We start from the raw sequence: 1038349 nt of genomic DNA on the forward strand, positions 1-1038349 counted from the left end.
CCCCGCTCTTGGATGGTGTGTAGACCACGGGTTAGGACTGATCAGTACTAAGACCTCTGTCACTCCTATGGTTTACTAGTGTCTTTGTGCCATCCTTGCAGAGCTCCAGAGTTCCACCATTTTTTACACTGATGGTTCTAAGACAATCATTAAGGTGGGATATACTTTCACGTTTCCTACTGGCTTAAAACACCATTTATTGCTAGGATCATGTAGTTTCTTCACAGCAGAGCGTCTAGCCACTCACAGGGTCTGCCTCTGTTTCTCAGGCCTCCATCCACAGTGTTTTAATTTGTTCAGACTCCATTTATGCATTCATCATACCTGGCTCACCCATTGTTACCTCCTACGCAACAACCCACCCCCACAATCTGGTGGTGGAATGTCCCATTCTTTTGGCCCTTCATGTTAAGTATAACCTTCCCAATTATTTAAATTTAATATTAGCATCTGGTGGTTGAGCTAGTCCTCAGTTCTTTTTGTGAAAGTGATTTTTATTTTCACGTACAAGGTTCTACTTTAGTCCTGGAGCAGGGGCGGGTTGGTTGTAGTTAGGACTTCTTTTCCAGTCTTCTCGGTCTGTGACCCCATGACCGCCCCCTTTTTTCCAGTTTTTTTGGCTTGGTCTCACCTTTTATACATTTACTGTGTGTGTTTAATGATCATTATTTTATAATTTGATTCCTCTGACTGGGTCTGACCACTTTTAACAGGCCCTCTTTCTTCTGTGACTCACTTTGGAATCACAGAGATGATGACCTCACCGTTTGGTCCCAGCATCCCAGGGAATGAGCTTTCTGACAGTTTGGCAAGAGAAGCATATACTTATCCCCAATTTCCTTTCATGATTCCAGCTGTGCAGATCTACATCAAATCTCTCTTTGCCCAAAAATCGAATGTGCTACACTTCACAGTAGTAAACTCTGCACAATCAGTCTACTGCAATTTGGCATTCTTTCTTCCTCTCCTCTCAGAAGGAGTTCCTCTTTTATGCTGTCTACACATTCGTAATACCAGGCTCACCTACTGTTTCCTCCTATGTCATGACCCACCCCCACAATGTTGTTGTGGAGCCAGACTGACAGTATCTCATTATTGGTGGTGTCCCCTTCCCTTGAACCTTTGTGCCATGTTTCGTTTTCCCAATTGCTTAAATTTAATATCAGCAGATGATTCATGGATGGTTGAACTGGTCCGCAGTTTCCTCTATGAAAGTAGTTTTTATTTCCAGGTATAAGGTTCTACATCAGTCTTGGAGCAGGGGCAGGTTTGTTCTGGTTGGGCCCTTTTTCCAGTCTTCTTGGTCTTTGACCCCATGACTGCCAATTTCTTCCAGTTTTTAGATTTGGTCTCACCTTGTATGCCTTTTACTGTGTGTGTTTAATGGTTATTTTTAATAATTTGATCCCACTGTGTGGATCCGTCCACTTTTAGCAGACCGTCTTTCTTCTGTGACTAACTTTGGAATCACAGGACTGATGATGATGATAGCTGCTTGGTCCCATAACCCCTCTCAGTTAATCAATCAGTCACTTAACCATTAGCATCCAGCCTCTTTTTTGTAATGTATTTTCCAATTTTAATTTAGGATTTTATTGTTTTTTACTTCTGTTATCAGACAGCTTTCTGTTCCTAATATTGTGTGGGCATTAGTAATTTTCACAAGCGAGATTAATTCTGGGACATTACTATGGATGTTCCGATAGTTATAACACCACAGTAAAATTTTCTCAAACTAATCAAATAGGATGAAAGTTCCCAGAATGAGATTCTCACTCTGCAGCTGAGTGTGCGCTGATATGAAACTTCCTGGCAGATTAAAACTGTGTGCCGAACCAAGACTCGAACTCAGGACCTTTGCTTTTCACGGGCAAGTGCTCTACCATCTGAGCTACCCAAGCAGGAGAAGAGCTACTGGCAGAAGTAAAGCTGTGAGGACGGGGCATGAGTCGTGCTTCGGTAGCTCAGATGGTAGAGCACTTGCCTGCGAAAGGCAAAGGTCCCGAGTTCGAGTCTCAGTCCGGCACACGGTTTTAATCTGCCAGGAAGTTTCATATCAGCACACACTGCGCTGCAGAGTGAAAATCTCATTCTGGAAACATCCCCCAGGCTGTGGCTAAGCCATGTCTCTGCAATATCCTTTCTTCCAGGAGTGCCAGTTCTGCAAGGTTTCCAGGAGAGCTTCTGTGAAGTTTGGAAAGTAGGAGACAAGGTACTGGCAGAAGTAAAGCTGTGAGGACGGGGAATGAGTCTTGCCTGGGTAGCTCAGATGGTAGAGAAATTGCCTGCGAAAGGCAAAGGTCCCAAGTTCAAGTCTCAGTCCAGCACACAGTTTTAATCTGTCAGGAAGTTTCAAGAACGAAGTTCTCTTCCAAGAATAATTTGGCTGATCTTTCTCCAATTACAATGGGTAATTCATAATTGATTCTGTGGAGGGATTCCTCTAACCTAAATAACTGCTCCCCTGTCCTACTGAGGGCAGCACTAAAATTTTCCACCCAATAAGGGAAATGGAGAAATCTGGTATCAACATGGGTCTGGATGTGAATGGGGCAAAATCTTTGATTTCCTAGAAGAGGGTCTGTCATTCCGTGATTCTCATGCAGGATATGATGCAGTCACAGTGACACATGTTGTAATGTTACTTCCCTCCTTTCAGTGTTGATTTTTGAAATTTATACGAAAAAGTAAATTGTTGATGGAAGGAGGTCGCATTATGTTGCCAACAAGAAGAGGGATAAAACATTTAATTAAATATGAAAAGTTCTGCAAAGTACCATTTCTTTTATCCAGTAATCAAAGCCAACACAATACTACTAAATAAATTCGAAGTATTGTGTTTTGAAAGATGTGTGTTACAGTTTTCGCATATATAACATTTTCCAGTAGCTACCTTTGAGAAAGACACAAGTAGTGAGACCAGTCAATAATTGTCTTTCTCATAAAGAAGTCAAACAGTGCCATGTTTTAGCCGCTTTGGCACTGTACCTCCTGTGGTACAACCAAGTCTGCATGGCTTGCAAGCCAGTGCCCCACAAATTGACTTAGATTCTGAGAAGAGTAAAGTGATTATTAGTTGAATTGTGGGTTTTACTTGAATACTCATCATAAGAGTTAAAACTGTTTCTACCATTCTTGTAGTAAACATGCTGACTTTGATTCAGTTCTGTCTCTTATAAGGGAACATTCTCAAGTCTCTATAAATGATCTTGATGAAACTTGTTGGGTGTGTAGAGGGGGAGAAATAGTACAATATATATTTTTTTGTTTGTTCACAGTTTCATTTTGAGGGGTAAAACACATCCTGAAAGGGAATTTGACATTTTAGTTTTAGAAATGATGATACATAAAAAATGATTTCACATAAAAGTTGATAAGTAAGTAATGTTCTTGAAAACTGTATAATCAGCTATTGCAATAATCTAACAACAAAAACAATCCATTATTGACAAAATTTTAATTGGATAGATAAAAGGATCTATTCACCAAGTGACAGCAGAACACCCACACATAAAACACGGTTGTAAATGAATGGATTTTCACATACGGTAAAAAAACAGTAATAATAAGTGTAATAATTTGAAATTTTGGGAAATGCCACACCACCATTAATTAATTCTGAAAAATGAAAATTCTTTTTAGAACATATATTAAAGAAGCTTTCAAGCCATATACATTCTCGTGTAATAAAGCTGATTTCTAATTTTTGGCTGTGTGGGGTCGCCGCGCGGTCTGAGACACCTTGTTATGCTTCAAGCGGCTCCCCCCGTCAGAGGTTTGGGTCCTCCCTCGGGCATGGGTGTGTGTGCTGACCTTAGCGTAAGTTAGTTTAAGTTATGTTAAGTAGTGTGTAAGCTTAGGGACCGGTGACCTCAACAATCGGGTCCCATAGAACTTACCACAAATTTCCATTTTTTTCTGATTTTTGGGAAAATAAGCTGTACACAATGTGCTGCCAGAGTATTTTCAACATTTAAAATATCGGAATACTCGTTGCTATTCTAATTACTTGTTTTACTTATAGTTCTTTTAAGTTTTAAATTCTTACTTTACATTTTACATTCATCATATTTTAGTTTACCATTTTACATGTGTATTTTCTTAACTGAAAATAATAATTAACTCATTAATGTGACAGGAAATAATTGCAATAATGATAATCTGTAAGGAAATGCTTAAAACATAACCTTTTTTGACCTCATGCACATAAAATGAGCGAAATTTCTTCATAATATACACGACGGAGAAGACAATGTAAAAGTTATCATGGGTGATCCTCTAAATATCCAGATTTGCATCAGGCATATTTCAGTACATTGTCAAGCTCTGGTGAAGAGAATTGATTACATACGAGTGACTGTCACTTGATTGTATTGTTTCTCAATTGGAGATTGACATCATAATCATTCAACAGAACTCAATTTGAAAATCTCACAACGTTCTTCCAACATCGAAAGCCATAAATGTTCCAAGTTCACAAGTGAACTAGTGTGAACAATTGATATGAAGTGATGAACCATGCTATACCCTGTAGCAATCCAGTGGAATGGTTTGGGTTTGATGAATGGCTGGAAAATGTTCCCTGCCATCTTGTGTTGTGCTAACATTGAAGTACTGAGGAGGTGGTATTGTGGTATGGGATCGTGGTTAGGGTGTGGCCTCCTTACTGCACTTACGAAAACACTACATGCAGAAGTGTATGAATACATTTTACGGCATTGTGTACTGTGTAAACTAGAGGAAGAGTCTGGAGATGATGATTGATTGTAGCTGCATGACAATGCACCCTGTCATATAAAACAGCATCACACCTCATCATAAATCAGCATCTGTGAGGCAAAAACATCCCTCAAATGGACAAGACTTCCAGGGTCCCAACTTAAATGTAATGGGACAACTTTGGGATGGATTTAAAATGTCTACTTCACTCCAGGCTCATTATCCAGAATCACTACCTTCTCTGTTTTTGACATCCGCAGCTCATGGTCTGGTGGGTAGCGTTGCTACCTCAGTATCACGAGTTCCCGGGTTTGATTCCCAGCCAGGTTGGGGGTTTTCTCTGCCCGGAGACTGGGTGTTTGTGTTGCCCTCATCATTTTATCATCATCATCATCATCATCATCATTTGTGACAGTGGCTAGATTGGACTGTGTACAAAAAATTGAGCTGTGTAAAAATTGGGACTTTGTATGGGTACTGATGCCCGCGCAGTTGAGCATCCACAAACCAAACATCATCATCATCTCATTTTGACTCATGAGGAAGAATGGGCTGCCATTCCTCCACAGACATTTAGGCTCCTCATTGAAAGAGCCCCCACCAGATTTCAAGCCTTCAAAAAGGTGAAGGGTGGACAAATTCGGTATTAATGACCAATAATAAATATTTGGATACTTTTGATCAGATAATGTAGTAGCATCACAATTATTATTTTCCTTAGATATGTACTGTTTGTTATTTATTATTAATTGGCCATATAGATCATCAGTGTTCAGTACAAGTTCAGCTTGTTTTACTAGTAGACTTTGTCTGACTCATAGTCCCTTATGATCAACTTAAGCTTAGTATGACCAAGTGAAATTGTATTTTATTTTGATGAAAATTGCATATTGACGGTTGGCAATGAAAGCCTCATTACCCCATCTGTCTATAAGAACTCGTAATTCCAATGACCAGTAAGTCAGTAATCAAAGAGAGAGTCAAAAGTGTATGGGTTTCTCTAATTTGTCAATAAGTAGGTGTCTACTATACAGTTACATATGTAGCAGCTTTCTGTATCACTTTATATTATTTTTTAAGAAACTATTTTTGCTCCACCTGCAAAATGTAACAAAATGGAGGTGCAAGGTTCTCACTTCCTGCCATCGATATGATGCTGTGTATGCCTGCTTTGAGAGCCTGTTATTTAAGCAGCAAAAGTTAAGAGGTTTTACTGTAATTAGCATATATTTAATATTTGTATTCTCAGACTGTCTGTATTGATATCAAACATCAGTGTAATCCAGTCTTTAAGTTGGAAGAGTATCAGGGGTTGGGAAGAGGGAGGCTATACCAGGTATAATTTCCAGCTTCAGGAACATTAACCCTCACAGCACCAAGGTGGGGGTAGGATACTTTGTGCCCATCTTTTGCAAACATCATTACTTCATATTTTAAAATTTTGAAAAAAATATTTATTGTTTTGAATGATTTCTTATACCAAATTACGTAATTGTTTTGAATTTTTAAGTAATATGTAATATGTAGCTGGAGATGTGACTTTTCACAACAAATGTCATAGTCATATTTTCAAGTTCGGTACCCTACTTACCATCTAGATATGTTTAAAAGGTATGTTGTGAATAAAATTCAATGACAGTTAGTGAAATTGGTAATGTGTTTTAATTTTTGGTGGTGGTCATAAAGTACCCCTTTTCTCAGAACATTATGGAAAATACTAAAAGATATTTTCTAGTTCTGGACCCTACTTATACATCAGTACTTATGTAAAAAGTGTGTTGTTAATGAAAGTTAAAAAACATAACTTTCTTTTTCTTTAGTGGGCCAAAGTGCTGCTTCCTCCCCCCCTCCTTTGGTAGTACACATTGATATTGCTAAGGTTAAGCCACAGCAGCCCACTACACAGAGCTGCACAAAATTGCACAGACAGGAGCAATGTGCTCATAGGTGTGCAGCAATATTCCTTTGTTTGCTTGTGTGTGTGGGGTGGGGGATAGGCAGATGATTGTACATGCCTGGCTGCTCACCAATGATAATGGAAAACTAGAAATGCTGCCCGAACAGAGCCACGAGTGAACCAACCATTTCCTTTGCTGTACCAACACTAAGGAAATCATTTGTTGTTGCACAGAGCAGTGCAGTTTGACATCCACACCAGCAGTGCCCCGCTGCGCAGAACCTCTTATTGGTCTTACGCAGCACAGCTAGTTTGGATGCGCTTTTATGTCTGCAACTTCAGATATTGCCTTTTCCTGTAGCCCACTTGCATTCATTACTTCAAAGTTGTTCACATCATTTTTAACATACAAAAGATACAGTATTATACTTAACACTTGTTCTGTAGTAACTAGTTGCCAATATATACACATATTGGATTCTTAATTTTAAACCTTCATGTCTAAGACTGTGTTAATCAACCCTCAAAGGAAGTTCTCAGACTTGAATTAGTACGCTGTGCCCAAAAAAATACCATAAGTACGTAACTGTTTCAAAACAGTTTCTAGATTAGTCTATGCAGCATCTTTCAGGACTAAATTTAAATTGTGGCTTGATTCTTTTTTGCACAACATTGTATATGGCAACTGTAACAGTTGCTCACATCTAGTGCCCTTCGTTGTAAAGATTCAACAGTTGTTCAAGATCTATGGTTAGTTGACCTCCAACCTGGATAAATTTGCTTGTGTCTGAAGGGCCACCAGAACCATTATTGACCATTTTAACGTCAAGAAGACTTCACTTGACTGGATTTTATTAATATATCCACTTTCTCTCCTTTTTCATTTTTCGTTTCTCTTCCTTCGCTTTCTTTGAGTGCTATAGCCCCTTGGCATGAGGGAGTACTGGGCACTGTCTCGGTTATCCCAGCCTGTGATATTATTCTGCAGTGTTACTCCCAAGCATCGCCGTGCAAAATCTAGCACCAGTAAACAAGAGACCTCTTTCCTTGCTTTAAATGTTGCCTCTCAGTTTCCTTAAACCTCACAGTCTGTCCAGATCCAATTTTCCCTTCCACATTCCATAAAATTCACAAATTAGATTCCTTTAGTGTCCAAAAACAAGGTAGCAATTATTTTCTGATTGACAAGACTACAGTGTCCTTTTTTGACTTGAGAAAAATGGAGTGTGTCCACACTACTGACTGCTGTTTTTTTCTTCAACTTAGCATAGGGAACGTATGTATTGCCACCAGTCATTATTCTGTTTGGTAGGTTTTTTACTTCCACACAGCAACAAAATAGAAAGGTTAGAGAAGCATCCATCCATTATGTTCTGTGATTCTCAGAAAGGTGTTCTGAAATCTGAGTATGTTTAGTGAACTGTCAACAATATCCTCAGCACTATAAATGTGAGAAGATTTAAGGCACCAGTGTAAATACCTGGCAGTGTTAACACCCAAACAAATATTTAAAAGAGCCGCTAATTGAATTATCTACTTAACAGCATTTTTTAAAAGCATATTATTTAACATCAAAATTATTTGAAAGTGCCAGTAACTGGAACGGAAGTCACTATTAACAAAGTAGTTTACAGACACTAATAAGCAGAACAAACACAGACAGAATTTCAGTAACACAGGTCGAATGAAACAAGTCAGAAACCTCTGGCTAGTAATCGACGATAGAAATCAAGGTCTCCTCAGGAAAACTTAGTCCAATAGATAATATAAGCATATTTGCATTTGGCACAGGTCCCAGCAGGTTTAAAGGTACACCACCACCACCCCCTCCCCCCCCCCCCCAAAAAACACATTATTACCATACCATTACATCCAAAAATGACATAAAATTTAAGAGAAGGTATTAGTTTTGCATCCCTAGCATGTTTTGTCAACATAAATGCAATTATCCAAATCAGTATGGTCCATACTTAACCACAAGGGCACTATGGCTGAGACACAACGTTTAAACTCCATGTCAGCTCAGGCAGCTTAACACAAAAGCCATTTAGGGAAAGATACCACCCAGGTGGTGCAAGAGATACAGATAAATTTAAATTGCCCAAACACAAACACCAGTACAGTGTTCACTAGCCTTTGGGCCAACTAAGTAGTACAACAGATGGGAGCTCACTATTAATGGCCATTGTACGACGAAATTTTGGTTCTTGCAGCCGACACTTCTCAGTAAAGTACTCTTATGGCAATATTCCTCCTGGAAATGATCCAAACCAGCTATGGATATGCCATGAAGGAACTGACGACTTTATACATGGCCATTCAGCATACAGCCACCTCAGAAGAGGAAAACCCGCCGCCTTCCCGCTGTAGCACTCACCACGCCATGGACAATCTCCATGTACTTGCGGCTGCTAGGAGTCACTTTGGTCCAATCTACTGGTTACAACCCTCTTCCCTCATACTGCACTTTCACGTGGTCTTCAAAGGTGGCACATGCAGAAATCACATCCATTGGCAGTGTACTGTCGAAGCTCCAACTCAAAGAACCGCCACTAGCTTAACTCAAAACATTGATACAACCATACTGATGATGATTTCACTGCAGTTAATAATTTTTATGAAGAGTGATGGTGTGTAAGTAAGTTACTGTATGCGCAATAACATCAGCTGCCCTCACATTTTTGCCTGTTCGGGTAAGCATAGCTCGTGACGAGTGCCCCACTTTCCCTCCTACATAGGATGCTCCAACGCAAAGTGCGTTGCTTGCACAGTGTCGCTGCTGAGCAGTGCCTACAGAGGGGCATGGGCAGGAGCCTGCGTCTATGCATCATGCTACTGAAGTAACCATACATTATGCAGTCTGTACATTGTGCAACAAATAAAGTAGGGGTTAAACACAATGAAGATTGTATAAGCATTGTATTTATTATTTTGAATCTTACCACAAAGCAGCTTATCAACCAATAAAAGCATTTTCACAAATCTGACAAAAATTGAAAAGTAAATGTGTTTCCCTAATTCTCACAAAAATATTTTCAAATGAATAAGTATCTTGTACATTGCACTTTTGAAAGTAGTCTGTGTTCTTTCTCTGGGCACAAGCTATCTCTATGCCAAATTTCATCAAAATTGATTCTGCGGGTTAGTTGTGAAAATGTAACTGATAGAGTTAGTTCCAGATTTATAATATTACTACTTATAGTATGGATAAAACTTTCATTTACATTATCGTTTATTCTGTGATCCGATTTTGATGAAATAAAGTCTATACGATGCCCCCACACTATGCTGAATTTACCTGCAAAAACCCTATGGAAATTCGTCCAGTGGTTTGGAGAAGCGTGTTCAGAGAAACAGATAGACATGGTACTCTTATTACAAGGAGCGTTTAGTAAGTAATGCTACGTTTTTTTTTTCCTACAAGCAGGGTAGTTTTTATTCTGTATTCCATACTCTTTTTGGCTACAAAATCTATTTCTCAACAAAATCTCCGTTCAATGTGGTGGCCTTAAGTCACCTTACCAGGAGGGCCTGTATACCTGCATGGTACTATTCTACTGGTGGACATCATAGCCAATGCCTTGCTACATCAGTAACCTCCCCATCATCAACGTACTGCTTGCTGTAGACTGCATCATTCAGTGGGCCAAATAGATGGAATTCAGTAGACGCGAGATCTGGGCTGTAGGATGAATGAGGAATAACAGTACAATGAAGTTTTGTGAGCTCCTCTCGGTTGCACAGTCTAGTGTGAGGCCTTGTGTTGTGAAGGAGAAAGAGAGGTTCGTTTGCATTTTTGTGGTGATGAACACACTGAAGTCGTTTCTTCAATTTCCTGAGGATATCATAATACATTTCAGAGTTGATTATTTCTGCACCATGAGAGAGGACATCAAACAAAATAACCCCTTTAGAGTCCCAGAAGAATGCCTGGTGGTGAGGAACCCAGTGGGCACTTCTGAGCATCCCTACTGGTAGATGAGGATGTCAGCATTACCAACAGAGACATGCAGTTGTGCAGCTATGTGTTTGATTGTGAGCCTTCGATCACCTCGAATAGGAGAGTCCGCTCGTTCCAAAAGTGCAGGAGTGACAGCAGTGTGCGGCTGGCTGAGACATGGGAGATCAGACAGGTTTGTGTGACATTGTTGTGATGATGAGAAACGCCTCGCCCAACGATTCTACATGCTTCTGTTCATTGCCAAGTCTCTGTGTACATTCTGCAAACACTTATGAATGTCTGCAGTGGCCTGGTTTTCCTCCAAAAGAAACTCAATGGTGGCACTCTGCTTGGAACACATCTCCGTTACAGGTGCCATTTTGAAGGCTATGTATAGCACCGCCACCTGCAGGATCTGCAAGAAACTATAGGGGCTGAAGCAGGAATATTACACGATGTCCCACAACAAATACTACAGTTTTTTCAATTGAAATTGGCCGAGAAAAAAAAGCGTTGCTTTACTTATTGAACACCCTTCATACTGGCGTAGAAGAAGATGTAGGGTTGGTGACAACTTTAATCCTGTCTTACAGGTCAAAGCATGGATGACGACCCTTATTTAGTTTGATTAACTGTGTGAAAATGATGAGATTAATCTGGACGCGCCAGTAATTGTTTCTGTGTAAATCTTGCGGAGCAATACGTCGCGTAATTTGCCTCGCGCGCCGCATATCACCGGACAATACACGGTTTCTGATCGCCGCTGCGACAGGGGACTTTGCGCGGTGCTACGGAAGCTCCGACTACGAGAAGGAAGGAAAATCTTCAATAGTGGTGAGGTGGAAATCTGCTGCTGACTAACATTCAATACTCTACGAGAATCAAAAACTTTCTCGATGAATTTCATGTCTTTTTCTCGGGCTAGCAGCAGAGTGACAGTCTCACGAAGTAGCAACATTTCAACGAGTTTCCTACTCGTCATCTTCGCCTGAAGGTTACGAGAAGGAAATCCATGTAAAATGTTTCTACAAGATGAAGTTGTCCCTTGGCTGATATCCCGAGGAGGTCATCGGTTCAATATGTAGCTCCACTCTGTGCACATCTACTTCTACATGTACATCATATTCCGCAAGCCCTTTTGGTCCCACTGAATGAGCCCTCTCTGCCTTTTGAACTCGCGAGTAGCACATGGGAGGATTGGTTGTCAGTAAGGTCTGCATTAGTTCGAATTTCTTGAATTTTCTGAAAATGGTCATTATTCGATAAATATGTTGGTGGAAGCAATATTCTCGAAATTTAGATAGTAAACCACTCTGTGATGCACAACGGCTCTCTTGTAACATCTGGGGCACTGGAGTCTGTTGAGCATCTCTGTAACTATCTCGCGGCGACTAAACGAAATCATTCCTACCTGGTAAGGATCCCATATCGATGAACAATTCTCAAGACCCAGTCTAACAATCTCTTTGTGAGACACCTTTGTGGATGAGTAGTTACATTTCTATAAGAGTTTTCCTTAGAATCTCGATCTGGCATTTGCTTTTCCTACTGTTTGAATGGTCATTCCACTTAAGGTCGCTCTGGATAGTTACTCCTAGATGCTTTACGATAGCTACTGTTTCCAGAAATTTGTCATCAATAGTCTAGTTGTACAGTAGTAGATTTCCTTTTATATATATATGGACAATATGTTACATTTATTTACGTTCATGGTCAACTGCCAGAGCATGCACCATTCAGCTATCCTTTGGAGGTCATTCTGCGACTCGATATTGTCTTCTGGCGTTGCTGCTTTCTTATACAGAACCACATCATCTTCGAACAGTCTTAAAGGGCTTCCGATGTCTTCTACTAGATCACTTATATATAGTAGTACCGGTCATAAGCATACAACAATGAGTCGCAAATAAAATGTACCTTTTACTACCAGAAATAAATACAGCCGCTTGGCACAAGTGCTTCCCCGTGGAATCAAACCTAAGTAATGGTCCTATCATACTTCCTTGCTGTGCTCCAGATTAAGAACAACGTGTCGAGTTCAGTCTCCAAGGATGTCTTGAACCCAGTCGCAAATCCGTTCTGATACTTGGTAAGCTCATATTTCTTTTTACTAAACGGCAGTACAAGACGGTGTCAAATGCCTTCCTGAAGTCAAAGAACACGCCTTCAACGTGAGCGCCGTTGTCTACAGCGCTGTGAAACTCTTGGAGTAACAGAGCAAGTTGAGTTTTGCGGGTTCTGTGTTTGCGAAATCCATATTGATTTTTATGGAAGAGATTTTCCGTAAACGTTCATAAGGTGGCTGAGATGCTGCTGCTCTCCTACTCTGCGACTAGGGTCCTCCTGAGGCCACCTAGTGTGTGAGGAGGATTCCTGCAATGGCAGGGATTTGTACTATTGTTTGTGATGGACTCTTGGTGGCCAAGTTGATGGCATGGCCTGGAGACGGTTGCTCACTGCATAGTCGACACAGTTCCCTTAGTTGCCTCCAAAAAGAGAACCTGTATTTCTGCTGCAGTCTCCTTGGGACACATACGACACACAGTCTGCAGTTAGCATCAGTCAGCTGGTGTTGTTGAAATGATCATAGGACCTTATTGACTGGGAGACCACATGCGGGGTTGTTTGGTCGCCTGGTGCAAACCTTCCTAACTGACGTCACTCTGTCGAATTGCGCGTCGATTAAGATGAGATGTAATGATGTGAACGACGCGAACACCCAGTCCCACAAGTGAAGAAAATCTCCTAACTGGCAGACAATCGAACTGGGGACCCTGTGATCAAAAGGCAGTCGCGATAACCACTAGAGCTCGAGCTGTGGGCAGCTTGTGTTGTTGACCTCGGGCGACCACTACAATGTTGATCTTCAGTGCCTTGTGCCTCGTGATAGAAGGCGAATGTCTCAGGTATGTCATTTCAGCAGGTAGCTGTCTGATTTGAGGAGTGTAACTCGTTTAAAATCGAGAAATACTTCGAGAAAATTATTTGGAGGATTAATATTCCACACCTCCTTACTTTTACGATTTGTCTGTAACATAACAAATATAAAATATGGTTTATCAAATTCTGCAGAGTTATAGTAATTTGTGATATCAAGTTCACAATTTTGCTTAACACTCAATCCTGCAACTTATACAGTTTGTAATTCATAAAAAGATATCAGGATTTTTGGATTTTTCAGCATATGTTCTCATTGTTTTATTTCGTAATTTGGTTCGTATTTAACAACTGATACACAAATTTCCATCGATTCTACTACAATTTTTCCTTCCTTAGGAAGTGTGTCTTTTTTAAACTTAGGCATCATTTTTATCTGACCATCTAAGAATAGTATCCCCAGAACTTAGAAGACCTTGTAAAAATTACTGTTAAATCACCTTCCCACATAATTTCTTTATAATCTTTAAAAAATCCACCAAGTAGTCCAAGTGGATAAAGTACCTCATCTTTCTCACTCCATATTTTTTCCATTATTAAGAATATGTCCTTCCAAGTTCATTTAATTATCAAGACATGATGTCAAATTCAACAGAACTGATGAAGAAGTAAAAAGCTATTAAATTCTAGATAACATATTATTTCCCTTCTTTATGATTATAAAACCAAACAGTTTTGCCACATAATTATCCATTAATTTTTTATTGTATTTTCCATCATACATTGCATAGTATGATTCTGAACCATCAGGATTAGTAGCAGTAGTTCTAAAGTTCATGTATAACTGTGCATGATTATGATGAAGACATCTGTCGCCGATATGTATCATATTTCAATCTCTGTACCCCTGGTGGGTGCATTTAAATTATTTGTTGTTTTGTCATTCAAAGTGAATGAGTAAACCTAATAACTTCCGATATTCTTCATGATTTATTAAGGATAAAATTTATTACGACATTTTTAAAGCAACTGCCACACAAGCACCATTAAAGTCAATCAGACTGTCGTTTTCATCGGTTATAGTAATTTCTAAATTTTGAATAGGATGAAAAATAGGCATATTTACAAGATAATGTGGTTCATGAATTATTGGTTCACCAAATTCTGCATCATTCAATCAGTCTCTTTATTCATCCTTTAACAATAGTCAATAGTCAGTTACAATATAATTTCTTATAATTGATTTGTTTCAAAAATTTGGGTAATAAATACAAATATTTCATATCAGTGTATGTAGATAATATTACTTTTCCATATTCAGATATTCTTCAATGTTATGAAAACTATGTGTTAGTAAAAATTGTTTAAAGTCTAACTTGAAATTATGAAATTCTTCACTTTTCTTTACTGTAGCAGGCAATGCACTAAAAAGTATTTTGGGCTGGTAGTTTACACTTTTTTGGAAGAGCGCTGCTTTGTGGGTGTCTCTGTAAAAATCATCTCTGTTCCATGTTTCATGCTTATGAACCTGATTATTTATTGTTGAAAATTCCAGGTGAGTTTTCAGATAGTAGACACATTCATAGATGTATAAGCTAGGGAGAATCATTATTTTATATTATTTAAATATTTCCCTGCATGACACTCTACAGGGAACCCCTTTAATTATTCTAATAGACCTTTTTTGAAGTTTGAAAGCTTGTTTTGTCATATCTGTATTTCCCCAGAACATCTAAGCAAACTGTTGATGTAAGCATAATAAGAACACAGCAATGATTCATTGTTGCAAATTATTCTTAGCACATAGCAGCATTTACTTAGCTTTTTACTCAAAACTTCTAGATCCTTTCCCCATATCAAGTGCTCATCCACCCATATACCTAGGAATTTTGTGTATGGAGCTTGTGCAATAACATAGTTCTCTAACTCAGCTTTTACACTTCTTCTAGCTTTACTTTTAATATTACTGAAATTCATCAATACTGTTGTATCCTTATTTATGATCAAAGCATTATTGTTAAACCATTTTCCTGTCTCATTTATTATCCTAGAGACACTCTGCTGTAGATTATCCTTAGTGCTTCATTTTATGAAAATTCTAGTGTCATCAGCGTACACCACCATTTCTGCAACTATCAGATTGTTTGGCAAATCGTTTATATGCACCAAGAACAACAGAGGGCCTTACACGCAACCCCGGGGCACTTCATAGCCACTTTTTTGAAATCTGAAGGATACTCTTTGCCTTCAAGACATGTTTGTATTTTCTGTTGTCTATTAGAGAGATAAGACTTGAACCATATGAAGGCAAGTCCCTGGACACCATAAAATTTTAGTTTCATAAGCAATAAGTCATGGCTGATTAGATCAAATGCTTTAGATAAATCTAAGAATATCCTGCAGCTTAATTCATTCTTGTCAAAGGCATTTAGGACCATTTTCATGAATTGGAAGACTGCTGTTTCTGTGGATCTGTTCTTTCTAAACCCATTTTGAGCATTAGTATATATTTTATTTTGATTTAGGAAGTCAGCTAGCCTGTCATACGTTATCCTTTGAATTACTGTAAATAATCATTAGGCTTGAATGAAGCAATAATATTAGTTTCTCGATGAAAATGATTGGTATGCTTTACAAACATTCAGCCAGTAGATTAAAATTTATATTAATTAATTTGAATGCAATAATTTTAGGAACATTGTTACCAACAGTCTTTTTTTTGTCTTCAACAATTTATCCACTAAGTCCAAGCACGCTTCCAATGCTATCTTTTATAACCATATACAATTTTAGATCACTTTAAATAGTAATTCTATTTAAAATTTCGTTGGTTAAAATGTGAATATTTGGATTTTTCTTGTGAATAAATTTTTCTAAGTTTTTTAAGGTATGCTGATCAACAGGAATAGTTATTGTTTCTCCAGCACAATACAGTTTATTATTTTTTGATGTAATGATTGGCGTTAAAAAAGTACTGTAAAACCAATGAAAGTAATATTTTTATAAGTTTCTCTTATTGGATCAATTAACCTTTTTTAAAAGTAGATGAGTTATCACTTACCTGAAATAGACAAACTATTTGTGCTAATAAAGATTTATTTAAGTAAATGACTTATTGGGAATGAAAAATAAGAATTCAAGAGACTAAATAAAAATTAAACATGGTAAATTGTTACCAAATTCTACTCGATATGCAATAATTAGACCAAGTGGTAGTGGTAAAACTACATTAAAGATTGACAATTATATTTGAGCTGCAGGGTGGTTGGATTGGAATAAAATTAATCATCTGCATGTTTATTCAAACGGCAGCCAAAATACTCAGAAATTATAAAAAGCGGTAAAAAATTGAATATAAGCATAACAAAAAATTGGTACTTTTATTGAAAATAATGATGAAATTATTCTATCAGATCAATGTATAGGTAATTCGGTAGTAGTATTTGATAATTTCATTCTCGAAAATCAAGATGTAGTTAGAGAATATTTTAGTAGAAGTAGACATAAAGGAATAGGTTTTTTATTTTTCACAAACATATTCAAAAATACTAAAATAATTAATTTAAAATCTCTTCAGACAAGATGACACAAATTTAAATCATATTTATCATTAGTTTGTTGGTGGTGATTTAAAATTTGATGATTGTTAAAGAAATATGTAGTAAATATTGCATTGATCAATTTGGATTTTGTATATTAGACAACCAACGTTAGAAAACCAAATGAAGGTAGTTCAGAAATAGAATGTAACATTTCATAAATGTTAAACAAGAAGGTTAAATATAACTCAAACGTCAAACAAGGACGTTAAACATAACATAACCATTAATCACGAATGTTAAACGTGAACATTAAATGTTAAAATATTTAATTAATGTTTTTCATCTCTAATAAATGTTTGCAAAATAGCCAGAAGTTGTTAAAAAAGCTAAACAAAATAGGAAAGATGGTGAAGAATTGAAAGAACAATTCAGGCTTTGGACAAAACAAGAACAGAATATGAAAAACATAAAAAAGAAGATAAACCAGTTATCAGTGTTATTGAACAAGTAATACAAGGAATCGAAGGATTAGGTGATAATGTATTAAAAGCTCTGAAGAAAATAGAGAAGTTGGAAAGCAAATGATTCAATATCACCACCATACAGCAGATTTTGGAGATCTATCACCAATTAGACAACTACATGATTGGTCTCAAAATGATATTAGTAAATATGGCTATACATTAAGTGAATCAGAAATACAAGATGCAATTAATAAATATGAAGAAGGGAGAAAGGTGCTGCTAAAAAAGTAAAAGATGATGATGTTAAAAATAAAGACAAGTAAAGTATATCAACATTTGTGAAGATACTACTCCTAGATTACGACCTATTGGTCAGTTTAAATTTCTTGGTAGTTTACCAGTTAATTTCAGTTATGATAAAAAGCAATTGGTCATAAACTATATGAAGCTACAGATTGATTAACAAATCTTTTAACTAATTTCTGTAGATGATATGGATAAAAAATTTGATGTTGATTTATCTAATTATACAGATGTAATGTACCATTCAGGTGCATTATATTCTGATAAGAATCCACATAAAATAACATCAAGTAGAGGTAAAAGCCACATAAAAGTTTGATAAAACAAATTCTGGATGACAAATTCTGAAACTTAAGAAGAGAAAAAATAGCTGATACAGATTCAAGTGCAGACGAAAAAATGGGTGAATGTTTATTAAAGAAACAAAGAAAAATCAGCATGTTTTGATGAATGATGTTAGAGATTTAATCAATAGATTGACACTAACTAGCCCTCTTCCATTCACGCTCCATCATCCTCGTGCGCGTCTCGAATGGGGCCATCAGAGGATTGCTTGGAAGATGGAATGGCACGCCATGGTCTTCAGCGATGAAAGCAGATTCTACCTGCAAGCATGTATGGTCTTTTCTGCATGTGACACAGCACTGTCTCGTAGAATGCATTCGTCCAAACACACTGGCCTCTACCCTGGCCTTATGGTCTGGGTATGATAAGCTATAAATCTCGTTCACCTTTGGTGTTTGTGAAGAGGACGCTAACTAGCACTCTGTTAGCGCAAAATGTTGCCATTATTCCACGGAAGATGATGTTTTGTTCCAGCAGGATAATGCTCACCCACACACTGCCCATGAAACTCAATGTGCTCTGTAAGACCTGCAGCAACTTCCCTCCCCAGCATGATTACCGGATTTGTCTCCATTCGAGCACGTGTGGGACATGATGGGACGAGAAGTGACTCGTGTACTCGTCAAACAACAACTATTACAGAACTACGTGAACAGGTTGAACAGGCATGGCGTAACGTATCCCAGGACAGCATTCACCATTTGTACGATCGACTGGATGATAGAATCACAGCGCCTGCATTGCTGCAGACGGGGGCTACACCATGTTCTAATAAGGATTTCTCACCATGGGTCGAGACTTGGTATCTCAGAACCGCTTGCACTATTGATCTGAAAATTAATGATATCATCTTCTCCTTATGCATAATAAATCTTGAATGAAATGGAAACGTCTAACAGGGTATACTAATTTATTCTGGCAGTGTATAAGTACAGTTATTGTTATTAATCAATTAATTATCTGGTCATATGGACAAAATAACGCCAGTTCGTCAGACAATTATAGGGGTGGCAGCAATCAAAAAGAGAACAGTTGAAACGGTACGTTCCAAATGGTGCTGGCATTTAACGATCAGTACTTGGGGGCTCGCGTCAGCTTATCACGCCATTACAACAGCTAGTCTGTTGGGGCTCATAACATACTAATTTATGTAGTTTACTAATCAACAAATAAGATTGGCACAGTACTCATGTGAATCGAGGTGCTGCCACACTTAGTAAGTATTGTCTCTGGAACAGCAAAGTTTGACGACCAGTAGTGTAAAGTATATGATACAGTTAGGCAGAACGAGTGTAGCTTAATCCATGAGACAGAAAAAAAAATTGTTGGTTTGTTCGGGGAAGGGGATCAAACAGCAAGGTCATCGGTCCCATCAGATTAGGGAAGGATGGGGAAGGAAGTCGGCGATGCCCTTTCAAAGGAACCATCCTAGCATTTGTCTGATGCACTTTAGGGAAACCACGGAAAACCTAAATCAGGATGGCCAGACATGGGTTTGGACCGTCGTGCTCCCAAATGCGAGTCCACTGTGTTAACCACTGCTCCACCTCGCTCGGTAGGAAAAAAAATGTGTTTTGGGTGGAGCATATACAGGGTATTTGGAAACCCCCATTACAAACTTCTAGTGCTTGTAAAGGAGAGTGAGTACATGGTTTGAATAGAAACTCATGTCAAAAAGAAACTTTCATTTGTCACTTAATCAAACATGTTTTTGTTAACACTTAAACATTACGTGTTTACATTACCCCAAAACAAAAAGCGCCCAGCATACTGTACGTACAGAACAGTACAGATTCATTACAAAAGCCGGTCGATGTGGCGATCGGCCAGAAATCGTGCATACAAATCTTCCTATGTCACTACAGACAAACGTTAAGTGACATCAGATGACCGTTTGATATAGTACATGTCATACTGTGTATCCTATTGCAGACCAGGACAAGCAACTCTGAGAATTTTCTTTTTCCCTCAGCAAATACGGACGCGTTACGCAACTGCACTGAAACCGGCATAGAATAGAAACGGTACGTTTCCGGACATAGATTCCTATTCAAAACATTATGTACTCTCTCCCCTCTACATATAACCGATTTCCGAACGCCCTTTATGCTTGATGAAAACTGAGGAGCTTAATACTACTTAAAGCGAAAAAGAAACCAGATTAGGCGTAATTCCACCTACATTTTGCACTGATTATGCTGCAGAATATGTTGATTTTCCGTCTCTTATTGGGAATCTCTTACGCAGTGAACAGTCCTGTGGGGCAGTAATAGATTGCTGGTCATTCCTATTTACAAAAAGAATGAAAGAGATAAAAGATAAGATGCACAAATTTTCAGACCGTATCGCTGGAGTCGGTCTGTTGCAGGTGCTTATAGTCGAGTAGGCGGAAGTTGATGCTGCAGCAGGCTGGGCTTGGCAGCTTCACAGGACTACCTCAACCAATAACGTACCACGGTTTTGTAAACGTCTCTGTGGCAGTGCTTCAGTGTTGCGACAGATGAAAGCTCGCAACAGCACTGCGAGTTCTCAGGGATCTTCTTCACCTTCTTAACTACACAGAGGTGACAAAAGTCGTAGGGTACCCCCTAATATCATATCGGAGCTCCTTTCGCCCGGTGTAGTGCGGCAACTCGGCGGGGCATCGACTTAACAAGTCGTTGGGATTCCTCTGCTGAAATATTGAGTCGTGCTCCCTCGATAGCCGTCCATAATTGCGTAAGTGGTCCCGGTGCACGATTTTGTGCACGAACCAACCTCTGGACTACATCCATAAATGTTTGGTAAGATTCATGTTGGAGAATCTGGGTGGCCAAATCATTCGCTTGAATTGTGCAGGATGTTCTTCAGATCAGTTGCGAGCAATTGTGGCATAGTGACACGGCGCAGTGTCATCCATAAGAATTCCATCATCGTGAAGGAACATGAAGTCCATGAATGGTTGCAAATGGTCTCCAAGTAGTCGAACATAACCATGTCCAGTCAACGACTGGTTCAGTTGGACCAGAGGACCCAGTTCATTACATGTAAATACAGCCCACACCATAACGGAGCCACCAACAGCTTGCACAGTGCCTCGTTGGGAACTTGGATCTGTGGCTTCGTGGGTCTGCATCACTCTAGAATGCTATCATCAGCTCCTACCCACTTAAATCAGAACTCGTCTGACAAGGCCACGCTTTTCCAGTCGCCTAGGGTCCAACCGATATGGTCATGAGCCCAGGAGCAGCACTGTTAGCAAAGATACTCACGTCAGTCACCTGGTGCCATAGCCCATCAACGCCAAATTTCGCCGCACTGTCTTAACAAATACGCTCGTCCTGCGTCCCACATTGATTTCTGTGGTTATTCCACGCAGTGTTGCTTGTCTGTTAGCACTGACTATGCAAATGCCGCTGCTCTCGATCGTTAAGTGAAGGCTATTGGCCACTGCGTTGTCTGTGGTGAGAGCTAACGCCTGAAATTTGGTATACTCAGCACCCTCTTGACACTATGGGGCTCAGAATAATGCATTTCCTAACGATTTCCGAAATGGAATGTCCTATGCATTTAGCTCCAAGTATCATTTCGCGTTGAAAGTCTGCTAACTCCTGTTGCGTGGCCATAAACATGTCGGAAACCTTGCCACATGACTCGCCTGAGTGCAAATGAGAGCTGCACCAGTGTACTGCCCTTCTATGCCTTGTACATGCGATACAACAGCCATCTGTATATTAGCATATCAGTGTCCCGTGACCTTTGTTGTCTCAGTGTAGAGTATATTCTAGTTGTAAGAGCAAATATTATGACATTGCCGGTGAAAAACAAGGTTCTGTCAAAGAAGCAGCGAGGTTTAAGGGAAAAGCACTCATGTGAAATATAGCTTGCTCTGTTCGTACGCGACATCTCTCATAGACAGAGGCAGCTGAAGAGGTAGATTCCGTCTTCCTAGACTTCCGCATTCTTGACTACTGACTATATGACCATACGGAGCATCCCCGCTAATATGTGATTTGCTCGAGGAACAGTTTTTTGATAATTCCCAGTACCTTGTACTCTTCCAAAGAAAGGAAAGTGATACCAGGCACGCCTCTAAGATGCGTTATATGATCTTCATTGTTCTCAATGTATTATAATAACAATGAAGGTATTCCGAGTGTGCAGTGGAGGGGGGGAGGGGGCGTAGTAAACATCGCAGGCACTGAAATATCGTAAGTACGTTCGTTAATCGTTGAGCTTGCGGAGTATCCTGAAAAAATAATAGTTCCAGTTTCCGCCACCGTCTGGAAATATGGTTCTTTAAGCTGTCAGAACGTGGTGTGAGTGCAGGAAAAGGGGAGAAACGATCAAACACACAATAGCGGTGGTTCTGGCACGTTTATTAGGTTATGGTTACAACTTAAAACATGTGCTTTGTATTGTCTTCCAAATCAGCAGCATACTTCATACATCATACGGCATGGTCGACAGTTGCTTGCAGCATATCTGGTGTGAACAAAGCTATATCTCATTGTGCGCTTTCCTTCAAATCCGATACTTCATTGATAGACACGTTCTTTTAGATATCTCGACAACCAGAAGTAACATACGCTTAGGTCTAGGCATCTGAAAGGCCACACATCCTGAAACTGCCTAGAAACAGTGCGGACATTACCGAAAGTTTCTCGAAGCAAATCTTTCACCTGGCAAGCGACATCTGATATCGTTCCATCTTGCATGAAAATAGTGCTGTGGACACAATTGCATTCTTGCAATGCTAGAACAACTTGCTGGACGAGGAGATCCTATTAACGTGCAGATATCACTGTACACCTAACAGGCCCATGAGGTGTCATCTCCTCGGGAAAAATACTAGACCGAGAATGAAGGAGCTTGTGGAACCACACCACACCACATAAGATGAGTGCAGTGGGCGTTCCTAAACAATATGTGAAGCAGTAGAACCCCACATGTGACAGTTCTCCGCATTCACGGCACCATATAGAATAAAATGTTCCTCGTCCATAGAAGGAATATTCCTCGTCACATGTCATGCTAAAAAAAGAAAAGTCGCAGTGTAGTAACCTAACTTGTGGCTTCACCTGGGGCACATTCTGAATCTTGTAGGGATAGCAATGTAAAATGCTTCGTAAAACCTTTTGGACTGCAGACTGGGGGAGAAACAATTACCATGACACAGCCCCATCACTGGCTGCAGAATTTGAAGCATGTGCTGAACGATCGGCTATAGTTACAGCAACTTCAACAACTGCCATGGGAATGGACCACCTCCTTCCCCTGCTGCATCACCTAACTCAACTGTTTCTTTAAATTCCTTGATCATATTCTTCAGCTCGTTTATTGACATGGAGCCTCTTTGGTGCTGTTTCTGTTGGTGATATTCCCGCAGTGCAGCACTGCTATTTGTTGCCGTTCTGATAAAGCAACGTTACGAGCAGTGCACGGTCTTTCTTCTCAATAACCGTTGCGCTTCGTACCGAAAACTTCAACCTTCTTAATCCTTTATACCAACAGTCACTTCACAAAAGAAATCAATATGCGCCATGAAGCAACGAACATCACACTGAAGTCAAAACAGGAAACAGTTCACATTCTGACTGCTGACAGCGTTATATTTTCACCTGGTGGCAGTAAGTGCAATAATTTTTTTTCTGTATGCTCTGTAGTGCATCGATTAATGAACATACATATGATCTTTCAGTGTCCCGTGGTGTATACAGTCCGCACTGAAGCTCTCGGAACACCGTTAGTTAAATTATTACCACCCGATTCTTGAACGAATAGTCAGACAGGATCACTAGCAGTATAAGATTGGTGGATGACTATACTGTTGTGTAAGGAGAACGAACCCAATGGCATCTGAGTGTAAGACGAGCAGTGGATACCTTGAGCACTTCGCATCGTGTAAGTACATAGTAGCAATAACACTAACAAGCGGTACGAAATGGGACAATCATGTGAACTCAGCCTTAGGGCAGGGAAATAAAAGAATCAGAATGACACTGGAAAAATTAAATGCAGCTGTAATGAAAATCGCATACAAGTCCCTATAGCGATCAGTACTACTGCAATGCTCCAGTGTTTGTAGTCCTTATCAAGTAGACATGGCAATAGACATCAAACGAATTCGGAGACGTGCTACTAGAATCGAAACAGGCTGGTGTAGCTCATGCGTAAACGTTAAGTGTTGCAGAAAAGATCGGGGGACTTAAGGAGGACCACTATCCTGCCACAAACGCGCAGGGACCAGGAGAACCAGGTGAGAGCGATTACCGAAAATACAAAGGCATACAGAAAATCATGTGTCCTTCGCTCTGTAAGTGACCGGAATATGAAAGAACATCTGTAACATTTTTACAGTGTATCCTCTGCCATACATTGTGTAGCGTCTTGCAATTTATGTAGTGTGGAAAAGTCACTAATAATACATAAGGAAACCGTAATGGAGTATCTGAGTATAATGACCTCCTCCACGCCAACGCATCTGGATTCCGAGAAATTCAATTCTCACTTTTCTCACTTGACCTCTTGCAAACCATGTATCAAGGCAGCTAAATGTAATATTTCCTGACGTCCAAAAAAAATCTGACTCATTATCACACCTGCTCACGTTATTGAAACTACGATTGTATGGGATATCAAGCGAAATTTGGGACTGGATTCATTACTTGGAGAAGCGGATGAAGCATGTCAGCTTAGATGGAGAATCGTCGAAAGATGTAGAAGTAACGTCAGGTGTGTTCCAGGGATGTGTATTGGGATCCTTGCTGTTCATGTTGTCAATTATTGGCCATCTTGCTATATTAATAACAACTTGAGACTTTTCATATCTAATGCACTTATCTACAGGGTGTTTCAAAATTCGTGTTACACACTTCTAGAGGTTGTAGAGGGTACTTAGTATATCAAGTTTTACTTAGGAATCCACATCCAGAAACGGTTCGTTTCAGTGTTAAGAGGAAAACATGAGCTACTCAATTGCGTGATAGATGTTTCTTACACAGTGCGCCTGCTTTAGTAGGCTATCCACACTAGTGAATGGAACGATGACGCGATGTCATGTGATGTCCACTGTTTCCATCCGTCTTCTTTTCATCCTTCCTGGTGATGCGTTAGTGGACATTATGGTGACTAGTACTTCAGTAACAGGGTGTCTGAGTACAAGTTCGCAGAGTACACCCATATGTTGTTAAATTTTTGGTGAAGCTCGTCGTAATGGAAAGAAAGAGTACTTTCCAAATGCTGTGACTCCATTTCATCCAATGTTTGCCAGAGCTGAACAACAGCTGAGGGAAAGTGTGAAATTCACAAACAATAGACTAAAACGTGGTGTTCCAAGAAGGCGTCGCACTGTCGTATTGGAAAAAAAAGTGCTTCATGAAGCTGAAGAGAACCCATCGACGAAAGCTCGAGCCAATGTACATGTCTCACTCCTCTGTCTGGCATGTTGTGCACAAACTACAATTCCACCCATGTCGCCCTCAGGAGCTAAAAGCCAAGCTCCTGATGGATTTTGTGCCATGTGTCAATTTCTGTACTTGATTTTTACAGTGATGTGTGGATTTTCCTCAGTTTCCAAGGTGAAATTTGCTCACCGACAAAGTGAATTCACAAGGGAAGGTGTTCTGAACGTACTAAATATTCATATTTCGGATCAAGAAAACCCCAAAGCCAGGTGGACACGAACGTACGAATATCAGTATCTTGTCATCAATGTCTGGGCAGGTATTTGCATTGGTCGTGTGATTGGGCCATACATCCTTCCTCCGCATCTGATGGGCGCCAGGTGCTTGATATTCCTGAAATAAGTGCTGGCGCAGTTTTTGTGGGGAAACAAGAAAAGTCTTGTTTCCGAGACCCCTGTCGAATCGGAGGAAGATATGATTCTACGGATCATAGCTTTGGCAGAAGTGATTAACCGTACACCATGCATGTTGGACAGAGTTTATGCAAACTTACTGCACTGACACACTGTGTGCACTGAACTCGGTGGTCATCACATCGAGTGCGACTGCTACGGTCGCAGGTTCGAATCCTGCCTCGGGCATGGATGTGTGTGATGTCCTTAGGTTAGTTAGGTTTAAGTAGTTCTAAGTTCTAGGGGACTAATGACCACAGCAGTTGAGTCCCATAGTGCTCAGAGCCATTTGAACCATCATCACATCGAACAGATGTTGTAATATCACAGTAAATAAGAGTGAAATATGTACGTCTTTGAGTGCAGGCTTTCTTAGCAGATTTCATATATGAAGTCTGGTCAGCCGAGTAGCGTCGTCGTCTCGTAGCAACATTTCCATGGAATGCGTCTTCATCATCTTCAGGCGAAGTGTCGGGATATCTTCTGCTCTCATCTTTTACTTTCCCCTCTTTGGGGAAGTGTGAAGGGGGAGTTTGTAGCCTTTCGGCTTTTACTCGCCTGTGCACTTGTGTGTGTGATTATTTCTGCAGTTTTTTGGTGTCTGTGATATGTGATGATTGTTCTGTATGTGTCTGGTATTTGCCTGGGGTTGGCGAGATGTTTGGTGTTATATGGGAAGGAGCAGGATTGAGTATTGGGATTTTCTCTTCGACTTAATCGTCGAAGATCGTCATGGGGCGCTTGTGCTTGTCACGGGACATGTCATACCGACCTAGGGAGTGGATGAGGGTGTTTCCTGATTTGGAAGACCCCTCATAGAAGGCCCTTGCCAGATCTTGGAAACGTTCTCTCAGGAGTGGGATTTCAGTTGCGGTGTGCAGATCATCTATGGGGAATCCAAGGGGTAGATGCAATGCCCTCCTGAGGGCGCAGTTCTGCAGCCTCTGGAGTTTGTCCAGGTGCTGCTTCACCGTGTATCCTCAGACAGGGCATGCATATTCCATTACCAGCCGGATCAGGGTCTGGTACACATTTACTGCTACTGGGCAGGGAAGGGAGCTGGTTGAGTTCAGGATAGGGTATAGGATGGACATTCTGGCGCAGACCTTCCTGTGGACCTCTGAGGTTTCCACGTAAGACGAGAGTCCAAGGTTACGCCAAGGTACTTGGCAATTCTGCGCCAGGGGAGTTGGGTTCCATTTAGGTGAAGGTGGACGGGGGGACGTTGAGGAGGTTCGCGCCTTCTGAGCCTGTGGATAATCAGCATAGCTTGCGTCTTTTCAGCGTTGATGGTGTTGCACCAGCGACGGGCCCAGGTTTCTGTGTCGTCTAAAACCTTTTGTAACCTACGAATTACCAGGTCCTTGTTCGCATTTCTCATGTAGAAGGCTGTGTCGTCTGCGTTCTGTGCAGTGTGCACCAGGGGAGCCATTGGAGTGTCCGCAGTGTATAGGCTGTACTAAACTGGCCCCAGAACCGATCCCTGTGGCACCCCAGCACGAGTACGCCTTTTGGTGGAGGTGGCAGTTTCTACTTTGATGGAGAAAGTTCTATTCGTGTGATAGCTTTTGATCAGCTGAACTATGCTCCCGGGAAACCCTTGTGTGCACAACTTGTAGAGTAGCCCTCTATGCCATACTGAATCAAAAGCTTTGGCTACGTCTAGTAGCACTATCATGCAGTAGCCTCTGTGGTTGAAGCCCTCTGTGGCTGCTTCAACCATTCTCATGACCTGTTGTGAGACAGAGTGGTTCTGCCGGAACCCGAATTGGAAATCCCTCAGAATTTGCTCTCTGGTAAGATGTTCTTGTATGGGTCTTAGCAGGAGGCGCTCATAGATCTTGCTGAGAGTTGGCAAGAAGCCAATCGGCCTGTAGTGCTGTGGGAATAGAGGGTCTTTCCCTGGTTTGTGTATCGCGACCACTTCTGCATGTTTCCAGCAAGCTGGGAACTCGCGGGAACAAGTAATCTTGTTGAGGACGTTCACAAGGTGTGTGATTGCTGTGGGTGGGAGATTTTTGACTAACTGGTTAGTGACACTGTCGTGCCCTGGCGCCTTTTTTGTAAGGAGGGACCTGATTACTCTTGGCACGTCCTCGGGGGCAAAAAGTTTGGGTTCGTCCTCTGGGTCCTCCTCAGTATTGAGGAAGACAGCCAGTTGACGACTGACTACCTCTTCATGCTCCTCATCCTGGGGTTCTGCCGCATGAAACTGCTTCTCGAAGGAGTCGGCGAGGGCGTTGGCCTTCCCAGCATGGCTATAGACCAGTTCCCGCTCGCTGTGCAGTGGCAGCATCCTAGAGCGTCTCTTTGTGAACTGTTTGGTTGCTTGCCATAGTGTATGATCGTCTACTTTGAGAACTGTGAGGAGGTTTTGCCATTGCTGGTTTCTGTGCTCATTGAGCGCTACCTTCAGTTCTCTCTGTAGACGATTGAGCAGCCCCCCGGTGGCCTGGTTTCTGGTGATCTTCCACTCTTTTGCCACTCTGTTCTTATGTCGAATTTGAGCTAGCAAATGTTCCGGGAGCTGTATTTGCGGCAGTGGGCCATCCCCTTGTGGAGGAGTGGCCTCTTCCGCTGCCTGCAAGATGGTGCCTGTTAAGTCTTGTAGCGCTTGTTCTACTGTTTCGGCAGTAGGTGGCGGAGCGCGAGCAATATCAGAGGTGACAGTTTCTCGGGAACGCTCCCAGTCTGTACGTTTGTAAGACGTCTGGTACCGTGGAAGTGCTGCCCATTCTCCCACATAGACCTCTAGCATCACTGGGTTGTGGTCGGAGGACATTCTGTTGATTGTCCTTGCGGCCACAAACGCTGTGATCGTCCTAGTGAGAGCTGTGTCTAACACATCGGACCTGCCTCCGTTTTTCGGAAAATGTGTGGGATCAACTGAACCCTATGTTTCGAAGTGGTGGGTGTGCGCTAGTTGTTGTTGCAGTTTGGCGCCTGCTCTGGAGATTACTCTAGAATTCCAATCAGGGTGTTTGCAATTGAAGTCTCCCCCTATTACGAGTTTGCCTTCAATTTGCCCTAGAGCAGCTATGTCTCCCTCATCTATCTGGTCATGTGGGGGTCGGTAGACTGCTTCGCCACTGCTTCGACTTTATTGGTAGCTGGTAAGAATACCTGGTGGTGGGGGATCCCTCTTTTTATGTATATGGCCACTCCTCCGCCTTGGGTTGGCCTGTCTTTGCGATAGCTAACATAGTCGGGGACTGTCGCTTTTATTCCTGGTTTTAGGTGGGTTTCCCCTATCATGAATATGTCAATGGAGAACTCTGAACTCGACCTATTGATTAACAATGCCGTCTGCAATAAAGACGCACATTGTCAGGCCTTGGATGTTTGGTCGTCTATTCATGATAGGGTTTTGAAACTACTGAGGAAGTCGCAGAGGGGAGCAACTGCTGGACTGCTGCCTGAAAGGCAACGAGGATCTGTATGTTCTGCCTCTGGGCTTCCCTGAATTCCTTTATCATTTCCATGACGAGGTTCATGGTCTCCACCATAATGCCTAATAGCTGATCCGAAGGTGCGGGCTGCGTGTGGGGTTCCCTAGAGCTTTCTCTGTCATGGTGGACCTGGTCGTTGTTGCTGTGTGTTTCCTGGTGTTGTTCTTGTGATGGTGTACGGTGTTGTGGTGATGGGGCTACGTTTGCGTGGCTTCTCGAAGGAGAGACCACTTCTGCGTAAGTTGCCCTTGGTGTGTCCGACCTTGATTTTACCCAGGCCTTGTCCATGTGTGTTGTCATGTTTTGTTTTCTTGTGTGGCTGGATGGGATCGTGGTGTTTTGTTTGCAGATGTGGGGGACGGCCTTTGCGCCCATTGCCTGCTCTGTGTGTCGTTTATGGACCTCACAACCTTGGTAACCCGCAGCGTGGTTTTTGCCACACAGTGCGCACCTTATTTATGGTCCGTGTGTTGTAGTGTGCATGTCCTTGTATCGTGGGCCTCGGCGCACTTTCTGCATCTTATTGACATGGTGCAGTAGGCGGCGATGTGGTTTAGGCCCTGACACCTGAAGCACTGCACCTTCTTGTTTTTGGGGCGCAGTGGTCAGTGGCCACAGGGACAGCCAGGATCATCTTTATTTCCCTTTTGTTTTGCGGGATATCTGGCAGTGTGACCTGATACAGGGGCCATTTGCTCCCTATGTTGCCCATCTGCTAGACCGCCTTGACGACATACCCCTGGACTGTCAAGTCTGTTTTGATCGCCTGGGGGGACATTCGTCTCGGTAGGTCTCGGATGTCAATGTTCTTGTTTCGTGTCTTTGTTGTGGGGAATGTGTAGTGGGGTATGTTTTTGTTGTTTCCTCACAGGGAGGGGTTGGGGCGGGGGTGGTGGAGTATTTCTTTCCCTTGGTGTGCTTCTTCTTCCTGTCCTGCCTCTGTTTGATTGCGGTGTAGTGCTCGAGTGTGTGTACTGTTATTTTGATTTTACCACCACCAGCAGGTTTTGCCTGGAAACTGCCTCCCCCAATTTCTGTTTTTAGCATCTCGAAGAGCTCCTCATAATTCTGGGTAAACTCTGCGACAATCGAAGGGAGGTGGTGGGTGACCTGATTTTGTGTTTGTGTTGTGTTATGTGATGTCTCTGGCTCAGCGGCCGCCGCCTGAAACCTGTTCAGGGTGGGTTCCACTCCCCGAGCAGCCGGAAGCCTCGGCTGGTGAAAGGTTTTCTTCGCCAGCACGAAACCATCCGAGTCTTGCCCGGTTATGTGGTTCCCTTCCAGTGCAGTTGTTTACTGGTCCCCTCTCAGGGCGACGACAGGAGCTGTGGGGTGCGCAGTTTCCTCACAGGGAGTGGTTGGGGTGGGGGTGGTGGAGTATTTCTTTCCCTTGGTGTGCTTCTCCTTCCTGTCCTTCCTTGCACGCCGCTGTTTGGATGAGATGGACTTGAATAGGAGGGAATTTGAGGAACTGTGATCAGGTAGGGGGTTCAGCAGCAGTTGCTGGTTTGGGAAGGATTTTGATCCGTTGACGGGACTTCTGTTTGCCACTTAGGTTGAAGATGTGTTCGGCGAGGCGATTACGGCCGTTGGCAAGCAGGAGCAGGCTGAGGAGAGGAGAGGGAGGGGGATCGCAAATACTGACAATGTATTTGTTTGTTTGTGGTTGGAGTGTGTTTGCCATGTCAGGAGCGGAAAGTGGGCTTGCTGCCAGGTGATTGTCAGTTGCAACTTTTGTTGTCACCGTTGGGTTTTTCCTGTTACGTTGCTGACCCTAAGAGAACGATGGCAGACGCGGAATTCTGGACGGATGCGGCGGACAACCTGTCTGTGGTTCCGCGGCCCGCTTCCAGGTCCTGGCCTACTTTTTCCCTATTCTTGGGGGGGGGGGGGGGGGGGGGACAGAGACTAACTCTGCGGCACCCGAAGTGCTCGAAACGGCCGGCCGCGCTACCCGTGGCAACAAGAAAACGCGCTTCGTGTCGTCAGCGGAAAGAAACCGCCGCGACCCCAAGGCACCACCCAAGCTCGACATACCACCTCGATGAGAAGACATAACAATTCTGCTGTCAGGCGACGCCATGCAAAATTTCCAAAGTGCCGTTTTTGCTAAGACCTCAGTGCAAGTGCCCGTCAGTATTTTAATGAAAACAGAGCCGGAAAACGCTTCTGTTTGTACTCCCGTGCAAGCGGGGGCCTATGGCTGACAGTGCGCTAGTTAGAGGAGCGATGCTCAACCCTTGACTGCCACTCAGCGAGTGTCGGGATATCGTCGGTCGCGGGCTGATATCCTACAACCTCTAGTTCTTTCATTTTATACAGGTCCCATCTCCTTAAATTCCCACCTTTTTGCAGTTTCTTCAGTTTTAATCTACATTTCATAACCAACAGATTGTGGTCAGAGTCCACATCTGCACCTGGAAATGTCTTACAATTTAAAACATGTGTTGCGTCAGAATAATCAATATGCCGAATGTTTGCGCTAGACAATTATTTCCCTTCATGTATAATGATTGGTTGATGGCTCTGCGGCCACACTAGTACTCTCTCTGGCCCCTGAGCATCTGGTACGGCAGGCATTCGAATTTTTGATTACCTGCCAGTGCGGTCACCACTGGAGGCACAGCTGTTTCTCCGCAGTGTGCTCTGGTCGTGGCGGTAGATGACATGCTCTTCGTGATCGCAAGTGCGTGTGATTCATAGGATTTTTTCACCATATATGCTAAGTGGAAGCATTTTGGTGGAGAAGAGTGCTTCTGTTGTCAAATGTCGGTTTCCCGTTCTACAATTTTAAATTTCTGGAAATGGAAAGCTTGAAGGCCAATTGGAAAAATAAATGTACTTTGCAAATGTGATTAATGTTCAAAACTGGTGGCCTTCAGCATCAATACATTTCTGAGTACGAGTCACCACTGCTTCTGTACATCGTACCAAAATGTCCAATGAGATTTCTGCACACACTGCTTGCATCTCATTCCAAAGTGTGTCCAGGTTACGTGGTTTACGTTTGTACGCCTCATCTTTTACTGTGCCCCATAAGAAGAAATACAGAGGCGTGAGGTCTGGAGAGCGTGCAGGAAACTCGATTGGTCCCCTGTGTCCTATCCACTGGCTTGGCACATTGTGATCCAGGTATGCTCATACGTTCCTATGATAGTGCGGCAGGGCACCATCTTGTTGGAAATAAAACTCATCATTACCGTATAATGCACGAATGGCAGGGAATATGGAGTCAGCAAGCACTGTTAGGTACGTTTCTCCAGTAAAAGTACCTTCAAAGCGGAAAGGCCCAATGAGTCCCCTTGCAGACAAACCACACCACACATTTACACCAGGCAAATTCACAGCCTTTTCAACTGTAATGTGAGGATTATCTTCAGCCCAGTACACACAGTTGTGCCTATTGATAGTTCCATTGAGTTTGAATTGGGCTTATGCTACCCATAAATCCCGGTTCACGCCTCACCATCTCCTGAACCCATTCACAAAATTCTAACCTTCAATCTGGATCATCATCACTTAGCTGTTGCACCAGCCTTGGAATGTACACACGAAACTTGCCTTTCTTCAGAATTCGTAGCACACTACTAGCACTTACATTACTCTCACGTGCCTCTTGCCTTGAAGATTTTTGAGGCGAACGCTGAAAAGAGTTCCGAGACCGCAGTTGTGGAATCATCACTTGTAGCTGTCGCCCTGATCGACATCACACACTGTTCCACGAATTTCGAATTGGTCTCGTAGACGCATAGTTGTTAATCTTGAAGGTGGTTCTGTACCATACTCACTTCTCCACTGTCTTCGAACCGCAGCTACATTCTCAAACTTCCAGTACCTGCCACTTAATTATCTGCTTCCGCGCTTCAGAGCTCGAACGCACGTCCGCCACGTTGCAGTTAGTTCCTTGACACTGCTGCCACCTGTTGAAGAAACATAATATTATTTTCTCACAGATATTTAACCTTGTAGAATGGGAAATAAATGGTCTATGACAGTTGAAAGTGTGTATACATTTTTTTAACGCACCCTGTATTTAGCACTACGATCTATTTGTGGCGGAAATTTAATTACTTGTTTTGCAAAATGTTTGTATGTGATTCTCAGACGTTGAAAATATGTGTTAACTATAAAGAAATATCATCCTAATGTGGTGGTGAGTCTTTTAAGTGGTCTATTTGACTCCTGTAAATAGTTAAGTAATTAATTTGAAAGGGTAGTGCAAATGGACTATTTCCCTCTATTTTTGATATCGAAATTGCATCAGCTCTCTCTTTGTCCCCAGGATTAGCCAGTAGGAACGCAGTATTCTGAGGAGAGATGAAAACCTCCGTCTGCCTATTTGGAGACATTGGTTCACCCACACAAACAGGAAGTAACCTCTTGAAAGAGACAGAAACAGGTAGCGAGTCTGGAATTTCCCAATCAACAGAAGGCCGCCACGTGATTCTTATAATTAGGACATTGGGCGGTCTTTGGCCTCCGTGGCAGCAACCGAACGATCGACACACGAGCGGGAGACTCCAAATGGCGGATATATACTGCACTTCATTCCATTTCTCGGTGCTTACAGTTATTATGTCATGGAAAGAAGGGCTGGGGGGAGCAGAAGTGAGTTCTACCCAGGTGGGGGAGCCCTGTATCCTGCAAACTGATTAAATAAAGAATATGCAATTATTGACATTGATTTGAATTTCACGTCGTGAAGGCCTTCCTCTCCAACACAGAGTGAGTGTTTTTCTCGCCACTTTACAGATGGGAGAGCAGAGGTGGAGTGGGGGAGGGGAGGGGAGTTCAAATGGTTCAAATGGCTCTGAGCACTATGGGACTTAACATCTGAGGTCATCAGTCCCCTAGAACTTAGAACTACCTAAACCTAACTAACCTAAGGACATCACACACAACCATGCGCTAGGCGGGATTAGAACCCGCAGCAGTCGCGCGGTTCCAGACAGAAGCGCCTAGAACCGCTCGGCCGCCGCGGCCGGCGGGGCAGGGTATGGAGTGCTGGGCGATTTTCCCAGAGGGTGAGGTGGGGAAGGGGAGAATGGTTGGGGATTTCCCAGGGGGGTGGGTATGAGGATGGAGAAAGGGAGGGACAGAGGTTTCTCAGAAAGATGAATTATTCCCAGGGGTTCATAAATTAACCCCCAGGGATTCATATGTCAGTCAGCATAAAAATAGGTTATGCGGGGAGGATGGGGGTCATAAATAAATCAAACTTGCTCCTGAATAACTGCTTGCCTTTGAATGTATGTAATACATAATGTGAGCTGACACCCTTGTTGACCCACTACTACCAGTCACTGTTTAATTTATTTCCACTATGCATTTCAAAGGTGTACACGTTCAGCATCAGGCGTTTTTATGTGTATCGAAATGATGTGTGTGTTGTATTACGATTTTGGGGTAACCTATGGCACTGTCTTGTAGAGAAACAAAACGCTTCTTCAGAACATGGCTCTGTGAAGGTTTCTGAATAAAAACGGAACATAAATGTAAATGTGCAAATTAAACAACTGAACAACTTCAGTGGTCACAGTCTCCTTTCTCTGTCATAATACTTCACATGTAGACGGTGTGTAGAAGCTGATAGCTGCAGAGAACATACATCAAAAACAGAAACATTGGTTTGAAGTGCAAAGAAACATAGAACAATGCAAAACTATTGTTTCAGAGTTAGTCTTAAAAAAACAGATGAACAGATATTTTGGGATAAGTATTTCAAGTGGTAACGAAATCTTTTCTGTCAAGTTTATATCGCTTAATCTTTGTACTCATTTATATAATCAGGTGACATGTTGTAAACATTAAGTGCAATAATTGTGTTTCCAACAGTGGTAAAATTATACATAAATAAGTTATGTAATGGGATTCAGAGATAGAGGATGAAAGGGGTGACAGAAGGAGAGCAAAGTTTTTGTTATCCCAGAGCTGTGGATTTGTTAAGCTTATATCTGTTACATGTTGTAACTGCGTAAATGTTGAGGGTACAAACTATTGGTTTGTTGGGCGGATCTACTGAGTTTTTTGAGTTAGAAAAGTCAACTGTTCATTTATGAAATATCAAAGAAACATGCGAATAACTAAAATAATTCATGGTGAATATGAAGGGAGGATAGAGGCAGTATGTGTGTGTGTGTGTGTGTGTGTGTGTGTGTGTGTGTGTGTGTGTGTGTGAGTGTGTGTGTGTGTGCGCTTCCAGAAGCACTAATCTTGCAAGTTTCACAGGAGAACTTCTGTAGAGTTTGGAAGGTAGGAGATCTGTACCAGATCGGATTAAAGGAAGGCACCGAAGCAATTGAGAGGAGGACTGTTAGATGTATTACTGATAGGTTTGAACAACACGCAACTGTCACAGTCGGAAACTCAAATGGGAATCCCTGGAGGGATGGCGAAATTCTTTTCGAGGAACACTACCGAGAAAATTTATAGAACTGGCATTTGAAGCTGGCTGAAGGACGGTTCTGTTGTCTCCAGCATATATTTTGCCTAACGACCACGAATATAAGATACGAGAAATTAGGGCTCATACGAAAGCACATACACAGCCGTTTTTCCCTCGTTCTATTTGAGAAAGAAAATGAGAAGTTGAGGTACGGGGTACAATCCCCCACGCACCGTAGGGTCGATTGTGGAGTACCGAAGTAGATATATCTGTGGATAGTGGTGGAAGTAAAGCTGTGAGGACAGCTCGTGAGTCGTGCTGGGGTTGGGGTTGGATTGTTTGGGGAAGAGACCAAACAGCGATGTCATTGGTCTCATCGGATTAGGGAAGGACGGGGAAGGAAGTCAACCATGCTGCCCTTTCGAAGGAACCATCCCGGCATTTTCCTAAATCAGGATGGCTGGACGCGGGATAGAACGGTCGTCCTCCCGAATGCGAGTTCAGTGTGCTAACCACTCCGCCACCTCGCTCGGTAGTCGTGCTTGGGTAGCTCAGTCGGTAGAGAACTTACCTTGCCCCCGAAAGGTAAAGGTCCTGAGCTACAATCTCGGTCCGGTGTACAGTTTTCATCTGCCAGGAAGTAGAGTGACTGAACGCGTGAAAGCTGTAAAAACCAGCATTCAGCTTCATGTCGTCTTACTTGACTTCCTCGTATCAGACCAACCGTGTGAGCGAATCTTCGAAATGTAAAAGTAACCCGAGGGAGTAAGGTGAAAAGTTTGCGGATAATATTTGAGAGAACAAGGATCCAGAAATTACTGCAAGGGATACAGCTAATATTAAACCCCCATCAAATCTTCTGAAAGCAGCGTCAACACTTCATGTAACTGTGAAAACTTCCTGCAATGCTCACCTGTGTAAACTCTTCTTAAAGGAAGGAGTGATATTCACCTGTGTGTAGATATATCCCTGCTTGTGATAAATCTGAACCTTCTCTTTCCTGTTGTGTCTTTTGCCAGAGACCTGTTCCAGCTAGAGTAACAGGAGTTTTGTAGGCATCACCAATCACCATTATTTTATTATATATATTGTGAGAAAGTAGACATATGCCCAGAGAAACAGTAACAAACACATATTATATTACACTACTGACCATTAAAATTGCTACACCAAGAAGAAATGCAGATGTCAAACGGGTATTCATTGGACAAATATATTATACTAGAACTGACATGCGATTACATTTTCACGCAATTTGCGTGCATAGATCCTGGCAAATCAGTACCCAGAACAACCACATCTGGCCGTAATAACGGCCTTGATGCGCCTGGGCATTGAGTCAAACAGAGCTTGGATGGTATGTACAGGTACAGCTGCCAATGCAGCTTTAACACAGTACCACAGTTCATCAAGAGTAGTGACTGGGGTATTGTGACGAGCCAGTTGCTCGACCACCATTGACCAGACGTTTTCAGTTGATGAGAGATCTGGACAATGTGCTGGCCAGGGCAGCAGTCGAGCATTTTCTGTATCCAGAAAGGCCCGTACAAGACCTGCAATATGCGGTCGTGCATCATCCTGCTGAAATGTAGGGTTTCGCAGGGATCGAATGAAGGGTAGAGCCACGGGTCGTAACACATCGGAAATGTAACGTCCACTGTTCAAAGTGCCGACAATGCGAACAAGAGGTGACTGAGGCGTGTAACCAATGGCACCCCATACCATCACACCGGGTGATACGCCAGTATGGCGCTTCCAATGTGCGTTCACCACGATGTCGCCAAACACGGATGCGACCATGATGAGCAGGAGATCCCAGGTTCGAGTCCCGGTCGGAGCACACATTTTCTGCTGTTCCCGTCGAGGTATATCAACAACACCTGTCGGTAGCTGACGTTTTCAATTAATTATCGTTCATTACATATAATATTTTATTACATATTACAACTTGTAGAAAGAAATATTTATTTATTACAGCTTCATAATGCAGGAATCTCATGTCAGTAACACATTTAGGCTACTCTCCTCAGAGTTAAACTTGTACAACCGATATTCCGTAGTTACAAGTCGCAGCTTAAAATGTATGTTCTTTTTAATGAAGGAAATTATACAGGTACTGTAACTTCTAAAAAAAAGATGGTAATTTATTACATTTTTTTCACGTATAAGGGCTTTTTTAACACATGCTTATTTTTCCTCCGTTAAAACCATCTGCCACATGGCAGTATTTACCAAACAGTTATTTTTATATACACTAAATTCAACATGTATGGAATCCTGTCAAGCAATTTTATGAAACCAACCAACACATAGGCGATGTTGCACAATGTATCGAACATATTCTTTACATCTTCACTTAATGGTTGCATCTGATAGGGAGCAATACATATCGCACCCCATAACAACCAAATGCTTAAAACACTTCGCTGTTTTAACAATACTATATACATTGTCACACAATCCAGTAGTTCAAGTGCTTTGGTGAACAGCAGCATTGCTCTGGTGACTAGATGAGATGGTGGGTTTATATGTTTACGTGTAGACCCATCCCTACACCAGCAGCTGTTGTCTCCCAGTCACCCCCTTCCAGCCCCCCCCCCCCCCCCCCCCCACACACACACACACCTACATCACGGATGTTTTACCGTGTGAAACAAGCCTAGGATTGTTCTTCATGACAAACGATTTTTTCTGTACACAAAAATAAATTTAAAAAAATCAATACTGTACTAATAGGTGTAACACCAAATTATTACAGTGTATGTGTGTGTGTGTGTGTGTGTGTGTGTGTGTGTGTGTTTGCGTGCGTGCGTACGTGCGTGAGTGTGTTCCTTGACTTGTGTGTATGCACCATATCTACCCTCGACATTAGGCTCATAGGTCTTCAGTTGTCTATAGGATGACAGCACAATATGCTCAGCACTATCGCTGTGAACGATGGTAGAGAGCGGACTGAGAGGTATTTTTTGAATGCAGGACTTTGTTCCACAGACTGGTTGTTGTAATATTTCGTGTCGTGTGCTGCAGACCTTACTGTGTGTAGCGTTTTGCACACTAGATGTGGCAGCAGAGTAGGGTTTGTGCGAGGAATATGATGTTGAGGGTAGAATTATCGCGAGAATTGCTTTGACCTCCTTCCATGGATAACCAGAAACAAACATATACATTGATCAGACAGAACATTGTGACCACTGACCTACTATCGACATAAACCCGTCCAGGTGATAACAGCTTCACCTGGCGAAGAATGACTGCTGGTCAGACACACACGCGGTTCATGAAGTACCAGAGACTGTGCTGTCTGCAATCTGTCTGAGTTTGACTGAGGACAGACTGTGATGGCCCAGAGGCTCAGCACGAGCATTTCAGAAACTACATGACTTGTTGTGTGTTTAAGGAGTGCTGTGGTGAGTGTCTTCAACACGTGGCGACACCAAGGTGAAACCATGTCCAGATATCGTGGGGTTGGGCGGCCACCCCTCATTACAGATGTCAGATGTCGTAGGCTGGGCGGATTGGTGAAACAGAATAGGAAGAAAACTGTAGCGGAACTAACGTCACACTTTAATGCTCGGCAGAGTACACGTATGTCGGAACAAGCAGTGCACCGAACACTCCTAAAGATGAGCCTCGACAGCCGACGACCCATGCATCTGCCAATGTTAACATCACAACATCAGCAACTGCAACTGAAATGAGCACGTGACCGTCGGCACTGGATGTTGCGTAGTGGGAGAGCTTTGCATAATCTGATGAATTCTGATACCTTCCTCATCTAGCTGATAGGAGGGCGCGAATCCATTGTCTCCCAGGGAAGGAGTTTCTTGACACCCGTACTGCGGGCTGGAGAGAAGCTAACGTCGGTTCCATTATGCTCTGGGGAACATTCACGTGGGCATCCATGGGTACAGTGAAGCTCGTGCAAGGCACCAGGATGGCCAAGGAGTATCATCCACTGGTTGTAGACCACGTATATCCCTCCATGTCGATCGTGTTTCGCAACTGCAGTGCCATTTTTCAACAAGTTATTGCGCCATGTCACAAGGCCAGGTGTGTGATGGAATGGTCTGAGGAACACAGTGGCGAGTTCCAATTGATGTACTGGTTCCCCACATTCCCAGAGCTGAACCATATCGAAAACATTTGGGATGTGATTGTACGTGGCGTCAGAACTCATTGCCGCCCTCCACGGAATTTAGTGCAAATAGGTGACTTGCGTGTGCAGGTTTGATGCCAGCACTGTCCAGCGACTTAACCAGGCCTCCCATTGCTTCCATGCCATGTTGTGTCGCCTCTGCTATCTGTAACAAAGGTGGACATTCCAACTATTAGGTAAATGGTCATAATGTTCTGGCTGACTAGACTATGTTGGTAGTCATAATATACTAGTGTGGTTATAAATCTCCTTTCACTATGACATTATTAGCATTACGGAATTTAAACGAGGAGAAAACGGATCAAATGTGAATGAGCTTTTTTATTTTAGGTGATTGGCTTACACTTATGACACAAAAAGTAACGTCTCATTGGTGAGAGAATCACGAGCAATTAAGAAACTACATACAGGTCACCGTTGTCTATGCATGTGTGGCCTTTCCGCACTAGATCACATGTAGGGCAATGCCTTCTGTTAAGAAATCTCATATTAATGTCAAGATCATGTATTGTTTATTGGATAGGGTTTGCATTCTATTACTGATGGTTATTCCTTCCGTTGAACACACATTATGTTGTAAGCATCACGAAAGCAGAAGAAGATGAATTGTGATATTCTGTATAATGCTGTAGAAATAAATCTGAAAACTCTTAATATTGGAAGCCTGCTGGCTACAGCTTCTGTTGTTTGATACAAGAGGAAATCATTTCTCATAGGGGTTTATACCTTGATGCAAAGGTACTGGGTAGTAGTTGCTATTCATACTGCAGTGTGCTTTGACTAAGTTAACGCCACAACACAGGAAATGTTTAATCAACGAGGAGGGGGGAGACTATGTATAACATGACCACCTCTTTTGTTAATGTCCACTAGTAGAATTTTCTCTTTGTACTGCATGAAGTGGAACAAGAGAAGAGCGGTGGCCTTATCACTCCAGCAGATGGATCAGGTATCAGAATATGCTGCCGCATGTGTTGTGTGTGTTGCTTCACAGACACACACGCACTTTGTGTGGTGTGTATGTAAATATGATGATGGACAGTTATCATAGCAATTACATAAAAAAATTACGACGGTATTCCACCGCAGTACATTATTTAAAACAAACAGTTCTAATACTTTGACAGTTTATGCTGAATGATTTTATTTTCACATTGGCGAACAGCAGTGAGTCTGGTGGAAGACAGCTGTTGACACACTCGTCTACATGCACTGGGTATATCAGAGGTTCTGCGACACATGTGTATGGTACCTCACCAAACCCACTGTGGTGACGATCATAGGCAATCTCTAAGATGTCTGCTAGGAGGAGAGATGAACACACAACATGCGACATTGTAGCAGAGCCAGAGCAAGTTGCAGAAAGCTTGTGATGTCACTTGAGAGCTGGTACATAGCCTCTTTTTTGGTAAAAGTTATATTTACAATCATTTTATTAAACAGTCACAAGTTCGAACCCATATTATAAACTGATTGTGCTGCGTACACTTCTTTTCTTGTAGCATTCAAATCTACGGATGGATGAAGGTGAATACATTCTGTATTAACGTGATACAGCTAGAAAAGCTGTGATGTCCCACAGCCAGAAGCTGATAGAATTCTCTGATGTTGCGCAGCCTCTCGTTTCAAATTCAACAAGTTATTATTGCTGGCACACACAGGTTCGTATTTGAAAGGACAATGTATATTGGCAGGTGTTTATCATATCTGTTTGCTTCATATTTTAATTTCATTAACGTACATAGATCGATTGCAGCAACAATTAAACCGGGATTTTCTGTCCATTTTTCCTTACAAAGTTATTTTTATTGGACATCATCACAAGTTCAGTTGGGTGGGGGTTTGATCTAAAATTGATTGGACTGTGTGTGTCGTCTTCTAGAATTCAAATTTATTAGTGATTCTAGCCATTCTATTGAACGATATTGATCCTGATTGCTTGGGAGTTCAAATAAATTCTCATGTTCTGGTGCAAAAGACCGTAAATACTCACTTACGGACTGTTGCTGCTGCTGTGATGTGTACATTAGATGTGGAACACCTTTGTGTCTTGCTAGCACTGTAATAACAACAAAGCCATAAGTGTAACAGCCTACACACTTAGTAATGAAAATGGACGAATAATTTTTGACAGGTATTGGAATTAATTGTCTTGGAGGGCTCAAGACTGATGTGTTATATTGACGACAGACGAAACAAATTTGCATTTCGGTCTATTCCAACAATTTTATAGCCAGTTAAAGTATGGTTACCTTTACGCCGTTCTGATTCTGTCTCTAGACTCATGCGATCACTCTGTTTCATAGATATACATACAAGGAGTTCGGAAATTTCCGTTTCAAATTTCTGGGACTTGTAGAGAGGAGTGAGCACATAAAATTTTGAATTGGAAACCATGTCCGGAAATGCACTTTTTCCGTCAACCATTTGTAAACATGTTGGTAACACGACCATTTCACAAGTAATTGGTTAGGCGTGACCCTATACATCACTTGTTTTACAGTCCTACTCATTAATATCCAAATAAATTGCTCGTGTACTCGTTGACGGATTCTCTCCAATGTGCCACAGTACGGTCTCTTTCAATCCGGTGTGCAGCGTCTTCTTGGAGCACCACAGTCACGCCTGCTGACAGTGAAGGTATCCTTTCTTGAAGCTGTTGTGTAATTATGGGGAAGAGTATATGCGATGGAGTTGGGCGTTGTGAAGAACGATCTTAATGAAGACGACGAGCAGCTCCTCCATTACCGTGAGCTTCGCCGTTCAGGAGAATCATGTCGATGTATTCTGCAAACGTATACTCCACCACGCTGCCCTAACACTAGCGATACGTGAATGATGTTCAAACTAGTTCAGGGAGGTGGAATAAATGTCGAATGGCATCAAATGATCCGACGTAACCGCCCCAACAATGACTACCCTGTTGCGTACCTATCTAGCAAAAATGTTTTCAAACAGCTGTAGCACCGATACGGCGCGTCTCTGGACATGGGTTTCAATCCAAAATATTACATACTCACTCTCCTCTACAAGTCTTAGACGTTTGTAACGGGAATTACCGAACACCCCGTATGTCAGCTGTTTGCTAAGGATAGTTAATGAATGACTAATTATTTTATTATTATACTTCCTTTACAGAGCTACTGTCTACAGGATGGGGTTGAAGGAAATAATACAATTTTGTACAAAAATACTATTTATTATTAATGTTATTTGATACACTTGTAACAACCATATACTGGTTGCAGTAACTCATCATCTCTAAAATACATCCACTGACTTATTTTCACTGACAAATGGTAATGGTGAGAACAGTTGTTCCACTGCATGTCCTGGTTCTGTAGTTTCGCTGCTGGGGAAGAAAACAATAACATAAGTACGAGGGTCGGTCAAAAAGTAATGCCTCCCATTTTTTTTCTACTTAAAAAAATTAAGTTAAGTGAAAAATTTGAATTTGGCGCCATTCCTCAAACCTTCCTCTGCAATCCACTGCAGTAGTAACTTCCTGTGTCAACAGGTGGCAGCACAGCAGAAGTTTGTAAGATGGCCGACATCGATGTTCGTTTGAGACAGCGTTGTGTGATTGAATTCTTGAATGCAGAAGGTGAAACGCCCATACGCATTCATGAAAGACTGAAGAAGGTGTATGGTGTTGTGACAGTGGATGTCAGCACTGTTAGACGATGGGTTCGTCGTTGTAAGGAAGCTGATGGGCAAACACCGTTGACTGACGAAAAGCGGAGCGGCAGGCCGGTGAGTGCAGTGACTCCACACAACATTCAGCAAGTTGATGACATCATTCGTGGTGACCGTCGGGTGACTGCAGATGAAGTGTGTCGCATTATTTCTCTTAGTAAAGGCAGTGTGATCACGATTATTAAACAATTGGGATACTCAAAAGTTTGTGCACGGTGGGTTCCAAGAATGTTAACCGATCAGAATAAAGAGGCAAGGAAAACAATAGCCTCCCAACACTTGCAGCGCTTCCGTTTGGAGGGAGATGAGTTTCTGAAAAAAATTGTGACCGGGGACGAAACATGGGTGCATTTTTTTGAACCCGAATCAAAGAGGCAGTCAATGGAGTGGTGTCACACAAGCTCGCCAAGGAAGAAAAAATTCAAAACTGTGCGATCGGCAGGGAAAGTTATGGCAACAGTTTTCTGGGATACAGAGGGTGTGATTCTGGTTGATTTTTTGGAGCAGGGATGCACAATAAATTCTGTTCAATACGTCACAACCCTCAAAAAACTTAAAGCACGTCTTCAGCGAGTTCGCCCAACAAAATCAATGGCAGATGTTCTTCTTTTGCATGACAATGCAAGACCACACACCAGTCGTCACATCTCTGACGAGATTGTCAAAATTGGATGGGAAGTTTTGCCTCATCCCCCATACAGCCCTGACCTGGCACCATCAGACTTCCATCTGTTCGGGCCACTAAAAGAAGCTCATCGTGGGATTCATTTTGAAGATGAGGAGGCCGTCAAAACATCCGTGCGTCAATGGCTTAGGAAGCAGAGCTGTGATTTTTACCGTGCTGGGATACATGCCCTTGTTCAAAGATGGACCAAAACTGTACAGATGGGCGGAGATTACATTGAAAAATGACAAAATGATCCTCAATGTTGTGGTTTTCAACCTATGTAATTGCATTTAAATTTCCTGACAATTAAATGTAGAAAAAAAAATAGGAGGCATTACTTTTTGACTGACCCTCGTATAAGCAAATATATTATTAATAATAGTAGTAACAATAATAATGGATGGGGGGAGCTACTTACTTTTCAGATGGGAGAAGGAGCCACTGTCTGTGTTCTAAAATTCACTCATTTCAAAAGGCAGAGGTAGCTTCAGCAAATGCAACTCATTGTCTTTGATGATCCATACATCTTCACTTCCAGGTAATCCGAATAAACAGTCACAATCGTGTCTTTCTCTTCTGAGTGTACTCACTATCACTTCTTGCATGGTGGAAGAGGTAGATTCGGTGGAGATTTCAAACGTAGGCGATTCCAGCAAATGTAACTCATTGTCTAGCAAAGCCTAATTAGGTAATGCAAAGTCATACCGGAATGGGGCATTGCAATTATTTGCTGAACAACGTTCCTGGTTGTACATCTCTTGAATGCTGCGTAATCTAATAACCTATCATATAAGTAGTAGGGCAAAGTTCGTTTCAGCGCATATAGTTAGTGCGGGTTGCAAACATCAGGGACAGGTATCCACTCAGGGGCAAACCTATTGTTCTTCTTTGATTGACAGGTACTTAACCTATTGTTCTCTTTTGACTAACAGGTACTTAACCTATTGTTCTCCTTCCATTGACAGGTCCTTAACCTTTTGTTCTGCTAAAAGGATACTTCCTTTTGATTGACAGGTCCTTGACCTGCACCTTCCCATCCCCTTCCCCAGGAAACATCCAACCCACCCACCCACCCATTCCCTCCCTCTCGCTGCTACATGTACACTTTCATGTCTGAGTTATTGGAATAGCCCCTCTCACTCTTATCAGTTTGAATATCTAATTAATGAAATCTATCAATTAATTAACCCCTCCTCTCTAGTAACTCCACCCACTTCTCACCCATCTCTCTCCCCACCCCTACCTGGAAATTGGCTGCTCTGTGGTGGAGAGGAAGGATCTCATGATAGGAAATTCAAGGGCATATTGTTTATTTACAAAACCTCAGTTTGCAGGGGTTCGATTTCTGTCACTCATTATTCTCTGCTGTTTATAGAGATGTTGGTCTTGTAAGAAGTAACTACATCGATGGCAATTTTTTTTATTCCGATCGTGGAAGGTATGCCATCATGAAACACCTGTCACACGTAATTACACTGCAAATATTTTGATCGCAAAGCACGCACCACCCGCCATCCCCTGACCACTAGACTGCACGGAACACCACCGCACATGCTGCTAAGAGTCAGGATGCACCAGCGGCCCCCAGGGATTGAAGATCCGTCTGTCAGCTGCCGAACCACTTGCAGGTGTCAGTTCGGGTCCCGCGAGCATGAGGCAGCGGCATCCCTTTCATACTTGACATCTGAGAAATTCCTTTCGAAACATGTGTCCACATAGAAACCGTTGCTAGCGCGATGACACATGTCCTTTGTACCTGCGGTCCAGCAAGACGTTTGCATAGCGGATCACCCTCAGCAAATTGTTCCATAGTGCACACGTACCGATGCCGCAAGCCACCGCCAGACAGATGAATACAGGGATGCAAGCTATTGCTCTCAGGCTGTTGCCAATGGCAGCCAGCAGGTGATAGTCGCATCTGTTTTTGGGTATACAGTTAGAGGCCTCTGAGTGTTATACTGACATCTCATGTCTATGTAAATAAGAGCTGAGTCACCATGTGGGCCAAGTGCACGTGTTTACCATTGCTGTCACTTGCCTCTCCACCTGTGGATACTGAAGTCACAGGTTGTGCTGTAGAAATCTGTTACAATGCTTCCCAGAATACCACAAGGTGCATTATTCCTAGCGATCCTAATGGGACATGCGAGCTGCATCTAGCTGTGCATGCGTGTTTACCCACCCAGCATGGCTGGCACATCACTTCGAATTGTTCGGGTAGTGACTCACCATCACAAGCACATCTAAAAGGTTCTCAATGTTATATGGACGTCATATGGCTATGTAAATAACAGCCAAGTCGACCTCTCGGAAAAAATAAAGTTTCACAGAAATAGTTAACAATCGCTTTTGTAGGAGCTTTCGTGATGTCTCTGCTTGTCTGCATTGGAAGGTCCTGTCCTAACAGGACCTGTTTATGAAAATAGCTCACAATAACACTGAATACATTCTTCCTGATGATCCTAACGAGACATCACATGTTCGCTTCCTAGAAATTGTGATGTCCTGCTTTCAACATACATCTCAGAAGCAGTAACGTTGTCACCACTAAAAGCCCTCATCATGTCTGTGCACACTCGCGAAATCACTGTTAATCATAAAAGCATTCTTGTTGTTTGGAAAGAGAGCACTGTCTAAGCACAGATGGGAAACTATTACGCAAACATAATTCGAAGCACTGTCCTATAGAGGAGAAAAAAGGTCTTGGATTTTTGGTGTCCTACAGCTTATGGTCTAGAGATGTTCTAATTCCACAGAGGCAGATGAGTGATGGCATCCCCACCAGAGATAAATGGTCTGCTTCAACATGTCCTTGAACACTTGCTTTCTCATAACTTTCCATGAGATACCTTGCCCCATCTTGTTTGAGTCAGCTTGTAGACACTCCTATGCCCCAGCATGAAGGATGTCTTGTGAATGAATGGAGCATTCTGATTGGATCTTACTTAATTTACCTTCCAAATTCTTATGCTGCAGTTGTGGAAGCACTGCCTACCTTTTTTTCTGCAGACGAAACTCTCAGCGGCAAGAAACTATTTTTTACAGATCTCCATATTGCACTGACAATTAAACCCTGCAAAGTGACCTACAGATCGTCAAATATGGAAAGACTCTGACTTAATTGCACAGCTCTGCCACTGAGGACAGAAGATTGAATATTAGAGGGTGAAACCGATCTGCAACCCGACAATTTATCACCAAATACCATGTCGATGTAGTAAACGCACAGTTCATATCCTGCACCATTCACAATAACCCTTTTTGCATCATGCATATAGCTATAGACCACCAGACACTCGTACATATACCGCCATGACAGGCAGCATATGCACATGCCCTGTAGGTATACTCCTTGCTGCACTAGATACTTCCCGCATGTGACTAATCTCTCAATAAAATTGTGTCTCACATATAATCTTTCAATAGTTAACTGACTGTGAACCTAAACTGGTAAATCTGGACGTCAGCAATGCTGCGTCATGGCCCTGAAAATTCATTCAGAATAAATTGAAAAGTCTTACCTCAATGAAGTCACCAGATAACGCATATATATCTGCTCCAATAAGAAATTTTTCTGGCACAGCCCAGTGCAATGCTGGCCAGTAGATCTGTTATGTATAAAAAGAAACAACTGATTTTTCTTTACGACAGTATGGATGACCATGGATTGGAGAAAATAGTAAATTCCTTATACTCAGATGAATGATTGTCAAAACGTTAATTTTATAAAAAAGATTATTATTAAAAGATTTTTTAAAACATTTACATGGTACTTGATATAGCAATAGTAGAAATTTATTTGTAACAAATTAGATATGCACGCAGCGGTTGTACTACATCGCCTTGTACTACATCGCTCAGGCACGACCAGCCCAACTATCCAACTGCGAGCTACCACCACTACTGCCAACACTGCTCCTACTGCAGCCGACACTGCTCTCTGGTCTGCAATTCTATTATAGCTTAAATACCGTGGGCAGTGCGTGAGCAATCCCTCGAAATTACATCTGCTCAAGTGCGCCAGCAATAAATTCCTTAGTCGTGGACCTCTTACATAACCCTTCACTGGTGGGGTAAAAATTTGGCAGTGATGGTGAGCCAATTGGACTTGCCATGAGCAACAAATTTTTCTATAATCTATCTTGTTTACTGAGTCTACAGTCACAGAGTATATATCAATATATTATCAATGATGTTATATATATATATATATATATATATATATATATATATATATATATATATATATACACACAACATCATTGATAAATAATATAAGTACAGAAAGTATTAAGAAATGACAAAGTGTATACACAATGAGTACAGAACATACTAAGAAAATGAATAAGTCTTTACCATTTTACAGGAATTTAAACATGTTGAGAAATGAAATGAAGTGCACACACACACTGTATAAGTCTTTAACATTTTATAAGAACTAGAAAAGAAATGGGACAGATAGCATCATGGTTGTAGCACAGTGGGTTGCACATAGCTGCACTGTAAGTCCATATCTTTCTACAGAAGCACAACACCAAGTGAGACTATCTGAAGTTCTCTGCCCTGAAGTATATATCAGTTTAGCCAAGACACTGAAATGTATTAATATTGGATGTTATTATTCTGGCAGTACATTATGTGCACCAAACAGTAGTTCCATAATGATATCTCCTTTGGTCAGAGTGGTGGACATCTTGATGTCAACACCACATTCTTGTAGAATCCATACTCTTACATCAACGTAGAATTAGTGCAAAAACCAAATCTAGTGCTCCATGATCATGAGGATGGACATACAGATATTTGCAGTAATTGCTGGTAATTAGGTCAGAAGGTTAAGGATACATTAAGTCTTATGCTAGTCATCATTCAGAACTACACTAATGTATCATCCAATTTGAATAATTATTGGCACTCATTGACTAGTTAATAGCATTTGTGTAGTAGTATAAAACATTAATCATAAGTCATGTCATTACAGTAATTATTGGCATCACAAGTCATCTCATTACAGTCATTGGCACTCGTTGGCTAGTTACAAAGCATTTCTGTAGTATTATAGAACATTACTCATAAGTCATCTCATTACAATAATTATTGGCATCATATGTCATCTCATTACAGTAATTATTGGCAATTGTTGGCCAGTTACAAAGCATTTATTATGTATTATTCAGAAGTCATCATTCGAAACAGGAGTTAATGCTTGTAGCATCAAGCTGCTAGTGATTATATTTGATATCATTCAAGTGACATAAGACATATATAAAATGTAAGACATTGGAACTAGTATTCAAATTGTTTAGTCCAATAATACATTGACATAATGGAATCAATACATCAGAAAAATTTACATTATATTTATCACTAGAAATATATCTTAAACTGGTAGCATTATTTAGTTGTATACTGGTAATATTTGGGACTGGTAATAATAATTCTGTTTTGGGCAAGCAATGCATTGCATTGGGATCGATAGTCAATTGCAGGGGCCTGAAAAAATTTGCTTCTGACTTAGTGCTGGAAATAAGGATTACTAATGTCATTCGTCATGAGTCAGCTGTAGCAAAGTTATGAAACAAGTAGAGTATATGTGATCACATTCATGAATGATACATACAAGTGGGTAAAAAAATGCAAGTACTAGAACATGTTTAATAACTAACTGCTTGTAGCATATTAATATCATGAAAAGCTTCTCCTGGAAAAATACAAAGTGGATTATTGAGCCGAAGGAAGAAATGTATATTATGCTGAAAAGTAGTAAACTTGGATTTAACAGGTAATGAAACGTGTACTTAATAAGTATATACCCTAGCTGTCTTTTCCAAAACATTCAGTCATTATACTGTGCAACATATGACATACTATCAAAAAGAACTGCAACAAATACTTAAACAACTACATTATATCTCTTAACTAATAGAAAATATATAAAATTCATCATTATCATCATCTGCAAAGAAAAACTTCATTATTCATATTACCATATTCTTCATACAACTATTCAGCATCATTTATTATCATCTGCAAAAAATAGACACTTCATTATTCATATGCATATCACTATTTTCCTCATACAACTATTCATTATGATTAATTATTTCATACATTATAGAGTTTCTTACTCATAGCATATTTTATCACTAAAATTAACAAGTGTTGTTTTGTCTGACAGCCTGACACAATGGCTCTTAAGCTGAAAGAAAAATAATTAGTCAAGACTGCTATCATATGGTATGTACAGTATATTCTTGTTAATTCTGATCCATTTACTTTTCATGACAAGGTATTGTGTTTTCTTTCGTTCATTCCGATGGTGAAATTTCCATTTCATAGTAAATCACTGTGGTTTGTTTAATTTATTTCTTTTACACATTATTGCTTTCTGAAAATGATGAATATGGATTAATATCTTGCATTTAATTCATATACCCATTAAATGAAAACTTGTTTCTAGTGATATGACTAAGCATACAGCATAGCATGACAGGAAACGTATTAGGTCAAAACCATAGACAATTTTCAAGTGCAAAAATGTACACACACTATCATAATGTGGTAGCAAAGATAAAATTGTAGAACAGTCAAGATATTGAGATATCAAAGGCAAAATGTCAAAGTCAACTGATGTTTGTTGTTTCTTGAATATTTCATAGTGCATACAGAAAAAATTCTTCTTTCGATAGGAAAACCATCATATATACATAAGAAGAATGGAAAATGTGCACGGTCTGATATATAACGACAAGAAAAGCGACCTGCTAACCTCATCTTGCTGGGCACTTGCTAAGAAAAATATGATCATCTTCAGTAAGTGTTCATGTAAATATCTGCAAATGGCATTACAGGGTGATAAATCATAAAGTATGTTTATTCAATAAAGGGTTTAATATTAGAAATATGGTGATTGCCCTTGGTTTTTCTGTTTCTCAGAGTTTCGGCAAGTACTACATTGGGGTGAGGAATGCTGCGAATTCTGTATGGACCTGCGTATAGAAGCTCAAATTTACTGCATCTACTCTTTCCTCTGTTGGATAAATAGTGTGTGCGCACTAGTACCTTCTGTCCAATGTGAAAGTCACAGCGTGTACAAACTTGTTTTTGCTGTCTTCTCCGGCGCTCTGCGGCACGTTTGATGTTGTTGAGCGCAATGTCAATTATTTCATGGTGGTGTAATCGACGAGATATGGGAAAAGATACTAATTCTTTAATTTTGCTGGATGGTTCAACATTTTTCAATATAACAGTCAGAGATAGCATAGTAGATTCATTTGGTATGGAGTTAATTAGGAATGAGAGTATGTGTGGGTCCCAATGAATATGTCTTTTATGGCAGTACATTCTACATAATTTACCAATTTCTTTCATTAGTCGTTCAGAAGGGTAGGCACAAAATCAAACAAAGACAAAGCAAAAACTGAACAAATACAATAACAACAAGGATAAATAAATTGCCGATGATCTGTGAAAGAAGGGATGACAAATTATTAAATGCGTTGCTCCAGATGCAAACTACATTTAACATTAAGTAGATAAGAGCAGATATATAACTGACTACTTCTCACAAATTCACAAAAAAATACGACCCTGGCCGGCTGCCGCCAAGTGTAGCCTCCCAACAGATAAATTCCGTAACATACCAATAATAAAATGTGACTAATCTCTCAATAAAATTGTGGCTCACATATAACCTTTCAATAATTAACTGACTGTGAACCTAAACTGGTAAATCTGGACGTCAGCAATGCTGTGTCATGGCCCTGGAAATTCATTCTGAATAAATGTAAAATCTTACCTCTATGAAGTCGCCAGATAACGCGTATATATCTGCTCCTATAAGGTGTTTTTCTGGCACAGGCCAATGCAATGCTGGCCAGTAGATCTGTTATGTATAAAAAGAAACAACTGATTTTTCTTTACGACAACAGCATGACCATGAATTGGAGAAATTAGTAAATTCTTTATGTTCAGATGAATGATTGCCAAAAAGTTAACTTTGTAAAAAAGATTATTACTAAACACATTTCCATGGGACTTGATAGAAGATAGGACAAATTTTGCTGTTACAAATTAGATCTGCACGCGGCTGTTTTTACCTTTTACTACATCGCTCAGGCACGACCAGGCGAACCGCCCGATTGCGAGCTACTATACTACTACTGCCTACACAGCTCCTACTGCAGCCGACATTGATGTCTGGTCTGCGATTCTGTTATAGCTTACATATCGCAGGCAGCGCGTGAGCAATCCATCGAAATTACATCTGCTCGAGTGCGCCAGCAATAAATTCCTTAGTCATGGACCTCTTACAACCGCGAAGACAGGCAGCATAAGCACATGCACTGTTGGTATACTCCTTGCTGCACTAGATAGACGTTTGGAGAGTCTCTGCAGTGTTGTTCGAGTTTATGAGGAACACATAGTGGGTTGAAGTGTGAATGGGAATTCGGTTTGAGGAGGGAAACGTGGTAGGGTAGTCCGTGCAATTGTGGAGAGCCACTGTGCCAAGGTTGTGTAGTGGTTAGTGTATCTACCTCGTGAGAAGGGGACCTGAGTTCGATTCCCCACCTTGGTACAAATTTTCATTCGTTGCTTCAGTCTGCATAAACACATTATAAATTTAAATGTTAGCAAGGAAGCACAGGTCACAACCGTTTACAAGAAGGGTAGTAGAAGGGATCGAAAAAACTACTGCCAGTGATTTGTTTTACAATCTTAGAACATAAGCCTATTTGTCTGCAGTGTAGCCTTGTATGGAAGTGAAACGTGGACAATAAGCCTGTTGTTCAGACAAGAAGAGAATAGAAGCTTTTGTAATGTGATGCTACATAAGAATGCTGAAGATTAGATGGGTACTTAATGGAACTGGGGAAAAAAGAACGTTATGGTGCAACTTCACTGAAAGACGGGATCGGTAGACAGAACACATTCTGAGGCATCAAGCATTTGCCTGTTTGATAGTGGAAGGCAGCGTGGTGGGTAAACATTTAAAAGGAGACCTGCAGTTCAGTCGGCATAAGTTGATCCGTGACAGTTGCAGTGGACTCGGCACGGCAGCTTCGCGGGCCCACCTCAGAAAGTAACTTAACGTGATTTTGTAAACGTCTCAGCGCCTCAGTGTTTCACAGCTCTGTAGATGGCAACTGTTTTCATCTGCAGCCGTTAGCGCTTGAAAGCGGCAACAGAATTACGAACTGCCAGGGTTCTATCTACGCCGTCTCGACTGCGAGCTTGAATTCAGTAAGCTCGTTCACACAAGCCCAGGTTGCGGTAGGTGTGCACAGATGAATAGGCTTGCACAGGATAAAAAAACTAGCGTGGAGAAAAATACCAAACCAGTCTTCGGACTGAACATCACAATACCTAGTAGCTGCTAGGTATCACTCCGGTAAGGACCACAAGCACACAGAGGCTTTTAAACAATCATGAGTGGAACGGGAAAAAGTCCTGACAACTGGCACTTTCTTCCATACGCTTCACAAACGTTTTCCTAAGTATGGATGTACGGATGTAGTTGTTGATGTAAAAAGTAATGGCTCTAAGAAAGAACCGTGTGGGATACGACAATAATTAGCTCCATGTTGGAGGATAACTAACACATGATTCTTTCCTATTGACGCCCTTTGTTTCGTGTTGAAGTGAAACGATATGAAAAGTAGATAGATATATATGTTCCGCACACTAGCTAAACTGCTATAACATATCTCGACGAGGAACTTGAAACTCCCGGCGCAAAAGAGCATGTAGAGGAATTATGGCTCATGTTTAAAAGAGTAGTTGACCTTGCACTGTACAGATTTGTACCCAGTCGAACCGTTCGTGACGGGAAGGACCTTCAGTGGTATACAGTCACTCCAAAGAAACTTCTTAAGAAACATGGACTACTGCATAACAGGTGTAAAACAAACCAAAGAGCTACAGATAAATACCGCAACTGAGTGAAGCGCGTTTGGCTGTGAAGAAAGCAATGAGTAAAGTCTACCAATGACTACTATAGCAGAATTTATCAAATGATCTTCCACCAAACTCAACGAAGTCCTGATAATAGTATGTGAAGGCTGTTAGTGACACTATAGGTAATGTCCACTCACTAGCGAATGAGACAGGAACTGAAATTGAGGGTAGCAGAGTAAAAGCTGAATTGTTAACTCCTTGTTCAAATATTCCTTTACAACGGAAAACCCAGGAGAACTGTCTCAATTTAATCCTCGCACTACTTAAAAGATGAGTGAAATAAGTGTTAGGGTCAAAGATATTGAGAAAACCTGAAATCTTAAAAGTAAACAAAGCTCCAGGGCTCGATGTAATCACTGTTAGATTACATCTATAATCTATTGTAGATCCCTCGGGAAATAAAGTTATGCCCAGTAGTTGGAAGGAAGTACAGATCACAACCGTTTACAAAAAAAATAGTAGAAAGGATTGACAAACCTACTGACACAGATTTGTTGCAGAATTTCAAAAAAATGGTTCAAATGGCTCTGAGCATATGGGACTCAACTGCTGTGGTCATTAGTCCCCTAGAACTTAGAACTACTTAAACCTAACTAACCCAAGGACATCACACACACCCATGCCCGAGGCAGGATTCGAACCTGCGACCGTAGCAGTCGCACGGTTCCGGACTGCGCGCCTAGAACCGCGAGACCACCGCGGCCGGCGCAGAATTTCAAAACATATTTTGAGCTGGAACATAATTAAACATTTCGAACAGAATGACCTCATCTACGCCAACCGGCATGAATTCTGAAAACATTGTTCATGCGAAATGAACTCATACTTTTCTCATTGTACTTACCGAAGGATTTGGGTCTGGCAGTTAGGTAAACGCAGTATTACTTAGTTTTCCAGAAAGCATTTGACTAAGTATCATACATACGTTTATTGTCAAAATGGCGATCATGTGTGATATCAAGCGAAATTTGTGACTGGGTTGAGGATTTTTTATATGGAGGATGCAGCAAGTTTTCTTGGATGGAAACTCATCGACAGATATAGAAATAACTTCGGGTGTGCCCAGGGAAGTGTGTTGGGACACCTTGTGGTTGGTAGTAACCTCAGACTTTTTGCAGATGATGCAGTTCTCTATAATGAAATACTGTCTGAAGGTAGCTGCATAGATATCCAGTCAGGTCTTGATTCGATTTGGTTAGTGCTGCAACGGCATTGCTCTTTAATCGAGGTGTTTAACCTTTTTGTTTACCTGGGCCACATTGGAAGAAGACTAGTATTTTTGAACCGCACACAATATGCGTAACATTAAGAAAAGCCTCTGAGAGAGAAAAGGAAAGAAAAGAAAAAGAAGATGGGCCCGTGAGGGAATAGCATCGCGTGGAAGGAGTTTCAAATTGAAAACATTCAGTATATCGTAACTTTACGTAAACGCAGTTTTATGGAACTATTTTTTACCGATGGTGTGATAGATGTTCACTTCTTGGTCCGCATGTCTAGTTGATTTGGCAGCATGCGGCCCACGGGCCATTGCTCTAAATGTTCAGAAATGTAAAATTATGCACTAGACAAAACGAAAAGTCATAGTAACCTATGATTATAATATCAATGAGTTAATGTTGGAATCGGCTAGCTCATAGAAATACCTTGGTGTAAGACTTCATAGGCTCAGTTATGGATAAAGGTCACAAGTTTGTTTGATCTGTGGGAGAGTGTCACCGAGATGCTGAAGAAACTGAACTGGCAGAGTTTTGAAGATAATCCATCCCGAGAAAGTCAACTACCATAGTTTCAAGAACCGGCTTTAAATGATGACGCTAGGAGTATACTACAATCCCTTACGTATCGCTTACATAGGGGCCGTGAGGACTGCACTAGATCAATTACAGCATGCACAAAGGAATTTGAACAATCCTTCTTCCCACGCTCAAAGCATGGATGGAACGGGCAGAATTGGTACAGTGGGACGCACTCTCTGCCATGCACTTCACAGTGGCTTGCAGAGTACAATGGATATTAGAAAGCTTATGTCATGTTTGCTGTTAAAGGAATTGCTTTGTGGTCAACGCTGGTGGAGTACGGATAGCTGTTATCGCTGAAACAACCGGTTTTCGGTTGCGTTGGTTTATTTCATTGGAGTTCAAACCTTTCAAAATGGCAGTTTCTGAAATAACCGATTTTCGATTTTTTATTCCTGTTATTTCCTGTAATAAACGTAGAAATCTTATAAGAATTGAAAAATTCTGACTACTGTAGTTTCAGGATACACAGAACCAAAATATTAAATTAAATAAGCAAATAAAAGAAAACTTAGACTGTCCACTGGTTCTGCTTTTCTCGAAAAGTGATAAGTGGTTGAGTACTACAAAAAATCACCAGTATTCTCTTATTGATTCAAATTTTTTGGAAGTTACTAAAAAACCATGTTGTAATTGAGGACCGTACCAGTATTTGGCCATTACGAATAGCGAGTGCTAAATGGTGAAAACTGAGATTGCAGGACTATATTTTTCTGTTAATTTGTCCGTAGTCAAGGGCTACAAGTAGATAAAGGCATATTATGTAGACACAGGCAACTGATCAGCTGCTTTCTATTTTCATTGTGAACTATAATGTATTGTTGAATTTTAAGTTATCTCCTTATATGGCGTCGCAAGTTTGTCGTGGCTCCTCTCATTCTTGATCTGTTTAAGCAAATGGAGCATTGTACTTTACTGATACTGCACTTTATATAATACTTACAGGCAAGGGTGATACCATTCTATAATGTCCGTCGACGACGGCGAGAAAATATCATATAGACAAGATGGGGCAAGTCTTGCACACTGGATGTACACATGTTACACGTACCATCCAACAGGCCACATAATTGTCTCATCCGAGCTGTACCAATTTTTATGCCAGGTGTGTGTTACTTCTTTGTGTTCGGTATTGTTATTAAAATAGCTCTGATCATTTTATCCATTTTCTATATAGCGCAGCGCTTCAAATCAATGAAAATTTTATGAATAAAAATTACTTGTTTTTTTTTTTCAAAATGTTTACTTAAAAACCAAAAATCTCAGCACTGCCGCTATGGCTAGTTGGTATTTCGGATTTTTGGCCAGTTATTAGGAAAAAAGAACAAAAAAAACGCCTGTTATAATCGAGACCAAAACGAATAACGAAAAATACCGCTTGCTCAGAATTGGAATGCAGGTGTCGGTTGTAAGCGATCGGTTTTTCCCCTCCGTACACTAGAGCGACTGCTTCCGGGGAACAATGCTAATTTTACGAATAAAAATTACTTGTTTTTTTTTCTTTCTTTCAAGAACGTATACTTAAAAACGAAGAATCTAGGCACTGCTGCTGTGACTATCAATATTTCGGCTTTTTTGCCGATTATTATAAAAAACAAAAACACCTGTTATAATCGAGACGCAACGAATACCGAAAAATACCAGTTAGTAAGAACTAAAATACCAGTATCGGTTTTAACCGATCGGTTTTTCCCGCCCCGACGCTTGACTGTCTTCTTCCGTGGCGCAATGAAAATTATGCAAGTATAAATTACTTTTTTTTCCTAAAAAGGCTGAGTTAAAAACGAAAAATCTTAGCAACGCTGTTATGGATAATCGATATTTCGGTTTTTTAGCCGGTAATTAAAAAAACAACAGAAAATACCTCTTACAATCGAGACCACATAAGTACCGAAAAATACGGTATTCAGTACTGCAATACCGGTATCTGTTTTAACCGATCGATTTTTCCCCTCCCTTTAGTAGAGTGACTGCTTCCGTGGAGAAAGGCTAATTTTACGAATAAAAATTACTTTTTTTTTCAAGCAGGTTTACTTAAAAACGGAAAATCTTAGCACTGCTGCTGTGGCTAATCAGTATTTCGGTTTAGTTAGGCGGTTATTAGTGAAAAAAAAGGTCGCCGTTATAACCGAGACCAAATGAATACCGAAAAATACGGCAATTTAGAAGTACAATACCAGTATCGGTTTCAACAGGTCCGTTTTTCCTCTCCCTACACTGGAGTGACTGCTTCCATGGAATTGCTTTTCCTCAAAACTTTTACATTTATTTAGCCTGTTGCCGCACGGGTAGCGCGCGAGATCTGAAGCATCTTGTCACCGATCGCGCGGCTGCCCCCCCGTCGGAGGTTGGGGTCCTCCCTCGGGCATGGGTGTGTGTGTTGCCCTTAGCGTAAGTTAGATTAAGTAGGATCCTTTATTGTATGATTATATGATAGCGGAACAAACCCTGGTAGCAGTTACTTCTGTAAAATATCTGTGAGTGTGTGTGCGGAACGATTTGAAGTGGAATGATCATATAAAATTAATTGTTGGTAAGGCGGGTTGAGATTCATTGGGAGAGTCCTTAGAAAATGTAGTCCATCAACAAAGGAGGTGGCTTACAAAACACTCGTTCGAACTATACTTGAGTAGTGCTCATCAGTGTGGGATCCGTACCAGATCGGGTTGACGGAGGAGATAGAGAAGATCCAAAGAAGAGCGGCGCGTTTCGTCAAAGGGTTGTTTGGTAAGCGTGATAGCGTTACGGAGATGTTTAGAAAACTCAAGTGGCAGACTCTGCAAGAGATGCGCTCTGCATCGCGATGTAGCTTGCTGTCCAGGTTTCAAGAGGGTGCGTTTCTGGATGAGGTATCGAATATATTTCTTCCCCCTACTTATACCTCCTGAGGAGATCACGAATGTAAAATTAGAGAGATTCGAGCGCGCACGGAGGCTTTCCGGCAGTCGTTCTTCCCGCGAACCATACGGGACTGGAACAGGAAAGGGAGGTAATGACAGTGGCACGTAAAGTGCCATCCGCCACACACCCTTGGGTGGCTTGCGGAGTATAATTGTATATGTAGATGTAGATGTAGTGTGTAAGTCTAGGGATCGATAACCTCAGCCGTTTGGTCCCATTGAAGATTACCACAAATTTCCAAAATTTAGCCTGTTATTAGAAAAAAAAAATGAAACCCCTGTTACAACCGAGATCAAAGGTAAAACGGAAAATACCGGTTATTCAGAACTACGATACAAGTATCGATTTTAACCGATTGGTTTCTCCCCTCCCTGCGCTAAATTGCCTGCTTCCATGGAACGACGCTAATTTTACGAATAATTATTTGTTTTTCAAAAAGGTTTACTTGTAAACGAAGACTCTGGACTGCAGCTATGGCTAGTCTATATTTCGTTTTTTTAGTAGGTTATTAGAAAAAAACACCTTTTTAATCGAGACCAAACGAATACCGAAAAGTACCAGTTATTGATGACTGCAGTACAGGTATTGGTTGTTTCATCGCTAAGCTAGAGTGACTGCTTCCGCGGAGTGACTAGCCGACGGCCGGTGCGAGCGCCGAGGAGTCGGCCGGCGCACTGACCAGGCGCGCGTGTCCCGTGTGCCGTGGTCGCGGAGCGCCGAGCGCTGCCGCAGTATCGAGCGGCGGCCGCCGGGCTGGCGAGGCGAGGCGAGGCGAGGCGCAGGCGGCGGGCCGGCCAGCCGGCAGTCGCCCGCCTGCCATGTGAGCGGCCGCCGGCAGCGCGCGCACCGCCCCCGCCGCCGCCGCCGCCACCATGGGGAACGGCATGAACAAAGTGAGTCCGCCGCCGCTGCAGCCGCTGGGGGGCGTGCACTGCCGGCGCCTCTGCCGGACCCTCGCCGCGCTCGCTGCTGCGAAATACCGAGTTGGCAATGGCTTTGTTTCACATATTCGTCGAATGTACGCGACCTGTCTGGTGGTGATGTGCTGATAATGCCTTTTGTGACGGTACGATGTACATAGAGGGTCAAGTGATTTGGGAGGCGGACATTCGCTGGGCGTTGTCGTGTTGACAATGCGAGCTTGTCAGGATGAGCACCAGTGCGATTTCAAGTAAGAAAATAGTAAAGAGAGGAGTGTAGGACAGGGAACCGAAGAGTCGGGTGTAGGACAGGGAGCCAGTAGGGGTCTCGAGAGCGAATGTATGCAGTACCGTGACTGGAACGAAGTTGTCTCCTAACCCACCAGGTGTGGTCTTCAGTCCGAAGAGTGTTTTGATGCAGCTCCCCACGCTGCTTTATCCTGTGCGGGCCTCTTCGTCTCTGAATAACTACTGCAACCTAAATCCTTCTGAATCTGCTTACTGTGTTCATCTCTTGGCCTTCCTGTACAATCTCCCCCTCCACACACACACACTTCCCTCCAATACCAACTGGTAATCCCTGGTTGCCTCAGAATCTGTCCCCTATCAACTAATCGCTTCTTTTTGTCAAGTTCTCTCCTCAGCTCTATTCAGTACCTTCGCATTAGTTACGCGGTCTATCTCAACTAATCTTCAACATTCTTCTGTGTTACCACATTTCGAAAGCTTTTGCTCTCTTCGTGTCTAAGCTGTTTATCGTCCATGTTTCACTTCCATACATGGATGGCTACAGTCCAGACAAATACAATCAGAAAAGACTTCCTACCACTCAAATCTACATTCTATGTCAACAAATTTTATCGCACATGTTTCACTTCCATACAGTCCAGAAAAATACCATCATAAAAGACTTCCTACCACTCAAATCTACATTAGATGTTAACAAATTCCTCTCCTTGAGAAATGCTTTTGTTGCCATTGCCAGTCTACATTTTGTATTCTCTCTACTTCGGACATCATCAGTTATTTTGCTGCCCGCATAACAACACTCATTCAGTAAGTGTCTCGTTTTCCAATTTAATTCCCTCAGCACCACCTGATTTAATTTGGCTACATGCCATTATCATTGTTTTATTTTTGTCTCTTAGGCGGTGCGAAAATTTTCGAACTCGTTCTCCATTTTTCTGGCGGAAAGCTTCTATAACCCCCTCCCCCCCTTTCCTCCCTTAAGCCACCAACCCTGTAATGTCTTTTTTCGGCTGCGTTATCGCCTTCCTTCTTTGTTGTTGTCACTTGTTACTGGCACGTGTTTGTGGCCTCTTACACCGCGCCTCGTGAAGTACGTACCTGTTTTCTTCGGTATACTACAAAATGTGCCGCAGCAATATGTCGGTTTTAATAATCCTGAGCATGTCGAAATTGTTAGTCGTTGGATGGAGGTAGGTAGTGATAAAGATCAAGAAATAGGCGGAAAAGACAGTTATTTTACAATAGTCCTGCGAGCGCAATATTATTCAGAGGAAAACTTCAGTACAACTGTATGGGACCTTTCTATTTCTCCAATAAAATACTTAAAGTGTTAGCTACAATCAGACGTGGTCTGAGAGGTGATAAAGGATAATGTAAATCCCCGCGTTTACTGACAGTTTTGCAGACTTTCTTTTTGTATCAACTTTAAGCTTGGAAATTAGTTTTATGTGTAAATTTAGTTGCTACAAATATAATATTTCAGAATGTAAAATTCAGCTCTCTGACAGTTTGTTTATGTGTACTATTTAAAAAACCATACAAAAGTATGTGATTTCATGTGATGAAAAGTAAAATACTGCGGCTTCAGCTGGTGCAGTAAAACCAACACGGAGAATTTAAATAACACTTATACGATTGCGAAAATAAATGTTACAGGTTTAAACATAGGAGTACCAGAGACCGACCACAGCACATTGCGTACATCACCGAAACGGCACCAAGTGAGTTAAGTGCTAAATTAAATACTAGTAATATCAAAGCGAGGTAAACATCGACGGAAGATAAAAAATTGGAACTACGGTAAGAGGAATAAGTCTGGAGAAAAAGAGAGCAATAAGAAGTTATTACGATAGTTCATTTATATCCAAGTGCCTTATGTGTTTAACTATCGCATGTACACGAGTAGAAACAGTAATTAAGCTATACGATATTTCAGCTGAAATTTGGCAATTTCCCTGCGGTATTTTCCAGAATGACACTAACAAGGGGCATACAGTACTGCAACAGAAATGGCTAGTTCGAGTACGGACTGGAATATTGCTACACCAAAATTGTTGTCTAATAAACAGTGGCTATCATCAAAATAAATGAATGTGAACTATCTACATCATACCATTTATGAACCTGCAATATAATCGGGCAGCGTTAGAATCGAAACATAGACGTGGGATTGTTACTCGCGACAGCGTCACAGAGCTTGAACTTCCGTTGTTTGCCTGTATGTCGGGTCTCCGCCCCAACCAAATAGAACCTGATTACCTTTAATTAAATTTCCAGACCGCTAATAAGGATAGAAATTTAGCGAAAGGGATGCATTTCTGCTTGTTATTGTTTTGTTAACTGTGAGAATATTAGAAATTATTATTGCTAATGTTTGAATCATTCGTACCGACATTTTAGAAGTCTGTGGCTCGTAAACACGCGATTAAAACTCTGGGGAGCTGAATATTGTTTCGCTAATAAAGGACGGCGTCTTGAAGACTACGACTGGTAATTACATCGAAATAAAATAGTTATCTGCGACAGTCACTCGCTTAATGTACCTCTACGCGCTTCGAATGCTTTCAAAGATAATGACGGTAAAAAAAAAGACCCCTTGTATTTATACCAGGAGTAATCTCCTAGTGAAATAACTTCACTAAATGTTGCCCACAGTTTGTAGATATTTACTGTCAGCAGCTTCAATTGGCATTAATCACTGTCGGACACAGGAAGTTTTTCAGTCACAGTAATTGTGTGGATACCGACATGGCGTTCAGCCCCACTGCACGTAACGCCACAAATGCAAACTGAACACCAGAATCTAATACAGAAAAGCAAATATAGGACCTTAAGATTTTTTGTTTATGTAGCTTTGATCTTCAGTTTGCGTTTCAGACGGTATGTAAACCAGGGCTGAACGACATAAAGGGTGTCCTAGAAGCAATGGCCAATATTGAGGGACACAACAGGGACGATCATTGTGCGACGTCAGCCAATAGCACGGTGACCAGGACGTCACCACAGCAGGAGCGGCCTCTAGAAGAGAATAAAAGCGCCGCTCCTGCCACCCTTGGCCGGACAGTTAGAAGATGGAGAGTAGCAGACGGGCACTAGCAGACCTGGACTACAAACCACATTGTGTATAGCGAAAGACATTTATTATTTGCGTGACACACATCGCTTGCGACACAATCTTGCAAACCAAAGTTAACAATATGTGCTCCAAAATGCGTACTTTTCAAGCTATCAGCACTTGTTCAGCAGAAGAGATGTGTTTCACCGTAGGAAGACGAACAAGCTCATGCATTTTAGAGCCCATGTTCAGTAGCTTTTTATGCTTCGAATACTGACTCTTCCCCCTGTACAGGAATGCACACAAGTACATTTGTTGCAGTTGCTCGCCATGAACGAGAAATTCCCCAGTAAGCGCGATTCATTAAGCTTCCTCTGCATGATGACGATTTGTGATAATCCAAAACCGTAGCATCGCGAAGCTTTTTAGTAGCAGCTGATGGCAGTAACAATACGATTTTCGAAGTCATTTATAGCTGAAATCACGCGAATGTATTGGTCTTGAGTCACAGATTTTTGCAAACCGGAACCTTCTCTGCGACTGCGTATTTGCCAATCGCGTTTGAAGCGTATAGGTAAGCACCTCGCTTCAAGTAACAATATAATTTTGAGTATTTTTGACATAAAAGAATTTTTCGGTAGGCACATTTTACTACGGTTGAAATACCTCCCAGAGGAGTTGAGTCTCAAGATTTTTATTACGTCTTAGTTACAAATTTCTGTGTCGAAATTGAACTGTTTGTTGTTGGTGTGTACAAGTTTGCTTTTCTATACAAAACAACCGGAAGCGAAAAAAGAATTGTAAAAAAGGCCGTAAACAGACAAAAATTTAAAAATTCGACAGGAACCTGCTTATAACCGACAAAAAAACGGATTGTCTGGGGGACGGTGGCCATATAAAAACGAAAGACTTAGGAACGGACAACAGACGCACACATTATTTTGGACTTATCTCACTTATTTTTGAATTCTGGACACATTCCTAGACCTCTGTGTAATGCATGACTAATTAAAAGCTTGGTTTAATTCTCACACTGTTTGAATGTGTTGAGCGCCACATTTATGTCAGAAGAAAAAAAAAAACATTTTGACGTACTGGCCTTTCTGTTTCTTCGTTGATGGTAAAGGCAAAGTGCTATGTTTGTAGTACCCGTCTTTTATCCAGCGGTAAATTAATACTAACCCTCGGATTTATGATCAGTGGCGATATGTGTTGCTCCTGGTTAGAGCTTTTCACTGACACCGAATATATCGCACCATCATAAGTGAAAGTTTTGAATTAGATAGGTCGCGCTACACTTAACGACGCCAGCTACGCATCAATTAATTTGCGCTTTCATCTGAGTTCTTAAATTTCTTGACTCGTTTGTGTATGTTTCAGAACCCAGACTGCATCAAAACATCAAAGCCTGTGGAATTTTTTGTAGGCAAATAAACTGCAGCATACTGCTACCGCCTGTAAGCTTATAGCCTGTAGCGCAGCCAGAGTGAAGTGAAATGTGGGGTGGGTGGGACACAGATCATGACTGGAACGCTTTCACAGTACAACGCGAAATGCTTTTGGCGCAATCGTATGTGCTTTCTTAGTTGCACAAATGGCAATCTTTTAAAGGTAACAGTGTATTAAAGACAGAAATATTTATGTATCCACATTTGCAGAGATCTATAAATTTACTCAGAACACAACTTATGAATAAATTCGAGGTGTAAAGAAACACGTGAGTCCCACTTTGCAGTAAGATCCCTCGGCAAAATTTTACATGTGGCTAATTCCTTTTTATTTTAGTACAAAACATCTCCACATGAAACTTCAACGAACGTGATTGCCAGACGCCTACCTTAACGAGAGGATATACGAGTGTTGGAACTTTAGTATAGTGGCAACTATTTATTTACCGCTCCTACAAAATAGACAAGTGGTGGTGGTGGTGGTGGTTAGTGTTTAACGTCCCGTCGACAACGAGGTCATTAGAGACGGAGCGCAAGCTCGGGTTAGGGAAGGACTGGGAAGGAAATCGGCCGTGCCCTTTCAAAGGAACCGTCCCGGCATTTGCCTGGAACGATTTAGAGAAATCACGGAAAACCTAAACCAGGATGGCTGGTGACGGGATTGAACCGTCGTCCTCCCGAATGCGAGTCCAGTGTGCTAACCACTGCGCCACCTCGCTCGGTAGACACGTGTTTCAAAGTTTTACTGACCTTCAAAGTAGTCACCAGCATTATGTACAACCTGTTGCCAGCGATGTGGAAGTCGTAGGACACTCTTAGCAGTGGCAGTTGTGTTGACAGTTCGAGCGGTGCGGTCTATTACCCGACGAATTTGCAGCAGTTCTGAAGCGGATACAGTGAAGTGTTTCCTTCAGTTTAGAAATCGAGTTGAACTCAACGAGGGCTTAAGTCAGGGGAGTGCAGTAGGTGGTATAGCACATAGCAGCCCCATCAGTCAAACAAATCAGTAACAGCTCGCACTGTACGGGCTTGAGCATTGTCCTGCAAAATGATGGGCAGGTCCTGCAGAAAGTGTCGTCACTTCTGTCTCTAAGCTGGTCGTAGGTTGTGTTCCAAAAATGAACGGCAGAGAGACAGAAGTGATGACCCTTTCTGCAGGACCTGACCATCATTTTGCAGGACAATGCTTAAGCACGTACAGTGCAAGCTGTTGCTGATTTGTTTGGCTGATGTGGCTGCTAAGTGCTGTACCACCTACTGCACTCTCCTGACTTAAGCCCTCATACGTTCTACTCGATTTCTAAAGTGAAGGAGCCGGCTGGTAACTTTCGCATGATGTATTACTGCCAAGTAACATAGCTCGATGAAACTTTGAATACACGTACAAAGAACTACTGCAGTATAGTGCCGAAAGTAACTAAAAGAAATACGCAATGACGCGAATAGAAGTGAGTCTTATTCAAAGACATCGATTGCACTCAAGTCACCGCGTTTTATAATGGTTCCCTGGACACTGCAAAAGGTGGGACTTGGTTCTTAAGGAGCTGCGTGATCATTACAGACAACAGTGCATGTTCTGCATCGAGATCCCGTACTGGGCAGAGGGTCGGTGAGGAGTCCTTACGATCGCGCGTTCCATTCCTCCGCTAGTGCGGTTGTTTGATGCTGTATGGTCGTTGGTGCATGTGGACGCGCTGCTGTACGTCTCTCCAACGCATCGCACACGTGCTCGGTGGGACTTAAGTTAGAGAAACTGGCAGGCCAATCCGCTCGCTGAACATCTTATTATACCAACAGCGCCTCCATCTGCGATGTTCGGTGAGGTCACGCACTGTCATCCATAAAAATGAAGCCAGGACAGGATGTACTGCTGAAAAGACGCTCATGTGAAAGGAGTACAGTGTCACAATAATTCTGATCGGTGAGTGTACCCTGTTGAAGGATTTGGAAGTCAGTACATCGATGCAAAATTGTACCTCCCCACACCGTAACACCTGAACCACCAGAAACGGTCATGGTCGACAATGGTCTTGGCTGTATTACGTGTTCCTGCCTCTCGTCATATGACAGTGCGTCCAGAATCACAATTTAGACTGAATCTGATCTCATCCGAGAAGAACACGTAGCTCCAATCGCCGTTGGTCCAGGTGTTATGCTCTTGGCCCCATCGGAAATGGTGCCGCCGATGCGTGTGTGTCACGGAACACAACGTGTTGGTCACCGGCAAAGAGACTACCTTCATGCAGTTGCCGTACCACTGCGGGGCGTGAAATTGCATGACTTGAAATCTTGTTAATGATAGACGTGGGTCCCTTCTTGCTTGTCACACAATGTTGCGGTCATCTACTGCTGTCGATGACCGAGGTCGACCGCCTCCTCTCCTTCGGGCAGCAGTGCCTGTGGTTCGGAGCACTCTCTATGCACGTGTAACAATGCTGTGAGTAATACCAAATTCCTGAACTGTAATAGTGACACGTTGTCCTTTTTCCAGTTTCCCGATGATTCTCTCCCGTATGAAATCATCCAAATACTATCTCCGATCCATGTCATAATGAAGAAAACACCATAGTGTACCGTAACTGCTCGCGCACAGTGCGAGGCAATGTACTCCGTCTTCAGGCCACGAGTAGCCTACCGGGACAATCCGACTGCCGTGTCATGCTCAGTGGAGGATGCGGATAGGAGGGGCGTGGGGTCAGCACACCGCTCTCCCGGTCCTTATGATGGTATTCTTGAGCGAAGCCGCTGCTATTCGGTCGAGTAGCTCCTCAATTGGCATCACGAGGCTGAGTGCACCCCGAAAAATGTCAACAGCGCATGGCGGCCTGGATGGTCACCATCCAAGTGCCGACCACGCCCGACAGCGCTGAACTTTGGTGACCTCACGGGAACCGGCGTATCCACTACGGCAAGGCCGTTGGCAAGGCAGTGTAACCCCTATGATTTATCTTACAAGGTAGACTGTAGAAAGACGAACCATATATACGCAGTTTATAGATATAGAAAAAAATGCGTTTGAGAATGCTGACTGGAACACAGTCTTTGTAATTTGAGGAAAGCAGAGTTAAAATACAGGGGGTAACTATTGTCTCAGACGGCAGTTATAAGAATAGGAGGCAGCAATTGAGAAGGGAATGAGACAGGGTTGAAATCTATCCCCAGCGTTATTCAGTCTGTGCACTGAGTCAGGAGCAAGGAAACTAACTTGAAATTTGGAGAGGGAATTGAAGTTTAGGACAAAGAAATAAGACCTTTAAGAACTGACATGGCACTTGCGTCGATGACAACATCAAATTCACAGTGGTGGTAGAGTCAGATGGTGCCTTGCCGTACCCTGACGTCCTCGTCCTTGGTAAACTAAATGCGTGTCTCAGCCACAGTGTTCACTGGAAACCCACCCACACGGACCGAGTACTGCACACAGTTATCACCACCTGACGTAGAAACGTTCTGTTCTGAGGACCTTGGCGCACCAGGCGGAAGCCGTTTCAGACACTGAAAACCTGCCGAAAGAATCGAGCCACTTACGGAAAGTATTCAAGGAAATCGGCTGTAATGACCGCCAGACTTCGCAAGACATCTTTTCGAAAACATGTAAGCAGAAGGTCCCCGAGAAGGACAAGTAGAATTTTCCATTATTGCCGCTCTGTGACTCAATAATAGGAAAGATTACCCGGCTTCTAAAGACGCTTAAAATCGACTCGGTCTTCAGGGGTCCACCAAAAATTCGACAACCCACGGGGACTGTGAAAAACGATGTAGGCCTCAGAACGCCAGGAGTGTATGAAATACTGTGTCACTATGGACAGTTTTCTGCCGGACAGACTGTGAGTATTTGCTGAACAGCGCTGTGTAGAACGCAAGAGATGTTTTCGCCTTTGGTACCCCGAGAAATCAGCTATTGTAGAGTATGCTTTAGAAAATGGATATCGTATTGTATTCGACGAGGCATCTGTTGTAACACGGACTAGTAGTTTCTCGGATAGCGTCGTAAAAAAATCGATTGTGTTTAAAATTTGTGACAACACACTCAATAAAGAGGGTGGCCTGCAGCTAAGCGCAGCTTGGGACCGGCCATCGGAAGGCTGAAGCGGGCGCGCAACGTATACACATTGTAAACATTGCCAGCGAGGATCAGTGACGTCACAGAAGGCAGTGCACTGGCCTCGAGGCAGTGCGGCTATACAAGAAAAGTAGCAGCAAACCATAAGACAAACACGACTTGACAATGGCCGAAAAGTAGTCGACCGCAAGCTCGTGATTTTAAACGACTTGAAGCGGCTAGAAGATTGAGAGAATTTTATCAGTGTGTATCGCCGTGAAACCATTCATTTGCATAGGGCTAACTCCAATACTTGACTGTAGTGGCAGACACTTCAGAGAAAACCGACGAATATCGCTGGTAAGTTTCCTTATCGTGGTGTTGCCTGGGTAGATTTCAGCTTGTCACTAATAGAAGAACTGTGGTGTACTGCTACAAACATCTCGTATGAAAATTATTTCTAGCTGTTAGTTCGAAAACCGATCAGTGAGGGCAGCATCTGAGAACTCTAACGACTAACTGACCCGAACTTTTTGAATGACCTAATGTAGATGAGGGAATCAGTGATCATGACACTGTTGTAGAGTGATTAACTTCGGGATTTAAGAGAATGTTAAGAAAGTAGGAAATTTTTTTTTTTGCTCCGAAAATGTGACAGGAAACAGATTACACATTATCTGAGGAGTAAACATCAAATATTCGTTTTTGTGGTTGAAAATACGATCAACGCCTATTATTCAAAAGTGATATGACGGATCGGAAATACCTGTCTTTGTTACGCAGCTGGGTTAAGCACTGCTACGAGTGCAAAGAAACCTTCTTCACATATTTAATAGAAGTCAAAGCCTTCCTAACAAACAAAAGCTAAAAGAAGCCAAAATGAGCCTAACAAGAACAATGCGAGAAGCATTCAATGAATTCAACAGTAAAATTTTTCCGACTAAACAAAAAATCATTGCACTCACATTTAGTAAACAGATCAAACCATCTGTTGTATCGCTCATACTGGTACCGAAACATTAAACTATTCGGACCTTGGGAATTGTTTCATTGCCAAAGAACCAAAACGGTTCCTCATTTCAATTATCGCATAAACGCAAAATACAGATACTGAGATTAATAGTGGCAGAGCGAAAAACATCTAATGGCGCTCAACGGAAGAAAGGCATTGAACATGATGGGAAATCTGTGATTCTACATAGCTTTGCGAAAAACCTCTTCAACTTCTGGCAACGGTTTATTGCACGTTTCTGTTGCAACGAAGGATTCCAACAGATTGGAGCAGGGACGGGTCATTTCCATTTTTAAACAGGGTGATATGTCAGATGCGCATAGTGGCAGGCCTATGTTGCTGGCGTTGGTCCCACGAATAATTATGAAGACGTTTTATCCAAGCGTACTGTGATCTTGTTAGAGAGTGCAGTCTTTTCTATAGGAGTCAGCATGCATTCTGTAAACAGACATCTTGTGAAAATTCTGAGATCTAGAAACCCAATACAACGGCGTCCAGGTTGATAACGTGTTTCTTGATTCGTGAAAGACAATCGATTTGTGAACTACTGTAACTTAGTGAACAAAATACGTGCTTATGGATATCGGACCAGCTCCGTGACTGGTTTCAGACTTCCAAACAAATAGACTGACACGTCTTTCGTAACGGATAAAATTGTCTGATGTACATGTAACTTTGGAAAGTATCACATGGAAGTGTTACACGACCATTACTTTTCATGGAGTAAATGAACTGATGGATAATGTCAGAAGCTCCGTGATGCTATTCGATAGTGATACTGTTACACACTGCTTTCTGTGAAAATTGTAACACCGAGACCGGCACCAGACCGGCACACAGTTTTAATCTGCCAGGAAGTTTCATATTAGCGCACACTCCGCTGCAGAGTGGAAATATCGTTCTGGATCATATCCCATGTCCGTTTCTTGGATGCTATATCTGGCGAATGTGTGGGCCAGAGAAGCAGGGGTAGCCATCGTTCTTTCGGTTAGCATAGTCCTCGCCACATGTGGCCGGGAATGTGGGGCTGAAACGTGGCATGTGGAGTTGTCTGCAGGAGGGGCACTACCTCGGGTCTAAGATGTACCTGATGTAGCGGTCGATGTTCAGATTGCCGTCAATACGTCGGGGGCGAATCGCGTGCTGTAGCCAGTGATGCCGAAGATAATCACACTTACCGTTTATCAGCTCAACAACGCAGTCTACCCGATAGCTGTCAACGCTGTTGTGTCTAACAAGTACGCTGCCATCATTGTTAGACAAGCTGAAGCGGAACAAAGACACCAAATTTCGCCACTCAGAACGCCAGTGAAGGCATTTCCGTGCCCATGACAGTCTGAGACATTGATGGTTTGTGGTCAGTGGTAGCCGAAGCAGTGGCATACGTGTCACTTGTACAATAATCAGCAGAAGCCTTTAGACTTTCGACGCACACATGCGCACACCTTTTCAGTGCTCCAAAGTCGAGTCAACGCTGTGGACGACGCTGTTCCATCGGTATCGGACACGTGGACAAAACGGTAAATATTTCGCGCTGAGGTCACATTCTGTGGACCGGTGTCTACTGGTCGCCGTGTACAACCTCAACTGCATGCGGCTTCCACATACGCATCACTGTCTTTGTAACGTGCCCCGTACGAACAGGAAAGTCACAGTACCACAAATTCGTTTCCCAGAGACCAGTCACCTGTCCCGTTACAACGTACTCAGGTGCTGACATTCCGCCCTTTGACGTCGACGAGGCGCTTTGTTGGGAAAGTACAGGGTGCACCATAAAGAATCATCCGATTTGGAACGTCTACATTTTTGAAACTAATAAACATATAAAATGATTTTTTTTTTTTTTTTTTGATGAACGGGAAACTCAAGAAGATTTTTTCATACCTGTTCATAGGTGTTCAATATGCCCCCCTTGAGATACATGGCATACGTCAATGCGGTATTCAAATTGTTCCCACACTGCAGCGAACCTGTCTTGAGTTACAGTTTCCACAGCTGCTGTTATGCGATGTCGCAGTTCATTCAATGCTGTTGGTAACGGAGGCAAATAAACAGAGCCATTTATAAACCCTCATAAGAAATAATCATATACAGTCAGGTCTGGTGACCTTGGAGGCCAGTAACGTAAGGCTGAATCATTTGGTCCAGTGCGACCGATCCATCGTGCAGTAATCCTTTTATTTAAAAATTCCTGCACTTCCAGATGCCAGTGTGGCGGTGCTCCATCCTGTTGGTAAATGAAGTTGGTCGAATAAGTCTCCAACTGTGGGAAAGGAGTTATCAAACATATCGAGAAATGCGCTTCCTGTAACAGTGTTCTCGGGAAAGAAAAATGAACCATACACCTTTTCCCGTGAAACTGCACAAATCACATTAAATTTTGGAGAGATATGTACCGAGTTTGGTTGAAATCGGTCCGGTGGTTTAGGAGGAGATGTAGAACTTACACACATACACGAACGGCACATATTTCCATTTTTATAATGTGTGTGGCTTACCGTTATGATTATTTCGTAGGCGGGGTAGCCTCGCGTTCTAGGGCACCTTGTCACGTTTTCGCGCGGCTGCCCCCGTTGGAAGTTCGAGTCCTCCCTCGGGTATGGGTGTGTGTGTTGTCCTTAGAGTAAGTTAGTTTAAGTTAGATTAAGTAGTGTATAAACGGACGACCTCAGCAGTTTGATCCCATAGGATCTTAACACAAATTTCCAAATTTTCTTTATTTCGTAAGAATGTAATACTGATTACGTAACTTAACAATCAATGCTTTTTTGTTTTTCAACTACTACCATTAATGTGTGACACGATGTGGTGGAGGATATAGCTTGTGAAATAAATGTATGAAGAACATCTTCCCCATATGGTGCACCAGCTACACACGTACGTAGTACTTTGTACCATGCATCTATGATAGTAAAATTGAGATATATCCTTCAATATGAAATTATCTTCTCCGATTTGTAGGTAGTTCCTGCAGTAGGTCAGATATTGTTTCATTGTTCATTCCGTTACAATAAATGAACCAACTGACAGCACATCATAACAGAAACCGTATAATATACTACACTGCTGTTGGTTCCACGCTGTATTATTATCATTACTATTATTAGCAATGGTCAGACACAAAGCATGGCAGACGGAAGTCTTCCAGTTTCTACCAGTTTAGATGTAAGGAGCCCAGTAATCACGAGATTTACAAACATAGCCTCAAAAATAATGCAAAGCATTTTAATATCGTTGATTTTAAATGGATGTGCATGATGGTGGGCGAAGCAGTGGTGCGGAAGAAGTATATTTTGTAACAAGTGTCTGCCGTCAATGCGGATAGCTAGCTTTCTTCCCTGACAAGGAGTTGAAAGTAGCAGCTGTGATGCATTGAGAATTGCTTCACCACTCTATGAAAAATAGCTGAAAATGACTAGTAGCAATTGTCTTAGTGGGTCATTAGTTCGAGGTTTAATAAAACACTTACAAAATTATATGCCATTTACCTTACATAATTTTAAAAGTGGAAATATTCAAAGAAAATTCTTTTTGATTTTAAAATTTAGTTATGTGCTCATGTTGATGATAGTGGGTTGGGGGGGGGGGGGGGGAGGAGAGGGTAGTAGCTAATAATTGATTGCATTTTGGGTAATGGTCTCAGAAAGGTTAGGAATCACTGTAGTGGGAGAATTAAATGAGGCACTTGGGGAAGAGGTTTTCAGAACACTCGATCGACCTATTCTTAAGTATTGTTCGTCAGTCTGACACCATCACAAAGCAGGGTTAATAGAGAAGATCCAAAGAAGGGCGGCGCGTTTCATCACGGTTTCATTAGGCAATCGCGAGGGTTTAACGGAAATATTCTTCAAATTATAGTGGCAGACTCCACAAGACAGGCGTTATGAATCACGGAGACGTTTGCTATTAAAAATACGAGAGCGCACGTCCTTAGAAGAGTAAGGGCACATATTAGTTAATGCTACATACGTCTCATGAAATAACCATCACTATTAAATCAAATAATTTCGAGCTCATAAGAAGTTTACCGATTGAAACTCCCTAGAAAATTAAAATTATGTGCCGGACCGAGATTCGAACTCGCGACTTTTGGCTTTCTTATGCACGTACTCTACTGACCTTTTCTTTTTGATCTCATTATGTTCGTTGCATTTGTTCGTGGCGGACGTCTCATGACACCTGTTCAAGTTCTTCGTTCATCCGTTCACTCAGTTTTTTAAAATTATTGTTAGAGAGGGCAGCTAACCCTCTGACTGAACACGCTGAACTACCGTGCCGGGGACCAGATGAGCTACCCGCGCATGACTCACGACCCCTTCTCGCAGCTTTGCTTCTGCCAATACCTCATCTGCCTTCCACACTTCACAGAACACTTGCCTACAACAGGCAAATGTCCCGGGTTCAAATCTAGGTCCGGTATACAGTTTTAAACTGCCAGGAAGTTTCGTATCAGCGCACACTCCGCTTCAGAGTGAAAATTCGTTCCGGAGATTACCGATTTACGTACTCCCCATGTACTTTTCGAGAATGGGACAGCAAAGGTGGGAAATTAACTTGACACCACAAGTACCCTTCGCCACATATTGTAAAGTAAATAGAAACTGACTGCTAGCTAACAACGGTGATGACAGTTAGGGAAACTAGTCTTTTCGTTTTAAAATAGTCGCTCCTCATTCCCTTTAATGTAAGACTCCTACTGGAACCCCGAACTGCTATGGCAGACGGGGATTTAACTGCACTTTCCCCGACTGGCAGCGTAGAAGATTGCGATGGCGCGAGATGAGATATGTTGGTTACATCTTCAGAAACTTTATTCTCTTTTGAGTGTAATTAACAAGGAGCCCATCAGAACTGTTAATCACCGATTTCGATGACTCGTTAGGTACATTGTAGAGTGACCTGTCCTGAGTACCTGGACAGAGGATTTTCGTGCGAGGACCCCTAGTTCCCAAGAGAATCGATGTTGAACTTGTATGCATACCTTCTATACCTGTAACGTTAGTAATGTCTCGACCAAGCGAGAGTAGCGCAGTGGCTCAGGATCGCAGCTACCACGCTGGCAGTGCGCGTTCAAATCCTCCCCATATCCTGTTTCTTCACATTCATGATACAAAATATCATTAAATAGTATGTCATGCAAATTATTCAAAAGGAGTCATTTTCATTGTAGTGACTTCGTTCATGAATCGACCGCTACAGCAAACTTTCTTCAAATGTGTAATTCGCTTGTTACAGAATAGACTAAGGAATCGTCTCACTCACTATCGCTTACAGTGCTAGAACAGAATTACAGACAGTATTTGTCGTAGATGCAACCGAAATACAAATTCGTTGAGCACTATGCAATTTAATGAGCGCTTTTGCCTTGCAGGCAAAGGTTTTTATTAAAAGCGATACTGGAAAGCACAGTTTGTTGAAATAAAAAAAAGTTCTATATTTGAGCAACTTCGATGCGAACCACGAGTATTTGATCATTCCTGGGAAAACAGGTGGACAAAAGTCACGTAAAAATTAAAGAATGCATTTTTATGGAATCTTCCATCGAAGCGACTTCTCTGGTAGTCTTTATCAAGTCAGGAGCATTTTGAATTCTTTTGTAAAAATTTTAACCTTTCTGTAAAAACATGAGGAAATGCTTCATCCTTAAGTACACTACTGGCCATTAAAATTGCTATACCAGGAAGAAATGAAGATGATAAACAGGTATTAACGGGACAAATATGTTATACTACAACTGACATGTGATTAATTTTCACGCAATTTGGGTGCATAGATCCTGAGAAATCAGTACCCAGAACAACCACCTCTGGCCGTAATAACGGACTTGATACGCCTGGCCATTGAGTCAAACAGAGCTTGGATGGTATGTACAGGCACAGCTGCCAATGCAGCTTTAACACAATAGCACAGTTCATCAAGAGTGGTGACTGGCGTATTGTGACGAGCCAGTTGCTCGGCCACCATAGACCAGACATTTTCAATTGCTGAGAGATCTGAAGAATGTGCTGGCCAGGGCAGCAGTCGGACAATTTCTGTATCCAGAAAGGACCTGTAACTTGCGGTCGCGCATTATCCAGCTGAAATGTAGGGATTCACAGGGATCGAATGAAGGGTAGAGCCACGGGTCGTAACACATCTTAAATGTAACGTCCTCTGTTCAAAGTGCCGTCAATGCGAACAAGAGGTGACTGAGACGTGTAACCAATGGCACCCCATACCATCACGCCGGGTGATACGCCAGTATGGCGATGACGAATACACGCTTCCAATGTGCGTTCACCGCGACGTCGCCATACACGGACGCGACCATGATGATGCTGTAAACAGAACCTGGATTCATCCGAAAAAATGACGTTTTGCCATTCGTGCTCCCAGGTTCCTCGTTCAGTACACCATCGCAGGCGCTCCTGTCTGCGATGCAGCGTCAAGGGTAGCCGCAGCCATGGTCTCCGAGCTGATAGTCCATGCTGCTGCAGACGTCGAACTGTTCGTGCAGATGGTTGTTGTCTTGCAAACGTCCCCATCTGTTGACTCAGGGATAGAGACGTGGCTGCACGATCCGTTTCAACCATGCAGATAAGATGCCTGTCATCTCGAGTGGTAGTGATACGAGTCCGTTGGGATCCAGTACGGCGTTCCGTAGTACTCTCCTAAAGCCACCGATTCCATATTCTGCTAACAGTCATTGGATCTCGACGAAAGCGTGCAGCAATTTCGCGATACGATAAACCGCAATCGCGATAGGCTTCAATCCGCAATCGCGATAGGCTACAATCCTGCCTTTATCAAAGTCGAAAACGTGATGAACGCATTTCTCCTCCTTACACGAGGTGTCATACCAACGTTTCACCAGGCAACGCCGGACAACTACTGTTTGTGTATGAGAGATCGGTTGGAAACTTTCCTCATGTCAGCACGTTGTAGTATCACCACTGGCGCCAACCTTGTGTGAATGCTCTGAAAAGCTAATCATTTGCATATCACATCATCTTCTTCCTGTCGGTTAAATTTCGCGTCTGTAGCACGTCATCTTCGTGTATTACAGGTTTGGGAAAGTGGAGTATATTTGGCTGGGATAATTTTTACTGTGCAGGCACATGATTTTCTTTCATCTACAAAGATTTGATCGTAAAGTGTTTGATCAGTCTGCCCTTCCCACGAACCAATAAGAGAGAGAAATTTTTCTTGTCCCGCGTTCAGAAGAATCGCTCATTTTATAAACTCTTCGTACGATACTTTCGTGAACTTGGCTGCCATCGTGCATATATTTTAACAATCCGATCAAATTTCGTGAGTGGTTCTAGCGTAAGAAACAGTAAAGGCATATCTCCCCTGGCGCAGCTATACTATATTATGCTGTGAAGGAATGAATAATTTTGTTCAATTTTTTTTCTGCACAGGAACGGTTATCGCCTTTTTTTTTCTGCAAGTGGTCTGTTGTATGTCAAGTGACACTGACAGCCAGTTTGGTCGGTATTAATTACATAATTCAGATCAAAATTGGGAATGAGTACTTTCGTCTGTATCTGCAATGACATATTTTATTTAATGACATTTTGACGATGAAACTGAGAAATAGGTACACAGGCAGGATTTGAACACGTATTCCCTGTGTGGTAGCCGTAAATATTAGCCGCTGCGCCACTCTCGATTTGGTAGGAGTAATTTTAACATTACTGTCCATTAAACTTCAACACTGATGTTCTCGGAAACTAGGGGCTGAGGTATAAAAAAGCAGCTACCCAGATACTATGGACAGGTTCCTTTATAACATACCTAAGACTTTTCAAAATCCCTTTGTAAGAGGAAACCGCGGTATGGAAAAACGATAGCTACAGTTTCTACGACTAACAATTCTGTAATTAAATGTAATTTACTTTTCGTGATTGGGGGCGTTTAGTCACTCACTGATACACACTATCCTTCAGCATTCTCTGCTGCGAATGTCAAAGTTTCAAATGTGCTGCTTCAGCTGTAATATTTTGCCTCTGTTTGCGTCTGTCTCCTTGTTTCGGTACGAAATTGGCTTTTGGACTCCTTCCAGTCAGTACTGCTGCCAACACGATCCGCATTTATCGCGCTTGTTGCAGCTTTTGCCGTCCATGTCGCCATTGTGAAGCGTCCACTGGGGACTATTCTTCAAAGCCGTTGTTAACACACGAAACTGGGACGGCTAACGAATGCTTGTCTCCATGATGTGTAAATAGGGCTCGCCGCACTGAACTGTTCCCATTCCTTCGCAATAATCTCGCAGAAACGTATTTAGAAACTTCGTGAACGAAATCTACGAACGTTACAATACTCGTTATTATCATTCCCTTAGAGACTGCGAAGATAAAATAAGGCAAATAATACATCGTATAGACTCGGGAAAGAAATGATTCTTCTCGTGCTTCATATGTAAAAGGAATCGAAAGGAATTTTAATATACCCATATTAATATTATAAACGCGAAAGTAACTCACACTTTCACGAGTAATCCGCTGAACCAATTTGCTATGGAGACACACTATGTGATCAAAAGTATCCGGGACCTGGCTAAAAATGACTTACAAGTTCGTGGCGCCCTCCAGCGGTAACTTCGGAATTCAGTGTGGCATTGGACCACCCTTAGGCTTGATGATAGCTTCCATACTCTGAGGCATACGTTCAATCAGGTGCTGAAACGTTTCTTGGGGAACAACCCATTCTTCACGGAGTGCTGCACAGAGGAGAGGTAAAACATCAGCGTAGGCCTGTGCTGTAATAGTGCCACTCAAACAAGAAGGAGTGCAAGCCCTCTCCGCGGAAAACAGGACCACACCGTAACACCACCGCCTCCGAATTTTACTGTTGGTACTACACATGCTGGCAGATGACATTCACCGGGCATTCACCATACCGACACCCTGCCATCGGATCGCCACATTGTGTACCGTGATTCGTCACTCCACACAACGTTTTTCCACTGTTCAATCGTCCAATCGTCAATCGCTCCTTACACCAAGCGAGGCGTCGTTTGGCATTTACCGGCGTGATGTGTGGCTTATGAGCAGCCGCTCGATCATAAAATCCACGTTTTCTCACCTCCTGCCTAGCTGTCATAGTACTTGCATAGGATCCTGATGCCGTTTGGTATTCCTGTGTGATCGTGTGATTAGATGTCTGCTTATTAAACATTACAACCATCTTCAACTGTCGGCAATCTCTGTCAGTCAACAGACGAGGTCGGCCTGTACGCTTTTGTGCTGTACGTGTCCTTTCACGTTTCCACTTCCCTGTCACATCGGAAACAGTGGACCTTTTGATGTTTAGGATTGTGGAAATCTCTCGAAAAGACGTACACACATCTGACACCCAGTCACCTGCCCACGTTCGAAGTCCGTGAGTTCCGCGGAGCGCCCTATTCTGCTCTCTCACGATGTCTAATGACTACTGAGGTCGCTGATATGGAGTACCTGGCAGTAGATGGCAACACAATGCACGTAATATGAAAAACGTACTTTTTTGGGGAGGTGTCCGGATACTTTTGATCACATAGTGTAGCTTCACCGCTGAGTAAGAACACTGGCTACTTCACAGACTGTCTAGTACATGATATCTATTGATTTGATCGATATTACGCGAAGTAGAGAAGCATATTTTACCCTTTGAAAAAGCAATTTACTCTTTGACTTTCGAACTTATCGTATTTGTGGAAATGTTTTTATTGGGTGATACCTGTATGTTCTACGCACACGGCGAGGTTTTCTACTGCTTGTCTTCGTCCTTGCGAAACCCTACCTTGGCCAGCATGGTCGCCGAATCTCTCTCCCCCCCTCCCCCCGCCACCCATTGAAAACGTTAGTAGCATTTTGGGCAGGGGCCTACAGCCAGTTCTCAATTTTGACGATCTAATGCGCCAGTTGCGCAGAATTTGGCGTGATGTCCCTCAGAAGTGCATCCAGCAACTCTGTCAAACAATGCCAAGCCGAATAACTGCATGCATAAGAGCCAGAGGTGGGCTAACGCGTTATTTACTTGGTCAGTTTGTGAAGCTCTTTCTCTTGAATAAATCAACCACTTTTTGCTGAAACTATAATCATGTTCTGTCTGTAGATGTACGCCACATTTACTGATTTCGATCCAATTCCGATAATTCCTTCGCGGTGCATCTTTTTTTCTCTTGGAATGTATTATTAAATGCAACAGCAACTCCGTTTGTTACGTTTTCACGAGTAAACGGCTGAACCGTTTTCGTTGAAATTTGGTATGGAGATAGATTGAACTCAGAAGATGGACATGGGATAAAACATGAACAAATAGGCACCTAAGTGTGTGAAGTTGGGGTGGAACACCTTTTTTCCTTTACATCAGTGAACATGAGCCATATAAAAAGGATTATATTAGTACAGCCACTGCAACAGTAAACTCCATAGATGCATGTTTCTGCCCACGCCTCTTTGCACGCACTTCTCACCAGCGACACTGAGCGTGTCGCCAAGTCGTGCGTTGTGGCACATGGGGGAGGGGGGGGGGGGTGAAGGGGGGGTGGGCTGCGCTCATCACGAGCTATGCTTACCCAAACAGACAGACACGTGAGGGCAACTGACGTTATTGCAAGTGCAATTGCTTACTCACCATCATTCATCATAACGAATCTACTGATATGTGAGCACAGCCGCAGTTAATGGCTAGTGGTTCAACAAAATCTACTCCCCGTCATGCACTTTATAGTGATTGCTGAATATGAGGTAGATACAGGTGTTGAACGAAATCTTAGAGCTATGCGGATATATTGCTGATATTTGGTCAAGTAATGATAGAACTTTCACATTTTTAATACGAGCAGTCGTATTCCATCAGCCTTAGTATAGATACGCCCTGATATGTTTCTATGTATGTTTCTTTGATTCGTATCAGCTTCCTATAACAGATGTTGCAACGTTTGGACGACTGAGTGTGCATAGAAGTGTTTCTGGACTTGCTATTTTATTTATGACTACTGTAAGTTTTCTCATTTCATCTGATTTTCTCATGTATTCGCCAGGCTCACAAAGGCAGTGTACACAACACTCGCATAAACTAGCACGGCTGAAAACCAATACCCAGTTTATCAGAGGTTAACACGGAGGAGCAATATTCCGACACATGGTTTCAATCCTGTTCGGTTTTTCACCCTGTCGGAGGTATGATCCATTGCAGATGTCAGTTCTTTTCAGCCAAATGTCAGCGAGGTGAGATCGGAGCAGAGGGCTTCCAACAGGGAATATGTGGGAGGGGTTTCCCAGCTGTAATTCCTCCTTCTATTTCATAAGTTAGCAGTCGACCTGTAATGCGTCTGACTCTGGCCAGGATGCCTTCTATTCGTGAAATAAAACAAGAGGAAGATCTTTCTTTTGTTTTGCAATGGAATTGCGGTGGAAACTTTTAGGTGGTGAAATATGGTTACCCTGCAGAATATAGTTTCAACATAGATTCGTTACATGCACCCAAATTAACTCTCCAGAAATGTAGTTTATGTTGATCGAAATTTTTACGATATTTTTCTCCACACGAATAAAGAAGAATTAAAAAAATAAAGTATTTCAGAAGTGTGTGGGTGTGCTGTTTTCCTTGGAATTTACTCACTTATCTCAGTGGGCTGCTTAGAATCATTGCCTGCCCTGAAGCGACGTGTAATGTGGTTCAATCAGAAAAAGTTGTTTAAAAGAAAGGCTGCACTATACGTGTGAGCTGCTTGGATAAAAAATATTTCATAACTGAAAAGAAGTTTCTTTATGTTAGGCCCGACTAAAGCTACAAAATAAAACAAGTTTTTGGCTAAAATTGCCGTGCTGTGTTATTACTTTAACGATACTCAAGCCACTACTAAGTTCACCCTGACATAAAATCATACCTACTCATAGTTAGTAATTTCCACCCACAACTGCTGTCTAAAGAACCACAACTTTAAACATTTTGGAAGTCAGATTACGTTTATCAGTTTAGAATCCTCAGCGATAGGTAATTCCAGTTGTCATTAATTTCAACATCAGCTTGCTCACTAGCATCTTTCATATTTTCCTGTGCGTCTTCAACAGCAGAGACTATTGCAATGATGTATTTATCAAATGTTGAGGGTGGAGCAAGGAGAGTCATCACACAACATAACATCTCCAGCACAGCCCCTACATATAGACCGTGATCCATAGACCAATCTAATGTTATATCATGCAGTTTATCTGTATCGCACTAACATGTGGGGAACTGAAAAAAACTCTGTTTTTGCAACACTTGCATGTGAACTCTAATTCATAAGCAAGTCCTTGATGTACGTTTATTTTCAGTGAAAACCCACATTTTCCACATTGTTTGCAGCACACATTGTTCTCCAAAATATTTGTTAATAAAGACATTAATTATCTCACGTTTTGTAGTCATTGTGTATATGCTTAATGGTTATTTTTTGTCTTCCCCTGTGGTTTCTGACATCTACAGCTTTCTCTAGTACCATAGAAGTTATTCCCTGATATCCCGTCATCCTGTCCCTTCTTTTAGTCAGTGTTATTCACGTTTACCTTTCCACACAGACTCTGCGGACAACCGCCTATCTTATTAGATTATCAATGAACTTAGATTTCAGCATTCTTATGTAACACAACACTTCAAGCTCTTCAATTCTTTCAATTTAATATTTTTCCATAGTCCATGATTCACTTCCATACAATGCTGTGCTCCACACTTACTTTCTCAGAAATTTCTTGTTCAAATTAAATAGTAATCTTCTTTTAACGAGAACTGCTCTCTCTGTCTGTGCCAGTCTGCTGTTTGTATACTCCTTGCTTCGTTCGTCATTTTATTTTGCTTCAGTTCGTCTGTTTGGTCGTCTCCAATTGAAATTTTAAGTTGATCATTAATATCGTTGGGCTAATCCTCATCACTTTTTCCTTTCTTTGGTTTACTCTCGATTCACATTGTTTGCTCTTAAGACTGTTTATTCCATTTCACAGGTCTTGTAATTATTCATCGCTTTTACGGGGTAGCAATGACATCAGCGAACCTGGATAAGGGCTTCCAGGCCCTCTCTTACATAGAACTTATCACAAATATCCTTCTACGCTTTTGTCTGCGTATAGAGAGCGTAAGTGCGTGGCATTGTGTTTGTGACGACGATGAGAGAAGAGAGAACAGTCTGCACCTTTCGTTTAGCTTGATGGTTTCTAGACATTCACTGAATGACGTAAGTCATGCGATACCTCCTAATACCGCGGTGGGCGTCCTTTTGCTCGGCGTAGTGCAGCGACTCGATGTGGCATGGATTCCACATGTCGTTGGAAGTCCCCTTCAGAAATAGTAAGCAATGCTGCCTCTATAGCCGTCCATAACTGCGAAAGTGTTGGCTTTGTAGGATTTTGTGTACCAACCGACCTCTTGATTACGCCCCATAAATGTTCGATGGGATTCATGTCGGGCCATGTAGGTGCCAAAACCATTCACCTGAATTGTCCGGAATGTTCTTCAGACCAGTCGCGAAAGATGTGGCCCAGTGACATGGCGCATGGTCATCCATAAAAATGAAGGGGCTGCAAAAGGTCTCAAAATAAAATAGCCGAACATAAACATTTCTAGTTCGTGATCGGTTCAGTTTGACCAGAAGACCCAGTCTATTCCATGTAAACACAGCCCACACCAATATCGAACCACTATCTGCTCGCACAGTGACTTGTTTACATGTTGGGTCCATGGCTTCGTGGGGCTGTGCCACATTCGAATCCTACCATCAGCTCTTACGAACTGGAATCGGTACTCATCTGACCAGTCCGGGGTTTCCAGTCGTATAGGGCCGAACCAAAATGGTCACGAGCCCAAGAAAGGTGGTGCAGGCGATGTCGTGCTACTATCAAAGGCGTCGATCGTCTGCTGCCCATAGCCCATTAACGCCAAATTTTGCCACACTGTCCTAACGGATACGTTCGTCGTACGTCCCACATATATTTCTGCGGCTATGTCAGACAGTGGAGCTTCTCTGTTACCATCGACGACTCCACGCCAACGCTGCTCTCAGTCGTAAAGTGAAGGTCGTTGGCCACTGCGTTGTTCGTGGTGAGAGGTAGTGCCTGCAGTTTACTGTTCCGACACATTCTTCACACTGTGGATCTCGGAATACTAAATTACGTAACGATTTCCGAAATGGAATGTCCCGTGCGTCTCCAGCTACCATTCCGCGTTCAAAGCCTGTTAATTCCCATCGTGTGGCCATAATCACGTTTGAAACCTTTTCTCGTGAATCAACTGAGTACAAATGAAAGCACTGCCCCTTTATACCTCGTGTACGCGATACTACCGCCATTTGTATGTGTGCGTATCTCTATCCCATAGCTTTTGTCACCTCAGTGTAAATTCTCCTTCCCAGTGACATTTAATCGTCACTATATTAACTCAATGTGTGAAGCATTTCGAAATGTTTCTGTTTTATTCTAGAACTTCGTAGTCTGTTGAGGTCGAACTAACCAAATACCGTTAAGAAAAACTTCTTACAGAACTGGACTTCCAAGAGGAAACCTGTGAGTCGAGCATCACCACACTAACGTGGCTTATATTTTCAGCTGGATTATTAAAACTGTTCAAATTTTAAATTTCTGTTACCGTGAGATGTCACGCGTGTGCGTATCGCCCTGTGAACGTCGCAATAAATGTGCTCATGTTGGAAAAGCAGTCTCTTTGTAAGAAACCTGACGCGGGCACTGATCGTTGGATGTGCTTCTAGCACTAAATACTCCTTGAATCAAACTGATGAAAACGTCATAGCGCTGTGAAATAAAAGGCCGCTTTCGTTAAGCCAGAGCGCCTGTGAATCTGGACTGGACGGCGACGCGTTTGCGTTGGTGGTGCTTGTCTTCTGTCACGTTGCGAAAAAAACATCATTTCATCAGCAAAAGCTCTGGAACCTAGACGTTTAGTCTCTGAGAACGTTCTGAACCACAAGCAAATCAAAAGAAGTCAGACCCTGCAGTTTCTATGGCACCTACACTGCAGGTCATAAGTTTTCGATCACCCATTATAAAAGCTACGGTGTATACTTCATTTTAGTGTATAAACACATGTACAAATTAAACAGACCAACAGAATAAATATTTTCTCTCACTATCATTAAGGAGAATATAATATGGTTTAGATTTTAGCTTCTACAAAGTATCCAGCCTTTGTCCTTAGAACAACTACACAAACTCTTGGCATTCTGGAGATTAGCTTATGCAGTGTTTTTGCAGTCCAACCAGTGGCGGATTTACATATAGGCCCACTAGGCACGGGCCTAGGGGCGGCGCCTTCAGCTGGTGGCATTTTTTGCTCTGTACTCATTTTAACCTTTTAAATTTTAAAATAACTGCGCTTACAAACGACAAATATTTTTTCATATTATTAAACAACTTGCTAATTTAAATAAGTCTTAAGAACGAAATTCGACAAAACAAGCTTGGAAGTGTACATAGTTTACTTGGTGACTGAATGGAAATGTAACATTGGTTTTGTGCCTGGTATCGTCTTCATGAATGCTCAAAATATTTTGAAGTAAGCTGTCAGGACGGCAATCTACAAGACAATGTTTGAAACGTTATTATTCCGAGAAAGTTGTCGGCTTCTATTTACCCCTACTATATTTTTCCTGTGAAAATACCGGGATCCCTGAAAATCTGTGATAAACTGATCAGCAGTTTCTTAAATACTGTGACATGTGTGGGCCACAGTATGTAAAACCCGACTCTACTTAAATTTCTTGTAGAATTTACGTGAAGTATCAAGTCAACCCTCCACTATGCACGCATTAAAGAACGAAATCCGAAAGCGTATTATGTGCCTTGTGCAGCACATTATTTTAATTTAGTCGGAACTACTGCGACAAGTTGTTGTCGGGAAGCATATTTATTTTTAAATGTAGTCCAAAACCTTTATAATTTTTTCTCTGCTTCCACACAGCGCTGGGATAAACTTATTTCTTTCATGACATCAGGAAGCAAAACGGTAAAAACTTTATCAAAAGCCCGTTGGTCAGCAAGAGAGGAAGCGTGTGTAAATCTATATAAAAACTGGGAGGGCGTAATCAGTGCCCTCACCCATATTGCCAATAATACATTTGAAAAACCACTTGTGTGAAATGAGGCTTCAGCTTTATTGAATCAACTCAGCAGACTAGAAACAGTATTCATGATGGTAGTTTGGAAGGACATACTCCAGAGATTTCATAGTGTAGATCTGAAATTGCAAAGTGTAAATATTGATAATAAAAGTGCATGAATTATATGAATCACTTGTAAGATTTATTGCATCTATTCGTGGCATGTTCGACTATTATGAAAATAAATCTATGGAGACTGTGACAGATATAGACTATGAATGCACCTATAAAAGATCACGAAAACGCAAACTTCATGATGACGAAGAAGTGGACTCTGAAGAAGTTTTTCTGACTGGAAGGGGAAAATTTAGATTCGTAACATTTCTCCCAGTACGCGACAACTTGTACGCCGAAATAGTGAGAAGGAAGGAAAGCTATAGAACACTGTTGGACTTTCTTCACAGTTTTCAGTAACCTTAAGAACAGTTCACGTGACGATATTGCTGAACGTGCTGCAAAACTCCAAGCGTCATATGACACAGATGTAGACCCTTCCTTCCCTAGTGAATGTGTACATTTCGCGGAACGCTTGAAATCTTCTGAGATGAGTGATATACCAGTCGAAATGAGTAATTTTTTACGAAAAGAGAGGTTGCAGTCCGTGTTTCCGAACGTTGACCTTTTTTCATAGAATATTTCTATGTATGGCACTTACAAATTGTTCAGCAGAACGCTCGTTTTCGGCTCTTAAAAGACTGAAATCGTACCTATGTTCTACGTTGTCTGAGGAGAGCTTGAACGTCGTGTCCAGTCTTCACATCGAAGCAGACCACCTAACTGATAACCGTCTGAACTATGAAGATACGATCAACGAGTTTTCTGCTGTCCAAGTCAGACCCAAACTATGCTGACGGTGAGTTTGTTTATTTATTCATATTAGTTCTGAAAACGTAAGATCATAATATGATTTTTATTATAACTAAGAGCACATTCATTGGATTTACAAACTACATATTACCTGTTTATTTTACCATTGCCAATGGCAGAACGCGGAACTAAACCTCGTCACGTGCAGACGTGACCGAAGGCGCCCGACAATACTAAACAATACCCGAATGACCCAGGCCGCTCGGCGCTGTAAAATCAAGTCATACTAATACTGTAGTATATTACAACTAATGTGTATACTTAGCGCCTGCTGAAATGTATAGTTGTCGCCGCAATATACGTCATCGGAGAGTACGCTCAGTCGAAAAAGTGTTAATAAATAACGTAGTTCAGTTCTGTCGATAAATATGTAAACGCTTTGCTAATATCGTTAAAAAGAGCTATGGTGAGAGCAGTAGCTGCAGTACGAAACTGTTCAGCCGCTACATGGGTTAAAGATATTGTGTACACTTACTATGCAGCATCTAGCTACACAGACCCTAATGCTTTACAAGTTAACTATTAGATTATAAAACAAATTTGACTTTTTCACACTCGTCGTAAATGTATGTAATAGCAAATCCAGTTCTGTGTGATTCGTCTGTATTTAGTTGTTAGCTCGTGCTCCGAAATCTCTACTTTATTTTCATTTTTTTCATTTCTTACGCTTTCCTACAGATTCATGTATTAATACCGAACGTGTATTTTCATCTGCTATACATTAAAGTTATTAGATAGTAAAACGACAGTTTAATTTTAATTTTGACCACATCTTTGTAAAAGGACGTATTAATTTCTAATGTACGACATGTTCGCTTCAATTTTTAGATCGTAACACAACATTTTTATTTTCATTTTCAGTCTCCTGCTTCCTTCCCATAGGAGGTAATATGGTATGAAACTGATATGCACACAATGTACTGTCAATTAATGCGAGCTGATTGCTACATAGACAGTAACTTAGGTAAAGACACGTCAGTGTTATTGTAGACATTCGTCAGTACCCTCTATGCGAACAATCAAATACACAACACAGGAGTCGGCCAGAGTGACCGAGCGGTTCTATGCGCTACAGTCTGGAACCGCGAGACCACAACAGTCGCAGGTTCGAATCCTGCCTCGGGCATGGATGTGTGTGATGTTCCTAGGTTAGTTAGGTTTAAGTAGTTCTAAGTTCTAGGGGACTGATGACCTCAGAGGTTAAGTCCCATGGTGGTCAGAGCCAACACAACACAGGCGCTTAGTCTTTGCATGTTTATGCTTGTTTCATTATCAGAATGGGAATATGATAGAATATTCAAAACGAAATCCACGTTTTAACCACAAATCCATAGTTGTGATAGGTCGAAAGCTTCTGATCTGCAGTGTATTTTTTTCACCAATGCGGAATGAAACGGGTGACGCCATACTACCTGCGTCTCACGCCGTCCGTACCTGTCCGGGGATTCACAACTTCCGCGACAGACGACAGTGCTACCACTTCCGATGATTTTCGTGATTCTGTACGAACTGCTTGGCGAACGACAGTGGAAGTGCTGCATATATAACTGAGAACAGGCAATGTAAAGTAACAATTTTTCTAGCGCCAAATGTATATGGCAAACAGTTTGAGAACTCTAGTATTCAACATTCAGTACTAGGATAGCTGAAAAGGACCCGGTACACTTGGTCTTTTTCTTCTTTTGTATTCTGATTTGTAAAAAAGGATGTGCAGGCAATCATTTCATTTGTGCAGCATCCAACTTATTGAAAGTGTATTGTCACATACTTCAGTTGATGTTTCGTTTTCAGGTGCAAAGGCGAATAAGTTTCGTGGTGGCCAACACGCTACAGAGAGAACCACATTTCTTTTAAATTTACTCCGCAACATTGGAATATTTACCTTTGTGCTTTAATGATAGTCATACAGTACGATAACATTACCGTAAACTGGAGCCTTTTTAAAACTGAAAGGTATGTTAGTTGAAATGAATGGAATTCGTTGTGTGAATACTACCTTGCCTTTTTTTTTCACGTGTGATATTTCCACGTTTGTGATCTTGATTCGAGCTATACGAGGAACAGTGAGTGAATTTAAGAATGCTGTTAGGATGTTATGCTTTCGTCTTGGATATCATTATATCAATTGATTTAAATAATTTTTTCTTAAGCGTTTCAGAAGTTCCTTTATCAAAGTGGCCTGATTGCGAATGACGTCCTCTTTCACCAACCATAAGTAATTGCGTCCACTAACCGTAACATTAGCGGGGGAAACAGAACCTTTCACACTTCTTCTATACGTAATTCGCCATTGCATATGTCAAATGGCATACCTCATTTGTAAAATATTTGCTACAGACTTCAAGTCTAAGAGATGGTCAAAACAATGACGTGTCTCAGTGACGTGTCTAGTGTAACAAACGCTGCACGCAGTTCGCGAGTTTCTGCTGTTGGAAACGGGGAACGTAAAGAACCCCGTTCTAACACCAAGAAGTCACCATACAGTGGAACTTGCCTCGCTTGCTGAGGAGCAGACGTAAAACGGAATAAACGACCGTTAGTCACCGGCGCTGCGAACGTTAGGCTGTGGAAAATCCTCTTAAGGAAAGAGGGTCACTGAACAGGAAAGGTCAAATCTGCACTCTGTGTTTGTCCTAGGTGTTTTGTTACAAAATACTTCATTAAACAAGAAAAACAAACGTATTCGAAGTAGTACGAAATCAAATGGTTGGGCGCAACTGTTCTGCAGTTCCGGAACTCGGAATCAAATTGAAATAGGCCATGAGCTCGTCATTTTTCTTTAACCGTCTGGATTGATTTTACTCAGCTGTAACATTCCCTTTGCCATCGAAAACAAATTGGTCCGTGATAGTCCACTTTATCAATAGGCAGCGCATTTGTTTTGTTTCCTCTAGTGGCGTGCTTTGGTACTGTGGCGCGAGGATTTCAGCAAGTACTGGGATTGCAGGCATGTACCTACAAGAACATAGTCACGTTGTTATATTTTTTTTGAGGTGGCAATTAAAAAAATGTCTACCCACGTATAGTACGACACACACACACACACACACACACACACAGAGAGAGAGAGAGAGAGAGAGAGAGAGAGAGAGAGAGAGAGAGGGAGAGAGAGAGAGAGAGAGAGAGAGAGAGAGAGAGAGAGAGAGTTAGTTTTGTCATCTGCTAAGTTCTTGTTATCGCTCGCTAGATCATCGAAGATTGTAATGACTGAAACCTCGCTGCTTTCTGTCCTGCACTAAGTATGAGTACTCCCCTTCTAGAAGTACTTTAGCATAGGTAACTGGAGCAACAAGAATACCTAGCGACTGTAAAACGCACTGGTCATTTCCGTTTTGAAGAAGGGTCGTAGGATGGATGCTCACAATTATAGGCCGAGATGATGTCTGATGTCAGTTTGTTCCTCCATGAAATCGAAAGCGCCTTAGATATTGATGCCAAGGTTGATGCTGCGTATCTTAACTCCAGGAAGGCATTTCATACATTTCTGGACCGTCGTTTAATAAAAAAGGTACTTGCTTACCGAATGTCAGAGCACATTTGTGACAAGATTCAGGACTTCGTAGAGGCTGTAGTTTTCAAATTATTCTAGAAAAACACACGAATGTTACCTTCAAAAGCGTTTTTTATTATTATTCTAAAACCATGGCCTCCAGCGAAGACGTTACCCAGTACTAAATATAGCTCTATTAAATTTACTACAGGAATTCCCTATTTATTTTTTTCTGTGGGGCTAGTAGTTTGCACGTAGTGAATGGGAGAATATGTAAATCTCGCACGTGGTTTATGAAGGCATTGCGGGTTGCATAATGCCCCATGGTAGGGTCAGCTGAGACACCCTATATAACAAAGATCTAGTGGATAACTTTGACAGCTCCACTAGTCTGTTCGCAGATGATACGCTGGCGCAAAGACTGCCGGTTAAGCTTCAACATAAATAAACGTAACGTACTGCGCATAAGTAGGCGGAGAAATCCATTGTTATATGGTGAAAAATTATTGGAAACAGCAACTAACTGAAGTGGAATGATAACACGAAGCAAAAAGTAGGTAAATCAGATGCCAATCTGAGATTCATAGGAAGAATGTTAAGGAAACGTAATTCATGCACGAAGTAAGTAGCTTATAAACTACTTGTTCTACTGATTCTTGACTTTTGCTCATCAGTCTGGACTCATTACTACGCGCTATTCGTAAATAGTACAGGAGAGGTGAGACTAATAAATGGTACCAGAAGTACCCTCGGCCACACGGTAAGGTGGATTGCGGATTGTAGATTTGGCGGTACCACATCGCGGCACGACTTTATGGACTGGCAGTTCACAATACAACTTTTACTGATTGACAGCTAGCATTCCTTTCGACTTTGCGTTTCAGCAGCCACAACTCTACTGGCTGTACTGGCTTGGCACGCAGTCACTTTATGACGTCCATCTTTTACTTTGGCGCTTTTGCCCCTACCTGACGCAGGGACACTTCCCCGTAGTCTTCCTTTCTTGACGTTATAATGCTTACACAGTCTATAAACTATGCTGAGAGAAGTAAATTTACATTAATGGCTAAAAAATCATAAAAAACGCGTACTCTCGTACAATAATCAATACAAAAAATATTTTTACAAAATCCCTTTACAAGCTATAATCAAGAGAATAAAATAAAAAAAAACCTGTACGTGCGTGAAGAACATGTGATACTCGTGGTTGTATACATTTTTGAGAGAAGTACGACATGATCTAACGTAAACAATATACATATATCACGCAATGAAACGTGGCTTACGATCATATCACAATATTCTGCTTAACAGTCGTACTTTACACATAACGTTTTTGTTTACAAGCAAATATTTTCTACCTAGCAGAGATATCACTAATCCCTGATAAGTAAACTACCTTGTGGTGAGCATAGAATATGTTTGGAAAGTGTCATAAATAAAATGTTAAAGGAATGATTTTATCTATAGGAGTAGCGGCTTTAACTAATAATCAAAACGCCCTGGTTCCCGAATTCAAAGTTCGCTACTGCTAATATGAATAAAAACCATCAGGAATGGCAGACGAAGACTTCTGGGGTAAAAAGTCACCCTAGTTCTGCCAACGGTCTTGTCAGAGAAGACAACGGAGCGGCCAGAGGTTCAGGCCACACTCTCGTCCTTCGAGTCGGAAACTGGCACTACAAAGAGGAAGACTCAGCAACGATCGACGGAATGAGGATGCAGAAGATAATGGAAACCAATACATAGCGTGTATCCACGGCATATGTGGCCTATAATTGAAAAAGTGTCATGACGATCTCGCCATTGGTAAAAGTTTCCAAACTAGTTGTCATTTCGGATCTCTGGGAGGGGACTGCTAAGATGGAGGTGACCATGAGAAAAATATTGAATTACCATGAAAGAGTTATTTTCTACGGTAAGGGTTTGGGCGTGTAGTGTCAGAAGTTTGAACGTGGTAGGGGAGCTAGAAAATGGGAAAAAGGAAATACTATGGCTCAGTCAAGATATGGTGGAGGACAGTGAAGTCAGGTGTAAAGAAGACAACGATTTCTGTCAGGCGAGTGCAGGCTAATATCAACAGCAGCAGAAAATGGCATAACTGGAGTAGGATTCATCATGAATAAGAAGGTAGGGCATAGAGTGAGTTACTGTGAACATCAGAATCGACAGCAAACCAACATCGACAACATTTCAGGTGTATATGTTTACGACGCTAGCAGAAGATGAAGAGATAGAGAAAGTATGTGGGGATACTGAATGGGCAATTCAATAATAATGGGAGATGAAAATTTAATAGTCATGGGGAGTTAGAATGCGCTTGTGGGAAAAGGAGTGCAAGAAAGGGTACCGGGAGAATATGGACTTGATACCCGGAATGAGAAAGAAGAAATGCTAATTGAGTTCTGCAGTAAAGTTCAGTTAGTAAAAGCGAATACTCTGTTCAAGAATCATTTGAGGAGGATGTATACTTGTAAAATACTGAGAGATACAAGAAGACTCAAATTAGATTAAATAATGGTCAGGCAGAGATTCCGAAGTTAGATATTGGCTTGTAAAATGTACTCAGGTGAAGATATAGTGTCAAATCACAATTTAGCAATGTTGAAGAGTAGATTGAAGTTTAAGAGATTTGTGAGGAAGAATCGGTGTGCAAAGAAGTAGGACACGAAAGTACTAAGGAATGAAGAGAAACGCTTGAAGTTCTCTGAGGCTATAGACACTGCGATAGTAAATAGCTCAGTAGGCAGTTCAGCTGAAGAGGAATCGACATCTCTAAAAAGGACAATCACAGAAATTAGAAAGAAAAACATAGCTACAAAGAAGGTAACTGCGAACTAACCATGCGTAACAGAAGAAATATTTCAGTTGATCGACGAAACAAGCTCGCAAAAAAAGTTCTGGGAACTTTAAGAACACAGGAATACAAGTCAGTTAGGAATGAAATGCGTAAATAGGAAGCGCAGGAAGCTAAGGCGAAATGGCTGCATGAAAAAGTAAAGAAATCTAAAAAGAAATGATTGTCGCAAGGACTGATGCGGCACGTAGAAAAGTCAAAACAACTTTTTCTGCAACTAAAGCCAGGCCAGTAACGTGAAGAGTGCTATGGAAATCCAGCTGTTAAATGCGGAGGAAAGAGTACACTGAAGGCCTCTTTAATGGGCATGACTTGCCTGGTGACGTGATACAAGAAGAAACAGTAGTCGACAGGAATGAGGTAGGGAATCCAGTGTTAGAATAAAAATTTAGAACTGCTTTAGACGACTTAAGATCAGTTAAGGCAGAAGCAATGGATAAAATTGTGGTATCATAGATTGATACCACCTTCACCAGCACCTCCGGTTTGCGATGAAAATCCACGTTTCTGACAGACGGCGATAGCGGTCGAGTGGGTACCCGGAAGATCCAATGATCCGCACCTGCTGGGCCAGACCTACAGTGACTCAGACTTCAAACGCCCTCTGCCGCCGCGATGAAGATGGCCAGCAGCATATACACGGTCCGTCTCAATCACAGTCTTCGACAGTCTTCAGTCAAACTAACTTACGCTAAGGACGACATACACACCTATGCCAGAGGGAGGACTCGAACCTCCGACGGTGAGAGCCGCCCGAACCGTGGCAAGGCGCCATGGACCGCGCGGCTACCCCGAGCAGCGAAAGATGGGTAACATTCAGTATGTGCGAGAACCAAGAGGGAACAATAAGAGTGGTGGACCAGGAGCGAAGACCTCAGCTTAAAAAGGGTGTAAAACAGCGCTGTAATCTTTCGTTCCTACTGTTCAACCTATACATCAATGAAGCAATGACGGAAATAAAAGAAAGGTACAAGTGAAGGATTAAAATTCAGGGTGAAAGGCTATGAATTATAAGATTTGCTAATGATTTTGCTTTCCTGAGTGAAGGATTACGGGATGTGTTGAATGTAATGATCACTGTAACGAGTACAGAATAATGATTGAGAGCAAATCGAAGAAAGACGAAAGTAATAAGAAGCAGCAGAAATGAGAACAACGTGAAACTTAACATCGGAATTTGGGGATCACGAAGTAAATGAAGTTAACGAATTCTGCTACCTAGGCAGGAAAATAATCCATGATGCTCAGAGGAATGAGGACATGAAAATCACATTAGCACTGGGAAAAAGGGCATTCCTGGGCAAGAGAGGTCTACTACTATCAAAGATAGGCATTACTTTGAGGAAGAAATTTATAAGAATGTACATTTAGAGCACAGCATTGTATGACAGTGAAACATGGACTGTTGGAAACTGGAACAGAAGAGAATCGAAGCATTTGAGAGTCAGTTCTACAGAAGAATGTTGAAAATAAGGTGGACTGATAAGGTAAGGAATGAGGAGGTTCTGCGCAAAATCAGCGAGGAAAGGAAGATATGGAAAACATTGACAAGAAGAAGGCACTGGATGGTAGGATATCTGTAAAGACGTCATGGAACGCTTCCATGTTTATAGGGGCAGCTGTAGTGGGTAAAAACTATTGAGGAAGACAGAGATTGGAATACATTCAATAAATAATTGTGGACATAGGTTGCAATTGTTATTGTGAGATGAGGAGGTTGGCACAGGAGATAAATTCGTGGCATGTCGCGTCAAACCAGTCAGCAGACTGATGACTCAATAAAAAATGCAGATCTCTGGAGATAAACTTCGTGACCATCATAGCTCCTTGAGCCATGCACGAGTCATATCTGAGCCGCGTGCGTGCAAAATTGACAACAGCCGCTCTGTGGGAACGTGTTTGGCCAGTTGCTCGGTAATGGGTGGTTGCCGCTTCTGCGCGGGGTCAGCGATGTGGCGCTGTGTGGTGCTATATGGGCGCGCATGGCATACGTTAATAGAGGTGGCTTATTGGAGACAGTGTTTGAGGTTTGCTGTTGCTGCAGATGTGTTTACGTTTCAGGCGGATTGATCGCTGGGGCAGAAGCGGCAGCCTGGCCTCAGGACTATATCGGCGCTCACACCCAGACCTCCAGATGTCAGACACTCAAATCGGCACCAAACGTTGTGTGTAGATAGAGTGTCAAACAAAGCACCGATTTAGCTCGTGCTGTGTGCTGTCGTCCAGTAGAATATGTGTAAATGATAATTAAAAGTAACACCAGAACCACGGAATATTGCAAAAGTGCATCTGCGAGGTGAAAATGTCAATATTTGTGGTAGGTCAGTTGGTCCGCCGGCACGGTAGCTCAGCATGTTCGGTCAGAGACTTAGCTGGTATCTGTAACAAAAAACTGAATGAAGAGATCAACGACGAACTTCTGTTTTTGTTACATTTTGCTTTGGAAACGAAATATATAAATTAATTCAACTTGATACACAACAGACTATTATATTTGATGAAGTAATTGCAGTAGAGAAAAGTGCTTCTAGCACAACTACCTGCCACAAACTAAAAGTGTTTTAAGTTATTATTACAAATTTTCAGATCAAGAATAAATGATTTGGAAAAAGAAACTATCAAAAATCTGTTTAAAATAAGTGATTTACTATTTTCTTTGTGATTATATATTTTGTAAGTGTATGGGTAATAGAGGTGATCAATTGACAGAAGAGGAACATGACACCGACAACACACTGCTATAACTTGTCTGGAGGAGGGGGGAAGCGGTAGGGAGATTTTTATGGTGAATGATAAGGTACTGTACCAATAAAAGCGTATAAAATTTTAACGATAATTGTGCCAGTAAAAGCGTATGAAATGTTAAGGTTAGTTTATTGACATTAAGAGTCACCACATAGATAAATAGTAAATGTTTCATTTGCAAGCTCTTACAGTTCTCGAGAAAGCGCCTTGCAAAGCAGAAAAAATGAATATTGCAATTCTCCACCGAGAACGTAATTCAGAAAAACAATTGGTTACTCTTCTTTTCGCATCACAGACAAACACAAGCTTAGTAACAAACTGAACGCCTCAAGGAATTACTCAGATCAAAAAAAGTTTTGCATCACCCCAGTTCCCAGAACTCCTAAGATAGACGTTGACTGTGGATATTGTATCACAGACACAGTCCCTTTGAATGTTCAGAGATGTTACTAAACCTGCACAAAGATGTAAACAACCATTCATAAGCAGAGCCAATTAGACCGAGGGGTCCGACAGCCGATCAGTTCCAGAGGTATACGGCTCGCATTAATACCGCGGTTCTATCGCGTCCGCATTGTTACTGTGTGCCCGAAGGCCTCTCAACAAGGGAAGTGTCCAGGCGTCTCGGAGTGAACCAAAGCGATGTTGTTCGGATATGGAGGAGGTTGTGATGTGAGGTGCGCTACGACCAGATACAACGAACAAAATAAAAAAAAGGTTGGTAGAATGTCAGATCGTCGTACGAAAGGTCCCGCGTTCAACACCCGTTGACGCCGACCTATCTTTTTATTGTTAACAGATTACGTGTGAAATTGTTACATGGGAGAACATTTTTCTGACGTGAAAAGGACGTTTCGGAGTCTGTAGCAATGTTCTTTTGGTAGTCTGCTTTCACTTCGTTAGTTGAAAGTAGCAAACCTATAGCGTATATTTGTATAGGTAACACCAGACCTATCTATACAGATGTACTCCATAGGTATTCTTACTTTCACCTAAAGAAGCGAAAGCCAAAAGAATATTGATACAAACACCGAAAGGTCCTTTTTACATGTCAGAAAAATGTTCTGCCATGTAACAGTTTCACGAGTAAGTTGTTAAAAAAAACATAAAAAAATACGGCGTCGACGGTGTTTCAACGCGGAACCTTTAGTACGACGAATTGACGCTCTACCAACTTACGTACCACAGATATTGATAGTTGAACCACACACATGCATTTTTGCAATACTACGTGGCTATGGTGTTATTTTAAATTACCATTTACAAATGTTCTACTGTACAACTGCACAAAGCGCGAAGTGAATATGACTTTTGGTTGATACTCTATCGACACACAACATTTGGAACCGATCTGAGTGTCTGACATCTGGAGGTTTGCGTGTGAGACGTCTCTCTGAACTCGAGCCGCCAGCCACTCAATAGTTTGATGGACGAGAATCTGGCCTGGAATTCCTTCTTACCTGAAGCCTGTTGGAGTCCTTGTGGTGAGCATCTACCTCTTTCATCGGGCAGCGATTTGAATTTGATAAACAATTGTCCTGAGCTCCCCATCATCCTGACTAATGTTGCACGTCACAAGTGTGTTTTATGTGCATTGCATATAACCAGGAGAATGCGCTCTTAGTCTGTTTGTGGGCGTTTTTAGCATGCTTCGCAAATTAACGCATTTTTCTGTTAATTGCACCAAGAAAATTGTTGCCGTATTTATTGAAGGTACGTAGTTTTTCTGTTATGTAGTTATTCTTTTAGAGGGCTGTGCTCTTAAGAGATTTGTTTAAAAATTTCCTTGCTGGGTTTACATCTTATGTCCTTTCCTGTACTGTAAAGGTGATTTGTCCGTGTGTACTTGTGTCAGTAGGAACTTCATTAATATAACAGCATATGCTGCAGGGGAGCGTAGGATTATTACCAATATTGTTATTGTGCGTAGATGGTAGAGAAGGCTGAAAGGGGGCTTCGCTTTATAGTCCTACGAGGCTGATTTCAGTCGACTCAATTGACAACTTACTCAAATTGACGTATTGTTTAATTTCTAAATACAGTGTCTAATACAGGTATGGGTATCCTTTCATTAAAACAACTGGCCAGCAAGTTAAATTTGTGCGCTTCTATCGTAATTTCTGAACGCTTGAGACACAATTCTTGTGAACTCGACCCTTTGTGACACTACCGCCATTTTCTGCTGTCATCTGTAGTTCTGACACCGACTGCTGCCCAGTGCACGAAAGTTAATGTCAGGAATTTCTTATTTACTGCTTCTGGCCGTTCAGCGCCGTTAAGTGTTAAGCTTTTTGGTATGAATTTATTACCAAGGACGTATTTTTATTTTTAAAAATTATAATTTGCTTCTTGCCGCAAGGCGTTTTACCTGATTTATTAATTTGGTGCCAGAAGGCGTTTAACTTAAATATTTCTCTGTAAGGTCCCATTAGCGGCTCGTATTTGCTACTCCATTTTTGCTTATTATTGCTCTAAGGCGCTTTTTCTAAGCCTGATTGTTCGTAGCCGTTGATGGTGGTACCCTCTGGTTAAACAAACTGAGATAAATATTTGCTAGTTTCGTCGCGGGACGCTTACCACTCTCTGACTTCTAACTGGCCGTAGTCACCGAATTTTGACTTAAAAATTATTTTTCTTATCCTCAGTGTGTCCCGCCTACATTCCGGCCTGGCATTCTGTGTATGTTAAGTAATTACAGTAAACTTATAATTGGCTGTCGGCTTTAAATACTGTTTTTTTCCTTAAGGTCTTGACCATTTTTAAAATTTTGGAATTCCTTGTTTTTTTTATATTTTTTAATACACACATCAAAAAAAGTTTTGCATCACCTCGGTTCCGAGTGTTCCAGAACCTGTACAAAAAATTGGAATAGAGATCAACATGAACATCATTTCCGCGCTTTTTATTGCTCATGAAAACCACACATTGCATGTTGTACCACCATACAGCGAGACATTCAGATGTGGTGGTCCAGGTTGCTGTACACATGGGTACCTCTAATACCCAGTAGCAAGTCCTCTTGCATTGGTGCACGTCTGCTATCGTTAAAATTTTTTACGCTTTTATTGGTACAGTACCTTGTTACTCACCATAAGAAGCTCCCTGCCGCTCACTCCTCCTCCAGACAAGTTATAGCAATGTGTTGTCGGTGTCATGTTCCTCTTCTGTCCATTGACCTCCTCTACTACGCATACACTTACAAAATAGATGATCGCAAAGAAACTAGTAAATCACTTATTTTAAACAGATTTTTGATAGTTTCTTTTTCCAAATGGTTTATTCTAGATCTGAAAATTTGTAATATCTTAAAACAAATTTAGTTTGTCGCAGGTGGTTTGCTACAAGTGCTTTTCTTTACCGCAATTACTTTATCAAATATAATAGTTTGCAGTGTATCAAATAGGTTGAAGACGTCACTGCAACACCACACTTAGATGTATTGGAATTAATTTACATATTTCGTTTCCAAAGCAAAATGTAGCAAAAATGGATTTAAGTATAGTGCTATTGCATTACACCCTTCAGTAATGATTATTGGAAATAATGAATCAGATATCCTAGATCGTAAAGAAAAGAAAACCATCTTATCATTGCTTTCAAACCATATGGAATGAGGAACTTCCCGGTACATTAAAATTGTGTGCCCGACCGAGACTTGATCTCGCAACATTCGCCTTTCGCGGGTAAGTGCTCACCAAGCACGACTCATGGCCCCTCCCCACACCTTCACTTCTGCCAGTACCTCGTCTCCTACCTTTCAAACTTCACAGAAACTCTCCTGCGAAACTTGCAGGGGGAAGCGCTCCTGGAAGAAAGGACATTGCGGAGACATGGCTTAGCCACGTCTGGGGAATATTTCTAGAACGAAATATTCACTCTGCAGCAGAGTGTGCGCTGATATTTTCGTATGGAGTGAAGTTCCACAGCTTTATTCGGGTTGTACAATTCCGAAATATAATCATCTGTGCCGGCCGTATTGCCCGAGCGGTTCTAGGCGCTACAGTCTGGAGCCACGCGGCCGCTACGGTCGCAAGTTCGAATCCTGCCTCGGGCATGGATGTGTGCGATGTCCTTAGGTTAGTTAGATTTAAGTAGTTCTAACTTCTAGGGGACTGATGACCTCAGAAGTTAAGTCCCATAGTGCTCAGAGCCATTTGAACCATTTTATAATCATGTGTTTGTTGTTTTGTACATCATTTATGTAATAAAGCTCTTTTCAGTGACGCGTAATCTTTCTGGTAAGACCGTTTTCAGAAACGATTGGTACATCTCGTCTGAAGTTCTAGGACAGTGGTGATTAAGACTTATGTTTTCATTCATACACAGGATTTAGACAGGAATGGCTTATCAAAAGCCAATATCTATTTACACGCGAGATTCGAATTCACGGCTTTCCGAGACAACGGAAGATGAAGGTAATGACGTCGTCTGAAGCAGATAATATCCCGCATTGTTAATTGCGGCCGACACAGTGGTTGCCTTTTGTTAAAAACGGATGGTCAAGCTATTCTTCCGGCCGCAGTTTAACGAAATAACAAAGACGGTCCTACATGGTATCACAAGTCCTATATCATTAATATTTCAGAATTCTAGTAAAAGCAATTAAGGGAACTCATTCTAAATCGACGTTATCCTCTCCACTTAGCAACCAGACAGTGTTCGCCTCCGTGCAACGATGTCGCAGGCTTACGGCTGAATTGATTTCCTGTGCCCTTGTCTTGTATCGGATCTGTCAACAGCCCTTGAAGAGTACTCAAAAGTAAGAAAAGGTCCTTTGTTCCTGCTATGAAAAAACGACAGAACCCGTGAAGCTGATGATAAATCCGATAACAATGAGTCGGAATTTGATGGTGTCTCGTTTAACTGTCAGTTTCGCACGTTTAACTCAGCCGTAAAATACTGAATCCAGCATTAGGAGGAAACACTTGTACATATCCGATTATGGTTAAATATATGTATGAAAATATTTGTAGATATACCAACGTTATTAAGTGAATATAGTAATACAAATTCGGGATAATCTGACATCTGCTTGCTAAGTTGTGTGCACAGAAGTCAAATATGAAATTGGGCTTACGGTGATAGCTATCATACTTTCTGTTTCTAGTAGCTTGCTCAAGAATGTAATAATTTAAAGCAGTTTATCCTTTTAGTACAGTAGTGATTACGTTTTACAAGTAAAGCTTCTGCTGTTGGCCATCAAACTGATTCGTGACGAGTGAAGAATGAAGAGGACAACTCAGAACATACGTTAGCAACTTTCGTATTGTCAGTTTTGGAAACTGTGACATTTCACGCACCACTTGTTAGCACGCCCACGTAATGGCTTTGAGCACTATGGGACTTAACATCTATGGTCATCAGTCCCCTAGAACTTAGAACTAGTTAAATCTAACTAACCTAAGGACATCACACAACACCCAGTCATCACGAGGCAGAGAACCCATGTAATGGTTTCTCTTCATTTTCCCATAAACATTTCTCGTATTTACTTGAAATGGAAGGCTTAAGATGTTTACTTCTAAATGAGGTTTTGTCGTGAGTGCGACATAGTAATTTCATAACAAAGATCAGTTTGGCAGGTCAGCTTGAAGCATATGACGAAATGGGAGAAGACACAAGTGTACGCTGTGACTTTTTGCTAGGCGATAACTTTTATTATGCGAGAATGTCTTGAAAATTTTGATAGCTGGTTTTTCCTCGACACCAGATATTTTCAAAATAGACAGGCAATTCACATCTTTTGTAATTTTCTGACGCTGACAAACAGAAGAAAACATGCATTGTGAGAAAGTCCTTCCTACGGCTAGTCTTCTGACTAACAGGAAAAAAATAACCTCCTAATGCAGACACTTAAGGGAAGTGGCCTTGAATGGCTCATAATAGCGCCTTTTTTAGGCGCATCTCTTTTCACATTTACAGTAACAATTACTGTAGAATTAAGTCAGAAAACTGATTTGATGCATCTCTCCAAGGTAGTCCATCCGGTGCAAGTCACTTCATTTCTGCAACCTACATCAAGTCTGCTTGATGTAACCTCCCTTTACAGGTGTTACGCATCATACCCGCTCCGCTTACTTGGTGCCTTAGGATATGTCCTGTCAACCTATCCCTTCTTCTAGTCAAGTGCCGGCCGCGGTGGTCTAGCGGTACTAGGCACGCAGTCCGGAACCGCGCGACTGCTACGGTCGCAGGTTCGAATCCTGCCTCGGGCATGGATGTGTGTGATGTCCTTAGGTTAGTTAGGTTTAAGTAGTTCTAAGTTCTAGGGGACTGATGACCAGAGTAGTTAAGTCCCATAGTGCTCAGAGCCATTTGAACCATTTCTAGTCAAGTCGCGCCATACATTACCGATTCGATACAGTAAAAGGAGCCAGAAAGGTTTGTATGATATAGTTGGCTGTGAGACAGTGATGTATTGATTCAGCCGCCTAAACGAAAAGGGTTTTCTTCCTTCGCACACAATGGTCCCTTTCCTCAGTGTATAAGAGTTGCGTAAATATATCCGTTGAATGTAGGTGACTGTAATAGGTTTGTGTATAATATGGTGTCATATTTGTGTTGTATGATGGCGTTGACAGAAGGAAGTGGCTGACGAATAGCAATAAGGGGACCACGAGCTTACTTAATGTCTCTGTGCGACGGACGGTTCTCCATCAACATTGTCAAATATCCTCGCTCCTTAAGACATTGCGGAGAGTATTGGAATTAATTCAGAACATTAACTCGAAGTGTGATGAGCAAAACGTTTCGCTATTCCTGTCAGATACTGGTGTTGTAAGATTTTTCTAGCATCAGTAATCGAACAGGCTACCTTCGAGTCGAACGCCACCACACAAGCGTCCATTAGCAACATCAGTTAAGGGGCCTTCGCACGTTCAATAATATTGTCAAACTGTCAGTATTTTAACCGTCTGAGAGCGCGTATTGACGCATTGTCAATACTAGAAATATTTACGAGCAGTGTTGATGGACCTCAAAATGTTCTGTGTCGTCAATAGGTACTGAACGTGTGAGGTCAAATACTGACGGGCTGACAGTATTCAAATGTTGACAGAGCTTCAGCAACCAGACACGCGGCGTTAGTGTGCACTGTTTATTTATCAATATGCCGTCGTGTAGATACATCATACTTCAGCTTCAATTTTTAAGGACTCTTTTAACACAAAAGAATTTTAATAGGCCTATGCAGGGTATTCATTGTGTATCCCACTTTAACGGAGGACTGCCGATTACTCTGCTTACTTCATTAATTTGAAAATATAGCATAGACTGGTGTATCAGATAGCAGCTTAAAAAAAAACACTCCCATTTCGAAAAATACATCATATATCTGCAGTGACTTATAAGAGATCTGTCAGTTTCACAAAACCATCACAAACAGTTAAAAAAAATTTGACATTAATTGCCAGAACAGGTCCTTGCCAGGCATATATAATTGCTTCATAGGTTCCCACAGAATTTTACTAATATTGTGCTAGCTGATATTACAGAACGCAACTTCGATCATTAGAATGACCTACCTGTCGCCAGAAATATCTAAGTTACTCCTAATCTCAAGTCGACTGCAATTGCCTCTCTAATTAAGATAATTCGTTTCTCTGTTTTACTTCATATCAGGGATAATAACTTGATGTACGGTGCAGGACGCATCGCAAAATAATTTATGAAACTTTTTGGGTCCATGGTTCGGACTTCAGTCAGTAAATTAACACACACCAGTTGCTCCTTTTTTTCAACGACTCTCAGACCCATTTCGTCTTTTTTGCTCTTGTTTGTAAGCTATATCTAATGTAAATGCAGCACACGCCTTTAACTTTGAAAAATCACGTTGTCAACTGCTAATTTTTGTCAATGTTGTTGACGGTGTGAGGTCGCTTCAATATATTAAAGGTTTGACAAACTAGAATTGTCAATAAGTACTGCAGGCTCCTTTACGGATGTGAGCTTGAAACGATATCTTATCAGTAGCTATCCGATCTGCCCACCCAACCTCTGACATTATTCTGTAGTACGACGCTTCACAAGCTACTATGTATTCTCTTCTTGGCTGTAAAGTTTCACTTCCGTACAGGGTTACATTACAAACAAATGCTTTCAGAAATGACTTTTGAAGCCTTATATTAATATTCTGTTTTAGCATATTTACCTTTTTCAGAAACACTTTTCTTGTTTTTACAAGCCTGTAGCTTATAACGTGCTTACATAGGACATCGACATTTACTTTGCTGCCCAAACAGCGAAAATCACCTGCTACTTTTAGTTTTACATTACGGATTCTAATTCTCTCAGTTTCGCGTTACTTAAGTAGACTACATTCCGTTACCCTTGTTTTACTTTTGTTGATGTTCATCCTATAATCTATTTTCGAAACACTCTCCATTCCATTCAACTGATCCTACATTTCCTTTGCGATTCTAACAGAATTACAATGTCATCGGCAAAACTTTGTATCTTCCTCCTGAACTTTAATTCCCTTTCGAAATTTCTTTTTAGTTTCCTTTAATGCTTGCCCAGTGTACAGATGGTGAAACATCAGGGAAACGTTACTGCTTCCCTTCCATGTCTTTCGACTTTTGTAATTGTAGTCTGCTTTCTCTCATCATTCTCACCTTCTACAGTTGCCAGCCCCTGGCTGGAGCTGCATGGAACATACCTGTAAGTATCTCCATCGTTTCCTGTTCTCCCACCATGTTCCAGTCTTCTCTTCTTCAAACATTCCTTCACCCAAACGGTTCATCCGTCTGCCTGTTTTCCTTTAAGTATCTTGTCTCCTATTGTCATTTCATGCACCTGTCTTGGTATCTCGCCAGTTCCCATTCTTGTAACATGTCCATATCGCCTTTATATTGTCTTTTCTAAGGTCTGTTGTATGGGTTTGTCTTTCACTATTCCTCTCACAGTCTCATTCCTCACCCTAGCAATTCTAGTTAGTCCTATCCTGCTTCTTTGAAATTGCATATCGCAAGCTGTATCCTGCTCACCTGCCTTTTCTTCATTACCCGCGTTTCCGATGCATACGTGACTACTGGAGCATGATAATATTTGCCTGTTTTTTAGTGGAGCGTCCTTGCTCCGCACCAGTCTCCTCAAAATCTGCAGCAATCCATGTGCTTGCCTCACCCTTTCACTGGTCTCCTCATCTTCTTCCACGGTCTTCTATTACGCCCCTTATGTTCTTCATTCAGTACCTCTCCTCTAATATTATATCTATTGTTATCCTTTTTGTTGTCAACAGCACTTCACACTTATTTGCCTTAAACTTCAATCTATGGTGTCCCACCAGTTCCTGGTTTCGGTACACGTCGTAATTAAACTTTCGCTCCCGGTATTTTATCCCTGCTACCTTCAGAATTTCAAATGCCGTATTCCAGCCATCATCATTGGCAAAAGATCTTCTTAAATCTGCAATTGATATGCACGCAAGTTTGACTTTCCTTAGTCGATAGTCTATCTTCTAAGATAAGATACTCTGAAGAAAATAATTTATTAACAATTATTTTAGCTCTCCTAAAATAAGATCTTTTATAAAATTTAAATATACACTGGTGTGCAAAACGTAAGGACGAAAGTAACTTTCGCGTGATGTGTCACTGTCAAGTAACACAGCTAGATGAAACTTGGACTATACATAGAAAGAACTGCTACACTCGTATATTACAAAAGGCAACTGAAAGAAGTATGCTGCGAGATGAGCAGTATTATTCAAAGACAATAATTAAAATATCGTCACCGCGACTTATGATAGTCTCCTGGAAATGACAAAATGCGGCACATGGTTCTTAGTAGAGTGAACTATCACCAGGGAGAACTACGCTTGCTCCCATGTTGGCCACAAGATTGACAAGGATTTCTGGTAGCAGAGCTTCCCATTGTTCTCCCAGCGTGATTGACAACCGCTAGATAGACGTTGGCGTATATGAACTTGCTGCAGTTTGTGCCCTCACGCCACCGCACACGTACTCTATAGGATTTAGGAGCAGGCAGCCCTTTCACCGAATATCCTCTTGATCCAAGAGCTCGTCACCTGCGCTATTCGATGCGACCGCGCAATGCCATCCATAAAAATAGGGACAGTGCCGAATGCACCTCTGGAAAGATGCAGGTGGGAACCTGTTACAGAGTCACAGCGCCATTACGCCGATGCAACAGTATGTTCTTCCACACCGCAACACCTAGAGCAACGAAAGAATCATTTTCAAATATATTCCTGGGTGCATCGTATGTTACCACCTCATGCCACAGGAGGGTACGTCCAACATTGTCAAACATGGTCTTTTTGGTTGATCCATCACAAGAAATCCTTACCAACTGTGGTGGATCTTTATGTATTGGTATTAATATGTTATGAAAAGTTGGATTTAGTGTATTGTATTGAATGTTAACCGGAGGCCTAGAAACGACGGAGAGGCTCCGTCCCCGCCGCAGCCGCAGTGTTCCACAACCCCACGACGACTACCGCAGTCCACTTCACCCCTCCGCCGCCCCACGCTGAACCACTCTTTCAGGATTATTGTGCGGTTCGGCCTCTAGGGAAAGTCTCACACCAGTCGAGTGTAATCCCTATGTTTGAATGGTAATGGTGGTGTACGCGTACGTGGAGAACTTGTTTGAGCAGCAATCGCCAACGTAGTGTAGATGAGGCGGAATAAGGGGAACCAGCCCGCATTCGCCGAGGCAGATGGAAAACCGCCGGGCGGACTCGTGCCTGGGACAGGGTGCTCCTTTCCAATCTGGAAGGCCGTGCGTTAGACCTCACGGCTAACCGTGCGGGCTGGAGTTAGTGTTATTATTTATTTACGTCAGTGACTCAGTTGTGGCACTTCTCGCAGTTAGTTTGCCAACACGATGTTTTTATATTAAGAGACAGCACTGAACTTTTTTAGAAAATGCGACGTTAAGGGAATTCTCGTGATTTCGTTAAGCGGGGATTGAAAAAATTTACTGAAGTCACTTTACTGGAAAATGTTTTAATATTGGATAAACTGATTACTTTTATTGTTTCAAAGGAAGATCTGCTAATCAAGAGAATTCTACTTTTGCATCTATTTTTACTTGTCAAAACTGGTGAATACTAAGATTTATTACGACTCTGGGCCGTTATCATTTAGAACAATGGCGCTGACCTCTGCAACAATGTTCCCATATAAAATATGGATAAAGTATTGAAATCTATCACTTGGGGATGAATATAGGAGCTGTTACAGAAAAACTTTAGCGACACTTTTAAGTAATATTTGATTATATTTACGCTAAACATGACAAGAAACTTACACGTTTTCGTGCCTCGTCACAAAATGGCTTAACGCAGAAACAAAAGGGAAGAAACCGCGATCTTTTTGCAAGAGAACGGAGATTGCAGTTACATTCGCAGATCATATTAATTTTGAGTACAGAGTGTTAGTTTTCCTGCGATAATATTTATTTCGTTACGATGTCAGTTTTGGTAAATTTGCCCAGTTATTCAATATCATTTTTATCACATTATGTGGCGTACCGCCACACAACCTTGTGGTCAGCATGAGAGCACGCTGCAGAGCATATCCTGCAGTCCGTGGTGATCTCCTTCCCTATCAAGAACCACGTCCCGGTTTTTATGATGCGCCAAGAATCGCGGTGGTTTCAATGTAATAAAATTATTGTGTTTGAACAAAAGTGTCATTTCTTTTTGTTCGAATCATTGCATGTTCCTTTCAGCTATCGTTTTTACTAAACTGTAACAGTTTTTTTCTTCGTGTGTTCCGGGTTTCATCAAAAATGTGTGTGAAATATTGTGTGACTTAACTGCTAAGGTCATCAGTCCCTAAGCTTACACACTACTTAAGCTACATTATCCTAAGGACAAACATACACACCCATGTCCGAGGCAGGACTCGAACCTCCGCCGGGTTTCATCGAGCTATGGTATTTGGCAATGACAAATCATGCAAAAGTTCCTTTCGCCTTTAAGTTTTGCGCACCAGTGTATATAAGGGCACCTGCTGTTGTGGTGGCTGGAGCAAGCGCAGCGCTACGGGTTGGTATGTTTCAGACCTACATTTCTTGTGTGTGATCACGGGACGCTGCAATTAAGCCGCACGGCAATTTCTGCCACTTTACTCCACTCTAACGGGCGCCGTGACGCCGCCTGGCATTCGCCCAGAGCTCTCCTGCGTGTGACCCCCGCCCACGCACTTCCAGCAGCTCTTTGTTCTGCCTGCAGCACTCCCAGCTCTTGTGACCGACATTTTACACTTATCCAAAGAACATAGTACAAACCGAGGTGGCGCAACACTGTGATTGCAGTCCGTTGAAATCCATGTCCGACGATATACATTAACGGCCTGCCGCAGTGGTCGATCAGTTCTAAGCCCTTCAGTCTGGAACCGCGCGAACGCTACGGTCGCAGGTTCGAGTACTGCCTTGGGCATGGATGTGTGTGATGTCCGTAGGTTACTTAGGTTTAAGTAGTTCTAAGTTCTAGGGGACTGATGACCTCCGAAGTTAAGTCCCATAGTGCTCAGAGCCATTTGAACCATTTTGAACACATTTAAGCTCCTGGCCAATAGTATTGCAGCAGCAGGAAACATAGAAAATACCAAAGTTTTTCTGATTGTACATATAGAGTATATTGCGAAGAGCATATTATTAAATTTGTAGGTAATTTCGGGACGAACATGGTATGAAATTTAGTACACAGAGCAACAACAGTAGTTCCAACCCTTTTGGCCATCGAGTCGAACTGAGAGTGAATGAGAAATGTGGGTACGTCATTACATGCTGCTTCTCCTCAGAGCCAGAAATCATCCATCGTAGTGACTGTGGAGTGCTGTGTCGCCAGTCTCTAAAGAACTCACTATCAGATGTAATCAGTAGATGAGACATCTGGAGAACGATCTGGGCAGGGCAACAGACGAGCACCCTCTGTGTCGAGGTAGGTGAGGACGACACGGGCACCATGCGGCACTGCGCTACGGAAGATAACGTCTTGGAGACCTCGAGGATGGGTCACAGTTCCGACCTTTACATGTCAGAAAGGTAACAGCTGCTTCAAAATTATCGACTATGCGAGCCAGAGGAGGTCGTATTGTGTACTCAATGTAGCCCCACACCATCACGGCAGATGCTAGCCCATATGACGATGATGAACGCAATTCATACACTTAACATGTCTATTGTAATGCTATATCAAGAACCGGGGCTCGCCTGAAAAGTCGACAAGATGCTAACGCTGTGGCCATTGTTATCGCTGGGCGTTCCGCTGTCAGTGCTCCTCTCTCTGCTGTCGCCTCAAAGGAAGCTGACAGTCCGTGGTACTCCTAACCTGTCATCGTCCCACTGTCTGTCTTGATACTTGTGTTTCTGCGAACCATAGTTCTGTCCTCTCACGCTCTAGTCGCATGGGGCCTTTGAGATCCTTCATGGCATTCAGCATGGCCCTCCTTAGCCCATCGCATGTGGATATTCATATAGACGTCTTCATAACCCAAGCAATGCGAGTAGCAGTATCACGGAACAATCCTGTTACAGTCGAATTACATGTGGTGGCACACTTCTTTCCTTCTTACATAACGCACACCACTATCTTTACACATAAATGTAATTTAAAAAATTAAAAAAAAGTTCAAATACAGTTTCCAATACACTGCTGGAAAAAAATTAGTACATCCTCTTGAAGGCTTCCAATTCACTCAAGATTTATTGTTGCAATAGTGAGTGAGTGATTACATTTACACATCCATAGAACAAACGTTTCTCGGGTACCAGGTGTCTGCCAGTGATGAAACACTCATATTATTACGTGTAGCCTCCAACGTCTGGTAATGCAAGCGCTGACTCCGGCATTCAGTCGATCGTACGGATAGCGAATACTCTCTTGGGATGCCATCTCTGATAGACATGTTCAAATAGTTCTGAAAGAGTTATTGGCTGACGAGTCGCACGAGTTGCAACGTAGCAGATTATTACGAGGTGTCACCTCGCATAGAAAGCGTAGCTTGTCGTGGAGGCTGGAGGAGAGCGGATTTGGTTCTCACCTTGGCACAGCTGGCGCTGGCCACTGCGCCGCGAGAGCCCTATATTTGCTTAACGCGACGTGCAGTACGTTAGATATACTCTCTATCAATCTGAAAAGTACTATTAAACATTAATCGATCTTTTTCATATTTTGTGTACCAAAGTCTATGGATAACTTCAATACTTTTGGAGACACACAGATTTTTACAATAAACACATAATAATCGTGCTGTCAATGTGAAATTTGAGTTAGGGACTAAAATGTACTCATCTATAGCTTCAATTGAAACACAATCAAGCGAATAAGTTCACTTAATCTAATTTACTGGAATTTTCTTTAGTTTCATTAGCACATATGTCTGACGTAATTAACTATACATTGGAAAATTATTATTTCATTGTGTTTTGCTTGCGTGAGTGTTTCGAAAAGACTGAGAGAGTGAATGCAGGATATGCGTAAAGTGAGAATGTGATATTGAATTAAAACTGTGTAAATGTATGCGTGAGAAAGTTGTTGCGACGTATGTCCGTGTGAGCTTGATTTTGTAAAAGGAAGCCAGAAGGGGCGTTGAGTATAAAATGTATTAGTAACGTATTTTGTGGAGAGGAGTCGTATTTTGTTTTCATTAAGTTTTATTTAGTTTCGGAATTACAAGATTTCTAGTTTAAATTACTTTTGGTAATCTGCCTGGCTGACAGTACAAATATCGCGAATATAGAAGTGATTACCTGATCGGCTGCTTAACATATTAGCCAATAAGAATTCAGCGTTTCCCGCGATTTTGAGTAAGGCTTTGGGCCTCAGATCTATAAGTCGAGAGAGTCACTCGGGAACCATCTTGTGGTTAGCATTACGTTAAACCGCGCTGACCAAATTTGTACGAAAATGAAGCAAGTTTATTTTATGACATATTCGCTTGTGAGCCTTTCATATTGTATATAGGGTGAAAAGTATTTAAACCGACAAACTCTGGGAGGTTGTAGGGGACATCAAAACAAATATTTTTCCCTAATGTCATTTTTTCCTATGAGGAGTTTTTAAACCGGTAGTGGAAGATTTCGCAGGCGGCAAATTAATTAAACCAACAAACACTTTCCTATTGTTTTATGTAAAGAGACAACACAACACAACCCAATTTCAATTACAGTAGATTTTCAAAAATGCCTCAATTGACACGTAAACAAAGGCTACATTGTCGATCATGTTCTGTCTGACACAGGCAAAAACCGCAGGAGTATCATGAATTGTTCCTGCTGTTGCTACTATCCGGGCAACCAGGTGCTCTTCTGAGGCGACAGGAGTTGCGTAAACAAGGTTGCGCATCTCTCCCCACACAAAAACGTCCAGAGGGGACTGGGGATCGAGCAGGCCATGCTACAGGACCATTTCTGCGAGTCCACGTTTCTGGGAACCGTAGGTCCAGGAATCGACGCACACGACGACTGAAATGTGCCGGCGCCCCGTCATGTTGGAACTACATGCGGTGTCTTGTAGGGAGCGGGACGTCTTCCAGCAATTCTGGCAATGCTCTGGCGAGAAAATTGTAAGAGTGCCTGCCATTTAATGGGGTAGGTAGCAGATACGGCCCAATTAAACAGTTCCCAACAACACCGACCCACACATTAACAAAGAACCGCACTTGATGAGCGCTAGTAACTGTGGGATGTGGGTTATCCTCACTCCAAACATGCGAATTGTGCGTGTTGAAGACTCCATAACACCCGAACATAGCTTCATCGATAAACAACAAAGAGGATGGAAATGGAGGTTGCAGTTCACACTCTTTCAGGAACCACTGCGAAAACTCTGCTCTGGGTGGATAATCAACTGGTCCCAGGTTGTGGACACGCTGTAAGTGAAATTGACGTAACAGTTGCTCTCGAAGGACTGTTCTTACATTCGTCTGATTTGTCCCCATGTTAGTGCAATTCCACGAGTGCTGCTGATTGAAGGATCCCACTCCACACGTTGCAAGACAGCTTCCTCAAATTGCAACGTTCTTACCGTGCTACGGCGTCCCTGTCCAGGTAATCTGCTAAATGACCCGGTCTCACGAAGACGTTGGTACACAGCACCAAAGGTCGTATGATGCGGGATACGGCGATTAGGACATTGTTGTTGATAAATCCGCTGTGCAGCTCGTCCTTCGTGGTGCACTACGTATTACGCACGAACCATATCGACGTACTCACGCCTGGTGCATCGCTCCATTAGTAAACAAAGACAGTGCACTTCTACACTGGCGGACAGCAGTTGCCAACAACTGAAGAGCGTAATCCGCCCTCTAACAACTGGAGACCGTAACACGGCCTCTAACAACTGAAGTGCGTAATACGGCGTCCACCGGTTTAAATAATCCTCATAGGAAAAAAATGACATTAGGGAAATATATTCGTTTTGATGTCTCTACAACCTCCCAGAGTTTGTCGGTTTAAATACTTTTCACCCTGTACAAACTCCGTGTGAACGGCTTTGTACAAATTACGAGACATTATGCTGAGCACTTCTTTACAAGAAGCCTACTGAACGACTGAATGTGTTAACTCGTAATTAGTCTTGGATCAATGACTATTTAGGACGTCAAAATGTTGGGTCGGACCAAATATCTTCAGCTGCTTTTGGGTGTGAACTGACAAGTTCACTTGTCAGTCAGTAACATTGCGTAATTGATGTCGGGGTATTAAATATAGACTTAACAGACTTTTTATTTGGTTTAAAGACAATAAACCAACCACAAGAAAGTTTTTGACGTTTTCCCAAACGACTCATGCAAGAATTCCGAACGCTCGATAGTTTAACTAACTTTCAGCTTTGGTCGAATTTTCGTCAACGCTGCTTTTATCGGCGAAACCAGTATCAACCATCACAGAGTGAAAGGGCAGACAACATGATGCCTATCCATAATAGGTGGACTGATTAAAGGATAGTGAGAGACCAACCCGTCCTGCCGAAGTCGCTTCTCGTCCCATCATATCTCACGCGTGCTCGTTTAGAGACAAATTCGGAGATTGTGCTGGCCACGGAACTTGCTACATATCATGCGGAGAACATTGAGTTTCACGGGAATTGTGTGGGCGAGCATTGTCCTGCTGGAACAACACATCACCTTCCTGTTGCAAGAACGGCATAGGAACTGGCTTACTACATTCTGCACGTTCCGAGCGCTGGCGAATGAGAGTTGCAGCTTATCGAACCCCAGACCATGAAGGCCTGCGGTGGGGCCAGGATGCCTTGAAAGAATGCACTCTACGAGAAAGCGCTCACCAGGCCTACGTCGTTCGCGCAAACGACCGTCACGTGCGTACAGGCAGACTCTGCGTTCATCGCTGAAGACCAAGGTGCGCCATTGCATTTTCGAAGTGATTCTCTAACGGCACCAGTCGAACCGTGCACGTCGATGCGGTGGCGTGAGAGGAAGACGGACTAGAGGTGCCCATGCTCGTAGTCGCGCTGCTAGTAACCGGTTCCCAAGGGTTCCTGTTGACACACGTGGGCTCACAAGCCGTCCTGTCTGGCTGTGGTAGCCGTACGATCTACACTGCTGCCTTTACAATACGGCAATCCTGGCCGGGTCTGTGCTGCGTAGACGTCCGTTCCAGGTGTACTTATTTCTTTTTGCAGCGTTGTACTATCTTACATGCAAAATGTATATGGAGTTGCGAATACTTACTTTGTGCGGTTCCGCTGAAATACTAATAATTTGCATGCCTCATCATGTAGATTTGACATTGTTGCGTGCACGCTTTAGGCCAGCAGAACAGGTTTTTCATGATTTTCCTGCGTCTTCTAGCATTTATTCTGCTATTGCGACTTCGAGTTTTAATTCTTCTTCTGACGATCTGTTGCTCTTTACCTCTGTCGTCGGCACGTTTGACAGCGTGAGCTACCGAATACGTTCCAAAACGCCGTGCATAGAAATGGGATTCTTCTGGTTTTCATGCCCCGGGTTCCATTCGTGATGGAAAGGTAAGGCCAATCGTTTTGGATAGCTCTGGGCTATTACGCGCACCCTCCGCTAATAAGTTGAAGAGTTATTCACCGTTGCCGTAACAGTCGACAGAAAACTTCCAGACTCTTATTTCATCTCATTAGCAGACTGTTCAAAAACGTTTGATGCTGCTCAGCTGCACGCGACGGCTCCGCGAGAACGCGAACAATGTCTCGCTATGTCACTTTTCTGGCGCATGACCGGTAGCGCTCCGGCACTGCGGAACGTAACAGCAAGACAGTGCCCGTTCTGGAAAAGGCACGGTCAGCTCCTAAAGTTCCAGACAGCCAGCGATGCGTTAGGACTACGATTTACTAAGCCATACCACTATCCATAGTATTATTTACAGTCGAGCTCTACCAAAACTACGTTTCTATAGTTTTGGTACAGTACATAAATGACGAGTAAACTGTAGGATTACCGGTAGTATTGGTAGGGAGAGAAAGACATATGAATGTATGAGAGAGAAACCGGGAGCCGACGGCTTTTCTTTGTGCGTTTTGCACATAATTAGAAGAGCACATCGTTCAGTATTAGTCCGTTGTGTATTTTATATTCTTACAAAATATAATTTGCATTTTACAAGTAAAAACAAATTAGCTGCTCTCCAAAATTCTGCTCTTTTATGTAACGAAAACAACCATTTTTGATGCAAGTGCGGTTTACATTCAAAAGCATAAAAAATCCGTAAATTATTGTTGTTATTTTGCACATGATAAAACGTCCTACATAATGATCAAAGGCAAGAGTTTCCTGTTATAATTAATAAGTGCGAAAATAGTTTTGCAGTAACAGAAACATGTTTTATATAAGCTTGACGATGTACTGAAGCGATGTTTTACATGTTTTTATTTTGGATTACTTTTTTAAATTTTACCTTCTTTTGAGGAAATTGCGTTTTCTAGTACTATATCATAAATCTGTGTTTTAATTTTTATTTTTACTACTACATTTCTCTGTTTCACGTTACAAACCAACAATTTTCGAATTAAGTAATAACAGTTTCCATTTTGTTATAAATAGTTTATTTTTAAGTAACAGACAGGAGCATAACTATATAGAACAAAAATGTTGCGTAGGTTATGCAGCCTTTATATCCACATTCGGTTTCTAGATGCTTCACCGCTTCCAGTTTCTAGGGGATCTAATAAGACAAAGTTCGCTTATGCAAACAAAGCGATCGAAATGAGGTAACGCCCGATAGGCATGCAACACACCTAACGTATAGGTAGCGTGAGTACGATCTTAACTGACCAAAGCTACTAGAGAAGCTACTGTAGTCTACGCTTACTGATGCTAGTGTACCATAGTTTTACAACCTTAATAGTATCCCTCTGTACTTCATACCGAGGACACGGTATGGGTAGTCAGCCGTTGTTGTCCGGCAGTGAATCTGATTTGTTTCATTGTGGCTCATCTACATGCTGTTCGAATCCTTGACTTTTGTCGTCAACTCGTTGTTGCCCGGAAGAGGAGGGACCAGAGGCAGAAGTTTTCGCCAAATGGAGTTGCTGACATGAAACCCCACCGCGGTTGCTACCTCGGAAATGGAGTGTCCCTCGCGCCAGGCACCGCCGATACGGCCGCCATCCAATGCGCCGATATCCCGCGCCTCGCCATTCCTGCGCCCGAACGCCACACTGACGACAGGCACGAGGTCTGACGATATCCCAGCCACGTGGCACGTCGAAATGATCCATTCACGGTGGCCATGGGAGGGCGCTCTCACCAGGCTACATCCACCTGTAATTCAGTTGAGCACGAGAGTGTCTCCCCGAAGGCGGAGCAGAACTCTTCCTGGAGTGAGTCACTTTTGGAAACGGTAAATTTACAAATCAAGATTGGAGTCACTGTCCTCCCTTGTAATTACACATTTCAACAGACGTTAAAAATGAGACAAATAAAAGTAACAGGGATTTTAGATTATAGACTAAGTAAAGTCTTATAAAGAAGAGGAAAGGAGTTAAGAACAACGCTTCTCAAAGATCGTTGTGCGCAGCTGGGCCTCTGATAACCGTTTTTCTACCAATAAAAATGGCACTATCTGAAAGAATAGAGGTATAAAGACATGAGGAAAAATTTTCACTTGATGTGATTCAGTGGAGCTGTTTTTAAATGAAGATAAATAGAAGCTAATTGCTATGTAATCTCGACAGTGTAAATAAAAGATTGATCATACGTGGTATGACGATGAAGTAATGAGACTGATTTCTTTGCAAGATGTGGCAACCCTGCAGGCTTGCGTAGACACAATATCTTTGATCTTGGTCTGTAAGCTGCTTCTTGTCCAAGCGGCACATCGATGCAAGTGCTCAGTCATGAGTTGTGCTGTAATAAGTTAACACATGTTTGCATATTGCGCAACGAATGCCATTTCTTATTACGTTAAATTGAGTGAAAACGCGACGACAACTTACGGTAAGCTTCAGAAGGCTTTTGGAGAGGATGTTATGTAACGAGGTCAAGTTTTTCGTTGGCGTAACATGTTTAGTGAAGGCAGAACAAATGTTGAAGATGAAGACCGCAGTGGACGACCATCAACCTCACAGACGGATGTCAACTTGGCCAGGGTGTGCGAACTCTTACGATATGATCGAAGATTATCCATGAAAATGATTGCAGAAGAACTGAACATCAATCGATAAACTGTTCCTGTAATAATAACTGAAGATCTTGATATGATATGTGCAAAAATGGTCCCCAAAAATCTCACACCGCAACAGCGAGAAACGCGGAAAAATGTGGCAGCCGATCTGTTAGAGCAAGCGGAAATCAATCCAGAATTATTGGGCCGTGTTATCACTGGTGATGAAAGTTGGTTTTTTCAGTACGATCAACAGGCAAAACGCCAAAGTTCGCAATGGTGCTCAAAGGGACCACCAAGACAAAAAAAAAGCTCTCATGTCAAAGTCAAAAGTGAAATGCATGCTTGTGTGCTTCTTTGATTCCAAGGGAATTGTTCATAAAGAGTCGGTGCCTCAGTTAACCAATATTACTACAAAGAAATTTTAGAAAGACTTCGTAAAAGAGTTCTCCGTGTCCGTGCTAACATTGCTGATAATTGGATTCTGCGTCACGGTAATGTGCCATCCTATACTGTTCTGTCAGTACAGCAATTTTTAACCTCAAAACAAATTTCAGTACTACCACAGCCACCTTTTTCACCAGCTATCGCTCCGTGTGACTTTTTTCTATTTCCGAGAGTCAAAACGGCGGTCAAGGGACACCATTTTCAAACAACACAAGATGTCCTAAAAGATGTGACGAGGATCATGGAGGATATTACAGAAGATGAGATCCAGAAATGTTACCATCAATGGTAGAAGCGCTGGAAAAACTGTGTACAGTCAGAAGGGAACTACTTTGAAGGAGACAACACTAAAATTGACTAAAACGGTAAGCAACATTTTTTTCCACATCAGTCTCATTACTTTATTGTCGCACCTCGTATCTTCACTATAGGGCAAATAATGAAAAAGTGTTATGAATATAATATGGATGTACATCAGCTCTTTGTAAATTTCAAATAGGTTTATAATACCGCTAAAAGACAGAAGAGGAGTCCATGACAAGATGGAAGAGGAAAATATTAAGGCGTTTTGGAGTAGTGAATGGTGCAGGGCAGTGGAGAACGTGGAAAAAGAAGGAATTGGAAGAACTGTATAGCTACGTGGACCTAGTTTTGGAAATCAAATACAACAGATGAAGGAGGTTGGCCCATGTAGACCGAATGTCAAGACTGTAGGTCTGTCATGAAGGTCTACAGAGGAAATCCGGGTGACAGAAGGTGCAAAGGGAGGCGACGGAATGGGTGGATGGATGGTGTGGAGGACGACCTGAGAAAGATGGACGTGAGAAGATGGAGGAAACTGGGCTACGATCGTAATAGAGCCCTACAAAGGCTGTAGCGCAAGGGAGTAAATAATGGCTTTGCTACTATATAAAGACAAGACGCTGTTAAATGTTGTTACAAAAAATCTCTAAAAGTGGTTAAGTAGCTTACTTCGGATTTTTACACTATATATTAATGAACGTTCGGACGAACGTAAGCTATATATTTTTTAAATATTTGTGGAATATATATATATATATATATATATATATATATATATATATATATATATGTTGTTGTCTTCAGTCTTGAGACTGGTTTGATGCAGCTCTCCATGCTACTCTATCCTGTGCAAGCTGCTTCATCTCCCAGTACCTACTGCAACCTACATCCTTCTGAATCTGCTTAGTGTATTCATCTCTTGGTCTCCCTCTACGATTTTTACCCTCCACGCTGCCCTCCAATGCTAAATTTGTGATCCCTTGATATATATATATATATATATATATATATATATATATATATATATATATATATATCCTCAATATGGTCTTCAATGTTTTTTCCTTTGATCTCCGGATAGAGCGGAGAGTTGTAAAAGCGCCTTTGTTGATGCGACTGTTAATGTTCTCTTTTGCACTTTCTTCGCTCCAGATTTCAGATCTTCTAGCTTCTCTTTCATGTCTTTGAGGATGCGGGATAGAAGGCAAAAATCATCTGCAAAGTCTAGGTCTTTTGGATGCGTTCCATTGCTCAATTTGATTCCTCGCACTTTATCCACTGCTTGCGTCATTACAAGATTCAGTACTATGTTAAATAGGTCCGTGAAAGCTTGTACCCTTGGATAACTCCTGTTTTCACTGCTAATGGATCTGAAAGCAGACCTTGATGTTGAACTGGCACGTGTTGTTTTCATACATGCACTTGGCAAGAGCAATTATTTTCTTGGGAATTCCAAAAGTTTGCAGTGAGCTCCATATTTTTGTTGTAACTGTACTGTCCAAGATCTCTTCAAAGTCTACCAACAGCATGTAAAGCGACTGCTGGTATTAATATGTCAAATGTTAAGGCTCATAGTGCTCGCAGCCATTTGAACCATTTAAGACAGGAGCTAGACACCTCGATACGCAACTATCTCAGTATGCAGACAGGTAATATAAGTCTTATAGCTGACTTCCTGTAAGGTTACTCTTGCTTGCTAAAATACTTCAACTTGGAGTAGCACTGAATCAAGCGGTTGGAAGGTACTAGCACTGAATCAAGCGGTTGGAAGGTACTAGACGAAATGTGCACCAGTAGCTGGCCAAGGTTCGCTAGTATTTTAAGAGGAACGTACCTTTGCATCAGTACCAATTTGCTACACTACGTTGGTACTGGACCTCGCTGTTATCTCGTTCAGTATCTAAAATTCCTCTCAACGCTCGTCAAACCTAGGTTGTTAATTAATTGTTTTGACAGCAGGTGTATTATACACTGAGGTGACATATGTTAAGGGATACCTCCCAACATCTTGCCGGATCCAGTTTTCGCCCGGCGTAGTGCAGCAACTTCACGTGGCATGGACTCAAGTCGTTGGAGGTCCGCTGCCGAAATATTGAGCCGTGCTGCCTCTATAGCCATCCTTAATAGCGAAATTGTTGTGGTGCAGGATTGTATGCGTGAACTGAGCTGTCGATTATGTCCCAAAAATGTTCGATGGGATTCATGTCGGGCGATCTGGGTGGCCAGGTTCTTCAAACCAGTCTTGAACATTTGTGGCCTGGCGACATGTTTGGGAACATGAAGTCCACGAATGGAAGCAAATGGGCTCCAAATGAGAATCCCAATCAATGATCAGTTCAGTTGGACCAGAGGACCCAGCCCCTTCTCTGTAAACACACCCCACACCACTATAAAACAACCACCAGGTTGCACAGTGCCTTGTTGACAACCTGGGTGCATGGTCTCGTGGGGTTTGCGCCACACTCGAACCCTATCATCAGCTCTTGCCAACCGAAATCTGGACTCACCTGCCAAGCCACGATTTTCTAACGGTTTCCCAATTCTCAAGGGTCCATCCGATAAGGTTACAAGCCCAAGAAAGGCTCTGCAGGTGACGTCGAACTGCTAACAAAGGCACTCGTGTCGCTCGTCTGCTGTCATAGCCCATTAACGCCAAATTTCGCCACACTGTCCTAACGGATGCGTTTGTCGTACGTCCCACACTGATTTCTGGGGATCTTCCACGCAGTGTTGCTTGTCTGTTGGCACTGTACGTAAACGTTGCTGCTCTTGGTCGTTTAGCGAAGGCCGTTGGCCACTGCGTTGTCTGAAAGTTGATATTATCGGCACCATCTTGATAGAGTAGATCTCGGAATATTGAATTTCCTGAAGATCTCTGAAACGGGATATCCCATGCCTCTAGCTACTACTATCATTCCGCTTTCAAATTCTGTTAATTCCCATCGTGCGGTCATAATCATGTGGGAACTTTATCACATGAGTCACTTGAGTATAGATGACAGCTCCGCCAATGGACTGACCTTTTACTCCTTATGTACGTGATACTACGTCCATCTGTACATGTGCATATCGCTCTCCCGTGACTTTTGTGACCTCTATGTATAAGCTCGTTTATTTAGGTCTGGCCACATACAGCGATCAGTCAGTCACTAACCGCTTTGTATTCTTTTTCCGGAGGACCCCTTCTCTAAGTGAAAGTAAGGTTAGACTGTAACGACATGTCAGTGTTGCGGCGATTAGAGACAGAGTGGAAGTTCTGCTTGGAATAGAATGCGGAAGGAAATCGGTCGTGAGGTTGTTTCCGAAAACGATCCGGCATTTATGTCAAGTGATATGGGAAATTACGAAGTAGGTACCGAGGTCAGGATGGCTAGACGGGGATATGAAGGTCCCCCCTTCCCCCCCCCCCCCCCCCCCGGCTCAAAAAATTATTGAATAAAAGTATTGAAGGAAATAAATATCACTGCAGATAAGCAGTAGTCAGATTAAAGATAGAGCTTCACGAGAAACTTGACTGCAGTATGTATCCTGTGAGCGGATGGTAAAAAAGTTGTGGACTATAGTAAATTTCTGTTGGGTTAAGTGTTGGTGAAAAGTGATTATAGCAAAAACACTTTTTGCCACTGTTTCACCGATTATTTGTTATCTTTGAGACCTAGCATTCGAGTGACTAGCTAGTCGCACGTAAAACAGACTCCAACCTTGGGCGGCATTGGCTGGAAATCATACTCAGTTATCGTTATATATTAGTATATTGTTATATTACATTAACATACACAGAAATATTGCACTCTGAGCAGTAGGGCAGGAAACTGTCTCTGCATGATATACTATAGATCAATTTGCGCCACAACGACTATCCTGAACAGCTAATAAATGAACAAACAAATTACGGTTTGTGATTCTGTCGATATTGCAAATAAGAAATATTTTTTACTTGCGGTGAGTAGTTACGGACAGGACTTCCATTATTAAACCAGCGCCTTCATCGTAGCATGATCTGGTAATGGACGTCGTGTTCGAAAGTAGTCATCCCTAATGAAGGCTATTTCTCATCGCGACTTCGACAGAATTACAAATAGTAGTTGTAATAAAAATAAGTTGCTGACACGTTTTTCCTGTAACATGCTGGAGCAAATTACTTTCCATTCCGCGGTACTGTTGAAATAGCTAGGCAAAAACCTAACTGGTTTCCCAGTCCAAGTTGATAAAGTTGTTCTCAATCGTAAAAAGAATTTCCAGTAGTTTATTTTAGTATTTTACAACAGTGGATGTATTATTGTTGTATTTTCCGTATTATATTTTGTAAAGTGTTTACTTTGTTTATGTTTGTACCGATGTCGAAAATAACGTATTAACATATTTGTCAGTAACGCTAGTCAGTGGGCTAGTATTAACCCGAAACATATGTCGTAAAAATAATAAATAATCAGTGAAAAAAGTGTGACTTCCCCACGTAATTTTCCTGTAATTGTACATCGAGTAGGGAAACAGTCCAAATACTTGGAGGATTTGATCACCTCTATGTTTGGAGGGATATTTGAGTACGTCAGCTGCAGTATTTAACAGATGTGTTCAAAAGTGCAGTGGGAAGAAGTGCAGAAGGAATGCCGGCTTGCTTAACAGGCGACATTCCTTTCGGGCACGCGATGCATCACTTACTTACACGCGATGCAGCTGCATTGTGCTCCGATAATTTTCCTCGAAGAATTTAGGCGCAGTTATTTTAATTGTCTTCTAAAAAAAGACAACGTACGCAGTCGGTTCAATAATCTCCTGGACTTCCTCAAAATTAAATACAAAAAGATGTTGCAAATATTATTACCCGTTTAGTTCTCATCATTAACATACATTCGCAGCAATTATCGTGGGTGAGGCTTTAACCTTAGCAAATTTCAAAATCGCCGTCTCTTTCCTCTGAGATAAATAGAAGTCTGCAAATTACACCCCTTCAAGGGAAGATTTGAATTTGGGGAAGAGCATAAATTCCGTTGGGACCAAATCACGTAAATTTAGAACGGTTTTCAAGGACTGTGAACCCTCTTGTAGGGAAAATTGAACGCACTGCGGGCCGGAAAACAATGACAGCAAGTAATTCAGTATAAACACATGCTGGCTAATCACGATGTCTTTGAAATAGACACACAGCAGCATGGTTATTAGGTGTTCCACTAGAATATTGGGCAGCAATTGTAGGTAGAGTCTGTAAAGATACTACCTGAGAAGATAGAAGCATAATTAAAACCTCCTTGTTCTCTCCACTGCCATTCAAATGTTTCCCACATGTCATCTCAGAAGCACAAAAGCTAATTTTATTAATGTTTTCATTGTGTAACATATGCTGTTAAGATACGATAAAAATAATGGAAAAGAAAGAAAGTTCTGGAAACCTGTTAGAGAACGTCCAGAACACAAAATAAAAAATAAAAAATGGGGAAAGACTATTGGAACTATGCACAGGTTTCACCTTCAGATTAATTAGAAATTTTAAGAAATTACCGAGGGGAGAGAAAACTTGGAAATCATCTAATACAAACCTTAGAGAATTTCAGATCGGCCTTTAGCTATAGCTTACAACAACCAAAAAGAAATCATGAACACAGAAATTAGAAATGATCAAATATAAAAAGAACCACTATCACAATAAAAATGAAATTTATTACAATAACAAGGATTTTAAGATAAGGGCATAGGATTCAAAAATTGATACTGAATCGCTGAAAGCAAAGAAACAAGAATTTCAGGAACGGTTAAATCAGGCTCAGAAGGGGAGGAGATTAAAACAAAAGTAGTCAAAACTGCCCTTGAAATAGCACCACTCAAAAGGGACAAAAAGCACAGATTGTGGAATGAACAGTGTGAAAAAGCATTACTAATAAGAAAACAGGCCTGGCAGAAATGGTACCAAAAGAAGTGAAGACTGCGTCAGCTTTAAACAACAAAGGTACCAAACATAAAAATACGGCAAGAGCAAGCAAATGTAAGTTTGAAAGGAACCAGCTCTCACTGAGGAAGACTTCCAAAAGAACAGTATCAGAAACTGCCATAAAGCTTTTAAATAAAGCCTTTAAACTTACCAGCCATCTAACATGTGCTCCCGAAATGAAGATGGCTAATCAGCCCTAAACAACCAAGGTAACTGTGAAATACTAGTAAGCTATTTGAAAAAGTGGTTACACTGTGAGGAAGCAACGGTAAAATTTCGAGAACAAAATCCAGGATGCACTTGCACAGACTCAGAACCCCTCCCCCCCTCCCCCAGGGTGGATGAAATACAAAATATCATTAAAAGTTTGAAGGATGATAATGCCCCTGGAGAAGATTCAGTAAGTGCTGAAATTTGCAAAACTGCAGGTGCTGGGTCGAGATCTACACGTAGTCTCTCAAAATGTCGGGAAAACGGAACTTATACCAGAAGATTGGAAAACAGCGTTAATTCATCCAGCCCATGAAGAGGAGGTAAAACTGACCCCAACAACTATAAAAGAATTACCCTCTTTCCAGTGACTTTAAAATGCTTTCAAAAGGATTATAAAACAGGATGGAAAGCCAACTGGATCAGCAATGAGGAGAAAAAGACGATCCTATATGTGGAAAAAATTCTAAACCTCAAATTTATAATTGAGTATAGAAGAACAAGAACCAAAAAGATTCGTAGACATCAACAAAGCATATGATTCGATTGACAGGGAAACATTATTCAACACGTTAAGCTGACAATGTATCAGTGGCAATCATGAAGGACACACTATGAATAGAAAATCCAAAATTAAACTTTTAGAGATTGTCCCCACTGCTGTTCTATCGTTTACTAGAAAATATAATGTGGGAATGGAGGAAAAGAACACAATAAGAAAAAATTTAAAAATACGATTGGGAGAAAAAGGGGTAATCTGAGTGTTGATTTTTGCAGACGATTTTGCCATCTTAGCTGATCCAACAATGCAGACAAATCTCCTACAAGAGACAGCTTCAAAAGCAGTCCTATGTATATGTTTTGAAAAACAAAGGAGTGTGACAGAATACAGCCAAGCATATAGGTGAAATACTGAAGAAAGAAAGGATAATATCCTTGGGATCGAAATATGACAATGGCAAATGGAAATTAAGAAGTAATAAAGAGGTTTATGAAAAGAAAGAAGGAATAATAGACACAGTGAGGAAGAGAGCAGTAGAATTCTATGGACACCTAAAAAGAACTGGGGCATAAAAGACTTTTAAACTTTTTGGACAGATCAATAACGTGGATCAAAGAAAAAGCGTACCTGATGGAAATTGAAATAACTGTGTGGGAGGAATGGGGTGGCGGGTGCGGTGGCGGGAAGGGAGGGGGATAGAAGAAAGAGAAAAGTTCAGAGGGCATCCAGCAGAAAATAAAGAAAAAGACAAGTGCAACATGGATATAAGTCAAAGACGAAATCATAGGGAAAGATTGGTTCAAATGGCTCTGAGCACTATGGGACTTAACATCGGTGTCATCAGTCCCCTAGAACTTGGAACTACTTAAACCTAACTAACCTAAGGACATCACACACATCCATGCCCGAGGCAGGATTCGAACCTGCGACCGCAACGGTCACGCGGCATAGGGAAACAATGAAAAACTGTTGGAAAGAACGAAAGGAGGAAACAAAGAAGAAGAGTTATTTTGTATTGTTCATAGTAGGCCCAGCAATTTTTTAAAAAAATGCGATGCTGACTAAAATACTGAATCAGGAATCTGTAACTGACCAACCGCTATAAACCGATGAGCCATCCCTGAAAGTCGCTAAAATACCGACCCCCACTCAAACATCTTAAGCCGAAGATCAAAGTCTCCACACAATCTTAAAAAGTTCTCACTCGAAAATTTAATTTTGCCACATACTTTCCACTTTGTCGTTTTATATCCGAAAATGTAGCAAATTTACTTTCAACAAGCTGTTGATAAACAGGTAAGAATTCTAAACGGTTCATTTTTAAGCGATAGGACGTTAAATCCTAATCTTTCACTCGTTCTTCAAAAACTCCAAGTCATACGCGGCATTCAACACTAAGCTGAAATACACGGTCCAGTCACATTAGTGTGACCATCGCCTTCGTTCAACGTCAACGTGCAATAACCAGTCACAGACGGCAGACGGTAGCACTATCAGTTGAGGGTATATAAAGCGTGTCTAGGGAATGCGGAAAACAGTACACACGCTGTCGTACTGCGGAAACAGAGCGATTTATCTGACGTCCAAAACGCCATGATCATTGATTTTCGGCACATGGTTGGAAGCGTACGCGAAACGGGTAAGTTTGTGAACTGTTCATGTGCCGCCGTGGTTGAAGTATACCGTGCGTGGCAAAATGGCTCTATCCAATATCGGCGCCGACCAACTGTGCTGTACCACGGGCCATAGATGGCAGGGGTGAACGGCGGCTACAGAGATGTGTACGGGCGAATAGGCGCGTAACTGTTGAGCAACTGACCACTCATATGAGCGAAGGGGCTACCAACAGGGTCCGCTCGATGAGACGTTAGCAAACATTGCTGCGTATGGGCCTCCGCAACAGGCGCCTGGCTCATGCACCCGTGCTGATTGTTGTTCACTAGTAACGAAGGGTGAAATTTGCATACAAGTACCCTAATTGGACGTCCACTGAGTGGCGGAGGGTGACCTATTCAGCTGACATATGGTCTTTGCCTTGTATGGCACGAAACGTATGAAAACGAAAAACCGTGCAACAGTCGTCGGAAGGTTTCAGGCCAGAGGAGGGAGAATTATGATCTGAGGAATGTTTTCGTGGCATTCTTTGGTTGATCTCATCCTTGTGAAAATCACGGTGGGTCAGTGCACTTATCCTTGGGGGACTATGTACACCCCGACATGCACTTTGTTTTTCATCGGCAGGATGGCATCTGCCAGCAGGACAGGGCAACATGTCGCAACTCACAGTGTATGTGTGTGGTTGGAAGACTATTAGGATGAGTTTACTGTACCCCTTGGCCACCAACCCTCAGATAAACACCCAGTCGAGAATCTGTGGAATCTCTCTTGGGCTGTTCGCGTCATGGATCCTCAAAACGAGAAACCTGGCGCAGCTGGCCACGGCACTTGGAGCCGGGATGGCTCAACATGTCTGTCGGTACCTTGCAGAACTTCATTGGTTCTTTTCCTGCACGTCGCGCAGCGGCCCGCACTGCAAATGTGGTCACATTAATCTGATTGGATAGTGTAATGTCGTATATGATTTCTCCCCAAAGTGTTATAAGACTACTAAAATGTCGAAGTTTCCATAACGTGGTCATTTAAATTCCTTTCCAATTCAATGCTGTAACCATGTTTTGAATAATATGAAGACAGCACCGAGGGCAGTCTTGGTTAGCAATCACAGACCCTTCTTCACTTTGTCGTTCTGTGGTAGGTTCGCATTGGTACACTACTAGCCATTAAAATTGCTACACCGCGAAGATGACGTGCTACAGACGCCAACTTTAACCGACAGGAAGAAGATGCTGTGATATGCAAATGATTAGCTTTTCAGAGCATTCACACAAGGTTGGCGCCGGTGGCGACACCTACAACGTGCTGACATGAGGAAAGTTTCCAACCGATTTTTCATACAAAAACCGTTGACCGGCGTTGCCTGGTGAAACGTGTAACGAGGAGAAATGCGTACCAACACGCTTCCGACTTTGATAAAGGGTTGTAGCCTATCGCGATTGCAGTTTATCGTATCGCGACTTTGCTGCTCGCGTTGGTCGAGATCCAATGACTGTTAGCAGAGTATGGAATCGGTAGGTTCAGGAGGGTAATACGGAACGTCGTGCTGGATCCCAACGCCCGCGTATCACTATCAGTCGAGATGATAGGCATCTTATCCGCATGACTGTAACGGATCGTGCAGCCACGTCGCGAGCCCTGAGTCAACAGATGGGGACGTTTGAAAGACAACAACCACCTGCACGAACAGTTCGACGACGTTTGCAGCAGCATGGACTATCAGCTGGGATACCATGGCTGCGGTTACCCTTGACGCTGCATCATAGACAGGAGCGCTTGCGATGGTGTACTCAACGACAAACCTGGGTGCACTAATGGCAAAAGGCCATTTTTTCGGATGAATCCAGGTTCTGTTTACAGCATCATGATGGTCACACCCGTGTTTGGCGACCTCACGGTGAACGCACATTGGAAGCGTGTATTCGTCATCGCCATACTGGCGTATCACCCTGCGTGATGGTATGGGGTGCCATTGGTTACACGTCTCGGTCACCTCTTGTTCGCATTGACGGCACTTTGAACAGTGGACGCTACATTTCAGATGTGTTACGACCTGTGGCTCTACCCTTCATGCGATCCCTGCGAAACCCTACATTTCAGCAGGATAATACACAACCGCATGCTGCAGGTCCTGTACGGGCCTTTCTGGATAGAGAAAATGTTCGACTGCTGCCCTGGCCAGCACATTCTCCGTATCTATCACCAATTGAAAATGTCTGGTCAATGTTGGCCGAGTAACTGGCTCGTAACAATACGCCAGGCACTACTCTTGATGAACTGTGGTATCGTGTTAAAGCTGCATGGGCAGCTGTACCTGTACACGCCATCCACGCTCTGTTTGACTCAATGCCCAGGCGTATCAAGGCCGTTATTACGGCCAGAGGTGGTTGTTCTGGGTACTGATTTCTCAGGATCTATGCACCCAAATTGCGCGAAAATGTAATCACATGTCAGTTCTAGTATAATATATTTCTCCAATGAATACCCGTTTATCATCTGCATTTCTTCTTGGTGTAGCAGTTTCAATGGCTAGTAGTGTAATAACAACTCGTGTCTCCTGTGAAGATTTTTTCCAGAAACGTATTGTCATCGTTTTTCGTTTCAATCAAGTCACAGCAGGCATTGTTGTTCGAGAGTAAAGTTTCAGGACGTGCTGAAGAATGTCTGGAACACTTGAGTTAGAGATATTAAGTTCGTTGCTATAGGCTTATTGTGATTTGTTAAATAACAAGGTTGACACAGTACGGCCGCACGTCCACTGCTTAACACTGCCTGCTCAGAGATGACTGGTCGAATGCACATCTGATGTTTATAGTTGCTAGTTCAAGCTGCCACCGAATTACTGCGCTGACGTCGCTTGTACGCCAGGAGGTTAGTGATGACGCGATGCCTTTTCACCTTCGTGATGCATCGCCGCCGCTGCAGTGCTCTGCTGGGCCTGCGTGAGAACGTGCCGGGCGCTAAATTTATCACCACGTCACAGGTCATTTTTAGTCACTCTTTCGCCGATTAACAGTGGCGTCTCTCCCCTACACTTTTATCTCGTTCCGCACTTCATGATGACGTTTTTAAAATAGCTCGAAACATAACGCTTAAGAGAGCAACAGCCCCTATTTTCCAGACATAAAACAACCCACAAAATTGAAACTGCCTGGAGCAGCAGCCGTTAAAACGAGCCACAGTTCCCTCGATTTTCATCTTTATAAACTAAGCAATGTTGCGATTTCTGCACATAATCTTTAATTTATTTAATATAGAAAGGCTATCATTTCGTAGCGCCCATATATATATATATATATATCCTTCAGTTTCTTAAAGTGATCAGAACTTTTTTAAAAGTATTTTTTCAACGGCCAACTTGAAATTATTAAAAGCAAATTTATTTATAAGACAAAACGTAATACACATATATTATGGACCACTGTTTTGGGATATTAAGATTGAGTCACGCATTAATTTCAACTAGACTTCTAATGTATGATAACTCATAAATGAGTTTATATTTGTGCATGATAATATGCTTTACAGCCCCTGATGCCAATAAACTTTTCTACGATGTACAACACACGTTGTCGTTTATATGACGTTTATTGACAAATACGAGTACGTTATTGTTGTGACAGTCAGACAGACTGTTCCAAGGATAATACGAATAAGATATTTCACAGTGGAACATCGTTCCTGTGGTACAACTTGAAGACATGATATATAGCCGTCCCACCATAGAGTAAATATCTCTGGAGTGAGCATTGCGTTCTGCGCATGTTGTCAACATTAAACCAGGATTGTCACGTGTTTTCGGGACTTCGCTGTGCGTGTGTGCTTTCTGCAGCGTTTTAAGTTTATAATATCAAGAGTTTTTGTTGTGTTTCACCGTTTGTTGATAGTGTAATAGCGAGAGTGATTTACTGTTGTTGCTACGGATGCAAAGAAAAATATGTGAAAGGAGGGATAGTAACTTTCCATGGATACATACCATGTAGCTCTAATTATAGTTATCATATTAGTAAGAGACACTGTATATGTTTAAAATTTTCGAGACGCCTTATAATTAAGGCTTGATTCTGTAGACCTATTTTTCTACGATTTTATGACTATGTAACAAATATTACGGCTCGTACAAAAGCTTACAAGCAATCGCTTCCTCTCGTAAATTTGCTAGTGGAATAGGAAAGGGAATGGTTAGTTGTTTCAGTAAATACTATCCTCCATGCATGTATCAGTGACTTGTCGATTATGTATATAGTTTACTCAGTCTACTATTTATTTAATAAACTGGGAGCAAGTACTTAAAATACGTTAAATAAATACCTCAAAGTGCCACCAGTAAGAAAAATTGTGCTTTAGGTCGCAAAAACGAGAGAATAGATACGCAGAAATATAAGAAAAAAGGACGAATTAGCAGGGATATAAACGCTAATGTGTGGCAAATTCGGTGTTTTTCGGGCACTTGCAAAAGTACTAGCGTACTGTCAAGTCGTTTTGCATAACCATCACTCCAAAAATGTACGTCAGGCTCTGTAATACTATAAAGTGCCGTATCATACCGAAAACTACCAAAAATCGAGTGCATCTGAACTATGACACCTATCGCAAAGAAGCAGATGTAATATCACTTGCCCGTAAAAGTTACGTAGCTGGTTTAATCCCGGTATCAAATGGATACTGTTAAAATGTCTGTGCAACATATATAAATAATCCACGACACGTACGAAAAGAATCCGTCTGTGCAGGGCGCTATACGGACAAACACACGACGTCCCGAGATCACGTGACCAGGTCGGCAATGTATGTTCACAACACAAAATCCGTTCTGCGCATGTGAATGCTCACTCCTCACTCCAGAGATGTTTACTCTATGCGTCCCACAAGTGAGCCATTTTTATGCACAGATACATAGTGCAAAATGACGATCGCTAGCAGACTTCCAATATAAACATTACTTCTAGTGCCGGAAGTCTCCGAAGAGTGTGCGACTTGCCTTCGATTTCATATAAGCAGGCAGGCTGCATCCTTAAGGGAGTAGAATTTGTCAGGAATGAAAGGAACTCGGGTGGAATCGGCTGTGGCCTGCAGTAAGGGACAAATCCCAGCATTTGCCTAAATTAAAAATGGGAAACCTTAGAAAACGATTTTTAAGATTGCCGGCGGATGGATTAGAAACACCTCGCTTCCCGAAGCCGGGGATTCCTACCTCAGTGCCTCAAGGGGAAGAACTACCCCGCTCGTTGGAGAATTTGGAAAAATTGGTTGTTGTACATTGTTTCCAAATAAAATAAAATGGATTACAAGAAATGATGGGATTTTGATATTGTATATTTTAACATTTAATTGTGCAGGTAATTCGTAACTTCAGTTATTATAGTGTTAGAAAAGCGTAAATAGATTTTGGACGAAAAAGGGGGGGGGGGATGTAAGGTGCAGTCATCTCGGACGAATTGAAGCAGTCTGCTGGAAATATCTTTTAGCAACGGACGTACCATAGAATGTGCTGTTTATCACATACGCCCAATCCGCTCTCCCCAAACTGTTCCCCATGGTTCCATATCGGAACCAGTATTCATAACTGAGAACCGCCCAGGTGGCCAGATTAGGAGATATTTTGCCATTTGGGCAAATAATTATACAATTTTGAGATTTTTTTAAAGTACTGCAACCATGGCCGTTCGGCGGTATTTTTGTTATCAACGCGATTTTTGGAGTATAAAGGAAATCGAAGGTGTTTTTATGCACTGATTTTAATTTAATGTTATTTATAATGTTGTTTGTCGGTCCGCTGCATTGTGAAATACTAAAATATTGCAACGTTAAATTTCTACCCATCTCCAAATAACGACTGAAGTGCTAACAATAAACTACTATAGAAAGACAATTAGGCAATGATAGCAGTGAGCCGTTTACGGCTCAAATTACACAGCTACTCAAGGAAACAGGAAGCTAGGGATCTTTGCTGATGGACAAAAATTGTGGTGGTACATAATTTTAATTTTGACTAGAGAGCCAATTTCATTATTGCAACATTACAGAATCCACAACAAAGTCAATATAAAACTTTAATTCGGACCTTTGTCCTCTTAAAGAAATTACAGCTGGCTTAATCGTCTGCCCTTTTCCCCCTTTTTTTTTTTTTTACATACAAATTTATTTTTCACAAACGGAATTACATTAAACACAATTAAGAATTTAATTAATCAATTTGATTCAAGCCAAATTTATACATCCATATTATCACCAAAATTTCATGGGCACAAGAGAAAAATAAAAATGTAATAAAACTGAACCGGCTACATAATAATCCACAGTCCAAAAATTCTTATACTAAAACACAAGGTGGCCAAAGAAGGAGAACACGGAGTTGAAAACCTCACCAAACAAAAATGATAGCCTGGGTTACAGTGTTCCGCAACAATATGCAAATAATTAAAATTTACATTAAATAAGAATGACGGTTGTTAGCTCAACCACTAGTATAATGTTTAAATAACTTCCAGAAGCTGTAAGGTTATAAAAAGGCAGCCTCTCTTAATAAATAAATGGAATGACTCAAAATCGTTCTAAAATCGCAAATTAACTTTAAACAGCAGCATTAAAGGCCATAACGGCGCTTGGAAAAAAATAACACTGCGAAAGACAGACAGCGTGAGCTTTCGCTGCCCGAAACTTGCGTACAGGACCGCATAAACTGGCGGATGTATAATTCGACTGGGCCCAACATAAGTAGCCGTGACAAGGATCGTAAACAGCACCGACCCCGGAGCACAAGTAGTCTTCACAAAATTCCCTGCAGCACAGATAAATTCCAATAAGTGCAAGCTCCAGTCACAACCAAGATTATAATCAATAACAATTACGCCCCCAAGAGTTAATGCAAATTCTTACGGAGCGATCCTGGAAAATTAACAGTCTTTTAAGAAGCTAGCAAAAATTTAAGACACCACTTACAGTCGGCTTAAGGAAATTCCCGCATTAAACATTTATACCAAACGCTGCTGGATCAAGTGAGTAAACCAACCCCGAGCCAATTGTGTTAATTCTACGGCTGCTGGACACGTACGCAGTCCCAGCCAAGTTCAGGCCGGACAGTGTGTCCTAAATCAGACAAAAATTTCCAGATAAGCCAATTAAAATAACACACACTGTGCATGCCCTAAAGCAGAATAAGTGGCATATTAGCCTCAATGAATAAGCCATTGTGGAACCTAGTTCAAAACCATGCTTAACTGATCTGCGGCAGATACCTCATGCCACCATAGCTCTCACACATCTTCACCGGTTAACGTCAGAATGTGAATCATACGTAACTTAATGCTTCCAGTTGCGCGATGAGAAGATGTCCAGCATGAGACGACGGACCCGCCTCCGTTTCGCACGCAAAGGCCCCGATTGTCAACACCGTACACCCGGCGCGCGGCCAAACGACGAGGACGGCGAGGCCCAGGCACAGCTGGTGGAGACGAGGGCTTCCTTTCAAAACAATGTTGCGTCGTCGAACGGTGGCCAGCTAGAGACACGCCAAGCCGGAAAACCAAAGGCGGAACAGTCAGAGATACCAGACCAGACGAGTATCGACATCAGCGACGCAAGTGGAACATAACTAGCGCCAAGCGCCACGGTGTACATAGTTTTAAGTTACCATAACGCTACTGGACGAATCAAAATAGGTTTTCGTCTTCTTTCTTGTTACTAACTTATCCATAATCAGAAACTATCAGAACAGCACACAGCACAAACATTGACGGCAGCACTTACAGTAAATTCAGCTTTACTCATTAACAAAACAACTGAAATCAAGTAAGGCCAAAATTGTACAATAGCTGGTCTTGGCTAAGATATGAAAAGGCGATAGCCGATAGCACTATCGATATATTGAGAGTTTAAGTCTGCGTGAAGAGTTTGACAGAGCACTGAAAGATCTGAGTCGAAACAAGGCCTCGGGAGTAGACATCATTCCATTAGAACTACTGACGGTCTTGGGAGAGCCAGTCCTGACAAAAGATGTATGAGACAGGCGAAATACCCTCAGACTTCAAGAAGAATATAATAATTCCAATACCAAAGAAAACAGGTGTTGACAGATGTCGAAATTTACCGAACAATCAGTTTAATAAGCCACAGCTGCAAAATACTAACACAAATTCTTTAAAGACGAATGGAAAAACTGGTAGAAGCTGACCTAGGGGAAGATCAGTTTGGATTAAGTAGAAATATTGGAACACGTAAGGCAATACTGACCCTACGACGTATCTTAGAAGAAAGATTAAGGGAAGGTAAACCTACGTTTCTAGCATTTGTAGACTTAGAGAAAGCTTTTGACAATGTTGACTGGAATACTCTCTTTCAAATTCTGAAGATGGCAGGGGTAAAATACAGGGAGCGACAGGCTATTTACAATTTGTACAGAAACCAGATGGCAGTTATAAGAGTCGAGGGACATGAAAGGGGAGCAGTGGTTGGGAAGGGAGTGAGACAGGGTTGTAGTCTGTCCCTGATGTTATTCAATCTGTATATTGAGCAAGCAGTAAAGAAAACAAAAGAAAAATTCGGAGTAGGTATTAAAATCCAAGTGTTAAAAACTTTGAGGTTCGCCGATGACATTGTAATTCTGTCAGAGACAGCAAAGGACTTGGAAGAGCAGTTGAACGGAATGGATAGTGTATTGAAAGGAGAATGTAAGATGAACATCAACAGAAGCAAAACGAGAATAATGGAATGTAGTCGAATTAAGTTGGGTGATGCTGAGGGAATTAGATTAGGTAATGAGACACTTAAAGTAGTAAAGGAGGTTTGCTATTTGGGGAGCAAAATAATTGATGATGGTCGAAGTAGATAAGATATAAAATGTAGACAGGTAATGGCAAGGAAAGAGTTTCTGAAGAAGAGAAATTTGTTAACATCGAATATAGATTTAAGTGTCAGGAAGTCATTTCTGAAAGTATTTGTACGGAGTGTGGCCATGTATGGAAGTGAAACATGGACTATAAATAGTTTAGACAAGAAGAGAGTAGAAGCTTTCGAAATGTGGTGCTACAGAAGAATGCTGAAGATTAGATGGGTAGATCACATAACTAATGAGAAGATATTGAATAGAATTGGGGAGAAATTTGTGGCACAACTTGACTAGAAGAAAGGATCGGTTGGTAGGACATTTTTTGAGGCATCAAGGGATCACCAATTTAGTATTGGAGGGCAGCGTGGAGGGTGAAAATCGCAGAGGGAGACCAAGAGATGAATACACTAAGCAGATTCGAAATGATGTAGGTTGCAGTAGGTACTGGGAGATGAAGAAGCTTACACAGGATAGAGTAGCATGGAGAGCTGCATCAAACCAGTCTCTGGACTGAAGATCACAACAACAACAACAACAGGTTTGTCGATGGAGTTGTTCACTATTGATGGTACGTATTCCCTTTTCGTCGTATGATCGAAAATCAAAGGGCGATCAAAAAGTTACCGTTCGCAGACCATGCAATCCAGAATCGGTATGCCAGTCAGGCCAAATCTCCATGAGCATTGATGCAATCATCCGACCGTCGCTTCAGGTTGAAGGTGCCCGTTTGGTAAAACTCCATGTCCCAGTGCGTGAAGAAGTCTGTAACTGCCTGCTGAAACCCTTCTCAGACGGGATACGTCGACTCTTCAAGCCCTTCTTTTTAGGGCCCTGAAGGCGTGATAATCGCATGGTGATAGACCAGAATTGAAGGGCGGGTCCTGGAGATTCTCAAACTCAAGTTGACCTAATTTCTGCAAAACTACATTCGCGGTGTGGGAACGCGTGTTAACATTCTCCGACGGATGTCTACCGATGTTTGTTCTTTGACGGAAAAGAAAAAAATAACAGCTCATTAGTCCTATTTGGACGCATTTGGTAATAACGTCGCCATAGTTCATGTTTCCCCATTTACTGCATGTATGTCGGAGAGACACGAATGCCACATTAATCCCTTGCCCACATGTCGGTGCTTATATACGCGCATTGGAACTGCCTTGTATTTCATGTACGTTGCAGGAACGCTCTGAAACGAAAACTTTTGATTGCCTTTCGGATCTTTCAATTTCACTATATGGCAACTAGGTCGTGTGTACTTTCATGCCTCGGGCATGGATGTGTGTGATGTCCTTAGGTTAGTTAGGTTTAAGTAGTTCTAAGTTATAGGGGGCTGATGACCTCAGATGTTAAGTCCCATAGTGCTCAGAGCCATTTGAACCATTTGTAATTTCATGTAGATGATAGGATGCGGGTTTGCTAGTCCCCCATCGGGCGCCTCCCCAGGTGGCGGATAGGGGAAAGCCTCTCAGATATGGGTGGCACCGGGGAAATGAAATACCCGGGGTGGACCAAAACTAATAACGTGGGTGCGTTGTACTGTAGCTGAGCGGCCTACCAAAGGCGTCAACACCCCACGTCAGGGGCGGCCTGGAAATTATATCGCCAATCAGTTCTGAAGCAACTGTGGCGATTATGCTTCTCACCGTTGAGTCTTGATGTGTGACATTAATGTTAAATTTTCCAGAGTAATAGACCCACAGTCGGATCTCCGGGTGGGAGCAACTTTGATGTCCCAAACACCAAGATGTGTTGAGAAGAAGATGCAGATTTTTCAAATCTGTACATATTACTGTCGCTCTCTAATAGGTAACGACAGACTAGAAGAGATCGAGAAAGAGCTTACGATAATCAACTGGAGTATTGTTGGTTTAAGCCAAGTACTCAGGCAACTTGTTCTGCTTTTCTGGCGACCCGGAAGGAAGACTCAATGGATTTGGGTTCTTAATCAACAAGAATATCGCTGATAGGGTATCTGTCTTTTAAAAAAAAAAACTTCCAGCAGGATAGCTAGAATGGTCCTTAAGGTGTCGAATAGGAATAAAATACAGATTGTTCAGGTGTAGGCTTCCACCTCAAGCCATCCTGACGAAGAAATTGAATCTTTTTATGAAAGCCTGGCTAGCACCTGTAAAAAAAAAAGGTAGCGATTGTCACTTCCAGATTGTTATTGGCGATTTTAATGCAAAAGCTGGCACCAAGAAACAAGAGGTCATCAGTCCCCTAGAACTTAGAACTACTTAAACCTAACTAACCTAAGGACATCACACACATCCATGCCCAAGGCAGGATTCGAACCTGCGGTTCTAGCGGTCGCGCGGTTCCAGACTGTAGCGCCAAAAACCTGGAAGAACATTCGCCGAAATTCCAAGAAGTCCTCCAAAGCAAGTTCCACGTAACTAAATATGGAGATTTGGCGGAAATGATTGTTTCAAGTGCACAAGAAGTTGGCGGCCTATGCCAAAAGAATATTCAGTGTCAAAACTGAAAACCTTTTACAACAGAGGAGAGAAATGAAAACCAAACCGATTGTGACATGGTGGCGTATTCCGAACTATGTAAGGCGGTGCCAAGAGAAATGAAAAATGACATACAGAAATTGAGTAAAGACACCTTACGAGCAAGCTTAGAGAACAAGACAAGTTTAAAGTCAGCCAAACGCAAACTCAAAATCGGTGAAAAGCAGATTACAGCACTTGATGGAAATGACAGTCGAATCACCGAAAAGGAGGAGGGTTTGAAGTTCATCAGAGACTTTTATAGCAATTTTTGTAGAAAACTAAGGGAAAATTTGAGTGTATCTAAATTGCATGATGTACCTAGTGTTCCAGACATACTGCTGTCCGAAGTCAAGTGTGCTCTAGACAGCATGAAGAAGGGAACAGTGCCTGGTGATGATGAGTTGAGTGTTGACATCCTGATACCAGCAGGAAAGCTAACAATAAATCACTTGGCAAAAACATTTACTTCCTGCCTACACTATGCTTCAGTCCCACTATCGTGGAACAGTGCAAAGATTATATTGATACACAAGAAAAGGAGTATACACGATTTCAAAAACTATCGTCCTATCAGCTTGCTCTCAATTTTGTACAAATTTTTCTCAAAGATTCTGTTATATCAAATTAGTATCACCCTAGAATCATCCCAACCTGTAGAACAAGCAGGATTCCGAAGCAATTGACCACATTCTAACCGTTAGTGAAGTGATAAGCAGAGCAAATGATTACCAACTGCCTCTCTGCATTGTCTTTGTTGATTTTGAAAAGCTGTCTGACTTCGTTAGCCATGTTAGCCTTCCTCCAAGCTTTGAGTGAGCATGGAGTGGAAGCAGCGTACATTGAAGTGCTCAGCAATATCTACGAGACTTCTTCAGCTTATGTTAATATCGGCGAATCAACTCAAGAATTTCGCACCATGAGGGGTGTCAAGCAAGGCGATCCCGTCTCCCCAAAACTGTTCTCGGCTGTACTGGAAATGGCTATGTCAAAGATGAGCTGGGAACGTAAGGGAATTAGAATTAAATGGAAGAAGTCTTACGAACTTGAGATTTGCTGATGATATTGGCAACGACTTAGCAGAGCTCCAGAACTTAGTAATAGATCTTGCATCGGAATGTCAGTTGGTTGGCTTGAACATGAACCTTTCCAAAACAAAAGTAATGTCCAACAAATGGGTCCCAGCTGGAGATGTGAAAGTCAAGGAGAGTCCATTAGAAGAGGTCAGTGAATATATCTACCTTGGGCAGATTATAAATATGAAGGGATATGTAAGGCCAGAAATCTATCGGCACATCAAGCTTGGCTGGCAAGTATTTAGGAGGAACTCAACAGTACTCAGATCAAAAATGCCAGTAAAACGGAAGAAAACAGTATTTGATTAGTGCATTCTTCCTGTGCTGACGTATGGTTTCGAGACATGGACACTGAACTCGTTTACAAAACGGAAACTTAAGACAGCACAGAGAGTCAGGGTAAGATCACTGCTGGGCTATAGAAGAAAGGATAGGACATGGGCAGATGACGTCCGCTCTGTGACGGAGGTTGAGGACATCTTAGAGGCAGTAGGCTCCTTGAAATGGCAGTGGGCTGGCCACGTCGCGAGAAGAAAACACAGCAGATGTACGAAGCTAGTACTGGAGTGGAGTCCGAGAGAGCATCGGAGGCCTAGAGGAAGACTGCCGGACAGATGGGACAAAAATATCAAGAAGATCGCTGGCAGCACCAGGCAGAGAACTGCCCAAGACCGTACCGTTCCACTTGGAGAAGACTGCTGAAAGCCTGCGTGAATCCACGACTCGAAGAGGCCACATCTTTTAATGATTGAATTGGCTGATGATGATGGTGTTGACGATGATGATGATGACGACGATAGGGTGGGTTCGTACTCCCTGCCCCCCCTCCCCCCCTCCCTTTGGCTACGTACTAGCACTGTAAATTTTTAAATTCGTTGACTACCTGTATGAAATATTTAAAATAAAATTTTTGTTGGCCCTGGAAGTCGTTAGATAGACAACTTGTACTGGGACCTTTCCCCGGTTTAGCCATTTACTCATAAGGGGCGACCAAACAGATTCTGTTTGATGCAGTTACTGCAGCGTATATGCAAAGTAGTGGGTATATACGCACCGACATATAAACAAGAGTGTGGCATTGGTGTCCATCTGACGTCTGTGCGGTAAATACGGAAATGCGAGCTATGGCGACGTTATTACCAAATGCGTCTAAACGGGACCAACACACTGATATCTTTTTTTTTTGGGTTGGCAATGGATAAAAGTCGGTAGGCATCCATCGGAGAATGAAGAATATGTATGGGCAGCTTGTCTGTCGAAAACAGCCGTTGTGGAATGGGTACTGTTGCTTCATGATAACGCACATCCCCATATGGCATATGTCGTAACGCAGAAGTTACGCCAACTGAAGTGGGAGACACTCAAATACCCGCCCTGTAGTCATGATGCCTCGCCCTGCGGATATCACGCCTTCAGTCGCTTAAAAAAGCCTTGAAGGGTCAACGAACCCTTTCGAACGAGGCTGTGCAGCTAGCAGTTACGGAATCCTTCACGCAGAGGCACAAGGGGTTTTACCGAACGGGGATCTTCAACCTGACGTATCGGTGGCATGCTTGCTACAATGCTTACGGCTATTTCGCTTGATTGACTTACCAATTCTGGACTGTACGGACTTCGAACGGAAACTTTTGGATCATTTCTTATAGAGTCTACTTGAATGACATCTCCTGAGTACAATAGTCATGCAAATCAACCTATCGGCGACATCTTATAGTCCCTGCAGTCTTTCGTTAAATCTACGGAGTGTACATGTTATTGTTATTCTCTGTGAACATAAGCAGGAAAACCATTCAAGAACCTTGCTATCTCAAAATTAATACGACCATCGGCCAATTGCCCTGCATCACAGCTTGTTCGGCGTCTCAAAGTTTACTTATTTTAACTGTTATCTACTTTGGCCGAGCGGTGCTAGGCGCTACCGTCTGGAACCGCGCGACCGCTACGGTCGGAGGTTCGAATCCTGCCTCGGCCATGGATGTGTGTGATGTCCTTAGGTTAGTTAGGTTTAAGTAGTTCTAAGTTCTAGGGGGCTGATGATCTCAGCAGTTGAGTCCCATAGTGCTCAGAGCCATTTGTTATCTACTTTCCTCACACCACAAACAGCTCACGCCTAAAGTATTACGCCATTTTCTTCGTTCAGCGGAAGCAAATGGATTGCGTTACGTAATTCTTTTCCTCGCCATTGTGATAATACCTTCCTATCTTTTTTTTCAAGTTTCTAGTTTCTGTAGATATCGCTGTTATAGTGATTATTTACTGAAGTAGGAAAACAATTGTCTTACGTGCTTTAGGATCTTCGTAGCATATAACAGATAGCAATCCCTGATAGTAGAGTGCGTTTCTGCTGCGAAACAGTGAATACAAATAAACGAAAGTTCAAGTTTATTAGCTAATTAGAGGGTCAAGACGTGGCCTTTTTTTTATATTAACTCGTCGTTCGATAACTTGATGTAACTGTTCGCGAAGTGCGTCACTCATTGGCCTAGGCGAGACCCTGACGGACTGCCTACGGCCAAACAAAGATAAGATCACTATGTTGCGGAACTTATCTTCACACGCGCAGTCGGTCGACGTGAGTAATACGTAGGTAGATAAATTCTTAGATTGTAAAACACACCTACGTAGACAGCGCGAGAGAGAGTATTTGAACTTTGTCCAACTCATAGTTACATGGAAATTCTTTATTTCTTGTGGAAAGTGTTTCAGTACGCTCCATCGCTCCATTACCGAGAAACTTTTCTCTCTGAAAGCCGCGAGTAACTCCTACACAACTGTAGTGATGCATTTATTGAGTGTCATTGATATGATAGATGTGTTGGAAGATTGCTGTGGCTTGGCTTCTAAGCATTTCGAATGTTGGTTTCCTTCCCTGTACAGTCTCCTGTTAGGGGAGTAATATTTGTTTGTTCATTCAAAATCAAAATTTACAAATGTGTAGAAAATTCCCACGATTTGTTTGTGTAATGGATCGCGTCAAGTGCTGACTTGGGGGAATGGGCGGTGAAGTGCGGGTGCAGACTGACTGCTGTCCGGTAACGTAAATTTCAAATAGATATGTCTACCCGTTGCTGAGAGATGGACAACAAAGCGAGGGTTCAGTGTTTCCTGACTGAGGTGCGGAATCTTAAAATCGGAATACGTCGTACCTCTGGAATTTTTAAATTTACATTTTACTAGTCCCAGAATCACTAATTTTAAGGTATAATTTCCTGAGGCTTTTTACTTATGCACACAGAATGTCTCATGCATAAAATTTCGAAGGAAAGCGGCGTAGCGATGTATGTTCGCAGAGAGTAAGGCAACGACGTAATTCTTCCTTGCGTAACGAAAGCTTCTCACCAACATACTTAAAAGGAATACTTTGGTCGTTGATCACCTTTTCCTTATCTAAGAAGCTCAAGTTATTTATGATAACGCAAACCTTAAAAGTTTTCTTGGAATCTAATAGCCTGTGATATCTACGCACCGTTGAAAATTTTGCACTCGCCAGACAAGTGTTTTGGAGGTTATTGGAATGCTTTGTTCTTGACTGTAGCGTGGAGGTATTTAGCTCTATCATCTAGAACAGCAGAAATGGAATATGGTCTACGACATCGCCTGGATGGGACTATGAGTAGTAGCTGCAGTTAGAAAAGGCGACTATGGGATCTGTGTCTGGTCACTCTGCACTAAGCTTGGGTTGATGGACATGTGTTTATTAATTTCCATTATTTCAAGATAATTCATCTTCCTTGCTTTATGGAGTGATGAAACCTTCGTTTTTCACCTTGTAACTATGGTCTTCTTTAACGAGGTCGTCTGCAAAAATGGGGTCTCCTTTTCCAACTTTTCAACTTCTATGGTGTCCTTCAACGGGTACCTGTTGCCCTGCTGGACTAGCTTATATAGACTTCGCCACAATTACAAGTAATTTTATATGTCCCACTCTTTTCCAAACTTGAAGTGCTGTCTTTACCATTTCTGCCTGCATCCAATGAGACATTTCCTAAGTATGGAATTGTGCACAGTTTATTGCGTTCTTGAGAGGTTGGGTAAAGGACGGGGTAGAAGGGGAGTACATCTGTTGTTTGTGCTTTTTGCGCAGTATGGTGTCCACTAAGATAGATGGTTAGCCATTGTTTAATGCTGTTTGCTTGATTGCATTTAATTCCATTTGGTAACTGTCCTCACCCATGGGAATGGAGATTAGGCGATGTATCATTGAATGAATGGCTGGGTATTTATGGACAATGGTTGTTGAGAACTGGCCGGATAAGTTTCTGTAGCTAACCTTGTATCACCTGTAACAATCAGTTTAACTCCTGATTTATCTAGTAATTCTGTAAGAATGTTTAGGCTCTCCTGAACAGGTATATTAGTAAGTTGCTAACATCGAAAGAAACCAGACTGACACTAAGAGGGGTTTGCATGTCTTTTAACTTACTCACTAACTCAACTGAATTAAGGATACCATGACAAGGTTTGAACTTGGTTTTGAACTTGGTCAGGTCATTAGCCAGAGAGTTAACCCGGTTGCCACAAATGACGTAAGGTTAGCTACAGAAATACAAAATTATTTCCGTTTCAATGGCAGGATGTAGAAACAGTTGGATGGTATAGCTATGGGATCCCCTCTCAGTCCAATCTTTGCTCAAATCTTCACGGACAATTCTGGAACTCAGTTTTTGGAAAATAATCCACTCTCTTCCAAGGTTGGATACTGGTTTAGGTACATCGATGATGTGTTGTGATTATGAACAGGTACTACCATACATCCTCAGAAATTCGTCAAGCAACTATATTCTAAACACAACAGTATAAAATTCACAAAGGAGTTTGGGCACAACTGCATAAATTATTTATATCTAACCACAGAAATCAGTGGCCGCATTCAATATTGCAGCCTACCACAACAGATATGGTAATACCGGCCAATTCTCAATACCTGGTGTCTCATAAACATGCAGCCTTTCATTCAATGATACATCGCCTAATATCCATCCCCATGAGAGAAGACAACTTCCAAATGGAATTAAATGCAGTCAAGCAAATAGCATCAAACAATGGCCAATTCTCTTACCTCAGTGAACTCTATAATACACAAAAAGCAGAAACAACAGGTGCACTTTCTTCTTTGCCCTCTCCGTGACTCAACACCTCATGAACGCAATAAATGATGCACAGTTCTATACTTAGGAAAAGTTTCACTGGACGTAGCCAGTAAGCTTAAATCCAGGAACGTAGAAACATCATTTGACGTGCACAACACTGTTGGATACTTCTTGCCCATTGTTAGGGGAAGACAGCACTTCAGTTTTGGTGAAGAGTGGGTGGTATAAAATTACTTTTAACTGTGGCAAATTCTGTATAGGTTAGTCTAGCAGGGCAATATGTATCCGCGTGAAGGAGTGTCATAGAAATTGGAAAGATGGAAAAGGAGACTCCACTTCTGCAGACCACATGCTTAAAGAAGGTCATAGTTACAAGATGAAACATGAAGTATTGCATCATATAGATAAAGCAAGGGAGATGAACTGTCTTGAAATAATAGAAATGAATTTACGCATGTTCACCAACCCAAACTTAGTACCGAATGACCAGACACAGCTCCCTCACACGCCACTACCTCTCTTACGCAAATGTCCCACTTTCCTTTGTTTTAGTTGCTATAATTTATCTCGTCGTGTTAAAAAATTATCACAGCTGCTTCACTCATCTGCATAATGTCACTATTATATCTTAACTGTTTGTAATTTATGACCTATTAAATACAAGATTAAGTAGTTGAGCCACAACTTTGGAATATGTCACTAAAGTTTATTGTTCAATTATTTTCTCCTATGTACAAATGTTTTATTTTTTCTCGAGTTCGTTAGTTAATGTGTCACATATTTTTTCTTAGTTACATAATCTTACATCGTATTTACACTGAAATAATCCCTCTCGTTTTATTCCTAATTCTAAAATTAACATTTTCAACTCCGGAAATGGAGATACTCTGTAGATTCCATAGAGATCTATGATAGATGCACTACATTAAATTCTTTGATCCAACAAAATTTCACTTAACCACATTCACATCTTTCTACCTGACGATGGTGTAACAGCCGAAAAACGGTTCGTGTAACAAATGATAAATATTGTGGAATGTTACACTAGTGTTGTGGATGAAATGATGACCTTTAGATTTGTATGATTTATTGTGTAAATGAAATCTAAGTAATTCGTTTTAGTACTCTTGTGGATGACCTAACACTTTCCATAATTTGGGGTCAAGAGCCACATTTCGCAGTATATAGATTTCTTGTCTAAATAATTTTGCAACTGGTTTTCACTTTCTAATGGCTTTACTAGAGGGTAATCAAAGGGGGCTACTCAGCTTATCTCCTAAATCAGTTATATAGATTAGGAACTTTAGAGGGCCTATGACACTTCCTTGGAGAACACCAGCTATCACTTTTAATCAATGATTTTCTATCGAGTACTACAAAGTGCGATCTTATTGACAGGAAGTGGCGTATGCAGTCGCATAATTGGGACTATACTCCATAGGTGAGTCATTTAATTAGATGCCACTTGTGAGGAACGGCATCAAAAGCCTTTGGAAATCTAGAAATCTGGAATCAGTTTGAGATTCCCTGTCGGTAGCACTCATTACTTCATGATAATAAAGAGCTAGCTGTGGTGCACACAAGCGATATTTTCTGAATCCGTGCTGATTGTGTTAATAGATCGTTTTCTTCGAGGAAATTCAATCACGTTTTTATCTGCTTTATCAACTACAGGGGGAAGGGCTAGGCGTCGGGGATAATGCTCTCCACATTCGTCGCAGTCACCAACATGGAGACAATAATATAAATAATATAATATTATTATGAGGACACGAAATAATGAAATACTTAATGCTAACTATCCCCGAGGCTGTGGCTAAGCCATATTTCCGCGATATTCTTTCATCGAGGAGTGTTAGGACCGCAACTTTCTCAGGGAAACTTCTGTGAAGCTTGGTATGTAGGAGATGTGATACTGGTGGAAGTAAAGCTGTGAGGCCGGGTCGTGAGTCGTTCTTGAGTAGCTCAGTTTTAGCCGGTACGGTAGTTCAGCGTGTTCGCTCAGACGGTTCGCTGCCCTCTGTAATAAAAAACTCAGTGAACGGATCAACGATGAACCTGAACGTGTCTCACCGTACGTCCGCCCCGAAAAAATTTAACGAACAATACAGACCACAACAAGATCAGAAAAAAAGTTGGAGAGCACTGGGCCATGAAAAGCAAGGTATCGAGTTCGAATCTCGGTCCGGAGCACAGTTTTAATCTGAAAGGACGTTTATACACTCCTGGAAATTGAAATAAGAACACAGTGAATTCATTGTCCCAGGAAGGGGAAACTTTATTGACACATTCCTGGGGTCAGATACATCACATGACCACACTGACAGAACCACAGGCACATAGACACAGGCAACAGAGCATGCACAATGTCGGCACTAGTACAGTGTATATCCACCTTTCGCAGCAATGCAGGCTGCTATTCTCCCATGGAGACGATCGTAGAGATGCTGGATGTAGTCCTGTGGAACGGCTTGCCATGCCATTTCCACCTGGCGCCTCAGTTGGACCAGCGTTCGTGCTGGACGTGCAGACCGCGTGAGACGACGCTTCATCCAGTCCCAAACATGCTCAATGGGGGACAGATCCGGAGATCTTGCTGGCCAGGGTAGTTGACTTACACCTTCTAGAGCACGTTGGGTGGCACGGGATACATGCGGACGTGCATTGTCCTGTTGGAACAGCAAGTTCCCTTGCCGGTCTAGGAATGGTAGAACGATGGGTTCGATGACGGTTTGGATGTACCGTGCACTATTCAGTGTCCCCTCGACGATCACCAGAGGTGTACGGCCAGTGTAGGAGATCGCTCCCCACACCATGATGCCGGGTGTTGGCCCTGTGTGCCTCGGTCGTATGCAGTCCTGATTGTGGCGCTCACCTGCACGGCGCCAAACACGCATACTACCATCATTGACACCAAGGCAGAAGCGACTCTCATCGCTGAAGACGACACGTCTCCATTCGTCCCTCCATTCACGCCTGTCGCGACACCACTGGAGGCGGCTGCACGATGTTGGGGCGTGAGCGGAAGACGGCCTAACGGTGTGCGGGACCGTAGCCCAGCTTCATGGAGACGGTTGAGAATGGTCCTCGCCGATACCCCAGGAGCAACAGTGTCCCTAATTTGCTGGGAAGTGGCGGTGCGGTCCCCTACGGCACTGCGTAGGATCCTACGGTCTTGGCGTGCATCCGTGCGTCGCTGCGGTCCGGTCCCAGCTCGACGGGCACGTGCACCTTCCGCCGACCACTGGCGACAACAGCGATGTACTGTGGAGACCTCACGCCCCACGTGTTGAGCAATTCGGCGGTACGTCCACCCGGCCTCCCGCATGCCCACTATACGCCCTCGCTCAAAGTCCGTCAACTGCACATACGGTTCACGTCCACGCTGTCGCGGCATGCTACCAGTGTTAAAGACTGCGATGGAGCTCCGTATGCCACGGCAAACTGGCTGACAGTGACGGCGGCGGTGCACAAATGCTGCGCAGCTAGCGCCATTCGACGGCCAACACCGCGGTTCCTGGTGTGTCCGCTGTGCCGTGCGTGTGATCATTGCTTGTACAGCCCTCTCGCAGTGTCCGGAGCAAGTATGGGGGGTCTGACAAACCGGTGTCAATGTGTTCTTTTTTCCATTTCCAGGAGTGTATAATTATTAGCGTTCAGCTACACAGACATAATGTGAAAAACATTTATGTGTGGCTGAATGCTAATTAAGTGTAATTTATTAACAACCACAACCTCGCATCCCGTAGAACAGATGATATTAAAAAATAATGTTGTTTGATATAATCGGGAAGCAAGCCCCAGGGCTATCCAGGATAGTAATATGAACCTGAAAATTTTTGCATGAGACGAATGGCGCTTTTCATAACCAACTTATTTCCAGATCAGTCGGTATTTGCGTGCTGAGATCACAACCACTGATCGATCCTATCACCTTGGACACGCCCGCTTTTGCACGCATCCTCCGTCATCGATCACTCCAAACAGCCCGCAAGTGTGCCTTCGCTCAGTAGCTCTCAGGGTAATGCACTCTTATAAATCATATAGTCCTGCAGAATTATTCGAAGAAGTTCCAACGATGACCTTCTAAAAAAACACGAGCAAGTCTTTGCGTGAAATCTGTCTCAACACGAACAGTTCATGAATATGGCACTCTCACGAAAGTTATTGAATGCTCATTTTCACGTTAATAGAGAAAAATATACGAGGTGTGAGAAAAATGGTAATGATGCACCTACTCTCGAGTGCGTGTTACAGAATATTTTATTGTAAAGACGTTAAAACAACGACTCAAAAGCGAACTTCAAGTAATTTTTGTAAAAGGGGACAGTTTTCTCAAATAATGACAAAGCTTTAAATGAAATAAACAGGTCAATAAACTATAGAACGAAACATTTCATGATTGTTGCACGTATTGAAATAATCATCCTATTTCTTCAGTGACTGTCATTACTTTTTACGTTTATGGTTTTAGGTACGCTACTAAGATTTTAAAGCTGTAAATATAAGCTGCGGAAGCGACAGGAAACTCAGTATCGTGCAGGTGTAAACATTGCCCTTGCTGCTCATTTTTCAGCGCTCTTCTTTATGCAGTATGCAGCCTGCTGTGTCAGTTTTTCCCCGCGAACTAAAACACGAACGTAGCAGAATGCCTAAAGGTAAAGTTACGGCGTAACCAGAGCTGACGTAAGCTAAATGTTATACTGGGCTTCCTCTCGTCCAAGCAATGCTAGTACCTGCATCGGATGTTTCATAGAATCGGTGATGAGAATGATAACGGTAGTGATGGTATCTAGGTAGAAAGGGACTTGAACAAGGTATCGTTACCATCCTTAACACAGTATTTAGATACTAATGTAGTTAAAAGAGTTAAAAACCTTGATACGGAATCTCCCTCATTTTCACCTTAATACAGAAAAATATACGAGTTGTGAGAAAAATATTGAGACTGATTTTTAATGTACCAAAGTTTTTATTTTTTTTTCAAACAGCAGTATCGCTCTCTTCAAAGTAGTTCCCTTCGGTAGGTATACGTCGGCGCTGTCGTTGTTCCCAATCTTGGTGGCAGCGCTGAAAGGCGTCAACTGTAGGGCCTATACACCACCGGTACATTTTTTTAAATGTCCTCTAAAGTCTCAAAATGACGTCCCTTCGAGGTATTTATCAATTTCTGGAAAAGAAAAACGTAACCAATACTCAGATCACTTGAATATGGGGGCTGTGGAAAAACAGGAATGCCTTATGAGGTCAAAACTCCCGTGACGCAAGTGGCCGTGTGACATGGGGCATTGTCATGACGCAGCATCCACTTGCCAGCCATATCCAGTTTCACTAAATCCACTCTTTTCTTCAGCATTTAAAAGACAACCTTTGTAAAACATTTGTTTGACAGTCTGTCTTGGATTGAAAAATTCTTTAAGCACGATACCCCTAATGTCAAAAAAACAGATCATCATTGTTTTGATCTTCGGTTTGTTCATTCGAGAGACGCTCATCTTCAACGTTTTCTCAGCCTTCCAAAAATTATTTGTTCCGACGGAAAGTTTATGCTCTTGATGAGGAATGCTCCCCATTGGCCTGTTAAGACTTTTCGAAGGTCGCATTCGCCGATTCCCTAAGTTTAACACAAAACTTGATTGCATAACTATGCTCTAAATTCTGCTGTTCCATTTTCGTAACAGGCAACAAAAATACAACTTTACTGATGGCGCTGTCAAAATTCACATAATGGATGTACGGACCTAAAACTCGGACAGAGCATCTGGAAAGGATGAACACCGGTCTACACAAGGAGAACAACGCGGCCTTGCCACATCGCCCGCAGTGTCGTCACTCTCAATGCTTTTCTCGCACACCTTGTACATTTGTATCAAATGCAATTTAAATACTAAAAACTGGAAGTCACGTTACCTCTTAACCTTTCAAAAGTTGATTAACCAAGCAAAGTGAAAACACACTAATGTTTCCTTCCCACCAATGTCGGGGTGAACTGAGACGTGCTTCAGGGACAGAACAAAATTTTCACGTAGTCATCTGAGTAACAAGGGATATCATGAAATAAACTGTCATCCGCAGTCTGTCAGAGTGCAACACACACACACACACACACACACACACACACACACACACACACACACACTCACACACACACACACACACATACACATACATCTGCACGTGTCACTGTGTAGGATTTTCAGAGTGCTGCCGAAGCATCAGTGTCAGCACAAGGAAGAACTAAAGTTGTGACTTCGGCGAACAGCAACTCAGTGAGACCACTAGTTTAGTTGTCGGAATGTTCAAAGAAAAATGGAATCGTTAACTCGGTTACCATCAATCACTTCTGAAATTACGTGATAGAAACGTTTATCGCCATGGTTGCCTTTTTTTATTTCGTCTCCGAAATTCCGTTGATAGACTCATCAGCCACGAAATCTATCCACACTTTTCATTGTGGTATATTCACTCCCCAGTTGCACACGGAAGGTAGCGAAAGATCATTGTGTTTCATGTTTATAGAGTGCTGTAAAACACTATTTATTTGGCGCTTGCCATCATTTCATCATCATTCGAATTTAACATTATTATGTTTTAGAGTTCATATGTTTTGAATTACATTTAATTGCACTTCACGGAGGAGCTGCAGGACAAGTAGGGGGAATGGCATTCACAGTATTTACATGTGTAGTGTACCGGTTCATCATATGATGGGCGTATTCCAGACGTCAGCTGGCAGAAGAAATCTAGTTCTGATGAAACGATTAGACGCCAACGTCAGCTGTCACACCCAGTTGATATCATCCGACTGAAAAGAACCGCCTGATCGGGAGAGGCAACCTTTCGGAATCGTCATGTACATATACTCTCATCCTACTTTTAGAAGCTAACTTGATCATTATGATGTACTTAGTATCTCATGCCGGGCTCTGCGACTAAGCAAAAGCCTTTTTTTTTGTCTACCGTACATTTTTCACATTTTTATTATTGAAGCGACTTTAGCGGAGAGTTTTGGTGGTGCTTTTCCACATGGGATAACTAAATATAAGTTGAAACTTCCTGGCAGATTAATACTGTGTGGCCGACCGAGACTCGAACTCGGAACCTTTGCCTTTCGCGGGCAAAAGGCAAAGGTCACGTTTTCGAGTCTCGGTCGGGCACACAGTTTTAATCTGCCAGGAAGTTTCATATCAGCGCACACTCCGCTGCAAAGTGAAAATCTCATTCTGGTAAATATAACTTCACCGCGGTACAGTTGTAAAGAAATGAGCACACAAAAAGCTCCTCTAAGCACGCACGTTCAGAAGAGAAAGGACCTGTTAGTTAGCAACAAACAGGCCGTAGTAAATAATAATAAAGTCGTATGTTATCACTTTAGAAAATGATCTGCTACGCCTGTTCTAGTACGTCATTCATTTTAGACTAGACGCTACAGTCTGGAACCGCGCGACCGCTACGGGCGAATCCTTCCTCGGGCATGGATGTGTGTGATGTCCTTAGGTTAGTTAGGTTTAAGTAGTTCTAAGTTCTAGGGGACATATGACCTCAGAAGTTAAGTCCCATAGTGCTCAGATCCATTCATGTTAGACTGTGTTTGAAATATGTAGTTTTCATGCCTCGGAGAACTAGCCTACAAGAAACCCATCTACGGCTGTCACAGTCGCTAGACTCAAAACGTATTACAGTCACAAATGTCTTCATACGTGAGAATGGGTGGAATTCAGGATGTGCCACGCTTAATGCATTCGGTGAATTTTCAAAGAATTCACACTTCAAATACCTCGATTTTCACTTCGCCAAAAGATATTTTGTTGACAAAATCTTCTCGGGTTGACAGCCGAGCGAATCTCCAGCTGGAGAACAACACATTGACTCGGCTGTCAACTCGAGAAGATTTTATCATCGAGATTCGCCGAGAAAGCCTGCATTCTCAGATATTTTGTTGTCATTGTGTCCAGTTGATCCAGTAGACCTTGCATTATTGACTGCTATTGCACCATAAACAATCATTTGGTCATGGAAAACAAAGAATTTTATAAGGCAGGAAATCCAGTTTCTCCGTATGAACAACACAAAAGTACTTCAAAAACTGTTTGAAGAAATCAGCATCATTTGTAAAGAGAAGGTATCGTTTCTCTTTGCATTTGTATTTCCGTTATTCACACGTATTGAAACGTCCAATACCTCGTTGATGATCCCATGGCTGAGTGACATGATAGACAATTAACACCCTCCCACCGGAGGTTCGGGTCCTCCCTCGGGCATGTGTCTGTGTGTATATATATATATATATATATATATATATATATATATATATATATATATATATGTGTGTGTGTGTGTGTGTGTGTGTGTGTTGTTCTTAGCATAAGTTAGGTTAAGTTAGTTTAACTATTGTGTAAGTCTAGGGGCCGATGACCTCAGCAGTTTGGTCCCTTAGGATAAAAAAAAAAAGACAGTTAACAAAAACAATCGTCAGTTCTGTTCTTGTACTGTCTTTAATCCGATTTCCAAAATGCGTGTAGATCAATATTGGCAGTGTATTGGAAAGAAAGATGTGTACAAACGTTTCCAGTTATTTGTTTATCTGTTCATTTATTCAATGTGATCTATTAAGGGCTGTCAGACCCTCTCTTGTATCTGACCAGGATTCCACACATTTAGTGCTTACTTACATCATAGGCTCCTAAAATTATTGTCAAGGTGATTCGATGAACCCTCTGTCAGGCAATTAAGTGTGATTGTCAGAGTATCCATGTAGATGTATATGTAGAAAATAACCATTTTAATATGACAAATAGTATTAAAATGATTTGAGTGTCTGAAGTGGCACTGTGACTACATTATACTGACTGTGAACTGATAGAGTTAATACTGGCAGTACTTGTGTTACTGCAGCTGTACCCACTAATTGTAATACTAATACTAATACTAATAATAATAATAATAATAATAATAATAATAATAATCCCCGTGGAGGCCCGGGAAAAGAATAGGCCTCCGGTATGTTCTGCCAGTCGTAAAAGGCGACGAAAAGAACAAACCACTAATAGGGCTAACCCCCATTTTAGGGTGATTAGTTGGTTCAGGACACAACTAAAGAAGCCTCGGACAAGCGCCGTCATGGTCGGGGACGACGCTTGATCCCTATGCCCGCCCACAATGGTAACGACACTCTTAGCCAACTGGAAAATGATTTAAATCCAAATAGAGGTGTTTTGCAGGATATGCGTCCTGCAACCACCCTAGAAGGAAAACAAAGACAGAGGATGAGATGGTCAGATGAAGTTAATCGACACCTCATGTTCTGTTATTACCAAGCAACAAACCTAGGAACCAACACAACTGGATACAGATCACAAGTATACACAACATTTATTACTAGATACCCAGAATTAAAATTTTTAGCAGAACAACGACTAGCTGATCAGATCTGTGTAATAATCAAAAATAACTGGATACCCCAGTCAGAATTAGAAAACATCAAACAACAAGTACAACAAATACTGGAACAAAATAATGTGCAATCAGAAGAAGAAGAAGAAAATACAGTAATGGACTCACACATTCCAGAGCAAACAAACAAAGAACAACACGCATCAATTAAACAATCAGAGGAGAAAGAAATCTTACGACTGCCACCAGAACAAGGACAAATAGAACACGAAGTGACACACATGTTAGATATAGAAGAAAAATTTCAGATGACATATATAGAATACAAAGACACAAATACAGGCATTAGACCATTCTTGCATAGACCGCCAAATAACCCACAAATCGAAACAACAATAAAAACTATCAACACAATCACACACAACAAAATAAATGAAAACACAGCTATGGAAGAGTTACAACTACTGGTTTTTATAGGAGCACTCACTACACTAATTATACACAGTAGGCAGAGATCAGAACCAACCAACACACAGAAGAAACCCACAAAACCAGCATGGCAACACGGGCTACAGATCAGAATAGAAAAACTGAGAAAAGACATTGGACAGCTAACACAATTTATAAGAAAAGAAATATCAGACAAAAAACGAAAAAGGTTAGGTAAAATCTCACAACAAGAAGCGATAGAGCAATTAGATGAAAAGAAGCAGAAATTACAAGCATTGGCCAAACGACTTAGAAGATACAAAAAAAGTGAAAATAGAAGGAAACAAAACCAAACATTCAATGCAAACCAAAAGAAATTTTACAAGACAATAGATAACACACATTAAAACAGACAATCCAGCAAACATAACAGACATGGAACACTTTTGGAGCAACATATAGTCAAACCCGGTACAACATAACAGACATGCATGGTGGATAGAAGCAGAAACAGACACATATAAGATAATACCACTAATGCCTGAAGTGATAATTTTGCAACATGAAGTCACCAAAGCAATTAATTCTACTCACAATTGGAAAACCCCTGGAAAAGATAAAATAGCAAATTTCTAGCTAAAGAAGTTCACCTCAACACATTCACATCTAACTAAATTATTTAACAGTTACATTGCAGACCCATACACATTCCCTGATACACTTACACATGGAATAACTTATATGAAACCTAAAGATCAAGCAAACACAGCAAACCCAGCTAAATACCGCCCCATAACATGCCTACCAGCAATATACAAAATATTAACTCCAGTCATTACACAGAAATTAATAACACATACAACACAGAACAAAATTATAAATGAAGAACAAAAAGGCCGCTGCAAAGGAGCACGAGGATGTAAAGAGCAACTGATAATAGATGCAGAGGTAACATATCAAGCTAAAACTAAACAAAGGTCGCTACACTACGCATACAGTGATTACCGAAAAACTTTTGATAGTGTACCCCACTCATGGCTACCACAAATATTGGAAATATACAAAGTAGATCCTAAATTGATACAGTTCCTAAACATAGTAATGAAAAATTCGAAAACCACACTTAATATCCAAACAAATTCAAATAATATCACATCACAGCCAATACAGATTAAGAGTGCAATATACCAAGGAGACTCATTAAGTCCTTTCTGGTTCTGCCTTGCTCTGAACCCACTATCCAACATGCTAAATAATACAAATTATGGATACAATATTACTGGAACATACCCACAAAAAAACACACATTTGCTATAGAGATTAGATTAGATTAGATTAATACTTGTTCCATAGATCATGAATACGACACTTCGTAATGATGTGGAACGTGTCAGGTTAATAAAAGATGTCTGTGCAAGAAATTACATTACACAAAATATTGCATGACACTAATGATTAAGTTTTTTTTTCTTAGTTTATATCTAAAAATTCAGCCAATGAGTAGAAGGAGTTGTCATCTAGAAATTCTTTTAATTTATTTTTAAATGTTAGTTGGCTATCTGTCAGGCTTTTGATGCTGTTTGGTAGGTGACCAAAGACTTTTGTGGCAGCATAATTTACCCCTTTCTGTGCCAAAGTCAGATTTAACCCTGCATAGTGAAGATCATCCTTTCTCCTGGTGTTATAGGTATGCACACTGCTATTACTTTTGAATTGGGTTGGATTATTATCAACAAATTTCATAAGGGAATATATATACTGTGAGGTTACTGTGAGGATCCCTAGATCCTTAAATAGATGTCTGCAGGATGACCATGGGTGGGCTCCAGCAATTATTCTGATTACACGTTTTTGTGCAATGAATACTTTTCTAGTCAACGATGAATTACCCCAGAATATGATGCCATACGAAAGCAGTGAATGAAAGTAGGCATAGTAAGCTATTTACTGAGATTCTTATCACCAAAATTTGCAATAACCCTAATAGCATACGTAGCTGAACTCAGACGTTTCAGCAGACCATCATTGTGTTGCTTCCAGTTTAACCTCTCATCAATGGACACACCTAAAAATTTTGAAAATTCTACCTTAGCTACAGACTTCTGTTCAAATTCTATATTTATTACTCGAGTTGTGCCATTTACTGTACGGAACTGTATATACTGTGTTTTATCAAAATTTAAAGAGAGTCCGTTTGCTGAGAACCACTTAATAATTTTGTGAAAAACATCATTTACAATTACATCACTTAGTTCTTGGTTTTTGGATGTTATTACTATACTTGTATCATCAGCAGAAAGAACTAACTTTGGATCTTCATCAATGTGGAATGGTAAGTCATTAATGTATATCAAGAACAGTAAAGGACCTAAGACCGAACCCTGTGGGACCCCGTGCTTGATAGCACCCCAGTTTGAGGAATCAGCTGTTGTTTTAACATTACATGAACCACTTACTTCAACTTTCTGCATTCTTCCAGTTAAGTATGAATTAAACCATTTGTGCACTGCCCCACTCAAACCATAATGATTTAGCTTATCTAAATGAATTCCATGATTTACACAATCAAAGGCCTTTGAGAGATCACAAAAAATACCAATGGGTGATGTCCGGTTATTCAGAGCATTTAATATTTGATCAGTGAAAGCATATATAGCATTTTCTGTTGAAAAGCCTTTCTGAAGACCAAACTGACATTTTGTTAGTACTTTATTTTTACAAACATGGGAGGCTACTCTTGAATACATATCTTTCTCAAAAATTTTTGATAGAGCTGTCAGAAGAGGTGATCTAAAACTACTGGCAGCAACAAATCAACAACTCAACCAATTACTAAAGATAACAGAAGTATTCAGCAATGATATAAATATGGCTTTTGGAACAGACAAATGCAAGAAAAATAGCATAGTCAAGGGAAAACACACTAAACAAGAAGATTACATATTGGATAACCACAGCGACTGCCTAGAAGCGATGGAAAAAACAGATGCCTATAAATATCTAGGATACAGACAAAAAATAGGAATAGATAATTCAAATATTAAAGAAGAACTAAAAGAAAAATATAGACAAAGACTAACAAAAATACTGAAAACAGAATTGACAGCAAGAAACAAAACAAAAGCTATAAATACTTATGCTATACCAATATTGATCTACTCATTTGGAATAGTGAAATGGAGTAACACAGACCTAGAAGCACTCAATACACCTACACGATTACAATGCCACAAATATAGAATACATCAATTACATTCAGCAACAGAAAGATTCACATTAAGCAGAAAGGAAGGAGGAAGGGGATTTATCGACATAAAAAATCTACATTATGGACAGGTAGACAATTTAAGAAAATTCTTTCTAGAACGAGCAGAAACTAGCAAAATACACAAATCAATCACTCATATAAATACATCGGCTACACCACTGCAATTTCATAACCACTTCTACAACCCTTTAGATCACATGACATCAACAGATACGAAGAAAGTAAATTGGAAAAAGAAAACACTACATGGCAAGCACCTGTATCATCTAACACAGCCACACATCGATCAAGACGCATCCAACACATGGCTGAGAAAAGGCAATATATACAGTGAGACAGAAGGATTCATGATTGCAATACAGGATCAAACAATAAACACCAGATATTACAGCAAGCATATTATTAAAGATCCCAATACCACAACAGATAAATGCAGACTTTACAAACAACAAATAGAAACAGTAGATCACATCACAAGCGGATGTACAATACTAGCAAATACAGAATATCCCAGAAGACATGACAATGTAGCAAAAATAATACATCAACAGCTTGCCTTACAACATAAACTTATAAAACAACAAGTTCCCACATACAAGTATGCACCACAAAATGTACTGGAGAATGATGAATACAAATTATACTGGAACAGAACCATTATAACAGATAAAACAATACCACATAACAAACCTGACATCATACTCGCCAATAAAAATAAGAAATTAACACAACTAATCGAAATATCCATACCCAATACAACAAATATACAAAAGAAAACAGGAGAAAAAATTGAAAAATACATCCAACTGGCTGAGGAAGTCAAGGATATGTGGCATCAGGATAAAGTTGACATTATACCAATTATACTATCAACTACAGGAGTCATACCACACAATATCCACCAGTACATCAATGCAGTACAGCTACATCCAAACTTATATATACAACTACAGAAATCCGTAATTATTGATACGTGTTCAATTACCAGAAAGTTCCTAAATGCAATATAACATATACCGTACAGTTAAAAAGAAGTCACGCTTGATCAAGGTCCCCGTCACTTTCTACTTTTAACCAGACATAACGTCTGAGATAAGAAAGAAATAATAATAATAATAATAATAATAATAATAATAATAATAATACTGATAGTGGCAGATATAAAAGGAATTTATAGATATTTTGTGATATAGGGAGTTCGGCGGAAAGGAAATTTAAGGAGAGTGCACCAGCTTAGAATAATGGGAAGAGAGATAGTGTATCAACGATGACTTTAAAACAAGGCTGCTGATTGTAGGTGAAAGAGTTAACTGTAGGGTTCTTGGAAGCAAACAGCAAACTAATCGTACAAGCGGTCGCTTCTGTTCATTGATGAGCGCAGAGTCCTGTTCAGATATACTCGTATGCCAGCTCTTGTGAAATAAGAAACAGTAGTTTTCACATGACAAGGGAGCGACAAGAAAGAGGCAACGACTACTACGGAGTATTTTTTCTTTCTTATTCTGTGAAATAAAAGAAAATCACGTCAGCTTTTAAATAGAAAAGATAGCGAAATGAAGCAAGCGTTGTTAATGAACGGAATGTAGTCTCTTCTTGAGAAAAGTCCATTGTACATAAGGTTGCCATATCTAGCTGGGACCTCATCGTGACACTGTGAGATGTGGGTGTAGAAATAAAGTAAAAAATTTATTGAACATAATAACTTTTTATTTAGAACACAATTACATGGAACTTGTTGTGGCAAAAATAGTTGGTACACTATATTTTTCGAAAAATTTCATCTTTTTCAGTAAGTATTTTCCCATTTATGTATTCTAAAACTCCCTAAAAGCCAGCTTGTAGTTAAACTAGCATTGTAAGATTGATACCATAGTCTCTGGCAGCAGTCAGTTTCTTTCATTAGTTCACTGTGCCGACATCAGCGAAAACACTCTTTCCACAGTGGCGCTATGTGCGGGAATAAAGAACGAACACTCGCACTATTTTAGCAGTTGGCATTTGCGTTCAGGATATTCGATTTCTTTAAGAAAGGAAATCTGCCTTTCTTCCACGGAGTGTTTAGACTTGCAGTTTTCTGAGGCAGGATTCGTTTCTAAAAAAACTCTTCTGATACATATATTCCTGAAAACAATTGTCAGGCTCTCCTGAAATCTTCATACCATTTTTAGTCAACTCTATAATAGTGTTTACAATCATCACCCAATCAGGAGTTTCAGATAGCGTCATCTAATCAAATACTTTGACTTCGCCAAAAGATGATGGGTACGAAACTCATCGAAACGTTGCGACAAGAACGACGCCAAAATTCGGCTGATAACCCGAGAACAGTTCATCAGTCAAATACTTGATATTTATTAAAAGAAATAGCCCATTTCTCTAAGTAATCAAATGCTGTGGTATAGAAATTCATTGTCTCTTCCTCAAATTTCGCAATCAAATTAATTATTTCTTGGTTTGGGTTCTCATTTTTTAATTTGTTCATAATCATCCTGGTTTGCATGCCAATAAAACTGGCAGTCTACCTTGCATTCCGGCACCTTTGAGTGTCAATTAATGTATTTCTTATTTCAGTTATCGGGACTTTAATGTTCTGCATGTCTTTTTTATATTTTCTTCAAACAGAGCCAAGTTTGACTGCAGGAACATATAGTAAATTTCAATTATTGCTCTAGTGAAAAAAATTTTAAATTATTTTAGGTGGCCTGTCTTAGGCATCCAAATATTATTTTAATGGAACCCAAAGCTTTAGAATTCTCTCAACTGCGGGCATTAACGATAGCTATCTTGCTATTGAGTGAAATAGAAGAGTCTGATGATTGACTTCAGCGTAAAGTATAAGTAGAGCTCTTTCAGCTTCTCTGTCCTTACTGTGTATGTTGAAAAATAGTTAATTTTCATGACGATTATTTCAATGTCGAGAGTTAAGACTCCAGCAGCGCTTAATACACTACTGTGGAGATTATGCGCAGTGCATCTAATTCCTTCTACAATTTGTCCTAGTTCTTCTTTAAGTTGGTGAAACACATTCCGCTGGCCGCGTCGATGAAGCCCTCCTAAATAAGTATTGGCACTGTCTCCACAAAAAGCGATTAATTTATCTAACGAGATATACAGTTGTCTCAAAGTGTCTAAACAAAACTTTACAATTGTCTCCAATGTTTTATTACCCAGCGAATCGAACTTCAACAGCTTCTGTTGGATTCTGTCAGTTTTAGTAAAGTATCGAACAACTAAAGGAAACATATTTTCAGTCTTGTGGTTCGCAGCGTCGGTGCCTATGTCGTAACATAAAACTTATTGCAAGTGTTTTATGCATTCGAACACGGAGTGTGGTGCGAGAATATTTTTAACAATCGCTGTAGCTTTGGTCCTGGCTGTTGATGGTTTCGCGGCGACTTTGGAGTCAGAATACACTGCGCATTTAGTTTTACGGTACAGGCAAGAGAACTGAACAACTGATGGTGCGTCACAATTTAAAGCTGTTGTTAGTTCTGCAGCAGTAACTAGGAATTCCTACTTGGCACTTCCTTTAATCATGAATATAAAAATAGGCTTTGATGTCGACGCTATCTCGAATCTAGTTTTATTCTTCTTCGTCGAAATGTAATACGTCACATCTGCCTTACCTCCGTGAATAACTGAGACGAAACAGCTACAAATCTCCCATAAAACTTCCTGATCCGTCCGTCCGCTGTTTCTTAACGAAAGATCGCTCTTTTGTTTAATCATCCGGAAAATGACACTTACTCTTTCTACTCTTAGGCAGTTTCGTAAGCTATGATAAGTTAATTATACGGTGAACAGCCGACAATAACACTTTCGTCATCGAAGTACACCTCGCTATACACTTTACGCCCTACATACCCGCACTAAACAGTTCAAAAATTATTAACTTGCACTCGTCGTTCGTATTACATTTAGAAACAATCGTCTTATCAGATCCCTATTCAAATGGCAACTGTCCGATTCTTCCGCGTGGCGCGGCTGAAATAGTTCCAGCCCTGTACTGCTAGAAAAGTCTCGTATTTTTTCCAATGATCTCGTTAGATCTAGAAGGTGCTTGCATCGGTGATACAGATTCGCAACATGCAACGCCATCTGTCAACATGAACGTGTTGACACAAATAAAACTAACCGAGGCTGCATTTACATGTTGCGCTAGCAGATGTGTTACTTCAGTACTTGAGCGAAGCTCGTAACAGAATTTTGCAAAATCCGGACAAAATAGGGTCTCGTTTGTATTCCGGGCCAAGAAGGTTCATAACGGTGGCGGTCCATGTATATCGAGACGGATGGTAACCTTAATTGTACGCAATTCGCATTGCGGCAAGACTACTATCAGCAACGATTTTCAGAGGCTATAAGAGATGATTCTGTGGTGTATGTTCATCGTTTACTTTCCAGGGATTCACTGATGAACTAAAACATTATAACTACCTATTGGTATGTCCGACAGAACAGACACTACTCGAGATGAAGCAACAAGGACACATACATTTGGGTGAAAGGAATGGAAAGGAAACGGGAGGGGAAAGAAGTAGGAAGGAAATAATGACCTTCAGCCACATAGGGCATTGCGAGAATACACCGGAGAGTTGAAAATTTCTCCTGGACTGGGAGTCGAACCCGGATGCTCTGTTTCTCTAGAACAGTGGCCTTAGCCGCCTCGGCCTTCCGTACCCGCTTTCTACCAGACCCAAATTCCCAACTTCCCGCGCGGCGCACCGCAACGTCCCCTGTCCATTAACGCCCCCCCCCCCCCCCCCCCCCCCCCACACACACACTCGAGATTTCTGATTCCCGTAGGAGTTCGGACGTTGGTCGTGCATCGGAACAGAATCGTTTTTCATCGAAAGCCATGGCGCCCATAGAATTATACATGTGAGTGGTGTCAAAATCTGCGAGTAGGGGGTTAATGGGCGGGATCATGCGGTGCGGCGAGCGATTAAGTTGGAAATCTGCATCTACCGTAAAACGGGTCCGTGGGTCCGTATGGCCGAGGGGGCTAAGAAGACCTTTCTAAAGATGCGAAGCATCCGCGCTAGAGTCCCGGTCCGGCACAAATTCTCGCTCTCTTTGTCTCATTACCGCAATGCTCTGTGCGGATGGCAGTCATTATTCCCTTCCCATCTCTTTCATGTCCTATTTCCTTTCCGTACCTTTCACCCGAGTTATTCATGTAAAGATTATGTCCACTGCCCACAGCCAGATTAAATGCGGGCTCGTGACGAGGCAAGAAAACTGTGGAAGGGGAGCGGAGGCAAATGGGTAATCATTTTAGCGGAGACACGGGCCCAAAATAAATCCACTGACGTCAGCGCCACTTGGCGCAGGGCAGACTGTTGCCTGGGGCTCGGGAACTATCACCTCAGAAATCGCGAAGTCGGTCGGCTGTTCGCGTGCTACGTTCGTGAAGATCTGTGGAAAGTGGTCGAAGGAGAGTGAAACCTGAAGTAAGTGACAAGGTGTTCGATTTCCACGACTCATCACAGAACGTTGAGGTCGGAGGTTTGCCCATTCTGTAAAGCAAGATAATAGTCCATCTGAACCAGATCTGGCCGCAGAGTACACTGTTGTTGCAGGCACAAGCGTTTCGGAACGCACAATTCAGTACACATTCTTAAACATAGGACTCCTCAGCAGACGACATCTACGGGTTCCCATGTTGATCCAACGTCACCGTCAGTTACGACTGCAGTGTATACGGGATCATCGAGACTGGATCGTGGATGAATGCAAACGTTTCGCTTGGTGGAACGAATCACCATGCCGATGGCCGTATCCAGATACACCACCATCCAGCAGAAAGGCAGGTGGAAACATGCAACACGCCACGGACGCCGGCCGATGGGGGCAGTGTCATGCTATGAGGGACATTCATCTGGGCTTCCATGGGACCTGTGGTAGTAATCGAAGGCATCATGACAGTGATGGGTTACGTGAACCCTCTAGGGGACCGCCTGCATCCCTTCGTACATGATGTCTTCCACAATGGCGATGGTATCTTCCAGTAGGACAACTGTTAGTGTCACAAAGTCTGAATCGGCCTACAGTCGGTTTAGGAGCGTCCTGTCTTGGCCACAAAATTTGACTTATCTTTACCTCATGGACGACATCTAAAAGGCTACCGGGAGCCAAATCCGCATCCACAAACCACCGACCACGGGCACTGCATGACTTGCGTGTTGACATTTGGTGAAGTTTTCGTCTCAAGATAACGTATGCAAACCTCATCGGAACGTTGCGACAATACGACGTCACCACTCGGCTGATCACCCGAGAATTGGAAGACGCCGAGAAAGCCTGCAGTCACATATTTGGTGCCAGTATCTCCGGAAACCTACCAAGGACTTGTCGAATCCGTTAGACGTACAATCGCCGCTGTATTCAATACTGAAGGCGAACCCACATGCTCTGAAGTAGGTGGTCATCGGTATATTCCTGTCAGGGATTTCTAAGAGCTAGACATCAACCAACTGTGAAGTATACAGACTGAAATTATAATTATGCTTCCATTTGCTGCTAACTGGTTGCTTAATATGGAAGATGACATCGTTTTCAAATCTTGAGTTGCAACTTTGAGACGAAACGGTAGAAGTTGTGTGCAAAGATATCACACTACTTCTGCCAGCTCTGTGCGACAAGAACAGGTTGTTTACACGCGATACAGAAATCAGATTGTGATGAGTGAAAAATGTGGGATTAGGTTGATTAAGTAAAAATTCAATGAGGTTGTATTGCTTCCAGATTATCAATCGTTGGCATGTAAGCCTACGTCTTAAAAGCGAGTAGTAGTATCCAAATGATTTCCCACTTCTGATCAAAACAGCTTTATTTCATCCAAATCTTTTGCAGCAAGTTTTATTGGACACAGTGCCTTGACACAATTTTTTAAAATTTGTTTAGTTTTTGTGATTGCATGGTGAGCTGTAAATTTTGTGCAATGTTATTCTCGGAGGCATGTCAGCCTGTAACATTAATCTGTTGACGTTAGTTACTGCTAAGTGAGGGACACCAACTGCTTCAGGCGAATTTTCTGCGTTGCTGGTTTAGCGCGTAAATCTACCTGATTGATCCATTTGGAATACGTTTAACGCGATTTTTAGTTTCATTTAAGTTCAACATTTCACTAATCAACGACGCAGTAAATTTCGCATAGACTTCACTGGCAGTTACCGGGATACTAAGTTGGTAAACGGGAAGCAGATCGCACAGCCGAAACTGTGTTCCTTGTAAACACCTTCTATAACACTGAAGAGCCAAAGAAACTGGTACAACTGCCTAATATCGTGTAGGGCCCTCACGAGCACGCAGATGTGCCGCAACACGACGTGGAACAGACTCGACTAATGTCTGAAGTAGTGCTGGAGGGAACAGACACTACGAATCCTGCAGGGCTGTCCACAAATTCGTAAGAGTACGAGGGGGTGGAGATATCTTCTGAACAGCATGTTGCAAGGCATCCCAGATACGCTCAATACTGTTCAAGTCTGGGGAGTTAGGTGTCCAGCGAAAGTGTTTAAACGCAGAACAGTGTTCCTGGAGTCACTCTGCAGCAATTCTGAAGGTGTGGGGCGTCGCATGGTCTTGCTAGAATTGTCCAAGTCCGTGGGAATGCACAATGAACATGAATGGATGCAGGTGACCAGACAGGATGCTTACGTGCGTGTCACCTGTCAGGGTCGTATCTAGACGTATCACGGGTCCAATATCACTCCAACTGCACAATCCCTACACCATTACAGAGCCTCCACCAGCTTGAACAGTCCCCTGCTGACATGCAGGTTCCATGGATTCGTGAGGTTGCCTCCATGCTCGTACCCGTCCATCCTCCATGCGAGGCGTAAAGCTTTATGTCGTGCAATCATCAACGATACACGAGTGGGCCTCCGGCTCCGAAAACCAATATCGATGATGCTTCGTTGAATTGTTCGCACGCTGACGTTTGTTGATGGCCCAGCATTGAAATCTGCATCAATTTGCGGAAGGATTGCACCTATGTCACGTTAAACGATTCTCTTCAGTCGTCGTTGGTCCCGTTCTTGCAGGATCTTTTTCCGGCTGCAGCGATATTGGAGATTTGATGTTTTACCAGATTCCTGATATTCACAATACACTCGTGAAATGATCGCACGGGAAAATCCCCACTTCATCGCTATCTCGGAGATGCTGTGTCCCATCGCTCGTGCACCGAGTATAACACCATGTACACACACTTAAACATTGCTAACTTGCCATTGTAGCAGCAGTAATCGATCTAACAACCACGCCACACACTTGTCTTATATAGGCATTGCCGATCGCAGCAACCTATTCTGCCTGTTTACATATCTCTGTATTTGAATACGCATGCCCATACCAGTTTCTTTGGCGCCTCAGTGTAGGTTACGTCGCTAGTTAAACAACCGAACCCTTCACTTCCACTATTTTTGTTTGGAAGTTGCATAGCAAGGCTTAGAAGGAAGAAAGTCAAAGTATACTGGCCGTTGTGAAGGACCCATTTACATAAAGCAGTACAGAATACGTCATCCGTTCTACAAGTGTATGGGATATATATCTGGGGAAATAATGAGCTTCATCGTTTCGAAAAGTGCTGACTGCCTTTTAGTTTTCAGTCCTTGCAGGATATTCAGCGAGCACAAATACCTCCACATATGCCTACTTGCAGTCATACGTGGCTAGTGTGACGACCAGGTGCTGATATCCTTGAAAATGTAAATAATAGCATTCAGCTATCAGTCGTCCTTTTGAAATTTTATTGGCAGATCTAGATTTCAGCTAGAAACTAGCCATTCTCAGTGCTAAGAATACAACAGGTACATAGTTAGATGATGTCATAAAAAAGTTGCAATTAATGGGTTAACTCATATAGTTTGTATATTACATACCACTATCATTTTTGATCAATGCATGTAATGCCTCTAGGTCATGCTTCATCCACAGTTCATTGAATACTAATGTTTGCGGAAGGCGGGCTGTGTGGAGAACACATCGGTTGGTTACATGGCCCCATCTATGTGAACTATGTATAAACCTCAAGGGAAGCAAACCACTTAATTACATAAAATGGAACATAAGTCAAATTCTTACATTGTCGTCCGACTTATTTCATATTTATCATCAAGTAATAAAATTTCCATGTTCACTCCTTGTGAGTTCATTATTCTCTTTAAAGCATTTAAATTGCGTCAGATGGGTAAAACTTCTTTAATTTTTAAAAACATTTTTAGATTTATAAAACACTGGAAGACACGCTCTTATACATCTACTAGTTGATATGGCTTAAATATATTTGTTTTTATATTATAACTTCCTTTATTAAAACATAAAAAATATATTGTTCGCCATGTTTGCTAAATAGTTCATAGATGGCACCAAACATCAGTCAGATGCATGGTTATTACAATTTGGCTACTCCGGTATAGATATAGAAGATGCTAAGAGGTTAGAAAAAAATTTGTAAAGGTTTGAAATTATGTGTAATGTTTGTTGCAAGTCACCAAGTGCTCTCATTCTCAAATACTGAAAGAATAAAGTCTGTAAATTCACGCGTCGCAGACTACTCTTCTTTTCCACCCCCAGCTCCACCCCTTTGATTGGTAGGTTGTCCTTAATGCCACATCAATTGTCGCTTGACAGTAACGTATATGTGTACCAAGTTTGGTTGAAATCGGTCCATTGGTTTAGGGGGATATTTGGCGACACACACACACACACACACACACACACACACACACACACACACACACACACACACACATCCGTCCACTTTTATGATGTTACATAATATACTAAACAAGACGTCAAATAGGAATTTGAGTAAGGGTAAAAAGCCTCTCATCAGTGTATTTATTAGAACGCACTTATAAAAATAGTCTAACATTTGAAAACCAACAAAAGTTATTAATATCCCTGATCACTTTGTAGAGTGTCCGATTGGCATAGAACATTGCAAAAAAGAAAGTGATCCGCCCCGGAAGCAATCGTAAGGTGTGAGCCTTGCTAGCAGCTAGTGAAGTTGCGTGATGGTGGGGTCTGCGAGCAACGAAGAAAAACTACATATCTGGAATTTTTATTCATTATCAATTTGTACATGAAAAGCATATCTGAAACATTGCAGACTGCGTTTGAACTGAGCACATGACTTTGACCACAGTGGTTTTATTATTTGGCCAACGCCAGCGTTGTGAGTAAAATAACTCTCATCCTCTTGAGCTCGGCTACGTCACTACCTGATACCTGGATATCTTAAGTCACGTATAATAGCAGTTCATTTCTGCCAACATTGCCTAATCAAGGTCAGTCTCCTCGCCTTTCGTTACGTTAGACCAGCCACTTGGAGTGAAAAAGCCAATTGAGTGCAGTTTACAGAGTTTTTGCTTTTTATTCCAGTGCGTTAAGACCCAGGTGCGACCTCCAGTCTCAGTACGAATGAGGTCAGTGCCGTGGGTACAGTGGCAACACCTGGAGGAGGAAGGTTATTATAACACATTATAAAACGCCCTATATTCCTTAGAAAAAGGAGCGTCGATTTCCTTTCTCATCATTGCCTTGTCCGAGCTTGTACTCCGTCTCATATGGTGTTTCCCTCGATGGGGCGTTAAATCTTAATCTTCCTTCTTTTGCTTCTAACGTGTGTGAATATCTTCAGGTACTATGCCACTTGCTACTAAAACAACTGTAGCAGAACTGTGGCAGATTTTTCTGCTCCTCTGTCCCAAAGACGTCAATCAGTTACTAACGACCACGTCGGCTACACGTTTAAATTAATGTCATGTTTTGATAAGTGACTTGACGTTGATGGCTGGTAATGCTTGAAAGATATCGCTTGTCGTCAAGATGTAGCTGTATCAATCACTGCGATACGCGCAATATATCTTAATGCCGTCATAGTATGACGCGATTTTAATGAGGCGCCAAGGTTAGAATGTTCGAGTGGCCTCAGAAGGGCAAATAAAGTGTGCAAGTTTATGAAACGTGCGAAATCGCGTCATCGTATGACGCGCTTTTAATGAGGCGCGAAAGTTAGAATGCTTGAGAGGCCTAAAAGGGCAAATAAAGGTTGCAAGTATTCGGAATGTGTGAAATCGGTTGACCAGATCATTGCAAACGGATTGCAAGTTTGGGTTGGTGAAGCATGGGGAAGGAAATCAGCTGTGCCCTTTGAAAGAAACCATCTCAGCGTTTGCTTCTCTTTGATTTGGAGAAACTATGGAAAACTTTACATCTACATCTGCATGACTACTCTGCAAATTACACCCAAGTGGCTGCCAGAAGTGCATCGAACCACCTTCAGGTTATTTCTCTACCGTTCCATTCTGGACCAGCGCGCGGGCAAAATGAACACTTAAATCTTTCTCTGATTTCCCTTATTCTATTATAATGATTCTTTCTCCCCACGTAGGTAGGCATTTAAAAATATTGTCATATTCGGAGGAGACAATTGGTGATTGAAATTTCATGAAAAGATTTCGTCGAGCGAAAAACGCCTTCGTTTTAATGATTGCCACCCCAAATTACGTATCATGTACGTGATGCTATTTCCCCTACTTCTCGATAATAAAAACGATCTGCCCTTCTCTAAAGTTTTTCGATGTTCGCCGCAATACCATCTGGTAAGAAACCAATACCCTGCAGCAGAACACCAGAGGAGGACGGACAAGCTTAGTACAGGCAGTCTCTTTAGCAGATCTGTTGCATCTTCTACGTGTTCTGCCAATAAAACGCCGCCAATAAAACGCTTTCCCCACTATATAATTTATATGATCGTTCCAATTTAAGTTGTTCGTAATAGCCATAAGTAGGTATTTAGTTGAATTGACAGCCTTTAGATTTGTGTGATTTATCGTGGGTGATCCTACGCTTTTAATTATTCAATCAATTGCTACTTTTCGCACCACACAGATATCTTGACTAATTCATTTTGGAATATGTGTTAATCTTCTTATGACCTTACGACGCGGTACACCAGCATCATCCACAGACAGTCTAAGAGTGCTGCTCAGATTGTCTCCTAAATCGTTTATGTAGTTTTGGAACAGCGATTTAGAAAAGATTGCTGTATGGTGTGTCAGGTGGCAGTTGACGCTAAATAACGAAAAGTGTGAGATGATCCACATGAGTTCCAAAAGAAATCCGTTGGAATTCGATTACTCGATAAATAGTACAATTCTCAAGGCTGTCAATTCAACTAAGTACCTGGGTGTTAAAATTACAAACAACTTCAGTTGGAAGGACCACATAGATAATATTGTCGGGAAGGCGAGCCAAAGGTTGCGTTTCATTGGCAGGACACTTAGAAGATGCAACAAGTCCACTAAAGAGACAGCTTACACTACACTCGTTCGTCCTCTGTTAGAATATTGCTGCGCGGTGTGGGATCCTTACCAGGTGGGATTGACGGAGGACATCGAGAGGGTGCAAAGAAGGGCAGCTCGTTTTGTATTATCGCGTTATAGGGGAGAGAGTGTGGCAGATATGATACACGAGTTGGGATGGAAATCATTACAGCATAGACGTTTTTCGTCGCGGCGAGACCTTTTTACGAAATTTCAGTCACCAACTTTCTCTTCCGAATGCGAAAATATTTTGTTGAGCCCAACCTACATAGGTAGGAATGATCATCAAAATAAAATAAGAGAAATCAGAGCTCGAACAGAAAGGTTTAGGTGTTCGTTTTTCCCGCTCGCTGTTCGGGAGTGGAATAGTAGAGAGATAGTATGATTGTGGTTCGATGAACCCTCTGCCAAGCACTTAAATGTGAATTGCAGAGTAGTCATGTAGATGTAGATGTAGATGGCCTATAACGCTTCCTTGGGGAATGTCTGTTATCGTTTCTGTTTTACTCGATAGCTTTCCGTCAGTTACTACAAACTGTGGCCTTTCTGACAGGAAACAATGAATTCAGTCGCACAATTTGGACTTTACCTCATAGGCACCAAACCTGATTATAAGTCCCCTTTAGAAAGCTAGAAACATGGAATCAGTTTTGAGATCCCCTGTCGCTAGCGCTCATAATGTCGTGTAAATACAGAGCTAGTTGTGTTTCACAAGAACACTTCCGGAATCCACTCTTACTATATATCAATAGTCGTTTTCTTCGAGGTAATTCGTAATGTTTGAACACAGCAAATGTACCAAAATCCAGCTGCGAGTAGACGTTAGTGATATGGGTCTGTAATAAACGGATTATTCTTATATCTTTTCTTGATTAGTAAACTGCGCAACTTTTCAGTCTCATGGTACAGATTTTTCGTCGAGCGAGAGGTTGTATACGACTGCTAAGTGCGGAGCTATTGTATCAGCATACTCTGAAAGAAACCTGACTGGTATACTTTGTGGACCGGAAGACTTGCCTTTATTAAGTGATCTGAGCTGCTTCGCCACACCGAGAATATCTGATTCTAAATTAATCATGCTGACCGTAGTTCTTTATTCGTATTCTGGAGTATTTACTTAGTTTTCTTCGGCGAAGAAATTTTGAAACTTCGCTCTAGTGACATCGGCAGGTGAAGCCAGTGGTGGCTAGTGCTCGTGTCAGACAGAAAGTCAACAAACTTTATAACGGAATTGCTCCGTACTGTTTCTTATATAACCTTCATTTAAGTGATACTGCTTAAACTAGCAAAATAGTTAATATGGTAATTATACAGTTATAAATACAGGCCTAATCCACGTAGCTAATAATAAAGTCTATACAGAAGTGAACTCATCTTTTTCTGTGCATGTTTTGTGTGTGTAACCGCACGATTTTCTAGCTTCTCTTCCATACATAATAAATTATAGGCCGTATTTTTGCAAACATCTTTATTCAGTTTAAGATCACTGTAAGAATACTCGAGTTTAAATCACACAGATCCAGAATACGGAATACTACTAAGAGAAGCCTCTACTTGCTGTCTGCATTATTCCCGGTTAAAATAATGTAAATGTCGTGTGACTAGAGCCTCCCGTCGGGTAGACCGTTCGCCTGGCGCAAGTCTTTCGATATGACGCCACTTCGGCGACTTGCGCGTCGATGGGGATGAAATGATGACGATTAGGACAACACAACACCCAGTCCCTGAGCGGAGAAAATCTCCGACCCACCCGGGAATCGACCCGGGTGCTTAGGATCGACAGTCTGTCGCGCTGACCACTCAGCTACCGGGGGCGGACTGTTCCCGGTCAGTGAATGGCAGTGGGGAAGGGCGTGGGCTGAGGGCGGGGAGGGGGGAGGAGGGGAGAGGGGAAAAGCAGTAAGACTCGAGACAGCGGCCACGAGTAGGTTCGTAAAATGATTTGAGTGAAAATTGAAAATTGAAGCTAGTGAAGTGGAGTGGGAAATCAGATCTCACATATTCTGCAACACACCATTTCATCTCATTTTAATTTCCTGCCAGGAAAGCGTTAAATAAGAGCTCTGTATCTTAATCTGAAAAATATTTAGGAGGTTTTGATGCCATGTATAACCGAAATATCGATAAAGCAGAGCTAATTAACAAAACAGGTCCTTTCAAATTCCAGTAAAAGGAGTTGATGAAGAGCACTGACACAGGTCCTTATTTGGATATTTTGATTTTTATCCTTTTCTTTTCTTCAAAGTATGGCTTATGAGGTGCTTATACGAACACCGAAATAACTTCGAGGATACTGATGACATTTTCAATGCAGTTTGAGCAAATAAAAGATGATAAAAAAACTACTTAACGACGAGTACAGGTGAAACAGACTGTCAAAATGACCTATCTTGCTATCTTGTCGGTAGAAAAGATACAGCTGCCAAATTTGACTTCAGTGACATTGTCAATGAGTTTGCTGCACTCAAAACAACAAAATGGATAATAAACTTATATTAAGGATACTATACTTCGAAAGGAATGTGTTCTCAGCACTTCTTATGATCTTTTTTCTTTTATATGCTACTAGCTTAGTGCCCGCTTTGGCGCTCACGTAAACTGTATGGTCTGTATGGATATTTTTTGTTTTTCTTTAATCAAATTTTTACATTGTTAGCAAACTGTAACATCTTCTAAGCTTTTCACGCTAATTAACGTCATAGAAGTATGGTCTTTTCCGAATGTACTTCTGACGAAAAAGCGATTCTGATAGCTGGAATCTGAGGTCTTTGATAATCCTGCCTCGTGAGTTCTTGTGGTGATGTTTCCATAAAATCTTTCGTTCCCTAACAAGTAGTTTTTAGAAGTCAAATACCAATTTTCAGAGATTTACCTTTAAATATGTTTTAATATAAAGAAAGATTTTTATAAAATATTTTGCTCCCTGTTCCACTCCCTTAGGAGTTGAATTTCAAAAAAACACTGAGGCACGTAGTTTTTACCTCTAACCGAGTAGCCAAATATAATTTTTTTTAGATTTAACTTTAAAAATGTTTTCACAATGAAATAATCATAAAAATTTTGATACCTAATTTCACCCCCTTAGGGTTGGAATTTCCATAAACACTGAAACGTTTTTTATTTCTAAACGAGAAGTCAAATAGCAATTTTCATAGCTGTAGCTTTGAAAATGCGTTAGTGATACTTTGATAATGATTTATTTTCCAAATAAACATTCGCCCATTATTTTACGCCCTCAGTGGCTGAATTTATAAAAATGTTGAAGCACGTATTTTTTAATTTCTGAGCAAGAAACCAAATATGAACTTTCGTAGTTCTAAGTTCAAAATTGCCGTAACAGTGATATATTTCCAAAAAGCTTTACATCACACGTTTTACTCCTGTAGTAACAAAAACGCTGAAAAATGTAATTTTTTATTTCCAACCGGAAAGTCAAATATCCATCAGCATATATATAGCTTTAAAATGCTTTAGTAGTTCTTTAATAACGATCTACTTTAAAAAAAAATTCACCCACTATTTAACCCCCATAGGGGTTCAATTTGCAAATATGGTGAAACACATATTTCTCTATTTCTCATCAATAAACCAAAATCCAATTTTCGAGTTCTATCTTGAGAATTGCCTTAATGGCGACATATTTTCAAAAAATCTTTCATCCCCTATTTCACCACTTTAGGGTGGCATTTTAAGAAATGTTTCCTTATACGACGCTTATAGTACAAGATCAACAACCTCTGCCAATCAGAAGTTTCTATCATTTGCGATTAGGGCTGGACGATGATAACTCAGTCAGTCAGGACATTTCCTTTTATATGTAGAAATTAATAATTTATTCACTGTGAATAGTGTAGTAAGAACAAATAAAACTGCTCTTTATTATACATCATCATAAAGTCAATGTGGAATAATCCACAAACAACAAGACATAGATTTTGTTTTACTTTCAATTCTGTTAGAAAGTCTGTACAATTTGTAATTTACTTAGTACAATTATATATTTAATTTTTTGTATGTATTTTTTTCGTATATATTGCTTATTTAATTGATTTTTTCAGTAACGTTTCAGTTTAATTAAACCCAAGTTACAAATTACAAAATTTTCTGTGTATGTGAGTAGAAAAATGATCGCAGAAAATTAATTTTTCTTCACTGGACTTGTGGCAGGGGGGGGGGGGGGAGGAGGGGGGTTCAGCTTTGGCAGTTCTGGCAGGGGCACAGAATCACCTCGGTACAGTAGTTCTGGCTATAGGTCCCAAACATTTTGTAGACGAGCAAAGAGGCAAAGAGGGGAGAGAGGCAGCAGGGTGCAAGGTGAGGGGTAAGTGTCAGCTGGTCCGTCCGGCAGGCACTCCTGAGTTTGCCCTAAGCTATGCTGTCGCGACGAACGAAGCGGAGAAAGGAAAACAGCTTGGTCATGTCACTGTGACTGCAATTTTAAGAGACTGGGGTATGGAGGGAGTACGGATTACCTAGGAGTTGGATATATAAGATAGGGACAGGAAAACAGGTCCATCAGTGCAGATGGATACGATGAGTTGTGTGTGTGTGTGTATGTGAGGGGTAGTGGCAGGGCCTGGCCCGGCTACAGGCAGCTCAGAGTAACATCGTATCTCTGCAATGGAGCTGTGCGAACTGAGACTAATTATCTATGGCCGTTATCAGTCGTACTACACCAAAATTATGCCATACTCAAACTGATATAACATCGAAAAAATTCCTAAAAGTACAATTATATCACAAAATTTCTAATGGGACTGAGGCCCCTGGACGCCCAAGAAAGAGCTGCTCCATGCCAGAATCTCTGGATTTTCTGCCAGATTCTGAGTGTCATTGTAGAAACTATTATAAGCGTTTTGCATTGAAGTCCTCGCTAAGTTTCTAGCTCCTCTATAGAATTTCCAATCTAGGAGATTTTGAATTCTTATAAATCTGGTGCGCTTTTTTCATTGCTTCTGCAACAGTGTTCTTATCTGTTTTGTGTACCATGGGAGCTCATTCAGTCTCTCATTAATTTATTTGATACACATCTCTTAATTAACGTCGATACTATTTCTTTGAATTTAAAGCACATCTGGTGAACGCTTGTATAGTTAGTTTGGAAGAAGTGGAAAGTGTCTCTTAGAAAGGCATGTAGCGAATATTTATCTACATTTCTAAACAGATATATTTTGCATTTAGTTTGCCTGGATATGATTGTTACGGTTTTCAGTGTCGCTATGACACTGTAGCCATCATGATGCTCCAGATTTATTGAGGATGATTTGTTGCTGTCAACTACGTTTTTGCAGCCATTTATACTTCAAGTGGCTTGAATTAATTGCTCAAATAATTTTCGGAGAAAGCATTTAGCACGACTTAGGAAGATGTTTTATGCCATCTCTGACTTTAAAAATGTAGTTTCGCCAACATATCCTGGGTATAAGTTTTACGTACATGCAGCAAAACCTTACGATTACGTTCAGTGTCAATTACATTTACCTTTCACAAATGTTCAGTGTGCTTTTCACCAAATGTACAATGACACTTAGACTCATACTTTTGCCAGCATCTCTGGAGTTATAGTATTCATTGTTAATGTTATGTGGATACACATTCATGCCAAAGTCATTGGAGCGGAGATACATAGGCGGAAGGTTTCACAAACCACATAAAAAAAGTCGCACGACATGAGATCAGACGATCTTGGAGGCCTGTTTTGGAATGCGAGATCCCTACGGCATTTATGGTAAGACCACCCTTCAGACTGTGCGAAATTTCGTAGAAAATCACGCCGCACGGTCGTGACTGAGTTCAACTTGTTGAAACGGGGAATACAATACAGTTTCAGTTGTTATGTTGTAACCACGTCGGGAAGTCACGTGCCATGCACACATTAGTTACATCATATATATTGCTTGCTTCAACAAACTTTGAATATCTTATGCCGGAATACCTTAATATTCGGTATGTCTTATATAACAAAGAGAAATCACCTATACTATCCGATTACAAGATTTTACGTATACATCTTGAGTGTGTCACATCGCATAACTGCAATACGCACCACAATTATAGGGACACTTTTTAGAAATCCCGTAATTATCTACCATCACATAAGTAATTTAAGGAGGTATTGAATAGAATTGGGAGAAGAGGAATTTGTGGCGCAACTTGACTAGAAGAAGGGATCGGTTGGTAGGACACGTTCCGAGGCCTCAAGGGACCTCCGGTTTAGTACTGGAGGGAAGCATGAGGGTAAAAATCGTAGAGGGTGACCAAGAGATGGACACACTGAGCAGATTCAAAAGGATATATATTGCAGTAGTTACTGGGACATGAAGAGGCTTGCACTGGATAGGGTAGCAAGGAGAGCTGCATCAAACCAGTCTCTCGACTGAAGACCATAACAACAACATCTTCCATATTGCAACCAGATGCGTGACACTCTTGCTGGGTGGCAACCATTTAGACACCACTGAACTGAGTGGCGTTATGTTGCTGAACTAGCAGCACAGGCTGACCGCAGGCGACATATAAAGGATGTCGAAAGGGATGTTTGCGTGGCCCACGAGAAAGACAGGTCGCAGCACGTGGCACTTCCGGTCTTACGAGTGCCAGCAACCGTCTCCGGCGGGGAGCGAGTAACCGTTTCAGACGAGTTTAATAATTCTTAGCTGCGCGTTTCAATGCGTGCAACTTCTCGAGAGTACAAGACAAAGTTAAGGTCTACGTGGGTACCTTTTCATTGACCTATTGATTTCCCATTGCTACTGCACGGAGGCGAGCGTTCACGAAGTATGGCGGGCAAGCAGACTAGTGCAATGTCACAAGTTTGTTGCGGAGCCCATTTTTTCTCGTGGGGCCCGGATGTTTGTCACACTGAGGCCTAGTAGTCAGTGACTGTCTCTGTACAGGTACGTTTTTAAAAGGTGTTTGGATGGCACAAAGCGTGTTGCTGAACTTGGATGATCTTGGAGGGACCATTTGCCGTTTTATCCATGCTTGTGTCAATGTCGCATCCTCTCGGTGCCTTCCCCCTCCCCCCAGCCCCCCCCCCCCGCCCCCACGGCTCCCATCACCCCGTCGCTCTCCGTGGTCACACCACAGGAGGGCTCAAAAAGCATGAACACCCTTTGCTGTGCGACACTGCAAAGGGGCACGGTGACGTTCAGTGAGGGTGCAGACCCACGATGTCCTTAGAGGAGGACTGCATCGTCTAGAGGGTGTCAGCAGCGTCAAATAAGGTCAACAACGACGTCCTATTGCTCATCACACAGCAAGCTGTCGTTTTTGACTACGAAATGTGTCGGAATCAACACCCCAAAGAAAAGAGGTCTTTCTTGGCGCCGTTTATGTGACTCCAAGCGGCCTTTTCGTGTCGATTCTGAGCGGCGATGTGTCTCAAACGTTTTCCTCGGCCACACATAAGAAAAACGCGCGATTTTAACGCTGGCTGTTGCTGTTCTGATTTCCATCGCAGAGGCATCAAAAGAAGGGGTGCAAAGTGGGTAAGAGGAGTCTGACGACCCTTCCATCGTGTGACACGGCCACGGAGGCGTTGGGCAAAAGTGTAGAAAAATTTGGTGCCGATGAGACATCGTTAACTCCTTTTACATATCACGCGAACCTTTGAGCTCTGGCTTTGTATCGCGTGTGTCGATACCTTGCATTGCCGAGGCCGAGGTGGACGTCGCAGGGCGCACCGCTTTTGCACCATCACAAAGCAAGCAAAGCAAGGTTATAGGCACCTTTGAGCCAAATTTCAAACTTCTGCCTCGCAATACGGGAGACAATTACTGAATTTCAAGAAAGTGATCCTTTCATTGTCTTGCGCAAAGTAACGTAAGAAGCAATACGAAATGGGGTGACTATGTGAAGCAGATGAAAGACTTATATTTGTTGCAAGGGCTGTTGGAAAGTGCAGTACCAGAATCTCGCTGGTAGTGCTTAATAGATTATGGGCAGAGAATCCACAACCTTCAGTGTGGATGCAAATTTACGCTCGACTACCAGCGCGAATTTAAAATTAGCGAGCATGGAGGACATGGACTGGGACCTCGGGTAGGTGGTGCCAGATGGGAACGTGAGTGAACCTGGGAGTGTGCCGAGGTAGTCGCCGCGTTTTCGATAAACAGTGTGTGCTGGTGTAGGGGTTTACGCAACTGCCTAGTACGCAGGAGGTCCTAGGTTAGAGTCCCGGTCTGGAACACATTTTCACTCGTCGCCGCTGATTGTGCATAAAGTTCCCACGTCATTAACACCTTCCCATTCCGTCTTTTCTTCACCTCCCCCTCCCCATCTCCATCCCCGCCTCCACCTTCAGTTTATAAAAAAGTGCTTAATAAAATACACCTAAGCGCCTGCTGGAAATTGCGTGTTCTTTGAATTAATGTCCAGTCAAACTGCGGAACCACACGAGTAAATGCTTCGTCCTTAAGTAGCACACAGTATTGCAAATACAGACAGAGAAAACACTACGTTGTATCATTACACGACTGAAGAACAATCAATGAAAACAGTTACTTCCGTAAAATGTTTAGGAGTGTGCGTATGGAGCAATTTGAGGAAAACGACCCCATAAAAGTAATTGCACTTAAGGAAGATGCCAGATTCACTCGAAGAATCCTCAGGAAATTTAGTGGAACAACAAAGAAAGTAAGTTACAATACACTCTTTCGACCAGTACTTCAATAATGCTCATCAATCTGGAATCCGCTCCAGAAGGACTAATAGAGGAACTGGAGAAGATCCAAAGAGGAACGTTTCGCTACAGGTTCATTAGGTAAGCACGAAAGCATCACGAAAATGCTTAGTCAAGACCGTCCGCCCCGATAGCTGAGTGGTCAGAGTGACGGCTTGCCGTCCTGCGGCCCCGGTTCGATTCCCGACTGGGTCGGTGATTTTCTCCGCTAAGCGACTGGGTGTTGTGTTGCCTTCGTCATCAGTTCACCCCCATCTGGCGCGCAGGACGCGCAATGTGGCGTCGAATGTAATGAGATTTGCCCCACTAGGGGCCTCCCGGCCAATGACGCCAAACGCTCATTTCCATTTCCAGTCAACAGCAGCGGCAGACGCTGCAGGAGAGGCGTTCTGCATCACGGTATGGTCTACCGTCAAAACGACGAGAGTGTACATTCCTAGAACAGTCAAGTAATATATCTCTTCCTCATACGTATATCTTGAGAATAGAACATCAAGATAAAATTGGAGAGATTCAAGCCCACTCGAAGCCTACCAACAAGCGTTCCTCTCGCGAACCGAACCCTAAGAAGGTGAAGACACACTGCTACACAATGTACACTCCACTACCCACCGAAAAGTGGCTTCCCTGGAAATACTAGAGAAACTTAAATGCGTATCCTCGGAAGAAATACACTGTAGTTGTCTTGAAAAGATGTATTGTAAATAAGAGAATTTAGGACACACACACTGAGGCGAAAAAAGCCATAGGATGTCTCCTAATGCTTCAAATGGCTCTGACCACTGCGGGACTTAACATCTGAGGTCATCAGTCCCCTAGACTTAGAACTACTTAAAGACATCACACACATACATGCCCGAGGCAGGACTCCAACCTGCGACCGTAGCAGCAGCGCGGTTACGGACGAGCGCCTAGAACCGCTCGGCCACAGCGGCTGGCGATGTCTCCTAATATCGTAGACACAAACTCCATGTGCCATGCACTCAAAAAGACTTTGGGTGTCCACTGCAGGAGTATTCAGCCATGCTACCGCTGTAACAGTCCATAACTGTGCGAAAGTGTTGCCGGTCCTGGATTTTCGTGCGAACTGACCTCTCGCGATTGTGTCCCATAAATATTCGATGGGATTCAAGTCGGGCAATGTGCGTGGCTGAATTATTCGCTCGAATTATCCAGAATGTTTCTGAAACCAAGCTTAAACAGTTGTGCCAGGTGACAATTCCATCGTTTTTTGGGAACATGAAGTCCATGAATGGCTGCAAATGGTCTCCAAGTAGTCGAACATATTTTCAGTTAACGATCGGCTCGGTTGTACCAGAGGATCAGTCCATATCATGTAAACACAACCCCCTCCATTACGGAGCCACGATCAGTTTGCACAATGCCTTGTTGAAAAGCTGAAGTTCCATGGCTCTTATCAAATGAAATCCACGATTTTACAGTCGTCTACGACCAACGGATATGGTCACGAGCCCAGGAGATGCGCTGTAGGCGATATCGTGCTGTTAGCAAAGGCACTCGTGACGCTCGTCTGCTGCCGTAGCACATTGATGGTAAATTTCGCCACACTGTCCTAACGGATACGTTCATTCTACGTCCCACCTTGATTTCTGCTTGTCTGTTAGAACTGACAACTCTACGCAAACGCCACTGCTCTCTGTCGTAAAGTAAATGCAGTCTGCCACTGCGCTGTCCGTGGTGAGAGGTAATGCCCAATATTTGGTATTCTCGGGAAACTCTTTTTTTTATCTATTTTTTATTTACACGTCACGATCAGTAGGACCAAATTGAGGAGCTAATCTCCAAGGTCATGGAACTTGTCATTACATGAAATTACAACATAAAAGTAATAACAGATAAGAATAAATGTTTAGGAACCCGAAAAAAGTCAGTCCATAAGTTCCAGTAAACGCAATCAACAATACTACAAGAATCAGCTTAATTTTTCAAGGAACTCCTCGACAGAATAGGAGGCGTGAGCCATGAGGAAACTCTTCAGTTTCGATTTGAAAGCGTGTGCATTACTGCTAAGATTTTTTTAAATTCTAGTGGTAGCTTATTGAAAATGGATACAGCAGTACGCTGCACACGTTTCTGCACAGGAGTTAAGGAAATCCGATCCAAGTTCAGGTTTGGTTTCTGACGAGTATTAACTGAGTGAAAGCTGCTTATTCTTGGAAATAAGCTAACATTGTTAATAAGAAATGACAATAAGGAACATATATATTGAGAGACGAATGTCAAAATACCCAGACTCGTGAACAGGGGTCGACAAGAGGTTCGTGGACTTACACCATTTATTACCTAAACCGCCCGTTTCTGAGCCAAAAATATCCTTTTAGAATGGGAAGAGTTACCCCAAATATAATACCATACGACATAAACGAATGAAAATCAGCAACGTAGACAAATTTTCGTGTAAAATGATCACTCATTTCAGATACCGTTCGAGTAGTGAAAATGGCAGCATTAACTCTCTGAACAAGATGCTGAACGTGGGCTTTCCACGACAAATTACTGTCTATCTGATCACCTTGAAAATTGAACTGCTCAGTTTCACTAATCATATGCTCATTCTGTGAAATTAAAACGTCAGGTTTTGTTGAAATGTGTGTTAGAATCTGTAAAAACTGAGACTTACTGTGATTTAGCGTTAGTTTATCTTCTACAAGCCATGAACTTAGGTCATGAACTACACTATTTGAAACCGAGCCAATGTTGCACACAACATTCTTTACTACCAAGCTAGTGTCATCAGCAAACAGAAATATTTTAGTCTGTTATCAAAGTTAGAGATGAACCAATTGTGATCTACTCCCCGTATTCTGTAATGGTCCAACTTCTAGAACAATATTTTGTGATCAATACAATCAAACCCCTTAGTTAAATAGAAAAATATGCCTAGCGTTGGAAATCTTTTACTTAACCCATCCAGTACCTCAGAGAGAAAAGAGATATTGCATTTTCAGTTCTTAGACGACTTCTAAAGCCGAACAGTATATTTGAGAGCAAATCGTGTGATATAAAATTATCAATTATCCTTACATACACAGCCTTCTCAATAATTTTAGCAAACACTGATAGTATAGAAATAGGTCTAAAATTATCTACATCATCCCTTTCTGAAAACGGCTTTACTATTAAGTACTTAAATCGCTCAGGAAATTGACCATTCCTAAATGAAAAATTACAAATGTGGCTAAATACAGGGCTAACATGTGCAACACAGTACTTTAATATTCTGCTAGGCACTCCATCATAACCATGAGAGTCCTTAGCCTTCAGTTATTTAATTACTGACTCAATCTCCCTCTTGTCTGTATCAGAGAGGAGTATTTCAGACGTCAATCTCGGAAAGGCATTTGCTAAGAAATTTATATGATTTCCTGTAGAAACTAAATTTTTATTTAATCCGTACTTGAGACAGTGGATCTCTCTATATTGAATTCTCTAACGATTTCCGAAATTGAATGTCCCCTATATCCAACTGTATCAGGCATTATGCAGTCAAAGTCTGTTAATTCACCTCACTGTGTAGGGACATATAGACGGTCATGCTTCTCCCGCTTAACAAGGGTACGGAAAATGGCAAAATATCGATAATATTGATACAAAGCGCCCTCCGCCATGCAATGTACAATGGTTTGGGGTTATATACAAGGTGGTTGTAAATAAACTTCCGCTATTTGAAAGAACCGCTGTGAAAAAACCAGTGTGCGTAGCACAATGAAACTTCTTGGAAACGTTTGTAGGGACATGCGGAAGAGAAATAACGAATCAACCATTTAAAGAAACACATGAGGGGTAACGTTTATTAACTGCGTACCATGTTCACGTTCCATGTTACCAACGTTACTCTATGTGCCAGCCACCGGTTCGATTCCCTGCCGAGTTGGGGATTTTCTCTGTCAGGGGACTGGGTGTTCGTGTTGTCCTCATCATTTCATCATCATTCGTGACAGTGGCTATGTTGGACTATGTATAAATTGGACTGTGTAGAAACTGGGACTTTGTACGGGCGCTGATGGCCGTGGAATTGGGCGCCCCACAAACCAAACATATGTGACAGCGACGTGCATCCACGACAGCCTGGAGTGGCACTAGACATACCACTTCAAAAATGTTCGCAGCACAGTTTCGAACGCTGGACCATGGAATGCTCGGCTGCCAGGAGACAACTCGTCTTCTGCTTGGGGATCGCGTATTGCTCCCAGCGTTTTTGGTGTTACTGGCCGTTGACCTCTTCCAGAAGCAATTCACAAATCACCAGTTAATTAAAACTCAACACTGGTGCGGAGTCACTGTTCGTGTCCCTTTAATGCGTCAATACTCGCGAAGAGGAGCAACACTATTCCTGTTGTTTCGGTACAACAGCTTTGAAGGTAAACCCAGTTCACCTTGTCCAGACCCAAGTTGACTATCTGCAGTTACACTCCTGGAAATTGAAATAAGAACACCGTGAATTCATTGTCCCAGGAAGGGGAAACTTTATTGACACATTCCTGGGGTCAGATACATCACATGATCACACTGACAGAACCACAGGCACATAGACACAGGCAACAGAGCATGCACAATGTCGGCACTAGTACAGTGTATATCCACCTTTCGCAGCAATGCAGGCTGCTATTCTCCCATGGAGACGATCGTAGAGATGCTGGATGTAGTCCTGTGGAACGGCTTGCCATGCCATTTCCACCTGGCGCCTCAGTTGGACCAGCGTTCGTGCTGGACGTGCAGACCGCGTGAGACGACGCTTCATCCAGTCCCAAACATGCTCAATGGGGGACAGATCCGGAGATCTTGCTGGCCACGGTAGTTGACTTACACCTTCTAGAGCACGTTGGGTGGCACGGGATACATGCGGACGTGCATTGTCCTGTTGGAACAGAAAGTTCCCTTGCCGGTCTAGGAATGGTAGAACGATGGGTTCGATGACGGTTTGGATGTACCGTGCACTATTCAGTGTCCCCTCGACGATCACCAGAGGTGTACGGCCAGTGTAGGAGATCGCTCCCCACACCATAATGCCGGGTGTTGGCCCTGTGTGCCTCGGTCGTATGCAGTCCTGATTGTGGCGCTCACCTGCACGGCGCCAAACACGGATACGACCATCATTGGCACCAAGGCAGAAGCGACTCTCATCGCTGAAGACGACACGTCTCCATTCGTCCCTCCATTCACGCCTGTCGCGACACCACTGGAGGCGGGCTGCACGATGTTGGGGCGTGAGCGGAAGACGGCCTAACGGTGTGCGGGACCGTAGCCCAGCTTCATGGAGACGGTTGCGAATGGTCCTCGCCGATACCCCAGGAGCAACAGTGTCCCTAATTTGCTGGGAAGTGGCGGTGCGGTCCCCTACGGCACTGCGTAGGATCCTACGGTCTTGGCGTGCATCCGTGCGTCGCTGCGGTCCGGTCCCAGGTCGACGGGCACGTGCACCTTCCGCCGACCACTGGCGACAACATCGATGTACTGTGGAGACCTCACGCCCCACGTGTTGAGCAATTCGGCGGTACGTCCATCCGGCCTCCCGCATGCCCACTATACGCCCTCGCTCAAAGTCCGTCAACTGCACATACGGTTCACGTCCACGCTGTCGCGACATGCTTCCAGTGTTAAAGACTGCGATGGAGCTCCGTATGCCACGGCAAACTGGCTGACACTGACGGCGGCGGTGCACAAATGCTGAGCAGCTAGCGCCATTCGACGGCCAACACCGCGGTTCCTGGTGTGTCCGCTGTGCTGTGCGTGTGATCATTGCTTGTACAGCCCTCTCGCAGTGTCCGGAGCAAGTATGGTGGGTCTGACACACCGGCGTCAATGTGTTCTTTTTTCCATTTCCAGGAGTGTATAATGCACACGAATGCTAGTGTTTCAACCCAATGTCGTCGTAGCAGTGCCAGCGCCTAGCGGCGAGTCATACAGTAACGCTACTCACAACGCAATTCCTTCAGCTCACAGTCAGTATTTCATCTCTGTAAATTGGTACCCATACGGTAAATAATTTTGTGTCTACAGTGGTACAAGTAACAAAAGCTTAATTATAACCACCCTGTATGAAGATATAACGCTGGCCGCTGTGGCCGAGCGATTCTAGCGCTTCAGTCCGGAACTGCGCTGCTGCTGCTACGGTCGCAGGTTCGAATCCTGCCTCGGGCATGGATGTGTGTGATGTCCTTAGATTAGTTGGGTTTAAGTAGTTTAAAGTCTAGGGGACTACTGACCTCAGATGTTAAGTCCCATCGTGCTCAGAGCCATTTGAACTTTTCTTTTTAAGACATAAAATACAAAAGGATCTACTTCTATATTATGTAGTACAACAGATAAATCAGGAAAAGAGGTATGAAAAAGTTAACTTCAATGTTTATAAGGCGTTCGTATTTTACGTATGAACTTGAAAAGACCTGTACTGTCTTAGATTAATACTGATGGCCGTAAAGGGTTAGTCGTTTACGAGGGTCAAGCTTGTATTTGCGCAAATGGTGGCGCCCGACGTAACTACGTAACTGGGTGTGTGATGCCGCTCCCATGGACCTCAGTGATACGTGCAGGTCTCACATGCTGTGTTTCCTACACAGCTGAAGTTAATGGGGTGTCCCATGCATGGTCCATCGATCAACACCTGTCACAACCTCTTGTATCACGGAGCCATCCAGTGTTGGCGTCAAAGCTGATTGTATACGCGAATCACTCGCTGCTACCCAGTATAAAGCTGGAAAGGTAACAACTAAATTTTTTATCACATGTATTCGGTACTGTCGAGATACATACGCGTTACAAAGTATTCGTTACTTGTTATTTCCGTAACCGAACGTAATTTTGTATAAATGTCTTTTTTTTTAATTTGTTGTGAACCCTTGTCTGTCTGAGCATTTTGCTTTATTTCTTGACTGCTCAACAAAGAAATGTTACAAATTTTGCTTCTTTTTCGCTGCGTGATGATTGCACTACGCAGTGTGAAAATGTATTACATTATCGTTAAAGTGAACTCATAGTGTAATGAGTTGTAAAGTAGAACTAATTCTTCCATTCAGCTCAGATCAGATGGAATATTACAATCAAACTGAACAATTTGTAAGAGACGTTGTGAGATCACACTAACTGATGTCGGGGACATTCAGTTCTCGCACGAGGCATTCACGCCATCTGTTGCTGGCACACAGCACTTATACTCACGAGATTAGGACGGTTTCGCCGTACGGCGGACTGCTTTTATAATGGAAATTGAATGTGGATCGGGGGGAAAGAAAAGGAAACGAAAGGGAAGGAACGATTGATACAACTGCGTCGGGACTTCATGCACAATTAGCGGCGACGAGTAAAAATATGTGGCAGAATGTTATTCGAATCTGGGGTCCGCTGCTTACTAGGCACTTACGTTAATCATTGCGTCATACGGACACAGTGTTTATCGCAGTTGCGCGGACTATCTGGGCACACCTTCCTGCTAATCCTTAGTCCCACCCAGCGCCACGTATCCATGCTTGCTACGTATCCATGCTTGCTACTTTGAGATTTCCGCAGGAGGTCGGACGTAATTGTGCATTCGCACTGTAGGTGGTGTATTCATTGCCCAGCGAGGTGAATCAATTGTATGAATGCGCATGTCCGAGAAAACATACACCGCGCATTCATGCAGGACTGATTTGTGCTGTGAGCACTGTTGACGTGTCACACGCTCCGGCAAAGTACCGGAACTAGCAGTCAGAAGTGTGCTTTAATTTAGTTCTATTAATCTACTTTCTTTAACTATACTATAACTTGAATGATTGTTCTTGCATTAGGGACAAAACAAACAGAAATGTGATTTCGGAATCATTCTAATATGTGCATGTTTCCATTGGGAAGGTACAGTTTTCTGAGTTAAAGCTGCATTAAATAAAGGTCTTAGTGTTTGAGCAAGTCCCTACAGTAGAAGTAGTTTGATATGAAATCATCCAATGTCGTCATTTCCAGGAGCTGCACTTTTGCCACTTGGTATGGCTGAGGCTATCTCATATTCTGTTATTTCTTCCAATAATGGATTATCGGCTGTTTTGGTGTTTCTATACAGAAGTGAATGCAGTTCCCTAGTATAATTTCTCCGCGATTGTCATCAGATTTTGGGTCCTGTGCGTGATCTTGTGTTTTTTCGAATAAATCGCGGAATATTTCAGTCTTCTGCCTTTCGTCCGCTGTGAAGTGGTCATCGATTCGGTGACGGGTTTGCCCGTTACCCTCTTGAATTAATTCTTAAAGAGAGTAAGATTACGTGGGTCAAGTCCTTGTGATTAACGTTCCCAGCTGTTTGTTCTGAATTGACGAATGCTGATCTAACTTGATTATGCAGATGGTTCCATTCCTATTTTGCACTTTCATTACGTTGTCGTTTGATTTGTCTACATAATTTTCTTTTTTATTTTATTTAGGTTAAGAATACGTTTAGGTAGTCTGTCCTTATGTTGTATGATGTTTTTATTTGGTACATTGTTAGTGACAGCTGATTGTATCGTTTGGATGATTAGCTCATTATTGTTTTCAAGGTATTAATGGCAGTCGTGCTGGGCTTTTTGCCTAAAAATTCTGTTCTGAAGTTTTCTATTTTAAAGTTTTTGGAGTCGATGAAAGTTTTCCTATTGTGTTTCTCATTTTTGACGTGGGTAATAGCCGTTTTCTATATGATGGGGTGGCTGTCGCTGGAAATACTGCTATATATTTCCACTTCACTGCAGTGACTAGCATTTTTCGGTGTACAAATAATGTGATCGACAACGAAGGTTCAGTGTGTTTGATGAAAATAGATGAATTATTTTCTACGTGGAACAGACTATCGTTTAGAGCTGCAATGCGGTGATCGCCGGTTTTATTGCTTGTAAGAACAGTGGATCTGGCATTAAAGTCTCCTGTGTGAATTTCTGGGCCAAGTGTAGAGATTTAATCAAAGAGATCTATTGTTAGATCCTCACTGGGGTGTACAGTACATATGCAGTTGCGAAGAAGATCGGTTTCCTGTATTTTGTTACTATTTCTAGGACAACTGCTTGGTGGATGTTAAGTTTTCCTGGTAAATCAAGTCCTACAGCGGCCAGCAGATTCGTGTTCGTGTGTAATATGGCGACTCCTCCTTGTGAACATCTTCCTCTGCCTGTTTAGGGTTTGTCTGACCTGTGGCATACATAATCGAGAAGCCTATGTCTTTACCGAATGATTTGATTCCTGCATTTCCAATAATTGTAATGTTTTGTTTTTCTAGGGGCTTCTTTTTAGCCCAGAAACCATTTGCATTGGCAAAGCATATAGCTGCAGTGTCTTTTCTGGACGTAAATATGAAAAGATTACCGCATTTGTAGAGTGTAGCACTAGGTATGACTTGGGCAGATGAGTTTCTCGGGTTGCTTATGTAGATGTGTATATTGTTCCAGGCGTGCGTAATTTCCATATCCCGCCGGAGAAACTCTCTGGAAATCGTTTTTATCGTTTCAGTAATGAGAGACCCACGTTCCGGAAGAATGCTGAGTAGTTCAGTGGTGAATGCACCCAAAATGTTTTAAATTTGTGAACATTGCTGAACATGGTAAGTTGGTTCATCAATGCGCTCAGTCCTCTCTGTTCTGTCGGCCAAGAAGGGTTGCTTCTATCTTTCTGAGCAGTTTGTATCGGTAGCGAGGTGAGTAAGATTGTAACTGCTGCATTTAGGTGTTTCCTTTTCAGAATCTAATTTGCACTTGAAAATCAGGTGAGGTCCACTACATTTCCCACATCTGGGTTCGTTAGAACAGTTTTTGGAGGTTTGCCGAAAACTGTTGTATTTTTTGCATTGTGTGGGTTGCGGAGGTGGTGGTTGGATGGTTCCACCTTATTGTAGTATGCACTGCATCCTGAAGTGGTGTGTGAGAAGTTTGTCAATGGTTTCCTTGAGACCAGATGACATATATTTTTGATGGGTCGTTTTGTGAGTCGTGAGTAGATGCGCGTTGCTTCTTTAATTGGTATCCCTGCATCTTTAGTTCCTCTCCTATTTCCTCGTCGGTGACATCGTGATTGACAATAGTGATGACACCTAGGAAGGGTCCCTGTCGTTTCCAATCAGGATGTGGTGTATTGAGTGGGTTTATTGTCTTGACAGTTCGTTCCGGTATGTAAGCGGTGCCAGCGTTTTTTTTTTTTTTTTTAATTTGGTTTCAAAGTCAGTCTGGTAGTTGATAAGCTTGACACTCCTTCTGAAATTTATGTCAATCCCAAAATGTGCAATGTTGAATTGCTTTAGTGCGGTTTCCTTGGTGTCCAGTTTTTCAATGATAACAATTCTAACTTGAATGGTGAGATCAAACTTTACTGGATTGTAATCGGATTCTGTGGTCGCAGTACAAGTTTCGTCTCGAGTTCCTGCTGGAGCGTACCTTTTGAGAACCTCCGTCATCATGTACCTCAAGAGATTCCGTTTCGTGAAGAGAATCGTTGGTTTGACAATGAGTACCGGGCTGTGGGTCGGACTAAGATTATTGGTTGTCGGTTGGTGACTTGGTGACTGTTGAGATTCGGTCGGTGTGGTTGGGTCAGATTTGTTGTTTCTTCTCAGGTTTTTTGTTTGGCATGTAGAACGTTAATTTTGCATAGTGGAGATAGAATGATTCAGTAGCCTGCAAATTCTACTCGCGTTTTCTGGTTCTGGCCCTGATCTGTGTGCCTTAGCCCCAGCCTCGGCAGACGCTGGCTGACTATCCTCGGACAGGGCGCTCGTCTACAGCCTACCCTAACTGTCCGTCCCTGAAACGGCTGTCCAGGCTACTAAGCCTAGATCTAATTCGCTCTGGCAGAGAGCACAACAATTTTGCTTACTGAAGCACGGTACCTGAGCTTAACTAATGGTATGCACACAACACCCATATATCAAATATCTGCGAGATAGGTCACTGTTGCTATATACACACTGACAGACGGAATGAGCATTGATGACCCGAGTTTGTTTTCATAGCTTCTGAAAAACAAAAAAGTTTCACTTTTATATTTTAATTTCTTATTGTTCGGGTGTTCGAAATGCATCGCCGCACTGGAAACTTTTGAGTCGGCACAACCTGTACGGCCATATGTCTTCTGAATCGCGATCGCTAATGACCGAACAAACTGCGATTTTTTACTACACGTTACGGATCGGATGACAGTGGCTTCAGTGCGCCGTTTATCAAAGAAACTGGTCGATACGGAAGCTATACCTCCACAGAATTCAAGATGAAGATATTTTATCGAAGGCTATACGTCTCCTAAGAGGTCTTATAACAGCCTGCCTTATGTCTTTTTGTGTTAATGCATTCACTACTGACGCCCATACTCGAAAGTTCCTTTAAGTGTCCCTCACATGCTCAAGAATCTTAAGATATGGAACATAATTCCACCCTGAATGCAGATCCAATTTAAGTTTTCATCTAATTATCGTTTTCGTAAACGTTTAGAACTGTGTTGTCAGAGCCCTCCTCAGTGAGGCCATGTTGCTGAATTAACAATTAAGACTTCTCGTTCGAGCGCGGTTACGCAATAGCTTCCGGGGTGTGCCATAATGTCTGAAGTATCGGCTGTCTGTCTGTTCGTCGTTCTAAATGCTACACGGCGTATTTGCCCGATTTGACTTGGCTTAGCCCTGGTTGGAGAAAACATTAAGAAAATTTTGCATTTGCCCATGCCGCCTTTTGAGGCGCAACGAAACAATCATGCCACTTATTATAGAGGAATATTCAGAAAAAACAGCGTGGCATTCAGATTCAGAAGAAGAAGATTTCATCTTTTTAATCACGAAACTAGAAGCACATATTGTTGTTTCGATAAATTTAAATCACGGGTGAGATGGATACCCTTGAGAGGAAAAGTGCTGCGCATTTGATTCACGGTGGCCTTCAAACGTTGGGTAACCAAGCATATCTCCTTCGCTCTTTTCTCTCTCTCTCCCTCCCTCTCTCTCTCTCTCTCTCTCTCTCTCTCTCTCTCTCTCTCTCTGTGTGTGTGTGTGTGTGTATTCGTCTTCACTCACTGTCACGTTTTCAGGAGGCACTTGTATCAGCAATCCTTCACTTTGGCGTAAAGGCCTTATGACAGATGTAAGTTGGCATATTGCACAGTTTTCAATGTTATTGCACTCTTTTTGTCGGACAAGAATTACTCTCTACTGTGTGGGCCGTTGGCTCTGTCTAGATCATGCAATGTGATTCTTTTATCCAGCCTGTCAGCACACAACTTATATGAGGTGTTCCAGCTCTTGTCCTGGTCGCCAACCTCGCACCCGAAGTGAAATTTGCAAGGGATTCTTGCAAGGGGATCAAGTTTCCGTTTTTGCAGTTTTATAGTTAACTGTCACAGATATAATAAAAAGGATTTGCTTTATTCACTCAATTACGGGACAGTGCTTCTACTGAATTAACACAAAACACAAACCACAAACTTTATGTAGTTGGAACAACAAGCAGGTACTTCCAACGATTGTCAGAACTCTCAAAGTAGAGACGCTTCACAACAAACGCAACATGATTCTATGTGTTTGAGAATGACTCATCGACAGTGCTGCCAAGACACCTTCATTTCCTGGGGGTAGATTTCTGAACTGAGGGTCATGTTAGTTAATTTCTTGTGTATATCTGGATCATTTTTCAACAATTAAATATCTGAATTTTCGTCAATCAACAGAAGACTAACCAATACACTGTGATTTCAAGGATTGTGATAGATTTTTTAAAACAAATTTGTTGTTGGCCAGTGTCAACTGATGACTGAATTTTATTCTGTAGTTGTAGCTGTCTGTTCAACAACTTCCTCCGTATTGTTTTACTCCTGCCCTGAATAGCTCCATCACCACAATCACCCTATTTTCGACCCTCCCTTTCCTTGGCAATATCTCACCCTACCTAATGTGAGCTTTCCAGTTGGCTCATTAGGCTCTTTTTAGTGCTTGTTTTAGTTCAGACTATTGTTTAGTACTCGCATTAAGTGTCTTGCGGCGGGGGAATGCAGAATACCGCCAGCGGCTTGATGTTCGGCTCACGAGCTCCCTTCACTTCAAAATGAACAATTTTGTGGAAGAACTTTATTTTCAATCATGGGCTTGGAATATATAGTTCTTTTTGATACCTCGCAAGTATCCCTTTTATGTGAGTTTTTTAAATGTTTTGCATTGGCGTGTGACCATCGGTCGACACGTGGTTTTCTTTTCATTTCAAGAAGAATAATAATTGCAGATGTTATCCTTTTCATCAGATTTAAGGAAGGAAGAACTTTTGGTGGAGAAACAGAGACTTTTTTTACTAAAGAATATCACTGTTTGAGGAGAGAGGAAATTTCCTTTCATAGGAGTAGAAGATTAATTTCAAAAATACCAAACTTGCAAATACATAAGATACTGGCAAACGAGACCATGATGAGAGGGAAAAAAATAATGAGTCCGATAGAGGCTGTAAGGTAAGTGGCTCTCCCATAGAAAAAACCGCAGTGAAATTCGTCAGGCACCACTAGTCAAAGGCGAGAACTTGTATTTCTCGATGTTCGACTTTCATGTCCGAACTAGTTGACTTCTGGCGTTACCCCGGTTTTCTATTTAGTCAAATCTTTTGTTAGTCCATTTCCACCTTCCCTGTCTCTATGTGTCATCTCCTTCGTCCACTTTTCTGCCGCTCTATCTACTCCCCCCCCCCCCCCCCAATTCTCCATGTCCGTCACCTCCAACCCAGTAGGAGATTCTTGCTTCTTTCTCCCACAGTATTTCTTTCCAAATAGTAAGTAACATTTGTACCAAGTTTGGCTGAAATCGAGCCAGGGGCTTAGGAGGAGCTTTTTATCCACGGCTTCGCCCGTGCACGCAAGTGTCGGATGTATTTCACAATGTTTAACATATGTTTTTACACATATTTCATCTGTATGTTTACCAAATTTCGCCCTGAAGTTTCATTTTCACGTAGCTTAATGCTTTTGTCATCTAATCTCCTGAATTAGGTTTCGTACAATGATGAAATTTTGCAGGCACATTCAGCTGAATATGTGGATATTGTCTGAAAAATGTATTAGTAATTAAGAAGTAAGCGTGATGCGGTAGTTGTAGTCCATGAACATCGAAAATGTAGTAAGTGATATATACTTTCCCTTTCATCATTTTGTAGAAGTGGGGAGGTGGGTGTACGCCAGAAAAAAAAAAAAAAAAAGTTTCGTAAAGGTTTGAAATTATGTGTAAAGTTCGTTGCAAGAGACTAATGAGTGCTCTCATTTTCAAGTACTGGGTGAAAAAAGTCTGCGTTTTGCGGGTAATGGGCTACACTTCTTTTTCCTCGCCACCCCAACTTCTGTGATAGGCAGGAGGTTTTTATCCCCACAACGTTTTTTCCCAGACAGTAAGTGAAATGTGTACCAAGTCTGGTTCAAATCGATCAAGTAGTTTAGGAGGAGATGTGGGAAAACATACGTACAGGCATACATTTTTGTAATATTCGTGTGTGAGGATACTAACAGTGCAAGCCACATAGCAACTGAAAAATGACAAGAAGGGAGCCACTAGTTGCGATCAGTACTAGTTAGCAATCAGTGCCTGTTTCGCCCGCCAGCTTGGCAGTAAGGCGAATTTCGACGAGAGGTATGCAGTGGCGCGGCACCCGGTGTCTAGCTACGGCCGCTACGCCTTGAAAGATTCAGCGGCGCTAAATCCGGCTCGTAGCCGTACATTAAACCCGGCACCGCAGCCGCGCCCTCCTCTGCCGTCCGCGGGGAAATTACCGGCTCTCCTAAAGGGAGCCGCGTCCGCTGTCTCCGCTTCACAGCTTACGACACCTCGCGGGACAGACGCACCTGCGGTTAATATTATCAAGTGGGCCGCACACTGCAGCAAAGTGGCGCTTTCAGCTCTAATTAGCTCTGTGATAAACTGGAAATGTAGCAGAAATATGCAAGGAATCCAATCTGTACTTTGAAACTTGGCAAGAGAGGAAGAAGAAAGTCGCTGATCGAAAGACCATTGATCGTTTCACAACAAAGCTTTTAGATACACAGTCCTGTCACACCAATGTGGCCACCTGTCACAAGCCTGAATAACCACCCTCTGCAGTGCGGACCACTGTATGATGTGCAGGAAGAGTCAGTGACGTTCTGGACGGTACCAACTGGGATGTGGAGCCATACCTTCTCCAGGCGCGTGGCCAGCTATGCTAGGTTTCTCGGTTGAGGATCCGTGGCTCGAACAGCTCGATCAAGGTGGTCCAGCAATCCTAGATTGGATTTAAATCCGGGACATTTGGTGGCAGGACAGTACGGTACACTCATTCTGGTGTTCTTTGAACCACGCTCGTAAAATGCGAGCTGTGTGCCACGTTGCATTTTCGTGCTGGTAGATGCCATCGTGTAGAGGAAAAATAAACTAAATGTTAATCGCATCAGAACCAACTGTGGGAGATGCGCCGACTCCTTACACAGATGGGGTAAACTTCCTTCGGCCGCTTGCGACTGTGGCGCTGAGAGACAGACGGTCAAACACATCGTCCAGGAATGCCCACTAAGGGCATACGAGGGTGACCCACAGGATTTCCTAATGGCGACCCAAGATGCAATCGACTATTAATTATCTAAGCTGGACATATGCTTGTGATTGCTCTTCTGTGAGTGTAAATTTACAATTGGCTGTGTCCTTATATACAAACTGTTATTTATTTCTCCGTTTATACATATGTGATATTTTTAATCGTGTTGTTTCTGTAATTTTTACTGTGATGTTATGAGCCATACGCTAAATAAATAAATAAACTGCATGTTCAGTGTATACCTGTATTAATCCATAGTGCCTTTCAAGGATACCACGGAAAGGCTCCCTCCTCCGGCCTGAACATTTCCAGCGGTTGTTGCAGAGTGTGTGGTTTCAGACATTTCACGTCCAGTGGAGCATAAAACGTGATTGACCTGTAAATGGGGAATGTTTCTGTCGCGCTTTGCATACCCTTCACTGCTAGTGCTGCCACGTGCTGTCTGTGAAAGGTTATTCCATTTTGACGTCGAACAAGGCGGTGGTCGCATTAATGTGACTTGACAGTGTACATAATTCCCAGCCATGCTTTACGACCAGAGCAAAGATGCCTCATTTTCAAGCTTGGGACGCGTGGTGGAAGTCAACGCCTATGCGGCGGACTTTCCTCTCTCTAGCGCTGTACAAAGTTCATATTGTTGATACTGTTTCAACGCACTGCTGTACACTGATGCAAATGACTCGTGTTTCACGATGGACACCTTAAGCGAAATGGTACTTCATTATTTCCATACCTGTGGGATATTTTTTAAAAACATTTCATACTGATACGAGCTTATTTAGTATTTTCAGTACATCCCTTCATATGAAGAACGGTATTAGTACATAATGGCTATTGGTTATGTAACGTTATTCGAAATTTTCAAGTGGAAATCGCAACACGACACACCCACAGAATGTGCACGTGCAGACTATCGCTAGCTTTCGGAAACTGAGAACGCTCTGCCGGTTGGTCATGTCATGGGGCAGTCATGAGGCACAGAAAGCTGGCTAAACTGCAATGGCGGCAGACCGACTGGTGGTGAGATGGGCGCAGCACAACTGTGCGGCAGGAAGAGTAGGCACAGGTCCTTCCACGAGGACTGCACCAGGTAGGGATCGTAGGAAAGTTTATCTGTCTTTGACAAAAACACGGATCTCAACAGCTGAAATTCGGGCAGTGGGTACGGGGAGAGCCATCGGGAACAAATTGCTGCAAGCTGAGTTGAGATCTCGCTATGCGTCGTTTACCGCTGACCGGGTAACACGAACAACAGAGACTTGAATTGTGTAGGGCGAGAGTCAACTGCAACATTGAAAGATTTTCTGTCGTATTGAACGACACCAACGTGTCCGTAGATGACCCAGAGAAAGGTCCAAGAAAGTAGTGATTCTCGAGGTACACACGAGGGAACTATAATTTTTTTTGGGTCGCCAGTCTTCTGACTGATTTGATGCGGCTCGCCACGAATTCCTCTCCTGTGTCAATGGACCATTTCTTTTGATAAGTCTGGTAAATTTCCATGAAAGAATGGAAGATTTTTGCTGTGGCTCATATACTGAAGAGCCAAAGAAACTGGTACACCTGCCTAAATCGTGTGGGGCCCTCACGAAACGCAGAAATGCCGCAATACGACGTGGAATGGGCTCGACTAATGTCTCAAGTAGTGCTGGAGGGAACTGACACCATGACTCCTGCGGGGCTGTCCATAAATCCATAGGAGTACGAGTGGGTGGAAATCTCTGAACAGCACGTTGCAATGCATCGAAGAAATACTCAACAGTGTTCATGTCTGGGGAGTTTGGTGGCCAGCGGAAGTGTTTAAACTAGTGTTCCTAGAACCACTCTGTAACAGTTCTGGACGCGTCTCTACGTATTGTCCTGCTGTAATTGCCTAAGTCCGCCGGAATGCTCAATGGACATAAATGGAATCAGACATGATGCTTACGTACGTTTCACCAGTCAGAATCGTATCTAGACGTACAAGGCTCTCATATCACTCCAACTGCACACGCCCCACACCATTACAAAGCGTCCACCAGCTTGATCAGTCCACTGCTTATGTGCAGGGTTCGTGGATTCATGAGAGTTTCTCCATATCCGTGCACGTTCATCCGCTCGATACAATTTGGAACGAGACTCGTCCGATCAGGTAACATGCTTCCACTCATCAACAGTCCAATATTGGTTTTCACGGGCCTTGGGAAGACGTAAGGCTTTGTGTCGTGCAGTTATTAAGGGTTCACGAGTGGGCCTTCGGCTCCGAAAGCTCATATCGATGATTTTTCCTTGTATGCCTCTCACGTTGACACTTGTTAATGGCCCAGCATGGGAATCTGCAGCAATTTGCGGAAGGGTCGCACTTCTGTCACGTTGAAAGATTCTCTTCAGTCTTCGTTGGTCCCATTGTTGCAGGATCTTTTCTGTATTCCTGATTTTCACGGTAAACTCGTGAAATAGTCATACGGATATTATCGTCACTTCATCGCTACCTCGGCGACGCCGTGTCCCACCGCTCGTGTGCCGACTATAACACCACGTTAAAAATCATTTAAATTCTGTTAACCTGCCACTTTAACAGCAGTAACTGATCTAATATTTGCATCAGATGCTGGTTTTCTTACATGCCGTACTCTGCCTGTTTACGTATCTCTGTATTTGATTATGCATGCCTATACCTGTTTATTTGGCGCTTCAGTGAAATTGGTAAGCTTAATTATTCCAAGGATCGTATAAAGAATTTAATCAGTGAACAGCTTACGTTTTATTGTTGACATCCTTCTGAAATGGTCAGTGGAAATGGAAGTTTGGTGTCAATGGCCGGGAGGCCCCTCACGGTGCAGGTCCGACAGCCTTGGTGCAGGTCTTATTACATTCGACGCCACATTGGGTGACCTGCGCGCCGGATGGGGATGAAATGATGGTGAAGACAGCACAACACCCAGTCCCTGAGCAGAGAAAATCCCCGACCATGCCGGGAATCGAACGCGGGCTCGTAGGACGGCAACCCGTCACACTGGGCCGGCCGGAGTGGCCGAGCGGTTCTAGGCGTTTCAGTCTTGAACCTCGTGACCGCTACGGTCGCAGGTTCGAATCCTGCTTCGGGTATGGATGTGTGTCGTGTCCTTAGGTTAGTTAGGTTTAAGTAGTTCTAAGTTCTAGGGGACTGATGACAACAGCTGTTAAGTTCCATAGTGCTCAGAGCCATTTTGAACCGTCACGCTGGCCACTCAGCTATCGGGGCGGACAATTGGTCAGTGTACTACAGCAACTGAAAATTGAGAAAACCAAGTTTCGAGCAGTTATTGCACATTTGCATCTGAATCGTTGGACTGCACACAAATCGAAACAGAACCGGGTGATGTTTACACGGACTCTGCATCATCTGTGAAGACCATTTACTTTTGGATTAATGAGATTAAACTTGATCGGACAATGACTGAAGACGAAGCGCGCTCTGGCCGTCCAGATGAGGTCACTACAAAGGAAACGATTGACAAAACGTATGATATGGTAACACAAGAAAACCGCCGAATAAAAGTTCGTGAATTTCTGAGACTGTAGGCATATCAAATGAGCGAGTGCATAATATCGTGCACGGGGAATTGGGTATGAAGAAGCTTTGTGCGAGGTGGTTGCTGTGGTTGCTCAGTTAGTCGACCAAAAACGCATCCACCATAATATTACAACAAAATGTGGGGTGATGTTTAATCGCAAACCGCAAGATTTTTTGTGCCGATTTGTGACTGTTGAGGAAACCTGGATCCGACATTACACATAAGATTCAAAACGGCAGTCAAAACAATGGTCAAAGGCTGGCAAAAATGAACCGAAGAGAGCAAAGACCATTTTGTCAGCTGGTAAGGTGAAGCCACTGGTTTTTGGGGTTCTCAAGGAATAATCCTTATATATTGCATGGAAAAGGCAGAAACATAACTGGACCCTATTATGCTTCATTGTTGGCTGGTGTGAAATTTGCGTTGCCTGAAAAAAGACCAAAGTTGGCATGAAAAAAATAGTGCTCTTTCACCAGGAAAATGCATCGTCCCACACATCAGAGTTAACAATGGCGAAAGTGCACAAATTGGGCTTTGAATTGATTCCTCGTCCATTCTATTAAAAAAACTTAACCCCAAGTAAATTCTTTCTGTTCCCTAACGTGAAGCTTTGGCTTGCTGGGAATAAATTTTCACCAAATGAGGAAGTGATAGTTGCAGTGAACAAGTATCTTGCACAGTTTGACAGAACCTATTTTACCGATGGTATGAAAAAGCTGGATGATCGCTAGACCAAGTGCATATACCTTAAATAAGAGTATGTCGAGAAGTAAGGTGAGTTATTTTCGAAACAAACATTTTTTTCTTGCTTTTTGACCAGACTTACCGAGCTACTCTCGTATATCTCCAACTATTGGAGTCATGGTGTGGGAAGGTATTGGATATACCAGGGTTGATTTGGTAACTATTGAAGAGAGGCTAAATGCTCAGCAGTATGTAGCCAAAATGGTAAATTCGTTTGTCATACACTTCTAGATGCTAGTAAGGCCTGACGTATTCCAACAGAATAATGCAACACCTTACTTTAATAGACATACCGATGATGAATCGAAAGGAATGAAAGTTTAGCGATTTGATACACATTATGTGATAACCAATGCACACAATTTAGTAAACGTCGGGCTGGTGCTTCAGGGCACCAATTGTGCAGTTCTCATCAGTGTATTTACGACTCTTATTCTTACCTCTGTGTGTGTGTGTGTGTGTGTGTGTGTGTGTGTGTGTGTGTGTGTGTGTGTGTGTGTGTACGTGTACGCACGGCCCCCCTGTCTACCTGTAGCACCAACAAGACTGTACTTGAAGTTCATCACTTCTTTTGATAACAATGGATTGGTCGCCGTGGTCCTGTTCAAGCCAGCTCTGTCACCTTACCACCGGAATTCTTCTTGGATTTCGTGAAACGCGTAGACCTGGTTGGTAGGATGGTTGTAGCTACGGGATTAGTATGTCGACCTCGTGAGATTCTCGAGCATGTAAGAGAGTCAACGTACACTTTGCCATAATCCTGTTGGTCGACACTTTGAACAATATGTGTGAGGGAACAATTTTGCAATTGTTGCGTTGGCCCTACTGTACCACATACTGAAAGAACAGAGTAAACACATTGTGACAAAGTGTGTGTGTTTCGTCTGAGGGTTTTTACATTACTCTGTGCGTCACGTCCGGGGAGCAGTCTAGACACTCAGTGACACTGGACACTGAAGGACATCGACACAGTCAGCTAACGTGGAGGCGGCTAAATGAAAGTTCGAAAGAATTATGGAACTCGGTCAGGAAATAATCGAACAAATAGGTTAGACTTGAATAACTACTTGACTAACTACAGCCTTGCTCGTCTGAGCAAGAATTGGATAGTGACTTGAATGAAATTACACTACTCCTGATTGCAAAATCCCGTGGAGGGAGATACATAGCTAAGTATGAGCGTGAGCAGAGCCGAAGTGAATAATCCAGATCCAGGTCCCGGGCCTAACCTACATAGATATGTTCCTTGGCCTGCTGTCTGTACTGATGCCGGCCGTGGTGACCGAGCGGTTCTAGGCGCTTCAGTCCGGAACCGCGCGACTGCTCCGGTCGCAGGTTCGAATCCTGCCTCGGGCATGGATGTGTGTGTTGTCCTGAGGTTAGTTAGGTTTAAGTAGTTCTAAGTTCTAGGGGACTTATGACCTCAGCTGTTGAGTCCCATAGTGCTCAGAAACATTTGAACCATTTTTTTGTCTGTACCGAACTGTCTTGCGGGTTACGTCACCTAAGCCTTTTATCTGTGCGGTAGGGTGCGTCGCCCCTTCCACGTTGGCGCTTCCGGCCACTGTCCTTCGAGGCATTCAATGTGATCCTTTCCTTTCCCACCCCTCCCCAATACCTTGCTGTGCATAGTGGCTTCTCCACGTGAGCTCACATGATATCTCGTCAGACCACCTAAAATTGCCGGCCAACGCCCAAGCCACTGCCCTTCCTGTGGCGTCGCCTTTCTAATTCGAGTACTTTCTAGAAAAAATTATTCTTGCTGGCTTCTATTCGTTGCATTTTCTAAGTATGTAAGAGCTGCCTTCAGCGACAATAATGTTCAAAAAGACACATATAAGTGCTTTATAAACGAAAAAGAAAAGGAAAACACAAACAGTGCATATGTACAAAGTCATAACCACTACTTAACTTCAATATAACTGCTTTACAATCGCCCATAACAGAATACATATAGATCAATTTTTTCCTGGAAGAGAAACATTTACATTTTGAAATTTTACACTTAATATTAATCTGCCTAATGGCGGTTCACCTATATTCTTCCTCTCATTATTCACTACGCAGCAGTCTGTTTCCATACTTTTAAGTTAGGCACAATATCACTACTGGGGACATTTGTTCATATTACACGTTATCGTCTGAGCCGTATAGAAACGACATTTACCTAAAAAATTTATCTTCCCTATGCCTCGGAGTATGGTGTCTGTGGGGCTTCTGTCATTACAGATGTTAGCAACCCCTTCATCTATCTGGGCAACAAACAGCCATTCATTATTACTTAGTGGTGTCCACAGACTTTCCTTTAACACTAATAGTTTCTGCGCGCAATCCTTCGGGACTTCTAGCACTGGTTGCAGCATCTTGTCTCACACTTCTCAGGATAACACGTGAACAAAGGTTTTAGCACCTACTGCATATTATGAAGCTCTGATCTATCGCCTTACACTGTAATCGCTCGTTATTGAACTTCGCATACTGACGTTTCATGTTATCAACTAGCAGTAGCTCTTTCTCTGGGGTAATACAGGTAAATGGCTGTCTCGTTCAGTCCACCTCGACGGTAATGGTAGTATTTGTATAGATTATACACATCGTTCTCGACTAGCGGGACATTTAACACATATTCAGTAAAGCCAACCTGTCCTTACAATAACCGATTGCTCACCTTGGAGGAACCTCAGTGCACTCGAATTTCTCTCTCAGTTCCATTAAACTACATTAACTCATAGTTTTCCACGCTACACTGTAAATTTTCAAGCGACCCATATTGTCATATTACGGTTCAGGTGATGACTGCAACTTCGTTACTTGAATGTAAGGTTTTTGTCTAGTATGCTCGACACCAATGAGCAATAGGATAACACCGACTAAGCAGTCTCACGCCGACATCTGGAAATAGAAAAGTTCCTTCAGTCTGTCTGCATGAACTGTGAGATTTTTATTTCGTTTCAGACAGACTGCAACAAAGGCCCATTTTTTCATACAATCAAGTACGGATCTCGCCTTTGTGTGTCTGACTTATTTGATCTGCCTCATCATATGCTCTCGTCAAACAACAGAACCTTATCCTCACAATGGAATTCCTTTGGATTCTATGTCCTATCGTAGTACTCTTTATTTTTTATCTTACATTGACATTATGTGTTCTTGCACATCAGTGCTTTTTTTGCTTGCCCGACCTTAGCTCTGCCACATAATCATCAAAATTATACCTCACTCCAGCCGAATCTTTCTATAGTATCCCTGGAATGTTACATGTTCTTTCAAAGAACATTTCATGTGGCATATAACCTGACGCACTATGCGGTGCTGAGTTATACAAAAACAGTGCGAATTGCACCCAAGTGTCCCAATTTGCCTAAGCTCTATTTATGTAGTGTCGCAACATCTCCGTTAATGTTCGATGCATCCTCTCTAACACGCCGTTTGTTTGAGGGTGGTAACTTCTTGTCTGTTTCTTCTCTGTAGACAGTAATTTACATACTCTTCTCATAGTCTCACTCATGAAATTACTTCCCACGTCACTTGACAATACTGACGGTATTCCTAACCCCGCTATAATGTTGTGCACTAGCACCCTAGCTACTGTATCGGCAACTTGCCTTTCAATGGGTTCAGGTACCATATACTTGTGCATCCTGAAACGTGAGGATACGCCTGTTCCATCTTGTTTAATGGACCTACTATATCAATGTCACACTTTTCGAAAACATGATCAGGCCTCTTCGTGGTCTCTAGAGGCATCTTTATGTGTTTCCTAGTGGGCTTATTCTTTTAATAAGTTTCGCATTTCCGGATACATTCTTCTGTTTCTTCATACTGTTACATACTCCGAAATTTTTTATTCATTCGTAGGTTTCTCCTATGCCTGCTGTCCTCCTGTGGTAGAATGGTGGAACTGTTTTAATATTGTGGCGTTCTTCCTATTTCTGGTGTCTTTCAGTAGGAGAATCGTGAAACTGTTTTAATATTGTGGCTTTTTAAATGGCACTTATTTCTTCCATCTTTCCCAACTCAGCTTTCTCTTGGTTCCGGACATACTTTTCTATATACTTGATGCAGTTTTCACATTCCTGAATAATATCTTACTGTTCTCGGATCAGATGTTTTGTATGCTGTGTCCTTCCCGGCAGCGCCTGCTGCCTGGTCGCGTGCGCTAACAACCTCGCTGTTGGTCGCCTGCCGCTGGGTCCCCGACCCGCGCCACGACTTCCGTTTCCGCCGTGTCCTGACCTAGGTTACTACCACCTTCCGGTCGAGCACCAGCTGCTCTGACCTCTCTCACTCACTAGTGTGTGTCGGTCACTTGATTTTGTTTGCCACGCTTGTACAGGATCTGACAGTCATATTCCTTCAGGTTTAAACTAAATTTCATCAATCTGGATGACGTATCTGATATACTACCTACCCATGTTAGAGGTTTACGGACTGTACATATCAGGGACTTTTTCCAAATAAATACAGTCTAAAATATTTCACTGCCCAACAAATGGCCAATCGTACTGTATACTCTTTCGACCTTCTTCAGCATACTCGAGGCGTACACGATAGGTACGTTGCTTCATATTTTTCTGTGAATTAAAACCGCCCCAATACTTCACTAGCTAGTGCCCGTGGTAATTATGCAGCCCTTTTCAAAGTCCAGGTACTGTAATAAAGGCAGACTGATCACTTCTCTTTCAAATTCTGAACAGCGTTTTCTTGCTCGACACCCAAGGTGTAAAGCACTTCTTTCTTCAATAACTCATGTAACGGCATTGTAATTTTGTTGAAGTTGCTTACAAAGTGCCGGTAGTATCCTACAGGGCCTAAATACGCCTTTAATTGCTTCGTTGTTTTGGGCTGTGGATACTCCTTTATCACCTTGATCTTCCGTGGATCTCAAGCACTGGGCTCATAGAATATGACCCAAATACCACACTTACTTTCGAAAAAACTCGCACTTGTCCACTTGTAGCTTTAATTTGTGGAGCCTAATCCTTTCAAATATCTCCATCAGCCACACATTATGTTCCTCTAAGGAGGAGCCAAATATTACTACGTCATCCAAATAGGTGAACAATTTGTCACCTTTTAGCCCTGTCAAAATGGAGTTCATTAACTTCTGAAATTCATTAGCAGCTAAGATTCGTCGGTATTCGTTTGTACTTGCGGTGCCCATAAGGCGTACTGGAACTCGTCATTTCTCTAGCCTGTTAGTCTAACAAGACTTGATAATACCCCTTCGCTAGGTCTAAGGTCGAGAAGTACTTTGCCTTTCATAGACTGTCAAGAATTTCGTTTATTCTTGGCAATGGATACACTGATTTTAGGAAGATCTCATTAAGACCCCTACGGTCCGCGATTATTCGTCATTTTAGGTTTCCGCTGGCATCCATCTTTTTCGGAATTAAAATCAAGGGAAAATTCCAGCCACTTTTATTTGGTATTTTAATGTCACCTCCTAACATCTTTCCCATTTTCAGCTGATACACCTCCTTTTGTGCTTGCGCTACTGTGTTGGGTCGCGAACATATCATTCTGCTTACGGTAACAGTTTAATTTCGTGCCTATCCATGTAAGATAATATGTCTCTATGCAAATGGAAAACATCGCTGTTCATGGAGCGTAACTCTGTGATTGTTACCTTCTCTTCCACATTCAAGGACCCATGACGGTGTTCTCCTTTAGTACACTTACACTTGATTTCAGTTGTGGCTTATTTTTACTGACACGGTTCACACTGAATGACTGCCGAAAGAACGTCTTCTTTGGAACTGCTTCTGCTATCACCCGTGGGAAGTCTACTGACACACTCGTCTATAGTGTTCAGTACGTTCTTTAGGCTTTCTCCTGAGTCTACTTACACTAATGCCTCAGTAAATACATGCCCTTGGTGATTTTTTGTTTTGGAATGATATCCCGACTCGTTCCATTCGACCCTATTTTTAGTCGAACACCCGTTGCTCCCGGAGTCCTATTGTTAATGCTGAAACAGTTTGTTTGTTCTCTTTTTTGCTTCTCTCTGAAATTACCTGTTGCCTGCCTCTGTTGCGTTCCGACAGATAATTAGTTTCTGGCACTATTCGCTCTTACCTTTCTACACGTATTAGCAAGTTTCCGACTTCTAATACCAATGTCGCTCCGTCTTCATTCTGATACGTTCCCTGCGGATCCAAAGGCTTCCAGTGGCATAACTGATTACGATTCGATGTTCTTTGAAAAAGTCTCGGTCCAACGGCCAGTCAAATGGAAAATCCACATCTTCCACAGTTAGGTGGAAACGATGCCTCACTTGCACCCCGTTTCTCGTCAGTAATTCGAGGGTCAGAGTTCCGTCTGTCTTTGCAACCGTATTAGCGATTCCCCGAATCATAATACATTTGGCTGCATTATGCTTTCCGCCGTTTCTAAAACTACTACTCCTAACTAGGCTTATCAGCGCACCGCTATCCAAAAGAAACCTCAGGAAATTGGTAATGCCGTGCTGACACTCCAGCTGTATAAACTCACTTTTTATTTCGCAAACGACTGTTAATATATTTCCAGGTAAGGCTTAAGGCGTCTGCTTTCTTACGCAGTTACCTATTTTTCCTGGATTTTACTCGTCCTGTGTACATTCTGTGCATGGCGAACGCTTTCTGGACAGTGTCTTGCGTAATGACCGGTTGCATTTAAAACACGTTACGGACTTCAGATGGACAAACGGATCTCTATGACTTGTCGAATTACATTGTGAGCGCCTCGCTACTCGTCCGCTTCCGTGCCTTTTCTTGACACAACCGGGCCCACCTTTCTTACTCTTTTATCTGCACGACACTCTCGCGCCATATGGCCTGGCTTCCCACACGTGGAACACTTGGTGGCTTTCTGCTCGGTCCGCAGCGCTACACCAGCACCTCGAGCGATCATCTTTTCTCGGGCAGAGGCTACCGCGCTCTCCTCTGTCAGAGCTATCTCTATAGCTTCTCCTAACGTTAGTTGCTCACCTCGTGCATCCACTATTATCTTTATCCTGTCGTCGTAAATCCCTTGGGTGAACATCGTTCAGCCTAATTTCCAAAGGAGAGCAAGGCTGCCTTCTAGCTCCGATTCTCACATGGTACAATTATTTCCCTGAAATGGTGGTGCATGGTATCCAACCTCGAGCCCCACTGAGCTACACTTTCCTCACATTCTTACCAACTTGCAAACATGTGACATGCGTAGAAGTTTCTTTTTACTAGCATAGTTTTCTACTAATATGGAATGCACGTCTCGTCAAGTGGCCCTTTGATCTTAGACTAATAACTTGCTTCGTGTTGAGCCAACTATTTTAGTTTAAACAAATTTCAAAAGGGTATCATGCTGCTCTGAGTCTATAAGCTCATACGCAACATCAAAATTGTCAAGGAACTCATTTAGAGTGTTCTTAGTGCATCAAACCATGCTGGTATTAATTTTAGCACATGTGACAAAGTAATGTATCGCATATTTCGTGTCTCAGGTGCATCAGGGCCTGTGCTGGAAACGTTATCGCCATCTCGTGACATGCCAGCTAGTCTTTTAAGACGCCGTTGAGAGTGGCTCGAAGACTTCTTAGATAATAGAACCCAGTACGTTGTCCTCGACGGTGAGTGTTCATCGGAGGTGAGGGTATCATCTGGAGTGCCCCAGGTTAGTGTGGTAGGTCCGCTGTTGTTTTCTATCTACATAAATGATCTTTTGGATAGGGTGGATAGCAATGTGCGGCTGTTTGCTGATGATGCTGTGGTGTACGGGAAGGTGTCGTCGTTGAGTGCCTGTAGGAGGATACAAGATGACTTGGACAGGATTTGTGATTGGTGTAAAGAATGGCAGCTAACTCTAAATATAGATAAATGTAAATTAATGCAGATGAATACGAAAAAGAATCCTGTAATGTTTGAATACTCCATTAGTAGTGTAGCGCTTGACACAGTCACGTCGCTTAAATATTTGGGCGTAACATTGCAGAGCGATATGAAGTGGGACAAGAATGTAATGGCAGTTGTGGGGAAGGCGGATAGTCGTCTTCGGTTCATTGGTAGAATTTTAGGAAGATGTGGTTCTTCTGTACAGGAGACCGCTTATAAAACAGTAATACGACCTATTCTTGAGTACTGCTCGAGCGTTTGGGATCCCTATCAGGTCGGATTGAGGGAGGACATAGAAGCAATTCCGAAGCGGGCTGCTAGATTTGTTACTGCTAGGTTTGATCATCACGCGAGTGTTACGGAAATGCTTCTGGAACTCGAGTGGGAGTCTCTGGAGGAAAGGAGGCGTTCTTTTCGTGAATCGCTACTGAGGAAATTTAGAGAACCAGTATTTGAGGCTGACTGCTGTACAATTTTACTGCCGCCAACTTACGTTTCGCGTAAAGACCACAAAGATAAGATAAGAGAGATTAGGGCTCGTACAGAGGCATACAGGCAGTCATTTTTCCCTGGTTCTGTTTGGGAGTGGAATAGGGAGAGAAGATGCTAGTTGTGGTACAAGGTACCCTCCGCCGCGCACCGTATTGTGGATTGCGGAGTATGTATGTATGTAGAGGTAGATGTAGAATCTGACTGCTGCAGTTACTTTTGTGTGCCGTCTGGTGTGAAGCGTTGCCCTCGCACTGCCGTCCGCCGCCGCCGCCGTAGCCGCCTGTCACCTGGTCCGGCTGTCCGCGCTGCGGCCGCTGCTGGCTGCCGCCACGCCGCGTGTTACCCGCGCCGCTGACTGTCGTTGCCGGTGCCGCTGCTCCGCCTCTGGGGCGTCTGCGACCGAACGCTGCCCGCCGTGGCTGTCGGCTCCACTCGCGCCGTCGTCCGTGCCCTCCCGCTGCCGTCGCCGGCCCCTGGCCGCTTTCCAGCACCTCGTCCTCGACTCTGGCTGCCGTCCGCCCGCTGCTACTGAGGCTGCACCGTCGCTGGACGCCTTCCGGGATGTCTGCCTTGTCCCCAGGCACCGTCTGTTGCTAGGCTAGTCCCAGCCTTTTCTTCTTTCTTTGTGTGTCTTCTGCTTCTTCTCAAAAGCGAGAGAGGAACCTTCTTTCTTTTCTGTCCTGGCTCCTGACTCTGCTGCTGGCCTGCGTACCAGTTATTCGAGTAATGCAAAAGGTTCTCAAAACCGTTCCATCATTTTACGTGACATCGGGCTGAGCAGGTTCGATATTCCAGAGAGAAGGGACCTGTTCATATATCTCGTTGTAGTGTTGTGTGTGCCTCACTGGTTTTCTTTTTTAACTAATTTGTGCCTGATTTTATTGTGAGAAGCTCAATAATGTATGTTGTTGTTGTCTTCAGTCCTGAGACTGGTTTGATGCAGCTCTCCATGCTACTCTATCCTGTGCAAGCTGCTTCATCTCCCAGTACCTACTGCAACCTACATCCTTCTGAATCTGCTTAGTGTATTCATCTCTTGGTCTCCCTCTACGGTTTTTACCCTCCACGCTGCCCTCCAATGCTAAATTTGTGATCCCTTGATGCCTCAAAACATGTCCTACCAACCGATATGTAAATATCGTAAATGCAAATTTGATTCAAAAAGTACTTGAAGTGAAGTGAAGCGCAGCTGGACAGCAGCAAACTCTTTAGCGCGCAATCCTCGCAACGATGTTGTGAATCTTTGAGTATGGACTCACACACACACACACACACACACACACACACACACACACACACACACACACACAAAACTTGGTTTATTAAAAAACGAGAAAATTGTTTATCTATTGTTAGTTGTAATGAAAATTGATATTTTAGTGATAAAACCGAAGAAAGTATGTGTAAGAGTTGCCAAACATTTACGTATACAAATTTTCTGGAAGTGAAGAATAGAAATATCTTGTTTTTGGAAAAGGAGGTGAACTTTATTGTCGTCGCCCTCTACCAATCGACAGAAGTGTAAGTGTACGAAGTTCACTAAAATACAGGAAAAGAAATGCATTCTCTATACTTTTCATTTAATAAGTAACAACCTCTCATAATTTCTTAATTAGAGTAATGTTCTAGTACAATAATATGGTGCTGAACTCCACTGACCAGCCGGCGGCGGTAGCCCATCGGTTCTAGGTGCTTCAGTCCGGAACCGCGTGACCGCCACGGTTGCAGGTTCGAATCCTGCCTCGGGCATGGACGTGTGTGATGTCCTTAGGTTACTTAGGTTTACGTACTTCTAAGTATAAGGGACTGATGACCTCAGCTGTCAAGTCCCATAGTGCTCAGAGCCATTTGAACCATTTGAATCCACTGACCAATTTTGATGTAGCAGGACCCGCTAAGCAATCTCCTTTTCTGACGAAAAGCAGACTTCTGTTTGATCTTATTAACTTAGAACTTGGTCCCTTAGGTATGAAAAGCTACGAAAACTTGCGCTCAAAGCTATCCGCAATACGGCCACGTAACTAACAGAGTCGTATTTTAAACCTTAAAGAACAATAACTTCCTCCAAATTGTAATACGTCACCAACTGGTGCGGAAGCTGATCATACAATGAGGCAGCTACCAAAATTCAGGTACCACATACGACTTAAAGTAAAAATTCAATCAAAAATCAATCTCTCTCTGTGATGTATAACATCTGTGATGGAACAATCTGTCTCTCTCTCTCTCTCTCTCTCTCTCTCTCTGTCTCTCTCACCAAACACATATATAGATATTCATACTATATCAGTTTATATTGCCGCCCGAACAGGGACAGGTGGCGGGGGTGGCCGGGCGGTTCTAGGAGCTACAGTCCGGAACCGCGCTGCTGCTGTGATCGCAGGTTCGAATCCTGCCTCGGCATGGATGTCTGAGATGTCCTTAGGTTAGTTAGGTGTAAGTAGTTCTAAGTTGTAGGGGACTAATGACCTCAGAAGTTAAGTCCCATAGTGCTCAGAGCCTTTTTTTGAACCGAACAGGGACAAATTGTCAGGTATCGCCTAGCATGAAAACTACATGCTGTGCGTGCTAATCCATGACCAATCCCGCATCTGACACACAAAAAAGAAAACTTTGTGTCGCGTCCAGTGACGATCTAGATGCCCAATGGCATTCGAGACTGGAAGAGATCCGTCCAGTCTGCTAACGTGTAGGTGACTAACTGAAACTTCGAAAGAGTTATGAGGCTCAGTGGGGAAATAATGGAACAAATAGGCAACTTGAATAACTATAATCTTGCTCGTTTGAGCAAGAATTGCATAATGACTTGAATGAAAGTACACTGCTCCTGATTGCAAAATCCCATGGAGGGAGGTTCGCGGCTAAGTATGAGAGCGAATGGAGCCCCAACGAATACTGCAAGTCCAGGACTTGGGACTGACCTACATAGTTGTCCTTCCTGGACCGCTGTTTGTACCGAACTCTCTTGTCTGCTATGTTGCCCCCGCCTTTTACCTGTGTGGCAGGCAGTATCGCCTCTTCAACTTTGGCGTTTATGGCCACCGTCCTTTCGGACTTCGTATGTGCCCATTTTTGGTCCCCACCAACACCTTGCCGCGCCTTGTGGCTTCTCTCACCTGGTAACTCCTCAGTCCACGTAACATTGACGGCCAGCGCCCAAGGCATTACCATTCCTGTGGCGTAGCCTTTGTACTCCGAGTACTTTCTAGAAAAAATTATTATTTCTGGTTTATGTTCATTGCATTTTTTAAGCATGCGACATGTTTTCTGTGTTGTATACATTTTGGTGATAGCATATTACAGGCTTTTTACTATTGTGAAAGTATTTTCACAGAAACGAAGGTAGGAATCTAACAAACCCAGTAAATCATAATCACATTATTATTGCGTAATGTGTCACTGGAGACCGTGGTTACTTTACAGCAAAATACTAAAAAATTACACGTGTGTTCAGGAGGAGTTCGGGTTTACTATGTGTATGTATGCCCTTGCAGCCGATCTTAGGAGACTGCGGAAGTTACTTCTCTACACTTATTTCCAGAGGACGAGTGAGCCATTTAGGCATTCCTCATATTTATCTACATCGACACGTATATTTATACGCCAATAGCTCTCATTCGGCGTGCACTGAAGTGTACATCACATCTCATAATTATTTTACCCCTTCCTATGCGAATCGTGGATGGAAAGTGAGCCGCGCGGGATTAGCCGAGCGGTCTTAGGAGCTGCAGTCATGGATTGTGCGGCTGGTCCCGGCGGAGGTTCGAGTCCTCCCTCGGGCATGGGTGTATGTATTTGTCCTTAGGATAATTTAGGTTAAGTAGCGTGTAAGCTTAGTGACTGATGACCTCAGCAGTTAAGTCCCATAAGATTTCACACACATTTGAACATTTTTTTGATGGAAAGTGGGAAGAATTATGGAAGTTCTCTATATGAGCTCAGATGTATCTAATTTTGTCCTAGTGGCGAGTGTACGTTGGAAGAATCAGTGCTGCTTGACTCTTTGAGGGAGGTAATGGACTCCCTTTTGGGAGGAGTAGGATTCAAATCCCAGACGTCCCGGATATCTGGATTTAGGTTTTCCTTCGTTGTCAGAACAGTTCTTTAGAAAACTACAAATCACGTTTCCTTCCTCATACTTGTGTTATCCATGTTAGTGCCCCGTCTCTAATGTGCCTTGTCGATAGGACTCTTAACGCCAACCTTCCTTCCCTTGGATCGTCTTCCCTCGGAAATTTAGACAAAAAAAAAAAAAAAAGAAATCTTCGCATGCCATTATTGGCTGGGAGTCCCCTAACCCGGAATGGAAAATATCACCGACCGAGCTGGGAATCGAACCCATGGGCCTGTGATAGAGATTCAGCAAAACTAAACACAAGACCATGACCTGTTGACTCCGTAGTTCGCAGTACTTTCCTTGCATCGTCTCCAAGTGTAATTTGTTGAGGGAATGCGGATTCCAAGGGGAAATCTAACGACTCGCTTAGTTTTTTTGACCTTCTTAACGTTTACAATTTCATATTCTGTATACAGGGTGAACTTTAATAAAACCGTAAAACTGCGGGGACGGATGCCTGATTGGAAACGAAGGAAAAAGTGTCCTGTGAACATGTGTCCGGAAATGGACGGTGTGCGTGCAGCGACAACAAATCGTCCCAGAACACGGTACAGAGCTCCGTCGCATCCACGTCACAACAGATGTTCAATGTGGCCTCCATGGGATCCAATGCACGCATTCACTCGTCGCGTCAAGGATTGCTGATGACAGAATCCCATAATTCTGACTTTTGTGCAAAAGTCATCGACAGAATCCTTCCCGTAAGGGAAATCCACTGCAGATAATCCTTGCACTCGTTGTGGGTGATAGGGATAGCGGTTGTCATGAAGAATGCGCGTAGTTGTACTTTGGCCTATACCATATTGGCGAGCCACTTGCATGGAGCTTGTACTAGGGTCGTCTCAACATCCTGTAGATTACGGTCCTCCAAATCTGGTGTACACACAGTCTGCCGCCTCCCTGCATATTCTGAAATAACCCATGATCATACACACGCCTAAATAGGGCTTGAAATGTTGTGTGATGCGGCTGGTGTCTGTGAGGGTGTTGCTGTCTGTGTAGCCGTATACAAACACCATCTGGAGTTGTTCCCGCCATGAATACCGGACCGTTCTATTGCTTATAGTACGCTGGGGTTACGCAGCCAGCAACACACAAGGAGCACACGGCACGATGTCAGAAGAACTTCCATTCGGCAATGCCGTAGTAAGGATGCATTGCCGGATACATGTTCAAAGGGCCTTTTTTCCTCCATTTCCAGTCAGGAATCCGTCCCTGCAGTTTGTCGGTTTTATTACTGTCCAGCTTGCATATTATTTGCTTTCACTAGTACAGACCTCTTGTCATTTTCTTATCCAAACTGTTCACATTAATTACGAAGAACTAACTTTAATCTGAAACAAAAACAAAACAATTACGAAAATAAAGGAAACCTTTCTGCAAGTCAACTTCCTTGCTCATCTGTGAAACTAAAAGTCTGCTGGAGTGTAACGTTCAGTAGCGTAGAATGAAGGCTTTCACGACCGGGTGACATGGCTGTTGATATACTTTCCGGGATGTGAGGTCGTGGTCCAAGAACTTTTTCTGCTCCTTACGTCGGCAAGACTCAGCGGAGCAGCGCCTCTGAGGAAGTCCAGCGCAGTCCTGGACGAAACGTAACGAGCAGAAAAAGTTCTTGGACCACGACCTCACATCCCGGAAAGTATATCAACAGCGTTCAGTAGCGTGTTGCTCCAACTCGTGCACTGTAAAATGTGTGTTATCCACAAGGTGGTCAAGACGTTTCTCCTCGAGCCTGTCCCACTTTTCGACTGCCAGCGTCCCGCGATCATCCAGTGCCTGAGGAGCGTTCCTGCGACAAGTTTCAACTGGCACCAAGCACGCACAATCGGGCTCATGTCAGCTTGAGTCGCCTGTCCGGCGAGCACTTCTTGCCCGGCATGTATGCAGGTTAAACATAAAGTGTTATTGCTGCTAAACCTATTGCTGTGGTGTTATGATTACCTGACTTGTTGGATTGGGCTCGGTTAATGTGGAGATGCTTCTGTCCTCCGGCCGCAGCGGCCCAGCGGTCCTAGGCGCTTCAGTCTGGAACCCCGCGACCGCTACGGTTGCAGGTTCGAATCCTGCCTCGGGCACTGATGTGTGTGATGTCTTTACGTTAGTTAGGTTTAAGTAGTTCTGCGTTCTAGGGGACTGATGACCTCAGATGTTAAGTCCCATAATGCTCAGAGCCATTTGAACCCTTTGATTTTGTCCTCAAGCTGTTGCGGAGAAAACATTCTCGCACAATGACTGACCTCAAATGATGTAAGGGTGAGTTGTCCTCAAGATGCCGCAGAGAAAATTATCCTCGCAGCAGATTTGGCCAACGTGTTGTCGGCCTGCGGTGTTGTTGGTTGTCCAGTTCCAGGACTTGCCGACTGCGGTATTGACGCGCCTTCTCGCAGAATGCCGAACAGTCTGTCGGAAGCTCTCCCGCAGCAGCGGGATACCTGTCTATTAGTGCAGCAGACGAGTTGAATATAGCCTGGGAAGGCGCAGATCCAGCTTAAGAGCCCGATTCTGCATTCTCTACAGTAGTACGACGTGAGTGTTGGCGGCCTTTCTCCACACCATGATCACGTCCTCTAACACTAATCTGACCGGGGTTAGGGTAATAATTTGGCGCGGAGGCAGCGATAACGAGGGATTAAGCAGAGGAGATAAGACGTGGAGGCGCCCCACTGCTCTGCTTCTGACGTCACGTATATGCGGCGCGTATCTGAGGCTGTGATCGGCGACCACCCCGAGGTATTTCGCGGTCTTCGTCCATAGGATGGGGCCTACCAGGACGTTGACAGGCAGCATTCTGGCAGCAGCATCCTTCGGGTACGACTAATGCCTGCCTCTTGGCGACTTTGAGTTTAAGGCGCCACTTCGTCGACCATGAAGCCAGTGAGTCGCACCAGGTCTGGAGGTCGCGTCTCATCGTTATGCTGGGGGTGAGCAGCGCTGTATTGTCGGCGTAGAGCGCCGGCTCTACTCGCGCCACCCGCGATGCGTCGGCGATGTACAGGGAGTACAGCAAGTGGCGGGGCATAGACCCCTGCGGCACCCCTGCACGTATCTGGCGCTCGCTGGATGACCCGTCGTCTATCCTCACTTGGAAGGTCGTCCAAGCAAGGTAGGATGGAAGAAGGACCACGTGTGACGTTGGAATCACGTACACAAAGCGTTTGTACGTGACGCAATGTTACATGGAGTCGAAGGCCATGGACACGTCGAGAAGCACCGCCGCAAGGTATTCCCTTGTTTCCAGTGTACTCATCGCAACAGCTGTTGAGAGGTGGAGTAGCTGCTCCGAAATCCAAACTGTTCGTCTCTTATGGCAGTCTCTTGAGTGATGTGTTTCATCAGCCTTTTTCTGTATAGCCTCTCAAACACTTTCGTGAGGGGTGGGAGCATGCTCATGTCAGTAGATACCACAGGTCATTCCTGGAAGTAGAAGTTCACATAGACTGCATGGTCTGTCTTGAAATTACATAACTCTCAAACTTCCTTCAATAACAATGAAACGTGTCGGACATCCGTATTCGACACCTGCCGAAAACATCACCAGAGAGACAGCTTGCCCGAGCCGTGGATTGGTACCTGACTGCCTTCACACTCTTTTACGATCATCACCAGTCGTCAGACAAACCCTGCACTCGTCGACGAAGAGAACCTGACGCCACTCATCGAACTTTTCCTCGCAATCCACCGTGCTGAGAAGTCGATATTGTACTCCATTACACGCCAGGTCGTACATAGTGACTACCATTGGTCAGAATTTTTTTTTTTTAGTCCGCCCTGTGGACAAGACCGCTGCCCTGGGAGAAGCTGACAGTGACAAATAGTCATCAACCCTGCCAACCTGAGACGCTGCACCCAGAAACAACCCTCATTGAGCTCAAGGAGCCGGCCGCGGTGGCCGTCCGGTTCTGGCGCTGTAGTCCTGAACCGCGGGACTGCTACGGTCGCAGGTTCGAATCCTGCCTCGGGCATGGATGTTTGTGATGTCCTTAGGTTAGTTAGGTTTAAGTAGTTCTAAGTTCTAGGGGACTTATGACCTAAGATGTTGAGTCCCATAGTGCTCAGAGCCATTTGAACCATTTTTTTTTTTGAGCTCAAGGGAGGATCTATTTTGATCAGCGAACACACCTGTTATCCACTCACTTGGCTCTTTTACTAGATCTGTAGCGGGAAGCAGAGTGATGAGGTTGAGGAAGAAGCCTGGTGAGCAAATTTCCGACAAATGATTCAGGATGGCTAACTGACATAGATCGCAATTTGTCTTTGCTTACTGTGCAGTCAATAACGGTGTGTGATTTGGCAGCACAGGCGTGAATATGCCATTCAAAGCGAGCAAATGCACCCCTCTTATACGATAATTAATTTGAACTTGTGGCCATCTACAGGTTACGGCGGAGCGTATGAGAATCCCGCTTGGATCGACTGCGCAATGAATTTGTAAGAATGGAGATGCGGTGGAAGCAGTCATAGATAGAACTGATGCCCAAGCACTGTGGAGGTACGGTCATGTCCGACAGATGGAGGAACAACGATGATCTCAGTGTTTGGTCAACTGGTCTCCGCCAGGGAGAAGCAGCTGAGGGAGGCCGAGGGCAACATGGGACTATAGCCATTGAAAGAAGAGGTCTATCGGGAGAAGACTGGAAGGACAGAAGTTTGTGACAGCTGAGTACAGACAGCTGCTGATAAATGGAAAAGCCTGCTAAAGTAAAGTAAGCAAGAAAAGTAAGAACTGAAGTTCCCACCTGATCTTTCTGATGTCTATGTTTTAGTGAGACAGATATGGAAGGGGACAGGCAGATGGAGTATATGGAGAAAGGAGAAGGAGTGTTTGGAGGAGGAAAAGCCACAAGGGGTAAAAGGAATGTGAAGGAGGATGCGAAGAAGACGAAGTGGAAGAAGGGAGGATGGACACAGGAAGAGTTGAGGTGGATTATGTGTTTTGAAGGCTGTGGGTGAGAAAGGTGGAGAGAATGGGAGAAATGGAAAGGGGAGGAATTAGATAGGATTGGTGATGGAGAGAGGGATGTTGGAGATGTTGTCAAGAAGAAAATGGAGCCAAAGCTGGGGACAGAAAGAGTAATTGACTGAGAGGGAGGGAGATAACGAGGGTTGAAGGAGTGAAGCACACAGGGAGAGGGAGAGGAAGAGGAAGAGGATTAGGAAAAGAGAGAGAGAGAGAGAGAGAGAGAGAGAGAGAGAGAGGGGGGGGGGGGGAGAGAGCGAGAGAGGGAGGGAGGTAGAGAGAGGGGGGAGGGGCAGAGAGGAGGGGATATAGCGAGGGAAAACAATCAAAACGATGCAGTAGAGACTTATAGAGATGTCATAACATATCTAGTGTATGAAATTTGTCGTAAACAACGTTTAGCTTGTAGAAAATATCATTTGTGCTGCACCAACTTTGAAACGTTGTGAATCGTTATAGGTCGGTTTTTCTCTTATTCGCTAGGGACGCCGCGAAGTGGACGCACACAAAGGGTTTCTCATTAGGAAGCGTTTCGGCCGAGAGTGGCGCACCACCGTCGAGATTGCAGTGCGCGCTGCGCCGGAGGCTGCGCCCGCGCAACAGATTGCGCTGTGACCGTTCCGACCGCGAATAATTAGCGAGGTCCGCCGGCCGCGCCGCGCCGCGCCGCGACCATCGATCGCCGCGTCTCGCTGTGCCCGAGCAGCAGGTGTGTGCGCCAGTCACGCACGCTCACTCACGACGTACGTCCCGTGTGTATCCTTTTAATCCGACAGTCAACAGCTGCAGATAAAAAGCTTTGCTCAAATGAAAGCGAGTCCTTCTGATAAACGACAGAGCACGCCTGCAAACCCACGTACACCCAAACTCTGCCGATGCTGAAATCCTCAAGTGAACAGTCAGAATTCCACCATAAAGCCGCGTGTAGATAACAAATATTTTAGAGCAGTTTCTGAATTTAAATGTTATTCGTACGAAGTGTTCTGATGCGCAAAGCTCATCAACAAACATTCATAGGGATACAATTAGTATTTAACATAAAAATTATTCCATTCGATCTCAGCATGGTGGTACAGCAACCTATTGCTACTATTTAAAAAACAGTCGTAGGTTGCGCAATGTTCTTTAAGGGGACGAATATATTTCAATAAATCCGGCGTGGTCCTATAATGGACTACTATGAAAGCAAACTGAGCTTCAAAAACCGAATGAATAAATTTATATAGAGAAACGTAATGTAACTCACGTTAAAAAAGCAGGAATTCCCTGCCAAAAAGCATCCGTGAAGGGCATGATAAAACGTATTAAAAGGCAACCTGTAAAAAAAATATTGAAAATCAGTTAAATAAAATCACTGGTATCAGGCATGAGTGAAGAACGAAGGAGAAGCCGAACAACACATATTACCTCCTGGAAGCGACGACAGGCGTCGGAGCAGTCGGCCGGTGTGGCCGAGCGGTTCTAGGCGCTTCAGTCCGGAACCGTGCTGCTGCTACGGTCGCGGCAGCCGACTGTACTGTAGGAAGACCATATTCAAAAGATTTTTTTTTTTTTTTTTTTTTTTTTTTTTTTTTTTTTTTGTAGCTGTAATACGTCCAAGCAGTGTATGACTACAGCTTTGTATACCACCATACAGTTTGTTTTTCTACCATGATTTTGAAGTCTGTGTCAGGTGATAAACCGATATTAACGCATTTCGATCCATTGACTCTCATAGAAAGCTGAAAATCTCATAGTGTAAACTATGCAGCTCCTACAGCACACAGGTTGGTAGAAATAAAAAAAAAAAAAAAACAGATGCGATTTTCCTCATTAACAAAAATGTGGAAGACATCACAACATATGGAAAGTAGAAGAGGTTATGGCGCTGTAGAGCGTTTCCAACAGCTATCTGAAGGTGATGAACTCTACAGTTAATCTCATTTTCCACAGTGACGGGTTAGCGCATGTCTCTGTGTTCGATTTCGAGGAGCATTATTTCTTCATTTTTCAGTCACGTACATCATTACTGTTCTGGTGTTGACCATCGTTGGAAGGTGCTGTTCACAACACGTGCGAGGTAGTAGAAATAAGAAGAGGTATTGTTATCTTACTGGTAAAAAAAAGGATATGTGGAGGGCACTACAGCATATGGAAATAGAACGAGTCTACAGCATTGAGGAACACTTCCAAATAATTGTCTGAAGGTGATGACCTCTACATTCAATACCATGATCTAGAGTGACAAGTAGCAGGTATCCAGTGTTCCATCAAGGCTCTCTCCATCTCCACCAAGTGGTGTCAGTCAATCATTACGCGGTAATCAACAGTGTGCCAGTGGACAGATGGTATGGGAAAGACACTGCTGATATGGGATGATGTACTGCAATATGCACCACAGTTAACAGTGCTATCAATTTTAGCAATTTTACCAGTTGTTCCGTAATTTCAATGTCAACCAGTGACACAGTAGATTGCTTCCCAATTTCAGTATCATTGCTGAATCAGCCCTCCACTCCTTTGCAAGTACCATATACTAAATTGCAAATGCACATAGATGGCTGTGCAGTACATCCATTTGTCCATATAAACCAAAGTATACCAGACAGTGTCCTATACTGATATAATTATCTATATACTTCCAGCACATCAATCATAGTGCAGAATTTACGGTTACGACTCGCCACCTTTCTCTGTGGGGGTCCATAACTGCTGTTCAGTGAAGACTGTTCTGTACCAATCTTACCCATGGCACCCATTCAGAAGCACAAAATCCCTCCAGATGTGTGAATGTGTTGCTGTGATATAACAGACAGTTAAGAAGAAGCATATGGTTTATACTTGATAGAGCTCCAAATGGTTGGAGTTTGAAACATTTCACGTAAATCAACTGTGCTATCAATTCTCAAGTATTATTCCACTGTCTGGAGTTAGTACCAGGATGGTACTGGCATGAGAGAAATGATAGTAGAGTATAAACACATACTCCTATGGTTACATGGTTCTACACCTAAAAATGCTATATTCTTAAAGCCATATGGTTTCTGAAGTATGTAAGTAGGCTGTTTAGGTTTTCTTATTGGTACGCCACTTAGCGCTCTGTATGAAAAATCACTGGCTGTGCTGTGTGCAGTCTGTGGCTAGTTTGCATTGTTGTCTTCCATTGTAGTGTTGGGCAGCTGGATGTTAACAGCGCGTAGCGTTGCGCAGTTGGAGGTGAGCCGCCAGCGGTGGTGGATGTGGGGAAGTGAGATGGCGGATTTTTGAGAATGGATAATCTGGAGGTGTGTCCATCAGAAACAGTACATTTGTAAGACTGGATGTCATGAACTGCTATATATATTATGACTTTTGATGATATTAAGGTAAATACATTGTTTGTTCTCTATTATAATCTTTCATTTGCTAACGATCCCTATCAGTAGTTAGTGCCTTCCGTAGTTTGAATCTTTTATTTAGCTGGCAGTAGTGGCGCTCGCTGTATTGCAGTAGTTCGAGTAACCAAGATTTTTGTGAGGTAAGTGATTTGTGAAACGTATAGGTTAATGTTAGTCAGGGCCATTCTTTTGTAGGGATTTTTGAAAGTCAGATTGCGTTGCGCTAAAAAATATTGCGTGTCAGTTTAAGCACAGTAATTCATTAATTTTTCTAAGAGGACGTTTCAAGTATTAGTCATGCAGAATGAAACGCTCTTAATACTCTAATGCAGGATATATTTGTCCAACATCAGACATACAACCACACCACAAGCATCCTACATCAATCACTACAGTGAAAAACTTATTATTTTAAACTACTTCTTTGTACACTATTTTCATGCCCCAGGAAGGCATCGTCAGTGTATTTCCGCTGTTCGAGCTGCTTATAAACAAACTAGAATGAAGTCAGGAGACTGCTGTTCTGTGTCTTAGGAACTTAATGGATTTTATATGTCTTTTTAAGTCAGGAATGTTCATACCCCCAAACGCACTCCCTGCAACAGACATGCTTATCATTAGTAGTAGTATAAGTTTTGACAATGCATGGCAGTGTACACAGCTGTGGTGATACACTGCTTGGATCTGTTACAGCTTACAAAACAATGTATTAAACTGCTTATGAAGGAATAATACAGGAACCCTCTCTTGTGATTGATAGTCTGTTGGGTATGGTCTTGCTTCAGTAAACAGTTGACAAAACGTAACGCAGGTCCGTGCAAGCTAGCTCAACCACTGGCCACCTACTCCAAATGAGTGATATGTGTATGTGTAATATGCTCGTTGTCAACACGATGTATTAGAACACTTTCAATGTATTAGAACAGTGAGACACAGTACAATCTTATAGGAGGCTATATTACAAACACCCTCTCATGACATGCTTCATAAATTCTAATTTGATATAGCATGGTAAAACGGGATCTGCCATAGTGTACAGAATGGCAACGTCCTCTTGAGTTATAGCTTGTTGTAGTCTAATGTAAAATGATGGTGTTTTTTCGAAAATGCGACCAAATGACGTGAAAGGCTGTATTATGCAACGTTATTTCACTTGCCTGTAATGTTCGTAATACGAACGTACATGACAGTTTATTTACAGACATTGTTTTTGACACAAGAGTCGCTCTCAGGTCGTGTAACTTGTCCATCAAGTGATTGGTAGTTACAGCAGCAAAATATTGGAAGCTTTTCCATTATTTTATGTAGGGTGGGCATCTATAGGCCTCTGCAGTCAATCATTTGCAATCAGTGGCAGTTCAGTTCTGCAGTTTTTCTTTTCACTTTGTTTGATGTTATAAAATAATGAGATGTGAATCATACCCTGTATGTAAAAACTATACCGATTTTGCTCATAAAAATAAAAGATAATGGGCTGCGTCTCTTTTAATGGAAATATAACATTTTTTTATCATGGTAATTGTGTTTTTCTTTTAAATAGATGCTCGATTATAGGAGATACATTGACATTAAATACTATTTTTACAGTGACGTGTTTTCACATTCAGAACAGTGGGGGCCATGTGGGAATGGTTCATTGTGTGAGGTGGCCGACGTAGCTGTGCCCCGACCAAGGGAGCAGTGTGTGGGGCGCTACATTTTAGACGAATGAACTAGCTGCATTTGGGGCAGCCCTCATTTATCTCATGTTGTTTAGTAGGCTTTACATCGTTTTGTGTTGGTGAAGGACCGACGATTGGACTGTCTGTCAAGGTAGGCTGGGTGCTGTTTGTCGGCCAGCAGAAGGATGGTAGGTTGCAGAAAAACTGTTGGTGGAGGGAGGGAGGGAGGGAGGGAGGGAGGGAGGAAGAAGGATGAGAGGAGGTAGGAGTGGCTATAGTTTTGGTAGTTCCTGGCTGTACATTGAGGAGAAAGTGTGTTCAACTACTGCCCTCTCTGCAGTCTTCTGGGATGATGATTTTCCCCAGTACATTTGTTGCATTATGTCCTGTTGATTAAGAATACTGGTTTATTTCATGATAATTATATTGTGTAATCAGAACAGTGAAGCATTTTCCATCAGTGGTGGTAGCATGTATCGGCTTCGGTTACCTGGGCTGCAGGGTGATTGTGGACCTGGCGTATGTAGTGAATTCTGATGTGAAATAGCTATACAAACAGTCCTCAGCTTTATATTTAAAGATATGATTATTAAACTGCTCTCTCTCCAACAACAGCATTTCATCAGCTGAACATATTTACCACCAAAAAAATAAAGATAGTACCTCCCACTCCAGCCTCTTTTCCCGCCAGCTTGTTGGTGAAGTGAAAGTTTGCGCACATGTGTCACTAGTTTCGAGGGCTATTGTGAATTTTTTCTCAGCAGGATAACACCAGTTGCATGGTATCAACAATTTTAAGCTGTATTGCGATTTTAGGCACCCTTGTGTAGCGCTTGCGTATAGTTGTGTTATTAGGACCGACTCTTACGATTAATTACATAGCTAGAACCGATCTTTACTTCAGTTTCCCAACCAAGAATAAACAAAGTACACTAACCTAACTTTCCTTCCTTCATCTGAACAGTTTACATGTGTTGGAGGGTGCACTTGGGCTTTCTGTCCAGAAGGACCATGGTTCAAGTCCCAGAAAGGTCATCAACATTTTGAATTCCCCATCAGTTCCCAGGTGGAGATGCGTGGGACGTCATCACTGGCCTGGGACAATGAACTTCCTACTAAATTGAAATTCCCCAAAATTAGAAATTTCTGCCAATAGGGTAGGTGGGGGTGGGGGAGGGGGAGGGGGAGGGTGTGGGGTGGGGAGCCATGTGCAGGCTGAGGAAAACACACGAGGGTGGAAGTGTTTAGGGGTAGGTGTGGTTGTGGTTGGGGTAGATGTAATTTATGGATCATTTTAATTAATTTGCATAGCAATTTGATGTTAAAGTTATGCTCGTGCTGCCCTTATCCTACTACTTGTATCATATTAATATTGGCGATGGGTGGTTACATCCTGGCAACTGTATGTGACTTTCAGTATTAGTCACGCAGAGACGGCATATTATCAGGCATAGGAAGCAAAATCCAATGAATTGTTGACTGATATTTACCTTTAAATTCCTTTTTAATTTAAAATTGGGAAGAAATGAGTAATATTCTTCCTGTAAATGGATATCTCTATTTCATCATCAGTTCTGATGCAATTAACTTCCCCTTTTCAAAAATAGACATAATGTCTTATGGGATAACAGCAATCAGTGATTTTATAATGTTACTTAAAAACCGTTTGATTGCGATTTTTTTTATTCATATGACCAGTTTCGGTTCATTCAGAACCATCTTCTGATCTGTAAAAATAATGATACTAACTTACCATTTCACGGAAGCAAATCTTTTTCATCCTATCTAATCAACATCAAATGTACCAGAGCGTACCTGATATTTCAGTTACAGGAGTAACCCGTCCAAATCCAGCAATTTTCACATGCTACGTCACATGAAATTTGTTGGCAGAGTGCACGTCATTTATATTAATTATAACACTATTACCGTCTGGTACATTTGTTACATTCCATTTGCACATACTGTATTCAGTAGATCTTTTTTTAATTAAAATATGTAGATGTCAAGGTTAAAATCTCTACTTGTCAGCATTAAAAAACAGTAAAATTATCATTTTTTACGATCTAAAAAACATAGGGCGATTTATATATCTATGGTGATGGTGTGAACTTGTTTTCCTCTACGGTCTGCTTCCGTATTTCCCGCCATTTCGGTGTTGTGCCGCGGTCCGCTCAGTCGTCTGATGTCCATCGCCGCGGGCAAGAGGGCCGCACAGGAGGGCCCCGTCAACGACGCCAGGCACTGCACGCGTCTTCCGGCTTCTCCACCGCGCACCATCTCTCATCCCTCGGCCTGGATCTCCACACGCAACAGTTGTCATCTTAGTAGGTCGTCATAAATGCTAAAATAGGCGTTATGATTGAATTCGCTTTGCTCGTTGAGGATTAAATCCGGATCTTTATTATTGTGGGTGTATATTTCAATTTCTTCCAAAATGTTAAGAAACCGTCCCTTATGAGCTCTATGCAGGATGTCTAAATTGTGTTCAATGTTCGTGACTGAGTGCTTTGTCGCAGCCATATACGCCCCAAAAGCTGTTTTGTTTTGAGAGTAGGTGTGCTCCCTGAATCTGGTTTCAAAGCTCCTACCAGTCTGCCCTATATATTGTTTACAGCAGTCATTACATTTGATCTTATATACACCTGAATCCTGAAATTTATTCCTACTATTACCTATTCTATGCCGGAGCTTCAATTTTAACGTGTTATTTGTTCGGAACCCTATTTTAACGTCGGATTTTCTTTCAATTTTATCTGTAATTCTTCCATTGTAAGTGAGAGATACATATTTTTTCTTGTTGTTCCTCTTAACTGCTACTTGACTTCCTTTTATTTGTTCCATTTGCCTCTTCTTTATCTTCCTATAAATATTCATCACCTGCTTACACGTATATCCGTTCACTACGAACACAATTTAGATTCTACTGAATACAGTATGTGCAAATTGAATGCAACAAATGTACCAGACGCCACCTGTCGGTAATAGTGTTATAATTAATATAAATGACGTGCACTCTGCCAACCAGTTTTGTGACGTAGCATGTGAAAATTGCTGGATTTGGACGGGTTACTCCTGTAACTGAAATATCAGCTACGCTCTGGTACATTTCATGTTGATTAGATAGGATGAAAAAGATTTGCTTCCGTGAAATGGTAAATTAGTATCATTATTTTTACAGATCTGAAGATGGTTCTGATGAACCGAAACCGGTCATATGAATAAAAAAAATTGGCAATCAAGACGGTTTTTAAGTAACTTCCCCTTTTGATCATAGAAACCGGTATACTAAAACATGTTGTAAACAATGATAAGAAGAATGGAGCGGATGATCGTGTAGACTTGTTTGGAGCATTCTTTGAAGGTTCCGAAGAAATTTTGTAGCAAAGTGATCAGCTACAAGTTTCTCTTCGAATTAAACAGCTGGAAGTTTCTTGCATAAATGGACAGATATGAATAATGGCGGGGAAGCTTCAGCAACAAGCGAAAGGTACATTGTGCCAATATTGTCGATTTTATCTCCTATTTCATTCGCGTTTTAAGCGAGGATTTAATGAGCGATGCCGCCCTATTCTCTGTATCTTATTCTCATGATCCCCGCGCGTGAGTTGTACGATGGTGGTAGCATGATTGTAAAAGGAAAAGGTCGCACAACCTTCTTCGAATACAGCTTCTATAAATGTACCCAACAGGATTCCATGAAAACTATGTGGTCTCTCTTCTAAGGTTCAAAAATGGTTCAAATGGCTCTGAGCACTATGGGACTTAACATCTGAGGTCTCTCATACGTTTCACATATATTTGTACGTATATTTTAGCTGTATCGGCCGTAGTGCACGAAGTTTAATGATCCACCTTATTAAGGCGGTTGCTACACGCCCCCATATGGAACCACTGGATTTTTTAATTTCTTATCAGCTAGCTTTTATTTGCGACTGTTCTCAAAAAATGCCTCTGAGCACTATGGGACTCAACTTCTGAGGTCATCAGTCCCCTAGAACTGAGAACTACTTAAACCTAACTAACCTAAGGACATCACACACATCCATGCCCGAGGCAGGATTCGAACCTGCGACCGTAGCAGTCGCGCAGTTCCAGACTAAATCGCCTAGAACCGCTCGGCCACACTGGCCGGCTCTCTTCTAAGGATTCCAGTTTGTTATCCTAGGATTTCTGTTACACTTTGACATGCCCTATACGAACTGTTACGATTGTTTCAACACGTGTCTGAATTTGTTCATGCGTGTGGTCATGCTTTCTAGTTAATGAATCCAAACAGTGGGACAGTATTCTAGAATCACTTGCACTGGTGTCTTGTATGCGAGTTACTTTACGGATGTACCGCACTTCCCCAGTTCCTTTCTAAAAAACCTAAGTCTTCCTAGTACTAGTTTTACATGATAGTCATATTTCATAATCGTCTCGTTTCAAGCCACTTCATATTATCACAAAAAACTTATTCAGTGTTATGTCCTCAAAATACTCACCACTGATCCGATGGTAATGAGATACCATCGGGTTCTTTCTGTTTGTTATAGTCACTATCTTGCACTTGTCCTTATTTAAAGAGAACAGCCATTAACTACTCCTGCTTGGAATTTTGTCCAAGCCTTTCTGCAATTTCTTACGATCGTTCAACGACGGTATTTTGCTACAGACAACGGTATCATCAACGAACCATTTTGCTATTGGCCCTATCTGGTAAACGATTTATGCGTGTTGAGGGTGTCAGAGGTATTATTACGCTTCTTGAGGGGCACCCGGTGTCATATTCACCTCTCTGGAATATTTTCTGCTCGCTAAAATTTACTGGGTTCCATTAGTCAAGTATTTATCGAGGCAGTCACTTAATTGCAAAAATACTTCGTATGACCGTATCTTTGTTCATCTAAAACTTCACCCTTCCAGTGCTTCTGAACAGATATATCTGCTTGTGAGTGAACTATCATCCTACCTTACTTACTATTTCAACATTTGAGTAGGGTGCCAGTAGTTCGAACTGAGTCATTTTCGCCGGACGTGCAACCGTAGCGAGTCAGTGGCAGTAACGGAATGTGAATCACGTTTATGAGGGATGTCGTAAAGCTTCTGCTGATGCTGTACGTCTTTTCGGAATGTGGGTTGTATTTTGTGCGGAAGTATTTCCATACAAGTTTGCTTTATCCAACAATAAATGAAAAGAGCTGTCATTGATAGTATATATGTGCACACAATCATGATTTATTATCAAGATACTTGTGACTATATCACGGAGAAACTTCAGTAACATTAGAAGACTTAACTGCCTCTCCTATTTATAAACGTGTTAATTGACAGTACGTCACTAGCATTTGTAATCCGTGTTGCGGAACTAGGTCGTAAAACGTTCTTAACAGAGCGACCAAGAATTAATTCTGGTCACACACGTGTGATTAACAGTTTTCAAATGTGCAGTAAAATTGATTATTTCATAGAAAGATTTTCAGAACGTACGTGAATATTTTCCTGAGCTTGTGGCGTGTTGTTCGAATGTCGCATTGCTACCTACGTAGTTGACACTTCCAGGTACGACCTGTTGCAGTGTGGACAAGGAGTAATTGTGATCTATCTACCAGCGAAAGGCGAGTGATCGATGTAAACTGTGTCGTGCTGTGGTCGGACATTAACGAACATACAAATACTCCAAGCAATTTCATTTCGTTATGTGCCATGTACAGGTGGAGGCAGCTTGGTAAAATATTCTAACCAGGCAACACTGTTATAGAGCAAAAGATGCTTACAAGCTGTCAATGACTACACTTATCGTACGAATCATTCCATTAGCGCGACGCCGACATCAAACCATAAGTGATACAGCCGTTATTTTGTGGTACATCGTATACAATGAGATGGCAAAAGTTATGGGATACGTTCTAATATCGTGTCGGACCTCCTTTTACCCGGTTTAGTCCAGCAACATGATGTAGAATGGACTCAAAGTCGTTGCGAGTCCTCTGCAGGAATACTGAGTCATGCTGCCTATATAGCCGTCCACAATTACGGAAGTGTTGGTGGTGTAAGATGTGCACGGACTGACCTCTCGATTGTCACATAGATGTTCGATGGGATTCATATCGGGCGATCTGGGTGGCCAAACGGTGCCCTCGAATTGTCTAGAATTATCTTCAAGCCAATCGTCTACAAGTGTAGCCTGGTGACATGGCATCGTTGTTTGATAACATTAAGTCCCTGAATGGCTGCCAATGGTCTTCAAGTAGCCAAACATAACCATTTCCAGCCAATGATCGGTTCAGCTGGACCAGTGGACGCAATCCATTGCATTTAAACACAGCTCACACCATTATGGTGCTACCACCAGCCTGCACAGTGCCTGGTTGACATCAAAGATCCATGGCCTCGTAGAGTATGCGCCATACTCGAACCATATCATCAGCTCTTAGCCGGGCGCTGTGGCCGAGCGGTTCTAGGCGCTGCAGTCCGGAACCGCGCTGCTGCTACGATAGCACGTTCGAATCCTGCCCCGGGCATGGATGTGTGTGATGTCCTTAGGTGAGTTAGGTTTAAGTAGTTCTAAGGTCTAGTGGACTGATGACCTAAGATGTTAAGTCCCATAGTCCTCAGAGCCATTTGAACCATCATCCACATGACTACCATCAGAAATACTTTAAATTTCGATTTCACAATAAATCACGCAAATTTAAAGCCCGACCATTCAATTCTATGGGGAAGACAACCCAAAGATTACGTTCTATTGGCAGAAAGAAAATGCGACATGTTTAGTAACATACTACCTACATTAAGTCTGTTCGTCTTCTGCTAGAGTATTGATGTCCAATGTGGGATTCTTACCTAAAGGAACATTTAAAAAGTGCAAAGAAGGGTAGCTAGTTTTGTATTATCGCGAAGTAGGGGAGAGAGTATCACGTATTTGATAAGCGAGTCTGGGTGCAAATCAATAAAACAAATGCGTTTTTCGTTGTGACGAGATCTTTCAGCCACCAACTTTCTCCTCTGAAAGTGAACACGCTTTACTGTCGACAAACTACTTAGGGAGAAATGATCATGGTTATAAAATAAAAGAAATCGGAGCTCGTATAAAAGATTTAAGTGTTCATTTTTCACAAGCACTTGCAGAGAGTAAAAAGGCTGAAAAAAATTGCTTCAAAAGGCTTTGAGCACTCTGGAATTTAAAATCTGAGGTCATCAGTCCCATAGAACTTAGAACTACGTAAATCTAACTATCCTAAGGACATCACACACATCCATGCCCGAGGCAGGATTCGAAATTGCGACCGCAGCAGTCGCGCGGTTCCGGACTGAAGCGTCTAGAGCCGCTCGGTCACCGGGGCCTGCGTGGAAAGGCTGAGAAATTGTCTGAAGGTGGTTCGAAGCACCCACTACCAGGCACTTAGCTCAGAGTGGCAGAAGTGTGTTTTAGATGTAAATGTAGATTAACCTATAAATTTACAATTACTTCTTTTCCGGGACATCTAACAACAAACATTTGTTGCAAAGGCGCCGCGGTGATTGCTGGCTGCCACGTGCTACCGAACGTGGTCCGCGCCGAGTCCCGGCGTAGAACCTACCGGTGCGGGAGGAAAGCGTCCGTAATCCCGTGAGGCGAAGTCCGTCATGCGGAAAATGCCATCCCGGGACCAATAGAGTGCACGCGCTGAAGGCAGTTGCAGATCGTACTTGTGCCGGCCGCTGTAGCCGAGCGGTTTAAGACGCTTCAGTCCGGAACCACGCTGATGCTACGGTCGCATGTTCGAATCCTGCCTCGGGCATAGATAAGTGTGATGTCCTTAGGTTAGTTAGGTTTAAGTAGTTCTAAGTTCTAGGGGACTGATGACCCCAGATGTTAAGTCCCATTGTGCTCAGAGCCATTTGAACCATTTTCGTAGCTCGTACCAGCGCCAACTATGTCTGTCGCCTGGGATATGGGACTATTCTAGACTCCTGTCGTGACTGGCGGTAGTTGGGGAGGAGCTAGCCTCACTCGCTATTGATCTCAGCATATTTCTGAGGTCTGATCAGAACTGTGTGAGCAGGATCCGAGGGTCTAAGACAGGTTATGTCATCACGAGTTTGGCTGTAGATTCCTTGACATACGCTACAAAGTGCATACTTCTTGTTTATTGTAGACTGTTATAGTAAATAGCAACTATCTGTAGATGTGCATAAACGCATGATAACGCGCATTACGAAGAGAAGGAACTCTATGATATCCTATTTGTAAGGTCTACATCTACATCCATACACTGCAAGCCACCTGACGGTGTGTGGCGGAGGGTGCCCTGAGTACCTCTGTCGGTTCTCCCTTCTATTCCAGTCTCGTATTGTTCGTGGAAAGAAGGATTGTCGGCATGCTTCTGTGTGGGCTCTAATCTCTCTGATTTTATCCGCATGGTCTCTTCGCGAGATATACGTAGGAAGGAGCAATATACTGCTTCACTCTTCGGTGAAGGTATGTTCTCGAAACTTTAACAAAAGCCCGTACCGAGCTACTGAGCGTCTCTCCTGCAGAGTCTTCCACTGGAGTTTATCAATCATCTCCGTAACGCTTTCGCGATTACTAAATTATCCTGTAACGAAGCGCGCTGCTCTCCGTTGGATCTTCTCTATCTCTTCTATCAACCCTATCTGGTACGGATCCCACACTGCTGAGCAGTATTCAAGCAGTGGGCGAACAAGTGTACTGTAACCTACTTCCTTTGTTTTCGGATTGCATTTCCTTAGGATTCTTCCAATGAATCTGTCTGGCATCTGCTTTACCGGCGATGAACTTTATATGATCATTCCATTTTAAATCACTCCTAATGCGTACTCCCAGATAATTTATGGAATTAACTGCTTCCAGTTGCTGAGCTGCTGTTTTGTAGCTAAATGATAAGGGATCTATCTTTCTATTATTCGCAGCACATTACACTTGTCTACATTGAGATTCAATTGTCATTCCCTGCACCATGCGTCAATTCGCTGCAGATCCTCCTGCATTTCAGTGCAATTTTCCATTGTTACAACCTCTCGATACACCACAGCATCATCTGCAAAAAGTCTCAGTGAACTTCCGATGTCAACCAACAGGTCATTTATGTATATTGTGAATAGCAACGGTCCTATGACACTCCCCTGCGGCACACCTGAAATCACTCTTTCTTCGGAAGACTTCTCTCCATTGAGAATGACATGCTGCGTTCTGTTATCTAGGAACTCCTCAATCCAATCACACAATTGATCTGGTAGTCCATATGCTCTTACTTTGTTCATTAAACGACTGTGGGGAACTGTATCGAACGCCTTGCGGAAGTCAACAAACACGGCATCTGCCTGTGAACCCGTGTCTATGGCCCTCTGTCTCGTGGACAAATAGCGCGAGCTGGGTTTCACACGACCGTCTTTTTCGAAACCCATGCTGATTCCTACAGAGTAGATTTCTAGTCTCCAGAAAAGTCATTATACTCGAACATAATACGTGTTCCAAAATTCTACAACTGATCGACGTTAGAGATATATGTCTATAGTTCCGCACATCTGTTCGACGTCCCTTCATGAAAACGGGGATGACCTGTGCCCTTTTCTAATCCTTTGGAACGCTTCGCTCTTCTAGAGACCTACGGTACACCGCTGCAAGAAAGGAGGGGGGGGGGGGGGGGGGGAAGTTCCTTCGCGTAGTCTGTGTAAAATCGAACTGGTATCCCATCAGGTCCAGCGGCCTTTCCTCTTTTGAGCGATTTTAATTGTTTCTCTGTCCCTCTGTCGTCTATTTCGATATCTACCATTTAGTCATCTGTGCAACAATCTAGAGAAGTAACTGCAATGCAGTCTTCCTCTGTGAAACAGCTTTGGAAAAAGACATTTAGTATTTCGGCCTTTAGTCTGAGCTAGTGATAACCTTCCTGAGCACTTTTTCTAGCGCTTTATTTTTTTTTACAAACAAAAAAACTGTCATCCAGAGCACGCCACATCGTTTCAATAATTCCGCTACTGCTAAAAAGCGATAGTAATGGGACTAATGGGTAAAATCTGTTAAGGCGTGTTACAGAAAAAGCAAATGAAGGACACGGATTTGTTGTACTGGTTGAGGGAAAGTGCACTGGATAAATAAAGGAAATCGCTTACAACATGCTAGTGCGATGAATTCTATGGAATACCTCCAGCACATTGACTCATTATTTAGTACACATAAAAACGTACAACAAACAAAATCAAAGATGCTCTGCTAGCATCGTAACAAGATGCGGTCTCTCTTAGAAGGTGTAAAAGATATTTGCTGGAAACAGTGTAACTTAACTACTTGTCTGCTTCTCTCTTTCTGAGTGAATTTTCCTAGAACTGTCTACCAAAACTTCTCAAAAATGATTACCAAACAAACTATTTCGTAACCTAAAGTCGTATACTGTGCAAAACTGACTATACTGAACTACACAACGGCTTTAAGATGATTTGCTCAACACTGTCTGCAAAAAGAATGTAACTCTTTCAACAAAAATACAATGGTATTCTGAACGTAACATGAACTCTGAAGTAAATGCGCAAATGAACTTATAAAGAAATTCCTGGCTCTAAACTGTGTCTTGGTCACCTCGTGTCTTGACAAATATGTTTGCAGGTTTGTCGAAAGCAGCGCACAGCACATGTAACGTTACGCGTATTTATGCGCGCTAATAGGCTGCCCAGTATTGGTAAGAGGTGAACTTGCATGTACGGCTGAGCGCTGATGGACAGCCCCCGGGGCTGTCAAGGCGCCGCAGTCGTTCCAGAGGCAGCGACAATTGCTGGTCGAAGCATGTGCGGGCACAAAGGCTTCGCCGGGAATGGGGAAAATCGGAGGGCCAGCTATGCTCCCAGCAATGGCGGGCCTTGAGACAAACTGAAACATGGCTTCTTACAATTCTTTGAGAATCTATAATAATTTGCAATCAAATATTAATCAAATCTGAGTACATTGGCAATCGCAGAAAAATGAAGTGCATCCATTGACACAACAGTACTTTCAATATCTTTAAAACAACAAAGTTAATATTTCACAATGAATAAACATTTGCACAGTGAAACTCTGCATTAACAACTTTTGAGCGCTTCGTGCGATTTCAACAAGATGACAGCGTTGCACTGTAGCTACCACCTTGAAAGCCACGTATCTGTATCTATTTTATTTATTGATTTATGACTTCTTTTATGTCTGTTTATTTATGCAAATGTTCGTCAGAGTTTCGTTTCCGCCACAATTACACAGTAAATGAACACAGAATCAGTACCTCATATTGTCATACTTGTGTAGTTATTTAATGAACAGTCTACTATTTTGCCAGTAACTTTTCTTAAATGTTGACTGCATGTGCTATTGAAAACAGTGTTAATTTATATACTGTCAGTATTATGTGTTAGCGGACATCACGACTGAAAAGAGAACCAAAAGACGCTTCTGTCAAGAAGGCATAAATACAATACTTAAGGATAATCGAAAGTTATTTATTATAAGCACACTTGTGCAAGAATGCTTGCTTATTTATTTATGAACCATCTATTACTTATATTTATTGGAAATGATCTGAGTGTAACCGAATATTTATATGATTTCTTTATTTAAATATTGTTGTAATATATTAGTTTAGTCTGGGAAGTGATCAGCTTGAATCAAATCATGTCAGTAGAGCTTAAGGATGATGTATTTTTTGGGGGAATGGCCTTCAGCAAATGGAAAACCAGGTGGTAGCGGAGCACTGTGGGAGCAAAGTGCAGACTGCGCGACTTCTCGAGTGAAGAGTTCAAGGGAACGATTCTGGACACTTTTACACGAGTTTTGAAAGAAGGCAGACCTATCTAGAGCAATAGCTCCGATTATGTCGTCGAAGTTATTGATTCTGGGAGGTGAACTGCGGCTACAATACCTTAACTTTTGAAGAGACTTCATATTTCGAGAGGTCTGCATGTGCTACAGAATTGGAGCTTGTATTACGGAACTGGGAATAGACAGAGTACGAGTTACTGTTCTGTGCCCTGGGCGTGTTAATTTGTGAATCATCACGATGAACTCTGAAGTGTTTCGAGCTGGTGAATATTGCGTGTATTGTGATTAAGAAATGGACTTAATCTTCACGTGTCTTCGATAACTATTTAATTTTGGGATTTTGCTGTCATTCGCTTAAAGCTCTCAACATGACTTAATTGCATTCGATTCTGTCTGTATTTTACCTGTATATCATAGGGCCACTTCCTGTGTATTTGAGATGTTCTTTTTCGAACAAACATTATTCAGTATAATTCTCTGTCGTCTTCATCAATTACAGACGTTAGAATAGAACCCTTGTTGTTAAATTATGCTTTTATTTTGCATTTTTGTGTATTGTATTAACTCGCAATTGTGGTGAATGCATAGACTATTTGACTGCTGGATCAAATATACAGGTTATTATTCACGGCGAATTAGCTGCAGGGCATGAAACACGTGCGTGGCTCGACCCTATGACTGAGTCGAGCTACACTTTTTAACGAGAGCCGTGCACAGTCAAAGTACCTGAAGTACGAGTAACCACAGGTAGACACGCAACTGGTTTGTTCATATGGGATGCTGTTTAGGAAGAGCAATTACTCAGCAGTAACCATTAGGCACCGTCACACAAACAGCAGCGAAGCAACATTAAAAATTACCACTGAAAATTCCACACCACAAAGTGCAATATGCGTATGCTCATAATGAACTGAATGAAGGGTGGCTATTTTAACTGGTAAGAAATGACTTCTGACAAAATGAAAACGAAACTCTATATCCGAAAGTATCGCTTTAAAAATTAACTGAATGTTTAAAATAGTATTCACATAACATGACTTTAAGAAATAATTTTAAGCAAAGGCGAATCTCATCTACCTACCAGAGCAATCCATATAACAATCCTACTGTCTGAGCTTCATTACTACAGTCTCAGTAACACAACAATGCTACACACTTGCATGTTTACCAACGTCTCTCAACATTCCAGAAAAGCCCACAAATAATCCCCTTAACTTTTCTCCCATAGTTGCATAAAAAATATTCATACAATTCCACCAGCCTCATACCACATTTGTACAGAAAATTTCCTGACCATTCTTCCACATATGTCTGCTACTCAACACTGCCCACCTTACAATGCGTGTACTTCGCTAGTGCTCTCGGGTAGAAAGTGTTTAGCAGCGCAAAGATATTACAGCAATAGTCAAAGATTACTCAGCTGGATGCTTTTGCCTTGTGTGAGCCACAATCGATGTTTACGTAAGAAACAGAATTTACAGAGTGACTAAAGCAATATACATACCTCACAACAGTATCTACCGAAAAGTAATTAGGAGTAACTACCCAGAGCGACCTTAAGTGGAACTACCACATAAAAAACAAATAGAAGGAAAGGCATACGTCAGGCAGACTCATAGGAAAAACCTTAAGGAAATGTAACTTACCAACGAAGAAAGTGGCTTACAAGGCTCTTGCTCGATCGATTCTTGAGTGTTGTTCACTTGGCTCCCTCTGATTTTTATCTCTGAGAGCGTTACAGGGATGCTTAACACTCTCAAGGGGCAGACGTTACAAGAAAGGCGTTGAGCATTACAGAGAAGCTTGATACTTAAATTTCGAGGGAGCACTTTCTGGGAAGAATTTGACAACATATTACTTTCTCCAGTGTACATCTCACGAAATGACCACAGCGAGTAAATTCTGGAAATTAGAGCTAATACAGAGGCTTACCGACAGTCATTCTTCCCACGCACCATCCACAAGTAGAACAGGGAAAGGAGAATCAGTTAATGGTATCAGAAATCAAAAGTATCCTCTGCCACATACCATTAGGTGGCTTGTGGAGAATGATGTAGATGTAGATGTAGATGTCGTCACCGAAATTTGTTGAGAAAATTTATAGAGGCGGTATTCGAGGGAGAAAGAACGACTTTATCTGCGGCAACTGTCATACGTGTATGTCTAGGTATGATGAGAATATGAAGATTAGCATACAGTGCACACATATACAGACAGGCATTTCCCCCCTCGCTCAATTAGCTATCGGAATGGGGCATAAGACTGCCAGTAGGTGTATGACGTACTGTTTGGCATCAGCAGTATTGGCCTGTATGTAGATGTAGAGCTAGTCACAGTCATAACAATAGGTGTACATGCCAATAAGTAGTTCGTGGCAAACATGGAGCCCATATTTACTAAGAGGGCGTGCTGAAAAGTAATGCTTCCGAATTTTGTGTGTGAAATCTCTTTAAGCTTTTTAAATACAAGAGCTGTTACGAAAGTAACGTACGATCGGTCGTGAAATGGAAACCACAATAAAAATCCGATGCAACATTGCACACATGTGTTGGGCAGTGTCTCTAGTAAGCCTGTAGATAGCTTCATGTCGGTCTTCTCAGCTCTAAGTGCACAGTGAACGCTTAAAGATGCCTAGGACACAGGGTCTGCCACCAAGTATGGGTGCCTGCCGAGAGATTTCGCCTGATTTCATGCAACGCCACATAACGTAAACGTCATGAAGTTTCTTCTCCATGACAGTTCTCTGCCGCACACTGCAGGGGCAATGAGCATGCTCCTGGAGAGTTTTCAATGGGATGTGTTTCATTGACAACCATTCCACCTGGACTTGGCTCCCACTGGTTTTCATCTCTGCTCAAATAAACCACTGGCTGCGACGATATTGTGGAACAGACAACGAGCTGGAGTCCAGTGTAAAAAATTGTTTGAAAGCATAGGAGGCTGCCTTCTATGACGACAGTATTGGAAAGTTGATACAACGCTACAACAGATGTCTAAGTCGGAGCGTAGACTATGTAGAGAAGTAGCTGGAAGATGTGGCTAGCTCTTGCAAATAAAATGGTTTTGATTTTCAATGTGGTTTCTATTTCGCGACTATTCGTTCCTTACTTTCCGAATCTCCCCTGTAAATCAAGCGTTATCAACATTGTACATCCTTATTCTTCATGTCTACATATATATTACTCAACATAGTCACCCTGGCGACGAACATATTTCTCTCAATGAAAGACCACTTTATTGATATCGTCATTTTGAATGTTTGACTTCGTTGATGGAGCCACAGATTAGAGATTAGATTCAATTTTCGTTCCATAGACACGAAAATGAGATGATTCTATTATATAACATCTCAGAAAGTATAACATAAAAAACATAAAACATTTTAATATAAAACTTGCTACCCTGGTCATTCGTTAGGAGATTGTCAAAATAGGTGAATGCATTACAGTAAACTGTAACCGCTAATATTTACAGAATTAATATGCTGTCAGAATGAAACATTGTTACGCACTTTTAATAAATTTATCATACATAAAATACCTAATCTTACCTGTTGTAACCAAGTGCTGTCAAAACTGAAATCTGACAGACATGTTTATTTAAGCTGGTCTAGCAGCCCCCATTAAGATGTTCATCTATAGAGTAGAAGGAGTTGCCTATCAAATAGTCTTTCAGACTCTGCTTAAACCGTGCTGTATCTGAAACCAGATTTTTAATTATTGCTGGCAATTTATTGAAAATTGTGTTCCTGAATATTGGGCCCCTATTTGGACAGTATAAGTGGTATTAGGTCTTAATGTAGATTGTTCTTATTCGTAGTGTTGATATGATCTATTGAGCTATTGGTTGAAAATAGAGATATATTACTTGCAACAAAATTCATTAAGGAATAAATATACTGAGATGCAGTGGTTAGAATACAAAGTTCCTTGAACAGGTTTCTACGTGACCTTAAATTTACACCACAGATGATTCTTAGTACACGCTTTTTGAACACTAAAAACTTTTGCTCGGTTTAGTGATTTACAACACATTATGATCCCGTATGACATAATAAACTGAAAGTAAGCAAAGGATGGAAATTTGTTTATGTTTGTATCTCCTACATCTAACATCATTCTCACTGCAAATATAGACTTAATTAAGCTCTTAGACAATTCTGTGATATGCCCTCCCCAACTGAATTTATTATTGAGTTGTAAGCCCAGAAATTTAACACTGTCAACCTCTTTGTTCTGCATGTCTTAATATGTTATGCACATGCTGGAAGAAAATCTCTTACAGGTTCTGAACTGCATATAGTGGGCCTTTTCAAAGTTTAATGACAGTGAATAAGCTATAAACCATTTCTTAACGTCAGTGAAAATTTGATTAGCAGCTGTTTCAAAATCTGTACTTGACTTGCTACTTATTGAAATCATTGTAGCATCGACAAACAAAACAAACTTAGCATCTGGCACTGTAACAGGCGAGAGATCATTAATCTCCATAAGAAAAAGCAATGGACCCAAGACGGAACCTTCAGAAACACCACATGTAATTAATTCCCAATCAGATGAAGACTGAGTGCTTACTGCACAAGTATTTTGCTGTGACAGCCTTTGTTTCCTGTTAGATAAGACAAACCATTTTGCAGTATTGCCAGTGCCATCGCAATATTCTAATTTACTTAAGAGAATGCTGTGGTTCACACAGTTGAAGGCTTTTGGCAGCTCACAGGAAATGCCAGTAGCCTGTAATTTATTATCTAATGAATTAAGTACATTCTTACTATAAATGTAAATAGCTTTCTCTATTTCGGAACCCTTAAGAAACCCGAACTGTATCTTGGACAATTTATTATTTGTAGTCAGATGCTTAACGAGATGCTGAACACAACCTTTACAAATATTTCTCAGAAAGCTGAAAAAAGTGAAATTGGTCGATAGTTTGATGGTATCTCTTTATCCACCTTCTTGTAAAGAGGCTTAACTTCAACATATTTTAGCCACTCTGGAAATGTTATGCTGATAAGAGATAACATAAGGCAGCACTCAACTCTCATGACAACTCTTTGATTAACTTCATTGATATGTTATCATACTCACTACAATACTTAGATTTAAGGATTTTATTATGAATGCTACTTCTTTGGGAGACGTGAGTCTCATTTCCATTTTACTGAAGTTACTTTTTAAAGACTGGTCTCAGATACTCCATTGCGTTGTTCACCAAACCTGATAACCCCAAGCTGTCAATAACAGAAATGAAGTACTGGTTTAAGAGGTTTGCAACCCTACATGCACTTGTTACTGAAGTCTCATTTATTTTTAAAGCTATCTGTTCCTCTTCCTTTTTGGCCTCACCTCTCTCTGTCTTCACGGTATCCCATATAGGTTTTGTTTTGTTGCCAAATGTAATTATCTTTTCTCTCAATAAAGATACTTTGATTTATGAAGTACTTGCTTCAATATTTTGCAGTATTCTTTGTAATGTATTACAATGGTAACATCAGAGCTTGTCCTAGATAGTACATACATTCTCCTTTTTGTCTCACGTGATATCTTTATTCTTTGTGTAATCCATGGTTTATTTTTTGACTTCTGTGTGATTTGAGTTACCTTTAGGGGAAAACAATTTTCAAAAGTGGAAGTAACCTTATGAGTTTTTTTGTATTTTTCATTTGAGTCAGAAGTATTGATGTCCAGTTTCCCGAATTTCTCAATTTTTAACTGATTTATACCCCTCCTGTACTCAGATTTAATAGAGTTTTAATCCTGAAAAGTTTCAACATTTAACACAAGATGCTGCATATCATGATGAAATAGCCCATTTAATATTGGTTTTGTGATACGACTTTTCTTTGCTAGATTTGTCTGCAAAGATATTATCAATAGCAGACTCAGAGCATTTACATATCCCAGTTGCAAAGTTCATTGTAGGAACTAAATAGAATGATAGTGTCGCTGATAGCAGTAATAGTTCACTGTCATTTTCACTAAATCCACATTAAAATAACCAGCAGCCACTACTACCTTGCCTTGTACTGTGAGATGGGACAACAGAGATTTCAATTTTTTTTTATGAAGAGGTTAGTTTTTTGAAGGTGATCTGTATATACTTATCATTATAAAGGACTTATTATGAAATACTGCTTCTGTTGCACAAGCTTCTAAGTGCTGCTCTGGGAAAAATTTCTTAATATCTGTATTCTTGAAATCAAAACAGTTTCTGAAAAAGGCTGCAACTCCTTCTTATTTTCTCTACAGAAGTACGAAGCTAACTTGAATCCTATAACATGTAACACATCTATACCAGTGGTCACATGATGTTCAGAGAGGCAGATTATATCAACTGGTTTACCCAACTCTAATTCTTCAACAGAAATAAGCAGCTTATTAATATGCCCCTTAGTGCTCGGATATTCTAATTCAATAAGGGCAACTGACTTTTTTGCAGTGGCTGAATTACAACTGTCATTTTTTGAGTATCTCTAGTTTCAATCAGAGGCTGTCTGCATGAACTACGTGCATTAAAATTTGCTTTCTGGTTGCCTGTTTTATCAGTGCGAATGTCATTTTCAACCCGTTTCTGAACATCTTTTGTTTATGCCCTCCCTGCCGTGAAAAACCTGCTGTTCTGTCACTTGTAGGCACTGGTACTTTACCACCTGTGATAGTGCCCCACGTTAAGTTATTTGCTATTAGCCCAGACAGCTTTCCCATACCTTTCCTGTTGAGGTGTAGGCCATGCCTAGTATAGTCCCACCTGCTGATAGACCAACATAAACCACACTGATATGAGACCTCATACCTTATCCAAGCAGCCATTCGACCTCTAAATAAACTGTCCTAACAGAAGAGTTTAAATGAGGCCAGTCATGGCGCCTCAGAACAGCCACAAGTCCAAGACCAGTATGTCTCGTTGCTGACGCTATCTATCTTTACTAGATCACCCTCAATTGAATAATTAGGGTTCCTGTGTCTGCTGTTGCCCGCCCCACCCACTATTACCACAGTGCCTTCCTTTGTATAAATCTTTGCAAAGTGAACCTACATCCTGTATCACATGACATAGACTTGCACTAGGTTTAAAAAAAAATGTGACCGGGTAACCTGACCCTAGTCCATCCTGCAACAGTTGGCCAGCACCTCCACCATGTGAACTGCCTAACAACAAAATTTTCTTCTTCTTCTTCACAACTTTTTCTGATTCCTTACTTTTCAAACAGTTTTTGAAATTTTTTTGTGTCCTGTCTACTCCTATATCCACTTGTGGCTATCAGTTTCCAAATGTGACAATAGATCAAACTTGATTTCCACATTCACAACAACACTGTCTGAGAAAATCATATTCCTATTTCTTCTATAACCTGTTGTCACTTCCCGCCTGTCTTTTCCCTTATCCCCCTTAACCTTACCAAATCTTGTTTCCCTTTATCAAGTTCTGCCTGAAGGGCAGCAGTCTTCTTCTCCTGTTCCACTGTCTTCCTGTCTCTACAGAAAATCCTACATAACCAATGAGTTCCCACGCCACTACAGTCACCCACAGAAAGAAACTGCAACAGCCCTCACACCACACCCCAGAACTAAGAATCTTATGGCGAGTCATACACTTCTCACTTATGGCAAACAAATTTTAGCTTTAGTCTAAGTTAAACAAGAATAAATTCCTGGAGTACTCAATTTATATACGGGTATTACATTTCTTAGAAAGTTTAGGCCTAAAGTTCGGATACTAAGTCAAAACTTCCTGAGAAACAAAAACAGTTTAACCTGTATTGTTTACATGAACAAAAAGTAAACAAAGAACTGAACCTACGCTATACTTTTCACTTCTGCTATTTACTAGAGAATCAAATGGATAGCGTGTAAGAATACACTAACAAACAAACTTTACATCACTGAAACAATCACGTACCTTACAGTGTACGATAACGTAAACAAATCCTAGTTCAAAATTCGCGCCTATGAAATGTTTCCTTTTTCCGTGAAATACGCAAAAAATGCGAAACTTTCAATTGATAGCTGAAATTAGGTATTAATTAATTTATTTATAATGTAATATTGCCTTTATTCGTTATTATTACTCAGCTAAATACTTACGCTTACAATAGCTCTGAATGTGCGCCACTCGTCAACCAAAGATGCTAGACCTCTGGTTACATCGTTTCGTAACTATCAGACTGAACTCCTAGAAGATGTTCCTTAAGTTTTAGGAATAGATAAAAGTCGCATGGGGCCAAGTTGGGACTGCATAGAGGATGGTCGATGACAGTGACCTCATGACGACGGTTGTTGCAGATGTTGCAACGCTGGCATTATCATGCTCAAGGAGAGGGTGCTACATGTGTGGACGAATTCTTCGGATTCGATACTCGATCACAGCAGACTGTATCTCACGCACCAACATAGTTACGTTATACAGCATCGTATTACACACTATAATTTGGAGCCCTCTAGCGGCAGAGGGCTGTAAATAATCACGTAGAAATGAAGAATAAAGGTACAAAATTTTAATAATGTTCGTGTTATATAAAAAGCTTTAAGAGTTTTCACAAAAATCGGAGATATTACTTTTCAGCAGTTGCAAAAGTACTACCATCAGTAACTAAACCCTGCATTCTAGTTTCGTTTCAGCGCACAGTTTTAATATCTTAGGAAATAATAATTTATTGGTGAGATATTCTCAGTTCTACTGTCATAGTATTGAGGAATAAGGCAGTAACATAATGTAAAGGAACTATTTTGCTAAAGCGAATGGTAAGGACAGTATTATGTAAAATCGTGAACTGAACTTCGCGGATATTTCTTCTGATACGTAATGTTGTAGTGCCATTTACGCTGACATATGGCTTTATTTACTATTTTAAGACAATGTCAACATAAAAATAAGTTCCAGGAAAAATATGCTCCCTTGCTTAAGTGAGGTGGAGGGTTTTGTATTTTTATGTAACGATATTAAATAAGTTGTCCCCATGTGAGTATAAAAAAGAAAATAAAGAGGCAGACTTACCAGCTGCCTCGTTTCAGGCATCTGTGACCGTAGATTTAGCTTTTGTGTGTGCGTCTATAATGATTCTAGAAGTAATTTTTTGTTCCTAGTCGAAAAGAACGTAACGTGGAACCCAATTACGGATTAATTCTTCTGAAATGTGTAGAATGGAAGTGTGTGTTTACCAAAGACAGTTTTTCCTGATTCTAGAATATGATAAGGATTACATGTCGAACATTATCGACCTCACTTTCTGATGTTTAGTTTATTCTGAATTAGATGTTTCATAATCTAGTTTTGACACGTTCCAGGAAAATACTATTCCCAAGACCGAGCAAGGTACTGCTGTGGTTACGAAACTGAACCCCTATGCAGGAAGAGTGGTGTTCACTCACGCGTAAGGAGATCCAGCCTCAGACTCTCCAAGATTTCCCTAAATCACCTGAGATAAATACCGACGTCATTCCTCTGCGAGACAAGACCATTTATATCCTTGTCTAATCCGTCCTCTTTGTTCATAGTGATCACCTCGCCGGCAGGACGTTAAGACCTGCTCTTCCCTCTTCTTTTTTTCGTATCAAAGCACCTACGGTGCCGTGTCTTCACATGGTCGTGTCCTTCTGTTATACGAACTCGTTGGCTATCAAAAAATTCCAAACAAGCTCGTACATAATATGCAAGAGTTTTAATATTTTTTGATTGTCGGACAGTATCTGAATATAAATCTGATGATGAATGCAAGTGACAACGCAGCGAAACTGACTTTGAAGACTACTACAGACCGATCACGTAGTTACTAGTAGTCGCAGTAGTGGTTTTTTTTAAGGGGTCCTTTCTCTGGGAGCAAAACCAACTTTGTGCTTTCTCATATTTACTCCTACATGATGGATCTGACATGCCATATTCATTTTCACGTCTGAGAGAAGCGATTTATTTCCCAGTGGGAGCCCTTTTTGCGCGACCGCATGTTTTTGTGGTGGAGCAGAGGCAACTGATTGATGTACCGGGGACGTCCGTGCCGATAGATCGATCATTACGTACGTGGTGCGAACCTAGGCGCTGGCACGCTTTGCCACCCCGGGATCTGTGACTCATCCTTCATACGCCAAACACTACGTCAAAGTTGTTAAAGGAAATGAAACTGTCACTATTGACTTAAGTAAAAACGGGTGGAAACTTCGATCTTTTCCATAGTTTTGTACGGATGTGAATCGTGGACAACGAAAAAAATGGACCGCAAGAAAATCGATGCTTCTAGACAAGGGTTCCGAGGATTTTATGACCTAAATAGTAAAAACAAAAATAAAAGAGTGCCTCATAAAATAGTAGCCAAACTATATTTGGAGGCCAAAATACTCCAGATGAAATTGACGTACTTTGGGCGTATCATCAGACCAAAAGACTCACTCGAAAAAGTTGTCCGGAAGAAAGGAGCGTGAAAGACGTAGAGCACAAACAAGGAGAAGGTGGTTAGAGGACATCAAATAAAGCACCAGAATGACATCGGAAGAACTGAGGACCGAAACAGCATCCATAAGTGCATCGTACATAGTGTCACCATGCGTCGGAGACAACTTAATTGATAACAAAAATAAAAAACTCGACATAAAGATGCCATTTAACATAGATTCTAGTTTAAATTGTGGCGTGCGCTAAGATTTTGAAGCAGTACTCTCCCATTTGGTAGGAGAAATGTATCTATGTTCTCGACACAAGACGGGACAAGAAAAAGTGTTCTTCTTCATAAGACTTTGTTATTAGCACGGCGAGTAATTGGATCCTGACAAAATGTCTTAGAAAAGCCTCATAGAAATGTGTAAGAATATAATGTATAGAACAGTGGACCTTTAGAAAGTTCGACTACTTCCGTTAAATGGTTTTCAGCTACTAGCAGGAACACTAATGTTAAAAGATGTTAGGAGAATGAGTTGATAAAATAAAAACTGAACTTGTCGTTGACTTTTTCCCAGTCGGGTTGTTAAATATGAAATGTATGCTTCAGACAACTGTAGCAAGGACTAAGGACCTGCGATTAAACAGAATACGAACCATTGCGTGCTATAGATTTGTTTTAACGAGATAAATGTAGTGAAAATATAGTCATTAATTCTGGAAATTTTCGAACATCGTTACTGTAGCCCACACTAGAACTACCGTAGGCACAAATAACTGCTAGTCGTGTCTCAATGAACTGTTAATTTTCGTTTAAGTTTCGAATCGTTACAGGCAGAGTCGGCTTATACAAGCGTGAAACCCGTAGCACTAAGGTAGTCCGGGGCTCTTTTTATATGTATTCGTGTTATTTACAAATACAGTAAAACTTCGTTAACACGAATCCGAAGGGACCAAAAATCAGGAGTTCGTGTTAAAAAAATTCGTGTTAAGTGAAAAACACAGGTTTTAATAAGTATACATTTGCAGCAGTACACTAATGTGTAATACACTACACTATCAATCACGTTATTGTAGACTTATAACACTATAAAGTGATTGTAAAATCCAAGTACTCACAAATTATGTACGTTACTTCCTTGGGAAAAATTTGGTCACAGTTCGATGACGCTCATGGGAACGATAATATTTTGTAATTTCACAACCAACTGTAATGATAGGTCCGTAAACCCAGCAGTGACGTCGGATGTTGAAGAGAACCGTTCTAAACAGTCCAAAGCTGTAACATCTCCTGACGGGTAGGTGGAATGGTGTCTGTATTCTCTTCCTCTTCACTTTCGTGTGGTGGCTCTTCTTGCACCTCGTTCACAGCTTTTGGCACATCCGATTCGACAACATCGCCGTCTACACTAACGAATTCTTCGAAACTAATCCCAGGGTTCGCAACGTCCTGCACAGCTGTCCATTCATCAGGTGAAGTGGCATCTTTTAACTCGTGGACATCTTTAGTGTTCCTGTACCTCCAAGCTCTGTTAAAGCCATACCCTATATGATGTGGCGATACTGAGTTCCAGGCTGCTGTCATTGCTTTTATTGCGTCAAGCAGATTCCAATTTGGGATTGCGCTGTTGTTTTCAGCAGCACGAATTGCAGCTCTTACAAGTCGCTTACAATAAGCTCTCTTTATGAGAGAGATTATGCCTTGGTCAAAAGACTGAAGGCGGCTTGTGGCGTTGGGTCGAAAAAACTGAACCTTTATGTTGGATAGGTTCAGATCATGAATGTTATGGGCAGTACATCGGTCCAATGTAAGAACAACATTATTTTGAACAAGCATTCGACTGTTGAAACGAAGAAGCCACTTGTGAAATGATGTGCCATCGATCCAAGCTTTTTTATGGTGGGAGTAGATGCAAGGTAAGTGTCCATATTCATGTTTTTAAAACAGTGTGGTTCCTCGGATTAACTGATAACCCAGGAACGAAACTTCACAGTGCTGTCAGCATTACAGCGCAGTACAACAGTCACACGTTCTTTGCTTCGTTTTCCACCGTGACACTTATCACCTTTTATCCCCAGGGTGTGATTTGGAAAAAGATTGTAGAAAAATCCAGTTTCATTCATGTTAAAGACATCACGCGAGGCACTCGGTTGAATTCATGCAACCACCTGTTTGCACTTTCTTCATCAACTTTATTTGCTTCACCACAAATTTGTACAGATAAAATTGAATGTCTCTTTTGGAACCGATACAACCAACCAACGGAAGTCTTCGATGGCCATATCTTTAGCAATATCATTTGCTTTTGAATGAATCACATGGCCAGTTAAAGGTATGTTAGATGCATGCATATGATTGAACCATATTAGCAGTAACGTCTCGATGTCTTCATACTTGGCGGTACGAAGTCTTTTAGGTTTGTTTCCAGAATCGGTTGCCGCAGCATTAATAATTTTTTCTCGATTCTTAATAATCGCAGAAAAAGTAGATTTAGGTATTCCAAACTGCTCTGAAATTGCTGTTTTCTTGGTACCACGATCTACTTCATCTAGAATGTAAAGCTTTAACTGTACATTTAGAGCTGTCTGTTTCCTCTTTGTCATTTTCGCGTGCTAGGGTACCGGTTGTAACTGTAGTTTTTATTCGATATTCCAACTCGATACGGCTACGACTAACAGAACACCTGTCAAATCTGGCACTGAGTACATTCCTAAATGGTGCTGCACACATTATTGAATGTCTTACAATGTACAGCATACACTGATTGTTGAGGTGATAATCGCGGCTTCCGACCTACAATACGTTAAAAAGATCAACAATAAGTATTATTAGCTTTGTAGCTATATTTCTTACATTCATTTCGCAAACAAAATTACGCTTTAGAATATTCTAAGGGTAAGTTTGTGTTAAAGCGAAATTTAATTACGCTAGGAACTGAAACATAGATCGTAATTCGCGTTAACCGAAATTCGTGTTAACTGGTAAAACGTACCAAAAGAACTAATGTATTTCTGGCGTGACAAATATTTTTTTCGCGTTAAGCGCGAGTTCGTCTTATGCGAGTTCGCGCTAACGAGATTATATTGTATTATTTTTACGTGTAATATATAAAAGTAATGTATAATGACATGGAACTAATTTATACGTTAAGGGCTGCTATATGTACCACGTTTATGATTTTACTGAATGCCGTAGAAGAACGTGTTGTTCCCGTAAATATGGCGACCACAGCACAGTACTTTTGCGACGGCTGATAATTGCTGAATTACTCAGTTCTTTGTGCGTACGTTTCGTTGATCGCATATTATGGACTTTTTCCCTGGTTTGAACCCATTTTTACAAAAACAAAGGTAATTAGGGTAAGAAACCAAATAAATCATAATGTTACGATTACTGTATTTCTTTGCGTGCCACTGAAGACCACGGGTCACTTTTACCCTGAGCAACCTCCGAAATTTTGTCGTAGAGTTCACTGACACACACACACACACACACACACACACACACTCCAATACCACATTATGTTAACAGTCTGAAATGTCTACGTAACTTCCAAGACCTACCAACTCAAACCTCTCAGTCCTGAACTGCATAAACACGTCTGTTAAAAAGGCTGTTATTTTTTGACGACATTTTAAGTGTGATATAAGTCTTGTTGAAATCTGAGTCATAAATAGAAATAAATGACTGGTTCCAGCAATTTATTACAATAACTGAAATAATGACGTGGTTTGCTTTTGTAGAAATGCAATATTCTGAGCAGAATAGATTCCTCAGACAGCAAACCATTTACATTTTAGTGAATGGGTGAAATACTATCGAGAACACATTTCATAGAGTGAATAGGGAGCCTCGGAGCCTTAAGGTGCACTCTGTGTGATATTTTTAAACTTGTTATATGGCTTTAACCGTCGTTGCCGCTGCCACGTGTAGGTCCACGAAAATATTCTTTATGTATGTTTCAACAGCAGGGTACTGCTTTTCAGAACATTTAGTCACAACTTTTCTAGGATAGGAACCAAAGACCGAATAGTGGCACAGATGAAATTTCTGCATCGTCAGTTAATGATCAAGACAGATGCTTGTATTTAATTTTATCGGGCAAACATTCTGTGAGTGAATCAGATATTTGCGAAGACAATACGTACGATCGTATCTTTGTTCTCCATCGAGTCCGTAGTAGGGTTTCGAATTTTTGAATGCGTTTCAGAAATCTGAGGATAATTATCTGCCTGCGACAATGATATACGATAATAACGTGGCAGGACGTGCTGGAAACATCTTAATCATGCGTTGCTCATCTCTTCAGTTTTTAACGCTGCTTTAACATTATTATTATTTGCAGCTGCTGAACAGTGACTCCCAGTCTTTAGAGGATAAACTATTTCCTAGGGCGAGAGGCATGTTACCGAGCACAACACTCTATCTTTCTATTAAAAGCAGTAGCGGTAGCTCGTTTGACGTCATCGCCACATCGATTACCTCAATGTTATTAGAGCCTTATCAGTATCCAAGACGCTGTGAAGTACAGGGTCTGCTTTCACCAACTACGTGTCAACTGGAACTCTTACCCAGTGAACTTTCATAGAATAAAAAGTTTGCCTATTAAAAAACTGCTGCTCGAAACAAGAGCAAATTTCTTCTTTTTTATGCATGAAGTATCTTTATTGCATCGGGAAAACAAATTTCAAAGTTGCGAATTAACATTACACGTGGAACAGTACTGATATTAGGTTATGCATGTCAGTCTACCTTGTTACTCAAGAATCCGAATCATGATGTAAGACAAAGATAAAGTAGCTCTGGGAAGTCTCTTACAGTAATGAATGTAGCCACTTGCAATTAGCGCCGTTCTGAAAAACATATTGTGCGGCGTAAATGTGATGTTCTTTGGCTTTTTCCTTTGTCAAGTGTTTGATGCATTTAGATAATGGATTATATGATGGAGAAGAAACACAGAGGGTCTTACTTCTTCAACTCGAGCAGAATGTCGTTAGCTGTCTCTAAGTAACGTTTTTTAATTCTTGACATTCAGGTGCGATGAAAGGTAATGCTTCCTTGACGCACTTAATTATGTTAATGGCCTTCTCGAAACGTAACTCCTGAAAGACAGGCGTCGGTTATGCGTGTTCTAAGAAGTGCGTACCATATTTCCAAACTGACTGTTGCTTGTTAATTGATCGCCAGGCGACCACTATTGGTAATGGCATCGCAATTATCGTTTGTGTACATCACGCAGATACATGTCACTCTGTAGACCATATGAAGTATTTAAACACAAAAAGTAATAGAAATCAATGTCAGCAGCACCGTAGTTGCTTAACATTACGGGAAGAAGTTACTTCATAAGAGCCGTCTAGGTGTCTCGTTACAATTACAGTTTCCTCTCATGTGTGGTTTGTTTGTCATCCAACATTATTTCACATTTTTACAGTGGCACTTATTTTCATTTGCTGTTATTTAATCGTTTATACGTTGAAGTTATTCTTATTTAACATTTACTCTCCGAGAATGTCTCTTTCTATACCATGTCCACCATGTATATTTATTTTGCTATAAATCGTTAAAATCTGTTTCGATAGCCTGCTTTACAGATGAAAAACTTCATATTAATTACTTCCAAAAGCTTCACTCTCTTTTGCTTTAGACTGTTGACACTTTTCAATTTGTGCTTGTTGGCGACCCAAATATTTTCTTTGAATGGGAGACCTCAATAAGCTCTATTTGTGTTTGAGTCTGGTCATCTTGGACCTCTAGACATGACATTTGTTGAGCCCTGTAAATTATAATTGTAATAACAAACTCTCTGTTTACCCCTCAGCAGCTAGCGTAAGAAGGAACAATGAAAAATGTGTGTTTTAAAGAACTGCCTTAACCAAACAAAGATGATACAATCCAGCGTGTATTGTAAACCTTGAACAGCAAGGTGGGCAACGCTTCCAGGAGCAGAACAGTATCACATGTTGGAACGTTTCAGTCACTGAGACATCTGCCTCAGTGCAGTTGTCCCAAACGTGCAGCTGGCAGCATTATCACTCAACTGTCGGGCAGACCTGTGATGCATAATCCTCCTGAGAAACCAGCTGGAGCACATTCATTCATGCCAAAACAGTGCACACATTTTTCGGATAATAGAGGAGATAGAGAAGATAGTCCCAAATAATGGGCGCCAGTCTTTTCAGAAGTTGCAGGATGCAATCTGTTACAGCTAACAAGTAGCACATTATAAATTAAAAAGTTTACTTTTAAAAAATTGGCACAAAATAACAGAAAGTTACAACAAAATTGCTCCTAGACTAGATCTTCTTTGACTAATTCTTCCTCAGAGAATGGGCGGCTATACAACTTCCTCCAGGTCGACTGGGAGTTGCTTAGTGACAAAGGCTGTGAGGCGAGACCTGTTCCCGGGCGATGTCGGTGACCGGGAGCAGGGCAATGGAATCACGAAGAAGCGATGTTCACTAAGAGAGCACTGTGTAGAGAGCCAGTGAAGGCGGTGATCGGGTCTGTGGAGCGCTGATTGGTTCGTCACGTACCGCGGTCTGAAGGCTTTGCTGTTTTTGATCTTTGGGCTACTTATATAGTAGGCCATTGGTATTTTGTCTGGTGGCCAACCGATGTGACTGACTTCAGTCTTCTACTTTTAGTGCCACCTGTGGCGAACAAGTGAAACACATGCTTGCAATCAATCGACAGCATAGATATTAAATTCCTCGTACCCCGAGTCATCTTCCTGTAGTGGCAGTAAACTGGTGCTGAGGTGAGACTCTGTCTGTGGCAATGGTGATGGTACCCAGTCATAGCAGTAGCTGTAGCTTTGTATAGACGGCGGCACATTGGATTTATTTGCTTCTAGATGACTCCCATTTGGTATCGACAGTGGTCATACCTGTCCCTTGAAGAGGCGTTCGTGCCCAAATCCACAGACAAGGAATGCATACCACGGATGGATGTACATACGCTGGGCTCTCAATAATAGCAGCTGCTTATCAGGCTGTCCTGTACTGTCCTGGGTTGTTGCTCATGAAGCAGATCTGGTGACAGCATTTTCAGAGATTGCCTTCTGAGGTGTGGAGTCGTATTGCATTGTGAAAGTCCACACCAATCATACTGCAAGGTCACTGATGATGAAAAGAACAGCGCTGCTAGAAGATGCCGAATACCATTCATAGGACAGAATTTCTAGAACTCGTGCGTTGTTCACTGAGGCCTGTTGTCAGGTACAATAAATTTTGTCATGCTTTCAATTGCTCATATACTCCCCAATACCTTAATGCTTGCCTCTGCTTATGTGGAGGACATCTGAATGACACTCGGGAAATATGTCACGTTGGTGTCACCACCATCCGCATTCATTTCTAGGATGGGCCCTTGAAGTCAACGTACAGGCGTCTTGGCTATATCTGGAACTGTTGGTGCCTACCATATCGTAGATGTAGTTGATGCCATGCCAATATGCGTAACAGCGTGCTAACTGCTTGTTTCTTGTCCTAGCCGGAAGAATGTAATAGCAAAGGGCCAGAGATCCTGCCTGATGACCATGTGGCGCTTTATAAATGCAGTTCTGTTGACAGGAACTGGCGCCCAAGTGTTCAGCCCCTTTATCTATTCGTATACCACAGCAATACTTGCAATCATAACTGTGCTATACTGCACTCTTCACCCACTGCCCCATGATGCCTTCAGTCTCTTGACACAACACAACTCCTGTGTTGCCCTCACAAGAGTCGTAACATGTGAAGTGTAAAGCACTATCCCTTCAATCCCACAAACCAACCAACCTGTAATGCACTCAAGTTATCAGCACCATTCACATCTCATGATGTCGACAGGGTTAAGAAACTACACTGTTGGCCATCACAATTTCAACAAGAAGAAGAATAGCGAAGAACGAAATTTTACTGATTGTACGTAGATGGTATAGTAGGCAGAATACCTGATGAAATTTGTATGTGATTGGTGAGTGCACAGGGTGCAAAACTTAGCAGCCGGAGCTGCCACCTCTAGCAGCACCAATGGGTCTAACAATGCCGAGCACAGAGTCGAAATGAACTTCACCTCTGTACCAGAGATAAGCAACTGCAGTGGCTGGTGTGTGGTGACACACCAGTCACAGCAAGTCATGACCAGATGAATTAATGAGGTACTGGCTGACAGTTATTGAACTATATGAAATGAAATCGTCATAACTTCTTAACGGTTTGCGTTAGAACGTTCAAAGTGTACGGTTGGTCGCAGGGCATGACGGTAATTAATATGGTTTGGTTTAGCGACGAAGCCCACTTTCATTTGGTAGGGTTCGTCAATAAGCAAAACTGGCGCATTTGCGGTACTGAGAATCTACATTTCGCCATTGAAAAGTCTCTTCACCCCGAACGGGTGACTCTGTGGTGCCCAATGTCCAGTCACGGAATAATCGGTGCGACATTTCTTGATGGCACAGTTACTACCGAACGGTACATGAAGGTTTTGGTAGACGATTTCATCCCTGTTATCCAAAGTGACCCTAATATCAGCAAGATGTGGTTCATGCAAGACAGAGCTCGACCAGATCGAAGGAGGAGAGTGTTTGATGTCCTGGGGGAGCACTTTGGGTACCGCATTCTGACTCTAGGGTACCCAGAGGCCACTGGCATGGACCTCGATTGGTCGCCATATTCCCCGGATCTGAACACAAGTGACATCTTTTTGTGGAGCTTTATTAAACACAATACGGACAACAATAACGCTAAAACCAATACTGAGCTGAAAACAGCCATTCTGGAGGTCATCGACAGCATCGATGTTCAGACACTTCAGAGAGTAATGCAGGATTTCGCTATTCGTATAATTCGATACTTGTCACACTGTATGTGTGTGTGTGTGTGTGTGTGTGTGTGTGTGTGTGTGAATTCCTAACGGATAAAACAGCTGAGGTCGTTGGTCCCTAGACTTACACACTCTTTAAACCAAATTATGCTAAGAGTAACATACACACCCATGCCTGAGGGAGGACTCGAACCTCCGGCGGGAGAGGTCGCGCAATCCGTGAGGCCACTCCGCGCGGCAATTGTCACCCTGTAGGTACAGCACAGGAACACGTGGTCTTTCATTATCTTATTGAAAGATAACAGCATTGAGACCTCGAGGATAGGGCATAACCACTGACCTTAACACATCAGAAATGTAACCCCTTCTGCCCAGATTATCGGCTATTTGGAGCAGCGGCAACCATGTTGTGTATCCAGGAGGGTCAGGCCAGGTGCTGGACCCGTATGACGAATGTCTTCTAACAGTGGTCGAACTCCTCGGAGCCGCCACACGTGGATTTGTCCATTACGATTTTCAGCGTTCGTCTGAAAAGACGACAGAGTTTAAGTCCTGTATTCAGTGTTGTCTTTAGACACACCACTTGGAGTTTTTCACCTGTTTACAAAGGTTGACTGAAAGGTACTAGTACAGCGCCTCTTTATAAAAGGGTCTTCTGAAGTGGTAGATCGACAAGCTGCAGTCACGTACCTTAACACTCTGACTCATACCCACCTCTTTTGCTGGACGAGTCTGAGATTTTAATGACCTGCATCTTGAAAAACTCAACTACTTCACTTTCATTGCCTCCTCTCTCTTTGCACTCTTTCTGGCTGAAGTATTCTGATACTTCAAATTCAATATTAGGCCAGTTAATAGCTTGGTTGGCCAGCAAATAAATACTAAGCGTGTCTATTACAAAATATTATATTGTGCAGGCCCTGTGTAAGTTGGTACACATAAGTAGGGTAGATTGGGACACATTAAAGCGGATTTCTTTTCGGAATTTTGTTGGCCAGATTTATCGTGTTTATATTTGTTTCATCTTACAACATGGTTATTAAATTATATCTTGGTATATATGCTCCTAACTTAACTTACATTTAAGAGTGAAAAATAGTTCTTTGTAGTTTCAAGTCAAGGGCGTAAACGGACCCTGCGTATGGGGCAGTTTTACACAAGTGCGGGGCACGTTTGTATGCATACCACAGAACACAATAGTGATTAAAGAAAACACAATAGCAAACTTTTCAAACCATGTTTCATTGGCTGTGAACAAAATTACATTCTTCCTTATACCAATTTATAACTACCATTACTTGATGCAGAAATACATCCATGGTAGAGACAGGAGACCATTCAGGTTTGGGACAACTGTGGAATATGCAAAGGTCTTTATCGCACAGTTCTGTATGAAGCGTTATGCGTTTCAAAATTTCATTATCAGACAGAAGCTGTGGGATGAAACGTACGAAGTATTGAACGACAGCAAATGTATACATACGAGCATAATTTGCATATCAATGATCCATACAGTGAACATCATACTTAAATTTAAATTAAACTTTAGTAAAATGTTCACGAAAACAGCACACAGACTGAATATAATACGGATCTCATCTCATAAGGCATGTTTGACAGTGTCGTTGTCTATTTGAAGAGAACAAGTGGCAAACTAACTGTGGTGTCTAAGCTATCTAAGAAGTAAACGACGGCCAGAAGGTGTCGCTAGCATTCGCCAGAGAAATGAAATCAGAAATCACACATGGTGACGAATTACGTGTCAGTACATTGTGGACAACTTGACAAAGATACATTTATGCTACTTATATAGAGGAGAAAATCATTTGCCTTAAGATAATATTTTTATACATAGACTGTAACGTGCGTCATAGGTAACATCGTGAACGACGTAACAGAGATACTCTTTAGTCAACACTTGAAACAGAAAATGTTATTGCTACCATTAACTGGTGTAGTATAATATTAACATAAAACCTATATCTATCACAAAATAGTACACAAGTTGTGAGAGAATACATTCAGAATAATCAAAAGCTAAAATGTTGCTTGAGTATGACCAAATTTAGTCGTATTACAGTAGTCGAACCTGAAATAATTGACATACAACACAATCCTTTAGGAATGCCTAGGTGAGTGGCAACCTCTCGAAATAAAATAGAAGCCAATATTCAATTAAAAGGATTTCATTTTTCTTAAAAAAAGGATAATGGTATAATGTTGAACTGTAGTGGTTGCAAATATGTTTTCTGTTTCGATTATTGACTAATGAGTATCTCTGTTACATCGTTCAGGATGTTATCTTATAACGCACATTTCATGCTATGTAAAAAAATATATTTAATATCAGTATGAGTTTCTTCTCTGTATAAGTAGCATAAACGTATCTTTTTCAAGTTGTCCACAATGTACTGACAAATAGTTCGTCGCCATGTATGGTTTCTGTGTAAAGTTACTTTCTGATTTCATTTCTATGGTGAATGCTAGCGCCACCTCCGGCCGCCGTTTACTGCTTAGATAGCTTAGGCAACACAGTTAGTTTGCCACTTGTTCTCTTCAAATAGACAAAGGCACTGTCAAATGTGCCTGCATGAGAAGAGATCTATATGATATTCAGTCTATGTACTCATTTTCGTGAGCCTTTCACTAAAGTTTGATTTAAATGGAAGTATGATGTTAGTTGAAAAGTCTGTATATGTATCACTAGTATGTGTACTTGTGTTAGTACGCATATATTTGCTGTCGTTAATTTCTTTGTACACTTCATCCCACACCTTCTCTCTACTAATGAAGTTTTCAAACACTTAACGCTTAGTAAGAACTGTGCGATCAACATCTTTCCATATTTCAAAGTTGTACCAATTTTTAACATGGTAAAATACAGAAATTTTATTAGCAGTAAACAAATATTTTGTCGAACTTCCACCTGTTAGCATAAGCTACATTTAATGTCACCCCCAAAAAAATGTGTTACCGGTGGCACAGTCATCCTGAGCCCACATTCTACTTCTAAGGCGCTGGACCCAATCTTGATTTCTTTTTGATTGGTTTCAAAAAGTTTCATCAGATTCCTGCAGGCTATAAGAGAAAGGTAGAAGAATTAGATGGTACATTCATTGAGAAGGAAGTGCTTGCTAACAAACGCTTTGGAAGGATTAGTTTGTGAAAGGAGATTGAAAGGAAGGATGAGATACAAGATGATAGGCGACATAAAGTGGAGCGGAAATTACGGGGACCTGAAGAGGATGGGAAGATAACCGAGTCAACACCTGTATTTCGGCAAAACACTAATTTTTTCGTGTTCTTGCATTGAGCAATTTCTTGTCCTTGACAGTCTTTGCTACCATCGAATTAATTCTTTATGCTTAAGGTTCATTAAGTTCAAATAGTTTTTATAGTAACTGCTACCTTTTATTCTCCAGTGCCGTAATTTTTTTAGACTGTCTTCCCAACTGGTGTTAGGACTGCAACGCAAATAGAGCGTAAACGTGCCTCACCGCCATGTTTAAGTTATACAAATACACATAGTAAAGTAGAATAATCTCCTGCAAAGAACAAATATTTATCTATTTTCAATTCTAAAAGGTATGCCCCTAGGAGCTTCGATATTTGTGTAACGAAATTTATTCACTTTGCACAGAAACATAAATACATGTAAGTTCTTCGTACTAAGACGTACACTCAAATGGTGCCGTGATGGTCTTGAGAATCCTAAGTAAGTGACAGTACTACTCGTTCATTGTCGATAACTTCTGTCAAGAACGATTCCAGAGAAAAGTGCTCTTTGTAAGCGTGCCTCGTGTGTAAACGTGTCCGCCGGTCGTTGTGGCCAAGCGGTTCTAGGCACTTCAGTCTGGAACCGCGCGACCGCTATGGTCGCAGGTTCCAATCCTGCCTCAGGCATGGATGTGTGTGATGTCCTTAGGTTAGGTTTAAGTAGTTCTAAGTTCTAGGGGACTGATGACCTCAGCTGTTAAGTCCCCATACTGCTCAGAGCCATTTGAACATTTTTTTTTTATTTTTATTTTTTTTTTTTTTTGTAAACGTGTCCCTCCGGTCTTCCTACCATATTTCGAATCAAAGCGATGTGTTTGTAACATAAGAATTCAAGGAACATTCACGGGAGCCGCTAATTCATAATAATCACCTCAACGTACTCTCTACGAACTCGCGATATCCATGGGAAATAAAACACATGAGAGAGAGAGCATTATTTTCACACATTTACCAAAGCCACTTAAAATATTTTGGCATGCAGGATCATACTAATTAAACTTCAGGATAATGAAATAATGTCTGGCACTGCCCACCAAAGGATTCTCTACTTCTATCACGTTATCCACTCAATCGCGATTTTCTAAACAGTGAGAATATGCCGCAGCAAAACAGTTAGCGTAACCCTTGTTACCATTTTCAGTGGCTTGTAACGATTCAGTGGAGCGGCATAAATTTCGCTCGTTATTATCTGATCACATGTGTAGGTGCTGCGTCCGCCCATTAGCTGAGTGCTGCCGGCACTGTAGCTCAGCGTGTTAGGTCAGAGGGTTAGCTGCCCTCTGTTATCAAAACGCTGGCAGAATGGATCAACGATGAACTTTGAACGCGTGTCATGGGGCGTCCGCCTCGAACAAATGTAACGAACAACATGAGATTAAAAAAAAAAAAAGTGGTCAGCACATCTGACTGCCATGCAGCGCGCCCGGGTTCGATTTCTGGGTGGGTCTCGCTTCATAAATCGTCCATTGCTAGTGCTGTCATCTGCCGTGTATGAGTGTTTATTGCACGTAGTCGTCGAACATAGGCAGTGATCACATTAATGTGCAATGACGTTGGTCAGCAATGTCTTTAGAGATGCAGACGTGCTCATCTTTTTTTATCCAGTTACCTCTCCTTCAAAACTCTGACATAGCTCACGGATACTAAGTGCAGGCAGTGAACATCAACGTTTCTGCTAGTACGGATGAGAGTGGCTAGGTCTCCAGATTTACGTTGCGCATACCGCCAGTGTAGCTGCTGTGCGCAGCTGTATTTGCGTCGGCGGCGGCGCGCCGAGGGAGAGGCGGCTGGTGGCTGGCGGGTGTTTAGCGCCGCAAGGTCGAGGGCTGCTCACCGCGGCAGGAGGGCCGTGCTTGAGGTGCACCTCACCCTCACCGCGCCACTGCTGCCGCCTCTGCCGCTGCAGCGCGCCGCGCCACCCTGCACCTGTGGAAGACAAACTACACTGTCTTCTTTCCGTTAAGTATTCTTGTGCACTAGCAATTGTTCAGATATCGCAACGAACTTACTTACTTACAATTCTTGCTTTCAAAACGACCGATACTACAAATATCGATTAGAAGGAAGGTCAGCGTTGGCCGTAATTTTGATGGTTTATTGACAGCAAAATCGATTTTCAATCACATAATGATCATTTTCAGCGCTGTAGTAGACAAACTAAAACTGACAGGCTCTGGTGTCAAGTTATTATCAGTGATCATTATGTGATTGAAAATCAATTTTGCTGTCAATAAACCATCAAAATTACGGCCAACGCTGACATTCCTCCTAATTTCACGTATATGGTCGTTGTGTACACAGCACTCTATGGAGTCGCCAATCAACGAATATCGATGTTGGAATCTCAATTCATAACCTTATCCGCTCCATTATGCAATGGATGTGTCAAAAACTATGGCTCTGCGAATACAAAAATACTACAGAGTAAAAGTTTTTTCACTTTTTATTTTACTGTGCTATCCGTTTCGAGAGGAGAATCATAGTTCCTTATGTTTTCGATTTAATAGTCTTCTGTTTCATAGTTGGACTACGGCCATAAAATTTATTAACTCTATCCGGCCTTTGTCTTTTTACGCCGCATTTACTCAAACTTATTCTTCATTCCACAGTAAGTTCCCTCATTTTATGCCATTATCGAATATTGGCTAGAAAAAGGGGTATCTTAACGTACAAAAATGGCAGTGTATTCGTATTGCATGCTTCCGTTCGTTTTAACTTGCAAATTCTACTCTTTCTGACGGTTTGACAACTTGTCAAAAAAAAAAAAAAATGGTTCAAATGGCTCTGAGCACTATGGGACTTTACTTCTGAGGTCATCAGTCCCCTAGAACTTAGAACTACTTAAACCTAACCTTACTTGAGCAGTGGGGAGTGTCCTTCAGGAACCTCTGATATACTGTATTGCTGGGACGCTTACTAGGCCCAGCGGCAGCGTCTAGGGCACTGGTACAGTCGGAATTGTACAGATTTGCTAGTATCGCAGGCGCCACGCTGTGAGAACATGTTGTGGTGGTCTTCAGTCCACCTCTCCATGCTGCTCTATCCTGTGCAAGCTTCTTAACCTCCCAGTACCTACTGCAACCTACATCCTTCTGAATCTGCTTAGTGTATTCATCTCTTGGTCTCCCTCTACGATTTTTACCCTTCACGCTGCCCTCCAATACTAAATTGGTGATCCCTTGATGCCTCAGAACATGTCCTACCAACCGGTCCCTTCTTCTGGTCAAGTTGTGCCACAAACTTCTCTTCTCCCCAATCCTATTCAATACCTCCTCATTAGTTACGTGATCTATCCACCTTATCTTCAGTATTCTTCTGTAGCACCACATTTCGAAAGCTTCTATTCTCTTCTTGTCCAAACTAGTTATCGTCCATGTTTCACTTCCATACATGGCTACACTCCACACAAATACTTTCAGAAACGACATCCTGACGCTTAAATCTATTCTCTATGTTAACAAATTTCTCTTCTTCAGAAATGCCTTTCTACATTTTGTGTCATCTCTACTTCGACCATCATCAGTTATTTTGCTCCACAAATACCAGACCTCATCTACTACTTGAAGTGTCTCATTTCCTAATCTGATTCCCTCAGCATCACGCGACTTAATTAGACTACATTCCATTATCATCGTTTTTCTTTTGTTAATGCTCATCTTATATCCTCCTTTCAAGACACTGTCCATTCTGTTCAACTGCTCTTCCAGGTCCTTTGCTGTCTCTGACAGAATCAGAGTGTCATCGACGAACCTCGAAGCTTTCATTTCTTCTCCATGGATATTAATCCCTACTCCAAAGTTTTCTTTTGTTTCCTTTACTGCTTGCTCAATATACAGATTGAATAACATCGGGGAGAGGCTTCAACCTTGTCTCACTCCCTTCCCAACCACTGCTTCCCTTTCATGCCCCTCAACTCTTATAACTGCCATTTGGTTTCTATACAAATGCCGGCCGCGGTGGTCTCGCGGTTCTAGGCGCGGAGTCCGGAACCGTGCGACTGCTATGGTCGCAGGTTCGAATCCTGACTCGGGCATGGATGTGTGTGATGTCCTTAGGTCAGTTACTTTAAATAGTTCTAAGTTCTAGGGGACTGATGACCACAGCAGTTGACCCCATAGTGCTCAGAACCATTTGAACCATCTATACAAATTGTAAATAGCCTTTCGCTCCCTGTATTTTATCCCTGTCACCTTTAGAATTTGAAAGAGAGTATTCCAGTCAACATTGTCAAAAGCTTTCTCTAAGTCTACAAATTCTGAAACGTACGTTTGCCTTTCCTTAGTTTATCTTCTAGGGTCAGAATTTCCTCACGTAATCCAAAATGTTTACGGAATCCAAACTGATCTGCCCCGAGGTCGGCTTCTACCACTTTTTCCATTCGTCTGTATAAAATTCGCGTTAGTATTTTGCAGCCGTGACTTATTAAACTGATAGTTCGGTAATTTTCAGATCTGTTAATACCTGCTGTCTTTGGGATTGGAATCATTATATTCTTCTTGACGTCTGAGGGTGTTTCGCCTGTGTCTTACATCTTGCTCACCAGATGGTAGAGTTTTGTCAGGGCTGGCTCTCCCTAGGCTGTCAGTAGTTCTAATGGAATGTTGTCGACTCCCAGGGCCTTGTTTCGACTTAGCCCTTTCAGTGCTCAGTCAAACTCTTCACGCAGTATCATATCTAACATTTCATCTTCATCTATGTCCTCTTGCATTTCCGTAATATTGCCCTCAAGTACATCGCCCTTGTATACACCCTCTATATACTTCTTCCACCTTTCTGCTTTCCCTTCATTGCTTAGAACTGGGTTTCCATATGAGCTCTTGATATTCGTATAAGTGGCTCTCTTTTCTACAAAGGTCTCTTTAATTTTCCTGTAGGCAGCATCTATCTTACCCGTAGTGAGATATGCCTCTACATCCTTACATTTGTCCTGTAGACATCCCAGCCATTTTGCACTTCCTGTCGATCTCATTTTTGAGACGTTTCTATTCCTTTTTGCCTGCTTCATTTACTGCATTTTTATATTTTCTCCTTTCATCAATTAAATTCAATATATCTTTTGTTACCCAAGGATTTCTACTAGCCCTCGTCTTTCTACCTACTTGATTCTCTGCTGCCTTCACTATTTCATCCCTTAAAGCTACCAATTCTTCTTCTATTGTATTTCTTTTCCCCATTCCTGTCAGTTTTTCGATAATGCTCTCCCTGAAACTCCTTACAGCCTCTGGTTCTGTCAGTTTATCCAGGTTCCATCTCCTTAAATTCCTATCTTTTTGCAGTTCATTCAGTTTTAATCTACAGTTCATAACCACTAGATAGTGGTCAGAATCCATATCTGCCCCTGGAAATGTCTTACAATTTAAAAACTGATTCCTAAATCTCTGTCTTACCATATACAATCTATCTGAAACCTTCTAGTATCTCCAGGCCTCTTCCATGTATACAACCTTCTTTCATGATTCTTGAACCAAGTGACAGCTGTGATTAAGTTATGGTCTGTACAAAATTCTACCAGGTGGCGTCCTTTTTCATTTCTTACCCACATTCCATATTCATCTACTACTTCTCCTTCTCTTCCTTTTCCTACTATCGAATTTCAGTCAGCCATGACTATTAAATTTTCGTCTCCCTTCATTATTTTAATAATTTCTTTTATGTCATCATACCTTTCAGCAATCTCTTGGTCATCTGCGGAGCTAGTTGGCATATAAACTTGTACTACTGTGTTAGCCGTGGGCTTAGTGTCTATCTTGGCCACAATAATGCGTTCACTGTGCTGTTTGTAGTAGCTTACCCGCATTCCTATTTTCCTATTCATTATTAAACCTACTGCTGCATTACCCCTATTTGATTTTGTGTTTATAACCCTGTAGTCACCTGACCAAAAGTCTTGTTCTTCCTGCCACCGAACTTCACTAATTCCCACTATATCTAACTTCAACCTATCCATTTCCCTTTTTAAATTTTATAATCTACCTGCCCGATTAAGGGATCTGACATTCCACGCTCCGATTCGTAGAACGCCAGTTTTCTTTCTCCTGGTAACGACATCCTCTTGAGTAGTCCCCGCCCGGAGATCCGAATGGGGGACTATTTTACCTCCGGAATATTTTACCCAAGAGGACGCAATCATCATTTATCATACAGTAAAGCTGCATGCCCTGTAGTTTCCCCTTGGTTTCAGCCGTTCGCAGTACCAGCACAGCAAGGCCATTGTGGTTAATGTTACAAGGCCAGATCAGTCAATCATCCAGACTGTTGCCCTTGCAACTACTGAAAAGGCTGCTGCCCCTCTTCAGGAACCACACGTTTGTCTGGGCTCTCAACAGATACCCCTCCGTTGTGGTTGCACCTACGGTACGGCTGTGTGTATCGCTGAGGCACACATGCGAACGATTGTACAAGATAAACGCAACACTTACTCTGAATTTCATTACAACTCGATAATGTTCTACCATTACCAGAATATGCATACTATTCCTACTGCTGTTTCGTCATTTGTTTCTTAGAAAAACAGGTTATAAAAAAATAATCACATTTTCATTGGACTCGGATATACATCGAAAGAAAAATGACGCAAGAGTACTCTTTGAAACTGAATTTTCAGAAATAAATTAACGCTGGAGTGTTTGTAACAACAATATTATAAACAGAAATGGTTTACCGAGCGTTCTGAAATGTCGCAATAGCCAGGAGCTAGGTGGTGGAGTGGTGAAGAGCTGGATTAGCTAACAAACACATAATACTTTAAAACATCTTCATTACAGATAAAATTTCCCAGAGGATAAACAGGATCTTAATTACATCTTTAATTGATCACTTCGACAATGGAATTAAACAAGCAAGCATTACAGAAGAAAACCCAATTGCAACTTCTCATTTAAACCTTGAAACGCATATTTAACTTTAAACTCCAGACAATTACTGCAGCTAGAAGCCAAAGAGTTCTTATTGTGACAAAATTTGCTAGTGGCCAAAGTAAAATTGCAAGACACTAACGAAGGTAAAAACCAGTTAAACCTTACACAGCATTCTGTTAAATGAATTACTTTCTGAGCCACTCAAAGAATTAAATTTCACACACCAGTAAGGCTGCACATTGTCTCAAGAATTAGAGTAATAACATACTTAGGCATCACTCTCAGAGCAAACTGGCGTAACTGCTAGCATTGGGTAGCGGTAACGAGAGATCACTAAGCCGTAGCATACATAGCGTTCGACAACCATCAGTACAAGCTCTAGGATTTACAAGTACAATTATTAAACTACCTTGAACACGTGAAAAAATTATAAGCACAGGGTCACAACAAACGAAAAAACACTGTTTAAAAAGAACCCATTCGGATTTCCACAAATAAACCAAATTTAACTACCTAGCTAAGGTACTGATTAAAGAACCGATGCAAAATAACCATTTCAATGTAACAACGGCTCCGACCAGTGTCTAGCACAATTAGGTAATTATTTAACCAGTGTGACAGTCTAAGTCTCCAACTCACACGCGCTCAGCACACTTCAATTGCTTCACAAGTATCAGGAAAAAATTTACCACAGCCCGGATCACCGAACCATGCTTGTTCCTGGAGTTTATTCGCCCCCCCCCTCCATCCCCCTCTGCGTTGTGGCAAACAACGAGATTTCGATAAGGCTGGTAGGTATCCCTATAAGATTAACAGTTTCCCAAAGAAATTTATCAGACCTCACTATTAAACAGAGGAAGTCTTCGCAACAAGCTGACAAGTCAAGTCGGATCCATAGAATATTCACTATCCCAGTGAGAAGTCAACATCCCTCTGCCGCATCACAACGGCCATGGCTCATCCCAAGGCGTGCAGTGGAGGTTTTTTCCGTCCGCTATGCCCCAGGTAGAGGCTTACCTCACTAGGGGTAAGATAGATACTGCCTACAGGAAAATTAAAGAGGCCTTTGGAGAAAAGAGAACCACTTGTATTAATATCAAGAGCTCAGATGGAAACCCAGTTCTAAGCAAAGAAGGGAAACCAGAAAGGTGGAGGGAGTATATACAGGGCCTATACAAGGGCAATGTACTTAAGGTCAATATTATGAAAATGGAAGGGGATATAGATGAAGATGAAATGGGAGATTCGATAGTGCGTGAACAGTTTGACAGAGCGCTGAAAGGCCTGAGTCGAAACAAGGCCCTGGGAGTAGGCAACATTCCATTAGAGCTACTGACGGCCTTGGGAGAGCCAGTCCTGACAAAACTCTACCATTTGGTGAGCAAGATGTATGACACTGGCGAAATACCCTCAGACTTCAAGAAGAATATAATAATTCCGATCCCAAAGAAAGCAGGTGCTGACAGATGTGAAAATTACCGAACAATCAGTCTAATAAGTCACGGATGCAAAATACTAACGCGTATTCTCTACAGACGAATGGAAAAACTGGTAGAAGCTGACCTCGGGGAAGATCAATTTGGATTTCGTAGAAATGTTGGAACGCGGGAGGCTATACTGACCCTACGACTTACGTTAGAGGCTAGATTAAGGAAAGGCAAACCTACGTTTCTAGCATTTGTAGACTTGGAGAAAGCTTTTGAAAATGTTGACTGGAACTCTCTCTTTCAAATTCTGAAGGTAGCAGGGGTAAAATACAGGGAGCGAAAGGCTATTTACAATTTGTACAGAAACCAGATGGCAGTTATAAGACTCGAGGGGCACGGAAGGGAAGCAGTGGTTGGGAAGGGAGTGAGACAGGGTAGTAGCCTATCCCCGATGTTATTCAATCTGTATATTGAGCAAGCAGTAAAGAAAACAAAAGAAAAATTCGGAGTAGGTATTAAAATCCATGGAGAAGAAGTAAAAATGTTGAGGTTCGCCGATGACATCGTAATTCTCTCAGAGACAGCAAAGGACTTGGAAGAGCAGTTGAACGGAATGGACAGTGTCATGAAAGGAGGGTATAAGATGAACATCAACAAAAGCAAAACGAGGACAATGGAATGTAGTCGAATTAAGTCGGGTGATGCTGAGGGAATTAGATTAGGAAATGAGACACTTAAAGTAGTGAAGGAGTTTTGCTACTTGGGGAGCAAAATAACTGATGATGGTCGAAGTAGAGAGTGCAGTGTGGAGGGTAAAAATCGTAGAGGGAAACCAAGAGATGAATACACCAAGCAGTTTCAGAAGGATGTAGGTTGCAGTAGGTACTTGGAGATGAAGAAGCTTGCACAGGATAGAGTAGCATGGAGAGCTGCATCAAACCAGTCTCAGGACTGAAGACCACAACAACAACAACAATGCCCCAGGTCAGCGAACTCTCTTGCCGCGACGCACTTCGGAACGCCAAGGCAGTGCAGGTGTGCTCCATCCACTCGCAGCAAGTGCACTGCCACCACACAAGGAACGCACTGGAGCTCATGCTATCTCAACGAACGCCATCCAGTCTTGTTTTTTTTCTGCTGGACGAGCTCTATTGAGCATTCGATCCCATCCATCATATCCTCTGATAGAACGGTAGGTCGCAACCAAAGAGTTGACCACTATCAATATATGAGGCAAAGAGAATATTCGCGCAAAGGTAAATCGAACTGCCGCGCCACGGCTCACACCCTTGAAATTAGTTTCCTGAAACAATGCTTTGTCTAGTCATACTTTTTCTGTACCCGTATCAGACTCTATTACCAAAGTAAATATCTTGCGATAGAAAATAATTTGTGAAAAAATAAGACGCGGAGGCATCATTGAATGGCAGGAATAAGTTAATGTGTTAGGCATGTCCACGACCATCCTTAATGACGCTATACTCCTTTTTGGTGCATCAATGCGGGATGTTCAACTTATTTGCAAAGGATGATTTACCATTCACAGCTCTGTGACGCAGCGTGAGGGCAGTGTTCGCAAAAAGACCTTGACAGACGGGCGTCACGAATTGTCAATGACAGTCGGTTTCGTACACGATAGGGATCGCTGCTGCCAGTGAGTGCAGACCCATTTCAACCAATTTCCGAGCGAACGTTACGAACGGAAGAACATGCAATCGACAGTAAGAGGGAGTATTCGCAAAAGGCGATGACTTACAGCCTCATATAAACTGCCCATCTTGAATAGGCCGACCACTGGTAGCTGACTGTAGGAGGGTAGCGTACTCCGAAGATTCGCCATTTTGAAACTTTTCGAATCGTGTACACAAGGCTGCATGCATCTCATTCTGGAGCCTCAGGCTGTGGCTAAGCCATGTCTCCGCAGTATCCTTGCTTCCAGGAGTGCTAGTTCTGCAAGGTGTGCAGGAGAGCTTCTGTGAAGTTTGGAAGGTAGGAGACGAGGTACTGGCGGAATTACAGCTGAGAGGATGGGTCGTGAGTCATGCTTGGGTAGCTCAGTTGGTAGAGCACTTGCCCGCGAAAGGCAAAGGTCCCGAGTTTGAGTCTCAATCCGGCACACAATTTTAATCTGCCAGGAAGGTGCATGCGTATTTTCCAGGCTCGTACAGTATTCTAGAACTTTATCATACCAGGATTGAACGGCTCAATCACCCGCTCCTTATTCCACAGAAATCGTCTGGGACTATTGGGAGCAGCGGAAGAAACACAGTAATCATACGACCTGGATAGCCGTGCATGCTAAGCGCCACTCCTGGGACGTGGAGATGCGCCGGTCCCAGAGCGAATCCTCCCGACGGATTAACGAAGAGGACCTGTGTGCCTACCTGCCTCGTTGTGGTCTTTAGGCGTTTTCCCACCTCCGACTAAGTGAATGCCTGTCTGGTAGCCAAGTTACGCCTCAGTAACACGATTCGCAAACAGAAAACTTTCTCTTAGTTTCACATGAATGACTCTCCTCGCAGACAGTCGCGGTACACATATTCCGTCGCAGGGGGTAACAGGATGGTAAAAAGAAGGGCACGCTGCTACCCCTTAAGCTGAACATGCATTCCGTTAACACCCACGCTGAACCTGTGTCGATGAGGGACAAAGGCACAATTTGGTAGCAAGGGATCTAATAACCATAGAATTGCATCAGATGGGTACAGCAGACCTGAAGAGCCTTTTAGCCTTCTTTTTTCTCGCTGAACTGTGGCCTTTATCAAAGACGCGAAGTCTCTGCTGGGGTGACTAATTATTTCCTACGATGGGCTTTCAATTAGTATTACCTGTATTTCTTCTACGTACAGTTACAGTTACACGCTCAGACTGGTCAGCACTTTCCGTCATACGTCTATTACCTTTAGAAACCTTATGGTACTAGGTTTGCAATAGCAGAAGATGCCCAAAGTCTTTCGATTAATTACGTCTCGAAGAGATAAAAATAATTGCATAATAAGAGAAGATCATGCTGTTTCTGGAACATAATATGCCATTTCAGTCTTCCGCAGAAATCTCGACGCGACATTTGTTACACTTAATGCAGTTCGACCGCATTTCAACGAAGCACTAATGAATTCCACGCGCTCTCAGGTGGGGTGAACGAACACAGTCACGAACGCCCCGTGAGTCACGCTTATCGAGTGATGTCAGGGCAGTCGTGCTGCCGAGACTGGAACGCCTCAGGCAGCCGAGTAAACGGCCGCGGCGCATAGGCTCATTTCGCAGTCCATTGGCCCGGGGGAGATATCGTTTTCGCAATAAATTTTTACAGTCTCAACTCTCCCAGGAATTTCTTAGAGCACTGGCACCAAGAACTTCATCTACGGGTCGTCGATGCAGTTACAAGATTCTTCCGTCGAGAAACAATAGCTGAAGCAGTTCTAACCTGTGAAACTCGTTGTAGCAGTGAAACACGCTGATGACGTATTCGTAGCAGGGCTTAAAACGTACCTTACCCACATGCTGGTGAATATTCTACAAGTTGTAATACAGGATGCGTGATGTGGCACTGTTGCTTTAAATTTATCCTAAGAAACTGGCACTGCCAAGAGCTGACATTTATTTTCAGCTACTTTAATTGCAACATTTATTTTGAGCTACTTTAATTGCAAACTCTCGCATTCTCTTTCCGCACGTGACGTATCTCCTCCAGCTTCGAACTAAATCATTCCGTTTAGCAACTTCATCTTTATTATCTTTACTTTTGCTCGTATATTTTTTCTCTTACCGGATAGATTACAGTGCTCATTTGCGTCTTAAACTCTGTTCAAAAATGATTCAAATGGCTCTGAGTACTATGGGACTTAAAATCTATGGTCATCAGTCCCCTAGAACTTAGAACTACTTAAACCTAACTAAGCTAAGGACATCACACAACACCCAGTCATCACGACGCAGATAAAATCCTTGACCCCGCCGGGAATCGAACCCTGGCGCTGTAAGCGAGAACGCTACCGCATGACCACGAGCTGCGGACTCTTAAACTCTGTCATCAAACTCATTCTCAAGTGTCAGGCTAAATGAAGACAATGGAATTACACTGCTTCTGTTTCGACTTGGATGCGGACAGATGGGCTTTACATAATTTAATTACAGACGGCGTTTTTGTCAAGGCAATGCTGTATGACCAAAGAATTTGGAAAATACACACAAACAGCAAAACTGATGAGTCCAAAGTGGACTACTTCATTTAGATTTAAATCCTTATAAGTATTGCAAAAGCTAGAGAGATCAAATAAAAACCCCCGTCTGACTCACAACTCCCAGGGTGAATAAATTGGTTGTGTCTGAATTGACGAGTGAAAGGGAAGAAAACAAATGTGGAATCTACATCTACATCTATACACCGCAATTCGCCAATTTATTGTTGATTAAAGGTAGCTGAGTTGTCCCAAAGAGCTAGATAGGCCTCGTCCACAGAAGTTTACACCGCGTCCTTTTGGATGTGACAAAGCTATCCTCTCGATGGATGTCAAGGCATTTAACGATGGATAGGAAACGTATACAGGGTGTTTCTGTAAGAGCGTGCAAAAATTTAACAGGTCATGCTCCACGAACAATTTGAGGTAAGGAACCTGGGGTCAGAGAGGCCAGCTTAAGGAGATAATAGGAATAAAATCACATTACTGTGTGCTTTTTTTTTATTTGCATAAGTTACAGTTAACTGTCAATACCATCACTGGCACAGTGAACGTACATTTGTACTGCATCTTACAAACTACGCTGAAACTGGCGACCATCAACCTCAATGCAGTCATAACATTGGCGAACAAGATTCTGACGCATCTTGACAAATATCCCTGGTGTGTTTCGAATCATGTCATAGGCAGCTACAGTTCTGGCAACTAATTCCATCTCCGTATCCACTGGGATCTCGTACACGTCTTTAGATACCCCCTAGGAAATAATCAAGGGGTTCAGATCTGGTAACCTTTCAGGCCATGGAATAGACAATCCAGCCACCAGGAAATACAGCATTGAGATGGTTGCGGACATCCACACTGAAGTGAGGCGGTGCACCGTCATATTGCATCCCCATTCTCTCACGAACAGCCAAGGGTGCGTTCTCCAACAACTCTTTGCACGAACCTCAAGTATAGAAGATATGAAGGTTCGTCCCCTTTGTTTACTTGCAGGAAATAAAGAATGTACAAGTAAATAAACAGCACAGTACGTGTAAACTTGTACACATGTTAGTTGTAAATAAACTGGAGGACAGTGATGCTAGACAAAGCGGTTGACAAGTTTACTTCCATACCTGCTGGCTTCCCCAATCCCAGGCCCCCTACCTCACATTGTTCAATGGAGCCTTCTCTATGTCCTGTTACATTTTTGCACGCTCTAGTGGAATCACCCTGTATAAACAAATGTTATTAGAAGGAGATTAGGCTTGTTTGCACAAAATTCCAGTGAGGTTGTTCGATATTTCGTAACAGCACAGGAAAAATGTATTAATATTATTACTCTCTGCAGACGAACCAACAGTCGAAACAGTGAGCGGCAAACGTTGAACGTGTACTAAAGCAGAAACGTCTGCGGCGGAAGAAAAGGTCGTCATAATTGTATTACGGGGTTCCCACGTTCAGTGTTCACAGACTGCCTCCACGAGGTGAAAGAAAAAGTTGTTTTGCATCACGACAACGTGCTTACACACGTCTTGGATCGTTGCTTCAAAAGTGCACGATGTTCACTTCAATGGGATCTCTAAATTTCGCTTCGAGCCATTACTTTTTGTTCCTAGCACTGTAGAAATGGCTGGAGAGAAAAAATTTACATCATAGAATGAGGATGAAGTGGTGACTGAGCCTCATTTTGAACAATGGGACATTTTCGCTTTCCATTGGGGTATTAACAAGATTGGAAAATTGTTGTACTGAATCTATTGTTCACAAGGTGCGTATGTTGAAAAATAAATAAACATTATAGCTCATATCTGTCAGGTCGACAACGATAAGAAATTCATCGTTTTTTAATCTCTTCTCTATCTTTACCGTCGTTCTTTTCTAATAAGTTTTGAGAGCTAGCTGCCAAATACACGAGTGTATAACAGCTCACCAGATTGTGTGTGTGTGTGTGTGTGTGTGTGTGTGTGTGTGTGTGTGTGTGTGTGTGTGGGTGGGTGGGTGGGTGGGTGGGTGGGTGGGTGGGTGGGTGTGCGTGCATGCTTGCGTGTATGTACGTATGTATGTGTGTGTGTGTATGTATGCGCAAGCGCTCGCATTTTCGTACTCGCATTTAAGGAAGATTTTTTTTACATTTTGTAAAAAATGATGAGTGACGCTGTTGCGTTCTGTGGAAAGTGAACATCTGTTTTCTTGAAAAGCTGGTCAAAAAGCTCGGCAAGGGGTATGTGAGGCATGTAAGTGGAAGTACGTGTGCCGAAAGCGTCTGGTTCTTCGGTTTGACTTTGAATGACCGAACGCACTGAATTGTCCTCCCCTAGAAATTTAACATTTCTGGTCTCATCGATTTATTTGGTCATCTTTTGCCTTTGCTATATCTGCGTCACAAAATGTGTGCACTGAACGTCGCTGCACTAAAGCAATGATCTGAACTTTGTAAGCTAGAAGTAGTTACTTTACATTCCACAACTTTCATGATGTCAGACGTTTGAACAACCAGTAACTTTTTTATATTTTGTGTTTTTTATTTGTTGTATTTTCGTGTTTACATTAGGTGATTGATATGCCAACAGGCAAGCAGTGGAGACGAACAGGACGCAGAGGAATACCCCTACCCATCAACAACCATTCTCTTTACAATACACTTGAACGTAATCTATATGAAGCAGATGTTCGAAATAAGGTTGCTGTCTGAAGAGTATATGTGCTATCAATCACTAAGTGGGACACGAAGGGCGAATGAAGGGAGGGAAGGAAGGAGAATAAGAAATAATGATCTCGAATTTACCTGATCGTCGGAGTCGGAGTGGCTTATGAGATAAACTTGGAGGTGGAAGGAAATAGGCGATGGACTGTTTCGAGGAACAGTAACGATCAACAAGAGTGACGAATATTTTGCTGTTCTTGTTATTGTTTATTGACACAATTTGTTTTTGTTCTCCATATGTTTCCCTAAAGTAGGCCATAGTGTATTACTTTTGAATATTTATAGGTAGAACAACGCATGTTCAATTATCAATACTTAATGCAGAATGTTGTACAGCACAGCTTCCCAAGAAACTACTGAACGAAATATAACTATTAGAAAAAAATACTGATAAAGTAAATCGCAGTCAAAATAACATTGTAAAAAATTCTAAACAATATTGTTGCCATATTTTAAAATGTGTGCGTAATACGCTGGTGTAGTGTGTCTCGTGGAATACGTAACTTTAGCTTTTTCCCTAGCCGTAAGAAGCCAACAAATATTTTTTTTTTTTAGTTTGAAACTTCACTCCACCGGCCTAATCTTTCTCCTGTAAGCAGATTTCATGCTACACGAATAGTTATTAGACAGTCATATCTAACGTCAGGTGCAGTTTAAACCCATGTTAATACGGATGTATAAGCGTAAATGTCATTTTCGCGATACAGTAGGCTGTATCTTATTGGCAGCCGAATTGCACTGATAAGGATGCCGTCGATGATTATACAGATGCTGTCCCGTCATACTACACGCGATAGGTGGCGGCTGGGGGTTGGGGGGGGGGGGGGGAGGGAGAGGGGGGGGGGGAAGAGGTCGGGGGTGGAACGAATACTTTTGCAGCTGACAACATGCTATGCATTTGTGTACATAGTACATCACCACTCGTGATATTGAATAGGTCTGTTTCAGACGCACTAACACTTTCATGTTAACACTCAATTATTGGGGCTTCTGAATGACTCTGCAGTCTTGGCATAATCCCTCAGAACAGGGTTGCTATAAAATTTTCCCGGAGAATGTGTAGATCATCTTTAGTTCTAAATATATAGTATTTTCGATACTGAAACGCAGTATGTTACGGGGACCCAAATTTGCCACAGTTGCATTTTCCTTTCTGACATCACTGAGTTATATATAGGAGATTCGGACAGGGCAGTGTCCAGTCAGAAATTACATCACATCCCAATTGGGAGAGAACAACGTTTCGGATGGATTTTCTGTCAAACTCTATTGTCGTCCTTTTAACTCTATATGGGTATCGGTCTGTGTGAAGCGGCAGGTGTAACCCGGCGTGACGCAGTTATCGATCGAGAGCCCGTCTCGCGATATACACAGTGGCGGCAGCAGATGAGCGGGGCAGGGCACGGCGCGGCCCGTCGCGACCCGGTGTCCGTGTTCCGCTGGTCGATGCTCGGGGGTTCCCCGCTGCACCACGCCGAACTCGATCGATCTTGGCGGCGAAAACACAGCCGTGCTGTTTCTTCCTCTTTGCTATCCGTACAGGTAACTGCGTCAGGCCCTCTTGTACTACCGGAAGCTCTGTTAACAAAGTCGTTGGTTATTGGGACTGGTTCCATAATTTTAAAATCTGCGAAAATCCCCATGTTTCCGGAACACTCACGACGCGAATCGAGCACATTCCTAGTGTTTACGTTTAACTGCCCTCCTTTCGACTGATTTTCAGTACTGCAATTACTTTTAATAGTAATCTATTGTTAGGCCTCCTCTAAGCGTATTGAATATTGAATACTCATCATAGTGGTATCTTCGCATCCCAATTACGCGACTGTGGTGAAAAAGGTGATGTTAGCCGCATCTGTTTTTGGCTGCACGAATAGATACAGTGCGACTAGCCAACTCCTACGAAGTCTGGTCACCATCGGTTGCTGTTTGCCGACATGTGTCACAGTGCTGCTCTGCTTGGAAGATTTGAGATAATATCGCATTTTATACACCTTTCTGTTTGAGGAGCAGGTCAGCTTTTAATATGTTTCTACTATAATTTGATCTTTATCGTCATGCGTAATGCATTAAGTTCAATGTGTAGGTTGCTCCTCATTGTGTTGAACATTATATGCTGACTGTAAGCGCCCTGATTAGTTGCCAAAATAATAAAAAAAAGAGCTTCATATGCTCATTGAGCAGAGTTTGTAGTGTAATCGGGATACACGTTTGCTTTTTGTTTGGAAACCACAAATTCTTTGTTACAGAAATATGTTCCGTTTTAAATTGCTCTAAGTGGGTCTCTCTGCAGAACAGAGATATGTGGTTCGCACACCGGAGGCGGAGAGATGATTCTTACTCGTTTGATACACATACTAAGCTAGGCCGCCCCGTTGGTACTTTTAAAGAGGATGGAAGATTAGAGTTTAACTTGTCATCGACGACGATGTCATTAGAGACAAAGCAGAAGCTGGCGGTAATGAGGGGTGCGGAAGGTCATCGGGTGTGAGTATTCAAAGAAACCATCCCGAAATTCGACTTACGCGATTTAGGAAGATGTAAATTCGGATGGCCGGACGGATATCTGACCAGCTGTCTTCCTGGATTCGGGTTTCGTGCCTTACCTCTGCAGTACTGTTAAAGGAGGTCCTGCGAACAGTGCTCATCATGTTTTATTCTCTGCTTTCTCTCAACAAAGGGACAAGAATCGCCGCGTGGAGTGGCAACGTGGTTCGAGGCGCCATGTTACGGATTACGCGGCCGGTTCCGCCGGAGGTTCGAGTCCTCCCTCGGGCATAAGTTAGTTCAAGTAGTGCGTAAGTCTAGAGACCGATGACCTCAGCAGTTTGGTCCCTTAGGAATTCACACACATTTGAACATTTAGAACAGGACTTGACTGTTTATGTACTCTTCACCATCAGAAAGACTTAGGGCACGACAATTCATTTCTTGGTGTTGAGGGACCAATGCCTGGAACGACAGAAATCTGTCCCAAGCAGATGCCAGGAGACGTTCTTAGGGACTGACGGACATCAGTGCCATACTACTTTGGTTTTTATATTTTTCTGAAGCCTTGTGGAGAATACTCATAAATAAAATGACAGCATTACGCAAATACTTTGTGATTATTGAACACAGAACAGCTATAATCTGGCTTTTAAAGAAGAAAACCCTTATCTGTAATTGAGTCTGGTAGGCAACGCTGCAGTCTCTAAGTCCCCAGCGGAAGTTCACATTATAGTTTGTTTTCATTACCTTGCTAGGAAAACTGAAGTATCGCAATACATTTCACAACGATTGCACCGGAGAAACAGTGTTATGCTGTGCTCAGTGCGCGAAAATAGAGAAGGGAAAAGAGAAAACATGTTCCATGATAAGATCAGTTCCTCTTAAAGGCACCAAAGGATCAAAGAACTTAAATAGCTCCATTATTGAGAATGTCAATTCCCTCAGTACGTGCAACACTGTATCGCAGTTTTGAAATTGTCGCTGGCTGGAGTGGCCGAGCGGTTCTAGGTGCTCCAGTTTGGAACCGTGCGACAGCTATGGTCGCAGGTTCGAATCCTGCCTTAGGCCTGGATGAGTGTGATATCCTTAGGTTAGTTAGGTTTAAGTAGTTCTAAGTCCTAGGGGACTGATGACCTCAGATGTTAAGTCCCATAGTGCTCAGAGCCATTTGAAATTGTCCCAGGACTTGACCACCAACTCACAGTCACACCAGTAAGCGGCGACGGTAGAGAAATAGCCTGAATACCCCTCGTAGATATGTATGAGATTAATATGAATACCCGTTATCGCCCGGTTTTTCTGTATTGTATTCGGGTGTCTCATTACAATCATAATTTAGGCCTTTACTGTGGCTTTCAGATATTTGTTCGAGAATGCTACTCACAATGGAACTCTCTAAGGATGAAAATATTTTCTGCCCTCCGCCACAGTGTAGTGCTTGAAACGTCCCCTTAGTTTAAACACATTCTTGTATAATTTTTCTGACACACAATATTTTTAGCGCAACGCAATCTGACTTTCAAAAATCCCTACAAAAAAAAAAAATGGCCCTGACTAATATTAACCTATACGTTTCACAAATCGCTTACCTCACAAAAATCTTGGTTACTCGAACTACTGCAATATAGCGAGCGCCACTACTGCCAGCTAAATAAAAGATTCAAACTACGGAAGGCACTAACTACTGATAGGCACAGTTAGCAAATGAAAGATTTTAATAGAGAACAAACAATGTATTTACCTTAATAGTCATAATATATATATATCAGTTCATGACACCAATTCTTACAAATTTCAAAACTCCGCCATCTCTCTCCCCACGTCCACCACTACTGGCGGCTCACCTCCAACTGCGCAACGCTACGCGCTGTTATCATCCAGCTGCCGCTGCCCAACACTACAATGGCAGACAACAATGCAAACCAGCCCCAGACTGCACACGGCACAGCCAGTGATTTTCATACAGAGCGTTACGTGGCGGCGGCGTTACCAATAAAGAAACCTAAACATCCTACTTACATAGCCCCCATGCTCCATACAAAAAAATTTACAAATAGTTTTGGGCAGTGGCCAATACAGATTTGAAATTTTTTTTCATAATTACAATAACAAAGAAATGAAATACACACACTTATCGATACAATGTTGGTCAAAAGCTAAAATTTTCTCACAGTCCATAAAGACAGTCCTGATCATTCATCAAAGTAAAATTGCAGTGTTTTTCTCAAAGTCTGAGTAGTAAAAGAAAATGCACACAGAAGTAGTGGATTTCCATGCAGTCTTGAAGAAGTGGTGTTGTCCTTCCAACGGAAAGACAGTGCTGATTCTTGACATGCAGACAGGTAATGGGCCACAACAGAGCAAACCCACAGCAGAGTCAGTCGAAGTTTTAAAGAATATTGGTAGGTAGGTCGTCACAGAGTAGACCCATTGTAGTCCTGGTAGAGATTACGGTATTGGTGGGCCACCAGAGGTGCAGATCCACTGCAGTCCTTGAAGAAATAATGGTATTGATGGGTCATCCTTGTAGAGATGGCCAGCAGCCATCTGTTTGACTGTGCAGGCGCACAATCACCATTGAAGAGTCTTACGGATAATATAGCAAGTCCATAACCACCACTTGTGCACTCACAAAAATTGTTTTTGAAATGTCCTTAGAACCAGCAATGCTGATATCCAGTCCCTTACTGAATTATTAACACACGTGCAAACACTATCAGTCCCTACTTCTCACATATTGTCCATATACTATGACCAACAGAAACATGTGCAGTGAAACGTAATTTACAAGTTACTTAATTTGATGAACTGGTGTCAATTACAATTTTATAACATAAGAATACAATAAAGAAGGTACAAAATACATCTTTAAAGAACATAACAATACAGATAACATTTGCAGTAGTACAGGCTTTACAAAAGAATCGAAATAGCAAATACATCAGTGTTACAAAAATTATGACATAAGTACATACATAAAAGATCAGAATAACTTTTGAAACATCAACACGAGCATTAGAACAAAACAGAATAAATAATGTGTAAACATCTTTACAAAGTAAATAACATGTTATTAATGCAAATTATATTTGAGGATAACAGTATTCCTCATCATAGTGAATGTAGCTCAGTAATAGAAAAATTCTGCAACATAAGTCTTATCAGATAAACATATAAAGACCGGTAAAACATAAATACACAAGGGTACACAAACACATAGTGGGATAACAGAAGGAAAGGGCAGGGTTTGTTTTCAGTGTAACATTTGGTACTGCAGTCCAATCCAAAACTTCATTCTGTAGGTCTTTCTTTGTATCTCAACATTTGTTTCCACCAAAAATATCCTATCCAAGCATGCTTTCTGTATTTTGTTCACATCCTCTTTCAAAAATAGCTTTTATCCACTGTACACTACCTTTTGTTGGCCAAATCATTTCTTATAGATTCTCAATGCATTTCTTCCAATTCATCACAACTCGTTCTCTTTTATAACCTACCCCATCTTAAGCTAACTTAAAGCTACTGAGCTCAGATGCTAAACTAAGGGACGAGGCAATGCAGCAGCACAAAACAATTAATACAAACAGCAATAACAAAAAAAAATGGAAATTGGCAAAGCAAGCAGCAGTAAATGTAATAACTTATATCTAAACATGACAAACCCACAAGCATAAAAAATAGTACACTAAAGACAACAATGCAGATAAGGGAAATGTATATTCACATCTTAATGTCTATGAAATTAAAGTGGCGCACTACAAAAACTAATTCTAAAAAAAATAACCAAGTACTGGAAAAGAAAATTATATATGCAGTTACTGTTACTAGTCCCTTCTTATTGTTCTTTCCTTTCCAAGTGCTTTTTTTTTTTTTTTTTTTTTTTTTTTTTTGAAGAATATGGATCATAAAATTATTATTTAACATACCTGTTGACAGAAAGTTTTCACATTAGCAAATGCATTTAATTTTATTTTATAAAACCAATGCTGTAACACAGCTGGAAAACAGATATCAAATGAAACAAGGAACTATGAAAGGCAAAGCATAAAAATATCATTCAAGAGTCATGTGACATTTCATAAGTTAGTACAAATTCTCTCAACTCTCGTAGAAAGACGCATGTCATTATCAGGTGTGCAGATGTAAGAAAGTATCTTTCCAAGTAATGAGCGTGTCCTTTTTGCGATGCTTTCTACAAAGAAATGTCAATAGCGAGGATAGTGGCCTCTTTATTTTTGCTCCACCTGTGCCTCTGAAAGGCACACACTAATGGCTTGTTTCCAGGTGGCTGTCGCCCAGCTGGGTGCCCACGACGCATTACGTGCAGGTGGTCACTTAACTTTCTTACCGAAATATTTACGACAGCAGTTTCCGCTACAGTGGCAGTCTCATATAAAATATTTCACAGGTCAACAATTTGCGTTACAAATGTGTAGAAAATAAAATCCTATCCATATAATAGTGTCCAAAAAATGTTCGTCGGCATTGTAATACATTCACGCATTTACATACATTTCATAAATCTTAAAGTACGATTCTCGGTTTCCAACATCTTTTTTCACAAACCAGAGTCCCTAACCACTACTCATTATTCCTTACCTTATTATACATATACATATTCGTAGAGACTTCTTCAATATTTCATCATAATAAATACATAGCATAATCAGATTCCTCATATAGCATCAGCTTATTGATCATAAACATACCTCAGCAGCATAATACACATAGTCATCGTAATAATATCGTAACACCTCAGTCAACTCTCAAAATAGTCGTACCTTCCTCCAATAATTTCAAAACCTAAAAAAATTCTCTGCTCATGTCAAAAGTGTCATCTGCCTCAAACGTACTTTAAAAATCACGATCCCATACCAAATACATCATTCAAAGCTCTTATAGTATCACAATGGTTCCGAAAAAATATGAAAATTTCACAAAGTACAGACAAAATACAATTTCATAAGTGTGAATTTATCCAACTGTGTAATTATGTAAACATCTGTCACTGACGTAGCCAGTGATTTTCATACAGAGCGCTACGTGGCGGCGGCGTTACCAATAAAAAAAACCTTTCCGTTCCACTGCATCGCTCAGTCACCTTCTCCAAAGTCCTTTACAGTACCGGGAACCCGACTCTGGAATAACCTCCCTCGTTATGTTAGAGAACTTAAAAACAAGTCCAGCTTCAAAAAACAGTTAATGACGTATCTACTTAAGCAACAGTAATGCCTTCCTCTGTACATGAATGCACTTCACCTCATTACTTCCCTCTTTCCCCCTCCTTAAATCCCCATTCCCCAAAACACGCTAAACTAGTAAACATCTACTTTACACGCCACGATATTATGTACATCTGCACAAACCTTCGTTACTATTGCCAATCCTTCTCATGTTTGCCATTATTATTTGATTTTTTTACTGTTATTATTATTGCTTATTATTGCTTTTATCATAATCTGTATGTATAGCACCTGCTGTAAAAATACTGCCAGCATTTAATTTATTAAGTCTTAGTCATGTTTATCATTACATTTTATTATTGCTTTTATCATAATCTGTATGTATAGCGCCTGTTGTAAAAATACTGCCGCATTTACTTAATTAGGCCTTAGTCACTACTCTCTATTCATATTGTCACTAGAGTAAGCTAACATTCTCATTTAAACTATTGTCATGATGTAACTCTGATGTGTGAAATGCTGCAAGTGTGGAACACTGGTCCGATGTAAGAGAGGGCCTGATGGCCCTAATCTGATGAGGTTAAATAAATAAATAAATAAAATAAATAAATAAATAAAATAAATAAACATCCTACTTACATGCTCTACACACAGACGTGGGTAACGTAATCGTACCAAGTCCGGCTGTACACCAAGAATAAGCAACTTATCACTTTAATAGTAATGACATATTTATACTTTAGTAGCCCCGCTCAATATCTGTATAGGCTTTGACAACGGGGCAATCGAAACAGCTACGACGGCACCTCTCGCGAAAAATAGCCGTCTGCACTGCCGACACCTTACGAGGCGTAGAGCGCTCTTGTCTAATCGGGCTTAAGTGGGCGCATCGGCTCTCCAGACACCTGTGCTGTGTTCACTCATCTGGCTTTCGTCACCTCCTACAGTGATAATGTATTTCTTGGATTTCTAATTCTGTTTCGTTAGGCTTGTTCTCGGAACTCTTGCTCATCTACGTAAAAGGGCCGAGCGGTTCTGGGCACTACCGTCTGGAACCGCGGGTCCGCTACGGTCGAAGGTTCGAATCCTGCCTCGGGAATGGATGTGTGTAATGTCCTTAGGTTAGTTAGGTTTAAGTAGTTTTAAGTTTTAGGGGACTGATGACCTTAGAAGTTAAGTCCCATAGTGCTCAGCGTCATTTGAACCACTTGAACCTTACAGAATCATCTTGAATGACTGTGTAATAACTGGCTTATGACTGCTTGGCACGGACCATTTATTCTTATCACATTGTAATAGTATCCAGCCGATCGCTGTAACTAGTTTATCTAAAATGTTACTGTAAACAACATTAAATGTTCCACTATGGGAAACATACTGACATCATGTCATGATACTGAATTTGCATTGGGTTTTTACACATTTACGAAATATTTCCTGTGCATTGCAGAGAAAATTCTTTAGCTGTTACGTTGGTTAGTGTATAGGGTTACAAAACGGCAAGAAATGACCATGCAAACTGAAGTGAATAGCAGAATGTGCATCCTACAAAGAGAGTTGGCGCTGCTTATGTCTGCAGATTTCATACGGCATTCATTCCTCTGTGTACTCCAGGTAAACTTTGTAAGCTGCCCACATGTTCGGTGGAGACGTTTTGTGAGTATTCTTTTAAAAATGACTGCCCGACAGGAAGTGTTATTTCTTCGACTTCTGCTTGGCAGCCGTCTTTCTGCCTTTACACGTGAAAGAGTTGAATAACATAGAACTAGTCAAAATGACTTCATTGTCTATGTTTGAGGGCAACAATGTGTCGTGTTGCACTTCAGAAGGAAGCAGATTCGCACAAATGAAAAATAGTTCCCTACCTCAAATGTGCACATCATGCAGGGAATAAATCTTTAAACCGCCAGAGCTGTTACGGTATTAATTTAATTGTTTTAGACCACCTTCGATACCAAATCATTTTCAAGTCAATAAAAAATTATCAGTATAACATGTGAAGATGGCTTGTTATATTAACAGCACAGGCGGGACATCTGCGTTCACTGTAGCAAGCATCAAGGAATTACATTTAAGTTCAGTTTGTTGACATCTAATGAATGGGCAACCACTTGCATTGTAAAGCGGCAAAGTGGCTCTGAATAAACGTCGGGAAACCATAAACCCACAAAGCCTCAAATACGTTCGCACGGCGAAGTGCCGTTCAAGACTTTTTAAGAGTGCTAGTTACATGTGAGCGAAGTGAAATGAACTGAAGGTAAATGAAGATAACACCACCCCAGAGGGCGTACTGTCAGTGCTGAAAATAGTAAAAGGTATTGATACAAAAGCTTTTGACGGTTTTAAGATGTCTTTTTCTGAAGAGCTCTAGAGTACTGCGTGCAGATATTACCTATTATTCTCCCCTTCGGAGACCACAAGTAAAGAACAGAGAGTACAGACACTAAGTCATGACACACTGCATCTCAAGTAGATCCATAATGCATCGCTGTCCATTCTGGCAACACACTTCATTTCTTAGGGATCTGAAACGAAAAACTATTTAATGACAACAGCAAAACTTCAGCAATCCACTTTTGCAAAGAAACATAACTGCTGCCAGTTATTGTAATTTTTTGTTTTATGTTTAGTTTAACGTATTGAAAACCGATTCAAGCGTATTTTGGTCATCATCAAGCGTTTATATCCACCAACAATTGGTACTTAAAAATAAAATATCTTAAACTAAATTAACATAGGACTTTTTGTTTACAGTTCGCTGCGGGTGTGGCTGTTGGGGCATTTGAAGGAGGGGGTAGGGGGCATTGGTTGTCCAGAAATAGATGTCCAGTGGTGTTTTCCTTATTTGTACTATGGGCTACGAAGCCGTTTCTCTTGTTGCCGACGTGTGACAATGAAAAACTGTGTAGCTGATTACTAATTATACTGAGACTCCAAATCCCTAACCTATCTTCCACAGATCTCTTACTTGCGCTACGATACCCCCCCCCCCCCCCCTATTCAGAGATAATTAGTTGCAGTCCTGGTGATGGGAGTAATGACGTAAGATTCCTGGGCACCAGACTGGACGTCAACGACTTGTGCTAGATTGCAGATATTTCTATTGTGTCCCATGCGGATGCGGTGAGAGCATGTGACACTTTTGATGGTTATCCGTCCGTCTAATGAGGACATTAATCTAGATGGTCCTTGATTTGCTCTCCTAGACGACTACGCTACGAGCATGTTCGACACCGCATTCCATCATCTCTACACACACATATCTGAATCTACATCTACATCGTTACTCTGCAATTCAGTCTTGAGTTGTTGGAAGAAGGATCATAAAACCACTTTCAGACTATTTCTCGACCTTTCCACTCTCGAACAACATATGGGAAAAATGAACACGTAAATCTTTCCGTGCGAGCTCTGCTTTTTCTTTAAAATAGCAATATTCTTTTCTCTCTATGTAGATGGAAGTCGACAAAATATTTTCGCGTTTTGAAGAGAAAGATGGTGATTTAAAATTCGTGAAAAGATCTGGAGCAACATAAAACGGCATTGTTTTAGTGATTGCAACTCCAACTCGAACTATCACATTCCTGACACTCTCCCTCCTATTTCGCGTAATTCAAACATAGCTGCCTTTCTCTGAACTTTTACTATGTCCAACTATCCTATCTAATGGGGATCTCCTACTGTACAGCAATACACCAGACGAAGAAGGACTGACTTAGTGAAGGCAATGTCGTTAGTAGATTTGTAGCATCTTTCCTCAACATCATATGATCGACAATGACGTTAGCAGAACATTGCGCTGTATCTGAACTTATCAGAATCAACTGCACTAAAAGTTAGATTCGACACACAAGATGGAGAAATGATGTCAGCTAGAAGAGTTTGGCCCGAGATGACGTACATACCGTTCGCTCGCACGTGAAGGCTCGTAGAGTCGCGTCACATACCTTGAGTCAAGAAGTGGGCTCGTTTGGACCAAGTCGTAGTGTCCGTACGGACAGTTCAAGACGTCTGGAACGCGACGGACAGTCAGCAAAGTGGCGATTGTTGCGCAACTACGAGAGACGCGTCGACAGTTGTGCGCCTAACCACAGTGGATATATAAGTGGCATAAAATTGTCGCTTCATACGATTTCCGGTTGTGACTAAAGCATTGTGATGGATGTATCCGTGTGTGGATGCTCCGACGAGAATGAACTTAGCAAATTGCATTTTTCACCGTCATAGGGGGCCAACACTTTGCATGTTGGTATGGGATACCACTGGGTAGACAACTCGAACACCTGTGCATAGCCAGTAATTTGACCAGCAGGTGCTACGTTTCTAACGTGTTAAAACCGGTGGTGCGCCCTAATTTCGAGGTCTCCATAATGTTAACTTTCAACAAAATAACGCAAGACCACATGTTTCCCGTCCTTTCCTGATATTCTTCGCTGCAAAGTGTGTTCGTTTGTTGCCCTGATCAGCTCGTCCTCCAGATTTCTCGCCCACTGGTAACAGTTTGCCATGGGTTGCCAAGACACTGGCGCGCCTTTATTCACCAGCCACTACTATTGATGAACTGTGACATGGAATGACGTATCCGTATATCGGTGCGCATGCGATAGAATGCGCTACCTAACGTTCCCAAACACCGCTCATAAAAACGAGATATTTCCGAGGCTCATACATCAGGTTCTACTGGTGATAGAGAGGCAAGGTCAAGTGTTTTGGATAGCCTTTGGGTTAGAGATCAGTTGTACACACAACTCAGGATCATCTTACCGTAAGTATCCTACAGTTCAAAGTTTAATATTATACAATTATCCTACCTTAGTCAAATGGAGAAAATCGGTTGGTTAGATGTGATCTACGGTGTGCCGTAAGGGGCTTACGGATGTACCGTTTGGTACATGGGCGGTTACTGGGAAAACCAGAAAACATGATTTTTGGGTACCACAACCGAGATGCGGATTCCAAGACGGCTACGCACAGAAAATGGCTCATCTCGAACAACCTTGAAAATTTCTATATATCTTTGTTCTTTGTGGAGGTCCTGAGTTTTAAATTTGTCCTATTTGTACACTTAAAATGCGCACGTAAAATCCGGTGTGAGGCGTAAACGTAAGTGACATAGTAAGGAGAAATGTGCTGTAAAGTTGTCATCAGAGGGGTTCTGGGAACCGTATGTTGTTGCAGTACTGAAGCACGTTCAAAAACATTTTGTGCATAAAATCCGGTCTAGGATGTAAAATTTTTATAGTTTTCATGTAAGTAAACGACGAGTGACATCGCCTCCTGTGGCAAGGAAAAGAAGGAAATCAATAGAAAAATGCTCCTATCTAAGAATAAAAACGGTGAATTTACTCCTGTTTATTGAAAGGCTGACTGAAAAGTGGAGTGCCAGCTGCCTCATTCTACCTTCCTCAACATCTTTAAAAATGTACCAGAAACTTTAGCATGCGAACGTATTAGCGTTTTTTGTGCTCATAGAGAAGGAAAGAGAGGGAAGAGTGAAAACTGCTGGAAGATTGTAGGCAGTGGTTGTCGTATAGAAATAGCGAAGGAGGCAATGACTGTGTGAGAGAGAGGGACACAGTGACAGCGGAACAAAGTTGACAGTGAAAGAACATTGCTAGGGAAAGAGTGAAGGAGATAGTGGCAGTGGGAGAGGACTGCAGGGAAGAAGAACATGGAATCGGGTGAGAGGCAGTTATAATGACAATGACAGTGACAACGAGGAAGAGAGAGATAGTGACAGAAAAGACGGTGGCAGTTGGAAGGAATGAATGAGTTGGTAACAGAGAGAAAGAGCAAGAGGGAGACAGTGACAGTGAGAGAAGAAAGTATTAGCAGGGCAGAATGAAGAAGGCTGTGGCTGTGAGACGGAAGGGAGTGACAGAGAGACATAGAGAGATAATGATAATGAGTTGGGATGAATGAGTGTAAGAGAATGTGAAAATGGGAGTGGATGGGTACGAGTGACTTGTGGGTGTGTGCGAGTTACAGTAAGAAGAGCTTTCCGGTGTGAACGGTGAGTTGCACGTTAGAAAGAGCGCGAATATGTTCGCGTGGCGCAATTCTTGGGAAAATTTTTTGAAGGTGCTGAGGAAAGTGGAATGAAGCAGCAAGTACGCCACTTTTCAGTCAGGATAATAAACAGTAGCAGTTCGCCATTTTTTGCTCCGACAGGAGCGTTTTTCCGCGAATGCATGAAACTGATGGAAGCGGCATAACGCTGAGGGCCCGCAGGTTGGCTCGCGGTATGGTGGCGCGGCGCGGTCACTGAACGGTACGGAGGGCCGCGCAGAGTTTTGTGACCCGGCAGCCGGCAGCCGCGATAAGGCCAGCGGCCGGCAGGCGCGGCACGCGATCGCCGCAGACACGTGCGCGCCTCCAGGAATTTCCAGTCCTGCACGTAGTCTGGATACTATTCTCTGTAATGTAGAGAAAAGGAAGGCTGCACGACGAGCTTGGCGAAATACGCGGGACTCTACGAAAGTAATTTTGTCATTAGAATGAAATTTTCACTCTACAGCGGAGTGTGCGCTGATAAGAAACTTCCTGGCAGATTAAAACTGTGTGCCGGACCGAGACTCGAACTCGGGACCTTTGCCTTTCGCGGGCAGGTGCTCTACCGACTGAGCTATCCGAGCACGACTCACGCTCCGTCCTCACAGCTTTAATTCCGCCAGTACCTCATCTCCTACCTTCCAAACTTCACAGAAGCTCTCCTGCGAACCTGCAGAGCTAGCACTCCTGGAAGAAAGGATAGTGCGGGGATATGTCTTAGCCACAGCCTGGGGGATGTTTCTAGAACAAAATTTTTACTCTACAGCCCGCAGGCTATGGATAAGCCATATCTCCGCACTATCCTTTCTTCCAGGAATGCTAGTTCTGCAGGTTCGCAGGAGAGCTTCTGTGAAGTTTGGAAGGTAGGAGATGAGGTACTGGCGGAATTAAAGCTGTGAGGACGGGGTGTAAGTCGTGCTTGGGTAGCTCAGATGGTAGAGCACTTGCCCGCAAAAGGCAAAGGTCCCGAGTTCGAGTCTCGGTTCGGCACACAGTTTTAATCTGACAGGTAGTTTAAATTTTGTCTTTTTTTCTCACATAGAAACAAAAGCCGGCCTCTGTGACCGAGCGATTCTAGGCGCTTCAGTCTGGAGCCGCGCGACCACTACGGTCGCAGGTTCGAATTCTGCCTTGGGTATGGATGTGTGTGATATCCTTAGGTTAGTTATGTTTAAGTAGTTCTACGAGGTGCGTCAATAAAGTAATGAGACTGATTTTCTTTGCAAGATGTGGCAACCCTGCAGGCTTGCGTAGGCACAATATCTTTGACCTTGGTCTATAAGCTGCTTCTAGTCCAAGTGGCACATCGCTCCAACTGCTCAGTCGTGAATTCTGCTGTAATAAGTAAACACGTGTTTGTGTCTCTCGTCACGAAATGGGAGCGCATAATATTGCGCAAAGGTATGCCATTTCTTTTTGCGTTAAATTGAGTGAAAACGCGACAACAACTTACTGTAAACTTCAAAAGGCTTTTGAAGAGGAGGTTACGTCAATAGCTCAAGTTTTTCGTTGGCATAAAATGTTTAGTGAAGGCAGAACGAATGTTGAAGGCCACAGTGGACGACAATCAACCTCACGGACGGATGTCAACTTGGCCAGGGTGCGTGAACTCGTACGATCTGATCGAAGGTTATTCGTGAAAATGATTGCAGAAGAACTGAACATCAACCGAGAAACGGTTCGTCTAATAATAACCGAAGATCTTGGCATGAGAAAGATTTGTGCAAAAGTAGTTCCCAAAAATCTCACACCACAACAGCGAGAAACATGGAAAAATGTGGTAGCCGATCTGTTAGAGCAAGCGGAAATCAATCCAGAATTGTTGACGCGTGTTATCACTGGTGATGAAAGTTGGTTTTCTCAGTACGATCCAGAGACAAAACGCCAAAGATCTCAATGGTGCTCAAAGGGATCATCCAGACCAAAAAAAGCTCTCGTGTCAAACTCAAAAGTGAAATGCATGCTTGTTTGCTTCTTTGATTCCAAGGGAATTGTTCATAAAGAGTCGGTGCCTCCTGGACAAACAGTTAACCAATATTACTACAAAGAAATTTTAGGAAGACTTCGTAAAACAGTTCTTCGTGTCCGTGCCAACATTGCTGATAATTGCATTCTGCATCACGATAATGCGCCATCCCATACTGCTCTGTCAGTGCAGCGATTTTTAACCTCAAAACAAATTTCAGTACTGCCACGGCCACCTTATTCACCACATATAGCTCCGTTAATTTTTTTCTTTTTCCAAGAGTCGGAACGGCGGTCAAGGAACACCATTTTCAAACCATTTTCCCACATAGTCCCGACCGACATTGAGACATCTGTCGTAGGGCTCAGTAAATCTGAAGAAACCGCTCTGGTATAACTAGGTGCTCTGTGATGCAAGGAACTGTCACACGACCTGTCCTCGAAGCAATGTTGCTTTCAGTCGTGAATGGGTAGGGACGCCTACTTCGACCTTCATCCTCAACATTCTGACATTCTTTTCTGAACATGCAACATCAGCGACCTACCATTTGACGAGGCATGATCTGTTCACCATACAAGGTCCATAGGCGTTCATGGCATGACGGACACACAAGTTCCACTTGTCCATTCATACCGGATAACAGCACACACTTCCATTATCGACCATGTTGTCAGCACACGTCCATCTATCATCGTGATGTGTACTCGAATAGCCGGAGCCGGCCGCCGTGGCCGAGCGGTTCTAGGCGCTTCAGTCTGGAACCGCGCGCAGGTTCGAATCCTGCCTCGGGCATGGATGTGTGTGATGTTCTTAGGTTAGTTAGGTTTAAGTACGATAGTTCTAAGTTCTAGGGGACTGATGACCATAGATGTTAAGTCCCATAGTGCTCAGAGCCATTTGAACCATTTTTTTCCTGTCGTTGAACTAGCAACGGGTTGTGTCACCTGGTATACCATCTTCTCTTTCAAAAACTAGGACAAAACTTCCTTTCGGATCATCCGTGGTAGCGAATAAGTTCTCCTTGAAGAAAAAAGGACTCTAACAGAACAAAATAAGAATTGGAGCACACACCGCCGAAACCCAGGTAGGCGCTTCCTAGAAGATGGTCAGGGTAAGACAAAAGAGAGTGTGGACAGATGAGGCAGGTGATGAAATAGCAGCAGAGGACTTTGCATGAGGACTTCCGTGGACATGGGTTGTAGCTGGGATTTCTCATGGAACGTCATGGAACTATGGTGCCAGTCACTCTGAGCTGATTAGACAGGTACAGTCGTGGGATGTGACTGCAATGCTATTTGTAGAACCTGAAGAAAGGCGAGACCAAACCAGCCACATACGTGGCAAGGGAGGTCGTTAGCTCATATGCTCTTACCTATCTGTCTCCTGCATTTCACTGTCAAAGTGCCAGAGAGAAACACATCTGCAGCGTGTGGATCAGTTCCGAAAGAAAATACTGGAAAAACTTTGTTTTCCTTTTGTAACTAAAAATGGGAGCTGGAGGTCGTTTCGTAGTGGCAGCATTAGTATTTTTTCTCTTATTTTACTTAACTTTTTCTGATAATATTTTCTTCGATTATTACCTTATATTTTACATGAAGCATCAGAGGCACACCATATGTTGAAGACAGATTGAAACTCTCTGTAGTTCAACAGGACTGCTTTCTGAGAACCAAAAAGTAAAAGGTCTGGATAACACACACAATTAGTAGAGAGCACACAGAAAGTAATGTTTATTAAAAATTTTGTACGTGGTTGGAAAAAAAACGCTGTTCGCAATACTATTTTGATTGCAGGCTATTATAATCAATGCTACATCAAAACAATATGTTTTGTAAAACATACAATGGTAAAGTAAATCAGTCTATCTACTATTAACAAAACTGTAAAACTGCCGTGTCTGTCTGTTTGAACACGCTAATCTCCAAAACTACTTGACGAATTTTCATGGTGTTTCTCAGAAAAAAAGATATCGCAATTTAAAGTTAAATCCATTCTAAAATTATAAATGCAGAGATAACTCAGTCTGTTACGTTTTCACGACTAAATCGCTGGACCGATTTAGATGAAATTTGATATAAAGAAAGCTTGAACCTTGAGGAAGAGTATAGGCTACTTTACATACATATAAACATGTATATATAAAAATGTGTACCCCTAACAGTGTGAGCTGCGCTTGGAACTTTATTTTTTTACTTCAGTGAACATAAACCATATTTATTTATTTGTGCATTTATTTTACCTGGCAAGATTAGGGCCTTCGGGCCCTCTCTTACATCTAACCAGGCAATTACAAAATTATTAAGTTTGTTGCGTAAAGTATACGTTGTATAATGTACTTTAAGGTCACAGAAGTCATGCCATACCTTCTATTATCCTGTCGGACCTTCTTTTGCGCGGAGTAATTCAGCAACTCGATGTGGCATGGATTCGACAAGTCGTTGGAAATTCCCTGAAGAAATATTGAGCCAAGCTGCCTTTACAGCCGACCATAATTGCGAAGGCACTGCCGGAGCAGGAGTTTGTGCAGGAACGGACTTTTCTATTATGTCCCATAAGCGTTCGATGGGATTCATGTCGCACTCATTCACTCGAACTGACCAAAATGTTCTTCAAACCAATCGCGAACAATTGTGATCCGGTGACATGGCGCATTGTCATCCATAGAAGTTCTGTGGTGGTATGGAAACGTGAAGTTCATGAATGGCTGCAAATAATCTCCAAGTAGCCCAATATAACCAGGGTCCAATCCATTCCATGTACACACAGCTCACTCTAGTATGGAGCCGTCACCAGCTTGTACAGTGCCTAGTCGACGACTTGAGACCATGACATCGTTGAGTCTGTGTCACAGTCGAACCTTACCATCAACTCTTACCGACTTAAGTCGGGACTCGTCTGGCAAGTCCACGTTTTCCAGTCTTCTAGGGTTTAACCCATGTGGTCATTAGCCCAAGAGAGGTGTTGCAGGCGATGTTGCGCTTCTAACAAATGCTCTCGTGATGTTCGTCTGCTGCCAAAGCCTATTAACTCCACTGTCCTAACGGATAAGTTCGCCGTACTTCCAATACTGATTTCGGCGATTATTTCATACATTGTTGCTTGTCGGTTAGCAGTGACAACTCTACGTGAACGCCGCTGCTCTCGTTAAGTAGTATGCTGTCGGCTATTGCGTCGTCTGTTGTGAGAGGTGGTGCTTGACATATGGTATTCTCGGCACACTCTTGACACAGTGGATCTCGGAATACTGAGTTCCCTAACGATTTCGGAAATGGAATGCACCATGCGTCTAGCTTCCGCGTTCAAAGTCTGTTAGTTCCTGTCGTGCCGCCATAATCACGTCACAAACGTTTTCACGTGAATCATGTGAGTACAAATGACAGCTCCTATAATGCAGTGTCCTTTTATACTTGTTTATGCGATACCACCGCCACCTGCATATGCGCATATCGCTATACAGTGACTTTTGTCACCTCAGTGTACAGGAAGCTGTGCTGACCCGAACAGGCAGATACGTCAGAGTAGCTGACCTAACTGCACGCACAATAGCTCATAACAAAACTACTCATACATGAGAACAGTCGCAAATAGAAACTAGCTGATAAGAAATAAAAAATCCACTGGTTCCATATGGGAGCGTGTAGCAACCTCCTTAATAAGGTGGATCATTGAACTTCGTGCACTACGGCCGACACATAGGCAGATAGCGTTTAGTGTCATGAAACTGCTGTACTGGTTGATTCGAGCACTGAAATTGATTTGTTATCCCTACCAAATTCATACTTCATTAGACATAATGAGCCACTGAAACATAAAGCACAACTGATTCAGTACCGTGCTGAACAAACGAAACAGATGACCGGGATTTCATAACTTCCATGAAAAACCTAAGAGGGAGAGACGGAAATTTCGTGACTGTTACGAAGATGACTATTGAAACAGCTTTTCAACACTCAGTTATGAAATGCTTGACTTTCTGCACTTATTTCCTCAAAACGTTTCGATTACAGGTCTAGCGCCACGTCGCAATAGCATATTCTTGTCCACAGGAATTATTGTAAAGAACGAATTATCCATCGGTGTAAAGAGGGTTGGGGGGGGGGGGGGGGGGGGGTCACAGGTTTCTGTTCTGGATCAACTGCTCAACTGCTATCAATGATCTGCCACTAAAATGACAGAACAAAATGTTCTCTCTGCAAATGACATAAGTGTTATTGTGAAAGACATGGAATCCATACATATTATAAAAATGTATGTGTGTATGCTCTACGTCTCCTCCTAAACCATCGGACCGATTTCATCTAAACGTGGTATGCATATCATTTACTGTCTGTCTGTCTGTCTGTCTGTGGGAGTAAGAACCACCTAAGTGTCAAAGGAGTGGAGGCGGAGGGGAGGGTAAAAAATAAGCGTAGCCCACGACGTGCGAGTCAGAGCACATAGTGACTTGCAACAAACTAACTTGACGTACGATTTCAAACCTTAAAGAAAATTTTCTCGGTGACAACCCCTTCAAAATGAGGAAAGGGAAAACATTTATCGTTTACTCCATTTTCACTGTTTATGCAGTAAAACTACAGCATCATGCTTATTATTTCTTTGCTACTAACTCTATTCGAACATACTTCGCAGAGAGTATCCATATACACTGATCAGTTAGAACATTATGACCACCTACTTAATAACCGGTATCTTCATCTTTGCCACAAATATAAGCGGCGATGCGTCGTGGCATGGAAGCAATGAGGCCTTGGTAAGTAGCTGTACGGGGTTGGCACCACATCAGCACACACAAGTTACCTAACTTTTTTGTAAATTTGTGGTAAGGTCTCATGGGACCAAACTGCCAAGGTCATTGGTCCCTAAGCTTACGCACTACGTAATCTAACTTAAACCAACTTACGCTAAGGACAACACAAACACCCATGATCGAGGGAGGACTCGAACCTCCGACGAGGGAGGGGGGAGCCGAGTTACATAATTCCTGTAAATTCCGAAGAGGGGGCGATATGCTCTGACGCCACTTCCAGTCACATCCCAGATGTGATCGATGGCGTTCCGATCTGGCAAGGTCGGTTGGGGGGGGGGGGGGGGGGGGGAGGGCAGCACATCAATTGAAACTCTAACCACACCATAAACTCCTGGCCTTGTGAGAGGGCGCATTATCTTGTCTAAAAATGTCACTGTTGTCGGGTAACATGAACGTCATGAAGGGGTGTCTGGTCTGCAAACCAGTGAACGGTACTCCTTTGCGGTCTTGGTGCCTTGCACGAGCTCCACTGGACCCATGGATGCCCGCGTGAATGTTCCCCAGAGTACAATGGAGCTGCCGCCAGCTTGTTTATGCTCCCCAGTACATGCGTCAAGGAGCTGTACCCCTGAAGACGACGGATTCGCACTCTCCCATCGACATGATGAAGAAGTTACCGGGGTTCATCAGACCATGCAACGCTCTGCCACTGAGCCAACGTCCAGTGACGATGATCGCGTGCCCATTTCAGTACTAGCTGCTGATGTCGTAGTGTTAACATTGGCACAGGCTTGGGTCGTCTAGTATGGAAGCTCATCGTTGGGAGTGTTTGGTGCAGTGTGTGTTCAAACATACTTGTTCTCTGACCATCATTAAGAACTGATGTTAGTTTCGCCACAGTTCACCGCCTGTCTTGTTTTACCAGTCTGCCCGGCCTACGACATCCCACATCTGTAATGAGGGGTGGCCGCCCAATCTCACGTCGTCTGGACGTGGTTTCTACTTGGTTTCGCCACGTGTTGAAGACACTCACCGCAGCACTCCTCGAACACCCGACAAGACGTGCAGTTTCCGAAATGCATGCGCCGAGCCTCCGGGCCATCAAAATCTGCCCTCGGCCAAAGTCAGATAGAGCGCGCGGCTTCGTCATCCTGCACACGCACAGTCCGCTCACTGATACTACATGCACTGTACCTGTGTCTGACTAGCAGTCATTCCTCGCCAGGTGACGCTGCTATCGACTGGACGGGTTTATACTGCTATCGACTGGACGGGTTTATATCGATAGCAGGTCGGTGGTCTCAATGCTCTGGTTGATTAGTGTATACCGCTGAATGCGTCTACACGAAATTATATTATTTTACGACACACAGTTCATAACCGCAGTCATAACCATTGAGCTACATTAAAGCGGAACGACAAGGCGAAATTTGCTAGAGAGATACACCTGAAATATACGTACAAATATATATGAAACGTATGAGAAATGTTCGTATGTGGGAAATCTCTGGGTAAAAAATTTCTTTCAGCCCTTAATCGATTTCTACCAAACGTAGTGCAAATATTACTTACTTCCTAGAAAGAAATACGTGGGATAAGAACCAGCAATGCACTATTAGAGTGAGGGTGATAACATGGAGAGATAAGGGGGGAGGAAGAGATGGACGGACAGCGAACGGGAAGGTGGACACGATCTGAAGATGACAGACATGAGGTAGGATGAGATGGGCATGGGAAAGGGAAAATGGACAGACAAAGGAAGGAGGAGGAGATCAACAGAGAAAAGAGGGAGGAGGAGATGAACAGAGAGAGGGAGAGGAGATGGGCAGAGATAAAGGGAGGAAAAGACAGAGAGAATGAAAAGGCGATAGATAGGGCAGTTGGAGATAGATTCTGAAGTGGGGGAAGAGATGGACGAAGGGATAAGGAGCAGGTAGACAAAGGTAAGATAAGCAGGTGGAATGGAAAGTAGGAAGAAGCAGATGGACATGGAGAGTTGGGAGGAGCATGTGGACATAGAGAGTGCGGGATTAGCAGATGTACAGAGAGAGAAACAGGAGGGGATAGAAGGGGGGATGGAGAAGGCGGACTGAGAAAGGGGGGAGAAGGTGGTGAACAGAGAAGAGTGAGGAGTAGATGGACAGAGGGAGAGGGGAAGGAAGAAATGGACTATGGAATAAATGCACGCCCGGGCAACGCCGGGTACTTAGTGTAATATAAATGATGTGGCTGACAGGATAGTAACATCACACGTGGCTTTCAAAGAACAGGTTAACGTTTAATTGTATCAAAATGCAGTGCATACGGTTTCTGATACGGAACTCTTGTAAAGGCAAAATTTTACTGTCCCAAGGTGGTCGAACAGTCAGTGAAGTAGACCACTTTAATTTCTGAGGAATGAGGGTAGATGGAAGGCTTTCTTGGAAATATCACTTTCAAGATCTTGTGCAGAAACTGAACGCTGGTATCTTTAATATGAAAATTATCTCCTTGTATCTGAGAGTGAAACACGAGGGCTAATTTTCCTTTGCTTACTTTCATTATGTTATCTCGTGTGTTGTTTTGCGCGGTATGTCGAAGTCTTTGCACTGCACGTCTAGGAGTGACAGGTCGCATCGTAGCGGACAACTTTTGTTATAGAGAAAATGTTCACTGACCCTTTCCGCGTCTTTTTATTGACTTTCATCGAACTAGGAGGATCTAGTAACCAACTCTGTGCTACATATGCATTTTGCATAAATTGGCAGGGTGATTTTAAAAGAGAAAATCTTCAGAATGAGTGTCTCTAAACGTAAAAGGTATTTTAAAATCGAACCAGGAATTTTAATTTTGCTCAGACCACTGCCTATCTTGCAGAGGACTGACAGGATTGTATGCAACAAACCTTACAGGCGCATGCTGCACAGTGCCTATGTCCAGCTGCCTCTCAGGGCCTTAATTAGTTATTTTTTGTCTCTAGAATATTTTGTCTCCAACAAATGTTGCACCTCGTTATGTTGTACATCCCGCCTAAACGTTTGATGCAAAGACTTTGAAACACATTGTATTTTGGGTAACACTTTGCTGTCGCCAAGAATATTGTTAGCCCAGAAACGGGTAGTCTGACTAATCTGCGGTGTCAGTTCGCAAATTTCGTGCAGGCTGTTGTTCAAGTGTCTCTAAACTCTAGCCCTGCCATCCCTGTACATATAGTCCAAGATGGGACTTACTGTAGGCAATACTTACATATTCAAAAGAAACTGCAACATTCGGTCAGTGAACACTAGGCGGACAAACCGTCTGCACTTGAATTATTCAGAAATATCAGATGCATCACTTGTAGATCTTTTATTGATTACCGGTTTCGGCAGGTCTGTGTTGTCATCATCGGATCTTGTAACGTATTAACAGAAGTTCACGATCTTTAGACACAAGTCACATAGCGATGTTGCGTCGTTTTACAGTAAATGGTAGCAAGGAACGTCAGCATGTGTAACATAAAATACCACAAACATAAAACACACATCATATTGTGCTGATGTTCTAGCGCACTCGTTCACTTAAGACCACAATGGAGTCGCCATGTTTTATATTTGCAGTATTTTAGGTTTGACATGCTGATGTCTCTTGCTACCTTTTATTGTAAAACGACGCAGCATCACTCTATGTTACTTACAAGTTAACTTCTGTTAATATTTTACAAGTTCATATAGTGACAGCCTAGATCTGTCGATAACGGTAATTATTAAAAGACTTCCATTCTTTGCAGGGGTTCCTCGCAGTAGTTGCGATCTTTCTTTCGTAATGAGTTATTTATTCGTATACTCTCTGTTTCTTTGGGTTTTAATACTTCTTTGACATTTCACAGTTTGTACAGAAATTAATAGTAGCCAGATGAATCATGATATCTCAAAAATAAACATGTACATTACCATTATTTGCACGACAATTCTGATGGTGTAATCAGATTTCCAAAATCTAAACGGTTCATCTGATTTTATCGATCGACGTGTCTTTAGAAAGCTATTAGTGTAAACCTAAATTTGTGTAACTTCCAGGCTTGTAACATGAATAGTGCATGAGTTATTGGAGGTCAAAGTGGCCAAGTACTTTTGATCGCGTCAGGCCATAAGTACTACACAGTTACGCGAGAAAACGGGTAGCAGCATGCTTATAAACATATTTATTCATGTCTTTGTTTATACCCGATATATACTATTCATGAAGAAATTGGTCAATTATTTACTGTGTTTCAGAAAGCACAGACACATTAGGCTACTGGCTTACTTATGTTCCATTCCTTTGATATATTTTTATTTAAATTGTTTGTGTGTGTTAGAGCGTGTTTATGGTCCAGCCGTAGGAATATTTATTTAATTTCAAGTTATTTAAATGTAAATCCAGTATTTCAAATGTGTTTCATTATGTTTGTGAGTGTGCGTTGGCTTCGAGACAGGGTGGGAGCCCTCTAGCCAATCACAGCGATCGTTATAAAAAGGACACGTGGGGAGACAGTATGGAAGTGAGGGAGGAGGATCATTTGGAGAGAGGACAGGGGGGTTCTGAACAGTACATCGCGACGGACGGACAGACCGGGAAAGACTTGGACAGTGGAGCAGATTGTGCGTGGGAGCGGGAGATAGAAATACTTCGTAGTGCCAACTTGTGCACTTGTGAGATTTCCGTGGCTTCTGCGGAGAAGACATAGTATGCGTTTAAAAGGGAATATCCTGCGAGCCATGTTGTTGCTCATAACTGATTACGTGAAGTAGAAATCTACTGTTTCCGTGTTATTCAACATACATTTTATTTAATTGCTGGACCACCGACACCAAGAAGTGTTTTACAGTAATAAAGGGAATTCTTAAAGGTACTTCTGCTATCGTACCCATCATTTAAAGTCGTTAAAATAGTACCTGCAGAACTTATTTAATTGCAATCTTTCATTTATAAATGTCTATGTTACGTTCAAAATTCGCAACTGCCGAGTCACAGGAACCTTCTACCATTGGAATCAAGTGTATATTCATATTGTATGCTGTAGACTCAGCAGTATTTGGCTTGAAATCGGCAACTATGTATCCCAGCCCCTAGACAACGAAGCCAGCCAAATATCTCAACGCTGAGTCTGAGGGTATTTACACTCCTGGAAATTGAAATAACAACACTGTCAATTCATTGTCCCAGGAAGGGGAAACTTTATTGACACATTCCTGGGGTCAGATACATCACATGATCACACTGACAGAACCACAGGCAACAGAGCATGCACAATGTCGGCACTAGTACAGTGTATATCCACCTTTCGCAGCAATGCAGGCTGCTATTCTCCCATGGAGACGATCGTAGAGATGCTGGATGTAGTCCTGTGGAACGGCTTGCCATGCCATTTCCACCTGGCGCCTCAGTTGGACCAGCGTTCGTGCTGGACGTACAGACCGCGTGAGACGACGCTTCGTCCAGTCCCAAACATGCTCAATGGGGGACAGATCCGGAGATCTTGCTGGCCACGGTAGTTGACTTACACCTTCTAGAGCACGTTGGGTGGCACGGAATACATGCGGACGTGCATTGTCCTGTTGGAACAGCAAGTTCCCTTGCCGGTCTAGGAATGGTAGAACGATGGGTTCGATGACGGTTTGGATGTACCGTGCACTATTCAGTGTCCCCTCGACGATCACCAGAGGTGTACGGCCAGTGTAGGAGATCGCTCCCCACACCATGATGCCGGGTGTTGGCCCTGTGTGCCTCGGTCGTATGCAGTCCTGATTGTGGCGCTCACCTGCACGGCGCCAAACACGCATACGACCATCATTGGCAACAAGGCAGAAGAGACTCTCATCGCTGAAGACGACACGTCCCCATTCGTCCCTCCATTCACGCCTGTCGCGACACCACTGGAGGCGGGCTGCACGATGTCGGGGCGTGAGCGGAAGACGGCCTACCGGTGTGCGGGACCGTAGCCCAGCATCATGGAGACGATTGGGAATGGTCCTCGCCGATACCCCAGTAGCAACAGTGTCCCTAATTTGCTGGGAAGTGGCGGTGCGGTCCCCTACGGCACTGCGTAGGATCCTACGGTCTTGGCGTGCATCCGTGCGTCGCTGCGGTCCGGTCCCAGGTCGACGGGCACGTGCACATTCCGCCGACCACTGGCGACAACATCGATGTACTGTGGAGACGTCACGCCCCACGTGTTGAGCAATTCGGCGGTACGTCCACCCGGCCTCCCGCAAGCCCACTATACGCCCTCGCTCAAAGTCCGTCAACTGCACATACGGTTCACGTCCACGCTGTCGTGGCATGCTACCAGTGTTAAAGACTGCGATGGAGCTCCGTATGCCACGGCAAACTGGTTGACACTGACGGCGGCGGTGCACAAATGCTGTGCAGCTAGCGCTATTCGACGGCCGACACCGCGGTTCCTGGTGTGTCCGCTGTGCCGTGCGTGTGATCATTGCTTGTACAGCCCTCTCGCAGTGTCCAGAGCAAGTATGGTGGGTCTGACACACCGGTGTCAATGTGTTCTTTTTTCCATTTCCAGGAGTGTAGTTGAGTGCCACCACACCACATTCATTTTCTATTTGAAAGCCCGCAATCTTTATCAAAACATATCATTTCCAGGTGAAATTTCACTGTGAAAGACGATAGTGATACACATTCAGCGAAATATAAAGATGACGAATGTCACTTACTCTTAATACTTAAATATTCTTCCTTGTTCGCGTTCTTCAGAATTTACACATTTATACAGAGTATCCTTCACGTGGGAGTGACAATCTCTGTGCGCATTGCGCACTGCTCAGCTCTATTAACTGTTTGCTGGCTAAGAGAAAACAATGTATGTTACGAACTTCATATTCTGACAAGCATCGAGCTCCCATGTATAAAAGTGCTTAAAGCTTCTGATTCGTTTACAAACGAGTTAATGTGTTAAATACACTGGTGTGCAGAACTACAGGACGAAAGTAACTTAATCGTGTTGTGTCACTGCCAAGTAATACAGTTCCATGAAACTTGGACCATACATAGAAACGACTTCTATAGTACAGTACAGTGCAGTACATAAGATAACTAAAAGAAATTCACAATGAGTCGAACAGAAACGACACTTTTGTTTAAAGACAATAATTACACTGAATTCACCGTAATTTATGATGGACCCCTGGACATTATAAAAGGCAGGACATTGTTCTTAATAGGATGTGTGATCACCACAGACCGCTTGTGGTGCTTGTGTGGTCGTGCTTGCTGCAGTACATCCCCTCAAAGCAATCCGTACGCGCTGGATGGAATTTCAGTCGTGCGTTCCAAAAGCTACTCCACCCGTGCTGCTCGATACGGTCGCGCATTGTCATCCATAAAAATGAAGTCAGGGCTGAATGCACCCCCGAAAAACCGCACATGGTGAAGAAGTACGGTGTCGAATTACGTTGACGGGCGGGTGTGCCGTGTTAAAGGATTTGTATGTCAGTAAGCCTATGCAACATTATGCCACCCCACACAGTAACACCTGGACCACCAAAATGAGCATGTTCGACAATTTTCCTGGGTCCATTACGTGTTCCCACCTCTCGTCATATAATTGTACGTCCAGTATCACTACTCAGCATGAATATACTCTCATCCGGGAAGAGTACGCGAACTCACTCATCGGTGGCCAGAGTCCTTTGCTCTTGGCACCCTCACAAACGCTCTGCCAAAGTGCGGCTGTCAGTGGAACACAAGACACGGGTCGACGGGCAGAGAGACCACCGCCAGGCAGTCCCCGTGCCAATGTGCAGTGTGAGGTTCCGTGCCTTAGAGCACTGTTACAAGTAGTTGAAACTTCACTCGCTTTTTGACATGGGTCCCTTCTTGGCTGCTGCACAATTTATCAGTCATCTGCTGCTCTAGTTGACCATAGTCTTCCACCTCCTCTCCTTCGGGCAGCAGTCCTCACGGTTCGGAACGCTCCCCATGCACGTGAAACAAACTTGTGAGGAAAACCAAACTCCTGGGCTACGTTCGCCATACTTCGTCCTTCTTCTAGTTTCCCGATGATTCTTCCTTGTGTGAAGTAATCCAGAAGCTGTTTCTGCGTCACGATGTAATGAAATACAACTGCTCGCCGACAGACATACGCTGCCTTTTCCCTTACCTTCAACTGCCTTGTATTGCGGGGTCAGCGCTATTTGGCGCCACAGTCACGCTGAGCTCAAGCCAAGCCAATTACCTCGAAGGAAACGGTCCATTGTCACACAGTCCACAAGGACTTAGAAAACATCGTTCTTGTGAAACACAACTACCTCTTTACTCGCATGAAGTGTTGAATGCTTTTGACAAGGGATTTCAGATTTTTCCGTATTTCTCGATTTCCGGAAGGCTTTTGACACTGTACCACACAAGCAGGTTATAGTGAAATTGCGTGCTTATGGAATATCGTTTCAGTTATGTGACTATATTCGGTGTTTCCTATCAGAGAGATCACAGTTCGTAGTGATTGACGGAAAGTCATCGAGTAAAATACAAGCGATTTCTGGCGATCCCCAAGGTAGTGTTATATGCGCTTTGCTGTTCCTTATCCATAAGAACGATTTGGGAGACAGCTTTCTTAGGTTGTTTGCAGATGACGCTGTCATTTACCAGCCAATAAATTCATCAGAAGATCAAAACACATTGCGAAACGATTTAGAAAAAATATTTCTACGGTGCGAAAATTGGCTAAGGAGACTGCCTACTCTACGCTTGTCCGTCCTCTTTTAGAATACTGCTGCGCGGTGTGGGATCGTTACCATGTATGATTGACGGAGTACATCAAAAAAGTTGAAAGAAGAGCAGCAAATTTTGTATTATCGCGAAATAGGGAAGAGAATGTCACTGAAATTATACAGGATTTGGGATGGACATAATTAAAACACAGGTGTTTTTCGTAGCGGCGGAATCTTCTCACGAAATTCCAATCGCCAACTTTCTCCTCCGAATCCGAAAATACCGACCTATATAGGGGTAAACAATCACCATGATAAAATAAGGGAAATCAGAGCTAGTACGGGAAGAAAAAGGTGTTCGTTCTCCCCGCGCGCTATACGAGATTGGAGCAATAGAGAATTGTGAAGGTGGTTCGATGAACCCTCTGCCAAGCAGTTATATGCCTATTGCAGAGTATCCATGTAGATGTAAACGTCCGGCTTTCTGTGCACAACTGGGAGGCTTCCGACAACATGCTCCCTCACTTTCATTCGTTCCATAGGTTAGTTAATATGTTACGTTCATTATCTTTCTGTGCGGCTGATCCCGGCGGAGGTTAGAGTTCTCCCTCGGGCATAGTTGTGTGTGTTTGTCCTTAGGATAATTTAGATTAAGTAGTGTATGAGCTTAGGGACTGATGACCTTAGCAGTTAAGTCCCATAAGATTTCACACACATTTGAACATTATCTTTCACGTCGTTTTACGTTTTTCAGTGCAGTGTAGTACGGCGAAGGGCAGATAGATCTATAGTTCTTATATCTTTAACATAATGCGAACTTGCGATGTGTACAGATACAGATTACTTACATTATATGTAGATGGTTTGCGGAGGAAACTAAATCCAAGAACTTGAACAATACTGTCAGTAATGTAAAGGTTCCGCTTCAAAAACAAGCTTCAATAGGTGGCCTGCAAGACATGAGCAATTTTAGATTCTGCAGTCCCTAGAAACAGAGACTTAATGCCATAATCAAACTTTACTGACAGTTTGCTCCCTCTTATGGACGCGATGCATTTATTTATATTTAAATCGACCTGTTATTCACTATACAAAAAAAATTGTCCGATTCTTTCTCTAATTTTTTCCTAATAACTTTCTCTAAACCACAGCTTTTGTCAGTGAACAATGAGTGCTTCACAGTTCACTTAATGAACTGTTTATACACATGATGTTTCAGATAAATTTTTATAGTTCTTTGTAGGAATATGAATCACTCTGAGGGTAATAATTTCATACCGAAACACCTTAAAGTTGATTGTAAAGAAGTCGCTATTTTGCAATTTTTGAAAGTCGAGAACTATTATCAGGAAGTACCACAAAAATTAAATCGAGTCATCAAATAAGTGCGTGATAAATGTCTACCCCAACTGGTAGTCCTTTATTTCTTCTCGATATTTGTGACCCTTGTGTTCCACAATACACCACATATCACAGTCCTCTATAAAGCCAAAAAGACCTAAATACACTGTCGTACAACACCGTGTAAGTTGAAGGCAGTGTGCGCCACTTTCACACTAACATGTAGTATAGCAAAAGTTACATTGCTTTTTACTTTTTTCAGGCGCAAAGCTGCCGATAAGAATGCAGGATAACTTCCAACCGCCAAAACTTACGCCGTCGAAACTTACGACAGTCACATACTTGATGTATTTTATAAGTAGGACGACCATGTGTGCGTTATCAGTAGACCAAACAGTGTACGAGAAAAATATAAACGAGTCACACTCCGACGTGGATTTACTAGTAGGATTTCCTGCTGTTGGAAAGTGCTCTCCTTTGTTTCGCCGTGTTAAGGTCATTCTGTACGTGTGGGATTTATTTGTAAATCAGCTCGCCGATGCAGATCGAAAGCCATTTGCAAACAATAGCGACGCTTAACCGGCTGCAATTGCTTGCACTCAACGGCGGAGTGCGCGCCGAATTATGTTTGTCCCGCTTTACTAACTGAGTTCACTTTGGATTTTTTATTTCTGTCAAATGATGCGATTATTGCGAAAAATCCTAAAAATATCAACAGAGTTAAAAAGACTCGAATGAAATTACTGTTCGCTTAATTTGTAATACTCTTCCGCGATCACAAGGGCTACATTTTCGTATTTCTTTTTCTTGTTATTTATCCAAGAACGAGAGACAAATTAACACGTCTATACGGTGCAGCAGCTAAAAAAAACTTTTTAGTAACGCATTGTCGTTAATGTCTGGTGTTCTGACTACGCTTACCCAAGAATCGTTTCTGATATGTGTGGGTGTGATATTTGAGTATTATGTCACTTTTTTTTAATCATCAGCAGTGGCGGATTTAAAAATTTTGCGCACCTAGGTACACCATATTATATTATCTAACACATGTTTTTGATAACGACTATTAACCGATCACTTCACAATTGCGGCTTTGGGTGGGAGCGCTGTGAGTTGTTTCCGTACTCTGCTATTCGTTGTTCTGAAGGACGCGTCAGCGGTCTAGTCGATCTCAGTCAGAACGTAATATGGTTCCTGAACTGTACTTGGTGTACGGCAGCGGATAAAACAAACTTAAAACTGCATTGTGTTAACACAGTCTTCTGTCGAAAGAAACGAACACAAGGAAAATAACTTTTATTTTATGACCTAAAAATTCAGCACAGCGTGTAGGAGACAACGGATTTTTATTATACATTCACTTTTAATATTTTCCTTTACACGAAACCGTTGAAAATGAAAATAAAAAAGTTGTGTTACGATAGAAAAATTGAGGCGAACGAGTCATACATTTGAAATTAATACGTACTTTTACAGAGATGAGTTCAAAACTAAAATTAAACTGCCGTTTTACGATCTAATAACTTTAATGTGTAGCAGATAAAAATAACACGTCCGGTATTAATACGTGAATCTAAACGAAAGATTAAGAAATAAAATGAAATAGAGATTTCGGTGCACGAAGTAATAACTAAATACAGACGAACAAACACAGAACTGGATTTGCTGTTACATAATTTTGCAGACTAGTGTGGAAAAATGAAATTTGTTTTATAACCTAATAGTTAACGTGTGAAGCATTATGGTCTGCGCAGCTAGATGCTGCACAATAAGAGTACACAATACCTTTAATCCGTGTAAGGGCTGAACAGTTTTGTACTGCAGTTACTGCTCGCACCATAGCACTTCCTAACGACATTAGCAAAAGCTTTTACGTATTTATCGACAGAACTGAACTACGTTATTTGTTAATACTTTTTCATCTGAGCGTACTCTCTGATAACGGATATTTCCGCGATAACATTACATTTCATCAGACGCCAGGAATACCTATCAGTTGTGATATACTACAGTATTAGTTTGACTTGACTGTACAGCACCGAGCGGCCTGCGTCGTTGGGGGATTGTTTAGTATTGTCGGGCGCCTTCGGTCACGTCTGCACGTGACGAGGTTTAGTTCCGCGTTCTGCCATCGGCAATGGTAAAGTAAACAGGTAATATGTAGTTTGTAAATCCAATGAATGTGCTCTTAGTTATAATAAAAATCATATTATGATCTTACGTTTTCAGAACTAATATGAATAAATAAACAACTCACCGTCAGCAAAGTTTGCGTCTGGCTTTGACGGCAGAAAACTCGTTGATCATATCTTCATAGTTCATACGGTTATCAGTTAGGAGGTCGGCTTCGATGTGAAGACTGGACACGACGTTCAACCTCTCCTCAGACAACGTAGAACATAGGTACGATTTCAGTCTTTTAAGAGCCGAAAACGAGCGTTCTGCTGAACAATTTGTAAGTGCAATACATAGAAATATTTTATGAAAAATGTCAACGTTCGGAAACACGGACTGTAACCTCTCTTTTCGTAAAAATTTACTCATTTCGACTGTTATACCACTAATCTCAGCAGATTTCAAAAGTTCCGCGAAATGTACACATTCACTAGGGAAGAAAGGCCCTAAATTTGCGCCACATGACGCTTGGAGTTTTGCTGCAGGTTCGGCAATATCGTCAGGTGAACTGTTCTTAAGGTTACTGAAAACTGTGAAGGAATCCAACAGTGTTCTATAGCTTTCCTTTCTCCTCACTAATTCGGCGTACAAGTTGTCGAGTACTGGGAAATATTTTTCGACTCTAAATTTTTCCCTTCCAGTCAGAAAAACTTCTTCAGAGTCCGCATCTTCATCATCACGAAGTTTGCGCCTTCGTAATCTTTTATAGGTGCATTCATAGTCTATATCAGTCACAATAATCAAGGATTTATTTTCATAATAGTCGCACATAGCGCAAATAGATGCAATAAATCCTACGAGTGATTCATATAATTCATGCACTATTTTAGTATCAATATTTAGACATTGCAATTTCGGATTTACACTATTAAGTCTCTGGAGTATGTCCTTCCAAACTGTCATCATGAATACTGTCTCTAATCTGCTGAGTTGATTCAATAAAGCTGAAGCCTCATTTTACACAGGTGGTTTTTCAAACGTATTATTGGCAATATGTGTGGTTGATAACACCCTCCCAGTTTTCATATAGACTTACACACGCTTCCTCTCTTGCTGACCAACGTGTTTTTGATAAACTTTTTACCGTTTTGCTTCCTGATTTCATGAAAAAAGTTATCCCAGCGCTGTGTAGAAGCAGAGAAAAAATTATAAAGGCTTTGGACTACACTGAAAAATGAACATGCTTCCCGACAACAGCTTGCAGCACTAGTGCCGACTAAATTCATGGAATGTGCTGCACAAGGCACATAATACGCTTTCGGAATCCGTTCTTTAATGCGTGCCAGGTAACCAGTGTGGGCTCCTGACATATTGCTTACGTTGTCATATGACTGGGCTCTACAGTCAGTAATATCAATGGAATTTGTAGACAGGACTTTTAGTACGGCCTCAGCTAAGTTTTCGGACTTGTGTCCCGGTTTTGGTAAAAACAGAAGGCAACGTACAACAGATTCACCATTCTTCTTCACATATCTTAATATGAAAAATAATTGTTCAACATGTGAAATGGCCACAGTAGAATCTACTATTATAGAGAAATATTTGGCCCGTTTTATTTCGCTTATGATAATCCTTTTTATTCGTTCAGAAGGAAGCTCTGTTATTTCATCACAGATTTTTGAAGAAAGATAACTTGTGTTTCCCTGCCATGGATTTCCATATCGTTCAATGTGCTCTGCGAGAAAAGGATCAAACTCGGCTATAAGTTCAAGAGACATCATAAATTGACCATTATGTAATGAATAGAATCTTTCAGCTTATCCAAGTAGGGGAAGTCCACGATTTGTTAGCTTATTTGCCGGCCGCGGTGGTCTAGCGGTTCTAGGCGCGCAGTCCGGAACCGTGCGACTGCTACGGTCGACGGTTCGGATCCTGCCTCGGGCGTGGATGTGTGTGATGTCCTTAGGTTAGTTAGGTTTAAGTAGTTCTACGTTCTAGGCGACTGATGACCTCAGATGTTAAGTCGCATAGTGCTCAGAGCCATTTGAACCATTTTCTTTTGTTAGCTTATTTACTACTGCAAACAACCTTTTCAACACACTGCGGCCAGTACATTTTTTCTGTCTCAACATATGACTCGAAATGGTTATTTATTGTTGCAAGTGACTTTTTTCTTGTTAACAGTGATAACTCAAATTTGTGTTCAAGTGAAATCTCGTGATGAGATAAAATATTAGAAACATTTTTCCGATCTGCAGTACTATTAGTAGCAATCGCAGCCTTACCTTCATACAATTTACATGGTGTACAAAAACAGCGCCGGTGCTACAGGAGTATACTAGAAAATCACACAAAGTTGATTCACCATTTAAAAGTTTACGGTAAAATACATTTTTGTTCAAATATCTGGTTTTATCGCCTATTGATCTTTTTCAATTAGAAAAATCTCCGTTAAAATTTTGATTAATGCCACATTGTAAGAGAATGTTGATTGTTGATTCATCGAATCACCATTCTGGAGGATCGTCACTAACGAGGTTATTTCTTTTTGTAATGACTGACTCGACACTTAGCTCTTCGTGAAACTCGAAATCAGGAACAATTTGCTTTTCTCCATTTTTAACTTTTGTTTCGTCTGTATTTACTTCTTTTACAACAGCTGCAGTGCCAGTAATGCCATCTGTACTACTTGAACTCGAAGTCGAACCAGCAATATTTTTTTCGAAAAATTTATCTATTCTGCCAAGCGTTTTTAGAACATTAGCTTCTCGTTCTCGCCTTTCTTTCGATAATTTACGAAATGTCTCCCCACTTCATTTAGTAGATTTGCTTTTTTCACTGTTATTCAATTTAATACACTTAAAAAATTGTCAACCCACATTCAAAACAAAAGAAAAAAAATGTAAACGGAAAGAAAGACTGTAGCCAGTTCCAATCGTACTACACCGCACATGAGCAGTAAGCTTTTATACTTTAAACACGGCACACGAGCACAAAGTTTTTTTCCTTTAAACACGGAGCGATGAACTGACCAACACGGATTACTCGGCGTAACTGTGCTATGAAAGAACGACACTGCAGAATAATTTGTCTCCTGTTTCCTTGTTGTCAGTGAACAGTAGAAGCACACCTGCTGGCTGGAATTTGTGTCGTACAGAAAACGGGACAGTCCCTTTTTTGGCTTCGATTTTCCGTGGGACGCAAATATGTTATGAATATTCTTGACAGTCTTTCTAATTTAAAAAACAAATAATTTTGCAACTTCTCGCAGTGAGGTGTGCTGGATCGTCTCTTATCCCACTTATTCTCATAATATTTCAGCGGTTTCTGTGGGCACAGAAGTTTAAGTAGTCTTGTTGGCAGTTGAGGTGGTGTGTTGTCCTTTGTGTGAACACTGCTGTTATGTCTACACGCAAATGCATATTTTGCTCCAACATAAAATAAAAATAGGCTTTCCTCGAAGAAAAAAGTTTAGTTAAGAAGTTTAACATAAAATTTGCAAAGCCACGTACTATTCGTTTGCACAAAGTGGGAACTTTGATATAATGCAGGCTGCAGCACAATAAATGAGATAAACGAACGTTGGTTTCTTCATTTTCGCCAAAAAAAGTAACTAAGTAAATAAATTAATAAATTTTTTAAACTGTTGTGTAGTGTATTTCACACATTTTTAGAGATTCTGCTTATGTTCTTTTCGTGTAAAAAATGTGTTTAAAAATGTAAAACATTCCCAGTATCAACATGTTTTGTTAAGCGGGTGTCATTAAATCAAAGCTCAGATATTGAATACCACAGAGCTTTCACATTAATTACAGTAATTGAGGGTCGACACTAAATACTTCCCTGTAATTTCTACAAGAAATTTAAGTAGAGTCGGGTTTTACATACTGAGTCCCAAACATCTTACAGTATTTAAGAAACTGTTGATTAGTTTATCACAGCTTTTCAGGGGTCCCGGTATTTTCATGGGGAAAATGTGGTAGGGTTAAATAGAAGCCGACAACATTCTCGGAGTAATAACGTTTCAAACATTGTATTGTAGATTGCTGTCCTGACAGTTTACTTAAAAATATTTTGAACAATCATAAAGATGAGACCAGGCAGAAATGCAACGTTAAATTTCTATTTAGTCACCAAGTAAAGTATGTATATTTCCAAACTTTTACTGTCGAATTTCTTTCTTATTTTAGCTAGCAAGTTGTTTAACAATATTAAAAATTTTTGTCGTTTGTAAGCGTAGTTATTTTAAAACGTAAAAGGTTAAAATGAGTACAGAGCAAAAAAATGCAGCCCCCCTTAAGGTGTCGCCCCTAGGCCAGTGCCTAGTGGGCCTATATGTAAATTCGCCACCGATGAGTAGTCACCTTCCTGATTTTATGCGGTCCACCCGCTGTTTTCTTCTGCGTCAACCTCTTCGTCACACAGTAGCACTACCATCAGAAGTCCTCAGTTATTTGGGATGTATTCAAATCTCTGTCTTCCCCCACAATTTTTACTTTTTACAACTCATTCTAGTACCACAGACGGTATTACCTGACGTCTTAACACATGTACTGTCTTCCCTTCCCTTCTTAAGGTTTCCATGCGTTTCTATCCTCACCGATTCTGTGGAGACCTCCTCATTCCTTGTCTGAGCAATCCACCTAATTTTCAACTTGAACTTCAATTCTCTTCTCTTCCTGTTTCCCCACAGTCCATGCTTAGCACTTTCAAACAGAACTTTCCTCCAGACGTGCAATCTCAGAAATTTTTTCCTCAAATTAAGATCAGTATTTGATACCAATAGATTTCATTCAGCTAGTAATGCCCTCTTTGTATGCGCTAGTTTGCTTTTTATGTCCTCCATGCTTCATACGTTATTTTGTTTCCAAGGTAGTAGAATTCGTTCACTTAGTCTACTTCGTGTTTGATATTAACTTTATTTCTAATCTGATTTCTGCTACTTCTCATTACTTTCGTCTTTCTTTGACTAATTCTCAATCCATATTCTGTGCTGAATAGACTTATTTTGTTCACTATGTCCTGTTCTTCTTCCCCGTTTTCACTCAGAACAGTAATGTCATCAGCGAATCTTGTAATTGATATTCTTTCATCTTAAATTTGATTCCACTCTTGAACCATTCTTTTATTTCCGTCATTTGATCTTCGATACACAGATTGAGCAATAAGGGGTAAAAGCTGCAACTCTTTCTTACATCCTTTTCAATCCGAGAACTTCGTTAATTCTTGGCTCTACTGCATTTTATGTATTACCACTCTTTCTCTGTAGTTTTACGCCTATGTTTCTGAGAATTTCGAACATCTTGCACCATTTTACATGGTCGAACGCTTCGACAAATGGTTTGAACATGTCTTGATTTTTCTTCATTGTTGCATCCATATCAAGCGCAACGTAAGAATAGCCGCACAGGTGCCTTTATTTTTTCCAAAGTCAAACCGGTCGTCAACTAAGAGATCTTAAGATCTCTTTTCCACTCTTCTGTATATTATTCTTGCATGATAAGCCTTTTGCACGATAATTCTCGTATTTATCTGTTCCTGCTGTCTTCGATATTGTGTGGATAATATTTTTCCGAATGTCGGATGGTACATCCTCAGTTTCAGAAGTTCTACAAACAAACGTGAATAGCCGTTTAGTTGCCATTCCCGCCCATCCGCCCGCTAACTCCATAAAAATGTTGTCTATTCCTTAAACATTTTTTCATTGCTGTTCCTCCAAAGCACTATCAAACTCTGACTCTAATACTAGATCCTCTATATCTTGAAAAAGTACCTCAATTTCTTCTTGAAATACGAAAGCGGACAACAGGTGTTCCCCATCACAGAGACCTCCAGTGTATTCTTTAGACGTTTTCACTCTACGCTCTACGTTTAACAGTGAAATTCCACTTTCACAGTTAATATCGACGCTTTTACTATTAGTTTCGTCGAAAGTTGTTTTAACTTTTCAGTATGTTGAATCTGTCCTTCCTTGTTTAAGGTTTTTCTTATTTACCCTCCAACCATTTTGCCTTAAGTTCCCTGTACTTCCTATTTAGTTCAATTCTAAGTGACTTATGCTGTCGTGTTCCAGTCTTTTACTGAGTATTTTTGTACTTCCTTCTTTCGTCGATCAACTAAAATATTTTCTCTGTTATTCAAGAACTCTTCACAGCTACCTTCCGTGTACCTATATTTGTCTCTCCAATTTCCTTGATTTTCCCTTTTAGAGATGTCCATTCCTCTTCAACTGAACGGCCTACTATGGTAATCATTGTCACAGTATCAACAGCGTTACAGAATTTCATATATACGTTATAATTCCGCACCACTTCAAGTAGCCCACTTATTTCCACGTTATTTCTCCTGTCTCATTAACTTCAGAATGTTCTTCATCATTACTAAATTTTGGTCGGGTCTGTACCTTCTCCTCAGTTTGCCTTACAATCCAATATCTGATTTCGGAATCGCTGTCTATCCATAATGTAATCGATCTCTAATCTTCCCGTGTCTTCGAACCTTTTCCAAGTATACCACCTTCTATTGTGATTTTCGAACACCTTATTCGCTGTTGCTATCTGAAATTTATTATGGAACTCAAGTAGTCTTTCTCCTCTCTCATTCGTACTACCGGCCCTACATCCTCCCTCAATACCATCAACTCCTTCACCACGATAGAGTTCCTGTCGCCCATGATAATTAGATTTTCATCTCCATTTAGATACTGAATTAACCGTTCAGTGTCCTGATATACTGTGTCTCTTCATTTTCTGCTTGTAACGTCGTCATGTGTACCTCATTTACTGATGTTGCCGTTGGTTTGTAGTAGATTCTAATGAGAATAAGCCTATTTCTGAATTGTTCAAAGTAACTTACTCTCTGCCCTGCCTCCTATTCATAACGAATTATACTCCAGTTATACTACTTTCTGCTGCTGTTGATACTATCCTATATTCGTCGGACCAGAAATCCTTATTTTTTCCCATTTCACTGCTCCCCACTACTTCTAGACTGAAGTTTCGGATTTCCCTTTTCAGATTTTCTAGCTTCTATTTCATATTCATGCTTCTGGTTTCCACGCTCCGACGCATAGAATGTTAACCTTTTGTTGTTATTCAATTTTTTTCTCATGGTTACCTCCCCTGTGACAATCCCCTCCTGGATACCCAAAGGGGGAACAATTCCGGAAATTTTCCCCATTGGAGAGATCACCGTGACTGTTTTCAACTTACAGGCCACATATCCTGTGGATACACAATAAGTGCCTTTAATGATGTGGTTTCTGCTGCCTTCTGACTCATCATGCCGTTGATCATTGCTGATTCTTCCACCTTTTAGCGGTAGTTTCCCGCCCCAATGGCAAGAGAGCACCCTGAACCTCTGTCCGCTCAACTTCTCTCTTTGACAAGGCCGCTGGCAAAATGTAGGTGCTGCCTTATGTCGTACATCTTCTGCTGCAGTTGGTGTTGATTTTTTTTCAGGATTTAAGCTGTGGGGGAAATCGAACCGGAGACTCAGGACTTTTTGATTAGTAGTCAAAGACGCTACCCCCAGATCTGTCAACCTTAAACATAATTTCATCTAATCAACAGAATCTATGGAATTTTCAGATTCCAACAATGAATAGAGTACAATCGTTATAAACAACGTAAATGGTAGGCACCTGGTTCCTCGTTGGACCATGTGGTTCCACGTGAGTTCCCGAAAGTATTTCTGGTTCCTCACCCGTCGCGCCTCATTACTTGTACAACTGGATTCGAGTTCTCCCTCTACTGCCCTCGACGTCAACGAGACTTAATTCCTAAACATTTTCGTTTTCGCCGCAATGCTTAGTGTCGTTTCTATAACTGCAATGTTAACTCTATTTCTCGTCTAGTTGAGTGCAAGAAATTTATTTAGAGCATTTTAAACTGTTGTTTTGATGAGTTCACTCTGGCGACAGTAAAAAGACTAAAAAATTATAAACAACAGAAATTTGTATGTGAAGAAGAGTCACAAAACTTCCTTCACTGAATGTAAAGCTAATGAACAAGTATTACAAGAAATAATAAAAAAAAAAACAACAGGGTATTGAATATCATGTACAAAGTAAAATGTTATCAATTCTACAATTAAACCAACAGCTACTGTACATCTACATACATACTCCGTAAGCCATCATATAGTGAATGGCAGAATGTACCCTGTACCATTGCTAGATATCTCTTTGCTGTTCCACTCACAATTGGAGTGAGGGAAAAACGACTATCTATATGTTTTCTTACGTACCTTGGTTTGTATTTCTAGTGTTAGTGGTCCTTACGCAAGATTTATGTTGGCGACAGTAAGATCGTCCTTCTGTCTGTCACAAATGCCATTTCTCCAAACTTTGTCAATTGTGTTCCGAGAAAAGAACGTTTTATTCCCTCCATTGATTCCCAATTGCGTTCTCGGAGCATTTCTGTAACAATCACATGCTGATAGAACCTGCGAGTGACAAATATACCAGTACTTCTGTGAATTGCCTCGACATCTTCCTTTCATCTGACATGGCGTGGATCCCAAACACTCGAGCAGCACTGAAAATGGGCGGAACGAATCTTCTGTAAAAAGTCTCCTTTACAGATGAGCTAGAGTTCCTTAGAATTTTTCAATAAGCCGAAGTCGACCATAGCCTTCCCTACACCGACATTGTGTGTTCAATTCTTTTCCTACGGTATGTTACACCTAGTATGGAAGGGACGTTTCTGTCCAGGAGCACACCATTGACACTGTATTCTTACACCATATGGTTGTTTCTCATACCCATCTTGATAGTATGGAAGGGACGTTTCTGTCCAGGAGCACACCAGTGACACTGTATTCTTACACCATATGGTTGTTTCTCATACCCATCTTCAACAACCTTCATTTTTTCACAATTACAGTAAGTTATCATTCATCACACCAAATGTAAATTCCATCAAAGTTGCACTGCGCCACCCTGTAGATACCACTAATTCGTAGGAGATATACTGTGTGAACAGGCTATAACAGCACAGCAAAACGTGGGTGAGAAGCAACATTTGACAATGTAATGCTACAATAATTTGTACTTGCAAGACCTTGCCTACACTCAACGACATAATCTGTGTGACTTGAAATAATCGTCTGTACTAACACAATGACATCACGTTAAGATTTGATATTCAGCTTCTCACGCAACAAATCACACTACAGCTCGCTACGACATCACTATTTGCTAAAAGATGGACACAGTAACAGTCGCCGTGGTATAATGGGGCCAATGGTAGCTATCTGCATATTAATTGCAACAACGCATCTATCATGGTTGACTAGGTTCGCAAGATAAACTACCACCAATACTAGCATCAGTTACCAGAAAAATACCAAATGCGAGAGTCTACGGGGAGTAGGAATGATACATTTACATTACCAATAACAGAAACCTATAGCGAAGAATACTCTCAGCACTCTGACAACACAACCGAACACTTTCTCAACAAAAAATGGTTCAAATGGCTCTGAGCACTATGGGACTCAACTGCTGTGGTCATTAGTCCCCTAGAACTTAGAACTACTTAAACCTAACTAACCTAAGGACATCACACACATCCATGCCCGAGGCAGGATTCGAACCTGCGACCGTAGCAGTCGCACGGTTCCGGACTGCGCGCCTAGAACCGCGAGACCACCGCGGCCGGCCTTTCTCAACAACGTACGTGCCAAAACGCCAGCTTTCGTATATAACTGATGAATACGTCATATAGATCCGTGTCCTCTTGTAGTTGCTCCTCTTTTAAAGTTTCAACGAATAATCGTACTTACAAGCAATCACTGTTAACGTTAGAAATTTTTACTTAAATTGAAGAATACGTTCACAAGGCAAAGATATAATTTAATATTATTTATCTTTCGTTGTCAATCAACGACAACTTCTATAAGTACCCCCTTGCTACAATAATATCCTTGACTTTATTGAAATTTTGTCGTAATAAACTATATCGTAAATCTCAGCCTTACAGAAAGAATTAAATGGAATAACTTTTGATTTACGTAAACTTGCTTTCCTTGTCTAAATAAAGATTAATTATTTTTCTTTTGTTGAAAGTTATTAACTGAGAAATACTATACCTTCTCTTTAACGTTTTAATTTCTTTGAACTTTACTTTTACCAGTTTGGATCTACTTTGATCCGAAAAGGTTTATTCGAGATATCAGTCTGCTTTGACCTAGACTTTTGAATATTTTTCTTGTAGTAGTTCAGGGATGAAGGACAAATCGGGTACTGACTTTTTCAGTTTAAAATAGTTAATTTTTTATTTCCTATCATTAATTAATTCACAGCTAAAAGTTAGCGTTTTACTTGACGGATGTTGGCTCTCTATTCGAAGTACCATTACGCGGAAATTTAATAATAATAAAACAAAAAACCAGAGTGTTATACATTCAAAGATATGAACTTTAAATAACAAAACAAAGCTCAACCACTTCCGGCGTTGACTTCCGCGACCCATTAATATTTAAAACTCAAAACACAGCACTCAATGATATCTTTTAGAGAGAATTAGCGTGTTCTCTAATAAATGGTTCTTGATTTGTAGCTTAGGGAGAAGCTGTCAAATTCTCAATTAACTTCCGATTGTTTCCCAACAAATAAGTACTGCGTAGATCGACCGTCTCGTTAATATAGGCTACACGTACAGTGCGTCCAACGAGATTTTCGGAATGTACTACATTACTTGCTTGCAAGCAAATGCCGGCCACTGTGGCCGAGCAATTCTAGGCGCTTCATCCCGGAACCGCGCTGCTGCTTCGGCCGCAGGTTCGAATCCTGCCTCGGGCATGGATGTGTGTGATATCTTTAGGTTAGGTTTAAGTAGTTCTAAGTCTAGGGGACTGATGCCCTCACATGTTAAGTCCCATAGTGCTTAGAGCCATTTGAACCATTTTGAGCCACGTAAGTCAAACAATAAATCCCAACCAAATATTGCTAAGTCATTACTCAGTGCTACACCTGTATAGCAACGCTGCTATCCCTCGGTACGTGCTTTAATCCTCAACCACGAAATAACTAAACGACTTTGAGAGAACACGTGTCTTCACATACACCATCCAATGGATAATCTCCCAAAAATATTGAACCACGGTTCTCCTACAAACACGTGGCTATTAAGCAGCACTGTGCACCATTAATCACAAATAGGAGAACCTAATCTCACACTTCAATAAATCGGAGCTTTACCTGGAGAGTCTAAACTTTGCCAAAATCGGCGAATAACGACTTTCTAAACAAGCTGACAATCCTCTCAAAATATCTTTGTAAACGACTTAGAACTGCTTTGACCACACTTGAGTTCTGTCCCCGTTGCAGACTAATTCACGTATCGTACGTGTGAGCCGATCTCATCACACTCATGAGATAATCTCTCTCGAGGCTCATCACTGGAACAATGCTCGGGTGCTGAACTAAAATTTTGAAAGGATAAGCCAAGAACCATTCTCTGCGAACAAACATACCACGCTAATTCTCTCTTTAACAATAAGTACTCCTCAGCAGTCGGCGGCAAACTGTATCATAGTTGTTATCTTTGCCGCACGCCGCGCTTCAGCAGTCGGCTGGGCGTAGCTAACTCGCTGAATTGACAGGACACAGCTTTTCTCGAAAATTAGGTACCACATATCTGCGACATTTTAACACAAAGAAATGTAAGAAAACTTCACCTCTTAACAATCTCTTAACAACCTATTAACAAACTCAAAACTAATAAAGTCGATTATAAGTTAAGACGATGTTAACAAGTGGTGCGCTTTTTCGAGCTGATGGCGCTTGACACATTACAAAATGATCCTGTAAACTCCTAAGGTGACTCAAATACAACATTTTCCCGTTCACTATAGCGTCATCAGCAAACAGTCGCAAATAGCTGCTCAAATTGCCCGTCAGATCGTTCATGTTTACAGGTAGTCCCAGGAGGAATAGGCACTGTTGCGAAATATGACAGGAACAATCATTCGAATCAAGAAAGTCTAGCAAACTTGGGCTCTAAAACGCATACTTTAAGAGCTATGAGCACGTTTTAGACGGTGTGAAATAAATCTCTTCTACTGTAAGCTCTATGATTTCCGAATTTTAGGTGGTAGTACGGACCAAAAAAAGAAAAAAAATGTCCTGTAAACAAGGCCTCTGAAGGGCATACCTCAAGAGCTGTGTGAACTCTCATCCTCCCCATTGTGAAAGACATCTCTTGTACTGAACAAGTACTCATAGCTCCTAAGATACAAACTTTAGAGTTCATGTCTACTACACAATTTTTTATTGCTCTGGTTTATACCAGCTCCTCACAATGTATGGAAAGCAAAGAGCTTGCAGTATAAGAGATTAATTTCACAGTATTGAAGATGAAGAAGTGCTGTATCTTCTAATGTATGCATTTTTGCTTCAAACAAGCACTGACATATCAATAGATAAAGTTGTGTGGTTTTTATAGAAATTCTCTGTTAACATTGTACCCTTCTTAAATCATTGTTCACTTTGTTAAGCATAGTATTGTTCAGATCAATGTTATGTGCGAAGATAACGCGAAGTTTTACTCTGTCGTTTGGAATACATACTCTATTCCAAAATCGGTGTCTAGAATATCATTTCATAGGAATAGTTACTCTTCCCAACGCACTGTTTAAACAAGGTTTATCATTACGCATTAGCACATTGCGGCACGTAGTATGCAACAGATGGAATATTGTTTGAAAATTTTATTTAATAATAGAAACCTAGCTTAGCCACTGCCTGCTTGCTGTTGTTATTTCGATAAATCTGCATCAATGTTGTGAAGACGTGAAGTAGATGGAAATTGTGATTAGGGCCAGATATTGCTTTACTTCAGTTGCACATGTAATATATAGAAAAGTTGTATTCAGACCATTTAAAGTTCGACTGAAATTAGCATAAGAGTTTAAGTTGGATAACATTTTGTCAATACCTAGTTTTGGTAAAACACAGACCTTTTATTGAATAGGAGGTAAACTTGGGCTAAATTACATAAAGAAACATAAAGTGGGGAAGTTACAACTTTTCACCAGCACCTAATCTACTCTTGTCGGCCAAATACTGACGACGAAAATCTCTTCTGCTACCAGGACTCGAACCCACTACTTTCAGATCGACCGTCACTGCATAAACAGGCGTGAGCCATCGCGGCGGCCACGTACTTCTAATTGTGAACAGCAGAGCAGTCGTGTAGATGCAGATGAGGTAAAATTAAAATTTAATAGTCTGTGTTAATGAGAAAAAATCAATATCTTTTGATATGCTAGATAGACGAGAAGCAAGCTGCATTAGTCTATACATTTGTGGGCACGATTCTAAATGACAGGGCATTAAACCCGAATATTTGCTTCTTCGAGGCTTGCCGATGAAACTCTACGCACGGTAACTTTTTACACCGTCGCATTAGGTACTTGCGTGCGACTTAGCCATACTTCATTTCAAAAGTTCCCAAAAACTTAATGTGTACAGAGTAAGTTCTTTAAACTTATTTGAGGATTCCTGTCGTACTGGTTATGGAATTTTCACTATAGCTACGGAAGCTCACTCATTCGTGACCCGTCCTGGCCAGTTATTAAGGCCAGTAAATAAAAGGCACCTCCGCCACACTTTCCTTTATTAAAGGCTACCCGCTTCGCAAGATTAATCTTCCATCTCTAGCTCTTTTATGGAAGGAAGAAAGATTAATGTTTATCCTCCTATCGACGGAGAAGTCATTACAGACCGAGAACAAGCTCGGATTGAGGGGGGGGGGGGGGAGGAGAAATGGGTTTTTGCGTTAAGCGGTTTAGGGAAACGAAAGGAAATCCAAATCCGGATGGATGGCCCGAGATCTGAACCACTGTCATCCCGAATGCAAGACGGATTGTGTCTGGCACCTCGCCAGTTTCAGGCATTCGACTTCATACATAACCGAACGGCACAGGATGGGCTACCAGCCTTCAATTGCATGGACCGTGATAGTTATTCCTGACTGTCACTAACTGTCCATGATCAAATGCCTGAAGATGACAAATCAGTGTTCCGGAAGTGGTAGCTTTTAATGAAGTGAGGCAGTTGGAAATTGTGTTGCCTTTATTTCGTTTCATAAAAAAGAATCACACAGAGAAAACATTCCGCATTAGAGAAAGATTCTATGAACAGTAATATCAATGTGTCTCAGTTTTTAAGAGTTTGTAATTCGCTTTGATGAATTTTCTGTGGAGATTGAAATAACCTGAACGTGAATTTCCGTAAATGCGTAGACTCTCCTAAACTGGTGGGGAAACTAAATTCAAAAGAACTCTTACAACGGTCGACGAGATGAACGATCGTTTGTTACTGCAGAATCGTGTACAGTTTCCAACATAGTGTCTCAGCACAATTTCAGTAAAATTTTCAGGGTATGTAACCTCACTGTCGATATATAAACCCCTCCGACATTGTTGCCACTGGTGCAAGTGACCATATGCTTAGAATTTTATCCACAATGATAAAAGGCCGTGGAAGGCTACGGTTACGCTTCATCACTCTGTTTTATCTGGAGCTTTATTGACAAAACACATTCACAATGAAAAATCTTTCGGTAAGTAAAATTACTAGCCTCGAGAGTCTGCAATATAGTTTTATTTTGAATCATTTTATCGAATTTTAGGATTGGTTTCTGCGAACTCGCATGCTGTTGAAGCATCAAACACCAAGCGGAACATCTGCAAATGCCAATTACAACGTGTTACTGCGGAGTATTACTGCGAACAGCAGACTGTGTTGCATGCTGTTCGCTCAAGATTTATACTTTCTCCATATACATCTACCTTTAATCGTCGCTATAAGAAAACGTCTCAGTACGTTACTGCTGGATCTCGGGTTGGCATTCATGTGTCCAACGCTTGTAAACATAAACTGATAATACGGTCCTTAGGTAGGGCTCTGAGCACTATGGAACTTAACTTCTGAGGTCATTAGTCCCCTAGAACTTAGAACTACTTAAACCTAACTAACCTAAGGACATCACACACATCCATGCCCGAGGCAGGATTCGAACATGCGACCGTAGCGGTCGCGCGGTTCCGGGCTGAAGCGCCTAGAACCTCTCGGCCACTCCGGCCGGCCAGTCGTTAGAGACATTCATTTGCTGAGTTGGATACATACCATTGTACATAGATAGAATTTGTACAATTTTGTCTCAGTGTGAAGCTACTGACCACACAAGATATTACAATTCTCTGCATGTTTGGTGCCAATCGCCGTTGCGAGCGTAAACATACTTCCTACCTTCGGACTTCGCTGTGTTCCTTATATATGAATATTCCGATTCACACACATGCGATAACGACAGCTGCTTTCGTTGAGGACCACTCTCCATTTAAAGGGGTTTCAAACTATAGCCGGCGAATCACTAAGCCGTCTTTTTCATGACGCATACCACGGCCAAAAACGAATTAAAAAGTGAGGTTGCATTTATTTAGACTGCTTCTTCGTTGCGCAATTGGTTTAGGCAAATCTGCAGCAACTACCAGTTAAATCATGAAAAACAGTACGAACTGCAAACCAAGACGAACAGAAGCAGAGAATGTGCATACGCCGTCGTTCATACTTAAGTAGGTAAACCAGGGTGATGCTCGATTTTGGAACAGATATTCAAGGTTTCTTTCAGTAAAATAAATTACAAAACTGACTTTAGACCTTTATTGTACACGCTTAAGATTATCTTATACTTTTTTGAGAAAGAAACTCGCACCCAGAGGACACGACATCGAAGAAAGGCCTTCGCGGAGTGAGAGGACGCTTGGTGGGAGATCTGAACGCCACAGTTTTCAGCCAAGAACAAAATTTCAAAAACTGCTTTGAAACTCATAAGATTGTCTAACGTAGTACCTAAGCATATTTAAAAGAATGGTTTTTATCAAAATCTCGGACTCTGCAATAAAATTCACTTTTTTTCGATAAAAAAACGTGCACCAAAAATAGAATTTAAAATGTATAGCAAAATCCTACGTACTACAGTAGAAAAAACGCCGACTCACAAGCTACAAAAAGGTAACTGTGTGCATATTTCAACAACAACAGCAGTTAGAAGGAAATTTAAGACTTCCGTGTCGAGGTAAGTTTTTAATTAGCTATTTGAGAGCGTGAAACTATTGAAATATTACCGATTTCGGATTACAGACAATCCATCTTCATTTCTTACAAAGAAGCTCTCCAATTTAGTTGTTAAACAGTTTTACCATATCAAAGAAACTCTCCCTTGTTTGATGTGTGGACGCTGCTTAGGTGATAACTTGATCGCTTTGTAACAAGGACAGATATGAAAAAGAATTGTTCGTAATCCGAAAGCGGCAATATCTGAACAGATTTTGTAATCTCAACCTATGACACAGAACTCTGTAGTGACACAAATGCGTCTATCGACTTCTCTTGAATCTGTCATTACAGTTTACAACGTTGTCGTGCATTCTTGAGGTTGTCAGTGATATTACGTATAGGTGACACGAGTAACTGTTCAAAACTTTGCTGTTTCGGTATTCTATTCTGTGCGACTCCAAGTCCAGTGCTTCCTATAAGTTTGAACACTCAAAAAGAAGGTTAGGGTTTAACGTTCCGTCGACAATCGAATCAGCAGAGAAGGAGCATACGCTCGAAATTGGGACGGATGAGGAAGGGAAACTGGCCATACCCATAAAATTAGTCTTCTCGGAATTCGTGTTAAGCGATTTAAGAAAATCACGGATACCCTGTTGTGTATGGCCGGGCGTGGATTTGAACCACAGTCGTCGCAAATACGACTCCAGTGGCTGGCCACTACTGCCCCAAATCGCTCGGGCTATGCGCACTTCTCCACGGGTACTCAAATGTCATATTGGACCGCCGTCTCGGACCCGTCTTTCAAACACGACAGGAATTGGTGCAGGCAGTGAGTGAAGGTTCATCCCAACCTTTCAGTGAGAAAATATTGTGACGGCAAATATTTGGAGTCACCTCACAAGAGTTCATTGCTCACACAGGCGCATAAAGACAACAGGTTTTCTGAACACTCCACCCGCCCTATTACATCTCGACTGGCCTGCAAAATCACCTGACTTGAATACCATAAAAGGTCTGTGACACATGTCGGAACAGCGGGTAAAAGGCCGGTATCGGCATCCCCACACTTGGGTGGAACTGAGCGATGAAATCCTCAGCGCGAGGCTTAACCTGGATGCGTCATACCTGTACAAACTGGTGGATCCAATCTTAACCGAATGCAGACGGTTATCAAGTCCACGGGGGCTGTTACCCGAATTAAATGTTCCTTGTAACGAGTTCTCTAGGGGTGACTAATTTTTTGCCCGGTGAGCTTATGTTGCAGAAAGATGGGGAAAACACAAATTAACCACAGTCACTTGGTATATGGAGTCAGAAGCCTGTATCAATAAAAGTAAAGAGAGATGGACTTGTATTGAAAGTATAAACAGTCCAATGCGCACCGCTAATTAATCTATTTATAACAAAAGTATCATAGTTCGCAGACTAACTTCACCTTAAGATGATTGTTCTATTTTTTTGAATAACTCATTAATATTAGAAACCGTACGAGGTCAGTGTAATCGCCGTATGTACGTGAACCTATCGGATCGAAACAGCGATTTTTCTTTGATAAACAGACTGACTGCAGTGGTTGATTACATTTGTTTTACATTCAGTAAGAGTACACCTATATTTTAAACAGACAGGTCTCATTACGTAGCTTTTCGACAAATTAGGATTAAGACAGTATAAAATGTAAAGCTTAGCCGGCCGCTGTGGCCGAGCGGTTCTAGGCGCTTCAGTCCAGAGCCGCGCTGCTGCTACTGTAGCAGGTTCGAATCCTGCCTCGGGCACGGATGTGTGTGATGTCATTGGGGTTAGTTAGGTTTAAGTAGTTCTAAGTCTAGGGGACTGATGACCTCATGTTAAGTCCCACAGTGCTTAGAGCCACTTGAACCATTTGTAAAGCTTATTTCGAAAATACAGTAACAACGCGAATAAGCAAATAAAATTTTCAAGTGAATACGACTACGGCGCTGTCACAAGTCATGTTAACTTCGCATTAGAGACGCTTCTGTCCAAAGCTACAATCAGTTGTTAAAGACTGCTAAAGAAGACTGAAAGGCAGCGAGTGTCGACCGTGTATCCCACATGCTTTCAGCGTGATCTCCGACATTATCACGGTTACCGGCAAGAGCCGTCTTTGGGCCGGTCATGGAACGGCCGACCCCTCTCCCTCCCCATAAAAAACAAGATAAGATCTTCGCAAACCTGTTTCTAGCAGCTCAACGACATATACCTTCTATCTGCGCGGCATAGTAATGTTGTGTGTTTTCGTCGCCATTAGTTGTTCTTTCATGGTGCTGCAATTTAGAGACTCACATAACGCGGCTTATGTTGTAACACTATTATCGATACGTCCTATAATTGTCTTATTTCACTTCTTTGTTTTTATTTAATGTGACTTCCGCACCACCAAGCTAGATGAAGTAGCAACTGTGTAAGTGTTGAATTCATTATTTATGACCATTTATGTAATTGTAATTGTAATTAATGTATGGATGATTTTCTCAAAAGCAATGTGCTCTAAAGGAATGGAAATGTTAAAACGTTACTTGTGGTAGCCGCGCGGTCTCAGGTGTCTTGTCACCGTCCGCGCGGCTGCTCCCGTCGGAGATTCGAGTCCTCCCTCGCGCATGGGTGTGTGTTTCGTCATTAGCGTAAGTTAGTTTAAGTAGTGTGTAAGCTTAGGGACCGATGACCTCAGCAGTTTGGTCCCATAGGAACTGACCACAAATTTCCATTTTACTTGTGGTACTTGTTCACGCACAGGGAAAGCAGGTTTTCAGTCATGTAAAACTTGGAGGGAAGTCCGTCTGCAAGGAAACTGAAAGGTTCATCTGGGAGTTGAACTGCAGTGCTCCCTTGTAGCAAGAGCCAGTCGGTGGCTAGCAGGCAAAGTGTTCGCATCTTGTGAACTGCACGAGGCAAGAACAGCGAGATCATATAATATAGCCTCCGACGTGGACGTTATTTGGCTTGTCGTACATGGCATGCTTTGACTGGCTCTGTATTACGAAAATCCGACGCTAAGAAGAGGATTTTCAGAGCCAGTTTGCACAACGAGAGCTGTGGATACTTTTGCCGCCTTTTTCTGAATGGCGCAGGGAGACAGACACTGCCTCCACCGTCACCTCAAATTACCAGTTGAGTACTGTATTATAGCGCGGAGCAGTTATGCAGCTCCTTCTTCAGTAACAACCTTGTGTTCTGTAAACTTTGTATCTAGCGCCCGTATTTTATCTTTAGTCGTTTGTCTAGACAGGATCTATCCAAAGTGCTACGATACTTCCGTGCATCATATATTTTAAGCTGAAGAAAAGTCATTTCTGTAAGCTTTCACTACAGCTAATAAAACTTGTGGAATATTAAATTTCATAATTACTCAGTGAGCGTAAATTTTGAAGTGTTCCACATATTTGTCATAAAACGGTAGTTATGGTTTCATCCAAGTACAAGTACTAAGAGAAGATTTGAAGTATTCAGTTTAAAGGTTCTTCTCATTGAAATAACAGTAACTATAATTTAATGTTTTATGTTGTGTTGTGACTAAAAATGTGCAGCCTACATCCGAGTCTACTGATAGTCTAGTCTCTGGGTCCCCATGCTAATAGCTGAGCGGGATTTAAATTCCATATTACAGTAGCAGGACTTAAGAAATACAACTTTCATTCTTATAACTTTCGTATACTACAGTCTACGAATAGCTACAACTATTCAAATTATACTGTATTCAGGTATCACATGTTCCATCTGAGTTAAATAGTATAAGGAAGTGAATGCTCCTTGAGAATAATAATCAGTACAAAAGATACAATTACTTGAAAAGTATTTCATAGGTAGTAATTTCCAATAACTAAACTGACAAAAGACCTTCCCGCCCAGTTTAGTTTCCTTCTGTAACGTTCTCTGCCTCGTAATGACTGGGTGTTGTGTGATGTCCTTAGGTTAGTTAGGTTTAAGTAATTCTAAGTTCTAGGGGATTGATGGCCATAGATGTTAAGTCCCATAGTGCTCAGAGCCATTTGAACCTTCTGTAATGTACAGATAGTGTTACTGAGAACCAGTTGTTAGCTAAACGTGTTAATACTCCTGTGTAGTTCATGCCAAATCACTGGTACATTACTTGATAAATCGCGCTACTGCCTTGTATCTTATCAGCAAAATAAAATTTCAGTATCGAGTAAAGTCAGTCCCAAAAGTTAACTTTGTTTATGAACTGTGCCAGCACGTGGTACAACTTTGCCTAATTAGGCTGGCGGCCGTTTCGTTTTACGTAACTGCAGTTTATTAATAATAGAACCTTGGCTCGGTTCCCGTTTGTTCTGCTACTAATCTCCTTCAACAGAAATCCTTAGAGAAAGAAACAGTCCGATACCTTTTCATTACGCCCAATGACGGTCAAGTAAGCATCCTTTCACAGGGGTAACGTTATCGGTGTATTGCTAATTTAGTAGTAGTTGGTACTGTTATAATGTGTACGTTCTGAAACATACCCCTTCCTGGACACTCATCTGCGCTAGCCTTCTTCGCTGTTGTAGTCGCGACTGCCAGTTTTCAGCTACAGGAGGAAGGGAATTCTTGTTTGGACTGAAAATGATGGAGCGGTCTATCTGTACTGCTCATAAATGTGTTGTGGCCAAGAGCGACCATAAATCGGAAGTGCGTCTGGAATTCGGCTGAAGTTGGAAAGAGATCACATGTGGTGCGGTCTTTGCCTTGAAAGGCAAATTTACGAACGCAGTGTAAAGGATTCGATCGCGAAACTATTTGTGATAAGTAAGACTACTAGCACGATTGCTGCGAATGAAACGAGCAGCATTGTATGTTGTTGTCTTCCTGATACACCAAGTATGTACCGTAATTTTACACACACCTCAATAAAAGTTTGAAATATCATAGAGTTTACTACAATGACTTCCAATAGTGCACCAACTAAGGTTTGTACACATTTTTAACAAAATAAACACAATTTATTCTGAAAACAACAAAGATTTTGCTTACTTACAGAAAATCATTACAAAACAAAGCAGGCTCTTTCCTAAGTATACATCTTTAAAACAAAAATAGCGAAAACGTTTATCTCATGATGATGATTATCAGTCTTTAGTACTCAGTATGTCTACCCCACATACGGATGAGTTCTTTCACTCTGCAAGGCATGCTCTGGATGAGAGCATCAGGTTTATCTTAGGGTATGAAGTCCAACTACTCAATGGCAGCTTCCGCGGGGTCCTGAGGATTGTCAGGTGGATTTGGACACTGTGCAATGGTCACCTTCAACAGATCCCACGCATGCTCAGTTGTACTCACGTCTGGGTACTGTGTCTGGTCAATGCATTCGGTTGATGTTGCAACTTTGAGCATACTGAGACACTTCTAGAGTCTGGTGCGGTCTTGCATTCTCATCGACTGGGATGAAGTTGTCACCGACTTCACGTCTGTAGGGCGTCATTATCGTTTGTAGGACCTCGTGAAGTTATCGAGGTCCAGTCAAATTGCCGTAGGTGGGAATTAGAAAGGTCTGCCGTACCACCATTATTGCTGCCCAGACCATTCCACTTCCACTTGCTAACGGATGGACTTCCTGAACGTATCGGCGTTCCTGGTGTCGCATAGCACTTTTCCAAACCGTAACACGTCCAGTGTCCGTTTGCAGACCAATCCTAGTCTCGTCAGCAAACCGTTCTGCAATGATCAGTGTTGATATGCAAGAGCCCAGGTCCTTCGATTGCATCGGTTCAGTGCAAAACTTCTTATTGTTGTTCTAGAATGAAGACCACCATGAAGCTATCTTCTACGCTCTGCTTCGTTTGAGATACGAATCCCTGTAGCCCAGGAGAAGTCATTTCCAAAATTTCTGGCAGTTCATGTTGGGCGCCATTGTGCCGACATTTGGAGGAAACGATCCTGCACTGGTGTTGCCGTACGAAAACGACCACTGCAAGGTCTATCTTTCACATTTGCCGTCTTTTTGTACTTTCTCCACACCAGTTTGAGTGACATGTAACTGATCAACAACAGCTTGCAATGTGTGACGTGATGAAAGTGAAGCCTGATCCTATGGAAGGACTGTATGCTCCTACATGGCGTGTCACCGCAGGGCGGAACACAAACTAAATGAAGCTGTTGTCGGTACTGGCCTGTCACAGCGTACTGCTGCACGGTATGTCCGCCTAACCTTGTTCGTTGCACACAAGTTCTAATACAAAGCCAGTCACAATGCGCCAGCGTGTAACAAATGTAACGAGAAGTAAATAGCTTGTAAAGAGTAGATGGTACAATACCGAATGCATGCTTCTGACACACACAGTGGTTACGGTTACTACAAGCTACACCATAAGTTGGGAAACGGTGCCAAATTTCTAATGGTTTACCGTCGAGTTGAGATTTTCACACACAAATGTTTTATTCATATCTTACAGAAAGTGACAGTACGACAATAAACAACCTTTTAAACACGCCGCTAACGGCAATCAAATCATTTATAGCAATACAACAATTTAAAAAAAAATCTTTTAGAAAAGAAAATAGATAGAAGTAACAGTACGGCAATCATCAACCTTTCAAAACACGCTGCTAACGGCAGTGAAGTAATTTACAACAATGCAATAGTTTAAAAATTTCTTTTAAAAACCGCAATCCTGTCATTTATAGCAATACAACAGTTTAAAATTTCTTGAAAAAAAAAAAGAACCACAGAAGCTACCAGTACGGCAATAACAGCCTTTCAAAACACGGCGCTAACGGCAATCAAGTAATTTATAGCAATACAACAGTTAAAAAATTTGAGAACATTAGTAAACAGGCGACTAAAGTAAATAAAGAACTTTGTTAATAAGGTACGGTGAGGCAGTGAAGCTACCAACAGTGCCATTTAAAAAAAAAAAAAATCAAAAGGCTCAGCAAACACACGATTACTGGCAATAAAGGAATGGAGGAATTTAAAAAGTTTTAAACGAAAGTGTCCTGGAATATCATTAAAACATAACAAATATGACGGACGTATAAGGCGGCCACTCAGGGATGCTCAGGCTAGGGAGAATACTGACCAATTTAAATACACCCGTAAACACAATTGCCACTGTCAGGTTGGTCACTGCACCGACTTTAAGCCAGCGAAAACTTGTAATAAGATGGCTTAACTTGCTTGCAGAATTAGAGCTAACCTTGTGCAAGGAAACATTACCACACAGTCCTGAATGAGCGACCACATGATCAACCAACAAGAAGCATGAATTTAGTCATAATACACGACAGAATAGCGAAACAATTCAACTGCCAAAACTACACCTCCCATCGGGCAGTAACGAGAGGAGGAGGAAAGATCACTGTCTTCAATTACACCGGTGCCAGGGACAGAAAACCCGATCGCCGGAGGCCACAAGGCAGAAGAGACACCGGTTACGCGAACATATCACTTAATGATTAAACCTTCCACTAACGTAACCGCGCTGGCGAACAGGCAGCCAGATGGCCAGGATCCACACATCCGACCGCGCACGCGTCGCCAGTGTACCCAACACGCCATGGTGACGCGACAACACGCTCTGTCATTGGAGTTCACGTCGTCTCTGCAACGTTGACGGGTAGTGACCGCTCCTTCATGTTAAGTGTCTCCTTTTAAAACTCCAGTGTTGAAACGGAGGATTTAAAGAAGCTTATTAACGTCCCACCAAGGTGAAATGAACAGCAGCTACTCGTGGGGCGATTCTGCATACAACCAACCTGCGGGAAGCTCTTCCGTCAACTCGACCCGCTCGTTGCACACAACCGACATACATCACGTGGCGACTCGGTACAACCGACCACGCCTGGTCCGCGCTGGCGAACCACACTGCCCTCCCGTGTCCACCAGACTCCCGGAGCGCACGCCCCTACTTCCGCGCCACCACACAGTTACCACCGGTCAAAGATCTCACTTCCTCCGTAGCAGTTTCCCGGAAGCCGAGGGAAAAGACAACCAAGCAGCCGCTTAATGACAGACGACATACCAAACAAACATGTCAGGGGAAGCAAAGGAAAACCAATGCAATCCAAACAGGTGTCGCACGAGTCGATACACGGCTCAGCTTGTTTAAGTTGATACCTGTGACGGTGTACACAGGCCACTGTGGAGCCGTGCGCAGTCGCAGTGAGCACGTGCCGGATTCTGACCCTGACCGTGCCCCGGCGCTTCGGTTGCGTCAGGCCGGTGCGTGGGGCGGGAGCGCGGCGAGTGGCGCTTAGTGGGCCGCGAGATTCGCAGGGGGGAGGGCGGAGCGCGGAGGGGCGTATTGATTCCGCGCCCGCGGGGGGCTCGTCGCAGTCGCGGCCCAGTCCGTCAGGAAGCCAGCGGGGCAGCGGCTCTCTGCCAACCAGCCCAACCCACCGAGAGCGGCCGCTACGGAGCGTTTGAATGGCGCCTCATATGCGTTAACAGAAAGAAAAAGACTTGATAAAGGGCCAATAAATTACCTGTCCGGGCGAATCTTCCTCGGCCTCGTTATCGGCATTTCCTTTGCGTCACACGGCTGGAATCCGCGTGCTGGTGTCGCGCGGGACAAATCACGCGACGCTCGGATGTGAGGGTTTAGGTGGGAAGTGTATATTGGCGGACCGAGGTCAATTTTAAGCACCGCTACACTATTAAATGTTTCTAGCATTTGTAGACTTAGAGAAAGCTTTTGACAATGTTGACTGGAATACTCTTTTTCAAATTCTAAAGGTGGCAGGGGTAAAATACAGGGAGCGAAAGGCTATTTATAATTTGTACAGAAACCAGATGGCAGTAATAAGAGTCGAGGGGCATGAAAGGGAAGCAGTGGTTGGGAAAGGAGTGAGACAGGGTTGTAGCCTCTCCCCGATGTTATTCAATCTGTATATTGAGCAAGCAGTAAAGGAAACAAAAGAAAAATTTGGAGTAGGTATTAAAATTCATGGAGACGAAGTAAAAACTTTGAGGTTCGCCGATGACATTGTAATTCTGTCAGAGACGGCAAAGGACTTGGAAGAGCAGTTGAACGGAATGGACAGTGTCTTGAAAGGAGGATATAAGATGAACATTAACAAAAGCAAAACGAGGATAATGGAATGTAGTCAAATTAAATCGGGTGATGCTGAGGGAATTAGATTAGGAAATGAGACACTTAAAGTAGTAAAGGAGTTTTGCTATTTAGGAAGTAAAATAACTGATGATGGTCGAAGTAGAGAGGATATAAAATGTAGACTGGCAATGGCAAGGAAAGCGTTTCTGAAGAAGAGAAATTTGTTAACATCGAGTATTGATTTATGTATCAGGAAGTCGTTTCTGAAAGTATTTGTTTGGAGTGTAGCCATGTATGGAAGTGAAACATGGACGATTACTAGTTTGGACAAGAAGAGAATAGAAGCTTTCGAAATGTGGTGCTACAGAAGAATACTGAAGATAAGGTGGATAGATCACATAACTAATGAGAAGGTATTGAATAGGATTGGGGAGAAGAGAAGTTTGTGGCACAACTTGACTAGAAGAAGGGATCGGTTGGTAGGACATGTTTTGAGGCATCAAGGGATCACAAATTTAGCATTGGAGGGCAGCGTGGAGGGTAAAAATCGTAGACGGAGACCGAGAGATGAGTACACTAAGCAGATTCAGAAGGATGTAGGTTGCAGTAGGTACTGGGAGATGAAGCAGCTTGCACAGGAGAGCATGGAGAGCTGCATCAAACCAGTCTCAGGACTGAAGACAACAACAACAACAACACTATTAAACCCACTCTACCTGAGGTTAGCAAACTAACTTGACTGGGTAAACCCTGAAACTTCCTGGCACACTAAAATAGTGCACCTGATGGGAATTCAAACCCAGAACATTGCCCTATGTGGTCAGTGCTCTTACCGATAGTAGAGTAGGTATTTCTGATACAGTATGTCTTACCTTTGTGAAATTAATACTTACAACATTTGGTTGTACTATAATAATAATTTTAGTCAGTTGAAGGTTACGTATAAGGGCGGGGATCGAGGGTAGGAATGCTTGCCTACACCTGAAGTTTGAAAGAATGGGGCAAGCCTTACGTCTGAGTTGCAGTACAGACGTTTTATAAAAGCTATTGTTATATTTTCTGTTTTTACATCTTTATTAAATTATTTTGATTGTGTTTACATTATTCCTTTAAGGGGGGTAGGACGTCAAACGGGCCGGCTTAGAGCAGGAAAGGCGTCAAAGGACACTTTAATTTCCAGTGTCTATACTTTTACATATAAATTCATAAAATTTTGTCGGCATCACCACGAAGGATTCAGGATTCACACTCATTGCAGTGGAACTTCAGAAATATGACTTTGTTTTTTTACATGTGAAATTCCATCATTTTTTCACTTAGTATTGGATGCATTTGTTGCTATGGGTACACTTTTCTTCATAAGTTAGAGAGATTCTTCGATGAATTTTGCACAGCATACATACCATACTTACAGGTGTATGATACTCTAGAACTTATTTAATTTATGAAAAAACGTATGAGCTGCTATATTTTAAAGTTCATGTTTAGAAAAAAAAAATTATAATTAATTGCCTCAATTTTTACCACAGTTTTTAGTAGATTTGGAAAATCTAGAGTTTCATATACCTTTAAGTATGGTTTGTACGCTGTGCTAAATTCATCGAAGAATCTCTCGTACTTATGAAGAAAAGTGTACCTATAGCAACAAATGCTGCCATAGGGAAGTGAAAAAATGATGAAACTTCAGATGTAAAAAAAAATACTTCGTTATGTTTTCGAACTTCCACTGCTATGAGAGTGAATTCTGAATCCTTCCTGGTCACGCTGACATAATTTTATGAATTTATTTGTAAAATTATAGACAGTGCAAATTAAAGTGTCCTGTGGTGCCTCTCCTGCTCCAAGTCGTTTGACGTCCTACCCCCCCCCCCTCCCCCCTCCCCCCCCCCTTAAAACGAAAATACTTACTGACGGTTGTATTAAGATTGGAATATCTTATTCCTTCTCTATACTGATTAATATTTTCCTTATTGACTTCAGATGATTATTTTTCCTTTTTTTCTTGTTTTTCTTTCTTAAGGCTTACATACCTCAGTCGATGAAAACGGAAACCATATACGATCGCTTTGTTGTTCGTCTGTCTATCTGTGCATCCGACTGTTAAGATCTTTTTTTTCTTCTCAGGAACGTGTAGAGGTATCAAGTTGAAATGTCTGTCTTACACTAAGTTCTACCGTCCCTTAAGCTTCTATGTCAATGCAGTCAAAAAACACTGCCAACTACGTTAATTTTTTTTTTGTTACAAACTCACTCATCAAAACCTATAGTGTACTTCCCGTTGACCGACAGCCATGAAATTTAGCAAGAGGGATTGCGTCACGGCACAACTAAAGAAAAAATCCGAAGTTCGTTAATTTGTATTTATATCACATTTTTTTGCCATTTTGTTGTCAGTCTGTCTGCCTGTCCATCTATTAACACACCTTTTTCTCAGAAACTCGGAGCTGAAATTTATGTAAAATACTGAAATCTATGGTTCCTTGGCAGTGTGAGGAATTTAAGGTCTGTCAATGTAATAAGAAGTTACGGCCCTCTGTAAAGATACTTTTTTTTTCAGGAACAGGCGGAAATGTCAAGTTAAAACGTGAGTTACATTCTCAGCTCTTACGGTCCCTTGGCGATGTAACTAATGTGAGCCTGTTAGTCAGTGCAATCGAAATATACGGCTATGTATGACACATATTTTCATACTCGTAAAATCACTCACGAAACGCTAAGGATGAAGTATATATGTCGAGCATGGTGGTCTAGCGATTAAGGCTTGCATGGAAACAGAAGAGGCGGTTTCGAATTTCCGTTGTCCCACGGGTTTTTCAGTCTTCATTTTAATGTGGCCTTCACTTCTTAGTAATGTGATTCGCGTTAAGCTCTAGGTCCCCTTCCCTCTGTTGGATAACTGGGTTCGGGGACACACAAATCACTGAAATGGTGTCCAACAGGACGGATTCTATTGGTACCGTCCGGTTTCTTTCTTTTTTCTTTTTTTTATTCTGGTTCTGACAGCACTTTGCATCTTCCTGTATTAATTTCCATTATCTGTTCTCATAGTCACGATTTTTTTAAAATTCTTGTTGTCTTAGTATTAGAGTATTTTTCATCACAATTTTGTATTTCTCTTTGTTTATTAAATAATTCTTGACGATTAATTAATTCTTTGATGTTTGTGTCTATTTTTGTTTTCTATAATTTGAGTTTAATCTTATGCTAGTTTAAATGTTCTCTGATATTACTTTAGTGTTAAATACTTTTTGCTTAGTTTATATTATTAAGTTTTTTAATTTGATCTTTAATGACTAAAGCTAATTTTTTTATCTTATTACCATTCATTTCTTTTTTGTTTTCATGAATTGATTTTGGTGACTGTGTTGTACTGTTAATCTTCTAGATTAACTTAATTACCATTTGCAATTTTGGTCGGGGGGCACTGTTGGTTTGAGCATTTACTGCGTAAGACAACATTCTGGGTTCAAGCTACAACGCGGCAGACAGTTTGCCTGTGGAAAGAAGTTTCATAACAGAGCATACTCTGTTGTTAAGTAAGACATTAATTTAGGGTTAATCTGATCACTGTTCTAACGTAGGTACATGACTGCATTCAGAAATATTCAGAGATCCGAACAATGGACTGAAAAAATACGCTGCTAATAGTCAGCATACGTTCTACACTCGGTTCGGAACAATTTAAGCCTATAGTCTTCACAAAGGCAAAACAGGTAGACAGTTTGCAGTCAAAAAGAAAAAAAAACATACAAATTGTGTTTCAATTAAAATGCAATTAATTTAACCACATTAGACCTCAACCAGTCAACGTATATTAAACATCAGTTCCAACAAGCTGATGTTTCACTTTCAGATTCTTGTACGCTTTGCCTATTGGAAAAGTAAGTTTGTTGACCACGAAGGATCACTAACTCTCGACTTCAGAAATGTCAAGCACCTTATAGCATCTTCCTGCTCTGGAGGACGCATAGCGTTCCTCCTGAACCTTTGAGGGCTGCTAGCCTTCTCCTTGTTTTCCGTGAACTCCAAACAACTCCGCAAAATTGTTGTAATGTTCTGGCCTTTTAGCCAGACACTCTCAACAGTAGAATGCAGCCATTTTTCGTCGTTATTTACATGCGCTCTTCCGCAAAGTGTTTCTTCCTACCACCACTTTACACTTATCTCTGGTAGGTACAGCTAAACACTTACCTTTATAGCAAAGTAGCTAGTAAATAAATAGGTCTAGCAGGGTCCAACCGTAAAACACATAGGACTACAGAAAGACTGACCGTCCTCCACAAACTGTACAAAGCCCCCTTTAGCCAGGTACCAGAAACTGATTCTGGATCCCCCCAACAGCCGATAAGATGACCGAACGTTAAGTCTAGGAATGATGTGTTATAACTAAATTATCTATACAGACCTTAACTGTACTCCCGGTACTATATATATACAAGGTGAATTACATTGAGGTGACAAAAGTCATGGGGTACCTCCCACTGTAGTGCCGGACCTCCTTTTGCCAGGTGTAGTGTAGCAGATCGACGTGGCATGGACTCAAAAAGACGTTGGAAGTCCTCTGAGGAAATACTGAGCCATGCTGCCTCTACAGCCGTCCATACTTGCAAAAGATATGCCGGTGCAGGATTTTGTGCACGAACTGACCTCTCGATTATATCGCATAGATGTTAGATGACTTTCATGCCGGGCGATCTGGGTGGCCAAATCATTCACTCGAATTGTCCAGAATGTTCATGAAATCAGTCGCGAACAACTGTGGTCCGGCAACATAGGGTATCGTCATCCATAAAAGTTACGTTGTTGTATGACTTCAAATGGTCTTCAAGTAGCTTAACGTAGCCATTTCCACTCAATGATCAGTTGAATCGGTCCAGAGGACCCAGCCCGTTCCACGCAAACACAGCCCACACCATTATGGAGCAACAACCAGCTTGCACAGTGTCATTTTGACAATTTGGGCCCATGTCTTCGTGGAGTCTGCACCACACATGAACCCTAACATCAGCCCTTACCAGCCGAAATTGGGACTCGTCTGAGCTGGCCATGGTTTTCAGTTGTTTGGTCACGAGCCCAGGGAATGTGTTGCAGGCGATGTCATGTTGTTAGTTAAGGCACTCACGTTCTTCAGAGTCTGTTGATTCCTATAGCGCGGCCATAGGTAGTCACGTGGGAAACCTTTTCATATGAATCACCTGAATACAAATGTCAACCCTGCCAATGCACTGCCGTTTTATACTTGTGTGCGCGATACCACCGCCATCTGCATCTGCGCATATCGCTGTCCCTTGACATCTGTCATGTCATCGTAAAACTAAATGTGCGAACTTCATGAGGAAACAGGAGGACTTCATGCACTATGCGGACTATTGCACGACGTTGTTTTCCACTGCAGAACCTTAGCTGTGGGTTCAGCTTTGTAAAACTGCACCATTGGTGATAAGTCATTGGAAGTGGTAACGACAATATAATATCTAGGAATAAACCCCAGGAACTACCTATAGTGGAATGACCACATAAAACTAGCTGTAGGAAAAGCAGATGCCAGACAGATTCAGTGCAAGAAGTTCTTAAGGTTTTTGAGCCTTGATCATGAGTCCAGACTCAGAAACAGTAGACTCAACGAAGAGCGGTGCGTTTTGTCACAGGACCGTTAAATAAGCGCGGAATCGTGAAGGTCTTACTTATGACACTCCATTGCAAACTCTACAAGACAGGCGTTGTGCTTCTTGGAGAGCTTTAGAATTGGCGGCGTATTACTTCCTCCCACGTAAGTCTGTCGCGAAATGAACCCGACCAGAAACTCAGAAAAATTAGAGCTCGTTTAGAGGCTTAGCCAAGTCTCGTTCTTCCCACGCATTACTTTCTAATGGAACAACAAATGATAGAATGGAAAAGATACTTGTACCAGAAATTCCATCTGCTTTAGGTGAGGGTGGAGCCTTCTGAATCGTGGCGATATGTGGAAAGAAATAAGGAAATATTCTACTGCTCAGCCAGTGCGCGCAACTCGGACGCCATTCTGCTATAGGACTGTTGTTAGGTAAGCTGAGCACAAACACCTTGATGCTTTTTCCAAAGACACTAGTGTCGAAAATTAAAGCAACAAACCATATTTCCCCGTCCTCTGTCTAATATACGATCTAATCATACAAACCGTCAAGAGATATGCGTACGATTGAATCCTGCACTTAAGATGGGATTCTGATCAACGGACAATCACGCCGACGATGACGCCAGGGCAGGATAGTGTTTGTAGGGTAGTCCCGCATCCACAGTCGCTGTGTACACAGTCACGGACGGTGTAGTATGGCACAGAGAAGACATCTGCAGTGGAGGTCCGTGGGAAGAATAGAAGCAGGACAAATACAGACTGATGTGGCCTGATGGATTAATGTGAATTGTTCTGCTACTTTTCGAATGTGGCGACAGTTTGTAGAGATCGAAACTGTATCCCGAAGACCAGGGCGCTGCCGACCACGTAACATCTGGAGAAAGAATCGTTATTTGGCTGTAAGGGCACGACGGTACGGCCTTAGCGCTGCACGGGAACTGGCGTCTGACCTCGCCGCACCCACTGGACGAGTTGTGGCGAGGCAAACTGTGTACAGAAGGCTTCGGCAGCGTAGCCTTTATTGTCGCAAAATGGCTCTGAGCACTATCGGACTTAACTTCTAATGTCTTCCGTCCCCTAGAACTTAGAACTCCACGCCCGTGTTCCCGGGTTCGATTCCCGGCGGGGTCAGGGATTTTCTCTGCCTCGTGATGACTGGGTGTTGTGTGATGTCTCTCGGTCAGTTAGGTTTAAGTAGTTCTAAGTTCTAGGGGACTGATGACTATAGATGTTAAGTCCCATAGTGCTCAGAGCAATTTGAAATTAGAACTACTTAAACCTAACTAACCTAAGGACATCACACACATCCATGCCCGAGGCAGGATTCTAACCTGCGACCGTAGCGGTCGCGCGGTTCCATATTGTAGCGCCTAGAACCGCTCGGCCACTACGGCCGGCTTTATTGTCACAGACCTGCTATGTGTATACATGCACATTCGAACATTGGGCCAATGTTCTTTCCACAGATGAGTACCGATTTGGCGTGGGGAGTGATTCTCGGCGAATTCGCAGCTGGAGGGAACTTGGAATACGATTTCGTGAGCCAACCATTGTCGAAAGATACTAATAACTAGGATGATCCCTAATGGTGTGGGTAAGGATTACATCGACCACTCGAACACCTGTTCATGAATTTGTACGGTTAAATTGACAAGGTTTAATTGTTGACAGGAACCGTGACGAGATCTTGGAACCTCTTGTGCGGTTGTTGCAATGTGCTGTGGGCTCATACTTCCTATTGCTGGACGATAATGCTGGACCTTATAGAGCACGCGTGATTGATGTTTTATTGGAAACGGAAAATATTGCAAGCATGGTGTGGCTTGCTCGCTCAGCCGGTTTGAATCCCATAGAGCACGTCTGGGGTGCAGTAGGGACACGGGTTGAATCACGCCGGCGTCCACCAGCACCCAAGACTTGCGAACAGTACTGCAGGAAGAGCAGGCGTAATTGCCTCAGCATGAGATTGATGACATCATTCACAGCATGCCCCGTCGTTTGTCAGGCCCGTATTGCTGCCAGAGATGGTCACACCTCATATTTAGTGCATTAATCAATTTTCGGAATGTGTGTGTAAATCCGTCAAGTTGGAAAAAGGAACATTTTTGTATACCGTTATGTATGTTGCAGTTGTTTACGTTCTGTGTTCTTTATATTGTTTCTACTTTACTATGGTCTGATTATACTGTTTTGTAGCAAAATAAACACAACCTTGCAAAACTGCGGTTTGTAGCTTTAATTTTGATCACCAGTGTATATTTGATCCAGACAGCAATCATCCAGAAGGGAATAAAGTAGACAGTATTGCTGATAACAATCGGCCATGTTATGTGAAGTCTGTTTAAAATGGAGCATGTTTTTGAAATACACGAATGCTAGTTATATATTTGTCTACCAGTTGTATAAGATTCACCAGGTCCGTCAACATAACACCTGGCGAAATCTACTATTAATTTGAGCAATTGATTACATTTACAAAGTAGTAAGGGATGGGGATAGTTGTATCATTCTTCGTGGGGCTTTGTGCATCGCTATACAATATGAATTCTTCCTTCTTTGTTGAAGTATTCGAGTAACCTAATTATATGCAATACTCCCTCAGCGTCCATTACAAAATTTGTTTTTGTTAAAATTTTCGACGTCAACCGGAGACGTAGTGGTAATGTAGGAAATGCTGTGAAGGGTTTTAAGAGTACGGGAATTTTCGCTTTCAGTCACAACAAAATATCATACAAGTTCTTTTCTTCTTCCACATTCTTGAATAACGAGTTCCATCCTGTTAACCAGACTCTGCCACTCCTCCTAATCCTCCAATAAATTCGGAAGACCAGAGCTCAGCAACATTATCATCAACATCATTTTCTTTTGGTTTGCCAACTCGAACGAAAACCCCCGGTATCACATATGCGAGGAGAGAGAGAAATTCAGCTTGCCATCTGACTTTTCCAGTCCATCTCAATCTTACGAACGGGAAGGGAAAACTGCATTTTGATAACTCCCAAAGAAAGGAAGTCGAGGGTTGCAGAAATTCTTTGGATATTCGAGAGATACTTTCAGATCCAGAGGAGGACTCATCTTCATAATCATCTGAAGCAGACTCGGGGGAACAAAACGTACCTTGTAGTTTTTGTAACGTCAAATATTACGTATCTAGATCTGTGAAGAAAGCGGAATGGATCAAATACGATAAGTTCAAGAAGCGGTTCACGAAATTTGTGAAGGGGTAGCTAGTTGTAAACAATTCCTGTGTGGGAAGTGCATGTAACAACTACTGGAACAGTTAAAAAGTGTAATCTTTCGTAGTGTATATAATTGTATGACAGATTTCAGTGATTTACGTAGCACTATTCACGACTTCTATAGCTCCACAAGCTTTTAATTTTTCCGTTGTTTCAACATTTTAAATTTTGTTATTTACAATGAAGAAGAATAGATTTTGAAGCTGTGTACCTTTTTCACAGAAAACGTGTAATGATGATATATTCACCATTACAGGTTAACCTGCGTATTTAAATTTTACAAGCGCTTTAGGGCCCAAAAAGTTGAAACGATTCATTTAGCCCCACCGTACCCCACGTGTACAAATGTAAAGACAGAATACGATCAGAATAGCCTCCAGACGATGCAAAGCAATCGCCCACCCATCGCATCGTTGTGGACTCTTTTCGGATGTCCCAGCGTGTTCCCGAGTATTCTGAAGGCTGGGTTAGTATTGTGTTCATGTGTACGCGTCAGTATCTGGCTCAGAATACGAGGTATCTCCATAACCAGAACTGAAAGGCGTTCGAGTCCGTTAACACGTTGAGAGCGGAGTAGATTTTTCAGGCAGATCGGTGTACCTACTATTTGACGTGTGCTGTGTTCAACGAGGCTAGAATCTGTGGAGATAACTCCGAAAAAGTGAAGCCAGCGACTTACGCAAACCGCCATATGTTTGCGACCAAAACATTGTGAACAGTGTATGTCTGTAGTATTATGAAATGAAATAAAAACGCAAAATTATGTAAAAATTACTATTCTTGCTATCTGTGAGCGCATAAACAGATGCGGTAAATCTGCTGTTACTTTCTACAGTTAAATGCTTTAGCTACAATAATACTTAAAAGATCGACTGTTTGTTTAGTCGTTTTCACTCGCTGACTTACGTTTACAATATGTAGGTTCACAAACGACAGCTCAAGGAAACGATTGTGGATCAAAGTTTTGCGAAGAAGTGTAGCACATCAGTAAAATACAGTGCTATATAATCAAAATGTTTCCACGGCGCTGTTTGGTCGAATCTCAACGTAATGTATTCGCATCAGAGTCCTGCATTTTTTCATCCTTTCTCTCATATATGCAGTAAGTAAGTTCCACCTATTTTTTCGTAAATGACTAATGTTTCAGTGTATGATACCGATTTTTGACAGAATTTAATGTTACACTCGTATTCCTTTGATATTGGCAGCTGGTGTCACAGAAGCTGTCTATGCATTTTATATTTTACCTAAATTCTGCTCTTTGCTAATTGTTATATTGGAAGATTTTCCTGTATTTTGGGAACTTCTGTTCCAGAAAGTAATAGTAAGTGTATCAATAACGTTAACATGTAATACTAATTTTATGCGTCTGTGTGTTTTCGAATGTTGCGAAAAGACATTCCCCCTCAACCCTGCTGCACCATCCTATGACACTGTTGTTCATATCAGGAGAAAGTTGTACACTGTGTGTGAAGTAATCGTGCAAAACAGGAAGAAAACCAAGCTTCTTCAGCAGCCTCAAGCAGTGAAATAGTCATTTGAATCATGCGATGAAGGTCTTTCAGAAGAATAACTACACAGATGTAGTTTCAGTGCAGAACAGTTCGCCCAGTGTAAACGAAGAGTTGTCACGTCAGTTTGTCAAGAGAACATGTTCTGTCGCTCTTGCAAAAATGTGGCTGGGCTTTAAGATCTTTTGCATCAACACATAACTTATAGTATACAAGAGTACACTATGATTATGTCAGGGTTACATTTGATAGTTGCTTGCTAGATTCTAGAACAGTAAGGAGTAACAAAGTTTGCCAGCTGATTTCACAAGTGATGATACGTGTATGTCCACGGAATTACGGCGATTTAATCGTTAGCTAAGTTACAAGTGTGTGCAAGACATTATTTGTGACCTCGAGTTCTCACGCGAGACATCAGTGGTCACTTTATTGTCACTGGGTGCTAACAGTTCAGCACGGCTCATGCAGTGAGAATGCTGACAACCTTTCCTCAAGGAAACAAAAGTGAATGCAAACACAGCGATCTAATTGCATTTTAAGAACAGTGAACTAGATTTGTAATAAAGTGCATTGTTTAATAAGATGCAAAATTATTTTGTGAAAGTAAAATAAAGGTTTAATTTCACAAAGCACTAGAGTTTTTTTGTTGCGTGAAAAGATCATTTAAGCGCAAAACCCATTTGTCGTTCAAATCCTTTCTTACAGACATAATAACTAAATATGTATACACTAGAGATTCTAATAATGGTAACTTAAAATCGTGATTGAAATACATGTTGCTGACTGTGAAAACTGTCAGAAGCCAGTGGTAGTGCGTAGAATGACCTGAACATCCTTAGAAGGGGGAAAAGGTGTGTGTGTGTGTGTGTGTGTGTGTGTGTGTGTGTGTGTGTGTGTGTGATTATATGAGAGAGAGAGAGAGAGAGACAGAGACAGAGAGACAGAGAGAGGGAGACAGAGAGCCAGAGAGAGGGAGACAGAGAGCCAGAGAGAGGGAGACAGAGAGCCAGAGAGAGGGAGACAGAGAGAGAGAGAGAGAGAGAGAGAGAGACAGACAGAGAGAGGGGGAGAGAGAGACAGGGAGAGGGGGAGAGAGAGACAGGGAGAGGGGGAGAGAGAGACAGGGAGAGGGGGAGAGAGAGACAGGGAGAGGGGGAGAGAGAGACAGAGAGGGAGGGAGAGAGAGACAGAGAGGGAGGGAGGGATTGAGGGAGGGACAGAGATTGGCTTTTGATTTAAGAGGTAATGCTTAACTGCACATATGGTCAGTTTCATGCACTATTTTCACATTCCTCTTAGTGCTAACATTCTGAAAATCGTACATTTTGGTAGTTAAATCATTGGATCTTGTGCTGTTCGTACTGTTAAGTACACTGAAGAACCAAAGAAACCGGTACACCTGCCGAATGTCGTGTAGGGCCTCCGCGAGCACGCAGAAGTGCAGCAACACGACGTGGCATGTACTCGACTAATATCTGAAACAGCGGTAGGGGGGATTGATACCATTAATCCCGCAGAGTTAGCCATAAATCCCTAAGGATACGAGGGGGTGTCGATGTGTTCTGAACAGCACATTGCAAAGCATCCCAGATATGCTCAATAATGTTCATGTCTGGGAGTTTGGTGGCCAATGAAAGTGGGCGTTCCTGGAGGCAATCTGCAGCAATTCTGGACGTTTGTGGTGTCACATTGTCCTGCTGGAACTGTCCAAGTCGGTCGGAATGCACAATGGACTTGAATGGATGCAAGTGATCAGTCATTTGTCAGAATCGCATCTAGACGTATCACGGGTTCCATGTCACTCCAACACGTCCCACACCATTAAAGAGCCTTCACCATCTTGAACAGCCCCCTGCTGACGAGGAAGGGTCATCGATTCACGAGGTTGTCTCCATATCCGTACGCACTCATCCGCTCGATACAATTTGCAACGAGACTCGTCCGACCAGGCAACATTTTTCCAGTCATCAACAGTCCAATTTTGATGTTGTCGGGCCCAACCGAGGCGTTAAACGTAGTGTCGTGCAGTCATCAGCGGCACACGAGGGGGCCTTCGGCTCCGAAAGCCCATATCGACGATCTTTCGTTGAATGGCTCGCACGCCGACACTTTTTGATGGCCCAGCATTGAAATTTGCAGCAATTTGTGAAAGGGTTGCATTTGGGTCACGTTGAACGATTCTCTTCAGTCGTCGTTGGTCCCGTTCTTACATATCTTTTTCCGGTTGCAGCGATGTCGGAAATTTGATGTTTTACGGGATTCATGATATTCACGGTACACTCGTGAAATAGTCGTACGGGAAAATCCCCACTTCATCGCTACCTCGGAGATGCCGTGTCATATCTCTCTTGTGCTGACTATAGCATCACGTTCAAACTCACTTAAATATTCACAAACTACCATTGTAGCAGCAGTAACCGATCTAACAACTACGCCAGACACTTGTTGTCTTACATAGGTTGTGCCGACCGCAGCGCCGTATACAGTCTGTTTACATATCTCTGTATTTGAATACACATGCCTATATCAGTTTCTTTGGTGCTCCAGTGTACTACAGGTAATAGTTCGACTTAAACTGCCGCGATATAGTCAGTCCTCTACGAATTAAATTTCTTGTTCACAGATTAAGTTGTCAACTGTCTGGTTATGAGTAAGCCACTACGAACGTATGTGTTATCTAAGTACGTACTTAGATGTGACTGTCAATTCAGTGTCTTTAAGTACAGAGGTCACCCTTGTTTTGGTTTTATCAAGATGGCAGACTAGCCTGCCCACTTACTTCAGCCAAAGCCTGTTCTCAGCATAGCGAATGCCACCTCCCTTTATTCTAACGTCCTTGCCTGAGACTACGAGGGGTGTCCAGAAAGTAAGTGGCATCTTTCGGCGGCACGCCAGAGTGATAGTAGGGACCTGATTAGCTGACGAGAAGACAGCGCCGGATGTCTGACGCAACTGCTCGCTGTTGTTTAAATGTCCCGGGGTTGCTAGTTCACGGTGTCGGACTCTTGGAAAGTGGAGGGTGGTTGCTGGAACGGGAGCTTGATAAGTTATGCTTGCAACTTGAGAACGCTAGCGAATATCACAGTATGAGTCCCGAGTGTTTCACTCAGGAGCGCAGTCCGCAGTTTTGCCAACCACCGTGGCCCGCAGATGCTCTGTGGGCGCAGTGCGAAAAGCAGGTGGACGTAGCCCAAGGCAGACACAGTTAAGCTGCATGAGCTGCGGGTAAACATCTTAGCCATCTCGTGGGAATGTACTTTACAGTTGGCAGTTAGGTTTTGATGTTCCCCTACGCGCCTGGCTGCCGCCAGGTCTGGAAGTTTACTTCAGGCCGTGGGAAACCGAGAGCTCAGCAGCGTTGCTCCAGGACCGTCATAATGTTTGAAGTTAGAATGTACTCTAGTACCATGCAACAAACAGACGTCAGTCATATTGATATATCATTCTATGCATCTGACCTTTTACCCTTTTTGTAAAAGGGAGTGACCTGTGGTCTTTTTCAGTCACACGGTATTATTCGACTACCAAGGACTTTTCGATAAATATGAATTTGGTAAGGAGCTAATTCATGGGCGGATTGCATATCTTCTCACTATATACAGATTGAAGTCGCTTCCTCTCGTCCGTCTGAATTGCAGTCTAATCTTAGGAACTGTGCATGGATTTTAATCTAGTTTGACGAATAGACACATTGATTGACTAAGAAGGTTTTTATATATAATTTATAAATATTTAGTACAAATCTATTAACATGTGATGCATTAAATTTAATTTGTGAAAGCGAGACCTCTGTCGCATACTGAGCAGCCGCCGTAGCTCCAGAGAGCCGCAGTGCGTTGAGGTAGCAGAAAGCGTGACCAGAGTCGTATGAGGTGTTGTGGTCTAGTGGTAGAGAGGCAAGTGGCGCAGTGATTAGCACAATGGACTCATATTCTGGAGGACGACGGTTCATACCCGCATCCGACCATTCAGATTTAGGTTTCCGCGATTTACTTAAATCGCTCGGGGCAAATGCGGCGAGGGTTCATTTGAAAGGGCACGGTCGATTTCCTTGCCCATACTTGACACATTCCGTGCTTGTACTCAGTCACTAATGACCTCGATTTCGACGGGACGGTGAACATAATGTTCACTACTTTATTACTGCGGGGTGGGAACGGGACATGGTGGCCAGGCCTCGGCTTGTTCACTTTGCCCTCACATCTCTCTTTGGTCGACAGGAAGGTTTCATTGAAGAAAAGAGAGAAAAAAAAGGCGTAGAACTTTTTGTTAGAAGCATGTATTTTGTAGGATCGAATGTGGCTAGCTTACCCTTTTCGCACTCTGACTTTTGACCTAACATTCACGTCTCATTGCTGTGGAGTTTCGCCTGAAACGAAACGTGGCTCATAATCCACGTTACACTGTACCTCATTTTTCCCGGTTGTATAGCTGGTTAGGGACATGTAAGTCGCCTACGTGACATCCAGTTGATTGCAAATGTTTCAGAATAACAGCGAAAAAACATGCGAATCGAAAAGCTGGTTTTCAATTATTTAAGCACGAAGTAACACGCAGCATGAGATGCTAATAGCGCAAAATCATGAAATAAAGTCCTCTATTATATTAAACCGGGGACCTAGCAACGACGGAGAGGCTTCGTCTCGCCGTAGGCCTCATGGTACACAACCCCACAACAGGCCACAGCAGTCCACTCACCCAACAGCCGCCCCACACCGAACCCATGGTTACTGTGCGGTTCGGTCCCCATTGCAACCCCCACCCCTCTCCCTGGGAACGCCTCATACCAGACGAGTGTAACCCCAAATGTTTGCTTGTAGAGTAACCATGGTGTATGCATACGTGGAAACAGTGTTTGCGCAGAAATCGCCGACACAGTGAACTGAGGCTGAATGAGGGGAACCACCCCGCATACGCCGAGGCAGATGGAAAACCGTCTTAAAAACCATCCACGGGCTGGCCGGCACATCGGATCTCGACATTAATCCGCCGGGCGGATCCGTGCCGGGGACCGGCACGCCTTCCCGCTCGGGAAGCAGCGCGTCAGACCGCGCGGCTAGCCGGGCGGACTACGAAATAAAGTGTTCATTATAAAAATAAAACAGCGTCTGCAGGACAAGGACTTCCATGAAGACCTTTGAAATGTGGCGCTAAAAAAGAATGCTGAAGATTAGATGGGAAAATTAACTAGTGAGGGGGTAATGATTCGAACTGGAGACAAAAAAATATGGCAAAACTAGACTAAAAGAAGGGATGAGTTGGTAGGGCACGTTCTGAAACGCGACTGAATCATCAACTTGACAACTGAGAGAGGTACAGGAGGTAATACTTGTAAATAAAACCCACGGAATTAAAACAGTAAACAAGTTCAAATGAATGTAGGATGCAGGTTTTATTCGGAGATAAGGCTTACACAGAATAGAACAGTATGGAAATCTGCACCAAACCAGTTTTCAGACCGAAGATTATAACAGATTTTGAACGCCACAGGGTGTATAAATCCGAAAGATGGGTGGAGAATTAAAGAACAGAGAAATGTGGCAAGACATCCAGAATATCTGCCGCACATAGTTCACAGACCTTGCCTTAACGCAGGAGCTACGAGACACGAATTAAATATTACGACGAGATGTTTATGGTATGTTATAAAAGTAACCAATAGAATCCCGAAGTTCAGAAAATAGCAGCCTGTTGACACTCTCGGGATATTCGTTATGCCATGTACGTCTTATCCTACTGTAATTATTTCCTACATATTTTATTAACTAAGTTACTTATCCTGTCAAGAGAGGGACATTTTGATAGGCCGATTCCGATACCACCTAGACGACATGAAGCCACGACTCTCGACGTCAATAGCAGCTTGCTGCAAAGAGCTTAATCATAGACTGAAATTCTGTGCTGGACCGGAATTTCAACTACTGAATCCTGAGGGCCTCGCACTTACTATCAGATGACTCCAAACATCCATTGCGCTCCGTCTCGAAGCTTCAGTTCGCTAGTAATTTTTCAAACTACACAAGCCATTGCTCGTATCGTATTGGGCTAGTACCTCTGGGATGAAGGAATGATCTGATCACGAACTATGTGTCAACGCATCCTTCAGCGTGCGCTGAAACGAAAGAATTGCTGCAAGGTTAAGGGTCTGGGCCGGGATTTGGTACATATCTAACAGTTTACTTGGTAAAAGAACTCTTAATAAACTCGAATGACAAGGTTATGAATTCAATTTTGGGTTCGATTTTGGGTCTGTCGTCCTATTTTAATCTGTTATTTACGCAAAGGCAAAGAGAATTTGACGTCCCGTCAACGATGGAGTGGTTAGAGATGGAACACAGACCCCGGTCGCAAAAGGATGCTGATGAAACTTGACCGTCTCGTTTTCAAGAGAACCGTCCTGGCATTTGCTTCAAGAGGTGTAGGCAGAGCACAGAAGATCTGACTCTCGGTGGCTGGGAGTGATATGAAGCGTTGCTTTCGCGAACCAAGTCCATTGTCTTGCCACTGCGCCACCTCACTTGTTTTTTTTACGAAGACATTTATGGGACACGATACTGAATTCAGTTGACTGTTAATTATTGAGACTATATAACTGAAAATATGAAACTGTTGTCTGTTACAGAAACGATATGCCACTATGCGAGGGCCATTCAATAATTAAAGAGACAAACTGATGTAGAAAAAGTATGTCGGACCCTTACCCAGACAGGACTAGCAGGGAATATTGAACGTATACAGAATAGGGCAATACGACTGGTCACTGGTTTGTTTGACCCGTGGGACAAAGAGATGAAAAAAGTGAACTGGCAGACTCCGGAAGGTAGAAGTAAATTATCCCGAGGAAGTTTACATAGGGTTTTAAGCACCGGCTACAAATGCTTATTTTGGGAGTATACTACAACCCCAACTTGTAGCTCATCTAGGGATCTTAAGGACAAGACCAGATTAATTACAGCAGACACGGAGGCATTTAAACAATCATTCCCCCTCGGCGCTCAATACGTGAACAGAATGGGAAGAAACGTACCGTCTGTCATGCCCTTCACAGTGGTTCGTAGAGTATAGATGTAGATGCAGGTGTTGAAAAAAACTATATTTTCACAAAATGAGACATTTACTGTTTCTCAACATTATCTCCAAGAATATTAATACACTTGTCCCAAGAATGAGCTACTTTTTTATACCTGATGGGCGAAAGTCTTCATCTTCTTGTTTGAGTCACTTTCCCACAAATTCTTGGAACTCCTCGTTGTTGAACTTTCCACGCAGTGCCTCTTTGAGTGTACCAGACAAACGAACGACCTGCTAAAAAAAGGGTCACCTGCCCTTTCATAGCGTTCATTCAAGTCTATACACTTTGAGTCTTGGTTCCTCATGTTATTGCGTTAACTCTCACGGAACACACCTTACACTTGTTTTGCTGTACTCTAGGGTGCCAACACTTACTGCAGTAGTTTTTGCTAAATGTTCAACCGCAATACGTCGGTCTTCACCAATAATGTCTTGAATACATTTTTCAAGTGAAGGAGTTGAAACTTCAAATGGCCGGCTAGAATATTGCTCGGCGGTCACTGAAGTCCTAGCGTTCTTGAACACTTCTACTCACTTATAAAAATTCCCGCTGTTTATACAACTTTCACCATACTGTAAAATTCTCCGAGATAATATTTGGCTGGTTTTTAAACTTCAAAACCCAAAAACAAATCACTGAATGCAGTTCAACTATTGTGGAAACTTGAAGGAGACACGCCATCGTTGAATGGAGTGTTGAGCTTATAAACAAAATAATTTTTATTTGTCAGCTGTTCTCAGCTCATCCCAGTTATGCCAACCTAAATTTATGATAGCACAAATCACCTCCTACAAACTGTTTCTTATCTACATCAATTTGACCCTCATATTTTGTAGTAATAGTTCGATTTACTTGTTGAATCCATCAATTTTCTTCAATTAGCAGCACTTAGGAACTCCTAAGTAATACTGGATAAATGTCTTGTTACACCTTACGTACTGGTGAATGTGTCACGAATTACTTGAGTAAAACAATCATTAATGACCAATAGGGGTGTTATAGCAACAGCCATTTTTACTTCCGTTCCTAATGTTATAAGCCCCAGGTTCGATACTAGTCACTGCTTAGATTTTAAATCAGATATTACATTTGAAGATTTCCAGTATAAGAAGTTTTCCGCATTCTGATAAAGATCTTGTCAAAAGAGGATGCAAGAATCGAATGCAGCCTCATGGTACCGTTTTGCATATGGGGTGATGAACTGATCCTAAAAGCGAAAAATCGGTAATGATCAATGGCACGAGGATGCAGAAGGCTTTGGAAACCACTTCATTAAAGACAAATTAAGTGTATCCACAAGAGACACAGTGTTCCAAAAATAATTTAATGGCGACTTCCTTCGAACAAAATTTGGAGGCAAGCCAGTCCTCTGTTCCGATCTGCTAGTGGAGAGTGCGCTGGAGGGGTTTTTTGGAAGAAGAACGAATAAGCCACGGATTAGACTAGCAAACTAAATTCTAAGAGATTACAGTCATGAGTAACTTAGATTGAAAGGATCACATAGATAGTGTTGTGGGGAAAGAAAACCAAAAACTCTGGTTTATTGGCAGAACACTTAGAAAATGCAACAGGTTTCCTAAAGAGACTGCTTTCACTAAGCTTGCCTGCCTTCTTCCGGCGTATTGGTGTGAGATGTTGGATCCGCATCAGTTAGGACTGACGGAGGGCATCGGAAGAGCATGAAAAAAAAAAAAAAAAAGGCAGCTCTTTCTCTACTGTCACGAAATAGGGGAGAGAGTGCTACGGATATGACACGCGAACATTAAAACGAAAAAGTTTTTCTTTGCGGAACGGTTTTCTCATGTAATTTCAGTCACTATTTTTCTCCTCGGAGGGTGAAAATATTTTCTTGGGCGCCACTTACATAGGGAGAAATGATCATCAGTATCGTACAATAAGAGGAGTCAGAGATTTAACCGCTCCCGAGCGCCGTTCGAGAGTGAAACGCTAGAGAAATAGCTTGAAGGTGGTCCGATGAACACCCTGCCAGACACGTAACTGTGAATTGCAGAGTAATCATGTAGATGTAGATGTAAAGGGTCTGAATGCTGTAGAAGAACTGGAGAGTCTGAAAGGAGAGAGATGAGCAGAGATTAGTCAACTGGAAAGGAAATAAAACAGGGATTTCTGGTCAGATTATTACAGGGTAATAACAACACCGTCGAATGGTGGAACGTTATTACGAACAGTAGAGTAAACTAACAAGGTGAACTGTCACAAAAGACAGAAAAGTTGAACACACTTTTTTCCCTATTTTGAGTTACGATCAAATTATGGCTGCACTGTAGAACTTAAGTGCACGATCAGCCACAGAAGTCTATTCGGTCCTACACACGGGGCACCCCTTCACCGTCAGCCGACCGCGACATTGGATGACAGAGTAGGAGCAGCACATCGTTGTCCTGGTCTCAGAAACCAAACCTGCTACTTTCAATTTTAGTAGGTTTCAGTAGTTCTTGTGAGTGTGAGTAGACCCGATTCCAGTACTCACACTCGCACCATAGCAGTACGGGAGCTCAAACACGGGCCCTTCATGTGGAAGTCTGAGACACTGCATACCCAGCCGCTGGGGCGGACCGCTGTGTTTGGAGTCGAGAGTTGCGATAATTGCGGGCCACGCAGCGAAAGGGGCACAGAAAAAGCCGGCTGTATCGGTTGAGGCGCCGGCCGCAAATGTTTTGGTTCCCTGTGGCGGCGGCACTCGACCCTGAGAAGCTGGCTTCCTCGCAGTCCACAATCGATAGGCGAGGGCCGCGCTGGAGGACCGCCTCCCCCTGGGGCGCTTCCGCCCTCAGACTGCAGCCGCGGCGAGAGGTCCGCGCCACTCGGCGCTGGCGGTGGCCACAGGCTGCGGCCGCAGCAGACTTCTTACAGACGGCAAAAACCGACACCGGAATTTTAGTTCTCAATAAATAATATTTAACGGTATTTGCTTGATCTCGATTGTAACAGGTATTTTCGTATTTTTACTAATAATCGGTCAAAAAAGAAATATCAGCGTAATTTTTTCCCTTTTTAAATAAACCTATTTTTTAAAATGAGTAAATTTTATTCGGAAAGTTCGCATTGCTATGAAATATTGCATTTATATAGAAAGTGGGAAAAGCGATCAGTGCTGTCTTCAAAACAAAGCCCTACAGAAACGTGCAACAAGCACATGGCATGTTGTTGTTGTTGTCTTCAGTCCTGAGACTGGTTTGATGCAGCTCTCCATGCTACTCTATCCTGTGCAAGCTGCTTCATCTCCCAGTACCTACTACAACCTACATCCTTCTGAATCTGCTTAGTGTACTCATCTCTCGGTCTCCCTCTACGATTTTTTCCCTCCACGCTGCCCTCCAATGCTAAATTTGTGATCCCTTGATGCCTCAAAACATGTCCTACCAACCGATCCCTTCTTCTAGTCAAGTTGTGCCACAAACTTCTCTTCTCCCCAATCCTATTCAATACCTCCTCATTAGTTACGTGATCTATCCACCTTATCTTCAGTATTCTTCTGTAGCACCGCATTTCGAAAGCTTCTATTCTCTTCTTGTCCAAACTATTTATCGTCCATGTTTCACTTCCATACATGGCTACACTCCAAACAAATACTTTCAGAAACGACTTCCTGATACATAAATCTATATTCGATGTTAACAAATGTCTCTTCTTCAGAAACGCTTTCCTTGCCATTGCCAGTCTACATTTTATATCCTCTCTACTTCGACCATCATCAGTTATTTTACTTCCCAAATAGCAAAACTCCTTTACTACTTTAAGAATCTCATTTCCTAATCTAATTCCCTCAGCATCACCCGATTTAATTTGACTACATTCCATTATCCTCGTTTTGCTTTTGTTAATGTTCATCTTATATCCTCCTTTCAAGACACTGTCCATTCCGTTCAACTGCTCTTCCAAGTCCTTTGCCGTCTCTGACAGAATTACAATGTCATCGGCGAACCTCAAAGTTTTTACTTCGTCTCAATGAATTTTAATACCTACTCCAAATTTTTCTTTTGTTTCCTTTACTGCTTGCTCAATATACAGATTGAATAACATCGGGGAGAGGCTACAACCTTGTCTCACTCCTTTCCCAACCACTGCTTCCCTTTCATGTCCCTCGACTCTTATGACTGCCATCTGGTTTCTGTACAAATTATAAATAGCGTTTTGCTCCCTGTATTTTACTCCTGCCACCTTTAGAATTTGAAAAAGAGTATTCCAGTCAACATTGTCAAAAGCTTTCTCTAAGTCTACAAATGCTAGAAACGTAGGTTTGCATTTTCTTAATCTTTCTTCTAAGATAAGTCGTAAGGTCAGTATTGCCTCACGTGTTCCAACATTTCGGCGGAATCCAAACTGATCCTCCCCGAGGTCCGCATCTACCAGTTTTTCCATTCGTCTGTAAAGAATTCGCGTTAGTGTTTTGCAGCCGTGGCTTATTAAACTGATAGTTCGGTAATTTTCACATCTGTCAGCACCTGCTTTCTTTGGGATTGGAATTATTATATTCTTCTTGAAGTCTGTGGGTATTTCGCCTGTCTCATACATCTTGCTCACCAGCTGGTAGAGTTTTGTCAGGACTGGTTCTCTCAAGGCCGTCAGTAGTTCTAATGGAATGTTGTCTACTCCGGGGACCTTGTTTCGACTCAGGTCTTTCAGTGCTCTGTCAAACTCTTCACGCAGTATCGTATCTCCCATTTCGTCTTCATCTACATCCTCTTCCATTTCCATAATATTGTCCTCAAGTACATCGCCCTTGTATAAACCTTCTATATACTCCTTCCACCTTTCTGCCTTCCCTTCTTTGCTTAGAGCTGGGTTGCCATCTGAGCTCTTGATATTCATACACGTGGTTCTCTTCTCTCCAAAGGTCTCTTTAATTTTCCTGTAGGCAGTATCTATCTTACCCCTAGTGAGATAAGCTTCTACATCTTTACATTTCTCCTCTAGCCATCCCTGTTTAGCCATTTTGCACTTCCTGTCGATCTCATTTTTGAGACGTTTGTATTCCTTTTTGCCTGCTTCATTTACTGCATTTTTATATTTTCTCCTTTCATCAATTAAATTCAATATTTCTTCTGTTACCCAAGGATTTCTAGCAGCCCTCGTCTTTGTACCTACTTTATCCTCTGCTGCCTTCACTACTTCATCCCTCAGAGCTACCCATTCTTCTTCTACTGTATTTCTTTCCCCTATTCCTGTCAATTGTTCCCTTATGCTCTCCCTGAAACTCTGTACAACCTCTGGTTCTTTCAGTTTATCCAGGTCCCATCTCCTTAATTTCCCACATTTATGCAGTTTCTTCAGTTTTAATCTACAGGTCATAACCAATAGATTGTGGTCAGAGTCCACATCTGCCCCTGGAAATGTCTTACAACTTAAAACCTGGTTCCTAAATCTCTGTCTTACCATTATATAATCTATTTGATACCTTTTAGTATCTCCAGGCTTCTTCCATGTATACAGCCTTCTTTCATGATTCTTGAACCAAGTGTTGCCTATGATTAAGTTGTGCTCTGTGCAAAATTCTACCAGGAGGCTTCCTCTTTCATTTCTTAGCCCCAATCCATATTCACCTACTATGTTTCCTTCTCTCCCTTTTCCTACACTCGAATTCCAGTCACCCATTACTATTAAATTTTCGTCTCCCTTCACTATCTGAATAATTTCTTTTATTTCATCGTACATTTCTTCAATTTCTTCATCATCTGCAGAGCTAGTTGGCATATAAACTTGTACTACTATAATAGGTGTGGGCTTCGTATCTATCTTGGCCACAATAATGCGTTCACTATGCTGTTTGTAGTAGCTTACCCGCATTCCTATTTTCCTATTCATTATTAAACCTACTCCTGCATTACCCCTATTTGATTTTGTGTTTATAACCCTGTAGTCACCTGACCAGAAGTCTTGTTCCTCCTGCCACCGAACTTCACTAATTCCCACTATATCTAACTTTAACCTATCCATTTCCCTTTTTAAATTTTCTAACCTACCTGCCCGATTAAGGGATCTGACATTCCACGCTCCGATCCGTAAAACGCCAGTTTTCTTTCTCCTGATAACAACATCCTCCTGAGTAGTCCCCGCCCGGAGATTCGAATGGGGGACTATTTTACCTCCGGAATATTTTACCCAAGAGGATGCCATCATCATTTAATCATACAGTAAAGCTGTATGTCCTCGGGAAAAATTACGGCTGTAGTTTCCCCTTGCTTTCAGCCGTTCGCAGTACCAGCACAGCAAGGCCGTTTTGGTTAATGTTGCAAGGCCAGATCCGTCAATCATCCAGACTGTTGCCCCTGCAACTACTGAAAAGGCTGCTGCCCCTCTTCAGGAACCACACGTTTGTCTGGCCTCTCAACAGATACCCCTCCGTTGTGGTTGCACGTACGGTACGGCCATCTGTATCACTGAGGCACGCAAGCCTCCCCACCAACGGCAAGGTCCATGGTTCATGGGGGGGGGGGGGGGGGCACATGGCATAAGAACTGGTAATCCACTGTTGACACAATAACGAACCTTTGCCATGTGGTGTGGCTTATGATATGCGTGTACACGCAGCGTGCAAGACTTGTCCCTTCTGGTCTATAAGATATTTGCCCACTGTCATCCATTGTAGATCAGAATGGCAGATACAGTGCTTCACTTGCTTTAAAAGATTAAACATTTATCTGCCATGTCTATGAAATAATAAAACAGGAAGAAAATTATGCTAACAGTAATGAATTAAAAACTTAACAACAACTCGTAGTTTACAATAAAAATAGAAAGTAGCTAATCTGTTGCCTGCGTCTGCTTGTAGCCATCGGAAAAAACAAATTAACATGAAAAACAGAGTTCTGTAACCTCAGTTTTCCCCCTTTAGCACTGCCTATTCGTAAGGCTTAAATAGTGGTATGATCCCTGATTACAAAATGATTTTTTGACCAGAGTTTCAAAAAGTTAGAACCCACTGTAGAATACTGGTGATTTTTTGTAGTATTTAACTATTTATAAGTTTTCGAGAAAATGAGCGATCGGTAAAGGAATTAAGTTTTCTTTTATCTGCTTACTTAATTTTATGTTTTGATTCTATGTATCTTGAAACTGGTGGGGCCAAAATGTTTCAATCGTTTTTCGGTTTCTAAGTTTATTACAGGAAGTAACAGGTTCAAAATGGCTCTGAGCACTATGGGGCTTAACATCTATGGTCATCAGTCCCCTAGAACTTAGAACTACTTAACCTAACTAACCTAAGGACATCATAGAACACCCAGTCATGACGAGGCAGAGAAAATCCCTGACCCCGCCGGAAATCGAACCCGGGCGCGGGAAGCGAGAACGCTACCGCACGACCACGAGCTGCGGACGAAGTAACAGGTAAAATATATATTCACGACATATTGCCCGTAGAACAACGACCAGCACTGTACTAATAATGTGTATGTTCGTTTCTACAGTCGCAGTTAACTTAGTTTGCCTACTTGCTACTGTTTCCGGTACGCAGTACCATCCTCAGGTCATCCCCTGGCAAACAGGCGTCACGCTTCCTTCCCATGCTGCTACGGTCGCAGGTTCGAATCCTGCCTCGGGCATGGATGTGTGTGCTGTCGTTAGGTTAGTTAGGTTTAAGTAGTTGTAAGTCAGATGTTAAGTCCCCTAGTGCTTAGAGCCATTTGAACCATTTGAACTTCCTTCCCAGATAAGTGTATCAAAAACTTGACTTGTATTTGAGGAACCTATTTGGGAAGCAAGTGTACGCCTGCGTGGCGGGAAATAGCTTGAGGATGGTACTGCGTACCGAAAACGTTAGCCAGTATGCAGACTAAGTTAACTGGGACTGTATACGCGAACATACACTTTTTTAGGAAATAATAGGAATAAAAAACCGAAAAATGTTATTTCAGAAGCCGGTTATTTTAGTAACTGTTTTGGCAGTCGGGTTAAACCAACGTGGAAAGAAACCCATATAACCGAATATCTGTTACTTCAGTAATAACCGTCATCCCTAAGACGTCTTCTACATTTACATCTTCACCGATGAGCCAAAACGTTATGATCACCCGCTTAGAAGCGTGTTGGTCCACCTCTGTGACGCCATAAAGCAGCAGTTCCGTGTGTCATGGATTCGAAAAGCTTTACGTACGTTTCTGAAGGTACTGAAACGTGTCTGTCGATTCAGCCACCCTTTATTTCGATTACGGGAGAGTTCGTAGGTATGTTTCCGGACCGCTTGCTGTTAGATTTCGAGGTCTCTCAGCAACATGGGATATTTAGGTTTCACTGGCGATCTTTGGAGTGAATTTTCAGCCGATGAACAGCTAGAGCGTGGTAGTGCCACTTGAGCGCATTGTATTTGAAGGAAGGAAATGAATCAGTTGCAAAGTGGCAGTTTAAAGAGTCAATTGTATGGAAACAGTTGTACTGAGGCAGTCAGACCTGTTGTCGGACGTGTGCGGTCCGATGTGTGCTTGCCATAAAGTGAAGGTTATTTCGGGCCCGAGCTGCATGTTATTAAGGGTTGATGCGAGCAGGCAGTGCTGAGCTGGAAGTTGTTTGTACCGGACAAACTGTGATCTGATAATTCTGTTGCCACTCAGTTGAAGAGGAGTGCATGCTATTGGTACTGATACTGAGAGTGGCTGCAGTATTAGTGTTAAGAGAGCAAGCTAGTTTTTTAAACTGATTTCCACAAACACATGTCGCTCCACACTATGCGTTCTGCTCAGCGATGTGTTACACTGCTTCCCTTTTATTACGGTTCGGAATGTATCTAGTGGCAGTGTGACTGTTTAGGTATTCAGATGAACAACGTAGCAGAGTGACGTTAAGTCTGAGATCAATATTGAGCAATGTTTAGGTTCGCGTCCAATATTTAACCCGCGATCGGAACTCAGTAAACCATTGTTTTCATTCACCAAACAGATGGGCAATATTTCTGTAGTTTCTTAATATTGCCGATTGAGCAATCAGGCCGAATGTAATACTGAATTACGTGTCGGAGACGCTGCGTGTTATGTTAATGTACGAGATGGTTTGTTGCAGTAATTATTCTAATAAACCAGAAGTTTGTATGAATTTTCCAATTTCCTTACCTCGGCCAGCTTAATGCTCCCATCTCATGCTTTTTCTTAAATACTAATCAGTAAATATTTTTTGAGTGACGATAGTAGGTGTTATGAACTTTTGCTCCTTCAGTACGGTGTCTACGAGGAGTCTCAGTTTTATAAAAGTAAGGTAAGTCACGCTGCCGGACGACGAGGCAGCGTCTGCCGAGTTCTTATTCTTTTCAGGTGGTATGGCGTTGTTAGTCCACGTATGAGTAAAAATGTCTGTTATTTTAATTTTTATTCACAAATATAAAATAAATATTTCAGAATTCGAAACCAGAACAGCTGTTAACATGAGTGACATAGTAGATATCTTAGGTGTTGCGAAACAACTCAAATCACTTAAGAAAGGCAAGTCTTCCGGTCTAGATGGTATATCAATCAGGTTCCTTTCAGAGTATGCAGACACAATAGCGCCTTTCTTAGCACTCATATACAACCACTAACTTGACGAAATGTTTATTCCTAAAGAGTGGGAAGCAGCACAGTTCACACCAGTGTTCAAGAAAGAAAATAGGAGTAACCGATTGAATTACAGACCTATATTACTGACCTCAATTTGCAGTAGGATTTTGGAGCATATACTGTACTCTAACATTATGAATCACCTTGAAGAAAATGGCTTATTGATACATAACCAACACGGATTCAGAAAATATCGTTCTTGTGCAACACAGCTAGTTCTTGAATGAGATTTTCACTCTGCAGCGGAGTGTGCGCTGATATGAAACTTCCTGGCAGATTTAAACTGTGTGCCCGACCGAGACTCGAACTCAGGACCTTTGCCTTTCGCGGGCAAGTGCTCTACCATCTGAGCTACCGAAGCACGACTCACGTCCGGTACTAACAGCTTTACTTCTGCCAGTACCTCGTCTCCTACCTTCCAAACTTTACAGAAGCTCTTGGAAGTTTGGAAGGTAGGAGACGAGGTACTGGCAGAAGTAAAGCTGTGAGTACCGGACGTGAGTCGTGCTTCGGTAGCTCAGATGGTAGAGCACTTGCCCGCGAAAGGCAAAGGTCCTGAGTTCGAGTCTCGGTCGGGCACACAGTTTTAATCTGCCAGGAAGTTTCATATCAGCGCACACTCCGCTGCAGAGTGAAAATCTCATTCTGGAAACATCCCCCAGGCTGTGGCTAAGCCATGTCTCCGCAATATCCTTTCTTTCAGGAGTGCTAGTTCTGCTAGGTTCGCAGGAGAGCTTCTGTAAAGTTTGGAAGGTAGGAGACGGGGTACTGGCAGAAGTAAATCTGTAAGTACGGGGCGTGAGTCGTGCTTCGGTAGCTCAGATGGTAGAGCACTTGCCCGCGAAAGGCAAAGGTCCCGAGTTCGAGTCTCGGTCGGGCACACAGTTTTAATCTGCCAGGAAGTTTCACAGCTAGTTCTTTATTCCCATGAAATAATGAGTGATGTCGACAAGGGATCTCAGATCGATTCCATATTCCTAGATTTCCAGAAGGCTTTTGATACCGTTCCTCACAAGCGACTAATAATCAGTTTGCATGCATATGGAGTAACGGCTCAGTTGTGTGACTGGATTTGTGATTTCCTCTCAGAGAGGTCACAGTTCGTAGTGACAAACGGTAAATCATCGAGTAGAACAGAAGTGATATTTGGCGTTCCCTCTGCTTTTCTTGATTTACATAAATGACGTAGGTGATTATCTGAGCATCCCCCTTACACTGTTTGCAGATGACGCTGTAATTTACCGTCTAGTGAAACCATCTGCCGATCAATTCCAATTACAAAATGATTTAGAGAGAATTTATGTATGGTGCGAAAAGTGGCAATTGGCACTAAACAAAGAAAAGTTCGAGGTCATCCACATCGGTACTAAAAGAAATCCGATGAATTTTGGGTATACCATAAATCGCACAAACCTAAGGGCTGTCAATTAGACTAAATACCTAGGAATTACAATCACGAACAACTTAAATTGGAAAGACCACATAGATAATATTGTGGGGAAGGCGAAACAAAGACTGCGCTTTAGAAGATGCGACAAACCCGCTTAAGAGAAAGCTTACATTACACTTGTCCGTCCTCTGCTGGAATATTGCTGTGCGGTGTGGGATCCTTACCTTTTAGGATTGACAAAGGACATCGAAAAAGTGCAAAGAAGGCCAACACGTTGCATGTTATCGCTCAATAGGGGTGAGAGTGTCACTGATATGATACGCGAGTTGGGGTGTCAGTCACTGAAACAAAGGCGGTTTTCTTTGCGGCGAGATCTATTTACGAAATTTCAATCACCAACTTTCTCTTCCGAATGCGAAAATGTTTTTTTTTTTTGACACCCACAGTAGGGAGAAACGATCATCATAAAAAAAAGAGAAATCAGATTTAGGTGTTCCTTTTTGCCACGCGCCATTCGAGAGTGGAATGGTAGAGCAGTAGTATGAAAATGGTTCGATGAACCCTCTGCCAGTTACTTAAGTGTGAATTGCCGAGTAACCAAGTAATTGTAGACGTAAGGGAACGAGCTGGCCGTTAGCAGCCTACAGAAGCTTTTTGTTAATCAAACCACACCAGAATATCTCTGAAATACTGATGGGTTGTACCGTTGCGTAATACATATATAGGTGTCTGTAGAACTGTCCTTAGATTTAGTCATATGCTGACCATCGATACAGATACGTTGTTTTTAATGGATGCTACGCAGTGTGCGGCGCCATATGCCTACGCACAGAACGGGTCGTTCCCGTAAACTACGGGCTGATTGATTGATGTTACGCAGCTGGCGCTCGAAAGCGTGCAAAACGCGGTCCATTGGGATGGATCAGACGAATTGAAACGTCCCCTTAGAAAAATTATACATGACTGTGCTTAAACTGACACACAATATTTTTAGCGCAACGCAATCTGACTTTTAATAATCCCTACAAAAGAATGGCCCTGACTAACATTAACCTATACCTTTCACAAATCACTTAACTCACCAAAAATCTTCGTTACTCGAACTACTGCAATACAGCGAGCGCCACTACTGCCAAATAAATAAAAGATTCAAACTACTGAAGGCACTAACTACTGACAGGCATAGTTAGCAAATGAAAGATTTTTATAGAGAACAAACAATGTATTTACCTTAATAGTCATAATATATATATATAGCAGTTCATGACATTCAGTCTTACAAATTCCAAAACTCCGCCATCTCTCTCCCCACGTCCACCACTGCTGGCGGCTCACCTCCAACTGCGCAACGCTACGCGCTGTTAACAGCCAACTGCCCAACGCTACAATGGCAGACAACAATGCAAACTAGCCACAGACTGCACACAGCACAGCCAGTGATTTTTCATACAGAGCGCTAAGTGGCGTTACCAATATAAAAACCTAGACAGCCTACTTACAGAATTTGCTGGTAAAGATATCAACATGATACTATTATCTCCTGAAAGCACTGTAGTGCGAATCTGGCCTTGTGAAATCGAGTATGACAGAATGCATGTGCAACGCAACAATGTTCACGTGGTCCGTAGCTGTCATAGAACTTGATCACTACAGCAGGTCCGATGGAAACTCAGGTAAATCGTTCCTGTAGCATAATGCTGTGCCCAAGCGCCTGCGTCAGTGGCGCGATGCATGTTTCGAACAGCTGTTCGCGTGGATTATAGTGTACCTGGACACGTCCATTGACGTTATTTATCAAGAAATGTGATACAGCCCACCAGGCGGCACATTTTCATTAATCCACGGCCCAGTTTCGATGAACCTGTATGCACTGCAATCGTAAATGTCGATTTCGTTAGGACGACAAGGGAACACAGTCGTCTGCTGCGGAGTCCCAAGTACAGCAGTGTGGGTGAATGGTGTGTTCTGAAACACTGGTACCTCCACTATCAGATCTGCCACAGTCGCCGCCTATGCTACTTTGCAGAGCGTTCAATCCTCCGACCTCCACATTCTGCATTGAAGAGTGGACAGACACTCCTCGTGGCCACCTCGCAGTTTCAGACGCCTTCAGTCCCTTTTCACTGATGCTCACGTCAGTAGCATGCGATCAGCAGAACAATTCGCCGTCAGCGAGCTACAGCTAACTGTCCTTTGCTAAATCACTTGAGTCAGTAGATTTCCCCATCTGCGGTCTGTCTTGTCGCTGGAATGACGCCACATTCGTCTCTGTTCTACTTGAATACTTTCCTTACCGCCACGAGGTGCACGTTTAAACTTCGCAAGCCAACTTATGACGAGCGGCGGAGGTTACTTCGTATACCATTTTCACATTCCCCCTTTGATGTAGCAAATGATGCGTCAAGTTCCGTGATAGTTATGATTCGACACGAGACCCCGGTCGATCTGGGAGGCCAGTCTCATCCATTACGGACAACAAAAGGCTCTGAATACTATGGGACTTAACATCTGAGGTCATCAGTCCCCTAGAACCGAACTACTTCAACTTAACTAACCTAAGGACATCACACACATCCATGCCCGAGGCAGAATTCGAACCTGCGATCGTAGCGGTCGTGCGGTTCCAGACTGAAGCGCCTAGAACCGCTCGGCCACCCCGGCCGGCAGGTACGTAGTCGTTCGTGCGCTAGCAAAGGACCTCGACATCAACTGCACACTTTCCGGCTGGAGTTAAGCTAGGTCTGCCAGTTAGTGGATGCGCTGGGCTTTAAATGCCGAGTAAAACCAAACCGGATGGCTGTTTGCATGATGCACCTGATACGTTTCAATGTTAAAGAAAACACGTTCCTTGGCGTAATATTGCAGGCGACAAAAGCTGGTGCCAGCCCTTGGAACAGGAGTCGAAAGCGTCGACGATGTAGTCTGACATCCATCGTCCGCTCGTCCCAAGAAGTGTTCCTTGATTACAGGGTCCAATTGCGGTCTCAAGGAACCTTGTGTCTCTATCATTGGGGAACAGTACTGCGCAACACTGGAGAAATTACGACTTACAATTAAGGCGAAGCGTCCGGGAAAACTGCTCCAAATGGTGCTGCTGCTTCGTGATAACGCACGTCCCCATTTCACGAATGTCGAGCACCCACCCTATAGTCCTAATGTCTCCACATGCGATTATCACGCCTTCGGTCCCTTAAAAAAAGCCTTGAAGGATCGGTGATTCGCGTCGGACGAGGATGTGCAGCAAGCAGTTACGAACTTCTTCACATAGGACACAGTGTTTTACAAATGGATGCTTTCAACCTGGTGCTTCGGTGGGATGATAGCATCAATTCTGACGGCGAATTTGCCTGCTTGGCACTCTGATTCTGGACTATACGGTCTTCGAAGTGAAAATTCTTGACTGCTCCTTATATATGATAGACTAAAGAAAGGCAAACATACGTTTCCATCATTAATAGATTTTGAGAAAGGTTTTGGTGATGTACGTCATAACACATTCTTTTTAAATTCTGAAAGTATTAGGGATAAAATACAGAGACCTAAAGGTTATCCACAACTTTTATAGAATCCAGACTACTATATGAGCTGTTGTTACAAGAGATGAAGGACAAGAAAGGGAGTCAGCAGTTCGTCCACGTTTTTCAATGTGCACATTGAGCAAGCAGTAGAGGAAACCAAAGAGAAATGTGAATGTGTGGAAAGACAATTAAAGTTCACGGAGTACAAAGAAAAATGTTCAGGTAATTCTGTTAATGGGACCAAGGATTTGCAAAATTAATAGAAAAGAATGGATAGTGTCTTGAAAAGAGTTTATAAAGTGAACGTAAACAAAGGAAAGATAATGACAATTGAATGTAAGGAATAAAAGGTAATCGATTGCGGTAACATTAAGTAAAGTGATACTGATGGAGTTAGAATAGGAAATGGGACACTAACAGCTATAGAAGAGTTTTGCTACTGGTACAGCAAGATAATAGACCGTGGCCAAAGCTGAGAGAATATAAAATTGAGAACGAGAACAATATATGTGTTTTTGAAAAAAAAATTAACGTTTAATGTAAATGGCTGACAAACCCAGCATTGCCTGGGTATTTATTTAGTCAGTTTTCTATTAGAAACGAAAACAAATAATGAACTGTGTTTGTAGCGTAATATAGAAAAAATTCATTTCCATCTATTCGTTAAAACAGCTTTAATATTATGCAACAGAATCGATGTGACATGATTTAGAACAGTTTCTATATTCTGGGCGTAGCTGCTTCGCATGTGCAATTTTGTAAACGACTCTGTGTCAACGCCTGTAACGCCTCTTTGTAGTCTATTGTTGCTGTTTGAAAGCTGTCGAAAGCGCTGCCCGGCGTCAGGGATTTCCTTGACTCGACAATATATATATATATATATATATATATATATATATATATATATATATATATATATATATATATATACGTGTCGTAAAATGATGTATTTGGTACGTACATTCAGCGGCATGTGCGAATACTGACTACAAAATTTGTTGATGTGAATATAGTTAGTAGCAAAGATGTAATAAATTTAAACGTCATGCATGATGCGCCAGTTTTTCATTCATCTCAGTGTTTATGACTCCATATCTCCTGAACTATGATAGGTAAGTGGTTCTTACCCTATAGCAATCGTTGCCTGACAGTAAGGGATACGTGTACCATGTTTGGCTGAAATCTGATCATTGGTTTAGGAAGAGATGTGGGAGGTACACACATACATACACACACTCACCAACCACATACACACACTTCCACTTCTGTAGTATGTATGGATTTAAGTTTAAGCAAGTGGACTACAAACAGTCAGACAAGAAGTGAGTGGAAACTTTTGAAATGTATCGAGAATGAGATTTTCACTCTGCAGCGGAGTGTGCGCTGATATGAAACTTCCTGGCAGATTAAAACTGTGTGCCCGACCGAGACTCGAACTCGGGACCTTTGCCTTTCGCGGGCAAGTGCTCTACCATCTGAGCTACCGAAGCACGACTCACGGCCGGTACTCACAGCTTTACTTCTGCCAGTATCTCCTACCTTCCAAACTTTACAGAAGCTCTTCTGCGAACCTTGCAGAACTAGCACTCCTGAAAGAAAGGATATAGCGGAGACATGGCTTAGCCACAGCCTGGGTGTCACGGATTAAATGTGTAGACGGTGTAAGTACTGAATAGGTATTGAATCAGAGTAGGGAGAAAAGAGCTTTATGGCAGAGCTCGACTAAAAGAAGGGATCGGACTATAGTGCACAGCCTGAGACATGAAGCAGCAGTCAATTCCGATATGGAAGGAGATGTGGGGATAAAAACTTCCGAGCGAGACCAAGGCTTGAATACAGTAGAAGGTTCAAGTGTACGTAGATTGCAGTAATAATGCAGTGACAAAAAGGCTCGCTCACGAGAGACTGTGTGGAATGGTGCACCAAAACGCTCTTCGTCCTCATGAGCGCAACAACAACAACTGATGAGAGGTATCATTATCAATCAATTGACGTCCACTGCTCTCCTAGAAATTTCCACATATTCATAGTGATGCTGATACTGCATGTTTTCTAATCTATATCCCAGCCGAAGCTTGAGAAACTGCAGTGACCTTGACTAAATTTTTTTCTGCGATATTTACATCGTCATGCGAAAACGACTTTCGGAGTTATAGAACTCAGTTTTCGGGAAGAAATATAGACCTCCATTCGTGTATGTAACAATAATAAAGCCTAATGCTGTCAGGGAGGACACTGCGATTGAAAATTGTGACTTCTCACCTACAATTTTGTCATTAGAATTTCTAAGCATGTGTTACAGTTTCATTCGAATAAAGTAAGCGAGATTAAAAGTAGATGCCGACTTGTAGTGAAGTAAGGCATGGCCCAACAGTGCACATGAAATCTGACAGGTAATGGGAAGCATAAAAATGCCGATGTCGAAGGGATTGATTGTTTTTGTATGAGTCTATCAGAATACTCTTGATTTCACAGATAATTATGCATAAGTATAATGAGCAAATGTCGGTACCGTACAGATATACCGTAAAAATATATTATCGGCGGATAGTTGGCGAGTTCCCCACTAGGTGGTGAGACGGCCAGTGGCTGGTGAGCGATTTTGTGCCAGTATCGAGGATCAGAAATGTGTTGAAAGAAGGTGAGCGGAAATGGAGCCCTTTGGAAGACGGCCAACATCCACCCTCCAGCAGTGTGGACGTGGAAAAAGAACCATAGAAGGGAAACTGTGAACGAAAGAGCTGCAGAACGGCTGATAAGGCAGACGTGGCTACTCGCTGTGCACGAACAGGCGCCATCGTATCGTGGTGGTAATACTGGAGAGTGGCACCCACTGTGATTCCCGGAAAGTCCAGAACTGTGCTGCCGTGCCGCGTCGTACTTACACCTCATACACTGCCTGGCAAAAAAAGTGAGCACCCAAACGACATGATCAGATGTCAGTGTCACTTGATTCTCGTACACGTCTGTTTTGTAAATAATTCGAGTTGCAATCGTCTGTGACAGGCAGAACGGCAATCAGGTTGCTTTAGTGTTGTTTGTGTTTAGTGTTGTTAACGTGCGTGGTAGGGTATATAAGGAGCGTGAACAGTGTCAGATGTTGAGCGATCACTGTGAAGGACACGGAAGCACAGCATACTAGTGTGAGACATCGTTATCAGCGCCTGACGGAGAAACCACCCTGGTCAGTGCTGGGTAATCTCCGATACGCTGGACCCGATTACAGTCTCACGTTCAAGGGTGATCGTCTCGCGACGCGCTATCACGTTCTCTGCGCAGCGGTCTGTAACAAACCGCTCTGGACTCGCATTCGGGAGGACGACGGTTCAATCCCGCGTCCGGCCATCCTGATTTAGGTTTTCCGTGATTTCCCTAAATCGCTCGAGGCAAATGCCGGGATGGTTCCTTTTAAAGGGAACGGCCGACTTCCTTCCCCGTCCTTCCCTAATCCGATGAGACCGATGACCTTGCTGTCTGGTCTCCTTCCCCGAAAAAACCAACCAACCAACGAACCGCTCGGGCACTGACTAGACTCGCACCATTCACCGCATGTAGCTGCAACATACAGGGCAGCCTGCCCTCGCCTTTTCAGCCACTCACTTTATTTTATCTGACTAAAAGAACACTACATTAGCCGAAAATGTTTAGAGACTGGATTAATAAAAAGTGGAGGGTAGTTAAGCTGGTGGTTTTAATACTTCAGCCTTCCTCCACTTGGTTGCAACGTACAGAACGTTCATACAACTATGTAAAACTCTGAGAAATCGTTCCATTGGATGTCGGTAAAGTTGCGCGTGCCGGCTGTTGTGGCCGAGCGGTTCTAGGCGCTTCAGTCTGGAACCGCGCGACCGCTACGGTCGCAGGTTCAAATCCTGCCTGGGCATGGATGTATGTGATGTCCTTAGGTTAGTTAGGTTTAAGTTGTTCTATTCTAGGGGACTGTTGACCACAGATGTTAAGTCCCATAGTGCTCAGAACCATTTGAACCATATTTGAAAGTTGCGCGTCTCATTGGCGTGAATGTCGGTTATGTCGTCGAAGCGCTGGCAGTTGATGTGAATTTCAGCACTTCGTCGTTCTGTGGTAGGTTCGTATTGATAACTCCAGGTATCGTCATCCGTGATGACTTATTTCCAGAAAAGAGCTGTCAGCGCTTTGCATTTCAGCCAAATCCTGGCAGATGTCAAAGCGACGATGTTTTCGTTCGGGAGCCAGGGGGTGCAGGACACTTGGCACACCTTTCTCTCTTCTTCGAAACATCCTGGAGAATATATTGAACATTTTGTTTAGAAAAATTACTCTGTCACCATTTGTGAGACGACGTTGAAACAATACATGCCGCACGTCCACTATTTAATATTGTCTGCTAACAACTGAGTGGTCGAATTCACATTTGTTGTTTAAAGTTATTAGTTGAAGCTGCCACCGTTGTTACCGAGCTGACGTCGCTTATACGGTAGAATAAAATAAGTTTGGAAACTTTCTGGACTGGCGGTGTAGTTACGTTAAAAGAGTTAGCACATTACTGCGAATGCTCTTGGCCACACGCAATTAGTGTATGCTACCTCGATGAATACAGATTCTGAGCATTTGAAGATGCAGTACTGGCAGCTTTTAGACATTAGTCGCTGAGAATGTACATTTCCTTGCAACAGCCTTGTAAAATATAAATGTAGGGAGCTGGAGAATATAACAAGAAATTCGAAGTGGCAAGTGCAAGCAGCAAGTCGTAGGGCTGGTGCCGAATGTAGTTTTACAGCAGTTTGTTACAATGTTTATACTGATTCTGGAATTATTTGTTTAAGCGCTGTCGTACCTGGGAAAAGCAAGGCAGATACATCTGCTGATAAGCGTCCGAGTCGTAATACGATGCGTCTGGAGCAAATATGATCTGATTTGGTTTAAGGACATGCTTCTGTTTGCTTCATGTCATATATTAGTAATATCGAATTATTATCTCTGAATGTGCTTCATTAATTTCTCATTTGAATTGTATTGCATCTGGAAGCTCCAAAATATGCCTCATGTTTCAGTATATTAATTCCGAGTGACCAAATATTGAAGTCAAATGAGTGATGCAGAAGCATTCAGAATACACATGGAGCGCTATCGGTATATGTGACATAACAAATAATGATCCCATCAATTGATCTCTCCTAGCAGACACTTACGTCGCTGGTGCAGGTGGGACAGTCGGGCCAGATTTAATTATTTATTGCAGAAGAGAAAGAATTCTGAAACGGATGCTTGTAGAAACCTATCTACAAATGCTTAAAGAAAGCTCACATTTGTTAAAAATTAAGGGTTGCATTCATTGGTGACTCAATATGGGCAAGAAAGCAGCGTGGCTGCTGAGGGAGACACAGAGTTCGTACGGTTTTGAAGTTGCGCTTTAGTCTCAGTCAGTATGGAAACAAAGTTTATTGCCCCTCAAATTTCCATATTATTGCTGTCAGCAGTCGATACGTGCAATACTAGACAATGTATTCAGCATTAACAAAACCAATTTATTTCAGCGTGCTTGCTGTTCGTTCTTCTCTGCCAACAGTCATAGCCTCCTGAATATGTTAATTCAGAAGAGGATATTGTCACTCAGTAATTTCGTAGCAGGTCAAAATCAGGACGGACGGAAAACTAAAAATCGACATCGCAGGTTCAGCAAATGTTTTTGCAGCACTATCGTAGTCTGATATAAGCCAGACAATTCCAACTAAATCTTCTTCGTACTTTTGCTGTGTTTCCGAGAAAATTGCGCTCTTACTCAGTTATGGTGCCAGATCAAAGATCGACATTTAGTATTTCTGTAAACTCTATCGGGCTCGTTTTGACTGGGTAGTTCATCTACTATTGCCAGCATGGAACTAAGATCTCATTACTTTGAAGTTTACTAAATAAAAGGGTGTTCTAACTAGAAGAAAACTGGAACTGGCTTTGACTCTTCCTTTGACACTAAAAGAAACTGTCAACTGAGCGTGGAGTTGTCATTAGAGTGACAAAAATGTAGCAGTTTGAAGACAAAATGAAGAAATTCTACGATGATAATAGTCGCTTGGAAATGAAACATGACAGTAGCTTTCCACGAGAAATGACGCTAATCATCAGTGCATCATAATCAATAAATATATCGTGACACGCTTGATTGTGTCGTAAGATTTTTGCTGCTGATTAGCTTTTACTGGATGACTTACCGATGTGCAAAGAAAATCAAAACACATGTATGCTGAAAGGACTCAAAAAGTTACGTATTCATACCATTTTCCACACAAAACGTTATCTGCATGGTTCACGCTACTTTTTCGTTGCTAAGAAAAGACCATAAACCTAATTCATATGTAAAAGACCACGTTTATATGCTGCCTACCAAAACAGCGAAGCGTCCAGGAGGGGCGGAGGAAACGAAATGAAAGTTCGCGGTTTGAGAGAGTACGTTATGTTATTTAAGTTATTACAAAATAAAGTCAAATTTGCAGGAACTGGGCAGTATGAAACCGCTTATTAGTGTGAAGTTGCATCCTGGCCTGGATGCATGCACTAATTCGGTTGAGAAGAGTTAACAAAGCTGTTGTTTTCTCTCCTGAACGAGGTATATCAACTGTTGTAACTGCTGCTTGATGTCATGGATACTGGCGCAGGGAAGGAATTGACGGCCGAGATCCACCCAGACACTTTCTATCGGGGACAAACCTACGGATTCTGTTGACCACGGGAGTAACTCAACATTATGCAGACAGTTCATAGAGACAGTTTCCATGTGTCGACGCGCATTCTTTTGTTGAAAAATGCACAACGACCATCTCACATGTGGGTTAATACATAAGGACGCAGGGTGTCCATTATTTACCGTTGTCTCGTAAGATATACAAGGTGAGTCTGAAAAGCTCGGTGAATGGTCTTATAAAATAAAGGAAACAAAAAGTACAAACAAAAAACCTTTACTCGCCTTCAAATTAATCACAATCATCTACAAAACACTTGTAAGATCGGTTGTAAAGCTGTTGCAAACTGTCAGCAAAACCTTTTTTGGGAATCGATCGAAGTACCGTGGTCATGCATTGTTAAACATTCGCATCATTAGAGGAGATGAGACCTGGTGCTCTCAATACGATGCGGAGACCACCAGAGGCTGCGCGGAGGAGTCGCGAGGTCTTAGGCACCTTGCCACGGTTCGCACCCCCCCCCCCCTCCCCTTCCCCACCCCCCCCCACCCACCCTCCAAAACCGGGCCACTGTCACATCACACTAGCCCACTGCATATTACACTATTCGACCAACCTGACAAATGGAAACGCACAATGAGGCCCCTGCGACACCCTGTTAACGCTGTCTCATACACCTCTGAGTCCTTTACACTGATCAAGCTGTCGGGCGCTGTTCACGTCTCTAATACAGCCTACCAGGCCTGTTAACAACGCTACTTACGAATAATGGCAATGCGCGCTGGTGACCGTTCTACCTCCTAGTGATACTTACATCTCTAACTGGCGACGGCATGTACGCGTACTTAGCTGCATTATCATCCGACTATGTCTTCTGTGTGCCTTACTTGTTTTGTCAGGCAGTGTTGATTTCATGCAGCTGCTTCTCTAAACGGAGTACGTTAGTCACAAAGTGCACGAAGAGGTTTAGTCGTCATTCAAGGAAACGATGCCCGCAACTTAGAAAACATTGTACGTACGGTCTGCGGTTTCAGCTGGCAGCGCTACCTGGCGAATGTCATCGACCGAATGTAGCATACTTTTCCTTGCGTGTATCCGCCGTGTATTGTCAACATGAACCAGGCAGTCTCCCACGCGACTGTTAGTTCCGACACCCGTGCACGGCTGCATGCTGGTGTCACAGAAAGTTTTCAGAAGCAATATTCGATGGTTGTTCGTATACACAAAAATTTTTTACATTAATTTTGGGTAAAAGGAAGAGGAACATACGCCTCTAAATTATTTGTAATTTATGCCTGCAACGTTTTCGTACGTATCGAAAGTCGCCCCCATATAATTAGGTAGGCACGAGGCGGGTAACGTAGACACTGGCACCCGGACGATGCAGGAGCAGCAAAGAGAGCTGTGTTCTACCGTATTTGGAAGCCGAATGCGCTGTCTAGTCAGTTCTGCTTCACCTGGCCTCTCTCCTCCGTTAAGGAAACAAAACTCCTTCAGCTAAGTAGTATAAGTGACGTGGCAAAATGTACAGTTTTTATGACACTGAAGAGTTCGCATTCAAGCCGTGAATCTCAAAATCTCATGGAACAATTGTTCAAAATGGTTCAAATGGCTATGAGCACTGTGGGACTTAACATCCGAGGTCATCAGTCCCCTAGAACTTAGAACTACTTAAACCTAACTAACCTAAGGACATCACTCACATCCATGACCGAGGCAGGATACGAACCTGCGACCGTCGTGGGCGCGCGGTTCCAGACTGAAGCGCCTATAACCGCTCGGTCACAACGGCCGGCGGAATAATTGTGAAATGGAAAAAAATTGCAGACTATTTTGAGACCGCATATAAGAATGCAATGCAATTGAGAATTTTCTTGGTGTAATATTGGACTTACAAAATTCTCAATTGCATTACATTCTCATATAAGGCCTGAAAATAGATATAATATTGGACTTCACCCCCCCCCCCCTCCCCCCCACGAATCGTGCACCCTGCCGTTGGTGGGGAGGCTTGCGTGACTCAGCGATACAGATTGCCGTACCGTAGGTGCAACCACAACGGAGGGGTATCTGTTGAGAGGCCAAGAGGCCAGACAAACGCGTGGTTCTTGAAGAGGGGCAACATACTTTTCAGTAGTTGCAGGGGCAACGGTCTACATGATTGACAGAACTGGTCTTGTAACGTCAACCAAAACAGCATTGTTGAGTTAGTGCTGCAGACGGCTGAAAGTAAGGGGAAACCAGAGCCGTAATTTTTCCCAAGGCCATGCAAAATTTACTGTATGATTAAATGATGATGGCGTCCTCTTGGGTAAAATATTCCGTACGTAAAGTAGCCCCCCATTGGGATCTCCGGGCGGCGACTACTCAGGAAGATGTCATTATTAGGAGAAAAAAAACAGGCGTTCTACGGTTCGGAGTGTGGAATGTCACATTCCTTAAACAGGCAGGTAGGTTAGAAAATTTAAAGAGACATAGGTTAAAGTTAGATATAGTGGAAATTAGTGAATTCGGTAGCAGGAGGAACAGAACTTCTGGTCAGGTGAATATAGGTTTATAAATGCAAAATCAAATAGGGGTAATGCAGGAGTAGGTTTAATAATGGAATGCGGATAAGCTACTACGAACAGAATAGTGAACGCATTGTTGTAGCCAAGATAGACACGAAGCCCACGCTTACCACGGTAGTACAAGTTTATATGCCAACTAGCTCCGCAGATAATGACTATATTGAAGAAATGTATGATGAGATAAAAGAAATTATTCATATAGTTAATGGAGACGATAATTTAATACACGTGGGGGACCGGAATTCGATAATAGGAAAAGGAAAAGAAGGAAAAGTAGTAGGTGAATATGGACAGGGAGTAAGGAATGAAACAGGAACCCGCCTGGTAGAATTTGGCACAGAGCATAACTTAATCATCGCTAACACTTGGTTTAACAATCATGAAAGAAAGTTGTATACGTGGAAGAGACCTGGAGACATTAGAAGGTTTCAGATTGATTATATAATGGTAAGACAGAGATTTAGGAACCAGGTTTTAAATTGTAAGACATTTCCAGAGGCATATGTGGACTCCGACCACAATTTATTGATTATAAACTGCAGAGTAAAGCTGATGAAACTGCAGAAAGGTAGGAATTTAAGGAGATGGGCCCTGGACAAACTGAAAGAACTAGAGACTATAGACAGTTTAGGAGCGATGTACTTGAGGGCAATGTTACGGGAACGGAAGAGGATGTAGATGAAGATGAGGTAGGAAATATGATACTGCATGATGAATTTGAGAGAGCACTGAAAAATCTATGTATAAACAAGACCCCGGGACTAGACAATTACTGATAGCCTTGGGAGAGCCAGCCAGGACCAAACGCTTCCATGTGGTGGGCAAGATGTATGAGACAGGCGAAATACCCTCAGGCGTCAAGAAGAATGTAATAATTCTAGTTCCAAAGAAATCATGTGCTGACTGGTGTGAAAAATACCGACCTATCAGTTTAATAAGTGACGGTTGGAAAATATCAACACGGATTCTTTACAGATGAATGGAAAAACTGATAGAAGCCGGCCTCGGGGAAGATAAGTTTGGATTCCTTAGGAACACCCGATGCAGTACTGACCCTACAACTTATCTTAGAAGCTAGGTTAAGGAAAGGCAAACCTGCGTTTCTAGCATTTGTAGACTTAGAGAAAGCTTCTCACAATGTTGACTGGAGTACTGTATTTCAAATTCTGGAGGTAGTAGGAGTAAAATACAGGGAGAGAAATGCTATTTACAATTCGTACAGAAACCAGATGGCAGTTATAGGAGTCGAGGGGCATGAAAGGGAAGCAGTGGTTGAGAAGGGAGTGAGGCACCGATGTTATTCAATCTGTACATTGAACAAGCAGTACAGGAAACCAAAGAAAAAATTGGAGTAGAAATTAAAATCAATGGACAAGAAATAAAAACTTTGAGGTTTGCCATTGACATTGTAATTCTCTCAGAGACAGCATAGGACTTGGCAGAACAGTTGAACGGAAGCTGTGTTGAAAGGAGGACGTAAGATGAACACCAACAAAAGCAAAACGAGGATAATGGGATGTAGACGAATGAAAACAGATGATGCTGACGAAATTAAATTAGGAAATGAGACACTTAAAGTAGTAGATGAATTTTGCTATTTGGACAGAAAAATAACTGAGTATGGTCGAAGTAAAGAGGATAGTAAGGGCTTATTTCAATAGTGCTACAAGTCCATTTTTGTTCATTTAGAGATATAGAGTCCTAAAGTTAAATGAGCGCTGAAACATCTGCAGTTGAGATACCAGAAATATTCAAGCATATGGGTCCTTGCTAGAGATGAACCTTTATTTCTGTTTGTTTGGAGCATTAATTTCAGAATCGTTATTGGCAGAAAAGTGGAGGTAATGGGCTTGTACCACTATTGAAATAAGCTCCTCATATAAAATGTAGACTGGCAGTGGCAAGAAATGTGTTTCTGAAGAAGAGAAATTTTTTAACATCGAGTATAGATTTAAGTGTAAGAAAGTCGTTTCTGAAAGAATTTGGAGTGTAGCCATGTATGAAAGTGGAACATGGACGATAAATAGACAAGAATAGAATAGAAGCTTTCGAAATGTGATGCTACAGAAGAATGTTGAAAATTAGATGGGTAGATCACATAACTAATGAGGAGTTATTGAATAGAATTGGGGAGAAGAGAAATTTGTGACACAACTTGACTAGAAGAAGGGATCGGTTGGTAGGACATGTTCTGAGGCATCAAGGGATCACCAATTTAGTATTGGAAGAAAGCGTGGAGGCTAAAAAAACGTAGAGGGAGACCAAGAGTTGAATACACCAAGCAGATTCAGAAGGATATAAAGGCTGCAATAGTTACTCGGAGATGAAGAGGCTTGCACAGTATAGAGAAGCATGGAGAGCTGCATCAGTCTTTGGACTGAATATATAAAAAACAACAACAACAAGACTAGACTTATGATTATGTTTTTATTATTATTGGTTTTACACGTAAATAAACTTATACTGCTTGTAACTCTATAGAAAGTCCTAAAAAGTGAAAAATTGTCAGACTATAGATCCGGACGTTTCGGGTTCGGCCCCTGGTCACTACTGGGATGTTTATTTATCACATATCACTTCTTTCACCACTGACAGTGACCGTTACTGTGAAAAATGTTGAATGCACCGTGATCCAGAGTCCACATTAAATTGTAGCTCCCCTGTAATTTACTGGGTAAGTCAGTTCAGAGGTGTAGGAAGACATATTGACAGTTTGGCCTTTAACTTACTTTCTGTGTTGAAATAATGCTGCAGAGGATGTCAATTAAGAAAACTTTCGCTACTTGAGAGGGCCTACATGGAAATCCAATGATAAAAGGACAATGAAATTTTGTGGAAAAATCTGTAAGGACATGCGGACGAAAATTAAGGAAACCATTGAAAAATACATATTTTAGTTTCTACGTGAGGGGATAATATTTGTTAATTGCGTACCATGTTTACGTTCCAGGCTACAAACGTTACTCTGTGTGACGACCATCTGCGTCCACGAGAGCCTGGAACCGCACTAGAGACACCATTTCACAATTGTTCGCAGAACTTTTCGCACGGTGGACCGTGAAATGTTCAGCTGTCGTGACGCAGCTCGTGCACTGCTTGAAGATCGTACACTGCGTCCAGCATTCTCAGGCATGGCAACAGAAACTTCTTCAACAATCTGTGGCGCAATTGAGCGTCAGCCTCTCCCGGGAGCAATTCCCAAATCGTCAGTTCATTCGAATTTACAAACCTTTTTTTTTTTTCAACTCTGATGCGCAAAGCAGATCTCTCCATAATCCCTTAATGTGTCGATTCTCTCGAAAAGCAGCAGCACTATTGCTGTTGTTTTGATAAAAGAGCGTTACGAGTAAAGCCCTGCTCGGACCAAGGACCATAAACAAAAACGTGGTAAGGTAATAATGCCCAAGCTATGTTTTAAAAGCAGCTCTATAATCCTGGGATTGAACAAGAAAGAGATCAAACTCATGACTGGACTGATGACCGGCAATGGGAATTTCAAAAAACACCTACACGCAATGAGTATAACGGAAGATGACCGTAAATGTAGGATCTGTGATGAGGGTGAAGAAACTGCATCACACCTAATCTTCAAATACATGGCATTGGAGAGTAAAAGATAAAGAATCTTCGGGACTACTAGACCTGAAGAAACTGTGTCTAACAAAATACTGGTAGAGGCACTCCTTGCACTATTTTAGGGCACTGGTTGGCTTTACTAGATATACAGGGAGCGATACCGCACAATAAACCTAGTTTCGGTGCGGGAAGTGGCGTATCAGACCTAAGCTGTATCAGCTTCCCTGTTAAAATCAATCAATCAATCAAAGCCCTACTCACCTGTCCAGACTGACTGCAACTGTAATACACCCTGATGCTAGTGTTTGAGCTCTACGTCGCTTATCAACATCGGCGACTATCGACAAGTCATTACATTAAAACTACTAACAAAGCAAATCATGCAGCGTACACACTGAACATCATTCTTATAAAATTGGGTACCGATAGGGTAAATAGTTTTCCATATACACTGGCTAAAGTAGAGAATGTTTAAATAAAACCACCCTTATTTTTCATGCTATCCTTTTCAGATCATGGCACTGTAACATTTCGTCTTATGTCACCTATTCATCGTACGAGACAGTCATTAATATTTTCCTACATGTAGATTTGCAACTTAGCTATAACGCCTACATCAGCAGCGCACAAGCTTTGTTTTTCTTTTCTCTGATAATTTGGAGGCTCCTTTGTTTGTTATGTGCTTTATCTATTAGTATGGGCACATCCACGGTTTCAAAACTTTGAAAGCGTCCTGTTCTTTTATCGGTAGAGTTATCGTCTTACATTAATTTACGATCACAACTGAGATGAAAACCTTTAATAAATTATTTTTCATTCCTTCTATACTGGTAGAACATTTCACTAATCATATCTATCTCAAAGATCCCCTAAACCGACTGGACTCGCTGTCGGGAGATGCGGGAACTAAATCCTCGTCCGGCCATACTGATTTAGGTTTCTCGTTTTTTTTTTTTTTTTTTTAATTTGTTAAACGTGAATGCTGAGATTTGGGCAATTTTTATCCCCATCCTTGCAGAACCCGAAGATGAACTCCTTGTAATGTTCTCGCCGTCAGCACTATGTTAACTCTATGAATATCAGTGTTTTCTGCCTGAAACCACTATTTTATTAATTTTGTTTTGAAATACCAGCGTCTTTCGCGTGAAGCGACCGATGTTATTCCAAGATAGAGACCTCTAGCGGCTCACTGTGGCACTTCAACGAATTTAGTGCATTATAGCACTTAATTGCATTCGGCCTGGAGATCGCGCCACGTCTTTTTAGGAGATTGTGACAGGTGCTTTTGTTTTGAAGTGATCGTACTGAGGAGGTTATTGACAGTGAAAGCAAGTATATCTAAAGGTATTTTAGTGGAAATATGGGAAATATGAGTCTGTACTACTTCTTTTATAATTGGTTTGCAAATGAAACTACGGGGACACTTTTGATATAAATTTATTAAATTTTATGCAAATTTTTGCTTGTTATTTAGGACTATATATTTTTTGACATCAAGAGTTCATGCAGGTTTCTAGGAGCGGGATTGTGTCCAGGAAAAATGCGAAATAGGTTTCAAATATATCTCAGGGATTCCAAAGTGTAACCACCTACTCAAAACAATTTTTAAATTTTTGCGATTTTCGTGTTGTATTTGTTGCTTACTATGATGATTAAATTTTTTATGTTAGTGGGACACAAAGGATTAAACACTAATCTCTCTTTTCATGAGTGATAGTATTTGTTGCGAACTGCACGGAGTTATTGGTAGATGGGTGAGGGCTTGCAATACACTAGTGATTAGCTGCGCGTGTTCTAGTTCACACTGCAACGCAACGACCATTAAGCAGTCATGCGTCGGGAGTCGAACATGCATGTTAGTGAGGTACCACAAACGACGAAATAGAGCCCCAGATAATCCCTAATCAACATATGTCATTGCAGATTACCGACCCATTCTTAATCTCTGAGTCACTGATGAACTTGTTATTGTATTATTAATTTTATTTGAGGTTCCCCAAACGTTAAAGCAAATTTACTCATTATTAAAAAATTGAAGACAAAAGAGACCCTAACACAGATTTCTTATATGCTGAGGAACAGTATTTCGAAATCTGAAATCAGATTCTGAGAAGATTTAATTATTTATTCAAAATGGCGGCAACGATTAAATTCAGGCAAAAATTTAAACCTCTCTTAATCTCGAAGCGGGGCGCAACGGTAAAAGACGACTGTGTTTCGGTGGATCCAAGGCAGGATGTGAAACCTTTATGGCCGGAAAACTTTGTAGATTCTGGTAAGTCGCAGGAGTCAGTCTTTGGCAATCGCACCGCCCAGCAATATGTACTATCACAATATTTTGAGGTCGGAATTTTACCGGGGAGCTTCAAAAGTCATGAAACCTCAGAGTACAGCTGACCCAGCTCCAGTCTGCCAGCATCCCTTCGGACCAACCGCGCTAACGTGATACTTGGTACTTGTATCCTTAGTCAGATTACAGTTTGCCTCTTCATTAGCTTTAGTGGAAGGGGCATCCACAGGACTAGTGACACAAATCCGTTAAATGGCAGTTACACGTTAATTTACACAAAGTTACAGGCCGGAAATTCAACTTCATACGTAGGAATTACAGTTACAAATAACGACCACACAGATAACGTTGTGAAGGCAAACCAAAGGCTGCGTTTTACTGGCAGAACACTTAGAAGATGCAGTAGGTCTAATAAGGATACTACCTACACTACCCTTGTCCGTTCTCTGGTATAGTATTGCTGTGCGGTATGAGACCTTTACCCTACAGGACTGACGGAGGACATTGAAAAAGTCCAAAGGGAGGCCACACGTTCTGTATTATTGCGAGGCAGATGAGAGAGTGTCACAGATATGATAAGCGAGTTGGGCAGGTGGTCATCAAAACAAAGGCTCTTGTCGTAGCTACGAGACCTTTTCACAAATTTTAATCACAAACATTCACCTTTGAATATGAAAAAAAATTTATCGGAGCCAACCTACATAGGAAGAAATGATCATTGTAGTAAAATAAGAGAAATCAGAACTCGTACACAAGGATTAAAGTGTTCATTTTACCAGTACGCTGTTTGAGGACGGAACGGTAGGGAAGTACTCTAAGGTGGTTCGAAGAAACCTCTGCCAAGCACTGAAGTGTAAATTTCAGAGCATGATATCGATGTAGACGTAAATGCAGAAGACATTAATGTCGCTCGCGTATAGGCGTGCCGCTTGCAGTCGGCATGTGGCTACGTTGTGCTGTTGCCGTGAGGCGACCCCCTCCACCACGTGATAAGCAGTCATCACAACTACCCCACGTCCATCGCTACCTCATGGGTTCACCTCTCTCTCTAGCATGTAGGATTCTCTCAGTACTTTTCCTTTAATAATTAATTATGTTGGTTCGTGCTTTCTATGATTATTTCGTGTGCTAGTAGTTTTATCTTGTTAATGAAGGCTGCTCTCGGCTGTAGTAGAATGTGTACCATTCTTAAACTTTAATCTGTTTTAATTAGTGTTGTGGTCTCCTAATTAACTGAGACGCCAGTATGAACCATGTTGCCTGCTACAGTCGAGACGTAGGTAGATCCCATGTTAATTCCCGGCAGCATGCAACTTTCCGCCTCAAAAGGCACGGCCAGTGCTACGGCCTGAAAACTTTATGGCGAACAGCTTACGAGTGGCTGCACGGCGTGTAATGACACAGCAGCGGGGCTACAGCAGATTGCTAGTACGTAGTCCGCTGCAGGCGTGGGTTTTGGACCAGCTCTGTCACACTACCACAGTCAAATAATCGGTTGTCCCTCAATGTACACCTCATCCGTTACGCACTGAAATTTACACCACAATTTCTTTTGAGCCAAGTTCGCGGTAAACTTCTTATCTTTTCTCTTCCTTTTGTATTACTTTACCTCCAGCTTTAATCATTTCTCTTGTAATCCTATTATCTTCAAATGTCTTTCAGCATGCCCCAGACGGCTTTATGTACTTCATCTGGACTGTCACTATTTTCATTATTAATTATTTGTGTTTCAGTTAATTTCTTGCACTATACAAAGCATCGAATGCTTGTTCAATTTTATCTCCGTTGTTAGCTATTGTGTTATCTGCCATCTTCACTACTGACATCTGCCCAACCTAAATTTCTGTATTATCTTCTTCATACACTTTTTAATAGTTTCCCTTGCCAAACTTTCATTATTTCTTTTTGCAGGCTCTCAAAGGCGTTGCCGAATACTGTTGTTTAATTCAGCATGTTCTACGATATTCCTATTATCGGATCGGGAATTCAGACAGATGAACGGATAGCGCGCACCCAAGGAGAAGATGATATATGAATATGGGAAGACAATTTTTAGGCATGAACACTAAAATGAAACAAGGGCTGTTAAGGAGAATTGACAGAGAGAAAATAGAGACATAAGATGACAACGCTAGGCCACCATGGGCAACCTACTCTGAAACGAAGTATCGTATCCCAACCATCATTCAGCCCAAACTTGGTACTTTGATTCCTATCTTTTGAATAATTCAGTTTTTGATCTCAATGATATCAACAACAAAATAAATTCGCATGACATGATTGGCTGGAAATCCCACAAAAGGGATGTTCAGCTGCCCGTTCTCAAGTTCTTTCAATTGGATAGCACTTCGGCGACTTGCATGTCCTTAGGTTACCCAATAAACCTACTGCGGACAGCGGACCTACGGTTTAAAGTCAAACCCGAATCACGTCTTGTTCCTGGCACATGTTCACATTACTGATAGTAAAGGCTAGCGTAAAGTTCGACTGAAACTTACGGGATTCGATATCGCGGCCTTACGGTTTCCAAACTTCCAATTTACCAGTAGACCACCAAGCCCAACATACACTGAAGAGCCAAAGAAACTGATACACCTGAAAAATATGGTGTAGGGCCACCGCCAGCACGCAGAAGTGCGGCTATACGACGTGGCGTGGACTCGGCTAATGTCTGAAGTAGTGCTGGAGGAAATTGACACCATGAATCCCGCAGGGCTGTCCATAAATTCCTAAGAGTACGAGGAGGTGGAGATCTCTTCTGAATACCACGTTGCAAGGCATCCCAGATATGCTCAATAATGTTCATGTCTGGCAAGTATGGTGGCCAGCGGAAGTGTTTAAACTCAGAAGAGTGTTCCTTGAGCCACTCTGTAGCAATTATGGACATGTGTGTAGCATTATCCTGCTGGAATTCCCCAAGTCCGTCGGAATGCACAATGGACATGAATGGATGCAGGTGATCAGACAGGATGCTTAAATACGTGTCACGTGTCAGAATGGTATCTAGACGTATCGGGGATCCAATATTACTCCAACTGCACAGAGCCTCCACTAGCTTGAACAGTCCTCTGCTGACATGCAGGGACCATAATTCATAAGGTTGTCTCCATACCTGTACACGTCCATCCGCTCGACATAATTTGAAATGAGACTCGTCCGACAAGGCAACCTGTTTCCAGTGATCTACAGTCAAATGTTGATGTTGACGAGCCCAGGCGAGGCATAAACCTTTGTTCCGTGCAGTCATCAAGGGTGCACGAGGGGGCCTTCGGCTCCGAGAGCCCATGTCGATGATGTGGCCCATCATTGAAATCTGCAGTAATTTTCGGAAGGGTTGTACTTCTGTCACGTTGAACAAGTCTCTTCTATCATCATTGGTCCCGTTCTTGTAGTATCTTTTTCCGGCAGCAGCGTTGTCGGAAACATGATGTTTTACTGGAGTCCTGATATTCACGGTACACTCGTGAAACGGTCACATGGGAAAATCCCCACATCATCGCTGCCTCGGAGATTATGTGTCCCTTATCTCGTGTGCTGACTATAGCACCAGTCTCACATCTTGATAATCTGCCATTGTAGCAACAGTAACCGATCTAACAACTGCACCAGACACTTGTTGTCTTATATAGACGTTGCCAACCGCAGCGCCGTATACTGCCTGTTTACATATCTCTGTGTTTGAATACGCTTGCCTATACCAGTTTCTTTGGCGCATCAGTTTATATAAATGAAATTCAGTCTCAGTGTTTCTTTACGCTTTCAGAAGGTGCCGTTGTTCCATGACAGTTTCAATAAATTATTTCATCTGAGCGAAATGCATAGCTCTGTCTGAAGGTTGCGTAAGAATGATGTAATGTCAATAAATATAACATTCTGAAGAACTTGCTGTTACATCAATAAAATTATTCCCATTTATTCAGTCTTAATGGACACGAAGGCTTTCGTTATTAGTCAATCCTCTTCATCATCAGTGAAACATTTGCTTCTTGTCAGCCTGGGAGACCTGCAATGAGAAGAATGTACAGCTAGTATCATTGTTTGTATATCGTTCTCTTTCCGATGTTGAGAGATCTGTTCTCATACAGCGCCTATTAAAACTGCCACTTGCGACAGGAGAGGTCGAGAATACAAGCTGAAGACGCTCAATATAAAAAAAAGAAAAAAGTCGCTAGTTCGAATACAACGTCGGCTATACCTCTTTCCATTTTAGCTCACAAGTTATCAGGCGCATTTTTATGCCTTCTGAATAGCAATACACAGTTTGTAATTGGAACCAGCCAAGAGAAACACTGCGTATTACGTTTCTTGCGACGTACTGCTTTAAGTGGAAAACATCTGTTTGTTTCTGATAGTAAGCAAACTGATTTTTAGCGTGGAACTGTATGTGCCCTTTCGATAGTAAACAAAAGCAAAGCTTCACGTTCTCTCCCAGATGACTCAGTGGGGCCTGACTGCCCTGGGAATGGTGTCATTCGGTTGTGGTATGGAATGTCGTGGGGTCAGCTGACTAGTGTTCCGGTCTTCGTAGGCGTTCTTGATCATGGAGCCTCTACTTTTCACTCTAGTAGCTCCTCAGTTGGCATCACGAAGAGGCATGCAGCCCGTTCTAGACCTCCCACCAAGGGAAAGTCTGTGGCGCTACCGAGAACTGAACTGGGATACACAACAGAAAAGCCAGACAAGCTGACCACTGATTTGCAGAGGTGGGTCTATTTGATACAGCGGTCCCAATGTGTGTAGTGAATTATTTCGTTTATCGATATCTATTTAACACTTTCTTATCCAGGGTGAGGCAGCTACCACAGTCCACCCCAAATATATCCAGAATGACTAGATGTATCGAGGTCAGGTTTTCGCTGGGTTGTAGAAGACAATATGGCGAATTTCCTGACTTTCGCAAGTAATTTTTATCGTTTATAATTACCGAATAACGACAGCGACTTTTTTTCTTTTTCTAATGGGAGAACGTAATTTTTTCTGTGGTATTTCAAGGACACTTCTAAGAGAACCACAACGACGTAACATGTATTGGATTTTATCAAATAGTATCAAGATAACAACGCTGCAAACCACTCTCTCTCCGTCAGGAGAAGACTTTCTACAGACTGCTGCCCAATTTAACCAGATGTAAGCAAACACGTAACTCAGGTATGGTTCTTGTGTTTACCTGCCCTTGAAGCCCGTCAGTCTGCGTTCTGCTGTTGTAGCAATCCCATAACTAGCTCGTAAAGCTGTTGATACTTTCAAATGGCTGTAAGCACTAAGGGGCTTAACATCTGAGGTCATCAGTCCCCTAGACGTAAAACTACTTAAACCTAACTGACGTAAGGACATCACACACATCCATGCCCGAGGCAGGATTCGAACCTGCGACCGCAGCAGGCGCGCGGTTCCGGATTGATGCACCTAGAATCGCTCGGCCACATCGGCCGGCGTAAAGCTGTTGAGACATTCACAGTGTATACGACAGTTGAAAAAGCGAATATCGTTTATGGTGAATGTCGCCAAACCATTAAAATAACCGTACAGTTGTATGCTGAAGAGTATCCACATCGTGGTAAGCACTCATGCACAGTTGCTGCAAATATTACAAAAAAAAGTTCGAGAAACTGGAAGCGTGGAGAATAAAATTCGCTAAGCAAAAAGAAGAGCCACTAACGAAAGAAATGAAACTAACCCTTTAGCAGCAGTAACACACAATGCAGATGTCACTAAGAGGCACCTCGGAAGTACGAGAGGGATCAAGTGAACTAGTGGTCTGCGAACACATTTTCCATCGAATTTCATCCTCACCACATTTCGCTGCATAGCTTCCCGGCAATGACATCCAAAATTGGTTACGGTTCTCCGAAAAATGCAAAGTGATGTGACATAACTATGCAAAATTTTATTTAAGGAAGAAGCATGGTTTGCAAACCATGGGCGAATATATCTTCGCAACATGCACTAATCATCAGTTGAAAATCCACGCTGAATCAAAGAAGCGGATGAAAACAACTCTCTTTGTCTATCAACGGTTGGTGCATGTTTTTGAAGACCCGCATCACTGGTCCCTACTTTATTGAAGAGAATCTTAATACACGCAAGTTTCTCGACCTCCTAAGACATGCAGCTGCCACAGTTATTGGAAGAGATCGCACTGGAGATACGGCAAGCAGTGTGTTACTTACATGACAGATGTCCCTCCCATTCCGCCTATGTAATGACAAATCTTTTTAAGAGAACATTTGGAGAGCATTGGGACTATCGTTCAGAAAATTCAGAATGGTCTGCAGACTCATCAAACATAACAAATCTATTCTTCTGTCTGTGGGGAAATTTAAAACAGGCGGTCTATTTGGAAATACCGGCAACTACTGAAAGGATGAAACGCCTTATAACACGCAGTCCGCTACAGATATGTAATTTAACGTGCTGTATTGCTCCTCCAGAATCACATTCTAGCGTGCAGCAACTAGAAATAACAAAGTCTGTGTCGTAATTCGGCGAGTATAAACGATAAAAATTACTTGCGAACGTCAGGAAATTCGCCATATTGTCCACTATAACCTTGATAAAACCTCACATCGATCTATTTATTCATTCTGCATATATTTGGGGTGGCCTACCTTAGCTGCCTTACTCTGTACTAATTTTAAAGTGCTACAGGCCTAGGACGCGGACATGTCCCGTCTGCAAAAATTCTGAAAAGCATTTGGCCGTTCGCGTCTAGACTGTGGGTATACGAATTATGGTTCAATTAGAAATTATTATATATTTTCTCAACACTTCCAAATGTCTTCGAAGCGCTTTGCAAGTATTTCCAGTTATTGGTGTACTGAGACCAATACTCCGAAGCAAATAATGGAATTTGACTGGCCTTTGGTGTGTCCTTGAAGGTCTAAGAGAAATTCTCTGTTTTAAAGAAATTCTCCTGTACCAGAAGTTGCGACATCGTCGCGGATTAAAACAGTTATGCAAGAAGTGTAGAATGAATTTCTTTTATTTCTGCAATGATAACAAAACTTTTGGTCCTTTGACTACCGGTTTCGGTCGGCAATGGCCACCCTCAGATCTGCAGCAAAACATGGGAAATGAAATACAAGTAGTGAACTGGTCTTACAAGAATAAAATTTGCCGTAACCAAAAGTTATTACTTTCACGGATGTGAAAATATGCGATTAAGATATGACGAGGCTCTAATATAATAAAGGCATGGTGGAATCGTCACAAAATATATACAAAATCAGCATAGCATCGTCGCACATATTTAAAATATGGTGTAGTTCCACTTTGTTTTAATATAAAGTTAAATAATTTTAATTATTCAAAACTGAACTTTTCAGAATTTTTGGCTAAATTGTCCAATACCGTTATTAACCTGAGATATTTTCGAGTGGGACACTGTTGGCATTGATCTGTGTTACAGGGTCTTGCCTCTCAAAGATATCTGTATTCGTCCTGAATGTTGTCATTGCCTCGAAAATGTCTATTGTCTAACATACTTCCATGGTACACCAATACAGTTTTATTATTCGTAGGAGACTTCTGGCTCGCTTCATATAATATATTTATTCAGACAGATCAAGAGTACTGATAACCTTGCCGCTGAGCGCACTACACAGAATCATCGATCAATCATCATCATCATCACCACCACCACCACCACCACCACCACCACCACCATTAGCGTCACGTGGAACTGGGAATTCCCTCAGCTGTCCCTCGGCAGCGCCGCGCTCTAAAGGAGGTGAAAGCCCCCGCGGCCAGGTGAAATCGGTCGGCAGTGAAGGCGGCGCGCCATGGCGTAGGGTGGCCGCCCTAAACGCCGAGACTGCTGCATAAGGCATGCGGCCGGCGCGCGCTGTGGCCATGAAGGGACCCCGCACCCTCCAGCCGCGGCCGACAGGACGGTAGCGATGGGAGAAAGCGACCGGTTAAACTGATACCAGCACTTGAGTTCCAAATAACGACTATTCTTCGGTATTTGCTTGGTCTCGTTTATAACACGTATTTTTAATTTTTGCTAATAACCGAGTGAAAAACGAAATATCAACTAGCAAACTGCTGAAATATTTCGTTTTTAAATAAAACTTTCTTAAAAAAAGAAGTAATTTTATATGTAAAATTTGAGTTGTTTTGGAGTATTGTGTTGTTACAGAAAGTGGGAAAAGCGAGCAGCGGTATTTTAGTAACACTGCCGACAGAAACGAGGAAGAAACACGTGGCATAAGATTTGATACGACAATGCTGACACGGTAACGTCCCTGTTGGTGTGTTTCGTGTCTTAAGGCGCGCGAGTACGTGCAGTGTGCAAGATTAGCCCCCACCTGGTCTGTACGGTAGTTTCTCGTTGTCGTCGGCGGACGTCCATTGGATTGCAGAATGGCACCTAACTTAATCTGGGAGTATTTTTGCGAAATGTGGTAACAGCGAAGTGCATTGCTTCGTTTGCTTTAAAACACTGAAAATTTGTCTCTGTTTCTATGAAATAATAAAAGATGAGATTATGGCAACAGTAACAAATTAAAAATTTAACAACTATTCATTCATAATGCACAATAAAAATAGAAAATAGCTGATCTATGGCGTTGTCTACATGATACACACTTATCTGCTTGTAGCCCTTGAAAACTGACGGGTTAACACGATAAACAGACTTCGTCAACCTCAGGTTTCGTCCTGTAGCACTGACTATTCGCAATACCTAAATACTGATGTGATCCATGATTAAAATATGATTTTTGAGCAGAACTTTTAAAAAAATTACTATCAGTACTATAATACTAGTGATTTTTGTAAGTATTCAACCACTTAGCACTTTTCGAGAACAGCAGCGAATAATGGACAGACGAAGTTCTCTTTTATTTGCCTACTTGTTTTGGAAAAAACGATATAACCGAAGACAGGTTGTTTCAGTGAAAGCCAGCATCCCTACGCGACGACTCACTACGGTATCCCTAGCTGCTCGCCGGCTGCCGACTAAGAATTAGAAGAAAAAAAATGCGTCCGTAGCATAATTATCGTGATAAAGTTTGTATCATAATTAGCAACGAAAACTGTCGCAGACAGGTTCGGTGCAGGTCCTGAACTGGCCCCCTCCTAACCAAACATGGCAATCACTGGCAGAGGAGCAGAACTAGCTTTTATGAGAAAACACAACAGGCCTCCACCCTGTCCTCCAATGAGCTCTCGCTTGACACCACGGAAGTCGCAAACGGTGATGGTTTTGGGTCAGTGGAATGCACGCTACAAGGTGTGTGGTTCGGAGCTGTCCTTGAGGTAACCTATTTGTAATAGCTCATTCTGTCACTGTGGCGCCAATTGCTGCTGCAGATGCAATGTGATGCGCCAGAGCCATACACCGGACACGATGGTCTTCCCTCTCGGTAACGCCACGTGGCCGTCCGGAGCCCGGCCTTCTTGCCTCTGTACGTTCTCGTGAGCACCGCTGCCAGAAATAATGTACAGTGGCTACACTCCTGCTAAGCCTTTCTGTAGTATCGCAGAAGTAACATCCAGCTTGTCATTCCGTATTACAGGACCTCGTTCCAACTCAGTGATAATGACGTGTTTGTTGCCTTAAAGGCATCCTTGACTGTCACCAACTCACCGCGTCGAATCTCAAAGGTAACTCACGCTCACGGCAGTTACAGCGTGTATTTAAAACAAACATGATTTGCATCCTGATAGTGGTGCAGCTAGCGCCACTCTAATGCCAGTGGAGCGAAATTTGAACAGGTATCATCTTTTAGACATGGAACACGCATATCAGCTTTCGTTTACGTCGCTTAAATGCTTCTTAGCGTTGCGATATTTTTTGCTGCCAGTGTATATTCGTAGTAACTAGTGTTGTAACCAGACGAAACTACCCCCGTCCGGCCACAACTGTTGGTTCTTTGATTTTTCAGTGAGGTGGCACGTTAAACTGGAATACATGAAATATTCCAGCTCTTTATTACATAAAAGAATAAAAAGACTTATTTCTCTTTGACAGCGCTCTGATATTTACTATTAAAACTGTGGTGTCACCGCCAGACACCACACTTGCTAGGTGGTAGCCTTTAAATCGGCCGCGGTCCGGTAGTATACGTTGGACCCGCTTGTCGCCACTATCAATGATTGCAGACCAAGCGCCTCCACACGGCAGGTCTAGAGAGACTTCCTAGCACTCGCCCCAGTTGTACAGCCGACTTTGCTAGCGATGCTTCACTGACTTCTACGCTCTCATTTGCCGAGACGATAGTTAGCACAGCCTTCGGCTACGTTATTTTCTACGACCTAGCAAGGCGCCAGTATTCGTACTATTGATATTGTGAATCATGTACCATAAAGAGCGACGTTCTCCATGAATGGATTAAAGTTAAGTATTCCACCAGCTACGTCCGTTTTTCTCAATTCTAATTCCCTTGTCATGTTCCAGACCTCAAGCCAGCCTGCGTGAGCTGAGACGCGTGCATTTCGGCCTCCTTTAGAAATACGGGGTTGGCTCTCCTGCCAACCACAACAAAAACATCACTTGATGCATAGATTAACAAATTGTTCTCTTGCAGTACAGTGTTCCACATTTACCCCCTGCGGGTTCGGGGGTTCGAATAGGCCCCCGGTATTCCTGCCTGTCGTAAGAGGCGACTAAAAGGAGTCTCAAACTTTTCGGCCTTATATGACGGTCCCCTGTTGGGTTTGACCTCCATCTCTCAAAATTTTCCGAAGAGCGAGCCGATTGGGGAAGGGCGCCTTACTTGGTGCATTGTGTCCATCTTACGATCAGACTTTTCGCCAGCTTATGCACCGTTGAATTGCAGTCCTGTCCGCTCTCCATCTCTTGGGCATGACTGTTTCTGCGTGCAGATTATACCTTGCACTGTGCAGTGCCTCTTTCTGCACCGACGGCGACCATGGACCACATGTTACCTAACATCCAGCACGGTAGCCAGTCCGTTGTGGTGGGGCCGCCATGTACCCTGTTGGTTGTAGCCCCCTGACAACACAGGGATCGCTCTACTGATGCCTGCGCCGTTAACTCCCCACGTATGCCAAGGAGTAGATGCCTATCCTCCTAGGGTATCGGGACTCCCGGCAACGGCCATCCTGCCAGGTGGCTCTTGCCGTGGCTGGGTGGCGCCCGTGGGGAGGGCCCTTGGTCGGAGTAGGTGGCATCAGGGCGGATGACCCGCAATGAAGCTTGGTACATCGTCTCTCGCTGGTGGCCAGCCGCCAGTAGTCTCTAAGCGTTCTCGGGTTCAGTTTAACGCTCAGAAGTACGATCCGAAAACGTTCCCCTCCCTGGCCACACCGTGGGAGGAACGTAAGTCTCAGGATGGCAGTGGCAGTAGCAGTTATTCGCCCCGCTTCTTAGTTTGTACGAGGGCTGATGGGGAGTCTTTTCTCTCCACAAAGCCTCAGTTCTTCGTCGAGCATTTAGAGGACAAGTTTGGGGAGGTGGAGCGCTTGTCAAAAATGCGCTCTGGGTCAGTCCTGATACAAACGGCATCCTCTGCCTAGTCGCGACGGTTACTCGCTTGTGACAAGTTGGGGGATGTTGCCGTTACGATCACACCCCATAAGAGTTTAAATATGGTCCAGGGAGTTATTTACCATAGGGATCTTCTTTTGCAGTCTGATGAAGAGCTGCGCGCCAATTTAGAGCGTCGAGGTGTACATTTCGTCCGGCGCGTTCATCGGGGTCCGAAGGAAAATCAGATTGCTACCGGTGCCTTTATCTTGGCCTTCGAAGGGGATACCTTACCGGAAAAGGTCAAGGTGATGGTCTACCGATGTGACGTTAAGCCCTATATCCCTCCCCCGATGCGGTGCTTTAAGTGCTCGAAGTTCGGCCATATGTCTTCTCGCTGCACTTCCAGCCTCACATGTCGAGATTGCGGACGCCCATCACATCCCAATACTCCATGTGCCCCGCCTCCCATCTGTGTCAACTGCGGGGAGCACCATTCACCTTGCTCGCCAGACTGCCGAATTTTCCAGAAAGAGCGTAAAATCATGGAATACAAGACCCTGGACCCACTAACCTATACTGAGGCCAAAAGGAAATACGACCGACTCCATCCTGTGAGAATGACATCTTCCTACGCTGCTGCTACAACACCTGTGCTAGCCCCGTCTGTTTCTCAAATTGTGGCCGGATCGACGAGTAGTACAACTCCTCATGCCCCCTCGCCAGTGGGGGGCTCTACCCACCGGGTTGCTCCTGCGCCACCTACCTCAGGAGCAACACCATCCCACCTGTCGGGGACGTCCGTCCCCACTTCTAAGCCGGAGAAGTGTCCAACTTCTTCGGCTTCTCACGCTCGCAAGGGGTCCCTTGGGTCCCTCCCTTCCCAGGTTTCCGCCAGCGAGAAGGCTGAAGACCGACAGTGGCGTGTGCCCGCGATTAGCTGGTCGTAGGGCTTCACGATCCTCCTCTGTCCTGGAGACTGAATCGGTGAAGCCCTCCCAGTCGGTGCGACCCAAGGAACGGCGTGAGAAACCCAAGAAGAGCTCTCAGCGCAAGGAACTCGCGGTGGCAGCCATCCCACCGCAACCTTCCACCTCTGCGTCTGAGGATGCGGTGGAGATTCTGGGGTCCGCTGAGGACCTCGATCTCGCAGGTCCATCAGACGCCATGGAAAGCACTATCACAGGTGCTAAATTGGAGGCAGCAGGTGACCCAGCGGCGTAATCTCCCTTCCCAGTCCCATCACGCCTTTCTCAGCCATGGACAACACCATCCTCCAGTGGAACTGCAGCGGTTTCTTCCACCATCTATCTGAGCTCAGCCAACTTATCAGCCTTCACCCTTTCCTCTGCATTGCTCTGCAGGAAACTTGGTTTCCGGCAATGCGAACCCCCGCCCTCCGTGGCTACCGGGGTTATTATAAGAATCGGGCAGCTTATGAAAGGGTGTCTGGTGGCGTCTGCATATATGTCCTGAACTCTCTTCACAGCGAGTCTGTACCTCTCCAAGCACCTTTAGAGGCTGTCGCTGTTCGGGTGTGGACGCCACAGGCTGTTACCGTCTGCAGTCTTTACCTTCCACAGGATGGTGATGTCACACAGCACGTCCTGGCTGCTCTGATAGCCCAATTGCCACCACCTTTCTTGTTGCTGGGCGACTTTAACGCCCATAACCATCTGTGGGGTGGGTCGGTGGCAACAGGTCGAGGCGCCATCGTTGAGCATTTATTGGCGCAGCTCGATCTCTCGATATTAAATGATGGTGCCTTCACACACTTCAGTGTGGCGCATGGCACATACTCCGCCATTGACCTTTCGATCTGTAGCCCTAGCCTCTTACCGTCTGTCCAATGGAGAGTGCATGACGACCTTTGTGCTAGTGACCACTTTCCGATCTTTCTGTCACTACCACAGCGTCAGTCTTCTGGGCGCCCTAGCAGATGGGCTCTGAATAAGGTTGACTGGGACTTGTTCTCCTCCACTGCCGCTATTGAGCCTCTCTCTAACGATGACATTGATGCAGTGGTTCAATCGGTCACCACCGGCATCGTTACTGCCGCCGAATCTGCCATTCCCCGTTCTTCTGGGTCCCCTCGGCGGCGGACTGTGCCTTGGTGGTCGCCTGAGATCGCTGAAGCGATTAAAGCTCGCCGGTGGGCGCTCCAGCGTTACAAGCGACATCCCTCAATCGAACACCTTATCGCCTTCAAACGGCTGCGTGCGCGAGCCCGCCGCATTATCCGCCAACGCTAGCAGGAGTGCTGGGAGCGGCATGTCACTCCATCGCAGGTCTGGGCCAAGATTCGCCGCCTCTATGGCTATCGGACCCCTGTCAGCGTCCCTGTGCTCTCACTGAATGGAGCAGTTTGTACTGACTCCGACGTCATTGCAAACCGCTTGGCAGAGCACTTTGCTCTGAATTCCGCTTCTGCCAACTACCCCTTGGGCTTCCGCTCCATTAAAGAGCGGATAGAACGTCGGAGTCTTTCTTTTCGCACCCACCGTCCTGAATTGTACAATGTTCCATTCAGTGAGTGGGAATTCCGCAGTGCCCTCGCCGCTTGCCCTGATACCGCTCCTGGCCCAGATAGCATCCACTCTCAGATGCTGAAACACCTTTCAGTGGACTGCCAGCGACGCCTCCTCGACCTTTACAACCGCATTTGGGTCGAGAGTGAGTTTCCGTCGCAGTGGCGGGAAAGTCTTGTTGTCCCCATTCTGAAACCGGGGAAGAACCCTTTGGAGGTGGACAACTACCGTCCCATTAGCCTCACCAACGTTCTTTGCAAGTTGCTTGAACGGGTGGTGAGCCGGCGCTTGAATTGGGTACTGGAGTCTCGGGGCCTTCTGGTTCCGTTTCAGGGTGGGTTCCGTAAAGGCCGCTCGGCCGCCGACAATCTGGTGAGCCTGGAGTCGGCCATCCGTACTGCCTTTGCCCGCCGTCAGCATCTGGTCGCTGTCTTTTTCGACATGCGGAAGGCATATGATACGACATGGCGTCATCTGATCCTTTCTACGCTTCATGGATGGGGCCTTCGGGGCCCTCTGCCGATCTATATCCGCAATTTTCTGTCGTATCGTACCTTCCGCGTGCACGTCGCGGACTCATATAGTTCCTCCCAAGTCCAGGAGAACGGTGTGCCACAGGGTTCTGTTCTAAGTGTCTGTCTGTTTTTAATAGCCGTTAACGGGCTCGCTGCGGCCGTGGGAAATTCTGTCTCTGCTTCGCTGTATGCTGACGACTTCTGCCTTTACTACAGCTCTATTGGCATTTCAGCTGCTGAACGTCAGCTACAGGGCGCAATCCGCAAGGCGCAGTCTTGGGCTGTAGCGCATGGTTTTCAGTTTTCGGCAGCCAAGACCTACGTTATGCATTTCTGCCGGCGACGCACTGTTCACCCGGAGCCGCGGCTTTATCTTGACGGCGAGCCTCTTTCAGTGGTGGAGTCACATAGGTTTTTGGGGGTGGTTTTTGATGCCCGGTTGGCTTGGCTGCCTCATATTCGGCAGCTTAAACAGGCGTGTTGGCGGCATCTAAACGCTATGCGATGCCTGAGCCACACCAGGTGGGGCGCCGACCGATCTACTCTCCTACGGCTTTACCAGGCGTTGATCCAGTCCCGTCTGGACTATGGGAGTCTGGCTTATGGCTCAGCATCCCCATCTGCGTTGCGGCTGCTGGACCCAATCCTCCACAGCGCGATACGCCTTGCCACTGGTGCCTTCCGGACCAGCCCTGTGGACAGCATACTTGTGGAGGCAGGTGTCCCTCCACTGCGGTTACGACGCCAACAATTACTGTCTGCTTATTCTGCCCATGTTTTTAGCTCGCCCGGGCATCCAAATTTTCGTGTCCTGTTCCCGCAGTCAGTCGTCCGTCTGCCAGAACGTCGGCCCCGGTCGGGTTGTCCGATCGCCGTACGCGTCAAACAGCTTCTCTACGGGCTTGAGTGTTTCCCTGTACCACCTCCTTTCCGGGCCCCTCTGCGTACACGCCCATGGTGTGTGCCTCGCCCTTGCCTTCGGCTCAACTTGGCACATGGCCCGAAGGACTCAGTCCCTCTGGAGGCCTTCCGACGCCGCTTTTATTCCATCCTGGCCACGTATCAGAGCTCTGGCGTTGTCTCTTACCGACAGTTCGATGGTTGCTGGTCGTGTCGGTTATGCACTAACTCTAGGGGACCATTCTGAACAACGTTCGTTGCCGGCTGGCTGCAGTGTTTACACTGCTGAGCTGGTCGCCATCTTTCGTGCCCTAGAGTATATCCGCTCCTGCTTAGGTCAGTCCTTCGTTATCTGTAGCGATTCCCTGAGCGGTTTTCGAGCTCTCGACCAGTGTTTCCCTCGTTCTCGTCTGGTGATGGCTATCCAGGAGTCCCTGCATACTCTTGCCCGTTGCGGCAGATCTGTGGTCTTCGTTTGGACCCCGGGCCATGTTGGGATACCGGGAAATGAAACTGTTGACCGCCTGGCGAAAGAGGCCACCAGTGCACCATCTCTGGAGATTGGCCTCCCGGCGACTGATTTGCGGGCACTATTACGCCGCAAAGTTTTCGATTTGTGGGACACTGATTGGCGCAACCTGCCCGTGCCAAACAAACTCCGCCGTATCAAGGAGACGACTACTGTGTGGCGGTCATCCATGCGAGCCAACCGCAGAGAATCAGTCGTCCTTTGTCGGCTCCGCATTGGCCACACCCGACTCACGCACAGTTATTTACTGTGTAGTGAGGATCCCCCTCTTTGTCGTTGTGGGGCGTCCTTGACGGTGGTCCATATTCTGTTGGAGTGCGCCCTTTTAACTGTGCTCAGGCAGACTTTTGCGCTGCCTGATACGCGCTCTGCGCTTTTATCTGACGACTCTCCCATAGCGGACATAGTTGTGCGTTTTATTCGGGCAGGGGGATTTTATCTCTTAATGTAAGTCTGTGTTTTTGTGTTGATTCTGGCCTATGGCCTACGATTTGTCTGATTTTTTTTCATGTGTTTCTCGGTGGTTGGCTTTTCCCCTTTTGTTTGTATGGTCGGCCAACCACCGTCACACTGTGTGATTTTAGTTCGTCTTGTCTGGTCTTTGTCTACGTTTCTCTTGTTCTGTGTCGTCTGTCTTATCGTCTGTTGATCGTTTTTATCCTCTGTGATTGTTTTTAGTATTTGGAAAAAGGGACCGATAACCGTAGCAGTCTGGTCCCTTTAACCCCCACAAACCAACCAACCTGTTCCACATTTGAATGAACATGTCCATCAGAAACTTCAACTATCACGTTATTCCTAAAGTATGATGTTGACTCCTTCAGATGAGACCACGAACGGGGTCTGAGCTCTTGAATGCTCGTCTGTATATTGACCTCAACGTGAGGGCGCTGCAGCGCTGACAGGGGAGGCGTGGCTTTTCAGGAGCGCGGACTGCACCGAGTCTTTGCAGACTGCAGCGAGTCCTGGCTAAAATCTGTGCTATTGATTCGAGTTGCCAATTTTAGTGCGGCAACGCAATGTCTAATGATACAGTGTCCGGCGACTTCCGTGGCCAATATCCGTGACGGATGCTGGTGACTGATCAGTGAAATAAGTAAGATTTAAGACACTTCTTGAGTGACAAAATATGCTAAGCACCATAATGCTGAAAGAACACACCTAGTCAAGGTGACCTTTTGTATTAACTGCAGTGGCTCATTCTACAGCTCATCTCTATTTTCAGTCCCTCAAATGATTTGCTAAATCGACAGGATCAGTTAACAGATAGTTTCCCAGAAACTATGTGAAATTGCCTCACAACGGCCTTGTGTGTTTCCGTCCCATCACCGGTGTGAGTTACTGACGTTATTACTGACGCCAAGTCTATATTTACTTTCATCATTGAACAGTATCAGCTAAATTAATCACCAATTTGCCATTGCCCTTTGATAAAATTTAATCTTCGAGGCACTCCGCCAGCATGAAGGTGGTGACCTCACTGATAATGAAAAATATACTCGTGATAATGACGTGGTGTTCGCCCAGGGGAACACTGATACGTTAAAAAAAGATTCGAGTGCTTTTTTATAGGACTACGCTATCTAGTGAGAACTATTTTTCTACTTCATCACATTTCACACGTTTCGCAACCCAAGCTGCATACCGCAACGGTCTTATGAAGTTTGTCTGGTATCGGTAAACTTGATGAAAGGTATTTTGTGGCTAGAAAACTGTACTTATTATCAAGCAGGAGGAGCGTAGGCATAAGTACCACGTCGGTGTGTGAGTGTATGGATAGACGGTTCTGTTCTAAGTACTTGTACCAGCCTACAATCACAGCTCTAAATTGCACTTTCTTTGAGTCAGACATTAGGTTCTCCTGTACTAATCGCCTCTTTCGGTCTTCTACTTTAATCAGCGGTAACTCTATGTACAGTATGATTCAGCTAAGTTGTTTACCTTAGATGTTTCCGGATCCGTGTACGATATCGTTATGCTTTTTTGAGCCAGATGAATTGTGAGGAAGTCCTCACTAAATGTCAAAATCTCTTTTCATAACTGTATTAATTACCGACATGTCATTATCAATTTCGTTTTTTATAACAAAGCTATGGTATTTTTGATGCTAATATTGCAGTTCTAAACGAAACAAATTAAACGGTATTTCACTCTTCAAAGTCCCAGAATGTTTCAGGGAAATTACAATATAGAACTGAGCTATTATTTCTACGGAACGTGAAACCGATTGCTATTTTATGCGGAAGTTCATGTTGTTACACAGTACGCAACTGTAGTTTCAGGCTCATCAAGCGCTTCAGCTACAAAAGCGGAATAGGGAAAAAAGTTTAATGTGAAACCGAAACTAATAACACTTCGATACATCGAGTTGGAATGTCATAGTAACTGGAGGGCGTAGAGCGTGGCACCCGAGAACGATTCACCAATTAAGTACGGCAACAGTTCTACTCTTATTTCTGACAGAATCTAGAGAGGAAGGTGCCAAAAACTGAATGTATTAGAGAAAAGAGGAAATTCAATTTTGTTGTTATAGTTGTTGTCTTCAGTCCTGAGACTGGTTTGATGCAGCTCTCCATGCTACTCTATCCTGTGCAAGCTGCTTCATCTCCCAGTACCTACTGCAACCTACATCCTTCTGAATCTGCTTAGTGTACTTATCTCTCGGTCTCCCTCTACGATTTTTACCCTCCACGCTGCCCTCCAACGCTAAATTTGTGATCCCTTGATGCCTCAAAATATGTCCTACCAACCGATCCCTTCTTCTAGTCAAGTTGTGCCCCAAACTTCTCTTCTCCCCAATCCTATTCAATACCTCCTCATTAGTTACGTGATCTATCCACCTTATCTTCAGTATTCTTCTGTAGCACCACATTTCGAAAGCTTCTATTCTCTTCTTGTCCAAACTAGTTATCGTCCATGTTTCACTTCCATACATGGCTACACTCCAAACAAATACTTTCAGAAACGACTTCCTGATACATAAATCTATATTCGATGTTAACAAATTTATCTTCTTCAGAAACGCTTTCCTTGCCATTGCCAGTCTACATTTTATATCCTCTCTACTTCAACCATCATCAGTTATTTTACTTCCTAAATAGCAAAACTCCTTTACTACTTGAAGTGTCTCATTTCCTAATCTAATTCCCTCAGCATCACCCGATTTAATTTGACTACATTCCATTATCCTCGTTTTGCTTTTGTTGATGTTCATCTTATATCCTCCTTTCAAGACAGTGTCCATTCCGTTCAACTGCTCTTCCAAGTCCTTTGCCGTCTCTGACAGAATTACAATGTCATCGGCGCACCTCAAAGTTTTTACTTCGTCTCCATGAATTTTAATACCTACTCCAAATTTTTCTTTTGTTTCCTTTACTGCTTGCTCAATATACAGATTGAATAACATCAGGGAGAGACTACAACCCTGTCTCACTCCCTTCCCAACCACTGCTTCCCTTTCATGTCCCTCGACTCTTATAACTGCCATCTGGTTTCTGTACAAATTGTAAATAGCCTTTCGCTCCCTGTATTTTACCCCTGCCACCTTTAGAATTTGAAAAAGAGTATTCCAGTCAACATTGTCAAAAGCTTTCTCTAAGTCTACAAATGCTAGAAACGTAGGTTTGCCTTTTCTTAATCTTTCTTCTAAGATAAGTCGTAAGGTCAGTATTGCCTCACGTGTTCCAACATTTCGACGGAATCCAAACTGATCCTGCCCGAGGTCCGCATCTACCAGTTTTTCCATTCGTCTGTAAAGAATTCGCGTTAGTATTTTGCAGCTGTGAATATTAAACTGATAGTTCGGTAATTTTCACATCTGTCAGCACCTGCTTTCTTTGGGATTGGAATTATTATATTCTTCTTGAAGTCTGAGGGTATTTCGCCTGTCTCATACATCTTGCTCACCAGCTGGTAGAGTTTTGTCATGACTGGCTCTCCCAAGGCCGTCAGTAGTTCTAATGGAATGTTGTCTACTCCGGGGGCCTTGTTTCGACTCAGGTCTTTCAGTGCTCTGTCAAACTCTTCACGCAGTATCGTATCTCCCATTTCGTCTTCATCTACATCCTCTTCCATTTCCATAATATTGTCCTCAAGTACATCACCCTTGTATAAACCTTCTATATAATCCTTCCACCTTTCTGCCTTCCCTTCTTTGCTTAGAACTGCGTTGCCATCTGAGCTCTTGATATTCATACACGTGGTTCTCTTCTCTCCAAAGGTCTCTTTAATTTTCCTGTAGGCAGTATCTATTTTACCCCTAGTGAGATAAGCTTCTACATCCTTACATTTGTCCTCTAGCCATCCCTGTTTAGCCATTTTGCACTTCCTGTCGATCTCATTTTTGAGACGTTTGTATTCCTTTTTGCCTGCTTCATTTACTGCATTTTTATATTTTCTCCTTTGATCAATTAAATTCAATATTTCTTCTGTTACCCAAGGATTTCTAGCAGCCCTCGTCTTTTTACCTACTTTATCCTATGCTGCCTTCACTACTTCATCCCTCAGAGCTACCCATTCTTCTTCTACGGTATTTCTTTCCCCCATTCCTGTCAATTGTCCCCTTATGCTCTCCCTGAAACTCTGTACAACCTCTGGTTCTTTCAGTCGAGGTACAAACTTAAATTTTAACTTTACATCAGCAAGAGCAACAGAAAAGAAATCACAAAAAATTTAGTCATAAACGGTTCAGATTTCATTTATGTTGTAAGTGTTCGAAATGCCCACCGCCTACTGCACTACACTTTTGCGGACGCCGACTCAAATACTTTTGGACTAACTGAAGAGAGTCCGTCGATATAATTTCACATGCTGTAACAATGTGGTGTTTAAAGTCCTCTTTGGTCGTCTGAACTTGTGCGTAGTCTTCATCACCGATTTTACTTTAGAGAAAGAAGTTCAGTGACAACAAATCAGGGGAAAGCGTAGGTCAACTGACTAAGTCTTCGCGTCCAGTGGAGCTACCAGGAAAGGGCTGGTAGCGTGCTATCGTAGCCACAAGCTGGTGGTGAGCTGGGTCCCATCGTGCTTGTACCACAGACACATGTACGTATTTCAAGTTGTACTTTCTCTAGGAGAGCCAGTTGCATTTTGGCAAGAAACTTTGTGTACCCTTCACCTGGTCTCTGTGTCTTGTTCGTGGTCTTCCAATTGGTCTTCGCCCATTCTAGGATTCTTCTCGGATGTCTTTCTGGTCCCATTCCTCTAATGTGACGCAGTTATTTGAGCCTGATACTCTCCATACTTTCTTTGAGGGGTTGATCTGTAGGGTGTTTCGTATTATTTCATTCCTTATCCTGTCTCTTCTCGTCTTACCCAGGGTCGGTCGTAGAAATTGCATTTCTGTTGCTTACATTCTGGTGGGATCATACTTTGTCTAACATTCCGATCTATAGATCAGAATTATCTGGTAATACGACATGTACACCATGCTCTTTGTTTTGGTAGGTATTTCTTAATTTCCAATTATGAGTGATACGCTATCTCCTAGTCTCCAATAACCCTGCAGCAAACGATCACTGCATCTGATGTTCATCTTGCCTCAGATGGTGCGGTTTCTCAGCGATCCAATAATACATACTTCTTACAGTCAGCTTTCTATGATTTATAAAGGTGGCTTTATCGGTAATGAAATTCTTTGAAGGAAAAAAACCGACTGTCCTGATGTCGTATCATCAGAAACGAATCGTAGAATTCCATGCGTCCTCTACACACTCGGTGGTTAATCTGCTGGTGAAGTAATACGTGCTCGGATGGAAGCGGTATGTGGTAAAACGCGAACACCACTGGGCTGACTTATTTCTGAGGCACTCGCTGTCTCTGGAACAAACGTGCGCATTATCTGAAGCCGCGCGGGATTAGCCGAGCGGTCTAGGAGCTGCAGTCAGGGACTGTGCGGCTGGTCCCGGCGGAGGTTCGAGTCCTCCCTCGGGCATAGGTGTGTGTGTTTGCCCTTAGGATAATTTAGGTTAAGTAGTGTGTAAGCTTAGGGACTAATAACCTTAGCAGTTAAGTCCCATAAGATTTCACATACATTTGAACATTTTTTGATTGTCTGAAACAGTAAGCAGAAGATCTATTCCGTTCTCTCCGCTCTTTGCATGCTTGCTTCTTACCCTCTGTGTAATATTCCAGTGCCTATCCAATAATAAGTTTTAGCACGTTTGCTGAATTGTCATTCTCGTTGGACACTGTCTGTTGGGAAACCTTTGCTCGCACAGCTCAACCGTACGCTTCGTGCTCCTACTGCAATTTCCACAAAGAAATGGTATTTCTAATTTCTCTCGGTTTAGTGGATGACGTTTTTTGCAGATTAACCAGCAACTGGCGCATATGGACGACGCAGACAAAGTCAGAGGTGCATATCCTATGTGCTCCTATAACGGTACCACGCCAGTGGAACACTCCTTCATCCTACGTGACGTATTTCCTTATTTTGTATGACATTAGGATATTTCACCTAACACATCAACTGTTTTCGTGTTCCAACACATAAATATTAAGATCTAAATATTGTAATTATTCCGAAAGAATTAATCGGATTGGGAACAGTAAAACGCTGTTGAATTCGTCTCCTTTGAACTACGATACTAGTAGCGGAAATTATTGTAGTTCCGTTGTATTTATCAACCAATTCAACCTTTACAAGGCGCAGCCTCTGTAATCTTAAGCTAAGAAACATCACTTCAATCGCTGTTTCCATGTCTCTGCGTCTCCTGCTGTTTTCTGTCAGTTGAGGCCTGCTGCTTTCTTCTCTTCTTTACTTCAAAGACCTTTTCGTCTTTGTCTTTCTCTGGAACTCCGCACTAGCACTGCCTTTGTCCATCTTCTGTCATTTCTCAGGGCGATATGTCTGGCTCTTTTCGAGTTTAAACTCTTTGCTCTTTTCAGAACATCCTGAATTTCTGTTATTGCTTTTAATTGTTCACTTCTTTTCCGATCCTTACTAGTGTGACCTACGAGTGACCTTTCCATAGCTCTCTGAACTGTTAGTAGTTTTCTTTTTTGACAAACCCGTGAAAAATCCAAGTTCACACCCATATGTTAGGACGGGAAGAACACACTATTTGAAATCAACTTATTTTACACTGCTGGCCTCTAAAATTGCTACACCACGAAGATGACGTACTACAGATGCGAAATTTAACCGACAGGAAGAAGATGCTGTGATATGCAAATGATTAGCTTTTCGGAGAATTCACACAAGGTTGGCGACGGTGGCGACACCTACAACGTGCTGACACGAGGAAAGTTTCCAACCTATTTCTCATACACAAACAGCAGTTGACAGGCAATGCCTGGTGGAACGTTGTTGTGATGCCTCGTGTAAGGAGAAGAAATGCGTACAATCATGTTTCCGACTTTGATAAAGGTCGGATTGTAGCCTATCGCGTTTGCGGTTTATCGATTCGCGACACTGCTGCTCGCGTTGGTCGAGATCCAATGACTGTTAGCAGAATATGGAATCGGTGGGTTCAGGAGGGTAATACGAAACGCCGTGCTGGATCCCAACGGCCTCGTACCACTAGCAGTCGAGATGACAGGCATCTTATCCGCATGACTGTAACGGATCGCGCAGCCACGTCTCGATCCCTGAGTCAACAGACGGTGACGTTTGCAAGACAACAACCATCTGCACGAACAGTTCGACGACGTTTGCAGGAGTATGGACTATCGGCTCGGAGACCATGGCTGCAGTTAACCCTTGACGCTGCGTAACAGACGGGAGCGCCGGCGATGGTGTACTCAACGACGAACCTGTTTGCACGAATCGCAAAACGTCATTTTTTCGGGTGAATCCAGGATCTGTTTACAGCATCATGATGGTCGCATGACGTTTTCATTGCCATTGGTGTGCCATTGGTTACACGTCTCGGTCACCTCTTGTTCGTATTAAGTCACTTTGAACAGTGGACGTTACATTTCAGATGTGTTACGACCCCTGGCTCTACCCTTCATTCGATCCCTGCGAAACCCTACATTTCAGCAGGATAATTCACGACCGCATGTTGCAGGTCCTGTACGGGCCAGTCAGAATACAGAGAATGTTCGACTGCTGCCCTGGCCATCACATTCTCCAGACCTCTCACGAACTGAAAACGTCTGGTCTATGGTGGCTCGTCACAATCCGCCAGTCACTACTCTTGATGAACTGTGGTATTGTGTTGAAGCTGCATGGTAAGCTGTACCTGTACACGCCATCCAAGCTCTGTTTGACTCAATGCCCAGGCGTATCAAAGCCGTTATTAGGGCCAGAGATGGTTGTTCTGGGTACTGATTTCTCAGAATCTATGCACCCAAATTGCGTGAAAATGTAATCACATGTCAGTTCTAGTATAGTATATCTGTACAATGAATACCCGTTTATCATATGCATTTCTCCTTGGTGTAGCAATTTTAATGGCCAGTTGTGTAAATCTGTCGGGATATTACATTTAAGAAGGTTGCGTTTCTACAGTGATATCCCACCTAGCTTCATTCGGTGAAAAACTTCAGTCTCCTTGAATACCAGTTAACTATCCCTTGTCAAAACATTCGTTAACATTTTTAGACAGTTGTTTTTCAGTGTTATTTATCTTGCAGTTACTCACTTGTGCGTAGAACGTGTTTTGAATGGATTTATGTTAAGACCCACTTTTTCTCTGGTACGTTCTTTGTAGACGATTTGCAATTCTTTAAATTTTTTGGCTAGGACTGCTATATACCGCTCGCAAATCTCAAGTTAGAGACTCTTTTCCCGTTTGTTCTAATTACCCTTTCTGTCAAAATAATTTTGGACATTGCCATCTGAATGATAGTTATAAACAGTTTAGAGGATATAGAATCACCATGCTTTACTCCTCGTCCAATGGAACACTTCGTACAGTCGATGCCTGCATAACAGCAGTTGGCTGACATAACCAAAAGAATATATATATATATATATATATATATATATATATATATATATATATGTGTGTGTGTGTGTGTGTGTGTGTGTGTGTGTGTGTGTGTGCCAGTTTCAGGTTTTAAGGTTTTAAGTTGGTCCTCAGCATCTGCGACAATCGTATAATTTCACGTCCGCAGCTAGGAACCAGTATATAGCCACTAGTTGTACACTTGTGGTGATCCAAGCCGTGAGAAATCGTGTCAAGTCCAGGAGGCAAGTTCCTGTAACGAACCACTCAATATACAAGTCCAAGAACATTTTATTTACAACGTCAGGTATATTATCCTCTCAGCAGTGTTATTTATACCGATGTTCAAATCATACGGAGGTCTACTTCGGAAATAAAACACCTTCTTCAGGTATCTGAAAAGGTTGTTCTGAGCAATCGGGAATCCAAAAGTTAAACACTCATCTACGATTTCAAGAATAAAAACTGGCCTTGGTCAGGATCACGACCAAGCGCCGCAACTAGTGACCACCTCGAACCTACTTACGCCAGAAATACTTCCTACGTTTCAGAACAATGGCAGAATTTGCGGTCCAAGTGGGCTCGTTGTGTAGCCTCTGCCGGGGAATGGAGCGGACTTGCCAGGAGCAGCAGAAGTTTCTGTTTATGCATAGGATTTATTTTACTTATTCTTCTCACGTGCTTGTGCGAAGAAGTGAATTGTGTCTGTGTTTTACTGCTTTGATTATTGTATATTAAGTTACTCTAAGTACACTTAAATGCATTTGCATAGTGTTACCTTATGTTCTAGAGTAGCTTCACGCAACCATAAGTGCTACTATTCCCTGCTGATTCAGTTTGAATCTCGTGACCGTTGAATACAGTGCTCGCAAAGTCAATGTAGCCGCAGCTGGGTTTCTCCCGGAAAATTCTCGACTGGAACAGGAAAGGGGGGAAGTGACAGTAGTATAGAAAGTACCCTTCACCACACACTGTAAGGTATCTTGCGGAGTATAGATGTAGAAGATGGTATCTAGTTACATGTTGTACATGTATATCCATACGTCACAATACACCTTATGGTTTTTGGCGGAATGTTCTTTGTATACCACTATCACTTGCTTCCCTTTCCTGCTGCTATAGGTAATGGTGCGAGAGAAGACGGATTGTTGGAAAGCCTCAATGTGAGTTTGAATCTCTCTAATTTTATCTTCATGGTCGTTTCGCGAGGAGGAGGCAATACATTCGTTAAGTAGCAGGAAGCGATACATTGTTCGAGTCTTTTATTAACGTAGGCTGTTGGAATTTTAAAAGTAAACTACATCCTTATGCAGAACATCTCTCATGTAACGTCTGACTCAGGAATTTCGCACTTTTTTATGTATCAGTGGCGAAAGCGCTGCTCTTCTTTCGATCTCCTCCATTTCCAGCGTCCATCTTACCCGGTAAGATTTCCAGACTGATGAGAAATACTCACGTGACAGTCTAACTAGCGTTTTGTACGCTATGTCCCTCGTGAGCCCATCTCCTGTAGCTTCTGACTATCAACGTCCTGTGATTGGTTTTATGCAATCATCGCACTTTAAATTCCTCAGTAAGCATGCGTCCTAATATGTGTTTGACTGCTTATAGTTATTGTTTGACAATCATGCAACCAAATAACAACGGGTCGTTCTCACTATTCATGCATAACACGTTACATTTGTTTCTGTTCAGGGCCAACTGCCAATCCCTGCACCAGGTGTTGATCCTCTGCATCTCTTCTTATACTTAATTACAATGTTCTACTGATTTACCTTTTTGCTTACACCAGGATCATCCGTGAACTGTGTCACTGTTTCCTACGTTCCCACTAGAGCAGTATCCAGAGTGGTGGAGTGATTCCGTTATGATGTTACATTCTTTCAGGGATGATGAAGGCGATTAAATGTATCAATTTGAGATAAGGACTCTGGTCTGGAAAATATCAAGTTTCAAGTTACAAGCGAAGATTGTTCTGACACTTCTGACAGTGAACCTCTTCTGCTGCAAGCTCTTCTTCAGTTCTCATATTTTGGGAGGAATTAGTATGGATCAAAAGAAGAAAAAACCGTCAAGTAAATATGAGCTCTAAAATGCGTTCCTTACATACTAAGAGCACTTGTTCCGTGCAAGGGATGTGTTTCGCAGTAGCAAAGATAAGCAGTTGCTTATAGCTATTAAGGTATGTTCTTCAGAACCCATGTTTACTCGACTTCTTTTTCTTGTTTTGGTCCATACTACCTGCTTAAAAAATACGGAAATCAAAGAGCTTGCAGTAGAAGAGGTCCACTGACTGAGATAACAGAACGATTTTCGCTTATAATTCCGACTCGGTCGTTTTTGGAGCAGTGTCTCCTATCTCAAACCGACACATATACACTTCTCCATCATCCCTGAAATATCGGAACATCATGACGGAACGACCCTGTATATATTTTCAACTGTCATCGTCCTCTAACACTTCTTTGAAATACGTAACAAGTTATTTTACGTATGAAGATTTCTCCACATTACGAAAGGCATGCTGCTTCTGTTTGTTAGGTACTCTTCAGTCTAACCAGAAAGCTGGGCAGGTTATCCTTTCGCTCGTAGTCCGCACGTTTTAAACCAGCATATGGTACACCATAAATATCTTGACATAAAAATACACTCCTGGAAATTGAAATAAGAACACATTGACACCGGTGTGTCAGACCCACCATACTTGCTCCGGACACTGCGAGAGGGCTGTACAAGCAATGATCACACGCACGGAACAGCGGACACACCAGGAACCGCGGTGTTGGCCGTCGAATGGCGCTAGCTGCGCAGCATTTGTGCCCCACCGCCGTCAGTGTCAGCCAGTTTGCCGTGGCATACGGAGCTCCATCGCAGTCTTTAACACTGGTAGCATGCCGCGACAGCGTGGACGTGAACCGTATGTGCAGTTGACGGACTTTGAGCGAGGGCGTAGAGTGGGCATGCGGGAGGACGGGTGGACGTACCGCCGAATTGCTCAACACGTGGGGCGTGAGGTCTCCACAGTACATCGATGTTGTCGCCAGTGGTCGGCGGAAGGTGCACGTGCCCGTCGACCTGGGACCGGACCGGACCGCAGCGTCGCACGGATGCACGCCAAGACCGTAGGATCCTACGCAGTGCCGTAGGGGACCGCACCGCCACTTCCCAGCAAATTAGGGACACTGTTGCTCCTGGGGTATCGGCGAGGACCATTCGCAACCGTCTCCATGAAGCTGGGCTACGGTCCCGCACACCGTTAGGCCGTCTTCCGCTCACGCCCCAACATCGTGCAGCCCGCCTCCAGTGGTGTCGCGACAGGCGTGAATGGAGGGACGAATGGAGACGTGTCGTCTTCAGCGATGAGAGTCGCTTCAGCCTTGGTGCCAATGATGGCCGTATGCGTGTTTGGCGCCGTGCAGATGAGCGCCACAATCAGGACTGCATACGACCGAGACACACAGGGCCAACACACGGCATCATGGTGTGGGGAGCGATCTCCTACACTGGCCGTACACCTCTGGTGATCGTCGAGGGAACACTGAATAGTGCACAGTACATCCAAACCGTCACCGAACCCATCGTTCTACCATTCCTAGACCGGCAAGGGAACTTGCTGTTCCAACAGGACAATGCACGTCCGCATGTATCCCGTGCCACCCAACGTGCTCTAGAAGGTGTAAGTCAACTACCCTGGCCAGCAAGATCTCCGGATCTGTCCCCCATTGAGCAGGTTTGGGACTGGATGAAGCGTCGTCTCACGCGGTCTGCACGTCCAGCACGAACGCTGGTCCAACTGACGCGCCAGGTGGAAATGGCATGGCAAGCTGTTCCACAGGACTACATCCAGCATCTCTACGATCGTCTCCATGGGAGAATAGCAGCCTGCATTGCTGCGAAAGGTGGGTATAAACTGTACTAGTGCCGACATTGTGCATGCTCTGTTGCCTGTGTCTATGTGCCTGTGGTTCTGTCAGTGTGATCATGTGATGTATCTGACCCCAGGAATGTGTCAATAAAGTTTCCCATTCCTGGGACAATGAATTCACGGTGTTCTTATTTCAATTTCCAGGAGTGTATTTCGGATGCATTAATTTGCATACAGTTTATTTTCATTTACCGAGACAATCTGTGATGTAACAGTATGTTATTCGCCTGCTACTAATTTGCTGCAAGCTTCACACAACAGTGTTTTCTAGACTTAAATGTTTGTGGACGGGACGGCAACGCGGCGGCCAGTTGTCACAAGATTGATATGCCGCTCTGCGCCATTCTCAGCGAATGCAGAAGGCTGCGGAAGCACGTCACAGGTGTGGCGCACCGGACTGAGTCTCGCTGTGTTGCAGGTGCTGCCCGGGCTGTACGTGGGGAACTACCGGGATTCCAAGGACGCGGCGCAGCTCGAGCGCTTCCAGATCACCCACATCGTCGCCATCCACGACGCCGCACGCAAGCTGCACTCGGTATGGTTTCGTTTTGTTTCTGCTCCTCGCTTCCTTAGCTCCAGCTCTACTCATTACACTGAATTCATGCAACAATAACTGATCATTTCATGAGACATATTACCTGCAGCAGTACCCTTCCGCAAACTGCTGCAAATGTCACTGCTGGGCCATCAACAAGTATCAGGATGCGAACCACTGAACGAAATATCATTGATATGGGCTTTCGGAGCCGAAGGCCCACTCGCGTACCCTTCACGAGTGCACAGCACAAATCTTTACGTCTCACTGGGACCCGTCAACCCCGACATTGGTCTATTGATGACTGCGAACATGTAGCCTGGTCGGACGGGTCTCGCTTCAAATTGTATCGAGCGGATGGACGTGCACTGGTATGCAGAAAACCTTATGAATTATGGGCCGTGCATGTCAGCAGAGGACTGTTCAAGCTAGCGGAGGCTCTGTGCAGTTGGAGTGATATGGGACCCCTGATACGTCTAGATACCATTCAGTCAGGTGTCACATACGTAAGCATCCTCTTTGATCACCTGCATCCATTCATGTCCATTGTGCATTCCGATGGACTTGGGCTATTCCCAGCAGGGCAATGCGACAACCTGTACGTCCAGAATTGGTACAGTATAACTACAGGAACATTCTTCTGAGTTTAAACACTTCCGCTGGCCACCAGACTTCCCAAACATTGTTGAGCATATCTGGGATGCCTTGCAACGTGCTGTTCAGAAGAGCAGGATTCATGGTGTTAATCCCCTCCAGCACTACTTCAGACATTAGTCGAGTCCATGCATGTCGTGTTGCGGCACTTCTGCGTGCTCGCGGGGGCCCTACACGATATTAGGCACGTTTACCAGTTTCTTTGTTCAATGTAGTTGGATTCTTCTGGTACCAAAGATCAACTGTTTACGATGTTGTGGCCAAGTGTAATGCTTTGGAGAAGTCTTGGGGAAGGTTCCCTAACCCGGCGAGGAAACATCATTCGAGGAAACGCGTGTCACGGACTGCCACAGTCATCGAAAAAGCTCAGGCGCTGATTTCGGAAGACCCGGGGTAATTGCTGAGGAAATTGGCGTCAGTATTGAATGTCAGCAAGCGAACAACTTGTCGGATGGCAGAGGACGACCTAATAAAAGCCATTCAGTCCAAAACTGGCTCTCGGATAACGTTGACGTGTTTTGGTGAAAGGAGTTCTGGCCCCAAAAAGCCCGGATTTGAACCCCCTCTATTACTATGTTTGGAGCGTAGTAGAAAGAGATACTGATACGACTAGGCACCCTTATGCTGCTTCTCTACGTACCGCTATCTAAGCAGCATTCGCGAGTATGGACATCTCTGTTTTAAACAGTGCGTGCGAACGATTCAGGACAAAATTGGAGGCTCTCATTGCGGCTGAAGGGGTTACATCGGGCAATGTTACGCTTGAAAGGTACCACTTCTCGTATGTAAAAGGATTTTCATTAGTACTTTGTTTTAATAAATGTTTCATTTATCCGGATTTAAGCGCCGCAACCTGTTGTTTCGTCAGTTTGACTAATACGTGACCGCTCGTCGGCCACACCAGTTTTTCGGAAAGCATCCACGCCCTGCGGATTGCATACCTTTGGCCGCAGGGGCTCCTCCCTTCGGAGGCTGTATACGCGCCCCGCTAATACATCGCTATTTGGATCCTATACAGAATACAAACTATCTGTCGCAAATGTATGATGGTTGCAACGTTAATAGTGGCAACTATTTATTTACATGTCGTACAAAATAGATAAGTGTTTCAAAGTTTTACTGACCTTCAAGTAGCCACCAGTATTGTGTATCACCCGTTGCCAGCGACGTGGAAATCGTAGGATACTCTTAGCAGTGGCAGTTGTGTTGACAGTTCGAGCGGCGCGGTGTATTGCCCGACGAATTTGTAGCAGTTCTGAAGCGAATGCCGTGAAGTGTTCCCTTCAGTTTAGAAATCGAGTTGATCGAGGACTTAAGTCAGGGGAATGTAGCAGTGGTATAGCGCTTAGCAGTCCTATCAGTCAGACAAATCAGCAACAGCTTGCACTGTACGTGCTTGAGCATTATCCTGCAAAACGATGGTCAGGTCCTGCAGAAAGTGTCATCACTTCTGTCTCTAAGCTGGGCGTAGATTGTGTTCCAAAAATGAAAAGCACGCTAACCTAAAACATGGTAAATGTGTAGCAAAATTTGGAAATCTGTGGTAAGATTTTAAGGAACCAAACTGCTGAGGTCATCGGTCCCTAAGTTTACACACGATTTAGTGTAACTTAAACTTACGCTGAGGACCACACACACACACACACACACACACACACACACACCCATGCCCGAGTGAGGATTCGAATCTCGAACGGAGGGAGCCGCGCGGACCATGAAAGGGCGCCCTAGGCCGCGCGGCAAATGTGTAGCCCACCCATTACGTCGAGAAGATGAAGCAGTACGTCTAAAGAATGACAATGTGAGTACGTCTAATATCCTCCACAAACAAGGTAAATACACGTACAAAATATAAACGTGTGCTAATTCCTACTCTTTTTCCTATTGAAGGTATTCTTGAAATCACTATCCGTTTTGCCGCATTTACAGATATACTGTCAAATTTAGCTTTACAACCACAACCTATTTCAGCCAGATGGACTACCTGGACAAATGCTGCCAGCTTTTTCTGTGTTAATCTTCAAGTTAAGTCGGCAAGCGATCATAAATTCCCTGCTAATTTGTTGAAGTTAACACCCGTTTGCTTCATTCTATTGAAATGCATTAGCGTTTCGCCTCCCAATTTTTTCCCCCGTTTTGGGTGGTAGATGCTTTCGAAGCCTGTCATGTGGCCTACGTTAAAGACGTGGAAGTGACATTCAAGAAAGCAGATGTGAAGCAAGACGTGATCTACATAAAATTCAATTTTGTGAACTTGCCTGCCACAGGTAATCGAATAACTGTTGAAGAGTTAGAAAAATCTTCGCAGCTATTCTACGGAGAAGGGGGTATTGCAGCAAAAGAGAGGACGATTAAAGTTATCGGATCACATCCTGATTTTGAGTTTATGAAGATGACAAAAAAAGAAACTTTGGCGAAAATGTAAAACGCATTCAACTTTTTTTTGACTTTGTCCGAAATTTGTTCACTTAAGTATGCTCCTGTCACTTCTTGTGACGCAAAAGCTCATTTTCTATGTACAGAAATCTTCTGTCTGATAAATGCATGGGCATAAGTGAAGAAAATTTAGAGAAACTGGTTGTTATGTAGTGTTTTAGAAGGAAATAGAAATAAATATAGAACTCAATTCCGATTCGCATAGTCCTCACTTCCCGCGCCCGGGTTCCCGGGTTCGATTCCCGACGGGGTCAGGGATTTTCTCTGGCTCGTGATGACTGGGTGTTGTGTGATGGCCTTAGGTTAGTTAGGTTTAAGTAGTTCTAAGTTCTAGGGGACTGGTGACCATAGATGTTTAGTCCCGTAGTTCTCAGAGCCATTTGAACCATTTTTCGATTCGCATATTTGTCTTGATGGTCAACTGCATATGAATGACAGATGTCGCTGTACACACTTGTCTGTACAACGGACAGGTGACCCAAAGTGTAGCAATGATGAAAATGGAGACAGTAGCAATATCAGAGATTCTTACCATTAGAGGCGAGCTGAATTATCGCCCCCGACGCTCCTTTCTGCTAACTGCGCATCAAAAAGTACTAATAACAGCAGGAAGGTTACAAATGTACAGTCGAAACCTGGATCAAGACTGAACGATAAGCACCTGAGTTTCCCGCGTATTATCTCAATCTTTGTTGGATATGGTCGCCCCTTGCAACCTGCTTCTAGATTTTGTATCTTACAAGCCACCTTACGGTGTATGGCCGAGAGAACTTCTCGTACCTCTATCATTTCTACCTCCTTCATGCTCTATTCACGGATGGTGCGTGGCAATAATGAATCTCGCTTAATCCTCTGTAAAGGCTCTACTTTCTCTGATTTCCTTGTAATCATCATTTTGCGAAGATTATCTGGAAGGAGTTAGTATGTTGCTTGACTCTTCTTGGAATGTACGCGCTCGGAATTACACAAGTAAACGTATGCCCTGCTTGTATCGTCTGGAATTTGGTGAGCGTCTCTTCCACGACGAAATATACCTCCCGTCTCTGTAAATTCAGTCATTTCTACCTGGTAAGGATCCCAGACTGGAGAGCAAAACTCAAGGATTGGTCTAACGAGTATTTTGTAAACTACTTCCATACACTTCTTCCAATTTCTATTGTCGTGGTATATGTTTTTCTGTTCACTTTAGGTCACTCACATTACTGCGTGGTATTTTATTGTTGGTACTGTTTCTGGTGACATATTACCCATAGAATAATCGAAGAATAATCTGTCTCCCTATTGTCTGTCTTTAAACACAGCTAAGTACATGTATCACAAGAAAATAACTGTGGGTTTCTCCATGCATGCTGTTTGTATACAGCCAATATATTCTCATTCGTAAAATATAATCAACGTTTATATGATCGTTTCCTGAAATCAGTAACTCTGGCACGAGGATCTGTTACAAGCTTTACTCGATATTCAAGTTTTCTTTAGACTTGACAAGCCTCTTTTGCATTGTTACATGTCACAATCTGACTTTTGTGACAATTCTGCTAGACTAACCTGGCAATGAGATATACTCGGAATTTTGAGAAATCGAAACAAACCTGTAACAGTCATTTTAATAAGGGCCGATGTAAGGGTGTTATATCAGTTGATGTCCGCTGGACACTTAGTGGTGTTGCTACGGTCGGTGGCATTCCACTCCCAGCGGCTTAAGAGATGAGCCGTAGCGTCAAATTCTTCTAGGGCCCCACGGATCCAACAAACAGTCGAAGAAAGCAGTGCGCGTCGCTAGAGAACATATCCTTTCTGTAAATAAAAGAATTGGGCAAGAGCGAGTAGGAATCACGCGCTGCGCATTCCGTACAATCCTTATTACGTTTGTAGGTGGTTCATTCATCCTTGGAATTAAGAAGCTCGACGATTTTTTTTTTTTCCTGGTATCGATACTGATACTGGCAAGATACCACTTCCAGGAATTGTAAAACTACGCAGGAATGTTTTAATTTTAAGTTTTAATCTTAAAACAAATGACAAAAACATTTTTCTTTCTTTGATATAATTACAAAATAACAATTTTGGATTTTTTCTTTATTTATTCTGTGAAATATTGCTTCTTGCTAAATTTAATGATTATAGAGCAAAGGGAAATACAATATGAGTTCCGAGGAATGAGTTTGCAAGTGTCAAAATATGAGACATATGGCTGTGTTAGGGTGCAGTACCACAAGCGGTAGAAACGGAACTCCTACTCGATCACTTTGTTGTCGGTCTGCCTGGATGTCTGTTTCAAAAAATGGCTCTGAGCACTATGGGACTTAACAGCTATGGTCATCAGTCCCCTAGAACTTAGAACTACTTAAACCTAACTAACCTAAGGACAGCACACAACACCCAGTCATCACGGGGCAGAGAAAATCCCTGACCCCGCCGGGAATCAATCCGGGAACCCGGGCGCGGGAAGCGAGAACGCTACCACACGACCACGAGCTGCGGACGATGTCTGTTTGTCTGACTATTAACAAACCTTGTTCTCGGGATCAGGTAGACGTATAGAGCTGAATTTTGTCACATACTAACGTCTGCGATCCCTTGGCGGTATGAAAAACTTCAGCTTGAAAGTCAATGAAATCGATAGATACGGTCATTTGTGTTACATATTGTGATACTCCCAAACTCAGTCATTAAAACCTGTAGGGTACTTCACGTCGACCTAGAGTCACAAAATTTGAAACAAGCAAGGTTTTACAGCAAAGGAAAACATACCACGAAATTATTAATTTGTAATTATATAACACGAAAAAATATTTCTTTTGTCATTTGCTATCCGACTTCAGAATTAAAATTAAAACTTTTTGGAAGTACTATAAATATGTTTGACAGTGTGTCAATTGTTGGGGTCGATCTGAATTGTTACGTTACTCTTAAAAATACAGGTTCGCCAAGATCGCTAATAGATCTTTTTACTGATATTTGTTTTTCTAAGAGTAATATATCCTCATCAAAAAAAAGTTTATCGCCCCGGTTCCCAGGACTCCTGAAGACAGACGTTGACTGTGGATTTTGTATCACAAACACAGTCCCATTTTGCTCTTCCTGTCGATTTCGTTTTTGAGACGTTTGTATTCCTTTTTGCCTGCTTCATTTACTGCATTTTTATACTTCCTTCTTTCATCAGTTAAATTCAATATATCTTCTGTTACCCAAGGATTTCTACTAGCCCTCGTATTTTTACCTACTTGATCCTCTGCTGCCCTCATTATTTCGTCTCTCAAAGCCACTCATTCTTCTTCTACTGTATTTCTTTCCCCCATTCTTGTCAATCGTTCCCTCGTGCTCTCCGTGAAACTCTCTACAACCTTTGGTTCTGTCAGTTTATCCAGGTCCCATCTCCTTAAATTCCCAGACATATATTTTCAGAAATTTCTTCCTTAAATAAAGTCCTACGATTGAAACTAGTAGAGCTCTCCTGGCCAGAAAAGCTCTTTTTGTTAGTGCCAGTCTACTTTTGATGTCCTCCTTGCTCCGGCCATCGCTGGTTATTTTGCTAAATAGTAGAATTCCTTCACTTGGTCTACTTCGTGACATCAGTCCTGATGTTAAGTTTCTCACTGTTCTCATATCTGCTGCTTCAGATTGCTTTCGTTTTTCTTCGATTTACTGTCAAGCCATATTGCTGGATGCCCTATGCCCCCATAGGAGCCAAAGGAATTAAGTCAAGTCATATTCTGTACTCATTAGATTGTTCATTCTATTGAACAGGTCATGTAATTCTTCTTCACTTTCATTCAGATTAGCAATGTCATCAGCGAATCGAATCGTTGATATCTTTTCATCTTTAATTTTAATTCCACTCCTGAACCTTTCTTTTATTTCCATCATTGCTTCTTCGACGTACAGGTTGAACAATTGGGGGGGAAAGACTACATCCCTGTCTTACACCCTTTTTAACCCGAGCACTTCTTTCTTGGTCGTCATTCTTATTAATCCCTCTTGGCTCTTGTACATAGTGTATACTACCCGTCTCTCCCTATGGCTAACCCCTTTTTTTCCCTCATAATTTCGTACATCTTGCGTCATTTTACACTGTCGAACGTTATTTCCAGGTCGACAAATGCTAAGAAGGTATCTTGATTTTTCTTTAGTCTTGCTTCTATTACCAACCATAACGTCAGAACTACCTCTGTGGCGCCTTTACCTTTCCTAAAGCCAAACTGGTCGTCTTCTAACACATCCTCAGTTTTCGTTTCCATTCTTCTGTGTAATATCCTTGCTAGAAACTTGGATCCATGACCTGTTAAGCTGATTGTGCGATAATTATCGCACTTGTTGGCTCCTACAATCTGCGGAATTGTGTGGTTGAAACCTGCCGAAAGTCAGATGGTTTGTCGCCAGACTCATACATTCTACACTCCAACGTGATTAGTCGTTTTGTCGCCTCCTCCCCCAATGACTTCAGAAATTGATGGAATGTTTTCTATCCCTTCTGCGTTGTTTGATCGCAAGTCCTCCAAAGCTCTATTAAATTCTGATTCTAATACTACATCACCTACATCAGCTAAATTGACTCCTCTTTCTTCTTCTGTCACATCAAACAAATCTTCCCCGTCATAGAGGCCTTCCATATATTATTTCCACCTATTCGCTCTCTCCTCTCTATTTAACAGTGGAATTCCCGTTGGACTCTTTTTGTTTCCACCTTTTATTTTAATGTCACCGAAGGTTGTTTTGACTTTCCTATATGTTGAGTCCATCCTTCCAACAATCATTTTTGCTTCGATTTCTTCACATTTTTCGTGCAGCATTTCGTTTTAGCTTCCCTGCACTTCCTACTTATTTCATGACTCAGGGACCTGTATTTCTGGGTTCCTGAATTTCCCTGAACATTTTTGTACTTCCTTCTTCCATAGAACAACTGAAGTACTTCTTCTGTTACCCGTGGTTTCTTGCCAGATACAGCTTCTGTGATTTTCCTTTTTAGAGATATCCATACATCTTCTACTGTACTACTTACTGAGGTATTCCTTACCTCTATATCTATAGCTTCAGAGAACTTCTGTATCCCACTTCTTTGTGGATTGATTCTTCCTGTCTAATGTTTTAAACTTCAACCTACTCTTCATCACTACTACATTGTGATCTGAGTCTGTATCTGCTCCTGGGTATGCTCTACAATCGAGTATATGATTTCTGAATCTCTATCTGATCGTAATGTAATCTAACTGAAATCTTCGCGCCAAATCCAGCCTTTGCAAGTATACCTTCTCCTCTTGTGATTCTGGAACAGAGTATTTGCTACTACTAACTGAAATTGATTACAGAACTCAATTAGTCTTTATCCTCTCTCATTCGTTGTCCCATGCCTACAATTCTTCTGTAACCTTTGCTTCTATTCCTCCCCCTACAATTGTGTTCCAGTTTCCCACGACTATTAGATTTTCATCTCCCATTACGTACTGTATTACCCTTGCAATATCTCTATATACATTGTCTTTCTCTTCATCTTGCGACGGTACAAACCCCCGTTACTAGATGAATAGGTCCCGTATGCAAGGACTGCTTTGTGGAGAGCGAGCGCGCTACATGGCGCGCGATTCGCGGAAGCGCGTGGCGCGCCCGCGCGAGATTTGCAACGGTCGGTGTGATGTCTCTGCAGCCGGGAGGCCACGTGGCCCGCAGCTTGGGGCATTGTTTGGTGTTGCGCGCATTACGCGAAAACTATGTAACTTACGGTGAAGAGCGATGCGGCAGTGGATTGTGGTCAGCAATATACACCTTCTGAAAGATCGGTCTTTATTTTAAGTCACGAGACGCAGAAGTTATAGTAACGTCAAAATCGGTTAATATCACGAATACTGAAAGATTAATAAAAATAGTAAATAACAACTTACAGAGATGAGCGAGCACTCACTAAAAACGTTTCGTCATAGGGGATGGAGTGCTGCAGCCATATGTTAAGATTAATAAATAATTAACCCCGTAAAGAGCAATAAACAAAGTTCGATGAAAAATTGTTTATAAAATTCAGTAGAAAACTCATGACGTAAAGAACGGCATTATATAATATTTTCAGTGACATTACACGTATTTTAAACTAGTTAAGTTATACTATACACTTAACTTGCAATAGTTTTCATTGTTTGCAAATTATTATTAACATTTATCGCCCATAATTAATTATTATAGATATGAAGATTTTGAGCAGCGCAATGTGTAGATCGCTATAGATTACGTCTAAAAACGGTGCTATATGCAGTTCTATGTTAAAACGTTGCAGCACAGACGTAAACAAACAAATTTACGCTAAGTGGAGAAATTTTGCAAAAACTAAAACTTGATTTACGGGCGATAGAATAATCCTAGAATTTAATGTAACATAGTAAGTAAGATGTACTTTTTTGTGTGGTTCCTATGGTGAACTTACTTCTGTCGAGGGATGTCTGTATCAAAATTTGTAACCTAAACTGGTGAGATTGGGTGGCCCATGTGGTCGTTTGAGAATTTTTTTTCGCGCCGATTTATTTCGACAAAGAGTATTGTTTAATAGTGCAAGTGCGCAAGCATATATTTGGTGAACTTGAAGTGCTACGATTATTTGTGTGAGTACGATTTACGAGGTATACATTGTCGTAAGTGAACATGTGGCGAACTGTGATTTCGCGCCAAAACTGTTTGAAGAAATAGGACAGTGGAACTTGTGGTTCTGTTCGAATTGATTGAGTAATTTTCGTTTATAGCAGCCTACATTACTGCTATTGGGGGCTCGGAGTCAAATTATTATTAAAGTAAAACTGTAAACCGTCTCACCAGTGCTAATTTCATTGTGTGAAAGAAAAGGACAACGCCAATAAATAGTGATTGAACTGTGTCGTGAAAAACTGATTTACTCCCGTATTTAAACATTTAAACCGTCTTCGAGCTTGTTGTACAGAAGAACAGACTTTTCACAGGATTCCTGTAACATTGCATAGGGCTCCACTGAAGATCCGTGGAAACGAAAGCAGAATTTCAAAGCAACAGATGTCTGAGTGAATAATTAGTTCAAAAACTATAAGAAATGCGCGGGTGTGGAAGTGTACTAATGCACCAAATGTGGAAATCATCCCCTGAGACTTACGTGAGAGCGAAAATTTGCAATAACATTTTTAACCAACATTTGTATATGCACATTTCGTGTGAGAACGCTACAACCGCACTTCTTTATTTATACCGCCCCGTCGTAATCTTCAGCTTGCGCCGTCGGCATGTATACTTGTACTATCGTTGTCGGTGTTCGTTTGCTGTCCATTCCGATAAGAACAACCCTATCACTGAGCTGCTCACATAAACACACCCTCTGCCCTACCTTTGTATTCATAACGAATCCTAATCCCGCTGTACCCTTTTCTGCTGCTGCTGATATTACCCTATACTCATCTGACAAGAAATCCTTATCTTCTCTCCATTTCACTTCACTGACCCCTACTATATCTAGATTGAGCCTTTGCATTTTCCTTTGCAGATTTTCTAGCTTCCCTACCCGGTTCAAGCTTCTGACATTCCACTCCCCGACTGATGAAACGTTACCCTTCCGTTGGTTATTCAATCTTTTCCTCATGGTCACCTCCCTCTTGACAGTCCCCTTTCGGTGACCCGAATGGGGGACTATTGCGGAATCTTTTGCCGATGGAGAGATCATCTGGACTCTTATTCAATTACAGGCAGCATGTCCTGTGGATACACGTCATGTGTCTTTAATGCAGTGGTTTCCATTATCTTCTGCATCCTCATGGCGTTGATCATTGCTGTTTCTTTTACCTTTAGGGGCAGTTTCCCATCCCAAGCACAAAGAACCTCTGTCCGCTCCTCCGCTCTCTTTGACAAGGTCATTGGTAGAATGAGACTTCTTATGCAGCTAAGGATAGAAACTTGAAATTGGAGAAGGGGGGATCTCCTACTGTAGGCGTTTTTTAAGAAGAGATTTAAGATCCAACCTTAAGGGGTTGCAATAAGGGATGAACGGTTTTGTTTTAAAAAAAAACGTCGCTATTAAGGCAATTTTGAAGCTAGACCTAAGAAAATTGGTAGTTGGTTTCTCGGTCAGAAATAAAGAAATACGTGTTTCAATACTTAGAAATTTATCGCTGTGGGGGTGAATCAGCATTCTTGGAACCCATCTCTTACAAATACGTCTCATGTGCAAATTTTCTGCCGCCACCGTGTGGGTGGCAGCCAATGAAATTCTCATTATTTCAGAAAGGGTTATTCGTCGATCCTCTCTCACAATGAGAATTGCAGTGTTAATGTTTTCTTCAGAGCAGTAACTTTAGCGACGAGTCCTCTTTCTTTTGAAATTATTGATTTTCTCCCGTATTTAAACACTTAAACCGTCTTCGAGCTTGTTGTACGGAAGAACAGACTTTCCACAGGATTCCTGTAACATTGCATAGGGCTCCACTGAAGATCCGTGGAGACGAAAGCAGAATTTCAAAGCAACAGTGTTCGATGCGCGTCACCTCCATTGTTACAGTAGGCGATACTGTACGTACCAGCCTGCCCACCTGTTATAAGTGGGAATCAGGAATGGTGTGTTTGTCACACATTAAGCTAACAGACAGCCATTTCTAGTGCGAGAAATCACGGCCGTAAGAAAATTATGATCAGTCTTCACTGATCAAGGGCAACGGCCTTACCGCAGTGGATACACCGGTTCCTGTCAGCTCACCAAAGTTAAGCGCTGTCGGATGTGGCCGACACTTGAGTGGGTCATCATCTGGACCGCCAGGCGCTGTTGCCGTTTTTCGGGGTGCACTCAGCCTCGTGATGCCAATTGAGGAGCTACTCGACCGAATAGTAGCGGCTCCGGTCACAAAACTATCATAACGACCGGGAGAGCGGTGTGCTGACCACACGCCCCTCCTATCCGCATCCTAAGCTGAGGATGACACGGCAGTCGGATGGTCCCGATGGACCACTTGTGGCCCGAAGACGGAGTGCTTTTTACTGAACAATCCCACTAAAAGGTCGTGGGCTTGTTCATACTTCCTCTCTTTTTGATGCTCTCGCATCTTCTGCCACCTTTAATTTCATCCATGAACTCTAGACTAGGCCCTCGTCCCTACCATCTTCCCTCCGTCATATCTTTAATAGGAATAGTGAAATCGGATGAATGGCGATTTAGATAGCTCAGCACGTCGCTCCTCCTAGCAGTGAGTGCTTAGCATAGGCACCTTATCTCTCTTCCTCTTGTTGAACATCCCATCTCGGAAACATGTGATTCTTTCTTTCCCGTCTTCATCAGCATCCAAGTTTCTGCGCCAAATAATCATATACTCCTAACGTAGCTCTTTGAGAATCGTTTCCTGGGAGTCAAGGAGATACTCTTCGGCATCAGTAATATTCTTTTGCGATACGTGATTCTTTTTCCAGTGGTGTTATAACGTTAACATCTATTACACTTGAACCAGCCGCGGTGAGACATCTTCCGAAGAAACTGAAGCTACTGACAGCTTTTAGCCTTAAAGGTCCACGACTGTGTTCTGCTTTCCATTTCTCGTGTACATAATTAATTTCTCTTTTTTTCTATTGATATTCATCTTGCATGTCTGTTAATGTCTGTACGTATGGAGTGCACATGGGGTTTTTTTAGGTTAGAGAATTCCCTCCCTAGGCCCGACAAGACGCCTCCTAAGACGCGGCAAGGTAGGAGTAGACAAAATTCAACAGGGAATAACAATATTAATCTGCTAATAGTAAACTGCAGGAGCGTCTATAGAAGTGTCCCATAACTGCTCTCATTAATAAACGGTCACAACGCCCATATAGTACTAGGGACAGAAAGTTGGCTGAAACCAGACGTAAACAGTAATGAAATCCTAAACTCAGATTGGAATGTATACCGCAGAGACAGGCTGGACAGTGAAGGGGGAGGCGTGTTTATAGCGATAAGAAGTGCAATAGTATCGAAGGAAAATCACGGAGATCCGAATTGTGAAAAGATTTGGGTGAAGGTCACGGTTAAAGCAGGCTCAGACATGGTAATTGGATGTCTCTATACGCCCCCGGGCTCAGCAGCTGTTGTGGCTGAGCACCTGAAGAATAATTTGGAAAATATTTGGAGTAGGTTTCCCAACCATGTTATAGTTCTGGGTGGAGATTTTAATTTGCCGGATATAGACTGGGAGACTCAAACGTTCATAACGGGTGGCAGGGACAAAGAATCCAGTGAAATTTTTTAAAGTGCTTTATCTGATAACTGCCTTGAGCCCTTAAACAGAGAACCGACTCGTGGCGATAACATATTAGACCTCCTGGTGACAAACAGACCCGAACTATTTGAATCAGTTAATGCAGAACAGGGAATCAGCGATCATAAAGCGGTTACTGCATCGATGATTTCAGCCGTGAATAGAATTATTAAAAACGGTAGGAAGATTTTTTGTGTTTAGCTAAAGTGACAAAAAGCAGATTACAAAGTACCTGAAGGCTCAACGCAAAAGTTTTGTCTCAAGTATAGATAGTGTTGAGGATCAGTGGACAAAGTTCAAAACCATCGTACAATATGCGTTAGATAAGTATGTGCCAAGCAAGATCGTAAGAGATGGAAAAGAGCCACCGTGGTACAACAACCGAGTTAGAAAACTGCCGCGGAACCAAAGGGAACTTCACAGCAAACATAGATATAGCCAAAGCCTTGCAGACAAACAAAAATTACGCGAAGCGAAATGTAGTGTGAGGAGGGCTATGCGAGATGCTTTCAATGAATTCGAAAACAAAGTTCTATGTACTGATTTGGCAGAAAATCCTAAGAAATTTTGGTCTTATGTCAAAGCGGTAGGCGGATCAAAACAAAATGTCCAGACACTCTGTTACCAAAATGGTACTGAAATAGAGAATGACAGACTAAAGGCGGAAATACTAAATGTCTTCTTCCAAAGCTGTTTCACAGAGGAAGACTGCAATGTAGTTCCTTCTCTAGATTGTCGCACAGATGACAAAATGATAGATATCGAAATAGACGACAGAGGGATAGAGAAACAATTAAAATCGCTCAAAAGATGAAAGGCCGCTGGACCTGATGGTATACCAGTTCGATTTTACACGGAGTACGAGAAGGAACTTGCACCCTTCTTGCAGCGGTGTACCGTAGGTCTCTAGAAGAGCGAAGTGTTCCAAAGGATTGGAAAAGGGCACAGGTCATCCCCATTTTTATGAAAGGACGTCGAACAGATGTGCAGAACTGTAGACCTATATTGTAGAATTTTGGAACACGTATTATGTTCGAGTATAATGACTTTTCTGGAGACTAGAAACCTACTCTGTAGGAATCAGCATGGCTCGCGCTATTCGTCCACGAGACTCAGAGGGCCATAGACAAGGGTCCACAATCGGATGCCGTGTTTCTTGACTTCCGCAAGGCGCCCGATACAGTTCCCCACAGTTATTTAATGAACAAAGTAAGAGCATATGGACTATCAGATCAATTGTGTGATTGGATTGAGGAGTTCCTAGATAACAGAACGCAGCATGTCATTCTCAATGGAGAAAAGTCTTCCGAAGTAAGAGTGATTTCAGGTGTGCCGCAGGGGAGTGTCATAGGACCGTTGCTATTCACAATATACATAAATGACCTGGTGGATGACATCGGAAGTTCACTGAGGCTTTTTGCAGATGATGCTGTGGTGTATCGAGAGGTTGTAACAATGGAAAATTGTACTGAAATGCAGGAGGATCTGCAGCGAATTGACGCATGGTGCAGGGAATGGAAATTGAATCTCAATGTAGACAAGTGTAATGTGATGCGAATACATAGAAAGGTAGACCCCTTATCATTTAGCTACAAAATAGCAGGTCAGCAACAGGAAGCAGTTAATTCCATAAATTATCTGGGAGTACGCATTACGAGCGATCTAAAATGGAATGATCATATAAAGTTGATTGTCGGTAAAGCAGATGCCAGACTGAGACTCATTGGAAGAATCCTAAGGAAATGCAATCCGAAAACAAAGGAAGTAGGTTACAGTACGCTTGTTCGCCCACTGCTTGAATACTGCTCAGCAGTGTGGGATCCGTACCAGATAGGGTTGACAGAAGAGATAGAGAAGATCCAACAGAGAGCAGCGCGCTTCTTTACAGGATCATTTAGTAATCGCGAAAGCGTTACGGAGATGATAGATACACTCCAGTGGAAGACTCTGCAGGAGAGACGCTCAGTAGCTCAGTACGGGCTTTTGTTAAAGTTTCGAGAACTTACCTTCACCGAAGTGTGAAGCACTATATTGGTCCCTCCTATGTATATCTCGCGAAGAGACCATGAGAATAAAATCAGAGAGATTAGAGCCCACACAGAAGCATACCGACAATCCTTCTTTCCACGAACAATACGGGACTGGAATAGAAGGGAGAACCGATAGAGGTACTCAGGGTACCCTCCGCCACACACCGTCAGGTGACTTGCGGAGTATGGCTGTAGAGTAGATCCAGCGAGGCGCCTTCTGCAGCTTGTCTTCGTTTCTGACCAACAAGGCAATGTCATCTGCAGAGCGGATCGTTTTGAAGCATACTCCATTAACTGCTATGTAATTGCTGCTCGTTTCTGAGAATTCTCTATTTACAAATTAAAATAATGACAGAGACAAACGGTATCGCTGCCTTACACTCTTAGCCTGTGGCTCATCCTCCCATAGAGTAGCATTCTGACTCTTGTGAGGTTCAGAATTACTCTTTTGTTACTGAGGTCGTTTCCTATGTTCTTCCTCTCTTTGAACACTTTATTTCGGTTAATATTTTCTAACGCTTTCTCAATGTGTATGAAAGCGATTAAGACTGGTGTGATGAGCCACAAATATGTGTCAAACTAATCGTGAAGTGAATACTGCCTCTCGTGTTTCTCGGTTCCTTCGAAAACCGTGCTGGTCATTTTGTAAAGAGTCTTCTACTTTCTGCTCCATGCCAAGACAGATAATCCTGATTAGTACTTTTGTGGTACGTAATATGAGGCTGGGTGTTCTGTACTGTTTGCACTCCTTGCTTTGATGATCTTAATAGGCATCATACCTCTCTGCTCAAAATCGTGCGGTATTACTTCCTTCATGTACACATTATTTCGCATCTGAAACATGTCTTTAGGTTTTTTCTACTGGTATGTTCTCGTGGAGTTTTAAGATCTTTTAGTATTTAATGCTCCACCGAATTCTCTCAATATTTGTGGTCCTAGTTCATTTCCATCAACTTCATTCAGGTTTTTCAGAACTGTGTGTATGTTAACAGATTTTGATGTTGCCGAGCATTCGTCATAAAATAATTGTTTCCTTGATTATTTATTTATTGTTATTTATTATTTATTTATTTATTATTTATTTATTTATTATTTATTATTTATTGTTTCCTTGATTATTTATTTATTCCTTGACTATTATTCCTTGATTATTACGACCCAGGTTTCAGCCTTTTATGCCATTTTCAAGTGATGACATTAGCTCAGTTACTTGAAAATGGCATAAAAAGCAGAAACCTATACAATTAATTTTTAAATGAACACACTACCATTTGACTGTAATATTGTTTATTTAATTACAATCCAGGTTTCGGCCTTTTATGCTATTTTAAAGTTAATGTTAATGATACAAACTCAGTCACCTGAAAATGGCATAAGAGGCCGAAATCTGGGTCGTAATTAAATAAAAAACAATACAGTCATATAGCGGTGTGTTCATTAGAAAATTAAAGAAAGTCGATGTTATATGTAGCATAGTACTTCTAATGTTTTCATCTATTATTTTAATTTGTTTTCAACCCATTCTTCGCATCCTTTCTTCCTCTCTCTGTTAAGAGTGTTTCAGGAACACCAATAAGGGAATTGCTATTTTTCGTTTTTTCCTCTTTTCATTCATCATGTTTAGAATGTTTTCCTTTACCCAAAGATTTTCTCCTTCCCAAAGCATTTTCTTGCTGTCTGCACGCTCAAATAATTTCCATTTTTTCTGAATGCTGTCTTCATCGGTACATTTGCATATCAGTTCATCCGTCATATTTTCGAATGTGTCAGATGCATCTGTGTTATTGATTTTTATTTAGATTCCACCTCTTTCTATTGGCGTGTATAGTTGTTCTTCTGGAGCGCAACTGACTGTGCAAGCCAAACGGATTATGATTTGAATTTTCGTCAGCACCAGTTAAGTTTTTAGCATCTTTTATTTGATTCTGGCCTCTGATTTTTTTTCACTAATACCTAATACAGTCGGTAACGGCTACAGTCACTTGGTGCAGTCGAGGTGCATCTTGTTCTTTACGGCTCCTTGAGTAATGTGTGTGCCACAACAAAGATGCGGCCTCTGCAGAACTACAGCAGCTCATTCCTAACTGAGATCTCACATTTACCTGCTGTGTCTTCTTTTGTACCGTCTCCTATCACTATATTCCAGGAACTGAGAATGACGGTGTTGTCCCTTCCTTCATTTTTCATTAAAAGGTCTTCGAGCTATTCGTAAACTTTTTGTACCTGGCAGTCTGCATCAGCCTGAGGTAGGTATATATGCCTAAAGAAGCAAATATCCTTGAGTTCTGCCCTGATTCCAACATGGTTATTCGCTCATTGTATCCTCAGACGCTGATTGTGCGTTGTTCTACTTTCTTTACCGATACAAACCCAACTGCTCCACTTCAGCAAACATTCTACGACCGATACAAAGAACAAGTCAGAGAATGGAAACATGGGACAAGCCACTAAACGTCTGTAGAACAAAGAATAACCTGCCAACTTTTCAAGAATATGATGAAATATACAAAACAAAGGCAGAAAACAAGCTACTACTAAAGGACCAAGTGAATATGACTAAGGACTCACTATTTACACTAACTGATTATATAATGGGCAAACATCCCAATAGATAATCACAAATCCCATTCCTCTCCTAAGTATATTCCTAAAAAAGTATATGCACAAATTCACACACACACACACACACACACACACAAAGTGACATCCAGGCATCACAAAAAACTGAGACAACTAAATCGAAAACCGGAAGTTTGGCAACACTTATAGAAAGAAAACACTCTAGACACAGGAAATGTTATGTTATGGAAATACAGTGACCACACAAAAAATTGGAGACTTTCAATTGGTTTTTCTCATGAGGGAAAGCTGCTTGGTCCTCAAATAATGAATTAGGCGCCGATCTGTAAGTACTTTCCCATTTTATTTTAAAACACGTCCATGAACTGCTTTAAATCTATAAGCAACAAGTGACCAAACATCAACTAATATCCACGAAACCCACTGAAAATCCTTACTGAAAAGTCGAAACGCGTCTGGGTGCATAAACAAAATAGAAATATAAATTAATGTGCAGTGTGCAAAGGGCGTTTTTTCTGTAAACTACTGCAATTTATATACAGCTGCTATGGAAGTAGCCACCACAAGAAGCTTGTTAAATGAATTTCTTTTATCTCATGTACATCGACGGGCAACTGAATGGAGCAGTCTGTCCCTAGGTCCTTGAGAACGATAGTGTGTATCGGCTCACAATAACAAGTTTTGGATGAGTGGACCCTCTTGCCTATTATTCCACTAGTAGAGCAACGGAATTATAAATGTAAAACACAATATTATGTATGTTCTGTGAGATTAATTTATTTAATTCACAGGTTTTCGGCTTACAAGACCATAATCAGACTTTACCTATCGTCGCCAAAGAAGTTACATGTATGCAAACAACGCTGCAAGCGATGTTACTCATCTGATTGAAGACGCAGACTTATTACTAGAATGGCAATACCATGGAGGTAAAACAAGGAGGAAGCTGATGTCCGCCATCTTAAGTGGCCCAAAACATTAGGTTCACCGCATTCTTACCCCTATAGTTCACCTCGGTGACACTTCCCCGTGACGTCACTCTGGCTATGTCATATTACGAGAGCAAATGCGCTTTCAAGAACAGCGAAACATTCAAAATTGCCTTTCTGACACTATGTTGTTCATGCAAGCTCTATAATTTTTAGTATATGAAACTGTTGTTGCGCGCACACGACAGTAATAATGAACAGGAAGCACTCGTATACAGTAGTCTGCTAATGTTTTGGGCTACTTAAAATGACGGCTGTCCCGCCCACTCTGATTTCAAAACTACGTACAGTGTAAGTCTGTAGTGCCACCTCCCTTCTTTTTTTTACTTCCATGGGCAATACCATACACACTGTCATTGATTACTGAAGCGAGCACATGTGATGTCTGTGACTGAAGCACGAACGCAGAGTAAATACCATCTTTGGCAGTGCAGCGGTAATGCAGTTAAAAAAGATCAAAAGGAAATAAATATACAGAGAGCAAACAAGGAAAAACAATGCTTGTATAACAGTGATAATGATACTGTTTTTCGAGTTTTGTGTTAATGGTTTTTCTTATTTGCTCCCTTTATATTTACTCACCGTTCCTGATCAAAGTTTTACGTTTTAAACTGCATTACCGATGCACTACCAGAAATGGCCTTTATTGTGTGTTCGTGCCTTCGTTGAGATGCGTGGCTTCCTTTCCAAAGGTGTTTACAAATACTGTAACTTCTTAGAGAACGACAGTTAGTTTCCCGATGGCTTCGTAAGCCGAAAACCTTTCAATAAAATAAAAGTTTATCATGTAGAACATACACAAAATCGTGCTTTTAATTTATAAAATAAATCTCACAAACTAACTGCGTGCAGACAAACAAACATTAGCAAAAGTTTTCCAACCCTGCTGCGCCTACGTTGAATGTGAGAGTATAAACGAAAACTCGAATGAAGTGTCGTTAACGATAACTGCACAAGGATAAAGTGCCTGTATCGAGCTCGTCCATCAATATGCATCACACTCGGCTACCAGTCCCTTCGGCATACGTTCACTAGTTAGGCAGGACAGTGAATACAGATATTCAGTGAAGTGGAATAGGACAGAAAGAATGATCTATAATTCATCAGTTCCTTTGTGAAGGCTTTTGACAAGCCACAGCACAGAAACTATTGCCGACACCGAAAGTGGAAACGTCAAATATTGGACACACAGAAATTTAACCGAGCGAGGTGGCGCAGTGGCTAGCACATTGGACTCGCATTCGAGAGGGCGACGGTTGAAACCCGCGTCCGGACATCCTGATTTACGTTTTCCGTGATTTGCCTAAGTTGATTCAGACAAATACTTGGATGGTTCCTTTAAAAGTGTACGGCCGACTTCCTTCCGCATCGTTCCCTCATCGGATGAGATCGATGATCTCGTGTTTGGGCCCCTCTTCCAAATCAACCAACAGCTGTTTACAGAACCTACGCTCTGCCACCTACCGTTTTGTTGTAGTATGAGGTTTCTTAGGTAAAAGTTAGCCTCTTACGAGAACGGTGGTTAGTGTAGCCAATGCCATAAGCCAATATTTGTATAAAACTTTTCTGTTGTTTTGAAGTGGTTGTAACAGTATAAAGCCTTAATCTGATCATATGTTTTGGGATAAACGGTGAAAAAAGATTTGTGGCCAAACAAACACTCAGCAAGAAAACTCGACATGTTCATAAAAGTGTCGGGTAGTATGGGTCATACAACAAAATATAGGATTTTAAATAAAAAACTACTGTTTTTCTTAGTACACAAACGAATGTAATCCGTTTATACATTAAATGTGCAATATAATAAAAATTAAAGTAAAAACTTACTCTTAGAAAGTAAAATTTACTATGAAAAATAAGATTTTGGTTGTTTCACGCAGTGCCAATTAGCAGAACAATACTTTTAAAGGTTTCTAGAAATAACTGCAACCAGTAGCTTTTTGTGTCTCCCCAGTTTCCATTTACTATGAACAGTTTCGAATCACCTAGAGATTCAGCATCAGATGGTACATATTTATTGAATGTTTGCAGCGGGTCGTGTAGCTGTGTTAAGATACAAAAACGAAGCAAGTAAGCACGAAACAGGGGGAGAAGCACTGACGAGATCCACTTAAACGCATTCCGATGGTATACTCCTGCCTTCAGGTGGATTTCATGATCTATGTAATGTCCGTTGCAGTCTGCGTTGTTGACGGGTTCTGCTCAATGCAAGCTGACGCAATGACATTTGTGTCACCAGTGCAGCCCGCAGCAGACGATGTCGAACCATCGATGTAGAAATGTCAACGCCCGTTGCAGTGTTCCAACGTCCTGGCAACACTGTGGACGAAGTTGTGCTGTCCGTTACAGCCGAGTGGACAAGACGGCGCTCATCTGGCGCTTTGGTCACATTATATCGTCCAGTACCTCGTCGGCGCCATGTATGGCCCTCTTCTCTCCTCTGCTTCTGCGTATGCCTCACTGTTGAAGTAGAGTGCCCTTCGCGAGCCGCACTGCCACCGAACAACAGACCCGCCTTCTGGAGAACAATCATTCTGCTCCGTTCTAACGCACTCAGGTGGCGATATTCCACCCCGCGATGTCGACGAGGAGTACTGGAACTTGGTTACACGTTTCCACTTCGTGCGACGGCACCGACTGAGCGTTACATAACATTGCTGACCTCTCCGGTCACATAAAAGGGGGCGCTGTTGAGCTTATGTGCACGCCACCTCCCTGCCATTTAAATCACTAATTATGGTTCCACTGTTCTACACGTCCTCTTATCGTGGCACGTTGCAGACTATTGCTTCTGCGTGTTACACTTTTTACAAACAGCAGTGTATTAGAATTCACGCCTCTGTCCTAGGCGTCTCCTGACACGTCTTCGGCCAGGAACCTCATTGATTGGAGTAAAATTGTCTTCAGCCGTGAGTCCCGCTTGAGATTTAGCACAGATGACCAGCGAAGACGTGTTTGCAGACGCCCTGGACAGCAGTGGGATACCAATGCGACTGGCGTTCACCATACGGCCCGACAACCAGAACTTATGGTCTGGGGTGTGATTAACACTACTGGTCACTAAAATTGCTACACTACGAAGATGACATCCTACAGACGCGAAATTTAACCGACAGGAAGAAGATGCTATGAAATTCAAATTATTAGCTTTTCAGAGCATTCACACAAGATTGGCGCCAGTAGCGACACCTACAGCGTGCTGACATGATTTAAGTTTCCAACCGATTTCTCATACACAAACAGCAGTTGACCGGCGTTGCCTGGTGAAACGTTGTTGTGATGCCTCGTGTAAGGAGGGGAAATGCGTATCATCACGTTTCCATTCCCATTGGGGTGCCATTGGTTACGCGACTCGGTCACCTCTTGTTCTCATTGACGGCACTTTGAACAGTGGATGTTACATTTCAGATGTTTTACGACCCGTGGCTCTACCCTTAATTCGATCCCTGCGAAACCCTATATTTCAGAAGGATAATGCACGAGCGCATGTTGCAGGTCCTGTACGGGCCTTTCTGGATACAGAAAATGTTCGACTGCTGCCCTGGCCAGCACATTCTCTAGATCTCTCACCAATTGAAAACGTCTGGTCAATGGTGGCCGAGCAACTGGCTCGTCTCAATACGCCACTCACTACTCGTGTTGAAGCTGCATGGGCAGCTGTGCCTGTACACGCCATCAAAGCTCTATTCGACTCAATGCCCAGACGTATCAAGGCCGTTATTACGGCCAGAGGTGGTTGTTCTGGGTACTGGGTTTTCAGGATCTATGCACCCAAATTGCTTGAAATGTAATAACATGTCAGTTGTAGTATAATATATTTGTCCAATGAATACCCGTTTATCATCTGCATTTCTTCTTGGTGTAGCTATTTTAATGGCCAGTAGTATATTTTCATAGGGCGCCTTTGATTGTCATCCGTGGTACCCGTAATGCACAGCGGTACGTCGACGATATTACATACTCCGTTTTGTTGCTCTCCACGGCAAGCCATCCTGGGCTTACATTTCAGCGAGACAATGCCCATCCACACACGGCGAGTTTGTACTGCTCGGCTTCGTGCTTTGTGAACACTACCTTGGCCAGCAAGAACGTCTGGAGCATTATGGGCAGTGCTCTCCAAGTAGTTCGGGATTTTGAGAATATAATAAGCCAGTTTGACAGAGTTTGGTACAATATCCCTCCGGAAGTCATCCAACAATTTTATCAACCAATGTTAAGCCGAATGACAGCTCGCATAAGGGTCAGAGGTGGATTAATGCGTTACTGACATCGCTCAATGTGTGAAGCTCTTTCTCTTGGGAAAATCATGAATTTTTTTCGGAAACTATAATAAATTGTTTATTTGTACATGTACGTCACATCTACCAATTTTCGTCCCATTTGGATAATTCCATAGCAATACGTTTTTTTTTATCTTAGTGTGCATGTAAAGCCGTAATACTTATTGATTTGTTACAATATGTAATCTGTTTCATCTGTACAAAATTCATAGATATTAGAATCAATAATTCGGAAGAAATTTGATTCAATGCTGATAAAATTGAGAAATAACCTAAACACTGAATATTACCTAAACTGGTCAAGAAACGGTTTGCTTGAACCGAAAGGCAAATGAAAGAAAAATGGTGCAAACAAAACAAAATGTCGTAATGTCCGATGGTAAGCGTAACAGAGCTTACAAACGTTGTGGCAGTCATACAACTCTAACTGCTTTCGCAGTTAGTCTCTAAAAGCCACTCATAGTACATAAAAATAAGCCGTCTGCTACCGAGTCATTACACTCTACAGAAGGATTACACTGAATTCAAAATGCCCTCCGTTAGCACTGACACAATGGCCCCTTACTACTAAATTAACGGAGCAGGTAGAGTATTGTCTAAGAACACATTGTAAGTTCGTCCTTTGAGTTTGGGTATAGGAACAGGGAACCCTAACAGTCACAAACAATGTCTCAAATATTAGTGGTGTACAAGGCTGCAATGTCTCTATTTTTCAGTGTCTGTGTAGTACTATGCAAGCATGTTAGCATGCAAGTCCGCTGACGATCTACAGCCGTATGAAACAGGAGAAATGTATCCAAAATTGCGAATATGATTAGACATCAGCCATAAAATTAACTAGTGACACATCAAAATTTGCGCCAAACAGAACTCGAACCCGAATTTTCCGCTTAAAGTGAGTTACTTACTTTTTTTATTTTTTAGATTTTGTGTCATTGCAGTCATGAAATACTTAAAACTACAAAAAGAGGAGAAGCTAATGCCACCTCCACTTTTAACCTAAAATTTTAAGAGGCAGCCTGATCTCCCAGTTGGTGCGCAGAAAGATACGTACATAGCTTCTTTTCTGTGTTTACTTCGTAGATTCTTACTTAAATTGCGTGTGAGTTTCGTATAGGAGGTGCAATTTCGAGTTTTAGCTACTGAGATCGTAAATTCAGGCAGATTGTAGGGCAGTCGTTTGGCATTTGTACAGGTTAGTTCAGGGCTTCCTAACCTTTTTAGCTGGCGGACCCCTTCTTCATTCTAAAATCCATGGCGGACCCCTAGGCAGTCCAGAGCACAGTAACTTTAAATTTCAGAGTGAAACCCATGGGAACTGAAAGCTTCTTAATGAGGTACCATGTTCCCAATGCCCCCCCCCCCCTCCCCTTCCCTAGTATCAATGGTCTAATTTAGAGATGAATGAATACAACTTTAAATTAACGATCCAGTTTGAATTCCCACTGTATCGAGACACTTACTAGTGAATTTACTCCCTTTGTTCAACACACAATATCCTGATTAAAATTACTTCATAGATGACATTTCACACGTTGGAGCTGCCTTCCTCCAAGAGCAACGTCACTTCCAAGTTGTTCGTTGTTGACAAGCTGCCGCTTGTGGTCTGTTCACTTCCACTGTTTGGCTACTGTTGTGTAAGGAGCATGCATATTTCGTAACAGTCGTGTGTGTGTGTGTGTGTGTGTGTGTGTGTGTGTGGTTTATCGTGAAATCCGAAGAAAAATGTTCAAATGTATGTAAAGTCTATGGGACTTAACTTCTGAGGTCATCAGTCCCTACTCTTACACACTATTAACCTAAGTTTAACTTCCGCTAAGGACAACACACACACACACACATGCCAGTGGGAGGACTCGAATCTATGGCGCGAGCGGCCGCGCAATCCACGAGACTGCACGGCCATTCCGCGCGAATGTGAAGAAAAGAGGCAGACCCATTAATTCGGGCCAAGGAATTGCCTTTAAAGGACTATTGTGACATCTGTTGTGCAGTGTATGGGAATACATTCACCCACTTTACATACGTTTCCAAAACCGGATTTCGTAAACCGATGTCCCAGTTCCGCTTTTGGTTGGTCAGGTAAACACTTCAAAATCTGCTTTTATAAAGCCTTTTCAAGTTCCGCAATCGATTTTCGTGCCCATGTAAACAGGTCGGAAAGTCTAGTTATTTTTACGTCTATCCGTATCTACTGAACGGCAGTTGGTAGCTGGCAACTGGCAGGCGGCATGACAACAGTTTAGCCACAGCTGACAACTTCTACTTGGACACAATATCTTGGCAGTCAGCCTCGACTGTAAACAAATTAGGAAAACAGACTCTCTTATTTCTATGTAGCAAAACATTTCACAGAATGTAAGACTTTTTTTCTCAAAGAAAACAATTCTGGCAAAAGGAGGTTTACATTTTACAAGGTGGCACCTGAAAAGTCCTCGTTTGTTTACGCTCGCAGCCAGTTGCCCCAATATAGTGTAAGCAAGTAATTGTAATTGAAGTATAGGCAGGCAATATTTTTAACTGAGAGGACGGAATATATTATGAAGAAAAGAAGTTTGCTTTAGAGATCATTTTAATTTTCGTAACAAAAATATGAATGCCAACAGAATTCTATTAATAATTATTTTGTAAATGATTCCTACAGAGTTATAGTTCAGGTGCGTTCACTGAGCATCTACAAAGAAAAATGCTTTCTTCTTTACTATACTTGAGTTTGTAGGAATAATAATGGACTCCTGATGTGATCGTTGAGGGTGCTTCTGCTGACAATTTTGAAAAGTTGGGGTTCAGTTCTTGACAATTAGAGACGAATGTCTGTTTCGGCATCTAGACAGCTTCGGTACTTAGTTTTGTGGGCAACATAAATCGAGAATCCAGATTCACACAAGTATGTTGTGGCGAACTGAAGAAGTACACGTTTTGCCTTTTCAACAAAGGGGTAGTATTCCTTGTTATCCAAACGTATCCAAAAGTGTGAATAACCGTCAATGTCAAAACGTGATTTCAATGTAGGGCCTGTGGCAATTTCGATTCCCGGCGGGGTCAGGGATTTTCTCTGCCTCGTGATGACTGGGTGTTGTGTGCTGTCCTTAGGTTAGTTAGGTTTAAGTAGTTCTAAGTTCTAGGGGACTGATGATCATAGATGTTAAGTCCCATAGTGCTCAGAGCCATTTTATGGCAATTTTTATCAACAACTCATACACATTTGATGATAGGATATTCGGTTTTTTGGATACAGTGAATGGGTTGACCACCCATTCGTATTTCTGCAGCTTCTCATCTTCAGCTGTTGGGAAATAATGCTCCAACAATGACATCAAGCTTCGGAGATGTTCCAGGATCTGATGAAACAAATTCTTCCCAAGTGCCAATGTTTTGTTTTTCAAAAACTCCTTGAGAAGAGGAAAACACTCGACCACCCCCTCCTCGACACTCTCTGCCCAAAAATTGATTTTACTCTTGAATGCTCGAACTTTGTCGATAGCAGTGACGTTTGTTTCACTTTCCCCTTGGAGTGAAATATTCATTTCGTTCATTTTGGAGAAAATATCTGGCAAATAGACAAGTATACACTGCCAATTTTCATCGTTAATAAGGTCTGCTAATTTCGTGTTATGCTCCAAAAGGAAAGCTAAGACTTCCAATCTTAATTCGTACAACCGAGAGAGTGCGTTCCCCCGTGCGTGAGAGCCATCTCACTTCTGTGTGGAGAAGCAGGAAACGATGAAGGATTCCGAGATCTTCACACAGTATTGTGAAAAGTCTTGACTTCAACGGCCTTGATTTTATGTAGTTAATGATTTGAATGGATTCGTCTAAAACTTTCCTGAACGAGCACAATGACTACTGCTGCAAATCTTGGCGTTTTCTTTTATTTTCGTTATTGCTACGACTGTTGGACCCGTCATAGCTTTTGCACCATTGGTGCATACATCGATGTAATTAGACCATGAAACTTCGTTAGTCCTTAAAAATTATCCAATAGACGGAATATTTCAGCACCTGTTGTGTTGGCAGGTAGTGGTTTGCACAAGAAGGGGTCCTCCTCAAAACATCCAGAATATTCATAACGGACAAAAGCCAATAAAATCGCTAATCCTGCAACATTGGTGGATTCATCTATCTGCAGAGAAAATGAGTTGTGTTGGATGCGAGAAACAAGAGTGTCTTTCACCTGTCAACAATGCTTTTCTTGACAGTATTATCTGATAATGGCACCGAAGATACAAGCTTTACTGCCTTTTCGTCTAGCATGCAAGAAACAATATCATTAACACACGGCTTTATGAGATTTTCTGCAATAGTATGAGCTTTGCCCGTTTTTGCCACTTGATAACTAACCAAGACAGAAGCTTTTAATGAATTTTCGTTAATTGTTTTTGCATGAGTTTTCATGCAATGCTGAGAGGCAGCTAGTTCAGCACTCTTGCTTTTGAAAAAATCGATGTCTTTAGCCTGGAAATCCGGGTGAGTACCTTCGAAATGACGGCGCAATTTAACTGGAACCATTGAACTGCTCGGGAAGACTTGCGCACAAATTACACACTGAGCTTTACCCTCCTTTGTCTCCATAAAGCCCATTTCTTTCGATGTACTTCTTGGTTATTCCACTTCACAGGATATTGCAACCAATGGATTACTTGCAGCGTTTTCACGTAATAAATCTGGCTGTGGAGCTTTTTGTGATTGTTCTTCCTTTGGTCGTCCTCCCTCCTCATTCATTTCAACTGGAAATTTCCCTTGTTGTGAAGGCGATGGAGAAACTGCACCCTTCTTCAATGATCCTGACTTAAGACACCGATCCCTATTAGAAGTAATAAACGAATCAAAAATCGACGTATGAAATAGGTAGTGCACTGACAAAGCAAGTTTAACATTTAATGATGTCTGGGGCCGCATACGTGCCAGCGAACGCTGTGATTGGTCGACAAAGCTCGCTCCGCACAGTCGTAAAAGGTTTCAGCGCATCTAGCGCCGTGAGTCGGCGTACAAACGACCTCCGTATTGTTGCGAAACAGTCGATCAGAGAAGCCGCATTCTCCGGCACTAAACTGTGTATGCGTTCTCACTCAGAAACCGCAAAGGCTGCTTGGGAATACGACCTGAAGTAAAAGTACAGATGTTTTTCACACGAAAAAAATAGTTATGAATTTGATTTTCACATATTTATTCAATAATTTTACTCATTATTTTACACGATTTGGTGAAAGGTGGCCGCGGACCCTCTAGAAAGAGCCGGCGGATCCCTAAGGGGTCCGCGGACCACACGTTGGGAAGCCCTGGGTTAGTTCATACATTCTTTGCGTGTTTCCCTTGCGTTATCTAGGCACGGACTCGTGTTTCAGTAACTGTTGTTCAACATAGATTAGAATGGACAGGGACTGTGATTGCTGTGTTCGGATGAGGGCTGAGTTGGCATTCCTTCACTCACAGCTGCAGGCGGCGCTGACTTCGGTCACGCAGTTTGAGGCTGTTGTCAATGGGCACCACTGAGGGGAGCTTGACTTGGGTATCACGGGGATTTCAACCCCTCCGTCTGTCCCCAGATCGGTCTGCCGCTGTGGTTGCCCCAGTTGCTGCCCACAGTGGGGCTGAGACCTCGCCTGTGGTTGATTGGGAGGTCGTTCCAAGGCGTGGCAGGCAGCCAAAGACGTCCGTGGAGGCTGATCAGAAAGCCTCCCCGGTGCGTCTGACAAACAGGTTTCAGGTACTGTCTCTGGCTGAGCCAGATGCAGCAGCCTGTCTCTTTCAGAGGATGATTCTCAGCCTTCAAGGTCCGGGCAATCACAGAGGATGGGCTTACTGGTAGTTGGGAGCTCCAATGCTAGGCGCGTAATGGGGCCCCTTAGGGATATGGCGACTAAGGAGGGGAAGAAATCCGGTGTGCACTCCGTGTGCATTCCGGGTGGAGTCATTCCTGATGTGGAAAGGGTCCTTATGGATGCCATGAAGAGCAGAGGAAGCAGCCAGCAGCAGGTGGTGGCACATATCGGCACTAACGACATATGTCGCTTTGAATCTGAGGAAATTCTCTCTGGATTCCAGCGGCTATCTGATTTGGTGAAGGCTGCCGGTCTTGCTTAAGAGATGAAGGCAGAGCTCACCATCTGCAGCATCATTGACAGAACCGACTGCGGACCTTCGGCGCAGAGCCGGGTGGAGGGTCTGAATCAGAGGCTCAAACGGTTTTGCGACCGTGTTGGCTGCAGATTCCTTGACTTGCGCCATAGGGTGGTGGGGTTTCGGGTTCCACTGAATAGGTCAGGAGTTCACTACACTCAGCTGGCGGCTAAACAGGTAGCGGAGGCTATGTGGCGTGGACTGGGCCGTTTTTTAGGTTAGAAGGCCTTGGGAAAGTTTGGGATGGGCTGCAATCTCAAAGGGTGCATGGCAAATACACGACGTGTTTGGATCAAGGAACGGTCAGAATTGTAGTTGTAAATTGTTGTAGTTGTGCTGGGAAAGTCCCTGAGCTTCAAGCGCTAATAGAAAGCACAGAATCTGAAATCGTTATAGTACAGAAAGCTGGCTAAAGCCTGAAATAAGTTCTGCAGAAATTTTTACGAAGTCTCAGACGGTGTTCAGGAAAGATAGATTAGGCAGAATTGGTGGTGGAGTGTTTGTGTCTGTCAGGAGTGGTTTATCTTGTAGTGAAATCGAAGTAGATACTCCGTGCGAATTGGTGTGGGTGGAGGTTATACTTAACAGCCGAATTAAGTTAATAATTGGCTCCTTCTACCGACCCCCAGACTCCAATGATATAGTTGCTGAACAGTTAAGAGAAAATTTGAGTCTCGTAACAAATAAATACCCCACTCATACGATTATAGTTGGTGGGAACTTCAATCTTCCCTCGATATGTTGGCAAAAATACTTATTCAAATCCGGTGGTAGGCAGAAAACATCTTCCGAGAATGTCCTAAATGCTTTCTCCGAAAATTACTTCGAGTAGTTAGTCCGCGAACTCACGCGAATTGAAAATGGTTGCGAAAACACAGTTGACCTCTTAGCCACAAACAATCTAGAGCTAATAGAGAGCATCATGACTGATACGAGGATTAGTGATCACAAGGTCGTTGTAGCTAGGCTCAATACCGTTTCTTCCAAATCCACCAGAAACAAACACAAAATAATTTTATTTAAAAAAGCGGATAAAGTGTCACTAGAAGCCTTCCTAAGAGACCATCTCCATTCCTTCCGAACTGACTATGCAAATGTAGACGAGATGTGGCTCAAATTGAAAGATATAGTAGCAACAGCAATTGAGAGATTCATACCTCGTAAATTGGTAAGAGATGGAACTGATCCCCCATGGTACACAAAACAGGTCCGAACGCTGTTGCAGAGGCAACGGAAAAATCCCGAAGATTGGCTAAAATTTACAGACGCGCGAAATTTGGCACGGACTTCAATGCGAGATGCCTTTAATAGGTTCCACAACGAAACATTGTCTCGAAATTTGGTAAAAAATCCGAAGAAATTCTGGTCGTATGTAAAGTACACAAGCGGCAAGACGCAGTCAATACCTTCGCTGCCCAGTGCCGATGGTACTGTTATCGACGACTGTGCCGCTAAAGCGGAGTTATTGAACGCAGTTTTCCGAAATTCCTTCACCAGGGAAGACGAATGGAATATTCCAGAATTTGAAACACGAACAGCTTCTAGCATGAGTTTCTTAGAAGTAGATGCCTTAGGGGGTGCGAAGCAACTCAAATCGCTTGATACGGGCAAGTCTTCAGGTCCAGATTGTATACCGATTAGGTTCCTTTCAGATTACGCTGATACAATAGCTCCATACTTAGCAATCATATACAACCGCTCGCTCACCGATAGATCTGTACCTACAGATTGGAAAATTGCGCAGGTCGCACCAGTGTTTAAGAAAGGTAGTAGGAGTAATCCATTAATCCATCGAACTACAGACCTATATCATTGACGTCGGTTTGCAGTAAAGTTTTGGAGCATATACTGTATTCAAACATTAAGAATCACCTCGAAGGGAACGATCTATTGATGCGTAATCAGAAAACATCGTTCTTGTGCAACGCAGCTAGCTCTTTATTCGCACGAAGTAATGGCCGCTATCGACATGGGATCTCAAGTTGATTCCGTATTTCTATATTTCCGGAAAGCTTTTGACACTGTTCCTCACAAGCGACTTCTAATCAAGCTGCGGGGCTATGGGATATCGTCTCAGTTGTGCGACTGGATTCGTGACTTCCAGTCAGGAAGGTCGCAGTTCGCAGTAATAGACGCCAAATGATCGAGTAAAACTGAATTGATATCAGGTGTTCCCCCGCGAAGCGTCCTGGGACCTCTGCTGTTCCTGATCTATATAAATAACCTGGGTGACAATCTGAGCAGTTCTCTTAGGTTGTTCGCAGATGATGATGTAATTTACCATCTACTAAGGTCATCCGAAGACCAGTATCAGTTGCAAAGCGATTTAGAAAAGATTGCTGTATGGTGTGGCAGGTGGCAGTTGACGCTAAATAACGAAAAGTGTGAGGTGATCCACATGAGTTCCAAAAGAAATCCGTTGGAATTCGATTACTCGATAAATAGTACAATTTTCAAGGCCTTCAATTCAACTAAGTACTTGGGTGTTAAAATTACGATCAACTTCAGTTGGAAAGACCACATAGATAATAATGTGCGGGAGGCGAGCGAAAGGTTGCGTTTCATTGGCAGGACACTTAGAAGATGCAACAAGTCCACTAAAGAGACAACTTACACTACACTCGTTTCTCCTCTGTTAGGATGTTGCTGCGAGGTGTGGGATCCTTACCAGGTGGGATTGATGGAGGACATCGAAAGGGTGCAAAGAAGGGCAGCTCGTTTTGTATTATCACGTAATAGGGGAGAGAGTGTGGCAGATATGTTGCGCGAGTTGGCATGGAAGTCATTAAAGCAAGGACGTATTTCGTCGCTGCGAGATCTATTTACGAAATTTCAGTCACCAACTTTCTCTTCCGAATGTGAAAATATTTTGTTGAGCCCAACCTACATAGGTAGGAATGATCATCAAAATAAAATAAGAGAAATCAGAGCTCGAACAGAAAGGTTTAGGTGGTCGTTTTCCCGCTCGCTGTTCGGGAGTGGAATAGTAGAGAGATAGTATGATTGTGGTTCGATGAACCCTCTGCCAAGCACTTAAATGTGAATTGCAGAGTAGTCATGTAGATGTAGATGAAGAAAAGCTGCACGACTTCAGGCGTTGACCCGTTTCAGGAAAAACTCCAATAACTTCTTCTACAAACAGAACGAAACCACTTCGGCTGTATGTGTACGTCTTCCGGACTAATCTAAATCTAGAAATATCGTAGTGTGTACGTTTGTTAGTGCTCGCACACTTTTAGTTATTCCTGCACAAGGAGAGACAATATTATCGCCGTTGTGGCCTGTATTTGCCTGTAATACCAAGTTGCAATGCCTATATTTTTCAGTGTCTCTATAGCACTATGCTGTGTCCTTCAGACATGCACCTACGTATCAATAATATGTAAATACATACCTTAGAGACACTGCATAATCTTATACACATAGTCAAAACTAAAACATTGCAAACTTTTATTACACGCAAGACACACAAAGGCGAAGATAGTTACATTGTCTCTCCTTGGGCGCGAATCACGCGAATTACGGAAATTGTGCGAGCACTGAGGGACGTAGACTGCGGCATATGGAGGTTTGGAAGGCGACTGAGTTAAGTGAGAAATCTGCTTCCACCTATCCGCGTATTAATATGTAATGCAGCCAATGAGATTGCTGCTAACGTAGAACCTTTTCTCCTGGTGGATCACACTCACGCAGTGATACCTGAACGCTCGAGGTATTACAACGAGTGTACAGACCTCCGATTAGTCAGTCTGCATTTGTCTACGTTAGTCTGTACCAATCTGTACGAGGTCTACAGTTGTCTGTACCAGTCTATAGTCAAGTTTCAGTCTGCGCCTAATAAGATTACCATGTTCCTGTACATAGCCATGAAAATAAATGTATAGACACTTTTGTCAAGTATCAGAGATATATGTGAGAATAAGATTAACGTACCAATACCAAAGGAACTTCAGATTGTTAATTGTAAATAGAATCCAGAACCAAATAAGTAATTTTTATGCTTGTTATTATTTTAATAAATGTGTGTGAAAATTAATCAAGTTCTGTTTGAAGTTGGTCACCGTCAATCTGCTACTCTAAGCGTGCAAGTGGCATTTCTATCGTCTGACTTAACGGCAGAAGATAAACACGCCACGATAAGACCACGATACATATTGCTGACACTCGCCTACTTCGTTAGAGCGACTAGTCAATCTGATGGTGTGTGTACTGAAGGTCTCACAGTACGCACACCACAGTAAATTACTTTCAGTTATAGCGTATTTTGGTCGAAGATACTGTTCTTTCTACTAGTGAAATGATTGTATAGCATTACTGGCCGGCAGACCCCATCTGGACTGTTCGGTTGCCTAGTGCAACTCTTTCTATTTGACGCCACTTGGGGGACTTGCACGTCAGTGATGGGAACAACACGACACCCAATCTCTGAGCAGAGAAAATATCCAACTCAGCGAGGAATTGAACCCACAACCCCAGCATCTAAATCAGGGCAGGCTACGGCGTGGCAAACTTCCCGTATGTTGGTTATGCGGACTGCGTGCTTGCAGAGGCTGGCCTGTCTCGGCTTTGCTGGATCCTTCCCAGGAGGAAGCCGTACAGCACGACATTTCATTGAGTAGTCGGTGAGGCATTTACAATCGGCATTACTCTCTTCTGTTTGGCAGGATCGTGACGTCGGCGCTATTAAACCCTTCGCCATTTGAAGATAGTAACTGTTCCGAAAGATCAGATACCAACGATGACCATGCAGCTTCTCTAGAAAGAAATTTTAATTATTCGAAACCCTCAGCTGCCAACAGTTGTCGTTGATATACCTCAATGGGGACAGCTGTAAATGTGTGTACCAGCTGGGGCTCGAACTCGGGACCTCCCGCTTACATGGCAGGCGCTCTATCCATCTGATGAGCGACTGCAGGGACTTATCCCATGCACGCTTCCCGTGACACCCATTTCCTAGCTGTCCACAACCTACATTCGTAATGTTCCTAAAGGATATTTGCTCATTCACTCATTACTCGCGCCAACTAAGGTGACGATTCCCGTAAGAGTTCGGACAAGGTGTGCGCGTTCGCACTGAAGAAGATCAATGGTCGGGTAGCCTTTAACTATATGAATATAGTAACTGTACGTTGTGGACAGTTGGGAATGTGGGTCTCACGGGTAGCGCGCAAGGGATAAATCCTCGTAGTCGCTCAATCCTCTGTACCCTCTGTGGCTCAGATGGATAGAGCGTCTGCCATGTAAGCAGGCGATCACGGGTTCGAGTCCCGGTAGGGACACACATTTTCAGCTGCCCCCATTGCTGTATATCAAAAACACCACTTCTCAGCTGAGGATTTCGATTAGTTATCATTTCCTTCACTATTTGTTCATGGTATGAAGGACGTTTACAGGTCCAATGGCTGTCTGCATGAAAAGAGGCAGCCTAGCGATCTATCGTCACAAACCTTTAAAACTGAATGGCAACGAGAAATTCGAGGGATAAGAAATTTTAATGTTCATTATTCAGTCGCATAATAGGCAGGTACTGCAAATTTCCTATCAAGTGATCTTATAATACTGTACTAAATGAATTCAGACATTTAATTGACTGTGAGAGAGCAAAAAATTGCGACTGACAAACGGAAGCAATTCTTCTGTACGTCAAGAAGCACTTTGTGCTAAATTTGTAGGTATGGAGCGCGTGACGGATAGTAAAATGTTTGAAGTCGCACGCATTATTCCACTATCAGCTGCAACAGTTTTCGCTGGAACTGGACGAAGAGTAAGGAGAATTTATATTTTACTGCGAATTTCCTTGGTTAAGTGAAGGGGCGTGCTAGGAACGATTAACCTACTATTGTAGAATTTATGAAGGAAACAGGAGGGCAGGAAAGAAAATTAAAACATCCAGAATGAATTGATGACATCACATTTTAAGTGGAGTTGACTGCACACTGCCCACAGTAGGACATCGCAAGGTAATGAACAACTTATTTCTGACTTAATGGGGATGCATTTAAAAAGAAACGCCCTAGAAAGCACATTGTGGAAGGGACGAATTCTGACAAACACAGTCCACTTCCCTAAGCTGATTTACGTTAAAGAAAATGAGAGGTCTGGAGAATTAATGTTTGGCCATAAAAGAATTACAAGGATGGATTTGTAGACGCTTTGAGGACAGTGCCCATCTTACATCTGTTGGCTAGTTTTAATAGAGTCCATTTTCCATTTCAGTTGAAAGCACCCCTGTGCAGATGTAACTGATTGACCTGAGAGATAATTCCCTTTTTACCTTCAAACTGTCCAGGATGTCTACATTGTTTTCCTCAGACACAGTTTTCACTTTTTCATACTAAGGTTGCAGAAGTGCTACAATATTTCAGTCAAGGTGTGTGTGTGTGTGTGTGTGTGTGTGTGTGTGTGTGTGTGTGTGTGTGTGTGTGTGTGTGTGTGTGCGTGTGTGCGTGCGAGCGTGCGTGCGTAGACCCTTTTTCAATTAAAAAAACTAAATAACTGATGAATAGACGGCAATGTGAGTGCAAAAAACTGCGATATTGTCTGCAACTGTTTGTATGTCAACTATTTTGTACTACACTACTGGCCATTAAAATTGCTACACTACGAGGATGACGTGCTACAGACGCGAAATTTAACCGACAGGAAGAAGATGCTGTGATATGCAAATGATTAGCTTTTCAGAGCATTAACACAAGGTTGGCGCCGGTGGCGACACCTACAACGTGCTGACATGAGGAAAGTTTCCAGCCGATTTCTCTTACACAAACAGCAGTTGACCGCCGTTTCCTGGTGATACGTTCATGTTATGCCTCGTGTAAGGAGGAGAAATGGTTACCATCAAGTTTCCGACTTTAATAAAGGTCGGATTGTAGCCTGTCGCGATTGCGGTTTATCGTACCGCGACATTGCTGCTCGCGTTGGTCGAGATCCAATGACTGTTAGCAGAATATGGAATCGGTGGGTTCAGGAGGGTAATACGGAACGCCGTGCTGCATCCCAACAGCCTCACATCACTAGCAGTCGAGATGACAGGGATCTTATCCGCATGGCTGTAATGGATCGTGCAGCCACGTCTCGATTCCTGAATCAACAGATGACGACGTTTGCATGACAAAAACCATCTGCACGAACAGTTCGACAACGTTTGGAGCAGCATGGACTATCAGCTAGGAGACCATGGCTTCGGTTACTCTTAAAACTGCATCACAGACAAGAGCGCCTGAGATGGTGTACACAACGACGAACCCCGGTGCACGAATGGCAAAACGTCATTTTTTTTTTTTAGGTGAATCCAGGTTCTGTTTACAGCATCATGATGGTCGCATCCGTGTTTGGCGACATCGTGGTGAACGCACATTGGAAGCGTGTATTAGTCATCGCCATACTGAAGTATAACCCATCGTGATTGTATGGGGTGCCATTAGTTACACGTCTCGGTAACCTCTTGTTCGCATTGACGGCACTTTGAACAGTGGACGTTAAATTTCAGATGTGTTACGACCCGTAACTCTACCCTTCATTCGATCCCTGCAAAACCCTACGTTTCAGCAGGATAATGCACGACCGCGTGTTGCAGGTCCTGTACTGGCCTTTGTGGATAAAGAAAATGTTGGACTGCTGCCCTGGCCAGCACATTCTCCAGATCTCACACCAACTGAAAACGTCTGGTCAATGGTGGCCGAGCAACTGGCTCGTCACATTACACGTCACTTCTCTCGATGAACCGTTGTATCGTGTTGAAGCTGCATGAGCAGGTGTACTTGTACAAGCCATCCAAGCTCTGTTGGCTCAATGCCCAGGCGTATCAAGGCCGTTATTAAGGTGAGAGGTGGTCGTTGTGGGTACTGATTTCTCAGGATATATGCACCCAAATTGTGTGAAAATGTAATCACATGTCAGTTCTAGTATAATATATTTGCCCAATGAATCATCTGCATTTCTTCTTGGTGTAGCAATTTTAATGGCCAGTAGTGTAGATTAAAAACTATTTAACGCCGTGAGCGTGTCGATGAAAAATAATAATCAAAATTTGTTTTTTTTTCCGTGATCTTTGTTGTTTAGAAATGTGAAATACAAAAGGAAGTCATAAGCAGTGTATATGCATTGCCGTTTAAACGCGACGCATTAGCAGTTTTCCCATCTTCTTCCTCCTCACGTTCAGACAGGGTGCCCTGGCGGTAGCGCAGAAGTACAGTGCTATGGCACTCGTGCCACGACACGGCTCACGAGCCAAATCCGTGAGTGCCCTGGGCTAGGGGCAGCGACGCTAACCACTGGTCGGCGAGCTGTGGACTAGTGGACCCCTGACAAAGAAACAAGAAAATAACGACATAGGATGCTCTCTGAACACGGATCGAGTGTTATGTGTAAGGGAGTTTAGGCAGGTAGCGATTTCTCGTTGATTGCAAGAAACGTCTGCTGTAAATGATAACCAGTGCAGAGGGCGTCTCCCCATGAGAGCGGGGCCGAGTTTCGTTGTAGCCTGAGCCGGCGAGTGAGCAGAGCAACTGCAATGAAGGCGCGCCGTCAGAGATTTGTGGCGGCCAGCTGTCAGCTGTCAGGCAGGAGGGCGTGGCCTGCTCGCCATTCTGACGCAGTGCGACGTGGCCTCCCGCTACCGCCAGCTCACAAGGAGCGCCGCCAAATTTCCCATCTGCCACCGTCCTCCGTCCTAGGAATTCCACTCTTCCCAACTGTTCATGAACAGTCAGGAAGTGTGCAAATGTAATGAAACCTTTGCTACATTCAAAGCAAGCGATCAGGGGAAGGCAACGGTATTGATATCAATGAAATGGTGTTTTCAGAATGCTGGTACATATGTAACAATACGCTTCGCTTGCTCAACGGCGCGAAAGCACTCCCGTGCCGCGGTTCACGCGCTCCAATCTACACTGATTCACGCGGTCCCGCTATACACAGAGGTGACAAGTCACAGGACAACAATGTGCACGTATGGAGATAGTATCGCGTACGCAAGGTATAAAAGGGCAGTGCATTGGCTGGGTTGTCATTTCTGCTCAGATGATGCATTTGAAACAGTTTCCGAGTGATTAAGGCCACCCGACCATAATTAAAAGACTCTGAAGGCGGAATGGTAGTTGGAGCTAGACGCATGGGGCATTCCATTTCCGAAATCGTTATGGAATTCAATATTCCGAGATCCACGGTGTGAAGAATGTGCCAAGAGTATCAGATTCCAGGCATTAACTCTCATCACGGGCATCGCAGTGGCTAACAACCTTCATTTAAGGACCCAGAGAAGCAGCGTTTGCATGGAGATATCAGTGCCAACAGACAAGCAACATTGCGTGAAATAACAGCAGAAGTCAATGTGGGGCGTACGACGAATGTATCAGTTGGGATAGTATGGTGAAATTTGGCGTTAATGGGCTATGACAGTAGATGACCGCCGTGAGTGCCTTTGCTAACAACACGATATCGCCTGCAGTGCCTCTCCTGGGCTTGTGACGTATCGGTTAGACCCTAGGCGACTGAAAAACAGTGACCTCGTCAGATGAGTCCCGCTTTTAAGTTGGTAAGAGCTGGTAGTAGGGTTTGAGTGTGGCGCAGACCCCACGGAGGCCATGGACCCAGGTTGTCAACAAGGCACAGTGCAAGCTGGTGGTTGCTCAATAACGGTGTGGACTGTGTTTACATGGAATGGACTTGATCCTCTCGTCTACTGAACCGATCAATGACTGGAAATGGTTATGTTCGGTTACCTGGAGACTATTTGCAGCCATGAATGGGCTTCATTTTTCCAAACGGCTATGGATAACAATGCGCCATGTCATCGGGAAACAGTTGTTCGCGATTGGTTTGAAGAACATTCTGGGTAATTGAAGCTAATGATTTGGCCACCCATCGAACATTTATGGAACATAATGAAGAGGTCAGTTCGCGCATAAAATCCTGCAGCGGAAACACTTTCACAGTTATGGACGGCTGCAGAGGCAGCTCGGCTCAGTATTTCTGCAGGGGACTTCTTCCACCGACATGTTGAGTCCATGTTACGTCGAGTTTTGCACTATGCTGGGCAAAAGGAAGTGCGACACAGTATTAGGAGGTATGCCGCGACATTTATGACCTTAGTGTACAGTGGAGTTGTACCGCTATCGGCGGATGAGAAAATAAGCTCAGCGCACAAAACATTAGTGCACCTTAAAAGACCAGCGTGGTCGCTTTGGAGAGCTTCGGCGGTGCAGAACTAGTACCCGGCGCTCACGTAACCCTCCACTTACTCATCATGACAGCGAAAGGTGTTGATAGTCGCGTAGTGCTGGACGAAAAATACACTGGAGACACTAGCTTGGGCGCTGTACTACAGCAAGCCTAGATTTACTTCTAGATGAGATCGAGCTGATACTGCAACACACACGAAATGTTAGCTCACTTTACTAAGAGTTGAAAAACATGAACTACTTAACTTGGAGACAATCCATCTCAACAGAAATTTCTATGTACAGGTTGGATCAAAAACAAAGAACGGATTTCAATTGTTTGTTAAACACAAAATATGAAAGACAAAAGCATTGTGTATATCACTGAATAGACCCAGGTTCAAAGTTTTATGGTCGCACAGACTTCATACCATACACTCATCATGAGCACCATATGTTGCTCGACAGACATCTGAATGTTAGTCCATTTCATTCCACACACGAATCGCCAGCTTCAACAATTCGATTTCTCAGCTCTTGAAGGGTGGTGGGACACAGACACTCTTATGTAATCCCTACAGTCAAAAATCGCAAGGTATGAAGTCTGGTGACCTGGAGGGCCAAAAGCAATGAACAGGAATTAGCTGTGCATCTCTTCCAATCCAACGTTGTGGGATGGCGTTGTTAGGATGACGCCGCACCTCAAGGTGAAAGTGAGGCGTGATGCCGTCATGCATAAATGTAAGCCGGCCGCTGTAGCCGATCGGTTATAAGCGCATCTGTCCGGAACCGCGCTGCTGCTACGGTCGCAGGTTCGAATCCTGCCTCGGGCATGGATGTGTGTGATGTCCTTAGGTTAGTTAGGTTTAAGTAGTTCCAAGTCTAGGGAACTGATGACCTCAGATGTTAAGTCCCATAGTACTTAGAGCTATTTGGACCATAAAAGTAAAATCATTGGAATCTTCGTGAAATTGAGGAAACAACCAATTTTGCAGCATCTCCGGGTATGCCATTCCATCCCGCATTTCCCTCAGCAAAAAGAATGATCCTTAATATTTGTGACCAGAATGGCACAAAATAAATTCAGTTTCGGCGGGGCTTTTTCATGTTCGAAGGCGAGACCAGGATTTTGTGACCTCAAATTTTTACATTATGACGGTTTACTTTACCCGTGGGATGAAACGGTGATTCGCTCGAAAACATCAGTCGTTCGGAGAAAGTGTTGTCTGCCATATCCTGGAGATCTGAAATGCAAAACTCGTACCTTCTGTTACGGTGCTATGACGCAGTTACTGCAGTAACTGCGACTTATAAGGCTTCACATGCAGTCGTCGTTGCAGAATACGCCACACCGTTGTTTGGTGGGGTTGACATTCGTGGCCTGCCCGTCTTGTGGACTTCCGAAGGCTCTGTGTGAACGCATCTCTGGTACGCTCAGCATTTTCTTCAGACGTGCGTGGCCGTCGAGTACTTTTCGCTTTGCATATGCAACCAGCTTCAAAAAATTTTGTATGTCACTCATAAACCTGCTTGTACAAAGGCGGATTCGTGCTGAACCTTTTATAGTTTGTCTCAAATAAACAGTTGAAATGTGTTATTTCTTTTTGAATCATACGGTATTTTTTACTGTCGCTGAACTCAAACGTATCGCTCGATACAATTCAGGATGATAGTCCCTCGGTGCACCGTTGCCTGTCAACTTTACTACACAGTTCTGACTAGCTTCACTGTGTAATTTGGGTTTTTCCGAGGCAGCTCTGAAAGCAGGCAGATCGACGTTTGTCGCTGTAACTCAGGTTCTGGTTATCTGAAACATGAAATTAACATATCACGCTTATCCTTACAGATGTAATTTTAGCTCACCTTAGGGATTAGCTCAAATAATGTTTTCGGCGAGATTAAGGATACTTGAAAGAAAATGACCGTTTTTGGATCCCTCTTTTATAGACCGAAATAAATAATAAATATTAAAAAAAGAAAACAACTACGGCGAACTGAAGAGAATTAAACTTACTTTACGGGAGACCAAAAACCATTAAAATCGGATGAAAACTGTAGCGTGGGAGACGACAACCATGTCGAAAAACATGGTTTTGAGAAAGGCGCGTTTTAAGTTTGACAAGTATATATCATATTAAGAAAAGGACAAAGCTTTAAATTGACGGAATGTCACGATGCCTGGGTCCATAATAACTGTCCCCCCGGCTAGTGGATAGCCGCTTTCTGGTACTTTGATCTGATAAGCCCTCATTTTCGTTCTCAAAGCCTTTTTCGTCCCTGAGCGCATAGCCGCTGTCGTCTCTTACCCTCACAGAATCTGTGCGTTTCATCGCCGATTTTGATTTTAGGGGCATTAACGCAGTATGACCTAGACTAAATAGACATACGGCCAAATTTGAAGCAGTGTTGATAATTTCGCCTCGGCTGGATGTTATTTTTGAAGCGTATCTCCATATGAGACGGTTGGAACTTTCGTTTACATTTTGAGTAAAACAGCCCAAACAACACTTCAGCAAATTAGGTTTACTCAAATCGATGTAAATAGAAGCGTGAGTGCGGAACCGGTTCTGTAACGCCGAGGCGTGCCATGCATGCTCGGCTTCAAACGCTCACAGAATCGTTACTTTTTGGAGTTCGCGCGTAATATTTTGGGGAATAATTCTTCAACGTATATACATTCTGATTCCAAAATAAAAAAATCGATTTTCTCAACAAACCTGTCGTTCCTCCTTAAGTACTCTTCCATAAGCAGCGGCGTGTGGATCCTCCTGAAGGCGTGTCTACGCCGACGTCTCTCATCATTTGCTTCTTTAGACAGAGACTTTTCTAACTTGTGGTTCCTTCGTGAGGTACCAACATTGATATGGTACCTCGTTCTTTGGACGGTTGCATAGAATCAGAGTAGTAAGATGTGTCTAAGTCTGAACCTGCCAAAACGGCATTAAGTAGCTGTCATTTTTGAACGTGTCAATATGCTACAACGTGAATTAGGTTGCCCCGATACAAAACTAGCTGACAATAGCTAGTGATGCAGCAATCTTACTTCAGTCCATTCTCGCCGTGAAGAAGTTGCTGATGACGATACTGCTGCTGGCTCCTTTCCATGATAATTAGCGAGCACGGGAGTTATTGGCAATGATATTGGCGTGGCGGGTTCTTGATGTTGCTGCAGCCAATATTTCCACCGCCCACGCTCATTACTTGCCACGTGCCGCTAAACAGTCACTCCTCTAATACAGTGCACGCCATCCATGCGTCCGCACTTCACCAAATCTCCCACCAGCGTTCTCTCTCCGTGTAGCGCGCGCTCTGACGTAGCATCCTGCCGCGTCCAGAGACGCCGTTACTCCAACGATACTTATTCTATGACAAGAAGCTAACGTTTCCCTAACATTCCCTCAGCGATTACTCAGCGATATTCACATAATTGATTATGCAGCAAAATAAACAAATTAACTCCCAATTAATTCATATATCGTGTACATATAATTTTTACATAAAGATAAAAGCAAGTATATGTACAATAATAAATGGTCAAAGAGCACATCGAAATGAAAGTGTTAAAAGTTCCCTTTCTTTTCTCAACATTAAATCAATGACTGCCAGAGTTCAAACGTGGTTTCACTAAATTCTAAAATAATCCATATAAAGCACAACGAATAGATGCACAAAGATCACAGTGGTATTAGATCATCTACCATTAAAGGCCTATGCAGTAGATGATGTGGGCATCTTAGTAACGTAGCGTTTCTGTTACATGAGGACTTTACTGGCACAAAACCTTTGTGTAGTGCCGGATTTGCTAAATACCGAGAAAAGAATAGGCAAAAACCATTATAGTAGCAATTTTTGGATCAAGTGTTGCTGATGGCAAACGCAGCCAGACACAGATTCCTTTGATAAGCTATATTTTTGTGACCTGACTAGTTGCGGGCTATCATGCCATCTCTAGATCGCTACACGTGTTTTACTACAGTATTAGACTCGTCAATAGTATGACATCTGATCCAGTTCTGTTTAGCGCAACTTCTTGTACAGTACAGCAGCAGGAGACATTCCACTGCAGAATCAAACTCACCCATCTCGACACCTATGCGATACCCGAAACCAGTCAGGGCACTAAAATGAAGCTTCTTAAGAGAATTTGTGGCTGCGTGCTTTCTCCTTTAACAGTCCTTAGCCGAATAACTGACACTGAGCTTAAAAAGGACCAGCACTCATAAAATAACAGTGTTTCGATTGTTTTATAAGGATCATTTCATGCACCGATTTTTAATGTGTGTATGTCGTTTTCAAAACGCAGCCGTGAATTAATAGAGCAAGGTGGTGTTGTGGTTATTAAGGTACGAGCTTCCCATTCGAATGAGGGTAGTTTTCTTCCAACCCCTTTGAAGTAACACGCCTTTGAAGTAACACTCATGTCCGAAACGAGACTTAAAGCCGTGACATCCGTTCTACGATGTATCGACACTGTGCCTGAACGATAGCGTAAATGGCCTAGTAAACGTCAAATCAATACACCTTCGGCCATATGTATTTCGAATTTTATTTTATTGATACGACCAGTTTCGGCGATTCACTGTGTCATCTTCGCACCCCCTGTCCGACGTGTGGGAAGAGTCCCAACTCATGTGCGATCGAATTAGGGACCAGTATTTAGTAACTGATTACTTTTTAGCAACGCGATCCCTTAGTTCATCAATAGCAAGTGTTTTTTCTCTGAAGTCTTATATTGAACAGCGGAAGCCCCTTAACCATCCTGTATAAAGATGGACTTACAGATAGCAAAGTATTGTCTTAAGGTTCAGAAACCAGGTTCTTAACAATGTAACTTGGAAAGTCGTCGTACCAACTGCACTCAGCACTACCACTTCTGATCTACTTACCTAACAGAACCACTCATGAGAGACAGGTACTAGAGATATGAAAATATCACAAGATTCTCATAACAGTACAGTGAATAATAATGTTCGTATGTCACAAGATTCACATAAAATCACAGTGAAAAATAATATTAATGTGTTGCATCAGAATAACAGGGGATTGAAAAATAAAGTAGATGATCTTCCTGTTTGTTTAGAAGATTTAGAAACTGATGGTGGAATAGATATACTATGCCTGTATGAACATCATATAGTCACAGGTATGGAAATGGTAAATGTAGGTGGATATAAGCTTTCAGCACATGTAAGTAGAGGCACTATGGAGAGAGGAGAAGTTGCCATAGACGTTAAAGTCTACCATAGTGTGAAAAATTTGGAAACTAAAAAATGTTGTGTAGAGCAACATATAGAAGCATGTGTATGTTATCTTAAATTAAATAATGGCACTTTTATTATTTTAGTTGTGTATAGGTCCCCAGTGGCAAATTTTCAACTATTTTTGAAAAACTTGGATTCTTGGTTGAGCTATCTGTCAGACAGAGGGAAGCAAATTACTGTTTGCGGGGATTTCAATGTAGATTTACTGGAAGAGTCCGATAGAAACCTTGATCTTGAAGTATTACTTGGATCTTTTAATTTGATATCAGGTACTGATTTTCCTACTCAGGTAGAACAGGAAAGCAACACACTGGTAGATAATGTTTTCATAGACCATGATACATTTAATAAAAAAAACTTTTCCTGTTAAGAATGTCTGATCATGATGCACAGCTAGTTACAGTATATCATGAAGCTCCATACAGTAATGCAAAATAGTCCTCCAAAATAGTGTAATCAATTAACGATTTAAAAATTTAAAATTTTAGGGAAACCTTGCAACAGTTAGAGTGGGATGAGGTGTGCAGGAAACATGATGCTAATTTAAAATTTAACCTCTTTCATTATATCTTCGTGAGTATAATTGAAAACAGTTTCCCTAAGAAAACAATGAAATATAATTGTAAGAAACCATCTAAAAAGCCAAGGCTTACTATAACGATAAAAATATCTTGTAAACAGAAAAGGGAAATGTATCTTATAGATACGAGGGTTGAAGATCCCAAAACAATCAAACATTACAACAATTACTACACTGCATTAAGAAAAGTTATTAAAAAATCCAGAAGTATGTGCATTATGTCTGAGATTAGCACATTTGATAATAAAATTAAAACAATTTGGAATATTGTTGAAAGGGAAAGAGGGCAACAGAGAGCACAGGAATACTGTCTTTCTATCAAACACGATGAGAAGTTTGTTAACAAGAGGTCAGAAGCGGAAAATATTTTTAATAAACAATTTTTAAGTGTTGCAGAGGAAATAGGATCCAGCTATTCATTAAAAAATGCAAGGCAGTATATGGAAGATGCAGTACCTATGCAATTTGATAAAACTGAAATTCAACCCATCTCTCCTACTGAAATTAGGAAAATAATAAATTCATTCAAAAGTAAAAGCTCACATGGAATTGATGGCATTTCCAACAGATTACTAAGAGCTTGTTCCCAACATAAAATTAGGATTCTCAATCACATATATAGTAGCTCACTGAAACAGGGCATTTTTCCAGATGGACTGAAATACACTATTGTTAAACCATTGCATAAAAATGGGGATAGATCAGATGCTAACAACTACCACCCAATCTCACTTCTGACAGCTTTATCCTAAATTCTTGATAAATTAATGTACTCAAGAGTAGCATCAAATATTTGTAAAACAGAAGTACTAACAAAATGTCCATTTGGTTTTCAGAAAGGCTTTTCGTCAGAAAATGCTTTATATGCTTTCACTGATGAAGTATTAAATGCATTGAATAGCCAAACATCACCCATTGGGATATTTTGTGATCTCTTAAAGGCTTTTGATTATGTGAATCATGAAATTCTTCCAGATAAGCTTAAATATTGTGGTATGATTGGGACAGTGCACAGATGGTTTACTTCGTACTTAACTGGAAGAATGCAGAATCTTGAAATTAACAATACAGATAGTCTGCAAAAACCAGCAGAGTCCTCTAACTGGGAAGGTATCAAGAATGGTGTCTCACAGGCTTCTGTCTTGGATCCCTTATTTTTCTTAAAATGATTTGAGGACTTACCACTCTATATTCATGAAGATGCAAAGCAAGCTCTTTTTTATCATGATACAAGTATAGTAATCACACCCAAGAAGAGAAGCAGCTGGGGAAATTGCAAATAATGTCTTGCAGAAAATTATTAAGTGGTTCTCTGCAAATGGACTCAATAAGTTATGAGAAAACATAGTTTATATAATTCTGTTCAATAAATGGCATAACACCATTGATAAATATAGACTATAAACAGAAGTTTTTTGTAAGGCAGAATACTCAAAATTTCTGGGTGTGTGCATTTATGAGAAATTGAATTTGAAGAAACACATCGATAATCTGCTGAAACGGTTAGGTTCAGCTACGTATGCTATTAGTGTGATTACAAATTTTGGTGATAAGCATATCAGTAAATTAGCCTACTGTGCCTATTTTCATTCACTGCTTTCATATGGCATCATATTTTGGGCCAATTCGTCATTAAGAGAGGAAGTATTCATTGCACAAAAGCGTGTAATCAGAATAATACTGTAACTGGATCCCACACATGATCACCTTGCAGACATTTATTTAAGGAACTCGAGATATTCACAGTACCTTCGCAATACATATATTCACTTATGAAATTTGTCATTAATAAGCCATACCAACTCAAAAATAACAGCGAAGCGCGTAGCTACAACACTAGAAGAAAGTACGATCTTCACTATTCTGGATTAAATCTCACTTTGGCTAAAAAAGGGGTGAATAATGTTGCCACAAAGATCTTTGGTCATTTTCCAAATATTCTTGAAAGTCTGACAGATAGTCAACCAACATTTAAAAGCAAATGAAAAGAATTTCTGAATGACAACTTCTTCTACTCAGTAGATGAATTCTTAGATATGAAGTTGTTGTTGTTGATGTGGTCTTCAGTCCAGAGACGTTTGATGCAGCTCTCCACGCTACTCTATCCTGTGCAAGCTTCTAGTACCTACTGCAACCTACATCCTTCTGAATCTGCTTAGTGAATTTATCTCTTGGTGTCCCTCTGCGATTTGTACCCTGCACGCTGCCCTCCAATACTAAACGGGTGATCCCTTGATGCCCCAAAACATGTCCTATCAACCGATCCCTTCTTCTAGTCAAGTTGTGCCACATATTTCTGTTCTCCCAAATAACTAATGTAAACTATCAATTGAAGATTTCACATTTTTTGCGTATTCTAGGAAAAAGGCAAAATTTCATAGGCGCGAATTTTGAACTTGGATTTGTTTACGTTATCGTACACTGTAAGTTACGTGACTATTTCAATAAAGTAAAGTTTGTTTGTTAGTGTATTCTTGTTGTTATGGTCTTCAATCCTGAGACTGGTTTGATACAGCTCTCCATGCTATTCTATTCTGCGCAAGCTTTTTCATCTCCAAGTACCAACTGCAACCTACATCCTTCAGAATCTGCTTAGTGTATTCTTCTCTTGGTCTCCCTCTACGATTTTTACCTTCCACGCTGCCCTCCAATACTAAATTGGTGATCCCTTGATGCCTCAGAATATGTCCTACCAATCGATCCCTTCTTCTGATGAAGTTGTGCCACAAACTCCTCTTCTCCCCAATTCTATTCAATACCTCCTCATTAGTTATGTGTTCTACCCATCTAATCTTCAAGATACTTTTGTAGCACCACATTTCGAAAGCTTCAATTCTCTTCTTGTCTAAACTATTTATCGTCCATGTTTCACTTCCACACATGGTTACACTCCATGAAGTAGTAACAGAAAAAATAATTATATTGTGTAAAGAAAACCTATGTTAAAGTGATACGTTCCACATCATTACGAAATGTCGTATTCATGATCTACGGAACAAGGATTACTGTGTGTATGTATGTACTTACAACGGCGTAGGTACACATCGTCTGCAGCTGAACTCGATTTTCATTGACGTTTTATCATCTGTGGGTACCAAAACGCTTGTCTTCCCAAGAATCGTATTACAAATGAAATTCTGGTTAGTATTATGGTCTATTTTGTTTTAAAATTCTCTTTGGCACCAGCAGCAGTGCTGTTGATATGATGATTTTCCACATTGCAATGTTGTGACTTTTATTTTTAACCTTAAGACAATACCTTACCATCTGTAAGTACATCTTTATACAGTTTGGTTAAGGGTCTTCGGTTGTTCAAAGCAAAACCACTATCGATGAACGGAAGGACCGCGTTGTTAAAAAGTAATGTACGGATACCAGTTACTGAATACTGGCCCATATTCAGACTGCAGATGAGATGGGCCTCTTCCCCCACGTCGATCAGGGGGCTAAAAATGGCGTAGTGACTCGCCGAAACTGGAATCATAATTAAAATAAAATTTGAAATATAGATGGCTCAACGTGTTTTGATTTGACGTTTACTTTACTAAGCCATTTGTTGTTGTTGTGGTCTTCAGTCCTGAGACTAGTTTGATGCAGCTCTCCATGCTATTCTATCCTGTGCAAGTTTCTTCATCTCCCAGTACCTACTGCAACCTACATCCTTCTGAATCTGCTTAGTGTATTCACCTCTTGGTCTCCCTCTACGATTTTTTCCCTCCACGCTGACCTCCAATGCTAAATTTGTGATCCCTTGATGCCTCAGGACATGCCCTACCAACCGATCCCTTCTTCTAGTCAAGTTGTGCCACAAACTTCTCTTCTCCCCAATCCTATTCAATACCTCCTCATTAGTTACGTGATCTACCCACCTAATCTTCAACATTCTTCTGTAGCACCACATTTCGAAAGCTTCTATTCTCTTCTTGTCCAAACTATTTATTGTCCATGATTCACTTCCATACATGGCTACACTCCATACAAATACTTTCAGAAACGACTTCCTGGCACTTAAATCTACACTCGATGTTAACAAATTTCTATTCTTCAGAAACGCTTTCCTTGCCGTTGCCAGTCTACGTTTTATATCCTCTCTACTTCGACAATCATCAGTTATTTTTCTCCCCAAATAGCAAAACTCCTTTACTACTTTAAGTGTTTCATTTCCTAATCTAATTCCCTCAGCATCACCCGACTTAATTCGACTACATTCCATTATCCTCGTTTTGCTTTTGTTGATGTTAATCTTATATCCTCCTTTCAAGACACTGTCCATTCCGTGCAACTGCTCTTCCAAGTCCTTTGCTGTCTCTGACAGAATTACAATGTCATCGGCGAACCTCAAAGTTTTTATTTCTTCTCCCTGGATTTTAATACCTACTCCAATTTTTTCTTTTGTTTCCTTTACTGCTTGCTCAACATACAGATTGAATAACATCGGGGAGAGGCTACAACCCTGTCTCACTCCCTTCCCACCCACTGCTTCCCTTTCATGCCCCTCGACTCTTATAACTGCCATCTGGTTTCTATACAAATTGTAAATAGCCTCTCGCTCCCTGTATTTTACCCCTGCCACCTTCAAAATTTGAAAGAGAGTATTCCAGTCAACATTGTCAAAAGCTTTCTCTAAGTCTACAAATGCTAGAAACGTAGGTTTGTCTTTCCTTGATCTTTCTTCTAAGCTAAGCCGTAAGTTGGAGAACAATGCACTCTTGTAACGATGTATCTTTAGCTTTGTTACGAAGCGCAGAAATACATCAATTGAGCGAGAGGGATATTGCTGCCGTTATCCACTAAATCGTTTTCCATAACTGTCTGTCATCCGTCTTACGAATATCCTTCCTTCGTCCATCTTTGGTCGCTTTTATCCTAATGTCACAGTGAAACTCTCAGATACCTAGAAGATTTTTTGTAAAAAAGCACAACATTGGTTTATGTAGTGCGTGTTTCGACTGAAAGCCTGCCACGTGTCTCGTACAGCGGCTACAAGGCTAGAAGAAGACTCGTTCCAAGTTCCTCTGGGGCTGTAGGAGGTATGCCATCCCCGTCGTTATCGCTGCTGGTGGGAGATCGAAATAAGAATCAGCCTTTACTTTGAATTCTTCCACTGAAATCAACTGCACTCAGGACCTCGCGACATTTAATCAAATTATTACAGTTTTTAGTATGTGTCTGTTGTTCTTGGGCATTCACTATTGTACAGAGCGTAAAAGCACGTGTTGGTCCCAACCTGCAACAGTGTCACAAACAATTTTCGTTTTCCGCAGTTCTCACAAAATTCATACCATTCTCATTGATTTCCTTTCCTAATAAGCCTGTTGCAATTAATCCTATTGCAATTATATTTTTTATGTTTTCTTCGTGTTCTTGACATGGTGGTTATCGTCGTAATACTGGTCATTAACCAAATTTACGTTTTTTAAATTTATTTTTATTTTTACTTTTTTTTTAAGTGATGGCGATTTTCGCTCGAGTCACATTTTCTCTCTTTCCAGTGTATATTGAAATCCCGTTTCTTACTGGCAAAAATTATCTACATGGTTTTTCGTGAAACTGATGGCAGCAATTTATCGCCCAGCGCTAGTAATGCGGATTTTTGCTGTGAAGACTCCGCTGCCGCTAAACTGTGAAATAGATTGGATATCCGCATGGATAGATGCCAACAAGCTAGAGGCCATTAGTGCTGATGGCTGCTAGGAGCTTTATGCATACGTAGCTCTCTTGCCAGTTTCGGAGCTTTATGCATACGCAGCTCTCTTGCCAGTTTCTTTCCCATTATCTATACTTCAGAGAATAATAATGATCTGCAGTTCGTATCATTTATCCGGTTCTTGTATTTGGTCGCATTTTTCATTCTATTTTTATAAGTGAAAAGCGGCATTTATGGAATACTCTTGAAATTGTTGCGTATTTCGATTCAGGTGGATGTTCTATAGCATTAATTTATTTAGTTAGCCGAGTAACTGACTATCGTCGATATAAAGGAAATAACACTGATTGACAACTTGAAAAACATCTTACAAACGACACGTTAGATGTAAATATAGAGTAAATGTCACCTACGACAGGGCAGTTGAACATATTAAGAATATTCAAGCTAAACAGTAAATAAATGTTTAAGTAACGCACCAGAAACCCTTGAGACTGGATACTGAAAAATCCGTGCGCACACTCGTTAGGATGAGGCAGAAGGAGAGGAGGACAAAATGCGTGGAAAATCATGCCACACCTGAATCGAAATAGGCAACAGTTTCAAGAGTATTCCATAAATGGCGCTTTCATAAATGTTGGTATGCATAAAAGGGCTGAACAGAAGAGGACATATACACGTGATAACAGAAGGTATATAAGGGGTTATCAAAACGTTTTCGTTAGAAAGCCATACAGTGCAGAAACGATATGCCAAATAGGCAAAAACACCGTGGGCGTTGAGACAATCACCCCAGTGGGGCACCAGGTTGAAGATACCCATTTGGTAAAACGCAGTGTCCTGCTGCGTGGACAAGTCCGTAACTGCCTGCTGCACGTCCTCGTCCGACACGACGAGAACAGTCGACCCCTCAAGGCCTTTTCTAAGGGACTGATGGCAAGATAGTCGCATTGGGAGAGATCAGGCCTGAAGGACGGGTGCTTGACTGTGTTTCGCTTCAGTTGGACTAACTTCTAGTTACGACATTTGCAATACCGGGACGTGCGTTGTCATAACGTAGCAGCGCTCATTCCGCAGCGGTAGTTTTTGGCACACCTGCTGCCCCAGACACATTCTTCATTTTCCGGTGTTTGCACTTTGGCAGCCAAGAAAGGATAACAGCATGTTGGCCCTGCTTGGGCGAATTTGGTAATAACGTCACCATAGTTCAAGTTTCCATATTTACCGCATGCACATGAGAAAGTCTTGAATGTCTCACTAATCCCTTGCCTACATGTCGGTGGTTATATACCCGATAGGAGTCGCTTTACGTTGCAGATACGCTACAGCATCGCCTTCAAACAGGAACTTTTCGATCTTTCCACCTAATACTACAATTAAATTAACGATCATTGTAAAATAAATACAAGAAATGTGCTCTACAGTACTGGAAAATAAGATTCAAGGTGTTGTGTAGGGAAAGCGGTGCAGAAATAGAGTAAAATATATCTCCGACATGTAGGTTGTGTATCTGAAAACTATGTTAAAATTCCCAAAGGTGTCTGTACTTTGCATCTGTATGATTCTGTAACTGTGGTCCAAACATTCACTATAGATTCAAGAATTAGTATGTTTTCCTTTTCGTGTGCGAAGTTTCGTGCAAAATAATATTTTCCGTTTTTCAAAGTTACATGCAGAATACTATCATTTTCCCCTACTGTAGCAGAGTTCCCGGCGTGCCTGATTACTTTGAGGAAGACTCGAGACCAATTTCAATGCATCAATAACACCTCCGTCGTTACGCATGTCTTAACCAGACGTTGACACAGAGCTTGACAGGTGCCGTGGTCCACGAAAACTGACCATTGATCCTTTACTACTATTTACTTATTTTAAAATGGTGAATGAAGTGTCTAAAATTTGAGGAATAAATTATTGGCTCTGCTCTTTTTTGCTGTGTTTCAGAAGAGCGCAACTCAATGAAGATACTTCTGCCTAGATAACATGTTATTTTGATGTGTCTTTCTACACACAAACTCCTAGGCAATTGTGACATGCTAAGAACGTTTCCCTCGCTTGTTGGTGTTGAAGGTTTAGGACAGCAGGAACCAAGAAAAAGTTAGATGAGGTCCTAATTTTGATACATGATGGTGATGCTTCGATAAAGCTACGTATGTGACTCTAGTCAGGATAGTAACGGGTAAAAATGACTTAAAATCAGATTGGTCTACTTTCAGTTATGCCATCAATCTCCCTCCATACCCCTCCCCCAGACCACTCCTCCACCCCAATTCTCTCCTACCTCCCCCTGCCAGAAATTCAAAATAACAGACTTATTCGATTCTTCGATCGAAGATTTTCTTCGGGAAACTTTTGGGTTTCAGTCCCCAGATTGGTGGCCTTTTCAGATTCCATTAATTTTTAATATTTTTCTGGAAATTTTCTTCAATTTCGACACTTACATATATGTCTCGCTAAGTCTGTTTATTGGTATTTCTGTCCAGAGGGTACATCCAACAGTGTCATTTCAAACATGTTGCCCACTGATATAATTATAGTTGGTGATGACTTAAGTCTTCCCTCGTCATCTTGGCGAAAATACACGTCCAGAGCCGGTAGCAGGAATAAAACATCGTCCGAAATTGTACCAATTGCTTTCTCCTAAAATTATTTTTAGAAAATGTTTCAGAAGCACCCTCGAAGTGTAAATAGTTGCGAAAACATACTTTACCTCCTAGTAACCAATAATACTGAGAAAATAGTGACTGTCATGACACATGCTGGGATTAGTAACCACAAGGTCGTTGTAGCAAAACTACCGCAATAACTAAACCCACCCCAAAAATAAACGCAAAGTATATCTAAAGCGGATGACAATACGCTTACGCATTCCTAAGAGAAAGTTTCCACTCCTTCACAAAATAGCTATGTAAGAACAGATGTTCTTAAATTCAAAGAAATAGTATCGGCTGCAATTGATACGTTTATACCAAATAAATTTGTATAAGACGGAACTGATCCCCCATGGCACACAAAAATGTTAGAATATTCCAGAAGCAACGAAAAGAGCATGCCAAATTTAAAAGAACGTAAAATCTCCAAGATTGCATACGTTTTATAGAACTTCAAAAGTCAGAACGTCTTCAATGCGAGAAGCGTCTAATACTTTACACAAATCTGGCAGAATATCCAAACAGATTCTGGTCGCATACAAAGTACAACAGTGACAAGACACAATAATTACTTTCACTGCGTGATAGTAGTGGTAACGTTAGCGATGAAAGTTCCACTAAAGCGGTATGGCTAAGTACGGTTTTCCAAAATTGCCTTACCAAAGAAGACGAAGTAACTATTCCAGAATTCGAATGAAGAACCGCTGCCAACACGAATAACTTAAAGGTAGACATTCTCGGTGTAGTAAACCAACTTAAACCATTTAATGAAGAAAAATGTTCCGGTCCAGATTGAATCCTATTTAGGTTCCTTTCCGAGTAAGCCGATACAGTAACTCGTTCGACGAAAGATCTGACTGGATAGTTGCACACGTCACGTCAACACACAAGGAAAGAAATAAGAGTAATCCGCTGAATTACGTATCCACATCACTGACATCGATTTGTAGTAGGATTATGAAACGTATACTAGGTTCCAACATTATGAATTACCTCGAAGAAAACGGTCCATTGACAACACGGATTCAGAAAATACCTTTCTTGTGGAACACAACTAGCTCGTTATTCCCATGCAGTGATATGTGCTATCAAAATGGAATCTCAAACTGATTCCATATTTTTAGATTTTGAGCTTCAAATTAGATTGCGTGTCTGTGGAGCATCGTCTCAGTTATGCGTCTGGCTCGTGATTTTCTGTCAGAAAGGTCTACGTCCGTAGCAACTGACGGAAAGACATCGAATAAAACAGAAGCAATATTTGATATTCCCCAAGGAAGTCTTATAGGCCCTCTGCTGTTGACTAACTAAACGATTTAGGAGACAATATGAACAGTCATCTTTAATTATTTGCGCATTATTTGTCATTTGCCGTCTTGTAAAGCCATCAGGTGATCAAAACCAACTGAAAAATTTATAGACAATATATCTGAATGGTGCGAAAAGTGTCCACTGATTCTAAATAACAAAAAACGCTGAATTCATTCACGTGGTTTCTAAAAGGAATCCACTAAATTTCGTTTACACGATAAATCACAAAAATCTAAAGGCTGTGAATCCAACTAAATACTTAGGGATTACAGTTACGAATTACTTAAATGGCAACGATCTCATACATAATGTTGTAGGGAAGGCGCACCAAAGACTGCGTTTTATTGGCAGAGCGCTTAGAGGATGCAACAGGTCTGCTAAAGAGGCTGCCCAACTACGCTTGTTAGTCCTTTGCTAGAGCATTTCTGTGCGGTATGGGATTATTACCAGACAGGGTTGATGGAGGACACCGAAAGAGTTCAGAGAAGAGCAATTCGTTTTGTACTCTCGCGTGATAGAGGAGAGAACTTGATGGAGTATGATGCGCGGGTTGCGGCGGCAATAATTAAAACAAAGACTTTTTTATTGCAGCGAAACCTTTCCGCACAATTTCAGTCACATACATTCTCCTGCAAATGCGAAAATATTTAGTTGAGACCGGTCTGCAAAGGGAGAAATGATCATCCTAATAAAATAAATTAGAGCTCGCACGGAAATACGTAAATGTTAGTTTTTCCTTCCCGCCAATGTGGAGTGGAACACTAGATAAATAGTCTAAAGGTGGTCTCTGCAAGCACTTACGTGTGAACTGCAGAGTAGTCATGTAGATGTAGGCATCATACATAAAATGCATGTCTTCAAGCTGCCCTTCATAAATTTCGTATTGCACTGCGGACAAATCTGAGTCTGTCGTGTGTTATTTTTGAAAGTAGCACCACTAATGCCATTCAGCGTACCACGGTGGACGCTAAACAAATAACCACGCACATTTAGTGCACAGGCCATGATCGGTTTATCAGTACACCACATATATGTATCGCTGAGTCACGTGTCATAATGTTGCACGGACATATATCTGATCGTCGTGTTTGGTGTGTCGCGAAAATTAACTTACGGGACGAGTACGATTACATTCGAGGACAGGCTTAGGGTGGCAAGACGTCGAGAGTAGTCGGTTGAGGGACACCTCCTCCTCTTAAAGTCGGGTAACGTTTCCGTTGCTTAGGAGCTTGTTTTGTGCATGAGCTGGGAGAAGAGGCGGTATCTTAGGGTTGACACGGAGTGGAAGGGATCCCCGAACTGCTGCGTCTGGTAGGATGGGTATCGTGGTCAATATATGATTAACATCGCAGGTGATTTCGAGGTATGCAGGGTGCGACATGTAATACAGAGCTGCCGCGTCCGGCAGCAACAACGACTGCAGCCCGACTGGGCATCGAGGCGAAATGAACTTCGGCAACAAATGTGGGTACGTCATTCACGCTTCAACTCTGCCACAGTTTGTTGGTCGTAGTGGCTGGCGAGTAGAGGCATGTCAGCTTCTCGGCATCCCACTATCGATGTTTCCAAAGTGTGTGAGTATGATGCATGATTGCAAGGGACAACAGTTCAACACCTTTTGTAACGAGACAGGTCAGGAGAGCGTGGGCAATGTGCGCTCTTGCGTTATCGTGTTGAAAGATAACGTCACAGACACCGGAGATAGGACCCAGCGGCTGGCGTTAACGCGTCAAAAATGTGACAGGTGCTGTTGAAATTGCCGACTATGCTGACCAGAGGTGATCACGTGTGCGGCACGGCACGGCACGGCACCGCATACTATCACGTCTATATCTCTACGACGAATACAATCTGGCAACATTCTCTCCCCTCAGAGCCTACATTCGCTGATGTTTGCATTTGGATGCAGTACGCTGAGCTGGGGCTTGTGTGAAAAAACTGCCATGTCCAGTGCTGTTGGGCGCACAACTGTCGGCGCTCCTCTTTCTACTTCTGCGTCAAGAAAAGCCGAAACTATTGTCGCCGCACTAACAGACCACGATGCAGTGAGCACGTGGACACCTTTCGTGGTTCAGACAAGCCCATTTCCTGACTCTCAGGTACGTGACGCGGCTGGGCGATCCTGCACGATCCTGTCCTCTCGGGCGCCAGTCATGTGGGCAACATCCTGAATGGCGTTGAGTGTGGCTCTCCTGAAGCCATCGATTACAATTTCGCATAACAGTCGTGTGTTCACGACAAATGCGAGCAGAAACATCGCGGAACGATAGATCGGAGGCTCGCTAGCGACGATCCTGCCGCTGTCGAAGTCCGACACTTGCTGGTAGATGGTATCCTCAATCCTCATCATACGAGGCAAGACACCATGTTCTCACAAACCACCAATATTCAAATGAAATTTCTAAATGAAAAGTCCAGTACATAATCTTTCCGTGTGAACAGAAGGTAGATGGTACGAGGGTAATCCCAAAAGTAAGGTCTCCTATTTTTTTATAGGTACAGTACTCTGTTTGTGTGGCAGTTATTCACACTGTTATGAAGAGTGCTTCACGCGCTGTGTGTAAACATGCGCACGCCGCGCTGAGGCGCTGTCTTGGCTTGTCAGTCGTTGAGAATGGAGCTCCCGTTGGATGTTACCGCCAAGTGCGAATTGCGCGCAGCTATTCGGTTTTGAACGCAAAGGGCAATTTCTGAGGAGACAGTGTTGAAGGTTGAGCAAGACATGCGTGGAGATAGGCGGATCACCCTGGGTGATCTCTGCGCGTTGGTTCCTGAGGTTTCCCGAAGCACCGCTCACAGAATTTTAACGGAAACATTAAACTACCGGAAGGTGTGCGCAAGATGGGTGCCACGCATGCTGACTGAGGACCACATGCGGCAACGATTTGATGCTTACCGCGGATTTCTTCACCACCTTGCAGCCGAACAGGACAACTTTCTGGTCTCAGTTGTCACGGGTGACGTAACCTGGACATTCTACTTTACATCTGAGATCAAGCAACAATCACGCCACTGGCGGCATCCTCCTACGCCAAAGCCGCGGAAATTCAAACAAACACAGTCTGCCGGTACAGTCATGACAACCGTTTCTTGGTATCGGATAGGGGGATTGTTGGTCGACTTTATGCCCATTGGGAGCACAATTAACGCTGCCAGCTACGGTGAGACTTGGAAAAAACTCAAAAACTCTAACTGGCAATTCAGAACCGGAGAAGAGGAATGTTGAGCAAGGGCGTACACATTCTCCATGACAACACTCGCCCACACATCGCTCGGCAAACAGTTGCTCTCCTGCAACAGTTTCAGTGGAACATAATCACCCACCCACGCTATAGTCCTAACTTTGAGCCCAGTGACTCACCTGTTTCCTAGGTTAAAAGAATATTTGGCCGGAAAGCGATCCAGCTCCGACGACGAGGTGAAAGAAGAGGTTCATAACTTTCTGAACAGTATGGCGGCGAGCTGGTACGACATCGGCACACAAAAAGTGCCACTGCGTCTACAAAAATGCATCGACAGAAATGGTGATTATGTCGAAAAATAGCTAAATGTACAGGCTGTAAACTGATGTAAAACATTGTAGAAATAAGCAAGTCTATGTACTAATAAAAATAGGAGACCTTACTTTTGGGATTACCCTCGTTTAGTACTACCTGATTTGATGCAGTTGTGCTGAAATGCTAATCACTGCCTATCCAAACGTGCAGAACACTACTTGCAGTTGATATTCATAGGGTGCCGCCTTCGAAGTGTTGCAATTTTAATGTCCAGTACTGTATGACAAGACACATTAATAAAAAGGATGAACTGCAGGGGAAAAATGAGAAGGTCATTTATTGACAAGTGAGGTGACAAGCAGTTCATCGTTATGGGAGTACATGATATGAATTTCACACCTAATTAAACTCACATGTCACAGTAAAGGGTACCGAAACAATCATATCAGTAATGTAAGCCTCCCCCCTCTGGCGGCAGCGCAGGCGTGTATTCTCGCAAGCAAACAATCATTAAGGCGCCTAATGGTATCCTGCAACAGATTTTCGCAAGAAATTTGCGCATTTTGTAATAATTCCCCAAGAGTTGGTGCAGGCCTTGCTGGACACATGAGGTTCCACTCATCATGTCCCATACGTGTTCAGTTGCTGAGAGATCTGGTGATGTCGCTGGCCAGGGAAGCTGTTGTACGCCACAGAGAGCGCTTTCCGTCACAGCAGCCGTGTGTGGAAGTGCATTCTCCTGCTGGGAAGGCACATCACTACCTGTCGAAGAAATGGCAGTAGCACGAGGAGAAAAGCCTGTGTAATGCAGTGGACAATGGTTACCTTACCCTACAGAAACACCCATGCGGGTGCGAGTTGTAAGTGATATCCCCTTCCCCCTCATACAGTGAATCCGGGGATGGTACCTGCGTGTTGTGGGCGAATACACAAAGGACTTTCGATACACCGTGAATGAAATGCGCAGCAGTCCGTCGGTACGTAAGTTGAGCAACCTGCAGGCCCACATTACGACTCCATTCAAATAAATGAAGCTGTTCAACTGGAATTTGTACTCGTAGTTGGGGGATGATTGTACCCTAGAATGAATATTGCTAACACTGTTCAACTCTAAACATAACACAGTTAGTGCCTGTAGAGTCAAAACTGAGCCGACCGGAGTGGCCTTGCGATTCTGGGGGCTAAAGTGTGGAACCGAGCGACCGCTACGGTCGCAGGTTCGAATCCTGCCTCGGGCATGGATGTGTGTGATGTCCTTAGGTTAGTTAGGTTTAATTAGTTCTAAGTTCTAGGGGACTGATGACCTCAGACGTTAAGTCGCATAGTGCTCAGAGCTATTTGAACCATCAAAACTGAGGGTACACGGACGAGCCTCTTAGCGTCATCTAATCGCCGTTGACCGTGACAAATGAACCGCTAACACTCAGCATGCCCGTATTATATCATGGTGCCACGGAACACAGTCATTAAGGATGTTGCATTTTTCCAGCAATGTATTTGCATGATGGAAGGTCAATACAACATCAGTAGATGCATTGTGCTCATCAAACAACCAAGCATATTTTATTGAAAACTTTATAAATATGTTTTGATTGATACAACGTAATGTTATACTACTGTAAAACCTGTAAGAAGAAAGGATGGGAAGCGAATATGCATGCAAAAATTCCTAGGACCTTCAGGTAGATGAATATATACGGAACAGCTATTTGAATGCTGCGCCGCAATAGTTTTACAAGATACATACAACACTGATAATTAACAGCCAACCATCAGGAAAAACTTTACGCTTCATAAAACAGCTAGAGACAGTTTTAATAAGATCATGACATCACAAATGATATTCTGGCTGAGCTTTGAAAAATCATCCTGTTGGCGTATTTTGTCACTTTAACTAACCATTTGACAGTGTGGATCATAAAATTCTTCTTAGTAAATTGAAGTGTTTAGTCATAGATGGCACCCCCTTTGTAACAGATAGCACGGTGCTTCACTGACATACCTTGTCGAATGCGTAAACATATGAGAATGGACGAACCTAACATGTGCGGTCCCGCAAGATTCGGGACTGCGACCTACGTGACTGATCTTCCACTGACCTTCATGGAGGATTCGAAAACTGCAAAGTTTGCTGATCAATGGTCCAAGCTCAGCCTTACCATACAAAGCTCAGATGATAGCTGAACAGGCCTATAAACGGTTCATATCAAATAGTTTACTTTTTAAAATCCTAAAGACGAACACTTGGTTGGTTGGTTGTTTTGGGGAAGGAGACCAGACAGCGAGGTCATCGGTTTCATCGGATTAGGAAAGGACGGGGAAGGAAGTCGGCCGTGCCCTTTGAAAGGAACCATCCCGGTATTTGCCTGGAGCGATTTAGGGAAATCACGGAAAACCTAAATCAGGATGGCCGGACGCGAAATGCGAACACAATTCGATTTCAAACAAGTAAAAACGACCTGCTACTAACTAAGAGGACATAAATCGTCGTACACTAAATGAAACAGTATGTGTAAAATACCATGAGGGCTCGACAAGGCAGCAAGCTAGAATGGAGTTAACATATAGAGAAACTAATTAAGAAGCTATATTAAGTATACACTGACGAAAAAAAACCATAGCACGAAAAAAATAACTACTGTACAGTAATGAAATTTCTGGAGTACATCTGTCTATACTAAAGTGATTAACACTGCAAGATGACAGATTAATGTGAGCGCGAGATGAACCACCGGAAATGTGAACTACTGGTACATTAACATCCAATGTAGCCGCCAGAACGTTGAATGCAAGCATGCAACTGTGCATGAGTTATGTTGTATAGGTGCCGGATGTCAGTTTGTGGGATAGAGTTCCACGCATTTGATCAGTCAGTACAGTGACGGTTAATGCTGTTTGCGGATGACACTCGAATTGTCGTCCGATGATGTTCCATACACCCTCGATTGCAATCAGATCTGGTGATCGAGCAGGCCAAGGCAACAGATCAACACTCAGTAGAGCATGTTGGGTTACAACAGCGGTACGTGAGCTACGGTTATGCTGTTGGGGATCACGTCGTGGAAGGTTGTTTATGAATGGCAGCGCAACAGGTCGAACCACCAGACTGATGCACAGTTTTGCAGTAGGGATGCGTAGGATAACCACGAGAATGCTCCTGCTGTCATATAAAATCCCACCCCAGACCTAAGCCGCAGGTGTAGGTTCTGTGTGTTTGATGGGGCAGTGCACCAAAGTAAACAAAATATTTATTCGGCAGGAGCGAGCTGCATGAATAGTCTCTAAAGCAAATATCCACATATCTTGAAGAGGTAGGCCTCATTAAGGGTCATGAAATGTATAAATTCACTTCCGAGAAAACTTATACTTAATATCTTCTACTGATGATAATACGAATCAGTACCTTGTGATATGAGCAATCACAATACAAGAGAAAAAATAATTTTCATGGAGAATTTGCCTCTTTATGCATGGATCATCATGGAGTTACGTAGTCTGCTGCAGAGGTATTCCACGCTCTGGTCCAACATAAAGAAAGAAATAAGAACCCCTACCGATTCCAAGGAAAATTAAAAACATACATCTCTTTAACAGATATTCTGATTAATCAAATTCAGATACCGAAAATTATTGTTAGCTACATGGGAAGTGGAACACTTCATTCTACAGCTGTATGATCAGTGAAAAGTAGTAGTCTATTTGCTGTGACGTACAAAAAATAAACACTTTTACGGTTATCTTAGTTACTGGACAGTAAGCGTTAACCATATTTTATCGACAAATCCTTGAAAAACCAGGAAAATTAAAGTCCACAAGAAAATAAGCGAAGTAGAAGAAATTGGAACTTGAAATTCCAGATATTCAGTGTCTATCACAGGGTGCTCCCCCCACCCTCACTGCCCTAGAATCATGGACCTTGCAGTTGGTGGGGAGACTTGCGTGCCTCAGCGATTCAGATAGCCGTACTGTAGATGCAACCACAACGGAAGGGTATCTATGAAGAGGCCAGAAAAACGCGTTATTCCTGAAGAGCGGCAGCAGTCTTTTCAGTAGTTTCAGGGGCAACAGCTGGATGAGTAACTGATCTGGCTTTGTAACATCAACCAAAACGGCCTTGCTGTGCTGGTACTGCGAACGGCTGAAAGCAAGGGGAAACTACAGCCATAATTTTCCCAAGGGAATGCAGCTCTGATTTATGATTGAATGATGATGGCGTTCTCTTGGCTAAAATATTCCGGATAAAATAGTCTCCCATTCGGATCTCCGGGCGGGGACTACTCAGTTGGACGTCGTTATCAGGAGAAAGAAAACAGGCGTTCTACGGATCGCAGCGTGGAATGTAAGATCCCTTAATCGGGCAGGTAGGTTAGAAAATTTAAAAAGGGAAATTGATATGTTACAGTTAGATATAGTGGGATTTAGTGAATTCGGTGGCAGCAAGAATAAGACTTCTGGTCAGGTGAATACGGGGCTATAAATGCGAAATCAAATAAGGGAAATACAGGAGTAGGTTTAATAATGAATAAAAAATAGGAACGCGGATGACCTACTGCGAACAGCATAGTGAACGCATTATTGTAGCCAAGGGAGACGAATCCCATACCAACCGCAGTAGTACAAGTTTATTTTCCAACTAGCTCCGCAGATGATGAAGAGACTGAAGAAATGTGTGATGCGATAAAAGAAATTATTCAAATAGTTAAGGGAGACGAAAATTTAATAGTCATGGAGGACTGGAATTCGATAGTAGAAGGAAGAGCAGTAGGAGAATATGGACTGGAGATAAGGAATGAAAGAGGAAGCCACCTGGTAGAATTTTGCATACAGCATAATTTATTGACAGCTACCATTGGTTTAAGAATCATGAAAGAAGATGCCCGGAGACACTGGAAGGTTTCTGATAGCTTACATAATGGTAAGACACTGGTTTAGGAACCAGGTCTTAGACTATAAGACATTTTCAGGGCAGATGAAGATTCTGACCAATGTTTATTAGTTATGAACTGCAGATAAAACAGAAGAAACTGCAAAGAGGTGGGAATTTAAGGAGATATGGGACCTGGATAAACTAAAAGAACCAGATGTTGTAGGGAGCTTCAGAGAGAGCATTAGGAAACGATTGACAAGAATAGGGGAAGAAATACACTAGAAGAAGAATGGGTAGCTTTGAGAGATGAAAAAGTGAAGGCACAGAAGATAGAAATCCTTGGGTAACAGAAGAGATATTGAGTTTAATTGATGAAAGGAGAAAATATAAAAACGCAAGAAATAAAACCAGGCGAAAAGGAATAAAAAATCTCAAAAATGAGATCGACAGGAAGGGCAAAATGCCTAAGGAGGAATGGCTAGAGAACAAATGTAAGGATGTAGAAGCATGTACCACTAGGGGTAAGATATATGCTTGTTACAGCGTAATCAAAGAGACCTTCAGACAAAAGAGAACCACATGTATGTATATCAAGAGCTCTGATGGAAAACCAGTCCTAAGCAAAGAAGGGAAAGCAGATAGGTTGGAGGAGTATATAGAGGGTCTACACAAGGGCGATGTACTTGAGGACAATATTATGGAAATGGAAGAGGACTCAGATAGAGATGAGATGGGAGATATGATACTGCGTGAACAATTTGACAAAGCACTTAAAAACTTAAGACGAAACAAGGATCCAGGAGTAGAGAAGCTTTGTGGGAGCCAAGCGTGACAAAACTCTTCCATCTGGTGAGCAAGACGTATGAGATAGTTGGAATATCTTCAGACTTCAAGAAGAATATAATTCCAATCCCAAAGAAATCGGGTGTTGACAGGCGAAAAAATTACCGAACTATCAGTTTAATAAGTCACGGTTGCAAAATGCTAACACGAATTCTTTACAGACGAATGGAAACACTGGTAGAAGCCGACCTCGGGGAAGATCAGTTTGGATTCCGTAGAAATGTTGGAACGCCAGCGGCAATACTGACCCTATCTTAGAAGATAGGTTAAGGAAAGCAAACCTACGTTTCTAGTGTGTGTAGACTTAGAGACAATGTTGACTGGAATTCTCCCTTTCAAATTCTAAGGTGGGAGAGGTAAAATACAGGGAGCGAAAGGCTATTCACTATTTGTGCAGAAACCAGATGGCAGTTATAAGGGAAGCAGTTGTTGGGAAGGGAGTGAGACAGGGTTGTAGCCTAGCTCCGATGTTATTGGGCAAGCAGTAACGGCCACAAAAGAAAAATTTGGAGTACGAATTAAAATACGTGGAGAAAAAATAAGAACTTTGAGGTTTGTCGACGACATTGTAATTTTTTTCAAAAATGGCTCTATGCCCTATGGGACTTAACATCTGAGGTCATCAGTCCCCTAGACTTAGAACTACATAAATCTAACTAACCTAAGGACATCACACACATCCATGTCCAAGGCACGATTCGAACCTGCGACCGTAGCAGCAGCGCGGTTCCGGGCTGAAGCGCCTAGAACAGCTCGGTGACAGCAACCGGCTGTAATGTTGTCAGAGATAAAAAAGGACCTGGAAGAGCAGCTAAACGGTATGGATAGTACGTTGAAAGGATGATATGAGATGAACATAATAGAATGTAGACTTATTAAATCGGGTGATGCGCCGCGTGGGGTATCCGCGCGGTCTAGGGCGTCTTGTCACGGTCAGCGCGGCTCCCCCCGTTGGAGGTTCGAGTCTTCCCGCGGGCATGGTGGGGTGTGTTGTCCTTAGCGTAAGTTAGCTTAAATTAGGTTAAGTTGTGTGTACGTTTAGTGACCGATGAGCTCAGCAGTTTGGTCCCAAAGGATTTATCACAAATTTCCAGTTTTTCAGTTGATGCTGAGGTAATTAGATTAGGAAAGGAGACACCTAAAGCAGTAGATGTGTTTTGCTGTTTGGAGAGCAAAATAACTGATGATGGCCGAAGTAGGATATAAAATATAGACTGACTACGGCAAGGAAAGTGTTTCTGATGAAGAGAAACTTGTTAAAATCGGGTATAGTTTTAAGCGTCGGGAAGTCCTTTCTGCAAGTATTTGTATGGAGTGTAGCCATGAATGGAAATGGAACGTGGACTATAAATGGTTTAGACAATAAGAGAATAGAAGCTTTCGATATGTGGTGCTACAGAAGAACGCTGAAGATTAAATGGGTAGCACACTTTGACCAGAAGAAGGGACAGGTTGGTAGGACACGTTCTGCGGGATCAAGGGATCACCATTTTAGTATTGGAGGTGAAGCGTGGACGGTAAAAATCGTAGAGGGAGACCACGAGAGGAATACATTAAGCAGATTCACAAAGATGTAGGCTGCTGTAGTTACTCGGAGATGAAGAGACTTGCTCAGGATAGAGTAGCATGGAGAGCTGCATCAAGCTAATCTCTGGACTGAAGACAACAACAACAACAACAGCAACATCTCTGGGTGCAATCAGTGACATTTGGTAATAATGTGATCAAGTTGTGAGTTTTCTGTGACATAGGGCAGCATACAGGGTAGCACAGATATCGCGAGGAAATGTTTCACAGTCCACCATCTGTCACCGAGCTTTGCTGAGAGAGTCAAAGCGGTGTCTCAGCACAACAGGGCGTGTCGATGAACTTGGCGGAGTCGAACTATCAGAGCAGTGTCTTAAACAGAGTCCAGTGGCTATGGTAGCGATAAGACTGTTACAGAGAGGCTTTCAATGACCTGCTTGAGGTAAGGTGGCTCCTCGAAGAGAACCGGCTTCTGCTGGCTCTGCGGCCAGTTCCATTGTCGTTTTCATTGTTTCCCAGGCAACAGACTTGCGTGGCCTACGGTCACGGGCCACGGTTAACGCCGGTTGTGGCGGAGCCGTTAAAACTACAATGTCTACGATCTCTACCATCGATACATCTTTGTGCATCCATGGCAAAAATATTGTACCTCTCTTCCCCAAAGAGTCCAGTTACTGCTGGAATACTGCTCGAGGTCTTGCTGTGGTTCATGTGACCTGTGGTGTGAAGGTACTGGTACTGGCGCAGCCGTTTCCCACCGATACTAATTTTACTTCATCTTCAGGAGGGCCTGGTGATGGATCTGGTACGGTTGCTTCTACCATTTCCGTGTTTGGCTCTCGCGGTGGTGGGGCTGATTTGCTGGCTTCGAGATCCAGATGCGCTGGTGGCGCTTGTTGTTAGTAGAGAGAACGACTATTCAGGCATTCCGACACCTTGGTTGCACATCTGATTGATATGTTGCTGGACAATTCTCATTTATTTTCTACAGTAGTCATTACTGTGCCTTGTATTTCGATGAGAGTGCCCAGTCGTCAATAAAGTTGACATCTATAGCCACGAATGAGTAATGGACTTGTTCTCTGAAGTTATTCTGGGCTATTGGGGATTGCTGCTGCTGTGCGTAGCTGTTTAGTATGACATTGATTACACAGGTAGAGCCAAGCTGCCTTTTCATCACACCGTACAGAAAAACTTTCTCCCATTGTCTCCTGCTGTCACCTAAAGACAATGTTTTCCCATGTACCACATCTCGATTAACAAGTAGCCGTCAGATGATTTATGTATATGGACAACAGAAGTGGTTCTATCACACTCCCCTGGGGCACTTCAGACGATACCTTTGTCTCTGATGAACACTCGCCGTGCAGGCCAGTTACATAGCTGAGAACCCTTTCCGTAGGTTCAGACATTCGTTAAGAGTCTGTAATATTGCAGTATGTCAAACGCTTCCTCATTGCTGTCTCTATAATGTGTTTGGCAATCACGTTTGATGAATAGCTTGTCACTCACATTCTCCTGATATGCATCCGCACCATCTGAGACTAACCAGAACGCCACTTCTTCGAAAGACAGTTTGCTTCGCAAAAGAAGTGCGATGGATTGGGGACATTTTACTCTCTAAAATGGAGAGGAGATTCCTTTGTTGGTCAGCAAGCTAGCAGATACGCCAATGTGTGCCAGTAAGTCAGAAGAAAGGGCGCTAAATAAAGAGTCGGCGCCCATAGGTGTAGGTGGAGGCCCGCAGGCAGTGAGCATCGATCCGCGTGTCTGCCTGTGTCTGTCTGTGCCTGCCTGCCTGCCTGCCCGTGTCAGCTGCACAGCTGCAGAGGCGAGAGCTGCCGCCGCGGGCGGCGCGCCTTTGTCTCTCCGCTCGCAAAGGCAGCCGCCACACGGCGCCTCTACGCGGCCCGCAGCTCCCACAATAGGCTTGCTGCAGCACGTCTTACGCCAAAACACGCCTGTTCCTCAGAAATTAACCAGTATTTCTACACACGATGTCCTATAAATGTTGCGACAAACTTCAAGAGATTGTAGAGGGTCTCTTGAGGAACGAATCGAGGATAGGAACAAAATGGTTCAAATAGCTCTAAGCACTATGGGCCTTAACATCTGAAATCATCAGTCCCCTAGACTTAGAACTACTTAAACCTAACTAACCTAAGGACAACACACACACCCCTCCCGAGGCAGGATTCGAACCTGCGACGGCAGCAGAAGCTCGGTTCATGGCTGAAGCGCCTAGAACCGCTCGTCCACAGCAGCCGGCCCCGAAAATAGGAACCTGTGTCCAGAAACGCCATCTCTCGACGCTACAGACCACCTCATTAGGCCTCCCCTTCGGCAGCAAATATGACTTCGTACGCTGGCGGACCATAGACGGAACTTCTCGCAGTGTCGATTGTTATTCAGAGATCGCGACTGATTGCCACGATCACCATTGAAGATGGAGCTAGTTTCTGCGTGGAAAGCCTCGTCTCCTATAAATGCGATGATCTGTTGCCTTGGTAGATGACTGTTTCGGACAAGGATTTGCAACTGCAGTTTATTTTTCTCCTCTAACCCCCTAAAATTTTTAATGTTTTTCTGTACACAGGGGAAAAGTAAACTGCTGGTGGCAACCCGTGTCCGAAACCATCGCCAAGACTATGGGGCGTCGCGTTCGTGGCAGATAAGGCGTGCCTATGCAGTGTAGTAGGTAGTAGCACTGACGATTGTGCCGATCAGTCGCCATCACTGAGTAACAACAACATTGCGACACGTTCCGCCTACGGTCTGTCATGGTACTAAGTCAAGCTTAATAACTGACAACCAATGCTGTACAATCGCCGACTGCTCTGCTTCATCACTGCTCGTGTCGCAGCTACGTTATTCGACACTTCCTTTGAGTTGTCAAGGTTGTACGCCTGGTTGGTTAGGAAGGAGTTGAGGTTTGTGATGTCTGAAGATGGGTGTAATCCCGAAACGCGTAACATATTCTAATAAAACAGTTGAACATCTCATGACTTTATTGCTATTGTACAGCATTGGATGCCAATTATTAACATAAAAATGATCGCAGGCCTCAGACGGGATCTTATGTCCTGTATATCAAAGTCATCCTTGCCGCCAAAGGGTGGGCTAGTGGCAGGCGCCACGTCTATGTCTTTGTCGTTCTGTAGCGTCGATGGATCACATTTCTGGACGTGGGTTCCTACGCTCGATTTATTCCTCATTTCTGGGTCACCCTGTGTTAAGGTACTTCACGTAGTGGTCTGATTTGTGTGCTCTGTTAGGTAGAGAAGATGAGCCAAATTGGTATCCTAGAAAGACATGAAACAAAAGCGCGTAAATTAAGCAATCTGACTCCCAAACGAACGATGGAGCCGAAAACAGCATTTCACTGTGCATCGAGAGTCAGCCTTCCATAAAAAATATCGAGTGTAACCTACCTGATGTTCTGAGAGGCGGACCGGCCAATATTAAACGATGCGGGGAGTATACTGTTGCCAGTAGAGCAGCAGTAGCAGCACAATGAGTCAGTCAAGAGGCCTCAGTGACTTTGAATGTGGACTTCCAATTGGATAGCACGTGAGTAACAGATCTGTCAAGGACATTTCAACCCTACTACTGCTATCCAAATTGTCTCGTGATGACTGGTTGTTGTGTGATGTCCTTAGGTTAGTTAGGTTTAAGTAGTTCTAAGTTCTAGGGGACTGATGACCATAGATGTTAAGTCCCACAGTGCTTAGAGCCACAGAGCCACAAATTGTCTGATGGTGACGTGACGGTGAGGAGAGAACGTGAAGGAACAACCACAGCTAGGTAAAGACCAGTCAAACCTCATGTACTGGTGGACAGTAGCTGTTGAGCATTGTGCGGGAGGGGGAAGAAGGTCATAAAGAGTCCCATGAAATTAGCGGAAGTAATCACTCGTGAGTTCAAAAGCGCTGACAGCAGTGGAGCTAGCACAACGAGTGTGCATAGCGTGTTAAAAAGAATGGTGTGCAATGGGCGAGCAGCTCCCCGTAGGCCACACGTTTCTGTAGCCAGTGATAAGCGACGCTAGACATGGTGTAAAGGGCGACGCCACTGGGCAGTGGGTGACTGTAAACGAGTGATTCTGAGTGATGAATCACGCCATAGCCTGTGGTAATCCTAGAGAATGGCTTGGGTGTGGCAGATGTCTAGAGAATGTGACCTGCCATCATGTGTAATGCAACACTGAAGTAGAGAGGAGATGGTTTTACAATATGGTTGTGTTTTTCATGATTAGGGTGTAGTTTCTGAGCCGTGCACGGCTCGCGTTTATCCCATTTGTGGTTTGTCATCTTCTGTTATGGTAATACCGCCTCGTTTTCTTATTCCATTTACTGGTGTCACTAACTTCCTGCCTTACTTACCTGTGAACGGCAGCAGCAGCGCGTGTCGATAAGTCCACTGTCGTACATTTCTGGAGCGACCGATAGTGTTTCTGGGTCGTCGTGTGTCTGGCAGTCACTTGGAGATGGACCACCAGTGCAGTCGGGATGCAGCAGTGAAGTCGGGGACGGAGCGCCGGTGAGGCGCTGACGGCCTGTGCTCGTCGACCGCTGGCGACACACATGAACTGTCCAACGGAGGCAGACTGGAGCGGGACAACTTTTGGTTCGTCGTTCGGTTGGTCATCTCAACAGCCATTGTATATTTGGTCCTTTCATCATTTCCAGGCCTGGCAGTTGGTCGGTTGGCGTGGAGCAGCGAGGAAATCTCCGTGGGGCGTAGTTTGGCCGGGCCCGCTCGCGGCCTCTGTGCGGTATTGGAATGTATGGTGCTGTTCCCATTGCTAGGAGGTTCGTGGCTCACCGATCCTCGGCATGAAAGTTGAGTTTTGACTTAATCTACCAGCAAGTCACGACTGTTCACATTGCGTTGTTTGGAGTTCATTGTCGGCTGTTGCGATATTCCCACAGGTAACAACGTGTGTTTTCAAGTTGGCAAATTTCAGCCACCATCCAGTGCAGTTTAACTGTACTTTGTTATTTGAATTGAAGAGCACCAGCGGAATCTTCTGCCTTGTGGCTGTTAACGTTCCGGTTACCTGCCCTGGGCATTGACGTAAATTCAGGCAGTGTATTTTCCTCGTCGTGTTGTCACTGTCCAGCACGGTGTGTAGTTTGACAACTCAATGTATAATTGATTGTGGGTGCCAATACCTTCTACCTGTTCCACTGAACTCTCTTTTGTGTGCTGGTCGAATGAAGCAGAGGTTATCTTGTCAGTGGGTCCGTTGACTGTCTGTCGGTCGGGTTGTCGTCGGATCGACAATGGTTGGGCCAACTGCCTGTCTCACCTAAGTGAGCGTTAGTGTTTGAATTCCATGCCTACCCTAGGAACTTCAGAGCAGCCTTGGATGTACTGCCTTTTCTTGTTGGTTCTCGTTTGCAATTGTATGGATTCTAGCTGATTTTTAGATTAAGGTTGTTTTGCCCTTAAGGCGTCAGATGGTGTGGGGCCTTCGGCCTAATTTATGAACTGTAAAGGCCTTTGGAATTTTTAAAATGAATTTTATTGAGTCTTATGTGATGGGCCTTCAGCCGATTTTGAATTTACGAGTTGTTTGCTCTTAGAGTGTCAGATTCTTTGGTCCTCGAGCCTCATTAGGGAACTGTTTTAAGATAAGGCTTCGACTTTTAAATTTCTGATTTTGGTTTAACTTTAAGTTACTGACTTCCAGTTGTTTTTAAATTAGAGTGGTCTTGCCCTTAAGGCATGAGATTGCACGGCGCATTCAGCCGCTAATGGAGTTCCAAAACTAAAGCTGTGTATTTTATTTTAAATCATTGGCTCTTGTAATGTTTAATTAAATAAAAGGTTGTATGTTCGAGTGTAACAGACAGCCTCTTATTTTGGCCCCTTTGCACAACTTAAACTATTTGTCCTGTCCTGTGGGTTTAGCAGGGCGGCTCAGTTTCCTTATTGCACTAAGAAAACGCTAAATGCAGACGGATGTGAACATATTTTACAGCATTGTGTTTTGGCGTACAGTAAAGAAACAGTTCGGAGACGATGATTGGTTCTATCAGCATTACAATGCGGTCTGTATAAAGCAGTACCTGTGAGGCAATGATTTGTGGACAATAGCAGAGCTGAAATGGACAGGGCAGCCCAGCGTCCCGACCAGAACCCAGTGGAAACCTTTGTGATGAGAACGTCGACTTCGTTCCAAACCCCAGTGTCTGACATCAGCATCTTCTCTGATATCGGATGCAGAGAATGAATGGTCTGTCATTCCTCCACAGACACCTCATTGAAAGAGTCTCCAGAAGAGTTCAAGGCGCCAAAAAGGCGAAGGATTGACATGTCCCATATTAATGTACACAAATTGGTGTTCAGGTAATTTCTACAAGATAATATACGTAGTGCGCCATTTATCTTGATCATCATAAACAATTTTTTGCCTTAGAGCAAAATAATAAAATGTATCAAGTAAATGCTATTCACCTATCAGAGCGACATTAACCAACATGATTACCTTTCTTGTAACGAACATCAGTACGTCTTTTTTTAAATAGCACTATATATTTTTGTTGAAGAGCTTTTGAAAAACGTATCACAGTGTTCCATTCATTTTTAAGACATCCTTATTAAAAACGTAACACAAAATGGCTTTGACTCTCCTACACACTTGAATTTAATGTCAATGAGTATGTAATGAAGATTTCGCTAATCTTCAACTATCATTTTCCACGTCCCATTGTGACTGCAGCTTAACTTTCAACTAAACATTCGTCAATTCTGATGCTTTTATTAAATGACACTTGAACAGTAAAACTGTGCTACCAGTATTAGCATGCTATTAAGGTGACAGGAACATTCAATTAATAAACAAAGAAAATAAGCACAAGGAATGGACCAGTTTGTGCTGTTACACTTCCTGATTATTTTAAAACTACTAATAATTTTGTCATGATCACACGACCTTTTACATTACTGTCAAAAGGACTTTCACCACTCTCTTTGTGACTTGGGGCACCGTTGAACACTCTTTGCGCGATATGGTGCTTTTTTCGGTCAAATTTGGAAAACTGGAAGATTATTGGAGTGTATAAAATATTTTGACCCTGAGAGTGACTTCCTCTTGCAGCGGATTTTATTGGGCGTATCATGGCAACAACTATACATCGTGCTAAACCCATACAGCCTATTACGCACTCTTCCGCGTATATTTAGCTACACCTTTTTCAAATATTAAACTACTTATGGCAGACACTGTACTTTTCCGCAATTATGAGATATATTGGTGAGCCCAAACATTGTGATCAATGCCCACCGCCAGACTGAATGACGCCTGGTACTGGTGGGGCAGTTTATGTCGTGAGCATCTACGGAAAATGGTTGAAGGACGGTGAAACCGCGAGTAGGCGACAAGGTGTGGACGTCGCCGCCGCATCACGTTGAGTTCGAAGGCTTCCCTGCTCTGTATGGCGTGACAGGTGATCTCTGTGGAGTATCTGACGTCAAGGGTACTCTCCTAGTCCAGACAAGTGTTTCGGAGCTCACCAAAGCACACGTTGTTGGATGTGGGGCCCTGCAGCAAGATGAATGCTACATGTTCCCATGTTGACCTGGAAATATCATGAATGCTTGCAGTGTGCATGGGCTGAACCAAGGTTGGACCGTGGTTCAATGGAAACGTTTCCCTTGATTCAAATAAGTTCCACATATCATCAGGGACGACATCAAGCAGGTTGTCCGCAATAATATTCACTGTCACGGTGACTTTGGTTTACTACCGAAGGCTCCATGATAAATCCCAGGCGAATGTCCAACACAGTACAATACTGCCCCTTGGTCTGAGTCTGTGGCGCAGTGCATCGTTAGAACAGCTGTTCATATGGATGACGGCATATCTGGAACCGAACATCGAGCTGGTGTAACAAAAAACGTGATTCATCTGACTGCATACAGTACACAGCATACAGACGTGCTAACTACTTGTAGATCACCGAAATAATGCATGTCTAGCGTTATGCAAACATGCTCACATTGCTTAAACACCTGAAAATAATGCACTTCACAAACAATCAGTGCACGTAAAAAAACTTAAGGTATCGGCGATTCGAACCTTGGTCCTCCTGGCCGGAAAGCCCAAGTGCACCGCCTAACACAGTTAAACCACCAGAGGCGTTTGGAATTGACGGGAAATTAAAAACAGTGGTTCTCTTTCCGGGACTCGAACCCTAGTGCTCCTGGATGGAAAGATCAAGTGCATCCTGTAACACATGGAAACTCTCTAGATGCGGGAGAGGAAAATTAGGCTAGTGTACTTTATTTATTTTGGTTGAGAAACTGGCGCAAATATCGATCCTAATTACATAATTAATCACAAAGATCGGCTCTAATTAATTACACAACAATTTGCATAGCACTGCACAAGAACGGCACAAAATCGCATACAACTGGTGTTAACATGCTGGGAAGAAATTTCGCAATATCACCCAATACCAGCGAAAGAAACACTCAAACTCTACCCTATACCTACAAGCTGGCGGGAAAAAGGCTGTGGTGTAAGGTACTATCTTTATTCTTTTTGGCGGGAAATATGTTCAACTGATGAGATGCTGGTGTTGGACCGTGAGGAGATTAAAAAGTATATTACCTGTAAGCATACAGCATCTATTGCTGTTTGACATCAGTGTTCGCTACAGACACCTGCTAAAAAAATCACCCTACTACCCAGCTAACCGAAGCCAATACACGCAATCACAGGTGATGGAAAAATGCGTCACAGTTCTAATTACACTTCAAAATTGTCGTGGAAAAACCAGCACTTATAACGAGTGGGTCATAATGCAGCACATGTACAGGGGAAACTGTTGTGCTAAAAGACTGCAGAGGAGATGTAGAATCAAAAACTTCCGAAAACCGAGGCCGTCGGCCTTCCCTACCTCGAACCACCTACGGGATGAATGGATGGATGGAGGGAGGGAGGAAGCTACTCCGCCAGCAGGCTTACAACATGTGCTGGCCACTTACCGCCTTGAGACAATAGTCCTTTGCCAATAAAAAAGCAGGTATAGTTAATTAAACAATAGGAGATAAAAGAATGGTTGCTCCAAATGCTTCTTGGTCGTCTAAAGTATAGTGATACAGTGGCCCCTAGTGATCAGAGGGCGCAAGTGCAGTGACGAGCTGTCAGAGACTAGACAGGTCCTCTGCGCCACCAACAGGCCTCTCGTTCTAGTATGGAAAACACTTTATCTTAACGTCACGTAGGATGCTCCAGCTGTGACCGGGGCAGAGCCGTGGTCTCGTAGAGAATTCACCTGCCGTTTTGCGCTAGACTATTTAACATCAGTTCGACTCCTATAACAAAGAAACTATAGGAAAAAATACATTCGCGACGATAATAAATGTCCTCTTTCCACGAAAATAGACATAGTCCATTTTCATTTAGTTTTATGAGAGGTCTAGCTTTTTATGTTGGACTTCAGTCTCATCTCATTATTTTGTGACGTCTAGCGAAGTGTACCGCCACTGATCACGAATGATCAGCAGAGACATACCCACCCTCGTAAAATCAGGAAAAAAACTTTGACTATTTTGATGCGAAATCTACCGTCCTCGTTATTTTGAAATTAAATTGACCATGAGAGTCACTTTGCATGGCGAGTAATTTTTTTTCGTAGTTGTAAATCAGAGGTGGCTGTATCGCTATACTTTAGATGACCAAGATGCATTAGGAGCAACCGTTCTTTTATCTTCTATTGTTTAATTAAATATACCTGCTTTTGTATTGGCGAAGGACCATCCTCTCAAGGCAGAAAGCAGCCAGCACATGTTGCGAGGCTGCTGATAGAGTAGCTCCCTCCCTCCCTCCATCCATCCATCCCATAGGTGGTTGGAGGGAGGGAGGGGTGAGGGCCTTGACTTTCGGAAGTTTGTGATTCTACGTCGAGGTGAATACTCGTTCAACTACTGACTCCTCTGCAGTCTTTTAGGACAACAGTTTTCCCCTGTACATGTGCTGCACTATGACCCATTCGTTACAGGTGCTGTTGTTTTCGTAACAATTTCGGAGTGTAATTAGAACTGTGGTGCATTTTTTGCAACAGCTGTGATTGCATGTATTGCCTTGGTTAGCTGAGTTGCAGGGTGATTTTTAGTAGGCGTCTGTAGCAAACTCTGATTTCAAACAACGATAGATGCTGTATGCTTACAGGTAATATACTTTTTAATCTCTTCTATGTCCAACACCAGCATCTCGTCAGCTGAACACATTTCCTGACAAAAAGAATAAAGACAGTACCTTACACCCCAGCCTTTTTCCCGCCAGCTTGTAGGTGGAGGGTAGATTTTGAGTGTTTCTTCCGCTGGTTTCGATTGACATTGCGAAATTTTTTCCCAGCAGGACAACATCAGTTGTATTGTATCGTCATTTTTTGTGCTGAAATGCGATTTTATGCCATCCTTGTGCAGCCCTATGCATATAGTTGTGTAATAAGGACTGATCTTTCTGATTAATTACGAAATTAGGATCGATATTTGTGTCGGTTTCCTGACTAAAATAAATAAAATACTCTAACCTATCCTTCCTCTCTCGCATCTGCAGAGTTCCCATGTATTAAGGGGTGCACTTGGACTTTCCATCCAGGAGCACCAGGGTTCGAGCCCATAAAGGGCACCGCCATTTATAATTTACTGTCGATTCCAAGCGCTTCTGGTGGGTTAATTGTGTTAGGTGGTGTACTTGGGCTTTCTGATCAGGAGGACTAGTGTTCAAGTCGCTGATACATTGAGTTTTTTTACTTGCACTAAGTGTTTGTGCAGTCCATTATTTCCGGGTGTTTAAACATTGTGAGCGTGTTTGCACAGCGTCACACATGCATTATTTCGGTGCTCTGCGAGAAGTTTGCATGCCTGTATGCTGTACTTTGAATGACATCATGCACCAGAAACCCCCTCTTCCTACTATGCAATCGACTACAGTGCTATACTACGTCTCCCGATCAGAAAAATGGTGGATTTTGGGCTAGTTGTTGGCACCTGTACAACATTTACAAACAGTCTGAGAACACGGAACGAGAGGTTACGCCATGATCACATGGATAGAAGTGAGATAAAAAATCGATAGAATTGCGAAAAATGATGGAAAATTCGTATAAACTGAGCGAAAATACGCTGAAATGTGGGGAAATTGAGGAAGTAATTTCGTGTGTTCTGGTTGGTGCAGAACAATTCTTGTACATGGGAACAAGCATGTGACAGCAAGAGGAATCTGAGAAAATGTGGACATGGAAGCGAAGGGGGCCAGAGAAATAGTTACTTCTTTTCTGTCGACGCAGCAGTCTACTGTATGTCTGTTGAGGTAACAGTAATACACGCGGGTTGACTACTGAATTTGACACTTTTCAGGAAAACAGAGAACCATCTGCCTCTAAAGTTACATGCATCTGCGTTAAAGGATAACAGAGAGTGGATGGGGTGATCGATTGAGATGGAGCTGTAACGATGTACGATTTAATGGTGGGCTGATGTGCATTCTTGAGAGGGAGGGGGGTATTGTTGGAGGTCATTTGACCATTTTTTCCACTGTTCTGTCAGGATGCATCAGTCGTATGACATAGCCTGCGTTCGAATTGTATACACGAGTTCGGTATTTGACTTAGAGCGTTGTCTACTTGCGATCATTAACAGCAAACCTCTGTCATCAGAGCTCTCATGTGTGATGAAACGTGACCATGCTGTTTCGACACATTCCTCTAAACGAACGAAAATTTATGTGATGTACTCCTTGTCCCCATCTTGGGTATAAAATCAATACTTCAGTTTCATAATTAAGATGATTCTAAGTTAACGATAGGTGTTTGTGAGACAGTGCAATCCCCGTGTATACACCTGCTTGATACATGTCCTGATTACAGAGTTAGTGGCAGCATGGTATGTAATTTCACATGCCGGACACCGCTGCTATGCTTTTATCTACTTCCTTGTAAGAGGTATTCTCGGTGACTAATGATCATTTTACACTCCTGGAAATTGAAATAAAAACACCGTGAATTCATTGTCCCAGGAAGGGGAAACTTTATTGCCACATTCCTGGGGTCAGATACATCACATGATCACACTGACAGAACCACAGGCACATAGACACAGGCAACAGAGCACGCACAATGTCGGCACTAGTACAGTGTATATCCACCTTTCGCAGCAATGCAGGCTGCTATTCTCCCATGGAGACAATCGTAGAGATGCTGGATGTAGTCCTGTGGAACGGCTTGCCATGCCATTTCCACCTGGCGCCTCAGTTGGACCAGCGTTCGTGCTGGACGTGCACACCGCGTGAGACGACGCTTCATCCAGTCTCAAACATGCTCAATGGGGGACAGATCCGGAAATCTTGCTGGCCAGGGTAGTTGACTTACACCTTCAAGAGCACGTTGGGTGGCACGGGATACATGCGGACGTGCTTTGTCCTGTTGGAACAGCAAGTTCCCTTGCCGGTCTAGGAATGGTATAACGATGGGTTCGATGACGGTTTGGATGTACCGTGCACTATTCAGTGTCCCCTCGACGATCACCAGAGGTGTACGGCCAGTGTAGGAGATCGCTCCCCACACCATGATGCCGGGTGTTGGCCCTGTGTGCCTCGGTCGTATGCAGTCCTGATTGTGGCGCTCACCTGCACGGCGCCAAACACGCATACGACCATCATTGGCACCAAGGCAGAAGCGACTCTCATCGCTGAAGACGACACGTCTCCATTCGTCCCTCCATTCACGCCTGTCGCGACACCACTGGAGGCGGGCTGCACGATGTTGGGGCGTGAGCGGAAGACGGCCTAACGGTGTGCGGGACCGTAGCCCAGCTTCATGGAGACGGTTGCGAATGGTCCTCGCCGATACCCCAGGAGCAACAGTGTCCCTAATTTGTTGGGAAGTGGCGGTGCGGTCCCCTACGGCACTGCGTAGGATCCTATGGTCTTGGCGTGCATCCGTGCGTCGCTGCGGTCCGGTACCAGGTCGACGGGCACGTGCACCTTCCGCCGACCACTGGCGACAACATCGATGTACTGTGGAGACCTCACGCCCCACGTGTTGATCAATTCGGCGGTACGTCCACCCGGCCTCCCGCATGCCCACTATACGCCCTCGCTCAAAGTCCGTCAACTGCACATACGGTTCACGTCCACGCTGTCGCGGCATGCTACCAGTGTTAAAGATTGCGAGGGAGCTCCGTATGCCTCGGCAAACTGGCTGACACTGACGGCGGCGGTGCACAAATGCTGCGCAGCTAGCGCCATTCGATGGCCAACACCGCGGTTCCTGGTGTGTCCGCTGTGCCGTGCGTGTGATCATTGCTTGTACAGCCCTCTCGCAGTGTCCGGAGCAAGTATGGTGGGTCTGACACAACGGTGTCAATGTGTTCTTTTTTCCATTTCCAGGAGTGTATGTAGGACTGATGCGAATAGTATAATTTCTGAACCGGATGCGAACAGTGGAGGCTATACATCTCTGGATGGCTGGCGGGGACTGCCAGGTGACTCGTAGAAGCACATAATTTAATTTCCTGCCAAAATTCAAACTTCCTGCCAGGGAGACATTCCACTTTCCCACCAAAAGCCGCCATTTTGGATAACAATACTCGCATCATCTCACGTCACTGGCGCCATCTTGGATGACGTCATGCGCTGTTACCAGGTCTACATGCACCCATCTTGGATGCCGTCATCGCCACCAACCTGTATAACGGTACTCGCGTCAGAAGTTGATGTCACGGCCGCCATCTTGGATGACGTCATGCACCAGACACCCCCTCTCCCTACTACTTACAGGAACTTGCAGGCATATATGTAATGTATGATGCAGCATCACATGATGTCTAGAGAGTCAAACGAATGTACAGATTGAGGTTTCACAGCAGCTGTCATCCTAAATGGAAGAAATTTAAGCCAGCAATTGTCGCCGAGCAGTTCTAGGCGCTTCAGTCCGGAACCGAGCTGCTTCTACGGTCGCAGGTTCGAATCCTGCCTTGGGCATGGATGTGTGTGATGTCCTTACGTTAGTTAGGTTTAAGTAGTTCTAAGTCTAGGGGACTGATGACCTGAGATGTTAAGTCCCATACTGCTCAGAGCCATTTGAACCAATTGAAGAAATGTATCGCCATCGACAGCAACTTACAGGACAGTAAGTTTTTCAAATTAGAAAGAACAGACCAATGTTCTCGACAAAGAATTGTTGGCACAACAGAATTTGGGATGTTGGTGCTGGATGGTGTAAAAGACTGGTATCATGGCATGAAATACATATTTCAAAGAACGTAGTTTGAAGATTACTAGCGATGCAGAATTACCGTTCAGCTGTAAACAGAATGTGCGTGCAATGAGACCACAGGATTTCGAACTCAGAGCTATGTTATTCTATTATCGAAAGCAGTTTGCATTGGCAAACTTTTTAAAATTTATAATGTACACCGATGAGATCTCTTTCAAACGTGATTGTGTTTTCTGCCGCCACATAGCCATGTGTGAAATAATACAAATCCATACATCACGCTCGTCTCCGAGATAATGAGCGTTTCACTATCAATTTTTGCTCTGAAATACTTTGGGACATCAGAAACTAAGTTATACATGTCGCCCCAGGCAACAGGATACACCTTCTAGATTTCCTACGGACACTGATCTGTTGCGGTACAGATGACATTTGCATCACAGTGTGAGAGTGAAGTGGCGAGACAGCTGTTACAACGATGAGGTCGCTCACACAGCCATTCTGGAATAGATCCGTGGCCAAGGAGCGGATTTCTGTATTCAAGGAACTGAACGGTTGATAGAAATCTATGACTATTGTTTACAGAAACTTGGTGACTATGCTGAAAAATAAGTGTCGTATATCTGTGTGATTTTGAAATGTAGTGCAATGGGCACGCTGGCTCACGTTTATTCGAAGTGTCTGCCACAATTGTTACCCTCGAGACGGTGTGCTTTGAAGACAGCGATGCATTGTCCCAGTTCGATATTAATGGCAGAGTGCGCCTGAACAACATATTTCCGCAGCGCGGTGTGGCCGCAAGGTTTGAGGCGCTCTGTCACGGATTGCGCGGCTGCCCCCGTCGGAGGTTCGAGTCTTCCACACATAGGGGTGTGTGTTGTTCTTAGCACAAGTTAGTTTAAGTAGTGTGTAAGTTTAGGGACCGATGACCTCAGCAGTTTGGTCCCTTAGGAATTCACATACATTTGAACAGATTTCCTCGTCCTCAGGTTGGAAGGGGAGCGCCTGTTCTATGGCACATGCGATCGCACGAGCTCACTCCTATCAACTTTTTCGAGTGGGGTCACGTCAAGTCTCTGATGTATGAGTGGCCAGTAGAATCCTAAAAGGAACTGATTGTTAATGTCATAGCTGGGAGTCTCGTTATGCAACAGACAAGACGGATGTTTGAGTGAGAGCTCCGTAATTGTATGTACCCTTATGTATCACTGTAAACGGGTACAAATAGTTGTAAGTTGTTTGTCATTGTCAACTCTATTTCCAAAACTGGTTTGATGCAGCTCTGTACGATGATGTAAATTGTACAAGCCTCCTCATCTATGCATAACTGCTGCCACCTTGGCCCATTTGGATCTGTTCACTGCAGTCAAGCCTCGGTCTTCCTACAGAATTTTAATCTCTTCATTCTCCCCTTCTTTACCAAACTGATTATTCCTTGATGTCTCAGGACGTGACCTAACAGACGATCCCTTCTTTTGGTCAAATAACGTCGCATATTTCTTTTCTCCTCAGTTCGATGTAGTTCAAAATGCTTCAAATGGCTCTGAGCACTATGGGACTTAGCTTCTGAGGTCATCACTTCCCTAGAACGTAGAACTACTTAAACCTAACTAACCTAAGGACAACACACACATCCATGCCCAAGGCAGAATTCGAACCTGCGACCGTAGCGGTCGCGCGGTTGCAGACTGTAGCGCCTAGAACCGATCGGCCACTCCGGTCGGCAGTTCGATGTAGTACCTCTTCATTAGTTACATGATTTAACTTCTGTGGCTCAACTACATTCTTCTGTGGCTCTACATTTCATAAGCTTTATTCCTTCTTGGCTGATCAATTATCGTTCACATTCTACGTCCGTACAAGGCTACACTCGAGACAAATACCGACAGAAAAGATTCCGTAATATTTAAATTCATATGGGATTTCAATTAATTTCTCTTTTCCAGAAATACTTTTTTGTTATCGCCAATATCCATCTCATATCCTCTTTAATTCGGCCATCATCAGTTATTTTATAGCCCAAATAGCAAACTTCGTCTAATATTTTTGTTTCCCATTTCCCAGTCTAGTTCCCTCAATACCGTGTGATTTCATTCACCTACGTATCATCACCCTTGTAATGCTTCTCTTTCTTCCAATTTATTAGCTAATGGAACACCTCACGTGTGTACTCCGTTCCATAGTGTCCAACGGGAATAGGTAAAACCACGTGTATAACTGATATCCACGTGCAGGTAGAAAAGAACTGATCTCCCGGACAGAGAGTGTATTTATTTATGCATACACCGGAAATTCTAGAATGCTAGTAGGAGGGCGTCCTGAATTTTTTTATTCTTCTCTCAATATCGTTCAAGTTGTCCGCTTCGCTGATGAAGTTTGGAATCCTCTGCCACTAGAGGACTCAGAATTTGTGGTCTGTAACATGACGATGTGTAACGTAACTATTCCGGTGCGTGAAAAACAGCGTGCAGTTATCGAAAGCACGAATTGGAAGAGTTCGTCCACACACGGAACACCTTCTCCATAACAATGCCAGACGACACACGAGCGCTGCGACATGAACTATAGTCACTGTCATCGATCATCCTTCATACAGTCCCATATTGACCCCACTCGACTTTCATGTTTCCAAAACGTAAAGAACACCGTCGAGGATTTCACTTTGACAGTGATAAAGCGGTGCAAAGGCGAGTTTGTGGCTCCGTCAACAGTCAGGCATTCCACAGCGGCGGTTTAACAAACTGGCCTCTTGTTAGAAGAAACGTGTTCGTTGCCACGTTGACCAGGCTGAGATATAAATATTTTGACATTAGAAACAAAGATATAGAATGTTAATGACATGAGATGTGTTTAAAAAAGCATAAAGAATTTTCGCATAAAAAATTAAGAGGCATTACTTGTCAGCACGCCCTCATATTTACACAACCACCAGACATTCCAAACATACAAACATAAGATATTTCGAGAACATTTCTGCGAGCTGCAGCACACCAGTCAGCGATGTTAACCATTACACATTACAGCACATCTATTAGACGCTATGAACCGGGAGCTCATCCGTGAAATGCTCGACCAGTCATTATCCTCGTTCTACGTTTGTTGGTGTTCTATTTCTTACAACTTCTTTTCAAATCACTACCCATTTTCTTCAACTGCTCATCCATTTCATTTTACACTCTGACGTAATTACAATGTCATGGGCAAACCTCAAATATATCATTTCTTCTCCTTGAACTTTAATTCCCTTTACAAGCTTGATTTTAATCATTGCTTGCTCAATGCACAAAGTGAATAACACTGGGGCTAGGAAACAACCCTGTCTCACTCCACTCTTAACCACTGCTTCTCTTTTCATGGCCGGCCGGAGTGGCCGTGCGGTTCTAGGCGCTACAGTCTGGAGCCGAGCAACCGCTACGGTCGCAGGTTCGAATCCTGCCTCGGGCATGGATGTGTGTGATGTCCTTAGGTCAGTTAGGTTTAATTAGTTCTAAGTTCTAGGCGACTGATGACCTCAGACGTTAAGTCGCATAGTGCTCAGAGCCATTTGAACCATTTGAACCTTTTATGTCTTTCAACTCTCATAACAACAGTCTGATATCCGTACAAGTTGTAGATAATGTTTCGTTTTATATATTTTATCCACACTAGATTGAGATTTTCAGGGTATATCAAGTCAATATTGTCAAAAATTTTCTCTAAATCTACAAAATATGTAGATTTGTCTGTTGCACTTTATCTTTTAAGCTGTAAATGAAAAACGAAACATTTATTTGTAGTAGTTAATCATGCCAAAACTACTCATGAGTAGAAAATCCTAATAGCTTGGGACACAGTATTTATAAAGTGAGTATTAACGGCCCTTTCGCCGATTGGTCTCCCCGACGCCAATACGCCACGCTAAGGAACTCATCGTAACAATAAACCTGATGTAAGCATTACGCTTCTATTCCTCCGCGATTGCTGGAAGTTCATTGGATTTCTTTTCACTTGGGTAGGAATCGACGTTGTTTCGAGTGCAGTCAACTACACTGCTAAGGATACGTTTTATTCTGTGCGTTGCGCACATATCGACTCAGCGATGATACGGGCCAACAGCTTTGCCGACGCATTTAATTTGAATAGGACTGGCCATTCAAGTAGTCCAACTAACGTGCAGTGATTTGAACAGTTACAGTTAAGATGTAAAGAGAGACGAGCAGAGCAATAATATAGCTTCTAATTTGATTAATTTTTTTTAAAAATAGAGTGAAATAAAATATGCAAAAACTCGTGCAATGCGCTTCTTAGATGACCAAATGGAAAGTTCGTAGCTAACATAGGATTGTAATTAAAAACAAAAGCAATGAAAATTCCTAACTTAAACATAGGGGAATCTTTATGCATGAGCTATGTGTGATGTACAAGAGTATTGTAGGGATTTTGCCACATAGTTAAATATTGAGGCTACGGAAGGTATCGCCTGCAGTTAGTCGTCCGGTAATCTGTGAACTCCTTATACGTCCCGACCCGAGGAATGCATTTGAATACTGGAACTGTCATCTGCTACGAGGCGATCAACAACAGAATGCACGATGTCACCCAAAAACCACGTTTTCTCCTCTTCTTTAATGGCGTGCTATTCTGCAGTTCGCCAGCGTTCAGCTGTCACGTGTGAGAAAGCTTCGTGCATTAGTTCCAGTATATCCGGAAGTTTACATTACTCGATATTTCTCGCTACGAATTCCTTAATGTGACTCCAGATCAATTCTATTGATTTCAGATTGCAATGGACCGGTGGCAGCTGTAAAAAATGCATTTGTATGGTGTGCTCGATGCTGTGTTTCTACGACACTTATTACTCTGGCTCATTTGAGACCACATCTGTGGTCCGAATAAAGAGTATATGATTTTTTTACATTTCTTACAAAAATTTAATTGTGTAATGTTTTCTTAGCTTAAGCAATCTTTATTAACAACCTTACATAAAACATCGATAGCCAAGAATTTAATTTTAGAATGAAAACTGGATATTTGAGTACGATATGTAATTAGAAACAATAACACGAGTATTTTCATAAAAGTGATGATTAACTATCTGTTAATTAGCATATTTTTATGAATTTCATATGTAAATTATGTAAGAATTGGAACTGAAAGAAAAAAGACTACAGCGAGAATAGAAGCACAGACCCACACAAAACTCGCTTACTAGACTCCCACGGTACCGATGTTTTTTTCCTTCCACATCTGCCTTATATTTAGTAAATACAGTTTTTCGAAAGACTTCAAACCCTATTTTCTCTACAATCTCATGAAAAACGTTACTACAATTTATGAAGTGGAAACTATTATGCTAAAGTATGATTAAGAAAAACGATGATGACTGTTAATAGATTTGAATATTTTAAAATGTTGTACAAGGCTGGAGCAGCAACTGTAGAATCAAATACTCTTTCCGAAATAGCAAACAGCCAGCCAGCTGCAAACTGGAAGGTTTATTAAAACACCTTTACCATGGTTTCAACATTTATAAAAACGTCTTCATCAAAAGGAAAATAGCGACAACTGGGTTACATGTGGGAAAGTACGTTAAAATGCAGCAGAAAGGCATAGTCAAATATGAAAGTTCACCTCCTTATTAACTAAAAGACGCACAAAATGATTGTTGCCATATGGTACTTCCTCATCAATGTGAAACCAGTCATAAACGTTGAAACCATAGTTTTAGTAAACCTAAACTATAGTTTTAGTAAATATTCCAGTTTGTAACTGACTGGCTGTTTACTATTTCTACAAGAACATTAGAATATCTTAACGTTTCATTTACATGATATATTAATAAGATATCTACTACATAAATTGGATCCACTTCCAAGATCGTAACACCATCAGTGTGCGTGTGCTATGGCTGTTGACCAATCATCGCGTTTGTGTTTGTTTACATCACGTTTATTCTTATGATGAACGAAATGTAGTCACAGTGCATACAAACAATTGTACGAGCACCTCCTTTGGGTTGCAGCGATGTTTCCCATAGAGAACCAGATGAATTGTGTTTGCTAAGAAGTCGTTAGTTCTATATCTGGGCAAGATATTTGTCGTATCTGCTACCGAAGCTGTCCGGCAACATAACTGTATTATAAAGAGAGCAAACACGACGCAAGCCGTAAAAAAGATGGACACTAACAGTGTGTGCTGATGGTGGTTTGCCGTGTCCGCAGGCTCGCTTGTCACCCGGCGACAGCAGCGCCCACCGCGGCGCCGCAGGGAGTCGCCATCTGACTGCGGCCTGGGAGCCGCCCCGCCGCCCACGCTTCGGTATTCTTAGCTCAGGGCAGACCCGCAGCGCCCGGATGCTGCGCCGCATCTTTAACGTCGGCTCACCCGCTACACGCTCTCGCGTCCAGCTTTAAACAATTTCCCTCCTAACGCTCCTCCATCACAATGAACAGCGGAAATACGAGGGGAGTTCATTAAGTAATGTAACACATTTTCTGAAAGCATATCTGTTTTTATTCAGGATTTAGTACACCATAGTATTTCTCATTCTTTTGGATGCAAAACCCTATTTTCCAACATAATCCCCGTTCAATGTAACGGCTTTACACCGCCTTACTGGGAAGGGATGTATGTCCGCATGATACCACTTTACTGGTCGACGCCGGAACATCGTCTTGCTGCATAAATAGCATCCCCATTACCCACGTACTGCTACCCACGGAGTACATCCTTCATTGGACCAAACAGATGGAAATGCGAAATCCGGGCTTTAGGTTGGAGCTTCACTCGGGAGCGCAGGCTTTTGTGAGACCTTGCGTTGTCATGGAGAAGGAGAAGTTTGTTTACATTTTTGTGGCGACGAACACTCTGAAGTCGTTTCTTTCATTCCATGAGGGTATCACAATATACTTCAAATTTGATGGTTGCACCATTAGGGAGGACATTAAACAAAATAATCACTCCAGGGTGTCACAAGACCGACGCCATGATTTTAGCTGAGGCTATGTCTTTGAACTAATTCTTCGGAGGAGAGGTGGTGCGGCGCTCTTCATGCATTCCCGTTTTGTTTCTGGTTCGAAGTGATGAACCCAAGCTTCATTGCTAGTGACGATGTTCGACAAAAAATTGTCACGATTTGCCTGGTAACGTGCAAGCACCTCCTCACAGATGGCATTCGTTCCTCTTTATGGTCTTCTATTAGGCGGCGAGGAACCCAGCGGGACGGGTGTGTCAGTATTACGGACAGAGATATCCAGTTCAGCAGAGAGGTGTTCCATTGTGGTCCGTCTATCGCCTCGAATGAGAGTCCGCACGTTCCAACACTGCAGGTGTCACTGTTGTCGGGCACAGTGTTGCGATGATGCAGATGCCTCGCCCAATGACTCACGGTGCTTTTGTTCATTGCCAAATCTCGGTAGATATTCTGAAACTGCCTAAGAATCTCTCGATGGCCTAGTTTTCCACCAAAATAAACTCAGTGACTGCTCACTGCTTGGAACGCACCTCCGTTATAGAGGTCATTTTGAAAGAAATATATAACGCTGCGACCTACCGTAACTTCATGAAACTATAGGAGCTGAAGCAGGAATATTGCACGGTGTCCCACAACAAATTCCATTTTTTTTTTCAACCGGTACATGCCGAGAAACAAAAGGTACTGCATTAGTTATTGGACGTCCCTCATAGCACGAAACGCTAACTAATACTTACACTTAGCGTCTCCTTGGAATTCTGCATTTCTGACAAATTTCAAAATGGCTCTTATGGCTCTAAGCACTATGGGACTTAACATCTGAGGTCATTAGTCTCCTAGACTTGGAACTATGTAAACTTAACTAACCTAAGAACATCACACACATCCATGCCCGAGGCGGGATTCGAACCTGCGACCGTAGCAGGAGCGCGGTTCCGGACTGAAGCGCCTAGAACCGCTCGGCCACAGCGGCCGGCTCCTGAAAAAGTCGGTCGTGGTCTTATGACAAGCGCTATTGATGTGTAGTGATTTCGGAAATCGCGAAACAACTACAATTTCTGCTCCTCTTTCGATTTTTTTAAATTGTTGGCACAATTCAGCTTAACATCTATAGGAAAATAACTACAGACATTTGGGAAATTTTAAGATAAGGATACGAAATTTGATTTCTCGAGAGAAGTGGAATGCTTTAATGTGTAATCGTTATCTATTTGTGAATGAGGTCAGAAAGTAATGCCTCGATAATGTATCCCAATAAAGTCTGAATGGGATACACTCTGAAATTCTAAAGGATCAAGTACAGGGAGCGAAACGTTTGCTACAAATTACACAAAAGCCAGATTTCAGTTATGAGAGTCGAAAGATATTAAAGGAAAACATTCGTTGTGAAGGGAGTGAGACAGGGTTGTAACCTGTCACTATCGTCATTCGATCTGTGTACTCAGCAAGCAGTAAAGGAAGCCAAAGGGAAATTTTGAAAGGGAATTATCGTTCCGAGAGAAGCAATTAAAAGCCCAACATCTGCCGATGACAATCTAACTCTGCCATAGGCAGTATAGTGCTTCTAAGAATGGAGTTATAGATATTCTAATTTATCAAATATTGTTCAAATGTGTGTGAAATGTTATGGGACTTAACTGCTAAGGTCATCAGTCCCTAAGCTTACACACTACTTAACTTAAATTACCCAAAAGACAAACACATACACCCATGCCCGAGGGAGGACTCGAACCTCAGACGGGACTTTAATTTATCGACAATACTTAGAACATAATCATTCCAGTAAAACTAGTAATCGGAACCAAAGTATTTGGACATCATGATTGAAAGACCTGAGTTAATTCAAAAGGCTTCTCTGAAATAGTGTCAAAATGAAGACTACTATTTCCCTCGTACAGCCTTGGTGGGATTATAACTCACGGAAGCTGTCCCCCACAAAACCTACCAGCTCACTGTAAACAAGAGGCGCTTATGACTTTCACTACATGTTAGTAAAGGGAAACCAAATAGGAAAACTAGAATCACACAGAGAAAACCAAGTGAGTAAATGCAAGTAAACATATCAATATGGAAAGAGACGGATAATCTCAAGTAATTTTGTGTAGTGGCCAAAAGTGTCTGTTACGGCACATCATAAGCTACTTTTATTATTTAAAATTTTAAGCAATATTTTACAGTTGAGTTTTCTTCTGATGCAATTCAATAAATGTAGGTCGACAGCTTGCAATCGATATCAGATTGACAAAAAGTGCGGATCACTCAATACAAGTAGGAATAACACACGCTGTCTTATCAGAATGAAGCAACCTCCGGTTCCCATCACGACACATTAATCTTACTTATTACATCATTCTGCTCTCCTCCTCTGGCATTAATAGCTTAAAATAGTTACAAAATAACTCGCCCTGACACTGATTGATGTAACAATTACGTTTTTAATATCATTATAGATGTACACAAAAGAAGAGATACATCGCATGCTAAATGCAAAGTGCACTGTAAAGGAGAGAGATATGGTCAGTACAGCCCACTTTCAGCTCTGTTCCGCGCTCCTCACGTCTGCAATTGATGTAAAATACATTCCAAGAAAAAAAATGCAACGCGTTATGAAGAAATTATCCCAATGGTACTCAAATCCGTTGAATTGATGTACATGTACAGACAAACAAAGGATTACAATTCAGAAAAATTGGATGATTTATTTAAGAGCTTCACAAATTGAGCCACTGAACAACGCATTGCTCTACCTATGGCCCTTATGCAAGCAGTTATTCGGCTTGGCATTGACAGAGTTGTTGGATATTCTCCTAAGAGATATCGTGCTAAATTCTACCCAGTTGGCGCGGTGGATCATCAAAATCCCTAGCTGGTTGAAGGACCCTGCCCATAATACTCAATACGTTCCGAAATGGGGACAGATACAGCGACCTTTCTGGAAAAGGTAGAGTTTGGCAAACACGAGGACAAGCAGTAGAAACTCTAGGCGTATGAAGGAGGACATTATCTTGCTGAAATCCAAGTCCAGGCTAGCCTGGCATGAAGGGCAACTAAACGGGGCATAGAATACCGTCGACGTACAGCTGTGCTGTGAGGGTATGGCGGATGACAAGCAAAGGGGTTCTGCTATGAAAAGAAATTGTACCCCAAGTCACCACTCCTGGTTGTCGGGCCATATCGAGGGCAACAGTCAGACTGGTATCCCACAGGTGCCTAGGGTGTTTCAAGACAGGTCTTCGCTCTCATCAGGCCTCAGTTAGAGGAGGAGTCATCACTGAAGACAGATCTACTTCAAACAGTGAGATTGTAGACCGAAGATGGATCTGGAGACGCCCCGAACAGCGTTGGGGTACTGACCTGTCTGTCACGCGCCGTACGGCCCGACAACAAGAGCTGATGGTCTGGAGTTACTTTTCGTTTCACAGCAGGACCCATTTGGTTGTCATCCGCGGTACCCTTACAGCACAGCGGTACGCTGACGATGTTCTGCGCCCTGCGTTATTTCTCTCCGCGGCAGGCAATCCTGGATTCACATTTGAGCGAGGTAATACACACGCCTAAAGATTCTACTTCTTGTGTTTGTGCTTGCCAAATCCTACCTTGCCCAGCAAGGTCACTGCATCTCTCCTCAGTTGAGAACGTTCGTAGTATTATGAGTACGGCTCTCCAACCAGCTCGGAATTTTGACGATCTAACGCTCCTGTTGGACGTAATTTGCCACGATATCCCTCAGGAGAACATCTACATCTACACTTAAGTGCCTGGCAGAGGGTTCATTGAACCATTTTCATACTACTTTTCTACCATTCCACTCTCGAATGGCGCGTGGAAAAAAGGAACACCTAAGTCTTTCCGTTCGAGCTCTGATTTCTCTTATTTTATGATGATGATCATTTCTCCATGCTTAGGTGGGTGTCAACAAAATATTTTCGCATTCGGAAGAGGAAGTTGGTGATTGAAATTTCGTAAATAGATCTCGCAGCAAAGAAAACCGCCTTTGTTTCAGTGACTGCCACCCCAACTTGCGTATCATATCAGTGACACTCTCACCTCTATTGCGCGATAACACGAAACGAGCTGCCCTTCTTTGCACTTTTTCGATGTCCTCCGTCAATCCGACCTGGTAAGGATCCTATATCGCTCAGCAATATTCCAGCAGAGGACGGACAGGTGTAATGTAGGCTGTCTCTTTAGTGGGTTTGTTGCAACTTCTAAGTGTTCTGCCAACAAAGCGCAGTCTTAGTTTCGCCTTCCCCACAATATTATCTATGTGGTCTTTCCAATTCAAGTTGCTCGTAATTCTAATACCTAGGTATTTATTCGATTTGACAGCCCTTAAATTAGTGCGATTTATCGTATACCGAAAATTTATCGGATTTCTTTTAGTACCCATGTGGATGACCTCGCCCTTTGTTTTTGTTTAGTGCTAATTGCCACTTTTCGCAACATACAGAAATTCTCTCTAGATCATTTTGTAATTGGACTTGATAGTCTGATGATTTTAGTAGACGGTAAATTATAGCGTCATCTGCAAACAATCTAAGGGGGCTGCTCAGATTATCACCTAGATCATATATGTAAATCAGAAACAGCAACATTATCAGTGCCAAGGCAAGTAACTGCTTGGATAAGGACCAGAGGTGAACGAACACGTTACTGACTTGCACGATATGTGAAGCCCTTTGTCTCGAATAAATCATCCAATTTTTCTGAAATTGTAATCATTTGTTTGTCTGCACATGTACATCACATCCACCGATTTCCGTCCCATTCGATTGAAAATAATAATGGACAGGCAGGTGGTGCAAATCACTTGCCGTGTTTACTGTAACAGTTTCGTAGTTACAATTGCGCTGTTTTCTCGTTGCACTTTGGCGCCGTCTACAGTGTCACTGTAACGTTATTAATTGGAACAGAGATTCGATAATATGAATAATTGCAACAGAAAACGTATTCAAATATTGTTGGCTGTCACTTTTCATCCCGTTACCGAAAACACGTAAATAAAGTGCAATCTGAGCTATGATACTGTGGCGATAAAGCACAATACCATGAATCTTTAAGCCAACTTCAATTCCTGGTATCAAATTGTTAATATATCTATAAAACGCGCATACAAAGTTTCACGATACCTATGATGGCGATTGATCTATAGCAGCGAAGTAATAACACTGAAAATACGCCAAGCGCTATATGAAGTAAAATTCGTCGTCCCAAAATCACATGACTTGAGATGCAGCAGATGTTAAGGACAGAATTATCTTTCTACACATCTGAATGCTCACTCTATAAACATTTATACATTATGTGTTCACGAGTCAGTTCATCTGTTATTCTGCCGCCACCTCTGGCCACCATATCTATCACATTTCTAGACATTGTTTACAAACGATTTACGGCAAATATCATCAAGTCTTATATATATCACTCTTTACAAGAACTCTCGAATTCCGTTCATAAAGTAAACCGTATTATAGAAAAACATACTTGCTTTATTACCTATAGTTCAGAAAAGATCCCTTGCATTACAGTTCACTTGGCGTGGCTATTCCGCAAGTCTGCCATGATCAATCATGTTAAGTAACTTTGTTTTACATTGTTATAAAAACGACTACGTTTTGCCCCAGTCCCAGGCAACCATGACTTTCGGTCAGTGCTGCAGCACTATTTTGCATTTCGCAGTTGAAAACTGGCAAGAACGCTGACAGCTGTCTCTCGGCGAAGGATGTATAGATACACGTAAACGTTCTCTCTACGCTACTTGTCTGGTTCCAGTCTGGACAGCGCAAGGACAATTACGAAAAAAAATTAAATTGGAACTGTCACATAGGAAACGTTGTTGTGAAAGCGCAACAAAGACTGCCTTTTATTGGTAGGACATTTATAAGACACAACATATCTACTACAGTGGCTGCCAACATTATGCTTATCCGACCTCTTGTGGAGTAGCACTCCGCGTTAAGTGGTCCTTACCAGATACAATAGGCGGAGAACATCTAAAACGTTCACAGAAGAGAAGCTCGTTTTGTATTATAGCGCAGTAGGGGAGAGAGTGTCACGCTGTTTGGTGTGGTAAAGACACTTCTCGTTGCGGCGAAATATTTTCACGAAATTGCAATCGCAAACTTTCTCCTCCCAATGCGAAAATATTTTGTTGATGCCCACCTGCGTAGGGAGAAATTATCATCATAATAAAATAAGAGAAATATTAGCGCGGATGGAAAGATTTAAGTGTTCGTTTTATCCCGCGTGCTGCTCGAGAGTAGAGCTGTAGAGCAGTAGTCTGAAGGTGTTTCGATGAAGCCTCTGCCAAGCACTTAAATGTCAACTGATGAGTAGTACTCGTATAGATGTAGATGAAGGTTTGAATGTCTGTGCTGGTTTCTAAAATTACTTACTTATGTGATGAGATAATACTCATGCACACCTTTACTAATCTACATCGTTCGGATTTATTTGAAAATACCTTGCTGTTCTTTATATTCAGTCTTTGGAATCTGTGTCACGTCGCATGTCAGCCATCCCGCTTTTTTTCACATGAGCTAACTAGACGACTTACAAGCACTCTGATGGACAGACAACCACTTGTTGATTCGCCACTGAGAAATATCTATATCTATAATAATAATAAAAAAAACTGTAACATCGTCATGTGTATTTGAACACGCTAATATCTAAAACTATTTGACGAATGTTCATGAAGTTTTGACAGGTAACTTGAGCATAGCTTAGGGAAACGTATAGGCTTTATGTAATCAACATCGTATCACGGGGAAAGTATATCGTAATTTAAATTTTTATCCAACCGCCACGTCTGTATGTTTGTACACGCTAATTTTCAAAACTACTATACAAAGTTTCGTGGGATTTTCACAGTTAACTTGAACCGGTACCTAAGGGCAATATCAAGGCTTTATTAAATCAAAATCGGATCACAGAAAAGAAAGATATCATAAAGTCGTATCTAAGATAGTCTGCTCAACTTAATAGTTCGGGTGTAAATGCGTATAATCACCACAGAGTAGTACACCAAAGAACTAATAGATGGCACTGTTAGTTTTATAGCATAAAGAACCAATAGATGGTGCTGTTAGTTTTTAACTCAATGACAGTTGTATTTTCTGTCGTTTACGTCTGACGTTTACCTCAGAATTAGGCACCGCACTCTTGTCTTTATGTATACAGACTAACAGTCAATTTACTTGTTTACGGTATACCGATTCACTGATTTTCCTTCATGTATTAAAAATGTAGCGACATTGCTTTGCTTCTTTCAATAGTTTTTATTTATATTCTTTGCTAGAAGAAACGAATTTATTGAGTTTGTGATTTGGGTGCCTACACATTACATTTTGATTTCGTTTTGTTTATGAATAAAAATGTCTTGCAAACGGTCGAGCTGTTCAGAATACACCAGATGGGTAAAACACTGACGACTAAGCGGTCTCAAGAATTCAATGAAGATCGTCAGGCGAGACTTGCTGTAGCTCGAGAACATCAGGCTCTAACTTGCTCTTTGAGTACTTCTAAAAGTGAGGCGCAACGTAACTGATTGATAGCGTCAAGCATTGTCTTGCTCCTCAGATCCTTTCACTCACTTAGGCTGAAAGTTATTTCTGTCCAACGTAACACTGCACAAATTTGGATGGGAATTGGTGCAGGCGAGCAAGTTTTTATACCCCGAATATCACTTATGCCTAATGATTTACCATATCTCTTTAAACGCTTAGAATTCATGATACGCTTATGTTATCCCATGACCATGAACAAAGCAGAAGGCCAGACGCTGTATGCTGCAGGCGTCGACCTCAGTGTCAGACACTTTTCGCATGACTGGCCATAAATCGCTGTTCCCGCGTTAGCGAAGCTAACAAGCTCTACGTTCATGGCCAAAATCATACAACCTCGAACATTGTTTACAAAGAAGTTTTATAAATAAAAAAATAAATTCTATTCGTACGACGTCGTGGGCAAAGCTACCAATAAGTATCCAATCAACGCTGGGTTTCTCAGCTGGCTAGTAATGAAAAATTTTGCTCTGCAGCTATTAGGTTTCAGGTGCTGATAAAGATTGGTCGATGTGTACTGCTTTGCTGACTGCTGTGTGAAAGGCATTTTACTTCATAATCCCTTTCTTGTAAGAGAGATAATAGTATTCAGATACATTACACAATTGTTTTTACGCACCAAATCTATGTTTACACAGATGAGGAGACAGCTTCATGGCGCAGCTGGACTCTTTAAGCAGAAAACCACACTTTTCATTTTGGTTCACCTTTATGGAAGTCAGTAGTCGCTGATTAATATTCAAATTAGTATCTACGCAGTGCCACTTTTATTAGTTGCGCATCATTAAGAAAGTGCATAAAGATCACTATTTCTATTAAACTTCACGAGCAGATATGGTTTCCAAATTGTTTTTCTAGGGCATGAAATGCATACATCTTGCCATTATTCGTGACAGTGGCTAGATTCGACTGTGTCCAAAAATTGGGCTATGTAAAAATTGGGACATTGTACGGGCGCTGATGACCGCGCAGTTGAGCGTACCACAAACCAAACATCATCCTCATCATCATGATCATACATCTTGCATAACTAAGATTTTAGAGCTAGTTGTTAATAAAATTGCACCGCTCCGACAGAACAAATATTTCAACTAGTGAGCACCAGATTCAAAAAATAATTCTTTCTCCTCTGAGTGGGATAGCAGGACAAGGTGTCTACAGTGGTTCTGGATAAAGTGACCCACAAGAAAATCTTAGAAGCCAGGAGAAGAACTTTCTGCTGAGTGGAACCTCATGGTTCCGAAAGAAATTATATTACCACTTTTACACGTTAAGTTGGGTTTACCTAAAGACGGAGAATTTTCAGTTGTCTGCGAGAATTTTTCTCATTTATTGCAAACGAAATTTGGAGAAGCTGTTTTTATTGGACCTGAAATTCCAAAAATATTTCACTTCAACTGAATTAGACGTGAGCGTACGTGAGTGGGTGCCCCGGTATCATTCATGGAGGTGGTTTCTAAGTTCTTAAGCAGAAAACGGACTTATTATGTGTCTTTTGCATTAAACGTGCCGCAAAAGTTAAAGAACCAAACTGATAAGCCTCACGTTGACTTTCTAAACATTTACTTCGTTTTTGTCCTGATATTCGGAGTGATGTCAATCCGAAACCAGGTGATCACATTTATGATCACATCTAAATGATGAATCGTTGGTATCTGGACCGCTGGAAAACGAGTACGTTGGAAGACTACTTTTAGCCATTTTACCGAGACGTACAACAGCCAATTTTTCGGAGAAAAATCTGTATTAGTTTCCTTTAAAGAAAAACATATATAGGCCAAGGAATATGTAATTATTCTTTCATGTTTATACTGACCTTTAAAAACTTCCTTTGTACTGAATAACTAAATCATTATTCATTCCAGTTATTTGTATTTTGCTAATTTTCTGGTTTGTAACGGAGTGAAATTATGAGAAAAACTACACGATACAAAAAACCTAGATCAGATATGGACTCAAGGTGAAGAAACACATAGGAAAACCAAAGAAAAAGTAATCAAAAAGTTTTTTTTTCTGTGTTACCAGTTCATTGTCTCCTATTATAGTAACTGCTTTTTATCCTGAACTGTCTGTATGCATGTTCCTTCAGTTTGGGCTGTGTGCGGTGAAATCACCAGGAGTGCTTCTAGCTGGAACAACCCGGCTTTCCATTACACTTCGCTTATCCTACTTTTTGGCGTGCCATACACCGATAACAGGGTGAACCATATAGTCCGTAAATGAATTCGCACGACCTTGTTGTGGGAGATGTTAACACACATTTCTGAGAATGTAATATCTTCCCACGTGAGAAGGGGCGCTGACCTAGTCTACCTGGTGACAGAGAATGCTTTGAAGAGGATATGTCTGTTCGGTTTGGACCACGTTTCAGGAAGGCATGCTGTACAAATGTTTTTGCGTTTGGAGGCCTCTTTCCTGACCGAGCGTTCCACATCCTGAGCACCATTGTTCAAAATTATACGTACAAATTTGTTCGCTAAATCTGTGATGTCTAATTCTGATCTGCTCTGTTAACTGTCTCACATTTGATCATAGGCAGTTGTTATTGATGAAGGCATTTGTTGTAATGTCAGAGGTACGACCAGGAATACGGCAGGGATTTATGTTTATAGAGGTTCCGACACATCCCATCGTTTCGAAGGACAGAGGTTGATCTTTCTAGGGTTGGAAACTAATACATTTACTGAACTGCCGATCGAGTGGTATTGAAACAGAACATGAGGATTTTTGCCTCTAGGATGACATTTACAAGATGGCCTATTTTTACCTATTTCTGGGACGTTCTAGAAGTATTCGTGTGGGAATGGCAGCCTTGATGCTGACGAACATATGGTGAAGCTGAAGGAATGATCCGTTATACCATACGCTACGACCACAGCTTCAGTAATTATGACTTAAGCGTCTTTGAACTACTGTTGTTGAGTACAGCAACATCTTTCTCTTTGTGCTTCCTAATTAAGAGCGGCAGTTCTTATCCTTACCGAGAAGGCTTTCTTCGCCTTATAACAGTAGATAGGTAGCTATGTTTGATAAATGTTCTCCACATTTGGCACACCGCTCGTCTCTGCAGCAGTGGCTAATGTTATTCAGTGATCTGAGGTATTTATGACGTTAACGAACACTGGGAATACACCGCGTTGCTTACATTGTGCTGGAAGCATATTTGGCTGCACTTCGGGTCTAGTGCCATACAAATAATGTGCACGGAAATTATCTACGAGTCTAAAGTTAGACGGTGTTTGAAGTTTGCTAACAGTTAATTTCCTTTCACTGATTGTTCTCTTGATGAATCTCTTCACGTTTATACCTTCAACAACCGATTTAGTGTCAGACAGCATTTCCTGCTCGTGAACTTCAAAAGCTACTCCTGGAATAACACCTCGCTTACGTGCCATGCAAGTAGGAATGAATTTTTCCTAAAGGAGGGTTATTCATAATTTTGCCTTTAATTCCAGAATGAGCCAAATACACTCCTGGAAATTGAAATAAGAACACCGTGAATTCATTGTCCCAGGAAGGGGAAACTTTATTGACACATTCCTGGGGTCAGATACATCACATGACCACACTGACAGAACCACAGGCACATAGACACAGGCAACAGAGCATGCACAATGTCGGCACTGGTACAGTGTAAATCCACCTTTCGCAGCAATGCAGGCTGCTATTCTCCCATGGAGACAATCGTAGAGATGCTGGATGTAGTCCTGTGGAACGGCTTGCCACGCCATTTCCACCTGGCGCCTCAGTTGGACCAGCGTTCGTGCTGGACGTGCAGACCGCGTGAGACGACGCTTCATCCAGTCCCAAACAAGCCCAATGGGGGACAGATCCGGAGATCTTGCTGGCCAGGGTAGTTGACTTACACCTTCTAGAGCACGTTGGGTGGCACGGGATACATGCGGACGTGCATTGTCCTGTTGGAACAGCAAGTTGCCTTGCCGGTCTAGGAATTGTAGAACGATGGGTTCGATGACGGTTTGGATGTACCGTGCACTATTCAGTGTCCCCTCGACGATCACCAGAGGTGTACGGCCAGTGTAGGAGAACGCTCCCCACACCATGATGCCGGGTGTTGGCCCTGTGTGCCTCGGTCGTATGCAGTCCTGATTGTGGCGCTCACCTGCACGGCGCCAAACACGCATACGACCATCATTGGCACCAAGGCAGAAGCGACTCTCATCGCTGAAGACGACACGTCTCCATTCGTCCCTCCATTCACGCCTGTCGCGACACCACTGGAGGCGGGCTGCACGATGTTGAGGCGTGAGCGGAAGACGGCCTAACGGTGACAGGGACCGTAGCCCAGCTTCATGGAAACGGTTGCGAATGGTCCTCGCCGATACCCCAGGAGCAACAGTGTCCCTAATTTGCTGGGAAGTGGCGGTGCGGTCCCCTACGGCACTGCGTATGATCCTACGGTCTTGGCGTGCATCCGTGCGTCGCTGCGGTCCTGTCCCAGGTCGACGGGCACGTGCACTTTCCGCCGACCACTGGCGACAACATCGATGTACTGTGGAGACCTCACGCCCCACGTGTTGAGCAATTCGGCGGTAAGTCCACCCAGCCTCCCGCATGCCCACTATACGCTCTCGCTCAAAGTCCAACTGCACATACGGTTCACGTCCACGCTGTCGCGGCATGCTACCAGTGTTAAAGACTGCGATGGAGCTCCGTATGCCACGGCAAACTGGCTGACACTGACGGCGGCGGTGCACAAATTCTGCGCAGCTAGCGCCATTCGACGGGCAACACCGCGGTTCCTGGTGTGTCCGCTGTGCCGTTCGTGTGATCATTGCTTGTACAGCCCTCTCGCAGTGTCCGGAGCAAGTATGGTGGGTCTGACACACCGGTGTCAATGTGTTCTTTTTTCCATTTCCAGGAGTGTATATTATTTTCCATCTGAATGGACTGTATTTTGTTAACAGGATCCATTAAATCAAATTAGATAAAAGAAATTCGTGGGACAATCTGACGTAAAGAATAGCCCAGTTGATAGGACACATCTTAAGACATTAAGAACTCGTCTATTTGGCATCAGACAGACAGGGGGACGGGGAGTAAAAACTGAAGAGGGAAACCAAGGCTTGACTACACTGAGGGTTCAGTTGGAGGTAAGTTGCAGTAGCTATACAGCGATGCAGATGCTTGCACAGGATATACAAACGTGGAGATTTACATTAAACCAATTTGTTGACTGAAGACCGAAACAACAACATAAATATAAAAAGGGTCATAATCATTTTTTTAATAGGGAACGATCAAAAAGTTTCAATTCGAAGGTTGTACACTCCAGAATCCGTGCGACAATCACACAAAATCGCCGTGACTATTGAGGCAATCATCCCACCGACTCACTAAGTTGAAGGTACTCGTTTGGTAAAACACCGTATTCTGCTCTATGAAGAAGTCTTTAACTCTCTGTAGCGTGTCCTCGTCCAACAGCAATCTTTCACCCTTCAAGACCTTTTTTATGGACTAAAGGCGTGATAATCGCATGGGAACTATAGGTCGGGTGTTCAAGTGTCCCGCACTTGAGTAGGCTTAACTTCTGCGTTACGACATTTACGATAAGGGGGCGTGCGTCATCGTGAAGTAGCAGCATTCCATAACGGTGGTTTTCGACAGACGTGCTGCCCAATATGCGTACTTCATTTTCCGATGAATGTCTGCTGGCGTTTGTCCTTCGACAGGCATGAACAAAATAACAGCACCATGCGTAAATTCGTTGCAGATCCTCCAGCATTTCAGTACCATTTTCCACTGTACAACCTCTCGACATACTACAGCATCATCCGCAAAAAGCCTCAGTGATCTTCCGATGTTATCCCCAAGGTCATTCATATATATTGTGAATAGCAACGGTCCTATGACACTCCCCTCCGGCACACCTGAAATCACTCTTACTTCGGAAGACTTATCTCCATTGAGAATGACATGCTGCGTTCTGTTATCTAGGAACTCCTCAATCCAAGCACACAATTGGTCTGATAGTCCGTATGCTCGTACTTTATTCATTAAACGACTGTGGGGAACTGTGTCAAACTCCTTGCGGAAGTCAAGAAACACGGCATCTACCTGTGAACCCGTGTCTATGGCCTTCTGAGTCTCGTGGACGAATAGCGTGAGCTGAGTTCCACACGATCGTCTTTTTCGAAACCCATGCTGATTCCTACAGAGTAGATTTCTAGTCACCAGAAAAGTCATTATACTCGAACATAATACATGTTCCAAAATTCTACAACTGATCGACGTTGAAGATATAGGTCTATAGTTCTGCACATCTGTTCAACGTCCCTACTTGAAAACGGGGATGACCTGTGCCCTTTTCCAATCTTTTGGAACGCTATACTCTTCTAGAGACCTACGGTACACCGCTGCAAGAAGGGGGGGGGGAGTTCCTTCGCGTACTCTGTGTAAATTCGAACTGGTATCCCATCAGGTCCGGCGGCCTTTCCTCTTTTGAGCGATTTTAATTGTTTTCTGTCTCTTTGTCATCTATTTCGATATCTTAGTCATCTGTGCGACAATCTAGAGAAGGAACTATAGTACAGTCTTCCTATGTGAAACAGCTTTGGAAAAAGACATTTAGTATTTCGGCCTTTAGTCTGTCATCTTCTGTTTCAGTACCATTTTGGTCACAGAGTGTCTGGACATTTTGTTTTGATCCACCTACTGCTTTGACATAAGACCAAAATTTCTTAGGATTTTCTGCCAAGTCAGTACATAGAACTTTACTTTCGAATTAATTGAACGCCTCTCGCACAGCCCTCCTCACACTGCCTTTTGCTTCGGGTAATTTTTGTTTGTCTGCAAGGCTTTGGCTTTGTTTATGTTTGCAGTGAAGTTCCCTTTGTAATGTTGTGTTTGGTTCTATGGAAATATAATCCTAATGTTCAAAAATGTGTTTGAACAATGTGTCCATCCTATGCACTTTTGCAAGTAGCATCCTATGCGTCAAGTAATGAAATCCGAGAATGTTCTTTGCATAAAAAGCATTAATAATTCTATGGTGCATTTTTTAATGTGTGGCGAAGATTTATGCCAGTACACTTAATGTGCTGGGCAAGAATTACTTGTTTCTCATACATGTAACAGTGACTGTTCATTTTTGAATGTTCTGGAACTCAACTAGAAAATGAACTTAAAAATCAGTTTAGCAAAGAGTATTACTTGGAAAAGAGAGTACTAATGTTTACTGATTTAAAATTGTTTTCAAAACTTACTTGTTTCACAAGTGACTCTATAAACATTTTGTCTAGAGGTTGTTTAAAGTAAAATTTTACTGGAAATTATCTCTGTTTTGTAGAGGTTATTATCTGGGTAAAGAGTGTTAAAATAGTACAAACTTAATGATCTCAAATCGAAAGAGTAATCCAATCCTACCTTAATGATACATAAATTCGAAAGTGTATACAATTTTGTTGTTAAAATGAAAGGTCTATTTTGCTGGATCACATTTCTTTTCCATCAAAACAAAAAGAATAAATCAGCTTAGTAAGTTTCTAGCTAATGATTCTTGGAATAATCATTGAGACGCAAAAACAGAAGGTTTGTATACCGTGTGTCCTATTCGCTTCTGTATAGTGAACGTGTGCATTAACTGTACTTTACTATTATTATGTGCTATCTGGTCTTGTGTGGTTAGTGAAGGGCAGGTTTAAGCAATATTTGTTAAAGAGAAATGTAAACAAGAGAAGGGCTCATTTGCAAAACTAGTGACTGCGTAACTACCGAAGTGACAACTACTGCTACCCACTGTGTAATTTGTCCATTTTGGTGTGTTCATTGCACTTCGTAGAACGGTATTTAATAAAAGTTCGCTTTGAAGTAGTAAAAACAGGTTCTTAATGAATAATGCTTTTACATTATTAGCCTAATTAGGCTGACGACCGTATAACTACACTACTGGCCATTAAAATTGCTACACCACGAAGATGACGTGCTACAGACGTGAAATTTAACCGACAGGAAGAAGATGATGTGATATGCAAATGATTAGCTTTTCAGAGCATTCACACAAGTTTGGCGCCGGTGGCGACACCTACAACGTGCTGACATGAGGAAAGTTTCCAACCGATTACTTATACACCAACAGCAGTTGACCGTCGTTGCCTGGTGAAACGTTGTTGTGATGCCTCGTGTAAGGAGGAAAAATGCGTACCATCACGTTTACGACTTTGATAAAGGTCGTATTGTAGCCTATCGCGATTGCGGTTTATCGTATCGCGACATTGCTGCTCGCGTTGGTCGAGATCCAATGACTGTTAGCAGAATATGGAATCGGTGAGTTCAGGAGGGTAATACGGAACGCCGTGCTCGATCCCAACGGTCTCATATCACTAGCAGCCGAGATAACAGGCATCTTATCCGCATGGCTGGAACGGATCGTGCAGCCACGTCTCGATCCCGTAGTCAACAGATGGGGACGTCTGCAAAACAACAACCATCTGCACGAACAGTTGGACGACGTTTGCAGCAGCATGGACTATCAGTTCGGAGACCATGGCTGCGGTTACCCTTGACGCTGCATCACAGACAGGAGCGCCTGCGGTGGTATACCCAACGAAGAACCTGGGTGCACGAATGGAAAAACGTCATTTTCTCGGAGGAATCCAGGTTCTGTTTACATCATCATGATGGTCGCATCCGTGTTTGGCGACATCGCAGTGAACGCACATTGGGAGCGTGTATTCGTCATCGCCATACTGGCTTATGACACGGTGTGATGGTATGGGGTGCCATTGGCCACACGTCTCGGTCACCTATTGTTCGCATTGACGGCACTTTGAACAGTGGACGTTACATTTCAGATGTGTTACGACCCGTGGCTATACCCTTCATTCGATCCCTGCGAAATGCTACATTTCAGCAGGATAATGCACGACTGCATGTTGCAGGTCCTGTACGGGCCTTTCTGGATACAGAAAATGTTCGACTACTGCCCTGGCCAGCACATTCTCCAGATCTCTCACGAACTGAAAACGTCTGGTCTATGGTGACCGAGCAACTGGCTCGTCACAATACGCCAGTCGGTACTCTTGATGAACTGTGGTATCCTGTTGAAGCTGCATGGGCAGCTGTACCTGTACACGCCATCCAAGCTCTGTTTGACTCAATGCCCGGGCGTATCAAGGCCGTTATTACGGCCAGACGTGGTTGTTCTGAGTACTGATTTCTCAGGATCTATGCACCCAAATTGCATGAAAATGTAATGACATGTCAGTTCTAGTGTAATATATTTGTCCAATGAATACCAGTTTATCATCTGCATTTCTTCTTGGTGTAGCAATTTTAATGGCCAGTAGTGTATTTCGTTTGACAGTAATCAGTTACTGTTACTCCTTGCAAAATTATTTCTTTCTGTCATCTACCTACAGCTATTTTTACGAAATTAAGGTTCGATTCCAGGTAAACTCGGTGAAATTTCTAAATTTCTCTCAGAGGGTAACATTTACTGCAAAATTAGGCTCTATTTGTTTAATTTACTACCGCTGTAGTGTTATACGTGGCTGCCTTGTGACAAAAATAAACCTTGTCGCCACTAGGTAAACTTTACATGTCAGCGGAGCAGTAGTGTTATAAAGTCTCCATAGTTCACGTTTCCGCATTTGCCGCACGCTCGTCGGAAAGGCACGAATGCCACACTAATTTTTTACCTGCCTTCTGTCCTTAGATACACGCATCGGAGTTGTGCTACTTGTATATATACTGCAGCGCCGCCCTCAAACGGAAACTCTTCGTTCGCCCCTTATATTAGCTAGAGCGTATATAGGTGTCGATTAAAAGGAGTAGCAGAGGGCAATGAAATTAGCAAATAATCCTAATAAAAATAGGCCCCGATAGCAATGGTTACCCCGAAACGACGTACTGCGACTGATTACATGGACGCCTTATAATAGAATACACAAGGATCCAGACTGCAGATATGCACTTGAGAACAAACACATTACAACAAATATTCCACATGGCGATCGTTTATGTGAAGGCAGGCTTCAGAACGTCGTCTCATCAATGGCTGTACACGTTCATAAATCCAGCCATGTTCCGAAGGCATTCACAACCATCCGCCACTCGTTCCCGGAGTTCATGGACACTGTCAACAAGACTGGACTACATCAAAGCTTTTCAGTATTCCCCAACAACAAATTGAAAAGGTTCATGCAATTAACCATGGTATTAGCGAGCCGCGAGCGATACACTTGCTGTCGAAATGACATTTACTAGTACCAAGGTATCCGCTATGACGACAAAATCAAACGACAGCAGTTTACCACTTTGTAAAAGTGCGTGCTCGCTAAGATAGCTCGCCTCAGAGTGGTAGATTGACAGTTGACGGTCCCATAACTATGAATTGTATTACAAAACGAGTAATTTGCCCATGAAGAAAGTATCAGCTTTAGGGGAACAGAGTTGTATTATTGGCTGTTAGCCGTGCCGTTGTATACGATGAGACGGAAATTCTTCTGCTCTTGTGACGCTCTGTCAGTTCTTGTCCTCTCGGGGTGTGGAAACTGACGCTGCCCGAGAAAGGAGTTTTCTAAGTGTAGCTGAGCTTAGCTCGTTTGACGCTTGATTCGAATTGGAACTTTATGGATGTGAACTGGTAGCATCTCAGGAGTTAGTTGAAGACCCATTCCTTGTGTGGAAAGTCCAAGTTCGATTCATAGTCACTTCCCGTTTTAAACGAATTTATGTAGCTTTCAAATCGGATATGAGAAGTAGGAAGACGAGTTATAGATAGATATACTTTTCGTTCCGTAGGTCCATGGTGAGACGATCCTTGAGAAAGTACAACACATCACAGAAATATGTATTACAGAGTTACAAAGTAATGGGTGAGCCATTGCTCCTACTCCTGCCACGGGTCCCATGTGGACCGGCCGCAAAAGTGCCGAACAGTTTAAAATCTAAACACACCTTCACTGAAAAATTAGAAATTTGTCACAAACATTCAGATGTATATAACGTGAAGTGCTTAGTATAATTTGTGGTGTAATGCAGCCACGAGGTGCCCTTTACAACCGTTACTCGGTGCACTGAAGATCTGTAGAAGTCATATTTTACATTGTGGCTGTACTAGACAGTAGTATGAAGGGCTGGGAGCGATCTATTGTGTTGATTTACAAATTACAAAAATGCGTAAATTTATTTAAAGAAAAAAAACCTTTCAAATACGTATCAAATCACAATGACACGAACAGTTTGCTCCTTAGGGCACCTCTGCAAAACACTTACCTATCGAAATTTAACTTGAGTTCAATTAGCTGACAGCTTGAACAGGTGCACGTATGCCGCCAGATATCTCGTAAACAGAAACAAGATTAAACACTACAACAAACGTCAAAGCAACATGCTCAAAAACAAGCACTTATTGGTGGTAAAAGGGTTATTTAAAACCGAACTTCAGAATGATTACACAATATTAAAAAATAAAGATTTTAGAAACGCAATTTTTCCTTTCAGTAATGATACTTCGATGGCTATGGGTTTGCTTCCCAAACGATGTTGCTCAAATCTGGCTGTTATTAAACATCCACCTGGTTCCGCTGCAAGTGCGGATTGGTTACATCATAATTCAGGCTGAACAATCAATTATCATCCGTGCATCAAATTAACCGTTAGTCAAAGGTGTATCTGAAGGCTCTGAGCACTATGGGACTCAACTGCTGTGGTCATCAGTCCCCTAGAACTTAGAACTACTTAAACCTAACTAACCTAAGGACATCACACACATCCATTGCCCGATGCAGGATTCGAACCTGCGACCGTAGCAGTCGCACGGTTCCGGGGTGTATCTGAGACTATTCAGCATTAGATGCAAGTCATCATATGTTGAGCCATTCAATACCTGCCTCCCTTGTATCACTAAGAGCATACAAAAAGTTTGTATAAATACCCATTGGTCACTGAACATATAGGAAACTCAGTTTAAACAATAACTGGTTCTGAAAATTTGCAATCAATAAACCCAATGGAAACTTCATTCACTGCTACATGTAACCTGATTACTAACGGCCAGTTCGTCTAACACGTTACAAACGGTCCCCGTGAACATAAGCACTTCAGTCACTCCAACTAAACGAGTACGGCATTAGCAAAAACATCGACTTCAAATGCCTTTCTCTCCAGGCTCCAGATAATTATTTTCACTTGCGTGTTGCGGAGTAACCTACCGTGTCCAAAATGTCTGAAATCTCAACCCCAAGTGCACATTCCACACTGACGAGGCACACGTTCCAAAACGCCATGCGTCTAGACTACTATGACAGCTGGCGCACGGGACTGCCTCCACCTCGCGCATTCCACAGTCAACACCACTAAATCCGGAAATGGAAATTGGTGGTTAAGATCTTATGGGACTGCTGAGGTCATCGGTCCCGAAGCTTACACACTACTTAATTTAACTTGAACTAACTTATGCTAAGGACATCGTACACATCCATGCCCGAGTGAGGACCCGAACCTCCGATGGGGGGAGCCGCTCAACCCGGCTCACAGCGAACTCCACAGCACGGCTCTGAGTCGCGACCTGTCACCACATCTAGATCTGCGACAGTCACTGCTTACAGGTGGAATGACACTAGTGCACCAGCAGTATGATTAATACTTCGTTTTAATTACTTTCCCACTTGATTGACAAAATAATTATTATATTTTTGCGTTCCAAGCATTAGTAAATTATCGAAAGAGCTGTCCGCTCCCGGGAGCTGAGTGGTCAGTCTGCTTTCCGCAGCGCTCCGGTGAGGACGTCTTGTTTACGTCCCGCCCGCGCGGTCGCGAGTGCCCGCAGTTGTTTACTACTTCGTTGTCGCTAGTTTAAGAGTCCATCACTAAGCAATATGGCACATTCATACAGACAAGCCACCATCAAGATCAGTTTTCAACCCGATCATGCACGACCGCGAGCTTTTGAAGTGGAACATTTTCTACATGACGACGTTAAAATCGAACCGCGGGACATAATTGGTATCCACCTCTCTATCACGAGCAGTGTTGTCTACGTCAAATTAGGAAGTGACGAGATGTGCAGCAGAATCGTGAGCGCACATGCGAACGATCTTAAATTCAGACATTCTGATGGCCACATTGGGGCGGTCTCTATCGATCACGCGGGGCTTGGCCTCAGTACGATACGCGTCTTCGAACTCCCTTTCGGAGTACCACCGGACGTAGTCACCGCGGCTTTCCAGCCTTAAGGCCGAGTGCTCAGCCATAAGGCCGAAAAATAGACCACCTTTACAGCGTACCCCGTTCTTAACGGGGTACGACAGATCAAAAATGAACTGACCAAACATGCACCATCATATCTTGTCATCGGCGGATGTAAGGTGATCATTATGTATGACGGTCAGCTACGCACTTGCTCTGGTTGTGGCCAAGAAGGGCACGTCCGGTCGGATTGTCTCCGGCGACGGCTTCTCCAAATCCCGACAGGTGAATCTATGACTCCCTCTACAGTGACGACCCTTCCTCTCAATTATGCCGAGGTTGCACGGGCAGCAACCCTTTCCGATGCTTTCCGATGCTGACTACATCAGTCCGATAGCCGCCCCCGACAGCGAGACCATGATGGATTCTGCAGTACCGGATCCCGCCTCTAGAACGGCACCCCCACCTGAAGATAATCACCGACTAACCTTGCAAGAAGGCGTGGATGCCAGGATGAACATTGACCCAAGGGTTGTGCCGACAGCGGCTTTTCTTCCAGACACCGGAGCATCTGAAGAAATCCATCCACATTCGGATACTGAAACATGTCTGTAAACAGCGTCCCCCGCGGAAACACATGAGACGACGGCGTGCTCCATCGGACGAGTGTTTGCAGCGATCGTCTGACATGGACTGTGGACACTCCGACCGACTGTACCGGCGGTACAGAGGCCGCAGGAACATCCCACCCAACAGATCGCCATGGTGACGGCTTCAGTCCCTCCGACCCCACAGATCTGCAGGATTAAAGCAGACAGCCGCTGCCGATTCCCAGTCAGTAGAGCCGATGGAGTCAGCGCCGAGTTCCGCAGCAGCCACTAACAGCCACCAACAGCCGATGGTATTTCATGGCGACTGGGCGGACGACAGTGAGGAAAACTCCTTGCCCATCGTGTCGGACGACATGCGGGGGAACTTACCCCACCAGTGTTGATCCTTTCCCGTTATCAGATACAGTGACGAAACAGCCTTACAAAGGTATTGATGGCCGACACGGGTGCTGTGGATATACCTCAAACTTATCGCGTTGCGACTATAAACATCATCACTATACGGACGCGCTCTAAGTTATCCTTGCTTCAGGATATGTTGAATTCTGCTCCCATCGATATAGCCCTTCTCCAGGAAGTGTGCATCGACTACTTCCCAGACATGTACGGTTACGATGCTTGCGTCTCTCCAGCTTCCTCCACAGGCAGAAGTGTCGCTGTACTTCTGCGGGAAGGGATAGTGGAGGACGATATCCTCTTTCTGACTGGGGCAAGAGGAATGGCACTCACGATACTAGCTATCCTCCGCCTTATTAATATCTACGTACCTTCCGGAACGGACAAACGTCGAGAACGTTCACGATTCTTTGCAGAAGACGTCGCTCCGGTCTTCCAAGGCCGCCACGACCATCTGGTGTTTGGAGGTGCCTTCAATTGCGTACTACTTGGCGCCCAGAGACCAACTCCCACGACATAATCCGTGCCCGGAACTCGAGACGCTAATTTGAGACCTGCAGATGCTGGACACTTGGGAACATCTTCACGAGTCACTCTTCCAGTCGCATCGACCGGATTTATGTCTCACGCTCTCTCACCGCTGGAACACAGGATGCGGAACTGAGGCCTGCAGCTTTCTCGGACCACTCAGCTTACATATGTGCCGTCACCCTGCGGCGGCAACAAGTGTGGAGGAGCCGCAGCCCATGGAAATTAAACATCGCTCACCTGTCGTACCCGGATTGCCCCCAAGCCGTTGAGGATGAGTGGCATTCGTGTGAAAATCGTCTCCGTGCATGTCCCACAACGATCCGCTGGTGGCTGGGATTGAACCGTCGTCCTCCCGAATGTGAGTCCAGTGTCTAACCACTGCGCTACCTCGCTCGGTCTTGATGGAAGAAATTACGGAATTTACCATTTGTAGTTGCATACACGTCACGTGTGCTGCACTGTTGTTGAAATAGCTCGTTAATATTTTATAAATTTTAGACTTCATTTACTTATTTTAAAGTTTACTTGTGTTAATATTTGCCGTAAAAGTAACTTATTAGTGGATTTTCATTAATCTCAGTCTTTCTTCGTGTGTTATTGACTCGAGTGGTCTGTTATTTGTGAGTGTGCTTTCGTCGTTCGTCTAAGCCTCGCGCCTCAGTAGTGTGTTTACATTTTGCGCCGTGCACTGCAGCTGTAGCGGTTATAAGCTAAGTACTGACAAACTTATTTGTGCTCTGTAATACAGTTATTAAATCTAATAGATTTCACCGGTTTTGCGTGCCGTTTGTGGCGAAATAACGACTTAAACTTTTGTAGTCGTTCGCTCGCTGTGTTTTATAGAGTTTTCAGTGTGTTGAAGTCGTTTAGTAAATTTCGTCTGAAATATTTCAGTAAAATTTTCATTCAGTGTTTTAACTTCGCTTAGTGTTACAGTGGTCGTTTTAATTTCTTTGGTTTTAGCTAATAATTTTGTGAAGTTTTGCTGGTATTGGTATCGGCTGTGTTGTAGTAGTATTAATACAAGTAGCTGCTTTCTTAGTAAGCAGAGAATTTCGAGACCATCATTGTTAGTTCTTAAATCGTTCTGCTGGTGTAACTGAACAATGGTAACGTAGACGTATAGTTTTTGTCAGTAACTGTAAAATTTTACCATGAGTGAAAAGTGTGGGCTCTGTCGTAGGTTTGTGAGTAATGGGTTAGAATGTGGGATTTGTTCAAAGTATTTTCATTGTGGGGAATGCAGTGGGGAAGCCAGTGGTCATTTTAGGGAGATCCTCTCCTAGGAATGTAGAATCTGTAGTAGATGCAAGTTTATAGAGGAGCAGGAGCGTAAGATCTGTGCCATTCCGGTGCAGTTACATTGCACAAAGGAGGAACTTGATAGGTTGAGGAGGGTGAAGGGTGGTGGGGAATGGGAACTGGCAGTTGGCAAGAAGGTAGCTAGGAAGTGGAGGTATTCAGACAGTTTTACTTTGCATACATGCAGTAGATACGACCAACTGTCAGATTTGAGTGGAGAAGAGCCTCGTGTAGCTGCAGATGCAGGTAACTTGCACCAGTTCTCAGCAATTAGGAGGCCTAGGTTAGTTGCAAAGTCTAGCAGAAAGAAGGTTCTGCTGCTAGGTAGTTCCCACGGTAGAGGTGTGGGCCAGCAGTTGCAGTTGCAGTGTTGGGGAGTGAGTACCAGGTCACCAGCATTGTGAAGCCTAGTGCAGGGTTGGCTCAGGTGACAGAAAGTATAGGGGAGTTATGTAAGAATTTTACGAAGGGGGATGAGGTAGTGATAGTGGGTGGAGCAGGGAACAGTCTCGATAGGGACGGGCAATATGATGTCAGTGGTGACTTGGTTAAGATAGCCACTCAAACTGGTGGCACTAATGTGCATTTCGTGCAACTGTTTCAGCGTCATGATCGGCCTCACCTTAATGCGGCTGTTAGGCGCGTTAATGTGGGTATGGGGAGGGCACTGATGGCGGAGGGCATGGAACACATCTCAGTGGTGCCAGTTGGGTCTATCAGTAGATGGAGTTTCACTAGGCATGGCCTAGGTATGGGAAGGGGAGGCTGGCTAAGCTTATAGGTGACAGTGTAGTGGGTGGTGGTGGTGGTGGTGGTGGTGGTGGTGGTGGTAGTGGTGGTGTCGCTCATGGAAAAATTTCTGTAGTAGTTGGTGTTAGAGCTGCACCTTTTTTTAGGCTGAAGTCAGCTGATAGGTATACCTGCTTAAAAGAAGTGCCTCTACCTAAGGGCTCACCTCAAGACGATGTAATGTTTCCAATAGAGAAGGAACTAGCATATTTCATCAAAATATAAGAGGCATTAGAGATAAAGTTAGTGAACTGCTAATAGATGTTAACTCTGAAATTATTGGTATATCAGAGCACCACTTAAATAATTTGATATTTCAGAGGCTTCCTTTACCAGGCTACAGATTAGCTGTTTCTCAAGGAGTTCCTTGCGAGGGGGGGGGGGGAGGGGGGGGAATGGCTCTGTACGCAAAAAAACAGTATTTCATGTCAATCCATGGACGTATCACGACACTGCACTGAACAGATATTTGAAAGTTGTGCAGCATTAGTTGAATTTAGTGAAACTAAACTTCTAATTGCTGTTGTTTATAGGGCCCCTAACTCCAACTTCCGAGCCTTTTTGCTTAAGCTTGAGATGGTTCTTGATGCACTTTGTAGGAAGTACCAAAAAGTAGTTACATGTGGTGACTTCAATATTAATTTTGTATATGATTGTGAAAGAAAAAGGATGTTGGTTGATCTCTTAAATTCATGTGATCTGGTGCAAACTGTGTTTTTTCCAACTAGGGTGCAGTGGAACAGTAGCACAGTCATAGACAATATTTTTATTCATTCTTCATTACTAGATGGGCATTCTGTTAGTAAAAGGGTGAATGGCCTTTCAGACCATGATGCACAACTTTTAACACTAAAAGGTTTTTGTACTCAAACCAATATCATATTTAATTACAAACTACGTAGGAAAGTTAATCCAACGGCAATAGAGAGTTTTTTAAAACTTGTCACGGAACAAGAGTGGCACGATGTTTACAGTGCTGATATCATAGATGACAAATATAATGCTTTCCTTAAATCATTTCTCTTGCTCTTTGAGAGTTGATTTCCATTAGAATGTTCTAAACGGGGTACCAGCAGTAATGGACAGCTCGGTCGGCTGACTTGTGGGATAAGGATATCATGTAGAACAAAGGGGAAATTATATCAAAATGTTAGAAGTAGTCTCAATCAAGCTAAAGTAGCCCATTACAAACAGTATTGTAAGGTGCTTAAAAATGTTATTAGCAAGGCAAAAAGTATGTGGTATGCAAATAGAATAGCTAATTCACAGGATAAAATTAAAGCCATATGGTCAGATGTGAAGGAAGTGTCTGATTAGCAGCACAAGATCGATGATATAAAGTCAGTTCGCATAAATAATATTTCTGTTACTGATAAATCAGATATATGTACAGTATTTAACAATCATTTTCTGAGCATTGCTGGTGAATTAAATAAAAATTTAGTTTCTTCAGGAAATCATATAAATTTATTAGTAAATGCCCTTCCGAGATTGACGTCTGAAATACTCCTCTGTGCTACAGACAAGAGGGAGATTGAGTCAATAATAAAATCAATGAAGACTAAGGCCTCTCATGGTTATGATGGAGTGACTAGCAGAATATTAAAGTACTGTACTGCACATGTTAATCCTGTATTTAGTCATATTTGTAATTTTTCCTTTAGGAATGGTCAGTTTCCTGGGAGATTAAAGTACTCAGTAGTAAAGCCGCTTTTTAAAAAGGGAGAAATGGATAATGTAGATAATTTTAGGCCTATTTCTATGCCATCAGTGTTTGCAAAAGTTATCGAAAAGGCTGTGTATGTAAGGTTAATTGATCATTTTATATCACACGATTTGCTATCAAATGTACAGTTCGGCTTTAGAAGTCGTTTGACAACTGAAAATTCTATATTCTCCTTTCTCTGTGAGGTACTGGATGGGCTAAACAAAAAGTTTCGAACGCTTGGCGTATTTTTTGATTTAACAAAGGCATTTGACTGTGTTGATCTCACAATATTGCTCCAGAAGTTGGGCCATTACGGAATAAGGGGAGTAGCTCACAATTGGTTCACCTCTTACTTTAGTAACAGGCAGCAAAAGGTCATTATTCACAATGTTGATAACGACTGTGATGTGGGATCTGAGTGGGTTACTGTCAAATGGGGGGTGCTCCAGAGATCAGTGTTGGGGCCGCTCCTGTTCCTTATTTATGCAGGGTGTTACAAAAAGGTAAGGCCAAACTTTCAGGAAACATTCCTCACACACAAAGAAAGAAAATATGTTATGTGGACGTGTGTCCGGAAACGCTTACTTTCCATGTTAGAGCTCATTTTATTACTTCTCTTCAAATCACATTAATCATGAAATGGAAACACACAGCAACAGAACGTAACAGCGTGAATTCAAACACTTTGTTACAGAAAATGTTCAAAATGTCCTCCGTTAGCGAGGATACATGCATCCACCGTCCGTCGCATGGAAACCCTGATGCGCTGATGCAGCCCTGGAGAATGGCGTATTGTATCACAGCCGTCCACAATACGAGCACGAAGAGTCTCTCCATTTGGTAACGGTGTTGCGTAGACATAAGCTTTCAAATGCCCCCATAAATGAAAGCCAATAGGGTTGAGGTCAGGAGAGCGTGGAGGCCATGGAATTGGTCCGCCTCTACCAATCCATCGGTCACCGAATCTGTTGTTGAGAAGCGTACGAACACTTCTACTGAAATGTGCAGGATCTCCATCGTGCATGAACCACATGTTGTGTCGTACTTGTAAAGACACATGTTCTAGCAGCACAGGTAGAATATCTCGTATGAAATCATGATAACGTGCTCCATTGAGCGTAGGAGGAGGAACATGGGGTCGAATAAAGACATCACCAACAATGCCTGCCCAATCGTTCACAGAAAATCTGTGTTGATGACGTGATTGCACAATTGCTTGCGGATTCTCGTCAGCCCACACATGTTGATTGTGAAAATTTACAATTTGATCACGTTGGAATGAAGCCTCACCCATAAAGAGAACATTTGCACTGAAATGAGGATTGACACATTATTGGATGGACCATTCGCAGAAGTGTACCCGTGGAGGCCAATCAGCTGCTGATAGTGCCTGCACACGCTGTACATGGTACGGAAACAACTGGTTCTCCCGTAGCACTCTCCATACAGTGACGTGGTCAACGTTACCTTGTACAGCAGCAACTTCTCTGACGCTGACATTAGGGTTATCGTCAACTGCACGAAAAATTGCCTCGTCCACTGCAGGTGTCGTCGTTCTAGGTCTTCCCCAGTCACGACTCATAGGCTGGAATATTCCGTGCTCCCTAAGACGCGGATCAATTGCTTCGAACGTCTTCCTGTCGGGACACCTTCGTTCTGGAAATCTGTCTCGATACAAACGTACCGCGTCACGGCTATTGCCCCGTGATAATCCATACATCAAATGAGCATCTGCCAACTACGCATTTGTAAACATTGCACTGACTGCAAAACCACGTTCGTGAGAACACTAATCTGTTGATGCTACGTACAGATGTGCTTGATGCTAGTACTGTAGAGCAATGAGTTGACGAAACTAAAATGAGCTCTAACATGGAAATTAAGCGTTTCCGGACACATCTTCACCTAAGATCTTTTCTTTATTTGAGTGTGAGGAATGTTTCCTGAAAGTTTGGCCGTACCTTTTAGTAACACCCTGTATAAATGATATGCCCTCTAGTATTATGGGTAACTCAAAAATATTTTTGTTTGCTGATGACGCTAGCTTGGTAGTAATGTTTGTTGTGTGCAACATTGACTCGGTTTCAAGTAGTGCTGTACATGACCTCAGTTCATGGCTTGTAGAAAATAAACTAACGTTAAATCACAGTAAGATTCAGTTTTTACAGTTTCTAACACACAATTCAACAAAACCTGACGTTTTAATTTCACAGAACGGGCAGCTGATTAGTGAAACTAAACAGTTCAAATTTCTGGGTGTTCTGATAGATAGTAAGCTGTCGTGGAAAGCCCACGTTCAGGATCTTGTTCAAAGACTTAATACCGCTATTTTCACTACTCGAACGATATCAAAAGTGAGTGATACTTCGACACGTAAATTAGTCTACTTTGCTTATTTTCGTTCACTTATGTCGTATGGTATTATGTTTTGGGGTAACTCTTCCCATTCTAGAAGGATATTTTTGGTTCAGGAACTGTCAGCTCGGGCAATAAGTGGTGTGAGATCACGGACCTCTTGTCGACCTCTTTTCACGAGTCTAGGTATTTTGACACTGGCCTCTCAATATGTATATTCCTTATTGTCGTTTCTTGTTACTAATATTAGTTTATTTCCAGGAATAAGCAGCTTTCACTCGGTTAATACTTGGCAGAAATCAAACCTCCATTCGGGTCGGACTTCCTTAACTCTTGTGCAAAAAGGTGTACAGTATACTGGTGCATCCATTTTCAATAAGCTGCCACTCGAATTAAAAAATCTTTGCAGTAATCCACGCGCTTTCAAATCGAAACTGAAGAATTTCCTCATGGATCACTCCTTCTATTCTGTCGAGGAGTTCCTTGAAAAATTAAGCTGATTCTTATTGTAGTGCTGCTAGTGTTTACTTAAACTTATGGACTGACTTTTTTTCAGGTTCATGAACATTTATTTTTATTTTTATCTGTTATTACTTTTATGTTGTAAGTTCATGTACTGACACATTCCATGAGCCGCCCATGGTGACCAAGCGGTTCTAAGCGCTATAGTCTGGAACCGCGCGACCGCTACGGTCGCAGGATCGAATCCTGCCTCGGGCATGTATGTGTGTGATGTCCTTAGGTTAGTTGGGTTTAATTAGTTCTAAGTTCTAGGGGACTGATGACCTTAGAAATTAAGTCCCATAGTGCTCAGAGCCATTTGAACCATTTGTTCAGTTCCATGACCTTGGAGATATGCTCCTCAATTTGGTCCTACGAAACTTGACGTGTAAATAAATAAATAAATAAATAAATAAAGTGATCGACGCCATTAGAAAAGGAGCTGTCAACAAGTCTCCAGGTATAGATGGCCTCCCCTTGGAATTTTACCGGACTTTTCAACATTTATTAGCCACCCGATGGACGGACATCTGTCGCGAACTACTATCCCCGAAAGTGCCGATCCCTGCGGCCCTCGTGGAAGGGATAATTATTCCTGTTCACAAACCGTCCGGTGGCTCACGGCTACAGGACTACCGCCCGTTGACGCTATTGAACTGCGACTTTAAGACCTTTTCTCGACTGTTGGCAGCGCGGATACACCAGACCTTATGAAACGTTATCTCACCCGATCAAACGTCATTAGGAGGCGACAGTAACATTCATACAGCACTCAGTGAATATCGTGACTTGTTCTCACTGGCGAGGACATGTCGTCTGAAGGGTGCACTGGCGACAATCGATTTCAGTCAAGCTTTCGACCGAGTGGACCACGACTATTTGGAAGCGGTGCTCCAACATATGCGGTACCCACAGCCATTCGTCACTGTAGTCATGCGACTACTCCGTGGCGCGACATCCAAGGTGATCGCCAACGGTCGACCTACGCAGCCCCTCACCATTTCTCGATCGATACGCCAAGGCTGCTCTCTGTCCACTTTACTTTACGCTGTGGCCATGGAACCACTCCTACGCGGCCTGTTCCAACGACTAACGAGTATGACGTTACGAGGCCACACTTTCCGATGTGAAGCATACGCTGACGACCTTGTGACTGTCATCCGCAACGGAGACGACACCGCTACCGCGCTGAATTGGATAGCGACATATAGCATGGCCACTGGTAGTCGTATCAACGACGCAAAATCGGTGGCGATGGACATTGGGGTCGGATTGTCTGAGGACAGTGTCACCCCCTTACCGCTCAGAGGTACTTTGAAATGTCTCGGCATTATTTTTCAAATGGCACTGAGCACTATGCGACTTAACTTCTGAGGTCATCAGTCGCCTAGAACTTAGAACTAATTAAACCTAACTAACTTAAGAACATCACACACATCCATGCCCGAGGCAGGGTTCGAACCTGCGACCGTAGCGGTCGCTCGGTTCCAGACTGTAGCGCTTAGAACCGCACGGCCACTCCGGCATTATTTTTACAGGCGATATACGACGAACTGCTGCTCACAACTTTCAACGGCTTTTACGAAATGTTCAGACTGGGATTGCCAACAACCGCTTGCGAGCCCTGGACATCGTCCAACTAACTCAGTATGTAAACGCACATTTAGCGTCACGCATTCCGAACATCGCCCAGGTATTACCTATACCAGTGATGTTAGCTCGCCGTATACTTGCGGCTGTTGGGTCCTTCGTGAGTTCAGGAATGCTTTTCACGATCAAATATGACACTCTCACCCTTCCCCCGGATCGGGGAGGACTTGGCCTTCATCACGTTCATGACAGAGCGTTCGCCCTATTTGTGAGCACGTTAGTCAAACTATGGCGCCGCCGTCCGGACAGTCTGACCAGTTTGTTAATAGAAGAACTTGCACCGCCCTCCCTGTTGCCACCTGTTCCGATACACCACGTCCCCTCCTCGCTCTTCTACATCGGTGTCTTTTACCTCGAACTCAGTTACGTTCGACTTGCCTTGCCAGCGACTCAACTGGTGACGGCAAAGACGGTTTATCGGGTCCTGCAACATGGACGACCCGATAACGTCGCGGAGAGGAGGCACCCGAACGTCAACTGGCGAGTAGTGTGGAGGACAATTCACCACGTAACACTGGACACTGACGTCACGGCGATTTGGTATATCACTGTCAACGGCAAGCAGCTGTGGCGTTCAATACAACGATGAACACCGTCTTAGATGCGGCGAGTCTACGGCAGTGTGGCACTTAGTGAGGCAAATGTCAGCATACTTACTTCGAGTAACACCGAATAATATCGACCCCAAGACGAGACGTATTACCCACGCACGAAAACTAATGTCATGACGCGGCTTCGTGGACATGCAGTGCATTATTTGTTTCAAGACGGCACTAAGGACACTTTAGACTTTGGAACTATTTGCAGGAACGACATTACGAGATCCTCCGTAACCCAAAGTATCGACAATATTTTTCCAATTATTTGTGGAGTGCGTTCCACAACCTTTCACGTAGCTCGAACATCACGGGTAAGAGAAGCTAAAATTACGATGGTAGAAAACTACACGGACAGCAGATGGAGAGTTTCGTCGTGAACCCTCGCACTCTATAGCAGTATTTGCCCCGTTTCCTCTTTTTGTCCCCGGTGCGGAAAGATCTTCGCAGTTTTTGTTTCTCATCCGGTACAAGGTGGTACGGATTCCGCCCTTAGGTTTTGTTTCATGGTTTCCCTAGCCCCGCACTTTGCTCTCCTTCTTTATGCCTTTTGCTGCAATATAAGCATGTTTTTAGTTATGTGCGTCACCAACTCGACGCAACGAGTGTACTTACTAGTTTTCAGTTACTTACTGTTAAAATAAATAAATAAATAAATAAACAAATAAAATAACAAAAGAAATTTACAATAATACACCAACTGCATCCTGTGTACCACATCCCCAGGATGGGAGGGAAGAGGCATCGTGGCCAGGCCTGAGGTTGCGACCCCAGCCCACCTTGCCTCCGCCACCCCACTACCTGATCCATCTCTCAAAAAAAAAAAGAAAAAAAGAAAAAAAAGGGTCAGCGGGAGAGACTGTTTCAGGGCCCGGGTTCGATTTCCGGCTGGATCGGAGATTTTTTCTGCTCTGGGATTTGGTGTTGTGCTGTCCTAATTATCATCATTTCATCCCCATCGACCATCGACGCCCAAGTCGCCGAAGTGGCGTCAGATCGAAAGACTTGCACCAGGCGAATGGTCTACCCGACGGGAGGCCCCAGTCACACGACATTTCTTTTTCTTATCGAGAGAGATAAATGATCGTCAAATAAACGTAAATACAGCCGAATCTCACTGGTTCAGTGTCATAAGCCACAACTTATTGACGAAGAAATACTTCCGAAAATACGCACGCAGGTAGTTGTATATAAACAGCTTAATACGCTGTTCAGTTGTTGGACTGGACAGAAGGCAAGAAAGCAGCAATCACAGTTGAAAATATGCGTCATCTTTCATTTAAATGAAAGCCAGCAATCTTATGACTTCAGCAAAATAGCTTTTAAAAACAAGTAAGAGCTTAAACAACTTGCCGAATATTAATAGGAAATGAGATTAGCAACGGACTTGAACAAAAGATCTTTTACACAATTAAGAAACTATGAAATTTGTCAAACATTAACAGGTATCTGAAGTTGGTCAAAAGCCTTAATATTTACAAAAAATTTTAGTTGACTTTTAAATATAATATCTTAAATGATTGCAACAAATGTGGTAACAACAACAGGAACACAAGCAATGCTTCACGTTCGTTGGTGACATAAGTTTAGAACCAGAATAAGTTATACAGACACAGGAGGGATAACCCGAGGAAAAGGGTGGGCGGTGTGAACTCGCCACCCACGGGTGTGCTGGAGGGTGGAGCAGTTCCTGCACAACGTGAACTACAACAGACTAAGAACGAACCTTAGAAAACTATAACAGTACTCTGCTTTACAAAGGGCGACACATATTTTATTATATTACCATTTAAGTGTCAAAAATAAATAAAACATCTGCCCAATCAACGAATATGGTGATAAGCAACAACTGGCTAGAACTCTGATTACAGTAATGAGAAAACCTATAAGGCTTAGTGTCTCCAAAATTAACGCGCTAACAGTTACTTGTATTAATTATTCAGCAGGAACAGTAATTAAACATTATTTTGAAATGGAAGGAAATTCAAATTCGCTGACTTCTAATATGTTTTGCAGTAAGACACTAGCCATAAGTAAGGAAGCGGACAGCTCTTACTAAGGTAAGGGTCACTATTTCAAATAGCTAAGGAACCGAATCACAGATGTCAAATTTGGTTTACCAGGCTACTCGTAACAACTTAAGTGAAAAGTACATTCTTATTTTACCAGACTTTACCATAGAAAATGGCGGGTCAGCTTACAATCCAACCAAAATGTTTTAAAAATGCTTCACTAAAATAATTACAGTGAAAAGGCACTCTGGTTAGATTCACCCCACCAAAATGTTTTACAAATGCTTAACTAAAATGATTACAGTGAAAAAGCACTCAGACTTCACCGTATTTAAAAGCGATTGGTTGATCGACGCGAGCCGGTACGGCTCAGCTAAAATAGAGAGAATATAAACGACGCTGCTTATTTCTTTACTTGTGAAACGGTATCATTACCGTCATGGTCTAATCTTCTATCCATGTTCCATATGGAATAACGGAACTTGGATAGAAGACTGGACCATGTCGGTAATTATTCCATTTCATAAGAAAGAAAATTCACAGCGTTGTGAAAACAGCAGAAGTATTTTATTAATTTCACTTGCCAGCAAGATTCTTCTAAATGTCATCTATGAACCCCTGAGAACCTATTTAGGTCACCAGACCAAGCTGCGTTTGTGCGTAATAAAGCAACACGGGAGCAGAAGGCAAATATGGTTTCGTTTTTTAGTTTTGGTCGATTTCTATTGCACTAATTTCGCTTCCAATTCTAAAAAACTAAGTTACAAATAATATAAACTATACTATCCACACTCATGGGATATCGTATTCACGTGTAGTTTGCTGTCCGCTCACACAGAGCATAACAAACATGAGCTGGAGTGTCGTGACTACCACTGTTTCGCCAGAGTAAGGATACACCTCAACGACCCCATCGACACAGAGTGGTGCCAGCCTGATTAAATCAACAGAAACAGTGAGAGCCTTAGCACAATATAACTCTCACGTTATTTGATGATAATAATACTGATACATATATACATTATATGGTTCTACTACGAAAACCGTCAATGAGACAGAAGGATTTGGTCACCAAAAAATTCTTTAAGCTCGTTTTAAACTTTACTTTACTACTAGCTAAACTTTTATGGCTACTGGAAAGTTACTGAAATGTTCGTTCCTGAATAATGAAAATTTTTCTAGGCCAATGTGTCTGTAAATCTTTATTTAGATTATTTTTATTTCTAGAGCCGATTCAATAATTTGAGCTGTGGCTTTGGAAAAAAGCGATTTACGACAGGTTTCATTAATGATTAAGCATATTCGGAAGTAGTAGTATTCCCAGTTCCTTACACATACCTCTACAGGACGTTCTTTAAATTACACTACAAGGAGATCGTGTTACAAGTTTTTGGAAGAAGGTGCTGATAGGGTGTCTCTCGGATTTTGATGAGGTTACAAAAAATGGGAGTAGCTGACGCTCACGCATATTCACCTTACACTAATATGCGGTGAACGTGAAATTTATGTATGCAGCTAGCAAAGTAAGTGTCTGTTTATAGCGCCCAAAGCTTACATTTCTACCGACTGCACTGATATCAACAGTGAGGGCATGTTCAGCTCTTTGTTACTTCGGTTTATTCGTATATAAAAAAATCGTGATGGTTACAGTACAAGTGTTCTGCAGGGAGCAAAATAGTCAAACCGATGTACGTGGTAACCAGTTGTGCTACTGTGTGTGTGTGTGTGTGTGTGTGTGTGTGTGTGTGTGTGTGTGTGTGTGTAAAATCGTCAACCTGATCGTCGTCGTAAACGGTGGTGCTACTGTGTGTGTGTGTCAAAGTATCCCCTGCTCCCATTCCCACCAGAAATGTTTGGGTGTTTGATAACTTAGTCTTTTGGGCCGAATTGTTTTCATGTGTATAAATGTGTGACCAGAAGTGCAAAGATTCGAGTTCGATCCTTGCGAGGTTTTGGGATTTTCCCGAAAGCCGCTGTGACTTACAACTGACCGTATCGCACGGTGATTGGATTACACGTCAATCCGTGTATACCACAAAACTAGTTTGATTACTTGGTCCACAAGTTAGAGGGAGGCGAAAACATAGTGCTTTCCACAGAACTGTAAGCTACTAAACAGTATGTTAGTTACGCAGTAAAATGCCTATTCCATTCATAATGTCCATATTTATATTGCTTTTGTTGTTGTTTTATTTTAGTTTTTAGTCCAATGACTGGTTTGATGAAGCTCTCCAAGCCAAGCTAGTCCGTCTTCTGCATAAGTACTGTCACCTATATAGATTTGAACTTGCTTACTGTATTCATGACTTGTTCTCATCCTACAATTCCCCCCATCCTCCCCCTCCTCCCCCTCCTCCCCCTCCTCCCCCTCCTCCCCCTCCCCCCCCCCCCCCCCCGCCCACCTCGCACCCACTCTTCCATCCATTTCCAGTTTAGCTATTCTTGATGCCTCAGAAGGTTTCCTACAAATCAATCCCTTCTCTCAATCAAATTCTGCCATTAAGAATTTTTAACGTCCAGCTCGGTTCGATACGTCCACGTTGCTTATCCAGTCTACCAGTCTAGAGTGTAGCATTCTTTTGTAACACCCCTATTCTCCTCTCGACTGTTTATGGTCCACACCCATTTAATGCTATACCCCACAAAATTATCATCATAAAAGAGCTTAAACTTATATTGAATGTTGATACACCCTGATGAACCAAAAGTATAACCCCTTCCCACTGCGATACTGAATACCGCCCTGTGGCGATGCGTGCACGTGACGTGGCAAGGAAAGTATTAAAGTAGAGAAGAACGAATGGCTAATAAGTTCAGAGACTATACGGTCCGCAAATAGCTTCCGAGCTGTATGAGTGGCTCGAAGACTTCATCGGAAATGGAAACCAGTACGTTGTGCGAGTGTTCATCAGAGACAAGGGTATCGCCACGAGCGCCCCAGGAAAGCGTTATAGGACCGCCCTTATTCTTTGTATACATAAATGATCTGGCGGACAGGATGAGCATCAATCTGCGGCTGTTTGCTGATGATACTGTGGTTTACGGGCAGTGTTGTCGTAACTGACCGTAGGAGGATACAACATGACTTAGAATTCCTCGTTGGTGTAATGTATGGCAGCTTGCTTTAAATGTCTAAAAATGTAAGCTAATGCGGATGAGTCGGAAAAACAATTCAGCATTAGCAATGTCCTTCAGATATCTGGGCGTAACGTTGCAGAGCGATATGAAATGGAACGAGTACCCCTACAGTGGTAGGGAAGGCGAATGGGCCACTGCGGTTTATTTTGAGAATTTTATGAAAGTGTGTTTCATTTGTAAAAGAAACCACGTATAGAACACTTGTTACGATCCGTTCTCGAGTACTACTCGGGTGTTTAGGATCCCCACCGGGTCAGATTAAAGGGAGACATTGAAGCAATTCAAAAGCCTGCTAATAGATTTGTTACCGGTTGGCTCGATCAACATTAACATGGAGATGCATCGTGAAATCAAATGAGAATCCCTGGAAGGAAGAAGACGTTGTTTTCGCGAAACGTTACACAGAAAATTTAGAAAACCTGCAATTGAAGCTGATTGCAGAACGATTTTACTGCCGCCGTTTCGCGTACGGACCACGAGGGTAAGACATGAGAAAGTAGGGCTCATATGGAGGCAAATAGAACCTGAAAAGGAAGAGACTGGTATTACTACAAGTTTTCATAGTATGTATGTAGATGTAGATTAAAAGGGAAATCCACTGACATTAGCATCTTTCACAAAGAGTAGATTATTATGACCTGACGTCTGTGAATGAGCATCCTGCATTCGGTGAAGCATCGACGAAAAGTTGAAGGTCGTTGAGACCACAAGCAGCCGACAACGTGTTCTGTGTCCATGTCTCAGCACAGAATGTGGATACCAGAGGCTTGCTCGCTCTGTAACGTAGAATAGACAGCGATCTATGGGATATCTCACGAGATGGTAGCCGTGCTGGCGCAGCTAGAAGTGTTTCGGATCACACCATTCAGCCCCCATATGAACATGGGGCTCCGCACCTCCCTATGTTTTCGAATTTTGACCCAACTATTACAGAGTGTACGGCATAATCAAGACTGAACCGTGAATCAATGGAAAGGTGTCATGTGGTCTGATGAATCAGGTTTCTTGCTATGCCAGGTCGATCCACAATTTTTAGTGCCTCATTTCCTAAGTTAATTCCTTCAGTATTACTTTATTTTACTATTCTGCTTTACCTTTTTTATACTTCTACATCTACATCTACATGACTACTCTGCAATTCACATTTAAGTGCTTGGAAGAGGGTTCGTCGAACCACAATCATACTATCTCTCTACTATTCCCCTCCCGAACAGCGAGCGGGAAAAACGAACACCTAAACCTTTCTGTTCGAGCTCTGATTTCTCTTATTTTATTTTGATTATCATTCCTACCTATGTAGGTTGGGCTCAACAAAATATTTTCGCATTCGGAAGAGAAAGTTGGTGACTGAAATTTCGTAAGAAGGTCTCGCCGCGACGAAAAACGTCTATGCTGTAATGACTTCCATCCCAACTCGTGTATCATATCTGCCACACTCTCTCCCCTATAACGCGATAATACAAAACGAGCTGCCCTTTTTTGCACCCTTTCGATGTCCTCCGTCAATCCCACCTGGTAAGGATCCCACACCGCGCAGCAATATTCTAACAGAGGACGAACGAGTGTAGTGTAAGCTGTCTCTTTAGTGGACTTGTTGCATCTGCTAAGTGTCCTGCCAATGAAACGCAACCTTTGGCTCGCTTTCCCGACAATATTATCTATGTGGTCCTTCCAACTGAAGTTGTTCGTAATTTTAACACCCAGGTACTTAGTTGAATTGACAGCCTTGAGAATTGTACTATTTATCGAGTAATCGAATTCCAAAGGATTTCTTTTGGAACTCATGTGGATCATCTCACACTTTTCGTTATTTAGCGTCAACTGCCACCTGACACACCATACAGCAATCTTTTCTAAATCGCTTTGCAGCTGATACTGGTCTTCGGATGACCTTACTAGACGGTAAATTACAGCATCATCTGCGAACAGTCTAAGAGAACTGCTCAGATTGTCACCCAGGTCATTTATATAGATCAGGAACAGTAGAGGTCCCAGGACGCTTCCCTGGGGAACACCTGACATCACTTAAGTTTTACTCGATGATTTGCCGTCTATTACTACGAACTGCGACCTTCCTGACAGGAAATCACGAATCCAGTCGCACAACTGAGACGATACCCCATAGCTCCGCAGCTTGATTAGAAGTCGCTTGTGAGGAACGGTGTCAAAAGCTTTCCGGAAATCTAGAAATACGGAATCAACTTGAGATCCCCTGTCGATAGCGGCCATTACTTCGTGCGAATAAAGAGCTAGCTGCGTTGCACAAGAGCGATGTTTTCTGAAGCCATGCTGATTACGTGTCAATAGATCGTTCCCTTCGAGGTGGTTCATAATGTTTGAATACAGTATATGCTCCAAAACCCTACTGCAAACCGACGTCAATGATATAGGTCTGTAGTTAAATGGATTACTGCTACTACCCTTCTTGAACACTGGTGCGACCTGCGCAATTTTCCAATCTGTAGGTACAGATCTATCGGTGAGCGAGCGGTTGTATATGAGTGCTAAGTAGGGAGCTATAGTATCAGCGTAATCTAAAAGGAACCTAATCGGTATACAATCTGGACCTGAAGACTTGCCCGTATTAAGCGATTTGAGTTGCTTCGCAACCCCTAAGGTATCTACTTCTAAGAAACTCATGCTAGCAGATGTTCGTGTTTCAAATTCTGGAATATTCCATTCGTCTTCCCTGGTGAAGGAATTTCGGAAAACTGCGTTGAATAACTCCGCTTTAGCGGCACAGTCGTCGATAACAGTACCATCGGCACTGCGCAGCGAAGGTATTGACTGCGTCTTGCCGCTTGTGTACTTTACATACGACCAGAATTTCTTCGGATTTTCTACCAAATTTCGAGACAATGTTTCGTTGTGGAACCTATTAAAGGCATCTCGCATCGAAGTACGTGCCAAATTTCGCGCGTCTGTAAATTTTAGCCCATCTTCGGGATTTCGCGTTCTTCTGAACTTCGCATGCTTTTTCCGTTGCCTCTGCAACAGCGTTCGGATGTTGATGTTCATAACCTCTTTTGAAGGCTCTGTCCCTTTCTTCTTCTGATCTTCCAAGGTTTTTGACAAAATTATTTTGTCATGGGCAAACCTTAAAGTTTTTATTATTTCTCCGTGAATCATCGTTGACTTCCTGTACGTCTTAAAGAGAGACTGAATGACAAAGGTGATACGCTATAATCAATTCACTCTTTTCCCAAATACTGCCTAAATTTCCTGTCGTTCTATTCGAATAACCGAAGTCTGTTTTCTGCACAAATTGTAGATAGCCCCCCGCTCTCAGCATTACCTCATAATTATAAAGAATGTAGTCCGTATTTAAAGTTATTAATAGGAAACAACATACGCGCAGACACACTAATTTCTTTTATGTATTCTCTTTCAGGAGCACTGATTCAGAGCACTGGGTGAATACTTTTATATTTAATATAATATTTCCTTTATGTCCTATAATCATAACAAATAGCAAATGTTAATTTCATTTGTAGTGCTCTGTTAATATTGTCATATTACATTTCGTTTCTCTTGTGATGGTACGTTTCTACAGATACACTATATGAGATTTTTACATCCACTTTGATGAAAAACTTAACAGAATAAAAAATCCGCTCCAGTTGCCAGTTATTTCTTATTTATTTTCACTAGTCCGTCTTGATCACATAGATTCCTTTACACTTTATGACCGGTTTCGGCTTATCGCCATCTTCGGATCTGTTGTAAATATTATACTGGCATTCATAAAAGTTGTATGTTACGTAACCAGGCCAATGGCTGTATTTTATATTATTTGTACTTTTTATGGGTTTCAAGTATGAGTAATTTCACATACAGAATATCAGTATATGTTTTTAATGACAGACGCTCGTTTAGCCAAGAGGGAATTTTTTTAACTAAAGGCAATGCATATCGCATATTAATCTTTATATTAGCGGCACTGGTTTACTATGAACTCTGGCTAAAGTGCCCTCTGCTGGCATTAGGTTTTTGCATTAATACTGGCGCAATCTAAGTATTAGCAAGCACATGTTTAACTTGACGATGATTTATATCAGAATATTTTAACGGTATGTATGTCTGCCACACATGGCAATAAATATTTTATATTTTATATTTCATGCATTACTAAGACATATATAGGTTTAATCTTAACTAATTGAACCTGGTGGCTTACACAATATTTATATTTACAACAAATCTGAAAATGGCCATAAGCCGAAACTGGCATAAAGTGTAAAGAAATCTGTGTGATTAAGACGAACTTGTGAAAATAAAAGTGCTATAAATAAAATGATCACGGACTCATATACAGACTTCATGTCTCCAGTTGATAAATTTCTTATTTACTGCACGACCGATTTGGAAGCCTAAAGTTTCGTCTTGACGTGCCAGCAAAGAATTATGGAAACACAAATGTGTGGCGATTATTATATTTTCATAATTCTTTGGTGGCACCCGAAGACAAAGTCTTACGCCTCAAAACCGGTGGTGCAATAAATTAGAAATCACTGGTAACTGAAGCTGATTTTTTGGTTCTATTGACATGTTGCTGAGTTGATGTTCGCCTGATCAAATGTCTTGTTCATAAAAAACCCTTTCCTTGCATCAACTCAAAGCCACGAATCCCACATCTATACTGTTTCTTTCGGTTGTTAATGAAACGTGACTAAGTGGTCTACATGTAGAGGACAGAGGAGAGTGAGACGGCGCCCCGTGTGTTGCAGGACAAGCACTACCTGTGCGTGATGGCGTCGGACACACCGGACCAGAACCTGACGCAGTACTTCTCGCTGTGCAACGACTTCATCCACGCGGCCAGGCTGCGCGGCGGTAACGTCCTCATCCACTGGTGCGTCCTGCAGCCGGCCCGCTCTTCCAGAAATACTACCAACTAAGACGCTTTCCCCTAGCAGCAGTCTCGCAAGCACTGTATGCGTGCAGCTTCTCCACGCATTTCACACACACACTCACGAGTAACTGTGTAAGTACAAACTTACCTAGTGGCGTGTGGCGACCCGAGACTTCCTGATGCCTGTGGTGGTGCGTACCGCGACATGAACTGCTGCCCACGATACATGAAGAGTGCTAAGACAGTTGGCAAATTCTGCGACAGCTAAATTGTTGAGAAGCCTTCTGCTCCATGGTCGCCAAACAACTGGCCGTGACGCACGAAGATCGGTAGGGATGTACGCAAAGTGTTGCAGAGCCATCCTACTCTATGACCACCTAACCGCTGCTTATGGTACACAAATACTGGAAGGAAATTAGGCAAATTCCGAGATAATCAGTGCATTGAGAATACATGCGACACATGACTGGTTGAGAAATGTGCAAATTACAAGACAGAAAAAGGGGTCGGGGTGCCATTCTGCTACGTGATCACTAAACAACTGACTGCGACATAAAACGACTAATAGGAAGTAGGACGATTCCGAGACAGAATTTGGGAGCCATCTTGATCCATTCTGAAGCTGCCCGCAACTCTTGAAGGTTGGTAGCGAAACAGGAAAATTCTGAGACAATAAATGCGTTAAGGAACTTCCCTGGTCCAAGACTGCTCAGCTGTTACATGTGGTGGATGAAGATGGGTAGGAAAATATGCAAATTCCGAGGCAGAGAAAGAGTTGGGAAGCCATTCTGCTCTATGATTGCTGAACAACAGACCGTGACTCACAATGACTGCTTGGAAAATAGGCTGATTCCTGGACAGTGATAGCACTGGGGATCCATCCTGATGCTCCACGCAAATCTTAAAGACTGGTAGGAAAATATGCAAATTCTGAGGCAGTAAAGGGTATGGGGAACTTCCCTGATCCATGAACGCTCGACTGCTACATGTGACACATGAAGACTAGCAGAAAAATATGCAAATTGTGAGACAGGGAAAGCTCTGGGGAGCCATCATGCTCCATGATCACTAAACAACTCATCGTGACACAGCAAGACTAATAGGGAAATAGGCGGATACCGAGACAGTGATAGCACTGGGGAGCCATCCTGATGCTGCCCACAACTCTTGAAGATTGGTAGGAAAACAGGCAAATTTCAAGCCAATGAATGCGTTGAGAAACGTCCTTGATCTATGGCCACTCAACTGGTGCATGCGGCACATGTAGACTGGTAGTAAAATATTCAGATTCCGCAACAGAGAAAGAGCTAGGGGGCCATCCTACGCCATGACCACAAAAGAACTTAATGTGACACACGAAGACTCTTCAGAATACAGGCTGATTCTGAGGCAGCGATAGCGTTAGGAGGTCATGACCGCTCAACTGCTATCCACGTGAAGATTGGTAAGAAAGTAAGTGAATTCCGAGACAGCGAAAGCACTGGAGGGTCATCCTGATCCATAACCACTTAGCTACTGCCCATGTCACGTCGAAATTGGAGGGAAGGCAGGCAGTATGTTAGACAGTGAAACTGATGGGGAACCAACTTGATCCATTACCACTTAACTACTGCTAATGGCTCTTGGATATTAGAAGGAAGATAGACAATACGCGCGACAGCGAAAGTGCTGGGGGAGCCGTCCTGCTCCACAGCCACTCAACTTACGTTCGCAGAGAAGGAAAGCTGATACGAGCGTAGGTAAATACAAAAGCAGCGAAAGTATTGGGAAGCCATCCTGATCCATGGCTACACAACTGCGCCTCACCGTATACGAAAACTGGTAGATGGGCACGCAGATTAGAGATTAATGTAGCGATGATTGCAACATCGTTAGAGATCGAATTGTAGTATTGTGGGAGAGTGCAGAATGTAATTGGCGGTGTCTTTTTCAATGAAACCCTCCTGTGATGCGCCTTAATTGATTTGAACGAACCACGAAAAATCTGTAACCTTGCTGAATACACGAGACTTTGAACTATTTCGAAGTGTGCTGAAGTCGCGGGATGGCATCCCAGATGAGTACAGTAGGACTGGAATCAGGTGCTTTAGAGAGCGACGCTGGTCCCCACTGGAGCTATGCTGTGGTTCATTATCTTTTTGAGTGTACAAGTCGCCTTTAGCACGCTATATACAACGCACGAGGTCGGGTTTGGACAGCATGTTATGTGTCGGTTGCCAACGAGTGATAATGGCAGACGTATCATAAGTCTGTTTCATCCTGTATGGCATTAGCCCTGTCGGTGTCTCCAAGCCCTATTCCATGCAGTGATGAGAGCATGTGTGTGGAGCGCTGGTATCTGCACTCTATAGTGGAGTTCTGCATCGTACGGCTTTCCACTAGATGGTGGTTTTTCCCAAATCTCGCACTCACGATACAACGCTAACACACATAAAAGGACCACTGCCTGCACGTCCTCAGTAATGGAGTGCCATATGGGTCGGTTATACACAAGCCGATCACGATCGAATGTGCTGATGTATAACTTCTTGCCCATCCTGCACCCTGGCGGCCAATGCAAGATCTGAGGATATCACAGGCACGTAACACTTGCATTGGCAACAGGACCGATCTCCCTCTAATGCATCAGCTGTCCTCAATTCATTTTCGCAAGAGCGTATCATGTGACTGCCGTGCTGTCGTGCTACCTTCCTTTCAAACTCCATTTTAAACCCACGTCACCAACTAGCAGGACTATTGGCGCACAGAAGAAAATCGAAAGTTGCCCAAAACCCTGACGGGTCAAACTTCACTGCGTTCATCCTTCAAGAAACCTTTTCTGAAGCCACACGCAATGCTGTGTAGGGTATGTCAGCCGAGGTCGCGTGCCTTGATTGCTGTTTCATTGAGGGCGCAGTTTACAGGCGAGAAAAAGGAGAAAGGCAAAATAAAAGGGGAAGAAGCAGGGGGAAGTGGGAAGGAGAAAAAGAAGACAGGAATGGATTGGTACTAAACTGGGAATTAGGCGGAGATGTATCAAAGGAAAATTTTAGGAGTTTCGTACTGGGCCGTTTTGAGCTCTTCTCAACTGAAGGTTTTAACGGTTTTTCCCTTCATGGATGTAAATCTCAAAATTTAGGCATTCATTGCTGTGGAGTGGGCTGACATTTGCAACGTAACTCATGGATTAAACGATACAATTATATACTGTTTTTCTATAGTTAACAGAAGCGATCCTCTCTGCAAAATATTTTACTTGGAAGAGACTCCGTGCATATAGAAGATCAGCGACACATGCCATTTTTCACAGACTGTGTTACATGTTTTTCTTTTATTTGGAACAATTATGCTTCCAATTCATAAAATCCTGTTCTATTTCTGTCATAGCGCAGTATCCCAAGGACTCATTAGCAGTTGTGCTCAAAGACAGTCATGCATTTTTTTATCCTGCTGCAGCCAAATGATAATTGCATACTTTAGTCCACTGAAGAATGCTATTATCCTTTGGCTGCCTGTTAGTTTGTTTGGTTCTGTCAGGCGTTTACACGTTACCTTTAAGAAATTTCAGTTTGTCTTTCACAACAATGTTAGAAATACTAAACAATCTGTCTTGTTTCACACATGGTTGTGTTGATCATTTCCATTTGAACCAGTGTTCGCTGATTAACTGAAACGTGGAAAAGCAGAGTCTTTGCAAGTAACCAGTACCAGCTGGAGTTTTTGAGCTTTTATTATGTAGATAGTTTTCTCTACAAAAATCCACCTGTTTCCTGTGACTTGCACTCGGGAGTTGTCCTGATGATCACTAAAAAGCGGACAATACTTTTTGGTTCTCACATGCGGACGATAAGACATGCTCAGTAGTTTATGCAAGGTCTGCAGGAGCTAAACATGATCGATCACGTTAGATATCTCTTTACTTTTCTCTGCAGGAATTTTCATACCGGGTGTTACCTATAAGCGAGTTATGCAGCAGGGTGTCGCATATCTTGTCTGTGGTGTGAGTCATAAAGGTAACAACATTAACGTACTATTTTTCGAACGTAGTGACATGGTGATTCTGACACGGGACCAGCATTTTGGACGATCAGGTCTGAGATTCCTTTCTGGACACGCAGGAACTCTGAAGTCTGGAAGAATGGACACTTTCGATCCCCATACGTGCTCAACGCAAGCTCTCTCTCCGTCCCTAATGGCTGCAATATCGATAGAAAGTTACTCCCAAGTCGACATACCTTCTTTCAGATATTTTGAATATTATTTGCATCTGCGCATTCACATCAATCTCAATAATGTTTCACAGGCTGAGAGCGACTTAATCCTCCTTATCAATTGGCAGATTCATCATTCTATGTCACGCAAGTGTTCTTCATATTTTTGAGTATATTATCGCTGACAGCTGCCTACCTGCCAAAGTTATAAATGGTCTGTTTGCGATTACTGTAAATGTATAATGTGGGCTTAGCTTTCCCCACACTTACTATATCTTTCATTACTGGACTAAGAGGAAATTCCTTATTATTTGACTACCAAATGTAATATTCCTCACAGAAAGTTAGACAGGTTCCTGTGTTACAGATTGGATGTAAAGATTGAAACCGGCCTTGCTCTCATCGTATTAAAAATAGGCAGCTATAGGGGTGTATTCAAATGGCTCTGAGCACTATGCGACTTAACTTCTGAGGTCATCAGTCGCCTAGAACTTAGAACTAATTAAACCTAACTAACCTAAGGACATCACACACATCCATGCCCGAGGCAGGATTCGAACCTGCGACCGTAGCGGTCGCTCGGTTCCAGACTGTAGCTTCCAGAACCGCACGGCCACTCCGGCCGGCAGGGGTGTCTTAATCTGTGCCTAATGTATAGGCATGCTTGTGTGTCTGACACATATATAAATTTCTTCTTAAGCTTATGCCACTAACGTTTCCTGGTGCGAAAACAGTGTTTATTCTTAACATTTAGAATAATAATAAGACGCAGACAGTACAAGTTGATTCAAGCTACGCCTCAGTGATACTGCACGTAAATCGTTGCCTCATCCAACAAAAACCCCGTTACTGCTCTCTTCTGTGAATCTAGGCAGTAAAAATTTCGTGGATGTATTGAAACGAAATGATGAGCTTAGACAGACGGTTATCAATGTTTTCAAAGTAACTGCTCTATCTGTTGACATTGTTTTAAATGCAATGGTTTACACTTTTTAAATATTTTTGAAACGTCATGATTTGGCGCATTAGCTAGTATAGGTTATGTATTTTTTTTTAAATATGTGATAACTGCTTTACATGTGACATACAGCTGTTGTGTCACATGATTTTTCATTTGTTTAGTTTTTTAGTTGTAAGCAAACAATTTGCACATGATATAAAAGTTAATAAATATACAGGGGATAACAGGTATTCGTACCGATATTTTTATATGCGGTACTTGTGTGCTATTTGTGTTTTCTCTGCGTCTAACATTTTTCCCACAAACACATCACAAACTTTACGACCTGACGTTTTCTGCATGGCCGTAACTGCACCACTAAATGAACTCCGCTTGCAGGGTGTTCGGCGCAGAGGGCACTGAACCGCGTGGCTTGTCATTTTAGATAGTCACAGTTCACGTCTGGTGTACTAAAAGTCGATTCTCTCGACATCCTTCGGATGTCTTCAGCACCTTGTCTATGGGCTGGCAGTGGCGCTATTCCGGCTACGTAACCAAGTTGTGTGTTTATGTGGACTCCACGCAACTTGTAGTCGGCCAGCAGATGCATCGAATAGCCGTATGCTGCTTTTATATATCTGGCATGCGATTACGAGTGCCTCACTACATTGTCTTTGGTGAAGCGTCGAGTATGTTATGACCCAGCCAGTTATCGAATCAGACTGCTTCACGTGGCGATTTTCATGTTGTTATTCTTACATTGGTTCTTGAATGCATTAGCTCTCTCAAGTGATGTACATTCTATTTAGGAGTATGGTAGTGTTGTAAATGATTTGCTGTCTGTTCTCATATTAGATCTTAGAATGACTGTTTGTGTATATTCTAGTTGTATTTTGTGGAATGTCATTACACACATCTCTGTATCATAAGTCCCACAAGCTGCAGTAACGGCTCGCAATACACCAACCGGCTTCTATGTCTCAAATTTTAAACAAGTAAATAACATATGTTTTTCAGTTACTCGGTGGTACAAAATAATCCATTTCTTTTTCTGTATCAAAATAAGTAGCTTGAAACGTTGCAAAGTTAGTCTTTTCGCTGCGTGCCACCTCTGATTGGAGTGTGTTTACAATCATTTATACAGTATGTATTTCTCGCTCTCTGTTAGAGTTGTCTCCGCTTTATGGTGGGACTGACTTTCTACTTATAGCAAGAACTTTCAGTAGCTGAGCGCTATCCGTTGCACAGAAAACCTTTCTTATCAGTATCTATCTGACTCTGAGTGCCAAATCGTCGTAATTCTATACATACGGGAATCTTCAACGAGTTAAATAGAGGCTTAATGAACAATTTATTTAACAGATGGAGCATATTCCTGAAACTGCATTTACATGGAACATACATAATAATAACAATCCTTTGATTACATACGAGCAGACGAAAATGACGTACCGATCATTGATAGTCAGCTACGATTTGTGGACTGGACTGTGGCGTCGTTTGTCATCGTCCAGCGCCGTGACATGCGCGAGTGTTTGAAAGTACAGTGCCGCGAAACTTTCCCGCTGGGCGCCAGAGACGCTATACACAAGCGACACTTGTACCGTGATTTACTTTTTGATTGTTGATTTCTGTTTCACGTTCTACTTATTGGCGATAGCATGAATCCAAGTGTGTTAGATACGGAATAATTTACCGTACTGAATTTTTCTCACGCTTTCGCACGAGTTATCGGTTGCAGTGTATTATTGTCTGTTCCGACCGCAGGGTTTCGTTAATAAATTATTCCATCAAGCTAAGACAAGCCTACTTCCCTTAATCAGCCTACAAGTACACGCGATGTTAAACCGTCGATCGCAGTAATACAAACCGGTACCGACATGGGCTAAGGAAACGCAGCACGGACGTGCGATCACTCATACACAGAAACTCGAACTCATCTAATAATCGCAAGCAAGGTTCACCGCTTCTTACCAGTAAGTGAGTCGTTAAAGTGAGCTCGTGACTCATAGCGAAAAGAATCATGAAAGTTAGTTGGGCACACGATGCATGAAGTGAATCGTGTCCAAATGAGGACCAAGTTCGGTTGCGTCAGAATCTACGTAAAACAATACTGAGGCCATCACTTGAAAGAATTTCGCAATGCTCCTGTCGATAGTTTATTCGTTATATGGAATCCTATCTCAAAATCGAACTAACTTACATCGAGAAATTACTGTTACTACGACTCTACTGCCCTGCGCCCCAGTAACTTCTCTCCAAAATCTAAAAAAAATGCCTCGCCTCTGCGTACAGAGACCGAACAAACTTGGTGGGGGGAGGGGAGGGGGGCGCACTGACCAATCACGAACATGCTATTGCTAGTAAGAACAGGCGTCTCCTCCAGTCAGAAAATAGGAGAGAGAACTCCTGGATTTTTTTATCGAAAATTTTCCACTCCGTTCAGCGGCTGAAATTTTGAAGAGAGCGTCAGTACGCTTGGATTAGAAACTAGAAACCACATGGCCGTAGGTATAATGACGCGCAGCCACGAGTGGCGCCAGAGTATTGCGACAGACTGTCACCACCAGAGCTAGCTTCCTAGAATCCGTTCAACTGTTTTCCCAGGCTCCTACTGCAGAGTTAAACCGAGAACTTCTACCTGAATTAGCGTAGTTGCACACTTTTGTAATTACAGCCATAGTTATTTAAAACGTGAAATCATCCATGTTTAGGACAGGTGGTTGTAGATACATTTTATGCCGGCTCTCAGTTGTAATTAAGATGAGAATAAACACACACAGAGTCTGATTTTTCACCCTGTGATGGAAAATATAAGAAATGCAGTCAGAGAAAAGACAACCTGCCGAGCAGGTTGATAAGGCAGAACAACAAAATTATACGAGAGGCGAATTGATTGACGCCTTTCACTGTTATTTTTTCTCAAACAAAACACTTTTACTGAAATTACTGGACTCTTCTTGTGGGTAGCTCATATATGTGTTTTCCGTGTATTGTCATACAGCGTGTTACAGGTGTCTTTCTGAAAGTAGAATAGTACCTAATATCAAAAATATGTTGAACTGTAATTTGTTAAAATACAAACCTGTTGTGAAGAATATTACGTCTCTTTTTAAGATGCACAACTCATTTTGAAAACGTAGACGGGTTTTGTAAAGTATAAGCAACAACGACTGTAGTGATTATTAGTAAAAAAAAAAAAAAAAAAAAAAAAAAAAAAAAAAAAAAAAAAAAAAAAAAAAAAAAAAAAAAGATCACCACCGAAGGTGTTAAGGCGTAAAGTATAGAGTACTATGGTATTCTGCAGTAGACTGGAAGCTATTACTTTTCGAATACTGATGCTTCAATACAATTTCATCTTAATTTTCGACGAAGACCTGTAGATGGTAGTAAAGTTTAGTGTATACTCATTTATTACAATGAAGAAGGGCTTAATAACATTCATGATATAACGTGAACTTGTATTCGATTACTAATGTTACTACCGACACAGTATGGGCATTTCCGTTGTCGCGATTGGACCATAACACCGACGCTAAGGAGATGATTTCTGTGCCTCAGAAAGATTATTTGTGATCAAAACCAAATGCAAACTAAAGTGATTCATCTTATCAGCTGTCGATATTAACATGAGGTTCTTTGCAAAAGTTAATGAAGACCACTTTAACAACTGATGCAGAAGTTGTTAGCGTTTGCAGTAACGCATCAGTTTCAAATCAGATTTCCACTAATTAATATTTCCTCCCTCAGCAGCAGTCAGAATAAAGCCGCAGTGTTACACAAGAGTTACATACTAAAGATACCTATAGTGCCTATAGTGGCAAAGTTTGAATTCAAAATATTTACCAATGTTCGATAATGTAAGGTGTCATCTGTCTTACAACCTTGTCAGTTATGACTACAGCAGTTTTCTTACGCTGTAGTCGTGAATGTTCGGTGAGAACGTATTCCTCCCCCTTCATATCCTTCTCCACCTGCCGAGCAAGGTGTCACTGTGTCTAAGGGTGTGACAACACTGGTCATATTTTACGGTAATGTTCGGTTGCAAAAATGGTGCACCAACGTTGCAGCGCCTGCCGGTGTGGAGGAGTGGTTCTAGGCGCTTCAGGCTGGAACCTCGCGACCGCTACGGTCGTAGGTTCGAATCTTGCCTCGGGCATGGATGTGTGTGATGTCCTTAGGTTAGTTAGGTTTAATTAGTTCTAAGTTCTAGGGGACTGATGACCACAGATGTTAAGTCCCATAGTGCTCAGAGCCATTTGAACCAACGTTCTAGGAATATGGTTGTAATACACGGCAATACAGCTGGTGGAGCAGGCTGCTGCAGATCTGTGGCCGAGATGCTGTAACTGCTGTGCACATGAGGTGGCGAATCTTTTTTTAGGGACAGGCCATACATCCCTCTGTCTTTGTGAATACTCCCCTCTCAGTTTCGCATTTGTTTCCTCCTCCTGGAGCCGGCTGCGCTGCCTGCCGAGTAACTTGAGCTGAGAACTTAAACAATACGATTTTTTTCAATACTAAAGGTTTTAGCATGCAAAATCTTGTCACCCTAAATTGGCATATTTTACTGTCATGATTAACAGAACGTTAAAAAGCCTAGTCGACTGAAACGACGAATCGGAAGAGCTGAACGTACATATCCATGTAGCCAGGGTGAACGGATATAGGGACCGTGATGCATAAAACTTACATAAGAAAATGAAGTAGGAATACGGGACAAGAAGGAGAACGTAGGTCAAGTCGACAAGAGGTTTCTTGTGAAGTCGTACAGTGGTGCACTATCCGACAGAGTTGTGCAAGCTTTCAAAAGAACTAAAGATAGAGTTTCAGGCAAAAGCACGACTGGTTCTAGGCTACGTCAAAAAGTTGGCAAAAACAGCAATAAATACTTGAAATTCTGAGTCTAGAAGATCAACTGCCAGTACTGTGAAAGTTTCTGTATTGATCAGGCGGGAAGGGATTTTAAGACTCAATGTGCAGTCAGATTAAATATGCTTTCGGTTTGCATTTTATAAAGAAAAACACGCGACCGGAAATGTGCAGGATATTCTAAAAGCATCGCATAGGGCACCGAAAGGAAAATTAATAAACTTACTTGAGGAAATGGAGATGTACGTACATAATAAACGGCAAACGGAGTGAGTTTAACTTTAAAGCCTGTTTCGATGTGTTGAGGAATTTACTATCGCCTAACAGCGTCGCGCGCCGGAGCAGCTGGACACGGTACCCAGTGTACTGGGCGCCGACGTGACAGGGTGCGTGCCTGCAGCGACGAACAGCGCCACAGGAAAGCAAAAGACTGCAAGAAGCAGCGCCGGGTGGGCTATTTTCTGAATGCGCTAGGACCATGGAGATTTTTAATGAAATAATTACCATTTCATTTAGCCACATTTCTCCCAGTGTCATGTTTCATTTGTCATGCTAAAAGATTTTCTGTTTGTACATGTAAACCACTTTGACACGTTTTATTCTGATTTTAAGTAAGGATTTCGTTGCAACATTTTATGTTTTACTGCTAAACACACACATTCCTTATTCATGTGATACCATTTTAATTAACGTCTGTGAATATTCTGTTTTAAGCTATTTAATCTGTGATGATGGACACTTAAGGACCCTACACAAGCGCACACAGAGCGTCCAGCAAATTGGACGTGTGTAGGCGCTTTGACCGACCGACCGATGAACTTTCCTTGTCGGGATGTAGGGCGGGTAGGACCACACGGCAGCAGAGGCCGCTCCCTCCCGCCCTCCTTCCCGTCACTTCACCGAACAAATTGTGTCGTGTGGAGCGCTGTCGTGCAAACCGACCGACAAAGGTTCGTCTTCTGTCACAGCACATGGGATTAAATGCTGTTCTATACAGTATCAAAGAGGACGAGACGTTCACAGAGTCTCTGAAAAAAATTTGAAGACTGGAGATGTGTGTGCGACACGTCATGCAAAGAGTTTAGCAATAGAGGTGCAAAAAATGAAGTACTTGTTTCATTTACAACGAATTCATAATGGTTGATGTGGCACATAGAGAGAAAGTAAAAGTCTGTCGCCGTTCTCTACTTCAGTTTTTGGTTCTTATTTCCGATTCTTATCGGAAATGAAATATGAGAACCGACATACAGACAGATTAGATCTTACATTTTATTTCCAATACGTATAGGATGTAAAACCTAAGAAGACAGTCAATAGACGTTTACTCATAAAAATACTTACTTCATTCTTATAACTATTAAAAGTCCAGCCTATATCCAAACCTTTTGCTACTAAAAGCAAAGTGTTGGATTTTTCTGAAAGTTTATCTAACAAAATGTAGTCCCGCCAGTGGCTTTTATAGAAACGCGATTTAAAAAATAAAAATAAAAAACCTCTGGCAACGCTGTAACGGCGTGCAGGGTGGCCAAGAACAGCCACCACGAACTCTGAGCTGTAATGTAACTGTCCCATTAATTCAGTGAGACGCGGCAGTGCCGTAAAGAACAGATATGCAGACTCGCCGATGTTTGAGACGCATTCGCGCCAATCATTTTTCAGTTACAGCATAAAACTGTATCCAATTTACAATTCCACAATGAGGTATCTTGTGTATTTCTTCCTGTTGATGTTACCTCCATTTAAATGTTAAGACATAACGTGAAATTCTTAGGGACGTGTTTTGTCCACGACACAAATAAAGCCAGTAGAAAATAATAGAGGATTCAATAACATTGTCTGTAACAAGTGAGGAAAAAAACGCAATACGTAAGCTACACTGTACTGCACTTTACGCTATGCATAATAATTCATTTTTGTACATTTGACGTCCAGCACGAGCAACGTTTACTTCGAGAAGGTAATTAAACAGACCACCATGCATTTGCGAACACTTCACCACTCGCTGGACCGTACTTTGCTGAACCCATTTACCACTGCTGAAACGGTATGCACGCGAGCTATTCGGTCGTGTGCCTCCATTGGTGGAGTACTATAAAATTGATCGTCTAAGTGCCCCCCCCCCCCCCAAATAAAAATCTTGTGGATTAAGGTTCGGGGTTCGTGGAAGCTAGAGCATTGGACCTCTATGACCAATCCATTTCCATGGAAACGCATCATTTAAAAGGTTACATTCATTCCGAAGTATGGCACTGTACCCCATACTGAAACCACAGGCGTTACCGAACACCAGGTGGAACGTTTCCTAATGGGTCAGGCAAAGTATTGCAAAGAAACGTACGATCCAGGGGCGCATTCAACTTGTCCAGCAATACGAGGTGCTATCCAAAATTTTCGGGACTGGTGCTGCCATCTGTTGAAAACCTTATCTTTGGACTAATGGTCACTACCACCCTCTAAGTGGTTCCCATCTGCACGTGCAGACCAGTCCCAGCGCTTCTGCCACTGGTCAAACGTTTTGTGGAAGTCCTGTTCTTTGAGGGTGTTTATCACTGCCAGAAATGCTTCTTGAATCCTCTCTAGAGTGTGAAACCGACGGCATCTCAACTTGAGTTTCAGTTTTGGGAATAGCGCGTAATTGCAACGTGCCAAATCTGGCCAGTACGGTGGGTGGGGTACAACCACCAGGTCCTGGTGAGCAAGGATGTATGACAGGGCGCTTTGTCGTGATGCAGCAGTCAGTTCCCTTGACGCAAAAGTTCGGTTCGTCGTCGCCGCACGTTCTCACGTAGCCATCGCAAAACGTCACAGTAGAATGCGGAATTCACTGTTTGGTTGGGTGGGACGAATTCTTTGTGGACAATTCCCTTGGTATCAAAGACAACCATGATCATACTCTTCACTTTGCTCTTCACTGTCTCGCTTTTATGGGTCTTGGAGAGCCCAGTCTCTTCCACTGGGACGATTGTTGCTTTGTCGGTCATAACCATACATCCAGATCTCGTCGACGGTGATAACTCGTGACAAGAAGGTTGGATCATGAGATGCGGTCTGACGAAGGTCTGTGCACACTCCAACAAGCTGTGCCTTCTGATTGGCAGTGAAGATCCTTGGCACAAATTTTGCTGCGACACGATGTATGCATAATTCATTAGTCAACATTCATTGACGTGTCCCATATCCAATACCCACTTCATCCCCAAGGTCTTGAATGGTTCGACGTCGATTCGCACGAACCAATTGTTGAAGTTTGGCAACAATGTCTGGAGTTGTGCGGCTAATGGGCCTTCCAGTGTGAGCATTATCTTCGACGTCTGTACGCCCGGTCCTGAACCGAGCATGCCACTCAAACACATCCGCATGGCTCATGCTCTATCCCCCAAACACTTGTTGAATCATTGCAAGGGTCTCCGTAGCACTTTTACCGAGATTCGCACAGAATTTGATACAAGTTCGCTGTTCTGTTCGCGGATCCATCTTAAAATCGCCACACACCAAACAAATAGTATTACGGAAATCACTGTGGACACGCAACACGTCCTCCCAACTGAATGCCACTCCGCACACTGACTCAGCAGATATGCAGCTCTCGCCACCTAGCGGTGCAAATATCTACTACTCCTACTTTCCAGATGGCAGCACCAGTCCCGAAAATTTTGGATTCCACCTCGTAGGTAAGGGCCCAAAAGCACTCCTCCTATAATTCCAGCCCACAGATTTATGTCGAAGCGTGCCTGACACTTGGGCTATGTTCTGACCAATAATGGCTGTTGTGGAGGTTCAAAATACCTTCACGAATGAAGCTAGATTCGTCTTGTCCATATCATGTTATTTATGAAATGTTTATCTTCTTCGTGGTGAAAAAGCCATTCACAAAACTGTACTTGTCGAGTGTGGTCTTCTGACAGCTGGTGTTAACGTGTAGTGATACTGATGCACTTCTTCATCGGGCAACACTTTAGAAACCAGTCTTTGAGATATTTGGAACTATCCTGCAGCATGACGGGTACTTCACTTCAGTGAACTGTTTCAAGAATCTCACCCTCTGCTTGTGGAATACGTCTAGTCCTTGGAGAACCTCTGTCCATTACTTGTGGATGAGGATTACTGGTTTCTCTTGGCAACTGAAACCATTTTTATCAGGATGGCGCCTTTGATGGTACCGCGCAGCATATGCATGAGCAGCAGCAACAACTTTATTGTCGGATGCACCGAGCACCAGAAGCATATCGACGCATACATCGTTTGGTTACTCCTTCGGGAAGCCGCCCTGCATAAACTTGACAGGACCAGTTATGGCCTTGCTTAGTAGACACATACTAAACTAAACTCTTTCCGAACAGGCCATCAATGCCCAACGGTACCGACCGGATGCTGGGATGCTGTGTCATCCTCAGCTCACAAGCGTCACTGAATGCGGATACGAAGGGGCATGTGGTCAGCACAGCACACCGCTCTCCAAGCCGTATGTCACTTTACGAGAGCGGAGCCGCTACTTCTCAGCCAAGTAATTCCTCAGTTTGCCTTACAAGGGTCGAGTGCATCCTGCTTGTCAACAGAGCTCGGCAGACCGGATGGTCACTTATCCAAGTGCTAGCCCAATCGCCGACAGCGGCGATCTGACGGGAATCGGCGTTACCACTGCGGCAAGGCCGTTGGTAGCAGACACCTGCATGCAGCTTAATGAATCCCCCTGCCATGTGATAAAATGATGTCCTGCTTATAAACGGGAAGAACAAGGGAACGAACGTCTATAAAATAACTGTAGCTCCATGGTCGACGGCGATTTGATATCCCGGCAGTTTACTCAGGGAGTTCCGAAGACTGGTATTGCATGACGGGCAAGTTACACGTTGCCTCTGCACATTCCGATACGATGCCTAATATGACAGTGTTGTTAACTACTCGTTTTCATATATGTATTTTCAAAATGCACCGGATACGATTTTACTACATAAACCTTTGTCTTGACTCTGGATGAGGAATCGCATGTCGACCTCCATGCGCGGAAATTTCTCTTCACATTGTATACGTGATGTTGTATTTAGTATATGACGTGTGCCACTGCCATTTGCAGTCTTTCTTCTCCTCATCTGAAACGAATTTCTTAAATTTATTTTTAGCAGCTTGTATGCTTCATACACAGATCAATTAATAAAGCTTACATAAACATTTATTTATTTTGAACATGTATTTATTTTGCTTTACGATCGTTTATTTTCTCAGGCAACAATAAATCCCGTTGTAGGTTTCAGGAATCATTTTAGATAATAATTGTGGGGATACAATAGCACTAAATCTTAGGTTCTCTCAACTTCTGCCAGTGGCTAGAAAACGTAACGTAGCTAACAGCCTATCCTCGCAGCTTACAGCCTTTCTCGTGATTATATTATTTCCCTTTACTAATGTTCTGACGATATTCAGCAACTCAGAAATGCATGTTTAATCCATTCTTAGATAATCACGAAAATCATCGGCTCTCAGCTTCTTAAGTAACACAGCGTGAGTGGATTTCTTTGTTCGCAGTAGCCACTTCTTGACCACTTTTTGGCCTTGTTACCTCTAAAACTGCCAAGGCAAACCGACTTTTCGTTAATGCATAAAAGTAAAGGGGATCTAGTAAAACTCAACGAACGTCAGATAAACAAATGACAACAGTTTTTTGAAGGAACACACCGCCATTTGACTGTATATTTCTGTATATTTCCTGTGTACAATCCAGATTTCGTCTTTCGCACCGTTATCGAATACAATGCTGAAAGTAAGAGTATGCGAATAGTGAATCACAAAGCAAAAAAATTCAATAATTCATGCTTTTAGCACAGTATTCGATAATGGCGTAAAAGCCGAAATCTAGATTGAAGACAGAAAACATACAGAAAATATGTAGTTAAATGGCTGTGTATTCCTTCAAAAAAATACTGTATGGCTGTGGCTTAACACCACCGAAAACTTTTTAAATAACAGGGCGGCGCTGCAATCTCTGAGTGCAATCCGTCGTGACTTGTGTAAGCTACCATGAAACTGCTCGGTCGGTCGGCCGATAAATTGGTGCGTTTGTAGGGGCCATTATGTTATCTCATCATAGCGGCCTCTACCGGCTGTAGCTCGTGATTTCGTAAGTTGGGTTGGGTTGTTTCGGGAAGGAGACCAGACAGTGAGGTGATCGATCTCATCGGATTAGGGAAGGACGGGGAAGGAAATCGGCCGTGCTCTTTCAAAGGAACCATTCCGGCATTTGCCTAGAGCGATTTAGGGAAATCACGGAAAATCTAAATCAGGATGGCCAGACGCGGGATTGAACCGTCATGCTCCCGAATGGGAGTCCAGTGTGCTAATCACTACGCCAGCTCGCTCGGTTTTTCGTAAGTATGGGATATATTACATTAATGTTATGTTACACTCTTAGACAGACGCTGTAGTCATGTGTAACAATATTAATGTTGATAACTATGAGCATCCTATTTTAAACTGCTGAATACGTGATGCTGGACCTCGTCGGCTACAAATCGTGTTCGCAGAAGTGTAGGACTTCCTCAGTTCATCGCTAGCACCTATTCCTGCACTTTCGTGTACAAAGCATTTAGTGTTGATACTCGTATCAGAATACTCCTAATCGTATGCGATGGCTCTCAGCCCCGTTATCCTTGTAATATACGCTTGTACTTTTCACCTTTTATTGTTACAGTAGAGTTTTTTTCCTATTTTGCTATATATCTGATGATAGCTGTAAGCCGAAGCCAGTAATATTGTGAAGTCTATAAGAATGTGCAGACATGACGGACAATTAGGAATAAAGTGTCAAATAAGATGGTGGACTCGTTTACAAATTTGATGTCTTCAGTTGACAGACTGATTTACTCTTACATACGGAGTTGGCAAGCCACTATTTAGTGCATGGCGCAAAGTACTTCATACCAATACTAGCTGTTTTCTACCCTCTTCGCACAATGAGCTCCCTAATCCCGATCACGATTCATATACGAGGAATACGGTGGCCACAGCAGAATGGTCGCACATTGCTTCTGCATTAAGGATTCTCTAAATTTACCCAACAGGGTCTGGCGACAACTACGTCATCTGCTTTTCAAGATTTCCCATTTGAGCTTTCCGAACATTACTGTTACGCTTTCGTACCGACTATACAGACCTTTTCGTATCCTGGCAGCGCATCTTTGACTTCGGTGAATATTTTTGTGATGCAAACTTTGATAAGGACCCCAAACGTTGGAATAATGTCCTAGAACGGGTCACACCAGCGTCTTGCGTGCCACTTCCTTTGCAGATGCGCTACACGCCTCCAGAACTCATCCAACAAATCCAAGTTTTTCATTCATCTTTCTTGATACTGATTGTACGTGTACTTCGCTTTTCATATTGTTATTACAGATATCCCTTAATATTTATACGAGGTGATATGCTCAAGAACTTTAACGCTAGCCTTTTAATCCTATCATGTGGGGTTGTTTCTCTTTGTTGTAGGCATTCTTTTACACTGATCCACACTTAAAGAGAGCTATTATTATTCATTACACATAGTGGAAATTTGTCCAAGTCTTTCTGGTTTCCTTACGATCATCCAACCATGATACCATTCCTCAGACAACAGCTTAGTCAGCGAGCACTGTGGTAATACTGTTCACCCTATGTGATAAATTACACACGCAAAGTGAGGTGACATAAGGGATATCGATATGCACATTACAGATGGCGGTAGTATCGTGTAGTCAAGGTACAGAATGGCAGTGCATTGCCGGAGCTGTCATTTTGTATTCAGGTGGTTCATGTGAAAAGATTTCCGGCGTGATTATTCCCGCATGACAGGAATTAATAGACTTTTAAGGCGGAATGGTAGTTGCAGTTAGACGCACGAGACATTCCATTTCGGAAATCGTAGAGAATTCAGTATTCCGAGATGCACAATGTCATGGAGAATACCACATTTCAGGCATTACCTCTCACCATGGGCAACGGAGTGGCCGACGGCCTTCACTGAACCACCGAGAGCAACGACGTTTGCGTAGAGTTGTCAGTGCTACAGACAAGGAACACTGGGTGAAATAACAGCAGAAATCAATCTGGAACTTACGATGAACGTACCCGTTAGGAGAGTGCGCCGAAATTTAACGTTAATGGGCTATGTCAGCAGATGACTGACTCGTATGAATTCGCTAACATCACGGAATCGCTTGCAACGCCTCTCCTGGGCTCGTGACCGTATCGGTTGTACCCTACACGACTGGAAAACCGTGACCTTATCAGATGAGTCCCAAATTCAGTTGGTAACAACAGATGGTAAAATTCGAGTTTGGCGCAGGCGCCACGAAGCCATGGGCTCAAGTTGTCGACAAGGCACTGTGCAAGCTGAAGGTGGCTCCATGATGCACTGAGCTGTGTGTACATGGAATTGACTGGGTCCTCTGGTCCGATTGAATCGATCATGGACTGGAAATTGTTATTTTCGGCCAATCATCGATTTCATGTTACCAAACGATGATGGAATTTTTATGGATGATAATTTGCTATGTCAACCGGGCCACAAGTGTTCGTAATTGGCTTGAAAAACATTCTGGTCAGTTCGAGGGAATAATTTAGTCACCAGGATCACCCGACATGAATCGCGTCGAACTTTTATGGGACACAACTGAGAGGTCAGTTCGTGCACAAAATCCCGAACCGGCAACACTTTTACAATTATGGAGGGCTATAGAGGCAGCATGGCTAAATTTTCTACAGGGAACTTCAAACGACTTGTTGAGTCCGTGTCAAGTCAAGTTGCAACTCTACGACTGGCAAAAGGAGGTCCGACACAATATTAGGAGGTATCCCATGACATTAGTCACAGTGTATATGGACAACATTTCAGGCTGTTTACATTTCCTAGGAGCACATTGAATGATATTTTTTCCAATTGAACATTCACCGTACTGTGTAACGAAATGGGTTCTGTTACTCAAATATTCCGCGAAGATACTCCGTATGATCGTGTTTTGATTATCAGTCAACGATGAGTCACGCACTATTTTTTTTTTTCTTACTGTGCGACATAACTTCTGAAATCATCAGTCGCCTAGAACTTAGAACTATTTGAACCTAACTAACCTAAGGACGTCACACACATCCATGCCCGAGGCAGGTTTCGAACCTCTGACCGTAGCGGTAGCTCGGCTCCAGACTGTAGCGGCTAGAACCGCACCGTAACTCCGGCCGGCCACGCAGTATCGACCGTCCTTTGAAAATCAAGAAAGGTAGAATATATCTGTTGATGTTCTAACCTGTCTCTCTATTTTAGCTATGCGGAAATAATTGCATTAATAGTGTTTAGGAAACCTCACTAAGTTCCAATGTGGTTTGCGTTTATTTTTCTGATACCGTGAGAAGAAATAAATGGTTAAGGTTAGAAATTTTCATGAATGTAAGCTCAAATTATCAAAACATTCTTTTTCTTATGTTCTGTTCGTTATCCATTACTACTCGCTCTGGTGGGAGGCACAGATTTTCTGAAGTCGTAATATTCCTGCTTGCAAAATCGATTTCGCGGCTTTGAATATGTCCATCCACAACAAAACGAAGTTTTGGTGCATTTAGCTTTTACTTTCCACACAATGGTGGCAATTATCTCCGATGATCACATACAAACGACACGAGGTGCATAACACCACACACTTCATGAACATTCTCGATGTAATAGTATTGCTGCTGCCAAAACGTCTCCCCCGATAAGCTGCAATACAAAGTTATTCCAGTAGTTTCAGTGGTATCATTTGAACAGAAAATCATTTTGGTTGCAACGAATTTTCAGTAATTATTTATAAACGTTTCAATAATCAGTACTACTACTGCTAAAAATAATAATTTCTAACGCAGTAATTTTTAATTAATACCGTTTGGGTGTAAATACACACTTAGAATAAAAAATTATGCACCACGAAAGAATTAAACGAATGGGGCGGAAACTGGAAGACGTGATATACATGTACAGACTATAAATGATTACAATTTCATTTAAACAGGATGATTTATCCAAGAGAAAAGAGCTTCATAATTTGAGCAATTTGACGCTTTGGTCCACGTTTGGCCCTTAGGCAAGCAGTTATTCAGGTTGGCATTGTTTGCTAGAGTTGTTGGAAGTCTTCCTGAGAGATAACGTGCCAAAATCTATCCAACTGGCGCGTTATATCGTCGAAATTCCAACTGATTCGAGAGCCCTGTCCATAATGCACCAAATGTTCTCAATTGGTTAGAGTTTCGGCAACCTTGCTGACCAAGAGACGCTTTTAGCAAGAATGGAGACAAGCAGTAGCAACTCTCACCGTATGCGACCGAGTATTATCATACTGAAGTGTAAGTTCAGGATGGCTTGCCTAGAAGGACAACAAAACGGGGCGTAGAATATCGTCGACGTACCTCTGTGACTTAAGGGACCCGCAGATGACAACCAAAGGCGTCGTGCTATAAAATGAAGTAGCTCGCTACGTCATCACTCCAAGTTGTCGGGTCGTATGGCGTGCCAGAGCCAGGTTGGTATCGCACCGCTGTCCGAGGCGTCTGCAGACACGCCTTCGCTGGTCTTTGGGGCTTAATTCTGAGTGGGACTCATCTCTGAAGACGATTCTACTCCAGTCAATGAGAATATCGTTCTTCTGCAACACAGCTTGCTCTTTATTCCCATGAAGTAGAGTGCTGTCGACAAGGGATCTGAGATTGATTCCATATTCCTAGATTTCCAGAAGGCTTTTGATACCGTACATCACAAGCGACTAATAATCAATTTGCGTGCATATGGAGTATCGTCTCAGTTATGTGACTGGATTCGTGATTTCCTCTCAGAGAGGTCACAGTTCGTAGTGATAGACGGTAAATCATTGAGTAGAACAGAAGTGATATCTGGCGTTCCGCAAGGTGGTGTCATAGGCCCTCTGTTGTTCCTTATTTATATAAATGATCTAGGCGATAACCTGAACAGCCCCCTTAGATGGTTTGCAGATGACGCTGTAATTTACTGTCTCGTAAAATCATCAGACAATCAATTCCAATTACAAAATAATCTAGAGAGAATTTCTGTATGGTGAGAAAAGTGACAATTAGCACTAAACAAAGAAAAGTGCGAGGTCATCCACATGTGTACTAAAATAAATCCGATCAATTTTGGGTATACGATAAATCGCGCAAATCTAAGGGCTGTCAATTCGACTAAATACCTATGAATTGGAAACACCACATACACTCCTGGAAACTGAAATAAAAACACCGTGAATTCGTTGTCCCAGGAAGGGGAAACTTTATTGACACATTCCTGGGGTCAGATACATTACATGATCACACTGACAGAACCACAGGCACATAGACACAGGCAACAGAGCATGTACAATGTCGGCACTAGTACAGTGTATATCCACCTTTCGCAGCAATGCAGGCTGCTATTCTCCCATGGAGACGATCGTAGAGATGCTGGATGTAGTCCTGTGGAACGGCTTGCCATGCCATTTCCACCTGGCGCCTAAGTTGGACCAGCTTTCGTGCTGGACGTGCAGACCGCCTGAGACGACGCTTCATCCAGTCCCAAACATGCTCAATGGGGGACAGATCCGGAGATCTTGCTGGCCAGGGTAGTTGACTTACACCTTCTAGAGCACGTTGGGTGGCACGGGATACATGCGGACGTGCATTGTCCTGTTGGAACAGCAAGTTGCCTTGCCGATCTAGGGATGGTAGAACGATGGGTACGATGACGGTTTGGATGTACCGTACACTATTCAGTGTCCCCTCGACGATCACCAGAGGTGTACGGCCAGTGTAGGAGATCGCCCCCCACATCATGATGCCGTGTGTTGGCCCTGTGTGCCTCGGTCGTATGCAGTCCTGATTGTGGCGCTCACCTGCACGGCGCCAAACACGCATACGACCATCATTGGCACCAAGGCAGAAGCGACTCTCATCGCTGAAGACGACACGTCTCCATTCGTCCCTCAATTCACGCCTGTCGCGACACCACTGGAGGCGGGCTGCACGATGTTGGGGCGTGAGCGGAAGACGGCCTAACGGTGTGCGGGACCGTAGCCCAGCTTCATGGAGGCGGTTGCGAATGGTCCTCGCCGATACCCCAGGAGCAACAGTGTCCCTAATTTGCTGGGAAGTGGCGGTGCGGTCCCCTTCGGCACTGCGTAGGATCCTACGTTCTTGGCGTGCATCTGTGCGTCGCTGCGGTCCGGTCACAGGTCGACGGGCACGTGCACCTTCCGCCGACCACTGGCGACAACATCGATGTACTGTGGAGACCTCACGCCCCGCGTGTTGAGCAATTCGGCGGTACGTCCACCCGGCCTCCCGCATGCCCACTATACGCCCTCGCTCAAAGTCCGTCGACTGCACATACGGTTCACGTCCACGCTGTCGCGGCATGCTTCCAGTGTTAAAGACTGCGATGGAGCTCCGTATGCCACGGCAAACTGGCTGACACTGACGGCGGCGGTGCACAAATGCTGCGCAGCTAGCGCCATTCGACGGCCAACGCCGCGGTTCCTGGTGTGTCCGCTGTGCCGTGCGTGTGATCATTGCTTGTACAGCCCTCTCGCAGTGTCCGGAGCAAGTATGGTGGGTCTGACACACCGGTGTCAATGTGTTCTTTTTTCCATTTCTAGGAGTGTAGATAACATTGTGGGGAAGGCGAAACAAAGACTGCGCTTTGTTGGTAGAACACTTAGAAGAAGCGACAAACCCACTAAAGAGGCCGCCTACATTATGCTTGTCCGTCCTTTGCTGGAATACTGCTGCGCGGTATGGGACCCTTACCAGGTAGGATTGAGGGAGGGCATCGAAGAAGTGCAAAGAAGGGCACCTCGTTTCGTGTTATCGCGCAATACGGGTGAGAGTGTCACTGATATAATACGCGCGTTGGAGAGGCAGTCACTGAAACAAAGCGGTTTTCTTTGCGTCGAGATCTGTTTACGAAGTTTCAATTACCAACTTTCTCTTCCGAATGCGTAAATATTATGTTAACACCCACTTACGTTGGGAGAAATGATCATCATAATAAATAAGAGAAATCAGAGCTCGAACGGAAAGATTTAGGTGTTCCTTTTTCCCACGCGCCATTCGAGAGTGGCTCAAATGGGTCTGAGCACTTTGGGACTTCACATCTGTGGTCATCAGTCGCCTAGAACTTAGAATTAATTAAACCTAACTAACCTAAAGACATCACACACATCCATGCCCGAGGCAGGTTCCGAACCTGCGACCGTAGCGGTCGCTCGGCTCCAGGCTGTAGCGCCTAGAACCGCCCGGTCACTCCGGCCGGACATTCGAGAGTGGAATGGTAGAGTAGTAGTATCAAAATGGTTCGACGAACCCTCTTCCAGGCACTTAAATGTGAACTCCAGAGTAACCATGTAGATGTAGATGTAGAAGTAGAAGACGTGTCTGGAGACGTCGCGAATAGCAATGGGGCACAAATTGACTGTCGACCGTCGTAAGCCCGGCAGCCGGGATTGTCTGGGCTGTCATTTATTTACAGCACAGGACCGCTGTGGCCATCAGGATGATATTCTACTTCTCATTTTGTTGCCATTCATGGCAAACAAACTTGAGATTACATTTCAGGAAGATAATTCCAGACCGCACACAGTGAGTTACGACTGCTTCTTCTGCTTATCTTCGTGCTTTCCAAACCCTACATTCGCCAGGAAGTCGCTGGATCTTCTCCCTTGAGAACGTTTGTAGTATTATGGGCACCATCTCGGGAAAATCTGACGCTTCAACTGGACAGAATTTGACACCCCATCCCTCAGAAGAACAGCCAATAACTATCAATGCCAAGCCAAATAAGTGCTTGCGTAAGGGGCAGAAGTGGACCAACTCGTTACTGACTTGCGCAAAAAAAAGGTTGAAATTACTCTAAGCACTATGGGAGTTAACGTTTGAAGTCATCAGTCCCCTAGACTTAGAACTATTTAAACTTAACTGACCTAAGGACATCACACACATCAATGCCCGTGGCGGGATTCGAACCTGTGACCGTAGCAGCAGCGTGGTTCCGGACTCAAGCGCCTAGAACCACTCGGCCACAGCGACCGGCTTGACTTGCTCAATTTGTTAAGCACTTTCTCTTGTATAAATCATCCGATTTTTCTAAATCTGTATTAATGTGCTTGTCTGTAGAAGTACATCACATCGACCACTTCCATCCCATTCGGGTAATTCCATCGCGGTGCTTTTTTTTTTTAATTATCTTAGGATTTCTATGTCTGTTTCCTATTGATACGTATGTGAACATGTTGTAAATGTCAGGATAGTTTTAAACATAAATGCAAAAAACTTGAAAATTTATCAGATCGTGCTCTCTACTGGACTGGCGTGTCGTGTTCTTCAGTAGAGGATTTGAGTGTAACACTGAACAGTTTCACTGTAACCTAATCTACTTTTCGCAGGATATCTTGCATGAAGGAAAATGAGCGAAAAGGGTGCAGGTTTGTGGCGTCGCAGAGCGGTGCCCTGGCATGCGGCGGCGCGACCTGTCCCGACGTGACCCCCGCCTTCGCAGCCCACACAATGTGTACCAGGCGGCGCCCCAGATCCGCCGCCATTATGCGCCGCGATACTCTATTAGGCCGCCAAGACCGACGGGCGTCCCACGTCGTTTGTTGCTGCCACACAGCTGAACCCTATCAGGCCGGCGCCACTCCGGGCGGAGCCCGGCACGCTTACCGGGAAACCAGCCACATGCTGTCGTTTCACGTCTGATTACGTGTAGAACGATTTTTCGTAGGTCCGTGCGCTGACGGGCAGAGATACATCAACCACAGACATTCTTCATTGACAGCGGTTTCAAATCACATACCGGTGTCAAAAGTTGGTCACATGCTATTAATACCCCGCCCTCTTGCCAGTCCTTAACATTTATTCCCACGTCGTGTCTCCACTTGTCAGTTAATTTCATTAATTTGTTCAAAGGTGCTTGTAAGAAAACATGACTGCAATAAACAAGCAAGAATAAAACTTTTAGGAACAAAAAAAGGAATTTAAAAAAGAAAAATCACAAACATTTAAAGAAAAATAAAGAAAAAAATTACAGATAATATCAAAGAAAAAAGAATCCCATCTCAAAATTATTCGATGAAGAACCTGAAATTTTGTGAAAAGTGTCGGAATTTGATGAGATATACTCGTGAATACGTGAGTAAAAGTGGATGTCAAAAAATTCGTAGCTTCACGAACAAATCTACAACCACCCGATGCTGTTGGGAGCGACACGTTTGCTACCCTCTTGAATAGTTAGCCATGAGAAATTAAAAAGGATGTGTCTCCGAAATGGTGAAGTGACATTGTCCAGTGTTACAGACTGTTTAATCAAGAATGAAAGATTATGCGTCAGTGATATGCGTCAGTGATATGGGTCATTACATAATAAAGTCTTTTAGCGTTCCAGAGTGATATGGTTGCGAATTCTGCAATGGTTTCGTCCCTATTTTATGGGGAAGCGTTAACGTGTTCTGGAAAGCCTACTGTTTCAGTGGAAACCTTTGGCTAAAGCAGTAGGTGCACTAAGAACGAAGCACGGCCACAGGTGCATTAAGAGCTCTGCTCTTGCGTTAGCGTTGATAGAAAGTTATGATTTTTCCCTTTACTCATATAATGTACTCAATGTGGTAATTAAATTATTGTTGGTGTTCATGTATAATGTCCTAAATTATGTTCTGCATACCTCTTAATCTCTTTATGAGGATTCCTGTTTACATCCGTAGATGTACAAACCCGGGTTCCCGGGTTCGATTCCCGGCGGGGTTAGGGATCTTCTCTGCCTCGTGATGACTGGGTGTTGTGTGATGTCCTTAGGTTACTTAGGTTTAAGTAGTTCTAAGTTCTAGGGGACTGATGACCATAAATGTTAAGTCCCATAGTGCTCAGAGCCATTTGAACCTTCTTTTAGATGTACAAAGGTGTATTACAGTACAAGCGACCAAGGCGAGCTTCAAGATTTCATTTCAGAAAACGGAAGTTTTTACTAACATCAACTCAAGACTCAGGTAGCTATATCAAGATCAGTGAAAAATCCGGCTGACAAGGAAGTTCAAGTGAGAGGAGAGAATCCAACTTCCTGAGACAGGAGACTTCACATTTAGGATCAACAAGAGAAAAGTGGCATCCCAACTGACGAGATGCTTAAACGAACGGCCCAGTTCGTTTACGGCGAAGTTCATTCACTATTTTCCTTTCAATAAATCGGAGGCTCCTTACACCTAAGAATGTGTAGCAATAAACAGGAATTAACCGTACAACAATTTAGTATCCGGGCCTGATAAGAGAGAAATGGTGAATACAAAAAGCAAAGTGAACAACGAACTATATTTGCTTGCATGTGCAAAAGGTATTAGAGACACTTTGCGGGAAAGATCGATTTCTTTCTGTGGTCTTGTAACACGAATGAACCCAAACTGAGTGAGCAAACCTGTTTTCAGATATTTTATGAGTAGAGAAACGAATTATTCCTGGTTTACTGAGTTTGAACATCTTCGAGAAGTGGATCTCACAAATGAAAACCTTCAGGAAATGATCTTTTCTAGAAGGGATCTCTCCAGTGTTTCCAAGAAAAGCCAGAGAAGCCAAGAAAAGAGTCTCACAGGAAACAAAGCTGAGAGTACTGTGCTGTATATTAAGTAAAGACACGGTTGAAACAGCGTGTTCTACAACTGGCTATAAAGAAAGAACAAGGAGGAGATGAACATTACCAGTTAAGCCTGGAACTTGGACTCCGATTGCTTTTAAATACACAGGGTGGTTATAATTAAAATGCAACTTCTCACGGAGGTCTAGTGTGGGCTGTAATTATAGTATGGCAGCGAAACTTGGTAAATATCCCAATAAGAATAATTTTAGCCACCAGGTACAAATCAGACGCTGTACAGCATCTCGTCGACTTCTCCAGTTCTGATGCTGAACACATTGTGTAAGCGGCGGTTAATAATAGAATCAAACATTATGCCCCTCTCACTTGTTTGATCTTTCCTGCCCGCATTCCGTTCCTAATGCGTTACATATGAAAACATTTCTATACGTATTACTTGTATTCACTGGACATGGTGGCCAAAATTGGAACCAATTTTTTTCAGCTACGTCAGTTCCGCTTTAACGCATTAGAATATCTGCCAAGCATCGCTATCATACGATAACTACAGCCCTCGCTGGACCTCTGTTCATAGCTGCGCTTCAATTACAACCGGCTGGTACTTTATTAAAGTTCCTGTTATACAGTTTAACAAGTGTTTCTAATAAAATAAATAAATAAATACACTTTTTAGATGTTGTAAATAATGTGCTTAAATTAACAAAGTAGTTATACTGTAACTGTCACGAATGAAGGAAGAAATAAATATTAGGGTTTAAAGTCCCATAAGTGTCAAGGTAATTAGTGACGGAATAGAAGTTCCGATTGGAGAAGAATGAGAAAAAATCGGCTGTGTCCTTTTAAGAGACATGGGAGCATTTGCTTAAGTAAATTAGGAGAACCAGGAGCTAACTTATCCAGGATGGCATATCAGGTATGTGTACTTCGATTCGTCCAAATGTGAGATTAGCCCTCTGGCTCTAAGCACTATGGGACTTAACATCTTTCGAGCACCTGTTCATAACGCACGGCCTGTGGCGGCAGTGGTTACACGACAATAACATCCCTGTAATGGAATGGCCTGCACAGAGTCCTGACCTGAATCCTGAAGAACAACTTTAGGATGTTTTGGAATGTCATCGATACCTCTCCTCAGGGTGGCACACGAATAATCAACACCGAGTACTAGACTGCTCACTGCCGTCCATCAATCGTCATCTATTGTTTCGAAGTAGTTGTTTGTATTAGCTTATTTGTTATTTCTTTACTGCCTAATTATTACATGTTTATCTGCTCTGCTCGTAGCGGTCAACAAATACTGCGTAATTAGCGAGCAGTCTGTACTCGGGGCCAGTTTTTCGTGCGCCACCTTATATTATTTCAGTGCGATCAGCCACATAACGCTACAGTTGGCTAAACAAGTTTGCAGAATCACGAAAATTACTTCTGCAGATGTGTGGGAATTCTGTAATGAATAAAAACTCTTTACTCCACAGGAGAGGCAAGTGCCCCCCCCCCCCCCCCCTCCCCGGCGCCCTCCATCTTCAGTCACCTATGCTACTTATTTTTAAGTTTTCGTAAGAACCATATACCATGCACATATGAACGGTGAACGACTAAAAATGAACGGTTGCCAAAAAAAGAGCGACTACCAGTGAACTAGTTCCCAAAGATGAACGAATTTGCCCATCTCTAGTCCACTGTGAGCTGTTATTATCATAGCAGTGTAACTGTGTAGATATTCTCACACTTTAATGCGGAACCGATGTTCGCTGAAAAAAATACTTCCAATTTTGGCCACTAGTTGCAAATCCGGCGTTGTGAATGCAAGAAAGATATATATAAATGTTTTCATCTGTAATAGATTAGGAATGGGACGTGGGTGCAAAAGCTCAAACAAGTGAGAAAAGCATAATGTTGGTTTCATTATTAACCGCCGCTTACATAATTTGTTCAGTACGAGCACCAGAGACGGTGACGAGATGCTGCGTCCGTAAAACTATGTGATCGGTAGTTGCATACGGCATTTGCGGCGGAATGAGACCAACGTTTTCGTGTATACTAGACTGCAGATCTCGTGGTCACCGAACGCTAAAGGCGTTCTATTACAGAGCCAAAAAGTCACATAAATTCAGATTAGTTGATCTTGCAGGCCATACATTTGGAAAACCTCTGGAGATAGCACCTTCGTGAAAGTTTGCATTGAACAGATGTTTCGCTGGTCGAGCGACATGACGTGTTACCCCATCTTTGATGGAAACAGTGCTTTTCACACAGTTGCGCTGTTCCAAAGGAGAAATCACTTGCTGCTGAAGACGGCCACGGTAACGCGGAAAAGCCAGGGTGCACCTGACAGGCCCTCTGAGTGTATTCTCTTAAGAGAAAGACAAACGGACCGACAATTAAGGTGCTTATGAACCCACAACACAGTCACACGCTGAGAACGCATGGCTTAGCAGTACCCAAATTTCAGTTGTTCTGTGTGTTCACTGCACTCAATGGTATAACATTTTTGTCGTCACTTCATAAAATGTTACCCGGCCACGAGTCATCAACTTCGATCATGCTAGGAACCGAAGAACAAATTCAGAACGTTGCCGCAGATCATGAGTTTTCAGTTACTGCCCCATCTGTGGTGACAGTGTAAAATAGAACGTAAAAGTTTCTGTACTGTTGACTACAGGATGGACAATTTTCGTGACACTGCACGAGCACTAGCATTACCCGGGGCATCTGCTGCATAGTCAGATACAGCAACAGTAACGTCATCAGTATCTTCCACCAGGATGTGAAGCCTTCCTCTTCCAGATGTCACACTAAGGTCAGCCGTGTTTCCGAATTTCAGTATGATCTTTTTCAACTATTTAATGACATTGGGCCTCTCCTCAGAACTTTCAGCCCGCGATACTCCGTCAGTGCATCACTAACTCCACACTGTCTCCGTTCTCGACAACCATACTGTTTACTCACGTTATAGCTTGTCAAACGAGAGCATGGATGTCATAGTTTCCTATAAACAGTGTACAGCGCCAATTTGCACCTGGTGGCTACAACTGGTAGTAATTTGTTTTCCAGAGTGAATCGGTTCCGGATTAACAATTAGCCTATTTACCAAGTATCGCTGCCGTTCGATAATTATAGCCCACTCTGGACTACCGTGAGGTGCCGCACTTTAATTAAAGACACGCGGTATTTACTCGACGGCACCCAAAATAAAATGTTAGGAGTTACGTAAGTGAGTAGCACGGACTGGGAAAAGGCCAGAACAGAATGTGTCCTCTCGTCGGGAAGCAGTACCAAGACACAGCGCGCTGCCGGCTGGAGAGGACGCAGCGCGTAAGTCGCGGCGCCCCTCTTCCAATCCCGGTAATGCAGACGCCTCGGCGCTGCTCGCCCGGCGGGCCCGGCAGACAAACGAAGCACTCCCCCGCCGCGTCTCATTTCGCAGAAGCCGCCGGCGCCAGGCGCCAGGTGGCGCCCTGTTTTGCCCGCACAGCAGTGGGGCCGCTGCGAAAACAACGACGCCTGACCCACCACCAGTCTCCGTCGTAAATACCACCCCTCAAAAGACGAGCTTCAGGTCACGGAGCTGTGAGACGTCCAACACACACACAGACGCAAAATCTGTGAAGAATTTTGGTACACTTCTCCAGCAAAGCGCTAACGGTTATGTCGACTTCAACGAGATCAGTTTCAGCATAAAAACTCGTTAATTTGTCAAGGACACCATCATTAACTCCCTATGAACCGCAACAGTAACGTTTATCTCGTGTACTTCTCGGGACAGATATTGGTCAAGTCTTGGCGTCTACTGTGCATCGTTACGGAATGTAATTTAACATACGGGTCTGTAGTCTACAGAAAGAGCCAGTCCACATACTTTCCACTAGCAAGGACAACATTTCTCTAAGCTCACAGTACTACAGTATACGAAATAAGTCTGCTGTAAACCAGTGCAAAACTGTACGCAAAAACTCTTCTGTGAAGAATTTCTTTCGTAAAATTCTCTAAGTCCGCAAGCGTTTTCGCTTCCCGCGCCCGGGTTCCCGGCGGGGCAGGGATTTTCTCTGCCTTGTGATGACTGGGTGTTCTGTGCTGTCCTTAGGTTATTTAGGTTTAAGTAGTTCTAAGTTCTAGGGGACTGATGACCGTAGATGTTAAGTCCCATAGTGCTCAGAGGCAACCAAAATTCTCTAGGTTAACGGCACAAGTTCAGTATAAACAGCCTACCGTGTGCCAATACTATACAGGGTGTCCCAAAAATGGTCCGACAAACTTCGAGGGCTTGTAGAAGGTGTCAAATCGAGGATAGGAACCCCTTGTCCAGAAACGTCTTCCAACGAAGCTACAGAGCGTCGAATTAAAGGCGGTGGCGCCTGTTACTACGCCACCCCTTCGGCAGCAAACGCGAATATGTACGACGACTGGCGGTAGGCGGAAGGTCACACAGCGTTTTCTGTTATTTAGTGCTCAAGAGTGATTGCCATGATCGCCAGTGGAGAAATTGGAGCTAATTTCTGCATGGGCAGATCTTGTCTCCTACTAATACTCTGTCACCTTGGTGATGATGGTTTCGGACGCGAGTTTCCATCCGTAGTTTTTTGTCCTGTATATCGAAAAACATTGGAGATATTGGAATGTTTCAGGAGAAAAATAAACCGCGTGTTGAAACCGGTGTTTGAAACAGCATCGTATTTTCAGGAGACAAGACCTTTCTGCGTAGCAGCTAGCTCCTTCTCCACTGGCAATCGTGGCAGTCACTGAAAAACAAACAACATTGCGAGGCGAAAGAATGGCCTAGGGGCAGTTGCCGGCGCCAGAAACCACGACGCTCTGTAGCGTCGTTGGATGACATTTTCGGACACGGCTTCCTACCCTCGATTTGTTCCTCAATACACCCACTACAGCCCCATGAAGTTTCTGAGACAACCTCTATGCTCTTCCACATATCATCTAAACCACTTTAAGTTATAATGACGAATTGTGTCTTCTTCTACTACATGTTGCAGGAGTGAGGAGACTATTGCAGAATTTTGTGACCTTGGAGCTAAGAGGTAACACTTGTCGAAGTGGAGGCCTGTATGCAAGAGAACAGGCTTTTTAATGGGGTCGCAACTGGTAGCTTCAATAAAGAAAGACCACTTGAAATTCAATCACTAGGTACTACACCAACCTGTGTTAAGACGATATAAGCCGTTGAATGATTTTTTTACACACTCTCCATAAATTTCGTATATTCTGTCCCGTCACATTTATGTGACCACCTGTCAAGGACATGAATAACCACCTTTTGCAACGTTGAGAGTACAACGCCAACGAGGTTCTGGAAGATACCGACACGAAAGTGGAGCCAAGCCCACTCCAGTGTCGTGGTCTGTTGTGCTACATTCTCAGTCGAGGATCCATGGTGCGAACGGCCCGATCGAGGTTATTCTGCATTTTCTCCATTAGGTTTTAATCGGGTGGACTTGGTGGCCAGTTGAGTACGATAAACTCACCCTTGAGCTCTTCGAACCACGCCATACACTGTGAGCTGTGTGGCACGGTGCATTCTCCTGCTGGTAGATACCATTCCTGCCAAGGAAAAACAAACTGCATTATCGATGGACATGATCCCCAAGCATAGAGGCATACTTATGTTTTGATCCAATGCACCTTCCGTAATGACGAGATTATCCAGGAAATTCCACAAAAATATTCCCAGAACCATACCGCTCCCTCATCCGGCCCGAACCCTTCCTCCATTGTCACAGACTGTTTCTTTCACACGTTTCATGCCGTATATGCCACCAGCCACCTGTCCAATGGAGCACAAAACCTGATTCATCTGAAAAGGAGTCCTGTTGCCATTCGGTTGATTTCTAGTTACGGCCCAATAAACAGCAGTCAGCGTAGGTGCATGGACCATGCGCCTGCTGCGGACTCTCATACGCAACAACATTCTTGGCCGGTTCCAGATAAAATTGTGAAAAACTGTGATTTTTGGGTAGCAAAAGTACCAGTCGTGGGGACTGCCATTTCGATAACTTCTACTCATGGCAAATTCACGAAATTTTTACCTTATGTTCCTAAGACGATGTTCTCTGGGAACCTCCAACCTTTTTTCGATATTATTATCCATTACCGATATGCACAGGTTCAAGGTTAACGTACTTACGTACGTAAAAAATGCACGTGATACCAGGTCTGACCAAAGCTCGTGGTCACGCGGTAGCGTTCTCGTTTCCCGAGCACGGGGTCCCGTGTTCGATTCCCCGCGGGTCAGGGATTATGCACCTGCCCCGAGATGACTGGGTGGTGTTGTGTCGTCTTCATCATCATCTTTCATCCCCATTACGGTCGGAGGAAGGCAACGGCAAACCACCTCTATTACTGAAACGTCCCCTTAGAAAAATTATATGTGATTGTGCTTAAACTGACACACAATATTTTTAGCGCAATCCCTACAAGACAATGGCCCTGACTAAATTAACCTATACGTTTCACAAATCACTTACCTCACAAAAATCTTCGTTACTCGAACTACTGCAATACAGCGAGCGCCACTACTGCCAGCTAAATAAAAGATTCAAACTGCGGAAGTCACTAACTACTGATAGGCACAGTTAGCAAATGAAAGATTTTAATAGAGAACAAACAATGTATTTACCTTAATAGTCATAATATATATATCAGTTCATAACATCCATTCATACAAATTTCAAAACTCCGCCATCTCTCTCCCCACGTCCACCACTGCTGGCGGCTCACCTCCAACTGCGCAACGCTACGCGCTGTTAACATCCAGCCGCCCAACACTACAATGGCGAGTATTACAACAATGCCAACCAGCCACGGACTGCACACAGCACAGCCAGTGATTTTCATACAGAGCGCTACGTGGCGTTACCAATAAAAAAAGTCTAAACAGGCTACTTACATTACTATCTTGCCTAGTACGGCGGTGCGGGTCTCCCGCATCGTTCCCCTGCGCTCTGTCAAGAAGCATGAGACTTCATTTCCATTTCAATATCAGGTCTGAGGCGTAAATGTTGTTTTAACTGATGCAAGGTTTCCGAGGTTACCAAAGTTTTATTCGCCATTTTCGTACCAATAAAACTTCATGATTCGGTCCTCGCTCCTCGTTGAGGAGACACTGTTGGTAGCCCCCTAGTTCTTCTTGGCGATCATTTGCTCAACAGTTACACATCTATTCGTCTGTACACATCTCCGGGGCTGTAGTTCATCCCTATCATCTAAGGCCCATGGTGCACCAGAGGTGCTTCACTACCAGTTTTAGATAACGCCATTTTGCCACTCACAGTATACGAGTGCTTTATCTACGGCAGCACGCGAACGGTTTACAGACTTAGCTGTTACGGAAATGCTTCTACTCTTGCCCCAGAAGCCAATGATAAAGCTCCGTTTCCGCATTACGACAACGGCTGCACTGTTTTTCACGAATTTCCCGACTTGGAATTTCAAAGCGCAACGTCAACTGACGGTCGCTAACGGAGACGGAAATATTACAGGGAAAAGGTACCAACTGCAAACCTTAAATAACACATCTACAGAAAAGTAAGGCATGTCGAATGATGGTTTTTAAAGTGGAGGTCACCATGGAAGTTGAACTGAGCTACTACGAGGTATATTATTTCTACTGTAGTTATTTAGCCTTTTCTCTTTCTTTTCGGTGGCATTTTTCCCGTTTAGAACGGCGGTTGCCTTCTTGACGCCGCAGTTCTTGAAATACCCTAACGGAGGGAAGTCGTGTAAGTCATCTGTCTGTGACTCGTGTAGGCTTCGTTCTATGTGTTATCGTACTTCAACTGTTTGTGTATCGTACCCTCAGAGACGGAATGAGGGGAGCAGTCCAGTGTTTGTGTAAATGATCGCCGGAAACCGCCTAAAAGGCTCGCTCACCTGGATAACAGCCCACGGTCGTCAATCCATCCAGGTTTGGCTCACTTCGCTGTCTCACAACGTAGAGTGCTACACGTTGAGCTGTAGGGGCAGAGTAGATATTTAGCCTCGTGTCTATTTCTTTTACATAAGGGGCAATCAAAAAGTTTCTGTTCGAAGGCTACTCCAGCCCGTTCCCTATATGTCGGTGTTTATATATCCATGCGCTGGGTTGCATATGCGCTGCAGTATCGGCCTCAAAGGGAAATTTATTGTATACCCTTCTATTTACATACTTGGTCGCACATAAACGTGAGATACATCAGAAGTTATATATTGAAGTAATTTATACCAAACGAAGATCTTGAACTGTTCAGCATTAAGGTTTAAGTCTAAATCATGTAATTAGTTACTGGTGGTTTTTTAATTCAGCCTGTCATCATGTTATGAAACAAATCATAATTTCGGAATATTTTTCCTACATTCCTGTATGCACGTTGTTTTATTTTAGGATGTTTAGAGTGTGTAAATAAGTATTTTATTTTTTACGTGGGCTGATAATGAAAACAGCTGTAATAAAAAACGCCCCACAGGAAAAAAAAACCAATCACGGCACATGAAAGCTCGTTCCAAAACCGCTTGATTGCGATATGAACGTGTGTGTAACTATCGTAAAATTTCAGTGAGTTTATTTCAGTCACTGAACACATGTTGAAGAAATGCGTATTTTAACTATTAATAGTACTAAATACGTACTTATAATATCTTGTGAGGCATCCATACTGTCATGACAACCTTAAAATTTCATTATTGAATAGCATATCAGGTGGTTCTCATGTATTTGTAAAAGAAGTCATATTTTACTATGTAAGCAGACGTCAGTTACGTTGGTCTGGGGACGGGAGTTCACGAGACATGATCGCGGCAGGGAATCCTGGCTTCGGAGCAGCGATGCACAGTAACCGTGTTCCGTGTAGTTCGCTCAGTGCAGTACAGTTGTGGTCGGTAGGTTTCAGTATTTGTAAACTATTTCCTGGGACACAGAAAAAACTCTGGGAGGTGCTGTAGCCGCTCTCGTTTCAGATTCTAAATACGGAGACGTACTGTCGCATTGGGACTGTGCTGCTAGCGAGGAGAACTGGTTGTTAGAGAAAACTAATAAACTGTGAAACTAATTCAATTCAGATGATCGTTCTAGTATTTATGCATGTTAAGCGCTATCCATCACCCATTTTGCTCGGAAGTGTGACGAACTTTTATGGCAATTTAATCTCGCTTTTGTCTGGTTTCAACTGCAACTGAAGAGCTGTAATTAAAATTATTATGGGTTTTATTCTAAGGTCGAACCCAATTGATTGGCTTTTGCTAACATTTTTAGGGTTTCGCGCCTCAATCTGTAAAAGCGGAACCCGTAAAAATCATTTTGTTGTCCGTCTGACTGTCCAACTATTAAGACCCCATTCTCTCAGAAACGGGTAGACGAAATAATTCGGAATTTATGTCACATACTAAGGTCGAACGTCACTTGGTAGTGTATTGATGGAAGCTTATGACTCAATTAAATCAATAGATACGGCCACTTATGTCACATAATTTGACTCTCGCGAACTCACTCATCAAAACCTATAGCGTACTTTCCGTTGACGTGGAATTATGGAATTTGATAAGAACAATGTTTTACAGTACAAGTAAGGGAAAAATACGAAACTTGTTAATGTGTCATTATGTCACACCAAAAGAATTAATGTTATTTGTTATCCGACTGCCAGTCAGTAGGTCCTTCTGCTAAGACCTCTTTTTTCTCAGAACTAGTAGACGTCTCAAGCGGAAATTTCTGCCACATTCTAAGGTATAAATATACTGCCATTTAGCCATATATTTTGATATCTTGCCAGTATCGATATCGATAACAGGCAAGACTCTCGAATACCTGGATGGGGGAAGTATGTGTGTGTATACACACATAATGAAGTATTTTGTAACCCTCGGCGCGCGAGTCTCACACACACTTATCCGGATTTATTAGAGCTCCAATTCATGGTTTATTAAATAAACTGCACAGTATTCAATAACTCATACTTTTGCCATAAATCATCGTGATTTTATTCGATTTATTTTTCATTTTAAATTGTTTAACAATTAAATACTATTGTTCGTTTTCAGGATTTCGTACTTAAGTCGCTAAAAGCGAAACACGTACAGGATCACATTGTTCGTTTGTCTGTCTGTTTGGCTTGGCTGTCAGACTGGTAACAACCATTTCTCTCATGAAGTTGAAACTTATGTCACATACTAAGGCACATGGCCCCTTGGTGGGGTAAAAAAATTTAAACTTCTAAGACAATGCAGTCAAAAGGTGCGACCGTTCATGTCACATATTTTGATACTAGCAAACCCATTCACCAGAACCTATGGCTACATGCCATCGACCTAGATCATCAAATTTGGCAAGAAGCGAGGTTTAACACTACAACTAAACGAAAAACGGGAAACTGTTGATTTGTAATTACGTCACACGTAAAACATTTTTTGTCATTTGTTATCCATCTGTCTGGCCGTCTGTTAAGAAACCTTTTTCTCAGGAACGGGGAGACGTATGAAGCACGTCACATACTAAGGCCTATGTTGACATTTCAATGCATTCAACAGATGCGGCCATTTGTGCTGCATGTTTTGATACTTTGCCAATATCAGTATCGCTAACAGACAAAAAAACTTCGAAATTATCGATTCCTTCGATGCGCGCGTCATACTCGCACTTATCAGGATTTTATTTTACATAAACAGCAATGATCTAGATTTATTTCAGGGACATTATTGTAAGAGTGTGCTACCCTCCACTTGACAGAATTACGAGCCAGTAGGAATTCTACTGTAGTAAATCAGTCCCTGGCTCCTTCAACGTCGGTTGTGCATCAGTTATTTCAGTTTTTCCGTATAGAGTATCGAGTAGGGCGGAGACGTTGACTATTTCCAACATACCTCTCTGTTGTTTCATTGAAGTAATGCTCGTTGTTGTTTGCAAAATAAAATGTTTATTTTGTAGTGAAGTTGCTGGAAACCACATCTGCTTAGGTACGTAAACCTTTTCAAAGTGTACTTCATTATCAATTACATCAGTTATTGAAAGAATTCATGTTGGATCAACAGGAAACAGCGAAGTTCTCACTGCCTTCAAGTCATCCGCACATTATACACGCAACGTAGCGTAGCTAACATGTCTGAATGCAATGTTCCGTAACATGGGTAATTTATCACTCTCGTGTCATGTATTGTAATACGGAGGGTCATAACTTACACCTGAATTGACATTTGCGCTTCACGCGTTGCTATATACCTCTGTCCAGTGGAGTAGATGAATTCTAATGTCCACGTCCCACTCAACATCATTAACTACGGAATTGGCAGGATCAGTAATTAGAGTACTATAGTATCCGCCGAACTTACAGACACACCTCGGGTCATGTCGTTTCTACGTACTTCGACAGCTTAGCCTTAGTCAATGTTACGAAGCACATCATTAACTACGGAATTGGCAGGATCAGTAATTAGAGTATTATAGTATCCGCTGAACTTACAGACACACCTCGGGTCATGTCGTTTCTACGTACTTCGACAGCTTAGCCTTAGTCAATGTTACGAAGCACTTTAGGTGTACGATATTAATGCCACATTGCTCTAGACTCAATAAATTTATTTCATTTACACCGACGTTTCTGTTTCTTGTGACTCATTGTTAATAATGGAATGAGCCAACGTAAAGACACCTCTTGTGTTTGTAAAATATTACAGAAATTGACAAACATGCTTATTATCTTTGGAATTTTATTTCGACTGCTTCCGATCTCAGATCAACCAAGCAGATTTCGGTACTGCATAAGTAGGGTTATCTAATGTTGCTCACAAGCGAGCAACAACAAAAGCACACTTCCCTTCAACGTGATTAGTTTATGGGTTATATCAATTATTAAGCATTTATTAACTGCTTTATGGATAGTAACACTGGCTGAAAAATGCTACTGTCGGAGCCCAAAAAAGGCGAATACGCTCCTCTTTAAAGACTCTGAAGGAAAAATGAGAAACCAGCTTCCTCAATCCTCATTCCGGCCTCCTCACCAAAAATTATGCGTAAATCTCTTTGTAGAGAAGCCTTCATACTTAGCAGGTGCCTCTGACTGCCACTGCCTATGTATGTCTCTCCCCCACCGTCTCCTTTTTCTCCTATTGACAATTTCTCCTGCCTGTCTCTCCCGCTGGCAATGTCTTCATCCTTTTCTATCTCTCTTCCTTACCACTGCCCCTTCTCTGGCACATTCAGTCCCTCTCTCTCTCTCTCTCTCTCTCTCTCTCTCTCTCTCTCTCTCTTCCACTTCCATTGTCTTTGCTCCATTCTTTTCCTTTCCGACTGCTTATTGTGTCTTCCTTTCTCGCTTATAGTCTGCTGTCTTTCTCTTCAGCCACCATTGTACCTCCTCCACGCATGTCCTTGAGGATTGTTTGCTCGGGGTTTGGCCTAGAGACCGGAAAAATTTAGCACGTGGGTGTAGGGGATGAGGAAACCTGGCAAATTGTTTCATATATAAGTTCACTGGTCTGGGGGGTCCAGATCCCATCCCACCCACCCACCCATCCTCCCACCCTCCCACCCACCCACTCACCAAGCCTATGTATGGTCTCCACTCATCCCTCGTTTCACCTCCACTCCTTTCTATTTTACTCCCACTGCTGCTATCTCCATCCATTTGTCTTTCTCTTTTACTTCCACTGTCTCTCACTGACCATAACTGTCTCCTCTCTTTTTGGCTCCCTCTACTGTCTTCCTCTTTCACTACCACTTTCTCTCTTTCACCACCGTTGTCTTCACTCTCTCTCTTTCTCTCTCTCTCTCTCTCTCTCTCTCTCTCTCTCTCTCCTCTCTCTCTCTCTCACTATCTCACTATCTCTCTCCCTCTCCCTCTCTCTCCCATGCCACCGTTCCTATCTCTCAGTTACTCTCTTCCAACACAAAAAAGGCGAATATGTTCCCATGCCAAAATCTTTGATGAAGAAGGCTGAATGAGGACTGAGGCAGCTCTGTCCCCATTTTCCTGTGAGTCTTCTTTTCCGTATTACAACGGGGTGTGCTGCTTATATAAACGAATTCTTTAGGTCAGTTAAGTTTTGACAATTTGTTTGTATACTTCGACACATTTACATATTTTTACACATGTAAAAAAAAACAAATAAATACACATAATATTATGTTAATAAAAGTCATCTCCCATCTAATGCAAGTTCACTTTACGTTACTTTACATCAAGAGCACAACATTTTCAAGGCCACATCTACAGTGTACCAAAAAATACGGTGTTTGATTTGCAAGCATAAAAAATTTCTTACGAGAGAAGAGTGTTATGTAAGTAGCTTAGGCCTCCAGGTAGCACCATCGAATGATTCCCAGGTCATGACGGCCTGTATAGGAATGAAGTGCCCATTGTAGAGAGACAGCAAGTCAAAGTTCTATTGGTAAAAATGGCGACTGAAATATACTTTCGTGACCTCAGAACCCTTTCGATGACCCCAGAACCATTGCCATGTGCTCATTCCGTCAGTTGAAACAACATTTACGCCTCACACCTGATATTACGAGCAAATGTTATGTGCATATGGACGTTAACTTCGAACCTATGTATATCGGTAATGGATAACAGGTTTCGAGGTTCCCTGAGAACATCATTTCAGGAGCATACGGTAAAAATTTCGAGAATTTAGCGTGAATAGAAGTTACCGAAGTGGCCATCCCAAGAACTGCCATCCCCAGAGCTGGTACTTTTGATACCCATAAATCATGGTTTTTCACAATTTTCTCAGGAACTGCCCATGAACTAATGGTGTTTTTATAAACCGCCTAAGGCCCACCCTTGACCACACCTTGTGACATTACCTAACGGTTACAGCTAAGTGCAGTTGCTCTTCCCAATAGTATCCCATGTGGGCATACAAGTCGAGTCTTTACCTGCGGTAACTTGTCTTTACATACTTGGGCTATGCACGGCCTTGTTTAAAAAGAATATCTCGATGTAGTCAAAGGGTCGACCCGTGCATGACCAATAAAAAAAGTCCGTAAAATCAGGATTTGTTCTTCCTATAACTGTTATAATTTCAACAACAGAATTAGTTTCAACATCACCCCTAATTTCAATATACTAAGGATTTAAGTTAATTAAACTAATAACCTTCAAATTTATAATTAAAAGAATAATCTTTTAGGCCCTACTGAAACTTTACACCTCTAGAATTGCAGTCTAGAATCACAATTGAATATAAGACCAATAATGATACGAGAGAAAATATCTCATAAGTAGATTTACAGTCTACTACCTATAACTTCAGCCATCTTACCGCAGCCGGCCTCTGTGGCCGATCGGTTCTCGGCGCTTCAGTCCGGGACCGCGCTGCTGCTACGGTCGCAGGTTCGAATCCTACGTCGGGCATGGATGTGCGTGATGTCCTTAGGTTAATTAGGTTTAAGTAGTTCTAAGTCTAGGGGACTGATGACCTCAGATGTTAAGTGCCATAGTGCTTAGAGCCATTTGAACCATTTGAACCATCTTACCGCAAAAATGATTATTCTCAAGAAGCCATAAGGACATTGGCACTTTATACTTTCTATTTGGAGCATGAGCAGGAATAGTAGGAACATCAAAAAGCATACGTATTCGTGCTGAACTAGGTCAACCAGAATCACTAATTTGTGATGACCAAATCTATTATCTTATTATCACAGCTCACGCATTCGCAATAATGTTCTTTGTAGTAATGCCTATTGTAATTGGTGGATTTGGTAATTGACTTGTACCCTTAGTAATCGGGCTAATTCGCTGCAAATAATAACCTGTAGCCGTTGTCCAGCAGTCAAATAGTTTATGCACTGGCTAGAACTCGGAGTTAATAAAATACACAGAAATGCAAAATACAAGTTAAATGAATAATTTATTAACGAGGGTTCTGTTATAACGTCTCTAATAGATGACAGAAAATTATGTTGAATAACATTTATTCAAGAAAGGACACCGCAAAGAAATGGGAATTGGTGCTACGATATTCAGTTAAAATACTGACAGACGGTAACCTATCAAATGCAGTAAAGTCACATTGAGAGAGCGTTATGAGAATCGTAGCAAAGTCTCCATACTACATTGTTACGAAAGATACACGAATCCTAAGTCCATTTCGTGATCACAATACATGAAATATCCATCAGCTCAAAACAGTTCATAGTTCAACATGATGTTCCACAAATATTCACACGTGATGCAAAGAATAATAACTCATATTCTGTCTACCCTCAATTTGATAACACAAGAGGTAAATGTTAGAGGCCTACTCTGGAGCACACTCACACCTCCCGTCGAAGCCAGAGTATGGTAGCAGCCGTTCACCGCAGGGAATCAGTTCTGCTCGTTACCACAGGCAAGTCTGTATTCTTCGAGAGCTCGCGAAAAAATGCCCAGAATTGCTCCCTTGAGCTCTTCACTCGAAAAGTGCTGGTCTCCATAGCGCACCGCTACTGTCTGCTTTTCCATCGGCTGATGGCCATCCCCACCAAAAATTCATCAGTCTTACGTTATACAGACATTATTTGACACATCTTCACCACTTCCTGGACTAAACTAGTATATTACAACAAGAGTTAAATAAAGGAATGTTATAAATATTGTGTTACACTCAGACCATTTACAATAAATATAAATAAAGGGGTGTTCATATTGTTGCTCAAGTGCGCTCACGATGAATGACAACAGATTGTTATTAAATATTGATTAAACAGTTATTTAGACCTGCTTGTCGGATGTGTATTTTGGCCATTTTTACAAAGGAGGTGTCAGCTACCAGATGTGATTGACCTCTTGTTAAATTACCCCATGATTTTATATTATGAATAGTAATTAATAAGTTACTGGCAAAATACTAAACTTTTCATTAAATAAAAACACAACTATGACAAAATATGAGTTACTCATACTTTATTCATTCGCTGTGTAATTTCAGCGTATACGATGTTCTGACAAACATCTGCATAGTGAAAAATACAAAAACGTAAAAACTCAAGAAATAAAATAGATACAGATATTTAAATTTCAGAGATGATAGCTACAGTGCGAAGCTATCGTTTGAGATATTGTATGTTGAATTTGCATGAAGCATTTAAAAGTTGTTAATTCCAAACTTCATTCAAAATGTTCAAATGTATGTGAAATCTTATGGGACTTAACTTCTATGGTCATCAGTTCCTAAGCTTACACACTACTTCACCTAAATTATCCTAAGGACAAACACACACACCCATGCCCGAGGGAGGACTCGAACCTCCACGGGGACCAGCCGCACAGCCAAACTTCATTGTGAAAACGGTTATTTGCAATGAAAAATTAATTTCTCTAGTTTTAAAGATACTGAAATATTATTATGTGACAGGACGTACCTCATTTTTCTGAGGTCGCAGTTGTATTCAGAGTTCCTTTAATACTTGTCAGTGAATTATTATGAATTCTCAAAGAGCTGTAAGAAGCCATCTTTCTGGTTTTCTGACACTGTGCCGTTTACGGCGCATCTCCTGCACAGAGTCCCTGCGGTGAACAACCATCCAAATTCCCAACTTTGATATTTGCCCATTTCCGGCGACGCTGCTTGTCTTTGTATCTCGACTTGCCCGTACCGGTTACCTAATCGGACCTGCTGCAGCGTGACCTGAACACTGGTCTTGCTAGCGTTCAGCCGGACAACAATTTCACCTCACCCGATACCAGTACTGGCTGGCCGAATCACTGGCCTACTTACTTGTAACGTTACAACGTGATGCAAAAGCAGCAACCGACGTTCTCAATTTGCCTGTGGTTGACGAAGTCTGTAGAGGAGAAGGTCCAAATATAGTCTAGCTAAGGTTTTTACACAGTAACGTTTTTTCTTTTAATGATTAAATTATTGAAGAAATCCTGGAATGGTACAATAACATGTGCTCTTCAAAGTTAAGGGGGATGAAACAGTTAAAAAACATTCTTCTTACTTTGGCTAATTTATTAAAAAAAACAATACAAAACACCGATTTTTTTTTGGATCTAAGTATGGGTTACCTTTAACATAAAAGAAAAAATATATAAAAATAAGTTTGAATCGCAAGTTTATTTGCAAAAATCACAAATATAAACTGCATTGTGCATCCCTGCACATTGAGTATGCACCCACATACGGCACCAGATACACTGAATCCAAATTTCGCCGCTCCCTTCCGCTGAAAATTTGCTGTCGCAGGATATGCGCCATACACTCGTCTCAGAAGGCGTGCGGTCTTCAGAAAGTTCGAAATCACTTTCCTCGTGTAGGGTATACTCATTCTCATTAGGTAAGTCGTTAGACAAAGATAGGTTTACTCTCTTTTTCTCCCGTAGATTTTATTCTTGGCTTCTTTATTTGATTTTTGAATCTGCTTTCATTTTTGATCAGGAAAAGTTAGCTGTCTCTTCCTCTTCGGTTACCTGTGCAATGAAATTCTGAGCTCTTCCTTGTACGGTGATCCTGTAATCAAGCAAGGTTATGTGTGCTATCTAGCATAACAGCGCGAGGGATGCTGAACGCGAAGCAATAGGCAGAATCAGGCGATCCCCCCAGCGTCCCCCAGGATCACCCTTGCGAAGTCTCAAGTTGGAGTGCCTGTGCATTACTTGTGTATGACAAAAAATAATCCAACAGTGACACCTCTGCTCATACTCTAGCTTCCTAAAATGGCACCTGGTACTATTAGCCGACACTGGACCTCTACAGTAGGGAATTCTATGTGCATGTCTGAGAAAGCGGTTCTAATGTTTCCGTAGCGCGTTTCCGAGGCGGGAGATGAGTGTTAGTATTGCAATCAAATAGCGAGATGTGAGGTACCGCCTGGAAACCACCTCAAGGCTGGCCAGCACACCGGCTCTTGTTGTTAATGTTCCAGGAGGACCCGAACGGTACCCGCCGCGCCACGCAACCCGGGAGCATGCTCTTTCACGCATACGGCTGTGTGCGCGAAGACGTCGAAAAAGCGGGCATTCCATTCACCTTGGGCGCCAACACTGAGTCACTGCTGACACCTCACGCCTAAGATGTTGGTTAGTCCTGCGAATGGACCTCGTCAACCCGTCTAAATTCGCTAATTGCACGAACTCTGCTAATGGAATATTGGCACATCTCCAGTGTAACTCATTCCGTATAGTGATCGACACAACGATCCATTCTTCCAGTAAATAAAATACGTTGTCATGCGTTCGCGTTTACAAGTTGTGACTGGATATAGGACTTCCATGCAGGTAGATGTCAACAAGTCGTTCTTAATGGTATAAAATCGACAAGTGTAAAGGTATCAACGGGAAAACGTCAGTGTAGTGTTATAGGCCTGATACTGTTTACAGTTTATGTTAACGATCTAGTGGGTAACAATGGAGCCTGCGTGAGGCTATCCGCAGACGAAGCTGTTGTCTATAGGGAAGCTGCTAAACCAGAAGACTGTGGGGAAATGCAGGAAGATCGCACAGGATAGATAATTGGCGTACCAATTGTCTGCTGGCCATGTACTTGTATAAATGTAACATGTTGCGCGTAAATTGTCGAAGAAATCCACTAATAATCGGTTACGTTGTTGGTGACGAATTGCTGGTAACAGTAACCCATCCGGAGCGATCCGAAGTGGAATGACCACATAAAACAAACAATAGGAAAGGCAGGTGTCAGACATATTGACTGGGAGTATCTTAAAGAACTGTAACTCATCCACGAAAGGATTGACTTCCGAAACACTCGTTGAACCAGTTTTGAGTATTCTTCACGAGTCTGGGACCTTTACCAAGTAGGACTAATGAACGTGACAGAGAAAGCACAATGAAGACATGATAGGTAAGGGCTGGTGGAATGGGAGGACTGGTCCCTAGTCAGGGATGCACGAATGCTAACAATGGTGAATGCTCACTTCGACTTTAAATAGTGCACACATTGATGTCGTCAAAATTATGAGAGTACATTGTTATTACACACTACTGTTTATATAAATTGCAACACCCAGATGGAATGGGATCGATAATTCCCAAATTGGAGTATGTGTAGAACAGTGGAATCGTAATGAGCGGTTAAGACTGCACAGAGATGTCGTGCACTTAGGCCCAGCGGCGTCCTCTTTTTTTCATACCGAGACAGGTCAGTGTTACACCAAACTCAGTCAGCGAAGAGCAATCAAACGAAATGGACACGAGCAAGAAAGTGCTGGTATGCCTCGTCGATGTCAAAGGGTGCAGTGTCAGCCGCGGAATGAGTTGGAACAGGACAGAATGATTAATTTCCTGGAACGAGTTTGTCGTATCGTGACAGGACACGCTGCTGTCACAGCGACCTGTGTGTGGAACCATTGGACAGAAACAACGTGACTACAGGGAGTATGACCGCCATCTCGTCCGCTTGGCCGTAACCGGTAGAACAGCCTAATCTGTAGCGTTGACGTTGGAGCACTGCAAAGGGTATAGACATGTCTTTGTCGACTGTTCGATTGCTTCTGCGGAAGACTAGACAGGTCCTACGTATGCCAATGAATCGGCTTTCATTGTCCGGAAAGACCAACGCCTCAGATTACTATGGGCATGTGAACGCCGTCACTGGTGTGCTGAGTAACAGAACATAATGTTTTCACCCGTGTCCCGCTTCATCTCGTCCTAAAGCGATGCCAGCATACGTGTTAGATCAGACCGTGGTGACAGGTATTGGGCAGCCTACATTTTGCGTGGTGTAGCTGAGAGACACTAAGTGTGATGGTTTGGGGTGCCATTGTCTATTATATGCTATCTCACCTCATACGTACGAGCAATCTGAACAGCAACCGCTACGTCAGAGAAGTCTTAGACCACAAGGTAGCACCGCTCCAGTAGGTATATCCATATGCCGTATTTCAGCAGGACAATGTCTGGCTGCAAGTGGCGAGGAATGACGGGAATCTCTGCTATTCTGATCTGCACGTTCGCCTCACATGTCACCCATGGAACATGGTCGGTCGGCAACATGTTTTGTTCTGATCCCCCTGAAAACACTACTGATGTTTTGTCGATGTGCTTACAAACCGCATGACAGAGTGTTTCCCTGCAGCGTATGCACGCCCAGTTCTGAAATTATAATCATTTGTGTATTGTTGCCCACAATCTGTGGAATGAATTTCATTGTAATCATATGTCTCCTTCGTGCTGTAGTTTTCAAAAACAGTAGAGTAACTCTCAAAATAATTTCATGAAATAAGTACTTCTAAAAGTTTCGGACGAATGCTTTCCAAAAGCGGTATTTCCCTGAGTGTAAACTTCTTCCAGACTACGCTAAAGAAATGTACTAAGCAGTGATGTAAACAATTTATTGTGATTATTGTACTTAACAGATTAATACGTTTTATGCAGGGTAAAGATTAATAAAACCGTCTGCAGAGACAGATTTCTGACTGGAAATGTGGGAAAAATGTCTATGAACGGGTATGGACGGAGCATGCAACGACAACAGATCGTCCCGTAACTGCATTGCGTACACGTCACAATAAGTGTTCTAAGTGGCCTCGATGGGACGCAATGCACGTGTTCACACTCTGCGTTTAGGACTGCCGCTCTCTTTTGCTCATTCCAGTCTCTCTCCGAATAGCCCCAAAGGCGCCAAGAACAAACAGTTCAAGGGTCAGACATAACGCTTTTCATTTTGTCTCTCCCCCGAGGTAAAAGTCCAGGGCTCTGGGTTCGGTGATCTAGCAGGGAAAATTTTGTTGAGGTGTCGGCGAACTGTAATGCGGAAATGGGATGCTGCTCAGTCATGCAGAAGCCACATCACCTGTGGTATTGCCAAAGCCACATTCTCAAACTGCCCAGGCAGAGTATTCCGCAGGAAGTACAAGTACGTGCCTCCGATGAGGATTTTGTGGAATAATAACCGGTCCACGTATGTGGTCGCCAAGATTACCTGCCTCTCTATCGTTTCCATATAGTTGGACGTACACAAACACCATCTCGGTTTGTTTCCGACATGAATACCGAACCATTCTGGGGCTTACAGTATGCTGCGTCAATTACACACCCAGCAACGCAAAAGGCACACACTACACGGTGTCAGAGGAACTATCATTTGTACTCGCCATCTACCGTGAAACTGATGTACACTCCTGGAAATTGAAATAAGAACACCGTGAATTCATTGTCCCAGGAAGGAGAAACTTTATTGACACATTCCTGGGGTCAGATACATCACATGATCACACTGACAGAACCACAGGCACATAGACACAGGCAACAGAGCATGCACAATGTCGGCACTAGTACAGTGTATATCCACCTTTCGCAGCAATGCAGGCTGCTATTCTCCCATGGAGACGATCGTAGAGATGCTGGATGTAGTCCTGTGGAACGGCTTGCCATGCCATTTCCACCTGGCGCCTCAGTTGGATAAGCATTCGTGCTGGACGTGCAGACCGCGTGAGACGACGCTTCATCCAGTCCCAAATATGCTCAATGGGGGACAGATCCGGAGATCTTGCTGGCCAGGGTAGTTGACTTACACCTTCTAGAGCACGTTGGGTGGCACGGGATACATGCGGACGTGCATTGTCCTGTTGGAACAGTAAGTTCCCTTGCCGGTCTAGGAATGGTAGAACGATGGGTTCGATGACGGTTTGGATGTACCATGCACTATTCAGTGTCTCCTCGACGATCACCAGAGGTGTACGGCCAGTGTAGGAGATCGCTCCCCACACCATGATGCCGGGTGTTGGCCTTGTGTGCCTCGGTCATATGCAGTCCTGATTGCGCTCACCTGCACGGCGCCAAACACGCATACGACCATCATTGGCACCAAGGCTGAAACGACTCTCATCGCTGAAGACGACACGTCTCCATTCGTCCCTCCATTCACGCCTGTCGCGACACCACTGGAGGCGGGCTGCACGATGTTGGGGCGTGAGCGGAAGACGGCCTAACGGTGTGCGGGACCGTAGCCCAGCTTCATGGAGACGGTTGCGAATGGTCATCGCCGATACCCCAGGAGCAACAGTGTCCCTAATTTGCTGGGAAGTGGCGGTGCGGTCCCCTACGGCACTGCGTATGATCCTACGGTCTTGGCGTGCATCTGTGCGTCGCTGCGGTCCGGTACCAGATCGACGGTCACGTGCACCTTCCGCCGACCACTGGCGACAATATCGATGTACTGTGGAGACCTCACGCCCCACGTGTTGAGCAATTCGGCGGTACGTCCACCCGGCCTCCCGCATGCCCACTATACGGCCTCGCTCAAAGTCCGTCAACTGCACATACGGTTCACGTCCACGCTGTCGCGGCATGCTACCAGTGTTAAAGACTGCGATGGAGCTCCGTATGCCACGGCAAACTGGCTGACACTGACGGCGGCGGTGCACAAATGCTGCGCAGCTAGCGCCATTCGACGGCCAACACCGCGGTTCCTGGTGTGTCCGCTGTGCCGTTCGTGTGATCATTGCTTGTACAGCCCTCTCGCAGTGTCCGGAGCAAGTATGGTGGGTCTGACACACCGGTGTCAATGTGTTCTTTTTTCCATTTCCAGGAGTGTATTTCCAGGGAGTGTATGAAATGAAATACACGGAATGAATTTCAGTGAATGGAGATACTGACACAGGGAAGGGAGATGCATTCCAACCTGCAATCCTACCCTTGGGCAGTGATCAGGAGGGATACGTCCCTCGCTTGCAAAGAGGAAAGGGTTTAGGGGTGGTCAAGAAATCTGCAAATGGCGATTGCCCAAGAAACAGGAGTAAGCTTCGTCATATTTGTAGATGGAGAATCCCCGCTTCTGTGAGGAGACTGTCAATGGGACTAGTGCGAAAGGCACCAATAGCCCGATGCATCCCACAATGGTGAATAGGATCAAGTATTTCCAGAGTGGAGGGAGCCGCTGAGTCATAAACCTTACTTCCAAAATCTGTTCATAGGACCTTTCTCGCTCCTTCTGCAGTCAGGAATCCATCCTTGCAACTTGAAGTTTATCAGTTTTATTAACGTTCACCCTGTACATATTTCATTATTATTATTATTATTAATGTAATCACATTCATGTGTGGCACATTAAAAGGAGAACTGACGGCAAACTAAATTACTCCCATTGTTAGAAGAGTGCTTACTTGCTGCAGCAAGGCTCTGCTTCCACCAGCCAGGGCGAGCCGCGCAGGGCTGGCGGGCACGGCTCGCGCAGCGCCCGGGGCGGTTTGCTGGGCGGCGGCTGTCTCCTCCTCGTCTGCCCACGGCGTCCCTTTGTCTCTCCGGCGCCGCCGAAAACCGCCATTGTTGGCCGCTACTGCTGCTGAGGTGACGCCTGGCATTCACCTTCCCATTCTAACCTAGCTCTGGTTCTTTGTCCCTGTGTTCCCATAGTTCTCAGTCGGGAGAAGTCACAAAACGTACAGCGGATATGCACACAAAATTGTCTTACTTGCAGTCCAATTTGGGGCATTGCCATCTGCAGTATGACCTTTTTGAATTTTGTACATTTATAACAGCACTTTGTATTGTATAAGTATACGAGTGAGTACATCTAGAGTGACCCAGTGTTAGCCTCATACCAAGCATTTCAAAGATACTGCATCAGCCCTTTTTTTCTCGAAAAAGGTTTTTCGGTTATGATTTAAAATTTCAGATGGGGTCATGGTACAAAATTAGCAAAGAAGACAATGGTTCTTCAAACAGAAAAAATAGTGATATTTCTGGTACGCTACGACGATATGATATCATATAAGAATCTTTCTGACGTTATGAGTTTAAACGACTTAAAGACGATAAACAGAAATACCACAGGATAATGAAATTGCTTAAAATATGTCTTTAAAGTTGTAGCTACGACAAGATGCACATTGATGAACCAAAATATCATGACCACTTGCTTAACAGCTTGTTTGTCCGCCTTTGGAACCAAATACATCACTGATACTGCGTATCAGAGATCGGCAGTTTTTTGATAGGTTTGTGGAGGTATGTGTCATTAGATGTCTGAGCACAGCTCATGTAACTCGAGTAAATAACGGGCTACTGATTTGCGTGAGCGGTGATAGCACCAGATAGCGACACAGATGGTTTCAGAGACATCAACGTGAGCTCACTATAATGCTCCTCAAACCACCTCTGCACGGTTGTAGCTCCGAGACACGGACATTTATACTGCTGAAAGGTGACTTCGCCTTCCGGGAAGACATCGAACATGAAGGGATGTAGGTGGTTCGCAGCTGTCAGCGTGTCTTCGTTTACTACCATAAGTCCCTTGAAAGAGCGGGAGAATATACCCCATAACATAATACTGCTCCCACCAACCTGCGTCCGTGGCGCGCTGCAAGTTTCGAGCCGCCATTCGCCTCGGTGACGGCATTTGTGGAGACGACCATTGACCTAGTGCAGCAAAAATGTGATTCACCGGAAGAGCCGACACGTTTCCAAGGATCGACAGTCGAATACCGATGGTCCCGTGCCCACTCGAACCGTAATGGACGGTTTCGTTGGGTCAACGTGTGGACACGTAGGGGTGGTGTGCTGCGGAGCTCTATGTTCAACAGTGTACGATCAACGGAGTGCTCCGAAACACTTGTGCGTGCACCAGCATTGTGCTCTTTCCATGGAGACTTCGCAGATCACCATCTGTCCCACATTACAGAGCAGTAAAGCCTCCAAACACTACGTGCTGTAAAGAGTCGTAGACATGCAACCATTTAGCGCCTAGTGGTAGTTTCACTATGACAACGGCCTTGCCGCAGTGGTAACACCGGATCCCGTCAGATCACCGAAGTTAAGCGCAGTCGCGCTGGGCTAGCACTTGCATGAGTGACCATCCGTCCTGCCGAGTGGCAAGTGGGGTGCTTTCAGCCCTTCCTTAGCAGAGAAGCTACTTGATTGAGAAGTAGGGGCTCCGGTCTCGTAAACTGACATATGCCCGGGAGAGCGGTGTGCTGACCACATGCCCCTCCATATCCCCATCCAGCGATGCCTGTTGGCTGAGGATGACACGGCGGCCGATCGGTTCCTTTGGGCCTTCATGACCTGTTCGGGAGGAGTTTAGTTTAGTTTTAGTTTAGGTAGTTTCACTGTCCTACCTCTTTCCGTAGATGCTCACAACAGTAGCACGTGAACATTCTACCACCTTCGCTGTTTTTGTACTCGTTCACAGGCTTCGCATGACAATAATCTGTCCTTTGTCAAAGTCGCTTATCTCAATGGATTTCCCCATTTGCAGCCCATATCGTCTCTAGAGTGATCCTCCATCCGTGTCTGCTCCGCTTCAAGTGCTCGCCACGCCATGAGGCAGCATCCACCGTCACGTTGGGCAGTTGGCCGATCAGTCTGTACTTCTTATTCCTTTAGTTTTAATATTTTTTCTCACTTTAAAATCTTAAATAGCTCATAACTTTTAAATAAAATAACCATTTTTATCTGATATTTGTTACATTGGAACCCTTTTGCGTATAGTGAAATAGATATTCAGATGCTTTGGTTCTAATCTCAATTGTACCTTGCTTTCATGTACACTGAGTATCCCGAAATATCTTTCCTGCCGGCATAGTACAGCATGCATCCCGAATTCAGTCTCCCACTCCACCTGTAGATTAGGGAACACAGCCACTTAATGCACTCCTCCCAAAGAAAGTAATTAAATCTTTAAATCTAGTGACCGGGAAGCCAAAGTCAGAGGTACCCGGCTCTGAGTTCGCCGATCATGATAAAAATTTGTTCTCATATGTGACTACCCATCAAAAAACACGTAACTTATCATACGCTTTCTTGAAACTAGAGGAATTTGTGTAATGTGGCATATTGTCACTTAGTCGATGGGTGCTGCGAAAATTTAAAGCAGCACTCAGTGCATAATAAGAATTGAATGAGAAAGAAAACTTTTTTGCCACAAAATGTGTTGTTCGATCTTCAGTCCGAAAATTGGTTTGATGCTGCTCTATCCTGTGCAAGCCTCTCCATGTCCGCATTAATTACTGCTACCCGCATTCTTTTGAATCTGTTTGCTGTATTCATCTCTAGATCTCCCTCTACAACTTTTACCCGCCACATTTCTCTCCAGTTCTAAGTTCTTGATGTCTCAGAACTTGTTCTATCAACCGATCCCATCTTTCAGTGAAGTTGTGCCACAAAAGTCTTTCTCCCCAGTTCTATTCAGTTCCTGCTCATTAGTTACTTCATCTACCCATCTGATCTTCAGCGTTCTTCCGTAGCATCACATTTCAAAAGCTTCTATTCTCTCCCTGTCTGAACTGTTTATCGTCCACGTTTCACCTCCATAGAAGGCTACACTCCAAACAAATACCTCCAGAAAAAACTTCCCAATATTTAAATCTATATTCGATGTTAGTCAATTTTTCTTCATGAGAAATATTTTTCTTCTCATTATCAGTCTACGTTTTATCTCTTCTGTACTTCGTCCATCATCAGTTACTTTAATTCCCAACTAGCAAAACTCATTTACTACTTTAACTGTTTCATTTTTTAATCAAATTCTCTCAGCATTGCCTGATTTAATTCGACTGTATTCCACTATCCTAGTTTTGCTTTTGTTGATATTCATCTTATATCCTCCTTTGTGGACACTATCCATTCCATTGAACTGCTCTTATTCCTTTACTGTCTCTGACAGAATTACAATGTCATCGGCAAACCCTCAAAGCTTTTATTTCTTCTCCTTTCTTCAAATATGTCCTCGGTTTCCTCTATTGCTTGCTCAATATGCCTAATGACTAAAATCAGGTGTAGGCTACAATCCTGTCTCACTCCCATCTCATTCCCTCCTTCATTTTCATGCCGCTCGGCTCTGCCGTCTATCTTCTGTATAAGAGCCTCTCACTCTCTGTATTTTATCCCTCGCTACCTTCAGAATTTCAAAGAGAATCCTCCAACCAACGTTGTCAAATGCCTTTTCTGACTCTACAAATGTTGTAAACATCTTATAAGATAAGTCGTAAGGTCAGTAGTCTTATAAGACAAGTCATAAGGTCAGCATTGCCTCGCGTGATCTTCCCCGAGTTCGTTCTCTACCAATTTTTTCATTCTTCTGTAAAGAATCTGTCTTGGTATTTTGCAATAATAACTTACCATACAAATAGTTCGGTAATATTCACGCTTGTTAGCACCAGCTTTCTTTGGAATTATAGTTCTATCATGCTTCTTGAAGTATGAGACTATTTCGCCAGTATTGTACCTCTTACACAACAGATGGAAGAGTTCTGTCATGGCTGGCTCTCCAAAGCTATCAGTAGTTTTGACAGAATGTCGTCTATTTCAAGGAGTTGTTTTTACTTGGGTCTTTCAGTTCTCTTTCTAATTCTGCTCACTGTATCTTATTTCCCATCTCATATTCATCTACGTTCGCTTTCCTTGCTATAATATTGCCTTCAAGTGCGTTTCCTTTGCACAGCCCCTCTATATATTCCTTCCACCTTTCATCTTTTCTTCTTTGCTTAGTACTGGTTTTCTATCTGAGCTATTGATATTCATATATCTATTTCCCTTTTCTTCTAAGGTCTTTTATTGAACGCGGTAGCTATCTTTCCCCTAGTGACACATGCCTGTATATCCTCACGACGTTTGGATTCCCTTTCACGTGCTTCATATGGTGCATTTATATATTTTTATCTTTTATCATTTAATTTAAGTATCTTCTGTAATATCGAAGGACTTCTACCAGTCTGGCGATTTTATCTATTTGATCCTGTGTTGACTTCACTATTTCATCTCTCAAAACTATCCATACGGTCTGTATTGTATTCCTTTCCCACGTTCCAGTCACTTGTTGCCTAAAGCTACCTTTCAAACTCTCAACAGGCTCTGGTTCTTTCAACTTAGCCAGGTCTTATCTCCTTAGTTTCCTACCTTTTTGCAATTTCTTCAGTTTTAATCTACAGTTCATAATCGACAAATTGTGGTCCACATCTTGCCCTGGAAATGCCTTACAGTTTAAAATCTGTTTCCGAAATCGCTGTCTTACCGTTATATAATCAATGTGAAACTTTCTGGTATCTCCAAGTCTCTTCTTTTGTGATTCTTTAACAGTTAGCGGTGATTAAATTATACTTTGTGCAAAGCTGTACTGGGGGGATTTCTCTTTCATTCCTTTCCAACAGTCAGTTTTTAGCAACTATTTTCCTTCTTTTCCTTTTCCTATCATCGAATTCCAGTCCCCATTCACAATTAAAATGTCTTCTCCCTTAACTATCTGAATAATTTCTTTTATCTCATCATACAAATCTTCTGTCCCATCATCAACTGTGGAGATAGTTGACATATAAATCTGTACTGCTGTGTTGGCTGTTGGTTTCGCGTTTGTCTTGGCTATGATAGTGTGTTCACTATGCTGTTAATAGCAACTTACCAGCACTCCTATATTCTTCTTATTATTAGAATTACTCCTGGATTATCCCTATATGTTTTATTTTTTTATTTTTTTGTTAACGCGGGCACCTCAGTCCGTTTACAACCTGCACCACGCAAGTAACGAGCAGTCCTTAGTGGCTCGGCATCACAGTTTTTTTATCTTAAATATCTTTGTGACTAATACCCTTTTGGCATATTTATTATTTTATAAATGACATATAAGTACTGCCAGTCTTTCACGATGATTCCGTACTTATAGTATGTATCATAAGTTTTTAGTCATAATTCTGTGATCATGTTATAGACAATTCTCTAATTTAAATTCTGAGGAAGACACTTCTAGTAGTGTTCAAACCCGGTTAATTCGTTAAAAATTAGTGACCGAGGGCTGTTTTCTTTCAATTGTATCCGGATACTTTTGATTAAATAGTGTACAGTGAGCATGATGAAGCTCGAAACACCACAAAAGTTATAAAATGTCCTCAACGTCGACGGTGGAACCAGGCAGAGCCGCATACCGGGAAGTCGCGTGATCTTTCACGATAAACGTTTGCATTATGCTTCACTTTTCGGCTGTCATGGCTCTCCTTTATTTCCTATCTCTACGAGTATCGTTATTCATCTTATTTGGTTCTAGCACGTAACTGACGAGGCACATAGGAAACACCTTTGACGACTGTCTCTTTAGAGAACTCGCGTAAAGAAACTGTTGTGCATATTTTTGTTGCTAGTTTCATCTAATATGCATTGTGGTGCTAAAGTTGACTGTTGACATTGCCTGTTTGTCGTGATGGCGAACTCCTTTACTGAACTTGATTCTAACAATTAATAAAACAAGGTAAACATCTTTCTATGTTAGTTTTATGTTACTGAACTCGAAATCCTGCGTCGTCTTGTAGCTCTATAGACTGCATTTGAAAAAATTCTTATTTCACGCAGTTGTAACTATTGATAGACACTATTTTTATCTTTTTAATTTGAAGATACTGGCAATGCAGAGCACCACATACACACACACACACACACACACACACACACACACACACACACACACACACACACACACACACACTCTCTCTCTCTCTCTGTGCTGAACGTGTGGCTGCTATTCTGCCATTCTGCGCAACGGATTAATCTGAGATGTACCCTTTACCCAGTGGCTCCTGCAAGATGCAATTTCCACCCCCACACTACTACAGAAGTCAGGCAGACGCTCCTAACGTTCTAAAGAGAAATGCCTGAAAAACATTCAACAATAAATAACTTCTGGAGTCGTCCGCTGTAAGGAAATGGCACAAACATTCACAAAATTTCTTACGTAAGTAGTAGGGTAGTGCTAGTTAGTGTAAGAAAAACATGAAACTAACGAAAATCATTATTTTCTTTTTTTCCAAAAATTCTAAGAAATCGCAATGGCACTCTTAGTTATGAACTGAACAAGCTATTTCCGGGTTCTTTTCGGAATGTGAAGTTACCTCTTAAGGATAGGATTCGCTAACGAAATTTCTATACAAAGTTTAAGATTGTTATTGACTTGGCAGAATGGCTGAGAGCCGCGCCTACTCACTCAATTTGAAGAATTATCCGTTAGAATGTTGCAAGGTACGGTCGAGGCTGTCGCGTGTGAAATGCAGTGAAGTGTACTGTTGTGGAGAATATATGGGGCTCACAACAGCTGTAGCGCACAATACCGTAAGCTGCGATGACTGCTGTCTGCGCCGCTCGCTGCTGACAAATAAGATAACTCTCATTCTGTCTGGATTTACCTTTGCCAATCAAACTCTCCCTACGCCTTGATGAAGTGAAGGACTCCTATTCGCCCCTAGTCTAACTATTGGCGTGGTACACCGGTCAGATAACCAGTCAACCGCGATGCCACTAAAAAATTCGCTCGCAGGCGTTTAACTACAACTCTGTCCGTTCACATCGCACAATAAGTGTGGCGGCCAACACAGTGAACAATGCTTAATCGCAAGGACTCAATATAAAGTCGCACTTCGATTCGCTCTCGACTGAGGAGAGACTTGTTCCTCGCTCTTGGAGTACACGTATGAGCGCACACGCTCTCGTTACGTGTTCTCGCTCCAAGAGCGATAAAGGAACGCCCCTTCTCCATGCCATCCGTGAATGGGTATATCTTTTGGTCTCTTCCATTACTCCTTCAGCTCAAGGCGTCAGGAATATCGCCTGCCAATCAGCATTGCTGTTCTAAAACAGAAGAACAACGTTTCGTTTAAGGCGACCAATCCTGAAATCTGTAGCGTCGGCGTTTGGCGTTTGCTGTCTCCCTGTGAAAACTTCTGAAACTGTGTGCTATGTTTGTAAAGAATGTGTAGGCTGGGCGCTCCCACACAATGTAGCAGAATTTGCTTTTAAGCCAAACACAGGGTCATTCTCCCTTTCACTTGGGCAAACGCTGTATGCTCTACGAGCCGTCGCCAGCCGACGTAGATAGTTTGACTTGTCCTCTGAAGGGACCGGCCTCCTGGCATGCGGTTTGCCTCTCCCAAACTAAGTGCTTTTGTGACCGTTATGTCTTGAATGTGTGTGTAAGCCAGCCTCGAGTATTTCAATCTCGGTGTGCACTTGCGATTTACTTGTTATTTGTGTATCGTTTACATGAATTCATACAACATTGACTTTATCTTATCGAGTTTGTGTTCGAATGAAGCGTCTTGATGTGCGGAATATGGTTGTGAGCGCGGAATATGTAAGCAATGAAGGTCAGAAGACCATGACGTCTTACAACACACACACACACACACACACACACACACACACACACACACACCTAAATATTGCGTCCCATTGTGGAAGGCTGTTTGAGGATGAACTTGTCAAGCCGAAGCCTGTAACTGCGCTGGTTTAATAAACAGAATTATTAACAATGGCTGGGTGGTGTTTTTACGGTTTTGTAAGAATCAAACTGTATTTTCATACAGCTATGCTCTCACCATGTCAGATTTTTCAATATAGCGTACATCATGAATATTTCCATATTATACATTACCCAAGACTTTTCTGAACGCTGACCAAGTTACAGAAGGTAACGGAAGTAGCGTGAAAATTTCGAAGTGTTGTAGACTGCTGTATAGTCATGTCCTGTTTATAGCAATAATTCCTTGTATGAAACATGTATTTGTAGATGATATTTCCTCCAGTGTCTCACCTCAGGAAGTCTTACTTCAACCCAGGTTTTGTCACAATTTAGTAGTTTGTTGCATTATCCTCATTAACAATGGATAATTAATTATTTAGTTCATAAGGAAGGAACAAGAACTGTGTAAGAAACGATCAATATGGGGTGAGCATAATGAAACATGCAGATTTCTGAAAGGTGTAAGATAAATATGAATCAGTATTCAATAGCACAGAGAGTGCCCTCTGAACGTCATCTTCACAAATGATTATTTGACCACCACTAAATAGCAAGATGTTGATATGACCTCAGAATACCATTCTTTGGAAATGTCAGCCACGTGAGTTTCACCAGTCATTGATTAGTTCTGAGTGTCTGCGGCTGAAATGCGATGTGCGTGGAGTTTTATTATTGTGCTGGTACTTTTTATTGTTCGGAAAAAAAGAAGGCAGCTGTAATGAAATTCCAACAGCAAGTGAAAGGTTTCACTCCGCTAGATAGGCAGAGGAACAGAAGAATTATGGCTTTAGACTAAATGTGCACCCGGCACCGCTGATACGCCTGGGAAGTTGCAATGTGAGAGGTCGTCTGGAGAGAGCGGTGTAGGTGCTAGTATGACGGTTCTCGTCACGCTGTAATTGGCGTTTTATACATTTTCAGCCTTTTATTGCAAAAAATATTAATTTTGGACACGAGTTATAAAATCTTAAGGAGTAAGGAACGCAAGCAGCTCTACTGCTGGTTGGCAGCAAATTAATCTACCCACAAACAGGCATAGCTGTCATCTGTTGCAGCAGCTGAACTACGTTGCGGAAACCATGCAGACGACAAACACATAAGTAGTTTATCTAAACAGCGGCCCCTGTTCAGAATATCAGCCAGAGCAGTTTTACTAGAATCAGTACAGCCTATATGACTGACCGTGAAAGTACCTCGTACAAAGTGAGAATGGAGTGGTAAGAAGACCGGAGCTGCGGCGACACCTTCTGAAAAGAAAGTGAGTACAAGATCTTACTATGAACATTTCTTGGCCTTTGTTGAGGAGTCAACAGGCAACTTAAAAAACCTTCGGTGGACTTCATTGCAAAATTTGAGCGATACTCTGCCAAATGGGCAATGTACCTATCGTATCCAGGACCGGAAATAGCAGACGTCGGGAAACAAAATGATCAGTTACGAATTCTGGTTATAGATCAGACAGTATATTGTCCAGCATATGCAGCAGCCGTAATGACAAGGCAGACGAAAGTAAAGCATTGGGACTAAAGTAGAGACCGGGAAGTTTGACAGCCCTGCAAAGCTAATAGGTGAAGACTGATCACGTTTTAACACTGCTGCACTGCATCACAATTTAAAACTCATTGTTACGATGTTCGGTGATAATTAATTAAATTATTTCAGCTAGTCATATAGCTACGTAAATGCCCAGTTTTATAGTACGGTAAACAGCAATGTTAAAAAAACAGATCTAAATTGGATGATGTAATCAGCAAAAATTATAACACTAACCTTATTTCGTGAACGTGTTTGTGGCTACACACTTCTTCTCTAGGGGATGATGTAAAGATCCAGGTTTGTCGAACATTAGTGAAGATACTTTATTCACATTTCCATCGCATTTTCCTTCTCTCCCATCCAGACATGGGACAACAATGAAATTTCTGCATCAGTTTTCTGCATATCGCTAAATAAATTCTTCTTTCGAGCATACACAGAAACCATACTTAATACTGTCCTCAGTCAACAGGTTCGTGAGACATTCCGAATGTATTTTAAATACAAATTACGGTGTAGAACATTAAAAGTCGTATTTGGCGCACATTCTGTCGACAGCACAAATTCTAACTTACGAATACGGTATGTTACAGCATGCAGTTCTAGATTGTTCTAGAACCGGTATTTGGTTAAATTGCTTTTGTGCATATTATTCTGCATACATGAGCGAACAGTTACGAAGAATATGCGCTTCTTAAAGCTATTAAAATTTATAAAAATAAAATTAGTTGTATGTTATTATACATAAATTTGTAATGGATTTCTATGCCACATCGCCAATATAATAATCATTTTATATTTGCTCTCATATGACTGTTTTTTATGAAAAATTGGGTTTGCTTTCGATAAACTAGTCCTTGATTTAATAGATAATAAAATGTTATGAGAAATTTCGTAACCAAAATATTATAAATTTCGAAATATATGCTATATACACTCAAAGAAACGAATGGAACTTATAGAATAATTAACTTCTTTTAAAATCAAAAATCAAAATTATACTCCAAACTATTTCCTAAAAACTTGGAAAAGCGTGAAATTTAATTAAATATTTCCATATAATACACCGTCATCACAGGCTCCTTTCTTATACTTCAAACTTGCAGTTTTAGGTAAAACATAGTTGAAAAAAGAATGGGATCTCAAATTTCGTAATACATGCTTAGGATGGTAATCTACTATTGATCAAAGATCCTCTAATTCTGATTCGTTACAAGCTAAGCCAGTATGCATTACCTTTCATTAGAGGAAGAGCAATGCGTGGATACTACGCAGAAAATGGATCAAAGCGTAAAGCCAGACGAATTATCCGTCTAATATCTGAAGTAAAGATAAAGAAGAAGAAACTGTACTGACTCTGCTTCGGAGACTATATTGGTACAATAGCATAATGCCAACATTCTCTGCCTTACTCGTAGAATACAACTGAGTACAGTGGGTGCACATAGTTTGGTCTGAATGATACCGCCATACAAGGCTGGCACGGTCGGTCTTCGATCGCTGTGACCACGCAACCGCAGACATAACAAATATCACCAGTACAGCGTTGACACGGGATATGTCACGTATGCTGTGCAATTGTTTCCTCTCGGAACTGGCGAGATCGGTGCGCCGCTACCGCACGCGAATCACTGCTTTGTGGGAAATGAAATTTTTCTTTTGTATAAAAAGTATTGATTCACAAAGCTATAAACAATCATACCTGAAGGTTCACTTTTCCCATATAAGTGTGAATATACTATATACTCATCATTATAACTACTGAAATACAAAATTATCATTGTTTCTTTGAAACACTTAGCGTGTCTAATATACGGTAACAATGAGGTGGCCCATAACTGGATAGTGCAGTAAGTGACTTAAACGGATGGCAAAATGATAATGAGTACACAAGGAGCATGTAGGAGCATTTTCTTCAGAAAGTGTAGTTTATATCAAGAGGTGTGCTTCCTCAACGCCGTTAAAGCAAAATACAGAACAAATATTAACCGCAGCAACAATAATGACCATGTTATCTGTAAAAATTGCATTATCATGCGGCACTCTTAGTTCAGTTAGCCCCGTGGTTGCATCTGAAAGTCCAGATGTATTTGCTATGTCAGTCTCTGGACACCCTGAACAGACGATCTATCATTACTTAAATTCTTAGCAGCTGCACAGCCAGTTCTCAATATGCTATCATTACGACCTGAAATTCTGAAATGCCACAACGCACTGAACTGAATAGTAAATAACCATAGCAGTATGAGCTGCATTAAAAGTGCTAACTAGTTTTTGTGAGCAGCAGCTTTTACTCTTCATTTTCTTATCGCTCACACTGTCTCTGCTGGTGCTGTAGTCCTATCTGTAACATTTTTTTTCTCTGTATGCAGCAAAAGTTCTAAATGGTCACAGTCCCTACTTTTGTGCCGATTTTATCGTAAGGGTCAATTTATTTTTTTCTTATTTTTAACAATAAACCTTTTCAGTCCTTTGAAAAAATGTTTTCTCTTCTGCGCGAGTTTGTAAATACAAATATACCAGCTTATTTACTCTGATCGTTCCCTGCATTTCACCACAGCCTAACTGACTTATTTTAAGTCCTATATTCGTCGTTAAAGTACGCACTTCCTAATTGAAAAGTGAGTAGCTATTTTCTCTGCCGTCTAGCAGAGTATAATGATGGAAATAAGTATTTACGTTTGGGTAATTTAACTTAAAAACATCTGTAGTGATTAACCATTCTGCTAAACAGTAGTACTGTATGACTGGAATTTCCAGCGGCTGTTTTTTCTCACGTGGTCTCAGTTCTCAGTAGCACAGCGTGTATTACGTGAAATAACAGGATTTCTTAAGCAGCGAGCTATTTTCGTTGTGAAACTACTTGCGTACATACTATAAATATTCGGAGTGATGTATTTTTCTGCTTTAAATGTTGTCTAGAGAAAAGGTGCTGATATAACAGTAATGGAACGCATTTCACATTTACCTACGAGTTTTTGACACGCGTTATCGCTTAAAGCTGTGAGGCAGCCATCGGTCGTCAGGCTTTGTGATCAACCTCTCACTTATTTTGAATTTCATAAAACAATCTATTACGTCGTGTGTAGTTGGATAATGTCTCTGACCACCTACAATTCTGTTGTAATAGATGCTCAATAGATACGCGCACGTCAAAGACAAAACATCGGTCTGGGAAGGCTCTTTGTAGGCTTGGCTACAAAGATCGCAAATGCTTTTTAAATAAAATCTAGCCATGTAAGTCTTAATACCCAAAAACGTTTTGCGCTTCATATTCAACTTATTTAGACATACGTAGCTTGTGTTTAAAAAGATTCGTACTCACGTGATAAATAAACATGTCACAGTCCGAATGCATCAGCTGGAGAGTTTATTAGGGCAAATATCCGGAGGAACATCAAAACCAAAAAACTTAAGTACCAAAAAATATTTATAATAATTGTAGATGACTGAACATGGTTTTGGTTCAAATGGCTGTGAGCACTATGGGACTTAACTGCTGTGGTCATCAGTCCGCTAGAACTTAGAACTACTTAAACCTAACTAACGTAAGGACATCACACACATCCCTGCCCGAGGCAGGATTCGAACCTGAAACCGTAGCGGTCACGCTGTTCCAGATTGTAGCGCCTAGAACTTGCTTGGCTACTCCGGCCGGCGAACACGGTTTTCACGTTAATGTTTCCTGTATATTAAATTAGTCACCCTCAGTGGTCCCTGTAAAGTTTTCATAACTTATTAAATGAACTGCGAGGAGCTCTGTCATATTATACTTCAAATTTATTAGTGTTTGAAATACATTGCAAAACCGCTACCCTTCCGTTCATTATACTGAATCACGTTTAAAGTTTGTCACTACCTGATTACATACCTAAAACTGAAAAAAATAAAAAACAAACAAAATATCGCGATTCCTTATATGCTTTTGTCAGCTTCCTTTGAGATCTATCAATGTATAGATGTGATCGCAGATTTTCGATGTTCTACGTCGTGATTGGATAACTTCGAGGTCATATCACGACTAACGAAATCGCTCTATATTACAATAGTATTTTCGTCCGCAGCTGTGCTATCAATTTCGTCGACATGTGTTGTTCATAACGGAACTTCTGGCATGTCCGAAGTTCGGGGATGGGCCCCGGCTAACTCGGCCAGAACTGAAACAAAACCACGTTCATGAGTTGGTTTCAAACAAGATCAGATATTGACAAATGATCCAAAGTACAAAAGCAGATACTGGCTCTTTTTTTTAACGGAGTAATTATTATAGTGACTCAGTTGAAGGCTCCTGTACGTCACACAATTTTTCCATTTTAAATAAATAATATCGCTCGTCTGCGTAATCGTTAACTACGGTGAGAATGACGAGAGCTCACATCAGTTTCGACTTTTATGCCCCGTAAATCTTGCTCCGCCACTCTCGTATTTCAGTCGGTTGTTACTCCAGTTTAATAGCCAATTGGATTTCAATTATCGATCGATGACTTCGGCAGTCGGTGACTGAAGGGAGTGATATTAACAAGCATCCCAAATAACAGCTCTATAAGCCTTACAATACAAGTACTCTGGACTTGTACGCAACACGCGTCCGATAACAACAACTCGGCTGACAGAGGTTCGAACATACCACATACCCAGGTATCACGAGCACATGTGCTGTGAGAGTTGACGCCACCGCTGACCATTTCGTCTCACTGGGGAGCGTCTCGCGCCAGCAAAACGCCTGGCTGCGTTCACGTTTCGGCATAACGTGACTGCCTGCTGTACACTCCTGGCTGTAATGACAGATGAACAGATGATGTGGAGCTCTTGTATATTCGTAGCTATAAACTTCGCGTACTTTTCCTCATTTTGATCCTCAGTTATCCACACACCGTTGGGTGGCTTGCGGAGTAAAGGAGTATAAATGTAGATGTAGATGTAGAGCATGCACTAAACAAATCAGCAAGCATACTAAATGGCTGACTTCTATTAAAGGGGAAAATATTGTGCCCATTACATTTCGGCTGTGCTTAAAAACTTTCGCCTGGCAGGAAGAAAGCACGTGATTGTTATTTTTGTAACATACATGTGTGACTCCGTTGTAGAAGTAGACTCAAGATTAAACAGTAGTCAACGTTTGTTGTAAAGTACATGATCAAGTAAATTATCATTGCGCATTAAATACTGCAGATTTTCCCGCAAAATCAATACAAGACCATACCGCACGCTACTGGGACATTCGAGATTACCTGAAATACATTTATGCAGATACTTTAAATGTATCTCGTATCCTAAGCCCATAAATTACTTTTTTGTTGTATAACTGTTTGTCTACACCAAGTAAAAAACCTTCAAATTTCATAAACCCTTCTCTCTTAGTGCTTCATGTATGACACAAAATCCTCATATTTTTCTAGGCACCTGTATCGCTGGTAATGGTAGTTCATTGACAAATTCATCCCAGCGAACATAAAACTACTAAGATCTTTTCACGTTTGTGTCATAATGACTCTCACAACTTTTGTTCATTTTCGGAATGAGGCATTTTTTACCGTGCAATGGTAATAAAATTAATGTTGTAAATCATTGAGCTGGGTGACGAATATGATTCAGTCACGTACGATATTAAACAATCCTTTGATAGCTCTTTTTTTGCCACGGGAATGCTGTCAGTGTACAGTATAGTTCCTACAGAGACTAATACAAACGAGAAAATGTTAACAGAGGAAAGTGAAGCATGTAAGCAACCGTTTTTCACTAAGGATGAAGCCACTTTCAATAGCTTACTGAGTACCTAGTAAGTGTGTGCTTACCATTTCAGTTTGAGATGTAGGTGTATGATTAGCCGTCTGACTGAGCATACTTGTTAACTGAGTTACTGAGTTTGTGATGGAAAATGTATATTGCATCAGCTTCAATGCTTTGCCTCCTTTCCTTCCCACTTTAAATATTGATCGATTCCTGGGGTAATTTGATTGCAGTTAAGCGAGTTTTCAGAATACAAAAAAGGCTATTAAAACCATAAAGAATGCTAAGCCTAGAAACTCCTGTATGCCCCTGCTTAAGTATTCGGGTGTTCTATCCTTACCGTGTATTTACATTATGGAGACTCTTTTTTTTAACTAACGTAATGGGCAATGCATAACAGACTATTTAAACAGTGACAGTCATCACCATAACAATGTTGTTGTTACTCCCGTACGAAGACTGGTTTCATCAGCTCTACACGCTACTCTACCCCATTCTAGCCTGTTCATCTCCAAATAACTACTGCAACCTACATCCTGGCCTGTTGTAAGAAATAAGTAGATTCCAGCCGCAAATACAAAACAGAAACAAAAACAAAAAATAACAAAGAAGGCAAGCGAAATGAGAACAAACAAGATACATGAGAGTAGGCGAGCGTAGCACAGGTCTTAGCAGCTACTTTCAGAATGGTAGAACACAGGAGCTACGTTTTCTCTGGTGCCAAGTGGGCACGGTCACGTGATGTCAATTTCCGGTCTGAAACTTAAGCGCCGCCAGGCATTTTACTGGCGCGAGACACTGCCAGCCTCATTGCGCCAAATAGCAGGCATACAGTGCACACATATTTATAACAAATACATAGCTGTGAATGCAACCGGAATTTTCTTTTTATAGTATACTGTTATTATTATTATTATTATTATTACTATTTACTTATTTATTAGCTAAATAAACAAACAGATTTTCCTTTATTGAAAAACATAGTGACTTATAGGATACGTAACATAAAGACGTAGCTCTTTCAATGTCTTCAGATGACCAATTAGTACACCATCTTTCCATAACCACTGGTTGTTGACAGTCAAGAGAAGAACTCTGAAGCACTCTTTGAAAATGTTGGTAACTCAGCACTACACTAACGGGGAATCCGGACTTGCGCTAACCTCTGCACGCTTCTGCATCGCTAACTCGAATGAATGACTGCTAGGGGTTGCGCTCTACGAAACTTTTGTTCGGTAGTATTTGTACAGTTCATAAATCACCTAGTAAATGGTAGTATTACCATTGGTATTGGTAGCATCGGTAGGGAAAGAAACATAAATTATTTTGTGAGGCATAAACTGGGAGCTGACAACTTCTCTTTGTCTGACTGTTTTGGACATAATTAAAATTACATATCATTCATTGATAATCCATTGTGTATTTTGTACCCTTACAAAATATAAATTGCATCTTATAAGTAATAAAAATTATCTGCCCGCGTAACCTCTGCGTTTAACCACAACAGTTACTTTTGATGCAAGCTCAGTTTACGTGCATAAACGTAGAATTTTATATAATTATTATTGTTATTTTGTAGTCATTACAGCTTTTTTATCGTGATGTAAAGCGTGTGTTACCTACTATTATTGATAAATGCGAAAGTTGTTAGTAAATAACAGAAACAAGTTCTATGAATTATTAAAGCGATGATTCATAAGTATTCTTTTTGACGAATTATCGTTCTGTACCGCTATATGATAAATCTGTGCTTTTTTATTTTTTACTAGAACATAACTCTGTTTCACGTTCCAATTCAATAATTTTCGGAAAAAATCTGAGTTATTCATTCACAATTTCAGTTTTCCTATATCAAGAAACAGATATGAGAATAACTATGTAGAACAAAAATGTTCCTTAGGTTACGTAGCCCTTTGTATGTATATCCTCACACAGTTCCTAAACAGTTCTATGCTTGTTGTTTCTATGGGAATCTATAAGACGATAATCGCAAATGCAAATAAAGCGATCGAAGTGAGATAACGCCCGATTAGTATGCAACGTACGTAATTCACTGCAAACACCGTTATGGTTTTAACTGATCAAGGGTACCAGGTTAACTGCCGTAATCTCCACGTAATCATGATAGTCTGCGGTACCCTACGGTAGTTTTACAGCTCTAATGCTTTCCCATTTCTCTCTGCTCCGTTAACGTGCTTTCCTCGCCGCGTCATGTGCCTGCAGCGTTACTAAGCGACATTCAGTCTCGGTTTGACGGTGGTAATAATGTTTTGGCTGATCCATTTATTTATGTGCAAGAAGTAACAGCCAATGTAGTTAACCATCAAGGATGGGCGTAACGAGGCTACAATAAACAGAATACGTGTGCTGCAAGCAGTACACTTATCATGATGTAAGTCATCAACAGTGAACTGCTCTTCACGCGATGGTGTACTGCTGCGCTGTGCTGTTATTTTTCTCCTTCATCAGTTCTATGAAGGACTACTCCGCGGTGACTGTTTGTTGCTATGTTCTGTTGATGTTTATAGGGGCGTAAAGGTGCTTGGTACTGCAGCATATTCATTTTCTTTCGTTCAGTGATTCAGCAATATCCATCAAACAGCTTTTTGATGTTCCCAAATCGTAAATGGCAAAAAAAATGTCGTGTAATTTTATGCGATCGGAATCTTAGCTACCAAGCTCGGACGGCTTTTTATTTTTCCAGTTATACGGAATCGATGCCATTATCACTTTGTCAATATCTAACGAAATAATTGTAGTGAAAAATATGAAAAAATGAATACTTTCGGTATTGAATGGTTGATTTTAAATTCCTTATTTTGCTCACTGAAACTCCATTACTGTTGCTTAAGATAATACTAAGTGAATGGAATTAGCAACAATCGAAGTTTTTCTTATTAGGAATCACAGTCATTTATGCGGAAATTGACGCCGGGTTATACATATAAATTGATGCTTCAGCAGCTTTTGTTTAAATCGTGAAAGCAATCTTATGAATATATTGAAGAAACGCAAATATATATCTGCTTGCGTAGCTTAACGCATGTTTAGCTAAATGGGTAGCTTGAACTGCGGAAGAAAAGTTTTTAGGATTGTTTTCTGTCAATCTGAGTAGACTACGTATCTATGTTTTTAGCATCTTGCTTCTTTTCTCTTAATTTTTTTTTTTGGGGGGGGGGGGGGCGGGGAGTTCACTACTCTTTCCCATCATCCTCCTTTATCCTTTTTTTGACGATAATGAAAAAATCTTTGCAGTATATTGTTAATTTTCCATCTGTATATACACGGTGTTCATTTTAATTGAAGACGTATAAAAATCTCGAAAACTACACATCCGATCAAAAAAGTAACAATTCCAATTGGTTTGTCAGGAGTGGGACATCCAGTGATATCATAGTCGAGTCCCACCTCAACGTGTGCGTGGATACGGGGGAGGGGGCAGCAACTTCGAAATCTTCGATTGGAACCCCCGTTTTTTATTGCAGATTATGATTCTACGGCAAAATCTACATACGTTTGTCTGAAACAGTTTCTTCGTTTCGCCACAGATGGCGCTGTAATCGCACGAAAGGAATGGATACACAATCGTAACTTACGACATGCTGGCTACTCGATGGTCCGTGAATATCCAACGGCACGTGAGACCTCACCTCCCTTCTGAGAGGGTAGGACCGGCCAGTCCTTCATAACGTCTAATTGGAAACTCTGTTCGCAAGGTTGTATTCCTCCGATATATCGGCGCGCCACTTCTGCCGTGTAACGAACTACGACGTATCATAGCACCGCCACCAGAACTCACGTGTCGTGCAGATCTAGAACAGATAGCCGCCCTAAACAATACACAACGTGAGCAGAGTGTATTGCTCTCATACGTGCCAATCATTTGGAGAACAAACGTGCAAGTGGACGAAAAATGTTACAACTATAGAAGAAAATACTGAAATGATCCTGATTTACGGAGAATGTAAGAGAACTGTTGAGGCTGCTTTTGCCTTGTACGCCGAGCGTTCTCTAGAGAAAACTGGCTCTCGTTCATTCTTTTACAAGTAAGTGAACCTCTTAATGTCTGATGGTAGTGAACACGCCGGAAAAAGGAAATGGAGGTGTTATAGGAAAACCTAATTAAGTAGCTATACTATCGGCAGTGCATCACAACCCACGGATAAGCAATCGGGAATTACAGCGCGATTTCGACATGTCCGTAGATAGTATTGTCACAATATTGTACCGTCATGAGTATCATCCTTACCACGAATCACTGCAGCAAAAACTTCATGGCGCCAATTTCCATAACCGGGTAGTGTTTTGTGAATAGGCATGTCAACAAATGCACAGAATCCCCACGGTCTTTGGCGAGATACTATTTTCCGTTAAGTGTATGTTCACAAACAATGGTAGCGTTAACAGGTATAAGATGCATCACTGGAGAGTAGAAAATCCCTACTGGCTGCGGCAAATTGACCATCAACATCCTTGATCGGTTAACGTATGTTGTGACACCATGGGGAACAAATTCATTGGTCCGTATTTTATAGACAGTACGTTAAACGGACGCAAATATCGAACGTCTCTGGAGCAGGAACTACCGGTACTACTGAAGGATGTTGTCCAGAATGATCGACAGCGTACGTGGTTTTAGCATGGTGGTTGCCCAGCATATTAGGCGAGAAGCACGGGAGGTATTAGACCGTCTTTGGCAGTTCAAATGGTTCAAATGGCTCTAAGCACTATGGGACTTAACATCTGAGGTCATCAGTCCCCTAGACTTAGAACTACCTAAACCTAACTAACCTAAGGACATCACACACACCCATGCCCGAGGCAGGATTCGAACCTGCGACCGTAGCAGCAGCGCGGTTCCGGACTGAAGCGCCTAGAACCACTCGGCCACAGTGGCCGGCGTCTTTGGCAGTGAAACGGCAGAGGTGGCCCTATTAATTGGCCCGCAAGGTCGCGGATTTGCTATCGTAGAAATTTTTTTCTGTGGGGATATTTAAAACAATAAGCAAAAGCAAGTGCCTAAAAGCTGAGAAGACGTTGTTGACAGCATCAGAAACGCCTGTGCTGACGTTCCCGGTGAAGCTTCTATCCTGTGTATGGTCATTTGAAAAGGGGATGGCTAAGTGTATTGAAGTTGATGACACTACGTTTGAACATCTACTCAAATTGGAAAAGTAGAATAGCATTCACCTAGAGACAAAAAATACAAATTCAACTAAACAACTACTAAAAAATCTGTGCAGACCATTTAGTCTTCACGAGCAAAGCAGCGGGCGTAAGTTAGTGCTTTATAATCCTTAATAGAAATATGTTGGCCTCGGAAAATCTATGGTTGCCCGGGTCTACAAGTTATTAGCGTGTAATCCAGAGCTTAAAAATGTCTGGCTTACTAAAACAGATTACCTTAGCTATTCCTACCATTCCATCACAGAATAAAGATTCTGTTTCCTGTTCGTAAACCTGTAACAATTAGTGTAATTCCTACGCCACATATCTTGTTACAGGCAATAAAAACCTAACTGCCGAAGACGTAACTTACTTATGATGTCATTATATACTTGTCTGCGGTCCTTGGATAAAATTGTTGACAAGCTAAACGATACTTTCATAAATCAACAATTCTTGGTAGACCAGTAATTAGTTGGACCAGTTAAAAGTTTGCACAGACCAGTACTGTATAAAGTAAATTAAAATGCTACGTATATGAAGATAGCAAAACCTCAAGGGAAACTAATATTTCTGTGTAGTAACAAAGCCCCATAGTACCACGTCCTTTCTGTCTCCCTCGCTCAAAATTCGTGCTGTCACAGCAACTCCAAATCTGGAGTTCAGTGACACATAATATGTTCTACTAGATGTTTATGGACCTTAGATGGTTATGGAAGTACAGCGGAAAATATCTGAATCTACATTTTTCTACATTTATTTATCAATTCACACTTAAATGCCTGGCAAGGGACTCATCGAGTCACCTTCAAGCTATTTCTCTACCGTTCCACTCTCGAAGGCGCGAGGGAAATCAAGAACTTAAATCTTTCCGTGGGCTCTCTGATTTCTCTTATTTTATTATGATGATCATTTCCACCTATGTAGGTGGACACCAACAAAATATTTTCACACTCTGAGGAGAGAGTTAGGGATTGAAATTTCATGAGAAGGTTCTGCCATAGCGAAAAAAGCCTTTGTTTTAATGACTGCCACCCCAATTCACGTATCATATCCGTAGAACTCTCTCCCCTATTTGGCAATAATACAAAACGAGCTGCCCTTCTTTGAACTTTATCGATGTCCTCCGTCAGTCCAATCTACTGCGCATCCCACGGGGCGCAGAAATACTCTAGCAGAGGACGAACAAGCGTGACGTAAGCAGTCTCTTTAGTAGATTCGTTGCATTTTCTAAGTGTTCTGCCAATAAATCTCTGTCTCTGGCTTGCTTTCCCCACTGCATTATCTATGTAATTATAATCCCTAAGTAGTTTTTAAAATTTACGGCTTTTGTATTTGTGTGATTTGTAGTGAGACCGAAATTTAGTGATTTCTTTTAGTACTCATGTAGATGTCTTCACACTTTTCATTATTTAGAATCAACTGCCACTCTTCGCACCACAGATATCTAGCATAAATCAAGCTGCAATTGGTTTCGATCATCTGATGACTTCACAAGATGGTAAATGACAGGATCAACATTTCCCTTGGGCAACGCCAGATATTACTTCGCTTTTACTCGATGACTTTCCGTCAGTTAATATGAACTGCGACTGCCAGGAACTCGCGAATCCAATCGCACGTTTGAGGCGATGCTCCATAGGCACGCAATTTCATTAGTAGATGTTTTTGAGGAACGGTGTCAAAGGCCTCTGGAAACCTAAAAAATATGGAATCAATTTGAGATCCCCTGTAGATAGCACTCATTACTTTGTGAGAATAAATGTGTTTCTCAAGAACGATATTTTCTGAATCCGTGCTGTTTATTTGTAAATAAATCGCTTTTTCCTAGGGAATTCATAACGTCCGAACACAGCACATGTTGCAAAATCTTAGTGCAAATAGAAGTCAGTTATATAGGTCCGTAATTCAAGGGAATAGACCCTTTTCCTTTCTTGGTCACTGATATGACATAGTCATCTTTCCAGTATTTAGGTACGGACCTTTCGACGAGCAAATGGTTGTATATAATTGCTAAATATGGAGCTATTATATCAGCATACTCTGAAAGGAACCTGACTGGTATACAGTCTGTACTGGAGACCTTCTCACACCTAGGATATCTATTTCTGTGTTACTCATCGTGGTGATTTGAGTCGAATTTAAAATATTTACTTCGGCAAACGGTGTTTATTGACTCTGCATAGTGGTACTGTTTAGTGACATCATCATTGTTATTGCGCATTGTGATTGCGTCTTGTTGCTGGTATAGTTTACATATGGCCAGAATCTCTTTCGGTTTTCTGCCAGATTTCGAGACAGAGTTTCGTTATGGAAACTATTAAAAGCACTTCGCAGTGAAGTTCTCGCTAAATTTCGAGTTTCTGTAAAACTTCCCCAATCTCGGGGTTTTTGCGTTCTTTTCATTGCTTCTGAATCAGTGTTCCAGTCTGCTTGTGTACTGGGGGTGATCAGTACTATTGCTTATTGATTTACTTGCTATACACACTGAAGAGCCAAAGAAACTGGTACACCTACCTAATATCGTGTAGTAACCCCGCGAGCACGCAGTAGTGCCGCAACACGTCGTGGCATGGACTCGACCAATGTCTGAAGCAGTGCAGGAAGGAGCTGATACCATGATTCCTGCAGGGCTGTCCATAAATCTGTAAGAGTACAAGTGCGTGGAGGTCTCTTCCGAACAGCACGTTGCAAGGCATCCAGAATTGCTCAATAATGTTCATGTCTGGGGAATTTGGCGGCCAGCGGAAGTGTTTAAACTCAGAAGAGTGCTCTTGGAACCACTCTGTAGCAATTCTGGGCGTGTGGGTTGTCGCATTGCCCTGCTGCACTTGCACGAGTACAACGGATACGAATCAATGAAGATGATCCTACAGGATGCTTACGTGTGTGTCACTTGTCAGAGTCGTATCTAGACTATCAAGGGTTCCATATCACTCCAATTGCACACAGCCCACACAATTAAGAGCCTCCACCAGCTTGAACAGTCACCCGCTAACATGCAGGATCCATGGATTCATAAGGTTGTCTCCACACCCGTAAACGTTCATCCGCTCAATACAATGTGCAACGAGACTCGTCCGAACAGGCAACATGTTTTCAGTCATCAACAGTCCAATGTCGATGCTGACGGGCTCAAGTGAGGCGTAAAGCTTTGTGTCGTGCAGTCTTCAAGGGTACACGAGCGAGCCTTCGGATCCGAAAGCCCATATCGATGATGTTTCGTTGAATGGTTCGCACGCTGACACTTGCTGATGGTCCAGCATTGAAATATTTAGCAATTTGCGGAAGGAGTGCACTTCTGTCTCGTTCAGTGATTCTCTTCAGTCGTCGTTGATCCCGTTGTTGCGGGATCTTTTTCCAGTCGCAGCGATGCCGGGTATTTGATGTTTTACCGAATCCCTGATATTCACGGTACACTCGTGAAATGGTCGTACGCGAAAATCCCCTCTTCATCGCTACCTCGGAGAAGCTGCGTCCCATCGCACCTGCACCGACTGTAACATCACATTCAAACTCAATTAAATCTTGATAACTTGCTATTGTTGCAGCAGTAAACGATATAACAACTGCGCCAGACACTTGTTGTCTTATGTAAGCGTTGCCGACCGCAGCGCCGTGTCCTACCTGTCTACAAATCTCCGAATGCGTATGCCTATACAAGTTTCTTTGGCGCTTCAGTGTATCCCTCCATAGCCGCCGATACAATGTCTTTAAATTTAAACCATATCTATATACGCCTACACAGCCAGATCGGAAGATAGAAAGGCGTCAAGAGAATTTTTGCCTGTTCTTTTAAACGGATATACTTTGCGTTTAATTTTGGTGAGTTTGGATATTACGGTATTCAGTCTCGCTACAACTGCTTTGTGGTCACTAATACCTGTGTTCTCTATTAGCTCAAGATTGATTGAAGGTAATAGGTCAAGTATGTTTTCCCAATCCCTCAATCTTCGAGTGGGCTCCTGAACTAATGTTCTAAATAATTTTCTGTGAAATCGTTCAGGATAATTTCGGACATTTTATGCCTACCACAGGTTTTAAACATACAGTGTGTACATAAAGTCCGGGAACACTTTCAATTATTTATTGCACAAAAACTAAACATTGTACAGATGTCATATATATTGCATTTTGAAGAGACTCCCTGAAAGTTTTTTTCTTTTTTTTTTTTTCAAACTTTCGATGCGAACCACTAGTGACCCGGCAGACGTCAATACGGTAATCGAATTCTTGCCGTACCCGTCCCAGCACGGCATCGCCGACTGTGACAGTCGCTTCCCGTATTCTCTCCCGGTGCTCTACTACATCACGTGGTACAGGCGGTGCATACACCAGGTCTCTAATGTGTCCCCACAGAAAAAAGTCACACGGAGCTAGATCTGGTGATCGGGGAGGCCGTTTCATGAGACAACCGTCCCCTTCTGTAGCACTGCCGATCCATCGCTGCGGCAACCCCGTGTTCAGGTACCCACGAACTTCACGATGAAAATGGGGTGGAGCCCCATCCTGCTGAAAGATGAACGGAGAGTCCGATTGTATTTGATATATCAGCCATTGCTGCAACATGTCTAAGTAGGAATATCCAGTGACAGTGCTGTCGGTGAAGAAGAATGGTTCGTACATTTTTCGACGTGACAAGGCACAAAAAACGTTTACCTTTGGGGAATCACCCTCAAATTCAATGCATTCGCGTGGATGCTTCGTACCCCAGATTCGACAGTTATGCCTGTTCATTTTCCTATTAGTGTGAAAAGTGGCTTCGTCGCTAAAAATTAAGCGATCGGCAATGTCATCCCCATCCTCATTCAATTGTTGCAACTGCGAAAAAACTCAAAACGCTTGCCTTTGTCGTCGTCATTGAGCTTCTGCACTAGCTACAATTTGAATGGTTTCATATACAGCTTCTGTCGTAGGACTTTCCACACTATCATTGGAGCCATTTCGAGTTCACGGGATACACGACGCTCCCATTTCTTTGGACTCCTTATGAATGTCTCTCGTACGCGCTCCACATTCACTTCACGCACACTGGAACATCTGCTTCTCTTTGCCGGGCACAAGCAACCCGTCGTAACGAATTTGTTGTACCAGTGGTAAATGGCCTTCCTTGTAGGTGGCTTCTTACCGTACTTTGTTCTAAACATCCGCCGAACAGATGTAGCACACTTGTTTGTGTCGAACGCCAACACTCAGAAAGCTCGCTCCGCACCTCAACTCGCCATGTTTGTGACTAGCACTGGCTATCGGCAAATTATCGAACTACGCTGTGGCGGTGTACATGGAAAAAAAAAATCAGAGTTTCTCTTCAAAATGAAATATGTATGATATCTGTGCAATGTTTGGTTCTTCTGCAATAAATTATTGGAAGTGTTCCCGGACTTTATGTACACCCTGCATATTATTGCCGACATGTGGGGATAGATGGAAATTATCACTAACTTTAATTGTATAAGTGAGGCACCTATTTGAAATGAGACTTAAGTTTTCTTTGAACTGTTCAGCGACTGAATCATTTCAGCCAGGGGGTCGGTAAAACGAACCAATCATTAATTTATTCCGGTTGTCAAGTACAGCCACTACCCATACTAACTCACGGGCACTATACAGGGTGAGTCACCTAACGTTACCGCTGGATATATTTCGTAAACCACAACAAATACTGATGAATCTATTCCACAGGCCGAACGTGAGAAGAGAGGCTAGTGTAATTGGTTAATACAAATCATTCAAAAATGCACAGAAGTAAGTCTTTTAACTCAAACCTACGTTTTTTAAAATGGAACCCCGTTAGTTTTGTCAGCACATCTAAACATATAAACAAATACGTAATCTGTGCCGTTTGTTGCATTGTAAAATCTTAATTACATCCGGAGATATTGTAACCTAAAGTTGACGCTTGAGTAACACTCCTCCGCTGTTCGATCGTGTGTATCGGAGAGCACCGAATTACGTAGGGATCCAGAGGGAACGGTGATGGACCTTAGGTGCAGAAGAGACTGGAACAGCACATTACGTCCACCTGCTAACACCTTTGTATTGGTCTTTTTCACTGACGCACATGTACATTACCATGAGGGATGAGGTACACGTACACACGTGGTTTCCGTTTTCAATTACGGAGTGGAATAGAGTATGTCCCGACATGTCAGGCCAATAGATGTTCAATGTGGTTGCCATCATTTGCTGCACACAATTGCAATCTTTGGCGTAATGAATGTCGTACACGCCGCAGTACATCTGGTGTAATGTCGCCGCAGGCTGCCACAATACGTTGTTTCATATCCGCTGGGGTTATAGGCACATCACGGTACACATTTTCCTTTAACGTACCCCACAGAAATAAGTCCAGAGGTGTAAGATCAGGAGAAGTGGCTCGCCAATTTATGCGTCCTCCACGTCCAATGAAACGCCCTTCGAACATCCTGTGAAGGGTCAGCCTAGTGTTAATTGCGGAATGTGCAGGTGCACCATCATGCTGATATCACATACGTCGACGCTTTTCCAGTGGGACACACTCTATTCCACTTCGTAATTGAAATCGAAAACCACGTGTGTACGTTTACCTCATCCCTCATGATAATGTACATGTGCGTCAGTGAAAAAGACCAATAAAGAGGTGTTAGCATGTGTACGTAATGTGCCGTTCCAGTCTCTTCTGTACCTAAGGTCCATCACCGTTCCCTTTGGATCCCTACGTAATTCGGTGCTCTCCGATACACACGATCGAACAGCGGAGGAGTGTTACTCAAGCGTCAACTTTAGGTTACAATATCTCCGGATGTAATTAAGATTTTACAATGCAACAAACGGCACTGATTACGTATTTGTTTATATGTTCAGATGTGCTAACAAAACTTACGGGGTTCCATTTTTAAAAAAAACGTAGATTTGTGTTAAAAAACATACTTCCGTGCATTTTTTTATGGTTTGTATTAACCAATTACACTAGCCCCTCTCCTCACGTTCGGCCTATGGAATCGGTTCGTCAGTATTTGTTGTGGTTTACGAAATATATCCAGCGATAACTTTACGTGACTCACCCTGTGTACCGCTGTTTCATTTCTGCAATTTTTAAAAGACGGAATCACAGTAAGCAGCCATTAACGAGAAACTTAAAGGAGTAATTTTTAAATAAAAGGCTGGAAGTTCCGCAAGAAAGACGGACATCACGTCAAAATAATTGTGGTAAGTATACAAAAGACAAGAAGATAAAGAACGAAGGATGGAAGTTCACTGTCAAACAATGATCATTACAATCTTTGGAGATGTCTGTGTCAACCCAACGCACAGACATTACGAGGAGGGCGTTGCAAGGCGAGTCCTTCGGCCATCAGTGAGACGCAAATATCTGACGGTAGTATTCATTCTGCCGCGTGTGCTATCGCTGTTATCTGGCATCAACGTCACCAGTTCTGCGGCTGTCACTGCCGCTGTTGCCCGCCGCGCTTGCCGTGTGAAGGCGATAATTACGGAACATGCGCCTAACGTCCCGTGCATCGACCTCACTGCCCTTAGTTTGCTGCGTGACATCCAGCCATTCTTCCACGCGCACGTGGTTGCCTGCACGCACGGCGCTCTTCGTGAAACGTAAGACGTCTTACGAACGCTACCCGACATACTACAGCGTCTGCTCTACGGCTTTGTCAGTGACAGGGGTATCACTTATCCTCCACCTATTGTTTTGGGATTTACCCCTCACATATTCTCATTTCATGTTTTGTGCCCTCTGTCATTGGCTTTTTGCGCACTCGAGTCACTATCTGCTGACTGGAAGATACAATTGCGGTGTAGACTGTGCGTAGATAAGTTGTTGTTCCAAAGAATTTTCCTAAAATTATGCCTCGTTGCTCGCATAAAAGACATTTTGTTGTAAATAACCGGGACGAGCTGCTAAAAGATATTGTTTTACTATTTTGCAACCAGTTTTAATTCTGAGATCACCATAAAAACGATTTCAAAGGTTGAAACTGGTTGCAGAGCAGTAAAACATTAAATTTAAACACTCTGTGCCGCTTATTTGCAACAAAATATAAGTTATCATCCCATACAAATGACTGCTTTGCTCCTTTTCTGTACAGAGGTACGTGATTTATAATGTTATGAACGTGTCGTGGAAGCCATGGGTGAAGAGCAACGGACAGGGTCCATATTACTAGGTTTCCGGGAAGCGTTTGACAAGGCGTCCCAGTGGAAACTGTTAACGCAGTGGATCTAAGACTCCGTGAGTAGCAGTACGCAGTACTTTGCTCGCGAGGGCGAGTTTTCATCACAGAAAAGGGTATCGTCAGAAGCACGCCAGTGACGTATCATAGGACTGCTCTTCTCCTCTATGTAAATAAGTGATCTGAAGGGCGAAATGAGCAGCTATCTGCCGCTGTTTGCTGATGACGCTGTGGTGTACGGGGAAGTGTCATCGTTGAGTGACTGTGGGAGGATGCAAGATGACTTAGACAAAGTCTCTGGTTGTTGTGAACAGCGGCAGCTTGCTCTAAATGTAGAAAAACGTAAGGTAGTACAGATGAATAGCAAGATCAATCCCATAATGTTCGAATACAACATTAGCAGTTTGCTGCTTAACACAGCCACGTCGATTAAATAGCTACGCATGCCATTGCAAAGCGATATGAAATGGAACGAGCACATAAGGAAGGCGAATGGGAGGTTTCAGTTTACTCGGAGAATTTTCGGAAATTGTGTTTCATCTTTAAAGTCAAAGCAGTCATTTGTATGGAATGATAACTTATATTTTGTTGCAAATAAGCGGCACAAAGTGTTTAAATTTAATACTGTAAAATAGTGCGACCCATTCTTGAGTACTGCTCAGGTGTTTGAAATCCTCACCAAGTCGGACTAAAGAAAGACATTGAAGCAGTTAAGAGGTAGGCTGCTAGATTTGTTACCCGAAGTTTGGATCAACATTCGAATATTACGGATATGCCTTGTGAACTCAAATGCAAATCTCTGGAGGGAAGACGGCGTTCTTTTCGCGAATCACTAGTGAGAAAATGTAGAGAAATGGCATTTGAAATTGACTGTAGAACAATTCTAACGCCGCCAAAGCACATTTCGTGTAAGAACAGAAAGGTGACAGAAATTAGGGCACGTACGGAGGCATATAGACAGTCGTTTTTCTATCGCTCTGTATGCGGTTGGAACAGCGAAGGAAATGCTACGAGTGATACAAGGAAACCTCCTTTTTTGCGAAGTACGTGTATAGATGTAGATGCAGATGTACACATAGAAATGAAAATTTGTTGCAGACCAGGGCTCAAAATCAAGATTGCTGCTTTTCATAAGTTGTTGTCTTAACCATTAGGCTATTCGAGGATGCCTCCACGCCGGACTCAAGCTTCGCCGCTGACGTTTCCAGCTATGACTTGGAGACATCTAATGTGTGGGAATAGCACAACTAAGGGAAAGTAATTCAACTGATTTACGGCAGATGTACAAAGGTCATGGAAGACACTGGATGTGATGTTGGTCGTCCGCTGCTGAAATCTATGCGTTTCATCTGTCTCCACACAGTCCTGGTGGAAATACTCTCCTAACACCCCACAATGAGATGGGCGGCTATCTGACTCACAGTAGACCGTCGCACGCCCATTAGGCTCTGTGGTGGCGACGTGATGTACCTTACGTGCGGCGGTTTATGCGTGAAGCAACATTCTCTCTGCGATGCTGTAGATCCATCGTGAACAGCGTTGACCTGTAAAATCCTAATTCCACAATCATTGACCTTTGCGTCACGCACCAATTATCATCACACGTTCAAAGTCGGTTAACGCGCAACCTACTGCCGCGTTCACTTAACAACGATCTGTAGCGAACTGTTCAGATATCGTGTCTGCACTCATACGCCGCAGCAAGGTCCCACCACCACTTTATGTTTCTGTGAAAGCGTTCACCACGTTCCTCGCTGACATCACTTGATCTCCACGTAACAAATCCAAGGCAGCTGTTTAAGTGTGTATCTCGAAGCTTATTAGACACTCTGTTGGCTATAATACAAATCTAACGTGGGTCCTTTTTGCGTGCTAAGAACTTCACCTCCTTGAATGACACCAAAGACCCCTCTGTCACTGTCATCTTTTATTATAAGTTTGAATTGAACTATTTTTTTTTTATTTCAGGTCCAAGAAACACGCCCTCTTTCAATGTCGCTTCTGACAGAACAGCAAAGGATTACTTCAAACATTCTCTCTCTTAAAAGAGCTTTTTGTACTTCGGATCCACGAGGTCCTTGAGCAAAACATTGTACTCTCCGGACTTCACTGATTTTTTCGCAAGACGATTTTCTCTAAACCAATGTTTATCTCATGCCCTACTATCCCATTTTTGCAATAAAGAAAGGTATTTATTATAGCCACTGTGCTGATTAAGGAGTAAACACGGCCATTTTAAATCGCCGGACATATTCCAAGTATGAACGGACTAATTTATTTTAACTATAAATAGATTTTAGTAATTTTCCTTCATATTTACAGCATGTGCAATGGTACCAATTCATAGTCGTATATATTACAGCCTTTAGACAACATTTAGAAGAATCCATAAACAGTCTCCATTCCTTTAACTATATTCAGTTGCAAAGTTATTCATTAAACCGATAATAGTCTGCAGCTCGTGGCTGTGTGGTAGCGTTCTCGCTTCCCGCGCCCGGGTTCCCCGGTTCGATTCAATCACTGCTACCTAGCTACAGATAGCACTTAGTTCGCAGCCATCTACCTCACTTATGGGAATGATAAATAAAGTTATTGAGTGAGCATTTTTGACTCAGTTATTGCCGCAATACCCACAGCTTCCCGCACACGCCACTCTAGAGCCAGAAGTGGTCATCATAAAACACACAGGCACTGCTGCTCCACACCTCCTCTCCCTTCCCGCCTGCCGTAACATTGTACACACGTTGGACAGTCTGCACTGATAGGCCAAGCAGAGCAGCTTCGTTTGGTGTGTAGCCATGGACACGTTCAAACAGGATAAATCTTTTCTGGCATTCTGTCGTGTCTCTAGGTTGATCCATCTTACTGTATTGATTCCATTTAACCGGCTGGTACATTCAAACCATTTCACAGCTGTTTCACCAGCAGTGTAGGGTCACATAAACAATTCTTCACCAGCTACAGCGCTCGAAAATGACCAGTGTGCTGTTTTAAGGGGGTGCCATGTTTTATGGTGTGAGTTGACTGTACATGTATCTCTCTAAAGTACGCAGTTGGGTGTACCCTGTTTGCGCCTGCCGTGTTGCAGCCTGGCGGGCATGTCGCGGTCTGTGACGGTGGCCGTGGCGTACATCATGAGTGTGACGTCACTCTCCTGGAAGGAGGCGCTCAAGGTGGTGCGCGTCGGGCGCGCCGTCGCCAACCCCAACTTCGGCTTCCAGCACCAGCTGCAGGAGTTCGAGTCCTACCGGCTGGCCGAGGTAAGCGCAGTCCGGCATCGTCTCGGCCGGCTGGGGGTGCGTTTGGTCCGTCACTAAACTGGGTTCCCAACACACGCAGTAAGTCCGCAGTCCGGCACCACTGCTAGCCTAAAGTTGGCGACTTTTTATTCCTTGTCTCGACTAAATAATTTCATGCTTGTGTTATGTTGAGTGAATGTTTCACTCTGTAGACTTGAATTTCCTTTTTTTCGTAAATATTTGTGTTTGATAGACCCTGCCAGCACAGTTTAAAAACAAAATAATACAATGTGACCTAAAAGTCTTTTATAATTTGAAAATTCTATACCTCTCGGAACAATATAGGTAGAAAGGTAAAAACTTCCACACATGCTTGAAATGATGAGAAGTTTTATTGAAAAAAAAAATGCACAACATTACAGAAGTAATAATTATCATAACAGTTGATTTTTAACAAAGAGATGTTCTTTATAACAAATGTTCAACGTGTCGGCCGTCATTCATCAGCAACATCTGTAGTCGAAGGACAATGTTGTATAGCATATCGGTACGCATGGTGGGGAACTGCCGTGGGATTTTGTCTTTTCGCATCCCTTATGAAGTCGGACATTCGCGGTAGACTTGCTACTTCACGTAACCCGACAGCCAATAATCACACAGACTGAGGTCTAGGGACCTGGGAGGCCTGGCATGAAGAAAGTGGCGACTCAGCATGTGATCCTCACCAAACGATGTGCGCAAGTTACCTTCTATACGTGTAGCAAACATGGGGTGGAGCGCCATCCTAAAGTGATACCTTGCAGCAGGTGTTTACCAGCCAGGCTAGAGACAATGTAATTCTGTAACATTTCGGCGTACCTCGCACCCGTCACACTGACAGTTTGAAAAGCACTACGCCGCATTTCCTCGAAGAAAAGGCGTTCTGTCACATTTGATTTGATAATTCTGCTCCACACCATGACTTTCTCGTCATGCAATGGCGTTTCCACGACAGTATAGGATTTTCGGTACCCCAAATCCTGCACTTGTTGGTGTTGACTGACCATCGGAGTGTGACTGGCTTATTCAGGCCACAACGCGTTAGACAAACAATCGTCATCCAGTCCCATTTTTTTGAAGTGCCACGTCGCAATTGCTCTCCGCATCACAAAATCGGTGGCTAATAGTTCAAGATGACACTGGATTTTGTACGGATATCATTCGAGGCAATGTCTTAGCGCTCTCGAAACAATAGTGCGTGGAATGCCGCTGCGACGTGTGACTTCACGAGCGCTGACGTCACCACGTGACGATGCGCCCGTTAAAGACTCCATTGCTTCCTGAACTGTCCGAGCAGAAGTGACACTTGTGTCTGGTCACCCAGTAAGGAGCCAATCGACTAAACAACCCTTGGCTTCGAACCTTGTAACCATTTCCTTTACAGTGACTGTTGTCACAACACCTTTATGCGAACCTTTTTATGGCGACATCGTAAAGGTGCAGTATCGCACTGTCGATTCTGATAGTAAAGCTTCGCTTTTTTTGGTAAAATCAACATGCCACGATTACTGGTGCATCTGACTCCCTCTCTCATTGCAGATGATTTTATACGCGATCCTCATACAGGATGGTTAACTGTTGCTGTCCAGCACCACCTGTTGGCCGGTTTTGCACTGGATTTTGGTTTCAATAAAACCCCTTATCGTTTCAGGCATGTTTTTCAACTTTTACCTCTCTACGTATATTATTCGGTGAATTAGAACATTTTCAAATGTTAACAGACTTTTGGGCCACATTGTACATAGGAATCTGGAATCGTGTGTTGTTGAAGACGATACAAAAAAACGGTTTACAAATGAATGCAGCTTCTAATTCTAAAGTCTCTATTTCATTTCTCACAAAACAGTCACACACAAAAATTGAAATCTGTCATTTCTCTATGTAATTTTCCTGTAACCGTGTACAATATTCACAACATCGACACCACGATTCAGTTGGCACTGAGATCACTTCCCGAGAAGTCTGTTTTGACCACCATTAGAAAATCGATGTGGAACAGCAGCACGACTGGAGGATGTTCCACCACAGAATGTGTCAGTCACCATCCAAAAAAGTCATAAATCGATGTGAGCCACGTCAGGTGAACAAGGAGCGTGAGAGACAACTCCAGAGTTGTTTTCACGAAGAAAGTCCTGCGTCGCGTCCGCCGGATGGGTAAGTGCATTGTCGTGACGAAAGACCACATGTGCAGCGTTTTTTCGCAGTGCCGGAAAAGTCCTTGTTCATAAAATCATCGTGGGAATCGCACCTGTCATTGCACTGCCCTTTGAAGCACAGTGACTAAGGATTAGGCCAGGGTTGCGGCCTCTTTCTGGCACTGGTGTTAACTCGAATTTTTTTTGGTGGTGGTGCGATTGTGTACATACACTGGCGCTTATGTTAAGGTTTCAAAAAGGGCGTCGATGTCTCATACATAGTCACAATTTTTGAAAAGAAAATCATATTCACGGTCAACATCATCTGGCGAATTTACACACGTGCAGCTGTCAGGTTGTCCGTCAGGATTCGTGGCACTCACTTGGAATACCCTTTCAGTGTTTTCGGGTCGACATGCAGTATTTTGTGCTACTAAAACTTACGCCTACACCAACACCCTTCATGGTAAAGCACACTGGTCGCAAATTTCAGCAAGATAATGCCCGCCCGCACAGAGCTTTCTACTGGTTGTCTTCTTGCTTGCCAAACCGTACCTTGGCTAACAAAGTCGCCGTATCTTTCCCCGTTTGAGAGCGTTTGGAGCATTATAGGTAGGGCCCACAAACCAACTTGGGATTTTGACGATCTAACGCGCCAATTGGACAGAAACGGACGTGATATCCTTCAGGAGGACATCCAAAAACTCTGTCAATCAATACCTAGTCGAATAATTGCTTGAATACGGGCCAGAGGTGGAGCAACGCATTATTGATTTGCTTAACTGGTAAAGCTCTTTCCCTTGAATAACCCATCAATTTTTTCTAAAATTGTAATAAATTGTTTGTCTGTTCATGCACATTACACCGATTTTCGTGTCATTCGTGTTATTCCTCCGTGGTGCGTCTTTGTTTTTCTTTTTTGCGTATGTTACAGTGTGTGTCGTCAAACGTGATGATGATGCTTGACGGAGACTGTTTTGATTCGTTGTCTCGCGACGTTCGGCCTCCTTTGAACTGTCGTACCCACGAAAGCACGCTTTCACGTCACAACGCAACTAGCAATGAATGGAGAGAAGACTAATGTTTACTCTGTGTTCTTGTACTGAAACGGTCATCATTCGTGGTATCAAAATCAGTCACCACTCTCGCCGGAGTCGCTACAGTTCTCTATGAGTAAGGCTTTGCCTCAGTGTCACGCGTATACAAAGAATGTCAGCCTATTTTAAGCCATATCGCATTTTTATAGCCGCTCCTTGTTTTCAGGAAGGAAACCTGATATCTTAGAAACAGTTCAGAGGTGGATTATGACTAAGGACTGCGCAGAATTCAGAGACTGGAGGGACACCAGGGGTGACCACGGAATGGTAGGGTGGTGGGGTAGTTGCACCAGTAGCACAGAGTGGAAGAGAGTAAGAGCAATATGCGCAGGAATTATGACCTCTGACCTCACGTATTTAAGACGCCGCCAGCACGTGTGTGGTGTGTTTAGTTGGCATTGCGCATGTGCTACTAGAGCGCATGCGTTTATACGACAGATGTGTGAGCTGCACTGCGCGCCCTCCGTGGTCAACTATTGCCGCATCGATACCAGCTCGATTGTCTTCGTACAATAAAATCACAGAACGACGGTGGCAACTCAGAGCGTGACATGAACCCATGCAGAATTTAACAGTAAGTCGCCGTCCCGATTGATAACGCACTCAGACAGTCGTATTTCCCCTGATTCATTGATGATGGAGCTCCAAAAAGTTTAACATATGGCCAGACTTACTGTTGCATTGTACGTCTTTAAATGATCAGTGGAAATGCAATGTTTGGTAATAGCGGACTTGTTGAATTGAAGGAGACGAGTATGCCGATGATGGTCTACAAAGCGGCACTGCGCAGTGCACGTCGTGTGTTCTATAAAAGACGTGTCTCTCTCGCATGGAATACTGTAAATGCCTGCCTTGTAGCAACTCTTTTAAATCGTATTTGACGGTGCCCAAAAGTGGCATATTTTGGAAAGAGGACGAAAGATTACTTTAACTATACGTCTTCTTAATGCCTATTTGGCACTTGGGTTTTGAAATGAGGAAATATACTAATTTTGCCCTAAAATAATAGACGCGATCAGGAAAAGAAGTGTTACAAAATGGCCATCTAGATATAATGAAGGAAGACAGATCAACAAAGGAGATCCACACCTTCATCCAAAACAGGAAAAGATAGTGTGTGGGGAAGCAAGACGAAAAAGGACGTAGAGGAAGTGTAGATTGTATGGGAGACCTTAGTCAACAAAGACACATTCGGATTAGTAGGAAAGATATTCAAAAGTTTTCATTACGATAAAACGAACAGAAAAGTAGCTGGCGTCAAATGATCAGATGAAAGGAAAAGAGCTGAGGCTGAGAAAATGAAACAGCGTTGATGACGGAAAAGAGAAATAAATAGTTATGTTTTTGAAGTCCTTAGTAGGCCTGTAATGAAATAAAAAAAATTACTTCTCTGCTTAATAACAAAAACTTGCCTCAATGTTACTGCAAGTGTTTCTTCTGCACCAACACAATCGTATAACTTAGTTTTCTTTCATTTGTAAGTTAGTCATAATATTGGACAGAAGTGAGTCGAAAGGTTCTAGAGACATACATTGTCATCAAACCATTTATGCGAATAGTCCGTAACATTCTGCTGTGGCAACACGTACTTTCCTTTACTCAGACGACCTATAACGACTCTATGAATCCAAAGTTTTCGTAGACGATTATGTCTTTTGCAACGGCGAACAACGTATAAAGCTACTGTAAGTAAGTATTTAAGTCGAGAATGACGCTCAAAATGCAAGATGTGTGTCGTACATTGATTATAGCACAACTGCAAAAGCCCCAAATTTTTGTCGCAAGTGTGACGTCCAATTTTCAATTTAGCGCTACACTACCAGCCGGAGTTTTGCAATTATAATACTTTCAAGTATGGCACTTTTCAATTTCAACCGATAATATTGTCTAACCGAGAAAATCACCTAATGTGGCATTAACTGGCCTCGACAGTGTCTATTCCGGGACCGGAGTATGGACGAGTGGGCGCGCTGCCGTGTTAAAGACATGCAAGCAGCAGTAATACAGTTCATTAACAGGTTCGTTAACAGGGGAAAGACGAAATGATATTAGCGTCATAGATGTATCTTGCGTTACTATTATTATTACTATTCTTTTACTATTATTATCTCCAATCGCAAATACAGCAGTATCTTTCTTAGCGATGTCCTCATACTTTTGATCAGAGAGCATCTGCAAAATATATGGAAAGAGAGTTAGGGGTGTGCGATCTGTTGTAGTTAAACGTCGTAATGAAGCTGGAGGTCACAGGGCCGAGGAACGACAACAACGCACCTGCTTCGGGCAGAGGCAGGAGGCACGACTTCATGTCACATAAACTCGTGATAACGGCGTCAATCAGCAACATCAGAAGCAGCGCTGTGAGACTACAGCCGCCACTGGAACTCCACGGTGTGGTGTTTGATTAAATAAAAAAGGTGCTATTACTCCTATGTTATCCGAACAGTAGGGGCAACTGTTAAAAAATTTAAAACAGACATCACAAGTGCAAGTAAAGTTTTATGGCGCACACAGTCGTTCCTTCCACATCAAAAAAGTCTTGCTTCATCACTAAAAAGTGTGTAGTTGTATGACGTTGAAAAATCAGCCGAACATTATGTTTACATGTAAACTGCTCTGGTCTCTATTGGAGATGGGAGTAGGCTGTGAACTGTTTGAAAGTAGGATATCAGTGTAAATTCTTAAAATAATGCAATGTGATAACTATTAAACATTTAAACTGCTTGCATTTACGATATATGGAAGTTTATACACTACTGGCCATTAAAATTGCTACACCACGAAGATGATGTGCTACAGACGCGAAATTTAACCGACAGGAAGAAGATGCTGTTATTTGCAAATGATTAGCTTTTCAGATCATTCACACAAGGTTGGCGTCGGTGGCGACACCTACAACGTGTTGACATGAAGAAAGTTTACAACCGAATTCTCATACACAAACAGCAGTTTACCGGCGTTGCCGGGTGAAAAGTTGTTGTGATGCCTCGTGTAAGGAGGACAAATGCGTACCGTCACGTTTCCGACTTGGATAAAGGTCGGATTGTAGCCTACCGCGATTGCGGTTTCTTATATCGTGACATTGCTGGTCGCGTTGGTCGATATTCAATGACTGTTAGCAGAATGTGGAACCGTGGGTTTAAGAGGGTTATATGGAATGCCGTGCTGGAGCCCAACGGCTTCGTATCACTAGCAGTCGAGATGACAGGTATCTTATCCGCATGGATGTAACAGATCGTGCAGCCACGTCTCGATCCCTGAGTCAACAGATGGGGATGTTTGCAAGACAACAACCATCTGCGCGAACAGTTCGACGATGTTTGCAGCAGCATGGACTATCAGCTAGGAGACCATGTCTGAGGTTACCCTTGACGTTGCATCACAGACAGGAGCGCCTGCGATGGTGGTCTCAGCGACGAACCTGGGTGCACGATTGGCAAAACGTCATTTTTTCGGATGAATCCAGGATCTGTTTACAGCATTATGAAGGTCGCATTCGTGTTTGGCGACATCGCAGTGAACGCACATTGGAAGCGTGTATCCGTCATCGCCATACTGGCGTATCACCCGGCGTGATGATATGGGGTGCCATTGGTTACACGTCTCGGTCACCTCTTGTTCGCATTGACGGCACTTTGAACAGTGGACGTTACATTTCAAATGTGCTACGACCCGTGGTTCTACCCTTCATTCGATCCCTACGAAACCCTACATTTCAGCAGGATAATGCACGACCGCATGTTGCAGGTCTAGTACGGACGTTTCTGGATACAGAAAATGTTCGACTGCTGTCCTGGCCAGCACATTCTCCAGATCTCTCCCCAATTGAAAACGTCTGGTCAGTGGTGGGCGAGCAACTGGCTCGTCACAATACGCCAGTTACTACTCTTGATGAACTGTTGTATCGTGTTGAAGCTGCATGGGCAGCTGTACCTGTACACGCCATGCAAGCTCTGTTTTGCCTCAATGTCCAGGCGTATCATGACTGTTATTATGGCCAGAGGTGGTTGTTCTGGGTACTGATTTCTCAGGATCTATGCACGCAAACTGCGCGAAAATGTAATCACATGTCAGTTCTAGTATAATATATTTGTTCAATGAATACCCGTTTGTCATCTGCATTTCTTCTTGATGTAGCAATTTTAATGTACAGGGGTGTATTTTGAAAAAGAGTTATTAAAACCGTAAGTGACTCCAATAAGACTGCTAACTGTTCAATCCTAGATTGTCAGAGTAAATTGTTCAACAACGCGCCGAGGTAATTCGTAAACATTTAAACTCTCGTATTTAAGACCTCAAAACGTGTGCACTTTGGAAGAAACAGCAAAATTATAACAAACAGCCCAAAAACTGTGAATAGTAAGATCATCAGTCGGAACGCGTGCAGAAATGGTTTTGGACACGTATTATCAGCTTTAAAGGAAAAAAAACAGTGAGAGAGAAGAAATCAGTCGGAACGCGTGCAGAAATGCTTTTGGACACGTATTATCAGCTTTTAAGGAAAAAAAAAAAACAGTGAGAGAGAAGAAAACGAAAAAACTGGAGGAGGGGCAGCACCCTTTTTCAAGGTCTAAATAATGTACAGAACGTTGAGGCCCGTGTCGGGAGTGCAGATAGGTTTGTAGGTACAACAAGAGTGAGCAGGAATCCTAATCGTTGTATTTGCGATTTCAAAAAATTTTATTTTTGGTAAGATCAGTGAAGCTGTAACAAATAGCACAGAAACAGTAGCTAGCAACGGAAGGATGTTGTGAGGTGCTTGTACAAATGTCACGGGGAACGACACTCTGATGAAAAAAAGTGAAACAAATATCCAGATAGAACATTGGAGGGGAATCCACCTGAAGGTTAGTCGGAAATCTGGCGCTATGGTGGACAGAATACAAGTGACGAGACAAAGACAACTGGTCTAAAATCATAGGTGTGCGTTTTTGGAACAAAAATCGATTTAATTAGGTAATAAATAACGCTGATAAAAGTGATATGTCATTAATTACACTAATTAGACAATAAATTATGAGAGGGAGTTAAAAAAGTTATAGGCCAAGTGAGTGGGTTGCAGAGAACAATGGATCCCTATACCTGGGAGGACACTGAGAGAGGAGAACATTGACACCTGATCTTGAAGATAAGTCACGCAACTGCCACAGAGAGGGTGGCATTGAAGCCTGTCCTTTACCTTTGATCCTGCTGATAATGGGAACAAGAAGCCCTTTATTCTCAGAGAAACATTTCTGCACTGCTTTAATTTTCCAGTGGGGGGCTGTATTACAACTGTTTGAGTGTTACGTATTAAGCAAATCTCATAAAACTGGTGAAATGAAGCAGTTTACTATCGCAAAAACACATGAATAATATTCCGTAGCTTAAATTGAATTTTTGAAAAATGTCGTCACTAGCTTCACTGCAGTTTACAATCCTCTTGGGGAAATTACCGTAAGCACTTCAGATAATTACGTGCGGTCGATCTGTCGGATAGAGAATGTAAAATTTAAATGATGTGTTATTTGACGAATAGGACAGACGGATTCTTTGTTATCCTGAGCTATATCATATCATACACAGCCAAAGTAACACCTTCTTGCAGCAGTAGTAGCACAGTTTGCGGTAAGTCTCCATAAATGAGAGCCCTTTTGGAGCATTCGATAAGGCAGTAGGTCAAGTGATCCGTTTATCGGTTAGTCCGTACTACACATGTAAGTGGCAGCCAAATGAAAACGAGACACATGGAAAAATGTAAGTAAACCGTTTATTATTTTAAACTTAATCACCTTAATTTTTCTCACATTTATCCCACTGTGAGACAAGATGGAAAAATGTTTTGCGGTTGCATGGGGAGTGTGAGTGTATACAGGTATTCGACGGCCAACACCGCGGTTCCTGGTGTGTCCGCTGTGCCGTGCGTGTGATCGTTGCTTGTACAGCCCTCTCGTAGTGTCCGGAGCAAGTATGGTGGGTCTGACACACCGGTGTCAATGTGTTCTTTTTTCCATTTCCAGGAGTGTATTTACACATAAAGACTCTAAGAAACTTCGAATGATTTTCCCCACTGTCACGACATAAACAAGCTGCTTTTTCTAGTTCTGGCACTTTATACATTTCCAAATGTTTTCTCACACCATTAGTTCCCAAGTACGTTACAGCACTTGCCACTAATACTTTCTTTACGACATGTCCACCGATGTCCACACGCCATTTATGATAATTTAACAGTATTAATCTGTGTATCTGGAAAAAATATAAAACTCATTATTAGCACGCTTAGGTAAAAAAATCAATCTTAGCAAAAGAGATCGCAGGCAGGAAATTTTACTTTCTAAGAAGGTTGTACTAGATTGCTCTAATGACGGTAGGAGCATAAGAGAATTTTAATACACACAAAGACTTACGTTGCATTTCGCGCGTGGCAGCTGGTATCTGGATAATATGACCACGCAGCTGTTCTTTCTCCTTGTTTCCCTCTTGACTATTGGAAAATGTTTCAAATGGCCTTGAGCACTATGGGACTTAACACCTGAGGTCATCAGTCCCCTAGAACTTAGAACTACTTAAACCTAACTAACCTAAGGACATCACGCACATCCATACCCGAGTCAGGATTCGGACCTGCGACCGTAGCGGTTGCGCGGTTCGAGACTGAAGCGCCTACAACCGCTCGGCCACACAGGCCAGCGACTGTGCGATGTTGATGGTTTTGCTTGTGAATTTCTCCATACTGGTAGTGCTTTTTTGTCCGTGTCTGTGTTGGTACACGAATGTACCGATAACACCGCTGTTTTGCTCTGCAATCCAACATGTTACTGTCGGCTGGTAGTTGCAGCCCACTGAAGAACATTTCCACACAGTCGCTGTTAAAACTGCGACTGAGGACAAGTGAAAGCCATTATTTAATAAATATTTGATGCATTCGACTGTTGAGATGGCCGTTAGTTTTACTGCTTCATATGTTTCATTACTTAGGCATTGCTTCTCAGTTCTTGTGCTTTCATTTTTAATAGTGTCTATATACGGCAGAAATTGATTTTGTAGCCATTCTAGCGTTTCATCGTCAATTGCAAGGTATTTCATTCTGTCATCATTACGAGTAGGTGTATGATGTGATGTACTGCTAACATCTTGAAGTGTATGCCATTTTAACACGTGCTCCACGTATTTTATCATAGCTCTCGAAGAAATGAAATCCGAAGCTTTCTCGTAAATGTGACTATTGCCTTTAAGAAGCTTTAGTTCAAAAGTTATTTCTGGCGAAAACATCTGCTTGGCACGCTTAACGTTCATTTTTTCGAAGTTAGTAGGATCAACGTGCTTCCTAGAAAGAAAACTGATAGGTTTTGTAATTTCTGTAGTTCGTACAACTGTTTCAAGTATTTCCCAGAAATCACTCCCTCACCATCCGACACAACTCTTTCGAAAGAAAGAGCTCTCAGATTCTTTAAAACGTGACACTGATCGAAAGCTAGAAACAGTGGCCGTTCAGTTTACTGGACGTGGCACTCTACGAGACAATAATTTACTTCCACACAACTTTTTCATCATTGTGACGTTTGTTTTATGATTATCTGTTACGATGCGAAGCACAAAATAGCCGCATTGAATCACAGACAACACAAGTTTATGCAGCTGTGCACCAGAAAGCTGTTTGGTGAAAAAATACGCTGCTGGAAACCTGAATTTAGTTGAAAGTCCACTTATTATGAAACATAACAAGCGATTAGCCAGAACTGATTTTCTTTGCCCACATTATTTTGACTCGCTACCATTTTCAAGCCGCTGCGTCTGCATTGCATCTCGTTCTCAGAAGAATGCATCTAATTCTCTGTCGTGCTGGAGTTGTTGCTTAATTGACATTTCATCAATTACTAAGCTACACAACAAATCCGCTTTGTTTAGGCAGGTAGCTTCTGCTTCCAACCTCGAATTTATCAGAGGCGTAACTCCTGTCTCCTGTGTAACGCCACCAAGAAACCGAGAAAGAGTGCTGTTACTGGGCAATTTTAGCACAAAATCTCTGGCATATTTGTAACTTTTAGGAGAGCAGTATTGACAAATGACGCATTGTATTACTACATTCTCGCCCCAGCGCGACTATTTTTTACCTGCATTGCTGTAGCAAAAATTCTGTTTTAAAAGTCTTACTTTCTTGTGATATTAACGACCCCAGGGTTTTATGATACTCATTATATTCATAGTGTGAAAGTCGTTCTGACAGCACGCGGATGTTAGGTTCCTGCCTCTGCAGTCTGCTCGTTAGTCTCCATGCCTTAGTTTTCTGTGACCTTAGTTCTTTTTCTAACAGGTTCAGTCTGGAAAGCGCTTCGTCTTCTGTCTGAACTCCAGCTGACGTGGCTTCAAGGATGGAACATTTGTGCAGGTTGCTTGCCCAGAGTCTGAATTTCTTTTGAGTTTACGGGATAGCTCACTATTTGGACGCTCCTTTTCAGTTTATCGTCTCGATATTACTGCTACGGGAATTATATGGGAAGGATAATCAGGAAATCAGCTAGGAATGCTACCTGTTTTGAGAATCTTTGTCTTGGAGCTTGATTTATAATCTGCCTTCGTAAAATGTTCATTGCAAACTACTGATGAGTTTGACAGTGTATTAGGTATGAAGTTATCTCGAGAAATCAGTCTTAACCACGTTTGAAACTCGTGGTAACTTATGCCAACCGTTTTTACTCTTTCGTTTTTGCAGAACGGTACACAGCAATACGGCATCTGTAAGAAATTAGTGCTTTTCAGGCTATTATACGTCGCAGACGCGTAGTAGGTACGTACTTTTATTTCACATATTTCTACCTATCAGCAACATGTACAACTGCGGTACGAGTGGAAATACTACAAAAATTTTTAACAGTATATTCTTTCTGTATTAGTTACTGTATATTCGTTAAAATCTGACTTCAGGTAGATCATAATCCTCGAAAACAAATATGCAGCAAATCACTGTTCACAGACAGATACGATCACCCACTGTTCACCTCCTGCACAAGCACAAGTAATTTCAACAATAACAGTTCCTCAATACGGTCCGATAATGCCTTCGTGTAGCGTACTATTAGGCTGGGAACAGTTAGAGAGCCTATACAGAGGGAGAGAGTGGCCAATTGTGCGGTAGCGTTCTCGCTTCCCGCGCCCGGGTTCCCGGGTTCGATTCCCGGCGGGGTCAGGGATTTTCTCTGCCTCGTGATGGCTGGGTGTTGTGTGTTGTCCTTAGGTTAGTTGGGTTTAAGTAGTTCTAAGTTCTAGGGGACTGATGACCATAGATGTTAAGTCCCATAGTGCTCAGAGCCATTTTTTTTTGAGTGGCCAATGGTGATAGCGTCGCTGACTGGCTGAGAGCCGGGGACGCCATGTTTTTACCAAACTGACGCTGACTTGGTACGAGTATAAATAGATACTGTGTGTGTGGTTCTGTACTATTGGTTCTCTTCAACGCTTAGAACGCCAATTACATTGTACAGTTATGTACAGGTTGTAATACGGTGGTATTGAAGGACTTTTGCATGTTCTCTGTCGGTTCTATTTACATAAATTACCTTACAGTCACTCTGTTGGTCTCGGATCTATGACGATACTTTCAGAACTTCACAGCAGTTTTAGAGGCAAAATTTTTATTTAAAGTGATTTACTTAGCGTCACTAATAATGTGAATTACAAAATCATCAAGGACAGTCAACAGGGATGACTGGTTGCTACGCTGTTGGGTGCAAAAACTCTGGCGACTCGCACTGGCTCTGTAGTCTTGGTTGTTCACATTCCTGTCAATTATAATTATCGTGTGGATATTCAATTAACTATTTTCAATTACTTTCTGCTGTTTTAGTATAGTACCTAGTGTTGACATTTTTCCAGTTTTCTGTGGTATAGAGTTCCTAAAAGTGCGTACAGAATGACGTGTTTTGCCAGCATAAGAAAATAAGATGGACACACACTTAAAATGCATTATGTGGGGACGGAAAGAGACAAGAGTTTACCAATTTCAGCAATGAATATCCGCACGGAAAAATCTGAAATAGCATCATGTACTCTGAGATACATTAAATGAAACTTCTTGTTCTTATTAATCAGTTGTCAACGCTTATATAGCATCATAAAATACAGCTGTTGAAATTCGGAAGACATACACATTGCTTCACGATACTTCCATTTTCTCACAAATTTATTAGGTTTATATAAACATAGACGAATGGCATTTGTTTTAATCATGTACCGACTATTAAGCGAAGATCTGCTTAGGTCTCATGCGTCAAAGACATGCCTTATTTTTCTCGTGAAGTGGCTACCTTTCTGCTTGCATCGTTACATAATTGCACGTCCCGCGCGCAATCTGGTAAAAACATGGCGGCCATGGGCTAATTGGCCACACTCTTCCTACGCAGGCTCTCTACGAACAGTCGGCCAGTGGCGCCGCTTGCAGCAACAGTGGGAACTTCCACAGACACCTTAAATCCCATTAGATTCTGTTGAGCTGTTAAGAGCATACTATCGGCTGTCTTTTAATGACACTGCAATTACCATGTATATTTTTTTATGCTGATTCATTGGTATGAATATTTACCGCCTTATGTCTCATGATGGGCTCCGAAATAAAAAATAAAGTTTGGTAGGTAGGAGATGCGAGTCAAAATTCATGCTGGAAATAAATGCAGCAGTTTTATTCATTGCTATTCCCAAAGAGCACATGCTGCAACGTATTTCATTGTTATGATGGAAAAGACATTTCGTTGCTTAAGCGGATTAAATTCTTTAAATTATGTAGTTTGCAAACAAAATGGTTCAAATGGCTCTAAGCACTGTGGGACTTAACATCCGAGGTCATCAGTCCCCTAGATTTAGAACAAATTAAACCTAACTAGCCTAAGGACAACACACACATCCATGACCGAGGCAGGATTCGAACCTGCGACCGTAGCGCAACGCGGTTCCGGATTAACGATCCTACAACCGATTTTTTAAATTCTTTGTTGACCTCATTTTATTCTATTTTGATAGTTGTATATGTCGGGGCGGACGTATCATGACACCCGTTCATGTTGATCGTTGATCCGTCCACTCAGTTTTTTTATTACAGAGGGTAGCGAACCCTCTGAGTGAACACGCTGAGCTACCGTGCAGGCGTGAACCGCTCGACCACAGCGGCCGCCTAGTTTGCAAACACCACCTTCCATGGTAACATACATTATTTCCTGATTCTTTTAATTAGATACTGGATAGTGGCTATGGTACAATGTATCTCGTACTGAGATGCTATTTGTTGAGCTGAGATAATCTGTGCTGTTCTGAGACACTGGATGTCGTGCTGAGAGCTGTATGTACACTACTGACCATTAAAATTGCTACACCATGAAGGAATGCAGATGATAAATGGGTATTAATTGGACAAATATAATATACTAGAACTGACATGTGATTACATTTTCACGCAGTTTGGGTGCATAGATCGTGAGAAATCAGTACCCAGAATAACCACCTCTGACCGTAATAACGGCCTTGATACGCCTGGGCATTGAGTCAAACACAGCTTGGATGGCGTGTACAGGTACAGCTGCCCATGCAGCTTCAACACGATACCGCAGTTCATCAAGAATAGTGACTGGCGTATGGTGACGAGCCAGTTACTCGGCCACCATTGACCAGACGTTTTCAATTGGGGAGAGATCTGGAGAATGTGCTGGCCAGGGTAGCAGTCGAACATTTTCTGTATCCAGAAAGGTCCGTATTAGACCTGCAACATGCGGTCGTGCATTATCCTGCTGAAATGTAGGGTTTCGCAGGGATCGCATGAAGAGTAGAGCCACGGGTCGTAACACATCTGAAATGTAACGTCCACTGTTCAAAGTGCCGTCAATCCGAACGAGAGGTGACCGAGACATGTAACCAATGGCACCCCATACCATCACGCCGGGTGATACGCCAGTATGGCGATGACGGATACACGCTTCCAATGTGCGTTCACCGCGATGTCGCCAAACACGGATGCGACCATCATGATGCTGTAAACAGAACCTGGATTCATCCGAAAAAATGACGTTTTGCCATTCGTGCACCCAGGTTCGTCGTTGAGTACACCATCGCAGGCGCTCCTGTCTGTGATTCATCTTCAAGGGTAACCGCAGCCATGGTCTCCGAGCTGATAGTCCATGCTGCTGCAAACGTCGTCGAACTGTTCGTGCAGATGGTTGTTGTCTTGCAAACGTCCCCATCTGTAGACTCAGGGATCGAGACGTGGCTGCCCGATCCGATACAGCCATGCGGATAAGATGCCTGTCATCTCGACTGCTAGTGTTACGAAGCCGTTGGGCTCCAGAACGGCGTTCCATATAACCCTCTTAAACCCACGATTCCATAATCTGCTAACAGTCATTGGATCTCGACCAACGCGAGCAGCTATGTCACGATACGATAAACCGCAATTGCCTTAGGCTACAATCCGACCTTTATCAAAGTCGGAAACGTGATGGTACCCATTTCTCCTCCTTACACAAGGCACCACAAAAACGTTTCACCAGGCAACGCCGGTTAACTGCTGTTTGTGCATGAGAAATCGGTTGGGTACTTTCCTCATGTCAGCACCCTGTAGGTGTCGCCACCGATCCCAACCTTGTGTGAATGATCTGAAAAGCTAATCATTTACAAATAACAGCATCTTCTTCCTGTCGGTTAAATTTCGCATCTGTAGCACGTCATCTTCGTGGTGTAGCAATTTTAATGGCCAGTAGTGTAATATGGCGCTTGTATGTTTATTTATTTATTTATCAGGTTGCACGGGACCATGAGAGGTCCAGCTAATTGGTCATGGATCGAGGCAGTGCATAGTTTACGGAATGCTGATTAGAAAATTTATAAACAAAAGAATTAAAATTAATGAAACACAAAAAAATGGTGAGAGACTGTAGAAATTAAAACGACATTACTGTGAAAATTTGTCAACTACTGCAATGGACTAATGTACAGAATAGAAGGAGTGTGTCACAAGAACATCTTCCAACTTAGATTTGAACGTTTGTGGCTTACCACTCAAGTTTTTCAGTTCTATTGGAAGCCTATTGAAAATGAAAACCGCTGAACAGTGCACAGCGTTTGTGTACAAAGCTTAACAAACTGTTATCCAGGTGAATTTTCTCCATCTAGAGTGCACTGAATGAATGTTGCTGCTCCTTCTGAATGAGTCTTGAATGTGAAAAATATTCCCATGATTGGAAGCGGGTGTTAGCGGGTATAATTACAAATATTTTGATTGGTGGCTGAGGACTGTGTACTGAACAACGGTACATCAGTATTTACTTCTTTTACAGACGAATAATTATAGCTATTGGGAATAGTATGTTTTGAGGTTGGTTAGTATCTACTAGCACGCGTGGCAAGAGCAAGGCATTAATACTTATTTTCTCCTGGGTAGGAGGAAACGTGCTAAAGTGTGGACGCGTGAACGCCAATGTTGAATCTATACTGACTTAGTGATGCAATTACGACCATGCAGAAATTGTGTGATACGTTTGCGTCAAGACTATTAAACCCAGAGAATAAATAATTATCACATTGACGTGGGTACATATTCAGGTACCAAGATCACTATTTCTGCTCTTACACCTCTAACACCCCTATGTACAGGGGAGTTAGAATTCTGAGACACCTAAAGAAAGCCCTGCACAAGGTTCGCGAAAGCTAAAGGCAGATCAGTCTGACCGATCATTTCTGGATTAGAAATATTTTTTTTTGGACACACGGAGATACCTCCAAATATAACATCATATGAGATAATAGAGAGAAAGTAATCAAAGACTTTTCACTCCAGTTTCAGAGACGATATAATTTTATTGTGAAGATAGCAGCATCCAGTTTCTGCACAACGTGTTGTACGCGATACTTCAAAGAAAGACTTCCATCTACCCTCATTCCTAGGCATTCAAAATGATCGATTTCACCGATTTTTTTTATTTGTATATGTGTTTAGTGGCAGAGTATTACCACATATCAAGAAAATCCGTGGACCCAGAACAGAACCCTGTGGTGATCCACACTTTACATGACCGCAATCACATTCAGACTGCTTCCCTGATTACTGATGCTGGAGGACAACCCTCTGCTTTATCCTTTCCACATATGACGTACACTATTGTTAAGCTTTTTCGACAGTCCAACACTGTTCGAACTTATGGGGACATATCGTATGGTCTGCACTGTCAAATGTTTTTGTTAAAGCGAAGGAAACCCTGAAGCTATCGTTTAGACCTGCTAGTGCCTCACACATAAAAGAAAACATAGCATTTTGTGTAGATACTTCTTTCCTGGAGCCAACCTGCGTGCCTGACAACAAATTGCGTGTATTAGGATGTGCCTCTACACTAGTATATATTTTTGTTCGCCACGATTTTTGGAAACGCTGGTAGGAAGAAATTAGCCGGCCTGTTGGCGTGCTGTTCCAGGAGCGCCGCCGGCTGAAGGAGCGCTTTCCCAGCCTGGCGCTGGTGGCGCAGGACGAGCAGCAGTGCCGGGCCATGCTGCGCTCCTACCAGTCGCTGGTGCTCTCCAGGGACATCTGCGAGGGCGACTGCCCGCGCGGAACCGTCTGTCCCACCGGCCTCTGCAACACGCCCACCAAGAGGTAGCGCCGAGCCATACTTTATTTGGTTTCAGCGGAGCCCTTTCCATCACATACAATTATTCCACATAATGATTCAAACAGGACATTGGTCTGATTTCCGTACAAAATATAGTATAGAATTAATAAGTAATCAACACCTTGCCGCGGTGTATACAGTGGTTCCCGTCAGATCACCAAAGTTGAGCGCTTTCCGGCGTGGCCGGCACTTGGATGGGTGACCATCCTGGCCGCCATGCGCTGTTGCCATTTTTCGGGGTGCACTCAGCCTCGTGATGCCAATTGAGGAGCTACTCGCCCGAAATAGTAGCGGCTCCGGTCAAAGAAAACCATCGTAACGACCGAGAGAGCGGTGTGCTGACCACACGCCCCTCCTATCCGCATCCTCAGCAGAGCATGGCACGGCGGTCGGATGATCCCGGTGGGCCACTTGTGGCCTTGAGACGGAGTGCTTTTAAGGAGTCAACACAGGACATTAGTTTTATTGCATCATTGCAGTAAAAATAGCAAGAAATTTTATCATAAAACCCAATTTTATACATACATAAAAAAACATTAAAGACATCCTCGAAATTTAAAGTTTCCTTTTATAAAGATGAATGGATTGTCATATGCATTTGGCTGCGGATCTATTTGTGGAACCAAGAACTACCCTGACAGAAAAACAGTCATTAGTTTTTAAAATATTTTACTGTGTAATTGGTCTTAGATAATGGTATTTATCGCATTCTATGAATACATGTACAACAGCATCGTCAATCAGGCAGCAATCACAGTTTGAAGAAGGAATGAATTTGAAACACTTTTCTCGTTTTATTGGTATTCATATGACTTGCTCTTAGTCTGTTAAGATAAACAGTTTCTCTTTTCGTGAGACAAGTCAAGAGTAGCTTGGAATCTGTTGTTGAATCGCCTAACACCATGTGGCTTTGATGTTGTAAGTGTTTTCTAACTTTGACCTCTCCGATTTTGCTCGTCTGGTGAGTCTGCTACGAAAACCTCTTTATGGTAGGTTCAAATGGTTCAAATGGCTCTGAGCACTATGGGACTTAACATCTATGGTCATCAGTCCCCTAGAACTTAGAACTACTTAAACCTAACTAACCTAAGGACAACACATAGCACCCAGCCATCACGAGGCAGAGAAAATCCCTGACCCCGCCGGGAATCGAACCCGGGAACCTGGGCGCGGGAAGCGAGAACGCTACCGCACGACCCCGAGATGCGGGAACTTTATGGTAGGCCTATATCCATCGAAAGTAGATGCTGCACCACTTTCCCCAGTTTATCTAACTCCAGCATGTCACAAAAAGAACCCATTTACGCAATTCCATTGTTCGGTTGAGACTTCGCCGTATATAGCGTGCCAAAAGATTGACACACTTTTCTTCGACTGCCCTCATAAGAGACTATAGGGTATTCATCGATTCAGTACATGCGAGCACCTTGTCATTTTGTAAGTCGACTATATAAGGCACAGCTTGACGGATGGCCTACACCTCGGCGGTTAATATCGACAGCTATACCTCAATATTAAATGATACCTCTGAAAAGAAAGCCCTGCTACAAAGTAATGCAATGAAATCTGTATTGCCAAATTGCAGATTCCCAAGATTTGGTGCAAAGTCAAAGTAGTAGCACATCGAAAGCTTGGGAAAGAGCCAACGGATATACTCAGCATGCAGGAAAATCAAAACGATCTTCGCTGGCGTTAAAAGCAAGGGTGGTACAATTAAGAATCCAACGGGAATTCCGCTGTTAAATGCAGAGGAGAGAGTGGATAGGTGGAAGAGTAAACTGAAGGCCTCTATGAGGAAGAAGGTTTGTCTGATGGGATAGAAGAAGAAACAGGAGCCGATTTATAAGAGAGAGCTTTGGAGGACTTAAGAATAAATAAGGCAGAAGGGATAGATAACATTCCTTCAGAATTTCTAAAACCGTCGGCGAAAGTGGCAACAAAACGACTATTCACGTTGGTGCGTAGAATGTATGAGTTTGGCGACATATCATCTGACTTTACAAAAAATATCATCCACACAATTCCAAAGACCGCAAGAGTTGACAAGTGCGAGAATTATCGTACAGTCAGTTTAACAGCTCATGTACCCAAGTCGTTGACAAGAATAATATGCAGAAGAAGGGAAAAGAAAATGGAGGATGTGTTGCAAGACGATCAGTTTGTGTTTGGGAAAGGTAAAGGCACCAGAGAGGCAAGTCTGACGCTGCGTTTGATAATGGAAGCAAGACTAAAGAAAAATCAATACACGTTCATAGGATTTGTTGACCTCTAAGAAGCGTTCGACAATGTAAAATGGTACAAGATTTTTATAGTTCTGAGAAAAATAAGGGTAAGCTGTAAGGGGAGACGGATAATTTTGTATCCCGCCTGGATAGGCGGTGCGTGGGTCTGCTCCTGTGGACTGCTTCTGTAACATGGAAGGAAGCGAGTAGGAGCAGAAGGGGTGAAGCACTTTAACATGTTTAATAAAGTAAAAAACACAAGTAAATATCAAATGCGTACATAAATTTGGCTAGGACGAGCACGTAGGCGTGAAGCCGTAGTCCATGTCTAATCCTGTGAAGTTAGGATGACTGTTCTGTCTAATCTCAAAACTAACAAATACTCGTTGCTGTCCAGACTTTAACTGAACGTAACTAATACAAAGTCTCAATATCTAGCCCACTCAGTAGTAGAAGCGCTATTTCCAGGCCGTCTTCTCTTGACGAAATTGGCCGAAATCAAGTCGGCACTCCCTGAGCTCCACAGCGTCGGCCAGAGAGGCTGTGGTCGGCGTAGTTAGTCTTCTCTCGTAGTGCCAACTTACGAGAGCGTGCACCTACGTTGTGGCATCGTAACTATCGACGCCACAGGTAATATACAATATGTACAAGAGCCAAAAGGGAATAATAAGGGTGGACGACCAAGAACGAAGCACTTCGATTAAACAGGGTTAAGACAGGGATTTTGCCTTTCGCCCCTACGGTTCAATCGGTACATCGAAGAAGCAATGATGGAAATAAAAGAAAGGTTCAGGAGTGGAATTAAAATTCAAGGTAACAGAATGTCAATGATACGATTCGCTGATGACATTGTTATCCTGAGTGACATTGAGGAAAAATTATATGATCTACTGAATGGAACAAACAATGCAATGAGTACAGAAAATAAACTGAGAGTAAATCAAAGAAAGACGAAAGTAATGAGAAGTGGCAGAATAAGCGAGAAATTTAACATCGCGATAGATGGTGACGAAGTGGATGAAGTTAAGGAAGTCTGCTACCTAGGTAGCAAAATAATCAACGACGGGTGGAGCAAGCAGGACATCAAAAGCAGACTAGCTGTGGCAAAAAGGGCGTTTCTGACCAAGAGAACTCCACTAGTACCAACATAGGCCTTAATTTGAGGAAGAAATTTCTAAGAATGTACGTCTGGAGCACAAGATTGTATGGTAGTGAAACATGGACGATGACAAAACCGGAACAGAAGATAATCCAAGAATTTGAGATGTGGTGCTACAGACGAATGTTGAAAATTAGGTGGACTGATAAGGTAAGGAATGAGGAGATTCTGTGCAGAATCGGAGAGGAAAGGAATATGTGGGAATCACTGACAAGGAGAAGGGACAGGATGATAGGACATCTGTTAAGACACCAGGGAATGGCTTCCATGGTGCTATAGAGCGCAAAAATGGTAGAGGAAGACAGAGATTTGGAATACATCCAGCAAATAATTGATGACGTAGGTTGCAAGTGTTACTCCGAGATGAAGAGGTTCGTACAGCAGAATAATTCGTGGCGCCTCGTAGCAAACCAGCCAGAAATTGATGGCCTAAAAAAAAAAGAAAACTGAAGATGATGTTTCGCAGATGCTTGAAACTTTTTTCGCTATCAGTATCCGTTACCGAGATCCAGAGGCTGCAAGTTACTCTACTTATACATCTGACATGTACTCGTAATACCCGGGCTTACACGTAAATGCTTTTTAACAGACCTAGTGAACACATGGCAAGAGGTCTAGGGTCATCGCGACGGTTCTAAAATCACCAAACTATCTCTTTAGTTAGCATTTCTTCACCAATAAAACAAATACCTGCTGTTTCTTTATAATGGGCACTTCACGCTTATACAAATATCCTCAAAGTGGAACTGCATTGACAAAAATGGGCTAAAATGGATCTTAATAGGCGTGAAAAAAAACTTGAAATGAATGCCAAAAAATACGTAAAATTGGGAACACTGTAATTTTAGTAAAATATTGCTAATAATTTTTTATTTTTTTGAAATAAAAGTCATAAGCCGAGCGTTCTCAATGAATTGCGATCAAGGAGTAAAAGTATCCCGTAACAATCTAAAACAAACGATTTTGTGTAAGCTTGATATTAAGCGTACTTATTGTCGTTTCTTTGTGTCAAAGTATGTAAATGTCTCGAAATATATAAATAAACCGTCAAATCTTGCTTCACATAAGCAGCACACCATGCTGTAGTAGGGAAAAGCAGGGAATCGGCGGACAAATGCTGCTGTCGGAGCACAAAAAAGGGCGAATATGTTCCTCTTTAAAAGATTCTGAATGACTAGTGGGGACTCACCAAAACTTTTGGCCTGCGAACATATTCTCGCTTTTTTTGTGCTGAGAGACCGTAGCAGTAGCAGAGAGGCTGACGGTGAAAGAGAGAGGAGACAGTGATTGTGGGAGAGCAAAAGTGAAAGTGAAAAAGAAAGGGAACAGTATGAAGATAGTAGCAGTGCAAATCACAAAAAAAAAAAGAGAGAGAGAGAGAGAGAGAGAGAGAGAGAGAGAGAGAGAGAGAGAGAGAGAGAGCTGAATGGAAACAGGAACAGTGGGAGCAAAAGAGGAAGGAGACGAGACAGAAATGAAAAATACGTATAATAGGAGACCAAACATAGTATTGAGAGGGGTAGGGGATGTAACCTCTAAGACCGGCGAACTTTAACGCTTTGGTACATGGGAGAGCGCATTTTAAAAACCTGGGTATAGAGACAAAAGTAAGTTGGATCTCCCAGAATTTTTGAGCTGCCGGAGTATGGCACTGGAAAAGAAAAACAAAAGGAGACAGTGAGAGTGACAGAGGGGACAATGGTAATGGTATATACTGCAAATCAATGAGAAAAAAAGTGACAGTGGGATAGAGACGTACACTGATCAGCCATAACATTATGTCCACCTATCTAGTAGCCGATTTGTCCATCTCTGGCACGGATAACAGTGGCGACGTGTCGTGCTATGGAAGCAAAGAGGCTCTGGTAGGTCACTGCATTCAACCACACCCGAGATTTGTCAGATCAGATTCAGATCTGGCGAGTTGGGGGAACAGCACATCAATTGTAACTCGCGACTGTGTTTCCCGAACCACTCCATCACACTTCTGTTCTTGTGGCATGGCGCATTATTTTGACGAAAAATGCCACTGCCGCCAGGAAACATGATCGTCATGAAGGGGTGTACGTGGTGTGCAACCAGTGTACGATACTGCTTGGCCGTCACGGTGCCTTCCACATTGGCACATGCATTGGTGGTCGGTAGCAGAGAGCCGTAGTTAGGAGTGCTCGCCGTACTCTGCCCAGCATTGAAGTCTGATGTTAGTTCCGCAACAGTTCGCCGCCTGTTCTGTTTCACCAGTCTCCCAGCCCACAGTGTTCGACATCTCTAATGAGGGAGGGGGGGTGGGGGCGGGCGCACAACCCCACGAAGTTGGACTTGGTTTCACCTAGGTTTCGACACGGGTTGAAGACAATTACCACACGTCTCCTAGCACATCCGACAAGTCGTGAAGTTTCCGAAATGCTCGTGCCGAGTCTCCGGGCCAACACAATCTGCCCTCGATCGAACTCAGATAGATCGCGCTCCTTTTACATTCTACATACCGATAACTCGCTCACTCATACTACATGCACCGTGCGAGTTTCTGACCAGCAATCAATCCTCTCCAGGTGACACTGCTATCACCTGGACAGGTTTGTATCGACAGTACGTCGCTGATTGTAATGTTTCAGCTGATCAGTTTATATACACTAATGGCCATTAAAATTGCTACACCAAAAAGGAATGCAGATGATAAACGGGTATTCATTGGACAAATATATTATACTAGAACTGACATGTGATTACATTTTCACGCAATTTGGGTGCATAGATACTGAGAAATCAGTACCCAGAACGACCACCTCTGGCCGTAATAACGGCCTTGATACGCCTGGGCAGTTAGTCAAACAGTGCTTGCATGGCGAGTACAGGTACAACTGCCCATGCAGCTTCAACACGATACCACAGTTCATGAAGAGTAGTGACTGGCCTATTGTGGTGAGACAGTTTCTCGGCCACCATTGACCAAACGTTTTCAATTGGTGAGAGTTCTGGAGAATGTGCTGGCCAAGGCAGCAGTCGAACATTTTTTGTATCCAGAAAGGCCCGTACAGGATCTGCAACATGTGGTCGTGCATTATCCTGTTCAAAGGTAGTGTTTCGCAGGGATGAAATGAAGGTTAGAGCTACTGGTCGTAACACATCTCAAATGTAACGTCCACTGTTCAAAGTGCCGTCAATGCGAACAAGAGGTGACCGAGACGTGTAACCAATGGCACCCCATAACATCACGCCGGGTGATATGCTAGTATGGCAACGACGAATACACGCTACCAGTGTACGTCCACCGCTATGTCACCAAACACGGATACGACCATCATAATACTGTAAACAGAACCTGGAATCATACGAAAAAAAATGACGTTTTGCCATTCGTGCACCCAGGTTCGTCGTTGAGTATACCATCGCAGGCGCTCCTGTCTGTGATGCAGCATCAAGGGTAACCGCAGCCATGGTCTCCGAGCTGATAGTCCATGCTGAAGCAAACGTCGTCGAACTGTTCGTGCAGATGGTTGTTGTCTTGCAAACGTCCCCATCTGTTGACTCAGGGATCAAGACGTGGTTGCGCGATCCGTTACAGTCATGCGGATAAGATGCCTGTCATCTCGACTGCTAGTAATACGAGGCCGTTGGGATCCTCAACCCACCAATTCCATATTCTGCTGACAGTCATTGGATCTCGACCAACACGAGCAGCAAAGTCGCGATACGATAAACCGCAATCTCGATAGGCTACAATCCGATCTTTATCAAAGTCGGAAACGCGATGGTACGCATTACTCCTCCTTACTCGAGGCATCACAACAACGTTTCACCAGGCAACGCCGGTTAACTGCTGTTTGTATATGAGAAATCGGTTGGAAACTTTCCTCATGTCAGCACGTTGTAGGTGTCGCCACCGGCGCTAACCTTGTGTGAATGCTCTGAAAAGCTGAAACTTCCTGGCAGATCAAAACTATGTGCCCGACCGAGACTCGAACTCGGGACCTTTGCCTTTCGTGGAGAGCTTCTGTAAAGTTTGGAAGGTGGTAGGAGACGAGGTACTGGCAGAAGTAAAGCTGTGAGTGCCGGGCGTGAGTCGTGCTTCGGTAGCTCAGCTGGTAGAGCACTTGCCCGCGAAAGGCAAAGGTCCCGATTTCGAGTCTCGGTCGGTCACACAGTTTTAATCTGCCAGGAAGTTTCATATCAGCGCACAATCCGCTGCAGAGTGAAAGTCTCATTCTGGAAACATCCCCCAGGCTGTGGCTAAGCCATCTCTCCGCTATATCCTTTCTTTCAGGGGTGCTAGTTCTGCAAGGTTCGCAGGAGAGCTTCTGTAAAGTTTGGAAGGTAGGAGACGACGTACTGGCAGAAGTAAAGCTGTGAGTGCCGGGCGTGAGTCGTGCTTCGGTAGCTCAGATTGTAGAGCACTTGCCCGCGAAAGGCAAAGGTCCCGAGTTGGAGTCTCGGTCGGGCACACAGTTTTAATCTGCCAGGAAGTTTCATATCGGCGCACACTCCGCTGCAGAGTGAACGTCTCGTTCTCTGAAAAGCTAATCATTTGGATATCATAGCATCTTCTTCCTGTTGGTTAAATTTCACGTCTGTAGCACGCCGTCTTCGTGGTGTAGTAATTTTAATGGCCAGTAGTGTAGAAATTGACATTGTTTAGAATATAGTGAGGAGCCTTTACTACAGAGAGAGACTGTGTAGACGGATTTAGAATGTTCTGTGTTAAAAGAGCGCGAGTACGTTCGCACGACAAACTTTTTAGTGAGGAAGGCGGAATGCGGATTCGAACAGTTTGGGATTGAGGATGGGTATGAAAGAGCCAAGTTATTTATGTGGCTGTCATTGATCCTACAGCAGCTTATGATACACCGTTTGATGCAAAATAGGAGGTACTTCGTCAGTTTGCAAAATAAGAAAAGCTGGTGGAGGACTTGCAAAGATGACCTCCATCAGGTAATTGTACTATCCCCTCTGTTGTATAATATTTCTCACAAATGACCAACGAATTAACAGTCCAACAGAAGCATTTATTTGTGCTGATGGTACAGCGATTGGTGCCCGAGGTAAAATCTTTTAGAAGGCGGAAATGAATGTGACAATAGCTGTCGAAGACCTGGCCAAGAATTATGATGGTAAATGTCTTAACGCTGACTCTGAGCACTATGGAACTTAACATCTGAGGTCATCAGTCCCCTAAAACTTAGTACTACTTAAACCTAAGTAACCTAAGGACATCACACACATCCATGCCCGAGGCAGGATTCGAACCTGCGACCGTAGCAGTCGCGCTGTTCCAGACTAAAGCGGCCGGCTAAATATCTTAAGAAAAATCCTCGAAAGACACAGACTTTTGCATTTCATCTAAAGAAATTGAAAAGCTAAATGGAAGCTAGACATCGCTAGAAAACGAGAACAACTGTTCCACTGCAATACTTCCAAATACCTTGGATAAAGATGGATCGATCACTTATATTCAAAACGACTGTGAGGAAACAAATTCCATCTACATGGAAATGCACTATCCGCAGACTTACAGGAACCATCTGGGGCACTCAAACAAAAGTGTTTCGAATGTCTGCCCTGGCACTGTTTCTCCGCAGCAGAATATTCTGCATCATGTGCTGAGCTATGACTAATGTTTAGATTTGTGGCTTTTCATCCACCATCGCTCGACGATTTTTCACGACAGTGGTTTCAACTGCTGCGGCAGATTCTGGTGTCACAGCGCGGTATGCCTGATACGTGCGCTCGCCGTTTGTCACAGAAGACACGCCGTTTCCGAACTTCCTACTCCACTCATACACTTGCAGCAGTCATAGACAAGCATCACCGTACTGAAAATCCGTTCGTTGATGTATTTCAATAGATTTTGCACCTTTACTGCTCAGAAAACGTGTGACAGATCACTGTTCTTCCTTCGTGCACGTCGCAAGCGGGGCAGCCATTTTGAGCTGGTATTATCGCTGCGTTTCGCTTTTATGTAGTATATTTCCGCCTGTAGGGCATACCTTACATCAATGGTAACAGTACTACTAACTTATAGAGCATTGGCGTGACATGTCGATTTTTAATTACACTTATAAAGTTTTCATTTGACTTCCCCTCGTATATTCAAAATTTCTGCAACAAATAAATGTCAAGGACATTAGACGGTAGTTTTACGATTGACTTCTGCTACACTTCTTGTAGACGGGTGTGACCTGTATTTTCTTCCGACTACAGGGCATTGTTTTTTGTTCGAGGCACCTACGATACACTGCGGTTAAAAAAGGAGCAACCGACCAGAATGTTATTGGATATGATGCACTAGCACAGCTTTCATGAATGTAATTAAGTAATTGTGCACGCCATTGTTAAAAGAACCATCCCATGGCTTTCAAATTTCATATTCCACGTGGGTTATTGTCACATGCTTTCTACCAAATGCCATTACTTATGTGTAAGCTTAGGGACTGATGGCCTCAGCAGTTAATCCCCCCCCCCTTTTTTTCAGTCATCAGTCTACTGACTGGTTTGATGCAGCCCACCACGAATTCCTTTCCTGTGCTAACCTCTTCATCTCAGAGTAGCACTTGCAACCTACGTCCTCAATTATTTGCTTGACGTATTCCAATCTCTGTCTTCCTCTACAGTTTTTGCGCTCTACAGCTCCCTCTAGTACCATGGAAGTCATTCCCTCATGTCTTAGCAGATGTCCTATCATCCTGTCCCTCCTCCTTATCAGTGTTTTCCACATATTCCTTTCCTCTCCGATTCTAAGTACAACCTCCTCATTCCTTACCTTATCAGTCCACCTAATTTTCAACATTCGTCTATAGCACCACATCTCAAATGCTTCGATTCTCTTCTGTTCCGGTTTTCCCACAGTCCATGTTTCACTACCATTCAATGCTATACTCCAGACGTACATCCTCAGAAATTTCTTCCTCAAATTAAGGCCGGTATTTGATATTAGTATACTTCTCTTGACCAGAAATACCTTTTTTGCCATAGCGAGTCTGCTTTTCATGTCCTCCTTGCTCCGTCCGTCATTGGTTATTTTACTGCCTAGGTAGCAGAATTCCTTAACTTCATTCACTTCGTGACCATGAATCCTGATGTTAAGTTTCTCACTGTTCTCATTTCTACTACTTCTCATTACCATCGTCTTTCTCCGATTTACTCTCAAACCATACTGTGTACTCATTAGACTGTTCATTCCGTTCAGCAGATCATTTAATTCTTCTTCACTTTCACTCAGGATAGCAATGTCATCAGCGAATCGTATCATTGATATCCTTTCACCTTGTATTTTAATTCCACTCCTGAACCTTTCTTTTATTTTCATCATTGCTTCCTCGATGTACAGATTGAAGAGTAGGGGCGAAAGGCTACAGCCTTGTCTTACACCCTTCTTAATACGAGCACTTCGTTCTTGATCGTCCACTCTTATTATTCCCTCTTGGTTGTTGTACATATTGTATATGACCCGTCTCTCCCTATAGCTTACCCCTACTTTTTTCAGAATCTCGAACAGCTTGCACCATTTTATATTGTCGAACGCTTTTCCCAGATCGACAAATCCTATGAACGTGTCTTGATTTTTCTTTAGCCTTGCTTCCATTATCATTATTAGCCGTAACGTCAGAATTGCCTCTCTCGTGCCTTTACTTTTCCTAAAGCCAAACTGATCGTCACCTAGCGCGTTTTCAATTTTCTTTTCCATTCTTCTGTATATTATTCTTGTAAGCAGCTTCGATGCATGAGCTGTTAAGCTGATTGTGCGATAATTTTCGCACTTGTGAGCTCTTGCCGTCTTCGGAATTGTGTGGATGATGCTTTTCCGAAAGTCAGATGGTGTGTCACCAGACTCATATATTCTACACACCAACGTGAATAGTCGTTTTGTTGCCACTTCCCCTAATGATTTTAGAAATTCTGATGGAATGTTATGTATCCCTTCTGCCTTATTTGACCGTAAGTCCTCCAAAGCTCTTTTAAATTCCGATTCTAATACTGGATCCCTTATGTCTTCTAAATCGACTCCTGTTTCTTCTTCTATCACATCAGACAAATCTTCACCCTCATAGAGGCTGTCAATGTATTCTTTCCACCTATCTGATCTCTCCTCTGCATTTAACAGTGGAATTCCCGTTGCACTCTTAATGTTACCACCGTTGCTTTTAATGTCACCAAAGGTTGTTTTGACTTTCCTGTATGCTGAGTCTGTCCTTCCGACAATCATATCTTTTTCGATGTCTTCACATTTTTCCTGCAGTCATTTCGTCTTAGCTTCCCTGCACTTCCTATTTATTTCATCCCTCAGCGACTTGTATTTCTGCATTCCTGATTTTCCCGGAACATGTTTGTACTTCCTCCTTTCATCAGTGATTTCCCTAAATAACTCCAGGCAAATGCGGGGGTGGTTCCTCTGAAAGGGCACGGCCGACTTCCTTCCCCATCCTTCCCTAATCCAATGAGACCAATGACCACGCTGTCTGGTCTCCTTCCCCAAACAACCAACCAACAACCAAAAAATCCTTTCATCAGTCAACTGAAGTATTTCTTCTGTTACCCATGGTTTCTTCGCAGCTACCTTCTTTGTACCTATGTTTTCCTTCCCAACTTCTGTGATGGCCCTTTTTAGAGACGTCCATTCCTCTTCAACTGTGTTGCCTACTGTGCTATTCCTTATTGCTGTATCTATAGCGTTAGAGAACTTCAAACGTATCTCGTCATTCCTTAGAACTTCCGTATCCCACTTCTTAGCGCATTGATTCTTCCTGACTAATGTCTTGAACTTCAGCCTACTCTTCATCACTACTATATTGTGATCTGAGTCTATATCTGCTCCTGGGTATGCCTTACAATCCAGTATCTGATTTCGGAATCTCTGTCTGACCATGATGTAATCTAATTGAAATCTTCCCACATCTCCCGGCCTTTTCCAAGTATACCTCCTCCTCTTGTGATTCTTGAACAGGGTATTCGCTATTACTAGCTGAAACTTGTTACAGAACTCAATTAGTCTTTCTCCTCTTTCATTCTTTGTCCCAAGCCCATATTCTCCTGTAACGTTTTCTTCTACTCCTTCCCCTACAACTGCATTCCAGTCGCCCATGACTATTAGATTTTCGTCCCCCTTTACATACTGCATTACCCTTTCAATATCCTCATACACTTTCTCTTTCTCTATCTGTTCATCTTCAGCTTGCGACGTCGGCATGTATACTTGAACTATCGTTGTCGGTGTTGGCCTGCTATCGATTCTGATTAGAACAACCCGGTCACTGAACTGTTCACAGCAACACACCCTCTGCCCCACCTTCCTATTCATAACGGATCCTACACCTGTTATACCATTTTCTGCTGCAGTTGATATTACCCGATACTCATCGGACCGGAAATCCTTGTCTTCCTTCCACTTCACTTCACTGACCCCTACTATATCTGGATTGAGCCTTTGCATTTCCCTTTTTAGAATTTCTAGTTTCCCTATCACGTTCAAACTTCTGAGATTCCACGGCCCGACTCGTAGAACATTATCCTTTCGATGATTATTCAATCTTTTTCTCATGGTAACCTCCCCCTTGACAGTACCCTCCCGGAGATCCGAATCGAGGACTATTCCGGAATCTTTTGCCAATGGAGAGATCATCATGACACTTCTTCGACTACAGGCCACATGTCCTGTGGATACACGTTACGTGTCTTTAATGCAGTGGTTTTCACTGCCTTCTGCACCCTCATGTCGTTGATCATTGCTGATTCTTCCGCCTTTAGGGGCAATTTCCCACCCCTAGGATAAGAGAGTGCCCTGAACCTCTATCCGCTCCTTCGCCCTCTTTGACAAGGCCGTTGGCAGAATGAGGCTGACTTCTTATGCCGGAAGTCTTCGGCCACCAGTGCTGATTATTTATCAAAATTTAGGCAGTGGTGGGGATCGAACCCGGGATCGAAGACGTTTTGATTATGAATCAAAGACGCTACCCCTAGATCACTGGGACAACGACTCCATTACTTACGCTGTTAAAAAAAAGTCTTCCACATCGCGCTGCCCTGTCTGTGGTGTGACGACGCTTGAGACTCGTCGTCGTTACGAGCACGTTGGCAAGTTAGATTTTAATTTTATTTTCTTTACCGGTGCAGGCGCACAGGAAGATAGTTTCTGAAAAATGGCTACCCGCATATTGAGCACAAAATTCTCAATCCATGACCTGAATTTCTGAAAGATTAGTGTTTCTGTGTTGAGCATTATCCTGGGTATCTCTCGACGCGATTCCCTTCACACACCACATTGTGTAGCGTAAGACGCAACTGAAAGAATTAAATGAGAATATACCACCTGCCTAGTGGATCCTGATGAGTCCGTTGCCAATTTGAGTACGAATTGTTTAAAAATTGCTTCCCGTTTTTAAATTTTTCTACATTATTTTTTTATTTTTACTGTAGAAGATTCTTTTGCTGATACGATCTTGAATAGATTTACTACATCAAAAGATAAAAATTGACCATCCTCAGGTTTGAAATCTGTTTCGAAGAAATTCATGGACGAATGGATCGTACAGAACTGAGTTTAGTAATGAGAGTATACTTTTCCTGTCATCGGTACCTGAACGCCGGTATTGGGAGAGTGGCAGCGTCCTTTTTGTTTGAAACAGCGGCGTACAGGAAGAACCCGATGATCATGTTGTGGGTTTTCATAGCCTATAATGAGCGTACAGATAAGATATTTGTTTTGGAAACACAAAAAGTGCAGTATATTTAGTTGTTGATGAGTCTTACGGGCTGTATGGCCGTGGTCGAAGAAACTTTTCGGTTCCTGACGTTTCGTCCAGAGCTGCGCTGGAGATCTTCGGAGGTGCTTACTGGCAAGATTGTGCGTCGCCAGGAGCGACTCTGAAGTCGTCCAACGCTGCTCTGGGCGGAACGCCAAAAACCTAAAAGTTTTCTTTGACCACGGCCTTACAGCCCTGAAGACCCATCAGGAACTATGACACCCAATCGTGAAAGCTTTCAGGTGTGTGATCAGTGGAGGACACCATCCAACCCATTCAGCTTACGATGCTGCAAAGTCGTGGAAAGTTGCTCTTTCAGCTATAATCATTCATACGTATCTCGTAGTACCCAAGGCGCTCCTCAGCATTTTCGTCAATTACCCTGACCAGCGATACCATTAGATCCACCCTGTTTGGAACATGATGAAACAGCGTTGGATTCAGGCCGCATTTCATTCTTTGAGCGTTGGCAGCGATGTGGAAATTATTGCAGAACATTGACGTCCAAAGAGAACATAAGGTACCTTTATAATCTTCTTTGTGACTAATATCTAGACTGAAATGGTCCTCGAAAGGCTTTACGAGGTACTTAAAATGTTTTCTAGTGTACCTATCTGTGGAAATAGTAAACAGCCCGTTTAAGGGGTTTTAATATCACTCTCCGGCTGTTGCTCTAGCCATTTACAAAATTGTAAAAGAGCATGTATGTATTGCGTCACCCATACCCCGTGAATGAAACTTGATTCCTAGGGGATCACTGCCTCAAGAGGTTTACCTTTAATTATCGACTGCCGGTCGTGGTGACAGAGTGGTTCCAGGCCCTTCATTCCGGAACCGCGTGACTGCTACGGTCGCAGGTTCGAATCCCGCCTCAGGTGTGGATGTGTGTGATGTCCTTAGGTTAGTTAGATTTAAGTAGTTCTAAGTTCTAGGGCACTGATGACCTCAGATGTTAAGTCCCATAGTGCTCAGAGCCATTTGAACCATTTTTTAACTATAGACTAGTATTTTGTGCGCAGATGAAATCTTTCTAAAAGTCGTCAAAGATCTTGTACGTATCTTTATCCGCATTCGCTCTTTTTTCCAAATGCTTAAGTGGTCATACTACGTCAGAAGTTGTTTTTAGTTTTCTTAGGGAAGACTTCTTTCGAAATGTTGACTGGCAATATCTTCTCTACTTGGAGGACAAGTAGCACTGCAGAATTTTCTTCAGGTCTCTTGGTACTTAACCTTTTTTGAGTAAATGATACTATTATATTTACAAAAATGTTCAAATGTGTGTGAAGTCTTATGGCACTTAACTGCAAAAGTCATCAGTCCCTAAACTTACACACTACTTAACCTAAATTATCTTAAGGACAAACACACACACCCATGCCCGAGGGAGGACTCGAACCTCCACCGGGAACAGTCCATGACTGCAGCGCCCGAGACCGCTCGGCTAATCCCGCTCACCGAGGTGTAGGCCATCCGTCAAGCTGTGCCTTATATAGTCGACTTACAAAATGACAGGTGCTCGCATGTACTGAATCGATGAATACCCTATAGTCTCAGTCGAAGAAAAGTGTGTCAATCCTTTGGCACGCTATATACGGCGAAGTCTCAACCGAACAATGGAATTGCGTAAATGGGTTCATTTTGTGACATGTTGGAGTTAGATAAACTGGGGAAAGTGGTGCAGCATCTACTTTCGATGGATATAGGCCTACCATAAAGTGCCCGCATCTCGGGGTCGTGCGGTAGCGTTCTCGCTTTCCGCGCCCAGGTTCCCGGGTTTGATTTGCGGCCGGGTCAGGAATTTTCTCTGCCTCGTGATGACTGGGTGTTGTGTGATGGCCTTAGGTTAGTTAGATTTAAGTAGTTCTAAGTTCTAGGGGACTGATGACCATAGATGTTAAGTCCCATAGTGCTCAGAGCCATTTGAACCATTGTTTACTCGCGCGCGGTTATTATATTTTCATCTCCAGGGGTTGTACGAACATACGGGAAAACCTAAAACTCAACACATTACCGTTCCTAATACGGTGTAGGAAAACCATTGGCATTCAAAACAGCTTCCAGTCGTCTCGGAATTGATAAGTACAGCTCCTGTATCCATGTTTCCTGCAAAATAATGCCACGTTCAGTTAACCATGATCGAGGAGGATAGCGATCATGCACCCTTCATTGCAAATTAGACCCCAAAGGTTCGACCATACCGAGATCTGTCGATTGTGGTGGCCACGGAAGATTCGACAGTTCATCCTCGTGCTTAGAAAACCATTCCTGAACGATGTGATCTCCGTGAACAGGGGCCGCGCCATCTTGATGATACCATCACCATTGCGAAACAAACATTCTACTATGGTATGGACCTGATAAGCCAAAATGGTCACATAATCCTTGGCAGTAATGTGACATTTCACGGTAACCATGGGTCGTGTGGAATACCAATGTACGGCTGCCCTAATCATTACCGAACCCAACCAGGTTTCCCTCTTCGGACGTTAACTCGGCCAAAGTTGGAAACAGCGTGAAAGCAGACTCATTCGATCAAATTACTTTCTCCCATTGCTACATCGTCCAGATTTTATGGCTTCAGCACCAAGTTTTTCTGTTACGGGCATTTGCATCACTGGTGAGTGGTTTTTAAATTGAAGGTCGTCCCTATTCCTGGGGCTCCCCTCGTGTTGGTTTGGTGCTGACAGTGTTAGCGAATTCGATATTCAGTTCCGCAGTGAGTTTTACGGCTGTCATCCACTAACTTTTCGGCAAAATCCTCCTCAGTGACCATACATCACTGTCACTAAGGACACACTTTCGTTCGTGTTGTGACGTAGCTGAAGACGTTTTTCCGCTTTTATTGTATGCAGTGGGTGTTGAAACAAAAACACTTCGGGTACCTTGGTTACGGAAGCACCTATCATACGAGCACCAACAATGTGCCCACGTTCGAATACACTTAGCTCCAACATCATGCACTCACGGCTACACAGAACACTGCTCTGACACGACTAACATTAGCAACGTACTGAGGACAGTATGAAGGCGCCGTTCGTGGTCAAACATAAGAGCGCAACCTGCGGGCTTAGCTGCCATCTGCTTCTATGTTCAAGCACGCATTTCTCGCCGTGTTTCCATATTGTCCAACCTCTGTACGTGTACACTCCACAAATCATCTCAGGTCGTACGGCGTAGGAAATTTCTGATTACGCGAATGGTGTGCGGGGACAACGACAATCAGTGAAATTCAGGTCGGAAATCGAATTTTTCTAAAACCTCCATAAATGTTATCAATGTTTCTTGATATTTGTCGGCGCAGTTGTCGTCAGATAATGCTCCCGTTTCATGGAATTTTCTAAGATATTGTTGCAAGCGAAAAAATAGCGGTGGCATTCTATCAAGTAGTCACCATCTCATTCTCACCACAGTAATTATAAGCACGTAGAGTGCTTTCAAATGCTTTACTTGCCACCAATTGTAAACAGCAACCTTTGCAATATATTTGTCATGGAATTCAGGTGCTCACTTATGACGAATGTCTAATGCACTCTTTGCGTGGCACATACTTTGACATTTTCGAGCGACCAGATGAGTTATGCCACTTGACCTTTTACATGTATCACTTATAATACCCTTTGAATAGCTCCGTCACCGTAAGTTTCTTACAGTCACGGCCTCTGGCGAGAATTTCTCCTACACTACTGGCCACTAAAATTGCTACACCACGAAGATGGCGTGCTACAGACGCGAAATTTAACCGACAGGAAGAAGATGCTGTGATATGCAAATGATTAGCTTTTCAGAGCATTCACACAAGGGTGGCGCCGGTGGCGACACCTACAACGTGCTGACATGAGGAAAGTTCCCAACCGATTTCTCATACACAAACAGCAGTTGACCGGCGTTGCCTGGTGAAACGTTGTTGTGGTGCCTCGTGTAAGGAGGAGAAATGCGTACCATCACGTTTCCGACTTTGATAAAGGTCGGATTGTAGCCTATCGCGATTGCGGTTTATCGTATCGCGACTTTGCTGCTCGCGTTGGTCGATATCCAATGACTGTTAGCAGAATATGGAATCGGTAGATTCAGAAGGGTAATACGGAACGCTGTGCTGGATCCCAAAGGCCTTGTCACTAGAAGTCGAGCTGACAGGCATCTTATCCGCATGGCTGTAACGGGTCGTGCAGTCACGTCTCGATCCCTGAGTCAACAGATGGGGACGTTTGCAAGACAACAACCATCTGCACGAACAGTTCAACGACGTTTGCAGCAGCATGGACTATCAGCTCGGAGACCATGGCTGCAGTTACTCTTGACGCTGCATCACAGACAGGAGCGCCTGCAATGGTATTCTCAACGACGAACCTCGGTGCACGAATGGCAAAACATCATTTTTTTCGGATGAATCCAGGTTCTCTTTACAGCATCATGATGGTCGCATCCGTGTTTGGCGACATCGCGGTGAACGCCATATTGGCGTATCACGCGGCGTGATGGTATGGGGTGCCATTGGTTGCACGTCTCGGCCACCTCTTGTTAGCATTGACGGCACTTTGAACAGTGGAGTGCATTAAATGTGTTACGACCCGTGCATTAAATGTGTTACGACCCGTGGCTCTACCCTTCAAATGGTTCAAATGGCTCGGAGCACTATGGGACTTAACATCTATGGTCATCAGTCCCCTAGAACTTAGAACTATTTAAACCTAAAGACATCACACAACACCCAGTCATCACGAGGCAGAGAAAATCCTCTGCCCTTCATTCGATCCCTGCGAAACACTACATTTTAGCAGGATAATGCACGACCGCATGTTGCAGGTCTAGTACGGACGTTTCTGGATACAGAAAATGTTCGACTGCTGCCCTGGCCAGCACGTTCTCCAGATCTCTCCCCAATTGAAAACGTGTGGTCAGTGATGGGCGAGCAACTGGCTCGTCACAATACGCCAGTCACTACTCTTGATGAACTGTGGTATCGTGTTGAAGCTGCATGAGCAACTGTACCTGTACACGCCATCCAAGCTGTGTTTGACTCAATGCCCAGGTGTATCAAGGCCATTATTACGGCCAGAGGTGGTTGTTCTGGGTACTGATTTCTCAGGGTCTATGCACCCAAATTACGTGAAAATATAATCACATATAAGTTCTTGTGTAACATATTTGTCCAACGAATACCCGTTTATCATCTGCATTTCTTCTTGGTGTAGCAATTTTAATGGCCAAGAGTATATCCGCATATTTCGCGCAATAAAAAACTATGCGACTATGACAAAAACATTTTAAGGCGATAGATGTTAGTACAGTTTATACGACTGTTAAACTATACACGCAGTTCAAATTCAAGCACAAATTTGTACCGTATTGGTCCTTTCTGTTCTTAGTGACATTACTCCTCCATTAGATAAATTTTGTAGCTTAATACGCTTTCTTATTCAAGTTTCTCTCTCATTTATGCAATATTATGTAGTTCACATACGGCAGCAGTGAAGGGCAGCGCGGACAGGAACCCCGTTATACTGTTGACTACCAAAATGTCTAGCGACTGACAATGCCGTACTTACTTACAGGTGTGTGCTTTGTATGTACAGTAGGGGGCTTGAACAGTTATTTATGGAGAAATGTTAGGCATCAGTTATGAGATGGCGTTAAATTTAGTCACTGGGGCAAAAGCGCGGATCGGGATAAATTATGGGGGTATAATACAATAAGCAAAAAAACTGCAGCAGAGGAACGTAAAAGTGTTTCATTAAGCTCTTTTACTACATGTACAATCACAGGCAGACGTGATCAGCAATCAGTAGCACTTCACGGTAAAGCGAGAGAGAGTAGTTTCCCGTTAATGAGCCGCTCGGTGCGAGTGACGGACATTTTTACTGCGTCGAGCTGGCAGTGTGGACTGCGCAGCGGACAAATCAATCGCCAGACAATAGCAGAATTGGCGCCTCACGCAGTGCTGTGGCGTTATGAAACACCTCATCCATAAACAAGAGCCACTTGCATTTCGAAAGACACGGTAACGTCAGTCGACACCCGGTCCCATAACTTTGCTTTCCAATAACAGATGGGACCTCTCTTATCTGGACATTATCAACAAGCTTGAGAACTTAGCAAGTGTAAGAAGTTCACTTCAGAGATCAAAACAAATTTCGGGTGAAGAAGTTATTGTTCGTGCGCGTCAGTTCCATCATAAGTAATAGAAGATTGTCAACACTCTTAGTACCTACATTCGTGAACTTTATTAGATACGTGCCATGTTGTGTGTCCAATAAAAGCTAATAACATTGTCCTGATTACAATAGTACTAGCCACTAGAGAAACACAAAACCAAAGAACACTTTATGTGGAGCGTATTTCTAATTTTTCGACTATGTACGGGAGGACAATTCGTCGAGATTTAAGGGCTGATTTTTTCTCGGTTTAGACAAATTATTATTGCTTACATTTCAAAAATTGATGTAATGACATATTACTAAAATTAATGTCCTTTCGTGTACCAGAACGTACTTATAACAGTGTGGTACAAGACAAAAACAACTACTTGTGTGTGCGTTGGTGACCAAAATAAACAAACTTCCCGCAATTTCCAGTTCATTCACAAAAGTTCGGATTTGACTTCTCAACGTACCTTGAGTAATTTGAATTTGTGGTTATTCCTAAACCAATACGTTTGCTATAGACAGTCGCTAATTTATTCCGTTCAAGACGTTCATATGAGATGGAAACATTCAACCCTCATTGACAGAATTTAATTTGATAAGTTTCGGAAACGCATTTTCAAAGTACAAAAGCATTTCTTGCAATTAATTACGTGAAGAGTACTTTATCATATAGTCATTAGTTTTATTAATGACGTCCAGGTATTTAATTTATCATTTTCAGCTCACAGTGAGTCCTGACGTGTAGGTCCCTGCTTCGCCCGCTTATTTTCCGCACACCATAAATATTCAAGCTATTTTCTTACTCTAACACGTTAATACCGGTACCTGTGATACGCAACAATTTCGAATCCCCTGCTCGTCCTGGAACAAGTGTCATTTAAATGTTTCTTTATGTAACTCACAATTATTAATCTAAAGTAATCCATAGTAGAAACTTGCGACAGTTTATTGAGAAAATTTCTGCTTTGAACAATTTATTTATTTCAAGTTTTAAGCGGAGGACATCTAAGTTTCTGATTGTTCCTTTTTATGTAAATCACGGCATTTAACTATGATAACGTTTTGACACAACGTTGACAAACACGAGTGCTGGGTGGAAACATTTTCTGAATTTTGTCTTATATTGATCTTGCAGCAGGTTGATTGAAATATTCAGTTGCTTGTGCAATGTACCAACATCTGCATTCTTCTTTATGTGCTGTAGCCAATATCTTGAGATATGTCAGCTCAATACATCGCCTTCGAGGCATATTTTACATTCAAATGGTTCCACCGTTACCGAATAACCTACAACTAGACTTCTTAAGATACACACAATTTTTAAACGAACAACATTTTACGTAGTAAAATTAACAGCAATAGCAGCCCTCCGCCGTAAAAAAGGAGTCTTTTGACCCAGGTTTCGGCACTGCTGCGAGTGCCTTCAGCAGAAATAAATATCCCCAAATGGCATGTAACGTATTTTTAGTTTAATACGTGGAATGGCAATTTGAGAGTTTTATTTCTGATGAAGGAACTCATAGCAGTGCAGAAATGTGGGTCAAAAGGCTCCTTTTCTACGTCCGAGGGCTTCTATTACTGTTAATTTTACTTTGTAAATTTCCGCTGACCATACGGCCTTGTTCAAAACATAAAAAACTGCAACATTTTACATTCTTTTTTTTCGTCAGTTCTGCCTGTATCCGTTTCTTCTATTTTCTGGATCCTCTTGTTTTGCAGATTACTTGAATAAAAGTATGCTTTAACTCTTCTCATCCCCATGGTCTTTCCTATTGTTAGTGCTTACTGCCAGATAGTGTTAACCCCAACGTCTAAAATTATATCTATCATTTTTTAAACTATCCACGTTTTTTTATCCCTCTCTCTTTCTGTTTTCTTCCTTCCATATTCTCCTATTATTTCTCGGTCTTCCTCTGACTAGTCAAATTCTTCTCCGCATTGATTCATTCTGTTAGAAGGAAATTACTAATACAATTTTAATACAATTGGCATTTTCTAAATTCCGTACAGCCACACAAAAATCTTGACAAATGAAAGTACCTTGTTACGTTTGAAGATCAGTACGTCCATCCAACGTTATGCCTCCTCTCACGATAGCATCTGGATCACCAAAACGATCATATTCGACAATGTTCCTGGATTCGAGGGTCTCAACCAAGGGGATCGACGACTCTGTGGCGGTCTTGGCTGCAGATTTCTAGACTTGCGCTATTGGGTGGGGAATTGTTGGACGCCCCTAGATAGGTCAGGGGTGCACTACACAAAGGAAGCGTCTACTCGGGTAACACAGCACTTGTGACGTGCACATGGGGGTTATTTAGGCTAGGCAGTAGTGCGAGGTGTCCTGATGAACACTCACCAGTCGACGTGCAGGCAGGGAAATGAAGGCGCGCTCAGTGTAAAGACACTACAGCCATCACGATATTAGCAGTAAATTTTCAGAGTGTTCGGAATAAAATTCCTGAATTTACTGCCCTCCAGGAAGCGTGTGGCGCGCAAATTATTCTCTGGACAGAGATTTGGCTGAACCCTGAGATAGGAAGTCCTGAAATATATAGTGAGAGTTGGAACGTGTATCGGAAAGACAGATTAGACAACGTAGGAGGTGGTGTCTTCATTGCAGTTGACAAAAATATTGTGTGCTGAGGTCGAAGTAGAGTTTGATTGTGAAGTTATCTGGACACGTTTAACAGGGCTAGGGGAAATAACATTAATTGTCGGGTGTTATTACCGGCCACCAGGTTCCACCGTGACAGTTCTAGAATCATTCAAAGGGAGTCTACATTCTGTATCGCATAAGTACCCGGATCATGCTAAATTAGTCGGAGGCGGCTTCAACCTACCTAGTATAGACTGGGATGTCTATGGATTCATTACTGGTAGGTTTGATCATCACGCGAGTGTTACGGAAATGCTTCAGGAACTCGGGTGGGAGTCTCGAGAGGAAAGGAGGCGTTCTTTTCGTGAATCGCTACTGAGGAAATTTAGAGAACTAGCATTTGAGGCTGACTGCAGTACAATTTTACTGCTGCCAACTTACATTTCGCGGAAAGACCACAAAGATAAGATAAGAGATATTAGGGCTCGTAGAGAGGCATATAGGCAGTCATTTTTCCCTCGTTCTATTTGGGAGTGGAAAAGGGAAAGAAGATGCTAGTTGTGGTACGAGATCCCCTCTGCCAAGCACCGTACGGTGGATTGCGGAGTATGTATGTAGGTGTAGATTAGAATAACTACTCAGACTGAAACTACTCTGATTCGAGAAGAGCACACGACCACCCTCCTCGTTGGTCCAGTCCCTATGCTCTTGGCAGCATTGTGAACGGTGTAGCCCAAGTGCCAGTGTCGACGGAACGCAACACACTGATCGTCGGGCAAAGAGACCGCAGCCATGCAGTCGCCGTGCTACTATGGAGCGTGAGATGGCGCCTTGTAGGCCTGTTAAATGTGACTGTAAGCTATTTGATTTGGGTCCTTTCTTGCCTGCTGCACAACGCAGCGGTCGTCTGCTGCTGTAGTAGATCGTGGACGACCACCTCCTCTTCTTCGGGCATCAGTGCCTTTGGTTCGAAATATTCTCCAGGAGAGCATAGAATGCTGTGAACCACACCAAACTTTTGGGCTACACCCGTCACACTTCGTCCTTCTTCCATCTTTGCAATCATTCTTCACCGTGTGTGTCATCCAAATGTTCTCACCGGACCCAGATGAAATGGAGAACACCATTGCAGCGCACTGTAACTGCTCCTTGATTGACACATACTATCATTTCCCGTTCCTTCAACTGCCGTGAGTTGTGGGACCAGCCTCATTTTGCGTTATAGTCACGCTGTCCTCACGTCACTGGTTGGTCCAACTTTCAGTGCACGACTGGACTGAGAGATCTCGACCAACATCCTCCCACCGAGCAGTTAATATGTTACATTACATTATCAACCTCATCCTTATGTTTTGCGCAGCAGTTTATATAGCTATACATATTGTAAATAAATGCCAAAATAAATAAAACATTGTAGCTTTATTCATTAATAACAAGTCAATTTTTCTGGAACTTGCGCCTCATTTCATAAATAAAGTGTTGTTTTCTAATATACACTCCTGGAAATTGAAATAAGAACACCGTGAATTCATTGTCCCAGGAAGGGGAAACTTTATTGACACATTCCTGGGCTCAGATACATCACATGATCACACTGACAGAACCACACGCACATAGACACAGGCAACAGAGCATGCACAATGTCGGCACTAGTACAGTGTATATCCACCTTTCGCAGCAATGCAGGCTGCTATTCTCCCATGGAGACGATCGTAGAGATGCTGGATGTAGTCCTGTGGAACGGCTTGCCATGCCATTTCCACCTGGCGCCTCAGTTGGACCAGCGTTCGTGCTGGACGTGCAGACCGCGTGAGACGACGCTTCATTCAGTCCCAAACATGCTCAATGGGGGACAGATCCGGAGATCTTGCTGGCCAGGGTAGTTGACTTACACCTTCTAGAGCACGTTGGGTGGCACGGGATACAGGCGGACGTGCATTGTCCTGTTGGAACAGCAAGTTCCCTTGCCCGTCTAGGAATGGTAGAACGATGGGTTCGATGACGGTTTGGATGTACCGTGCACTATTCAGTGTCCCCTCGACGATCACCAGCGGTGTACGGCCAGTGTAGGAGATCGCTCCCCACACCATGATGCCGGGTGTTGGCCCTGTGTGCCTCGGTCGTATGCAGACCTGATTGTGGCGCTCACCTGCACGGCGCCAAACACGCATACGACCATCATTGACACCAAGGCAGAAGCGACTCTCATCGCTGAAGACGACACGTCTCCATTCGTCCCTCCATTCACGCCTGTCGCGACACCACTGGAGGCGGGCTGCACGATGTTGGGGCGTGAGCGGAAGACGGCCTAACGGTGTGCGGGACCGTAGCCCAGCTTCATGGAGACGGTTGCGAATGGTCCTCGCCGATACCCCAGGAGCAACAGTGTCCCTAATTTGCTGGGAAGTGGCGGTGCGGTCCCCTACGGCACTGCGTAGGATCCTACGGTCTTGGCGTGCATCCGTGCGTCGCTGCGGTCCGGTCCCAGGTCGACGGGCACGTGCACCTTCCGCCGACCACTGGCGACAACATCGATGTACTGTGGAGACCTCACGCCCCACGTGTTGAGCAATTCGGCGGTACGTCCACCCGGCCTCCCGCATGCCCACTATACGCCCTCGCTCAAAGTCCGTCAACTGCACATTCGGTTCACGTCCACGCTGTCGCGGCATGCTACCAGTGTTAAAGACTGCGATGGAGCTCCGTATGCCATGGCAAACTGGCTGACACTGACGGCGGCGGTGCACAAATGCTGCGCAGCTAGCGCCATTCGACGGCCAACACCGCGGTTCCTGGTGTGTCCGCTGTGCCGTGCGTGTGATCATTGCTTGTACAGCCTTCTCGCAGTGTCCGGAGCAAGTATGGTGGGTCTGAGACACCGGTGTCAATGTGTTCTTTTTTCCATTTCCAGGAGTGTATATTGAGTCACTGCAGGATTTCCGTTTGTTGCCTTCTATGCTGTCTTTCCTGGAGCGAGACGGCAATGTTTACAGAACGTTTCATCAGGACGATAACCACTTCTTCACAGCACTAAGGGATGACGCACACTTCCGACAAAGCGAATGACTTTTGCTTGTCTTTTAGGCCATCTGCGCCTGAAAGTTACTGTATCTGTTCGCATACTCACGTTACTGCAAGTCATACACTACTGAATAATTTCCACAGGAAAAAAGCAAATCTGAAAATAAACGGGGTTGACCCTATTATCGAAACTCCTCATGCTCCATATAATACAACGTAAACACAAATGGAACGTACGGCGTTTTCAAGTAGACAGGATCGTCTTGTTTCGGCAAACAGGGGTTCGGAAATACTTTTATCTGGAGTTATCATACAACCTGTAGGCTAGCAAGTATTCAGCAAAGATACATAAAGTTGTGATAACAAAGAGTCAGCAAATTCAGGTACTGCTGATAGACTCAGAACGCCCTTTTACACTGAGGTGAAAAAAGTCAAGGGATACCACCTGATATCGCGTCTGATCTCCTTTTTCCCGGCATAGTGCAGAAGCTTGACGTGGCATGGACTCAGCAAGTCGTTGATGTCCCATGCAGAAATACTGAGCCATGCTACCTCTATAGCCGTTGGTAATTGCTAAAGAGTTGCCTATGCACTCTTGATGTCCTATATGATATATTCAACAATGTCAGGACTGACACAGCCTTAATACTTGACTATTTTTAATCGGTTCTGAGCTGCAGGAAGTGTTTGCATACAAAGACGACCAGAGAAATCGTATAATATGGACTGTCTTCATATTGTATAAATAGTTTGAGCAGTAACGATATGCTATTTAGTGAGGGGTATCGATTCTGCCAGAAAACATAACTGGTAATGTGTATGAAACTGTTGGATCTTGCACACTTGTCGCGTATAGCGTGCCTATGGGATGCAACGTCCTTGGAATGCTATACAACAATTCAAGCAAATAACATTAGTAGTTTTGTTTTCATCAAGCGGAATTGGCAACACTTAACTATGGACTTACATCGGTGTCGCAAGTGACATGCAAACAGTAATAGTCTTCACTATAGACAAAGTCCAAGTAAGCACTTGATACGGATCGCTACAATCTGTTCTGAAAGTGCTGGTCTACAATTGTCCACTGATGTCCGTATACAGAGCCGACCTGAGCGGCCGAGGCTGTTTTTTTTCTTTACTGTTATTTTAACACCTTATACAAAGGTGGGCCGGCAGCGGCAATATTACGCCGCTCTTCGGCCACAGATAGTACAAATTGCAGCAGGGAAGACATAGAAAAACAAAACATAATGATGTACAAAAAACAGTAACCACGTGAGTAAAAAACACGGAGCCGTTCACAGGTGTAGTAAAATAAAAACGTTTAGCGCTTGTACACGAATTTGATGACTGAAATAACACACGTGAACGATGGAGCGTGGGCGGTGCTACACTAAAGCACTAACACGACGTCGTGAGCGGTGCTACACTAAAGCACTAAAACGACGACACACACGAAGAACCGATGGCGATGATCTCTGGCGCGCGAATGTTCACTTGACGTGTACGAGTGCGGGGACCTGCCTAAAGGGGAAAACGTGGGGGAGGAGGGAGAGGGGAGGGTGTATATGCCAGTGGCAGAGGAGATGGGAGGTGGAAGAAAGAAGGTAGAGGATAGGGGAATCCTGGGGGAGGAGGAGGGAGGAAGGGAGGAGGGAGAGAAGGGAGAGAGGGTGCCCTAAGGAAAAAACACATTGTGTGGAAGGGAAGGATCAAAGTTGGTAGGAGGGGTAGATGGAGGAAATGAGGGCATCATCAGGGAGGTGGAGTTGATGGTAGCCACCTTGGGCGAGGGTATGAAGAGTGGAGAAATGGAGAGCAGGTAGGATGTGGGAATACAGGTGTGGTAGCAGATAGGTGTGGGAGAGGATGGGAGAGACAAGTTAGTGAGGGGGACCAAGCTTACAGGAGGTGTAGAGGATATGTATCCGTCCAAGGAAAAGGATGAGGTGCGGGAACGGAATAAGATCATACAGGATCCGCATGGGGGAGGGGAGACAGATGCAATAGGCGAGGCGGAGCGAATGGCGTTCTATTTTTTGAAGGGATTTGTAAAAGGTAGGAGGGGCGGAGATCCATGCAGGGTGAGCATAGCAGAGGATAGGGCGGATGAGGGATTTATAGATGTGGAGGATGGTGGAGGGGTCCAGACCCCATGTGCGGCCAGAAAGGAGCTTGAGGAGATGGAGGTGGGAGCATGCCTTGGCTTGGATTGTCCAGACATGGGGGATCCAGGAGATGCAACGGTCAAGGGTGACGCCAAGGTACTTGAGGGTGAGGGTGAGAGTGATAAGATGGCCATTTGGTGATATAGAAGTCGAGAAGACGCAAAGAAGGGGTCGTTTTGCCTACAATGATCGCCTGGGTCTTGGAAGGATTGACCTTGAGTAACCACTGGTCGCACCAAGTGGAGAACTGGTCAAGGTAGGGTTGGAGAAACTGTTGGGAGCGTTGCAGGGTGGGGGCGAGGGCAAGGAAGGCGGTGTCATTGGTGTACTGAAGAAGGTGGACGGGAGGTGGTGGTGGCGGCATGTCCACTGTATAGAGAAGGTAGAGAAGAGGGGAGAGGATGGAACCTTTGGGCGCACCGGCGGAGGGGAGAAGGTGTAGGAATCCATGTTATGTATGGTGACATAGGAAGGACGTTGGGAAAGAAAGGACCCGATCAGACAGATGTAGCTGATTGGAAGGGCAAAGGTTTGGAGCTTGAAGAGGAGACCAGAATGCCATACACGGTCGTAAGCACACTCAAGGTCGAGGGAGAGGAAGATGCCAGACCGACAGGAGTTGAGATGTTCAGAGAGGAGATGAGTGAGGTGAAGGAGAAGGTCATCAGCAGAGAAGGATAGTCGAAAGCCACACTATGTAGCAGGAAGGAGGTGGTGCTGGCAGAGATGCCTCGGGTAAGAATGGATTCCAGGACCTCGCTGATGACTGAGGTAAGGCTGATGGGATGGTAGAAAGAGACAGCAGATGGTGGTTTGTCAGGTTTGAGGAACATCAGGATACGGGTGGTTTTCCACAGGTCGGGGTAGTTGCCAGTGGACAAGACCACATTGTGTAGCCTGGCCAGGATGGAGAAGAAGGAGGCGGGAGCTTCACAGAGGTGGCGATACCAAACATGATCATGATCGGAAGCAGTGTTGCATTTTATGCCGAGTGTAGTGATGATATCCTGAGTGATGATGGGGGCATTGAGTTCATTGTGTGTAATGTTGTCCAAGTACTGGAAGCCAGGAGCGAGTGGAGGGAGAGAGGTGTCAGTTTAATCGTGGACATCTGGGAAGAGGGAGTAATCGAACTGGCGATCGTCAGGGAGGGTAAAGATTTCGGAGAGGTAGGACGCAAAAGTGATTGGCCTTACTAAGGCTGTCTGGGAAGGGTTGGTCATCATGAAGGAGAGGGTAGTAGGGGGGGGGGGATTAGATCCGGTAAGGTGGCGGAAGGCAGGCCAGTACTTCTTGGACGAGTTGATAGGAAGTACAGCATTAAGACGGGTGCATGTCTGTCACCAGTCCCGACGTTTCTTAGCCGCAAGCAAGTTTCTGACGTGTTGTTGTAGTTGTCAGTGGCGTTGTAGTGTGTCTGGGTCACACAAGTGAAGGAAGGCACGGTAGAGACGGCAGGATTCATGGAGGAGGAGGATGGCCTGTGGTGGTAAAGTGGGACAGTGTGGATGGATGGCGACGATAGGGACATGGGCCTCCATGGCCTCAGGCAAGGTCTGCTGGAGAAAGGAGGCAGCTTGGGTAACATCATCAGCATGGTGCTAGATGAGGGGGTGGCTATCGACCAGGGTAGAGAGAGTATCCCCGTAGGCATTCCAGTCGACATGAGAATAATCATGGATGTATTTCGGGGGAGGGTTGATGGGAGGATCAGGACTGGGGTGAAGACCATCTGAAAAAAATGGCTCTGTGCACTATGGTACTTAACTGCAGAGGTCATCAGTCGCCTAGAACTTAGAACTTCTTAAACCTAACTAACCTAAGGACATCACACACATCCATGCCCAAGGCAGGATTCGAACATGCGCCTGTAGCGGTCGCGCGGTTTCCGACTGTTAGCGCCTAGAACCGCTCGGCCACGCCACCTGGCTAGACCGTCTGAAACAGTGAGGAGGACAGGGAGATTGTCACTACCCATAGGGTCAAGGACGACCACCACTATGAGGCCAAGGAGATTAGGGGAGGAGAGCACGACATCTGGAGTGGTATTGGATTCGGTGCGGGTGTGCTGGGGAATGGGAACGAGGTCGCCATAGAAGGAGGAGAGGAACAAATGCCACCGCTGTACATCTCCATCTACATCTACATACATACTCCACAAGCCACCCAACGGTGTGTGGCGGAGGGCACTTTACGTGCCACTGTCATTACCTCCCTCTTCTGTTCCAGTCGCGTATGGTTCGCGGGAAGAACGACTGTCTGAAAGCCTCCGTGCGCGCTCGAATCCCTCTAATTAAGGTATAAGTAGGGGGAAGCAGTATATTCGATACCTCATCCAGAAACGTACCCTCTCGAAACCTGGCGAGCAAGCTACACCGCGATGCAGAGCGCCTCTCTTGCAGAGTCTGCCACTTGAGTTTGCTAAACATCTCCGTAACGCTATCACGGTTACCAAATAACCCTGTGACGAAACGCGCCGCTCTTCTTTGGATCTTCTCTATCTCCTCCGTCAACTCGATCTGGTATGGATCCCACACTGATGAGCAATACTCAAGTATAGGTCAAACGAGTGTTTTGTAAGCCACCTCCTTTGTTGATGGACTACATTTTCTAAGAACTCTCCCAACGAATCTCAACCTGGTACCCGCCTTACCAACAATTAATTTTATATGATCATTCCATTTCAAATCGTTCCGCACGCATACTCCCAGATATTTAACAGAAGTAACTGCTACCAGTGTTTGTTCCGCTATCATATAATCATACAATAAAGGATCCTTCTTTCTATGTATTCGCAATACATTACATTTGTCTATGTTAAGGGTCAGTTGCTACTCCCTACACCAAGTGCCTACCCGCTGCAGATCTTCCTACATTTCGCTACAATTTTCTAATGCTGCAACTTCTCTGTATACTACAGCATCATCCGCGAAAAGCCTCATGGAACTTCTGACACTATCTACTAGGTCATTTATATATATTGTGAAAAGCAATGGTCCCATAACACTCCCCTGTGGCACGCCAGAGATTACTTTAACGTCTGTAGACGTCTCTCCATTGATAACAACATGCTGTGTTCTGTTTGCTAAAAACTCTTCAATCCAGCCACACAGCTGGTCTGATATTCCGTAGGCTCTTACTTTGTTTATCAGGCGACAGTGCGGAACTGTATCGAACGCCTTCTGGAAGTATAGGAAAATAGCATCTACCTGGGAGCCTGTATCTAATAATTTCTGGGTCTCATGAACAAATAAAGCAAGTTGGGTCTCACACGATCGCTGTTTCCGGAATCCATGTTGATTCCTACAGATTAGATTCTGGGTTTCCAAAAACGACATGATACTCGAGCAAAAAACATGTTCTAAAATTCTACAACAGATCGACGTCAGAGATATAGGTCTATAGTTTTGCGCATCTGCTCGACGACCCTTTTTGAAGACTCGGGCTACCTGTGCTCTTTTCCAATCATTTGGAACCTTCCGTTCCTCTAGAGACTTGCGGTACACGGCTATTAGAAGGGGGGGGGGGGGGCAAGTTCTTTCGCGTACTCTGTGTAGAATCGAATTGGTATCGCGTCAGGTCCAGTGGACTTTCCTCTGTTGAGTGATTTCAGTTGTTTTTCTATTCCTTGGACACTTATTTCGATGTCAGCCATTTTTTCATTTGTGCGAGGATTTAGAGAAGGAACTGCAGTGCGGTCTTCCTCTGTGAAACAGCTTTGGAAAAAGGTGTTTAGTATTTCAGCTTTACGCGTGTCATCCTATGTTTCAAAGCCATCATCATCCCGGAGTGTCTGGATATGCTGTTTCGAGCCACTTACTGATTTAACATAAGACCAGAACTTCCTAGGATTTTCTGTCAAGGCGGTACATAGAATTTCACTTTCGAATTCACTGAACGCTTCACGCATAGCCCTCCTTACGCTAACTTTGACATCGTTTAGGTTCTGTTTGTCTGAGAGATTTTGGCTGCGTTTGAACTTGGAGTGAAGCTCTCTTTGCTTCCGCAGTAGTTTCCTAACTTTGTTGTTGAACCACGGTGGGTTTTGTCCCGTCCCTCACAGTTTTACTCGGCACGTACTGTCTAAAACGCATTTTACAATTGCCTTAAACTTTTTCCATAAACACTCAACATTGTCAGTGTCGGAACAGAAATTTTCGTTTTGATCTGTTAGGTAGTCTGAAATCTGCCTTCTATTACTCTTGCTAAACAGATAAATCTTCCTCCCTTTTTTTTATATTCCTATTAACTTCCATATTCAGGGATGCTGCAACGGCCTTATGGTCACTGATTCCCTGTTCTGCACTTACAGAGTCGAAAAGTTCGGGTCTGTTTGTTATGAGTAGGTCCAAGATGTTATCTCCACGAGTCGGTTCTCTGTTTAATTGCTCGAGGTAATTTTCGGATAGTACACTCAGTATAATGTCACTCGATGCTCTGTCTCGTCCTAAACATCTGAGTATCCCAGTCTATATCTGGTAAATTGATATCTCCACCTAAGCCTATAATATGCTGAGAAAATTTATGTGAAATGTATTCCAAATTTTCTCACAGCTGTTCTGCCACCAATGTTGCTGAGTCGGGAGGTCGGTAAAAGGAGCCAATTATTAACCTAGCTCGGTTGTTGAGTGTAACCTCCACCCATAATATTTCGCAGGAACTATCCACTTCTACTTCACTACAGGATAATCTACTACTAACAGCGACAAACAGGCCACCACCGGTTGCATGCAGTCTATCCTTTCTAAACACCGTCTGTGCCTTTGTAAAAATTTCGGATGAATTTATCTCTGGCTTCAGCCAGCTTTCTGTACCTATAACGATTTCAGCTTCGGTGCTTTCTATCAGCGCTTGAAGTTCCGGTACTTTACCAAAGCAGCTTCGACAGTTTACAATTACAATACCGATTGGTGCTTGGTCCCCGCATGTCCTGACTTTGCCCCGCACCCTTTGAAGCTGTTGCCCTTTCTGCACTTGCCCGAGGCCATTTAACCTAAAAAACCGCCCACTCCACGCCACACAGCCCCTACTACCCGTGTAGCCACTTGCTGCGTGTAGTGGACTCCTGACCTATCCAGCGGAACCCGAAACCCCACCATCCTATGGCGCAAGTCGAGGAATCTGCAGCCCACACGGTCGCAGAACCGTGTCAGCCTCTGATTCAGACCCTCCGCTCGGCTCTGTACCAAAGGTCCGCAGACAGCCCTGTCGACGATTCTGCCGAATATCAGTATCAGCCGGAGACAGAGCCTGAAACCGGTTCGTCAGCAAACTGGAGAGGCCTTCCGTTCAGCCCTCTGGAATGTCTTTCGCCCCCTGCCACACCTCGAGACGGCCTCCCACTCTACCACAGGTGAGGGATCAGCCTCAATGTGGGCAGTATCCCGGGTAGCCACAGTCGTAGTCCGATCGGGGGATGCGTGGGACGAGCTGGCCGTCCCCGACAAACCCCCATCCGGACCCCCACAGTGATGCCCATTGGCAACAGCCTCAAGCTGTGTGACTGAAGCCAACACTGCCTGAAGCTGGGAACAAAGGGATGCCAGCTCAGCCTGCATCCGAACACAGCAGTTGCAGTCTCTATCCATGCTAAAAACTGTTGTGCAAAGAACGTCTGAATTAATCTACAGAGAGCACAAAAAATTCGACACAAAATTTAAACTGTTATTAAAATACAGGAGTGCCTAGTAAATGCAGTAATGCTGCTACTTGCGCACTGCTGACACACTGCTTGGCGGTGGAAGGAGACTACGCGATTTTAAACTATTCACGTACTAAAAACGTGATGCTACAACTCTCAAGTACTATAATACGCCCGAAATTTATGAATTAAACAATGCAAGTACCAAAAACACGCAAAGAAATTAAGAATTAAACTATGTAACAAATGAGTGAGCTAGGAGTATATGACTTGCTGCTGCAGCTGCTTATCCAACGGCGGCTGCAGAACGACTATGGATGTTGAGGTCGGCGGCGATCATGTAGGAGAGAAGGTGCGGTCGATGTGGGAAAGGAAGTCAAAAGGAATAGGGGAATTAGGGCAGGGCAGGTAATGGTAAGGCCGAGGAAGAAGAGACTGAGGATAAGGTGTTCTGTGGGGTCAGGAAGGCGGGGTTGGAGCCGAACAGGGATCTGGTGATTGCGGCCAATGGCCACTCTGCCACGCACTATCGGGAGGGGATTATCGGAGCTGTGGAGGAGGTAGGGCAATGTGTGTAGGGTATGCTGAGGCTGAAGAAAGGTTTCAGTGAGGAGGAGGGCATCCATGCGGAGGGTCGTGAGGGTGTGCAAGAGGAGGTTCTTGTTTGCGGGAAGGGAGCGGATGTTATTGAACAAGATATGGTGCTGTCACGCCATGACAGGAATTTCGACAAGGGTGTCAAGACGGGAGAAGGTGAAGTGGGCTTGGTTATGGGAATAGGTGGCATAGGTGTTAAGGTGGAAGACAGACCGGGTGGTGAGGGATATCTGCAGCAGGGTGTGGTGGCGCTGTAACAAGTGGATGTTCTGGGGGACGATGGTGACAAACCTGACGATGTCCTCGGCAGTGGGGGGGGGGGGGGGGGGGACAAATAGTGTTGCCAGGAGGGGTGAGGGCGTCCAGAGGGTGGACAGGGACGGTTTGCTGAGGAGTGGTGGTGGTGGTGGGGGGAGACCTTGCTCTTCTGGGAGTAGGTAGGTTGCGGGAGGTTGCAGTTGTTGTCGGAAGGAGGAGAGGTTGGGACACTGCCGGAGGAAATGCACCAGCTTGCAGTGAAGGCAGAGATGTTGATTGTGCATCATAATGTGGGCACCTCTAGCAGCAGAGGGAATGAGGAGAGGAATTGGAGGGGTCGAATTTGTACTGGCGATGGAATAGGAGGGCATCCTCCTTCAGAAGTAGGTCGATGGAAGGGGCGTGTTCGGAGAACACCCACATAAGGTGGGTGGGGCTGGGTGTTTTGAAAATCTGATGTACCGCCTGTATTTCTAGGTATGGGTTTTCCTTGAGCTCTGCCAACACCTCCTCCTCCATGATCATCAGACTAAGCCGAGTCATCACGGTGGTGAGGGTCAGTGGGCGACATGGGGGTTGGGGATGATGGGAAGGGGACAGGGAAGGAGCAGGGGTGAGGGAGGCATTGGGGCCAAAGCAGGTAATGGGGATTCTGGAGAGGATGTTGGAGTGAAGGGTGGGGCTAGGGGAGGTGATGAGAATAGAGTCTCAGTGGGGCATGAGGAGGGAGATGGGGGCTCCGGGAAAGTGGAGGCAGAAGAGCAAGGTGAGGTTCCAGGCTTCGAGAAGTGTGGGATCTGGACGTGACAGAGGTATTTGTAGGAGGAGGGGGAGGAGGAAGAGGAGGTGGTAGAAGGGACAGGCGGGGAGACATCCATGGCATCCACGGAAGTGGCTGAGATTTTTCAGAAGTGGAGGAGGGGGGTTGCCGCTGGGATGCTTAACCATGACAGAAGTGTGAAAAGGGGCGTGGGGGACAGGAGCAACCGGGAGATGGCGGAAGGTGGGAGGTCCTGGTGTGGGCGCTGGAGCTAGCGTTCGTGATGGTGATGGGGAAGGCGATGGTGAAAGCAATGGCGATGGTGATGGTGATGGCGATAACGATGGAGACAGTTTTGTGTTTGCTGTGTCCCTCTAGGCCACCACCCTGGCAGGGACTGCAGGAACGGTGGCAACAGGGTGAGAGAGGGGAGGGAAGGAATGAGAGGAGGAGGCAAGGGGGGAAGGAGCCAGGGACGGGGCAACAAAGAGCGCAGGAGAGGGGAGGGTGAGAAGTGAGGGGACGGAATGGGTGAGGGGGGGGGGGGGGTACACCACGTAATCGTGATGGCAGCAGTTAAAGGCGAGGTATAGATGATAGCGGTGGTGGTGGTAGGGGTGCTGGGCATAGTCATGATTAGAAGGGAATAAGAAAAGGACAGGACTGGACAAAACAAAAGAAGAAAAGAAACTCACGAAGACAGACGAAGACGCTGACAGGGGCCGAAGCCCCACTCCGCTGTTGCCGATGGGAGGGCGACCGTAGGAGCTGGGCGGCTGCTGCTGCTGCTGCTGCTGCTGGCTGGATCGCTGGCTGGCTGGCGGGCTGGACGCCCGGGCTGGCTGTATGGATGGCTAGGCTGGCTGGCTGGACGGCTTGGCTGGCTGGCTGGCTGGTCCTGGAACACCTAACACTTCGATAAATGCCTATGCACTCATCAAAGGGCGGTACTCTTCTGAGTTACCGCCGGAGATGGCCGAGGCTGGCAGCAGCGGCGCTTATATTCACTTCTTGCAGAGGTCGCTCCTGGCGCATCGCGGTCGTTCTCAGGGGGCTATTGGCTGACGTTTCCTCACCGCCTTCTCTGGTCTTGCGTCCGTCATCTTCGTCCCAGCGCTTGTGGTTATGCCAGAAAAGAAACCATATTATTGACTTGGCTGTTTCAGTGGCACAACAAGGAACTGCATTTTTCAAATTCACAATGCACCGTTCATACGACTGTAAACATGCAATGCCTGATCCATTACCATGAAAATAAAATAGCACATCTTCCCTGGAACAAAAATTGTTGGATTGGATGTTATTAAGCAGTTGTGATATGGGTTATTGAATAGTGTTACCCTCCTGCAGCATCTGTAGGTGCAGAGATTGGCAGCTGACTCTCCACATAAACAAACTTAACGTATTGCTCGTAAATAGGTGAAAAGTACTGTTTTTTAATTAACACATTGTGACCTCACCCATTGGTTGGGTGCCACACCAGTCAGCAACAATCAATAGGAGGCACTCCAGAAGACCACACCTCCATTTCTGCGTAGCACTGCCCTCACGCTGATGTCACTATAGTGCCAAGCATGCTAGAACTCACTCCAGTTTCTGACATCAGCGGAAGCAGTCAACATCATCGAGTTGTACCAACGAGTGATTTAAGGATTCTGATGAAGTTGTGCTTTAGTAAACGTTGAGTATTGTACCTTAAGAGAACAGTTTGTTAATTAGTTCATCAAATGATGCTTTGCTGGTAAATGACAGCTATAAATTATCCAGTACTTCTGTGCCAAATCAGTGTGTCACAGATACGTAAATCTTTTCGTCATTTATGTAATAAAGTGAACTGACGTTACTTGACTTACAGTTCTTATGTGCCAACTCACTGAGCAATCAGAGAACTCACAGTTATGGCTGGACGAGAGTAGTTTCGTCTAGTCAGAACATATACGATTCCGGATAATCACTGAAAGCAGTTGCAACCATGAAATATCTGGGACGGATAATCACTGAAAGCAGTTGCAACCATGAAATATCTGGGAGTATTCTTATAGAGCGATTTAGAGTGGAACGACGACATGAAACTAACCGTAATACTGGTGGTCCGTCGTGCTTCACGATTTGGTTTACTGTTAAAATTCTCAGAGAGCACTTCCCTAGAAGATTCAATCGATATATTACAGCCTCCTGCGTATATCTCGCGAAGAGACCATGAAGGCAAGGCAAAATTAAAGAGCTTCGAGCCCACACGGAGGTTTACCAGCTGTCGTTTTCCCAGGGCGCCGCTCATCACTGCGACAAGAAAAGGGGTCAGTGAGACTGGTACACCAAGCATCGTGCGCCGCAGCCGTGAGGTGGCTTGCGGAGTAGAGACGTGAATGTAAATACCAAGAAGCTATTGCGCTTTCATTCGAGAAATTGTGTTATATCGCATCGGTCTGCTTCAGGATTCAGACTGTTTCCGCTACCAGACATGCCTCTGGCCTGTGATTCCAAGCCTTTCTGAGACTATTATCTAAGAGTGCAATCAGATATTAGCTAGTACCTCCTCGCCTCTCCCCACCTTATCTATATTATAGCCTAACTAAGCTTTAGAATGAACAACATTGTTCTCTGAAAATTTTTATTTTTAAAATGACGAAAGGTAAATGTTATTACATTTTAAAGATGTTTTATTCAACCACGAATTACATTGTCAGTGAAACAATTGTTACTGCTTATTTCCCACAACTCTTTTTTACAGAATGATGAAGCAATTCTCAATGCATCCCCAATGCTACCTACAATCTCTCCCAGAGAAGAAACCTAACGAACCACGCTGAAGGCAGACAGATGTTACAAAACGTGCTTCCTATGCACCATTCCTCTCCCTAGCGACCCTTACTTCACCCACACCCTCTGAGTCCCATTTTAAATGAATCAAGTGAAAATGTGTGTACTATAGTTACCGTTCATAAATGATTTGATTGTTGTACTGGTTCCTTCTGAACTGGTACAAATTGGAAGACTTCCTGCTGCAAATGTTTTGCGTATGACCGCTGCCACTAATAATAGTAATAATACAGTGTAGGCCCTACAGCAGTGTAGTTGCCGTTATGTAGTTATTTGTTACTTTGTGCTGTCAATTAGTTCGTTTATCTGTTGGGATCTGAATAATTAATCTATTTCTGATCCATTGCGAGAACTACCTACAACTCGGAGAAGGTATTTTCTTTAGATACTTTTTTGTTTATTTCACCTGATCTGCTTAGGTCCATCATGCCCGCTCTTACATCAGACCAGGGTTTCACACATACAGTACCTTTTTACACCATAGTAACCTAAGAAATAACAATTTCAATATTACAAATGGTATTAAAATAATCTGAGTAACTGTATTGAAAGAGTGAGTAAAAATATTTGCTATGAACTTATAGAGTTAATAGTGGCAGTACTTCTACTGCTGCTGCTGCTGCTGCTAATAATGATAATGACAGTAATAATAACAATAATAATCTTTACAAACAAAAACGGAAATGTTGGTTTGTTTAGAATCGTGCATCTCCAAAAGTTCTTAAGCGAATCCTTTGAAATTTGGCACAATGTTACGTTCTAAAACAGGCGCACTTTTTCTACCTATTTCTTTAATATACGTACATTTCAGTTCATACGTGGTTATCGAAAATCTCAAAATGTTCCTTTCCGATTTACTTCAAATTTTCGCACGTTACTGTAATAAACACTTAGACACCTTTCAATATATAAATACATTCGTAAAAAATACAGTAGTTAAACATTGATAGCATACAGCAAACTCGTTTTTTATCTTATTGGTTTATGATGTTTATGATCAGAATATTACTACAAAATCTGCCTTTGCATAACAATAAACAATTATATGAATATATGGTCTCTCTTCTTTTGGGAATGTCTGATACACTTGAATGGGCTATGAATCCACAACTATCACAGCAGATACACATTTATGTTCGACCTATTGCCGGAATCTAAAATTAACAAGCATGGAGGACGTGGACGGCGACTATGGATATGTGGTGACGCTAGTTGGGAATGTGGGTCGGCTGGAAAGCGTGCCGTAAGAGCCCGTGCATTAACACTGTGCCCGGGAGGGGAGGAGGGGGGGGGGAGGGCACAGTGGTTAATGCAAGGCGCACATTATCACTCATAGCCACTGAGTCCGTATAAAGTCCCAATGCAGCTAATCTCTTTGATTCCTTTCCTTTCCATGCCTTTCTCCATCCTCCGCCTTCAATTTACGTAACAATAAACAAGGCTCAAGGCCAGAGACTGGGGGAGCGATGGATAGAAGGGTGGTAGGAAACTGACATACAAAACGAGGAGGAGGACAAGGACAGAGTGAGGGAGCAGGAGGAGATAGAGAGAGGGGGAGAGGGAGATGACGAACAGAGAAAGGGGGAAGGAAGTGATGGACTGAGACCGGGAGAGAGAGAAGAGGCATGAGGAGATGGAGAGAAACAGGGCAGAGGAGGAGATTAGGACGTACGTTCAGTTCCCATATACACTCCTGGAAATGGAAAAAAGAACACATTGACACCGGTGTGTCAGACCCACCATACTTGCTCTGGACACTGCGAGAGGGCTGTACAAACAATGATCACACGCACGGCACAGCGGACACACCAGGGACCGCGGTGTTGGCCGTCGCATGGCTCTAGCTCCGCAGCATTTGTGCACCGCCACCGTCAGTGTCAGCCAGTTTGCCGTGGCATACGGAGCTCCATCGCAGTCTTTAACACTGGTAGCATGCCGCGACAGCGTGGACGTGAACCGTATGTGCAGCTGACGGACTTTGAGCGAGGGCGTATAGTGGGCATGCGGGAGGCCGGGTGGACGTACCACCGAATTGCTCAACACGTGGAGCGTGAGGTCTCCACAGTACATCGATGTTGTCGCCAGTGGTCGGCGGAAGGTGCACGTGCCCGTCGACCTGGGACCGGACCGCAGCGACGCACGGATGCACGCCAAGACCGTAGGATCCTACGCAGTGCCGTAGGGGACCGCACCGCCACTTCCCAGCAAATTAGGGACACTGTTGCTCCTGGGGTATCGGCAAGGACCATTCGCAACCGTCTCCATGAAGCTAGGCTACGGTCCCGCACACCGTTAGGCCGTCTTCCGCTCACGCCCCAACATCGTGCAGCCCGCCTCCAGTGGTGTCGCGACAGGCGTGAATGGAAGGACGAATGGAGACGTGTCGTCTTCAGCGATGAGAGTAGCTTCTGCCTTGGTGCCAATGATGGTCGTATGCATGTTTGGCGCCATGCAGGTGAGCGCCACAATCAGGACTGCATACGACCGAGGCACACAGGGCCAACACCCGGCATCATGGTGTGGGGAGCGATCTCCTACACTGGCCGTACACCTCTGGTGATCGTCGAGGGGACATTGAATAGTGCACGGTACATCCAAACCGTCATCGAACCCATCATTCTACCATTCCTAGACCGGCAATGGAACTTGCTGTTCCAACAGGACAATGCACTTCCGCATGTATCCCGTGCCACCCAACGTGCTCTAGAAGGTGTAAGTCAACTACCCTGGCCAGCAAGATCTCCGGATCTGTCCCCCATTGAGCATGTTCGGGACTGGATGAAGCGTCGTCTCACGCGGTCTGCACGTCCAGCACGAATGCTGGTCCAACTGAGGCGCCAGGTGGAAATGGCATGGTAAGCCGTTCCACACGACTTCATCCAGCATCTCTATGATCGTCCCCATGGGAGAATAGCAGCCTGCATTGCTGCGAAAGGTGGATATACACTGTACTAGTGCCGACATTGTGCATGCTCTGTTGCCTGTGTCTATGTGCCTGTGGTTCTGTCAGTGTGATCATGTGATGTATCTGACCCCAGGAATGTGTCAATAAAGTTTCCCCTTCCTGGGACAAAGAATTCACGGTGTTCTTATTTCAATTTCCAGGAGTGTATATTAGTAACGTGTGCTTTCTCTTTCCCTTCTTTTCAATTTAAGCAGACTGAGATACAGCAAAGCATCGCTTGGTACAGCTGGTAATAATAACAATAATAATAGTAATAGTAATGATAGTGGCAGATACAAAAAGAATTTATAAGTGTACAAAAAGATGATTTCTGATATAGCCTTTTTTTGGGGAAAGAAAATTTAAGAAGACTGAACCAGCTAAGAATACTTAGAAGTGAGGAAGATGTGGTTGGAAAGAATGGTATAAAAGGATAACAACTGCATGCAGGGAAAATGGTAATCATTATTGTTGCTTTAGTAAATACGTAATTACCTGTAATTCTGAACCTGGAGATTTGGGCTAAGGAGCCGAGAATAATAAACCAACACCGCTTGAGTTTCGGATGGGATGAGCTTTAAACCTACACTCTGCGCATATTTTGTTAATGCACTCATGTCGATACTGAGATTCTCGATAGCTGTCTTCAGGTTTATTGGTTTTTGACTTAGACACAACTGAAGGTCATCAGCATACATGTGGTATTTGCAGTATGAAGAAACTGATGACACATCATAGACATCCAATGAAAAGAGTATAGGACCAAATATCGAACCCTGGGGGAATCCAGATACTACCTGTCAGCGTTGTTGCTGGCGAGATGTCAGGTATGGGCGAGAAATTTGGGCTGCTAAGTTTGGCAAGTAAAATGTCGAAACCTTTTCTTTACTGATTACCGATTTCGGCTTATTACCAAGCCATTTTCAGCTCAATGTATAATTTACATAACCAACTAAGATTTTTACTTTAGTACTTTATTTACATAGGCTGACTTATCACTAAAAATACAACGACGTTTAATGAATGTCACACACGGAACAACATTTTAGATCGATCTGAAGGTGTCTCGGCAAAGAGACGAAACCGGTAATCCGTACAGAAAATTTGCGGTCTTGACATGGCATTTTTATCCACACGTTTTAAATCAACATATCCTATATTTACCCCCGTGTCAAAGAATAACGCAAAATGTCGAAGTCGACAACGTCAAAGTCTAAGAAGCACATGGTGTTTACCTCTTGTGCATTCATGGCGAGCTTCAGGTCGACACCTTTATTAAGCCAGAAGTTGCGCTGTGATGTTTATGGAACCCTGAACGGTATTCATCTAGTAGGTTGTTTGTGGTTAGGCATCTATAAGCGGGTTCAGGACTATATATTCTAAGACCTGACAATGTAAGAAGAATGCAAATAGGTCTGAAATCAGAGGGTGCTGTGACTTAAATAGTCAGTTTCCAGCCTCAGAAAAAACACTTGCGCTTAAGGAGTGGTTCAAGATATCTGTTGTAGTGGGCAGTAGTTGTTCGTAACTAAAGGGAAGTTTGTATGATGTAGCAGCTTTGGGAGTTTAAATAATTCAACAGCTACATTTGAAAATTTGTGACCAGACCGGAACACGAACTTGGACGCTCTACTTCTCCAGAACGGTTGCCTTAACTTCCTTCGTCAGCCGGGCACGATTCTCGTCCACATTAGATTACCAAGAGCTGGTCACCAATAATGTTGTGACTTCGCTCACTCTCCCCCTTGCTCGCTGCCTCACTGCATCCCTGCAAGGAGACGAATGATGCTATCTATCCACATTGAAATAACCGTATGCCCCTCAAGGCGTATCTACACAATTACATGTTTGATGTCTGTTTTCTTGGACAGTCCAAATGAACAGACGCCACAAGTGTAATTCAGAAGAGGGTCAAAAATAAGGTTCATCATTTGGACCGTAATGCCATCATGTCCAGTAGATGCTAATACGCTTGATGCCTTTTCTGGCTGTACTGCAAGAACATGTTGTGCATGTTTCTCAGTTTTACTGTCATAGATGTGTCGTACAAAGTATGCATGTGATAGGCGGGCTGTGTGAATAAGATATCCATACATTCATTTCACAAGCTGTAACCTCCACCATATAGCGTCCCGCTTTAATACTAGTATTTGAAAAAATATATATAATTATTGATAACGTATGTTAACAGTATAAAAGTCTTAGAGAGCAGGGATAATCTTAACGCTCTGCTAAAAATAATTTAGATTTGTGGCAAAAAAGAACAATCAAACCCTTTTGTTTTTACCACTCAGGAGGTAATCAACCTCAATCGTTAAATGCGAAACGATAGCATCTCACTACTGCGGCGTGAAATGGACGCTCGTACGAAACGGGAGTAATCTACCCGACTAAATGAAAACTTTTACGAACGGAAAGGCTAATGAAACGAATTTAATGATGATAAATCTCTAATTAAAAATTTATCAGACAAGCTTTTACGTATATTCATTACTGTTCACATGTGCAAGCTGTGAACTGCCACTGCTTTCAACTTCGGATAACAATGAAGATTCTTTGTTTTGTAATTATCGGTTTTAGCCTTGCAGCAATATTATTTTACTTTCTAATATTTTTTTTCCTGGCGCTTTGAGCTGATAAATCAACTTCGCTTCCAACGGAAACAGCTTCTGTGGAAACTTGGAAGGAGTTTCAGTGTTCGTATCTGTTCCGGAGTTTTTCTTCGTGTTTACAGCCCGGTGTTACTTAATTTCATGTCTGGATCAACAGTCATTAATGATGACTGACAACAAGAATTAATTCGAAATGATTTGCACGAATAGCCGTAGTGGTTAAGGCGGCCGCTTGCGATAAGCGGGAAATCCGGTGTGAAGTTCCACCTAAACACAAATTTTCATACATCACTAACTGGTAGTACATCTATACCTAACACGGCAGATGTCAAGACATTTGCAGTCAGCAAATTCATTTCGATTTAACATAGGCGTTACTTTAAACGGAGACAGTAGGATGCATTAAAATTTAATTTACAGTCAGTTCCACAAGAAAGTGTAAGCCGTTATCTGCACGAAATAAAAGACACTGTTATAAATATATGTTTGCATGAAAATACATGTTATTACTAATTGCACAGTCACCACATTGTTAATCTAATCGCCACCATTATTGATTTTACTTGTCACCTTAGCCCTCTCTCCGGTAAATCATCCACGCTTCCAAGCTCTAATAATCGTTTGACGCACTTCGCAACAAATGTCTTCGAATTTCTGTAAGAAAGCTTTGGTTCTTTTGAATGATTTACAAGGAGCACTGCCTCGTGACGCTTCAGATATTTTGCACCCATTTTAAACTGCAATCGACAAAACGAAACATTCAACTCTCACACTGTTTATCTGTTGACCGTGCAAAAGCGCATTGGTTACAGATTCGAGACCACTACCATTGCTGTTGCTGCGGACGTTACATTTAAAATGATGGCGTATACTTTCTTGTGGAACTGATTGTATACAAATGTTCTGAATTGGGTCAAAACCTGTAAGTTTGCACTAACATATTATGTAATATGAATCATATTTGTACAATAAATGACGATTGATAAGTGTCGCAAAGAGTTATGAGATGTGTTTCAGCTTTTTCATTATGTAACTGTTGGTCTGAAATGTCTTTTTCTTCATCATTCTTTTCCAGCAATAAACACGACAATAATTTGCAACTATTAATTTGAGAAACGTGTATTACTTGCACAAACTGTTCATGACTCAGTTACAGGCTACTTGCATGTGGCACCATTCAGCCGTGTGCTCTAGCGATGGGCAAAACTGTTCTTTTCAAAGACCAGATCAGAATCTGTCATCACTGGAATGAACTAGTTCTCTTTCATGACTCGCCACTCACTCATAAAAATAAGTAACAGGAAGGCACACTGCCTTTTTAATTCAGGTCGCTAAATCTATATTTTTGTCTGGTTTGGTCCTATTTTGGAAGAATATATAAAGAGGAGTAACAATTTCGTGTTATGTCCCAAGTAATTTTGAAATACAAAAAATTTTAAATATCGTTTCCTGTAAAAATTATAAACACTACAACAAAATCCTAAATATTTTTTACGAAGTGGAAAAATTTTAACAGTGACGAGCGATTCCTGCTATATTTTGATAATTTTACTGGAAAAAATTCAATATAATAATTATAACATAACTAATTAAAGCATATCTGCTGGCGTCATTTATAGTCAGTATTACAGCATATGTACTGCAAAAGAAAAAAATTAATCAATATTGTCATTTATAAATAAAATTTGCCCCATTTGGTTCAATGTGAGTCCGTTTAATTCTCAGTGTATATTTGTCCTGCTTGTAAAAATATTCGTTCACAGGGCACTGATGTTGCCATGATTCATAATACTTTTAGATCCAATACAACGTTGGCTACAGTAATTTCCTTATTTCCCACCTGTATAAGGGTCACTGTTTCTAGGCAAATATCCGTCCACTGAATATCTGCCCAATTCGACATTTGCCAAACTTTCTAGGTCGAGAGTTGCTTGAAGCTGACCAATAGTTTCATAAACTCCTCCCAAGTTGAAGAAGTCTCATACATTATGGTGGTAACTGGTTCAAAAATGAGCTGTGTTTATTGTTGTTGAACAACAAACGGTTTGATTTCTGCACTAGCCTTCATATAGCAATCCTGAAATATTTTGTCTTGCCTTTGCATCGGGGGTCCAGTAACGTTGTCTGACCAATCAATTCGTTCGTAGAGATAACACCAAACCACTCTGATAACCCTTTAAGCGAATTGTAAACCAATGACTATTTCTTGAGGGAATTCTTTATTTTTGTCTTTAAAAGATTTATTTGCCATACCATTAATTTTGGATTGACGTTCATTTTTGAAAGTGAGACTGTTTTCTCTGAGGCCACCACTTGATTACCTCTTCAACAACTTTCAAAATCTGCAAAGCCTGTTGCGTTATCTTCCAGTCTGTATCTTTTAAGTTTCATTTGATCGATTTTCCACCTAACATAGTGAGGCAAGAAGTTACGGCATCTTTAAAGTAAATCTTTGCAACATTTCGTAAGTGGAGTTCCATCCGGCTCGGATATCTTGTTTCAGTTTCAGTCGGATGGTTTTTTTTTAATTTCCTGCATTTCAGCAAGTTTGCTTAAAGCAAAGGGTCTCTCCTTAATGAACACAATTCTTTTGACCTCCTCAATAGATTTTTTGCATAGGTTTCTGAATTTTGTGTTGCACAGTGAGGTATAAAAGAATGAGTGAAGCATGGGATATGTGGGAGTTTGAGAAGCATGGCAGATAATTTCATATCTGACGCATTATCTGTTATTACGGAAGTGATTTTAAAATTTATATCATATTTGCCAATAACAGACTTCACCCACTTTGAGATGTTATCTGCAGTGCGTCTGTCCTCGAACTGACTTTAGTTCACTCCTCTCATCTATGAAATGTGAAGTGAGAGCATAGAAACTAATGTTACACTCGTCCACGAATCAGACGTTAGACAGACTACCTTTGCAGTGGCCAAATAATTTTTAATTTTATCGAATACCTCATGATACAAACTATGAATCAGAGAGTTTGACAACGTTTTTCGACTTGGTAAATTGTAATTTGGGCAAAACACACACACACACACACACACACACACACACACACACACACATATATATATATATATATATATATATATATATATATATATATATATATATATATTTCTCCGCAATTTTTTTTAAAAGCTGTACGTATGATGTCACACTTTTATTTAATGCAAACGGCTTTATAATATGAAAATATTTAGTTATTGGTTATTATGACTGGAAAGAAGTTGGAAGTGAGGGCATCACACAAGGAAGTAAATCATAACTTGTTCCTGAACCTGACGACACTAATCGGCTGTATACTCAATTTGTCTTCCTGGGAGGATACCTCCACCTGAGGTGAAAGCAGACGTCATTGAGGACGGCTCAAGGAAAATGATTTCTCTAATTCCTGCATCAATTGATGGCGATCTTGATCGGCTTCCTGACCCACATCGGTCCAGAGGTACCGTAGGATGCTTCGATTTTAGATGTCTCTTCAGGTTTGATGCTGAGCCAGAAGTCATAGAAATTATCTGCTGACATTACGGGTATTTTCGTTTTTCTTCCATTTTAGTAAAACGGTACTGTACATCACTCGTAATTCTTCTAGTCAAAGCTTCATGTGGTTGACATAATATAGTGCAGCATTGAAAAGTACGCTGAAAAAATTAAAATAACCACTACTAACTTAGAAATTTTAAATCGTAAAAGCCAAAGTGAAAATTAATATACATGCAACAAATTCTATAATCAGAAGTTATAGAGTAGGATGAAGGACGTTATGATCTGCGAAACCTAGACTCACAATCGTCAAGTTTGTATGATATACGAAAAGGTCTGAAACAGTCATAGTCACTGAGGAACTCGCGAAGACAATTCTGATAACACGCGAAAAGCTAAAAATTTTGGAAGTGATATCCGAATTTGGTCTCCATAGCGTATGAGTAAGACATGACGAGATAATGGTGCGGAAAAAGGCTGAAAAAAAGCAGTGAAAATGAATTCTAAAGCCTGTGGTTTAGGAGCTGCGAACTTGCCAACGCATGCAGCCACAAGTTCTACCAGCGTGTCTGTATTGTTACTGTAGAACATAGTTGCTTTCAACTCATTTCGACGAACTCCGTCACGTATTTCAGAGTATCGAAATCCATGTCTTTCTTCTAACGAACGTGGACACTTTCCTCAAACGAAGCATGCTCTCCAGTTCCGTAAATGTAGACTCCATTGTGCTAAGACACCACAGAAGTAACAGGTGAGGAGGTGGAGTAGCGGCATACAAAAGCTTTGGCTTAATACCGGCTTCTGCTACTTACATCCAATAGTAATGAAGACAAACAAGTCGAATATATGTCCGTAAATATCACATCCCTTAACAAAATTTGCCTAATCTGCGTCCTCTATAGCCTCCGAAGGTAGGCGGGATAGCCTATTTCAAAACTGACGTTTAAAAATTCGGTTCGACTCAGGAGCATACAAATAATGCAAGTAACACATAAATATTCTTCCCATTCACTTTGAAATTCAAGTGTGTAGGTTCTTCTTTAAATGTGACTGTATTTCAGTTTGCATCTACCCGTAATGCGGCCTATATTCAGAATGTCATACGTATATTTGCCACAAAATCCACAAGAAAGAAATTAGTACCTGGAATCAGCTCACATAGTCACTTTCGTGACTTGCTCTCTATAATATCCTAGGAATAAACTATAACTGACAACATACTGAGACTTTAAGTGTATCATTGTACCTGAACTTGTAGTGGAAGCACAAGAGGTAATTTGGGAGACAACTTACATTCCGTTCCATTCCTGGACTTGAAAGACAAACTCCATGGATTTACTATTAGACTAACTCGATTACACGGTAAAAATTCTACTCCAAAGACCGGAAACCTGAACGGAAAACCTGCTCCTTGGGTAATGGAAAATCAAAACCAGATCATGAATCTCGGAGACACTGCATTTCGGACTTGCAAACGACCTCCTACCATTGAAAATGAAACAGATTACAAGCAGAAAGAAAAGAGAGTCAGTCTAGCAGAGAGAAACGATAACTGAGGCATGCAAATACATTAATCTAAAATGTGAAGACCAGATGCTCTATGGATAAGCTTGTGATCTAGAGAAGTATAGGCAAAGTAGAGGCTGTAGCTGATCCCTTTGTCCCATCCAAAGAACTAGATCAGTACTTGACTTTAGCGATAACCGTCATTCAACCGTAAACAAAACATAGACTTGCTGATTATTTCACGGAAGTAAGTGACGGTAGTCACGTAAAATTCTGTCCTGGAGTGATAACGTCATCGAAAAATCCTTCCGATCAACATTTACTGTACAGGACGGTGTCGCAGTCCAAATGATCAAGCTTATTGGTGACCCACCACTGCTCGAAATAACTACTGCTCCCTACATCTTAAAGCTCTTGTCTGGAGAACACAGCAAAAACAGTCATTCCCACCAGAATACAAGCACTAGAACTGCTATTGCTGAGAAGAGTAGCAGGGCATATTCTTGATATTATCACCCATAGGGCAGAATGTATATAGGAAGACTGAGGAGACTGAGGAAATTCAATAGTTTCAACCAAGAGGGCGTAACAGGCAAATACGTCATGGATGCAGAGAGAAGAAGAAGAGATATCATATTAAAAGTATTACGACTTTTTTTTTACTTATTTGTGATTTTTAAGTCTTGTAATTACATATAAAACTCTGATCTGATCCTAAAGGCATTAAACTGTCCAAGTTAAATGAATTATTAAAAAATTAAACATAACATACAAGTTGTCTCAGGGTGAATGGTCAATATTCAGGGATGACAGCTAGGAGCACTTGAAGGACAAAACTTCATGTCGACATATGCACTGTTCCGGAAGGTTCCTGGGACAGAATACATTTAATTTACATTATTATTTATTTATTATTCAGTGCATTGCCTGTGTTTACAACGTACCACTGTAATGTACACAAAGTCGAGATGAATAATTTGATATAGGACATGGTCTAGCACGTCATAAAACTACCTCAATCTGACTTACAAAACCCACCTACATCTCAGCGCTTGCGCGTCGCGGAGGATTTTTCATATTTTCTCGTTCCCTTGAAGCAAACTAGCAGTATTAGAGACAAAGTGATTGGGCCTTTTTATGGGAAATGTAATCTCGTTTAATATTGTAGCACGGCATGTTTTCGCTTGGGGCCGCGGATTTAGTGTTATTCAAGAAAAACATACAAAAGTAACTTTAAATGTGTTCCATCTGAGAAACAATTTGGGATAGGGCATATGACAGTATCTAGCTTTCTGCTTGAAATTATCCTTCCTGTCATATCCCTGAATATTGATTCTTCCTGAGGCACCTGTGTATATGTTGAAATAAAATTGTTACAAATAATATTATTCAGGAAAGTGAGCTGCAAGCTGTATCACTGTGTCAAGAGCACAGAGAACAAACTGATACCTCGAGTCGCCATGTCATCTGCTCTGTCTGATCTCATCTGTAAGAGTAGTGGGAGCAGCGAGCTACCTTCCAATTCGATCCATAAAAGTGGTGAGGAGCAGTGAGCTAGTGAGCTACCTAGTGATGCAATCCCTGAGAGCGGTGGGGAGCAGTGAGCTAGTGAGCTACCTTCTGATCCGATTCCTCAGGGAGGCAGGGAGCAGTGAGCTGGTGAGATGGCTCATGGTCCGATCGGTGAGAGTGGTAGCAGCACCAAGCTAACGGGAGGCGAGTGATAGCTGGGTCCCTTTGCTATATACTCGAGTAGCGCAGTGACTGAAGACTGCAGCTTATATGGCCACATACAACACTTTCCGAGTGCGATGCTAAATCAAATAACAACTCCCTCTAAATTATGTAAACGGTTATTGAGTCCCTGAAATTTGATTTTTTTAAATATGAAGAGCAGAAACATGATGCTGGGAGTGTTTTCTAAGTTAATGTATCGTTCTAAACCGCCAATTACTCTTTAGCCTACATAGCTGTGTGGTCAACGTGGCAGATTACGAAGTAAAATGGATTTCAGTTAGATTGTTGGCTGGCTTGAAGAATTTTTTTTTTCACTTGAAGGCTGGGTGTTATGTTGTGCTTACTTTTGTACCATCGTACGTGTCATTACTATTGAGATGGCTGAGTGAAAGTGGCCTGATAGCAAATAAATCTTTAAAAACAGGGAACTTTCTTTATTTTCGGCATGGATGAGACATGCTTCATGTACTTATAAGGTGTGCAGATCCACATGTGCACATGGTTTATAAAACATATTTTATAGCTTGGGAAAAGTTTTCTTAAAGGTGTGGCGCCAGGTGCCGTTGAAGCAGCCTAATCCAGAATTTTGATTCCACTTAGTACAGCTACCAGAAACACATTTTTAAATCAGATGAGCTGCTTTTCATTTTTTCTGAATCACCCATCACACATTGCTTAGAGGGATATGGCTCTATGAATCAACTGAGGAGCAGACTGCTTAGTTCTGTTGTGGTCAAACAATATACTTTAACTTCTATTTTCTCCATACTGTAGTGACCTGTGGCTTGCCCTCCAACTCGAAAAACGATATCTGTATGTTAGCTGCATTTAATTCACAACAATTAAATGAACCCAGCGTAAAGTAGCCAACGACCACATTTCTCACTGGAAAACCTTCAAATTTTTTGCTGCACAGCCCTTGGAAATTAAGTATGGCAATAACTATCAGCAATATCGAAAAAATAAAAACTTCGTCATCGATTTTTGATACGAACAATCGAACGAGAGATATACAGCAGTGAAGAAAAATGCATAAACACGAAACAAGTCTTTTTTAATTTTTTAAAAGAAAAGTAAAATCTCTACCGAAAAACTAACTACAGGAATTGATGTAGCTTCGCTTGTTTTACACACTGTATTTTTTACAGATTAATGAACTGTTTACAGCAAGAAAATCGGAAAATTCGGCTATGAGCCGCTTCGTGGGAACCGCTCGCTACGTCCCTATATGGCCATTTGTCTTACTACTGCTCATTATACCGGGTGATCAAAAAGTCAGTATAAATTTGAACACTTAATGAACTACGGAATAATGTAAATAGAGAGGTAAAAACTGACACACATGCTTGGAATGACATGGGATTTTATTAGAACCAAAAAAACCAATGTATTGCTAGACGCGAGAATGATCTCTTGCGCGCGTCGTTTGGTGATGATCGTGTGCTCAGCCGGCCCTACTTTAATGTTTCCCTCCCAGGTCCCCAGACCTCAGTCCGTGCGATTATTCGCTTTGGGTTTTCCTGAAGTCGCAAGTGTATCGTGATCGACCGACATCTCTAGGGATGCTGAAAGACGAGATCCGACGTCAGTGCCTCACCATAACTCCGGACATGCTTTACAGTGCCGTTCACATTATTCCTCGACTACAGCTATTGTTGAGGAATGGTGGTGGACATATTGAGCACTTCCTGTACAGAACATCATCCTTGCTTTGTCTTACTTTGTTATGCTAATTATTGCTATTCTGATCAGATGAAGCGCCATCTGTCGGACATTTTTTGAACGTTTGCATTCTTTTGGTTCTAATAAAACCCCATGTCATTCCAACTATGGTATCAGTTTGTACCTATCTACATTATTCCGTGATTTATTCAGTTTTGAAATTTATACCGACTTTTTGATCACCCGGTATATTTCTAACTTTTAACAGTACATAAAACAGCTCTTTAGTTGTGGTTAAACCCGGCAGCTGAAATGCACAATTAATAAAATAAACGAAACGTATCCCTTCGCCTTCGGCTTTAGACACTGCCATCGGTTTCAATGCGGCAGACACCGCGCATGCGCACTAAATTTTGGCGCACAGATTGCAGTCGAGTTTCCTTTCCGTTCACTCTCCATTCTGTGACCATAGGACGTGAACATTTATTTTGTTTCGCGTAGCTCCCGCCTTTCCCAACGCAGTCCCCCCTCCCTGTGCAGGAGCGTGCTGCGGCGGAAGTCGGCCGGCCCGGGCCCGGTGAGCGGGTCGCGCGGGCCCACGCCGCCGTCCTCGCCGCGCATGCTGCCGCCCACGCCGGCCGCGGTCACGCGCAGCACGTCCTCGCTATCGGGCTGCGGCCGGCGGCCGCGCTCCGGCCCGGCCGGCCTGCACTCGTACACGTCGGCGCCCGCGTCGCGCGCCGGCTCGCGCCTCGACATCTCGGCCATGGGCGGCACCGTCGTGCTGTCGGCGCCCGCCTCGCCGCACCACTGGCCGCGCCGCTCGTCGCCGCCGTCGCCCGTCGCCAGCCACGCGTCTCCGCCGCCGACGCCGACGCCGACGCCGACGCCTGCCCTGCCCGCCGCGGCAACCGCCGCCTCCGCTGCCGCCGCCGTGCACAGCAGGACTGCGTAGTACAGCTGGTGGCCACGGCGCGGCGCTGCCGTCCCGTCACCTCCTCTCGCCACTGCACGCTGCGACATCTCTCGTCGCCGCCCGTCTCTTCCCCGCTGCCGTGGGGAATCCCCGCTGCAGTCCTTGCTCACTTAGCTTTTTATACGCGTTTTGAGAACTCGTTACTGAGAATATTTCTACATAGATGATCATTCCGAAAAGAATAGTTCCATCAGCAACAAAGAATATTTATTTCCTTGCGTTCGTAATATTTGTCATAAGAGAATTTAATATAATCTGGGTCCTTTCGTCTACTATCCCGCACTTTTTCCTTTGTTTCTCGACATCATCGTCCACAATCGGCTAAGATCGAACCACTGTGGGCAACATTTACCTTACGTGCATCATTTTACCATTTTCATTAACCAATACCGATACATCAATAACCACCCAGTTATTGGCACAGACCTTTTGTGAGTACTGTATCGTGTCATAATTTTAAAAAACTTTACTGCAGAAACCAACGTTTCGGCAACGGTTACAGTGAACTTCTTCTGGATCTACTGATCATCATACACCCAGAAGAAGGCCACTGTAACCGTGTCCGAAACGTTGGTTTCTCCAGTATATTTTTTTACATTATGACGCCGTGCACTACTCAGAAAACTTTGTCAACTTGACTCTCGCCGCAGAAGGCTACGCAGTTAAACCTAGTCCCTGAACTTCGGTCTCATTTTTCAAATCTGTCAGTTTATGAAACGCTTTCGAAGTTTAAATTGAAGTTTTCATACACATTACAAGTCGCAATGTAATCTTTGCTTTATTCGTCCACTCCTTGAAGACACTCGGTGCGGTGGTTAATTGGGACTAGCTACATCGATAAAAATCGAAGTTAATCGATCGGCAACGTCAGCTTTCCAAAGCTACCAACCTAGACTGCCTCTGTAAGACCACAACACTGAGTTTAGCTTTTTACTTGCTTCTCTATACGAAAAGAGATATGGACGTAGAGTTAACAACACACGAAACAATTCACAGCTCGCCAAACACGACGAGGAATGGCGCAACGATACCAGTATGCATCCACTGTCTGCTAGGCTACAGTTGGTAGTGATTGGAAACAAGTCAGTATCGATCTAAAGTCGGACATCGACTTGCGAATTTTGTTGATGCTGCTTTTCTCATCAGCCATTGCACAGACTATTTTCTGGATTGGGTGATTCGTAGGTGTCCTGTCTGCTTAGCTGAGTGGTTAAGTGCTTGCCTCCCATGCAGCAGGCGAGGGTTCTATTCCTGGCCGGGATGGAGATTTTCTCCACTTATGGACTCGGTGTTGTGTTGTCCTCATGAACCTTTCATTCTCATCACCGTCAATGCCACATGCTCATTTCAATTTTTTGTACGAAGCAGATGTTTGTTTGGATAGCAATACAGGAGGAGAAATGTTGTTTCATATACAATACATATCCTGATTTACGTTTTACATGATTTCCCTAAATCGTTCCAGGCAAATGCCAGGATGTTTCCGTCGAAAGGGAACGCACGATTTCTTTCCCCATCGTTGACACAATCTGATCTTATGCTTTGTCTCTAATGACTTCGATGTCGACGGGACGTTAAAGCCTATCTTCATTCCTTCCTTAATACATCTCCAGTGATCACAAGCCCTACAAATCACACGCTGCTTCCACAAACTGCCTCCATTCCTTTCTGTTTCCTGCTCGCTTCCTCCAGATGTCTTGAGTCCCCAAGACTGCCTGGTCCTTCGCCCACACTGCTTTCCATCCAGCACTGCCTGGTCTCCTACGGGGCGTCTGGCTTTGGTTTTCCCTCAGGTGCTTTCTTCACCAGTCTTTCTTCTGGCGTAGAGGCCACATGACATGCCCACTGGTTTCTTTTTCTCTTCAACGTCTGTAGGATTGTTGGTTGTTGCATCAAGAGGTAGATTTACTCATTCTTCCACCTCCATCATTCTTCTTTATCTGAGATCGGTTCTCATATGTTCCCGATTACTCTTCTTTCAAATATTAATACGTTTTTTCGTTTGGTCGATTATTCATGCTCCAGGCTTTTGATCGTTACATGACTGCTGGGCATATACATGTGTTATATATATCATCTTAGCGTCCGCTAATATTGTTTTTGAGCGGAGCGTTTCCCTCGGGGAATACATGCACTTCATTCCCGTTGCTATTCTTTCCTTGATGTTCATTTTTATGTTGTTGTTGCTGATAAATCAAGATCCCAAGTATCTGAAGTGATTGAACTCTGTTGAAACTCACGATATCTATCTCGATAAATTCTTGGTGCTGTTGTCTTCATCCTAATTGCATGAACTCCGTTTTGTCTTGAGTCACCTTTAGCCCAACTGTATGTGCATAGCTGTCCATTGATTCGCTTAGCAGTACTGTATCATCCGCTTATGCGAGAGAGTTGATGTTACCAACCGTCTGCACTCCAGTCCATCCCTGTTTCCTACATTTCCTTATTACTTTCTCTAAGATGACATTGAACTGAACACATGAGAGAGTACCCCATTGTCTGAGACCTGTGTCAGTCTGGAACGTTTCTGCTGTGACTTGACCCGTCCACACAACTTTCCACCATTCTCCCTAGTGTCTCAGGGACTCTGAAGTCACGTAGTGCGTTGTATAGGCTATTCCTGTGGATCATGTCATATGCACGCTGATAATCAACTAACAGACTATAGATATCTTTAACATATTCCCAGTATTTTTCAAATAATTGTTTTAGGATGAAAATGTGATCTATTATCGAGCAGTTTGAACGAATACCACGTTGACATTCCTGTATGTATATATATTATTATTTTCTAAGGATAATGACAAAGTATCTTGTAGGTTTCATTCAGCAAGCTAAGTCTCTATTGTTAACACATTCAATTATGCTTCCCTGCTTGTACGAGGGATATTCGTAAAGTAATTTCTGATCGGTCAAGAAATGGAAACCACTGTGAAAATCTAATAAAGCTTTGCACATACGTGTTCAACAGTGTCTCTAGCATACCTGCCGGTTACATCACTTCGCTGTTTTCAGTTCTGAGCGCATGGTGAACACATAATGACGCGTAGAAAATAGTGTCTCCCGCCAAGCATGAGGTCCCGGTGAGATATTTCGCTTGATGTGATGCAGCCCACATTACAGAACTGCCATACGGTTCCTACTTTGTAACAAATCTCGGTCGCAATCTGTGTTTGATCACCCGCATTACAGCCCATAATTGGCTCCCTCTGTGTTTCGTCTCTGCTCACATTAACTACTGGCTATGAAGACAACATTTTCCCTCATACAATGAGCTATAGATGAACGTAGAGAATTGGCGGGAAGTAAAGGTGGCTGCCTTCTAATTACGAGAGTATTGGAAAGTTGGTACAATGCTACAACAGTTATCTAAGTCGGAGCGGTGACTATATAGAGCAGTGGCTGGAAGCTGTAGCTAACTGTTTCAGATAGAATATTTCTGATTTTCAAAGTGGTTTCCATTTCTTAATCAATCGGAAATTACTTTCCGGATAGCCCAAACGACCGATTTCCGTTCTTCTGGCAATGTCTCACTTGTTGTTAGTTACTAAAATATATTCTTGTGATGTTCGACACCTTTTCCCTCTGTTTCCCAACATTCCTTTCTCTTATTTAGTCTGTTGCTTCAAGATCGATAAAAAACGCTACAACGGCTGAAGTGTGTTTTGCTGCTAGCTGATCGTCTATTTTGTCAGTTGTCATTGTAAAGACTGCTATTACTTCCTTCTTTTACACACAGTAGTACAGGGTGTTTCACTTTCCACGCCAGTACTTTGTCAAGCGTTGCGCAGGAACTAATACCGCGGAGGCAGGCTCCGATCACCGCATTCGCTCCGGTCCGTTTCGCGGACTGCTGGCAGGTTGTGCGTGTATTTTAGCAGCAACTCTTGACCTAACTGATGAGGATTTTCAGAACTCCAACATCGGTAGTTCTGTGAGCTCACATACTTCAATAAATGCAGCCGTTCTTTTGCAAAACAATAGTACAGTACGGACAACAACAAAACTGGCCGAGAAAATATTATTTCACTTTAAGATAGTCAATTCAACTTACGTCATCTGCACTCGGGGCGACTGACTAAATTGGACTGCCTATCTTAATGTGCACGAACATTCTCTCGGCCATTCAGCCATCCTGTATTTCAGTTTGAATCCCTTCCCTTCCATTGTGCTCCGTCGATGCGCTGCCGTTTTTTTGGAAGGTGTAATTTGGAGTTGCTACTCAGCTCTGCCAGCAAACGCAATTTACACACCAGTTTAAAAAGCTAAGTGGTGCAACGATTTCCTCTCATTTCTTTCCACGACTGTTATTTGCTCGTCAAGCATGCCTAACACCGGTACTCCAAATGCTAGAGTGCCAGAAATAAACAAGAGCGCCAAACACAATCGTACCCTACTCCCTACATATTCATTACCGCGCATCGGTGCACCTGAAATACCCTGTAGATAATAGTGCTTATTGCATATCACAAATACTGTAGTTCGAAATTAAAATTACGTGTTCTGTCGTTTGTCTTCTTTAGAGATGACGCGTTTTTCTCCTCTCCATACGAAACTGAACATGTTTGAAAATGTACCCGCGTGTACTGAAATGATGCAGTTCACCTCTCTAGCAGTGTGTACACTGCAACACATAATTGTGGCAAGGTAAATCTCCACGTAGTGTCGATCCCTACATTTCGTGTGTAGTGGAAAGCAACTGCCTAGGTACAGGTCTTGCTCCAACACACAGATTTACGCTGATAACCTCCACGTTGAGCGCCTGTAAGCTCCACACACACACACACACACACACACACACACACACATATATATATATATATATATATATATATATATATATATATATATATATATATATATACGCAGATTTGTGACTATTTGTGTCAAAATATGATTTACGATCACCACAGCGTTTGGAAATTTTGTGCACACTGCACAACACATTTAAAGGGGTTTTTCTAAATCCCGTAATTTTACCACACTGCGACGCATAAGTTTAAAATTTGACTCAAAGGTGCCTACGAACTTCCGCTGTAATGATGAAAGAGCATGATATAACCCTCGGGCTCGGCGGCGCTTTACACAACAAGGTGTCAAAACATATGAAAGAAACAGGCCTAAGCTGTAAAGTTCGTATGAGCTGTACGATGGATTAATGATGTCAAATTGGCACCAAATTTCATTACGATTCTGTCAACGTCACCGTGGCGTATCACATGATGATAAGGTCGTTATATCCCCAATTACCCAAATTTCGCCTCTTTTTTGACGCCTCTGTGATGGAGGTCAGAACGGCAGCGGGCTCCGTTGATATCACGCGATTTGATCATTGGTGGAGGGGCGGAGGGGGGGGGGGGGGCGAGGAAAACATTTCAGACATAGCTCAGAATCGACGGCAAGAGCCCTCAAGGGGTGCCATGAAGAGCGTCAATGAAACCACCCCTCTCCTTTAGGCTTTGTTTCTCACGCATTTCGAACTCATTAACGACAGTTCGCAGTGGGACGATATTCTTGACAACCTTTGACATTGCTGACACCCCCATGACGATACAACACTTCTCGAAGAATCGCACCCCTTTCGAGTCTATTGTGTGTGCAATCTTCGATCTGTTGTACAAGCCGGAACCACTAGGAACCGTTCAAAACCATTCGACGAAACTTGAGCGTGATCTGGAGCAGCAAAGGGTGCTTACGCCTTTGCAGCCGCATTGTCTTGCGCACTCTTGTGACGTGATCACGGGGGGAGAGGGGGAGGGGATTCGACATTGCCACATGCGTCAAAAAAACAATGAAGTGCCACTCTAACATCCGCCAGTTCGACATCATGCTCAGTGTCACCTGTGCATCAACAAAGTGCGCCTGTACAGAGACAATCTGTGATAGGGTCCTAGGCACCTGATAACATGTATTTGGTATCGGAGGGGGTGTCGAGGGGTCGCCTGCTTGCAGGCGCCTAGGACTACTTCAAAGGCTGTCTCATTAAAGGCACATTTTTAAAATTCTCAATAAATGTGGGCAGGTGCCACTGGAACCTTATCTTATGCCATTTTGTTAACGCTTGGGGTACAATCATAAGTACCCTTTGCTCCTTCATATTATGTTCAAACTTCACGAAATTGTTTAAATAGTCCCTAGTGGTTCCGCACTGTACACCAGAGCAAAAATTGTACTTGCGCCGTATATATGTAATAACATTCAATAGAGTTGCAGGCCCACGATGTTCTTAGACAAGGGTTTAATCGACCTGGGGGATGTCAGGTTGTCAAGAAAATTGTGCTGTTGCTCGTCACACTGCAAATTGACGTATCAACGCCTGAAGGAAACGGTCGGTTTCACTGACGCCCTTTACGCCATCCCTGAGACGGTGTATCTGAAAGGTTTTGCTGGGTCACTCGTAAGAAAACCGTGTGATTCAACGCTGGGCTCGTGGTTCTCGCCATCGCAGAGGCGTCAAAAGGAGAGGCGAAATAAGGGTAAGGCGGGGAACGTCCCAACGTATGATACGTTCACGGTGGAGCTGAGAAGAATTGTAGCGAAATTTGGTGCCAATGCGACATCATTAACTCACCCTGCACGCTACAAGAACTTCTGAGCTCTGGCTGTTTCTTTCTTGGATCGACACTTTCCGGTTTGATGCGTCAACGAGCCCGAGGTTGATGTTCCAGGGCGCCATGCTCTTGCACCATTACGAAGCTAGGTCGTAGGCACCTTTACGCCAAATGTCAAACTTCTACGTTGCAATGAGAGACAGTTACAGAATTTCGAAGAACTGACCCTTTAATCGCGTTGCGCAGTTTAGAATTCGAGGTCACGGCCATTCAACCTTTTCTTCTGTTTTACAGAAGTTTCAAAATACTGTGTCTTACGAACGTAATTTCGAAGAAAAAACTATATTCGATTTGCAGTTACAGTCGCAAACAAGTGTTATCGATTACGGTGGTTATTTCATCTTTGGATATCCCATCTTTATAACCAACTATTGTGTTTCTTGATCTCTCTGGGGATGTGGTCTTCAGTAACCTTACCCAACTGAACACATTGATTCTGGTCAGCTGCAATAGATTACTGAAGACGACATACTCAAACGGATCTTGAGGTTCAAGAGGTGAATATTAAGGCAGGCATTCTGACATAACTATCTAAACCAGCAACGAGTGTTGAATTTGTTTGCAACCGTGACTGCAAATAAAGCTGACAATTTCTGGTGCTCTGCGATCATACAGACATTTTAAATACTGTAATTTCAAATTTTCTTCCTAATTTTCAACTCTTCTCACTGAAATTAACCTTCTGGTGACACTAGTCCCTTTTACATTCTTACGACTCTATTTTAATGCGTGTTGACCAACATTTGCTCTGCTTCACAAATTTGTGCGCTCTAGCACTGACAGATTTATTGTCCTCGATCTGGGTTTTTACCGACATTTCCAATCTTCTCGTATGGATTCTTTGATTCTGATTCACTCCCTAGTGCCATTTTTCTGTGAACTGTGTAGTACTTAATGTGTTTAGTTCTATAATTCTTGTAAGCCCTTCAAGTGCTCAGCTAAAGAACAGTATTGTCCACAAATCTTAGAATTTTTGTTTCAGAAACGCATATGTATGCCACTAGTTGCAAGCAGTTGGACGTTTGCAGTAGTTAAAGTGATGTTAAGATAAACTGTGATACTTTGTTGCTCCTCTTGTATGACGTTATCAGTCGAGATCAGTGCACCAGCTATCGTATTCCACTGTACAAAAGCTTTATAGATAAAAACGAATGTTGTAAATTTACAGCATTTTTAAATAGCAGTTCATTTAGTAACGTAAGGACAGATTTGATGCTCTTGTTAATGAGAATGTCGGCTCCAGGAAATTTAAAGCAAGATTGCTGATGTAACTATCCTTTTCAATTTAATTCATACTTTCTCTCATTTTTCTGTCAAGCGGTTTGTTTGCACAGAGTTGCACTTTCACAGTATAACACCACATTCTGGAGAACCTCAGAGAAGAGTAAGCCAGCTATATCTGACACTTCAGCTTTGGCAGAGCACGTCAAACTTCATAAAATGTCATATTACTTTTTAGTAAAGATCATTCTCGTGTTTCCGTCGAAGGTAGCGGATTGTAATGCCATCTGTAGCGTAGGCTGCTACATCAGTGTTCTTTGGTTATCCTACAGCTCGTTAGATCACATATATATTACAAACCTTACAAAACATGTTGTAGGCTTGTCACGATATTAGAAAAGTTATTCTTTAAAGCTCAGCGCTCACTTTCGTAAAGGCTCTCCGCTTAACGGAAGAGATGATTTTAATCAGCAGATAAGCCCCTAGATGCCGAAGATGTTTTGATCCAAGAAATTTCAAACACATACTCGGGTGTATCATTAATAGAAACCCTGTAAATAAATAACTCCCGTGCTTGAATGGGTTTTTTGGCGTCCGTCCAGACTGTTAGTGCCAAATAAATAAAATGTTTTCAGGCTGTATCAGTCATGGCTGCATAAGCCTGACTGCTCCAAGAAGAAAGCCCATACCATTCAACTGAAGAAATTATTTATAAAATTTTAACATGTGTAGCTGCCGAACTTTAGTTTTGCATGATGTATCTTCACTATCATAAATCTTTGGGAGATATCACATAACGTTTTCTAATTAAATCGTAAACTAATAATCGATCTATGACAGTCTGACATTCTACTGGTGTAATCAGTAGAACTAACTGGAATAACAGATTGCGTTGTGAAAAACGTTAGGCTATCTTTATGTTCTTTTGTGTGCAGCAAATTCCAGGTACTGATGCAGCAGTTCATCACATATATCCATATTCCTTTTGTTGACTTAACAACTTGTAGTGCTATGTAGCCACCAAAGCTACAAATTCGACCTCTTAGAATCAAATGTAGGTAAAGATTTAACAGTGATCAGTTCAGAAAAGAAACATAAGGAAACAGTTGGATTTTGAACCAAAATTTATGTTTAAACAGAAACTGGTACATTCTTATTTTTATAAATGTTGCATCCCTTTACTAAATATTCTGTTGATACTGAAAAAACATATTGATGATGATAAATGGAAACGCAAGACTGGTGACATTCCATGAATTCAGACTATTCTGCTCTGGTTTTCAGCTTTGTCAACAATCTGATAAATTCTTAAGATATATGGTAGCAAAGTTGGCAGCAGGAACAGACAAAAATGTGCATAAAAAGACAGATATTAGATCAAAACTGAAATAAAACTCCTGCCTAATAGATACCATGCAAATGATTGAATATTCCTTTATGGTAAAGAAATTCCAGTTCTCCACTGGTTACACAGTATGGACCATTCATGATCATTATATGCCCAGTTTCACAAAATGTTCTAGCATAAATAAATGTCTCATATGAAAAGCATATATGCTGCTTATGAATGTTGTAGGGCGAACAAAAAATTCTTTTGCTACTTTTTTGGGATATGAAAGTCATTGAAACTTTCTTTGCAATGGTTTGATGAAACATCGTTTCTTCTGAGTCACTATGTGTTCAAATTTTCCAGTATCATTGAACAGCTGTTGTTTCGTTGATTTATCATACTTTTGAACACTGATCATACAATACATGAAATTTATTACTCATACATGATATTTAGTGAATAAAAGAATTCTAAAATTGAGACTATTAGTGCAAAAAGATTCAAAAATTGCACTCAGACTACAATAAATTGAATTCAAAATTTTAATACATTAAAGTATATGGTTTCTGATTATCTCTGTGAGACACTATGCCTTGTGTAATATAATAAATTCAGAATAAGGATTGAATTCCATATTCTTTCACGAGATGTTAGCACAAGGAAAAATAAAGAAGATGGATCTCTGAAACAGCCAGCTCCATCATTTCAATGCCATTAAATATAAAGAAGAATATAACGTTCATGACAAAGAAAAGTATTGAGGAAAAGGAATATTAAATATATAGTACCTGGACTGTATCTGAACATTCTATTACTAATGGGAGGAGTCATTGTGGTAAACTGTTAAAGTGAAAGCTTTTTGCATGAGGGAAGGAAAATGTTGAAAATTTCTTCTCAAAAAGGCATTCGGGACTTATTGGTAGTGCTATCCTTTTATAAAAGCATGTTAAGTGGTTATGCCAGATTTGTTATGATATTTAATCATTTTAATAGGAACGTTTATTTAAATCGAAAATTTTGCTGTTGAAGACCTGGTGACCTGTGATGAAATAAAAGTTTCCATAGAATGTATTGAAATAACTTCACAAATCTGATTTAAAACTACTGTACTACCAAACATCACTAAAAGACATTCAAATATATAATATTGCGTATTTTTGTACCATGTCGAATAGTGATATATATTTGATACCATAATATGGTGAAATTAATCAAAGCTACAGTGCAAAAAGAAAAACAAAATGAAATGTATGATCAGAGGGAGCAAATGAAAACATTTGAAGAAAAATATAAAATGGTGTTACAGTAATGATGTGAGCTTACAGAGAGGTAGATATTATATTGTTACTGATGATGTAAATTATATAGAATAGAGAAAATCTGAATCTGTATACAAGAAAGTGTATCTTACAATATAGAACCTATTGTTGAAAATGAACATAACTGGCTGCTCCAAAGTTGTGCAGGACCAGATATTTGCTCCAAAGTGATACTGAATTAGAATTGTTATCAACTCACATTCTTACAAACACTATTCTTTGCCTGACTGAGTTTGTGACCATCTTCTATTATGTGGTCCATGTTTAGTCAATATTACATGGATAACTTGAATTATTTTGCAGTTGTATGATAGAAGATTCATAATATACACAAAAATTCTGGTTACTATTTGGGGATTTGTTTACATGAATAATAAATCCCATGTCCACAGAATAGAAGTTAGATCCTCTTGCTGGCAACTGCTACTATTCCTTTTCACTATGTGATGAGAACCTTTTTTATCTGATTGACAAAACAAGAAGTAAGCAGGAATTGCCAGTGCTTTCGTATTTTGCTGCATGTATTTGAACCTCAAAAAATTAAGCAAATGTAACTGCCCTACTGTTAAATTATGGCAAAAACCAACTACTAATACTAATCATAATTCCTTGTTTACTCGATTTTGTATAATCCAATATTTTTCTACATCTCAACAATTAAACTATTATACAGCAATATTTTCATTGTGCATAGACACCATTGAATATCAGTGTGTATTTAAATATTCTTTTATCTCTAGTTATTTGGCTACAGTTACAACTTATGTGGGAAGAAATGTCAGACTGATCCATACAGATATTATTTTCTATCTGGGGGTTACAAATATACTCAAACTGTGCTTATATTCAGGGACTACTGTATTGCAGATAGCTTGATGGTAAACTAATGTTCTGATGAGAGGCAAGAAACATTTAACAAACACTTTTTTTTAGTTTTATATTGCTTTATTGCATACATTGTTGTAATAATGCTGGCATTTTCTGTCTCAGTTTTCAGTGGTTCATTTGTCATCTGTCCTGAGTTTGCAAGAATACATTTTTTTTAAATTTGGATCATTGCAAAAGGTTTAATGTGATAAGCTCCAAACTCCTTCACGGTGTTGCCTCCATTGTGTGTCAGGTATTACAAATACTTTCTTCAAAGTGGTATCTGAATTTTGTTCATAAAGTTCTACTGATGTAATAAATTTGCTAACAATCAATACTATTTTATACAATATTTAATTTGGTATCAAGAACTTGTATAACTTTTAATTCCAAGATTTCAGATTAATATACATTCCTGTGGAAAGCAATGACACAAAATCACTAATGATATTACTGTTACACACTGCTACATAACAAAAATATATCCTTTACTGTTGATACCTGTTCAGAACACAGAGCCTTCTAATGACTAGCTTCCCTGATATTAAGCTAATCCCTCTCTTATACAACATGAGTTAGTTTCAAATACTATGTATAACAAAATATTCTAATGTTCTCATAGTAACAAAAGAGTGCATCAGTCTACTAACTGAAATGCTTCAGTTGTAATCTATAATATGCACAAGATAGGCAGCTAATGTACACTCAATATCGCTATTCAGTTTTACACTAATGTTTTCATGTGATGATAAACATAATATAAACTCACAGTGGTAATCAATTATTAGGCAGAAAGCAGTAACCTGCTGTTTATCAGATATTTCAGCACTAATTAAAGAAATGGTATTATGTATGTAAAAGTCATTTATACAATGATACACTTACCTTTAAATGATGACTGATATAATTTCATGAAACTTAAATTTTATTAATAATTATTGGATATGCAGTCCACCTGTTAGGCAAAATGCTGTTTTTTCATACAAAGCCAAACACATTTTATCACCACATTTCTCCTGACTACAGTGGGGTTTTCTTTATTTAAATCTGTAAAAACTGTAGATGTTTTAGCTGATAATTAATCCACAAAAACTAAATCTAAAACATTTTTTGTATGTTGTTATCATTAGTATAATTTTTGAAACTTCCTAGCTGATTAAAACTGTGTGCCAGACTGAGATTCAAATTCAAGAGCTTTGTCTCTGCAAAGGTACTGATTTCAAGTCTGTTCATGGCACACAGTTTTATTGTGTGAGGTGGTCCTCTGCACAGTGAATATTTCATTTTGGGAAACATAAATTTTTATTTACACAGGCAGTCCTTACATCTAGCACTTTTTATCAGTAAACATGGCCAATACAAGAACAACTAAACCAAATGATGAATATTAAATTTTATAGCTTTAATGAGCTTAATCTCTTTGCCTTCTTAGTCATCAGTTACTCGCTGACACTTTGTTTTCCTTAGGAACGTAAGGAAAATAAACATATAATACCTATCTTGTCAGTAGGAAACATCTAACTTACATCTTCAAACAGATTTCCACATATTCTTGAAAAACTTACAGTTACATATCTTCTTTGGTTGCTTAAAGAAAATCAGATCAACTAACAAATAGCAACCTACCATAAAAAGGATTACTTCCATTACTATAATTAATATTGACTGTTGTTGAGTTTATGAGGTTATGGGAAACATCTTAAATTCGTGTAATGAAAGCTCCCTCTGCCTAGTTCCTTCAATAATGTTATCTGCTACTGTTATTTCCTAAATACTCCTCATCTCTATTAAATGAAAAGGAAAGAAGAAAGTGCAACATTAAATGTTATATGATATAACTGTCAAGACCTTGGAGACATGTTAATAATCCAGGACGGATCTTTCACTATGAAGTCGACTGTGCACAGTTCTTAAAACTACCTGGAAGATTAAACCTGCCTGCACGACCATGACTCAAAACCAGAACCTTGTCTATAATAGAAAATGCTCTTACTAATAGAACTATCCAGCCTGCCCTCACAGCTTTAGTTCCACTTGGAATGTAGGAGAGATGTACTAGCGGAAGTAATGCTGTTAGAACAGGTTATAAGTAATGTGTGGATGACAAATTTCCAACGGAAATGTGAGGTTCTGAGTTCAAATCCCCCTCCACTGAACTCTTTTAATCTACCAACAAGTTTCATGTAAATGAAGTTTCGCTATATGATCCTAGGATGGTTCATGTACTTATAGAGTTCAGATAATTTATTTTTACTTCCACATTGCTTGGAGAATTATTGTATGACTAATTTAATAAATATAATTATTTGTGTTTTGTATTAAAGTGTTCATATAATTACAGATAAATTATTTTTTAAATTTTGTCGTAAACAATTTGTACAGCAACTGCAAACTTTTGTTGATCTTCTCTCCTATCTGTATTTGCATATGTAGAATACACTGAACCAAGACAGAGGTTATTTTAAATATAATATAACTTTTTATGTGGCAAACAGAAAAAGATTTTGAAACACTAAGAAAATTAGTTCTATTTTTATCAATATTCTTAAAATTTAAGCATAGCTGTAGCTGTGGTCACAGCATGATACAAAAAATGAAAGCTATTTTTCTGATTTCATCATAATACTATTAGCTTGTGACTGGCTTAAGACACAAAAAATACACATACAATAGAGAGACATAGTACAAATTGGAAAATACCTTCTCTCATTTTCTATTTTTCTGTGAAGCTTAAAGAATTGAGGTTAGAGTAATGTATTAGAGGATGACAGCTTGTACCACAAATAAAAATAGCTGTGTGAATTTATATGGACTATCTATGGTTTGATTATAATGTCCTTGTAAACATTTTCACACATCTCACAAACAGTATTCTATCCTGTTGTAGAATTTTTGTCATCCTCAGTACTTATGTGGGACAAACTCTCCAATTAATTACAAGAAAATAATATAATAAACAATCCAGTTTACTCGCCTTCAATTGTTTCTACTAAAACGTAATTCTGCATAAGATGAAGGACTATGTGATTAAAAATGCAGTGCATCATTTGCAGCATCACAAGATCAACTATTATACTGTATCATAAACTATATCTTTCTCTGTCACATCTACATATTAAAATTTATATGTCCATACAGTTGAAATTGGATAATATATGACCACTGCACAAAAACTTTTTCTGTGTAGCATATGAATAAATTGTGTGATACCTGAACGTTAAACCTCCTTTAGATATTTTTTACTAATTAAAAATTCATAAAAACAGCATCTTTGATGCATTTGTCAGACATATCGTAAGAAATGATTACAAGTATTAAATATCACTGATTGTGCACTGTCCTTGTGATATTAGTCAGATAAATTATTGACACAAGAGATAGTTAATCTTTCATTTCTATCTTGAACTCTAGCCACTTAATGACATATGAGCATCAAGAGGATGTAAAAGGTGATTGGAAAAGTACGTTTTGCACATTGTTGTTAAAGAGAGATCTGATGGGGCAATAATGGGGAAGAAGAGTCTGATGATTGATGATACAATAGTGTACATATTTGTTGAAAGTATTGTTATCCACAGAGTTTATGAATGTATGTTGAAATATAAAGTGTATAAATGGTGTAGTTATGTTGATTTTAATAAAACCAAATGCATTTTTTAACCCACAGCAAGCAGCACATTTCTTTAATCCTGATGCTCAACACAAAAACTCTGTTATTTTTTAATAGTGATAATGTTGTCAAACAAAAAAATCTACAGAACCAGAATACCTAATGAAATTTTTACATGAATAATCTTCTAAAAGAGATTTACACTTGCTCTCACTTAGGCCATACACAGTCCAGAAAGAAAATAAAATACTACTAATTTCATAATTTCACAAAGCAAAAGTTCAGTCATCACTCTCACTAGAAAAATGCTTGATATGTCAATTCAAAACAAGGGTTCTTTATTCCTACTAATAAAATGTACCTTAATATATAAGTTCAAAAGCAAGTAAACTGATTATGTACAAAAGGCTAGATAATGGATCATATATCAATGTCTTGTGTTTACATACATTAGTATCTGTCACTGTAAAAGATGTTTTAACTGGCACTGTAGAACACGTTGTCCCATCACAACAAATCACTTGTAGGCCAGTTTTTCTCAGTGCGACTAGCATCGCAGATCCATCTGCATTTGCAGACAACGACATTTCATTGTGACTCTAATGGACCATGCAGTTATAAGTTGTTCTGTTAGGGAGAGTTCCCATTGTAAGGTGAGCCTGTGGAGATGGGAATGGGGGATGGGGGGTAGGCTTCAGCATGTCAAAGCTGCAAGCATTGCCATCAGGCAGGACTGCCCACAGTCAGTTGACTGCAACTAGGCCCACCGTCATAAAGTTAAGAACAGCAAAAGCAACTCAGGGGCATCGTATGAGTAGCCTCCTCTACAGAAGCCTCTATTTCTCTGATACACTGGCGTCATCTACCCATCGCAGCATGAAACACATCATAACATAAAAATTCAATACCTAATCTACATATAAGAAAGCTCTGTCTACACATGATATTGCAACCAGTCTGCATCATTACAAAAATTTTCACAATCTGTTTCTTAGTGCCCTCGTATCTCTTCTCCCATATTTACTTTAGAAGTGCAGCTTTCAATTATATTCCTGAACTCTATTTGTATATAAAAATATTCACTACTCAGAATGGTGGGGCATCTCTTAGGACAAAGGGTTGGAAATTTAAACTTATAAACCCAAAACCGTATTACCACTAACATGCAACTAATCATTTAAAAACTCCAGACGTCACAAACACCTACATATTCTGTAACTGCATTGTACCTGACTTTCAGTGGTACAGGAGCGTCTCATCATTTTGCTTGTACCTTTCACACTAACTTAATAATATGCTATGTAGTCATCGCTATTGTTATTCATTCCTTTCCCTCTAATACACAAAATCAATAACTAAGACATCGACCTAATGATACACATGATGAGTCAAATCTACAAATTACTTTAAAGCAATCAAAGCTATTGGTACTGAGTAGTACTAAAAATTACACCAAACAATGTAAGAAAAATATTCTATCCATTGTCGAGACTCATCCTGGCTTGATCTATCATTATAGAAAACTGCACGTACAATAAACTCAATTCCACAACTGATATAAGCATTGTTAACATGCATCTTCTTTACTTGTATTATACTTTTTGGTTTAATAGATATTCGTTTCCCTTCTTGATCCCTTCTCAACAGATCGGCGTATGTTCACATTTTGCGAGTTTCTCATCATCATTTCAGGGATTAATTCTGTTTCTTGATTATTACCGAATCTCTTATCTTCGACGTTGTGGTCCCGGTGAACTTTTCATGGGTTCTATCGCACATGGTCACTCTATATAGCACTAGAAAAGTCATGAATATTAGTCACAAGTTTTCAGTGTCTTCTTTGGTCGTATGATTCATCCCTGTTCTGCCAGGAAATTTATTACTACATCTACAGAATTCTACTCACCTCTGCAACCATTAGCAGGCATTCACCTCAAATATTTAGCACAATGATCTCATTTGTAACTGCCACTTAAAATCAATGGAACGTTTACTTCACGTCTATAGGCTAGTTCATATCTTCGTTTCAGGTGTCCTCCTTGAACCTTTAACAAAATCCTCTTCATGACCCAATCAATCCATCACAAAGATGAAAACGACGAATCCGTGGGATCAAGCCAAATTAGTGTTCACATATTTAGAAAAGACAACTAATAACTTTCCAACAGGTCATGAAAGGGCGATGACACTGCATCAGTAGAATGTAAATGATGTACACATCTTAGATATTTACCTACCAGATTCTAGCTCCTCAGGATACTCATGGAACTTGATGCATGATATATGCCATGTGTCTCCAATTCAACCACATTTTGCTGAAGCACTCTGCGGATCTGAAAGAATGGTGTGGTTTCGAACTGAGATGTGTAAAACATTAGGCAACTTTAACTCCTGGGTTGCAACAATGCTGTGCATAAATAAATAAATAAATAAATAAATATTTCGATGTAATAAACAAACAATAACTGTACAAGCCAATTCGAGGGATATGACATAGTAGAAGTTGCGAATTCAGAAAAAAAAACATGACAATGCAAGTGCTATCCATGCATTACGAAACAGGATATTCACAGTAACTTCTAAGAACCTCAAACATTGAATTAACGTCAGTGAGGGAAAAGACTAAAGAGATTGGGTACTAAAGTTAATCAAATCGAGTTGTTCAACTATCTCGGAGATAGTCCTATAGTTATGGCAGATGGTTAAAACATGTGAACAGAAGAGAAGTAGTAAAAAACAGGTATATTTACGGTTAATACATTCCTACAATTTAATATATCAGAGAAATACAAAGGTCCAGTGCAAAAGCAACTGTATGAGATTTACGTCTCTGTTAATCCTGATGGATCAAGAAGAGAACTGGGCGAAAGGGACAGTAATTTACACGCAGAGAACAAAGAACAGAATAATCTAGTTGGAAACAATAAAAATGTGAAGAAGTACATGGAACAAAGGAGGCAAATGGACAAAATAAAAAAGGAAGAAACAATTTATTCGGTAGACCTTTAGACACACCGTCTCCCGCATCAGTGTATCCAGGGACAACATTTGAGGGGAGAAGCTGTGAGAGCGACAGAGGAAACAACTTTCAGGACATCACGACCAGAACAAAATGCAACAACAATTCCGTGGACATCAGGATAATATCAAACGACAGGGCAGTATCGTTGCTTCGATAAGTTGTAGGCTTTAGAAAACGATTGGGTGGATGTTTGAAAACTATTGAAAACTTTTATGGTATTTTCCTGTTCATATGTGTAGGATGCAGGAGCTCAACGCTTGGTTTCATTACGTATTCCAGAATACTAACATCGGCCTCTCCACAGGTGCCGTGCTCACCGAGCCGAGATGTAACCCCAAATGTCAATAGGAGTTGACCACTTCTCTCCACGAGATACTTCGGATTAAAGCGCACTTCCAATGGCCAGTCCACTTACTATTGTCAAAACCATTTGTCTGTTACCAAAATCGCTCACAAATTCATTTATTTGACAAGTGCAACATGAAACAAGTGTAACTATAAAACAAGGGAAACAGATTTGATAACCAACTTTTGCATTACGATAATGTATAGCCAGTTTTAACTAAAACATTTACATTTACAATAATATGTACTATAAGTTTACTGATATCTCACCTGAATTGGGGCATTGGTAACGGCTCAAAATATTTTGTAGTGAGAAAACGTGACTCTGCTCCAGTCACAGTGAGTATGCCCTTCCGTAAAAGTCATGCGGTCGACCTTCCGACAAAAGTCACGAATTGCTTTTTAGTAGCTCTTCGGCATCGAAATATTTTATCATTCAATCTCCTCCTCGCAGCTCTTGCACTTCCAGGATGCTGAGAAATTTGCCTCATTTCATGGGAACTGAGGAATGAATTGGCACTACGTTGTCGAGCAGACACAGGTCTTCGCTGTCACCGGACACAGGGGGGCCACACTGGCGTTTTTTCGGCCGATACGGCCTGTTTCGACACCGCCCTACCACCAACGCCTAGCCGTCCCTTCCTGCATGCCACCTCTCACACCATCTACGGATGGACAGTATCAGTTTGAGCACGCGGAGCGTAATGGCAGTACACTGTCAAATGTCAAGCTGTTTCCTTTTATGCATTAATACTGCTTGCAGATTCTCATTTCACGACTTGTGGACATCGATCCTTTCAGCAGAATGAGCCTTATTTTACTAATTACCGTAGGGAGAACATGCAGTGAAAGCTAGCACCCCTTACAGCAGTGAAGATCTTTGCTCATATCTGCATTCGGTACTGAATGGCAGATATCACAAATCTTTCCAGAATTCAGGCAACAAGCAGCACGACTGTCATAACAGTTCAGACATCATTCCGTAAATCGTGAGGAGATGGACAGAAAGCGAAATTGAAGTCGCGTTCGGGATGACATTCAACCCAAAATGCAGTATTCCTTAAGGTAATCGAGTGTTAAAGCGACTGAACTTCGATGATACCCATACGAATATTTTGATAGCCGAAAGGACCCATTAGCGCTCAACTGTAAGGAATTAATTCAGATCAGACTGCAAGAACTCGATAAAATACGGAGAGGATCTGCCATTCGTTCTGTTTTGTTAACCACTTATTGCTACTTCGTGTCTCAGTCTTAGGCGTACTACAAACATAAATTCTCATTCATAGACACTTTTCGCTTTTCTTGGCACAGCAAACGCAGCTGTTGCATTGTAATCTTTGAGAGTAGATTATAGTGACAACTATACGTCGGCCCTTCTTATGAGAAGTAACTCTGATTAACCTCTAGTTACTTCATCCTGCTCCGTGAGCAAGCATACAACATACACTCACGTGTGAGTGGGAACATCTGCGCTGCTATATCACTTCACTGCTAAGATTTGAAGGGAAACAGCCGTCAATTTTCTCAGTCTAAAGTACGAAGCACATGTCTCATTAGCACTAAGCAAGCACAGAGATCATTCTTATGGCAATCACACTAATTCTGCCTATAATTCCTTAACAAATATTACGGTCTGGTATGCAATTGAAATGACAGCCAATACACATGTTTTATATGTTACAGATAGCTTTGTAACACGCTCGCTGCTATTCTACTTCCACTGTTCTGAAACACACTGACAGTTATTTGAATATGCAGGCGGTACTGTTGGATTAAAATGTATTTGACATGAATTAACGCCATGACAAAGGAATGACTACGCGAAGGATGCTATTAAAGTGTTATAAATCTGAAAAGAATTACGTATAAAATCCAGTCCGAAAAATGTCTGGCGACTGAGTGGTAGTCAACGGACTTCCAAGGACTGGACATGGACGCCGAGTGAGATTACAGGTATTTTCTTCGTCTGCTAAAATAACTTATTTAAGAGGAAATAATGTCACATTTAAATTTTCTTTGTTTTGTATATTTACTGTAGTGTCCGTTCTTGTCACACAACTGAATATTAACGTCCCAGCAGCGCTTGTTCTTGAAAGAACTTGCTTTTTAACTGAATTCCCGATAATCGCGACGTAACCCGAAATTTTGGGTGACATAAACACAAAAAATTCTATTCAAGTTTTCTTGACAGAGAAAAATTCGTTTAAAAAAGATTGCTACTAGTTTCATCAGTGTCTATTGTCGCAATAAAAGTGTAAATACACGTTTCTAAATCGTATTTAACTAACACGTTTCGTATTGTTTACTAGTTAGATAGACGCGATCTAAGCCTAAATTTTCCGAGTTATTACCGTTTAAAAACCTGACCAAAGAAGCCTGATAACGTAAATTCTCTAAAAGCAAATTAATTACATTCTTCTGTGATTGTATCTCTAAATCAGTAAAAAAAAAAAAAAAAACACCGCACATAAGACCTTTGTGTCGTTTCCTGTTTATACACAACCAATCTCGCCTCCTTGACAAATTTAAAACATTCTTTAAACTTAATTGTTGTTTCGAAACTGACCATGAGTGAGAAATGTGGGAGCTGTTATAGGGTAGTGAGTAAAGGGATTTGTTGCCAATCTTGTAGGAAATATTTTCACTGGAGGAACAGTTGGAGGAACAAGGCAGAAACTCATAAGGATCAAGGGAGATAGTGGGGAGGAGGGTGGTTGGGAACCGGCAGCTGGTAGGAGGATAGGAAGAAAGAGAACGCGACCTGACAGTTTTATCGTCAACACAAAAAACAGGTATCTACCACTGCCAGAGTTAAGTGGAGAAGAGCCTCAGGTAGAACGAGGAGCAGGAAATGTGCAGCACACTTCAACCAAGGCCAAAAAGCCTAGGAATGTGCGAAGTGTTAGGAAGAAGAAAGTGCTGCTGCTAGGTAGTAGCTGTAGGCGAGGTGTAGGCCCTCAGTTACAGGAAAGGTTAAGGGGCATCGTACCAGGCCATCAGTATCTTCAAGCCAAATGCAGGGCTAAGTTATATGATAGAGGACCTTGGGTCTTTATGTAAGGACTTTAAAAAAGAGGACCATGTAGTGATAGTTGGTGGGGTGGGAAACAGTTTGGACAGGGACAGGCATATGACATAGGTGATGACCTGGACAAGATAGCTTCCCTGACTCATGGCACCAACGTATACTTTGTTGAGCTCTTCTGGCGTCATGATCGGCACACCTTGATGGAGCTGTAAGGAGAATCAATGTGAGAGTATGGATGGCTCTGAGGAAAGCCAACTTTGCTCATGTTTCTCTGGTGCCCGCCGAGGCTGTCAACAGATGGGGTTTCACTAGGCATAGACTACACCTAAACAGGACTGGGAAGGGAAGATTGGTACAGCTGATTCATGAAAGTAGAGGGGGTGGATCTTGGGACACACTGGTCCAATACCTGTTGTCATAAGTAGGAAAAGTAGGTCTTTCTTAGGATAAATCCAGACAACAGGTTCCCCTGCCTAAAGAGTATTTCCAGCACTTTAAAAATACTGAAACAATCACTCACAAAACAGATTTTAGCACCTAGGACATCTCATATACCAGATGTCACAAAGAAAAACTAACCATTGGAAAGAGTAACATGGGACATTTCACAGACTTAACAATGATCCATCAAAACATGAAATCAATAAAAAGTAAAATACAACTATTAGAAGTTGAACCACAATCTGTGAACTACACAGTAGTTTGTATTACTGAGCACTGGTGTACAGACACAGAAATCCAACATGTAGTAATTATCATTGTATGAAAAGACAAACTCTTACTGCAGAACTTCTTCAAGGGGTGGAGAATCATGCATTTATATCAGAAAAGGAACACAGTTCAAATCAAGACGTGATCTCACTGCCGTAAGTGAAGAGAAACACTTTTAAATATCACCTACTGAATTAAAAGGGCTTGATATAACCAAGAAATTAATCATTTTGTGTGTGTACACATCTCCAAGTGGTAGTATGGACACTGTTTTCAGTAAGTTAACAGAAGTTCTAGATAAAGTCTCAAGTACAAAGGTCAAAATAATTCTGTGTGGGGACATTAACATCAACAGTAACATCATAAATGGACCCAGCAGCACCATCATAAACATCCTTCAAAGTTTTGGCATGTCCCTATTGGTCAATACTTCATCAGTAATTGACCATGTGGCCATAAATATGGACAGGGAAAAATGTGTTGTAGCTGTAAAAGATCTCAGACTATCAGGCCATCTCTGTCAAATAACAACAGTAAAATCAGGCATCGAATCATTCCCTAAACTATGACCCTACAAAGGACATCTATCAGAAACCAAAATAAAAGATTTTTCAAAAGAAGTAGAAAAACAAAGCTGGGATGAAGTGCATAAGGAAACCAAAGTGAATATGAAAATCTCTAAATTCTCCACATTAAACAAATTGAACTTTGAAAAGGCATTTCCAAAAGTATGCATGTCTGTATCAACATCTCACAAAAACAGATGGAGAACAGCAGGTATTAAGAAGTGCTCCCAAACACTGAAACGCCTCAGTTCCATGAAAAAGATTCGTAATGATCCAGAATTTTTAAATTTCTATCATAGATACAAAAAGATCTATAGGAAGGTACTGATTGCTGCAAAAAGTCATTTAATGACAAAATAATATATCATGCAGTGAATAAAAGGAAAGTAGTCTGGGGTGCTATAATAAAGGAAATGGGGAGAGGCAAACAAACACAGACTAACATACTGCTAAGAGGGGAGGATAAAGTAATAAATGATCCACAGCACTTAGGAAACTATGCAAACGAGTATTTTTCAAGTATTGCAGAAAAGTTACATCAAAAATTCCCCCAAACAAATATAACACCTGTAAATAATGTTGCACTAAATACAACGATGTTACTTCCAAACTCAGAGAATGAAGTCAGTAAAACAACTCAAAAACGAAACAATAAGAAGCCAGTAGGCTTAGATGAATTACTAATGTGTATACTGAAACAATGCATAGGGATTATTCAAGGCCCTTTAAAAATATAATAAATGAATCCTTTACATCAGGGACATTTCGAGAGCAGTTACAACAGGCAAGAGTTGAACCTTCGCTTAAGAAAGGTAATGCAGAAGACATAGAAAATTACGGGCCCATCTGCCTGCTGTCAGCATTCTCAAAAATAATTGAAGCAATTATGAAAGACAGATTAATGAAGTACCTGAGTAAATACAATCATTTAAGTGAATCACAATTTGGTTTCAGAAGCGGCAAAAATACGGATTGAGCCATAGTAGAAAATTACAAAGGTTGTACTTGATGCTCTTGATAAAGATGAGTGTGTAACAGGTATACTTTTTGGATATTTCTAAGGCGTTTGATACAGTCGACCACAAGATTCTATTACATAAATTACAAGCATTAGGAATAAGAGAGGTAGCTAATGACTGGTTTCGATCATATGTAACAGATAGGGTACAAAGAGTAGAGATAACACTCTTCAAATAGATCCAAACATTTAGTAAAACACTTATCAGAACCAAAATACATTAATATAAAGTCAAAACAACCTTTGGTGACATTAAAAGCAACGGTGGTAACATTAAAAGTGCAACGGGAATTCCACTGTTAAATGCAGAGGAGAGAACAGATAGGTGGAAAGAATACATTGAAAGCCTCTATGAGGGTGAAGATTTGTCTGATGTGATAGAAGAAGAAACAGGAGTAGATTTAGAAGAGATAGGGGATCCAGTATTCGAATCGGAATTTAAAAGAGCTTTGGAGGACTTACGGTCAAATAAGGCAGAAGGGATACATAACATTCCATCAGAATTTCTAAAATCATTAGGGGAAGTGGCAACAAAACGACTATTCACGTTGGTGTGTAGAATATACGAGTCTGGCGACATACCATCTAACTTTCGGAAAAGCATCATCCACACAATTCCGAAGACGGCAAGAGCTCACAAGTGCGAGAATTATCGCACAATCAGCTTAACGGCTCATGCATCGAAGCTGCTTACAAGAATAATATACAGAAGAATGGAAAAGAAAATTGAAAACGCGCTAGGTGACGATCAGTTTGGCTTTAGGAAAAGTAAAGACACGAGAGAGGCAATTCTGACGTTACGGCTAATAATGGAAACAAGGCTAAAGAAAAATCAAGACACGTTCATAGGATTTGTCGACCTGGAAAAAGCGTTCGACAATATAAAATGGTGCAAGCTGTTCGAGATTCTGAAAAAAGTTGGGGTAAGCTATAGGGAGAGACGGGTCATATACAATATGTACAACAACCAAGAGGGAATAATAAGAGTGGACGATCAAGAACGAAGTGCTCGTATTAAGAAGGGTATAAGACAAGGCTGTAGCCTTTCGCCCCTACTCTTCAATCTGTCTATCGAGGAAGCAATGATGGAAATAAAAGAAAGGTTCAGGAGTGGAATTAAAATACAAGGTGAAAGGATATCAATGATACGATTCGCTGATGACATTGCTATCCTGAGTGAAAGTGAAGAAGAATTAAATGATCTGCTGAACGGAATGAACAGTCTAATGAGTACACAGTATGGTTTGAGAGTAAATCGGAGAAAGACGAAGGTAATGAGAAGTAGTAGAAATGAGAACAATGAGAAACTTAACATCAGGATTCATGGTCACGAAGTCAATGAAGTTAAGGAAATCTGCTACCTAGGCAGTAAAATAACCAATGATGGAAGGAGCAAGGAGGACATCAAAAGCAGACTCGCTATGGCAAAAAAGGCATTTCTGGCCAAGAGAAGTCTACTAATATCTAATACCGGCCTTAATTTGAGGAAGAAATTTCTGAGGATGTACGTCTGGAGTAAAGCATTGTATGGTAGTGAAACATGGACTGTGGGAAAACCGGAACAGAAGAGAATCGAAGCATTTGAGATGTGGTGCTATAGACGAATGTTGAAAATTAGGTGGACTGATAAGGTAAGGAATGAGGAGGTTCTACGCAGAATCGGAGAGGAAAGGAATAAGTGGAAAACACTGATAAGGAGAAGGGACAGGATGATAGGACATCTGTGAAGACATGAGGGAATGACTTCCATGTTACTAGAGGGAGCTGTAGAGGGCAAAAACTGTAGAGGAAGACAGAGATTGGAATACCTCAAGCAAATAATTGAGGACGTAGATTGCAAGTGCTACTCTGAGATGAAGAGGTTAGCACAGGAAAGGAATTCGTGGTGGGCCGCATCAAACCAGTCAGTAGACTGATGACAAAAAAAAAAAAAAATAGTGGTTCCACAAGGTAGCATATTAGGACCAATACTGTTCCTGATATACATCAATGACTTTCCCAGTAGTGTTACTCGTGGTGAAAAAATACTCTTCACTGATGACAGCAAGATTATAGTCACTGAGAAAGCAAGAGAACTCCTTGCCAAGTAAGCAAATGAAACTCTCAAAGCAGTTTATGATTGGCCAATAAGTAATACAGTGACATTGAACATAAAGAAAAGTAATGCCATGAATTTCAGTTTGAAGAGGAAAAATGACAATGTTAAATTAAATGTAGATGGCACCTCTATATACTGTGTAACAAATGCAAAATTTCTAGGAATGAATATAACTCCAGAAAAAAAAACCATAAGAATAATATCCAAAAATACTAGTCGAGCTCATTGTAAATGTCTGTTCAGCACATTGGGGATTTTAACTGCTTGGTAATTACTGCACAAAAACCTCTGTCCATGACCATACAACAAGAGATAGACTCAACGTACATCTACCTAGAAGAAATAAACTTAAAACTCAAAACAGCATAATCTACCAAGGAATAAAACTGTACAATATATTACCAAAAGAGATGAAAGAAATGGTCAAAATACACTTATTTAAAAAGGCAGCTAAAAAGTACTATGCAATATATTTTATACATTGAAGGATTACTTAGCTAAAACAGAGTAGGAGTTTGATAAAAAATGTTATACAAACAAATAATAATAATAATGGTTATAAAATATCCAACAATCCACATAACATCTTCACTTTATGTTTTTTCCTTCTTTTTTCCTTTCTAGAAATACTTACCCCCAAGCTATGCATAGCACAATACTAACACCTCTTCCTCTTTCTGAGCTCAACATCTCAGTCATTATGGAGGGATGCTGACTCAGTTTTTCAGGATAGTAAATGGGAAGTTGTGGTACAGAAAATGGCCAGAGGTCACTAGTGTGCATGTGTATGTGTGTGTGTGTGTGTGTGTGTGTGTGTGTGTGTGTGTGTGTGTGTAGTGAGAGAAGTGTTATGAAACAATGTGTGTATAGTGTGTGCAGTGACTGATAGTGAGATATGAGTGAACAATGTGGCATTACATTATTTTATAAGTTATTTGTAAAAAGAACATTGCATACCAGGAGTAGCTCTAATGATTGTCTCTAACTAGAAGTCTGTAGCTATATGTGTATACATATTAGCTTATTTTAAATTGATCTAAATTTATAAATACACGTTCCACATCATTACAAAGTGCCGTATTCATGATCTATGGAACAAGTATTAATCTAATCTAATCTAATCATGTCCTAAATCCTTGTAAACTACTACTACTACTACTACTACTACTACTATTGCTAAATTGTCCTTCTACGTTCGCTAGATCATTATGAGTAATTCTGGTGAAATATTCTGAGAAATTCGTGAGTAAAAAGTGATAGTGAGTCGTAAAATTCGTCTCCAAATGACTATTTTACAAGTAAATTACAATATCTCTTCTCATTTACGTTTCGGTTAACCTGATTCTTTCTACCTTTGCCTCTACTACAGCAATGAGAGAATGTTCACATTCTATGTGGCTGGTTTAATGTTCAATGGCATGGCTTTTTCTGCCCACATTTTCTGTCTATGCATATGGTTTTCTGCAGTATTCTTTCTTGACTGGAAGTTTGTGTTGTTCTCACCTAACGAAGTCTCTCTGTGGATACTCACTCTTTGCAGTCAACACTTGTCTCTTCATTCCTCTGTTTAGGAAATAGTGCCAATGACAGCGATCTCAAGAAAAATATTCTCTAAGAATATAATTATAAAGAAGATGTGTTGCCAACTCATAATGTTGACAGCCTAAACACTGGAGATGCTACAAAAATGTGAACTCCACCTGGAAATGAGCTTTTTAATTTTCAGTACGGTTACGACAGAAAAACACAAATAATTATGACAGTTCTTAGCGTATAACGTTTAGTTTGCCAGACATTCACGAGTAAATTTGATTAAATATTCTGAAAAATTACCGTTTTGGGAACTAATTTGTCACAATTTCCTTAAACATCCTTTACTATACGAGGCTGGCTGTATGATGCATTCTACCGTAAGAAGGGATGTAGTAATAGAAAACTGGATAGCTGAGTTATGCGTTTCATCCTCAAAAGGTATGCGCTAAAATTTAAATAAGTTTGTAGTAGTGGAGCTACTTTTGTCAGCTTAGTGAAATCTTGATTAAAAATTGCTAAGTGAACATGTAATCTAGTTGTGTTAATGTAAATAAGCGTTATTTTGAATTTCTAATTCTATTGGTGTTTTTTCTTTGCTATAGTAAGTCCATCGTTTCCTTCAAGTTGTTTTTCAATGATTTTTTATTGCCCAACTTTTTGTTGCTAATGTCGATGAAAATCTCCGATATGTTGAAAGCGGCATTGATCTTCGAGGTTGAATAAACTGAGGGCCTAAGAAAGTCCATTAGATTAACAGCCATTGGTTCACGAGATTTCAAGGTTAAAGTGAGGCTGTCGACGCTAATTACCTAATCTGCAAGCAACAGAGAGAGCTAAACAACCATAGGATTACGTCAGTGAGACCTATGATTGCTATCGAAAGGGTAAGTGTTGTTTAGAAAGAATACGAGGCGGAAAGTAAAAAGCACACTACCCAGCTTCCTGCGCCCTCACGCCATAAGACACTGTTCAGAGATTTGGAGTCTAACCCAGAACACTGAGCAGTTGGTATAAAGTTTGGTGATCAGGTTGTTCAAGCTACTGCTGCTTTTTCCCGGATCGTAACAAGTGAGGCGTTGCAGTGGGTAAGTCATTGGACTCGTGTTTGGTACGAGCGGGATTCATAAATCAGTCAAGTTGTGCAGGTTTAGTTTTGTAAAATTTCGATAAATCAATGAAGGATATATCAGATTTCCTTCCCATCTCCTCCTAGTCGAGCTTGTGTTGTGTCCCTAAAGAGCTTGTTGTAGACGAGACGTTAACCAACGTCTTCCTTCTCGCGTAAATACACACATCAAAAACAGTTTTGCATCACCCCGGTTCCCAGAACTCTTAAAGACAGAGGTAGACTGTGGATATTGTATCACAGACACAGTCCCTTTGACTGTTCAGAGATGTCATTAAACCAGCCCAAAAATGTAAGCAACTATGCATGAACAGCGCCTATTAGACGGAGGGGTCCGACAGTCGATCAGTTCCAGTCATTCCACCAGGAAGGGGGTACATGGTTCGGGTTGTCTGTAGTTCAACCATGCCTAGACGGTCAATGCCGCCGTTCGATCACATTCGCATTGTTACTTTTTGCCAGGAAGGGCTCTCAACAAGGGAAGTGTCCAGGCGTCTCTGAGTGAACCAAAGCGATGTTGTTCGGACCTAGAGGAGGTACAGAGAAACAGGAAATGTCGATGACATGCCTCGCTTAGGCCACCCAAAGGATACTACTTCAGTGGATAACCGCTACCTACGGATTGTGGCTTAAAGAAACCCTGACACCAACGCACCATGTTGAATAATGTTTTCGTGCAGCCACAAGACGTCGTGTTACGAATCAAACTGTTCGCAACAGACTGCACGACGCGCAACTTCATTCCCGACGTCCATGGCGAAGTTCATCTTTACAACCACGACACCATGCAGCGCGGTACAGATGGGCCCAAAAAATTGCCGAATGGACCGCTCAGGATTGAAATCACGTTCTCTTCACCGATGAGTATCGCATATGCCTTCAACCAGACAATCGTCGGAGACGTATTTGGAGGCAACCCGGTCAGGCTGCACGTCTTAGTGCCCAGCGAGTGCAGAAAGGTGGAGGTTCCCTGCTGTTTTGTGGTGGCATTATGTAGGGCCGACGTACGCCGCTGGTGGTCATGGAAGGCGTCGTAACGGCTGTACGATACGTAAATGCCATCCCCCGACCGATAGTGCAACCACATCGGCAGCATATCGACGAGGCATTCGTCTTCATGGACGAGAATTCGCGCCGCCATCGTGCACATCTTGTGAATGACTTCCTTCAGGATAACGACATCGCTTGACTAGAGTGGCCAGAATGATTTCCAGACATGAACCCTGTCGAAAATGCCTGGGATAGATTGAAAAGGGCTGTTTATGGAAGATGTGACTCACCAATCACTCTGAAGGATCTACGCCGAATCGCTGTTGAGGAGTGGGACAATCTGGACCAACAGTGCCTTGATGAACTTGTAGATAGCATGCTACGACGAATTCAGCCATGCGTCAATGCAAGAGGACGTGTTACTGGGTATTAGAGGTACCGGTGTGTACAGCAATCTGAAGGTCTCGCTGTATTGTGGTACAACATGTAATGTGTGGTTTTCAAGAGCAATAAAAAGGGCGTAAATGATGTTTATGTTGATCTCTATTCCAATTTTCAGTATAGGTGCCGGAACTCTTGGAACCGAGGTGATGCAAAACTTTTTTTGATTTGTGTAGTAGGCATGAAAAAGTCAATCAGCTCCAAGTTTAATCCCACTAGCTCCGAGTCGAGCCTCATCTCATAGTTGTCCGTTAGCCACAAAAACTGTGGAGACGAATGGGGAAATCACAGAAAATCATGTTGGCTGGACAGGATGTCCCATTTCTGCGGAATATTACAACTATTTCTCAGCTATTGACTGTGTGAGGACAAGAATGTGAAAGACAAGAGAATGTGAGGAATGGAATTCTTATTGTTGGAGGGTCTTGAGTAATATGTCGATCGAACAGTCCAGGTGTACTGCCGGTCCATAGTGTCCAACTGGCAACATACTTCTGACTGGTGGACTGGCGAAAAACAAAACCAACGGGAGAAACTGAAGAATCACAAGTGAGTAATACGTGTGTAGTATTCCGTCACGTGATTCTGCTGTCTCCGGCATGGCGTCATACGAGACACGAGAGAGCCGGTTTCTTCCGATTCGCACCACGCACATTTGCAAAGAATAGCACTGTGTCCGCAGGGAGTCCACCGCGTCCTCTGGGGCAGAAAAAGCTGAGTGAGACAAAGTAATATCTGGCTCTACCCAGGGCAGTGTTGTATGCTCCCTGCTGTTCCTAATGTGTGTAAACGATTTAGGAGACAATTTAAGGAACTCTCTTAGATTGTTTGCAAAAATGGCTCTAAGCACTACGGGACTTATCATTTGAGTTCATCACTCCCCTAGACTTAGAACTACTTAAACCTAACTAACCTAAGGACATCACACACATCCATGCCCGAGGCAGGATTCGAACCTGCGACCGTAGCAGCAGCGCGGTTCCAGACTGAAGCGCCTAGAACCGCTCGGCCACAATGGCTGGCTGATTGTTTGCAGACGATGCCGTCATTTACAGTCTAGAAAAATCATTCAGAAGAGCAAAACCAATTGCAAAATAATTCACTCACGATATCTGTACGATGCGAAAAGTGCAATCGCCACTAAATAACGAAATGTGAGTACTAAAAAAAAATGAGTTAATATTCGGTTACATGATAAATCACACAAATCTAAAGGCTGTCAGTTCAATTAAATACCTGGGAATTACAATTACGAAGTACTTAAACTAGAACAATGAAATAGATAATGTTGCAGGAAAGGCAAACCGAAGTCTGTGTTTTATTGGCAGAACACCTAGAAGATTCAACAGGTCTACTAGAGACGCTTGTCCGTCGTCTTCTGGAATAGTGCTTCGAGGTATGGGATCGTTAAGAGACAGCAATGACAGAACATATTGAAAAAGTTCAAAGAAGAGCTCATTTTGTTTGATCGCGCAGAAGGGAAGAGAGCGTCACTGATATGATAGGCGAGCTAGGTTGCCAATCATTAAAACAAAGGTGTTTTCACGATATTTCAGTAGCTAGTTACCTCCACCGAATATATAAATATTTTGTTGGCGTTCTCCTAGATTTGGAGAAATGATCATTGTATAATAAGAGAAATGATCATTGTATAATAAGGGAAATCAGAAATAGCTCCGACAGATTAAAGGGTTTTTCAAAGCGCTGTTCGAGAATGCAACGCTAGAGAAATTGTCTGACGGTGATTCGATACTCTGTGCCAAGCACTTAACTGTGAATTGTGGAGTAGTCACGTAGCTGTAGATAAGGCTTACGTACGTTTCGCGAGATGTATGGACGATTTTACAGATCTGAGTAATATACTGATGATGCTTTACACAAACTCATCAGCCTCGTCTCTTGTTGCTGTTTATGTTACGCTGCTTGTCCGGGTACTTAGGATCAGCTGAAGTTGCTAGTGCTCACGTAAGATGTTCACCAATGAACAGTATGAATGTAATGGATTTAGTTTCAGGTTAACCAGATGGAAATAAATAAGTCTTGAACGACACCCGTATAATATCATTCAATACATACTGGTCGATATCATTTTAAAGGAAAGGTACAGGTAAGGAGTGATATGCACACAGGTCCCACCGCCTGAGATGACATTTACTGATCAAAACTGTTCGAAATTATTGCGTGTAATGAGGTAAATAATAATTATACAAAAAAGATGTAAATATTTTAACAGTTGGATTTTCTATAAAATTTTATCATTTTTGTTTGCATTTCTGATTAACCCATGTTCATTGATTTCACAATCAAGAAAAAACTGCTAAAAGATTACATGATTCGAAAATGTACTTAAACATGTTCACTTGGTCTTTTAGAAAGTTGCAGGAGATGGACAAAAATATGGAAGCACCAAAAAACGCAACACATTGCCATGTCTCATACTGCGTAGGAAACCGTTGGCATTCGAAACAGCCTCCGGTCGTCTCGGAATGAATATTGAAGATACTCTGGTCTTTTATCTGCCACCTTCTCGACTGATTTACATCACTCTTGCGTTTCGACGCTACAAAAGTGTGTACTGTTTATCTGTATCTCCGAAAACACACTACTACTTTCAACTGAAACGAAAGCGTGAAAAACTGATGAAAAATGCAGGAGATGGACAAAAATATGGAAGCACCAAAAAACGCAACACATTGCCATGTCTCATACGGCGTAGGAAACCGTTGGCATTCGAAACAGCCTCCGGTCGTCTCGGAATGAATAAGCGAGGAAATCCTCCTGAAAATAGTGACAAGTTCAGGTAACGGTTAACGAGGTGAATAGCGATCACACACACTTCTCTCCAAAGTGAATCACAATACTGAGATCTGGTGACTGTGGTGGCCAAGGGAGATGCGACAGTTCATGCTGGTGGTCATAAAACCAGTCATGGTAGATGCGAGCAGTGTCATCAGGAGCCCTGTCGTCTTAGAGCACAACATCACCTTTGGAGCACAAACTCTCCACCATCGGATGGACCTGATCAGCCAAAATTGTCACATAATCCTCGGCAGCAATGCGATCTTGCAGGGTAACCATGGGCTCATGGATTACCACCATATGGCTGCGCAAATCTTCACCCGACACCCACTATGTTTCCCTCTAGGTACGTAATCTCGGCCATAGGTTGGAAACAGTGTGAAACAAGACTCATCCGACTAAATTACTTTCTTCCATTGCTCCACAGTCCTTATTCTATGGCATCTACATCTACATCTATACTCCGCAAGCACCTGACGGTGTGTGGCGTGTGTTCGTGGAAAGAAATATTGTCGGTATGCCTCTGTGTGGGCTCTCTTCTCTCTGATTTTATCCTCGTGGTCTCTTCGCGAGATATATGTAGGAGGGAGCAATATACTACCTGACTCCTCAGTGAAGGTATGTTCTCGAAACTTCAACAAAAGCCCGTACCGCGCTACTGAGCGTCTCTCTTGCAGAGTCTTCCACTGGAGTTTTCGCGATTACTGAATGATGCTGTAACGAAGCGCGCTGCTCTCCGTTGGATCTTCTCTATCTCTTCTATCAACCCTATCTAGTAAGCATCCCACACCGGTGAGCAGTATTCAAGCAGTGGGCGAACAAGGGTACAACCTACTTCCTTTGTTTTCGGACTGCATTTCCTTAGGATTCTTCCGATGAATCTCAGTCTGGCATCTGCTTTACCAATGATTAATTTTATACGGCCATTCCATTTTATATCACTCTTAATGCCTACTCCCAAATGATTTATGGGATTAACTGCTTTCAGTTGCTCACCTGCTATATTGTAGCTAAATCTTTCTTTCTATGTATTCGCAGCACATAATACTTGCCTACATTGAGATTAAGTTGCGTTCCCTGCACCATGCGTCAACTCGTTGCAGATCCTCCTGCATTTCAGTACAATGTACAATTTTCCACTGTTACAACCTCTCGATATACTACAGCATCATCCGCAAAAAGCCTCAGTGAACTTTCGATGTTATCCACAAGGTCATTTATATATATTGTGAATAGCAACGGTCCTACGACACTCCCCTGCGGCACACCTGAAATCACTCTTACTTCGGAAGACTTCTCTCCATTGAGAATGACATGCTGCGTTCTGTTATCTAGGAACTCCTCAATCCAATCACACAATTGGTCTGATAGTCCGTATGCTCTTACTTCGTTCATTAAACGACTGTCCTTTGTCCCGTGATGGTTTGGAATTCTGGCTCACCCTGTAATCCCTGCTTATGCAGCGTCCTACACGTTATTTTGGTGTTGACAGGGTTCGCGAATGTGACATTCAGTTTTGTAATGACGCTTTCAGCTGTCGTCCTATTATTTTCACAGTCACGACATTACATTTTACAGACCCTAGATTTTTCATATTGACTATTCTTCTATTACCACGCACTCGTGTATCTGTATTATCTGACGTCCTGAAGGGAATTTTAAGCCTATTTCTCATTAGTAAGTGCTCAATCTTATCTGGTATTATACATATGTCTTTTCGTAGAGCGTACTTGACCGTATAGGATGCTGATTGTTTATGTGGTTTATTTCTGTTCTTTATATACTTTTTAATTTCATTATGTACGACGTTAACTATTTCAAGTGATGTGACAATAAAATATATCGAGATATCAGATGGTCCACAGGTCGCCTGTGCTATGAATATGATACTGAAATACTGACATCATACATAACAAAATTAAAAACAATATAAAGAAGAGAAATAAACAACAAATACAGCCTTTTAATCCTACCACGAAGATATTAGCAATGAGCAATGACAGTACTACATTACTCCTTGTCACATCAGTTTCTCTATTCGGCCAATCACACATATTCCTTCAATAACATATTATAAAACGGTTTAATTGATGACAGTTAACGTCGGATCACAAAATGTATTATTTATTGAAAGTCCTCTGCTTCAGGCCCCTTTTAAGAATGTATTACTTGTAATGGATTAACTTGGCTCCATTTAGTTCACCAGATTGGTTGTCTGCTACTTGCATGTCATATAGTCATACCTGGGAGAAGGACTGTGCAAGTGTACTCGGGCTCGTTCACTTACTATTTTTCACGTGGCTCATCTGCAAAGGAGGTTGGTAGTGAACGGTTGCATGTGCGCCCCTGATACTGAGTCATATATTGGCCAGCCTTTGAACAGCACTGAATTGAAAACACAATTGTCTATACCAGAGCCCTGCGCAAAATGACGTACACTATGTAAGTTCAAATTCAAACTTATTTACTAAAAAAAAATTATAACTTTGTGGCCGCGCATATTTAAATTCACAAATAGACCCGGTCTGGATAATTAATATTCGGAGCAATTCGTACACATGGTTTATTGTCTCGCACCTACGCACTTTCAAGTTGTTCCTTCACAATTTGTTCACATACACTGGCGTACATGTTTACACTCGCGGCACTTTGCCGCTCCGAACTTACCACCACAACGGACAACGACCAAAGACCTCGATTTTCCTGCTCATATCCACAGTCCTAAGTCGAGTCACGTGACACTACATTAATCAAAATAATTCCTAAACATGGCCACAATTCGTTTACAATTTTTATAAGATTTAAATACTTAAACTTAAATACATTATATAATTTTACACACATTTATCACCACGTAATTTTATAATTCGTTGCAATTAAAAAAAAACACTATGCAACGTAACAACGACGCTCATCAAAACACAAAATTATTTTCATATCCATTATACAGTACACTATTTTCACTCTGCATTTAATACATAATTTTATTCTTTGTTGTTGTTGTGGTCTTCAGTCCTGAGACTGGTTTGATGCAAATTTCCATGCTACTCTATACTTTGCAAGCTTCTTCATCTCCCAGTATCTACTGCAACCTACATCCTTCTGAATCTGGTTAGTGTATTCCTCTCTTGGCCTCCCTCTACGACTTTTACCCTTCACGCTACCCTCCAATACTAAATTGGTGATCCCTTGATGCCTCAAAACATGTCCTACCAACCGATCCCTTCTTCTAGTCAAGATGTGCCATAGATTTCTCTTCTTCCCAATCCTTTTCAATACCTCCTCATTAGTTATGTGGTCTACCCATCTAATCGTCAGCATTCTTTTGTAGCACCACATTTCGAAAGCTTCTATTTTCTTTTTGTCTAAACTATTTATCGTCCATGTTTCACTTCCATACATGGCTACACTCCATACAAATACTTCCAGAAACGACTTCCTGACACTTAAATTTATACTCGATGTTAACAAATTTCTCTTCTTCAGAAACGCTTTCCTTGCCATTGCCAGTCTACATTTTATATCCTTTCTACTTCGACCATCATCAGTTATTTTGCTCCCCAAATAGCGAAACTCATTTACTACTTTAAGTGTCTCATTCCCTAATCTAATTCCCTCAGCATCACCCGACTTAATTCGACTACATTCCATTACCCTCATTTTGTTTTTGTTGATTTTCATCTTATATACTCCTATTCTTAAGCACAGAAAATTAAAATCAGAACTACTTTATGACACGCTATCAGATTTACATAATTAGAAGTAACTCCATGTTTTGGCACTGTTTCCCCCCTCTCTTCATTTAATGATGTCTTTACGAAATATTAGATGTACAAATACTTGTCTGGCACTACAAAGATCGAAACTGAGTGGCGTCTTCATAATAAAATAATGACTTACTTTGCAGTTGTTCTAAACATCTTTATAACTTCACTCTACGATGAAACATTTTGATTGAAGTACACCAGCCCAACATATTATTTTTGCTGCTGTGCTTTAAGTTTAAATTATGAACTACTTGGAAGACCTCCATATTATCCCCCGTTACCTTACAACTGCATAGGAAACCAAATTCATTTATTTTATTTCCTTTTTATTTCTTATCAGCAATCTATATTTCCCGTTATCCGTAATTCTAATCGTAGATAGTTTTGTGATGTATAAATGTGTGAATGACTGAGGTGCTTGTGCAATCACAGAATAGCTTTCTTGGTTCTCGTTGCAGAGGCACGGGAACGTCTGTTGAGTTTAGTTTTCACAGTTGGCTTCTGACGTGACCGGGCTCGACCCAGTAGTTCCACTCTTTTCAAAAAGGTCGTCTTACAGTTGGTCCGATAGAGTGATGCAGAAGCCATGGAAATTTCCACTGAAATCTTGTCAAATTTTGTACGGTAGACTGGTGGGAAGCTTGAGCAATCGGCGCTGGCGATTTTAGCATCCACCCTATGGGACAAAGCGCCAAGCGCTGCTGTGCGTTTCTTGATGACTGGCTGTCCACCGACCCCACTCAGGGATGTTACGCCAGACCATAGCGTCTAGGAAAGTATGGAGATTTTCTGAGTTAGCTAGCCGTGGATTGACAGTGTGATGAGTAAGTATTGCTGCTCTTGAGCACACATAGTACAAAACATTTTGGTGGAGATTTAGGTTAGTCGTTTCGTTTCATAATGCGCGTAACCCCTGTAGTAATTAATTTCAGTTATCAAGGGAGTTACGTGACTAAATTTTGGGTGTGTCAGTTTTATCGGTTTCAACTCAGTTTTGGGAAGGGCGACTTAATGTTACCATCCACCCATGTTAGGATTTTTCGTTTGTACTCTGGAGTGTTTCTTCAGTATAATGAATGATCACAGCCAAGTTTAACGGCAACAGCTTGCAATTCGTAGGATTTACTAGCATTTTCTTTGGTATAGTGAACGTACCTTCTAGTAACTTCCTGTCCCAGCTGTAGTGAATGTTTCAGTATAAACCCTTCTCAAGAACTCTCGTATCCCGTTCTTCGATGACACGATCCTTTGCTAAGAGAATTACGTCGAGAGAATTTGTTGAGACCCTCGCCCTGCCCCCTCCCACCCTTAAGGAACCATATTATCAAATGACTTTTCTTTGTTAAAAGATTGCTAAAATCTAGGAGCAGTCACCTCGCTGATAACAAACGTCCTCTCCGTGGAATATAGTTCGTTAGTCTTTTCCCACGCCTGCATTCCACCACTCCCTTCCACCTCCTTGATTGCTGACAATAGCTGTCCTGCTTCAGAGATGTCTTTCCAAATGTTTAATGAAATTCATTTCCTGATCAGTCAGGCTGAAGTTGTTTAGTTAGATACCGTTGCACAATACAAATAAATCACTGTGCCATATTCTATTAAATTCTCTGAAGGACTTTAGACAGCACTGCACTCAGTGGAACTTCCAAGTAGAAAGGCATTGCCTGCTCGTGCTAAGAAGCACAGTGGTTTCATAAAGATGATGGTATGTGGTAAAAGATGCATTCTGTAAATATCACAAAAATATTAATGGGTATCTTTTATACTCCGACACCTGCCTTGAAGCTGAGATATCGCGGAACTTTTGATCAACTGTTTAATTCAGTGAAACGTTTAATCCGTAGAATTTCTCTCGCAGGAGTCACGAAATTCTAACTCGCGTAAAACAATGTCGAGATACGACATTGTATAACGATTTTTGTATTTTCTTGCGCATTTTGGGGGTTTTCTTTATACTGTGTAAATTGTAGCTTGAATCTCAGCAAGTGAACGTCGGGACTAGCGTGAAGTATACTTTTCGTGAGTGTTAATGTAGTAAATTAAGGGGAAACAATTTTACTTCAGTATTCCATGCGAGTTTTGTCATTTTCTTATTTTTCTGTTTGGGTATGCACGGATACACTCAGTCTGAAACTAAAAGCTGTTACAAAATGAACCTTGTGTGCGGAGAAAATGCGAGTAGGAGCACTTCCTCTGCACTTCATTTTTACTTCCTAGATTCGTGTTCTCTATCTCGAATTTCTGTATAATTAGATTCTGAGGAGTGCTGCAGTCAAACACAGTCGTAATAGCCGAGGCTTCTCTCGGCGCCGTCCCTGAGTGCGTTGTTCGTTCATGGAACTCGCCTTGTGCTTGCTCCGTGGGACCGACAGATGCCGCTACTGTGTGTGGGCCTTCTCCCTCTACATCTACATCTACATCTACATGGATACTCGGCAAATCACTTTTAAGTGCCTGCCAGAGGATTCATCAAACCACCTTCACAACTCTCCATTATTCCAATCTCGTATTGCGCGCAGAAATAACGAACGCCTATATCCTTCCGTGCGAGTTCTTATGGTTCAAATGGCTCTGAGCACTATGGGACTCAACATCTGAGGTCATCAGTCCCCTAGAACATAGAATTACTTAAACCTAACTAACCTAAGAACATCACATACATCCATGCCCGAGGCAGGATTCGAACCTGCGACCGAAACAGTCGCGCGGTTCCGGACTGAAGCGCCTAGAACCGCTCGCCCACCTTGGCCGGCGAGGTCTGATTTCTCTTGTTTTATCGTGGTGATCGTTTCCCCCTATGTAGGTCAGTTTCAACAAAATATTATCGCATTCGGAGGAGAAAGTTTTAATTATGTCCACTCCAAATCCTGTATCATTTCAGTGACACTCTCTCACGTATATCGCGATGATACAAAACGTGTTGCTCTTCTTTTAGATGTACCCCGACAGTCCTATCTGATAAGGATCCCCAGCAGTATTCTAAAAGATGGCGGACAAGCGTAGTGTAGGGAGTCTCCTTAGTAGATCTGTTACATTTTCTAAGCGTCCTGCCAATTAAACTCAGTCTTTGGCTAGCCTTCCCCACAACATTTCTATGTGTTCCTTCCAATTTAAGTTATTCGTAATTATAATTTTTGGGTGTTTAGTTGAATTTACGGCCCTTGGATTTGACTGATTTATTTTGTAACCGAAATTTAACGGATTCCTCTTAGCACTCATGTGGATGACTCACACTTTTCGTTGTTTACAGTAAAGTGCCAATTTTCGCACCATACAGATATCTTTTCTAAATCGTTTTGCAATTTGTTTTAATCTTCTGACGACTTTATTAGTCGATAATCTACAGCGTCATCTGCAAACAACCTAAGCGGCTGCTCAGATTGTCCCTCATATTGTTTATATAGATAAGGAACATTAAAGGGCCTATAACAGTACCTTGGGGGACTCTAAGGGTGTAATGATTAGGTCTGTGTTCAAACTTAACTGTATAGTGTCCACCGAAAGAACTATCTCGTTCTGGGAAAAAATTTCCACACCATTCTCACTAGTGCTCCTACTCGAAATTTCTCCATACACGTGGTCCATTTTGGAATAGATTTTATCTCCAGACTGAGTGCATCTCTACATGTTGTTGTTGTTTTCAGTACTGAGACTGGTTTGATGCAGCTCTCCATGCTACTCTATCCTGTGCAAGCTTCTTCATCTCCCAGTACTTACTGCAACCTACATCCTTCTGAATCTGCTTAGCGTATTCATCTCTTGGTCTCCCTCTACGATTTTTACCCTCCACGCTGCCCTCCAGTGCTAAATTTGTGATACCTTGATGCCTCATAACATGTCCTACCAACCGGTCCCTTCTTCTTGTCAAGTTGTGCCACCAACTCCTCCACAATTCTATTCAATACCTCCTCATCAGTTATGTGATCTACCCACCTAATCTTCAGCATTCTTCTGTAGCACCACATTTCGAAAGCTTCTATTTTCTTCTTGTCCAAACTATTTATCGTTCATGTTTCACTTACATACATTGCTACACTCCATACAAATACTTCCAGAAACGACTTCCTGATACTTAAATCTATACTCGATGTTAACAAATTTCTCTTCTTCAGAAACGCTTTCCTTGCCACTGCCAGTCTACATTTTATATCCTCTCTACTTCGACCATCATCAGTTATTTTGCTCCCCAAATAGCAAAACTCCTTTACTACTTTAGGTGTCTCATTTCCTAATCTAATTCCCTCAGCATCACCCGACTTAATTCGACTACATTCCACTATCCTCGTTTTGCTTTTGTTGATGTTCATCTTATATCCTCCTTTCAAGACACTGTCCATTCCGTTCAACTGCTCTTCCAAGTCATTTGCTGTCTCTGACAAAATTACAATGTCATTGGCAAACCTCAAAGTTTTTATTTCTTCTCCATGGACTTTAATACCTACTCCGAATTTTTCTTTTGTTTCCTTTACTGCTTGCTCAATATACAGATTGAATAACATCGGGGAGAGGCTACAACCCTGTCTCACTCTCTCCCCAGCCGCTGCTTCCCTTTTATGCCCCTCGACTCTTATAACTGTCATATGGTTTCTGTACAAATTGTGAATAGCCTTTCGCTCCCTGTATTTTACCCCTGCCAGAAAAGTAAGAAAATGACAAAACTCACATTGAATATTGAAATAAAATTTTCCCCTTAATTTACTACATTAACACTCATGGAAACTATACTCCATGCTAGTCCCCATGTTCACTTACTGAGATTCAAGCAAGCTACATAACAATTTACATATGCTTTGCAAAACTGCTGCGCCAGCGAACTGGACAGAAGTGTGGGAAGCCATAAATCATATAACAGGACTGAATTGCTACAGAACGTCTTTCAGCAAATTCTGCAGAACAATGAAGCATTAAAGCAACGAGGAGGTAGTAAAAGTTTAGAATAATGCGGAGTTGCTAAACACCGTCACTGAGTAACCCGCACAGATGAGGACTCTAATCGCAGCTGATCCTTCGCAGTAAGTGACAGTGTGGAAGTCCAGTCGCTGTTACAACTTAAACATAATCAGACAATAAACAGAAGGAACGGGGAATCGTTGCGTGAACTTTAAAAGGCCGCAGACTGCAACAAAATATGGTAAGCAGTGGTACAAATGCTGGATTCAGCACAGGAAACAACCGTATCTGTACTGATCAATAGGACTGAGCGTGTTAGAGGAAAGATTGTGTCAACTGTGCCAGGCACCGATGCGGATTAGATGTATCAAAGGAGACTTGTTGGTCGACATAGACGAGAATGATACTCATTATCATTTCTTCTTGGTAGAGAAATAGACGTATGTGACTGGATCAATTTAAAGAGGCAATAACCATGTCTTGAAGCCCTCTACTAGAGATGAATTTTGTCTATGGACATTTGCAAGGAGAGTCGGCGAATGCTCTTCAGCGTGTGAGATTGTAAGACGTATCAGGATTTCAGATGCACATTTCTATTTGAGTTCTTGTCTAAGAGTATCCAGGACCACATAACAATGAGTATTGTGATGACGGAGACGTATAGTGTGTCAGATTATAGTAACCCAATCCATTATTTCAAGGAATGGTAAAATAAAACCAATTCCGTTGATTGGCTATTTGATCCAACTGAGCTAATGATATATTTGACCAAGTTGCCTAACGTTTGCAACACAAAATAGTAATTGCTGGGAGGCGCATGAGTGATGGAGTAAAGGAATCAACGATCACCTTGAACGGATGCCTTGTGAAGTCCGCCCAGACAAAACGCAGCAAACAAAATGAAAAAAGAAAAAAAAAGATGGGTAGAGCCTCTACTATGTAAGCAGGAGAGACCGAGTTCGAGTCCCGGTCGGGGCACACATTTTCAACTGTCCCCGTTGACTTATATCAACGCCTGTATGCAGCTAGCGGTATTCATTTCATTGTAATTAGATACCATTAAGATTTGAAAGACAAGAAGCGATAAAAATTACATTAATTATCACTGTCAAGTATTTTAATGAAATGGCAAGTGACAAAATTAACTTTAACTCGACATGTGTGCTGCATGTTTCGTTAACTAAATTCTTGAAGGGCATATTACGTCGATAGTATATGTATCATGAAAAGTGCGCTCTTCATGTGGTGCCGAGCGATAAGGGCTGCAATAAACAGTGTCCAATTTGTTTATATTGACTGACCAATCGACACTGCAACAAATGCTACGATTTAAACGGAAAAACATCGTCTTGGCTCTGAATGCTGTGCGCAGATATCACTGAAATGGTTCAAATGGCTCTGAGCACTATGGGACTTAACATCTGAGGTCGTCAGTCCCTTAGAACTTAGAACTACTTAAACCTAACTAACCTAAAGACATCACACACATCCATGCCCGAGGCACAATTCGAACCTGCGACCGTAGCAGTCGCGCGGTTCCGGACTGAAGCGCCTAGAACCGCTCGGCCACCGCGCCGGCGCAGATATCACTACCGGTACGTTCGTCGAATACCCAATGTGAAACCCTATTCAGCCGGCCGCTGTGGCCGAGCGGTTCTAGACACTTCAGTCCGGAACCGCGCTGCTGCTACGGTCGCAGGTTCGAATCCTGCCTCGGGCATGGATGCGTGTGATGTCCTTAGGTTAGCTATGTTTAAGTGGTCCTAAGTCTAGGGGACTGATGAGCTCAGATGTTAAGTCCCATAGTGCTTAGAACAATTCGAACCATTTTGCAATCCTATTCATAGATTCGGTGAAGCAAGTAGAACCAGTATCGCGTCATTTGTGATCAGAATACTAACCAGTGACAGTTTGTCTACTCGCTTTTGATCCCAGGGAAAACAGACTGCTCAGAAAGTAAGATGGACTGATACCAAAATGTACACATCACACAAAAAGAACTAAAGGGCTTTCTGCACTGCGTAGTAGTTCCCAAGTAATTATTTTTTTCTCCGAACCATATATATACTTTCCTCCTCTCATGCCATAGCACACGTTTCAGTATTAAGTGTGAAGTTAAAACTTTTAGTGTTCAGAAGCATAATATGATACGAGATTCTTATCGTATCGACAGTCGGGATCTTTGTCCCTCCTTTAAGAAGCGCTCGACGTCAAGTGCTTTTGTTCCAGCAAAATCGTTTTTAAAGCCGAATTTCAATGTTGATTTTCTTTATTGATTCGCCATGATCTTGTCGCGATACGGCGTCGCGTCGTTGTCGGGCAGAGGAAGTAAACAAAGCGAGCGTGCTCGCGATGCAGGCGTAAACACACCGTACGTCCGCTCTGCTCAGCTGCTGAAGCCGCCCTGCCACTAGCCGACGCAACGTGCAGATATGGTTCCGTAACACCTCGCGAAGAATGGCATATCTACCTCCAGACGTTTCCACATCCTGGAGTGCTTCCGGATGGTGCATATCGCCGGGATTACAATTTTGAGGAGCGGGCGGTTGTACTGGCTGCCTTAAGTGAACAACTCCGACTTAGTCTCTTCAGCAGCCAGCGGGCGGCCGAATTTTATGTGTAGGATTGTAAGTGTGGGCAGATGCAAATGCTCGAGCGATCAGCGTCGCTTCAGTACCACTGTATGCGCAAGAACAGTCAATGACAGACTTATAAGACCATACACTTTAGGAGTCGAAACAAGGCCCCCGGAGTAGACAACATTCCATTAGAACTACTGACGGCCTTGGGAGAGCCAGTCATGACAAGACTCTACCAGCTGGTGAGCAAGATGTATGAGACAGGCGAAATACCCTCAGACTTCAAGAAGAATATAATAATTCCAATCCCAAAGAAAGCAGGTGCTGACACATGTGAAAATTACCGAACTATCAGTTTAATAAGCCACGGCTGCAAAATACTAACGCGAATTCTTTACAGACGAATGGAAAAACTGGTAGATACAGACCTCGGGGAGGATCAGTTTGGATTCCGTCGAAATGTTGGAACACGTGAGGCAATACTGACCTTACGACTTATCTTAGAAGAAAGATTAAGAAAAGGCAAACCTACGTTTCTAGCATTTGTAGACTTAGAGAAAGCTTTTGACAATGTTGACTGGAATACTCTTATTCAAATTCTAAAGGTGGCAGGGGTAAAATACAGGGAGCGAAAGGCTATTTATAATTTGTACAGAAACCAGATGGCAGTAATAAGAGTCGAGGGGCATGAAAGGGAAGCAGTGGTTGGGAAAGGAGTGAGACAGGGTTGTAGCCTCTCCCCGATGTTATTCAATCTGTATATTGAGCAAGCAGTAAAGGAAACAAAAGAAAAATTTGGAGTAGGTATTAAAATTCATGGAGACGAAGTAAAAACTTTGAGGTTCGCCGATGACATTGTAATTCTGTCAGAGACGGCAAAGGACTTGGAAGAGCAGTTGAACGGAATGGACAGTGTCTTGAAAGGAGGATATAAGATGAACATTGTTGTTGTTGTTGTGGTCTTCAGTCCTGAGACTGGTTTGATGCAGCTCTCCATGCTACTCTATCCTGTGCAAGCTTCTTCATCTCCCAGTACCTACTACAACCTACATCCTTCTGAATCTGCTTAGTGTACTCATCTCTCGGTCTCCCTCTACGATTTTTACCCTCCACACTGCCCTCCAATGCTAAATTTGTGATCCCTTGATGCCTCAAAACATGTCCTACCAACCGATCCCTTCTTCTAGTCAAGTTGTGCCACAAACTTCTCTTCTCCCCAATCCTATTCAATACCTCCTCATTAGTTACGTGATCTATCCACCTTATCTTCAGTATTCTTCTGTAGCACCACATTTCGAAAGCTTCTATTCTCTTCTTGTCCAAACTAGTTATCGTCCATGTTTCACTTCCATACATGGCTACACTCCAAACAAATATTTTCAGAAATGACTTCCTGACACTTAAATCTATATTCGATGTTAACAAATTAATCATACAGTAAAGCTGCATGTCCTCGGGAAAAATTACGGCTGTAGTTTCCCCTTGCTTTAGAGAACATTAACAAAAGCAAAACGAGGATAATGGAATGTAGTCAAATTAAATCGGGTGATGCTGAGGGAATTAGATTAGGAAATGAGACACTTAAAGTAGTAAAGGAGTTTTGCTATTTAGGAAGTAAAATAACTGATGATGGTCGAAGCAGAGAGGATATAAAATGTAGACTGGCAATGGCAAGGAAAGCGTTTCTGAAGAAAAGAAATTTGTTAACATCGAATATAGATTTATGTATCAGAAAGTCGTTTCTGAAAGTATTTGTTTGGAGTGTAGCCATGTATGGAAGTGAAACATGGACGATAACTAGTTTGGACAAGAAGAGAATAGAAGCTTTCGAAATGTGGTGCTACAGAAGAATACTGAAGATAAGGTGGATAGATCACGTAACTAATGAGGAGGTATTGAATAGGATTGGGGAGAAGAGACGTTTGTGGCACAACTTGACTAGAAGAAGGGATCGGTTGGTAGGACATGTTTTGAGGCATCAAGGGATCACAAATTTAGCATTGGAGGGCAGCGTGGAGGGTAAAAATCGTAGAGGGAGACCGAGAGATGAGTACACTAAGCAGATTCAGAAGGATGTAGGTTGCAGTAGGTACTGGGAGATGAAGCAGTTTGCACAGGATAGAGTAGCATGGAGAGCTGCATCAAACCAGTCTCGGGACTGAAGACAACAACAACAACAACACTTTAGGAAACAGATAAACACGTGCTTTGCACCAGCGACTTCTGTGCGATAAGTTACCTGTGCTACTATGAAACGTCGCTTCCGCAAAAAGATGACTGTAGTTCATGCGCGATGGGACACCACACAGTTATGTATCATGTCACAGTACTTCACAGCGTTTCGTGGGCGATGAATTGATCGAGATGATCCAGTAGCATGACCTGCCCGCTCGCCAGGCCAGAATCCGTTGGATTTCTGGCTGCGGGAACATTTAAAATCACTGGTGTATTCCCAGCCCGTCCACAATGAGGAGACGGTAGAGTAGCATGTAATACATGCGAAACAATCCGAATAGAGCTGATGTGTTTAAAAGAGTGCGTGATTCAGTGAGAAGAAGGACTGAAGGATGTGTTAGGATTCGCGATAACCCCAAGGAGCAGTGCCTATAGTGTCTGCTTCCAAGTAACAGACAGATAGGAATGAAATGACAGATTGGTCCGTGTCTCGAGGGGTATTGGTTTCCTGACATATCGTTATAGGAGCCTATCGTTTAGTTTTGACCGTACTTCCTGCTGTAAGAAGTAATACTTTTTTCGAACTTGGTATAAACAAATTGATTCAGTAGTTTAACCTTGTGGCGTTTGGACGGCTGCTCACTGCTAGCACGTTCACCCGATACCGCTGTGAAGCGTATGGCGGAGGGTACTTGCCATTGTTTTAGTTATTAGGACTTCTTTCCGTTCCATTCATGAATTCAGCCCGGGAAGACTGATTGCTTAAATGCTTCCGTTCGTGCTGTAAATACACTGAACAATTGGCATCCATCTTCAAGTGTCAGTCATTTCAAATTTCTCAGCGTCTCTGTGATGCTCTCCCGTGGGTCACACAACGTGTGACCATATGTGCTGCCTTACTTTGTACACGCTCAGTATCCCATGATCTATTTAGTGCGGACCCACACATAAAGCAGTGATTTAATATAATATGCACGAGTGTTTTTAAGCAATTACGTTTTGTCAACAATACCGCTTCCCATTGCCCTACTAACATATACAAGGGTCCCAACTGCTTTAGGTGTCCTAAGGCACGCCTGAAGTTACTTCTACATATTAGGTTGGTGCCTGAGAATATGGCGTTTTTGTTTTGCATGTTGGTATCACATTCATTTTTTATTTGTTATTTATTGTTGTTATTTGAGTTCACATATTATCATTTTGTCATTTGGAGGTAGTGACTGGAGCTGTGGACGCTAGAAAATGGAGTACCAAGTGGAGAAATCGGAACATTTCCGATGTATTATTCTGTCTGAATTGCATAGAGGGGTGCCAGCAGCGGAGACAGCCAAAAATGTTTGCGCCGTATGTGGGGATATTGCGACTGGTCAGAGCACGGCAAGAAAATTGTTCTCTCGTTTAAAGTAACAACGTTTTGACATTAGTAACTCTTCACGTTCAAGCAGACCATCGGAGTTTTACGAAGATCGTTTAAACGCATGAATGCACAGTGGTCCACATGAGTGAATAGGTTGTATGGGTACCACATACTCTAAGCCAAAATTACAAAAATCATCGGATGGTAATACACTCCTGGAAATGGAAAAAAGAACACATTGACACCGGTGTGTCAGACCCACCATACTTGCTCCGGACACTGCGAGAGGGCTGTACAAGCAATGATCACACGCACGGCACAGCGGACACACCAGGAACCGCGGTGTTGGCCGTCGAATGGCGCTAGCTGCGCAGCATTTGTGCACCGCCGCTGTCAGTGTCAACCAGTTTGCCGTGGCATACGGAGCTCCATCGCAGTCTTTAACACTGGTAGCATAACGCGACAGCGTGGACGTGAACCGTATGTGCAGTTGACGGACTTTGAGCGAGGGCGTATAGTGGGCATGCGGGAGGCCGGGTGGACGTACCGCCGAATTGCTCAACACGTGGGGCGTGAGGTCTCCACAGTACATCGATGTTGTCGCCAGTGGTCGGCGGAAGGTGCACGTGCCCGTCGACCTGGGACCGGACCGCAGCGACGCACGGATGCACGCCAAGACCGTAGGATCCTACGCAGTGCTGTAGGGGACCGCACCGCCACTTCCCAGCAAATTAGGGACACTGTTGCTCCTGGGGTATCGGCGAGGACCATTCGCAACCGTCTCCATGATGCTGGGCTACGGTCCCGCACACCGTTAGGCCGTCTTCCGCTCACGCCCCAACATCGTGCAGCCCGCCTCCAGTGGTGTCGCGACAGGCGTGAATGGAGGGACGAATGGAGACGTGCCGTCTTCAGCGATGAGAGTCGCTTCTGCCTTGGTGCCAATGATGGTCGTATGCGTGTTTGGCGCCGTGCAGGTGAGCGCCTCAATCAGGACTGCATACGACCGAGGCACACAGGGCCAACACCCGGCATCATGGTGTGGGGAGCGATCTCCAACACTGTCCGTACACGTCTGGTGATCGTCGAGGGGACACTGAATAGTGCACGGTACATCCAAACCGTCATCGAACCCATCGTTCTACCATTCCTAGACCGGCAAGGGAACTTGCTGTTCCAACAGGACAATGCACGTCCGCATGTATCCCGTGCCACCTAACGTGCTCTAGAAGATGTAAGTCAACTACCCTGGCCAGCAAGATCTCCGGATCTGCCCCCATTGAGCATGTTTGGGACTGGATGAAGCGTCGTCTCACGCGGTCTGCACGTCCAGCACGAACGCTGGTCCAACTGATGCGCCAGGTGGAAATGGCATGACAAGCCGTTCCACAGGACTACATCCAGCATCTCTACGATCGTCTCCATGGGAGAATAGCAGCCTGCATTGCTGCGAAAGGTGGATATACACTGTACTAGTGCCGACATTGTGCATGCTCTGTTGTCTGTGTCTATGTGCCTGTGGTTCTGTCAGTGTGATCATGTGATGTATCTGACCCCAGGAATGTGTCAATAAAGTTTCCCCTTCCTGGGACAAAGAATTCACGGTGTTCTTATTTCAATTTCCAGGAGTGTATGTGCATCTCTGCTTGCTCGCCATCAACTGGCTAGTCAACAACGCTGACCATACCCACCCTGTATCGTTGCTGCTGACGAATAATTGTGTCTTTATGCTAACATAAGTAAAAGAAGGGATGGCTGAGCCGAAACAAAGCGACAGTTCCCAGTGCAACGACCTGTGCGTACCCATAAAGAATACTGTCATGCATCTGGGGGAACAGCGCCAGTGTGGTTGACAACGAATCGCTTCCCAGAGTTGTAACCGTCACTGCTGACATTTATTGTCAGCAACCCAGACGTCCTTCAGAGACAGTCCAAGAAGAACGACTACTAAGACTGCGTGAAGTGACGCCACTCCATAACATCCGTCCGCATCCAACTAGACTGACAAAAAACACTGTACAGTAGTTGGGTTAGGAAATCATTTCGACTTCATTCACCTGATCTTGCACCCTCAGATTTTCACCTTTTCCCATCTCTATCGAACAGATTTAAAGGACCTTCCTTTCCTGACGAAAATGATCTCCGAATATGGCTCGGCGAACTTTTCGCCTGAGAACCACGTGATTTCTAGAGTCGCGGAATCGAAAAGTTACTCCAGCGTTGGCAAATCGTTGTAAACAGTGAACCAGAATATACACTACTGGCCATTAAAATTGCTACACCACGAAGATGACGTGCTACAGACGCGAAATTTAACCGACAGGAACAAGATGCTGTGATATGCAAATGATTAGCTTTTCAGAGCGTTCACACAAGGTTCAAATGACTCTGAGCACTATGGGACTCAACTGCTGTGGTCATTAGTCCCCTAGAACTTAGAACTACGTAAACCTAACTAACCTAAGGACATCACACACATCTATGCCCGTGGCAGGATTCGAACCTGCGACCGTAGCAGTCGCGCGGTTCCGGACTGCGCCCCTAGAACAGCGAGACCACCGCGGCCGGCTTCACACAAGGTTGGCGCCGGTGGCGACACCTGCAACGTGCTGACATGAGGAAAGTTTCCAATCGATTTCTCATACGCAAACAGCAATTGACCGGCGTTGCCTGGTGAAACGTTGTTGTGACGCCTCGTGTAAGGAGTAGAAATGCGAACCATCGCGTTTCCCACTTTAATAAAGGCCGGATTGTAGCCTATCGCGATTGCGGCGTATCGTATTGCGACACTGCCGCTCTGGTTGGTCGAGATCCAATGACTTAGCAGAATATGGAATCGGTGGGTTCAGGAGGGTAATACGGAACGCCGTGCTGGATCCCAACGGCCTCGTATCACTAGCAGTCGAGATGACAGGCATCTTATCCGCATGGCTGTAACGGATCGTGCCGCCAAGTCTCCATACCTGAGTCAACAGATGGGGACGTTTGCAAGACAAAAACCATCTGCACGAACAGTTCGACGACGTTTGCAGCAGCATGGACTATCAGCTCGGAGGCCATGGCTGCGGTTACCCTCGACGCTGCATCACAGACAGGAGAGCCTGCGATGGTGTACTCAACGACGAACCTGGGTGCACGAATGGAAAAACGTCATTTTTTAGGATGAATCCAGATTCTGTTTACAGCATCATGATGGTCGCATCCTTGTTTGGCGGCATCGCGGTGAACGCACATTGTAAGGGTGTATTCGTCATCGCCATAATGGCATATCACGCGGCGTGATGGAATAGGGTGCCATTGGTCACACGTCTCGGTCACCTCTTGTTCGCATTGTCGGCACTTTGAACAGTGGACGTTACATTTCAGATGTGTTACGACCCGTGGCTCAACCCTTCATTCGATCCCTGCGAAACCCTACATTTCAGCAGTATAATGCACGACTACATGTTGCAGGTCCTGTACGGGCCTTTCTGGATACAGAAAATGTTCGACTGCTGCCCTGGCCAGCACTTTCTCCAGATCTCTCATCAATTGAAAACGTCTGGTCAATGGTGACTGAGCAACTGGCTCGGCACAATACGCCAGTCACTACTCTTGATGAACTGTGGTACCGTGTTGAAGCTGCATGGGCAGCTGTACCTGTACACGCCATGCAAGCTCTGTTTTACTCAATGCCCAGGCGTATCAAGGCCGTTATTACGGCCAGAGGTGGTCGTTCTGGACACTGATTTCTCAGGATATATGCACCCAAATTGTGTGAAAATGTAATTACATGTCAGTTCTAGTATAATATGTTTGTAAAACGAATACCCGTTTATCATCTGCATTTCTTCTTGGTGTAGCAATTTTAATAGTCAGTAGTGTGTTACTTACGACTAAAGGCTCCATTATGTGTTTATTAACATTATGGGAAAACGTTACGAACTTATGCACCAACAATTCAATATATTTACTACTCTCTATTCGTGATAAAATAATGTGGCTTCCTTAACAAAATCAACGACAGACACAAATCTCACTTTATACCCCATATGATATTTCCTTCATTAATACGCATTCTTGTGGTACTGAGTTGCTTTTCGGACTGAATTCTGAATGGGCTACGATAGGACAGAAAATCATCAAATTTCAGGAATAACCATTGCGGTATCCGTTTGAAATGATTTTAGGAACTTCCGTCTGCGAGTCCAGTATCCTGAGCGCTGCTCCGCCTCACTCGGCACGTCCAGTGGGTGCCACGTAGCACTGCACAAGTTTGGTGACGTAGTGCACGTCCCAGCCGTTGGCAGATTCCTCACCCATTATGGGTGTGCGGTCCGTCCTCATTTTTCGCGTACCCGTTCGTGTTGCAGCTTACGTGACAGACGGCGTTGTCCTTGACCGGCCACCAGTTCACTTGCGTCACGCTCGTAAACATCTTCACATGTGAGAAAATGTTATACGCATTGTTTAACGACGAGACCTCTATAAATATTCAATTAGTGTAATTTTACTTGTCACTCGGTCACTTAGCTCGGGGCACCCCGGAGGGACGTTTTTACGTTCAGAGATAATTTTGTCTTCTGCCTAATACGTATTCAGACTTTCTCCGTGGAACAGAACAGAAAAAAAGCTAAGTTGGAGTAGAACAGGTTCTTCGTTCTTGATGGTTTTACTGCTGCTCAATGAGTAACTGTCTTTTTTTTTACTTGTGCTAATTCAATTTAATAGCAAGACTTCATAAACGAAATTCATCCTGAAAATAAAATGTACTAGAATAGCGAAATTTTCATAAAATTCTCACAGTCTGAACCGCACTCATTCGTAAAAAGAAGCTTTCTGCCACTGCTGCCTTTGAACAACGAAACCTTACTGGACGCTAATACTTTGTCACGAAATCAGAGATAGGTATTTGCTAATGCGATTCAGAAAATTAAAATTTTAGCTAAAGGCTTTAAAATGGACATCAAGCTCCCGTGGCCACCCATCCTCTGGTTTGATGCGGCCCGCCACGAATTCCTTTCCTGTACTAACCTCTTCATCTCAGAGTAGCACTTGCAACCTACGTCCTCAATTATTTGCTTGAGGTATTCCAATCTCTGTCTTCCTCTACAGTTTTTGCCGTCTACAGCTCCCTCTAGTACCATGGAAGTCATTCCCTCACGTCTTAGCAGATGTCCTATCATCCTGTCCCTTCTCCTTATCAGTGTTTTCCACATATTTCTTTCCTCTCCGATTCTGCGTAGAACCTCTAGTGGTAAATAAAATTCCTCGATTCGAAAAAGTTAATGTGACTCAACTAAAACACATATTAACAGCCTCTTCATAAACTGGAAATTCAGCTCTAAATTAACGATTTATGTATAGGTTCGCTCTCATATTGTCCGAATCATCTAGAACGATCACCAACTCAACAATTCATAACGCGAAATTTTCTTTTCGTCACACCTGCACTCGTTCACAAGTCTCTATGTATCCACTGGATCGAGAAATATCTGCCGTAATGGCGTAATTTCGATCTTATGTCTTTGACGAGCTCCTTGCTGTTTCATGTTGGAACTCTGCTAATACAAAGGCAGCAGCGGTGAACTAATGAACTGTTATTCCCGCACTTCTTAAAAATTATCCGTTGGTGCTGGTTAATGTAGTCGAGCAATTTCACCTACAGCGTATTTAGGGTAAAGGCTCCATCATCTAAGCAAATGCACTGTTTTCTGCTGATACCAAGATATCTTCAGTTAGCATGTTATTGCACGATGCCCTGGGGCTATACCAACATGTTCCCAGGCGTGATTCGAACTTCTATTCTCACTGTTGTTTCTATATGCCATTCCGAACATTACTACCAGAACTTTTCCCGCGCGATGCATTGGAATAGCACCACTGAGAATCAGAGCCGCTGAAGGATCGTGGCTTATCCTGCCACAAAGTATATACAGTACACGGTGCGAATCACCCAAAGCTTACACTGCAAAATTTCGGAAACGGAAAGTGCTATTCACTTGCAGTTAGCACAGAATGGATTGGTAGTCAGGAGCTCGTCTTGTTAGTCAATAAACAGACTGTAATAATAGAAAGAGTATTTTTTTGCGCAAACACACACTTTTTAAATGGATCAATGCCTGTTGACATTAACAAACTAAAAGTAGGGTAAATTGTATTGTCAATGGTGTTTGTTGCAGGATTCTATTGCTAGTCGTTTACTAGATATCGTGTTTTGAAAAATTCCCACAGTGAAACTTGTGCAATACTTATGGTAGCTAAAGAACAACACAAGTGCAAACACTGGTTGTCTGTATTCTGACCAGTAACGAGACAGTTGACCACCGGCAGCGGCAATACGCTTCCAGTCTGGTACTGAACAACTGTTGCACACATGCTAGCATTTCAACGGAGATGTCCGAGCAGACTGTAGTAACACGTCGTTGCGTGTAGTTGGTATGTCCTTGTAGACAGCGTTTTTCAGCTTTCCCCACAGAAAAAGGTCTACAGACGTCAAATCCAGGGAACGGGCCAATCCAACAATTTGGAAACAATTGGTGAAGATATGCTACGTAGTACTTCGTGCACTATGGGCTAAGCAGCCAACATGTTGGTAGCACAGGTTCGTGTTAGCCCCCTGAAGAACGTCGTACAGCATCTGGGGAAGACGGTCTGTTACAAGGCTGTGATACATGTGCGCGTTCAGGGTTCCGCTTATGAAAAATGGGCCTATAAGCTGATGGTTCACTATACCACATCACACGTTTATATTCCGTTGACGCTGACGTTCCACCTGACTAAACCAAAGGGGATTGTCAGCAGACCAATAGTGCATGTTTCGGCGGTTTATCTGGCCATGGCTGGTAAATGTGGCTTCTTCACTAAATAAGATACGGGGTACATCTGGAGTATCCTGTCTTAATGCACATGCACATAATTTAACTCGACTCTCGTAATCGTTTCCATACAGCTCTTCATGGCGAGAGATGGGATTGAGATGGAATCTACCGTATGTCGATGGGGAATACGTAGGAAACTTGTCTGATTCATGCCACTTTCTCGTGCGATTTCGAGGGAGCTAACGTGAGGATCAACTGCAAGAGCAGCAAGAACATAAATTTCCTCCTCTTCTATCGTCACTTGTTTCCTTCTGTTACACTGTCCAGGTGTTACATTACTACTTCCATGTAACTGGGTGAAGACGTTGATAAATAACTGCCGAGATGGTTGACGTCTATTGGGATATCTTGCACACATCTCGTACAAGAACGAATTGCATTCTTCCTGCACTATCGGTACACCACCGAGCGAGGTGGCGCAGTGTCTAGCACACTGGACTCGCATGCAGGGGGACGACGGTTCAATCCCGCGTCCAGCCACCCTGATTTAGGTTTTCCGTGATTTCGCTAAATCACTCCAGGCAAATTCCGGCATGGTGTGAAAGGGCACAGCCGACTTTCTTCCCTGATCTGACGAGACCGATGACCTCGCAGTTTGGTCTCTTCCCACAAACAACCCAACCCCCTCTCCGTACACCATGAGCGTATCAGCTTTTTCTGCATTGGCAAATCCCATCGTCCTGTCACGACTTACTGCTTCAGTTTACACACGCCAATTGACTAACAAGTACCAATGCACTCAAGGTACTTACAAGCACACCGTAAGCAAACATAACAACACGGTACCTAGCAGCTAAGCAGGTTGACTGGTACAAACAAGTGTCGGTGTGGAAACATTTCAAAATATGATGACTCGTAAGCGATTCCCATTATAATCCTGCAACATACACCACTCATACTCTAATTTACCCTATTTTTAGTTTGTTAATGTCAATAGTCATTGCTCCATTTAAATAAGGGTGTGTTAGCACAAAAATATACTTTCTAAGTATTGTCTAACAGTATGAGTCCCCGACAACCAACCCAATCTGTCACAGCCGCACATCAATAGCACTTTCCATTTCCTCAATACAGGGTTGTGCATTGATCATGCCAGGGCCAAATATCTCACGAAATAAGCGTCAAACGAAAAAACTACAAAGAATGAAACTTATTTAGCTTGAAGGGGGAAACCAGATGGCGCTATGGTTGGCACGCTAGATGCCGCTGCCATAGCGCAAACGGATATCAGCTGCGTTTTTTAAAACAGAATCCCCCATTTTTATTACATATTCGTGTAGTACGTAAAGAAATATGAATGTTCTAGATTGACCACTTTTTCCGCTTTGTGATAGATGGCGCTGTAATAGTCACAAACATATGTCTCACAATTTTAGACGAACAGTTGGTAACAGGTAAATTAAAATACAGAACGTAGGTACGTTTGAACATTTTATTTCGGTTGTTCCAATGTGATACACGTGCCTTTGTGAACTTATCATTTCTGAGAACGTATGCTGTTACAGCCTGATTGCCTGTAAATACCACATTAATGCAATAAATGCTCAAAATGATGTCCCTCAACCTCAGTTCATTTGGCAATACGTGTAACGACATTCCTCTCAACAGCGAGTAGTTCGCCTTCCGTAATGTTCGCACATGCATTGACAATGCGCTGACGCATGTTGTCAGGCGTTGTCAGTGGATCACGATAGCAAATATCCTTCAACTTTCCCCACAGAAAGAAATCCGGGGACATCAGACCCAGTGAACGTGCGGACCATGGTATGGGGCTTCGACGACCAATCCACCTGTCGTGAAATATGGTATTCAGTACCGCTTCAACCGCACGCGAGCTATGTGCCGGACATTCATCATGTTGGAAGTACATCGCCAATCTGTCACGCAGTGAAACACCTTGTAGTAACATCGGTAGAACATTAGGTAGGAAATCAGCATACATTGCACCAGTTAGATTGCCATCGACAAAATGGGGGCCAGTTATCCTACCTATCATAATGCCGCACCGTGCATTAACCCGCCAAGGTCACTGATGATCCAATTGTCGCAGCCATCGTGGATTTTCCGTTGCCCAATAGTGCAAATTATGCCGGTTTATGTTACAGCTGTTGGTGAATGACGTTTCGTCGCTAAATAAAACGCGTGCAAAAAATCTGTCTTCGTCCCGTAGTTTCTCTTGTGCCCAGAGGCAGAACTGTACACGACGTTCAAAGTCGTCGCCACGCAATTCCTGGTGCAGAGAAACATGGTACGGGTGCAATCGGTGTTGATGTAGCATTCTCAACACCGACGTTTTTGAGATTCCGGATTCTCGCGCAATTTGTCTGCTACTGATGTGTGGATTAACCGCGAAAGCAGCTAAAGCACCTACTTGGGCATCATCATTTGTTGCAGGTCGTGGTTGACGTTCCACGTGTGGCTGAACACTTCCTGTTTCCTTAAACAACGTTAGTATCCGGCGAACGGTCCGGACACTAGGATGATGTCGTCCAGGATACTGAGCAGCATACATAGCACACGCAAGTTGGGCATTTTGATCACAATAGCCATACATCTACACGATATTGATCTTTTCCGCAATTGGTACACGGTCCATTTTAACACGGGTAATGTATCACTAAGCAAATACCGTCCGCACTGGCGGAATGTTACGTGAAACCACGTACGTATACGCTTGTGACTACTACAGCGCCATCTATCACAAAGCTAAAAAAGTGGTCCAACTAAAACATTCATATTTCTTTATGTACTACATACGTAATAAAAATGGGGATTCCTATTTTTAAAAAAGCAATTGATATCCGTTTGACCTATGACAGCGCCATCTAGCGCACCAACCATAGCGCCAACTGGTTTCCCCCTTCAAGCCAAATAAGTTTCGTTCTTTGTAGTTTTTTCATTTGATGCTTATTTCGTGAGATATTTGGCCCAGTCACTATCAAATGGTTCAAATGGCTCTGAGCACTATGGGACTCAACATCTCAGGTCATCAGTCCCCTAGAACTCAGAGTTAAGTAAACCTAACTAACCTAAGGACATCACACACATCCATGCCCGAGGCAGGATTTGAACCTGCGACCGTAGCGGTCGCGCGGTTCCAAACTGTAGCGCCTAGAACCGCTTGGCCACACCAGCCGGCAGTCACTATCAATGGACTACCCTGCATATGCGTTAGAAGTCTGAGGTGGTTCACCTTCTGTATGTACATGAACTTAATTAAATGCAATGTAATGAAAGCAATGGATAGATAGAGATGAAATCGATGATAATTGACTTTATGACATAATATAAGCGCAAGCCACTCCGGTAAGTATAAATTGCAATGTAATGGATAATAGAAACGTAAGTGACTATGAAAGTTTGAGCCAGGACTGAAGACGAGCTCAGGTAGATCGCAAAACTAATTTTATCCGTAATGTATGCTGTTGAACTCCGTGACTGTGCTGTGTTGAAGAAAATTTAGGTTTCAAGACCAAAATGAAATGAAACAAGAGATTTTATTTGACCAACCATTTTATTTTCACAACATCAGCTGAAACGTCAAGAATTGTGAAGAATATTCTGAAGATCAAAAAATTCTACACGTTGACACAAATTTCCACTACGAAACTTCAACCACAAAAAGTTTACTTTAGGAGAACTCATTTACTTTATAGCGTTTTTGTTCAGGAACGAAAAATTCTGAGAGGCCAGACGAATACAAATAAAAAATTAAAGAATAAAACAAACACAACAAACTCAAAACGTAAGTAAAAACTGTAGTCTAGAGGTAGAAACAAGATAGTCTAATGCTAAGGTGGCTGCTGGCGACAAGTACGAAATCCAGGTTCTAGCTCCAGTTAGGCACAAATTATAAGTTATCACTAAATATTCATTACATTACTGGTTCAACATATCCGAAGAGTGTGCTCTGATATTATTTCATGTCAATGCATCCTCATTTTTTTTATCTCTACTGATCCATTCATTTCATTTCAGTGTATTGAATTTATATTAATTGTGTATTAGCCATTTTTTTGTTCGTTTGCAGCTCACTGCTTGGAAAGTTTCTTTGTGCATGCACTCTAGCAATGAAGAACAGGCCGGCTAGGTAGCAGTGATTAAATTATGCAGTAGCTTAACAGCAGCTGGCGTTGACAGCGCCCTTGCAGATGAAACTTGGGTATTACATGTTAGCCGGCCGGAGTGGCCGAGCGGTTCTAGGCACTTCAGTCCGGATCGCGCTGCTGCTACGCTCGCAGGTTCGAATCCTGTCTCGGGCCTGGATGTATGTGATGTCCTTAGGTTAGTTACGTTTAAGTAGTTCTAAGTCTAGGTGACTGATGACCTCAGGTGTTAAGTCCCACAGTACTTAGAGCCATTTGAACCATTTTTGAACGATCATGATATCAAAAACGGCATTTATCACCCTCGTGTAGAGTATTAGCCGAAACGAATTCTCGTGACAGATTAAAATATGAGATGGACATGAACTTGAAATGGGATCTCTGGATTGTGTACATCTCAAATTCGGATTCCTCTTGCTTCATAGCCTCATCTGACACACTGCAGCTATAAAGCTTCCGAACTTTAGGCGGATGTCGGGTTATTAAGTACGTGGCCCATTTATTTCCCAGGTTATGTGCTTTGCTTTATCACGTCAGCACTGAGAAACAGTAAGGCCTGACAAAAAAGATAGCATCTCCAGAAATGTGTACACCAGAAGCTGGCCGGACCAAAAATTATCCACCCTAGTGCGCACTCACAGATGAATCGTCAAGCCTTTACTGATGGCACAGTAACTGAGCCACGTACTCGGCCGCGTGCGCAATGCCTCTATCCTAGCATAAAGTAGTAGCGACCATTAATACACGTCCTTCGAGCGGACCTTGTACGTAAACATGGGCCCTCTACGTGAGCATAAGGCAGTGGCGATCAGTGAGACATTGTAAACACGGATAAATGTACGGACATGAGAGTGGCAAAATGGGGCAATCGTGTTTGGCCGTACCGATGGCCATACTGTGTGAGAAGTTGCTAGGTTTGTTGGTATTTCGCGGCAGACCTTTCAAAATGCTTACAAGGAATGGTGTAACACACGCGACCACGAAATACGATGTCAGAATTATGGCCCGAAAAATAACCTGGCTGAGAGGGATACGAAATGCATTTCACGGATTTTGAGCCAAAACCGCTTCGAAAGTCGAAACCCGACAGGAATTGATGCAGGCAGTGAATGACAGGCCATCCCAAACTTTTAGCGAGAGAATATTCCTATGGGAATTGCACGCAAAGAACACTGTGAGTAAATCATCTCGCAAGAGGGCATTGCTCACATTGGTACATAAAGCTGCGCATCTTCAATGGGCTAGAAATCATCGAACATGGACAGAAGATGACTGGCGGAACGTAATGTGGCTTGAAGAAACACGATTTTGCCTATATTCAAACGAAGCATATCGTCGGGTGCACCGAAGGCTCAATGAAGCATTCCATTCTGAACGTATTCGAAGTCATTTCTAGCCATAGGTGGGTCTGTGGGTTTTTGGTTTTTTTTAATCATAAATTAGGCTCGCTCGCTAAGGTGACCACTAGCGTGAACCAGCATGTTTATTTAAACGTTTTGATGGAGCAGGCATTGCCTTTCAGTCAACATTTGAGTGATGAGTATGCTGTTGATACCCCTATTTTTCAAGATGACACCAGAGAAGTTCACAGGGCTGGAAGAATATGTGTCTGGCTTAAATATGTGACTGGTTATCTGAGCATTCCCTCACCTTATTACATCTCGATTGATCTGGAAAATCACCTGACTTGAACCTCGTAGAAAATCTGTGGAACGTGTTGGAACAGCGGCCACCATCCAGTTAAGTGGAACTGTGCGATCAAACCGTCAGAGAGTCGCTTAACCTGGATGCGACATACCTGCGCAATCTTATGGATTCACTTCCTAACTGAATCCAGTCAGTTATCATGTTCAGCGACATAATTACAAGTTACTAAAAGCTGCTTTTAATGATTTCTATAGGAGTGACTAACTTTTGGTCCGGTGAACTTATTAATGTTAGCTGCAACGAGACATTTGTTTGCTGACTGTGGAAATTCATTCAATAAGCCACTCCGGCGTAAGTCACACGACATCCTCTCTTACTTTACAAAAAAGAGCGACTGTGACATGTCCTACATTTTTACACCCTTGTGCTAGTAACGGTTGTGAAATCACAAATTAAAGGAAGCAACAAATAAATCACAACACGTATCGTTTACATAACGACGAAGAGAGAGCCCAGATTTCTTTTTCTACGCGATTCACGCTTAAATTAAAAGACTCAACGTTTCGGCCACTAATACCGGTGGCATACATGGTCACCTTGATGAAGTTATTTGCAGTAGTATACGAAATATTGATTTTTATTTCACATCCTGATGTCATTACACACACAGAAGAACTTTACTGAAAGTACGTCTATGTACTATGAACTACGTAAATATGCAATTCAGTGCACTGTAGGACGTAAAAGACTATGTTGACTCTGGAGACCTTACATTGCAAAAAAAAAAAAAAACTAGACAGTATTGCAGTAATGCTTAAAACTGTTGCTCTGATAATAGAAACACCTCTTCTATGAATGTTGTAAGGTTTGGCGACGCTGTTGTTGTTGTTGAGTCTGAAGAACGATCTGATGCAGCTCTCATGTTGCACTATCCTGTTCAAGCCCCTTCATCTCCGAATAACTACTGCAACCTACATCCTTCTGAATCTGCTTACTGTATTCACCTCATGCTCTTTCTCTAAGATTCTCACCACCCACACTTACCTCCAGAACTAAACTGGTGATTCCTTGATGATCCAGAATGTGTTCTGTCAACTGATCCCTTCTTTTAGTCAAGTTATACCACTAATTTTTTCTTTATCCAGTTATATTCAGTACCTCCTCATTATTTACTCATGTAATCTTCAGTTTCTTCTGTACCACAACATTTCAGAAACCTCTAATGTCTTCTTGTCTAGAAAGTTTACCGGCCATGCTTCACTCCCATACATGGCAACACTCCAGACACGTACCTTCAGAAAATATTTTCTAACACTTATATTCGATGTTAACAAATTTTTCTTCAGAAATGCTTCCCACGACGTTGCAGGTCAACATTTCGCATCGTTTCTATGTCAGCATCGTCATTTTGCAGCCCAAATAGCAAACCTCATCAATACATTTAGTGTCTCGTTTGCTATGTCTCGTTTGCTAATCTAATTCCCTCAGCAACATCTGATTTAATCCGACTACTTTCCATTATCCTTCATAGCTTTTGTTGATATTCATTGTGGCGGTTTTTGTGTATCATCATCAACATGGACAAATGCAATGAATATGGATGATACGATACTCTATGGTATTCTGCGGTTTGAATTCACTTTGATATTTAGCAGTTGCATTGATTTGATTTTTGAAATGATACTGACAATATTATACACGTTTATAATGCATTATTCATACTACAACTTCTCCCGCATAATTATTTTGTTCAAACTGCACAAGAATTCCACCTGACGTAGTGTAATAATGTTGACTAAGTTGTGTTCATATCACTAAAATTATAGATCGTACATCAAAGCTTTTATAAGTTTTGTCTTCGATGGATTTAATTATTCTTAGCAAATTGATAATGAAAAGGAACCACAGAATACCACCCGCACACAACAGTGACGTATGCTACCAGAAATATTTTTCTCCGTGATTTGAGCGTAGTTTAATTTTGGCCTCATACATCAGCAATGAAATCTTGTTCAACAATAAATACCATCAGCACTGTTCTTAGAAAATGCAGTCTGATTCGGTTAATTTTTTCTTTTATAAATAGAGTTCAGTACCACCGGTGCACATTTATTTCTTACACATCGGAATAATGTTTGCAGTTTCAAGTAATTTGAATTTGCCGCTGTGATAATAGTTAAGATGGCGGCCAACAAAAGATAGAGGATTTCTATTTTAATTAAGATTTTTCCTTTGTTCAATAAACAGTTAATCATTTAAATTGATGCCACCAATAAAAAAAATATTAAATTGTTTTGCAAATTAGTTTATCACAAACACATGCTATTTTCAACTAGAGGTACAGACGAAGTTGCTATATAATCGCATCTAACAATGGCTGAGCTTCTTGCAGCTATGATAAGACAATTAATACAAAATTATGATTAAAAGAGGAAGTGAATTTTCAATAAATAATCATAAATAATTTTAACGCATTTTGCTCTATTTGTTTTTACCAGCAAATGAACATAAAAGTACAATAATTTTACATTAAATGTTTTTCATACAACAGACTTCAAATCGATTCGAGTCTTGCGTCGGCGATGTACATCAGAAGAAGACGACAAAAGGGTACAAAACAAAAGAAAAGAATGACATAGATCAACAAAGAATGTGAGACAAATATTGTCTCTGGTTTACATAATTATCATCTTTTTAAGAAATAATTACATAATTGAATGAATATTATTGAGTTACGTAATTTTCCACACGTTCATATTCCACTCGTAATAAAATATATATCGTGGATGTTATATCATGTTATATCCTTCTTTCAAGACACTCTCCATTTCGTTCAACTGCTCTTCCAAATCCTTTGTCTCTGACAAAATTACAGTGTCGTTGGCAAACAAAGTTTTTATTTCGTTGAACTTTAATTCCTAATAGCAACCCCGTCTCACTCACTTTCATGCCTCTCGACTCTTATAACTGCCGTCTGGTTTCTGTACAAGTTGTAAATAGCTTTTCGCTCTCTGTGTTTTACCCCTGCCACCGTCATAATTTCAAAGAGAGTGTTCCAATTAACATTGTCAAAAGCTTCCTCTAAGTCTATAAAAGCTGTAAACGCAGGTTTATCTTTCGTTAACATATCTTCTAAGATACATCGTAGGGTCAGTACTGCCTCGCGTGTACCTGTGTTTCTCTGGAATCCAAACTGACCTTCCCCGAGGTCCACTTCTACCAGTTCTGCTACTTTTCTGTAACGAATTCGTGTTATTATTTTGCAACGATGACTTATTAAACTGATTCTTCGGTAATATTTACCTCAGTCAGAACTAAAATCACTTTATTCTTCTTGAAATTTAAGGTATTTCGCCTGTCTGATACATCTTGCACACCAGATGGATCAGTTTTGTCATGGCTGGCTTTCTAAAGGCCATCAGGAATTCGTGTACTCTAGCAGCCTTGTTTCTACTTACGTATTTCAGCGCCCTGCCAAATTCTAGGTGCATTTTCATATCTTCCATCTCACCTTCATCTACGTCCTCTTCCCTATCTGTAATACTGCCTTCAAGTTCATCTCCCTTTTGTAGACCCTCTATATGCTCCTTTCACCATTCAACTTTCCTTTCTTTGCTTAGTACTGGTTCTCCAGTTGATCTCTCGATATTCAAACAGGTGTTTCTCTTTTCTTCAAAGGCCTTTTTAATTTTCCTGTAGGCGTTGGTCCTATCTGTCTTTCTCCTAGTCAAAATAATTCTACATCCTTTGACAATAACACACAGAATTTAGCAGGTAAACAGAAATATGTACTCAGGTCACTCAGCGTCCTTGCTGAGGACATTGTCGTCCGCACACATTAACCGCGAACGAGAAGACCCATGACTTGCGCCCTCAACAAACAATAGACTGAATCTGAAGCAGATAATTCAAGTCTCACGCTCTGTTATTAGTGTGAACAGACAGCGGCGTCTTGTGCCTTACAAAAGTGCAGGGTCCCTTGTGAGTGGGTCATCTGATAGCTGTGCGCTAGGCAATAAAACGCTATCAATCGAGGGGTTGTCATTAAATTTTAATTATCCCTCCTAAAAACAAATTTACGAAATTAAAATTTTGTTTCTCTGTAGTTCCGGCACACAGAGAAATTCCAGTGTATCAGTAATGTAGCACGGCGTCAGAGGATAACATGGCACAGCATATTAATAAAGTGGCTATAGTATGCGACATTTTGTTTTGCCTTCTGTAGCGGCATGCTACGATATGTAGAGGCTGTAATTTCGCTGTGAACTAGAACTGCAAATAAACAATATATAATTATGTAGTTTCATTTTTCCTAGTTGATAATTTGATTAGGCTACCACCTGAAAAAATGCTTCTGTCAGAGCACAAAAAAGGCGAATATTCCCCTGTTTAAAAGATTCTGACAGGAAAGTGGGGAACCAGCTGCCTCAATCCTCATTATGTGTTCTCACCAAAAAGTTAGACATGTAAACGTATTCGTGCTCTTTTACTGCATGACCCTTATACCCAGTCTGTCTTTGTAGTGAAGCATTCACACTTAGCATCTCCCTCTCACTGCCACTGTCTATGAGTCACTCTTCCATTGTCTCCTGTTTCTTCTGTAGGCAGTTTCTCCTGTGTGTCTCTCCCACTGTCACTGCCTCTATCCCTTCCTCTCTCTCTCTCCCTTACCACTGCCTCCTTCTCTGTTACCTTCACTGTCTCTCTGTCCCACTGCCACTGTCTTTGTCCCACTGTTTTTTTTGTTTTTTTTTTTTGTCCCATTGCACTTTCTTTCTCGGTTACAGCCTGCTGTCTTTCTCGTCAACCACCCTTGTTTCCTCTCCACACATGCCCTTGTGCATGGTTTGATTGCAGGTTTGACCCCAGGCCCGGGGGGGGGGCAGACCCCCTTAAACCTATACATGTCTCCACCTATCTGATTTTTAATTTTCACTATCTCCTCTCTATTTTCCTTCCACTGCTACAGTCTCTATCCATCTCTCTTTTTCTTTTATCCCCACTGTCTCTCAGTGACCATAACTATCTCCCCTCTCTTTAGCTCCCACTGCCATTGTCTTCATCCATCTCTCTTTCGCTTTCACTGCCACTTTCTCTTTCACATCACTGCCTCCTTCCGCTTTCTCTCTCCTTCGCACTGTGCCCTCTCTTTTCCACTGTGCTACTCTCTTTCAGCATAAAAAAGAGCTAAGATACTCGCATGCCATAATTTTTTTATGAGGAAGGCGCAATGACGATTGAACCATCTGGTTCCTTACTTTACTGTCAGAGTCTTTTAAAAAGGAGCATATTTGCATTTTTTGTGTTCTGACTGGAGCATTTTTCACGCTGGTTTCCATTTTTACACAATACAGTAGGGTGCGCTGCTTCTATGAAACTAATATTATAAAGCAGTGGAATTTTGACATTTTATTTATACTTCTACTTATTTACGTACTTTTAAACATATAAATAAGGAAGCATAATACACCGTTGGAAAAATAATTAGTACATCTGGAAAGACGACGTCGATTTCGATCCGGTGACGGCATATGCTACCTGGGAGACAGCAAGGGTACCGATAATGTCGTCCGCCAACAGATAGCATAGTGGCATATCTACCAGAGCGCCATCGGTGTCTACTCTTTCATAGGGAATGCTCACAGCCAGAAGGCACAGTGTGGTGCAAAAGTGTGAAGCAGGCTGGCAACAATGCCCTGGAGACACACACTTGTACGTCCTACAGCCAAGTGAACGAGTTTGACAGGGGTCGAATTGTGGCCTTCCGAGTGGCGGGGTGGTCCTTTCGGAGAACTGCCAGACAATTTGGACGTGATGCGTCAGGTGCTCCACGATGCTGGTATCAGTGGTCACGTAAACATTCTCACACTTGTGGACGAGTTTCTGGATGTCTACGCGGCACAGACGCCAGCTAGGATCGTCGTATTATACAGAGGGGTCCAAAAATGTGTCCACTGTTTAAAAGTCCATAACTGGCAAAGTAATTGACGGAGTTGTCTCATCTTTGGTAGTGTAATACTTTGTAGTTCCGGAAATCGCCACACATGCGTTGTATTGCGTTGTTATGTTTTGCCAGATGACACTCGCCAGATAGTCAGTGTTTTGTTCTTATTTGCACCTAGTTACTCGAGTAAACATGGCTGGCGCAAGGCTTACATTCGATGAAAGGAAGTCAGTTTTAAAGTGGTATTTTAAGTACGAAAACATTAATGAGGTTCAACGGCAATAGCGAAATTAGTATCAAACAGAGCCACCGACACGTTTAACGATTCGTCACATTCGAGACAAATTTGAAGCTCAGCCGAAGGCTGTGTTAAAGATGTACACAAACAACGATCTAGACGACCTGTAACAGTAACAAGTCCAGCTAACTCCCGTCGTGTGCTACAACAATTCACTCGCTCACCACAGAAGTCTGTGAGACAGTGTGCCCGTGAAAGTGGAGTGAGTCGCTCAAATGTTCGGCGAATTTTGAAGACAGCAAAGTGGAAGTACTACATTCCACAATTGCTACACGCAATGAACGAGGACGACCCAGATCTTAGAATGGAGTACTGCGAGTGGTTTATTAACATGGTGGGCAACGATGAAGAGTTTGCAGAGATGATTGTGTGGTCTGATGGGGCACAGTTCAAACTCAATGGTGCAGTAAATCGCAGCAATTGCATTTACTGGGCCGCCGAAAATCCGAAAGTCTATGCAGACAAAGCCGTGAATTCGCCAGGAGTAAATGTTTGGTGTGGGTTGTCTTACCGGGGCTTGATTGGGCCATTCTTTATTGACGGTAGTTACCAGTGAGGTGTAGCTTCAGAAGCTTCAGACATCCATTTTACCTGCCATCCGAGACTTGTATGGAGACAGAAGAGTTTACTTTCAACAAGATGGTGCCCCAGCCCACTACCAAAATCGTGTTATGGCGAATCTCGACGAAAATCTACCAGGAAGACAGATAGCCCGTAGAGGTGCTGTGGAGTATCCACCACGTTCTCCAGACCTAACTCCTTTGGACTTTTACCTGTGAGGAACACTAAAGGACGTCGTTTATTGACAAAAGCCACGCACATTGGATGAACTCCAAGAATCCGTCGTACGTTCGTGTGCAAATATCCAACTGAACACGTTGCAGTCAGTAGTTCATGCTGCAGTTCGGCGGCATCGTTTGTGTGTGGATGTTAATGGTGACCATTTCGAACACTTACGGTTACAACATTTCAGCTCCTCAACACCAAATTAAAGTGTTCCACTTCAATTTGTTTGCACTTATAGCGATCCCAGCTCCTCCACCAAATTATAACATTTCAGCTCCTCAACACCAAATTAAAACGTTCCACTTCAATTTGTTTGCACTTATAGCGATCCCACCTTCCTCAACCAAATTATAACATTTCAGCTCCTCAACACCAAATTAAAACGTTGCATAGGAGGTGTCTGCTTCGTGCAAAAGGTCTTGAGTTCATATTGACGACAACAAGTAATTCTTCATCACAGACGTTTATTTACAAACAGAACTGACAGACTTCACAGACTCAACAACTGACTCTCCGAGCTAACCGCACTGCACATCCGAACTGGCAACTGACAACTCCTAGGTGTATTAATATCTTTCCAAACAATGAGAGTCTTTGACAATGTTTTGTTTACAATACGATAGCAATTCACGACTTAAAACTAAATTAGACATTACAGAATTTTAGTACAGATTAAAGTAAGTAAAAGGATCAGTACATATAAATTCTTACAAGCATAATTTCCAAATAGATTTTATAACATTTTTCTACCAGCTTCTGGATAACCTTCACCAGATTTGTACCGATGTTTCCAGAAATATCTTGACATTTGATTCTGGATATTTCTTGAGTGATTTAGAACAACTATTTATATGTAAAATGATTTAAATCGTGTTTCAAAACGTAAATAAATCTTTTTAGCAATATTTCTTGATACAAATCGTCTTTCGAAATTAGGTTATGAAACAGTTTTCACAAGTTTTCGTATTTTTGCGATCATAATATAGAATTTCTCCATAGAAAGTTCCAGAAGTGTGCATTAAACGTTCATTTACAGACTTTCTCTTTAGCTGGTGAGTTTTTAAAAGTATCTTGTCCATATTATACGAAATAATTTAGCTCAAAACTGATAATTTATACAATTAATCAGAGCTACAGCAAACAGTGAGTCTTTCTTTTACAAAATGAAATATAATTACAAAATTGAATGAAAATAGGTTACTAACACTAATATATATTTACATTAATTCTATTTTTGTTCTTTCTGTGCAAAATGTCCTAATATTGACACAGTACAATATTTAAACATCACCAAAGTTTCCCTTTACATTTTGCACATCTATATCGACATCCCCTAAAATTCTACAGTATCGAATACTTCAATATGTCCCAATATGTCCTGTAATGTTACACGGTGATACCTTTAAGTTGGACTTTAAGCTACACTTTAACCAAAAATGAGACAACGCCGTCAGTTAGTTTGCAAGTTATGTACTTTTAAACAGTGGATACATTTTTTTGGACCCCTCTGTATAAGGGAAGCATTGGCAGACCTTATAGCTACCACAAATAAAAGGGCTTGTGAGGCCACGGGTGCCAACACGAACCAGTTATTAGCAATAGGACTATGGCACGCACACCTATAGCTCATCTTCCACCCACGCTTCAGCATCGACGAGCACGGTTCGACTGGTGCCGTCAAAGGATCACCTGGAAGATGCAATGGCGTTCACCGTCTTCAGCGATGAAAGTGGATTCTGCCTACACCCAAGTAATGGTCGTTTGCAAGTAAGTCATAGAGCTGCTGAACGCTGTTTCGCAGAGTACATTCGACTAAGACACACAGGCCACATCGCAGGTCTTATGATGTGGGGTGCGAGAAGTTACAGCTCTCGCTCACCTTTGGTTTACTGGAGGAGACTCTGTACAGCGCTCGGCACATGCAGAATGTTTTTTTATATACCCGTTCTTTTGCCGTTCTTGCAACAGGAACGTGGTGTGTTGTTCCAACAGGACAATGCTAACCCACACACACACCGTGAAACTCTACGTGCCCTGCAAAACGTGCAGCAACTTCCCTGGCAAGAAATGTCTCCGGACTCGTCTCCAATCACGCACGTGTGGCATATGATGAGGCGAGAACTGACTCGTGGGATCCGCCATCCAACAAATCTTTCAGAACTTCGTGAGCAAATCGAGCACGCTTGGCCTAACGTATACCCGTATCCGTCATCTGTGCGATTGACTGGATGCCAAAATCAACTCCTGCATTGCCACCTGTGAAAGGCTACACCACGTGCTAATATGGGTATTTCAGCAAGATTCGACACCTGGTACCTCAGAACACTTGTGCTATTCATTTGTAAATGTTATCATTTCATGTACTCCGTATGCACTGTTGCAACAATAAATCTTGAGCGAATAGGAAACTTCTAAATGGATGTACTAATTTTGTTCCGGCAGTTTATAAAATTAACACAAAATGGTCTCCCATCCAAAGCAAGTTCACTTTACACTACACAAGAATGCACAGCATTTTACACTACACCTACGGTACATTTAAAAATAAAAACGTGGCTTTCAATTGCAAGTACAAATAATTTTGTATGACAAAATAATTGTTCGTAAGCTTCTTACGGTGCCAGGTAGCACCATCGAATGATTTCCAGGTCGACACTGCCTGTGTAGGTGTGAAGTGTCCATTACACAGGCGACTAAAGCATAGTTTGGTGACCTCAGAACCGTTCCGATGACTCTATAACCATTGCGTGTGTTCACTACGCCAGTGAAAACTATATGTGCACTTCACACCGTATATTACGTGCGTATTTCACGTACATAAGCACGGTAACTTTGATCCTCTGGACCTAGGTAACGGATAATGATGAAAAAAGTTTCACGGTTCCTCAAAGATATCTTAAGAACGTAAGGTGCACATTTCGACAATTTGCCACGAATAAAAATTATAGAAGTGGCCATCCCCACAACTGGTACTTTTGGTACCCAAAAATCAAGGTTTTTGGTGGTTTTCCCAGGATCCATCCCTGAACGAACGTCTAAGGGGGGGGGGGGGGGGAGGGGGGAGTGGGTAGTATGTTGGGACCATTGCTGATCATGTATATTACTGATATTGCAACGAATAATAATACACTCCTGGATATTGAAATAAGAACACCATGAATTCATTGTCCCAGGAAGGGGAAACTTTATTGACACATTCCTGGGGTCAGATACATCACATGATCACACTGACAGCACCACAGACACATAGACACAGGCAACAGAGCATGCACAATGTCGGCACTAGTACAGTGTATATCCACCTTTCGCAGCAATGCAGGCTGCTATTCTCCCATGGAGACGATCGTAGAGATGCTGAATGTAGTCCTGTGGAACGGCTTGCCATGCCATTTCCACCTGGCGCCTCAGTTGGACCAGCGTTCGTGCTGGACGTGTAGACCGCGTGAGACGACGCTTCATCCAGTCCCAAACATGCTCAATGGGGAACAGATCCGGAGATCTTGCTGGCCACGGTAGTTGACTTACACCTTCTAGAGCACGTTGGGTGGCACGGGATACATGCGGACGTGCATTGTCCTGTTGGAACAGCAAGTTCCCTTGCCGGTCTAGGAACGGTAGAACGATGGGTTCGATAACGGTTTGGATGTACCGTGCACTATTCAGTGTCCCCTCGACGATCACCAGAGGTGTACGGCCAGTGTAGGTGATCGCTCCCCACACCATGATGCCGGGTGTTGGCCCTGTGTGCCTCGGTCGTATGCAGTCCTGATTGTGGCGCTCACCTGCACGGCGCCAAACACGCATACGACCATCATTGGCACCAAGGCAGAAGCGACTCTCATCGCTGAAGACGGCACGTCTCCATTCGTCCCTCCATTCACGCCTGTCGCGACACCACTGGAGGCGGGCTGCACGATGTTGGGGCGTGAGCGGAAGACGGCCTAACGGTGTGCGGGACCGTAGCCCAGCTTCATGGAGACGGTTGCGAATGGTCCTCGCCGATACCCCAGGAGCAACAGTGTCCCCAATTTGCTGGGAAGTGGCGGTGCGGTCCCCTACGGCACTGCGTAGGATCCTACGGTTTTGGCGTGCATCCGTGCGTCGCTGCGGTCCGGTCCCAGGTCGACGGGCACATGCACCTTCCGCCGACCACTGGCGACAACATCGATGTACTGTGGAGACCTCACGCCCCACGTGTTGAGCAATTCGGCGGTACGTCCACCCGGCCTCCCGCATGCCCACTATACGCCCTCGCTCAAAGTCCGTCAACTGCACATACGGTTCACGTCCACGCTGTCGCGGCATGCTACCAGTGTTAAAGACTGCGATGGAGCTCCGTATGCCACGGCAAACTGGCTGACACTGACGGCGGCGGTGCACAAATGCTGCGCAGCTAGCGCCATTCGACGGCCAACACCGCGGTTCCTGGTGTGTCCGCTGTGCCGTGCGTGTGATCATTGCTTGTACAGCCCTCTCGCAGTGTCCGGAGCAAGTATGGTGGGTCTGACACACCGGTGTCAATGTGTTCTTTTTTCCATTTCCAGGAGTGTAGTAGACTTTCACATTTGACACGTTATATAGAGGGTGTTTGTTTTATCTTGAGATGACTAAATATGTCTGGAAAGATGCATAGTACAAAAAAAAAAAACGTTTTGGTGAAATGTTGAAATGTTAATACCTAGTAAGGGGGATGACTTGTCTGTGCTACAAATGGCCACCACCTAACCACCCCTCCTGCGTGGACGGGATCAACGTTGTGTTTTCAAATGGGAACGCCCATTTTGTAGCATATTCGGATTCTATGTCAAAAAATACATATGGTTTACTTAAAACATTGTTTCCCATTCGTAGTAGATGGACTGCAAGATATATCAAGTGTGCCTGTTTTTGCAATTAAGAACCGACATTTGTTTTAACGGTGTAAATGTACATCTTTGTGATCTGACAGTTGATACTGATATTCAAATGTTACTTGAGTGTGGTAAAAGTGATTGTGCAGAACAAATAACAAGGTGACATATAGACATTTTATTGTAAATAGCCTACGTGGTTCTCTGTTCCCAGCTGGGTTGATTGTGGTGAGCCCCAAAGCATCGGAATGCTTGATTTCGGTGCTCGCTCTCGAACCACACCATCAAGATGACTGACTTCGGTGTATGTTTCCATCCAACCGCCGTACTTTCGCGCTGGTCACTATGCAGCTACCGACAGAATACAAACCACAACCATCATAATAGGGTAAAATATCCATGATCTGGTAGTGAAAGGCGCACCTATGCCGACTCACCGAAATTAAACACTCTAACGGTGAAAGGCAAGTTGACTCACCGATATCGTTGTTTCTGTATCACACTAAACATAGTTCCCAACCAGACATTGAAACTGCTGACCATATCGTATCGTACAATCAAATTTGGAGCACTGAAGTAAATTTCGAACATAAATATCAACCGTTGGAACACGAACTTTTACATTTGCATCATAGATGAAATTTATAATCAAATGCGTCGGTTCTTAATTGCAGAAACAGGCACACTTGATAATTGTCGAGTACAGAGCCATCTACGACGATTGGAAAACAATAGTTTGACACTAGGTATTTTTGGCGTAGCATCTGAACACGCAATAAAAGGGAGGGTTCCCATCTGAAAATAAGTGGGTTGTCAAGAAAGTAAGACCCGATCGGTCACGAAATGGACACCACAGTGAAAACCCGACAAAGCTTTGCACAGATTTGCTGGGTAGTGTGCCTAGTATGGCTGTCGATCGCATCAAGACGCTCTTATCAGTTGTGAGCGCACTGTGAGCGAGTAAAGGTGCCTAGAACAATGATGTCTTCCACCATGTAGAAGTGCCCGCTGAGAGGCTTCGCCTTAATGAATGCAGCCCACCTAACACAACTGTCACGCACTTCCTTCTTCATGGCAATTCTCAGCCGCACTCTGCAGGGGCAGTGAAGACGATCCTGCAGCCTTTTCGATGGGAAGTGTTCGATCACCCACAACACAGCCCTAATTCGCTCGTCCTGAGTATCATCTCTGTTCACATGAAACGCTGGATAGGAAAATAACACTTGGGCGCATACTGCGTGCTATAGACCAGCGTAGAGAATTATCGGAAAGCATTGGGGGCTGCCTTCTATGACGATGGTGTTGGAACCTGGTATAACGCCCAGACAAATGTTTAAGTCGGAGCGGCGACTATGTAGAGAAGTATTTGTAAAGTGTAGCTAACTGTTGCAAATCAAAAGTTTCTGGTTTTCACTGTGGTTTCCATTTAGCGACCGATCGGAACATACTTTCTAGACAACCCTGACACAAAGCCGACTCTGCCCACGGGGGAGGGGGTGCTTAGGAGGCAGCTAACTGCAGCACAGACAGATGTCCCCTTTACTAATATTAACTTTTCACGTAGAACGTTTCTCTTTCGTACAACGCGTCATTTTCTAGATACTTAGTTGTCTCAAGTTAAAACAGTCACCTTGTATAAAATGAAGTGAAGTGTCTGAAAGAGCTGCATAAATACTCATACAGATCTTGATAGCATTTGAAAGTGGTGCAAAGATAGACAACTTGCTTTAGAGGTTCAAAAAATGTAAAATTTTGCGTTTCAAAAATAATGCCAGTAAGTGACAGAATCGGTCTGTCCACACAAATATCTGCATGTAATAATTTTTGGGAACATGGTACAGAACGATCACATAGACTCAGCCGTGGATGAAACAGGCAGCAGATTGCGTTTCATTGGTAGATTACCAGGAAAATGCAGTCAGTCTACAAAGGAGACTGCATGACAGACACTCGTGCGACCCAGTCTAGAACATTGCTCAAGTGTGTGGGGCTCATACTAAATGGGGCTAACAAGGAATATTGAACGTCTACGGACAGTGTGCCTGTTTACAGGTTCATTTTACCGATGTGACAGCGTCACGTTAGAACTAAAGTAGCAAACTCTTGGTAATAAACGCAAACTATCACGTGCAATCCTGCTTAGAAAGCTTCTAGAACCAACTTTACCTGATGAACCTAGCAATGTACTATAACCCCCTACACATCGCTCCCATAAGGATCACGAGGACACGATTAGATTAATTACAGCACGCACATAGGCATTCAAGCAATAATTCTTCTCGCGTCCATATGCGAATGGAACCGGGAAATAACTGGCGCAATGTGAAGTACCCTCTGCCATTCGCTTCACAGTGTTTCGAAGAGTATTGATGTAGATGCAGAAAATATAGTTTCACATGCGTATCGAAATTTTTGGCGAATTCGGTCGTTACATATCAGTGCATAAAGAGCAACCAAATGCCAATAAAGATGCATACTGTTCCGTTAAAAAAGAAACACAATTCATTTATTTCTCAGCAAAGGTGTCCGAAATTGGGGAAGGGAGGGAACGCAAGAAGAGGCACTTGCCTCTCCGCTTCCTCCTAGAATCTGGAGTACAGAGTTTTTATTCATTACAGAATTCTCATACACTTCTAGAAGTGAGTCGACAACCACATTTTCTCTGGGCTATATTGATTTTTTTCTGTCGCAGTAAAAAGTTTGTTCTTTTGATATTATTACACGTCTCGAAATGACCGATTCATTTATATGAAAAACAACAATTTTGGAGTCTTGTCGTCCTCCTCTCCCTCGCCACTTGGATAAATTTCTGCGGACGTATATGTTTAACGGCAGTTACAAAAATGAACTTGCCAGTAGGAAAACAAAAGCTGCACAAATCTGCAGCGAAAAAATATAACTTTTTGAAAGTCAACATTTTTTAATTAGATTTGTGCATAAGTTCGTAACGTTTTTATTTTGCATGTTGAGATTCCAATTGCTATGGGTTTATTTATCGAACGTCATTTTTTATTTTTAAATGACTGATGCTATTTGAGTTTACCATTTTGATTTTGTCATTTTGAGACAGTGGACCTGTGGACGCTAGATAATGGAGCGCCAAGCGGAGAAATCGGAGTAGAGGGATGACAGCAATGGAGGCAGCCAGAAACATTTACGCCGTGTATGGGGATAATGCCACTGGAGAGACCACAGCAGGAAAACAGTTTTCTCGTTCTAAGGAGGACCGTTTTTACATTAATGACTATCCACGTTCAGAAAGACCTTTAAGATTTGATGAACATGGTTTAAACTCATTAATCCACAATGATCCACGTCATTGTACTCGAGAACTGGCAAATGTGATGAACTGTGATCATTCCACCATCGTTCAGCGTTTGCATACGGTGGGGAAGGTTAAAAAATGGGGTGTATGGGTACCGCATGCTCTAAGCCAAAATTACAAAAATCTGCGAGTGGTCATATGGGCATCTCTGCTAGCTCATCATCAATTGGCTCGTGAACAACATTGACCATTCCTATCCTATACCATTACTGTCGACGATAAATGGTGTCTTTATGCCAACATAAGTAAAAGAAAGGAATGGTTTAGCCCAAAAATTGCTGCAACTCTTGTACAAAGACCTGCGCGCATCCACAAAGATAACGACTGGTGAAACGGCGACAGTGTGATATATTACGAATTGCTTCCCCGAGGCGTAACCATCACTGTTGACTTGCTGTCAACAACTGAGACGTCCCACAGACGTAATCCAAGAACAAAGAGCAGCAAGATACGATAACACCCGCCCGCAGTCCGCTAGGTTGACAAAAAACGCTCTACGGAGCAGGACTGGGAAGTTATTCCGAACCCACCTTATTTTCCTGATCTGGAGCCTTCAGATTTTCACCTTCTCCGCTCCCTTAAAATAATTTACCTTCTGAATAAATATGCGCTCCGAACATGTTCGATGAGTTCTTCGCCTCAAAACCACGTGATTTCTGCAGTCGCGGCATCGAAGAGCGGCGTTGGCAGACTGTTGTTAGTAGTGGAGGAGAATGTATTATTCATGAATAAAGTCTCTATTATGTGTATGTGTTGTGTTTATTAAACTTATGGAAAAACGTTAGGAACTTATGCATCTGCCAAATACCCACTGAGGTGACGAAAGTCATGGGATACCTCCCAATATCTCGGTGAGGCATTGACTCAACTAGTCGTTGGAAGTTGCCTGCGCAAATGTTGAGCCATGCTGCCTCTGTAGCCGTCCATAATTGCTAAAAGGTTGCCGATACAGAATTTTTGTGCCCAAATCGATCTCTCACTTATGTCCCCTAAATGTACGGCCGGATTCATGTCGGACGATCACTCGCTCGAAATGTCCAGAATGTTCTTCAAACCAATCGCGAACAACAGTGTCTCGGTGACGTGGTGCATTGTCACCCACAAAAATTCCATCTTGTTTGGGAACATGACGTCCATGAATGGTTGCAAACTGTCTCCAAGCAGCCGAACCTCCAGAGCACCTAGCCTGTTCTATGTAAACAAAGTCCACGCCATTATGGAGTCATGACCAGCTTGCACAGTACCTTGTTGACCATGGCTTCGTGGGGTCTCCGCCACACTCGACCCCGCCATCAGCTCTTACCAACTGCAATCGGTACTCATCTTCCTAGGCCACGGTTTTCCAGTCGTCTATGGTCCAACCTATATGGTTACGAGCCCAGGACAGGCGTTGCAGACGATGTTGTGCTGTTAGCAAAGGCCTCGCGTCGATCGTCTGCTGCCATAGCCCTTTAACACCAAATTTAGCACCACTGTCCTAACGGATACGTTCGTCGTACGTCCAGCGCTGATTCCTGCGGTTATTTCACGCAGAGTCGCTTGTCTGTTTGCGCTGACATCCCTACGCAAATGCAGCTGCTTTCGGTCGTCAAGTGAAGGCTGTCGGCCACTGCGTTGTCCGTCGTGAGATGTAATGCCTGAAGTGCAGTATTCTCGGCCCAGTCTTGACGCTGTGGAATCTGAATATTGAATTCCTTAACGTTTTCCAAAATGGAATGTCTCATGCGTCGTGCTCCAACTACCATTACAAGTTCGAAATCTGTTAATTCCCGTCGTGCGGCCATAACCACGTCGAAAACTTTTCACACGAATCACTTGGCACAAATGACGGCTCCTCCAATGCACTGCCCTTTTTTACCTTGGTACGCGATACTACAGCCGTCCCACTGCTTAGCTGAGTGGTGGCGTGTTTGCCTACCATGCATCGGGCCTGTGTTCGATTCCACGCCGTGTTGGAGATTTTTCTCCGCTCATGGTTTGGGTGTTGGATTGTCCCTATCATCATTTCATCATCAACGACGTGCAAGTCGTCCAATGTGGAGTCGCCTGAAATAAGACTTCCGGACTTCCCTGGACGGGACCTCCTGGTCAACAACGCCACAAGATCATTTCATTTTTTTACGCTCACTCCTCTACGTTGCTTACATTCATTGACAAATGCTGAAGATCTGTTTGTGCATTTGAGTATTTTGTCGGCTTTACGGTTTGCTGTATTATTTCAGTGGTACCTTGTACAGTTTTTGTTTTTATGTAGGTAAGAGCATTTTTACGATTCCTTTCGGTGTTGTAGCCTATCGCTTGAAAATGGCTCTCAGACGAAAGTGCAGTAATGGAATTTAATCAAAGTACAGCAATGGCGAAAATATTGTCAGTCAAAGTTATGTCAGTAATAAAGTAAATAAAAAGCTACAGTTGTAAGCTATGCAGTAACAGGGTTCTAGGAAGGCATTGAAATGAAGAGTAGCACTTCGGACTATGTAGATTCTTTGGAGAGAAAGTCGCCTACAGGGCGCTGCAATGCCAGTAAACCCAAGGTCACGAAACAATGCTAGTCTAGTACGGCGCGAGTTTGTGCAGACTGAGGGATTGTATTTAAGTAAATCACCCACTACGCGTACTTGGGTTTTAAACTGCCTGAAGCAATGCAGCATTCGCTAGAAGTGTTTTGGGTGTCTGCGCCTGCCACTCTAGAACACAAGTCCACTGAGTTAAGCTCCGTCACTTGTCTAACTTCCACTGACTAACAAGTTGAGCATGCAGAAATAGCACCACTGGGAGAAATAATAAGAGCAAGAATACGAAACATAGCTTCAAAACAACCCTCCACACACCGTTGCTTTATTTCTTTTTCTTCCTACCTCTGTATGTCTGTAGGGAATTTGCTTTCCGCAATCAGTCGACGTTAACACTACCAGAGACATTTCGCATTTCACTGTTTCGGGGAGATTCATTTCCTCGTTCGCTCCGCTCGGAATGAGATACTTCATTTTGTAAGCAATGAGATGTTTCAGATATACAAATCCGATTTGCTGCAAGTCGATTGGTTCACATTCCAGTTAAATGGAAAATTGAAGTTTTGATACAGAAGCCTGGAATACACAGCGCTGAACCAAGCGATGAGCTCAGAGTACAACATTCATTTTAGCTCCGATATTTATCTTATCCTTGAAGTTAAATAACAGTGTGGCAATTAAAATCGCGCCTCTTCATATCGCCTCGGTAAGAAAACTGCAAATAAACTGTCGTAGCCACGAAAATATCATTTTTCAAAAGAGCATTGCTTTAAGAGTACATAGTGTCTGTGCTCCAGAGTTCCACGAGAGAAACTGAACTGTATTCGATACTGAGTAAAGGACAAATGCGAAGCCATGAGAGTACTCATGGAGCAGTGGAAATGAGACGTTGTCATCCTACGTAATGTAACTGTAAAAGTAACTATCAAAACCATCTGTGTAATCAATGCTATAAATCACACGTATAAAACGAACCTTTGTATTAAAAATATTATCTTCAAATACACATTTTTCCTGGTTAATAGAAAGATACTGCTTCACCACAAATATAATACTATCGCATTTGTAGCTTCACACCAAAGTCATTATCACTTTATAGCGAAAGTAAAACAATGCACAAAATGATAAACTTTTCTACATACGAGTATTTCCGTTCTCTATTCGTGCCTAGCATAACTAACACTAATGAGCCCTTTTTTGACATGTGTAATATGTGTATCCCACCAACATTCTTAATCCCCACTGGTCACTGTGACAAGAATGTACAATTCTGCGCGGTGCTCTGATGTTTTGTTGCGGTTCGTACTATCTGAGCGGTCAGCATGAAAATTTCATCTCCAGTTCTAACAACGTTGACTATAAGTGGACACAGCTCAGGAGCAATGTACAATACGTTTAGACAAATATGTGCCAAGAAAAGCTGTGAGGAATGGGAAACACCCGCACGGGTTCAACAGCCATGTTAGAAAGCTGTTACGAAAGCAAAGAGAGCTTCACTGCAGATTTTAACGTAGCTAAAGTCTCATAGTTAAGCAAAAATTAAACAAAGCCAAAATCAGTGTAAGGAGAGCCGTGTGAGAAGCGTGTAACGGATTCAAAAATTAAATTCTGTCTACCAACGTGACAAAAAATCCTAAGAAATTTTGGTCTTACGTTGAATCAGCAAATGGATCGAAATCATATGTCCAGACACTCTGTGACAATAATGGCAATGAAACGGAGAACTACACAGAAAAAGCCCAAGTGCTAAACGTCCTTTTCTAAAATTGTTTCACAAATGAGTTAGGAGCCTGGATGATGGACGTAGCCCACAGAGAATGGAATTGTATTTGACATGCTCCCTGAGATATAATCGAGGAAAAGAATTATTTTTAAGAGGGCATTATAGAGACACAACATTTCTGGAAGAAGGTAGCATGCACTAAGTTTTATTCGCTGCAGGCGCTAACAGTGAAGTACTATAGTGTAAAGATTTCATTGTGTTTGACAGTGTCTCGGTGTTGGTATCCGGGATGAATTATCAGTCACGTGTTCAGTGTTCTAGTTTCCTCCCATTATCATTAGTTAAAAGTGTTTCGTTTAAAAGCAAGCGTAAACTTTATTTAATTTAAATTTTCTGTGTGAAAGTAGTTTTTATGTTATATGGAAATGATGACAAAAAGTTATTGTTTATGGTAGTTGGAGTTTCTTTTCTGTCTCATTAAAGGGATTCAGTATAATTCCAGAATACTTTCCTTCTGTCATTTATAAATATTTTATGAGGATTGTCCTCGCATATAAAGTGAAAGACAGATTTGGAAAAACCAGCACTGTCTCGCTTTGCACTATTGCGTGGATATGGAATCGTACTTTTAGGAAACAAACAAAAGTTAAATTTACGAAAGTAAAAATAAAATGAGGTAGTTTGTCGCGCAGTTGTTTATTACAGGTCATGCATTTCAGCACTTCACATTCTTGCAGAGTGCAGATACAGTAGAGTCGAGGTATCCGTTCCAAGGTGAGAAACAACTGTAGGACCTGCATGAACCTTTTAAGTAAATTAGGACCAATATTCATTAGCAACATTTGTAAATCAGTAGATACATTTTATAACCGCTCACAGTTTCGTTACGCTACCGTTAGCCATTGTGTGTGATTTTTTCATGAAAAAGCCATTCTGTGCATTACTGCTAACCATTCTTTATATTCAATCTCATTTACAGATAGATGAAATTTGGATTAATTGATATCTCACACATTGCAAGTAATTTACGAAGTTATGCTCATTTTCAAAAGTAGATTAGCGAAGACTGTTCTACACTGAAGGCCAAAAAACTCGTAGGGGCATGCGTTTTCAAATACAGAGGTATGTAAACAGGCAGAAGACGGCACTGAGGTCGGCAACGCCTACGTAAGACAACAAGTGTCTGGTGCAGTTGTTATATCGGTCACTGTTGCTGCAATAGCAGGTTATCAAGATTTAAGTGACTCTAAAAGTGCTGTTGCAGTCCGCGCACGAGCAATGGAACACACCATCTCCAAGGTAGCGATCAAGTGGGGATTTTCCCGTACGACCATTTCACGAGTGTACCGTGAATATCAGGAATCCGGTAAAATATGAAATCTCCGATATCGCAGCAGCCAGAAAAAAATCCTGAAAAGACGGAACTACAACGACTGAAGAGAATCGTTCAACGTGACAGAAGTACAACCCTTCCGCAAATTGCTGCAGATTTCAATGTTGGGTCATCAACAAGCGTCAGCGTGCCAACTATTCAATAAAACATCATCGATATGAGCTTTCGGAGCCGAAGGTCCACTCGCCTGCGTCCCTCAACACCGACATTGGACTGTTTGCTGATGACTGGAAACATGTCGCCAGATCGGACGAGTCTCATTTCAAAATGTATCCAGCGGATGTACGTGTATGGGTATGGAGACAACCCCATAAATCCATGGACCCTGCAAGTCAGTAGGAGATTGTTCAAGCTGGGGGAAGCTCTGTAATGGTGTAGGGCGTGTGCAGTTGGAGTGACATCGGACCCCTGATAAGTCTAGATACGACTCTGACAAGTGACACGTAGGTAAGCAAACTGTGTGATCATCTGCATCCATTCATGTCCATTGTGCTTTCCGACGGACTTGGGGAATTCCAGCAGGACAACGTGACACCCCACACGTCCAGAATTTCTACAGAGTGGCTCTAGGAACACTCTTCTGAATTTAAATACTTCCGCTGGCCACCAACCTTCCCAGTCATGAACATTATTGAGCATATCTGGAATGCCTTGCAACTTGCTGTTCAGAAGAAATCTCCACCAACTCGTACCCTTACGGATTTATGGACTGCAGGATTCATGGCGTCAACTCCCTCCAGCACTACTTCAGACATTAGTCGAGTCCATGCCACATCGTGTTTCGCCAATCCTGCGTGCTCGCGGGGCCCTACACGATGTTAGGCAGGTGTACCAATTTCTTTGGCTCTTCAGTGTAGATCAAAAAACAAGGGTGACACTATAATCGGAATTTAAAAGTCAGACAGTTTCCAGGTTAAATGTAATAGGTGTATCACTTTCATTCGGTTATAATAGAAGAATTACATTTAGGAAGCTTCAAATAAATCCGTGAAAGACATCCCAACCGTTATAAAGCCCAAATCTACCGTTGGTAATGTGATTGTGAAGTAGAAATACGAATGAACAGCCACAGCTAAACCACGTCCAGTTTGATCCCATGTGCAAACGGATAAGGGCCGCCGAGCATTGCAAGGGGTGGTTGTAAAAAATCGCATGAAATCAGCGGATGGAACCACTTGTTAGTTCCAAAGCACTACCAGCAGTTAGCATACTGACTGTGCGTAGCAAATGAAAAAGGATGGGCTAAAATGGTCGGGCAGCTGCTCATAAGCCACACATTTCTGCAGCCAATGCTAATCGGCGCTTGGGGTGATGTAAAGGGCAACGCCACAGGACAGTGGATGACCGCAGATGAATTATTTCGAGTGAAGAATCCCGCCATACCAGTAACAAATCTGGTGGTAGGGTTTGGGTTTGGTGAATACCTGGAGAACATTACCTGCCGTCTTGCGTAGGGCCAACAGTGAGGCACGGAGACGATGGTGTTAAGGTATTGGGTCTTTGTTCGTGGTATGGGTCTGAACCACTTACTGCGCTTAAGAACACCCTAAATGGGGAATGATACGACCACATTTTGCAGCATTGTGCACTGAGTACAACAGAGGAACGGTTCGGTGACGATGACTGTATAAGAAAGACGACACACCCGGTCATAAAGCAGCATCTGCGAGGCTTTGGTTTGCGGACAATAATAATCTTGAAATGGGCTATCCTGTCCTGAGTCCCGAACTGAACCTAATGTAATACCTTTGGGACGAGAATGTCGACTTCATTCCGGACTCCAGCGTCCGATATCAGTACCTTGTCTGGTTTCGGCTCTTGAGGAAGAATGGGCTGCCATTCCTCCACAGACATTCCATTGAAACTGCCCCCAGCAGAGTTCAAGTGTCAAAGGGGTGACATACTCCATATTAGTGTCCACTAATAGGTCTCTCAATACTTTTCATCAGATAGTGAATGCTATGTTTTCTCGACATTCGCCAAGTAGCTCTTCCACCCAACCTCTGAGAATTTGCAGGGGAGTGTTGTAGGACTGTTGCTATTCACAATATACATAAATGACCTTGAGGATAACATCGGAAGTTCACTGAGGCTTTTTGCGAATGATGCTGTAGAATATCGAGAGGTTGTAACAATGGAAAATTGTACTGAAATGCAGGAGGATCTGCAACGAATCGACGAATGGTGCAGGGAATGACAACTGAATCTCAATGTAGACAAGTGTAATGTACTGCGAAAGAAAGATCCTTTATCATTCAGCTACAATATAGCAAGTCAGCAACTGGAAGCAGTTAATTCCATAAATTATCTGAGAGTAGGCATTAGTAGCGATTTAAAATGGAATGACCATATAAAATTAATCGTCGGTAAAGCAGGTGCCAGACTGAGATTCGTTGGGAGAATCCTAAGGAAATGCAGTCCGAAAACAAAGGAAGTAGGTTACAGTACACTTATTCGCCCACTGCTTGAATACTGCTCACCGGTGTGGGATCCGTACCAGATAGGGTTGATAGAAGAGATAGAGAGGATCCAACGGAGAGCAGCGCGCTTTGTTACCGGATCATTCAGCAATCGCGAAAACTCCAATGGAAGACTCTGCAAGAGAGACGCCCAGTAGCTCGGTACGGGCTTTTGTTGAAGTTTGGAGAACATATCTTCACTGAGGAGTCAGGTAGTATATTGCTCCCTCCTACGTACATCTCGCGAAGAGACCATGAGGATAAAATCAGAGAGATTAGAGCCCACGCAAAGGCATACTGACGATCTTTCTTTCCATGAACAATACGAGACTGGAATAGAAGGGAGAACCGATAGAGGTACTCAAGGTACTCTCCGCCACACACCGTCAAGTGGCTTGCGGAGTATGGATGTAGATGTAGATTTATGGTTTCCGAAGTTATAACCCGCTTTCGCTAGTTTCACTACTGAAACTTTTAGGGCATTCTGCGATCAACGTGCTTCATTTAGACAAATTAGCGCCGTGTTACGATCATAATGTAGTCATTATATGTATTAATTAATTATTTCTATGTTCTCCGTCTTTTTGCTTCTGAGCTACAGGAAAGTAGCGATAGTTATTATTCCATCAACTTTCGGGTGCTCATCTGGCATAATATTATTTCTTCTGCCAAAAGGAGAGTCGCCGACAGAATTAAAGCTACTGGACACAATCACGTACGTAAAAAAGAAGGGAGATATCATTACGTCACAAACCTGAACATCTCCATAGTTCCCAGTGACGTCACTCTGACGTGCCCGTGCCCCGTTTCGACCGCTGGAGACATTTATAAACTTTTATAGCCATTACCGAATAGCATATTCTGTTTTTGATTACGTGTAGATGCTATTTCATCAAAAATGCCGGTTTGCGTCTTTTACCAGTATACTAATTCATCCGATTGAAATCTGAAGGAATCACATTTCATTCGTGGAGCAATTCAAGCAATATTTTACGGGGTCTAAGCTTTTGAGACCATTCCCTTAATCACGTTTGTAATATTGCACAATGCTGAAACATGTTTTAAATAATTACATCGTTTGTTACCCTGTAAATTACTATTATTGGCCAAACACTGAATGAAGTATCGTAGATAAGATTTCAGAGTGAGAACATGTGTAAACTGCATTGAGATTAATGCACTGACAACCTAGGAAAAAAGACCTCTATACCGCATGGAGATACGCTTCTAAGCAGTTTTGTTTGTATGACACTTCATTAATCGTTCACTTTGATGACATGCACAAGATAAGATAGCATGCGTTGCTTCTTTCCTCATTGCACGCGTGTATGGGCTAACAAAGAAGATGTAGGCAAGTTTTCTTGAAATGTCAGTAATAAAAATGTTGTTCATACGAGATGAAAGATGAAAACATAGCCGCGCGAAGTGGCTGCGCGGTCTCAGACGCCATGTCAAGGGTTGCTCGGTCACTCCCACCGGAGGTTCGAGTCCTTCCTCGGGCTTGGGTGTGTGTGTGTGTGTGTGTGTTGTTCTTATCATAAGTTAGTTTAAGTAGCGTGAAATGACCTCAACAGTTTGGTCCCTGAAGAATTCACACATATTTGAACATTTATGAAAATATAATGAACGAGAAGCAATACCAGTAAGCAAAGAATCATTGGTTTGGGAGTTCTCGCTTCATTTGATATCGATACAAATACAGTAAAAGTAGAATTAAATGGATTATGGAATGAACCTTTTAACATCACATGCTTCTCTTTTTGGTTATTCGAAATATATCAACAAAATACAAGTTACATTAACGAGGCCGAATGTGTCGTATCTATAGCGCCTTCTCCCTTCTTTTTTTACCTCCATCGACAAGATACCACAGTCTAATATGTACAGTCACGACATACTCTGTGGAATTTGTTACAATTGACAACTGGAAGGACATCAGCGCTCCAAACGGTGAGAAAGCACAATCACATGCACCATATGGAAAAGTTTCTTTTTAATCATTTTTATGTGATTTACGAAATACATATCCTGATTTGCTTCCAAGTGTTTCTGTAAAATCAGAAGAAATTAATGATTCCGAAATAAATGTAGGAAATTTCGAATCTCACTGACTCAATTATATAAAATGCAAGTTACTCATGAAGAAACATTTACGAAAATGTGTATAATTTCAGTTTATACTGCTGACAGCAAGAGAATATAAACATACATTTCAGGTATGAGAAGAATATATTTCAGTTGTTGTCTGTTTTTATTATTACAGATATTTCCTTTACCACGCAAAGAAATTTAATTCTCCCATTCTTTCACTTCACTCAATTTTTCCAATATACAAATAGTTCTGTAAATGTAATTACTTTTGCTTCAGAAGTGAGTCTGTTGAAGATTCTTGCCGTTTGTGGCTCAGATGTAAGAACAGTTGTGGAATTGGTTTCTTCTGCGTTCGGAAACAATTTTATTGCTTTTGACGCTTTATCATCACAATCAGTGAATGTGTTTTCTACGTTACATATTTCCTAATTTGGCTGGAGCCGAAGCTAACTAAACTTCGCGTTGCTGAGAAGATCCTGCGAAAGGTCAGGTCTTTCGGAGTTTACTAGCTATTTTTGTTACTAAAGAAAAACGATATTCTTCAGTAAATATCTATACGTTATTAGATAATATAGGACCTGTAATGTTCCGTATCATGGCTCCCAGGGTGCTTAGGAAACTTAAGAATGACAAATTTGGTATAATTTTTTTTTAGTTGTCGTCGGTTTTTATGCAGTATACACACTCCCTATTATTTAAATTAAGTTACAAATCAATATAAGCGATGGTATCTGCATTCATCTGATATCGTATTTAGAAGTGTCGCTTGCTGGCTGCTTGGCGCTCTGGTATCGCTGTGCGTAGCAAAAAAAGAGCCAGAGTGTCGTAACTTATGTTAGACTGTGAAATACTGTGGTGTGAACGCGTGTACTTCAGATATAAAACATCCGACAACAAGAGTGTTAAACCTTTATCCTCCTATGAATAAAACATAGCAAGTGCCGAGTGAGCAAATCCACTGTGCGTATGAATAATGTGGATGACTACCAAAATGGATAGCATATGTTGGAATGCCAGGCAGCTAAGGCTCAGAACAACAAATTTTCTAAGAGTGCAGATGTAAAATGAGTGGTTTCCATGATTTGTTAAGCTGGTAACGCTTGCCTCAGTTCATCAAGTTCACTGCTACCTTTATTTCCACATTTTCTTTGATCAATGAATCCCAGTAGGACTGAAACGTCCCCTTTAAACAATTCTACATGACTGTGCTTAAACTGACACACATTATTTTTAGCGCAACGCAATCTGACTTTCAAAACTCCCTACAAAAGAATAGCCATGACTAACATTAACCTATATCTTTCACAAATCACTTACCTCACGAAAAATCTTCGTTACTCGAACTACTGCAATACAGCGAGCGCCACTACTGCCAGCTAAATAAAAGATTCAAACTACTGAAGACACTAACTAATGATAGGCATAGTTAGCAAATGAAAGATTTTGATAGAGAACAAACAATGTATTTACCTTACTAGTGTTCAAAAGTCATAATATATATAGCAGTTCGTGACATTCAGTCTTACAAATTTCAAAAATCCGCCATTTCTCTCGCCACATCCATCACTGCTGGTGGCTCACCTCCAACTGCGCAACGCTACGCGCTGTTAACATCCATCTCAACACTACAATGGCAGACAAGAATGCAAACTAGCCACAGACTGCACACAGCACAGCCAGTGATTTTCATACGGAGCGCTACGTGGCGTTACCAATAAGGAAACCTAAACAGCCTACTTCCCGGACGAGGCTGTGGCCGGTGTCTTGGCTTGCCAACTATCCATGGAATGGCCAGTGGAAATACAATGTTCACCCACTGCACACTTTTTTGAGCTGTGGAATGGAGTGTTTCACTGGTGTATGATACACTGGTCTTGTACAGTTTCTCCTACGTAACATTTACTACACTGACTAGGAATAACATAAATAGCTGCCTTTCGTAATAGCAGATCATCTATTATAGATCCCAGAGGAGCAACTATCTTGGCGGAAGATCACATTCATTTTGCACTTCTTCTTTATGCTCTAAATACTGGTTTTGGTATAGAATGATTCATAATTTATCCATTCCTTACATTACCTATATGTCATTTGATTTTCTGTACACATTGAAAAGCCTCGCTCTATTCCGTTCAACAAACATGTGCGGTGATAAATTAAACTTTAAGTGGTTTAAAGGTTTTTCCTTACAGTCAGTGTGTGTGGGTGGAGGAATTCAGCTTTCATTCATGTATATATATATTTGAAATTAAGTCTTTACATACCACTTAACGAACGTGTGTCTGTGAGCTATTTTCTATTCTCTGGATGAATATATGTGCTGAAGTCACAAATATATGGCGCTGACATTTTATTTCCTGCTAATTGTCTCATTAGTGAACTGTAAGGTGTCCGGATTTTTCAGACCTTGCATGAGCTTGATCCATAACAACAGTAAGATACGGTACGACATTCTCAGAAAATAATAATTATATCAACAAAAAACTAATTCAGTAATCTCATGTACCAAAAACTAACAAAACAATATCTACCAATATAAGGACAGGGTTATGCATAAGTAAGTTAATGTGAACTGAGCAGGTGGTTAATGGCACTGGAAAACCCCACTTAACAAGAGAATGGCGAGCTTCAGCACATAAAGGGATAAGGCCAAAACAAAACATTATTCCTTTTAATGTAAATATGGATGGGGTAAGTGGCTAGATGGCTTTAACAGGGCTAGGCGGTGACCCGACAAGAAAAATAAAATTCAACTGTAACGAGATGGCGATTTGCTGAAGTCATATTGGGCGACGCAGATGCGACACGGTGGGAAGCATTTTGAGAACTAAAATTTCTAAAAGGTCTGTCTCGTCTTGCGGTGGACCACACGAGTGTGTGGAAAATAGTGAGGGCATTGTGGGCTTTGCTTCTGTGAAGTGTGGATGATATGCTTCACATATCGTGGCGACAGATAGCAAAGAGGTAGTTAATTATTCCTGCAGGAACTTTTGAGGGCAAAGAAATTGTGCACATTGCTCCAACCTTTAGCGAGTGTGCAATAGCCATTATTTCGATTAGGGAAAAATTAACATTCTACGGAAAGTAGGATAGTTGAGACTGAGTGAATTCAGTCAATGCCAGAGTAGGGAATTAGCGTTTCAGATCCAGCACGGATACAACGCCATTGCAGATCCCGCTTGTTAAAGTACCATCATGCATTGGGCCACAGTAAATGTTGAGCTGAGATTTTGCTCACTCCAACTTGCGTACACTTTGACTATTGATCATCAAAAGTTAGGATACTAACCTACCCACATTGAGTACATGAGAGTTCTTCAATGGTATAAAAAGTAAAATGATTCTCCACCAACTCAGTGCATTGACCAGCTATGCCATCATAGGCTAATCATTCTTGCCTGTGATAAAAATTTTCATATGTAGAGATAAAGAATTTAATAATCGTCAATTCAATACGTCCAAGAGTTAAATATTTTGTTATTGAGTGTTGGAACTAATTGAATATGATTGTTGTGTATCACTTGACCGCTGAAAGCACAGTGATAAATTTTATCTGGAATGTAAAAGGGAATAGCTGTTTTATCTTTCTAGAATGGATCCCAACCTTTCACTGTCATTAATTTATGCATTCTAGTTACGTGACAGCAACATTTCTAATTGCACCTAATATTAGCTGCATTACAGAGCCAGGTTTATATCTATCTAGACTGTCTGTTTAACACCCTGGGCTTGAGAAGACAGTTCAGATGTTTTGTTCATTTGCGCATCTCACAAATGGCTACCCTGCCAGAATTCGAAATTACAACATTCTGATAGATTGAAGGTTTGGTTTTGATAGGTACAAAACACATAATCCCCCCCCAAAAAAATAAGCTGACACAAAGTGGGAAAAATATGTAAATGTAAATGTGACTGAACTGTGTACTAAGTGTAGATAAAATTTTATTTATGTATTTCTTATTTGCTGGCGCAACACATCATTGAATTGGGTTGTGTTGAGTTCGCACTCAACTCCAGTAAGCAAAAAACTATATAAAAGGCGAGAAAACGGGTTCAAATATTGAATATAGGACCGTGGATGATATTTTGGGTTAGTATCAACTCATATGATCAGATGTTAACGCGTAGTCAGGTTCGGAAAATTCGAGAACAGCAACGGGTAGTGGAACGCTCAAAAGAAAATAATAGATTAAGACAAAAAGAAGTCATGGAAGATCTTGATAGGATCGAGTTGGACACATTACAGGTAGATCAGCGTGAACAGCACGAGTCAGAACATGTAGAAATACCGAATGAGACCGAAAATGCAACACATGATGTTCAACAGGGTCCATACAATGGACATGAGAACGGCGTTGCTAATGAATCAGATGTTAAGTCTGTAGATGGTAATTTTCAGCACACTGAACCAAACGTAATAATATTGAATCAGGCAGTTTTGCTACTGCATGAAAGAACGAGTGTTTGTGCCCCTATAGTATGTTTGGAAGTGATGGAAATGGTTCACGAAAAACGAGGTAGGGAACGGTTACATCAGATGGCAACAGGCGAAAATGGTGTAGATGAAAACGCCAACATATTTGGAATGTTGTGGCGTTTATTACAACAATCTCAGGAATCAGAAAAGCGAATAGAAGGGCGCATAACACTGGAGTTGAAAGAAACTAACAAGGAAACGCTAAAACGTGTGATAATATTCAAGGCCAATTAGATCAAATGTGAAGTGAAGTTAAGGAAGAGCAAATCACGCTTCAAACGCTCGTTACAGAGCACAAACAACTGAGAACAGACATTGACACTGTCCAAACAGACATGGATACATTGCGTGAAGTTACGCAACAAAGTGTCAGAAAGGTTAAACAACAGGTCGAAGCTTTTGCCATCAAAGCGGCGACGAAAGTGAAACATGTTATTGCTGAGACGACGTCTCACAAAAGAACGACAAAAGCAGCATTAAAGAAATTCGATGCTCGTATTTTAAAAATACAAGAGAGAAACGAACACCGATTTCAACGGCTGAGATCAGAAGTTTTACGTTTGATCGAAAGTCGAGGTGACGTAGAAAGCGTTAGTGAGGAATCGCAGACGACGACAGAATCCACTTTAGTGTCGGTAGATACTACTGTAAAGACTGCAAAATCAACAGTTGACGGTAAGACAACAGAGAGAGTACGGAAATTACGTGTGGCGTAAGACGGAAAGGCACATGTGGATGTCAGTACGAAACCGCAAACAGCGAACAGGAAATTAGTTCAAACCAGCGTATGCCAGAACATCGTGGTAACCGTAGGGAACAGTGTGGATTGCGACCACTTGTTCAGGAAAGAATAACAGGCCAATCAGGAATACAAGAGTGTGGTTTTCAGCAAGATTCTCTACGTCAAGCACAACGCGTGATATACGCTAATCAAACTATAGAGACGCGTTACGCAATGACACAACCTGTAGCACGAATACCGACGGGTTACAGTACGGCGTCTAACGATCCAGAATTGCTTACACATCCAGATACAGAGCCGGTAGCGAACGTTATGCAGGCATATTGCGCAGTGAGATCTGCAAGTGATTCTACGGCAGAAATGTCACAGAATGAACCAAGTTACACACGTTTGCGGAGATTTGATGCAAACCAAGGTCAGAATTCCAGTCTTCAAAACCCAGAAGTTACATCACAGAGAGAAGCTAGAGGTTTTGATGATAACTTCTTTCTTACAGTGCGAAAATACCAATACTAAAAGGAAAATGCAAATATTCTCCACTCCCGCACATTTATTGACCACTTTAAAGTAGTAAACAGACACATTGGCCATTGCAACATAGATTTCATTTTCGCACATATGGAGGGCAGTGTTGCTGAAACTATGCAGAAGATAGCAGAAACTTGCGAATCGTATGATTCTATTAGAGTTGTCTTTATAGCAAGATATTGGTCACCAGAGGCTCAGATGAGAATAAAATATGGATTACTACAAAATATCTCATTCGAAAATTTGCGTGAGGAAACATCAGTCAAATTCTTTGTCACTGTGCCTAAAAGGAACCAATACTTAGATAATCCATGCAGCAACGGAGAATTGATTCAAATATGCAAAATGAAACTGCCAATGAAGTATCAACAAGCCTTGATAGGACTTGGGACCGATAATGTAGAAACTTTCAAAGGTGTTTTGAGAGAAGTAGAATTCATGTGTGAAAACGACGCTCAAAGACGTCGCGATTCAGGGCAGAATAATTTTGAAAGAACACGTAATAGTAAGGATAATAATAATAACGGTAGCAGTGGTAGGCCGGTACTGGGATAGAATTCTGGACGAAATGGGAATAATTTCGGAAATGGGAGTGGTGGAAACACGAAAAAACAGCGTAATGGATATGATTTTAATAGTAGTTGGAACAGGCGGAATATAGACGAAAATAGGAATGGAAACTGGAGAACTCTGGATAACCGACAGACTGATTTTAATGAGTGATCGCCAGGTCCACGGAGAGAAAGCAGATGGGGAGGTGGTGCGAGAACGCAGCCACAGGCAAATACTTCGGATAATTACCAGAGAAACATACTGCTGTTGGAGGTTGAATTATGACCAGAAAATCCTGGGAAGCGTGAGGATTAACTGTCATTAGATACTGCAGGAGTTCAAGCAGATAGTACACTTTCTGCAGAAACGGATGACAAAGCGACCACAGCAATAAATCGGTTAACGTGTGACGTACAAGAATTGGAATTCGGTACAGAAGCAACAGAAAAATCATCAAAAGTATCAGTACAGATACTACAAATAGGAAGGAAGTCACAACTGAAATGTTGAGACGAGATAGACTGGATTGACATTGGCGATGAGGATGAACTCCCAGCATTACCTAGTAATGAACCATTTGATTATGACGAAGTATTAATATATATGGTGCAGATGTTTGATTCTGCACTGACGAAAAATGATTTTCAGCAGGATAATACAAATCCTACTTTAATCTGTAACGCTACGATTGATCAAGCTGATAGGATTAACCGACAAAATACTGCTAATACAGATCACAGAAAAAAGAGGCAAGTACGGATGACTACACCTGATCCAAAGTTCGACACGTTACAAGATCTACTACAATCCTTCCAAAAACTTTGGAAGAAAAGCAGAAAGAGTCTGAATCTTTGTGGATAGCGGGAATCGAACAAAATCGGGAAGAACAAGTCGATAATGGAGAGGAAAATGACAGGGCAAGTATCCCGCCTGGATCGGAAAACGAACCAGATTATAAAGTATGTGAACATTCTGATAAATCAGATTCAAAGGTATACAGCTTTGGTACACGTGAGGACATAGTACGGCAGTGTTACCGAGACTGTGTAACCATCACATCAGACACCGAAAACAGCGTCGTAATAAATGACGACACAGCTGAAAATTTGAATCTGCAACTCTCAGTGGCAGATAACAAGCATGATAACTAATTGAATCAGGGTGCGAGTACAGTCAGCACTAATGTAGAACCTGATGACTCCCCAGAATCTAAGTGTGAAGTACTGTCATACTTAAAGAATACTTGCCAGACTCTAAAATCCAAATTAAACACAATTACCCAGATGTGTGACAAGGAGACAAACTCAAAGGAATTATCAGTGTGTGAAAATGAGGATTTAAAATTGGTTACTGTAGAATCTGATCTAGAAGCAGCGAGAATACAGTTGGACAATTTAAGAAAGATGAAGTACTTCTCCCCAAACTCTCGATGAAGAGTATCAAATGTTGGTGGAAGATGATGCAACTATGGATGCCCATAAAAATCCAGTTGTGACAGAACAAACACACATACATCTGTTAAATTAGGAAGTAAATGAGGACATATTAATGGAGGAACTCGAAGGCGAGAGTGCTTCAGAGATGAGTACGATAGTGCGTGTCAAGGGTACTGTTATTAACGCAGTAGTAGATAGTGGGAGTGAGTTAATGGCGATATCAGAGCCGCTATTCAATCACTGCAATGGTGACAATGACTTATTCGAACAGAACAAAGATCCAGAGGTGTTAAAGGTTAAACATAAGTGGAAAAACAAGAACTTGGTTGACATTCGTCAGCATTCTTTGCTGAAGAATTATGTGTTGTTCTACAGGTGCGTTGGAGAGGAATTCTTGCAGTGGTCATACAGAAAACAAAAATATAACTGGATTACAGATGATACAGCAAACCAATGTAGATATGTTTCAGGTAGTAGCAGACAGACAGCGTAAGCCACAAACATGTATATATTCAAATATAAGTACAATAATACTAATCATTTAAAACGTTAAAGTAGGTCAGAAAAAAATTAAAGAACACTAATGGCATGATTTACTAACTAACTAACTTACATGTCATCAATCCATGCTCATTCACGAAGTAAAGGAACCATTAGAAAAGCAGAATAACTTAAGGAGTAAATGATAAATTTCTATAAAGTACTGGAAAAAACTATTTAAATATTCATTGTATTATTCATGTAAATATTCAAAGTAAAGTTCATTGTAAATTTTAAATAGTCATTGTATTATTCATGTAAATATTCAAAGTAAAGTTCACTGTAAATTTAGATATAGAAACTTGTAAATAGTGGTAATGAGGTGAAATAGAGAACATACACAGCGCCACCTCACTACAATCGTCTGGGGGAGGAATACAAGCTAGCAACAGAGACGGAAAGTCGACAGGAAGGTACAGCCTGAGTGTGACAGTTTATATGATTGCACATTAGGACATTGGTGACAAACCAGAGACCGAAGTAAAGAATTTACTGATTCATGCTTCACATCAGTGCGGAGAGTGAGCCAGGTGTATTCTGAAGAATAATTGTCCCACGTCTCACCTCAATAGCGAGAGGCTGGGGAAAACCAGCAGTAGCGAGGGGCAAAGGATGCACACCTGCGAGGAAAGCGAACCGACCCCATTAGCGGCGACACAACAGAAGCGACTGTCAATAGCAAACCCTTGGTAACAGCTCCATAGTACAAGCCCCTAAAAAAATTAACTCGGAATAATTCTTTCAATACCAAGTGGAGGAGCTGATATCTGAAAGAGATATATCACTTTCGAAATTATCTATTCAGACGTAACCATATCTCATAACAACAAAACTGGTGATACTTCCGAATAACTTTCACTGAATAACATATCCTATCCCTATGCCCGAGAAGTTGCAAGTCCCAAGAAAGAATACATGAAGACACAGCAAGAAACTAAGAGAAGAAAACTGCCACAGTTTTGTTGGATATTGGTTTCATTCAGCTTATTCTGCCAAATTTCATACTGGTTTCAGGTATAGTATTTATAAATGATCTTTTAGAAACTGAAATATTTAAAACTCCAAATAATAAACACCATATTGCTATTAGGCGACTTCAACGCACAATTAGGCACAGAAAAGAATTTTAGGAATGTAGTACCCACGTCATAGGAGAACCAACGCAAGTGGTATGAGGTTAGCAGTTTGTGTCAAATCTCTCACCTGAAACTAATGTCAATCTTCTTTAGGAAACTCCCAAGAAAAGCTGAAACGTGGATAACACCCAACCCAGTGTTAGGACAATTTCAGTTAAATCATGTGGCTATTTCACAAAAAAGTTCAATGGAAATTATGAATGTGAAAATAGCAAGAAATGATGAATTTGATTCTGATCATTACCTCTCTAAAATTAAAGTCAAACTCCTACCTATAAAGAACAAAGAAAATCATAAAGGTTAATAAAATATGATACAGACAAGACTTGCTATAACAAAAGAACCAATTAAAAACTATTAAGACAAAATTAAATGGACTCAAGATGGCAACTGTCAAGAAACATCCAAAGCAATTAATGATGCTGCAGAGAAAACATATGGGTCAATAAAAATAAAAGGAAAATATAGTGGAATCAAATATGCCAAGAACTAGGGATAAAAAGTGGGAAAAATGAAAACGCTCAAAGAAAATTGAAGATTATGATCAATGTAAACAACAAAGAAAGGAAACAGGTTACACAGAAATACCAAACGAGCCTTTGAAAATGAGGAACTTTTGGAAATAGACAAAAATTTTGTAAAATATAGTACTTGTTACTTTTATCAAACTTTTCAGCACAAATTAAAAGGGTACCAAACTCCAAATGTCTGATTCAGAAACGAAAATGGCAAAATTGGGTTAAGCAATACTGAAAATAGAGAAATAGTAGCAAGAAATTTTTTTCAGCTTCTGAACTGCCCTGAACCAAGTCATAAATTGGAATTCTCAGATATTAATGAAAATTTGGAAGAGTTTTACTACCAGCTACAGAAGATATTCAAGAAGTAATTAAGACCGTCAAAAACAACAAAGCTAGTGGAGAAAATTCTATTACAGCTGAACTTTTGAAGTGTTCCTTGCCAAATATAGCAAAGGAGCTATATTTATTACCTGGAGGAATCTGGAAAACAGAAAATAACCCAGAGGAATGGAAAGTTTGCCTTTGTACACCCACTCCACAAAAAAGGTAATAAACAGGAAGTAAACAACTACGGACTAACCTCTTTACTGCCAGTAGTGTACAAAATATTTTCCAAGATTTTATTAGCAGAACGGAAACAACACTAGACAGTCATTTAGGTGAATATCAAGGTAGTTTTAGTATGCTTAGAACAAATATTTAATCGCAAGTCAGTAATTCACCACAGATTACATAATTCAAAAGATATTTTTACTTATGTTTGTGAATTTCAAAAAGGCTTTTAATTCTGCTGACAGAGAAACGATAGGCAAAATAGTTCGAGAATTTGGTGCAAAGCGCCACCTGGCAAACTTTATTTGTGAAACACTTACAGATGCAGTCTGTAAAGTAAAATTTATGGGAGAAATTTCACAGCATTTCAAATTAAAAACAGGAGTACGACAAGGTGACAGCCTATCCCCAATTTTTCTTTATAGTGTGTTAGAGAAAATAGTCAGACTTTGGAAAGAAAAACTTATTGAATGTAACATGTCACATATAAGGTTAAGAAGAGGAAGCAGAAAGATCGAAGTGAACTGTCCTGCATTTGCAGCTGATTTTGCTATGTTGTTGTTGTTGTTGTCTTCAGTCCTGAGACTGGTTTGATGTAGCTCTCCATGCTACTCTATCCTGTGCAAGCTGCTTCATCTCCCAGTACTTGCTGCAACCTACATCCTTCTGAATCTGCTTAGTGTATTCATCTCTCGGTCTCCCTCTACGATTTTTACCCTCCACGCTGCCCTCCAACGCTAAATTTGTGATCCCTTGATGCCTCAAAACATGTCCTACCAACCGATCCCTTCTTCTAGTCAAGTTGTGCCACAAACTTCTCTTCTCCCCAATCCTATTCAATACCTCCTCATTAGTTACGTGATCTATCCACCTTATCTTCAGTATTCTTCTGTAGCACCACATTTCGAAAGCTTCTATTCTCTTCTTGTCCAAACTAGTTATCGTCCATGTTTCACTTCCATACATGGCTACACTCCAAACAAATACTTTCAGAAACGACTTTCTGATACATAAATCTATATTCGATGTTAACAAATTTCTCTTCTTCAGAAACGCTTTCCTTGCCATTGCCAGTCTACATTTTATATCCTCTCTACTTCGACCATCATCAGTTATTTTGCTCCCCAAATAGCAAAACTCCTTTACTACTTGAAGTGTCTCATTACCTAATCTAATTCCCTCAGCATCACCCGATTTAATTTGACTACATTCCATTATCCTCGTTTTGCTTTTGTTGATGTTCATCTTATATCCTCCTTTCAAGACACTGTCCATTCCGTTCAACTGCTCTTCCAAGTCCTTTGCCGTCTCTGACAGAATTACAATGTCATCGGCGAACCTCAAAGTTTTTACTTCGTCTCCATGAATTTTAATACCTACTCCAAATTTTTCTTTTGTTTCCTTTACTGCTTGCTCAATATACAGATTGAATAACATCGGGGAGAGGCTACAACCCTGTCTCACTCCTTTCCCAACCACTGCTTCCCTTTCATGCCCCTCGACTTTTATGACTGCCATCTGGTTTCTGTACAAATTGTAAATAGCCTTTCGCTCCCTGTATTTTACACCTGCCACCTTTAGAATTTGAAAGAGAGTATTCCAGTCAACATTGTCAAAAGCTTTCTCTAAGTCTACAAATGCTAGAAACGTAGGTTTGCCTTTTCTTAATCTTTCTTCTAAGATAAGTCGTAAGGTCAGTATTGCCTCACGTGTTCCAACATTTCAACGGAATCCAAACTGATCCTCCCCGAGGTTCGCATCTACCAGTTTTTCCATTCGTCTGTAAAGAATTCGCGTTAGTATTTTGCAGCTGTGACTTATTAAACTGATAGTTCGGTAATTTTCACATCTGTCAGCACCTGCTTTCTTTGGGATTTGAATTTTTATATTCTTCTTGAATTCTGAGGGTATTTCGCCTGTCTCATACATCTTGCTCACCAGCTGGTAGAGTTTTGTCATGACTGGCTCTCCCAAGGCCGTCAGTAGTTCTAATGGAATGTTGTCTATTCCGGGGGCCTTGTTTCGACTCAGGTCTTTCAGTGCTCTGTCAAACTCTTCACGCAGTATCGTATCTCCCATTTCGTCTTCATCTACATCCTCTTCCATTTCCATAATATTGTCCTCAAGTACATCACCCTTGTATAAACCTTCTATATACTCCTTCCACCTTTCTGCCTTCCCTTCTTTGCTTAGAACTGGGTTGCCATCTGAGCTCTTGATATTCATACACGTGGTTCTCTTCTCTCCAAAGGTCTCTTTAATTTTCCTGTAGGCAGTATCTATCTTACCCCTAGTGAGATAAGCTTCTACATCCTTACATTTGTCCTCTAGCCATCCCTGTTTAGCCATTTTGCACTTCCTGCCGATCTCATTGTTGAGACGTCTGTATTCCTTTTTGCCTGCTTCATTTACTGCATTTGTATATTTTCTCCTTTCATCAATTAAATTCAATATTTCTTCTGTTACCCAAGGATTTCTAAAAGCCCTCGTCTTTTTACCTACTTTATCCTCTGCTGCCTTCACTACTTCATCCCTCAGAGCTACCCATTCTTCTTCTACTGTATTTCTTTCCCCTATTCCTGTCAATTGTCCCCTTATGCTCTCCCTGAAACTCTGTACAACCTCTGGTTCTTTCAGTTTATCCAGGTCCCATTTCCTTAATTTCCCACATTTTTGCAGTTTCTTCAGTTTTAATCTACAGGTCATAACCAATAGATTGTGGTCCGAGTCCACATCTGCCCCTGGAAATGACCTACAATTTAAAACCTGGTTCCTAAATCTCTGTCTTACCATTATATAATCTATTTGATACCTTTTAGTATCTCCAGGGTTCTTCCACGTATACAACCTTCTTTCATGATTCTTTAACCAAGTGTTAGCTATGATTAACTTGTGCTCTGTGCAAAATTCTACTAGGCGGCTTCCTCTTTCATTTCTTAGCCCCAATCCATATTCACATACTATGTTTCCTTCTCTCCCTTTTCCTACACTCGAATTCCAGTCACCCATTACTATTAAATTTTCGTCTCCCTTCACTATCTGAACAATTTCTTTTATTTCATCGTACATTTCATCAATTTCTTCATCATCTGCAGAGCTAGTTGGCATATAAACTTGTACTACTGTAGTAGGTGTGGGCTTCGTATCTATCTTGGCCACAATAATGCGTTCACTATGCTGTTTGTAGTAGCTTACCCGCATTCCTATTTTCCTATTCATTATTAAAGCTACTCCTGCATTACCCCTATTTGATTTTGTGTTTATAACCCTGTAGTCACCTGACCAGAAGTCTTGTTCCTCCTGCCACCGAACTTCACTCATTCCCACTATATCTAACTTTAACCTATCCATTTCCCTTTTTAAATTTTCTAACCTACCTGCCCGATTAAGGGATCTGACATTCCACGCTCCGATCCGTAGAACGCCAGTTTTCTTTCTCCTGATAACGACATCCTCCTGAGTAGTCCCCGCCCGGAGATCCAAATGGGGGACTATTTTACCTCCGGAATATTTTACCCAAGAGGATGCCATCATTTAATCATACAGTAAAGCTGCATGTCCTCAGGAAAAATTACGGCTGTAGTTTCCCCTTGCTTTCAGCCGTTCGCAGTACCAGCACAGCAAGGCCGTTTTGGTTAATGTTGCAAGGCCAGATCAGTCAATCATCCAGACTGTTGCCCCTGCAACTACTGAAAAGGCTGCTGCCCCTCTTCAGGAACCACACGTTTGTCTGGCCTCTCAACAGATACCCCTCCGTTGTGGTTGCACCTACGGTACGGCCATCTGTATCGCTGAGACCAACGGCAAGGTCCATGGTTCATGGGGGGGGGGGGGGGGGATTTTGCTATAATTTCCGAAAATGTGGCATCTGCTATAACACAAATAAATCTCCTGGAAGAAATAGGCAGCTGAACTGGCTTAAGAATTTCTGTAGAAAAAGGCCGGCCGGTGTGACCGTGCAGTTCTAGGCGCTTCAGTCTGGAACCGCGTGATCACTACGGTAGCAGGTTCGAATCCTGCCTCGGGCATGGATGTGTGTATTGTCCTTAGGTTTGTTAGATTTAAACAGTTCTAAGTTCTAGGGGACTGATGACCACAGATGTTAAGTCCCATAGTGCTCAGAGCCATTTTTTTCTGCAGAAAAACAAAATTTGTAACAAACGTTAAAGATGCTCCAAAATTTCTGGTAGCAGATATTGGACAAATCGAGAGAGCAAGAAAAATTAAATATCTATGGGAGATAATCCAAGAAAATGCTTTGAAAAAATCTACAATAGAGGAAAGGCTATCCAAAGAACGCCAAAATAAGGCATTACAACACGGTAGTGAAGTCAGAATGTCTATATGCAACCGAATGCGTGACTTTAAGCTATAATTTAGATAAATTAAAAGTACTAGAAAGGCGAATTTTAAGGACCACAAAACACAGCAGAAGGTTGGAAATTACGAAGTAATGCTGAAATATATAGAAAATTTTTCAAATGTAATGAGAAAAAGAAGAATCGTGTTATTTGGACATCTATTTTGAGTGAAAGACAGTAGATTAACTAATAAGATTGTTAAATATTTGTGGGGTAAGAAATCCACAACAAGCTGGGTCAACGGAGAGAAAAACGGACTTAGAAAGAAGCAATATAAAAATAGAAGACATAAACAACAGAGAATTCTTTTGGGAAAAAGTATTGAAAACAAAAGGATTCCAAGACAGGATAGGTAAAAAGACTGGTTCAAAATGGTCTGAAGACAGTAAGAAGAAACACAGTGAACAGATGAAGGCATACTGAAATAAAAGAAAAGAACAAAGAACGAAAAACTGAAATTGGAATGTGGTCCTCAAACGGGTTAACAGCAGTAAAAAAGAAAAAAACACAATTCAGCTTAACCCCCTAATTCTGCACAACACATTACCAAATATACTTTACTGCTTTTTTGACCTCAACACATATGCCATTTCATGTACAGGATCTGCAAGATTTCGCACTCGATCTTCTTCCTTCTACTCCTCACTTTTTCCCTGGTGGATGGCAGTAATGACGCTATTACATCTGGGGTACCTCGAGATGGTCACAGGCGTCTAAAATGAAGTAATGTTACATGGCTGGGTAACAGAAGTTTGACGTTAACTGATGACATCGTTTCAATTATCTGATACAGTACCTGGTATAAAAATTTTAGGTATTAATCTTCAGGATGTAAGGGCTCAGTAACATTACTCTTTGCCCTACCCTATATTGTAGTAATTTCCCCTTGCGATTTCCTACCTACTGTTGGCGTTCCATGGCTTTAGTGTTTGCTCGCCGAACATGCTCCCATATCTCTCTCAATGTTTTGGCAAAATTCTTAACAGACTCAACGTCTTTCTGATTTTGCACTGATAGGGTGAAGTGGCGAAGGCATCTTCCTTCCATAACAGTTCCATACACAGGTAGCCCTGTCCTAGTTTGGACCTTCGAATTATATGTGTCACAGTAAATGATAAGTAAGTGATCCAGCCATTATGATGCAAGTTTACATAGTGAGTTGGTGACCCAGATAGCTAGAACACCAAGATGAATAGCTTATCGGCTTTTGGCAAGATCAATGTGTAATTTTTTTTAATATACACTCCTGAAAATGGAAAAAAGAACACATTGACACCGGTGTGTCAGACCCACCATACTTGCTCCGGACACTGCGAGAGGGCTGTACAAGCAATGATCACACGCACGGCACAGCGGACACACCAGGAAACGCGGTGTTGGCCGTCGAATGGCGCTAGCTGCGCAGCATTTGTGCACCGCCGCCGTCAGTGTCAGCCAGTTTGCCGTGGCATACGGAGCTCCATCGCAGTCTTTAACACTGGTAGCATGCCGCGACAGCGTGGACGTGAACCGTATGTGCAGTTGACGGACTTTGAGCGAGGGCGTATAGTGGGCATGCGGGAGGCCGGGTGGACGTACCGCCGAATTGCTCAACACGTGGGGCGTGAGGTCTCCACAGTACATCGATGTTGTCGCCAGTGGTCGGCGGAAGGTGCACGTGCCCGTCGACCTGGGACCGGACCGCAGCGACGCACGGATGCACGCCAAGACCGTAGGATCCTACGCAGTGCCGTAGGGGACCGCACCGCCACTTCCCAGCAAATTAGGGACACTGTTGCTCCTGGGGTATCGGCGAGGACCATTCGCAACCGTCTCCATGAAGCTGGGCTACGGTCCCGCACATCGTTAGGCCGTCTTCCGCTCACGCCCCAACATCGTGCAGCCCGCCTCCAGTGGTGTCGCGACAGGCGTGAATGGAGGGACGAATGGAGACGTGTCGTCTTCAGCGATGAGAGTCGCTTCTGCCTTGGTGCCAATGATGGTCGTATGCGTGTTTGGCGCCGTGCTGGTGAGCGCCACAGTCAGGACTGCATACGACCGAGGCACACAGGGCCAACACCCGGCATCATGGTGTGAGGAGCGATCTCCTACACTGGCCGTACACCTCTGGTGATCGTCGAGGGGACACTGAATAGTGCACGGTACATCCAAACCGTCAGCGAACCCATCGTTCTACCATTCCTAGACCGGCAAGGGAACTTGCTGTTCCAACAGGGCAATGCACGTCCGCATGTATCCCGTGCCACGCAACGTGCTCTAGAAGGTGTAAGTCAACTACCCTGGCCAGCAAGATCTCCGGATCTGTCCCGCATTGAGCATGTTTGGGACTGGATGAAGCGTCGTCTCACGCGGTCTACACGTCCGGCACGAACGCTGGTCCAACTGAGGCGCCAGGTGGAAATGGCATGGCAAGCCGTTCCACAGGACTACATCCAGCATCTCTACGATCGTCTCCATGGGAAAATAGCAGCCTGCATTGCTGCGAAAGGTGGATATACACTATACTAGTGCCGACATTGTGCATGCTCTGTTGCCTGTGTCTCTGTGCCTGTGGGTCTGTCAGTGTGATCATGTGATGTATCTGACCCCAGGAATGTGTCAATAAAGTTTCCCCTTCCTGGGACAATGAATTCACGGTGTTCTTATTTCAATTTCCAGGAGTGTAATATAGGGTAAAACAGTCATTACTCTGAGGATTCCGCGCATACCTAACGAATTGCCGTTTCAATTGAAAAAACAGCAATTTCCAGTAAGACTAGCATTTAGTACCACCACAAATACAGCACAAAGACAAATGTTAACACGTTTTGGTATTTATTTGAAAGAATCAAGCTTTTCTCGCAGTGAGGTACATGTAACTTGCTCTAGGGATGGGAAAGCCGCGAATTTGTGTATCTGCTCACCAAATAACAAGACGTCAAATGCAGTCCATGAGCAAGTATTGTGATAGAATAAGTTAATTATGAAATACAGTGAAAAAAGAGCAAAGTTTTCTTTTGCTAAATTAGATATAGCTGGAATGAGGCACCCTAATTTAGTAAAGCCTTAGAATTTCAGTATTTGAAGGTTGATTATTTTGGACCTCCAGTCACTGGTTTTTGTGTCAGGTGCTACCATTGTTTCACCTGATGTGCACAACAGTGGTTGTACGGTGGTACTTGTGTTTCTGGAGATATGAGTGAATTACATTTTGCTGGTCTTCAGGATATCTTCCATCTCTTTCGCATCAGTACATATTTTAAGGGAAAAAGTTCGAAATTTATCAATATTGAAAGAATTTTCTGAAAATTTTTGAATGTTAGCAAACGTTTTTGAATGTTCTAATACATTCTCGAATGTTCTAAATTTTATAATTTTCTAGAAAGTGCCTACATTTTTCTTAACGTTCTCGAATGTTCTGAAATATTTTCAGTGTTCTACAAAGAAGTACTTGTCAGAGTATATTATTTCAAATTAGGTTATTGCCGAACTCTTCAGTGGATTTAAGGGCACTGGCAATGTTTTTGAGCATTCGAAAGTATTTTTAGCATGCCTTACTTACACTTTCACGGTTTTTCGAATGATCATTTGTATTATGTTTCGACTGACCTGGAATATTCGCAGAAAACAATGGAAATAAATACCATGCGAAGCGCTTGTTTTCAGATAGTAAATAAATAAATAGACTGTTTTCCCTGCCATATATTATTTACTCTCTGACTGTTTTCCCGCCACGCATTATTTACTCTCTGTTTTCCTGTGACAAATTATAATTTCTCTTTGAATACTGAATGTAAACGAGCAGCTGTCAGTCTGTGACACTTGTTTTATTCATTTAGCCTTCGGCAGTTGAGTACAAGGCAAATTCAAAACTTCCAATTTCCTATAAAACAGTTCAGGAACAGAAGATTTCATTTTATGTTTCCAGCATCCAGCAGAAAGATTTTTTAGGCGTAAAGGTAAGAGAAACTAATTTCTGTAGCGCAGGTTGAGACTGACACGTAGCCGGTAGTGACTGTGCTCAGAGGTAGTTGTGGAAATTTGTGATGGTGTTATTAGGGAATGTGAAGAAATGCTTACATTAAGGAACTTGTATTTGTATTACACATGTCAGCATATATGGAACACACACGTGCTTGAGGTGCAAGTAGGTTTTCATGATCTGCCGCTTCCGCGACAGTCATTTCCATCACGATCACACTTAGGCTGAATCCATAGGGTAACTGAAATTGAATTTCTGCCAGTTGTCAGTGGCTTGGAACAGATAACAGATTAGCTGTGTGTGTCTTTAATGCCGTAACGCCATAGTAAGTTTCTGGTCAGTTGCAAGTTTATAATTTACTGTGTGACAAGAAAGTGGTCGTATGAGGGTAAATCAATAAATAAGTCGCAGACCTCAGAATATCGCATATCGCTTTAAACTTCGCGCCCCTACGTATCTAGAAGTCGGCAGCACACGTCGCCTGGAAGGTAGCCGAAACATAATCTTCCGCGGTCAATGGTTAATAATCTGCAGCCAGGCCAAGATGACAGGTGTGCTATGAGTGTGTACCCGATTAGAACAACGCAATTTTTGTAAGCCGAAAGGCTGTCCTCAGAGAACGTCCATAGCGAAATTCGACTCACGTATGGCTGGAACTGTGTTTCATTGAAATTTGTATTCAGTTGGACATAGGAATTCAGAAAAGGACAAGAAAAAGCCACCAACAGGAAGCATCCGGGCCACCCTGATTATCAAGTGCTGGGACGTTGTTTTCCCGTCTGCGGGTATTTCGCTACTCACAGGATGCATCAGTCTTCTAGGTTGCATCAGTTTAAAGAAGCAAATAAACTTGTTATATTCCGATAGGTCACTCGTTAGATGCAACGCTGCCACAAGAATTCTGTGCTGCAGGCTTTTAACGTCTTGTCGAACGATAGGAGAAGGGTTTAAATTTATAAGAGAAGTATGTTGAAAAGGAAAACATATTTCAAGCTGGTACACACGTCTCTGATGTCTCTATCCCTGTCATCATCATCATCATCATCATCATCATCATCATTTAAGACTGATTATGCCTTTTCAGCGTTCAGTCCCTGTTTGCGGATTATTTTTTGACTCACTCTTGTATTTTGTTAACATTCTGTTAATGGAACTGCTCCCTTCCACCCGTTTAGTAATACCCAACTGTTGCAATAGTTCCATTGACCGTGTTCTATGGAACGCGTTTAGTCAATACTGGGACTGTTTGCAATAAATCTACCCTATTTATTAGAACGTAAAAGTTTCATGCGTGCGTCTTTGTATTGCATACGAGCGTGAAAATTCGTGTTTAATCTCAATTTTGCGACACCACACATCACTGTGTAAGAACAGCTTCGAATGCAACGGCATTTAAGATTTCCCTGTTGCAAGTTCCACGTCACAAATATAACGCAAGTTTCCATCAGTTACGTGAAATCGTTTCACAACGTAACAAATAGCAACGGCTTCTGTTTAGTGAGTGTTTCTGTGACTTCATGTGCTAATGTGTGGCTGTAATTGAGGTTTTTTACGCTGAGTTGCACATTGGATCTTAAGAAGCATTGGCCCCATAATTTTCCTATATTTCCACCCAAACTGACTACTCTGCCAACTCTGATTAGTCACTCTCATTTCGTGATGCTTTTATTTCGCCCATTGTCTGCCGATCCGTACAACCATTTTTAGAAGATATTCAATAAGCCGTGCTGAATGCCCCGTTGAATCTTTCAATACAGATACAGCAGAGTTCATACTTTTGCTTCCAGAAAAAGTAATCGTTCTTAGCATGTGCTTACACTTCTGTTCACTAAGCGTTACAACACAATGCAAGACGCCCCTTCGTAGTATTTGCCGATCTCAGTCATAGCGAACCTCCTTGCATGTGCCCTGATTTACGTAGAACAGATTCTTCGTAATAATTTTACTCTGCAGGTTATCAGAAAACATTGTAGCCCCCATCCTTGCAACAAATGCGTCATGCGACAAAATCAAACACTTTCCGCTATGTAATCTTATCGAATTGTAAAATCTACGAGGGCGTAGTGAAAAGTAATGCCACAAAATTTCTTACCTGTTCTCCATATCGGCTGAGGTATTACACGTCATGCCTATTACTCGGTCCACCTTCCAGTTTTGCTGACGCAAGCTGCAACCCTCTGCCGTTAGTGGGATCCGAAGTCTAGAGTGTAACATGGCAGTGCGTAATATAGCTATGTCGGTGCGTGAGAAACAGCGTGCTATAATCAAGTTTTCTACAGCAGGAGACATTTGTCCACATATGAAGCACCCTCTCCTTCAGTATGACAACGACAGACAACACACGAACGCTACGACAGCAACAACAATCCGACGACTTGGGTTCGCTGGGGTTCGCTGTCATCTGGATCATCCTCCATAAAGTCTCGACTTGGCATAAAGAACTCTATCGATGACTTTACTTTGATAGTGATGAAGTGGTGCAAGCACAGGTGAGGTTGTGGTGAGGTTGTGGCTCCTGACTACGTTGAGAAATAAATTTACAGTCCACGGTCGCTGTCGCTCTACCTGTCTGAGCCAGCGAGGATTGTCCACGAACCAGTAATGCATGTTCCGTAGATTCACTGCCCCGTGGTTTGTGAAACCCGCTTCATCGGTAAACAGGTAGAACTGCAACGCATTCTCTGTTAATGCCCATTGACAGAATTGCACTCGATGATTAAAGTCATCAAAATGTAATTGCTGATGTTGCGACACATGAAACGGGTGAAAGCGGTGACGATGTAGTATGCGCATGACACTACTTTGACTCAGTCCACCGGCTCTCGCAATGTCCCGTGTACTCATGCGTGGGTGCATGGCAACAGTAGCTAACACACCAACTGCACCCGCTTCTCCTGTGACGGGCTTGTTACGGACCCGTTTGCGTGCTACGACCATACCTGTTGCATACAGTTGGCAACAGATGTTTTGCAATGTGCAGCACGTTGAATGCTCTCTGTCCCGGTACCATTCTGCATACACCCTGCAGGCTTCAGCTGCATTTCGTCGACACTCGCCATAGATGAACATCATCTCCGCCTTTTCAGAGCTCGAATACACCATGGTCACAGTTCCTATAACACTACACTATCACAGACGTCTGGTAACACTGTGTACTACAGTTGGTCTGCGTGTGGAGACGAATGCAGAATAAAAATAGCAGCAAGCGCTACATGCGGACACTGCGACAGCTAGACCAGACCACAACAGTGCACTACAGCCACACTCGTAAACACGGTCGTCATCGTAAACATGTCCCTGCAGATGCTGCTCGCCGACCGTGGACCGTGTTTGTTACAACACGCAACTGAACGTCGGAGGTTTCAAGCGTCAACTTTAGGTTACAATATCTCCGGATGTAATTAACATTTTACAATGCAACAAACGGCACTGATTACGTATTTGTTTATATGTTCAGATGTGCTAACAAAACTAACGTGGTTCCATTTAAAAAAACGTAGGTTTGCGTTAAAAAACATACTTCCGTGCATTTTTGTATGGTTTGTATTAAACAATTAACTAGCCCCCCTCCTCACGTTCGGTCTGTGGAATCGGTTCGTTAGTATTTGATGTGGTTTACGAAATATATCCAGCGGTAACGTTAGGTAACTCACCCTGTATTACAAGGGTAACTGTTGGATAGAGGGCTGCGGCAGCTGTCCCAGAAACCGAGGACCTGTTGGTCGCTGGCCATCCAGCCACCTTTGAGGAGACGGCTGGCAGCTGCGTTACGTTGACCTCGCCCGTACCAACCGCCGGACAGGAAGCTGAGGACGGCCGCTTCTGTTGGCAGTGCAAGAGAGCTCTGCGACAGCTTTGGTTAGTGAATGCTTGCTAATCGAAAATCTATGCGGTGCAGGTCATTATGAAATATCCGCCCTATAGTGTCTGTGTGTTACAACGTTCAGCATGCGGTGAAAAGTGTCTACACGTCCTAAGTGTGTGCATTCCAAGATATAAAATTCATGATTTCATACATAAGCATCATATACTTGTTTTCTCCGCGATTAAGGCAATCCAGAAATCTGAATACCAGAGTCCGTAGCTCTCTATGCACACTGATTCGGGCATCTCATCAGAATCATTTAATAAGGGTTACGTTCAAGAATCATAAAAGAAGGCTGTATACACGGAAGAAGCCTGGAGATATTGACAGGTTTCAGATAGATTATATAATGGTAAGACAGAGATTTAGGAACCACGTTTTAAATTGTAAGACATTTCCAGATGCAGATGTGGACTCTGACCACAATCTATTGGTTATGACCTGTAGATTAAAACTGAAGAAACTGCAAAAATGTGGGAATTTAAGGAGATGGAACCTGCATAAACTAAAAGAACCAGAGGTTGTACAGAGTTTCAGGGAGAGCATAAGGGAGCAATTGACAGGAAAGGGGGAAAGAAATACAGTAGAAGAAGAATGGGTAGCTTTGAGGGATGAAGTAGCGAAGGCAGCAGAGGATAAAGTAGGTAAAAAGACGAGGGCTAGTAGAAACGCTTGGGTAACAAAAGAAATATTGAATTTAATTGATGAAAGGGGAAAATATAAAAATGCACTAAATGAAGCAGGCAAAAAGGAATACAGACGTCTCAAAAATGAGATCGACAGGAAGTGCAAAATGGCTAAGCAGGCATGGCTAGAGGACAAATGTAAGGATGCAGAGGCTTATTTCACTAGGTGTAAGATAGATACTGCCCACAGGAAAATTAAAGAGACCTTTGGAGACAAGAGAACCACTTGTATGAATATCAAGAGCTCAGATAGATACCCAGCCCTAAGCAACGAAGGGAAAGCAGAAAGGTGGAAGGAGTATATAGAGCGTCTATAGAAGGGCGATGTACTTGAGGACAATATTATGGAAATGGAAGAGGATGTAGATGAAGATGAAATGGGAGATACAATACTGCGTGAAGAGTTTGACAGAGCACTGAAAGACCTGAGTCGAAATAAGGCCCCCGGAGTAGGCAACATTCCATTCGAACTACTGACGGCCTTGGGAGAGCCAGTCCTGACAAAACTCTACCATCTGATGAGCAAGATATATGAGACAGGAGAAATACCTTAAGACTTCAAGAACAATACAATAATTCCAATACCAAAGAAAGCAGGTGTTGACAGATGTGAAAATTACCGAACTATCAGTTTAATAAGTCACAGCTGCAAAATACTAACGCGAATTCTTTACAGACGAATGGAAAAACTAGTAGAAGCCGACCTCGGGGAAGATCAGTTTGGATTCCGTAGACATGTTGGAACACGTGAGGCAATACTGACCTTACGACTCATCTTAGAAAATAGATTAAGGAAAGGCAAACCTACGTTTCGAGCATTTGTAGACTTAGAGAAAGATTTTGACAATGTTGACTGGAATACTCTCTTTCAAATTCTGAAGGTGGCAGGTGTAAAATACAGGGAGCGAAAGGCTATTTACAATTTGTATAGAAACCAGATGGCAGTTATTAGAGTCGAGGGACATGAAAGGGAGGTAGTGGTTGGGAAGGGAGTGAGACAGGGTTGTAGTCTCTCCCCGATGTTATTCAATCTGTATATTGAGCAAGCAGTGAAGGAAACAAAAGAAAAATTCGGAGTAGGTATTAAAATCCATGGAGAAGAAATAAAAACTTTGAGGTTCGCCGATGACATTGTAATTCTGTCAGAGACAGCAAAGGACTTGGAAGAGCAGCTGAACGGAATGGATAGTGTCTTGAAAGGAGGATATAAGACGAACATCAACAAAACGAGGATAATGGATTGTAGTCGAATTAAGTCGGGTGATGCTGAGGGAATTAGAATAGGAAATGAGACACTTCAAGTAGTAAAGGAGTTTTGCTATTTGGAGAGCAAAATAATTGATGAAGGTCGAAGTAGAGAGGATATAAAATGTAGACTGGCAATGGCAAGGAAAGCGTTTCTGAAGAAGAGAAATTTGTTAACATCGAGTACAGATTTAAGTGTAAGGAAGTCATTTCTGAAAGTATTTGTATGTAGTGTAGCCATGTATGGAAGCGAAACATGGACGATAAATAGTGTGGCCAAGAAAAGAATAGAAGCTTTCGAAATGTGGTGCTACAGAAGAATGCTGAGGATTAGATGGGTAGATCATATAACTAATGAGGAAGTATTGAATCGGATTGGGGAGAAGCGAATTTTGTGGCACAACTTGACCAGAAGAAGGGATCGGTTGGTAGGACATGTTCTAAGGCATCAAGGGATCACGAATTTAGTATTGGAGGGCAGCGTGGAGGGTAAAAATCGTAAAGGGAGACCAAGAGATGAATACACTAAGCAGATTCAGAAGGATGTAGGTTGCAGTAGGTACTGGGGGATGAAGAAGCTTGCACAGGATAGAGTAGCATGGAGAGCTGCATCAAACCAGTCTCAGGACTGAAGACCACAACAACAACAACGTCAGAGGTCACTAAACACTATCATCGATCTACTGAGAAAAAGCAAATTTATGATACGGACAGCATTTCAGACGATAGTGAGACATCTTTATCAGATTAATCCATCGATCAGAGTTCAGTAACTATATTCTAGCAGGACTGCATGTGAGGATCAGATCTACATCCAAAAAGATCACATACCCTCATTTTATTATCTGTCCAGCTATCCCACTTTACTTGATGTGCTAGCCGGGTTGGCTGTGTGATTCTAGACGCTACAGTCTCGAACCGAGCGACCGCTACGGTTGCAGCTTCGAATCCTGCCTCGGGCATGGATGTGTGTGGTGTCCTTAGGTTAGTTAGGTTTAATTAGTTCTAAGTTGTAGGCGACTGATGACCTCAGAAGTTAAGTCGCATACTGCTCAGATCCATTTTTTTTACTTTTTGTCTTATCAATGAATACATGATCGAGATTACAAACTAACAGTCTTCAACTCCTTAAATGTTTTCAGTAGCTCGATGAACCTACACACTACACTGCAGCACTGTCTTACACAAATTTCGAATTAGATACGATGTTTATAGGAACACTCTATACATAAAAGGAAATGTCTTCATTGACTCATCATCGTCCAGCCCAACCTGCTAAGGATAGAAAGTTGAAACGTGGAGAGAGTATTGGTGTTATACTGCAGGCACCGTTTAGGAAGAGATTTATCGATATTCCACACCTAAAAGGTGCAAGAAGGAACGAAGATCTTTTTTTTAAATTTCGTTATTAAGGAAATTTTGAAGTTAGAACTACGAAAATTGATATTTCGTACCTCCGCCAGAAATAACGTGATCCAGCATATTTAGAAATTTAATCACTGAGGGGATAAAATAGTGGGTGAAAGTTCTTTGTTTTAAATAAGTATTTATTTACATGCTACTGAAGCATTTTGAAAGCCACGTTAGTCGAAACTGGGAACTGGGATTTGACTCCTCGGCGAGAAATAAAAAATGTGCGGATTTCTTTTTTTTTGGGGGGGGGGCTGTATCTCTGTGAGTTGAAACAGGCTATGAAAATGTTTACGAAAATAGTTGATTGTGATAGCACTTGTAATTTTAGATTTAAGAAAATTTGTATTCGACCTCTCAGTTAGAAATAAAAAAGGAACATGTTTCAGTGTTTTTGAAAATTGACCCCTAAGGGGAAAAAAGACTATATAATTCTTGTTGAAATATTTTATTGCGAAAGCAGTTTTGAAATTAAATCTACGAAAATTTTTATTTGCTTTATCGGGAAGAAATAAAAACTATAAGTTTCGGTGTATTTTGGAAATTTTCCTCCTAAGAAAGTGAAATAGGGCATCAAGATTTTTGTGAAACTATTTCGTTGTATTAAAATATCTTTAAAGCTAATTGGCACTTAAATTCTAAAAAAATATGTACTAGATGAAGAAAATATTTATGGAATTATCACCACACAAAATGACATTATAAATTTAGCTTATTCACGAGAAGCTAGTTGAGAATATGTATGAACATCAAATGACACGACGAACCATTTCGTTCTTCATATAGATTCAAACCCAGGTCATGCAGACTAAGCAAAGATTTCGTGGCTGACGGAAACTAACAGTCATTCCTGACTAGGCATACAGAAAGTGATATACCTCAATTATAGACAGTATCAGTTAGCAAATATCAACTTTAGATTACATAACGTAAACATTTTTAACAGACGCGAATTCCTACCCTGCATCTATTGTTCCTGTTTGCAAACTACGAGAGATGTTAAATACTGCTTCTTCACAAGTAACTTACTTGAAATGCTGTGAGGTAAGCTTTGTGTTGGACAAGTACCTACAGAGATGTGCAAGATGGAGTCAGTCCCATCTGGAAACACTTCAAACAACACAAATCGAACTGACACACTTCTCTGTGTAACCAGGTGTAATCTACGAGCTAAGAAGAGTAAAAATCTTCGGGCAGTGAACTAACAACTTCGGCTTCGGAATCTTCTTCTTTCGCTAGTGCCTTTGTCCCGCATTTGGCGCAGGGTCGGCATGGTTAAGGTCGGATTTGGCGTGGTTAATTTTAATGGGTAGCGCAGCATTCTGTGTTCATAAACAAATGACTCCAAAACAGACTTCAGTACCCCATCAGACAGACTTTTAGAGTTTCACATCAAATATACAAATAAATGGTACACACTGTTCAGAGCAAACCGAAGAAACCCTGAAAAAGTAGTCATATTCTGGGACCAGCTAGAGAGCGAATTACAATGAACCTCAACGGGTAATGCCAAAATTCTAATAGGCCATTGCAACACAGAAGTTGGAAAAGCGCTGAATTATTGTTGGTACCTACCCTGCATATAACAAAACCAATAAAAATGACAGGAGACTTAATGACGTGTGTGACGCCTTTGGTCTTATATTATAACTGCTTATTTCAGAAGATATCTCAGGAAAAAGAAAACTTAGTCCTGTTTGTTGTGATGAGATTCGGTAACCATAGTGTCAGAGGAGCCAGGTGTTACTTCTACAATGATAATGATAAATGGGTGGACGGTGACCAAAAGATCTGTCGCCGTAGGAATCTGGACAGGCAAGCAAGTGCACTTTAAATCAATATACTGTAAGCTGTTTGTGGGTGCCGAAATGTTACATTCCTGACAGCTTGTGGCAGACACGAGCGTGCGTCTAAGCACACTGAATGTTTGCCAGTGGAGCTAATTATCAACAACTACGTTCGGCAGCAATTAGCGACACGGAAGTAATCTCGACTAGGAGACTGGTGCTCAAGTGCAGCCGGTCATAGCACCGTACTGGCGGCCTTGATTGATCGGCGGTCTGGATGTTCTTCATTGGTGGCGGTATTCAAGCGCCCCTTGCGGCACCTTAGCAAACTTCTAGGCGCCGTCTCCATAGGTATCGACAGGCTACGATACTACACTCTCAACTTCAGGATTTTAGTAAACTGCACATGACCGACGTCGAGATATGAAACTGGAATCTTAGGGATGATCAGTACATTTCGTTAGAGGTTCATTTAGTAACGGTGAAAGCGTCAGAGATGCTCAATCGACTCCAGTGGCAGACGCTGCTTAGAGAGGTCTCCTGCATCACGATATGATCTACTGCAAAAATTCCGAGAGTGTACGGTGCTACGTTCCAAGAAAAGTTAACCAATATATTGCTTCCTCCTATGCATGTTTCACGAAAAGACAATGAATATAAAATTAGAGAGATTCGAGCCCTAACGGAGGCTTACCAGCAGTCGTTCTTCCCACGAACTATACGTGACTGGAACAGAGAGAGGGGGAGTGACAATGGTACACGAAGTACTCTACGCCGCACACCGTAAGGTGGCTATGGGGGTGTAGATATAGTAGTTTATGAATGTAGAAGTAAAGAAGGGAACCAATTTTAATTTGGTCCCCTTTTTGGGTCATATAAGGGTTTGCCTTTCTCCATTAAAAAAGAAAAAACTGCATCAGAATCGACCCTGAAAACGTAAAGCAAAATAAATTTTCAAGAGCTGTTACAACAAAGGAAAATAGAGACCTAGAAGGATATCCGTAAAAATATGGCACTTGCTGCATAACTAGTAGCGCCTTTACAGAGGACGCGTAAACGATCGTGGTGGACTAAAGACTAGGAGACCTCATAACAACGATCCATAAAACATGATACGCACAGAGAATAGAAGGTAATCTCTTAGAATACAAAGAAATACGGAAGTAACTCCAAAGACGAACTGTGAATCCAAAATAATCAAATTCGAAAGGAACAACAGGTGGAACTTTTATAGGACATTCAATAAGCACAATGGCTGTCAAGCAACATATTTGAATTTCAAGACGGACAGGGAGAAATTAGCAATCAAGAATAAAGAAAACAGAGATCGTAGCCAACTACTTTGAGAAACTGCGTAACTACGAAGAAGCCAGAGAAACATTGCCGAGAATATTCCCAGAGCAGATAAACAATGATTCAGTTCCTCCGACTCCAGATGAACTAAGGACGATAGCGGTGAGACTAAAGAACAACGAAGCCACCGGTGAATTTTCGATAACATCTGGTGACCAATTGCGGATTACATAGGTGTGTGTCCAGATACTTTTGATCAGACAGTGTTCATACTTCCTTATTCCCCTATACACGAATACAATGTGGATACTGCGCACCTCTCTTATTATTTCATTAATGTATAGACATCTTTCACCAAATACGGTATTTGTGAGAGTTATTCAATAAGTAATATACTAAGCCGTTTCATGAACTAATATTTTCAGTAGGCACATATGTCTATGCAGAGACGTTATGTGGTGGTTTTTTCAACGTTTCAGTATCATCACGACAGTGATGACTTACATTACAAGATTTGTGGCGCTAACGTGCCAAGTTCCTTATATTGTATTTGTTATTAGCTTAGCGCCAGCTGCTTTACTCGCGTAGACTGTATGGTCCATAGGGAGTTTTTTTCTGTAACCGAATTTTTATGTTGCTAAAATTTTCAAGCTAATTAAGGCCATAGAAGCATCGCCTTTCCCAGATATACCTCTGCCCAAAAAGCGATTCTGGTAGCCGGAGTCGGAGATCGTTGTTAATCCTGCCTTGTGAGTTCTTGTTGTGATATTTCCATATGTATTTTCATCACCTAGCACATATTTCTTTAGAATTTAAATACCAATTTTCATAGATTTTGCTTTAAAGATATTTTAATACAACGAAATAGTTTCACAAAAATCTTCATCCCCTATTTCACCTCCTTAGGCGTTGTATTTCCGAAATGCACCGAAACACGTAGTTTTTATTTCTCTCCGATAAACCGAATAAAAATTTTCATAGATTTAATTTCAAAAATGCTTTCGTAATAAAATGTTTCAACAAGACTTATATCGTCTTCTTTCCCCTTAGGGGTCAATTTTCAAAAACACTGACACGTGTTTCTTTTTTATTTCTAACTGAGAGGTCGAACACAAATTTTCTTAGTAGTAGAATTACAAGTGCTCTCACAATCAACTACCGGCTCATAACAGCCCCGCCCGGAACAGGACCAAGTGTCGTCAGGTGACGCGAGGGGGCGGCGCCACGCTTGCAACTGCGCTCCCGCCTCCCTACAAGCGTTAGACACTGCAAGTTCCCCAAAAAAATCGCCTATTTTATATACCTAATGTAGTAACAAACTCATCCTTGTGTGGCTACTCATCCAAAACCACGCTGTGGGGCTACGACCGTATTGATCTACCGCCTGTGTTTTTCTGCAAATGACACAACAAAAGCACCATAGTTAACTATGAGAGGTGTGGAACTTAGTACATCTTCTTTCTTTTGGTAGATACTTTCATCTCTCATATATTTTTAACAATTTCATACTGCAAGTTTTCATAAATGTCATCTGTTTCATAGACGAAATGAATTAGCAAGTCCGTCTTTGTGTGGCTGCTTAGTCGGTTGATATGACTGCTTCTGTGCTATCATACTTCAGTCGACTGCGTGGACACAGAACATAGACACAGAAGAAGCTAATTAATACAGACTGTCAGTTGCCTAATCTTCGACTTTCGTTTATGACTTAAAAGAAGTTATCTATAACTATATAAAATTTTCTGTAAACTGTTAGAAGATAATAAAGTTTATTGTAAAATGAAAATTATTATTTTTCTGTCAGCTGGAGCTGTAGATGGCTATCTTGTAGGTGTTGAAACGTCCCCTTTGAAAAATTGTAGAAGACTGTGCTTAAACTGAAACACAATATTTTTAAGCAACGCAATCTGACTTGCAAAAATCCCTACGAAAGAATGGCCCTGACTAACATTAACCTATACGTTTCACAAATCACTTACCTCACAAAAATCTTCGTTACTCGAACTACTGCAATACAGCGAGCGCCACTAGTGCCAGCTAACTAAAAGATTCAAACTACGGAAGTCACTAACTACTGATAGGCACAGTTAGCAAATGAAAGATTTTAATAGAGAACAAACAATGTATTTACCTTTATAGTCATAATATATATATCAGTTCATGACACCAATTCTTACAAATGTCAAAACTCCGTCATCTCTCTCCCCACGTCCACCACCGCTGGTGGCTCACCTCCACCTGCGCAACGCTATGCGCTGTTAGCATCCAGCTGCCGCTGCCCAACACTACAATGGCAGACAACAATGCAAACCAGCCACAGACTGCACACGGCACAGCCAGTGATTTTTCATACAGAGCGCTACGTGGCGTTACCAATAAGAAAACGTAAACAGCCTACTTACATAGCCCCCATGCTCCCCACAAAAAAATTTACAAATTGTTTTGGGCAGTGCCCAATACAGATTTGAAAATTTTTTTCATAATTACAATGACAAAGAAATGAAATGCACACACTTATCGATACAATGTTGGTCAAAAGCTAAAATTTTCTCACAGTCCATAAAGACTGTCCTGATCATTCATCAAAGTAAAATTGCAGTTTTTTTCTCAAAGTCTGAGTAGTAAAAGAAAATGCACATGGAAGTAGTGGATTTCCATGCAGTCTTGAAGAAGTAGTGTTGTCCTTTCAACGGAAAGACAGTGCTGACTCTTGACATGCAGACAGGTAATGGGCCACAACAGAGCAAACCCACAGCAGAGTCAGTCGAAGTTTTAAAGAATATTGGTAGGTAGGTCGTCACAGAGTAGACCCATTGTAGTCCTGGTAGAGATTACGGTATTGGTGGGCCACCAGAGGTGCAGACCCAGTGCAGTCCTTGTAGAAATAATGGTATTGGTGAGTCATCAAAGGTGTAGACCCACTTCAGTCCTTGAAGAGATTATGGTATTGGTGGGCCACCAGAGGTGCAGACCCACTGCAGTCCTTGTAGAGATGGCTAGCAGCCATCTGTTGCGACTGTGCAGGTGCACAATCACCATCGAAGAGTCTTGCGGAGAATATAGCAAGTCCATAAACCACCACTTGTGCACTCACAAATTTTTTGAAATGTCCTTTCAACCAGCAATGCTGTTATCCAGTCCCTTACTGAATTATTAACACACGTGCAAACACTATCAGTCCCTACTTCTCACATATTGTCCATATACTATGAACAACAGAAATGTGTGCAGTGAAATGTAATTTACAAGTTACTTAATTTGATGAACTGGTGTCAATTACAATTTTATAACATAAGAATACAATAACAAAGGTACAAAATATATCATTAAAGAACATAACAATACAGATAACATTTGTAGTAGTACAGGCTTTACAAAAGAATCAAAATAGTAAATACATCAGTGTTACAAAAATTACGACATAAGTACATACATAAAAGATCAGAATAACTTTTGAAACATCAACTTCACACATGAGCATTAGAACAAAACAGAATAAATAATGTGTAAACATCTTTACAAGGTAAATAACATGTTATTAATTCAAATTATATTTGAGGATAACAGTATTCCTCATCATAGTGAATGTAGCTTAGTATTAGAAAAATTCTGCAACATAAGTCTTATCAGATAAACATATAAAGACAGGAAGAACATAAATACACAAGGGTACACAAACACATAGTGGGATAACACAAGGAAAGGGCAGGATTTGTTTTACTGCAGTATTTTGCAAACAAAACTTTCTTTACTTCTCGGAGATCTCCCTTCGTTCTTCATTATTTCCAAAAAGTCCTATCTATACCTGCTTTCTGTACTTTTCTCATATAACCTCACAGTGCATTTCTTCAAATCCATCGCAACTCATTCTCTTATATAGGCTACTCCCTCTTAAGTTAACTTAAATCTACTGAGCTCAGATGCTTAACTAAGGGACGAGGCAATGCAGCAGCACAAAACAATTAATACAAACTGCAATGAAAAAAAAGGTGCAGGTAAGCAAAGCAAGCAGCAATAAATGTAATAACTTATATCTAAACATGACAAACCCACAAGCAGAAAAAATAGTACACTGAAGACAACAACGCAGATAAGGGAAATGTATATTCACATCTTAATGTCTATGTAATTAAAATGGTGCACCACTACTTATTCAATGAAATAAATTACCAAGTACTTGAAAAGAAAATTATGTATGCAGTTCCTGTGAAGGGCAATGTCTTTTTGTGCTCCCTCATTTTTTTGGAAGTATATCACGAAGTTATTCTTTACTGGGTCTGTAGGCATAAAATATTTATATTAGTACATCTATAAAATTTTATTTTAACCAATGCTGCAGTGCAGATAGAAACTGGATATTAAACAAAATGAGCAATCTCTCAGCTAGAAAGACAATAGATATAAAATGTTTCTCATCATTTCCTTTCAGTAAATGTCATAAATTAAGAAATCTACAGTGTAATCATGTTTTAAAGTTTGAGGGTGTCGTATTTACGATGCTTTCTACAATGGAATGTCAATAGCGAGGATAGTGGCTTCCCCTTTTTTTTTTACCTGTGCCTCTGAAAGGGACACACTAATGGCTTTTTTCCCAGGCGACTGTCGCACAGCTGGGTGCCCACGACTCATTACGTGCAGGTGGCCACTTACCTTTCTTACTGAAAAATTTACGACAGCAGTTTCCGCTACAGTGACAGTCTCATATAAAAAAAATTCACAGGTCAAGAATTTGCGTTACAAATATGTAGAAACAAAATCCTATTGATATAACAGTGTCCAAAAAAATTTCTTCGGCATTGTAATACATTCACGCATTTACGTACATTTCATAGCTCTTAAAGTACGATTCTTGGTTTCCAACAACCTTTTTCACAAACCAGAGTCCCTAACCACTACTCTTTATTCCTTACCTTATTCGTCGACATTTCTTCAATATTTCATCATAACAGATACGTAGCATAACCAAATAACTCATATAGCATCAGCTTAATGATCATAAACATACCGCAACAGCATAATACACATCGTCGTCGTAATAATAACATCATAACACCTCAGTCAAATCTCAAAATCGTCGTAGCTCCCTCCAATAACTTCAAAACCTAAAAAAATTCTCTGCTCATGTCAAAAGTGCCATCTACCTCAAACGTACTTTAAAAATCATGATCTCATACCAAATATGTCATTCAAAGCTCCTATAGTATCACAATGGTTCTGAAAAAATATGAACAGTTCACAAAGTACAGACAAAATACAATTTCGTAAGTGTGAAGTTATCCAATAGTGTAATTACGTAAACATCTGTCACTGATGTAGTAAAATGAATGTTTGTCTCTCCCAGTTAAATGATCAGATAGCTGTGTAATTAATGTGTTAGAGAAATACGGTACCGATGTGTAAAGTTGTATAAGCAAATACCATATTAGCTAGGGCTCCTTGTGCTTGCCAAACACATGGTACACAAAGTAAGCGTGTACCCCCCTGAGGATAAATGTAATTGTATCCTCAGATGTTACAGGTTACAGCAATGGAATGAAATGTATCACGGAAAACCTTTGTATCATTGTATTTCAAATATCTTTAAAAATAAATGTTTTAAGTACAAAATTAATCACTCAAACACGTGTACTGTAGCGCTAAACTGTGCGTCATGTTGTAAGATAATCTCTGTGGAAGTGTCGTAGTTATCGTCCTCCGATAGCTAAGTTCTGCAGATGTCAATGTACTGACCTCATGATAAACAAAAGTGAAATACTTTGGGTATAGATATCTTAGTTATTACGATTATTGCCGTGATGAAGAAAGTACTGTGCTGTAACGTATTGTTGTGCTACGGAAAAGACTGTATCTTTGTAGCTATACCACAAAAGTTACTACTAAAACATGTTTTACTTTCCAGAAAAATTCAGAAAAACTGCGCAGATATAAAACAGATAAACTGCAAAAGCAACAATGTAAATTGTCACTCATTAGTAGCGTCGTGATAAAATCGTGTAGCTGTCACATAAACTAACCACTGTGTCATCTGGTATCTCACAGAAAGTACTTTAAATCCAGAATGTATTTTCAAGTAAACCAAAATGTTGCATTAAAATCTCATTAGCAATACTAGTAAATGTTCTAAGTATGTGAGCCTTATAGTCGTTACGTAATTGTGCAACTAACAAGCAATAATGTACATACGCAGTAATACTGTGATGTCTGTTCACTATAACAATGCATTCGTAATTTCTGTTTAAAATAAGTTCTCTTGGTTCTTGACTGGATATTTAACTTCAAACATGGTTGCATGTTAACAGGTTCTCAGTGTGACAAAGCATACTAGAAATGTGAAGTGAAATGTTTTATGGCAAAGACAAACTTAAAAAGCACATTATCTCTTAATAAACGGTTTTGCATGTAAAATGTGGTGTAAACCTTTACTCTTCCTAGTACGCAGACTGTCAACTGAAAAGCAATTATCATATGGTTAGGTTAGGTTAGGAACACTGGAATTTTGCTCAAGGTTAGCTTATGTTATTTTTCTCTGAGCCCGCCGGCGCACGCTGCTGCCTGCGGAGGGAGTCATTGTCTGTTTCTTTGTTGGCGCGTGTCGTTATTGGGATTAGGAGACCTCACTTCTACAAATTCACCTTGCCGAGAGGGCCCTGCTCTGTTTGAATCCCGCCAGTTCTGATGCAATTCAGGTCTGTCGTTACGATCATGTCGTCTGTCGTCATGTCGGTAATTTCTGTAATTAATTTCTTGTCGGTCACGTGGTGGAGAATTTCTCCCTGAATCGTAACTGCGCGCTGGACCGTTGCGCCTGAAGTTATTCCGTCTCCCTTGATAATAATTATTTTGGTTCCCGTATTGTCTGTTTCTCTGATTGTGTCTGTGATATTCATTACTACGGAAATGCGATCTTTCTCTGTAACTATTACTCTGCCAGTGGTTGTCATATGGGTGGTGTTTGTTTTGGTCACGATTTGTGATGTGAGAATGGCCTTGTCGTGTCCAGTTATTGTTTCTTTCATCGCGGAATTGCGACGGATATGACCTGTAATTGTTGTGTTCCTGTTTTCGCGTTCCGCGATTGTCAGTGTCAATTTCTAATTCTTGTAAGAGTCCCTGAAAAGCTTCAATGTCGTCTCTGCAACGGCCTACCAAAATAGTGTGCCGTAAATGTTCAGGCAATTTGATTAAGCAAATGCGGATGAGTTCTGACGGGCTGTATGGGTTTGAAAGATACTGATTCTTATGTAACATGTCTTCAAAATATTTGACAAGACTGGAAAATTCAGATTGTTCAAAGTGTTTCATCATCATTATGCTATGTTTTACTCGGTCTTGTGTAGCTTGAGACCAATATGCTGAGGGGAAAGCATGATAAAATTCTCCTTCACTGTGACAATCGTGAATGACCGATCGCATTCTTACAGCTGGTTCATTCTCCAAGTAGCCACACATAAATTCTAATCTGTGCTCTAGTGACCAGTTGGGCGTAAAACAATGAGAGAATTGATGGAGCCACGCCTGTGGATGAATGTCGTTGCCAGAATTCTTAAATGTTTTGAATTTACGTGTAGTAATGAACAGCTTATAGTCAAAATCATCGTGTCCGCGGGTAGCATATCGGTCATTGTTACGTCGTGTCGGCGGTTCCATCTCAAAATTCGGTGCACCTTGCCAATTTCTTTCATAATCTCCAAAGTGCCCTGTGTTATTATTTTGTGGCAGTTCCGTATTTTTATGTCCCTCTTCCCGTATTAGAGTGCGAGAGTCCTCTGAAAAACGTAATTCTTGTATTACCTGTGTGAGCTGATCTTGCACTTCCGGGATTTCTCTTTGGTGTTGTGTATTAATTTGATCCTGATTTTGTTTGAATTTCCTAATTTGTTCGCACTCTTCTGTGTCATTCAGATCATCATCTACCTTTGTAGATAAGTTAATGAACTGATCTGAAAGTTCGGCTACTTTCTCCGATAGTGAACACATTTCCTCAGTGTGTTTTTCTGAACCAAGTTTCAGAGTGTCCATTTGTGTTGAAATCGAATCTACTGTGTCCTTTAAGTTCGCTTGAGTTTTTGCAAGTTGCGTAACCGAATCGCTAGATGCAACTGAGTCAATTTTAGCTTGCAAGGTCTCATGATTTTCATGAACAATAGTTTGCAGTTCTTTTATGACTGCTTCGTGATTCTGTAATGCATTTCCATGCCGCGAAAAAATAGGTTGGAAATGCTCACAAATTTGTGTTTTTACGTCATACAGACTTTTTGACATTTCGATTCGATTTTACGTAATTCAGTAGTTAAATCTTCACGTGTTTGTTCAAGTGTATGTTCCACTGAGTCTAACTTTTGAAGCTTTTGTTCCATTGCGTCGAACTTTTGAAGCTTTTCCTGTGTTTGTCTCTGATTTTGTTCCATTGTGTGTAACATTTGAAGCTTTTGTTGTGTTTGTCTCTGATTTTGTTCCATTGTGTCTAACTTTTGAAGCTTTTGCTGTGTTTGTCTATACGTTTCACAAATCACTTACCTCACAAAAATCTTCGTTACTCGAACTACTGCAATACAGCGAGCGCCACTACTTCCAGCTAACTAAAAGATTCAAACTACGGAAGTCACTAACTACTGATAGGCACAGTTAGCAAATGAAAGATTTTAATAGAGAACAAACAATGTATTTACCTTTATAGTCATAATATATATATATATCAGTTCATGACACCAGTTCTTACAACTTTCAACACTCCGCCATCTCTCTCCCCACGTCCACCACCGCTGGTGGCTCACCTCCAACTGCGCAACGCTACGCGCTTTTAGCATCCAGCTGCCGCTGCCCAACACTACAATGGCAGACAACAATGCAAACCAGCCACAGACTGCACACGGCACAGCCAGTGATTTTTCATATAGAGCGCTACGTGGCGTTACCAATAAGAAAACGTAAACAGCCTACTTACAGTGTATGTAATATTCCCCCATCGCTTCATACTGAAGCAGAGTAGAATAACGTTATTCAAAACACTCTTACAAACTTTACATGTAATGGGCGTCTGAAAATAAGACTAACCATGTGGTTTAATTGTGCGTATTTCATTCACATTGTTGGAGACTCATCGTGTGATACGTGATGACAAATGGATACGTCGACGAGGACCAATGCCATTATCTATGCTTTCCGCCGATGTCAGTACTTACTGAGCATTCTTTGTGGTGTTATCTAAGGCAGCTGATATGTGCACAGGAAATTCCTAAATAAGAGACGCTTCACTAAAAAGTCATAGATACAGACAGAACCATTTAGCGCAGTTCAGGAGTATTTCAAAGTTTACTACATCGCGTGTGGACGGGCGGGTGGAGGGCGAGGGGGGAGGAGGAGGGAGGGGAGAGGGGTGTCTTGCAAATTGTCGAAGAATTTTTGCCAGGTATACTACACACAAATTTTTGTTGTTGCAATCGAAGAGCCAGATATGGCTAGTGAGAACAAGTGCCCTGGTATCGGATCCGTTCTGCAACTCGATAAAGGTTTTACTAGCAAGTAGAAGAGATGTTTGGTAAATCCATTTTGGTACTGTTCGGCAAAGGTTCACATCCAGATTCACTGTAGGACAGCTACCACTGGTCGTTATCTGAAAATTTTAATTATAACCTCGAAAAAAAAAATAATAGTGAAGGTGTCAGACTTTGTGTTTGTACTTGCCCTACAATACGACACGTTTTCCCAAAGGTGAGTGTCATCGCGGAGACATTGGTTTTAGAAGTCAGCATTTTGTCTGTTCAGGGAAATTCACCTCGTCGGCATTCTATAAATGACTGCCTCGCGATGGAATCTTCGTTTGAGGAAAGAGGAAGAAACCACTGGGTACCAAGTCAGGAGATTACAGAGAATGTGGCGATATCTGGTAGCCCAAAGAAGCGGCCAATCCGACTATGTCCGGTGCAGAATGAACTGGGGCGTTTTCGTGGAGTAAAAACTCCAATCTTGGACATCTCTCTGGAACCGGAGCCGTTCCAAGGAAATCTGCGACCTTCCGCCTCACCCTCTTCCCCTCCGAGCCGGCAATACGCTTAATTTCGCCCGTCACGCCAGACGTATTGCAGGGACGTTCGTTTTCAAATGGGTCGCTTCTATGTGGTACCGAATACGAACTTAAATCAATCCAGTTGTAATACAACTTGTGAGGGTACGAGCTTTACCAGATATTTTGTGGCCAAAGTTTTTGAAAATAAATCGTTCCTTTGATTGGGAGGGGGAGGGGGGAGGGAATTTCGTGTGCATTTTGAATACAAATAAACAAGCGTTATTAATAGAAGATCTGTTCATATGTTCATCTGGAAAAATTTAAAGAGATTAAAAGTTTAATTATTTTGTTCCAAGATTTGGTAAGGAAAGGGTCGTGTTTAGTGAGTTTTGTTATTTTTCTGAGGTATTCCACATGAGCTTTGTGCAGCTGCAGGAAAGTTAAAGCAGTGGTCGGCGGCACAAACAATCTTATGCTCGAAACATGACATCAATGAAAGTTTAATAATGTAAATGTTGCTGTATATACTCTTGTTTCTCGCTGGGAAGCTTGGAATTGGTTCAGAGGAGATGTACCTATCTGATTAACTTCAGATAACGTTTTTAATAAAAGGCGTAATAACAGCCTTCACACAAAGCAGAGTTCTTGATTTTAGATATAAGGAGAATTGTTTCGACAGACATACGAAGAGCTTATCAACGAGTTGGTGGTTCACAGACTGATCGGAGTTGAAAACCAGCGACAAGGTAATTTAAAAACTAACTGAACACTCGCAAACTCAATGAGTAGAAGACAAAGTATTTACTAAGCATCTAACTCAGTGTCTGATGGCACATCGGCTTTTGTTTCCCCTAACACTTCGGGACGTCGGAATTGTACGTCAGGAATACTGTCATAGTCATTCATCATTAAATGCTAAATGCTCTACTCATTAATACTGGACACCCTCTAAACATTCATAGTGGTGTCTGATTGTACTATATCGTGTCTCCCTACCACTTTCGCGCAACGACGCTCTGAGCGTGTTTTTTAGGGAATTAACTAGTTTGAACCTGCGACCTGTTGCTGGTAAGGAGACGCCAGACCACACATGAAATGTAGAATTCAGAAGAGTTCAGTGAGACTATCGATGATATAATCAAATACTTAATGATCTCAGCGTCAGCTCCACTGAACTCCCTGTAAAAGAATCTTAATACTAACTAAATTTAGTGGAAAGGGTTCAAGGCTTTCCTATTTTTAGTTAGCTGGTAAAATAACGTCGAAAAAGCAGTTAAGTTTACCATTGGAAATTTTATTCTACTCACAAAACATCATTTATAAATTGCACTATTGATAAAAGGAAATGTTTTAATACAGGATGGTAAAAACCAACTGCGTTCAACAAAAATGTGAACGAATATTCCCTGAATGGGTTTCCAAGTTCTACAATCGATCGAAGGATGACCTATGCCATATCACATCTATAATCTAGGTTTAAATTAAGTTTCACAAAAGAGAAAACTATCAAAATGGTCTACAGTGACCCTCAATTATCTTCAATTACTTATCTAACTTGTCGTAAATTACAGTGGCTGACGCGGCTTCTCAATAACTATATAAAAGAAAAATCATCGCGTTTCAGATCTGTTCTTCAAGTGGCAAATGTGAACACCATGAGTTTTAATTAACAATCACCATTAGTATTACGCAAAAAAGGGGTGTAACAGATGAGACTTCTGCAGTTCTGAGTGAAGCTTTATGCGCTCAAATATGCGGCATCGCGTGCGTTCATTACCTTGTCGGTGTTTAGGCAGCGTCAGGGCGGCAGCGGCCGGCGCAGCAGCCATCCAGCTCGCCGTCTCGGAACCAACCCTCCTCTAACTTCTCCTTACTACAATTTACCGAAGTTAGTTAAAAAAAACTATCTGGCTATGTTTTCATCTGACCAATCAGGGTCTCAATGTTAACCTTAAGCTCCGCCTACAAAAATTCTGTCTATCCAATGAGAAACTTTATACTTTTCGTGGTGGGGCAATGTTTTTTAAAGTTTGCAACGTAACAGAGACGCTAAAAAGTCTCACGCTAAAACTTGCGGGTGGTAGTGGCCCTTTTTGTGTTATCGTAAGATCTATACTGCTTTTCTGGAGGGCTCTAGCTTTTAACATGGGCTGGGGGTAATCATTGACGTACCTGAGACACGAAAAAGCCTCACGCTAAAACGTGCAGGTTGTATAGTCGTACAGGTAGGCTCGCGGCGTGGGTGCCCAGCCCCTCCCTTATCTAGCTTAACACGGTTCTGCTCTCGGCTTCTGTCCTCGTTTCTCCCCTTGGAACTGCGTCTGCCTCACGGTGGGAAGGTACGACACGCATTTAGGCATTCTTGTGTTAGTCTGTGGTATTCCATTTGCTCACTCGTTACTCGTATTACTTCGGTTAATTTAATGTCACGATTTATTCCGCGCTATGTGACATACTACTGGATTTGCTTATCATGTCAGGGTTTTCATGTAAGGTGTTGGATTTGCCTGACACCTTACATATCACCACCCTTCGAACTTAATTTTTGCACTGAATTTGGCAATGATTGAATCGTTGTCTAAGTCAGTCAAAAATTTTCTAATTTATCTAAATTTTGTTGCGTATTGTTCAGCCACGTTATTCTGTTCTATGCTAGTTTGTATTACTAATTTATATTTTTATATTCTTCCACATTATAATTAAAAATGACTAGAGAAGAATATTTTTATGCTATTATTAATATTTAATTATTTTCTTTCTTTATTTAAGTGTGAAGTTTTTTTTTTAGAAGTTTGTTTTCGAAAGTGAGGAGTCTTTCACATCGATTTTCTTAGAAATATTTTTTATTATAAATGTAGTAATTGACTAAAATCTATTCCTAACACATTTTCTAAATATCATGTGCAAGTAAAATGTTTTTGTTTCGAGACACTCATTTCAACATTGTTACACTAACAAATAAGAATTATTTCCCAGAATTGCTTTGACAAAGTAATATACATGCACAAGTATTCAAATATTATCCTAACAAATGGTACAAATGTTAAAAAAACTGCTTTGACAAAGAAATATACATACACACGTCTTGTGGTATTATCCTAATAAATTGTACAAATGTTAAAGAAAGGGGAAACATCCAACAAATTTTTTTTTTATTCTTTGTTTTTATAAGGAGAAAATAAGTAAAATATAGTTATTCTTTCATTTTTATGAGGAGAAAATAGGTGGCATATTGTTTCTTTATATACTGTCCATTTCAGAACTAATGACTTATTTTTATCGATAGTCTATTTTTTATTTAAGTCCATAGTCAATGACTGTTATTTTGTAGTTTATTAGCTGTCTGGTGTGCTTAACTTATTTAGTTTTTCACACGTTTCTTTTGCACAATTCCTAAATCACATAATTAGATTTCACACTTTCACACAATCCTATGAATGTTCAAGCATGAGGTTGGCGAATGTTTTTGCACGAAGGTGATGGACTTGAGCGAGATGGATGTGGCCAAGTATTTGATGTGCAGCTTCGTTCGTCGTTCCTTATCGGCTTTGGAAAAGTGTGTTGCTGTTGTGGAGGTCCCATAATGGAATGGAGCTGTGAGTGCAGAATCTCGTGGTTTACTGCTTTGTATGCGTGAAAGTCATCGTTAAGTGTCGCTGAATGCGGTCGTTTTTCGTTGTAATACTTCGCAGACCACTAGTTTACAATAGAATAGGGATTTGGGAAGGTATGTCGTCTATTCTTCACCCATCTTCTTTCTTGGTCTCAATCTTGCGAATCTTCAACTTCTGTTCTTCCCGCTTTTTCTCTGCTTCTTACTTGCTTCTTGGTTCTTCTCTGGGCAGGATATGGAAATATTTATTGATAACTAGTCGCTTTGAAGCTCTCCTCCTAGTAACAGTTTGATAAATTGTTTGGGCGCGTCATTTTTACTTTGTGGAAGTTCTTCTTCAGTTTCGTGCATCAGCGTGCTGTTTAATAGCAGTAGTGTGACTTTTACGCATATTTTTTGCCAGCGGTGGCTTGCCCAAGCGGTCTTCTCGTCGGGCCGTTTATTGCTCGCTCCGCTGTGTCGGGGCTCGGAGACCCTTGCGGCGTTCGCCGTCCCAGTGCCGTCCCGCCGCGTCTCAGCAGGGGTCTGTTTTCTAAACATTCATGGTGGTGTCTGATTGTACTATATCGTGTCTCCCTACCACTTTCGCGCAACGACGCTCTGAGCGTGTTTTTTAGGGAATTAACTAGTTTGAACCTGCGACCTGTTGCTGGTAAGGAGACGCCAGACCACACATGAAATGTAGAATTCAGAAGGGTTCAGTGAGACTATCGATGATATAATCAAATACTTAATGATCTCAGCGTCAGCTCCACTGAACTCCCTGTAAAAGAATCTTAATACTAACTAAATTTAGTGGAAAGGGTTCAAGGCTTTCCTATTTTTAGTTAGCTGGTAAAATAACGTCGAAAAAGCAGTTAAGTTTACCATTGGAAATTTTATTCTACTCACAAAACATCATTTATAAATTGCACTATTGATAAAAGGAAATGTTTTAATACAGGATGGTAAAAACCAACTGCGTTCAACAAAAATGTGAACGAATATTCCCTGAATGGGTTTCCAAGTTCTACAATCGATCGAAGGATGACCTATGCCATATGACATCTATAATCTAGGTTTAAATTAAGTTTCACAAAAGAGAAAACTATCAAAATGGTCTACAGTGACCCTCAATTATCTTCAGTTACTTATCTAACTTGTCGTAAATTACAGTGGCTGACGCGGCTTCTCAATAACTATATAAAAGAAAAATCATCGCGTTTCAGATCTGTTCTTCAAGTGGCAAATGTGAACACCATGAGTTTTAATTAACAATCACCATTAGTATTACGCAAAAAAGGAATGTAACAGATGAGACTTCTGCAGTTCTGAGTGAAGCTTTATGCGCTCAAATATGCGGCATCGCGTGCGTTCATTACCTTGTCGGTGTTTAGGCAGCGTCAGGGCGGCAGCGGCCGGCGCAGCAGCCATCCAGCTCGCCGTCTCGGAACCAACCCTCCTCTAACTTCTCCTTACTACAATTTACCGAAGTTAGTTAAAAAAAACTATCTGGCTATGTTTTCATCTGACCAATCAGGGTCTCAATGTTAACCTTAAGCTCCGCCTACAAAAATTCTGTCTATCCAATGAGAAACTTTATACTTTTCGTGGTGGGGCAATGTTTTTTAAAGTTTGCAACGTAACAGAGACGCTAAAAAGTCTCACGCTAAAACTTGCGGGTGGTAGTGGCCCTTTTTGTGTTATCGTAAGATCTATACTGCTTTTCTGGAGGGCTCTAGCTTTTAACATGGGCTGGGGGTAATCATTGACGTACCTGAGACACGAAAAAGCCTCACGCTAAAACGTGCAGGTTGTATAGTCGTACAGGTAGGCTCGCGGCGTGGGTGCCCAGCCCCTCCCTTATCTAGCTTAACACGGTTCTGCTCTCGGCTTCTGTCCTCGTTTCTCCCCTTGGAACTGCGTCTGCCTCACGGTGGGAAGGTACGACACGCATTTAGGCATTCTTGTGTTAGTCTGTGGTATTCCATTTGCTCACTCGTTACTCGTATTACTTTGGTTAATTTAATGTCACGATTTATTCCGCGCTATGTGACATACTACTGGATTTGCTTATCATGTCAGGGTTTTCATGTAAGGTGTTGGATTTGCCTGACACCTTACATATCACCACCCTTCGAACTTAATTTTTGCACTGAATTTGGCAATGATTGAATCGTTGTCTAAGTCAGTCAAAAATTTTCTAATTTATCTAAATTTTGTTGCGTATTGTTCAGCCACGTTATTCTGTTCTATGCTAGTTTGTATTACTAATTTATATTTTTATATTCTTCCACATTATAATTAAAAATGACTAGAGAAGTATATTTTTATGCTATTATTAATATTTAATTATTTTCTTTCTTTATTTAAGTGTCAAGTTTTTTTTTTTAGAAGTTTGTTTTCGAAAGTGAGGAGTCTTTCACATCGATTTTCTTAGAAATATTTTTTATTATAAATGTAGTAATTGACTAAAATCTATTCCTAACACATTTTCTAAATATCATGTGCAAGTAAAATGTTTTTGTTTCGAGACACTCATTTCAACATTGTTACACTAACAAATAAGAATTATTTCCTAGAATTGCTTTGACAAAGTAATATACATGCACAAGTATTCAAATATTATCCTAACAAATGGTACAAATGTTAAAAAAACTGCTTTGACAAAGAAATATACATACACACGTCTTGTGGTATTATCCTAATAAATTGTACAAATGTTAAAGAAAGGGGAAACATCCAACAAATTTTTTTTTATTCTTTGTTTTTATAAGGAGAAAATAAGTAAAATATAGTTATTCTTTCATTTTTATGAGGAGAAAATAGGTGGCATATTGTTTCTTTATATACTGTCCATTTCAGAACTAATGACTTATTTTTATCGAGAGTCTATTTTTTATTTAAGTCCATAGTCAATGACTGTTATTTTGTAGTTTATTAGCTGTCTGGTGTGCTTAACTTATTTAGTTTTTCACACGTTTCTTTTGCACAATTCCTAAATCACATAATTAGATTTCACACTTTCACACAATCCTATGAATGTTCAAGCATGAGGTTGGCGAATGTTTTTGCACGAAGGTGATGGACTTGAGCGAGATGGATGTGGCCAAGTATTTGATGTGCAGCTTCGTTCGTCGTTCCTTATCGGCTTTGGAAAAGTGTGTTGCTGTTGTGGAGGTCCCATAATGGAATGGAGCTGTGAGTGCAGAATCTCGTGGTTTACTGCTTTGTATGCGTGAAAGTCATCGTTAAGTGTCGCTGAATGCGGTCGTTTTTCGTTGTAATACTTCGCAGACCACTAGTTTACAATAGAATAGGGATTTGGGAAGGTATGTCGTCTATTCTTCACCCATCTTCTTTCTTGGTCTCAATCTTGCGAATCTTCAACTTCTGTTCTTCCCGCTTTTTCTCTGCTTCTTACTTGCTTCTTGGTTCTTCTCTGGGCAGGATATGGAAATATTTATTGATAACTAGTCGCTTTGAAGCTCTCCTCCTAGTAACAGTTTGATAAATTGTTTGGGCGCGTCATTTTTACTTTGTGGAAGTTCTTCTTCAGTTTCGTGCATCAGCGTGCTGTTTAATAGCAGTAGTGTGACTTTTACGCATATTTTTTGCCAGCGGTGGCTTGCCCAAGCGGTCTTCTCGTCGGGCCGTTTATTGCTCGCTCCGCTGTGTCGGGGCTCGGAGACCCTTGCGGCGTTCGCCGTCCCAGTGCCGTCCCGCCGCGTCTCAGCAGGGGTCTGTTTTCTAAACATTCATGGTGGTGTCTGATTGTACTATATCGTGTCTCCCTACCACTTTCGCGCAACGACGCTCTGAGCGTGTTTTTTAGGGAATTAACTAGTTTGAACCTGCGACCTGTTGCTGGTAAAGAGACGCCAGACCACACATGACATGTAGAATTCAGAAGGGTTCAGTGAGACTATCGATGATATAATCAAATACTTAATGATCTCAGCGTCAGCTCCACTGAACTCCCTGTAAAAGAATCTTAATACTAACTAAATTTAGTGGAAAGGGTTCAAGGCTTTCCTATTTTTAGTTAGCTGGTAAAATAACGTCGAAAAAGCAGTTAAGTTTACCATTGGAAATTTTATTCTACTCACAAAACATCATTTATAAATTGCACTATTGATAAAAGGAAATGTTTTAATACAGGATGGTAAAAACCAACTGCGTTCAACAAAAATGTGAACGAATATTCCCTGAATGGGCTTCCAAGTTCTACAATCGATCGAAGGATGACCTATGCCATATCACATCTATAATCTAGGTTTAAATTAAGTTTCATAAAAGAGAAAACTATCAAAATGGTCTACAGTGACCCTCAATTATCTTCAATTACTTATCTAACTTGTCGTAAATTACAGTGGCTGACGCGGCTTCTCAATAACTATATAAAAGAAAAATCATCGCGTTTCAGATCTGTTCTTCAAGTGGCAAATGTGAACACCATGAGTTTTAATTAACGATCACCATTAGTATTACGCAAAAAAGGGGTGTAACAGATGAGACTTCTGCAGTTCTGAGTGAAGCTTTATGCGCTCAAATATGCGGCATCGCGTGCGTTCATTACCTTGTCGGTGTTTAGGCAGCGTCAGGGCGGCAGCGGCCGGCGCAGCAGCCATCCAGCTCGCCGTCTCGGAACCAACCCTCCTCTAACTTCTCCTTACTACAATTTACCGAAGTTAGTTAAAAAAAACTATCTGGCTATGTTTTCATCTGACCAATCAGGGTCTCAATGTTAACCTTAAGCTCCGGCTACAAAAATTCTGTCTATCCAATGAGAAACGTTATACTTTTCGTTGTGGAGGAAAGTTTTTTAAAGTTTGCAACGTAACAGAGACGCTAAAAAGTCTCACGCTAAAACTTGCGGCTGGTAGTAGCCCTTTTTGTGTTATCGTAAGATCTATACTGCTTTTCTGGAGGGCTCTAGCTTTTAACATGGGCTGGGGGTGATCATTGACGTACCTGAGACGCGTAAAAGCCTCACGCTAAAACGTGCGGGTTGTATAGTCGTACAGGTAGGCTCGTGGCGTGGGTGCCCAGCCCCTCCCTTATCTAGCTTAACGCGGTTCTGCTCTCGGCTTCTGTCCTCGTTTCTCCCCTTGGAACTGCGTCTGCCTCACGGTGGGAAGGTACGACATGCATTTAGGCATTCTTGTGTTAGTCTGTGGTATTCCATTTGCTCACTCGTTACTCGTATTACTTTGGGTAATTTAATGTCACGATTTATTCCGAGCTATGTGACATACTACTGGATTTGCTTATCCTGTCAGGGTTTTCATGTAAGGTGTTGGATTTGCCTGACACCTTACAACCCGGTCATCTAGCAGCTACAATGAACGTTTTCGGTAGACAGCAGTTGAAAATACGACATCATAGTCACGAAGACTGCTGGCTGCGGGGCCAGGCGATCACGTCCGTGGTTTATCTCACATCTTATGGTTTTATTGTTTTTAATATAAGAAATTATTTTAAAAGCTGAATTTCACAACAGTATTTTGAAAAAATGGTTTCTTATTGCATGTTTTATCCCAAGTTTTAAAAAATCGATTTTTTTTATTTTTATGGGTGTGTGTGTGGGGGGGGCGGCATAAGAAATTATTTTAAAAGCTGAATTTCACAACAGTATTTTGAAAAAATGGTTTCTCATTGCATGTTTTATCCCAAGTTTTAAAAAATCGATTTTTTTTATTTTTATGTGTGTGTGTGTGGGGGGGGGGGGGGGGGGGGCGGCAGGGGGGTATCTTTGAAGAGGTGCGTTGCATCACCTAAAATTTTAGAAATTAAGCACTGCCCCGGCCCCGCAATCCACTTCCAACCCCTTTGTGTATTTTTTTCCTCAGAGATCTATGAATTTTCTAAGTAGTTTTAATAAAATGAAACTTTAATTGCTCCCTTAATATAGTTAGTCACTCACACAAAGCTTATTCTGGAATTGTTTTATTAATTTTCACAGCAGATCGTTCTAAACGAAGCATGAGAACAAGATAATTACATACCCTCTACATCATTACTGCTTGCTTTCTCCACATTCGCTCCAGTTCTCAGTCTGCAGATGATAGATAAACTCCAGTGGAACAATCTGCAGGAGAGACGCTCAGTAGGTCGGTACGGGCTTTTGTTGAAGTTTCGAGAACATACCTTCACCGAAGAGTCAAGCAGTATATTGCTCCCTCCTACGTATATCTCGCGAAGAGACCATAAGGATAAAATCAGAGAGATTAGAGCCCACACAGAAGCATACCGAAAATCCTTCTTTCCACGAACAATACGAAACTGGAATGGAAGGGAGAACCAATAGAGGTACTCAAGGTACCCTCCGCCACACACCGTCAGGCGGCTTGCGGAGTATAGATGTAAATTATGTAGATGTAGAATCGGTATAAATTGGCAGCCTTCACCCAAATAGCATATCTGCTTCAGCAGCATATCCACGACATCTGAAATCCTACAACAACATAGCGAAGTAGCAGTAAAAATTCGATTGTTGCATGCGAACGAGCTTTGTAGAAGGCATTTCACATCTGTAAGAACCGAGCGCGCTGTTACCACATAAACAATGTTAGCAAGACATGAAATCGACCGTAGTCCTTTCTTCATGTTGCTACCCGGACGAGATTACGTAGAGTATAGTCGCGGTGAGAAGGAAATGCTGCTTCTCTTAGGTAGAACGGTACAAACATGTAGGGTATAACTCACGTACCTTCGCAATTTAATTTTTAAATCTTCTTTATTGTTTCTTTTTTTGGTCAATTTCTACTCCACTCAGTTCCTGGAACAACCATCTTTCGAGCTCCCACTCCTGTATCAAATGTGGAATTTAATCGGCGTGTCAATACGTGGCATAGTATCTTTACATTTATTACAAGTACCAACTTTGGTCTTCGTTATATTGTCATTTCTGGCATCTGAATAAAAAGACTTGTAAGCTTTATCCTTCTGAAAGACTCTGTCTGGACTAAGTTCATCTGGTCAGAGTCGAGATGAAGGCTTGAACGAGAGGCCTTGAAGATTCTGTGACAAGCTACGCTGTGACTTCCTAGACTTGCGCCATAGTGTTGAGAACTGCGGGGCTCCTCTAAATGGATCAGATATACATTACGCTCGGAGACTGATACACAGGTAACTGACTTTGTGTGTGTGTGTGGGGGGGGGGGGAGGGGGGGGGGTACACAAGGGGATGTTCTTTCTTTTTTTACATTAGCCCGAAACATCAGTATAATATTCAGAACACCCTTGGCAACATGTGGCCGGGCCCACATGTTTCTAATGTTGTTTCGACTACGCTGAAGAAGTTTCAGTGGGAAGCTCTTACGTATCCTCCATACAGTCCCCAATTCGCCGCTTACGGTTTCCACATTTTTCGAACCCTGAAGAAAGACATTCGTGATTTATTTTTATTTTATTTACACGTCTAGTTCCATAGGAAAAAACTGAGGAGCAAATCTCAAATGTCATGGAACGTGTCAATACGTGGAATTACAAAATAAAGGTATAACAGATAAAATAAAATGGTTATGAACTCAAAAAAGTCAAACCATAAGTTTAAGTAAACGCAATCAACAATATAACATAGGAATCAGTGTAAATTTTCAGACAACTCCTCGATAGTGCCCATGAGAAAACCCTTCAGTTTCGATTTGACAGCGCGTGAATTACTGTTAATATTTTTGAATTCTTGTGGTAGTTTAATGAAAATGGATGCAGCAGAATACTGCATACGTTTCTACACAAGAGTTAAGCAAGCGCGATTCAAATGCAGATTGGATTTCTACCTAGTATTAACCGAAATAAAGCTGATAATTCTTGGAAATAAGCTGATATTGTTAACAAGAAATGACAAGAAAGAATATATATATATATATATATATATATATATATATATATATATATATATATATATATATATATATATATATATATACTGAGAGGCCAGTGTCAGAATATCCCGACAAGGGAAACGGGGTCGACAAGAGGTTCGCGAACTTAAACAACTTATTGCCCAAACTGCCCGTTTCTGAGCCAAAAATATCCTTTGAGAATGGGAAGAGCTACACCAAAATAAAATACCATATTACAAAAGGTAATGAAAATAAGCAAAGTAGATTGTTGTAGCGGCCCCTTATTGTTAGAGGGCCCGCAGAACCGACACGCAAGATGGGTTGCTAACCCCCTTTCAGCAGCGCAGAGAGAAACATCGCCAGCGGACAGAAACAGTAAGACTTTTCAAATAAACACGGAGCTACCTCGCCAGACAACATGTGACAGTGTTCCACCAATCGGAAATCATATGACTGCTGCAGCACTCCGCCGACCTGGCTTTATACGCATTCCTAGACCGTCAGAGCGGCAGTGTTTACCAATCATTAGGAATATCTCCGCCCGGTGCTTACGCCGGCCCTAGCCTTATATTCACTCGCCGTAGTCTTGTAGTAGTACGTTATATTTTGTAGAGTAGTTTTGATCAGTATTTTCTTCCATTGTCTTGATTCCTTATGTGTTTTTTCTACCATAGAGTTTTGGGGTTTTCTTGTTTGTTCTGCGTTTAAAACTTAATGTATGCCAAGAAGGCGTTTATTCTTTAATTGTAATAGAGTGTGTTCAGATTGACTCTTAATTCTTCCGGCCGACCACACACTACAGTTATTGGCGACGAGGTTAAAACCTTCATTTTGGATCGGAATGGCCTCCTCTGAGGAACTTCTTGAGTCCTCGGTGGAAACTACAGAAGATTCAGACAACGCTCACGAGTTCAGAAATTCGCTCCCACTCGCCAGCGTGGCAAGAAATAGCCCATAGGGTCGATTCTATAACAAGTAAATTGAACACATTGCACCTGGCTCCACCGACGTTTCCGGCTTTCGATAGGTCTGTCGAACCATGGTCAAATTATGTCGAACGGTTGGAACAACACTTTCTGGCACACGGGTTCCACGACGGAAATGTAAGTCGCGCTTTTCTTAGCGACAGTCGATCCACCCTGAGCAGTCCTCTCGAGATCTCTAACTTACTCACATTAAGGACGGCCTTTTTGAGTACTTTGACGTACAAATACACGTCATCTCCGCTCGTCAGACTTTCTTTTCTTGTCGAAAGTCTCCAGGTCATTCTTATCGAGAATGGATTAAGACACTCCAGGGGTCTCTCCCGCGATTGTAAATTCCGGTGCGCCAACGTCGCCTGTAAGCAATCTTATGCCTCTTCGTGGATTCGTGATATGGTGGTTTTTCACACACCAAACAAAAGTATTCTGGCTGATATTTTGAAGTTATATGTCCCGTCCCTCGACACCTGTCTGCCTATCATTCGTGCGTTTGAACAGTCTCACCGGCTACAACCGCCAAGTCTTAATACAGTTGCTTTCGCGGCTCGCCAGTTGCCTAGCGCCCCGCAGGAGCCCCGTCGATCCGTTGGCCCACTCCCTGAGAGAAGTCTTTCAGCCGGCTTCCATCCCGTCCGGACTGTTTCCGGACTCACCAACGGTCGGAGCAAGATGCACAACTTGCAGCAGAGCGGGCCAAATCGGCGCTGTGTGTCAGTCTTCACAGAAACACCGCGTCGATGCCTCGCTTTCTGCGGACGCACAGGCTCGTCATGAATCGTCACCATACCAACGTTTGGGCTTGCCGGCTTTATCCCCGTACACTCGCGAGTTGCGCAGTTTCCGTAATCACTCTATATCCGTCGACGGCTTTTGTTTTCCCACACAAACCTCTTACAACAGTCGTTCCTTCACCGCTCAGTTTTGATGATCGGATCCCCTTGAGGTAACTTCTGAGTGTGGACATTTTTGGCCACCTGGGTTTATCAGTGCAGGACGCGGTACAAGCGGTGTCGATTGCCTCATCGGATACCCTCCTCGCCCCGTTGCTCAGAAAATACAACACGTTGTTTTCCTCCTCCACAACAGGGGTGGAGGGTTTCACCCCGCATGTTCAGCTTCTTCCCTCAAAAAGGCCCGCCCAGTCCCCTTTGCTTTCCGAGACAGGCTCCAGGTGGAGCTTCGCCGCTTACAGAATGAAGGCATCCTTTCTCCCGTTGCGCACAGTCGCTGGGCGACGCCTGTCGTGATAGCCGAGAATCCGAATGGTGCTTTACGCAGCTGTGACGATTTTAAGGTCACGGTCAATTCTCGCTGCGTCATCGATGCCTATCCTGTCCCGTCGGTGGATGGCATACTCGCACGTCTTTCGGGCTAGACCGTTTTCGCCAAAATTGACTTACGCGGTGCTTATTTGCAGCTGTCGTTGGACGAGGAATCGCAACAGATCCTAGTCATTAACACCCCGTGTGGCCTTTTCCGGTACAACCGCCCCACTTTTGGCATTGCCAGCGCCCCCGCCATTTTCCAACGTTATTTGGAACGCCTCACAAGCCAGGTGCCCGATGCGGTAAATTACCTGGACGATATCGTCGGTGGCTCGTCCGCGGTGGACCTCGCGGACAAGCTGGACCGGCTGTTTCATGTTTTTTTCCGAGTCTAACCTGTGTTGCCGGAAAGAAGAGTGACTTTTTTGCGTAAGAGGTCAGCTACCTCAGATTCACGATTGATGCCGGCGGCCTACACGCCTCTAAGTAGTATGTCGAGGTTACTCAAACCTACCTCCTCCCACTAAAGTGAAGCAACTACAGTCCGTCCTCGGTAAAATCAACTATTATCGGAGTTCTATACCCCAAGCCCCTGACCGGGATATTGCCCAAGGGTGCGCGTTGGGTTTGGGACACAGCGAGTGACCTGGCTTTCACACGTCTCAAGTCAACTCTTTCCCGCCCTCTTTGTCTGCTCGCTTACGATCTTTCCCTGCTCCCTCATCGTCACCGCCAATGCCTCGGATTATAGGCTGGGTGCGCTCCTCTCACATGTGGTCGACGGCGCTGAGAGGCTGATGGTTTTCGCATCCAAAAAAATTGACTGACGTTCAAACCAAATACAGTCAAATTGAAAAGAAAGATTTGGAGCTGCTTTTTGCCCAGACGAAGTTCTAAGATTTCGTGTATGTTCCTCATTTCACGCTGCAGACCGATCACAAACCTTCGGTTTCTTTGTTTCACAAGGGGGCTGCAGGGCTCACCCGGACAGCGCGCTGCCTCCAGCGTTGGGCGCTCTTCCTGGCGACGCTCGTCTACGATATCGTGTACCGCACCTCTGAACGGCACGCAAACGCAGATTTTCTGTCCCGGCTGCCTGCCATGGCGGACCATGAGATTGACGCTACCCTCTTGGTTTGTTTCCATGTGGACCCGGGCGTGGACGCAGCTCTGGACGCACTTCCGTTGCAGTCCAGTGGGCCATCGCTACGGATCAGACACTGCAAGCTCTCTGCCGGCAAATCGCTGCGGTTTGGCCGATTAGCCGTTGTAGCGTCCGCAGTGCAGAGGTCCAGCACTTTCGGGATCAACTGCACAGTCTCCTTTTCGGTAGTGGCGTCATCATTTTGCATAGTGATTCCGACGTTCCCCAGGTGGTCATACAGCATGCGTTGCGCCACGATGTCCTCGACCTTCTCCACGCTGGCCTTTCGGGCATCGTCCTCATCAAACAGCTGGCCTGCCAACACCTTTATTGGTGAGGCATGGATAAAGATATTGCCTCCCTCGTGTCAGTCTGCACCAAGTTCCAAACACGTCAGACAGCATCTCTGCACCAGTATTTTTCATGGCCGGATGCTGCTGCTCCGTGGGAACATCTCCATTTGGATTTCACAGGGCTGTTTTATGGTTCCCAGTGGCTCATACTGATAGACTCCGGGTCGGGATACCCTCTCCGGCATGATGAACACCACTTCTGCTGAGACTATCAAAATTTTCTGGCGCCTCTTTGCTGTCGAGGGACTCTCCAAAACAATTGTCACAGACAATGGCCCACTGTTTACTTCGACCGAGCTTAAGCAATTCTGTACTACTAATGGAATTTCCCTCGTCCATACCGCCCCGTTTCACCTTCCATCAAACGGCCAGGCGGAACGTTTTGTGCGGACATTCAAGACCCAGTTCGGTAAGCAGCTGAGCCATCACCCGCTGGAGAAGGCCGTGCTTATTTTCTTGGCTACGTACCGCTCTGCCCCCCCATGCCGGTAAAAGTCCAGCGGAGATATTTCACGGTTGACCATTCCGCTCCACCTTATCTGTCCTGATTCCCTGATCTGTCTCACCCTCCCGCCCGCACGCCGACAATCCTTTCGCGTCGGGCACGAGGTCTGGCCGCGGAGCTCCTCTTATCCAAGGGCGTGCTGGGCGCCTGCGCCTGCCGCCAGCCAGCACCTCAACCACCAGCTACGCCCCCATCTGGTGAACCACGACGCCCGAGGGGGGGGGTGTATCTGCCAGTGCCTATCGCCGTGCCGACCGCCCTGTGGCTGAACCTCCGCTTTCGCCTCCGCCGCTGTCTCTGCCCGTGCTGCGGCGCCGCCTCCCGCCCCTGCCCGCCAAGAACCCATGGACGTCGAACAAGACGCCCCTACTCATATGGACGTTTGTGGTGCTGTGCATTTCTTTTTCCTCCCAGGGGGCGAAATGTCGTAGCGGCTCCTTATTGTTAGAGGACCCGCAGAGCCGACACGGAAGATGGGTCGGTAACCTCTTTTCAGCAACGCAGAGAGAAACATCACCAGCGGTCAGTAACAAACTTCCCAAATAAACACGGAACTACTTCGCCAGACAACATGTGACAGTGTTCCACCAATCGGAACTCATATGTCCTTAGGTTTGTTAGGTTTAACTAGTTCTAAGTTCTAGGGGACCTCAAATGTTAAGTCCCATAGTGCTCAGAGCCATTTGAACCATTTTGGCTGTAGCACTCCACCGACCTGGATTTATAAGCACGCCCAGTCAGTCAGACCGTCAGTGTTTACCAACCACTAGGAATAGCTCCGCCCAGTACTTACGCCGACCCTAGCCTTGTATTCACTCACCGTAATCTTGAAGTAGTGTGACGTATCTTGTAGAGTAATTTTGGTCAGTATTTTCTTTTAATGTCTTGTCTCCTTATCTGTTTTGCTACCACAGAGTTGTGTGGGTGTTTTTTTTTCGTGTTTAAAACTTAGTGTAGACAAAGAAGACGTTTTTCCTTTAATTATAATAAAGTGTGTTCATATTGTCAGATTGACTGATAGTTCTTTCCTACCGATCGCAGGACACTACATAGACTAATTTTCGTGTCGAACGATCTCTTACTCCAGATCGCGTTTGAAGAGTAAAAATGGCAGCATTACCGGCCGCGGTGGCCGAACGGTTCTAGGCGCTTCAGTTCTGAACCACGCGACTGCTACGGTCGCAGGTTCGAATCCTGCCTCGGGCATGGTTGTGTGTGATGTCCTTAGGTTAGTTAGGTTTAACTAGTTCTAAGTTCTAGGGGACCTCAAATGTTAAGTCCCATAGTGCTCAGAGCCATTTGAACCATTTTGGCAGCATTACGTCTTTGAACAAAATCCGGAATGTGGGCTTTCTACGACAGGTTAGGTCTATATGAACACGTAGGAATTTGAAATGTTCAGTTGATCGATCTGCCTCAGACGATCAGCTGCACGCTTTGGTACAATCGTGGTTCCACAGGCAACTGCAAAAAAAATTTCCAGCAAGGCACTGATAGTCTTGTCTCTCAGAACGATAAACGTATAATCTGTTTATGGCTATTAATTTTGGAATAAAAAATTCCCCCCCCCCCCCCCCAATCTGTGACAGTTTTGTACGTGTGGAGGTGACAAGACATCCGGTGAAACATTACTAAACACCTTTTCTTAAAATTACCTTAAACAAATACTTCGTAAACTCGCTCATTATGAAAATGTAATAGATCTAGCGGAATAAAATAAACCTTATCTTCTTCAGATTGTTCACGTCGAAACGCGTATCAGTAACCACGACGTAGTTGTAACAACAATGATTACCAAAGTACTAAAGACAACTAAAACAAATAGATTGATATCTTCAGTAAACTAGATAAAGGAGTAATAGCGTCGTCTCTCAGTGACGCACTTGAAACATTTAGCTCTTGACGAGAGTATGCTGGAGAACTGTGGCTCAAGTTTAAAATAAAAGGTGACCAGACACTGGATTCCTACTTACCAGAGCAGTATGTGGTAAGAGGAGCCCCTCCATGGTGTACAGTCACTGTTAAAAAACTCTGAGAGAATGAAAGATTTAATGAGAGACTAGTGCTTAAAATGGGTGGTGACTACGCATTCGAACAACGATCTGCTGTATTAAAAAGTTATCTTTGTCATTCGTTTTGTGTGAATCGGTTACTTTCTTGGGAGTGTGGCTTGAGTCAGTTCGTTCTTTGCTTACCAAGTGTGTTAGCGTATTGTATACATACTCAGCAATGTCACCAATTAATATCGTCAGTTTTATTACCTGGAATTCCCACAAAGGTGTAAAACGAAGCACAGGACTTTAGATGGAAAAACTGCTGAATGAAACGTGCTCGGCCGTCAAAGAAAACAATACGTGAAGCTTTTAACTATTGCAATGCGTAGCAGAATATAATCGAAAGATGTCTCTCAAAAAACCCTAACAAACTATGGTCATTTGCAAAAGTTTCTAGCAGCATCCAAGTTAGTCTCCAGAAACTCATGGTTGAGACAGAAACTGAAAAGCAAAAATGTGTAACTACATTATAAAACGTTCCTTTACAAAAGCAAAACATGGATTATCGCCTATTTTAATTATCGTGCAACTGCAGAGAAGACTGAAATAAAAGTGATTATCAGTTTCATTGATTAACAGCTGAAACCGCTAAAATTCAACATAACTCCAGGCCCTGATGAAACCTCTATTAGACTATACAGCATGTCCGTACTTCATTGCAGCAATAGGAGCTATTGAAGGTTCACGTCCAACGTGCGACTTTACCTCCGTATTGATATACCTGCCGAACTGGGCTGTGCACGGCTTTGTTTAAAAAAGGTGGGCTCGATAAAGGTGTAAGGTCGAGCCGCGCGGTTCAACTCGCTACAAGTAACATGTAACTGTGATCTGCAGTCAGATAGTCTGTGCATTTGTTACAACTGCGAATTGATAAAATAATCAGAAATTGTAAATAAAAGTTAAATTAACAGCCAGTTACAAAGGATTTATTCTAACATGTGAAATTGATATAGACAACACCAAAAGGACTGAAAGACCTGAGCCGAAACAAGGCCCCCAGAGTAGACAACATTCCATTAGAACTACTGACGGCCTTGGGAGAGCCATTCCTGACAAAACTCTACCATCTGGTGAGGAAGATGTATGAAACAGGCGAAATACCCTCAGACTTCAAGAAGAATCTAATAATTCCAATCCCACAGAAAGCAGGTGTTGACAGATGTGAAAATTACCGAACTTTCAGTTTAATAAGTCACAGCTGCAAAATACTAACGCGAATTCTTGACAGACGAATGGAAAAACTAGTAGAAACCGACCTCGTGGAAGATCAGTTTGGATTCCGTAGACATGTTGGAACACGTGAGGCAATACTAACCTTACGAATTACCTTAGAAGAAAGATTAAGAAAAGGCAAACGTACGTTTCTAGCATTTGTAGACATAGAGAAAGCTTTTGACAATGTTGACTGGAATACTCTCTTCCAAATTCTAAAGGTGGCAGGGGTAATATACAGGGAGCGAAGGGCTATTTACAATTTGTACAGAAACCAGATGGCAGATACAAGAGTCGAGGGACATGAAAGGGAAGCAGTGGTTGGGAAGGGAGTAAGACAGGGTTGTAGCCTCTCCCCGATGTTATTCAATCTGTATATTGAGCAAGCAGTAAAGGAAACAAAAGAAAAATTCGGAGTAGGTACTAAAATCCATGGAGAAGAAATAAAAACTTTGAGGTTCGCCGATGACATTGTAGTTCTGTCAGAGACAGCAAAGGACTTGGAAGAGCAGTTGAACGGAATGGACAGTGTCTTGAAAGGAGGGTATAAGATGAACATCAACAAAAGCAAAACGAGGATAATCAAATGTGGTCAAATTAAATCGTGTGATGCTGAGGGAATTAGATTAGGAAATGAGACACTTAAAGTAGTAAAGGAGTTTTGCTATTTAGGAAGTAAAATAACTGATGATGGTCGAAGTAGAGAGGATATAAAATGTAGACTGGCAATGGCAAGGAAAGCGTTTCTGAAGAAGAGAAATTTGTTAACATCGAATATAGATTTATGTATCAGGAAGTCGTTTCTGAAAGTATTTGTTTGGAGTGTAGCCATGTATGGAAGTGAAACATGGACAATTACTAGTTTGGACAAGAAGAGAATAGAAGCTTTCGAAATGTGGTGCTACAGAAGAATGCTGAAGATTAGATGGGTAGATCACATAACTAATGAGGAGGTATTGAATAGAATTGTGGAGGAGTTGGTGGCACAACTTGACAAGAAGAAGGGACCGGTTGGTAGGACATGTTCTGAGGCATCAAGGGATCACGAATTTAGTATTGGAGGGCAGCGTGGAGGGTAAAAATCGTAAAGGGAGACCAAGAGATGAATACACTAAGCAGATTCAGAAGGATGTAAGTCTCAGTAGGTACTGGGAGATGAAGAAGCTTGCACAGGATAGAGTAGCATGGAGAGCTGCATCAAACCAGACTCAGGACTGAAGACCACAACAACAACAACAACAACACCAAAAGTTTATGTTGACTATTGTTGTTCCAGCAAGTAAGTTCCAATAAATGAAAAGTGGTTCGACAATTACCATTTGTGCAACAGCCAGAAAGATGGCGTTATTAAAAAGCAATTAATTGCGTTAAATGCGTTACAAGACCGGTAGAAGAATCCCCAAGCTAACTAATCATACAAGATTCGTGAATAACTATGTCAATTTCGTAATCACAATAACAACATATTCGCCAGTCTGAAATATTTCGGACTTCAACTTGACGATTCATATTTTAATACACGGAAGATAAAGAGTACAAACGCATACTCTGTCTAGTTTTTAATTTCGTAATACAAGCGAAAAAAGTATAAGTTCTGCTGGGACTCTGTCACAATTCGCGAAAGTTACGGTATTCTAATGGTCTTTCGCTGCCCAGAATCTATCACCTACACGACCGATACCACACGTTACGTCCGACAGCTCTACTTTCCTCCAAATCTCGACGCAAAGTGTCCTAAATCGCTCCCGTGAGTGCAGCAATAAAAAAGGTGCCTGTCTTCACTTGAATTCAGTAGAGTTGCGCCACTGCCTAATTATCATTAGCTGAAGGCCATCCCCATCAAAAATACATCGTTATTGTGTTCTATAGATATGATTTGACTCAACCGCTTTCCTCAATATATTAATTTTTATAATATTATTTAATAAAAAGAATGTTATATACATTCGGTGACATTCAGACCGTTTACAACAAGTGCAAGTAATAGTTTATTTGTAAGTAAATAAGCTAACATTCTTGCATATGTCTGTTCACATTAAAAGATGACAAATTGTTGTTAAATGTTGGTTAAATGATCATTTAGGCCTGTTGACAGAAGTCTTTTGGCACTTTTTCAGTGGTAGTGTCAGCTAAACATGTGCTTGCCACTTGTAATTTACAGCTGTTTTTAATATTAACTGGTACTATCATTTAAATAAAGTAACTGGTAAAAAAGTAAAATATTCGTAAAGTAGTATAAGAGTATGACAAGATACGAGGCATTCAGGCTGCTTTCATTTGCTGTATTATTGTGAAGAATACAACGCCCTGACAGATATTTGCGTAATGAAAAGAGGTAAAAATTTAATAAATCAGTAAGCAAAATAGATACAGATGTGTAGCTTCCAGAGATGATAGCTGTAGTGCTATGCTGTTGTCCAAGACATTAGTTGTTGGAATCACATGAAACATTTAAAAGCTGTTAATTTCAAGATTTATTATTAAAATATTCACTCACTGTAAATTATTAACTTTTGTAGTTTTTAAGATAATGAAAATATTATTGTTTCTTTAGATGCACCTGAATTTTATGAGATTACGAATATATTATTGAATTTATAAGAGTTGTACGAAGCCATATTTCAGTCTGCCTTAGATACCACTATTATTGGTACACCTTCTGCGCCACCGTTAAGTTTCTCCCCACTCTGGGATCACCATACTCGCCCACACGCCGACCATCTTCATACCTAAGCTAGCTAGCCATGCAGCAGTTGATCGACCTTCTCGTCCCACCCACTCGCACCACGCCAAGCAAGCAAATTCACCTCTCCTCAGTACCAACCCTACATGGCCGAATATCTCACCTAAATACATACGTTACACAAGGCAACACAGGTTTCTTTTACCCGTGGGGAAAAAAAAGTAAACTGACAGATGCTTGAAAACAGATGCAAAGTATTGTGCGAACCCCGATTCACAAAGTTTCAAGAAAAAGTTGTAAACGAGAAATCTAGGAATATACTGCAACCCTCTACATATTGCTTACACAGGGTTCGTGAAGAAGAGATTGATTAATTGTAGCATACATGAAGGGGTTTAAGCAGTATTTCTTTTCACGCTCCATACCAGAATGGAGGGAACAAACCCCTTGTAAGGCCCGGCGCGCATTGGGACGCAGCTGATGAAGGGCAGAGCAGCGCAGCGCAGCCCAGCGAAGATTTTTGTGACTAACGAGTGCAAATACAACAACAGATTAAGGGGGAGGGCAGGGCAGGGCATCGCAATGTCTGTTTCAGCCTTCACTGCACAGACTCTGGGACACAGTTTGCTGCACGAGCATCACATGTGCTCCTGCAACCTGAGGGTCGTGCAGAATTTGGGCATTTCTTCGTTAATCAAGCACTGATGTAAATAACAACCAAAGACAATGAAGAAACGTGATATTTCCAAACTTATATAACATTCCACTGTGCTGCCTGAATAAAGGGCAAAGGAAAGAACAACTGAACATAAGAGGATTGAAGAATCAAATCCTCCCAGCGTCCCAGTCTACAATTTCTTCATGTCGATGTACAAGGCAACTAAAAATGTGCCCTCAATAAGTCAACATTTCACCCAAGGTAAAATATTTCAAGAGATTTCGCAAACTGGGGCATATCTCAAAGGAATTCAGTCCCCCAGCTATAGAACCCGAACCGCAAGAAGTGATTCATATCCATCATCCTCGTCGGACTCCAGCAGGACATCTTTGACAATTCTTCAGAACTCAGTGGACGTGACTTCAAGAGTAGCTGCTGCACCTTACATTCAACACATGAATAGTAACAACAACTTCCTTAATTAATTTTCCAGAGTAACCTCTTGCTAATGTCTTTAATTTATAAGAAATTTCAGTACAATTATCTTAAGAACCAATGAGTTTTTCTTCACTTCCGGTTGGTTTCTGGGCATTACAAACTTAAGAAAATATTTATTTCCGCATCAGGTGGAAGGGACTCTGATCCAAGCGAATTCGTAATGATTATTTCTCTTGTTCATGTATCTCCTTTTCCATTCTGATTTCTTCCGTTTTGAAGTATGTGCTTTTCCTCATCAGAATACGACTCTGAGCTAAGATTCGTGAGTCAAGTCATACCTCCATAAGGAAAGACTTTGCGCCAAAGGCTAAACTGCCACCCAGTATGCGCACACACTGTCACATAGTCTTTCCTTCGATACATTGCCCTCCCGGCACTTCATCGGCTGCGTCTCAGTGTATGCCTCACGTTACTGGTACAATGGGAAGCACTATCTGTCACGCACTCCACAGAGACATGCGATGTATGGGTGTAGATGTAGAAGGAGATTGAAATGTTCACCCGAGTGTTAGTGGATTTCATGACAGTGTGTTCCGCGCAGTAGCGCTGAGACGATTTTATCGCAGACAACAGACACTGCGATTACAATGAAATTAATATCTCTGTAACTGGAGTATCTTTGTAATTTAAGCGAACAAGAACTCGCAACTTTTTGTTCTTTCTCTTCCTTTTCAGCCATTGTCTGGTACGGTCATAAACTATATTAATTAGTCTATATTATATAGAAATGTTGTTATTTGTTCTCGTTTTTCCTAATAGTAACTATTTTATTTCATTGTGTTTGTTATTACGACTAATCTTACCTTTTTCCTCAGCCTTTTTTTCGTGAATTTGATAGTTAAATGTGGCTTACTTTGTGTCGGGATCTCTGTTAGAGAATGTTCGCGTATTAACTGAGTCAATCAGTGTAATACGTTTGGTTTGCTTTCAGAATAGAACCTGCACCAGAAATTTAACTTTTCACAAAACGAAGTCCGATATCCCGGTAGAGGAGCCTAACTAAAGAATATCAATCATTAATTATTATGGTGTTATTATGTGGCAAATTGCATTCAATTTCAATATTTAAAAATATTTTTACCTAGTTTTTCAAGTACATAATTTTCTTGCTTTAATTGAAGACTCATTCAGCCAAAGATTATTTTATTTTGATTCAGACTTGCATTTGAGTTCAAACATTTTAAAAGCCACAATAATGTAAAATTAAATACTATGTTCAAAACCCTGTAATAATTAATAATAATAAAAAGCCACCATTAAAATGGCTCCCTTAGTACAGGACCTCTGTTTATATAGGTTCGCAGAAGAGCTTCTGTGAAGTTTGGAAGGTACGACACGTGGTACTGGCAGAATTGAAGCTGAGGGGAGGGGTCGCAAGTCGTGCTTTGATAGCTCAGTTGGTTTGTTCAGCAAAGATTATAGCACCAAAAAAAAAAAAATTAATAAAGGAAGAAGACAGAATATGTTATATTTAATGTTTTTTCTAATATTTTTGTTTTAACTATCACCAATCATTTGTATATGTATAAATGGTACCTTGAAGAACTGTTGCATTGTATATATATATATATATATATATATATATATACTGTTACTTTGTTCAATAAAGATTATTGGAAAAAAGAGTGTTCGGCGAGAGGGTTAACAGTCTTCTGAAATTTTTAAAAAAAATGAGTGAATGGCTCCACGATGAACTTGAACAGGTGTCATGGGACGTCCGCCCAGACAAATGCAAGGGGAAAAAAAGTTCGTAGGGCACTTGCCCGCGGATGGTAAGGTCCCGAGTTCGAGTCTCGGTCCGGCACACAGTTTTAATCTGCCAGGAAGTTTCACTATTTAATTTCATTGTGTTTGTTATTACGACTAATCATACCTTTTTTTCCTCCGATTTTTTTCATGTATTTGATCATTGAATGTGGCTTACATTGTGTGGGGATGTCTGTTAGTGAATGATCGCGTATTAACGGCACTAATCAGTGTAATACGTTTGGTTTTCTTTCAGAATAGAACCTGCATCTAAAATTTCACTTTTATCAAAACGAAGTCCGATAATTTTTAGGCGTAAATCACGTCCCAAAATTATACTCGCCAACAGACAATCCCGATAGAGGAGCCTAGTTAAAAAAAATCAATCATTAATTGTCATGGTGGTTATATCTGGCAAATTACTTTGAGTTTTCAATATTTAAAAATATTTTTACATAGTTTTTCAAGTACGTAATTTTCTTGCTTTTTATTGAAGACCCATTTAGCCAAAGATAATTTTAATTTAATCCGGAATTGCATTTGAGTTCAAACATTTTTAAAGCCAGAATTATATACAATTAAGTACTAATTTCAAAACATAGTAATAATAAATAATAATAAAAAGCCTCCATTAAAGATGTTACGCACAGGTCACGCAATTCCCATAAGGGCATGATTTGTGCAAGTGGAGCTGATGCCCAACGGCATCTTGGATGTGTTCTATGGAGTTCAGATCCGGTGAATTTGATGGCAAAGACATCAATGTGAGTTCACTATCATGCTCCCCAAACCAGCGTAGCACGATTATGACCTTATAAAATGGGCAGTTATCCTGCTGGAATATGCCATCGCCGTCAGCGAAGACATCAAGCATGAAGGGATGTAGGTGTTCTATGGCTGTCGTAGTGTCTTTGATTACTACAAGTCCCCTGGAAGCACTGATGAATATCCCCCGTAGCAAATTACTGTCCCAACCGCCCAGCGTCCAGTGCATGTTCCGAGCAGCTGTTCGCCTGGATGACGGTGTATCCGAACAAGGCCATCGACCAGATGCAACAAGGCATAACGTCTGAAAGGCATAATTTTGATTTTATTATTTATACTGCTTACGTAGTTTGTTCAATATGAGCACCAGAGATGTTAACGAGAGCTGTACAGCGTCAAATTTGCACCTGATGGCCAAAATTGGGACTATTTTTTTTTTTTTTCCAGCGTAAATCGGTTGCACACGCATTAGCATATCTACCAAGTTTCGCTGCCATACTATAATTACAGCCCACACTTGACCTCCGTTAGTAGCTGCCATCGACCAGATGCAACAAGGCATATTTATAACCACTGGTAACAGTATCCGTACTTTCAAACCGTTGACTGTGTGACCGAGTGGTTCTAGGCGCTTCAGTTTGGAACCACGCCGCTGCTACGGTCGCAGGTTCGAATCCTGCCTCGGGCATAGATGTGTGTGATGTCCTGAGGTTAGTTAGGTTTAAGTAGTTCTAAGTCTAGGGGACTGATGACCTCAGACTTTAAGTCCCATATTGCTTAGAGCCGTTTTTTGAACTGTGTACATGTTGTGCCATTCATCTGTTTGTTTGCACTGGGTGCTATGACTGAAACTTTAATATTACACGTATTTCCCATGTTTTTATATATTTATTTTTATTAATGCCAATGAGGAATAATTGTTGCCACTACGAATGTGAATCGAAATACGTCAAAGGAGGAAATGTCATTTTTAATGGGTAATCACCAGAAATGTCCAATTACAGATACCACAGTAGTAAGAGTCGCTTTATGTGCTAAAAGATTTGAGGGTCTGTGTAATAAAAAATGAAATGATCGTGTGGCGTTATTGACTGGAAGGCCCCCTCTGGGATTGTTCGGCCACTTTTTTATTTGACGCCACTTCGGCGACTTGAGCGTCGATAAAGAAATGATATTGAGGCTAACACAACGAGGGAAGAAGTCTCCGATCCAACCAGGAATCGAACCCAAGGAAGCTGTATAATCACGAATCACGCTGACCACCTAGATACGGAGGCGGTAAGAAAGTGGTATTCTCGTACGACTTTGGTAGTATGGTAGCGTGCTGTTAACCAAGCAGTGGAATCTATACATGTTTCGATCAGTGTCCATCGGCAGCTATGATATTCATGTGACAGTCTGAGTAATTTCCTCCAGGTTATACAGCTCTCCGAACCACTGCGCTTGTTTTAAAATAGGTACAATAGAAAACTAGCACTAATATCAAAGACGAGCAGAAAATGAATGTAAGATTAATATTTTAGTTTTCCTAATGATAAACGCAAAAAACATGTCGCACAAGGCAGTAAAAACGGGAGAATTTCATCCCTAACATGTTTTAATGTATGATAAATTGCTCCAAATTTAATGTTTTATGCAAACATGTGAAATGCTCATGCATTTATGTCTTCACAACTTTAAGGTGGGTTGATTCCAGATATCTAATGCATGGATGCCTATGGCTCGCGCCTGTACAATCCACAAACTGAATCTATCTGTGTTAGCAGTGTAATGACATTCAAAACCTGCAGAGCGCATAAGGGCAAATCTTACGTCTTACCATTGTCACATGACTCTGGAGGCATGTGAGTGAGCACCAACCAATCTGTTCTGTGCATCTGATCTTTCACCCCCACAGACATTCATTCCTACCCTATGTTTCAAACCGTTGATATGAATCAGAGCAGTTAACAAACTGCAATTCATCACCTCGAACACTAAACGACCAGACTTCCGTCCCCTGTGATGCCACAGTATTACAAACAAATCGTTAAGACCGTTCCCCATGAAAGGCAAGGACAAAGATTAGTGTCACAGACCAGCACACAGTTATTTCAGTTAGTTTTTCACATCGACGTACCCTTCGCTATAGGGTAAAATATTCTTGCCGGCCCGAGTGGCCGAGTGGTTCTAGACGCTACGGTCTGGAACCACGTCAGCGCTGCGGTTGCAGGTTCGAATCCTTCCTCGGGCATGGGTGTTTGTGATGTCCTTAGGTTAGTTAGGTTTAGTAGTTCTAAGTTCTAGGGGACTGATGACCACAGCAGTTAAGTCCCATGGTGCTCAGAGCCGTTTGAACCATTTAAAATATTCTTTCAGTTCCTTACAAGGAAAACAAGCTACTGCTATCTCGGCCGAAACGTGAAGATATGTGTATGTAATGATTTCCTGTAGTCAGGTAAGCTTTAAAACAGTGTTATGAGTGTTCCACCAACGGCTGTGGCAGATGAGTTACTGACCGTGTCTTGCAATGAATGGAAAATGCGACCTTCAGGAATCGGGACATGAGGGGAAAATCACTGCTAGTCGCGATTGGTTGTCTAGTGCCAACTCAGAACGCATGAGAGCGGTTTGCATTAATTACGACGCTTCACAAAGCACAGTGTCCTGCTCCCATTGTGTGGACTGCGCAGTTTCCCAACACGCCGATTTAAATATGCAGCCCCTAAGGCGCGCCGCTTTGCCAGTCGGTTCGCGATTCGCGTGGTGGTGGCCAGCGTAGCAGCAGGTGAGCTACCAGGGCTGCGAGTTAAGTCTCTCTCTCCATGTTTACACCGTAACTTTCACAATCATGTGCTTCTACGCTTGTTTCCTACGCTGTTAGTTTTACTTATACCGGTACCAATTTACGCGCTGTGTGACCCAATGGATAGACCTTCGGCTCTTTCTACCTGTGATTCTGGAATGAAACACATCTAATGGAAGTGAAAATATCATCAGGATTTCATCCGTAAAGATTTCATCTGCGGTGATTTAAAGCCGCGGCTGTGGATTATTAAGTGATGAAATATAGTAGTAACCAATCAGATTTTTGCACTCTGTATTGGCACTACGCGTTTTGAGCTTTTTCTCAATCTCGGCTTTATAGGTTTAGTGGGAAGCTTTGTTAAGGTGCGTAGGTTCTTCACCAGATCGGATAGATCGTAGAGGACGAGAAGGTACAAAGCACAGCAGTTCAGTTGCGATGTGTTTGTTTACTCCGAAATCTACAATTACATACACAGGGTGTATCATAATTAATGGCGATATCTGACAAGGGCGAAACTGTGTAATAGAAACAAGAACGTTTTAGTAAACACGGGCCAGCAAACGAATTGTTTACGAGATAACTGCGAATGCGTGTTTGTGAGTCGCCACTGGCTTAGTATGAAATACCGGGCTGCTATAGATGATGCATTCTTTTTAAAAGCTCTACATTTTCCAAAGCAGTGCGTGTACAAATATGTCTGCTGTGTGAATAGAACCGTAAACTCACCAAGTTTGCAATTTGCGCTCTACAAATGTTCTATGATCGCTCTTCTGTTCATATGGCACACGTCCATACCTTAGGTAGCAACATTCTGGAAATGTATAGGTTGACTCTTACATAGAAGATTACAGCAACCGGCCACGTTTTACATGCTATTTATTTATTTAAACAGCGCCGTTACCAGTTTCAACCCGACAGGTTCATCTTCAGACGGCTAGTTCACGTTTTAAATTAGATTTCGCCTTTTGTTTCCTCAACTAGCGAAATTTCCTTGAGGAACGTCGTTTTAACTGTAATTGTGCCTCACAACGATTTTAAGTGATGTAAACAAATTATTATTATTAAAGGAAAGATGTTTCAGATACTTACGATGAAGAATCCGCGTCATTATGTTGGAATGCAGGCTGATTATCATCTTGCAGCATCGGAAACAGTATAATACGTTTTTTTTGGGTATAAATATCAATGGTCGTCACAGCAACATTGGGGAGTCCTATGAGCTGTTCCTGAGTTCTTGGAAATGGGTGCCAGTAAACACGGTTCTTAAGGTACCCCCCAGGGTAAAGAGCCACAAGGTGTTAGATCAGGCAAACCGGAAAGAGCTACATCTTCATTACCATTCCCAATTTGTCGTTTAGGTAGTATAATATAATAAAATAATGGAACAGATGATAATAAAATGTTGAAATGCGTGGCTTTTTAAAATGTATTGAATTAATGAGATTAATTTTTCGGCATGAATGACAAGCACAATAAGCTGAGCTATGCCTGGAAATAAGTTCGTATTAATTCATATTATTTTGCAGGGGGAAGTTGTTTCTTTCTCCACTGTAGATTTGTGCTTACCCTTCTTTAGAGTGCTACGTTTGGTCGCCGTGTTCACCTTCGAAGTCTTGACCGTGTTCCCATTGAGCTTATCGGATCTTCGTAATTTTCCAAAGTACACAGGTGGGCTTCAGTTTTTGTAATTATTGTACTACTTGAAATAACAACTCACACGACCTCTCTGTTCATAAAACAATACTGTATTTTTATAAACGGTGCACATATGAAATACATTACTCCTCACTTATTCATAGCGACCCCAAAATGGCAGTCCGGAACCGCGGGACTGCTACGGTCGCAGGTTCGAATCCTGCCTCGGGCATGGATGTGTGTGATGTCCTTAGGTTAGTTAGGTTTAAGTAGTTCTAAGTTCTAGGGGACTTGTGACCACAGATGTTAAGTCCAATAGTGCTCAGAGCCATTTGAACCATTTTGAACCCAAAATGGGGGTCTACAATTACTCGCTTAAAATGGCGTCCTTCTCACACGTTGACTAGCTGAGCGCGAATCCTTCCTTCCTCCTACTGGTACAAGAAAAACTCCTCTGTTTTTTAACAACTGAAAATCAAAAATACCTGAAGGCAGGCATGGCTCTATGATGGGCTACCGCTTCATCTTTTCTCTTAGCGTTTAAAGAAGACGAAAATATAAAAGATGTGCAAAAGGTTTATCACAGTAGCGACGTACATCGATGCTCCAATGAGGGCGTGCCTCGTCTTACTGGGTGTTAAAATTCGTGGAATCGCAGTCAGCTGTCGAAATAATCACAAATACATTCATGTCCAGAAAAAAAGAACACCTTGAAAGACTAGAGATAGGATGTTCACATTCACAGGAAAATTCTGCATAAATGATTAGCATTTCAGCCACCTCAGTTCGGCATGTGTCCTGTAGCCTAGAAGGCACAAGGTCCGCCTTGGGCCCTGATAACATGTTCCATGCGTTATGGCGTCGACGCGTATAAGGCGCAAATGGAATCCTGTGATATAGCCATCCATGCTGCATTCACCTGGTTCCAAAGTTCATCTGTAGCGGTTGGCATTGGTCACAGCACTGCACCCGTCGCTTCACCATATCTCACACATTTTCGGTTGGCAACAAGTCTGATGATCTGGCGGGCCACGGCTAAAGGCTGACATGCTATGACACCAAGAAGGTACTTGTTTGTTCAGCAACTTGTAATCGTGCATTTGCTTGCTGAAAAATGGCGTCTGGGGAGTTGTGCAGGAAGGGTATGGCTATGGGTCGCAGGATGTCATTCACGTAGGTCACACTGATCACAGTGCCCTGAACACATACCAACTGTGATTTGTGGTTGTACCCAGTAATACCCCATACCATAAGGCCTTGAGTTGGCGCTGTATGTCTTGCACGAACGCAGTCACTGTGATGCCGCTCCCTCTGTCTCTGGCAAACCAAAATGTGGCCATCATTTTCAAACAAACAGAACCTGGATTCATCCGAAAACACTATCGCAGTTCCTCTCCCCAGTGACGCCACAGTCTTGCATGTTTCTGCACATTCATCAAAGGTAGGCGGAGAAGTGGACGACTCGAACGTAACCTACGCCGTAACAAACGGCGACGGACTGCCACACTGGATAGTGTGCCATGTGTTACACTGTTCCACTAAAGCCGTGGAGGACGCAGATCTGTCCTGCAATGCAATTCGTGTGAGGTGTCGATCTTCTCAGGGGATGGTCTGGGTGGTGCGAGCTGACCCATCTTATCGTGTTCTGAGGCCTTCCCGTGAACTATTCTGCACACACCCATTGCATTGCCGAAACACTTCGTCCCACACGAGCGGCAATTTCCCAGGTGAACGCATTACATTTTCTCATGCCAGTAATGCACCCTTTTTCAGACTCTCTGATTTGACGGTACGGTTCGCGCATTAGTCTGCAAATCATCCTGCACGTCTGCTCAAGCCACACTGCCAAGCCTTCGGTCTACAGTAACAACGAGTGCCGCAGGCACAGTTTACCGTTGAGTGGTGTTGCGCCGCGATATCGATTTTGACTTTGAACTCGCGGTCTGACATTGCTCAAATACTAATGATTTCTTCAGAACATACTAATGTATATGTCCTGTAAATATGAACGTCCCGTATCTAGTCGTTCAAGGTATAGAGTTTTTTTCTGAACATGAGTGTACAGCATCTCAAGGGAACAGGTACCCTTCACACTTTTCTCACAGAAGAAAAAGGCCCGTACAGCTTCGTAAATGACGTTGCACAGAAAACATGATTTTTCGGCGTGCCTCAATAAAACGCCACTATTTCATCAAGATGTTGAGTGCCCCGCACTCTCACACTGTGGAGATTGGTCTTTCCTGGTAAATGGAAGATTGCTTCGTCGCTGAACATCAGCTTGAAGATGAAATGTTCGTCCTCAAGTGTCTACTGCATTGTGATGCAGAATTTAATAATTTTTTAATAATTTTTTCTTCATAATGTGGAGCCACAGTCATAATATATTTCTTTAAAGTCAGTACCGCCATTAGACTTTTTTTTATAGGCAGTGTTACATTTACACGATCATGATTTCGGCTTCAAAGTGCCATTATTAAGTGTTATACAATGTCTAAGACGGCGTTTTAAACACGACAGTATTGATAATGGCACTTTGAAGCCGAAATCGTGATCGTGTAAATGAAGCACTGCAAATGAAAAACAATCTAATGACGGTACTGACTTTAAAGAAAGTGATGCAGAATTTATCGCTACGGCCATAATCTTCCGGTTTTAATTGTGCACGCACTGTAGACGGTAAGGTTTGAAACGCAACCGACGTCTCAAAATATTCCACACAGTTTGCTGCGATATTTCAAATGCTTGGCTTGCTCTGAACGATGATTTTTTTGCGGGGGGGGGGGGGGGCTGCACACGAAACTTCCCCTCACGCTCTCCACGCTTGCATCTGGCACATATTCTTCCGTTTACACAGACAACACAATCAGTGTCCCTAAATTGGCGACACCAACGCTCAGTTTACATGGCTCTTCTTTGCCATATTTCCTTCTGAATGCACACTGCGCTGTTGCAACAGATAAACAACTAGATTATACCAAATTTATTTGAAATTCGATTACGTTTCCATGTAACTGGACTCAGACTTCACCCACTCTAAGTCCATGTGTTATGCTGTTGGTCACTCGGGAATTACTCCACCTGTAATGTACAAGTGCAATAAATCGCCTAGCAACAGACGCCATTTTCTTTATATAACGCATCGGAATTAATTTCTTCACATGCTCAAGCCGTAAAGGTATAAGGAAAGGGCGCCAGCATGTTGTTTATAAGCCAACGGTTAATATTGCTGTTTTTATACCGTCTTATGTGCGATTTCGACTCTTCATTTTTATTTTATTACTACAATTTTAGATACACATTTACACTGTAAATTCTTTTATACTGTAAATGCGCCACTTATGCAAACGATGTATATGTTACGGCCAAAGCCCGAAAGGGGCTAAAGCGGGAACTGGCCGGCCAGGTCGCGAAGTGGACAATGTCGCTTTAAACTGGCCGGCCTATGTCCGATGTAATCCTGATTTCGGGATTCGGCCAGCCAGTTCGCAAAGGAGCTTGCACAAATCGGCCCGACTTCGAAAAAAGAAGCAAAATAGATCTGACTGAACAGTTTTAAATTGTACAAGTCGGGAAATAGCCAACATCGCTGTAAATTGACCGGCCAGTGTACCATCTTCCCTTGAGTTCGGGATCTGGCCAGTTTGCGAAGTGGCGAGGACAGATCGGCCACAATTGGAGGAAAAACTAAGAATGGATGAATAAGAATGATTTCATTGTGTTTGTAATCTATTTATATTATCAGTCTCACTTACAAAAAACGTAAACTTTATACAATCTATTCACTTTATAAAACTTTTTAATTCAACAGGTATTCACTTATTACAACAAGTTAACCTTTTGTGACATTTGGAATTATACAATATTTTGTTACGCGTGCATTGGAGCCATTTGTGGCGCATTTAGTAGGGCAGTTGCATCGGTTTTATCCTTGGCCACTGGTCAGTGACTGTAAAGTCGCTATGGTTAGTAATGATTTTTGTTCTTTGCCCACGGATTCCGGCGTGAGACGTTCCTCGTGTAGAATAGGGAACTCGTTTCGGGAATACAGTTGCTTGAGAACACTATATTTTCCCCAGACCGTAGAAAGTGTTCAAGACAACGGCAAGAACTCTTCTGGGATCTCCGCGACCTCTTCAACATCTGGTATACGAATGCGAACATTGTCTCCAACTGTTGCAGGTGGGAATTTTGCATCTGAATTTTAAAGCATCTTTGCACCTTGCACTTACAAATTGTCTTGAGCTCCTGCCCTCTTCTTCCTGATTTCTAGTTTATTACAACATGTTGTTGTTGTTGTGGTCTTCAGTCCTGAGATTGGTTTGATGCAGCTCTCCATGCTACTCTATCCTGTGCAAGCTTCTTCATCTCCCAGTATCTACTGCAACCTACATCCTTCTGAATCTGCTTAGTGTATTCATCTCGTGGTCTCCCTTTACCATTTTTACCCTCCACGCTGCCCTCCAATGCTAAATATGCGATCCCTTGATGCCTCAGATCATGTCCTACCAACCGGTCCCTTCTTCTTGTCAAGTTGTGCTACAAACTCCACTTCTCCCCAATTCTATTTAATACCTCCTCGTTAGTTTTGTGATCTACCCAACTAATCTTCAGCATTCTTCTGTAGCGCCACATTTAGAAAGCTTCTATTCTCTTCTTGTCTAAACTATTTATCGTCCATGTTTCACTACCATGCATGGCTACACTCCATACAAATACTTTCAGAAACTACTTCCTGACACTTAAATCTATACTCGATATTAACAAATTTCGCTTCTTTAGAAACGCTTTCCTTGCCATTGCCAGTCTACATTTTATATCCTCTCTGCTTCGACCATCATCAGTTATTTTGCTCCCCAAATAGCAAAACTCATTTACTACTTTAACTGTCTCATTTCCTAATAATTCCCTCAGCATCACCCGACTTAATTCGACTACATTCCATTATCCTCATTTTGCTTTTGTTGATGTCCATCTTATATCTTCCTTTCAAGACACTGTCAATTCCGTTCAACTGCTCTTCCGGTCCTTTGTTGTCTCCGACAGAATTATAATGTCATCGGCGAACATCCAAGATTTTATTTGTTCTCCATGGATTTTAATTCCTACTCCGAATTTTTCTTTTGTTTCCTTTACTGCTTGCTCAATATACAGACTGAATAACATCAGAGATAGGCTACAACCCTGTCTTACTCCCTTCCCAACCACTGCTTCCCTTTCATGCCCCTCGACTCTTATATCTAGCATCTGGTTTCTGTACAAACTGTAAATAGCCTTGCGCTCCCTGTATTTTACTCCTGCCACCTTCAGAAATTGAAAGAGAGTATCCCAGTCAACATTGTCAAAAGCTTACTCTAAGTCTACAATTGCTAGAAACGTAGGTTTACCTTTCCTTAATCTATTTTCTAAGATAAGTCGTAGAGTCAGTATTGCCTCAAGTGTTCCAATATTTCTACGGAATCCAAACTGATCTTCCACGATGTCGGCTTCTACTAGTTTTTCCATTCGTCTGTAAAGAATTGGCGTTAGTATTTTGCAGCTGTGACTTATTAAACTGATAGTTCGGTAATTTTCACATCTGTCAACACCTGCTTTCTTTGGGATTGGAATTATTATATTGTTCTTGAAGTCTGAGGGTATTTCTCCTGCCTCATATATCTTGCTCATCAGATGGTAGAGTTTTGTCATGACTGGCTCTCCCAAGGCCGTCAGTAGTTCTAATGGAATGTTGTCTACTCCCGGGGCCTCGTTTCGACTCAGGTCTTTCAGTGCTCTGTGAAACTCTCCACGCAGTATCATATCTCCCATTTCATCTTCGTCTACATCCTCTTCCATTTCCATAATATTGTCCTCAAGTACCCCGCCCTTGTTTAGACTCTCTATATACTCCTTCTACCTTTCTGCTTTCCCTTCTTTGCTTAGAACTGGGTTACCATCTGAGCACTTGATATTCATACAAGTGGTTCTCTTTTCTCCAAAGGTCTCTTTAATTTTCCTGTAGGCAGTATCTATCTTACCCCTAGTGAGATAAGTCTCTACATCCTTACATTTGTCCTCGGTCCATCTCTGCTTAGCCATTTTGCACTTCCTATCGATCTCATTTTTGAGACGTTTGTATTCCTTTTTGCCCACTTCATTTACTGCATTTTTATATTTTCTCCTTTCATCAATTAAATTCAATATTTCTTCTGTTACCCAAGGATTTCTAGTAGCAATCGTCTTTTTACCTACTTGATCCTCTGCTGCCTTCACTACTTCATCCCTCAGAGCTACCCATTCGTGTTCTACTGTATTTGTTTCCCCCATTCCTGTCAATTGTTCCCTTACGCTCTCCCTGAAACTCTGTACAATCCCTGGTTCATTAAGTTTATCCAGGTCCCACTTCCTTAAATTTCCACCTTTTTGCAGTTTCTTCGGTTTTAATCTATGGTTCATAACCAATAGATTGTGGTCAGAGTCCACATCTACCCCTGGAAGTGTCTTACAATTTAAAACCTGGTTCCTAAATCTCTGTCTTACCATTATATAATCTATCTGATACCTACTAGTATCTCCAGGATTCTTCCATGTATACAATCTTCTTTCATGATTCTTGAACCAAGTGCTAGCTATGATTAAGTTATGCTCTGTGCAAAATTCTACCAGACGGCTTCCTCTTTCATTTCTTACCCCCAATCCATATTCACCTACTATGTTTCCTTCTCTCCCTTTTCCTTCTCTCGAATTCCAGTCACCCATGACTATTAAATTTTCGTCTCCCTTCACTACCTCAATAATTTCTTTTATCTCATCATTCATTTCATCAATTTCTTCATCATCTGCCGAGCTAATTGGCATATACACTTGTACTGTAGTTGGCGTGGGCTTCGTGTCTATCTAGGCCACAATAATGCCTTCACTATGCTGTTTGTAGTAGCTTACCCGCACTCCTATTTCTTTATTCAGTATTAAACCTATTCCTGCATTACCCCTATTTGATTTTGTATTTATAATCCTGTATTCACCTAACCAAAAGTCTTTTTCCTCCTTCCACCGAACTTCACTAATTCCACTATATCTAACTTTAACCTGTCCATTTTCCTTTTTAAATTTTCTAACCTACCTGCCCGATTAAGGGATCTGACATTCCACTCTCCGATGCGTAGAACGCCACTTTTCTTTCTCCTGATAACGACGTCCTCTTGGGTAGTCCCCGCCCGGAGATCCGAATGGGAGAATATTTTACCCAAGAGGACGCCATCATAATTTAACCCTACAGTGAAGCTGTATGCCCTCGGGAAAAATTACGGCTGTAGTTTCCCCTTGCTTTCAACCGTTCGCAGTACCAGCACAGCAAGGCCGTTTTGGTTAGTGTTACAAGGTCAGGTCAGTCAATCATGCAGGCTGTTGCCCCCGCAACTACTAAAAATGCTGCTGCCCCTCTTCAGGAACCACACGTTTGTCTGGCCTCTCAACAGATACCCCTCCGTTGTGGTTGCACCTACGGTACGGCCATCTGAATCGCTGAAGCACGCAAGCCTCCCCACCAACGTCAAGGTCCATGGTTCATGGGGCGGGGGATACTACAACATATCTGCAAATAATTTTCACTCCATACCCTTACCCTGCTTTATTACTTCTTCCACAAATTGCGTGCACGTCTTTACCGCAGGATACACACTGAAGAGTCGAAGAAACCGTCATGTAAGGCCCCAGCGAGCACGCAGAAGTGCCGCAACACGACGTGGTATGGACTCTTACGTAGTGCTGGAGGAAATTGACACCATGTCTGGGAAGTTTGGTGGTCAGCGGAAGGGTTTAAACTCACAAAAATGTTCCTGGGCCAATCTGTAGCAATTCTGGACGTGTGGGCTGCCACATCGTCCAGCTGGAATTGCTGAAGTCCGTTGAAACGTACAATGGTAATGAATGGATCCAGGTTGTCATACAGTACGTGTCACCTGTCAGAATCTATCTAGACGCATTAGAGGTCCCGTATTACTCCAATTGCACGCGACCGACACCATTGCATAGCCTCCTCCAGCTTGAACAGTCCTCTTCTGACATGCAGGATTGACGGATTCATGAGATGGTCTCCATACCCGTGCACGTCCATCCGCTCGATACAATTTGAAACGAGATTCGTACGACCAGGCAACATGTTCCCAGTCATCAACAGTCCAATGTTCGTGTCGTAGAGTCCAGGCGTGGCGTAAAGCTTCGTGTCGCGCAGTCATGAAGGGCACACGAGAGGGCCTTCGGCTCCGAAAGCCCATATCGATGATGTTTCGTTGAATGGTTCGCACTCTGACATGCAGCGATGTCGGAGATTTGATGTTTTAGTGGATTCCTGATGTTCACGGCACACTTGTGAAATACGGGAAAATCCCCACTTCATCGCTACCTCGGAAATGCTGTGTCTCATCGCTCGTGCACCAACCTTATATCACATTGGAACTACTTAAATCCTGATAACCTGTCGTTATAGCAGTAGTAATCGACCTAACAACTGCACCAGACACTTGTCTTATATACGTACGCGTTTCCGACCGCAGCGCCGTATTCTGTCTGTTTACATATCTCTGAGTTTGAATACTCATACCTAACCAGTTTCTTTGGCGCTTCAGTGTACAATGAGCTGCACTGCAACTAACGACACAGAATATTTTCGCCTTGTTATTGTCAAGTAACGGGTCTCGACTATCCTTTGGTTCTACCTCCACGGCGGTAGTTTCATGGTTGGAAGTAGTCCCTACAGTTATAGCATCTTCCATTTCTTGTCCGACTTTCTCAAAGTCTTCCTCTGTCACTAGGTTATCAACAATTTCTTTAGGCAGATTAGAAGTACTCAGCCCCACTTTTGCTTTACAGCCGATCACTGGCTTGTATGGCGACTGCTGAATTCCTTGATGAAAAGAATGGTTTTTTATGAATTGGATGAATCGAAGACTCTCAGCCCATGTGCTGAGTTATTTTTCTGCATCCATTTCATTATCATACACTTTATCAATTTCAGTCTAGGCCACTTGTTTTTTAGCTCATTTATAATTAGTTCGAAAACTCTCTGCCATTATCCGGCTGCAGCACACTTGGAGCACCTACAGTGGTAAAGATGTCAAGCAAATGGCAAGCAACTTCTGCTGTTCTTTTGCTTTAGAGGAGTCGCAGTAGTGTAAACATGGTTCAGTGATCTTGTGTAGAGTATTGAGTATGAACTTGTGCTCCTCGTCAGCGCTACTTTGCATGTCTATCAGCTCTACCTGGCACCTTGAGTTAAATTCTTTAAATATTAGAGGTTTGGAAACTAAACCTTTGGATTGGATAGTTTAGTCTGACAAGGTTTGCAAAAGCGAAGATACAAAGTAATGACATCTTTGGTGACATTTATGTACTTAAACTGCAGTTCCTTTTCCATTCGTATCCGACCTCCATGTCCTATTTTCTAGTGAGTGTCGTGCAGGATTTCGAACAGTTCTACTGTATGAACATAGTACAAAATAGCGTTGTTGTCTCCTGTTACCGGTGAAATAAGCTTCTCTTTTCCGTCGACTTCAATAACGTCATATTTGTTTAGTCGATTATAGTCAACACCCCCTTTTCTCTACTTTGCTTTGGCTTAACGTCGTCTATAAAAAATATCTGTCTCTTATGATTATTCTGCTACTATTTGCATTTCTTGCAGTAGCGTATTCAGAGTTTCTAGGAACCTGCTTTTCACACCAAATGTCGTTTCCGCATTTGCATGTATCCCACTTTCATCGTGAATTTCGTTCCCGCGTGAAGTAGCCATGGGTTAGCCTACGAAAGAATGATACGAACAACTGAAATCGAATTCCATTACGTGTGATCAACCCGGGTCCCACTACCAAATAATTTGTACCGGTATGTTCGATTAACGATTTAGGGTATGTCCCATTTAAAGGGGGGTCAATTAAAATCTCCAAATGGTTCAAATGGCTATGAGCGCTACGGGACTTAAGTTCTGAGGTCATCAGTCCCCTAGAACTTAGAACTACTTAAACCTAACTAACCTAAGGACATCACACACATCCATGCCCTAGGCAGGATTCGAACCTGCGACCGTAACGGTCGCGCGGTTCCAGACTGTAGCTCCTAGAACCGCAATTAAAATCTCACTTTAACGTTTTAGTTCAGAAAACCCTATTATTAGAAAATATAGCTGTTTGTTTTATAAAATTAATCCCGAGCATAGACAATATTAAAGTAAGCACCAGTCTTTATGTAGACTGTGATCAGAGCTGAATGCGTTATACCCGCGTATACCCGGGATTCCCTGGTATGGAAGGCGTGCCGCGCAAGAGCCACATTTCATTTGGGAAGTTCCCTCCCAAAGCGGCCGAATTCACTCATGTCAATTGAGAAGAAAGTCGTGATAATCTGCAATTCACAAATGTATGTCACTGCGTATAAAATGAATTTGTACCTAAACTTTTATAGTGTGTGTGTGTTGATTGGCCTGCTAATAAGTTGAAATAAACGTCCCAGAGAGAGGCTAATTTTTTGTGAAAGGGAGCTAAGCTCAAGTTCACTGGCAAGAATTTACTTAGTGATCTAATAAATTTAGAAACTGAGTAACGATAGGACTCGGAAGAGGTTACTTTCGTATTAATAGTCAGTTCAATGAATTAGTCTGTATCAGTAAAAGGTCAATGTTTTGTCGATCTGCTACGTTACGCCGACTATTTTCAAGAACCTTTTTGTCAGTCTGTCCGATGGTTATAAACAAGAATACTAGGGCCTACTCAGGGTCGGTGTAACCAAAGCAAGAGGTTTTCGCGTCTTAAAAAATTGATTAATACTTTAATACAATTTCTCTATAAAGACATATTTGTATTAAAGTGTTTTAATTAATGTTTGAAACAAACAAAAAGCTTTTCAGTTTACGAGTATTTTCCGTTGTTTGCCAGTAAACTGTTTTATACAGATTACAGTAGAGGAAGCACACGAATGCCGGTGGAGTGAGTGAGGAATTTAGGAAGATGGTGTCGCCGCCTAATTTTCTATTTGCTTACTTGAAGAAATTATTTCCAAAAAATTATGATCATAGAGGGCCATTTGGCAGCTGCCAAAACAATCAGTTTAATTTAACTCGTTATAATGAACCTTAAAATAGCGTAGTTATCCTTTTCGCATGGGCTTCCATAGAAAAACTGTAATACATGAAAGACAAGTTTTAAGTATGTTTAGTAAATATTTCTATTTAAAATGGCCAGGGAGACCCAAACCTGCAGGTCGCTGGAGGGAGATGGTACCACATCTGCACACACAAGTCACCTAATTCCCATAAATTCCAGGGAGACGGCCCATGAGCTTTGACGCCACATTAAGCCACATCTCAGATGCCTTCGATCGGGTCCAGACCTGCCGAGTCGGGATGCGAACACGTCAATTGGAACCCGCCACTGTGTTCCTCAAATCAGTCCATCACGCTCCTAGTCGTGTTACATGGCGCATTATCTTCTTGAGAAATGCCACTGCTGTCGGGGAACATGATCGTCATGAAGGGGTATACGTGGTCTGTTACCAGTTTACGATAGTCCTTGGCCGTTAGGGTGCCTTTCACATGCTCCACTGGACGCCTGGATGCCCACGTTAATGTTGTCCAGAACATAATGGAGCAGCCGCCAGCTCGTCTCCGTCCTGTAGCACAGGTGTCAAAGAGCTGTTCCCCTGGAAAAAGACGGATTCGCAGCCTCTCATCGGCATGATGAAGAATGTATCGGGGTTCATCAGACTGTGCAACTTTCTGCCATTGCGCCGCGTCCAGTGCCGATGGTCACGTGCCCATTTCAGTCATAGCTGCCGACGTCGTGGTGTTAACATTGGCACATGCATTGGTCGTCGGCTGTGGAGGCCCATCCTTAGAAGTGTTCGGCAACTGTGTGTTCAGACACACTTGTACACTGCCCAGAATTAATTCCTGATGTTGGAACCGCCACAGTTCGCCGCCTGTCCTGTTTTACCAATCTGTCCAGCCTACGACGTCAGGCATCTGTAATAACGGATGGCCGCACAACCCCACAACGTCTGGACGTGATTCCACCTTGGTTTCGCCATGTGTTGAAGACACTCACCACCGCACTCCTCGAACACCGACAAGTCGTGCAGTTTCCGTAACGTTCGTGCCGAGCCTCCGGGCCATCATACGATACCGTCGTTCAAACTCAGAAAGATCGCGCGCCTTCCCCATTCTACACACGGACAGCACCCTGACTAATACTACGTGTACCATGTTTGTGTCTGATTAGCCATCATTCCTCGCCAGGTAACGCTGCTATCGCCTGGACCGGTTTATAGCGATAGTAGGTCGGTGGTCATAATGTTCTGGCTGATCAGTGTATAAGAACAAGTGACGGGACAGAATTTCTTAATTTTTTTGAAAATTCGTTTGTGGAACACCTTGAGGACACCCCTTTGGCCACGCTGACTGCACTGTACTTCCAGCACGACGGAGCCCTTTCACATTTTACCTGACGTCTGAGGGAACTTCTCAGCCACACTTATCTTAATCGCCGGATTGGTCTTGGCAGTACAGTTTAGCTAGCCACCATGATTGCCAGGCCTTACGCCAATACATTTTTGTTTATCGACCCTTACAGCACAGTGGTACGTACTCCCAAGAGTGTAGAAATGCACTGAAGTTGACGGTAGGTTTTCGAACAATTAATTGTGAAATGCAAAACTGTTGTGATGTGACATTTATGATAATGCTTAGAGGTGAGTCTGTTAAAATACTTACTTTTCAGTCAATACTTTATAAAACGCATGTTGTAAACCTGTTAACCTGAAAATGTATTGAATAATACTTAAGATAAATAACAACGTACATTAAATGTGCTCTAGCTCGGAAACTGTTCGAAATGGGTCGTGTAACCATAGTTCTTTGTTTCAAATTATCGGTCTTGTCATATCCCCGAATATTGGCCATTCCTCCTGGGACCCCTTGTATAGAACGCCAAGTTTCATATAGACGCATTGCTATCTCGTATAAAACAAAAAAGAGCTTTACATATTTGAGGATCTTCATGATACAATAAAACAGGAGGACTAGTTGGAAGGGGTACCTTCAGTTTCTCAGTGTTAACCCTCCAAATAGCGCGCAGCGGCAGAGTGTGACGCAACCCCAGTGTTCGCGGTGGAAGTTCGTGTTAGTCCTTAGTCCCCTCACTTTCTTTTTACAGGAATTCCCAAGTTCGCCCTTCCCCCAAGTATTGTAATTGTAGTCTGCTGATTCCTTCTATAACCAGTGAGAAATTATCCCTTGTAACGCTGCCACCGACCGTCTTAAACAGTAATCGACGCTAACGTTATACCTCTGCGAGGAATTTTTGAGATGTGACCGTGATATAACCTAATGGAAACAGAACATTAAACTGGGTTTCGTTTCCGAAACACTCCAGCAAAGTATAATCAACGATAAACGGTGGGGCAGGAACAGAGGTTCTCCCAGCACAAAGTAAGTTGTAACATTACATATTAAAACCGATTGCCAGCTTAATTAGACATTCATGTGTGAAGCAAAATGATAAAGCAGAAGGCAGTGTTAAGGCTAACCTAACTTTCCTTGTCGCACACACACCCACACCCACACACACACACACACACACACACACACACACACACACACACACTAAACTGTTTCCTTATAACTGTTCAAACTACAACACAGTAACCTAACCTTGCAAATAAATGTGCTTCTAACTAGTAAGCCAGATAAACAAATGGCCAATGAGGTAGTAAACAGCAACATATGCCTCTCAACTACACGTATATTATGAACTAGGTGCAACAGTTTATAAAACCATTTAACGACACACATGAAACTAATAGCAATACTGAATAGGGAAATCCTTGAAATGATTCTGAATTTAAACCAGGGGTCTGTTAATGATCAAACTCAGTTACTTCACTGCTTAGTACAGCGTCTCTATGCCCAAGCATTAAGCAACTTGCATTGGAATAGATGGCACAGTAAATAGTTCTCTCTGAAACTAGGTTTGAAGCAACTAAACAGAATGCATATCTAACTACAGTGGATCTGAAGGAGCCTTTGTATTGTTTCATTAACTAACTAGCCCAGTACATGAGCACTCTTAAACTTTCATGGTTTGAAGAATCAAGCTCATTAACAAAATTACACCAGTATGTATGAGAAATGGAAAGTATTCTTATAATATATTATTAATTAAGTAAAGCACAACAAACTATAACTCTTTAATTAACAAATGTGATTTCGTAAGCAGTCTTTTGACATTATCAAAAATATAATTGCCTAAAAATTAGGACACTCGGAATTAAATTCACTAGGATAGGATTCCTCTTCAGGTTTGTGACTTGGGATAATCACGGGTGTAAGATACGAGTTTTTAGTAACACCACGATTATTATCACAAAATCAACCAAATTTCACAAATATCTGGTCCATTTACAGAGTGCCAAATATAATCCATTTAGTGTAAGGCTGGTGGCGGAGTTTGCAGTGGCTATTGACCTGGCGGCGGTGCAGTCATAGCAATACTGTTGGCCTTGCCTGTTACATATTTTCTCGGCATCGGTATCATATTTTTTTAGGACCAGAAACGAAGGCATGATAATGGTGTCACCAAATGCAGCATCCGAGGTCCATAAATACTGCTCTTAAGCTCGTCTGGCCTCAAAAGTCCATAAATATGAGCCACAATGATCCGCTACTTCTAGCGAGGTGTTCACCACAGCACTGTTCAGCCTAGACTTCTTGCTCGTTACAAAGAACGAGATGGCACTTGTGCGCCAACCACACCTTTTCCACTTCGCCAGGCAACTTCCGTAGTTGCGGGGCTTCCCCACATCTTTTACATTCAACACTACGTTCCCTAACTATGGACCAAATCATTTACAGTACATTACGTAACATTCATTTCATTAGTTATTTAAATCCACAAGCATAATTTAAACAATATCATTCAAAAATGCTCATAACTGAAACATGTATACACATTCAAAGAATTTCCATTACAAATGCAACATTATACATAAGCAATACTGAAATTGACATAGAAATATCCATACAGGTATAAAATAGGTCAAAAATAGATGTAACACGCTGAACTGAAAACACCGCACAGACCGCACTCCATACCGCGCGCGGTAATCTACGTACTAACTTTGGCTATCTTCCTTTGCTTTTACCGTTGTTTGTGCTAACCGTCGCTGCATACTGCGATAAGTGCAATGCATGTAATTACGTCTTTGCTCCCATTTGCCTCGCTAGGAATAGGACAATACACATGATGAAGTTACACCTCAGTTACTTCGTGGGCTGCCTGAGGACGAAGATAAAGGGAAAGACCCTCCACGCGATTTCACCGATGACAGAGAAGGGGAGGAAGAAAGTGTGAGCGTGAATTGCCACGTAGCGACTCAGCACAGTCCGGGGACGATCTTTCGAATTCCTTAGGAGATAGCCAAGGCAATCATTACCGTTTTTATTTCGGAAAAGAGGGAAAAACATTTTGAATAAGCAATTCCTTATCCTTGTCGAATAAAACGAAATCAAAGTCATTATAAAAGTATTGCCAGGCCCAAACCGCGCGGGCAGAAATATCCTCGGCATTAGACGCGTTTGTGAGACTCATTCCTACAAATATGACTGACAAAGTTGTTGGTTAAACAAACCTATATATTTCAGAACGGAGATGTACGATTCAATATACGAGGGAAAGAGATTTTAGGTTTACTTCTTCTACGGTAATCGAAGCCCTTTGTAGAGTTCTATTCTTGATCGCTCTCAACATAATTAGCCTCGCCAATACCCGAAGAGCTTGGAAATGTAATGGTACAGGGATGATAACTTGCCGACGTACATTTTCCTATAACTGATTTATGTACCTACTGAGAAGCATCAGGTTTAATCAAAGAGCGACCAGGTATTATGAGAAAAGTATGATAAATTAGCAGCCGTTAGGTAGATATACAGGGACTTTGAAAATAACTGTAAAAACAATTACTCCCTATCAGAATTTTTGACCGATGATGAAAGGCTGCTTCCCTTTCGAGGTCGCTGCAGTTTCATCTAATTCCTGCCTGCCGAGCCGGCAAAGTGCGGTCTGAAATTATATGACATTTGCGACAATAGAACATTTTATATGCACAACTTTGAGATATACTGCGCCAAACAAAGGTAAGGTCCTTACTTTACATCGAACAAACCGTTCGACATAGTCAGTCGACTGATTCAGCCAATTTTAGGTTCTCACAGAAATGTGATCACCGACAATTACTACACTAGCTATGCATTGGTACAGTTTCTTCTGGAGAACGGTGTAACATTTCTTGGAAGAATGAAAAAGAATGAAAAAGAAATCCCCTCCGATTATCCGGATCTGAAATACCGAGAAAAGGGCTCTTCTCTCTTTGGATTCCAGAACGATTGCACCCTGGTATCCTATATGACAAAGAAGGAAAAATGTGTCCTCCTGTTATCTACAATGCATGATTGCGAGTAACCAGACACAGAAACTGGAAAATCTAATAACGGACTATAACCATACCAAGGGGAACGTGGATACAGTTGACCAAAAGTGTTTGCTTCATTCGACTTCAAGAAAAAACGCAAATTTGGCCGCTGACAACATTCTTCAGATTTTTGGAGATGCCAGAAATAAATGCACTCATATTTTGAATGTGGAATAAGACAGATCAAACACGTAGTAAACAGGTCTTCCTGGAAAATATGGATTTCGGGCGTCTTGAAGAACATTACAAAGACCGTGAATAACTTAAGAATTTGCCAAATGGTATATACCGAATAGCAAGACAATCGAATGAAAAAACCGTAGGTTCTTGCCAGGAATGTGGCCTACGCAAGAATAACAAGACTACTATATGTTGTTCAATATGCATACATTTTGTATGCAGCAGTCACTCAAAAGGTCAAGTAGTTCGCGATTGCTGTCGTCGAAGACAAGATGGGAAATAGAACTGCAGAACGATTCATATTTAGCATTTGCATATTTTATATATGTTGCAATTTGTAACATCATTAGTTTCATTTTACATGACAGATACATGTGTATGATTTATGCGTAATTATTCAATATTGTACATTACTGAAAGCAAAAATATTGCCATTATAATATAAAGCATGGTTACGTATTAATTTACCTTTATCCTCTAAATTGGTACCGAAGTTAAAATACACCACTGGCCTTGGTATTATTATTGGACAAATATATTATACTAGAACTAACATGTGATTACATTTTCACTCAGCTTGGGTGCATAGATCCTGAGAAATCAGTACCCAGAACAACCACCTCTGGCCGTAATATAATCTGGAACTGCGCGACCGCTACGGTCGCAGGTTCGAATACTGCCACGGGCATGGATGTGTGTGATTTCCTTAGGTTAGTTAGGTTTAAGTAGTTCTGAGTTCTAGGGGTCTGATGACCTCAGACGTTAAGTCCCATAGTGCTCAGCGCTATCTGGCCGTAATAACGGCCTTGATACGTCTGGGCATTGAGTCAAACAGAGCTTGGGTGGCGTGTACAGGTACAGCTGGCCATGCAGCTTCAACACAATACCATAGTTCATTAAGAGTAGTGACTGGCTTATTGTGACGAGCCAGTTGCTCGGCCACCATTGACCAGACGTTTTCAGTTGGTGAGAGATGTGGAGAATGTACTGGCCATGGGAGCAGTCGAACATTTTCTGTATCCAGAATGACCCTCATACGACCTACAACATGCGGTCGTGCATTAGCCTGCTGAAATGTAGGTTTTCGCAGGGATCGAATGAAGGGTATAGCCACGGGTCGCAACACATCTGAAATGTAACGCACACTGTTTAAAGTGCCGTCAATGCGAACAAGAGGTGACTGAGACGTGTAAACAACGGCACCACATACCACCACGCCGGGTGATACGCCAGCATGGCGATGACGAATACACCCTTCCAATGTGCGTTCACCGCGATGTCGCCAAACACGGATGCGACCATCATGATGATGTAAACAGAACCTGGATTCATCCGAAAAAATGACGTTTTGCCATTCGTGCACCCAGGTTCGTCGTTGAGTACACTATCGCAGGCACTACTGTCTGTGATGCAGCGCCATAGTAACCGCAGCCATGGTCTCCGAGATGATAGTCCATGCTGTTGCAAACATCGTCGAACTGTTCGTGCAGATGGTTGTTGTCTTGCAAACGTCCCCATCTGTTGACTCAGGGATCGAGACGTGGCTGCACGATCCGTTACAGCCATGCGGATAAGATGCCTGTCACTTCGACTGCTAGTGATACGAGGCCGTTGAGATCCAACACGGCGTTCCGTATTACCCTCCTGAACCCAGCGATTCCATATTCTGCTAACAGTCATTGGATCTCGACCAACGCGAGCAGCATTATCGCGATACGATAAACCGCAATCGCGATAGGCTACAATCCGACCTTTATCAAAGTCGGAAACGTGATGGTACGCATTTCTCCTCCTTACACGAGGCATCACAACAACGTTTCACCAGGTAACGCTGGTCAACTGGTGTTTGTGCATGAGAAATCGGTTGGAAACTTTCCTCATGTCAGCACGTTGTAGGTGTCGCCACCGGCGCCAACCTTGTGTGAATGCTCTGAAAAGCTAATCATTTGCATATGATAGCATCTTCTTCCTGTCGGTTAAATTTCACGTCTGTAGCACGTCATCTTCGTGGTGTAGCAGTTTTAATGGCCAGTAGTGTAGATATTATTTTTCTGTGACTTTAATGTACTGACACTATACAAGTCATAATACTTACAGAAATGTACCATTCTGGAAACGGAACATCCAGGTCCGCGCTCGGTATATCATGAGACAGTGACGCACGAGGTATTTAATAAAGGGTTATGCACAAGGGCGTACCCAGGATCTTAACTGGTGGGAGGAGGGGAGGGGGGGGGCAGGTCATACTAGTCTCAGGAAACAAAGATTCGAGACAACATACAGCACTTCTTACTAAATAAAACAGTAAACCAGTGAAAAACTGCTTTTAATAAACATTTTAAATACAAGAATGCACTTGTACAATCAGAGAAAACGTGCAGCATTTCTTATTAAATAAAACAGTAAACTAGTAAAAAAACTGCGAATATCTTCTGGGGGGGTCACTTGCCCCCCCCCCCCCACTTTCCCCACGCTGGGTACGCCCATGGTTAAGCAGTAAAACTTTTCTGCTCTGCTTCTACAAATGAAAATATCAACTGGTTTACATCTCCTTCTTTATTCTTGTGACTTGGGAAGTTCCCCATCGCATTCTCCTCAGATTTAGTGGTAAAATGGTCCAAGGGATAGCCTGCCAAAAACTGAACACAGATCAAGCACGAAAAGAGGAAAAAGGTATACTGAACCGTGAAGAAAGAAGCAAAATACAAACAATTAACCCTTAAACCTCAAGATATGTAGTATCTAGCGCTTTACTATAACCATGCTGTCCTGGCTGTGTGGTCATGTTGTTGGATCTGCGAAGGGGGAGATCCGTTTTCAAATCTCCTTCATGTCTTCTTTTTTTCACAAAATTATGAACTTCCCTTGCGGTAATTGACCTGTCTGTTCTCCTTCTGTAGTTTTCGTAATTGTCATACTATACTCTCGTTACAGAACTTGTGGTAAGAACATATTACCGTCGCAAGAAAATGTGATGAGTTGTTAAATTGGCGAGATCCCTGGAGACCTCTCAACGAAATGAAAACAACAAATAAACGGGTGTGAACTATGTTACAACAAAGAAATAGAAAAGTCAAAACTTCCAAAACGGAACGCAAGGGTAATAACATGCGGTATTTGTGTAGAACAAACAGGAGATACGAATGTCTGGAAGATCTTTCCCTACACCTCACATTTGAAAACGGACGTACAGCTCGACGCAAAATTTGAGATAAGCAAACAGACACGTCAGTGACCGGACACGAGGGAGATTTGAATCCAGATCTCCTCCTTTACAGTCCCACACTGTGACCACAGAACAACCAAACCGTGGCAACTCAAACTCGCTCGATGTTGCACATCCTCATCTCGGACCATTCACTGTTTCTATTTTGCTTCTCTTTCCGCATTTCATTACATGTTCTTCCTCTTTACATGCTTGATCTGTGTTCAGTGTTTGACGCGCAATGCAATGGGTCATCTTACCACAAAATATGAGTGGAATGCGAAGAGGATTTTCCCTTGTGATAGTTGCAAAAAGTATTATCCTTGATGTTTATCCAATGTGAGTGAGAAAAAGTTGAGCCATGATTGGTACATATTCGTAAAAAGGTATTTATCAGCTGCCTGCTCACCTAAAATATTCGAAATCAGCTGAACTAGTTCTTATTGGCTGGATCACAGTGTAGTGATTACATTTTTGGCAGATTGAAAAGCGCCAAAGATTTCTTCTTCCTTGTCCACTTTCCACGCCCATGACTTGAAATCGGAAGGTGATAGACACGTTCATCATAGGACAAGAAATACTTGACTCCTTGACCAACGGGTCGACCTTGTCATTGTAAACCAATCATACATAAAGAAGATTCTCGTAACTCTTCGCTGATTTATCAATGATTCTCCTACAATTTCCAGCATTTTAATACTCATTTTACTGTTCTACTTTGGATTTTCAATCGATTGAAATACTCTCTATGTATCTGACGCTATCAGCAGGTCCTGGAGCGCTGGAAAACGATAAAATTTGAAAGCCTTTCGAATCGCTGTCACTTCCACAGTGAAAACTACACAATATGGGTCAGGTTCGTTTCGAAGGGGTTGTCCACTTACCTAACAATCAGTAGGACTTTCTTTTGCTACTCTTTTGTTCTCTTTCCTGGAGAAGGCAACCGCCTAAGTTGTGGTACACCAAAAAGACAGAATCTGTTTCTATTCTTCTGGAATCATAGTGAGGTGTTATCGATATGTTATGGGACGGGTTTATTTGTGCTCCCTGCCGCCGTTGGATAAGCAGCTGCAGCAGCAAGTCGTATAACCCTAGCTTACTTATTTGTTAGATAGTTTAATTAAGTTCTTTGCGTGTTTTTTGGGTACTTGCATTGTTTAATTCATATATTTCGGGCGTATTATAGTATTTGACAGTTGTAGCATCGCGCTTTAGTGTTTACTTGGTAGATTCTTATTTAAATTGCGTGTGAGTTTCGTATAGGAGGTGCAATTTCGAGTTTTAGTTACTGTAATCGTAAATTCAGCAGATTGTAGCGCAGTCGTTAGGCATTTGTACAGCTTAGTTGATACATTCTTTGCGTGTTTCGCTTGCGTTATCTAGGCACGGACTCGTGTTTCAGTAACTGTTGTTCAACATCGATTAGAATGGACAGGGACTGCGATTGCTGTGTTCGGATGAGGGCTGACTTGGCATCCCTTCGCTCACAGCTGCAATCGGCGCTGACTTCGGTCGCGCAGCTTGAGGCTGTTGCCATTGGGCACCAATGTGGGGAGCCGGACCTGGGTATCACGGGGATGTCAACCTCGTCCCGTCTGTCCCCAGATCGGTCTGCCGCTGTGGTTGCCCCGGTTGCTGCCCGCATTGGGGCTGAGCCCTCGCCTGTGGTTGATTGGGAGGTCGTTCCAAGGCGTGGCAGGCAGCGAAAGGCGTCCCCGGAGGCTGATCAGAAAGCCTCCCCGGTGCGTCTGACAAACCGGTTTCAGGCACTGTCTCTGGCTGAGCCAGATGCAGCTGCCTGCCCTGTTTCAGAGGATCATTCTCTGCCTTCAAGGTCCGGGCAATCGCAGAGGGTGGGCTTACTGGTAGTTGGGAGCTCCAATGTTAGGCGCGTAATGGGGCCCCTTAGGGATACGGTGGCTAAGGAGGGGAAGAAATCCAGTGTGCACTCCGTGTGCATTCCGGGAGGAGTCATTCCTGATGTGGAAAGGGTCCTTCCAGATGCGATGAAGAGCACAGGGTGCAGCCAGCTGCAGGTGGTAGCACATGTCGGCACTAATGACGTGTGTCGCTTTGGATCTGAGGAAATTCTCTATGGATTCCAGCGGCTATCTGATTTGGTGAAGGCTGCCGGTCTTGCTTACGAGATGAAGGCAGAGCTCACCATCTGCAGCATCGTTGACAGAACCGACTGCGGACGTTTGGTGCAGAGCCGGGTGGAGGGTCTGACGGCTCAGACGGTTTTGCGACCGTATTGGCTGCAGATTCCTTGACTTGCGCCATAGGGTGGTGGGGTTTCGGGTTCCGCTGAATAGGTCAGGAGTTCACTACACTCAGCTGGCGGCTACACGGGTAGCGGAGGCTGTGTAGCGTGGACTGGGCGGTTTTTTAGGTTAGTAGGCCTCGGGAAAGTGCGGGATGGGCTGCAATGTCAAAGGGTGCTTGGCAATTACAGGACGTTCTTGGATCAAGGAACAGTCGGAATTATAGTTGTAAATTGTTGTAGTTGCGCAGGAAAAGTCTCTGAGCTTCAAGCGCTAATAGAAAGCACAGAAGCTGATATCGTCATAGGTACAGAAATCTGGCTAAAGCCTGAAATAAGTTCTGCAGAAATTTTTACGAAGTCTCAGACGGTGTTCAGGAAAGATAGATTAGGCAGAATTGGTGGTGGAGTGTTTGTGTCTGTCAGTAGTGGTTTATCTTGTAGTGAAGTCGAAGTAGATACTCCGTGCGAATTGGTATGGGTGGAGGTTATACTTACAGCCGAATTAAGTTAATAATTGGCTCCTTCTACCGACCCCCAGACTCCTATGATACAGTTGCGGAGCAGTTCAGAGAAAGTTTGAGTCTCGTAACAAATAAATACCCCACTCATACGGTTATAGTTGGTGGGGACTTCAACCTACCCTCGGTATGTTGGCAAAAATACTTGTTCAAAACCGGTGGTAGGCAGAAAACGTCTTCCGAGATTGTCCTAAATGCTTTCTCCGAAAATTATTTCGAGCAGTTAGTCCACGAACCCACGCGAATTGTAAATGATTGCGAAAACACACTTGACCTCTTAGCCACAAACAATCCAGAGCTGATAGAGAGCATCATGACTGATACAGGGATTAGTGATCACAAGGTCGTTGTAGCTAGGCTCAATACCATTTCTTCCAAATCCATCAGAAACAAACGCAAAATAATTTATTTAAAAAAGCGGATAAAGTGTCACTAGAAGCCTTCCTAAAAGACAATTTCCATTCCTTCCGAACTGACTATGCGAATGTAGACGAAATGTGGCTCAAATTCAAAGATATAATAGCAACAGCAATTGAGATATTCATTCCTCATAAATTGGTAAGAGATGGAACGGATCCCCCGTGGTACACAAAAAAGGTCCGAACGCTGTTGCAGAGGCAACGGAAAAAGCATGCGAAGTTCAGAAGAACGCGAAATCCCGAAGATGGGCTAAAATTTACAGACGCGCGAAATTTGGCATGTACGTCGATGCGAGATGCCTTTAATAGGTTCCACAACGAAACATTGTCTCGGAATTTGGTAGAAAATCCGAAGAAATTCTGTTATTAAACGCAGTTTTCCGAAATTCCTTCACCAGGGAAGACGAATGGAATATTCCAGAATTTGAAACACGAACATCTGCTAGCATGAGTTTCTTAGAAGTAGATACCTTAGGGGTTGCGAAGCAACTCAAATCGCTTGATACGGGCAAGTCTTCAGGTCCAGATTGTATACCGATTAGGTTCCTTTCAGATTACGCTGATACTATAGCTCCCTACTTAGCACTCATATACTGTACAACCGCTCGCTCACCGATAGATCTGTACCTACAGATTGGAAAATTGCGCAGGTTGCACCAGTGTTCAAGAAGGGTAGTAGGAGTAATCCATTTAACTACAGACCTATATCATTGACGTCGGTTTGCAGTAGGGTTTTGGAGCATATACTGTATTCAAACATTATGAATCACCTCGAAGGGAACGATCTATTGACACGTAATCAGCATGGCTTCAGAAAACATCGCTCTTGTGCAACGCAGCTAGCTCTTTATTCGCAGGAAGTAATGGCCGCTATCGACAGGGGATCTGAAGTTGATTCCGTATTTCTAGATATCCGGAAAGCTTTTGACACCGTTCCTCACAAGCGACTTCTAATCAAGCTGCGGAGCTATGGGGTATCGTCTCAGTTGTGCGACTGGATTCGTGATTTCCTGTCAGGAAGGTCGCAGTTCGTAGTAATAGACGGCAAATCATCGAGTAAAACTGAAGTGATATCAGGTGTTCCCCAGGGAAGCGTCCTGGGACCTCTGCTGTTCCTGATCTATATAAATGACTTGGGTGACAATCTGAGCAGTTCTCTTAGATTGTTCGCAGATGATGCTGTAATTTACCGTCTAGTAAGGTCATCCGAAGACCAGTATCAGTTGCAAAGCGATTTAAAAAAGATTGCTGTATGGTGTGGCAGGTGGCAGTTGACGCTAAATAACGAAAAGTGTGAGATGATCCACATGAGTTCCAAAAGAAATCCGTTGGAATTCGATTACTCGATAAATAGTACAATTCTCAAGGCTGTCAATTCAACTAAGTACCTGGGTGTTAAAATTACGAACAACTTCAGTTGGAAGGACCACATAGATAATATTGTCGGGAAGGCGGGTCAAAGGTTGCGTTACATTGGCAGGACACTTAGAAGATGCAACAAGTCCACTAAAGAGACAGCTTACACTACACTCGTTCGTCCTCTGTTAGAATATTGCTGCGTGGTGTGGGATCCTTACCAGGTGGGATTGACGGAGGACATCGAAAGGGTGCAAAAAAGGGCAGCTCGTTTTGTGTTATCGCGTTATAGGAGAGAGAGTGTGGCAGATATGATACACGAGTTGGGATGGAAGTCATTACAGCATAGACGTTTTTCGTCGCGGCGAGACCTTTTTACGAAATTTCAGTCACCAACTTTCTCTTCCGAATGCGAAAATAAGAGAAATCAGAGCTCGAACAGAAAGGTTTAGGTGTTCGTTTTTCCCGCTCGCTGTTCGGGAGTGGAATAGTAGAGAGATAGTATGATTGTGGTTCGATGAACCCTCTGCCAAGCACTTAAATGTGAATTGCAGAGTAGTCATGCAGATGTAGATGTAGACCACGCAGCGGATGCAAGAGTCCACCCCCACCAGTATCCAGGGCACCTCCAGACAGGTCCTCTGGGGTCACTGGGGCTCATTTCGAAGCGGAAATCATCACTGAAGACAATTCTACTCCAAGCAAAGAAATTCTAGGCCTGGAGTACATTGCAAGAGATTGTGATTGCAGAGTGTGAACAATATGCAAACAAGCAGGTACCAACTTTACAAAATATGTCAGGTTTCTGTGAAAGTTATACAAGACCAGACTTGACAAAGCTGATGACAAAAGCGGACAGAGAGAGAGAGAGAGAGAGAAAGAGAGAGAAAGAGAGAGAGAGATGAAATACAAATGTTATGCAGTGTGTGAGTGACTGAGTGTGTGTATGTGTTTTTGAAAATACTGTAGTATTAGAACACAGTGGAACTACGATTTTACGTTCTCCGATTTTATTTTTTTAGCGATTCTATGCCATAAATTAGTAGCCCCCGTGAAAAACCCATTAGATCAATGCTAAAAATTCCCTCCAATTTTTTGGCGAGTTTTTACTTGCTGTTACACATCTGTGATTTTTAACGATTGATGAAATTCATTATCACAAATTATTATATAAACATTTTATTGTACATTTAATTTCCTTCACTTGTACAAATTTTGTACATTGCATTGGTAAGGATTACAATTTCTTATCATGTATCACAATTACGTATATTTTTGCTACTATTTTGAGGGTTTTAACGGTTTTTTTTTGCTCAGTTTTGCAGTTTTTAAGTCTGGATCCCATGAAAACGTAAAATAGGGCTTTCACTGTACTTATTTTTTTAACATAGCACAAAAATCTGATGCTTCTGAATCTCTTTAGGTACAAAATGCTGAACTGTGATTGACCATTTCATTTTAATGAATGGTAAAAATATTTGCTATTTCCTGCCAGTGTCATCTAACATTTTTTAAATTTCTCACCACTACCATCTTGCAGTTATTTAAATTTCCCCATCAGTTTCATCATGGATTTGTAAATTTCCCACAACCGCCTTGTTGATGATGTTAAGCAACCAATTCGATAATTAAAATTTTTTTTATTCGATGTGGCAGAGGAAGCCATCTGGGTTTGTGATGTCATATATAAGACAGCATAGCTTGCCATGTGACAGATAAGGGGGAGACTGGCATGTGACATAAAAATGTGATAATGTTATACACAAGGTTATACACAACATGTGTTGTGATGTCACAGATGTAAACTAATTAAAACATTTTGATTATGTACACCAGGAGCAGCTTAGCTGTACTTAAACTGACCTTTTGAAGAAAAATAGTTACCACCATTTCCCTGTGCTGGACTTTTACTACTGTCATCGCTGTAAATCCCATGTAAAATTGAGCATACTATTTTGCAGTAAAATTTTTAATCACAATTATTGAAATTACTAATTGACTGTAAAAAGTAAGGTTAAAATTTTTAAAGCAAATTTAAAATGGTTATTCTTGATAGCTTCCTCTACAGCACAGATGGGTTTCTTCTTGTTAGAAAATTGTACCTTGTATGAGAAGAATATGCTCAAAATTGACTGAGAGGGTATCAAACCATTTATTTTATAAAGGAAATGCTGAGTATGAGACACTCAGTTAAGCGACTATATGTTGATTTTTATGAATTCTGATTCCTCTTAAGAGGATAATGGTTTACAAACACATTCCCAAGGTCTTGGTAGGACTCGATTAGGTATCGGTCTATTATGATAGTGAGAGTGGGAAGGTAGGTTATAGCGATATGTAGCAGAGAATACCAAACAACACGTACAGGTGAAGAGGTTGTGGAAGGGCATGGGGGGGGGAGTTTCAACAATGTAAAAAATCTGGGTTCACAAGGTTCTTAAACTGCATTATCACTAGCTTGGAAACTTTTTAACTTTCTTATTCACTATTTCTTTGACTAGCTCTCTTTTTACACTATCTCCAATAACTTCATAATACCAATTTCAGAACTGTATGCTAAATATTTGCTTTTTCTTTTACAGGTTACACATTTCAAAATGACAACACTTGAAGAAGTTGAAGTAGTAGAAGCACAGAGCAGCAGCTCTGTGCTGTATCCAATCCTGATAGTGACTGCAATTTTAACCATAATACATTACTGGCGAGAAAACTCACGTTTTGTAAAACTGGGCAACAAACTCCCAGGTCCTCCTACCCTGCCTTTCATCGGTAACATCCACATGATATTTGGTATTACCAGTTCAAATGGTGAGAAAATAAAACTCTGTGTTTCCTTGTTAGTTATTATTGTTCATATCAAAGTGTCATAACACTGTAAAATGTGTCTACACTTATTTTAGAATAAGACATTGTAGAACATTTATACTTACATTAGTGGAAGGCAGGTATGGGATTGTAGTAAACAAATGCACTTGTTTGTAAGACTTGTTTTTAATTAGGCAATTTGTTATTCCTATTTCAGAGATAATGGAGAAAGCACTGGAGATAAGCAAGGACTATCCACCTGTAGTAAGAGGATGGATTGGAACCTGGAATCTGTTCGTATTTCTGATGGATCCAAGGGACATTGAGGTATGGTGAATGTAATTTTTAATGCAATTGGACTTTTCACTTCTTTTAGATGTTTCAGCTTATATTCCATAGACACCACAGAGAGAACTGTCTGGAATGTAAAAGGAAGTTAAAGATGTACATTTTATTTTATTTTTATTTTAGTGCAAAACAACAGAATGACTTCAATTATGGAATCTTATACTAAGTGCTAATGTGAATAACTAAGAACCATGGTTTTAAGAAACCCTTTGAAAGTGCTCATATTCAGGAGAGCTTCAGGTCGGCTCAGAACAAATCCCATCTTCTGGTTGTGCTTGCTTGTGCCATTTGTTCTTATTGGATGCTACATCAGTATTCTCAAAAGATTGATCTGATACAACTAAAATAGCAAAAAAAGGATGCTTAAGATTGAGACACAAAATAAAATTGATAGATGAGGAATTTACTGCCACCAATGTTGATCATTGTAACCGTTTTGTAGATTCTAAATTTTCTTTCTTTTGTCTTCGCTTGTACTAATTTATTGTGAAATGCAGCTGACATGTGATAACGAAGACCACATTAACATGCTTGTAAAAAAAGATGGAACAATACGTCTGAATAAGCATCACAAGAGACTGACTAAGTAAAAAAAGTAAGGTTTCAAACTAGATTTCTCTGAATTTTCCAGAGAAAATGACTCCTTGACAACCTGTAATATACCAATAGCTAGTTATGAATATGAAGGTGCGTGTAAATTTGGCTTAGATTTAGGAATCTCAGATCATTATACACTATTCACTGAACTGAAAAAAAAGACAGGCAGGAACATTTCAGGTTGTAGACCAAACATAAATAGGAATTTAACAGTATGGCAGGTAAGATAGAATCGGCTTTTGTTAACTGTATCTCACGTATCACAAAATTTGATAAATTACATAATAAAGTGCCCAAAAAACACCTTTTCACCTTCCTCATGACTTGCATAGTTGTGGCTTTTGCTCTGAAATTTCTTTTTCAATACTGTACTCTTCTGACCATAGGAAACTGCTGTACCCAGCTATCAGTATAACGAAGATAAAAGCAAACGTACACGATCAGTGCACTTGAGCGGAGTGCACCACGTCTTGTGACAATACAGACAGAATGAAATAAAATGACTTCTCTGCTGAACCAAGACCAACATTAGCGACATGACGAAAAAATAACTGATGAACTGTGGATGGAGAAGGCAAAACCTTTTGCTTTCACCGAATAATTGTCCATTCAGTATCTTGTGAGACCCCCACATGCATCAGCAGAAATAATAAATTTTAAATCAGGAGAAACACTATCAACGGAGCCTCCATAATGCGTGGCTGGATTTCTTAAATGTTGGGTACGTTACAGTCCAGGGGCCAATCGACAAATCTGTTGTATTAACCCCAAAGAAATTCAGTCACAAGTTGAATACATGCAGGCAGGAATTTGCGGTGCAATAATGTTCACTACTCACAGCATTTTTAAATTTTAACAAACTGAGTATTTTTTTCAAAAATAATGTACCACTTATTACAATTAAAAATCGTTCATTACTGGAATAATAACAGCATGTTCGAGGGCTAAAATGAAATGGTACGGTATTACACATTCATGTAAACTTCCGAAAAATTACAGAAATTAATTAAAGTTCCTTAAGTAGCAGTATAAAGTTAAAGCTCTGTAATTGCAAACCAACGAAATTCTGACTGAAGATCACCTTCAAAATTAATCACAGAAAAGTTTTTAAGTTCAGGCTAGATCGCCTAACCCAAAAGTCCACAGGATAGAAATATTTTAGAGTATTCGTTGTCGATACATGCCAATATCCCAAGTGCACAATGCAACAAGTTTGCCTGATGTGCAATTTTCTAAGTTCCCAAGTTGAAAATATTTCAGTGCGTTCACTATCAATACACGTCAAAGTCACACATACTTAGAAATACTTGGATTCACTCATTAGGTGACCTATTGGCGCACATACATACTGTTCCAGATCTCATCTTTGGTTGATGCGTGAATGCAAAAAGCGAACACGCTTCCGACTTCCGAAACATACTTAAAAGTATAAATTCTGTTTTATACATATGTATTGTACATGAATCTGCAGGTAAATTTCTTGGATTTTTATTGCTGTTCTTAATTTTCCTCTAACTTAAATAGTTTGATCACAAGTAATGGTTTTGTTCTTGTAAACGTTACTTTGCCTTGCTATGTTGCCAAAAAATATAAAGAATCATTACACTCATACATCCCTAATTATGTGTACTTAGAAATTCTGCGGCTGCTTTCAATATTTCGTATCTCATTTGTTTGAAAATTGAGATTTTTTTATGCGAGGAATGTTAATTCCAGTCTGGTTGGCGACTTTTCCGTCAGAAACTTTTAAAGAAGGATATATTCACCCTCTTTGTGCTCCAACAGGAGCGTTTTCCGGCTGGTTTCGTTACTTTCCCTACGACAACAACGTTTGTACCTTACATAAGGCATATCCTCAGTAAACTTTTGATAGTATATTTACATATTTAGACTTACTTCCGTAATTTGACACAACAATTACGTATGCATAGTATGAGGCTAACACAAAGTCGTTTGCTGTACTTTTTTTTCAGTACTTTGCTCATGCCCTGAAATTCTCGAAAACAACCAGCTTATTAGTTGTATCATAAAAGTGTAAAAATGTTATTAGAAATATTTTATTGAATGTACGATCTTTCCAATTTCACATAATTTTTGGTAGTCATTGTAAGTTCTTTTCAGGCAAATTAAGACCCTTTTTAGAACTTTTTGTTTGTTGTTGGACATATTTGTATAGGCTTGAAGTGCTCATTATATAGAGACAGTGCGTCATAAACATATATTAATGTAAAAATACTGGCTAAAAATATAGTCTGGTGACCTCAGAAACCTTGCGGTGGCCCTGGAACCGTCGTCATGTGTTCACATTGTCATTAAAACTACATTTACGCCTCAGACTAGAAGTTACGCACATACTCTACTGTATATGTGCAACTCTGAAGCTCTCGATACGGGTAACGATAATTATGTCAAAAAAAGTTTCGAAGTTGTACGAGAATATCATCTTAAAAACCTATCGCACAAGTTTCGACGATCTGCCATCAATAGAAATTATTGAAGTTGCCACCACCTCAAATGGCATTTTTCGTAACCAAATATAGCGGTTTTTAGGGTTTTTCTCGTGAATCCGCATGAACGTATTTTGCTTTTGTAAGCAGCCTAAAGTCCACCCAAGATCAAGCCTAATGCAAAAGAAACTACCGATTTGCTCAAGTTGCCTGGGCTGGAGAAACTGTGCAATGTTTAAATTTTAACCCTGTACTGTTGTATAGCTACAGTATGGTAGTTCTTCTGGTAGGTGTACCAATGGCCACTAGACCGGGCATTATGCAAAGCAGTTGACTCTTTATCTCTGTGATCAATAGAACCCGAAATATGACACCACCAAGACCACCACCCGTACCCCCACCCCACCCCTCACACTGAAGAACAGCCTTTTCATGTGCGGCTTTTTGGAACATATGGGTGCACTGTCATGCATGTAATGTTTAATAACATATTATATTTATTCTGTATTTCATCCCATTGCGTATTTTTGTATGTTTCCAATATTCCCTGAATTGTGTTGTGTTTAAACCGTTTCAAACCTTCTTGGACATAATCACAAAGATTGGCCTACTATATTTTAGATGGGACCCAATCACACATCTTTCCCCAGGCCCAGCCCTGTTTCTCAGTGGCCCTCTCTCTGACATATTCTAAACTTCGTTTGGTGCAAGGAGGGTGAAAATGAAAGGACTCTTATATTGCCTTAGTCCGTCATTTCCGAGAAAGTGAGAGTCAAAATTTTGATGCTTCTGCATCTGCTAACAAATGAGTCAGTAGCATATTGGATAAGAGCACAGTTTCAAATGTTTTCGCTACATATTCAAATGTTTTCGCTTGTTGTTGAGGAAGTATGTGACATCAAATGTTCCAACATTTTTTATAGATCGAGAAATGCTACGGGATTATTGACAAAAGAAGTAAGTATTTCAAGACATAGATTTTATCATCACAGATTTTATACAGCCTAAATATTTGCTTTGATGTTTTACTTCTCGGGAGAACAAGTCCTCAGGGCGATGCATATCGTAAAAATATTCAAATAATACATATTCAGAGCACCTAGATCGCACACGAAACTACTGTAGCACCACAGCTTGTGGCCTTCTGTAGTGGTATCGTGAGCTACTGTTCATACAAAGCGCCACAAATTCTACATATCTGCACAGCTTTCAATATGGCATCAGTTTGAATAATATGAGCTGGTACGAATGTTGCTGTGATGGCTACAGCATTAGAATGTGATAAGAGTTAGATACAGGGAAGACGAAAAGCAGATGTTGGATCCGAAGATAAATTTCGCACAGGGATAAATCAGTGGCCACAAACACATTTATAAAAGAAATAACACTCGATGCCGAAAATGTTGTCTACAAAGGCAAACTAACCAAAAACCTATATGTAAATATCGCCCACAGACACACCACCCTTCCAAGATTTTAAAATTTATTTATTTATTTATTCTTTGCCCATGGACTCCAGCTGAAAATCCAGCTGAGAGTATTGGGTGTCTCATACAATAGGCTATTAACATTAAGCTTGATTTCATTATATATAAATGAAACAAATAATTAAACAGAAATAGTCCATAATCATACAAAGGTATTACATGTTTCACATTATATGTACACACAAATCCAAACAACATACAGAAATGATAATTTTTAAAGGTACATTTCCGTAATGATATAACATATTTAAACACCATCTTAGTATTCACTCAAACTGTATATACATTTCTCTGTGAGATATAGTTTCAAATGGTTTTCAAAACATTTTAGGTCCGTTTCTTTTTTAATGATTTTGGGGAGTTTATTACAAAACCTTTCGCCTGCTTCTACTGGGGCAGTCATAGACAGTTTTAGATTCCTGTTCATCATGTAGTAATTTTCATTTTCTCTTGTACTGTGTTTGTGTACATCTTTATTTAGGAGGTGTTTATCACTTGACCTTACCACCATGAATATACTGTCATAATATTATAGTGTACAAAAGCTTGCTTACAGGTTTGTCTTGGTGGTATTTTTGCAATGCATCTCACTGCCCTTTTCTGAATTGTGAATATTCTATTCAGGTAGCCAGCTTGTGCACTTCCCCATATATGAACTGAATAAGACAAATGTGGGAAGACAAGTCCATAATACATTGATCTGAGGAATTTATCATCCACAGTCTTAGCTGTTTTATGCGTGATGAAGATCTGTTTGTTTATCTTTTTACACAGTGCATCTATGTGCTCCCCTCATGCCAAATGTTTGTCTATTATAGTTCCTAGAAAATTTGTGCTGGTTACTTCTTTAATAGTCTTTCCATTTATATTAACATTTATATTATAATTTTCACTATGTTTGGTCTGAAATACTACATTCATTGTTTTAGACTGATTCATAAACAGGTTGTTTTGCATTAAATATTTATTTGCATTTTCGATAGTCAGGAGTGCTTCCTTCTCAAGCTCCTTCTTAGTGTCTGCTGTGCAAATGATTGTTGTATCATCAGCATACATTATAAGTTTCTGATTTATATAGCTAGGGAAGTCATTTACGTAGAGTATAAATAGTATTTGCCCAAGCACAGACCCTTGCGGCACACCGTGTTTAACTGTTTGTAATTCTGATCTGTAGTTTGTTATATTTCCCCCACTAGTATGTCTGATTTCTGTGCGTTGTTTCCTATTTGTAATTTATGATTTAAGTATGTCATAGCATTTTCCTCTAATTCCATACCGATATAAGTTCATCATTAATTTTGAGTGGTTCACACAATCAAATGCCTTAGATAGGTCCATAAAGATCCCACAAGTCTTTTGTTGCCTGTCAAGTAAATTAAGAATGTACTCAATTATATCTGTTGATGCTGTTTTTGTTGACTTCCCTTCTCTGAAACCATGTTGTGATGAATGCAGTATACTGTACTTTGTTACAAAACTTACAATTCTATTCGTTATTATCATTTCATAGATTTTAGCAAAGGTTGAGATCAATGATAGTGGCCTGTAATTTCCTAATTCATCCCTGTTCCCCTTCTTAAATATTGGCAACGAATACAGATTTGGCGAGTTATTTTTGCCTTAACTGTTAACTTTTTCTCATTTGAAGAATTACTATCAGTTATGAGTTACAGCTACGTTTCTCTTGTTGACAGGTTTAATTTTTCGTCTTTAGCCAAAACACAATATAATTAGGAAAAATTCGCCTTGCGTTAGCTATTGCGACTTAATTCCGAACAGTAACATAAGAGAATAAAGTTCATGTTTATTTTCATACTAGCAAATTCTCCTTTCAATAGCTGTCGAAGACTCTTAAAAAAATTACAGTTCTGGATTAAAAAATAAAATATAGCTTCTGCTATATCACCGTAGATAATCAAATACCGGTAGCAAAATACTCTCCTCTTTGCATGCTGTCATTCTCCAAAGCATCATTTCGAGATCTCGGAATGGTTTAGGAGGGATGAGGTATGTTATCGTAAAGGCATTTACCATATGCAGTTACTCCCATCAGACACCGCGCCGTGTGTCAGCTTCGTTTGCGCGTTTGACTCTTTCGCTGCGGCGAACTTCTGCAGAAGTCGGGAGCGAATGTGCCGCTCAGCCGGTGTACTGCTGCAGCGGTCGAGTGCGGCCCGTGCCGTGCAGCCGGTAGACTGTTGTAGCAGTTCCGCCTCGCGTCATATTTCTCCGCTCGAGGCCCACCAGAAAGACAGGCCGCGGCTCGTACGTCACGAAGGTAGTCCTCAACTCGCTCGCTCGCTCTCTCAGCTCAGCAGACAAAGTGCGTTTCTAAACCAGTTGGTCGTGTAAGTACAAACGAGAATTGCATCTGCCACTGGAATCTGTCATTATGAAGTCTCACTGATTAACAGTACTACAGCAAAATTTAAGATCAATACTCGATTGTTTATAGCATGCAGTCTCTCCTGCTTAACATTACTCATAACATGCTGGAAGTGGTACCTTATGCACCTGATAATCATTTTAGCATGATTTTATTTTATTGTATGCGAGTACAGCCATAACAAATTATAAGGCCCATGGACTTCCCATCATTATAGGACTAAGATTCCATAATAGCGATTTCCAGTAGAAGATTCAGTTTTCGTTTGTACGGACACTGGCGGTGTAGAAACGTAGTTGGTCAGCTGATTCGGGCGAGCGAGCGGGCTCAGTCTTCGTGACGTACGCGCCGGTGCCTGTTTTTCTCGTAGGCCTCGTCTCCACTTCACTAATCTCGACTTGAGTGGAAGTCTGTGCTATGCACCATCTAGCGGCTTTGTTCAGTGTCTATAGTTAACAACAGAGTCACTGAAGCGACGTTTTGTTAACCTCAATTAGTTTATACTAGAAGTGATGTGGCAGATAAGCGATGTACTATGGAGGGAGCTCTTTCTCTCATACTGGGTAGTGACTTTGAAGATGAAAGCGACTCATCGCCCGAATCTGTCGATGAACATTGAATACCTAATATAGCTGCTTCTACATCAGATACACGTGCTACTCCAGGTGTTCCACTGACGTCCCCAGACTTAGATTTGTGCGCAGACACGACACACAATATGAAAGACCTGTGTGATTTGTATAAATATTTTCCCGAATAAAGTCCAATAACTGCGATAACACTGCGAGTGTGAAAGCAGGACTGCGTAGAGCCACGGGAAGCGCGAAAACTGCGCCGTGCAACGGGCACGTCCGGGCGGGACTGGCGCTCCTCCACAGCGCACGGCGCAACAATCACGGCGCCGGCGTGAAATGGTTAATATGAATACTTATTTCTTGCGCATCTGCGGCCGGAAGTGAACATGCCACATCAATTCCATTTTCTAAAAACTGCAGAAAGATAGAGACCTCCTCCCAAGTCTAAAGCAAATTTCACTATCTTGGCTAAATTTCGTTTGCAGAAACATATGTAGTAATATGCACCAAACGCAAAATCATTGTAAACTTTGTCTCGTACTTAAATGCGAATATCATGTTAAGTATGACCAATATTGAAATTATAGGCACTTCACCATGAAGCTGACATATAAAGCTATTAAGTAAAGTGAAAATAATATTTTTACCGATTAATTTCTGTTAAAACTTTTATGAAAGATTGCAGGGCGTATGCTTCGATTTTATTGTCACTGCGCGTCGCCAACTGGCGCGCCGAAAGCGGGCAAAGTATATCTCATTGCGCCAGTCGGCACTGCCACCCGATTGCCTTTGTGCGCTGCCTATTTACATAACAAACGGATATTTCCACGCTGGGCATGCCACCTGGCACTGGATCCCAGGTAGCCCCCCCCCCCCCCCCCTTCCTTTCTGTGCGTACCCTTAAATAAGAATGGAGCCATTTCTAGTCATTATTGACTCTTCGGGTGGATAAATGATGGCCAGGCTGTCGACGGAATCACCCAATACAGAGCTGCAATATTCTTTTTGCACAAAAAACGGAAATCAACGTACTACGTAGTAGTGATGCAATGAATAAACTAAATGCCTGCTCATACTGTTGAGAATATGCTTCGACATTCGTGGCTCTCAGTGAAATTCTTGCCAGACTGCGAGGTATGTAGGGTCGTTAACAAGGTTGTTTTCTTAATGATATTCACACTAAAAAATGTGACTGTGTCATATGCAACTTCTCATGTCGCTCATAGTACTCTGAATTTTTATTCTTTGAATATTTTTACGATATGCATCACCCTGGGACTGGTACTGCTGAAAATTTAAAAAATGAAAACATATATTAATGTTGCATAAAATTTGTGATGATAAAGCCCAAATAAGATTTGAAGCGCTTACTTCTATTGTCAGCAATCCCGTTGTATTTCTGAATCTCATTAAAAATATTGAAGCAATTGACATATGTCTACGACAACAATCTGAAACAAACATGAGATTCGATTTGAACTTGGAGCAAAAGAATTCGAATCTGGCCTCTTACCCAATACACTGCTGTTCGCCTGGTTTAACATCACGTACACAAACTGATCCCGTAGCACCAAAACTTTGATTGTCATTTTCACAGAAATTGTGGACCTATACAAAATAAGTGTCCCTTTATTTTCATCCTTCTTTCACCAAATGAAGTTTCAAGTGTGTCCGAGAGTGGCTTATGGTGGATTCTCCTTCTAAGAATAGTCCAAAGGACAGTTTACAGCACTATTCAGACACTGTGAAATACAGACATTGAAGGCCTGTCTCCATATCCAGTAAGGCAAACACTACTGCATGTCTGAAGGGCATTGTGTAGTACTATTCAGACAGTGTAAAATACAGACATTGGAAACCACTAACGCAAACATGACAAGAATAACACTGCCACTCGCTATATGGGAATCACATGAGAAGGTGTGGCACATTTCTTAAGTTCGGGTTGATCCAGGACGTGTACATGGATAGTCGAAGTGGTTAAGGCGAGCACATGTGATAAGTGAGAAATCCAGATTTGAGTCCTAGTTCTGACACTAAGTTTCACATGTCATTAATCATTTGTACAGCTGATGTATATGTATATTCACAATTTGTAAATACATGTCTTGCATTCTGAGGAAGTATCAATGTATTACGGATGTCATAATATTTGCACTGGCGGTGCATCCCCTCCACCTGGCAGTGGACAGATGGTTACTGTCAGATGGCTCGTGGTGAGGTTGCAAAGGATGCATTTTGCGTATTGGACCTGCTCTTGTCATATTGATACTAGCGTGCGAGTCCATACCAAACAAATTGTAATTGTAACCTTCATTTCAGTTGACCAGATTCTTGTGAATCCTTATTTCTGTCGCATCCTTTATAATGTCGTCCAAGTAGCTGGTTGCTCAACATAGCACCTTGCCAGTCTGAAAGCCAAACTGAGGCATTCCTCTTTGTTATACTCTGCTATAACTGATTTGTCTGTATGTTCCATTCAAATATGCATAGTTTACTCCAGAAACTCATTCAGCAACTGTCTTCCATGCTGTCACATTGCTAGTGCACAAAAAGAAAGCAGTGTAATGGACTTTGCTTATGAGGAGAACGAAGTATTTTGTGTAGTGAATATTTTAAAATTCGGTTGCCTGTATACTGGGCCGAGACATGTATCCAAAAGTAAATAAGGTGAGTTTGCTGTTGGTAAGGTAATGAATAGTGAAGTTGAGCGCTGTGTTTCATGAGAATTACTTTTCATTTTTGAAATTTTAGTGACGGCTTTGTAGCGTAACAAGCCTAGTGAAGATTGTAGAAAAACAAGACAGATTCAAATTTTGGATGATGTTTGTCACATGTCCCATATCACATCCTAGGAGGCTGGGATTCCCGTTGATGAAACTTCACTGCCACAGTTAAATTCAAACCGTTACTAACTCTCATGAAATATATTTTTGTTTTACTTATTTGGTGAATACACACCAATCTACTCTGCTTTCTGAAAATAGAGATGTAATAGGTCACCACATATGTGCAATATGGTCTGATTTGCAGTAACTTACTTAAGCCATCAGCAGCACTCTAGAAATATTACTCGTTAAAAGCTACAATTGAAACCCTTAAAGAAAAACAGCAGGCTACATTCTGGCTAATGAAGATGAATAGAAGCAGTTCAAAGAACAAACACTGTGTTGACATATAGAATGAAACCATTCTCATTTAGAAATATCTTTCTCTCTTTACAAATTCCAACAATCTTTCTTACATTCTATCTCTATTTTACCATTTTATTTTTGACAACATCATTTCAGTGTGCAAATCTGTCATTATTTCAGAAGAGTCCTGAACAGCTCCTTCTCCATCAAGAAAAATAGAAAATTGATAATAGCCCTATTTCTGGTACAAAAAGTGCAAAGAATCATTATGTCCATAATTAAAATAATATTGCTTCACATTTAAACCTCTCTAGTTCCTGTCTGAGTTTTTTCCAACGACCTTGTAAAAATAATTATGTTACTGAGGGTGTTACAGTCTTGGAAGGTTTTGAACTTACAGCTGGATGCCAATGTGGTGGTAAGAGTCTGGAAGATGAAATGTATTGTGACTTGTAAGGATGCAGATCTATCATTAATTATTTTGTGGTGCATACGTACAGTATTTGTTACTCATAACTGTAATATCTACACATTATTATGTACATGAAGAAAAATGATGAAGCACTGTGCAGTGTTTAAGTGTGCGATTAAATTCAGGAAATGAACCAATATTATTTTCCACAGGTACATAAATATGTTTAGATGTTTGATACTATAGACTTCCCATCATAGTACTTACAGCTTCAGCAGGGATACGTCACTGACCTAACATTTTTTTTAACAGTAGCTGGTATGTTTTCCAGTGCTGGTGAACGTGAGGCTCAAAAACAAAAACATTTCAATTTAAAAATTTGGAGCACTAAACAGTGATGTGCTGGAATTTGTGCCCCTGCTTTCATAATAAGCTTCATTTGCTTGTGAACAGTTATGGCAAATTTCTTATATTACATAAAAAACAAATTGGTAAACAGTATCTGGTTTCCCTTTGTTCACAAATTAATTACTATCTTGTTACATACTTAAATGAGGCATTATGTTTATAACACAGAGAAATATGTGTTTTAACAAAGGCTTGTAAGTTTACACCACAATGGCCGCCTTTCAAACTGTCTGCTGTTCACGGTAGGCCACATACAAGCGTTACTCTGATCACTTTTTGTAACTGGTTTCAAATAAACATTATAAAACTTCTCATTGACCTTGATGCCGCAAATACATTGACAATGTTGCCCTGCAGACCTGCTATCATTACACCTCAGATGGCATGTTGTGTGCCCACCCTCTTGGTGATGCACGGCACTCTTCAATGATGCCTAGCACCATACGCTGAGGAATGCGGACATGGGTTGCTATGTGAAATATGTTTGTTATGATCCACTAATCAGCCCTCTCATTTTCTACATTCATTTCAGATACAGCCTGTATATTTGCAAGACTGCCTTAATGCTAAATTTATTTTGCAGACAATTTTTTTTATTATTCTGTAGCATTAATAACTTCTATAAATGTGTTTTTATGGAATTTTCACATATGATACAATACTGGACGTATGGGTAGATCAAGTCACACTAGGTGTAATCTCATTTACAGTTCTGGACACCCTCTTCCTTATAAATGTACTTTAACCAATTTTTGAGCATGTCAGTACTTTTGTGGATTCCAATGACCAGACAAATATATTCTGAATTCTGTAATGATCATAATTTTGCAGTGAAGGAATAAAAACAAATAAATATTTACATGCAGTATCTTTAATGTTACAGATTATTCTGAGCAGTCATGTACATATTGATAAATCTGTAGAATACAGAATGTTCAAACCATGGCTTGGAGATGGCCTACTCATTAGCACTGGTAAGAATAGAATTTTTTGTAGTTCCTTTAAGTAGCAAACTATTTTAACTGTTCCCCTTTATGCTGTTGGCAAAGTATGTATGAATATCATTTATTTTCAAATGCAAGAGTTTCTCCTCAGAGAATCATCACTAATTTTTATTTTTCGCTGTGGTTCCTCAAAATACTGTAATTTTTACATACATTTTCAAGCCATATCTAAAATATTTTGCTCAACTTGTGTCCAGTTGTCATAAGTCCATCAACAGCGTACAGTTACATCATCTATTGTCATGCCAGAATTATTGTATGAAAATTATGTAATGATATGAAACTGATTGTTGGGCAACACACAAATACACGAATCAGCAATGAGTAATTGATCTGCTACTCATTTTTTTCCAATTTAAACCGGCACTCTTCCATAGATAATGACACAGACACCTAATGTAGCCATCTAAACCTTCATGCATATCTCCTTCCAATCTCTATTTTTCAGATTTATGTGACAAATTTAGCTCTTAGTGGTTGCATTTTTGATGATTTACTTGTTATTTTTTGCCCTGGTCACCACCAATACTGCATTTTGTTTTCTACTCTAAGATACTGTTTTGGTATTAATAGAAATGAAGTGGAAAGCATGTAAAATATGTGTTTGTCAAATATGATAGTGTTTGTTCTTAGAATCTGACAGTTCATAGAGCTTGGCGTGCCATTTGCTTTAATGATGAAGTTAGTCCCAAATATTGAGGCTTGCTGCACTGCACAGTGTACAAACTATTGTACTTCCTCATAGACTGGCTTTGTAAAGACCACTTAAGTCTTAGATGGCCGTTAAGAAACTCCATCTGTTGAAATATCTCTACTTCACTTCTGTTCCTTATATGAGGCAATTGCAGCAGCTGAAAAAACTAGATATCTGTTTCAAGTACACAATGTAGAATATATGACCTGTTCACAAGAAAAGTGTTCATTCCTTCTTACAGCTTTTATTCTCATTTTTATCATTATCACATCACCAACAGAAGCAGCAGATTGCTCTTGTGTTTTCTTATGTGATTAACACACTTCCCATTACATTGACTCTTCCGTCTTTTCTTATGTCATGAAATTCATGTGAGATATTCCTTTTTCCATATATAACCCATTCACATGATTACCTCCCTCCATTTCATTTTCAGAGCATTCATAATTACATTGCCAATCCATCTGTTCACTGAAGTATTTATTTCTTTTTTATCTCCTAGAAGGTCCCAACAGTGTTCCCTCATTGCTCTCTGAGAAATGCATGGTTCATGAATAGTTTTCACATTTAAAGTTCATGCTTCACTGCCATAAGTCAAAACTATTAATACAGGGGAACATAAACTCTACTTTTCAGGCATATCATAAACCTAGTATTAAGAACACAATTTAGTTTATCAAAATAAGTACATAAGATACCTTTTGCTGTCCATCCAATAATTGTGCTCAGCTTACCTACATAAGAAATGAAATATGACATCATTATTAATTTTCACTGTTTTACTTTTGATTCATGGAACCCATAGTATTTTCCCCTTATTGTAATTGATTTTCAAGCCCACTTTCAGACTTAGTCTATGAAACTGTCCCATTTGTTCTCAAAATTTATCTGCACCAGAGACAAACAGTTCAGTGTTAGTCAGCAAAACAAAGATGGTCGAAGTATGTCTCATTAATAAGTATTTGTCCCTTTTTTATTGCTGAATTTAAAAATCCTGAAACTTCCTCTAGGACTGCTGAGAATAGTTTTGGTGCTAAGGAATCTCATTGTTTGACTGCTTTTGCTATTCTGAATATCTCACTATCCTGATGAAGTTTAGCTGTATAATTGATATACATATTCTTCAGTACACTCACATAGGTGGCATCATTGCCTTGTTTCTTTAGGGCTGTAAGTACAGATTTCACTAAATATGTGAATCCGTTGACAATGTGGTAATTTGTATTCATTACTTTATTCTGTAGTTTCAGTCTCAACTTGCAAGGGTTTCTTTATGCTTTAAAATCCAGGTTCTGGCTTTGCCTGGATCAAGTCATATGTTTTATCTGCATAGCTGAAGATAATTTGGGTAAATGTCTTCTATATGTACATTTACATCTACATCTACATACACACACTGGAAGTCACCATACAGTGCATGACAGAGGATACTTTGCAGTCAAGAACTTCTGTCCCATGAGGTCACACCATAAACATATCGTCAATCTACCTCCAGAAACAGGTTGGTTTTAAAGACGCCGTCTTCAGCGCCATGTCCTCAAAATCCCCCATAAAAAGATTGGAAAGTATTGGGGAGAATGAGCTCCCCATAGCCACTCCGTCAGTCTGTTCAAAATATTTGTCATTGAATAAAAAGTAAATCAACGTCAGCACATGACGACAAAGCTTGGTTGTGTCCTCATCCAGTTTCTCACCAATTAATTGCAAGGATTCTTCCAGAGGAACCCAGGTAAAAAGCGACACAACATCAAAACTCACAAGCAAATCCCAGGGACTAAGAGACAAGGACTTCAATTTCTGAATAAACACCATAGAATTGGGAATGTGGTGTTCGAATTTACCAGGACCAAGAACAGATGCTAAATACTTGGCTAAATTGTAGGTAGGAGTACCCAAATTACTCCGGATTGCACAAAGTGGGACCCTTGCTTATGAATCTTGGGTAGACTGTATAATCTTGGTGGAACAGCAGCACCAGGATGAAGATTTTTGAGAACGTTGTCAGGTAAAGAACTCTTCTTCAGAAGTGAAAGCAGACAAAGGCAATGCCATGGTTCTTCTGTCACAGGATGACTATCTGGGGAAGAATCTTTGCAATTAATTGGTGAGAAACTGGATGAGGAAACAACCAAGCTTTGTCGTCATGTGCTGACGTTGACGTACTTTTTATTCAATGACAAATATTTTGAACAGACTGACAGAGTGGCTATGAGGAGACCATTGTCCCCAATAGTCACCAGCCTTTTTATGGAGGATTTTAAGGACATGGCACTGAAGATGGCGTCTTTAAAACCAACCTGTTTCTGGAGGTACATCGACGATATGTTTATGGTGTGGCCTCACGGGAGAGAAGCTCTTAACCACCACCTAGATCATTTTAATTCCCTGCATCCTAGCATCAAGTTTACCATGGAGGTGGAAAGTGATGGAAAGCTTCTGTTTCTGGATGTTCTGGTGTACAGAAAGGATGATGGGACACTGGGACACAGTGTTTATCGAAAGCCTACACACAAGGACCGTTACCTGCATACTTCTAGCTGTCATTCATCATTCCAGCGTGTGGGGGTCCTGCGGATATTGACATATCAGATGGAGAAAGCTTGACAGGACCATCTCAAGGTTGTGTTTAAACAGAATGGCTATACAGATAAACAGATCCATTGTGCTTTCCAGTTTGGACCTTCGCCTGAACCACCAGAAGATACCTGCAAATCGGTGGCTTTTCTACCTTTTGCTGGGAGCATTTCCTCGAAAATAGGAAGAACTCTAAAAAGATATCACATCAAAAGTATTTTTCATGTGCCAGCCAAGACTAGAATGCTTCTCGGCTCTGTTAAGGATGACTTGTGTTTGAGAATGCCCGGTGTGTACGAGATCCCTTGCCACTGTGGGAAGGTTTATATTGGTCAGACAATCCGGACCATTCAGGACCGATGTGTTGAGCACCAGCAGCACACACGGTTGCTTCAGCCTGATAAATCTGCAGTGGCAGAGCACTGTCCCACCGAGGAACACAGAATGCTGTATGACGAGACACAAATGGTTGCCCCTGCATCTCGCTACTGGGATTGTAATTTAAAAGAATCCATAGAGATTCATTTATCTGATAATCTTATGAATAGAGACAAGGGTTATCTTTTAAGTAAGACTTGGAATCCAGTGTTATCAGACATTAAAAATCAACAGTCTGTGTTTCGATCGTCGGAATAATTTTTAGTTTTGGATAGTGATGTCATTATTTCACCTGTTTCTGCCACTGGCGGCGCAGTATGTTTACTTGTGCTAAAGGGCAGTTATGGCACCTTCTTGTGCACATGTTGTAGGCCTTCTGCGGCCTATATAGGGGCCGCCGCTTGCGCTGAGAACTCAGTGCCAGCGAGATCGTGTACCAGCACTCTCACCTGAAAATGGCGGCCAGTTGTACTGCTGAAATATTGTGTCAAGATGACGTTATGATCCAGCTGCACACCAGAAAAGAATATTATCTATTTTTACATTTTTAACTTAAACTTTGCCTAAGCAGGTTTTTGTAGGATAATTACTGTAATTTTCAGTCATGTGCCAACTTACAATTTTACTGGCACTCTCCTATGAATCAAAAAACCTCTGACAATTCTGCTCCCGTTCTTTAAATATGTTAAGTATCCGCTGAGAATTGTATTTGGTTGGTATCCTCTACACTTGAATGGTATTCAGAGATGATTCAAGGCACTGGTGTTTTGAAAGTAGTCTCTTTTGTAGACTGACTGCATTTTGCTTGTAGATTACACTATATTCATTTGACCGGAAATGTTTATGTTATTTTTGTTCCAGTCCACTGATCCATACAGCATTTAAATTAAGATTTGTAGCTTCACTACCACATTCGCACCTGTGGCATTTCACACTTGCTGACTCATAGAATGTTGCCCTGCTGTATGATGCAGAAAACATCTTTGGCACACTAGAGTCCAACAGACATATGTTACAACCAAATACCTATGTCATAGCTTTGTCTAAAGAGTCCAAAGAATGGGCATAGTGCCTTCCGTGGTTAGAGACGTTACATCAATATCTGAGTCACATATCTCCTATAAGTTTATGTATTGTAAGCTTTGAGAGGTTTTCTGTGTGCTTGGCAACACAACATATCCCCTTTCCACACACAAAGGTGAGGGCTAAGTAAATCTAGTGTTTTGCTGATCATGAAGGATTCTATAGAGATTTGATTCAAAATACTGTAACCATAACATCATCAATGCTGACCATTGATGCCCTACATAGTGAACTTGTCCAGCTGTAGGGTGTGCTACAGAAGCCTTGCTGGACAGTCTAATCCACATTAATGGAAGGGAACAGCTGTGCACTCTATATAGCCAAAAATAGTATTGAGATTCTGCATAATGCTAGTAGGTAGTAGAGGGACACCACACCACACACAATGAACAACCAGTTTTCCAGTACACATTCTATTCTTGTCATGGTGTGACTTGTCCTACAGTATGTTGCTAGGGCACCTTATAGTGCACACACTATCACAGTGTCTCATACTGATTTTATTCTTAAAAAATTCATTAACTTATCAACAAAAGTGAATATATCATAGAGTATTATCAACATAAAATGATAATATCTTTTTAAGTTCTTGCCATCCAATCTCATGGGTAATTTTTAATGTTGATACTAGTATAAATTTTATCTTTTCAAGTAGTCTTTCACTGTACAGCCTGTGTTTACATGATAATCAAAAGTTTATATTAGAAAATATACAAAATAAATTACTCATGATTGATAAATTCAAATAACACTCCCTTTATGTGATGTAAAAAATTTAATTTTTCACACTGTTTCGCAATTACAGGTGACAAATGGAGAGCACACAGGAAACTCATAGCTCCAACATTTCACCTGAATGTGTTAAAATCATTTGTAGGCCTCTTTAATAAGAATGGGCAGACTCTTGTACAAAGGCTTAAGAAGGAAGTGGGAAAACCTAGCTTTGATGCACATGATTATCTAAGTGAAACAACTGTTGATACTTTACTTGGTAAGTGATACTTTGCTCAGTGAGCAAGGAGTTTTACTTGTATGATATCTGCTGTACTTTATAGTAAGTAGTAAGTGATTGTCTTTCTCCAATTAAATTACTAACCTATCAGAGTGACCAAAATCTGTAACATCTGCACCAGTGAGCATAGACATTATGACCAACTGCTTGACAATATGTTGTCCCACCTTAGGAACACAATCCAGCAGCAGTTCTGCATGTCATGAATTCAACAAGTCATCTGTGGGCTTCTGGAGGTACATGGCAGCAGAAGTATGCAGACAGGTCAAACAATTCCTGTGAATAATGGGCTGGGGTTGATGGATACAGAGCCAGTGTCCGATAAATTTCAGTTGTGTTCCATCAGGTCCAAATGAGAAGAATCTGGTGTCCAAGATATCAACGTGACTTCACTATCAAACTCCCCAAACCAGTGTAGCATGATTATGGCCTTGTGACATAGTTTTCCTGCTGAAAGATGCTGCTGCTGTTGAGGAAGACATCAAGCATAAAGGGATGCAGATGGTCCACAATAATGCTACCATAGAATCCTTGGAAATCCAGGAAAATATCCTCGGTAGCATAATACTGTCCCAATTGAATTTCTTTGAATCTATCAGAGACAATGGCAATCATCAACATGCATTGACAATGTTCTAACTAATTATGTATATGAAGATGTGTATACATTTTGTCTGTATCTAGGTATTTCAGATCATTGTGCATTGTTCATTGAGCTGCCACAGACAGACAGGAACATTTATAATAACCCATATGAGCAGGAACCTTAGCAAAGAAAACTTGCTAACATTTAATGATAAGCTAAGAGATAAAACATGGCCTTTTGATTATTGTAAGTCAAGTGATGAAAACTTTGAGAAATTCCTAAATAGTTTTCTTGGAGACTTTAATGAAACATTTCCACCTAGACTCTGCAGTAGTGAAATAACAATTACATAAATGTGGATTACCCAGGGAATAAAAATTTCCATTGTAATGAAAAGGCAACTGCACAGAGAACTAAAATATAATAAAGATATTGGTTTCATTAAATATGTTAGACTCTATAAAACCATATTTAAAAGAGTTGTCAAGGCAGCAAAACAATAGGCAAATAACAGGCTAATTTTAAATCATAAAAATAAGACAAAGGCTATGTGGTCAGCCACTAAATCTGAGTTAGGTGTTAAAGCCTGTAGCCAAGAAATTCCAGAAGTTGACATTGAAGGAAATACTATTGTAAATCCAACTCAAATACCAGAGTACTTTAATGAATTCTTTATAAATGTAGCAAAGTCTGATGTAGATGTAACAGATTATTACAACAAAGTAAATCCCTTTGGCTTAGGCAAAAACTCTGAAAGCTTTACAAAATTCTCAAAAGTTTCTGTGGAGGATGTAGAAAATGCTGTTCTAACATTAAGAAAAAAAAATCTGCAGATTGGGATGGAATATCAACCAAAGTTATTAAAGTGGTACACAATAGAGTTGCAAGCCCACTAGCTCACACAATAAATCAATGTTTTGAAGAGGACTGTTTCCCAGAGGTACTGAAATATGCTGAAGTCCAACCACTCTTCAAGAATAGATCAAGAGAGATCATGGGAAATTATCATCCTACCTCAATTCTCCTAGTCCTATCTAAAATATTCGAGAAACTTACTGTTCCACAAATCCAAAACGTCATTGCAAAATATTCTGTTATTCTAAACAATCAATTTGGTTTTCAGCAGGGTAAAAACAGCATTGGTGCAGTAAAATAACTATTATTCTAAACAATCAATTTGGTTTTCAGCAGGGTAAAACAGCATTGGTGCAGTAAACAGTTTCATTGAGAAAATAAGTATATCATTAGACAAGAGAAATAAAGTAGCAGTAATTTTCTGCGATCTCATAAAGGCGTTTGATTCGATAAACCATGCATTGTTGTTTGCAAACTTCAAAAGTATGGCAGTGCCCTACAATGGCTTAAATCCTACTTATCCAACAGAAAGCAAAGAGTTAGAATTTCTTCAAATGGCACATATTATTTTTCTGACTGAAAAAAAAATATCTCAGGATATTCCACAAGGCTCCATATTAGGCCCAGTCCTATTTCTCTTTTATGTTAATGACTTACCTTTAAATATCAGCCCCCATCAGTTCTGTTTTGCAGATGATACCCATGTCTTAGTTGAAGATCAGGACTCAGAAAAAATTCACAAATCTGTGATCAGTACCTTAGAAACTTGGTTTCAGTTAAATGGTTTGAATCCAAACATATCTAAGATTCATGTGATGCAGTTCAAAACCAAACAGTCAAAATGTGAGCAGATTAAGATTGTACACAACAAACAAGGTATAGAAGAAGTTGACGCAGTCAAATTCTTAGGTTTCAATGTTGATAAAAATTTGAGCTGCAGGCACACATTGAATACCTGGCAAACAAACTGAGCAGCTTTGCATTTGAAGTGCAAATATTGTCCACTGCAAGTGACATGTACACATGAAAAATAGCATATACAAGCTACTTTGAATCCATTATTAGGTATGGTATGTTTTTTTTTTTTTTGTGGGGGGGGGGGGGGGGGGGGGGTTAACTCGACAAACATAGTGTGGATACTAAAGATAGAGAAAAAAATCTTTGTCTTATTTTTATGATTTAAAATTAGCCTGTTATTTGCCTATTGTTTTGCTGCCTTGACAACTCTTTTAAATATGGTTTTATAGAGTCTAACATATTTAATGAAACCAATATCTTTATTATATTTTAGTTCTCTTGTGGCTGTCCCACTCGTGAGCATGCAGCATATAATGTCAAGAGCATGGATTTTCCAGATTTAATACACACACATGAAGTTACTAACCTTGTACCTTATTGATAGTCACTAAGAATGCAAGGCAGATGGAAAAATGGAGTTATTTGAAATTAAATAGCATGCTTATGGGGGAAGGAGAGGGGGAGGGGAATGATGGGAATCTAGAGAATCAACACCTTTCCTTTTGACTTGCCATTCACAGTTGGCACTTTGACAATGTTTGGCATCAGTTTTTGACAGGTTGATGCTGAATGACATCCTATGCCACTGGGTACATCAGGGAAAAACAAACTCCATTTGCCATTGGCCACCTCATTTGTAATAGTGTTTTAGGCCAAATTTTGATCTACAACTAAGAGTTGTTTATTGCTTCAACAAATACATGCAAGTCATAAGGACTGAACCGCTCTTCTCTCAATAAATATCAGTTATAAAAGTCATACCCAGAGTGTTGTGGTACAACCATGTCAAGCTGAATGAGTATTTTGTTGTTGATGCTTAAGCATATGTCTTCTATTTCTGTCACAACTTCATTGAAAATGGTGTCCATAAGTGGAATGGTATTATCATTGCTAACAGTATGAATGTGGCTCAAAATGTCTTCATGCAAGTCCTCTCTGAACATTTCCCTCTGAGCACTGGGATTGGATGGTGAATATGTGACCAAATTATAACAAATAATACTAATATCTGTTGTGAGTGACTAATGATAGAGGTGTCCTTCAGTGTAATTTACTGAGTAAATGAAGTTTTTGGGCAGATTATCTGTATGTCTGGCACCCTACACCATTGACTTCTCAAATTTTCAAATGAAGTTGGATGTTTGACATTAATCAGCAGCATTCTCTGGTAATAGCATATGGAATTATTTTGATGAAATGTGTAAATATGGCCCAATGTATCAGATGAATACAGGCTTTGCTAGCCTTTAACTTGTATGACTTGTCTACATTGCTGAAAATTTTGTGATGTGATATTCCATGTACATCCATTGGATATTTCTTTTGGCAAGTGCATCTTCTTTGCACAGTGCAAAAAGTGCCGTCAGTGTTGTGTATGTTGTTGCAACAGCAACATTTCATGCATTATCTTGCATAAAATACACTGTTTGTCATTTTTCAAGGTGATCACTGTAATAACTTCAAGCTGAACAAATATATTTCAAGGAAGATGCAGTACATGAAAGTCACAGATCAAGTAAACAGAGTAAGACGTGTGTACACTTTAACAGTCAAATCATAACTGAATCCAAGTCTAGCAGCTGCTGGCTGGCTGGCTGCTTAGGTGGCGCTGCTGCTGCATGGCTGGCAGAGAGTGCCGCATGTAGAGGGCGCGCATAACTGCGCGGCGGCACTTTGAAAGACCAGCGAGTCACAACAGTTTTCCCCCTTTGAATTTTTTGCACAGGTCTTGGTGGAGGTGGCCTGTAGATTGCTAATGTCCATAGGTGTTGTTTGACTCACTGTATAGTCTCGAGGAGGAGGCTTCCTGTACCGACAGAAGTGTCCCTGATGATAACGGGTCGAGATGACAGGAGATGTGGGGGTCGAATCTGCTGGGGCCCCGTACACCAATCTGCCCATTGCAGCAAGTCCGGTTGTTATAACAGGAGACATGGACGATGTGTCCGTGTCCGTAGGAGAAGGAGGCGAGTAGATTGGCTCCGACAGATGATGGTCATCTGGTTCCTGCATGGGCACATCTCCTGGTGGCATCAGTTCTTGTGCTAGCACCAATAGGATTGTGAGAGGACTGCATTGTGAGTAATGAGCCGAAGGTGGTGTAGCGGCATCCGGAACAGGCATTGCCACGAGGCCAAAGCTGGTCCGAATGATGCGCTGCAACACCCGTGTCCATCTGGATTTCATACTGGCGTTGGCCACGGTGTCCTAAGATGTGGCCAGGACTCCACTTTGGCCACCTGCCACATCCCCGTACCCATACAAGGTTGAACCACACAAGCAAAGGCACCCGCGGCCCTGAGGTGGAAGGCCGCAGAAGATGAAGTAGCGTGCGGGGCTGTCGGCTATGTAAGAGCTCAGCCGGGCTGTGCTCATCCATGGGGGTGAAACGGTAAGAATCCAGAAATTGGAGAAGCACATCATCAGCAGAAGAAGTCAGGAGTTTCCTCATCTGAGACTTAAAGGTGTGGACCAGTCAATCAGCCTCACCGTTTGACTGTGGATGGAATGGAGGGGCCGTGTCATGCATGACGCCGTGACAGGCACAAAAATCCGCAAAATCAGAAGAGGCAAATTGGGACCATTATCAGTAACAAGAGTAGAGGGAAGGCCTTCCAAGAGCATTGGTGGTTGCCACGGTGGTAGGTGATGTGCAACAGACAATGAAAGGAAAGTTAGAGTAGGAGTCAATAACGAGAAGCCAAAAAGTACCTGAAAAAGGTCCCACAAAGTCAGCATGAATACGCTCCCAGGGCTTCTCAGGCAAAGGTCACAGTGACAAAGATGACTTTGGGGCAGCGGCTTGTGATGCACAAGAGCCGCAGGCAGCGACCATATGTGCAATTTCAGAGTCTATGCCGGCCCAGTGCACATGACAGCACACCAGAGATTTTGTGTGAGAGACACCCCAGTGCCCTTGGTGAAGGAGGCACAAGACCAAAGCACACAAAGACACAGGTACCACAACATGGGGCGAAGGATTTTTGGTGGAAAGGAGGATAACACCAGCCCTACCTGTGAGGCGGTAATGCAAAGCATAGTAGTTCCGCAACGGATCAGAAGTCTTAGCGGACAGACGATCTGCCCAACCCTTATGAATACAGCATAAAACCTGGGAGAGGGTAGGATCAGAACCCATAGTAGCTGCCAGCCAGTCCCCGGTGATGGGGAACCCATCCACAACCTGCTGCTCGGCAACATCCAGGTGGAAACACAAAAGTTCGTCCATATCAAATGCCAGGAAGGCGAGACAGTGCATCAGCATTCACATGTTGAGCCATTGGCCGGATATGAATCTCATAATTGAAACAAGACAAGTAAAGAGCCCAACGCTGGAGGCAGTGTGCAACCATGTCAGGAAGTGACATTGATGGATGAAAAAAGGAAACAAGTGGTTTGTGATACATAACAATATGAAATTTGGATCCATAGAGAAAAACACCAAACTTATGAAGAGCATAAATAATGGCCAAAGCTTCTTTTTCAATTTGAGAATACTTTTGTTGGGCATCTGTGAGCGTTTTGGAGGCATAAGCAATGGGTTGTTCAGAACCATCAGAAAAACAGTGCACTAGGACTGCACCGACCCGTATTGAAAAAGTGTGCGGAAATTTTGAAGATGTTCATCAGTGGTGGAGCCAGTGACAACAATGTCATCCTGGTAATTTATACACCCAGGGACAGTGAGCCATAATTGTTGCAGGAATCACTGAAAGAGAGCAGGGGTGCTGGCAACCCTTAATGGCAATTGATGGTATTGATAGAGGCCAAAAGGGGTGTTAAGGACCAGAAACTGCCGGGAAGCAGCATCGAGAGGAAGTTGATGATAAGCTTCTGACAGGTCAAGTTTAGAAAAATACTGGCTTCCAGGAACTTTAGTGAACAATTCTTCAGGTCGAGGCAGAGTATAAGTGTCGATAAGGCATTGAGCATTTACAGTGGCTTTGAAGTCACCACAGAGACGAATATCACCATTTTACTTAGCAATGCGAATGACAGGAGAGGACCACTCACTGGAAGTGACAGGAAGCAAGACCCCTGAAGCAGTGAGATGATCCAGCTCCCATTTGACCTGATCATTAAGGGCCACAAGAATGGGCCGAGCCCAAAAAAACTTAGGCCAAGCAGTGGGTTTGAGCATCATATGAGCTTCAAAGTCATTTGCATGGCCCAACCCGGGAGAAAAAAGGGACGAAAATGACATCGGCAATGAATCCAATTGAGCACAAGAAATAGCATCAGAGATGATATTGACAGAGTCATCTATGGAGAACCCAAAGGTTCAAAAGGCATCGAAACCAAAAAGATTCTCTGCATTACTATGGTCAACCGCAAATATGGGAACAGTGCGAACGACAGATTTGTAAGATACCTCAGCATCAAATTGTCCCAAGAGACAAATCTTCTGTTAATTGTAAGTCCGTAATTGCCTGGTGACAACTGAAGATACGTCTGAGAATTGATGATAGTGGCAGCAGAACCAGTATCCACCTGCATGCAAACATCTCGACCAAGTATTTGGACAGTGAGGAAGAAGTACAATTGACAGACAACACAGAATCAGATTCAGCGTCATGTTCATGAACATCATGTATGAGGTCAGATTTGCAAACGGATGACACGTGACCCCTTTTTTTTTGCATTTGTGACACACGGCCCAACGTTGTGGACAATCTTCTTGTGAATGTTTCATAAAACACCGTGGACATGAAGGAAGTTGCTGTGGGTTTTGCTGCAGTTTCTTAGAGGTTTGTTTACGGTTAGGTTAAAGCTGCACTTGGGAGTGTACTATGGCCATGGCGGCTGGCGGGGATACGCCACATGCTTCGTCAACATCGCACAGAGGTTGAATTTCCCTGACATCACCCCATGCCTCTATTTGCACTCCAGCAGTGCGAGAAATTTCAAAAGACTGAGTGATGGATAGGACTAGAGTCAGATTTACCAACTGAAGGGCACGTTGCCTAACTTCTTTGTTGGGTGCCGATCGGATAATAGCATCCTGTACCATGGAATCGGCACAAGATTCTTTGTGAACTTCAGTAACAAACTGACACTTTCTACTGAGTCTGTAAAGTTCAGCAGCGCAATCGTGATAGGTTTGATTCAATTGTTTTTGACAACAATAAAAGGCCACACAAGAGGCTACCACATGCATTTGCTTTTGAAAATAGACATACAGAAGTGAGCATATTTCAGCAAAGGACAAAGACACAGGATCTTTCAAAGTAGCCAATTGCGACAACAACCGATACATTTGAGGTGAAATTCATGAAAGGAACGGAGACTTACATGTTTGTTCATCTGCGACATGAAATGCCAAGAAGTGCTGTCGAAGACATTTTTCGTAATCAGACCAGTCTTCCGCTGTCTCGTCGTAAGGAGGAAAAGTAGGTAGAGACAACGATGAGAGACATTTGATGCCACGACGAAATCACAAGTCACATTTGTGAGAAGCATTTGCTGTTCTATGTGACCTTGCAGTAGTTGCTCCAAAGTAGCAATGGAAACACGTGGGTCAACAATGGAAAAGAAAAATCCCATCCTCATCGCCAATTGTAATAACTTCAAGTTGAACAAATATATTTCAAGGAAGATACAATACATGAATGCCATGGATCAAGTAAACAGAGTAAGACGTGTGTACACTTTAACAGTCAAATCATAACTGAGTCCAAGTCTAGCAGCCACTGGCTGGCTGGCTGGCCACTTAGATGGCACTGCTGCTGCATGGCTGGCAGACAGCCCCGCATGTAGAGGATGCGCATAACTGTGTGGCGGCACTTTGAAAGATCGGCGAGTCACAACAAACACTAAGATCAACAACATTGAGATGCTGACTATAAATTGGGAAACTCAAAATGTGCCACACAGCTTCACTGCTGTGGATGTATTCCCCTGTCTGAATCAGAATAACTTTATTCATACACATATTTTCAACATTTAATACTGCCATATCGTTAACCCAGTTGATGCATTTCCATATGTACTTTATTGGTGTAATGGAACTGCAGTATTTCATTTTGACCTCTACTTTATTTTTTATATAAAAAAGGCAAATGTGGCACAATCCATTTGTTGCTGATTTCAGTATCAGCATTTTGCATTCTCATTGTAGCTATGCAATCTCCATTATTTGCTTTATGGCACTAAGGATTGAAATTATCACCAGGGGAGTTTTAGTAATGAATTCTCTGTGATACCTTTTTGCAATTTTGTTGTCTGCTGTGCACGGTGATTATCAGTTCATAGCATTATTTGCTCCATGCATCATATTTTTGATGACAGTATCAGAGAGCAATCAATCTTCTTACAATACGGTATTTCTGCAACAGTGGCATTATCATCTTGAGCTGAGTGTATTTTCGTTTTGAGCCATATGAGAAAGTGTGCATGAATACGATCTGTGTTTTTGCCATTCAGTGAAACACACCCAGGTTTGGGTTTCACCATAAATGTGATGATTTACAATTGAATCCATCAGCTCTGTGTGTTTTTGCTTGAAAATTCTTGCAGTCAAATTGTGTTGATCAAATGAAGTTTGACCAAGCAAATTAAGCTCTATTATCTCATCCCATGCTCATCTGTATGTGAGTGTGGTGAAAAAGTTGAGACATCTATATGAACACGTATGTGAGTGTGGTGAAAAAGTTGAGACATCTATATGAACACACATATGTCATGGTGTCTTCGAATTCATTAATGTGTCACAAACTACAAGTAACTCTTTCTGGAAGTATGACCATTTTGCCAATGCTGCTGATGTTTCCATCATTCACAGTCACTGTTAGTAAATGAATGTACTCCTCTGAGTGCAATGATTTTTTTTTTTTATTTGATCAAATAAAGAGGAGACATTCTGATTCAGTTTTCATGTACATGTCTACCATTTATTGATTTTATTCATTTATTTAGTGCTCATTTTATCACATTCATAAATAGGACTTGTCAAAATACAAGAAAGTATCAGATTTCACATATTTATATTGACATACAAAAATACATACATATGAATTGTAATATTATATGTAGGATGGCAGCTTTCTTAACAACACATCTTAATGACTGTAGTAAAATAAACAACATTCTACTCAATCAGGTATAATGAAATAAAGTTTTGTGTACACACATATGGAAAAATAGACATACACCTGAAAATTCATTGAAAAATCTTGCTAGATTTTAGTAAGTGTTAAATACTGTGGTTAAATAGGTATAATAGCATACAACTTCATATTCACATATATGGCACAAAAGATGTATGATTGCACATATTAATTGATATGTATATATTAGTAAAAAGAGTTCAGTTATATCTAGAAACACTCTGATAATAATAAATTTCCATGTGGAGAGATTACAAGGCAGAACCTACAGCAATATTCAAAATATTCATTAACACTGTAAAGGATATTGATTGTCAGTTTATCTTTTAAATATTTTAATGTTTGGTAGTCTTTTGATCTTCTCTGTCAATGCATCAGAGAACTTTTGGCTAATATAATACACTGTCCTGATATAGTGATATAGTGTTTAAATGACTGCTTTGCAAAAGTGGTATTTCCTCGGACTAGCATACCATACCATAGTGGACTATGCATGTAGGTGCAATAAGGACTTAGCACTGTTTCAGTATTGCAACAATCTTTCAGTTTTCTTAATATGTAATAACACTTGCTTAACTTTGTGTTATGCATTCCTACATGTTTTTCTTTTTTTCCCCCATTTTAGATGTTCATTCACTCATAATCGTAAAATTGTTATGATTCTTTTGCTGAATTTGACTATTCTCTAATTTAACCTTTACATTTTTTATAGTTTTGTTTCTTATATAGTTGAAGTTCATCCATATAGTTTATCATTAATGATTAGACAATTACCTTTAAACCATTTTTATGCTACTTCTACTGTTTTGTCAATTTTTGATGTAACTCATAAACATTCTTTCCTTTCATAGAGAAGTTAGTATCATCAGCAAATAATAAATTATCTGCTGTTGAAAACTGCTGTGGTCAGTATCTCCCACAGCCATAAAAACCACAAGTTTTGATTTTTGAAAACTTGTTATAAAACTTTTAATGATAAATCATCTTTTACACAGTACTGTTCTGAAATTCAGATATTTAAAACATATATTATTATAATGAAAACAATAAAAACCACAAGATTTAATATAAATAAGTACTACTGTCTGTCCCCATATCAGTGTCAGTTTGCTCCCTAGTTCTGCCCGATACATATCAGCAAAAGTCAGTAGTCTCTGTGACTATGAAGTCATGTTTTCAGATGCTGGCAACCACAACATTCACACAGTTGGGTTGTAGTTGCTGAGTGGAACTGTGTCCTTTATCAGTCAGTAAAGCAGTCAGTGATGAATGGTGATGAAGATATTCCTGGCCCTTTGAACTCATGTACAATTCTAACATTCCTGACGAATTGCCAGTATGTACTAATCACAACTTCAGAATAAAGTTGAACTTGTCTTGGGTACACTAGACACACACACATCTCTGGTGCTGACATGTTCAAGTGAGTTCCAATAAATAAATAAATAAATAAATCCATCCCTAGGAGGTGCCAGAATCCTGTTCTGGCCAAAATTAAGCCCTGGGTGTGGTACATCATTAATAAAAATAAAGAACATAAATGGACACAGAACTGAAGCCTCAAGAATCCCATAACTAACTTTTTTATAATCAGAACTGTACTCTTTACCTGCCTAACAAATTGCCACTTTGTTTCCTACCAGATCAGTAGGACCACAGGAAATGCATTGGACACCATAATCGTATCAGAATGAACTCACTGATTGTGTTTAAGGTTCTGCATCAGCTGTAGAACATTTTAGAGCAAATGAAAATTTGTCCCGGACCAGGACTCAAATCTAGATTTCCCACCTGTTGCAAGTGGTTGCTGTAACCGCTTTGGCTATCCAAGCATGCTTCCAGGAGTGGCCCTTATCTCCATTTGTCCTGTTGTCTCCTCTCCCTTGTGCTCGCACTATATTGCCATGATTCCCAGGGTGGGATACTGTTTTCTCTCATCATTGACTTGCTGTGGCATGAAATAGTGCAGTGCTGTGTCTGAGACACTGTGTTAATGATCAACACCTGTATTCAATTAAGAATGAATTTGCAAACTGCAATTATGGTTCCACGTCAGCTGTAGAGACATTCACAGGTATGCACACAGTGACGGATCATAGTTCCATCATAATCAAGTGAATGGTATAGAAATGGCCACAAGATAAAGCAACAGACAAATATTAATTTTTGTATATTATCTTTTAAAAATGTAATGGCAGCATTAATTAATTCATATTTTACATTCAATAAAGACTGGATTATCCAATTATCAGTTACAACATTTTAAATTTAAAAAGTCTTCAGTGATAATTTTTTAAGAGCAGCTGGGCATATAGCCTGCAAAGTCTCCATATAAAGTGGCATGAAAATACTGAAACACCGTTTTCTTAAACCTGTGTACACATCATAACTAGAAATGAAGTATAAAGAAAGGGTTCTTTAAAAAGCTAAGGTTAATCTGAGTACATAGTATTTTCAGTAAACTTCTAAATGCCAACTCAGATCAGTAACACAAAGTATTGGCCAACATATGTGATGCTTCTATGATTCAGGGTGTTTTTCTGGATAGAGTGAAGTTTGCGATAGTGAAGTCCCTCTTCAAAATGGGAGACTCAACAAAAGTGACAAAATATTGCCACATCTCTCTGCTGACCACATTTACAAATGTCCTCAAGAATGTGCTTATTCCAGAATTGTGAGGCAGCTTGAAAGCTTTGACATCATTAGTGAAAGACAGTTTGCATTTCAAAAAGAAATGTCTATAACTGAAGCTATTTTCTTACACAAGCAATGTAATGGAATACCTAGACAAAAAAATTAAGCTAATAGGTATATTTTGTGATCTTTCTAAGGCTTTTGACTATGTGGATCACAAAATGTTTCTCAATAAAGATTGCCATTATGACATCAGAGGGCCAGCAGGTAACTGCCTAAAATCAAACTGGAAAAGCTGTATTATAGACAATAAAGTGTGTTCTGTCCTTTCCTTATCTCTGATCCTTATCTCCCTCCCTTTTTTCTTTCAAAAAATGTATTCACTTTTTGTTTTGGTGGCAGTGCTGCTCTTGGTTGCTCGCTAGGTGGGTGACCTTGAATGGGACTTAGGGATTACAATTACATATAACTTAAATTGGAATGATCATACAGATAATGTTGTGGGGAAATTGAACCAAAGACTGATTTAATGCCAGAACACTCAGAAAATGTAACAGATGTAGTAAATAGATTGACTATACTACACTTGTCTGTCCTCTTCTGGAATACTGCTGCACTGTGTGAGATCTGCATGAGATAGAGTTGATGGACGACAACAAAAAAGATCAAAGGAGGGCAGCTCATTTTTTATTATTACGGAATAAGGGAGAGACTGCCATTTACATGATACACACACTGAGGTCGTAATTATTAAAACAAAGGCAGCAAGATCTTCTCATGAAATTTCCATCACCAATTTTCTCCTCCAGACACAAAAATAGTTTCCTGCCATTATATAGACAGGAGTGACACCACCAGCAGTTGACTAATGGTGTAAACGCCCAGAAGATGAACCCTACGTTGTGTTGAAACTGGTTGGCAGAATAATAATACTAATAATCATAATAATAATAATAATAATAATAAGTGCAATTAAGACTGATTATTAATGTACCAGCATTTAACATTTGCAATGACTTATCTCACACTTACTTTAACTTGTTTTCTTGCAATGTTAATCTCTTAAATATGTTGCCTAGACAAATGTATTCATGAAATTTCATTACTCCACAGTAATTATTTTTTGGTGTTATGATTTTTTTCCATCAGTGTGTAAATGACATTCCCTTCTAACAATGGAAAGTTTGGGATAGGCTAACAACAATACAGAAAGGATGGAGTGCTATGCTCCATGCAGACAGGCCCAATTTAAACAACTGCTTCCAGGCAAAGTTCTTCATCAGAACTAGAAAAATCACACACATTCACACAAGCACAACTCACATACTCATAGCCACAGATGCTAAGGCTGAGCTGGTGAGTGCATCTGAGGTGAGCAACAATCTCATTAGGGTGGGTATTGGGGATATGAAAAAAGCATGAGGCTGGGCAGGAAAGGGATATCAGGATGGAGGTGGGGGTAGATGCTAGTGCTGCTTTTGGGGGTGTAAATGGATTTGGTGAAGACAGGATAGAGCTGCTAGTTGCAGCATCAGGAGACTGCATTGGGTGGATAAAAGGATGAGGAGAGAATCAGAGCATGGAAAAGATTTCTGTAGGTGTTATGGTGGGATAAAAGGCATGTGTAGTATTGGAATAGAAACAGGGAAACAGGTAACAATAGGGACCGGTGAGGCTATGGGATTATGGGAACAAAGGATATGTTGCAGGAGAGTTTGCATGTGTGCAGTTCAGGGAAGATGGTGTTGGTGGAAAGAAACCACATGGCACAGACTATGAAGCAGTCACTATAATGTACCACATTGTGTTGTATGGCATACTCATCAACTGTGTGATCCAGCTGTCACTTGGGTACAGTATGAGGGTGACCATTCACACAGACAAGCAGCTTGTTGGTTGTCATGCTCACGTAGAATGTGACACAGCAGTTTCTAATCCACCCCTCCCTCCTATTTTGTCACTATTGCCAGTAATGGTAAAGTCATTTCAGAAAATTCAAGAGGAGTAAGATTTACAATAAACTGTTCACATATCTTTCCTCTCATAGCTGGCTCCAGTTCTTCATGTCTAGGGATTTTATTCGAGAAGCTGAAATTTTTACATTTTAGGTTCTTATGTTCCAATTGACATAAAGAAATTTGAGAGTGCTATACAGATTTTTTTATGTTTATTTGTGTCACATTTTACTATATCACACTGTCTTTTGAATTTTAACATTAACAAAGCCGAAATTACATCGTTCTTCCAAAATACAAAAACATGTCCGATCACATCAGAGGTGTGTCCACTACTACTTCCTCACTCTGTGGTAGTAATATTCCAAAGGGTTTACAAATTTTCTTGACAAATGAATTTCTATTAATTTATAAATGAATCCAAAAATAAACATAATAGACATTACCAGATTGTGTAATTAATAATAGAAATTTTAAATGTGACAAATGTTCCTAATAAAAAATAATGTTAACAGTACATACAGAGCTATTACATATCAGTTGTAACAGGGAAAATAAAATAATTCTGTTTCATAGTTCTAAGCTTGAAATATACCATATTGTGTATAAAATTATATGAAATTTTTGAGATAAACAGTTGAGATAATATTGAAAGTCCAAAATTTGAAAATTAGTTCTGGTATCAATTGCCTTTGTTCAGGAAAAGGAATGCTAGAGGAGGGTGTCCCTTCACAAGTTGAAACTGAGGCAGTAGATCACATGGTTGCTCTCACAGGTGGCCCTGCCTTTGGTAGTACAGGAGGTACCTGTGACTTGACTAGAGTTGGTGGTAGTGGGAAGATGGATGCGACTGGTCTTATAACCAGTCTGTTGCAGTAATATGAGCCACGAGGCAAGAGATTAGCACAAGGTGTGAATTAGTGATGACAAGGATATTGCTTAGCTCAGGTGGACAGTGGCACAGTGGAAGGGGTGGGGTAGATAGTGAGGATAGTATTTCTCATTTCAGGACACAATGAGTGATAGTCAAAATCTTGGTGGAAATAGTGATTCTGTTGCTACTGTCCTGGGTGGTATTAGGTCATGGGAGGAGTGCTCCTTTATGGCTGGACAGTTGAGTTGTGGGGAATGGTAGGTGACAGGGGAGATAAGACGTGAGAAGTAAGTTTCTATCCAAGGTTTGGAGCTAACTTTGGTCGATGAAGACCTCAGTGAGACCCTTGGTGTATGTGGGAAGGAGTTTCTTGTCACTGTAGATGCAGTGACCATGACTGTACCAAAAAAGTGTATCACAGATAACAGTTGAGCTACATAACAGCCTACCCAGTGATTTAAAATTGCAGCAACATAGAATTTTTTTTAAACATTATCTTAAGTCATTTCTAGTGGAAAAATGTTTTTACTATGTAAAAGAATTTTTAAATTACAAAAAATAGCCTTGTAAACAATGATTATTTAATAATGGTTAAGTTCAAATTGCTATATTTGTCACTTGTAATTTATGATTGCTATCTCTCTCTCTCTCTCTCTCTCTCTCTCTCTGTGTGTGTGTGTGTGTGTGTGTGTGTGTGTGTGTGTGTGTTTGTGTTTGTGTTTGTGTTTGTGTTTGTGTTTCTGCTCCTTTCGCAATTTTGACTTGTTCTATATTCAATGTACTGTTTAAGTATGTAATGAATCAAATGGACCAATAAATAAATGAAATGAAATGACTGGCTAGCTGTATGGCAGTAACATTAAATTGCATAAATTGGCAATATGTTCAAAAATGTCTCAACAGTCTGAATTGCATGAATTGGTGTACTGTTCAAAAGCATAGAAAAGAACTGAATTTTTAACAAATATTGATAGTACTGGTGTATTTACAGTATTTCCGTGTCTAAAATGTCTGCATTATTTAAGCTTCTCTCAAATTACATAAATTGGCACCCTCTTCAAAAGAATCAGAATGACCTGAATTGCATAATCTAAACAGCCAACTCTGAGCCATCATCTTGGTGTCATGGTCTGAAGTATCCAAATAAACTGAACTTTGCAAATGAAACAGCCAATCGGTAATATCTACATGTGATTGTCAAAAGCTAGTTGTGGCATGTGGAGACAAGGAGAGTACCTAATGCTGTGTTTCAATGTTACAGGATTGTTCTCACCTGCATTAACTTACATTTTTATAAATTTAGAGCAAGCTGCCAGCCATCACATCAATTAGAATTTAGGCGTAACCATTGCAGAGAATAGGAAATGGAATTAGTTCGTAAGGACAATAGTAGGAAAGGTGAATGGTCATCTTTGGTTTATTGGGAGAATTTTAGGAAAATTTAGCTCATTTATAAAGTAGACTGTGCATAGTAAAATAGTGCAACCCACTCTTGAATACTGCAGGAGTCTGTGAAGTCAACACTGGGTCAGATTAAAGAAAGATATCAAAGACGTGCTGCAAGATTTGTTGCCAGTAGGTTCAACCAGCATGCAAATATTTCAGAGATGTTTCATGAACTCAAATGGGACTATGGAGGGAAAACAATATTCCTTTTTGAGGCACTGTTAAGAAGATTTAAGGAACAATGGCAGACTGATGAACAATTCTGCTGTTGTTAACATGCATTTCACATAAGGTCATGAAGATAAGAGAAATTAGCCCTGTACAGAGACATACTGTCAGTCATTTTTGCCTCAATCTATTTGCAACTGGATAGGAAAGTAAATTACTTGTAGCTGTACAAGATACTATCAATGTAGTGGCTTATGGAGTATGTACACAGTTGTAGATGTAGAAGAAGATGCTCAAAAAATGTGGCTTGCTACAAAAATACTGGCCTGTGAATGGGAGATCCAAGTGTGTGTGTGTTCCCTTATAAGCTTACTAATTGGGCCGAGGTGATGTGGTTTAAGAAGAAGCTGAAAAAATATGATTCATTGCTAAAATACTAGGCTGTGATTGAGAGATCTAACTATGTATGTGTTGGTGTAAAAACTTACTGACCTGTATATGTCCAAGAAAGAGGCATGGCTTAGGCGAGGGGACGGACATGATGATATCATAGAAAGGGGTTTGGCTTGTGACATGGGTGTGGTACATATACATATACTGTTTGTATATATGCACCAAGAAGTGTTCCAGAATTGGCATAACAATACTAATCCAAGGATCCCACTAAAGTCTTTACAGGTTGAAACTACCCTCTGAACCTTGTCCAGAAACACAGCTCCATTGTCTTGTTTCCCAAGTTCTCTACCGTCCCCCAACTACCAATTGTCTGTCCACAAAGAAGTGCTCCTTTCATAACTCAGTACTACCTAGGAACATAGCAACTGAAGCACATTCTCTGCAATGGTTTTGACTACCTCTTATCATGCCCTGAAATGAGAAATATCCTCCCCACTGTCTACCCCACCCCTACCATATTGATATGATAAATGAAATAAATATTAGTGTCAGTGGGGAGAAACAGCTGACATCATTAAAATTGAACAAAGCTCCAGGCCTGATGGAATCCCTGTCAGACTCTATACTGAATTTGTGGCTGAGTTACCCTCTCGTCTAACTATAATCTATTGCAGATTCCTCAAACAAAACATTGTGCCCAGTTCTTGGAGAAAGGCACAGGTCTTACCTGCCTACAAGAAGGGTAGTAGAAGCGATCTGTCCAATACTTTTGACATTGATTTGTTGTACAATCTTTGAACATATTCTGAGCTCATACATAATGAGGTATCTTGTACAGAATGACCTCCTCAATGCCAAGCAGCATGGATTTCGAAATCATCAATCATGTGAAACCCAATTTGCACTTTTCTCACATGACATTCTGAAAGCTTTGGATCAAGACAACCAGGTAGATGCAGTATTTCTTGACTTCCACAAATAATTTGACTCAGAAAAGTACATATGCTTATTGTCAAAAGTATGATCATATGAGGTATCATTTTAAATTTGTGACTGGATTGAAGACCGCATGTTATCTTGAATGGAGAGTCATCATCAGATGTAGAAGTAACTTCAGATGTGCCCCAGGGAAGTGTGTTCAGACCCTTGCTGTTCATGTTGTATGTTAATGACTTTTCAGGCAATGTTAACAGTAAAATCAGGCTTTTTTGTAGATGATCCATTATCTATAATGAAGAACTATCTGAAAGAAGCTGCATAAATATTCTGTCAGATCTCGATAAGATTTCAAAGTGATGCAGAGATTGGAAACTTACACCATATATTTAGAAATGTAAAATTTTGCACTTCACAAAACAAAACAAAAACATAGTATCCTGTGACTATAATATCAGTAAGTCACTCTTGGAATCAACCAACTCATACAAGTACCTGGATGTAACACTTTGTAGGGATGTGAAATGAAATGATCACATAGGTTAAGTCGTGGGTAAAGCAGGTGTTACACTTTTGTTTATTGGTACAATAAAGGGGAAATGATTCAGTCTTCAAAGGAGATTGCTTACAAATCACTCAATGATCGTTTCTAGAATATTGCTCAAGTATGTGGGGCCCAATTCCGATAGGACTAACAGGGGATTGAACTTATACAGTGAAGGGCAGCTAGAATGGTCACAGGTTTGTTTAACTCTTGGAGGAGTGTCACAGAGATGTGATTATGAAGGCTTTCCTGGCATAATAATTGATAATATTCTTCTCAACTGTGCAGCCGGATCGTAACGTCATCTTGACACAATATTTCCATGGTCCAACTGGCCGCCGCCTTCAGGTGAGAGTCCTGGTACACGATCTCAGCACAAGCGGCGGCCCCTATATGGGCCGCAGAAGTCCCACAACGCATGCACGAGAAGGTGCTGAACTGCTCTCTAACATAAGTAAACATACCGCACCACCAGTGGTGGAAACAGGTGAAATCGAGATATCACAATCAAAAATTAAAAATTATTCCGATTATCGAAACGTGTTGTGGGCATTCTGCGGCCTATATAGTTTCTGCCGCTTGTGCTGAGGAGTCAGTTCCAGCAAGATTGTGTACCAGCGCTCACACCTGAAGATGGTGGCCACTTGGACCGCAGAAATATTGTGTCAAGATGATGTTATGATCTGGCTACACACCTGAGAAGAATATTATCAGTGTCACAGAGATACTGAAGGACTTGAACTAGAAAACTCTTGAAAACAGACATAAATTACCATGGTGAAATGTAACAAAGTTTAAGGAACCAGTTTTAAATGATTACTGTAGGAATATACTACAACCCCTATGTATCGCTCACATAGGGGTCATGAAGCTAAGATTAGACTGATTATTGCACACACATAGGCATTCAAACAACCATTCTGCCTGTGCTCCATATGTGAATGGAAGCTTAGCATCCAGAGGTGACATTAGCCATGTGTGCGTGAGTTTCACTTGTAATGAGTGTGATGTTTTGCTTCTGATGAAGGATTTATCCAAAATCTGAATATTTCTCTAACATTCTTTTCATTGTGCTTTTCTGTCAGTCAGTATCTCCTCTATGCAATGAGTAGCAATGACTTACGTTTTGTCATACAGAACAACTGTATTTACTGTTTGCCAACAGTGATAGCCTTCTGATAAACAACAAAAACATTAAAATTATGTAGGTACTGACATTAACAAATTACTCTTAGAAATCCTGACCTAGTTCAAAGCAGACTTACTTTCAGTAAACATGAGCAAAACTAGCTACATCCAGCACACCTCTAATCACAAAATCCCACAGGAGATACCTGTTATACATTCAAGTGGCCAAATACAAAGGGTGTAGTGCTCCACATTGTTAGGCATCCATAAAGATAGCTGTGTTATATGGGAAATCAGGTCCTACAGATCATAAAAGGTTGTTCTCGACAACTTTTGCCATAATGACAATCTCTTATATTTGAGAAATTGATGTCATAAAATCTAGTTGCTTTGGATACTTCTACCCTATTATGTGCTATGGAATTGTGTTCAACATGTTGTCCAAATTATGTATAGAGTTCCCAAAAATCTCCTGTCATAATATTTGTGAGAAAGTTGTGATGCTTACTGCTACTCCCCATTATGCTGTATTTATTCCAGTGTGAACTCCTTGGCTGAAAGTCCAGTGCACTATGAAACTGATTTCATGTACTTTAATCACAACATGAGGATGGCTGACCTCCACTGTGATTTCAAAAATCTAACCTCAGTACAGAAAGGAGTGCAGTGTTCCAGTATTAAAATATTTCATTCACAGTCAAATAGCATTAAAGGCATATGCAGGTCACTCTGCATTATTTAAAAATAATATAAAAAATGTATTTACTTGATAAAACTTTTTATTCGTTAGATGAATTTTTAAACAGAGGTATATAAAACATGTTTATGCATGTATTTTTAGTGTTTATTTGTTACTTTCTGTTGTACAATGTAAGCTAATTCTTGTACTATGCATGCTTTGTTGTCTGTTTTTCACTTTGCTTCTGCTATTGTTCTAGTGTTACACTTTTATTTTCCCTGGAACTTCTTTTGTAAATTAACTGTATATTTCCTTGTTATAAGTTATGTGTAATTTGGATTTATGTATTTTTGACTTCTTCCACATTCTGTCATATCACAAACATAAAAGGATCAATGAAATATGTTTATAAAAATAACAAAAATTCTAAAGTTTAGGTATAAAAGAAGCTACAAAGTATTTGTTAGCTTAAAGATGCAGTTTTAAAATAATATAGAAATTTTTTCCTGCTTGTGTCTGTGAATGTATGGATGGATATGTGTGTGTGTGTGTGTGTGTGTGTGTGTGTGTGTGTGTGTGTGTGTGTGTGTGCGCGCGCGCGAGTATATACCTATCCTTTTTTCCCCCTAAGGTAAGTCTTTCCGCTCCCAGGATTGGAATGACTCCTTGCCCTCTCCCTTAAAACCCACATCTTTTCATCTTTCCTTTTCCTTTCCTCTTTCCTGATGAAGCAGCTGCCAGTTGCAGAAGCTCGAAATTTTGTGTGTGTGTGTTTGCGTGTTATTTTATTGTGCCTGTCTACCGGCGCTTTCCCGCTTGGTAAGTCTTGGAATCTTTGTTTTTAATATAGAATTTTTTGTTACATAAAAGCTTTTAGGTCAGAAATCAAACTCACATATCCTTCAAGACATTTATTTAGTTAGCTTACAGTTGGATGGAATAGTTCTAAAGACAAACAAAGAATAAACATCCAACTCAGATCAGTTACTCTTTCAAAGAATAAACAATGCATTCACTGGTTTGCCTCTTGTTCCCACACAACTCCCCCTTTAAAGTGCAGAGCACCTGTGATGTAGGTGTACTTGAATTTGACGTGTCCAGATCATTGAACAGATTAGATCTGAACTGTCAGCCCTGATCTGTTGTAATATGCAGGGGCATCCAAAATGCCCTTTGCTATTGTCTCGGCTGCTACATCTGCCTCTGGTATAACCACTGCCCATTGTGTGCATCCATCCACTGCTGTAAGCGAGTATTTATAAGCCTCTGAGGATGGAAGTGGACCCACTATGTTGAGGTGAACATGACCGAACCTTGCCAGTGAACCTGCAAAATTTCCGACCTCTGCATGAACATGTCGTCCTACTTTACAATGCTGGCATTGAAAGCACAAGTGATTCCAATTGCTGGCATCCTTTTTAATCGATGGCCACACAAACCATTCATTTAGCAACTTGACAGTGGTGTTTGCCTCTGGATGTGCTAAGCCATAGTTACTGTCAAAAGTCGCTTTGCAGACTTGCTGCATAATGTAGGGCAGTGGCCTGTGTTGTGATAAGTTGCACCATATTTTGATCTTGCTTCCTGGCACTTCTTTTTACTCCAGTTGCAATCCTGTATGTGAATCCATTAGTAATTTCTCCAACCCTTGATCTCTCTCTTGTGCTGTGGTGAGGATGTCATAATTTAAGATGCTGAATAAATTGCACACTCACGAAAATTAATCGGTGACTATGTTCTCTACACATCCATAGTGAACTGGGTGATGAACATGATGTGTCAGAACTGCCATAGCGAACATTTGCCACTGACGTTGTGGAAGGCTGACATGGTAGGTTTACGATGTGTAAAAACTGCCACTGGTCAGGCTTCAGTGTAAGGGCAAAAATCTCACACTCTCATATACTGCCAGTAACTCCCTATCACAAGCACTCTATTTGGTCTGTCTGTGCTGTAGCTTCTTTGGAGGGAAAAAAAACTCAAAGGCTGCCAATGTCATTTCACTGCTTTGTGTAGTGCTGCTCCAATCGTGATCTGTCTGGCATCTGCCACAATATTCAATGGTGCACACAGGACAGGATGGGCAAGTAACACTGCCTCTTCAAGGCTGGCTTGTAATTTGCTGAAAGCAATACTTGTTTCTGGTGTCCAATGTAATATTCACTAGTCCTTGATATTCTTAACTGCAAGCGCATCTGCTATTGGTACCTGTGTGGCAGCTGTTACCAGCAAATGATGACAGTAAAAATTTACCATGCCTAAAAATCATCTAAGTTTCTTATAGATAATTGGCTTTGGTAGAATATGCAATGTGGCAATCTTTTCAGGCAAATCATCAGATCCCATTGGCCAAGAATTTGTGGCCTAGGAAAGTTACCTTGCTTTTGTGCATGTTGCACTTGCCTTCATTTAGAACCACTCCATAGTTACATAACCTATGCTGCACTTCATGTATATGCTTGTCATGAAGTTGTACATCAGATGAATATATTAATATGTTGTCTAAATATGCAAAGCAAAATGGCAAGCCCTGTAACACTTTCTCAATGAATCTCTGCCAGGTTTGGGCTGCATTTTTAAGCCCAGATAGCATAAACAAAAACTCAGACAGGCTGAAAGGTGTAATAATTGCTGACTTTGCAACATTGGTATGTGCCACTGAGATCTGATTGTAAGCTTTCTGGCAATCTGACACTGAGAAAACTTGTGCACCCACCAGAGAATAGGTACATTCTTGGATAGTATATAACAGGTACTTCTCTGGTACTGTACTCATGTTAGCCTATGGTAATCACCAAAAGGGTGCCATGTGCCATCCTTTCTGCATTCTAGATGTAATTGGGATAACCATGGGCTGTCTGCATCAGTGTTATTAGTAAGATGCGGCAGCATAAATCGGCATCGGTTCCTCCAAAACTCCAATGTGTGTTTGTCACCTTCTACTATGACGCTAGTATTTGTCGCTGCTATGCATCTCACAGTAGTTAACTCCAATGTGACATATTCTCTATGAGCTATTTGCAGTAATTTATTGAATGGTCATTCTTCATATACTGTTAATGTCAGCCGTACTTGAGACAGAAGTTGTTGTCACCAGATATGTAGCAACAGCTCATTAGATATTACACTACAGTCCACTATTGCTCACAAAAATCTCCAAAATTCTAGTGGGTTTTTGCCCTGACTTTTTTCCTGGTAAAGCACTCCTGAAAGCCTCTGCTCAGGTAACTTCATGCAGTATGTGATTAGCAAAGTCTTCAGTGCGAGATATGCTTATTGATGAGGTTGGTGTAGAATCATATCAGAAACTATTGTTGTTACTCTCTAGTCTAAATTGTTAATTGCCAGAGTAAATTGTTTTCCAAGATCACAAACCATATGTCTGGTTGTGTGGGCATAAATGCAGGTGCCTGCAATTATAGGCGCAGTGAAGTTGAGACGAACAAACCAGCATGGAGAAAATTTTCAGAATGGGTGTGCACTCAAGGCGCACCCGTTATCTCTGGAGTTTGTGACCTTATCGTGTCCATCTTGCTGTTGTTTCTCAGCATCAATAGTTCTAAAACTTCAGTCTCTTGCTGCAGATGCCGCATCTTGTCACCAATGGTTTGTAAAAAAATTATTTGCACCTTCCATGCTTAACAAATGTAATCCAAAAGATGTTATTGTGACTTAAACTGTTTTTGTTTTTGGGGTAACCAATTATGTAGGTCAGAAATCAAACCCACATATACTTTGAGACAGTTATTTTATTAGCTTACATTTGGAAGTAACAGCTATAAAGAAAAAACAAAGAATAAACATCCAACTGTCAAAAACAGTTGCTCTTCTAGGAATGAACACTGCATTTTACGGGTCAGTCTCTTGTTCCCACAAGCTACTCACTGTGATACTTTTCAACCAAAAGCAATAACAATTTATTGACATAGTTTTAAATTCTTTCCAGAGACTGCAATGGGAGTCAAGAGAACTTCACAAGATGGAGAAGGGTATGATTATGCAATGGCTGTAATGAAGTGAGTACTATTTGCAAATTGTGATTTATGACATCAGTACTTTATGTATCCAAATACTGACACAATAATACTTACAACAAGTACATTCCATACTACAGAAGCAAATAGGTCATAGTGTTAATACATATGAATCTTTCAAATTTGCCAAAAAAGCTTGTGCAGAAAACAAATACTGGCAGCAAGTCTTTTCAAAAAATACCATCACAAAAAAGGTTTTTGGGGTCTTTAACCCATATTAAGAGTGGAATACAACTGTTATCTCTTACCTCTTCAGTTCACATTTCATGTATGGTACGCATAATGATAACCATCAGGTCTTTAATAATATATTAAGAACTCTTCCTACAGTGCCTTCAGTTCACTTAATAATGACAAAGAACATCTAAGTTGTCATATATTCTAGAACTAATAGTGTCACGCACTAACTCCTTTTATTTAACCATAATATTAAATCAATCCTTCCACTTAAAGCAGCACTGACAATTTATTTTTTAGAACTATTCCCTAAGAATGAGAGCTATATTGTGCTGCAGTTATAAAAGAGAGCACACTGAGCTTTTCTTCCAGTTGCAACAAAAATCTGAGTCAATATATTTTATTTTGTATTCTTCACTTTTACACCATTTTGGCTGTGTGGCAATTTTCTGGTGTGTAATACAAACCATGAAATGGGTATATTAAGTTACACTCAGAACTTATGTTGTTATTACATTGTTAAAATGCAATGGATGGTAGGATTTGTAAATAAAGAACATGATACAAAGTGCTTATTGAATAGTGGTATACTATTTTAAAAATGATCTACCCCACTGCATTTTCTACATTTACATCTACATCAACATGGATACTCTGCAAATCACATTGAAGTGTCTGCCAGAGGTTTCATTGAACCACCTTCACAATAATTCTCTATTATACAAAACTCATACAGCACTCAGAAAAAATTAACTCCTATATCTTTCTGTGTGAGCTCTGATTTCCCTTATTTTATTATGATGATCATTTCTCCCTATGTAGGTCAGTATCAACAAAATATTTCCTGATTCATAGGAGAAAATTGGTGATTGAAATTTCATGAGAAGATTCTACTGCAGTGAAAAATGCCATTGTTTTAGTGATGGCCACCCCAAATCTGGTAGCATTTCGGGGTGAATATCCCTCCCCTATTTTGCAATAAAATGAAACATGCTGCCCTTCTGTAAACTTTCTTGATGTACTCAGTCAATCCTAACTGGTAAGGAGCCCACACTCCACAGCAATATTCTAAAAGAGAGCAGACAAGTGTAGTGTGGGCAGTCTCTTTAGTAGATCTGTTGCATTTTATAAGCATCCTGCCAATAAAACCAGTCATTGGTTAGCCTTCCCCACAACATTTTCTATGTGTTCCTTCCAATTTAAGTTGCTTGTAATTGTAATTCCTTGGAATTTAGTTGAATTCATGGCCTTTACATTTGACTGGTTTATCATGTAACCAAAGTTTAACAGATTCACTTTAGTGCTCATGTGGATGACCTCACGCTTTTCACTACTTAGGGCCAATTACCAATTTCTGCACCATACAGATATATTTTCTAAATTGTGTTGCAGTTGGTTTTGATCTTCTGATAATTTTATTAGATGATAAATGCAAACAACCTGGTGGTTGTTCAGAGTGTCTCCTAAATTGTTTATGTAGATAAGGAACAGCAAAGGGTGTATAACACTACCTTGGGGAATGCAGAAATCACACGTTTTACTCTATAACTTTCATCAATTACTATGAACTGTGATCTCTCTGACAGGAAATCACGAACACAGTCAAATAACTGAGATGATATTCCATAAGCACACAATTTCAATACAAGCCACTTGTGTAGTATAATGTCAAAAGCCTTCTGGATATCTAGAAATGCAGAATCAATTTGAAATTCCTTTTCAACAGCACTCAACACTACATGTGAGTAAAGAGCTAGTTGTGTTTTACAAGAATGATGTTTTCTAAATCTGTGTTGACTGTGTGTCAGTAGACCATTCTCTTTGTGGTAATTCATAATGTTCAGACACAATATATGTTCCAAAATCCTGCTGCATATCAAAGTTAATGATATGTATCTGTAGTTAACAGATTACTCCTACTACCTTTCTTGAATATTGGTGTGACCCTTGCAACTTTCAGTCTTTGGGTACAGATATTTCCTTGAATGAATGGTTGTATATGATTGTTAAGTATGGAACTATTGTATCAGCACACTCTGAAAGGAACCTAACTGGACCAGAAGACTTGCTTTTGTTAAGTGATTTAAGTTGCTTCACTACTCTGAGAATATCTATGTCTACATTACTCGTGTTGGCAGCTGTTCTTAATTCAAATTCTAGAATATTTACTTTCTGCTTTGGGGAAGGAATTTTGGAAGACTGTGTTTAGCAACTCTGCTTTGGCAGCACTGTCGTCTATAGTATTTCCGTTGCTATTGCACAGAGAAAGCATTAATTGCATCTTGCTGCTAGCACACTTCACATACAACCATAATCTCTTTAGATTTTCTGCCAAGTTTTGAGACAAAGTTTCATTGTGGAAACAATTATAAGCATCTTGCATCAACGTCTGTGCTAAATTTTGAGCTTGATTTTTGCATCCATTTAAATTTGGCATGTTTTTTTTTTTTTTTTTTTTTTTTTTTTTTTTTTTTTTTTTTTTTTTTTTTTTTTTTTTTTCCTGCAACAGTGTTCTGACCCATTTAGTGTACCAATGAGGATGAGCTCTGTCATTTGTTAATTTATTTGGTATAAATCTCTCAACTGCTGCCACTACTATTTCATCGAATTCAAGCCACATTTGGTCTACAACTACATTGTTAATTTGGGTGGGGTGGAGATTGTCTCTCGGGAAGGTGTCAAGTGAATGTTTATCTACTTTTTTGAATAGGTGTATATAGGAACATTTTTTATTTATTTTTGGAGGATTCAGGGGTTACAATATTCAAGCTCACTAAAACAACCATGTGTTCACTGTTCCCTGTATACATTTTGATGCTTGTTATTAGCTTAGCATTATTCATTGCTAAGAGGTCAAGTGTGTTTTCACAACCATTTACTGTTCCCATGGGCTCATGAACTAACTGCTCGGAGTAATTTTCAGAGAATGCTTTTTAGATTTCTCAAAAAATTTTTGGCTGAACTTATCTCCAGCTTTAACCAGCTCTCAGTGCATATAACAATTTGAACATCAGTGCTTTCTATTAGTGCATGGAGCTCTGGTACTTTTCCAATACAGCTACAACAATTTACAACTGTTACACCGACGGTTCCTGTATCTATGTTCTTCCTTTGTTCAGCCTGCACCCTTTGAGAATGAAGCCCTTTTAGCATTTTCCCAAGAGCCTCTAACCTAAAAAACTGCTCAGTCCATGCCACACAGTCCTTGCTACCTGCATGTAATGGACTCCTGACGTGTTCAGCTGAACCCGAAATTCAACCATCCTATGATTCAAGTTGAGGAATCTGCAGCCTACTGGTCACAGAACCAACTGAGCCTCTGATTCAGACCCTTCACTTGGCTCTGTACCAGAGGTACACAGTCAGTCCTGTCAACTATGCTACAAATGGTGAGCTATGCCGTCATCTGTCAAAGTGTTACATCAAAACATTCAGTACCCAGTCAAAAAGTGCATACAATTACAGTTAGCACTAACTAAGGAAAATGCAGATGTAGTTATTCTTACAGAACATGGATTGTCTAATACTTTAATTACAATGACTAAATTTGACAAGTATACGCCGAGTAGTAATTTCTGTCAAACAGAACATAAAAGTGGGGGAGTTGCCATATATTGTAAAGACCATCTAAATGTCACAAAACTAGATTTTAGCACAGAACTTAGTGTGGAAATGGCTTTTGAAATTTCAGCAATAAAGCTGTTGGTAAAAAAAAGTGCTCTTATCGTTATAGGCCTGTACAAATCTCCTAGTAGTATTGTGGAAAATTTCTTACAAAACATGGAAAAATGGTAGAAACTGTATGTAATAAGTATAAGAACATAGGTATTGTTATAGCTGGTGATTTTAATACAGATTCCTCAAACTATACTAAAGATTATGAAAAAGTAAATGATATTCTGTGTAGCTATAACTTGTCAGACAGAGTTAATGGGCCAACCTCTAGCTGTATAGATCACTTTTACACTAACTTAGATAACTGCAGAGTTGACTTAATAAACCTTCACCTCTCTGATCATCTTTGCCAGACAATGGAAATACTGAATATGTACGATTCACAAAGTACATATGAGCCGATGGAAATAAGATGTACAAATGAAAAATGTTTAGAGAAGTTGGAGTCCACACTGCAGTCTGAGACATGGAATGATATATATTGTGCAGAAAATGTTGCAGACAAATGGAATAACATTTATAACACTTGCTTTGCCCATTTTAATGTAACATGTCCAGTTACTCTATGAGACTTCCTTCAGAAGTAAAACAGCTGAAGAAGAAAATGTTTATTACTTGAAAAATATATAAAGAGTTCCCGGACACATCAACTAGGGACAACTACCAAACATATCGAAAGGCCTATAAACAAGCACTGAATGTATACACAAAGAAAATTATACAGCAAAAAATTTCTACCTCAAATAACTTATGAAAATCAGTATGGAACTGTGTAAATGAGAAAATCATAAAACCAAAGCCTAGTGTCAACAATATCCAACTAATCACTGATAATGTACTGTAAATATTTCAGATCCATATATGATCAGCAATGTTTTTAATACCCACTTTATAAATTCAGGTAACATGTGTATGACCTCTGACACTGATGACTACAAAACTCCTTACCAGGTACAAAAATCAGTGTTTATGTATGAAACAGATACAATGAAGTAGAGGGAATCATAAATAAAATGCAAAACAAATTCTCTACGGGATGGGATGAAATCTCCTCTATTATATTACAACAATGCAAACTTTCACTCATCCCTGTTCTGATCCACCTCTTCTATGAAAGTCTGAATAAAGGTGTGTTTCCATCTGAATTAAAATACAATAGTCAAGCCATTGCACAAAAAAGGTAGTATTGACAAAGTCAAAAACATTAGCTTAATTCCAATCCTAAGCAAAGTATTAGAAAAGGTTGTTTCACTACGGTTAGAAAAATTTCTTGTCAAAGAAAAAGTGCTACGAGATACCCAACATGGTTTTAGCAAAGGCTATTCAACATCATCTGCCATATGTGATGTAGTACATATGATATTTATGAGATTAGATGAAATGGGAATTTAAGGAGATGGGACCTGGATAAACTGAAAGAACCAGAGGTTGTAGAAAGTTTCAGGGAGAGCATAATGGAACAATTGACAAGAATGGGGGAAACAAATACAGTAGAAGAAGAATGGCAGCAAAGAATCAAGTAGGAAACAAGACGAGGGCTACTAGAAATCCTTGGGTAACAGAAGAAATATTGAATTTAATTGATGGAAGAAGCAATATACAAATTCAGTAAATGAAGCAGGCAAAAAGGAATACAAACGTCTCAAAAATGAGATCGACAGGAAGTGCAAAATGGCTAAACAGGGATGGCTAGCGGACAAATGTAAGGATGTAGAGGCTTATCTCACTAGGAGTCAGATAGATACTGCCTACAGGAAAATTAAAGAGACCTTTGGAGAAAAGAGAACCACTTGTATGAATATCAAGAGCTAAGATGGAAACCCAGTTCTAAGCAAAGAAGGGAAAGCTGAAAGGTGGAAGGAATATATAGAGGGTCTATACAAGGGTGATGTACTTGAGGACAATATTTTGAAAATGGAAGAGGATGTAGGTGAAGATGAAATGGGAGATATGATACTGTGTGAAGAGTTTGACAGAGCACTGAAATACCTGAGTCGAAACAAAGCCCCGGGAATAGACAACATTCCATTAGAACTACTGACAGCCTTGGGAGAGCCAGTCATGACAAAACTCTACCATCTGGTGAGCAAGATGTATGAGACAGGTGAAATACCCTCAGACTTCAAGAAGAATATAATAATTCCAACTTATCAGTTTAATAAGTCACAGCTGCAAAATACTAATGTGAATTCTTTACAGATGAATGGAAAAAATTGTAGAAGCCGACCTCGGGGAAGATCAGTTTGGATTCCGCATAAATGTTGGAACACGTGAGGCAATACTGACCCTACGACTTATCTTAGAAGAAAGATTAAGGAAAGGCAAACCTACATTTCTAGCATTTTTAGACTTAGAGAAAGCTTTTGACAATGTTGACTGGAATATTCTCTTTCAAATTCTGAAGGTGGCAGGGGTAAAATACAGGGAGCGAAAAGCTATTTACAATTTGTACAGAAACCAGATGGCAGTTATAAGAGTTGATGGGCATGAAAGGAAAGCAGTGGTTGGGAAGGGAGTGAGACAGGGTTGTAGCCTCTCCCCGATGTTATTCAATCTGTATATTGAGCAAGCAGTGAAGGAAACAAAAGAAAAATTCAGAATAGGTATTAAAATCCATGGAGAAGAAATAAAAACTTTGCGGTTCGCCGATGACATTGTAATTCTGTCAGAGACAGCAAAGGACTTGGACGAGCAGTTGAACGGAATGGATAGTGTCTTGAAAGAAGGATATAAGATGAACATCAACAAAACCAAAATGAGGATAATGGAATGTAGTCGAATTAAGTCAGGTGATGCTGAGGGAATTAGATTAGGGAATGAGACACTTGAAGTAGTAAAGGAGTTTTGCTATTTGGGGAGCAAAATAACTGGCAAGGAAAGCATTTCTGAAGAAGAGAAATTTGTTAAATCGAGTATAGATTTAAGTGTCAGTGAAAGTATTTGTATGGAGTGTAGCCATGTATGGAAGTGAAACATGGATGATAAATATTTTGGACAAGAAGAGAATAGAATCTTTCGAAATGTGGTGCTGCAGAAGAATGCTGAAGATTAGATGAGTAGATCACATAACTAATGAGGAAGTGTTGATTTGGATTGGGGAGAAGAGAAGTTTGTGGCACAACTTGACTAGAAGAAGAGATCGGTTGGTAGGAAATGTTCTGAGGCTTCAAGGGATCATCAGTTTAGTATTGGAGGGCAGTGTGGAGGGTAAAAATCATAGAGGGAGACCAAGAGATGAATACACTAAGCAGATTCAGAAGGATGTAGGTTGCAGCAGGTACTGGGAGATGAAGATGCTTGCAATGGATAGAGTAGCATGGAGAGCTGCATCAAACAAGTCTCAGGACTGAAGACCACAACAACAACAACAGATGAAAAAGAAAGGGTGGCATGATTGTTCCTAGATTTATCATGTGCATTCGAAATAGTATCTCATGTGCTGCTACTTGAAAACTGAAAACTTATGGTATCAGAAGAATAGCCAAAAGTCTCATACAGTCATACCTACAAGACAGATATCGGGTCACACAAGTCACATACAAAGTGGGCAATGTTATTAAGAAGTACAGCTCCAGTCCAGCTATAGTGAAGTATGGTGTGCCCCAAGGGTCAGTTCTGCGTCCTTTATTGCTCATACTATATGTAAATGTTCTGCCCACAAAACACAACAGCAAGGTACTTAACTATGCGGATTACACAACCGTTGTTAACTGGGAAACCAACGAGAATGATTTGGCCCAAAGTTGTTCTGGTGTCTTATTTGGATTGCAGAATTACTTCGAAAACAATCACTTAAGCTTAAACATCAATTAAACAAATTTAATGGAATTTCAAATACACCACAAACAAGATGAAATGCGATGGAGTGTTGTATGATGATAGTTCAGAAATAAAATTGATCGAATCGGTATAAATACCACGACTGCACCTGGGCTCTTCAGTAGTTGTGTACTCACCTGATGATGGCCGGACGTCTCTGGGCCGAAATATCGTGGCAGAATGTCGACGGGATCCGGCTGCATACCCGGAAATTATTAGAAGAACAAATACACCGGGAAAATTTCAGAAGTCACAGGGTATTCATACTTTAAAAAAAGGCAGTTAGGATCATGTGTAGGCTTAGATATAATAAGTCCTGCAAAGCAGTTTTCAAAATTAAGGAACTGCTAACACTTCCATCACTATATATTTATAAAACTGTTCAGCTGATGCTGAAATACAAGCAGTACAATCATCTAAGTAGAGAAGTGCACGTGTACAATACTAGGAGGGATGATGATTATCACCTGGAAAGAAATAATACAAAAAGTGCAGAGAGAGCTCCTATTACATGGGAATCAAATTTTATAACAAACTTCCAAAAAATTAAAAAGCTTAAGTGGAAGCTGCTTTGAAATTGCCTTGAAGGAGTTCCTCAGTAATAAGTGTTTTATAGTATTAAGGAATTGCTCTCAGGGGAGTAGAATACTTTCATTTGTATAAATGGTATCTACATGTACAAAAAAAAAAAAAAAAGAAAAGAAAAGAAAAAGAAAAAGAAAAGAAAAGCAACATAATTTTTTTATCTGTAAGCCTATTGTATATAACTGTTTCCCACAATGTTATAAGGGGAAATGATCAATATGTAAACTATTCAAAACAAATCCTTGTACTTATCCATGAGTAGTAAGTTAATAAATCTCACAAGTGAGACTGGCAGCCTTTACCACTTCGGTTAGCCACTAGAGACCAGAGAGAATCTCTTCTGATCCACGTGACACACATCACTGGTACCGACATGAGCCACCACGTGCAGATGACTGCACCCTGTGCTCTTCATGGCGTCCAGAAGGACCCATTCCATGTCTGGAATGACTCCACCTGGTATGTCCTCAAAGTACATATAGGCTTTCTTCCCCTTCCTGTCCCTAAGGGACCCTATAACATGCCTAACATTGGAACTCCCAACTACCAATAATCCCATCCATGGCAGCTTCAAACTGTGTAACTGAAGCCATCTGAGCCTGGAGCTGAGAGTGAAGTGTCACCAACTCGAGTTACATCCACACATAACAATCATATAAAAACTTCACTACTCAGAAAAACAGACTATCGACATGTGTTGTGGAGCTCTACTGTAGACCCTGGCAAAAATGCAAGAACTGTGTTTATTAGATATTAAATTAACATGCAGAAACTAAAAAACTAGGCTATCAAAACTCACAGATAAAGTTATACAATTTGCTCCTGGTTAGGAGCTCGTAAGTCACAAAATTGGTTACTTCCTTGTTGCTGCTTCTGTCTTGGCCAATTGTTGTTTTAACAGATTATGTCCAATGTAAGTTTTGATTTTATTCCAAGTAAGTTTGTGTGATCAGTTGAAAGTGGAGGGTAATCTTTACACAATATGGATCATATGAGGCAGAAATCAAAATGAGGATATGAGCCACATACCAGTCATCTTCAATCTGAGTCAGCTTTTTAAACCATACATCCAAAACTGCACAGCAATGAAGAATACAAAACAAAATCACATTTTAATCATAGTAATGACAGCCAGTTTGGGCAATTTTCTCCACAAATAACAAATTTCTGGCTCCTCAGGGAGTAGAGTCCCATCTAACCAAGACATTGTCTTCGTGACCACAGGTATCCCTAGTTTTATTCCTGTAGTTTAACTGATTTCTTTTAATTGAGCTGTTCCCGGCTCTGTTAAGTTCATATTCCCTCCTCCACATTATTATTTCAAATAAGTACTATATTCTTGAATTTATTTACTGTTGTAAAAATGTAATAATAGTATTATGGAGTGCCTTCATACACAAACACATAATTGTCATTACTGTATGCTAGATCCCTGAACTGAATAATACAGGCATAGCAGGCAACACATATTTCATACTTGTGTTGTACATTCCTTACAATTTTGCAATCAGTCCCTGTTTGGTTAACACCTGGAAAATATACCACCATGTTCCATGTAAATAAAGTGAAACATACTGGTATATTTCATTTCACTTTACCAATGTAAACTAGTAGTCATCACATAGATTCTTTTGATACCAGCTAATTTCCATTACACTTCTACATCTTGAACCTCTTCCATCTCTCTTGTCTCTTGAGAGACTTCTTCATACTGGCAAAACAAAAAATGGAACATTAGGGTTTAAAGTCCCATTGAAAATGAGGTGATTTGAGATGGTTAATAGTAATTCACATAAAATTGTGTATGAGTGAACAAAATTTCTGTTTGCTTTTACAAGGCCAAAACAATCCACTTATGAAAATTAATAGTTAGAGAATAATTTTGTTTGTGGTCATATGAAAGGTAAAATTATACAAATTCAGACTTGTAATTCACAACACTCACATCAATGACAGCTCTCGTACTCTTCTCATAAATTAAGGAGTATCATGTGCCAGCACAGAATTATGCCCAATACTCCTCTGAAATCAGCTAGCTTTTAGTAGTCAAATAAATTGGCATGGTTAGTTACTTCAGTTGCTTTACCTAACATGAAGGCCCAGAAGGACCATACACAGCTACAATGCTCCTCTTCCACTGGGTTCAGTTATGTGCCTTCTGTTGCCAGTCACCCTCTATCTGATCTGCAGCAAGTCCTCATGGATTCCATCTCTCCATCTTTTCTTTGGTCTTCCCAGTGGTCTTCTTCCACAAAGAGAAAAATCAATGGTTTTGAAAGGCCATCAGTTTTTATTCATTCGAGTGACATATCCTGCCCAAACAAGTTGTCTGCTTTGCCTCAAGCTTACAATGTATGGTCTATTGTACATTTCATCCAGCCCATAATTATGCCAGACCCTCTATCCTCCAGTGACCTTATCATGTGCCAGACCATAGATCTTACTTAAGGCATTTTTTCTCAAAACCAAGAAGTTTATTTAAGTATTTTCTAGAGACTCCCAAGTTTCACAACCATACAGCCCTACGGGTTGGATCAGTGTTTTGTACAGCTGGAGTTTGCAGTTCCTTGAGAAACTGTGTGATTTAAAAAGCTGGCTCAAACTGCAGTATGATTGGTTTGTGGCTCAGATCCTCATTTGATTTCAGCCTCACATGATGCATATTATGTAAACATTACCTCCAGTTATTTAAAATTATGACCCCTTTTGTATGATTGGGTTCAGATAAACAGAGGCTGGAGTGGGTCTCCTGAATAGACATAAATTCTGCACATCATCAGATACTTGGTCTTCAACTCGTTCACAAGAAGACCAATTCTGCTCACTGCTTATCCGCATCAGTTCTTCCACAGATCTGGACAACAAGGCCACATTGTCGGCAGTTGCAAGATGTCTGCTTTTCTCTCCCTCTGCCTCAATCCCCCCCCCCCCCCAGTGTTCTTATGGGAAGCTTTCCCCATTATCTTTTTGAGAGACAGATTGATCAATATTGGTGACACACCACCTCCTTATCTCAAACCTGTTTGTTTATGTAGAGCTCTCCATGATTTGGATCCCAAGCTTTACTTTGGCTTTTGACTCAGTTATACAAATTTGAATTGGGCTGATGAGTTTCTTGGGTATCCCAAACTCAGTTAGATAATTCATCAGGCTTACCTGGTGGATGCAGTCATATGCCTTCTTAAAATCTATGAAGAGCACCTGCATATCTTCTCCACATTCCCACATCTTCTCAGTGAGCTGTTGCAGTACATAGATGTTGTTGGCAGTAGAATGGCCCTATCTGAAAATCCTCTGATTTTCACCCATCATTTCTTTTGCAAATGGCTGGATTCTATCGAGGATGCAGTTGAACAAGATTTTATAGCAGATGTTCAGGAGGACAATTCCTCTGTAGTTGATGCATTCCATTTTGTCACCTTTCTTGTGTATGGGACTGATGACCACTGTCTTCATTCTTCTGGGATCTCCTCCAAAATCCAAATCATCTGAATTAGTTGGTGGATAATCTTGTGGAGTCTCTCTCCTACAGTTTGAATGATTTCTGACTATATTCCATCTTCTCCTGGACTTTTGTTCTTCTTCAGCTTCATTATCTGATACTTTATTTCCTCCAGTGTATTAGGTTGTGGATAATCTAAATCTACAATCCAGAGTGAGATTTTCACTCTGCAGTGGAGTGTGCGCTGATATGAAACTTCCTGGCAGATTAAAACTGTGTGCCGGACCAAGACTCAAACTTAGGACCTTTGCCTTTCGCAGGCAAGTGATCTACCATCTGAGCTACCCCTAGCATGACTCATGGACCATCCTCACAGCTTTACTTCTGCCAGTACCTCATCTCCTACTTTCAAAACTTCATAGAAGCTCTAATGTGAACCTCGCAGAACTAGCCCTCCTGGAAGAAAGGATATTGCAGAGACATAGCTTAGCTGCAGCCTGGGGGATGTTTCCAGAATGAGTAGGAGATGAGGTACTGGCAGTAGTAAAGCTGTGAGTATTGGGCGCGAGTCATGCTTGGGTAGCTCAGATGGTAGAGCACTTGTCCGCGAAAGGCAAAGGTCCCGAATTTGACTCTTGTTCCAGCACACAGTTTTAATCTGTCATGAAGCTTTAAATCTACAATGTCAGGGGACTGAAATTTGAAAACATCTTTAGATGCATCACTATTGAGGAGCCCTGTGAAGTATTGTTTCCATCTCTCAGAAATGTGGAGCTCATTGATGAGTATAGTCCCATTAATGTCCTTGACAAATTTTTGGTGGCTTTGGTATCCCTTGTTAAGAAGTTAACTTTATGGTACATCTTTTGTGCCTCTTTCCTCAAGAAATATTGTTGAGCCTATCCTACCATTTCTCTGACATTCATTCTCTTTGCTCTCCTCAGGGTTGCTCAGGTAGTCCTCTGTACTTCTTCAAACTATCATTTGGCTTGTGCAAAATCTGCACCTTGTAGCCACCTCTCCTTCTCATTGGCTGGATAATGTCATGGTGCAAATAGTGCATACAGAGGTGATGGCCTCTATGTCCATAGATTTTGTTTGTGCACCTTATCCAGCGTTGCTTGCAGTGCCATCCATCTCAACAGGTGGAGAACTGCGAGGAATGTAAGAAGTCTCCCTCTGCGCTCTTTCTTTATCAACTCCACGCTTCCATGAATTGCTGAGTGCATATCCGGAGTCTCTGTTGAAATTATTTTCACATAGCCTAATTTAAACTGCTTCCCTGATGACAGAGTCCCAGTAGTTTGAAGCGTGAGCAAGTATTCCTGTTTCATTGAATAGAATCTTATCTTTATTTAACAAACTGTGCTCAGCCACTACTGATTTTTCTAGATACCTGTATTTCAGGTGATGGTGATGTTCCACATTCCACACAGCGATCGGCAACAGTTCTTATAGACTGGTCCACATAATTTTTGCTCACTTGCAAAGAATGCTGTAAATTCCTGGTACTTTCAGGCCGAGATTATCTTTCATGAGTCGCAACATTTCCTTAATATTCCTGGGTAGCCGGAAGACTGGTCTGATTCCCTGCTGGCTCAGAACTCTACCAATCTTGCTCATCATTGCACCGCCGAATGGTAGCCACACAATGTGTTGGTCCTCTTGATCTGTTCAAACAGCATCCTTCCTACGTTTCTTCGCCAGAGTAGATCTGATATCATGATCAGAATATCCATTTTTTCTGAATAATGTCATCAGATGGTTAATCTCGGAGCTGAGATGATCCTTATCCAAAATAGTCCTTGCTCTGTGTACCAAGGTATTCAGCATAGCTCTCTTCTGAGTTGGGTTCTGACAACTATGTGCATTTAGATATAAATCTGTATGAGTCAGTTTTCTGTACATAGAATGTCCGAGACATCCATCTGATTTTCGCTCCACCAGTACATCTAAGAAGGGTAACTTCCCATCCTTCTCCACCTCCACTATGAATCTTATGTTCTGGTTTATACCATTCAAATGATCAACAAACTGCTGCAATGCCTCATTGCCATGTGCCCAGATTAAAAATTTATCGTCAACACATTTGAAGAAGCAGGATGGACATAAGGGAGCACTGTTCAATGCTCATTCTTCGAAATCTTCCATGAAAAGGTTATCTATGGCTGGTAACAGTGGCAAACCCATGGCTCTTCCATCAGTCATTTCATAATATTTTCCACCATACAAAAAATAGGTGGTCATCAAAGTGTGTCAAAATAACTTCAGTAGTTCAGCAGAGAAATGAGCAGCCAAAAGCTTTAATTTATCTTCCACCGGTACCTTCGTAAACAAAGAGACCACATCTAGGCTGATCATGATGTCATTCAGACCTGTCCTCGTCTGCTTTATAATGTCAACAAAAGTTTTGAGTCGTTAATATGATGGCTACAGTGGCTGACTATAGGTGCTAATAATTTGGGTAAGTATTTTGCCAACCGATATGTAGGAGACCCAATAGCACCAACAATAGGTCTCAATGGGAATCCATCCTTATAGACATTGGGTAGACCGTATAACCTGAGTGGCCTTGGTGCTCTTGGTCATAGATTCTTGACTAGTTCTTCTGGGAGGCCAGAGTTCTTCAATAGCTCCCCTGTCTTACTGCTAAGTGCTGCTGTGGGAACCTGTTTAAGAATCTGGAACATTGTATCTTCCAATAATAGGGCCACTTTCTTATTATAATCAGTAGCATTGAGGATAGCTGTGGCATTCTCTTTGTCAGCTGGTAGCACAACTAACTCTTCATCTTTCCCCCAATGATTTCAATGCCAGTTTCTCCACTCTACTTACGTTGGACTTAGGAGGCTTGGCTGTTGCTAAAATCTGACTGGTGGCAAGTCTTATCTCATCTGCTACCTCTTCAGGAAGGTGCCAAACCACTTGTTCTACTCCACTGATAATCTCGCCCATTGGTAGCTTTTGTGGAGCTGGAGAAAAGTTCAGCTCCTTACTGAGAACTGAGATGGTGGCATCATCAATTTCCTTGTCAGAGAAGTTGATAACAATGCAACCCAGAAATTCCTTTTCCAGACCCAGAAATTCCTTTTCCATGGTTAAGACGCACAAATTTATCAGCCTGGTTTGCTCTAGTCTTGCTTAAATTAGCTCACTGATGTGCAGCCAAGGTCATATTTACCCACTCCCAGTCTCAAGGTGACAAAATGGCAGACAAAAACAGATGGCAACTATATAAGGAGCGAGTGTTGGCATCCAGTTCATACCTCATATGATGTATCCTCTCCCTGATGATCGCATGACTTGTCTTCCACAAAATTTTGTTCAATGCAGCAGTTTGGATGTGATGTTCGACAACTGCAAAATTTGGTACAACCTCCTTGTCACAACAACATTGTAGAAAAGCCAGATTACTCAGCACCTGTGACTGTTTCAATCACAGCTTCTCCAGCTGATGAACACTGCACACTACATCCTCTCCATAGAGGAAACTAATATGACTATGAAGTCATTTTATGCGGCAAGTAAACCGAGAACTTTTTATGCAAGGACTCCGTCATGAAAGACTTCATAGTCATATTCTTCTGGGTTGTGATTCCTCTTCCTGCAGAATTTCATAGCAGTTGCTGAGCTGGAACTGAAGTTCTTTGTAGTACCTTTGAGCAAATTATGTGCTAATGAACTACTTTCTTAACATTGTTTCTAACTCTGACTATGAGTTCTTTGCTCCTGCACTCTGCACCCCATGCTGTCTTTACATCTATCAACCAGTTCTTTGCTTTGATGTCAATTTCAGTGTGATCTTTCTGATTAACTGTCTTTCCATCCAGTGACACCCAGCTTCCTTTATGTATATCACTTGATTGGAAACTTGTGCTGGGCATGATTAATTAAGAACATTTCATTAGCTCCATTTAGAATTACTTTTATTACCCAATTGCTGTCAATAATTTACCAGCTATTTGGGCATCTAATCTCTTTTACAAGTAACACCCCCTCAACTTCTGTATTTATTTCAATTTCCCTATGTGAACAAATCACTGAACACAGAATGAGTCAATATTTAATTTTATATTTAGTATGTAAGTACATTTATCTTATGGCAGTTTATCATATAATCTACTGTACATTGCCTCACTTAGGAATATACAGAAGTATATAAACCTGAGTTACACTGTACTTAAACAAAGACTGATGAATCCACCATATTGACCACAAAATAGGTTTAAGCTTACTAAAAGAAATTATTCATTACATTCAGTGATCATAATTTTTGTTAAATCAACTGTTTAAATTACAGGTGTATTACAATGCAAGTATTATGCATTGTACACACATCTAAAGGCTATAATCTCAGTTTTTCTTTAAACTTTGGCATGTTCCCAACTAAATGTTTAATTTGTGATGGGAGGGAATTGAATCTCTTGGTCCTACTGTACAGAACCCCCTTCTGCACCATACTTTTTTCTTAGATCATAAGGAATATCAAGTTTCCTCTGGGAGTCACAAGGGCATGCTGAAAAGTAATACCTTCAAATTTTTATGTGAGCACTATTAAAGCTTTTTAAATGAAACAAACATTACTAACATTCTGTATCTTTATTCTTCATGTCTAGATATTTGCAGCTCTATGCCACTAGAGGGCTCTTAAGTGTAGCATGTAACATGGTGGTGTATAATGTAACTATTTCAGTACATGAAAAACAGTGTGTGGCAATTTTAAAAGATCTCTCCCATCCACAGATGGAGCATCCTCTCCTTTAGCATGACAATGCCAGCCCACACACAAGTCCCAACTTGGCCGTATCTGATTTTCATCTGTTTCCCAAATGTAAAGAACACCTTTGAGGACTTCACCTTGATAGTTATGAAGTCGTGCAAACAGAGGAGAGGCTGTAGCACTACCAACAAAGTCAATCATTGTACAGTGATGGTATCAACAAACTGATGTCTCCTTGGCAGAAACGTCTTTGTAAGCAGGGTGACTATGTTGAGAAATAAATATGTAGATGTGAAGAATAAACATGTAGAATGTTAATCTACAGTAATAATGTTTGTTTTATTTAAAAAGTTTTAAGAATTGTCACATAAAAAATTTGGACACATTAATTATCTGCATACTCTCGTATAGTTATGATACCAAGCACTGGCTTTGAGTAACTTGTTATGTTTAGTAACAAAGCACATCAGGGAAAAAGTATATTGATCAATGGTTATAAGGATCTTTTTCTGCACGAGTGTCTAGGATGGACTTCACACTAAATTTTTACAAACTACTTCTGTGCATAGATCATTTTTTTTTTTTGCTAGTGGTTGAGTTCCCCAAAATATTATACCATAAGCCATAAGTGCATGAAAATAGTCAAAGTATGTTGTTTTGTGTTCATCTCCCTGCTGTTAGATATGTTTCTTAGGAAAACATTGTCATGATTGATATTTTGCACAGATCTTGAATATGGTAGTGCCACTTCAGTTTGCTATCTATTTGCAGACACACAAACTTGGAGGACCCAACCTTTAAAATCTCTTGCTCACTCATTTTTAGATTTATCTAACGTGGTACATCTACATCTATATTTTGTAAACCACTTTGAAGACTGTGGCATGGAGTACTCCTTTTTTGTAGTTAAGTAGGGATTCTTGCTGTTTCATTTATGTGCAGAGAACGGCTTGCACGGGATATTTGTCATCTATCCTCAGGTGTGTGCAGATCAAGATTTTCAACATTTTTGTGTTACTCTCTCATGGATCAAACAAATGTGTGACAATTCATGCTGGCTTTCTTTGTAAACATTCAGGATCTCTTTTTAGTGCTATTTGGTATGAAACCCACACGCTTCAGGAACATTCAGGAATAGTTTTCATGAGTGTTTTGTAAGCAATCTCCTTTGTTTAATACTTGCATTTTCCCAGTGTCCACCAGTACAACATCATCTCCACTTGCTTTACCTGTAACTTAGTCTATGTGACCATTCCATCTTATACTTGCAGAAATTGTTACACCAAGATATTTGTGTGGGTTGATTGATTCCATTTGTGACTCAATTATTTTGTAGTCATAGGACATTATATTTTAGTTTTTGTGAAAAGCACAATTTTAGATTTCTGAAGATTTAAAAGTAGTTGACACCACTTTGAAATCTTAGTGTAGCTTTTCTCACATGTTGTCGTTGTTGTGGTCTTCAGTCCAGAGACCGGTTCAGTGCCACTCTCCATGCTACTATAGCCTGTGCAAACCTCTTCATCTCTGAATAACTAGTGCAACTTACATCCTTTTGAATCTGCTTACTGTATACATCTCCTTGTCTCCCTCTATGATTTTTACCCTATGATTTTTTTAACTATAATACCTCCCATCTCATGTTCATCTATGTCCTCTTCCAGTTCTATAATATTGCCTTCAATTCATCTCCCTTGTAGAGGCACTCTACATAGTCCTTCAACTTTCATCTTTCCCTTCTTTGCTGAGGACTGGCTTTCCAGCCTAACTCTTGATATTCATGCAGCTGCTTTTCTTTTCACCAAAGGCCTCTTTAATTGTCCTGGAGGTGGTATCTATCTTCTGCCTTATGAAGTATGCTTCTGACTCCTTACATTATTCCTCCATCCATTCCTGCTTAGCCATTTTGCACTTACTGTCAATCCCTTTTTTTAGACATTTGTATTCCCTTTCACCTGTTTCATTTGCTGAATTTTTATATTTTAACCCTTCATCAGTTGAAGTCAAAGATTTCTACAAGACCTTGTATTTTTACATATTTGACTGCTGCTGTGTACACTATCTAATTTCTCAAAGCTACCCATTCATCTTCTTCTTTATTCAGTTCCCCTGTTCTAGTAAATTGTTGCCTGATGCTGCCTCTGAAACTCTCAACAACCTCTTGCTCCTTCATCTATATCTTCCTACCTTTTTCAATTCCTTCAGTTTTAATCTACAGTTCATAATCAATAAATTGTGGCCAGAGTCCACATCTGCCCCTGGATGTGTCTTACAATTTAATATCTGGTTCCAAAATCTCTGTCTTACTATTACACAATCAATCTGAACCCTTCTGGTGCCTCTGGGTATCTTCCATGTATACAACCCTCTTTCATGTTTCTTAAACCAAGTGTTAGCAATGAATAAATTATGCTCTGTGCAAAATTCTACCAGGTGGCTCCTCCTTCCATTCCTTTCCCACAGTCTATATTCACCTATTACTTTTCCTTCTCTTCCTTTTCCTACTGTCAAATTACAATGCCCCATCACAGTACAATTAAGTACTTCAGAAGGTTTGACTACACCATGAGAAATAAAGCTTGAGGGTAGATTAAAAAATGAAGAAGAATATTCAAAATTCTTAGATATTTATATTGATAAGAATCTGAACTAGAAGCCATATGTTATAGATCTTTTTAAACATCTTCAATGACTTTTGCATAATGAATATCATATTTTGGAGATGACAGTGTTAAAAATTCAACTTACTTTCCCTATTTACTAAAGACTTTTGTCATCATATTCTCTGATAACTCATGACTGAGGAGAAAGGTATCTGTTGCATAGAAGTGTGTAATAAGGAAAATATGAAGTGTCCCACTATAGAACCTCTTTCAGACAACTCTTTAAACAGTTTGTGGTGTTTTTCCCATCCCCCAGAGCATGGGCAGTGAGCATGCTTGCCAACATCAATAAGGAGTGGCTGTATATTGTCACTCTTTAACACAAAACACAGCATAATAATTATCATACCGAAGCTTTATATTAACAGTGAGACAACAGAGAATAATTTAGTAAAAAATTTACTGAGGTTGGATCTGTTGGTTGAAATCCTGAAGGATTATAACATTGCTCTAAATATATTGATTTTAACTTTGATATAAATACATTTAGCAGAATAAATCCATTTGATATAAATCCCATTTTAGAAAAATAAAATGTATGTGATGGGTGGACACATACAAATAACGCAGTGAATTAGTGTTCACTGTCTATCACCAGTGCAAATTTTGGTATTACTTTGTGCAGACATAGCATTCACACCTAGTAGCATGCTCTAAATAATATTGTACAAGACCCAGTACACAAAAATAGCATTTGTGGCATACACACAACCCATAATTTTTCCATCTCCAGACAAAAGCAAAATCAAATATCTCACCAAAACTGCAAATGCAAAGAAGATGGGTGAAAGACTGTGGGCTCTGCCCTGCATACTTATTCAAATGTTTGATCATATGACCACCCGTTGATGCAGTGAAGATACTCTCATCCTGACCGCCATTCATAATTATCATAATAATCATATAAATACTTATGATAATAAAAATCTTTTCAGCCATTATGCAATCTCTTAATAAACCCACTCACACTAAATTGTTGAAATATCAACAATTTTAAACAAATGTCAAGCACATAGATCACCACATCAAGCACTCGAGTCAAAACACTAACTGACATACTTTATAAATCACATCTACAGTCAACCATTGAGTGAGTGCACTTATGTATAAAATGTGCCAGACATACATAACATTGTCTCCTATTGCTCCATTGTTGTTTTACAATTGTAAGTCTGTACCTATTCCTTCATTATTGCCTCAGCTAACACAGTGATAAGTTGTGTTGTCACATGTCCAAATGAACAGCAATAATAGAAAATAAACATTGAGGTAGGTGAAAAAAATTTTGTGATCCATGCAAGAAAATAACCCAGATCCCAAGGTAGCAGCACAATTCTGCAACGAGACAGTCTTCTTTGAGATAATCAGTAATTCATTGAGCAGTTGGCTGGTAGCTGATGTAACTGTGCTGTTCAATGTTTAAAGTCAGGCATTACTGAGGAGTAACACTTGTATGCAGAACAGAGTGATATAATGAAAGCTCATTTGATTATTTAATTAATTTAAGATTAAACTTTGACTTTGCTCATACATGTTTACCTTACTAACATAAAGACAGTTATTCTTTATAAGTGTACAAAGTAAGTGATACACATGCTCATGTTATAAGACACAGCTTGCCTGCTTGAGGATTAAATACACATCAAAAGTTATTGGAATACTAAAGATGGAAATTCATGCTGGTAAGATCATTTGTGTCTCTGTGGAGGATTTCATAGTAATGGCACTATATACATTAATAAACTAAATTGTTTATAACATCTTTCAATTTGTTCAATAAGATAAATAATCTATTCATTATATTGCAGGCATTATCCTCTTACATCTGGTGATCACAAGTGTGACTTCCATTATGGATTCAATTGTTACAATTTATTATAAACAATAATGGAAAAATGTTAACAATTTTTAACTATTGAAGCTACAGACATGGATTTACATTCAATGATCTTGCCCCATTGCCATGGCTCCAAAACTGCTGTCAGTTTTTCTCTAGCTTACTTGCAATGAATTTAATGCATTTTCATTAAAATTATATTAGTGACAACATTTAAAATGGCAGGTCCATCCATGTTAGCTTGTCACTAGACCATGTTGCTGCAACACACCCCTTTTTCTGCCTGGGAAAACCCCATTAACCATTGGGCCTTGCGGCTTGCTAGACACCTTTACTTCCACTCAGCTCGCATGTCACAGTCCATCTGGCAGCTGGCTGCCTCAATAAACACTCACACTAGCCCACAACCAAGCTGTCAGATTCAGACCAATCTGTGACAGTCAAACCAGCTGCTTGTAATGTTATGAGTTGGGCACGTGGACAATACCCCCAGGGTATATCTACTGCCTTATTAACCCTGTTGTCAGTGATCAATCACAATAGTAGCATTGATAATTACAATACTAGAAGGAGATATGATTTATAATATCCATCACTTTGCCATAGATAAATATTAAGAAATACTATATATAGTCAGCATGCCACCATACATTCTGCTGAAATGATAAAATGAGTCATTCCACATCTTAGTGAGAGGTCACAAGTGTGATCCATAGAACATACAGACAATAACTGCCTGCCAGGTCATTAAAGCTTCAAATGTGTTCTTAAAGTTTATCCATTCCCTTCTGTTTTTTCAGGATGTGTGATATTATTCACCAGAGAACATACAAGGTTTGGCTGAGGCTAGAACCAATATTCCGCTTGGTTGGAATGGCTAAGGAACAGTTGCAGCATCTGAATACAATACATGGTCTCTCATCAAAAGTAAGTACGGTGTGGTTCTAATGTGTAAAATGTCCACTACCAAAAAATGTTTTATATTTTTATTTCCAAAGTGCTACTGAATGATATTATAAATTGTAGCATGTATACAGGGTGTTTCAAAAAGGACTTTACAATTTTAAAAATTCATATAAATTTAGTGAAAGAAGCTGGGGTTAGAGGGAAACATATCAAGTTGTTTTACCTTAAACTAAAGATGTGGTATGTGGCTTCCATAGACTATCCTGCACAAATCCCATTGGAAGTATGTTTCTTCCCAAACTCACTGTAACATTTCAGGTGCAACTTGCTCAGTGGCAGTGTAAATTATTGCTCTAAGTACAGGTAGCGAAGCTGGCTCAGGAGGTACAAACACGATATCCTTGATGAATCTCCATAAAAAAAATCAAGTATGTGTCAGGTGTGGAGAACATGGGGGCAATGCCACTGGCGCATCATGGCCAATCCATTGACCTGGAAAGCAGTCACTGAGAAAATCCCAGATATCAGCCAGGTGGTGGGGTGGTGCACCATCTTGCACAAAGAAACCATTTTTGTTCTTTGTCATTATCATTGATCTGTGGTTTCAAAAATTGTAACATATCCACGTACACTATCCCATAGATAGTACTCTCATGGGAAAAAAAGGAGCCTTACACTTTGTTCTTGCTCAATGCACAAAAGATGTTCAGTTTAGGGCTATCACGAACATGTTTCAACGTTTGATGTGGATTTTCACTACCCCAAATCCTACAGTTACATGTGTTAACCCTGCCACTTAAGTGAAAAGTTGACTCATCAGAAAAGATGATTTTGTCCAAGAAATGTTCATCCTCATGTAATCAATTTAGCATATCCATATAGAAGTTCTTGCAAGCAATTTTATCAGTGCATTTTATTACTTGTATGATCGCCAGTCTGTACAGTTTCAAATGTAAATGGTTTCTCAACACATGGCAAACAGTCACACTTGGGATTTGCAGTTCACAAGATGCATGCTGGGTCGATTTTGTAGGGCTGTTGATAAAACATTGTCTCACTCACTTAACAACATCGTCAGATGTGCTTGGACAACCTGATGATTTACCATGTCGTACCGAGCACCCTGTTTCTACAAAACATTTATGCCACTCATAAATTGTAGCCCTAGGATCTTTAGTGTACTTGGTGTGGAAATTATGCTGAACTGTTGTCACCAACTTTGATTCTTCAAACCAAAACACACCCCTAAGATACTCAGGTAAAGTGAAGGCAGCCATCTTTAAAGCAACAGCCACTAACACTCCTTACAGTATGATTTGGCATTAGTGAACTAATTCGACATTAGTGAACTATGCAAGACAAAACTTGATGTATTTCCCTACAAGTTGACACTACAGTCACCTCTGCAGGTACTATGAATTAATTTACATGAATTTTCAAAGTTGTAAAGTCCTTTCTGAAACACCCTGTATTTACTGGAGTCTTCATTCATAAAATACATTGAAATCTTAGGAGTTACAGTATGAAAAGTAACAAATAATGAAGACACCCGCAATATGAATTACACTTTTCCTTGTATATCAACAATGTAAAGAAAAGTCGGACTGCTACTTACTGTAAAGATACTCATTAAGCTGTAGACAGGCACAACTAAAAGACGTTTCCACATTAGGTATTGGCCAAAGCCTTTGTCAGAAAAAGAAACACACACACATTCATTCACACAGGCAGCACACCTCACACACACATGACTGCCACCTCTGGCAGGTCAGACCAGCATTCAGTATCATTTTGAAGTAGGTCAAACATTTAATTGGTGTTGGCTAACAGCAAATGTAGCCAGAGCCATTTGTCATGAAATATGAAAACTATAACATCATTCACTGCAAACTTAATATGATTACCCAATCTACATCCGAAGTACAATTTTCACATAAACTAGAAACCACTAGACAAATACGTTCAAATATTACATCCCTGATTTTAGAAGTTATCAATACTTGACTTTTCACCACTTTACTGTATTTTCCCACAGCTTCCTCTGTCTTTAATCCTACTACTCGCATTTCTACAAGGTCCTTTCCATTTTTTGATATGTCTCTGAGGTTTTTTTATTCTGAAAATAGACTACTTTCCATTTTTTGATATGTCTCTGAGGTTTTTTATTCTGAAAATAGGATACTAATTAAACATTTTCCTTCCCATTCCTCAATCTTAACATTACTGTGTGGACAGCCTGACTCATTACATTACTGTTTCCCTTTAGAATTCTCAAACAACAAATTATTCTCAATTTCTTTGAATCCTATTTCGTGTAAATTTCTTTTTCCACAAGTTTTTCCTTTTTGGTTTTGAACATGTTTCGGATACACCAAGTTCCTCATTAATGAAATTTTCTTCAAATGCAGCTTGATTTACAAAACAATTTATAAAGGTACACATTCTTCCCTTAACATTTTTTTTTTTATTTCTCCCACCAGATTGGGTATAAAGTTTCACAAATTTTAACAAGATTTTTCCTGCAACCCTCTCAGTCTCATAATTATTCTAAAGTATCCTTAAGAATTTTTTTCTTTTTCCCTCCAAACTCATGCACAATCTTAATTCATTATAACACTTTTAACTTTCATCTGTCAACACTTAAATGAGCAGTAACTCACTATAAATAATAGACAACATGTGATTTTCAAGTGCCATTTCATTAGCAACCCTATTTTTCCTATTTTCAATATCTGGAGCAACATATTTACTATTTAAATTCATTACCTCATGCTCATTTATTTTAATCTAAATCTCACTGTCAACCTCTGAATCTTCATTATTATTAATCTCTCTTTCCTGACTCCCATCAACATCAGTAACATTAATTACAAGGGTAGACTAATAAATAAGTTTCTCTACTTTATTTCTCTCTAAAAGAAACCATCCCTGGGATGACAAGTTGGACTGGTATGTGTCGACAATGTTCATACCAGCTTGTGATGCATACCACAGTATGTTGCCCTTGCACTACCAGCTAGCATGGAGTTACCACTATTAAGTGCTTTTGAGGTGCAGTCTGTCATTAATTTTTTTTCACAGCAAAACAACTGTCTGATGTCAATTATCTTTTGGAATCAACCTCTATCTATTTGGTAGGCTGTAGGAGGATTCAAATGGTTCAACACTGGCATGCACAGTTTGTCGAAGGGTGTGAAACTGAGCATGATGCACAGTGCACAGGGAGAGCCACTACAGTGACATGTGATGATGTCATTATTTCAGTTCTTAATATTGTGGAGGAAGATAGTCATGTTACCATTGACAACATCCCAATGCAGCTACTTCCTGGGGTTGCAATTGGATGCTCATCCATTGCAAAGACCCTGGCAGACCATCTTCACTATCACAAACTCTGTGCAAGATGGGTGTGATATTCACAAGCAGCAGCTGATGAGTCCGGACATAATGTATTTGGAAACGCATCAGACAGAGGGAGATCTGCTGTTCAATTGGCTTTTACTGGGGCTGGGGTGAGACCTTGATCCATCATTTGACTCCTGAGTCGAAATGTCAGGGTATTGTGTGCAAGAACCCTGGAAAAAGTGGCACAAAAAAAGACGAAGGTCACACATTTGGCAGGGAAATGTATGGCAGCCATCTTTTGGGTTTTGCTTGTTCACCACCTGCTTTGCAACACCACAATGAATGCAGAGAGATACTGCAATGTCCTGAAGGCTGTGCTAGGTGCAATTGAAAAAAAAAAAGTCCTGGAGTTTTGTCTCTTTCCTCATGACAACACTAAGCCACACACAGCTTGAATGATCCAGGTGGAACTTAGTAGATTCAACTGGGAAGTGTCCCCGCATCCTTCATATTCACCAGATATTTCCCCATTGTGTTCAGTGCTTTTTATAACACATAGGGAAACTTAATGGATGCGCCTCACTCAATCTGATCACAACCCCCCCCCCCCCCCCCAACGAACAATATCTGATCATCAATCATCAGCTTTATGCCCTACTGTATTGACAATCACTAACTCACTCTCCACTTCAGTTACTATATAATTAAACAATTTTCCCAAGTCAGTCGCATTACAACAATCATTTTCTATTTCATCTTTTTGTATTTCAGTTCCTGCCCAGTACTGAACAGTTGTAACAACTTCAGTGTTGAGATCCAAATTTTCAACAGCTTTTTGTTGCTGATCATTATTATTCTCTAATTTGTCATCTTTCCTCATAGCTTTCCAACCTAGCTGCTTCTGAGACTTCACTTCCAAACATCTCTAACATTTATTTTAAATTCAGTGGCCCAATTTTTGTTTGTTTCTCTTGTGCCACAATTACAGACCATCACAGGAGCAAGTCACAATTTCGTGATTGATTTTCAAACTCATACTTTTTGTTAAATATTATCCTATTCTGTTAAATTACTCATCAAGCTATCCCTGCCCAAAATATTGAACATAAGTCCGTTAAACTGCTAGGAATGATGATTGACCAGAAACTTAGCTGGGATAAACATATCACATACGTCTGTTCTAAACTTGCAGGTGCTATGTTCCTACTTTATAAGCTTAGGAGTAATGTCAGCCAAAACTTACTGCTGCATTCATATTTTGCTTATATCCACCCCCATCTTTCATATGGTATTCTGCTCTGGGGAAATTCTCCCAATTCAATATCCATTTTCAGGTGGCAAAAAAAAGCTCTTTGATGTATAGTGGGTTTATCTCCCAGGGATACATGCAGGGAACATTTCAAAAAACTTAACATCATGACAGTTCCTTGTTTGTACATCTATTATTGCTTACTACACATAAAAGAAAACATAGCTCAATATCCCCTTAGGTCATCTGTCCATACCCACAATACAAGACGAAACCACACAATTGATCTGCCATACTCTAGACTGTCTAAGATACATAATAGTTATAAATATTTAGGCCTTGAACTGTTTAATATGCTCCCTAAAATTGTAAAAACAGTATCTAAAAGTATATTTAAGACAACATTGGGTCAATGGCTCAAAGGTAAAGCATTTTACTCAGTTGATGAATTTAAAGACTGTAATATGGCAGATTTGTTGTTTTGACATAGAGAAAGGTACCTAAATTTGTATCAATAGCTTAGGATAGTGACATAGTGTTATCAACATGTATATGATAATGACATAGTGTCATCAACGTGAATACTCCCTGCTTAATATAAATCTGTATAATGTTTTCCTTTTTATTGTAAAATTAATAATATATAAAATTCCAAATGTGTGCTATTGTACTACACTAAATTTCATATGATTTATTTATACATTGTTATGAGAATATAACGATATTTATACTGTAATTTAACTTATTGACGAAACCCATTGTATAAGAAAATACTGAACGGCTAATAAAGATTCTTATTCTTATTCTTATAAGAATAATGGGTGAGACTTTGTCATGACATGCATGATGCACAAGACTAGAACGTTTGTTATAGAAAATGATCGTGGTGACAGTATCTGTGAAACTAATTAGTGTAATGTGGTAGCTAAATTTTGAGGGTTACTGAATTAAAAGCAGCATCATGACAGCCATGTGTGAGGCAAACAGACAGGCACAGATGCACTGATATGTAATTTCTCAAGCAAGCCTGTTTGTACAGCACATGGCAGATGTGCCAAGCAGCATAATCATGGTGACTTCACAGGAAAGTTCTGCAACTGTGAGCCAGGCTATGGAGTATTTCCACACCACAGAAGCAAGGGTGCTGATTTGAATGTGCCTTGAAGCAATGTACTGGCATAACAAGTGAGATGTTAACCACTATAAATACCATCTGATTCTTGTACAATTACGCACAGTCTGGCAGCACCCTCCATGACATTGGGGCCTTGCACATCTCCATCACACTATGGGCCAGTCAGCAGTTAACGCTGGTCTGGCAAGACTCTAACTCTGCACTTGTGGACTTAAAATGCCACAGCAGATTAGCCATCCCCTAGGCTCCATGGCAGCACCAAACTTCTGCCTTGGAGGGCAGTGGTTCACATTCAGTGTCACCATCCTTCTGCACCAGGGTGAGCTTCTAACCCAGTAGCAGTGGATACTTTGGACGATGTATTTGTCTCTGACATTGTTCACACAGCCATTCTGCTACTGCAACCTTTTTATGTCATCGTCACTGCCATTGGACCAGGTGCTCGCAGAGGGCATATCCAGAGGTTGTGCAGCACTCCAACATTGTAACTCAAGACTGAATCAAATATGTTGCATTGAACAGTGGAGTTTTCCTAGCCATCCCTGGCCAACACCACTGCCTCCACAACCCACCACTCCACTGCCTTTACACCATAGCAGCCCCACTTAACCTGGATCACTAGTGGACCTCATCTGGAAACTGGTACCAGCATACAACATGGCTTTGTAACCAGAGTGTGCAATTTCATCAGACAGTGGGATGAGTGAGCAGTTGTGAGTAGTTGTTTTCCTTGTTTTATGTGTAGAGGGATGGCATCTAAGTGAGCGATCTATGGGGATTTCATAGTTATGTTAGTACAGCCAGGGAACTGGCTGATGTTCTGCTATTCCATGGCAATGGAAATGAGCATTGCTTATGACCAATGAGATGTGATTAATGTAACTCAACAGGACATTCTGCGTGTTGTACAGTGTCAGACGCAGTACTGTAATTCGTGTTAACTGTCATCGCTATGGACATATGACTAGTCAGTGCACAGAGCCAAGACAGATGACAATAAGACATTAGAGCACACTGTAAGTATGTGTTGTGTCATATGGCCCATTGTGAGTGTAATCTGTGTTCTTTAGTGTGTAGTGGAGATAAAGGTTACACAATGGCAGTCTCAAGCACAAGGTTCAATAATCAGGATCCAGTTCAGGCATTGGTTAATGAAATGATGGAGTTAAAAGCATGTACTGCAGATTTGTGTAATGGGCTTGCATCTAGGGAAGAAGAATTGGAATTAGCCAGACAACCTACTCGTTTATTAGGTCCAGCCACAGCCAGTCTCTGGAAGGTTGACTGATGACACAGTGTCATTTTTGGATGATCTCCAGTTAGCAGATAATATTCAGGGTGGTCACAGAATCAGTTAGTACTTGTGACAAAGTTTTGGCTAGTAGGGGAAGCCAAACCATACATCAGATGTACAGAGGGACTAAGAGGCACACAAATATTTGATGACTTGTAAAAAGGTCTCCTACAAAGGTACAAGAAGCGAAACAGCATAAGGTTTCCTCATGAGCACTTGGCTGATCATCAAAGTGACATAATGACTCAGTAGAAAATTTTGTGGAGAGAATATTGAAAGTGAATGTACATACATATGAATTAGGGGAAAGTGATGAGGCAAACTGGGTCATAACCCTGTGAAATGGAGCAGAGGGCATTGGGTGCATTTTTAAGGAAATTGCTACCTGATAAGTCTAGAAGGGTGAGAACAGATACCCTGGAGAATTTGTACTCTGTTGTCAGATTAGCCATAATGTTTGAAGAGATTGGTCTAGTAACTGGACTGTGGGACAAGTGAGGAGTATTCTTCACTAATATGTGGTGTTATAGATGTGGGAGAGTGATACACATACAGAGGCAATATTTTCAATTTTAGTGCACTAGAAGTGGTGCAGTTGGACACTAACAGTGAAGCTGTAGATACTGTAAGGGTAAATAAGGGTTAATAAGCTGGTGTTAAACACAAAAGGGAACCGCAGGTCCACCGCCCAGAGTTCCCGATAAATTTCAGTGGAACTAATATGGATGTAGAGGTGGAGTGTAGTATAGTGGGAACAGTGAAGGATAAAAATCACAGCTTTTTATTGGACACAGAGGCAACTTTGATTCAGTGAACCACTCTTTATTACTTAACATACTTAAGAGCTACAGGATCAAGGTTATTGCATTACAGTGGCTCAGTTCTTATCTGATAGAAAGAAAACAAGGAGTTATTTTAACATTAAATTCAGGTAACTACTACTCTGAATGGAGAAAAAGTTCCCAAGGGGTCCTACAGGGTTCAATACTGGATCCATACCTGTTCATGTTGTATGCTAATGATTTACCATTAAATACCAGTGCTCATTCAGGCTTGTTTGCAGATGACACATCAGTCCTGATAGAAGATGACTCTCTTGAGAAAATTCCAGATAGTGTACAAAATGTTATAGGACATCCTGAATCCCTGGTTCCATAAAAATGGACTAAAACTGAGTGGGACAAAGACCCCTATAATGCAGTTTGTCTCTAAATCATCAGCAATGGGCCCCTTAAAAATAGCTCATAATAATGAGTTGATGACAGAAGAAACCCATGTGAAATTCTTGGGCCTAAACCTTCACAAAAGTCTTAACTGGAAGACACTTAAAGACTTCTTGGAAAATATCTGAAATACCCTAGCTTTTGCAATGTTTATTTTATCTGTTTCCGCTCATGTGGACACAAGAAAGAACAACTGCCATAGTTATTTCAAACCAGTTATGCAGTGTGGAACAATTTTCTGGGGAAATTCTACGAATAGTGCAAGGCTATTAATTCTTCAGAAGAAAATTATTAGAAATGTGTGCAGACCATAAAAATGAGTCGTCACCCAACATTAAAGACATTAAAAATACTAACCATTTCTCCATTGTACATTTTAGAAATTTTGACTTTTGTATATAACAACCAATGAAAATTTGAATAGTAACATTTTTACCACAGCAACGTTATTCATTACAAGGAGAGCCTGAGACTTCCCTCACATTATGTAAAGCTTTATGCTCAGACACCACTATACACGGGGCTAGAGGTCACAAACTACAAGGTAGGAACATATTCAACATGGGCCTTGGCTCTTTGAAAAGATTACTCCATAATATTTTTGTAGAAAAATGTTACTATACCATTGAAGAATTCATGGAAGACCGTTTTACAGTTTGAACAATAGAAAGACATAGACTGCTAATCTGTAAACCGTTAATATATAACAAATATTGTAGTGTTATATGTTTTATGGGAATGGGTTCAGTAATCAGGATATACAAAACTTAATTCCCATATATGTTGTAGCTTGTATATATTTACACTTGACACTGTGTCCATACAGAAAGAAGTATAACAAAGAGTATGTACCTCATGGGTCAGAAGTGATCAACCGCTCCAAGCTACAATTTGCATGAAGTTTGAAATAGTGATGTGGAGTCTTTGTGGTCAGCACTGGTAGATTTTCAGCCAAAATTGACCTTAGGATAGTTGAATTTAGAGGAATAATGTTCCAGCTGGGGAATAGAGTCACAAGTGAAATACATATGCAAGACACAACAGTCTTAATGGGTGAAGCACTTGAACTGTTGTCAGTGACACTAAATATTAATTTGCATGTTAATGAGCTCCAAGGTACTAAGAAGTTTGTCTGGTCAGAATGGCCTGTTAATGCATTGTTCTGGGTACAACAACTGGCAGAACATGATGTACAAGACACATCATGTTGCATTGTAAGGAAAAGTATAGTATGTGCATGGAAGGAACTGGACAGGAAAGTAGAGGCCAGGGTTTTTGATAATTTTGACACTGATGTACTATGGCTCACCAAAGGAAAGATGGTAGCTAATTTGTAAGTTCTGGATGATGTGAGTAGGTACTCAGTCCATGTGCACCAGGGTAGTGTGCAAACCGCCAATAAAAATGCATTGCATATGTAGTTAGAGCATCTTAATGGTATGAATGGATTCGAAATTATTCTTTGAATTTGAGGATTTGTTTTATTCTCAGGGCCCTTTACCAGAAAGACCTATAACACGGCATTGTATCTCCATAGGAAATGAGTCACCGTTACATTGTAGATCTTATCTTATACTGCAGTATTTGCAACCAATATTAGAAGAGTTCATTGATCAACAGCTAGTATATGGGATAATAGAGGAAAGCACTAGTTGATGACCGCAGCCATGGTAGTCATACCAAAAAAGTCACCAAATGGCACCAAAAGATGTAGATTCTATTGTGACTACAGATGTTTTAACAGCAAAACAAGCCGGCCAGGATGGCCAAGCGGTTCTAGGCGCTACAGTCTGGGACCGCGCGACTGCTTCGGTCGCAGGTTCGAATCCTGCCTCGGGCATGGATGTGTGTGATGTCCTTAGGTTAGTTAGGTTTAAGTAGTTCTAAGTTCTAGGAGACTGATGACCTCAGAAGTTAAGTCCCATAGTGCTCAGAGCCATTTGAACCATTTGAACAGCAAAACCATAATATATGTGTTATCCAGTTGCAGACAACATCAAAACATTTAACAATTTGGACCATTGTATGTACTTCTTTACCTTAGATCTGAGGAGTCAATACCATCAGATAGAAGTATACTCAAAGGACCACTGTAAATAATGTTCTTGGACACCTGGGGCCATGTTTGGTATCATAGGATGCCATTTGGGTTGGAAAAGGCTCCAGCAATGTTTCAGAAATTGCTGGATGGACTGAAACAATATAACTTATGGGTACATATCTAGTATGGGATGGCATCAAGTTCTGAACGTCAAGCAAACTCAAAGAGTAATTCTCAACAGTCAAAAGGTGCTAGAAATGGCAGTCTTTCAATTGGTGCTAGCCTCTTGTACACTGTGACATTATACTATAGGCTATATATGTTGCAATGTGCTTGGCTCACCTACCTACAGATGTCTGATATCAGCACATTGCTGAAAGATTCTGGAATCCACTTCTTTGTTTGTATAAGGAAAACACTTTGCCATTCCTAGCAGTCAATAGTTTTAACTCTGGAAGACTATGGCTGGGCAGCTGCCAAACATTTGAGACATGTTGCTCAATTGACATGGCTTAAAAATTTTAAGATTTTATTGAGTCATAGTGCCAGAGGAGACTCTGAGGACACATTGATAAAAAATTAGTTGTGTACATCATCTCAAGTCTAATTTTGTGCCTCAAATGGTGAAGTATCAGGAAGCAGAAGAATGTGATTTTACAATTTTTCATCACTACTGTAGCCTTCCTTCACATGTTTAAATTTGAAGCTGCATTGAATGAATGTGTCCACAGCAAAATTCAAACCATCAAAAGGTGAAGGGTGGACATACCACGTAATAATAACAGTTATTTGGTGCCAGATACTTTTGATCAGATAGTGTGTGTGGGAACTCTTTTTAAACATTTGTGATAAATATTATGACCTGTGCCTGTGAGATGTCAGTAGAAGAACAGGTACATACACACACAAACACACACACACACACACACACACACACACACACACACACACACACACAAACACACACAAGTAATATAACCATCCATTTTAACAATCATCATATATGTCTGCCATAAAAAAATGTAAGCAGTAATTTAATGCAGCATTCACTAGGAAATATGTGTTAACTGATACAAGCTATAAAAGGCAAAGCTTTAGTGTTACAGAGACAGTTCCACCAGCTGCTTGACATATTTCAGCTGTTTCTGGAGTAATAAGTGGCCACCTAGCTGAACATTGTAAGCTCACATTTAACTTCTATTTGCCACCTATTTCTTTCCATTCCAGATTTAGATATGAAGATAATAGCAAATAAAGGAAATGTTACCACTATAAACATTGAGAAACATATCTCTTCATATTTTTCAGTATGCACTTCTGACACAAATAATTTCTCCTGCAAGCAAATGCACATCATGCTCTACAGACTGTCACCACTCTTGTATGCTGTCAGAACTTAATTCTTGTTCCATTCTCATCACTATATTTACCTAATAAATATTCATCAACAACATTCCTTTTTCTTCTATATACCAGTGGCAACAATAATGAAAGAAACACTTATTGGTAATCAGACAGAAGTCACAACACAGCCAACAATAACAAGAACAAACAACAACAAAAACCTTTAACATGTGTGCATGGGGGTGGGGGGGGGGGGGGTGGAGGGGGTTGCATGAGTGATATGAGCAGGGCAGAAAGAGAGAAATTATCTTTGACTATTTTGCAGTAGGATGTAAGTGCAAAAAGGAAGACATTTGGGAAATAGTTGGTGGGGCTGGAAAGAGCATAGACGGGGACCCTAATTATTTGATTGAGGGTGACGGTAAAGACAGCTTCAGCAACAAGACATACTGGTGTTGGGTATGTATCTGTTCTGAGATGCCATGACCGGCCTCATTTTAACTCTCCTGTTAGGAGAGTTAATTTTGAAGTGGAGCAGCTGCTTGGGTCAGATATGGGGTTTCATGTAAATATGGTTCCTGTTGACTGTATCAGTAGGTGGACTATATTAGGTAAGGTCTTCACCTCAAGAGGAAAGGCTAGGCTAATAGCAAACAACTTAAGGGGTGGGGGGCACTATCCCAAGTGATAAAATACCAGTGGTTACAAGTGACAGAACAACACTTTTTAGGGTAGGGAGAGCAGAAACAAGGTATTTTCAGAGACAGGCTAAAAATGACATTGATAAAACAGGCAGCCAGAAAGCAAATTTTAGTGTACACAATTCATGCAAACAGTCCCTGATTGAAACTGAAGATATTCGAAAATTGACAGAAAAATTAGGTTCATCCAGTTGTAACTCAGCCAGTGCTCAAAATCAGTTATATTTATTGCATCAGAATATCTTAGGACTGAGCTTAATGAGTTGCTTATTTGTGTTGAAGAATTATAGTTGAGAAAAACAGTTGATATAATCTGCCTCTCTCAACATCGTGTCACCTCTGGTACAGATATTTTAAATGTTACAGGATTCAAGTTAGCTTCTTACTTCTGTGGAGAAAATATGGAGAAAGCAAGAGTCGCCACATTTGTCAGAAACTGTTTTAATTTAAAGAATATTAATATTAATCAATTTTGCTCAGAGCAGCACTTAGAAGCTTGTGCAACAGAAGTAATATTTCATAAGTAGTCCTTTATAATAGTAAGTATACCCAGAGCACCTTGGAAAACTTTAACTGCTTCATAAAAAATCTGGGAGGTCTTTTGCCCCACCTCACAAAAAAAAACATGGAAATAGTGGTTGCTGGTGATTTTCATGTGGATTTATTTAAAAGTTCTGTCAGTGAACAATTATTGCAATCAGTAACACTGTCATTCAATTTAATTCCTACTGTGAATTTTGCAGCTAGGGTACATAAATGCTCTGAGACTGCTGTTGATATCTTTGTAGACAAATCAAGGAAAAAAAGTCATATCACAAAATCAGTAGCAAATTGGCTATATGATCATGACAGGCAGAAGCTTGTATTAAATGTTGAAACTTGTCAGGATAAAAAATGATTAAATCTGAGTACAGGAGGATAATAAATCAGTCAAAAATTGAGAATTTTAGGAGACTACTCAAAGACATGAACTGAATAAATGCTTACAATACTTCTCACTCAAATGGAAAATACAAAACACTCATTAATAAAATTACTTCCTCTTTTGAAAATTGTTTTCCCATAAAGGTAACTAAAATTGAACAAAAATCTAAAAATAAAGCATGAATACACAAGGAATAAAGATGTCATGATAGACAAAAAAAGACTTTATCCACTATCTAGGAACAGCTCTGATGTTAGAATTTTAATGCATTACAAAGAATACTGTAAAGTATCAAAGCAAGTAATCCAGAAATCTAAGCAGCTATATAATGTGAAAAAGATAGTTACATCTGGCAACAAAATAAAAACTGTATGAGACATTGTGAAGACAGAGACAGATGGAACCAAAAAGGAAGAGGTGAAGACAGCTTTAAAAATTATTAAGACATTGGTAATAAGTGCATGTAGTATTGTAAACCTCTGAAACAAGTACCTTGCTTCAGTTAATGACAGCTGGGGTTATCAGGTTCAGTAAACAGTGCAATGGAGTATCTGAGACCAGTCTTTACAAATAACGTCAGTAAAATGAAAATGCCACTCACATCTCCTAAAGAAGTAGCATCCATCATAAAATACTTAAAATCAAAGTATTCTAGTGGTTATGATAACAGATCAACAAGTTTAATCAAAGAGTGCTCATGCACCTAAGTTATTTGTGAACATATCAATGAAGTTGATCAAAGTGTGCTCATGTGAGCTGAGTTCTAGGTTAAATTATTTGTGTAATCAATGTCTTATTAGTGGAACATTTCCAGACTGGCTAAAATATGGTGAAGTTAAGTCTCTTCACAAGAAGGGGGATAATGAGATACTGTCAAACTATAAACCAATTTCACTTTTGCCAACTTTTTCAGAAATATTTCAAAAGGTTGTGTTCAAAAGCCTCCTTAAGCCTCTGACTGCAAATAATATATTGTCCAAGTCACAGTTTGGGTTCCTTAAGGGTTCTGATATAGAGAAGGCTATTTACACATACAATGAGAATGTCCTTAATTCATTAGATAACAAATTAGGGGACACTGGCATTTTCCGTGACCTGTCAAAAGACTCTGACCGTATGAATCACAGCATTCTCTTAAGCACATTGGAATGTTATGGTGTCACCAGCAGTGATGTGAAATGGTTCAAGACTTACCTAACTAACAGAAAATTAAGTATGTTTTGTGAAATACCTGTGAAGTAAGCAGTCAGTCTTCATCTGATTAGTGTCCCTCAAGGTTCTATCTTGGGTCTGTTGCTTCTTCATGTGTACATTAATGACCTCTCATCTGTTACATTGCCAGTTGCAAAGTTTGTTTCGTTTGCAGATGATACAAACATTGCAATAAGTAGGAAGTCAGTTAGAGATTTAGAAATTTTCACTGACATTAATAAATGATCTGAAGCTAATTCACTGTAATTAAACTTTGAAAAGACCCACTTTATGCAGTTCAGAACCTGTAAGAGATTTCCTTCCAGAATGTGTATTATGTATGAGGACATGCAGATTGAAGAGGTTACCATTGTTAAATTTCTGGGATTCCAACTTGATAATAAATTCAGCTGGGAAGGGCATGCCACAGAATTTCTAAAGTGCCTAGACAAGTCTGTATTTGCAAAGAATGATGTCATATGTAGGAGTTTGCCAACTTTCATTGTATTATGTCATATGGAATCATATCTGTGGTAACTCATCAAACCAAGCAAAAGTTTTTAGCATTCAAAAGCATGTAGTAAGTCTCATTTGTGGTGTAAATTCAAGATCATCATACAGGATCCTGCTTCTCAGTACATTTATTACTTAATCAAATTTTTTGCAAGTAATATGTTTCTATTTCCTACCAATAGCACACTACATAAGTGCCAATACTAGGAATAAGAACAATCTGATCTAAAATCACTTGGCTTGGTCCAAAAAGGGGTCAAATATTCAGGAACACACATTTTCAATAAATTGGCAGCAACCATTAAAAGCTTGGTTTCACATAAAGCACAGTTCAAACACAGTTTGAAAGACTTTTTGATAGGCAACTCCTTCTGCTCTGTAGAAGAATATCTTAACAGCAACTGTTAGACCAGCTTAAATAAAAATGTCTATTAGATTTCAGTTTTGATAGCACTTGGTCACACCTGTTGCATAACTATGTTTCATTCTGCCAGGGTATTAACTCTGTAAATATTAACTGTTCCATTTCACTGTAGTGTATTCACATATTTCGAAAATCTCCTGACAAATGACCAGGATAGTGAGTATTATATTCAGATGTGTTATGTTTTTTATTTTAGATTTTCTGACTTTTTCCACCCCTGACAAGAATGATCTCATTTTTGGGTCTATGGAATGAAAATTGAGTCTCGTCTAATCTATACCCGGACCCAACTTAAAAGAATGTCAGTTATTTCAACATGACTTTCCATTACTACACTTTTGTCTTTCTTTCCACTCTCTCCCCTTCTTCCATAACTCCTCAATCTATTCATCCCTCAACAACCACAGACATATGTAAACCTCTGGGAAATAATTTCTGATACATAATGTCACTATTTATTTGGTTTTTTGTCATCGTAACAGGTAATCAAGAAGAAGAAAGAAGAATTTCTCAAAAGGAAAGAGAGCCCAGTGATCAATAATTATGAGGCAGCTGAATACCTTGAAACAGAGAAAGAAGCTCAGAAAGGAACTTACTTTGATCAGAGCCAAGGCTTAAAAGATGACCTGGATGATGATGTTGGTATGTTTATTACTGACAACGAAGTCCAAAATTATTTCTCACTACTATAAACATAACTTATATTTCTTCTATTTTTCAATATTTTTGTCCTTTCATACTATTTGAATGTGGTGAACTGCCACAGCAGTTAGAGCAGACTGTGCTTTAGATGTGACTGACTGTTACTGCACTTTATTGCTGCAGTAAAGTTGAGAGTTGTGCATGTTTAGTGTTTAACTGTGATGAACTTCTGTACTGCTACTACCACATTCCATCACTGTCACATTTTATCACTGGTTCCAAATACAATAGAAGATGTTAAAAATCAAGTTCTGTTGTAAATAATGAAATTAAGCACTCTTTTATTCTCTATGATGCAAAATATCATTAAAATGAATGGATGACAAAAATGTTGTCTGAGCTCGTATTGTAAATTTGTTTATGTGCCTCTGCTAGGAAAACACATTACATATGAGCAAAATTTTATAAGTATTGCTCCTAACTCTTCTAGTGCCTCTTAAAGACCCACTGTAAAAAGAAGTGATAAGAACTTGTAACGACATAGGCCTTTCTCAGCACCTAGAGCACAACAAGCAGCATGAGAATGCAGCAAGCAAGGACTATCTCCTGCAAGTTGCTCACTGCAGCCAAATGGTTAACAGTGCTGTAAATTTAATTTTTCTCATTTGGCACTTATGCTACTACACAATATTTTAGAGATATGTCATGAATAAAAGGTCAATAATTATCTTAAGTATGCTCTTCTTTACAGGTGAGAAGAAACGGATGGCATTCCTTGACTTAATGATTGAGTCTGCTCAATCTGGAGCTGTAATATCTGATGATGAAATAAAGGAAGAAGTTGACACCATCATGTTTGAGGTGAAATTCTATATACATTATTTCTGAATTATATCATGTCTTTTATGTGTTTATAGAGCTTACACAAAAGTGAAATTTTTAGTAACTAGACATTAGGCTATGCCATACCATTCTCCCCTTTAATTAAATGGTATATTTACATAAATTAAAGACAGCAAATAAAGAGTAAACTTAAAATGTCATTTGCTTCACATATTTCAGGGACATGATACTACTGCTGCTGCCTCTAGTTTTACACTGTGTCTTCTGGGTATCCATCAAGCAGTTCAGGTAATCTTTATAATTCTAACACTGAATACAAAGAAAAAAATAAATGAATAAAAAGTGTAAAATAAGGGATAAGTGATTTAAAATTTTGTGTAGGGTGCTTTTACAAGGGGCCAGCCGTGGTATCAAAAGGAAGTTCTGAATTTAATAGTAAACTAAAATAATCATTTTTTTGTGGTTAATACTGGTTTTCCGTAAACTATCTAATAATATATATCCAGAAAACAAATGCTACAGATATTCACACAGTATAGAATATGCAAACCTTAACTCCACCTACAAGTTATTCACCAGAAAATGTGGAAAATGTAAGTGCCACAAGTTTCTTGGACTATGGATCTAGGAGGACCTGAGATGAGTCCAACATACAAAATACATAATCAGTAAACTGAACAACATCTGCTTCTGCATAAAGGTTATTTCAAGCTGCATATGAAAGAAAACAACAAAAATATGTACTTTGCCAAATCAGAATTTCTATTGCAGTATGGCTAACCTTCTGGTTAAATTTGAGTGCTAGCTTAGTTCTTTCAAAGCCCAATAGAGAACTGTACAATCTATGGAATGTGCACCTGGCTGAAATCCATGGAAACCTTTATTTTAAAAACTTCAAGTATCTAACAGGTTAAAAACTTATATGTGTACATTATTATTGTAGTAATATAATGATAGTAGAAAAGTCCACATATTTTGTTAAGTGGAAATAGTTGAATGTGTTGCATCCTGCATAAATTGAAGTAATTGAACAGCTGTAGGGCTACAGTTAAGTGCATTGATGAAAATTACATATATATCAGGTGGTTATGATTAAACCTTCCCGTTTAACATGTTATAACATGGAAACTAATTACTGCATGAATACCAAAGTTGGTAGGATTAATGACAAGGAAGTGAGGAAGAGAAACAATGTAGATTCAATTCAACCGAAACATTTTTAATGTGCTGCTATGGTACATCATACCATTACATACCAGTAGCATTACTGCTACAAAATGGGTTCAATATGCCACTCATCAGTGTCCAGAAGAGTCTGAGAATGCAGGATTGCATTCTGCACATCAGAAAAAAGCATGTCTGTAGGATGCTGGCTATCTCTCTTGATATGCAGTGCTTCATATCAGCACATGTCTGAATGTTCCCCTGGTAAGTCCTGTCCTTCAGGTAGCCCCACAACCAGAAATCAAAGGGAGTGAGATCAGGTGATAATGTCAGCCAAGCATTTGGAAACAATCCACTGATAATTCACTTGTTTCCAAATAAGTTTAAGTTTCAGAGAAACAGGTGAACTCCATGAGCGTTGCGCAGTGGGGCCCATCTTACATGAAAACTGTTGAGTTCAATGCGTCTTTCTTCTGTAGAGTAGGAATGATATGCTGGTGAAGTATACCGCAGTAATGCTGGCCAGTCACACTACACTTCTTTGGTCCTTGAGCACCAACCTGTTCAAAAAAGAATAGGTCAATGGTGAATGTAGCCATGAAGCCACGCCATATGCTGACATGTTCACCATACAGAGGAACTTCATGCAGAGTCACTGGAGGTGAAGATTCCCACACTCAACAATTCTTTGTGTTCACCTCTCACCTGTCAGAGAAAAATGATCTTAGGTGTCCATAAGATGGTCCAGGGCCAGTTTTCATCAACTTCAATCCTTGTGATGAAGTGGAGAGCGAAGTCAACACATCATTCTGCATCCTGTGGTGCAGGCTGCTGTGCAATATGGATCTTGTATGGGTACCATTTGAGAATCATTCAAGCCCCTTCTGTAAAGGGGACCGTGGGATGTTCAACTGTTGTGACACAGCACGCGCACTGCCTGGCAATCGGGAATTGCACACAGCATTGTCTGCCATAGCAACAGTGATTTCTTCAACCACCTGTGGTGCAACCATTCCTGGAGCAATGCACAGTTCTCCAGTTGATTCAAACTTCTTCATGGAGAAAGAGAACACTTCCATAATCCTTTCAGCTTGCATTACTCTGAAAGTGCAGCTGCAGCATTACTGTTGTTTTGATGATAAAGCTTCACCAATAATGCCCTGCTCCTTTTGTCCAAGCTCATGTTGAAACATCGACACGTGCACTGTGACTGGCCAGGTGTGTGAGACTATGAATCATGATGACTGATCACAACAGCTGGTTGCCATAGTTGGAACTGGATGGTGGTGCTGTGACACACTGAAACCATGCACCCCATACTCTGGACATTAATGCTATCAAGTGTGGTCCTCATAGGGTAATTAGTTTCTGTGTTATAACATCTTAAATAGGGAAAGTTTAATTATAAACACCTGCTATATAGTCTTAGACATAAATCCTGGTCATCAGCTGGCCACCGCAGAGACTAAATCTGGCTCATTCACATAAGGTGGCCAATAAAAACTGGATGCCACTCAAAAGTTCTAAGTCCAGCCATCCTACTGCAGTATGTGGAAGTCTGTGAAGTAAGTGTTGTCGTTGTCTTCTCCTCGAGTTGTTACAGTGCTGTATCAGCTTGTGGTCTTGTGGTAAACACTGCGAGATGTAGACATAAAGCCATGAGTTTAAAGATAATTTGCTTCACTTTCTAACCCACCAATTACAGGAAAAACTTCCAGAAGCTATTTGGCAAAGCAGCTCATGGCTTTATCAAGATCAGAACAGTTTCCACTCAAGAGTTTCGTTGCCCTCCAGCAGCTACTGGCCACACATCACCCACCACATAATGTCAGGCCCTATCTGACCTGGTGAACACAGTATGGCATTATAAGTGTATTTACCAACCGTCACTTTATTATTTGAATTTCAAGTATTTATCTTGCATTTGTAAATTCGATTTTACATACTTGAAACTTATGTACTTTGTTCAAGCATCATAAAAAAGTGTCCCAAATGGAGAACGGTCTAACATTAGTGATGTAATGATCACTTTGCATTTGATATGATGGTTACAGAGGTTAGGGCAGCTCACAGCCTTTGTATTCTGTGTGGGGTGTGTGCCTTTGGGAAAACACATCAGAAAAGAATCTTCTTGTTTCAAGAAAGAATGTTCTGGTATGAATGATTTCCCACATTCAGAAAGCCTTGACAACTGACATATGTGACAAACTGCAACTGTTTAATCATCATGCAAAATTTGCGTTCTAAGTTTGGTGTAGGAGTACTTCAAGGTCTAATTAGAACCAACAAAAATCAGATTCTTGTGGTAAATGCATTATTTCTGCAGATAACTGTTTAACAAGTATTACCATCTGCTATGCAACTGCAATGACAATCACTACAAAGGTCCTATATGTTACAGTTAGTTAAGTAATTAGCTTGTTGCAATCCTGCTTCCACTATTTTGAAAGATACTGAGAAAATAGTTATTTGAATAAATAGGTGCTACACTCTGATTCTTCTATTTGACAACAGACGCACACTTGCCATTTTGATGAAATGGAGTCTATTCTGAACAATGTGTGCATAATAAGTGTCAGTGAGTTGAAAATTTAAGTTATAGACTGCAAGAAGGTTATTGTATGAGTAAATTACAATCTCTCTCATCATTTATTTTGTGGGAAACCTGTTTCTTTCTGTCTTACCCCTACTGCAGCCATGAGAGAATGATCATGTATTCAGTGCATCACTAGGGGTTAAATGGTCACTGTTCATCACATGTGCCAATTATCAAAACTTCCTGAATGTGGAAAATCATCCATACCAGAAAAGTCCTGCTTGAAACAAGAAAATCCTTTTCTGATGTGTTTTGCCCAAAACCACTCATATCACACACATTAAAAATATTTCAACTTGCCTTCAGCGCACTATTAAACCCAAAACAGACAATATGTTGGAAATGTTAGAACTTTCTCCACTTGGGACTGTTTTACAATGCCTGAAAAATGTTCATAAGTCTCAACTATGCAAAATTCAATACATAGGTAAAAGATGAATGCTGAAACTTCAAATAATAAAATGACAATTGGTAAATACATTCATAGCACTGCACTACATTCAACTGGTCAGATGGTGCGTGATGTCAGGCAGCAAGTCAAGTGTGGCTGGTAGCCAGTAACATGTGGCCACTGGGGGGTGAGGAAACTCTCAAGTATAATCTGTCCTGATCTTGATCCAGCCAAGATCTGTTTTTTGGAATTGTTTCTGGAAATTTGTACTGTTACTGGTGGGTTAGAATGTGCAGTGAATTTACTTTTGTGGTTAAACCACACGGATAATTTTAGCAGACATCCCGAATGCAGTTTAAAAAATAGAGGAAGGAATGGACTCGAACTCATGACATTAGTTCTACATGCATGGAAGCTTACCACTAGACCATGAGCTGATACAGCACTGTAACAACACATGAGAAAGACAACACTTTCTCCACAGACATCCACATCGTACAGTGCTGCCAGATCACACATATAGTCTGACATGAGGCAGCTGATTTCATTGGCTGCCTTAAGTGAATGAGTTGGACTTAATCTCTGTAATGGCCAGCTGGCGGCCAGGGTTTATGTTTGAGACAGCACATGTAAATCTGTTGAGAACTTTTTGCAGGCACTGTGATGTTTAAGTACATTTGATTACTGTTGTAAGTTTAGAATTTATATGTTATAACATAAAAATTAGACCTGTCCAATATTATAATGTACTTGCTGTACTAATATAATGCATCAGAATATAAAACTCCATTCTAACATCTAGATTGTGATATGTAATCTATTTGGAAATTATTTTCGCTTCTTATATCATACTGGGGTTGTTTATTTCACACTTTGTCCTCATTGTATCCTTAATATTAACCAGAAATATCATTAGACCATAAGTGTATTGGCACATACATGTAAGAAACACTAAGTCCATGAAGAGGCTTCTGCAAGACGTTCTATTGTTGTATTACTTCTGTAAAACAAAGACTTTTTGATCTTAGCTCCATTGCCACCAGATATCATATTACAGGACTGTATCATACTGTATGCTAGTAATCCAGTAGGTCAATGCCAGCTAAACACACATCTTTTTGCCATTATGAAGCACTTTTGATAATCATTACAAAAAAAAGCTGAAGTAAGAATATTTGTGCATAAAATGTATTACAAATAAATATGTTATGTGATTAGCTAAGATATACTTCTTTCAAAAATGCTACAGTATTGTTTCTCTACTACTACTTACTCAAATTTTACATTAGCACATTTTTAATTGCCAAATAATAACAGTTATCCACATGCTATAAGATTCTATGCCTGTTTACAACTAGCATTGTTGCCAAAGTGAGAACAACTGGTAACAGGGATTTAAAGTTTTTAGCTCAAGATCATGAAATAATTATAAGAGGCTTTTAATTTACTTGCAAAAATTCTTCAGCATTTATTGCTTTATTTTAATGATAGACTATGTTATTAGACCTTCCATCATAACATTTATATAGGAATTTCAGAGAGAAAAATTGGAAGGTAGTTAGGTAGCAATTTGAATCCTATTTTCTTCTATGGCAGATGATAGTAAAATTCAACAGAAATGTGGGTGACAGGGGATTACTATTTAGGACAACTGCATATCGCTCAAAATAGTATTTCTATCAAATTATTCGTTCAATATAGTTTGTACTCTCTCTTCTACACCTATATCTTTCCGATGAATGATTCTTTTACTTCCGTCACAAATTCACAAACCCCAAAATGCAGTTAATAAATATCTGGTACACAAATTACCATCTGATTAAAATTTTCATGTAGTATGTATAAATGAAATACTTAAGTCTAAGATGGAACATTTATCAGTTCTTGGACCTCAAAAAAAGAAAAAGCTTGCTACATTATATTTATGACTCTAATAGAAGTTTTTAAACACATGGTTCTAAACACAAATTTATTATTTTCATCATCTTTTACAGCAAAAAGTCATGGATGAATTATATCAAATATTTGGAGACTCTGACAGGCCAGCAACATTTGCAGATACCTTAGAAATGAAATACTTGGAAAGAGTAATTCTGGAAACTATTAGATTATATCCTCCAGTGCCCATTATTGCTAGGCAGCTGAAGGAAGATGTCCAGTTAGGTAAGTTAAATAAAATTTCCTAATGAAATCTGAAGCTTAGTAGTACAAAATGAATAGGGAGTTAAGAGTTTCTATTCTTATTAATTTAAAAACCTTATTTCCTTGAAGAGGCTTCTGCAAGATGTTCTGTTATCAAATTGACATAATACTCATACTTCTTACTTCTGTAAAACAAATACTTTTTGACCGTAGCTCCATTGCCCCCAAAGATCATATCACAGGACTGTATAGTACTATATGCTAGTAATCCTGGTCATATGCTAATAAGCATGGAAACTGTTCTATATAAAAATTATGTTGGACAATAACTGTGCTTTGCTGATATTGATTTTCAGGCCCTTGTTATTAAAATGTTTTGTCTCTTCAAACATTCCTTGTGTTGCAAAAAGCTGTTATCCCCCTCTCATTATCACCATAAAATAGTTATTATACTGAAAGTAGAAGATTGTACAATATCATTTACATATGCAAGAAAAATATGGTCCAGGTATTGACCTTATGGCATGCCCTGCATTACTGTATATCATTGACTGAATGTTGAATTTTCTTCCCCCAGTTTGATAATTTACAGTTGCAAATGGTTTACAGTTTTTCATCCACATAGACAAGAGTTCCTGAGATTCGTGTCTGATATTAAATGCTCTCAGTTTCTGTAAGAGCAGTATATGGTTAATGAGATTGAATATCTTTGTAAGAAAAGAAAAAAGAGAAAAAAAAACCACAGGGTTCCTCCCATCAGCTCTGTAGCTGCAGTTTTTGTGAAAAAGTTCTGTGACAGCTGTTGTTGTGTTGAAACTTTTTTGAATGTGTGTTGGGTTTCTGCAAGGAGATTGTCTTTAGTGAAATAAGGCACTATGCTGTTCCAGCATGGCTGACTCAAAAATCTTGATCATATTTTTGTATATTGGCCTGACAATGATCCTTTACAGTGCACTGGGAAATGTGCCTTCTTTGATAATACAGTTAATGAGCTATAACAATAATGGAAAGTTCTGGATAGAAAAAGATGTAAAATAAGGAAAAGGCAACCAGTCTTCTATAATAGACTGATGTGTTGTGCATAAACACACATAACAGAAAAGAGTGTTCACTACCTTTTGAGCTCTCTGCTCTTCTTCCAGTTGGAGGTACACATGTTCATACACACAACCACACAGACTTTCAAACACACACTACCATGAGTAAGATTATGTTGTTAATGGTTAGGCTTCATCTCTGCTGGAGGATCCACATTTATGTAACCAATCTGCTGACAATAATAATAATAAAAATAATAATAATAGTGGAATTACAGTGGCTACAGGTATCCACCCCTTTGTGCTTCATTGTATTGTTGTAAAGTCTTCATAACATATCACAATGCCAGTTAATTCAAGTAAACCTACTCTACACTACTGTTCAATTAACAGTTATTTTACTTTAAGATGTTGGCATTAGTGACTATCATAAAGAGCTACAAACCCTCTTTCTGATGCTGCTTACAGTAACTACTCACTAAAGAGTATCTATCTAATTTAAAATAACTTTTTTCATGCCACTTTAGGGCATGTTCAGAATTACCAAAAGATGTGGACTATCTTCATCTATGAATGTTTACAACACATGCAAATTTATTTCTTAAGTACTGTAGATGTAAATGCATCACATGAAATGGCCTTTTCTGTTCATTTTTACAGTAGTTGTTATACCAGGAAGACATTTCTGTACAATGACCTTTTTATGGACTATCTATACTAAAAAAAGAGCTCATGTTCAGAGCACTGACACCACTGTAATATTGTCTTGCTTATAGTGGAAACATAAGGTTTCCTTATTTCTTTGAGTAACTTCTACTTAGTTGCTTCTCAAGACCATTTAAAGAGAGCACATGTGCCTGAGAATTTGTTGAATGTTGGCCATCATTTGTTGGTGCTTAGTGACACAGTAGCCATGGCATTGAGTATCAGAGTAACTTCAACAACAGTTTGTGAGGTGCTATCATCACTGATATCACTGAACAATTTTATTGTATGTCAATGTCATTTGTTGGTATTCAGCGTGTAATGCACCTCTTTCTCCAGGGGACAAATAATAATTATTATCAGTAGCGGTATATTAAGCTACAAATTATCATTTTAAACCTGTGTGGTCTCCCTGGTGTGCCTAGTCGACCACCAGTCCTCGTCACACTGTTCACTCTAACAACACAGTACATACAGAGTTGAAGACATGCAGAAAGCTCTAGGTAACATCACAATTTGAATTTAGAGTAATATAACTTTCTTAACTTTATTGGTCGTTGTTGCACGCTCATCGTCCAGTGATGAATCTCGCCATCTGCTGTTTGTTAAATCAATTTGAGGTCCAGGGTGTGTATTTTGCTGCATAAGAACTGACACATAGTTAAACTTCCAACTTTTATTTTATAAATGCTGATCATGATGAAAAATTTTCAATGTAACAGCTTTTCCAATACATCATTTCGTTCCCTCTATCCTTGACCTACTCAAAGCATGCGTATTACAAGACATTTCAACACCAACTGTCCATTGTCTCTACAACCGCCAACAACCGGTTCCTGTTCACAGAGCTTACAAACTGTGCAGTTCTGCCAACATTGGTTGTATATCGATATTTTACACATCGCACGTATACATATATGTAAAACAAAGTATGGAAAATGAAAAGTATTTATAATATAGTTCTGTGGCAATATACCTCATTATTGTTGTCATATTAACAGTTTTGTAACAAAATAATAATACTTCACTTTATGTTTACATAGTTAAAGTTCACTTGCTCCTTCAAGTTGATTGACAGCACCACACACCTCGCCTGCTGGTGGTATCGGTAGTTTCAGTAGTCCGTTACATTACAAGGGGAACAGAAACAGCTGAGTGGTGTATCTGGGTATTTTCAATAAGATTTTCTGAAGCACTATCAACACTGATTTTACTGAGCAGTTATTTTGAAGGTTCAATGTTTACACACCAAAAGTAAAAATTTGTTTTGCATTAATTGTATGATACTATTTCTTGCTGTCCTCTCATGTTTTCCACATATGAATTTTCTCAGTCAAGTGATAAAAATCATGACATACCAAATCTTACTTTGGAAATCCAAAGGAAGTCATGACTATGTCATAAACATAAAACATTAAGTCAGTCATGGTGACTCACATATGATTTGAAATGTAAATTGGTAACACTGTAAGATTGGTCAACCATGGCCATGTAATTAGTATATTCTGAATGATCTGATGGAATCTTATTGGTTTTGCTACTGTTTTGAGTAAGGGGTCTTCAGAGTTGTGCAATGCTTTAATCTTTGTTTCATGTGTTAAATGCCCTAAGTTGCTACAAATTTGAGCCATACTTAACTTGCATTTATTGCATATCTCTCACTCAGCACAAAGTCCCAAGTGATGGGAGAAAAGCACAGGAGGCTGCTGTATATAAGAAGTGTGTAAAAAACAAACCCATCAAATTTCAGACACATATCTTTAACATCAGTATGCTGCAAAATTCTTGAACATATTCAAAGTTCAAATATAATACATTTCCTTGAGACAGAAAGCATTACTTTGCAAAATTCAGCTTTCCCATTTCTCATTCACTATCGTGTGGACAATAGATGAAAGGCAACAAGCAGATACTATAGTCCTAGATTTCTGGGACATGTTTGACACAGTGCCCCATTGCAGACTCTTAACAAAGGTCTCAGCTTATGAAATAGGTTCCCAAATATGTGAGGTGCCGAAAAGTTCTTAAGTTATGTCCTGGATGCTAAGTTTTCGTCAGAGACAAGAGTATTGTCAGGTATGACTGAGGGAAGTGTGATAGGGCCACTCTTGTTCTCTATATGCATAAACAATCTGATTTCAGGATGACCAGAAATCTGTGACTGTTTTATGATGACACTGTGTATACAGGAAAGTGTCATTCTTGTCTGACTGTAGGAGGGTAAAGGATGGCTTGGACAGAATTTCAGTTTGGTAAAAAAAAACTTAGTTTATACAAATGAGTAAAGAAAATAATCTGATTGTGTTCAAATATAATATTATTGGTGTGCTACTTGACACAGTTACATCAATTAAATATTTAGGCATAATGTTGCAAAATAATATGAAATGGAACAATCATGTAAGGATGGTAGTAGGGAAGGTGGACAGTCAGCTTTGGTTTGTTGGGAGAAGTTTAGGAAAGTGTAGCTCATTTATAAAGAAGACCATTTACAGAACACTAGTTCAATCCGTTCTTGAGTACTGCTCAACTGTTTGCGACCCTATCTTCTTGAATTAAAGCAAGACAGCAAAGCAATTCAAAGGCAGGCTGCTACGTTTACTTGTCGGTTTGATCAATATGCAAGTAATATGGAGATGCTTTATGAACTCAAATGGAAATTCCTGGAGGGAAGACAACATTCTTGTCATAAAATTCTGTTGAGAAAAATTTAGAGAACAGGCATTTGAAGCTGATGGCAGAACAATTTTACTGTCATCAATCTACACTTCACGTAAAAACTTGAAGACGAGGTAAGAGAAATTAAGGCTTGTACAGATGCATATACACAGTTCCACAAGCTGTAACATGGTTTCAAATTGAACACTAACCCAGAAATAGAATAAATTTCCTTTATTTCACATCTATGGTCACAAATTTTCATGTCATCAGGCTACTGGTTTTGGTCTATACACAGTTCTATTATAAACACAGCTGTTTCTCCTTCACTCCATTTGTGAGTGGAATAGGAAAAGATTTGACTAATAGTGGTACGTGGTAACCTCTGCCATACATCATACACTAGCTTGCAGAGTATGTATGTACCTGTAGATGAATTAAACATTGTTCATGTTGCTTTTTGACAAGTAAATTTTTATTTATTTGAAACCTGCTCTCATGTGTTGCATTCCCATGTGATGATCTCAGAGATCCTATTAACAGTGTAAAATGATTCTAGTTTTTCTTTGCATTGCTGAGTTAAGTAATATATTAGGCTCCAATAACAATAAATCTTGAACACTTTTGTGCTTGACTGGGCACGTTTCTAATAACTATTCAGTTACTTAGATTAGTATAATTTGACCACTCTGATCTACACACCAGAAAATGGTATAATGTTGTGTATGCATTGATGTAATGCAATTAATTGGAAAATTTTGCTATGTGAATAGGTGCATGTGAAGATGGGGCTGGCAGCCCCAGAATTGATTAGGCATTAAAGAAATTAAGAATCCTCTTATAACTGTTTTTCTTAAAAATGCTTAACATTCACAGAAATAGTTTTGAAAAATACCAGTCTATTTAAAGCAAATGTCCTTTAACATCAATAAAACGTCCACTATAATCAAAAATTACCAAGATCATACAAATACATAACACATCTTCCATCCAACAAGTAGTACTGTGTTTCAATGGAGACATTGGCCAAGTTTGTTCAGTATATTCCACATGATGGGCAAGAAAAGTACTGAAAATATAATACGCGTTTCCCAAAAAGTCAACTGTATCCTACTTTACAGATTGAAGAGTGTACTTTATCCCTCTATTAACAACATGTAGCACACAACCTACAATGTTATGAGCTTTTTCTCATCAGGATTCTCTTCTACAGTCTTCTCTTCTAATTTTCTCAAAAACCAAAACTGATATTAAGTCTGTCCACAGAAATTTAAAGAATGTTTTGTATATAATGATGAGATTTCTCAATAAATTATCAAATAGCACTAGCTCTGCCTAAAAATGAAAAACCTTGTTAAAATACTTTGTACAAACTCTACTTCTATTGACATCAAAAAGCTTCACAAATGTTATTTATATTTCCTCTGTACAATTTTATTTAATGACTCATCAAAACATAGCATATAGTCATTATGCTAGCACAGTTTATTTTTTTAAGTTCATCAGAAAAATAGGGAGTAAGATCTTAGTCCGTGATATATTTGCACTTTGTTGCACCTGTTTTGAAGTTAGTAGTACCCAAAAAGTTAGTAGTACCCAAGTTACCTGCAGATATAAGTTTGAAACTCTCCCCATCATGAGTTCAATGAAAAATTGCTTTTTACAACTTTTATGAAAAAGATAGATTGCTGATCGCCATAAAAATGACACTTCAAGTTGCAGACAGGCACAATCAAAAGACTGCTGTTACACTCAAAACTTTCTGCCAAAGTTGTTCAGAAAAGAAAGAAAAACACACAGACACATTCAGACACATCTCACGAATGCATGACTGCCATCTCCAATTGCTCTAGCTGGACTGCAAATAGGCAGTGGGACAGGGAAAGGGCAGCAGAGATAGGGGGAGGGGGGGGGGGGGGAGAGAATAGTGCTGTCTGATGAGAATACAGGGACTGGAGACAGCAGGAAAAGACTGCCATGGGCAGTATTTAGACAGGAGGTTGTGGGGGAGGAGCAAACGAAGAGTGGAAAAGTAGAGAAAAACACTGGTGAGTGTGTTGACACAGACCAAGCATAATGAGGATGAGGGGGCATGAATTGAAAGGAGGTTGTAGAACAGAGGGAGTGGAGACTGTTGATTGGAAAGTGTAGGGACAATAGATTATCGAAGGTGGAGGCCAGGATAATTTCAGGGACAGCTAATTTGTTGTAAGGATAACTTCCACCTGCACAGTTCAGAAAAGCTGGTGGTAGAGGGGAGGATCCAGAATCCAGACATCCCAGATTGTGAAGCAGCCATTGAAATCAGTATGTTATATTCAGCTGCATGTTGTGCCACAGGACGGTTCATTTTGCTCTTGGCCACAGTTTGGCAGTGGGAATTCATCCTTGTGGACAGATGGTCGGTTGACACACAAATGTAAGAAGCTGTACAGTTATTGCAGTAGAGCTAATATATGACAAGACTACTTTTGCAGATGGCCTGGCATCTGATAGAGTAATATAAGCTTGTGAAAGAACTGGAATAGGAGGGCTGGAATAGGTGGGTGGGTTGGGCAGGTCTTGCACCTGGATCTTTCACAGGGATTTGATTTCAGCAGAAGAAAGGACAGCTATACACAGCCTCAAGACAGATCATCATTAAATCATCCTACCTGCAGACAAGGTTCCATCATTGTTGTTATGAAATGTATTGACTATCTTGTGGAAGGCCTTTGCCAGCTTTCTGAATCCTCCACCTGTAAGCTCCCATCCCAGAAGTACAACATAGCCTCCCTTAGGTACTCCTCAGAACCTCTTCCCTGAATCCATTTCTCTCCTCATCCCCAAGACACCCCATGCACCATCTTCTACATACTCCCCAAAATCTACAAACCCAACAATCCTGGCTGCACCATTGAAGCTGGTTTTTGTGACCCTATTGAAAGAATTTCAGCCCTCACTTACCAACACCTCCAACAAATTGCCCAAATTCTAGCCTCCCACATCAAGGATATCAACCACTTCCTTCATCTGATAGGTACAGTTTGTAGATTATATGGAGGGCAGGAGGAGTTGGTGGGGGGGGGGGGGGGGGGGGGAGAAGCCGAGAAGGAGAGAAGTAAAAATACTGTAGGTGCGTTGGTGGAATATATGGCTGTGTAGTACTGTAATGGGAACAAGGAAGGGTGTAGACAGGTAAAGGATAATGACCAACAAAGGTTGAGGCCAGGAGGTTACAAGAATGTAGAATATATTGTAGGGAGAGTGCCCACCTGTGCAATTCAGAAAAGCTGGTGTTGGTGGGAAGGACATAGATAGCAGAAGCTGTGAAGCAGTTGTTGTAATAAAGAACGTCATGCTGGGCAGCATGCTCAGCAGCTGGTTATAGCACTGTGGCCTCAGCTTAGCTTGTAGATCACATGACTGGTTTCGCAGGTAGCCCTGCCTTTGATAGGATGCGTGATACTTGTGACCTGACTAGAGTAGGTAGCACTGGAAGGATGTATGGACAGGTCTTACATCTAGGTCTATTAGGTACATGAGCTATGAGGCAAGTGGTTGGGAGCAGGGTTTATGTAGAGATGGCTGAGGATATTGTGTAGGTTCGGTGGGAGGGGGCAGAATACCACTTTGGGATGTGGGGGGAGGATATTGTGTAGGACATTCCTCATTTCAGGACACAATGACAAATAGTCAAAACTCTGGCAGAGAATGTGATAGAATACAATACAACAGAATAGATAGAACAGACCTAGATGCATGATCTGGCCCATACGTCCTTCCACCACCACCTACTCCAGTCTGGTCACAAGCATCATCTATCCCATCCAAAGGCAGGGCTATCTGTGAAACCAGTCGTGTGATCTACAAGCTAAGCTGCAACCACTGTGCTTCATTCTACATGGGCATGACAACCGACAAGCTGTCTGTCCAAGTGAATGGTCATTCACAGACTGTGGCCAAGAAACAGCTGGACCATCCAGTTGCTGAGCTCACTGCCCAACACAACATTATTCATTTTAATGACTGATTCACATCCTGTGCCATCTGGATCCTTCCTACCACCACCAGCTTTTGTTAACTGCCCAGGTGGAAACTTTCTCTACATTGTATCCTACATTCCCGCAAACCTCCTGGCACCAACCTTTGTTAGTCATTGTCCTTCACCCACCTATCCCCTAGTCCCTGTTCCCACAACACAGCCTACTAATCCATAAGTGCACTCACAGTCTCTGCTCTCTCTCTCCCCATCCTAACCCCAACCACCACCTCCACCCAGACTGCCTTTCCAATCATATGCAGTTGCTCGCAGTCTGGACCTGGCAGCCAGAGACAGTGGTCATGTGTGGGTGAGCTGCATTTGCACGAATGTGTGTGTGTATGTGGTCCATTTCAAAAGAAGGCCTTCTGGCCAAAAGCTTATGTGTTTAGTGGCCTTTTTGTTTTGTCTGTCTGCAACCCAACATCTCCACAATATGGTGAGAAGCAGTCTTTTCTTTTGATATAATTTGACTTCTTGTCTAGGGTTGAGAATGGAATCATGTATTCAGGTGCAAAGGTATTCAACAGTCTTCCATCTGATACAGTGGTGTTGAACATGTGGGTAATTAGCCTCTGCAGTGTGAAATTAAATTTTCTGAAAGGTAGAAAGAAAATGTTTTAGTTTGTATTTCAGTTACCAAACTGAATTATTTCTAAAAGACCATTTACTTTTATCTCTATTTCATAAGACTGTAATACTGATTAAATAAGTTACAAAAAATTACATTTTTCTAATTTCAAATACTAGCATTGATGCATGACACAAAGGGTGGAGGTTACAGCTTGTGAAACAGATGAATGAACAAAAATATTAGCAAGAAGATACATTGCTGCTCAACATTGATAAGACCCATTGAGTTGCAGACAGGCACAATAAAAAGAGTGCTACACCTTACAGCTTTTGGCCAAAGCCTTCTTCAGCAAAGAAAACATACACACATTCACACAATCAAGCACACCTCAAGTATGAAAGAGCACTACCATTGGCAGCTTTGGCATTTAATGTATTACGTATATAGAATCTTAAACAGGGTAATGGTTGGTGAAGGTGAAGGATTTTGTATGTGTGCTACAATCATTATAACTAACCAATGTATTTATTATTTTGTGCAAAATTTAGGGAGTCAGTACTCAGCATACACTGTATAAAATTTTATTGTATTCACATCATTTTGTATGAGCATAATAAGCACTTAATATATGAGATTAGGCAGCACATGGAAGCATAAGATCAATCAGTTATTCCCAACTCCATTCACAAATTGAACAAACTAATAATGGGATGAGGTGCACTCTGCCGCACACTATTATTTTGACTTCTGGGTTACGTATGTTGAGAGAACAATGGTTGTGCAAAATTAAATGCAAAGTCAGTCAAGAAATATTTCTGAAGACTTGCTGATATTTAGAAATTGTTGCAATTTGTGAAGTCAGTTTAATCTTATCCATGTGTAATTTCCACTAATTCAGATATCCTCTCTATGTGTAACAAATGTCCCAAACTTTCTGTAAACATTAATCATGTAGATTTTTGTGCCTTTAAATCATTGGACCTAATTTAAACAATATGCATTAAGGTTACTGTGACAAATTTATTAACATCCAACAAAATAATTTTGTCTTAATAATTATTATTCTAATACAGAGAAACAAATATTTAAAAAATATCACAACATTTACGTGAACTTATGTCATATTTCCAATTCTGTAGATATGAAAATGTCACAAAATAAGGAATTGCATAAAAGATCAAAATCAGATGGTCAGTATGATCAAATAATAGTACTAAGGGTCAACCACTAGCTCATTAAATTCTTGAAGAAAATTCAGAAGAAAAAGACCTTAGTAGTCTTTTCAAGAACTGCATAAATTTAAATTCTTTATCAAGTTCTATCAATATTTAATATTATCATACTTACTAATCAACAACATCTACAGTCACATGATTACTCTCTCAATGACAGTTTCATGCCTAGCAGCAGATTCATCAAACCACCTTCAAGCTATTCATTTACCAATCCAATCTTGAACAGCACATGGAAAAAAATGAACACTTAAATCTTTTTCTGAAAGCTTTGATTTCTTTTATTTTATTATGATGATCATTTCTCCCTTTGCAGGCAGGCACCAACAAAACATTTTCACACTCTGAGGAGAAAGTTTGTGATTGAAATTTCATGATGAGATTCAGCCACAACAAAAAACTCCTTTGTTTCAGTGATTTTCACCACAATTTACCTATCATATCAGTAGTACTATCTCCCTTAATTTATGATAATACAAAACAAACTGCTCTTCTTTGAACTTTTTTGATGTCCTCCATCAGTCCTGCACAGCAGTACTTCAGAACAGGAGCAGACAAGCTTAGTGTAAGCGTCTCTTTAATAGACCTCTTGCATTTTTTAATTGTTTTGCCAATAAATTGCCCTCTTTTGTTTGCTCTCCCCACAACATTGTCTGTGTAATGATTCCAAGTTAAGATATTCATAATTGTAGTTCCTAAGTATTTAGTTGAATTTACTGCCTTTTGATTTGTGTGATTTATCATCCAACTGAAATGTAATGAATTCCTTTTAGTACTCATGTGAATGACGTCACACTTTTCATTGTTTAGAGTCTATTGCCAGTTTTTGCACCATACAGATAGTTTGAATTTGCAACTGGTTTTGAACTTCTGATGATTTTACTAGTCAATAGTGATGGCATCATCTGCAAACAATCTAAGAACGGATTGTCTCCTAAACTATTCATGTAGATCAAGAACAGCAGGGAGCCTATAAGACTTCCTTATGAAACAGCAGAGGGCTTATAATACTTCCTTGTGGGACACAATATACTACTTCTGTTTTACATTATGACTTTCCATCAGCTACTATGAACTGTGACATTTCTGACAGGAAATTGTGAATCCAGTCACACAACTGAGACAATACTCCATAAGCAAGCAAATTACTTAGAAGTCACTTGTGAGGAACTGTTTCCAAATCCCTCTGGAAATCTAAAAATATGGAATCAATTTGACATCCCCTGTTATAGATTTCATTGCTTTGTGGGAATAAGAAGCAAGTTTTTCTTTTTTTTTTAGAAGAATGATATTTTCTGAACCTATGTTGGCCATTTGTCAATAAATCATTTTCTTTGAGGTAATTCATAATGTCTGAACACAGTATGTTTCAAAATCCTACTGCAAACCAGCATTATTGATATGGGTCTGTAAATCAGTGGATTACTCCTATTTCCTTTTTTGGGTATTGGTGTGACTTGTTCAATTTTCTAGTCTTTAGGTACAAATCTATCAACAGACAAGTGTCTGTACATGATTCCTAAGTATGGATTATTGTGTCAGCACAAACTGAAAAGAAGCTGACTGGTATACAATTTGGACGAGAGGCCTTTCCTTTATTAAGTGATTTAAGCTGCTTTGCTATACTGAGGATATCTGCTTCTCAGTTACTTGTGTTGCAGTTGCTCTTGATTCGGATTCTGGAATATCTGCTTCATCTTCTTTGGTGGAGGAATTTCAAGAAGTCATGTTCAGTAACACTGTCTTAGTAGTATTGTCTTCAGTAGCATCACCATTGTTATCACACAGTGAAGCCATTCATTGTGTCTTACTGCTGGTTTAGTTTACATATAATCAAAATCTCTTTTTGTTTACTACCACATTTGAAGACAGAATTTTGCTGTGGAAACTATAAAAGCATCTCACATTGAAGGTTGTATTACATTTTGAGCTTCTGTAAAACTTTGACAATCTTGGGGATTTTGCATACTTCTTTTGTTACTTCTGCAACTGTGTTATAACCTGCTTTGTGTGCTGTGGTTGATCGGTATCATCTCTTATTAATTTATTTGCTATAAATCTCTCAGTTACTGTTGGCACTATTTCTTGAATTTGAACCACATATAGGCTATGCTTACATAATGAGATTGGAAGGAATGGAAACTGTCTCTTGGGAAGGAATCAAGTGAATTTTTATCTACTTTTTTAAATAGATGTATTTAGTGTTTACTTTTGGTGTGTTTGGATGTTACAGTATTCAGTCTCTCTAGAACAACCTAGTGGTCACTGATACCCATATCCATCATGTGCTCAGGATTATCTCTTGTTAAGAGGCCAAGTATGTTTTTGCAACCATTTACACTGATTGAGCTCCTGAACTAATTGTTCAAAACTGTTGCAGCATCAGGCGACTATCTTCTCCCTGCTGGCTGCACGGTTGTGATTGGAACATACAAGGTACATCGCAATCCAGAGATCTATCCTAATCCAGAAGAATTTAATCCAGACAACTTCTTACCAGAAAAAATGCAAAATAGGCATTATTATGGTTACATTCCATTTAGTGCTGGACCAAGGAGTTGTGTTGGTAAGTCATTGTTAATAACTATTTATTTAGACTTTGGCTGTGTACTGTGGTATTGTATTGGACTTTTATCAGACATTTTTGTTTTCTATCATATAGACTGTACAATTTGATGTTAGGGAAGTCAATTGTTACACTATGAAAGTGATACCATCAACAGAAATACAAATACAGATGTTTCATTCCACTATTGAGCATATGTACGTGCAATTGGTGTTGTCAGTGTTAACACAACAATAATAATAATAATAATAATAATATAAACTTTCTCCCCCCATGAACCATGGACCTTGCCGTTGGTGGGGAGGCTTGCGAGCCTCAGCGATACAGATGGCCGTACCATAGGTGCAACCACAATGGAGGGGTATCTGTTGAGAGGCCAGACAAACGTGTGGTTCCTGAAGAGGGGCAGCAGCCTTTTCAGTAGTTGCAGGGGCAACAGTCTGGATGATTGACTGATCTGGCCTTGTAACATTAACCAAAATGGCCTTGCTGTGCTGGTACTGCGAACAGCTGAAAGCAAGGGGAAACTACAGCCATAATCTTTCCCGAGGGCATGCAGCTTTACAGTATGATTAAATGATGATGTCGTCCTCTTGGGTAAAATATTCCGGAGGTAAAATAGTCCCCCATTCGGATCTCCGGGCGGGGACCAACCAAGAGGACGTCGTTATCAGGAGAAAGAAAACTGGCGTTCTACAGATCGGAGCGTGGAATGTCAGATCCCTTAATCCGGCAGGTAGGTTAGAAAATTTAAAAAGGGAAATGGATAGGTTAAAGTTAGATATAGTGGTAATTAGTGAAGTTCGGTGGCAGGAGGAACAAGACTTTTGGTCGGGTGAATACAGGGTTATAAATACAAAATCAAATAGGGGTAATGCAGGAGTAGGTTTAATAATGAATTAAAAAATAGTGCGAGTAAGCTACTACAAACAGCATAGTGAACGCATTATTGTGGCCAAGAGAGACACAAAGCCCACGCCTACTACAGTAGTACAAGTTTATATGCCAACTAGCTCTGCAGATGATGAAGAAATTGAGGAAATCTATGATGAGATAAGAAATTATTCAGGAGGTGAAGGGAGACGAAAATTTAATTGTCATGGGTGACTGGAATTCGTCAGTAGGAAAAGGGAGAGAAGGAAACATAGTAGGTGAATATGGATTGGGGGGGGAAGAAATGAAAGAGGAAGCCGTCTGGTAGAATTTTGCAAAGAGCATAACTTAAACATAGCTAATACTTGGTTTAAGAATCATAAAAGAAGGTTGTATACATGGAAGAATCCTGGAGATACTAAAATGTATCAGATAGATTATATAATGGTAAGACAGAGATTTAGGAATCAGGATTTAAATTGTAAGACATTTCCAGGGGCAGATATGGACTCTGACCACAATCTATTGGTTATGAACTGTAGATTAAAACTGAAGAAACTACAAAAAGGTGCTAATTTAAGGAGATGGGACCTGGATAAAGTGAAAGAACCAGACGTTGTAGAGAGTTTCAGGGAGAGAATAAGGGAACAATTGACAGGAATGGAGGAAAGAAATACAGTAGAAGAAGAATGGGTAGCTCCGAGGGATGAAGTAGTGAAGGCAGCAGAAGATAAAGTAGGTAAAAAGACGAGGGCTAATAGAAATCCGTGGGTAACAGAAGAAATATTGAATTTAATTGATGAAAGGAGAAAATATAAAAATTCAGTAAATGAAGCAGGCAAAAAGGAATACAAACGTCTCAAAAATGAGATCAACAGGAAGTGCAAAATGGCTAAGCAGGGATGACTAGAGGATAAATGTAAGGATGTAGAGGCTTATCTCACTAGGGGTAAGATAGATACTGCCTACAGGAAAATTAAAGAGACCTTTGGAGAAAAAGAGAGCCACTTGTATGAATATCAAGAGCTCAGATGGAAACGCAGTTCTAAGCAAAGAAGGGAAGGTGGAAAGGTGGAAGGAGTATATAGAAGGTTTATACAAGGGCGATGTACTGGAAATGGAAGAGGATTCAGATGAAGATGAAATGGGAGATAGAATACTGCGGAAAGAGTTTGACAGAGCACTGAAAGACCTGAGTCGAAACAAGGCCCCGAGAGTAGACAACATTCCATTAGAACTACTGACGGCCTTGGGAGAGCCAGTCATGACAAAACTCTACCATCTGGTTAGCAAGATTTATGAGACAGGCGAAATACCCTCAGACTTCAAGAACAATATAATAATTCCAATCCCAAAGAAAGCAGGTGTTGACAGATGTGAAAATTACTGAACTATCAGTTTAATAAGTCACAGCTGCAAAATACTAACACGAATTCTTTACAGACGAATGGAAAAACTGGTAGGGACCTTGCGGAAGATCAGTTTGGATTCCGCAGAAATGTTGGAACACGTGAGGCAATACTAACCTTACGACTTATCTTAGAAGAAAGATTAAGAAAAGGCAAACCTACATTTCTAGCATTTGTAGACTTAGAGAAAGCTTTTGACAATGTTGACTGGAATACTCTCTTTCAAATTCTAAAGGTGTCAGGGGTAAAATACAGGGAGCGTAATGCTATTTACAATTTGTACAGAAACCAGATGGTAGTTATAAGAGTCGAGGGACATGAAAGGGAAGCAGTGGTTGGGAAGGGAGTGAGACAGGGTTGTAGCCTCTCCCCGATGTTATTCAATCTGTATATTGAGCAAGCAGTAAAGGAAACAAAAGAAAAATTTGGAGTAGGTATTAAAATTCACGGAGAAGAAATAAAAACTTTGAGGTTCGCCGATGACATTGTAATTCTGTCAGAGACAGCAAAGGACTTGGAAGAGCAGTTGAACGGAATGGACAGTGTCTTAAAAGGAGGATATAAGATGAACATCAACAAAAGCAAAATGAGTATAATGGAATGTAGTCAAATTAAATCGGGTGATGCTGAGGGAATTAGATTAGGAAATGAGACACTTAAAGTAACAAAGGAGTTTTGCTATTTAGGGAGTAAAATAACTGATGATGGTCGAAGTAGAGAGGATATAAAATGTAGTCTGGCAATGGCAAGGAAAGCTTTTCTGAAGAAGAGAAATTTGTTAACATCGAGTATAGATTTAAGTGTCAGGAAGTTGTTTCTGAAAGTATTTGTATGGAGTGTAGCCATGTATGGAAGTGAAACATGGACAATAACTAGTTTGGACAAGAAGAGAATAGAAGCTTTCGAAATGTGGTGCTACAGAAGAATGCTGAAGATTAGATGGGTAGATCACATAACTAATGAGGAGGTATTGAATAGAATTGGGTAAAAGAGGAGTTTGTGGCGCAACTTGACAAAAAGAAGGGACCGGTTGGTAGGACATGTTTTGAGGCATCAAGGGATCACAAATTTAGCATTGGAGGGCAGCGTGGAGGGTAAAAATCATAGAGGGAGACCAAGAGATGAATACACTAAGCAGATTCAGAAGGATGTAGGTTGCAGCAAGTACTGGGAGATGAAGAAGCTTGCACAGGATAGAGTAGCATGGAGAGCTGCATCAAACCAGTCTCAGAACTGAAGACCACAACAACAACAACAATATAAACTTCGACATCACTAATATTATGAATTACAATATAATAATCCAAGATGGATTAAAAACTGATGATTGACTTATGATGATTAAAAGTATAACATAATCACATATATATTAAAATGTGCAAGAACATATATGTATTTGCCACTCATCTTCATCTACTTCCTTTACCGCTTGCTCAAGGTACAGAGTGAATAACGCTGGAGATAGGCTGCAGCCCTCATATCACTCCCTTGTCAAATACTGCTTCCCTCTCATGTCCTTTGACTCCTATAACTGTAGTCTGGTTTCCGTGCAAGTTCTGAATAACCTTTTGCTTCCTGTGTTTAACCTCTGCTACCTTCAGAATTTCAAAGCATGCATTCCAGTCATCATTGTCAAAAGTGTTCTCTAAATATACAAATGTTATAACTGTAGGCCTGCCTGTACTTATCAAATACTGCTTCCCTCTTATGTTCTTGGACTCATAATCACAGTCTGGTCTCTGTACAAATTGTGATAACTTTTTGCTTTCTGTGTTTAACCTCTACTAGCTTCAGAAATACAAAGTGTGCTTTCCAGTCAACATTATCAAAAGTGATCTCCAAATCTACAAATGGTATAAACATAGGTCTGCCTATACTTAACTTATCTTCTGAGAGCTATCACAGTGTCAGTATTCTCTCTCATGTTACTAAATTTCTCAGGAAGCCAAAATGATCTTCTCCAAGTTTGGCTTCTACCAATTTTTCGATCCTTCTGTAAATAATTTGTATCACTATTTCAGTATTTTGCAACCATGATTTGTTAAACTGATAGTTAGGTAACATTCACACCTGTCAGCACCTGCTACCTTTGGATTTGGAATTATAGTCTTCTCAAGGTCTGGAGGTATATTCCTTGTCTCATACATATTACACACCAACCGCAATAGTTTTTTCATGGCTGATTATCCCAAGGACCTTAATAATTCTAAGAAAATGCCATCTACTCCACAGACCTTGTTTTTTACATAGGTCTTTCAGTGTTCTGTTAAAATGCCATCTACTCCACAGACCTTGTTTTTACATAGGTCTTTCAGTGTTCTGTTAAACTCACATCTTAGTACCATATATCCCACTCATCTTCATCTATTTTGTCACCATTTCTGTAATATTACCCTGAAGTTCATTTCCAGTGCATAACCCTTCTGTATGTTCCATCCACCTTTCAGCTTTCTGTTCTTAGAACAGGCTTGCTATCAGAGCTCTTTATATTCATACAGCTTCCTCTCCTTTTTTTCATAGTTCACCTTGTTAAGCACACTTACAAGTCCTTGCATTTCTTGTCTAGCCATTCCTATTTTGCCATTTTGCATTTCCTGCACTTAATGGTCTCCCAGTTCAATGACAGACACATCACCATTGATTTAAGTTTCACAAGTTTGCACTTTTATTCTGTCCAGATAACACTCATGTGATTACCATTTTATCTTACACTTCTGTTTGTATTTCACAAACATTAGGCTAGCACATACATTTCATCTACATCTTCATCTACATGAATTCTCTGCAATTCACACTTAGGTGCCTGGTAGAGATTTCATCAACCACCTTCACACTACTTCTGCACTATTCCACTCTCTAACAGCACATGGGATAAATTAACACTTAAATCTTTCCGTACAAATGCTGATTCCCCTTACTTTACTATAATGATCATTACTCCCTATGTACATCGGTCACAGTCAAATATTTTTACATTCACAAGAGCAGTTGGTCATTGAAATTTCATGAAAATATCTTGCTGCAGAGAAAAACACCTTTGTTGTAATGATTGCCACCCAAATTTGCTTATCATATCCATAACACTCTCTCCACTATTTTTAAACAATACAAAACAAGCTGCCCTTCTTTGGACTTTTTCAATGTACTCCATCAGTTCTATCCAGTAAAGATCCCGTACTACACAGCAGTAATCTAGCAGAGGACAGACAAGTGTAGTATAGACAGTCTCTTTAGTAGGCCTACTGCATCTTTGATGTGTGAAGCCAATAAAACTTCCTTTTTTGCCTTCCCCACAACATTATCTATGTGATTTTTCTAGTTTAAGTTATCTGTAATTGTAATTGTTTGGTATTCAGTTGAATCAACAGCCTTTAGATTTGTGTGACTTATTGTGTAACCAAAATTTAATGGATTTCTTTTAGCACTCATGTGGATGACCTCACACTTTTCCTTTTTTAGCGGCAATTGTCACTTTTCACACCATACAGATATCTCCTGTCTAAGTCATTTTGCATTGGATTTTGATCTTCTGATAACTTTACTAGATGGTAAAATTTATACAGATTAGGAACAGGAAGTGCCTATAATACTTTCTTGGAGAATTGAAGCTGTCACTTCTATTTTACTTGATTATTTTCCATAAATTACTATGTACTATGACCGTCCTGACATGAAGTCAAGAATTTCGTAACATAACTTAAGTGATACTTCATAGGCAGTCTATTTGATTAGAAGTCTGTTGTGTGGAATGGTCTTCGAACCATTCTGGAAATCTAGAGGCATGGAATCAGTTTGAGATCTGCTGTCAGTAGCAGTCCTTACTTAGTGTGAATAAAGAATGATGGTATTGTGTTTTACAAGAACAAAATTTTTTGAATCCTTGCTGACTGTGTCTCAACAGACCATTACCTTTGAAGTAATACATAACGTTTGAAGAGAGTATATGTTCCAAAATCTTACTGCCATTTGATGTCAGTGATATGTGTCTGTAACTCATCTGATTAATCTTATTTTATTTTTTGGGTATTGGTGTGATCTGTGGATTTTTCTAGTCTTTAGGTGTGGATTTTTCATCAAGCAACTGGTTGTATTTGATGCTAAGTATGGGGCTATTGTGTCAGCATGCTATGAGATGAACCTATATAGTATACTAATCTGGACCAGAAGACTTATCTTTATTAAGCAATTTAAATTGCTTCACTGTGTGAGGACATCTCATTCTAAGTAACTCATTTTGGCAGCTGTTACTGATTTGACTCGGAAGTATTTACTTTGTCTTCTTTGGTGAACGAATTTTGGAAAACTGTGTTTAATAACTCCAGTTTTATGGCACTGACATTAGTAACTTTATCATTTGTATTGCACAGTGAAAGTAGTGATTGCGTCTTGCAGCTGGTGTACTTTACATATGACGAGAATCTCTCTTGATTTTCAGTCAAATTTGCGACTGTTTTTCATTGTAGAAGCTATCAAATTGAAGTCCAGGCTAAGTTTCAGGCTTCAGTAAAACATTGCCAGTCTTGAATACTTCATGCTGTTTTAAATTTGGCATGTTTTTTCATTACTTCTGAGACAGTGTTCTGACCTGTTTTAGGTATGATTTGCATTCAGTATCATCTTTTATTAATTTATTCAGTATAAATCCCTCGATTATCATCAATACTGTTTCTCCTGAATTTAAGCCACATCTGTTCTACAATTACAGCCATGCGGCTTTTCGCAGATGATGATGTAGTATACAGAGAAGTTGCAGTATTAGAAAATTGTAGCGAAATGCAGGAAGATCTGCAGCGGATAGGCACCTGGTGCAGGGAGTGACAACTGACCCTTAACATAGACAAATGTAATGTATTGTGAATACATAGAAAGTAGGATCCTTTATTGTATGATTATATGATAGCAGAACAAACACTGGTAGCAGTTACTTCTATAAAATATCTGGGAGTATGCGTGCGGAACGATTTGAAGTGGAATGATCATATAAAATTAATTGTTGGTAAGGCGGGTACCAGGTTGAGATTCATTGGGAGAGTCCTTAGAAAATGTAGTCCATCAACAAAGGAGGTGGCTTACAAAACACTCGTTCGACCTATACTTGAGTATTGCTCATCAGTGTGGGATCCATACCAGATCGTGTTGACGGAGGAGATAGAGAAGATCCAAAGAAGAGCGGCGCGTTTCATCACAGGGTTATTTGGTAACCGTGATAGCGTTACAGAGATGTTTAACAAACTCAAGTGGCAGACTCTGCAAGAGAGGCACTCTGCATCGCGGTGTAGCTTGATCGACAGGTTTCGAGAGGGTGCGTTCCTGGATGAGGTATCGAATGTATTACTTCCCCCTACTTATACCTCCCGAGATCACAAATGTAAAATTAGAGAGATTAGAGCGCGCATGGAGACTTTCAGACAGTCGTTTTTCCCGCAAACCATACGCGACTGCAACAGAAAAGGGAGGTAATGACAGTGGCACGTAAAGTGCCCTCCGCCACACACCATTGGGTGGCTTGCGGAGTATAAATGTAGATGTAGATTTCTAGGGAGGCATCAAGCTAATTTTTATCAGCTAAATGACATGTATATATCAAGAGGCTGAGTATGTTTTCCCAACAATTTATGCTTTGAGTGGACTCCTGAACTAACTGCTCAAAATAATTTACAGAGAAAGCATTTAGTACAATTTCGAATGAAGTTTTCTACTTACCACTGGCTTGAACATGTATTTTCACTAACATGCCAAGGATAGATAGAACTCACCACCAACTATAATAGTGTAAGTGGGATACCTGTATGATATGAGACCCAAGTTTTCTTTGAAATGTTCGATAACTGTATCATCTGAGTTGGAGAGTCAGTAAAAGGAACCAATTGTTAATTTATTCTGGTTGTCAAGTATAACCTCTACCCATACTAATTCACAGGAACTATCTACTACAATTTCATCACGAGATAAACTACTTCTCACAGCACCAAACACATCACTGCCAAGTGTATTTCATCTGTTCTTTCTTAACACTGTTAGGTCCTTTGCAAAAATTTTGGCTGAACTTATTTCTAGCTTTAGCCTGCTGTCAGTACTTATAATGATTTGAGCTTCAGTGCTTTCTATTGGCACTTGGAGCTCTGGTTCTTACTCAACACAGCTATGACAGTTTACAACTTAATACTGATTGTTGCTATGTCTGTCCTCTTCCTGTGTTTGTCCCACACCTTTTGAGACTGAAGCCCATTCTTTAGTTTCCTGGGGCCCTCGAACCCAGTGGTAGTCACCTGGTCCCTACATCCCACTAGTGGGCTTTCCAGCTTTCAAAATGTGCGGCAGTTGGTAGGTATTTTAAAAACAATTTCATTAGGTTTTCATAAAATCTTGACACAAAGTCTTTGGTAAGTAATTGTTCTTATATACTCCATTTGTTGTAACTCTGCTTTATAAATTTATTGGATTAATGTTACTTCCACACTTTATAAACCACCATATTTGTGGATCTGGTTGGTGGTTAGAAAATTTTACTGCTGAAAGAAATACAAAAGTGGATGGCAGCTAAAGAAAGTTGACCACCCTGTCTGACCTGAAAAGACCTCAGTCCATTCTACACAGCCCCCATTATCCATATAGCCACCCATGTGAATAGTGGACATCTGTCCCATTAAGCAAACTCGTATCTCCAGCACTCTTTGATGCAGTTTGAGAAATATGCAACCTAAATGGTCGCAGAACTGTCTGAGCCTCTGATTCAGACCTTCCACTGTGGCTGTAGCAAATGTCCACAGTTGGTCCATTGATGATGCTACAAATGATGATCTCTGCTTTCATCTTACAGGCAAGATTGGTAGTCTTTATCACTTCAGCTAGCCCAAACCAGAGAATCTCTTCTGATCCAAAGTGATGCACATCGTTAGTACCAATGTGAGCCACCATTCTGCAGCTTGCTGCACCCTGTCTTCTTCATGGCATCTGGAAGCACCTGTTCCATATCCCGAATGACACTGAGTGTGCACCGCCCTGGCAGCCACATCCCTAAGGAGCCCCATAATGCGCCTAACACTGGAGCACACAACTACTAGTAATCCCACCCTCTGTGTATGTTCAGATCTTGTGGGCCAGGAGTCTTCCTTTGGAACAGAGCAAACAACTGCATTTGACACAGGGCCTTTGTCAGCCATAGACAGCACCTGAAACCTGTTTGGAAGACAACCGGCAAGGCCTTTCAATCAATCCCCCGGAAAGTCTTTCACTGCCTGCCAGACCTTGAAACAACCTTCCACTTGACCAAGAGGAGGTGTCATCCTTGTAACCAGGGCAGTCACAGTAGTGAACCAATTGGGGTACACTAAGGACTTGTAAGTCATATCTTGCCTCCTGCCAAGTACGGCCTATACAGCCTCATCCATAATTTTTAAGCCCTATTCCTTTTAAATCTACTGAATTTCAGTACCACATCACAATTAAAGATTTGTCTCCCTAACAGTCTGAATGATTACTTTTACCTCATAATAGATTCTCTCAATCTCTTCATCATCTATTGAGCTCGCTAGCATATAAACTTGTACTATTATAGTGACTGTCTATCTTGGCTATGATAATGCCTTCACGATGCTGTTCATAGAAGCTCACCTATGTTCCCATTGCCTTGCTCATTATAAGATCTATTCTTGCATTACTCTTTATTTGATTTTGCATTTATAATCCTGAACTCAATTGATCATAATCTTGTTCTTCCTGGTACTGCACTTCAATAATTCCCACTATATCTAACTTCAAGCTATAGATTTTCCTTTCTAAATTCTCAAACCTACCTACCTACCTACGTAATTCCACACTCTAACCCACAGAATGCCAGTTTCATTTTTCTTGATGATGACATCCTTCTGAGTAGTCCACATCCAGAGTTCCAAAAGGGGGATTATTTTACATCTCAAATATTTTATCTAAGAGGATGCTGTCATCCTATAACCACACAATGGAACTGCATCTTCTTGAGAAAAATAATCAATCATCCACACTGTCGTTCCTACAACTATTGAAAAGTTGGCTTCCACTCTTCTAAAACCTTAAGCTAGTCTGGCCTTTCCACTTTGCACTAGTACCACTTCAGTGGGTTGTACCTGTGGTATAGCTATCTGCATCACTGAGGCATGCAAGCCACCACTCATTGCAAGATCCTAGACTCATGTTGTAGTGTCACTTTTTTGAGGCCACTTCCTGCATTTCTGCACACTCATTACCTTTCATATTGGTTATTTCACTAGCCTATTTCATAATAATTTTAAATTTTCGCACCCTTTCTTGCTTTTTACCATTATTTGTCTTAATAATTTCAAACATTCCTCTCATATCTTTCTTGTTCTCTCCATATTCACTGAGAGAAAAAATTATCTAGTTTTCTGTTTTTCAATGGGTTATAGGTTTGATACTGTTTTTTGTTTATCTTTATTTCTTTCTTACATCTAAATGCTGTCTTGAAAGAGGCTTTTTTTTCCTTTTTATTAGGTATTGTATCTTTCTGTAAGTTTTCTTTCTCATGTCCTCTTTTTATTCAGCAGATTGCTTCATTTTATTCCTGGATTCTACCATACTTATTTCACTACGTGTTCATTGTTGAATGAGAAAATTAGTTTGTAACAAGACATTTCTTGTGAAATAGTAATCTGTTAAAACAAGTTTTAAGGATGAAACAATCACTATATTTTTAGAAATTTCTCATGTATTCAAATTCACCATAACATTTTTTTCCTTCCATTACAGGTCGCAAATACGCCATGTTGAAACTGAAAATTCTCCTGTCAACTGTTCTGCGAAATTACAAAATTGTGTCTGATATAAAAGAATCAGAGTTTAAATTGCAAGCAGACATCATATTGAAACGTACTGATGGTTTCCGCATAAAAATTGAACCAAGGAGGTCTGTTAAAGCAATGTGAACTGTAGACTATACAACTTCCACTAAAATTCCAACAAAAATTTGCTCAAACGCTGCTGTGAAACATTTTGTGCTACTATAAACAGTGTTGTCATATTTGTCCCACATTCAATAAAAAAAATAGCTTCCTGTCAGAAACTGGAAACAGTTTGAAGATATATGTGGCCATTTTTTACTCAAACTATGTATGAAACTGACTTTTTCTACACAGGCAATAAAACTCTATTATAAATGTATTGTTATTATGGTATTATTATTATCCTTATTATTTCTATTACACATACTACTATTGTTAAATTTTGTAACATAAAGATGGAAGACTGATTGTAGAGATGGTGTAAATTATTGAAAATAAACTAATGAGAGAAAGAGAGAAATGATCTGTAGTTCCATACTACCCAACATTCACATCCTTAATGCAAGAAATCTGTTTTAGTTCCATCAGTTTTCTCAGGGCTACAAAAAATAAATGTAAACATGGAAACAATTTTCATGGTATAGGACTTCCTGATATTGTGGGTCAGTTCACCAGGCTTGCTCGACTAATCATGTGCACATTCCACATTTTTAACACCACAGTTTTATAGTTACTGAATATTCTTCAATAGCGGACTTTATGATGTTGATGCAAAAACTATATTTACTCATTGATTTATGGCTAAGTTTTCAAGCTATGCTGGTGGTCTTTTTGCTGAAAGGGGAATTTTTGCACCATCTATGGTAACTGGAGGGAAGAATGACCCATCACACAGCCTCAGTGTGGCACAGAAAGGAGTTATCTATTCAGCCACAAAAATCTTCAATCACAGAAGTCAGTTGTGCTTCACAACTACCTCTACTCCACAGAAGAATTTTTGAAGAAATAGTAATACTATTTTTTGTGTGTGTGAAAGAGAGATTGTGTGTGCAATTATAGTTCTGACTTGATTTGTTTCCAATCATAGAAAGTGGTCATAACTTGGACCCATCAAACATGCACTTAACCAGTTAAGTGAATATTGTTTTACACTACTCTCATTTGGCATGATGTGCAGCCTTGTCCCACTTTCCACTACAATACAGTAATTTACTGAACTTCATAATCAAGAATTTCTCCACACTTCATCTTAAATACATCACTTAAATGGATCGCCTTCACCACAAGCTCTCATTGGTCTCAAGACACTATGGCCTTTCTTCTTTGATGAGCCAGTTCAGCCACCATTATCAAAAGTTGGCTTCAGATTAATGTAGTTGTGAGACATCTGAGGCTGGGGTTCATAAATATCCATAGAAACTCATACTTGGAATTTATTGGAATGCAGAAACTGATGCACTCTCAGGCCATGTTCGCAGTGACCCTCTCCCCACAGGTTGATCCATAACATCAGCTGACAGCTTGTTCATGGTGTGACCAATTTCCTTTGTCAGCTTTTGGCAGGATGAAGGAGACTGGGTTTCATTAGAATCTATTCTGTCAAGGAGGTCAGAGTCTATTTTATCCCCCTTGGACAAAATGGTTTCCATGATGCCTCTGTGCATGGAGGTGAGTGCTGCAATGCAACTTTTGCTGTCAAAAAGATGTGGCATGTGTAAAAGCTATATATATTTCAAATTAGTGTAGTGACTTCTGCACATTATTTCCTTAGTTACTGGAATAATCAGACAAGTTTTACAAATCTATGAGATGAAGAGGGAGATGATCTTTTACATACTTGATGTGATTTGTGGTGACACTGAAAAGTAAGATTACAAACATCCTACACAACCTCAAATAAATTCAGCAAAACAAACAGATGCCAATTAACCTTCACCTGTCATTTGGCATACATGTGAAAGATAAACATAAATTTTAGTATGAGATATTCTGAACACCTAAAGCACTGTAAAGTGGAAATATATATTTCACATTTTCAAACCACCTCATATAACAAAATGATGCAAAGATTGGTAAACAGAATTGCTGCACAGAATGTTGCAAAGTCTGAGAACTTGCTTTAAATGCTTCCCAATTCACGGGTGACTTTACTGGTACGGCCGCATCCCTTTGTCCGAACCAGTCACCCGGGTTATTCACTATACGTCTTCCTCCGTTGCTATTGGTGAGACTTCGACTTTAATGACTTGACTCAGAACAAAGACTCGACTTCTGTGGCTTACTGGCGAAGGGACGACATCTTCTTCTTTCTTCATAAGTCATGGTAACTAGACGCTGCTATCAGGTTCGATGCTGTCCTATGACCTCCATAGCTGCCGCTTCTTCTTCATGCGTACCGTCGGGAGTACATCAGCACGCCCAGCAACCGTAAGAGGCTTCCAGAACATGACAAGCGTACTCCATAAGTTGACCAGCACTTCCAGCAGACTTCGAGCAGACTCCCAGCAGACTTCAGAAGAAGCTGCAAACTTCGAGAGGGAGCTGCCTCTTTCCGGGGTATTTATTTCGTGTTCCTGCTGACAGCGTGACGTTTGTAACACAGTGACTGACCTCTGTGGTTCCATCCTAGAAGGTTCCCACGTGTATCGTGCACGTGACTTATGCTGGCTCCTGATCTGTCAGCCCTGCTTTCCAGCGGGGCGGGCAATGTCCTCCGGACGACGCCCCCAGTAGACTGCTGACTGCTTGGTTCGCATACTCGATCGGACGATTACCTCTCCGCGGTCCTGCTCCACTTCCGTGTATCTGCTAGCGTGCTTGAGTCCCTGTAACTTCCTTCACCAAGTCTTTACTTAATTTTATAACTAATATTTACATATACGATCACTACACCTATTACACTCCTCCACCGTTCGTAAAAAATTCGTCCTCGAATTTACACTATGTCCACTGTTTGGGAAATTCATCCTCCACAACACATCTATTTAATCACAACACTTTGTTCTTGGTTATTATTTTCGCAATACATTTTGACAAGACTGTCACTACTGTACCTATGACATTCCTCCCTCTCCACGAAATTCGTCCCGAATTTTTACCCTTAGCTAGCACAACAAAAGAGAGAAATTACAAATAGAAGTACATAATGATAACCTTACTATAATATATAATATTTTTGTTCTAACGGAATGTAAGTAAAAGGGTAAGAAAAATTACAGTTGTGAGCATTGTGTAGGTTTCAGCCATTCTGCCGGTATTTGATGTAGGACTACATTAGGGTTTGTATTAATTTTACATTTGACGTACAGGAAAATAATACAAAGTATAACTATAACCAAGAAGCTTGCAGAAATACCTGTGCTCACAGTGATAAGTCGTATTTTATGTTGCTGCTGTAACTCTAACACATGCTGCATTATAGCATTGGTGTTAATTTTGCATTGTTGTGCATTAATAAAAACGTCTTGGGATTGTAAGATAGAAGTATTTAGGGAATTATTTAGATATGACAGGTTTTGAGGAGGCAATAGTTGCATTGTTGTTTCTGGCCAATAGATTAGTGAGAAGTTTGAGGAAACAATAGTTGAACCGATTACAGTTGCTGGTAAACGAAATTTTGAGCTGGAGAAGGAACAAAAGGTACCATTTACTAACAATCCGCTATCTCTAAGTTCAATGTGCTGACTTACAGTAACTACTCCGTTATTGTAACATTGCGTAACCACACGGGTTGGATGGTGTACTGCATAAAGCCAACGATTTCCTATTTGTTCGAAAAAGAACGGTGTATCAGTTAGTACATCGCGTGCGCAATTTGACGCGTTATTTCGTTGGAAGAATAACTGAGATTCACAATTCTCAGCGTTCACTTCTGTGGCACGTGATGGACATATGATGAATTCCTCATGTATGCACTTATTCAATTCTGCAGTAGTCATTACTGCGGTTGAGTTCGATGCTTTCGAAACTAACAATACCTGGTTTGTGCGGAATTGTACAAATTTATTGATTTTACTCCACTTAACTGGAAATGGATGTATTGTGTAACAATCAAATATATTAGTTTTACCAGTTACTGGGAAGGAAATATGGATTCTTAATTTTACATTGTCTGTATCGACAAAGATTTTTGCTAAGTGGTAACATTGTGGTAAATATTCCTTGCGTGGAGGAAAAATTAATTGGAATGAATCTGGTAGTCGTTTACGGATCTGGAACAAGGTTACTATGAATTTTCTTGGTGATATTAAAGTTGGTGATAAATGTCCTTGTATTGCATGTTGTACAGCTTTGAGATCTCCTATTGCTAACCGCGCATCTATTAACTTATCTGTGAGTAACCGAAGTAACTTTGCTACTAAAATTTTCCGGTCCGCCCAATCTAGCCTGGTTTCGACGATCCGTATTTAGTACCGCTGACGTAGTTTGGATGTATTTATTTAATTCTTGCGTGATATTTCGAATGATCTTTGTGTTATTAAGTATTGATCGTTCTAAATCGCTCAGCCTTGTGGTATGCCACGCCGTGCTAGCTCTATCGTGACTTACTGTTTCCGTAATATCTTGCAAAGTATTATTTAATTGAATGATGTCATCATCGTCGGCTGAACCAAAAAGAATTTTTAGCACTTTCCCTCCAGCGTTTATCCATCCTCGCTTGACCCGTCTAACTGCATGAGGTACTAATTCTTCCAGTTGATGTAATTGATCTCGTAGTTGGTTGTAAAAGTTTTGTAGAGTTTTATACTCAATTTTTGTCTCGTTAAATATCTCTGCTTTTCGTGCCGTTGTGTTTAATGTACTGAACTCTTACGTCTAGCTTCCTTAATTCATTGCGTATTTGCCATGGATTATATTCTAACACTATCGTCCACTGGTGATTGGTTAATATTACCGGATCTTGGTGAACAAAAATGACGCCACTTGTCAACTGATAACCTGCAACCCATCGGTCATGCATGTTACGAGTAATAGTAGTACTGCTGCATGGTAGTATTCCATTGTAGTGGAAGGCGATACCTGTAAAAATATAATTTCTATAAGTAAGTGATTAATGTATGTGGAGACCACGAGAAGAAAGGAGAAAGAGAAAAAAAATAATAATAATAATAAATCAATGGTTCTCAAGGTTGTAAAACCTTTGCATCCGTGAGTAACCTTCAGGCTTACCTACTTCCAGTCTAATACATATTATCTATTGCTATACCAATAATCCATAACAATTAATTAGTGTTTAGTATTGTATTTACACTCTTCCTTTCTTGCTATAAGACCCTTATCGCTAGAAAACCTATATACAGTTTCATCAACAGTCGGATGGCTTGTGCAGTGGATGCTTATTTCACTGTGCGCAGTTGAAGACGATATGGTGCTGTATGTATATTTTGTGCAGATGTGTCTGTTGTTAGTCGTTGTCTTGGTGCTGCACGTTTATATTGTATTGGTGGAGGTGTCATATCTCCTTTGTAGGGTTTTACTCTGCTGGCATGTACTACAGTCGTTTTAGTTGGTAATTGCAACTTAACATTCACTGGTGATGTTATTTCTACTACTTGGTACGGACCCTGGTAATTTGTAACGAACTTCTTACTGTTTCCTTTCGGAACGTAAGGTGTTGATAGCAGAACCCTTTGTCCAATTTTAAAATTCGGATACTTGGTGTGTAAGTTGGTTGCCTTTTCCTGTCGTTCCAAAGCTTTTGTGTTCGATTTTTGCAACTTCCTCCACACATCTTTAATTATTGTAGCAAACTTCCTAACTGCTTCTCCATTCTTTCCTTCTTTGGGCTTAATGACGTCGAAAGGTGATGGCATCTTTCTGCTGAAGACTACTTCATAAGGAGACATGCCCATTCCTTCATGAATTTTGGTATTGTACGCGGAAGTGCAGTAGGGTAAATAGACGTCACAGTTTGTGTGTTCCTTATTTATGTAGTGACTAAGCATTTTCCCTATAGTGCAGTGTATTCTCTCCGTTCGTCCGTTAGCCTGTGGGTGTAAAGGAGTGGTTCGTAACTTGCGTACTCTTAAGAGGTGACAAAGTTGCTGCATGATATCAGACATGAAGTTTCGCCCCTGGTCAGTTATGATAGCTTCCGGCACACCGAACTTCAAAATCCAATAATTTACTAGAGCCTGTGCAATAGTGTTCGCCTGCTGATCAGGTAGAGCGACCATCGTGAGATATCTTGAAAAATGGTCCAAAATAGTTAATACGTATATATTTCCTGCTGCTGTTTTGTTAAAAGGGCCATATACGTCTGTGCCGACGATTTGGAAGGGTTTTGAAGCTTCAGGGAGTCTTTGTAGAGGTATACGTTGACGGCAAACATCCGCTCGTTGTGCACAAGATATGCAATTACGTACGTAGTGCGCGTCGTCCAACTTTCTCGTTTGCCACCAAAAACGTTTGGCTACTCGTCGTTCCTTATTTCTCTGACCTCCACGTCCTGATAGAATTTGTTCATGGGCCTCCCGCCTGACTTCCTGTCTAAGGTGTTCGGGCACTACTATTCTCGGTCCGAGTCTCGTCATTCGACAAAGGACTCCATCCTCTACGCTAAATTGTCTTTGTTTAGCATATTTTTTACATTCAGCGTCTGATGACTGAGCTCTTTGCCATTCTTCTTCATTCCGACCTACGGCTTCTATTAGTGCAATCTTTCGACTAAGACAGTCAGCATTTAAATGATTTTTGCCTGGTTTGTAAATGACTTCAAAGTCCATTTCTGATAAGCTCAGGGACCAGCGCGTTAACCGACTTGAAGGGTCTTTTAATCCAAGTAGCCATTTAAGGGCTGCGTGATCTGTTATTACTTTGAATTTATTACCATATAAGTAACACCTGAAATATTTAATACCGTAAATGACACTTAGTAATTCCTTTTCTGTGGTTGAATAATTCTTTTCTGCTATATTCAACTGTCTTGATGCATACGCTACTGGATGTTCTGCACCATTAATGTTTTGACTCACCACCACACCAATCGCGTGACCAGATGCATCGCACGATAGAATGAACTCTTTACTGAAGTCCGGATAGATCAATACTGGGCTGTGTATTAATTTGTTCTTTAAAGTTTGAAAAGATTCCTCGCATTTCATAGTCCATTGAAATTTACTACCTTTCTTTAGTAACTGTGTGAGTGGTTGTGCTATTTCTGCATAATCCTTTACATATCTATGATAATAATTCGAGAGTCCCAGGAATTGTTGTACTTCTCTAACTGATTGGGGATTTGGGAAATCTCTGACTGCTGATATTAATTGAGGCTCTGTTTTTACTCCTTCTTCACTGATAACGTGGCCTAAACATGTAACTTCTTTCAGAGTGAATTGACATTTTTTCTAAATTTACCATGAGCTTGGCATCCCTCAGGCGTTGGAAAAGTTCTCACAAACGAATCGCATGCTCGTTGATATCCTTCGAGAAAATAATTACGTCATCTAAATACACGAGACAGTGTCGAGGTTTTAATCCACGTACCACACCATCTAACAATCTTTGAAATGTTGCAGGGGCATTTTTGAGGCCAAAAGGCATTGTTTTAAATTGCCAATGTCCACTAGGGGTAGAGAACGCGGTTTTGTGTCTGTCCTCTAGGGCTACTTCTATTTCATGGTAACCACTGCGTAGATCGATGGTGGAAAAATACCTACTGTTACCGAGATGGTCAATGGTGTCAGTAATGTTTGGTAATGGATAAACGTCTGAAATGGTTTTGCTATTTAGCTGCCTGTAATCGCAGCAGAATCTGTATCGCTTCGTGCCGTCAGCCGATTTTTTCGGAACAATGACAATGTTCGTGTTATACGGGGAGTCCGAATATTCTATGATACCGTCTTTTAAGTGTTGATCTATGAACTCATCGAGTAATGGCTGTAATTTATGTGGAACTCTGTACGGTTTTCTGTAAACTGGGGCACTATTTCCTGTAGGAATTCGGTGTTGGGTTATATTTGTAGCTGGTAGTGGCCTTGTGAATTAAAAAGATCTTGAAATTCGTTTAACACTGTTTCTATTGCCTCTCGTTTGCTTCCTTTCAAATGAGAAATCTGTTGGCGCAATGCAGTGCTGTAGGCGGCTGGCTCAGTACTTGAATCTGGCCGATCAAAATCATCCGCTTCCAGTGTACTTATATTAGCTATTAGCATTCCCTTCCTTAATCCTTTATCCTCAGACCCAAAATTATCTACATGTATCGGTACCTTCTGTATTCGGTCAATTTCTGTAACATGAGCTACACTCCTGCACACAAAACAATGTGCTGTGTCTAATTCGTCATTTTCTTCCAAAGGTTCCACTATGCATAGTGCGTTTGTGGGTGCGGCAGTATGAATGTCTATCCAAAGTATTTTTCCCGTACCGACCGGTATTGTGTCCCGAGAATCTACCTTCAAGGAAATAGCGTGCAGTTTTTGTGATTCCTCATTCCGGAGTAAGGAATCTTGCAGCTGAATTTCCTTGGCAACGGTTTCACTTAGTCGAAACACGGTTCCACTAGGTTCCACGGTTTGTTGCCCGAGGTTGATTATGGCGTGATGTTTGTGTAGGAAATCTAACCCTAGGATAGCATCGTACTCGTCGCTCACCCTCGATACTACCTCCATAACTTCTTGGAATTTTACACCATTTATGTGAAAGGACAGTGACGTACAGCCTGCTGAACGTATGTCACATCCGCCAATACTACTCAACTTATACCTTGGAGGGTCGTATTTCTTATTTACTGTACATTTCTTACTAACAACTGACACAAAAGCTCCGGTGTCCACCAATAGCCTACTTTCTTTACCATTAATAATGCCTGAAAACCAGCATTCCGCCTTTGCATGCGCTTTGATAGCATGGAATTTTACTGGGAACGCCGGGCGGCGGTTCCAGGGTTCCCTGATTCGTTTAACTGTCCCCTATTCCCTGATCTCCTTACACTTCTACATTCCCGAAATGTGTGACCTATTCTGTGGCAAATTGTGCACTGTTGTTGCCTGCAATTTTTTGCAATGTGTCCCTGTCTGTCGCATCGAAAACAGCGAACTCCTGTGGCGAATACATTTTTCTTTTCTTTGTATTTTGTCATGACATCGATTTCCTCGAAAGCGGTAGCAATGCTAAGTGCTTCGTTTAAGTTTTTCGGAAATTCTGCACGGACACGGCGTGAAGATTCGGGTGGCAAACCACGTAAAAAAGTATATAAAGCTCTATTTTCAGCTTCCATCAAAATGTCGCTCCCGGTCAACTGGTATGTGTGACTATTGACTTTCCGTATCCTATCCACAAAACTTTCAAGTGTTTCATTATGTCTCTGAGACATGGTGTTTAGTTTTTCTCTGTAAAAACGGCAACTGTTCTGTTTTTTATATCTTTTTAACAAGCCTTGCTTCAATTTCTCAAATGTTAATACATTCCGCAATTCCTCTTGGCATAAGACGTGTGTCTTTGCTTCTCCAATTAATCGTAATTTTTTCATTTGTAGTAGCTGTTCATCCGTCCAAAAACCTAGTTTAGCTGCTGCTAATAAATCTGCAAAAAATGCTTCTATGTCCTCACCCGGCTTGCTAGAAAATGGGGTCACTAAGGTTGCTGCTGATTGGTCTAACATGGTTGGGGTTGCTTTGGAAGATGAACTACTCTGGGATAATCTGTTTAGCAAGTCATTGTTATCTTGTTTTAACTGAGCATCTTGATTAACTAAGCTTTGTATAGCTTTGGTTGCGGAAACTTCTTGTACCTGACTGTTTGCCATTGTACTATTTTCCTGTTTACACAAGCACAATACAAACAAATATTTAACTTTAGTACAGAAATCACTACCAAGTATTCGATTTAATGCAAGAAATAATGAGTATTTGTCTATGTCATTACCAACTGGGAAAAACAAAATACAATATCAATTACTACTTGAAAAGAATAATAGTGACTCACATGAGTTTCGCTACAAACAAAAAGAACGAAAGAGCAAAAGAACTATCGTTAGCCATTTTGCACTCACCAAAAATTGAATTAACGTCTGTTGATTGTAGATGGTTGCTAGAAATCTTGTGCCTGTGGCTGATACTGGTGTTGATGACTTCTTGAGCCGTGGTCCTCGACTCAATATAGCCACTACCGACGTCTAGTTACCGGATAGATCCAAGTTCTGTCTGCCAATATATTTATGTCCTACACCCAAAAGAGCCAAGGTATTCTGACACCAAAAATCTAGAGTCTCTTTTTATTTCTTTCTTGTTATTCTTATTATTTTTCAGGCATGGAGAGCTGGGCTACATGGATTCTTCCCTTGGCTCAGAGGATGAGGTACAATAAAACATCCCTTACTCCAAGAGTTATTTATTGACAAACATTTCCTTGACAACAGTGCATTCAGCGGACTTCAACTGGTTTACTTTACTCGCTTGGTTCAGTGCTTCTGTAGCAACACGACGTAGTGGCCTCGGTGCTGGCGGCGGCTGGAGATGCTAACGTAGACTGCAAGGAATGCACTAGAAACAGCAGCTGACGACGGCCGCACGTGGCGAGCGCTGCTTACGCGGCAAGACTGTGTGCCGGCGAGTGTACTGGCTTGCCTTGCAATTCCGGGCGGCTGACCGGCTACTGCGATGACAAAAGTTGCCCCGTGCTAGCAGCGAACCCGTGTTCTCAGATTCGGCGTCCATTGAACTGGGGTTCTTCCCAATTCATGGGTGACTTTACTGGTACGGCCGCATCCCTTCGTCCGAACCAGTCACCCGGGTTATTCACTATACGTCTTCCTCCGTTGCTATTGGTGAGACTTCGACTTTAATGACTTGACTCAGAACGAAGACTCGACTTCTGTGGCTTACTGGCGAAGGGACGACATCTTCTTCTTCTTCGTAAGTCGTGGTAACTAGACGCTGCTATCAGGTTCGATGCTGTCCTGTCACCTCCATAGCTGCCGCTTCTTCTTCATGCGTACCGTCGGGAGTACATCAGCACGCCCGGCAACCGTCCGAGGCTTCCGGAACATGACAAGCGTACTCCATAAGTTGACCAGCACTTCCAGCAGACTTCGAGCAGACTCCCAGCAGACTTCAGAAGAAGCTGCAAACTTCGAGAGGGAGCTGCCTCTTTCCGGGATATTTATTTCGTGTTCCTGCTGACGGCGTGACGTTTGTAGCACAGTGACTGACCTCTGTGGTTCGATCCTAGAAGGTTCCCACTTGTATCGTGCACGTGACTTACGCTGGCTCCTGATCTGTCAGCCCTGCTTTTCAGCGGGGCGGGCAATGTCCTCCGGACGACGCCCCCAGTAGACTGCAGACTGCTTGGTTCGCATACTCGATCGGACGATTATCTCTCCGTGGTCCTGCTCCACTTCCGTGTATCTGCTATGGTGTCCCTGTAACTTCCTTCACCAAGTCTTTACTTAATTTTATAACTAATATTTACGCATATGATCACTACACCTATTACACTAGGGAAATGCAGTCAGTCTACAAAGGAGATTGCTAACAAATGACTAATTCTAGAATATTGCTCAAATGTGTAGAACCCATACCAAATAGGGCTAACAGGGGATACTGACCATATGCAGAGAAAGGCAGCACAAATGGTTACAGGTTTGTTTGACCCATGGGAGAGTGTCATGCAGATGCTGAAGAAAGTGGACTGGCACACACTACACAATAGACATAAACTATCCCAAGAAATTCCACTAACAAAGTTTTAATAACCAGCTTTAAATGATAACTCTAGCAATATTCTAAAACCTCTTACTTATCGCTAACATAGAGATCATGACAAGGTTAGAATAATTACAGCAAGCACAGAGGCAGTTAAACAATCATTCTTTCCATATTCCACATGTGAATGGAACAGGAAGAAACCTTAATAACTGGTACAATGAGATGTACCCTCTGATATGCGCTTCACAGTGGTTTGCAGAATGTAGATGTAGATGTAAAAGTACAATTATTCCTCTAACAGCATGAAAATACCAGTGAGCAATAATAATCTGTAGAGCTAATGCCCTCCAACCAAAACCTAAAAAAGATAGATTACAGTAACCTTAAGCATAAGATACACCATTCTTCTTACTTGAACAAATTATTTTTGGAGATTACGGTTTACGTCTAAAATTTCTGATAAAGATACTGCCTATTTGTGGTTTCCAATCAAGCTGCAATATCAGTCCACACATTTGGAGCTACATCCTGAGTATGACAGTGTGGCAACTATCGACTAAGTCATGTGTAACATCTTTGTTTGGCAAGCTCTTTGTGATCAGTCTGTGGTCGCACATGAAATGATAAATACATGTACTGAGAATCAAGAGATGTGTATATCTGTATATGTGTGCTTGGACCAATAAAAGAGTGCTTATTATGTCTGTTATAGTGTACACCATTGGATCCGGAAATCCTGCAACACTAAACCCATATTTCATTATCATACATGAATCAGCAATCGTATGGCAGTGTTCTGTACTAACAAAATGTTTTTGAGCTCAAAACTTCGCATGCGAAGGTTTCACGTCAAATGTGAACTTTTCATGTGTTCTGAGTGCTCAACAATGGCCGAGACAATGTGCTCAAACTCCAGTGACTATGCTTACAAGTTTCCCACGTGACAGTGTCAAATTTCCACCCAAGTCAGTGGTGGTACAAATCAAGCCACACGCTCAAGACAGAAAATTTCATGTTTATTTGCATCAACCCCCCCCCCCCCCCCACCAGCATCCGCTTTATGAGTGGTTCTGACAGCACACTCCATTCCTGGCACATCTGCGGCATGTGTTCCACAAACGTTAGGTGATTTTAACAATTTTAATGCACCTGTAGAGGAGGGCCGAAAACTGTACTGTATCATTTTCCGCACATCAGCTGAATACAGTTGACTCTTCCACGCTGGTCCATTCTACACCTATTGGCGTTACTCCACCAAATGCCCAACTCATTGATTTCTCGACCACGGTCGAGCCATCACACCTACCATACTGCGTGCCACTGACAGTGTGTGCAATTGGTATACTGCTACTGCACCTGAGCCAGTTATGTTGCAGAGCTATGGAGAGGGAGTGACAGTTTCCGACAAATAGTTACGCCAAGACTCCCCCATCCATTGACGTAACCTACCACCCCTTCACAAGGACCACCCACGCACATAGTTTGCCTTGGTTGACCACGTCCTGCAGCTACACGGTGTCACTGATGAAAACTCAAAGTTCCATTGATTACTATGTCATGTCCGTGATGAACCAGACCTGATCTGTGATATTGTGGCTTCGCCTCCTGCTATGGACAAATAAGTGTTCCTCTGACACACCATCCTCGAATACCTATTCAGATTTACAGAGGAAGCTATCCACCTCATCATCAGTAATGAGTCGCTGTGTTCCAGATCCCCGTCACAGCTCTGGTGTCATCTCCACGCTATGATTGACACACATCTTATGCCAGACACTACACTTTGGACCATCTGCTTAATCAGACTTCCTCTGGAAGTTCAAATTCACCTTCTCCATTTAACTTCGGCCACAATGGATGCTAAACTGAAGATTGCAGACCAAGTTTACAACATTCTGCCACCACCGCATACCCCCGGGGGGCCGTCAGGCCTCAGGTGTTGGCACACCTGCACGGCAGTTTGCATTGTTCGGTACATAGTGTGCATGACTCGCTCTGCACATGAGCGCGGACCCAACACCGCCTGGCAACCACTGCCATAACTCCTCTCCTACCAGCTCTACTGCAGTGCCGACATCGGAGGAATCTATAAACACCACCCCTTCACTGCCATTTTGGCCTCAGACAGCTCAATGGAAGACGCTAAGTGCCATTCTGCTTGGTGTTATTTCCATTCCCACTTCGGCAATGCAGCTAAGAAATGTCGTTCCCCATGCACGTTTCCAAAGTAATAGCGTGACTCCACTCAGGCACTACAGGCCGTATTGCATCACACAGACACCTCTCCCTTAATACTTCTTCACCTCATGCACCAGGACACTTGTACATGAAAGACGCAGTGTCTTGTCTTTCATTTCTAGGGGGCTGAGCTTAGTGTCATACTGTTCTCTGCAGGTATTAAATTCGAGTGACAGCCTTGCCCCCTGCTTCAAGCTGCCAGTAATTCCTTGATCCAATCTCATGGTGTAACTAATTTAAACCTTAAACTGCAGGAAATTAACACCCCCTTACAATGGACTTTCATTATCGTCGATGTGGATCAACCCGTGCTCAGGGTAGATTTTCTTTTAGCCCATCCTCTGTCACCTAACCCATAACAATGTACACTAATCTTTAACTCGATAGACCATACCACTGGTTCTGATATTTCTTCCCTCTCAGCTGAGAGTGCCACTCTATTCTGCGAGCTAACTGAAGCAGTGCTCTCTCTTAAATCACACAATGACAAGCTTCAGGACAACAATGAAGCCCTCTGCTTATGCATCACCGCCTTACAAGCCAAGCTCACTGACACTCGTAAGCAGGTCACCCAGCTGTCACACATGGCCACACCCTCGACCCCCGCACCGCCTCCTCGCACCTGCCGCCAACGCCATGTGACTTTTCTACTGCTGGACAGAAGCTGTGTTCACTACACCACTGAGTACCCCACTGAGCTCCATGACAAGGACTATCGGTGGATCACAGTCACTGCTGTTGCTCTGCCAATCCGGGACACACAAGCGTGTGCATTACAGATCAGTCATACTTCATCAGGTGTCGGTCTGTCATCCCTGTCAGTATTTGCAATCAACAATGGTACTGAAACTTCCTGGCAGATTAAAACTGTGTGCCCGACCGAGACTCGAACTCGGGACCTTTGCCTTTTGCAGGCAAGTGCTCTACCATCTGAGCTACTGAAGTATGACTCACGCCCGGTGCTCATTGCTTTACTTCTGGCAGTATCTCGTCTCCTACGTTCCAAACTTTACAGAAGCTCTCCTGCGAACCTTAGAGAACTAGCACTCCTGAAAGAAAGGATACTGCGGAGACATGGCTTAGTCACAGCCTGGGGGATGTTTCTAGAATGAGATTTTCACTCTGCAGCAGAGTGTGCGCTGATATGAAACTTCCTGGCAGATTATAACTCATTCTGGAAACATCCCCCAGGCTGTGGCTAAGCCATGTCTCCGCAGAATCCTTTCTTTCAGGAGTACTAGTTCTGCAAGGTTCGCAGGAGAGCTTCTGTAAAGTTTGGAAGGTAGGAGACGAGATACTGGGAGAAGTAAAGCTGTGAGGATAGGGCATGAGTCGTGCTTGGGTAGCTCAGTTGGTAGAACGCTTGCCCACGAAAGGCAAAGGTCCCGAGTTCAAGTCTCGATTGGCCACACAGTTTTAATCTGCCAGTAAGTTTCATATCAGCGCACACTCCGCTGCAGAGTGAAAATCTCATTCTGGAACAATGGTACTGTTCACAGAATCAATACCCTGGAAGGTCATCCAGTGCACCCAAAGGCTAGACATTTAAACCCAGAAAAACTTGAACATGCCAAAGTGATTATTCAGCAACTTTTAGACAGTAAGACTATCCGCCCTTCTTCTAGTAGTTGATCGTCACCCATTCATTTGGTGCCTAAGAAAGATAACACTTCCTGCCTCTGCACGGGGACAATTTTCAGTGTAATCAACTGCCACAAAACGTACCGCCAACAACCAATGGCTCCCGAGAACATTGAAAAAACCACCATCATCACCCCATTCAGATTGTTCAAGTATCTGTTTATGCTATTTGGCCCTAAAAACGTCACACAGATGTAGCAGCTGTTCATTGACTCATTGGTTGGAAAATTGGACTTCGCGTATGCATACCTGGATGACTTGTTAATTTTCTCTTCCTCACTCAAGGAACATGAACTCTACTTAAATTCAGTATTACAACTATTACATGCAAACGGTGTCACAGTGAACAATGCTAAGTCACAACTCCACCACACTAACAGCATCTGCCCCCTGCCCCAATGGGTTGAGGCTATGAGTACAGTGCCTTTGCCCAAAGACTTCCAGGGCCTCCGCCACTTCCCAGGAACTGTAAATTACTACCGCAAACACATTCACTGTGCTGCCAATATAGTAGCCCCACTGAAGGATACTCTTGCAGGAAAAATCACTTCAGGGCATCGAACGGTCACGTGGACTCCAGATATGCGACATGCATTTGATAACCTCAAGACAGCCTTACAGACGGTCGTTACGCTCGCATATCCCATCCCCGATGCTTCCATCTCACTTATTACAGACAGAAGTGATACAGTAGTGGGGGCGGTACTTCAGCAATCGGTGAGTTATGTTGTACAGCCTCAGATTTTTCTCCCACAAACTGTCCGCTTCACAATGTAAATGGTCGACCTTCAGCCAGGAACGTTTTGCTATTTAGGCTGCTATCAAATATTTACAAGATGATATCGAAGGTCGCCATTTCATGGTATTTACTGACCATGAACCACTGGTATACGCTTTCTGCATCCTAGGCAGGGACTCATCCCCGAGATTTTTTCTTCATATGGACCTCATATGCCAGTTTACAAACGACATACGTTATGTCAGAGGAACAGACAACCTCGTGGCTAATTTTTTATCTTGCGTGTCGGTATTATCTTCACAATTGGACCTCAGTGAACTCCCTAAATTGCAAACAGATGATACTGAACTCTCTGCATTGCACTCTGACGCTAAAGCAGGACTCAAACTAGAGTTATGGACACTCCCTGGATTCACGTCACCCATCTGTTGCAACATTTCAACAGGACGCATATGGCCAGTGATTCCTGCACCTCTCTGCCAGGACATTTTTAACAGTGTTCACGACTTGGCACACACTGGCATATGCACCACCGCACATCTGGTATCTGAACGCTTCTTTTGGCCCAGGGTGATAAAACAATCACACAGTTGGGTGTGAGTGTGTGTGACTTACCAGCGTCCAAAAGTAGGATGTCATACACAGCCCTGGATGGGTACATTCAATCTGGCAAATTGAAGATTTCAACATACACACATCGATATCGTTGGGCCCTTAGCCCCCTCAGCCCCGTTTCATTACGTACTGTCCACCAATGACAGTTTTACCCGCTGGGTATAGCTAATTCCCCTCAGTACTATTACAGCCAACACAGTGGCCAGAGCCCTTTTATTAATGTGGATCTCGCACTGTGGCTGCCCAGATTCTATCACCACCGACCAAGGCCGCCAGTTCGAGTCTGCCCTCTTCTGGCAGCTTTGTGAACTGTGGAGGATGAAACGGTTTAGGACGACAGCATACCACCACCAGAGCAATGGGCTTGTCAAACGCTGGTACCAAACACTTAAAGCTTCACTGATGTGCCATGGAGGTGAGTGGGCTGACACCTTACTATAGGTAGGTTTGAACTTGGTAGTAGGAGAAGAAATAGAAGAAAGAGTAGTGTGAATGGATATTAGCTTGGTAGTAAGAAAGAGACAGTATAAATACTAATTTAAATTTTGCCTTAAATTTCTACATCTACAGCTACATTTGCATCTATATCTATACTTTTCAAACCACCATGAAGTGCAGGGTAGAGGGTACATCTCATTGTACCAGTTATTAGAGTTTCTTCCCATTCCTTTCAGGCATGGAAAGTGGAAAGAATGATTGTGTGGATGCCTTTGTATGTGCTGTAATTATTCTAATCTTGTCCTCATGATCCCTATGCGAGCAATCTGTAGGAAGCTGCAGAGTTGTCATTTAAAACTGGTTCTTGACACTTTGTTAGTGGACTTTCTTGTGATTATTTACATCTGCCTTCAAGAGTCTGCCAGTTCACCCCTCTCTATATACATTCATTACCCTCGTGTTAGTCCTATCTGGTATGAGTCCCACACTCTTGCGCAATATTCTAGAACAGGTTGGATGAAGGATTTGTAAGCAATCTCCTTGTAGATTGACTGCACTTCCCCAGTATTCTAAACATAGACTGAAGTCTTGCACCTGCTTTACCCACAACTGAGCCTATGTGATCAATTCATTTAAAATCAAATGGTTCAAATTGCTCTAAGCACTATGCGACTTAACAACTGAGGTCATCAGCCCCCTAGACTTAGAAGTACGTAAACCCAACTAACCTAAAGACAACACACACATCCATGCCCAAGGCAGGATTCGAACCTGCGACCATAGCAGCAGTGCGGTTCCAGACTGAAGTGCCTAGAACCGCTCAGTCACAGCAGCTGGCCATTTAAAATCCCTACCAAGTATTAAACCCAGGTGTTTGTATGTGTAGGCTAATTCAAACTGTGACTCACAGATATTATAGTCATAGGATACTACATTCTTTTCTCATTTTGTGAAGTGAACAATTTTCTTTTCTGAACATTTAAAGCAATCTTTTCTCCACTTTGGAAATATTATCAACATCTACATCTACATCTACATGGATACTCTGCAAATCACATTTAGGTGCCTGGCAGAGGGTTTATTGAACCACTTTCAAAATTCTCTATTGTTCCAATCACGTATAGCACGCAGAAAGAACAAACACCTATACCTTTCTGTACAAGCTCTGATTTCTCTTATTTTATCGTGGTGATCATTTCCCTCTATGTAGGTCGATGTCGACAAAATATTTTCGCATTTGGAGGAGAAAGTTGGTGATGGGAATTTTGTGAGAAGATTCCGTCGCAACGAAAAATGCCTTTCTTTTAAATGATGTCCAGCCCAAATCCTGCATCATTTCTGTGACACTCTCTCCCATACTTCGCGGTAATACAAAACGTGTTGCACTTCTTTGAACTTTTTCGATGTACTCCATCAGTCCTATCTGGTAAGGATCCCACACCATGCAGCGGTATTCTAAAAGAGGACGACGAAACGCAATGTTGGCAGTCTCCTTAGTATGTCTGTTACATTTTCTAAGTGTCCTGCCAATAAAATGCAGTCTCTGGTTTGTCTTCCCCAAAACATTTTCTATGTGTTCCTTCCAGTTTAAGTTGCTGGTAATTGTAATACCTGGGTATTTAGTTGAATTTACTGCTTTTAGATTAGACTGATTTATCGTGTAACCAAAGTTTAAAGAATTCCTTTAGGCACTCATGTGAATGACCTCACACTTTTCGTTATTTAGGGTCAACTGCCAATTTTCGCACCATTCAGATATCTTTTCTAAATCGTTTTGCAATTTGTTTTGATCATCTGATGACTTTATTAGTCGATAAACGACAGCGTCATCTGCAAAAAACCTAAGACGGATGCTCAGATTGTCTCCCAAATTATATAGATAAGGAACAGCAAAGGGCCTATAACAGTACCTTGGGGAACGCCAGAAACATCTACTCGATGACTTTCCGTCAGTTACTACGAACTGTGACCTCTCTGACAGGAAATCACAAATCCAGTCACATAACTGGGACGATATTTCATAAGCACGCAATTTCACTACAAGCTGCTTGTGTGGTACAGTGTCAAAAGCCCTAAAAAAATCCGGAAATACGGAATCGATCTGAAATTCCTTGTCAATAGCACTCAACACTTCATGTGAATAAAGAGCTAGTTGTGTTTCACAGGAACAATGTTTTCTAAACCCATGTCGACTGTGTATCAATAGACAGTTTTCTTCGAGGTAATTCATAATATTTGAACACAATATATGTTCCAAAATCCTGCTGCATATCGACGTTAACGATATGTGCCTGTAATTTAGTGGATTACCCTACTACCTTTCTTGAATATTGGTGTGACCTGTGCAACTTTCTAGTCTTTGGGTATGGATCTGTCGTCGAGTGAATGGTTGTATATGATTGTTAAGTATGGAGCTAATACATCAGCATACTCCGAAAGGAACCTAATTGGTATACAGTCTGGACCAGAAGAATTACTTTTATTAAGTGATTTAAGTCGCTTCACTACTCTGAGGATAAATACTTCTACGTTACTCATGCTAGCAGCTGTTCTCAATTCGAATTCTGGAATATTTACTTCGTCTTCTTTTGTGAAAGCATTTCGGAAGGCTGTGTTTAGTAACTCTGCTTTGGCAGCACTGGTTTCCATAGTATCTCCACTGCTATCGCGCAGAGAAGGCATTAATTTTTTCTTGCCGCTAACATACTTCACATACGACCAGAGTGTCTTTGGATTTTCTGCCAGGTTTCGAGACAAAGTTCCGTTGAGCATTGAAGTCTGCGCTAAATTTCGAGCTTCTGTAAAAGATCGCCAATCTTGGGGATTTTGCGTCTGTTTAAATTTGGCATGTTTGTTTCGTTGTTTCTGCAACAGTGTTCTAACCCGTTTTGTGTACAAAGGAGGATCAGCTCCGTCGTTCGTTAATTTACTTGGTATAAATCTCTCAATTGCTGCCGATATGGAATGAGTGGAGATTGTCTCTCAGGAAGGCGTTAAGTGAATTATCTGCTTTTTTGAATAGGTATATTTTTCGCTAATTTTTGGAGAATTTGGGGATTACAATATTTAAAGAAAATGGTTCAAATGGCTCTGAGCACTATGGGACTTAACATCTGTGGTCATCAGTCCCCTATAACTTAGAACTACTTAAACCTATCTAACCGAAGGACATCACACACATCCATGCCCGAGGCAGGATTCGAACCTGCGACTGTAGCGGTCACGCAGTTCCAAACTGAAGCGCCTAGAACTGCACGGCCACACCAGCCGGCCCACAATATTCAATCTCACTAAGACAACCCTGTGTTAACTAATCCTTGCATCGAGTTTGATGCTCGTTATTAACTCAGGATTATTTGTTGCTAAGAGGTCAAGTGCGATTTCACAATCGTTTACTATTCGCATGGGCTCATGAACTAACTGCTCGAAATAATTTTCAGAGAATGCGTTTAACACAATTTCGGGTGATATTTTATGCGTTCCTCCGGAATTAAACATGTATTTTCGCCAGCATCGAGGGTAAATTACAGTCTCCACCATCTATTATCGTATGAGTCGGGTACGTGTTTGAAAACAAACTCAAGTTTTCTTTGAACCTATCGGAAACTATATCATCTGAATTTGGAGGTCGGTAAAAGGATCCAGTTATTACTTTATTCCAGTTGCCAACAATGACCTCTGCCCATACTAACTCGGAGGAAGTATCTACTTCAATTTCGGGACAAATTAAACTACTTCTAACAGCAAGAAACACCCCACCGTCAACTGTGTTTAGCTTATCCTTTCGGAACACTGTTAGGTTCTTCAAAAAATTTCGGCTGAGCTTACGTCCAGCCTTAGGCAGCTTTCAGTGCCTATAACGATTTGAGCATCACTGCTTTCTATTAGCGCTTGGAACTCTGGTACTTTCCCAACACAGCTACAACAATTTACAATTGTTGCGCCAATGGTTCCTGTATCTACGTTCTTCCTTTGTTCACCCTGCACCCTTTGTGACTGAAGCCCTTCTTGTGTTTTCCCGAAACCCTCTAACCTAAAAAACCAACCAGTCCACCACACACCCCCTGCTACCCATGCAGCCGCCTCCTGCGTATAATGGACACCTGACCTATTCAGCGGAACCTGAAACCCAATCACCATTTGGCGCAACTCGAGGAATCAGCAGCCTACATGGTCGCAGAACTGTCTGAGCCTCTGATTGAAACCCTCCCCTCGGCTCTGTACCACAGGTCTGCAATCGGTCCTGTCGACTATGCTGCAAATGGTAAGCTCTGCTTTCATCTTGTAAGCAAGACTGGTAGCCTTTACCACTTCTGTTAGTTGCTCGAAACCAGTGAGGATCTCTTCTGATCCAAAGTGACACACATCACTGGCACCGACGTGAGCAACCACCTGCAGTTGGCTGCACCCTGTGCTCTTCGTGTCATCCGAGAGGACCCTATCCACATCTGGAATGACTCCATTTGGTATGCACACGGAGTGCACATTGGTTTTCTTTCCCTTCTTGCCAGCCACGTCCCTAAGGGGCCCAATAACGCGCCTAACGTTGGAGCTCCCAACTACCAATAATCCCACCCTCTGTGATTCCCCGGACCTTGAAGGCTGAGTGGTTTCCTCTGAAACAGGATAGATGACACCGTCTGTCTCAGTGACAGTGTTAGCCACAGACAGCACCTGGAACCAGTCTGTCAGACAAACCGGGGAGGCCTTAAGTGCTGCCGCCTGGGAAGTCTTTCGCCGCCTGCTTTGCCCTCCCACTCGATCACAGGTGCGGGGTCAACCTCAGTGCGAGCAGTAACTGGGTTGGCCACCAGTGAGGACTGATCAGAGGACTCTGTCGTGCTGGACGTCCATTGGATCCCCACAGCCAGCCTACAACAATGGTGCCCATCCACTGCAGCCTCAAGCTGTGTAACCGAAGTCATCACATCCTGAAGCTGAGAGTGAAGTGTTACAACTCGGCTTGCATTCGCATATAACAATCGCAGCCCCTGTCCATACTAAAGACAGTGAAGAACTAAACTATGCAGATAAACGGACTATCGGCACGTGCTGTACAACTCTACTGTAGACCCTGACGAAAATGCAGGTACAGTGTCTAATAACACGCAGAGATTCAAAAACCGAACTACCGAAGCAATCAGGTGAAACTAAATAATTTGTCCCTGATTAGGAACATGTAATATGTTACAAAATCGGTTTACTTTCCGACGCAAACGAAAACGCGATAACTGTAGGTATTAGATATTAAATTTACACACAGAAACTCAAGAAACTAAACTATTGAAGCACACAGATGATACAATAAAGTTCGCTCCTGGTTAAGAACTCGTAAATGTCACAAAAGTGGTTACCTCCCTGTTGCTGCATCCGTCTCGGTCGGCTACTAATGCCTAACTGACTATTTATGCAGCGTCTTTCAGACAGTACTTCATTACAGATAATTGCACCATCTGCAAAAAGTGTGAGATTACTATTAATGTTGTCTGCATTGTCATTTACGTAAAACATGAACAAGGGCCCCTGCACACTTCCCTGGGACTCACCTGAACTTACTTCTGTATGTGACGATTACTCTCCATCGAGGATAACACGCTGGATTCTTCCTGCCAAAAAGTCGTCAGTCCAGTAATTCATTTCACTTGATTCCCCATATAATCGTACTTGTTATAATCAGTGTAGTTGTGGTACAGAGTCAAATGCTTTTCAAAAATCAAGAAATACTGCAGCTTCTGGACTGCCTTCAATCACAGCTTTCAGTACGACATGTGAGAAAAGTGTGAGTTAGGTTTCACATAACTCATGTTTCGGGAATACATGGTGGCTAACAAGGAGGAGGTCATTCTGTTCAAGATAACTCGTTATGTTTGAGCTCAGAATATAAGTTTCTACAACAGATTGATGTCAAGGATACTAGGCGGTAGTTTTTTGGGTAACTAATACTACCCTTCTTGTAGATAGGTGTGACTTGTGCTTTCTTCCTACTACTGAGCATGGTTTTTTGTTCGAGGGATACAGATTATAGTTAGAAGAGGAGCTAAATCCGCCGCAAATTCAGATGGTTCAAATGGCTCTGAGCACTATGGGACCTAATATCTGTGGTCATTAGTCCTCTACAACTTAGAACTACGTAAACCTAACTAACCTAAAGACATCACATGCATCCATGCCCGAGGCAGGATTCGAACCTGTGACTGTAGCTGTCGTGCGGTTCCAGACTGAAGCTCAGATTCAGTATAGAATTTGACAGAATTCCATTGGGCCCTGGAACTTTGTTCAGTTTTAACTATTTCAGATTTTTTCAGTACCACTGAAACTAATACTTATCAAAAAATGAAAAATCCAGGATGGACTGTAACAATATTGTGAGAAGGAAGGTTGCTACTCACCAGATAGTGGAGATGCGGAGTCACAGACAGGTACAACAAATAGACACACAAATATTGGCATAGCTATTATATATACTTCAAACGACTTTTCAGTGGTTCGAGCGGGGTGGATGTAAAAATTTTGCGGCCCATAGGCACACCATATTATATGCGCCCCCCCCCCCAAAAAAGAAAAGATGTTTTACAAAATAACTATAATCCGATCACTTCACAATTGCCGTTTTGGGTGGGAGTGCTGTGAGCTGTTTCGTGTGTACTCTGCTATTCGTTGTTCTGAAGGACGCGTCATCAGTCTAGACGCGCTCAATCAAAATGTAACATGGTTCCTGAACTGTGCTTTGTGTACGACAGCGGATAAAACAAGCCTAAAACTGCGTTATGTTAACACATTCTAATGTCGAAAGACAACAGAAACGGACACAAGGAAAATAACTTTTCTTTTATGACCTAAAAATTCAGCAGAGCGTGTAGGAGGTAATGGAATTTTGTTATACATTCACTTTTAATATGTTCTTTTACAGGAAACCGTTGAAAATCTAAAAAGTAAAGTGAACGTGTCATACATCATAAATTAATAGGTACTTTTCTAGAGATGAGTTCAAAATTAAAATTAAACTGTAGTTTTGCGATCTAATAGCTTGAATGTGCAGCAGATAAAAAAACACATTCGGTATTAATACGTGAATCTATTGGAAAGCCTAAGAAATGAAAATGAATAGTGGGATACAGCCCATCAGCTTTGACCAATGATGTCATAAGTTACCAGAGATGATGTATTGCACAGATTTAACCATGGAGGTAATTCTTACCTCCATGGATTTAACAGCAACGACGAATGTTGACAAACAAAGGAATGAAGGTCAGAGAAAACAGTACATCGCTTGTTTGGGTCGTAGTATCCTATTCTTCAGTTGACCTGTATAGCTCAACTGAAGAATGAGATGGTAGTGCAAAAAACAAAGAAGAAAAAGGAGAAAAGTAAATATATTTTTAAAAAAGTAACGTTAGCATGGAATTCCTCAGTTGACACGTATGAATGAGTTGTTTTCCAAACTTCAGTTGATCTGTATAGGTTAACTGCTGTACGGGATACAAATTTAACGTATGTCGACTTTTCGGTTTCGCTAGTACTTGTATCTTATTCTTCATTTGACCTATGCAGATCAACTGAAGTACAGGATAAAAATTTTACAGGTGTAAAACTACTACTAGTATCCTTTCTTCATTCGATACTAGTACTAGCGAAGGCGAAAAGAACGACATATGCAAAAATTTTATCCCATACTTGAGCTGACCTATATAGGTCAACAAGAGAATGAGATACTAATGCTAGTGAAGATGACACACACAAACACACACACACACACACACATTTATATATATATATATATATATATATATATAACACACACACACACACACACACACACACACACACACACACACACACACACACACACACACACACATATATATATATATATATATATATATATATATATATATCCCATGCTTAGCTGAACTATATAGGTCTACTGAAGAATAGAATACTAGTATTAGAGCAGGCGAAAAATAGCAACATACATAAGATTTGTATCTCGTACCTCAGTTGACCTAATAGGTCAACTGAGGAACATGATACTACCATCATATTTCAGCCTATGTATAGGTTGCCAATGTTACGTACAGTATGTCGCTTTTATCGTCTTCGCTATAACTAGTTTCCGGTACTTCAGTTGACCTATATGGATGAAATTAAATACATGATGTAAATTTTTTTATGTCGGTCTTTTCGCCTTCGATAGTATAATAATAATTGTATTAGTAAAGGCGAAAAAAAGTGACTAGTGTAAAATTTGTATGCCGTATTGTTGACGAATCCTGTTTTATGTCTTCCATATTCACAGGACTAAATAAATCTATAACTTCAAACGAAAATCAAAAAGTAAAAATTGTCCAGAACGAAAAACAATTCTTCCAAAATATCTCAGACTCACTAAGAATAAAAATAAGTACCGAATGAATTGGAATGAACAAATGACTTAAATTAATACAAGCAACAAAAATCACATGCACTAACTAGTGCTGTTTTTTAAAAACATATTCATTTATTAAAATTTACAATGATGACTCCTCACCACAGAGGATAACCGATTTATTATCTATGATAATGAAGACATTAATATCTATGAGTAAAATATGATGGCATTAGTCAAAGCCGGTGGGCTTATCCCATTCTTAAGTTGACTCGAGATTTCTGTGCACGAACTAATAACTAAATACAGACGAACAACACAGAACTGGATTTGCTATTACATAATTTTACAGACTAGCGTGGAAACATCAAATTTGTTTTATAATCTAATAGTTAACAAGTAAAGCATTAGAGTCTGTGTAGCTGGATGTTGCATAATAGTGTACACAATACTTTTAATCCATGTAAGGGCTGAACAGATTTGTACTGCAGCTATTGCTCTCACCATAACTCTTTCTAACGGTATTAGCAAAGGTTTTACGTATTTATCGACAGAACTGAACTACGTTGTTTATTAACACTGTTTCATCTGAGCGAACTCTCCAATAACGTATATTTCCGCAATAAGTATACATTTCAGCAGACGATAGGAATACATAACAGTTGTAATATACTACGGTATTAGTATGACTTGACTGTATAGCGCCGAGCGGCTTGGGCCATTCGGGTATCGTTTAGTATTGTTGGGCGCCTTCGGTTACGTATGCACGTAAACGAGGTTTAGTTCCGCATTCTGCCATCGGCAATTGTAAAGTAAACAGGTAATACGTAGTTTGTAAATCCTATGAATGTTCTCTGAGTTATAACAAAAATCATATCATGATCTTAAATTTTTAGAACTAATATGAATAAATAAACAAACTCACCAGTCAGCGAAGATTGCATCTGGCTTTGACGGCAGAAAACTCCTTAATAATATATTCATGGTTCAGACGGTTATTAGTTAGGACAAAGCGTGCAATCACTCCGCAAACAACGTAGAATGTAGGTATGATTTCAGTCTTCTAAGAGGCGAAAACGAGCGTTCTGCTGAACAATTTGTAAGTACCATACATAGAAATATTCTAAGAGCAATGTGAACATTCGAAAACTCGGATTGTAACCTCTCGTTTCGTAAAAATTTACTCATTTTGACTGGTTTATCACAAATCTCAGAAGATTTCAAAAGTTCTGTGAAATGTACACATTCACTAGGGAAGGAAGGCTCTAGATCTGAGTCATATCACGCTTGGAGTTTTGCTGCACTTTCAGAAATATCGTCAGGTGACCTGTTTTTAAAGTTGCTGAAAACTATGAAAGGATCCAACAGTGTTCAATAGCTTTTCTTCCTCCTTACTAATTTGGCAGACAAGTTTTCGAGTACTGGGGAAAATGTGTCGACTCCAACTTTTTCCTTTCCAGTGAGAAAAACTTCTTCAGAGTCCGCTTCTTCGTCATCATTAAGTTTATGATCTTTTATAGGTGCATTCATAGCCTATACCAGTCACAATATCCATGGATTTATTTTCATAATAGTCGAACATACCACGAATAGATGCAATAATTCCTACAATTGATTGATATAATTCATGCATTATGTTAGTATCAATATTTACACTTTGGAATTTCAGATTTACACTATTGAATCTCTGGAGTATGTCCTTTCGAACTGTCATAATAAATTCTGTTTCTAGTCTACTGAGTTGATTCATAAAAGCCGAAGCCTCATTTTGCACAAGTAGTTTTTCAAACGTATTATTGGCATTATGTGTGAGGGCATGGATAACACCCTCACAGTTTTCATATAGACTTACACGCACTTCCTCTCTTGCTGACCAACGTGTTTTTGATAAACGTTTTATCGTTTTGTTTCTTGGTTTCATGAAAGAAATAAGTTTATCTCAGCGCTGCTTAGAAGTAGAGAAAAAGTTATAAAGGTTTTGCACTACATTGAAAAATGAACATGCTTTCCGACAACAGCTTGCAGCACTAGTGCCGACTAAATTCAAAGAATGTGCTGCACAATGCACATTTGGGCTTCTTGATTTAGTTCTGTAATGTGTGTATGCAAACCAGTGTAGGTTGTGCTGTCATATGACTGGCCTCTAAGATCAGTGATATCAATGGAATTTGTAGACAGGATTTTCAGTACGGCCTCAGCTAAGTTTTCGGACTTGTGTCCAGGGTTTGGTAAAAACAGAAGGAAACGTTTGACAGGCTCAGCATTCTCGTTCACTTATCTTAATATGATAAATAATTTTAATTGATAAATATGTGTAATGTCCACAGTAGAATCTACTATCACAGAGAAATTTTTGGTCTGTTTTATTTCACTTATGATAATTCTTTTTATTCATCAGAAAGAACCTCATTATTTCATCACAGACTGTTGAAGAAAGATAACTTGTATGTCCCTGCCCTGGATTTCCTTATCGTTTAATGTGTTCTGCGAGAAAAGGATCAAACTCGGCTTCCACGTAGGGGAAGTCCGCGACTTGTTAGTTTTTTCACTACTTCAAACACACTTTTCAACACATTGCGCCAGTACATTTTTTCTGTCTCATCATGTGACTGAAAATGATTATCTATTGTTTTAAGTGACTTTTTTCTGTTTAAGAGTGATCACATAGAATTTTTTTGTTCAAGTGCATTCTCATGACGAGATGAAGTATTAGAAGTATTTTTTCCAATCTGCAATACCATTAGTGGCAATCGCAGCCTTACCTCCGAACAATTTACATGGTGCACCAAAACAGCATCGGTACTACAGGAGTATACTAGAAAATCATGCAAAGTTGATTCATCATTTAAAAGTGTATATTAAAATACATTTTTGTTCAAATATCTGGTGTTATCGCCTATTGATCTTCTTGAATTAGAAAAATCACCATAACAGTTTTGATTGACGCCACGTTGTAAGAGAATGTCGATTGCCGATTCATTGACACACCATTCTGGAGGATCATCACTAATGAGGTTATTTCTTTTTGGAATGTCTGGCTCGACACGTAGTTTTTCGTGACACTCAAAGTCAGGAACAATTTTCTTTTCTAAATTTTAACTTTTGTTTCATCTGTATTTGCTTCTTTTACAACAGCTGTAGTGCCAGAAATATCATCCGTACTACTTTAACTCGAAGTTGAACAAGCAACATTTCTTACGAAAAATTTCTCTACTCTGCCAAGCATTTTTAGAACAGTAGCCTATCGTTCTCGCCTTTCCTTCGATAAATCCCGAAATGCTGCCCCACTTAAGTTTGCACATCTGCGTTTTTCACTGTTATGCATGTTAAGGCACTTACAAAATTGTCAACCAACGTACTACATTGCACATGAGCACAAAGCTTTTTATTTTAAACATGGCACATGAGCACAAAGTTTTTTCCTTTTGGTTTCTTCTTCTTTTTTCGCCAAGAAAGTAACAAAGTAAATAAATAAATAAAATTTTTTAACTGTTGTGAAGAGTATTTCACACATTGTTAGATATTCTGCTTATGCTCTTTTCGTACACACATGTGTTTAAAAATGTAAAACATTCCTAGTATTAACATGTTTTGCTAAACGGGTGTCATTAAATCAAAGCTCAGATATTAAAGACCACAGAGCTTTCACATTAACTACAGTAATGGGGGGATGACTTGATACTTCCTCATAATTTCTACAAGAAATATAAGTAGAGTCGGGTTTTACATACTGAGGCCCACACATGTTACAGTATTTAAAAAAGTGCTGATCAGTTTACCACAGCTTTTCAGGGGACCCAGTATTTTCACAGGGAAAATATGGTAGCGTTAAGTAGAAGCTGCCAACATTCTCGGAATAATAAGGTTTCAAACATTGCATTGTATATTGCTGTCCTGACAGCTTACTTCAAAATATTTTGAACAATCATGGAGATGATAGCAGACAGAAACCCAATGTTAAATTTCCACTCAGTCACCAAGTAAACTGTGTGTACTTCCAAGCTCGTAATGTCAAATTTCGATCTTAAGACTTATTTAAACTGGCAAGTTGTTCAACAATATTAAAATTTTTGTCGTTTGTAAGCGCAGTTATTTTAAACGTAAAAGGTTAAAATGCATGCAGAGCAAAAAATGCCACCCCCCTTAAAGTGCTGCCCCTAGGCCCATGTCTAGTGGCCCTATATGTAAATCCTCCAGTGGGTATTAGTGTTAAATAGGGGTGGTTCTCCCAGGTATTCAATTTCATGAAAAGGTTCAGCACTTCAACTTTTGCGTTGCTATCCTCAATTTCATTTCAAACAGACTTTACGTACAACCAGAATTTATCTGGGTTTTGTGAATCATCATTTGACAATATTCTGCTATGGTAATCATTGAGGGCGTCACAAATTGCTTTCTTGACAGCCAAATGTGTTTCATTCAGTACCTCTGTTACTGTAGTCATGTGGTTTGTTTCATGCCTGTTGCGGGACTAGTTGTATTTACTTATTGCAAACATAAAAACACACCATAACTCATACGACTCCTTTACTAGAAAATTAAACAACGGAACAGCATAAAAATAAATGAGGAAACCTAAGTCAGAGACTGCGCCAGAGATATTAATTACAAATGGCAATCACTTGCACACAGCATTACACTGTACATAACACTGCACTTCACCACCACCCTCTTAGTGTCAACAGTACTTTCTGTTGAAACAGCATGTCGTCCAGACCGGGTTACGACGTGTCGTGCACAGGCTGCTGATGGTGCATTAGAGGTAGCCTCAGACGTCCGTTGAGGCTGACCTGTGACGTGCAGTGGAGTTGCTGGATCTTCAGTCATGTCCTTAGTGTGTGTAGATGCGTCCGTTGAGGCTGATCTGTGGCGTGTAGTGGAGAGGCTGGAGCTTCAGTCATGTCCTTAGTGTGTATAGAAGCGTGCAGAAAGCTGGTTTGAGCCTGTCAATGGAGACGGTGGTTGGTGTACCCATCATCGAAGCGATACTTTCAGTTTGCAGTGCATGAGTTCAATTAAACCATTTGCTGACGGGTGGTAAACTGTAACTCTAATGCGCCTTGTACCCTGTAGGATAGAGAGTGCTTTGAACGAATATAACTCAAACTGTCTTCCTTGGTCTGTTGTGATTCGTAACGGCACTCCTAAACTGGCGATCCATCCCCTGAAGAATGCAGTCGCGACAGTTTCGGCGGTGATGTCAGCGATCGGGAACACCTCGGGCCAGCGTTTAAAACGATAGACGGCTGTGCGGCAGTAGGTGTATACTTCTGATGGTAGGAGAGGTCCTACAAGGTCTAGGTGGACATGATCAGATCTCTAATTTGGAGGAAGAAATGTGCCAAGAGGTGACGTAAGGTGCAAGCTAACTTTATTCCGTTGACAGACAACACATTGTCGCACATATTGCTTGCAATCTTTGTCCATGTGTGGCCAGACAAAAGCTCGCTTCACCATGTTGGTAGTGGCTCGTATACCAGGGTGCTACAAGTTATGTACAGAGGCAATTGCCCGTTGGCGAAAGTCAGTAGTCACAAAAGGTTTCGGTTTGTTGGTGTTGACATCACAAAACAGCAGCACAGTTGGCAGTGGCAGTGTAATGCGGCGGAGTTGTAGGCCCAAGGGTTGCGCCAACAAATCTCAGAGCTCACTATCAGATTGTTACACTATGGCAAGAGCTTCAAAATCAACTGTTTCAGTGATTGCATCAATCCTGGAGAGTGCATCCAGTGGCACATTTGGTTCTCCTTCGACATGGACAATATTGGTGGTGAACTGTCCGATAGCCACACAGGATTAGCCGAGCGGTCTCAGGCGCTGCAGTCATGGACTGTACGGATTGGTCCTGGCAGAGGTTCGAGTCCTCCCTCGGGCATGGGTGTGTGTGGTTGTCATTAGGATAATTTAGGTTAAGTAGTGTGTAAGCTTAGGGACTGATGACTTTAGCAGTTAAGTCCCTTAAGATTTCACACACATTTGAACAACTGCCCGATATAGTCAAGGTATCGCATCTGACGTGTTGATGCCTTCTCAGGCGCTGGTGGAAAGCATGTGTTAGTGGCTTACGGTCTGTGATGAGAGTGAACTGCTGTCCTTCCAACATCTGACAAAATTTCTTAATAGCAGCATATGCAGCATACAGTTGGCGATCATATGTGGACCAATTCTGCTGAGATGGCGATAGCTTTTCACCGAAAAAGGTTAAGGGCTGCCAGTGCTCATCTATTTGCTGTTGCAGTGCAGCATCGATTGCAGTTGCACAAGCGTCGACCATCAGGGCTAGAGGTGCCTGCGGAACTGGATGCACTAACAATGTAGCTTCGGCGATGACAGTATTCATCTTGTTAAATGCCAACTTGGCCTCACTCTCCCACTGGAGTTTGTCTTTCTGCTTCGGTGAACGTTGCAAGAACTTATGCAGTGGTGTAGCTAGGAAGGTGTGATTGCGAGCGAATCGACGGTAAAAATTATCTATGCCAAGAAATCTACGTAATTCTTTAACCGCCGTAGGCTGGGGAAAATTCAGTATAGCATCTACTTTCTCGTGTGGTGACCGTATGCCTTGAGCGTTGATAGTGTAGCCTAGGAACAGTACTTCAGCTGCTCCAAAAATGCACTTCGACCGATATGCGGGACTGGATAACGATCTGGAATGGTTCTGCCATTGAGCTGTCTGTAGTCGCTGCATATACACCATATATTATTCTTCTTCGGTACCAGGTGTAGAGGACATGACCAACTACTGTTTGATGGGCGTCAGATTCCTTGTGCTAGCATGTACGAGAATTCCTGCTTATCTATCTTCAGTTTCTGAGGTGTCAAGTGGCGCGGTCGAGCATGTAGTGGTGGCCCAGGTGTAGTCAAAATATAGCGCTCTGTCGAGTGCTTCACATTTTCTTGTGTGGGAGTCTGGTGTGTGATCTCTGGGAACTGTCTGAAGAGCTCTGTAAATGGAGAATCACCAGTAACCACTCTCACTGCTGTGTCTTTCACACAACGCACTCGACCTTGGTTTGCTAGGCGGGTAGTAGTGTCAAGATGGCGTCGGTGACGGAGGTCAGGCAGGAGGCCATAAAATGATAAAAAATCCGCTGCAATTATGGGGTGGGTCACATCTGCTACGACAAATTGCCATTCAAATTTGCGCCGCAGGACCAAGTTCAGAATTAATGTGACACGACCATACGTTGTTATTGTGGAACCATTGGCGCCGAAAAGGTGGCAGTAACCACATTTGCGACGTGGCAGACAGGCAGATGGATAGACTGACACGTCAGCATCCGTGTCTACCAAATACTATAACTTTGTGCTATGTTCCGTTACAAACAGTCGACGGCTGCCGTCTGGAGAGCCAGTGACCGTCATCACTGACTTCCTGCTGCGTTTCCCTGTACACATGGCAGTTTATACTTGCGCGGCTTGGAACCATACCGTCGGTGATACCAACAGATTCTGGTTGACGAAGGTGAGTGGCTGCGCTTACCTGGTAAGCGGTGGCGACGAGATCGGCGGCTGGTAATCTGGGTTCGTAATGCAGCTACTTGAGCGAGGAGCTCGGCAACCTGTGCTTATAGCGCGGCGAGAATGTTATCTTCCCCTAGGTTGTGAGCAAGCTGTTGCGACGCATGCGGATGGATACATTTCCGCTATGTGATCTGTGGTTTGCGCGAGTACATCCAGTTCGCCGGCACACACTGTCAATATTTTCTGTGAGTCGGGTGGCAGGCGCGATAGCCAAATATTCCGCAATACGTCGTCACAGTCCGCGTTGCTCGTTGATGTACGCAGTCGGCGTAATAGCTGCGATGTCGTGCGATCGCCTAGCTCCTCTGTGCGGAATAGCTTCTCCAATCCCTTCGCCTCGGACTGCGAGAGCCACATAATCAGAGCGTTCTTGATGGTTGTGTAACGATCAGCACCCAGAATATCTTGAACTTCTGCGGCCATATCTTCATTGAGTGCAGCAACTATATAACTGTACGTGCGCTAGCACAAATTGACTTTCTGCTTAAGCAAACCACAGCACGAGATTCTGTTGCCAAAACGGTTTTACTGTCACGCGATTAATTACTGCGTCAGTAGACACTTCTACAGTTGGTGGTGGGTTTACCATCGTGAGTTACGGCGAAATGGAACACGGAAGATGCGGGACGCGGCTGACTCGGATGTTTGTATTTAACGCGATTCGGCACGATACGGAGCGTTAGTGATCCTCGAATTTTATGTTAGTGACCGTCAGATATCACGTCGGACATCACGTTTGGGTCACCAATATTGCGGGACCAGTTGTATTTACTTAATTGCAACATAAAAACACACTGTAGCTCACACGATTCCTTTACTAGAAAGTTAAACAACGGAACAGCATAAAAACAAATGAGCAAACATACCTATTTAATGCTGTAATCTCATTTTCTTTAGAAGTCTCTATGCGATTACCGTATACCAAGGTTCCCTTCCATTGCGAACTGCTCTACTGGGTACATATCTATCCAGTGCTTGCTCAACTATTGTTTTGCACTTGAGCCCTAGTTCCTCTCCCTGCTTCTGCCTTGTGCAGGAAGTTTCCAGTTTGTCAATGGGATATGACATCACTGATTGTTTAGCGAATTTCCTGAACATCTATACCTTTCTGCTAGCTTTAGTTGTCCTTTGCTAATCATTGTTGCACAACCACATCATGGTCACTGCAACATATATTAACTGTTATAGTTGTATACTATAAACACGCTTGGGAATTGCGAGTTAAAGATAAATCATGTGATAATGTAGCAGATGCATTCATGTGTATACTGAAAGAACGGCATCCAAATAATCTTCAAGAAGACCAAACATAATTCTAATAAAATTCTATTTATAGCCATATATGCATCTGCTTGGCCAGTTCTTCTTTAATTATTTCGTACAGGTGCTCCAGATATGCTCTTTGCATTCCATGCTGAAGTGGCTTTTGTTTTGTCTGTACTGCTCGCCAAACTCTGGTGCCTGTGCTAACAAACGGCGTTTCTGCTAACATGAACTACATATAATCCGATTTTTCGAAAATTATTAGGAAAAAATGTTATTTTGCATGTATTACAGTCTGATATCCTCACTCGATAAACAATCAAATTCCATTTCGTTATGCGTCACATTTACTGCTTTGCATAGAACAGAATGGAATATAATCCAAGTAAGACAATGCACGAAAATTTTAGAGAGTTTGCTAAGGTAAAAACGCATTGCGTAAACTTTGCGCTGGTTGATTTTATATCACATATGGCGATGAATGAAATGTAGATAAGGCATCGAAATTTTATTTAAAATTGACAGCAGAACGGTATCTCGTTTCGTTCTCGAGTTATTGCGTTTTATATCTGATGCCACTGTTGTGAAGCCTTACACAGATTATGCTAAGTATTCTATTAGTGACAAAATGAGAATAAGCAAACAGAAAGAAATATTTGAAAAAGGATACACTGATAATTGGTCTACAGAATTATATGAAGTTATAGATGATGTATATTCAGATCTAGTTAGATGAAAGAAAGAAAGAAAGGAGGTAAATTATATCTGAAGTGGTTAGGATCTGATAACTGGGTTATAAGAATAATATTATTTTGTAAGAGATTTTCTATATATTCTGAAATTTTGAGTCAGTGAACACATTAAAATTAAACTAATTGCTGTTAAAATTAGTGTTTTGATCCACCTCTTCTTTCATTCTATTTTATAGAACTACTGAAACACGATTACATGCAATTCTTAATATTTCTTCACAATCTGGATACCTGCCTGTAACTATATATAATCCTATTTGAAATATTATTCTTCAACACCTAATCACATAGTAATGATATGGTAATAGTCACCAAACAACAAAAATATTTTTCAAATGAATATTTTTCAGTTTCTGGAGCAACAAATTGTAACGTTTTTCTAATTAGTTCATTTCTTTCGTGAAAAATATAAGTGTTAATATCAGTTGATTCAAGGAGATGCTCGATAATTTCATTTAAATTATTATTTTCCAATTCTAAATATATTTATTTATTTTTAATCTTCTACTTGATGGCGAGATACCACTATAGCCTGACCCATGAAAAATGTCGGTTCCCTCATGTTGTGGCACAGACAGGACTGGCATCATTGATGATACCAAGTGATACTTGCAATAAGCATATGAACATACTTTCCAATGGAAGGGAGCATATATGCTGCAAAATACGTCTCTCACTTGATTATGCAGAATTTATCACTTACCACCACCATCAGCGATGACAATAAGCAACAAATGAAATAGAAATTCACAGAGCAAGCTCGCTACTATAACATTTAATGCTCACTCGCATCAGCTACAGCGTTCAGAGGAGAGTTCTCAGAACACTACTGAATGCTCATTGGCTGTCTGAACATGCATGATGTAGGTGCGCCACAATTTGTGGCTCCATCTGTAGTTACCCATTTAACGAACTTCATAGCTTATGTTTCTTTTAGATGACAATATGAGTTAATGTAATCCTGATTCATTAATAAATATGCTTTTTATATCTGTATTCTAGTGGTCTCTTCCAGATACCTCCGGCAATGACCCAAATTGTAGCTTATTGTTGTCATCAACATTCTGTATGACAGCTTTTTAGCATTTTCATATTCCAATATTTCAGCTGCATCTTTAGCTATGAACCACAGATTATTCTTTGCAACAAACCTTATTAATACCTTTTTACCATTTAATGTAAGCTTTTTGTTGTTGCTGACATGTATGAATGACTCCATTTAGGAATATAACTATTATTCAGGTAATTTAGAATGTAGGGAAAGGTGACATAATAATGTACCATTATCATGAAAGTTAATATAAGTCTGTTGGTATTATGATTCTAACCATTGCTAATTATTTATTTAACAGGAAAGGAGGCAATGTAACTAGATTAATTTTATTCATCTATAATAATATTATTTATCAGTATGTAATAAGTTACTATTATCCTTAGATTCATTATTTTTCTTGTAAATGTCTTAAGATGAGGGAGAGTAACATAATTAGATTTATTTCATTCATATACATAAACGTGATGTATAATATTAATTACCAGTGTATCATAAAGTATATTATCGTTGTTATCATATGTATTATTACTAACAGATCATTTTCCATGTGTAAAAAAATTGCTCTACATTCATGTCTACTACAATAGTTTACTTTGTTTTAATTTTAATATAACTATCAACACCAATTTATTACTTTCTGTAATTTATATTGTCTGCAGCTTGTGGTCATGCGGTAGCATTCTCACTTCGCACGCCCGGGTTCCCGGGTTCGATGCTCGGCGGGCTCAGGGATTTTCTCTGCCTCATGATGACTGGGTGTTGTGTGATGTCCTTAGGTTAGATAGGTTTAAGCAGTTCTAAGTTCTAGGGGACTGATGACCATAGATTTTAAGTCCCATAGTGCTCAGAGCCATTTGAACCATTTTTTTTGTAATTTATATCCACCATTATTTCAAATTGAAGGTAACAAATTAGTTATCTGCTTGTAAACGTTTTTGGTTCTTCTTTTTTCATGATATTCTAAGTGAACAGCGAATATAAGCGTCCTTCAATAATAAATAAGATGTGTGTATCTAAATTTAACTTAGGGCATACTTATTTAGTATCTTTTAAAATTATAGGTTGGACTGATGGATGACATTCAAAATGTTCAAAGAAGGGTGGTTCGTTTTGTATTGTCGCAAAATAGGGGAGGCAATGCCACAGACATGATACGTGAATTGGAGTGGCAATTATTTTTTAAAAAGGCGTTTTTTGTTGCAACGGGTTCTCATGAAATTTCAGTCACCAGATTTCTTCTCCAATTGCGAAAACATTCTTTTGGCACCCACCTTTCATAGGGAGAAATGACCACCATGTTAAAATAATAGAAATCAAGGCTCACACAGAAAAATTTAAGTGCTCGTTTATCCCGCGCACTGTTTGACAGTGGAACAGTAGAGAGACAGCTTGGAGGTGGTTCGTTGAACGCTCTGGCAGGCACTTTATTGTGAATAGCAGAGTAATCACATACATGTAGATGTAGGCAGTATCACATACATCTTTTGTCATAAATAGAAATAACACCTGTAATATTTTTAGCTTTAATCTAAAGATTATAATTTCCATCAATTGTCACTAACTTGTGATCATCACTGTATGTAAGCTTTTTATAGTATGACTCCATTAACATATATAACTTTTTCTAGTAATTTACCATATATTATGTGGATATATCTATGAATTTAATGTAGAAAGAGGGAGATCAGTATATAGCATTTTGTTATTGTCATTATTATTGGCATTAATAAAACATGCGTTATTTTTGTGTAATCCTCTTATGATAAGGGAGAATATATTAAGAACTTTTTATTTATTATATTAATATTCATATGCGACATGTAATGACATATAAAATATGTAAGGCACTATATTATTATTATTATTATTATTATTATTATTATTATTATTATTATTATTATTATTTCATTGTAATTTATTATTTCATTATTTATTCCATGTCAGTATGGATATGATTAATATAATTAGATTCCTTATATTCAAATATATTATCACAATGTGCAATGTTAATTATTGACATCTGATATAGGATGTATATTATTATTAATATTATCATTTATTGTAATGATTATTTTATTATTTATTTTTTGCGATAACTGTCTTATGATGAAGGTGATTAATGTAATTAGATTACTTTTTGTTACAAATATTAGTTATCAATAAATAATGAGTTTTTTGAGGATACATTAAAGAAGATAATTCTATTGCCATTATTAGTGAAAATATTAGTTGCTGATAACAAGAGTAAAGCAATAAAGTAGGTAAATGATTCCATTTCCTTGGATATACCAAATAATGAAAATATGCAAGTAGGTGATGATACACTAAAAGAAGCATTAACGTTGTATCAGTCAACATGTAATCTGGAATTAAGTGGTGGATTAAGTGAAGATACTTCAAATTTTATGAACATAGTTAGATTTGTGGGTAAAATATCCATTTCAGAACTATAGAAATGTTATTTATGAGTGGAATTATATATATATATATATATATATATATATATATATATATATATATATATATATATATATATATATCTGTGTGTGTGTGTGTGTGTGTGTGTGTGTGTGTGTGTGTGTGTGTGTGTGTGTGTGTGTGTATTGCATTACAAAGGGGCAACTAGAAACATCATATTAAGGGTAGCAATGGCTGTATTGCATTTGCGGCAAACGTTTATTGACATACAGTTCGATTGTGATAGCAATAATGCTGATATTTTAATAGCAAGTAACATACAAGTACACAGATATGAAACTGACAGAGGTCGTCAGTTTTCAAGGCAACCAGGTGGAAAAGGTTATGTGTCAGCTCATAAGTTTCTCCCCACAATATATGTAAAAGTAAAGACGAAATGTGGTACATAGACATTGATAGTAATTCACCACATACTCAAATAAATCTGTTTGAAGTATTAGTACAGGAGTCTGGTCACACATTAGGCCTACAACACACAGATGTTCTTGCATCCATAATGGTAATATATCAGTACCACCAACTCAACTATCTACACCAAAATCAACACCAGCTGTGTCACCAGTACCATATCGATCACTTCTTATTTGTGAATGGAATTACAGGCAATTTTGGCAGAAGTGGGTGTGAAAATTGATGACACAATACTAGAATCACACTTAATAAGTAATGGATTGATATTCTTACCATAAAATCTGCAAACTATAACTGCTGTCTATATAAAGCCAAGTGGTGAATTTACATTATGGTTGACAATATGGTATATATGATGGATTTACACACACTGAAGTTAGTCTCAGGATATCCAGTGCCGCTGTCTGGTACATGATTACATCAAGATTATGTTGTAAATGGCATTGTCAATACATATTCAGGTAGAGAATTTTTATTCTTTAACGAATTTTTCTGTGTAGAGTAGAATGATTGTAATTTTAAATGCAAAGTAAGTGGAGCTATACATGGAAAATTTTCAGAATTACCTGCAGTTTATATTTTGCATTCAGGTACATTGATGGTATGTTGTACTTTTTGAAGAGCAATCCATTCTATGAATATAATGCATTGACAAAGATGGTAGTAAGATGTGATACTACTTGAGACATATCACTAGTACGGCTGTCCACTGTCCAGGCTCACAGTACTCCTCATCCATGATTGTGTACATTAAAATAATTGAAGGAGAACTGAGGAAGCAGAAGTATAAGTGGCTGTAAAGAGAATTTCATTAGACTAATGGAGGTGAAGACCTCAACGTGATGTGAGTAGCAAATCACGAATATTTACGTTATAATTCACCTGGCCAATTGTAATACATGAGTGACCTATGCAAATAGATTCTGTCATTGCCACAAATTGGGGTGGTGTTGACCAACAGATGGAAGTCATCAGGATATGGGCTCAACCACCGCTTCTGGAAGCTGTGAAACCTGGCAGATGGATAAGGAATATGTCCTAAACAAAAGTACTGCAGTAGCAGATACTCCTTCTTTCTGAATGGTTAGACGATTCCAGAACGAGAGGAAAGGTCAGAGAGAAAGTAGGGCCTGGTAAGGTTATGAATTGTAATAGTAAGGATAGAGGTAAAATTCCTTCTGATATCACACTGCAATAGTCTCACTTGGGCCCATCGACAGAAGGTATTCTACATCAAAAACATTCACAATTATTAAAGGTGCAGCATGCACCATGGTGGGGCAGTAGAGAGGTTGCTCTGTAGTTATGGCAAAATAAGCTTTGCGTTTGCACATGTTACATAAATAAGCTTGTTAAAAATCACTTTCCTTTGGAAGTGAGCTTGTTTGGCGAATAAAAGTGTTTTTGCTTGGTGACATAAGTGCAGACTTAGATGATATCAAACAATGCACAAAGCATTTGGGAGTCATGACGTCATTACTACCATCCAAGTAAGTAAGTTTGTTGTCTTTACTGCTCCAGTATGTGATGTCTGAGTGTTGTGGAGTTATGTTCGCTGTGTTCTGCAACACAGAAAGATTTTAGTTATTTTATGATCACTGCAGAAGTGCCAGTTTTTCCAATACTATCCTGGCATTCTATGGCATCAAGACAAATGATGGAGGTACAGTTCCAGACAGAGTAGAATGGTAAGAAATTAGTGCCTTCTGGTGCAAGTAACTTGTCTTACATGTCAGTAGTTTGGGGGCGAGGGGTGAAATTTATGTTCTCGAATCCGCAGTGAAGTCTGATCGAAGCAGCTGCAATTTATGCTATTGCTATAATGAAATAAATCAGGTGATGCTAAGGAAATTAAATTACTTTCTTAGGATACTTAAACCAGTAGATGATTACGTTGTTTGGGTAGCAAAGTAACTGATGATGGCCAAAGTAGAGAGGATATAAAATGTGGTCTGGCAACGGCAAGAAAAGCGTTTCTTATTAAGAAAATTATTTAGATATAGTTATAGAAATATGTGTTAGAAATTTTTTCTGAAAGTATTTGTATGGATTGTAACCATGTATGGAAATGAAAAATGGACGATAAACAGTTTAGACAAGAAGAGATTATAGGCTTTTGAAAGTGGAACTGCAGAAGAATACTGAAGATTAGATGGGTGGATCAAATAACTAACTAGGAGGCACTGAACATAACTGGAGAGAAAAGGAATATGTGGCACAACTTGACAGAAGAAGGGATCCATTCATAGAACACATTCTGAGACATCCAGGGATCACTAATTTAGTATTGGAGAGAAGTGTGTGGGCTAAAATTATAGAAGGAGAGCAAGAGATGAATACAGTAAGCAGATTCAGAAAGATGTAGGTTGCAGTAGTTACTCAGAGATAGAGAGGCCTGCACAGGATACAGTAGCGTGGAGGGTTGCATCAAACCAGTCTATGGACTGAAGAGCACGTCAACAACAAATACCAAACACCATCAACTGAATGGTTATTACAAATTATACCACAAAACTAAACAGCCACCACAAGAGTTCAATGTTCAATGTGTGTGAAACCTCATGGGACTTAACTGCTAAGGTCATCAATCCCTAAGCTTACATACTACTTAACCTAAATTATCCTAAGGACAAATACGCACACCCATGCCTGAGGGAGGACTCGAACCTCTACCGGGACCAGCCGCACACCTCACAAGGGTAAGCCACCAGTAACAACAACAAAATCCTATAAGACATATCGGTTACACTCGATGTTTTGTTTCCTTTAACCATGTGCATATTTGTACAGGCATTATGATACAAATGAATACATTAATATGCTGCATGCACCTACACATTTTTTACGCTCGCTAACAATGCGATAATTACAATCTTCTGAGGAAGGGCGCTAGATGCCTGAAACCAGTAAGGAAATAAATTTTCTCCCCACCAATGGGTCGCCTACTGTTTCAACAGATTTAAATTGCGCTCTTAATTTCTTGTCTAATCTTACCTTCAGTAATCTCACCAAATACAGAAGCAAGCAACTATTTGTGTGAAAAAAGAAAAAAGAAATAAAAATACTATCTCTACTAGTTTCTCTATCCACAATTTAAGCTGTGCTCTCAGGTTACCCCCCCCCCCCTCAACCCCGTCTGCACATTCTTGTACATTATGACATACATCGTAGTGCCAAGGAAACTGATATAGGGATTCGTATTCAAATACAGAGATATGTAAAAATGCAGGATACGGCAGTGCAGTCGGGAACACCTATTTAAGACAACAAGAGTCTGGCGCAGTTGTGTATCAGTTACTGCTGCTACAATGACACATTATCAAGATTCAAGTGAGTTTGAAAGTGGTGTTATAGTCGGCGCATGAGCGATCGGACACGGCATCTCCAAGGTAGCGATAAAGTGGGGATTTTGGCATACGACCGTTTCACGAGAGTACTGTGTATATCAGGAATCCAGTAAAGCATCAAATCTCCAACATTGCTGTGGCAGAAAAAGATCCTGCAAGAACAGGACCAACAATGGCTGAAGAAAATCGTTCACCGTGACAGAAGTGCAATCCTTTCGCAAATTGCTACAGATTTCAATACTGGGCAATCAATAAGTATCAGTGTGTGAACCATTCAATCAAACATTATTGATATGGGCTTTTAAAGCCAAAGGCCCATTCGTGTATCCTTGATTTCTGCACGACACAAACCTTTATTCCCCCCCTGGGCCTGTCAATACCAACTCTGGACTATTGATAGCTGAAAACATGTTGCTTAGTCGAACGAGTCTCGATTCAAATTGAATTGAGTGGATGACCATGTGCAGGTATGGAGAGAACCTCATCAATCCATGGAAAGTGCATGTCAGCATGGGATTGTTCAAGCTGATGGAGGCTCTGTAATGCTGTAAGGCGAGTGCAGTTGAAGCGATATGGGACCCCTGATACGTCTGGATATGACTCTGACAGATGACATGTAAGCATCCTGTCTGATCACCTGTGTCCATTCATGTCCATTGTGCATTCCGCAATTCCAGCAGGACAGTGCAGTACCCCAAGCGTCCGGAATTGTTACAGAGAGGCTCCAGGAACGCTCTTCTGAGTTTAAACACTTCTGCTTGCAAGCAAACTCTCCAGACATGAACATTATTGAGCATATCTGGGATGCCTTGCAATGTGCTGTTCAGAAGAGATCTTGACCCATTTGTACTCTTACGGATTTATGGACAGCCTTCAGTTTTCATGGTATCAGTTCCTTCCAGCACTACTTCAGACATTAGTCGAGCTCATGCCACGTCGCGTTGCGGCATTTCTGCATGCTCGCAGGGACCTTACACGATGTTGGTCAGGTTTACTGGTTTCTTTCGCTCTTCAGTGTGTTTGGAATACACATCATAATTTATAAAAACCACAGATGGCACTAGTATTGTGCATCAAGGACTAACTTCGTTACATGATGAGGTACAGCCACACTGTGATTAAAGTAGTGTGCAGTGTTACGTCACTGTGGCAGCATTGAAGGTGAGAGCAGAGAAGAGTTTATTGAACTGGAGGATAAATCAATGGAAAGTTCAACCAACAACAGTTGTGCAGCAGGATGCTTTGCAAATTATAGAACGAGGGACATGAAGCCAAGCAGATTGGAATTCAAGTTTCTTCGCCAAAGAAGGAGAAGTAAGGCGCTCACTATAAATATTCCATTCATAATATGGATAAATGTCTTATCAGGCAGCAATTTATGCGTTATTACGAACAATATCAAAAAATACCAATTTTGTGAAAACTACACAGCATTTGTCAAACAGAACTGAACTTGAAGGAAAACAAGCAAACTCACAGAAACATTGTTCTGTTTTTGGGATTTAGTTTCATAGGTGCATGATGGAAGTGTTGTTATGTGCAAGCGAGAAGATATAGTTGCAGAAAGGTGATAATACATTAGGTTTTTACAGAAGAATGAAGCATCAGAATCAAAGTGGCCAGTGGTTTACTTAGCTGAAACATGGATTTACAAACGATATGTCACAAATAAATGTTGGCAAAGTTACAGAGTGTAAGGAATATTGGTGAACGACGATGCCAGTCAGTATTTAATTGTTCTGAATGCTCGCTGTGAAGTGGGTTTCATTAAGGATTCACCCCTCATATTTGACTCTAAAATCAGAACGTCGAACTGCCACTCAAAAAGTGACCATGAAGTTTTTTATTTATTTAATGGAGCAGAATCAAATTTTATCTTTCTTCGATGAAACAAGGTAACAAAGTCTGAAATGTTTCCTGAATTAGCAAAATGAAATTAAATGGTGACAGCTGTGTTATCCTTTGTGGGAAGCTAGTTTGTAAACTATTATATCCAATTTCTCTTACTGTGCAAACACTCTGGTATGCAGTCTTTTGTGATGACAAGACATTCGGTAACTGACAATGGGATGGGTGGAAACGACTGTTTGAAACTACCTGTGAGGTGGTTGGCAAAAAAAACCTTAGACAAAGATTACAATGAAGTAGCAAATGATTATAAGCAAAATAAATACAATTGATTGAATAAAAACAATGAAAAATTAATTTTGATGAATAATTAAATATTAAAATTTCAGGGTACCTTTATAGTTTTGGCATGGATATGTCGTCAACACTACACTACACCAATGCAAGGGATAACACAACTAATTTTAATTCTCTAGACCAAGAGCATCATGTGAAATACTTTTTGTTAATCACTCACAAGTCTTTAACTATTTGTCATTGTAAGTGTCTAGTATGTTTTATTACAGTAATGTTCAACCAGTGACTGATCACTTCTCAATTACCTGTCATGGATAAGGTTTTTAAACATCCCTTCTTGGACAATCTCTGTTCTGTACCAAATTAAAAAAAGCTATGAAGGTGCTGACAATGTCTCTTCACAGAGGTCACTAAATCAGAACACCTGATTTACATAGTCCACACATGTTAGACAAGTAACACTTGGAAACAGATATGTGATTGAGCTATAAAAATAAATTCAAGCCTGTAAACACAAGACTGAACATCACATTGTGTTTTCGAAATCAGATTTCCATCTTCTGAAAACTGTTTTGCTTGTGTGCATGGTGATATATACATGAGAGATGACGGCGCTCTGCTTGTAAGAATACTGTAGTATACATCAGTAGTATGTTTCTTTGGCATAAACATGGCAATGCTGGCAGTGCTGCCACTGTGGCGAGTATACCACTTATCGTTGCTGAGTAAAAGTGAACTCACACATGATGGAATGTCACTTTCATCTCAAAAGATTTTCCTCTGTAGCACAAATGGTGGCATTCACACTCACTGGCAACAAAAGGTCATTGACACGTCAAGCCATGTCGGCGTCATGTGAAAGTTTCTTGGGAAGAATGTTTTGACGGGTCATAGTGTAGCCTACTTGGCAAGCAACTGTTGCATTAAGAACACAGGGTGAACTAACATGGAAACAGACCCAACTTACTGCTACTGCGTAAAGGTCTTAGTATATACTGGACAATACTAAGTTAAAGTATTTTATTTTATACACTGAAGGAGTGCATTGCAAAATTTACTTTACTCACGATTTTTCCAGTAAAATAGCGAAAGAAAAACTGGGAGTAAAGCTGATACAGCATGCAGAAGTTTATAATAACATTTGTAATAAATTAATGATGAACAGCAGGGAACAGAAATATGTGTAAACATAGTGCAAGTACACAAAATGGCCCATTTAGACATACTGTGGGCAAACCATCAGCTTCTGGCAAGGTGATATAGGACGCCTAAACCTTGAATTTATGGTCGTAATTTTTATTTGTATCATCCTTAACAGTTAAAAAAAAGTTGTCTAGTCTGTTTGAAATATTTATAGAACAATGACTCCTCCTCTTCCAGCTCCTCATAAAGAGAGTGGACCTCTCCTTCACAATCAGGAGTTTTTAACATTTTATAACCCAAGCTCTATTTGCTCTCTGTTCCTTATCAACAAGAGCAATAGCAATCATTGAAAGCTACTTTAAACGAAATATCAGTATTTTATAACAATCTACCATGAACAACGACATAGTGCCTCTGGTGAGTATTTTATGAACCAGCTTGACATGACAATGTGCATTTGACATTGACGTGTCTTGTAGTACGAATGGTCAGGAATTCCTCTGACTGTCGACGTTAAAAAATGTTGGTATGTGTGTGTGTGTGTGTGTGTGTGTGTGTGTGTGTGTGTGTAGGTATTTTTTTTAAATCGTGGCTGTCAAAACAGTTTTCATGCCAGTTGGCAGAGGCGCTCTTTCATTCTTATTAGGAGTATTTTTATTCTTATATTGGTTATCTGTTGTTTGTCGGCGAGATTACTTCTACCTCCTTGCTTATAGATTAAATATTCCTGTTTTCTTGAGGGAAGATTTTAGATTCATAAAAAACTACTCTGAAACCATTGACGCCCAGTAAGTTTCCTTTCCTGTGCCAAGCAACAAAATGTTTGATCATTCTTTGTGTGAGTGATTGTATTGTGTAATGCAGCCAGTCCAGACCTAGACACATGCAGCTTAGACGGCTGGATGTCAGAGACAGCAAAAAAAAAACCTGACATTTTGTGACCCGAGCATGATCTAACCAGTGCTACAGCACAGGAAGAACTCAAGCTACTACTAAACCAAACTTTGTACTTTGGCCAATTTGCTGAACGTACAAAACTACAATCGTCCAGCCATATCTGTGGAATTTTTGATTGCTCTGTAAGATGGCTTATAGGAGCTTCTAGCCGGCCAAAGTGGCCGAGTGGTTCTAGGCTCATCAGTCTGACTGCTCTGGTCACAGGTTCAAATCCTGCCTCGGGCATTGATATGTCTGATCTCCTTAGGTTAGTTAGGTTTAAGTGGTTCTAAGTTATAGGGGACTAAGACCTCAGATGTTAAGTCCCATAGTGCTCAGAGCAATTTGAACCATTTTGAAGATACTACATATGAAATATTCATGTATTTTATTGCTAGAATGATGAAAAGATTTACTTAACTTGATATTATCCTTTGCCACAGGAGTGCACAATGGTTTACTACTGCCATTCTCTATAAAAGTATCACTTGATGCACTAATTAACAAAGTCTCCTCTTGAATATTCAACATTTACAAAAGTACATTTCTAATGGAAGCTTAAATAACTCTTTAGTTTTACTCAGTGATGTTGATGCCTTCAGCTGAGGTCACAAACTGGGCAGAGCACTTCTAAGCTCGGCTCAATATTGACCCCTGAGCAATGAGGATATTGCTGTGCTGACGAGAGGTAGTGGGGGGGGGGGGGGGTATTCGGCAGAGCTTCCCATTCGTCAATGTCAATTGCATCTAGAGATCACTAATGTCTGTTATATTGATTTCCATTTTATACTTTGGTGTGGTGCCATGACCTTTGGAAGATATCACATCCTTTCCCCCAAATCTTAACATTGGCAACATGTAGGGTAAACACACATGAGGCAGAGGACATAAGAGGACACAGATGAGGAGACAGGGAGGGTAACAGCAGCTGATTGCGCCTTCCTACACACACCTGTGAAATCAATGTGAATGTACTGCCATGGTCCAGACAGACATGGCCACTCAAAAAAACGTTCAGTAGAGCTGACTGATTCTTCACACAAACTTTGCAGCTAGTTGCCAAGTGTTCAGTGTGGGAGTTCCCTGTGAAGTGCAATGGTAGCGAATTGCTTTGTGCAAACTACACTCCAGTGACCTTTATGCAATAAGGAAAAGGCTTCCTGCTGTTGGGTTTGAGCAACCACAACACGTTTTTTGTTATAGCAGCAAATGTAATTATGCAAAAAGCGTGTGACGATGCGAAAATTAGCGATGCACCATTGGGAGGCGAAACTCTTTTCAAACTGCATAGTCACCAATGGCGGAAATATTGCAAAACACCCTTCAAAGTTGCTCAGAAGCATTGGCGGTGGCAAAATGCCAGAAACCGAGAGAAAAATTTTGAAGATATTCCAAATCCTCAGAACTGATTTGAAAACATGATTTCTCATCTGAATAAACGCTGTGTCGGTACTGATAGGTAAACGAGACAGCATGTCAGCGTTCGAATGTTGGGTAGCGGGCCTGAGCAACAACTCATACTGATAATTAGACAATATCAGAGCCCAACGTTACAATTTTGCCCTGTCCAAGGCGGTACACGCTTGGCGGGATTAAACATGGCTGTCAACAGCCAATGATCTGTTAGCAAATAGAACATTGTCGTTCTCTGTGTGGAAAGTAGCTCACCTAATCGTGCAGTAAGCGTATGACGATGTGGCAATTAGCAATACACCATTGGATGGGGAAATTCTTTCACACTGCACAGTCACACATAGCACACATATTGCAAAATACCCTTCAAAGTTGCCTCAGAAGCAGTGGCAGTGGCAAAAATGTTGAAGATATTCAAATTCGTAGCACCGTAGATAGTAGCGCGAGCTTCTTTCGCAAGCTGACAGTAGTTACTGTGCTTTGTTAAGAGTTTTCAATCCAAAAGCAATAAATCTGCCAGAAGAACCAATCTTACAGGAAAGCACAGCCTCGAACTCTAAGAAGATGCATCCAGAGAGCCCCAAACTCTAAAAAGATGCATCCAGAACTAATATGACAGGCTCAGCTGGGTCAAAATGAATCAAATATCTACATCTTAAAATTGCATCTTTCAGTTGCTGACCACACAAAAGGCACATTTATCCAGCATAGCCAGTTAAGCAGAGCAGCATTTTCTGCAGCGTTAGAGACAAATTTGATATAACAGGCAAGCTTCTCCCTTACTGACTGGAGCTCCTTAATGTTACAGGGCCCTGGCAGATCTCTAATTGCAGTCAGTGTGAAGTAATGGGATGTATGTCCTGTGCATTTACTATGTGACCCAAATAGTGCAACTCTTCCTCTGGAAGAAGGAGTACTTTTCCTTGTTGAATTTTAAGCCAGCGGCAGAAAGAGCTTGAGACAAACAGTCTTCACTTGTTAAATGTTCAGCAGGTGAAAACCCATGACGATAATATAGTGTAAATAGATCGTAAAAGAGGGGACTTCTGCTATTAAGTGTTACAGGAACTGTTGAAGAAATGTGGGAGCTGAAGTATTTCCAGACGGTAGTCTTTGAAAATGGAAGAAACCTCAGTGAGTGTTTAACCCAAAGGACTGCGTGTACAGTTCATCCAGAAATAACTGTACACATGCCCCTTGTAAATCTATTTTCGAGAAGTATCTTCCCTGTTCCAGTCTGTCCATAAAAAAATCTGGATGTGGAGGAAAAAAAGAATACATTGCTGTCTGTGGGTTTACTATTGCCTTAAAGTCCACAGACAAATTTCAACCACCTGATGGCGTCTTCAGAATGACCACAGGTGATGCCCATTGGCTTGCAGAAACGTGTCTTTCCATCTTCGCAATTCCTAAGCAACTTGCTCACATAATGCATGGGGGACAGATCGTTCATGAAAACATTTTGGCTGTACATTGTCCTCCATACTTGTGTGTGCTTCAGGGTCTTTAGCCCTTTCTACACTTTGTTCAAATAGTTCCTTGCACTTACTGCACAACTCAGAAACGTTACTATGAGGCACCAAAACATTGATTTCTAACACATTGTTTTTCTTGCACAGACTGAGTAAATCAAGTAAAGCTAACCCAAAAATGTTTGCACTATTTCTAGGATTGAGTACTTGAAAGGTACACACTTTGTCATACTCTGAAAAGTTGCTGGCAAACTACACACACCAAGGACTTGAATTTCATGTCCGTTATAGGCAGATAAAATAGAAATAGACTGCTGCAGCAATGTGCTACCGATTCTGTGATAAGTGTCTGTATTTATGAGGGAAACAAAGCACCAGTGTCTGACTATAACTTAACTGTCTTTTTTCCATTTTTGAAAGAACAAAAAAGTTTATTTGTCCGCTGGTGTACAACAGTAAAAGATATCCGCAACACGAAAGTGCGCTTGTGATTGAGTGGCGTCGTCCATAACGTATACACTTGTTGACAGTGCACCTGTGGTCACCATGCACTCACACGACTGTGGCTGTTTCCCTAGCCGTGCTTGTAACATAAACGCGCTGTCTGGATATGCCCTACAAGTCCACACTGAAAGCAACTTGCGTTACGACAAGGCCAATCTTTTTGATCATGCCTCGAAAAGTACTGAGGACATGATTTTCTTAAAAAAAAAAAAAAAAAGGTTCAAATGGCTCTGAGCACTATGCGACTTAACATCTGTGGTCATCAGTCGCCTAGAACTTAGAACTAATTAAACCTAACTATCCTAAGGACATCACACACATCCATGCCCGAGGCAGGATTCGAACCTGCGACCATGGCAGTCGCGCGGTTCCAGACTGAGCGCCTAGAACCGCGAGACCACCGCGGCCGGCCATGATTTTCTTCCAGAGCACTATAACACACACTGTGTGCCATGAGACTGAAAGATTTTTCGTCCACTGTTCTTACTGTTTGTATTAGCACTATACTTAATTACTTGAACATGCTTCTGTAAATGAGATGAGTGTCCGCTGCAACATGGAGCCTCAAAATTAGCCCCTGTTGAGTATGCAGCTATATGAGATTTCACTATATTCAGAACTGTTTTTAAATCAGGGTACGATAGTTTTCGAACTGCAGTGTGAATGCGTGCATCTGATATATTCTGAGTGATAGCATCACGTAACACGACAGGACTATCGTTAATTCCACATGAACACTTAAACTTGCAACACCCAGTGAGACCTCTGAGTTCTGCTATCCACTGTTTGACTGACTGAGCAGGCTGCTGCTCCAGACGAAAGAATTTAAACCATACAGCTGCTACATATATTTGACTATCAAATTGTTCATCCAATAATTTCACAAGGTCATCGAACATGACTTTCTCAGGAATAGTTTTGGCAAATAATCTGACACAGGGGTGATACAAATTGGAACCAACAATGGACAAAAATTAACCATTATGCCCCATACCTGTTACTTTTTAGGAGGCGAAGTGTGCCTCTAATTGCACGCTATAGTTCAACCATTTTTCGTCTTGGCTCTGAAGTGGGAGAAATTTTGGAGCAGATATTGACTGCAGTGTTGCTTGTTTTTGTGGTAATTACCCGACAATGAGCTGCAGGCATTCAGTCAGTTGCAGCTGAAACTGTGCAAGATCGGTTCCTGTAGTGGTCCAGACATGATGAAATATAGTAGGCCATGCATTAACACAGTAGAACAAAAACAGGGCAACAGCCAGAAAAACATTCGCAACTCGCACAGAAGGCAGGCAGCTAGTGTGAAAAACTTGCAAGTTAAGCCCCAATTCTTGGCACCATTTGTTATGACCAGATGAAATTGCAGTCGACCAGCCAAAACTGTGCGTCCTTTGATTGTATGAGAAATGGCGCATTGAAGCTACAAGAGACTTACTTAACTTGATAAATCCTTTGCCAGAGGAATGCCCAGTAATTTACAACTGTCTTTGACTATTAAAGCATCACTTGATGCACTAATTAACAACATCTTCTCTTGAAGTACAATGTTCAATATTGAGACTTGAATAACTCTTTAGTGCTCTCGATGATGTTAAGTGCTTCATATGAGGTCACATACTAGAAAGAGTGCTCCCTAGGTCGGCTCCATATTGACCTCTATGTGAAGATTCTTCTGTGCTGAGAGGGAAGGGTGGTCTTCAGGAGCACCTCCCATTCGTCACTGTGGGTTGCAACGAGGCACCACTAATGTCTGTGTTATTAATGAGCGTTGGCAACTTTGGAGTGGCGCCACAATCTTTGGACGAAAGCACCATTAATACAATGGTTACGGCAGAACCACCGATTTTCAGACTGGGTTCACTATCTTTCTGGTTTGTGCAAGTGGAGGCCACCTTCCATTATGTGGAATCACAACAGATTCTACAAAGTTCGCAATAATGGTGCCACGGGGACTGAAGACATGATAACTGTGACTACTACAACAGTCTCCTGTGGAATTGACACATAAAGTCTCTGCATCTCAAGAACACAGCATCAGGCAAGTTTTGACTCAGGAAGATATCGGTGACCAGAAGCCATTGCAGTATCTGAGACATTTGGGGAGCTAGCTCGACACCAGCACCGTACCTGAGAACTTGCTACGTGCGTTAGGAGTTGTTGTCTACCACCAAAGGTAAAGGCCCTTGGATGCAATGGCCGACTTGGCTGACAAGATAGTGGATACAATGATGTCCACTGCAATATGTGCAGTGACAGCACTGACTAGCAGCATATCAGCAACAATGGTAACATGCACAGACTATGACGGTCTTGCATTTAAGGTTGATGAGCTTACCAACAGATCGGTGAACTGTCATCTCGGCATGATTGTCGCAGTGACAGGAACCACTGCTGCAAGAGGTGACGAAGTTGCTCTTCTGCAAATTCCTCGACCTCTGGGGCAGATCAACACTCCATCTATTGTATTATTGTAGATATGGGGATCGGTGTGTAAATGCACCACACATTGCAAGTAACCAAATCTCAGTGGCAGTCGGACATAAGCACACCATCTCATTGCTGAGCACAATTGCAGCATCTGTTTATAAATGATAAGAAGTTTGGCCAGAGGAATGAGGGTTGAAAGAAAAGTAATGCCTCCACCTATGTTAATTGGGTTTTTATGGAAATATTTTAATAAATCACACGCAGAAATAATCCTTACAATGTGATCTTTAATTACCAATATTCACTTTTCCATATAATCACCAGCCAATTGGATACATTTCTGCCAACGATGAACAAGTTTTCTGAAGCTGTCACGGAAGAAGTCGACACTATGTTTCCACAACTACAATCTCACAGTTCTCTCAACGTCTTCATCAGAAGCATAATGATGTCCCCGCAGACTGTCTTTCTTTATCGGGAACACATGGGAGTCAGATGGTGTTAACTCTGGACTGTATGGAGGATGCCGTGGTTGCTGTCACAGGACGTCCAACTCTTTGTTCGTCACGCAGGTCAGATGTTCCTGCCTCAACATCTTTAAACTTATTCATCCAATGACGCACAGTACTCATATCAACACAGTCACCATAAATTTCTTTCATTCTCTCCTTCAGGGTGACACCTTCTGCTGCCAAGAATGGAATGACTGCATGTTGCTTAACTTGTATTGACCGACCGTCTGCGCAGGGTTCCATACTTTACACTGTAACAACACAACCGTTCAGTGCTAAGGCTTCCCGCCAACTGGAGCTGTAGAGAAGAGGCTACGGAACAAGCTAGTACCTGCTGCATACCAATGCTGCCAACTGTTGAAGAGTTACGTAGGGCCGGCCGAAGTGGCCGTGCGGTTCTAGGCGCTACAGTCTGGAACCGAGCGACCGCTACGGTCGCAGGTTCGAATCCTGCCTCGGGCATGGATGTGTGTGATGTCCTTAGGTTAGTTAGGTTTAATTAGTTCTAAGTTCTAGGAGACTGATGACCTCGGAAGTTAAGTCAAATAGTGCTCAGAGCCATTTGACCCATTTGAACCAGTTACGTAGGTGGAGGCATTATTTTTCAGTCAACCTTTGTATTTAGTGGATACCAGGTCGGATTTATGTGTATTTCCTCAAACCCTATTACATGGCAGTCGACCACCAACGTTGTTGTGTCTGTCTGTAGCGAACTACTACGAGTATTTCATATGTATGTACGGTGTGCAATCAATGGCATAAGATCTGAGCCTGTTGTAACGTTGCAAGGGGTACCAAATTTGTTATAAAAGTCAGTAAATTACTCAACGGACAGTGTTTTTCAGTACAGGTATTTCGTTGGTTTCATTGATTGTCCCACACTACTACTGAACCTGTTATATCGTGTCTCTTCACAAGAGATCTCAAGAAGCAAGATAAACAAGAAACAATAAGAAGACTAAAGAAGAGGCATCGGTAAACAGCGTCGAGTCTTCACAATTGTGGATGTCACAGAGCCTATTTCCTAGTGTACTACCGCCTGCTACCAGACAGGGCACACGCGTGAATCATCGACAGTGTCACGAGCCTGAGAGCTTCAGGATTCTCAGATAGTGCAGCAGTTGACAAGGCCATAGTTGTGGAAATGGTTGGCGGTGACTACACGGGCCTAATGCAGCAATTTCCAACTTTGATGCGATTGCCTTGGGCACCAAAAGAGGTACATCACAACACACTAAACCGTATTAATACCACTGACGTTCTGCTATCTCTTGTAGACCCAGAGATCTAACTCCTGACCGCTTAGAATTTGCAGAGCCAGAATTTGATGCATTGCTGAAGGAAGGTGTCATTTGTCCACCCAGCCCATGGTCGTCCCATTTGAACCTTGTGCCAAACAAGTGTTTCATGTAGCATCCATGTGGAGAATGTTGTGCACACAGTGCCTGAACAGTGCCATACCAGTACCCAGTGCCTTTGTTTTGGGATTATAATTATGCTTTATGTGGTGCACCCTTAGTGCACTCAGTTGTGCTAGGGCGTTTACTCAGATCCCAGTGGTAGAAGAAGATATCTCAAAGACATTCATCACCACAGGATTTTGGTTATTTGGAACTCTTTTTACGACATTTTGCCTACAGAATACTGTGCAATCATGGCAAAGATTGATTGATTTGGTACTGCAAGGTCTCCCTTTCTGTTTTTCCTACCTAGAGGACATTCCTGTCTTCTCATCCACTGTGGTGTAGCACAAACAGCATTTCACTGAAGTCTTCAAATCATTAGAAAAGTATGGCATGATTATAAACACCGCTAAGTGCATTTTAGGTCGGCAAAAATTAACTTCCTATGGAACTAGATGGGGTCGCTACCTTTACCTGAAAAAGTGGAAGCCATTTTACAGATTACTCAACCAAATGCTGCTAGATAACTATGTCGCTTCCTAGACGTGCCCAGCTGCAACTGTGGACGTCCGCCACACTCAGATGAGCTACAATAACTGCTGATCACTGCATTCACTGGGGTGAAAATCAAGAGCAAGTCACCAAATTCAGTGGATGGATGCCATGAATGCTGCATTTGAAGTGGCAAAACAGACCATAGTGGATGTAGCACCTCTCACACATTCCTAATTGGATGCACCCCTTGCATTAGTTGTGGACACAAATGGTTCAAATGGCTCTGAGCACTATGGGACTTAACATCTATGGTCATCAGTCCCCTAGAACTTAGAACTACTTAAACCTAACTAACCTGAGGACATCACACAACACCCAGTCATATCGAGGCAGAGAAAATCCCTGACCCCGCCGGGAATCGAACCCTGGAACCCGGGCGTGGGAAGCGAGAACGCTGCCGCACGACCACGAGCTGTGGACTGTGGACACAAGCAGAATAGCTATTGATGCACTGTTACAGCACGAGGACAAATGGCAGCCACTGTTTTTTTACTCACACAAACTACCTCTATCACAGCAAAAGTGAAGCACATATGATAGGAAACTTCTCGCTATCTGCGATACCGTTAAGAATTTTCGACCACAACTGGAAGCTAGAATTTTTTCTATTTTCACATATCATAAACTGCACATTGCACATTGCATTTCAACGAAACAATAACAACATAACCAACTGGTATTCATAACTCAGCTCAGCATGGACATCAGGCACTCTTCGGGAATCGACAGCATCTCAAGTGCCATCGATTTCGCTTGACCTGCCAATGAACAAGAGACTCATCAGAAACTTCTCAAGGATACATCAGCAGCCTTGGAATCGCGATTAGTCGATGTTCCTGGCATGGATATCAAACTTTACTGTGATCTCTCAATTGGAAAATCTCGTCCATTATTGCCCACCGTATTCTGCAGATGCGCATTTGACAGCTCGCATAATTTTTTTCATCCTGGCATCAGACCAACATTCAGCCTAGTCTCACAGCAAGTTGTTTGGCCTAGAAACCAAAAAGACTGTCAAGGAAGGACTTGCACTTGTGTCAAATGCCAACAAAGCAAAGCTTCCTGCCATGTGGACTAGCCAGTGGGGAGCTTTTCGTACCCAACTATGCAATTTGCGAACGTCTGTATTAGTGTCATAGGACCATTACCTCACTGAATGGACAACATTAGATTTTCACTGTGACTGATCATTTTACTTGCTGGCCAGAAGTAGAGCAAGTTGATGACATCTCTACATTTACCTTAGAGAATTGATTCAAGCTGGATATCTCGATTGGGGTGCCTGCTACATGTGACAACAGACCCTGGGTGCCAGTTCAAATCTGTCTTACTTATTAAGCTCAACAAATTCTGCAGCACTGTTCACCACAAGGCCAAAATTTACCATCTAAAAAAATGTAAATGTTGTGTGACTAGGGCCTCCCGTCAGGCTGATCGTTCTCCGGGTGCAAGTCTTTCGAATTGACACAATTTCGGCGACTGGCGAGTCGACGGGGATAAAATGATGATGATTAGGACAACACAACACCCAATCCCTGAGCGGAGAAAAAATCTAACCCAGCCAGGAATTGAACCCAAGCTCTTAGGATTGACATTCTGTCACGCTGACCACGTTTTTTTTTTTTTTTTTTGTCCTCTCACTTTGTTCGTTATAGTGCGTTGCATTTGTTCGTGGCGGACGTCCCCTGATGCCTGTTGAAGTTAATTGTTGATTCATTCACTCAGTTTTTTTTATTACAGACGGCAGCTAACAGTCTGACGAAATACTCTGAGCTACCGTGCGAGCACCACTCAGCTACCAGGGGCAGACAGTTACCATATGGCGGTTAACGATATGATAGAATACTGGCACCGTTTTCTAAAGGCAGTACTGATGCGTCATGAAACAAATTGGACCCCAGCTCTAACAATGGTTTTACCTGCGCTTAGCAGCACTTATGTACCAGACCTAGGTTCCTAATAGTTTACAGTGAAGCACTGTGTCTTCCAGGAGACTTTGTAGATGCCCAGTCCTTCCTGCATTCTGACAACACTTACCGAAATTTAGTTTGTCAGTTGAGGGAACACATTTGACGGATTCGCCCTTGCCAAACTTCACTGCATGACACACCTCCCAGCAACGTACACCATGAACTGGGTACATGTACACACATCAGACTTTGTACATATAGTGTCAAACCCTCACTTTAATCACTGTACACAGATTCACACATTGCCATAGAAAGGAGCACTCTGGACATATCTCTACCGAACTTGTCAGACCTGTGTATGTTTTCTAGGATGTACTACCGACTGATTTACCAGTTAGTTAGTTATGTGTTCCATTGATCAATAGCATGGAAAAACCGTTATGGTGTGGAACGTATAAAATGCACAAGAAATGCGCACAGGAAAGAAGTTTTTTTTTAAAAAATTACATACATTATAGTGTTATACCTAAATATTTCTATTATCTATTCTATTCCCTTAAATCGCACATAATGTATATTTTATATCTCCAGATTGATTTACTCATATTCAAGAATTCATCTATGGTGTACAAGGAGGTATGATTTCAATCTGTTTTTGAAAGTATTACTGCTGTCTGTCAGACATTTTATTTCGTCTGGCAATTTATCAAGAAGTTTTATAGCAGCATATTTAACCTCTTTCTGTGCCAAAGATAGGTTAAGTAAAGGATAGTGTAGTTCTTTCTTTTTTCTGGTATTGTAATCTTGAATCTCGCAGTTGATTTTAAACTGGTCCATGTCGTTGAGAAAAAAATTCATTACTGAGTAAATGTACCGTGAAGCAGTTGTAAGAATTCCAAACCTTTTAAACACATGCCTTCATGATGTGCGACTATGAACCCCACAGATTATTCTAACCACTTTCTTTTGAGCAGTGAATGCCTTTTGCCTAAGTGTTGAATTGCCCCAGAATTTTATTCCATATGTCATCAGAGAGTGGAAGTAGGCAAAATATGTTAACGTACTAATTTATACATCCTTAAAATTGGCAATTATTCTGGTTGCAAAAGTTGCTGAACCTAGTCGCTTTAGGAGATCTAAAATATGACTTTTCCCATGAAGACTCTCATCTAAATGTACATCCAAAAACTTAGTATGCTCTACCCTGGATACTTACTTCTTTCCATGTGTTATGTTTATTGAAGGAATTATACTTTTTGCAGCAGAAAAGTGGATGTAAAATGTTTTTTCAAAGTTCAGAGCAAGCCCATTCGCAGAAAACCAATTAATAACTTTTCCAAAGATCTTATTTGCATCATTTTCTATTAGACTCTCTTTTACTGGGTTAATAATTATGCTTGTATCATCAGCAAACAGTGTCAGTTCAGCATCTTGTTTCACGTAAGAAGGGAGGTCATTTACATATATCAAGAAGCGGATGGGACCAATGATCGAACCTTGTGGAACACCTAATTTAATTTCACCCCAGTTAGATGAAGTGGCAAACTCCTTTGAATCACTTGAAGCATATAAAGAGCCTTTTGCTTTCTGTTCTGTAGATACGACTTAAACCACTCATATGCTGTTCCATTTATACCATAGAACTGTAATTTCTCTAACCTAATGCCATGGTTCACACAATCAAATGCTTTGGATAAGTCACAGAATATTCCTACTGGCGACATTTAACTATTTAAAGACTATCTTATGTGGACAGTCAAATTGTATATTGCTGTCTCAGCGCAACAGCATTTCTGAAATCCGAACTGTGATTTACTAAGTATCCTATTACTGTTCAGATGGCTAACCACTCTTGAGTACATTACTTTCTCGAAGAGTTTTGAAAATCCTGTAAGCAAGGATACTGGCCGGTAATTATTGACATCTGTGGTTTCCCCCTTTTTGTAGAGAGGCCTGACGATGGCATATACCCTGAGTCAGTGATGTACATCTACATCTATATCTACATCCATACTCCGCAAGCCACCTGACCGTGTGTGGCGGAGGGTACCCTGAGTACCTCTATCAGTTCTCCCTTCTATTCCAGTCTCGTACTGTTCGTGGAAAGAAGGATTGTCGGTATACTTCTGTGTGGGCTCTAATCTCTCTGATTTTATCCTCAGGGTCTCTTTGCGAGATATACGTAGGAGGGAGCAATATACTGCTTGACTCTTAGGTGAAACTTTAAGAAAAGCCCGTACCGAGCTACTGAGCGTCTCTCCTGCAGAGTCTTCCACTGGAGTTTATCTATCATCTCTGTAATGCTTTTGCGATTACTAAATGATCCTGTAACGAAGTGCGCTGCTCTCCATTGGATCTTCTCTATCTCTTCTATCAACCCTATCTGGTACGGATCCCACACTGCTGAGCGGTATTCAAGCAGTGGGCGAACAAACTTACTGTAACCTACTTCCTTTGTTTTCAGATTGCATTTCCTTAGGATTCTTCCAATGAATCTCAGTCTGGCATCTGCTTTACCGACGATCAACTTTATATGATCATTCCGTTTTAAATCACTCCTAATGCATACTTCCAGATCATTTATGGAATTAACTGCCGTTTTTGTAACTAAATGATAAGGGAACTATCTTTCTATTTATTCACAGCAAATTGCACTTGTCTACGTTGAGATTCAATTGCCATTCCCTGCACCATGCGTCAATTCGCTGCAGATCCTCCTGCATTTCAGTACAATTTTCCTTGTTACAACCTCTCTATACACCACAGCAAAAAGCCTCAGTGAACTTCCGATGCCATCCACAAGGTCATTTATGTATATTGTGAATAGCAACGGTCCTATGACACACCCCTGCTGCACACCTGAAATCACTCTTATTTCGGAAGACTTCTCTCCATTGAGAATGACATGCTGCGTTCTGTTATCTAGGAACTCTTCAATCCAATCACACAATTGGTCTGATAGTCCATATGCTCTTACTTTGTTCATTAAACGACTGTGGAGAACTGTATCGAACGGCTTGCAGAAGTCAAGAAACACGGCATCCACCTGTGAACCCGCGTCTATGGCCCTCTGAGTCTCGTGGACGAATAACGCGAGCTGGGTTTCACACGACCGTCTTTTTCGAAACCCATGCTGATTCCTATAGAGTAGATTTCCAGTCTCCAGAAAAGTCATTATACTCGAACATAATACGTGTTCCAAAATTCTACTACTAATCGACGTTAGAGATATAGCTCTATAGTTTTGCACATCTGTTCGACGTCCCTTCTTGAAAACGTGGATGACCTGTGGCCTTTTCCAATCCTTCGGAACGCTACGCTCTTCTAGAGACCTACGGTACACCGCTGCAGGAAGGGGGGCAAGTTCCTTCGCGTACTCTGTGTAAAATCGAACTGGTATCCCATCAGGTCCAGGGGCCTTTCCTCTTTTGAGCGATTTTAATTGTTTCTCTATCCCTCTGTCGTCTATTTCGATATCTACCATTTTGTCATCTGTGCGACAATCTAGAGAAGGAACTACAGTGCAGTCTTCCTCTGTGAAAAACTTTGGAAAAAGACATTTAGCATTTCGGCCTTTAGTCTGTCACCCTCTGTTTCAGTATCATTTTGGTCACAGAGTGTCTGGACATTTTGTTTTGATCCACCTACTGCTTTGACATAAGACCAAAATTTCTTAGGATTTTCTGCCAAGTCAGTACATAGAACTTTACTTTCGAATTCATTGAACGCCTCTTGCATAGACCTCCTCACACTACATTTCGCTTCGCGTTATTTTTGTTTGTCTGCAAGACTTTGGCTATGTTTATGTTTGCTGTGAAGTTCCCTTTGCTTCTGCAGCAGTTTCCTAACTCGGTTGTTGTACCACGATGGCTCTTTTCCATCTCTTACGATCTTGCTTGGCACATGCTCGTCTAACGCATATTGTACGATGGTTTTGAACTTTGTCCACTGATCCTCAACACTATCTGTACTTGAGACAAAACTTTTGTGTTGAGCCGTCAGGTACTCTGTAATCTGCTTTTTGTTACTTTTGCTAAACAGAAAAATCTTCCTACCTTTTTTAATATTTCTATTTACGGCTGAAATCATCGATGTGGTAACCGCTTTATGATCGCTGATTCCCTGTTCTGCGTTAACTGTTTCAAATAGTTCGGGTCTGTTTGTCACCAGAAGGTCTAATACGTTATCGCCAGGAGTCGGTTCCCTGTTTACCTGCTCAAGGTAGTTTTCAGATAAAGCACTTAAAAAATGTCACTGGATTCTTTGTCCCTGCCACCCCTTATGAACGTTTGAGTCTCCCAGTTTATATCCGGTAAATTAAAATCTAAACCCAGAACTATAACATGGTGGGGAAATCTACTCGAAATATTTTCCAAATTATCCTTCAGGTGCTCAGCCACAACAGCTGATGAGCCTGGGGGCCTATAGGGACATCCAATTACCATGTCTGAGCAGGCTTTAACCGTGACCTTCACCCAAATTATTTCTCATTTCGTATCTCCGTCAATTTCCTTCGATACTATTGCACTTCTTATCGCTATAAGCACGCCTACCCCTTCACTGTCCAGCCTGTCTCTGCGGTATACATTCCAATCTGAATTTAGGATTTCATTACTGTTTACGTCTGGTTTCATCCAACTCTGTGGCCCTAGTACTACACTCCTGGAAACTGAAATAAGAACATCGTGAATTCATTGTCCCAGGAAGGGGACACATTCCTGGGGTCAGATACATCACATGATCACACTGACAGAACCACAGGCACATAGACACAGGCAACAGAGCATGCGCAATGTCGGCACTAGTACAGTGTATATCCACCTTTCGCAGCAATGCAGGCTGCTATTCTCCCATGGAGACGATCGTAGAGATGCTGGATGTAGTCCTGTGGAACGGCTTGCCATGCCATTTCCACCTGGCGCCTCAGTTGGACCAGCGTTCGTGCTGGACGTGCAGACCGCGTGAGACGACGCTTCATCCAGTCCCCAACATGCTCAATGGGGGACACATCCGGAGATCTTGCTGGCCAGGGTAGTTGACTTACACCTTCTAGAGCACGTTGGGTGGCACGGGATACATGCAGACGTGCATTGTCCTGTTGGAACATCAAGTTCCCTTGCCGGTCTAGGAATGGTAGAACGATGGGTTCGATGACGGTTTGGATGTACCGTGCACTATTCAGTGTCCCCTCGACGATCACCAGAGGTGTACGGCCAGTGTAGGAGATCGCTCCCCACACCATGATGCCAGGTGTGTATGCAGTCCTGATTGTGGCGCTCACCTGCACG

At 41.8% G+C, this 1038349-nt stretch overlaps 2 protein-coding genes across 2 annotated transcripts; both read left to right on the forward strand.

The window, feature by feature from the left end:
* Window positions 1-59733: 59733 nt before the first annotated feature.
* LOC126353755 (dual specificity protein phosphatase 12-like) lies at window positions 59734-685675 on the forward strand. The gene is made up of 6 exons (XM_050002810.1): window positions 59734-59824; window positions 402283-402399; window positions 530263-530387; window positions 611830-612001; window positions 629681-629859; window positions 682490-685675. The coding sequence occupies exons 1-6, from the start codon at window positions 59804-59806 to the stop codon at window positions 682902-682904; spliced, it is 1029 nt and encodes a 342-aa protein (XP_049858767.1). The 5' UTR covers window positions 59734-59803; the 3' UTR covers window positions 682905-685675.
* Window positions 685676-835394: 149719 nt separating this feature from the next.
* LOC126354378 (cytochrome P450 4g15-like) lies at window positions 835395-976651 on the forward strand. The gene is made up of 13 exons (XM_050003978.1): window positions 835395-835499; window positions 864173-864398; window positions 864613-864722; window positions 877073-877163; window positions 882728-882913; window positions 907205-907274; window positions 929011-929137; window positions 944984-945143; window positions 945895-946004; window positions 946206-946274; window positions 952132-952300; window positions 964887-965072; window positions 976100-976651. The coding sequence occupies exons 2-13, from the start codon at window positions 864188-864190 to the stop codon at window positions 976273-976275; spliced, it is 1665 nt and encodes a 554-aa protein (XP_049859935.1). The 5' UTR covers window positions 835395-835499; window positions 864173-864187; the 3' UTR covers window positions 976276-976651.
* The last annotated feature ends 61698 nt before the right edge of the window (window positions 976652-1038349 follow it).

The sequence above is a fragment of the Schistocerca gregaria genome, chromosome 3, assembly GCF_023897955.1.
Source record: "Schistocerca gregaria isolate iqSchGreg1 chromosome 3, iqSchGreg1.2, whole genome shotgun sequence".
In the NCBI taxonomy this organism is placed as follows: Eukaryota; Metazoa; Arthropoda; class Insecta; order Orthoptera; family Acrididae; genus Schistocerca; species Schistocerca gregaria.

Bases quoted from the DNA above. Each gene is read 5' to 3' on its own strand.
- LOC126353755 (XM_050002810.1), top strand. From the start codon at position 59,804: ATGGGGAACGGCATGAACAAA. The intron at 530,388-611,829 runs GTGCGTCCTGCA...GCCGTGTTGCAG, and splicing joins GGTAACGTCCTCATCCACTG to CCTGGCGGGCATGTCGCGGT. The intron at 612,002-629,680 runs GTAAGCGCAGTC...GTGCTGTTCCAG, and splicing joins AGTCCTACCGGCTGGCCGAG to GAGCGCCGCCGGCTGAAGGA.
- LOC126354378 (XM_050003978.1), top strand. From the start codon at position 864,188: ATGACAACACTTGAAGAAGTTGAAGTAGTAGAAGCACAGAGCAGCAGC. The intron at 877,164-882,727 runs GTAAGAATAGAA...TCGCAATTACAG, and splicing joins TGGCCTACTCATTAGCACTG to GTGACAAATGGAGAGCACAC. The intron at 945,144-945,894 runs GTATGTTTATTA...TCTTCTTTACAG, and splicing joins TGACCTGGATGATGATGTTG to GTGAGAAGAAACGGATGGCA.